The 1153433-nt window shown below is 47.8% G+C and overlaps 6 protein-coding genes and 1 non-coding gene across 26 annotated transcripts; 3 read left to right on the top strand and 4 right to left on the bottom strand.

The window, feature by feature from the left end:
- Positions 1–14040: 14040 nt before the first annotated feature.
- Positions 14041–102885, bottom strand: NTN3 (netrin 3). The gene is made up of 7 exons (XM_073362904.1): positions 102516–102885; positions 80030–81041; positions 61265–61453; positions 49015–49164; positions 47519–47572; positions 23453–23527; positions 14041–20368 (listed from the first exon to the last, which is right to left on the bottom strand). Exons 2-7 carry the CDS (start codon positions 80994–80996, stop codon positions 20040–20042), a joined length of 1764 nt encoding a protein of 587 aa, XP_073219005.1. The 5' UTR covers positions 80997–81041; positions 102516–102885; the 3' UTR covers positions 14041–20039.
- A 54298-nt stretch (positions 102886–157183) lies between these two features.
- Positions 157184–160117, bottom strand: LOC140917896 (noggin-2-like). Its single transcript, XM_073361419.1, has one exon. It carries the CDS (start codon positions 158771–158773, stop codon positions 158129–158131), a length of 645 nt encoding a protein of 214 aa, XP_073217520.1. The 5' UTR covers positions 158774–160117; the 3' UTR covers positions 157184–158128.
- Positions 160118–280118: 120001 nt separating this feature from the next.
- On the bottom strand, positions 280119–856347 carry LOC140918455 (ankyrin repeat and fibronectin type-III domain-containing protein 1-like). Of its 10 annotated transcripts, XM_073362896.1 has the most exons (25): positions 856259–856347; positions 848909–849039; positions 760882–761024; positions 672888–673081; positions 664929–665158; positions 445236–445276; positions 363693–363821; positions 310503–310704; positions 309553–309760; positions 306281–306475; positions 305921–306034; positions 304468–304565; positions 299131–299221; positions 296912–297019; positions 295910–296009; positions 295121–295253; positions 293660–293779; positions 292058–292273; positions 291045–291211; positions 290410–290560; positions 289308–289476; positions 287712–287878; positions 286326–286536; positions 284281–284936; positions 280119–281301 (listed from the first exon to the last, which is right to left on the bottom strand). In XM_073362896.1, exons 3-25 carry the CDS (start codon positions 760980–760982, stop codon positions 281014–281016), a joined length of 4089 nt encoding a protein of 1362 aa, XP_073218997.1. In that variant the 5' UTR covers positions 760983–761024; positions 848909–849039; positions 856259–856347; the 3' UTR covers positions 280119–281013. The 10 variants fall into 10 exon arrangements, with proteins under 10 accessions (XP_073218997.1, XP_073218996.1, XP_073218994.1 ...); XM_073362895.1 differs by lacking the exons at positions 760882–761024; positions 848909–849039; positions 856259–856347 and adding exons at positions 719542–719799; positions 721543–721705 and having other exon boundaries at positions 284281–284933; XM_073362893.1 differs by lacking the exons at positions 760882–761024; positions 848909–849039; positions 856259–856347 and adding exons at positions 719542–719799; positions 721543–721704.
- A 24748-nt stretch (positions 856348–881095) lies between these two features.
- On the top strand, positions 881096–897000 carry TEDC2 (tubulin epsilon and delta complex 2). 2 transcript variants are annotated; one of them, XM_073362890.1, is made up of 10 exons: positions 881096–881216; positions 883003–883101; positions 884143–884198; positions 884687–885323; positions 887794–887847; positions 889453–889537; positions 889966–890074; positions 890319–890420; positions 893176–893390; positions 896730–897000. In XM_073362890.1, exons 1-10 carry the CDS (start codon positions 881191–881193, stop codon positions 896874–896876), a joined length of 1530 nt encoding a protein of 509 aa, XP_073218991.1. In that variant the 5' UTR covers positions 881096–881190; the 3' UTR covers positions 896877–897000. The 2 variants fall into 2 exon arrangements, with proteins under 2 accessions (XP_073218991.1, XP_073218993.1); XM_073362892.1 differs by lacking the exon at positions 887794–887847.
- A 165444-nt stretch (positions 897001–1062444) lies between these two features.
- On the top strand, positions 1062445–1091676 carry CCNF (cyclin F). Of its 7 annotated transcripts, none has more exons than XM_073362885.1 (17): positions 1062445–1062631; positions 1066497–1066651; positions 1067139–1067245; positions 1067957–1068024; positions 1068658–1068851; positions 1069242–1069295; positions 1070000–1070104; positions 1070596–1070673; positions 1071156–1071307; positions 1071935–1072099; positions 1072940–1073063; positions 1073531–1073711; positions 1074165–1074252; positions 1075717–1075816; positions 1076135–1076265; positions 1076700–1076869; positions 1090815–1091676. In XM_073362885.1, exons 1-17 carry the CDS (start codon positions 1062619–1062621, stop codon positions 1090817–1090819), a joined length of 1890 nt encoding a protein of 629 aa, XP_073218986.1. In that variant the 5' UTR covers positions 1062445–1062618; the 3' UTR covers positions 1090820–1091676. The 7 variants fall into 7 exon arrangements, with proteins under 7 accessions (XP_073218986.1, XP_073218985.1, XP_073218982.1 ...); XM_073362884.1 differs by lacking the exon at positions 1090815–1091676 and adding an exon at positions 1085059–1085465; XM_073362881.1 differs by lacking the exon at positions 1090815–1091676 and adding an exon at positions 1081997–1082450.
- On the bottom strand, positions 1085298–1100472 carry VRK3 (VRK serine/threonine kinase 3). 4 transcript variants are annotated; one of them, XM_073362886.1, is made up of 14 exons: positions 1100228–1100472; positions 1097442–1097584; positions 1096835–1096975; positions 1096278–1096424; positions 1095112–1095164; positions 1092418–1092484; positions 1091504–1091588; positions 1090590–1090692; positions 1089858–1089950; positions 1089338–1089470; positions 1088266–1088386; positions 1087846–1087904; positions 1087045–1087193; positions 1085298–1085690 (listed from the first exon to the last, which is right to left on the bottom strand). In XM_073362886.1, exons 1-13 carry the CDS (start codon positions 1100425–1100427, stop codon positions 1087045–1087047), a joined length of 1494 nt encoding a protein of 497 aa, XP_073218987.1. In that variant the 5' UTR covers positions 1100428–1100472; the 3' UTR covers positions 1085298–1085690. The 4 variants fall into 4 exon arrangements, with proteins under 4 accessions (XP_073218987.1, XP_073218990.1, XP_073218988.1 ...); XM_073362889.1 differs by having other exon boundaries at positions 1100187–1100248; XM_073362887.1 differs by lacking the exon at positions 1100228–1100472 and adding an exon at positions 1098776–1098980.
- An 8570-nt stretch (positions 1100473–1109042) lies between these two features.
- Positions 1109043–1109115, top strand: TRNAR-CCU (transfer RNA arginine (anticodon CCU)). Its single transcript has one exon. It is a non-coding gene; the product is annotated as a tRNA-Arg (tRNA).
- The last annotated feature ends 44318 nt before the right edge of the window (positions 1109116–1153433 follow it).

The following is a 1153433-nucleotide window of genomic DNA, read 5'->3' as shown; positions in this document are numbered from 1 at the left end:
AGCGGTGAGTCCCGGGCTGGGCGCTGTGCGGGGCGAGGGAGGAGGAACCACCAGGGGTGGAGAGGGCTGGAGAGCAGGGAGGGAGAGGCTGGCTCAAAGCAGGAGCTGCAGTGCCAGATGGTGTCAGGCTCTCCGGGAGGCAGGAAGGTGGTGTTGTGTGTCTGGCTGTGTCACCCTGGCTGGCAGCCCCCAGGGAGCAGGGGGAGGCACTGTCGGCTGCACTGTTTCCCCTGCCACTGCCAGCCAAGGCATCCCCCCACCGGGAGCAATAGTGTAAAAAAAAAATTGGGGGGCACTGCTTTTTGGCGCCCCCAAATCTTGGCGCCCTAGGCAGCCACCTAGTTCGCCTAGTGGTTCCACCGGTCCTGCGGGCCTGGTTCTCCTACCAGCCACTGAAGGAGGGGCACCTGAGGCAGTGAATGGGAAGACTGCCTAGGGCTCTTAGAGGAAAGACTTTGATATACCCCGGAAGGGGGAAAACTGAGTGACCTGTTGGAGGACTGAGACGTGAAGAGGACGCTGCGGTTCCTGGGACCAGAGAGGAGCTGCAGACTTGAGACAGATGGTGTGATGGTGTGCAACTGCAGGAAGGGGTGTTGAGCTTGAGAGCTAATCCCCAGAGTGACCAGGAGGAGGCGCCAGACAAGCGGTTAGTGGTGTGCCCTGTCCCAGCCTCCCACAATGGTGTAGGCCTTGGTGCGACTGCACCACCTGCACATGGTAGCTGCATCACCGCACCATTAAACTGGGGGTAACCAGGCAGCTCTGAGATCTGGCAGTGAAAGTGTGAGCACTGAATTATTTAGTAGCCTGTTGGTTCTATGCTCTGTCTATATAGCTGAAGTGAAGGCAATGTAAATTTCATCTCTCCTGAGAGGCCTTTTAATACTTGGACGGAAAATACGCATTTTCATATGGTTATATTTCACAGAAGCCATTCATCTATTTAAAATGTAGGAGACAAGGTACAAAAGACATTTAGTATTGTAGAACCAGCCAAATGTTCATGAGATTTGAGATATATGGTATGTGATCCAGCCCCAGTTTAAATCTGCTCCACTATTGTAAATTCCAATTACATCATGCCACCTATTTTAAATACCATGAAAACTGGCTCATTCCTCAAGTATGTTTTATATATTGCCACATCCATTTGAAATAGATGGGCAGTGCATTTTATGGCACATGTGAAAATCTCTCTCTATTTTTTTCCATCTGGGGTGTTATAGGATCTTTCAGAATATTCATAATGGGGCTCAGAGGACATGTTCGACTTGAAGGCAATAGCAGAGATTTATGGCTGGTGCAGAGGATGCCAGTGAAAAGTCTGAAAGAGCCCTCAGAAGACAAAGACCTGTGATTTCATCTCACACTCCCTGCAAGTTAATTTTGTGAAACAGACAAGACTGGAAGTTTCCTAATGTAAGCTGGGTAGGCTATTGGAAAGAGCTTTCTCTTAAAGGCGGTGGACTTTTCCACCGGAACAAAGGAAAGATTGCTATACAAAGCAGCAAACCAGCCAGCGTCTGCATTCCCTTTGCCATCATTTCAGATGTTTTGATGCCTGATCTGCACCAACATCCACCAGGGATTGGTGGAATTGAACCCTAGATGTTCTTCACAAGATGCCCAGAGCCTTGCTGTGGGCACTAATGGGACCACTCTGCTGATGGCTCACTTAGCCCCAGTGTGCATGATGCAGCAGCATGGGCTGTTGGTTAGAAAAGTTGTGCTGTTACACGTTTAGCATTTTCACATCCATGTAGGATGTAAGGAGAGAAGGAGGCTGTGACAGAGTGGACTTTGGGTCCTGTTGTGTGTGCTAAAAATCCCATTAAAGTCAGCAGCAGTTTTGGTGAGACGTGACACCTGAGTTGAGGCACTGGTCCCCGTACCACCAGTACCGGTGAGCTTCCCACCAAAGATCACCCCGGCGCAGGTCACCCTCGCCTAGATGGTCTCCCAGAGGTCCGTTCCCACCAGGGTGGGATCACTCCCTGTCGTGCCCCCAGTCACCAGCCCCACGGTACCGCTTGTCCAGCAGGCACCGATCCTCGCCCTCGCCTCACCAGTCACCGACCAGGGTCAGTCAACAGACTCAGACCTCAACGGCTGCACCCTGGTTGCTGGAAGGACAATGATCCAAGTTGGACCGGGAGTTCAGCCCTTGCCAAGGAGGGGTGATTTGCAGCTGACCCATGAAACTGGCACGGCGCCTGCAGCAATGGCATGGTAACAGGGACAGTGGCACGCTCAATGGCTGTACTGGAACCCGTGGGGAGTGCCTGTTATGCCAATCCCATATTCCCGCCAGTCCTCCCTGGCCACCTTGGACAAACTGCCCCCAGCATTGCTGGCACTGGAGTCAGAACACGGTACTGAATCCTATGTGGGAGCAGCACATTGGACTCCAGCACCTAGAGAGCCATCCCCGGAGATGGAAGGGGAACCCACCACTCCCCAGGTGGTGCATTTGTCGTCGTTGTCTCTGGACAAAACGGTGGCAGATCCCTCCCAAAAGATCAGTCCCCCTGACCACTTCAAGGAACACCACGCCCTCCATAAAAGGGTGGCTACCAAATCGACTTTAAAAATTGAGGGGGTCGCGAAGGAGTGCAATGACCCCTTTAATGTTATATCCTTCTCCACCCCGGCCCGGGTTGCACTGCCCATCCATCCAGGGGTCCTTAAGATTGCCAAAGGTTCTACTCCCACTACTTCCTAATCCCGAAAGCAAAACGGGGCCTCAGACCCATTTTGGACCTGTGTTGCCTCAACAAGTCTCTCAAGAAGTTGAAGTTTCACATGGTCTCCCTGGCCTCCATCATCTCCTCCCTGGATTCAGGAGACTGGTACGCCGCCCTTAACTTGAAGAATGCTTAGTTCCATGTTTCCATTTTCCCAGGGCACAGGCGCTTCCTTCGTTTTACATTGCCATTTCCAATTCACAGCGATGCCATTTGGTCTCTCATCAGCCCCACAAGTGTTCACACAGTGCATAGTGCTAGTGGCCACTTACCTGAGGCACTGGGGTGTTCAAAGGTACCTGAACCTTGACAACTGGCTAATACAAGGTCGGTCCCGGGATCGGGTGCGGCAACTGCAGTGGCTCAGGAGCCAGCAAACAGAGCTGTAAACAGGGGAGTTTCAGTGGGATTTTGTATTGCGGTGCTTGTTTGGGGTTTGTTTTTGCTGTGGGTGGTGGTGGTTTGGTGTGGTTTGTGTTCCCCAGATTAACAGGATTTAGGTGAGAAGGCTATGACAGACGCAGAGGCAGCAGTGGGAGTGACCCGTGTAGTGGAAGACACAATGAAGATGACTGGATGTGGAAGCTGTGGTATGTACATGATCCTGGAGGGGCCACCTGGTAAGAGTTTTGTCTATATGAAATGCCGTCTAATAGAGCTGATGGAGGAAAAGATCAGAGGATTGGAGACGCAGGTGGAAAGTCTGGTTGAGTTTAGAAAGGGGTTCAAGCGGATTATAGAGCAAAGACATGAGGCAGCTGAAGGGAAAAGCTCAGACTTGCAGATAGAAGCAGGACTGAAGAATTCTGAGGTTCTGAGAATTCAGCTGGGTGAGGAAAGTGGACAGTGGAAGCATGTGACTAAGAGAACCAGGCAGAGGAAAAGACTGGCTAGTGAAGGAGAAATAGAGCTCAAGAATAGGTTTGCAGAGTTGGAAAACGAAGAAGGGGCTCAGCAGGTGGTCACTGAAGGTGGAAGGGCAAGGAAGAAGAGAAGAGAAGCTAGTCCTATAGGAAAAGGGGAAGAGTCAATGGAGACTACACCAAATATGAGTCCCAGGAGGATACAGGATGGGTTGAAGAGGATTACAAGGGAGAATAGGAATAGAAAGAACTTGCAGCCAGAGGGAACAGGGGATAGTCTGGAGAATAGCACAGTCACCAGAAAAAGGCAGGTCTACGTGATCGGGGACTCTTTACTGAGAAGAATAGACAGGTCTGTAACCAGAGCTGATCCAGAGAATAGAAGGGTGTGCTGTCTTCCAGGTGCTAAGATACGGGATGTAGACCTGAGGTTGAAAAGGATCCTAAAAGGAGCGGGAAAGAATCCCCTAATTATCCTTCATGTGGGAACAAATGATACCAGTAGATTCTCGCTGGAACGTATCAAGGGAGACTATGCTAGGCTGGGGAAGACACTTAAGGAAATTGAGGCTCAGGTGATCTTTAGTGGGATTCTGCCTGTTCCTAGAGAAGGGCAACAAAAGTGTGACAAGATTATCACTATCAACAGATGGCTCAGGCAGTGGTGCTATAAGGAGGACTTTGGGATGTATGGCCACTGGGAGGCATTCATGGACAGAGAACAATTCTCTCGGGATGGACTTCATCTGAGTAGGGAAGGAAATAGACTTCTAGGATGGAGGCTGGCACAACTGATTAAGAGAGCTTTAAACTAGGAATTTGGGGGAGATGGTTGGGAGATGTCCAGGTAATCTCCACGCCGGATTTTAGCATTGAGAGGGAAGAAAACAAAGTAAGAAAGGATACAGCCGTGGGTAGGAGAATGGACATAAGGAGGAAGGGCAGTGTGGATACCAGTCTAATAGGTTATACTGGCTGTAAGATGACCGTGCCTAATCGGGTACAGAATGTGAGCGAGGCCAAACAGCAAAAATTAAGATGTTTGTACACCAACGCGAGGAGCCTCGGTAACAAAATGGAGGAACTAGAGCTACTGGTGCAGGAAGTGAAACCAGATATTCTAGGGATAACAGAGACCTGGTGGAATAGTCGTCATGACTGGAGTACAGGTATTGAAGGGTCTGTGCTGTTTAGGAATGACAGAAATAAAGGTAAAGGTGGTGGAGTAGCATCGTATATCAATGATGAGGTAGACTGTAAAGAAATAAGAAGCGATGGAATGGATAAGACAGAGTCCGTCTGGGCAAAAATCACATTGGGGAAGAAAACTACGAGAGCCTCTCCTGGGATAGTGCTTGGGGTGTGCTATAGACTGCCGGGACCTAATCTGGATATGGATAGAGCCCTCTTTAATGTTTTTAATGAAGTAAATTCTAATGAAAACTGCGTGATCATGGGAGACCTTAACTTCCCAGATATAGACTGGAGGACGAGTGCTAGTAATAATAATAGGGCTCAGATTTTCCTAGATGTGATAGTTGATGGATTCCTTCATCAAGTAGTTGCTGAACCGACTAGAGGGGATGCCATTTTAGATTTGGTTTTGGTGAGTAGTGAGGAGGACCTCATAGAATAAATGGTTGTAGGGGACAATCTTGGTTCAAGTGATCATGAGCTAATTCATTTCAAACTGAACGGAAGGATTAACAAAAATAAATCTGCAACAAGGGTTTTTGATTTCAAAAGGGCTGACTTTCCAAAATTAAGGAGATTAGTTAGGGAAGTGGATTGGACTGAAGAACTTAGGGATCTAAAGGCAGAGGAGGCCTGGGATTACTTTAAATCAAAGCTGCAGAAGCTATCGGAAGCCTGCATCCCAAGAAAGGGGAAAAAATTCATAGGTAGGAGTTGTAGACCAAGTTGGATGAGCAAGCATCTCAGAGAGGTGATTAAGAAAAAGCAGAAAGCATACAGGGAGTGGAAGGTGGGAGGGATCAGCAAGGAAAGCTACCTTATTGAGGTCAGAACATGTAGGGATAAAGTGAGAAAAGCCAAAAGCCATGTAGAGTTGGACCTTGCAAAGGGTATTAAAACCAATAGTAAAAGGTTCGATAGACATATAAATAAGAAGAAAACAAAGAAAGAAGTGGGACCGCTGAACACTGAGGATGGAGTGGAGGTTAAGGATAATCTAGGCATGGCCCAATATCTAAACAAATACTTTGCCTCAGTCTTTAATAAGGCTAAAGAGGATCTTAGGGATAATGGTTGCATGACAAATGGGAATGAGGATATGGAGGTAGATATTACCATATCTGAGGTAGAAGCGAAACTCAAACAGCTTAATGGGACTAAATCGGGGGGCCCAGATAATCTTCATCCAAGAATATTAGAGGAATTGGCACATGAAATTGCAAGCCCATTAGCAAGAATTTTTAATCACTCTGTAAACTCAGGGGTTGTACCGTATGATTGGAGAATTGCTAACATAGTTCCTATTTTTAAGAAAGGGAAAAAACGTGATCTGGGTAACTACAGGCCTGTTAGTTTGACATCTGTAGTATGCAAGGTCTTGGAAAAAATGTTGAGGGAGAAAGTAGTTAAGGACTTTGAGGTCAATGGTAAATGGGACAAAATACAGCATGGTTTTACAAAAGGTAGATTGTGCCAAACCAACCTGATCTCCTTCTTTGAGAAAGTAACAGATTTTTTAGACAAAGGAAACACAGTGGATCTAATTTACCTAGATTTCAGTAAGGCGTTTGATACCGTGCCACATGGGGAATTATTAGTTAAATTGGAAAAGATGGGGATCAATATGAAAATTGAAAGGTGGATTAGGAATTGGTTAACAGGGAGACTACAGCGGGTCCTACTGAAAGGTGAACTGTCAGGCTGGAGGGAGGTTACCAGTGGAGTTCCTCAGGGATCGGTTTTGGGACCAATCTTATTTAATCTTTTTATTACTGACCTCGGCACAAAAAGTAGGAGTGTGCTAATAAAGTTTGCGGATGATACAAAGCTGGGAGGTATTGCCAATTTAGAGAGAGACCGGGATATCATACAGGAAGATTTGGATGACCTTGTAAACTGGAGTAATAGTAATAGGATGAAATTTAATAGTGAGAAGTGTAAGGTCATGCATTTAGGGATTAATAACAAGAATTTTAGTTATAAGCTAGGGACGCATCAACTAGAAGTAACGGAGGAGGAAAAGGACCTTGGAGTATTGGTTGATCATAGGTTGACTATGAGCTGCCAATGTGATATGGCCGTGAAAAACGCTAATGCGGTCTTGGGATGCATCAGGAGAGGTATTTCCAGTAGGGATAAGGAGGTTTTAGTACCGTTATATAAGGCACTGGTGAGACCTCACCTGGAATACTGTGTGCAGTTCTGATCTCCCATGTTTAAGAAGGATGAATTCAAACTGGAACAAGTACAGAGGAGGGCTACTAGGATGATCCGAGGAATGGAAAACTTGTCTTATGAAAGGAGACTCAGGGAGCTTGGCTTGTTTAGCCTAACTAAAAGAAGGTTGAGGGGAGATATGATTGCTCTCTATAAATATATCAGAGGGATAAATACCAGAGAGGGAGAGGAATTATTTAAACTCAATACCAATGTGGACACAAGAACAAATGGATATAAACTGGCCACTAGGAAATTTAGATTAGAAATTAGACAAAGGTTTCTAACCATCAGAGGAGTGAAGTTTTGGAATAGCCTTCCGAGGGAAGTAGTGGGGGCAAAAGATCTATCTTGCTTTAAGATTAAACTCGATAAGTTTATGGAGGAGATGGTATGATGGGATAACATGGTTTTGGTAATTAAATATTCATGGTAAATAGGCCCAATGGCCTGTGATGGGTTTTTAGATGGGGTAAGATCCAAGTTACCCAGGAAAGAATTTTCTGTAGTATCTGGCTGATGAATCTTGCCCATATGCTCAGGGTTTAGCTGATCGCCATATTTGGGGTCAGGAAGGAATTTTCCTCCAGGGCAGATTGGAAGGCCCTGGAGGTTTTTCGCCTTCCTCTGTAGCATGGGGCACGGGTCACTTGCTGGAGGATTCTCTGCTCCTTGAGGTCTTCAAACTACAATTTGAGGACTTCAATAGCACAGATATAGGTGTGAGGTCTTTTTTAGGAGTGGTGGGTGAAATTCTGTGGCCTGCATTGTGCAGGAGGTCGGACTAGATGATCATAATGGTCCCTTCTGACCTAAATATCTATGAATCTATGAATCTATGAGACTCAAGGGGCTTGGCTTGTTTAGCCTAACCAAAAGAAGGTTGAGGGGAGATATGATTGCTCTCTATAAATATATCAGAGGGATAAATACCAGAGCGGAAGAGGAATTATTTAAGCTCAGTACCAATGTTGACACAAGAACAAATGGATATAAACTGGTCATCGGGAAGTTTGAACTTGAAATTAGACAAAGGTTTCTCACCATCAGAGGAGTGAAGTTCTGGAACAAGGGAAGCTTCCAAGGGAAGCAGCGGGGGCAAAAGACCTATCTGGCTTTAAGATTAAACTTGATAAGTTTATGGAGGAGATGGTATGATGGGATAACATGATTTTGGCAATTAATTGACCTTTAACTATTCATGGTAAATAGGCCCAATGGCCTGTGATGGGATGTTAGATGGGGTTTGGGATCTGAGTTACTACAGAGAATTCTTTCCTGGGTATCTGGTTGGTGAATCTTGCCCATATGCTCAGGGTTTAGCTGATCGCCATATTTGGGGTCGGGAAGGAATTTTCCTCCAAGGCAGATTGGAAGAGGCCCTGGAGGTTTTTCGCCTTCCTCTGTAGCATGGGGTACGGGTCACTTGCTGGAGGATTCTCTGCTCCTTGAAGTCCTCAAATCATGGTTTAAAGACTTCAATAGCTCAGACATAGGTGAGAGGTTTATTGCAGGAGTGGGTGGGTAAGATTCTGTGGCCTGCATTGTGCAGGAGGTCAGACTAGATGATCATAATGGTCCCTTCTGACCTTAATATTTATGAATCTTGATCTGGTTTGTTCCACCTCTTGCGACCTGGGGCTGTTAATAAATGAGCAAAAGTCTACCTTAATCCTGGTACAATGCATAGAGTTCATTGGAGCGGTCCTCGACTCTACTCGGGCCAAAGCCTTCCTCCCTGATACTCAGTTCCAAGCCATGGCAGAACTCATCTCATGCATGCAAGCCCGCCCTCTTACCACTGCTCCCACGTGCCTACAATTGTTGGGCCACATGGCGGCCTGCACTTATGTGGTCCGTCATTCATGGCTCCACCTCAGGCCCCTGCATGTGTGGCTGGTGTCGGTCTGCATCCCCAACAGACACAGCATGGACCATGTGGTCAGGGTCCTGGATCATGTACTATCGTCACTAATCTGGTGGCAGAATCCTGCATCGGTGTTGGAGGGAGTCCCCTTCACGGCTCTGTTCAGGTCCTGATGGACAATACAGCAGCTATGTTCTCTACCAACAAGCTGGGCCAGATTCTCTGCCCTTTGCCAGGAAGCCCTCAGGCTCTGGACCTACTACATACAACACGGCATCCATCTCATAGCCACTGACCTCCCCGGGGCAAGGAACACTTTGGCAGATCACCTCAGCAGGACCTTCTCGTCTCGCTATGAGTAGTCCCTGCATCTGGAAGTGGTCAGCTTCATCTTCCAGAGGTGGAGAACTACCCAGGTGGACCTGTTCGCGTCCAGGCAGAACTGGAAATGCCACGTTTTCTGCTCAGTTCGGGGATCGACAGAGGCTCCCTGTCAGACACTTTTCAGCTCCCGTGGTCAGGGGCTCTGTTGTACTCCTTCCCTCCAGTGCTGCTAATTCACAGAGTCCTCATGAAAATTGAGCAGGACAGGGCGAAGGTGATCATAGTGCTGGGGTGGCTGCACCATCACTGATTCAGACCTCTTGTTGGCTGCTCTGTTACAGCTGCTGCTCAGGCTGGACTTGCTGTCCCCAAACCATGGCAGTCTTTTGCATCCAAGCCTGGCAGCACTGCACCTGACGGCTTGGCTGCTGCTTCGTTAAATGTGGAGGAGCAGGAGTGCTCAGTTGTGGCCCAGCAGGTCCTGTTGGGCAGCAGAAAGCCCTCCACCAGAGCAACCTACCTGGCCAAATGGAAGTGCTTGTTGGACCTTGGATAAAGGTATTTGGCCTGAATGGGCCTCAGTGAAGTTGATCCTGGACTACCTTCTGCATCTCAAGCTCCAAAGCCTGTCCCTTTCATCTATCAAGGTCCACTTGGCCACTATTTCAGCCTTCCAACTGCCACTCTAGAGCAGGTCGGTTTTTGCCCAGGATATGACTGCCAGGTTCCTCAAGGGCCTCAAGCCCCTCTACCTGCACGTCAGGGACCCTGTTCCACCCTGTTCTGCTATGACCCACCCTCCTAGAAGGAATTGAGATGGTGTAGGATCGGCAGTGCCTAACATACCAATGCATGAGTGTGGCCCTCAAGGGGGCACCACAGCTGATCCAACAGATACTGCTAAGGCAAAAATCTCCAATAACTGTGCATGGGGGGGCAAACACGCCTAGCATGGAATGGACATGAGCAACACATCTCAAAGAACAACAGTTAGGAAAAGATAGGTAACCATTTTTTATGATCAACTCTGTCTTCATCTCTTGTTTTTCATAGATGACGACGTGTCTTTGTCCAAGTGCTGTGTCTATGAACCTTCTGCCCAATGTGCTGTACTCCTAATAAACCCTAGCCATCTCATTTCACATTGCGTGGGCTCCTGAGACAGGGGAATGGAGTGGGCAGTATTTATTATGACAACAGAAAGTTCTGCTCTTTGGCATTTCTGGGAAATGGGATTTGTCTGAGATGGAAGCAAAAGCATTTATTTTAATGTCGTGTATGGACCGTTTGTTGTATAAACAGAGGGCTTACCTTTACAAATGCTTTGTGGTTTGTTACTCCATTAGGGCCTGATCCTGCATAATGCTAAGGGCTTCAGAGAGAGATGCTAAGTGACTTTGCAGCTCCCCAAAGTGCTCAATAGCTTTCAGAATCAGACTCTTAAAAATCAGTCCCAGGGGAGAAAATGAACATAAGGACTTGATTTCCCCTCTTACTCCAGTCAGGAATGGGCCTTTGGTAGGGAAATTCAGGATGGAATAAACAGGGAGATCACATCCTCTCCACCCTCCAGCGGTCCGCTTCCGTCTAAAACAACCTGGTAACATAATGTGTCTAACCTGGGTGAATGTCCTAGCATTCTCCCAGTGCTAGCCAGTTCAGGCAGCTGGTGGGTCCTGGTGATTAGACATTTTCTTGGGTTCTATTGCCAGCTTCTTTTATAATGTTAGGAACCTCGGTTTCCCAAATTGATGCCCATCTCTCCATTTTAAGCTAGTAGTAATAACATACCTCATAAGTAGTGCTGTAAGGCTTAATGAATTAAAACTTGTAAAGCACTTTGAGGTTCCTGGATCAAATATTATCTGCAGTTTGGATGTCAGCTAATTCCACCAGATTTACTATTTGAACTACTGTGACACCTTGCTTGAGGTCAGGGCCTCATGGTGCTGGCTGTACATAGGCAGAGGACGAGACAGTCTCTGTCCCAAAGAGTTTACAGTTTAACTGACAAGACAAAATTATTGACACCATTGTACAAATGGGAACTGAAGCAGAGAGACACTAAGTGAATTTGCCCACAGTCACAGAAGGAATCTTTGGCAGATTCAATAATTGAACCCAGTTCACTGTCTCAACGCCAGCTAGGGGTTGGATCTACAGCAGGTTGGGATGAAAAGGAAACATTTTGATTCCCTGAAACAAAAGAAATAAATCAGTGTTTCAGCTCCTGGATATTTTCAAGATTTGGACTTTTCGTTCTGATTTGAGAAGGAGAAAGAGGTTGAATTCTCAAAAATATTTGCAGGATTTGAAAACCCATTTCCCAGCAAGCTTCTGGAGGATCCCAGCACCTACCACAATGGGGCCTGTCCATGACTGGGGCTCCTGGCAATACAGTAATACAAATAATAAACAACAACACATGGGGGGTTGTGGGGGAGGAGAGTTCTAGCGTTACTGAATCTATCCAAGTGAACTCCAAGAGCACGGTGCCCAACCTAATACTGGCCACAGCCAACACCTCCTTTCCTGTAGCCATCACAGGAAATTCCTGGCTATGTCTACACCCCCCTGTGATCTCATCCCTGTCTCCCAGAGCAGAGCATCCCTGCACTGCCCCGCTCGGAAAGTCAGCAGTGATATTTACAGACAGATGCTCTCCCCAGGTCCTAGCCAAGAGCAGGAAGTAGCAGCTAGCCTGGGAGTGGCCAGGGTCAGAGCTGGGCCTTTAACTCATTCTTTTAACTCAGCAGTGGGAAAACCTGCACCGAAGGAAGCCAATGGGTTTCACCAGATGGCCACCCCTCTGACCCCAACCGTTCCCTGTCTTTAACTGTTCCTTACAAAAACACAGGGCAGGTCAGCCAATCAATTAATGGTTTCCTTATGTTCCCTGTACACTTGGCCTGATGCAGGAAACCTCCCTCCTTTTGCCACCTGGCCTTCCCTTGCTGTGTGTGACTTGACCAAGCCAAAGGGATCTGGGGCAGGAGGAGAGGTTAGGTGGCCATAGAACTGCCTGAAGAGAGTTACACCTTCATTGGGAAGATGCAACATTAATTGAAAAACCTGACAAAACACCACCCCCCCGCCCAGCAACGCTGCAAGCAAAGCAAATACATTGTCTCCAGCACACTTTATACAACGATGTGCATGCATAACACACTTGCATTGTGCCTGTTGCATCACCCTCTAGTGGCTACTCCCACAATTAGGATAACAGTCTTTTGTTGCTGCCAATGCATGGAGGGCTGGAGGGTGCCATGGTATACGGTAAGTGTTATGAGCACAGACTGGGATTTCTAAGGAGTTAAGCACCCAGATCTTACTGAATTCCAATGGAAATTGGGTGCCTAACTCCCTTAGTCTCTTTTGGAAATCCTAGCCTTAGTTAACTAACTTCCTTCAAGATGTCAGGGAGAGTCAGGCTGGCTCACTCTCCAACAGCATCTCTGGCTTTCCTGTGCCTGGAGCTGTGGGGCACAGTGATCAGTGGGCAGCTAAGTAAGCAATGGGTGTGGTGACAATGGCACACCCGAATATACTATCTCATCCTGTCCGCAGCCGGAGCAAGGCTTCTCTGGGAACAGGGCACAGTGTTCTTGGTCAGATGGCTCCAGATGTGGAACAAAGGCCCAGAAGGTATCAGAATAAGCCCTATGCCTGGTTATGGAGCAAAATGCAAGAGCTGCTTTCCCCCAGAAGGAACCATCGGTTTCACTTCCGGTGGGCAGGAGACAGTGAGGGTCAGGGAAAAAGCAGAAGGAAGACCATATCTCAGTTCTAACAGTGACTGAAGTTAAAGACCGAAAGAGCACAGAGCCATTTATGCAGGTCACTTGCTGGGATTATCTGGGTACATCTGCCCTGCTGGGCCTCAGGCACTGGTGCACCTCAGTCCCTCTTGTTCTCTGCCTGTGGCACAGAACAGCCTCGTCTCCTGAGGGCTGTAATACTTTGGTCTTATTTTGATTGTTGACTTTAGTGGGCAAGTGACTGGGTTGTGTTGGTGGCCTGTGACAAACAGGAGGTCAGACTGAATGAGCCGGTGGGCCCTTTGGCCTTAAACTCTATGAATTTCAGGGAAATCCTTAACTGTAGCTCTGGTGCCAAGACATTATGAGAGGCGCATTAAAAATGCTGGTGAGGATAGACAGACGGACAGATTAGACTAAAAGTATGTTTGCAGTGTTGTTGTAGCTGTGTTGGCCCTGGCTATTAGAGCAGCCAGGTGGGAGAGGTGATATTTTTCATTGGACCAACTTCTGTTGGCGAGAGAGACAAGCTTTCCAGCTCCACAGAGCTCTGCTTCAGGGCTTAAAAGTAAGACACATATCGATGTGATTAGGTTTAGATTAACCAAAAAATACTCAATCATCGGGCGGCATGTAACAAACCACGCCTGACTGCTCCCCAGCCTGCTAGGCCCTTTAGAACCAGGAGAAGAGGGGATGTGATGCACTTAGAATTTCAGGGTTGAATTTTTGATTAAATCCTCACGAGGCTATTAAGGAAACCTGGTAACTCCAGAGTTAGAGGCAAAGTCTGTCATGGATTAAAACCATCTTCAGAGCTAGCAGTAAATGGCAGTTCTCAGCAGCCAGAGGTGAGGTGTGCCAGGGCTTAGTATGGAAGAAATGGCATTTAATATGGCCTGGAAGAAGGGTCAAGAAGTGACAAAAGTGAGAAAATTTGCTCAGGGAAGCTAAATTATTGAGATTAACATGCCTGCTAGTCAGTGGCACCCTCTATTTTCAGAGTCCGTTTCTAAATAGCTTATAAAGGGTTAATAAAATGTTAATAGATGGTTTAATAAATAGTCCATCATTTATTACAGATTGTTATACAATCCAACAGGTCAATAGATTACATATAATCATCTGTAACACTGCCTCCTGATTTGTTCATAACCTGCTGTCACACAGACCACTCATAGCTGTCACATGCTTATAGCATCTGTTAATTATTTATCCACCTTATAGAAACTATTTGTAAGTGGACCCTTAACATAAGCGTGACCAGTAAGCGTGTGTATGCACCATCCCCTACTCGTATCATCGGCTCGCCTCGGTGGCCGTTTTCTGTGTGATTACTGGCCAGCCTTTCTTTACGCTCCACCAAGTGAAGAGAAGTGGGCTTTTTGCTCTACCCCTTTCAGAGGGCCGAGGCAGCACCTCCGCTGTGGCGTGCCGCTGTAACCCCTGCAGCCGTGCTGATCTACACCAGCTGAGGAGGCATATTTCATTAGCAAAGGTGGCGCTAGTAACAAAGCTACAGGCAATTTTAAAACCATGGAGGCACATTTTCTACTGGTGCAAACTGCCCCAAGTCCCGTGATTGCCATGGAGCTGCACCAATCGTTGCCAGCAGAGTTGGCCCCAGTGCCTGATTTTGGTTTCACTCGGACCCCCATGTCCAGTTACTGAAGCAAATGGGGTTGCACCAGAGTAAAATGGGGGTAAGAGTGACCTTCACCCCTGTGCAGAACACCAGCCTGAAGTCGAGGCACCACTCACAGCAAGTGGAATGTAATCAGCGTGCACAGGCCCAGGGCTGCATGCACAGGGCTGAATTTCATCTAAGTGAGCTCAGAATCAGGGTCCTTGCTTTTGATCTTGATGGGATCCCTTGAACCTCCTCCTTTGGAATCCAGTCTGGGTCTCAGTCCCACCCCCCAAACTCACAGATCTTCAGCTGGTGTCAATAAGCACATTTACCCCCGCTATGCTGAGCACTTGCCTTGTGCTCTGCGCGAGGCATGCTTCCAAGTGGGCCTTACTGGTGCAATTAAGAAGCAGCTGAACCCATGTCCGGGGTGGGGGATGAGGTGTCATCAACAGTTTAGCATCAAAAGCCAAATGCAAACTGCAGTCTCAGGGAAAGAAAACACCGATTTAGGCAGGCAATACACATTAGACTCGTGTTATTAAAAACAATAATAATAAAAAAGAAAAAGTACATATCTTATATATGTTACACTATGTTCCATAACATTGGTTGTTATTTTTTTTTTACATATTCAACATTATTTCATGGAGATGTCCTGGTCCACAGCCTCCCTCCAATTCTTTTGCTCTGTTGCATATTGGAAACTATTGACAAGACATACAGGTTATAACCTAGAGGTCCAAAGCTGGCCTGAGGAGAGGGTCAGGGAGATGGTGTTTCCTGCAGCAGGCTTGGCCCATGTCATACCTACCATTCTGGGTGCCCAAACGTTGCAACGTTCAAGGGCAACTTGCCAAAACACCAAAAACTGTCCTGAATCTGCCCTTATATGGTTGTATGTTTAAATACAAAGTAAAGGCACACAGGCACAGGCTGAGAGTCTCCAAGCAGCCTAGGGGCTGTAGATGTGCCTCTTTAATTAGAGCAGCATCTAACTCCCCTAGCCAGCTTTGCAAATGTCAACCACAGCATTTACCTGCTCAGTAAAGGAATATGACGTGAAATGCCTTGTGGTCTGAGTTCACCAGCTGTCAAACCCGACAGTTTTGTCCTCACCTGACACAGAGAGAGCAGCAGTGAGCTTTGTTTTAGGCTGGGCTGGGTTGGATTTGACCCTCAGGCTGCAGTCTGGGCACGCAAGGTTCATAAGCTACAGCAGTGAAATCTACCCCTTGTACAGATGGTCAGCAGGCAGCTTCAGCGCCCCTGCAGCCCCACTCAGGGTGTAGGTGTGATTTAAGATGCACTTGTGCCGCAACTCTATGTGGGGTGAGTTTCCTCCCCCAAAAGGTGCAGCCCAAGTGGCATTTAGTGCATGAGAAAGTGAGAAATTCTCCACAGCATATTCACCCAGGAGCAGCCGTTCTCAGCGACCATGCAAAACCCCTCCACAAAAAAAACACCCTTCTCTTGGTTTGTGCCTAGCAGCTTGGGAGTTAAGCAGTTACTGTGACAGTTGCACACTTTCCTGGTCACTTTGAGAGGGTCTTTGTTGCAGAACAGGAACAGCACACATACACGGACACGGACACACACACACACCCCGTCTCCCCTACCCCCAAGAAACTAGGGACAGCGAAAGTGATGGCGACTGTGCCCATAGAAGCCAGCAGAACAAGCCTCTTTAGGCTTCAGTGGGAGTTGACCAGGGCCCATCACACCGCTGCAGAGGCCTGTGGGCCTGATTCTCCCCTACCCTGCACCCTGTGTGCTGCAAGGGGGTGTCAAGCACTCCCACTCCTGGGCCAGCTCCTCAGCTGGTGTAAAGTAGAAGTGCTTCTGTTGCCCCCCGTGGAGTTATGACAGACTGCAGCAGCTGAGGGTCTGGCCCATTACTTGGTAACAGGTTGCATGACCACGTTGCACTGGTGTTAACGGACTGCACACAGGGTAAGGCGGGGGTGGACCAGGTCCTGTGGCTCACAGACACCGGAGGGACGGGAAGGTAGAGTCACATTAGGCTAAAGCAGGGCATGGGTGCTCCGTGCATTTTCCCCATCAGCTGGCACCTGAACAGATTGTGCACCACCCTTGTGCTACCTGGGCCCTTTCCCCCACTCCTGAGAGCACAAGGGGCTGTATGTGGAGCGGGAGGGGACATGACGTTTGTTCTCACTGTGTGGCTGTAATTCACAGGAACATTTTAAACAAAAAGTACCTGTAACATTTAACGCCAGGAGCGTGCGAGTTCGCTCAAAGCCCTGCCAAGCAACTACATCAATGCAGGTGACCCGAGGGACGAGCAGTTACTATGCTACAAATGGGCCCGTGTCACAACTGTGTTAGTGACACACGAGTCTGTTACTTGTCAAGGCGCCTGTGGCCATTATGTCAATTACTATATTCAGCGCAACTCTGGAAGCCCTGCCCCCCATCTCATTGCCGGCCCACAGGTGTTGGGCATTCGCGCCGCTCCACCACGCTCTAGCCAGTATTCCCGTGTCCCATGAGCCACATTCTGGGAGACAGGTCTCAGCCTCCCACCCCTCATTGGAGTAGGCTAGGCAGCTGCCACGCTAGCTTATGCTGCAGTCAGGCTCTAGGTGCCCCTTTGCATGTGTCAGCAGTAGGTAAGGAGATTGACACGGGATGGAGGGGGCATTGGTACGGCTCAGAAGCCAAAAATGAGCCCTGAAGGTTGCTAGAGTGTTGTTCTGCTAGAATACATTAGTAGGGCCACAAACAAAATGGGCTTTATTTGTAACCCTACAATAATAAACCATTGTACAGCTTCTTCCCTAAGCATAGTCAAAAATGGCATTGCAGCTTCTTACACCAGGCCTGAGTTTGCCCCATGGTGTACATTGGTTAGGAAATGACAATTCCTAGCACAGCAATGGCTTGTGGGTTTGTTTTTTTTGAGGGGGGGGTCAACTCCAGAGGTCAGTTACATCAATGTAAATCCAGGGTAGCTCAGGTGCCTTTAATGGTGTTGCTCTGGAATTACATGGGTGTAAATGAGATCAGCGTCAGGGCTTTGGTGTTCAGTGGGTGTGCAAAATATGTGTGACACAGCACACTGTGGGTCTGGTCCTGATCACACTTACACCAGGGTAAATGAGGAGTAACTGCACTCAAATCAAGCAAGTTGCACTGGTGTAAAATTGGTATGAGAGGAGAATCAGGCTGCAGTGTGAACTCACAGGCCCCCTGGAGAAAAGGGTAGGGTTTTTTTGCAATTGATTTCAATAATTAGCCAGGTTTTGGCATTGTAAGAAAACATGGCCTCACATGTATGGTCCCAGGTGACATTACCTGCTGGGGCCTGGCCGGGGGGGGGGGAGGGGGGACGACTGGATTGTGATTCAATGACCATCCCATGATGGAGGCTGAATGTAAATAACATGAGTAGTGATTAGGTGTCAGGAATGTGCATTTCCACTCTGCTCCATGTACTAATGCAAACACAAGGGTGCACCTGCTAGTGCTGTCTGCTGTGAGAAGGAGCAAAGGCTGCCGCTGGGCAAACTAGTCCAGCTAGCACACCTCATGTGACCATTTGCTAGTCTGTCTCTGGTCCTCCCACAGCTATGGAACTTTGATTTTCAGCAACCCCTTGTTCTGCCAGCATTCATGGGCCTTCAGTGCATGACAGTCCTGACCTCAAAGAACTTTGCTAAGCCAATTCTGGGCCGTCAGCCAGCTCTGCTAATGTACCTTAACCATGCCCCAAAGCACCTCCTGGTGTTCAGTCCTGCATCACTATGCAGATCACCTCAGTCTGGCCTCACAACACACTCTTCCATTCCTGAGCTACTACACAATTCTGCCAGTATCTTAACCTGCAATGGTCCCTGTGCTAGGCCTGGGCCCTCACACAGCTCTGCCAATGAGCCTCAGTCTTAAACTGCTCTGCAGCATAATGCCTCCCTGAGCCACAGGTGCCCACGGCAATTGGTTTACAAGGATTATCCCGCCACACTCTGTTTCCAGGCTGCTCCGTTATCTTGCTGCACCATTTCCTGCCCTCTGAGTAGATCCAATCCAACAGCCACCCAGGCCCACTCTGTGCCCATTTGGAATATGCCTGTGTTAAGGGACTACAATTCCCTTGCCCTGGTGAACTAGAGCTTCTCGCCATTACCACCAGTGCATTAACTTTGCTTTATCAATCCTACCCCTTGAGACTCAGAGGGCTGGGGAAGCACAAAAACACTCCGAGGACTCAGTCTTCCTGGGATTTCACCTGCTGCCCCCATTTACACCTCTGCAAAACACTGTCCAAGTCCAAATGGCAGCATTTCACAGTCCTTTGGCCCAGATGAAAATAACTACACCAGGTGAAAAGCAGGGCAGAATCAGGCCCACAGCTGATTTATGCATGTCGAGCCAGATCCTCAGCTGATACAAATTGGCTGATTTTCACCCAGCTGAGGATCTTCCCCCACAAACATACACATTTTCTGAGAGGATATAAGAGGGCCTTTGGCAGTGACCTTGGCTAAGACCAGTCTGTAGGTGGGGGCTGGTCCATGGCAGCAGTCGCTGAATAAACCCAAAAGGCCTGATTCTCACTGTGTAACGTCAGTGTCATGCCAGTGAAATCAGTGGTGGTATATCAGCATTAACATGGTGTAACTGGCAAATCAGACCCTTTGGTTTTTCATGGAACTCCAGGGCTGGAATCTCCTCTCATACTGGATGCATATGGAAATCCATTAACAAGCCATGCACTTATTCCTTATCTATACCAGTACATATGACAGAAGAATCTGACCCTCTATGTCCAATGCTTTTGCTTTCCCTTCAGGGAGACCTGAAATAGGGTAGAAGATGGGAATGGGGGAAGGTACGTCAGGGAAATTCTCTGGCCTGTGCTATTCAGGAGGGCAAACGAGATGATCACAGTGGTCTCTTCTTACCTCATAATCCATGAACTGACACCAGGTCAGTCTCAGTTGCTACGGATGGGAAGGGGACTGAAGAGCTTAGACTTCTCCACACCCAGGTGTATTGTGGCCAAGTGAAGAGTTGAGGACTTGTGCTTGGACACTGGGAGCAAGCAGGGCATGGAGCTCATCACCAAAAGGGAAGAGAGATCAGAAACATTGAGAGACACCCACAGGAGACGGGCCCAGACAGAGAGGTCTTTTGCTTATATCTTCTGAGCAACTTCAGACCTAGTAACACTGGGCTCATCCTGCACTTCACTCCTCTTTAAAGGCTTGTCCTTACTGTGTTACTTTTAATCAACATTAAGGACACCCCCCCCCCCAGGCACACCCGGGCCTTCACGCACACAAAGGAACCCATCGCAAATATACACTATAGACAGGAGAGTCAGTTCTCGCTATATATATATACAGAGTCTCTGGGGAACAGTCTGAAGAGTGCGCATAGGGCGGGGACTTTAGTAAGGGACAGACACAAAACCCATCATGGTTTCAAACACTTCCCCTTCTTCTCTCGCCGCTGCAGTTTCCGCAGGCGCCGGGTCCAGGCATCCCGCCACTGGATAACCAGGCTGTTCTTGTCTGCCATTAGTCCTGGACGGTCAGTGGGGTTTTCGCTGATCCCCATGACAAGGTATTTTCTGCTGATTTGGATCTTGGGGCACTTGCAGGCCAGGTCTTTCATGTGGATCCACAGGAAGTTATCACCACGCTTCACGCGCTCGTCGCGGCACTTGTAGACCGAGAGGACGTTGACGGTGAACTTAGCCCAGTTGGCCACTGTCTCCATGTCTAAGACGTTCACTTGGACAACTGGGGGAAAGACAAAGAGAGATGTTCAGAGTGGAGCAAGAGTCAGTGATGATACTCTTTTAGGGTGACCAGATGTCCCAATTTTATAGGGACAGTCCTGATATTTGGTTTTTTTTCTTATATAGGCTCCTATTACCCCCCACCCCCGTCCCGATTTTTCACACTTGCTATTTGGTCAGCCTATACTCTTCTTCCACCCCACCTCCCACCCCCTTGTTCTGGCAACAGGCACATTTGCATGGCTCAATCTTTGTGGGATTGTTTCTGCTCTGACAGGGGAACCACCCACCCTTTAAGAAAACACTCTGTCCTGTTTCACTGCAGCTTCTCGACGGACCAATTCCACAAGATCTAGTTACATCTTCTTGCCACAACACTCAGTTCCTTGGCACTAGAGATGCTTGGAATTTTTCCTTCAAAACAGTTTTTGGGGATGAGAAATGGCTTTGTGATGAAAACAAAAATGCTCACAATAAATTTTTCAGTAAAAAATTTCTGGTTTTGGTAAAATTTCCCACAAAAAATGAAAAAAAAATCACCAACTTTTTTTGTTTTTGTTTTTTTATGAAAAACTGGAAAATTTAACGCCCCCCCAACCTCATACCAATTTTCCAAAATTGCCAGCGAAAAGTAATTAGCATTTTTTGACCAGCCTTACTCAGCACAGCTATCCCCATGCTTCTTAAAGCAACAAGCCCCCAGGGCACAGCTTCTGTGGTCCAGAGGATGATTGAGACTGCTGAGTGCTCAGAAAAGGCAGCCTTCAGGAGCCTACTGAGCCTCCAAATTCTACCTGCACTGCTGGAGGACAAGATGTTGCTTAATTTTCCTTTTCAGACACACATTGCTAGTCAGTGACATTCACCCTGCTTTGGGACTGTCATATGGTTCTGAGTTTTGCTGGCCAAACATGATTTCATCTCAGGCCAGGTACATGAGGAAGGGGCAGGATGCTGGGGAAACCAAAGTGGAAAGGCAGTGATTTGGCCCTGGAAGACACAGGGCAGCAAAGAGTTGGAAGGCCTGATTCTCCCTTCACTGACACTGGTGTTAATTGGGGTTAATTTTACTGAGGTCAATAGAGTTATGCTGGGTTAAAACCTGTGTCAGGTTTCAGAACGAGGCCACATTAACTTGGAACGCCTCAGACCTCCCCAACCACGACCCAGTGACGGGACTCCTGACAAGCAGTTGTAGCAGCTGCCTGGCTGGCTGGGCTACGGGTAGTACTGGGTGTTTGTAGCCTGTCACTCAGGAGATGTGCACTCAGTTTCTAGTTCTGTCACTGAGTCCTTAGGTGACCTGGAGCCAGTCACTTACAATCTCTCTGTGCCTCAGTTCTCCATGGCGAGAATGATGTTTCCCTGCCTCTCAGGAGTGTTGTGAGGATAAAGTCATGCCTATCTGTGAGGTGCTCATATGTGGTCCATAGGTACAAAGAGCAGCTCAGGGATCATAGAATCATAGAATATCAGGTTTGGAAGGGACTTCAGGAGGTCATCTAGTCCAACCCCCTGCTCTAAGCAGGACCAATCCCCAACTAAATCAGGGGACTGAAGAGGAAAATCAGGGGTCACCCTAAAAGAAATAGTTGGAAAGTACCTGGAAATTAGAGTTTTGTGGCTCAATAGATATTTGCCGGCAAACACAATGTTGAATTTTTCGACACTGAAATGACCCACACTTAGAATTCCTTTTATGGGGGATCTACAAGCTCCCATGAGTCTATTACGGGCACATATGGCACAGGTGGCTACTTGGAACCCTTCCATTGAAAGTTCTGAGAAACGTAAATGGGTTAAAGTTGCAAGAAAGTCTAGCTGAATGGAAGGACTAGTTCTGGTGAGCTCTTCTCTCTCCAAGCTCACATTCACTCCAGCCTCCTCCCCCACCCCATGACTCAGAGCCATCTGACAGCCATTTCTATTGCTCTCCACCTTGCCAAAACCATCTTTTCGGCTGGAGCCAAGGGTTCCTGTGGAAGATCAATCAACCAGCTCTCTCTAGCGAACCTCCCTCCACGCCCGAGTGTGAATGGCCCTGTGTCACAGTGATTAACAACGTGCAGTCAGCATCCGCCCAGCCTGGCCTCACAGTAGTGATTCACATCAGCTTTCTCCCAAGACCCCTCAGACAACAAGAGTATGGAGAAAATGTTCTTTGTAAGGTATCTGGCAGGCAGGGAGGGATGGAGGGGGAGAGGGCATGGAATGATTTAACAGGTTTGCTTTAATGAATGTCATGCTGGTGGAAAGGGCCAGACTGACAGCACCAGACACTGAAGGTGTCACTTTGCCTCCACGGCAGGTACCAGATGGGCAGTGGCAGCACTAGCTTCCAGCACCCCCTCATCGGTGCACTTCAGCAATGTTCTAGACAGACGGCCTCAAGGAGTGAGAGGGTCACCTATACTCCATGTATATTCGGGGTGAATTTGGGGAAGATGGCTTCCCTTGAAGTGTCTGGAAAATTGGCCCCCTCCATTAAATTAAATTAAATCTGAGTAATTGAAGCCCAGAATTCCTGACTGCAGTTGCAAATCAGATAATTAAAACACCAAATTCTCAGATTCCTGCCTGCAAATGCATATTCAAGCCATTGAACAAGATAGCCTTTAATTTTTAGCATCTCTACCAACTAGCGTGCTGATTGCCATCTCTTACAGTGAGGGTGAGGGTCAGCTGAGGAAAGATAGGGGATGTGGACACCAGTCCACCATTGGCCAGAGACCACCATGCGCCATCGAACTACCACCAGATGGCAATGACTTTTGGTCACTGCTGACCTTGGATGCCTCTCTGTAAGCAGCTGGATCTCTGGCTAGATTGAGGCCCAATAGGAGAGGAACAGAGGGTGGGGGAAGCTTGGATGGAGTGAACACAAACTGAATTCCCCTCTCAGTCCAGAAGAGCACGACCCGCCTAGGGCAGGGTGAGATGCTCCGACAGATCAGGGTGGGACAGAATTGTGTTCCCATCCCAGGACTGGGTTTGCCCATCCAAGGCGTGGCAGCAGGTGTCCGCTGGCCCATTTCCTCACTCTTCTTCCCTGCGAAGTTGACTTCTGGAAGGAAGAGCAGCTTACCATAATCCTTCTTGCAGTATTTTTTCATATTAATCTTGTAGTTGCCTTTGGCTGGCTTGCAGTACGAATCACAGTCTGCAGAGAAGGAACAGAGCAAACTAAGAGCTGAGTAGTTTCAAACAAATCCCGTACAAGCAAAACCATCACAACCAGGGGGAAGGAGAGGCTAGGGGAAGTTTGCATCTCTCACCTGCAACACTGTACGCTGGTATTAACAGTGAATCACCCACTTGGGGCAAAGACCAATAAAAGGCAATATCATTTCATACAGCAGATTTCAGAGAGACTGAATCCTCAAACTCTCTAGAGCTTTTGAGCCAGATCCTCAGTTGATGGAGCTCCTCTGACTTCAGCTGAGCTCTGCTGATTTACAGCAGCTGTGGATAATAAAACTATAGAGCTAATAATAAATAACAGCGGTGGCCGAGAGAAATCGAGAGGCACAGATTTTAAGCTCTTCAGACAGGGACTGTCTTTGTATGTGTTTGCACAGCTTCTAGCATAATGGATTCTTACTGGGACTTTTGGGATAACATAATGAGAATATTAAATAATAATAACCATGGGCAAGGGAGAAAATGTGTCCTCAGCTTAGATTTGAGATGGACAGTGGAGTATTAGAGGCAAGGTGTCCCGGGTGGTAGGAGCAGCAAAGGAGAAGGTTCTTGCACCACCAATAGCCAGATTGTGAGAATGAGGCTGATGCTAGCTAAATAAAGGAGCTGGGAGAGAGGCCCAGAGAGGCCAGATCTTCAGCTGATGTAAATCAGCATAGCTCCATCAAAGCCAACAAAACTACACTGATTTACATCAGCTGAGATTCTGGCCCCATGTCCCTTAGGATGGGCTGGAGAAAGTTCTAAAGAGGGAGTTAGAACACATTTTGCCAAACTCATGTAATTCCACTGAAGTTGAGGGTGTTACTCCAGGGATGAACTTGGACCATGTAGAATCCTTTTGACCTGTATTCTGATGCAGACAGGAAGTCAGCGGAACTGTCTGTGGCATGGGTTGGGCTCAAGCTTCCTCATAGGTGTGAGGAGGCAGGAGCAATGCAGTTCTGCACATGCCAGGCCCTGGAGCTCTGGGAAACAGAGCTGCAGAGAAGGGAGTTGCAGGAATCCAAGGGAGAGGAGCTGCAAGGGGAAAGGTGGTGAAATCACAGCAGGATCACGCAGGAGGTGTGCTGCAGATCTGAGGGATGTAGGAGGAGAAGGAAATTGGAGTCCAGGGTAACATCAAGGCTACGGGTATGGAGACAACAGGAAACAACAGAGTCCAGCAACAGATAGGTACGTTTGAACACGTTCCATCTCCCTATCCCACAGCACACCGGCAGTGTAGGAGGCTGCTCTGCTGCAGGAGGTATTTCCCTGAATAACCTGAACACACTCCACCTTCCACCCGTGAGGGGCATTGCGCTGCTGGGACGTGGCCGGGGAGGTGTTCTTTGTGGACATGCAGCATCATTCCAGGTCTTTGGCACAGCACAGGGCGTTGCGCTCCCTGATCTGGCCACGTTCCCTGGGGCTGGGCTCATGCCATAGGCCAGCCTTTTTATGCCTATTACTGAAAGCCCAGCTTTGCATGGAGAGCAGAGCAGTTCTGGAACCTTTCTCCCCAATGTCTTTGATCCCAAGGATTTCCCAAAGCAGCCCCCTCTTCATTCCTTTCTCCTGCCACCGTCCTTTGAACAGCTCAATTTGTCTCTCTCTGCACATTTTGCTTAGGTTGTGTTTTTCTGAGCCCATCTTTCTTCCTTTCTTCCCCTCTTGCAGATTCTCTATCCAGCTTGGCTCCATTTCCCCTGGGACAGAGCAAGCAGTCAATGAAGCTCTCTTTGTCTGTTGGTTGCCAGAGGGATCGGAGAGAAAGAAACAAAACAAAACACCAACCTCCCCATGCCAACTTCCACAAGAAAAAAGGAAGAAAACCAGAAATACAAACGGACCCTGGATTCTGCTGCTCTCTCCCTTTCCGCCCTGCTCCCTTTTATTCTGGCCTTTGTGCTGCTGGCTCCAAATTTGTCACTGATAAAAGCAGCTCAGCACGAAGCTAATTCCCCAGCAAAGGGGAGTGAGTGCTGTCCTCTACCCCAGCTTGCCCTGCCCACCTCAGCTGGGCTCACGGTGCCCAGGGGGCACCGGTCTTTTCCTGCTTCACTTTGTTCTCCTCTCCCTTTTTATTTAGGGAAGCACAGAGCCACACTCTGGCAGCTTTTATGACAAAGACATTTATGCTAGGTTTTTCCATTTCTCTCCCTTCCCTTTTTGAATGAATCTAGCGCTGACAGAGGATGCTCCACTGCCCATCCTGGGGCCTGAATCCCTTTCTTTGTTAACAGAACAAGTACAGTATGGGCAGCAGCAGTGCAAGCTTCCTGCACATCCACTGCCACCAATGGATCTGAACCATGACTCCAAGGAGGGCAGCTTGTAGATGTTGCTGTGGAGATGCTCACAAGTTGGCTAGGCTAACCTGGGTGCTCGGACCCAGGTACTGATCACCCAGGTTAACTGGGCAGTGTAACCATAGCCTTGGTGTTTGACGTCTGTCCTTAGGCTTCAAATGCAGCATTCAAGGAACCCACAAAGTGCAGGTTTGTCCAGAAGAGGATTCAGGGTGAGTCAAGAATCCCACTGCAAGACCTCGTGCCAGTCTCTGCTCTCATGCCTTCATCAGACCTGTATCCCTAATGCTGTATCACTAATGCAGTGGGGCACTAAGGGCCCTGTCAGAACCAGCGCCTCACTGGGCCAAGCACTGGCTGTATCTGCATGCAGACTAATTCTCCGTGGGAGAGAATTCACAGCAGTAAGTATCAGAGAGCAGCACCAGACTGGGGCAGATGGCACTGGGGCTGGTGGCAATAGCATAGCACCGAACCACATCCAGCCACGGGATGGGAAGTTGTTCAGAAAGCTGAAAGGAGAGGGGATGCAAAAGAAGGAGGAGTGCTAAATGGCCATACATGGCCTAGTGTTAGTCTGATTACAGAGTCCTGACTAGGTTCCATCTACACTTTATCGATGTTGGAACGGGGTCAAGTGACAACTGTGTTATAACCAATCCTCTAACTGGGTTGTAATTGTGGCACACACGGGGTATACGAGAGACTGTGATGAGTGACAATTTGCTAACACCTCTCCCTGCAGAAAGCCAGTAGATTATAGTCCTGGGGCAAAGCCTTGGGTTGTGGAGAAGAGGTTCATGAGATGTGCAGAGCGGATGGGAAGAGAAGGAGAGACAGAGCAAGCCTGGCAGCTGAAAAGCTTTGAAGAAACTGAAGTTTAAGCCAGCGACCACTGCCAGGGAGATCTGGCCTGAGAAAGAGCCATAAATCTGAGCCTTTTTTTTTTTTTGGTATAATAATAATGTTTTTAAGTGCCACAAGATGTAAACTAATCTACTTAGTTAGAAAAACATGTTTCTAGGGAATTGAACGATTTCTCTTGAAGAAACCAGGAGGGTTTCAGAGGAAACAGTGAAGTTCTTTACAAAGACTAGAAATTATTATTAGCACCATTATTTGTAAAAGCTATAAAGATTTCCAAAAGATCATTCCCCCTTCACTGTGCCACCCCACCATTCTGTCCCAGTCCCCCCCACACAATGCTGCTAGAAGCTCATCAGCAGAAGATTAAGCAGGAACATAACACAGAGGGCTGAGGGCAGCATGAGATGTGGAGGCCGGGGAGAGAAGTTGGCAAGTGGGAGGAATGAAAAATGATGTGGGAAGTGGGTGCGGGAGACAGTGGATAAAGTTTTCAAAAGTGACAGATTTTTAAAGGTATTTCAGTACCTAAAGATGTATTTTCTAATTGTATTTTCAAAAGCACTGAGGGTGCCAAACTCCCTTGAAATCCCATTTGACTCCCACCTGCATCTTTAGGCACCAAAATACCTTTAAGAATCTGGCTCCAAGTGATTTAGGATCCCATCTCCCGTTATCAGAAGGGACTCAGGCACTTGGAAGCCCAAGTCTATGGGCATTTTTGAAAATGGGACTTGGGCTGTTGAAGATTTTCCCCAGTGTCCCAAGATAGAAGGAGGAGGAGTAAGGGAAGAGGAGGCTGGAGAGATGAGAGCCTGTCTGCTCTGGTGAAAACCCTGATTCAGTCACAGGCAGCCAGCATTCAGCCCTCCTGCGCTGGGGTTGTCAGTGCTCCTGAAGTGTAAGCAAGGGTGAGCTGCACTTGAAACAGGGATGGAACCTGGTTAGCTTCTCTTTGCCTACAGGTAGGAGGCAGCACTGGTGCAAACACATGGACTGCTGATCTCCAAGAGTTGCCTGGGTCCTATTCCCAAGGGTAACAAGGCAGGAAGAATTGGGGATGAAATGCAGACAGAGGAATTGAAAGATGGAACAGAGTGGGAAGGATGACTGAGGAGAGGGAGGCATGAAGCTGAGTTTGGGGGGCAGCCAGAGACCTGGTGTGACGGGTGGGAGATAAAAACAAGAAAATACACCAGACACGAAGCACACAGGTGACATCTTCACTCTCCCTGCAGCCTCCCCACTCAGTCCTGGGTTTTGAAGAAAAAAAAAACTGCTCTGGATTTACAGTCATGATTAATATAATACAAATGTGATTATGAAAGAACAGAAACAGTGTTTGGAATTAATAATTTAGGCTTTTTTTAACCTCCGTTTTGTGCCGAGGAACATTCCTAGAATATAAAATTAATTTCTACTTCAATTTATGTAAGAAACTTAAAAAAACCCAAGAAACCCTCATTATTTATCTCCCCTTCTCTCCTCCCCCATTCTACCACATGGCCCTGAGTCTCAGCTAAATTCAAACCATTTGATACTGTTCTGGTCATGGAATGTGGCCTTGAAGTGGGTGTACATATACTTTGCACTACCAGAGCAGTGTAACAGAGCCACAGTGGAAGTAAGACTCATGCCCCACATGGGAGGGTATGGCTGGGTGTGACTGCAGTCCAAGCTGACATACTGGAGCTGGCTTTTACCAGTGTCACTTATTTTGCTCGAGTGGAGCTGGAATAAGCGCTGTTGGCAAAGGGGTAATTTTGCTAGAGCTTGTGTTGTGGCAGCTTCACTCTTCCAGGCCCCAGGATTTTGCCAGTACAGCTATGTAGGCACAAACCCCACCCCGACTGACACAACTACGTCGGCAAAAGGTTGTAGCATAGACCTGACCAGCAACGTGGGCTCATAGTTCAGACAAGACAAGGAAGTGATTTTCCTCTCACGGGCATTGCTGTAAATCAGGAGTGACTCCACTGTGTTAACTGGAGTTATACGGACAGGAGAGTCAGGCCTGGGCTTGTCTCTTTCTGGGGTTACTCATTGCGCTGGGCAAAGTGGAGACACCGCTCCGGGATGCTGTGATGCTGACCTGTGAGCGGAGCAAGAGAAACAAAAGACACAGAAGGGAAGGGACAGAAGAGTTGAGAAAAGAGTGCAGGGTGCAGCAAATCTGTTCCAAAGGCAAAGCAAAGCAAAGCCTCAAATCAAGTGGATTTCTGGCCCCGTGAGCCAGGGCTGTGCTACACCCTTTATATCAACCCTGAAGGGCAACCCTATAAAAGTGTCAAGAGAAGTTGGACAGCCATCAGAGGAAATGCTTCACAAGCACCTCTCTCACTTGCCAGCTGCCAGAGCATTTTTTCCTCTTCCCAGCTCCCTTGAAACTTCCCGGACATGGTGTTATACACGCTAAGGGGATTTAGAAAGAAGATCAGTTTAAGTCTGACTGGCTCCCCAGATATCATCCAGGTGGAACAGACACCCACCCATCTGCCTCCCCCTGTAACAACCACCCTCCCCACCAGAAAAAGTGCACGTAGCTCTGAGCTCGGGGTTCCCTCCAGGATGAAGAGGACACCTGGGAGCTGGGGGACCATCCACAGAGTCAGCTGTTGCCAGAGCTGAAGAACAGGTGTACACAAGTGTGTGATGGGGGGAGAGTTGACGTTTGGGGAGGGGGTGGTATGAGGGAGTCCTGGGGGGCACAATCCCATTGCCTACTGTGTTGGCACCACTCAGAACGAAACATTCCATGTGGAAAGGGAAATCAAAGCAAAGGGACCGCAGCCAAAGCCAATCCACAGCTGATGTTTCCTCTTTCTCCACTGGGTGAGGTATAAATGGGCCCAGTGCAAATCCATCTATGTTCCCAGGATACAGCACGCAGCCCTGCTCCAGTGTGGCTAAGCCACCAGCACTGGCTGGGACAGAACTGCCAGGGGAGCTCTGGTGGAGGTGAGGGTGAATGGAGGGGATCCCGGCTGTGGCTATGGGTGAAGGTGAATGGAGGGGATCCCAGTTGTGGCTGTGGGTGAGGGTGAATGGAGGGGATCCCGGCTGTGGCTGTGGGTGAGGGTGTGTCTTTGCATGCAGAAGAGGGAATGCTGTTTCCATGGCATGCTCCCTGCTAGATCCCAACCCCTCATGGACCGAGGTCTGGAGGCTGGTAGGGGGCATGGGGCCAGCTGGTCTCTAGTGGATACTTCCCCCTATTGCATGGGGCACTGCAGTGTAAGTCACTGCAGACAGCCTACAAGGTGTAAGCAGCCCCTGCCCCAGTCATGAGGGATGCTTTTGGTAGCAAAGTTACTGCAGGACCCATGTTGACCAGCAGAGGAAGGCAGCCAGGCTGCAGGGCAGAGACAAGAGGTCCTCACAAGGCTGTCCAATGGATTCCCTGAACCTCCGACCTCATCCATGGGAGCAAACCTCTTCACACGCAAGGAAACTCCAAGACACGCTACTCTGCATGGGAAGCAGCAGCACAGGGCAGAAATTGCCTGACTGTTAATAATAAATAACATATGATATTCACATAGAACCATCCATCTCTGAGAATTTCAACGCACAAACTGCAAACACAGCAGGAATGACGTCGCCCACCCATGACATGCAGCCACCTCTGGGGTGACTCACAGCAGCTATTTTATAGCACTCAACTATTGGTAAACTGTTGGGCCAAGTCATCCACTGGTACATCAGTGTAATTCCTTTGACATCTGGCCCTTAAATTGCAGGTCTCAGGACAACCTTTGAGTAGCAGCCTCAGCCATATGTAAAGCTGCCCTTAGGAAACAGGCCCATTGAAGGTACAGGGGAGTTGGGCACCTAACTCACCTAGGCACTTCTGTAATTTCCCCTAGACCCTATCAACATTTTAGGCTCCAAATACCATTGTAAATCTGGCCTTAAGACATGGCTGCATAATTTCTGCTGTGTCATAGCACCTGGGAATCCCAGCATTGAGACACAATGTCATAATGTCATCACTTGGACTACAAAAAACGAGAAGTCCAGTGGCACCTTAAAGACTAACAGATTTATTTGGGCATAAGCTTTCATGGGTAAAAAACCCACTACTTCAGATGCATAGAGTGAAAATTACAGATATAGGCATAAACATACCGGCACATGAAGAGAAGGGAGTTACCTTACAAGTGAAGAACCAGTGTTGACAAGGCCAATTCAGTCAGGGTGGATGTGGTCCACTCCCAATAATTGATGAGGAGGTGTCAATACCAAGAAAGGGAAAATTGCTTTTGTAGTGAGCCAGCCAGCAATTTTCCCTCTGTTATGGCATAGCACCTGGGGACTTTCCACACTAACACACTACTGGATCCACTCCCCAACAGGACAGCACCCAGCTGCCGCTGGCAGTAAGCCGTGACATGCACTGAACTATAGCATGGCCCACAGGAAACCTCCAGCACTGAGACCTAACCACACTACAGCACTCCAGAAGCTCTAGCACTGAGACACTTGGATCACTTCTGTTATATATCAGGCCCTGGAATCCCCACCACTGAGACACAACCGCAGCCCCCTGAGCCCGAGCCCCAGGACACAGTTGGATAGCTGCCACTATCTTACAAGTACCACAGCTGGACACATCTCTCACCACTGCAAATCTCTAGAATCCTGTGCCAAAGTCCTTTGAGATGGGGATAAGCTCTCATTGGGTTCTGCTTAAAGCTTCTGCCTGGTCTGTTTGCACAAGAGCGAGCTTTTTCTTTACAGGTCCCTGCAAATGAGAGACTCCCAGTGCTGGGGAGAACCAGGCACAGGGCGGGCAGATCACGTGCCATTGCCGGGGCTGGCAAAAGCTGGGCAGTGGTACCACAAGTGCATTGGCAGGGATGGGGATGTGCCAAGCAGCTGTGGAGTAAGAGGTGATGCCAGTGGAGTTTGCACCCACTCACCCACCCATCAGTGTGGAGTTTTCTTACATGTCCTAGAATTTAAGGCCAGAAGGGGCTCATGGAGTCTGACCTCCCACACAGCCCAGGGCACTAAACCAAATCACCCTTTTAGTACATCCAATAACCTAGCTTAGACTAAAGTATTCCAGCTCTGGAAACTAAACTGTCTTGTGCCACAGGCAGAGATCAGGAGGGACTGAGGTGCTACCAGTGTCCAAGGCCCCTGCAGGGCAGGAAATACATTTTGTTAGATAGCCCCAAATGACCATACCACTAGACCACTAACACTCGCTATGACCCTCTCTACCTCGGGGGAAAACCCTATACCCCCATGTTCATCTTTATAAAATGATTGTGTGGTATCCAATGCGAAGTTTGTCATGTCGGCTGTCTTCGGAAGGCTCATGATGCCCTGAGCATTGTTGTTAGTGTAATGTTATAGTAATTGTTACAGTAATGTTATAGTAAGGTTATAGGTTATAATTTCATGTATGTAGTTATGAGGCTGAAAATCCACATGGCTTAAAATAAGCCCAGGCAAAAACTCTGCAAGAGCAGAAAGGCAGTTCACACCTCATCAGGGCAGCTATGGGACAAACCCAGCCCAGCTTCACAGTCACAAAGGACGTTGGCCTAGGCAGCAACAAAAGAATCTGTTGGACTCTTGAGGGAATCACCCCCCTTCCTTTGGTCAGTATGGGACTACAATGAGGTAATGCTTACCTGACTCTAAGGGGGAAGGGGTGGGCAAAGCCAAGAGTGAAGAAAGAACATGATAAAAGGGAGAAACATTTGCCATGCTCTCTCTCTCTCTTTCACCTACATCTATAGACACCACACCAAGTGACTGAAGCGCTGATCAAAGCGGAGAGCCTGGCTGAAGCACAACCAGCTAGCCTGTGGTGAGAAGCATCTAAGTTTGTAAGGGTATTGAAAGAGTTAAGATCAGCTTAGAATGCGTTTTGCTTTTATTTCATTTGACCAAATCTGACTTGTTATGCTTTGACTTATAATCACTTAAAATCTATCTTTCATAGTTAAAAATGTGTTTATTCTACCTGAAGCAGTGTGTTTGGTTTGAAGCATGTCAGAGACTCCCCTTGGGATAACAAGCCTGGTACATATCAATTTTTTTGTTAAATTGACGAACTCATATACGTTTGCAGCGTCCAGCAGGCATAACTGGCCACTGAAAGATGGAGGTTCCTAGAGTTGTGTCTGGGACTGGAGATATTGGCTAGTGTCATTCGGTTGCACAATCCAAAGAGCAGCTTACATGCCAGAGGCTGTGCGTGAACAGCCCAGGAGAGGGGCTTCTCACAGCAGAGCAGGGTAAGGCTGGCTCCCACAGTCAAGGATTGGAGTGACCTAGCAGATCACCCATGCAGACAACACCAGAGGGGAACATCACATTCGCCCACCCCCAAATCCTGCCACCATTTCCTCTGGGACCTGGCCATAGCGCTTGGTAAAGGAGGCTGTGTGTGGTGAAGGCATGAATCATAGAATCATAGAATATCAGGGTTGGAAGGGACCCCAGAAGGTCATCTAGTCCAACCCCCTGCTCAAAGCAGGACCAATTCCCAGTTAAATCATCCCAGCCAGGGCTTTGTCAAGCCTGACCTTAAAAACCTCTAAGGAAGGAGATTCTACCACCTCCCTAGGTAACGCATTCCAGTGTTTCACCACCCTCTTAGTGAAAAAGTTTTTCCTAATATCCAATCTAAACCTCCCCCACTGCAACTTGAGACCATTACTCCTCGTTCTGTCATCTGCTACCATTGAGAACAGTCTAGAGCCATCCTCTTTGGAACCCCCTTTCAGGTAGTTGAAAGCAGCTATCAAATCCCCCCTCATTCTTCTCTTCTGCAGGCTAAACAAGCCCAGCTCCCTCAGCCTCTCCTCATAAGTCATGTGTTCCAGTCCCCTAATCATTTTTGTTGCCCTTCGCTGGACTCTCTCCAATTTATCCACATCCTTCTTGAAGTGTGGGGCCCAAAACTGGACACAGTACTCCAGATGAGGCCTCACCAATGTCGAATAGAGGGGAACGATTACATCCCTCGATCTGCTCGCTATGCCCCTTCTTATACATCCCAAAATGCCATTGGCCTTCTTGGCAACAAGGGCACACTGCTGACTCATATCCAGCTTCTCATCCACTGTCACCCCTAGGTCCTTTTCCGCAGAACTGCTGCCTAGCCATTCGGTCCCTAGTCTGTAGCTGTGCATTGGGTTCTTCCGTCCTAAGTGCAGGACCCTGCACTTATCCTTATTGAACCTCATCAGATTTCTTTTGGCCCAATCCTCCAATTTGTCTAGGTCCTTCTGTATCCTATCCCTCCCCTCCAGCGTATCTACCACTCCTCCCAGTTTAGTATCATCCGCAAATTTGCTGAGAGTGCAATCCACACCATCCTCCAGATCATTTATGAAGATATTGAACAAAACTGGCCCCAGGACCGACCCCTGGGGCACTCCACTTGATACCGGCTGCCAACTAGACATGGAGCCATTGATCACTACCCGTTGAGCCCGACAATCTAGCCAGCTTTCTACCCACCTTGTAGTGCATTCATCCAGCCCATACTTCCTTAACTTGCTGACAAGAATACTGTGGGAGACCGTGTCAAAAGCTTTGCTAAAGTAAAGAAACAATACATCCACTGCTTTCCCTTCATCCACAGAACCAGTAATCTCATCATAAAAGGCGATTAGATTAGTCAGGCATGACCTTCCCTTGGTGAATCCATGCTGGCTGTTCCTGATCACTTTCCTGATCACTGAGAACAGGGTGAGAGCTGTGAAGTCCCAAATTCTAATTCTGGCCATGCCACTCACTTGATGTGAGATCCTGGGCCATCTGACTTCACTTTCTGTGCCTCAGTTTCCTTCTCTGTACAGCAGGGATAACAACAGCAGCCTACCTCGCAGGTGTGCTGTGATGTTGAGTCACTGACTACAGTGTTTTGAGGCCCCTGAGCCAGACTCTTCTTTCACTGCACTCATGTACACTGAAGTGACTGCAGATGGAGGCTGGAGTGGCTGAGCAGAATCTGGCCCGCACAGAGCTATGTAAGTGCTAAGTGGTATTGTGAAGGAGTCCCTGCATTGGCAGTGAGGTACTCGACTCCACTTAGGTTTCTCTAACACTTAGCTAACACCACCACGGAACAGTTAATTTCTCCCCTACAGGAAGAATGAGTCGGGCGGAGCTCTTTAACTTTCAGTTGGGCTGTTAGTCTGGGGCACTCACCTGTATCACAACGAAAAGCTTTACTGAAACACAAGGGGAATATCAGATTAAAAACAGACGTCAATAAACTGCCTTTCCTCCTCCTGCCTCTCCTCTCCTCCATAGACACATTCCCCAGGTCAGCCTCTCTAATCCAAAGCACATACCCTCCGTCCCCTCCCTCCTTCCCATCCCTCCTCCATTGCCCCGAAACTTCTTTTTCCACTTAACCAAGTCTCCGTAGCTCAACTTGGAACTTTCAACACCACTAGGAATGATCTGAATGCATCATGCTCAGCAGGGGGACCCGGTACTGTGGCACGAATCCAGGTGGGCAAAGAAAGGAAATAGCTGCCATTTGTGTGAGCGTGGACAGGAGAGAGAGAGAGAGTGCATGGGTGTGTGCATGATAGAGATTATAGATGAGTGTGTGTGTGTGTGTGAGACAGAGACAGAGTGAATGTATGTGAGTGTGTATTGGGTGTGTCTGTGTACATACTGTGTATATGAGACTGTATGGCTACATTGTGTGTGTGTGTGTGTGTGTGTGTGTGCGCATGCACATGCATTGTGGGCCTTAGACTAAAGTAATTCCACTCATGTCAGTGTATTGACCCTGGATATACACCGGTGTAAATGAGAGAAGAAAGAGGCTCTGTGTATGGGAAAATATATGGGTGTGTATGAGGGTAAAGCATACATGTACTCTGTGTGTGAGTGACAAAGAGAGGCCATTAGCCAGCCAGCCAGAATTTGTGTCTGTGTATTGTATGTATTTCTGTGAGTGACAGTAGTATAGGAATACGAAGGAGTGCATGAGACAATGAGTGAGTATACGGGAAACAGATGGAGAGTGAGAGAGATAGTGTGTGTGTGTGTGTGTGAAAGAGAGAGAGAAAGGGGACTAAACCCAGCCCTGGCACAACGAGGTGTTATTCCCATTGACTTGGAGGGCAGTTACACAAACTGCATTTGGCTGTACGCGTGTGTGAGTGTGCGAGTGAGTTTGCACATCTGGTTTACTTCTCCCTGCTTTAAAAAAAGACGGCATATTTTGTTTTAAGAGAGATGTAACTTAATTAGGTGTTACGGCTGCAAATCTTTTACTGCTGACTTTGAATTCCTTTAAAGCCCTAAGACGCACTCTGCCAGTTTTTGCTAATTCTAATGGGGAACAAGCACTGAGCAGAATTTTTTTAAAAATAGTAATAATAAAAAGAGGGCCCAGAACACTTTGTTCCAAAGCTAGCCTGACACTTAGATGGAATCGGGGCTCAGGAGCAGAAGCCTGGGTTGCTGGAGACATTTGGGGACTAGAAGACGCCAGCTGGGCAAATGGAGATCTTAGAGAAAAACCAGGGCTCCGCCAGGGACCTGAGTGGGGGAGGAAAGGGGAGGGGAGCCAAACACCTGAAAAGCAGGAGGCTTGAAACAATGAAACACTGTTAGCAGACGCCTCAAAGAATGTGACACACCTGCTGTGAACTCTGCAAGCCTTTGGAGATGAAATGAAAGGGGGAGGGAGGGTGCATGTGGGGTATTTGGGGACTCACCAATGTTGTGTGTAAATCATCACTGCTCTGAGGTAGTTGTGGGATCCCTGCACACGCCTGCACTGGGTTTTATTGTAGTGGGATGCTGGCCCCAAGCAGTGGATCTTCAGTTTGAAAGTAAATGAATGGGGGGGCTTGGGTGAATGGCTGCACAGGGGAAACCCGGTAGGTTTGCTGGCACTGGCTCAGGGAGAGAGCAAAGGGGCATTTGAGGGGGATCAGATAGAAGAACTGACAGAAGAACCAGTGGAAAAGTGGTAAAAATTAGTGGTAAATCAGGCCACCAAGGGCTTGCCAAAGTGCTCAGCTACATGAGTGTTTGCGAGGTGAACCCGTACAGTGGTTCAAATCTGCACAGACACACCCCTGGAACCCCGACCTGGGATATTCTATCTACTACCCAAGATCCATAAACCTGGAAATCCTGGGCACCCCATCATCTCAGGCATTGGCACCCTGACAGCAGGATTGTCTGGCTATGTAGACTCCCTCCTCAGGCCCTACGCTACCAGCACTCCCAGCTACCTTTGAGACACCGCTGACTTCCTGAGGAAACTACAATCCATTGGTGATCTTCCTGATAACACCATCCTGGCCACTATGGATGTAGAAGCCCTCTACACCAACATTCCACACAAAGATGGACTACAAGCAGTCAAGAACACTATCCCCGATAATGTCACGGCTAACCTGGTGGCTGAACTTTGTGACTTTGTCCTTACCCATAACTATTTTACATTTGGGGACAATGTATACCTTCAAATCAGCGGCACTGCTATGGGTACCCGCATGGTCCCACAGTATGCCAACATTTTTATGGCTGACTTAGAACAACGCTTCCTCAGCTCTCGTCCCCTAACGCCCCTACTCTACTTGCGCTATATTGATGACATCTTCATCATCTGGACCCATGGAAAAGAAGCCCTTGAGGAATTCCTCCATGATTTCAACAATTTCCATCCCACCATCAACCTCAGCCTGGTCCAGTCCACACAAGAGATCCACTTCCTGGACACTACAGTGCTAATAAGTGATGGTCACATAAACACCACCCTATACTGGAAACCTACTGACCGCTATTCCTACCTACATGCCTCCAGCTTTCACCCTGACCACACCACACGATCCATCGTCTACAGCCAAGCTCTGCGATACAACCGCATTTGCTCCAACCCCTCAGACAGAGACAAACACCTACAAGATCTCTATCAAGCATTCTTACAACTACAATACCCACCTGCAGAAGTGAAGAAACAGATTGATAGAGTCAGAAGAGTTCCCAAAAGTCACCTACTACAGGACAGGCCTAACAAAGAAAATAACAGAACGCCACTAGCCGTCACCTTCAGCCCCCAACTAAAACCCCTCCAACGCATTATTAAGGATCTACAACCTATCCTGAAGGATGACCCAACACTCTCACAAATCTTGGGAGACAGGCCAGTCCTTGCTTACAGACAGCCCTGCAACCTGAAGCAAATTCTCACCAACAACCACATACCACACAACAGAACCACTAACCCAGGAACCTATCCTTGCAACAAAGCCCGTTGCCAACTGTGCCCACATATCTATTCGGGGGACACCATCGAAGGGCCTAATAACATCAGCCACATTATCAGAGACTCGTTCACCTGCACATCCACCAATGTGATATATGCCATCATGTGCCAGCAATGCCCCTCTGCCTTGTACATTGGTCAAACTGGACAATCTCTATGTAAAAGAATAAATGGACACAAATCAGATGTCAAGAATTATAACATTCATAAACCAGTCAGAGAACACTTCAATCTCTCTGGTCACGCAATCCCAGACATGAAGGTCGCTATCTTACAACAAAAAAACTTCAAATCCAGACTCCAGCGAGAAACTGCTGAATTGGAATTCATTTGCAAATTGGATACTATTAATTTAGGCTTAAATAGAGACTGGGAGTGACTAAGTCATTATGCAAGGTAGCCTATTTCCCCTTGTTTTTTTCTACACCACCACCCCCCGACGTTCTGGTTAAACTTGGATTTATGCTGGAAATGGCCCACCTTGATTATCATGCACATTGTAAGGAGAGTGGTCAGTTTGGATGAGCTATTGCCAGCAGGAGAGTGAGTTTGTGGGGGGGGGAGGGGTGAGAAAACCTGTATTTGTGCTGGAAATGGCCCACCTTGATTATCAAGTGAGTTTGTGTGTGTATGGGGGTGGGGGGGTGAGAAAACCTGTATTTGTGCTGGAAATGGCCCACCTTGATTATCATGCACATTGTAGGGAGAGTGGTCGCTTTGGATGAGCTATTACCAGCAGGAGAGTGAGTTTGTGTGTGTGGTTTTTGGAGGGGGATGGGGGGTGAGAAAACCTGGATTTGTGCTAGAAATGGCCCACCTTGATTATCATACACATTTTAAAGAGAGTGGTCACTTTGGATGGGCTATTACCAGAAGGAGAGTGAGTTTGTGGGGGGGGGGGGGCGGAGGGTGAGAAAACCTCGATTTGTGCTGGAAATGGCACAACTTGATGAACACTTTAGATAAGCTATTACCAGCAGGACAGTGGGGTGGGAGGAGGTATTGTTTCATGGTCTCTGTGTATATAATGTCTTCTGCAGTTTCCACAGTATGCATCCGATGAAGTGAGCTGTAGCTCACGAAAGCTCATGCTCAAATAAATTGGTTAGTCTCTAAGGTGCCACAAGTACTCCTTTTCTTTTTGCGAATACAGACTAACATGGCTGTTACTCTGAAACCGTACAGTGGGGACAGAGTTGGGACTGCGGGGCATGGAAGGGGGGAGGCGTGGCAAAGAAGTAACAGGAAAAGTAACAGGAAGGTGTAAGATAAAGGAGGGGGTACGTTGCCCACCCATTGAATGCACATGGGTGTCAGGTAGCCTGCTCTACCACTTCCAGTCACTGACTCCTGCTGTCTGACTGACTTTAACCTTATTCTCCTCCCACGGAGACAGGACCTGGGACCTGGCTGGACCTGTCCCTCCTCTCACCTACACCCTGTCAACACCAGGGAACCTCCACTGACTTCAGTGATACTACAGCTTATTTACATCAGTGTACCTTAGGGAAGAATTACCCTCCCCCCCACATCACCTGTATACCTCACATCATTGCGCCTGCGATGTCATGGCAGCTGCTCCCACAGATGGCAGGGGTTTACAGAGTCCAAGGCCAGATGGGACCATTGTGATCAGCTAGGCTGACCTCCTGTATCATGCAGGCCAGAGACCTGCCCCAAACAATTCCTGAAGCAGAGCTTTTAGCAAAACAGCCAGTCTCAATTTACAAATTGCCACTGACGGAGACTCCTCCATGATCCTCAGTAAGTCATTTCCATGGTCAGTTACTCTCACCATTAAAAATTTTCACCTTATTCTCAGTCTGAATTTGTCTAGTTTCAAATTCCACCCATTGGATTTTGTTAGACTTTTGTCTGCTAGACTGAGACTGTACTCAATGCTTTTTTTGCCTCTGTCTTCACGAACAAGGTCAGCTCCCAGACTGCTGCGCTGGGCATCACAACATGGGGAATAGATGGCCAGCCCTCTGTGGAGAAAGAGGTGGTTAGGCACTACTTAGAAAAGCTGGACGTGCACAAGTCCATGGGGCCGGACGAGTTGCATCTGAGAGTGCTAAAGGAATTGGCGGCTGTGATTGCAGAGCCATTGGCCATTATCTTTGAAAACTCGTGGCAAACAGGGGAAGTCCCAGATGACTGGAAAAAGGCTAATGTAGTGCCAATCTTCAAAAAAGGGAAGAAGGAGGATCCTGGGAACTACAGGCCAGTCAGCCTCACCTCAGTCCCCGGAAAAATCATGGAGCAGGTCCTCAAAGAATCAATCCTGAAGCACTTGCATGAGAGGAAAGTGATCAGGAACAGTCAGCATGGATTCACCATGATTCATGGAACAGTCAGCATGGATTCATGCCTGACTAATCTAATCGCCTTCTATGATGAGATTACTGGTTCTGTGGATGAAGGGAAAGCAGTGGATGTATTGTTTCTTGACTTTAGCAAAGCTTTTGACACGGTCTCCCACAGTATTCTTGTCAGCAAGTTAAAGAAGTATGGGCTGGATGAATGCACTATAAGGTGGGTAGAAAGTTGGCTAGATTGTCGGGCTCAACGGGTAGTGATCAATGGCTCCATGTCTAGTTGGCAGCCGGTGTCAAGTGGAGTGCCCCAAGGGTCGGTCCTGGGGCCGGTTTTGTTCAATATCTTCATAAATGATCTGGAGGATGGTGTAGATTGCACTCTCAGCAAATTTGCGGATGATACTAAACTGGGAGGAGTGGTAGATATGCTGGAGGGCAGGGATAGGATACAGAGGGATCTAGACAAATTGGAGGATTGGGTCAAAAGAAATCTGATGAGGTTCAACAAGGATAAGTGCAGGGTCCTGCACTTAAGACGGAAGAACCCAATGCACTGCTTCAGACCTGCCCAGCACCTGCCCAGCTCTCAGCTGTGGCACTATCCCTCCCTTTTCATCGGGGCAAAATTCTCCCAATAACAACAGCAATAAAAATCAGAGACAGATTCAAGTCTGCTTTCCCACCACCAGGAAGGGATGAAGCAGATAAGCATGCCCCAGCAGGTGAGCAAGGCCTAGTGATGGAAGGCAACAGGAAGTGGCTTTGCTAGATTGCCATAGGAACAGGACCAGCTGGTAGGGTTGCCAGGTATCTGGTTTTCGACCCGAACGCTTGGTTGAAAGGGGACCCTAGCGACTGTGGTCAGCACCACCAACCAAGCCGTTAAAAGTCCGGTTGGCGGTGCTGCAGGACTAAGGCCTGTCCTGACATTGCGCTGTGCCCCGGAAGCGGCCAGCAGGTCCGGCTCCTAGGTGGGGGGGCCATGGGGCTCCATGTGCTGCCCCCGCTCCGAGCACTGGCTCTGCATGCCCACTGGCCGAGAACCACAGCCAATGGGAGCTGGGAGCACAGCACGTCGAGCCTCCTGGGGCCCCCCACCTAGAAGCCGGACCTGCTAGCCACTTCTGGGGCACAGCATGGAGCCGGGACAGACAGGGAGCCTGCCTTAGCCCTGCTGTGCCGCTGACCGGGAGCCGCCAAAGGTAAGCCCACACTCCAAACCCGAGCTCCAACTCCGTGCCCCAGCCTTGAGCCCACCCAAACCCGAAGCCCCCTCCTGCACCCCAAACCCCTCATCCCTGGCCCCACGCCAGACCCTGCACCCCCAGTCGAGAGACCATACCCCCTCCTGCACCCCAACCTTTGACACCTCTCACGAACAAAGGCAGCCAGCATTGCCCAGCAGTTGCCATCCATTCCCCAAAAAGCCACTCACCTTCTCCCCCAGGCGCAGACTGGGAGCATGGAGGGGAGGGAATGGGCACAAGGGAACCAGGCTCCCTAGTGACCAGGTCTGCCAGTCTGGTCCTCTAGCTTCTGTACCTGCTTTCCCCTCCCCCTCCTTTCCCTTTCAGCAGCTGTTGGGGGGATCCAGGATTGATAACCTAAACAAGAGCATGTTTCCCTTTGAGACCCAACCTCGGAAAGAGAAGTCTGAGGTGGACATAGCATGCCAGCCTGGAGGGGTTGCAGAGAGGAGGACAACCCCAAGGGGATGGATGCATACAGACTTGAGAGACACTGACACTGGGGGAAGAGGAATCTGAGTAGAGCAGGGCAGAACAAGAATAGTACTGGATTTTTACTTATTTCATCAAAACTGCATTGCAGTGAAAATTTTATGACCAGCTATGAACCTGAACTGGATTCCTGTGCCCTCCTGGAATGGCCCATGGGTACAGCTCCAGGGAGAAGCAGACCCCAAACCCAATTCATGGGCTGTCCTGTACTCTTGCTCCACCAGTAGTTATGGGCTTGATGTAGCTGGGTTCTCTGGTCTGTTACGTAGGAGGTCAGACAACATGATCATAATGGTCCCTTCTTCTGGTTTTAAAAATCTGTGTATCTAAGAGAAAGAGGGACCTGAACTGGATTTCTGTGGCCTCCTGGAGTGGATTTTGCACTGAAGATACTTGAGTTAGAAGCCGAAAATCCTAAAAATACAACCCCGCGGATAAAACTACAAGCAGCTTAACACGGGCTCACTCCACTAAAGCAAAATAAACACTAAGGTCTCCATCAAGTGTCATTTATTTTTATTCGGCTGAAAATATTAGGATCTGTTTCTAAGACCATCCTATTTGTAAAGCACTGTGGGTGGGGTACATCGATTAACTCCTCTCAAAGTGTAACTCAAGACTTGGGATCAACACTTACGGAAAAAAACATTTGTTTCCTTTCCAAAGTGTCCATTCTTTGATGTTCCTGATTAGGACTTTTAATGTCCAAAAGCAAAAAGCTTCTATTTCCAAGTGACCTGGGAAGTTGTCTTGAATTTATTCCCTGCAATCTTTCCTGCCCAACAATGAAGACCAAAGAAATTATTTCAGATTCCCCACCTTCTTCTCACCAGAGGTAGGGATGAAAAATGGAGCCCCTGAATGGCAGAGTGGACTGCATCAGGGCGCATCTTGTGGTACCAAGCTCAGCCTCTCAAGCAGGAGTTGCTAGGTAACAGTGGATATGTTGGTCACAATTCTCACTATCCCAGCAGGAGGGATTGGACAAAGGACTCCTGCTGGGGGATCTCACAGCTCCTTATCCCATTTCAGACTGGAGGGAATGGGGCAGGAGTGCTGCTTTGTGGAACTCCAATCCTAGCTGCCCCCACTTGAAGGTACTGTCAGGAATGATGTGTAGAAGAGGTGGGGGTAGGTGGCTGTCAGAGTCCCAGTCTCCTCCAGCAGGAGGTGCTTTAGGGAACAATGTAGGAGCACAGGGCATGTTGGTCTATTGTCAGTCTCCCCAGCCAGGAAACACTGTCGAGAATGCATCACAGCCCCTATTATTTGTCCAATTATACTGCACAAGTCACTTGACTTGCAGAGAACTGTCCCTATGCCATGCTTGTTGCATGAAATGAAGCGTAGTTTATAGACACTATAGACTAGGCTACAAAAATATAAATGTCACTCCAGTTTGACATTATGTTGATATACTCTGAGCCAGCTCTTCTTCTGGGGTAAATCACTGCAGCTCCATTGGAGACAGTGGGTCAAAGCCCCAGCTATCGGCATAGCTCCATTACTGTCAATGGAGCCAGGCCAGTTCACACCAGCCGGGAGTCTGGCCCAGGAAAGTATCTTCACTAGTCTATAAAACATGCAGCCAACTCCAGCTCACACTGAAGTGGCTTTCCTTGGAAAAATAAAGCAACCAACACAGTCAATATCTGAATATTTTTTAAAAAAGTGGGCCAGGTGGGGGCCCCACAGATTCATGGGACTCAGAAAATGGTCCAAAGCACTGACATACTGTTGTTGAAGGGTCCACCCTTGAGCCAGGCTGGGAGAAGGGCTTGCAAGAACTCCAACAGCCACGAGCCTAAGTCAGAGGGAGACGTGCAACAACATTCCCACAGAACTCCTAGCACTAAAGAGCAACTGCACAGATGTGCCAGGGGGTGGGGGGACAGAGATTACTAACTCCACAAATGGCTGGGGGGATATGCTGTGGGGGGTCACTCTATGCCCAGTCTGGGTAAGGCACGAGGGGTTGAGGAGGCTGGGAGAGGTCACTAAGGATCCCCTTTGTTCTACACCTCTAGACTTCATGTTGTTGCAGCTACATCCTCCATATGTACCTGGGGGCAATGACCTGTCCATAGGAGCCCATTCACACTAGGAAAGCAGAAGTGGCATGAGATAACCTGGCATCTTGACAACATGGAGGCGTTATGATACAGAAAGCCCATGCTACTCCACCCTGTCAGGGACTTGTCCAAACACATGATCATTACAAGGAGTCTCCTGATCTCAGCCAGCTATTGGGGAAGCTCTGGAGAAGGTGGCTTGTTGACCCTGAGGAGGTGCTCAGCAGCAAGAACATGCATTTGTTGTCCTCTTAGCACCTGAATCCCCATGTGTGCTATCGACCAGGAGCGGAAACTGGGTAGGGTGTCTGCTATTCTCATGCTGAGGTGTATGAGAAGACCAAGGCCTTGAGGAGAGTAGTATGATGGGCAGAAGAAAAAAGTGTCAGAGACCCTTACACTCCCTTCCTCCCCTGCTCTTTGACTAGCTAATAAGGAACACTACAGATGGATACAGAGTGAGTTGGAGGTTGCTTGTGAGACTATTACTATGGCAATAAACACCTCAGAAATACAGGCGACAGACAGATTAGATGGAAGGATTACATGGGGATGGGAAGGAAAATGTGACCTAAAAAACAGTGGCTCCTCTACCACAGTGATGAGGGAAGGAAAGAGATTGCTTTACTTTTCCACCACTGCATGTGGCAGGTCACAGCCAGCAGTAGAGCTAGTCAGAAGACTGGTTTCAGAGTAACAGCCGTGTTAGTCTGTATTCGCAAAAAGAAAAGGAGTACTTGTGGCACCTTAGAGACTAACCAATTTATTTGAGCATGAGCTTTCGTGAGCTACAGCTCACTTCATCGGATGCATACCGTGGAAACTGCAGCAGACTTTATATACACACAGAGAATATGAAACAATACCTCCTCCCACCCCACTGTCCTGCTGGTAATAGCTTATCTAAAGTGATCATCAGGTTGGGCCATTTCCAGCACAAATCCAGGTTTTCTCACCCTCCACCCCCCCACACAAATTCACTCTCCTGCTGGTGATAGAAACTGCTGAATTGGAATTCATTTGCAAATTGGATACTATTAATTTAGGCTTAAATAGAGACTGGGAGTGGCTAAGTCATTATGCAAGGTAGCCTATTTCCTCTTGTTTTTTCCTACCCCCCCCCCCAGATGTTCTGGTTTAACTTGGATTTAAACTTGGAGAGTGGTCAGTTTGGATGAGCTATTACCAGCAGGAGAGTGAGTTTGTGTGTGTATGGGGGTGGGGGGGGTGTGAGAAAACCTGGATTTGTGCTGGAAATAGCCCACCTTGATTATCATGCACATTGTGTAAAGAGTTGTCACTTTGGATGGGCTATCACCAGCAGGAGAGTGAATTTGTGTGGGGGGGTGGAGAGTGAGAAAACCTGGATTTGTGCTGGAAATGGCCCAACCTGATGATCACTTTAGATAAGCTATTACCAGCAGGACAGTGGGGTGGGAGGAGGTATTGTTTCATATTCTCTGTGTGTATATAAAGTCTGCTGCAGTTTCCACGGTATGCATCCGATGAAGTGAGCTGTAGCTCACGAAAGCTCATGCTCAAATAAATCGGTTAGTCTCTAAGGTGCCACAAGTACTCCTTTTCTTTTAGTCAGAAGACTGTCGGCTGGCTGCTATATCTTTCTGGACTCTTTATCCAGACTCAGGCACAAACATGGTAGCACTGAAAGTCGATAGCAGCATGCTTTGTGTAAAAGATTCACCACCTCTATCTATTAATCCCTCCATCCCACAATCATTACTAAGGTATCTGGGAGCCTGGCCCGACTGAGTACTGGCACATCTCAGAGGCACAATTTCTGAAAGAGTTTGAGGAAGTCCAAGCCACCAACTGGAAATCAGACCTGTGCCTCTCTGGGGTAGTGCAAAGCAGTGGAAGTGTCTGGATGTCTAATGAGAAAGACTGTCGATACTTCCCCTTTGAGAGACAATTTACCAGGTCAGGTCTTTGCTCAGGTCACCATCCCTCCATGCTAGCAATGTTGTCAATGCCATTCTATCTCTAATCCCTCTACTTCAGTGCGGATGGGTCTCCTCCAGCAGCATCTCCTCTGCTGCAATATCTGAGACCCTTTCCAGGCCTAGATTTAAGATCTGGGCCTTCAATGGAGATAGGGTCCATCATATTGATGGATGATGTCATGAAGCCTGAGGACAGAAGGCCTTGCTCTTGCTATCATCAGTCTTTGGCTTGTGGACCATGAGGTGCCACTAACCTGCCCACAGGATCTAGCAGGGGTGAGTGGAGTTCCATTAAAACAGTCCTGCTCCTTCCTCTTAGATAGCTCCTGGGACTATGATGGACAGCTGTTTCTCCTTGTCAAAGCATGCTCCTAGGTTTCCCATAGTTATCAATCCTGTTGCCTCTTAAATCCGCTTAACTCAGATATGTGCCTCCTGTGGAAGCTGCGAGACATTATGGGCTTACCATGCCATCGCTATGCAGCTGACACTTGGCTTCTCTCTCCCCTTCCCATCAAGTGTGCACCATCACCTTGCTGTCCTAGCCTCTCAGAAAACAGCTGGCTCAAGCCCAGTCTGGGAGGAAGGAGGCGATGCAGATAGGTGGAGGGAAGCCGTCGGAGGAGCTAGCAACAGGAGGCCAGTCTTCCATTTGGAACCATGGCTGTTCATCTAATCTCAGAAATCAGCTGTAGCCAGCAATGTTGCTGTCTGCTTAGGCAGGCCAGGAGCTCCCCGCTCTCAGGAGAATGCCAAGACAGCAACTATGCCAGGCCCTTGTGTGGGAATGCAAGGATGGGGGGATGCACCCACCCGAGGACCAGGCCCCATCTGGCTCTGAAAAGAGAACTCAACATGTGTCCCAGTGGTGTGAGCTGATCCATTTCTCAACCTGCCACTGGATGGCACAGCTGTGGGATAGATGCCATGGCCTGAGAGCCTTGGAACAAGAACAGCAGATTTCGAAACCACACGTTCCCCAGAGGGAACTGATGCTGCAGCAAAGAGCACTCAGGGGAAATCTCTTGTGTTTGGAGGAGATTAAAGAAACAAACTCCCCTTGAATCCCAGTGTGAGAAAGCACTAGGTCCCCTCCTCCAAAGGGGTGGGCTGCTCTTGGCCAGAGTGCATGCAGGCTGCTAGGACTCCTGTCAAGTTTCTTTGGTTGGTTTCCAAAAATAAATAGGATTTAAAACCTCATTTGCACATTTTATTTTTCGTTGGAGGAGACCTACCTGCTTGCTCTCTGCAACCAAGCTGGGCATGAGGAGACTATTCAGTGCTCAATGCCAGCACATGCTTAAATAAGGGGAGAGTGGGGAGTCCTCCAGGAATGGCAAGGGGAAAATACAATTAGACAGGGATAGCTGCAAGGTGCCCAGATAGTGTTCTTCTTATGTCTTTTGTAAACCGGAATTTAGAGCACTCACCTGCCGGCTCTTCTGTGCTGGTGACCACGGAGGTTGGGTTGATGGCAGGAATCTCTGGAAAAGAAAGGGTGAGATTCTTAAGGAAGTGTGCTTGCTTTCCAACTGCTGGGTTTGTCCAAACCTATACCTTCTCCCCCGTTTCTGCTGGTGAAGAGAGAATCATTGTTAGCAGCAAGAAAGGACAAAGCAGCTCCCCCTGCTGGTTTCCTTTGCTGCTGCCATTGGGACATGCGGGGTACTAAGAGGGGTGCATCACAACACATCCCCCTTGTTGACTCTGCCAGTCAGGCTAGAGGGAGCCCTGGGAGTCGTAGGGTTCCCCTAGGGATAAGCCCAGGAAAAACACACCCCAAAGGAGTCATATAGAGGATTAACAAGCTTCATTCATGGTGGCCGCTGGTTCTGTTTTCAGGGTGAATCTAGAATAACTCCATTGAAGTCAACGGGCCAAGACCGGCATAACTCTGATGATTTCAATGTAGTTAACACCAAGAGGGAATTTGTCCCACTATATACAGTTCAGGCAGAGCGGTGACTGCTGGGAGCCATGGCAGATAAGTGGCAGTGAGGGACAAGGCCAGTGTGTGCTGTCTCATGTTCTCTGTGCAGCAGCACTGTCTTCCTGCCTCCGCCCTGGCACCAGCCAGTCTCTGGAAGAGATGTTCTCTGCTCAGATATCTCCTCCTCTTCCCAGCCAGTGCTGCTCTCTGGACAAGAGAGCCAGGCCAGGCATCCGCTGACCCTGCTGGGACAGCTCTGCTGTTGCTGATGCAGAGATAAAGAGGAACTGGAGGCTTCCAGGAGACCTTTAGAGAAATCACCAGAGCTGCCTATCTTGGCCCCGAGAGCCATTGCTGTGCTCCCTGCAGCACTGCGATCAGTGGGTGGAGAGAGATGCCAGTTAGCTGACTCTGTGCACTATGGGGCCCCCACTCTGCTCCCTTGTGCTCCTGCAAGGGAGCCGAACTAGGAGCATCCTATTCCCATTGGCACAACGCAGCTGCCACCTTTAATCTCTTCCCACCCCTGGCCTCCCTGGGGCAAGGAGCATGAAAAGACTTTTACAACCTCCCCAAGGCTTCCAGTTCAGCTTCAACCCAGCACTGCTGTGGGAGCTGGGACACTGGCCGGGCTGCCAGTGCAGAAAGTGAGATGGAAGAGAAGGAAGTGAGTAGAGAAAACCTCTTGTGCAGAGTTCCCACATGGCTGCAGGGTCATTCAAAAGATGTTCTCCAGCAGCACAGAGCCCCTGAGTGTATGGATCCACGAGCATGTGGTGCCCCCTGAAGGGGTCCTACCCAACTGCTGCCCCATGCCAGCCCTGCTTAGCTTCTAACAGCCAATGACCTCACAGTCCCTGGCAGCAGGACAGCACTTCGCAGCCCCAGGTAAAAAAATGGCTATAAGATCTTGCACTTGTAAAGATGGCGAAGGAGGAACCGGGGCTCTAGAACACAGGACTGCTGGAACTAGGCATTGCTGACAGCGTTACTCACTGATGCATGGAGCCACAGGTGACCGGCTCTGCTGGTAGCCCTTGGCACAGCGATTGCAGGTGAGCCCTGTCACACCATCTTTGCATGGGCACTGCCCGGTGGTCTGGTTGCAGGTTTTACCAGCTGCACCAACAGGGTGGCAGTCACAAGCTGAGTAAACAAGAGAAAAAGAGAAATGCTGCGAAAAGAAAGTCAATAGATGTATTTCACACACAGTCCTCTGTGCTGAACAGGACATGTCTCTGATAACAGCCATTGCACACAGACTGAAAATTAACAAAATATTTTTAAAACACCATAAATCTGGCTGGGGGTATTACTTAGCTCATTTAGACCCTTCTTTTCTGTTCATTAACCAAGCCTGATTTTCTGTGTATGGGTTTGATGAATTCACTGAACCTTTCAGATAAACAATTTTAAACCGAAGGGCTTCTCACAACTGGCTATTCATGATCTGGTATTCGTGGCATGTGACTGGTCACTTGAATCACATGATGAAGTGAGCTGTAGCTCATGAAAGCTGATGCTCAAATAAATTGGCTAGTCTCTAAGGTGCCACAAGTACTCCTTTTCTTTTTGCAAATACAGACTAACACGGCTGCTACTCCGAAACATGGTATTGTTGCTAATCCCTGATTGGATGACTGAAGTTTTTACGCAGAAAAATAATGAATGGTGACCAGTGACTAATGAAAAATGGCAGTGATTGTCTCTAAAGGTATTTATATGAAGAACAACCCCCCCTCCGAATATCAGGAGCCCATTTGTGTAGGTGAGGGCATGCGTGTGATGTAAGTGCTGCACAGGCTGTTTGCACACATACTAATCGACTGCATAATGAATATAAAGGTAGGACTACAGGGCATTGGCAAAGCTGGGTGGGGCGCGGCACTGAAATAGCAGGGGCTGCTGCCAGTCACGACTGAAGTGCCTTGACAAAACTAGGTAGGAACAGTTTGCAGAACACCTGCCTGCCCTACATCTAGCACCAGCTACAACTAACAGCCTATTGCTTGGATAAACACATTAGCTTCGGTGACAAAACGTAAAGGAGAGGGAGTTTCGAAACTCCCCAGAGGGTTCTCCTGAGAGGAAAGAGCCTTGAGCAATGCAAGTGACATCATGGGACTCTCAAGGCAGGGTGAAACAGACAAGAGTGGGATGGTCCAGGACTGGAATATGGAGAGTTAATTCTCTTCTCACCCATGGGAGAAGGTAGTTCCCCCTCAGTCAGGGATGGGGGTCAACTGGAGAAGCAGCCTCCAGGATCAGAGAAGCATACAGCTGGAATTCCCATCTCATTCCAAGCGCAGGGATCTGCCCAGAGGATGCTCCTACTGTGTGTTTCTTTTTATAAAGGGCTTGGAGCAGGGCATGACCTCTTCTCAGTTAGGTCTCCTCAGGTTCAGTCCCTAGAGCTCAGAGTGTTTGAATTGGCACTTACAGCTGTCTGCCATCCTTCGAGCTTCGGACATCAGAACAGCCAATTTCTCCCACCCCCTTCCCTACCTTAGGGCGAACACAGCTGCAGCTGCTTCAGAGGACCTTGTGGAACCTGGGAGGAATTTCCAGGGGCTCTCCTGCCAGCTGGCCCCATCAATTAGCCAATCGTGAGCAGGCTGGGGGGGCCCAGGGTGAAAGAGAGAGTGTTAAGGCTCATTAAAGGTAACTAATTGCAGCCTTGTGAAAAAGGGGAGGGAGTGAAAAAGGAGGAGAGAGAGAGAGAAATAAAAAAGTTGGGTTCCAGCAGGGGATTTTTAACTTTGGAAAAAATGTGTAAAAACCGATCCTGGTTTCTGTCAGAAAAAGGGAGAACCATTTACAATGCTCTGCTCGTTTTTATTGTTGGCAAGGTGAGGAGTGTGCGTGCCATGGCTGGCGAGCCCAGCATACTGGCAAAGGGGGCAGTGAGCTGGGATCTGCCTGGTGCAGTGCCATGGCCAGGGCAGAGCGGGGGAGAGGAGAGGCAACACCTGTGTCATCGCTTGTGATCCAACCATACCAGTCGCTCAGTGTCTTGTAAGCAACCACAGCTGTGCTGCTCCTAGGCTCAATGGTCTGGACTCCTCCCTCCTGCCTTCCAGCTACTCCTGGCCTCTATGCTATCTCCCTCTCTCCGTCTACAGAGGCAAGAGAGGAGGTCTTGGAGCCTGGAGCAGTGCGTCAATCTCACGGGATGAAAGGTACTGCAATGAATGGAACACCCGTGAGGTTGCAACACTTTTGCTGATGCAGCAGGAATTTGCTGAACCAAACCATTGACACCCTCAAGGAGGAAGCTGAGGGACTGGGATGAAAGCTTCACTCCAGTAACACTGCTTGTATCACAGCCATGCTTAGCAACGAGACCCATCTTCTCATTCTTCCATAGCAATGGGGTGATTCTCTCTCAGATGGGATGAGTGCTAGAACTGGGACTGGAATACAGTTCCCTCCTTACAGGCACGCACATGCACACACCACACACTTCCATAGTCCAATCTCCCCTCATCAGAGGACACAGCTAAGCTAGAGTCAATCTGAGTCTCCTGTCTTCATTGGAAAGACTCACAGTGGGTCTTTCCCTTTCACTCCCTCATCGCAGGAGCTATACGCAGGGGATGGAAGTGAAGTTATTCCTTCATGGTTCTTGCTTTCGCATCTTCCTCTCTGGCTCTAGAGCCATGGGATGAATCTGAAGTGAGTCTTCTTGGTGATTCCCAGCACATCTGATCTCCAGCTCCATGGGGAGGACCCAATCTGGCTCATTCCCGTGCCCCAGCCCTACAGCCACACGGTTTACTCATTCTGTAGTGAGTGCTTGATGGGAGAGTCACAGGAGAGAGAAAAGCTGCTAAACCAGGAGATGACTGTCTCATCAGCCAGCTTAGGACTGGGGCTGTTTAAGAACTGGGAAAGGTATCTTGGTTTCCATCAGTGTAATAGTCAAACGTGACTCCAAAGCCAAACAAAAACAACTCCCCTTGTGCCCCCCCCCAAAGATGTTATCATTTCCCTAATTTTCACCAGATGGGATCTCATTGGAGCACAGCATCCCTGCTCACCAGGCCTTCTCATGCTCAGCAAGAAATGAGAGCATGCAGTGTCTAATGTGGAACAGATGCCTTGGTCCTTATCAGATCTTGGCTGGGATTGGAAACGGACGTGTTTCTGGCAAGAGTATTTGGGGGCTCAGCTGTGATAACAAATGGCAGCAGATGAGGGAGTCCTGGCATGGCATGGGACCTTCAGAAACACGGGACCTTTCTTCAGCCCCAGCATGCTTTGGTGCCAGGACTGTGGGGGCCTGTAACGCCTCACTTAGCAATCCACGGCTTCACTAGCTCTCCTGGAAACACGAAGTAGTCAGCAGAAACCCTGAGAAGACCCCTGGGGCCATGTCCTAGGGGGATCCTGTGTGGGCCCCTGGAGCTGCTCTGCAGCGTGACACTGCCCAGGTCCCTGGACTGGACTGTGGGGTAACCCAGAGCCAGTTGCTCCCTGGAGCCAGTCACATTAGCTCTCACCCAGCTCTATGGCTCTGGCTAGCCCCTGTCCACACAGCTTCTTTAACATGAGGCTTCAATTTGCAGTGAACCCAACCCAGCACCTTCCCCTGAACCTCAGTGGACTGAGTCCATCCCTCTCACTGCTTCATCCCGTCTCCCTTTCCAAGGCTCGGCTCTGCTCCAGACTTCTCACAGGGTAGCCACAACAGTGACATGCTCGCTCTCGAGGGCAGAACTACGGAAACTCCCACCAAGACTCAGCCACCCTCCACGCCAACAGAGTGCTGGGAAATGCCCCTCCAGATGGGCAGAGGGGTCTCACGCAGCAAGACTGAGATGCAGGGATGTTAACTTTTCATTGACGTGATGCAGGTGGTTATTTATCAGCCATCTCTCAATCTAGGGGCTTGAGTGATGTCAACAACTACAGAAGTGATGCCAGAGAGCAACAAACTGTATAACTCATCATGCCAACCCCACTGCTATTGACTCTTAATAGTAATACTACTTTGCCTTTCTCTGGACTAGAGCAATGGGCACTTTCATCTCCTTTCTTGACAGATGCCTGGGATGGCTCAGGCATTTTAAACAACTTTGATGATTCCTCTGGCATCTCTGCCTGTTGGTACAATACATGACTGTGACTGTGCTGCAGGGGTATCATAGGGTTGGAAAGGACCTTAGGAGGTCATCTAGTCTCACCTCCCGCTCAAAGCAGGACCAACCCCAACTAAATCATCCCAGCCAGGGCTTTGTCAAGCCTGACCTTAAAAACCTCTAAGGATGGAGATTCCACCACCTCCCTAGGTAACCCATTCAAGTGCTTCACCAACCTCCTACTGAAATAGTTTTTCCTAATATCCAACCTAAACCTCCCTCACTGCAACTTGAGACCATTACTCCTTGTTCTGTCATCTGTCACCACTGAGAACAGCCTAGCTCCATCCTCTTTGGAACCCCCCTTCAGGTAGTTGAAGGCTGCTATCAAATCCCCCCTCATTCTTCTCTTCTGCCCAGTTCTCTCATCATCTCCTCATAAATCATGTGCCCCAGCCCCCTAATCATTTTCATTGACCTCTGCTGGACTCTCTCCAATTTGTCCACATCCTTTCTGTAGTGGGCAGACCAAAACTGGACGCGATACTCCAGATGTGGCCTCACCAGTGCCAGATAGAGGGGAATAATCACTTCCCTCGATATGCTGGCAATGCTGCTAATAATGCAGCCCAATATACCGTTAGCCTTCTTGGCAACAAGGGCACACTGTTGACTCATATCCAGCTTCTCATCCACTGTAATCCCCAGGTCCTTTTGTGAAGAACTGCCGCTTAGCCAGTAAGCCCTCAGACTGTAGCAGCGCATGGGATTCTTCCGTCCTAAGTGCAGGACTCTGCACTTGTCCTTGTTGAACCTCATCAGATTTCTTTTGGCCCAATCCTCCAATTTGTCTAGGTCACTCTGGACCCTATCCCTACCCTCCAGCGTATCTACCTCTCCCCGCAGCTTAGTGTCATCCGCAAACTTGCTGAGGGTGCAATCCACCCAATCATCCAGATCATTAATGAAGATGTTGAACAAAACCGGTCCCAGAACTGACCACTGGGGCTCCGCTTGATACCAGCTGTCAACTAGACATTGAGTCGTTGATCACTACCCGTTGAGCCCGACGATCTAGCCAGCTTTCTATCCACCTTATTCAATCCATAGTTCTTTAACTTGCGGCAAGTATCGAGTGTTGCTGGGGCACTGGCTGCTCAGCCGTCGGTCTAGAAAGCAGTTCTCCATGTCTTTGCTTCAGACACCTGTACAGTTTCCTTAGTGAGCTTGTTCTATATTTTCCCTGGAATAACTCTAGTTGTGCTCCAGTATCTCAACTGAAAAGCTACAGTTCTGCCATTGCCATTTGACTGCATTTGCCAGTCTGAAGCAGTTTGCTCTGCTGCAGATGTTGTACCTACAAGGAGATTGCCTTGCTTTTCTGCAAGTATTTGAGCACTCTGGGCTTTAGCTATTTGACAAGCCCTTGAAAAATCATCTTTCCTGTTGCTTTTATGGGCAATTTCTTGGATCATAGAATCATAGAATATCAGGGTTGGAAGGGACCTCAGGAGGTCATCATGTTCTCATCCACATCTAGTACAGAGCTAGTTTTGCCTGCTAGAATAGCTCGTAGTCCTATTCTGATGAATATTTTGGGCTTTCTTAACTGCTAGTTGTTGAAATGCTGCCATATAGACACCTCTTGCAGTGCATCAAGTTGACTCATTTCACTCATACCTAAAGCTTGGCTTGCAATTGGAAATGGCAGCGAATCAGGAGTGGTCACTCCTGCCTCCTGACACTTGGAAACCTTCCCCTAGCCACGCACAGGGTGTGATTTATAAACAGCCTTGCTAGTGCACTAAGCAAAATGGACCCTGGTAGGATCCCAGGTACTCCTGCTCTCATGTCCGTTTCAGTGCAAGGCTGAGCTGGAGCGGCTCATTAACTGTGCTGCTCTGCATGAGAATTAGTAGGCAGCTGGTGTGGCAGAGATGTTACAGTTCCCATATGGTGGAAATGTTGCTCCGTATTATATGTATTATGATCACATCTCGAGGGCCCTTCCATTGTGCTGAGCACCATATAACCACATAGATCATCCTGATTACAAAGAGCTTACCATTCAAATTGACAAGATAGAGAACCATGGGAGAAAGACAATAGGATGATCCCTATTTTATAGATGCCGAATGATGAAGTGACTTGCCCATGGTGTCTGTGGTAGAGGAACGGGACCAGGTTCACCTGGGTCACAGCAGAGTGCCTTTACCACAAGACTAGCCTCCCGCTCAACACAGACAATGCAGCAGGGGATGACCCAGTGCAAGCATTCCCCTGGTTTTGTCGAACTTTGTGACATTCTGGGGGTGTTTGCAAATTCTGCCGGCTCTCCAGGAAAACGCACCCAAAAATGTAGCTGGCAAAACACCTGCCTTTTGTTTGCAGTACATACCGGGGGTGCTTGCCTCCCAGGAGAGAGCTGCTAAAGATTCAGCTGAGTATGCAGAGTCATTGTGCAGAGCTCTCCTGGTGAACTGCATGCTGGAGCTCTTCCCTCTCAGTCCCCTCCCTCTTCCTAGAACTATGTAGCCTTCCTTGCCAGCAGGCAAGCTGTGTTTAGAGATTCCTATCACTTCCTCACCTAGCCGGGACTCCTGGTGTTCCCGGTAAGTCTGAATTAGCGAGCGGAATCCCTGTCTAGGATCTAGGAACATGGGAATGTCAAAAGCCACTGGGAAGAAGGCCATCTCTGCCCCTCTTCTGCCTGGCTTGTAGGCCCTCAGCAGCAGCACAACCAGCCCTGCAGGATCTGTCCCGAGGAGCAACAGGGTAAGCAAGCAGGCTTCCTTTGTGCATCACAGGCTGCAGCTTGGCTATAAAATCACAGCAGAATTGCCTCTGAATGGATACTTTCCATCAGCCTAATACTCTGCAGTTACGTTCTGTGAGGATATCAGAGTGGGACTGTCCCAACAGACTTCAAGCTGCTGCTTTTGCCATATGGATTAGGCAGTCAGAACTGTGGCACACTTCATTGGAGGAGACCAGGGCCTCTTATGCTACCCTGCCCTCATCTCCAAAAATAAAGAAGCCTGAAAGACAGCCAGGGGAGGAAATGCTCAGAGTTCCTCCCACGACTCAGTGTGGAAATAAATCTGCCTGGTCCTTTGAATACTCATACTCACTCATACACACACTGTCTAGTGTCTTCCTGTCTGTCTGACAGGCTTCCACAGCAACTTGTCTGTGTGCACACACGGGTGGTGCATAGGGTAAATAGGACATCTGCAAGGAAGGCACCTAAAAATCCCCAGCAAAGAACACAGGCAGGGTAACAACAGTTTCTGCTTTCACAGTGCCGGGTTATGACGATGCCCAACCATCTCCAACCAGGGTGGACAAACAGGTTCAGAGAAGATCAGAGCTCACACAAATCTCTGTGCAAGACTCAGACTGAACTGTGGAGATTGGAAATAGTTGGCTAACTCGCTTCCACCTTTTCCAATGTAGTGTTCCCTCTGCTCTTGCTGGTTTGGGCTGGGACCAGCTGCAGAAGTGATAGAGGTCTTTTGGAGGGCCTAAGTGGCTCAGATAGAGCTGGAACTCAGAAGACTTCCAGCCTAGCTTGTAACAAAGAAGTCGGGAGAGGCCTCTGACCCATAAGAAAGGAAGAGTTATTTATAAAAGACATGCTGTAATTAAGGCAAGAGAAGGCCTGATTCTCCTCCTAGTGGATTCACAACAGTGCAAATCTGGAGTAAGAGAGATCAGAATCCGGCCCAGTATCTGCGGTGCTGAGCTAACATTGCCCAAGTCTGCAGTGTCAGCAGTGGACAGCATCCAGGACAGCACTGGGCAAGGAGTTCTATAGAGGGAGCACCACGTGGCTGATACAACGGCTCCTCCATGCATGGGGAGCTGCTGTACTGGCAAGAGAAGCCTGAAGAAGCCAGGCAGAGAGAGAGAGAGAGCTTGAAGCCACATTCTGGAGGGCTTGGCAGGCTGAGGGCATCGCTTTCTAGCCTCTGCAGAACTGAACAGCCAACCAGCAAAACATGGGCCACTGTGGGAGTCACACACAGCATTGGCTGGAGCTGGTCAGAAGCATAGCAGCAGTGGCATGGGTACTGACTGAGCAGATCAAGGGCAGGTGTGTAAAGAGATGAAACAAAGGCAGAAATAAAGCACTGCCTCAGCAAACTGCCACCACCAAAACTTTCACAGGGCAGGTGTGTGAGAGAGAGGAGCGGGAGAGAATAGTGGCATAGGGAGCCGGAGAGATTGCGTTGCAGCAACAGTTCCTGCAGATCCCCTCCCTACCCCCCAGAGGAAATGACTCAGGGCTTTTTGGAGAAACCACAGGCTGACAAGTCTGCTGCCTGCCCTTCTGCATTTGTGCTGGATTGCAATATTTAGGGAATACTTTGCACTCAGAGCTGTTTCCTGGGAAACCATATGGCCTGACCAACAGAGCAGCAAGCCCAGAGGCAGGATGAGCAGTGTCTGGAGATGGCAAGAATGCTCCCACAGTGACAATGCAACCTGGGTATAGATCCCGAAACTGGAGACGCTGGAATGAAAATCTGTGAGGAAGAGACACTGGCTCCCTTTCATTCCAGCTCTCATGCAGCAAGATCCAGACGCGGGCATTACCACTCACAGTACCAGCCTTTGAATCCTGCACCAGTGCCCTGGCGTGTATATCCTATGCACACACTCATCACAGGGGGTGACCTCTGGCAGCAGGGCCCTGGCATGTGACACTGGCTGTATGTATAGAGGTTGGAAATGTGCAGCTTCCAGATAGTCCACGTTGCCCTCCTCCCTTATTCCTCCTCTTTCTTTTCTGCCGATAACATTTTCCTCCTTTGCATCCCTCACTGCTCCATCCCAAGTCTCTCCATCAGATGCAACTGCTGTTAGCATGTTCCAAGCCAAGACTGACCCTTGCCCCACCCATATAAAGAGGGGTTGGCAGAAGGGGAGCAGCAGGGAGCCAAGGCCCCTAAAGCAGAGATCTAACCATCCCCTCTTCCCTAAGGCCCTCAGATGGAGGAGGGAAATGGAGAATGGCGCAGCAGAAGGGGATATTTCCCATCCCCCACAAAGCAGACATAGGGGTTCCCATTTTACAAAAGGTGTCATCCCAAGTGGGTACTGAGACCCACCCCCAAAGAAAGAAAAGGAGGACTTGTGGCACCTTAGAGACTACCCAATTTATTAGAGCATGAGCTTTCGTGAGCTACAGCTCACTTCATCGGATGCAAAGAGTGACAAGTCTCCTGCACCTTCAGCCCCATGCTTGGATTCAGAGCTACAGCCTGATTCTGCAGCCGGCTTGGGCAACACCACATCTCTTGGGATAGTGGGGCATTGATGGCCTGGGAGCATCAGACCAGGGTTAGCCACTCAGCTGTTCTGCAGAGCTCTCTGTCCCTTGCAGGACTCCCAGAGGAAGAAAATTTCCCCTTGGCAGCATCACAGGGTGGGGGTGCACCACAAGCCACTGGAGCACTGCTCCTGCTCCGACGAGCCACGTTCCCTCCCTTTGCCACAGTAGGACACTCAGCTCACTTCTGGCACAAGGTGCTCGACATAAACCACACCCCACTTGGCTCCCACATCGAGCTGGGGGGCGGGGGGGGGAGCATTTCCAAGCCGAGTCACCGAAAGGCCAATGGTGTCTGAAGCAAATGTAAAATCCCCCAGCCACGGGAGAGCTGGTTGCCGAGGTGAGGCACACACGCATGGGGGGCCTGCCAACTCAGAGGCTCCACTTATTAAAAACGATTTGTTCTCAGTTCCTGATGCCCTGGCGGCAAGGCAGGTCTCAGCTGTCTGTACCAGCGCCAGACACAGTCGCGCCTCTGCCACTGCTGCTTTTCACTGTATGAGACGCTCGTTAAAACGGGGACTTTTCCCTCCTCCTCCTCGCATCCGCATTCGCGCCGCTCCCCGAAGGCGGGGTGGGATTTGTGTACGTCATGCACTAGGGCTGATGAAGAGGCTACCAACTTGCCCAGCACAAAGCAACATGCTTAGCTCCCTACCTTCAAATTGTTCTAATCTGCCAAAGAACAGGGGCCAAATGTCAACGTTCTAAACCTATCCCACTGCTGCAAAACTGCCCCCTCCTCCCCAAAATCTTTAGCAGTCACTGTTTATGTGTAAGGCCTACGCAAAAGCAACGTTTTGTGGTCTGGCACTCCTTCGACTCTGCAACACCCACAAGAAGAACGATCCACTGCATCCCCTCTCCAAGGCTGCCTGGCCCATCAGCATGCTCCCACCATGTGACTGGGTCAGGGCTGAAGTCCCTCCCAGTATGGATGGTCACCCACCACAGTCTGACACAGGCATCAAGGTTGGAGAAGAAGAGAAGCTCCCAACCTCCCAGATTGGAGTCCTTTGAGGTGGTGAACTGGCTTCTCCCAGCTCCCTCTCTCCAGCCTGGGAACTACTAGTTTGTGTAGGGTGAACCTCAGACCGCTGGAGCTGTGCTGGCTTCGATGCCTATCCAAAGCTTTTCTAAATATGCTGCACCTCTTGCATATGGGAAACCAGGCTTGAGATCCTGAGCGACCAGCCTGGTTTGTGGCTCTTTATGTGGGCGTGTCTGCTTCCAGAACCTGTAAGGAGGGTGGCAGAGGACCAATATGAACCATAATGAGCAGCCTGTTTTCTCAGACCTCAAAAAGGATCCGTTCTTGTCAGGGGGAAGGAGAGGTTGGTTCTAGATTGGTGCACAAACTTGTTGGAGTAAAGAGAGACTTATTTTACCCACCCGTTCCCTGGGCCCAACCCAGCCCCAAACAAGCCAATGGAAAGGCTCCCACCGGCATGACCAGAAGCTGAGAGATCCCTAAAGCCAGCTGCCAAGTGCATACTGGCCACTGTCTCGCACTGTGGTGGGTGGAAGAGTGTTCCAGAGTAGAAAAGAAAGACAAGACAAGGCCTGTGTGTTCCCAGCAGCCTCTCCGGCTTGTGCAGATAAGAGGTCTTCTTGATGCCAGCAAGGCAGCCCCACTCCCTTCTTGAAGAAACTGACAATCTCCATTAGACACAGTCCAGGGGAGAAATCCTGGCTCCATTGAAGTCAATGGCCAAACTTGTGTTGACATCAGAGGGGGCAGTATTTCATCCCAGGTAAATAGCTTTCCCAGCGATGGCCTAGGTGATGCCAACTGTCACTTGCTCTGTTATCTGAAGCGCTCCTTTCCTTGGGGAGACTGTGGTCATGCTGCATCACAGAGGAAGTGTGCTGTGAGGGGGGGTTGAATGAGAACAGCTGGCTGTAAGGATCTGCCTAAGGCAGAGCAAAAACCAGGGAGAGGATAAGTCCAACAGTGGGCAGAATCCAGTGCAGATCTGATCCAATTTTCAGTGGTGCTGAGCACTCCAATTGCAGTTAACAGGAGCTGTGGGGCACAGCCCCCCTCAAGCACCAGGTCCTAGAAGTCAATCTACATTAGAAAACTTGCACCAGGGGAACTAAAGTGGATCTAGTTACACCAGTGCAACCCCCTACAATAGACACACCCAAATCAGTTCCAGTTGCATTTAAACCAATGTAATAATTGACCGCATTAATCTAAATCAGGTCGAAAGTAATTTCCATCCTTTTAAGTGCGTCTACATTAACGGTTTGCCCTGGTGTAACTAGATCAATATTAAATGAATTTAGTTACCTTGGTGCATGTTTTCTAATATAGACAAGGCTTTAGATATCTATGTGTGTCTATGCATTGCCTCTTCGAGATGAAGGATGGGTGCATTAGACATCAGAAAGACAGACTAAGCTGATGGACAGATGGATTCCATCCTTATTGCCTGGGCAGCTGAAACTCACACACTCCCATCAGTAGAATGCTGGGATTCTCTGTGGGAGGAAGACAAGCCCAACCTGTTATTTGTCTCCCTTCTGCTCTCCCTCATGCTCCATCAGCTCATTGGGAAAGCAGCAGGGACCTCAGCCTGCAGCCAGAGGGAGATGACTGCCCTGGTGAGTGGAGTTTAGAACCTGGCAGGGGCAGCAGGACTTACGGTGCTATATAGGACAAACAGCTGCATTCAGAAGGAATTAAGTAGAGAAAAGTAGGTGTGCCCCCTTAGAGAGGGCAATGGTGCAGCCAACAGAGGAGGAAAGGGCTGGGAGATGGGGTCTAGGGGGAGAGGAAGGCCGAAGGGGGCGGATCCCCCTTGCTGACAGCTCCCCTTACCTTTGCAGGCCTTGCGGTCGGTGATGGATTTGCTCATGTCCCGGTAGAACCCCTCTTTGCAGTAATGGCAGTGCCGGCCGGCTGTGTTGTGGCGACAGTTGAGGCAGACACCTCCGCTCTTCCTGCCTGAGAGTTTGTACAGCTCCATATTGAAGCGGCAGCGCCGGGCATGCAGGTTACAGTTGCAGGCTGCAGGAGGAGGGGGGAGAAGAGGATGAGCAGGTGAAAAAAGGGCTCAGGGACCAGAGAAGAGTCCCCTCACGCAGCCTCCAACCCCAGGGCCAGACCCACTCAGAGGATTGCCCTGGCCAGGATGCAGACTCAGAGCCACTAGCAAAATTTCAACTCAAGGCACTAAGCCAGAGGAGGTCGGAGTGAGCCACCCAACACAGAACGTCCATAGACGCCTCGAAAGGGAGGCCCGATTCAAGCTCTTGTACTCAGGTGGTGCAATCCCCCAGCGAGGTAAGTGGGGTCAATGTTAGCTGAGAGGTCAAGGACTGAATGGGCCAAAGAGCCCAAAGCACGGCTACTGCACCTCCTAGGCATTCTGTGTGTGCAGTGCAGGCAGGAGCAGAATGGTAGGAGGTTGATTGGCTACAGATCAGTGAGTAAGGTTGGGACAACTAGTTCAGATCAAATCAACCTGAGCCTTCACCCCTAACTTGGAAACAAACATTCGGAAACTTCTGCTAGTTCACTCGCACTCACATGCTATTTTTCCTTTTGCTCTTGTTTGTGCCCTTGCAGGCCACAGCTGTGAACAGAAGCTGGAGAAGCCAGAACTCCCACGAAAAGGCCTGTTCTCATGAGACCTCCCTCCCATTTTGCAAACCTGAGAGAGGTACTGAACCTTTGGCTTTGGCCCATCGCTGCAGAGAACAGATCCACACTCAGAGGGGATTGCAGGTAAGGTGTTGTAAGTCATGCGCAGACTCCCTGGACGTATTGTATACCCACTCACCACAGTGTCAGGGAGTCTAAATCAATGTAATTTACACACCTAGAAATCAGGAGGTGTAAATTACAGCCGGGAGTATCCAGATATTCATCTACCCTCCCCTTAGTTGTTTTTGTTGCTCCAGGTCTTCCATCCAGTGTATCTGAGCTCCATCGGCTGAGACTTGCTTAGGCACAGTGGGCCAAGCGCAGGAGTGACGGGAAAAGAGAAGGGAAGCGGCACACTGGGTGGTATGGGGTGAGGGAGCGACTCTGTGTGCACCACAAATGTCATTGGGAGCTTTGCCATGGACTTCAGCCGGAGCAGGATCAAGATCTGAGGCTAAGGACAGAGGAGGTCTCAGGGAGCCGGGAGGGCATCTAGGTTGGTGCAACACCCATGCTGAGGGGCAGGAGGCACTGCAGGCTACACCGGTCTAGACTGCCTTAGACTTTCCTCTGAGCGTTTGGTGTACTTCTTCTTATACAAGGCAGGGACTGTCTTTGTGTCCTGCGTTCGTTCGGTGCCTAGTACAAGGGAGCCTGGTCCAAATAGGGCTCCAGGGTGTTACCACAATTCAAATAACAACCACCACCCTGGAGATCCAGCCAAAATCTCAAAACCTCCAGCACCCCATACCAGGCTAACTCTTCCCAGCCTCCCCTCACCCTTCACACACACACCCCCACGCCTTTCTCCAATGAGGCGCAGAACCTGGGCTAATGGAGCTTGAAGCCAGAGAGAAGAGAGAGGGAGGAACCCCTCCCCGGCAGCTGCCAGATCTCGCCCAAGTCCCCTCCATGGGGTGGAAGGAGCAGGTGCCGACCTTTATCGCACCCCATAAACAGGCTCCCCACAGGAACTTGTCTCCACTGCGGGGGGAGGGGGGAAGGAGAGAAGGGAGAGGGGAGGAGTAAACAATCAACCCAGAGGGCCTCTGAGGAGCTAGGGGAGGGCAGGGCGGTGCTGGCAGACAAAGGACCATGCAGCAGGCAGAGGGGAGGAGGGTTCAGAAGAAGACAGCTGCCCAGCGCCTGTTGTCTAGTGTAGTTCCCTCCGAGGAGCCGTGATTGTCTCATTGCCCATCGACTGGCTTATGGCTTCGCTGCTGGCAGGATGGCTGAGGAGACGGGGAAGGGGAACGAGCAGCTTGCCTCCATGTGTTCTCCAGATGTGTAATATCCTCTGTGCCCCGTTGGGCTGGGTGCTGGGGAGGTCGCTGCTGAGGACCTGGGGCATGTGGAAGGGGAAGGTGGGAGGCCAGTTCTGCCTTAAATCATAGACAAGTGCAAAGTGGATGGTTAGAATGAGACACCCAGCGGAAAGGCCAGCTGAGCACCTGCCATCCTGCTGCCACGGCATCTCCCCCCTTGCTGCCAACAGATGGCAGCTGCCCCTGGCACAGAGCTACCCGGAACATAAGGTTGAATCTGCTTCGCACCCAGCCCCCCCGTGGCAGCACACAGTATGCTTCTGGGAAAGATTGGGAGAACCGGGCCCTGGCACTGAGCCACTTGCCATGCCACCTGTGCGCCCCCTGCTCACATGGCTCGTGGCTCCAACCTGCCTGTTACAGAAGGCTACACACAGACCTGTATTGCTAGGTGCTCCTTGCTGATTACTTGAGACTCATAACTCCCCAGGAGGTCATTATTATTATCCCCATTTTAGAGATGAGGAAACTGTGGCACGGAGAGGCTAAAGCCCAGAGCCTCAAAGGTATTTAGGCTCCTAACTCCCAAGTGACTTACCCAAGGCCACCCAGTATGTCAGTGTCAGAGAATGGAGACCAGGTTTTACTGCCTAACCGCAGCCTTGCCTGGTAGCTTTCACTTTGGGAGGCATGCCCCACCTTTCTGACCAGCCTGTCTGCCCCGTGGCCATGAGCTGTAAGCCTTCCCCCCTGCCTCTCCCGGGGGCACAGGCAGGGTGGGATTCATTCTGGGCTGCACACACGATCCTCGCCAGGCTACCAGATCTGTGTCACCGCAAGTCCAGAAGATCCTTTTGTGTGAAAAAAAGCCACGGAAGCGCCCCACTCCCTTAGGCTCTGCCCTATTAAAGGCAATAGAGGTTGTGCTATTACTGTCATGGGGGCAGAATTGGGCCCCTGAGGTGCAAGGAGAGTTATGTTTGTTGTTTTCTGGCCTGTCCCCACAGCCCTCTTCCCCAACAGCCCCCAGTCTGGCCCTTTAAAAGGACCACCCGCTTTGCACTGGGTTGCGGGGTGGAACGGCAAAGCTCCTTCTGTTGTTGTGCAGTGCCAGGCCCATTAGGGAGCATGAACAGTGCCAGCTGTGGCCAGGGTGCTGTGGTGGAGAGGAAGGGCCTGGTCTCCAATCTGCTAGCCAGAAGCAGCAGAGGAGAGAGCTGCTAAACTCGTTTTATTTCAGATCTCCCCCCCCACACCACACACATACCCTTTATTTTTTATTAGCCGCAGGAACCCAAAGGGGAGGGGGGGGGAATTCCAAATCCACGTGTGTGAGATAAAAAGGAAAAAGCGCTGCCAGTTCCTGTTTAACACTCTCGCAAAAAGATAATGGGAACAAGATTTCCTTCGGCGAAGCCCAGCACCCTCTCCCTCCCCCGCTTCTCTGGGAACTTGAGGCTGGGTGAGAGTTTTTCCAGGCATACTGTGAAATTCATTAACATGTCAGCCCAAGATTTAACTGCTGGGCCTGCTTGTCATTGTGTGAAATTTCCTCTCCCAGCCCCCTCCCCATCAGCTCCCAGCTTCAACCCTTTGCAGAAGCCGACAGAAGAAAGCTGGGGAGGGTTAACTCCTCAAGGTCAAACAGCTGCCTGCTGCCTGCTGCCTATTGTCAAGGCCCCTCTCCCCTGTCTGCTGCTTTCAGGCCCAGCCTCAGAGGTGGGGAGACACTGTTGAATGGTAGGGGTGGGAAATGGGGTTCCAAACCACCTTGTGCCTTCTCCCCAAACCAGACCTCTGTACACCAAGAGCCTTTCTGGAGGTGGGAAAAAGCTCAGCGACATTTTTCTGCCCCCGGTTGCAGTATTTGCCATTCCCAAATGTTAAAAAATCACAAGTCAGCACCCCCAAAAATCATGAGATTGGTTTAAAAATCCTACCTTTTGGGTTTCTTTTAGTTGCCTCTTTGGTTTTGAGCCATGAGAGCTCATATTTGCTCCACAACCATGAGGGACAGAAACTTACTTTTGTTTTAAACCAAAGCTGAGATTCTCACATAAGCACATGACTTCAGGAGCTGGAGCTTTAAGAAAAGCATCGAAAATGGTGAGCTTTGTGATGACATCACGCGAGTGGGAGATACTGCTGTGATTTTTCCTTTGTGCATCTGCTGGGCTTTTGCATTTCCACCTTCCGGCCTGGACCAGGAGAGAAGTGGCAGAAGAGGGAACAAAGCTGTTCTTATAGCATTCCAACCTAATGGGACTCTCAAGAGAAAGAGGCTCTCAGGGGCTTAGTCCCACGTGAGGGCTCCTTCCTCCAGCACTTCCACACCGGTCTTGATTCTGCGGGGCACTGAGTGCTCCCAACTCACTTGGAGGCAAGGATGACTAGGGTTAGGCCTGTGGCCTAGCAGACAGGGCACTGCATTGGGGCTCAGCAAACCTTGCTTCTTTTCTGGCTCAGCTGCTCAGTGAGTCCCAGCATCTTGTCTGAGAAATAGGGACACTGATCCTTGCCTCCTTTACCAAGTGCTCTGAGCTCTGTGGCTGGACAGAGCTAGTTAAGCAATAGGTGTTAGGAGGGTGCACAGCACCTCCCAGTTTCTGGCAAGCGGGGAGGAAATCCATTAACATTAATGAGACTGCACCCAGGGGCTACAGGTGCAGGTCCTGATTCTTCAGCCTCAGAAGGGCCTGATTCTTCTCTTCCTCCCGCCCACCGTTGTCCAGGCCTGATCCAAAGCCCGCTGCAGTCAGCAGGAGGCCTCTCATTGACTGCAAGGAGTTTTGGGTCAAGCCAGTAAATGGGAGGGACGCTGTGGAAGTCAGCAAGTTGCAGCAGTGGCAAATCAGTATGAAAGGAGAACTGGGCTCTGAAGGCTCTGGAGGCTTCTCTGAACTGAACATCTGACTCAGGCTGAGGTCCAGCACTGCTGTTGAACAAGCAATCCATCCCCTCGTGCCATCCACATGTCCCCACAATAGGGTTTGTGAACATAACAAACCAGCCAGGAACGCTCTGGGAGGAGGCTCCCATCACATGCGATGACCAGACGAAATCAGGGAGCAGCTGCAATGCTGCCCCCCATCTTCAGCCTAACTGGGAGATTGCATAGCCCACCATTGCTTCCTGACGCGGCATCGTCTCCACTGACGCTCTGCCACCGCTGGCCAAGCAGGGTTTCAGGCCTTGTATGACCTTGCAGGGATAGGACATCACAACCACCCAACCCAGGCGGTGATGGAGGGCTAGAGACGCTGCTCACCATTACAGCTACGAACCGAGGGCAGCTCCCATCACGCTGCCGGTTGCTCACACTATAAATCTGAGCTGTGGTGGGGCTGCAGCTGGTTCAGCAATGCCAAGTGCAAGTGCCCCACTTCCACCTTGCTCCTCGCAAAAGGAAGCCCCATTGCAGTATTCCCCTGGAGGCGGATGGGGGCTGGGCTGGGGTGGAAGTGTGGCACAGACGAGGGGAAAGGTCAGGTAAATAATTGGCCAGTCTTGTCCCATTTCGCTCTCTGCCTCCAGTTTAATGAGTGAGAGAGTAACTGGCGAGGGGCCTGTTGCAAAGGAGGGAGAAAAAAGTGCCGGGGAGCAGCCCAGGTAGCCCAGCAAGTGATCGGATTGTCACCCCAACTGCATCCCACTGGCCAAGTCCTGGCCCTGCAGGAGCTCCTGAGCCCATTTCTGACACGGCCTCAACCCCGAGAGGTCCCATGCAGAATGCTGGGAACCAGGGGTCTCAATAGCAATGGAAAGAACCATTGACTTTACTGAACCCAACTACCAGTGCTCAGGACCAACAGACTCCCACACGCCTGTCCTGCTGGCTTGCGATGGATCTCCTGTGGCACCTGGGAGGGGTTCTTTGGGGAGAGCTGCTCCCTGGGCTGTGCCATAGGCCTGGAATCTGTCCAGGGTACTCCTCCCCCAGGAAATGACTAGCTTGTACTCTTAGAACAAAGAGACGGTAACGTTCTACTTCCATCCCTTCGTCCCCCACCACTTCGTCACTGGTGCAGCTTCGATGGTAGCAATCCTGGGAGAGCGAGTGAAGTCAGGGCAAGAGTATTTGAACCACGCAGGATTAGGCGACACGAAGTGGGGTTACAGTGTTGGCCTGGAGCTCTTCCCACAGGCATCACTGGGAAAACGCTCTGTAGCATCAGTGGCAGCTGAGATAGACCAATGAGGAGCACCTGACAATCTCACCCATGGGGAGCAGCTGCCAGCCCAGCACCTTGGCTACTCTATTCCCTCAACCTCTGATGCTGCTGGTGGAGTTGCACAGCTGCTAGCCACAGTGCGAAATTCTAGGGAAGAGTGTCTGGCGAGGACAAGGCGCAGAGGGCCACATTCATAAAGGTATTTAGGTGCCTAAAGATACAGATAGGCGCCTAAACAGCGTTATAAATCTGGCCCCTAGAGACCAGTGGAAATCCAGCTTGGGAGGCCAGGTTTGAAGGTGGCATGCGGTCCATCTGGAGAACCCGAGTTCCACAGGACGGTGGTTGTGCTAAGAGACAGGAATGCCTCATTAGCCAGGGGTGCACGGATCCAACTGGGGAAGAGAGGAGGGGCAAAGCTTGCAAAGCGCGCTCCTTCTGTTCTCAGGCTCAGCCATCCACATCTTCTAGTGCTAAGCAAACAAGCTTCCCTGGGACGTGTGCTGTGACTAAGAGCTGGGCTGGTGCAGCTAGCTGTCTGTCTCACATTAATCACTAATTAAAGGCTTGAACCTTCCCTGCTGTTTGGGTATTAATAAGAATTTAATTGCACAGTTTGGAGCTAATTACATGGTGCCTTGCTTCCTTCCTTAGACAGTACGCCCCATTAAACAATCACAGGATGAAATAAACAATCCCATGATCAACTCATTTGCAATAATAGCCTAATTCAACTTAAACCCTCTGCAATGGGGCAACTTCTGTCCTCCTTTCAAGTGTCTTGGGGACACTTTAGCCTTCCCTGATCTAGCTGGAAACTCCTTTGCACCAACACTCTGCTGCTCCCTGTGCCATGGCAGGGAATGTAGCCCGGGCAGTCCCAGGGAGACAATCACTAACAGCAGCCACCTCCTGCTCTCCCCGAGGAGATGCCTTCTCCTTCCAGTACAGACTGGCAACAAGTGAGCACAAACAACAAGGGTGGGAGGTGAAGTGTTTCTGGTCGTGCAGCTGACACTGGGGACAACTGGGCAAGAAGAGAGGATGATGGAGCCCAGGCTGGCGAGGGATGGGTAGAGGGATCCCTCACTCGGGGATGATGGAGTCCAGGCTGGCGAGGGATGTGTAGAGGGATCCCTCACTCTGGGGATGATGGAGCCCAGGCTGGCGAGGGATGAGTAGAGGGATCCCTCACTCAGGGGATGATGGAGCCCGGGCTGGTGATGGATGGGTAGAGAGATCCCTGACTCACGAGATGATGGAGTCCAGGCTGGTGAGGGATGGGTAGAGGGATCCCTCGCTCAGGGGATGTGGGACCCAGGCTGGTGAGGGATGGGTAGAGCGATCCCTCGTTCAGGGGACGATGGAGTCCAGGCTGGCGAGGGATGGGTAGAGGGATCCCTCACTCAGGGGATGATGGAGTCCAGGCTGGTGAGGGATGGGTAGAGGGATCCCTCGCTCAGGGGATGATGGTGCCCACGCTGATGAGGGATTCGTAGAGGGATCCCTCACCCAGAGGATGATGGAGCCCGGGCTGGCGAGGGATGGGTTGAGGGATCCCTCACTCAGGGGATGATGGAGCCCTGGCTGGTGAGGAATGGGTACAGGGATCCCTGATTCATGGGATGATGGAGTCCAGGCTGGCGAGAGATGGGTAGAGGGATTTAATATCAGTACTGGGCAAATTAGTTGAAACAATAGTAAAGAATAAAATTGTCAGACACATAGAAGAACATAAATTGTTGTGCAAAAGTCAACATGGTTTCTGTAAAGGGAGATCATGTCTTACTAATCTATTAGAGTTCTTTGAAGGGGTCAGCAAACATGTGGACAAGGAGGATCCAGTGGACATAGTATACTTAGATTTCCAGAAAGCCTTTGACAAGGTCCCTCACCAAAGGCTCTTACATAAATTAAGTTGTCATGGGATAAGAGGGAAGATCCTTTCATGGACTGAGAACTGGTTAAAAGGCAGGGAACAATGGGTAGGAATAAATGGTAAAAGTTCAGAATGGAGAGGGGTAACTAGTGGTGTTCCCCAACGGTCAGACCTAGGACCAATCCTATTCAACCTATTCATAAATGATCTGGAGAAAGGGGTAAACAGTAAGGTGGCAAAGTTTGCAGATGATACTAAACTGCTCAAGATAGTTAAGACCAAAGCAGACTGTGAAGAACTTCAAAAAGATCCCACAAAACTAAGTGGTTGGGCAACAAAATGGCAAATGAAATTTAATGTGGATAAATGTAAAGTAATGCACATTGGAATAAATAACCCCAACTATACACACAATATGATGGGGCTAATTTAGCTACAACTAATCATGAAAGAGATCTTAGAGTCATTGTGGATAGTTCTCTGAAGACATCCACGCAGTGTGCAGCACCCGTCAAAAAAGCAAACAGGATGTTAGGAATCATTAAAAAAGGGACAGAGAAGAAGACAGAGAATATCTTATTGCCCTTATATAAATCCATGGTACGCCCACAGCTTGAAGACTGCATACAGATGTGGTCTCCTTATCTCAAAAAAGATATACTGACACTAGAAAAGGTTCAGAGAAGGGCAACTAAAATGATTAGGGGTTTGGAACAGGTCCCATATGAGGAGAGATTAAAGAGACTAGGACTTTTTGGCTTGGAAAAGAGAAGACTAAGGGGGGATATGATAGAGGTATATAAAATCATGAGTGGTGTGGAGAAAGTGAATAAGAAAAAGTTATTTACTTGTTCCCATAATATAAGAACTAGGGGCCACCAAATGAAATTAATGGGCAGCAGGTTTAAAACAAATAAAAGGAAGTTCTTCTTCACACAGCACACATTCAACCTGTGGAACTCCTTGCCTGAGGAGGTTGTGAAGGCTAGGACTATAACAGGGTTTAAAAGAGAACTAGATAAATTCATGGAGGTTAAGTCCATTAATGGCTATTAGCCAGGATGGGTAAGGAATGGTGTCCCTAGCCTCTGTTTGTCAGAGGGTGGAGATGGATGGCAGGAGAGAGATCACTAGATCACTACCTGTTAGGTTCACTCCCTCTGGGGCACCTGGTATTGGCCACTGTCGGTAGACAGGATACTGGGCTGGATGAACCTTTGGTCTGACCCAATATGGCCATTCTTATGTTCTTATGATCCCTCGCTCGGGGCATGATGGAACCCAGGCTGGTGAGGGATGAGTAGAGGGATCCCTCACTCAGGGGATGATGGAGCTCAGGCTGGCGAGGGATGGGTAGAGGGATCCCTCGCTCAGGTGATGATGGAGTCCAGGCTGGCGAGCAGAGGAGAGAGAGCTCCCTGAGTCTGGGAATTCACTGGGAATAATTATTTAACGGAACAGTCTCAGCGAAACCCTAGAATGGCCAGTCCTGCCAAACCCACAATGGATTCGAACTACGCCCCTGCTTTTGCTGGAGGATTGCCCAGCCGGGATGCTTGCAAGGCACGGTTGCTACTGCTAGCCTGTGGGAGGGGGAATCTAGACCCAAACACCCCCTTCACCTCCCACCCTAAAGAAATACATTGTGCCTTATGAAGAAAAGTCTACCGCCATGGCTGAGAGCACTATGCAGCTTACATTGGTCTCATGCGAGCACGCCAGCTATTCTTGCAGTCCCCTGCAGGTTTGTATACAAGCACGCCAGAAGAACTGCCACAAACCTCTCTAAATTCACACAGACTCCCTGAGGTTCGGCAAAGCCCGGCTCATTTTTCCCTGCTCTTCCAATTTTGTGTGACTTTGGGAACAACGGGGACCAAACCCGCTGTCAGAATCCCCCAAGGAAAGCTGCTTCTCGGAGATTTTTCAACCCTGTTTGGCAGGAGCAAGAGGTTGGAAAAGCAGCTGAGCATGTGGAGGCTCAGTGCCAACAGTCTGAGGTTCAGCCATCGTTAGCCAGTGCCCCGCTGGCTAGTAACCATCTCCCTCTGCTGAGCGCCACCTGAGCAGCTCTTGGTGATGCTACATGCTGCACCACAGTCATTTGCATTTGGCCTATGCCGGTGGCTACTGTCCATTCCAAAACAGCATGGCTCCTCCTTCCCGTCAGAAGGGGTGGGGCCGCCCCTGCTCCACAGGTAAACTCAGCCTCCCCTTGCATTCAGTCCTGCTTCCTTGCCACCACCTGGATCCCAGTCATCTCCAGTCACATGGACAGGCCCAGCACAGACCTCAAAGGGGGCTCTTTTAACTGACCTGAGCCTTTCCCAGAGCATCCCCTCGCAGCCGTCAGCAGCAGTTATGACCCAGGCCAGAGAGCAGAGAGAGACATGGCGACTAACATATAAGACCGAACATTAGAGCTAGACGCTCTTGGCATTTCTCCCTCATCCCACTCTTCACCCCAGCCTCCAGGGAGCTTGTTCTCTGTGCTACAGCAGCTCTGGAGATGGAGTGGGCAGCAGCCGCCTCTGCCTTCTCTCAGATTTTCTGAGACCTCTTGCTACTACTAATCCTCCGGGATGGGTAGAGGGATCCCTCGCTCAGGTGATGATGGAGTCCAGACTGGCTGGAGAGCTGCATACAATACAGGCGGCCCCCCGACTTGGGTCCCCTGCCATTGTCTGGCTGTGCTCCCTCCTCTGGCCAGGTAGGATTTATCTTCCAGGGCAGGGGAGAGGAGGCAGGGGCTTCAGGCTACGAGCCAGGCCTTGTTGTGCTACCTCCCAGACATAGCCAGCAACATTCAGCACGGCCTGGGGCTGGAGCCACGACCTCAGGCCGTCTAGCAATTGCAACAAGCGCAGGCCTGTGAAATAAAACCCCCAATAACACTTTTCTAGGGAATTTGTGCCACAGAGCTCCAAGCACTTTACAAAGGACGGCAGTGTCACAATCCCCACTGTAGAGATAAGTAAACTGAGGCACAGAGAGAAGTACTGTGACTTTGCCCAAAGTCAGTAGCAGAGGTTGGAAGGGAAGCCAGGTCCAACTGACACCCAGTGCAGCATCCTAACCAGACCTGAGGAAGGGTGCACAGACAGGGATCCACCAAGAATTTGGGGGGAGGGCAGTTCTCATGCTCTCAGTCCTGCAATAACTTATTCTGTGAAGATGTGAAGGAACCAGAGAATGAGACTGAGGGTTTTCCCCAGCTCCGGGGAAGTCTGACCTGACTGAAGGAGCCCCAGACACAAAGCTTCTTTTGGCGCACCAGACTAGAGGCAAATCCTCGCTATGCTGATTGTGTTTCCTTGCCCCACCCGGGGCAACCATCTTGCATCCTCTGAAACGAGGCTTGCAAAGGGGCCGAAGGAGTGACTGAGAGGCTCATTAACCTTCTGAGGCTGTAAGGATGTTTTGGGCCAGCCCCAGTCACAGGCCAGAGCCCCTCATGCCTCCAGCACGCTCAGTACCTAATCCTGCTAGAGAAGAGAGAGACGCTCCCAGTCAGAGAGGAACTGACCCGAGCCCTTGCTCACCAGTGTCGTTCCATTGCCCTGCATTCCTGGAGTCCAGGTGAGCATCTCTCTCATCCCTAGCAGGATCAGGTACTGAGCATGCTGGAGGCATGTGACTGGGGCTGGCCCAAAACATCCTTACAGCCCTGCAGGAAAGAACGCTGCAGGAAAGGCAGTTCCTCGGCTGGCTCAGCCAGAGCTAGGAAAGAAAGCCTGCTCACACCAGGCTTGCCTTCTATTTGGATAAGCTGCCGACCCAGCTCTCATAATGCCTGTCTGCTGATGTGCCTGGCTTAATGCTGCTCTCTCGTGGAGGGTCTCCAACAGCTTCACTGCTGCGGTGATGGAGGCAGCTGTGAGCCTCTGCGTTGGGAAAATTGCTTCAAAAATTCTAACCGGCTTTAAACCCAGTTCTTCTGTTCCAAGTTGCTGCAGACAACATAGAGCAGGCTCCAGGCAGCTTGGCCTGTTTTTTCTGAAGGGGGACAAAGCCACTGTAAAGGCTCCAGGCCACCTGGAACCAGGTTTACTTTATGACTCCAACCAGTTTTAAAACCAGTTTGAATTTCTGAGATAGTTTCCCACCTATAGACAGGTGCCCTGAGAGGACAGAGAGAGAAATGGGCACAGGATGGAGCTGAGAGAGGAGATGGCTAAGGCAAAGGGTTGTGACGCCAGGAATTGTTCACAGACACTGGTGTTACAAATTCATTAGGCCTTCGGCTTCCCAGCTCAGCCCAGCCAGCTTGGCTCTTCCAGGAGAATTTACCATTTCCCTGGCGAGTGCTGGGATCAAAGCTCCCCTCAGCTATTATTTCCCTCTTGCTCCTCTACAAACGGAACGGATTCCAATCACCGGAGCAAGGTTTCCCTTCTGTACTCCATTCAGAAAAGTGCTCCAGCCGTGGTGGCGACAATGGGAACAAGAGCTCAAGAATTACCAGAGAGTGGATCAATTACTTCCAGTGGCTGCATCCTGCTAATCCCCCCCACATGCAGCCCTTGGTGTCTGCAGAAGCCCTAATGACAGGTCTAATTCCAAGAGCAGGAGCCTGAGGAATGCTGCATTTCTTATGCACGCTAACAATTAAATGTGGGGTGGGCAGGGAAAGCCCAGCAAGAATAATTCGCACTTATTATAACACAATCACTAGGAGGAGCCTGTGCACACATTCACACCCCTTTGACTCCCCCCCTCGTGGGCTGTTAAAAAGAAAACAAAAGCCCCAAGCCTATGAAAATGAAGCCAACGGATCACCACGGGAGTCTCTTGAGCCTAGAGACCTGACTGCAATTTTTCAGCCTCCAGGGTTATCAGAGGGGCTTCCTTCTCTCTTGGCAATTCTCCCCCATCTGGGATCTACCCAGGTGGGTGGCTGGCAGGCGATGCCCATCAGGAAGTGGGAGGGAGGGAAGGAGGGATCTCCCCCGCCCTCCCCCCCGCAGCAGACAGTTTTAATCTGCAAGAGATTTCTTTGAATCATGCCAAAGCAGAGTCTTGGGCACAGCCCCCATCTCACAGCTTCTCTTCCCAATTCTTACAAGAAATTAACAAACCTTACTGCTGAGCAAGGTCCATACTTGCGGGAAAGAGGGGCAGTGACTGTGTAACTCTGACAGATGCCTGTCGTTAGGGGGCAGGATCAAACCTGGGGTCTCTGGAGCTTAGTATATGAGCCGCTACTGCATGAGCTAAAAGCCATATGGCTGTTAGCTAAGGCTATAGAGCAGACTCAATCTCCCTCTAAGTGGTCCGTCTCGGGGCAGAGCACGGCACCCAGGAAGTGTGTGGGTTACATCTGCACAAAGGCTGGGCTGGGCTGCATAGACTGGAAAGACGGCAGGGTGTTGGGTGGCAGGGGATGGATTGAGCTGGCATGGAGGGGTGGCAGAGATGAACAGGGTGGCTCGGGTGGGAGTAGACTGACCTGCGGCCCGGTGGGAGTGGTTCTCTGCAGTTTCCTTAGGCTTTGGCAGAAGTTAAGCTTTTGCTTTTATATTTTCAAAATCAATTATCTAGCCCAGCTCACTGCAAATTAAGAAAACCCTCTGAATGTGACCTGCCTGCCAGAGTCTGCAGACAGCGTGAAACAGCAGTGCTGAAAGGGGGTGTGATCTGCCCCCATTCATCTCAAGTGGGGCTTGATTCGGAAGCCTAATGAAGGCAAGCTAAATATCAATATTGTTCACTATTTTCCTGTTGATCATTTTGACATAAGCATCCCCTCTTTGGGAGCAGGGGGTGACGATTGGGCAAGGTACGCCCATGAATGTTTGTCCCGCAAGGGACCCGCTGCTCAGGACATTGGCAATCAGATCCGGAGCCTTCCCATCTGACTCAGACCAATATGGGCAAAACTTGTTACCAGCAGTTGGCTGTTTAGTGGCATGAAATAAGCTGGTGGCTCCCATTTCAATATCCTCAGCTCAAAACCAGGCACTACGGCACCATGGCCCGTCCCCCTCTGGATCCTCCCAACAGAAGCCAAGGAGCCTTGGAGAGTGAAATACACTCTCAACTTCCTTCCAGTTAGGAGAGAGGCAAAATGGTGAGTGCCAAGGGAAGGCCTGAATGTGACAGCGTGCTCTCCCTTTCTGCCAGCCAGGCCTTGCAGCACATCAAAACCATCTGGAGCTATCCCCGGGGCTAATGCTGCAGCATCCCATGACCTTTCATGTCCCACCAGGGGGCTGTGTTGTATACTGGGGCCATTTGTGCCCCAGTGGCATGACATGACACCACGAGTTCCCCGTCTTTATGCCATGGTTTACATTACCTGTGCTGGGCCACTCTCCCTTCCCGGCAGCCCAGCGGCAGCACCACACTGCAGACTCTGAGGGGCAATGTGAAACCCCCTCTCCAACAACGGGCAGACCAGCTCGCGGTGCTATCGACCCGGGAGGCCTACACAGCTGCAAAGGACTTAATGACTCTGCCGGTACGTGCCTTGTCACCATATTGCATTGGCTAGGCAGCAGTTCTGCAGAAAAAGACCTGGAGATTACAGTGGATGAGAAGCTGGATATGAGTGAGCAGCGTGCCCTAGATGCCAAGAAGGCTAACGGCACACTGGGCTGTATTAGTAGGAGCAGCGTCAGCAGATCAAGGGAAGTGATTATTCCCCTCTATTCATCATTGGTGAGGCCACACCTGGAGTACTGCATCCAGTTTTGGTCCCCACACTACAGAAGGGATGTGGACAAATTGGAGAGAGTCCAGCGTAGGGCAACAAAAATGATGAGGGGCTGGGGCACATGACTTACAAGGAGAGACTGAGGGAACTTGGCTTGTTTAGTCTGCAGAAGAGAAGAGTGAGGCGGGATTTGATAGCAGCCTTCAATTACCTGAAGGGGGGAGTCCAAAGAGGATGGAGCTTGGCTGTTCTCAGTGGTGGGAGATGACAGAACAAGGAGTAATGGTCTCAAGTTGCAGTGGGGGCAGTCTAGGCTGGATATTGGGAAACACTATTTCACTAGGAGGGTGGTGAAGCACTGGAATGGGTTACTTAGGGAGATGCTGGAATCTCCATCCTTAGAGGTTTCTAAGGCCCGGCTTGACAAAGCCCTGGCTGCAATGATTTAGTTGGTGTTGGTCCTGCTTTGAGCAGAGGGTTGGACTAGATGACCTCCTGAGGTCTCTTCCAATCCTAATCTTCTATGATTCTATGAAACTGCATTTGCCCTGCAGCATTGCACTGGTACCTTGCCATGATACAACCCAGCAACACACGGCATCAGGTGACTCTTTGGTTCCAGGAGCTAACATTGCTAAGTGGGCACCTTACACCAGCGCTTTGAAACAGACAGCAGCAGGCAGTTCCAAAAGAAGAACCGACCCAGGCTTCCTCCTGAAACTCAAACCCATGTCTTTTTTGAGGTCCGCAAAAACAACATTCAATTCACATTTCTTTGTGGGTTTGTTTCCACCACTGCATTTCTATGATTCAGCTGCGACTGGAAACACCCAAATCATCATAACAAATATCTGGCTGTGAGCTGAGACCAGGTTGTTCTGTGAATCTAATGGGAGCTTCTCTTTGCCAGGACTCAACTCACAGAACTTCAGCAAAGTCAGTGGAGCCCAAAGAATCCCTCAGTGCTTTCCCCATTTTCTGCTTCTTCACTGTGGGCCAAATGAACTCTTAGTTTCACTCCGGCACCTCCCATGAAATCACAGCCCGAAATGCACGCCTGAGGGGGGGCAGGGGGTGTCCAGCTCTCAGGATTGCCTCCAGAATCTCAGGACTTGAGTGTGGAGGCCACAGGAGACACGGCTACAGTATTGCTGCCATGCAAGTGACGCTACAGAAGGAGGAAAGAACCTATCCAGGCAGCCACAAAGACGGTTTCTGAGCCCCACTTGTGCCTGGCTTCACTTAGTCAGAAATGTGTAATTGTCCCCATTACAAATCATTTCATGTTATCTTTCTCCCATGTGGTGTCAGCCAAGGAGAACATCATGGGCATTCCAGTCTCCCACCAGGGGCAGATTCTGAGCTACCTCAGGGCTGGATCTTTCCCTTTGGCAATGACAGCAAGCTGAGACAAGCGGTGACAGCCCCAATGGGAACATTAAGAAAAATGTATTTGTAAACTCCACTGGTTTGTCATCCGGAGCAGGTCCTGGAATAAGGCACTCTGCAGATCACCCCTGGTCCTGCCTGCCTGGATCAGGGCCGGAATCCAGCTACCAAGACTCACGCCCTCCACGTTGGCTTCATCCAACCTTCCATCATGACAGCACCTTCTGTTTAGGCTGCCTTTGCCCAGCTACTGAGGCTCAGGCCCAGCCGAGCCCCACGCCAAGGTGGAGCCAGCTCCAGAGGTGCAGGGCCCCTAGAACGGGGGCTGCAGGGGGATTCGCAGGGGTGGCAGTGAGGAAATGCCAAGACTGTGTGAAGCGAATGGCCAGGCAGGCCCTCTCCCTTTAATTGGTGCTAATTGCTGCATCTGTTCGGGCTGGCTAGCAAGATGTCATTGTTGAAAGGCACAGAGGGGAAGGCTTGAGGAGCTAATCCGGCTTTCAGCCGCTAAACCCTTCGGAGGCGTGTGATGGAGGAGTTCTTTCAGGGCCCTTCACAGAGGGCACAAAGCCTGAGAGGGGAAAGGGATGCAGAGGAGATGGAGACCACAGGAAAAACTTTCACACGGCAGCTCTGCTAAGCCGCCTTTGTGTGTGTGGTGGGCTTGTCATGGACATCTTAAAGGGCCAGCGCTTCTCTCCCTCCTCCTCCCAGCTTTTCTTTTCTCTATCTTTTCAGTTCCATCTGCCAAAGGACTGACCCCAATGGTGGTGGGGGTGGGAAAGAAGGAGCAATCTCCTTGTATATTTCTGGAAGGGATGGCGAACATTACCTGCCTGTGAGGGACTTTTTCAGCCTCCTCTCTCCTGGGGAGGTCAGAGGATACTCTGCTGTCTCAAGCATGGACATGGATGGTCCAGCCACGCAGTTCAGTGATGCAATCAGAACCCAGAGGTGGGGGTGGGGGGTGGGGTGGGAGGTGAACCTCATGAGGTTCAGAGGTTGGGTTTGGAAAACATCCTCAAAACCCAGGCCCTGGTCTGAATCCTTCAGCCCCCGAGTCTCCTCTAGCTTATCAATCCACTTTATACTGACTCCAGTGGAGTTAGTCTGGACATATACTAGATAGAATGGATTGCTACAGCCAGGGCGACTAGCAGAAGCTATTCTTAAGCTTGCCCAGTTATTCCCATTTTAGTATTCTCTTTTCAGTTCATGATTTTCCTAAAGTTTCACTGTTCGGTCCAGAATTTACCAGATTTGGCTTCTTTTGGGGTCTGCTTGCTTGTTTGAGCAAAACTGATTCAACCAGTTTTGAGACTGAGGGGTTGGGGGGAACACACTGGCCTATACATTTTCAAAACAGCAACTAACTCTGTTCTTGAGAGCCCAGCTTTAGACACTGACCCACAAGCCATTATAAAAGTACTCTTGCAATATTGTTTTGAACAGGAAGTTGGGTTCTAGCGCATATAAACAATACATTAAATATAAAAGAACCTAACAAGCTTCTCCCGTGTCCTCTAGACACATTCATTAGCCTCTCAAGTGGCTGCATAATCATATGGTTTTCTCCTTCCTCCTTTCCCTCTGGTTCCCCTATGAGACTCAGGTTTCAATTCTGATTTCACTTACACCAGAGTTACACTGAAGTAATCCAATTTGTTACACTGAGTAACTCATCATTTACACCCAGTGTAAGCGAGAGCAGCATCAGGCCCTGATCAATTTTTAATTGTGTTGTAAAGTGCTGTGCTTGACATTTATGGCATCATTCAAGTAATAAATCGTAACAATAACTTCCAAGGTACTTTGGTGCTTTTGCATCTGGCTGATTCATGGAAGATGCAAAGACACCTATGAGAATGAAGCATAATACAAGAGGGGGGAATGAATTACTTGAGCTTTTCCAAACCTCTAAAAAGGTTGAGGTTTGTTATGAATTTTAGGTGCGGCTCTAATAGATGTGATGGCAGAGGGAATTTTTAATCTATCCAGCCCAAAGCAGCTGCTCTTTAGGAGAACCCAAGTGCTGTGCTCAGTGAGGGAGTAATTGCTCTGAGAAGCAGAACACTGGGCCAAAGTTGTTCCTGGTGTAACTCCACTGACCACTCTGGAGAGGCACTGTTACTGAATGTGAGACAGGGGATGGCTACACTGCAATCAGATGTGTGAGTGCAGCACATGCAAACATACCTGAGCTGGCTTTGATCTAGCTGGCTCGAATAACAATAGCAGTGAAGCCCTGGGCAATAAAGCGGCGCTTGAGTACATACCCAAGGTCCCAGCCGGCCTTGTGCAGCCCTTGCTGCCTCAGCTTCCCTACCATTAGTACCCACGCTAGCTAGATCAATGCTAGCTCAGGTCTGTCTGTATGTGCTACAGTGTAGACATACCCACAGACAGATAGAAAATACTGAGCACTCATCCCTGGCATTGCTCCGTTGATCATTCTGGAGATACCATGTCGACGAGTGCGATATAAACAGAATGCTGTCTGAGTGAATCTGCCCCTGCTTCTCTGCACATGCTCCCAGACCTGATTGTGGTGGGCGAGGAAGAGGATCAATCTCTTACCTAGACACTCGTTGGCCTCCCTGGCGTTGGCCCTCTGCCACGGGCGGTCATAATGGAAGGGTTTGCAGCGGTCACACTCGGGGCCCTCAGTGTTGTGCTTGCAGTCGCACACCAGCTTGCCCTCCTTGTCCTTCACGCAGCGGGAGGCGTGCCCATTGCACTTGCACCGCCCCCCGACCTGGAACTCACCCACGGCATAGTAGTATGAAGACAAGCCGGTCCCGCCATCCTCCTCCTCATTGTCCCGGCCCCCCAGCTCTCGGAACAAATGGGGGCGGCTGAAAATGACCCGGATGTCCGTAGCTGTCACCCAGTCCTGGAGCACTGGGCTGTTATCAAAATCTTGGGCGGAGGGCCGTCCGTCCAGCGTGCTGAAGGCAATGAGGCCCCCAGTGAGTGGGTACAGATCTGTGTGACCATCAGTGCACAGCGCCTCCTGCTCATTTTGCTTGGTGACGGTGGCTTTGTTGGGCTTGCCGTAGATCTTCCGGCACTGGGAGGAGTAGTACTGGTAAGGCACCCAGGTCTTACCATAATCCATAGATTTTAAAATGGCCGCTGACTCAGGCCGGGGCGAGCAGAACTGCAGGCTGACGTAAATCACCTCAAACTTCTTGGCCAGGGAGAGGGTGAGCGTGACGTTTTGAGGGGAAAGGTGCAGGCTCTCGGAGCGCCAGCACGTCATGTTGGAGGCAGTGTTGAGGTCGGTGAGGTAAGATGCCGGGTGGGCTTTGCGGGGGTCTGAGGCATCGCAGTGGCGAGTGGGAGGCTTCCCACACGTGCTGGAGGCCTGCACTTCCTTCCCAAAGGCGGCATTGACAAACTCGGGGATGCAGCGCCGGGGGGCGCTGTTCTCATCGTAGCAAGGGTCAGATGCAGTTTGCTGCACCACAAAGGGGTTGATTGTCTGGGACAGGCCGAACACACAGGCACTAAGCAGCAGCCGTAAGAGGTGCAAGAGATCCATCCTCGCCGGATAAGCTCTCTCCAAGACACACAAGCCAAATCCTCCCTAAACATAAAGCAAAGGAGCAGTGAATCACACATTCCAACCCCCAAGGTTTGAGCTCCCTTTCAGCAGGTAGAAGCGCAGAGGCCAAACCAGTGTTTGGAGGCTGGCTGGGGGTTATGCTGGTGTCAGATGGCAGAGAATAGCCAGAGCTGATTGATTGGCTATTGTCAGTGCTGGCGAGCATGCAGAGGTCTGAGTCTGATGACATCTCTCCTTTGGGTGCCTTTTACCCAGATTGTAACCACGGAAAGCAGCCAGATCTCATTTAGATTTGGGGGGGGGGGCAGGGTTCTCAGTAACACGTCATTTATGGTTATCTCCCTGCTCCATAAAATAGCTTCACAGACAGCTGGATAGATAGCATACGGGTCTGTGGGTTAAGGGAGGAAGGATGGCCTTATGGTGCAGACAATGGGCTGGGAGTCAGACCGCTCTGGTTATTTTCCTGGCTCTGTTAGAAACTAGCTCTGTCTCCTCAGCCAAGTCACATAACCTTTCCATGCCTAGGCTCCCACTGGTAAAATGGAAGTCAGAATATTCCCCTCCTTCCTGGTGGCACAGGGAGACTGGTGTTTCTAAGGCACTTTGATAGCCTCCTCTAGAAGGTGCAAAAAAATTGCAAAGTATCATTAAGAGAAGAAGACAGTGAGTAACTGCCAGCGCTACTCGATATGTTAACTTTGGCGACACATGTACACTGCGTCATACCGGTAAAGTCATTAACACTGAAGATAATCACACATTCAGAGCTGCTAAAGGTAGGAGCACAGGCCCAGGTCCTCAAAGGGATTTGGTGCCTAGCTCAATGAGAGTTAGGTGCTTAAACACTTTTGAGACGCTTGGCCATAGTGCTGTAGGAAGGGGCTCTCACTAACTGGGGACTGGCACCTGGCAACCTGGATTCTATTCCCAATTCTGCCACTGACCTGCTGTCAGACCTTGGCCAACCATTTACCCCGCTCCTGGCCTCAGCTTCTCCATCTGTAAAATTGGGGTAAGGATACTGCCTTCCTTTAAGGCATTTTGAGAGCTATGTGTGAAAAGCAGTTCATAAGAGCTAAGCCTGATTATTATTAATCACTCTGTTGTTACCTTCACCACTGTCGTGTCTGAGCACCTGCAAAGTACACTAAGCGCCTCTGATAACACACAGAGATTCTGTCATTCTGTGTTTTCGCCACACTTGTTCAGCCAGCCAACAAAACCAGTTTGAATTGCACTAAGAATTCCCAGTGAGGAAGCAGCTGATGCTACACTGCAGTATCTAGATTCCGGTGGGCTGCATCAGCCCAGGTTGCTTTCCTGACCCCAATTCAATGCTCCCCTAGCATTTTCTCACTGTCCATTCACACTGCTCTGCTCCCTTTCCCTCCGGCACCAGTGTCAATCTTTCAATTACTCCAGAACTTCTGATGTCCTTCTCTCCCCCTGGCCCCGGACAATGTGCTCCTGCCTCAGGCAGGGTGAGAATGCAGGGATTTAATTAGCTCCTAATGCCCCCAGGAGGGGAGCCAGCCAGCTTCCAAACTCTGTGTCCCACATCAAAGTCAGAGGGGGAGGTGTGAACACACCAGAACTGAGCAGAGCCTGCTGGGCAGCCATTCTCTGAGAGAACAGGGCATATCCAACCCACTGCAAAGCCAGGGCCAGAGTTTATTCTCTGAGTGGGAAGTTAATCAAGCCATTTCCTTCCCTCTTCCCTCACCCTGCCTTTGGCTCTCCTGATAGTCACCCATCCTCAGGCTGGATCTCCAGGAGAACCCTGTGTGAATATAATGGAACGTCGATGAGGGGGTGACAGGGTGGGGCATTTTTATACTAGTAAAAGCCTTTTCTACAAGACCTCCATGCAGTTAGTCCAGAAGAGAGTGTGTTTGCTGGGCTAGCTTATCTCACTGGGGACCTAGTAGAAGCTGTGCTGGCAAAAGCTCAGCTGTGCCCGTAGAAGCTACGCCTCCATTAGGAGGGTTTGCTGGTATAGCTACCCTGGCAAACCTTTTCTATTTGCCTTTGGCTCTTCGGTGCCCTCCATATCTATCTACTGGTACTTATCTGGCCCCATCACTGCAGTGAGCTGAGTGCCTCAGCATCATACTGTATTTCTCCTCAACAGCCACGCGGTGAGGTAGGGACTATACACGAGGCCTTAGTGAAGCAGTGACTGTGGGGAGCACAGAGTGGGGAGAACCCACTACAGCAGGGGCAGCCCAGCTTCTGATGCACTGACCCCTCACACCATGTGACACTAATGCCAGGGTGCCTTTCTCTGTCACAGTCAAGCTGTATTCAGCCACGCGCTGGGCTTGTTTTTAGTGTGGCGGGTTGACTCTAGGCTTGGAAACATTCTCCCACCGGTGCTAACCCTGGGGCAGTTCCATGTTAGCAATGGTGGGAGCCCTAGTGTAGACAGGGCTGCAAGCCTCTGTCTGTGTTTTAAGTCCTATGGATATACCTACACTGCAAAGAAAAACGCCCAGCACTGAGTCTCAGAGCCTGGATCAATTGACTTGGGCTTGCGGGCTCAGGCTGTGGGGTTAAAAATAGCTGTGCAGATATTCTGGCTTTGAGAAAGCATGAAGGGGAGGAAAATATCAGTGAACATGGCAGGGTACGGGACAGAAGAGTCATGCAAATTGTGACATTCATGAATGTGCTTGACATGTAACAACCGGCAATATCATTGTGTGTAAGTCTGCCCATGAGCATGTAGAAAATTAAATCCCATGCTTGGGTGAGCAGGATAGTGAAAATGTTTTATGTGATGTCACAGAAATGACACGCATGCCCGTCTAGCTCTCACCTTTGCCATCAGTGGGCAAGCTGAACCAGGGGAAGCAATGCTGAGAGATTGAAGCAGAAATTTTCTATTGTACAGGAGGCCCATGAAAGAGAAACGTTCAATGCATCTAAAGGGTGAGCTTGCCCACTCTAAGATCTACTTCTACAGGAAACCATTGATGGCTAGATTGGCCAGCAGTTCAGGACAGGTGATTTGGTTTATTTTACATTTCAGATAAGTCGGAATAACCAGGAACCATGGAGTTGTGCATGTAGCTAATCTATGTAACCACTGGATCTTACCTTCTTCATCCTCAATCTCCTTCCCCACTTCCCATCTTTTGTTTAGCATGTTCATCTTGTTTCACTCTAGGTTTAATTTCTTCCATGCAAGAGCCACGTCTGTCTGTGTACAAACATGCAGCACCTAGCGCTATGGGACGCTGAGCCTGATGAAGGCTTTTGGGAGCTACCTCAATATAAGCAATATATAATAGTGCTAACAGTGACCTGACAAAACAGTGCAACAGGGCATGACAAACAGGGCTGTGGTGCAGTGATACTTCACAGACGTTATGCCCAGTGCATACTAACCAACGCCCTGCCATTCCTGCTGCTGCGTCTGCCTAAGGCCCCCGCTGCATTCCCTGTTACTTCAAAGTCCCTGTGGCTGCTGTCCAGAACCAACAGAACATTTTCTGTTACCCTGAGGTTCCTGGGCAGGGTCAGAGGTGGCAGATGAAGCTGGGAGGGGAGAGTGGATGAAAAAAAGCCAACAAAAGTGTTTGCCAAATTGAAAAGGACAAAAAATCAACTGGAATCAAACGTTCCTTCTTCTAAAAGAAGAGTACGATTAACAGGCCAAATTCTACTCTGGATTATACCAGTGCAGATCTACAGTAACTCCACTATCTTAATGGAGTTATTCTGGATTTACATCCAGGCAGCTGAGATCAGCATCTGGTCTAAGTAGAAATGAAATGAGAGAGAGAGAAATCTCAATCCTCGGAGATGGATTCTTCCACCCCGCATCCTAGAATAACCATGTAACAAGACATCTTGACTTTGCATCACTCCACTATGACATTGCACCATCCCCCTGTTACGGCTTGAAGATGTGCTGATGTGCTATTGGCTTTGAAGATGCAGCAAGAGGCATTTAAACTTTCAATGGCCCTGCCAAAACTGGGACTGTCTTTTGAAATAGCAGGACAAGCAACCATGTCACATCCCCAGCTCTGGAAAGACAGTGCTGCCTCGGGGAGCTGATGTTTGCTCCTGCCAAACTTGGGCACTTTCCTCTTAAAAGGAGTTTTAGGAAAACAGAGATACCAGCTGTGATAAATGAGAGGGGGGATAGCTTCCTTTTGTGGACACCCAGCCAGCCAGTTGGCTATGGAATCCCTCTTGGTGGTTGTTCTCTGCTCGCTTTACCTGTAAAGGGTTAACAGAGTCCCCCAGGTAAAGGAAAGAGAGTGGGCACCTGACCAAAAGAGCCAATGGAAAGGCTAGAACTTTTTAAAATGGGAAAAAACTTCTCCTTTGTCTCTGTTGTGGTTCTCTGGGAAAGAGGGGAACAGGGAGCAGTTATGCTATGAGAAGCTTTAAGCCAGGTATGATGATAAATCATCAGATCATACCTAGAACTACTTATTTGGAAACCCCAAATGTATAAGTAGATCAGGAATGTTTGGAAAGACGTGATTAGTTTATTTCTGTTTATTTCTTATGGCTAGTGGACTCCTCTGTGCTAACCCCAGATGCTTTTTGTTTTGCTTGTAACTTTTAAGCTGGACCTCGAGAAGGTTATTCTTGATGTTTAAATTTTGTAAGTCGTTTTTTTAAATCTAGCAAAAGCCTAAGTTCCAGATATATTTTCTTTCTTTTTGTTTTTAATAAAATTTACCTTTTTTAACAGGATTGGGTTTTTGGTGTCCTAAGAGGTTTGTGCATATGTTGTTAAATTAGCTGGTGGCAACAGCTAATTTCCTTTGTTTTTCTTTCTCAGCTCTTCCCCTGGGGGGAGGGGCAGGTGAAATGGCTAGAGGGTACCCCACAGGAAGGAATTCCCAAGTGCGCCTTTCTGGTTTCAAAGGGGTTTTTTGCATTTGGGTGGTGGCAGCATGTACCCATCCAAGCTCAGAGAGAAACTGTAACCTTGGGAGTTTAATACAAGCCTGGAGTGGCCAATGTTAATTTTTAAAATCCTTGCGGGCCCCCACCTTCTGCACTCAAAGTGCCAGAGTGGGGAATCAGTCTCGACACCAACAGTGTTCAGTGCTGCCCCCACCCCACAAGCCAGGTCAAAGTATTTATTCAGAACAGCAGAAACTGCCACTTTGCAGGATTTCTCTTTCTGCAGATACACCAAGCACAGGACAGTCTTCGCAGCAGGCACTTACCACTCACCAGTCCTAGAGCAGGCATGTAGGGGAAGCTAAATCACTTTCTTCCCCATATTTTGTGGTTTTTGTAGTTTTTAAATATTCTCATTTTATTAGTGATGCAAAAGAAATTTCCCCATATCCTTCCCCCACCCCTGTGTAAACCACTGCACTACCTTCTGAAGAATCAAGTATTGGAGGCATCATACTGGATGCTCAAACTCTGATCCAATATGGCAAACCCTACATTGCTAAAGCTCAGACTTCACCACCTTTCACCGTCTCCTGGACACCACTCCTGACTGTACAGCCACTCGCTCCCGCTGAGGAAGGGAGAGAGGCTGAGGATCAGGTTAACATGATCTGGGAGGTTTTCCTTTAAAGAACAGAGCCAGTCCTTTGGAAGGAAGCTCGCTCTTTTCCTAATGCCAAAACCACTAATGGGTTGGGAAGCTCCTCCTTTCCCAGCCAGGCACAGCCATGCATCTGACTACTTTGGAACAGCAAAGCTGGCACCAGACTCCTCACAACTCCAGCCAACAGGAGGAGAGGTGGCAGGGAAAGGTGGTTCCAGCATGTCACTGGGGATCCACACAGACTGATCCCTGGACTTGCCCCTATTTGGTATCTATTTTCAGCAGCAATCCATGTCAGAAGAGAAGGGGCAATTTGCTGTGTGAACACTGGGGCCTTCCCATACAATAAGACTCGGCACTTCTATGGGACCATCCCTGTGAGGATATCAAAGCACTTAAAACATTACTGAATGCAGCTAAGTGTTGTTACCCCTGATCTACAAGTGTGGAAACTGAGGCACTGAGTGATCAAGAATCTGATCAGCCTCCTCTTGGTATGCAACTCTGCACCCAAACTAACCGAGGGTACCAGTGCCGGTGTGCGTAGGACAGATGGATGCCTAACTGCTTGAATCTATGCATTCAAAACTGGAGACTGTTTTAAAACAATGACCGGCGTGCTATTACGCTATTATCGACGTGCCTGAGGTTACCCACAATATCTGGAGCAGGGCCCGAGCTAAAGGCCAGATCTTCTGACTCCCAACCTGTTCCTTTACCACAACTGTCCTCCTTCAATAACCCCCTGGCGGAATGAGAGGGAATCTGTCTCCATAATGTCCAGTCACAGAGGGACGGAGAGACCTGCCTCCATATCCCAGGCTTGGAAGGGAAAATTTCCTCCCCTGATATCCCATCATGGGAGAGAGAACAAGCTTCTGCTCTACCTAGCTAGAGTACTCAGATGCCCCCCTAGTATCAGAGCACCGCACAACCTGAAGCGTATTTATCCTATGGCAGGTAGGACACAGCTATTATCCCCATTGGGAATGTGAGGCACAAAGCAGGTAAGGGACTTGCCCAGGGTCATACAGGCAGCCTGTAGCAGAGCAGGAAATTGAACCCAGGTCTCTTATGCCCGAGGCTAGCGCCCTAGCCACTGAACCATCCTTCTCAGCATAACCCATCTTGGGGAGGGCAGAGAGGGGCTCGTGGGTATGTGCCACAAATCCCATCCCCAGTCTGATGGCAGAAAAGGCAGGTGCATCTTTTCATCATTGCTTTGATTTGGAGGCAGGGATGTGGGTGCAGGGAGGCTAACAAACCAGGAAGTTTCTGTCTAGTGTCATTCCCCCTCCTCCAACTTCACACATCAGGGAGACTGTGATAGGCTTCTGCAGATGATATAACCAACCCATTTCACAACACAGAGCAGACCAGTCATTACACCACTAGGCATGGAAAGACCTGTGGATGTGAAGGCCAGAGGGACCATTTATGGTCATCTAGTCTGACCTCCTGCAGAACAGAGATTTGTTGACTCCAGCTCGACATGGCATTGTGAGAAAACTGATCAAACTCTGACTAAGCTAATGGGCCCTGAGACCAAATTCCTTTGGAAATCTTTCCTGTATCATTAACAAACAATCCATAACTCCACAGCGTCCACCCAACAGCACATCTCCATTACAGATCAAAAGAAGGCAAGGACACGACATTTGGGCTTAAGCCAGGCAGCAATGATGGATGGATAATGGGGGAGACAACCCAAGCCCTTGTCTATTCATTGCCAGATTTTTTAACGTTTGCCCTTTGGTTCTTTTGTTTTTTTTTATCTGTAACGTTTTTGTAGAGCAAGTGTCATTTTGGGGACAGTGACAGCTGGACTCCCCTGGAAAACATTTCCAACCTTAACTCTTTCTAAATTATGTTTTTGTTTGAATGTATGACATTCTTTCCTCTGCAAATGCATTGCTTTGTTACCACCCCAATGCAATGCTGGAGACCTTTAACATGGAGCAAAATGCTGTGGATAATTGGAGGCGGGGAGGGGTAACACCCCAAAACTCCCAAACATTACCAGCCTGCTAAATCTCCTAGTGTCAGGTACCATGAACCAAGATGCCTATCTCACTGAGTCCTGCCCGCACAATGCACTAGTATAACGACCCTGGTGCAAACCCCTAATGCAGACAACTGCTCTACCAATACAAAACAAGGTTTGCAGCAGTGAGATTTTCCCTAGTAAATTGCTTACTAGTGGTAGATTAGGTGGTTGTTTCAGTGTAATAAGGCTGATGTAGTTATAACACCATTGCAAATTTTCCTAATGCAGACAAGCCCCCACCCTCTCTAACTCCTCTCCTAATTCACTGGGCCCTTTGTCAGGTTCTCCCTGGTGCTGCTGCCCTAACTGAAATGTGCAGATGGTCACTGGTTTCTCTGTCAAGAGCATCAGTTTAGCCTGTCTGGTGGCTTCCTTCCCTTTACGGGCACAGTCCAGACTTGCAGCGCTGCTGGGATCATACAGCAAAAACACACTGGAAGAGAAAGAACAGGATAATGCTGGCTGTAGGAAATACTCCTGGCAGGGCCAGCAGACGCAGCAAAGCAGCTAGCTGTTCTGAGTAAAGCAGCTAGCTGATCTGTGACTGAACCCTTGATTTATAGCAGGGCGGCTGCTTCGTCCAAATGCCTCCCAAGGGGCAATGGCTGATCTGAGCGAGAGATGCATTATTGTGAGTGTGTGCAATCCACACCTGCTCAGCATCCCCCCCCCAACACCTCTAGTCAATACAATCAGTCTCCCCCATCTGAGGCCAAGCACTCATTTCCCCAGCCTACAAACTCCCTTTAATCGCCCCCACTTAATAAGTCTTAAACACCCTGCTGAGTGTTGGGGCCAGCACACCCTGGATCGTCTGGCACCTTGGCCAGGGACTTCAATCCCCTTGGGGCTAATCCAGCAGCAGCCCAGACTCAGTACTCCCCAGTCCAATGCCAGCATCCACTATTTCAGAGCTCAGCTCAGGCCCAGACAGAATGAGGAGAGGAAAGCTGCAGGGAGAGAGAGAGAGAGAAGCCCTGCTGATCTCCCATCCCAAGCTCTGCCAGGAGGGGCAGGATGCTGCAGCTGCTCCTCTTCTGTCCAGTGTGCACTGGGAACTGTCCAGCAAAAGAGCACACGAGATCAGTGCTGAATCCTGATCTGAGGACACTGGAAAGCACCACCACCTGCTCTTCCTCTCCCTCCAAGCTGCTCGGAGAGCTAGATCCTCTTGGCAGAGGACAATACACGGAGGACAACCCAGCTCACTCCACCTCCTACCCAGCAGCAGAGAACCCCAGTGGTAACTCAGTGCAAAGAGGGTGCTTGGCGTTTACAGACTCCTTGCTCTCGGTGCAATGGGCTGTCATTCATTTCTTTCCTTCCTACAAACTAACAAGGCTGCTGCCATTGCACATGTTGCTCCTCTGTGTGCGTATGCCATTGCATCTGGTCTGCCTGCAGGGTGAGTTACACCACACCAGCTGTTTTGGGGACAGGGCAACATTATGGGGAGAGGAGATACAGCACTGGAAGGAAGCTCCTGTTTCTTCTATACTTTTCATTGCCTCTGAGCTCTTATGCCCTGCCCTGCTCTGATTTTGGACATTCCCTGGCCCCGATTCCAGGTTCAGTTCAACCTATTCCCAGACTAAGGGGAACCTACTTAAAAAATAACAAAGCACCAAAGAAGCTGGAGCTTTCCAAATGTGCCTTGCCCTGTCTCATGGAGAGACTCCCTTTCCAGCACACCTAGTTATCCCAAAGATAGAGAGCCCACCCTGTTATACTGTGGAGACCAATGTTCCCTCTAATTTTTAACAGGCCGTGTACGCAAAAAATTTCTTCCGTGCCGCCGCCGAAGCAAAAAAATAAATAAATAAAAGCTGCCGCCAAAGCCAGAGTGCGCACGGTGCTTCACCGTGTGCGCGGGGTTTAAGATCTGTGTGTGCAGTAAGATCTGGGAACAGTGCTAGAGACTCCAGCATATATACATTTAGCCCATCCTGTTCTCCTGGGCAGAGAGACCCTAACACACAGAGCTCCCCCATTATGCCATGGGCAGAGAGCCCAACCCAGAGACTTAGCACACTTAGCACTGTTATCCTATGTGCAGAGAGTCCAAACAACACACCCAGCTCCCCCGTTTTCTCAGTGGAGAGAGACTACCACACATGCCTCGTCTGTTTATGACACACAAGCATTCCACCACTACATCACCAAAAGACCCCAATGCAGAGAGGTCACCCTACAAGGCCCTGGAGAGCCCTCCTACATCTCACCCTATTATGCTTCAGTTATTTATTACATTCGGAATAGCTTCTAATAGCAAATTCCTGTGCAGAATTCATTTGTTCCCAGATGAGTTTATCAAAATTTAAATTTAACGCTCCTCAACGTATCTTGCATGAGCAAACGTGAACATGAGCAGCCAGGAGGAGACTGCTTTAAACCAGTGAGCGACCAGAGAGGTAGAACAGTTTTGTGCTTAAGGCACTGGCTAGCAACTCAAGAGCTGTGGGTTCAAATCCCTGAGTGACTTTGAGCAAGTTACTTAGCCTCTCAGTACTTCAGCTCCCGTTCTGTAAAACAGAGGTGAGAGTCATTTCTTTCTCCCAGCAGGAGCTGTCTCGCGTCTCTTTAGATTGTAAGCTTTTTGGGACAGGGCCATCTCTTCCTCTTTGTTTGCACAGTACGTAGCACAATGAGGCCCCAATCTCAGTGAGGAGCTACCATAATAATAATTTTAAAAAACCCAAACTTGCTAATATTTGCAAACCAGTACCCACCAGCAAACACATCAGTGTGCATTCTACTGCAAAGACACCTTCATGATTCCACAACTGCATCACCTGCTGGCAGAGTGGATTGATTTAAAATCAAGGCAATTTAAGTCAGCCATTTAAATCACCAAGTGGAAAGCCTCCATTTAAGTCATTAATCAACTTTTCCATTTGTGTTTCAGATAATTTTCTAAAGAAAGGTACTTTCGCATTGGTTGATATAACCATTAAACTATGTTGATTTACAGCTAAATAGAGCCTTTACATGAGATTTTTTACATCTTGTGGCAACCTATGAGGGTACACGATAACTATATGCATTTATTTAAGCAAGTATATAGCGTAATATTTTCAGATTCTTATTAATTGTACCTTGTTAGTGTGTTAGAAAATGGTAAATGATATATTGCTTATTTACCAGCCAGTTAATTTTTTGCTCATGATTAGTATCAGACTGCATTAGGATAGTAATTTAAACAGCATATCAAATGTAGTTGTGTTAAACAAAACAAGCCCTTAATTGATCTATTGTGCTGTTTATAAAGCTTGACCTCAAAAGTTAGAATCAGGAGGGAAAATCTCTCTTTATAATGAAAAGCAGCCTTTAACGCAAAGTTTTTGATAGCGGTTCATGGATTCAGCATATTTATTTTAATGTTTTAAGGGATTTTAAAATGTTTAGGCCTTAACATATTTTGTATTAAATTCAGATTTAATTTTAATCAGGTTTATTTTTGAAAGGAAAAATATTATAGTACTAGTGCAAAACCAGACCTCTGCTCTCCAGCCCATAGGTGCAAACAGCATAATCCCTGAGCCACTTATCTATGGCTCTGCATCGCAACGAAGATGGGGTCCACATGTTCACGAAGCAACCTAACGTGGTGATATAATCCAGGGGCGTGACCCATTTGGAAAAATCTCTGCCAAGGAGAAAGAGAGGCAAGAAGGAGGAATCCATAGTGAACAGTCAAAACCTTGATCTGCTGCTGAGATGATGCTGCATCTGGGAAGAGCTGAGCACCCTCATCTCCCATTGACTCTGATGGGAACTGACCCCACTTACACCAGGCTAACCTCAGCCTATGGAGAGTAAAATCAGAAGCCTGTTAAACCCCGTGTCAATGATAAAAACATATCCCCCAGTTCTGCTCACAGTCACACCAGCGTAAATCAACCTCTGCTGTACTGAAGTCACCCTGCTGTCAGACAGGAGTGAGACCAGGATCAGGTCCCTGGCTTGTAATGGGTTTTGGCAGCCTTTGGGATGGAATTAGCTCCCACCAATGTTTCTCCATCTGAAGCACACCATCCTGGAGCGTCTGGGCCATTTTCAGTCATTCCCGGAGCAATAGGCAGACACGCCACTCGTATTATGACAAGCCCTTTTGGCAGTAACTCTGGGAGATTCCATTCCCAAGGCTCAGTTTCCACAGCACTCCAAACTAAAGAGGCACGTCAAAGAGCCCAACTTAAAAAAACGGATCCGCTAGTGAGAGCTGAAAGAATAAACATAAGCACTAGGAACCAACAACGATTAATAATGGGCCCCAGCGGGTGCGACACAGCCCCACTGATTTCAATGGAGCTGTGCCCATCTACCCCAGCTGAGGATCTGGCCTGAGCTCTCACTATTAGTGACAGAAACATAAAAGCCCAGACTGTGGCTGATCCTTACACTGGCATGTAAGGGGGGTCACAACGAGCCACCCCCCCATTCTGTCCTCAGCCCAGCAGCCAGCTACAAGCGCACTGTGCCAGGGCTCCCGTTAGCAGCAGTGAGCTGTGGCCAGGGCCTGACCTTGGACCTTGGGCAGCAGAATGGCTCTCCAGGAGATAAACGTTTCTTGCCCGACTCTCTCATTTTATTGGCTTTCTGAGTCATGCTGAGTAAATATTTTCTCTCCCCTACAGAGGATCAGATGCTTCTGAGACTCACCCAGTGGAAGGGCTGGGGGGAGAGAGGCAGGACTGGGGCTGGAAGGCTTGGTGCCAAAACATTTGCTTCAGTTTTGGTTGCTGCTTCTGCCTCTCACTTGTGTCAAGCAATGAGCCAACACTTGCAGACTAATGTATCAATGTTGCAGAGGCCCCACATGAATGGAAATCATTATCACCATCCCATAGACAGAGACCACACACACACCACCCAGAACTCACCCCAGGACACCACTGAAAGAGATCTGGGGACTGTGGTATCTGCGGGCCTCACCTGCCTATTGCAGATCACGGCAGCTGCAATCTGCTCCATTTGATGCCTATTCAGCATGACCCACAGACTACTGGCAAGTTACCAGGGAGGCCCTTGGTGGGGAGAAAGTTTAGGGCAGCCCTCCCGCAGTTAACATGTCCAATGGAGACTCTGGAGGTTACACACAGTAGAAAGGACCTGAATGTGATCTCACTTATACCAATATACACTGTGAGTAACACCACCAGCTCCAGCAAGCACTTTTACTCCGCTAGCAGACAGGCTCTGCAGCCGGCCTGAGTGAGACCTGAGTCAGAGCCTCTGAGGGCCGTGAGAGCACATCATTAACCCTTTACCAGGAGCAAGCCACCAGTGGATGTCTCGAAAGTGCCCTTTGAAGGCCTGAATTCCCACTACAGGTCCTGCTGGATATTTTCCTTGACTTGCTGTCCTAAACTGCCGTGTAGTGTTACTGCACACTGTTAAACAGGTGCCACGATCCACCCTTGAGGTGGCTGCATTTTAGTGATAAGTGAAGTGATTTCCCCTGCTAATTTATTTTTTGGAGCCTTGATAGGGTTTAAGGTTTAAAAGGAGGTATTACATTTTTACATTAGAAATCAGTGTGATTTTAATAATTAAGTAACTGTTCCATTAACACCTAAACACGTCGCCTCTTAAAACATTTTATAAACACTAACTGTGGATATCCTTACCCTGCATGTCTTAAGGGAGAGAATTTATGGGGCCAGATTTTCAGCCTGGCCTTAAATGGAATTTCTGTTTTACAACCACAGTTATGGGGGTATAAATAACTGCAAGATCAATGTGTGTCATTTAGATGTCTAACCATATGTCCACACTAGAGCTGGCTGGTGCAAAATTCCCACTTAAGGAGACATCTCTGCGCTAGCTCAGTCCAAGCTAGCATGCTAAAAATAAAAGTGTAGCTGTAGAGGTGTGAGTGGCCCAAGTGGCTAGCTGCCCTGAGTACCTCTGATCTTGGATAGAACTGTGCTCGGGGCAGCTAGCCCCATCCTGCTGCTCGTGGTGCCGTAGCTATGCTCTATGTGTTTGTCTACACTGCAGCTGGAAGCCAGTGTGCTAAAAATAACAGAGTAGCCGAGGGGAACCCAGGTGGCAGCTCAGGCTAGCCAACTGAGTATGTACCCAGGGGATCCAAGCAAGCTGATACTCAGGCAGCTAGCCCGAGCCACTGCCCATGCTACCCCAGCTACACTGCTATTTTTAGCACACCAGCTCAATCAACTGGGATGCAACATGGTGCTTAATTGTCTGACCGGACAGCTCGGTGCCCACAGACTGCAGGCGCAGACAAGCAACTTGTTTTTAAAGCTCTTTCCCTGTGGGTCAGATTTTCAAAGACAGGCGCAATGGATGAGCCAGCAAAAAAGCAAAAGAAGCCAAGCCACATTGGGACCTGCAAAGGACCTTATGAGGGCACCCAACAGGTTAGTGCAAAAGAGATCCTTTGTACATAACCCTATTGTGGGTCAGCAGAAGAATTTGAGCCCAGGACCTACAGCACCATCCTAGTTAAGCAAAAAGTGCAACTAAATTAGCAGACAGCAGCACTAGATGGTTATCCTCTAGGTGGGCCCACCACTAGAGCGGGGCACGACATACAACAGGCCAGTCTGTTACATGGCAGGTTTGGGGCCATCCTTGGAAAATGTGGCCATATCAGAGTTACTTTATAGGTAATGGGCGATTGTTAATCAAGACTAATTGAATTAGTGAAATCAGCCCAGAGTCTCAGAATTCCGAGATGGAAAAGAACTGTCAGATCACCAGCCATTCTACGCACCAGGATTGTTCCCCAAAGGGCAGTTTCTACCGTTTTTATATAGTGACCAGAATGAGAGTACAGTGCAGATAAAATGGATCTTTTTTCTCTTGGGGAAATGGGAAAATAAAGCTTCATTCCAGGGGATTTTCACAGGCCCCCTTTTCCAGCAGCTCTCCGGGGAAACACTTTTCCTTATTTGGAATTAGTTTGGAAATGGAAACTCTGGTCTCCCCTCCAGAAGTACTCCTTTGCTTGCCTGGCACACCCCCGGGGATTAGTTCCAAGGATCAGTGAGGGATGAGCTCGTTTGCAAGCTGCCCTTTGCTCCAGCGTAGAGCTACAATTGTCTGGAGAGGAAGGAGCACGTACGTGCTCTGTTACAGTGCAGCCAGGCCCAATGCCCTCCAACATGGAGATGCTCAATGACAATCAGCAAGAACATGTCCAGTGGCATTGGCGAGGAGCAGGGGACCCTTTCTAGAAACCTCAGTCACAAGGATGTCGGAATCGGGGGGGGGGGGGATTCAGATTAAACAAGAAATTGCAGATTAACAAATAGATTCAGAAAGAGCCCATCTCCCAAAGTCCAACTGTACTGGACAGGTGTGGGCACCATCCTGTCACCAGCAAACCCTAGTGCCAGGCATCCCCCTTCCCTGGCACCCAGTCACAGACCTCTGTGCCACGCAGCCTCTCACCCCAGCACCCAGTCATGGGCCATGCGGCACCTGACCCCAGCAACCAATTAGAAAAGCAGCTCTCTATAGACACCACTAGATCTGGTTAAACTATTCATTTAAAATAATATTGATTATTATTTCAACTCTGATTGCAGTTACAGAGCCCTGCCAAAGGGATCCCAACTCTAGGGGCTGTCTATATTATTCACAAGCATTTTCAACAACTGACTTTCAACCTCTGTGTTGTTTGCCAGCTTGTTCACTTTGACCATTCAGGATTAATTATCCACTATTTAGAAGAGATGATTGGTCACCTAGGCCTCATGATATTGATTCTGCACACTGATTGGATGACTGAAGGTTTTTAAAAAGAAGAAAATAACAGGTGAAGCAGGTGGGAAGTTGGTTCTGATGTTGAAGGGAGAGGGAAGGGATACCCTGGGGAGCAGGCTAGCAGCAGGTGAGGGGTGGAGGAGGGAGATTGGGGTCTGTAATGCGAGGGATAGGAGGTGTCCTTGTGTGGAAATGATTTAGATGTGAGAGCCTGGATGGAAGGGCAGCAGCATCAGAAAGATAATTAAAAAATAAGGAACGACATATAAACCATCCAAGCCTTCATATGAAGACTGCTGAACTTATGCTCCTTCTGCTTGGTTTAGATTGGAGACCATAGATGGGTGTCAGCTACTGGAGTATGCCCCATTAATAGGGTATGTCTGATACCAGAACATGCAGGAACTAGTCCATATAATGAGGGAGTCCTTTCTCTCTTGCTCCCACTTTGCTCCACTGAAACCCTTGGTGAGAAATCTGCAGATTCTGAACTCTTCATTGTATCGGGGCTCCCCTTAAGTGGTGATCCCTCTAATATGGGGGTCCAGCCTATTTCACCCATGAGTGCACTTCACTGCAGAACCGGCCCCTCTGCCCTCCCAACCCCTTTTTGGTGCTGCTTCCCGTGCATGTTTAGCCCAGCGTCAGCTGTGGAATGTTTCTGTCCCCAATCTACGAGCGGAATGTGCCAAGACCAAACTCAGCTCCGGCCACGGATAAATCATTCCATGTGTCGCCGGGATAAAAACACAACTGAGAAAAATGTAAAATGAAAGGAAAAACTCCACACAGCCCGTGGTGGGACCAACGTCTGGTTTGACATAAGGTGGCAACGCATATAACAGTTAAACCAAACTAGCAGGCGCTGGCCAAGGAGCTGTATGCCTGGGACACCACCGACAGTGTGGCTAGAAGAAAAGCTGGTGAGGTGCTCCAACAATATGCTGAGGAGGACCAGAAAGAGACAGAGCGAATGGCATTTCCAGCACACCCATGGGAGAGGGTTAATGGAATGATCAGTGTACACAGGGGAGGCTGCTAATGGCACATGCATAGCATGATGTGCTGTATGTCAATGGTGCTAATGAGGCTACTGGTGTTTCCTTATGTGCTCTGTCCCTCTGGCCCATTTTAAATTTAAATATCAGAAATCAATACAAAATATTTATATATAGACACACCAATTTTTTTGCTCTTGGATTTGGTCTGCTGATCATTCTGCTGATTCTCAGAGTAGAGTGGGTCTGGAGGCATCTGCTGTTCACTCCACAAAGCATACATGTATGGACGCACTCACTATAATGCAGGGAGAACATCCAAGAGAGCCTTCCCTGGAACAGGCATTCACAGCACTGGCCACTACAGTGCATTGTTGCAGACTAACGAGACAGTATTACGCAAGCTGTGTGAAACCACAGTGGCCCTACTAAGTACAGGTAACACCAAACAGAACTTTATGGTTTAAACTACATAGGCCAGATCCTGATCTCAGTTACACCAGAATAAGACATAACCAACTGCATGCAAATGAGTAGAATTACTCCCAATTTACATTTGTTTTTCAGAATCTGGCCTAATTTCTCAGAACTTGGCTTACATAAATTTCAGTCTTGACATGGGGGTGGGAGGAGGGGAGAAAGTCTTCCCTAAAGAGACCAGATTTCCTATGTTATCAAAAACAATGGAGAGAAATCCATAGAGGCCCAAACCTGAACAAAGACTGTCAAATATGCAGGGAGAGCTGCCAATGAATGGTTGCTTAAAAGCATTCCCATTATCATTAGGAAGCTGTTTTGCAGAGTTTTTAGTACCACAGGGAGAGAAAAGAACGGAAACTAGCGAGGTGACAATGGCCATCTTGCTTTTAACCCTGAGATTCTGCCAACTCGAGCTTTGCTCACTGGAACCCTAGGGTAAAAACCACACAGAAGGGCAGCTTGGGATGATTTAGATGTGCACACTGAAAAACTGATTCTATTTTAAGGAGTGACGTAGTCTGCTGCATTCACCGACTAGCTCATCACTCCAATGCTTACTTATGTGATTTCTCCCACTAACGACACTCAAGACCAACAGTAGCTCAAGAAGACACCTGGAGCCACTGTTCTTCCAGGAACGGAAAGCCGGGATAGTGCGGCTGTCCCGACACTAAACCATTTAGTAACGTCTAATGGTGCCCAACTTGTTGCTTTACATGACCTTAATCCTGGCCCAGCCATCCTAAACCCCTTCACACATTCCTGCCGCATTGTTCCACTCTGTCACGTGCTCTCAGGACTATCACTTGGTATGCAAAGGGCTTTATTACTGCTGATCCAATCCCGACTGCTGGGGCTGTGGGATTCTCACAGTTCTGCTGCAGAACTCCTATTGTTTTTGCCCCCATCCGGGAACAAAGTGATCTGGTTTCCATAAAGTTCCTTGTTGCCTTTTCATAACATGCCGGGCACAGATGTTTAAAATAGACTGGATGAATATTTAATATGTTATTAATAGACGACAGCTCTTGGCTGGCTTTGAAAGATAGCTCACGTATGGTATGGGGCGGCATATGACAACGGGTCCAGAAATCTATTTCACTCTGACATGGGGTTGATCTAATGTTTCTCCTTGGTTACTGGTAAGACATTTAACTCTCCTTGTGTCACATGGCTATGTATTGTGCTTGAGTGCAGGCCAAGTCTGTGAGACTTGGAATAGATTTAATAGATGGACTCACACTTTTACCATTGTGGGCAAGGCGGAATATGGAAAATGCTCTAGCGTCCTGTGCAGAACTTGGGGAGAGGTGGGAGGAGAATGAGGTGCTGAATGAACCCTGAGTACTAGCAGCTGCTTGCTAATGTAGTAATACTAAGCTCTCCTAGGATGCAGAACACAGGCCCCGCTCCAACAGCTGTACTGCTCTCAGGCCCTGGCACCAATGCTCCAAGAGCCGTACTCACCCAAAGACTGGACCCTCTAATGACTGTGAGCCCCTGCCCTGACCCCTTCCCAGAAACTGAGCCCCCTGCTCTGAGACCTGTGTCCCCTCAGGTCCCAGAATCCCTGCCTGGAAGCCTGTATCGCCATAAGCTGTGAAACCTGCATCCCCCTGAGACCCCAGTATTCCCTGCACCAAGGCCTCTGTCATCTCAAGCCTGGCTCTGGGACTCACACATCTCTTAGGCCCTGGATCTACTTCATGCCTTGTAAAACCCAGCCCTGTGCCCAGCACTAGACCTGGACTCCTCTCAGTATGTGGGGCTCACATTCCGGACCCCACCCTCCCTTGGGCCCATGCTCAGAAACCTCCCCCTCGCCCCTTAAGTTGTGCTTGGGGATCTGTATTCCCCTCAGACCATAGTACCCTGCTCCAACCCTCGCCCAAACCTTGGTCTCTGGGACCTCCACACAGAGCTGGGCTCTTCAACATAAGCAAAAAAGCACGTCAGCTCCCTCTGTTTTATAAAGGGAATATTGCAGAAAAAAGGCAGTCCCTAAAGTTACCTTTGCGCTTGCATTCAACACTTATGTGGAGCCCCTGTCCCTGCATGTCGTTGGACTGGTACAGCTTTGTGCATGGACACTCTTAGGCCAGTTTAAACCTGGCTTAAAGCAGTTTAGTTTGCACTGCTAAATTCAGGGCTTGGCCACTGATGCTGGCATAGCTACTGATCACTTAGAGGTGTGAAAACACCCACCCCCCGGAGCGACACAGCTACCCCAAAAAGCGTAGTTGCAGCTGTGCCAGCAGAAGAATGCTTCTGTTGGCAGAGCTAATGTCCTTCAGGGAGGTGGTGTTCCTTCCCGTCGGTGTAGGCAGCACCTACACGAGGGGGCTATGCGGCCATAGGCTCTGGAAGAGAGACAGAGCCCTTGTCCACACTAGAAAAGTATTGCTGTCATAGCTGTATCCGCACAGGTAGATCACAACAAACCCTTCAAGCAGTTCAGACTGGCATACAAGCACTTCTACCGGGACAGCTTAGAGGAGTGCCCCAACAGACAGTGACTCCTGCCAAAGCTCTTCCTGCGCTGTTAGAAGTGCGTCCACACTAGAGTTGATACCAGCACAGCTATGTTGGTAAAATAAAAGTGACACCCCCCCTCTCCCGCAAACAACATAGTGATGCTGGTACAAGCTTAAGCCAGGCCTTGAAGGCACAAGATAACCTGAGGCCACGTCTACACTACAATAGCATGGCTAGGGCACCACAGAAGGAGCTTTTCTGTCACTTGTGGGAACTCTGCCTTCCTGAGTGATGGCAGCTGCGTTGGCAATACCATTCTTCTGCTGAGCGAGCGGCGTCTCCACCCGGATCGTGTTGGCAGAGCTACAACGCTGTGGATTTTCTCACCCCTGAGTGAGCTATGTCCACCTAACTTTTAAGTGTAGCCCAGGCCTGGTATAATGAGTTTTAAATGGCTATAAGAGAGTCTGCACATGGAAGTTGCGCTAGCTTAACTACTCTGATTTAACTTAGCAGTGCAAGTTCTGGGGCTAGACAAAACCTGCCCTGGGAGGAGAGGGCTTCCTTTGCATCTAACTTTACTTGGCATACTTCATTGGTGAGCAGCCACCCTGTGTCTGGCACTGGGTCTTCCTCCCTCAACCCATTCCACCCGCCACTGCCACAGGGCCAGATGGGCCAGGAGCTGCAGGCTGCACTGGAATTGGCTCTGGCCACCCCACTCTGCAAGCTATTGCCCAGGAAGAAAGATGCTTCTGTCCCATCTCCCCTGGGTGCCAGCCATGGGGACTTGGGGGAGGGAGCAGATATGGGATCAGGCAAACATATAAAGAAACCAAGCGCTTCAATGGCCCCCCACCAAACGTTTCCTCCCAATTTACATCCCATCCCCTGATCAGCTGACTTTTAGTCTCTCTCTCACATACACCTTCCTTCTTTACTCTGACAACTGAAATGCCCAGATCTCTGCCTTGCCCGCCCCCCGGCCCAGCTGCAGCGGGCTCCATCGGAGACGCCACCTGTCCCGAAGGCCTTTCCCTCGCCTACCCGTGGCGGAGGGGGAAGGCGCAGAGAGCAGCAGCAGGATGGGAGGGGAAGAGCCCTCAGGTCAGAGGCCGAGGGGCCTCTCCCAGCACCTGCCTCCCGCTGCTAGGACCCCGCCGCCGGGCCCTGCACTTGCAAAGGAAGCGAAAAGAGAACAAGCGGCCGAGCGCTGGGGAGGCTGCGGCTCGCCACGGAGCGGGCCCGGCTCAAGGCGAAGCTGGGGCCGGGGGAGAGGCAGCGAGGCCAGCGCCCCGGGCCCTTCCCCATCCCGGCTTAGAGCCAGCTCGAATACCGCAGCCCGGGAGCTGCCAGGGGCTCCTGGAGTCGGTGCTCCCCGCCCTCACCCCCGGGGCAGCGGGCCGCTGGAAGTCCCAGCACGGCGCGGCTGCTGCTCGCACGGAGCAGGACCCGCCAGCCAGGAGCTGTGTAGGAGGACGGGGCCGGTCCCTCGCCAGGCAGGCTCTGCCCGGGGTCCCGCATCCCCCCCGCCCCATCCCGGAATGCGGGGCTCTAGACCAGCCCAGCTGGCAGGGGCCAGCCCGTGTCCTCCCGCGCACAGCCCGGGGTGCCCCGTGTCCAGCCCCTGGCGGCTCTCCAGCGGGTCTGCATCCGGCAGAACCGGGCACCGCCTCCGGCTGCGGCCCAGTTCTCCGGACCGAATCCCGGAGCTCGCTGCCCCCCGCCCCCCCCGCCCGACTCTCTCTTTCACAAACTGGGCGGAAAGCGGAGCCTGTCACACGATCCCCAGCTCCGGGGAAGCAGCGCCTGGGAGACCGCCGGCTGCAAGAGCCCCGGCGCGTTAGCAAAGGAGCGGGGCGGGGGGAGACTGGTGAAAAGTTCCGTCTCTGCTGCGCTTGCGGGACGGGGCCGCGAACAGATCCCACAGGAAACCCGGGGGGAGCCCAGGAGAACAAGGGAGCAGAAAAAGCATCTAGGGCAAAGGAAAAGCGCATTGAGCGGGGTTTAACTTGGAAAGGGCGGAATTAGCAGGGGGTGCGCGCCCCAGATCGCTAGTAAACGAAAGAAAAGGGCCCCCTCCCCCAAACAAGCGTCCAGGCATTGGGAAAGGACGGGAGACAGGACACAACCTCCCCCCAGCCCCAGGGACAAGATCTCTCCCCTCTCCTTAGAATGAGAAACACTGTCATAGACTCGTAGGGCTGGAAGCAACTTACTGGGAGCCCGGCAGGTAGACGGTTCCTGGTAACGCGCGGTTCCCAGCAGTGATGCAGCCGAAGGGGTGTAATTCCAGACGCCAAAGCCCTTTTACACAGACGCGAGTGTAAGATTTGTGCTTATTTATCTCGTGGGGAGGGGGGAGTAAAGCAAAGCCCAGCCCCCGCACGGTGTGGTCTGCAGCAGCCCCTCGCTTGGTCCTCGAATCCCTTGGCCGCTTCTCGGGGTTCTCCCAGCTCGCTGCACTCCTCCTCTCTCCTGGATCTCACTGAACTGCTGCTGGGAGGGACGAGAGCAAAAGGGAAGAGAGGGGAAAACATAGGCAAGAGGGAAAAAACTGAGCCCCAGCTGCTGCCTTGAAGCAGAGTAAAAAGGTTTCAATAAATCCAGGGGTTGAAAAGAAGGGAAAAGTCAACTCCCCGAGGAAATCAGAAGCAGATTTCAAGACATTTAATCACATGCAGGGAGGTGTGTGTGTGTGATGTGGCTTGCCTCCTCCCTCCTTCTCCAGCCCTCCCTCTGCTCTCCCTCTTCTGCTCTATTGAGAGCAGGGGCTGCCTAAGCCATCCCCATTGCAAGAAAAGACAGAGGGGAAGAGAGGAAATGTAAAGGAAATACAGGAGGAAAACAATGTCAAATGTATTTGGAGAGGAAGGGAACCAAGCCAGGCCAGAGAGCTGAAAGGGGAGGAGGATGGCAGAGGGGAAACAGAGGAGAGTGGGCCAGAATGCTCTAGGAGAGGGGGGATGCTAGCAGGAAAGCTCAGCTGAGAAGAGGGAGGGTATAGCAAACAGAGCAGGGGCTAGGAGGGTGTATGGGAGTGGGAGAGTGCCTCACCTCCAGCTTCTTTGCAAAGGGTGAGAACAGGAAACTTTCCGCTTCACAGGCACTTGGGTTCTTGGAGGTTCTAGGAAATTGAAAAAGGAGGGGCGGGCCTGGGGGAGGCTGGGCTCAAGCTAAACACTGGGGCTGGAGGGGAAAGTGTCAGCAACGTCCAGGACTCTTAGCTCTCCTGTGTGGGGTGCTTTTCCCAAAGGAGCGGGGGGAGGGGCGGGGGCGGGAAGAAGAATGCTGTTACATAACTATCATGGTGCCAGAGGATGCTGCTGTGGCCTTTTCACTTTACACTGGTGACACTCACAGGGAAAGCCCTGGCAGGTTCTAGGAGTCCCCAAGTCTGGTTGCAGTCCCTGGGCACTGCAGTCATTAAGGCTGTTTCAGGGGCAGTGAAATGGCCTCAGAGACCTGGGTGATGTACACTGCTGGCCTAGGCCAGCATCAACAAAGGTGCATCCACAGACACCAGAAGCAAACTGTAGCCTTAGCTAGAGATTGTCTGATCTCATCTGCATATGCAAATAAGCTGCCTAGCTAAATGACCTCCTTTATCTTCATGCACCTGACTGGTGCAGAGCTTTGACACAAGGGGAGAGGAAAAGCCACCATTAGACACTAGGTTCATAGGTTCCAAGGCCAGAAGGGACCACCAGGATCAGCTAGTCTGACCTGCAGAAACTGCAGAGGGGATTTTTCTTTTTCAATCAGATGCAGTCTGTAACCCCTGTTTTGCCTGGCCGAGAAGCTGCCAGGACTAAACCAATCTGTGCCTGGCCTCCCACTGGGACCAGCCACCCACCCTGATAGGGAAAGCCATCTGAGCCACTCTGCAGAGAAAGGAGTGCACTGGTGAGCCAACAGCCCAGGAGGCTGTATATCAAAGGCTGATGTCATGCAGAAGGGGGAGCAGAACTATGCCTAGCATCCTGCCCACATCCCAGACGTGAAAAGATCCAGGATTATCTCCTGAAGCCAGATCTCTCCCTGAGCACTTCCAATTCCCAGAACCTGAAGCTTCATCAGGTGACCTGGGCTACACATAGCCAGTGTGGTTATGCCTGGGATGGATTTTTCCCATTCTGTTTGACTGGAGTTTCCAGGATTTCAAGTCTAGGAATAAAATTCACAAATCAAATGGTCTCTCCAGCTGATCCACATCCAGGTTTTACCCTGATCTCCCTATCCTTCAGCCAGCCCCTAGGTCACCTGTGAAATGAATCCAAAATTCCTGTGTAGGAAAAGATGAAACTAATTTAATCATCATTTGTGTAAGTGAGGAAATAGAGACAAATGGAAAAGCTGGATCTGGATCGTTCATTCACTGAACCTTTTGGTGCTAGTATTAATTTCAGTGGGAGAACTCACAGCTATCGCAAGTCCCACTGCCAGTCCCTGCTTCTCCGCTCTTATTCTAGGGAATGGTTGCATCCCTGGAATCAGCATGCAGGCCTGTGTGATGAGCCAGTATAAGCCCACAAAAGCTCATGCTCAAATAAATTTGTTAGTCTCTAAGGTGCCACAAGCACTCCTGTTCTTTTTTGCAGATACAGACTAATATGGCTGCTACTCTGAAACATATCTGGAAAGCCTGGGTGGGAGGTGGGGAATGCCAGGTGCCAGTGCTCTGCTAGTCACCTGCTTCGAGGCCAGCTGGGGGACAAAGGGCACAAATACTCTGCTCTAATGACCAGAAGCCTCCAAGACCCCATTCTTCTCATGGCGCCAGTCATCACCTGTTGCTCACCCACCTCACAGCAGTTCCAAACCCACCCCTCCCAACATGGTAAGAGATATTTTCAGGAGCAGACATCCAGTGAATCCACAGTGATCCAGCCACAGTGGTCCTGACTGAGGATAGATCCCACAGCTCTGCTGAGACAGAACTTCTCAGCCAGGGAAATGCTTGGAAATTTAACAGGCTATTGGAGGGCTGCATCCGTAGGCACATTTCATCCATCCCCCCAGTGGGGTCACACACACGCACAGGCAGAACTCTGAGTGGAAGGGGGCAGAGGAGTCCTGAGAGCTGGGAAAATGTGGTTCAAAGCCCTGGATGTTGGGAGCTTTGCTGGTCTGTTTCAGGCCAGCCAGGTCTATCCATGGTCCCAAGAGGTGGAAGTCAGGTAGCCTTTCACCAGCATTGGGAATAAGCCCCTAAAAAGTAGTGTGTGCTCAGCAGCCTGTCTAGCTCAGCCTTTCATCCAGCTAAGCAGGAACAGGCATCTCAGCCATGCAGTGAAATACAGGCAGTGAAGCCAAAGCGCTCAGTATGCTCCAAATGCAGGAGCTAAGGGTGGAGACCATCACAGAGACACACAGGGCACTGTTTGCCTTGCAGTCACAACCTTGACAAAGGTGCAGAGATAGAGGACAGTACTCGCTTGGGGGCCGAGATCCCAACAGAGGTGTGGGTGTACTGAGGGGCGGGGGTGGGAATGCTTTTGGTAGGGCTGGAACCCCAGCGGAGTCTCAAAGACATACGGGTAGTCACAATGGGGCAGAGATCCCACTGAGAAAGCAGAGCCACATGGGGAGCATTCTCAAGGGCCAGCTGGAGGCAATTCTCCCCCCAGGACTAGGGTTGTAGCAAGGTGCTCAAGTGTCAGAGTCAGCAGGAAGAACTTGGGGCCCATGGGGCATGATTACAATCAGGTGTCAGAGTCAGCACAGAAGGGGAACGTGGGGCTCACAAGGCATGGCTGCCCTCAGTTGCAGGGTCAGCAGGAAGAACATGGTGCCCACGGAGCACAGCTTAGGGTAAGCGCAGCAGGGAGAATGCAGTACCCCTGGGGCACAGCTACACTCAGGTGTCAGGATCAGCAGGGAGAACGTGGGGCTCACAGGGCACACCTGCGCTCAAGTATCAGGATCAGCAGGGAGAAAGTGGGGCCCACGGGTCATGGCTGTGCACAAGTCTCAGGGTCAGCAGAGAGAACATGGGGCTCATGGGGCAGGACTGCACTCAGATGTCCGGCTTAGCAGGGACAAAGTGGGGTCCACAGGGCACAGCTGCACTCAGGTGTCAGAGTCAGAAGGGAGAACATGGGGCCCAAGGGGCGCAGCACTGCTCAGGTGTAGAGTCACCACAGAGAATGTAGGGCCAACAGGGCGTGGCTCTGCACAGCAGACAGGGTCAGCAGGGAGAAAGTGGGCCCCACGGGGTACGACTGCGCTCAGGTGTCAGGGTCAGCAGGGAGAATATGTGGCTCAAGGGCCACAGCTACTCTTACGTGTCAGGGTCAGCAGGGAAAACCTGGGACCAACAGGACATGACTACACTCAGGTGACAGGGTCAGCAGGGAGAACATGGGGCCCATGGGACATGGCTGTGCTCAGGTGTCAGGGTCACCAGGGAGAACGTTGGACCCACTGGACATGGCTGCGCTCAGATGTCAGGGTCAGAAGGGAAAATGTGGACACCACAGGGCATGGCTGCGCTCATGTGTCAGGGTCAGCAGGGAGAACATAGAGCCCCTGGGGCACAGCTACACTGAGCAGTCAGGGTCAGCTTGACAACGTGCGGCCCACAGGGCATGGCTGAGCTGAGGTGTCAGGGTCAGCAGGTAGAATGTGGGGCCCACGGGGCACGGTTGTGCTCAGGTGTCAGGGTCAGCACAGCAGGGGGAATATGGGGCCCATGGGGCAAAGCTATACTAGGTGTCAGGGTCAGCAGGAAGAATGTGGGGCCCACAGGGCACAGCTGCACCCAGGTGACAGGCTCGGCAGAGAGAATGTGGCGCCTATGGGGCACGGCTGCACTCAGGAGTCAGGGGCAGCCGGGAGAACGTGGGGCCCATGGGACATTTCTCCACTCAGATGTCAGAGTCAACAGAGAGAAAGTGGGGCACACGGAGCACAGCTGCGCTCAGGTCTCACGGTCAGCAGCAAGAATGTGGGGCCCCTAGGTCACGGCTGTGGTCAGGTGTCAGGATCAGCAAGGAGGACTTGGGCCAAGGGGGCACAGGTGCACTCAGGTGTCAGCATGAGCACAGCAGGGAGAACGTGGGGTCCATACGGAACAGCTACACTCAGATGTCAGGGTCAGCAGGGGCATGGCTGTGCTCAGTAGTCAGGACTGGCAGGGAGAATATGGGGCACACGGGGCACGGCTGCGCTCAGATGCCAGGCTCAACATGACAATGTGGGGTACACAAGGCACGGCTGCACTCAGTTATAAGAGTCAGCAGGGGAAATGTGGGCCCACGGGGCAGGTCTGCGCCCAGGTATCAGGTTCAGCAGGGAAAACATAGGGCCCATGGGACATTTCTCCACTCAGGTGTCAGGGTCAGGAGGGAGAACATGGGGCCCACGGGGCACAGCTGTGCTCAGATGTGGAGTCAGCATGGAGAACGTGGGGCCTACAGGGCGTGGCTGTGCTCAAGAGCCAGGGTCAGCAGGGACAATGTGCGTCCCACAAGGCACAGCTGCGCTCAGGTGTCATGGTCAGAAGGAAAACGTTGCTCCCACTGGGCACAACTTTACTGAGGTGTCAGGGTCAGCAGGGAGAACGTGGGGCCTACAGGGCATTGTTGTGCTCAGCTTTCAGAGTCAGCCGGAAGATCGTGGGACCCATGGGGCATGGCTGCGCTCAAGTGTCAGGGTCAGCCAGGAGAACGTGGGGCCTACAGGGCATTGTTGTGCTCAGCTTTCAGAGTCAGCCGGAAGATCATGGGGCCCATGGGGCAAGGCTGCGCTCAAGTGTCAGGGTCAGCAGGGAGAACGTGGGGCCCATGGGGGATGGCTGCGCTCAGATGTCAGGGTCAGCAGGGAAAACGTGTGGCCCTTGGGGAGTTGGTTGTGCTCAGTAGTCAGGGTTAGCAGCAAGAAAGTGGGGCCCATGGGCATGGGTGTGCTCAGGTGTCACAGTCAGCAGGGAGAAGGTGGGACCCAAAGGGCATGATTATGCTCAGTTGCAGGATCAGCAGGGAGAATATGGAGCCCAACGGCCATGGCTGTCCTCAAGTATCAGGGTCAGCAAGGAGAACGTGGGGCCCACGGGACATGGCTGTGCTCAGGTGTCAGGGTCAGCGGGGAGAACATGGGGCCCACAGGGAACAGCCACACTCAGTTGCAGGGTCAGCAGAGAGAATGTGGGGCCCACCAGGCACTGCTGTGCTCAGGTGTCAGAGTCAGCAGGGAGAACATGGGGCCCACGGGGCACGGCTTTCCTCAGCAGTCAGGGTCAACAGGGAGAACGTGGGGACCTCGGTGCACAACCGTGCTGAGGTGTCAGGGTCAGAAGGGAGAACATTGGGCCCACGCTGCACGGTGTTACTCAGGTGTCAGGACTGGCAGGGAGAATGTGGGGTCCATGGGGCATGGCTGTGCTCAGATATCAGGCTCAGTATGACAATGTGGGATCCAAAAGGAATGGCTGCGTTCAGGTGTCAGAGTCAGCAGGGCAAATGTGGGGCCCACAAGGTACGGCTGCGCTCAGCAGTCAGGCTCAGCAGAGCAGGGGTAACGTGGGGCCTACAGGGCATGGCTGCACCCAGGTGTCAGGCTTGGCAGGGAGAATGTGGCACCCACGGGCCGCGGCTCCACTCAGGTCTCAGGGTCAACAGGGAAAACCTGTGGCTCACAGGGGCGTGGCTGTGGTCAGCAGTCAGGGTCAGCAGGGAGAACGAGGGGCCCACAGACCCTACCTGCGCTCAGGTGTTAGGGTCATCAGCAACAATGTGGGGCCCATGGGGCACGGCTGTGCTCAGGAGTCAGGGTCAGCAGGGGAAGGTGGGGCTCACGGCGCAAGGCTCTGCTAAGGTGTCAGAGTTAGCATGGAGAACATGGGGTCCATGGGGCACGGCTACACTCAGGTGTAGGGTCAGCAGGAAGAACGTGGGGCCCATGGAGCATGACTACACTTAGGTGTCAGGTTCATCACAGCAGGGTGAACAAGGGGCCCACGGGGCAGGAGTGAGCTCAGGTGTCAGGGTCAGCAGGGAGAACATGGGAACGAAACATGGGGCATGGCCATGGTCAAGTGTCAGGGTCAGCAGGGAGAACGTGAGGCCTGTGGGGCATGGCTGCGCTCAGGTGTCAGGGTCAGCAGGGAGAATGCTGGGCCCACGGGGCAGGAGTGAGCTCAGGTGTCAGGGTCAGCAGGGAGAACGTGAGGCCTGTGGGGCAGGAGTGAGCTCAGGTGTCAGGGTCAGCAGGGAGAACGTGAGGCCTGTGGGGCATGGCTGTGCTCAGGTGTCAGGGTCAGCAGGGAGAATGCTGGGCCCACGGGGCACGGCTACACTCAGGACTAAGAGCAGCAAGTGCAGGTGCTGGGTCAGCACAGTGCACTCGGACCCGAGTGAGCAGAACTGGATGTCATGCTGGCCCCCCTGGACTAACGACAAAAAGCGAGTGAGGACAAACTGGGGGACCAAACAAGACAAAGCCTCAGCATAGATTACTGCAGGAGATAGGTCAGTTGTAGCCATTAGGTGAAAGTTACTAGCCGCTTCCCAGCCCCACTCCTTTATCCAGCCTCCTGAGGAGAGACAGGCTAGAATGCCCCAAAGATCCACCATGGTGGCATCCTTCCTGCCCGTGTCATTAGCAGGGCAGGGCAGTGAGCCCCAGAGGAATAGTATGCAGGCAAGCGTGGGCAAGTTTTCAGCACGCTCAGGGAATCTGCTGGATGGTGCAGCTGGGCTGTCAGGCCTGAGCATAGGTGCTGAAACTAGGGGTACAGCCGCACTCCCTGGCTGGAGGGGGTGGCCATCACAGAAAGGGCTTACAGTTCAGGTCAATGGCTCTCATTTTGGGCTGTATAAGTAGGGGCATTGCCAGCAGATCGAGGGACATGATCATTCCCCTCTATTCGGCATTGGTGAGGCCTCATCTGGAGTACTGTGTCCAGTTTTGGGCCCCACACTACAAGAAGGATGTGGAAAAATTGGAGAGTCCCGTGGAGGGCAACCATGATTAGGGGGCTGAAGCACATGATTTATGAGGAGAGGCTGAGGGAACTGGGATTATTTAGTCTGCAGAAAAGAAGAATGAGGGGGGGATTTGATAGCTGCTTTCAACTACCTGAAAGGGGGTTCTAAAGAGGATGGAGCTAAGTTGTTCTCAGTGGTAGCAGATGACAGAACAAGGAGTAATGGTCTCAAGTTGCAGAGGGGGAGATTTAGGTTGTATATTAGGAAAACCTTTTTCACTAGGAGGGTGGTGAAACACTGGAATGGGTTACCTAGGGAGGTGGTGGAATCTCCTTCCTTTGAAGTTTTTAAGGTCAGGCTTGACAAAGCTCTGGCTGGGATGATTTAGTTGGGGATTGGTCCTGCTTTGAGCAGGGGGTTGGAATAGATGAGCTCCTCAGGTCCCTTCCAACCCTGATTCTCAGTACCCCCACTATATACATTGTTCCAGCACCCCTGTGCCTGAGGGTCATTAATAAAGACCCAGAGATTCAGCATGGAGACCCTGCAGGAATTGACTCCTGGAACACTGAGTCCCTCAGAGCTCTGCACTCCTACGGCATGACCAACTTATCACTCGGTCCCCACCTCACACTAACGCCAGTGGTACCACAGGCAGCACCATAGTTGGGACAGAGAGCACCCTCTGGCTTCAGGCATCCACACACTGGCAACTAGATCCACTGCCTAGCAGCTCTATGGTCCCTTGGTTTCTAACCTTGCTCTCCAGTGCCAGCACAATGGGAGCAGTCCAACTGGCAACAGAGGGCAAGACTGCTCAGGGCAGGCAAGTCTCTCCTTCACCAGAGCATGCTGGACGGCTCAGGGCAAGCCTTGGGCTCAGTCTGGCTGAGCAATGGAGGAAAGCAGAGAGTTCAGGCCCACGCACTGAGCCTGTCAGGGACAAACTTGTCTGATTCTCTCTGTAACAAGCCTGGGCCCTTAGACCTCTATTGCCAGTCAATATCGAATACCAGATGGGCCTCGTGCCAGGCAGCTCATGAGCTGTAACATCCCCAGCTGCATGTCTGTCACAACATGCAGCTTGCACAAGGGTGGGGGGATTGTTTGTTAGGGAAAACCAGCCACAGCCCAGTTTAGAAACAAGCTTTTCTCGTCATCTTTCCCACTGAGCCCCTCCCTTCTGCCCTGCAGCCATGCCACAGGAAGCACTGCCTGTCTCTCCCATGCTCGGAATGCTGGCAGCAGAGTACAATTTCTGAGGTGCCCAGATGCTATGGCAAGGAGTGCCATAGGCATGCCCCTCAATACAGAAAACGGGGGCCAGTGGGCTAGCTACTGTGAGTGCAGACACTCCGCTGACTGCCATGCAGCTTTCCCTTGGTTAGTCTACACTTACCTGGCTTGGGGATCTTGACCAACTTGGGGAGCCACTTGAAGAACCCGGCCCTTGAACGTGCCCTGCAGGCTCCATCTCGAATCTGGGTGAGGGGAGAGAGGCAGGGCTTCTGGCAGCTGAGCTTGCTGGAGTGCTGAGTTGGACCTGCAGAGGGAGGACCCTGGACTGTGCTGCTCTCATTGCTCCCTCAGCCAGCACCACGTTCAGCCTTCTACCCCTGGGAATCCAACAGAGCAGGGGCTGAGCAGCTGCTTGGGCCAACAACAGGCCAGAGGAATCAGGGAAGCCTGGGCAAGGTCTCCTCTGTGAAGGGGGTGCAATGACCTCTGCACGGGCATCTCAGTGTCCTGTCCTAAGTCAGGTGGAGCTCAGAGAGGGGAAAGACAGGGATAACCTGGAACAAGGTTCCTGTGGCTTTAGAGGAGAGGGAGGAGAGAGAGGAGCTGAGCAAAGAAAAGGAAGGAAGAGGGCTACTACAAGAGTCGGGAAGAGGGATGAGACCCAGACATAAAAATCCCAAGGAATCAGGTCAGTGAAAGGGGAAAGGTGCTGGGGAAAAGCAGGAGAGAAGATGGTGTGCTTAAGTGCTGAGATGGCCCATGGAGCAATGGCACAGGGAGGGAGGGGATACTGCAACATGCACACAGACCTAGATATAGGACTTCATCCTTCCTCTTAGACTCAGAGAAGAGGAGGTGTTTATATGAGCTTAGCTCGCCCTCTGCTGGGCACCCCGGGGATTTTTGTGCTTATCCAATAAGCTCATGGGAGCCAGTGTGTTAAGGTGCCCTATGGTAACCCCACTAATGGGCAGCCCAATTTTGCTCAAGGAGAAGCGCGTGTGTGGCATCATGCACAGTGCTGGGCAGACGGAGGTGACCATGGTCTGGGTGACTGCAGGAAATCCACTGCGGAGGGAAATGGGTTCAATGGGCAAAGGAACAGCTCACCTCTGATGCCTCTGGGAACTCTAAGAGCAGCTGACAACCCAGAAACACCCCCAGTTCGTGAACCTGTAGCCCAGTGGGCCAGTTTACCTGTATTATATTTATTGCTTTATTATTTTGCTTTATTATATTTAGTAGTAATGCAAGGAACCTACAGGCTTTTATCCTGTAAGATTTGGCTTTAGCACATGGCGTAAGGCTTAAGGCCTATAACCTTTGGCATAAACAAATTTAAGTAACTAATAAGTTATAGGAAACTGAAAATAGCATACAAGAGGGGGAATTTTGTTTAGAATACCGACATTAGCCACCCACAGAACATAGCTGACACCAGCATCCAGAAGGTTCTGGACAAAACGTCTGACCGCAAAGGTGCCATTGACATGTATGCTAATAGGGTAACATTATATATACACTAACCTATAAAAAACGAACACCTTAAGGGGAAGAAATACAAATAAGGACCTTTATTAAATATGCATTGGACATGGCAGCGTCAGCGTAACCGACTATAAAAGTAACATCCCAGGGACAGCAGAGGGTTGAAAAGATGTAGACCTTGGGAAGGGCCAGAATGATGGCCACTGGGGAAGATGAGGATGATGATGGTGATAAGAAATATAATGGTTAAGTATGAAAGATAAAGGTTAAGTATGTAAAATAATGGTTAAGTAGGTTAAAAAAGAAAAGGTTGTAAGTATGGACATCCAAATGTACTTTCTGTATTATCTCTATCTGCCTTATTAAGTATAAGTGTGTGTATAACTTTGTTAAATTATTAATAAATCATATATTTGTAAATATATATTAAAAGTTCCTATTGTGTGAGTGTTGCACCTGTGCACATCGGGGTTTCCAAATTATATATTACAATAATGTTACTGGGCCTTATCTTGGGACAAGAACCTGTTAATCCTCAAGTTACAATTATATATACCCAGCTTTGGCTCAGACTACAAACTCCACTACAAACCCCATACACCACTGCTCCCGGCAACCTTTCCAGCTGCTTCTCCCTGCCCAGCAGCACTTCCCTCAGGTTTGGATCAAGTCACCCAAAGCCCCAGCCACCTCTAGGGCCTGACAAAGCAGGGGCTGAATTGTCTGTGTTTAGCAAAAAGCATGGAGATGCACAACAGTGTCAATCTATGGAGAGCACTGCAGTTCCAGCCACTTCTCTATTGCCCATACTGGTCTTGCATGCACATTTTACAGGCTGGGGGAGAGAGTAGAACCCATACATGAAAGCACCATGGGCAGAGAAGTCACCTAGTGCCCTCTAGAATTACCCTGAGAAGGAAAAACAGAACCATCTGCCATGGGCCTTGTCTCCAGTGCTTTCCCTGCTCTGTCCCCTCACCTAGCTTCCCCAAACTCTGGCTGGCCCAGCAGACTCATACTGGAGTGCAGAAAGCCCATTCAAAGTGGCAGTAGTATGGTCATGACCCTAGCTTGCCGCACCAAAACTGCAGCCAAGATCTTGAGTTATCACGTATCTCCAGCAGTCTCTTGGGAGTACAGGATGTTGACAGAGGGTGCTGCACCAGGCAGCATTCACGTGCTTGCCTGAGCTCTCTGCATTCACATTTGGGGTCATTCTTCCGCTAAGGGGACACTACCTACCAGGTCTTCATTAGTGGCATAGTGGTACCAGGACCCAGTTTGGAGATCCAGGTATCTTATCCAGACATTGTGAAGTCATGGGCAATGTCTCACTCAGGGTCTGTTTCAATACCTGTTGAAATCAATGGGAATCTTCCTTGGAACAGCCCCTTACTGAGCTGGAAAATGACTCATGGCCACTAGGTGGCCCTATTTCTCCACAGCCAGCTAGCTTATAGCCCACTAGAGAAGGAAAAGGGATGCTGCCCTGTAGTCTGTCAATCTCTCTGCTACATCTTTCCACAGCTGGATATTGCAGCCCGAGACATGTGGTTTCTCCAGTCAGCAGGATATGGGAGTCTTTTCACAACTCTGGCAAGGCCTGGAAGGGCTCCTTCACTCTGGGAACAGTTCACTTGATATTATTAATTCATGAAAACTTGTAACAGGGACTGTCCCCAAGTGACACTTGCACTTCTGCCAAAGAAGCCGCTGTATAAATTAGTAAAAGGAAGTGTACTATGCAGTCTCTCTCTCTCTCTCACACACACACCCTCCTCCTCCATCCCCCCCCCCCCCCCCCACTGGAGCAGACATTCTGAAAAATGTGAGTCACAACCCCTTCTAGTGGCTGGTCCATTACAGGATAAAAACCTAGTACTGCTGTCAGCCAATGGCATGCACCTTTAGCTCAAGTGACAGAGGTTTGTGCTGCAGACTCCTCAGTTCGAACGCTGCTGCTGACCCAGACAAGGCTACATGTACCTGAGTGTGAAACCCTCTTTTGGATAATGCTTTGTGTGTTCTGTCAGGCTAGGGGCTCCACTGCATAAGGCCAGGGGAGGAGGTGGGTTCACATATGCTCAGCCTTGTGGGGAGAGGAGCTGGGCGCACGCTCTGAGAAGGATTTGGCTGATGTGACTGAAGGCCAGGTTTTTAAAAGGAGGTCAGGTGGCTGGGGATGCAGACAGGTGCCTAAACACCTTTAAAATCTGGTCCCAGTTGCCTAAAACCAGTGCTCAATTATGTGTCCCCCACCACTGGCCTCACTGTGCTGGCACATGAGGGATCTGGATCAGTAACCTGTAGCCTGCTGGCTCATGTATTGCCTGGAAAGAGAGAGATTAATTAGGTTGTTGCCTGCATAATGCACCATAGGCAGCATGGCAGGGAAACTGGCTTCAGCCAGACAAAGTGGATTGCATGAGTCCCTGAGACTCCTTTGAAAATCCCAGTCAAAGTTCTGGTCTGGTCCAAATTCTGCGTGGGGACTTGGCTTGGCTCTTGTTTGATCCACACCAAGTCAGCCTGTCATATTTACAGACTTCAACAGGGATTCTCAAAGAGGCCTCAGGCACTTGCCCCAGTCTGCTTGAATTTGAATGGGTTGTGGTGCCTAACTCCCTTAGACACCTTTCTTGAAGTGGGAACACATGGCACAACTAGATCACTAGGACAACACAGGGCAGACCTGGGGAAATTCTCCCTCTATCCTTGGGAAAGGGCACAGTAAATCTGGGTGCATGACCAAGCTGATCAGTGCTGTTGCAAGTACCTGCACATTGATAAGACACTTCAGGCTGTAACCTCCTTTCACTTACATCAGGGAGACTCAGGAATAGCTCCACTGAAGATAGCAGAGTTACCTCAAAGTCAAATCAACACAAGGCCCAAGCTTATGTCCATATCCCAGAGCATTTGTATCCATGTAAATGTTTCTCACATAATTGCTCTGGCACTTGTTCAAGGAAAATCTCACCACCACCAGGTCATTTTATAGCACCGCGATGCAGCACAGCTGGGAAGTGCAGCTCCCCTGGGTCAGCTGGTCCTCTCACTGCTCTCCCACAGTGCTAAAAAGTACAGAAAGTACTGAATATGGCAGCTCACCCCTGAATTTGGTCTCCTCTGGTAAATCATCAACATCCTGGCAAATCCCAAAGGACACCACCTACACTGATCCCTAGCAAGGTGCATTCATTGGTCTAGTTGCATATTCAGCTGATATCCAATCTTGTCATGCCACCAACGGTTTTGATACCCATGTACTTGCCAGCCATGTAACAGCATTCCCTGATTTGGAATTCATCAGTCTTCCAGTCTCACAATATGTCCATACCACAAACTCTTCCAAAACCAAACCAATGCTGATGGAGGCGGTTGCTTGGTTTGGCTTCTAACGTCCTCTGGTAAATCCTAGGCTTTAACTCCAGCCAGAATGAGAGCCATCTAGCAGCTAACACTTCTTGATCACATTGGCCTCCTTCAGGTGTGGCCCATTTCACTGCCCAGCAGCAGCAGAGAGGGTGGCACCAAGTACATCCTCAGTTGAGGCCTCTCAGAAACTAGATCAAATGTGCTCATTCACATATGACCTGGAAATGAGCCCAATTGGAGAGGAGCCTCTGCGTAGGGACAATCTCAGTCTCAAACAAATGGGAGAGCTGGGGGAGGAGAGGGGCAAACAGAAAGCGCATAAGGAGAATGCAGGGAACAGAGATTAAAGGAAAAGCGGGAAATGGGAGAAGAGAAAAGAGGAAGAGAAAAAGAAAAAAGTGAGCGTGAAAAGGGGAGAATGAACAAAGGAGAGGAAGAAGAGAGGTGACAGTGAAAAAAAGGAGAGGACAGGAAACAGGAGAGTGAAGGAGGAAGTGAGCAAAAAGAAGAGCATGAAAGAGGAAGAGTTTTGTAACAAACTTAAATTCATTCCAGACAATGTCTAAGGAGCCCTGGCAGCACGGTTTGAAACAAACCCTGCCTTTGATTTTATTAGTTCATTATATGTTGTTTGGGACAATGATTCACATGTTGGCTGGGTCAGATTTTCCCTTGTGTTACAAATGAAGAGGGGACCACGAGATGGATTATTTGTGTGGAAAATATGCCCTCAGTTGTTAGGTAGACTGCTTTGTACCACGCAGAGAGCCCTGGAGAATGGTCTCCTGTGCTGCCCAAGGTCTCCAGAAATGTCTGTGTACACACACACACACTCTGAGTCACTCTCTTTGTCTCTCTCACACACACACACAAACTCAACACACACACACAGAGAGTCACTCTCTCTCTCTCTGATAAGGACAAGAATCAAAGATATAAACAGATAAGAAAAGGCCACCCTGGATGTTTTGCTTCTTCAGTTCAGAGGAATATTGCTGGTTAGAGGCATGCTAAGGGCAAGGGGAGGTAACTATGTAGAATTCGGATTCATCTTGGGAGATGCAACCAACAAAATTTCACAAATATCCCAAAATGACAGGGTCTAGCATGACTCTATAACCCCCAGGATCTCCTTTGTCTTGTGCTGGAGTGTCCCCAGACCTATACCCCCAGAGCACTCCTCTGGCTGGGCCCAGGAAAGGTCTGTCCCAATGACTGTAAGTCCAGTAAGCCACTGTCCTCAGTGGGCTAGATTCTGATCAGTTACACCAGAGAAAACCTGGAGTAATGCTATTGCACTGGGAGAGAGTGGGCATATTTCTCACATTCACTCTCATCCCAACTTCTGTTGTCACTGCCTGAACATGCAAGCAGCTATTTGGTGGGTTTCACACAGAAGGTTGTTTGGAAGCATTCATGAACATATTCAATACTTTGTCTGAAAATATATCACTGGAGTTGATGATCACAGCTGGTGAAAAAACATCAATTACTTGTTGCCAATTTTTAAAAAATTTCTTGTGAAAACAAGGGCACTTAGAAATTATCAATTTGAAAAATATTTGTTGGTTTAAAACAAAAGCTGAACTGGAAACCAAAACTTTTAGGCAATTTTTTTTAGGTTTTTGTTTCTAGGATGTCATCTAAAAGGCAGAAATGAACCTATTCACAGCACTAAGCTCCCAAACTGGGGCTGTAACAGACTCATTAGCCTCTTTGGGGGACCAGCCACTCCAAGCAGGCATTACAAGAACAGCCAAGCAACAGACCCTTGCATGAGCAAAGCAAAGAATCTGAACAACCTGAAACTCCTTTCACAATTTGTTTCAGAACTAAATGAATTTCAGTTTGGGTCAGCCATAGCACTGCCATGTGACACCAAGTAACCAATCAAAAGATACACCGTGCAATCAGGAATAATGAAACAAAAATAGTCTGTGAAACCACCAGGAGGCTGACAGCTTTGTGTAAAGTTTTCACCAATCATAGTCAGCAAGACTGAAAATATTGTCAATGGTCCCCGCCCCCACATCTGATGTCCACCTTGCAACACCCACCACTGCAACTGAGGGCTGGGTCTGAATCAGGTGGCTAAGAGTCATGTGACAGCCATCCATAAAAGGCTCCTACATAGGAAGCATTGCCTTGCTCACTGCAGGAGAGAGACCAGGGATTGGGAACATCTTGGGTGGGTAGCACACCCCAGCTTGCAGAACAGCTACTTGGGAAGGAGCAGCAGCAGGCATGCGATGAGGCTCTGTGAGCAGCGGGGGATGGGGAGCACAGACGAAGGCCCAGCTAGGGAGAGCCAAGAGAGCCATGCTGAGCTTGAGGAGAGTCAATTGGTGGCAGCAATGGGCATGGAACTTGTGCATCTGACAGGGCTGGTCGGAAGTAGCCCTGGAATGGAGAGCAAAGAGGAGCTGCAGGCCACAGTGGATAGTCACTCCCCTGCCGGGGCCTGGGGCAGGAGCAGAGTGAATCTGTGCTCTCCTCCTCAGCAGCACCCCCTGGAGGCAGGGTAGAAGCTCAGTGTAGAAAGGACCATGTGCAGAAGGAAGGAAGGAACTGCTTACGCCTAGGAGAGAAGAGGGAACTGTTTTCTTTCTCATCATGTGTTAAACTAACCCCAAGGGGGAAAGTTACATGAAACGTGGGTGCATGCACATCCATTGGAGAGTCAGAGGGAAACTGAGTCCCTGAGTCTGGGACTGGAGAGACTGAGCCTTCTGTGATGGGTTGAGTCACAGAAACCCCCTTGGGACTGCCACCTGATGTGCTAGGACTACCTCTAAGCCCGTTTCCCTGGGAACTGGGTATTGGAGACAGGAGCACTTCTTAAGCTGTTTTCAGTTAAGCCTGCAGCTTTTGGGGGATGTGGTTCAGACCTGGGTCTGTATTTGTAGCAGGCTAGCGTGTCTAGCACAACTAGGCAGGGTACTGAAGTCCCAAGCTGCCAGGGAAAATGGACTTAGAGGTAGTCTTAACACATCAGTTGGCAGTCCCAAGGGGGTTTCTGTGACCCAACCTGTCACACCTCTCACACAGCGCCTTTGTTGGCAGCCTCATAAGAAACACTAGGGACTGAATTGTCACAAAGTCTGAATTATCCTCCTACCCCAAGACCAAGTTGCTCCAGGTCAATTGAGTGATGAATCCTGGTCACGTGCCACCTGACAGACGTGGTGCATACACTAAGAAGGGTTGAGACAATAGCTGTCAATGAAGCTTGCCCTGCCACTGCTGGATCTAGTCTGAGGATAAATAGAGAACCTCACTCATCAGGATCCTTCACCAGAACTAAATTCACTTTAGGAAAATCAGGGTTTAAAAAAGAGAGAGAGAGCACATTCTTGAGGAAACACTGATTGGGATGGCTCGTCTGGTTGTCATAGTTATCTGGGGGCCAAAGGGAAAGGGTGTGGGCTAGGATACACGCCCACAGCATTGCAATACGGGAAGCAAGTAATACAGAGGGAAACCATTGCATGATAAAGCTTTAAAACAACAGAAACTGAGAACCCACAGAGCCCATGGTATTTCTTGTGGTCAATGGGTAAGAATTCCAAGATAAGTCAGCATGACAGCAAAATAACAGAGGGTAAAAGCCTAGTTTTACAATTAGAGGTTTTAGAACATCCGCTGGTATCTATTAACAACACTCATTTTTATTTGATTTTCTTATATGGCCCATACATAGCATTTTTCAGCTTTGAAGCACTTTACAACCACCAGCTAATTCATACTTGATCTCAGACTAGAGGATTGCAGGGTTGTATCAGCAGCAGGGTGGGGAAGACTCTAGTCTAGGGACTCCTGTCACTGGGTTTTCAACCCAAAGAAAGATGCTGAATGCTAGTTAACCTTAACCTGTGCTGAAGTTTTCCCTCGTCCACTTCCTACCCAGCCTCTCAAATTCTACCCAGCCTCTCAAATTCTCCTCTGGGTCTCTCCAGCTCTTTCCTGCTCAGGCAAGGTCTGCCCCATGCCTTCCTGCCTGCAGAGCGTCCCTTAGCCTCGGAGCTTCCTGCCCAGCCCTCCCTCTAGCCCTTTCCCCTGGGCTTTCTCACCACTTATGCCTGGCTCCCTGCCTTTGCTTCTGCTCTCTACAGAGAATTGCCAGATTGGCCTCACTTCATAATCAGACTGGCTTAGCTCCAGCCCCCAGGGCCAGCCACCCTGCTACCAAATCCTATTTCCTTCCAACCAAAGGGGGTACTCTAAGGGATGGGAATGCTCCACATTCAAGTGATTTTTCCTATACTTCACCCCTAAGCCTTACACAGCTGGTACATCTCCATAGAGGAAGCTCCAGTAGGAAAGCAAGGTCTTCCTGACATTCCTCAGAGCTTCTCATTGCTCCTTTCATGAGTCAGACCACTAGTAACAGTTACTTGTGTTGTGGAGCAGGAATGAGCCTGCAGGTTCTCCAAAAGGGCTTGATCCAAAGCCCAGTGAAGTCAGTGGGAGTCTCCCAGGGGCTCTGGTTCAGGCTCTATGTATGCATGCACTGCAGGCTACAGCTACTTAGGCCAACTGTGCCTTGGTCTTCCTTTATCTTCCTTAGGGCTTTGCACAGCAGTGGTAGGAGGTGAGACACGTGCTAAACTGAAGTACCATGCAACCAAGAAGACACCTGCTGCAGAATTTTACCACTTTCTTATGACAAACAAACCTGAGGAGAGCTGAGATACTCACAATTGGAAAAGACCCTCTGTGAGGGCCCAGTCTCCAGTGGTTAAGCTGGCCTGTAGAATTTCCTTTTCCAAACTGACCACATAGCTTGTTCTTGGAGACCCAGAGAACTAACTTCAAAGCTCTTGGGGCCAGCAAGTCAATTTGCAGTTTCCTTACTGCTTTTGACAAGACATTTTGAGCTGTTCTGAGCCCTAAGTGTCCTCCCTGTGCCAGAGTGCAGCTGCAAAGTTGTCCAATGAAACAGCAAGACCCAGCTGAAAGGTGACTAAAAAATACCAAGATTTACTTTGAATTAAAAACAAGGAATATCCTGTATACCATCACTCCAAACACCCACAGGTGACTCTTCCTCCCATAACTCTGACTCCCAGTGAGAAGCCAGACCATTTTATAAGAGCGCTTCCCTACCCAGAACCCTTTACAGGGAAGGGAAATGCCTCCCCTGTCTCTCTGGGTGATTGACATTCCATCCAGCCAATCAGCTCTTTTTCTTACTACTGGATCTACAGGAGTATCACCCCATCACATTCTCCATCCTAGGAGGCTGGCGTCTCTAATCAACTGAATGCTAGGAAGGTTCTTAAGAGTATTTTTCCCACACAGCCACCAGTCCAGAGATTTCTTCACCAATATATAGGTGCGCATTTTCCCATCCAAGCTGAATTGGATCCTTGGGGGCGGGAGGGAGACTGAATTATTGAAGAACCCCCACATATAGCTGGGTGATGGGATCAGATCTGGGCATAAAATCATGAGACCCAGCACATTCATCAGATAATTTCCTGGTTGTGCACAAACAGAATCCATTGGCCACATCCTACCAATATAAATCTGGATGAAATCAGTGGATACACTCTTCACATACACTGGTATATCTGACAGCAAAACTTGACCAAGTATCTCCAGCTTTGCCACTAGTTCCATGGCAGGAAGTCAAGCCCCTTAGGAGTAACCGCAGATATCCATCGGTGCCAGAGTTCTAGTGAAGGGACAAGGGAGCTCTGTTCCTCATTGATCACCAGACCCAGAGCAAGGAACAGTCTCCTGCACTTTCCCAGTGGAGACTGGGCTTCTGAAATCAGTGTGCCCCAGTTAGCCAGTCATAGGAGACTTGGAGTTACACATATTCCATCCCCCTTCTGGCACACTGCTATGACTGCCATGGTCTTTGTGAAAGTCCTTGGGGCAGTCACAAAGCCTAAGGGCAGATATGTACTGGGAATGGTGTGGTCCTACTGCAAAATACAGGAACCTATAATGAGTTGGGACAAGAGATGCATATAGGTAAGTATCTTGCATGTCTACGGAAGCAAGAATGTCTCTTGTCCTGGGAGCCACTTGTGCGGATCTGAGGAATTCTCTCTTGAACCATTGACACCAAACTAACAGGTTCAAGCCATTTTAGATCCTGCACTAGGTACATGTACAGTGCTATGGGGAGTGGGAATAAATGAGAGCTGCTGCTGAGTTGAGTATCTACTGTTGGAAAGAACTTTCTTCTTACTTTGCAGATAAAAGTAGTCAACAAAAAGAAAAGGAGTACTTGTGGCACCTTAGAGACTAACAAATTTATTTGAGCATAAGCTTTCGTGAGCTAAAAGTAGTCAAACATATCCATCCCTGTCTGCCTCCATGTGTGAAGGAGAAGTTCTAGCATAGACAAACACCAGAGACACCAGTGTCACTCTCTGAGATATTGGAAGTGTTGGGAACATTTCATGCAACCACCTATGCCCAGCACCCATATCCTTCCTGGTTGGTGAAGACCAATAGGGAGTATTGGGTCCTTTTTTGATAGAGACAGAGGTGTCAGTATACTCAGGAAACTATTGCTTGCTGTCAGCAATCTGGTCAGCTGCTGTCGTGCGTCTCATCTTCCATCCTTGGTTAAGCTAACTGAAAAGGTTATGGCAAGACAGTTCACAGGGCCCAGTTGTCTCAGATCTTCCTGATCCTTTTCAGTCTGAGTACTGACCCATGCACGGGACAGAGATAGCATCAGTTAGCCTCCTTCAGGAATGGAGGAAGGTCAGGTGTCTATGCTGGTATTATTAGATCTGTCAGTGCTTTGCATGCCATTGATCATGAGGTGCTGTTGACATGCCTGCAGATCATAACAAGAGTGGATGGGGCTGTTCTTGGGAGGCTCTGTTCCTTCCAGGGGGACCATTCTTACAGGGTTGTGATGGTAAACTGCTCCTCCAACCCCCTTGTGTTCAGTGTGTGTACAGAGCTTGTGGGAGGGTCAGTAAAAAGTCATGGGCTGCACTGCCTTCACGCAACTTTATGCTTCCATTTCTTCTGACTGGGCCAAAATGGGCCCTGGCTATTGGCTTACTCAATGTCTGGGTGAGACTGGAGCACAGATGGGAGCCAGCTGGCTGAGGCTTAAGCCAGACAAGAGGTTGGCTGGCTAGGGGAAGCAGCTGGAGAAGACAGATTAATGTCAGTCTGTAACTGAGCCACCTCAGCCCTGTAACATCTCCTGGCAGTCGGCAATGGAACTGTTGTTGTGCCTACCTCAGTTTCCTTTAGCTGGTTCAGGGATGGAACTTCTATCCGCCAGTCTCTGTGTGGAACTCCAGACCTCTAGCTAGGTTACTTGCGTCTCTCCCATTTCAGGACTGAAAGGAGTCACCCCACATACCAAAAAAAGAGTTCTACCCACCCCTTTAGTGGCCCTTTGCTCAATAGTCCCAGGAGTTTGAGCTTTCGTCTCCAGGCCACTCCAAGCCCCTTTTCCAGTGCTGCCCCCTTGACAGGTTTCTTCCTTTTTCCTTCAACAGGGCAGAAATAAAGTAAGTTAAAGCAGGAACACAAAGGTGACGTCCAATAGACCTGTCATTGTTGCCAGCCCTGCTCAGGGAGTGACAGGAGACCCAGGCCTGCCCTCTTCTTTGGGTCCCTGCCAAAGGACCCTGGGTGATGCAGTCAGGGACTTGTTTAAATCTCCTACTGCTTCCCTGGGCTGCCTCCTACCTTGGTGCAGGTACCTCACCTCCTGTCTGGCAATCTTCTCTTATTTCTTCTGGCACAGCACTGGTTTCTCTAGGCAACTTCTCCAGTTTGACCCTTTGGAGCCCCTTCACCAAGGCTCTCTGTTTCTCTGGCAGCTGCCATGTGCTCCTTGGTCTGAGGCCTTGTATCCCTGCTGTTGTTAGCCTATCCATAGGCTGCAGCTGGGGAGGTGATTGCTCCCTTTTTAACCCTTTAATGTCCTTTCCCTTGTACACACACCATCACACAGCCCCTTGAACTGAGGATGTGTGCTTGTCACTTGTTGGTCTAGGGAAGTGGTTGGATTCCCAGCTCCTATGGTAGCAGCAACAGACAGGTCAGCTTTTTCCTTATTTATGTCTGGCCAGGAGGCCATGTGTTTTGTGTGGTGTTGGAAAGCACTGTTTTGTTAAAGTCAAAACATTTAACAGAAATATGCTGACTTTGGGGAAACTTCATTTTGAAAAAAATCAGAACAGAGCATTCCAGTGAGAATGAAATATCTCCTTTCGACTTTCTTGGAATGGAATATTTTGATTTCCCCTTTAGAAACGACTTTTGTTTCTGTTTTTTTAAAATATGAGATAATATAACATTTATAAAAATCAAATTTGGAACAAAGTTGTTTGATGCTATTGAAAAGGAAATGTTTGAATTAGGTTTTTTTCTTAATTTCATTTCCTGGGAAATTTCACATTTTTTTTGGTTTTGTTCCACTTCAGAGTGGAAAAAAATTTAGAAGACAGAATTTCCCACAAAATGGAAAACCCCGTCCCCCTCCAACCACCTGGCTAGTTGTGACCATTCCTTTCAGATGTGGATCTAGCTACTGCCATCAGGACTTTTGTCACTGCAATGCTCTGTTCATGGAGCTAGCTCTTCAAATCATCCAGAAGTTGAGGCTGGCATAGAATGCTGTGGCCTGCTTGGTATGAGGAACATCTTGTTGTGAGTTTATTCAGTCTGTGCTCCATACAATCATAGAAGATTAGGGTTGTGTGACAAAGCTCTGTCCTTGTCTCCGTGGGTCCCGTGTTTCCTGGCAGATTTCGCTAGCCTCAGAGGCTCACTGTGACCCTCCACGTAACCCTTCTCTCTCTAGAGACAAGGGTCACAGTCTACTGAGCTATTTTCATCATAAGCCAGTGAGGGAGGTGAGGAGAAGCTATCCTCCCTTGCACAGTCTCTGTTGTCTCCCAGTCCCAGTGATTAATCAGGAAGGGGGCAAGGGGGGAGCCCAAGCCTGCCCTCTACTCTGGGCTCCAGCCCAGGAACCCTAATAGTATCATCTATGGTAGCTGACCTTTTAGAAACAGGACACATACAATTCCCTAGGCTACTTCCCCACAGCAGCCCCCACTTCCTCAGGCTCCACTTCACCCTTACCTCAGGGCCTCCTTCCTTGTGCCTGATATGGTGTGTACTGCTCAGTCTCTCCAACAGCACAACTTCCTCCCACAGCTCCTGACATCCACACCCACCTGACCAACTGGGAAGCTTTTAACTAGTTTCAGCCAGTCCCTGATTGGCTTCAGGTGTCCCAATCAACTTAGCATTCTCCCTGCCTTCTGGAAAGTTCTTAATTGGCCCCAGGTGTCTTAACTGACCTGGAGCAGCTGCCATTTAACTTATCCTGGTACCAGGGATTTGTTTAGCCTGGAGCTAATATATCTATCTCCCACTACTTTTCTATAGCCATATGGCCTTGCCCCATCACAGTTGGAAGAGACCTCAGAAGGTCATCTAGTCCAACCCTCTGCTCAAAGTAGGACCAACCCCAACTAAATCATCCCAGCCAGGACTTTGTCAAGCTGGGTCTTAAAAACCTCTAAGGATGGAGATTCCACCACCTCCCTAGGTAACCCATTCCAGTGCTTCACCACCCTCCTAATGAAATAGTTTTTTTCCTAATATCCAACCTAGACCTCCCCCACTGCAACTTGAGACCATTGCTCTTTGTTCTGTCATCTGCCACCAATGAGAATAGCCAAGCTCCATCCTCTTTGGAACCCCCCTTCAGGTAATTGAAGGCTGCTGTCAAATCCCTCCTCACTCTTCTCTTCTGCAGACTAAATAAGCCCAGTTCCCTCAACCTCTCCTCATACGTCATGTGTTCAGGCCCCCTAATAATTTTCGTTGCCCTCTGCTGGATTCTCTCCAATTTGCCCACATCCTTTCTGCAGTGGGGGGGCCAAAACTGGATGCAATACTCCAGGTGTGGCCTCACCAATGCCGAATAGAGGGGCATAATCACTTCCCTCGATCTTCTGGCAATGCTCTCAATAATGCAGCCCAATATGCCATTAGCGTTCTTGGCAACAAGGGCACATTGTTGACTCATATCCAGCTCTCGTCCACTCTTATCCTTAGGTCTTTTTCTGCAGAGCTGCTACTTAGCCAGTCAGTCCTCATCCGGTAGCCGTGAATGGGATTCTTTCATCCTAAGCTCACCGAAGATTTCACATTATCTGCATTGGCTGCCTCTGGGTTTCCAGGTGATTCTTACTGTGCTAATTTAGAATCTATCTATCTGAGAGACACCTTGTTCCCTGTGCCAGACAACCACAGTTGTGATCTGCAGAGGCACTCCAGTTCACGCCTGTCATAAACATACATCTAAATGTTTGTTTATGACAGGCATAAAATCCCTCCTTTACCTGTAAGGGGTTAAGAAGCTCAAATAACCTGGTTGGCACCTAACCAAAAGGACCAATAAGGGAAGAAGATATTTTCAGATCTGTGCAGGGAGATTTTGTTTGTGCTCTCTTGGGACAGAGAGAGGGACCAGGCAGGAAAAAAACCTCTCCTAAAACCCTACCTGAATTAAGCATCTAAGGTTACAAAAATTGTAAGTAAAGCAAGGAAATGCGTTAGATTATCTTTTGTTTTAGCTTGTGAATTTTCCCTATGCTAAGAGGGAGGTTTATTCCTGTGTTTTGTAACTTTAAAGTTTTGCCTAGAGGGGAATCCTCTGTGTTTTAAATCTTATTACCCTGTAAAATTACCTTCCATCCTGATTTTACAGAGGTGCTTCTTTTACTTTTTTCTTTATAATAAAGTTCTGCTTTTAAGAACCTGATTGGTTTTTAGTGTCCTAAAAACCAAAGGGTCTGGTCTTTGCTCACCTTGTTTACCTATTTGGTTGGTATATTATTCTCAAGCTTCCCCAGGAAAGGGAGTGAAGGGACTTGGGGGGCTATTTTGGGGGAATAGGGACTCCAAGTGACCCTTTCCTAAATTTTTGTATAAATCACTTGGTGGTGGCAGCAATGCTGTCCAAGGACAAGGAAGAATTTGTGCCGTGGGAAAGTTTTTAACCTAAGCTGGTAGAAATAAACTTAGGGGAGTCTTTCATGCAGGTCCCCACATCTGTACCCCAGAGTTCAGAGTGGGGAGGGAACCCTTACAACACCCCTGATATAGATGAGAAGGGGTTGCTGGCTGGACGCTGGCTGTGAGGGCCCATGGGTTTGGAATTTGCTAGCTCCCTCTTACCCCCCACCACCAGCGCAAAATAGCTCAAATCTGATTACTTTCAGGGCATACTACAAAGTTCATCTTTCCCCCCCGAAATGTGAAAACACTCAGGGAAAGGGGGAGAAGAAGGGAGAGAGGGGAAATGCTGGAAGGGATTTGATCTTTAGATTTGCTTGGTTTACTGGTAGTGGGTTCTTCTGAATTGCCTCACTGCACATTGAATATTTAATTTGTTGTCTCTTTAAGGTTTAGCAAGGTTGCCTAAAGCGTGTGGATAAGTGTTTGTGTGTGTGTGTGTGTGTGTGTGTGTATACAGCTAAATAAATCAATCCCTGACACAGGACTGTGGCATTGAAACTTGCAGGTGGCTCTTCTGAATATACACAGGGAGCAGAACATTTTCAAATTACAGCAAAAGATGTGAACATTTTCAATTGGATGGAAAAACAGAGGGGGAAAATGGACTAAATCATCACAATTTCTTTCCCTGACGTCTGACCTAGCGTAGAATTGGTAAAATGTTTCTAATTTCAAGACATTTTGAAATTTCAAAATTTGGCCAAAAACAGGAACTTTTCTGGTTTTTAAAAAAAAGTCTCAATTTTTCCCTTGTGTTCATAGTCACTTTTCTGAGTAGGCCCACACTGTCATTAGCTGAAAAATCTTGCAGCCATGGCTGAAGACAAATCATATTAGACGGAAGACTCAAACAGCAGCATGGGAATTAAGTAACTGCAGGGATTCTTCAGGCAACTGGGTCCGAACAACTGGACATAAACTGGGACAACTATTCCATACAGACCTTCAGAACATGGGCAGCATAGATAGAGGAGCCTAACTGGGCAGCAGCTAAATCTATGGAAGACATCTTCTTTCTTCTGTCCAGGATATCTTTGGATGAGCGTCTAGCGACCACTCTCCTGAGCAGATGGAGAGCCTGCTTTGTCAGTTCACCTTGGCATTCTCTGCCCAAAACAAAAGGAAGGTTCCCATGAAGAACACGGGACCCAGAAGAAGAGGGACACTGCTTCTGACTTCTTGTGCCTCTTTACTGGCTGATGCCTACTATCACTATAACATTGTCTGAATGCAAGGAAGTGATCATGCCAGCAAAGAAGTGTAGGGCTCATAGACCTTTTCTGACTTCCATGGTTTGAAGCTATTGATATGAAGCTCCATTTGCCAGTTGGACCATACCATCTGAGTTGTGTTATATCCAGCATGTACTGCCCAACTCTCTAAGCTTGTTACTTAGAGCTTCTCTGGTTCTTGCAAAGGACATCAGGTTTTGAGGAGGTTCTCACTTACACTCATAGACTCTAAGGTCTGAAGGGACCATCATGATCATCTGGTCTGACCTCCTGCACATTGCAGGCCACAGAACCTCAATCCACCCACTCCTGTAACAGACCCCTAACCTCTGGCTGAGTTACTGAAATTCTCAAATCATGGTTTAAAGACTTCAAGTTACAGAGGATCCATCATTTACACTAGTTTAAGCCTCCAAGTGACCCATGTCCCATGGTGCAGAAAAAGACAAAACCCCCACAAGGGTCTCTACCAATCTGACCCGGAGGAAAATTCTTTCCTTACCCCAAATATGGCAATCAGTTAGACCCTGAGCCTGTGGGCAAATCCCACCAATTACACACTTGGGAAAGAATTCTCTGTAGTAACTCAGAGCCCGCCCCATCTAGCGTCCCAACACTGGCCATTGGAGATATTTTCTACTAGCAGTTGCAGGTTGGCTACACGCCATTGTAGGAAGCCCTATCATGCCATCCCCTCCAGGAACCTATCAAGCTCAGTCTTGAAGCTAGTTAGTTTTTTTTCTCCCACTGCTCCCCTTGGGATTCTGTTACAGAACTTCACTCCTCTGATGGTTAGAAACCATCATCTAATATTGAGCCTAAACTTGCTGATGGCCAGTTTATATCCATTTGTTCTTGTGTCCACATTGGCACTTAACTTAAATAACTCCTCTCCCTTCCTGGTATTTATCCCTCTGACGTATTTATAGAGAGCAATCATATCTCCTTTCAGCCTTCTTTGGTTAGGCTAAACAAGCCAAGCTCTTCGAATCTCTGCCCATAAGGTAGGTTTTCCATTCTCAAGCACCCTCACAGCTTCCCCTCTTAAGCACCAAAGCAGGGAAGAGGTCAGCAGCTGCAGGACTTTTGCAGTTACATTCTATTGCAGCAGGAGCTGGTGAAGGGGCCTTAGATACACCCACAGAGTGATGTCTATAAAACTAGGATTCTCAAGCTGTGGCCATGGAGCACTTGTTGAGGATCTGCAGATAGCTGGTTAGGTTACACAATTATCAATCTGTTATTATCTGTACAGCAATCGCTCAGGGTTCCCAGTCACAGAGCAGGACCCCATTGCGACAGGAGCTGTGCAAACACAGAACCAGATCACAGTCTCTCCCCCAAAAAGCTGGCAGCCTAGGAGTCTGTACACCAGCAATAATACATGGGGCCTGCTCTTCTTGTTTTTCATCAACTTGTATTAAAAGAAGCTCAAATACACTAAATACTTTCCTAATGTTAATTTTTGCATGTAAGCAATTGCTTTTGTCTGATTATAAAGGGGAGGGGAGCTCAGTTCTGGTCTCTGCTGCAAGACCAAAGATGTTGAGGCACTTCAGTGTGGGCATATGTTACACTTAGCGGAATTGCTGGGGAAAGCCAGGAGGTTTTTAAGATGCTCTCTCCAGAACCTGCTGGCATGGTGTGACCTCTGAGAACTGATGGGGAGCTCCAGCCATCCCAGCAAGATGACACACCAGCTGGACTTGTCTGTCAGGGACATTGTGCCACTATAGTCTTAAATCTGCTGTGCCATCTTCCTCCCTCTATACCTGAAATGGCCAAAAAATGGCCAAATCTCTGCAGCATTGACAAGCATTGAAATGAAAAGGATAAATTCATAAGAACGGCCATACTGAGTCAGACCAATGGTCCATCTAGGCCAGTATCCTGTCTGCCAACAGTGGCCAATGCCAGGTGCCCCAGAGCGAATGAACACAACAGGGCAATTATTGAGTGATCCTTTCCCTGTCACCTATTCCCAGCTTCAGGCAAACAAACGCTGGGGACACTCAGAGCATGGTTTTGCTAATAGCTATTGATGAACCTATCCTCCATGAACTTATCTAGTTCTTTTTTGAATCCTGTTATAGTCTTGGCCTTCACAACATCCTCTGGCAAAGAGTTCCACAGGTTGACTGTGTGTTGTGTGAAGAAATACTTCCTTTTGTTTGTTTTAAATCTGCTGCCTATTAATTTCATTTGGTGACCCCTAGTTCTTGTGTTATACGAAGAGGTACATTACACTTCCATATTTATTTTCTCCCCATCAGTCATGATTTATAGACCTCTATCATATCCCCCCTTAGTCATCTCTTTTCTAAGTTGAAAAGTCCCAGTCTTATTAATCTCTCCTATGGAAGCCGTTCCATATCCCTTATCATTTCTGTTGCCTTTCTCTGTATCTTTTCCAATTCAAATATACCTGTTTTGAGATGGTGTGACTAGATCTGCAGACAGCATTCAAGATGTGGGCATACCATGGATTTATACAAAGGAAATATGATATTTTCTGTCTTATTATCTATCCCTTTCCTAATGATTCCCAACATTCTGTTAGCTTTTTGGACTGCTGCTGAACACTGAGCAGATGTTTTTAGAGAACTATCCACAGTGACTCCAAGATCTCCTTTTTGAGTGGTAACAGCTAATTTAGACTCCATCATTTTAAATGTATAGTTGGGATTATGTTTTCCAATGTGCATTACTTTGCATTTATCAACATTGAATTTCATCTGCCAGTTTGTTGCCAGTCACTCAGTTTTGTGAGATCCCTTTGTAACTCTTTCAGTCTGCTTTGGAATTAACTATCTTGAGTAGTTTTGTGTCATCTGCAAATTGTTTACTGTTTACTCCTTCTTCTAGATCATTTATGAATATGTTGAACGTACTGGTCCCAGGACAGACCCCTGGGGGACACCACTATTTACCTCTCCACATTCTGAAAACTGACCATTTATTCCTATCCTTTATCTCCTATCTTTTAACCAGTTACCAATCCATGAGAGGACCTTCCCTCTTATCCCATGACAGCTTACTTTGTTTAAGAGCCTTTGGGGAGGGACTTTGTCAAAGGCTTTCTGAAAATCTAAGAACATTATATCCCCTGGATCCCCCTTTTCCACATGCTTGTTGACCTCCTCAAAGAATTCTGTAGATTGGTGAGGCATGATTTCCCTTTACCAAAACCCATGTTGACTCTATATGCCTGAGAATTCTGTTCTTCAGTTTCAACCAATTTGCCTGGTACTGAAATTAGGCTTACTGGCTTGAAATTGCCGGGATCACCTCTGGACCCTTTTTTAAAAAAAATTGCATCACATTAGCTATACTCCAGTCAGGCTGATTTAAATGATAGGTTTTACATACCACAGTTAGTAGTTCTGCAATTTCACATTTGAGTTCCTTAAGAACTCTTGGGTGATACCATCTGGTGACTTATTACTGTTTAATTTATCAGTTTGTTCCAAAATGTCCTCTACTGACACATGCTTTCCAGGGGTAAAGCAGAGAGCCTATTACAAGTACCAGTACACAAAGCTCCGCTGTGGACAGCTGATGAAATCTCAGCGGGGCTAACTCAGCATGCTGTTTAGTCAAGCACTTGGCTGTCTGGTAAGGAAGAGTTAACATGAGAACACCATCAAAGCCCCGGAACTCCATCAAGACCTTCCAGGCTAGTGGGACAACAGGGTGAGGGCCCTTGGTGTATTAAAGGTACAGCAGAGACCCAGCAGAATTAGAACTAATGCAGAAAATAAAATACAGGCTCTCTAAAGAAGTGTGATTGCTAGTGGGCTGACTTCAGAGGGTAAAACTGTAAACGATACCATGACGGGGTGTACTCATCCTGCACTGGACAGGAAGAGGTTAACTCTTCCTTGGTGGCTGAGGAAGCCACACCCCCATGTCCCTACAGGGCATGCTATAGGTGCAGGGGCTGTATAAAGGCAGGCAGCCCAGTTCAGTTGGGGCTGACTGCCGGAGGGGAAGGATGTAACACATAGGCTCCATCCAGGGAGTGGCTACCAACCCACCCCATGGAAACACAAAGTTCTGAGGCACCAGCCGACGCCCAGGCTCCCACTGATACCCAGGAGGGGTTGGAGAGACCGGGAACAGCCCCAGCCGAGCAATCCAAAGACACCCCAATTACTGCCACCAGAATCACTGTAGGAAGTAGCCTGGGGCGGAGACTAGCCATAGTCCTGGACATGGGCAGTGCATTGCGGTTGGATCCCCGCTGACCTCAGTGGCAGAACCCTCTGCCACTACTAGGGCCCTGGGCTGGGACCTGGTGTAGTAGGGAGGGCCTGGGTCCCCCTACCCTAAGCTGCAACCCTCCCCCAGGGGGCGGCCCATTACCCTGTGAATCAGGGATGCCTCATTGACTCTAGCCGCGAGGCCTGCCTACCCTGCAGCTCAGGGACTCCTCGTTGACTCTGGCCGCCAGGCCTGCCTACCCGGCAGCCCAGGGACTCCTCGTTGACTCGGGCCGCTTGGCCCAGGTACCCGGCAGCCCAGGGACTCCTCGTTGACTTGGGCTGCTTGGCCCGGGTACCCAGAAGCCCAGGGACTCCTCATTGACTCGGGACGCTAGGCCCAGGTACCCGGCAGCCCAGGGACTCCTTGTTGACTCCGGCCACTAGGCCCGGGTACCCGGCAGCCCAGGGACTCGTCGTTGACTCCGGCCGCTAGGCCCGGGTACCCGGCAGCCCAGAGACTCCTCGTTGACTCCGGCCGCTAGGCCCGGGTACCCGGCAGCCCAGGGACTCCTCGTTGACTCCGGCCGCTAGGTCTTGACCCCATGAACCAGAGAGTTGCCACTGCCTCTGACCAGTAGGCTTTATTACCCTGTGACGCAGGACAATCTTATCAGTATAAGTTCATCAGGCAACCTACCCCGAAGAAATGGGCACTTGGGGGACGGGGTGTACTCACCCCGCACTGGACGGGGACCCCCACCCTGTCACAGATACAAACAGCTGAATGAAGCTGAAACATCATGTGAGCCCACATACTTCATTCTCAGTGTCTAGTGAGAATAACAGATCCGAAAGGGAATGCAGGGAGTTAATACAAGTAACTGGTCGTTGGTGTGTGCAGGGGGGAACCTGAAAAGGTTAAAAAGTTTGAAGTTCCCAGGTTTTTTTCAGGGGGAGCATGGGCCCAGGACAGAGAATCCAGTGGGGGAGTACTTGTGGCACCTTAGAGACTAACCAATTTATTTGAGCATAAGCTTTCGTGAGCTACAGCTCACTTCATCTGATGCATTGAGGTAACTCTGGAGCATACTTAGACTGTCAGCTCATTAGGGCAAGAACCATCTTTGTGCTCTGTGTTTGTACATTGCCTAGCTCAATGGGGTCCTGGTCTAGGACTGGGGCTCCTGGTCGCTACAGTAAACTATTAATAAATAACACTGAAATATGGAAAGCACATGGGCAAAACAAAAGGGTGAGTCCACTGCTTCTAATGGCTTTGATTGAGGAAAACCACTCAGAGCTCCATCCACAGCAATTTAAACTTGATCAGATGCAGCCAGGATACTGTCTACATTTGGTAGTCCTCCAAGCACAGATACTCCAAAGTGTTTCATTTCCTCACTCTCTTCTTCATAAGAGCCCTTGGACATGTGGTGTTAGACAGTCCCATATGGCGACACACTTCAGCATTTGGCCACTAGGTGGGGCTCTCTTTCACTAAATGAGCTTTCCAAGCAATCGCCACCCCCCCCCCACCCGTCTCTCAGGGAGGTGGCCAGAACTACTCCCTTCCCTGAGACAAGGCCAGGGTCAGCTCATATATTAGGACAGAGCTCTCCAGTCCCCCAGGTCCCTACTGCCCACAAACAGCCCTCTTGTGGGATGAGCCCCCATGGCCAGATTCAGCCCCTGTTTACACCTGCCCTCAGCATCCTGGGCCACTCCAGACCAAGGAAGTATTCACAGAAAAGGCCCCTTTCTATACTTGGTGTGTTTAAGGGACTGCCTTCACCTGGGACAAACCTTATTCCCTTGTGTGCCCCTGCGGAGGAATGGGCTAGAAGGAATCCCAGTCTTTTGCTGAAAGGGGGACTTTTTTTTTAATTGAGTTCAGAGCATGCAGACTTGTCCTCAGGAGCCTTGGAGCTACGCCTTTTCCATCTTACATGCCATTGTGTCCTCTGCTGAACCAAAGGGGTTTGGAACTACCCCTGCAAGCTCTTCTTACTCTTTCTGTGTCTGGAACACTGAGCCCCCGCCATCATACACCATGAGATAACAGCTCTGGTGAAGAGACGGGTGGTCAGGGCTGGATTTAATGATAAAGGCTCCATCGGGAAAGGAACTGGGGGCCTCTAGTGAAACATTCCTAAAAGACCCTCCTCAGCCCAACACAGAGAGCACCTGTTGACCTTGCAGTCCCTTGAACATGGACCTCGGAGGGTCCTCCAGCACTACTGGGATGGAACATCACCGTGGATAGGGTGACCATATGTCCCATTTTGGCCAGGACAGTCCCCTTTTTCAGCTCTGTTCTGGCCATCCCTACTTTTTCACTAAAATTGGGCATTTGTCCCTGATTTGTGCAGGCAACGCTGCCTTCAGAGATGTCCCCCCGGGCAGTAGCCCCTCTTTCCGGCTGCAAGGCAGAGCAGAGCGCGGCTCTGAAGGAAGTGCTGCCCACCAGCGGCACGATGGGAGAAATTTGCTGCTGTTAGGCAGTGCTGCTTTCAAACATGTCCCCCCGGGCAGCAGCCCCCACCCTCTGCCTGGACACAACAGGTAGTTCTTATACCTGGGTCAACCTGGGACAGCTATCCACTGCTTGCATCACAGGACAGTGAGGAGTTTACTCAAAGTATTGTGCCTCAGAGAGGTATAATCCCTCTCCAAGCAGCCTGGTTTCTGTAAAATGAGTGTGCTGTACACATTAGAATGGTGCACTCCTCCCTGAGTTCAGAGGCTGCAGTCATGGGTCTTTGAGAAGGATGCATAAAGAGTAGTGTGACAGAGTGGAGAGCTGTGGCTGCTGCTAGGGGTGTCAGCTCTGAAGGGAGTGAAGCCTGCCACCAGCAGCGGAGAAATTTGCTGTGGACAGGCAGCGCTACTTTCAGAGCTGACCCTCTGGACAGCAGCCTCACTGGCCAGCCGCAAGGCAGAGCAGAGAAGTAACGGTGACATGGTATTGCCACCCTTACTTCTGCACTACCTCAGAGTCTGAGCCTTCCTCACTGTAAGGCTCAATATATACTCCTGTGGGAATTCTGCATCACTGTGCATGTGCAGAATTCATATCCTCTGCAGATTTCTTTGCTTCCCTACAGAAAAATGACTTCTGATGGGGAAGCAAAGGGAAGCCACAAGAGCAGTCATGTGCTCCTCCCCAGCAGCTCAAGCAGGTTGGTTCAGGTGCCTGAAGCAGCTGGTAGAGATGTAAATTACTGCAGGGAGGGGCTGGGCAGTCATATGTGTGAGAAGAGATACTCTGTCCCTCTTGCTCGCTATTGCAGCACATTTGACATGGAGGGGCAGGGCTTTGGGGTGTTTCTGAGGAGGTCGGTGTGGGGCAGGCTCTGTCCCTGCAGGCAGAGCAGAATGTAGCAGCCTGCCTGCTTAGTGAATTGTTCCCATTGTCTTTGTGAATTCCCGCAGGAGCATAAAACAGGTGTAAAAAGGCTCCTTTACATTGCCAGAGTGGTGTAAAGGACAGTATGGCCTTATAAATGCTTATAGTGCTTTAGTGATTAGAGCTGGTCTAAATTTTTGGACTGAAAATTTCCATCAAAATATGTTCCTGAACTATTTGTTACCTTTCTGGAAATGGTGAATAGCCAATATAATTTATGAGTTTGATTCCCCAGCCGTTACTTGCTCTTCAGTTGCCTATGATGTAACACTGAGCATATGGCTGCATATATTAGTTGAATAATAACTAGAAATAAAGGGTCAATAGCTACATTATTATACAAAGGGGATTTGGGGATTTACTCCAGTGCTCTCCACTCCCATTCTCCGTCTATTGTATTGTAGTTTAAATAAATCACCAAAATTGAAACCAGTGTGATTATATTGCTTTATTTTGACAAATAAAATATTCAGAATTTTAAAATATTGTGCATGGAATTTTTAATTTTTTGCTGCAGAATTTTTATTTTTTTGGCACAGAATTCCCCCATGAGTAAATATAGAATGCTTTGAGCAACTTGATCAGGAGGGTGTATAGAAGCACTATATTAATTTTCCTGCTCAGTGTAAGGTCAACAGCAAGAAGGTAGGAACCCCATTTACTGATGGACACAAAACATGGCTAAATGGATTGTCAGCATTAGCAGGGTTGAGGGATGCTGCACGCAGGTCATCCGATGGGGGTTAGTGGCAGTGCTCTAATTTAAAAGCAGCTCTTTGTTGATTAGCTGCGTTGCAGCTGCAGGCTGAAAGCAGTGTGATGATCTCTTCACAACTCCAATATTCGCCTAGGAAAGGGAAAATAGGAAGGGTTTTTAAAGCACATTTTGTGGTAGGTAAGAGTCCCCCCCTAGCCAAACAGGCTACCTACCGTAGAGGCAGATGTTCAGATGCTCTGAACACTGCCGGAAAGAGGGGGCTACTGCCTGCTGGTTCAGATGCTGGGCTGAGCCAGTGTTCAGAGAATGCCTTGTGAAGGAACACTTGCAAGTCAGTTCTACCCTAATGTTTCAGATATACCAGGCCATAGAGATCTCTGGTGTAAACTCTTCGACTTGGAGATTAATTGGCCCATAGCAAGGAATTGGTTCAGCAAAACAGGCGCTATCAGGAGCAGGGTCCCAGCCAGAGGCAGACTGACATCATTATCCAAAAAATCCCCCCAAGGAGCATAGACAGTTCATTCACACACATGTTTTCCTTTGTCTAGGGCTGGTTACCACCATGTTACCCTTACTTCTGTGCTGCTGCTGGCGGGGAAGCTGTCTTCAGAGCTAGGCACCTTAGCAAGCAGCTGATGCTCTCCATGGCCCAGCTGTGAAGGCAGTGATGCCACCAATCACATGATGTTGCCAGATTATGCTTTTGTTACGTTTCTGGGGGAAGGGGGGCTTGTGCGTACCTGTGTCCTTAAAAGAATCAATAGTTTGTGTGTGGACAGTTTTTGCTATAAAAATGTCTAGGAACCATCTGTGTAATTGTAATGAAGACCTCCAAAAATAGTTCAAGTTTTTTTAAAAAGACACTTCAACATTGGACGGCAGCAAAGTTATATGCAAGACACGTGGAGCACATTTCTCCATGGCCCACGGTGGTTGAAATGACATTACCCAGCACCTTCAAAGCAAGAAACACAGAGATGCTGATAAAGTGTTTAAACACCAAGCATTTCAGGATTTTTTCTGAGGCAAGATACAGAAGCTAAAAAAGCACCGGAGCCCCGCCTTTGAGTGCACCGAAAAGTTTGAGTGAGCTCTGCTGAGGAATATGCCACAGTGGGAGCAAATGCAAGACAACCTCACTGCACGCCACACTAGTAGTCCCACTTTAACTATGTTGGATGAAAATCGTCTCTTTGAGTGGTTTAGTGCAAAATCAATTGTCTCCAGTTGTCTTTCAGACTGGAACCATCAGAGAATGCCCATCACCAAAAGGTGGCAAAAGATTTTTCGAGAGATGGACCGTACTGAAGTACAATACAGAGATCTAGCCAAGGCTGTGGGATTTGTGCTGTGTCTGCCTGGTACTATAGCACCTGTTGAACATGTCTTTTCATGTGTGAATGATGTGTGGTCTCCTGAAAAATGACGTCTGAATGTCTCCACCATGCAGGCTGTCTTGGGTGTGAAAGTTAGCTTTTCTCTAGACTGTACTGCATTCTACAATAAGTTGCTGAAAGACAAGCAAATCCTCAAAAAATAGCATCATCAGAGAAATACAACTGGTATCAAACAGCTTCACACCCTGAAGAATGGCAGAACTAGGAAGAATGTCAGTAACTACTGAGTTTTAAGTAAAATACACGAAACCATGTGAACATATATATAAAATATGTGAAACCGCCTTATCTTTTTTGCGTACTGTAAATAAACTCCCCTAAGTACTAAGCATCTCTTACCGGTGTCCTGTTTTCAGTTTAGGGAAACATGGTCACCCTAGCCATGGATGAAAGGACAACACATGTGCTCTCTCTCCAGGCCCTCATCCAGCCATGACTCTAAGCAGTGAGGAGGATGAGATTGTCCAAGCTAGAAATGGACTTCCCAGGCAATGGGTTTCTCTGCTGAGGTGACTCATTCTCCTTTCTTACCGGCTAGAAATAGCCTTGCAGAGCAAGAGAGAGCTGTTCAATGCTGAGTTTTCACAGCCTCTTTCATAAGATAGACAATTCACGAAGGAGATACTTCCCAAACTGGAGATTCCCTGCTCTGCTGCCCTTTCCTCCTTCTGCAGGGATAAGCTGCAGCTTCTCTTGAACCCAGCATTGCATCCAGGGGGAATCAAGCAGCTCCCAAATCATTCAGTGCAAAGTGTCCACAGAGTTGAGCATGGATTCTGACTCCCACCGTGGAGCCATGTCTTCTCCAGATGGAAGAACCACCACTTGTGCCAGCCGAAGCTGCTCCTCAGTAAGAATGGTCACAGCAAAGATAGCGCCTGCTTTGATTCCCACAAACTGCTGAGTACGGCATGAGCTGCCAAAGTATAGTTCATGCCACCACATTCTACTTCTCTTGTCATTGTTAACGCATAGAATCCGCAGCCCCTGGGCACTACAGATCCCAGCATGCAATACTCCATCTTGTTCCAAAGCTTTATGGGTAGGGGCCCTACTAAAGTCATGGTCCATTTTGGTCAATTTCAGTCAGAGGATGTTAAAAATCATAAGTGTCATGATTTCAGCTATTTAAATCTGAAATTTCACAGTGTTGTAATTGTAGGGGTCCTGACTCAAAAAGGAGTTGTTTGTGTGTATGGGCGGGTGGGGGGGAGCTTTGCAAAGTAATTGTAGGCAGGGTTGTGGTACTGCTACACTTACTTATGTAAGGTTTCAGAGTAGCAGCCGTGTTAGTCTGTATCCACAAAAAGAAAAGGAGTACTTGTGGCACCTTAGAGACTAACCAATTTATTTGAGCATAAGCATCCAATGAAGTGAGCTGTAGCTCACGAAAGCTCATGCTCAAATAAATTGGTTAGTCTCTAAGGTGCCACTAGTACTCCTTTTCTTTTTACTTATGTAAGTAAGGGAGTAAGGGAGCCCAGCTCTGAAGGCAGAGCTGCCGCCATCAGCAGCGCAGAAGTAAGGATGGCCTGGTATGGTACCGCCACCCTTACTTCTCTGCTATTGCCTGCAGAGCTGGGCCCGCAGTCAGCAGCCACTACTCTCCAGCCACCCAGCTCTGAAGGCAGCAATGCAGAAGTAAAGGTGGCATGGTATGGTATTGCCCCTCTTACTTTTGTACTGCCTTCAGATCTGGGAGCTGCCTTCCTTCAGAGCTAGGCACCCAGCTCTGAAGGCAGTGCCGAAGTAAGGGTGGCAACACCGTGATCCCCCTAAAATACTCTGGTGACCCCCCTGCAACTCCCTTTTGGGTCAGGACCCACAATTTGAAAATGCTGGTCTCCCCCATGAAATATGTATGGGATAGGGTGAAAATACACAAAAGACCGCTTTCACAGGGGGAGACCAGATTTCATGGTCTGTGACATATTTTTCATGGCCGTGAATTTGGTAGGGCCCTGTTTATGGGTCATGCCATTCCCCCTCCACGGGGCGGGGGGTGGGGGGGGGGCTGCTTAGTAAAGCAAAGGGCAGCTGCAACCTGATGCATTTTATGGAATTTAAGTGTAGTTGTTGGATTCCTGGCAAGTTATTGAGTGAACCTCAGCTGAGCAAAGTTTGAGCAGCCCTGATGTATGACATCCCCACCCCAGGAACTGCCATTGGATGTTGCAAAGCTACACGCACAAACACACACCTTTACTGGCATTATTTTCTTATAAACAGTCAGAACCAGCCTCTCTCCTACCCGAGTGCCTGGAGGAGGAGGTACCCAAGTGCCCGGAGAGGAGGTACCTGGGGTAGTTGCTAGCAGGGGCGTAGGTTCCCATACATTCCAGAGCAGGGAGGCGAGAGCAAGCTCTGTGCTATGGAGCTGCTTCCAATTTTAAAGCAGTCCAGCTTATGGCCTCATCTAACTTACATGATGAGATACTGCCCCTGCCCAAATGAAGCAGATGAGCTGAGCCTGGGGTGGCTCTCCCATCCCTCACAAACAGCTGTAGGAGAGAAATGGTGCATCTTGGCAGCAAATGGCGAAGAAGCATGGTGGGCAATATCAGGGGGAGGAAGGCGGCCGCTGAGGGTGACTAATAGCTCTCAGCACCACCCTCCTAGAACAACATTCAGTTGCACAGCTATAAACAACTTCTTGGATTGCGTCTGCATCTGGGATAACTTGCTCCCCCCTAAATCCTGCTACCGACTCTTCCCTCATTAGCAACAGCCCTGGGGTCCCACCCAGTATAGAATAATTGCCCCATCTTTCATGAAGCATTGTCTTCATGCTCCCTCACACACTAAAGGCGCTCTCTCCCTATGCACACCCCTACCCACTCACCCAGAGATCTAGCCCTCACTTGCCTTCCAAACATTACTGCTGCCCATCCCTGCTTCCCACAGAGTCTGGCTCTCCCCCGTGTGTCTCTAGAGAAACTGACACACCATGTCCCACTGCCTGAAGCAGCACTGCAAGTGCTCCTCCCACTGTGGCTGTCAGGAGCAAAAGCATATGGGATGCACGACAATGGCGGCTGATTGGCAGGTGGAAACTTCTGGGGACATCAGTGGGGCTGCAGGACAGCCAGCAGCAGCCGGGCAACAGAGCTGAATTGTATGAAAAAGTTTATCTTTGCTCAAAAATAGCCTGAAGCAAAGCCCACTGACGATAAGGAGACACTTCCCATTGACTTCTGTGAGTTACAGATCAGATGTTAAGGTTTGCGCTGTGGGAAGGAGTCAGTGGGAGAGGTGAATGGCTCCTGGCAAATTCCACTCTGATTGCTACCCAAAGGCCCATAACTGGTTATCTGATTTCCTATGCTGTCCCACAAGACAAACCATTCGCCACCCAACATTATCACTGGAGAGAGAACATTTGTTTCTATAGGGTCATCTTTATTTCTAGAGCCCTTTGCCTATACTGGTATGGTATAGGTAGAGGCATAACTCCATGTAGATCTGTAAAGAGTCTTTGGCTGAGATCCTCAAAACTATTTAGGAGCTTAACACCCATTGATTTCAATGGACGTCAGGAGCCTAAACAACTTTAAGTATGTAGGTCTTTAGGTATACACACATTCTGCATATAGCCCAGGACATGTGGTGGCAAAATACATGAAAAAAGAATATGCAAATATCTAAAGTAATGCAATGAGGCTCTTGAGACCAAATCCACAGAATAAATATTTCAAATGTTTTCATTTATTTTAAAAAACCACCATTCACCTCTACTAAAGTCCAGCTCAATAATTTCAGTACCAACAAGCATTGCACCACGTATATAATATTTTAAGTAAGAAATAAGAACCGAGTCATAATAGTGCATTGTACTACACTGCAGAGTCCCAGAGTTACTCCTTTATTTCAGTTAAACCAGACTACTCTACTGCACTTCATCAATGTTATTGCCCATTCACTTAATATTCTAATGTGTCAACGTGGTGGAATCCTTCTTTGCCAAGAACACTTAGACCCATTTTTCTGTCTGCAAACTCATCCTGAATTTTGTGAGGGGACTCGTTCTTCAAGTGTTCACTGAACAGTGTGAACAAACAGTTTTTAGCCAGTGGGGTGCTTGCAAACTGTTCGTTTCAACTGGTCATGAATGATTCACTATGTTACTCACACTGCATGATTGGACTCTTAAAAAGTCACATGGTATTGTTTCTTCTCCTTGACTGGCTGGCTGAGAAATTTTTGAACAGAATGACAAATGAGGAATAAAACTTCTGGTATGAATTTTTAGATTAATAATCATTTGAGTTCATGACATTTTGGGGGTTCCATGAACATTTTTCCCCCACAAATGAACTGTCAGCTGTTCATACACTTTTGAACAACAAATAATAGGGCCCCTCCCCAAATAACAGGGGAGAGAACCTGCTGCTTTTATTTGCCAACATGTTAGCAATAGGTCTGTGACCTGCTCTACTGGTGAGTATGCAGCTGAGTGGGATGAGTATATTGTTAAGGGCAGCATGTGAGCCACAAGTTGGTATGACGGCAGCCAAATTATACACAGAAATATGCAATTACACAGAATTACAACATATGCAGCCCCCTAAGGAATGATTGAGGCTAGGTGGGCATCACACATATAAGTGGACTTTGCACTTACGTACCATTTAACACAGTGATTCTCAACCAGGGGTATGCATATTCCTGGGGGACTCCGAGGGCTACTAGATATTTGACGAATTTTACAACAGGCTACTGTGATAGACCCAGGCCAGTTGCAGGGTACAACAGAGTAGTCCTGTTGGGATCCAGGAGTGGGCGGGTAGAGCCCACCCACTACTAAAGGACCTCCCCCAGCCTAAGGGGAGGATCCACAGGTCCGGGATTCCAAATAATTGCAGGGGACAACTAATGAGATAACAGGAATGGGAGTGAGGTCACAGGGCTAAACAAAGGGAACCAGATGGGGACACCGAGCAGAGAACCCCGGACAGCGCCCCCTGCTCCTCAAAGACGTCAAGGGAGCCAGCAGATGCCGCCCAGAGGAACTCTGCCTGGATGCATGAATGGACTGAGAAGCGGAAATAGGCCCCACAGTTGCAGGAAACCCCATCGGCCAACCTCCTCTCCCTGGTCTTGTGGATGGCCATTTTGGCCAGGGCTAGGAGAAGGTAGACAAGGAGGTTCTGTGACTTTGTGGGGCCACAGATGGGGAGTGCATAGATGAACAGGTGAGGGGAAAAGTGCAACCAAAAACATAATAGTATATCCAAGAGGATCCAGAATAGGGGCTGCAACCTAGCGCACTCCAGATACACGTGCGCCAGGGTCTCCCTCCCGCAAAAGGGGCGGGTGTCTGGGAGGGGAGTGAACTGCGCCAAGTACACGCCCATGCTCATGGCTCCATGAAGGATCCTCCAGCTGACATCCCCGGTGGGCCTCGGGACCAGAGTGACACACCGTGGCTCCTCACCCTCCAGAGGTGGCAAGTGGGCCCACCACTTCATGTCAGGGTAGGACATGAGAGTGAGGACATGAAGAGTGTGGAGCATGAGCACGTACAGATATTTTCTTGGCGTGGTCTGGAACCGAACCAGCTGCAAGTCATGCTGCCAGCTAGCAGTAAAGGGGTGGGATGGCCTGGCAGGTCCATGGGCCTGATGAAAAGGTCTGGAGGGCCTGGAGTTGAGGGTGGGAAGGGCATGCCCTCTCACAGGACCCGGTCGAGGAACATCCGAGCAGTGGGCGGTAAAGCAGCCTCACCTCCTGAAGTACAAGCTGGGGAGTACAAGGTCTGGAGAGCCCCATGCGCTGAGTGAGCGTCAGGGGATCCAGCCAGTCTCCCGGGTCGTAGTCCAGGTGGGTCTCCGACTCTGGTGATTTCTGCCAGGACCAACCTCTGGCACAGCAAGGGGGACTCTGCCACCTGCACGCGAAGCTGGGGGTCGTGTAGCAGGGGCTCCACGAGGAGATCTGCCCCTTCGGTGGCCACCACGGACCTGGTTGTTGAAAGCAGTTTCCAGGTCTGGAGGAGGTTGTGGTAGAAGACCAGCAGCCCGGAGAGCTCTCATGGAAGACCTCTCGGATGAAGATAAAGGAGCTGCCAGTCGTATCGGAGCCCTCGGAAGCGGCGCAGGAAGGCGTGCGCCAGTATGCTTCACGCCGGACTACCTGCACCATAAAGGAACCTCTGCAGGGCTTGGAGGAGGAAGACATGGACCTAAGTGTGCAGACACTTCAGGCCCTGCCCTCCCTCCTCCAGGGGTAGATGGAGAACCCCTGTAGGGACCCAGTGCAGTCCTGACCAAAAGAACTCCAGAATCGATGTCCAGAGGTTGGCCAGGAAACCTGGGGCCGGGACCAGGGTGTTGAGCCGAGGCCAGAGCATGGACCAGACTAGCTGATTGAGCACCACTGCCACTCACCTCGGAGGGAGAGGCACCGGAGTAGTCCTGCCCATCTCCGGAGCCGCTCTACCACCCTGCCCTCTAAACCTTGCAGAAAGGTAAATGCCAAGATAGAGCAGCAGACCCGCGCTCCACCAGATGGCCTGAAGCACGGGTGGGAGGGAGCTCGCCTGCCACCCATCCCCGACCACCAGGCCAGAGCTCTTGACCCAGTTGACCTGGGTGGAGGAGGCTGCTGAGTAGGTGCGGGTGGAGGCTTGCCAGGCCATCAAGTCTCCTGGGTCCTGGACCACGAGAAGCATGTCGTCGGCATACGCCAAAAGGACCAGCCGCAGCTCCAATTTCCACAGCACCAACCCCATCAGCCTCCAGCAGAGGAGACAGAGGAGGGGCTCAATCACCAGAGAGTACAGCTGGCCTGAGATGGGGCACCCCTACTGTACTCCCTGCCCAAAGCTAACTGGCTCGGTCAGGATCCAGTTGAGCCTGACCAGACACTCCGTGGAGGCGTACAGCACCTGGAGAAAACCCACAAACTAGGGTCTGAAGCCGAATGCTCGTAGAGTGCCTAGGAGATACCCATGGTCTACCCTGTTGAATGCCTTCTCCTGATCCAGGGACGGAAGGGCGAACAACAGACCATCCCTACACCCGAGCTCCAAGAGATCCTGGACCAAATACAGATTATCAAAGATGGTACGGCCCAGGACAGTGTAGGTCTGGTCGGGGTGGGTCACATCCGCCAGCACGGACCCGAGCCACAGCAATATGGCCTTCACTACGACTTTATAGTCCATGCTGAGGAACAAGACGGGACGCCAATTCTGAAGGTCGTGGGGGTCCCCCTTCTTTGGGAGCAAGGCGAGCATGGCTTGCCTGCATGACAAGGGGAGGACCCTGCTCTCCAAGGACTCAGCCCAGATGGTGACAAGGTCTGGGCAGAGGACATCCCAGAACACACGATAGAACTCCACGGTCAGCCCATCCATGCTCAGAGATTTATTGGTGGGCATGCGGTGGAGGGTTTTACAGAACTCGGCCAGAGCGAGAGGCAGCTCTAGCTGGTCTCAGTTGCCCACACTGACCATCGGGAGTCCGTCCCAGAGCACTCTGCAAGCATCAACATCGGTCGGATCTGAGGAGAAAAGGCCCGCTTAGAAGGCCCTGGCCCTCCTGCACATCTCCACCGGATCTGCGAGGTGGGTGCCGTCCTCTGCCAGGAGGCAGGTGACATGCTTCTTGGCCCCCCTCTTTTTCTCCAGGGCATAGAAGAAGCAGGAGCTGTGATCCGTCTTCCGAAGGAGGCAGATGCGGGATCGAACAAAGGCACCCCGGGCCCGATGGTCCTCCCGCTTCTCCCAGCGCACTCCGCAGAGGGATGGATCCTCGGGGTTGGCAGCCAGACACCTCTCCAGCTCTAAGACCTCCCGTTCTAACTGCTCTATCATCGCATCCCTCTGTCAGCTGGGGCCCCGGGTGTAGTCTCAGCAGAAGAGCCAGGCACGCACCTTCCCCGCATCCCACCACCGCAGTGCTGAGGGAAAGGCGCATCTCTGCCCTAGCCAGGCCAGCCAGAACTCCCGGAAGGATGCCACGAAGCCCACATACTCCAACAAGCTGTTATTAAAGTGCCAGTAGGCTGGCCCTGGCCTCTCTGCACAGAGAGAGGCCGTCACGGTCACTAGGTGGTGATCTGAGAACGGGGCCAGCTGGATGCTGGAGGAGATGGCCTGTGAAAGGTGACAGCATGAGAAGTAAATGCGGTCCAACTGGGAGTGGCGCGACTGATGGGCCTCCACCCAGACGAAGGTGAATGTTGAGACGTCATCTGGGTGGTGGTCGCGCCAGATATCCACCAATGAGTGACGGTCAACAATCTCCTGGAGGATGTCCGCGGCGCCTGGGCATTGCTCAGTCCCCGAGTGGTCCCACTCCTCGAAGGTGGTATTAAAATCCCCGCCCAGGACCAGGCACTCGCGAGGATCCAAAGAGCTGAGGAAGGTGGACTCCTGATGATAAAAGTGCAGTCGCACCAGACCTGATGTTGGGGCATAGATGTTAACAAGGTTGACGACCAGCCCCTGCATATGGACCCGGAGGTGCAGCAGGCGGCCCGGCACAGCCTCAGCGATCACAAGCACCTCAGGCCATAGGTCGGGGGAGAACAGGGTCCCCACTCTAGTCGTACAAACTGTGAGGTGGCTAAAATAGACCCTGTCCCCACACTCCAGCCACCAACTTGCTTTGGTGGCTAGATCCGTATGGGTTTCCTGCAGGAAAACCACAGAGTACCCCACCTCCAAAATGAAGGAGAGCACCTGGCACCTGCAGAGACCCGTCCTACAGCCCCAGGTGTTTAATGTTGCAAAGATGATGGGTGCCATGGGGATGGCTGGGGGGGATACTCGCCGGCAGAGATGCTCACGGCCCCGGCCGCACAGCAAACCATGACCTACCCCGTAGATGAGCAAAGAGACATGGAAGCTGTGGGCCCGCTGGTAGACCGAAGTGACCTGCCTCCCGGTCCCTTTACCCTCCCCCAGAATAGCCCTTATGGCCCAGAGGATTTGATAAAAGTCCCCCCAGAGCTGCAGAACAAGCTGCACGTTGTTCTGCGACCCATGGGTGTCCTAGAGAAACTCTCGCAGCTTATCGGAGAGCAGGGTTACAGGCCCCTGGCCATCCTCTAACAGGGCCCCTGTCAAAGCCCCGTGGCCTACCGAGATGGGCAGGCAGGCGGCGGACCCCTGGCGTGGCACCCAATGTGCTGGCACCACGCAGCCTGCCTCAGACCCCAGCTCAGTGGGGGGCAGGGTAGGGAAAATAGCAGCCCCTCGGGGGTCAAGGCAGGGAAACACAAAGGCTGCTCCCTGGGGGTCATTCTCCGGGAAGGGGAAGGAGACGGCCTCAGGAACAGGAATAGCAGCACGGGAGGTGGAGGGGAGGGGGCCGGGGTTGGCATTAGGGGCAGGGAAGAGGTCAGGTGCAGGGTTGGGGAGAGGAGCAGAGTCAGAATCGGGGGGTCCCGGCAGCCAAGCTACCAGGGGGATGGCATTTCTCAGTCAGGCTCAGGGGTCTGGGGAGTGGGCCCTGGACGATACAAGGCTCACATTCCAAGGCAAGTGTTGTGGCCACGGCATCAATAGGTGGGGAAGCAGCAGTGGGGCCCCCACCCGGGAAGGAGGCCAGCTGCCCCACATCAATGAGGGATGCTCCTGGTGACTCAGGTCCCGGCAGCGTGGCACTGGCCGTCGCCTCAATAGGCTCAGTCGCCATTAGTGGGGGGCCAACTGCAGCAGGGCTGGTGGGAGAGTCTAGGGGTTCCTCTGAGGCAGGAACAGAAGCAGCGGTTAGGGGAATGGAGAATGGGGAGAGGGGGGCCAGGGTGAGGTCACCCAGATCAAGGCCCACTGGCAGAGGGTCGTCCTCCCCCTGAGTGACTGGGGTCAGACCTAGGGCCTTGATCTCTGCGAAGATGGAGGGGAAATCACCACCCACCACCCCGGGGACCTCCTTGCTGGTGCCCGAAGCGACACTTGCCTCGGAGCATGCAGGGAGTTCAGGTGGCAAGGAGGCAGGTGGGGTTCCATCGGGGAACCCCCCAAGGAGGGACTCCAGAGGAGGGGCAGTGCTACCCTCCATTGCTGCCATGTCATCCCCAGCCAGCTCTAGCAGATGGGATGCACCCGGGGGCAAGGCAGAAGGCTCAGTGTCAGTAGCCCCCTTCCTGGTCTTTTGGGGGGCCTCCACATCAGATAGAAGGAGCAGAGCTTGAGCCTACAGCTTGCCCCGCTTCCCTTGTACTAGGGCCCAGCCCTCCATGGCATCATCTGGGGGTTGGCCAGAAGGGGTTGGGTCAGAGGGCAAGAGCGATAGCACAAGAACACAGGGAGGTAGTGGTGGGGCGGCATGAGGGAAGGAAGATTCCCCCTGGGGCAGGCCCTCTCCCATGCCCTGCGGTAATCCCGCCACACCCTCCTCCATAGACCCCGCCAGACTGCACACAGTGGAGGCAGGGCTCTCCCGCTCGTCTGGGCTCGCTGCGGGAGGTACCCCTAGGGCCCAAGCGGGAGCAGTGGTGGGCTGGGAAGGAAGAGGTGCGGATCCGGGTGCCAGGCAGCCAGGGGCGCCGGCAATGACGGGGCCGGTGCCCTGCCGGGGCTTGGGGGCCCCAGACACTCCTCCGGACTTGCCCCATCGCCTGGCAGAGGTAGCACCGGGCCTGCCCCGTAGAGTAATGCACCCAGTAGCAGGCCCCCTGGTAGGGGATCAGAAATGACCCCTCGAGCACCTCTCCGTCACACGCCGCCGGCAGCAGTTGAAGCTGCACCTGCCAGCGGAACGAGAGGACATGACGGAGGGTGGAGTCTTTGTAGCCCAGGGACAGAGGGCTAACAACGGAGATGGGTTTCCCCAGGCCAGGGAGGGCAGGTAACAGGACAGCATTAGGGAGGAACGGAGGTCAGGACCAACCGGATGCCCAGGTCCTCTAGCCGCTCCAGGAGGAGGAACACACACCCCCCCCACCGCCAGGTGTGTCCCCACCGCCTCCTGGGCGGCGGCCTCTGATGCCAGGAAGAAGACAACCTGGAGGACATTTTGGAGGCCGCCACTATGGTCGTGGGCCCACCACCCTCACCAACGCCTGCACGTAGGTCTCCACATGGGGCGAGGTGGGCACCAGGAGGCAATGGACACCATGCTTCCTGGTCAAGGTGGGGAAGGGATCCTGGCAGCCAGAGATGGTAGCCGAGGCGGTGGCCGGGAGAGATGATGTAGTGGCAGGCGGGGGGGCCACTGCCACCTGGGCATATGCCCTGGGGGCCAGGAGAGGGGCACCCACAGAGCTGGGGGGGGGAGCAATAGGGAGGGATGCCGTGGCTGGTGGTGGGGCCACAACAGTGGGGGCAGTCTCTGCCATGGAGAGCCTAGGCTTTTTGGCGGGGCCCTTACCCTTCTTTTTACCCTGGCCCTTTCCACCAGCTGGGGGGGCTTCCCCAGAATCGGAGGGGGCGAGGGACACGGCAGCAGTGGAGTTCACCCCACTGTCCACTGCTGCTGGTGTCCCAGTGAGGGCGATAGCAGGTGGTTTGGCACTGGCAGTTGAGGTAGAAGCCACAGGGGACGACGGGGGGGCAGGTGGAGGAGGGGCAGTGGGGTCTGCCCAAGGGGTCTCACCCACCTCGTCCCCCACCATAATGAGCAGGGATGGAGGACAAACACCCGAGGGGGAGTAGGGAAAGGGGAAGCAAGTCGACCGCTCCTCCCCCCTAGGCTGCAGGCAGAGGAGGAGGAGGGCACCAGAAGGGGGAAGACTGGATGGGGGGGGCTATCAAGGACTTGTGTGGGGGGGGGGTTCAGTCACCAACACAGGATGGGATTCCAGCTCCTCTAGGTGCACTAGGGGAGGGGGGCTGTAATAGCAGCAGGGGGAATGCAGTGAGACAGGGGTTCAAACAGAAACAGGGGAGGGGCACAAGCGCATGGGAGGGGGCACGGGCGCACAGAGCAAAGGGCCAGTCAGGGCAGAGGAACTGCAGCAGGGGACAACCAGGCAGGAGGTAGGACAGGGAAACCATAGAGCTAGCTTCAGAGGCTGGGGCAGGGCAAACAAAAACTGCAGAGGGGAAAGGGTGGGGCAGGCAAACCAACTGAAGCTGCTGAGGGGCTGGGGCAAAAAGGGGAGGGCAAAGGGCTTCAAGGGGAGACAGCTGCAGGGAAGGAGGGGTGTCAGTCCAAGGTGGAGGCATGTGCACCCACATGCACTTGCAAAAAAAGTCAATGGCTGCTGGCTGCTGCTTCAGGCCCAAATGGTGGCAAAAGGGCATGGTAAGCCAAGCAAGCAGCTGAGTCCTTGAAGCAGGAGCTGAGGTAGATCGTAACTGCCCACTGGGGGTAGCGGAGGGGGCAGCAATATTGGTGGTGGGGACAGTGGGGTGGGACACACCAATGGACCAAGGGGCAGGCTCCATACCACACCCCCTGTGTCCCCATGGCCAAGACCCCCACCACAAAAGCACAGTTTGAAAGTTACTCAGCCCATAGAAGGCCCCCTCCATGCTAGTCTGCAGAGTCTCCACGTGCTCCCCTAGCAGCAAACAATCCTCTTCTTCCTCCTGCTTGAGACTCCAACAGCTCCAGCAGGTGGTCTGGTGGCCAGGCAGGAAGGACCCCTTGCAGGCGGTGGTGGTGGTGGTGATGTCCTGGGCTGGAGTCCCTCACTCCCCTCCTCTAAGTCTAAGGAGCAGGCCAGCCGCTCCCCCTCCCCAAGGGGCTGTAGCAGGAGCAGCAACAACCGGGGGGGGGGGGTCCAGCAGCCAAGTAGTAGAGAAGGGGGGGTTGTCTGGCCCAGCCAAGGGAATAGCGGCGGCGGCGGCGAAAGCCCAGGGCCTAGCAGCAGCCTCCCACCTCCCTCCAAGCCAGAAGGCTATAGGAAAGAAGTCAAAAGCCACTCTACTGGCCACTAGAGAAGCAGGGGCTGTGCCAAAGCAATCAGGAACCTGCTAGAACCAGTTAAGACAGGCAAGCTAATTAAGACACCTGGAGCCAATTAAGAACATACTAGAATCAATTATGACAGGCAAACCAATCAGGACACCTGGTTTAAAAAGGACCTCCCATGGGTTAGTGGAGGGCATGCAAGGAGCAGGTAGTGAGAAGGTATGCAGCTAGAGGAGTACAAATGTGACCAGGCTTCAGGAGGAAGATCCTGTGGTAGGGATAAAGAATGTGCTGTAGGGGCGTTATGGGGAAGTAGCCCAGGGAGTTGTAGCTGTCATGCAACTGATACAGGAGACATTGTTGACAGCTGCTATCCACAGGGCCCTGGGCTGGAACCCAGTGTAGAGGGTGGGTCTGGGTTCCCCCTATCCCCCCAACTCCTGACTGGACACAGGAGGAGTTGACCTGGTCTGTGAGCAACATCAGAAGGGAAGGTCTAATTTGGAAAGGGATCTGGCCTGTCCCTGACTCACTAGGTGGGACAACAGAGACTGCAGAGATTGTTCTCCATTTCCCCCATGCTGGCCAGTGATGAGGTTAGTTGAATGCACAGCAGGTTTGAGCCTCTAGTAGAAGTAGCCAAACTGAGGGCTGCTGTGAATCTCTGAGGTGAGCAAATCCGCCAAAAAGCACAGGACCCACCAAGGCAGAGGAGGAACTTTGTCACACTACATAAGATGCACTAGTGAAGTCAGAACAAATTAAAATTTCATACAGACAATGACTGGTTTATACTGCTCTATAGACGCTACACTGAAATATAAGTACAATATTTACATTCCAATTGATTTATTTTATAATGATATGGTAAAAATGAGAAGGTAAGCCATTTTTCAGTAACAGTGTAAGCAAGTAATTTTTAAGAGCAGTGAAATTTGGGGGTACATAAGACAAATCAGACTCCTGAAAGGGGTACGGTAGTCTGGAAAGGTTGAGAGACCCTGATCTAACACACTGGTTACGTTTTTGGCATGTACCCAGCTAGTGGCTGGTCTACATAAGGATAAGAACCTACTACTAGCCAATTGAATTACTCCTTTAGTTCAAGTAGTAGAGGCCTGTGCCTTTGACATTGAAGGCTGTGTGTTCTAGCCCCATTGATAATCCAGACATTCAGCGTAGTTCACTTATATTTCTGTAGTTATGGAGCTTCACTTTTAGGCCATGTCTACACTACCAGCTAAATCGACACTGCTGCAATCAATGCAGTGGTGTCAATTTAGTGAGTCTGGTGAAGATGCAGTCTCCCATCGACTTAGTGTTCTCCCATCGATTTGAGTATTCCATCTCCCCGAGAAGCATAAGGGAAGTTGGCAGGAGAGCGTCTCCCGTCGACACAGCACAGTGTAGACACCATGGTAAATGAATCTAGCTATGTTGACTTCCGTTACATTATTCATATAACTGAAGTAGCATAACTTAGATCAATTTACCGCAGTAGTGTAGACCAGCAAGTTGCATTTCTGGCACCACTGCTATAACCTACTGAACACTTGGGTGCTATTAGGATGCGTATCCTGCTCACCTGGAACTCTTGGTCTTGGAGTCTCAGAAGAACAGACTTTGTGACATTTCTGGTACTTTCAGTTTGGCTGGAAATACTGTGGGAACAGCTTTTCTCCTCCTACTTCAGCACTATTGCAGCAGAAACAATAAAAGCCACTGGGGGGGGAGGAAAGATTTGTCCTTTTTTGAACCAAAGAAATGTTCAGGTTCAGTTTGCATTTCAGATAGATTCACAGAGATTGTCTTCTTCAGTCCAGTTCACTCACCTGTCTTAAAACTGAGCTATTGGTTTACATTATAACTGGGCTTCAGTCACATGGTGTGTGCTGATGCTAAAAACCTTGGGCCCTGGACCTGAGAGGCTGGTTCATGGGGCACAGAGGATGAGCGTAAAGTGGAAAACTGGGTCAATTTAAAACCCAGTGGTTTACTGGTGAAACAGCAGGAACTGAAGAGCATGGGCCAGGGTCCATTTTCTGATGTCACACTGACCTGAGCTAGCAAAGTTCAAGACACGAGGTCTTGGGCTAATGGTGGAGCAAGCAAAGGCACAGCGGAGAAAATAACCTCTTTGGTATTGGACAGGAAATAGTTTAACAGCCACACAGTGCAAAACTGGTGTGAAAGTCAAATGTGAGTTTAAAAGAGGTTTCTCAACACAGGAGAACTGTATCCAGATCCCAAGGTAAATAGCAGCAACCACCCAGTTCCGAGGCTGCTTTAAGAAGAGGAACTGTCAGCTGGCAGGGAATGTCTTGATCTGGGGACTCTGGTTAGAAGAGAGAATTTTACCACTCCCTTGGTGACGGCAGGCAGAAGTACCCTGACGTAAGGTTCCTGTACGAGAGAGATTTTTATAAACATACACAAGTTTAGCACTGTTTTGAGCTGTGGTTTTCAGGGAATACTATTGGAAAAGGGTGTTTGGCATGCCCACAACAGCGTCTCCCAGTCACTCGCAGTCTTTCCCGCTCTATGTAAGAAAGGGTTAAGCTGCTGATCCTCTAGTTAACCACCTCATCCTGTTCTGTCGGCTAAGTGGCGCCTCTGAGTTAGTAAGGAGCTTCCAAAACCCTGGAGACTTCGCCATCAGAGGGAGCCAGAAGGCCAGGGCTCCCCCCCGAAACTCGCTGCTGCTGCAGAAAACACACTTTGAAATCACACTACATATTCATCAAGTTCCTTTCACCCTAAACAGGCCTACATGTTAGAACAGTGCATGGGGGTGGGGGTAGAGGTATGGGGTGGAGAGAATGAAGGGATGCAGCAGAGTCTGGAGGACCAAATGCACAGAGCCTATAGGCAATGCATTGAAGGGAAACGGAGGGGTCTGAGGGCAATGTGGACTAATTATGGAAAGATGGGCCAAAAATGCAAGTGCCAAGGTATGACCGTAGTTCCCAAGTGTGTATGTTCCTGGACACGTGACTAAGTGTTCCTATGTCCATGCTGAAATGTACCTGTCTATAAGCAAAAGGGATAGCAAGGATGAAGTGGCATTTGTACAGATCTCAAAGCACTACACATGTGGAAACTGAGGCACAGAGCTGGCCCACATCACTCATCAAGTTACTGTCAGAGCTGGGGGAAAGGAGCCAGATCTCAAAGTTTGGTGTCCTGTACATTGGATCACATAGGGGCACAAGAAAGATTTTACACACTGCCTGTCCCCTAATAGCAAGCAGATACTATGAAAGAAACACACTACAAACTAGGCCTTATTCCCGTCCATCTCTCATTCCACCCAAAACTCCTTCTGATGCCAAGGAGAGATAAGAAGACTGACAGATTTATTTGGGCATAAGCTTTCATGGGTAAAAAACCACTTCTTCAGATGCATCTTATGGAGATGCACCACGAAAGCTTATGTCTAAATAAATCTGTTAGCCTTTAAGGTGCCACCAGACTCCGTGTTGTTTTTGTGGATACAGGCTAACATGGTTACCCCCTGATATAAGAAGATTGTTTAATCATCCTGCCTTCTGCACACATCTCCATCCCCAGTTCCACGGATGTCACGTTTCTACATTCACAGCCGTTCCTTAGCTGCTGAAACCACTGTTAACACAGTGTCAAAACCTTCATCAGAAAATAATAGGGGCATTTTAGCAATGGGGATTGGCAGAGGAGATCAGGAGTGAGAATGCATTTTCCCTGCAGCCAAATCAGAGGGACATGAATGAGGGAGTCAAATGTTGTCTGGTGGGGTATGTCCCCTTATTCTCTCCCCACAACTGGTTAAACTTAAAGACTGAAGAAGAAGCTGCAGGACATTTGGTCCTGGCTACCTTGTATCAGGAGTATGCTCCTGATCTTGGGACTGAGGCAGCCCCTCCAGTTGCACAGCATGGAGGCTTTTAGACTGTTTTTTCCTCTGCAATTAGGACACACACACAAAATCACCCCCTTTCCCCTCCCCCCACAACTAAAGTCAGCCACTAAGTCTGGGGAATGGTTTATTTCCCAGGTTAGCACAAAGCAGGGTCTCTGCATATCCCTGGAAACTGCAGAACAAAACACACTAAGATGTTAAAGGGCCATTTGTAACCAAATCCCAACACACCAGATACTGTTGGGATTATGTCCAAAATATTTTCCCAGAATACCCTCCCCCACCCCCGGCAAAAGGCCTCCTACAGATGTTTGGTGTCCACACCACAGATGTCATTCTTCTTGCAAGATGAGCTGACCCATTCTTTTCCCAAACACCCCTTATGTTTTGCAAGTTGCACTAGAAGTGTTATTTTTCTGTCCCCTTGAAAGAGACTGGGTATCGGGGGCGGGGGGAGGCTGGGGAAGGCCAACCTGTTTCCCCTCCCATGAGTGAATTACGGTTTACACAACTCCTGGAAGATGTCAAGTGCTAAAATCATTATCCCCTGGGAAACACACGTTCCTTTCTGCAGCAGTTTGCACCTATTCCAAGTTTGGCCTGTGTTTTACTAAAATCTGAATCCAGTCCCTCCACGAGTCGCGTTGGCCTCGCAGGAGCTCGGCGGGCACTCTACCCGCACCAGAAGAGGCAGGCACTGGCTGGAGGTGGTTTCTATAAAGCTTGATGGACCTGATCCAAACCCCACAGAAGTTCCTGGGAGTCTTTCCACTGACTTCAGTGTGACTCAGGCCTGCTGCCATTTGCCCACCATCCTAATGCACTTTGCTCAGACGGATGGTGATCAGAGTTTTCCCTGCCTTTGCTGGAGTTCACTGTCGGCATCTCCGCACACCACTGACATGGCTGCACTAGGGAGCGAGTTTTACTCCTCACTGACCAAGAGTTTTCCAAAGAGTTTTTTTGTTTTTTTGGTCTTTGCAATGTACTTTACGTCCTGGGATGGCAAGTATTTCAAACAACTGGGAAAAATGCCTCTGTCACTATCACTATCTGCAGACTACTCCATGCACACAGTTGCAATCCAGATCCTGCCACCAACTTTCCCCTTTTGCTTTTTCCCCCCTCTTCCAATGTGGCAGCCCTGTTAGGGCCTGATCCTATCCCAGTGGCAGAACTCCCATTGACTTTGATAAGAGCAGGAGTAGGTTCTCAGGGCCCAACTTTGCAAAGTGCTGAGCTCCCTCAACTTCCACTCACTTGAGCACCTCACAGGATCATGCCAACATCCTTCCCCCTGCAGCCCACCATCTGGAGGCTGATGATCCTACAAGGAGCTGAGCACCATCTGAGGGAGAGTAGGGCATCCTGCTCACCCACTGGGAGGATCGGGCCAAATGGTGACTTCAGTGGGAGCTGAAGGCACTCAGCACCTCTGCTGGGTCAGTCCCCCAAGAATGTTCCTCCTCCTTCTGACTCAATAGCAAATGACACATTCCACTGGGGAGAGAATTCCCAGTTCCCACCCCACTCGGGTTATTCCTCCAAGGCATCGGCCCTGAGCAACCCCCACTCCTTCCCTCCCCTGCTAATGACTAGCAACAGCTACGACATTTGCTCTAACACATGGGCTTTTGAATTTTGCCAGGCATTTTAATGGCTCAGGCGATAACCTCTACCCCTTCCTCCACCATTGAGAATCTGAGAAATCTGAAACTCAGAATCCTAGTGACACAGTAAGAGAGAGAGACCCTGACAAGGCACAGTGAAGAAAGAAGAAAAACTCATGCAGATACTAGACTAGATACTAGATAATTGCTCCCTTTCCAAAACATTTCAATTATTTTATCACTTATCAGCCATTTATCCCTCTCCATCTCCCCACCAGGTGAATTTAAATAAAAACAGAGCCTGATCCTCAACCACTGTAAAATGGTGCAAGTCTCTTGACTTCAGTGGAGCGATAGTGATTCAGCTCAGGATCTGGCCCCAAGAAACCTAGCACCATAATCTCCTGTCCCAGAACTCTGTAGTGCATCAAGAATTGTTTCTTCAGAGATAGGGTTTATTGCTAAAAATGTTTTGATCAGTCGTAGTTCATATTTACACTGATATGTTTTTAAAGGAATATTCAAGTAAACATTTCCAATATTTTCTGGCATAATCTCTAGCTTTTTTTATACACAAACATTAAAAATAAATAAACTGTACACAGAAAATTTCTTTTAACATCTCTACATTACTATATGTATTCCAAAACCAACAAAACAGACTCCACTCTTTCATAACTTTGTACTTTAAAAAAAAATCTCCTTTGTAATTAACCAGTAAACTCTTTTTAAAAAGGTAGAGAGCTTTGCAGATTAGTTGAAACATCTGAAAAAAGACAAAAATACAGCAAATAGAAATTAACATCTTCAAGGGCTTCTGTGTTGGTTTTTTGTTGAATCATCTTGACTGGAAATTTCCCCCTTCCCTTTTGCAGGGAAGTACTCAGATTTTAGTGAGATGGATTTAAAATGTGGTCCTATGTCTTTAAAATAATAATAATAATAATTAATAATAAAATAATAATAAACAGCTGCAATTTTCCCCTTCTTTTAAAAATCTCTATATTTACAAGGCTGGGTGCCCCCCCCCCCCCGTTGTGTTTTGTTAGAACGCTATATATGTATAAAAATAAACATCTGATTGTAGTGCTTAGCTTTGCCTCTGGCCTGCACTGCAGTTCCTTTCAGTTTTGCTTTTCCCATTTAAAATAAAATAAGTCAAAAACAGTGCAAGGGGTGTAATAAGGGGAGAGAAACGCACAAACAGATCCTCTTGTGAGCATGTGTCCATCTTTGTGTGTGTCCTTTCAGTCTCAGGGTCTCGGTGGGATGGAGGGGAAGGGGGACGAGTTGCATTGCGAGAGACAGCTAGGTACTGGGCTGGATGATGCCTCCTGGTGCACCGTTCCTCTGAGATCCCCATGCAACTGGGTTGGGATCCAGGGCAATGGAGACCGCCCCCCTCGCTGCAGTTGGGATCCCGGTGAGTCTGTCCAGGAGCCTGGCACTGGGCACGCCCAGCGCGGCGGAAGCGGCTCCCCAGCCCGGCTTAGCAGGAGCACTTGCACTCCGAGATCAGCGGGTACTGGACCGGGATCCAGGTGCAGTACTTCTGCCTGGACCAGCCCTGGCAGTACCAGCGCAGAAAGGTCTTGGGCACCGACTTGGCCGGCTTGCAGTACATGCCCTCGGGGAAGGAGCAGGACTTCTCGGCGAAGCAGCTGCCCTCCTTGATGAAGCGCGGCCAGAAGCGGACGCCCAGGTCCTTCCAGGTGTAGCGCACAGGGCAGTGGGTGTAGGCCCACAGCCACTGCAGGAACTTCCTCCGGGCCTTCTTGCCCAGCTTCATGCGGGCCCCCGAGGGGCTCTCGCCCAGCTCCAGCTTCTTCAGCTCGCCGGGCAGCGGCGCCGAGCCCCTGAGCCTGGGCGGGGGCGCCGGGCTGGAGAGGTTTCCCGGCGCCGGGGCGGCCACCGACATGAAGGCGGGGTCGAAGCTGCTGCCCAGCTTCTTCCTCAGCGTCCGCTCGTCCAGGTCCTGCTCCTTGGGGTCGTACTCGGGGTCCGGGTGCTCCAGGATGTCCTTGACGGGCAGGTTGTCGCTCGGGGAGGGCCGGAGGCGGAGGTAGGGCTGGCCGGAGCCGCGTTGCAGCAGCAGCCAGCCGGCCCAGAGCAGGAGAGTCTGCGGCCCCTTCATGCTCCCGCCGGCGCAGGCAGGCCCCGGGCGGCGGCCGGGACTCGCCCCGGGATGGTTTCCGAGCTCTCGCTACTGCCCCGCGCTGCCCCTTGCCAAGTCCAGGGGAGTCATAAATAGGCCGAGACAAAGTCCAGCGAGGCCCGTCGCTTTAAATAGCTCCCCCGGGGCTGCTGGGACTCAGCATCGGCGGCTCCCCGCTGCCGCAGCCGGGCGAGCAGCCCTGCGCCCCGCCGAGCAGCCTCCCGAAGGGCCACGGCGTCTTCCCCCTCCGCGGCTCGCTCCCTCCCTCCGCTCTGTCTGGCTCCACAAGATTCACAGCGGCCCCGGCTCCATCCCCATGGTGACAGCTGGACTTAGAGCCACGACAGCTTGTCTAGACGCTGGGACAGGGTTTGGCGTGAGACTGGAGCCCAAGAATAAACCCCTCTTTATAGACGGGGAGCCGGGCAAAGGGTCCGGCCGGCGGCAGCGAGGGGGAGGGGAGAGTCCTGCACACGCACTAACAGCTGCAGCTCGGGCTGGGGGGGGTCTCCCCACTTTTCCCTTCCCCGCCCTGCGATCGGAGCAGGCCGCTGCCTCAGGCGGACACGCAGCGCTGGCCGAGTGGCGCGGAGCTCGGCCCCATGGCTGGGTTCGCCTTGTGCCGGGCAGCTCCGGGATCGGGGCGCCGGGGTGCGGGAAGCTGGACTTAGCCCCCGAGGGTCCTCCCCGGGCTCATCCTCCTAGCGAGTCGCTCTCCCACCCACAACAGGTCCGCACCCGGCTCCGGGCTGTAAATCCCCCGCTGCCCCGGCCCGGGCAGGACGCAGGCTGGTGCTCCGCGCTGCGCACTAGGGACCCGGCGCCGTCCTCGGGGGCTCCCTGCCCGGTGAGGGCAGCGCGGGTCGCATGAAGCAGCAGCTCTCGGAAGGGGCTGTGCACAGGGGGCCAGGGAACCCCCTGCTCTGCGAACAGCCCGTGGCGAGCCCCAGCCCTCAGCGAGCCCAGGCTGCAGAGGAGCTGCCCATTCCCCCGCCCGTCTGCGGGGTGCCTCGGTCACTTCAACGCCCGCTCGCTCCGTGCACGGGGAGGGAGCCGCGGGCAGCGCATCCACGCCTGGGCTGGGGCGGGGGGGTCTGCAGGCTGCGCGGGCGGTCCCGGCGGAGGAGCCCTGCCTGGACCCCGATCCTGGGGCACTGGCAGCCCGGCTCCCTTTGCCCGCCTGGCTGCGGCTGCTGTGCCCTGCGGAGGGCAGGGACCCACGTGCCCGCTCCGCTCTGCGCTGCCCAGCTGCTGCCCGGCCGCCGCGCACTGCCGAGCGCCCCGCGCGAGCCCAAATTAAATATCCCCCTCGCCGGCGCGAGGTGTCAGCTGGAACTGCCCACCGCTGTCACTTTCCCCACGCTCCCTGAGTGACAGCCCCCCGCCTGCGCCGGGGGGCCCGCTGGGTCCTAATGCCCAGCCCTCCAGCCGCTCTCAACCCTTTCCCTGCTACTGGGGCTTGCAGAGGCTCAAAGATGGACCCGTCAGGGCAATATATGGCACCTCTGCCGGGCTTAGCTAGGTCTCTGCTGGCCGAGCTTGCGTCTGGCTGCATGGCCCTCCCGGGAACAGTCGGTGTGCTGGAGAGCACTGCAAGGGTTAACACGAAAACAGAGGTGTCAGATAATGCTGCAGAGGCTGCTGAGCGACCACTGGGAGCTGCTGCAGGCACTTGTTTTGGAAAGCAGGGGAACCTGGTGCTTCTCACACGCTGCTGTTTTGCAGAGAGATCAGGGCCAGCCAAGCAATGGTCTATTGTGACCCCGCTCTTTTTGGAGGGCTCATCATGCACTGGACCTAGCTCTCCGTCTCTGCCAGCAGGGCCACGGGAGTATTACAAGCCAGATCCCTGACCCCTTCCAGCATCAGGACCAGAAGAGAAGCAAGCAAACATGGCATGATTTCCCCCCACCACACCCCCTCTTCCACCCTGCAAATTAGAAGGCCAGCCCTGAATGAGGTCACCTTTGGACAGACAACTTAGTGACTTATGCTGCTCTGGGGAAGTGACCACTGCATGGGATAGCAGTAAGCTCTGCTGCGGGTGGGCACATGGGACCAAAAGTCTGCTCTCAGTTTCACCAGTGTAAATTCGGAGCAAGTCCATTCACTTAAAGAGAATCAATCATTTAACAGGAGCAGAATTTTGTCCATAGTGTTTAGACAACTAGATGACACAAACACTGCACATTATCCCACACCCAAGGGAATGTTCCTACAGTTTGTGTAGACACTTAAACCATACAGAAAGTTGGTTTCTTTCCTTGCGATGTCACAGAACTTTCTGATATCCCCCCAAACCCACACTTCCTGATTAAGGACAAATCCACCAGGTTTTGCCCAACAGGTGCCTTAACTGTACCTCTTAACAGCTTCCAACTTGACCGGGAACTAGATCATTGAGTTCAGTGGTTCTCAGGCTGTGCCACTTGCCACTTCAGGCAGGTGCAGTGTTGAACCATCTGTCAGTCTTCAGGCAGTGGTGTTTCTTGTACTGTAGGCCAAGTTTCTTTCAGTGTCCTAGAGACTCTTTTGAGGGACTAAACGGAAAAAAAAACCCTGCGTTTCTTTGGAGTACATTTCAAGCAGGACCACATTTGTGGATGACTCCAAAATTGGAGGAAGGGCAAACCTACAAGCAGATAGAAGCAAACTACAGAGGAACCTGGAGATAGAAGAGAAGTGGGGGTCGCAGGCGATGAAGGGAGATTGGTACCAAGGATTGCAATGTCCTGCCCCAGAGGACAGGAAATAGATCAGATACAACTAGCGAAATGTAACAGCCTCACCACCCATCGTTCTAGTGATTTGGTTTTCAGCTTATCTCCTAATATTGCTTTTTCAAGTAGCCAAGTGCTGCAGCAGCTGCAGGGAAGGCAAGGGATTGGGATGAGAAGGCTGTTGACAGAAGTGTCCAAGACTAGATCTTAAGAAGTGGTCCAGACTAATGAAACATCTCAGATGTAGCTGAGAGCCACAGCCAGTGCAGGGCCACGCTGCTTCTTTCTGCACAGAACATGGATCCCACTTTTGTTTCTCTAGCTAAAAAGCAATAAACACAGGACAAGAGAGAGTCTGCATGTGCATTGACTTGGGTTCCCATACATATGGCCTTCGCAGGGCCATTCTACCAGTTGTGAGCATGTCAGGTGGACATGGCCCAGGGTTTGAAGCAGAAATTTTTTAGCAACATAATGTTTTTGGTTGCCATTCTCAGCCTCTGCCACATGTGAAGGGGTGGACAGAGATTCTTGAGGAGGAGCAGCTCTGAGCCAGATGGAATCTCAAATGTCATCAGTGCTAATTGTGGTCCTTTCCCTCTCCAGAACGGCAGTGCTGCTCCATGGCAGCCCATATCCCCTTCAAAGCCTTTTTATCACTATGCACAAAACTAAAATGTGCTAAGTGTAGTGAGTCAGTGTCCAGTTTTGACCAGACTGTGACTTCCCATTCTCCCTTGCACAAAATCCCAGTGCACGGTTGCTGGAACATAACCTCCAAGGAGAGTCTTACTCCACAACTGAATGTCCTGTATTTGTGCATATCTATGGATCTGCAGCACACGAGGGTAAGACCTCGCTCAGAGCATCACTACAGTTTAAGAGAAACACCTCTTCCACCCTGGAACCTCCTGGCTTAAAGTAAAGCTGGGTTAAGGCAGTTGGAACTTCACGCTATTTCCTTCCCCCCTTTCAATATGGGAGGAGGCTAAGGATAATAACCTCTCATCTGAGACATGTACCCACAAGCTTGTAGGCTCAGGGGGTTGGAGCATGAGGACTGGTGTATGTTAACATAGTGAAAAACCCAAGCCCTTCTCACCTCCTTAACCTCTGCATTGCTCTCCACTGACATCAGCATTGAATGTGGTCCAAAAATTGGACACACAGCTGGCTTCTCCGTGCTGACAGTATGAAAGAACATTCTTGCCCGTGCCCGTCACTCCCTCACAAAGGCATGATGTAACCAGTCGCCCAGTGGGGCCAAAGCAGGGCAAATAAGGAAATGGGGTGTACTAGTGAGGCAAATTCTCACCATGCACCTTCAGGAAACCAGGGTGCCCCAGTCAGGAGGACATTTGTGGGCCCCATGCAGGATATAAGCCGATCACAGATGGCTAGATGCAGGATGCACCTGACAAACAAATAAAAAGGGCATTTCCCATTTCTTTTTCACTTCTACTCTTCATTCAAGATAATGTCAAATTATATAATGGAAGAATGTTTTAAATAAGGTTTTTAGGTACTGGGCCAGATCCTTAGCTGCTGTAAATCAGAATAGGCCCGTTGACATCAGTGGAGAGACACAGACTTACACCAGCTGAAGATCTGGCCTCTAGCATTTTCCAACTACAGTAATTAAAATATCATAGAATCAAAGAAGTGCAGGGCTGAAAGGGACCTCGAGCGGTCATCTACTCCAGGGGCTCTCAACCTTTTTCTTTATGAGAACCCGCCAACATGCTATAAATGCTCCATGGCCCAGCTGTGCCACAACAACCCTTTTTCTGCATATAAAAGCCAGGGCCGGCATTCGTAGAATCATACAATCATAGAATCTCAGGGTTGGAAGGGACCCCAGGAGGTCATCTAGTCCAACCCCCTGCTCAAAGCAGGACCAATCCTCCAAGCATTAAGGGATAGCAAGCAGAACAATTGCCTGGGGTCCCATGCCACAGGGGGCACAGCAAAACTAAGTTACTCAGGCTTCGCTTCAGCCCCAGGTGGCAGGGCTCAGGGCCCCAGGCTGCAGGCCTGCACTGCGGTGCTTTGGCTTTCTGCCCTGGGATGTAGCGAGTCGAACACTGGCCCTGCTTGGCAGACCCTCTGAAACCTGGTCACGGCCCCCCAGGGGACCCCAGGCCCCTGGTTGAGAACCACTGATCTAGTCCAGCTCCCCTGTGCTGAGGAAGAACTAAGTAAACCTAGACCATCCCTGAGAGGCATTTGTCTGTCCTGTTCTTAAAAACCTCCAATGACAGGGATTCCACAACCTTCCTTGGAAGCCTGTTCCAGTGCTTAACTATTCCTACACATTTTCCTAATATGGAACCTAAATATCCATAGCTGCAGATTAAGCCCATTACTTCTTCTCCTACCTTCAGTGGACATGGAGAACAATTGATCCCCATCCTCTTTATAACAGCCCATAACAGATTTAAAGGTGGTTATCAGGTGGGTCCAACTCCTCCCTCCCCCCTGTCTTTTTTTTCTCAAGGCTAAACATGCCCAGTTTTTGTAACCTTTCCTCAGAGCTCGGGTTTCTAACCCTTTTACCATTTTGGTTGCTCTCCTTTGGAGTCTCTCCAGTTTGTTCACATCCTTCCTACAGTGTGGTGTCCAGAACTGGACACATTACTCCAGCTGAGTCCTTACCAATTACAAGTAGAACTGGACAATTACTGCCTGTGTCTTACATATGACACTCCTGTTAATACACCCCAGAATATTAGCCTTTTTATATTGTTAGCATCACACTGTTGACTCACATTCAGTTTGTGATCCACTCTAACCCCCAGATCTTTTCCAGAAGTACTACTGCCTAACCAATTATTCCTCATTTTGTGCTTGTGCATTTGATTTTTATTTCCGTACTATTTTGCACTTGTCTTTATTGAATTTCATCTTCTTGGTTTCAGACCAATTCTCCAATTTGTCAAGGTGATTTTGAATTCCAGTCCTGTCCTCCAAAGGGCTAGCAACCCCTCCCAGCTCAGTGTCATCTGCAAATTTTATAAACATCCTCTCCACTCCATTGTCCAAGTCATTAATGAGAATATTGAATAGTACCAGACCTAGGACTGACCCCTCTGGGACTCCACCATATACATCCCTCCAGTTTGGCAGCAAACTGTCGATAACTATTCTTTGAGTATGGTTTTTCAACTAGTCACTATAGTAATTTCAGCTAGACCACATTTCTCTAGTTTGCTTATGAGAATGTCATGGGACTGTGTCACAAGTCTTATTAAAATCAAGATCTATCACATCTACTGCTTCTCCCCTATGCATTAGGCCAGTAACCTGTCAGAGAAGGAAGTTAGGTTGGTTTGGCATGATTTGTTCTTGACAAATCAACACTGGCTATTCCTTATAACCCTATTTATTGTTTGATTGTTTAATAATTTGTTCCAGTATCTTTCCAGGTATCGACGTAAGGCTGACTGATCTATATTCACCAGGTCCTCTTTGTCTCCCTTTTTAAAATTAAAGACAGGGACTACATAAGTCCTTCTCCCATCCTCTGGGACCTCACCTGTACTCCCTAAGTTCTCAGAGATAATCACTAACATTTCAGAGTCTGCTTTAGCTACTTCCTTAAGTAACCTAGGATGAATTTCATCAGGCCCTGCAGACTTAAATACATCTCACTTAAAAGTTAAAAGATTAAAAAAAAAACCACAAGCCAAACTTCCTCTCCCCCAATATATTTACACATTCCAGGCCTTCTTTATGCATGATAATTAAGGCTGATTGCCTAGCAAGGCAAAAATGGAAAAGGCATTTCTTTGACTTGACAAAAAAATACAAAAGTCATAATTTTCATTTAAAAGAAAATGGACTAGTCATGGCACACAAGGTTTTAATTAGTGTTATGTATATTTTCCAGTAGAAATATATTATATAGCTGTCATCAATATGTTTAAAGCATATGAACACCATCAGCCATGCACAGGGCTAGGTTATGACTTGTACTACACATCTGCACAGAACCACACTTACCTCTCATGAAGACTTCCCAGACCTTGTGGCAAAAATACAGCCTTAACGATGAAGCCAACCAGAAGAGTACACTCCCAATAATTGCTCTGCAGTTAAATGTTAAAAAAATCGTTCAGAAGTCTGGAGATTCAGAATAAAGGCACTAGAGAAAGCCTTAAGTCTGACCTGGTTCACAGTTTACAGGCTCTTCCTATCCAAGTACCCACTTACCTCCAACTACCCTACAGTGATATCTCCTTGCCTCTTCCCACCTCCAGCATGGGACACAGAACTCACCTGCTCTACTACAAACACAGCTCTGCCTCCCGCAGAGGAACCACCAATCTACACAGGGACATTCTTCCACTTCAGCAGCCCATTGAGGCCTTGTCTGGACAAGGGGGAAAGGTTTTTTTAAATTGAATTAGCTATCTAGAGGGAGGAATTCAGGGCTGGCCAGCTAAGCCAGGTTTTAAGGTGTTAAACTGCATCTCCAGAATGCAGAAATACCACTGGTTCTAAGCGGTATTTAAAATGGGGTTAGTTGCCTTGAGACTGCTAACTTGTTTCCAAAAACAACCCCTAGCATCTCCTCTTTTATACTCCAGATACACTGGAGAAACGTCACTATCTCAGATCCACCATTACACTGTCAGCTGGAGACCCCGTCAACCCCATCCTCCATCCAAAGTACAGAAGAGATGTAACACTCCGCACATCTCTTCATCTCCTAATAAGACTCAGACACTAGTCTACAAGGAGACTGCTATACCTGCACCACATTAAGGCCCACAGAAATCACAGCATAAGATCATTACTATATCTACATCATATACTTGGGTAACTCACAAGTATATGACATGTTGGGAGGGGACATGGTACAAGAGTGATGGTTGTGGTGGAAACTGTACTATGGATTTTCAGTGTCAAACATTTGCAAGGGAGTGGGTTAAATTTTAACCCTGACTTAGAATTTCCTCCCTTTCAAATATTTGTGCTTCTGTTACTACAGTGTTTTAATCAGCCTTTCTTCTTAAGTAAATGTTGTGTATTTACAAGCTCCATCACAGTGAAATAATTCACTGTCCAATTTCCCTCTTGAGTAGCAGAACTGTTGGTGAAGGAAATCTTCTCTCTGATGCCTTGGGATGAAACTGATTCTAAGGCTGGACCACCAGCTGGACTGAGCAGGGGTATTTAAAAGGGGTGGTCTGACAAACATGGCAATAGCACACCACTGTGGTGTCTGGGCACTCCACCCCAGCAGCACAATAGGGAGTGCAGTTAAATCTCACATGGTACTTCCCCCATGTTGTCTCCATTCAGATATGTCCTCGCAGCTAAAGGGCTGATGGAAAAGAAAGTCTTATTTAAAAAAATTAGCTCCATCTGGAATTTACCTTCTCCTTGGATACGCACCCTTTCTATAGACCAGGCTGTTCTGTGTGCCCTGCCTTACTTTCCTGTCCTCATTGCTAAATATTTTTCTAGCCGTTTAGTTCCTTGCGTCTTTCACTACTCTCCACCATGGGACTGTTCTCCATCTCCCTCTGTCCCTCCTGCCCTTTGTCTCACTAAGCTATTCCCCAGAATGCTTTTCCTCCCGCATCTCTAGAGACACACATGCACATTGTTTCCTACTATTCCTATTAATATTCTGAATTTCATTCTCTTCTTCTATTGTTAATTCCTTCCATAGTCACTTGTATTTTGTTTTTTCAAAGACCAATTTTGGTTGCATTATCTCCACTGCTTCCATACCCTATATCTCTCCAGCCTTCAATCTTCTTGCCATTCCTTATGTTCTAGCAACTGTTTTACTGGATTGGATATATGGTCCATCTAGTCCTGGATCCTCCTAATGCAGTAGTGTGCCCAGGGGGAGGTTTCTTCCTATCTCCACAAAGGTAGTGGTTGGCTTTGCCTGTAGACTAGACACCCCAGGGGGCTGCAATGAAAGCTTTTCACCTCCCGGTTACTAGTCTGAATCCATCAGTAATGACCATAAGTCATGCCATTAGATAGCCTATATCTAATAGATTTATGGTCTCAGTCCAATTCCTTGTGGGCAACTTTCCACAGGATAAAAAGGAAAAAGAAAAGACATTTAATCACAAATATGTTTTTGTGTGCACACAACCACTCACAAAGCACACACTGATTACCCTGGCCCTGCTCTTTTGGGCAGGTGATCTTACCCTTTGACAGGTTTATTTCTTTAGGAAATACCCAGAAGAATTGGCCCACTGTGTTACACCCTGAAGTTACAGACCTAGCTCATGCTCATTAATGGGAATTTTGTGTGAGTAAGCTCTATTGGATCAAGTCCCCAGATACTGGGGGGCAAACTCTCTTCTACTGACATAGCTAAAGGGAATGTTCCTAAACAGATCCTTATATTCTTGCCTACTTTTCAAAAATGTGGAACCAAGAGATTCCCTACCAACATTGGCATGGCGTCCTTCCTCACATGTGTTGATATAACACAATGTTGCCATGCCATGTTGCACAAGGTGACTGATGTCAGCACTATTCAGATGGCAGGAGAACTGTTCAGGATAGCTTCTTCTGAAAATGTAACAGAGAAAGGGCTAGAGTATGCCACAAGAATCTAAGGGTGGTGCATTGCTTTGCCACTCCAGGAGCATTCCAGGGAAGGAATCATGGCTCAGAGAATTCTGCTCCCCCCTTGCTCCTGGGGGAAAGTAATTTTCTGCTAGCCTATATCAGCCACAAATTACTATCCCTATCCCAACCCCCATGCCAGCCAGTGCAGCCAATGTGCTGCCCATCCCCCCATCCAATCCACACCCAGTACTTGCCCATCTGTTCTGAGAAAGGAGTAAAGGGGCATACAATGCTCCTTCCTCTTGTGCACCTGGTGGCCATGCTGAGATGTAAGGAAAGTTCTTGCTTCCCGGTTCAGGCATACAGCTCAAATCACAATCTAGCCCTATGTGTTTAATACATTTAGGCAAAGGCAAACATTGCTCAATATAGCTACAAGGAATCTCTGTATATTGTAGATGAACCAAAACACGGTCAAAGTGCTCCTCTGGTCCCCATTATTATAGTGGCTGAAAATCTCACAATCTTTAATGTATTTATCCTCACGAGACCCCTATGAGATAGGCAGTATTATCATCCCTTTTTTATAGATGGGAAACTGAGGTCCAGAGAGACTAGTGAATTGCCGACCAAGGAGGTCTGCAACAGAGCAGGGAATTGAGACTTGGCTTCCAAACCGCAGGCGAGCATCATAACCCCTGGACAGGCCTTGGTCCAAGAGACCAGTAATACATCATGTTGTTCCCAGTGAGAGAATGTCTAGTAGAGGGCACAGTAACACAGGCAGGAGGAATTTCCATAACGGTTTAACTAAATACATTAACATTTGTTGTAAAAATAAAAAATCAAAGTCAGAATTGTTTCTTTCACCGAGATTTTAAATAGAATTACGGGAGGCCACAAATAAATAAATAAATAAACATTAATAATTAATAATATAATAATAAACAACCCACACAACCCAAATGAAATTTCAAGACACTTAACTAAAAATTACGAATTAAATTCTGTTCTCAGGTCATGTAGGACCACTGAAGTAAGGCCCTTTCTATGCTATGGCCCTGTCCATAGTGCAAGGTAAAACCATGTTACTCTAGCCAGTGAGTCTCAACCCATGGTCCATGCGTCGCTTGCGGCCCAATGAGCACACAGCTGCAGCCCATGCAACATCCTTAGGGCCATACAGTTAATTTATATATTGTGTGGATGTGGCCCACATAATACATAGAGCGCTGGATATGCAGCCCACAATAGTAACTAGATTGAGTCTAGTCAATTCATGACATACTCATTTACCACAAACAGTTTGAGCTGTTTCCCCACGGCAGATTTCCTACCTCTAACCAGTCTGCATCTCTAGAGACATACATGTTTGCAGGTCCACGCTCACTGTGCAGCCTGTGATGTTGCACTCCATATGATTTTATGAAAATATGCTAATAAGTGTGAATATAATGTAACTGGAATATGCTTCATGCAGAAGGTCTCTTGTAAGGTATCATTACAAAGCTTATAATCTACTGAGGGTGGTCATCCTATTTGTATAAATGTATCATTCTTGTATCTGAAACTAGAAATATAAAATATAACTCTGAGGTCCTACTGTAATTATGCAAAGTGTGGGCCATTAATGGTGGTTTGGAATCTTGATGGCTCCCATCAACTAGAACAATTGGTTGTAAATGGCTCTGTTTACTTGCAAGCCTTCCTGTGAGTCAGGTCAGGAAGAATGAAGGCTTGGGGTCTCACAGGACATATGACCATGTCACCTGGAACTGGAATCTATCTTATACCTGGTGCTTTTCCATTCAGAAGGAGGGGTGGGGACTCAGAGAGACAAAAGATTCCCACCTTGTGCCAAAGCTATATGAAGGGGTGGAACAAAACAAAGGAGATTCCAGTCATAAGAAATCCCCTAGTTACCACCTGGGCTGGAGCTAACAAGAACTGTACCAGGGGAAAGGATTGGGCCCAGACTAGGAAGGAGTCCAGTCTGTGAAAGAAGCTTATTGGAACATCTCTGAGGGTGAGATTTTATCTGTAATCAGTTTCTTAATGCATTAAGCTTAGACTTGCATGCTTTGTTTTATTTTGCTTGGTAACTTACTTTGTTCTGTCTGTTATTACCGGGAACCACTTAAATCCTACTTTTTATACTTAATAAAATCACTTTTGCTTATTAACTCACCCAGAGTAAGTAATTAATACCTGGGGGAGCAAACAGCTGTGCATTATCTCTCTATCAGTGTTATAGAGGGCTGACAATTTATGAGTTTACCCTGTATAAGTTTTATACAGGGTAAAACATATTTATTTGGGGTTTGGATCCCACTGGGAGTTGGGTGTCTGGGTGCTGGAGGCAGGAGCACTTCTTAAGCTGTTTTCAGTTAAGTCTGCAGCTTTGGGGTGCGTGGTTGAGACTCTGGGTCTGTGTTGGAGCAGACTTGTGTGTCTGGCTCAACAAGGCAGGGTTCTGATGGCCCAAACTGGCAGAGAAAACAGGCTCAGAGGTAGTCTCATCACATCAGGTGACAGTACCAAGGGAGTTTCTGTGACTGAACCCATCACACTGCCAAACTGTGTTTGCATCAGTGCATTGTGGGAAAATTTGGGAAGCTCTCCTACACGCCTGAGCACTTTGACACTTGAGTCACCAGCACCACATGGGGCTATGCAGTCCAGGATATCTTACTGCTCAGGCAGCAGAGAGGAAGGAGAGACCAGCCAAACCAATTACACATGTAGAGTTAGGGATTTTTGCCCACAATGAACAGAAACAGTCTGCCAAACCTGTTTCAAGAAGACAACCATATGCCAGCCTACGCCTCTGGCAGGGGCAAAACACTGTCTGTTGCAATGGTTATTAACCGATTACCAGCCATGTGGTGTGGGGAAACATCCCATGCTGAGAGCCAACCGCATCACTAAATAGTTACCACTGGGTTATAATCAAGCTGGGCAAAGCCTATATTGTGACTCATACACAGGATGGCCAATATTTGGTTAGTAACCATGGCAGCAAACCATGAGTTCCCCAAGTCAGTGGCCTCATTAGGCCAGATGGTTGTCTCCTATAACCGGGTAGCAATTTTGCTATGCACAAGGCCAATCCTCCGTCCTCCCAGCAGTCTGTGCAGAAGGATGTCCCAGAGAGCATTGTTCCCGCATGCCGCTGGAACCAATCTGTGTATGTGTGCCCTTTGGACGCTCTGTCCTCTGCGGAGGCATTACAGGGCAGCTGCCGAGACTTCCACCAAGCTTCAAGGTGTCCATGTCGAATCATGCTGCAAGAGTTCCCTTCCAAGGCTTACCTTGCGGATGTAGCCCCGCCACCTCCATCAGAGGGGTCCTGGGCTCAAAGTACCTATCAGCCACTGAACTGTTAAGCCCAGAGACTTCCTTGCACATCAAGAGCCGAAGCTATAGCCTCCCAGCCCTTGATAGGAAAGCAGGTCACACAGCAGCCAGAGGGCTGCCTCCCCAGAGAGGCCAGGGCTGCCAAGACTTGTGCAGCTCCAGCAGTGACATTTCTCACTAGTGCCAGTCACTTCTCGCCACTGTCAGGTGCCCCCGAGCAGTGAGAAGGATGTGGGTGGAGGCCGGGGTGTCCCTCTCCCACCTCACAGAAGCAGGGGCTTCAGGGAGCTGGTGAAGCTATCAGAGGTCAGTGCCTTTTACCACTGCTGTCCATTATGTTGCCTTCAGTCCTGTTTCCAGCCTGCCCGGGTCCCCATGCGCTCCAATCAGGTGGCTCCCTCATCCGTCACGCTAACTGGGTGCCCACACGGGAAAAAAGCACTAAGCTCCCTGCTCTTGCTTCTGGCACCACAGTTGGCTGCTGGTGGGGAGCAATTGCTGGAAAGCTCCTGCTCCATCCCTGGGCTCTGTGGGAGGACTGACCTCCCAGCAGGTCACAGGAATGCCTGAGTGCCAGGCTCCATGCATGAGGGCAAGGGTCATGCCCAAGGCCTTCTATTGGGCAGGTCAGAAAGAGTTGGAGGACAAGTGCATGGGTGAATTGGGAATCCTGGCGTCAGCAGCTGCCTTTCCCATCAAGCTAGACAGGGACCCAAACAAATGCACAATCTCTGTTGCTGCTGGGACTCTTTCAGTTTTTCCCCTTCATTTTAGTGGGAGGTTTGATAACTCAGCTACCCCACAGCTTGAAGAGCCTAGACTCTGAAAACAAGCTGCAAGGCCAGGGATAAAGGGAACAAAGCAGACCACTGGTACAGTGGGTGGGATGCTCAGCACTGGCACCTGGAGAGCCTGCCTCCTGCTGGAGCTGGTGTGCCTGCTTCTGCTACATTGCCTCCACCTAGCAGCTCCATTTGCATGCTGTCTCTGAACCAGCAGCCAGCCACTCACAAAGGAACCGTTGCAGTCAGGTCAGGCAAGGAGACATCATCCCATCCTGTATGACAAGTCAAGCTTCTCGGGGTAGCGTCTTATCCCCTGCATGGAGAGAGCACATTTATACAACTATTTAACAGAGACAAGATGTGTGGCTTTCCCATAGGAAGGACCTCACTTCTCATGAGGGAGATACCTTTTTATTCTGAAATATGAACTTTGCACATTACATACAAGTTACAATTATGGTGCCTGAATTCCACCAACTCGCTCCATAGCAACCTTGGCAGCAGAACACTATGGGTTCTGCCTGAGGACAAAACTTTTCAATGAAATCTGCACACCTCAGCTGCCTGCCTGTCCCCATGTTCTTCACCAGCCTTACTACTGTGCACCAGCGAAACTGGACTCTGCAAAAGCTTTGGCAGGCACTTCCCTCCAGTATTCTGCAAGTGTTAGCTGTTTAACCCACTGAGGGTAAGATTCAGAAATTCTCTGACAATGCAAGGCTTAGAGCAGTGCCCCAATCTTCATCAGTGCAGACAGGCAACCCAATTCCATGCAGCCCTCATGTCAGTGGGCCAGATCCAAAGCTCACTGAAGTTAAAGGTTGTTTTTCCACTGACTTCAGACCCTTTGTGAGCTAAGGTTTCATCCCTGTGAGTGTCTCGTAGCAGGACCCATGCCGATGTGTGTGTTTTCTCCCGTCATTTGATTCCACATTTACTTGGCTATAAAGCACTATGGAGATGTATGGAAATAAACATAGAGGCTGGGATACTCAATGGAACCTAAGGGAATTATCTGACCAAATCCCATTGAAATTCAACAGGAGTTAGTTGCCAAATTCTCTGTAAGGTCTTTTGAACAATCCCAGCCATATGTCAACAAAACAGCATCCTCTGAGGCTCAGAAATTCACTGTGTGGGTTATAGAATCCCCTTCTTGCTCTCACGAGGCACAATGTACTGCAGAAAGGCAACCAGGCAGAGTGGAGCAGCCTGGCAGGGCATTGGGACACACCCTGAGCCACCAGCCAAGATCCGAACCCAAAGGGGCTACCCTTTTCTAGGATGTGGGGAAGCTGAGAGGGATTAAATGAGTGGAACTCCCTCCCTAATGGCAACACCACTTAATAATATGAATACCCAGCTCTTATGTAATACTTTACAGAGGAAGTCAGTATCATCCCCATTATACTGATGGGGAAAATGAGGCACAGGACAGTAAAGTGACTTGCCTAGGGCCACCCAGCTCTCCTGAATCCCAATCCAGCATTTGCTCCAATAGGACACGCTGCCCAACTCAGCATGTGTGAAGTGCTTTCTACCCAAAGATTTCAATGTCCTTCACAAAGGTGGGTGGGTATCATCAGCTTCATGTCACAGAGGTTGATGACTTGCCCTAGGGCACATGGTGGGCCAGTGGCAAAGCCAGGAAAAAAAGCCCAGTCACCTGACATCTGCTGCCCTGGGTCTGCACTCTAGCCACTAGACCATACTGCCTCCCACCAGAGAACAGAGACATCTATCAGGTGAGTAGTGTGTGGAGGATGAGAGAGCAATTTCATTACTCCCAGATTTACCAATTAAGTTTGAACCCAAGCCTAGCCAGTTTCTTATTTTTAAGCAACCAATATATCCCCCAAATCCAATCCAAGCTAAGATTACAAACAAACTGAGACAGCAGCTGTTGTCAGTCATCCTCCTGCTCTCAGAGCCCTGAACATTAGCCACGGACAATGAGAAAAGTTCCAGCAGTTCTCGCGAGTACATGGCAGGGCTCAGAGATTCTCTGTTGCCTGGTACCTTGTGCAGCTGTTTACATGTGTGCTGCATGAGAGCAGAGTGGGTGCAGAACATCACTCTTCAGACTGAGTAGCATTTTATGCCTACTTTGCACTGTTGTAAATCACTGCACAACATGCAGGGACATCGAGAATTAGGACAGAATCAGAGAAATGTAAGGCTGGATGGGAGTTTGAAAGGTCATCAAGTGCAGCCCCTTCACTGAGGCAGGACCAAGTAAATCTGGACCATCCCTGACAAGTTATGTCTGATGGCTGCAGCTCTCCTTCCACAAGCAGTGGAGCTCACCAAGGAGCCATGGGAAATGTTCTTAGAAAGACTGATGGGTTTACCTGAATGTCCCAATGTCCCCTGAAAGAGATGCTCCAGCATGAGGACAACCTTAGGTAGAGAAACACAGCAATCGCTGATAGCCTTCTGCATCAATCATAAAACCCTTGATAGATACACCTCCTCGCCAACCCTTATTAAGCTGGGTCTTAGTTACACAGCCAGCTCCTCAGGGTAGCAGCCACATTTACTTCTGTGCCTTAGCGCAACTGAACAAATAAGCCAGTAAACTAGAACTGTGCCTAGCTAATAACAATTCCCAGCTCTTCCAAAGATGTTTCATCAGCAGATGTCAAAGCACTTTACAAAGTGAACCAGAATAATGACTCCTGTTTTACAGATGGGGAAACCGAGGCACAGAGCGATGAGATGACTTGACCAAGTTCCTGCAGGAGGCTCATACAGAGCTGGGATCAGAACACAGGTCCCCCAAGTCTCTGTCTAGTGATCTAGCCACACTACCACCTCCATAAGCAGCTAGGTGCTTGTATGGCCTTCATCACTGTCGCATCTGAACACCTCACAATCATTAGTGGGTTTTATCCTCACGGCCCCTCTGTAGCTAGGGCAATGCTTTTACCCCCATGTTACAGACTGAAGCACAGACTAGGGTAACTGACTTGCCCCAGGTCACACAAGAAGTCAGTGCCTAAGCCCTGTTTGGCACCCTATCCACTGGACCATTCTTCCTCCCGTGTCAGTTTTAGTGCTTGCCCCCTAACCCCAGATCCTCAAAGAACTCAGAAGGGGTGGAGGTGCTCTGCCCCTCTGGGAATCCCTGCAGGTAAGATTGACCCCTACCTGCTAGTTCTGGGGGGGGGGGCGCTCTGAGGCAGGAGATGTCCTTTGTCCATGCAGGACTGTTCTCTGAGGGTGTCCCTGTAAGAATGCACACTTCCCCCCCACCACCGCCACGCTGGTTCTCTAGCAGGGGATAGAGATAGCTCCTCCCTAGCGCTCATCCTCTTGGTTCTCCAGCAGAACGGTGCTCCACATCTCACACCACTATCTGAGAGAGGGAGACTCCAATTTGTCAATCATTTTCCGGGAGTGAGGTGCTCAGAACTAACTTCGTACTCCCGGTGTGCTCCACTAATGCTCCTGCAGCTTGCAGGGCTCTTTCATTCTTACTGCTTTCCAGGTGCTTCCCCAGTGAACCTCCATCTTTCAGTTTCTACTCCTTCGCTGTAGAACAGAAACCATCTTTAACTCCAAGGTTCTTCATATTTTTTCAAGCTGGATTTCACTGGGGTGCAGGGGGAAGAGGTTCTGCCCAAATATCTAACCTCTCTAATTCTCTTTTTCATATTTGTCTGTCTCTTTGGTGTTCACAAGGCTTCCCAGTTTAGCACTATCTGCCAGTTTCAGTACCATGCTGTTTACTCCTTCTTTACACCATCCTGGCCACTATGGATGTAGAAGCCCTCTACACCAACATTCCACACAAAGATGGACTACAAGCTGTCAGGAACAGTATCCCCAATAATGTCACAGCAAACCTGGTGGCTGAACTTTGTGACTTTGTCCTCACCCATAACTATTTCACATTTGGGGACAATGTATACCTTCAAATCAGCAGCACTGCTATGAGTACCCGCATGGCCCCACAGTATGCCAACATTTTTATGGCTGACTTAGAACAACGCTTCATCAGCTCTCGTCCCCTAATGCCCCTACTCTACTTGCACTACATTGATGACATCTTCATCATCTGGACCCATGGAAAAGAAGCCCTTGAGGAATTCCACCATGATTTCAACAATTTCCATCCCACCATCAACCTCAGCCTGGACCAGTCCACACAAGACACTGGACACTACAGTGCTAATAAGTGATGGTCACATAAACACCACCCTATACTGGAAACCTACTGACCGCTATTCCTACCTACATGCCTCCAGCTTTCATCCAGACCACACCACATGATCCATCGTCTACAGCCAAGCTCTGCGATACAACCGCATTTGCTCCAACCCTCAGACAGAGACAAACACCTACAAGATCTATATCAAGCGGTCTTACAACTACAATACCCACCTGCTGAAGTGAAGAAACACATTGACAGAGCCAGAAGAGTACCCAGAAGTCACCTACTACAGGACAGGCCCAACAAAGAAATAACAGAACGACACTAGCCATCACCTTCAGCCCCCAACTAAAACCTCTCCAACGCATCATCAAAGATCTACAACCTATCCTGAAGGACAACCCATCACTCTCACAGATCACCCATCACTCTCACAGATCTTGGGAGAAAAGCCAGTCCTTGCTTACAGACAGCTCCCCAACCTGAAGCAAATACTCACCAGCAACCACACAACAGAATCACTAACCCAGGAACCTATCCTTGCAACAAAGCCCGTTGCCAACTGTGTCCACATATCTATTCAGGGGACACCATCGTAGGGCCTAATCACATTAGCCATACCATCAGAGGCTCGTTCACCTGCACATCTACCAGTGTGATATATGCCATCATGTGCCAGCAATGCCCCTCTGCCATGTACATTGGTCAAACTGGACAATCTCTATGTAAAAGAATAAATGGACACAAATCAGACATCAAGAACTATAACATTCAAAAACCAGTTGGAAAACACTTCAATCTCTCTGGTCACTCGATTACAGACCTAAAAGTGGCAATACTTCAACAAAAAAACTTCAAAAATAGACTCCAGCGAGAGACTGCTGAATTGGAATTAATTTGCAAACTGGATACAATTAACTTAGGCTTGAATGGAGACTGGGAGTGGATGGGTCATTACACAAAGTAAAACTATTTCCCCATGTTTATTCCCCCCACCCCCCACTGTTCCTCAGGCGTTCTTGTCAACTGCTGGAAATGGCCCACCTTGATTATCACTACAAAAGGCTTTTTTCCCCCGCTCTCCTGCTGGTAATAGCTCACCTTAAGTGATCACTCTGGTTACTGTGTGTATGGTAACACCCATTGTTTCATGTTCTCTATGTATATAAATCTCCCCACTGTATTTTCCACTGAATGCATCCGATGAAGTGAGCTGTAGCTCACGAAAGCTTATGCTCAAATAAATTTGTTAGTCTCTAAAGTGCCACAAGTACTCCTTTTCTTTTTGCGGATACAGACTAACACGGCTGCTACTCTGAAACTCCTTCTTCTAGAATTCTTGATGATGGTATTAAATAAGACAGAACTTAAAACCAGTCTCTGTGGTATCTCAGTAGATACTTCCCCATTTATGATCACCCTTTGATGCGGACCATTTCAGTCAATATGACGGTGTTCATAAACAAGTCAAAGTGAATTAATTTTTTAAGTTATGATTTCATGAGATACTGTATTATATACTCTACTAGAATCCAAGTACGCTATATCTGATCACATTCAACTTGTCTAGTCAATTCTGTAATTCTATTCAGCTTATTTGGAAAGATTTGGATTTATAAGTCCTAAACTGATTACTGCTTAGCAACATTTTTCTCTAATTTGCAAGAAATTAAAGTTAGATTTATTAGATGGTAATTGTCTTGAACATCCTTCTCTCCTCTTTCAAAGAAGAGCACCACATTTTTTTCTCCAGTCTTCTGGTGTATCCTTACTTCTTCATTACTTTTCAAAACCATTTGTCAGTAGTTCAGTAATTCTGTCAGCTACTTTTCTTAATACCCTAACATGTAATGTCAGTTGGACTGACTGATGTGTTCATGTTCAGATTTTCCAAGTATTCCTCTACCTGCTTTTTATCAATAGCTGTTTTGTCTGGTCTTCATTACTTCTTAATGATAAATATGTTTTTATATTTATGTGCTTAAAATCACATGTTAAAAAGATCAGTATCTCAGACATTTTTGAATCATCATAAATTTCATCCCCTTCTGCATTCAGCCCCAATTCAGCAAAGCACTGAAGCACAAGCTTAATTTTAAATGTGCTTAAACCTACCCCTGTTCATCAAAGCACTTAAACACATGCTTAACCTTAAGCATGTGCTTCAGTTCTATTGACTTCAATAAGATTTAAGTATGTGCTTAATTGGTGCCCTTTTTCGTCTCTGGAGCTCGGTTTTCAATTGTGATATGTTTACAAAAGCCTCTCTTAGTCTTTTTCCCTTCTCCAGCTACCATTAATGCATACCTCCTCTATGCAGCCCTTATTTTATCTCCTAAGAGCTTTGTCTCCCTTGCACTCTGCCTAAAGCTTCCATTCTTCCTTGAGGCCACACTGGCCTCCATCTTCATTAAGTCTCCACCTGCTTTTTGCCCAGAGTCTCCACTTGCCTCATTCCTCCTGATGATCATTGCCTTTAGTTTCTGTGCATTTTGGTTCTCATTGTTTGGTTCAGAGGCTTCAGCTGCCATTCAAGTTTCTCTTCCTTTTCCTGTAGAAACCATCTTGAACTTCATGAGTAGTCCTCACGTTCTTCCTTCTTAAATAGGAACCTTGCACTAGTCCCATGTCAGGATGATTTATACCCCCCAAGAGCTATTCCTGAGGCCACTCATTGCTTCCTACTTCAGGATGTTTCCACTTCTGGTGGCCTCTGTTATGTGGCTGGACACTCTGCCCTTGTTGCTGAGGGAGATCTTTGAAAGCATCAAAGCGATTGAGCAGCACAAATTCCATTTAATCAATTGGACTTGTGCACCTAAATCCTTCAGGTGCTTTTGAAAATATACCTTCATCTGAATGTTCTGAGCTTCTACCTCTGGTTGTGGCTACCTCACATTACCAGCCTACCTACTCCCTTATATTTTAATTGACTCCATTCCTATCTGTACACCTTGGAGGTGTTTCTCATGAGGGACATCAGTGACTTGTGTGACAAAGTTACTCCTCTACGGTGGGTCTTGCGCTTATTGGCGGATTTGCTCACCTTGGAGCTTCACGGAAGCCCTCAGCTTGGCCATTTTTCTGAACCCACAGTCCAGGTCGACTCCTCCTGTGTCTGACCAGGAGTTGGGAGGTTTGGGGGAACTCGGGCCCGCCCTCTACTCCGGGTTCCAGCCCAGGGCCCTGTGGAATGCAACTGTCTAGACTGCCTCCTGGAAGAGCTGTGCGACAGCTACAACTCCCTGGGCTACTTCCCCATGGCCTCCTCCCAACACCTTCTTTATTCTCATCATAGGACAGTCCTCCAACAGTCCGCATTCTCACTCTCAGTTCCTAGTGCCTCTTGCTCCCAGCTCCTCACACACGCACCACAAACTGAAGTGAGCTCCTTTTTAAACCCAGATGCCCTAATTAGCCTGCCTTAATTGATTCTAACAGCTTCTTGATTGGCTGCAGGTTTTCTAATCAGCCTGTCTTTCTTAATTGTCTCCAGAAGGTTCCTGATTGTTCTGGAACCTTCCCTGTTACCTTACCCAGGAAAAGGGACCTCCTTAACCTGGGGCTAATATATCTGTTATAAACTCTTTCAATGTCCAACATAATTCTAAAAAAAAAAAAAACCTTCCCTGTTACCTTACCCAGGGAAAAGGGACCTACTTAGCCTGCTCTCCTGCTGCTGCCCTCTGGCCTGGGCTTCCTTGCTTTTTGCCCCTGCTTTTGGCTTCCCCCCTGACCAGGCCAGACGCTCTCCCCCTTTTCTTTTCTTTTTGTTGTTTTTTTTTCTTTCTCCGCTGTTGCTAGAGTGCTGGCCGGCTGCCGGCCGGCTGTTAGCCCCCCCCGCCCGCCCTCGGACGCTGCTGCCACTCCAGCTGAAACCCCCCCCGAGAGAGGGGGGGCCTACTGACCTGCTCCCCAGAGAGGGGGAGTGAAGGGACCCAGCCCCCAGACCCAGCTGCTTGCTGTTTGTCTGCGGACCCGTCTTCAGTCGAGAGGACTCTTATCACTTACTCCGGCATTTCTGGAATGCTGTTGCTGAAAAAAAGAAAACCCGGAATAGACAGAGAAAAAGCCGTCCACCAGAGGAACAGCGCTCGGGGAATCTACAAATTGCCGTGGAGGGGGCCTAAGACTGAGTAACTTTCAAACTGTGCTCTCGTGTGAGGGGAGGCCTTGACTATGTCTTAGTTGTGTTTGTAGGGACATGGGGGGTGTGGCACAGAGCTGCCCCGATCCATCTGTTTTCACTAACAAGGTCAGCTCTCAGACTGCTGCGCTGGGCATCACAAAATGCGGAAGAGATGGCCAGCCCTCTGTGGAGATAGAGGCGGTTAGGGACTATTTAGAAAAGCTGGACATGCACAAGTCCATGGGGCCGGACGAGTTGCATCCGAGAGTGCTAAAGGAATTGGCGGCTGTGATTGCAGAGCCACTGGCCATTATCTTTGAAAACTCGTGGCGAACCGGGGAAGTCCCGGATGACTGGAAAAAGGCTAATGTAGTGCCAATCTTTAAAAAAGGGAAGAAGGAAGATCCTGGGAACTACAGGCCAGTCAGCCTCACCTCAGTCCCTGGAAAAATCATGGAGCAGGTCCTCAAAGAATCAATCCTGAAGCACTTGCATGAGAGGAAAGTGATCAGGAACAGCCAGCATGGATTCACCAAGGGAAGGTCATGCCTGACTAATCTAATCACCTTTTATGATGAGATTACTGGTTCTGTGGATGAAGGGAAAGCAGTGGATGTATTGTTTCTTGACTTTAGCAAAGCTTTTGACACGGTCTCCCATAGTATTCTTGTCACCAAGTTAAGGAAGTATGGGCTGGATGAATGCACTATAAGGTGGGTAGAAAGCTGGCTAGATTGTCGGGCTCAACGGGTAGTGATCAATGGCTCCATGTCTAGTTGGCAGCCGGTATCAAGTGGAGTGCCCCAAGGGTCGGTCCTGGGGCCGGTTTTATTCAATATCTTCATAAATGATCTGGAGGATGGTGTGGATTGCACTCTCAGCAAATTTGCGGATGATACTAAACTGGGAGGAGTGGTAGATACGCTGGAGGGGAGGGATAGGATACAGAAGGACCTAGACCAATTGGAAGATTGGGCCAAAAGGAATCTGATGAGGTTCAATAAGGATAAGTGCAGGGTCCTGCACTTAGGACGGAAGAACCCAATGCACAGCTACAGACTAGGGACCGAATGGCTAGGCAGCAGTTCTGCGGAAAAGGACCTAGGGGTGACAGTGGACGAGAAGCTGGATATGAGTCAGCAGTGTGCCCTTGTTGCCAAGAAGGCCAATGGCATTTTGGGATGTATAAGTAGGGGCATAGCGAGCAGATCGAGGGACGTGATCGTCCCCCTCTATTCGACATTGGTGAGGCCTCATCTGGAGTACTGTGTCCAGTTTTGGGCCCCACAGTTCAAGAAGGATGTGGATAAATTGGAGAGAGTCCAGCGAAGGGCAACAAAAATGATTAGGGGACTGGAACACATGAGTTATGAGGAGAGGCTGAGGGAGCTGGGATTGTTTAGCCTGCAGAAGAGAAGAATGAGGGGGGATTTGATAGCTGCTTTCAACTACCTGAAAGGGGGTTCCAAAGAGGATGGCTCTAGACTGTTCTCAATGGTAGCAGATGACAGAACGAGGAGTAATGGTCTCAAGTTGCAGTGGGGGAGGTTTAGATTGGATATTAGGAAAAACTTTTTCACTAAGAGGGTGGTGAAACACTGGAATGCGTTACCTAGGGAGGTGGTAGAATCTCCTTCCTTAGAGGTTTTTAAGGTCAGGCTTGACAAAGCCCTGGCTGGGATGATTTAACTGGGAATTGGTCCTGCTTTGAGCAGGGGGTTGGACTAGATGACCTTCTGGGGTCCCTTCCAACCCTGATATTCTATGATTCTATGATTCTATGATTCTATGATCTGTGTCCTCCCAACCCCCACACCATGACCTTCCTCACTGCCCCTCCCCCCCCCCGCCATCTTTGCTGGCTATCTAACATCTGCCTCTGGACTCAGCTGCTCGCCCTGATTCCACTGCATGGACCAGAAGCACCAGTCAACCAAACAGGACTCTCTGGACAAGGTTACGGTGGTTTATGTGCCCCCCCCGAACTGTCCACCCCACAGCTTGTCCCTTTCTATCTGACCCCAACTCCTGTTAACCACCTGCCACTGCCCCCGCTGGGGCATAGGCAATGGAGGGCACCGGGGTGGCCTCCACTGCTGCCATGCCCATCGCCTCCCCAGACTCTAGGGAAGCCCCTCCAGCCAGTGGGAAAGGCCAGGGGAAGGGGAAGGGCCCCGCTAAAATCACCGGGCCCTCCATGGCAGGGGCCACCCCCACTGCTGCGGCCCCACCACCGACCACGGCGTCCTCCCCCGCTATTCCCTCCACCAGCTCTGTGGATGTCCCTCCCTCAGCCCCCAGGATGTATGCCCGGGCGGCGGCAGCCCCCCCGCCTGCCGCCTCGTCATTTCTCCCACCCACTGCCTCCGCCACCATCAATAATGGCCGGGGCCCCTTTCTCACCATGACAAGGAAGCACGGTGTCCGATGCCTCCTAGTGCCCGCCTTGCCCCACGTGGAGACCTACGTGCAGGCGTTGGCGAGGGTGGTGGGGCCCTTGGCCATTGTGGCAGCCTCCAAAATGTACGGGAAGGTCGTCTTCTTCTTAGCATCAGAGGCTGCCGCCCAGGAAGCGGTGGAGAGGGGCCTGGTGGTGGGGGGGTGTTTATCCCCCTAGAGCTACTAGAGGACCTGGGCGTCCACCTGGTCCTGACCTCTATCCCTCCTTTCCTCCCCAGTGCTGCCCTGCTACCCGCCCTTTCCACCCTGGGGAAACCTGTTTCTGTTATCAGCCCTCTCCCATTGGGCTGCAAAGACCCCACCCTCCGTCACATTTTTTTCTTCCGCCGGCAAGTGCAACTTTTATTGCCGTTGGCGGCACACGATGGAGTGGCGCTCGAAGGGTCCTTCCTAGTCCCCCACCAGGGGACCCATTACCGGGTGTACTTTTCCACGGAGGAAACCCGGTGCTACCTCTGCCAGGTGTCGGGGCATGTCCGGAGGGACTGCCCCTTAGCCCGGCAAGGAGGGGCACCTGGGATCCCCGAGACCTGGCAGGACATCGGCCCCATCATTGCCGATGCCTCTGGCCGCCTGGTATCCAAACCCACCCCCCCTCCTCTTCGGACCACCACTACTCCCGCTCAGGCCCAAGGGGCACCTCCCCTACAACACCCAGTTGAGGGGGAGAGTCCCGCCCTCGCTGCTGACAATCTAATGGGGTCTATAGAGCAGGGTGTGGCAGAGATACCACCAGGCATGGGAGAGAGCCTGCCCCAGGGAGAATCCTCCCTCCCTTATGCCACCCCACCGTTCCCCCCACAAGTCCCTGAGCCATCACCTTTACCCCCTGACACGACCCCTGCTAACCAGCCCCCAGATGATGCCATGGAGGGCTGGGCCCTAGTCCAGGGGAAGCGAGGCAAGCGGAAGGCTCGAGCTCCACCTCATCTACCCGAGGCGGAGGCCCCCCGGAAGACCAGGAAGGGGGGCACCGATGCCGAACCTTCCGCTTTGCCCACGAGTGCATCCCATCCACCGGTGTCAGCCGGGAAAGACGTGGCAGCACCAGAGGGTAGTGTCTCCCCTCCACGGGAGACCCTCCCCTCTGAGACCCTCGAGGAAGCCCCTTCTGTCCTGATGCTACCCGAAGCCCCCGTGAACCCCGAGACAACCGTCATGGCGGGTGCCAGCAGGGAGAACCCCGGGGCGACTCCTCTCCTCCATGTTCGAGGAGATCGTGGCCCTAGATCTGACCCGGTCGCCCAGAGGGAGGATGACCTTTTGCCAGCAAACCTCGATTTGGGCGACCTCACTCCACCCCTCTTTTCCCCATGCTCCCTCCCCCTAACTGCTGCTTCTGCTCCCACCTCCGAGGAGCCCCTGGACTCCTCCATTGACCCGGCCACTGATGACTACCGAGCCTGCTCAGGTGACAGCCAGCGCCACGCGGCCGGGACACGAGTCGCCAGGGGCACCCCCCGTTGGTGCAGAGCAATCGATTTCCTTCTCGGGCGGGGGCCCAACAGAAGATAATCCACCTCCTGATGCTGTGGCCACTAAATCCACCACAGAGCCCGCGCCCGGTATCACTGAGAGCTCCCTCCCCACCTCCTTAACCCTCGAGTCTGATTGGGAGGCGCCACCATCCAGCTGTTTGCCTCCCAAAACCCAGAACCTCGCCTCTGCCCCTGCCCCTGCCCCTGCCCCTACCCCTACCCCTATCCAATTTACCTCCTGCAGTGTTATTGTCACCACAGGGGCTGTCTCCTTCCCCTTCCCAACTGATGACCCCCAGGGACCGGCCTTTGTGTTCTCCTGCCCTGACCCATTATGAGCTGCTATCTTCCCTCCACTGCCCCCTATCGCCCCAGAGCTTGAGGCGGGCCTAGAAGCTCCAGCTCATCAGGCACCCTGTCGGGGGTCCGCATCCTGCTTGTCCATTTTAGTGGACCATGGGGCTGCATCAAAGGCCCCGCCGGGTAACAACCGAGAAACCCCCCCACGAGCTGCGAGGAGAGCTGCGGAAGTTTTTAGAGGATGCCCGTGGCTCCCACAACAAGGTACAGCTTGCTCTCCAGCAACGGGGGGATTTTTTTCAAGTCCTCCAGGCCACAAGGGCCCTCATGAGGGAAGGTAAAGGGACAGGGAAGCAGGATGCCGCAGCCTACTGGCGGGTACACGTCTTCCGTGACCAATTACTCACCTACGGGATGGGTCAAGGACTGTTGCGCGACCCGCTGGGGGATGTGAGCGTCCCTGCCAGTGAGGATCCCCCCTGCCCCCCCCATGACACCTCTCACCATCGCAACGTTGAACACCTGGGGTTGTAGGATCGCTCTCCGCAGGTCCCGGTGCTCTCCTTCCTTCGGGAGGGAGGGTACTCTGTGATTTTCCTGCAGGAGACCCATACGGATCTGACAGTCGAAGACAGTTGGTGGCTGGAGTGGGGGGACAGGGTCTACTTTAGCCATTTCACGATTCGGCAGGCTGGAGTGGCGACCCTGTTCTCCCCTGACCTACGGCCCAAGGTGCTGGGGGTTGCCGAGGCCATGCTGGGTTGCCTGCTGCATCTCTGGGTCCATATAGAGGGGCTCATGGTTAACTTTGTTAACGTCTATGCCCCGACATTGGGCCCGGAGCGGCTACAATTCTATCAGCAGGCATCCACCTTCCTCGGCACCTTAGATTCTCACGAGTGCCTGGTCCTGGGAGGGGATTTTAATACCATCCTTGAGAAGCGAGACCGCTCGGGGACTGAGCAGAGCCCGGCCGCCATGGACACCCTCCGGGAGATAGTTGAACATCACTCCCTAGTAGACATCTGGCGTGACCACCACCCGGATGACACTTCCACGTTCACCTTTGTCTGGGAGGAAGCCCATCAGTCGAGCCACTCCCGGTTGGACCACATTTATTTATCATGCTTCCATCTCTCACGAGCCCACTCCTCCAGCATTCGGCTGGCCTCGTTTTCTGACCATCACCTAGCCACCGTGACAGCCTCCCTCTGTGCGGAGAGGCCGGGGCCAGCCTCTTGGCATTTTAACAACAGCCTGTTGGAGAATGAAGGCTTCCTGACGTCCTTCTGGGAATTCTGGCTGGCCTGGCGAGGGCAGCGGCGTGCCTTTCCCTCGGTGCGGCGATGGTGGGACCTGGGGAAGGTGCGTGCCCTGCTTTTCTGCCGTGACTACACCCGGGGCACCAGCCGACGGAGAAATGCAGTGATAGAGCAGTTGGAATGGGAGGTCTTAGAGCTGGAGAGGCATTTGGCCACCAGCCCCGAAGACCCGCTCCTCTGCGGAGTGTGGCGGGAGAAGCGGGAGGAGCTCCGGGCCCTCGAGGACCATCAGGCCCAGGGTGCCTTTGTTCGATCCCGCATCCACCTCCGTGGGAAGATGGATCGCGGCTCCCGCTTATTCTATGCCCTGGAGAAAATGAGGGGGGCTAAGAAACACGTCACCTGCCTCCTGGCAGAAGACGGCACCCCCCTCACGGAACCAGCGGAAATCTGTGGGAGGGCCCAAGCCTTCTACACAAGTCTTTTCTCCCCAGATCCAACCGACCCTAGAGCTTGCAGAGTGCTTTGGGAGGAGCTCCCTACGGTCAGCGCGAGCGACCGAGACCGGCTAGAGTTGCCTCTCACTCTGGTCGAGTTCTCGGAAGCCCTCCATCGTATGCCCACTAATAAGTCTCCAGGGATGAACGGGCTGACCGTGGAGTTCTACCGCGTGTTTTGGGACGTCCTCGGCTCAGACCTAGTCACCGTCTGGGCCGAGTCTCTGCAGAGCGGGGTCCTCCCTCCTTCATGCAGGCAAGCTGTGCTCGCCTTATTGCCGAAGAAGGGGGACCTCTGCGATTTACGAAATTGGCGTCCTGTCTCGCTCCTCAGCACGGACTACAAAATCATAGCGAAAGCAATTTCACTGCGGCTAGGGTCTGTGCTGGCAGACGTGATCCACCAGACCAGACCTACACTGTCCCGGTCCACAGTATCTTTGATAACCTATTTATGGTTCGGGATCTTTTGGAACTCGGGCATAGAGACGGTCTGTCATTCGTCCTCCTGTCCCTAGATCAGGAGAAGGCATTCGATAGGGTGGACCACGGGTACCTCCTGAGCACTCTGCAGGCGTTTGGCTTCGGACCCCAGTTTGTGGGTTTTCTCTGGGTGCTGTACACTTCCACAGACTGTCTGGTTAAGCTCAACTGGACCCTGACCAAACCGGTCAGCTTCGGGCGAGGAGTACGGCAGGGGTGCCCCCTCTCGGGCCAACTGTACGCTCTGGCGATTGAGCCCTTCCTCTGTCTCCTCGACAGGGAGCCAGAGCTGCAGCTGGTCCTGTTGGCGTATGCTGATGACATGCTCCTCGTGATCCAGGACCCCGGCGACTTGGCTCGGGTGGAGGCTTGCCAGGCCATCTATTCAGCAGCCTCCTCCGCCCGGGTCAACTGGGTCAAGAGCTCTGGCTTGGCAGTAGGAGACTGGCGGCAGGCGAACTCCCTCCCATCCATGCTTCAGACCATCCGGTGGAGCGCGGGTCCGCTGCTCTACCTCGGCGTTTACCTTTCTGCAATGCATCCCTCTCTGCCGGAAAACTGGGAAAATTTAGAGGGCAGGGTGATAGAATGGCTCCGGAAATGGACGGGACTACTCCGATGTCTCTCCCTCCGAGGGAGAGCACTGGTGCATAATCAACTAGTCCTGTCCATGCTCTGGTACCGGCTCAACACCCTGGTCCCGGCCCCAGGTTTCCTGACCAACCTCCGGACATCAATTCTGGGGTTCTTTTGGTTAGGAATGCATTGGGCCCCATAGGGGTTCTTCATATACCCCTGAAGGAAGGAGGACAGGGCCTGAAGTGTCTACACACTCAGGTCCATGTCTTCTGCCTCCAGACCCTACAGGCCCTATGGTGCAGGCAGTTCGGCATGGAGCACACTGGCGCACGCCATCCTGCGCCGCTTCCGAGGGCTCCGATATGACCGGCAGCTCTTTTATCTCGGGGCTGCCGATCTTCTGCCAGGACCTCCTCCGGACTTGGAAACTGTTTTTAATGACCAGGTCCGTGGCAGCCACCGAGGGGGTAGATCTCCTCACGGAGCCCCTGCTACACAACCCCCAGCTCTGTGTGCAGGTGGCAGAGTCCCACTTGGTGGGCCAGAGCTTGATCCTGGCAGAAGTCACGAGAGTCAGAGACCTCCTGGGCTACGACCGGGGGGACTGGCTGGATCCCCTGACGCTCGCCCAGCGCATGGGGCTCTCCAGACCTCGCACCCCCGGGCGCGTACTTCAGGAGGCGAAGGCCGCTTTGCCGCCCACTGATTGAGCTTACCTCGACCGGGTCCTGCTTGAGGGCATGCCCTGCCCACCCTCTACCCCAGGCCTGCCAGACCTTTTAATTGGACCCCTGCCCCGCAGACCCAATCGACCCCCTCACTCCTTCACTGCGAGCCGGCTGCATGAACTGCAGCCGGTACACTTCCAAACCATCCCAAGAAAACATCTATACACGCTCGTGCTCCACACCCTTCATGCCCTCACCCTAGTGTCCCGCCCCGACACAAAGTGGCGAGACCTTCTGCCACCTTTGGAGGGTGAGCAGCCCCAGTGGGTCAGCCTATATTCCACCTTGGTTCTGTGGCCCATCGGGGACATCGGTTGGCAGCTCCTTCATGGAGCTGTGAGCACGGGCACGTACCAGATACTTGTCCCTTTTGTGGTGTGAGGGCATGTAGGAATGATATCAGGAGGGCCAAATCGCACCTGGAGCTGCAGCTAGCAAGAGATGTCAAGAGTAACAAGAAGGATTTCTTCAGGTATGTTGGCAACAAGAAGAAAGCCAAGGAAAGTGTGGGCCCCTTACTGAATGAGGGAGGCAACCTAGTGACAGAGGATGTGGAAAAAGCTAATGTACTCCATGCTTTTTTTGCCTCTGTCTTCACTAACAAGGTCAGCTCCCAGACTGCTGTGCTGGGCATCACAAAATGGGGAAGAGATGGCCAGCCCTCTGTGGAGATAGAGGTGGTTAGGGACTATTTAGAAAAGCTGGACGTGCACAAGTCCATGGGGCCGGATGAGTTGCATCCGAGAGTGCTGAAGGAATTGGCGGCTGTGATTGCAGAGCCATTGGCCATTATCTTTGAAAACTCATGGCGAACGGGGGAAGTCCAGGATGACTGGAAAAAGGCTAATGTAGTGCCAATCTTTAAAAAAGGGAAGAAGGAGGATCCTGGGAACTACAGGCCAGTCAGCCTCACCTCAGTCCCTGGAAAAATCATGGAGCAGGTCCTCAAAGAATCAATCCTGAAGCACTTGCATGAGAGGAAAGTGATCAGGAACAGCCAGCATGGATTCACCAAGGGAAGGTCATGCCTGACTAATCTAATCGCCTTTTATGATGAGATTACTGGTTCTGTGGATGAAGGGAAAGCAGTGGATGTATTGTTTCTTGACTTTAGCAAAGCTTTTGACACGGTCTCCCACAGTATTCTTGTCAGCAAGTTAAGGAAGTATGGGCTGGATGAATGCACTATAAGGTGGGTAGAAAGCTGGCTAGATTGTCGGGCTCAACGGGTAGTGATCAATGGCTCCATGTCTAGTTGGCAGCCGGTGTCAAGTGGAGTGCCCCAAGGGTCGGTCCTGGGGCCGGTTTTGTTCAATATCTTCATAAATGATCTGGAGGATGGTGTAGATTGCACTCTCAGCAAATTTGCGGATGATACTAAACTGGGAGGAGTGGTAGATATGCTGGAGGGGAGGGATACGATACAGAAGGACCTAGACAAATTGGAGGATTGGGCCAAAAGAAATCTGATGAGGTTCATTAAGGATAAGTGCAGGGTCCTGCACTTAGGACGGAAGAATCCAATGCACTGCTACAGACTAGGGGCCGAATGGCTAGGCAGCAGTTCTGCGGAAAAGGACCTAGGGGTGACAGTGGATGAGAAGCTGGATATGAGTCAGCAGTGTGCCCTTGTTGCCAAGAAGGCCAATGGCATTTTGGGATGTATAAGTAGGGGCATAGCGAGCAGATCGAGGGACGTGATCGTTCCCCTCTATTCGACATTGGTGAGGCCTCATCTGGAGTACTGTGTCCAGTTTTGGGCCCCACACTACAAGAAGGATGTGGATAAATTGGAGAGAGTCCAGCAAAGGGCAACAAAAATGATTAGGGGTCTAGAACACATGACTTATGAGGAGAGGCTGAGGGAGCTGGGATTGTTTAGTCTGCAGAAGAGAAGAATGAGGGGGGATTTGATAGCTGCTTTCAACTACCTGAAAGGGGGTTCCAAAGAGGATGGCTCTAGACTGTTCTCAATGGTAGCAGATGACAGAACGAGGAGTAATGGTCTCAAGTTGCAGTGGGGGAGGTTTAGATTGGATATTAGGAAAAACTTTTTCACTGTGAGGGTGGTGAAACACTGGAATGCGTTACCTAGGGAGGTGGTAGAATCTCCTTCCTTAGAGGTTTTTAAGGTCAGGCTTGACAAAGCCCTGGCTGGGATGATTTAACTGGGAATTGGTCCTGCTTCGAGCAGGGGGTTGGACTAGATGACCTTCTGGGGTCCCTTCCAACCCAGATATTCTATGATTCTATGATTCTAAACCCTGGCGCACGTATATTTGGAGTGTGCCAGGCTGCAGCCCCTGTTCCAGCTTCTCACAAATCTCCTATTACGTTTTTGGTTGCATTTATCCCCCCACCTTTTTATTTATGCACTCCCCATCCATGGCCTCACAAAGTCGAGGGATCTCCTAGTTAACCTCCTCCTGGCCCTGGCTAAAACGGCCATCTATAAAACCAGAGAGAGGAGGTTGGCCGATGGAGTTTCCTGTAACTGTGGGGCCGTTTTCCGATCCTCGGTCCATTCACATATCCGGGCGGAGTTCCTCTGGGTGGCGTCCACTGACTCGCTTGATGCTTTTGGGGAGTGGTGGGCGCTGTCCGAGATTCTCTGCTCAGTGTCCCTGTCCGGTTCCCTTTGTTTGACCCTTTGATTGGGGGAAAGAGTAAGGGACCCCAGCCCCAGCCATTGCTGCTGCGGACACCACCACCTTAGAGGGGTTCTTTCACACATGGGTGCACATTCCCCTCCCCCCCCCGGATTGTCCACCCCACAGCCTGCCCCTCTTGTTGGGTGCTTTCAGAGGAGGGACTTGTTGGTGACACTCGGGTGTGGTGCCAGGTAACTCAAGGGGGTGGAAGACCACGAGAGTCGATGAAGCCCCCTCGCTCTGGGCCACCAGGTAACTCGGAAGGGTGGAAGAACACGAGAGTCGAGGAAGCCCCCTGCTCTGGGCCCAGGCTAGCCTGAACACTTCCCTCCCCTGAAGCTAATGAGAAAACAATTGTGATTGGTTGCTGTGTTACACATTGCATATGCTGCTGTTTTTACTTTGTAAGTGTGTTATGCAAATAAAAAAAACATCTTTTGCTTCAAAAAAAAAAATTACTCTCCTCTAGCCCTCTGGCCTGGAGGGACGCATGAGGGAGAGGGCTGCTGCTCCTGCTGCTGTTAGGCCCTGGGCTCTGCCTGCTGCTACTGCTGCTCCCCTGGCTGGGCCATACACCACCCCTTCCTTCTCTGCTACCTGGTTGCTGGCCGGCTGCTGGAACCCCCCACCCTCGGGTGCTGCTACCGCTCCAACTACAGCCCCTGGGGGGGGGCCTGCTGGCCCGCTCCCCAGAGGGGGGGAATGAGGGACCCCCGCCCCAGCCGTTGTTGCTGTGGCCACCACCACCTGAAAGGGGTCCTTTCTGCCTGCCCAGATCACCACCTGGAGTTCCTGGAGCTGCTGCTGTGGAGGTTACTGCCTAGAGCTGCTGAAGCCCCGAGGAGGAGAAGAAGAGGACCATCTACCAGTGGAGGAGCAACTAGAGACTTTTCAGACCACTGTGGAGAGGGCCTTTTGAACTGAGTAACATTTAAACTGTGCTCTTGTGGTGGGGGTTTTGACTGTGTTTGTGGGGACACAGGGGCTGTGGCGTGGAGCTGCCCCCCAATCCATCTGTGTCCCCCTCAACCACCACCACTTCCACCACCGTTGCCCCCTCCACCACCCCCACTGGCTGTTTACCACCTGCCTCAGCTCTTGCCTCTGGACTCAACTGCTTGCTTGGTTTGCCGCACCCTATTTCCACCCTTTGGGCCAGAAGCAGCAACCAGCCTAAACAGACTTTGTGCAAGCGCACATGGGCACACGTACCCCCCCGCCCCCCAGACTGCCCATCCTACAGCTTTGCCCTTTGCTACCTGCCCAATTTGCCCCTTGCAGCCTTCCCCCCTTTTACCCCAGCCCCCCTTACTAGCTTCAGCTTGTTTTCCTGCCCCACCCATTTCCCTCTGCAGCCTTTGTTTTATTTACCCCACCCCAGTCTCTGAAGCTAGCCCCTTGGTTTCCCTGCCCTAACTCCAGCCCACTTAGCCCCTTTCTCCGTGCGCCCATGCGCTTGTGCCACTCCCCTTTTTTAGTTTAAACCCTCCTCACTGCATCCCCAATGCTGTTGTATTCCCCCCTCCCCTAGTGCAGCTAGAGGAGCCGGAATCCCACCCAGTGTTGGTCATTGACCCCTAAACCCTGATTGCCCCCCGTCCAGCCCACCCCCTTTGGCACCCTCCTCCCCTGCCTGTAGCTTAGCAGGGAGGAGTGGTCGACTGCTTCCCCTTTTCCCTCTTCTCTCTCTCTCTGGTGTCTCCCCTTCCCTCCCTGCTCACAATGGCGAGGGACGAGATGGGTGGGGTCCCTCCAGAAAACCCCACCGCCCTTCCCCCACCCACCACCCCATTGCCCCCCTGAGCCTCTACCTCCGCTGCCGCAGCCAAACCACCTGCTACTGCCTCCGCTGGGGCACCGGCAGCAGTGGACACCAGGGTGACCTCCGCTGCTGCCATGTCCCTCACCCCCTCCAACCTTGGGGAAGCCCCCCCCCAGCCCGTGGGAAGGGCCAGGGAAAAAAGAAGGGTAAGGGCCCCGCAAAAAAGACCAAGCCCTCCATGGCAGGGGCTGCCCCCACCGGCCGCGGCATCCCTCCCCGCTGTTCTCTCCACCAGCTCTGCGGGTGTCCCTCCCCCAGCCCCCAGGGCATACGCCCAGGTGGCGGCAGCCCCCCCGCCTGCCGCTATGTCATCTTTCCCGCCCACCACCTCCGCTACCATCTATAGCGGCCGGGGCCCCTTCCCAACCTTGACCAGGAAGCACGGTGTCCGTTGCCTCCTGGTGCTCGCCTCGCCCCACATGGAGACCTACGTGTGGGCATTGGCAAGGGTGGTGGGGCCCACGGCCATTGTGGCGGCCTCCAAAGTGTACGGAAATGTCGTCTTCTTTTTAGCATCAGAGGCCATTGCTCAGGAGGCGGTGGAAAAGGGCCTGGCGGTGGGGGGCGTGTTCATCACCCTAGAGCCGCTAGAGGACCTGGGCATACACCTGGTCCTGACCTCAGTCCCTCCCTTTCTTCTCAATGCCGCCCTGTTACCTGCCCTCTCTACCCTGGGGAAACCCATCTCCATGGTCAGCCCTCTCCCACTGGGCTGCAAAGACCCTGCCCTCTGTCACGTCCTCTCATTCCGCCGGCAGGTGCAGCTTCAACTGCCGGTGGCGGCACGTGATGTAGAGGCGCTAGAGGGGTCATTCTTGGTCCCCCACCAGGGGGCCCATTACCGGGTGCACTACTCTACAGGGGGAGGCCCGGTGCTACCTCTGCCGGGCGATGGGGCACATCCGGAGGGACTGCCCCTTGGCCCGGCAAGGAGGGGCAGCCAGGACCCCCAAGCCCCAGCAGGGCGCCAGCCCCGTCATTGCCGGTGCCCCTGGCTGCCTGGCACCCGAAGCTACCCCTCCTCCTTCCCAGTCTACCACTGCTCCCGCTCGGGCCCAAGGGGGACCTCCCCCACTATGCTCAGACGAGCGGGAGAGCCCTGCCTCTGCTGCTTGCAGTCTGGTGGGGCCTGTGGAGGAGGGTGCGGCAGGGATATTGCTGGGCGTAGGAGAGGGCCCGCCCCAGGGGGAATCCTCCATCCCTCATGCTGCCCCACCGTTACCCCCCCGCGTCCCTGAGCCATCACCTCTGTCCCCTGACACAACTCCTGCTAGCCAGCTCCCGGATGATGCCATGGAGGACTGGGCCCGAGTATAGAGGAAACGAGGCAAGTGGTAGGCTTGAGCTCTGCTCCGCTCATCTGATGCGGAGGCCCCCCGGAAGACCAGGAAGACCACGGGTGCCAGCTGGGGAAGACGTGGTAGCACCGGAAGGTAGCATTTCCCCTCCATGGGAGTCCCTCCCCCCAGAGGCCCTCAAGGGAGCCCTTCCTGCCCTGGCACAATCTGAATCCTCTGTGAGCCCCGAGGCGACCGTTGCATCGGGTGCCGGTGAGGAGAACCCTGGGGTAGTGGAAAGCGATCTCCCCTCCATATACAAGGAGATCAAGGCCCTAGGTCTGACCCCGGTCACCCAGGGGGAGGACGACCCTTTGCCAGCGGGCCTCGATCTGGGCGACCTCACTCCAGCCTTTGTGTTTCCGTGCCCCAACCCATTAGGGGCTGCTATCTTCCCTCCGCCGCACCCTATTGCCCCAGGGTTCGAGGTGGGCCGCGTGGTGCCAGCAACATTGGGTGCCCCATCGGGGGTCCGCACCCTGCCTGCCTGTCTCGGTGGGCCACGGGGCTGTACCAAGGGCCCTGTCAGGGGATGACCAGGAGATAGTAACCCCACCCCCCCATGTGCTGCAAGAGGAGTTGCGGGAGTTTTTAGAAGACATCCGTGGCTCCTGCAACAAGGTACAGCATGCTCTCCAGCGATGGGGGGACTTTCATCAGATCCTCCGGGCCACGAGGACCCTTATGGGGGACAGTAAAAGGACTGGGAAGCAGGCTGCCGCAGCCTACCAACAGGTCCACGGCTTCCATGACTCCTTGCTCACGTGTGGGGTAGGTCACGGTTTGCTATGTGGCCCAAAGGGGACTGTGAGTGTCCCTACCAGCGAGGATCCCCCCAGCCCTCCTCATGGCACCCATCATCGTCACAACATTGAACACTCGGGGCTGTAGGATGGGTCTCCGCAGGTCCCAGGTGCTCTCCTTCCTTCAGGGGGGCGGGGGGTACTCTGTGGTCTTCCTGCAGGAGACCCATACAGATCCAGCTGCCGAAGACAGCTGGCGGCTGAATTGGGGGACAGGGTCTACTTTAGCCATCTCACAGTTCGTACGGCTGGAGTGGGGACCCTGTTCTCCCCTGACCTACAGCCCGAGGTGCTGGGGGTCACCGAGGCTGTGCCGGGCCTCCTGCTGCACCTCCAGGTCTGTACGGAGGGGCTCGTGGTCAACCTCATTAACGTCTATGCCCCGACATCGGGCCCGGAGCAGCTGCAGTTCTATCAGCAGGCGTCCACCTTCTTCAGTACTGGGTGCGGACTTTAACACCACCCTCGAGAAGCGGGACTGCTCGGGGACTGAGCAGTGCCCGGCCACCACGGACGTCCTCCGGGAGATAGTTGAACACCACTCCCTGGTAGACGTCTGGCGTGACCACCACCAGGATGACATTTCCACATTCACCTTTGTCCAGGTGGAGGCCCATCGGTCACACCACTCCCGGTTGGACCGCATTTATTTATCACACTTCCACATTTCACGAGCCCACTCCTCCTGCATCTGGCCGGCCTCATTTTCTGACCATCATTTAGCCACTGTGATGGCCTCCCTCTACACGGAGAGGCCGGGGCTGGCCTATTGGCATTTCAACAACAGCTTGTTGGAGGATGTGGGCTTCATGACGTCCTTTTGGGAGTTCTGGTTGGGTTGGCGAGGGCAGTGGCATGCTTTCCCCTCGGCACAGCGGTGGTGGGACCTGGGGAAGGTGCGCGCCCGGCTCTTCTGCCGTGACTACACCCAGGGCGCATGCCGATGGAGGGACGCAGTGATAGAGCAGTTGGAACGGGAGGTGTTAGAGCTGGAGAGGCATCTGGCTGCCATCCCTGAGGGTCCGCCCCTCTGCGGAGAGTGCTGAGAAAAGCGGGAGGAGCTCCGGGCCCTCGAGCACCATCAGGCCCAGGGTGCCTTTGTTCTATCCCACATCCGCCTCCTTCGGGAGATGGATCGCGGCTCCCACTTCTTCTATGCCCTGGAGAAAAAGAGGGGAGCTAAGAAACACATCACCTGCCGTCTGGCAGAAGACGGCACCCCCCTCATGGATCCAGTGGAGATGTGTGGGAGGGCGAGAGCCTTCTATGCAAGCCTTTTCTCCCTGGATCTAACCGATCCTAAAGCTTGCAGAGTGCTCTGGGAGGAGCTCCCCATGGTCAGCATGGGCAACCGAGACCAGCTAGAGCTGCCTCTCACTCTGGCCAAGTTCTCGGAAGCCCTCTGTCGCATGCCCACCAATAAATCTCCGGGCATGGTCGGGCTGCCCATGGAGTTCTACCGCGTGTTCTGGGACGTCCTTGGCCCAGACCTAGTCACCGTCTGGGCCGAGTCTTTGCAGAGCAGAGTCCGCCCTCTTTCGTGCAGGCAAGCTGTGCTCGCCTTATTGCCAAAGAAAGGGGACCTCCGCGATTTACGAAATTGGCGTCCCGTCTCGCTCCTCAGCATGGACTACAAAGTCATAGCAAAAGCCATTTCTCTGTGGCTAGGGTCCGTGCTGGAAGACGTGGTCCACAGACCAGACCTACACCATCCCGGGCCACAGCATCTTTGACAACCTCTATCTTGTCCAGGACCTTTTGGAACTCGGGTGTAGGGATGGTCTGTCGTTCACTCTCCTGTCCTTGGATCAGGAGAAGGCGTTCGACAGGGTGGATCACAGGTGTCTCCTGAGCACTCTGCGAGCATTTGGCTTCAGACCCCAGTTTGTGGGTTTTCTCCTGGTGCTGTACGCCTCCGCAGAGTGTCTGGTCAGGCTCAACTGGACCCTGACCAAACCGGTCAGCTTCGGGCAAGGAGTACGGCAGGGGTGCCCCCTCTCGGGCCAGCTGTGCCCCCTCTCGGGCCAGCTGTATGCTCTGGCGATCGAGCCCTTCCTCTGTCTCCTCTGCAGGAGGTTGACGGGATTGGTGCTGTGGGAGCCAGAGCTGCAGCTGGTCCTGTTGGCGTATGCTGATGACATGCTCCCCGTGGGTCCAGGACCCAGGCTACTTGGCGCGGGTGGAGGCCTGCCAGGCCATCTATTCGGCAGCCTCCTCCGCGCAGGTCAACTGAGTCAAGAGCTCTGGCTTGGTGGTAGGGGACTGGTGGCAGGCAAGCTCCCTCCCACCCGTGCTTCAGGCCATCCAGTGGAGTGCGGGTCCGATGCTCTATCTTGGCATTTACCTTTCTGCCACACATCCTTCTCCGCTGGAGAACTGGCATGATTTAGAGGGCTCCGGAAATGGACAGGACTACTCTGGTGCCTCTCCCTTCGAGGGAGAGCGCTGGTGCTTAATCAACTAGTCCTGTCCATGCTCTGGTACCGGCTCAACACCCTGGTCCTGGCCCACCTCCGGACATCGATTTTGGAGTTCTTTTGGTCAGGACTGCACTGGGTCCCTGCAGGAGTTCTCCATCTACCCCTGGAGGAGGGAGGGCAGGGCCTGAAGTGTCTGCACACTCAGGTCCATGTCTTCCGCCTCCAGGCCCTGCAGAGGCTCCTTTATGGTGCAGATAGTCCGGCGTGGAGCATACTGGCGCACGCTTTCCTGCGCCGCTTCCGAGGGTGCCAATATGACCGGCAGCTCCTTTATCTTCATCCGAGGGGGTCTTCTGCGCAACCTCTCCGGGCTGCCGGTCTTCTACCAGGACCTCCTCCTGACCTGGAAACTGCTTTCAGCAACCAGGTCCATGGCAGCCACCGAGGGGGCAGATCTCCTCGTGAAGCCCCTGCTACACAACCCCCAGCTTCGCATGCAGGTGGCGGAGTCCCCCTCGGTGGGCCAGAGGTTGGTGCTGGCAGAAGTCACAAGAGTCCGAGACCTCCTGGACTACGACCAGGGAGACTGGCTGGATCCCCTGACGCTCACTCAGCGCATGGGGCTCTCCAGACCTCGTACTCCTTGGCGCGTACTTCAGGAGGTGAGGGCTGCTTTGCTGCCCATTGCTCGGGTTTACCCGACCGGGTCCTGCTCGAGGGTGCACCCTCCACCCCAGGCCCGCTGGACCTTTTCATCGGGCCCCCGCCCCATGGACCCAACCGACCCCCTCACCCCTTCACCGTGAGCCGGCTGCATGAGCTGCAGCTGGTCTGCTTCCAGACTGCACCAAGGAAACATCTATACATGCTCGTGCTCCATACCCTTCATGCCCTCACCCTCGTGTCCCGTCCCGATACAAAATGGTGGGACTTTCTGCCACTTTTGGAGGGTGAGGCGCCCCGGTGGGCCAGCCTTTATTCCACCTTGGTCCCGAGGCCTGCCGGGAATATCAGTTGGCGGCTTCTTCACGGAGTCATGAGCACGGGCATGTACTTGGCATGGTTCACCCCTATCCCAGACACCTGCCCCTTTTGCGGCATGAAGGAAACCCTGGCACACATATATTTGGAGTGTGCCAGGCTGCAGCCCCTATTCCGGCTCCTCACGAATATTTTATTATGCTTTTGGTTGCACTTTTCCCCTCACTTTCTTATCTATGCATTCCCTATCCGCAGCCCCACAAAGTCACAGGATCTCCTGGTCAACCTCCTCCTGGCCCTAGCTAAAATGGCCATCTATAAAATCAGAGTGAGGAGGCTGGCTGATGGAGTCTCCTGTGACTGTGGGGCCTATTTTCGATCCTCTGTCCATTCACGTATCCAGGCAGAGTTCCTCTGGGCAGCGTCCACTGACTCCCTTGATGCCTTTTAGGAGGAGTGGGCTCTGTCCAGCATTTTCTGCTCGGTGTCCCCATCCGGTTCCCTTCATTTGACTCTTTGAGCACACTCCTATCCCTGGTTTCAGAGTAACAGCCGTGTTAGTCTGTATTCGCAAAAAGAAAAGGAGTACTTGTGGCACCTTAGAGACTAACCAATTTATTTGCGCATAAGCTAAGGTGCCACAAGTACTCCTTTTCTTTTTACTCCTATCCCTGTTATTTCATTAGTTGTCCCCCATATTTATTTGATGTCTAGGTCCTGTGGATCCCCTTCTTAGGCTGGGGGGGATCCTTTAGCAGTGTGTGGGCTTTGCCTGCCCACTTCCCAGATTCCAATAAGATTACTCTCCTGTAGCCATCTGGCCCAACCCTGTCATGCTTGTTATCTTTTTTCCACATGCATTTGAGGTTCCCCTCACTTTTACTGTTGAAAATGCTTCACACTAGAAATAAAGACTCAAAGCTGAGGCTGCAGAGTTATTTACCCAAAAGGAATAAATCCTGCAGCACTTTCAGCTACCTGCATGAATGACTGTGGTGTGTCCTCCATTCAGGGTCTTTGTCCTGCACTATGTTCCCAACTTGGGCCTTGTACCTCTCAACCTGCCAACAGGCCAGTCTCCCAGGACCTCTTGGGTTAAAGTTAGTTTTGTGTCCCCCCACTGCAGGCTTTAGGCACAAGGTCTCATTCTTTGGGTCATGACTTCCAAGAGATCTGCCAACTGCTGGGGGAGAAGTTCAAGCTTCCATCTATTCTCTATCACTGGTCTCCTGCCGGAAGCAGATTCTCCAAATGTCACTTGCAATTGGGTCCTCCTCAGACAGCAAGATCCATCCTGCATCCTGTCCTGTAGGCTAGGTGGTAACATGAGAGGACTCCATGTTTCTACAACTAAACTGGCTCCTTATGAAGAGAACTTGGAGGCAGGTGCAGAGGTATAGGAGGGACGAATTTGGAGGAAGTACCAGAAAGTCCATCTGTTTGCATCTGGGCACCTTCCTCCAAGAGCCATGAAGGTATGGACTTCTAAAAACCAGTTTCTCACTATTCTGTGTGTTAGGGTTCCCTCCCCACTCTGAACTGTGGAGTACAGATATGGGGACCCGCATGAAAGACCCACTAAGCATATATTCTACCATTCTTAGGTTAAAAAGTTCCCCAAGACACAAATTCCTTTCCTTGTCCTTGGACGGTATTGCTGCCACCACCAAGTGATTTATACAAAAATTTAGGAAAGGGTCACTTGGAGTCCCTATTCCCCCAAAATATCCCCCCCAAGCCCCTTCACCCCCTTTCCTGGGGCGGCTTGAAAATATACTAACCAATTGGTTACAATGTGAGCACAGACCAAACCCTTTGGTTTTTAGGACACTGAAAATTAATCAGGTTCTTAAAAGAAGAATTTTATAATAAAGAAAAAAGTTAAAGAATCACACCTGCAAAATCAAGATGGAAGGTAACTTTACAGGGTAATAAAAAGATTTAAAACACAGAGGACTCCCCTCTGGCCTCCGCTTCACAGTTACAAAACAGGAATAAAGGGAAAATTCACAAGCTAAAATAAAAGATAACCTAATGCATTTCCTTGCCTCACTTACAATTTTTGTAATTCTTAGATGGATTATTTCAGGTATGTTTTCAGGAGATGATGTTCCTGCTTGGCTTCTCTCTCCATCCTGAAGAGGGAACAAACAAAAAGAGCACAAACAAAACCTCCCCCCTATCTCCCCAGATTTGAAAGTATCTTTTTTCCTTATTGGTCCTTTTGGTCAAGTGCCAACGGGGTTATTTGAGCTTCTTAACCCCTTACAGGTAAAGCGATTCAGTACAGCTACAAGCAGGGATTTTATGCTACCCTTATCTTTATGTTTATGACACTGTGTAATAGCCATTGGTTGGGGACTTGTTTCCACCCTGTTACTGCCACAATTCAGTTGGTGGCATCCTGTTGGTCCACCGTATGCTCGTGTATCTCATTTCTTCTGATGCTCCAACCTCAGGCCAGCTGATGCTGAGGGTCTTTCCAAGTCGTCCTGGTTCTGGCTTTGGCCCGGTCCATCTCGGTGTGCTGGCTGTCTGGTCCTGCTCTTCATGTGTCTTCTGTTTCAACTCCAGTGCTATCCTGTATCTGTAGCTACCTCATATGACCCACAGGTGCCGGCTTCTAATTTTCCCCAGGGTGCTCAACTGCTGCTCCAGCCCAGATCCCATCCCCACCCGCCCCCTTCCCCCAAGCTCCCACCCCGCCCCATCCCACCTCTTCCTACCCCCACTCCACCCCCAGACCCGCCCTCACTACACCCCTTCCTTATGGCCCCACCCCCCGCCTCATCTCTTCCTGCCCTCCTCCGCCCCATCCTGCCTCTTCCCTGCCTCTTTCAGCCCCTCCTCCAAGCGCGTTCCATCCCCGTTCTGCTCCCTCCCAATGCCTCCTGCACTCTGCTGAACAGCTGTTCCATGGTGTGCAGGAGGTGCTGGGAGGGAGAAGAGCTGATTGGCAGGGGCCACAGGCAGGTGGGGGGGGGGAGAAGAAGGGGAGCTTGGCCGCCAGTGGGTGCACCTGCTAATTTTTTTCCATCGGTATTCCAGCCCTGGAGCACTCATGGAGTCAGCACCTATGACCTGTGTCCCACCTCAGCTTGGACTATTGCCTTTTGCCATTGCTTTGTGGGGCTCTGTGATGGCTGGATTAAGACCTGCTCACACCATGCATACTAGACTCATGTCCTTGGCTCCTTTGTTCTTGCAGCTTCCTGCCTAGCTCAGCGATCTCTTATTGGCTTCTGTGTCCTCTCCTGTCTGTCATTCCTCTGCTGGCCTGCAGCAGACTACCCCTTGCGGGAAGCCAAGTCGGTTCTCCAGCCCATCAATCCCTGTGCTAGGCTACTATCTAGTCACTGGGAGTGGGAGATATGGTGATGGAGCAATACTGACAGGTAGGGATCCCTTCCTGTCTATTTGACCTTTGCCATGGGTGGTCTGGCTGTCATCACTGCCAGCTCTGCCTTCCCCTTGCTTTGTGAGTATCCAGAGGAAGATGTCATATGGTCAAGTGTCCATTCGGTGATGAAACATTTGAATCTGCTGCAGTGTCCTGGGGCCCCTGATCTCAGTGTAACATGTTAGGCATATACCTTGGGAGTGTGAGGAGAATTCAGTAAATAGCTTTGGTTGAAACAAAATGTCACAAGAGTCAAACTATCTTGTATCAGCTTCTTCTGTTTGAAAGATGTCTAGTTTTCATTTTGAAATAATGTTTTGCATTGAAATGGAGCCAGATTTATTTTAAATGACAAACACACACAGACAGGGGGTAAAAGCTGCCCCAAAACAAAATGAAATTTAAAAAAAATCCTTTTGGGTAGAACAAAACATTTAATTTGATCTGGTGACTGAACTGAAAACTCAGTGAGTCACTCAATTCTATTCACAGGCTTCTGCTAGATGTGTGCAGAATCTATACATCACTAGACTCATAGAACATAGAATCATAGAATATCAGGGTTGGAAGGGACCCCTGAAGGTCATCTAGTCCAAGCCCCTGCTCAAAGCAGGACCAATTCCCAGTTAAATCATCCCAGCCAGGGCTTTGTCAAGCCTGACCTTAAAAACCTCTAAGGAAGGAGATTCTACCACCTCCCTAGGTAACGCATTCCAGTGTTTCACCACCCTCACAGTGAAAAAGTTTTTCCTAATATCCAATCTAAACCTCCCCCACTGCAACTTGAGACCATTACTCCTCGTTCTGTCATCTGCTACCATTGAGAACAGTCTAGAGCCATCCTCTTTGGAACCCCCTTTCAGGTAGTTGAAAGCAGCTATCAAATCCCCCTCATTCTTCTCTTCTGCAGGCTAAACAATCCCAGCTCCCTCAGCCTCTCCTCATAAGTCATGTGTTCTAGACCCCTAATCATTTTTGTTGCCCTTTGCTGGACTCTCTCCAATTTATCCACATCCTTCTTGTAGTGTGGGGCCCAAAACTGGACACAGTACTCCAGATGAGGCCTCACCAATGTCGAATAGAGGGGAACGATCACGTCCCTCAATCTGCTCACTATGCCCCTACTTATACATCCCAAAATGCCATTGGCCTTCTTGGCAACAAGGGCACACTGCTGACTCATATCCAGCTTCTCGTCCACTGTCACCCCTAGGTCCTTTTCTGCAGAACTGCTGCCTAGCCATTCGGTCCCTAGTCTGTAGCGGTGCATTGGGTTCTTCCGTCCTAAGTGCAGGACCCTGCACTTATCCTTATTGAACCTCATCAGATTTCTTTTGGCCCAATCCTCCAGTTTGTCTAGGTCCTTCTGTATCCTATCCCTCCCCTCCAGCGTATCTACTACTCCTCCCAGTTTAGTATCATCTGCAAATTTGCTGAGAGTGCAATCCACACCATCCTCCAGATCATTTATGAAGATATTGAACAAAACCGGCCCCAGGACCGACCCTTGGGGCACTCCACTTGACACCGGCTGCCAACTAGACATGGAGCCATTGATCACTACCCGTTGAGCCCGACAATCTAGCCAGCTTTCTACCCACCTTATAGTGCATTCATCCAGCCCATACTTCCTTAACTTGCTGACAAGAATACTGTGGGAGACCGTGTCAAAAGCTTTGCTAAAGTCAAGAAACAATACATCCACTGCTTTCCCTTCATCCACAGAACCAGTAATCTCATCATAAAAGGCGATTAGATTAGTCAGGCATGACCTTCCCTTGGTGAGTCCCTGCTGACTGTTCCTGATCACTTTCCTCTCATGCAAGTGCTTCAGGATTGATTCTTTGAGGACCTGCTCCATGATTTTTCCAGGGACTGAGGTGAGGCTGACTGGCCTGTAGTTCCCAGGATCCTCCTTCTTCCCTTTTTTAAAGATTGGCACTACATTAGCCTTTTTCCAGTCATCCGGGACTTCCCCTCCCTTCACATGCTTTGGTCTGGGTATTTCTTGAATGGCTCTCAGCTTCTCAGGATCTGGCCAGAATCCCTCTGGAGTCCAGAGACACCCAGTTCACCTCAGCTTCAGCCTGTCTGCATTCAACCCAATACTCTGCTCCTGCCACCTGTGTAGTACTTGTCACAGCTCGGTAGCATGGTCCTGGGTGGCCTCTCTCCTGCTCCCACAATCAGAACGTCACCAGCTGCAGTCTTGATGCCCTCTAGCATCTGGTTCAGTTTGCGCTGGAACATCTTTGGCCAGGCTGATGCCCGTTGGCCTTTGTACCCAGGGGTGCCTGCCAAAAGGTGCCTGGTGAAGGCTGTCAGGGGGCTGGTGGCTCATCTGGCTCAATACCCAGAACCCATGCTTGACGTCAGAACTACCATCACTTTTGCCCTTGACAACTTGGGCAGCAGGTCCTCAGTGACTTCTTCCCAGTGCGTTGGGTCAGTGCAGAGCCTCAGCTTACCTGAGGTTGTCTCACCGCTACCTGGCTGCTGATCCACACCGGGCTAGTTTCAGTGGGTGTAATGACGCCTCTTCCTTGCAGGCTTGCCAATTCCCTCTTCAGGAGCTCCACAAGAGCTAATGGAATGCCGCGTTTCACAAGTCTCACAGGCTGCAATGTGGTTCTATTGCTAATTTCAGCTTTTCCTCCAGGTGCCCATCTCCTTGAAATGGCACCTTGTATTCAGTTACAATGCTGGACAGGGCCCACGGAGACTCTCCCTCCTCTGTCACATTGAGGATGTTGGTGGTGCGCTGCAATCAAACCTGTGTCTTGTGCTGCCCTGCTGCCAGCAGTGGGTGGTACCTTCATGTACCAACTAATGTGAATTCCAGGTGATAATGTCTCTTGTTTCACTGGTTTCTTATTGACAGCCTGCGTTTGCCCACTGGCCTTAGAATGTTTTATAGCACATAACCAGCATTTAGTCACATTTCTCCAATCCAATATTGCTGCTTATCAGTATCCAGCTGGAACTGAATTGCTCATTGGTCTAATAGCATAGTTGTAAAGATGATAGTTGAATGGCTAGCAGATGTCTTTTGTAGTGTGTGTGTATATTTCAAGTCACACTGCAGATCTCCTCTTCATGGAAGTCTTTACGTCCTCAGTCACTGCATGTAGGGGCTTGACTGAGGACTTCTCAAGGTCATTCCAATGATTCTATGAACTGCTGGTTTTTTTCTTCCTGGGGTAGCTGTGGCATTGGGACATAGTGGGTCTGTCTGCCACATTGCTTGTACCACTGCCCAGAGGCTGGCAGTTTGCTTCCATGCCTTTCATATTGCTTTCCACAGTACATACACAGGACCATGATGCCTGCATTCTTAGCCTGTCTCTGTCCTGCTTCCTTTAACCTGTGTACTTGTTCTGTATTGTTGCTGCTTTGATCCTTTTCCTGCACAGCTCAGTTTCCCATGCTATTTGAAGGCATATCTATCAGGTTTGATCTGTGTCTCTCAACAGTCTCTCCTGTAAACAAATCACATGTCCCACAAATGATTCTGTCCCTAATTAGTAAGTCTTTTAGGTCTCCAGAGTTACACGTGGATGCCAGAGTTCTCAGCTCTGTTAAGTAAGCACTGATTCCTTCTTCTGTTTCTTAGTGTCAATACAAAAAACGGTAGCTGCAGTCGTATTGGAAAACTTGGGCGGGCAGGAGCCCATCCACTTCTAAAGGCCCCTCCCCCAGCCTAAACAGGAGGGGCCACTAGACCAAGGGACCAAATGAATGCAGGGGACAATTAATGAAAAACAGGGATCGGAGGGAAGATCATAAGTTCAAAATGAGGGTTCCAGATGAGGATACTGAGCAGAGAACCCTGGAGAGGGCCCACTGCTCCTCAAAGCTATCAAGAGAGCAAGCGGACACTGCCCAGTGGAACTCTGCCCGGATGCGTGAGATGAGGGAGGAACGGAAATAGGCCCCACAGTCACAGAGCACCCCCCTGTCCAGCATCCTCCTCCTGGTGTTACAGATGGAGACTTTAGCCAGGGCCAGGAGGAGGTTGATGAGGAGGTCTCGTGACTTTGTGGGGCCATAGATGGGGTGTTCAAAAAGGAACAAATGCGGGAAAAAGTGCAGCCAGAACCTCAACAATAGGTTCTGGAGGAGCCAGAATGGGGGCTGCAACCTGGTGCATTCAAGATGGCGTGCGCCAGGTTCTCCCTCACACCACAAAAGGGGCAGGCCTCCGGTATAGGGGTGAACCATACCAGGTGCATGCCCATACTCATGGCTCCATAGAAGGAGCTCCATAGAAGGAACCAAAGAACGATGTCTCTGGTGGGCTGTGGGACCAAGGTGGAATAAAGGCTGGCCCCCCAGGGCTCCTCATCCTCTTGAGGTGGAAGATAGTCCCGCCATTTGGTGTCAGGGTGGGACACGAGGGTGAGGAAATGCAGTGTGTTGAGCACGAGCGCGTACAGATGGTTTCTGGGCACAGTTCAAAACCAGACAGTTGCAGGGTGTGCAGCCAGCTCGGAGTGTGGGAGCGGGGAGGCTGGGGGGGCTCACAAACAAGCGCCACAGAAAAATGCCCAGAGGGCTCAGGGTGAGCAGGGAGTGCCCTCTCGCAGGCCCTGCCACAGGAAGACGAGAGAAACATGTGACAAAACGGCCTCCACCTCCTGGAATACGCACAGGGGGGTCAGGAGGGTGGAGAGCCCCATGTGCTGACTGAGCACGTGGGGATCCACCCAGTCCCCACTGTCATAGTCCCGGAGGTCTCCAACATTGGTGGTTTCTGCCAGGACCAACCTCCGGCACACCAAGGGAGACTCCGCCACCTGCACACGTAGATCAGGTTTGTGTAGCAGGGGCTCCATTAGGCGGTCCGCCCCTCAGTGGCCACAAAGGGCCTTGTTGCCATAAAAAGCTTCCAGGTCTGGAGGAGGTCCTGGTAGAAGACCGGCAGCTCTGAAAGGTCTCGCAGAAGACCCCTTGGGTGGAGAAAAAAGAGCTGCCAGTCATATCGGAGCCTTCGGAGGCGGTGGAGGAAGGTGTGCACCAACGTGCTCCAAGCCAGACTACCTGCACCATATAGGAGTCTCTGCAGGGCCTGGAGGCAGAAGACATGGACCTGGCTGCACAGGCAGACCAGGCCCTGTCCTCCTTCCTCCAGGGGAAGACTCAGGACCCCTGCAGAGACCCAATGCAGCCCCAGCCAGAAAAGCTCCTGGACCATCCTTACACCCCAGCTCCAGGAGGTCCTGGACCAAATACAAGTTGTCAAATATGGTCCGGCCCAGGATGGTGCAGGTCTAGTCGGGATGGACCATGTCCGCCAGCATGGACCCCAGCCGCAGTGAGATGGCCTTCGCTACGACCTTATAGTTCATGCTGAGGAGCGAGATGGGACGCCAATTCTGTAGGTCGCGGAGGTGCACCTTCTTGTGCAAGTGAGCCATGCTTGCCTTATTGCCAAAGAGAGGGAGGATCCCGCTTTGCAAGGACTCAGCAGAGACTATGACAAGGTCCAGGCTGAGGACGTCCCAGAACATGCGATAGAACTCCACGGTCAGCCCGTCCATGCCTGGGGATTTGTTGGTGGGCATGAGACAGACGGCTTCCAAGAGCTCGGCCAGAGAGCAAGGCAGCTCCAGCCAGTCTTGGTCACCCACACTGACCATTGGGAGTTCAGTCCAGAGCATCCTGCAGGCTTCAGCGTCAGTCAGATCCAGGGAGAAGAGGCTGGCGTAGAAGGCCCTGGCTCTTCCACACATCTCCTCCGGATCCGTGAGGGGGGCACCGTCCTCCGCCAGGAGGCGGGTGATGTGCTTTTTGGCCCCCTCTTTTTCTCCAGGGCATAGAAAAAGCGGGAGCCGCAATCCATCTCCCGAAGGAGACGGATGTAGGATCGAACGAAGGTGCCCCAGGCCCAATGGTCCTCCAGGGCCCGGAGCTCCTCCCACTTCTCCCAGTAAGCTGCGCGGAGGGGTGGATCCTCGGGGCCAGAGGCCAGATGCCTCTCTAGCTCTAAGACATCCCGCTCCAACTGCCCTATCACCGCATCTCTCCGCCGGCTGGCGCCCCAGGAGTAGTCGCAGCAGAAGAGCTGTGCACGCACCTTCCCCGCATCCCACCATCGCCTTACCAAGGGAAAGGTGTGCCGCTGCCACTGCCCCTGCCAGGCCGGCCAGAACTCCTGGAAGGACACCACAGAGCCCACGTTCTCCAGCAAGCTTTTGTTCAAATGTCAATAGGCCGGCCCCGGCCTCTCCCAAACTGAGAGAGGCCGTCACTGTTACCAAGTGGTAATCCGAGAATGGGGCTGGCGGGATGCGGTCTCGTGCCACATGGAAATGCGAGAAATAAATACTGTCCAACTGGGAGTGGTACAGCTGATTGCCTCCCACCCAGACATAGGTGAAGGTGGTATCATCGTCCGGGTGGTGGTCGCACCAGACATCCACCAGGGAGTGATGGTCCACGATCTCCCTGAGGACGCCTGCGGCTGCCTGGGATTTCTCATCTGAGCAGTCCCAGTCCTCGAGGGTGGTGTTGAAGTCCCCACCCAGGACCAGGCACTCGTGAGGATCCAAGGTGCCGATGGAGGCCGACGCCTGCCGATAGAAACGCACTCGTTCCGGGCCTGCGTTCAGGAAGTAGACGTTGACCAAGTTTAATGTCAGCCCCTCCACAGAGGTCTGGACGTGCAACAGATGGCTCGGCATGAAATTGGCGACCCTTAGCACCTCAGGCCATAGCTCATGGGAGAACATGGTGGCCATCCCAGCTGAGCAGACACTGAGGTGGCTAAAATAAACCCTGTCCCCTCCACTCCAGCCGCTAGCTTGCCTTGATGGCTGGAGCCATGTGGGTCTCCTTCAGGAAGGCTACAGAGTACCCCCCCCCTTAAGGAAGAAGAGCACCTGGCTCCTGCAGAGACCCACCCTAGAGCCCCAGGTGTTTAATGTGGCAAAGATGGTGTCTTTCATAGGGAGGGCTGGGGTGAATCCTCACGGGTAGGGTGATCAGCCTCCAGTGGGCCCTGCAACAACCAATGTTCAAACCCAAAGTTCAACAGGGAGTCGTGGAATTTGTAGGTCCGCCAGTAGGCTGCAATGTCCTGCCTTCCAGTCCCTCTCCCCTCACCCAAAAGGGCCTTCACGGCCCAGAGGATGCAATGGAAGTCCCCCCAGCGCTGGAGGGTGAGCAGCACCTTGCCCTTCGAGCCACAGGTGTCCATTAGGAAACAGCGCAGCTCATTCCTCAGCGCAGGAGGAGGACATGGCAGCCAACCTGCTACCATCATCCGGTGAGAGATCCTCGAAGCCTGCGGAGATGGGCAAACAAGGGGCGGAGCCCCAGCAAGGTTGCGCCGGGCAGCCTGTCCCCATCCCTGGCACGGGAGGGGGCAGCGGAGGGAATACTGCAGCCCGCATAGTGTTGGGAAAAGGGGACAAAAAAACCGCCCCATCAGGGTTGTTCGTGGGTAGCGGTAACGAGACAACCTCGGGGGCGGCAATAGCATGGGAGGTGGAGGGGAAAGGGGCAGGTGATAAATTGGGGGGAGAAGTGGGATCGGGGCAGGAACAGGGACAGGAGCAGAAGAAGGGATGGGAGCAGGGACAAGGACTGTTTTTGGCGCTGGGACAGGAGAGGTGGACAAGAGCAGGATCAAGGGTAGGGGATAGGGGCAGGAGCGGGAACAGAGGCGGGATTATGGTCCTCGGCAGCCAGGCTGCCAGGGTGTGGCTCCTCTCGACCAGGATTGGGGGCCAAGGGGACGGGAGTCACAGGGGGGCTTTCACCGACACCGGTCACGGGAGCTGTAATAAGCATGTCACCCGCAGCCATGGCGTCAGGCACAACAGAAACTTCAGTGGGGGCCCCCCTCCAGAGGGGAGGCTAACCGCTCCGGCCGGGTGGTGGAGAGCGCTCCAAAAGCTCGAAGCCCAACCGCTTGGCATCAGACATCGCCTCAGGGGCTCGGCAGCCTCGGACGAGGTGCCATCCACGGCTGGGCAGATAGGAAGGGCTGAGGTGCCCCAAGGACTAGAGTGGGGGCTAAAACTGGGGGTGAGGGGCAGGGAGGAGGAGGAGGGGGCAGTGGAACTGAGCCACCGCCCAGATTGAGGCCCACTAGTGGAGGGTCATCCTCCCCGTGGGTCGATCTCCTCAAATATGGAGGTGTAATCAGCCCCCACAGCCCCAGCATCTTCCCCGCCAGTAACCGAGGCAACAATAGCCCTGGTATCGGTGGCAGTGCGGGGCACAGGTGGCAAAGGGGCTGGGGGAACTCCTACAGAGGCCTCCTCGCGGGGGGGGGACTCGGCAAGGGGGACATGGCTTCTGTGGTTAGCGCCTCCTGCTGGGGGTGCGGCGGAAGATGTAGCAACATCAGCCCCCCGCAGCATCTTTCAGGGGGCCTCCTCATCAGAGAGGAGAGATCGAGCCCACGATTTGCGGGTGCCGTGCTTCCCCCAGACAAGCACCCAGCCCTCCAAGGTGGAGGTGGAGGGCTGGTTGGCAGGGGCAAGGGTTCTGTGGCTCGGGGCGGCAGGGGCAGGACATCGGGGAGGGAGGGAGGGAAACCTCCCCCTGGGGCGGGCCCTCTCCTTCAGCTGGCAAGGGTCTTGCTGCTCTCTCCTCCATGGGAGGAGGGGCAACAGCAGCCAGGCCACCAGGGTCACTGGCAGTGACAGGGCCAGTGCCCTCCTGGGTTTCGGGGATCCTGGGCGTCCCTCCAGGCCGGGCCAGAGGGCAGTCCCTCCGGACCTGCCCCGTCGCCCGGCAGAGGAAGCACCGGGCCTTCCCCGTCGAATAATAGACCTGGTAATGGTCCCCGTGATAGGGCACCAGGAAGGACCCCTTAAGTGCCATCCCGCCACGTGTCGCCGGTGGCACTTGGATCTGCACCTGCTGGTGGAAGTATAGAATGTGGCGAAGGGCAAGGTCCTTGCAGCCCAGCGGGAGAGGGCTAATGACAGAAATGGGCTTTCCCAGGGTGGAGAGGGCAGGCAACAAGGCAGAGTTGGGCAGGACGGAGGTCAATGCCACCCGTACGCCCAAGTCCTCCAAGAGTTCTAGGGGGACAAACATGCCCCCCACTGCCAGGCCCTTCTCTACCACCTCCTGAGCGGCAGCCTCCGACGCTAGGAAGAACACAACTTTACCATACATCTTGGAGGCTGCCACAATGGCCGTGGGCCCTACCACCCTTGCCACTGCTCACACGTACGTTTCAACATGGGGAGAGGCGGGCACCAGGAGGTAGCGGAGGCCGTGCCTCCTGGTCAGGAAGGGGAAAGGACCCCAGCAGCCAGAGATGGTACCGGAGGTGGCAATCAGGGCAGATGGCATGGTGGCACATGGAGGGGTGGTGGCCACCTGGATGTACATTCTGGGGGCTAGGGATGGAGCACCCACAGAGCTGGTAGAGGGAACAGCCGGGGAAGGAGGGGCCGTGGCAGGGGGAATGGCCCCACCGGCAGGAGATTTTGTTTTCCAGGAGGGGCCTTTGCCCTTTTTGGTTCGCCTGGCCTTTTTTACCAGTGGAAGGGGGGGCCACGGCAGCAGCAGAGTCTGGACCAATGGTGGCAGAGAGTTCAGCTGCAGGCATGGGCAGGGACAGTGGCGAAGGGGGGACCACAGGGTCAGGTGCAGGGGTAGGGTCCTCCTCCACGATGGCAAAAGACAGGAGGAGGCCTTGATATGGGGTGGGGACGATGGACAGTGGCTCCTCCCCGCTAGGCAACACCTAGGGGAGGAGGGTGTTAACGGGGGGTGGGGGGTGGGAGTGGGTGACTACACCTCCCAGCTAAGCTCTATTCAGGGAAGGAGGGCCCCAACTCCCTAATGGTGAACTGTAGGGGAGGTAATGGGGAAGGGGGAGCAAGGGAGCAAGCAACCACACCTCCCAGCTAAACTGCATGTAGGGGAGGAGGGTCCTGCGGGCAGGGAGGGACCACCCACTCCTCCCTGCTGTGGCAGGAGAGGAGGGTGTTCCAAGGTCAGGGGACGGGGAAAGGGAAGAATCAACCACTCCTCCCCGCTAGGCTGCAGGCAGGGGAGGAGGGCGCCAACAGGGGCAAAAATCTGGGGGTGGGGGCAGTTACTGGACAGAGATACCAGCTCCTCTGGCTGCACCAGGAAAGGGAGGGATTACAATTCCATTAGGAAGGCTGTGAACAGTGGGTGTGGGGGCAACTGAAAGGGGCACAAGAGCTTACGGAGGGGGCATGGGCGCACAGAGAGAAGGAACTGAACCGGGGGAGCAAGGGAGGACAGGAGAAAAAGGGAAAGCTAGGCAAATCACAAATGGGAGCTACAAGGGGAAGGGCGGGGCAGGCAACCAAACTAAAACCCGAAGTTTGGGGCAGGGCAGGTAGCAAACACAGGAGGGCCGGGGCAGCAGAGGCAAACTAACAGAAAGGGAAACTCCAAAGGGTCAAAGCAAGTGGCGGGCAGGGCAGGCTGCGTGGGGGGGAGCTAACATAGGGAGGCCAGGGGGACAGCCAGAGAAGGGGCCCCACCAGCCAAACACAGCTAGGGGGTGGGGTAGGCCCAAGGTGGCGGGCACATGCGCCTACATGTGCCTGTGTAACTCAGTCTCTGTCGCTTATTGCTGCACACAGTCCCAGGTGGTGAAGGGGGGCGGGGGGAGAACAGGCAGTCACGATGAGGGACAAAGAGCAGATCCAGGTGGTAAGTGGGGTGGTGGAGGAGGCAACAGCAATGGTGGGGATGGTGGTAGGGGGGAGCAGATAGGCAAGGGGGAGGGCTCCGCACCTCTCCTCCATTCTCCCCACAACAGCAACAGGAGTTACCACCACCCCAGGAGCAGAGATGTTGAAGTCACTCAGTCCATGGACAAACCCCCTCCACAATGTCCCTCAGCAGGTGTCCTCAAGGACAGCAGTGTCTCCAGCGCAGCAGCAAACAGCAGTCAGCTGGCCAAGCAGGAGGGACCTCTAGGTGGTGGTGGTGGTGGGGCCCATGCTTCTCCCTCAAGAGGCCAGGGAGCAGGCTAGCAAGGCCCCACCCCACTCAGCAGCAGTAGTCCAGGGAAGGAGACTCCAGCCAGCAGAAGCAGGAACAGCCCAAGGAAGGAGGGAGCTCCAGCCAGCAGCAGCAAGCTATAGCAACCAGAGAGGAGCTCTAGTACAGCAGGGCAGCCCAAGCAGACTGACCTCTCCCTGTAGTGAGGCAACTACCCCCTCCTGCAGAACAGGGAATAAAAGCAGCCATGGAGAGGGCTGTGGCTGGGAAAAAGAGTGAAAGCAGCTGAGGGAGTAGCTGACCACAGCTGTGGCCAGCTCAATTAGGGCCCAGCTGGCCCTGATAAGAGGGCTGTGGGCCAGAGGCATCTTACTGCAGCTCTAGAGGAAGAAGGGCTAGCTGTCTGAGAGGAAGGTATCGGAAGTAGAGCAGTGCTAGGGAAGGGCAAGGGAGCTCCAGCCTGGTAAACCCCCAGACTGCAGGCCTTGATGAAGGCCTATGAAAAGGTACTGGGGCAGCCTGAGGCTAGGCAAAGGCAGCAGGTCCTAACCCCTTGCTAATGATGAGTGGCCATTGCAGTCTGCCCCAGTGAGTGGGGGCTAGATGATGACTAGCAGTAGCCACTAAGGCAAGGTGGGTTTAGAGGGTTGGGGGTTCCCATGGGAGGGGAGACCCAGAGACAGCAGGGGTACTGTTGGGGCAGAGCCCTGAGGTAAAGGGGTACTGGGGTCTGAGAGGGACATGGGGCCAGTGGCTGGTGAGACACTGGCCTGCAGAGGGTGCTGCATATGCTGGAAAAGAGCTAATTCCTAGATGACCAGCAGGAGGTGCCGCACGTTGAGTTGTAGCTTTACTACAGTATCACTACAGTCTCATTCTGTCTGGGCTTATGGTACTCTGCAGTGTGCCCTTGTTGCCGAGACAACTAACGGCATATTGGGCTGCATTAGTAAGATCATTGCCAGCAGATTGAGGGATGTGATTATTCACCCTCTATTTGGCACTGGTGAGGCCACATCTGGAGTATTGTGTCCAGTTTTGGGCCCCACCACTACAGAAGGGATGTGACCAAATTGGAGAGAGTCCAGAGGAGGGCAATGAAAATGATCGGGGGCTGGGGCAAATGACTTACGAGGAGAGGCTGAGGGAACTGAGCTTCTTTAGTCTGAAGAAAAGAAGAGTGAAGGGGGATTTGATAGCAGCCTTCAGTTACCTGAAGGGGGTTCCAAAGAGGATAGAGCTCAGCTGTTCTCTGTGGTGGCAGATGACAGAACAAGGAGCAATGGTCTCAAGTTGCAGTGGGGGAGGTCAGATTGGATATTAGGAAACACTATTTCACTAGGAGGGTGGTGAAGCACTGGAATGGGTTACCTAGGGAGGTGATGGAATCTCAATCCTTAGAGGTTTTTAAGGCCCGGTTTGACAGAGCCCTGGCTGGGATGATTTAGTTGGTGTTGGCCCTGCTTTGAGCAGGGGGTTGGACTAGATGACCTCCTGAGGTCTCTTCCAACCCTAATCTTCTATGATTCAAACACTTTGATCAGCCATTCCAGTGTTTGGGGGTTTATTCTTGGCAACCCCAATGAGATAGTCAAAAGCTTTATCTTCATTTGCTCATCTTTATCTAGTGGTGAGCTGGAGCTGGTTCGCACCAGTTCACTGGAACCGGTTGTTAAATTTAGAAGCACTTTTAGAACTGGTTGTTCCGTGAGGGACAACCGGTTCCAAAAGGGCTTCTAAATTTAACAACTGGCCAAAAGTGGTGCCTTAGGCGCTGACTCCATGGGTACTCCAGGGCTGGAGCACCCAAGGGGAAAATTTGGTGGGTGCAGAGCACCCACCGGCAGCTCCCCACCCCATGCCCAGCCCCAGTTCACCTCACCTGCACTCCGCCTCCTCCCCTGAACATGCCACCCCACTCTGCTTCTCCACCCCCCCCCCCACCGGCCTCCCGCGAATCAGCTGTTCACGCAGGAAGCCAGGGAGGGCTGAGAAGCAAGCGACAACTTCGTGCTCAGGCCCAGGGAGGCGGAGGCGAGCTGGGGCAGGGAACAGTTCCCCTGTGCGCCCCCCGAGTTACCTGCTGCAGCATGGACGGCCCACTTACTGCCAGGTCTCCCCACCTCGCCCCTGGCAGGTCCCTCTGGCTCTTAGGGGTGGGGTGGGCACCCACTATGGTGGCCCACGAGACCCTCCTTCCCGGTTCTGGGGGCAGTCAGGGAATAGGGGTGGGAGGTGGATGAGGCAGGAATCCAGGGGGCGGGGGTAGGCAACGACCCCCTCGTGCGGCGAGGAGGGAACCGGTAGTTAAGATTTTGGCAGCTCATCACTGTCTTTATCCCTCTTAGCCAGCTCTGGATTCAGATTCAATTCTTGCTTCTATGCTTGAGAGGCTTTTTGTCTGCAAATCCATCATCCCTGGTGATGAGTCCTTCCCTGCTGCCTGTTTGCTCTGTTTCTAGTTGCTGCTTTGTTTGCCTGCTAATCACACTCGCTTCCTTGCTGTGGGTCTCACTAGACTAACCGCTGCCATCATGTTTCATGGAGCACATGCTGGGTAATAACATGAGAAGACTCCAGGCTTGGAAAACCGAACTAGCTCTTTATTAAGAGAACTATTTGCAGAGATGCTGCAGCTAGAATTCTAGCTCTGTGCACAGAGAATGTATTTCTGATGTCTCGTCCTGACTCTTCCCTCCTGCAACCTGTGCTCCTCCCTCCACGTACCATGCAGGTTGCTACACATCCCACTGGTCACAGCACCAACTGCTGTGGCCTCTCCACAGCAGTGCTGTAGAAACAAACAATTTTGACTCTTCAGCTGGCTCAACAGATTCTGGAGAGTATCAGAGGATGACTAGTTACAAATAACTATGGGTGTGATCACAGCATGAAACTGGCGGAGAGAACCATTCCTATCTCTCTAGGTTCTTATACCACACCTGTCACTGTTGTATCTGAGCACTCCCATGTTTTAGGAACACCAATCTGTTCTCCTTCCCTCTGTGCCTATTCCACTGGTCACCCTTTGCCCTCTCTATTTAGCTTTTCAGGGCAGAGCCTGTCCCTTACTATGTGTTTGTTCAGGGTCCACCACAATGGAGCCCTGATCTCAGCTGGGGCCTCTACATGCTCCTCAAATACAAATAATCATTATGCCCTACTTTGCTGGTAAGGAATGTGATTGTTTGGGGTTTTTTTTAATTAAATCATGGTCAGTAAAGAAAAAGCAAACTGGGACTTGTTACTACATCGATGGTTGTTTCTGAATAGGTCAGTTAAGTTCCTTCTTTACGCCATAAACCCTTTATCTTGGTTTATTTGACTTGGGAGGCCTTTATTGTCAACTTATAAAGTCTTCACAAATGCTTCAAACAGTCCCAACGTAAATATGAGGTGAAGGAGGCAGGTTCCTTAGTTCTCACCCTCTCATGCCTGCTGTGAGTTTGGTTTCCTCTCTGCAAAGGATGTCTGAAAGCATATAGGCCCAGCGGATTGGTACACTCAGGGCCAGCATGCAGCTGTGGGCAATGTTGGTATTGTCAGCAGCTGAAATCAGGACGGATAAAGCCAGCTCGGAGGAGGTTTCCCTGTCAAGACCTCTCTTTTAGGGGATGAAATGAATCTCCTCACTTAGCTGTACGTGGAGAAGGCAGAGATGAGGCAAGGAGACAAAATAAACTAGAAGCTAGATAAATGAGACTTCAAGAACACCCGGATGTTGAAAGTGATGGAGGAAAAGCAAGATGGAGAGACAGCAGAAAGTGGAGTTAGTGGAGGGAAAGCAGGAAGGGGAAGGCAGAACCAAGGTGATCTAGGGGGAGGGCAGGGAACTGATAATCAGTAAGAAGTGCAGTTGTTGTGGCAATGAGTTAAGGGCACCCAGTGGCATTAGCAATATGGTGGTGTGGGGGGGAGGTAAGCTGCATCGGTCTGCTGCTATGCTGTGGGTGGGAAGAAGTGCTGCCCCGGTGGGTGAGTTATGTTTTTTTTTTTTTTTACTCCTACTTTTCTGTGTTCTCAAATGTACATTGGGGTTGGCTATACGGCCCAGCAGGCAGGGCACTGGCCTAGAAGACAAACGACCTGTGTTTCTAGTCCCTGATCTGCTGGATCATGTCCCACCTTTGTTTTCCTTGTTCATTTAGATCAGGGGCTCTCAACCTTTTTCTTTCCGAGGCTCCTCCAACACGCTATAAAAACTCCACAGCCCACCAGGGCCACAACAACTGGTTTTCTGCATATAAAAGCCAGAGCCGGCATTAAGGAGTAGCAAGCAGGGCAATTGCCTGGGGCCCCATGCTACAGGGGCCCCCACAAAGCTAAGTTCGGCTTCAGCCTCGGGTGGTAGGGCTCAGGGCCCTGGACTTCCGCCCCATGGGGTGGGGCTTCGGCTTTTTGCCCTGGGCCCCAGCAAGTCTAACGCTGATCCTGCTTGGCAGCCCCCCTGAAACCTGATTGCAGCCCCCCAGGGGGCCCAGGAGCCCTGGTTGAGAACCACTGATTTAGAGTGTAAGCACTTTGGTGTGGGGGACAGTATACATACAGCACCTAGCACAACAGGAGACTGATCTCGTTTGCAGCTTGCTGTGCTGCTGTACTAGACAGGATGATAAGGGTCCCTAGAGTCTAGGTCTCTTTGCAACCAAAATCAAAATAAATAAAAATAGCGCTCAGTGGCTCAGGACCAGAGCCAATTGGGTATGCACAATGTGGGGTTATTCCGCAGGCCTTTTTGAAGCAGGTCAATAATTCCCAGACACTATTCTTCTCCCCCCCTCCCCCCGGGTCCTCCACCAACAATTTTCAGTACCAAACAAATAATTCTATTCCTTATGTTAAAGGAGCAAATCTCCAGAACAGACAAGCAGGGCCAGTGAGTCAAGGATGACGGGGAGACTAACACCAACATTAAAGATAGCTGGGGTGAGACTGCAGCACAGAGTCGCCTTGGAAACAGACTGACTTTCGTTCCCAAGCATCCCAAACTGATTCTGGCCTCTCCAGAGCAGTGGTGCAGAGAGGAAGCTTGGTCAAGGCACTGCGGGGGGACTCTGGTGTCAATTCCTGGCTTGACCACACACACCCTACCTACGTGACCACGTGCAAGCCACAGAGTGCCAGCTCTTCAGTGCCTGCCACCAGGGCCATATTTTCAACAAGGTTCAGCTGCTATTTAGACACCTGGACGTGGCTGGGATTTTCAAAAAGGCATAGGTCGGGATTTTCAAAGGTCACCAGGTGTCTAAAGGTGCAGCCAGGCACCTAGTGGGATTTTCAAATGCGCCTAGAAGCTCTTTAAAACCTAGCCGTCCACCCCTAAAGTTCTGGGCTCCTCAGAAAAGCTAGCCCTGATTTCTGTGCTTAAATAGGAGCCAAGCCCTTTTGCAAATCTGGTCTTTAAGCCCTCCATGCCTCAGCTCCTCATCTGTAAATCAGGGATTGAAAATACCATGGCTCCTGTTCCCAGCCTTTTTCTGACCTGCTGCATGACCTCAGGCAAGGCTCTGCCCCCTTCTGCCACACCTTGCCTCTGTTTCCCCCTCCCACCCTTCGTCTGTTTGCTCTGTTCAGACTGAGCACTTTGGCACATCTCACTGCATGGGCCCGGAAATGCATATCTCTCTACCCCAACAGGTTGAAACTTTCTTCCTCCTCTCAACCCTTAACATCTCCTGTGACTCTAAAGCTCGCCTCCCACCCCAGCACCCCCTTCCAGCTCCATCCGCTTCTGGGGGGGATAACATTTCTTGTTCTGGGTAGATCTGATGATGTAAAAGTGCACTGGATTAAGAGCCAGCTTCTCCAATGCTGGGAGCTTTAGTCTCCACTCAGTCTGGGCCTCAGAAGTCGTGACACTCTTATAACAATCCTACCAGCAGTGGTCAGGGTTTAGTATAACGAAGAGGGTGAAATCAAGACGCTAGGCTCTCACTCTGGCCAGCCCCTCCCCTCAAATAATACATTTTACCAAAGAGAATCTCTCTCCTTTTCTGCACTTTCTCCACCTTCTGGACTCTGCTCACTCCTTCTCTCTCCATTTCCCCCACCCTGCCTTTCTTTATTACATGCTTCCCCCTCACTCTCCTCTGCTTTCCTTTCTTTCGCACTCCCGTCCCCATGCTCTCTTGCTTCCTGCTGCCTTCCCCACAACGTGCTCTCGCTCCGCTCGCCCCCTTCCCAGGCTAGGAGCTACAAATGATTCGATTTTCAGCCCAATTAAGGCAGCCTGTCTCCTGGCTGGGACAGAGAAAAGGTTGGCTCTGGAAGGTGGGAAACGTGCTTTGACAGGTCCTGGCGTCTCCAGCGCCCTCCAATGGCACTGCCTGCTGGGTTCCTTTGTTGTTTGCTCCAGGAGAAGGGCCAGGGCCCAGCAGGGGTTGGGGAGGGTCTCTCTTGCCCCTCCTCTTCCCAAGCTGAGCAAAAAGAATAGCTAATTAAGAGGTCTAAATGCAGGCAAAACTAATTCCCTATTCAGACCACTGACGGGTGGAGGGGGAGGCAGGCGGATAGGGAGCTGGAGAGCATGACATCATAGCTTGCAGGAGCTAAAGCCAAGAACCTGGGGGATTAGGTTAACCCTCTCCTCACAGCCCTCTAGGGATGGGCAATGAAACCAAGGAGCCTTCACTAACTGCACCTCCATGCAGCCCTGCTGCCATGTGAGGGGCCCCAGGAGAGCGACTCGCACACTCCCCTCCGGGCCCCTTGCCGGACAGCTGCTGAAGCACATTGGCACTGCTGGGCACACAGCATGTCTGTCTCAGGCGGGGCCGCAAGCGAAGGAGAAAGCAGTAATGGGCCAGTGAAAGGTGGCAGGTCTTGACCCCCACACCTGCCCTTAGTGCACAACCACAATCCCCTCTACCCCTCCCCCAAGCTGCTACATCTCCCACACACCCCTTACAGACCCAGCTTCTCATCCTCTGCCCCCCACTGTTATCCTGCTCCATCATACCCCTCACCCCGTTAAGCAGGGTCTGCATGAACTCTTCTCTGACATCGAGTGATGAGCTGGGGAAGAGGACTTCAAGAACCAACCTTGTTTGCATGCACACACACACCCTGCCTAGGTGCACACCCTGCTTTTCCCAAATGCTCACCTTTGGCTGGTGTTGGATCACAAGTCACTTTGTTATTGGGGGCAGGGGTAATAAAGGGTTATTATTAGGGCTGTCAAGTGATTAAAAAAATTAATTGCGGTTAATTGCATGATTAAAAAAATGAATCATGATTAATCGCACTGTTAAACAATAATATTTAAAATATTTAATAAAGTTCAATTGGTAGTCAATGTTTAATAGTGTGATTAATCACAATTTTTTTAATCGCAGTTAATTTTTTTAGTTATTCGCATGAGTTAACTGCAATTCATCGATAATCCTAGTTATTATCCTTGTTGTGTGAAACATGAGGGGCAGAACTGTTTTTGTTTTCTACGTTCAGACTTAGTGCTTGTGAGAAGGGAAGTATTGCCCCTTAGCGGATGGTGTGTAATTGTCCCATATTACTGGGTGGGGGCTCAAGCTGGTTCTGTGTTGCATTGTTGAAAAGGAACCCCTAGATATTGAAACCGTCCCTTGTCACTGCTGACTTCACCTGGCACAAGGATTACACCCCCATTCCTGACCCCCATCCTTTTCCGCTATCCTGTCCACTACCATATCACCCCCATCACACACCTGCCCCATTACTGACTTCAGCCCCCCTTCCTCTGCCCCCCTTGCCACTGTCCTGCCCCATCATACCCCTCACCCCCATTATTGACCCCACCCCCTCCGCTACACCCCCATCCACCACTATCCTGCTCCATCATACCCCTCACTCGCATTACTGACCCCAACCCACTTCCTCTGCTCCCTCTTACTACTATGCCACCCCCTGTATCCTAGCTTCCTCCACCAATCACAGACCCAGCACCCCTCTGTCCTGCTCCCCCATCTCATTCCCTCTCATGCTGGAATTGCTGCTATGTAGCAGTGCATCTCTAGGTGCCTGTGTCACTCACAGGTAAAAGGCCCTGTTCCCATATATGTATGCTGGTGCTGCTGTTATTGAGACAGATACATCCGGCTGCTTCCCCTGCCCTACCCACCCTGAGCCTGGCATGGATTGCATTACACTATTTATTCTAACACCAAACCTAAAGTACCAGCCTGAGTGTGGGTTTCCTGTTTAGGCCCTACACTATCTACACTGACTGAGCATGGCAGGCTCTGGGAGGGTGGATGTCTGGTGGCTAGGGAGCTCATCAGGGACTTGACAGAGGGGGTTCAGCTCCCAGCTCTGCTACAGCCTTCTCAGGTAACCTTGGGTAAGTCTCCCTGGGCCTCAGCTCCCCCTCTGTAAAACAGGAGTGGCAATTTCCTACCTCACAGGGGTGTGGTGAATGAGTGTGAAGTACTTAGATACAGAGGTAAACACCTTGGTCAACAGACAGGTATGACCACTGTGTAATATTCACCCATTAGGTTCTGTGGTAAAGAATGGGCACAGGCTCCCACTCCAGGCTAAGCTTCCACAGCCTGTGCTAGGGCCATGCAGCACCTTGCACTCAATGGCTGTGAGTCTGGGCTTATGCTGGGGTAACCTAGGTCAGGCTCAGGCTGTGCAGCTCTTAGACAAGTTACTCTTAGGCAGAGCAGATCAAAGGGGTCTTTGCAAATAAATCATCTAATTGAGCCCTTATTTTGGTTTATGAATCATTTCCATGAGCCAGTTCCAATTTCTGCAGATGTACTGGTTATGTCTAAGGATGTAGTACAGATGAACAAATATTGGCTATCAGCTCTTTCACAGACTATTTGACTGACGACTACATCACTGACAGTATGACTGACATTAAGAGGTGAGACTGTGTGTCAGGGGTTCCTAACTCAGCCCTATGCTCTGTCCACACAATATGCTGGCCCTCTACTTCTGCAGCACCACTAAACTGAGGCTCTCAAAGCATCAGAGACTACATTATTGACTATTTGCAGTGTGTGTCATATGCTGGGTAAAAAACATGGGAGGACTCCATCATGCTTGCAAAGCTAAATTGGTTCTTTATTATTTTTAAAGGGACAGTCCCGTATTAAACTCTGATGCCAGTGTCCCAACTTTTTCTTAAAAATGGTCAAATTGTCCTGTATTTTCTGTCTTCCCACTCCATCAGTATTGACAGGTCCTGCTGCTGGCCAGATCCCTGCTTGCCAGCTGTCTGCCCACCAGCGTTGAGTGGGGGGAGGGTCCAGTGGCTGACGATGGGGGTGGGTATGCAAAGCTGATAATGGGGCTGGGGCGGTACAGAGATGAGCTCTGCAGCCAGGTCATCCCTTCCCCCTGCTCCTCCTCCTCTGTGGCTGGAAGCAGCTCCCATCCCTTCCCTCCCACACAGTGCTCAAAGGCTGCTGCTGACCACATTCTGGTATGAACCCTGGCAGAAATCTGGGAGGGCTTGTGACCCTGTGTGTTGACACCCCCCCCCCCCTCGCCACACACACACACACGTGCTGCCTCAGGAAGACGTGGCACCAGGTACAAGGAGAGGCCCCCTGGGGGCCCAGCCAGGCATGAAGGGTGGAGAGCACCGGGCAGGGAGGGTCTGGTCAGTCTGTCACCCCTGCATGTCAGAGAGGTGTATGGGAATGTGTGTGTCTCACCTCTCCCCGTGTGAACCTTAAAGATAAGAAGGTAAATAAAAAAGAATCTGACTACGCAGTATTTCTTTTTAACAGGGGCTCAGTCACCTTGATGTTAATCTGAATGTTTGTACTGCATAGTTCTGATTGATTCCCATTGAATTCGCTTGAATATGAGTAATTTTACCGGGTGTCTCATATTCAGCCTCAGGAAATATGGTCACCCTACCTAGTTACAGAGAAGCTGCAACTAGCATCCCACCCATGTGTATGCAGATTGACTTCCTGGTGCCTCACCTAACTCTTCCCTCCTGCAATCTCTGCTCCTCTCTTCAAGTTCCTTCCATGCAGGTTGCTACACATCCCACTGGGCACAGGCAAAACATTTTTCTGTCATAAATGCCATGGAAATTTTACTGGGAAAGTTTCTCAGGTCCAGGATAGAATTTTTCCAAAACCTTGAAATCTGTCACAAAATGGAGTTCTTGTTTTCCAGCCAGCCCTACCTGTGAGTGGCTGGTAAAGGATCTTGCAGTTATTGTAGGTAGAAATGGCAATGACCCCTGATGATTCCATCTCTCTCTTACCCCACCCCCCACCCCCCAACGTCAGCGAGTCAAGTCAGCCATCCTATGTGGGTTAATGGCTCTCCCAGCACTCCAGCTCTCTCCCTGTGCATTTTTCTTCTGAAACTATTTTATTTCCTTTCAGCAACAAGGAAACCACCCAAAAGCTAGGCTAATGGGGGCAAGAAGAGATCAAACAAGCAACAGAAATACAGAGCACATGAGAGTGAGCACCATCAACAACCCTCAGTGCAGAGAAATCCTACTAAGAGCAGGGGAGACAGACCCCACTCTTCCTGGGAGAAGTGCATAAGAGAAAGAAACAATTGGCCCCACATTCTTCAATATCCACCAGCTTTTCAACCTTCCCCAATCAAACCATAGTATCAGGCAAACCTCCCTCCTTCCCTCCCTCTCTCCAGTGTTCAGCCAGGGAGCATCCCACTGCAACCAGAAGATCTGGTTTTCAGCAAGGGAAGCCTCCTTTGCTGCACAGTTATATCTACTTGGGTATCTGAGCTCACAGTACAGTAAAAACATAGGGAGGGAACCCCACAGACAGCCAAGCTGCGATCCCTCACAAGACTGTGCAGCCTGCTTGTGTGGTTGGGGTCAAGCCATTATTACCTTTAATAAGGATCGTTTGCCCTTACACAGCACTTTCATGCTGTACAAACATTAAGAGGTGGGACTGTGAGGCCGGGGTTCCTGACTCGTAGCCCTGCGCTCTGTCCACTACCACATGCTGCCCCTTTACTTCTGCAACACCATTCAACCAAGGATCTCAAGGAATTAATGAATGAAATGTCACATCATAGCTATGGCTCAGACTTAAGGATCACTGTCATCATTTTACAACTGGGCAAAGCAAGGTATTGAGAGTGGAAGGGCTTTCCTCAGTGTGACCCAGCACGTGTGGGGCAGAGCTGAGAGGCGAGCCCAGGAATCCCATTTCCCCCATCCCCCGTGCAGGACGAAAGCTCATGCTCAAATAAATTGGTTAGTCTCTAAGGTGCCACAAGTACTCCTTTTCTTTTTGCGAATACAGACTAACACGGCTGTTCCTCTGAAACCTGAAGTCACAGGGCAATTACTCCTGTCATGTGGCAGAAGAATCAGGCCTGATGAGTTCTACCCCACTCCTCCCAAACCTCACTTCTAGGATACACGTAAGATCATAAGAGCACAGGGCACAGAGAAGTACAATGAGAATTAAGAACAGAGAGAAAAGGACTGAGACAGCAGGAAAAGCTGCAGAAAAGACAAAGGATCTTCAAAGGTGTGTCAGCTCCTAAACCTCCATGGAAATCAGTTAGGAGCCTACATAGTTTTGAGGCTCAGAGCTGAAGAGACTGGACAGAAAATAGTCTCACCTGAGCAAGGATGCTGATGCTTTGTATTTGTGTTGATTTCTTTTAACTCAGCTAGGGACCATCACTTGTCTATTACCCTTTTCCTCTTTCTGTGCCCACCCTCATTTTCCTTCTGTATTTGTTGTGGCTCTGGCTAGAGAGAAGGAAAGGTTAGCAAAGAGTCCCATTTTCATTCATCCTATTAATTACAGAATCATCAAGATGTCGGGCTGGATGGGACCTCAAGAGCTCATCTAGTCCAGGCCCTTGCGCTAAGGCAGGACCAAGTAAACAGACCATCCCTGACAGGTGTTTGTCCAACCTGGTCTTAAAAACCTCCAATGATGGGGATTCCACAACCGCCCTAGGAAGCCTATTCCAGCACTTAACTCCCCTTATGGCTAGAAAGTTTTTTCTCATAGCTAACCTACATTTGCCTTGCTGCAGATTAAACCCATTACTTCTTGTCCTACCTTCAGTAAACAGGAAGAGCAGTTGATCCCTGTCCTGTTTAGAACAGCCCTTAACATACCTGAAGACTTATCAGGTCCTCCCTCAGTCTAGGCTTGAGAAAAGAAAACCTGCCCAGTTCTTTTAACCTTTCCCTATAGGTCAGGGTTTCTAAACCTTCTGTCATTTCTGTTTCGCTCCTCTGGACTCTCCCCAATGTGCCCACAGCTCTCCCAAAGTGTGGTGCCCAGAACTGGACACAGTGCCCAGAAAGAATACCCCATGGTGCGAGAAAGAGCCATACTCATTTTACTCTCTTTGCAGTGTGCCCTGGGATCTCCTCTGAGACAGGCAGACTAGTCCTTGGGCCTGCTATCCCACTTTGTTACTCCATTTACATGCGAGGGTAGCACCACTGATTCCAATGGAGTAATAAACCTGGGGCAATAAGGTGGGGAATCAGGATCCTTGATATCACATTTTCCCCTCCCTACCTCTGGGAAACAGATAAAGTGTTTATACCTCCTTCAGGCTGGGGGTTTATCTTGACTTCAAGAAGGACTAAGAGCTGACTGAGTCTTCATTAAAGAGCAACTGCTGCCCTTCACTAAAGCGGATTGGTGCCTGAAGGTTACCTATAAATCAGAGTGATGGGTGAATCCAATAGCAATTAGTGTAACAGGATGAATTGCAGCCCCGTTGGGAAGCGACGAATGGTGCCAAACAGGAATCAGAAAGCATGTGGCTGCCAGACAGTTGGGAATGTTCAGGCCAAAATGGGGCTAGGAGGAGACCTCCAAGTCTCTGGAGAGCTTTGCAGCCAATCAGCAGCTGGACGGAGACTCTCTGTCATGTGACTGAGTTGATTTGCAGTCACTCACTCCTCCCCTGGTTGGGGTTTCTGGAAGCAGTTTACTGCTCTCAGTGTGGAAGGCAGAAAGTTCTCCCAGCTATCTCCCTGTTGTCAAATTTACACATCAAAAGAGGATGCTGGAGAGAAGCCCCACTCTGTACAGTGGCATTAAAAATGACATTGTGGGCTTCCATAGTGACTGTCTCTCACTGATTCCAGGTTTGCTTACAATGAAACTGGAGCGTCACGCTGGGTTCTTTCTGCCTTGGCCGCCTGGCCAATGGAGATGCACAGGGCCAAGTGAGAGCCTTGCAGCTGGAAACTACTTCATATTTTTTTGCAGGTGCCCAAGAAGGGATAAACCCCAGCGCTGGTGTTTGATATCTTTAATGTAGACAGAAAGGAATTGTTATATCCATTTGGGTCCAGGTGCCGCCCGCGACACCTCAGCTGCCTGCGTCACTCTGCCACCCCTCCAGTCACCCATACTATTCAAATATAATCTCAGCTCTCTCTACCTGCTTGCGATGCTAACGCTGCCCTTCCTCTCCTGTCCAGCACAGGTCACACTGCTACCGCAGTGTGCTCTGAATAATGGGATTGCTGAATAGATTCAGAAGCTTTTGAGGCTAGAATGGACCACTGTAATAATCTAACGTGACCTCCTGCGTAGCACAGCCAGAGACCCTCGCCCTCATTCCTGTACTTTGCCCTTAACTTCATGGTTCTCTAGACCAGCGGTTCTCTAACTTTAGCAAACCGAGGACCCTCATTTTTATTTTAAAAATTTCAGGGACCCCCAAACTCCCTGCTCAGCCCCAGTCCCTGCCCCCACTGCACCCCTACCCCCAAAGCCCCACCCCCGCCCACCTCTTCCCATCCCCCGCTCCACCCTGCCCCTCCTCTTCCCCACCTCTTTCCGCCCCCTCCCCCGCTCCCTCCCAGCTGTTCCCCAGTTTGCAGGAGGCACTGGGAGGGAACGGGAGGAGCTGATCCGTGGGGTCGGCAGCCCTGGACACGATTCCACCCCCTCCCCTGAGTGCGCCCCATCCCCCACTCCTCCCCTTCCCTTCCCTCCACTGACCCCAGCTTGAGAAACAATATGATCAGAATCCAAATATCAGTCCACTGGCCCATCCCCATGAATAAAGGGACTATATTTTCAATATAAAAAGTAGCATATGTTTGTGCCAATAGTTTTAAGGTAGTGCAACATTTGTACAAAGACAAAAGCCCTTTTCCTCCCGCCACAGCATGTGCTGATGGGGCTGTTTCCACCTTCTGACTCCATCACAGCATGTACAAACCTCTGCCTAGTAAGCTAGGGTCCTGAATGAGTATGTCGTGATATACCAAACAACTGTCACTAACATTTACTTGGAGGAAAAGAGCAGTTCTAAGACCGCCGGCGCTCCTTCAATTTCATTCTTCACTCCGCAATGCGTTCGCCACACTGAACACTCGTTCCACTGGATTGTTTGTTCTAGGCACTTCTGACAAGAACAGGATGCCGTGAGATCCCTTTACCTACTAATAGTAACAATGGTTACATGTTGGCCATAGTTACAGTCTTCCTGAGATAAGCCCCATCCCAGACAGCACTGAGCACGTGGATCCCATATCACTACTATTATTATCTATATTACAAGTAGCGACTAATGGGCACTGTACACACACAGGAAGAGACGGTCTCAGTAGACAAGAGAGAAAAAGGGTGGGAGGAGAAACAGAATGAAGAAGCCACATGTTCCACCACAGTCAGTAGCAGAGCCAGGAACAGCATGCTAGTCTCCTGGATCTTAGTCTAGCGTCCTTGCCACTGAACTACTTTACCTCTCTGTGCTAGCCGGCTTGGCAAGTCAAGCTGTTTACACCTTGAGATAGAAAGATCTACCTGATTAGGTCCTGGCTGCCAGGCCACCTTTCCCCCTGCATGCTGTTGCAACAGCTGAGTTCAGCTTCTGGATGTGAACACAAAGGGAACTGAACACAATGTATTGTGTTCTGAGTGACAAGTCTTTCACTCTGCAATTCACCTCCTCAGTGCTCTGGGACCCAGACTGGATCCATCTGGTGGAGGAGGCTGCTGGGTGCTGTTAGAGAAAGAATTATAGGGAACATGCTGCTAGGGCTACTGTAGCAAGGGACTGCCTCAATATCCTGGTGTTAGATGGCCGGGAAGGCCCCAGTCTGACCCAGGGCAGCTGTAGATGTGGGAGCTTTATCCACCCTCTGGTGTTAGATGACAGGGAAGGCCCCCAATTCAGTCTCCTGCACAAAGGGAGATGTAGAAACACTGCAGCTGCGCAAAACATTTCACCAGATTCAAAAACTTTTTGGGGGGGATAATGATGGAAAAACAGACTTTTTGCCCCAAGCACAAATTTTCATTTCATCTAAAATTTTCATTGTCAAAGTCTTTCACTAAAAAAATAAGTGTAACCAAAAACCTGTTTCTCCCCTCACCCCCTCGACCCACACCAGTCTTTCTATTGAAAAACTGGATAATTTCCACAACATCAACAACACAAAATCCAGAATTTTTCATAGAAAATCCATATAATTTTCTGCCCAGCTTTAATCTGTCCTTGCTGTGAGCTGACACGCAATAGTCCGATTTGAGTCTACATCATGATACCCTCATGTTATCTGACAGAAGAAGCCCTGACCTAACACACAAAGAAAAAAGAAAAGGAGGACTTGTGGCCCCTTAGAGACTAACCAATTTATTAGAGCATATGCTCTAATAAATTGGTTAGTCTCTAAGGGGCCACAAGTCCTCCTTTTCTTTTTGCGAATACAGACTAACACGGCTGTTACTCTGACACAAAGAGAAAGCTCATTGGGGCAGCATGTAGCACAATGGGGTCCTGGGTCAGGACTGGGGTTCCCAGGTACTACAATAATAAACAAGAATGATTATAATAACAATTTCAGAGTAGCAGCCGTGTTAGTCTGTATTCACAAAAAGAAAAGGAGGACTTGTGGCACCTTAGAGACTAACCAATTTATTTGAGCATGAGCTTTCGTGTGCTACAGCTCACTTCATCGGATGCATTCAGTGCTTATGCTCAAATAAATTGGTTAGTCTCTAAGGTGCCACAAGTCCTCCTTTTCTTTTTATAATAACAATAAAGAACATCAAAGCCAATGTAATTTCTTATATTATATTTCAGACTCGCACTGCCTTGTGGAATCATTTACACCATGCCAAGTGGGCCAGATTCTGTTCTCATTACACTGGTGTAGAATCCAGAGGTCAGCCCCAATGAGTGCCAAGTGGGTATCAGCTGACTACCAGCTCACTTTGGCTGGTGTTGGTGATGACAAAAGGCACAAGGCACCGGGGAATCAAGACCTACTACTCCATTTCAAGCCAAACTCTGCCTTGAGCCTGTGTGACAGGAGGGAGGTGTCTGGTTGCGGCCCACAACCCATTTCCCAGGTGCTTTCCTTCACAGTGAGCCAGGACATGAGGCCCAGCCATGGCAAAGGGCTGCAGATGCTCATGCTTGGGTTTGGCAAAGAACCTAAGGGAGTTAGGCAGCCAACCCCCCATGGGATTTGAAAATCCCAGCCTGAGAGCACATGAACCTAGCACTGGGCTAGCGATGCACAGAAACAAGCCTCTGGCTGTTGGGGGGCGGGGGCGGATTTGGGCCCTTGAAACAAAAATAACCTGCTTCCTCCTTGGAGTCCGGGGATCCAAAGTTTGATCACCCCCAGCCCAATTAAAGAGCCCCATGGAAAAGGCCGTAGAGAAAGAGTGAAAGGAACGGTGTTTCCTGCCTGAGGAGATTAACTCTCCAAATTACATGTGAACAGAGAAGGAGGCGAGAGGGGGAAAAGGAAACCAGGCCTCCACCCCAAGAAAAGCTACTTCATTTAATAAAGGAGGAGTGGGAAGGGGGGAGACTAGTGAAAGAAAATGAGACTGGGGGGGTGGAATTAGCCTTGTCAAACAAGGGGCTTTGCTGTCCCCGAACTACTTCTTTATTGTTCCAATTTTTCATGCTTACTTAGTTCTGAATGCTGCACAAGACAACAGCTCATTATCAGGGGGCTGGGGTGGCGAGTCTAAGGTCCCAGCCAGCTCCCTGCAACTTCAAGGAGGTGGAAGGGGGGGGCTTTTCCCCTGGGGTGTTCTGTCTCTCCTAGCCCCCCTCCCACTGCAGACACTGGGACTGGGAGGAGCCTCGCATTGACAAGCCAGGGAAAAAGGGTTGCCACAACCTTTGGCACCAGTAGCAGAACAAAAGCAGCTGACCCTGAGGCACTAGCTAATGGGCTGGGGGAAGTTGCAGGGGGAATGCAGGGGAGAGGAGGATGCCATGAATTGCAGGCTTGATGTAGGGTTCGCCCATCCCCAGGATGCTACTGAGGCCGACCCCACATTGGCTCCAGGGAAAGGAGCACTGGGGTATTGTAAAGCATACACAAAGCAGAGAGCTGGGAGGGCTGCAATGCAGGGTCAGACACTAAAGGACGTTCCAACCGATGAGGAAGCCAAGAGACACCAATGCCCATGTGAATCCAGTCTCCACTAGGAAAATGTACATATGGGCAGCCTTGACGAGATCCAATGGGATAAGGCATGAGAGGGAATGTAAATGGGTAAATACAGATTTGGGGTCACCTGTCTATTAAAAAGTGGGATTAAAGCATCCATGGACTCTGGCAACTGCCTAGAAATCACAGTCTAGGACTTGTTGTGTATTTTCTCTCTGGCATTTCCAGATCCAATTGGCTCACTTTACTAGTCAAAACCACCCCAGAAAGAGGTTTCCTAGCGTTTGGAGCTAGGGAATATTATGGTTGTTCTAAGAGATTCTGCCACCATAAAGCCTGTTGTGACATGCTCATAACTTCCAAAAAATGCTCCCTCTTGGGATCAGATGTTGAAGATAGTGGGACATGTGTTCTACAGCTAAGACAGGAGCACACCAGTTACTGCAAACACTGAGGGACGCGCATAGCCAGGAATTGAACCCATCTCTCCTGAGCACTAGTTTAGGGGCTCAACCACAAGATCAGCATTCCTCTAAAGGGACCTGAAGAAGAGAGGAGAAGCTAAAAAAAAGTCAGAGGAAGGAATGCTAACACAGGAGAGCAATGAGGGCAAGAGAGGACATGAGTGTCACAGGGTTTTTTGCTTTCCTGTGACTTTTCGAGGGGCAACAAGAACATACTCATAGCATCTCAGGCATTTGGGATGGCAGCCACTGGCAGAAATGAAAAGAATGTAAGTCAGGAGAATTCTTTAGCCAAGGACAGTGCCATGGGTACAAACAGCGCAGTGAGCATGCTGCAGGAACATGCAAGGACCAGTTACCCATTTTGTATCTATTTATTCTTAATTTGTTCACCATGCCTGACAACAGATCTCTAAGTATGTATAAGTATGTTGTCAAGTATACACAGTAGTCAATGGTTTCTCTGTCAGAGCTTTTCATATGTACTCAAAGGTACCATTCTCACCAGTAAAATCTATCAAGTGCATCAGTGATTAAAGGTTAGGCAGATTCAAAGACCGCTCATGGGTTATTTTCACTTGCCCTGTCAGTTACAGTCCAAAACCATTTAGAGAATGGATCAAAATTTTTCAGTGAAAAAATGGCCACTTTTTCTAACAGAAATTTTCACAAAATTTGTTTGAATTTCTCAAAACATTCTGGGTTTGAGACAAAATATCTCAGGTGTCATTTACGGATTGCCGTTACCTTTTTCAGGATCTTGGGGGGGTTATTTTTCTATTGCCAATTCTGATTGGTTGGTTCAACCACATGGGCCCAGATCCTCAGAGCTAGTTGCCTCAATACCTTTGAAGATATGGGCTGCGGTCATTTCATTTCCAAGCTGATATTGTTTGTAAACAACACAAAAACAGATTGAAAAAGAAGTGTGAGGAAGTGAAAAATTGGTCATTTTGAGACTCCGCAGAATCAAAACGTCTTCCAAATTTTCATATCTTCCCCCAACCAGTTCTAGTTATCTGGTTATTGATCCAAACTCCATCTGGGGAAGTGCCAATGAGATGGAGTCTGGAAATAGCAGAAGCTGGGATCAGTGTAGCTCAGGCCTTTCAAGACTTTCCTTTTACCATATGTAGGTCAATAGTCATATATGGTTCCACAAGCAAAAGAAGAGCTAGTGTAGTTCAGCCCAGCCCTGAAGGCAGCTGCACATCTTCTTAGGAGCAAGGGCAGGGAAAGGGCTGATCCAGTTATTAAGTGGAAACCATGTCATGATTCAGATTCCAAGGCCAGAACAGACCATTGTGATAATCTAGTCTGACCTCTAGTCTATAATGCAGGCCATAGAACTCCTCCAAAATATTTCCTAGAGCAGATCCTTTAGAAAACCATCCAATCTTGATTTAAGAATGGTCAGTGATGGAGAATTCACCACGACCTTTGGTAAGTTGACTCAATGGTTAATTACTTTCACCATTAAAAATGTGCACCTTATTTCCAGTCTGAATTTGTCTAGCTTCAACTTCCAGCCATTGGGTCATGTTTTACCTTTCTCTGCTAGACTGAAATGGCCATTATCAAATATTTGTTCCGCATGTAGGTACTTATAGACTGTAATCAAGTCACCCCTTAACCGTCTCTTTGTTAAGCTAAATAGATTAAGCTCCTTAAGTGTCTCACTAGAAGATGTTTTCTAATCCTTTATTCATTCTTGTGATTCTTCTTTGAACCCTCTCCAATTTATCAACATCCTTCTTGACTTATGGGCACCAGAACTAGACACAGGATTCCTGCAGAGGTCAAATCAGTGCCAGAGACAGAGGTAAAATAACCTCTCTACTCCGACTCAAGATTCCCATTTATGCATCCCAGGATCATATTAGTCCTTTTGGCCACGGCATCACACCGGGAGCTCATATTCAGCTGATTATCCACCACAACCCCCAAATCTTTTTCAGAGTCACTGCTTCCCAGACTACAGTCCCCCACCATGTAAATATGGCCGACATTCTCTCTTCCTACATGTACACATTCACATTTAGCCATATTAAAACAAACGTTGAGTGCTCATTGCCAAAAAATTTTTTAAAAAAATCCCTGCAGGTTCCCCTAGAAACAAACCCATTTGAGGACTCCCCATTTACAATTACATTTTGAGACCTATCATTTAGCCATGTTTTAATCCATTTAATGGTGTGCCCCGTAAATTTTATATCTTTCTAGTTTTTTAAACAAAATTTCAAGCTGTACCAAGTCAAATGCCTTACAGATGTCAATTATATCAACGCTATTACCTTTATCAACTAACCTTGTACTCCCATCAAAAAAAGACATCAAATTAGTTTGACAGGATCTATTTTCCATAAACCCATGTTGATTGGCATTAAATTATATTACTCTCCTTCAATTCTTTATTAATCGAGTCCCATACCAGCCACTCTATTGTCTTGCCTGGAATCAATGTCAGACTGACAGGCCTATAATTGTCCAGGTCATCCCATTTACCCTTTTTAAATATTGGCACAAAGTTACCTTTCTGTTTGTCTTCTGATGCTTCCCTGGTGTTCCAAGATTTTTTGAAAAATTAAAATTAACAGTCCAGTGGGCTCCTTGGCCAGCTCTTTTTAAACTCTTGTTTGCAAGTTATCTGGAGATGCTGATTTAAAACCATCTAAATTTGGTCGCTGCTTTTTGCCATCCTCCTGAGATACTAGCGGAATTGAAGATGTGTTATATGATATGACTACAACACTGTTTTTTCCCAAATAGCAAACAGAAATATTTATTGAACACTTCTGCCTTTTCTGCATTATTATTGATAATTCTAACATTTTCATCTCGTAATGGATCAATATCACTGTTAGAATTATTTTTGTTCCTAATACACTTAAAAACTCCTTCTTAATGTCCTTAACACTGCTGGCCATAGAGTTTGCCTTGTGTCCCTTTGCTTCCCTTATCAATTTTCTACAATACCTACCTTCTGATTTATATTCATTACTATCAACTTCCCCTTTCTTCCACTTGTTATATATATTTTTTAATGTATAGATGCCTTCACTTCCCTACTAAATCATGTTGTTTTTTTTTAACCAGTATGGCCTTCTTTTTTGTTTGTATCTTTTAGGGCACCTAGTAAATTATCATTCACATTTTTCTGATTAAATTATTCATCCCAGATGATTTGGCTCATAATTTTTTTCAGCTTTGTGAAATTGTCCCTTTCAAAGCACCAAGTATATATATATATATATATCACTGGTCTGGACTTTATTCTGTTTGCACATTATAAATGTGATGAAGTCATGATCCACCCTTCCAGGAGCACAGCCAGCATCCTTAGCACTACAATGAGTGTCACTCCATTCACCATGTCCAGACTGAGATCTGTTCTCAGAACAGCTTGTTAGGGGGCATTGATATTAATATTAATAACACCTTAACTAATTATACAGAGCCTTTCCTCACAAAGTGCTATGCAAACTTAACAGATGGATCTATGACTTATACCCAGCCATTCCTTCACCCACCACTGAAACACAGCACCTGCTGACAGCACACAGCAACATCCACTACAACCTAGAGCAGGAATTGAAGGATATAATGCCTAAATTCAGCTGTAAGGGGAATGTCAGTTGGAAGGCTTGCATATGGCCAGGGCACTTCAGCTCTTCCAAGAGAGTCCTGAAACTTTTAATGACCACAAATGCTCAATTGTCCTGCTCATCACAGCAATAGTGCCTCTGGAACTGCCTAACACCCTGCAGGGACATTGACTCAATGCAAAACCAGAGTGCCATTTTCAAAACCAATAATGCCATTTGCTGCAGAACTTGAGTTTTTCTTACAGGTCTCCCAGCCAAATGCCAACCCAGCAGAAGCCTGTTTAGCTTGTGAGACAAGACCGCAGCACATGACAGCAGATAGAGTTGGGGAAATAGATAGGTAATGCCACAAGAACAGCAATTCTACCCACAAAGCATTTCCCTTCACCTTCCTATAATATTTGTGCAATAGGTAAAGGATGCCCAACACCTCAATAGCACAGAGCCCCTTGACACTATGCTGGGGTACTGCGAGAGGAAGGACAGTGCTACAGCAAGGCAGCAACACCCAGCCCCAACACAATGCAATAATGTTGGAAGGTGAGTGAGGTCTGAGTTGTGGAGGACAGTAGTTCGGGGCCCTAATAGTATCTATTGGTACAAGAGGTTTGTCTAATTATGCAAATTTTCACGCAAAAACAAGACAAAAAGCCCTGCTTCAAACAAATTTCTACAACCTGAAAAGGGCAGATAGCTGGAGACTCCATGAAGTCCACTAACGACTTGGCTATGGTCAATCTATTTCATGTGGAAGGTACCCAGACACTAGGGTGGTGGGCAGCAGTAAGCCTTGCGCTAGATAGATAGACTGAGCAATGAGGATAGATAGGCCTAAACTAAGATCCCAGATCCAGGGTTGGATCGGACTTTGGTGCTCAAAGCCATTTGTGAAATGGACCAAATCAGAACACTGAATTTCAATACCCCAAACGCTGGTAAAGATCACTTCTCCTGTGGCTTTTGAGCTTCCAAGCTCAGACAGGGCCCAGGATGCTAGCTCTAGGAGTATGAAGTTCACATTCTCCAGAAGTTCAGAGGCCAGAGCTTGGTTTTGCGTCCATCCCTACACGACCGGCGCTACCTTTTCTTTCCCCTCTTTCTCTCCTCTCTGTTCCCCTCCCTCTGCTGTGCCTTCAGACAGTAAGGAACAAATTCCAGGGATTTGGTCTGGGGGCCCACAGAGCAGGGATGAGAGCTGCTCTCCATCTGACTGCGACGGAGCCACTCCCCTCAGTGGAAATTGAAAGCAGAAGCCATGGAGTGGTGACAAAAATCTGCATTACGTTATGGCAACTGTTGTTTTTTTTTTTTTTTGAAGATTTTATAATACATCGATTTGAAACCTTGCCAATCATCATCATCAAAGTGGTAGAAGCGCCTTAGAAAGAACAATGGTTCTGGAGGGGTGGGGGAGCTCGGAGGCTGCATATTGATGTCTAATCCTTTTTAATGCCAGTTCTAGAGACTGCATGGGATATTTTTTTTTCTGAAGTGTAGATACAATTTAGTATGGTAACAGGAGCCAGTAATACTAAAGCCCTAGATAGATACACTGGATTCCATTAGGCCTGGGCTGCAATTTTAACCCACCCTTTCTGAGCCCTTCACATTTTAACTCTTCGGAGGGCAGAATGCAGGGCAGGGAAGAGGAGTTTGAAGACTGGAACTAGGGGACCCAAAAGCGAAGCTCAGGAGAGAAATGACAGAGGGGTCGGGGGGAGAGGAGCGAGAGACAATCCAAACAGGAACAGGGCTCCAGATTCCAGGCTCTGCTGAGAGATCAAATACAGAAAATGTCTTCATGGGATAGGGCAGCAATTCAACCTCTACCAATTGGCCCTGCTAGGATTCTGCTAATATTACAGGCCTTATCTATCACCCCTCCCTGGGGCCTGATCCAACCCAACCTAATCCAATGAACAAATTCCCACTGCATTTTGGTTCAGGCCCAAAGCAGCTCTCTCTTTTTGTACACAGCCAACCAACCTCCCCCTACTTTCTCTGTTTTTCACCTCCACAAGAACTTGTCATCTGAGCCAAATGAACTGCAGGAAGCTTTGTCTGTTTCCTGAACATATGCTCATTGTAGTGCCTTCAATCCCCCCATGGGACACATGGAGGGGAAAATGGCAGCTCTAACTGGAGCCATCATTCCACCATGAAATGCCACCTCGTCAGAGGGAAGCTGCAGGTAAAGTAGTTTGGAGATGCTAAAATATTCCACAGGCTGCTGAGAAAGGGTAAGCATAGAAAGACTCTTCAAAGATGAGTGTCACAGAGCCGTGGATTCGATCTGCGCCCACCCTATCTCAGCTGCTAAAGCCCTTACAGCAAAGCACTAGCAGATGCAAACCGTTTGTTGCTAGTGACATGCAGCATTCTCTCAGCTTGGTTTCTGAGGACAGGTTTATTATGCACCCATCTCTCCTGCATTTGAAGTTATTATTAGCAGCTATCACTGGTGCCATCAGCTGGAATGAGGTCCAGGAAGCCGCACTGGACCATGGAAACAGGGGGTACCTTTGATGATCTGGAGACATCACCACACTGTACCACAACATGCTACCCCCACCAGTTCCCTGTCCCCACCTCATCCCAAAGAGTTCTCTTGCAAGAAAGGGCTGAGATGGAGTCATCTTCATCAGTGACCTTCAACTTCCAGGTACTGTGCTCCTTTCAGGAGTCCAATTTGTCTTGCATACCCCCATGTTTCACCTCACTTAAAAACCACTTGTTTACACAGTCAGACATAAAAATACACAAGTGTCCTCACAGCACACTATTACTGAAAAATTGCTTACTTTCTCATTTTTACCATACAATTATAAATTAAATCAATTGGAATATAAATATTGTACTTACATTTCAGTGTATAGTCTATAAAGCAGTATAAACAAGTCATTGGCTGTATGAAATTTTAGTTTATACTGACTTCGTTAGTGCTTTTTATGTAGCCTGTTGTAAAACTAGGCAACTGTCTAGATGAGTTGATGTACCCACTGGAAGACCTCTACGTATCTCCAGGGGTACACATACCCCTGGTTCAGAACCACTGATCTACATTAGTGTTTGTCAATCTCTTTGCTACCAGGGACCGGCTTGCTGCCTTCCTAAACTGTGTCAGGGAGATCTCAGGGACCTTTGCCAGTCCATGGGCCAGTCATTGAGAACCACTGATCTACACCCTCCAATTGATAGCAACAGAAGAGGTTCCTTCAGCACTTTTCAGGGAAGGGGCTCTAGTCCTGATCTGTCCTCATTCCAAGCAAACAGGACCATATCCCATTCGTGAGACTATTCAAGAAGTTCTTCTGCAGAAATTCAAGCTAGTGACACTAGGCCCTAGACTTCCCTCTGTAAATGCATAAGATTACTGTATGTCCTCCAGGACACAATCTCCAACTCCACCAGAGATGCCTATGGTTTTAGACAGGTGCAGATCATCACCCGCATAAAGCTCTCCATTTTTGCCTCTCCATGGCACCAGCTGGGTAGCTGCAGTGACAGATCATGTAAGAGGGCCAGAGACCCACATTTACCCTGTTTTTGATGATTGGCTGAGAAGAGCTCACTCCCCTGAGGGGATAAACTTGTCCTTTTGGATCCCCTGCTCTTTGTTCCCACCACTAAGGTTAAGGATCAACAAAGAAACATAACTATTTGCACCAACCAAAGTGACAACTTTCAGTTCAGTTTGGAGCCTCTCCACACCGTTCCATCAAGGGGCTCCAGACCTGGTCTGCAGAGCCAGGTCTTTCCTGAGGTCAGGGGAATTCAGCCTCTAGGTGTGTTTAGCTCGCGTTTCATCCCACGCTGCCATACCAATGTACCCCACTCCTACGGTCTCCTACCTAAGCTGAGAGGAGAATTCAGCCTCTGTGCTCATTCAGCCCCGGGCTTCCTCGCTCTGTTTCAGCAATGATCTTCTGCAGGGCTGAGATGTGCTTTAGGCCACAGGATTGCCCAGCCTCCTTCCCTCTCAGTAAAGCAGGCATTTCCCCTTTTGAGGGATGTGCAGCATCCACACTGCTTCCTTCCTACAACTAGCTGAGCCCAGCACTCTAAACTCAGAGTCAAACTCCTCTCTCAGCTGCACACAGTGTAAACCAGAGCAACTCACCTGACTTCAGTATAGTTATATATTTATTTACAACACTGCAGCCGAGAGCAGAATTTGGCCCATTGACTCCCTGGTGTGCTACAACCAGAGCCCAAGAAATTCAAACAGCAGCAGCCGCAACACACCAGGGCTACAGTTCTGAGCCAGTCACCATTCACTGGCATTCAGCAAACTGCTGATGTGACAATTTCTCATGCCCCATCTTGGCCCAGGTTAGGTACATAAAGTCTGGGCCTTAAACCCCAATTTGGGGCTCACTTACATCAGTGTAAAACAGGAGTAACTCAATTGAAATAAGTAACTTTACACTTCTGTGAAAGAAATGTGAGATCAGAACTGGGCTCTTTATTTGAGTATGAGCATGAGCATGTTTCGGGTGACCAGATGTCCCGATTTTATAGGGACAGTCTCGATATTTGGGGCGTTTTCTTATACCAGCACCTATAACCCTCCACTCCCTGTCCCAATTTTTCACACTTGCTGTCTGGTCACCCTAATTGTGTTATGTACTGTTCAGACTCCAAGCCCTCCTCACTGCCTTGGCGCATGTCATCACCTCACAGAAGTGGGGTTCAGTCGCTGGGCTCTCTTTTCTTTGCTGTAGAGTGACAGCCCCCACATGGGCAATGGCTCATTCCCCCATACCATGGAGAAGCACAATGAGAATGTCCCACCATGGGAGCTGTAAATCCATTGATTAAATCTCCACACCTTGCTAAGAGTTGCTGCTGAAACCAGTACAGCACTCCCCAGCTGAGAAGATTCCATCCCAGTTAACAATGGGCTGATAATTGAGTTCTACCCTTTCCAAAGGAGACCTCTCCCCACCATCCAATCCCACAAGCAAATAACGTAAATTGACTTTGCCCTGGTCAGTGGGTGAGCTCCTAGCCACCAAGGCTGTATCCTGAGAGGCCTTGATTCTCCAGATGGGAATAGACCCTACTGTATTTCTGAGCCCCACTCCCTGGGCAGAAGGTGTCAAATGCCTCAGTGAGATGTCAGCTCAACTGGGACCCCAGCTGTCCCCTTTGCAAACCGGCCCTGACCTGTATGTATGTGTGAAGTGATTTGACTAATCCCTCAAGGTGGTCCAGGAAGGCAGCAGAGGAGTGGAGTGGTGAGATAGCACAGGACTACTGGAGTCACAACGCAACATCACCCTCTCAGCTGTGCTCATCATGACCCAACTTGCTAGTGCAAAGCAGAGCTGGGATGGGAGGAGAAAGTGAGACAGGCTCTGAGGAATGAGTCAAATGCTCTAGACTGCCTCCATTCCCAGCCCTTGCCTTTTTCCCCTGCATTGATCACAGATGTCAGGGAAGAGCTATCATGGTCCCCCCAGGAATATCAAAGCAGGGAAAGGGAACTCACCAGAGTCTGCAAACTGGCATGTTTTATTTATCTACCAGCAAGCAATCAGTCCTTGCCAGAGATGAATCTGGGATGGTTCAAATCTGGACATGACCCTTCTCATGTTAAGCAGGGCCACATCCCAGTGTTTGGGGTGGGCTCATCAGACACCTGGATGTGGCCCTGTAAAACAGAACCTGCCAAACCCACCTTCTCAGGTAAGCTATAAGAGCCTCCGTGCCCGCGCTCATCCCTAGCATTCCCCAGTGGTGCTAGCACTCGGCTGCACCCGCATCCACCACAGATCTGGGTGGGTGAGGGGAATCTGGTCCCTGATTATAGTCCTAGGCTTCCCCACCAATGGACCCCAACCCTGACTTACAGGGGTCACCATCCCCTGGTGTGAAAGGAGAATTCTGTTTCCAAGGACTTCCTAACACTATCCAACCAACAGATGGCCAACTCCTGCCTGGGGGATTCTTCTAAAGGGACAGGGGGAAATTTATTCTCCATGATCTCTCATCTATGGACTTTCCATGAGTAAGGAGAACGGATGGCTGGACACAGCCAGAGCTAGAGAGAGGGGGTATGACGAACAAGAGCAGGAGTGCCAGGATTAGGCCATGAGTTACAGGTGATACAGGATGACAGAAATGTAACATTAGCGAGAACAATGAAATTAATCTCACACCTGGGACAGATGGACAATGACAGGGCATATTCACTGGATGGATGGAAAGCGCTGGGCCTAGTCCTTGGTGGCTTCGTAGGGGTGAGCTAGACAGCTGCTCCATAATTCCTAAGAGAACTGAAATGTGCAGTGCGTGGCTGATGTATCCTGCATGGGCAGGCACTGGGCATGGGCCTCGATCCCATTGTGACAAAACAGGTGACAGACAGTGGGCAGAGGGGCCATGGTTGTTCTGGGTCCACCTTTGTCAGCATCGAGGGGAAGGTACGTGGGTGTGGCAGGGAGCTCCTCCTCCTTTCTCATGCCTAGCCTCCCTCGGACAGGACATCACCCTAGAAGCACTGCTGCAGCCGACCTTCAGCCTCAGCGGGAGCACCCTGTGGATGCATGGCCAGCACGCTGTTCTACCCTCAGGCACAGCTCCTTGAAGGCAGTCAGCGTGCATGGCTGTATGCGAGGGGAGCATTCAGCCCCACCGTGCTACAGGGCACTCAGAACTCACAACCCTCACACCTGCAGCCTGGAGGAACCACAAGACACTGCATGGCGTGCTGCAAGAGAGACAGCTGCCCGGCACACCTGCCAAACGTGTGCCCCAGCTTGCAGAGGCCTGTGCTATTCTGTGGCCTTCCTGACGCCGAGGGAGCAGCTGCCTCTCTGAGGCTTCATCAGACCAGGGATCCTGCCTGCAACGTCACTCACAACTCAGACTCAGCCCCCAGAGGCTAATAAAGACCAATAAGAAAATATTATCAGCACATTTGGTTATTGGCTCCCTGGGGAAAGGGGCCTGACCCTGAAGCCCCATCCTGAGCGGGGGAGGGATAGCTCAGTGGTTTGAGCATTGGCCTGCTAAACCCAGAGTTGCAAGTTCAGTCCTTGAGGGGGCCATTTAGGGATCTGGGGCAAAAACAATTGGGGATTGGTCCTGCTTTGAGCAGGGGGGTGAACTAGATGACCTCCTGAGGTCCCTTCCAGCCCTGATATTCTATGATCCATTCAATAGGTTTACTTGCCTGAGTAATCCTTACACACATGAGGAAGGCTTTGCAAGATCAGGACTTAGATTTGCACTGGTGTGGATCCCCCTGGCCAAGGCGTGCAGGTGACGTACCACCCATGTCTGCTCCAGCTAGAACCAACACCGCTGGGCGAGTCCAGTAGTGTCCTCCTAGAGCTGCACCCTAGCTGAGAGCAGTGGTACTACGGGAGCAGGCGAGGAAGGAGAATCATAATTTCTTGCTTGTCCTTGTCCTTGCCTCGCCTGGTGGAAGAATAAGTCACAACATCTGTTTCCTCCCTGAGCCACTGCTGGAGCAGCTCCTTTGCTCTGCTCCCTTTGCGCTGGGTGGAGAATGGAGAGGGCCTGTAAAACCCCAGCTAGGGAGCTCTCCTGGCCTGGCAGAATCCCCAGAAGGTGCAGGGGCAGAGTAACCAACCCCTACATCTTGCACCCCACGGCCCTAGCAAAGAGGGCGTGTTAGGAGGGATGCACAGGGGCTGTGGCTGGGAGTGCACAGTGCTCCAGCAATCCCTAGATGGATGATGTTCTCTTTGGAGACCACAGCCAGCTGCTGCAGGTTTAAGACCCCAGCCCCCGATCCCACGGGATGTAGCAGAGCAATTGGGATCACTGTCATTAAATGGACAGGTCTAGCCCCCAGCATGCAAAGCCAGTCTCCCACAGGATGGTAGTCAGCGAGGAGATGCTGATTCCAACGTTTAAACCCAAACACTGTCCGGGAGGTAATACCCTGTAGCAATCCTGGACTGCTCTGCACACCTCTGGGAGGGGGGGTGAAGAGCAGGGCTGGGGTCGGCCTCATGGCTGGAGGAAGAACAAGACGTGAAGGGCTGTGACAATGCAGCAAGAGCGCCATGCATGCTCTGCTTCTATGACAGATGGAGCCTGACTCATGGCCTCTATTCAGCTTTAAGAGGGGCAGCGTTTGATCTCGGCAGGGAGCCTGCAGCTAACTGCTGCTCAAATGCCAACCAGCACCTCCTCCCAATCTCAAAGGCTGCCTTGGACCCTGCATCCCCTCCTCAGGCAGGTCCCATGGGTCTAGCTTTTCTACAGGAGATTAGGGCGCGTTTAGAACTCAAACCCCACTCCCCATGTAAGCTAGGCCAGGGCTCTGTGAGATCAGCCCTGCCCACGACTCACAGGAACATGGCAGCTGCTGAGTTTGCAAAGAGCTGGTGACTCCAGAGAGCTCCTGGGATTCCCTCCAGCTGCCAGGGGCACTGGTTCCTTCCCATCGCTGCTGGAGGGCACAGAAGGGGCCATATCCCAAACCAGCCCCTGGAAAACTGGATATTGGTTCCCCCAAAGAAGTCTCAGCTTTGCCCTAGAAGGGCAGGGTCTGATGCTTGGGTGTGTCCTGCCCCAGGCAGGAATGTCCCTTTCATGACGATAAAGCAATCCTTAGAGCTTGCCTTTCCTAGCACCTTCCGAGGATCTCAAAGCACTGCAGAAGCCTCCATACTTTAAAACTCACAACAGCCCATTTGCTGGGTCAGTATTATTATCCCTACTTTGAAGGCTAGGAAACTGAGGCATACAGAGATTAAGGCCCAAATTTTCAGTGGCTAAGGCCCTAGCCTATGTGCGACTTTGCACACCTACCTTTGTGTGGGCAGTTACAATGACTGTGCATGCAAATGGGGATTTAGACAGCCAAATGCTGCTCTGCATGTGCAGGGATGGCAGCAAGTATAAAAGCTGATGCCTCAGGCTGGCCTGCCCTCAGAACCATGCTCAGGGTCACCAGGGCATCTGCACCAGGGCCGGGAACAAACCCTATGTCTCCTGCTTCCCTGGCCTGCACCTTAACCATTAGCCCACATTCCTCCCACATGTATGACACATTCCCTATCACAAAACACACACCCCCCCTCCTCCATGCAGCAGGAACAAGGGGAGCTCTCCACATTGGACGTACTAAGGGGGCAGGGCCTCAGCTGGTGGACATAGCTGATTTAGGGGATTTGGCCTCTGATTTGGAGGGAGAAGAGTTAGGGTCAGGCTGGGAGTTCCCTTCCTATCTGTCCTTGCTGCTGGGGAGGATCCAGCAGCTCCTCTCCCATCCTACTACCCGAGCGGAAGATTGTGAGGCCACAGAGGTGCCCATGGAGTCATGCCCAAGGCTGCCCCAGGTTGAACAAAGGCTAAATGGGCCCCAGATCCAAACTTCTGGGTCCCTGGAAAAACCAGGAGGCTCCTCCAAACTGCTTGACCGTCCTCTCCCTTCCCCTTCCACCACAGTCTCCTATAGTCTGGCTCTGCAGTCCCCAGGGCAGATACAGTGTGTGAGAGCCATATCAGGCCCCGTCTTCGCATTGGATCACTCCAAGGGTCCCAGAGCCCAGCATCCAAAGGCCCTGCCTCCCCCCCGCACACACACCTCTGCTGCTTGCGCCCATCCCCAGTACAAATGCCTGCTCCCAGCCAGGAGCTCTTTGATTTTCCCCTCAGTTGGGGTGTTTGGGGAAGACCAAACAAAAAAAAAGGGAGCAGGATTCCCTTTAATGAAAAGCAACAGATGGGTGTAGTTGGCGAGTGCTCCCTCCCCCCTCAGGGGTGGGGGTGCAGGAGACCTTTTAACGATGTCTGCGCGTCTGTCTCTCACTCGGGTCCCTTCTGCTGCGCACTGGTGCTGTCTCCCCAGGCTGGTGCCTTGGAACGCATCCTCTCACCAGCCGGGCAGGTCAGTGAGATGAAAGCATGCTTGTGAATCCCAGCCCTTAGTTCCTAGGAGACGGACGTAGCCCCACACCAGCACAGGACAATGGCGGGGCCTGAGCCCTCCGAGTTGTCTCGGGATGATGTCACATCTATCAGAGCAATCATACGAAGGGGTGGGGAACAAACACACACACACACAATGGAGCCAGCTTTGATGTCCCGCCAAGGAGCGTGCCTGCTGCCTCCGGCCTATGCATACCTCCCACCTCTTGGGCAGAGAATGTGTGTGAACCGGGTCTGGGTGGACACAGACACCTGCGGTGACCAGCAAGGCAGGTTCCATCCCATGTATTTTGACTCAACCCCCCCATCTCAGGTTGTGCAGGTGGGGAAAAGCTCCTTTCCCTACACCACTATCCTGCTACGAGGCCAATTCACATTTACACCATGGCTCCTTCACACCACTTATACAATATACAGGGGCCATACTGTGGGTGCAAAAGTAACATGCTCTTTGCACAGCCAGAGTAGTGTAAAGGGGCCCTAGTGTAAAAGAGAATCAGGCCTATTACATTCATTGGAGTCACTGCTAATCTACACCACTGCACTGTACCCAAGCGTTAAGAAAAAAACAACCCAGCATGAGTCACACCCCCAAAAATCATCAGCCTGACTCAAAAATCATGAGAGTTAACAAATACACACATACATTTAGGGTTCTTGGTGTGATTTCTGTGCTTTTAGGTCACACTGGCATCATATTTTCAAGCTTTACTCAACAACCAGGAGGGCTAAATGGTTGACTCTTTTTTTTAAATGAAAGTTCAGCTTCTCGCTGATCATCAGAAGCAGCAGAATACGGACCCTGGACTTCAGAAAAGCAGACTTTGACTCCCTCAGGGAACTGATGGGCAGGATCCCCTGGGAAAATAACATGAGGGGGAAAGGAGTCCAGGAGAGCTGGCTGTATTTTAAAGAATCCTTATTGAGGTTATAGGGACAAACCATCCCGATGTGCAGAAAGAATAGTAAATACGGCAGGTGACCAGCTTGGCTTAACAGTGAAATCCTTGCTGATCTTAAACACAAAAAAGAAGTTTACAAGAAGTAGAAGATTGGACAAATGACCAGGGAGGAGTATACAAATATTGCTCGGGCATGCAGGAGTGAAATCAGGAAGGCCAAATCACACCTGGAGTTGCAGTTAGCAAGGGATGTTAAGAGTAACAAGAAGGGTTTCTTCAGGTATGTTAGCAACAAGAAGAAAGTCAAGGAAAGTGTGGGCCCCTTACTGAATGAGGGAGGCAACCTAGTGACAGAGGATGTGGAAAAAGCTAATGTACTCAATGCTTTTTTTACCTCTGTCTTCACGAACAAGGTCAGCTCCCAGACTGCTGCACTGGGCAGCACAGCATGGGGAGGAGGTGACCGGCCCTCTGTGGAGAAAGAAGTGGTTTGGGACTATTTAGAAAAGCTGGACGTGCACAAGCCCATGGGGCCAGATGCGCTGCATCCAAGAGTGCTAAAGGAGTTGGCAGATGTGATTGCAGGGCCATTGGCCATTATCTTTGAAAACTCATGGCGACCGGGGGAAGTCCTGGATGACTGGAAAAAGGCTAATGTAGTGCCCATCTTTAAAAAAGAGAAGAAGGAGGATCCTGGGAACCACAGGCCAGTCAGCCTCACCTCAGTCCCTGGAAAAATCATGGAGCAGGTCCTCAAGGAATCAATTCTGAAGCATTTAGAGGAGAGGAAAGTGATCAGGAACAGTCAGCATGGATTCACCAAGGGCAAGTCATGCATGACTAATCTAATTGCCTTCTATGATGAGATAATTGGTTCTGTGGATGAGGGGAAAGCGGTGGACGTGTTGTTCCTTGACTTTAGCAAAGCTTTTGACACGGTCTCCCACAGTATTCTTGTCAGCAAGTTAAAGAAGTATGGGCTGGATGAATGGACTATAAGGTGGATAGAAAGTTGGTTAGATTGTCGGGCTCAACAGGTAGTGATCAATGGCTCCATGTCTAGTTGGCAGCCGGTATCAAGTGGAGTACCCCAAGGGTTGGTTCTCGGGCCGGTTTTGTTCAATATCTTCATTAATGATCTGGAGGATGGTGTGGATTGCACCCTCAGCAAGTTTGCAGATGACACTAAACTGGGAGGAGAGGTAGATACGCTGGAGGGTAGGGATAGGATACAGAGGGACCTAGACAAATTAGCGGATTGGGCCAAAAGAAATCTGATGAGGTTCAACAAGGACAAGTGTAGAGTCCTGCACTTAGAATGGAAGAATCCCTTGCACCGCTACAGACTAGGGACCGAATGGCTAGGCAGCAGTTCTGCAGAAAAGGACCTAGGGGTTACAGTGAACAAGAAGCTGGATATGAGTCAACAGTGTGCCATTGTTGCCAAGAAGGCCAATGGCATTTTGGAATGTATAAGTAGGGGCATTGCCAGCAGATCGAGGGATGTGATCGTTCCCCTCTATTCGACATTGGTGAGACCTCATCTGGAGTACTGTGTCCAGTTTTGGGCCCCACACTACAAGAAGGATATGGAAAAATTGGAAAACGTCCAGCAGAGGGCAACAAAAATGATTAGGGGACTGGAACACATGACTTATGAGGAGAGGCTGAGGGAACTGGGATTGTTTAGTCTATGGAAGAGAAAAATGAGGGGGGATTTGATAGCTGCTTTCAACTACCTGAAAGGGGGTTCCAAAGAGGATGGATCTAGACTGTTCTCAGTGGTAGCAGATGACAGAACAAGGAGTAATGGTCTCAAGTTGCAGTGGGGGAGGTTTAGGTTGGATATTAGGAAAAACTTTTTCACTAATGTTGGTGAAACACTGGAATGCGTTACCTAGGGAGGTGGTGGAATCTCCTTCCTTAGAAGTTTTTAAGGTCAGGATCGACAAAGCCCTGGTTGGGGTGATTTAGTTGGGGATTGGTCCTGCTTTGAGCAGGGGGTTGGACTAGATGACCTCCTGAGGTCCCTTCCAACCCTGATATTCTAGGATTCTATGATTCTATGATCACATGACTCCAAGTGCTGGGGCTTGAAAAAAGGACACCAAATATGGAAGAGCTGGAGTCTTCCCTTATCACACCCCTGCATTATGGGGTGGGACGAATGAAGGGGAATGAAGGGGAAGCTTCCAAACCCAGCACTGCTTGAACCCAGCGCCACACAGCCTGCGTTCGCTGTAGGAGTGGAGCACATCTTTAGCCAAAGGATGGTTTTAGTTCTTTTCCTGGTTGTATAAATTCACTGGATAGGCCATATTCATTCTAAATGCCTGGGGTAAATGGATGCAAATTCCACAGCAGACTCTGGGCTGAATTTGGTAGTGATGTAAACAAATAGGGTGAGCCCCGAGTATGTGTAGAAACTGGTCAGAAAAGGGGCATACAGTATGCGGCACTTTGCAGGCGTTTCGGAGTCAGCGTGCAGGCAGCTGTGTGCATAGCGGGAACAGCAGCAAATAGGCTGTAACAATGCGTGCCCACAGACACACTAACGTCCACTGCAGCGCGGAGCCCAATCCAGCCACGTGCAGCAGTACTAGGAGCCCTTCCTACTGACTTCATCACGAGTCACACCTGCTTCTGCCAGGAGCTGCCCTGAATCCTGCTAGAGTCCTAGACTGGTGTGAATTACACTCATTGTACGCACCCGCTGAATACCACGGCAGGGCCAGCTGAAGACTGCCAGCTGTGGCTAGGGCTATGTCTACACTGCATACCTTACAGTGGCACAGCTGTGATGCTACAGCCAGTGCCACTGTACCATACGCAGTGTAGCCGCTCCCCCACCGGCAAAATAAAACCACCTCCAATGAGGGGCAGTAGCTTTGTCGGCAGGATAGCCACCTTCCCTACGTCCTTCAGCAGTTCTAATCAAGCTGGATCTGAACTTGGCGTTCCCCTCTGTTCCGTGCAGGCACCCCCTAAGCTCACAGCTCTGGGGATAGCATGCATTTACTGCTGCTGCAGAGCCAGAGCAGGGAGCCTAAGAGCTGGAAACACCAATACGTAGGCCCTACATAAACTGCAGCTACAATATTTGTTTATATTTTTTTTAAATGCACCCCCTTTTAAAGTGGTTGTTTCAGATTTTTCGATACAAAGCAGTGAAATTGTGATGGGACATATGTTTCTGACTTCTTGCACGTTAGCTCACGGCTGGGGCCTCACTCACCTGAGAATGACTGTAGGCCAGTGGTCCCCAAACTTTTCCTCTCCTGCCTCCCCTTACCACTATTAGAATGTGTTCCCCCACCCGGGCCAGGAGTGGAGTTGCGGCTGGGCCGGGGCCTGTGGCCAGGGGCAAGAGCTGGGGACCAGGTGTGGGGGCTGGGATCTGAGAGCAGGGGTCGGGAGCCGGGGCTGCAGCTGTGGCCAGGGGCTGGGCCAGAGCAGAAGTGGGGGGAAGGAAGGGCCTGGTTGGTGCTCTGTCCCCATCCTCTAATGGGGGCTGGCCCGGGAACCGATGTGCCCCCCAGATGTTCCTCTGTGGCCCCGCCAGTTTGGGGACCACAGCTTTAGGCTGAACCCTGTCACTATGCCCAAAGCCTGAGTAAATAAGTGTCATGCAGTGCAGAACCAAGGGGCTAGGCACTCTCTCCCCACTCAGTTTCCACTTGGTGTGGGGTGCGGGAGCTGGAGGCCCACTGCTGCAGGCACACTAGCCATGCCCCTGCCGCAGGCTTATTGGTCCCCCTAAGGCAGCGCCCTGCTGAGAGCAGGCAATGCAGAAATCTCACTCTCTCACATACACGCAGGCTCTCTGCAGCTTGCTGGTCTTCCCAGGCCTGGTGGTGAAGCCACAACCCTTTGGATGTGACCTGCATTGTAGCTGACCCAGCCCCCACCTATTCTAAAAGGCCATGGTGTAGTTCAGGGTCTTTTCTCTTCCCTGCTCCACAACAAACCCTGGGAACCCTGTCACTCAGTAAGCCAGACGTGCACTGGCCTCCCTGGGCACCCCTGCTCTGGGTTTGGAGTTGTAGTAGGGTTGCTCACGGCCTGCACAGGGCAGCTCTGAGGGATTTATTTTTCTTTAATTGAAACAAAAATCCATCCAAATATCTGTTGATAGATTCACTTTTCTCCCCAGACCAACCCAAACTGAGAGGCATGAACTTTACAAACCTGTTAACAAGAAGGAAGGTAAAATCGTTAGGCAACCTATGGCCCATTCTGCATGGAACCTGCAATCCTTTGCCTACGCCAGTTCCCGGCATTGGCATTTCTTGCAAATATCCCCTGTAGCCAATCTATGGAAAACGGGCTTTTATTTTCCACAGGGCAGGTCCATTTCTTTGGCATCTTGGATGTCAAACATTCCTGAAGCAACCCAGTGCAAACACACTGAGCTCCTGAGCTGGGGTGAGGGGATGTTAAAGGGGGCCACAGTAAGTCCCACCAGAGCTCCCTTTAGGTGACAGCTCCTCCCCTCCCTGGTAACCTAGCCTGGGACACAGAGACACAAGATGCCTTTACCAGTGCAATTTATTTGATCTCCCCACTCCCCTTTTTTTTGATTTTGCGTGTGTCTAAGTAAATTTAGTTCCCATAAAAATGAGGGACTGTCAACACTGTGTTTAGAGCCAACCACAGTGCAGGCAGCTGTTGTGCAGGCTATGCACACAAAGCTCTGCCAATGCACCTCAGGCCTGCCCTGCAGCCCCTCCCCCACTGTTCCAGGCTGGACCCTCAGCCCCCACCCAGCTCTGCCAATGCACCTCAGTCCTCCCCTGCAGTCCCCCACTGTTCCAGAGTGAGCCCCCAGCCAGCTCTGCCACTGCACCTCAGTCCTGCCCTGCAGCCCGCCCTCTCCCTCCCCCGCAGCTATTCCAGGCCTGGGCTTCCCTCCAGCTCTTCTAATGCTCCCCAGTCCTGCCCTTCACCCCCCACACCTCACACGCACATTTGTTAGAGCTCTGGAGGAGCCTGGGGTTAGGACCCTGGGGAGGGGCAGGGCAGGGGGAATATTCTTTGTGCTCCTCCCACCCCATGCATCCAGCTCACGTGACATAAAAGGGGCAGGTTTGGGGTTCTCCGCGATGACAGCCCTGGCATCCTCTTTTCCTCAGGAGCCCCCCTTTCAGCTGCCTTGCCATGCCCCAGGAGGCACCTCAGACTCCCCAAGGGAAGAAGGGGAGAGCTAAGATGAGGCCGTCTGTGGGCAGCCTCTTTGACAGCTTCTACCCCTAGCTGGGGGCAGAGGGAGAGACACGGGGTGGGGACAGGACCAGCCCTAGGCATGTTGCTACCTTAGGCAAATTTCAATATATGCGCACATGCACTGCCCACACCCCACTGCCCCTCCCCCAACATTTTAGGCCCGTGCACCCATAGACACACACACAGCTCATCCACATGGGCATGTGCCCTGACACACACACTAAGGGACACACATGCACATCCACACAGGCCCACACATCTGTGTGTGACTAATAATACTAGTGTTGATGGCTCTACTGCAAAGATACAGCCATTTATTTCTAAGGTACTGGCCAGGAGATTTCGGTTTGGCCATGCTGCACTACACACAGGTCCCAGGGTAAGAACAAAGGGAGCCATACACCCTAGTACCAAGCCTGGGACCAGCCAGGGATGGAGTTAGCCCCTGTGGCAAGGTAGAACAGCCTCAGGGTTGCAGTGGCTTGTGCTCATGGTTCTCAAGGGGCTGTTGCACCACCTGGGGCTCATTGGGGCAAGGCCAAGGTCTAGATATGCCCCCTTCCCCAGCCACATACTTCAGCGGCCTGCCATACCAGGGGATCCACAGCTGCCCGGAATGGGCTGTTTTGTAGCACCACCAGAGCAGTGCAAAGGGCAGTCCTGTTACCAGGACACAAGATACAACTTACAGGTCGCCCATCTCTTTCCATCCTCAGCCCCTTTTTCTTGCTGTCTAGCACCTGCCTCTAGTTGAGTCTCCACTTAATTTTTTGTAGGCAAATTATGGCTGAATTTAGAGAGTAAAAACTCGTTTTACCCTCCCCCACCCCAAATTCCATACACAATGGGTCTTCTCTGACACTCACATTCTGCAGGCTGATAGCCACGAGAGTGCCCTAGCTCACAGCGCCCCCCCCCCCCAGCTGGGGCCTTTCCCCTCAGTCTTTGTAGAACTGGGCTGGAGGGACCAGCCCAAGGAAACCCCAGTTTCACTTGTTCCCACAGTACAAACCACAATGTGCCCTGAGTCAGAGCCTTGCCAAGAGGTGAGAGAGCCATCTTGCCAGTACCAGCTGGACTCTGCAGCCAGGCATGGCAGGGCCCAGGTAGAACGGGCAGGTTCTAGCCCAACGGGTCCTTCTGAGCAAGGGCCAGATTGTCAAAGGGCTTTAGGCACCTAGTGGGATTTTAAAACATGCCTGAGCAGGTGAGGCATGTGGCACCCATCTCTAGGAACCTAAATATCTTGGGCAAACTGGCCGCAAATGCTTTGCTGAATCTGGAACCTGCTTGCAGTCTTCAGCACATTGCAATCCCTGAGAGTCAAGGAGTCTGCTTCAGGCAAAGTCTGCCTATTACCTGGTTCCTGATGGTTCTCCCAGTGCCTCTTCAAGGTCTAGTTCCCCACATAACTGAGCTGGGCAGAGAATGAGTAATGGGATGTAAGGAGCCACATATGTCGCAGAGGAAGAGCTCTCTCTTCCACTAGCCCAGCACTCAAGGGGCTGCTGCAGATTAGACAAAGGTTCCTAACCATCAGAGGGTGAAGTTCTGGAACAGCCTTCCAAGGGGAGCAGTGGGGGCAAAAACCCTAACTTGTTTCACGACTGAGCTTGGTAAGCTCATGGAGGGGATGGTATGGGACTGCCTACAATAGCATGTAGCTAATCGGCAACTGCGAGCAGCAAATATCTCTAATAGCCAGAGACAGGACACTAGATGGAGAGGGCTCTGAGTTGCTACAGAGAATTCTTTCCGAGGTGTCTGGCTGGGGGCTATTGCCCACATGCTCAGGGTCTAACTGATCTCCATATTTGGGGTCGGGAAGGAATTTTACCCCAAGTCAGATTGCTAGAGACCCTGGGGGTTTTCCACCTTCCTCTGCAATGTGGTGCCTGGGTCACTTGCAGGTTTAAACTAGAGTAAATGGGGGATTCTCTGAACTTCATTAACCTGACGTTTTTAAACCATGATTTGAGGACATCAATAACTCAGCCAGAGGTTATGGGTAGAGCCAGCACTAGGCATAAGCAGACTAAGCAATTGCTTAGGGCCCCCTATTTGCTTTTTATTATGTGTTGTGGGGAAAAATATTCCAGTTTAGGGCCCCCAATCAATTAGCATCACCATCATGAATCTACTACAGGAGTGTGTAGGCGAGATTCTGGGACCTGAGCTGTGCAGGAGGTCAGACTAGCTCATCATGGTCCCTTTTGACCTTAGACTCAATGAGGTGGTGTATCCTACCAGGGCGTTACAATCCCAAGGAGCCATGATCTTCTGGCGAGCATGACCAGGCAATTTGGACAGCGAGTGCATATGCTGCAGGTAGCAGGCTGTCTAGCCAGGCTGGATGCTGCTCCTTACCCAACAGGAAGCGACACATGCCCAAGAGTGGAGTGCGCCTGCCCTGGTCTGCCCCCTCATCTGCAGGGTAATTTGTCCAGCAGCACTCCGCCCGCCCCAAGCACAGCTCCCGCATGGGCAGGGCAGGAGTTTGTCCTAGGTTATTGGTTTTTCTCTCCAGTTTGATTGAAAGAGAACAGTGTTTATTAATTAACTGCAGAGCCAGGAGGGGGCACACTGGAGCGTAAGGGGAGGCAGCACCATTAGCCCCTTTGATGAAGAAGATGGCTGGGAGGTGGTTAACGCGCCAGTGCTGGAGTGATTTCTCCTGGAAGGAAGGAAGTGTCCTCAGGCAGCAAAAATGCAGAAATAACAGGGTTGGGGGTTTTTTTTGGTTGTTTTTTAAAAATAGCTATTCTTTTTTTCCCCAGCCATCTGGGCCATTCCCAGCTGATGGGAGAGGCAGGGGGAGCGGGACAGAGCTGGGAGAAACGGCTATAATCATTTCAGATTTATATCACATTTGCAACATATTAAATGAGGGAGGGCATCCATCCCCTATGGATTATTATATACAATCAAGCTGGCTAGGATTTTGTATTTGCACAGTCACGTGTACAATCATACTGTACACACACACATGCACATGCCTCATTTGTAGTAGTGATAGCAACATGAGAAATTGCATTTTTCACACCTCTTTGACCTCCTCATCTGCACTCTGTCCACTAACCCACCTCCTTAGGAACATCTTGTAAGGATGGTCCAGTGGGTAGAGCCCTGGCCTAGGAGCTGGGTTCAATACCTGATCTCCCAGAGGCTTCTTCTGTGACCACGGGCAAGTCACTTAGCCTCTCGGTGCCTCAGTTTGCCATCTGTACAATAAGGCTAATGGCACTGCCCTGCCTTACAGGGGGGTTGTGAGGATAAATACATTAAAGATTGTGATGCGTTTTGAAATCTGCTGATGAAAAAAGCTCTGTATAAGAGCCATGTATATTTATTGTTCTAACATCTGCACAACATCAAAGAGCCAGCATTTAAAAAACCACCTCCTAGAGAAAGGTTTCAATGTGAAAACTCCCCCAGCATGACTCTGTGCTGAGCCCCAGGCTGGCCAGCATTCAGACACATGCTCCTGACCAGTGTGGGGGCTGATATCCCACTGTTCACAGAGCTAGAAACGGGAACTTTATACCAGCCCCCCAATAAGACCCAGTTCTTGCTTCTCTGAATTGGGGCCTCTCGGGTTACTATAATAAACATCAAATAGTCATAACAACTGAGGAGCTTGAAATGGCATTATTAAGTATATGATTTGGTAATAAATAATTATTATTTATACTGAGGTAGTGCCTAGGCATCCCAGCATGGTCCAGGCCCCGTTGCGCTCAGTGCTGTACAGACACAGGACAGTAGGACAGTCCCAGCCCTGAATATTATAATGAGAAAAGCAACTTTCTCTCTTTCATAGATGTTCTATGAAACAGGATGTTCTAATTTTTCTCTCCCTCTTCGCGGTTGGACTCGTAGGGTTGGGGGTGTTGGTTCTCTGTTCCACTTGAGCATGGTTTTAAACCACCATTAAACCTTCCCTTCTTCTGGACTTGGCCCGCAGCATAAGCAGCCTTAGGGCTGCTGTAATTTACATTCAGCTTCAGCCTGCCTCCTTCCCCCAGCTATGTTTCTGGCACTCACCGCAGTAAGGGGTATGGGGCAGTGCATTATGCCACAGGGGGCACATACCCCAAGAATCTCTCTGTCACCAGCCAGTCACACACAGGCGCTATCGGGACTCTACCTGGCACATGAGTGGCTTGAGTTCTCCTTTAGTGCTAGCATGGCAGGGCGGCTGGGGAGGAGCTCTTATGCAGAACGTACACATGTGTGCATCTGTGTGCATCTTCCACTACGTTGCCTTACTTCGACAGCTTCGTATTTACACAGAGACTGACTTGGCATTATCCTAACCATGGCTACCTGACGTAAAGGACTGGATTTTCTTAATATACTCAGTATTTTCATGTTTTTAGCAAAACTTTCAGCCAATCGTTCACTTTCCTTTCTTTGGATTTTCTACCCTGCTTAGTCCTCATTTGAATTGTAACAGCGGCGCTTATGACTGGCCAGAGGGTATTCCTGTTCCCATCACGTCAAACAAATTTCAGATTGTTCGTGGACATTCATCCAAAACTGGTTATGGGACAGATTCTCAGCTGACATTAATCAGCGCAGCTCCATTGCCACCAACAGAAAATTGGGCCCTCTGGCTGTGTGGATGCTCAAGATTATAACAAATGATGGGGTGAACTGCAATGTGGGTCCAGGTCTCTTGCCCTTACCCAGATTGGAGCTAATGGCACTGCATGGGAGGCATGGGGAGGTGCTACTGAATCAGAGGTGGGAGGTTAGAATCTGGCCCTTAGTAGAATCAAGAACTGGAAGGGACCTCGAGAGGTCATCTAAGTATTATCTAGACCATCCCTGACAGGTGTTTGTCCAACCTGCTCTCCCTCCTCCTTGTAACAACCTTTTATGTACTTGAAAACTGTTATCATGTCCCCTCTCAGTGTTCTCTTCTCCAGACTAAACCAACCCAATTTTTTCAATCTTCCCTCATAGGTCATGTTTTCTAGACCTTTAATCATTTTTGTTGCTCTTCTCTGGACTTTCTCCAACTTGTCCACATCTTTCCTGAAATGTGGCGCCCAGAACTGGACACAGTACTCCAGTTGAGGCCTAATCAGCGCGGAGTAGAGCGGAAGAATTACTTCTTGTTTCTTGCTTACAATACTCCTGCTAATACATTCCTGCTAATACATCCCTTCTTTGCAACACCGTTACACTGTTGACTCATATTTAACTTGTGATCCACTATGACCCCCCAGATCCCTTTCTGCAGTACTCCTTCAAAGGCAGTCATTTCCATTTTGTATGTGTGCAACTGATTGTTCCTTCCTAAGTGGAGTACTTTGCATTTGTCTTTATTGAATTTCATCCTATTTACTTCAGACCATTTCTCCAGATCATTTTGGGTCCCCATTTGTTATGCCCTTCCAGCATGACTGTGAACCACTGATAACCCTAACAGTTCCCAGAGAATCGTCATCAGTGGTTCACAGTCATGCTGGAAGGGCATAACGAATGGGGTCCCACAGGGATCTGTTCTGGGTCTGGTTCTGTTCAATATCTTTATCAATGATTTAAATAATGACATAGAGAGTACACTTATAAAGTTTGCGGACAATACCAAGCTGGGAGGGGTTGCAAGTGCTTTGGAGAATAGGATTAAAACTCAAAATGATCTGGACAAACTGGAGAAATGGTCTGAAGTAAATAGGATGAAATTCAATAAGGACATGATTTGTTTCTGACAAATCCATGCTGACTGTTATTTATCACCTTATTATCTTCTAGGTGTTTTCAAATTGATTACTTAATTATTTGCTCCATTATCTTTCTGGATACAGAAGTTAAGATGACTGGTCTGTAATTCCCGGGTTGTCCTTATTTCCATTTTTATAGATAAGCATTATATTTGCCCTTTCCCAGTCTTCTGGAATGTCTCCCGTCTTCCATGATTTTTCAAAGATAATTGCTAATGGCTCAGATATCTCCTCAGTCAGGTCCTTGAGTAGTCTAGGACGCATTTCATCAGGCCCTGGGGTGATTTGAAGACATCTAACTTGTCTAAGTAATTTTTAACTTGTTCTTTCCCTATTTTAGACTCTGATCCTTCCTCAATTTCACTGGCATTCACTATGTTAGATGTCCAACCGCCACCAGACTTCTTGATGAAAACCAAAACAAAGAAGTCATTAAGCACCTCTGTCATTGCCACATTTTCTGTTATTTGTCTTTCCACCCTCATTAAGTAACGGGCCTACTCTGTCCTTGGGCTTCCTCTTGCTTCTAATGTATTTGTAGAATGTTTTCTTGTTTTCTTGTATGTCCCTAGCTAGTTTGATCTCGTTTTGTGCCTTGGCTTTTCTAATTTTGTCCCTACAAACTTGTGTTATTTGTTAATATTCATCCTTTGTAATTTGACAGAGTTTCCACTTTTTGTAGGACTCTTTTTTGAGTTTTAGATCATTGAAGATCTCCTGGTTAAGCCACAGTGGTCTCTTGCCATACTTCCTATCTTTCCTACACAGTGGGATAGTTTGCTTTGTGCCCTTAATAATGTCTCTTTGAAAAACTGCCAACTGTCCTCAATTGTTTTTCCTCTTAAACTTGCTTCCCATGGGACTTTACCTACCAACTCCCTGAGTTTGCTAAAGTCTGCCTTCTTGAAATCCATTGTCTTTATTGTGCTGTTCTCCTGCCTACCATTCCTTAGAATCATAAAGTCTACCATTTCATGACCACTTTCAGCTGCCTTCCACTTTCCAATTCTCAACCAGTTCCTCCCTATTTGTCAAAATCAAATCTAGAACAGCCTCTCCCCTAGTATCTTTCTCCGCCTTCTGAAATAAAAAATTATCTCCAATACATTCCAAGAACTTGTTGGTGATGATGAGGGACTTCAACTACCCAGACATCTGTTGGGAAAATAACACAGCAGGGCACAGATTATCCAAGTCCTGGGCTTTGGATGATTTTGTTAGTTGTTTAAAAAAAAGCCCCATCCAGCTCTTCTTCCTGGTCTGGTGGTCGGTCGCAGCCCCTACCATGACACCAACTTTGTTTTTCACCCCTTTTATCCTTACTCAGAGACTTTCAACAGGTCTGTCTCCTACTTCCATTTCAACCTAAGTCCAGGTATATACATTTTTAATATATAAGGCAACTCCTCCACCTTTTTTTCCCTTACTGTCCTTCCTGAGTAAGCTGTACCCTTCTATACCAATATTCCAGTCATGTGTATTTTCCCACCAAGTCTCCGTGATGCCAACTATGTCACAGTTGTGTTTATTTACTAGCTTTTCGAGTTCTTCCTGTTTATTCCCCATACTTCGCGCATTAGTATATAGACATCTAAGATACTGATTTCATTCCCCCACACCCAGGTTCTGTCTTGTCTCTCCCTTATTTCTGCTATAACAGCCCATGCTCCCCCCAGATTCTGACACTTCTCCCACGTCTCCATGTTTTTGACTTATCTGTGGGCTTCGGTCACCTGCCCCTGTTGAACCGAGTTTAAAGCCCTTCTCACTAGGTTAGCCAGTTTGTAGCCAAATATGCTCTTCCCCTTCCTCAATAGATGGACCCCATCTCTGTTTAGCAGTCCTTCTTCCTGGAACAGCATCCCATGGTTAAGGAAGCTGAAGCCCTCCTGGCAACACCATCCTCGCAGCCAGGCATTCATCTCCAGGATGCATCTGTCTCTGCCGACGCATCTACCCTTGACTGGAAGGATTGAAGAGAACACCACCTGCTCTCCTAACTCCCTCACTCTTACTCCCAGAGCCCTGTAGTCACTTCTTAATTCCCTGACTAGTTCGTGAAAAATGTTCCCTGCTGTTTGCTCTGCACTAATGCTAACAGCACACTTTAGTGCTTTGGAGAACAGAGGCACCCAATTGGCCCCTGTGGCAGTCATATGATTTATAAGAAATTTAATAATTGTGAATTAATAAAACATGCAATTGGCTACAAAAGTGACATCTGCCTGTATTAAGGAGTCTAATGGCCGTTCTAACTCTGAGCACTGGATTTCCATGCAGTAACTGGCATGGAAATAAGATGTATCTCTCTAGATTTAATGGGACAGTTATTGTACATTAATTAAATGCCATTGGACTGTTCAGCCATTGGACTGAGATAGCTGTGCAACCTCCCACAACACACACTGAAGTCAATAGGGCATGTGGGTGTTCAGTACCTATGTAACAGACTGATCCAGAGGTGTCCATTGACTCACCTGGCCTTTGGGGCAGATTCAAGATGCACACAGGACAGGTAACATACGTATAGGATGATGACACCCAGCAAGAGTATTGAGGGCATTATAGTGACTACAGCTCTCAGAGATCTATGCTCTATGGAGGACGGAAACCCAGAAGTTAAAACTTCTGATCTGGATTCTACTCTTGAGTGTACTGTTCTACTATAATTAGAACTTCCAGAACCCAAACTTGTTGGAAAATGATAGAAATTAAGGTTTAATGACATACAGCTCCAAATCCTGCTGTCAGTTACACTGGTGTACATCTGGAATGACTTCTCTGATTTTACACTGGCGTAAGTGACAGCAAAATGGGGCTCAGAATCACTAAAGTCAACAGAAAGGGAGATTTCAATCCATGTGGCATATCTGACTCCATGGCAGTGCTTGCATGCATTTTCGTAGAATCATAGTGTGACGTTGTACTCCATATGTTTTATGGAAATATGCTTATAGGTGTGAATATGAAATAACTGGAATATGCTTTATGCAAAAGGTCTCTTATAAGGTATACTTACAAAGCTTATAATCTACTGAATATATTCCTTCTATTTGTATGTATGTATCATTCTTGTATCTGAAGCTAGAAATATGAAGTATAAATCTGAGGTCTTATTGTAATTATGCAAAGTGTGGGCCATTAATGGTGGTTTGGAAGCTTGATGGCTCCCATTGACTAGGACAATTGGTTGCAAATCTTCTGTTTACTTGCAAACGCTCCTGTGTGCCTGCAGGCCAGCCCTGGAAGAATGGAGGCTGGGGTGTCACAGGACATGGGAACATGTCACCCGATACTGGAATCCATCTTAAATCTGATACTGGAATCCATCCATCTGGTGCTTTTCGACTTAGAAGGAGGAGTGGGGACTCAGAGAAACAAAAGATTTCCGCCTTATGCCAAAGATATAAAAGGGGGTGGAACAGAACAAAGGGGCTGCCAGTCATGAGAAGGCTCCTGCTTTCCACCTAAGATGTCTGCTGGAACTAACAAGGATTGTACCAGGGGAAAGGATTGGGCCCAGACTAGGAAGGATTCTAGTCTGTAAAAGATGCTTATTGGAACATCTCTGAGGGTGAGATTTTACCTGTAAATGGTTTCTTAATGTATTAGGCTTACACACGCATATTTTTGTTTTATTTTGCTTGGTGACTTACTTTGTTCTGTTATTACTTGAAACCACTTAAATCCTACTTTTAATACTTAATAAAATCACTTCTGTTTATTAATTAACCCAGAGTAAGTGATTAATACCTGGGGGCGCAAACTGCTGTGCATATCTCTCTATCAGTGTTATAGAGGGCGGGCAATTTATGAGTTTACCATGTATAAGCTTTATACAGAGTAAAACAGATTTATTTGGGGTTTGGACCCCATTGGGAGCTGGAGATAGGTGACCTGCTTGAGCAGTTTTTAGTTAAAGTCTGCAGCTTTGGGGGCATGGACCAGACCTGGGTCTGTGTTGCAGCAGGCTACTGTGTCTGGCTCAACAAGACAGGGTTCTGGAAGTCCAAAGCTGGCAGGGAAAATGGGCTTAGAGGTAATTCCAGCCTGTCAGGTGACAGTACCAAGGGGGTCTCTGTGACGGAACCCGTCACACATAGAATCATAGAATATCAGGGTTGGAAGGGACCTCAGGAGGTCATCTAGTCCAACCCCCCACTCAAAGCAGGACCAATCCCCATCTAAATCATCCCAGCCAGGGATGTCAAGCCTGACCTTAAAAACTTGTAAGGAAGGAGATTCCACCACCTCCCTAGGTAACGCATTCCAGTGCTTCACCACCCTCCTAGTGAAATAGTGTTTCATAATATCCAACCTAGACCTCCCCCAGTGCAACTTGAGACCATTGCTTCTTGTTCTGTCATCTGCCACTACTGAGAACAGCTGAGCTCCATCCTCTTTGGAACCCCCCTTCAGGTAGTTGAAAGCAGCTTTCAAATCCCCCCTCACTCTTCTCTTCTGCAGACTAAACAAGCCCAGTTCCCTCAGCCTCTCCTCATAAGTCATGTGCCCCAGCCCCCTAATCATTTTTGTTGCCCTCTGCTGGACTCTCTCCAATTTGTCCCCATCCTTTCTGTAGTGGGGGGGCCCAAAACTGGACACAGTCCTCCAGATTTTACAGCACTTTGCACGTGACTTCCTCTACCCCTGCTGTACAGAGCTAGTTTCACTGCTGCTGCAAGTTTCTGGAGGGCAACAGAGCCAGCAGAAATGGGGATCCACTGTTTCTAGTGTGTGGTGTTTATTTGGAAGCCAATTATGGCTAAGAGTAGAAATCAATTTTTAATCCGAGATTACAGAAATGGTTTCCTGAGCATAATACTGCGAAAATGGCCTTCCCCACACAAACTCCCCAGACCAGGGGGGCAAGATTCATACTGTGCCGACCATCAGCCTGAGGCTGACTCAAGGCTTCCACCCCCCAGGTGCCTGGCAAAGGAGGGCATCTTGTGAGCCACCACTCCCTCCAACAGCCTTGGCATCAAGGGCTCAACTGGCAGCAAGCCGTGAGCTTTTGGTCCTGTAAACAGTTTTCAGCACTGCAAAAATGGAGTATTTCAGGTATTTTCCATGTGTATTTCATTCCACCTAGTCTCACCTAGTCATTCTAGTGCCAGTGTTTTAGGATTTTATCAGTTTTAACATCTAACTGGAACCTGTGAGCCATCTTCTCTGCTGGTGTAAACTGGTGCAGCTCCAGTGAAGACAACACCGCGGATGACAGTGGAGGATCTGGCACCTTATAGTTAAACAAATAAGAGTTCACAAAGGGCAGCTGCAGCCCTGTCCTGTTCCCTATGGCTCAGCCCCTGTAGCCCTCACCTGTTCCCACTCAGCCCTTGAATCAATGGGGGTTCTGCTTAAGTGAAGACTAAAGCCCAGATTTTTAAAGCTATTTAGGCATTGCAATGCCTAACTGCTTTAGCAGCCTAAATCTCATTTTCAAAGGCACTTAAGACTCTACTCACTCTTGACTGTCAGTGGGGTTTGGGCTCCGAAGTGCCTAAATATCCAAAAGGAGACTGAGGTTCCTAAGTCACTCAGTCATTGCAACACAGCACAGCAACCCTAAACATTTGTACACATCTGGGCCTAAGGCCTTCGGCCATGGCTCTGCTGTGCTGCCAACTGATTTCCTGCAACAACCCCAAGCTGGCTGCCTACCCTTGCAACTGGTTCTCGCTTTCTCCCTGCGCTCAGTGGAGGGGGTCCCTTGCATACTGTGCGGTGGCCTTTTCCCCTGCACCTGAACACAGTGCTATCACTGCCCAGCTTTACAGGGCACCTATCACCTCTATGTGTGGCCAGGCTTCACCGAGTTCAGCTCAACCTTTCCCCCAAGATAGGGAGCATGTGTCCCATGAACCCAAAGGAGCCCACACACTAATGGCCCCAGAAGGGCCAGGGATGAGAGGCCAGGCTCAGGGCAGTAATTGTGAAGGTGATCCCAGTGCCTGCATTAGTAAAACACTGGACCAGAGAGACAGCTCTTGCACCGCGCTCTAGAACTGGCTTGAGTTGGGCTCAGATGGATTTCTGGCAGGAAGCCGAAGTGCCCTAGAGATGAGCTCCCAAAGACCAAAGAGAACTCCTACCGCTGCCAACTCCCCATGCGCACAGTGCAGTTGGGGATCGACGTAACACAATGGCTCCTCTATGAATTCCAGGGGTGTGGGGCTCAGCTCTCATCAAATTTCAACCACAGGGGCTTTCCCCCACTCTTCACAAACAATTCCTCACCCAGAAAAATGAGAGAGCTTCCAAATATTTTCAGGTTTCAGAGTAACAGCCGTGTTAGTCTGTATTCACAAAAAGAAAAGGAGTACTTGTGGCACCTTAGAGACTAACCAATTTATTTGAGCATGAGCTTTCGTGAGCTACAGCTCAACATCCGATGAAGTGAGCTGTAGCTCACGAAAGCTCATGCTCAAATAAATTGGTTAGTCTCTAAGGTGCCACAAGTACTCCTTTTCTTTTTGCAAATATTTTCAGTGCCTCTTCTATAAAAACCTGCCCCAAATTCCGTTTGGGCTTTGTTGGCTGTGCCCCAACGGTGCCAAGCCTGGCTGTGGAAGAAGAATGCTGAAAAGCATGCTGGATGCTTTCAGGTCTGCTAAAAAGCTGCTCAAAGGTGATAAATCTAAAGCAACATGCAACGTGCGACTCTGAGCCCCTCGCCCTTCCAGAACCCAAGCCCATCTCCAGTGGAAGTCAGTTGCTATAGCCGATAGCTGGATCCAATTTATAAGGCACTCGATGGAGACAATCACCAGGGAAGAAGATAAATAATATTCAGATGGAACAATTACATTTAATTGACTGAACTCTATTTGTCTTCTTTCCTGATGATTGTCTCCGCCAAGCACCTTTTAAATTGGATCCAGCAGCTATCAGCAATATTAACTTAACTTCTCCTTCCCATTGGCCCAGCTGCCCATACCAAAATATTGAGCTCAGAATAAACTTTCACTGTTCATCTACATAACATTTCGGTTGTTCTGAACGTGTTGGCCTTCAAACACTTTTCTCTGCAGACTCGGAAGTAAGCAGAGATGTGTTTTAGGTGATTTTTAAATTCTAAGGGCCTGAGCTTTAGCTGGTCTGTCAGCATCACTTCACTGAAGTCATTGGTACACCAGGCGAGGATCCTGCCAGGAAATGAACAGCAGGCTGTGTGACAAAGTTTCTGTGCAGTTAGGAGTTTGGCATAACCACAAGGGTGAGTGCTGAGCCAATTTGTGCTCCTGAATGAAATTCACCCATCAGAGAGCAGGCACGAGGCCTATGCACCACTGAACTTTAAGTAGGACTTATATGGTGCATGTATTGGTGCTCGGCCCATGGGTGAATCTCACCCACCCTGATTGTTACATTAATCGAAGAGAAAATGCCTTTAAAGTGAGTGTGAAACTCGCTCTTGCTAATTTCAGCTGTAAGCTGCCAGTTTCAGCAGCTACTGTCCTCTGGCCCCTTGGGACAGTTTGCTCACATGCTCCTGCTCAATGTAGGTACTATGAGAAGCACAGGAGACGTGGCCTCTGAGGCAGGTCATCCAGGACTTCATAGATAGTCCAACATCTTGTATTTCACTTGGAAGTGAATTGCAAGCAAACCGAGGGAAGAAGGTCTAGGAGAAGTCTATAGCTATCCACGGAGCAGACACAGCCTGGGTTCTGGGAGTGCAAGCTTCCTCACCTTGCCCTGCTGACATATGTCACCGGTGACTTGGAGGGACCATTGCTCAGGGGAGAAGGGAGTTCAGTTTCTAGGGCCGCCTTAGTGCTTGGCCCCTCTGCAAAGTTTGTCAGCAAGGAGGTCAGCTGTGGTAGGACAGAGACCCACCCACCTATTGCAGCGTGACCACTGAACAGGAGGAGCATGACTAGGTTACTCCTGACCGGGTCCAGAGCTGATGCTGAGACACAGGGTGTGCCCATCCACTTCCTTCTGTACATGAAATTCAAATAAGTAGGGAAAAGGTCTTATGAATATGGGGCCAGATCCTCAGCTGGTGGAAATCAGCAGAGCTCCACTGACAACAACGGCGCTCTCCTGATTTACATCAGCTCACTGTCTGGCCCATTTACACAAATATTTTCCCCTTGGGGAGGAATAATGACTTCAGGGCATCCCAGTCTACACTGCATCAGCTCTCCATACAGGCAGGCCCTTCGGTAGCCCTTCAGGTATTGGGGAGTCCTGAATCCCAGTTGCTAAAGGTGTAATGCCTCAGGCACCCAATAGAGGAGAGAGAAATCTCATCCCAAGCTGGTTTTCCCCCAGGTAACAGGGAAGATGGGAAGCCCCAGGTTTCCTGTCTTTGAGTCCTCGCTGCAGCAACCTGGAAAAGAAAAAGGTTCGGGTTGCAGAATCCTAGGAGTAAAGGGAGAGTATGTAGCTCTGCCTCTTGCAAAGCCAGGGTAGGCAAAAGAGAACTCTCTGGAGACAGCAGACTGGCCTTCAGTAGGATGTACCTACAAATGCACTGCACAGCAGTGGCCAATGACAGGACCACAGAAAGCATGAAAAGGCTGTGGGGATGGAGGCAGAGAAACAAAGACCCACTTGGGTACCATGTTCTAGGCACCCAGAGCCCACAATCATAGACGCAGAGACTTTAAGGCCAGAAGGGACCACTGTGATCACCTAGTCTGTCTGCCTGCCCATCACAGGCCACAGAACCTCACCTACCCACTCCTGTAACAAACCCCCTAACCTCCGACTGAGTTACTGATGTCCTCAAATCATGGCTTAAAGACTTCAAGTTATAGAGAATCCCACATTTACACTAGTTCAAACCAGGAAGTGACCCATTCCCCATGCTGCAGAGAAAGGTGAAAAAAAAACCCAGGGTCTCTGACCTGGGGGAAAATTCCTTCCCGACCGCAAACATGGCAATCAGTTAGATCCTGAGTGTATGGGCAAGAGCCACCAGACAGACACTTGGGAAGTGACAAATGTGCTAACAACATAAGAATGGCAATACTGGGTCAGACCAAAGGTTCATCTAGCCCAGTATCCTGTCTACTGAGAGCGGCCAATGCCAGATGCCCCAGAGGGAATGAACAGAATAGGTAATTATCAAGTGATCCAACCCATGTTGCCCATTCCCAGCTTCTGGCAAAACCGAGGCTAGGGACACCATTCCTGCCCATCCTAGCTAATAGCCATTAATGGACCTAGCTACCATGAATTTATCTAATTCATTTTTGAACCCAGTTATACTTTTGGCCTTCACCACCAACCCCTGGGAACAAGTTCCTCAGGTTGACTGTGCGTTGTGTGAAAAAGTACTTCCTTTTGTTTGTTTGAAACGTGCTGACAATTTAATTGGATGACCTCTGGATCTTGTGGTGTTTGAAGGGGTAAATAACATTTCCTTATTCACTTTCTCCACACCATTCCTGATTTTATAGACCTCTATCATATCCCCCCTTAGCCGTCTCTTTTCCAAGCTGAAAAGTCCCAGTCTTTTAAATCTCTCCTCATATGGAAGCTGTTCCATACCCCTAATAATTTTTGTTGCCCTTTTCTGAACCTTTTCCAATTCCAATATATCTTTTTTGAGATGGGGCAACCAGAACTGCTTGCACATTTCAAGATGTGGGCATACCATGGATATATATAGTGGCATTATGATATTTTCTGTTTTATTACTTATATCCCTTTCCTGATGGTTCCTACCATTCTGTTAGCTTTTTTGACTGTCATTGCACATTGAGCAGATGTTTTCAGAGAACTATCCATGATGTATGTATAGCTGGGATTATTTTTTCTAACATGCATTACTTTGCATTTATCCACATTGAATTTCATCTGCTATTTTGTCACCTAGTCATTAAGTTTAGTGAGGTCCCTTTGTAACTCTTCACAGTCAGCTTTGGACTTAACTACCTTGAGTAATTTTGCATCAATTGCAAATTTTGCCACCTCATTGTTCACCCCTTTTCTAGATCATTTATAAATATGGTGAACAGCACAGGGCCTGTACAGCTCCTTGAGAGACCTCATTATTTACTTTTCGTCTTTGTGAAACTGACCATTAATTCCTACCTTTCGTTTCCTGTCTTTTAACCAGTTACTGATCCATGAGACCTCCCCTCTGATCCCAGGACAGCTCACTTTAAGTGCTAGGGCAATGGAGAACTCAGTCCCTGGCATCTCCTGTGGTGCGTCGTATCACTAATAACATGACTGAGGTTCCGTCCCCACCTGCATTGCGACTTAGCATAGCTCCTCCAAGGCACTTTCCAAGGCCATCAATACATCTCCTTTGTTAGCTCCTTGGGAACAATTAGCAAGTCACATTCTGTGACTCTTAGTACAATGAGGGCCCCTGGCAATCCCAGCGCGAGTTTATGTAATCTGGGAGATCTTTTGGTTACCCCAAACCACCATTCCGCAGTGTCACAGACTATTTATGAGCCCCAGCTAAACTTCCAGCAGACCTCAAATGCCTACAGCCTAGACATGACCCAAACTGAACACCTCATTTGGTGAAAGAGACACTGGCGGTAGCACAGGGAGAGAGCAGATATTGTGTGTTGCTTTACCAAGGACAACACAGAAGAGACCTTGGAGTCAACATGTTTGTTGACCGAAATGAGGTTCTTTGGTTTTATCTAGGATGGCCAGTGCCCCCAGCACAGTAACCCTGTCACCAGCATGAGCTGCTGGGGGATAGATCATGTCCAGCTTTTGAAGCATAGCACCCCTGATGCCTGTCTGGGATGCTGGCAGCTGGAGTAAATCCTGGTAAGCAAAGAGCAAAACATTCCCCCCAGAGACTGATGGAAAGAAACAGTGCCCTGCTGGGAGACAGCTAGATTGGCCATAGTTAAGGCTAAGATTCTGTCACCCATATATTTAGTAAAAATCACAGACAGGTCACGGGCAATAAAGAAAAATTCACTGAAGCCTGTGACCTATCGGTGACTTTTACTAAAAATATGCATGACCAATGGAGAGCTGCAGGCTCCCCCCATCACCCAGGGGCCTGGTCCCCCCACTGATCGCGGCGGCTCCAAACATCCTGGCCACCTGTGGCAGCTCTAAGCCCCAGGGTACCCTGGCCGCCTGCGGCAGCTCTGAATTCTGAAGTACCCTGGCTGCCTGTGGGGGCTCTGTGCTCCAGGGAACTCATGGGGGCTCTGTGCTCTGGGGTGCCTGCAGCGGCTGGGACTTCCCGGGAGCCTCACTGCCTGCAGTGGCCAGGAGTTTGGGTCTCCCCACCGCCTTGGAGCTCTTGGCACCCCTGCCTCCAACCCGGCTTGGAGCTGCCTGTGGGGCACTCCTGCCTCCCTCTGTGCCTGGGAGCTCAGGCACCTGCAGTTCCCCACCGCCTCTGCAGCTCCCAGACACTGGGGGCTCAAGTCACGGAAGTCTGTAGAAGTCACGGATTCCATGACTTCCGTGACAAAATCATAGCCCTGGCCATAGGTAAGTTATGGAGACTGTCACTGCCCGCAGCACTGAGCCCAACTCATTGCTAAAGTATTGGCAGATAGGAGGATGTCTAGGTTATGAAGGACATTGGGGCCCCTAAAGCCATGGTTCCGTCCTCACCTGCATTGCGACTTAGTATAGCTCCTCCAAAGCACTCTCCAAGGCCATCAGTACATCTCTGGGGTTGTGGGGAGTTAGGGCATGTCCGGGTTAAGGAGTACAGTGCCTCCAGCAATCCATGGCCACCAAGAATGGAGATGCTGAAAGATGAAAAACAGCCAACTCCCCAAACACTATGGGTGGGTAGTGTTATATAGGACATGTCTGGGTCCAGAACCTCCACTTCCACTGAGTCAACTCAGTTCCAGGAATGGAGCATAACTCTTGGGCCTTTTGGCAGTCACGATCCATGACAATACCTTACTGCATCCCAGCTTGTTTCAGTTTGGCTGGGATCTGAGCAGTGAAGCTGTATGTGCTCTCTCGCTGATGCAGGTTTACTTTGCTCAGCATCTGACGGCACAGGTGGCCTCTTCAGTGCCGTGCTGCCCGTACCGTGAACTAACAGAGTTGCAGAAGATATATTAAAAAACCTCCACCTACAAAAACATGATTTGTTTTGTAATAAATCTCCTTCTGTTTTGTTTTTGATGGGAGATGGTGGCTCTGGGATCTGAGGGGCTGGGAGACAGCTCAAGACAGTTCAAATTCCTCCCCCAGGTGCTATCAATTAATGCCTTCATTAAACACCAAGATCAAAGGCAGCCACAGCTGGAGCATGATGGAACAACAGAGTTCAGCTCCATGAAGTCACCCACAAGTGGTGACAACTTCAAAAGGGGCTGGATCGTGCTGCACCAGCAGGACATGGAAATGGCAGAGCTGCCTGTGCCTGAAGGGAATGAGAGAGAGGACTCTTCCTGGGTCCCCCAGTCCATCATGGAATAAAAAGCAGGGGGACAACCATGGCCAAGTGGCCTTCAGCACATGTGCTCCATAGGGAAGCCACATGACCCAGCTGCCAGAAAGCCACCCCTTGAGCAGCAGCTCAAGGACTAAACCCTGGAGTCCATAGCACATCGCCCATTGATGTCACTGGCGGCCTCAAGTGCTCCCAGTGGAGTGTGAGGCCTGGAGCTTTGGTGGGGGGAGGGATGGAAAGGGTTTGGGAAGAAGGCAAAAATCACTCATCTGGGGTTTCCAAGGAGAAGCTTACGTAAAGCACAGGCTCCCCCTGGCACCACTCCTCCGGTAGCATCTCAGCTCTGCTCCCGCAGTATCCATGCTCTCTCAGTCAATCCTGGCCTCCCCTGCACTTTTCCAACAATATTCATTTGTTTCTATCACCAGAGCACCTAGGAGTCCTGCTGAGGGACCAGGCGCCCACAGGATTCGGCGCTGTACAAACACAGAACCAAAAGATGGTGCCTGCCCTAAAGAGCTGACAATCAAAGTAACAGTCTTCATACTTGATTGCAAAGGGATCTCTCTCTCCTGCAGGTGAGATTTCTTCTCCAGGTTCACTTGGCATCTAGCGCATACCAAACAGACAAGCCCTAAACAGATGAATTCTGAGTCCTTGCCTGTGGTTCAAATGTTCTGAAAAAGGCACCAAAGCTGATCTAGAAAGACATGTTTTCCTTTTAAAATTCCTTGGCAGAATTCAGCCCTCTGCACCAGTCCTGTATGTGCTTTTATCTGCAGTCCTCTCTCTTTGGCAGGTAAGATAACCCAGGTTTGGTGAGACAAATGTGTGCTTCACCTAGGTGAAAACATGATCCCCACAAGCTCTGATGAAGCAAGGGGAGGAACTAGTGCCTCTCGCAATGGGCCCCTTCGACAGACCCTGGAAGTCCAGGGATGCACCCAAGTGAAATGCAGCATGTGATCTCATGGTCAAGGACCCTGAGAAAATGGTTTCACTTCAGAAGCTGCTGCTGTTGATCAGCTGGCACAAGGCATGAGAGTTGTTGAGTATTACAAGATAGTCACCACCTGCCACAGCAGAACTGCTGATGGGCTGCTTGCAGCTACCATCCACATGGCATCCTTCTGTTCCACCTCCGTGAGCCATACTCCCTTGCCATGGCTACCCTGCAGGAGCCCATACGCTGCAGCTATTCCATCTTTATCAGCTCTGCCTCAGCTACTGTTATGCCACCTGTGAGTCCCTTACACACCAAGAGGTTGGTTGTCGGTGGTGCACAAAGTTCCCACTGTTTTCAGTGGGAATGGTGGGTGCTCAGTGCACTGAAAGTCAGACCCTCGCTGTGCATGCATTCACTGCCCCCCTTCTTCCACGCAACACCCACTTAGCCCTGCATTCCCATGCACACGGCACACACATCCTAGGAGCACTCCCCCAGTCCAAACGCCTGCATGCAAAGACCTGCCATTGCTTTCACACTGCTTTCTAATTTCATGCCTACAATCATAGGCCAGCACCAAACCGCAGGAACTGCTGACGGAATTCTAACATCCGGCTCCCTGATCGCACCTGCAAATGGGTGAGAACTGATTGCACCTATGCGTATAGGCAATGTTCAGTCTTCATAAGCATTGCCCCTAGTGTCTAGTAATGTACACGCAACACTGACACACATAAATCCGTAACTGCAGCTAGTCCACACAACACAACCCCAGGAATGTTTTCTTTAAAGATATGTGGGTCTATATTTAGTTTAGTTAGACCGTTTCCGATAAATTTAGTAGATATTAGCATCTAGTTGGGTGTGTGAAAATCCAGTGTGTGTTAAAGTGCGGCCCTTGAGCTTAGCCACAGTGGTACATGCGAGATCCCATCGAGTGACCTGCACAGCTTCCTACCCCGGACACACAGTGAGGCAAAGGACCAGCAGCTCTAGAGCCAGGAATAGGGCAGCAGGCACTGAGGGTACGTCTACGCAGCAAGCAGATTCCCATGCCAGCGAGTCTCAGAGCCCATCCTGGGGGGAGCTCAGGCTCTGAAGATGAGGAATGGGGGTGGGCTTCAGAGCCTGGGTTCCAACCCCAGCTCCAACATCTACACAGCTGGTTTTAGTACAATAGTGTGAGCCCTGCAAGGCCTGTGATCTGAGACTTGCTGCCATGGGATTCTGCTTGCTGTGTAGGTGTATTTTCAGCAAGCTTCTGCCACTAAACACTCCTGCAACAATCCTTAGCCCTGCCTGCAACATCCTATGCTATCCTAGTCTGGAGCCCTCACTCAGCTCTGCTGTTGAACCTCACTTTTCCTTTGTAACTGTTCTAATCCTGGACTCCCCCAAAGGCTGCACCCTGGCCTAAATCAACCCTTGCTAGCCTGCTCCTTGTGCCAGTGGTAGGGGCCTTTGACGCTGATTTCCAGGGACTCTGCTGAGGCTTGCCAACACAGTTTGCTTGTGACTTGCACAAATTATTTGAAGTTGGATCTAGCAAAGTAAACGGCATGGCACAGAAGGGTATTGTCTTTCCTACTGTCATTGTACGCATTAAATCGCCTGATTCTACAGGATGGACATCTTGCAAATGCCTACGACCATAGTGACATTTGTCTTTGCAGAGCGCTGCTGAGGTGTGGATGCACCAGGAAGCTCAGGAGGAAAAGGGATATTTGACTAGCTAAAAGAGCAGCACTCGCATCTTGTTCAGCAACAGCAAACCCCATCTCCAAGGCAGGGATGTTCAGATCTACTGCAAGTTTGGTAGCAGATTCCAGTCTGGGACTTTCCTGCAACTGTCTCAGATGAAAAGTGTGTGCTTGGCTAAGCAATGAGCAGCAGAGTCACATGTGCAGCTCTCATCAGGTTTCTGAAGCGTCGTCCTTCTGCAAAGCTGCCTTAAGCTTCTGATATGCACAGTCCATTCACTGTCCCATGCGCTTTTGTGGCACTCATAGCTTAGAAGTGGGACAAAAAGCAACAAGATTTTATCATTATGGTTATTTTAATTTATAAAGCAAATCAAACTCCTTCAGGGCGAATCTGTTTGCACTTCAAAAAACCTCTCTGAAGCCTGAGTCAGCAAAACTCTTTGGTATGTGCTTCATAGAATATTGGGGCTGGAAGGGACCTCAGGAGGTCATCTAGTCCTCAAAGCAGGACCAATCCCCAATTATTGCCTCAGATCCCTAAATGGCCCCTTCAAGGATTGAACTCACAACCCTGGGTTTAGCAAGCCAATGCTCAAACCACTGAGCTATCCCTCCCCCCCTTAAGCAGCTGCTTAAGTTTCACTGACTTGACTTGGGGACAGAATTTGTATATATTAGCATGTATATGTTCAAGAAGGGTGAGAGTTAAGGTTGCTTTGAGAAGCTTGGGCCAATCCTGATGTCATTGAAATCAACTGGAGTTTTGAAATGTCTTCAGTGGTGCCAAGATTTGGCTGCTCAACTAAAAATTTCTATGTGATGGGGAGATTAAAATCTCAGCTCTAATGTTTGCATTCGCCAGCTTTATTCCACATTGGCTGTGGCTTTCCTGGGAGCATATAGCCTCCAACTGTGTGTGACAGTGTGATCATTTGGGTGAAATCTGCTTTACCAAGCAAGTACCTTTTTGCTCAGAGAGGCCACTCTGCATCGCCCATTCTCAGTGGGCATTGTTCACAGAACAGAAATGTGAGCATCTGGAAACCCCTTGAGTCACAAAGCATTAATTGAATCAATACCATCTTTCACTTGCATGGCACTGCTATTTATAAGTTACAGGGGCTAGATCAATGGTTCCCAAACTGGGGTTCACGAAATGTTACAGGGGGTTCTCGGGAAAAAATTCCCTAATGGCGGACAGAGCTGTCCATAGGGGCCCTGGGCAGCACGGGGCCAGCAGTCTGGAGCTTTGGGGATTTCCAAGAACTAAGCAGATCAAAGCAAGCATATCTATCCCACTGAGGACATTTAAACTTCAAAACTCCTTATAAGAAATGGAAAGGGAGGTGGATATTTTTTGCTGTTTTTAAAATTAAATAGGCAGCTAGTGTTGTTTTTAAATTATTATGAAGAACAAGTTTAAACTTTGTTGTCACATGCTTTGTTTGCCTGGACTGCTCAAGACCTGAATGCTTGTGTAGGAGGAACGCTGAGTTGGCTTCTTAAATACCTTCATGCTGTTTCACATCTGATACTCCTTGATGAAACATAAGAGCCAGAAGCGCCAGTACTGTGGGGGTGACGAGGGTCACAAGCCACCCCCGCATCAGTTCCCCTCCCCCCGCAGGTCCCTCCTCTTTTTTTCCAGCAGCCCCCATGGGTCCCCCAACTTTTCAGGTGGTGTCCCCCCAGGCTCTGGGGTGCATGAGGGCTTTGCTCCCACACCCGTTTTTTCTACTGCCGCCTCTGATAGGGGCCTCGCCTTATAACAGGCTTAATTAAAAGTGAGATCTTGGAAGAGTGTTGCTGTTTTCAAAATGTAATAAAAATATTGCAAAGATAAATAATAATTAATAGTGTATAATAAGCATGTCATAAAAACAAATTCTATATTTCCAAGATCACTGCTTTTATAATTTATGCTGAGGTAAGGGAGAAAATCCCTGGAAATATTCATTTTTAGGAGGGGGGTTCACGAGACTTGACATTTTAGTGAAAGGAGTTCACGGGTTGTTAATATTTGAGAGCCACTGGGTTAGATCCATAATTAACTTCATAATTGTCCGTGTAATAGCAGTCCTGGAACTTCTGCTGTACATTAATGGCTGACATATCCCTCCCTCTGCCATATAAAGCCTTTTGAAGGAAGATTTTCCATTGACTTCAACTGGCATTGGATCAGGCCCATAGCATCTTCTCAGAGTTAAACTCCATGGCAGATCCCCAGGGTTCATAGATTCATAGATATTTAGGTCAGAAGGGACCATTATGATCATCTAGTCCGACCTCCTGCACAACGCAGGCCACAGAATTTCACCCACCACGCCTTCAAAAAACCTCACACCTATAGCTGTGCTATAGAAGTCCTTAACTCGTAAAGACTTCAAGGAGCAGAGAATCCTCCAGCAAGTGACCCGTGCCCCATGCTACAGAGGAAGGCGAAAAACCTCCAGGGCCTCTTCCAATCTGCCCTTGAGGAAAATTCCTTCCCGACCCCAAATATGGCGATCAGCTAAACCCTGAGCATATGGGCAAGACTCATCAGCCAGATACTACAGAAAATTCTTTCCTGGGTAACTCAGATCCCACCCCATCTAATATCCCATCACAGGCCATTGGGCCTATTTACCATGAATATTTAATTACCAAAACCAATTTATCCTATCATACCATCTCCTCCATAAACTTATCGAGTTTAATCTTAAAGCCAGATAGATCTTTTGCCCCCACTGCTTCCCTTGGAACGCTATTCCAAAACTTCACTCCTCTGATGGTTAGAAACCTTCGTCTAATTTCTAGTCTAAATTTCCTGGTGGCCAGTTTATATCCATTTGTTCTTGTGTCCACATTGGTACTGAGCTTAAATAATTCCTCTCCCTCTCTGGTATTTATCCCTCTGATATATTTATAGAGAGCAATCATATCTCCCCTCAACCTTCTTTTAGTTAGGCTAAACAGGCCAAGCTCCTTGAGTCTCCTTTCATAAGACAAGTTTTCCATTCCTCGGATCATCCTAGTAGCCCTTCTCTGTACCTGTTCCAGTTTGAATTCATCCTTCTTAAACATGGGAGACCAGAACTGCACACAGTATTGCAGGTGAGGTCTCACCAGTGCCTTGTATAACGGTACTAAAACCTCCTTATCCCTACTGGAAATACCTCTCCTGATGCATCTCAAGACCGTATTAGCTTTTTTCACGGCCAGATCACATTGGCAGCTCATAGTCATCCTATGATCAACCAATACACCAAGGTCCTTTTCCTCCTCCGTTACTTCTAATTGATGCGTCCCTAGCTTATAACTAAAATTCTTGTTATTAATCCCTAAATGCATAACCTGACACTTCTCACTATTAAATTTCATCCTATTACTATTACTCCAGTTTACAAGGTCATCCAGATCCTCCTGTAGGATATCCCTGTCCTTCTCTAAATTGGCACTACCTCGCAGCTTTGTATCATCAGCAAACTTTATTAGCATACTCCCACTTTTTGTGCCAAGGTCAGTAATAAAAAGATTAAATAAGATTGGTCCCAAAACCGATCCCTGAGGAACTCCACTGGTAACCTCCCTCCAGCCTGACAGTTCACCTTTCAGTAGGACCCGTTGTAGTCTCCCCTTTAACCAATTCCTTATCCACCTTTCAATTTTCCTATTGATCCCCATCTTATCCAATTTAACTAATAATTCCCCATGTGGCATTGTATCAAATGCCTTACTAAAATCTAGGTAAATTAGATCCACTGCATTTCCTTTGTCTAAAAAATCTGTTACTTTCTCAAAGAAAGAGATCAGGTTGGTTTGGCACGATCTATCTTTTGTAAAACCTTGTTGTATTTTGTCCCATTTACCATTGACTTCAATGTCCTTAACTACTTTCTCCTTCAACATTTTTTCCAAGACCTTGCATACTACAGATGTCAAACTAACAGGCCTATAATTACCTGGATCACTTTTTTTCCCTTTCTTAAAAAGAGGAACTATGTTAGCAATTCTCCAATCCTACCGTACAACCCCTGAGTTTACAGATTCATTACAAATTCTTGCTAATGGGCTTGCAATTTCATGTGCCAATTCCTTTAATATTCTTGGATGAAGATTATCTGGGCCCCCCGATTTAGTCCCATTAAGCTATTTGAGTTTCGCTTCTACCTCAAATATGGTAATGTCTACCTCCATATCCTCATTCCCATTTGTCATGTTACCATTATCCCTAAGATCCTCTTTAATCTTATCAAAGACTGAGGCAAAGTATTTGTTTAGATATTGGGCCATGCCTAGATTATCCTTGACCTCCAGTCCATCCATCCATGTTTTATAGGAGGGCAAATCTGGTTCTTCCCCAAGTCACCAGAGCTTTGGGATGGAAATCCCAAACCAGAGGTATCTGAGAGAGAGAAATGTCACAGTGCAGGGACCAAACCTGAACCTCAGATCTAAACACTGCCAGACTTTGGGGCGATCCAAATCTGAGATCCACAGAACCCCACTCTCTTCAATGGAACAAACCAGGACCTCAGATCAGAGGGGGAATGTGGGGAAAGCTTTGTTCTGACTTCCACAGCTCAGGCTGTGCCCTAGTTCATTTATTCCCTAAAAGGGTGAACACTGAATCTACAGCCTGAGCAAAAAACTCACAGGGCCAGATCTTCAGCTGGTGTAAAGCAACAGAGCACCATTCTCTTCAATAGAGTTACACCAATTCACACCAGCTATACCCCAGGCCATCAAGGTCCACATGTGGGTGGAAAGATGAAGGAGGAAATTCTGGTTATTGAGGGCCTGCTGCAAATACTGGTATAGTTGAGGTTCACATTCTGGACCTCACAATGGGACAAGTCAAATGCATTGAGTGGTTTCTAAAGCTTGCTGCTGACTGAAGTGACATTGACAACAAGCCAGTGCCTCCCTAAGTGCAGCTAGTTCTGTGGTGCAGTCTCCGTGTTCCTCTGTGCCTAGGAAACAGGAATCCATAGCCCTTGTAGGGTGCCCCAGGAGCCTCCACCCACGGGGCAAAATGGATTTGTAATGAATCACAGCTGGGAATGCTGCCCCAGTTGGTGGCACCCAGGCCCCTACCACAGCTGAAAGCTGGCCTTGTTTCGGGATCCTGGAGATGATAGAACCAGTTCCCATTCCAATCAGCAGGAGAACGATGGTGGCTGCATAATAAGCTTTCCCATGGATTTCAGTGTGTTGTATCAAGTTCTCCTAGCACTTTGGTTCCCCGCAGAGACACACCGCTAAGAGCTGTTCCATCGTCCGCATGGTGGAGATTTTAATTAGGCACATGTCATGTAACATGGGTGCCCCTCACTCTTTGCTTCCAGGCTTTCACAGCCTACAGGTGGCACTGCCTACTCCAGGGGGGCACACAGCTTGGAGCTTGCAGATGTGCCCTAACCATAGGCCCTTGTTTCTTGCTGGGTACGAAGAATAAGGTGCAGAGGGGGATGCTGGCTCTGTTGATACCCAGAATGCTCTGCCAGCTCACAGCAGGGCTGATGTCTGAATCCTGGGCACAACTGCAAAGTTTTAGGCTTTCCTGCGTATAGACTGCTCTAGCTGGCAGGGGAGGCTGTGTGTGCATGTGTCACCAGTTTTATCTCACCTGTTGTTTGATCTGGTTACGGAGTGGCCTTCTGCTAACCCAGCCCTGACTAAGACTGCTAGAGAGGGTGGGCATGGGAGAGAAGGGGTGCTGGCTGTGTGGGAGGGGTGAGAGGTGCGGGGGAGAGCGAGCGAGCAAGAAAGTGTGCACATGTGCAGATAATGGCACCAGAAAACCCTTCTGGGCTCTTGCTCTTGACTTAACAAACATCCAAGGGGAAAAAATGCTATAAAAGCCAAATAGCAACCCCCTCTCCCTGCACTGGGCTCCCGTCTGTGTGTGTCTGTGTCACAGTGGAACGTTCCTATACCTGCCAGTGTCCGATGCACCTTGGTGAATGAGCTCAAGTTGGCACAGAGTCAGACAGCAGCAAGTGCCAGGCTGGTGTCCATCGAGATGGCCCCTTTGCCAAAGTGCTGTCACCAGCGTCATTAGCACGGAGCGTAAGAAAACCTACTGGGGCGGGTGCTGTTAATCCTCCTCCAATGACAGCACCCGCCCTCTTCTTCTGCCCCAGGTCAACACATCACATGGGGCCTGCGTTAATGACATCACTGGTCAAGCTCTGAGTTCGTGGGAGAACTTGGGGCTGATACCAGCCTCGCTCCGTGCTCTTAGGCAGGCGCCTCCTGAGCTGAAGCATTTGGATGGCTCTGAAGGGATCCGTCGATGTGTTTATGTGTTTATACAGGTCTGTGCAGAGCCCCTTCCCATGGCTGCTGGGCATGGTGGCAAGGATGAAAATGAACGTAAAAGAGTCACCAGCAGAGCCAACCAGTTTAAACCATTGATGAGAACCATCCTCCTCCTTCTCCCAATTGCAGAATCTGCAGCACTTTGCAAATGTCCACGTTGATGTTCCCGGCAGCCCCTTGGAGGCAGGTATTGCCTACACCTGGTTAGAATTTCCCAGCAGAATGTTTTTCTACACAATTGCACAATCAGAGAGAGGACTTTTTCTAATGTAAAATAAGAAGGTAGCAGGGACTAATGGTCAGAGCACAGATCTGGGATTCAGGAATGCCCCAAGTTATAATCCCTGCTCTGACACTGACTTCCTCTGTGACTGTGGGAAAGTCACTCAACAGCTCTGTTCCTCACTTCCCCGCCTGCCTCTCAGGGCTCTGAGGATCACTGGATAGTGGACGTAATGGGCTTTGGATAGGGACAGCACTACCTGTGTTCCAAGTGCTATTCTGCAAAGTGGCCACTGCTTTCTGAAATGGAGCTGCAGTGTGTTTATTTGACCAGGATTATCTGCTGGTCACATGACATGGAGAGGTCACTCTGCTTGTGCAGTACCTGGAGTTCTTTGAGATGTGTGTCCCTTCAAGGGCTCCACTCCAGGTGAGCCCCATGTGGCTTTGATCAGAGTTTTGGTAGCAGTGCCTGTTCACCCCGTGCCCCACACATCCTCATGCCCAGCAGCAAGGGTATATAGGGCTGCACAGATGAACCTCCCTCAGTTCCTTCTCATCTGCCAAGTCCCACAGAGCAAACTCTGAAGCAGAGGACGGGTAGCGGAGCTCCCACATCTCAAAGAACAGTAACTGCACAGTGTGAGTAACCCCTCCTCCTTCTTTGAGTAGAATCCCTATGGGACCTCTGCTGCAGGTGACTTCCCAGTAGTATCCTCATCAGGAGGAGGGAGCACTGGACCTGAGTCCAGTACTGAAGACATGACTCCATTCCCAAGGGCAGCATCTGATGTAGAAGAATGAACCACCGCACAGGGTTTGGAAGAGGTGCAGAGGGTATTGACGGTGCAGATCTCAGCAATGGGGCCATATTTAAGTAATGCCATAGAGATAGGTAGCAAGCTCATGCAATGGACTGGCACCGTAGGACAAGGTTGTGTATCGGCAGATTCATAACAAGAAATAACACGTCCAGAAATCCCCCCGGAGAGTGTCTGGGTGAAGGTTTTGGACCTGTCAGCAATTGAAACGAACAGCCGGTGAGACTTTTTAAAAGACTTGGTTCTGTCTGATGGGTTTCAGGAAAAACAATGGAAGATGGATGACTTGGCTGATGTAAAATTCAGAGGACATTTTCAGTCGATACTTAGGTATGGACAAACTGTTAGGTATGGAAAAACACCTTGAGCAGTAACTTGGAATTCTTTGAGATGTTTGTCCACGTGGATTCTCCATGAGCTGCCCCTCTGGTTTGGAGTTTCTTCTGTAGGACTTCGCACATGAGAAGAAACTGAAGGTGATTTGCCTGCACAGCCCTATATATCCTCAGTATGGGGCATGAAGAGGTGCAAGTGCATTCATGGGTCCAACGGGCACTGCTACTGTGATCAAAGGCACATGGGGCACATACACACCTGAAGTGGAGCACCCATAAGGGACTCTACTCAAAGAAGAACTCTGAGATTAATAATCCTACTCCTTCTTCGGGCCGGAAAACTGGGACCAGTTTTAACCTGCTGAAAGTTGTCGGCAAAGGAAAAAGAAAATGGGCATATGCCTTTTTTTATTTTCATTTGCAGATTGTCTTTAAAATACCATCAATGTCTCTGGGACGGCTTCTTGGCTGACTCCAGTGGAGCTCCATCTATTTACACCAGCTGAGGATCTCAGCCAAGCCTTCACCTTTGAACGTGACTATGATGGGGACAGGTATTAATACCTGGTGGTATGGGCCCCGATGAGGGCCTTACATACCACTTGTACCTTCTCCTCTCTCCACGGTGGAATATCAGAGCTAGTTTTGATTCTATGACAAGTCTAGTGACAGGCTACTGAGCCGAATTCACTTTGGGCCAATGTTTTTTTTTTGGGGAGTGATAGCTCAGTGGTTTGAGCACTGGCCTGCTAAACCCAGGGTTGTGAGTTCAATCTTTGAGGGGGCCATTTAGGGATCTGAGGCAAAAATTGGAGATTGGTCCTTCTTTGAGCAAGGGGTTGGACTAGATGACCTCCTGAGGTCCCTTCCAACCCTGATATTCTATGATTCTATGATGTTTGGTGGTGAAGGGCTTGCATTGCGATGTACTGCTAATCTTCCTGTATGAAGTACTGTTGGCTTTATCCAACAAAGCTATTCAAAAGAACATTTAAACAGAGATGGCAGCAGCTAGCCCTCAGAACGGCTGCATGTATAACCATTAAGGCACCAATCCTGAAATGTGGGGTGATGCCTGTGTCTACATGGAGCCCAATGGGGCATTACAGGATCTGTGCCTAACCTAGGGGAAAACAGAGAGGGGAAGACAGGGGCACTGTCAAGATAGAAATCATACCATCCTTATCCTGTTACTAATTACACCTTTGATTACTGCAAACAAATAGTTTTAACATCTAACTTACTGTTCACCCTTTAGGTTCTGTTTTCCCGTTGCTGTCACTCAGCTTGGGCCATGAAACTAGATTAATCAGTTTCACTGTAAGTTTACAATCCTTTTCATTCTCTGATCCTCCAGCCCTACCACAATGCTCTTGTGTGTGGGTTTCCACTGGTTCAGACAATGGTTTAATTCCCCTGCCAAACCTCCTTCCACGGAATTACGGAACACAGTGTCCTTTTAAACAGTCTGCAGGCTGTGGGAAGTCCAGAGTTTAACTTCAGAACCTCATCCCAGTAACATAGGCTATGAAAATGTGCACTATGCATCAGGCCAAGAGAAGTAAAAATGTGATACATTCTCAGCAACACAGCCATTTTTACTATGGACCACAGGAATTCAAAAAAACAACCTTAGTTAACAAGAGACCTAGTTGCTAACAAAACATCATGCTATTGGAGATATAAGAGAGGCCAATCACAATCACCAGAATAAAACGGTAACCAAAAGAAAGAAAACCCAACAGCACTGCTAAATGCACTGTGGGAAATTCTCTGTAGCAAACCTATAGTGGTAACATCAGTGAGTGTGAATGCGTGTGTGTGTGCACATGTGTGTGGGATGTCCTTTTGCCTTTAAAACAAGTAAAAAGGATGTCCGGCTTTCACACAGCTCTCACATCTCTTACACTTTTTTTTTTAAGGAGAAAAAATCAGTTTGTTCCAAGAACTGTGTGCAATAACGTGTTTCTCCAGGTATAGAAACAAGGACAGTTAACAAAACAATCTTCTCTGCAACACCTTTGCAAGCCACCTCCTTCCTCCATCTACACTCTCCGCGCTGCCTGGAAATCTCTGGCTTGTCCTTCAATAAATCCCCAACTTAGATTGTCAGGGGGAGGAGGAGAATTATGTATTGCTGCTGCTGCCTTTTTGTGATTTTTTTCTACTCACCCTTCCTCCCTCCCCCCAAAATATTGACTTTCAAAAGTCCCATTCCAGCTACTGCTCCCCCCGGAGGCTGTGAGGTCTCCTGTGCTCCACCCTCATCTCTTGCAGTCATAAAAACCAGGTTTTGATGTGTCTTTGGTTAAAAAACCCCACAAACAAGTAATACATAGCCCAGTGTGATCCTATTCCACCCTGGGGATGTCTAATGAGAGGGTATCTGAGTAGGAAGGAAGCATTGGAGACGAGCTGTTTGCTCAGTGGAAGTTGAGGTTCCTCTAGTTTACCCTGTCCATTCCCCTCCTCTCATACTGTGGTCGCTGGCCCGTACTGGAACAAAAGAGGGGATGTCTCTTTGATTCGGACATAGAACCGCCCCTCAGGCCAGGCATTGTGGAGAGAGAGGGGTAAGAAGTCATCGGGCAGCCACTGCTCGGTGTCGTCTGACACGAACACTAGTCCAAAGTGATCCAGCTGATCCTCGCTGTAGCAGAAGGCGTCTACATTGCCCAGCACATTCCGGGAGACCTCATTCATCTCCAGCACCACCAGCTTCACCACCTCTTCTGCCGACATCTTAGTGGTGATGTGCAGCTGCGGAAAGACAGGGGCAGAGAGACAGATGGTCAGCAGGGAATAAGAGAACCGGAAGGTGTCACAAGCCTGCAGGCATGAACCAATGCATCCTGGGCAGATCCCTTGCAAGTGAAAGGACTTAGGGACCTAGCCCCAATCCTGCAAACGCTTGCACACAATGTGAAGCATGTGCAGGATTAGGGCCCTAGCTGGGGGCTAATTCTGTCCTTCTTGTCCTTGAGACAGTCTGATGGGGACTGCCCTCTGAATTTTAGATCACTGACAAGCAGCTAACCTCCTCTCAGCTTGGGGCTGTCAACTACGGTCTACACTGCGAGCTGGAGGTGTCATGACCAGCTCGAGGAGACATGCCCATGCTAGCTCTGGTCCAGCTAGTGCGCTAAGCACTGAGGGTAGCCATGGCAGCAAGAGCAGCAGGGGGGGCTAGCCACCTCCAGTACATACTCACTGTCTTGGATGGCGATGGACTCGGGGCAGCTCTAGCCTCTCCCACTTCGGGGGGCGACCCTCTACTGTTAGTGCACCAGCTGGATCAGAGTTAGTGTGAGTATGTCGCCTTGTGCTGGACATGACCTCTCCAGCTCCAAGTGCAGACCTACCCTGTCAGAGGCACAGGCTGGTCCCGAGGGTTTGAAGCAGGCAGCTCTTCCCATCAGCACGGGGGCGCCAAGCTCCCGTTTCCCTTGGCACACTCATGAGAGCTACGTGCAACACCCTGCAGTGTGGTGCGGTGCAGCTCCTCAGCCAGCCTGTGGGGCTAAGCCGCCTTGCAGCAGCTGAGCACCCAGCCCTGTGTTTTTAGCCTGGCATCCTTGGGGACAGCAGAAAATGCTTTAAAGCAGGCGCGTCCTGCCTTTGCAGCACCAAAAGCCAGGCAACTGGACAGACCCCAAGGGGCAGGCTCAGTTTGCACAGAAAGTCATGGTCACTTTGAAAAGGAAAAATAAACTCAAAGAGTCACATTATCCTCTGCTTGTAACTCCCTGCTAGATAAATAGAGAGCACTCCTTATCTGCACTCCCTCGAGGGCCAGAAAAACCTGTAGACGTCAGTGCTGTCCTTCTCTGCAGTTACAAGGGCAGGAGCGGCAGAGGCTGCTCTGTCAGACCCGTCACTTTCCCAGAAGAGTGAAAGAGATACTTTCAAAGGGAAAGAGGCTCCATGTCTTGAAGGGAGGAAGGGAGCCCACGCCAGAGAAGGGCCAGTGCGAGGGACAGAACACAGCCCTTCCCTGCTCAGACTTGGGAGAGATGCCGGAGAGAAGACTGAGGCTGAAGGAGTGGAGTAAGCCTGTGCTCGGGAGGGCAGAAGGGTACGGCAGGCTGAAGTCAGTTGATGGAGAAAGCTAGGAAGGGTCATTTGGAGCGGGATTCATAGATGGGGAGGAAACTGTCCTTACAGTGAAGGGAGAGTGGTCCCACTTCCGTGAGCAAGAGCAGCCTAGTTGCCAACTTCTTCAGAGTAAGAGAGGAGAGGACCCTTCTTCCTTCTCCCCACACAGGGGCCCCCTGCTGATTGCACAGCTACTTGGCCCTGGGGGCTGAGGGAAGGGAGGGGCTCGCTACATAGGATCAACTGGGGGAGGGGACGGGACACAGGATAAAGAGCGGGAATACTGCAGAGAGGATACAATGATGTAGGATAAAGAGCGGGAAGGCTGGGGAGGGGACGGTGACCCAGGATAAAGAGCGGGAAGGCTGGGGGAGGGGACGATGACCCAGGATAAAGAGTGGGAAGGCAGGGGGGAGGGGACGGTGACCCAGGATAAAGAGTGGGAAAATTGCGGGGAGGATACAATGACAGGATAAAGAGCAGGAAGGATGGGGGAGGATACAATGATGTAGGATAAAGAGCGGGAATGGTGCGGGAGGATACGATGACGTAGGATAAAGAGCAAGAAGGTTGTGGGAGGATGCAATGACATAGGATAAAGAGCAGGAAGGTTGGGGGAGGATGCGATGACATAGGATAAAGAGCAGGAAGGCTGGGGGAGGGACAGTGATTTAGGATAAAGAGCAGGAACACTGGGGAAGGGACGGTGACCCAGGATAAGCCATGGGATCACTGCAAGGGACATTGACCCAGGATATACTGTGGGAATGGTGACCCAGGAAAACACAGAGTCATAGAATCATAGAATATCAGGGTTGGAAGGGACCTCAGGAGGTCATCGAGTCCAACCCCCTGCTCACAGCAGGACCAATCCCCAACTAAATCATCCCAGCCAGGGCTTTGTCAAGCCTGACCTCAAAAACCTCTAAGGAAGAAGATTCCACCACCCCCCTAGGTAACCCCTTCCAGTGCTTCACCACCCTCCTAGTGAAAATGTTTTTCCTAATATCCAACCTAAACCTCCCCCACTGCAACTTGAGACCATTGCTCCTTGTTCTGTCATGTTGCATTGCATCTGTCGAATTAAACAACTCTCTAGTGGCCCAGAAAGGAGGCCGTGGACTATGGAGTGGTGGAGCATTACAGGAGGGGAGGGAGGGAGGGAAGATGCATGCCCCTATCGAAATGAGCTCCCTGGACACAGGGTTTCTGCACCGGCCAGTATCTCCATCAACCCCAGCTTCTGGCAAGGCTGCACGCATTGGGAACAGCACAGGCCTGTCTACCTGGCCCTTGCTCCTTAACTCTCCTGCCATCTCTAGCATCAGATCAGCCGCACTGGCACAGGAGAGGTGGGGTACTGCTGCCGACACAGTGGGTGTCAGCTCCTGTCATCTCAGGCTGCTGGGACGTCAGTGGCCATGCTGCACTGTGAAGCAGCTGTGATGGCAGCAGCAAGAGCAGAAAATATTAAGGAGAAAAGCCTCAGTGGGAAGGTTGGACAAAGGCAGTATTCTCAGGCCTACGGGCAAAGAGCCCCCTCATCAAGTGCTCCCCCCCAAGCCCTATTTACATCACCAAAGCTGGGCTTTATTGTTGCTGTTCGCAGCAGACTTTCCTGCTGCCCTGGGAGCACGGTGATACCTTAACGCTGGTCTCGTTGGACAGTCCGGTTTCGTACTGAGGACAGACCCGTAAGGTGGCTGAGCCTGGCTTCTTCCCCCGGTTTGCTATGTATCCTGGCTCTGGTGGCTCCTGGAAGGTGCGAGTCCACTCTGCTGAGCGCGTGCGGAAGACAGGTTCAGAGCTTTCAACAGCCCGGCTGTGCTCAGGGCTGAAAGCTGAGCCAGTCTCCAGCCTGAGCAAGCTGCACTGGCCCGCTGTCCTGGTTTCTGTTGGGGAGCTATCGACGGAGCCAGGACAGGACTTCCTGGCCACCTGGAAGAGGGGCTTGGGGAAATCCAAGCTGCTAGTGCGGACGCAGTAGGCTTGACGCTTCTCTGTGATGCGGAGGAGCTCAATCTGCCGGCTGGGGAGGACAAAGTCGCTGTCATACAGCTCTGGGGGTGGCCGGGGTTCCTCCGGGAGCAGCGGTGGGGCTTTGAGTTCATGGCTCTGCAGGACGTCAGGGGCACTGTCCCGCAAGGTTCGGGCAATTTTTCTGCCACAGCACTCAGGCCCCGAGGAGTAAACCAGGTCCAGCTCCTTGGGGCTTTGGGCCCTGCTGGAATCATAATCGCTGTCTGTAGCCAGGAACACCTCTGACGAGCCCTCCTCATCCGAGATCCCGTGGGAATCTGCTGGGAATGAAAAGGAAGAGTAGGGTCATCATTTCTCTGAGTCAATGCAAAAGGCCAGTGAAGCTGTCTGAGTATGATTTGGAGTCCAGGCAGCAAAAACCAGAAGGCATCACCCCCCTACTTTGTGCCTCTACCTTGGGTAAGTTGATTTAGTCAATGTCTGGCTGCAAAGGTCACAAGTGAGCAAATCTATGAGTCTGAAGGCAAGAAATAGCTTTATCCTCTAGGCTCCTGATTTCCAGCTTTTATTGACATTTACTAGTGAAAGCCTATGGCCAGAATTAAAATCAGAGCCACTAAATATCAGTTTGAACAACCAGAATGTGACATTTACCAGGTGGCTTCAGTCCTCCCCACTGCTGGCATTGTTCCAGCTCCCGGTCCTTTTCCCCTACACTGCACAGCTGGAGATGGATCTGTTCACTCAGCATGAGAGCTGCAGAAAAATGACGCTTTCTGAGCGAACATTCCACCCTCCTCCTTGACTTCTGGTGAACGCCCCCCAGACCATGAAGCCACTGTGTCGGAGTTCTCAAGGCCCACCTTTGACTCCTCCTTCCCAGGGCTGCTCGTTCGCTCATGGGCAGGGCCTACTTAACATGGGGCTCATGGTACTCATTCAGCTATGTAAATGCCACCCTGGCTTTGCAGCTGTCTGCTGCCTCTTGCTTTTCAGAGCCCTATGCACGGAGTCAGAGAAATATGCCAAGCCATCTGAGTGATCTGGAATCTAGCCTACCCCCTGATTCATGAACGCAGCTGTTGGCTATGTTGTGATTCCAGGCAGCCAATTGCGATGTGGGTCTCCAACCCAGCTCCTCAAACCTTTATCACTGGTGATGGTATTGGAGACAGGATGCACCTAGATTTATTTTCCAGATCCCAGGTGGAGTCTGCAGTGCTGTTACTTAGAGGCACCTGTTATGACTTGTGAGCTGAGCCAACTGGGTATGAAAGCTATTGAAATTGTACTTAGATGATCAGCTGCTTGGGGCAGAGCCTATCTTTTTGTGTGTGTGCCTAGCACAATGGAGCTCAGATCCATGAATGAGCCTTCTAGGAACCATAATAATAATAATAAAGGATAATAAAGCATATAGAGCATATGTGGAATAATTAGATACCATCATTACAGAGTCATTTTTCTATTCATAGCCTTAATGCAAGCATCAGATGGGATCTGGGTAGCAAAACCTTCCACTCTAACCTGAAATAGGTTTCCATGAAGGATCGGAGAATGCCAGACCCATTGGACTTTGAAAACTCACCAGTCAGATTTCATTCACAGAATATTTACAAGCAGCTGCAACATTCCCAGTTGTATGATAAAACATGAACTGACTAGGCACCACCTGACTAGGTGCTTCATAACGCGCCAGGATCCCTTACCAGAGTTGAACTTGCGGCTGGTTTCCGGAGATGGGGTAGGTGAGGGGAGGTAGTCCAGGTGCGATGATGTGGACTGTGTTTTCTCCTTCATTGCACTGCTGGATTCACTGAGAAACCAGATGAGAGGTACGCCACAAGACGGCTGCTTGTACCGGGCATGCTGCAAGGCGTCCATCATCCAGCGCATCTCACGCCAGATCTCCTCCATTTGCTGCCAGGGAGAAAGATAAAGAACCCGTTTAAAAAAAATAACAGGTCTCTCCCTGGCCCCAAACAACCACAGGCAAGGTCACACGTCCCTAAATGCTAAAAGACAGAGGATGGCACTGCTGTCTCATGAGTCCCAGAATCCCTTGGACATAACAGCAGGTAGCAATTGTGTAAGGTGTTTCATCTGCTGATCTGAAAGCACTTTGTAAAGGTGGGGTGAGAATTTATCTATACATCTCAGGTACTGAGCTGGCCCCCATGCCAGGCATCTGAGTGCCTCACAATCTTTAGTGTATTGACCCTCACAATGCCCCAGGGGTAGGGCAGGGCTCTTATCCCGGTTGTAGAGGGGAATCAAGGACATCTGTGGCAGACCAGGGAATTGAACCCAGATCTCCCATGAACTAGCCACTGGGCCATGCTTCCTCTCCCCTGTCAAAAGAGGAAACTGCAGCACAGAGTGGTGACGGTGGTCTGGAACCAGGTCAGCGACAGAGTCAGGAACAGAACTCAGCTCTCTTAGCTCCCAGCATGGCGCCCTAAGCACAGCAACGTGCTACCACGCTCACCTAATGGCCTCTGCAAAGCCTGTCCCATTTGCAAGAGTTCCTTGCTCTGACAATGGAAACTCTGGAAGCAAAGGCATGGCGTGCTCTTTGCATTTGCATACCCAGCATGCACTTCCAAAGCCAGTCCCAGCAGGGCAGGTTTCAGGCTATGAGAACAAGTGGGAGACCTGGGCTTGCCATTAGCATTGTTAATGGGAGCATTGCTTCAGAGCAGGGGTGGCTTGACAGAGCACCTGCTGCAGCCACTTCCCCGGCAGACCATCACTGCTAGGTCAGAGAAGCACCGTAAAAGTACCTAGATGCAGGACAGTAGAGCTGATAACTACAGTGGAAATGGCCGAGAGCCTCAAAAGTTTTAAACTCCTAATGCCCATTGATTCCAATGGGAGCTAGGAGCCTAAATACCTTTGAGGTTCTGGGCCTGTGAGCTGTAGATGATGCACAGCTGGCAGAGGGAGATCCATGCCAGATCATACCAACCTAAAGTGGGTAATCTGATGATGGACACGGGACCCTCTGGACAACCCATACAGGGTGAACAGAATGCTGGCATGGCAGCCCAGCCCAGAGCAGGACCCACCCACTGTGCCCCTCTTCTACCACACACCTGTATGTAGTCCTGAACCTGCTGGTGCCTCTGCTTAGCTGTGGAGAGCTCAGCGTCTGAGAAGGCCTCCCTGAGGCTCTGCTGGGAAAGGAGAGACTCAAGCTCCAGGAGCGCGGACACCTGGCAATACTGGCTGATGAACTCTCGGTCATACGTGAAGAAGTGAACTGGAAAAGCAAAAGGCGAGAGGGGAAGGGCATGCGATGGTGGGAGGGGCACTGCGAGGTGGGAATGGCTGATGCTGTGTGAACAGACTGAACCCGGCAGAGATGCATCAAGGACTCCGAGGACAGGACTGCACACACATGAACGTTGAATTCTGCCCAGACCACATGAGGGGAGGGTGTTCTCCATTACTGAGGGTGAAACCCACAGCTGGGGAAAGCAGGACTGAATGAGTATGGACAAAGGCCCATCTTTTGCTATCACCACAGGCTCTGCAACGGTTCCCATGCTGCAGTGCTAGCCCAGGTCCAGGTACTGGATTTAGCATTATTTCAGAGAAGTGACATCCTTTATGGAGGTTGCTGGAACGGGATGGAGGGACTGGCCCTCCTCACAGGTGTATCTGAGCTGTAACAAGGGGCAGCCATTGTTCTCTCCCCCTGGTGGCTGCCCAGAGGAATTCAGAGAGTGCATGACGGGGGGCTGAGCTGGGATACCAGAGAGAGGCAATGTCTGCTGCACCTGCCATTCACTGTCACTGTGCTGCTAGCATCTATCACACTGCTCTCTGAAGAGCTGGGGGGTGAACAAGCTAGTGTGGTTAGCAGTCCAGGCAGCTGGAAAGACCTCACTCAGCAGCACCACCTACAAAAGCAAAAGGCTCGTTCTTGTAAGCCCTGAGTGGACCCAGCAGACTGAGCCATTTCAGTCTGCCCTCATCAGCAAGCTGCGTGGCAAAAGCAGGCTTTGTACCTACAGCAGCTATCCCAGCGCTTTGCTTCTCTGGAGCCACAGTCCTGCTTTCTCCCCTGGAGCCCCTGGCTCCTGCAGACACTACAGGACAATCCCACTTAACAAGGACAACAGCAGACTTTCCCCTTCCACCACACAGGAGAGATCAAGGTGGATCACTGCGACATGGGAGAAGATACCCACCTCTCCATGGGGGTATCAGCACTCCTGTTACCAAGGACAGGCAAGACAATCACAAAGCCCACAACAGTGTGAGTTCCCACCCACTCCCTGGCACCTGAGAAGCTTTGAGAACCCCTTCTGCACATTCTCCTTCCCTGGGGGATCTGCACCCCACCAGACTCTAAAAGCTCCTCTTCCAGGAACTCCAATGGCCCTCTCTAAGGTGGGGTTGCTCCTGGCCTAACTGTGGTGGAGCTCAGCACTGAGGTGACTCTCTAAACCCCTGGAAGGCTAACTCCTCCCAGCTGGCTTTGTTAGGGCAGGGGAACGTGCCCCTAAGGAGGGGGAAGGCACTGCCTATCACTGCAGGGCCCAAAGGCTTGTGAAGGGGAAGGAAGGCAGGAGAAGGGCAAGATGGAGGTGTTCTGGAGCAGTACTGTGCAGGTCACATTCAGATCCAAGATTAGAGGACACAGGAGGCAGGGATGGTTGGGCTTCCTCTGTTGACATTCTCACCTAGCTCAAAGATCTGGAGAGGCAGCGTGAGGAAGCCAGAGCGAGGGGTGTATGGGCTGTTCTGGCCCGGGGCAGTGCAGACGTCATCAGATGGAGGAAGCAGCAGGAGAAAGGAGACTTGTCCCCCGAAGTCTAGCACCTCCTGACTGTACAGACGGAAATCTTTAGCCTGCAGCATTCAAAGAGAAAAGCAGGAACAATGCGTTATTTCCACCAGTGTAACCAGAGCAGTGCAAAATCATCACCCCTCTTCGTCTTAGACAGAAATGTCCCAAAGCATGGCTGATGGCAGAGCGCTCCCCTGCCCACTGAGCATGCTTTGAACGTCACCACTTCCCATATGACAAAGGCTCCCAACGGACCTCCCCATTGGGGAGATAATTGGCATCCATCATTTACTCCCCAGGTGCCAGGCTCCATTGCTTTGTTATGCTGTACTACCATCCCAAATCCTCTTTGTTCTGGGATAGCTTGGACACCTCACCTCCTCCGATAGCCTCTATGCTGCTTCTTTAGACTTCTTTAGAGCAAAATCCAAGAGAGAGAGAGACCCTCCACCCACCTCGGCAGTGACCTCAGCCCCAATCCAGCAAGGTATTTATGCATGTACCTAATGTTAAGCATTAGGATGCTCACCTGCCTATGGACCTTGCTGAATCAGGACCCTGGGTTGAAATTGAATGGAGGAAAAGGGATCAGTTCTCAGTGTGCCCCAGTGAGTCCAGCTCCTACCAGAGGTTAGCTGGAAGAGGGGTCCCATCACTGCAGTGACCTGAAACAAGTCGCCTCAGGCAGAGCCAGGTGCTACTGCCAATCAAAACACAACTGTTTTGTTTTGGGCCCAAGGGCAGTTACTGAGGAGGTGCCGAACTCGGAGAGCAGCTCCCAGCTCTGCCTCTGGGGCAGGGACAGAGACATGCTTGTAGCCCCACAAACTCAATTCAGTTTGTGGGGCAAGGGAATACAATGAACACTTTAACCACAAAGGGGCCAGTCCCGCCTCCAGAGGCTGAGACAGCTGGTTTGCCACGGCACAAGCCAGCAGGCTGTGTGGACCACAGCTCCCGCCATTCCTCCCACACCCCTCAGCTCCCACTTTTACCTCTTGCAGGGGGATGTTTACCAGGTTCACTAGCTCCTTAATGGCCCCTTGGAGCTCCTGATACAAGGGGTTCTGGGAAGTCTCAAACTCTGGCTCGGTGGGACTTGGCTCCTCCAAATTGGCCAGGTTCTGTAGCCACTCCCACTCCTCCCTGGAGAACAAGAGACAATCACAGAGAGAAACCAGAGACTTGCCATCGTTCAGGACTGTCCACAGCCACGTGTCAGTGAGCATGCATTAGCAGGTATGTACTGTGAACCATGGCATTCATCCCTGAAATGCAGCCTAAGCTTCACCTTCCTTCAGGGAGGCATCTAAACGGTAGCCAGCAGCTCCTCATAACAGTCTCCTAGCTGGTGAAAGAGCAAGAGGGAAGAGCACAGTGCCTTGGTTTAAATCTTGACTACAGAGGATAGCACTGGGTCATGGTTTAATTATAGCTCACAGAGCAGCTGGTGCCTTGGATGTCCCAGGCAGCCATGGACTGGGTTTGGAGCAGAATGTAAAGCTAACGGCAGGGATGACAGTGTGGGAGAGGCAGGCAGCAAAGGTGGGATTTTGGGGTCTGGATTCGAGAAATGATCTTGGCTGGCCAAGCTAAGCCACTCAGGACTTCAGCTGCTGTGCATGCCCACCTGGAGATGTTGGGATTGGTCCGAATTTTCACATGGCAAAGGATGTTGGGTAACTCTTCAGGCACCAGCACTCGGATCTGGTCTACTGCACTGCAGAGCTTCAGATAGCCCAGGTAGAGGCCTGGGACGAGGGCTTGGCTGCTTCTCTGGTGGTAAGCCAGTTTGTCCTGAGGAGGAAGAAGAGGTCAACATAAAGCATCTCACATGGCAGGACTCTCCCTCACACTCTTCCTCTCTACCTCTACACACAATCTGCAGACAGACAATGGCAGAACTGGGGCTGTCAGGGGTAGCTCTGGGGAAACTTGCCCTTTCGGAGTCCTAGGCAGAGGGGTGAACAGACCTGGATAAATTAAGAACCAAACCAGGCCTCAGCCTCACACTGAACCGCGTGTGCAGTTTGAATGAGTTCTGTTCAGTCATTTCATCTGCACTTCCAGTCTTCAGCCAGGACCGGCGCCCCAACAGCAGAGAACTAGAAGGACTGGCAACCACACAAAAGAGCCTGTTGTCAGATTGCCAGCCCCATGTTGCAATCCCCTGAGATTCGAGAGCCTCACAACCAAACTTTTTGTGGTTTGCCTGCTGCTAATCCTAGCTGGCACTGACAGTGGCTTTGTGTCAGCTGCCTCAAGAGCCCCTTGTACAGGTGCTTGAGGAGATCTTGTTGAGACAGACACATGTCTGAAGGGAAGAGAAAGGAGAGAGGCTGCAGTACGAGAATCAGAGGGTGCAAAGACAAAGGTAAGGCCAGGCCATCAGGGAAGGGGAAATTCTTTGCAGAGGTTTGCTAACAGGCTGGGGAAAGAAACAGACCAGGGAAGCAAAAGGAGTAACTGGTATAAAAAAAAGGTAAACAAGTATTTGGAGAACTAAGTACCACATTGAGGGGACTTGCCACAGACTGCTCAGGAGATGCAGAGCCCAGTTCGGCTCCTGAGCCTTATTTTCCTAAAACTTTCCATGATTCCTTTCCCCCCTTCCAAGCCCTCCTTTGGCATGAGAATGGCCACCTGCATTGTTATCAGCAGCATATCCAGAGAGGTGGGCTCTTCTGGAGAGGAGATGGACTTGCGGCTTGTCTGCAGCTTGGAGAGTGGGACCCAGCGGACGCTCTCAAAGGTCTGGTTGGTTTTCACCTCCTTCAGTGTCACTATCAAGATGTTGCCCTGCTTGTCTTTGATTGGCTCAAAGAAGACCTGTCCCAGGTCCTGGATTCCTAGCAGCCCCTTCATAGACATAGACATAGATAGGAGACTTGTTATGGGGCAGCACTGACTGACCTGGCTCTGCAGGAAGCTAGCCACTCCATATCCTGAGAGGAGGCTGTTTCTGTGACTGGGGAGGGGGCTGGAGTGGTGGGTTATGAAGGGCATGGGCATCCTTTGTCTATGTAGTCTTGGCCGGGGCATGCATGGGGGACCCTCTTCATATACCACCCTACACCCCTCAGCTGCAGCATTTAGCCTGGCAGACTTGGAGAGGACAAAGAAAGCGATAGTGGTCCAGGGCACTGGTAAGACTGGTGGGCTAAAACCCGGGATTATCATTAGGGCCCTACCAAATTCACGGTCCATTTCATGGTCATAGGCTTTAAAAAATCATAAGTTTCATGATTTCAGCTATTTAAATCTGAAATTTCTCGGTGTTGTAATTTTAGAGGTCCTGACCCAAAAAGGAGTTGTGGGAGGGTGGGGGTCACAAGGTTATTATAGTGTGGGTTGTGGTACTGATACCCTTACTTCTGCACTGCGGCTGGCGGCGGCACTGCCTTCAGAGCTGGGCAGCTGGAGAGCGGCGGCTGCAGGCCGGAAGTCCAGCTCTGAAGGCAGAGCCGCCGCCAGCAGCAGCGCAGAAGTAAGGATGGCCTGGTATGGTACTGCCACCCTTACTTCTCTGCCGCTGCCCACAGAGCTGGGCCCTCAGACAGCAGCTGCCCAGCTCTGAAGGCAGCAGCGCAGAAGTAAGGGTGGCAGTACCATACCAGGCCATCCTTACTTCTGCACTGCTGCTGGCGGCGGCTCTGCCTTCAGAGCTGAGCTCCCGGCCTGCAGCCACCGCTCTCCCGCCTCCGAGCTTTGAAGGCAGCACAGAAGTAAGAGTGGCAATACCACAACCTCCCTAAAATAACCTTGTGACACCCCTGCAACTCCCTTTTGGGTCAGGACCCCCAGTTTGAGAAATGCTGGTCTCCCCGGTGAAATCTGTATAATATAGGGTAAAAGCACACAAAAGACTAAATTTCACCAGGGAAGACCCGATTCCATGGTCTGTGATGGGTTTTTCATGGCAGTGAATTTGGTAGGGCCCTAGTTATCATCCAACTTGGATCTCCCAAAACTTGGATCACCCAACTTGGATCTCCCTAGTTATCATCCAAATTGGATCTCCTAGTCTATCACACACTAGGTCCTTATGTTCTGCCAAGTAGGGTAGGGAGTGACTGGGTGTGTCTCACGGCATCACGTCCATGTAATACTGCAGTAGGATTCCCAGGTCGGAATGTCCCCCTGCTGACATTACTGGATTGGTACAGCGAGCCTGTCTCGATAAGAGATGCCCCACACAGCGGGGCTGTTGGGCCAACTGCTTCTTTCTCATGCACCTCCTCCCACCTGCATTTGTGAGATGGCCAGCAGCATCTTGAAGCGCGTCTGCAGGACACAGGAGCAGGATGACTGGGAGACGGTGAGACACTGACGCAGCCACAAGATCTCATCCCACATGCAAGCAACCTGCAGTGTATGGAGCAGAGCCATCAACAACACACCCCCACCTAGGATTTTATAACACGCCTGTCACCCAAGAGACCTGTTCAACCCCCAGTAATGTCAGCACAGCTCAGAGACGAGGGACAGCTACACAGTACAGGAGCAAAAATAAAACACTGGATTTGTGTAGGTCCTACATAAATTTTGTCCGTGCATTTTAACATCTCTGCAATTGAGGCCTTTTTAAACCTACATCTGGGACATCCCAGAGGGTGCTCCTCAGCAGATTAGAACCATTTTAAGATATGGGAGATCAAATGCTGGTCTTGAACTACTTGGCAGCGTCCCTTTCCACCACTTCAGTGCTGCCTCCGGAACACGCTGCACTACAGTGGTATCCTGTATGCCTAGTTCTGCATGAGCCTACGGAAGTGACAACGCTGGTCCTTCAACGCTGCTGCTGCAGCAAAAGGCAGCAGTGACACTGTCAAACACAAGGCTGCTGACAAAGAGGCAGAATATCCCTTCAGAGAAAGATGGTACAAATCTGCAGCAGCATAGATGGGTGGCACACAATGGGCAAACACAAGCGGGGTTCTATGTGGGCCACTGCAAGCGGATATGTTGTGTTTCTTCTCCATTAAAGGCTTCAGGCATGTCGTCAGTGCTTGGGCTGTGTGGAAGCATCTTCCAGGAGGTTTCTCCATTAGTACAGAAAATGGGACGAGCTACAGTCCTGGAACAGTCACCCCAACTGGTGTCAGTGGCTGCCAATTGGAGGTTGGCACTAGTCATACAGCTTGATTCATGCTGGCTCTGCCAGTGTCTCACTGCAATGAGCTCTCTATGGTATTCTATAGCCATGCTGTGTTGAACACATGAGGGTAGCATCACAGAGAAATGTCCAGAGACAACATCGGGAAGCCCAGGAGCTGCAGTGGTCTGAATGTGCAGTGGTCTGAATCCTTGGTGTAAGTCACAGAAGTAGCACCCACTAATTTCATCCACCTAGGCTGCCTCTGACATGGTGCAACTGTTCTCAATCCAGCTAAACCTCAGCCCTCAGGACAAACCCAGATCCAGTTAGCTGAGGGTGAAAGAACTGCAGAAGTAAATCATTATGGGGCTACTACATCTACTCAGCAATAGAAATGGAACAAGGCTGGCTTCAGACACTGGTGGGTAAAATCTGAGTCTTTCCTTGATCTTGTTAAAAGAATCCTGCAGCAAAGCACTTAACTGGATGGTGTACTGCCCTGAGCCCTAATTTCACCAGTGCCTCAACAGTGGCGGCATAGGAAAGGTGGCCTGCAATCACATGTGCTAAGGCCATAGCATGCAGGACAGAGCAGCCACATGTGTTACCTTGGTGAACCAAAGGAAGTCCTGCATGAGTAGGCAGGAGTAGGTGTCATCTATCTCCACCACAGGGATCTGATCCTCATGTGTCACCAGGATGTTGTCATCTTTGTAGAAGATGGAGGTGAGATACAGGCCCCTGTGGTGAGAAAGGAGATAGATTTTGGGAGAAAGCCCGTTATTGCTGCGGGGTAGGTTAGTTTCCAAAGGTGTCTTTCTCCCAGAGTGCACAGGGGAGCCTAGAAGCAGGGACTTCGAGATGCAGGAAAACAGGGAAAGCAGGTGTGTGTAAGAGCAAGGGGAAAGATTTCCTAAATAACTGTTTTCTGCAGCCCCTCAGAGGTCCACTGTCCCCGGTGCTGATGCAAGCCAGTGGCCAGCTCCCCTTGCTGACTGGCTCATCCCTGAGGACGAGCCCATCTCCTTCAAGAGCAGAAACAGCTTTTGCTATTGAAGCCCAGATTTTTCATTAAGTTTTGCTTTTGTTTTTATCACATGCAGGAAGCCAAGTCCAGGCCGCTTTACACCATGACAGCATGGTATGAGTCTACGATGGGAGACATGCTCCCAGATATTAGAACATAAGAGCGGCCATACTAGGTCAGACCAATGGTCCATCTAGCCCAGCACTTCGTCATTGACAGTGTCCAGTGCCAGATGCTTCAGCTGGAGTGAACAGAACCAGGCAATTTATTGAGTCATCCATTCGCTGTCATTCAGTCCCAGCTTCTGGCAGGCAGAGGCCTAGGGACACCCTGAGCAGAGGGTCGCCCCTGCCATTTCACCCACACTTACCTTTTCAGAGTCTTTAAGAACTTGCTGCCAGGGTGGAAAAGGTGCTTCAGGCTTTTGGAGACCGAGTGCTTCCTGCTCTGTGTCTGGTTCTTGCAGGACTCTGGAGAACAAGGCAGCATAGAGAACAGTAAATCGGGTTGTGGGGGTGCTATTTGTACAGTGCCCACCACCACAGCATGCTGACCCTGGAAATGCTTAGTACCAGTGAATGGTGCTGGGGTGACAGTTCTGTCTTTAATCAGAGACCAGGTATATGGTACATGGGTGATGCAAGCTTCCCCACATGGATCCAGGGCTGGGTTTGACCCAGTGACCTGTAGGTGAAAGGCTCTACAGCCTGATACCAGCCCCACTTCTCTGCTAACTTGCTACATGCTTGTGAGATTTCTGCAGTTCCAGAACTGGGAGCAGAAATGCAGAGGTACAATGAGAAAGGCTGTTCTGGAAGCCAGCAATATTAGTGATCTCAAAGGAGCCTCCGTGACACACCAGGACTGGGGTGCAGATCTCAGTCACCCCAGAGCCTCTGGATGTTCCTCACCATTAAAGAGAAGCTGGTTACAATCTCCTCCCTCATGCTTTCCCTGGCTGCCTCCTTCATGTCTTTTCAGACAGGACACTGGCAATGGCTTTGTCTCCCCATTTCCTCTGACCCTGCTGATACCAGCAGTGTACCAGGATTCCCAGTAGCTCCCTCTGCTAAGAAGCAATGCAAGTGGAGGGGGGCAGGCCCACCCCAAAGCCATCTAACGTCTTCTGAAGGGGCACCACCCCACCAAGAACAGTACTTTAATGTGCAAAGGAACATGCTGTAGGGAGGGACAAGCTGTACTGATTCTAGTGTTAAAACTCAGCTACCAGAACTATCCCTCTTGTCGCCTATCTAGTCTAATTTCATCCCTCGGAGCAACTCCTCCTAGCTAGTAGGGGTTGGCTCACATGCTATCCTAGCCTGTGCTGTAGAAACTGTGAGCTTTGCTCAGCCTGCAGACCCGGACTCACCATGGCAGACACAATGCTGGTGCACAGTCTTCACCTGGCTGAGAAGGTGATCTAAGGCTTCGGCTTGTCCCCTGCGCCTTGGTGCTCTCCCATCATATTCCCGCCAGTCTATGGGGAAAGAGGGTGACTATTACCCCAGTGTAGGTTTGACCAGTGCTGAAGCTGCCTCAGGCTGATGGAGCCTCAGCTACCCTCTTTCAGCCTCACAGCTAACGTTCAGGAACAGCTGTTTCCTTCTATTTTCTACCCCACCCTCCAATGTCAGGTCTCCATGAAGTCACAGCATGCTACATGGTTCTTTACCTCATAGCTGCCCCATCTGCCCACTCCATAGGCAGGAGCAAACTACTGTAGCCAAGTCATGGGATAGGGGTCTATGGAGCCTGTGAGAAAGCCTTCTTTGTCTTCTTTTCTCTTGCCCACAGGCCTCTCATGGCTACGCTTTCCCGAGATGGATGGGATGAAATGAGCAACCCTTGGAGCTCAGTTAGTGACACTAGCTGGGAGGCATTGCTGCCTAGAGAAAAACAGAAGTCACCAGGGTGGCTCACTGGGCAGGAGAAACTACATGCCTTGCATGGGATACTGGGCCAGATCCCCAGAGGATGCAAATGGATGCAGCCCTGTTATCTTCACTGGAGCCGTGCACATTGACACTCGCGGAGGATCAGGACCAATATTTTGTGAAGCTACAGAGTACAGAAGAGGGGAGCCAAGATTCAGCGGAAAAATAACACAGATGTTCCTTTCTCTTATGAGCCCATTTTGTGGGAGCCCATTTTGTGACAGCCATGCAAAACCTGCCCTGTCCCATGGCAGCAAGTAGGCTTTAGAGACTGATCTTGGGTCATTCTTCAGAGACAGCACAGATCTTTCTTTCGCTCTCCATCTCGCCCTGTCTCTCTCTCTCTCTCTGGATCAGTTCAGATTTTGGAGAGACACTGGCCATGGTTAGCACCTGCATGCCACACACCCACCCAACAGTAACTGTGAGTGGTCAGACGTTAACAGCTGTGGCCAGGAGAAGGAGATGACAAATCAAGGTAAAGAACAAGGTCGTGTCTGCTGCTGCTCTTGACTGTTTGTTTAAAAATCTTTCCAGTGTCTTCCTCCAGGACTCCCCTGGAGCTGAAGCTTCCTCAGACCAGTCAGTGCTGAGAGCACAATGCACCTAGACAAATAAATAAATAATCCCTTTGGCCAGCTCCAGCTGGTTATGAGGTGGCAGAGCTACTGAGCGAGGGGGAATCAGGGCTGACTGGTCTTTTACATTAGCTGTACCTTAAATTGGTTTAAACCCCCCTGTCTGGCACACTGCTGTTTTCCATGGAAAGTTCAGCTCTGTTAACTTTGGCTGGGATTTGGCACTATTTTTAGGAGCTTTAAAAACACCCAGGGAGGTGCCTGGCTATATTACATTGGGAACGCGAGGGATTTGTATACAGGGGAGTAATATTAAAGAAGATAAAAATAAACCAGTAGTCTGTTTAACTTCAACTCCATTTATACATACCTGCTATATCAATATGCACACATATAATGCAAACACACGCACACACACGCACAGCCTGATTCTCATTATGCTAAGGCAGCTTTACACTGGTCCTGCACTGTAAAGAGGCTTTAAAGTGAGTCTAAATGTAATTTATATTCACTGCCAGAACAGCGTACAGCCATTTCAGTGTAAATGGTAATCAGATGCACTATCTGTACTATTTATACCTATTACTGTACATGTATACACCCATTATTATACACACATAGCAGAATGGAGATCCATTTATTATTTATATATATGTTCTATATACAGAGCTACATCTAGTTTTATATATAGATCAACACATACACACATTATACATCTACATCCAAATCTCTCTATATTATTATACACATAGATCTAAAACTGGATCTAGATCTCTACATTATTTCCATTACACATACATCTCGAGATCTAGAAGTAGATAGATATCTAGATTCTACTTTTCATTCACCATAAAGCTGCTTTACACTGCTTGGAAAGTGTAAAGGGGCCTTAAAGTGAGTAGAAGTCATTTGCTCCCACTTTCAGGCACCCTTTGCCTGCCAGAGTGGTGCAAAGTGGCCTCTTGCTATAAATGGGAGTCAGGCCTGTAACATCCACAACCACCCAGAAGTCCAAACCAGTTCACACGAGGCAAGCAGCAGCTCCCATATCCACAGTCCCCCATGCTCGTACTTACTGGAGGGGATAGCAAAAGTTGGCACTGAGGCTTGTGGGGGTCCCCAGCCCTTCATGTTGTAGGCCGACACCTGGACGTAGTAGGCTGTGCCCTGCAGGGGATGGGGAAGTAAGCGGCAATAAATATGACTGGAAAGTCTCAGACTCATAGCATCCCATTGCTCCCAGCACGTGTAAGGGAGTAGGGTTCCCTGCAGCCTTCCTTCCCCTGGAGCAGGGGTGGCCAACCTGTGGCTACGGAGCAGCATGCGGCTCTTCAGCATGCGGCTCCTTGCATAGGCACTGACTCTGGGGCTAGAACTACAGATGCCAACTTTCCAGTTTGCCAGGGGGTGCTCACTGGTCAACCCCCTGTTCTGCTCCAGGCCCTGCCCCCGCTACACCCCTTCCCCCAAGACCCCTGCCCCTTCCCCCAAGCCTGCCATGCCGTCATTCCTCCCCCTCCCCCACAGTGCCTCCTGCCATGCGAAACAGCTGATTGTGGCAGGCAGGAGGTGCTGACTGGTGGGGCTGCTGGCGGGTGGGAGGCACTGGGGGCTGGAGGGTGGGAGCTGATGGCGGGGCTGGTGATGTATTACTGTGCCTCTTTGGCAATGTATATTGGTAAATTCTGGCTCCTTCTCAGGCTCAGGTTGGCCACCCCTGCCCTGGAGCGTCTCCATGGCATTATCCACCCCCTCCTCCTGCTACACAGAGGAGAGTGCCGCAAGCTGGGAGGTGAGGGGCCAAATGAACGACGTAGCCTGCCGTCATCCGTGCTCATGCAGAAGGAGCTGCAGAACTGACAGTGACCTACAGCTCAAGCCATGCGTTTGTGGATTGAGAGCTTTTGGGTTTTTTGGGAGATGGATGGATGGACCAAAGCTTTCAGTGCTCATGAAACAAACAGTGGTGGCTCTGGTTAGAGCTAGGCACAGTGGGCCCGATTTTAGGTGCCTAAAGATGCAGATAGGCACCTTGTGGGATTTTCCAAAGCCCCTAATCACCTTTGGCCCACTGTGTTAATGACCTTCCACTATGACCTGCAACATCCCACTGCTATTGCAGCTCCATCCACCCTGACTCACAGCACTGCCTCCCTTTCTAGTCCTACACTGCCCTGCAGCTCTGCTGAGGACTTTCCCATTACTACCTACAATACCCCTTCCTTCCTCCTGTCCGGGTCCACACACAGCTCTGACAATGCATTTTGATCCTGATCCAGCTCTTTAGTCCTGCACCTCTCACACAGCTCATTTAATCACACTCAATCTTTCCCTGCAGCACCCCCACTATCCCAACCCAGAGCCCCCATCTGACTCTGCTAAGGCACCAGCTGATCTGCAGCTTCCCTTGCTACTCAAGCCTAGGAGCTGTATGGAGCAGAGATGATCAATTATGCCAGACTGTGAGTGATGTAGGGTACGTCTACACTTGCAGCGGAGTGTAGAGTACAGGCACCAGCTAGCACGGGTGTAAACAGTACATGGTGAGGCACGGCTTAGGTGAGAAGAGTAGAGCACCCTATGCACCTGAATGCTAGGATATGTACCCTACAGGCTCTCCACATGCCCAAGCAATGCCTCCTCTGCCACACTTCTATTTTTAGCAGTGCAGTGTCCCACGGCTTCCCCAGCTGCCAGAGCCCTTCCCCGCAGCCACCCCAGCCACCGGAGCCCTTCCCCGTGGCCTCCTCAGCCACCAGAGCTCTTCCCTGCGGCCTCCTCAGCAACCAGAGCCCTTCCCAGCAACCAGAGCCCTTCCCCGCAGCCACCCCAGCCACCGGAGCCCTTCCCTGCAGCCTCCCCAGCCACCAGAGCCCTTCTCTGTGGCCTCCCCAGCAACCAGAGCCCTTCCCAGCAACCAGAGCCCTTCCCCGCAGCCACCCCAGCCACCGGAGCCCTTCCCCGCGGCCTCCTCAGCCACCAGAGCCCTTCTCTGTGGCCTCCCCAGCAACCAGAGCCCTTCCCAGCAACCAGAGCCCTTCCCCGCAGCCACCCCAGCCACCGGAGCCCTTCCCCGTGGCCTCCTCAGCCACCAGAGCTCTTCCCTGCAGCCTCCTCAGCCACCAGAGCCCTTCCCAGCAACCAGAGCCCTTCCCCGCAGCCACCCCAGCCACCGGAGCCCTTCCCCGCGGCCTCCTCAGCCACCAGAGCTCTTCCCTGCGGCCTCCTCAGCAACCAAAGCCCTTCCCCATAGCCTCCCCAGCAACTGGAGCCCTTCCCTGCAGCCTCCACAGCTGCCGGAGCCTTCCTCTGTGGCGTGTAGCTACACACAGTGCCTGTACTCTACACGCCGCCATGAGCCTAGACATAGCATTATAGTGAACTTCTGTGTCTAGCTTTAACGTCGAGCTCAGGGGCGGCCAACCTGTGGCTCCGGAGCCATATGCGGCTCTTCAGAAGTTAATATGCGGCTCCTTGTACAGGCACCGACTCCGGGGCTGGAGCTACAGGCGCCAACTTTCCAGTGTGCCAGGGGGTGCTCACTGCTCAACCCCTGGCTCTGCCACAGGCCCTGCCCCCACTCCACCCCTTCCCGCCCCCTCCCCTGAGCCTGCCGTGCCCTCGCTCCTCCCCAGAGCCTCCTGCACGCCTCAAAACAGCTGATTGGCAGGTGTGGGGAGGTAGGGGGAGGCGCTGAATTGGCAGGGCTGCCGGTGGGCAGGAGGCGCTGGGAGCAGGGGGAGAGGGAGGAAGCGGATGGGGGGCTGCTGACGTATGACCGTGGCTCTTTGGCAATGTACACTGGTAAATTCTGACTCCTCCTCAGGCTCAGGTTGGCCACTCCTGGTCTAGCTCCTCCTGCTCAAACTCCCCTCCCACTGCAAAACTGTCTTACACCAAGACAGTAGCTCCCTCCATTCACTGCAGGAGCCTCTCTCGTGATCTCTCTGCCCCCCTGATGAGGAGTCTCCAATGGCCTTTTCACTTCCTCAGCACTGCTCCAGATAATACCATCACACTCAGGCTGGGGTTTGTGGGACAGACTTGGCATATTGGCTTAAAAGCTATATCTCTGACTCAGCTGCCACGTGTCAAGTTCGTCACTGAGCCACACTTCTCAGAGCCATGGCTCCTGTGTTTGCTTTCTGAACTGCTCCATAGCACCCTGGGAAGGAGACAGCTGACAGGCAACATGGGCCCTGAGGGTTTCAGAGACATTGGCCCAAACCATCCCATGACCTTGGTAAGCTCTCAGAGATGGAACCAGAGGCTGGTTCTCGTTCCCAGTTAGCTAAGGCCATGGTTCTCAACCAGGGGTATGCGTACCCCTGGGGGTACACAGAGGTCTTCCATGGGATACAGTAACTCCTCTAGATATTTGCCTAGTTTTACAACAGGCTACATAAAAAGCACTAGCAAAGTCAGTACCAACTAAAATTTTATACAGACAATGACTGTATTGGGGAGGGATAGCTCAGTGGTTTGAGCATTGGCCTCCTAAACCCAGGGGTATGAGTTCAATCCCTGAGGGGGCCATTTGGGATCTGGGGCAAAAATTGGGGATTGGTCCTGTTTTGAGCAGGGGGTTGGACTAGATGACCTCCTGAGGTCCCTTCCAATCCTGGTATTCTATGACTTGGAAATACTGCTCTATAGACTATACACTGAAATGTACGTATAATATTTGTATTCCAATCAATTTATTTTAGAATTATATGGTAAAAATGAGAACATAAGCAATTTGTCAGTAATAGTGTGCTGTGACACTTTTGTATTTTTATGTCTGATTTTGTAAGCAAGTAGTTTTTAAGTGAGGTGAAACTTGCGGGTATGCAGGACAAATCTGCTTCCTGAAAGGGGTACAGTAGTCTGGAAAGGTTGAGAGCCAATGAGTTAAGGAGTTGGTGAAAGAATCTGATCTTTGCAGGTGGCTGAGGAATCAGCCTCTGATTTGCTGGTTAGTAGGAGCCTGGGTAGAGATGGGAGCAGGGTGGGAGACAGGGGATAAATTAGAGGCTTAGTGAATGAACCTATTTTCTCTTCTACTTGGGGATCCTGCATGCATGGGAATTCCCTCCTCCCCATTCCCTCGCCATGCAAAGTAGCCAAGGCCGTGCTGTGGAAGCCAGATGCCTCTCCAGTCCCCTGGGTATTTATCGTTTCATGGGGTCTAGGGGAAGATGCTACCCACAAGGGTAAACTGGTGGATCCCATCCTGCCTGTGAACAGGGATAAGCCATCCCCTCCCAGGGGGTGGTTTGGGGAGAGATGGGTCACTTCCCCAATCTGCTAGCAGCATGTCAAAGAGTCCTGCATGGCACTAGGGTTGAGGGGCTCATTGATCTAGAGTGCTGCCCCAGGATCAACAGCAAATGTGGCTGCATGGCTGCCCAGAGGAAAATCGGAAGCAGCATGCCTTCCGGCTGCCCCCTTCCTGGACGGTGCTGCTCACTGACTCCACTCCCAACAGCCCTCTAGCTGCAATGGAAGTGGCAGCAGTTTGGCACTGCCATGACCTCTTCCCCCACTGACCTTTCCACCCCCAGGGGCCTGTGCCTTACACTGGTATAGGCCCTGCACTGAATCTTGCGCTGGGCTCTCAGTCCAGAACCATTCCCCAGCACTAACAGGGAGTTCTGCACTCCCCTCTTCCATTAACCCTGTGCCCTGGAGGTAGCAGTGTCGGCTAGGGAAGATCACTGCATGCATGTGTGTTCAAATATGCATAGTAGCATACGGGGATGTGCTGTTCTGTCTCTTGGCTTTTTAAGGCTCCTTCTCCTTTGTCTTGTCTCTTGGAGAAAAGCACCACGGGTATTTGTGCAAATGAGCAAAGGCTCAGTACTTTATTACGGGTACCACTGGCAGCCATGTTTTAGGGAAGCCAGAGAGGCAAGTACCCACATGTGAACTCATAATTCAAAACTGGGGGTGGAAGACGCACCTCGCCTGTCTTTGGAAAACTTGGCCCCAAACTGACTAAATATGGCACCTGTAATACAGAACCCCGGGGGAACACACTTGCCAGATGGCTGCTTGGAGCTGCAGAGGGCTCTGTGGCTCCCAACATTGTGCCGTGCCCACAGAGCACAGTATGGGTACCCCCTGTAGAGGGCACATATGGGGTTTTGTGTGGGGACTCATTCAGGCTGAAATTCACTTCAGTCCAGAGAGCCACACAAAGGTGACTATCACTCTGAGTGGAGCCAGGCCCCTGGGGGGAGTAATCCTGGAGATGGCGATGCCTGCTAAAGAACAGGCTAAGCCATACTCAGCTGCCCTCAGATGACTCTAGCACTGCCCACATCTGGGAAGGGCAGCTCTCCCTGGAGCCCATCACCCCTCTTTACCCCTCACACACAGCCTCATTGCCATGGCTCAGAGTGAAGGGATGTGGCGTCGCGCTCACTTACCGACATGAGCCCCCGGATCGTGAAGTGCAGGTTCCTTAGTTTGTCAATCACCACCTCCCCTAGGGGAGGGGAGAAGGTTGGGGAACAGCTCCACTCAACTGCAAACAAAGAGAGCCCCACGGCCTTGTCAGTAATTGGGGAGGCATTCATGAACAAGGAGAGGGATGTAGCGCTTGGCAGGCAGACTGGGCTAGCTTACAGTGCCAGGCTGCCATGGACGGTACAGCTGCTGTAAGGGGACTGACTATGAAATCAACGAACTAGATACAGCCAGGCCAGCTGCGTATGCTGCAGAGATGTCTGAGAAAAGGCACAGCGGAGTGAACGGGAGAATGGATCGGAAACCAACTGCCCAGAGAGCCCCCAGGCATTCGGCACAATACAGGTGCTCCCGTGGGCTCAACTGTATTTCTGGACATAGCAGAGACTGAGCATAGAGCATTTGGGGAAAGAGATGGAGAGGCAGACAGACAGACAGGCTAAATGGACAGACAGATAGACGAGCCTGGAGATAAAAAGACAGACACATGGACCAGACAAAGGCAAGAGAAAGGCATAGAGGGGGAACAGATAAAGTAGATTAAACATCAGGATTTGGTGGTTCCTGGTAAAAGAAAACTCTTGTGAAAGCCAAAGATATTAGAGGACACACCAGATTGAAAAGGAGGGATCGGAAATCCCTCTGCAGGAGCAGGTGCTAGCGCCAAATGGGCCTTGTTCCTGTGGGATCCAGAGATCAACCCGAGGAAGAGACAGGGTTGCAAAGTTCAGCTCCAGACCCAAACTTCTCCTCTGTCTGGGTGTGTACGAATCCTGGTTCAGCCCGGAGTAGGTTCGGGCCAGCTGCAAAGTTCAAATATACAAACAAACTTCCTGACGTTTCCAGGGTGTTTGGACCAGGGTTTTGCTCGGGGCCCATCCTGAGTTGGAATTTGAGATTCCCTAACACAGACTTGATAATGTCATTACAAACGTTATTCCTGTGGACATTAATGCCCATTGGTCTTTGCAGTGTCCGGTATCAGTTAGCAGTGACTGGAAAGGGATCATTCAGCAATAACCAGACTGCCCTGTGGATTTTTATTCCTCATCAACAGTTGTGTCAAAGAAGAGGGGAGGGAGGCAAAAACCCTCTTGCCTCAAGCCATAGCAGAGATCACTGGTCTGCAGTGAAATCACACAGGCTCTGACATCACAGGAGCTCTTTCCATGTATAGTTCCCAAGCACTTTAATACCACTATCACTGTACAGGCGGGGAGGGGAAAATGACTCACCTCAGGTCACTGAGAGTCACTGGCAGAGCTGGGAATAAAACCCAGCTCTCCTGACTCCGAGCCTCGTGCCCTAACTATTAGACCATGCTGCCTTCTACCCCTGAGCAGGGAGCATCGGGCCTGCCCTGTTCTGGCGTCCTGCAGGGGCCACGGGTGCGTGGTTCTCCCATGGCCTCACCTTTGTATTTGGTGACAACGGCTGAGTTGACACTTAGGGGCTCCCCGAAGGTAACCTGCACAGAACTGCTGCTGGCCACAGACAGGTGCACATTAGTGGGTGGGTCCGGCGCACCTAGGAACAGAAAGGACAGGGATAGGTTCAGAAATGTCCAGTCATGGGAAGGCTCAGGGCGGAATGCACTCTGCTGTGACTATCCAGGAGAGTATCAATCTGCAGCTCCCATGGCAATCCCCCCCGCTCAGTGCAGTCCTCTCCCCAGAGTCCTTCTCCCCAGCCATGCACCGCTTCCCTCCTGCTCCCTGTGCTGGTGCTTGTTGTCCCCACCCTGTGCCATGTGCAAGTCCATGGGGCACTCACGGGCATGCTCGAACCCAGCTTTCATGCGCTTGTAAAGCCGGTATCGCCACTCCCAGGATTTCAGCTGCTTCTCCTTCTCTGAGCAATCAGTGTTGGGCGTCTCATTCACCACCTGTGCTGTGAACTCGTTGACTCGCTGCTCTGCCTCCCGCACCAGAGTTGCCAGATGCAAGGCGCGGCTCTCCAGGCTCATGACTGCCGGGGCAGGGAAGTGAGAGAGAAAGAAGACAGGCCCGTTAGGTCCAGCCCACTGCACGCAAGCCCCCAACACATCTTTGATTCTACACTATGCCCTGTGCTCCTCCCTTATGTACACTGTGATATGTCCATCAGTTACTTGGCCTGATTCATATCCTCCAGGCAGCATCATCAGCAATTGTTGGATCATATTAAAGAAGTTCTGTATAAAAATCACAAATGAGTTTGATTCCCCATAGTTTAAATTCCAGGGTATTACAAATTAAGAGGTCTCTTGATTTTTGGTACTGTTTCTCTCCCTCTCTGTGTGGAACTTGCAAGCTGCTAATTGTGTTAGTACATTCTAAGACAGAGTCTGTTCTCAAAGCAATTCTTTGTAACAACAACTACTCACACAGAGAGAGACTCAAAGCAATACTCTATAACAACAGAAACAGCACCCCGAGACTCCCCGCCCTTTTGTTGTATTCATCTCTCTTTGTTAACAATTGTGATTAAAATAGAGCTAGAGGATGTATGTGGATGGATGCTTGGTGTGGATAATAACTGAATGATCAGGGAGGAGCCAGCCTAAGAATCCAGTGTCCATCGGCTGGAGAAGGTGTCAAGTGGAAATAACCAGAGGACCCCTGGAGGGCAGACTGGAATCCACCCAACAGCCTCAAGGATGGGAGAACCAAAAAACAAGATAACATCTAGCATAACGGAGCCACCAGGAATGTGCCATCTGCTGATTAGTTCAGCAACAGCATGATGAAGCAATTCCATAGACTGGCATAGGAATAAATTCTTATAAAAATGGACTCTAGAAAGTGACAACTTTGGGGTCTGATTCTGCAAACCAACTTCCAGGAGCATCAGATGAGCATCTGACAAAGCCCCGCTTCCTCCTCATGTCCAGGCCACCTGGCCAGTGGCTTGGCATGAGCAACTCTAAGGCTGGTAACTATGGTAACAACCTTGCAGAACCTGTGTGTGTATGAATGAATATGTGAATAAATATGAAACTGAATGGAATGTTATAGCTATAACTAACTGCTTACTATGATTCTTTCTGTATTCACAATAAATGTGGCATTTTGCCTTTTCCCCTTTAATAAGATCCTGCTGGTTTTTATTTTATTGGTATAACACAATGGCCATAAGCAATGTCCCAGAGCTACCCGGGGTCACTCCCATGCACACAGCTGGAATGAGTGGGCTTTGAACAGGGCTTTAGGAGGGATGGAATGGCACAGAGCTGATCGCTATGCTGTCCCTCCAGCCAGGAGATCCATGTAGTCACAGATCTACTGGCAAGGCTGCCTCCCCGTCCCCACCCCTCCGTGCAGTGTCCCGGACTAGTGCTCGTGTCCTTCCTGCAGGTTGCAGGAGCTGGCCCATGGCTCCAAACTAAAGCTGTCTTGAGAGTAAAGGGTTGCTGTCTGTTCCCAGGCACTTGGCCACTTCCCAGGGCGAGTGGCAGGGTGAGCAACTTTGAGACAGCCTGTTCCCACCAGCTCCCCTGGCCCTACTACACAAACTCAGCTGGCTTGGAGAACTGGGATCAGAGTCTGAATGGCTGGGTGCCGATCAGGACTGACTATGGTCTCTGACCCTTCTGAGATTTGCCCACCATTATGCAACGTGCCTGCTCTGGAATACCCCACAGTCCAGGAAAAGTGGGAGTCGTGCTGTTTGTCTGCAGAAAGCAACTGTGATCATTCTTCTATTACCCCCTTAAAACATGAAGCCAATCCCCTTCCCTGCTGCTAGCTGGTATTTCCTCCTGCACAGAACAGAGGCCACTGTATGAAATGAGACCTCCATCAAGCCAAGCAGATGAGTTAACAACCTGCCTTCATCCCTCCCACCTGTGAGAGTGACTTGGCTATCTACATGGGCTGATACCTTCTGATATTCACAGCTGCTCTAAACCATGTCCACCCTTCCAAGGGGAGCCTGTGGGCTTTCCTGACTCCACTGGAGGTAAAGGAGCCCACCTGTCTGTCTGAACTCCTGGTCTCTGTCTGCTCTTCTGCCAGCTATCCCCACTACATGCTGTCTGCATGGACCCACTGCCAGCCCAGACCCCAATACAGCACAGCCTCACTGCTGGGAGACAGAATATTCCTCTATCCCTGAAGGCAGAGTGATAAATGCTTAACAGGGCTTCCCCTTGTACAGATTAAACTAAGTGACTTCATTTAAACAGGGAAACCTCATTCCCCCATGGCACTGGACAAACCGTTCAGGGCTCTTTATGGGACACTCAATCCCCACACCTCTATGCTGAGCAAACGACACAGGAGGTCTTTACCCACCAGCTCCTTTATCCAGCAGAGACTGCGAGATCACAAGAGGTCCAGGAGAGGCTGGGACGATCTCCTAGCTCCATCTTCCCACCCTCTGCTGTACAGAGCAGTCCCCTTCCACCTCACGAAGCAGCTGAATGTGCCTTGAGGCCAGCAAAGGGTAGCAAGTGGCAAGCTCTGGGAGGGGCACTGCAAAGAGACATCCACTTGTCCCCCCACTCAGGAAACATATGCTGCCAGTCTCAGGAGGACAATCACCTATGGCAGAAGGGGCACATAGGCCTCCTCCTTTGACCTTCCACAATGCATCAGGTGCCTATTTTTAAGTCCTACTGTGCTCTCTTTAGAAACACACATGCTCCCAGCTCAGCCTGTCCTGCAGCCCTTGGCTGTCCATTCTACAGGAAGGCCTTACAGAAATCTCTCCTGAGCTCTCCTGCTGTCTGGCTCCCTCCTAGTTTTAGATCATGCCATTGGGTTTGGGGACTTGTGTCACCCCAATGCATCCACCTTCTCGTTAACCCTCAGGATCTCACACATCTCCCTTTGCACCACTCCTTGCACTACAAGCCTCTTCCCGTCAGCCTTCCCCAGGTCCTCGCTGCCTTCTTCCTTTGGGTCAGTGGAGCAGAGTGGACTCTCAAAGAGGAAGACACTGGCCCAGGCACTAGGGTGCCTAGATGCTACGGTAAGCGGAGCTCCATTAGCATCTAAGACAGAGTGCATGAGATGCAGCAGAGCAGGTGGGGGTGAGAAAAATACCCTGTAATGGTGACTTACAGTGTGGACTCTCCTTGGCTCCGGCCTGCAGCAGCATCCTGGCAATGGGGGCATTGTTTGTCATGATGGCGATATCCAGCGGCAGAAGCCCCTCACTGTTTGGGGTGTTAAGGTCCAGCTCTTCTGGGCTGTACTGTTTTAGCAGCTCCTGCACCCTGTCCAGATCCTGCAGCTCAACAGCCTCAAAGAGAGCTGCATTGCTCTGAAACTGCAATGACACAAGAAATGGGGCCCACTGAGCCTGGGATGCTGGGCATTGCAGCCTCACCTTGCTTTCCTCACTGAGATTTGGCCAGGGTCCATTCCAAGTCATTATATGGGGTTCTCAGTGTATTTAGCGCCAGGTGAATGGAAAGCCGAGCCTCAGGCCTATCCACAAAACAGGCTCTGAAAGGACAGTAGGGACGGAATGGAGTCTATTGCCAATCTCCACCAGAAGGGCTGATCCTTGACATCCTAACACCATTAGGCAAAAGGGCTCGTTATCCACAGCTGTTCCATGCCTAACACGACGCACAAAATGCCGGTGGATTTGTCAGGCACCTAGGCCTGTACTGATTAGTATTGACTGGTTTGTATTACTGTAGCCTTGAGGAGCCCCAGTCATGGACTGGAACCCTACTGCGCTAGGCATGGTACAAACAGAATGAAACGACGGTCCCTGCCCCAAGGAGCTGACAATACTAATCCTTTGTTTTAAGAAAGAGCAAACGACCCTATCCTGAGGAACCATTCAGGACTGGATTCACCTGCTCCAGGAGGGACAGAATTTACTGTGCCTCAGACCCCACAGACATCCAGCCAGCTCTGTTGCTGAGATGTGTGCACAAAGGATGGAGTACAGCCAGGGATCTGCCCACCCCACCCCCGCTCGTCTCCACCACCAATGGAGTCACATCGGGGTACACCTAGCATTACCACAGGGCCGAGTTTTGGTCTGAAGCACTCACAAGATAGGCCTTGCGTAGCTTCTCCTTCTCACTCCTCCCTGGCAAGCTGCCCTCGTCGAACGAAGTGTAGTTAACACGGAACTTCCCCGAGAGGTTGCGGTAAAGCCTCTTGGCGGCGTTCGGGGAGGAAGGTCCCGGCGGCTTCCTGCCCTGGGCCAGCTGAATGTCCCGCATCTGCTGCGTCATCTTAGGCGAGGAAGACCTGGCAAATGGAGGAATAAGAGAGAGTGAGATAATGATGAACAATGAAGCAGGAGCAGCTGGCAGAAATCTGGCCTGTAAACACTACCAGGAATGTCGGTGGGTCTATGTTGGCCCCTTCATCACAGCTTCTGGGAGCCTCACCTACACCCATGAACCTATGTAACACCACAGGGAAGTATTGGCCTCCTCCCACAAACATGGGATGCAGACAGATTACTCAAGGTCATATGGGAAGGTTTTGGCAGAGCCCGGAATTGGACCTAGATCTCCAGGGTCCTCGTCCAGCACCTGGACCATAAGCCCATTCTTCAGTATTAGGGTGGGATTTTCAAAAGCACTCAGTGTTGGCCTAAATCTGCTCCCATTGTCTTCAAAGAGAGAAGAAGCTAGCCCAGTGCTGTGCACTTTCAAAAACCCATCCACTGAGAATCCATCTATTGACAAAAAGAAAAGAAAAGGAGTACTTGTGGCACCTTAGAGACTAACCAATTTATTAGAGCATAAGCTTTCGTGAGCTACACGAAAGCTTATGCTCTAATAAATTGGTTAGTCTCTAAGGTGCCACAAGTACTCCTTTTCTTTTCTTTTTGCGAATACAGACTAACACGGCTGTTACTCTGAAACCTGTCATCTATTGACAATGATTTATTTACCTATCTAGACCTTAGCTGTCAAATATGGTCAAGTTTGAGAACATGCAGCCTGATTTCCCTTCTCTGTTTACACTAGTGTAGCTCCTGGTTTACACCACTGAGGAAAAGGAGAATCAGGCCCAAGAAAGACAAATGAGTTACAGTGAGCTAATTTTTAGTAGACCCTAATTAATTTCTGCTTTGAACATTAATTTGTATTGCATCACTTGGAGTTTGAAAATGTAAAAATAATCTGAAATTAAAACCATCACATCCTAAAAAGACACATTTTTTCCTGACTAGTTGTTTCCACTCACATGGAAGAATTTAAACAGAACAGAACTCCATCAATTTCACTTCAACTGCAAGTCCATGAAATTTGCAGACATTTTAACCACATCTGGCCCAGGGGACCATCCTGCCCAGCCCTTGAGCTCCCATCTGGCCCCGGCCCCTCCCCTGCTGTCCCCCCTCCCCTGCAGCCCCCGCTGCGCAAGCAGCGGGGCTGTGAGCTCCTGCCACTCTGAGCTGCATGGTAAGAAGGTGGTAAGGGGGGGGTGGCGGCGCGTGCAGCAGTGGGGGGGTTGGGTAGGAGGTCCCGGGGGGCAGTCAGGGGACAGGGAGTGGTTGGATGGGGCAGAGGTTCTGGGGCGGTCAGGGGTCTGGGAACACGGAGGGGTTGGATAGCACGTGGGAGTCCCGGGGGCAATGTTGGGGGGCGGGGGGGTGAATAGGGGCTGGGGGGCAGTCAGGGGTCAGGGAGCAAGGGGGGGTTGGATGGGGGTGGGTTCCGTGGGGGGGCAGTTTGGTGCGGGGGGTCCTGGGAGGGGGCGGTCAGGGATAAGGAGTAGGGGGGGTTGGATGGGTCAGGGGCTCTGAGGGGGGCAGTCGGGGGCGGGAAGTGGGAGGGGGCGGATAGGGGGTGGGGGCCAGGCTGTTTGGGGTGCACAGCCTTCCCTACCTGGCCCTCCATACAATTTCCCACCCCGACGTGGCCCTTGGACCAAAAAGTTTGCCCACCCCTGTTCCATACAAATAAGCATCCAGAAGTTTGGATTCCTATTAAAACATCGAGAGTGCTAAATTGGACTAACAAATCGGGTGAGATTTTGTGCTAGATTTCCATGACTTTCCTGTATGGTCAGAACCCAGAGAGGTTGAGAAAAGTGAAGATGAAAAGATTTTTTTTTTTTAAAGAAAAAGTTGTATAAAAGTATAGGACACCTGAATAATTTTTTATCTGCCCATCCCTCCTTTAACTCCAAGGTGCTGCAGTGTCTAATGTCTAATCTTCTGCTGGTGATCATGGTTCCCCTAACTGCAGTAGAAGTTAGTACCAGAAATGCAATAGGAGCTGAACTGGTTGAAGTTTAGAAGGGTCTGTCTCCACTGCAGCAGGGAGGGAGCTTCCCAACCCGGAAAGACAAACATGTATTAGCTTGGCTCAAGTTAGTGCACTACAAACAGCAAAATGGATTTTGTGGCCTGGGCCCTGGCTCCAGCTAATCGTCTGAGTACAGACCCGCAGAGCAGGGCAGGCACAAGTGCATGTAGTTAGGTGCAAACACACTGGAATACTTTCACTGCAGCAATCTGACAGCTGAACATTGAGAATGCATGTGCAAAATATGGGATTTACTGAAAAGCCTGGCAAAAGGGGTTTGTGCTCCGTTAGCCCTTCATCTCTCATTCAGTCAAGGGGAAAGCTTTTATACAATAAAAATTAAGGGACTGCAAAGATCCCAAATCATTCAAGGAAAACTCCAGTGACCTTAGATTTTGTAGCTAGATAACTAGCAAGGACCCAACTGTGCCACTTTCACTAAACCTGAGGAGCACCTTTGTCTGCAAAATCCTACAGAAATCATCAGTGAAACTGCTTGTAGCATAAGGTGCTTTTCTCAATAGCGTTTGGAAAGATCTGTCATTATTCCAGCCTCTCACTGGGAGCTAACACTTCGAATGAGACGTCTAAGGCCATGTCTACACGAGGAGCACTCTGCCAGTACAGCAGTACTGGTATACTGCACTGGCAAAGCGCGCCTAGTGTGAATGCTGCTATACTGGCAAAACTGCCCCCAATTAGGAAAACAACCTATACTGCTAAACGCACAACTTTGCTAATAAAGCTGCATCTACACAAGGGACTTATGCCAGCACGGTAAGTGATCAGAACCCTTTGCACAAGGACTGACGTAGCTATGCCAGCAGAAGTCGGTAGTATAAATGCAGCCTAAGCAAGGGTCCACTTTGATGATACAGAAGGGGAGCAAAAGACTCTGCTTTGCTGTTATAAAACACAGACCAGGATGTTTAAAAGTCATTGTGAACTAGGCTCTTTATTGCACTTAAGAGTTGATTTAATACCCTGGGACATTAACTGAGCATCTTTAAAACCACTCTTGCCTTCCAAACAACTCTGCAGCACTCAGGTTTCCAATATTTTCAAATGGACAAGCTGAGTTAGGCAGCCTTTTTCTGCATCAGACATTCAAGGGAAGCCCGTGTGGGTTGACTGAGGACTGCAGGGCCAAGTCCCAAACTAGTTCGGATGAACTGTTTCTTTTTATGAGAGAGATATCTCAAAAGGATTTTTCTTAGTGATTTACTCTTCTCTTCAGTTAGAGCTAGTGATCAGAATGTCTTTTTGTACCCCACAGCTTGTCTGATATGGGCATGCTTAGCAATTAAAAACAAAGTTACATATGCAGGCAATTTGCTCTGAGAATCAGCTTCCCCTTTGCTTACCTGGCAAGTCCTGAGCTCTGGATTTTGTGTGTTCCAGTATTACCAACCCCAAGCCTTCAAAAAAAATCACAAGTCAGGCCCAAAAATCAGGAGATTGGCTTAAAATCAAGGGATTACTAAGAAAAAAATAAACTGTGAGGATTTTTTTTTTTTTTTGCCTTCTATTTATTGAGCCTTTTGGAGTCACATTTGCAAGCTTTACTCTCCAACCACAAGGGAAACCTCGAAAGCTGAGGTTTTCATATAACAGCATGACTCCAGGAGCTGGGGCTTTAAGAAAACACCAAATATTGCAAGACTCACAATAAAATTGCAAGCGCTGGAAATACTGAGTGTTTCCTTGCAACTCCTGAAAACACATCTTCCTAAAGTGATGGACCTATAGGTGGAAGTTTCAACAGTGATGTGCGTGAAACAAGGACAACTGAATTCTGGACTTGATAGCTAAGTAAGTGATTTATTTAAAAAAAAAAAAAAAGATAAGAGAGGGAGGATGGTCTTTTGGTTAACACACAGGCCTGTGAATTAGGAGTGCTCGGTCAGTTCCCTGCTCTGTGTGACCATAAGCAGGTCACTTCATTGCTCTGTACCTCAGTTCCCCACCTGTGAAATGGGGACAATAAGACTTCTTTAGTCTTGTCTTGTCCATTTAGATTGTAAGCTCTTCAGGGCAGGGGCCATCTCTGGGTGTGTGAGGAAGAGGAGGTGGGGGGGTTCTTGGTCCTGCTCACAGGCTAAGGGGCTCTGTATGGAAGCATGTGATCACAGTCCGTTTGCTCTGCTGAAAGCCAGCCTAGAGTAAAGTGGTTGGGAGTAAAGTGTTTTTAGGTAGCAGCCTGTTTTGTCTCTCTGTTTTGGGGGTTTTGTAAGCTATTGTTCTAAATTCTAAGAAATAAATTAGGGTTACGTTATTAGCTTCCAGCAAGAGTATTTCTATTTAATTTCTTTATGTGTATGTCAGGAAGACAGGGACAAACACCAATTTTTACTTACACGGAGACAAAAATATTAATTACTTTAAGATTAATCTTTGTTTGTCTTTCTTAGCCTCCTTTAATCCTTTGCACATCAGGACATTATAACTTGTTATTCACCTCTATAGGTCGTTACCTAGATGTCTTGTTGGCAGAGTAAAATTGTCTTTCCTCCCCTCTAAAAATGTGATCAACATGTATAAAATGGCTGGGATTTACAGATCCTTTTCATCTTGGACTATGGGATATCACTGGAATTTGGGGATTTCTCTCTTTCTGTACCAGATTCTGTATCTTTACTCAGGTTTTATGTCAGCAAAGCCTGTCTTTGATTTCAATGCAAGTTTTCCCTGAGTAGATACTTTAGGACTGGGTCCTTCACAAGTAAGTCATCTGTTATGTGAATAAGTGTTTTTATTAGTGGATCAGCCACAGAGAAAGGGTCTGATTCTACTTCCTTTGCAATCAATAGCCAAACTCCCACTGATTTCACTTAAAGCAGGACAGTGCTATATTTGGTTTCTATACATTGGACAGAATGTATTTCATTGTTGGCCTCATACTCTGGTATATGAACTGAGAAATTTTGATGCTGATTTTCTGTGCAGGTCACTTTATCAGTTAAGAATCAAATAGGGGTGAATGTTATAAAGAGTGTGACATGTCTAGCAGGCTATGTCAAGATAATACTCTGAAGATGGAGACAGAGAGAGCTGTGAGAGTTATAATGATTATCAATGAAGCCAAAATCATATAAAGGATATTAATAGCAGCCCTGCTGCACTCACTTGATCATTCTGATTTTAGATTAGACACTCTGGGTTGCAGAATTTCTTTAGCTATTTTACCTTTTATTATTGTGCTATTTATAAACTGCAAATGATGGGGAAGTTGGCTGGCTCCTGCCGGTCATGTCATTTGGTTGGGTTTATTCTACAGATTAATAGGTCTGTTTGTGCTTGGACTAGGACGGAGCTGCAAAATTCAGATGCCGACCTGAATTCTGCCAGAGCTGGGGGGTAGTATGGATGAAAGGCTTTGGTCTGGCCCTTTACGAAAATGGACCAACTATGAAATTCTAAGTTGGGTTCAAATTTCTTCAAAGTTTGGAGTGTCTGGCTCTGGGGATTTGGTCTTGGCCCATCTCTTTGAGCATTTATATTATAGTGGTTTGGATTTGTATGCTGTGCTTAGCTGAAGGATTGGTTTTGTGTACTATGTTGCTGTTGGTTGGGGAGATAGAGGAAAGGGGAGATGATTTTTTTTTTGTGGGGGGAGAGGAAGAGTTGTTAACTTTGTAAAAATGTAATACAAAGACAACCAAAAATGAAAGAACAAATAATTTTCCTTTGCAAGCAGGTCTCTTTTCCAGAGTCCATGAGCTATGTAGAGTCCACACTCCCGCCCTTTAATAGGACCATAGAACATAAGTTAGAAGGGGCTTTTGTATTTTATGTATTTATTTAAATGTAAATTTTATTTAAATTAATGTACATTTCTAAACAAAAAGTAATTTCATCTTGAAAAACCAGAATTTCCCCTTTTGAAGATGTCAAAATGAAACAGCTCAACAATTTCAAAAAAGATTCAAAAAATTTTTGACTACATTTTTTGTTGTTGAAACCAACCATGCACCTGATGAAGTGAGCTGTAGCTCATGAAAGCTTATGCTCAAATAAACTTGTTAGTCTCTAAGGTCCCACAAGTACTCCTTTTCTCTTCCCCAAAAAGTTTCATCAAAAAGTCCCCGACCAGCTCTAAGAAGGATCCAGGATCAGCTCTGCTTAGTTCTCTGTAACGCTGATGTAAATCCAGAGTTATTTCAGATTTACACCATGTAACCAAGTGTAAAATGGGCCCCCTTATGGACACCAAAGTTTGTCCCCTCTAAAACCTGTATAGGGATTCAATGAATGGTATAGCTCGGTTTTGTTGGTGCAAACATCTCTAAAGGCAAAGCACCACGTGGAAATATCAGAGTCCTGTTGAAACACCAAACAGGCCCTCTGGTCTTGCACAGCTGTCCTACAGAAGTATCAGCATTAAACTAGGGGTGGACATACTGGTCCAGATAATATCAGAGCCCGACCTCCCACCCCAAAGCTCTGATCTGAACTTCAAACCAACATGTTCTGAAGTTAATAAAAGTCTGATTTTATTTTTTTCTTTCCTTTCCACCCACCCCCTCTCACTCTGGAACCACAAAGCATTCCTGGGTTCTGGGCAGGTGTGAAGATATTTCATCACCACAAGAGAAGCTGCTCTTTTCTATCTAGAGCCCAACCAGAAGCCAGGACACAGTGGAATTTCTCATGAAGATCTTTACTCTCACAAGACTCTGGTCCAGCTGAACCAATGGAGCAGCGCTGGCTTGTTTAGATGTGCATCTTGGGTGCTTATCCGAGTCAAACCTCTGAACAATTGAGATTCACCTATCCCTATGTGATAAACCCCACCCAACCTCCATCAGACAAACCACACAGTACAAAGGGGATTCTCCGCTCCTCCTGACTACTCCCAGGGCATTGTGTGTGTAACCCACACACCTCCTGCGTGTGGTGCTCTGTCCCATCTAGTGGCACCGAGACCACTTAGAGAGAAAAATTAATGAGTCTGCTCTACAGCCTTAGCTAAGGGCCACATGGCTTTTAGCTCATGCAGTAGAGACTCATGCACTAAGCTTTAGAGATCCTAGGTTTGATTCTGCCCACCTACAGCTGGGGTCTGTTGGTGTTACATGTACATCACTGTTCATTGCTGCTTGATCACCTAAAAGGATGCCTATCCAAAACTACCACCCAGGAGAACCACCAGAACAGCAATAGACCACCTCTCCCTGCACACAGCATCACATTGGTAACATCAACCCTTTCCCTCTCAGAGCCCCCGAAGGGGCTCAGCCTCACAGAGGCCCCCCAGACTCTCACACCTCATCTGGATTATCCCACCACATGCCCTCTGGGATTTGTGCTGAAAATTCCAGCTGTTTCTAATCAAGGGGAAGGGATGTGGATTCCACTTCCTGGAGAACAACCTGTCATTGCTGCACAGAGGGAGCTCCAGTGGGAGTGGCTCCAGCCTGCTGATTGCTATTGTGGCCGTGTTGCATGGGGAAAGGATGTAAGGAACACAGGTGGGAGAAGCTTGCCCCTCTGCAGACTCGGTCTTTACATTGGAGTGGATTTTACCTGTGATCACCATCCCAAGCAACGGGCTAGACCTGGGGAAGTCGCAGAATGTTTTTATTGTATTTTAGGAACAATAAATAATGGACCCGTGAAAAAATCTGAAGCACACGTCCTCTCGGACTGCAACCTTCCCCTCACCCTAATTCTCACATGCATCATCCACTAGCTGCAGCGTGAGAAGTCAACCTTGCTTGTGTCTCTTAACCTGGTGAGTGCCAATATCCTCCCGCTCCAGGGAAGGAGAAATCAGGACCCAGTTCTATTCCCACTGAAGTAAATGGTAAAATTCCTACTGAAGTGGAAGCTGGATCGGGCCCTTTGCTCAATAGATCCCTGCAGACTGTCTATGTAATTCTGAAGTGTCCATCACTGCAGAGGTCACACTCTGTTAAGGAAAGGTGTGTTGGAGCGAAAGCTGCATTTCTTTTGCTGCTGGTTGTGCAGGGTCCAAAGAATGAATGTTGTACAAGATCCAATAAGGAAATGGGATGGAGTCCACAGGGATGTTATAGTAGGTACACTTGAAATCGCTGCTAACATATGCGAGAAATTTCCCTGTTATTTTCCTTCATTTTATTTGCTTTTAAAGAGACGGAAATAATTCGGAATTAGGGAGTGGAAGGATGAATCTATATAAGTTAACTGCCCCAGAACTAAAAAGGGATCCTGTGCGATACTTATGGGCTATTGGACTTGGTGAAGAGGTCTTGATTTAGACAGAGCTACGCCTTGCTGCGGAGCAGTTATGTGAAAACAGCACACAAGTGTCACGCCCTTAGGGCATGATCAGCCAATAAGAGTTCCTCCTGATGATGTAGCCTACTCCTACTGGGGACAATTAGTTAGGAGGGGTTTCTGACGAGTCAGACAACTGCCCTCCTTGCTCTTGCAGTTTCAAAGAAGCTCAGCTAAATTCAACTTACTCTGAACACAATCAGTTCTTGCTTTAATTACTTGCCTCCAGAATTGTAAATACAATCACTCCAAGCACAACAGAAAGGACACACCCACAAGCCGGGACTTAGGACCACTGGCAGCTCTGTGTGTGTGCACGCATGGCAGCATGGCATGGCAGTGATGCAACACGTAAGCTCATGCACAAATCAGTTACTGATGGGTCACATCAACCTATACCCATGAAAAGGCTGAGGTCCTTTTAAATGAAGCATGAGGGACGGCCAGACAGTTAACCAGTGTAATTTTTTGAATTACAGACCTGAGAACAGATGTGCAAAAGATCTTTTAACTTCATCCCTCTCTTTCTCTGTAACAAAGTTTCCCTCAAACACAAGCAAATCCACTGGGTACTTTACAGCCATGTGGTTTCTGTATATTCCATTTTTATGTTTCCGATGCTCTGTGAACTTGGCCTAGTAAACAGTGTTAATAATTGTTGTAATTATAGGATTTTTAACTGTATTTAATTTAAGTCCTCTTCGACTCTTTGGCAGATCTAGTCGACTTCAGGCAGGACCGTTTTACCCTGTTAGCAGGGCAGACAGGTTGAGAGCACAATGGAATGAACCAGTTTCTTTGCAAGCCAGGCCAGAAGCATAGAGGGATGTAACACGGAAGGGACCTGGTAGAGAGCCGTCTAGGTTCCGAGAAAGAAAATACAGACCTGGCAACCTACAGATTAGACCTTGGGCCTTATTATCAGAGAAGCCAAGCAGTCATAACTTCAGCTGATGTCAGTGGAGCTGCAGGTGCTCAACACCCTTGAAAATCAAGCCTTATATGGTAATGAGTTGTCTCTGCCCCTATATATGATTACCTGTGTCCAGATGTTGCTTGGTGGCTAGTCCAAGCTGCATCCCAGTTCTCCTGCCAGTAGGGTCTGAATGTGAATGGATTGGTGTGAAAGAGTCTCTGCAGGGGCTGGTGGAGGCGATCAAAAGACGAAACTAAAGACTAAAGCAGTTCAATGAACTTGTTTAGCCCTCCCATGTCCTCCACCCCCACCTCTTTTAGACACTGGGCTTGGAAATGATTAGCTCATCCCTGCGCTTGTTGGTGCTGGCAAGAATGGGCAGATTCCAGAACAGTGTGGCAGACATGAGCTCAACGCCGTCCCTTCTGTCCGCAGAACCAGTGTGAGTAGTTCGTTACTTAGAGAAGTTGCTCCCTGCTGTCTACAGCCTTATGCAGCACGAAAAAAGTTGTGAGGCTTTGTGGAGAGTGAGAGAGAAAGTGAGAGAGCAGGGCATTAACCCTTTGGAAGGCAGAAAAAGACTCTGGGTGGAGAGGAGGTGGTCAGAGAACTCTCCAGTGGAACAGCTCATCAGTCAGGTAAGCTTTTAGGTCAATGCCATGGCGAATGTGCTACCAAAATTTCCAGAAGTGGCAGCCACTAAATCTACACCCACAATTAACCTGCAACTTCCTTTGCTGATGAGAAGAGGCTTCATGAATGGTCCATCTCATCTGAAAGAGATATCAGCTCTACAGGTTGGACTCTCTCTCTCTCTCTCTTTGCAGAGTTTAGGGGGATGATGACAAAAAAAATCAAGGCTCTGATTCATGACAGCACAAAAGCATATGCTTAAGTTCAGGCATGTGCTTATGTTCCACTGATACCAATGGGACATAAGCACCCACTTTTAGTGCTGCCCTGATGAGGGACACTTTTTTGAATGGGGGCCTAACAGAAAAGGTCACTAAATAAAGGAATAGACAAGTGGCAGGAGGAACCTCAATATCCATAAGGTCAGGGGAAATATCCCTACCCACAACACACTGAACTGCCAGCTTTCAGTGAGTGGGCAGTCTGATGTTGTCAAAATCTTCATGCCCCGCTGTGCAACGCTGCTTCTGCAGAAGAAACAGGAAGTATGAATCCAAAGGGCCTTTTCTCTTTTGATTTCTCTATGGCCCCGTCTACACTGGCACGTTTCTGCGCAGTAAAGCAGCTTTGAGCACTGTAACTCCCGAGGTGCACGCACGGCCAAGCCACTTAGTGCGTAGAAACTGCGCAGATGCAGCGCTCTGAAAAACCCACCCCGACGAGAGGCGTAGAGCTTTCTGTGCTGGGGGTGCAGCGCTCTGGTGCCAGTGTAGACACCATGGTGATTACAGCTCTGCGACTGGCCTCCGGGAGGTGTCCCACCTCTCTGGCCATCGGTTCGAACTCTACTGCCCTGCCCTCAGGTGACCAACCATCAGCCCCACCCCGTACATTCCTTTGAAAATTTGAAAGTCCCCTTCCCGTTTACTCGCTGATGTGTGCAGTGGTCTCAGTGCATCTTTCCAGGTGGCCATGCCTGCTCCACTCACCAGGCGATCCCCCGCTTGGAGCAATGCCGAGCTGCTGGACCCCATCGGCATTTGGGGAGAGGAGGCTGTCCAGTCCCCGCTGCTCTCCAGCCATAGGAATTATGATACCTACGGACAGATTTCTAGATGCATGATAGAAAGGGGCCATGACCAGGACACATGGCAGTGCAGGGTCAAAATGAAGGAGCTGCAGAACGCCTACCACAAGAAGCGGGAGGCAAACCGCTGCTCCAGTGCTGCACCCATGAGCTGCCGGTTCTACAAAGAGCTGGACATGATACTCGGTGGCAACCCCACCTCCACTGCGAAGGCCCCTGCGGATACTTCATTGGCTTGCATGCCAGTCAAGAGTGGACCAAGCCAGGAGGAGGCAATCTTGGACGAAGAGTGGGAGGGGGACCCAGAGGCAGAGGATGACTCGGAGGTCAGAGATGCAGGCAGTCAGGAGCTCTTTTCTACCCAGGAGGAGCCTAGCCAGTCACAGTAGTTGGAGCTTGGCGAAGCGCAAACAGGAGAGGAGGCCCCTGGTAAGTGGATCTGATTTTGGGAATTGCTGAAGCGAGTTGTTGGGGGCAGGAGGGTTGCAGAAAGCAGGCTTGTCTCCCACCACATGCCTAGGCTGAGCAGCAGAACAGGCTGTTGATACACTCCCTCATTCATGGGAATCTCCCTCAGAGATCTCCAGGAAACTCGTGGAGATACTGGGCAATGCTCTGCTGCAGGTTCCTCAGCAGAGCTGCTTTGTTTCTTTCCCCATTAGTGGTAACTTTCCCATGCCACTTTGCCGTGATGGGTGGGGGGACCATTGCTGCACACAGGCTAGCTGCATAGGCGCCAGGGCAGAAGCCGCAGGCTTGGAGAAGACCTTCCCTTGATTCCCTGCTCACCCTCAGCAGGAAGGTATCTTCCATAACGATCACCTCCTGTGGAAAGTGTGGGGACAGGAATGATTATCAGGCCCACCCTACAGTGCTGGCTCTCCCCAAGTGCCCAAGAGATACGTGCCTAGTTTACAGCAGGGTCCGGGAACAGTGATTTACCCTGCCCCTGCGGCTACTCACCATTTTGGGGGTCTTGTGGCTCATGTGTGCTTGCCTGGGGTCAGCCAGTTAGTGACAGGTGTGTGAGTATTGGCTGTGTTTTAAAGCACTGAATCAGTGTTGTCTGTGTTGCAAACAATACTGCTTCTGTAAAATGTTGCGTTTAGACTTCACAGAGACGACCTTGGGACCACAGCCTCCCTCTTTGTTATTGGTGGCAGAACGGCTGTGCAGAATTAGAAAGCGGCCAAGAAGAACTAAGGACGACTTTATGCGTGAGGTTATGACGCACTCCGCGACCGACAAAAAAAGAATTGAAGGAGTGGCGGGACAGCGAGAAGAGGGACCGAAAGGAGAACACTGCACACCAGAAAGAAGCCACAGAGCAGCTCTTAACACTTATGGAGCACCAAGCGGACACACTCCAGGTAATACTAGCTCTTCAAACCGAGAAGCTTCATGCCCACCCTCCAGTGCAGCCGCTGTCGCAAAACTCTTTCCTGTGCCCCCACCGCCAACACACTCTGATCAATCTCCTGGCTCCACGCTCTACCTGCAGCATTCCACTCCTCCCCCTCACAGTCCAGCACTGTGGACTCCCACTACCCACTGCACTCTACACCCGTCCCTCTGCAGTTTGGCCCTGCTGAAGTACAGCACCCGCTGCATCGTACTCCAAAGGAGAAGGTTGGGTACGATCCCTGGACATACAAAATCTGCTGTCCCAGGACCCCTCCTTCTCTTGAGACCTTCTCTTCCCCCATGCTCTATCCCCCTCCCTTTCATTTGACTCTCTCCTCTGGTTGTTGTCTTTCAATAAAAGAACTGAGTTTGTTTAAAAGGAATCTTTATTCTATTAAGCGAAAGCAAAAAGAGCACTGCAAAGCAACATACAATTATGTTAAGGCCCCTTCTTATGTTCAATCACTTCCTAGCATTACAAGCACTGCAATCCTTATGGCCCCACGCTGTGCCCCTCTAATAGTCCTGGTCTCTGGCTGTTCAAACCCAGCCTCCATGCGCTGAGACTCTGCGGTCCAGCCCTGAGTGAAGCTTTCACCCTTCCCTTCACAAATATTATGGAGTGCACAGCACACGGCTATAAGCATAGGAATATTGTCATCGGCCATGTCCAGCTTCCCATACAGGCATCGCCAGTGGGCTTTTAAATGGCCAAATGCACACTCCACAGTCATTCTGCACTTGCTCAGCCTGTTGTTGAACTGCTCCTTGCTGCTGTCAAGTTGCCCAGTGTATAGCTTCATAAGATGAGGCTTTCTTCCGGCAGCTCACAGAAGCTACTAGATCGCATGCCCTGATTCTCATGGGTGACTTTAATTTTCCTGATATCTACGGGGAGAGCAATACAGCAGTGCATAGACAATCCAGGAAGTTTTTGGAAAGCGTAGGGGACAATTTCCTGGCACAAGTGCTAGAGGAGCCAACTGGGGGGGGGGTGCTTTTCTTGACCTGCTGCTCACAAACCGGGTAGAATTAGTGGGGGAAGCAAAAGTGGATGGGAATCTGGGAGGCAGTGACCATGAGTTGGTCGAGTTCAGGATCCTGACACACGGAAGAAAGGTAAGCAGCAGGATACGGACCCTGGACTTCAGGAAAGCAGACTTCGACTCCCTCAGGGAACGGATGGCCAGGATCCCCTGGGGGACTAACTTGAAGGGGAAAGGAGTCCAGGAGAGCTGGCTGTATTTCAAGGAATCCCTGTTGAGGTTACAGGGACAAACCATCCCGATGAGTCGAAAGAATAGTAAATATGGCAGGCGACCAGCTTGGCTTAATGGTGAAATCCTAGCGGATCTTAAACATAAAAAAGAAGCTTACAAGAAGTGGAAGGTTGGACATATGACCAGGGAAGAGTATAAAAATATTGCTCGGGCATGTAGGAATGATATCAGGAGGGCCAAATCGCACCTGGAGCTGCAGCTAGCAAGAGATGTCAAGAGTAACAAGAAGGGTTTCTTCAGGTATGTTGGCAACAAGAAGAAAGCCATGGAAAGTGTGGGCCCCTTACTGTATGAGGGAGGCAACCTAGTGACAGAGGATGTGGAAAAAGCTAATGTACTCAATGCTTTTTTTGCCTCTGTCTTCACTAACAAGGTCAGCTCCCAGACTGCTGCGCTGGGCATCACAAAATGGGGAAGAGATGGCCAGCCCTCTGTGGAGATAGAGGTGGTTAGGGACTATTTAGAAAAGCTGGACGTGCACAAGTCCATGGGGCCGGACGAGTTGCATCCGAGAGTGCTGAAGGAATTGGCGGCTGTGATTGCAGAGCCATTGGCCATTATCTTCGAAAACTCGTGGCGAACCGGGGAAGTCCCGGATGACTGGAAAAAGGCTAATGTAGTGCCCATCTTTAAAAAAGGGAAGAAGAAGGATCCTGGGAACTACAGGCCAGTCAGCTTCACCTCAGTCCCTGGAAAAATCATGGAGCAGGTCCTCAAAGAATCAATCCTGAAGCACTTACATGAGAGGAAAGTGATCAGGAACAGTCAGCATGGATTCACCAAGGGAAGGTCATGCCTGACTAATCTAATCGCCTTTTATGATGAGATTACTGGTTCTGTGGATGAAGGGAAAGCAGTGGATGTATTGTTTCTTGACTTTAGCAAAGCTTTTGACACGGTCTCCCACAGTATTCTTGTCAGCAAGTTAAGGAAGTATGGGCTGGATGAATGCACTATAAGGTGGGTAGAAAGCTGGCTAGATTGTCGGGCTCAACGGGTAGTGATCAATGGTTCCATGTCTAGTTGGCAGCTGGTGTCAAGTGGAGTGCCCCAGGGGTCAGTCCTGGGGCCGGTTTTGTTCAATATCTTCATAAATGATCTGGAGGATGGTGTAGATTGCACTCTCAGCAAATTTGCGGATGATACTAAACTGGGAGGAGAGGTAGATACGCTGGAGGGGAGGGATAGGATACAGAAGGACCTAGACAAATTGGAGGATTGGGCCAAAAGAAATCTGATGAGGTTCAATAAGGATAAGTGCAGGGTCCTGCACTTAGGACGGAAGAATCCAATGCACCGCTACAGACTAGGGGCCGAATGGCTAGGCAGCAGTTCTGCGGAAAAGGACCTAGGGGTGACAGTGGATGAGAAGCTGGATATGAGTCAGCAGTGTGCCCTTGTTGCCAAGGAGGCCAATGGCATTTTGGGATGTATAAGTAGGGGCACAGCGAGCAGATCGAGGGACGTGATCGTTCCCCTCTATTCGACATTGGTGAGGCCTCATCTGGAGTACTGTGTCCAGTTTTGGGCCCCACACTACAAGAAGGATGTGGATAAATTGGAGAGAGTCCAGCGAAGGGCAACAAAAATGATTAAGGGTCTAGAACACATGACTTATGAGGAGAGGCTAAGGGAGCTGGGATTGTTTAGTCTGCAGAAGAGAAGAATGAGGGGGGATTTGATAGCTGCTTTCAACTACCTGAAAGGGGGTTCCAAAGAGGATGGCTCTAGACTGTTCTCAATGGTAGCAGATGACAGAACGAGGAGTAATGGTCTCAAGTTGCAGTGGGGGAGGTTTAGATTGGATATTAGGAAAAACTTTTTCACTGTGAGGGTGGTGAAACACTGGAATGCGTTACCTAGGGAGGTGGTAGAATCTCCTTCCTTAGAGGTTTTTAAGGTCAGGCTTGACAAAGCCCTGGCTGGGATGATTTAACTGGGAATTGGTCCTGCTTCGAGCAGGGGGTTGGACTAGATGACCTTCTGGGGTCCCTTCCAACCCTGATATTCTATGATTCTATGAAGCCATCGCATTAAGGGGTAGGCAGGGTCTGCCAGGATCACAATGGGCATTTCGACTTCCCCTACAGTGATCTTCTGGTCAGGGAAGAAAGTCCCTGCTTGCAGCTTCTTGAACAGACCAGTGTTTTGAAAGATGCATGTGTCATGCACCTTTCTGGACCAGCCTGCTTTAATGTCTGTGAAACACCGATGGTGATCCACAAGCGCCTGGAGAACCATTGAGAAATACCCCTCGGCGGCTAGGTGGTCTGGTGCCAGAATTGGAATGTGCATGCCATCAATCACCCCTCTGCAGTTAGAGAAGCTCATTTGTGCAAAGCCATCCACAATGTCACGCACGTTGCCAAGAGTCATGGTCTTTCGGAACAGGATGCAATTAATGGCCCTGCTCACTTCCATCAACACGACTCCAGCGGTTGACTTTCCCACTCCAAACTGGTTAGCGACCGATTGGTAGCAGTCTGGAGTAGCCAGCTTCCACATGCAATCGCCACATGCTTCTCCAACGGCAGGGCAGCTCTCATTCTCGTGTCCCTGTGCCACAGGACTGGGGTGAGCTCAGCACAGTCCCATGAATGTGGCTTTCCTCATGCGAAAGTTCTGCAGCCACTGCTCGTCATCCCAGACGTGCATCACGATGTGATCCCACCACTCAGTGCTTGTTTCCCGAGCCCAAAAGCGGCGTTCCACGGTGATCAGCACCTCTGCGAATGCCACAAGCAATCTTGTGTCGTAGCTAGTACGCACGGCGAGATCAATGTCGCACTCCTCTTGCCTTTGTAGTTTAAGGAATAACTCCAGTGTCACTCATGGGATGTTGGTCTGTGCAAGCAGCATACTGGTCAACAGCTCAGGATCCGTTCTTGCAGCTCGAAAGAGGCAGGGCAGGGCGCGCAGTACACAAACCATTGCAAGATGGCGCCAAATGTGGACAGAAGCACAGGGATTGCTGGGATGCGAAGCAATGCATCACGGGGCACTGGGACAGGATCCAGGATGCCCCACGACCCCTTCTGCCTTCCCACAATCTTAGCGACAAAAGAGAAAGAGATGCTCTGTGGAATAGCTGCCCAGAGTACACCGCTCCAAATAGCGCCGCAAGTGTGAACCTGCTATTGTGCAGGCAGCTGTCAGTGTGAACACACAATAGCGGTTTTCCTGCGGTGCTCTCTGAGCGACGCTGTAACTCTGCCAGTGTAGACGTGCACTATGTTTGATAACAACAGTGTTTCAAACTGAACACAATGCAGGGTGTATTTTTTCTGCTGACTTGAACTTTTGCTGTCATGGCTTATATGTTCTTCCAGAAAAACCTGGAGAAATCCACCCTTATGCTCTAGAGCTGAGTTTACGTGTTCTGTCTCTCATATTTATATGCTCTGTGGCTCTGCTTCTGTGGTTGTTCACAAGTGGGCAATGGAGAATGAGGTGCAACATACACCAGCAGCATATATGAACTTCTGTAATCATGGGATTATATGATATAAACATTCTCCAGAAAACATACTCTGAAATATCGGGAAAAACCCTGTCTTCAGTAGTACTTTAGGAACCACTTTAGGTAGGAGAGTGTATTCTTGGCTACATATCAGTTATGAGAGCTACTCTTCTGCAGCAGAGTTCTCCCAGCCAAGTACCAGGAATACCTTTAAACCACACCATGTCAGCATATATTCTGTATTTACCATGCATGTCACATGGGTGGGGTTGCGATCCTGACTGAACACATAAAGTGCATCTGTATATACTCTACAGAATGGTGGCCTCCACACAGTGTGACCTTGCACACAATGTACGTGTGAGGTCATGCAGCATGGTGGACACCATTTTGTAGAGCATGTATTTGGAGGCTTGCTGAGGTGCCACAGAATTAGCATGTGGCTCATGTGACTGTAAAGTTTGGATCATTGTTGCTGTTTGGGGTAGTGGGAATTGATATGTCTCAAAATGGGGGTCATGCAGGCAAAAGTGTGGGAACTGGAAATGTAATGGGTACTCTTTGCCATATCTGTTCACATGGAGTTACAGCCCTGATAACTCCTTAGTTATCACAAGTCCAATTGTGCAGATCTTGAAGAGAGAAAGTTATCGAATTGTGAATTGTGGAAACTTCCCCAAAGGTGAAATTCGCAGTCCATGGCCTAGGCACCAATGAAGTACTTAGAGCTCTCGTGGGGTTTAAAGTGACAAGGCCTCGTGATGACTTTCTGCATTGGCTGAGTTGTATCACCATTGACCTAAAATAACTTTTCAAGCACAATAATGCCCTATTTTAAAGTATGATACCATAGGACCTTCCAGGGTTGCTGTACAATATAGCCCACTGGAAGGTCCCAATGGATTGGAAGATCCTGCACCTTAAACCTGTCACTGGTACAGTCACATTGCACCTTGGACCAGTGACATTTGAGGAGAATAAGGAGGTGTTTCTCCGCCAGTCACTGGTTTCTTTTCTTCATTGGTTGGTTGTGAAATAGAAGGTATTGCAAATGCCACAAGCAGTCCCAGCAGAGCTGATTAGTGAGCAGGGGATAAGTGGAGTAGTCAAAGGTGTGTGCTAAATGCAATATACCACATAGTTCCACAGTGTATCACATGGATTTTCCCAGGGATACAGGAGGCTAAAAAGGAGGAAGGGGGTAGCCTTCACTCTGTCTCCCACAGCATCGGGGGGAGAGGGGGTGGCAGGGGATGGCGGGGGGTTTGACATTGCACTCCATATGCTTTATGGAAATATGCTTATGAATATGACATAAATGGAATATGCTTTATGCTAAATACCCCTAGTATGGTAGAAAGCTTGTAATCTATTAAGTGGGTTCATCCTATTTGTTTGCATGTATTATTTCTATATCTGGAGTTAGGAGAATAAGATATAAACTTGTATCACTGATGTAAACATATTAAATGGAAGCCATTAAGGGTGCTCCAGAAACAATCAGTTGTAAATGGCCTTAGTTACGTGAAAGCCTTCCTGTGTACGTGTGGGCCAGCCCATTGGGAATGGAGACTAGGGGTCTTACAGTAACATGTTACCATGTCATCTGATAATGAAATCCATCTTAAATCTGGTACTTTTCCATTTAGAAGGAGGGGTGGGGACCCAAAGAGACAAAAGATTCCTACCTTGTGCCAAAGCTATAAAAGGGAGTGGAGCAGGAGAAAAGGGGCTGCCAGTCATGAGAAAACCCCTACTTACCACTGAGATGTCTACTGGCACTAACAAGGACTGTACGGGGAAAGGATTGGGCCCACACTAGGAAGGAGTCTAGTCTGTGAAAGAAGCTTATTGGAACATCTCTGAGGGGGAGATATTACCTGCAATCAGTTTCTTAATGTATTAGGCTTAGACTTGTGTGTTTTTGATTTATTTTGCTTGGTGACTTACTTTGTTCTCTCTGTTTTTACTTGAAACCACTTAAATTCTACTTTTTATACTTAATAACATAAATTTTGTTTATTAATAAACCCAGAGTAAGTGATTAATACCTGGGGGAGCAAACAGCTGTGCGTATCTCTCTATCAGTGATATAGAGGGAGAACAATTTATGAATTTACCCTGTATAAGCTTTATACAGAGTAAAACAGATTTATTTGGGGTTTGGATCCCATTGGGAGCTGGGTGTCTGGGTGCTGGAGACAGGTAACCTGCTGACCTGTTTTTAGTTAAAGTCTTCAGCTGTGGGGGTGTGACCCAGACCCTGGGTCTGTGTTGCAGCAGGCTAGCATGTCTGGCTCTACAAAGCAGGGTTCTGAAGTCCCGAATTCGCAGGGAAAACAGGCTCAGAGGTAACTTCAGCACATCAGGTGACAGTCCCAAGGGGATCTCTGTGACCAAACCCATCAAAGGGGTCTCTCTGGTCACTCGATTTCTGACCTAAAAGTGACTATTCTTCAACAAAAAAACTTCAAAAACAGACTCCAACGAGAGACTGCTGAATTGGAATTAATTTGCAAATTGGATACAATTAACTTAGGTTTGAATAGAGACTGGGAGTGGTCGAGTCATTATACAAAGTAAAACTATTTCCCCTTGTTTATTCCTCCCCCCACTGTTCCTCAGATGTTCTGGTTAACTCCTGGAAATGTGCTGGAAATGGCCCACCTTGATTATCACTTCAAAAGGTTTTCTCTCCCCCCACCCCACTCTCCTGCTGGTAATAGCTCATCTTAAGTGATCACTCTCCTTACAATGTGTATGATAAACACCCATTTTTTCATGGTCTGTGTGTATATAAATCTCCTCACTGTATTTTCCACTTTATGCATCCGATGAAGTGAGCTGTAGCTCACAAAAGCTTATGCTCAAATAAATTGGTTAGTCTCTAAGGTGCCACAAGTACTCCTTTTCCATCACAGAGGGTTTCTCTGCTCCATCCTCAACCCTCCCACCCTTCCCACCATAAGGATGGAGCAGCTCTCGAAAGATCAGGCCCACCTAAGCCTCAGTCTCTCTGGATGCTTCTTTGCTTTCCCTCTGCAGCCATCTAGCCTGAGTTGTGCACTTACCACAGACAAAACCAGGACTTGGGAATAATCCCAAAGCCACTGGGAAGGCAGGATATGCACACTACATGTGAGCAGAGTAACAGACAGCAGAAACTCTACCCCGTTGTGCAACTTCTGGCTTCGTTTTTATCAAAGGGTTCTCTCCGGTATAAGCAAACTACAAGGATAAAGGTTGAGACATTCAAACCAAAAAATTAATGCACAGTTTAGTGGGGTTTTATTGGACACCAGTAAAAACCCCAGACAACCTTAAGAGAACCAGTCCAATAGGCTGAATAGCTTTGGGCCGGATTCCAATAACCTCATCTTACACCGAATAACACCTAACTCCATTAGCAGTCCCGCTGACATCAATGAGATCGTTCATGGGCAGTACAGGCGTGGTCAATGTGCATAAGGGCATGTAAAAATGTCCCCTGACATTTTGCTTTTTAGGCTCTCCAGTTGGAAAACCTGTCCTGGAAATGTGACAATTCTGGGCCTGATTATCAGAACCTGGTCCCCCTTGTACACATGCAATTTTGTGTACACCTCCCCACACATCCCATGTGCCAACACCAGCATATGCAAGTGACGGCTTCTAACACTAGTAGACACTGGTTGCTGGAATTCCAGAATGGAAAACCCGTTGGAGTGCATCGAAAACTGCCCATATATATGGGAACCTGGGGTTGAGGCCCATTGGAAATCAGGCCTAGGGTTTTGTCTCATACAGACGTTCTCCTTTTCCCATTAGGCAAACTTGTCTGGTTTTTGTTTAGAATGAAGCTGAAATTAACATGCCTGTTTTGTTTAGCAATAACAACTTTAACTTGTATAGGAGTAGTCATGCCAATACACTTTTATTTGTGTTTCAGAATTGTTAAGGATGTCAGCCCAGCCCCGGGAGAAGCGTTTGTTAGTTCACTGCCACTGCAAAGCCAGCAGGAGCAGCACAATCGACTGCATTTTTGTAGTGTCTAAAGAACTAGTAGCAATTACTTATAGTTTTATCCTTGTTATTTGTAGAAGGCCCCTGCTCAAATCAGGGCCCCACCATGCTTGGGGTCTGTAAACACATAGTAAGAGACACTCCCTGCCTTGAGGACTCCACAGTTTAACTATCCAAAGGCTGAGAGGGGAAACAAGAGACGCAGGGAGGTGAAATGACAGACCCAAGGTCATGCAAGTCAGTGGCAGTTTTATTTCTCAGCGACAGATTGGTAGATTTGAAAACAAACCCCAAACAATTCACTATTAGGAATACACACGCTCATTTAAACTCTATGGGCCTCAGTCTGTTTCCTACTGGAAATCTGTACCCTTCACTAAGCCCATGGCTATGCTTGGCATTCACTGGTCCCCTTGTTTGAGGCTCCCCACAGAGAAGCAAGGGATTTATGGGGGAAAATTCACCATGGCAGCTGGGAAGCAAGTTAGGACAGCCTTGCCAAACCAGCCCTACCAGCCCAAGCATAAGGAGCATGCAAGTTACCTTCCTTTCAGCCCATGTGCTGGATGCAAGCACGTAGCAGGGCATGTTCTCACATGCCTAGGCAGGGTCCCACTGGCAGGGGGCATGGAGTGTCCTCACATCGGTGCTCTGCCTGGTCCAAGGATGCACTGAGGGCTGCTTTCCAGAGTTCTCCATTCAGCACATTTAACCAGCACTGAAGTCATTGAAAAATCCAATACACTGGTCCTAAACTCTGAGACTCTATGAGGTATTTTGAGCCGTCAGTCTGCTAAGGGCCTGATCTTCTCCACAACGTGCACTGCTTCACTGAGACAACTGTAATTCTGGGAGCTTGGGGCTGGAACACATTTTGCTGCCATGTGATAATGCAAGTGATTTCCCAAATTCAGCACTGTGGTTGGGACTTTCAAATGAGCCTAAGGGGCTGCTCAGACCCCACTGAAATTCAATAGAAATTGGACCCTTCATTCCTTCAGCCTCCTTTGATTCTCCCAGCCACTGTCATCATCAGGGTCTACTCTGTCTGTGATCTGCTCACATGACAGCAATTCACGGGAAGTGCTAACACACACATACCCCCGTCTCTGTGCATATGTTTATCTACCTGGGTGCACCAGTGCGCAGTAGATAACATTGCTTCCAGAACGCTGGAGAATTTCTCTGTAGTGATAATGACTAGGCACTATATACAACAGCCAGATCTTTTTTTCAACTTGACGGCATTAATAATATTATCCATCAGTGGGTTCTTGTTACAGCCAGGCACTGGCTGACAAACAGTCCCTATGCTGCATTTTCTCCTCAGGGCAGCTCCCTAATCAGCCTTTAAGGGTGAGGGAAAGTAAAACCCCAGAGTCTCTTGCTAGCTCCATCCAAAGATCTGGGTCAGACAGGAGACGCAGCAGGAAAGAATTAATGTCAAGGTGTCAGGCTGGATCCTCAGCTGGTGTATAGCTCCACCAGCTTCAGCAGAGTGTTGCTGACTTATCCTAGCAGAAGATCTGGCCTGTCGTTTCTGGGCTGCTCTGACATTGGCATAAGTGGGAACCATTGCCTGCAGTGACTGCTGCTTGGTGCAGAAGGCACTGGAATAGCACCGAGCACAGGCAGAGCTCCCATACCATTCCCTACAGTGCCTCCTGCTGGGAGAGGCTGCTCATGGTAGACAAGGGGTGCTCCTTCAGATGCTCCCAGCTGCAAATCTTGGCTTGGTCCACTTAGTTGGCCTGATACAGGTGAGAGCTGCCCCCCAGCCAGCACTCCCATATGTTCCCTACAGTGCATCCTGCTGGGGAAGACTAGGCCTGGAGGAGCTGGGCGCTCCCCACACCCAGCACCACAGCAGCTCTGGCTAGGAGAGACCAGCACTGATGTATTGTAGCTATACATGGCATCTCCACCGTCACATAGTAGAGAGGCTAAGATCTCCCCACCGCATTCCTCACACCTCCAGCCTTTAATTGCTGCTCAATATTAAATATCTGAGTGAGGAAGCCTGGGGTAAATGTTCTTGCTATGGGAACATCCAGTGCTGAAGCCCTTTAATTACATTGGTTTTGTTTTGTTTTGTTTCTTACTAGTTGTGCTGTGGGATCCCCTCCCTGACCAGAGAAGAACACGCTAAATATGGCTGGTTTTAAAGTCCACACTGAAACCCGAATCGTGGCACCAGCCTGGCTGGAAATGGTGCAACCCAGGGCTGCCAGGGACACACATTCCAACCCCTCCACTGAGCTCACTCAGATCCACAGTGAAAAGCAAAAGCACGCCTCCTTCTCCGCATGGCTGTGGGAAACAGCCTCCCGTCCCTGCTTGCTCTCATTCGCTATGCTCTACGTCCTGGCACTAGCATAGTTCCAGACAAAGCTACCACCCATCCCCTGCCTAACTGCTCAGTCACCTCCCTCTTCATTATAGACCCCAAGCCCCTCCTTGTCCCTATCCCATCCCATATCATCCCCCTCATAGGCCCCAATCCCATCCCCTATCGTCCCCCTCACAGACCCCAACCCCCCTCCTTGACCCTTGCCACTATCCCATCCCCATCACAGACCCCAATCCCCCTCCTCTTGCTGCCAACCCATCCCCCTCACCCTGCTCACAGACCCCCATCCCCCTCCTCACCCCTTGCTGCTATCCCACCCCCTAACCCCTATCGTGACCCTCACAGATCCCAAGCCCCCTCAGTCCTTGCTGCTACTCCATCCCCTCTCATCCCCCTCACAGAACCCAACCCCCCTCCTTGCCCCATCCCATCCCCAATCATCTGCCTCACAGACCCCAACCCTTGCTGTTATCCCATCCCCCACACAGACCCCAACCTCCCTCCTCGCTATCCCATCCCCTATCATTCCCCTCTTCTCCAATCCCATACATATCTTTCATAGAATCAGAAGGGACTTCAGGAGGTCATCTAGTCCAACCCCCTGCTCAAAGCAGGACCAATCCCCAATTTTTGCCCAGATTCCTAAATGGCTCCCTCAGGGATTGAACTCACAACCCTGGGTTTAGCTAAACCCAGGGTTTAGCAGTGGTTTGAGCCAATGCTCAAACCACTGAGCTATCCCTCCCCCTATTTATCTTGACGTCTCCCCCTGCTCTGGGTTATTTTAGAAGCATTCAAAAGGATGCTGTCAGGCTTTGAATGTGGCTTGGTTTGGTTGGTTGTTTTTTTACTGAAGTTTTATGATTGTATTGGGAAGGAGTCCTAATTGAGGCTGCAATTGGAATTACAGTATGTGACATTGTTTTATTTAGTTATTTATTTAGGAGGGGTTTTAACTACAGTATAATTAGACTGGCGAGTGGTTTTTTGCTTTGAAATGAAACCTGATGGAAACAGGACTGAGCAACAAGTACAACTGGTTCCCCCGCCACCATGTAAATATACGGTGAAACACTGTAATTCCACGATTGCCTTGGGGCCTTCAGAATGGCTACAAACTGAGGCTCTGGCCTGGGTCATCTGATGACTGAGGCTCCGGCCTGGGTCACCTGTGATGGCACTCACTAAAGCCTTGGATACCAAGTATTGAGGTACCACAGCCTAGACAGATAGAGACAGACAGGCAACTGCCTGAATGCCTGCTCTGCATTATAAACTGTGCTTCACCCCTATCCCCAGCATGCCAAAGTAGGTTTTAAGTGCTGTGTAAGGAAAGTCTGGCCTGCCAGCACCAAAGTGGCTAAATCAAAGCAGCTGCACATAAAACATGGACGGGGGTGGGCAGGCAGGAAGGGAGGTGGGAATTCTTACACCTGTTCCAGGAAGAAATCCTACCCCGTCAGCCTGCTGGGAGGAAGCACTGCTTTGTGTTGTTAAAGGACATGAGCAAACTATGCTCAGAGGAATGTATCAAATGCAGGCTCCGAATCATTAACAGCCTGATCCAAAGATGGTTGAAGTCAAGGGGAAACAAAGAGACTCCTTCTGGCTTCAGTGGACCGTGGAATAAGCCTGAAATGAGCAGATTCACAGTGAGGGCTAAAGAGATGAGTTTGGGAAGTCTCAGCTAGCTGGTCACCACCACCTAGATGCCACATGCTAGCAGGAGTTCAGAGGGAGGCAGAGACTCATTAATCTACAGCTCAGTTTCTTCCCCTGGGCTGAATGAGGGGTCTGAGACACAGTTCTTAAAAGCAGGACAGGGGAGGACACTGGAGCAGGTTGTTGCAGGAGTTGCTGTGGTAACACAAGCCTGCTTGGAGCCAGTAGCTTAATCTACAAGTCTTCCTGGCTACAGAAGGCACCAGCAGGGATTGCGCTGTGGGGACATGCAGCCGGCCTGAGCCACTCCCAATGCCTCAGACAGGTTCCTGAAGTGTGGCCTAAACACAAGGGACCCCAAAGGAGTTAACGTTACTGATGAAACCAAGACCACCTTGCATTTGCATGAACTCAGCAAACTCTGTCCCTTTCTCTATCAAATAGATTTAAAATATGACAACAATACTGCCTAACTCTGATACTGTGCTTTTCATCTTTAGCTTTCCAAGTGCTTTATAAAGCAGGTCAGTATCTTTATCCTCATTTTACAGAAACAGAGGCACAGAGAAGTAAAGTGATTTGCCCAAGATCACACAGCAGGCCCATGGCAAAACCAGGAACTGAAAGCAGGTATCCTGAATCCCATTCCAGTGCCCTCTCCACTTGACTATACAGAGTAGAAGGCCAGAGGAACCTACTGCTTTACTGTTACCTTCCACAGGTACTAAACAATGAAAATGCACATAGGTGTTACTGGGTCAAATGCGTATTTGATGCATCTCCAGTGGCATTACACCAAGGATGAGTTTGAGGCACCAACTATCACTAGACTGTAAGTGCCCTGGGGCAGAGACTATCTTCTTTGTTGCTTGTCTGTACAGTCCCTAGTGCAATGGGGCCCTGATTCTTGATCGGTGTTCCTGGGCATTAATGTAATACTAATTTATAAAACTACAACAACATGGGGGGACATACTGACCACACTGTTAAATAGATCTTTTTGCAGCAAACTTCTCTACAGCTAAGTGTCCATTTGTGGAAAGGATTTGAGTCCTGCAAGACCTTGGTATAAACAGGGTTGCACAGGTTATACAGCGCCTGAATGCATCGTTCCCCCAGTCCTTCTCCATGTGTGAGACCTTAAAACATCCAGTTTAAAACTCCCACCAATTGATGCTTTCTCATCTCTCCATTCTCTCCACTTGATTTTGTTGTGCCCCTCGTCCCCAGGAACAGTGGCTCTCTCTGGCTATTTAAAAAGTAGCACTGACAGGCTGTTCTGGAAGTTCTGGCTCATGCTCCTTGGTGCTGCAACACCTCAAGCCCGGTGGCTATACAACAGAAGCAACTGCTGCTGGGGAAGAACCCTGATGCTTCAACAAGGACACTGAGCAAGAGGAAAGACACTCCTTCCTAGTATCACCTACACAAAACTATGCTCAAAGAATGTTACAGTTGTAAAGTAAAACACTTGCAAGTTAGGAAATGCCAGAATTAAAGCTGCCCATGAACTTAGTTAGGCTGCCTTCTGTGTTTACATGATGATTGCCTTGGTGAACATCACACATAGTCTGTGGCAGAGCTAGGGACAGAACCCAGAAATCCTAGGTTCCAGCACAATGCCTTCAACACAGGAAAACATTCGTTTCTCTTCTCGTAACACTTTGCCTCACTCATCATCCTGTGCACTCCACAAAGCAGGGGTCTGGTAGAACATTTTGTACATGATTGAGGCCTGGCCACACTTAAAACTTGGATTGACATAGCTATGATGCTCAGGGGTGTGAAAAATCCACACGTGGAGTGACATCACTATGCCAACCTAACCCCTGGTGTAGATGCAGTTAGGTTAGTGGAAGAATGGGGGTGAAACAAGAGGTGGAGTTCCCACAGTGATGGGAAAAAAACCCTCATTGCTGTAGTCCCTGTCTATACTATAGGGTTACAACGACATAGTTACAGCGCTGTAGTTACGCTGCTTCAGTACATGTAACGTAGACATGGCTTTAGATTGTCCATAAGTAACGGCTGCACCATGAGGCATACACACCAGGAGGCCAAAACTAAGGTTGCATAGGCAACATTCATTCTGACATTCATAACTTCAATGCTCAACTTTGCAAGCTTTATGCTCTTTTAACATGGCTTTGTACATATGTAAGCCCCACCTGTCATCAACCGGATTCTGAACCCAGGACCTTTAGAACCACAGGTGATCTAGTGTTCCCTTCTGGCCTTAAACTCGGTGACTATGACACAGCACAGATCTCTACCACTTGGGCTAAAAGACCCACTGGCGACACTAGTAGGTTATCTGGTCTGTGGTCCAGGCAATAGAAGGTGACACAACAAATATTTTGCCAGTGGCTTACACAAGTATTTGCTAGACAGAAGAAAGCTCCACACCAGAAGTCTTCAAAGAGAGACTGAAAAAAACATTTTAACACTGGCAAAGCTACCTACTTCCCCTGGCTCCCTGCAGAACTTTATGTAAACATTCTACCTGAGGCAGAAAGTAAGCATGGGAAATATCAGCCCAAATAGTTCAAGTTTGGCAAAGGTATAAGCTTTTGTATGCAGGAGCTTATAGAGAAAAATGTTGGACAACCTTGACAACAGGTGTCTACCAATTCTGTCTACAATGAATGTGTGTGTGTCAAGAGAGAGATACAATCCCTGCCCTTTCCCCTCTGTATGGCCACCCCCTTCTCAACAGCACTCAATGCAGAATACCCTGCTGGAAGAGGGCTGACTATTGTTTAGCTAGAGCAAAGAATGGTGAATTGGTGGCGGGAGCTATCAGTCAGAGGTCAACAGCTGCAGTAGGCCTAGGAGCATGAAAGACAGCAGTTTAGTGGTTGGGTGGGGGGGAGGGGGGTGTTACTGCAGAGCTCTCCATTGTTAGCCCTAACTTGTCTAGGTTTAGTGCAGCTAATGAGGTGCTGTAAGCACTGTCAATAGATGTAGTCCCACCAGGCAAGTGAATAAACATGTGTGCTCAGCTAATCAATTAGAGACCAGCCCAGGGTCAGGCCTCACACTTGATAAGCTTTAAAGCATCATCTCACCCTGCTCAACTTCAACAGAATGTTTCAGTCCAACAGGAAACGAGAATGCAGACATACTTCTGGAGAGAGAAGGAAGGGAAAGTGGGGTGTATCATGCATGCAGGATACCAGCTAATTTGGAAAACAAATCCTGCACCGGTGTTGGACTTAACAAGGGCAAGAATGGCTAATAGGACCCTATTACCTCCTATGTGAGTGCTACAGGGAAAAGCCTTTTCAGTCAGAGATGTAGCAAAAGAGGTTGTCTCTCATTATTGTTATTTATTATTTGTTTTGCAGTAGCACCAAGGAGACCCAGTCATGGAGCAGGATCCCATTTTGTATGGTTCTGTACAAACACAGAACAAAAAGACAGTCCCTGACCCAAAGAGCTTACAATCTAAGTGCTCTCCCAGTGGGTCTCTTATGATCTCACCTATGGTGCAGAGATCAGAACTGCTCAGCTGTCTTCTGAGATTCTCCCACAGCACTCATGAGATCAAACACTTGCACAGTGGTACTGGCTTGGAGTTTCAAAACCACCTGATTGACCTAGGTGCCAGTGTTCCCTCTATGCTATGTGCCTGCACGCAACAGTCCATCAAGTGCCGCACAGGGCCAGCAGCCCACCAAAGGGGGCACCATGCACAGAGTTTGTCTGAATCCCATCTGAAAGAGCCAGCTGGGCTGATGAAGGCAGCAGGCGAGCAGCAGCATCTGAAGAGGGCAGAGGGACCAGAGCTGCAGGGGGGTAGTTGGATGTCCAGTCAAGTCAGGTGACTTCTCCAGAGTAGGGGTGTCCCTTATCCCCCCTGTTCCACTGCTGTGTGCAGCCATCGCTGCTCCTGTTCCCCTCCCCCTCTGTTCCTTCCCTGGAGCCGCTGCTGGCCACACAGCTCTGTCCTGTCTGCTGTGCGGGGCGGAGTGGGGGTTGTGAAGGCTGATGTCCCCCTCCCCCTCCCTGTATACCCAGTCTCCACTGAGCTGGGGTGATAGGACAGAGGGAATCTGTGCTGCTGCATCTCTGGGTCGGGAGCTGCCAGCTGCTGCTTGTGTCTTAACAAGCCTAATTCTGAGTGCTTTCTTAACTAAGCAGCATGCTCACTCCCACCAGGGCTCCCTGTATCCAGTCACTTTCGCCACCTGGGCTGTGCTGTGCTGTGCTGTGAGGTGAGATCCAGCACTTGTTAATTATCCTTTGTTTTAATATTAGGGCTGTCAAGTGATTAAAAAAATTAATCGTGATTAATCGTGCAGTTAAACAATAATAGAACGCCATTTATTTAAATAGTTTTTGATGTTTTCTACATTTTCAAATATATTGATTTCAATTACCCCTAAGTGTACAGTGCTCACTTTATTTTTTTATTACAAATATTTACACTGTAAAAACAAAAATTTATTTTTCAATTCACCTCATACAAGTACTGTAATGCAATCTCTTTATCATGAAAGTTGAACTTATAAATGTAGATTTATGTACAAAAAATAACTGCATTCAAAAATAAAACAATATAAAACTTTAGCGCCTACAAGTCCACTCAGTCCTACTTCTTGTTCAGCCAATGGCTCAGAAAAAACAATCTGGTTACAATTTGCAGGAGATAATGCTGTCTGCTTCTTGTTTACAATGTCACCTGAAAGTGAGGACAGGCGTTCGCATGGCACTGTTGTAGCCGGTGTTGCAAGGTATTTACGTGCCAGATATGCTAAACATTCATATGCCCTTCTGTCACGGAGTCCCTGGGCAATGCTCTGGAACTGCTCCCCATGAAGCCAGTCAGGACTCTGGGGCAGTAGCCTTCCTGTGAAGAGCCTGTCTTCAGGAAACAAAGCTCACACAGCTTCCACCTTCCTGAGTCTGACCTCGGAGCATTCAGCATCCTCTGCCCTTCCGTGTGCTTCCCACAGCGAGTCCGCTCAGGCGGGGCTCCTGGGGAAGCCAGAGGGTCCTGCACCCCAACTTCGCAGTCAGACGTGACTCTCAGCCAGCCAGTAAAACAGAGGTTTATTAAGCGACAGGAACATGGTCGAAAACCGAGCTTGTAGGTGCAGAGAATGGGACCCCTCAGCTGGGTCCATTTTGTGGGGCAGTGAGCCAGAGAATCACGTCTGCTCTTCACTCCATGTCCCAGCCAGCCTCAAAACTGAAACTCCCTCCAGCCCCTCCTCCTCTGGGCTTTTTTCCTTTCCCGGGCCAGGAGGTCACCTGATTCCTTTGTTCTCCAACCTTTAGCTCTCACCTTACAGGGGGGGAAGGGCCCAGGCCATCAGTTGCCAGGAAACAGGGTGTCGGCCATTCTCTGTGTCCAGACTCCTGCACACACATGCCCTCTAGGGCTCCGCAGTGATTATACACCCTTACCCCACCACCTAGATACTTAAGAACTGCCTAGGGGAAACTGAGGCACCCCCACACTATTCAGAGGAAACATTAAGAACAGTCCCACTTCGTCACACCTTCAACCACCATTCCAGAATACATGTGTCCATGCTGATGACAGGTTCTGCTTGATAACGATCCAAAGCAGAGCGGACCGACACATGTTCATTTTCATCATCTGAGTCAGATGCCACCAGCAGAAGGTTGATTTTCTTTTTTTAGTGGTTCGGGTTCTGTAGTTTCCGTACTGGAGTGTTGCTCTTTTAACGCTTCTGAAAGCATCCTCCACACCTCTTCCCTCTCAGATTTTGGAAGGCACTTCTGATTCTTAAACCTTGAGTCAAGTGCTGTAGCTATTTTTAGAAATTTCATATTGGTACCTTCTTTGCATTTTGGCAAATTTGCAGTGAAAGTATTCTTAAAACAAACAAGTGCTGGGTCATCATCCAAGACTGCTATAACGTGAAATATATGGCAGAATGCGGGTAAAACAGAGCAAAAGACATACAATTCTCCTCCAACGAGTTCAGTCACAAATTTAATTAATGCATTGTTTTTTTAACGAGCAACATTAGCATGGAAGCATGTCCTCTGGAGTGGTGGCCGAAGCATGAAGGGGCATACAAATGTTTAGCATATCTGGCACGTAAATACCGTGCAATGCTGGCTACAAACATGACATGTGAACGCCTGTTCTCACTTTCAGATGACATTGTAAATAAGAAACAGACAGTAGTATCTCCTGTCAATGTAAACAAACTTGTTTGTCTTAGCGATTAGCTGAACAAGAAGTAGGACTGAGTGGTCTTGTAGGCTCTAAAGTTTTGCAGTGTTTTGTTTTTGAGTGCAGTTATATAACCAAAAAAAAAAAATAAAAATCTACATTTGTAAATTGCACTTTCACAATAAAGAGATTACACTACAGTACTTGTAAGAGGTGAACTGAAAATTACTATTTCTTTTGACTATCATTTTTACAGTGCAAATATTTGTAATAAAAATAATATAAAGTGAGCAGTGTACACTTTGTATTCTGTGTTGCAACAGAAATCAATATATTTGAAAATGTCAAAAAACATCAAAAATATTTAATAAATTTCAATTGGTATTCTATTGTTTAACATTGTGATTAATCGTGATTAATTTTTTAAATTGCAATTAATTTTTTTGAGTTAACTGCGATTAACTGACAGCCTTATTTAATATTCTCTTTCTTCTTCCATACCTATGGTAACTTAAAAAATATATATTATATCTAGGTTTTTTGTTTCTACTGGTGGCACACATCCTCACATTACCTCGATACTGGTGCACAGAACAAAATTCATTTCTCACATGGATGGAAAAAATTAAGAGGGAACATTGGTTGCCTAAATCACTTTTGAAAATCTCACCCACCACTGCCACTTCCACTCCTGGGCGGTATTAACTCTTAGCCTGCCCCAGTATGGGAAGGATTGGTGCTGCTCTTCTTCTCCCCATCCTTCCTTGGCTGTCCCATGAACAGCTCATTGCTAAGTGGTGGAATGGTGACATAATACTTATGCTGCTTTATGACGGTCCCACCTATTATCAGTAGGGCCTCCTCTCAGCTGTCGATTTTGCTCATGCTGAGATGGGGATACAGTACTGTAAGTACAATACTTACAGTACTGTAAGTCTCCCACTCCTCTCATCTTCTCTTCTCCTCCCCATTCTCCCTCTCCTTTCCTCAAGCACCTGGTGATAAATGAAAAGACTTTATAAATCCTAAATCTTGAACTCAGATGTGGAAGCAAGGAAACATGATCTTGGGGTTAAGCCACTGATGTAGGACTCAACGGACGTGGATTCAGTTCCAGTCTGCCACAGACTGCCTATGTGACCTTGGGCAAATCACTTGGAGCCCATCTATAAAATGGGAAGAATATACTTTCCTACCTACCAAGGTGTGCTGTGAGGATAAATACACAGACTCAGGAGGTGCTCAGAAACTATGGGAATGGGAGTCACATAAATATCTAAATACAAAGTGATGTCATGTTACAAACACACAGATACAAACAAGTAGGTAAAGTACAGAGCAAAGCCAGAAGTTTGGTAAGCTACATGCCAATTAGTAGCAGGGAGTCCAAGTTGGTATAACTTTGCCCTCTCCTTAGTTGCTTTTCCTGCTATATCTTTCTCTTCTGGTCCCTTAGCATGTATGTTACACAACATGCACTCCTATATACCCAGTTACTGACGTGTAACATACAGCTCCGCACACTACTCCTGAATTTGGCCCTGCTTCTTTTATTTCTTGCAGTTCAGCCTGCCAAGTACACCCACAGCCAAGAACAGAACCCAGGAATTCTTGCTTAACCCATACTCCCTCACACACACTGTGATCCAAAGCCTCTCCTTGAGAGGGATCCCTGGATAAAACTCAGGGTGTTGGCACCTTTTGAAACTAGCTGACTGGTCTGAATTTGGCACAAGACATCTATTGGCTGATCAATGGCCTACACAAAGTTAATTGGTTGCCTCATTCTAGTTCTTAGGGGAAAGAAACACCCACAGCAAGTACACCTTCAACAGTTCCTTTGTGGACAGTGCCAGGAGAAACCAGAGGCCGAATGTGCCATGAGGAATAAACTATTCTCTTGCCCCTCAAAGTGAGGCCTCTAGGCACACTGGTGCATGTGTTAGGAGAGAAGCTTTCACAGTTGCACTATGTTGTAGAGGACAGAGTGAGCACTTTGCTGTTCCAGGCTGTCAGTTAGTACCTTGCACCAACACACTGAAAAGTGCAGCCAAAGTCACAAAGTATCCATCTGTTTGAGGTTTCATGCAGAGTGAAGAGACCTATGACATACTAATGCATTTAAACCCCAGGAACAGTGAATCCTAACCTGTGTTTCACAGCCGTTTTTTATCCAAATGTTGGAAGGCTACTTCCAGTTTAATCATGCTGGTGTGTTAAACCTGCAGTCAGGCTGCCATGTCCCCAGCGCAGAGGAGCAAGAGGGTGAGAGATATTGCGGTCAGACTTAGGGAGGGCCTGCCGGTGTTCCTGTGAAGCATGACATTCTTGTTCTCAGTGTCTCCAGATCATAGGCTAGGAGGGAAACAGCCAAAGATAAGGCCCACGAGAAACTTCACGTTTACAGGAAAGAAGAACTATTTCTGCTTGCGACATGCCTTTTGCAGCTAATGACCTGTGTAAAGCAAAGGCCAGAAAAACACTGGGAGGACAGGATCTCTTGGCAACATTAGCATGGAGTTGCTTACAGAAAGGGAGGCAACTGCTCCAACTGGTTAACCTTTTCCTTTCTTGATGAGACCTCAGCTATGCATCTTCAAGCCAAGTTTTCTGTTGGACAGATACTGGATGTAGACAAGGAAAAGGGAAGTAAGTGTTAGCAAATGGCAAAATGTTACCACAGGGAAACTGGATCACAATACTCCTATTCATACACATCCTTGCCTCCTCATACATTTCAGGATCCAATTCCAAACTGTCCCCGTAGAGTCTGATTGTGCAAATTTCAAGAAGCCTATCATGAGGGCCTCTGCAGCCACACTGCCTGGGGAGCCCCAAGAGGCAGGATGCAATGGCTTTGCTTTGGCCTGGTTATCAACTATATCACAAATCACTTAGTCTTGAATCAATATCGCGGTTAACTGTTCAGAGGCACAGGACTGAGCTTTATTAGATATCAAGGTGGGCCATTTCCAGCACAAATCCAGGTTTTCTTACCCCTCCCCCCCAAACCCACTCTCCTGTTAGTAATAGCTTATCTAAAGTGATCACTCTCCTTACAATCTGTATGATAATCAAGGTGGGCCATTTCCAGCACAAATCCAGGGTTTAACAAGAAGGTCTGAGGAAGGGCGGCGGGGGGGGGGGGTAGGAAAAAACAAGGGGAAATAGGTTACCTTGCATAATGACTTAGCCACTCCCAGTCTCTGTTCAAGCCTAAGTTAATTGTATCCAATTTGCAAATGAATTCCAATTCAGCAGTCTCTCGCTGGAGTCTGGTTTTGAAGTTTTTCTGTTGTAATATCGCAACTTTCATGTCTGTAATCGCGTGACCAGAGAAATTGAAGTGTTCTCCGACTGGTTTATGAATGTTATAATTCTTGACATCTGATTTGTGTCCATTTATTCTTTTACGTAGATACTGACCAGTTTGACCAATGTACATGGCAGAGGGGCATTGCTGGCACATGATGGCATATATCACATTGGTAGATGTGCAGGTGAACAAGCCTCTGACAGTGTGGCTGATGTTATTAGGCCCTGTGATGGTGTCCTGCTATTGAGGTACAGGCTGGTCCTGAACTCACATCAGTCATTCCAGACCACTGAAGTTCCTACATTTTTCATCTAGAATTTATTCTTAAACCTTGTAAATCTGGGATCAGACACCAGAGTCGTTAGTAAACATTGCTGTTGATTTTACAAAAAGCACCAGGGTTAGGGTTTCTGGTGACTCCCTGTGTGTGTTGTGCCCTGTACCGCTTACACTTCTGGAGTTGACGCTGCCCGGGGAGCAGAGACTGAAAAATGTCTCCTCTTCCCCCAAACTGTTGTTCTGTCCACTGGCATCTTTCCCACAACAGAACCCTCTCTTCTGTGTGTTGAGTGCTGAGAAGAGGAGGCATCTCAAACTGCCTGGTTCTAGCCAGCGGCAGTGAGAAAAGAGGGAACTGAAATAGAATGCCCAAGTGTCTCTGTTGTTTGCTGCAGGTCTGTGGAGTTTCAAGCAATTGGATTTTTAAAACAAATTGTGAGCTTATTTGGGTTTTAAATGTCACTGTAACAGCAGCCACTGGAGCCAGAGGATTCCTACACCTGCCATGTGACAGGGGGAATTAACCATTCATAAGTCTGGCCCATGTTAGGTGACTGTTGCCAATGTAAGGGGACTGTTGCCCCCTTAGCAACATTCAGTGGGGGTGTTTTGGTTGGCTAGCTCCCAGTACTAAAAGGGGAAGGGTCTATGGGAAACCAGGACCCTGAGACTGACAGTCGCCAGGAACAATGGGGAGAGGCCAGTGCTCCAGGTCAGCCTGAATGACAGGGTGGGCAGGCTAATCAGAGAGTCAGGAGGCCAGGGAGGACCCATTCTCCAGGTGAGATGGATTTGCCTGGGTCAGACAGAGTGGGGCCGAGCTAAGGAGAAAGCAGGGGCCCAAGGAGCAGAGCTGTGCCAGATCCAGAGGGACCAGAAGAGCAGCCCAGAGAGAGCAGACCCTGTCCTGGGAGCAGAGCTGCAGCCCCAAAGCCAGAGGCACAGCCCAGAGAGAGCAGACTTGCCCTGGGAGCAGAGCTGCAGTAACCAGAGCCAGCGGGGCCAGAAAAGCAGCCCACAAAGCAGGTCAGTGCTGGGAGCAGAGTCACAGAAGCAGCCTGCAGAGAAGATCCCGTGCTGGGAGCAGAGCTGCAGCAACCAGAGCCAGAGGGGCCAAAGAAGCAGCCCAGGGAGCTGGAGGCAGAGCAGCAGCAGCGGTGCTGAGACAGAGTGGTGGAGCTGGGGCTGGAGCAGTCCGGAGCTGGGTGCAGTGAGCATCTGGGGAGAGCGAGGGGGACCCTGGGCAGTGGGCCCAGCACAGGGAGATGCCTGTGATCAGAAATTGGTTAGTCTCTAAGGTGCCACAAGTACTCCTTTTCTTATTGTAAGGAGAGTGATCACTTTAGATAAGCTATTACCAGCAGGAGAGTGGGGTGGGGGGAGAGAAAACCCTTTGTAGTGATAAACACCCATTTTTTCATGGTTTGTATGTATAAAAACATCTTCTGTATCTTCCACAGTCTTCCACAGTATGCATCCGATGAAGTGAGCTGTAGCTCACGAAAGCTTATGCTCAAATAAACTGGTTAGTCTCTAAGGCGCCACAAGTACTCCTTTTCTTTTTGCTCAATAGCAGGGTTTGCTCACAGGGGGTTCCCTGTTACTGAGAATGGCAATTCCTGCAACTCTACATCCAAGCTATTTCGAAGGCTCAGATTCTCTGGTAATGAATGGCAACTGAAGGGTCTGGGTGGATCAGAAGACAGACTCCCAGCTTTGATTTGGGGTTGGGTCCAGCTCTAGCACTCTTAGGCCCTTGATAGAAGGGTGAGGGCTTACTTGAAACTGGAGGCATTGACACCCTCACTAGACAGCAACGGAGTCTTACGGCTGAACATTGTTTTATTGAATTCTAAAGAAAAGAAGAACCAGAGAGAAGTTGTTTAAAATACTGCACTGATGTTACAAAATGTTCTGTATTTTGTAAATAAAAACTTTATGCTAAAAATATTTCCCCAATGAGTGCTTTCTCCTAAACTAGAACTGTCTGGGCAGCTCCAGGAGATGACTGTCCATGAGGACTACTGGCCATGGGGACTTGCTGCACAAGTGCTCCCTGGCCTGCCAGCTGAGCAAGGGAGAGCACACAGAGCATCATGGGATGGAGACAGGTGTGCAGTTGCTCCACCTACTTCCCATCTGCACTAGCTCTGCTGCTCTTTGAACTGAGCCCATCAGGATGTAAGTGTTCCCAAGACTTCCCCTACACTGGGGCAGTCATGCGGGTCCTGGGAATCTGGTGAAACTTTCACAGCACTTTGGTCTCTGCAAAGGTGTGATGGGGTGTTCTCTCCACACCCCAGCACTGAAGGGGTTAAGGTGACAAGAGAGGCCAATTAGCCATATGCTGCTCTTGCTGGGCAGGAACATAGCCTAGGAGTTGAGGTTGGGGGGCCTGCAGGAACGTAAGCCTGCAGTCACACTCCCTAATACAAGGGGGAGAGTAGGAGCCTGACAAAGGCAGTGTAGGAAGCTGTCCAGGGAAGGAGCAGTGAAGTCCAAGAAAGCATAGACCTCAACTGCTGGTTTGAGGGTCCCTGGACTGGAATCCGGAGTTGAGGGTGGGCCTGGTTCCCCTACCAGCCACTGCAGGAGTGGCACAGTCAGCCCAGTGGATATGGAGACTGCATGAGACTTTGTGGAAAGAGACTGGTGAGACCCCGGAATGGGAGGATGAGTGTGATTTGGACGGAGGGCTAAGCCAAAAAGGAGAGGACTGCAGCTCCTCACTAGTGAGAGAGGGGCTGTGGAGGGAGTGACTGAGGCAATGGGCTAAGTGACCACAGGATGGGACGCAGAGAGTAGTGAGCTAATTCCCAGATGAGCCACGAGGAGGTGCTGCTGAGCAGTGAGTAGCAGACCCCGTTAAAGCAGGGAAGGGGAAGTTCACCCTTGTGCAGCAGGTAGGCAGAATTGCAGCATGGGTGGTGCAGAGTTGCTGTGCTGGTCCATGTGGTGAACCTTACCCAGAGCGCTATACAAGAGCTTCAGATGCCAGGACTGACCCTGGAAACACCTACATTCCCTAGTGAGGATGAAGTTTCCGGATGCTTAGGTCACCCTTCAAGTGGGAAGGAGATGGTCCTGCTGCAGGAAGGAGATGGTCAGCCATATTCTGCCCTCCTTTATACCCATTAAACCCCACTGGTGTTGAGGACTGTGCACTGGGTGTGACTGAGGGCAGGGTTTGCCTAGCATTCCAGGAGTCCCATGGGGGCAAGGCAACATTCACTGCTTTAAGGCTGAGTTCTCTGCAAAATGCCCTTCGTACAAAAGACAAAAAAAAGATGGGTGGTTTGACCACTTGCTAACCAGAAATGACCCATCAGCTGCAAGCCCCATGGCCCAGACAGCTTCTCCTGCAGTGCAGTGGCACAAAATATCTCACTCCCACTGCACCTCTCGTCTGTTCTGCACAGGAGCTATGTGCAAAGGGAAGCAGAATATGGGAGCCAGGGAAGGAAAAAGATAAGGAGGTAGTTGGCCGCTGGAGGTGTATATGAAAAGTGGAGTGGGAAGAGCAAGGTTGAACATCGCAGTCACGTGGGGATTAAACACTCTAGTGACATGCTCTGTTGCAAATACCAAATATGTGTTGTACCATCCCCTCCCCACCCTCCAGCTGCCCTAGCATTTTAACATTGTATCAAGGAAGGCATGAAGCACTACAGAAACACTGGAACCAAGGGGTGAGGAAAGGAGAGGAGAATGGGCACATGGATTGGGCCTCAATTCTGTAAGATGCTGAATATCCTCCACTTCCGTTGGCTCGGACAGGAGTGGCAGGTGCAGGATCAGGGCCGTGGTGAAGAGAAACCTGATGCTGAAATGGAAAACCAACCATCCAGACAAAACCAAAGCAAACAGGCAAGCCCCTTGTCTTTTTCCATCTGTACATCTCCTAAGTCCCAGTCTGGTGCTTTAACCACAGGCCACATTTCGCTCTGGGTTCAATGGGGCTGCTCCTGACCTTCTCTGGTGTGAGGGAGAGGAAAATCAGGCCCATTAGTCCCGGTGGAACACATGCTTCAGTTTTTACACTGACTTCTTAGGGTGTGCCTAAACTGTAGTCTTAGCCCCTGCTCCTACATGTGTTTTTGCTTAGCCCCTGACCATCCACTCACCAATCCCTCACGCATGTGCTTGCCGGCACTTGGGACCTATGCTCGCTAGCATGGCTGGGGGAATGAGTTACGGCAGCAGCTGTGCTTTAGCTCAGCTGAAACCTGCCCACTTTGCAGGCAAGATCACTGAGTGCTGAAATCCTCCTATGCTCTTCACACAACTTCCCCAAAGGGACAGACAAGTTCTCCCACAATTGGCACAGGTGACAGGAAAAGAATCCTAGAGCATCTCAGCACAAAGAACCATGGCATATGCCCATGAACACATACAGGCAAGCACAGAAACAGTGAGGACACAGTAACACAGGTAAGGGATGTTGCAGCCAGGCTAGGCTAACCTGCGTGCCCAGATCCAGGTGCCAATCACTCGGACTAACTATGCACTGTGTAGATGTACTCTTGGCTCTCCGTCTGAAATACGGAGATAATGCTTCCCATCTCCCACCCTTTGTCTGGCCTGGGAGCTCTTCACGGCAAGGTTTCTGTGCAGTGCTGAGCACAATGGGGCCCTGATCTCAAATGGCACATTTAGGAGCTACTGGAATACAAATAACAATAATTTGATTTTCCCCATGATCAGAAAAGAAACCTGGCTTTTTACTTGATTCCTTCTTCGTTGGTGCCCCAGCATGACTGACGATGCCAGCATAGCTCCAGTGACAGTGCTGAGACCCCATCCTGCAAACTGTTCTGTGTGAGTGGGCCTTACAAGGTGTATCTGTGCAAAGCCACAATGGATGGGATCCTTCTGCACAGAGCAGTTTGCAGGACTAGGGCCTAGCTGGGGCTGCCGAATCAACAGTAACAGCAGAAGTAAACATTGGTTTGTGTAGGTCCTAGGGTAGGTCTATACTACCTGCCAAATCGGCCGGCAGCAATTGATCCAGCAGGGGTTGATTTATCGTGTCTAGTCTAGACGTGATAAATCGACCCCCGAGCGCTCTCTCCTGGACTCTTGCACTCCAGGGCCATGAGAGGTGCAAGCAGCCTCGAGGGGGGAGCGACAGCAGCCGACTCACCACAGTGAAGACACCGCGGTGAGTACGTCGACTTCAGCTACGTTATTCATGTAGATCGATCCCCTGCTCCCCCAGTGTAGACCAGGCCCCAGATAAACACTGGCTCCCCCAGCTGCCCTTATTCCTTGAGGGAGAAGTGGTGGACATTTCTAAACTAAATGTTGTGAATCTGGTGAACGTCCATTTAGCCCCAGTTTAAAGGTCGCACTTTGGTCGAAATTACTCCAGTATTTGTGCTTCTCACAAGCTTTGACCTCACAACTGAAGTTTTCAAAAGCCACTGCCTGTTATTTGGCACGGCTGCAAACAGTGGAGGACATCATTTACTACACAGGTAGAGCCTGAATCAAGTGAGTCTCTCCATTGCTTCCGATGGGCTTTGGAGCAGGCTCTTGTTGCCATGGTCTATTTATCATGAAGCCTCCTGGTTTCTAACATCAGCATATTAAGATTAAGCAGCAACCTTCTGGCAGTACAAAGAGAACACTATAAGTGGCTCCATCACATCACTGAAGGGTGCTATCTGCTGTTGCATAAGGCTTCCCAGTTCATTGCAGAAATGGGTGCTTGCTCACTTCTCTACCCACTTTCTCACAAGCTTTCAGCACCAGCTTCTATCTTGCACACTGCTGCTTTAATCACCCTGAGAGAAATCCCCTCCTCCCCCCAACTACGGGACCACACACCCTATAGGTGGTACTTAATCCTTAAGTGAGGCTTGTAGTGTGTTGGCCTTGTGTGATGGTCCACGGCACAGGGCCTAATTTCACTTGCTGGGCTTAAAATACAAGATGAGTTTAGAAAAGCATCTCCCAAATCACGTCAAGATTCTCCTGTTTTGCCCCTGCCCGTGCAAATGACTGGAGCAAACAGAGGGGGGGGAGAAATGCTGGTTTGAACCCCAGAGTGCATTTTGATTCAATGGCATTAATGACCCTGTTTCTGTGAGGGCTAAAGTTCTACGCTGAAAAAAAAAAGGGGGGGGGGGATTTTCAGCTCTAATGCGTAACTCTTTGCTGGAAACAGGACTTACAGAACCAACATGGTGCAAACTGTGACTTGTTTGCAATTTGTGAATGATCCGCAGGCCATGGATTATGTGCTGCATTATTTCAAACAGCAATTACCTTTGAGACTCTCACACTGTTTGCAGAGAACTTTGCAAACAGGATTGTAGCAAGGCGGGACTCACCGGCGCCGCGCCTCCTGTCGGTAGTCCTGGGAATTAGCTCTGCCGCCCCAGAGCGCCCTCCGCATGCCGGTGTCTCACCTGCCACTGACCCCCGTGTCCCTCCCAGACCCCGGTGTACCTCTACAGCAGAGTTCTACCCCCTGCAGTAACCCCACAGCTTTGGGTCTCCCCTCCCCAGGGAACCCCCAACCCTCTATCCCCACCTCGCCTCAGTCTATGGCTACTGCCAGTCACCATCTAGCCCCCGCTCGCTGGGGCAGACTGCAGTGTATAAGCCATTCATCATTGGTAAAGGGGGGTTTGGACCTGCTGCCTTTGCCTAACCCCTGGGCTGCAGCCTCTGCAACCCCAGTACCTGGTTTGGCCTTTGACAAGGCCTGCAGCCTGGGGAGTTGCCAGGCGGGAGCTCCTCTCGCCTTTCAGGGCCAGAGCAGGTGACCACCCCACTACAAGGATAAAAGATGATTTTTGTCAAATAAATTATTCACTGTAAATTATTTACTAATGACAAAGCTTGCTTTTCTCTGGGTACCTTTATGGGCCACCTCACCACAGGATGTGAGCACCTCACAGTCATTAATTAATTTATCCTCATAACATCAGGAAGGCAGGGAAGTGCTATCCCCACTTTACAGAGGGGGGATTGAGGCTCAGCGCTTAAGGCCCAGGTTGTCAAAGGTATTTCGGTTCCTAACTTCCATTGAAATCAGCGGAAGTTAGGAGCCTAAATTCCTTTGTGAATCTGGGTCTAAGTGATTTGCCCAAGGTAACAAAGGGAGTCTGGGGCACAGCTGAAACCAAATCATCTGGCTCCTACTTCAGGAGCTTAGCCCCAGAGGTTCTCAACCTGGGGGTTGAGAACAGGGGTCAAGAGGTTTGCAGCTAGATGGAAGGGGATCCTGGCTAGATGGGAGAAGATTCCAAGGTGATCTTGGTATGGAAAATGGTGTTCCAGTAGGTAAACAGCTAACCCCCCTCCTTAACATAAAGCCCCCCCTTTCAGTGAGTGGTGAGAGGAGGAGGAGGGAGTTCAGCACTTACACAGGAGCCTCCCTGGTTTCTGGACTGCAGTTCTTCTTTCCCACATTCGTTTATCACAAACCTAGTTTCCAGGGGCCTGATCCTGAATCACTTATTAAAGCAAAACTCTGTCGGAAAAGCCACTGGGAGTGTAGCCGGAACGAAGAGCTCAGGCTCAGGTCCTACTGTGTGTTAGCATTTGGCAATCCTGAGTTTCACAAAGCAGCATCGCACACTGGAGCAGACCGCAAGTGCAGTGTCAAAGTCCAATTCCATACAGCTAATTCAATAAGTCACAGATACCATTACTTCATAAGGCAGAGAGACTCCAAAGTTATTAGGGGAATTGGAAGTGGGGGGAGGAAAAGTTGAAATGGAGAAGGGAGAGAGACAGGGAGGGTGGGGAGGGGGGGAGCTAAGACAAGCAGCAGAACAAAACATCCCATAAATCATGAGAAGCTGCTGAAATACCAGAACAAATGACCCCATAGCTTGGCCATTGTTCCTGCGTGATGGCTTAAAGCGCTCCCAGTCGAGACAAAGTGCCTCCAGGTTTGTTTCAACACTGTGCCTGCCCCATTCAGAGCACTGCATGAGATTCTGGGGAAGGCCTATGTGGTTTAGGAATAGTGGCTGAGATTTGCAAAGCTGCCTACGGGAACTGGACACTCCATTCCCATTAATTTAGTGGGCTTTGGGCATCCTCAGCTCTAAGCCTGCTTTGAAAATCTCATGTGACAGGAACACTCTCACTAGTCACAGGTTTGACCAAAGCACCTGCACATACCCCAGACCCACACATATGTCCCCCACCCCCTCTTTAATTATCAAGGGCTGTTCTTTTCCCCCCACACTCTAGTTATTTTTTCCTCTCTTTGGCTAAGGTCTTCTTAAGAGCTTGAAAATTAAACAGGCCTAAATCTCATCTCACTTAACCTCATGTAAATCAGGAGTACTAGGATATGACAATGAAAACACACTGGTCACTTCCATGTTAAGTGCGAATCATTTTCACATTCTGGTTCTCATGCCTCAGCCCAAATCTGCAATTGTGGAGGTCACATACCGCAAGGGAATACTTAAACCCAAAGAGAAAGTCTACAGCATTACAAAATTTGAAACTGCATCATAAAAACATTTCCATTAAAAGCGTTTTGCTTTTTAACCAGACCTAAAATGTGGGCTTGAGCAATCTGCCAATAATAATGCAATGACACCTGGCTCCTCTGTGGTGCCTGGAAAGGGGCTGGTACTGCAGAGACACACTGCCCCAACCTGGAGCGCCGGGACGCACCTTGCCAAAAGAAGGTATGGTATCTCTAAGGGCTCTACTGCAGAGGGAGCACCCTTTTTAGGGCCTACCCACACTACAGTGTTCAGGGTCAGCTATACTTGCCAGAGGCTAGTGCTTTTGTGGATGCTAATCCTGCACAGTCCTTGTGCTCAGGGGAATGCATGATCAGCACGTCTACCTGGTCTCTGTGTAGGGGCATAAAGGGGAAACCTTCTTGCCTCTTTTCCCCAGCCATGCAGGGGCAGGCACAATCCAACCCTCAATAAGCTTCAACGTCTAGGTTTCCTTATTAGCCTCATTTTACAAATAGGGGGAACTGAGGAACAGAGATTAAGTGATTTACCAATGCACAGCCAGGAACTGAACCCAAACATCCTCTCATCAGTGATCCTTTAACTGCTTGCAATGGACTGCCAAAATGCAGAGCAGAGATACATGGGAAAGTGTGGAATGTACAGTATTTTTACTAAAATAGCTTAGAATAAGCTAGCAAAAGTGGATGGGAATCTGGGAGGCAGTGACCATGAGTTGGTTGAGTTCAGGATCCTGACGCAGGGAACAAAGGTAAGCAGCAGGATACGGACCCTGGACTTCAGGAAAGCAGACTTCGACTCCCTCAGGGAACGGATGGCCAGGATCCCCTGGGGGACTAACTTGAAGGGGAAAGGAGTCCAGGAGAGCTGGCTGTATTTCAAGGAATCCCTGTTGAGGTTACAGGGACAAACCATCCCGATGAGTCGAAAGAATAGTAAATATGGCAGGCGACCAACTTGGCTTAATGGTGAAATCCTAGCGGATCTTAAACATAAAAAAGAAGCTTACAAGAAGTGGAAGGTTGGACATATGACCAGGGAAGAGTATAAAAATATTGCTCGGGCATGTAGGAATGTTATCAGGAGGGCCAAATCGCACCTGGAGCTGCAGCTAGCCAGAGATGTCAAGAGTAACAAGAAGGGTTTCTTCAGGTATGTTGGCAACAAGAAGAAAGCCAAGGAATGTGTGGGCCCCTTACTGAATGAGGGAGGCAACCTAGTGACAGAGGATGTGGAAAAAGCTAATGTACTCAATGCTTTTTTTGCCTCTGTTTTCACTAACAAGGTCAGCTCCCAGACTGCTGCGCTGGGCATCACAAAATGCGGAAGAGATGGCCAGCCCTCTGTGGAGATAGAGGCGGTTAGGGACTATTTAGAAAAGCTGGACGTGCACAAGTCCATGGGGCCGGACGAGTTGCATCCGAGAGTGCTGAAGGAATTGGCGGCTGTGATTGCAGAGCCACTGGCCATTATCTTTGAAAACTCGTGGCGAACCGGGGAAGTCCCGGATGACTGGAAAAAGGCTAATGTAGTGCCAATCTTTAAAAAAGGGAAGAAGGAAGATCCTGGGAACTACAGGCCAGTCAGCCTCACCTCAGTCCCTGGAAAAATCATGGAGCAGGTCCTCAAAGAATCAATCCTGAAGCACTTGCATGAGAGGAAAGTGATCAGGAACAGCCAGCATGGATTCACCAAGGGAAGGTCATGCCTGACTAATCTAATCGCCTTTTATGATGAGATTACTGGTTCTGTGGATGAAGGGAAAGCAGTGGATGTATTGTTTCTTGACTTTAGCAAAGCTTTTGACACGGTCTCCCATAGTATTCTTGTCAGCAAGTTAAGGAAGTATGGGCTGGATGAATGCACTATAAGGTGGGTAGAAAGCTGGCTAAATTGTCGGGCTCAACGGGTAGTGATCAATGGCTCCATGTCTAGTTGGCAGCCGGTATCAAGTGGAGTGCCCCAAGGGTCGGTCCTGGGGCCGGTTTTATTCAATATCTTCATAAATGATCTGGAGGATGGTGTGGATTGCACTCTCAGCAAATTTGCGGATGATACTAAACTGGGAGGAGTGGTAGATACGCTGGAGGGGAGGGATAGGATACAGAAGGACCTAGACCAATTGGAAGATTGGGCCAAAAGGAATCTGATGAGGTTCAATAAGGATAAGTGCAGGGTCCTGCACTTAGGACGGAAGAACCCAATGCACAGCTACAGACTAGGGACCGAATGGCTAGGCAGCAGTTCTGCGGAAAAGGACCTAGGGGTGACAGTGGACGAGAAGCTGGATATGAGTCAGCAGTGTGCCCTTGTTGCCAAGAAGGCCAATGGCATTTTGGGATGTATAAGTAGGGGCATAGCGAGCAGATCGAGGGACGTGATCATTCCCCTCTATTCGACATTGGTGAGGCCTCATCTGGAGTACTGTGTCCAGTTTTGGGCCCCACACTTCAAGAAGGATGTGGATAAATTGGAGAGAGTCCAGCGAAGGGCAACAAAAATGATTAGGGGACTGGAACACATGAGTTATGAAGAGAGGCTGAGGGAGCTGGGATTGTTTAGCCTGCAGAAGAGAAGAATGAGGGGGGATTTGATAGCTGCTTTCAACTACCTGAAAGGGGGTTCCAAAGAGGATGGCTCTAGACTGTTCTCAATGGTAGCAGATGACAGAACGAGGAGTAATGGTCTCAAGTTGCAGTGGGGGAGGTTTAGATTGGATATTAGGAAAAACTTTTTCACTAAGAGGGTGGTGAAACACTGGAATGCGTTACCTAGGGAGGTGGTAGAATCTCCTTCCTTAGAGGTTTTTAAGGTCAGGCTTGACAAAGCCCTGGCTGGGATGATTTAACTGGGAATTGGTCCTGCTTTGAGCAGGGGGTTGGACTAGATGACCTTCTGGGGTCCCTTCCAACCCTGATATTCTATGATATTCTAGTCTCATGATACATTACAGTGAGGCTCCCCAATGTGAAAAACGTGAGAAAGAAGTGCAGAGAAGGGGGGAGTGATTAGAAAAAAAGAACATAAACAAAGGGAAAGAAACAAATTGGGGAGATATGCAAAACAACCAGAGGTAAAGGGGCAGGAAAGGAAAAGTAGAGAGGGAAGAGAAGCAGAAAGAACCCGAGGTTAAAGAAAGAAAAAACAGAAAAGGAGAGAGTGAATTAATGAAAGATGAACCAAATCAAATGGAACTGAAAGATACAAGCCCGGAGCATGAAAAAAAGAAACATCGAAGGAGATGGAATCTGAGACAAAGGCACTAGAATTTCTGATGAAGTCCCTTGCAAGAGGGTGTTAAAGGGACAAGCTGAACACAGACTTTATTATGGATTAAAAGCCGCTTAAGAGATGATGTAAAATAGAGAAATAACTGATAATTTCTAAGTATGCAAAAAGTTAAAGGTGATCTGTGGCAAAGGGATAAAATTGGTTTGTGGGAAGATTTCTGCTTGTTTTTTTTTAACCTTAGAAATACCAAGAATGTCAAATTTTGTCATCTCCGGTTTGCTAGAGGACTCAATGAAGGTGTTAAAGGTGGGATGTTTATTTTCTCAGTCCTTACTTGAGTAGGAGAAGGTGCTGAATCTTTAACAACGAGACCTTTTCTCCCATGTGTTGCTTGGTCACTGAAGTTAAACAGGTATTACAAACAAACAGAAATCAATACGTTATAAACAGTGTCACTGAAAATCCCTTCCTCTCTCAATTTCCTAGTTTGCTCTCTCTTGGAACCTGTGATACCACAATCTTATAATTTCTCCACCTGCCCATACAATCTTTCAACACAACAGACCTGAATTTCTAATATAAGAAATAAGCAGGGAAAGAATAATTTTAAAAATAAAAACACTGTTCAGGCCTTCTTCATATATCCTACAAAAGCCACTATGTGGATATTCCACTCTCTGCATGTCCCCTCCCGCTGCACATCAGACTGCCCCACAACCTCTCAGCCCGGCCTCTGAAGCATTAAGGATTGGGATTTGCCATGAGCACGATCCCAGACGAGAAGGACCAATGGTCTGAGGCAGTATGGCATATTCATAGATCCCTAACAGAAGGGACTTTGTGGGACCAGCTTAAAAAAATAGCCTAAAAAAGTCTAATAATGAAGTACTTATATTAGTAAATAACATATGAATGAAATAAGTGTTTTCTCAATACTTCACTCCCCCCACCCTTTTTCTTACCAAGTAGAACATAGCAGGCATCGTGTAGTTACAGCTAAACTCAGGAGCAAAATCTTGTTTCACTTGCTTTTTAGAGTACATAAATATGTGCTGCCTAAATAAAGCGTGTACTGTGCCACAGGACCAACAGGGACCATTGATGTTTTGCATCTCATGGACACAGGGCAAGGGGAGCCAAGCAAGCTGGGTTCTAGACTCTCCTCAGACACTGACTGCCTGTGTGATCTTGGGGGCTAATCACTGAGGGGCAGATATTTAAAGGTATTTAGGCACCTAATGGGATTTTCCAAAGCATCTAGGTGCCTAGCTCCTGTTGAAATCATTGAGTTTTGGAAACCTAAATTCCTTTGAAAAGCAGCATTTGGGTGCCTACTCTTTTGGGTGCTCAGCTTCTGACATTTAGGGCCTGATTTTCAGAGGAGCTAAATAACTGCGGCTCCTATTGTGGGTGTTCAGTAACTCGGAAAATCGAGCCCTAAATGGGCACTTCAAATCAGTGGGCCTCAAAATTTGAAAATTTTAGCTTCAGCCTCCTGGTGCCTCATTTTCTGCATCTAAAGAATGAGGAACACTTACACACCTGACGGAGTGCTGTGAGAGGTAATCAATGAATTGGATATGTACCAATATATGTATTATTATTTATGTTACCAGAACAAATAAGAGGCCTGGTCTTGGACCCCACTTGCTAGGACACGGACACACACACACCAAAAAGAGCCTGCAAGTTTGATTTACAAGTACACATTAGGTACTTTTACATAAAACTGAGGAATGTAAATGTACATGTCCAAGCACTGACAACATGGGTTCCAGTCCTGCAAAGACAACTGCAGACCTCCAGGTCCAACCAAAACCCCATTGTCTGGGGGAGCTAATGGAATGATGACATTACAAAGCCAAGCAAGTAAATGTCCCCTTTGCAGGGCCTGGCTTTAGCGTACAAAGTGTTACCTCCACATGTGGTCCACATTTTCGAATGGCAATCCACTCAGCTTGCAGATGTGCGTCCGTCCACAATATTGTGGATGTGAGCACCTGCACACATCCTTTTCCAGCACCAACCCCAATGCTTAGGTGATGGGTTTAAAATGCTATTATCTGCCACTGCATGTTAGTGCTGAACAGTGTGCAGGTGGGTGTCCGCACAGGCACGCTGCGGCTTTGAAAACTTGGCCATGTATGTTTGAAAGTAAATTAAATTCTCATACTGGAACAATATGCCTACTGCAGCTCCTGGATTTCCTACTGAACCAGAACAACAGCGGAAGGGGTAAGTAGAAGATCCAAACAATATCCCATGAAGACATTAAGATGCTTAGGGGCTCAGTTATGGCTCTGACTGTTACAGTATGCTTATGTAAATATAGGCTTGGCAGAATTCAATTTTTAGGTTATAATTTTGACAGATAATATCAATGTTTATTTTTAAGCATTTTTTCTATTCTCAATTTAAATTTTTACAGTTGCACAAAATTATGGGTTTTAAGCATTTTCCTCTATTTTTATTTATTTAAATTTTCAGTTGTGGGAAATTGGGAAGGGTGGGGGGGGGATCAGACAATTATTTAATGATAGCAGAGGTTGAGATTCAAAAAGTTAAAACTTTATAATAATCAAAACATAAAATGTCAACATCATGTCAAAACATACAAAGTCAATGTCCTTAAATCAAACTCTTAACAAGTTCTCAAGTATCATATTCCTTACTTTGCCTCTGTACATTTCAATTATTGATGGAAATATTTTTTGTCAATTTGTGTGTGTGAGGTGAAATCAACATTTACCAATAAAAATCTAATCATTCCAAGCTTATGCATAGGGTAGTATCTTTGAGACCTGTCAAGAAGTTCTTGATGAGAGAAGTCAGAATATGTGCAGGAAGGAATGAAGCCTGAATGTTGTGCTGTCTTAGTCCACTTTCTTTTGTACACTTGACTACTGAACACTAGAGCTAGGTGAAATTTTTTGGCCAAAATATTTTTTCGGCAAAAAATGCAGTTTCAGCAACACCAAAATGTTTTGCAGATTCGTGCCGGTTTTGCTGAATTGTTTCAGTCAAAACCCCCAAGCACCCCAAGATTTTGAAAAAAATCTGTTCTGTTTTGACATTTTTCTAAATGAAATGTTTCAATTTTTCAGTTCAAAATGACTTTTTGTTTTGAAACTTCCTTTAATTTGATTAAATACACACCCAAAACTATTTTAAAATGAGCAAGATTGACACAAAATATTTTGTTTGACCCAAACAATTTTTTGATTTTTGGATTTTCCGAACATTTTGAAAAATTTCTTGGGTTGACCCAAAACATTTCTTTCCTCCACCCCAGTGACTTGCAAGCCCCATTATTCACACTGCTTGACTGAACACTTGTGAATCTGGTCTCCCAAAAGAAGAGGAAGAAGCAAATTGCCCAGCTGCGATGCCTGAGGATGAGGATGTGCCTTGGAGAGGCATAGTACCTCATCTAGAGGCCTAGGAGAAGAACAAGAAGTGCAGCCCTTAACTACACCTTCACAAGTGAAGTTAGTGCTTTCCTACAGTATCACCAGCCTGACCCCGAGAGCTGGGTTTCCCCTGCCTGGAAATGGCCCACCTCGTGCTGCAGTGTGCTGCCAGCAGAGGTCAATGGCTGCCTCCACCCGCTTTGCTCTGGCAATGCTGGGAGTCAGACTATGCCTGATCTCTATGGGTGTATTATGGTGGGTTGACAGGAAGTACTCTTAGCATACCTGTGCAGGAAGGAAGGTGTAAGTGAGCCACAGGTGTTGCAAACTGCCGGGTACAAACGTGAATGGGGGATGATTGTTACACTCCAGTGTACATTCCAGGTTACATTCAGGCATTAGAACCCCCGACAGGTGGGATAACCTTAGAAAAATTACAAGGAGTCCAGTGGCACCTTAAAGACTAGCAGATTTATTTGGGCATAAGCTTTCGTGGGTAAAAAACCTACTTCTTCTGATGCATCTGAAGAAGTGGGTTTTTTACCCATGAAAGCTTATGCCCAAATAAATCTGCTAGTCTTTAAGGTGCCACCAGACTCCTTGTTGTTTTTGTGGATACAGACTAACATGGCTACCCCCTAATATTAGAAAAATTGTCATTCCGAGCCACAGATTGTCTATCCTTGGTCTCCAAAGTGGTTGTGTTTGGCAAGTTTTACCTAAAGGTGATTACTCCTCACTAAGGATTTGTTTCCAGGCTGCCTCACAAAACTCTGTGAAATATTATCATTTATTATTGCCAAACAAACATGAGACAGCTGGCTCCCCCCAGCACTGACAGCTGAAGCTGAAACATACTCCAGAGATAATATGGAAACTCGGTAAGAATTAAATGGTTAAAGGTGACCAGCAAAGGGGGATGGATGGGAATTGGGCTTGTGCCTTTTTTGCTTCTTTATGCTGGAAAAAGAAGGGCTGAACTGGGTTTTTTGTTTGTTTTTTGGGTTGCACATTAGAAATTTAGGTCTTGTCTAGTTTGGAAGATCCCATGGTGGTTGAAGGATGGAATGAGGACATCAGAAGAGCTATGAGAGTGAAAGCTGAGCAATTGGAAAGGAAAGGGATTTTTAGTCAGGTTGTTTAAAAATCTGTGGGTTTTGTTCATACCTATTTAACTTTGATGCCTAATTACCATTCTGGAGAAAGGCAGCCTATCTGAAGGATTCAACACCCTCACTCCTTCCATTAAGCAGTTAGAGCTTAGAATAAATGGCCCAGAATTCTCCAGCAAAAGCAGGGAAAAAACAGACTTGACATTCCTAAGGATTTTTTTTTAAAGTTCTGATTTCTTTATCCAATCAAGAATAATAATAATAATAATAATAATTAATAATAAAGGCACAATTCCCATTTTGAGAAAAATCCTTCCCTAATGCTGAGAGGATTGAGCTATGAGCAGGCTCCAAGATTATCTCATCAAGACACACAAACCATGGATAAATTATTTCCATCTCAAACAGGTGAGCAGTCTCAGAATAAAGCTGGCAGTTTAGCTCAAACTGGAGCAGTGCATGCAGAGTCTCAGGGGTGGAGGGGTGTCACACCTACAGAACACCACAATAAAAATATTTTGCACTGCTAGAGCACGTCACCCAACGATCTCAAAGCACTTTACAAAGGGAGGCAAGGATCATGACCCTCATTTTACAGAGGAGGAAATGAGGCACCGTGAAGTGAAGTCACTTACCTAGAGCAAGTCCATGGCAGAGCTAGGAATAGATCCCAAATCTCCTGACACCTTGCACCATGCTCTAACCATCAGACAACCCTGCCTCCTACAACCGCAGCCTGCTCCAGTTTATATACATTAGGTGGGTGGCTGGCTGACAAGGTGCCAGTTGCACTGATCCCCTGACAGCTGGTGAGGGAGGCTGGGTGGGGCCTGCATGTGGAATGAAGGGGTGGAAGCCGTGGGAGTCCCACGTGGCTTCAGCTTCCTGCTCCACCCCTCCAAAGCTCCTAAAGGAGGGAGAATGTAAAGGTGTCTAGAGGCTGTTCAAGCAAAAGACCTCCTTTGCCTGGTCTCCTGGCTTCTCTTTACCTTGAGCCAAAGGACTCGCATTGGAGCCTGGATCCCTTTGTTTTGCAATAACACCGGGCAGCGAGTTTGTTTATTCACTCAGAACAAATAATCGTCTTAATTAAAAGTTTTTGCCGAAGCTGTATCCATCCCACATAGTTAGCGCTCATCATCTGCTGGTCACATCATCTGCTCATCACACACCTCCTGGAGCATGCTCCCTGCTCCCCCAGAGATACATTCATGGACTAGCAGGGCAAACAGGAACCCAGTGCTGACTCCCAACCTTGCAAAGCTTCTTTTAGCCTCCCGAGTCCCCTCTGCCAACATGGGCAGAGAGCTGTCTTCCTTTGGCACCTTTAACCCTAACCATTCTCTGTGTTCCATCCTGGGAAGGAATAACAGCTTTCTGTGTCCTATACCACTTAACCCCTGAGGTCAACCCCTGCTTCACATGCTACAGGGGCCTGTTGGGGGGGGTCTCTGTCATACACTACAGTGGCCTGTGGGGGGGTCCCCTGTACCTCTCATGCTGGGAGGGGTCTATGATGGGTGGGTCCCCTCTGCCTCACACTGAAGGGTCTGTTAGGAGGTAGGGGGTCACCCCTGCCTCACATGCTGGAAGAGGCCAGTCATGGCATCCCCTCTGCCTCATATCACTGGGGAAGTGTCTGAGACCCCAGTGAGCTGCTCCAGCTCAGGCTGGGAGACAGCGGCTGCACCCCAGGCCTGTACTGCAAGTGTCTTTCACCATTCTCTCTGGTAGAGGGTAGCTTCCAGTGCTGGGAGGAGGAGTGCGAATGGGTAGCCTCCTAGTACCCTTTCTGTACACCCCCGACGTCACTCAGCACTAACCGACAACAGCAACTGTGGTGGGGCTCAGACAACCCCAAAGAGCTCCCTACTCTGCGGGGATCTCAGCAGAAAGCTGAGGGCTGGGGTCCAAACCTTCTTTCCTCTCAGCCCTGCCCTGAAGCTCTTACCATTCAATGCTCAGAGACCTGGGACGGATTGCAGGCAGCTCAGCTGAGGCATACTCAGCTTTCCTCCTCTTCTCCTGCTTCTGCTTAACTGACAAGCGATGGGCAAACTTAGAGAGGCTGCTCTCCGACCTGGGGAGGGGGAAAGGAGAGGTGTTAACTTCGCTGCAGCACTGTAGGGACCAGAGGCAGGTTCAGGGCAAGGCAGAGGGATGCTCATAGGAGGCAGGAGTGAAGCAGCAGGAGGCTCAGAGGGGTAGGTATGAAGCAGCAACAGTTTTAGAATTGATTTAGCCGGACAAATTCTATTGTTTGCATCTGCACAGCCCTGCTGATGCTAGCAGTATTGCATGGATATAATGGAGCAGCAGGTCTTGGCTCCGTAGCATTAGGCATGATTCTATCCACCTGGATACAAACAGAGTAAGAGCTGTTCTTTTCTTCCCTAATCAGTGAAAGAGAATGTGTTACTGAGCCCTGTCTGGAGCAGAATGCAGTTAGCTAAATCAGAGAACAAGAGCATGTGAGCAACATGCACCCCTATCTGCAGAGCGATTGCTGCTCAACAGCTGAGAAATCCTTCTTGCCATGGCGAATCTGCAACCCCGACAACATGAGGTTCTAACTTCTCATCGGCTGCAGCTTCCTGCTCAAGCAGAAATAAAACAACCCTGTAAGGTGTGAATGTTTTGCTTCAATGTCGATCCGGAGAGTTCCTGTGATGGGAAAGGCAGTAGCAAATGGATGGAAACTGTCTGCTCTGGGCTCCCCGCCTGCTGCTTGTCTCACTGCTTGGCAAGATGGTCAGCACAAGCCAGAGACGCAGCAGCCTCCACGGAGAGAAGCAAAGGCAGCTGGGAATGGCACACGTGAAACTTCTGTCACAACCACACTTCCATTCACAAAAAGCCCAGAGCACTTGCACATCCCCAGCCTGGGATTGGAAACACTGAGCAGCTTTCATTCTGGGGGTTGATCTGGAAATAAACCCACTGGGGAGACATTTTGGAACAGCAAATAGAACTCATATGTCTGCGCATAAGTTCAAATGTCAGGTCTTTTCACTGACCACACCTCTTTCCCGCATGGATGGAAAGCAACAAGCCAGGGTGGCAGCCACTGAGCAATTTTAGAGAACGGCCCCTAGGAGGATCCATAACCAAGATGTGACTGCATCCCCTTTGCTAGATTACAGTCCTCAGGAGCCTCCAACACTGAGACACCCCTGCATCCCCTCTGCTACGTTACAGCCCTCAGGAATCTGCAGTACTGAGAAAACCGTGTCCCCACTGCTACGTTACAGCCCCCAGGAACCTCTGGCACCGAGACCCCTGCGTCCCCTCTGCTACTTTACAGCCTCCAGGAATCCCCAGCACTGAGACACCCCTGCATTGCTGCTACTATATTGCATCATAGAATCATAGAAGATTAGGATTGGAAGAGACCTCAGGGGGTCATCTAGTCCAATCCCCTGCTCAAAGCAGGACCAACCCCAACTAAATCATCCCAGCCAGGGCTTTGTCAAGCTGGGCCTTAGAAACCTCTAAGGATGGAGATTCCACCACCTCCCTAGGTAACCCATTCCGGTGCTTCACCACCCTCCTAGTGAAATAGTGTTTCCTAATATCCAACCTAAACCTCCCCCACTGCAACTTGAGACCATTGCTCCTTGTTCTGTCATCTCCCACCACTGAGAACAGCCGAGCTCCATCCTCTTTGGAACCCCCCTTCAGGTAATTGAAGGCTACTATCAAATCCCCCCTCACTCTTCTCTTCTGCAGACTAAACAAGCCCAGTTCCCTCAGCCTCTCCTCGTAAGTCATGTGCCACAGCCCCCTGATCATTTTCATTGTCCTCCCCTGGACTCTCTCCAATTTATCCACATCCTTTCTGTAGTGTGGGGCCCAAAACTGGACGCAACACTCCAGAGGTGGCCTTACCAGTGCCAAATAGAGGGGAATAATCACCTCCCCTCGATCTGCTGGCAATGCATTACATTACTCTGGGAACCTCCAGCCCTGAGACATAACTGCATCCCCTCTGCTATGCTACAGCCCTCCTGAACCTCCAGCACCAAGCCCCTACACTCCTCTTGATCCAAAAGAAGACAAGAATGAGTGAAAACCCTCAGCCCTACCTCAGGCTGAGCTGCAGTTCACTTCTTCAGAGTGGACTCCTCTGCATGGTTCCATGGCACTGCTCCCTGAAGCAGTGCCCAGGCGGGAAGAAGCCAGGAAAGCCAGTGTGAGGTGCTGAAATGGGATGGTGGACCTTGCCCAATGAGAGCAGTGATCGAATGATGCATGTCAGAAGCAGCATCAGCAGGCTTCCCAGAGGGGTCCCACAAGTCTTCCTCAGCTGCTGGTAGCCACTGCCAGCCTGAGCTATTTCCTCTGTGTTTTACTCCGTTTTGTTTTAAATCCTCATTGTGACGTTGCACTCTATATTATTTTATGAAAATATGCTAATGAGTATGAATATAATGTAACTGTAATATGCTTCATGCAAAAGGTCTCTTGTAAGGTATCATTACAAAGCTTATAATCTACTGAGTGTGGTCATCCTATTTGTATAAATGTATCACTCTTGTATCTGAAACTTGAAATATAACTCTGAGGGCCTATTGTAATTATGCAAAGTGTGGGCTATTAATGGTGGTTTGGAATCTTGATGGTTCCCATCAGCCAGGACAATTGACTGTGGATGGCTCTGTTTGCAGGCAGGCCTTCCTGTGAGTCAGGCTGGGAGGAATGGAGGCTTGGGGGGGTCTCACAGGACATGTGACCAGGTCACCTGGTACTGAAATCCATCTTAAACCTGGTGCTTTTCCATTTAGAAGTGGGGGGTGGGGACCCAGAGAGACAAGGGATTCCCACCTTGTGCCAAAGCCATATAAGGGGCTGGAGCAGAACAAAGTGGGCTGTAGTCATGAGAAATCCCCTAGCTACCACCTGAGCTGGAACAAGGGCTGTGCCAGGGGGAAAGATTGTGCCCAGACTAGGAAGGTGTGCAGTCTGTGAAAGAAACGTACTGGAACACCTCTGAGGGTCAGGTTTTATCTGTATTCAGTTTTCTTATTGTATTAGGCATAGACTTGTGTGTTTGGTTTTATTTTGCTTGGTAATTCACTTTGTTCTGTCTGTTACTACTTGGAACCACTTAAATCCTACTGTCTGTATTTAATAAAATCACTCTTTACTTGTTAATTAACCCAGAGTATGGAAAGCAGGGGCAGAAGTAGTCTTGGTACATCAGTTCGCAGCCCCAAGAGGGTTTCTGTGATCCAGCCTGTCACACTCGTCTGCTCTGAAACAGGACTTTCCCCAAACAGCATCACCAAACCCACCAGACCTGCACATGCAGAATCTCCGCCACTGACTTTTGTGACTCAGATTTGATGCTTATCCTTTCTGTTAGACCCCCTCAAAATAAAAAAGCTGCTGCAATCTAGTTCTGCTTGCACATCATGAAGGTCATTCTTAAATAAATTCAGCCATTGGTTACCTCTGTGCCACTCTATCTTCCATGGAGCTGCATTGGTATAAACTGAGGGCAGAATCTGAGGATTCTGGGGCTCTATAGGTGTAGCTCAGGGTAGAATTTGTCCTGCAGAACTTTTATTATTGGCGACCACTGACGAAGCACAAGCCAGAAAAGACCCACGTTGGCTTTCAGATCCCAAGTTCAGCTTGCAGGGCTGGCAGTGCCTAGCACCCCAGCCAAACCCTCCACCCTTTCTTCTTGTAAACTGAGCATCAAGCAACAGCATTTGACATTTAAAACCCTAAAATGTACTGCTGTCATTATTAGTGCTTAGTGATACCAGGGCCCCACTGCACCTGGTATGCACATTGCAAGAGACAGTCCCTGCCCTGATGAACTTACAATCTAAACAGACAAAGCAGAGCAAGAAGAGCCAGGGGTACAGAACTGAAGTGACTAGCCCAAGCTCAATGGCAAAGCTGAAAGTAGAACCCACGTATCTTGACTCCCGGTCCAGTAGCCAATCTGCTAGGCCACACTGCTTCTCCAAGAACAATCATTCTTCTCTCTCTTAACAAGAATGCTGCACCAATGATGTGCAATGTCCTGCAACAGCTTCAAACTTTTAACAGTTCTCACTCTCTCCCCCTTCTTCTGTGCTGTGTGTGCGCGCAGGTGCGTGTGTGGGTGGAGTGGGGAGAAAGAAAAACTGGGACACAAGACTAATGTGGAAAAACCAGGGCAGGTGATAAGTCTGGCTGCAAAGGTGTAAACCATATGGACAGAGGCCCTGGTGATCTGACACATCTGAATGAGAACCATCCACACAGATCTGCATGGCAAGGAAACAAACTCCAACCTGCTCATATATGTATGCAGCGTAGCTGTAGCTGTGCTGGTCCCTGGATATTAAAGAGACAAGGTGGGGGAGGCAATATCTTTTATTGGACCAACCTCTGTTGGTGAGAGAGAAGCTTTCAAGTTACACAGAGCTCTTCTTCAGGTCTGGGAAAGCTACTCCCAATGTCACAGCACCGTGCATTTTGCTGTGATGCTCGGAGAACCTTTCCCAGCTCTGACAAAGAGCTTGGTGTGGCTTAAAAGCTCGTCTCTCTCACCAACAGAAGTTGGTCCAAGAAAAGATACCACTTCCCTCACCGTGTCTCTCTAATCTGCCCATATAGCATCTGTACCAGTTTGGGTATCTATGTTTTTTTAAGTTAATACATTTCTCAACTGACTTAAACAGAACAACATACCCCCCAAAAAGGTATTTCTCAGAAATGTGAGCTCTCTGCCTCTCTTGCTGTACAATAATTGAACAGACCATGACTGGCTAGCCTTTTTTCCAGACATATTTTAAACACAGACATCTTCAATGCATTAACTCTGGTTATTGATTTATTTTTCAGTGTACAAATTGCTGTTGCTTGGGACAGGGTGGAGATGGTTTTTGGAAGGAGAAGACGACTTTGTAAACATCACCACTGGGAAAGAGTCAGTCAGACCTTCTGGGGTCATTCTTTACATTTAAAAAAAAAGTCATTTGCTTTGATGTAAGGGATGGGAGTTTGTCTTTTAAAAAATACAGATTTTTCTCAATGCTGAAGAAATCACTGTGGGAGAAGGGGTTAGATTAGGAACAATTTAAGCATCTCATTAAGTCTGTCTATAGAACACATTGCACAAACACCAGTGCTGTCATTAAACACTCTCCTTTGATCCCATGTCAAAGCTCATATTGTAATGAGTAATATTTCAATTAGCTGAGGCTTGGTAAAGTGATCTCTCATCTCTCAGGCCGTTTCTGTGTTCAAAGCTGAGACAGGGAAAGAGGGAACATGGAAGTAAAGGTTCTGTAGTGATGACCTTCAGAAATGGGACATTTTGTACCAAATTCAAGCCTGGCGTAAAGTGGATGTAACTACGTTTGACTTCCCAGTTCTTGTGCTGCATTTCCCCCTGTACTGTTTAGCCACATGGCAGCATGGAGTCCAAGGTGGATGCTGCACTGGTGGAGCTGCTGTCCTGCGTTACCTGCCCTTGCCTCCTCTCCCAGCTATCCTCAACACTCTCTACTGACAGAGCACTGAGTCCTGCAAGAGGCTGAGTGCCATCTGCGTGGTACTGAGCACCTGCAGCTCCCACTGCACTCAATAGGAGTTGAGGGCTTTCAGCACCTATCAGGAAACACTCATCAAATGGGAGGATTGGGCCCAAAGAACCATAGAGGTAGGAAAGACTCCTCTGATCATCTAGCCCAAGTCTCTGCCAGCACAGGAGTGTTCCTCATACTATATTTCCTCATGCTTTTTGCTGTTTAGTTTTAAGCAATCTTAAGCAATAGGTCTTCTGCCATTCCCCACCAGAGACTATTCTACAGTCCAATACACCACACTGTCTGGAGCTTTTTGATGCTATTCAGCCTAAATGTTCTTACTAGGAATAATGAGATGAAATTAATTCCCTCTGTGACCCCTCCACAGAATTACACTCTCTTCTTGCTGCTTACACTCTACAGTTATCACATTCTCCCAAAGTCACCATACCAGACCAAGCTGCAACATACATAACTTTTAAAATCTTCTTTCTTCAATCAGCAAAGAGTCCTGTGGCACCTTCTAGACTAACAGTTTTGGAGCATAAGCTTTCGTGGGTGAATAAAGCTCATGCTCCAATACATCTGTTAGTCTAGAAGGTGCCACAGGACTCTGCCGCTTTTACAGATCCAGACTAACATGGCTACTCCTCTGATTGTTTTCTTCAATCAGTTCCTCTCACCCTCTAGGACTTCTCCAATTAGTCAATTTCTAGTGCCCAGAACTGACCACCAATCCCCTCAGAGCTTATCACAGTCACATTGCTGATCTGCAGCCTGATGCCTTTGCACCCAAAGCCCCAAATTGCACAGGCCTTTTTTGCTGTCATATGACATTGCAAACACACCTAACTTGCTGTCACTCTCAACCTTAGGTCACTTTCATCACCACAACGGCACTCTAGGTTTCTCCTTCCCATACTCTGCATCATTCACCACTTCCCGCCCAGTCGAATCTTATTTCATTATTTTTGGATCATGTTTATGCCTCCCTAGATCCCTTTGGATGATCTATCTAGATATTTATGTAGCCTTCAGCATCTCACAATCAGTAAGGAATTTTATCCTCACAACACCCCTGTGAGCTAGGTCTCTTCTAACCCAACTTTGCAAATGGGGACCTGAGACCCAGGGCAAAGTCAAGCGGCTGGAAGTGAAAGCCAAACAAATAATATTGAGTTGGAAAGAAGGCACACATTTTTGACAGTGAGGGTGATTAACCATTATAACAAACTATCAAGGGAAACAGTCAATTCTCCATCTCCTGAAGTCTTTGAATCATGACCAGATGCTTTTCTGGAAGATGTGCTTTAGCTAAACACAAATTACTGGGCTCAATACAGGGGTAATGAGGTGGAATTCTATGGCCTGTGTTATGAGGCCTTAAAAACATATGAATCTATTAAATGACTTGCCAACAGTCACACAGGGAGTCTTTGCCTGAAGCAGAACCCTGATCTTTTGAGATCCAGTTCAGTGCCCTCCCCACTAGTCCATCTTTCCTATGCCATCACTGTTTTCTCACTGATATTGATGACCCTTCCCAGTTCAGCATCATCTGAAAATTTCATTAGCATAACCATTTCCAGTTATAAGGCAATTGCAGTTCTGGAGGAACATCTTTCCCACAACTCATTAAAGCAATCTCCTGCTTCCTGTGTGGATCTGAGAGTTCCAATGGTATTTTTTCAATTAGAAACCTAGGAGAATGTTACAGTATCATCTGGCTATTTATACAGTACTGGTTTATATAAACTGTACTGCAGTAGGGGGATGAATCATACCTGCTACACTATGACTATATGCAGATAAATCAGGCAGTTTGCAGTATCCCAGAAATGCATAACCCAAGGCAATTAACTGATATGCAGCAAGCAATAGGCAGAAAGGCTTCAGCATCAATTGCTTCAAAGGCTGGGTTACCACCATTAGTCCAATCACCATTCTTCTACTGCAGTGGGGCAAGGGCTCTCACCTGGCCCCTGGGGGTTGGCTGGCCTGCCTCCCTCCCTTTTTACAAGAAGTCTGACAAGATGATCACAGTGGTCCCTTCGGGCCTCGGAATCCATGAACTATAATGTGTGTGGGTGAGAGTTAGTTGCTTTTTTATTACTTTGAAATGAAGACCCCAAGTACTCTGATACACTGATTGGTAAATAGTCTGGTTTCACTGAAGCATCCGTAAATGCCTGGATATCCTCTGCTTAAATGCTACTTTGTACATTTCTTGTAGCATGGCTGTTTGGTGACTAGTCACAACCTACCTAGCAGTGCAAAGGGGTGGCCTCTATTCCTCCTCTCATGTAGCAGAAGAGAACACCACAGTAATAACAACAAACACCACCACTAATATTTTCATTTCCAAAGCACCTTCCATGCGAGGATCTCACAGCACTTCACAAACTGACTGAATTAATCCCAACAAGCCCCCTGTGATGTATTGCTGGTATTATGACCTTGTAGCAGACTGCAGACTCACTGGCGCAGCACCTCCTGCGGGTCATTTGGGAATTAGCTCATCCAGCAATCAGAGCGCCTCCTGCTGGCCAGTGTGTCTCCTGCCTCAGGCCCCCGTGTCCTTCCTGGACCCCAGTGCCCTTTACCTCAGGGTTCTGCCCCAACAGTACCCCCACTCTCTGGGTCTCTCCTCCCAAGAGAACCCCCAACCCTCTAAGCCCACCTTGCCTCAGTGGCTACTGCCAGTCATCATCAGCCCCCATTCACTGAGGCAAACTGCAGTCTGCAATGGCCACTCATCATTGGCAAGGGGGTAGGACCTGCTGCCTTTGCCTATCCACAGGCTGCCCCTCTGCAGCCCCAGTACCTTTCGAAGGCCTTCAACAAGGCCTGCAGCCTGGGGGTTTACCAGGCTGGAGCTCCCCAGCTCCCTTTGCCCTTCCCCAGCACTGCTCTACTTCAGGTACCTTGCTCCTCTAGACTGAGACTCCTTCAGCTCCTGGGCCAGAGCCCTAATTGAGCTGGCCACACCTGTGGTCAGCTACTCACTCAGCTACTCTCACTTCTTTTCCCAACTGCAGCCCTCTCCACTGCTTCTTTTAAGCCCTGCCTATTGGAGAGGGGCAGCTGCCCCACTACAGACCCCCAGTATACAGATGGGAACACTGAGGTGCTGCATGTCTCAGAAGAAATCAGCAGGAATGTCATTCCAGCAGCTTAACAACAGTTGATCTAGGTGTGCACGAAAGACCTAAAAAGGGGCAGTTGCTTTTTGTTCAGTGGACTGATCAGCTGCTGAAAAACCAATGACACCCTACTGCTCCCATCAGCATGACCTATAGGATTATGTACAACATAATGGCTAACCTTCTCCAGGGTGTTGCACAGTACCCACATCAATGCTATTCCAGCTGACTCCTACTGCCATAGCTGGAGGTTTTATTCAATGTTTTAAAATGGACCTTCTCCAGCCTCAGCACATGCAGACTAGGACATCATTCAGAAAGCAGGAATGGGAGCTGGGTGAGAATGGGGATCAGGAGCCATCTCCAGCTTTTTCCATTGCATGGAGCACTTAGGGACACCCCCCTCCTGCCACTCCTTGCTTCTCAAACCATGTCCCCCTATGAACCTCTGGGAAGAGCTCCAACCAGCACCCGTGATCCACAGAACACAGTTTGAGAGCCATTGTCCCCCTCTCTCTGACTGCCAGGTTGCAGCAGAGCTATCACAGATGTGATATTTGAAAGACAACTGAGGGGGCTTTAGGGTAATTTACCTAACAACAGGAAATAATGTATACACTAAACACCGTGCTGATGCTGCTGTAATCCAGCCCAGTAGTCTCAGTCTCTGCAACCGGTTCCTGCCCCAGAATGTGAGAGTGCCTCTCCAAGAGCCAGCTGGAAATGTGGCCATGCAGAGCATCCCCCACAATGAGCGGTAACTTTACAACTTCCTGCTGGATACAGCCCTTTAGAGCACACAGCAGACCAATTGGGTCCTGGCTGAATTTAATCCCAACCCAATGAAAGGGGACTGAAGTGAGCCACATCCATTATCCACCCAGTATAAAGGAGAAACCCAATGCTTTACTGAATGTCACCTTTCCTCAGTTTTCAGAGTAACAGCCGTGTTAGTCTGTATTCGCAAAAAGAAAAGGAGTACTTGTGGCAACTTAGAGACTAACCAATTTATTAGAGCATAAGCTTTAATCACCTTTCCTCAGTGATTGCTACCAAATGCCAGTAGAAGCCTAACGTGCCTTACAGCAGGAGAACTCTGCTTGGCAAGCAAGGTTTGGAATTTCCAGAGCTTCTTCCTTCAGTTCTGCACCTGCAAAGGTTTTGATTTGTTTTCTCTTTGCCTCAGAGAAGCCAATGGAGCACACACAGAAAACCATCAGATGAAGTATCAACCGCAGTGGTGGAAAGAATCCTCTCCTACCTATCGGAGAAGGCTGTTTAGCTAGCATATTGTGCCGTCAATCACACCTCCAGGATTTACCATCTGCCAGCTAGATTAAACATGCTCACTGCCCTGTTTCAGCATTTAAATCAGAACATTTCATCCTGTCTACAAAAATATTTATCAGCTACGGAGAAGCTTGCAGCTATTCCCTCCTAATAACACCCTGATCCCACTCCCCTCAAAAAAGCCTTTAGTTTAGCATGTCAACTAACTAAAACCAGCAGAAAACATGATGGGGACATGGGAATTATCACAGCTATGCACGTGTATGGGGGGAGGCTGTTTAAAAGGCATCACGTTTGCTCTGATATAAAAGTACAGCTTCATGCACATAAGTGCACAGCAGGAACGCCACATGGTAAATGTGGCCATCGCACCAGCCTCAATGCCTGCTCCTTGACATGAGAAAAAGTCACCTGGACCAGGCTAGACACAAACAGTGCTGGTTGGATCCTGGCGCTGCTATGGCCTTAACAACAGTCTCAAAACCTGGTATATTTTGATTATTTGTTCTGTTCTTCCTACAACTGCTCACTGGTCCCCTGGCATGGGTGGAGGGAGCAAAGAGAACTCTGAAAGCAGCACAGTCAAACCCTCCCCCAAAGCAGCGCCTGCTCAGGCTCAAAGCTAGTGTCCGGGTCCTGGCTACAAGAAGTGGCTGTCTGCTCCCCTCCCTGCTCATTCTCTTCTAGCCTCTTCTCCTGCACAGCACAGGCAGGGAAGACATTAATGATATTGCCTCAGTGCTCAAACCAGGAAGCTCCTCATCTGACCCAGACAGTGTTCTCTGATTCCACCTCCACAATGGATGACTCTTCCAAAATCAGATTGTCCAAGTGAATGTTCACAGGCCGCAGGAGCATTAGCGAGTATGAAAGAGGAGACAAACCAAGAGGAAGCACGGTGAGAGCTGGATGCCTTGGCTCTGACATGCTCCTCAGCTAGCAGATTCTTGCTAAGTTGTCGCAAAGATGTACCAGCCCAGGCACCAAGTCAATTCACTTGCGCTTTATAAAGGTGATGGCCGGAATTTTTTTAAAATTGTGTTTGACTTGCTCACTCGCTAGTCCATGAGAATGGCTGAGTGACATTTGGCAAAGGCCCAATTCATCCTAATAGCTTCACTGGGTTTACATCAGAAATTAACTGGGCCCAGGGTGTATTGCCCTAGCGGTACAGTGAGAGGAAAGCGATTAGAAGAGAAATCCCAACAAACAGACTACAAGAGCAAGTTTGCACCCAGGGCCATCCCTAGCCATTTTGGTGCCCTACACAGCCCCCACAAGGATGTCTGTGTGGGGCCCCAGGCCTCTGCAGGGAGGGGCGGGGAGCAGGAGCAGGCTTCGGGGGCAGTGGGGAACTGCCCCCCCAGCACAAGCCGGCGGGGCGGAGCGGGTTGGGGCCAGATCACGCCACTTCCTGCTGCCTGGTGTGTGCAGGGCAGCCAAGCCCGACCCCGCGCTCACGGGGGGTGGGAAGTGGAGTGACCTAGGCCCAGCCCACTCCGCTCTGCTCCCCTGGCTCCCAGGCTTGGGGGCAGGGGGGAACCGCCCCCCAGCACTTACCAGCCATGCGGCTGGGAGCCAGAGGAGCGGAGCAAGCTGGGGCCAGGTTGCTCCACTTAACGCCGCCGGTGATTGAAGGTCTGACCCCTGCTGCAGTTCTTAGGAGAGTGGGGGCAGAGCGGGGGAAGCGGAGGGTGGAGCAGGGGCAGGGGCCATGGGGAAAAGGTGAAGCAGGGGCTGGAGCAGCATGCAGCTGTGTAGGGCACCAGAAAATTTGGTGCCCCAAATTTCCTGGTGCCCTATGCAGCTGCATACTTTGTGTATGGGTAGGGACAGCCCTGTGTGCACCATATCCCAACTACTCTGACAGACCATTCCTCCTGTAACCTAGACCCTGATCACATCTCACCAGCTCACTCTTATGCTATACATGCCAGAATGGGCACCTGCTAACGACCACTCCTTCTGATTCTACACTAGGCCTTCATGAATGGGAGACTGGAAGAGTTATTGCAATTTGTATTTACAAAGGGTCACGTGCTTGATTATACAATCATTTCAGAAAGTCCCAAGTGTCAGGACGAAACAGGTTCATTTGTGGGGTGGTTAACGCCAGCCCAGAATCTCAAGTACAGCATTTCAGGACACACTGGAAACCACGCGGGCAGCATTCAGGCTCGCTGCAATGGTTACAGATAGACGGGGGTCCAGGTAGGCAGAACTCACCTCCATGCAGTGTTTACAGAAAGACCAGATTGCAAGAGGAAGCACTTGCGTTTGTTCAATAGCTACAGACAGACCAAAACTCCACAACTCCACAATAAGGTGTAGACAGCACTCACCCTTGTACAATGCCTACAGACAAGTCAAGCCCTGCAGGACACATACCTATGCAGTGACGGTAGACAGGCTGGAGAATGCAAGTGCATTTGTGCATTCGAAACTGAGAATCCATATTTTAGGTAGGAAACACTTACACCTGTGCACTGATCAGAGACAGGCCATGTGCTTTTGCAATAGTTCTGGTTCAGGAAGGCAGCAGATATTCCCGTGCTTTAGAGTTACAGACTGCGCTGTGTCTCAACAGGCAGCACATATGCTTATAGAAAGGCTACGGTCCTGGGAAGCAGTGCACATACTAGTGCAATGGTTATGAGCAGCCCAGACTCTCTACAGCAACCAAAAGAGCTGAATGATTTTGCTGCCCCCCCAACCCTCCAATCACAATTCTGTCACTTAAGGATTCAGCTTTCTAACTGGGGTCACCCTGATGGGCACACACGCCTCATGCCGGGACTCGGAAGGACTCATCGCACATGAGCAGGAAGGGAGAGAGCATTGCTTGCTGCATGAGTTACATTCCAGAGAGATTCGACTTTCAAGGGCTATTTATTTACTTGGATGCAATCAGAATCAAAAATCAAACCTGACCATTAACACCGAGAGCTGCTTCCCACTCAGCAGCATCCTTTTAGGGAGCCAGGGCTTAACATTCCTCAGGCTTCAGAAAGGAAACAACACCAAACAGCCCTCCACTCAAACAGTCTAATGCAGGTGTCTTGCTGCAAACCCCCTCTCACCTGGATGCCCAGAATGGCATGTTCTTACACATGCTGATGTCTTTGAGTGGCAGTGTGCCCTGGGTCCCATTCGCCACTATTCACTCTCACTGTGGCAAGCTCAGTGCTTGGGGAAAATGTCTCTGACTCGACATCCTGGGGAGCGGGACCCCATGCCAGCGGGCTGCACCACCGGACCTCCCACTTAGGAAAGAATGCCAAAAACACAAACTGGCTGGCATTGGAGCCCTCTAGGTGGGTGCCTGTTACCCCGTTTGCTCACTCACCTGCCAATGCTCCGGTCCCTTTCTTTCAGTCTCTCCTGATTCCCCTTCTTGGAAGGATCAGTTCATTTCAGAAAATGTTTCAAACAAACAAACAAACAAACAACACCCCCCTACACACACGCGCGCACGCGCGCGTGTGCACGAGTGCTCCGTCACAGTCAATCACTCATGCTGGGAATAGCGTCCGTTGGTCCCTGTCCCCACTTTGCAACTGCAAGATCCCCCCTCGAGCCTATCCTGCCTACGCATCCCCCACACGCGCCGGCCCTTCCTCCTCATTCGCCACCTATAGTTCCCTCGCCCATCACCTCGGTTCTCTCGCTCTCAGCTCGACTTTTTTTTTTCAATCTTGTTTCTATAGAAACGAGATTAGCAGAGGGGGATATAAAACAGGCCCATGTGACTCAGATTCCGACACTAAAGAATCTCTCTCCCTCTCTCTGTCTGGCTCACTCTCACTGGTGTTTTACATAACAACAAGTCATTGTGCAGACTCAAAAAAAAAAAAGGCAAAGAGAGAGAGTCAAAAGCAAAGGATACCTTCAGCTCAGCAGCAGGGCCTGTGGGGGACCGGCTGCTAGCTCCCTGCTTCTCAGAAACTCAGAGCATAACCTGCAGGAAGTCAAAAAACTCTCTTGGACTCAGCTTTTGACCAATTCCACTGCCGGGGGCATATCCAGAGATGAAACCACTTGGCTACAACGTCCTCTTATCTGTGGCATACCAGCTTCCCATAGAAACCTGGTCTGACAACTCCCTTCCCCCTGGAAATCTGAACACCCAACAAAAAGATGTGGGTGATGAGAACATAAGAACGGCCATACTGGGTCAGACCAAAGGTCCATCTGGCCCAGTATCCTGTCTTCTGACAGTGGCCAATGCCAGGTGACCCAGAGGGAATGAAGAGAACATGTAATCTTCAAGTGATCCATCCCCTGTCGCCCATTCCCAGCTTCTGGCAAACACAGACTAGGGACACCATCCCTGCCCATCCTGGCTAATAGCCATTAATGGACCTATCATCCATGAATTTATCTAGTTCTTATTTGAACCCTATAAGTAATAAAAAGTTAATGGGCTAACAAGAGGGAACCATTGGTAGCCTACTTATTCTGTAGGCACCAATGGCCAACCCCAGCCATTGCCCACCATGCTCCTCTCCGTGGGCTGCAGGCGTAGCAAATGAGGCTTGGCCTGCGGATGGGTTAGGGACATCAGATCTCGACGCACAGGGCAGATGGAAGACTGGGGAGTCTGATCACATACAAACACTGAGCACACTCAACTTCTACTGAAGTCAAGGGCAGCAGAAGGTGCTCAGCACCTTGCAGGATTGAGCCCTATGGCATATGATCTTCTAAAGCCCACGTGATTCCCTGAGCCTGAAATGCCCTGCATGCGGTTCTTCACCACTGTTACATTCGGCAGCAGGTGATGCTCATGAAGCAGCTGATCACTCAGCTGCCTGGGACAGCTGAACTCTTCAGTTCCTGAGTTGGTGTGGGATCCCACAGTTGAAGAGCTGATTGTCCTAGTTAATCTTTGGGGGACTTTATTGGATCGCAGACGGCACAGCCCAAAACTCTCCCCATCTCGTTGTGTTCTATTCCCTATCTCTTCGGGACACATCATGCACAATGGCCATTCCCTTGCAGTTTTATGTGCCAAAAACTTCAGATGACAAAAACACGTCGTATTTGTACTACCTTTCTTCTTCAATTCCATCCCCTTCTCCATCGTGCGCATCAGCCCAGCTCCAGTGCCTACTGACAGCCAGAGGCTGGTACCACACTGCCATATATGTAAATGGGTGGATTATGTACACCCTGCAAATGTCAAATCAAACCAGCTTTGGGCCAAGCAATGGGTCCCCCCTCTTTATTCCATATGAGCTCAAGAGACTAATGCTTATCTGCTGAATTCCGAAAACCCCATCTCCCAGTGTCTAGGTGAGGCCAGGAGAGATTGCAGGGATGGCAGTGGCAGTTCTTGGTTAATTTTAGCTAGAACACACCAGCAAACAACAAACAGCAACACTACCTGGTAGGTTAGGACAGAAAGGTGAGAAAAACACCGCATCCAACTGAAACTGAAATGAAAGGTGCAATGCAGGTACTATGGAATGTGGCCAAAACAATGGGGTTACATGTTTACCGTCACAAAAAGTGACACAAGATATTTAAAGACAAGAAGCAATCAGGACCTCAGCTTTATATTTCATTTAAAAAACAGACGTCTCTAGCAAAGCGATGCCGCCAACTCCACAATAAGGCATTGGTCTAGCACTGACTCCGATGGAAGAACTCACCAGCACTACTTCCTGAAATACCTAATTTCCCATCCATTTGCTGACCTGACTCAACCCTGATTAGCTTGTAAGTTCCAATGATATCATAGCCTGAGGTCTGGCTGCAGGCTATTACATGAAGTGCTTTCTCCTCCTTGTGTGTCATGTTATCGAACTGCAGAATTGTCAAAATAAGTGCTTCTTTACCATGCTGATGTGCTCAGGATAGATTGGACAGACAGAACAGTAGTTGGCAAACTATATGCAGAAATAGTTGGTCCCAGAGTATTCAGCCGGTACAATCTTCTCAGGGTACAATCTTGGAGGGTGTATCAATGTGTCCTGTGTTATAACATATGAAGTTGGGTGGGACTGCAGGAAAAGGAAGCTAAGGGCTTTTGCACCAATATCATAGAGAATCATAGAATATCAGGGCTGGAAGGGACCTCAGCAGGTCATCTAGTCCAACTCCCTGCTCAAAGCAGGACTGATCCCCCATTTTTGCCCGAGATCCCTGAATAGCCCCCTCAAGGATTGAACTCACAACCCTGGGTTTAGCAGGCCAATGCTCAAACCAGTGAGCTATCCCTCCCCCCATGCTTAGGGCGAGTTTGCTATACAGTCAAGGAAGCAAGGCAAAGCAGGGCAGAGTAGGATCATACTCTTTAAACTGCCTCAGAAGTTTAGATCAAAGGTCAAATAAGTTTAATGGTCTCACCTGAGTACCTGAGAGAAGCTGGTTCACATCACAAAGTAGTTAATTTGGTGCAGCTAAGCACAGCTGGCTGTTTCTGTTCAGGGGGAGTCCCAGACTGGAACAGGATTTATTCTGCAGGTTAGGAACAACTTGCACTTGGAGACTTCCTGAAGCCCAACAGTAAGTCCCAGGGATGCTGCAAGCTGGGAATTGGGTATATTGTGGATCTGCTGGGAGGTAGAGGGTGGGACTGGAACAGAGGGAGGAACAGCAAGGCAAGCCATAGGTGCACATGGAGAGCTGTGAAGGACTCAAGTGACTGGACTAGAGGGGTGCTGCAGCTCAGGAAACAAGTGCAGTGTGTGTATGGGAAGCCTGCACTATTCCTCTCTGTATCACCCTTGGCTCCAATTAGGGCTAAAAGTCGCATTTTATGAGTGCCCTAAAGTCACCCAGATAGATCGATCAGTCAGGGTTGCGAAGCCATGGTAACACATTAACCCCTTCCATGCCAGCAGAATGAGCCCTTCAGAGTCTATGAGCATAGAACAGATGCCCTACCTGCCCTTGTGTTTATTCACCACATACCCTGTGATCTGAGCAGTGTTTTATCAAAAGCAGCTTATTCCATTCTCTCTGTATGGACACACAGCTAGTTAAACTGAATCCACGCTGGCCTCTGCAGAGATGGCTAAGTTAGACTTAACAAGATTTGGCTCTGAAACGCTGAGCTTTGTGAGGCACTCCAGGCCCCTTGCAAAGTCCTCGATTTAAAGTAGAATAATGGGGTCAGGAAAACTTCCACCAACAAACCAGCTCTCATACACATAGCTAATTATAGCTGGCATTATCAGGATGCATTACAATTAGCAAGTCAGTGGATACTATCTATTTCTGATCACAGACACCGGGCCCTTAGGTGCACCCGAGGGGAAGATGACGGGGGTGGAGGGACGGAGATACCTTACATGTAGGTCTAAAAATGTAGCGCAGCTGTGCTTGAGCATTACGGCAAAGTGGGTTTTAGAATGAGGATATTTATAACAAGGACCGGAAAATAAACTCATTGCAAAATTTCCATGCAGCTCCTGGTCTCCATACCTAGTGTTGTCAATTTCACACCCCTCCGGACCTGGGTGAAGTTCAGTGCTAAGACCCTCACCTCAACTTGGGTTGAAGGATTTATGTTGGCGGACAACGCAGCCTGAGGTCTCTAATACTGGCCTCTTCCTTCTACCCGACTTCCTCATGGCTTTGGTCTCAGCTGCCCATGGGGTTCACAAGCCCCTGCAGGTGGGCACATTACTTTGTTAACACCCACATTGGTTCCTGTCAGTGAAGCCCTTGTCTTGTCTCTCTTGGACTACATATAGGGAGTTAGACGTAATGAAGGAAATCCAACTCTGCATTCCCAGTTTGATTTCTTTGCATGTACCCGTCACTCCTGGCTCTAGGGCATACACAATGAAAACTGCCCGGTCAATTAACTAATGTTGACTAGGGATAGACTCAGCCCAGGAAATGACATACAATGATAACCAGAGTTGGCTGAACTTTTTAGAACAAAGAACTTTATGAATTAAAGAATAAAAATGGCAACTTTATGAAAATTGAAATGTTTGGCAAAACCAAGCTGATTTCCATGCAGTTTTCAATTTTTGAGAGAAAAATTCAAAAAGAGACATTTTTGTATAATTTCAAATAGAAATTTTCCTTTTGTTTTGGTTTTCAAAAGCCAAACTGAAATTTTCAATTCAAACGCAAACAAATTTTTGTGTCATTTCCTTTAAAATTTGTTCAGTGAAAAAAATGAATTTTTCTTTGCAGAAATTAATTTGGAGATTTCAACCAGTTCTAAGAATAAGCATCCCCAGCCAGGGCTGGTTTAAGCAATGCTGGAGGTCCCTGAGGTACCAGTGAAGTGGGTCCCATGCTACATGACCCAAGATTCAGTGTACAACCTATTCTCATGACTCTGCCATCTCTAACACTGTCTAGCCTAGCTGCATCTGTCTTAGCTATTTCTAAGGACCCCAGAGCAGAGGCATTACTGGTGAGTATTAGGGGAGTAGTGGATGGAGGCTGGACAGAAGGGTAAGAGGAGAGAAACATGTGATTTGCCCCGTTAGGGCCTAGGTGCTAGGGAAACCCATCCTTATTCTATAGAGGGCTCATGTTGCTTTCCCCACAGAGCTCTGAGTCAACAAGAAGCAGCTCTATTCTATATTACGCAACAATGGAGCACAAGCTGTTAAATCCCCCCCAGCACACTGCCCCGATGGGGCAGAGTCCTTCTGGCTTGCAGGAGCACCCTGCAGCTTTAGGTTTGGCACCACTGTTCTGATCCCATCCTCACTCCCCCAGGGAAAATCCTGACTGAACAGCTAGTCTATACCATGCCTTCCTGGGCTCTGCTGAAGTCCTGAGGGAAGCGTGTTTTCACAGGGCACGGTGCCTTCCACCAAGAATACCATGCTCCAAGTCTCCAGCTGGGTAGTACTAGGGCTCATTAGCACAAGAACATGGGCTGACCCCGGCTGACACGAGGGTGCATAGGGAGGGAAGTGGCGTTACCGGAAATTCTAAGAGGAAAGATAGAGCGAGAGTCACCAGCATATCGACAAGCAAGGCTCAAAACCACCTGGTGTGGGACTCCTGAACTGCCTTGCTGGAAGGAAAACCCCAGAGTGTGGCTCTCAGACTCCTGGGCCACCACGCAGAGACAGAGCCTCAGAGATAGTTGGTGGCAACAAGGCTCACAACGAAGTGCTGAGTGATGCTGACAGGAATGACAGTCCCTGGCAGATTCACTTTGCTGTGAAGTTCAGATGGGAACTGTGTGGTGCCCTTTCCAGCCCATGCTGACCCAGGGAAGTGACCCAAGCCCTTTGATCAGCAGCTGGAACAAAGAAGAGTACACATTCAACTGACAACTCCCCATCGCTCCGATTCTCCCTGGGCTTGAAAACCATATCTGCTCATAGCTGATTCCGGAGCCACCCTGAGCTGGACTGTCCCATGGTGACAGAACAGTGGCGAGGAGGAGCAAACGAGGAGTAAGATGGAGAAGCAGAAAAGATGGGGTGGGGGGAGAGGGCAGAGAAGAGGATGAGTCCTGAGCTGGACTGCTGCTGATTGCAAAACTTCTTGATCTGTAGGTGCAGCTGCATAGGCCATCTAGTCCAGCATGCCATGTCCAATAGCAGCCAGTGCCAGTTGCTTCAGAGGAAGGTGCAAGAAACCCTACAGTTCTGGGATAACTGGACAAAGTTTCCCCCTGACCCCAACAGGTAGAAGTTGACTTGTGCCATGAGGAATGAGGGTCTCTATCTCTTCATGTTTATTTCCAATCTTTATTATTGTAACTATGGATGTTCTTATTTCCCACATAAATGCCCAGATCTTTCTTGGCCTCAAATATACATTGTGGCAGTGAGTGCCACAGGCCAATGGTGCGTAGCATGAAAAAACATTCCTTTTAAATCAGTTTTGTGTTTAATTCCAGGTTCTCTCCAAGGTCCATCATCTCAACATCTCCCATTATTCTGCTCAAGAGATGCTCTTAAGTGTGCTCTAAATATCCTTAGAACATAGGAAAGGTATACAGGCCCCAAACTGAGGGGCGTAAAGCAATGTCATGGCAAGTGCTGCAAGTACCAGGCTCCTGCAAGGATGTCCAGTGCACATTCTCCCTGGAAGTGTGTAGTAGGAAAGCTATTTAAAAGGCTTGGTCCTTGAGGGTCAGAGGCGGCCAACGTCTGAAGCTATGAGTTCTGTCTCACTTTATTCTGCTCTAAGTCTCAGTTTCCCTTCTCCCTGGCAATTAAAATAGAAGGGAATCATTTCTGTCTGTCTCTCCTTGCATCACACTGAAAGTCACAAGAATACTCCCACCCTACTCCTCATGACTCACCTCCAAAGTACAGCCTTTTTGCCAGGGACATCATCTCCAAATGCAGCCTCTGTCCCAGAAAAACTGGGATCACCAGCCAGGCTGGCTGCTCTGAAAGAAATACCAGAGGCATTTAGTAGATGAGAAGCTGGCCAAGTACCAGCTGGCCTGTAGCACAACACAAGCCAAGGGGAACCAGGCCTGGAGCGGTGGGTAGGCACATGGACTAGCAGCAAGAACTCCAGATCAGAGAATTTAACTTCACCAGCATTTTCAATACTAAAGGTCTGTATGTTGAAAACATGCCTGGGATAACAGACCAAGACAGAATTACACAAGCTTGCCAGAAGCAGAGGAGGCCAATGACTCTTCTGCTTTCTTTGAGGCCTTCACAGTAGGATACTCTGGCCTACAAGGCTCCACAAGCTAAGCAGAAGGAGGATTTGCAACAAAACCTGAAGCTGATAGGTGGGAATGAGAAGGGATCCTGCAAGTGGTAAGATATCATCAAATACACGTGCAGAACATTTTTCTTCCCAGACATAAAAGGCATTACACAGGCAGTGAGAAGGATCTGCAGGTTGCAAGGAGAAAGTTTTAAGACGAACCCTTGTGTGTCCAGAAAGCTCTGATTGACTTTTCAATGTTAAAATGTAATTTTGTCAAGGGAAGGAACTCAGCATCAGTGGAAGAACCAAGGCAAAAGTCCCCAGAGACAGATGAAGGAATGATGAAGAAACCAAGCCTGTTAGCTACAGCAGCAAGAAAGCTGGAACCTGAGTAGCTTGGCAGCTGTCGGTGTGAGTTCTAATGATTTAACTCCTTTCCCCATTCCTCCGGAATGTGTATTGTGTGCTGCTTCAGTTGTGTACACCGGAGTTCATGCAAATGTTAGCCAGAATGGCTGGGCGGGTGGTAATATATTGAAGCTTAGAAAGACAGTGATTAAAGCTCAGACTTCTTGCCTTGTTAGGCATAGGAGGCCTTTTGGAGATTCCTTTCTTTGTTGTTGTCAGCAACCTTTTCCTTTGGAAAAGAAACGCCAGCAAGAAGGAAATGAACTGACATGCCAAATAGCAAGAAGATTCATTATTCCCAAATCAGAGACTTTGTGCCCATTGGAATGAACAGCAAAGCTTCCACTGATTTCAATGCGGGTGTGTTATATTTATACCAACTTTACTGCCCCTTTACGTTTCCAGAGCAGTGATCAGGGACTTTAGCATAAATGAGAATCAGGTCCAATCGAGTTGCTCGGTGTTGCCAACTCCTGAGATTTTATCGTAAGTCTCACGATAGAGTGTTTTTCTTAGAACTCCAGCGTTGCAATCCTAGGGCTATGTGAGAATCTCAGTTTTCATTTTAAAAAAAGGAAGTTTCTAGCCCTCATGGCTTCGGGAAAAGGACTGAAGTCATGACCTGAGTGTGATCTAAAGCTCAGAAACCAAATGATAAATCCAAACCCCCCAACATGTACATATAGTTAAAAAATCTCGTGATTTTTCAGCCACTCTAGGGATTGTTTGGGGACTAATTTTTGAATGCTTGCGAGTGGCAATACTATATGGGACTTACTGCAGTGAGCAGTGCCACTGATTCAGGACAGACCTCAAGAGAGGAGGTTACTTACCTATAACTGGAGGTTCTTCAAGATGCGTGGTCCCTATTTGTATTCCATACCTGGGTACACGCACACCATATGCCTGAATCCAGAAGTGTTTCTCAGCAGTGCCCACTGAGCTGCACGTGCGACATGTGTCCCCTTATGCTCGCAGCTGAGGGTATAACAGGTTGTGCAGGTCGACACCACTCCAGTGTCCTTCTTACTACTGAGTAATCCAATCCTCAGCAGCGGGGATGGAGAGCAGATATTGGAATACAGATAGGGACCACACATCTTGAAGAATCTCCAGTTACAGGTAAGTAACTTCCTCTTCTCCTTTGAGTGATAGTCCCTATGTGTAGTCCATATTTGGGTGATTAGTGAGCAGTGAGCAGTGTGGAGGTGGGTAACAGGATGCAATAGGACGTGCAGTCTGCAGTACAGCCTGACCTACAGCAGCATCCGCAATCACTGCTTGGGCAATGGCGTAGTGGGATGTGACCACGTGGACAGAGCATCAGGTCGCTGCATGACAGATGTCTTGTCACAAGACGTCCACGATGCAGGCTGATGTGGCTGCTTGTGTGGTGTGTGCCATGACTCCATGAGGCAGTGGGACACTGGATTGTGTATAGCATTCGTTTATGGACCTGGAGACCCATTTGGAGATTCATTGGGAGAAGAGGGCTTGGCCCTTGGATTGGTCGGCAATGGCCACAAATAGTTTTGGCTATGTTTGAAAGGAGCGAACCCTGTGGAGGTAGAAGGCCAGTGCACGGTGGTCGAGGGAGTATAGGACCCTCTCTGCGTGGAGAGATGCGAGAGGGCGCATGTTGCCAGCGCCTCAAAGGGTGTGGGCTTGAGTACTGTTGGGAAGGTATTGAGTAAACCCTTCATGAAATGGGCCGTGGGAGGGGGTGTAAACATGGAGGCACTATCTGCAGGGGAAAGAAAGGCACCAAGTGCTGCTGGGTGGACTCGTATAGAGCTGAGGGCAAGGCCAATGTTTTGATATTGAGAAGGTAGTCGAGGATGATAGGTATAGATATGATCTGTGGGTGGTGATAGCCATTAGTCCACAAGGTGAAGTGTTGCCACTTAGCTCAGTAGCAGGATCTGCTTTGGGTAAGGATATGTCACACTGGAATGGAGCATGCTCCATTTACCCCATCCAAATATCAGGCTGAGAAGTGAAGGGGGCCCATCCCCGCCCCTGATCCTGTGTGAGGAGATCTGGGAGCATTCAGAAATGGAATGGTGAGCAGGTGGAAAGTCTCAGGAGGTCCATGAACCAGAACTGGCATGGCCACAATGGGGTTACAAGAATTATGGTAGCTCAGTCCTAGAGGATCTTGCGTAACACTTGTGGGAGGAGAAGAATGGGGGGAAAATCATAGCGGAGGCCACTCATCCAGGGATGGAGCATCGGCCTGCATATGCTCCTCTATGGTTCCCCTGGAACAACAAAGAAGAAGCTTTTGGTTTTCATGAGTGGCGAAGAGGTCCCATCATCAGGTGCTCCATTTGTGGAAGAGGAATCAGATTGTGGCATCGAGTAACTCCCACTCGAAGCTGATGTAGAGAGTCCTGCTGAGTGCGTCAGCCAGGGAATTCTGGGTGCCTGGGAGGTATGTGACTTGGAGCATTACGTGGTGTTTAGTGCACCAGTTCCAAAGGTGGATGTACTCAGAGCAGAGGGAGGGAGACTTGGTGCTGCCCTGCTTGTTGATGTACACAAGCGCTGAGATGTTGTTGGAGAGTAATTGAACATGACGGGACCAGATGAGAGGAAGAAACGCCTGACAGACGAAATGGACTGCCCTCAGTTCTAGCATCTTTATGTATATCCTGGCCTCTTGTGGCATCCAGATCCCCTGGGCCATGTGATGGTTTAGATGGGCTCCCCAGCCCACAAGGGAGGCGTCTGTTGTGATTGTGGCCTGCGGGGGAGAAGGGTGAAGGAGGTACTGACCACGACCTTGGAAGGATCCATCCACCATGTGAGGGAGTCCACCTGACTCAGGCTATGCGGCAGTAAGAGGGAAATAGAGCACTGTCTGTTATACCCTCGGCTGCGAGCATAAGGGGACGCACAATGCATGTGTAGGTCAACTGACACTGCTAAGAAACTCTTCCAGACTCAGGCACATGGCGCACATGTGCACCCAAGTATGGAATACATACAGGGACCATCACTCAAAGGAGAAGCTTGAATTCTCATTTGCACTGAGAACCCTTTACCTTTCTCTGGTGGTGTAAAATGCCCTTAAAGAGGGTGCAAATGAGAATCTGCTCCTGAGTATTTACCATGTGATTTATTACTGACTTAGATCATAGTGATTATAGAGTTAGTGATTCCTATCAACATATAACTTTCAGACATTAGACTGTTATGTGTTTCTGATCAGCGATGCAATAGTAGAGAGATGTATAAAACCCATAAAATGAAAAAGCTTTTTTTCTTTTAAAGGTGAAATCTTTGCTATTTTGCTGATTTTTATAAAGTCTATTTAATGTTTCCTTTTCTTGTTATTTTAAAATGATAAGATCAAGTACATAGTACTGTGGATTCCTTCCTAGCACGAGCACTGTGCTTCTGGGCTGAATTTTCCAAATTGGCCACCTAACTGTGCTTGCAATTCATATATCTATCTATACACACGAACTATATTGAATGAATAGTTGTTCCCAAGTCCCTTCTTGCCAGGAAATGTGAGATTTTCACAAGCTGTTGGGAAGGCAGATTTTGAAAGTGTGCCCTAGTGTAATTAAAGCTTTTATCATAATTAAAAGATACCAGTGACCTGGGAGAACAGCAAACTTCTGTCTCCTTATATCATTTTAATGGTTGACTGGTGGATTTGCCTGACCACTCACTCAGAGGGTTCAGAATTCCTGTGGCTGCTTTGACCATAGAATCATAGAATATCAAGGTTGGAAGGGACCTCAGGAGATCATCTAGTCCAACCCCCTGCTCAAAGCAGGACCAATCCCCAACTCACTAGAGAGCAACAAAGCTACTCACTAGAGCAACAAAGGTTGACCTAGCATGCTAAAAGGCTTTGCCAACCTCAGCACATTTCCCATGTGCCAGCCGCATGCCTCTGAACATATCAACCAGATTTCCTCTACCGAGCAATTCAGTGCAAGTGTGAAGGAGCAGAAAATAAAGCCAGCAAGCAAAGGTAAAGACTTTATTACGACAGCAGAGGAATGAGGAGCTGCTGCTGGAATTTAAGGCTGTCACAAAACTGGCTAATCATACCAGAACTGCTAATGCACCTCCAAACTCAACTCCAACATTCCTCCTAGACCAGTCTAGCCCACAGACCCCTCTGCAGATTGACTTCTGCCCTGACCCACAGCATCCCTGCTGTTCCACTATGGAGCCCTCAGCTCCACTGATGCACCACTGCGCTGGCATGCAGGACCACTACTGTTCAAGATTTAAGCCAACGAACAGCTCTACTGACGCATATTAATCCTGCAGCAACATACGTATCTTAAAATATTTCCAGTCACTCCATTAACAGGAAAAACTTTTGGGGGTGTTCTGCTATTGTTTAGTCTGAACCTAGTACTTGCAGTGGAGCCTCTTCTTGTTTTAAATGGCCGAGTGTCCAATGCTCCTCTCAGGAATGGAAAACCTTGTTATTCTGGGACTCCAGTCAGACAGAGTTTTCCAAGTTCAGGAAAGGAGTGATGTGGTTAAAGTGACTTGGCCACAGAGCCGCAATGGTTTTCCTTTTTGGACTGGCATCAACCTTCTTTAGTGGACCACACTGCCTAATATAATCAGTCACTATCTGGGACTCAGGGCAGGTGCCAGGAACTGTGTGTGTGTAACTGGACCGGGGAAAGGAGAATAGGTGAGGTACGAGCATATGGAAAGATATACGCAGAGAAAGGAGCAGAATGTAGTGACCTGGGAAGAGGCTGTGCTGGCCAAAAACATAGAAAAGGAAGGGAAGGCAGAGGAGAAAGGAGAGTGTTATAAAGAAATCATAGAAGATTAGGATTGGAAGAGACCTCAGGAGGTCATCTAGTCCAACCCCCTGTTCAAAGCAGGACCTACCAGCTAAATCATCCCAGCCAGGGCTTTGTCAAGCTGGACCGTAAAAACCTCTAAGGAAGGAGATTCCATCACCTCCCTAAGTAACCCATTCCAGTGCTTCACCACCCTCCTAGTGAAATAGTGTTTCCTAATATCCAACCTGACCTCCCCCACTGCAACTTGAGACCATTGCTCCTTGTTCTGTCATCTGCCACCACTGAGAATAGCCTAGCTCCATCCTCTTTGGAACCCCCTTCCAGTAGTTGAAGGCTGCAATCAAATCCCCCCCCACCCACTCTTCTTTTCCGCAGACTAAACAAGCCCAGTTCCCTCAGCGTCTCCTAGTAAGTCATGTGCCCCAGCCCCCTGATCATTTTCCTTACTGTCTGCTGGACTCTTTCCAATTTGTCCATATTCTTTCTGCAGTAAGGGGCCAAAACTGGATGCAATACTCCAAATGTGGCCTCACCAGTGCCGAATAGAGGGGAATAATTACTTCCCTCGATCTGCTGGCAATGCTCCTACTAATGCAGCCCAATATGCCGTTAGCCTTCTTGGCAACAAGTGCACATTGCTGACTCATATCCAGCTTCTCATCCACTGTAATCCCCAGGTCCTTTTCTGCAAAACTGCCGCTTAGCCAGTCGGTCCCCAACCTGTAGTGGTGCATGGGATTTTTCCATCCTAAGTGCAGGACTCTGCACTTGTCCCCTTATCAGATTTCTTTTGGTCCTATCCTCCAATTTGTCTAGGTCACTCTGGAACCTATCCCTACTCTCCAATGTATCTTCCTCTCCCCTCAGTTTAGTGTAATCTGCGAACTAGCAGGAGGGTGCAATCATCCCATCATCCAGATCATTAATAAAGATGTTGAACAAAACTGGCTCCAAGACCAAACCCCGGGGCACTCCGCTTGATACCGGTTGCCAACTAGACATCGAGCCATTGATCACTACTTGTTGAGTGTGACAATCTAAGCAGCTTTCTATCCACCTTATAGTCCATTCATCCAGCCCATACTTCTTTAACTTGCTGGCAAGAATACTCTGGGAGACTGTATCAAAAGCTTGTTACAGTCCAGGAATAACACATCTACTGCTTTCCCCTCATCCACAGAGCCAGTTATCTCATCATAGAAGGCAATTAGGTTAGTCATGCATGACTTGCCCTTGGTGAATCCATGTTGACTGTTCCTGATCACCTTCCTCTCTTCCAAGTGCTTCAAAATGGTTTCTTTGAGAACCTGCTCCATGATTTTTCCAGGGACTGAGGTCAGGCTGACCAGTCTGTAGTTTCCTGGGTTCTCCTTCTTCCCTTTTTAAAATATGGGCACTATATTTGCCTTTTTCCAATCATCCGGGACCTCCCCTGATCACCATGGATAATGGCCAATGTCTCTGCAATCACATCAGCCAATTCCCTCAGCACCCTTGGATGCATTAGATCTGGACCCATGGGCTTGTGTATGTCCAGCTTTTCTAAATAGTCCTTAACCTGTTCTTTCACCACTGAGGGCTGCTCACCTCCTCCCCATACTGAGTTGTGCATGACAGCAGTGTGGGAGCTGACCTTGTTTGTGAAAACCGAGGCAAAAAAAGCATTGAGTACTTCAGCTTTTTCCATATCATCTGTCACAAGGCAGATGGCATGAATGAAGAGCTGAGGAGAAGGAAGGAATAAAGGCAAAGAGGGGTGAACCATCACCATGAGTAGAAGAGAGAAGCAAACAGAGAATAATAAGCATTGAAAGAATTTGGGAAAGTTACAAGTCCCACCCCAGGCACCGTGGCTTCCTGAATTCCCATGTTCACTGTGGAAATGTCCTTTTTTGCTGGTGTGCTGGAGGAAAGTAATATAAACCCGCCTTATCCTATGAAATGAGCTCCCAGTGCTGTCTCCTGCAATTGCCCTCTATTTAAAACTGCACCCCAAGCCCTTAGCTTAGTCAGGCACACTAGTAAAACATATCAGACGACTTCAGATAACCCGGCAGAGGATGGGGCCCAAGGGACTGACATATCAGCTGCAAATCCTCTTTGCCTGACACAAGAGGGCTAATGTACCATGTGTGTCTGAGCCCACGGCATTACTGCATCCGCCCTGTGACTATCAATTCACCCATCTCCAGGGTATATTTTTTGCTGTTGAGAATGAGGCAATCTGCTATGTTGGTGGGCCCAAAATACTACCTATCTTCCTCTATTTTCTGTTTGCAAAGTCTGTGTGATCATCACTATATTAAATCCAGGGCTTCAAAGCTCAGTTTTCCACACACACACACACACACACACACACACACACACAAAAAGGCCAATGCCATTAGCCCAACACTAAAATAACAAACTGGCATACACAAGCAATGGAGGGAAAAAATTCATTAAAGTGTGGTTATGGACAGAAAAATGACTATATAAAAATGGCACCTTGTTACTCAACATATCTGCTCCTTGTGTGTCTTGTGAGTCACATCTACTGGCAAAAACAAGTTCTTACAACTGTTAGAGTTCAGCAGAGCCAATGTGGTTCTGGGACAGCGAGCTGGATTCTATTCTGCCTTGTGCACCAGCGATGCACTTATTGGCCAAGTTCTGCTCGCAAAATCTTTGTTGCTGGTCAGTAGATGAGGCAGGAGGGAGAAGTCTGGGGTTTCAGGTCACAGGTGGCATTTGCACTGCTGGAAGCTCAAAAACAAATCCCTTTCTGGCCTCTACACTGATCAAATCTGGACTGGGAAACCTGGAGGTGCAGTGAGCATGGGATCAGCCATCTCCTTGTTCCAAACACACTGCTCCACGTCAGAGAAAGTGATTTCAGTCTCCCAAGGAGTTCTTAGAAGCTTCATTGAGTTAAAAAAAAAATGGCCAGGATCTGGGGATGTGGTGTAGCCACCCTGTGCTGTTTTGTCGTGGAGTATGGCTTTCAAGCTGGTGTTGGAGGGATCTTCTGGTGGGATACAGGCAGCATAGCAGCTCTTAAGCTGCCACTCCTCACAATGCCCTGTTGGCAGCGTAGGGAATGTGGCTGGGGGCAAAGAAACACGCCCAGGGCTTCAGTTTGTCCCACTGATCCCTGGCTTGTCTATTGACCCTATGGGGCTACTGGCAACTGGGAAATTAGTCCAGCATACAAGCAATCCAGGATCAGGGAATGTGGAAGCCCTTCCCTCTTGAGGTGCATTGTGCGCTCCTCGCCCACAGCTGAGAACTTGAAAACAAGTTTTGTTTTAATTTTACAAAATACACCTTGCTGTTCTGCTGGAATAAAACCTCCCATCCCCACTCCCCAATGTCGCTCACGGCTTTGTCCAACAGTGAGGTCATCACCTGGACATCAGGTTTTGCCAGGCAAGTGTTTGCCAATTCACACCTTCAGCCTTCTAACATTCCCAGCAGGCTCTGGTGAGAGGAGATCTGGAGCTGGGAGGGTGAAAAGCTCTGTTTAAATGTGACTAGCCCCAGAAATGCTGCAGGCAAGCAAAAGGTAAATGGACCCGTGCGGAAACAGAAGCTATTCCAATACTCTCCCCAGCATGAAAGTCTTCCTTTAAGAGCATTAGCAGTGACCCTTTGGGGAGAAAAGGGGCCAAAAAAAAAAAAAAACCCAGACATCCACTTCTGTATCTTTCCCAAGAGCTACTTGTGTGCAGTATTCATTCACCCTCCCAGCCCAGTCTCCCTCCACCCTCTGTCCATGACTGGAACCTCCAGACACCATTTTTCCCCTCCATGGCTGATAAACACCAGGGAGGTTTGAGGGACTTGAAGGGATTTGTGATGCAATAAAAACATTCCTGCCGGCAAAGCATGAAACCCCAAAAGTTTATAGGAAACCACTGTCTTCGGATGTCTGCATATCTTCAGGCATCCTGGGAGCTGTAGTTCAAAAAAACCAAGAAAGAAAAAAAAAAAGGGGCCGATAATGATAGTTTCTGGATGAAGGCTGTGTGACTATTGGCTCACACATTAAAGCCTGAAATTCTGGGATTCCAAGCACATTTCTGCAGCCAACTGAGAGGAGAGCTCCTTGGCGTCTAGGCCATGAGGGATTCCAAAAAGAGAGAGAGAGGTATGTGTGGCCTTCAAGGCAGAGCAAGTCAGGGTACTCAAATAGCCTCAGATACAAGCTGATTGATGAAAAAGTAGAGAAGAAACTATTTGATGGAACGATTTGCCAAATGAGTAGCCAAGTGCGCTGGGTCAGATCTAGTCTTTCCCCTCATTGTGCACATATGCAATGTAGCAGGGATGCCGTTAGTCAACATACAATCAATTCCCCTGAGCTGGAATGTCTGTGCTCTGTGTTGTTTAGTGACGGGAGAAGGGGCTTGGGAATTGAGAGGAACGAATTCTATACCAAGTTCTAGGAGGGCAGACAGCTTAGAGGTTAGAGAAAGGGCCAGGGATTCAGGTGTCTTGGGCTCAATGCTGGCCCATGTCACAGACTCACTGTGACATCCTGGACAGGTCACTTCAAACACTCTGTGCTTCAGTTTCCCTGTTAATCATACCCGCCTACCTGAAAGGGCTGTTGTGAGGCTTGGCTAATAAAATCTCTGTAAGGCATGCTGATAGCTTCAGATAAAGGTCATGCATGCAGCATATGTCTAGTGTCATTACATTGTTACCGGATCTGTTGCCTTGGATTCTACATGATCTGGGCAAAGGACTGAAGCGCAAGGCAGGTCAATGGAAGGTGTGTTATTTCGATGGAAAGGTCTCTTCATGGACTAGAGTCACCTCACAACAAGAAAATAAATAGGGCACTTAACATGCTTTTTCTTACAAGGCCTCACACATCACAGGAGACACCTCAGCCACCTCCTGTATCCCAAATCCAACCACCAGTCCCCAGGCCTCTCTCCCCTTCCCTCACAGACAGAACCCTGCTCACTCTGGGCTCCCTAAAGCTCAAGTCCCAGTATCAGCTTGTTGTGAATGGAGTCCATCTACCTGAAGTGTCATTACAGACAGAATGCAGTGTAGTCGTAGTCATGCTGGTCCCAGGATATGAGAGAGGCAAGGTGGGTGAGGTAATATCTGGACCAGAAGTTAGCCCAATAAAAGATATTACCTCAGCTAGCCTATCTTGACAGTGGCAGCAGTGGGCTCGGGAGTGTGTGAATTGAATTTCACCCTGAACTAGCCATGGCAGCAAGAGAAAAGCAAGAAAGAGGAAACATTAGTTGAAAAAAGAAAAGGAGTACTTGTGGCACCTTAGAGACTAACCAATTTATTTGAGCATGAGCTTTCGTGAGCTACAGCTCACTTCATCAGATGTTTACCGTGGAAACTGCAGCAGACAACCGCATTTGCTCCAACCCCTCAGACAGAGACAAACACCTACAAGATCTCTGTCAAGCTTTCTTACAACTACAATACCCACCTGCAGAAGTAAAGAAACAGATTGATAGAGCCAGAAGAGTTCCCAGAAGTTACCTACTACAGGACAGGCCTAACAAAGAAAATAACAGAACGCCACTAGCCGTCACCTTCAGCCCCCAACTAAAACCCCTCCAACGCATTATTAAGGATCTACAACCTATCCTAAAGGATGACCCAACACTCTCACAAGTCTTGGGAGACAGGCCAGTCCTTGCCTACAGACAGCCCCGCAACCTGAAGCAAATACTCACCAACAACCACATACCACACAACAGAACCACTAACCCAGGAACTTATCCTTGCAACAAAGCCCGTTGCCAATTGTGCCCACATATCTATTCAGGGGACACCATCACAGGGCCTAATAACATCAGCCACACTATCAGAGGCTCGTTCACCTGCACATCCACCAATGTGATCTATGCCATCATGTGCCAGCAATGCCCCTCTGCCATGTACATTGGTCAAACTGGACAGTCTCTACGTAAAAGAATAAATGGACACAAATCAGATGTCAAGAATTATAACATTCATAAACCAGTCGGAGAACACTTCAATCTCTCTGGTCACGCAATCACAGACATGAAGGTCGCTATCTTAAAACAAAAAAACTTCAAATCCAGACTCCAGCGAGAAACTGCTGAATTGGAATTCATTTGCAAATTGGATACTATTAATTTAGGCTTAAATAGAGACTGGGAGTGGCTAAGTCATTATGCAAGGTAGCCTGTGTCCTCTTGTTTTTTCCTACCCCCCCCCCCCCAGATGTTCTGGTTTAACTTGGATTTAAACCTGGAGAATGGTCAGTTTAGATGAGCTATTACCAGCAGGAGAGTGAGTTTGTGTGTGTATGGGGGTGGGGGGGATGTGAGAAAACCTTGATCTATGCAGGAAATAGCCCGACTTGATTATGTAAAGAGTTGTCACTTTGGATGGGCTAGCACCAGCAGGAGAGTGAATTTGTGTGGGGGGGTGGAGGGTGAGAAAACCTGGATTTGTGCTGGAAATGGCCCACCTGTTGATCACTTTAGATAAGCTATTACCAGCAGGACAGTGGGGTGGGAGGAGGTATTGTTTCATGATTTCTGTGTGTATATAAAGTCTGCTGCAGTTTCCACGGTAAACATCTGATGAAGTGAGCTGTAGCTCACGAAAGCTCATGCTCAAATAAATTGGTTAGTCTCTAAGGTGCCACAAGTACTCCTTTTCTTTTTGCGAATACAGACTAACACGGCTGTTCCTCTGAAACCTATTAGTTGAAAAGGAATTTAACAGCAGCAAAGAGCAATATAGCAAAAAAGCCATAAAGAATTCTTCTGAACACAGCTCAGTGGGAAAAGCACACAGAATATGAACATTAACGCACCACATTGACTTAAAAGTGGACCGGAATAAACACAGATGTACACTTCCATTTCCAACAAATAGTCTCACAGTGTAAACCGCTTGGCACGACAGCTCTGGAAGAGTCAGACCATGCTGGGTGACCTTCTAACCAGACTCCTTTCATCAGGGGCCCAGGGCTCACTTCAGATTGGGAGGCTGCATTATGATTGTACAAGACCACTCCACTGTTGGACATTATCTGTCCACCTAACAAGGCAAGATGCGGAATCATGATGACAAATATATGACTTTGCATTGACCGAGTCAAAATCACAGTGCGTGATGTGCTCTGAAGTGCTGGCTGCCAAGAGCTTGAAGCCTTCGAAGTAGTAGCAACTTAGAAATCAAACATTCAACCCTGAAAGGTAAACTGGAGATTTTCCCAAAGAAAACTTGTAGTCGTGAAGAATCAACAAGGCTTGATTATTCAAACTAGCAATGTCACTACCAACACCCTTCAGGCATCTTACTTGCTATCTCTACGAGTCACCGATCAGTGGAAAGCTATTGCAGAAATCTTGCCTTTCAGTGAAAGGAGGCAGAATGGTCAAGTGGTTAACAACATGGGGTTAGGACAGGGGTGGGCAAACTTTTTGGCCTGAGGGCCACATCTGGGTATGGAAATTGTATGGCGGGCCATGAATGCTCATGGTTCCCAGCCAGTGGAAGCTGTGGGGGCGGTGCTTGGAGCAGGGGCAGCGTGCGGAGCCCCCTGGCTGCCCCTATGCGTAGGAGCCAGAGAGGGGACATGCCACTGCTTCTGGGAGCCATGCGGAGCTACGGCACGTGCGAAGCAGGGCAAGCCCTGGACCCCGCTCCCTGTCGGGAGCTGGAGGGCCAAATTAAAACATCTGAAGGGCCTGATGCGGCCCCCGGGCTGTTGTTTGCCCACCCCTGGGTTAGGAGATAGACTGTCTGGGTTCTAATCCCAGCAACTTTCTTCAATGCATGACAGATGTGTAGATACCACAGAGATGAGTGTGGTATAAAACCAATATAGAACAGAATACGCGTTAGACCTGGTTTCAAAAGCTATAGGCCATGCAGCAGGTACTGAACTGAAAGCAGCACCCCTGTGAAATAACATGGTTCACACTGCACTGGTGATATTTTTGAGGACATCTGAGAGCAAATGCTTTCAAAACTTAGCAAAAGCGACTACTTGGCCATCCTGCTGATGAGTCAACCAGTCTCTATGCTGCCGCATTTTTGAGGTATGCTCGTGGGAGATCTAGGGAAGAAGACTTGCTTTTTGTCAAGTTGTGCCAGGATCACAGAATAATGGAAGATTAGAATTGGAGGAGACATCAGGAGGTCATCTAGTCCAATCCCCTGCTGAAAGCAGGACCAACACCAACTAAATCATCCTAGCCAGGGCTTTGTCAAGCTGGACCTTAAATACCTCTAAGGATGGAGATTCCACCACCTCCCTAGGTAGCCCATTCCAGTGCTTCACCACCCTCCTAGTGAAATAGTTTTTCCTAATATCCAACCTGACCTCCCCCACTGCAACTTGAGACCATTGCTCCTTGTTCTGTCATCTCCCACCACTGAGAACAGCCGAGCTCCATCCTCTTTGGAACCCCTCTTCAGGTAGTTGAAGGCTGCTATCAAATCCCCCCCTCACTCTTCTCTTCTGCAGACTAAACAACCCCAGTTACCTCAGTCTCTCCTCATAAGTCATGTGACCCACCCCCCTAATCATTTTCGTTGCCCTCTGCTGGACTCTCTCCAATTTGTCCCCATCCTTTCTGTAGTGGGGGCCCCAAAACTGGATGCAATACTCCAGATGTGGCCTCACCAGTGCCACAAGAAAGCTCATTTGAGGCATTTTAGGTACCAGTCAAGTGTACTAGTAGTGGTATATTGCAATCTGCAAGGGTGGCCTCAAGGCAAGGAGGGGTAAGAATAGTGAGCTGGTTCACACAGATCCAGTACATCACACCTCATGGCTTGTGGCCAAGCTCTTGCTACCAGGAAAATGCTTTGTAAAGCTTAGCCTGCTCCCTTGCAATGTGATGACTGGGGTCTTTCCACTAGCAATTTCTCCTCCACAATGAAGGGAGGTGGCTTTTTCCAGACAAACTGCTGCCCTGACCCTTCGAAGTCAGAGCAGAAAGCACGTTTTTCTGGATGACCAAAAATCTTCACTTTGCTGACATCTTCAACAAGTACAAGTAAGGTGGCATGCCTAAATGCCATAGCTAGCATTTGGGAGAATCTGTAAGGAACAGCTGCAGGATCATAGATTCATAGATACTAAGGTCAGAAGGGACCATTATGATCATCTAGTCTGACGTCCTGCACAATGCAGATCCCCTGGGAGAATAACATGAGGGGGAAAGGAGTCCAGAAGAGCTGGCTGTATTTTAAAGAATCCTTATTGAGGTTACAGGGACAAACCATCCCGATGTGTAGAAAGAATAGTAAATATGGCAGGCAACCAGCTTGGCTTAACAGTGAAATCCTTGCTGATCTTAAATACAAAAAAGAAGCTTACAAGAAGTGGAAGATAGGACAAATGACCAGGGAGGAGTATACAAATATTGCTCGGGCATGCAGGCGTGAAATCAGGAAGGCCAAATCACACCTGGAGTTGCAGCTAGCAAGAGATGTTAAGAGTAACAAGAAGGGTTTCTTCAGGTATGTTAGCAACAAGAAGAAAGTCAAGGAAAGTGTGGGCCCCTTACTGAATGAGGGAGGCAACCTAGTGACAGAGGATGTGGAAAAAGCTAATGTACTCAATGCTTTTTTTGCCTCTGTCTTCACGAACAAGGCCAGCTCCCAGACTACTGCACTGGGCAGCACAGCATGGAGAGGAGGTGACCAGCCCTCTGTGGAGAAAGAAGTGGTTCGGGACTATTTAGAAAAGTTGGACGTGCACAAGTCCATGGGGCCGGATGCGTTGCACCTGAGAGTGCTAAAGGAGTTGGCGGATGTGATTGCAGAGCCATTGGCCATTATCTTTGAAAAGTCATGGCGATCGGGGGAAGTCCCGGATGACTGGAAAAAGGCTAATGTAGTGCCCATCTTTAAAAAAAGGAAGAAGAAGGATCCTGGGAACTACAGGACAGTCAGCCTCACCTCAGTCCCTGGAAAAATCATGGAGCAGGTCCTCAAGGAATCAATTCTGAAGCACTTAGAGGAGAGGAAAGTGATCAGGAACAGTCAGCATGGATTCACCAAGGGCAAGTCATGCCTGACTAATCTAATTGCCCTCTATGATGAGATAACTGGTTCTGTGGATGAAGGGAAAGCAGTGGACGTGTTGTTCCTTGACTTTAGCAAAGCTTTTGACACTGTCTCCCACAGTATTCTTGCCAGCAAGTTAAAGAAGTATGGGCTGGATGAATGGAGTATACGGTGGATAGAAAGCTGGCTAGATTGTCTGGCTCAACGGGTAGTGATCAATGGCTCCATGTCTAGTTGGCAGCCGGTATCAAGTGGAGTGCCCCAAGGGTTGGTCCTGGGGCCGGGTTTGTTCAATATCTTCATAAATGATCTGGAGGATGGTGTGGATTGCACCCTCAGCAAATTTGCACTAAACTGGGAGGAGGGTAGGGATAGGATACAGAGGGACCTAGACAAATTGGAGGATTGGGCCAAAAGAAATCTGATGAGGTTCAACAAGGACAAGTGCAGAGTCCTGCACTTAGGATGGAAGAATCCAATGCACCGCTACAGACTAGGGACCGAATGGCTCGGCAGCACTTCTGCAGAAAAGGACCTAGGGGTTACAGTGGACGAGAAGCTGGATATGAGTCAACAGTGTGCCCTTGTTGCCAAGAAGGCCAATAGCATTTTGGGATGTATAAGTAGGGGCATTGCCAGCAGATCGAGGGACACGATCGTTCCCCTCTATTCGACACTGGTGAGGCCTCATCTGGAGTACTGTGTCCAGTTTTGGGCCCCACACTACAAGAAGGATGTGGAAAAATTGGAAAGAGTCCAGCGGAGGGCAACAAAAATGATTAGGGGACTGGAACACATGAGTTATGAGGAGAGGCTGGGGAAACTGGGAATGTTTAATCTATGGAAGAGAAGAACGAGGGGGGATTTGATAGCTGCTTTCAACTACCTGAAAGGGGGTTCCAAAGAGGATGGATCTAGACTGTTCTCAGTGGTAGCAGATGACAGAACAAGGAGTAATGGTCTCAAGTTGCAGTGGGGGAGCTTTAGTTTGGATATTAGGAAAAACTTTTTCACTAGGAGGGTGGTGAAACACTGGAATGCATTACCTAGGGAGATGGTGGAATCTCCTTCCCTAGAAGTTTTTAAGGTCAGGCTTGAGAAAGCCCTGGCTGGGATGATTTAATTGGGGATCGGTCCTGCTTTGAGCAGGGGGGTTGGACTAGATGACCTCCTGAGGTCCCTTCCAACCCTGATATTCTATGATTCTATGATTTTATGATTCTATGAATGCAGGCCACAGAATTTCACCCATGCACTCCTGTGAAAAACCTCTCACCTATGTCTGAGCTATTCAAGTCCTCAAATCGTGGTTTAAAGACTTCAAGGAGCAGAGAATCCTCTAGCAAGTGACCCATGCCCCATGCTACAGAGGAAGGCGAAAAGCCTCCAGGGCCTCTTCCAATCTGCCCTGGAGGAAAATTCCTTCCCGACCCCAAATATGGCGATCACCTAAACCCTGAGCATATGGGCAAGATTCATCAGCCAGATACTACAGAAAATTCTTTCCTGGGTAACTCAGATCCCACCCCATCTAACATCCCATCACAGGCCATTAGGCCTATTTACCATGAATATTTAATTACCAAAACCATGTTATCCCATCATACCATCTCCTCCATAAACTTATCGAGTTTAATCTTAAAGCCAGATAGATCTTTTGCCCCCACTGCTTCCCTTGGAAGGCTATTCCAAAACTTCACTCCTCTGATGGTTAGAAACCTTCATCTAATTTCAAGTCTAAACTTCCTGGTGGCCAGTTTATATCCATTTGTTCTTGTGTCCACATTGGTACTGAGCTTAAATAATTCCTCTCCCTCTGTGGTATTTATGCCTCTGATATATTTATAGAGCGCAATCATATCTCCCATCAGCCTTCTTTTAGTTAGGCTAAACAAGCCAAGCTCCATGAGTCTCCTTTCATAAGACAGGTTTTCCATTCCTCGGATCATCCTAGTAGCCCTTCTCTGTACCTGTTCCAGTTTGAATTCATCCCTCTTAAACATGGGAGACCAGACAGTATTCCATGTGAGGTCTCACCAGTGCCTTGTAGAACGGTCCTGATGCATCCCAAGACTGCATTCGCTTATTTCACAGCCATATCACATTGGGGGCTCATAGTCATCCTATGATCAACCGATACTCCAAGGTCCTTCTCCTCCTCCGTTACTTCTAATTGATGCGTCCCCAGCTTATAACTTAAATTCTTGTTATTAATCCCTAAATGCATAACCTTACACTTCTCACTATTAAATTTCATCCTATTACCATTACTCCAGTTTACAAGGTCATCCATATCGTCCTGTGTGATATCCCTGTCCTTCTCTAAATTTGCAATACCTCCCAGCTTTGTATCATCCACAAACTTTATTAGCACACTCCCACTTTTTGTGCTGAGGTCAGTAATAAAAAGATGAAATAAGATTGGTCCCAAACCGATCCTTGAGGAACTCCACTGATAACCTCCCTCCAGCCTGACAGTTCACCTTTCAGTAGGACCTGTTGTAGTCTCCCCTTTAACCAATTCCTTATCCACTGTTAGGGGGCTTATTCCTTCACCCACTTACTTCCCTGGTCCTTCTCGCATGAACAGAGAGCAACAATACCCGAAGTCCAAAGGTGCAAACAATTCGATGTTTATTGGGGTGAACTTCCAGCAAGCATGATTCCAGTTTCCTTCCTTAGTATCCTCCTTCCCAGCTCTGACACCACAGAGCCTTACACCTGTGTCCCTGTTCCCATTCCTACCCTTAGCCAAACATGATTCCAACTTCCTTATCCCCATTCCCTGTTCCCATCTCCCCCTTTAGCAAAACATGATTCCAATTTTCTTACCCCCATTCCCTGTTCCATCTCCCCCTTTAGCAAAACATGATTCCAATTTTCTTATCCCCATTCCCTGTTCCCATCTCACACACCCACATGCCCATGCCCACCCCCACCCACACCCACACTTCCTCATTGACTACAGATTATATAGTAAAACTTGAGTTCTGCTTAGCTATACCTTAACCAATCATTCTCCTGAAATTTAACTAACCAATCCTAACATATTGTAACATGATTATGTAAGGAAGTTAAGGAAGTATGGGCTGGATGAATGCACTATAAGGTGGGTAGAAAGCTGGCTAGATTGTCGGGCTCAACGGGTAGTGATCAATGGCTCCATGTCTAGTTGGCAGCCGGTATCAAGTGGAGTGCCCGAAGGGTCGGTCCTGGGGCCGGTTTTATTCAATATCTTCATAAATGATCTGGAGGATGGTGTGGATTGCACTCTCAGCAAATTTGCGGATGATACTAAACTGGGAGGAGTGGTAGATACGCTGGAGGGGAGGGATACGATACAGAAGGACCTAGACCAATTGGAAGATTGGGCCAAAAGGAATCTGATGAGGTTCAATAAGGATAAGTGCAGGGTCCTGCACTTAGGACGGAAGAACCCAATGCACAGCTACAGACTAGGGACCGAATGGCTAGGCAGCAGTTCTGCGGAAAAGGACCTAGGGGTGACAGTGGACAAGAAGCTGGATATGAGTCAGCAGTGTGCCCTTGTTGCCAAGAAGGCCAATGGCATTTTGGGATGTATAAGTAGGGGCATAGCGAGCAGATCGAGGGACGTGATCGTTCCCCTCTATTCGACATTGGTGAGGCCTCATCTGGAGTACTGTGTCCAGTTTTGGGCCCCACACTTCAAGAAGGATGTGGATAAATTGGAGAGAGTCCAGCGAAGGGCAACAAAAATGATTAGGGGACTGGAACACATGACTTATGAGGAGAGGCTTAGGGAGCTGGGATTGTTTAGCCTGCAGAAGAGAAGAATGAGGGGGGATTTGATAGCTGCTTTCAACTACCTGAAAGGGGGTTCCAAAGAGGATGGCTCTAGACTGTTCTCAATGGTAGCAGATGACAGAACGAGGAGTAATGGTCTCAAGTTGCAGTGGGGGAGGTTTAGATTGGATATTAGGAAAAACTTTTTCACTAAGAGGGTGGTGAAACACTGGAATGCGTTACCTAGGGAGGTGGTAGAATCTCCTTCCTTAGAGGTTTTTAAGGTCAGGCTTGACAAAGCCCTGGCTGGGATGATTTAACTGGGAATTGGTCCTGCTTTGAGCAGGGGGTTGGACTAGATGACCTTCTGGGGTCCCTTCCAACCCTGATATTCTATGATTCTATGATTCTATGATTCTATGATTCTAACCAATTATATCCCACCACCTCAATTAGTTTACACCCAGCAAAATTAATTATACAGCAGACAGGAACAATCACAGAACCAGACAGAGATTATACAGACAAACAACAGCAAAGTGGGAACTATAATGACAAAACAATGCAGAAGTGAGGATTTCACATCCCAGCTATTGATAAGTGAGTTCTTGCCAGACAGGATGCTATCAAACTAAGTTTCCTTTTACATTTTCTAGGCACTTCCCTTTCTCTGGAGGTGATAGGAATACAATTCTGTCCTGATAGTGCCTAACAGCCCAATAGCACCTTATTTCAATGTGACTAGTTTGGAATGTGACCGTTCGCTTCCCAGCTTATGGCTGCCTCTGCTGCTTAGCCAAAGGCCTTAGCCTAAGAACAGGGCCTCAGACTGTCACAGTAAGAGAAGGCCCTTACACCAGCAGACAGTGATTTTGATTCTTTCTTTTATACCTCTATCACTAGCCAAGTGATAAGAATACACCTAAATTCTTAGAGTATAGGCCTTTACAGACAGGCCTGAATATCTATATCCTAACATCCACCTTTCAATTTTCCTATTGATCCCCATCTTTTCCAATTTAACTAATAATTCCCCATGTGGGACGGTATCAAACGCCTTGCTGAAACCTAGGTAAATTAGAACTGTGTTTCCTTTGTCTAAAAAATCTGTTACTTTCTCAAAGAAGGAGATCAGGTTGATTTGGCACAATCTACCTTTTGTAAAACCATGTTGTATTTTGTCCCATTTACCATTGACTTCCATGTCCTTAACTACTTTCTCCTTCAAAATTTTTTCCAAGACCTTGCATACTACAGATGTCAAACTAACAGGCCTATAGTTACCCAGATCACTTTTTTCCCCTTTCTTAAAAATAGGAACTATGTTAGCAATTCTCCAATCCTACGGTACAACCCCTGAGTTTACAGATTCATTAAAAATTCTTGATAATTGGCTTGCAATTTCATGTGCCAATTCCTTTAATATTCTTGGATGAAGATTATCTGGGCCCCCCGATTTAGTCCCATTAAGCTGTTTGAGTTTCGCTTCTACCTCAGATATGGTAATATCTACTTCCATATCCTCATTCCCATTTGTTATGCTACCATTATCCCTAAGATCCTCTTTAGCCTTATTAAAGACTGAGGCAAAGTATTTGTTCAGATATTGGGCCATGCCTAGATTATCCTTGACCTCCACTCCATCCTCAGTGTTTAGCGGTCCCACTTCTTCTTTCTTTGTTTTCTTCTTATTTATATGGCTATAGAACCTTTTACTACTGGTTTTAATTCCTTTTGCAAGGTCCAACTCTACTTGACTTTTAGCCTGTCTCACTTTATCCCTACATGTTCTGACCTCAATAAGGTAGCTTTCCTTGCTGATCCCTCCCATCTTCCACTCCCTGTAGGCTTTCTGCTTTTTCTTAATCACCTGTCTGAGATGCTTGCTCATCCAGCTTGGTCTACAACTCCTGCCTATGAATTTTTCCCCCTTTCTTGGGATGCAAGCTTCCGATAGCTTCTGCAGCTTTTGATTTAAAATAATCCCAGGCCTCCTCTACCTTTAGATCCATAAATTCTTCAGTCCAATCCACTTCCCTAACTAATTTCCTTAATGTTTAAAAGTCAGCCCTTTTGAAATCAAAAACCCTAGTTGCAGATTTATTTTTGTTAATCCTTCCGTTCAGTTTGAACTGAATTAGCTCATGATCACTTGAACCGAGATTATCCCCTACAACCATTTATTCTATGAGGTCCTCCTCACTACTCACCAAAACCAAATCTAAAATGGCATCCCCTCTAGTCGGTTCAGCAACTACTTGATGAAGGAATCCATCAGCTATCGCATCTAGGAAAATCTGAGCCCTATTATTATTACTAGCACTCGTCCTCCAGTCTATATCTGGGAAGTTAAAGTCTCCCATGAGGATTAGGCCCTAGGAGTCTGATAAACAGATAGCTTGGTCAGAACAGAGCTTATAATCATGGGGAAACAAAGTGAGATCCCACACTCTATAATCATCACATACTTTTAGGGCCCAATCCTCAGGGGGTGTAAAATGGCATAACCATTGGAGTTATGCTGATTTGCACCAGCTGAGGTTGTGACCCTCAGTATCTGGGTGACTCTAGTACCCAGCTTTGCAACCTGAAAGGATAAAGTCCCTACAAGGCAGAAAGGTCAAGAAAGATTGTGCACGCTATCTAGCTAAGCCAACGCATAAAGTCTGGCTCTCCCTGAGCTCTGGACAGGAGTCTGGCCTGAACACTAGCCTCTGCAGGGTCACCTTGTACTTGATAATCAATAAGAACAGCCTCACCAATCAATATGGCTTGGGTTTTGATGAGCTCCTGGACCCTGTGAACTTGACGATGCCCTCTGGTTTTCGCTTCTCCGGACTTCTTGGGCCACCAGATGAGTTTAGATTTTCACATCAATGATTCTGGGAAAGTAGCTAGTCTTTTTCTTAACACTGTTGCAACTAGAACATCAGAACTACCACCCTTGGGCCCTCTCTCAGCTATGGAGTCACAATGTTCCTGAAACAGCTATGTGACGAAGTAGGAATTCCCCCTGTTATGTTGTGTGTGTCCTGCTGTTTTGCATGGATACTGTGTGTGACTTGTGGAGGCTGCTCCAGCTGCCTGCAGGGATGCTCTGGCTTCCCCTTCGTACCTGAGACTCAGGAGAGGAATGTGACCAGGTGATTCTTGGCCCCGGAAGCAAGACAAAGGCCGGAGGAGGAACAACAGGCAGAGCAGGGGCCAGGCAGCTGGAAACGAGTCTGTCTCGGTTGGCTTGGGGCGCAGAGGGAGGACCACAGCCCTGGTTCTGGGCTTCCCTCCCCCTAAGATGGACTTGGCTGAAAGTCACTGACTTCTGTGCTAACAAGTTCTGCCCTACACTGTGATCCTGTCGACTAATAAACCTTCTGTTTTACCAGCTGGCTGAGAGTCACTGCTGACAGCGGAGTTGGGGTGCAGGGCCCTCTGGCTTCCCCAAGACCCCTGCCTGGGCGGACTCACTTGGGAAGCGCACAGTGTGGAAGGGGATGCTGAATGCTCCGAGGTCAGACCCAAGAAGGTCGAAACTGTGTAAGCTTCTTGCTCTGGAGACAGTCTGCTCAGAGAGGTCCTGACTTGCTTCACACGGAGTAGTTCCAGAGCATCGCCCAGTGACTCTGCGACAGGCTGATGCTGGCCGACAGCGACGGCAGTTGTAAAGCAGTTTCCCTGTAGAACCCCACTGCCACTGGTGCCCTTCTGCTGTGTGTACTGAAAGGGGGTGCATGACTCTGCCTGCTAGCCCCTTCGCTCCTAGCCACAGATCCTCCTGCTGCTGCCCTGACTGACTAACCAGTAGGCCGGGGGTAAAATTTTCAAAAGTGCCTGAGTCTCATTTTTGAACATGACACGGGCTTCATCCCAACAAGACTCAGGCTCCTACATGCTCAAGCCATGTCTGAAAATGGCACTTAGGTTCCTAGCTCACTCAGGGACCTTCAAAAATATTGCCTCTGAACCTCCCTAGTTCCCTGGTTAACACTAGTCCTGACCTGCATGTCTGGACTCCTTCCAGTTCTATCCCTGAATTAGACAATGGCTTGCTACAGATGCACATCTGATTTTACAATGAAGATGGAGCTGAGGGAGGGACTAGGCAGCAGTAACCATCCAGCTCCAACCAAACCGAGCTCTAGTGGCACGTATTCCTTTAACACTCATTATGTCCTGAGTCCCTGCTGCATCATTCGCTCATTCCTAATTCTCCCTTCCCACATGGATCTCTTGTGCCTCATCCCTTCCACTGCTCCGCTATTATCAGCAATCTCAGTATAGCTGGGCCTCAGCACAGCACACGAAATGGATGTTTCCTGAGAGAGATCCTCAGGAGGGAGGGAAGGGAAAAGAAAGAGGGAGACTGCTATTAGAACTAATTTCTGAAAGGAAATCGACCATGTGAAGTCAGAGTCTCTTTCAAGGGCTCAGAGAGACAGATGTATGACACCAGGTTTTAATGCAGACCAATTTGCTGTTCCCCCGACGCATTACTGTACCTTCTGACGTCTAAAACACATCAATGTGATTGCGTGCTCTCTTTGAATTAATATTTCTTTTAAGATCAGACTGAAAATACTGTCATCTGCCTATTGTACCAAAAGGTGCTCCCAGAGCTTCTGGCTTTCTCTCTGTGAACTTGGCCAGAGTGGCGAGAGCTACGGAGCATTATTAACCGAGGAGGAAACGGGGCCAATGCTGGGGAATGTGATTTGCACTAATGTTCTTTTGTGAGATCTGCACTAATGAATGTGGAAAAGAAGTTCAGTCCTGATATCAAACTCCTTTAAAAGCTGCAATCAGAGCCCAGACCCATGGAAAACAAAACAGAAAAATGAAATAAAAAAATAAGGGTAAAAATCAGATTTGGACTTGATGCCTTGGAGCATTAGGAACTGATACATAACTTTTGATGTTTAGTCCTAGGTCAGTTCTAGGTTCCAACATCAGGTCCATCACTGTAGTATCTGTGCACCTAAATTATAGCTGGGACTCCAGCCTAAGGTAAATAGTTAATGATACAAAACCATCATCATCTGACAGCTGATCAGTGGCTGTTGTAAAATGAGAGTCACTCACAAACATCGTCAGACTGTACTCCAACCCTTGCAAACTGCAGCACACTGCCCCCCGCCCCCACCAGGCAACTGATGCCCCAGTGTAACTGAATCCTGATACCCACAGATATCCCCTGCACCTGGCACCCTACTGCTCTTCAGCATTGATGCCCTACTGCAAAGTCATCCTGATAAACCAGACACCCCCTGCTCCCAACCATGTCTCAGCACTCTGACCCACACATATCTCTGCACACCACACTGCTGCAACATGTCTTTACACCCTCTGCTGAAACCTGTGGGAATGCTACAGATTGGGGAGACAGGGATGTTTTTACAAGACTCTCTGGAAATGTTCTACCTCTTGACTGTCTGCATGTGACTATAGGATCCTCCACATAAATCCTGAGACTTACCATAGATAGAAATATCCTTTTAATCTGTCTCCTGACCATTCCACTATTGCTATTGATATTACTTGGAAGGCACCCAGATACTACGGTGATGGACAGCAGGATAAAACCTTAAGATAGACAGCTAGATAGATTCCCAAGGGAATAATTATAATTTAACTTGTTTGATTTCTTTAATTTTAGACAGTAAATACAACCGTTTTAGGATAATGCTCTGGTTTCTCTCTTTAGGGGTTATCGGGACAATGCTAGCACATCTGCAACAGAAGGTTCCAGCTCAAGGGGACCCCACCCCAGGCAGGATGGGCTGAAACGCCAGTCTGATGTCTCACCTAGCATGCAGTCCAAGCAGCTTCTTGCTGAGTGTTGAAAACTGGAACACTCAGAAAATCCAAAATTCTCCCCACATATCTTGGTTCTGGCTGGAGCACATCACACATCTCCCCAGTCTTCTGTTTAACAGCTGATATTTCCCTAACACCCCCACAAACACATACAACAGCTCTGGGCATGTTCCCTATCCTGTGTACAGCCGGCATATTGCTGGGATTTAGGGTGGAGAGGTCACACTATGAACCCTGCACCCTGCAGGTGCAAGGGGGGAAATCATATGGGCTTGCAGGCAGGATTCCAGATTTGCTAGAATATTGCCTCCAATTCGAACAGTTGCTGAAGGGCCATTGCTTTTATGGGCCCTAATCCAGCCAAGTCTATGAAACATAGACCTTGGTGGGGCTACTCATGTGCTTAAAGTTAATCACGTGCTTAAGTGCTTTGCTGGATTGGGTCCATGCTGAGTAAGCGAATGATACCAAACCCACACATTACCTGATAGTAACTTCCCTGGGGTGGTGGCCTATATTTTATGAGCATAAAAAAAAAATCCACCCCTCTCCACAAATAACAAAAATCCTGGGGGGGAGAAAACCAAAAAACCCTGTACGAAAAAAAAAGCGAGGAGAAAAAAGAGCCCAAGTCCAAAGAGAGTAAAGTTTCAAAATGAAAATGTTAGCACAGCCCATGAGCTCTTGGTGACAGGTAAACTTGCTGCAGGGGACCTCTGAGCACCCTCCAGTCTCTCCCAGACTGTCTCAGCAGGAGCCTGGAAGGCTGGAACCTGTCAGGATGGATACTCTAAATTAGGAATCAAAACATTCCGTCCTACTTAGCAGAACTATAAATTCAAAGTGAACCCTTGTCTAGGATAGCCAGTGGTCTAAGCAAGAAGACGACAGCTCCTCAAGAGTCCAAAATATACTTGAAACTTGTCTTGAATTACTTTGCTTTAAAATGCTTAAAAATTTCCATCTGACTAGGATGCAGAGCAGCAAGAGGGATTCCATTTTCTTCAGTGTAAACCAAAAACAACTGATACAATGAATTTTTCATGGATTAGTTTAACAAAATAGATACAGGGGGAGGGGGCAGAAGGGGGACAGAAAATGTCAAGTCTCTTTTAAAGGGATTCTCAGTAGCATTCATGTCCTGTTCCTGCTGTGAATTGTATCCCCATCTTGCCTCCTTCTCCACAGATTGCTTTCTAGTGGCACAGAACACCAGTGGCTTTCGGAGGGTGGTGGTAGCATGGAATCTTACAAGCCAATGAATCTGGCTTTTTAAAAAAAACAAACAAACAATTTATTTTAAAATAAACTTGCATCTATGTCAGTGTCCATAAAGCAAACTGATGTTGGCTTAGATTTATGCAGCCACAGTGCAAATAAACCTCTAAGGCGATGATTCCTGTGCGAAACAGCAGGGCATGGACATGGCCAAACATAAACACTGAAAATGACTCCATGTAGACACCAAAAACTAGGATCCTGCTTCACAGTGGCATGCCAGCTGAAGGGGGGGAGGACAGGGGGGAGGAATTGTACTTTGTATATTCCGCCAAAGCCTCTGCCAGACGAGATCGCAGTTGGGGAGAATGGAAGTGAGCTCTAGCTGTAGGGAAAGTCACAGATCCTGTAGTCTCAGCCTTTGTCGACACAGGTCAATGTAGAGAACATTATAGGGACTGGCTACTGATGCTCATAGTTGCTCAAATCTGAGTCTACACCAGCAACAGGGAACTGGTGCAGGAGCAATGGCTGAGAGTGGATTTCCAGTTACTTCAGGCCCTGTCTCTTCCATTCCCACTAGGTGTCGCTGTAGGGAATGGTGCAGGTGCACTGGTTGTAAATGGAGCTCTTATCTCGTCTATACTTGGATGTATCTCTTGCTGCTCACAATATAGAGTCACCTCTAACTGCATGCAGTTCACTGAATAGGGAGGATATATTTTAAAAGTATATGGGGGGACCGCAAGTAAAGGCTTCTTCTCTGGCAGACAACTAATGGGAACATATCTGACAAGTTTGTTGCATTGTTATCTTTACATACATTCATTTTGCTTTGCAACTAAGTTGTGCTGGCTGCTTTCCAGGAAACTGATTTCTGAGCTGTCTTTCTCTATCCTCCACTTCCACCCAAAATCACAAGACTCATAAATTCTTTCCTCTCCAGCTACGGTCACTGTCTCTTTTTCATATCTGTATGACAAGGTCAGTTCAACACAGCCTCAGCGCTTCCCCCGGCAGCCATCAATGCTTATTTTAGCACTTCTTCCCTTCACACCCACCGATGAACATCCAAGCTCCAATCCAGGGCCTCATCCTACTGTACGTGTGGTCCAACAAGTAGAAACCTAAGTGCTAAATCAACCGTGATCTCATAAACCACAATGCCATGGGAATACTCTCTGAAGGTGGCGTTCAAAGTCTAAAAGATTCTTGATGGGGACTTAGGCACATCAATAAAAACTCATGAAGAATGGAAAAAGCCGATCTTAAGCCTGGTGCTAGTGTCCTATAAGGAAGGGAGCAGTCAAAAGGTACTGGGAACATTCACTAAATTTCTAGTGAAATTATACATTGTTGGAGGAACTCAGTACAAAAGGGGAAGCCTATTATTCCCCCTACTCCAATGGGAGACATGCTTTTCTTAACCATTTGTGACCCTAAATCTCCTACAAGGGAAAAGATGCAGGGGTATCAAGAATAACGGTCTCCCGCAAAATATAACATCACCACAACCTGGGTTTCAATCGTCTCTTTGGGTCACATCTGAAAATCAGTTTGTACAAGTCTCCAAGCTATCACACCTTCTTTGTTCAAGTGAGGACCAGAATGGGAAGAGCAGGGGGTGCTGTAGGTCAGGACTGAGGTGCACTAAGTGAGGAGGAGGATTTCACTGTGCACTATACTAGGATTTAGCCAGTGCTTTTAGACGTTTGCTGACATGAGCCGAAGCATTCATCAGAATTATTGCAGACAACAATCCCTTGTTTGTGCACGCCAACTCTAAGGTATTTCAGAAGCTGTTCTCCAGCTTTTGCCTGGCAAAGACTCTAGTGCCTTGCAGAGCTGGGCGGAGGAATTCTGCTCAAGATGTACCTCTGCAGGGAACCCTAGGTGGGATGTCACTATGTGGAGTATGCAAAGTGACAGATCTAAAGGAGCTCCCCTTCCATCTTTAACATTCCCCCAGTGTCATAAGAATTTCCTCTTTGCAGGGATTTATTGCCCACAAGATACCTGCCCCACTGGGAAGCGCCTCCCCACGCCCACCCAATCAATCAGCAAAGGCAAAGAGGCGAAATGAAGTTTTTTCTGTTTCTCCAATGTCAGCAGGTTCTCCAAAACAGCACCCACAGAACTGTTTTGCTTCTGTTCAGATTTTAATTCTGCATCCAGAAGCTACATGGGATGGTAGAGGACAAGTTCTTATAACAACTGCAGGCAGGCAATTTGCTTTTTTAAAGAAGGGCACAAAATTAACCATTTGGCCCTGTCAACACTGTCACTTTTAAACTGGATTAAGGCACTTCTTAAGGGATTTTGCCCAGTTTAGAAGGTCGGTTGCACAGACTGCACCTGTAAAGAATTTAGACCATGCTAGAGTTATGTTGGAATGCTGGCTCACAGACTTTGGTGGTAGAGTGGTTATCTGCAAGTGCTAAACCAGTCTGAAGAACACGATATCAGATCAAACCATTTTTCAAACGGGTGACCATGGCGATTGGTTCAGAAACCCCGGAGCATGAACCTCTGCACAGCCTTCCCAGAGGCCAGTGTCTGCCAAGTCCCATTTACCATTCTGCGTTCCTTTGCATTTCCCTCAGAGGCATGGAGTGATCCATCAGACACAATCTTGGGGCCTTTCAGGGGAAGGAGGGCACAAGGGCCTATCTGGGCTCCTCACCTTGAGCCCCCCTACCCCCATGCAAGGGCCAGGCACAGTAGCAGTCCCTAGTTTTGTAGGAGTGCAATGACTCCTCCTCTTCTTACACCCCAAGGAGTGGACATTGTCCCACGGTGTGGAGGGAGAGTCAGAGAAAAGGTTTCATCCCACAGCCCCATCTCACTCTCCCCCAATCTGCCAGGTGGGCCAGGGTCAGCACAGCCTGCTTGCTGAGAAACAAGGGCAGGGATTGTAATTCCTGAGGCTGTCTTTCCCAGAACCCCCCGGGGCAGTGCATCTCCACCCCCACCCCCAACATGGGCCTCTCTGCCTAGCACAATCTGTCCTTCTGTTAGGAAGTATGGTGCAAAAGGGGAATAAAGGCGAGGGCAGGGCCATCTGTAACTATGGGCGGGGGGAGCAGTCGGGAGGGGGTAATATGATAACTTTTATTGCAAAGGCACTTTTTTCCCCCTTTCCCCACGGTGTTAGGACGGTGACTAATAGGCCAGGAAGGGGATGCAGCTCTCCTGCAATGATACACACTGCTAATCCTCTAGATTTATCTGTCACTTCCGTGTCCTGGCTCCAGAGAGCCAGATTGATCAAACTTTGCTTCTGTGAGCCCCGTCCAACTGATTAACATTACTCTCAAGACTTCCACTTCCTCTCACTTTCTCCTCTTACTCTCTGCATAGCTCCAGGCACAGATCATTCATTTTTATTCCCTACCCCCAGCCAGACTTTTTTTAATAAGCTTTTGTGGGGCTGTTTGTTTAAATAAAAGGAGCTGGAAATGAATGGAGCGGATGGGCGCCTTATCACAGAGTAGGGAGTGCTGACACTTCTCCTGCCCCAAAGTTAATCGGCTCTGCCCATTATTTTCAGCAAGGGGCCAGAGAGCGACAGTGATGAATGCTGAGAGCTTGTTTACCGCTCCGTATTGTAGGGAAGCAAGAGATATGCAGCCTGGGTGGTAATTAATCGTCTCCAGAGAAGTCCCCCTGTCACTTCAGTCTGGGGAAATGATAGAAACTCACTGTGTGTTTCAAACCTTTCTGCTACAATATTTAAAATTTTTATTAAAGCTAATGTTAAAAAAATATATAATACATAGGTTGAGAAAAGATTGTCTGTACATCTGGGTATAGTGCTTAGATTATTCACAAATACAAAGTTTGCTTTTTAAGTCATAGAATACATATAGTGCATAATCAGCAATAACCCAAATTTAGGTGAATGAATTTAAGAATACAGTTTAGATATTTAGCATCCATGCATTTGGGTACATTACTCATGAAAAAAGTTATACAGAGAGTTGATGGCGGAAAGCAAAATATATCAATGAGTGAAGATTGTCCCTCAGTAATTGAGAATTTAGTATAGGTTATCCATTTAGAGAAAAAATCAGTCCACCAGGAAAGTATTTCAGCTACTTTCCCAACTGCGCTTCTCCTCAGCACTCCAGCTCATCCTTCCTGGTATTGCCGATGTCCGGTGATGTGTCCTATGGTGCCTTGACCACCTGATGGCATCCGACACCATGAGTTGCTGCATCAGCTGAGTGTAGCATTGACCAACTCCACATTCTCTCAGCTCTCACTCGTTACCAGGATCCCATGCGCCCAGGGCTCCGATGATCAGCACGTGAGTTTGGACCTCGTAGCCCCTAGCTCTCAAGGTGTCAGCCAGAAGGGCATATGTCTCCAGCTATTGAGATCTGGTATCATGGAAAGCTGGGGTCCTCTTTTCGAAGGGCAGTTTGACGTCCACCATGATGATCTTCTTCTGGTCCTCGTTGGTGATGACGATGTCCGGTCGCAGTTGGCTGTCAGTTCCAGGGATGGCTGAGTTTACGGCAACCTTCCCCATGGGTGGCAGGATGGCTCTGGCCAGGCGATCTTGGATGGTGTTGTGTCACAGCTGCCAGGCTCTGGAATGGGGTCTGCAGCTACACAAGACATGGGGTAGTGTCTCATTGGCATAGCCGCACTTCCTTCATCGCTTGTCGCGATTCCCGTGGTGGACGGCTCTGTTCAGTGGGATGCAATTGAGCTGGGCCCGGTGGATGAACCTCTCGTCGGCAAATCAGGTGAAGCTGCTCCTGGGGAGGAAGTAGTTACCGGCATCCCACTTGCATGTTACGTCGAATGCCTTGCCTGGTCCGGCTTCCGTTTCAGGTTTTCCACGTATTGGCAGTGGATGGCATCCTTCAGGGTCCTCTCCACCTTGGTTCTGGCTCTCAGAGTGATGATGGTGTGCTCTGTGTTCTTCACCTGTGGCACCGGGACTCCCATCTCCTGGCGTTCCTCGCACCAAGTCCAGTGGTAGCCGATACACTTCTCCAGTCATTGCATAGCATTGCGGGCATGAGTTCAGAGCGAAGCAAAGTCTCCCCTGTCTCTTCCAAATTCGCCTTCCAGTGAGCTGCTCAGGTAAGTAGTAACATCTTGATTGGAGCGGGTCCTGGAGATTTGCTTCTTAACAGCATCCTGTGGAGCACTCTCCGCAATGTTCCTCACCATGGCGTCCAGGCACATCAGAAGGCGTAAGGCATGAGTGATCACAGCAACGTTGCACAGATCACCCATTCGAGGGACGTTGGCGCTGCCTTGCCTGTGCAAGATGTAGACCAGTTCACTCCTGGCCCTCTGGGGAAGAAACATCCATTTCTTCACCAGCTGCCGGATGGTGATGTTTGCCTTGTTAAGAGGTACCTTCACCATGGCAGATCCCCTCAGGATGAATGAAATCTGGGGGATTAGAAAGGTGTTCAAGGCATTGATCTTCTGCCATGGTGCCAGCAGGGAGGAGTCGATCCTGGCTACATCTCGAAGGATCTCCGCAATGGTATCCTCATGTGTCTGCTGGACGCGGAAACCCATCAGCGTTCTGAGATGTTGGTATGCTTGCCTGTCCTCAAGGAAGATCATGGGTTCGCCCTGGATCTAAAATGGCGTCGCTGGACCGAATCCCTTCTACTGCCATCAGTATGCAGGGATGCACACTTCCTGGCATTTAAGTGGAGTCCCATCCAATTGGCAGCCTGGCTGGTGATGTCAAGCATTTGTTGGGGACTCTCGGGGTTGTCTGCGGTCAGGACCAGATCACCTGCATAGGGCAGGATATTCACTCTGTTGTCATATAGATCAAAATCGCCTAGACTGCTGGAGATCGCTCAAACGAGAGGCTCCATGGCTAAGTTGAAAACGATAGGGCTCAGGGGGCAGCCTTGCTTCACTCCACTATGGATAGGAATTTCGGGCGTTGCTCCTTCCATGGAGCGGATGGTGGTGGTGCAGCCTTCATACAGTTCCTGGACCAGTTGCAGAAAGTTTTCAGTCATCCTGAACTCTTGTAGCATGTCAAAAATGTGCTCGTGGGGCACTGATCCAAAAGCATTAGCCAGGTTGAGCCATGCTTTGGGCACATTGCCTCCGTGCCCTCCTGGCCATGTGGATGGCAGTCTGAAGGACAAAGTGCAGCTGTGTTCGTAGCAGCCTTTGCACGACATGAAGCCTTTCTGGATGGATCTGATGGCTCCTCGGTTCATCCACCAGTCTGTGATCCTAGCCTCAAGGCAGCTGGCATACAGTTTGTACATGGTGGAACAGAGAGAGATGGGTCTCCAGTTGTTGCTTCTTAACGGCATTGCTTGCCTTTCTTGTAGACGAGCAATGACATAGATTTCTTCCAGGAGCTGGGAGTAAGGCGGAACTGTTTGCATTTTTTGAAAATGGGAGTTAGTACCAGGCAATGGGGGTCTCATTTTTTCAGGAAGTTGTAGCGAAAGCCATCTTTTCCTGGGGCTGTGGTTTTGGTCTCTGTAAGTCTGGTCTCTCTTACATTTCCTACAGGGCTGGAGGAGCAGCTGTGAACTCCCCACCACCTCCTGCCCCATTCTCTACAGCAACCCCGCCTGGGAAAGGGAAGCGGCTAGAGGAGCTGTGCCCCCACTACCAGAGCCCCTACCCCATTCCTTACAGTGATGGCTGCTGGATAAAAGATGGGGCTGGAGGAGCTGCATGCTCCACCATTGGCAGCAGGGCTACCCTGCAATCCCCACGGTGCCTCTTGCAGGGAGAGGCTGGGGCCAGAGTAATTATGATCTTGTCCAGAGCCAGTGCTCTGACACAGTCCCCAGCGCCACCTGTACAGCATATGGAAAGAAGCTGGGCAGCGCTGCCTGCAGCTGAAGTAGTGAGAGACCATTCTGGGGCCTGGGATTGTCTGTGTGGGCCAGACCAGAGGGAGGCTCAATAGTCTGCAAAGAGCTTGGGGACAGGCTCACAAAGCCTTTCTCCATAGAGCATGGCATGAACGCTCCTCAGCAGAGCGCACCACACCAGCCATATTGCTCCAGTGCAAGGATATCGGCCTGGTTGTTTGCCTGGACTCCATTCCCCTGAGCAGGGAGCACAAGTCACTACAGCCCAGATATCACTGCTAGGAACCTCCCTCATCTTGCCCCGCAGATGGGAGGGACTAACACAGGATAAAAGACCCTGCAAACAAGGCCGCAAGGGAGCGGGGGAAGGAGAGGAGATCCCACTAACAAGGCCACGAGGGACGGGGGAAGGAGAGGAGATCCCGCTAACAGGGCATTGGGGAAACAGGGGGAAGGAGGGGAGATACTGCTAACAGGACCATGAGGCGGTGGGGGAAGAAGAAGAGATCCCACTAACAAGCAGGAGGGGGAAGGAGAGGAGATCCCACTAACAGAGCAGCGAGGGGGTGGGGGAAGGAGAGGAGATCCTGCTAACAGGGCCGCGAGCGGGTGGGGGAAGGAGAGGAGATCCTGCCTACAGGGCCGCGAGCGCGCGGGGGAAGGAGAAGAGAGCCCGTTAACGGCTGCATACAGGACAGGAGGGGTAAGAGATCCAGCTACCAAGAGGAAGCGTTGGGAGCTGAGAGAGAAGAGTCCCTGCCCAGAAGATGTGAAGGGTGTAGCTGACAAAAGCCCCAGCACGGGTGAGTCACGGAGAAGGAAAATCCCATGAAAGGCATGTGCAGAGAGAGATACAAGGCTAGCACAGAGGATGGAGCATACTGAGAAATGGGGTGGGAGTGAGCACACCACCAACATGCCTGTCCCCGAGATCAGATTCGCCCTGCCGAGCTCGTGCCCTGGTGCAAGCCTTGATTCCCTTTGGCAAGTAACCGGCCGCTGGTGGCCAACTGTGCTGCAAGTGCTAAGGCATCCGGCTCCACACTATCCCAGCTCTCCCACTTGGGACTTGTCCAAACACATACATAAAAAGGACGCAACTAAAAGTTGCCTGAGACGGTTGTTTGTCTCTGCGCTGGCCGGGACCCCCCGTCCCACTTGCTGTTTGACTTGGCAGATGACAGCTGGATAATTTGTTTCCATTGCAATGAAGTCCTAATTAACTGGAATAAACTTTTTACACTAAGTGTGTTTGTTTAACAAACTGGCCCTTTCAGAGCCTCACCGAGGCTTGATTGATGCATTCGAGGGGAGTGGAAACATGCCGCGTGCTTGGACATTAAAGATGCAGCGTCTAGGCAGGCGAGCACTGAAAAGGGCTCTCTCTGTGTTTGAACAATCGAAAATGACACCTCTCATATCTGGGCTGGGATGGAGCTTTCAGCTCAGCCTTTGGGTACAAATACTTAGGGTTTTTATTTACTCCTTGGATTTATTTAGTACAATTCAACCTCAGGGCAACAGTGTTGACACCAAGAGCTGCTCAAGCTCCCGCACAGCTCCCCTCTGCATGGCGTGCCACACTACAGTCCCTGATGGGAGAAGCAGGGATTCGCTGTAGCTGGGAACTTGCCCTTACAGCAGCTGCCTCACCCCATTCCCTATGGTGCCTCCTGCTGGGAGAAGGTGGGATCTGAGCAGCCGTCAGCTCCTCCACAACCAGGCTCCATGCACCATAGATGGCCAAAGTGCAGCCTGTAACATGGAAGTGCAAGCCCTGCAGACTACTGGAACCATACGGAATATTTCTGTTTGATCACAGCAGAAGGTTGGTTAGATCAAGGTGGAGCAAAGTATGCTGGGATGTGTAGTCTCTACAGGCCGCCTCTTTATTCAAGACAATGCTAGCTGTGATTGGTATGTGCCAATTAGATGCATCTTTCCATCTCATAGCAACTTGCCAAGACAGCTCTCAGTTCATGAAACTCTAGGAGTGCCTCCCACATCCCCCATACCAGCCACTGTCACACATCAGCCTTCTGGAGAATAGGGAATTGGGCAGGGGAAGGAGACTGAAAAACAAGAGGGAGCAAAAATAAATGAAGGGAAAGAAAGAGAGAAAACAAGACAAGGCTGGGGGGGCGGGGTGGGGGGAACGGACACAGAAAAGGAAAAAGAAAGACAAGAGCAGAAACACAGCAACTGCCCTGGGAGCATGACCTGAGGGGTATTGGCTGAGGGAGAATGGGACAAGAAACAAGTTTTGGAATGGCTAGAGAGTGTCCTGTTGAAGGACAACAAAAGATATTACCTCCCCCACCTTGTCTCTCTCATGTCCTGGTGAAGGGCAGCTGAGAGCCTAGGAGCATTCCGTAGCACATGCCTTCACTTGGGGTATGACCTAGATGTTCCTGAGTCAGGCACGTGCCCTCAGGACAAAGATGTACAGTACTTGGCCGAGCAGGGCAAATCTGCCACCTCCACCAGTCAGTGCTCTGGGCTCCCCCAGGCAAAGAAAAAGGAGTAAGTTAAAAAAGGAAATAAAAATGAAACCCAGCGGAGTAAACCACAAGAACACAAGTCAGATTAGTACAGCACTGTTAAGGCCCGAGACCTGGAAAAGTTTATGTGCATGCTTGTGCATGCTTAAATGTATGACTTCAATGGCTGCAGAGTGCAAAGCTGAGCACCTGCATGAGTCTTTGCGGGATTAGGGCCTTAATGAACTCCAAGCTGTAGCTGTATTTCAACTGTTCAGTGGGATGATGGTATGTACAGGGTTGCCACCTATTCAGGTTTTTCCTGGACAGTCCAGTTTCTGGCTTCTGTGTCTAGTTGCCATTTAGAGTTGCCAGGTGCCTGGTTTTTGACTGAAAATTCAGGTTGAAAAGGAGCCTGGCAACCCTAAATAGCACCCAAACCCAAAGTCCGGTTACCACGGAGCGGGGGGAGGCACTGGGTCATTAACACGCACCAGGCCCTGCTCAGCTGAGGCAGCCTCTTACTGGCAGGCAGGCTCCTGAAGACGATCTGCCAAGAGAGAGGGGGAGAGGAGTGAGCAATGGGGGCAGGGCCTGGGGTGGGGGGCAAAATGGCAGAGAAGAGGGTGGGGCCTTGAGGGAAGAGGTAGGGCAAGGGCAGGGGCAGGGCCTTGGGGGAGGAAGCAGGGCAGGAGGCGGGGCCTTGGGAGTCCAGTTACCAGCAATTAGAAAGGTGACAACCCTAAGTATGAATAGCAAGAATCTCTGCTAGAAAATGCTGTCCAGTTTTGCAAACAAATCTGAGAAGAGTCCATTGTGGCTAAGTTCTGCATCATTATATTCTTTTTTCTCTACATAACACGTAATCAGAGTAATGCTAAATTGATTTAAGAGCACACAGTTTTCTCAGATTGTTTCTTAGAGATGCTAGAAATGTTTGAAATTAAAACATTTTTCATTTAAAATGGTCTTTTTTTGTTTTTAAACATAATGTTTCACAAAATCATTTTGTTTTTTTTCCCCATTTTTTTTATTTTATTTTTGGAAACGCTTCAGTAGATGAAATAATATAGCCTATTAGTTGTTCTTCCACAAATTTTGCATGTTTCCATTTGTTGTTTTTTGCACTGTCAGTTCTGATTGTTTAGCTTCATCAATGGTGGTTTGCTTTTGTTTTTTAAAAAAATCAAAAATTGTTTTGAAAAATCCAATGGGAAAAAGATCCTCTGAAATCTGAAACCTAAAAACTGTTCCAAAACCAACAGAAAGAAAAAGATTTCAAAAGGTACACAACTTAAAAATATCAAGAATCAACCAGCTTTATTGTTTATTTAGACCAATGGTTTTCAATGTGTGGTCCACGGACCTCTGGAGGTCTGCAGACTATGTCTAAGATTTCCAAAGAGGTCTGCACCTCCATTTGAAATTTTTTAGGGGTCTGCAAATTAAAAAAGGTTGAAAACCACTGATTTAAACCATTTGGGTTTACTCAGCCTTTCTGTAGCTCTGTTGGATTAGTCTGTAACCATTGTCTCAACAATCTGATAAATTGATAAATTGGAGAGAGTCCAGCAAAGGGCAACAAAAATGATTAGGGGACTGGAACACATGACTTATGAGGAGAGGCTGAGGGAGCTGGGATTGTTTAGCCTGCAGAAGAGAAGAATGAGGGGGGATTTGATAGCTGCTTTCAACTACCTGAAAGGGGGTTCCAAAGAGGATGGCTCTAGACTGTTCTCAATGGTAGCAGATGACAGAACGAGGAGTAATGGTCTCAAGTTGCAGTGGGGGAGGTTTAGATTGGATATTAGGAAAAACTTTTTCACTAAGAGGGTGGTGAAACACTGGAATGCGTTACCTAGGGAGGTGGTAGAATCTCCTTCCTTAGAGGTTTTTAAGGTCAGGCTTGACAAAGCCCTGGCTGGGATGATTTAACTGGGAATTGGTCCTGCTTCGAGCAGGGGGTTGGACTAGATGACCTTCTGGGGTCCCTTCCAACCCTGATATTCTATGATTCTATGAATCTACATACAGGTCATCTTTCCCTTATCCTTTGTATTGTTTTCCCTTATCCTTTGATCTGTTTAGAGTCTAAGCTCTTCATGGCAAAGATCCATCCAATTCTGTGTCTGCAAGAAGCCTTGAACACTTTGGGATATTAATAAAATAAATAAATACATAATTTGTTTTATTATTGTGGGTTTTTTTGTAATGCTGATATATTAATAAAAAAGGTGACAAAATATCATGGCCATTCAAATGAGCACCACAGCCAGTGATGAGGGAGAAGAAGAAAAGGAGGAGACTATTAAAAAGATCAAAAAAGGCCAGTAGATATTGATGTTTATGCAACTGAAGGCACATGGGCCCTGGTTCAGCAAAGCACACAAATGTGTCAGCAATCCCACCACTGAGGTCAATGGACCTGCTCACATGCTTCAGGTTAATCATGTCTGTAAATGCTTTGCTGAATCAGAGCCTTGAACAAGATTCTTTGGTGACCGTCAAGTTTGGCTTACAAGTGACTGAACTTCACACCACCTGGCTACTGAGATTAAGTGATTCTCCCATCATAGAGTTAGAAGGGACTACAAGGGTCATCTAGTCTAACCACCTGCCAAGATGCAGGATTTCTTGTGTCTAATCCATCCCAGACAGATGGCTATTCAGCCTTCTTTTGAAAACCTCCAGCATAGGACCTTCCACAACCTCCCAAGGAGTCTGTTCCATTGTCCTACTGTTCTTACAGTAGGGAAGTTTTTCCTGAGATTCAATCTAGATATTCTATGCTCTAGTTTTAACCCACTGCCTCTTGTCCTGCCTTCTGTGGTGAAAGAGGGCAACTTTTCTCCATCTTTTTTATGGCAGCCTTTCAAGTATCTGAAGACCGCTATCATGTCCCCCTCTTAATCTCCTCTTTTCCAAACTAAACATCCCTCGTTCTTTCAGCCTTTGCTCATTTGGCTTAGATTCCATCCCTTTGTTGGGATGGAATACAAACCAAATCATCTTTGTTGCTTGCCTCTGGATCCTTTCCAGTTTCTCTACATCCTTTCTATGGCGTTGGTGCACAGAAAATACATGGGAATGGGGGAAAGAGGATGCAGGGTCACATGTCCCCTGCTCCCAGATTTGCTGCTCGGCTGTACTGAGCATGCTCAGTAACACTGCTGAAGCCTACTGCCCTCACTCTGCCCTCACCCCCCACCACCATTGGCAGGCATGGGTCATCTCTGCATTAGCACCAAAACTGGACACAGTACTCCAGCTGAGACCTAACCAACACCAAGTAGAGCAGTACTATCACCTCCTGTGACTTGCATGCTACACCTGTTAATGCACTTGCTTTTTTCACAACAGCTGACTCATGTTGAGGTTGAGATCCACCACATCTCCCAGAAACTTTTCAGCAGTGCTGCTGCCAAGCCAGTTTTCCCCCTTTCTGTATTTGTGCCTTTGTTTTTTTTCCCCCTAAGTGTAGCACCTTCCATTTGTCTTTGTTGAATTTCATTTTGTTGTCTATAGCCCTGTTCTCCCATTTATCAAGATCCCTCTGAATTTTAGATCTATGCTCCAAAGTATTGGCAACCTCCCAGCTTTGTGTCATCTGCAGATTTGATCAGGATGCTCTCTAGTTCTTCATCCAGGTAATTAATAAAGATGTTAAACAACATCAGACCCAGAACTGATCCCTGTGAAACCCCACATGAGACCTTCCTTCAATCTGACATCATTCCATTAATAGCTACTCTTCGTTTGTGGTTGGTTAACCAATTCTGTATCCACTTAATGGTAGTTCTGTCATCATTTAGTGTTATTAAGATCATTTTGTGGTGGTAGGGGAGGAATTTATAACATCTATACAGATCTCGACATAGACTAACTCCAGCAATATCTGTTGTAAGCTTACTATGATGGGGATTAGTTACATAAAAAACCCATTAACAAACATCTGCTCATTTCATCCCCAAGTCCGTCTGCTGGAAGGGCCATAAGGAACTCAGTGTCTCTGTGCAGTCTGAATTGCTGGCCCAAAAGCTGAGAGACAAAACAGAAGAGTCCGCTGGGACCCTCGTCTCTCTTTTCACCTACTTCATCTGCACATCACAGGAATTACCTTGCTCTTCAAAGACATGCTCTGGAATCTCCAGATCTGAATGGCAGATCTCTGCAGGAGCGCTCCAAGTTTCCAGATCTCAATTGTGTACACTCCCTTATGTGGCGACGCCATGAAGACAATGCACTTTCTTCTTATTGAGATGTTCCCTCATCCAGTTGGTACAGCCTGCATGACTCCTTACAGTCTACTCAACAGTGCCTAAATCAGTCAGTGTAATCTGCTTTATCACCCACTGCCTTCTTGCGGCACACCGCTACAATAAAAACATGCTGCAGCAACAGATAACTTCCCCATTGCCTTCAATGTAAACTAATAATCTCACTTAAACCACTTAAGGTATTTTTCTGTACATTTCTCAGGAACTCACAAGAACTGAAGAAAGCCTGAAGAGACACCATTCCCTGGAGATATCACCCTCCAGATTATATCAGTGTCAGGGAAAAGGGAGGGGAGAAGGTGAGCATTGTAGCAACCCAGGAATGGAACATCCAGGTAAGGATCTGTGTCTAGGGGAGCTAGCAAAGGGCCAGCCTTCACTGGCGGCCCTGCCAGAGAATAGGCACAGGGATAATAAAAACAGCTCCCTACGGGCACACATACAAGAAAACCTGTTTTTATGTCAACAAATCATTCAGCCACTAGCTGGCTGGTAATGCAATATCTTACTGAAAGATCAGCTGAGCAGAATTTGAACAGTTTATAAACTTGTCATCACTAACCACCTCTGGCTGTTAGTGTCCGGCTCTTCATGCAGCATTGCACTTAAGATCATGGGGGAGAGATTATGGGAGTCTGGAACACTTGAATGAAAAGATGCACAGATTCATTGATTTCAAGGCTAGAAGGGAGCACTGTGGTCATCTAGTCTTGTGTTCTTGTATGACACAGGTCACAGAACTTCCCAATATAATTCTTATTTGAACCAGAGCATCTCTTTAAAAAAAATCCAATCTTTACTTAAAACATGCCAGTGGTGATAGAAAAGCTGGACATGCACAAGTCCAGTGGCCCAGATCTAATGCATCCGAGGGTGCTGAGGGAATTGGCTGATGTGATTGCAGAGACATTGGCCATTATCTTTGAAAACTCGTGGCAATCAGGGGAGGTCCCAGATGATTGGAAAAAGGCAAATATAGTGTCCATCTTTAAAAAAGGAAAGAAGGAGAACCCGGGGAACTATAGACTCACCTAAGTGCCTGGAAAAATCGTGAAGCAGGTCCTCAAGGAAACCATTTTCAAGCACTCGGATGACAGGAAGGTGATCAGGAACAGTTAACATGAATTCACCAAGGGCAAGTCATGCCTGACCAACCTGATTGCCTTCTATGATGAGATAACTGGCTCTGTGGATATGGGGAAAGCAGTGGATGTGAGATATCTTGACTTTAGTAAAGCTTTTGATATGGTCTCCCACAGTATTCTTGCCAGCAAGTTAAAGAAGTATGGATTGGATGAATGGACTATAAAGTGGATAGAAAGCTGGCTAGATTGTCGTGTTCAACGGGTAGTGATCAACAGCTCGATGTTTAGTTGGCAGCCAGTATCAAGTGGAGTGCCCCAAGAGTCGGTCCTGGGGCCGGATTTGTTCAACATCTTTATTAATGATCTGGATGATGGGATGATTGCACCCTCAGCAAGTTCGCAGATGACACTAAGCTGGGGAGAGAGGTAGATACGCTGGAGGGTAGGGATAGGCTCCAGAGTGACCTAGACAAATTGGAGGATTGTACCAAAAGAAATCAGATGAGGTTCAACAAGGACAAGTGCAGAGTCCTGCACTTAAGAAGGAAGAATCCCATGCACCGCTACAGGCTGGGGACCGACTGGCTAAGCGGCAGTTCTGCAGAAAAGGACCTGAGGATTACAGTGGACAAGAAGCTAGATATGAGTCAACAGTGTGCCCTTGTTGCTAAAAAGGCTAACAGTACATTGGGCTGCATTAGTAGGAGCATTGCCAGCATATTGAGAGAAGTGATTATTCCCCTCTATTTGGCACCGGTGAGGCCACACCTGGAGTATTGCGTCCAGTTTTGGTCCCCCTACTACAGAAGGGATGTGGACAAATTGGAGAGAGTCCAGCAGAGGGCAACGAAAATGATTAGGGGGTTGGGGCACATGACTTACGAGGAAAGGCTGAGGGAACTGAGGTTATTCAGTCTGCAGAAGAGAAGAGTGAAGGGGGATTTGATAGCAGCCTTCAACTACCTGAAGGGGGTTCCAAAAAGGATGGATCTAGGCTGTTCTCAGTGGTGGGAGATGACAGAACAAGAAGCAATGGTCTCAAGTTGCAGTGGGGGAGGTCAGGTTGGATATTATGAAACACTATTTCACTAGGAGGGTGGTGAAGCGCTGGAATGGATTATCTAGGGAGGTGGTGAAATTTCCATCCTTTGAGGTATTTAAGGCCCAGCTTGACAAAGCCCTGGCTGGGATGATTTACTTGGGGTTGGTCCTGCTTTGAGCAGGGGGTTGGACTAGATCACCTCCTGATGTCTTGTCCAACCCATATCTTCTAGGGATTTGCACTGCTCCAACTAACCTGGTCCAATAAACCTGGCACAAACCTCTTGATGGGGAAGGCCTTAGAAACTTGAGCTCACTGTTATCAGGTGGCTCAAAGAGAGCTTTGACATGTCTAATCAGGACCCAAGGCCATGGATGCACTGACAAAGAAGCCAGCTCATGCCTAGCTACCTAGCTAGATGAAACAAAGCCCTAAGGGCATCAACCAAGTGTGCAAGGATGAACCCTGTTGATTGTCAGAGCTTCACAACTACAACAAAGAACACAAGGGGACTCACTCCAGGGCCTGGGCCAGTGAAGAATAGGGTGGGGAGAATCATCTACGCACCAAGCGAGGGGTTAGCATGAGATACTTACTATTGGTGTCTACCTGTTCTGGGACTCCTGCCTGGCCTCACGTTGCTAGCACAGCATCCCAAGACCAAGAACCCCTTGAGATGCGTAGCTGTGGAGACAAGCGCCCTTCTAAATAGTAGTCTTCTGTGTTCTCATTTAACAACAGTGTTGACAGCCCAGCTCAGAAAATAGCTAAGCACGTTTCCTCCCCTTAAACCGCATGGCTGCGTGGGAGTGTCTGCTGGTGTGGTGTGAGGGAGCGTGTTATCTCCCATGCCCACTGTGTTGACTCATTGTTTCAAACACTTTGCTCTCTAGCTTTAAGGAGAAGGCAGCCTCGGTTATTTTGTTCAAAAATGCCCATCTTCCTACGCGCGATTCCCTTTTTATGACTAATGCCAAGTTTAGAAATGTGAAAGGACTGCAGCTGGTGCACAGGTGGCTTCTTTCTTGTTCTCAGCTCTGAGCTCCCTTGGAGCGAGAAGGAAATTTGGGCTCCTGTTCATATCAGTGGGGGACTCTCTCTTATGGCTCTTCTCATGGACTTTAACTCTCCTCTGCATGGCAGGACATTCAGCTGCCATATTCATTCAGCTACGCATGTCCCCCCTACTGCTCTAAACAATGAAGCTCAATTCTTCTCTAAAGCTCAATTCCTGGGATGAAAGAGCAATTCATTTTCTAATTTCATTCAACTCTGCTTCTCCCACACTGCTCTACTGTTGCAACAATTCTGAAGGGACTGGTGCCTCCACAGTTTAGGGGACTGGTAATGAGTTATGGAGCCTGTCACCTCTGTCAAACTCAGCAGAAGATGGTCATGACCAATGATTTTTATCTGATGAGACCTGCAGTGCCTGACATGACTTTGTGGGTCAATGTCCAGTGGACAGGGGAGTGCATTACCATAAATGGCTCCTCATTCAGAAGAGTGACCTTTCTTTTCTTAGCGAGAGGCTCTCCCAGGACAGGGGTGAGTGATACCGGTAGGAAGCAGCAAAATAAGCACATGCTAGACCTTTCTGAAGAGAAATTCAGTTCTCTGGGCTATCACGCCAGCACTAATTCACACATGCACATACACACATACAAAATTAGGTTAAAAAAAAGCATACTTCTAAGAAATTTAATCCATTTGTGACAACTGCTGAATAATCAGAAGCTGGGCCAAGCAGGTTTTAAATTGGACTGAAACTGAGATTACAGAAAAATCTGCATTGGTTAAATGAAAAAAAAACACACCAGTGTTCCTATGGCAACCAATGCAGTAAAAGCCTCACATTACAATCACACTTAACACATTAAAAGCTGTAGAGAAACGAGTGAAACTCATACTTCATTTTACCAAACTTAGCCAGAATGGCACAATCCTCAGATGGAAACCAAGAGGCCTCGGCAAACCTGGTAGTCATGATCATTTGATGACCTCCCCAGGCTTAGAGTCACTGTCATCTACCACTCAGAGACCATCAGTGAATTGCTGGCCCCATGGAAGCCAATGAGAGTTTTGACATTGACTTCAAGGGGTGAGGATGACTATTTATTACTGGAGTTGTGGTAGCATCCATGAGCCCCAGCCATAGACTGGGACCCACTGTGCTAGGCACAGTACAAACACAGAACCAAAAGAAGGTCCCTGGCCCAAGGAGCCGACAGTCTAAGTAGTTCATCCTATGTTGGTAGCAAAGAGTTCTGTTGGAAACAGCCCTCTTGGATCTCCTGCACCGTTAGCTAGGAAGGGTTTAGAGACATACCCCAGTTCCCAACCTTCCTCAACAAGGAGTGAGAGGGAAAAAAAGGAGAATTGCCTTAAATAGATGACTACACAAACTCTGGGTGAGATTCACCACACTGCAGCGTAGGCCAGCTCCAGGCCTACGTACCACCTCCAGGCCTACGTACCACCTAAATCCAACTGAAGCTGGCCCACTCCCCAGGAACGGCATTTCATTCTCTGAGCTGTGTGGCTGATAAGACACAAAATGTGACCTGGCTTGGCGGGTGACCCAAGGCTCAGGCAAGGCTGAATGCAGCTCTCAGTGGTGAGATGTGAGAGGCTGAGGAGCATGGAATAAGCCACCATATATTCTTTGGAGCTTCTTTCTCCACAGAAGGTCTCCACTTTGTGATCAGAGATAGTGGAAGGGTCAGGAGGGTTGACTGAACTGCCTTGTCTTGTGTCCCATCAGCAGACAGACAGGGAATGGCAACAGAAATTGCTGGCTCTCGCTGGCGGGTGACGGGATGCTTGCTCCAGGAAATATTTGACTGCAAAGCAAGGAAGTGGCCGGCAGGGCAGCTCAATTAACACAGTGCATGGCAGCAATGCGACACAGACACCCCTGCTGTCCCAGGTCCACATCCAAACCGCACTGTCTGCCTGAGGTGCCGCTCTTCCCATGGCTGTCAGCCCATTCTGTGTACTGCTTGGGCCTCCTCCCTCCGGCCCCATGCTTCCTGCCCCTTTACAACAACACTGCACCGCTCTGTTAGAATTACTTCATCTTCTCTTCTTGACCAGCTGCACACAGCATCTGAGGGTACAAGGGACCAGGTCAATCGTCTGTGCTTAGTGGAGCCCAGGAGTTTACCCCTCCATGTGCCCAGGGCACAGCATCCCCCTGCAGGGGGCAGAGACACAGGGGGCTACAGCCCTGCCCCTTGCTCCCATGCTGTGAAGGATGGTGCAGACTACACACTCCTTGTGTGAGATGGTGCATGCATGGAGAGATGGTGCCTCCCTGAGACTTGTCAGCCAGGCAATGCAGCTATGCACTGCCCTCTACGCAGCACCACTGTCACAACATCTGCTGGACTGCTGAGGGTACCCCCAGGAGGGGTTTCTGCTCCCTCTGTCCCACCTGAACAGCTGAATCTTACCTGAAAACTTTCATAATGTCAAATGTCACTGCTGGGCAGAGACCGGGGCTAAATGCCACCTCCTAGACCATTATGTAGCAGAAGAGTTCCCATAGCGTTGTGATCCACTGAGCTTTCTGGCAAAGACTCCACAGCCTTAACTTTAGCAGCTGCTCCTTGCCACCATTCCAATGCAGGCCGGCCTTTGCATTCTCTGCAACTGTCCCCTACCAAACTGTCCCTCCATGTACTCCTCACGTTAAGCCTACCTCTAGCGCAGATCTGCTCTCTCCCTCTGCCAGCAGTCAACTCCAAACCCTCATCCCCGCTGTCACCATGAGCAGCTACTGACTCCACGTTCCTACTCAGGGGTACCCACTAGGGACTTATTTCTACTCCCAGTGTTCAGACTTGTAAAATTCCTCTGACCCCTTGTAAATCAGACGCTGCCTCTACCGGCCAGACCCCAGTAAAACAGCTCCTAAACCTGCTAGAGACTTTAAAAGGCCAGCCCTGCTGCTAGGGTACCCTGGCTGGCATCGTAAACCTCTTTAAACCTTGTAAACGTTGCTTGCTAAAAAGTTAAATGCACAAATCTAAAGGAAACTGGCTGTAGGGAGGGCTGTGGCCTACTGGAAACTGATACCCTACTCCAGGGCTCCCATCTGGGAAGCACAGCTCCTCTCTGCCTCCGTTCCCTCCCATATCTGCCCCCATCATACCTGTCACTTCCCAACAGACCCCAATGCCTCTCCTCTGACCCCGCCTGCTGCTATCCCGCCCCACTGTACTCCCACACCATCACAAACCCCAATCCCTGCCCCCCACCTACTCCTATCATACCCCCCCACAGACTGCAATCCCTGTCCCCCACCTGCTGCTATAGTACCCCACAGCCCATCACAGATCCCAATTTCCACCCCCACCCATTGCTATCAAAGCCCGGTTCCTTTCACAGATCCCAATCCCTCTCCCCCACATGCTCCTATCGTACCCCCCACCCTCTTCACAGACCCCACAGGCCTCTCTGATGGACCGCAACCTTGTGGTCATGGAGAGGCTTGCCTGGGCTAAAGACCCTCAGAGTTACATTTTCCAGAGCTTTCATACTCCTGGTAGGGTCCCCCTTGGTGAACAGGTGTGAGACAAAGTTCCTGACTAACCACGGTCCAAACTTTACAAGACCCCAACAGTGGATCAGGTGCATATCAAGGACCTTTTAATATTCTCTGGCTGTGTAGGCCAGGGATGCAGCAGGAGGGAGGCTCCTGGTTGTCTTGGATCCCCTTGCCACTGAGTCAGGGTTTTCCTCCTTCCAAGTCTCCTGTGGTCACCGCCTGCACACTGGTTTCCCCCTGTTAAAAGATTTCACATGCAGGCCTCTGCCAAAGGGCTCACACCTGTCCAAAGCCCTGTGGTGATGGAGGAGTGGTGGTGAAGACAGGAGCAGTGATCTTTGCGAGTCTTCAGTCACAAATCTGCACGCAGCCAGCAGACGTGTGATGGTCGTCTTGTGCTTGGATGAGACAGAAGTGCATTTTGGCAGCAGCGGCTGTGACTAAGCAGGCCTTTTCAGGATCCTCTCTGCTCACCCCAAATGGGGAGGGGGCTAGAAAAGGTGCCCCAAACATAGGCTGCCTCATATTCTTCCGACTGGATGGCTGCATCCAGTGGAATCACTCAACTCCATGGCTGAAACAAGAGATACAAGACAATTTCGTCACCTGGAACGTCCACACCCTTATGAAGAAAAGGAGGACTTGTGGCACCTTAGAGACTAACCAATTTATTAGAGCATAAGCTTTCGTGTAGCTCACGAAAGCTTATGCTCTAATAAATTGGTTAGTCTCTAAGGTGCCACAAGTCCTCCTTTTCTTTTTGCGAATACAGACTAACACGGCTGCTACTCTGAAACACACCCTTATGGGCACTCAGCACAGTGAATGCCCAGAAAGAAGAACTAACATAATTGCCAGAGAACTGGCAAGACTCAACATTGACATTGCAGCCCTTAGTGAGATCCGCCGGGCCGATGAGGGCCAATTAAAAGAAGATGGAGGTGGCTACACCTTCTTTTGGAAAGCAAAGCCACCTGAAGAGAGACACATTCACAGGACTGACTTTGCCAGTCAGCTTTTGGAACTTCCCATGGGGATCAGTGAGCATCTCTTTGGCTCAAGCTCAGCAACAACCAATTTGCCACCGTCATCAGTGCATACACCTCAACATTCAGTGATGGGGAAGACAACAAGGAACAGTTTTATAGAGCTCTCAATGCAGTCCTCACAGCCACACCTAAGGCAGACAAACTCATCCTCCTGGAAGATTTCAATGCCAGAGTCAGACAGGACTCCCAACTCTGGAGTGGCACAATAGGCAAAGAAGGGGTGGGAAATGTAAACCCCAATGGTATTCTCCTCCTCAGAAAACACCTGCTCATCACAAATACCATCTTTAGGCAGAGTAACAAATTTAAGACCACCTGGAAACATCCTCGGTCCAAACTCTGGCACCTCCTTGACTATGTTATAGTCAGAGCTCAAGATTACGCCCATGTCCGTATAACATGAGCCATATGACAGAGGTACAAATCATTGTTGGATAGACCATCGATTAGTGAGACCAGTCATGTACCTGCAGCTCACTCCACCACACTGCAAACACCCAAAGACTAAGCAAAAACTGTACAACGTCAAAGCACTTCAGGACCAAGCCAACTGCAAGATGTTCCAGCAACACCTGTCTCTAACTTGCCTGATAACATCATTGACATTTAAGAGCAATGGGATCAACTTAAAAATACCATTCACAGTGCATGTGCTGAAACTATAGGATATTCCACTCATCGGCACCAAGACTGGCTTGACGAAAACAATGAGGAAATCCTAGCATTAATTCAAAAGAAAAGAACTGCATTCTGTAACTGGCAAAATGATTCCTCTAACCAATGAAAACATGAGGTTTATCACCTGCTCAGAGCCAAAGTCCAAAGGGGGCTACAGTGACATCAAAAATATGTTGTGGCTAGAGAAGGCCTCTGAGATCCAGGATTTCATAGACCAGGATGACATAAGAAGCTTCTTTCAAGCAACAAAAGCTATATATGGGCCAAGCTCCAAAGGCCCAACCCCCTTACGTTCCCAGGATGGCTCCACCCTCCTCAAGGACAATGCTATCGTATCCCCACCCCTTCAAAGACTCCAGTCCTCATTCCCCTCCTGCTCCTATTGTACCTCACCCCCTCACAGACACCAATCCTCATTCCCTACCTGCTCATTCCCTCAATCCTCATTCCCTATCGTATCCCCGCCCCATCACAGATGCCAATCCCCATCCCCTGCCCACTGTTATTGTATCCCTACCCCCTCTCAGACCCCAATCGCTCTCCCCCACCAGCCACTATCAAACTCCCTATCACATCCTCACCTCCCATCACAGACCCCAATCCCTCTCCTCTGCCCCCACCATGCCTGCTGCTATCCCATATCCCATGGCAACACACACAGGCTCTCACTACCAACCTCAGCCATTTTGCTTGCCTTCCTCTCCAGGTTGCCTGTTTCTCATGGCTGCCGTCCCTCCCTCGCACTCCCCACTCTTAGCCAGATTGTCTCCTCTCCTGACCTCCCCTACACCCACATGCTACCTTTCTTGGCACCATGTCCCAGACTTCAGAATTTCTTCCTTCAATTCTCATCATGACTCACTCCTGTCTTCCCTCCAGGGCCGGCTCTAGGATTTTTGCCACCCTAAGCAAAAAAATTTTTGGCTGCCCCCTGCTCTTTTTTCGTGCCCCCTCCCCGGCCCCAGCTCTGCCCAATCTCCACGCCTTCCAACCCCTTCCCCAAATCCCCGGCCCCGCCTCCTCCCCTGGGCGTGCCGCATTCTCCACCTCCATTGCTTCCTGCGGCTCTCCCCCCACAACCCCCTGCCCTCGCTCACCTCCGCTCCGCCTGCTCCCCTGAACACGCTGCCGCTCCGCTTCTCCCCCTCCCTCTCAGGCGAGGGAAGGCAGTGCGTTCAGGGGAGCAGGCGGAGGCGGAGCGGAGTGAAGCTGGGGCGGCGGGGGCACATTTCTAGCTAGGGGCGGCATGGCCGGCACTGGAATGCTGCCCCTAGAATTGTGCTGCCCCAAGCACCTGCTTGTTTTGCTGTTGCCTGGAGCCGGCTCTGCTTCCCTCTCCCTGTTGTTATTGGCTAGGCTGACAGCACTGCTTATTATTAAGGTTGTCTGACACTTCCCATTATAAGACCCTGTTTTCAGGGAAGATCCTGTCTGCAATGAGCATGCTTCAGCCCAGGGCAAAGCAGGACTTTCCCTGCAATTGGAGCTCTGGGCCAGGCTGGGAGTAGAACTAAGAGTAAATTGTCTCTCTCTCCTGTGCTCTCAGAGCCCCCATAGCTTGGAGGAGGAAGCTGACTCACTTTTATACACAGGGGAGAAGAACCAGGTGTAAGTGGAAGCAGGAGAAGGAGGTTGAGACAAAGACCTGGGGAGTAGAATAGGACTGAAGGCAGGGGAGAGGGAAACAGACTGAGAGGTGGAGGTGGAGGGGAGACAGCCCATCTGGGCAAGGAAACTGGGACTGTGAACCAGTAGGGTGGGGTGGGGAAGGCTGTGAGAGGAGAGTGGACACAGATCTGACAAGGAACCAATGTGTTGGGGAAGAACTGGGACTGGGATTGGGATTGGCTGGGCAAATTCCTGGGGGTGGGTGATAGTGGATGAGATTCCAGGGAAGGAGATTGGGGCTGGGAGCCAGTGGGGACATGGAACATGGAGGCCAGGGAGGGAGAGTACATACAGAGCAGATGAAGAGCAGGGAGGGTGGGGGGAACTGAGACTGGTTGGTCAAAGAGACTGGGACTGGGATTATAAATTTGAAGATTGGAGACTGGGACTAGCTAGGTGAGGAGAATGGGGCTGGGCCAAGGAGCCAGGAGTGGGACAGGGACAGGTTGGAGGAGATGGAGTAGAAGTTGTCAAGCTTGGGGGAAAACAGGGAGCAGAGTCTGAGCACTCTCTCCTTCAGAGCCCAGAATGGAACCCATGATTCCCGTGGCTCATCATTCCTCTGCTGTCAGCAGCTACCTGTGAAACCCACTGGAGGAGTGTCCCATTCACCTCTAGTGCTGGACCACAGAGAAGATGACCACCTACTACTGCTGTCACTTACTCCAGTCACATGGCAGAGGCCTGAGCTTTGGAGCTAAAGGTTCCAACCCTGCTGATGAGCCATGTGGGTGTCAGTATGATGCCACATGATGGAATTTCTGTTTTTTTTCAGTTTGTTTATTTTAAACCTAGGAAATTATACACAAAAACTACATTAAAATAACATGATTAAGGTTCCAAAGTGAAGCACTCAAAAGCTAGGAAATGCCAGAATTAAGGTTGCCTTAATTCAGCCCCCTTGTGCTTATGCATTATGATTAGGCTTGGGAGGATTAGATTTTTATCGGTCAATATCAATAAATGTCAATTTCACAGTGCACACATAAACCAGTGAAAGAATATTTCATAGAATCATAGAATATCAGGGTTGGAAGGGACCTCAGGAGGTCATCTAGTCCAACCCCCTGCTCAAAGCAGGACCCATCCCCAATTAAATCATCCCAGCCAGGGCTTTGTCAAGCCTGACCTTAAAAACTTCTAAGGAAGGAGATTCCACCACCTCCCTAGGCAACGCATTCCAGTTATTTCCATCAATAATAAAATATTACAGTGGCAACATAAGAAAAATGGTGCTTGAAAACTTTTTAGAGTCTGATTTAAAGCTATTTACTTTGTATATTTTGACATATGATATTGACAGTTTGTGATTTTTAAGGGTTATAAAACTTTAACTCTTTGCAGCTCATCATCTATTGTTATTAGTTATTGTCTGACCCCTCTCAGTTTCCCACAGCTTTGAAAACTGAAATCAACAGAAATTGAAAACAAATGTTAAAAAATAATACAACAAAATAAAAATTGACTTCTGCTGAGAGTAATTAGGATTCAGTCTTTATCTACATGATGACATGACAATTTTAAAATGAGATCCCTGCCTCTTTCAGTGCGCAGAATGGATGGTGCTCAATTAATGAGCAGCGATTCCGTTATTCTGTTTTCTATTCATTGTTCAAGTTTGTGGCCCCAAGCCTTACTTACTGCACCCTCAGGCCTTACTTACTGCACCCTCTTTAAACCCTACTATGAAAACAGAATTATTGATTTCCTGATGGGCTTTCCTATGCTACACATCACTATAGTATCTGAGTGCTTTACAAACATAACTTATCTCCCTGTGAGGCATGGGGGTGGGATTTGCCCCATTTTACATGTGAGATGCAGAGGCAGAGGGAAATTAGGGTCAAAAGTATTCAGTCACTTTGGGTACACAATTTGAGATGCCAAGAACCCAAATTTCAGAGTACTTAGCTGTATATAGTCCTTTCCATACTCAAAGCAAAGCTCCCGTTGCCTGTGAGTGCTCAGCACTTCTGCAAATCAGACCACAAGGCTTCAGGTTATGCACCCAGAAAATGAGAAACACACAATTAGTGACTGTCTGTGAAAAGTTTGGTTTAAGTGACTTGCCCAGTGTCACACAGGAACTCTTTGTCAGAGACATGGTTAGGAACCAATGCTCCATGAGGCCATCCTTTCTCTTCCTGCAGTCCCCTGCCTCATTCGCTGCACAGCTTCCAGCTTCTGCAACAAATGAAGCAAGGCTCCTATCAGCAGCAGTCTCCTTTACCACACAACTCTGATTCATCTCCAGAGCGGGTCTAGCCCATGCACTGAATGAGGGGCTAGTCTATGATCATGTAATTAAAGACAGTATCATAATGCATGTGCTCAAGGGGGCCCAACTAAGATTAGGCAAGAAACCTTAATTCAGGCATTTCTGAACCTTGCAGTGCTTAATTTTGCAACCTTAATAATGTAGCTTTTTGTAATTACTGATATTACAAGCTCCAACCAAGACTGTGCTCAGCACTGTACATACACATAGTGAGAGTTTACAATGGAAACAGAGAAGAGTCAGGAGAAAGGAAAGGTTATTAGCCCCCCTTTACAGCCGGGGAACAGGGAGATTAGGTACATATATATTATATTTACAGGTTGTGATTATAGCTCACCTTGAATTGAGCTACCTTAGGTCCTGGAGCAGTGAAGCCATGAAAGCACAGGCATCCGTGTGAGCTGTACAAGCCCATCTGGAACCCTGTGTAATTACTGGTAGGGCTAGTCTGTGCTGCTGCATCTTCACTGCTCTGGGACCCGAGCTAGCTAGATTAAAGCTAGCTCAGGGATTTCTACATGAGCTGAAATTGCACCTTGTGATTATAGTATAGGCATATCTTCAGTGACTTGACCAATGTCCCACAGGGAGTCTGTGACAGAGATTGGAACTGATCTAAGCTCTTCCAAGTCCCAGTCCACCACCTTACTCACAAGACCATCCTTCCTCTCATGTTAGCTTTCCCTTCCCATCTAACTCCTCGTCCTTACATTACTGCCTTCCCTTCCCGTTCACAATGTATCCCATTCCTCTCTTTCTTCCCCAGTGCCCAGAACTTTGCCAATAGGGGAGTGGGGGTGGGAGGAAAGAGATTACAGTGTTAACTCAGCTTCACCAGTCAGGGGATGAATGTCCCTGCTGAGTGATTCTCACCCACTGCAGAAAATGTTAAATGTAGTATGTATGTGCTGGTATTGTCGTTGTCTTTATTATAATGTCTGAATTATAGAAGGAATGCAAATGAATGTCCCCCACAGAAGTACACCAGTGTTGTTATGATGGAATGTGAGGCTTTCAAGGGGTAAATACCCATTTCCAGATCCTTTAAAATCCCAGGGTTTTAGAAGATAATAATTCAGCAATAAAACTTCACTTTAAGCTGAAACTGTGGCATAGAAAGTTCTTAGTCTAGGAACAAACATTCTGTCTTTAAAAGACAGGTAAAGCTATAGAGGCCAGTACTGATGTAATGAATATTGCAAGGCAAAACAAACAAACAAAAAGGGCTTTAAAAAGTGATTCCAAATGTTTTCTTCTGAGCTGTAGCTAAAAAACTAGAGCTATATAAAAGTATAAAGAAAAGGAGTAAAAATGGGTGTTTATCACTACAAAAGGTTTTCTCTCCCCCCACCCCACTCTCCTGCTGGTGTACATTGTAAGGAGAGTGATCACTTTAGATAAGCTATTACCAACAGGAGAGTGGGGGGGGGGGGGGCGGGACCTGGATTTGTGCTGCAAATGGCCCACCTTGATTATCATACACATTGTAAGGAGAGTAATCACTTTAGATAAGCTATTACCAGCAGGAGAGTGGGGTGGGGGGAGAGAAAACCTTTTGTAGTGATAAACACCCATTTTTCATAGTCTGTGTGTATAAAAACATCTTCTGTATTTTCCACAGTATGCATCCGATGAAGTGAGCTGTAGCTCACGAAAGTTTATGCTCAAATAAATTGGTTAGTCTCTAAGGTGTCACAAGTACTCCTTTTCTTTTTGCGAATACAGACTAACACGCCTGTTACTCTGAAACCTAAACTACATCAGGCTCACATCAGATAAAGGAGGTGGGTGACCAAATTGTGCTCAGAAATAACCAAGTGCCTCTACAGTTCAAATTCCTAAGAGCAAGCTCCAGTCTGCCTAGATCTTACTATCTACGGGAGTTACTCCGGCACTGCACTATATTTATTTAGACTATAACTGTAACTGTAATGCCCTTAGCATGCCCTGCCTCTCAAAGATTCTTCTTAATTATTTATGGAGCACATAAATCCACATTCACTTTACACACTAAACCAAGACAGATTCCCTGCAATCTAGGACCCAGATCCTGCACTTGGGAGAGGAAAGAGGAAGAGAGAACCAGATTTGACAGATGCATGTGACATTGCTTAAATCGCTGCAAGGGGCTCAGGTAACACAGTGATGGGCACAGAACATAATGCAGGTGAGTACCTGTTCAGAGGTAGGAACACAAGAGTCCAGATGTGTGGGTGTGACTGCAGAATCGAGAAGCAAGAACAAAGGAGAGGAGATGAGAATGCATATCCTATTCCAACAAGGAGAACCCAATCATGTCAGATGCTGAATACTCCCTGACAAGTCCATAGCACGCCCCGCTCACACTGACTCCAAGGAGTACCCACAGAATCAGGCATGTATTGCACAGTCTCGCTGGGCCAGACAGTGCATTGTCATAGAGACTGTATCTGAAACAGCAACAATGCCAGTGGCAGCAAGTGCAGGGAAAAATCAAACTGGACAGCAGTGATATGTCATAGCCAGGAAGCTGTACCTGTCAAATGCAGCTTTGTTTGTATGTGTAACACAAATCCCCAGACAATCAGCAAAGAGTCTTACACAGGACAGCAGGATGCAAATTAATTTGCATCACATGTCTTATGATTGGTTAGGTCATGGTCTGACATCACAGTCCACTCAGCGAAACACTGAGGTTCTCATAGCTGCCTGGAGGTGACGCTAAGGATTCAGATCTCTGAGAAGTGGCTTAGAAGTCTGGAAGGTAGGAAAATACTAGCAAACCGGCAGGAATGCTTCTTATTTTGTTGGGGAGACAACTGAGTGACATTCTACTCACTCCCTCCCATGGAAGCCCCCACCTGTGATCTCTGTGCATACGAGGAGCTGTGGCCAGGGAACAGCTGCTCTGCACAGAATCATTCCCTGGCAACGTTGGGGATCTCCAAAAATACAGGCATAACACTCTTTCAGGGTTGGGGTATGGCCCAGGTTTATGCAAGTCATGGCTCCTGATGGAACATGGCTGTTACTCTGAAACCCAATGGAACTGTGTTACCAAGGGAAATGGAGGGGGTACAGGAAGCACCACTACAATACCAAGCCTCTGAGCAAATGCCCTGACCCCTCTGCAACACACCTCCGCGGGGCCCACTGGATTAGCCCATTGATTATATGACTTCAATGGGTGGAGAAGGGCACACTCTCTGCCCTCTCTGAGGCAGGCAAACATCCCTCGTTCCCCTGATGGGATGATCTGTAGGAAACTCTGGGAGTCCCTTTGCCCTTCTATTGGGTTTTCCTGCAGGGCAGGGTTTGGAGGGGGGCCATTATTTGGCCCCTACATTTAAGAATAATCTCCACTGTTTGCCTCCCACATGTCTGATAAGCAGTCTCACAAGAGCATGAAAAAGGCATGCTTTTCTTGTCTCAAAAATCATGCACTCCATACAACACGCAATAGACAAACACTGGAGGATTGTTAATAAGGCTACAAATGTAATTCAAAGTCCTCAACCGCAGGTGCTTCACTTTCTTCACTACATGTAGCATGGGGTCATAACTCTGTGATGGATCCTCAAAGCTTCCAGAAACCTGTGTGAGATTTCGGCACCTAAATAAGTGCTTTGATTTTCAAAAGGGCTGAGCACCAGCACCTCCACTGACTTTTAAAAATTGTGCCAGCATGTGCCTGTCCTGAAGCCAGAGAATTGAGAGCTCCTGTAATTTAGGTTTCTAAACATGGAATTAGGAGCCTAATGTTAGGCATTTCTTTTTGCAACTCTTGGCAATAAACAGATCAAGGGAACGTAGATGGATGGATGAATTGAAGAAATATACACACACACACATCATGAACTGCAAACAGGGTGAAGAAAAATCAATGCTTTTTTAAAAAAATTTAAAAATCAGATTTTTTTATTTCAATCGTTTTTTTATTTAAATCGGATTTTTTTGATAAAATGCTTTTTGAGGAAAAAAACAATCTACAGATAGTTTTAATTAAGATACATTAGAGCTCAAAAATATCTCACCATGGAATAGGGATTATAAATTCTAATTCTATAGTATGAGAGAATATATTCATGTAATGTTTAAGAAAAGTTTTAAATGAGCTCATGGATTAGGGACCCAATCTTATGGGGTTCCAGGGGCTTCTGTATACATTATTTAGGTTAATCTTTCTATCTACCCAATGGGACTCAGTGCTCAGTCTAGAAGATACCATCAGAGACAGGGCCAGCTCCAGGCACCAGCTTTTCAGCTTTTTTTGGCACTGAGAATGGGGCGGTGGCAATTCGGCCCCAGCTCCGCCGCTCTTCCCGCCGCAGTGGCTTTTGGGCGGCAGCTCCACTGCTCTTCCGGGCGTGGCGGCAATTCGACGGCGACTGCTTGGGGTGGCAAAATTGGTAGAGCCGCCCCTGATCAGAGATGCTTGGTTTTACAGATCTCAAACTGCAGATTTGTGTCTCCACAGATAATCGCAAAAAGAAAAGGAGGACTTGTGGCACCTTAGAGACTAACCAATTTATTAGAGCATAAGCTTTCGTGAGCTACAGCTCACTTCCTATTGTGCCCCTGCAAATTTGTGTACACAGAGTCAATCCCTTACTTCTCTCTAAAAGTGCAAAGTTTCAAAAAGTTCAATGAATAGAAGATTGTTGGGGGCTGAATAGATCTGGACAAGGAGAAGAAGTCTGGAGATAAATGTGAAAAGGGAGGGACAGGCAGTGGAAACAAAAGTGAAACTGTTTGAGCAACATATTCCAGAAGTCTTGAGATCTTTCTGAGTGCAGCCTTCATTGATTTGAGATCTACCATACCATTCTCTCACTAGAAGGGAAAACCTATAATGGCAGCAGGCCGTAAAGGAGACCCAGTTTGGGAATATTTTAATGAAGTTCCTCTACCTGTGGGTAAGACAGGCATGTGTGCAAAATTCAAACAATGCAACAAAGAAATGCAAGGCCTGGCTGCCCGAAAGAAACAACATCATGAGAAGTGTTCCTTCTCAGGAGGAAGCTGCACTGAAGATGATGAAAGGAACATGTCTGAACATGCAGGATCTTCAGGTAGGTAAACTTTGTATTTCATACTTCTTTCTTAAGGACTGTCTGTCTTCCTTCTGGACTAGTCTTGAATCCTCATGTTTGAGCAAAAAATATAGTTTTTACTCTATGGTACTATCATTTCAGATGCAGTTGTGATAAAAAATAAATAGCTGAAATAGGCAGAACTTCCTTTTACAATTTCAGCTTTAAAGTAGATCTGAGTGTCAGTGAATGCAATGAGTAATACTAAATGAGCCGTATGGTAATAATAATTAAATAACTGCATTGACTTATTTTGTTTAGGAGAATCCGTCCTCAACATACAGGATTCTGAAGACTATCCACCTTCAAGATCACCATCATTTTCTATAGTTTCAGAGTTATCTGCCAATGATAGTGTTTCAGTCACATCATGTATGTCACATAGCCACAGTATATCACCTGCAGCAAAAGAAAAAAAACAACTCCATCATCCAGAAACAACCATAGATAAGTTTGTGATAAGAACCAGCAGATTACAAAAAGAGGTAATTGATGAAAAAATTGCTCAGTTTGTTTATGCAACAAACTCTCCTTTCCGTATGATTGAGAACTAACACTTCATCAATATGGTTCAGTCTTTAAGACCAGGATACAGTCCACCCAACAGAGCAGATGTCACAGACCAATTGCTGGATAAAGTGTATGAAAGAGAAATTGAGCAGTGCGCAAAAGGTCTAGAGGGTAAAATTGTTAACCTGAGTCTTGATGAGTGGAGAAGTGTCCACAATGATCCTATTGTACGTGCTTGTGTGACAACAGAAGAAGGGAATGTCTTCCTTACAGAAACAATTGATACATCAGGAAATGCACACACAGCAGAATACTTACAAGACATAGCAGTAAAAGCTATAACAAACTGTGAAAAAAAATTCAAATGTCTAGTACGCAGCTTGGTCACAGACAATGCTGCAAATGTATCCAAGATGAGAACAAATTATTTAGAAGAGAGTGAAGAGAGTCCAAAGCTAATAACATACGGTTGCAGTCCTCATTTGATTCACCTCCTAGCCAAAGACTTCGGTGTTCCAGAAATAAAAGCTAACGTTGTTCAAATGGCAAAATACTTCCATAACAACCACTTTGCAGCAGCTGCTCTGAAAAAAGTGGGAGGAACCAAGCTAACTCTCCCACAGGACGTGCGATGGAACTCAGTAGTGAACTGTTTTGAACACTATATCAAGAACTGGCCTAATCTGATGACAGTTTGTGAACAAAAACATGAAAAAATAGATGGCACCGTCACAGCCAACTTTCTCAACATTGGGCTTAAGAGAAATGTTGAACACATGCTGAGTTCCCTGAAGCCTGTTTCTGTAGCCTTGAACAAAATGCAGGGAAATAGCTGTTTTATTACTGACGCTGTTGAAATTTGGAAGGAACTGAGTGAGATCTTCAAAGGAGAAATATACAATGACAGAGATAAATTACAAGCTTTAAAAAACTGAATGGGACAAGCAATAGCTCCAGCTCATTTTCTTGCACAGATTCTCAATATTCAGTACCAGGGTCAAACCTTAACTGCTGAAGAAGAGGAGTTGGCTATGACATGGACATCCAGCAATCATCCCTCCATAATGCCAACTATAATAAACTTCAGAGCTAAGGGTGAACCATTCAAGAAATATATGTTTGCTGATGATGTTTTAAAGAAAGTCACACCAGTGAGCTGGTGGAAGTCACTAAGGCACTTGGATTCAGAGACTCTTGAAGTGATAATCTCATTTTAACAGCAGTAGCTTCTTCAGCGGGTGTAGAAAGAATATTTTCTTCCTTTGGACTAATTCATTCCAAATTGAGAAATCGTTTGGGACCTGAAAAAGCAGGAAAGCTTGTTTTTCTTTTCCAGATTATGAACAAACAGGAAAATGAAGGTGAAGACAACTGAGTTAGCTGCAGAAACCCATATTTTAAGCTTTTCATGTTGACCTGGCTGACACAGTCTATTTAATTTTTGTGGTTTTTAAAAAATATTTCATTTAACTATTTTAGTTAAAAACAATTTTAACAAAAACAAGCCTGATTTTAAAAAACTTGAATGTTTAACTACATTAAAAAAATTGTATGTTTGTTTTGTTAAAATATTATATATTTGCTGTTGAAGAAAAAAATCCAGAATACATAACGTTGTTTTAGTTAAATAAAACAATTTAAATGTCTGTCTGGTGATGTTCTCCTTCTAAGACAGCATGGCATGAAAATCCTACAAATATTAATGATTAATCTGTTGAACTGGAGATAGTTCACCTCCCAATTACTTCATAAATATCTGCTTCAATTACCTTTGGTAAATTAAATAACCAAACAATCATTCATTTTCTGAAATAGCTATAAAACTAATCTGAAAAGTTTTCAAAATAAATCACTTTAAAAATGTATAGTGTGTACCTTCTAAAAATGAAACTTACATCTATCTCTGAGTTTTGAAGAATATATATTAAGGTTATAACAACCAACAAGAATGCACTTTTATGGAGAAATCCATGATTAAATCGAGTCTTTCTGACTAGTGATTTAAATCAATTTGATTTAAATCAAATACACTCTGATTGCAAACCATGACATGCCATGATGAAGTCTGAAATTCTACTAGTACTCCAAAGGCATCTATTCTGATGCTAAGAGTAATCAGACAAGGCAGTGACAGAGGCTGTTGTCTTGTGCTCACCACACATTTTGTACAGAGTGCTGAAAAGGAGCCTTCTGGAGATGCTCTTTGGAAAGCAACCAGCAGAAATAAATAGCAGAACAACTCTATTTTTAAAGACATTTCTCCCCAGTCCCATCCCCTTGAAGGAGAAAATTCCAGTGCTGTTCCCAAAAGTTACAGCTCGCTTCCAGAGCTTCTGTCACCAGAAATACCTCAACACTCTATTTTCGCAGATTGAAAAAGCTCAGAACGTTATGAAAAAGGCCAAAGCAGTGATGACAACAGACTATGCACACACTAATAAACGCTCGACGTCACAGTCCTGCAGGGCCACAGGAATGGCTCCCTTCCAGTAAGGACTGGATGCTGTAAGTACCTCTCCAGTTTTTAAGAGAAGTCGCTCTTATCGAAAGATCACATTGGCAAGGCTGCATTTCAAACAGGAAGCCTTCACATTCTGCAGCTCTGTAAGTACCTTTTTCTACCGAAAGGCCTTGCATGTTTGGTGTAACAACCCAAATTCTGCAGAGATGAGGGCTTTGGTTGTACTTCAGGCAGGGGCCCAGAGTTTGAAAATGGTTTAAGGGCTTTATTCACTCTGTCTTGTAGGAACGGCAATGCTGGATCAGAGCAACGGCCCATGTAGACAGGGAATGCGCTGTTCTGCCAACTGCCTTCCCTGTTGCTGGTCTGGTGGTATATTAGGAGAGCCTTCATCTGTGACTACTGATACAGTGGCTCCAAAGAGCCCTCTTTCCCCATTTTGCCCTCACAGGTGATGGCTTGTATCAGATGGAATGAGAGGGAAGCATTTGTGTCAAAATACTGGCAGTGAAAAACTGGCTCCAAGACCAGCCAGTTACAACTTACAGCACCAGATTCTCCAGACCAACCACACAGTGTTCCATACAATTCCAGAGCAAGGAGTAGCAAAGGTGGGAAAGACCATCTTTGCAACTCCCTCCTCCCAAGGCTGCTGGACACCAGCCTGGTCCCTGATACCAGGCAGAGCAGCCTTGATTCTTCCTGACCCCATCTGGGGATTTGCATATGCCCTGAAGCAAAGCGACTGACAGCCCTTGCAGTGTCGTCCTAGCAAGGGTAATTGCAGAAGCTGTTCTTATCCATTGACATGGCTAATCTTAGTGAGATACAGAGTTTCTCTCAATAATACATTGCAATTGTGAATTTCCACTCAGGTGCATGCACTCTCTCTCAAACACACAGGCCACTGGCACTTACTTTGGTTGGTAAAAGTCCTTCTTGTCTGCTGACCCAAGGCTCTGTAAGACAAAAACAGACATGTTTCTTTAAGCCCCTTTCATTCATCTGCCTGCCAGGAACACCTATCCCATGCGGAGAGAGCAACAGAAAGCATTCATGTGTGCATGTAGGAATGGGAATAGCACATGGATCCTTTCACCCCCCGAGGCTGGGTTCAAAACCAACTTCTGCCACGAGCCACTGAAAATCATGGATACCTAATGGCTTTCTCAGTGGCCTGTGTGAAGTGAATGGGTGGCAGGAGTTGCCACCGGCAGCTGCATTCACTGCCTCCTTTGCAGGCAATCTCAGTGGAGACCAAGGACTGAATAGGTCATGCAGACACAACGATCCTCTCACTCCTAGATGCCAGGTTACAATCATGCTGGGGGGGACAGCTTGCACTGCCTCAATAGTATCAGCCCTGGTGATGAACAGGAGGCTGTGATGCCCCTGGCTGGAGTGGCAACATTTCTCAAGACACTCAACAAGCATGTTGTGCAGAAGGGCGGGAGGGGTTCACAAGCTCTGTATTCAGATAAGCAGAAATGCCACCAGGCCCACGGTTCGCAGATACAGTTTGACTCACTGTGCATCCTAATCTCTCCCAGCCCCTATCTGGCCACCTCACCCTGCAGCTGAGCACATTGTGAACTGGTTACTGGATTTTACCCTGTGAGGCAGAGAAGTGCTATTGTCCCCGGGCTACAAAAGGGAAGTATGGCACAGATTAACTGATTGACTTGCTCAAGGTTACACAGCATGTCTGAGCTGAACTCAGGTCTCCCAAGTCCCAGTCTCAACCACTCAGTACATCACACTAGATGAACTGTGTCAAACTCCAAGCATACATCCACAAATGCCAGTAGAAGAGGTGATCTGACATACAGAGAGATTCCCATGTGCTATTGTTTTCCAAGTGTAGATGGTTTAATGTGGTCTCACCAACAACACCATTATTAAAAGTTTGACAAAATCTCAAACCACTTGCTCTAAGACAGTCTAAGAACTTTGTATTTTCCAAAGCGTGTCCCACCCTGTCTCAGTCTTTCAGAAGGAAAATACCACAGGATGGATTTCCAAAGGGGCTTGGATTTTCACACATGCAAACCCTGCTCTGGCAAAGGTAGTGTGTTTTGGCATGCATTCAGCAAGCTTCTGTGAATTCCTGTTTGCATGTGGGAGAGAGCGTACGAGAGTGTGTGGGAGAGAGGGTGTGCCAGGGGCATGCAGGTGTGTCAGAAGGGTGGACAAGAGGGTGTGTGTGACAGGTGTGGAAGTGTGTGAGAGAAAATGCACATGTGGATGTGCGCATGAGAGGAGGTATGGTTATGTGTATGGTGACTCTGTACACAATGTACATGTCCATATATCAGCTGACCTTTCCTGGCTACCCAAGCAGCTGATTCTGGGGGGAAATACGTTCAGACAAATCACTCTCAGCCCCTAGAGAAAGGAAACAGAGAGATGTCACCCAAGTCCTAGGCAGGTGAGGAGAACCCCACACCCACAGCTCTCCTCTACTCTGGGACTCATTCCTGACAGACAAGACCTCAGGGCTGCAAACTAACTGGGGGTAAGTGATTGCCCCTTGTGAGCTATAAAGGGAGAGGGGCACACTGAGCAAAAGCCAGACCTCTTGCACTTCTGGGGAGTGGCTGGGGCCAGGCAAGGTGCTGCCAGCAGCACTTCCACCAGCAAATGGACATGGAAGGGAGGGAGAGAGGGGAATCAGCAGAGCCATACCTGGTAAGCAGACTTTCAGCAGCTGCAGTTATCGCCTTCAGGCTGCTCTGGGGCAAGGGAGAGACAGCAAGACAGACAGACAGACCAAACCTTAACTTCAGCAAGCCCCGCCCATCGTCCCAGTGCTAAGAACCCTCTTTTCCTCTTTGTACTGCCTGGTCTTTGCTCTGGCTGCTTGTTTTCTTATTGTCTAACCTTCCCTCCTCTCCCCTTTCAATCTTCCTCCTCGCAGAGTTGAAGATGAGGATGGTTTAGCAGGGAGGATACAGCCCCCAGCTCCGGACCGGCAGTGGAGTAGGAGAGGATGTGTGTGCATGCGAGGAGCAGGCTTGAACTCTGGAGCTGGTGTTGTACTTTTACACTACGGTTGCCAGGCAATAGCTAAGGCTAACTTCAAAACAGTGAGAAGCAACCAGGCAGAATACTAATCAATGGAGCAGTAATCACCGCCCCCACTGAATTCACAACACCAGCCTCCTTGCCTCAAGGGACCCACTGGTTGTTTGCACTATTTAATTGAAAAGCAAGTGGCTACACTGCCTCTTCATTGAGAATTTCTAAGCCTTTCAGTGCCTGTCCAAGCACACTGGGTAGGAAGCAATATGCACCCAGCCCCTTATAGGTGGGATGTACTACGGCCCTATTTCCAGAAGGCTTTCACTCGAAACTAATAGAATCATAGAATCATAAAAGATTAGGATTGAAAGAGACCTCAGGAGGTCATCTAGTCCAACCCCCTGCTCAAAGCAGGACCAACCCTAATGAAATCATCCCAGCCAGGGTTTTGTCAAGCCGTGCCTTAAAAAGCTCTAAGGATGGAGATTCCACCACCTCCCTAGGTAACCCATTCCAGTGCTTCACCAGCTCCCTAGTGAAATAGTGTTTCCTAATATCCAACCTAAACCTCCCCCACTGCAACTTGAGACCATTGCTCCTTGTTCTGTCATCTCCCAACACTGAGAACAGCCGAGCTTCATCCTCTTTGGAACCCCCACACTTCAGGTAGTTGAAGGCTCATTCTTCTCTTCTGCAGACTAAATAAGCCCAGTTCCCTCAGCCTCTCCTCATAAGTACTGTGTCCCAGCCTCCTAATCATTTTCATTGTCCTCCGCTGAACTTTCTTCCATTTATTCACATCCTCTCTGTAGTGGAGGGCCCAAAACTGGATGCAATACTCCAGATGTGGCCTCACCAGTGCCAAATAGAGGGGAATAATCACTTCCCTTAATCTGCAGGCAATGCTCCTACTAATACGGCCCAATGTGCTGTTGGCCTTCTTGCCAACAAGGGCATACTGCTGACTCATATCCAGTTTCTTGTCCACTGTAATCCCCAGGTCCTTTTCTGCAGAACTGCCGCTTAGCCAGTCGGTCCCCAGCCAGTAGCGGTGCATGGGATTCTTTCTTCTTAAATGCAGGACTCTGCACTTGTCCTTGTTGAATCTCACCAGATTTCTTTTGGCCCAGTCCTCCAATTTGTCTAGGTCACTCTGGACCCTATCCCTACCCTCCAGCATATCTACCTCTCTCCCCAGCTTAGTGTCATATGCAAACTTGCTGAGGATGCAATCATCCCATCATCCAGATCATTAATAAAGATGTTGAACAAAACCGGCCCCAGGACCGACCCCTGGAGTACTCCGCTTGATAGCGGCTGACAACTAGACATGAAGCCATTAATCACTACCCGTTGAGCCCGGCAATCTATCCAGCTTTCTATCCACCTTATATTCCATTCATCCAATCCATACTTTTTTAAGTTGCTGGCAAGAATATTGTAGAAGACTGTATCAGAAGCTTTGCTGAAGTTCAGATATATCACGTCCACCACTTTCCCCATACACACAGAGCCAGTTATCACAGAAGGCAATCAGGTTGGTCAGGTATGACTTGCCCTTGGTGAATCCATGTTGACTGTTCCTGATCACCTTCCTCTCCTCCAGGTGCTTCAAAATGGTTTCCTTGAGGACCTGCTCCATGATTTTTCCAGGGACTGAGGTGAGGCTGAACTGTCTGTAGTACCCCGGGTTCTCCTTCTTTCCTTTTATAAAGATGGACACTATATTGGCCTTTTTCCAATTGTCCGGAACCTCCCCCAATCGCCATGAGTTTTCAAGATAATGGCCAATGGCTCTGCAATCACATCAGGCAATTCTCTCAGCACCCTTGGATGCATTAGATCATAGAATCATAGAATCAAAGAATCATAGAATATCAGGGTTGGAAGGGACCCCAGAAGGTCATCTAGTCCAATCCCCTGCTCGAAGCAGGACCAATTCCCAGTTAAATCATCCCAGCCAGGGCTTTGTCAAGCCTGACCTTAAAAACCTCTAAGAAAGGAGATTCTACCACCTCCCTAGGTAACGCATTCCAGTGTTTCACCACCCTCTTAGTGAAAAAGTTTTTCCTAATATCCAATCTAAACCTCCCCCACTGCAACTTGAGACCATTACTCCTCGTTCTGTCATCTGCTACCATTGAGAACAGTCTAGAGCCATCCTCTTTGGAACCCCCTTTCAGGTAGTTGAAAGCAGCTATCAAATCCCCCCTCATTCTTCTCTTCTGCAGACTAAACAATCCCAGCTCCCTCAGCCTCTCCTCATAAGTCATGTGTTCTAGACCCCTAATCATTTTTGTTGCCCTTCGCTGGACTCTCTCCAATTTATCCACATCCTTCTTGTAGTGTGGGGCCCAAAACTGGACACAGTACTCCAGATGAGGCCTCACCAATGTCGAATAGAGGGGAACGATTACGTCCCTCGATCTGCTCGCTATGCCCCTACTTATACATCCCAAAATGCCATTGGCCTTCTTGGCAACAAGGGCACACTGCTGACTCATATCCAGCTTCTCGTCCACTGTCAGCCCTAGGTCCTTTTCCGCAGAACTGCTGCCTAGCCATTCGGTCCCTAGTCTGTAGCGGTGCATTGGATTCTTCCATCCTAAGTGCAGGACCCTGCACTTATCCTTATTGAACCTCATCAGATTTCTTATTGAACCTCATCAGATTGAAGATCTGGATCCATGGACTTGTGTATGTCTAGCTTTTCTAAATAGCCCTTAACCTGTTCTTTCACCACTGAGGGCTGCTCACCTCCTCCCCATACTGTGCTGCCCAGGACAGCAGTGTGGGAGTGGACCTTGTCTGTGAGGACCAAGGCAAAAAAAGAATTGAGTACTTCAGCTTTTTCCACATCATCTGTCACTAGGTTGCCTCTCCCATTCATTAAGGGTCCCACACTTTCCCTGACCTTTTTCTTGTTGCTAACATACCTGTAGAAACCCTTCTTGTTACCCTTCACATTCCTTGCTAGCTGCAACTTCAGTTGTGTTTTGGCCTTCCTGATTACACGCCTGCATGTTCGAGCAATACTTTTATACTTCTCCCTAGTCATCTGTCCAAGTTTCCACTTCTTGTAAGCTTCCTTTTTGTGAGCCAAACTGGTCGCCTGTCATATTTGCTATTCTTTCTGCATGTTGGAATGGTTTGTTCCTGCGCCCTCAATAAGGCTTCTTTCAAATACAGCCCGCTCTCCTGGACTCCTTTCCCCCTCATATTAGCCATCCAGAGGATCCTGCCCATCAGATCCCTAACAGAAAGTCTACTTTTCTGAAGTCTAGGGTCTGTATTTTGCTACTCTCCTTTCTTCCTTTTGTGACAATCCTGAACTCAACCACCTCATGGTCACTGCTGCCCAGGTTGCCACCCACTTCTACTTCCCCTACCAATTGTTTCCTGTTTGTAAGCAGCAGGTCAATACTCCTTGTCCTGTCCTCTTCTACCACTGAGAATAGTCCAGAACCATCCTCTCTGGAACCACCTCTCAGGTAGTTGAAAGCAGCTATCAAATCCCCCCTCATTCTTCTCTTCTGCAGACTAAACAATCCCAGTTCCCTCAGCCTCTCCTCATAAGTCATGTGTTCCAGCCCCCTAATCATTTTTGTTGCCCTTTGCTGGACTCTCTCCAATTTATCCACATCCTTCTTGTAGTGTGGGGCCCAAAACTGGACACAGTACTCTAGATGAGGCCTCACCAATGTCGAATAGAGGGGAACGATCACGTCGCTCAATCTGCTGGCTATGCCCCTACTTATACATCCCAAAGTGCCATTGGCCTCCTTGGCAACAAGAGCACACTGCTGACTCATATCCAGCTTCTCGTCCACTGTCAGCCCTAGGTCCTTTTCCGCAGAACTGCTGCCTAGCCATTCGGTCCCTAGTCTGTAGATGTGCATTGGGTTCTTCCGTCCTAAGTGCAGGACCCTGCACTTATCCTTATTGAACCTCATCAGATTTCTTTTGGCCCAAAAGAAGACTTCTTGAGTCTCTCACTCTGGTCGGCAGATGGATGACTCTGTCCCCCTTAGGAGAGAGTCCCCGAGCACCACCACCTGTCTCCTCCTCTTGGGAGTGGAGGTCGTGGAACCCCCATCCCTAGGACAATGCATCCTATGCCTTCCAGTCGATGGGCTCTCCTTCTGATCCCTTCCCTCAGATGGCTCTTCCAAATCATTCTCCATAACAGTACCTGTGCAGAGAGCCTGAAAACGGTTTCTTACCTCTGTCTGCATAGGGGGTACCTGGGTTCTCCGCATTCTTGTCTGGACATGGAGCTGCACAATGTTCATCTGCAATCAGTTTGAAATCCCCTCTCGGAGATGTGCACTTTACCGCTCTGCTCTCAGGGAGGCCTCTCCCCACTTTGCATATGTTTGGAAAGCAGCTGCTTCTAAACCATTGCTACGGCGATGAGCACCCTAGAAATACCTAGCAATAAATCATTCTTCTGGAGCAGCGACCTCAGACAGAAAGTCTGAACCAGTCACATGAGGCAGCTCCCAGGAATTGCTCTGGAACCACATGTGGAAAGACAAACAATGTATAACTACCTGGTCACCCATTCTGGGGCAGTGTGGGAGGTGGGGTTGCTCTGCAGTGCATGCTACTTCAGGAGCTCCCTGCCTGAGTCTGCAACCTCTGGCTGCCAGCTTGGGGCAGGGTAGCCTGTGCCGTAAGCTTGGTGTCAGCCTCTGAACAATCAAGTAACTAAACAGCAACTCCTGGTTCCACTGTCTGCACCTTGAAACAAAGAGGAAATAAAACAACTTTCAAATGCAACAGCTTAGCTGCAGCACGTAGGACCAGGCCCTGGCTTCTGGGTTAGCCCTGAGGCACTCCTCCTCTGTCCCAGTGTCACCCAGCTCTGCCCCTAAGCAAACACAGGCAAGCCTCTGTAACTGGCCTACTGGTTCTAGATTGATCAGTATGTCCTCCTGGCCCTGTGGGGGGATCATCTCGCCCAGCTGAGAGGATTTTCCTCAGATGGGGAATGTCAGGATTTTTAAAAGTTGTCTAGATAAAGCACTAAGCAACATGCAGAAGGGACAATTCCTGCCCTCATAGGGAGATGGTCTAGTTCAGTGCTTCTCAAGCTATCTGATGTGGTGGACCGGCAATTTTTTTCCCCAATGTGAGCACAGACCGGCAGCCGATGGCTCGGTCCGTGTGGCGGTTCAAATACAAGACAGCACAGAGCTTTTAGCAAGCAAGCAAGCTGGTCTGCCAACTGACTTCTGCCTGTCAGCATTCCACTCTCTCCTTTATTCTTTTCTCTCCCCCCGCGTATTACATTCTCCAACAGATAAAAGGAATACACTGGCTTTGTTTAACATTCTTATTTACCAATTTCTATCTACCGCATTCCTTGCTCTCAGGCCTTGAGCCCAGTCCTGGGAGGCTTCCCACGGTTCATGTCCTTTAGTTGACTTCCCATGGTCCATGTCCTTGGACGGAGCAGTGTGTGCATCGCTCCTACACAACAGTCAGGGTGTGCCCTGAATGTTTCCAGGTGCATGAATGCTACATGAACCCTTCAGGTCCGCAGACCACCACTTTGAGAGGCACTGGTCTAGTTGATTCATGTCTAAATTCTGTGACACCCAACCTGTGCCTGATGACTGAAGCAGGCAAAGACGCTCCCTGGAATGAAACCTCTAAGGTTTGACACTTAACTCTCTGGTGATAGGAAAGGTTCATATCCCTGAGGTGGGCATGAAATGATCTGAGATTTAGAGCCTACATATATATCTCTCATTATATTACTGGGCCGTCTGCTTTCTTGTTTCTATGAAGACTGGTGTAAAAGCACAGCAAGGTGCTGCAGAGGGATGATACTGGAGGAAGCACATTGTCTCTCCTAAAATATCTGCAGAAGCCACTGAGGTTCTGGCTGACCTGTCGTTCCTCCAAAGCAAGCTGGAGCCCAGGAGAGAAGGAAACAAGGAATGGAGGGAGGTGACTGAGTTAAATCAACAGCGCCCTGATCCAAGCCCCACCTCACGGTTCCTCACCACTCTGGATGAGTCACCTGGAGCACAGCCTTGCGCATTTCTCCTTGTCTGCTCATTTCATTGATGACTCAGGGTTTAGGAAGCACACTCCAAATCCCCTAATGAAATAATGGAGAGGAGCCAGTTTAATCGTGCTGGGTGTATTTTTAAACATACATTTTTACATGATGCTCAAGTCTGTCTCTAAAGCTCATCAGCCTCAAGAGATAGGGAAGAGAATTCCTCGCTATACAGAAACATTTCAGCATGATGGAAGGGGCCACTTGAGACAGAGGAACAGCAGCCCAGCCCATCTACCAATCCCCCCAGCATTCTCCTTCCCATACAGGAATAGCTATATCGGCAAAGCTCCTTTATACCCCGTACAATTGCATCCTTATTAGGGGATTGTATGGCTTTCAATATACAGTACCAACATAGTTAAAGAGGTACAACTTTCTAGTGTAGGCAAGACATACAGTGACAGCAGGGGAAAGCTGGTTCCAAATGTGACCGACTGCCGCACAGACAGCTTTGGTGTTGCTATCCTGATGTGACTGTGGAAGGTAAAAGAGTTGATTTTTCTCCTGCCCCACAGCATCCATGATGTGTTGGATAAAGAACATCTCTGTTACACATTCAACGCCTGGTTCCACCCCTAAAGTTAAGGAGCAAGAGGTCACCCAAGAGATCTTCCAGAGAAACAAAAAAAAACTGGACTCACCATTCCTGATATTTCTAAGCTAAACCAACAAGAACTAAAAGATTCAGGCTTCTTTTTATTCTCCATAAAAGAGCAATAGCAAGGGCACAAACTCAACTTTTCAAAATCCTTTTAATCCCACTGCAGCTTTGATGCCGTCCAGACCAGCTATGCAACACACAGTCACATTCAGAGCTGGCAAACTACCGAGCACCACCAATCCCCTTGCCCAGTAAGATCACCAATAACAAAAGAACATATATAAATCTAAGTCAACGAAATTGTCTTTTTCTCATTTTCCTGAAGCTTATGTGTGACTGGCACATAAGCTGCTGTTGCTAAACCCCCTTCTCACTGCATCCCACCCTGTTTTGAAGAGTACACGGTGCAGAGAGGACTATACCCCAAGTTTTAAGGCCGAGCTATTATTTAAAAAAATATCCCAGAAAGCCTTTGCCATGATTGGTGCATCAATTAAAGGATGTGCTGGACCAATTCACCTCACTTGTACCTGATGAGAATCAGTGCAATGTGTTGCACAGATGAAAAAGCAAAACTTTTCAAAGATAGCTCTGAATTCCAAAATTAAGCACAGCTGGTAAGAAAATCTACAAGAGTTTCAAAACATATTGCATGTCCAGGGCCGAAGCAAAGGCTGGGCTGATTTTTATTTTGTTTTTTGAAGACCTGCTTCAAGGCAAACTGCAGATACCATAGACATCAAATTAATTGCGCTTTTCACTCAATTAAAGGCTATCACGTGCAGTCTCAGCTATCTACTTCTGGGCAGTGGCCTCAGTAGGAGAATAAACTATTAATGAGCCTCAGGAAGTTTTGTACAATTTAGAAACTGCACCAAAATAATCCCTAAAAGACAAGCAGCTGCTGCAGGTGACAGTTTTCTAAGACATTCCATTAAAAATTGGCCCAGTAACTCATAGGGTAGTCACTGTTTGTATAAACACAGAGGAAAGAGAAAGAAAGGGATGGTATTTTTCCAAGCTGCCAGAGGACCTCACAAGAGACTGTTTTGGCCAATCTCAAAAAACAAAACAAAAAAACCCAACAACACTGAGTTATAAAACTGTCATCTACCCCTTGCCTCCTTGAGGGATTTCTCTCCCGTCTAGAGCTGCCACCCATTCTCCTGTGACTGCTTAGGACTCAACACTGAGAGCTTTATCCTAAGACATGCTGGACCCCTTTGACTCTCACTGACTTCAACAGCTGCAAAGGGTGCTCAGCCCACTGGACGGATCAGATCCTAGGAACTGAGACATTTATGTCCTGTAAACCCTTGGCATCTCCCCCATGAACACTGGCAGTCTGTATTTAAAGCATACCCACTAGGCAGCTCAGTACACCTGCAATGCACTGCATCAGGAGTTGATGCCTGACTTTCCTAAGGGCAAACAAACCCCCATGCCTTAGGGTGCAAACTGATGGTTTGCAGGGCTTATAAAGGAATTTCCCCTCACTTGGCCCATTTCAGGCACAGCACTTGGAAGGTTTTTAGCCCTCCTCTGACCAGGGAGGGATGGATCCTTGAGCAACACGGACCCACATATTACACACACTCCTCTCACATGCTTAACCCTTTATGGGTCAGGCACAGCTCAGAGATTAAAGGACTGTAGCATTCCCACTATGCTCACACCTCACTTTACACAGAGCCAAGCTTTGTTTCACTGGCTCTGCAGCTCCTAGTCCCAGTTCACTTCTTCTCCTCCCCATCCCAGTCATGCCTCCTCGCTACCCTCATTGGGAGAAGGGCTAGACAGCATGCTCCTGCACCACTGTATCTGGCTAGCTCCCTAAGGCCAGCTGCTAAATTAATGTGGCTCGCCTGCCATTGCTTGGGGTAACCCTGCATGTGGACATCCTCTCACTGTTGCTGTGCCTCTCTTGGGCCTTGTGGACCTAACAGTTAATAAGACCCTACCTCTGAAGCAAAAAGTATTGGCTGCTGTAGGAACTGGGAAACCAGGCTAGATGAGCGAGTAATCCCTTCCAATGAAGCAAATCTTCGACCAGCTTACACCCTGAGTGTTTACTGAAATCCCACTGCACCACCTTTGGGAGTCAGTTCTGTCCCTGGAAAGAATCTGTGATCTGTTCTGTGCCTTGCAGACTTCTATCTCCCAGGCTGTCCCTCATGGAACTGCAGGCCTTTGCTCAGGTGTCAGGAGAGCACTACATAAGTATGGCCAACATTTTCCAGCACAGGGGCCTAGAATAGGGCAGTTGAGACCCAAAAGCAGAGGCTTGATTTTCAAAGGTGCCAAGTACTCGAGCTCCCACTGAGTTCAGAGGGGACTTGGGTGTGCTCAGCATTGTGCGTTACACTGAAGAAGCTCCTGTAGTCCCGGTGCCAGACATACACCCATGTGACTCCTCTTGCTTTCTCCTTCAGTGAAAAGATCATGAGAGGCGATGGATGAGCCACCAGGCATATGGCACAGCCACAGAACGATGCCAACGCTCTTAACATTTTCATTCTTCAATGCCTAGCTCATCCCAGCATGGCTCCGAGAGAGGATCTCACACTTGCCTGTGAATACTGACTGATGTTGCACATGGGCGGGTGGGCATGTGTTAGTATTTCCCCGACTGGTCTCTGCCGCAAGGTGAAATGTGTTTTGAAAATTGAAAAAAATCCCTTTATCCATTTCTGAATTTTGGGAGTCGTGGCAACAAAAATAACCAAAGTTTGTAACTTAGCCTGGAGATTGTGTTCAATAAGAATTAGGGTATTTGCTAGGCTTCCCATTATGGAAAAGTCCTATAAGAATGTAATAGAGAATTATATCCCTGCTGTAGAATCCTGTAGGTTGAGTCAAAGGATCAGTGGAACGAACACCTCTCAATATAACAGTCTACAGGACTGAAGAGTAATTTCTATGGAATCCTGTTAGTTTCACCCCCATTCGGTTCTGTAGTACATATCCAAAAAGGGTCAAAAAGAGTGGATTTTATTAATGAACCTGTGGACATCTACAAATTGTATAGTGAACAAAGCAGACTCCTCTATGTGGCTCCCCCTTAAAGACCTCAGCGCATGTATTCCATCATTTAAATAAACAAGTCTCTAATTTCATCTGGCTTTCAAAATCACCAAGACTCACCAACCATCAGAATGATGGACTGGCTTCCCCAGTATACCGTACTGCCTGAGGGATGTGGCCAGGTGGTGTCCAGATATACAGCCCACTCTGGCTTGGGACTGAAAGGGATGTAACTTTATCCTGGCAGGACATTCAAGCTATCCCCTTCTCAACCTTCCCAATGCCCCCCTCAGTTCCTTGCAGGTCACCCTACATGAAGGGATGAATTTACTAAACTCTAACGTGACCATCCTCCCCAAAATTCCCTTTATGGAACAATCCGCATCTGAGAAGCAGAAGGAAAAGCTGTAGTAACATCCTGCAGGAATCAGGGAACATCAGATGCATTTCAAACTTGCCCGAGAAGAAATCCAGCATTTTTTTCCTCCATCAAAACCAGAACCTGCCATTAAAGCTATGCTCAGATGCCTTCCTGACCCCACCACCTCACTACAGGAGGAATGTACCACCAAAGCAAGTGGATACCCACACTTTGCTGGCTCAGGTTACCAATGGCTGAATGTTCCTACCGATCATTCATCCTCCCTCTTGGCCAGGACCAAAAGCAATTTTAGAACTTGGACTCTCTCCAGGGGATGAAGGTTGGAAGTGAATCTGCTGCCATGTGAAATGCCCTTCATCTTTTCCCATCTTCTTGACTACAATTGTGAAGGTTGTGGGTTTGAGTCTCACCTGATCTCACACTGAAAGGTCACCCAGCTACAAAATGGGTATCTGATCCATCCAGTTAGGGCAGTCAGAAGTGATGTTGGCCTCACCACTCCCTTGTATAGTGGCGGCAATGAAACAGGTGCCTAACTGTGTCAGCCTGATGAGCTCAGGGGAAATTTTTTTTTTAAAGAAAAAAAACAACTCTCTCTAGAAGCATTAGCCTCATTTGTACTGTTAGTCCTGAGAGAGAGTGCAAAACACTTTCATGCCACAGAAGTCCCTTTACAGTCATGTTTCATCAATGGTTCTCAATGCCCAGGGTGGTGGGTCTTCACCTGGTGGTTCCCCACTCCGCCATTCTGCCTCTTTTTCATTCCTTCATTCCTTTCAACATCTTACAATCTTTCCATCTCTGATTCTTCCACCTGCTTAGTTTTCATTGGCCTATGGTGACAGAAGTGCGTGGCATAGAGCCACCATGCTGCCAGTATGCCATCTAAGGATGCCTCAAAACCAGGGTATCTGCCCTCTTGTGTTCAGCTTCTTTGTGTACAGCTTGTCCAATTGGCTCTTATGGGACATCTGTATATTATTACTGGTTTATGAAAAATAAATAAATCTTTACTAAAAGAAAGGAATTAACTTTCTATGGACACTTTCCATGGGATTTGCATGGCGTACTTATGCAGCTTGGGAACTACGCAGACTTTGGATAAGAACATAAGAATGCCCATACTGGGTCAGCCCAAAGGTGCATCCAGCCCAGTATCCTGTCTATCGACAGTGGCCAATGCCAGGTGACCCAGAGGGAGTGAACTTAACATGTAATGATCTAGTGATCTCTCTCCTGCCATCCATCTCCACCCTCTGACAAAACAGAGGCTGGGGACACCATTCCTTACCCATCCTGGCGAATAGCCATTCATGGACTTAACCTCCATGAATTTATCCAGTTCTCTTTTAAACCCTGTTATAGTCCTAGCCTTCACAACCACCTCAGGCAAGGAGTTCCACAGGTTGACTGTGCGCTGTGTGAAGAAGAACTTTCTTTTATTTGTTTTAAACCTGCTACCCATTAATTTCATTTGATGGCCCCTAGTTCTTATATTATGAGAACAAATACATAACTTTTCCTTATTCACTTTCTCCACACCACTCAAGATTTTATATACCTCTATGATATCCCCCCTTAGTCTCCTCTTTTCCAAGCTGAAAAGTCCTAGCCTCTTTAATCTCTCCTCATATGGGACCCATTCCAAACCCCGAATCATTTTAGTTGCCCTTTTCTGAACCTTTTCTAATGCCAGTATATCTTTTTTGAGATGAGGTGACCACTGCAGTATTCAAGATGTGGGCGTACCAGGGATTTATATAAGGGCAATAAGATATTCTCCATCTTATTCTCTGTCCCTTTCTTAATGATTCCTAACATCCTATTTGCTTTTTTGACTGCCGCTTCACACTGTGTGGCTGTCTTCAGAGAACTATACACGATGACTCCAAGATCTTTCTCCTGATGAGTTGTAGCTAAATTCGCCCCCCATCATATTGTATGTATAATTGGGGTTATTTTTTCCAATGTGCATTACTTTACATTTATCCACATTAAATTTCATTTGCCATTTTGTAGCCCAATCACTTAGTTTTATGAGATCTTTTTGAAGTTCTTCACAGTCTGCTTTGGTCTTAACTATCTTGAGCAGTTTAGTATCATCTGCAAACTTTGCCACCTCACTGTTTACCCCTTTCTCCAGATCATTTAAGAAGCTCTCTAGGTCAAGAAACTTGTAAACTCTGCTAGCAACCCCAGTGGAGCTTGTAAGCTCTATGGGCTCAATAGCATGCAGTGTGATTCTCATACACACACACCTTTTTCCCATTTCAAGTTGTCTTTTTTTTAATCTAGGAAATTAAATACATGAAATTATTAATGCAACATGAAGGTTGCACATCTGAAATATAATAAGCAAGGAAATGGTACTAATGAAGGTTCATCAGTAAAATTTACGAGAGTCGTCTTACACACATTCCATTTTCTCCATTAATCCTACAAACTACTAAAGTAAGTATATACACGTTGGGAAAGTTATGCATGTGCTTAGGTGTTTGCACAGTCAGGCTTATATGTATACTTTAATATCTTACTAGTTGTGTTATAAAATGTTAACCATAAAAGCATAGGGGATGTGCAATATGGCTAAGTTAGCATTGCTGTTGGAACCTGAAATTTTGTTTTCCCTGACTTTCTGTGATTTCACCTGCGACACCTTAATGTTGCATTAACACACGGCTTGGCATTTCACACATACATTTTTTTATCTCTGCGCATATTGACCCATACATGTTTATCTTGGTTCCAAGGTAAAGATACATATTTCGTCACTGAAGAAAGGTGGCAGGGGAGGGGAGAAAAGAAAAGAATGGCAGAAAGAAGGCTTAGAGCAGTACAGTCAGCTTTCAACTCCAAGGGCCTGTCATTAATTACACCCTGTCCTATGGTGTATACTTTAAACTCTGCATTACACAATCCCTGTCCCCTTGTTGTGTGTCATTCATTCTGACAACAAGTCTGCTCACCAACCTATCTAATTACAGTGCGGGGAGGAAAATTACTGGGATCCTTCCCTTCTGGATGCTCCTCTCAATCAGCTGCATGCTCCTGAGTGGCAGATGATCCAGTGCAGCAGCTCCAGCTCCCCATTTCTTGGGGAGCCATGGGGAAGAGGAGCTCCCTCTTCAGGGAGGTGGCAGGGAGTGTCAGGGAAGCAGGCCTCCATGAAGTTAACGCAGATCCAAAGGTCAGGCAATTTGAACCATCCTCCCAAGGTAGCAGATTTCCCCTCCATCCTTTGGCCTCAAACCTGCATGTGCAGCCTCGGGAGTGGACTAGCTTTGAGACTGACCTATTAAGGGACATTTGGAAGTAGCCTACCTGTGCACATTAAGGAGCATACACTGCCCTGGCTCAACAAACAGTTCAAACCTATTTCCCCAAATCATGCTGACTTTCTGTACGATTTAGGCTCTTGTCCCTTCCCTGCTCTCTCTGCACATTCTCTACCTTCAGGGCACGTCACGCTCAGAAAAACCATAGCGGTGGACATCAGGTCAAAGGGTCTACTACGCCAGTGAGTCTGTCTGGCCCAGCTTAGACTAAACAATAGCAGAGCCTATAATTACCACTGTCACATGGAGGCCCATATCCCCACCCCATGGCCAAATACTGGGTTGCGATTTGGTGCTAGTCAGCCACTCTGAGGGAAAGACTATTCTATTCTACATAAATCTTTATATCGCGCTCATCACTGTAGCACCTGAGCATCTCCAAGTAGCACATTAAGCAACATGACTACACATCTGCCATGTGTCTGTTCTCTCATTGGGTGCAGTCATTATGCTATATAAATACACATGTATTATACACACACAGAGAGACAAACCCATCACTATATGTTTATGTTAGAGAAGGCAGGTAAAAGAAAATACCTCTTGCATTTGGAGCAGAAGATGGTGAGGTTTGGTATGGTCCTTAGTTCCTGCCACAGTATGGGGCTGTCCTCTAAGAGCAGAGGCCAGACTACACCCACTCAAGACAGCTTCTCCACTGCCTCAGCTCTGCAATGGCAAATGCCAGGCCTAGTGCCACAGTGCGAGCCCCTTTTAAAATGGTAAAATTAGCAAAGGTAATACAAAGTCAATTCTCCAACTCATTCAGGAAAAGTGAGCATGCCTCTGTGTGTGTGTGTGTGTTGTGACAGGGTCAGGCCAGATAGCTACAGGAGAGTGACAGAAGGTAGATATATTAGGCCCAGATTAAGCAGGTCCCCTTTCCCTCAGTAAGATAATGGGCTGTTCCAGAACAATTAGGAAGTTGCTGGAACCAATTAAGGCAGGTTAATTAGGACACCTGGAGCCAATCAAGAAGCTACCAGAATCAATTAGAACAGGCAGGCTAAATCAGGGCACCTGGTTTTAAAAAGGACCTCACTTCAGTTAGTGAGGCGCGTGCGAGGAGCTGGGAACAAGAGGTGTGCAAGAAGCTGAGAGTGAGTAGGTGTACTGCTGGAGGACTGAGAAGTAGAAGCGTTATCAGACATCAGGAGGAATATCCTGCGGTGAAGATAAAGAAGGTGTTGGGAGGAGGCCATGAGGAAGTAGCCCAGGAAGTTGTAGCTGTCACACAGCTATTACAGGAGACACTTTCGACAGCTGCAGTCCACAGGGCCCTGGGCTGGAACCCAGAGTACAGGGCGGGCCCGGGTTCCCTCCATCTCCCACAACTCCCTATTTGATATAAGAGGAGTTGATCTGGACTGTGGGTCCCACCAGAGAGGAAGATCTCTGGCCTGTCCCCCAGCCCATTAGCTGGGCCAGCAGAGACTGCGGGGATTGTTCTCCTCCCTTTTCCCATGCTGGCCAATGGTGAGGTTAGCTGAGTGAATGGCAGGTTTGTGCCACTAACAAAAGGAGCCAAACTGAGGACTGCCATGAACCTCTGAGGCGAACAAATCCGCCAGTAAGTGCAGAAGCCACCAAGGCAGAGGAGGAACTTTATCACAGTGTGTGTGTGTGCATGCACGTCCCCAACACCACCATAGGCGACAATCCTCAGAGAACACACAAGTCTCCAAAGCTCATTCTGCTCTAGGAGATTAGAGCATGAGGTTCAAGGTGTAGCATGATATATTTCTGGCCATGGCATTTCAGAGTTATCTGCAAAAGACTCTGTGCATAAGCTGTGGGCCAGGTCAACTAGCTTTCACTGCACGGGAGAAGAACGCATCCCCCTCTGTGATATAAAGGAGGCACAGTCATCATTCCCCAGTGCCTGACTGCTGTACATAGTGGTTGGGGGAGTCAGAGACTTTGCCCTGGGGAGTTGGGCTCCCCCTCGGGATCAGTTTAGCCATCTGAGGTTGTGGAGTAAAGCTGCACTGCAGAATATTATAGGCATAGTGCCAGTATTTGAATCACTGACCTTCCTACTTCTGTAACACAAGAGTAAAGGACAGAGGATGTCAGATTCCTCTTTGAACAATGATCTGACCACACTGGTGAGTGTCTTGCCCACACATACTAATAGAGCTCTGGCTGTGGGTTTCACTGGAAGCATGGAGCCATTTATAGGCCCAACATAATCTGGCCTTCTTATGGCACCATGGCCTGAAATACCACAAGATGATCACTTCTCACATAATGGCCCTATAAGGGGCTCCCTGACGTTATACAAAGTCTGTGTAAAATGTAAATACAAACAAACATCCCTCTTTGGAACCGAAAACTAGCCAGAAGACCATATGCATATCCCTCACAGTACGACACAGACTATTTTGATGTGTTCTTCACTTACTGAGATATTGCAGCAAGACGACCAAAGCTTATCTTCAAACACAGTTAATTGAATTCTGTGCTTAAATCCTTAAAATAAAAGAATTTCTGCTAGATGGGCTCCTACAAGACAGCGCTTTAGAGAGTGTATTTGGAAATTCATGTCTTACCCCTGGCTTAAAGAACTGACTCAGAAAAGTGATAGTAAAAATGGGCCCCATAAACTCACTATTTTCCACATCTAATTTACTCTGTTAGTAACAAGGCAAGAGACGATGTTTCTGACTGCTTTCAGCTCAGTTTGGGATCAGAAAACTAATCTGTGTTCTTCCTGCCACTTTCAGCATGGCCAGTGATAAAGTTTATGTCATCGCAATTTAACTGATCTGCCAAGGACGCATGAAACAAAAGAGAATCCAATTCATCCGTCAATCACTGCATCAGCTTTGTAGTGTGCTAACAGGAGTAAGCACTTGTTTTGGTCAATAAAGTGAGCATGTGTGATGCTGACTCAGGGGCAGCAGAAACAGTGGGTAAGAAGGTGCTATTTATACAGTCACTTTATGGATTTTACTCACCTTTCAACAAAGAAACCTGCTCATGGCTTGCACCTTAACATTCCATTCTAAGCAGCATTTTTGACATGCAGTCGCTTCGTAAAAATAGCTCTTTTAGGCCTCAAATTTCTCATGTTTAGTCTCAGGCCAAAACTGAGTCTCTTTAAAACAGGGTCTGAAGTAAATCAGCCAAAGCATTTTGGAGTTATAGGGCTCTCAAAAATTAATATGTTGCAGACTTCTAGGAGTAGAATCTAACATATTTCATTCAATCAAAAAGCCACAAGCCTTTTATGAACTCCCAATGCACATATTATTTATTATAATTATTATTTACTTGTATTACTGTGGTATCTACAAGTTCCTCCCTCCCCCTGGAGATCAGGGCCCCGTGGCAGGCGCTGTACATGAGAAATAGCACACAAACCAGTTCTAAAGTGAAAAAAATTGTCTAAAAATAAAAAAAGTATTAAAAGTGTCATTGCCAAGTGGTGGACGGTGATGCCTCAACGCGGTAGCAACTGGGGAGTAAAATCCTGATCTCACTGAGGTCAGTGGTACAACTGCCATTGACTTCAATGGAACCTGGATTTCACCCTGTGTACATCAGTAAGTCTGTGGAGGAAAACTTGAAATTGCATCCGTAGATATTTCCTTACTGCCTTCAAAGAGTTCACAGTAACAGGCTATTATCTGCTTAGTCACACATTTTTAACAAATATAAACAATTATTTAAATCTAACAAGAAAAGTCCCACAGCAAACATTTTGTGAATGTATTGTTATGGGTGAGGTTTTAAATATGTAAAGTCAGAATTAAGTTTCTCATACTTTGCTAGAAAAGTCCCTTGTAGCTATTCTGAGGCTTAAGGAATTCTGAATTATTCCAGACTCTGGAAGACTTAAATTTATAGGGAACTGAAAGGAGAGAAATCTTATTAAATATAAAGTACACTACACCTCCCCAGCGGGGTCTGAGCACCTCTCACAACATGGGATGGAGATGTGTCGATTGTGCCGAATGTGAAGTCACTGCTATTCTCCTCCCCTTCCAAGATTAGCAACACCAAAGATATTCCATTCTGTCATTCCAACCAATACCACTGCACACACTGATTTTAACTGTTGCTAAATCATCAGGGACACCTGTCTGGATTGAAAGTAAACAGGACAAAATCATGCATTTAGTCACTGAACAAGAGAATGTCTTATTAGACTAGCTATTATATGGGCTCCAACCACCATTAAATATTTAGGCATCAAACTGTACAAAGGAAGCACAAGACATACTAGAGAATAATTGGAGTACATTATAAAAAGTCTAGAGGGGAAAACAGATTTTTGGAACATGTTCTCAATTTCATTAATTGGGAGGACAGCCTTGAAAAAAATATTCCTCCCCAAATCATAATCCATTCTTCAGAGTGGATCATATGAAATGAGTTATACAAAAGAATAAATTGTATTTGGAATGGCAAGAACCCCAGAATAAAGCTAGAAACTCTGATGTTCCCATATAAAGATAGGAGACAGCTATCTGTTCCAAATTTTCAAGTTTTCTACTGCGCCAATACAAATTCACTGCATACCAAAATGGTCATATAAAAAGGACTCCACCCATTAATCTTAGAACAAGCAATAATCCCCCAAACTATCAATTTAATGTATGGGGACACAAAATGAGTCAAGAATGTACTTACAATACTAGCAACTCATTAACTACAGGGCAAAAAGCACTAGAGAGAATACAGCGGCATCTCATCCGATGAAGTGAGCTGTAACTCACAAAAGCTTACGCTCAAATAAATTTGTTAGTCTCTAAGGTGCCACAAGTCCTCCTTTTCTTTTTACTATCATGATAAAGATCAGATTTTAAAAGAAGATTTCCACACACACAACTACCTAGATTATGGAAATGGAAATAATTTTTTTTAAAAATATGTCCATCGTTATTTATACTGTTTATTTTTGCATTTCTCAGCTGGAAGGACGAAAAGAGCTTTCACTCCCTTTCATTTCTGTTTACAGTAATTTTTCTAGTCACTTTCACAGTCAGGTTCTCATGAACTAGCACAATATGGGGAAATTTAAATATTACTATTGATTAAATGTTGTGTATTCACAAAACCTGCACAGAATTTACATATTAGGCCAAATTTGACCTGACTGCATATTTTGAATCCAGAAATGACCATACGGGATAACCCCGACCTCAGCAAGAAGTTTGTTGAGTGGGTGGTAGAAATAATGGAATAGCATATAGTGCATTTTCGTACAAAGTGTCAAACCTCCTGCATATACAGGCAGGTGATTCCCCTTTACTACAAATGAGGTAGGAGATGGATTATATCCAGTTATACAGACCTCTGCAGATATGGCACTTCAAAATAAATGGGACCCTATTAAACCATTTCTATTCCAATAATGACCCTTGTTGCTGCACATAAGGTAAGTGAAACTAGCCACCACAACTGTGGTGAGGAGCAGACGACAGGACATATGGAGAAGGGGAAACACCCAATTGCTAGGTCTTATTGTGGCACTGCTTGCACAGGAGTGCCAGTGAACAAAGTGGTTCTGAAATTCTCTGATGAGCTGGTCTCTCAAACACACTGAATAATTAAAAATACAGATTCAGCGAGGATCTTTCAGCTATTCCCTCAGATTTAGAAATCATGGGCAAGTACAGCTGTATGGCATATTTACAGTGTCTGGTATGTTTCTGCTCCAACACCACTCTCACTCATGCAGCCTTCTGTCTCTCAGTCAATCACCTCTGTGCCTTCCGCCACATGGCCCCATATGCATGGCACGACCTCCCTGAGCTCATTTGCAAAGCCCCTACTGTGTCTGTGTTTAAGTCCCACTTCTGCCCTGTTGCCATGTACATTGTATTATGTTGCCTGCAGCAAATCTTGTTGATTTATATAGAAATCCTTTTTGTTGTTCTCCTTCTCTGTCCTTTGCCTGCCTGTTCATCCTTACAATGTGAGCTCCAAGGGGCAGACACTCTCCCTCCTTGTATGCCTGGAAAGCACCTGGCACATTGTGGGCACTACTGAAAATAAACAACTTAGTTTGATGGATAGGATCTTCAACCAGTCAGCAAACAGAGCTGGAATACAGACCTGCTCAAACAATCAGAACTGATATGCAGGGTAAACTAGGTCAAGTGGCTAAAGGTCTCCATTCAAGCTAGACACTGACTAATCCACTATACATCTCTTTTAACATACCAGTTTTGTTACTCAAGTGACACTTAACTTTTCAAACCAGAAAAAGCCAAGATGTTGTTCCAAGTGTAAAACTACTGCTAGGTATATTTTTTTCACCCTTTGCTGTGAATGCCCAAGAGTTCATAATTTCAGGGAGGATGAGACTGAAATTCTTTCATGTAAAATGAAGGACAACAAATTCAACTTCTTGTGCTAGTCACAGCAGTAGGCAGTTCATGTTTGTGCAGCATTTGGCAGCTCTGAAGTGCTACCTAAGCCCTACGGGTTGTTATTGCAACACATCAAGCTGTTGCGGCTGGCAAAAAGGATAGATGAGTTTGCATGAGGGGAGCTTCCACATTCCATATACTTCTGGATTAAAGGCAACATTTTCAAGTTCAACCAAAGAAAACTATATTGAAGAAAAGGATAAATATGGATGCATTTGTAAGGGTTTCTTTGAAGCTGACAAGTACTATGACCCTAATAAAGAAGGAATGCCAGGTTTTGACTGACATGCACACTCCTATGTGAGATGGAAAACATAAGGCTCTCTGAAGTATTTACACCTCACCCGGGTGGTATAGCCATACAGAGCTCCTGTGTGCCTGCTATGCCCTCAAGAAATGGTCTCCACAACAATGCCGTCAGGCTGAGACATGCCAGAGGCAGTATGGCTGACTCATAGGGTTCCAAAATCCTGAGTCAGGCCCCAGGAAATCATGAGACTGGTTTAAAAATCAAGATGGGATTTTATTAAAAATAATAAACTTGTGCATACTCTGCATTTGCCTTGTGGATTTTTTGTTTGTTTAAGCCTTTAGGGAGTCAAGTTTTCAAACTTTTCTCTGTAACCAGGAGGGCCAGACACTCATGTTTTTATTTTTATGAAGCAAACAATCTCACATTATCACATGACTCCAGGAGCTAGGGCTTTAAGAAAAACATTAAATATCACAAGACATATAATACAATTGCAAGAGTTGGCAAAACTGCTAAGGAGAGGCCATGGGAATCTAAGTTTCCTGAAAACCTGTGACCCCAGCACCACATGCAACTGGCACATGGGGCAGTGGCTACTACTTCTGTCCATAAGTCTTGGTTTGGGAAGGAGATTTCATCTGACATAAAGCCAAATTACTCTTTTCTATTCAGGTTCATATGCTGTGCCTATTGCTGTGGTATCTGGCTCCATTCAAGCAGAATGGGTAGTATTCTGAGCGCTTTGACCTTGAAAATGCTATGATACAGAACTGACAAAGTTTAATTATTGTGCACAAATGAATTTAAACTCTTTGTCCCTACTTTTAGTTTAGCTTTAGTCAAGCTTTCTTATTAAAAAAATTCAAATTCATGAATTTATGTCATGATGTCAAAAGTATAAATATTCCAATAGATTACTGGATGACATTAATCGATAATAGCAAACCCTTACAGAGTGCTTTTCATCAGTAGATCTCAAAGCACTTTACAAAGAAGGTCAGTATCATCCACATTTTACAGACGGGGAAACTGAGGCACAGACTGGGAAGTGACTTGCCTAAGGTCAGCCAGCAGCAGAGATGGGACAAGAACATCCCACTCCAGTGCTCTATCCACCTTTTTATTCATCTTGCTTCATTTAACATACACCTACCTTTTCATGTAGGAGCAGAGAGCTGGATTTAGTTTATAAAGAACGCAAGCTGTAAAATCACTCTCAATGCTCACAGATTTTAGTTTCTCTAAAAAGAATCAGATGGACATCCTTTGTGAATCGTGTATTCAGGATTCTTTACACCCCCAAGAGATTGGTTGTGGCAAAGGAAAACAAGACCAATGCATGTGAGGACAAAAATCAATAGATAAATGTTTTTGTCAAATGAGTAGCTGTGACTGCCCTCTTCCACTGCATGCCACTGGAGACTTAACAAGAAGAAACAATGGGTGAAATCCAGATTCTACTGAAGTCAATCGCAAGACTCCTATTGACATCAGGGGAGTCATGGTTTCACCCAAGGACCTCAGTTTATATTCACTATCTGCATGCAAGTGCAATAATAAAAAGACTCCTACATCCACACAGCGCCTTGCTTGACAAGCGACACATACTGAAGCACTCTGCTGACCCACAGCTGCCGCTGGGCTGGAAGATGGCACACACTGTACACGAACTCCATATGCATTCTGTGTTGCTTATGTTTTCAGGGCTCTGCAGAACTCCACCCCCAACCTCCACATCTTCCCTCCTCTCGCACACACCATGTCCCCCACCCTGCACTCCCTTGACACTGCTCCCTTTGTCTCCTTCACCTGCTTCCAACTTCATCTCTGCCCATAGCTCCGAGCAGCCTCCGAACTAACGCTGGCTATGAAACAAACAGGAGCAATCATTTATTCTGTGGACATATTTTTTCCGGAGGAGTGGAGTATAGTTGCGTATATAAGACAAAGCCCCTAATATTGGGATGTCTGGTCACCCTAATGAGATCCTAAGTGCTGCGGAACCCATGTGCTGGCCCTCTGCACTGGGTGAATTTCAATTTTTAGTCATGGCCCACTTGTGTGTGTGGACATATAATAGCACAGAGACCTATGCATAATAGCAGTTTATTTACCACACCACATCCCTATTACTGGAGGGCTGGTTTCTTTGTTGGCATAGAGGAATAGGATTTTAATGCTCTTTTAGGGTCTGATCCAAAGCCCATTGAAATCAATGGAAAGACTCCCATTGACTTTGGATGAGAGCCATAGTGCAAATAAAGAGGAAAGAAACAACTATTACTTTTGGAATAAAATGTCCAGCACTAGTGTTATGTCTAATGACAGAATCCGTGGGCAAGTTCTGATCATAGAACAAGATGAGATGTCAGTGTTGGGAGAGGAGGGGGTTATCAGATGGAAATCACTCTCCACATTGTCTGTAGCATTCCACCTCCACAATTTTTCTAATGTTGATAACTGATCTAAACCAAATTTCTCTGAACTTGTCCCAACTGAGCTTATCCTCACTGAGGTCTATGTCCAGAGGAAGTTAGACATTGTGAAAAGAAGCCATTTTTGCCTTATCTAAGGAATTTTTTTAAGCATCTGAAAAAATACAATCGTGACTATGTTAAAACAAAAGAAAACAAAAGGTATCTGGGGGAGTTGTAATGGCAGGTGGTGAGCATGCTCCTCTCTAGACCTGTTTGACAGGTGAAGGCTGCTCTGTGACTGCAATCGTGAGCTGATGTGCATGAGGCATGGGTCCACGGTCGTGCCCACACCCTTTAGACACATGCCTTCTGGGGCTGGAGCACTGGCCAGCTTCCTTGCTTGGGCTCCAGGAGCATAGCCATCCAGATCATGCTGCTTCCTCTTTGGCTGCACTAAGCTGGGGGAGAGGCAACCAGCCCCTCTTCCCCCTTCTAGTTAACTCACATAGGACAGCCACAATTTGGTCCTTAGCTGAGAGTAGCCTGTAAACAAGCTGACTTATGTGTATCTGCACTGCTGCGGCCTGATACCATGGGAACCAGGGAGCAGTATCCAGCCTGTCTGACTCATGAAAAACCTTTCCCACCCCAGCCTCTGCTTGAACCAAAACTGATCAGAAGAAAGACTTATAGAAAGCAATGAAAAGGCGGTGGGAGACACACCTAAACCCCTCCTGACAAGGGTGACAAGATTAAGGCAACTCCCCTAGCCTCATCTGCATCAAAGAGGGGACAGGGAGACATCTCCATTAGCATACAGAATGGAGAACAGAGATTCCAAGGCAAGAACCACACTGAACTCTGGGACCAGAAAAGCAGGGAAGCACTGCATGATGGGGATCTCTGCTCCAGATGTTAATGAGCCTATGCCTCCACACACCCAGCTCAGCAGTTATCAGACCAATTTTAGTAATGAATCCTTGATTGACATCCAAAATTCTGAAGCTGCCTAATTGCATTGTGAGCGCCCTCTAGGAATGATCAGCTCCCATGACTAGCCTGAACAAAACAACTTTGGTATTCTCCCTTGTTTGCACACCAACAAATCTAGTGTTCTCCCTTGAACCATTGTTGTTTCTCTACAAAAAACCCTACCTATGTTCAAGTAAGTGTTCTGATGCATGGATCCAAACTCTGCATCAGTTCCACTAGGATTGCATCTTCTCCCGACTGATTGTGCTGGGGGCTCTGCCTGTCTCCAGCACTCAGGACTCTGAGCTACCACCATCACCTGGGAACCCCGACCAGTTCAAGCTTCGTGGAGTGGTGAGACCCCATTTCTCTCTCTTTCTCTCTGTTTTCTTTTCTGCCTCAGGTATAACTTTTTAACCCTGACTTGTTTGATCAGGTATAGTTTTCTATATATGACTTTTGTAATCTTTTATAATGTAACTGCTATGTTTGTTTAGGCTCTCCTATTATTCAATAAATAACTTTTAAGGTTAAGCTGGTTTCTTCCCTCCCTCTCTCTCTGAACTTTACTCTTTTGTGTTTCTGGCTTCCCCATTTACTCTGCAGCAAGGCTTCTCTTACCTAAGCTAAAGATCCCTGTAGCGCCCAAAAATACTGAGGGGTTTGCTCATCAAGTGGGTTACTACCAGAACAACTGTAATGTGAAAGTGGAGATAGGGACGTGCTGAACCTGTGACATACGAGGGTGGCAGCTTGGAAGTGCTGCTCGACCCAGACCGCTGAGTCCAGAGGCACATAAGGGTGGCAGCCTGGAAGTGCTGTTTGACCCAGCCTGTACAGGCTTACTCTGTTCAGGTGCGGTACCTGGGGCACATAAGGGTGGCAGCTTGGAAGTGCTGCTTGGCCCAGCCTATTGAGCCCAGGGGCATATAAGAGGTCAGCTTGAGAATGCTGATTGACCCGGTCCACTCAGACTTGCTCTGTTAGTGTGTGTGTATGTGTGTGTGTGTTCATCTGATTCTGGGGCTGGAAGAACCCAGCCCTGGGGAACCTAAGTCCTGCAGGATAGCTCCATTGGGAGGGGACTTGCGGAAGGGAAAAATAGAGCTCCATATGAACACACAAGTGACACAAGCAGTACATTGATAGAATTATAGAACCCCACCCCTCAGAAGAGTAGCCCTAATAAATGAGCATACCCCAAAGTAACAGGCAAATCTGGTAATAGGCCTACAGGGCAGGATACCAGATCTGCTCAACAGTTGTCAGGTTCCAGCTCCTGGAACTGCCCCACTACATTGCTGCAGCTCAGAGTCTGAATGTCACCTGTTCTATTCCCCCCTGGGCTGCCACTCTGCAGTGACAGTCATGGGAGCTGTGCTCATTCCAGTGGGCTGGGCATCTCTTTGAAACCACAGAGATGGAGAAGCAGGTTTTTCTCTGCTGCCAAAACAGAGACCTGGTGTCAAAGCCGCTGGCAGGCTGGCTCCCTCGGGATTGTCCGTGTTCAGTTCTAACGGAGCGCACACATTCATTAGGAGTGTTAGATGGCAGGGCTAGGTTGTTTCTTTTATAAATCAGCCTTTTGTCTTCAGTTTTCAGAATGGAACGGGTTTCTCTGAAAACTACATTGAGCTGCAAATTTTGTGCTGAGCACCAAGGCAGGTAATGTGCTGCACTTCACATCAATCAATTCCGAAACAGCAGGAACAAAAACTACTTTCTACCACACTCCTTCCTGCTGCCACCACAGCCAGCTCTGGGTCATCTTTGCTCAACTGCACCTGCTATTTCAATGTGTAGACAACACACACAAGACAGGAAAGAAAGAATCCAGACTCCTTGGGAAATGGGATGGCTCACGAGATGGGCAATCAGATTGAGAACCTTTTGCCTATACTCCAGTCCAGGTTAGTAGTAAATGAAAGCCAGTGACACCGACCTGTCTGCCAGGGGTGCTGCCAGGCTGAGTTCATTCATGTCTGTGATGCACTATGAGATCCCCACATGCGAGGCACTACAGAAATGTACAGTATTCCCACCTGCCAGCTGGTCACCAGGGACTGGCTCTTTAAAAGCATCAGGCCCAGTTTAAACCGAGACTGATGAGCCAAGGATCAGGTGATTATAAAAGCTGCTGGTGCTAGCGGTGAGTGAAAGCTACAGCAAGCAGGATGGCTCCTGTGGGAGGCCCTGGATCAGGGTGACTCTCAGGCAAGCAGCTGGTAGAGTGGGAACCTGTAGGGAATAGACAGGCCCCAGGTAGCGGGAAGGGATGAGTGATGTCTCTACTAGTTTTCGGTGGAAGTAAGCAAGTGGAAGCACTGAGAAAAGGGCCTGAACCAGATGCAGGATGTGGTGTTAATCACTCCTGGGCTGGGGAGACAGGCTAGCAGCTGACAGAGCCTTTACTGGCCTACATGAAACATGTTGGTGGTCTCAGTCCCATTCCTGGCTGCCATGGATCCACATAACCAACCAGCCTTCTTGTGGACAATCTAAGCAGGAGGCCAAGGATTAAATGGACGATGGAGACAGCTTCATCCAACACCTCCAGGTGCCCCTTACATGCCAAGGCTGAAAGCATGGAGCAGCTGTGCCTAAAGATTGCATTGCCATTGCCTATACTTGTATCTATTCAGTGAACAGAGAACTTAATTCATTTTCCAGAGCTCTCAGATCTGGGATCTGCAAGATCTGGGATCTGACACTCAATTAACTTTTAATGTGGGCCTCTGAACATAACTGAGAACAAACATTTTACTTCTTGCAACTTTTCAGTGTAGCACGCCCAGGCAGGGAAGCAGCCAGGAGCCCCCTTCCAGAGCATTCAGAACATTCTGCTGTCAGGAGAAGAATGAAGATGTTACTGACAACTCCAGGGAAGGTGTCCAGCTGTCTCCTTCTTCCAGCAGGGCCAGCCACCTTGGTTTAACAAATAAGCCCCAGCACAGCCTTAACACAGTTAGACGTGTATGCCTGCGGAGCAGAGGAGCATTCGCTGAAAGGAAAGGCTCACGCCTAGCAGTTAGAGCATGGGAGTGGGCCTATGGACTGCAGAGTTCCATTCCTGTTTCTGCCTTTGCCACATCATGTGACCTTGCTCACTTATTATTTATTCATATTACATTCACACCTAGAACCAAGATCTGGAACCGAAAGAGCATAAATCTAACTACACAGAGTGTGTGTGTATCATTACCTGCATTGTACAATGGGGAATCGAGGCACAGAGATAAAGTGACTTGACCCAAGATCACCCAGGAAGTCAGCAGCAGAGCCAGGAATTGACCCCAGGCCATTTGGTCTGGCTATTCAGCATACCCCTGTGCCAATGAGTCTCAGAACCTGGATCTACAGACTCTGGCTTGTGCTACGGTCCTAAAAGTAGTTGTGTAGGTGCTTGGGCTGGAGCCTGAGCTCTGGAACCCACCCCCATCCCCAGGCTTCAATGTCCAAATGTCCACATGGCTCTTTTTAGCACCATAGCGCAAGTCATAGAATCATAGAATCTCAGGGGACTTCAGGAGGTCATCTAGTCCAACCCCCTGCTCAAAGCAGGACCAACCCCAACTAAATGATCCCAGCCAGGGCTTTGTCCCGCAAGCTGGACCAGGCTCTGGGACTGGCTGCCATGAGATTTTTGGTTTTGGTTGTTTGTTTTTTTGCCATGTAGACATGCCCTTAGTCCCAATCTAGAGCCTCAGCCACAAGACCATCCCTACACTCAAATCATTAACATGCTGCTGTCTCAGTTTACCCATCTGTTACATGAGGGCATAATACTACCGACATCATAAGTGTGCTGTGAGGCTAGTTAATGTCTGCAAACTCCCCCAATACTGGAGAACCTCTAGATCCAAAAAGCTATTTAAATATACAGTATTGTTATAGGCAGTGCTGGTAGCACCTTCTAAGATTAAAATTGCCTGACACCTCCCATTACAAAGACGCTGTTTTCAATTACTTATAACTTTAATTGTTTGGGCCAAAATTTTCCATACTGGGTGTCTGCCTCAGACTGTATTGTGTTAGAAAAATTCAGCTGAAATGGTTCAGTTGTTTCCAAGAATGAGACTCGAGAAAAACATTGTTTTGCCCATGTTAAAAAATGTGTTAGACCATTTCTTTGAGACGCTCTAGCACCCCTGTTTGGACCAAGGACTTGAAATCTGCCAGGGGTGGGGGAGTGGGAAGAGGGGTTGTGTTGGTGCCAAGGAGCTGTGTTTTCAATATATAAAGTGCTCTGTAATGCTACAGAGTCTGAAAACTCACACCCCGGGTGTCTCCAATTGGGCATGCAAAACCACTGGACACTTGACCTCTCTCTCTCTCTCTGCATCTGGATAACAGCACCCCCTTGCCTCGGAGGGGTTCGTGAAAACACAGAACATTTGTGAAGAACTCAGACGCTATAATGATGAGTGTCATAGCAGAGCCCACGAAGAAATTAATAATTCTGTACTCAGAGAAGGTTTGAATAGTGTGCAGGAAATAAGGCTTTGGGCCACGCACTGACCAATGAAGAGAAAACAAAATACTAAATAGCTGTTCATTCAGTGAACACTGACCATCCTGTGCACTGAATGAAGCAGGAATCCTGTGAAAAAACAGTGTGTGATCATATAATTAAAATCTACTATAATGTATACGCACAAGGGTCCCAATTAAGATTGCACAGGCAACATGAATTCTGGCATTTCTTATTTTTTAAGTGCTTAACTTTGCAACCTTAATAATGTTCTTTTCATGTAGTTTTGTGTGTGTGTGAAAATAGTTACAAATTCACATACCATCTCCCCCTTTTCTTCCTATCCTATCCACTTCCTTGAGAAACCTAATCAACATATAGCACAGGGAATTCCTGCCAATATTCTTGACAGCAACTGGCAGAAAACTGGGCCCAGATGCCTATGATAAACCTGGATTCAACCTCTCCCCTGCCCCGCTTTCTTGGGTTACTTTTCATTTTTTGGTGGGGTGAGGGAAGAAACTCAAGAAAGAAGAAGTAGGGAATGTGAACGAGAAAGTTGCAACATAAGAGACACAGGGAAAAAAAAAGTTGAAAAAAAAATCCCAGGAGAGTTGTGGAGAAGAAGAAAGAGCCCAGACGAGCCAGGCAAGACAGAGAGAGACAGAAAGCAGGAAAAGCCTAACTAGAATGGAGACAGAGATACTACAAAATCACAGTGACATCATGCGGGAGTCAGAGTGGTTTCCAAAACAACTCCAAACTTCAGAAGAGAGAGAAAATGTATGAGAAATAGAAATGAGATGAGCCTCTATTCTTAGAGAAAGCTGGAACCAGAGCTTGACAAGTCTGCAGAGCCAACTAAACCAGCTCCAGTCGTCCTTTTTGGTTTTAATTGGCGGAGCGTGCTCTGGGAAGCGGGTGTACGGGGAGACAAAGGTTACTGCATAGTTAGGCAACATCTGAAAGGAAATTCTTTATGGCGTTTTCCCAATCAACGTGTGCAATAAAATTACAATCCCCCAAAGCCCTTCTGCAAAGGCCAATACCGGACACCCCCAAAAAACACAGCCTCGGCAAAACAATGAGCAGCGCCCGAGACAGACGCACAGGGAAAGTAAATACTAAATAGATAGAAACCATACATGCAGAATAGTTCTGATACTTGTCATGCTTCTGTCCCAGCCTGTTCAGATTAGTGGGTTTGCAGTTGGGTTTTCGAGGGGGATGGAAGCCATGGAGTGCGGAGATGCTTATCAAGGGTGAAATTAAGTTCGCTTGGAGTTGGAGGGGGAACAAAGTGAGAAGAGGAAAGGAATAAGGGCCCAATCCTGCAGGGTACTGAGCATCCTTCACTCCAGGAACTCCTGGATGAGCTCAGCACCTGGCAGGATTAGGCCCTAAGTGAACAAAGCTAACACCGAGTTAGCTGGTTTTCCCAGTCAAAGGACCCATCATCTCCTCCGTATTACCCCTACTCCCCCAAACCAGCACTCCCCCAAGCCCACTACCGCAATAGGGAGGCAAAGTCAGGCATCCCATGGACACTCCTGAAAGGAGAGGGCAACGCAAAGCCAGCTGGACTATTTGAAAAGGAAGTTTTGTCACAATGGGGATGACCTGGTAACTGAGCAACTCCTGTTGCCCTGATGGGCCAATTTACTTTCCCACTGGCACAAAACGTGGGGAATTGTATCAAACAGAGCTGTGTGTTACAGACAGACGCTGTGTTTCTCCTTTAGCTCGATTTGCAAAGGATTCCCCGTGGGGAAAAATCTGGCAGATTAGGTTCTACCCCCCATCCCGCTGATCTGCCTTTGGAAATTCATTTTATTACCTTGCGTCCAGGGTGGAGTCAAAATGGGATGGCAGGTCTCATTCTCCCAGGAGACTGGCTTTGTGGATAAGCGCTGAGTCCCCCCATGAGACGCATTGCCAAGAGAGGACAATTTAAACACAGTGGACAGCCATACCTGGGGGCCAGCTGGTCTGCTGCAATGTGCTCCTGGAGACCAGCTGGCAAACTACTGATTACTCACATGAGTGCCTGCAGCAGCAGCAGCATCAGGTAGCATGCTGTGCTGTGTATGTGTGACAGAGAAGCTGCCAATAATCCTCTAAACTTGCAGGAGGCAGTTGCAGCAGACAGGCTGACCAGCTCTTTTCTCTCTGGGTCTCTGGTGCTGGGCAAAGGTGAAATCAGGCCATGATGGCCCATTTGCCTGCATGCATTGTGTTGCACTCACCTCAGGCTAACTGTAAGGAGTTCTTAAGAAAGAGGACATAGGCAAGATGCGCACCATGCCTGATAAAGCTCTGTGATCACTCCAGCTGGCCAAATCCTCTACCCTCACCTCTAAATTAGGGCCATCAGGCAATGGGGCCAAGGTGTTGCAGCCAGTGTAGGATGGCAGGTTTGCCCATGTAGCTGTTTTGCAGACTTCATTACTGTAATTATGGGGAGAGTTCTTGGGAATGGAAAAGCCAAACCCTGAACAGGATGCAGATCACAGTTGTAAGCTCTATGATTGCAGTCACTGGTGGTACAGAGCATCCTGCAGGAGCTGCAGTATGTGGCAATGTTGCAAGATTCCCTTCTGCATGCGCTGGAATGACTTAGTACACATAGGGTGACCAGACAGCAAATGTGAAAAATCGGGACAGGGGGTAAGGGGTAATAGGTGCCTATATAAGAGAAAGCCCTGAATATCGGGACTGTCCCTATAAAATCGGGACAGCAGGTCACCCTAAGTGCACAGCAAGCCAAGCATTCAGCTCACAGGGCAATGTGTGCATTAGCAACTGCTTGCACCTGTCATCCACAGAGTGGCCGCATTCTCAGATCCTGATTTAAAAGTCACCATGCTTGCTTTCCTGCCTGGGGGTGAGGAGGGCCTGAGTCATTCTCTAGAAGAAACTAATAACTGAGCATGGGAGATGGGCTCACCCCATACATCAGTCAGCATGAATCACTGGCTTTCCTGCCTGCACAATGTATTGTCGCTGCATTGAGTCAGCACGACTGTACAGGTTGATAAGAACAAGGGGGCAAATTAAAAGAAAACACCATAGAAATAAAAAAACGTCATTGGAGAAAACGGTGCTTCTTCCCACACATCTCCTTAGACATTCTGAGGACCCTATAAGAAAGACCACAAAGGCTTCCAGCAAAATCATTGGCAAAAGACGTGCTGGCAACCCCACTTTTCACCAGACTTTCCACTCCAGCTGTATTCTCCCAAGCGGGCTAGAAAACAAAATCTCAGGCCCAACAAGATGCAGTCTGAGGAGGATTATTCCGGGTGCAGCACATCTCATGGGGAATGCACTTTCAAATGTCAATTTCCTCCTTTCTTAAAAAATCCCAACAATTTATGGACTTCTATTTTGAAAAGGTTCCCATGACATTTGCATCCTAATTTTAATACATACACAAACAGCCACAGCCTCCCCCACAGCCCTTCTCTCTTTCCCAAAACAAATTGCCATCCTATCCTGCCATCAAAGAACCTTTTCAAAGCTGGTGGCTATTCTACTTCCACTTCAAACTGTCATACCTGAGGCAGCTGGTCACTGGATTAAGGAGCTAGGAGCTCAAGTCATTTCGCACCTACCACTAGAAGAGTCAAGCAATCTCCATCTCTTGGGAAGGTGCAAACCCCCCTCATCAGAGCCAAAAACCCAGCCTGTCCCCCCACCCCTTCCCCATTCCTGGGTGCCAAAAACCCCAGCTGTCCCCAGCCCAGCAGCCACAGCCTCCAGCTTCCCCTGGGATGGCTCCCACAATCTGCTACTCAGCTGCCAGGACAAAGAATCACTGCACACCGGAAAGCCGAAGGCAGTGTAAAATAAATTCCATTTTCACAGCAAAATACAGATGACAGGATTCTGCATTGATGGTGTTATTCGTTCTACATTTAATTCACTCACAGCCTCCATTTTAAAAGTGCCCTGAAGCTACTACCTAGTTTCCTGAATTCAGCACCAGGATGCTGCAGAAAGCATAAGGGCCTTCCCAGTACAATCTATCTCAAGCACTTATCCTGCCCTCATCACCACGGCAGCTGAGCACTTCACACCCTTTAATGTATTTATTCTGACAACCCCCAATGAGGCAGGCAGGACTGTTATCCCCTTGGTGCAGAGGGGGAAATTGAGGCACAGAGCAACTAAGTGATTTGCCTAAGGTCACACAGGAAGGCTGTGGCAGAGCTGGAGATTGAGGTCTCCCAAGTCCCAGGCTAGTGCCCTAACTACTGGATTATCTAAAGAACTAAGCAATGCACACTGTCTACCTGCTGTGTCCTTCTGGGTAGATGGTAAAAGGGGCTGTACCAAACAATGTGATTGTGTGAGCAGAACAGGCCGGCCATGTCATATACCTTCTTGCATAACCACCTACCCCTCAATGATTCCACTTGTGGGATGAAAAGGTGGTGCTCTGGCAGGCAGAAGAAAGACAGCTGCTTTTCCAAAGTTAAGATGCAGAAGGACCAGACTGGAGAATAATGCAAAAAATATTATAATAGCATTCTCTGAATCGAGGACGTGCCCTCACCTAGAATACTGCATCCTATGCAGGTCAACGCATCTCAAAAGGACCCTGCAGAATTAGAGAGGGTTCAGAGAAGTGTGATGACAATGATTAGGGCATGGGAAAAGTCTCCTATGAAGAGAGATTCGAAAGATTGGGATTTGTACCTTAGAAAGGAGATGAATGAGAGGCAATATGATAAAAGTGGTAAAATAACAAATGGGATAGAGAAGGGAGAGCGGGAGCTTCTGTTCTCCATGTCTCATAACTCAAGAACAGGGGGGAAATCAACAAAACTGAAAGGGAGCAAATTCACAACCAATAAATAAATACTTTTTCAGTCAATTCATAACTAGCCTGTGGAACTCACTGCCACAGGAATCCATGGAGGCCAAACATTGAGCAATGTTCCAGAGAAGATTGGACATTTATATAGTTAACAAGAATATCCAGAGTTAGAACAGTTAATGCAAAACAAACAGTTTGGGACGTGATACAAATTGCATGCTTCAGGACTCAGAGCAATATCTAACTATAAGGGGTTGGGACGAAACCTTTCATGGGGGGCAAATTATCCCACATCTGCTAACTGCAGGGTTCTTACATCTTTCTCTGACACATCTGCTGCTGGCCACTGTCACAGACAGACCTCATTGCCAGGTGACCTCAAACCTGACCTGCGGTAAACACAGCAACTGCCATGCCAGTATGCTAGGCTAGGATGACAGCACCTAAAGGGGCCCCATTGTTTTAGCACTCAGCAATCAAAGAAAAGAGGCAACCCCAGCCTTGAAAGTCTAGTGGCCCACCTACTATAGCCCACCTTAATTGATTACTCTCATTGGAGTTGGTATGGCAACCCCCTTTTTTTATGTTCTTTGTATATATATAGCTTCCTACTGTATTTTCCATGCACTGCACTGCATCTGATGAAGTAGGCTTTAGCCCACAAAAGCTTATGCTCAAATAAATGTGTTAGTCTCTACAAACTACTAAAAGAACTCCTTGTTCTTTTTATAAGTTAGCTAGTCATTGTATAAAAAAAAGGATTTCCTTGTATCAGTTCTACACTGGCTGCCTTTCCGCTTCACTGGATGTCTCTCTGAATTTCTGTTATGAGGAAAGGTAAATAGGAGCACCCAAATGATCCCCTGCTGTTCAAATCCTCATCCCAATGACATCTCTGCCATGAAACTCCAACTCACCCTGCAGGACCTGTCGCTATTCCTGTGCTGAGACCCCGTGCACAGCTCTGCCAATGCCCCTTAATCCTGGTCTAGCACCTCCTGCCATTCCAGTGCTGAGACCCCATGCACACAGGGTGACCACCTTTTCAAAATGCAAAAGCAGGAGACTTACCCCCTTCCACGGTCCCACCCCTGCTCCTTCTCTTCCCCCCGAGGCCCCGCCCCTGGCCAGGCTGGAAGCCAGAACTGGGCCATGGTAAGAGCCACCCAGGGAGCCCAAGCTGCTGTGGGGAGTCCCAGACCAGGGGTGCTGGAACAATTTGTATAGTGGGGGTGCTGAGAGCCATTGAACCAAACTGTAAACTCTTGTCATGATGGAAACCACTTCAAACCAGGGGAAGCAGCCGCAACTCCAACATCCCTAGTTCCAGCACCTATGCCCCAGACCCTTCACCTGCCCGGGGCAGAGAGGCCCAACAGCAGCCACTGGCGCATGTGCCCACCCTCCAGGACATGCCACCCTGGGCAAGTGGAGGGTCTGGAGCTCCCCACAGTGGCCCAGGCTCCCTGGGCAGCTTTTTATGACAGCCCGGCTCCAGCTTTCTGCCTGGCAAAAGGGTGGGGCCACAGGAGAAAGAGGAGGACCAGGGAGCAGGGACTCATGGTGAGAGGGGCTAAGGCCCACCTTAGTTTCCACCTCCACACACCGGGAAGAGGCTGGTGCTGCCCCTGAGTCTCAGGCAGGCGCAGAGCAGTGCTCCAGGGAATCTGGGATAAATGCTGTTCCGGAGTCATTCAGCCCAGGGCTAGGACTGGAACTCTGCATTTCAGGACTGTCCCGCCCAATTCGGGATGGGTGGTCACCTGACGTGCACAGCTCTGCCAATGCCCCTCCAGCCTGGCCTGCAGCACCTCCAGCTATTCCAGTGCCAGCTCCACCCATCTCCCTCCAGCTCTCCCAATAAATGCGGGTTGTGACCTTGAAAGTCCTCTGATATTTCATTCCTAGGGCCCCTCTGAACAGACTGACAGTTGTGCCAGACTGCAGTGGTTCTGTCCTGTTGGGAAACCTTCCATAGGGAAGGCGACTACTGAACTTATTACCATGTGTTACCCAAACCAGGAATTTTGCTCTGGCCTCCAGAAATGCAGCTAACACACTAATCCCACTGAACCATTGAGTCTAAAAAATTAGGTCACCCAAGTTTTCTCAAATAAGGCTTTAATTTAGCTCTAATAGCATAGTAACTATATGTTAAATAAACACCAATTGATTATTAAGAACATATTTATTGAGGCTTGGCAGACATGTAATAAGATATGCACGTATTACATAGCTGTGAAGCCATATTAAATATGTTCCTAATGACCAACTGGTATTTATTTAACATTCAATAACCATTGCAATGAGATGTCTCTCTAGATTTAATAAGACAGTTATTGTATGCTAATTAAATTCCCGTTGATTATCAAAACCATATTGAACTGAGGTTGAAACCAGTAAGAACTATATGTTATTACACAGCTGCTAAACCTCAAATATCGTCTTAATATATAATTGGTATTTATTTAACATACAATCGTTGTCCTTGTAAGTTTTCAGCTCAGTGTTTCTAGAGACCAAAGCTTGTTGCTTCTACAAACGATTTCATTGTTAAGATAGTCTGACCAATAAAAATAAATGAGGGCAGTGGGAGGCTTACTGCTGTGTAACCTGACCTATGAAAGCTCAACGTCCAGTACACCCACTTCTAGAGCGCCTGCTGGGTGCTGGGAAGGCCACTGGCATGCCTGCACAGGAAGCAAGGAATCTGGAAGGGTGCCCTCATGTGGTTAAAAATCTAGGCACTCAGGGTGGATTCCTGCAGGCCGCAGAACATTCATAATGCAACGGGCCGACATAGCTTGGCTTTGCATCGGAGATGGTGGTGGGGCCTTGGTGCTGAGGAGCCATGAAGGGAGACTTCCCATGTGGCAATCCCAGTTGAAAAATTTCAATGGCTTCTTACTGGTTGCACTTGGCAGGTAGGCTTTGTAACACTGCCGTGGTCCTCATCTACTGGTTCCTCCAACTGAACCTAATAGAGGCCAGTAGAAGACTGTGATGGAGTCTACTGGAATTTATCACTAAGTTCCAAAGCCCCTGTGAGCTGTGAAGCATGGATGTGGAGGAGACAGAGTAATGGCAGGCCAGCAGTGTGGCCAGTGTGTCTATGAACTACCTAGATCCACTGGCCCAAAAGCAGAAGCTCAGGAGGAGCAGCAGCAGCCTGAGGGCGCTACACAGGCCCTTACCCTGCTGTAGTGCCCATCCAGAGCATAGAGTGCCAGGTGCAGCCTGGGGCTAAAGACTCCACTCCTCAGGCCTAGAGTCACATGGGCGAGGGGTACAGAGCAGTAACTCAGGCTGGACACTCTTTGAAAGCGTCACCACTGGGCAGCTGATCTTTCCAGTGTCGCTGGGGAGATGGGGATGCGCAATATCGTGGGGAAAGCTGTGAGTCAGCACCATGCTGGCACCTGTGATATGACCCTTCCATCTTAGTGCCCCGTTCAGGAGCTTTTTTGCAAATACCCCTAAGGCAAACCCTATTGCTAGCAAAATATTATAAATACATATGCCTGTGTACATGCAGACTGCGCAAGAAACCTACTTAAAAATAGAAATGATGAAAGAGAATGAATGAAGATAAAAATATTGAGAGAGGAAATCCAAAGCATCTTTTCCTCCCTTCACTGCTCTCCTGGCCTCAGTCATGGTGGTGTAACTAGGTTTAGACTGTAAGCTGCATACTCAGATCCTGGAAGGTGAGTCAAGGGTCTGGAACTTGAGTTTGGCATCAGGCAAACTCGGTGGCAATTGTATTCTGAGCTCATCTATCTCATCCTGAGGAACTTAAAAGTGTCAGTTCCTGGTTTTGCAGGGTTGTAATGGGGTGTACAGACGAAGCTTCATAAATCCGAAAGCGATCCTCTTGCTGGTTCTGTGGCTGGATACAGCTTGGAGAAACCAGAGGTTTACCCTAAGTTATGTCCCAGGATGTAAAAGGGGAGTGAATCATTTTCCTGACATGAATGGCATACCAGAGCAGTAGGAAAGCATTCCCACCATCTGACAAGGCTTTTCAATGTGTAGGGGGTCCCTCTTGAACATGCACCTTTGAAGGAAAACCTCTGTGTTACTCAACATTACTGAAAACAAAAAGATCCTTGGAGTCACATTGTTTTAATCAAAGGAAAATGTTACAAGGAAAGATTGGGTAGACGCCTTTTCAGCTTGTGGTCAGGCTACTTCCCAGCTTCATTCTGCAAATGCTCAGGCCAGGAGGGGAGTGAGGGACTTCTCCTTTTTGGGGAAGAGAGATGGAATAATCCCCAAAACATGAAGCTGTAAACAAGCATGTTTCCCAAATATACCTTTCTCCAGATACAGACCACACACTATGTAAAGTCCCAAATTACCCCTGCCCCTAGGTTTGGCTTTATTAACACAGTAATTAACAATAATTGAAGCAAAAGTTCATCTCAAATCTTCCCCCTAGGCATTGCTGTTCCTAGGACTCCTCCTTCAGGAATGCTCAGCCCAAACCCTAGATCCTCTCTCCTCAAAGAACCTCTCCCACCTCCCTTACTTCTGTGTGGGGTAAGGAGGCTCCTGCTTCAATAACTCAGGAAAACTCCCTGAACTTTTTCCCAGCAGGATTACACTGGAGCGTTTCAGGCAAACGTTGCAACCTTGAAAAAGTATGCCTTGAAAACAAACGGAAGGCCTTTGATGAACCAGAGTTGCTACAAACCAACGGCTTAATGTTCATCAGTGGTGAGCATCATGTACCCAGCTGACATCAACTGGAGTTGTGGGTGTACAGTAGCTATGAAACCCAAGCCAGGAGATTTCAGACATTCAGAAGGAGACCCACCAGAGTCTATGTGCCAAGCAGGCAACATCATGGCTGGCAGCACGGGAGACTGGATTCTGGAGAACCCTGGTACAGGGAGGGAGGACACTTTCCTTCTCTGGGTGGATGGTACCCTCAGGTATGCCTCTGAGATCACTAACCTGTCTGCCTAGTACCTCTCTCACTGCCCTTTTTCACTATGGTGCCAATCTGAGAAGGATCCACTCGCCTGCCATGCTGGAAAGGGGATGTTTTGGATAGTAGCTGTCTTGCATGGATAGAAGGAATGATAATAGCACCGCTGCTGGCGTGATCTTCAAGTCCTGGCTGGACTGGCACTGGTGAGGGCAGTGCAGATCTCTTTCACCCATACCCAATACAAGATGGGGAAGCCTGAAGCTCCCCAGGGGGCTATGCTGGCTGAGTCAATCACCACCCCCTAGATTTTAAAGACAAAAAACAATAAAAGAATCTGAAATTAGATTTCCCTCCAGTTCTAATGATCTTATTTATTCTGACAGCAGTTCACATTAAATCCACAAATAGCAGCACTGATAAATAGTAGCAACCAGTACTACTAGCAAAACAAATGACAAAGTGGGAATACCGTGGGCCTGGCCCTGCATGTTCCTGCAACGCCCTCGGCCCTTCAGTTGGAAGGTTCTCATTTCTCAGGATGTTTGATGGCATCATTCTAACAAGTCTCTTACCAGAGTAATCTAGCTACGGGATCATGCTTGCCACATGGGCTATAAGGCTGGAAGTTTCAAAAGACCCCAGTGGAGCTGGACGCCCATCTCCCATTGGATTTGAATGGAAAGTGTGTGCCTAACCCCTTAGCTCCCCTTTGAAGATCCACTGCAGGATAAGCAAAGGTCTCTATGGTCCAGCAGACTCAAATGTCAGAACTACCAAAATATGTGATCAGATAATAAAATCATAATGATAATAATGCTGATAGGTGAATGGCAATCTTATCTACTGAAAGTCAATTTCTGCTGCTTATATTTGAATTCTTAGGTGCCCTCTGCTTTCACCCCAGCTCTTCCCTTCCCCATCAGAGGGTCTAGATTCTAGAGTACTGTTTCTACGGTCAGGGAAGGGGGTCTCTGGAGACGCTCCCTCCACTGCTGGAAGGGGAGAAAAAAAACGAACTCAACTCCATAAATATTCAGTGTAATTATGCTGTGGTTTCTTTCTCCTTAGGCTCAATAAAAAAACATTCAACGTTTTCAGTCCTTATGCAAGCAAACACCCCACTACAGTCAATGGGCCAAGTTCTGAGTGGTGCAGAGCATCTGTATTTCCCATTGACTTGAATGGGGGAGTAAAAGTCCTCCAGATCTTGCCCACTGGGACTAAGCTTTGTTCATTTTACCTACGTTTACCATCAAGCATCCTTCTGGCCTTACTAATAAATGACAACACAGAAGCATCCTCCCACCCAGACTAATGGTATACCCTGTGCACATTTTCTCATGACTCCTTTCTCTGCACATCCCTGTCTCCGAGCTTCCTGATCTGTTTCAGACAAAACACCTTGGAACACAGCATGGCAGAGTGCTGTGGGAGGGGAAGGAAGTGAGGCAGGGGAGAGAGGGTACAGTGTACCCTGAAGGGATGGCTTCCTGAATTTACTAGTGGCAACAAACATCAGAAGCCTGTGGAGATACAGATTCAAGGTGGGGCACAACGGTTATCATTGAGGCAGGAGCATCAGGTGGTTAAGGCACAGGCATGGGATCTGGAAGACCATAGTTCTAAGCCCAGCTCTGCTACAGATCTCCTGTGTCACCTTGGGCAAGTTACCTCATGCCTGTGTGCCTCGATTTCCCCAGCTGAAAACACAGGGAGAAGAATATGATGCCAACCAAACTCACAAGGGTGTAACAAGGCTTAACTCATTATTGTCTGTAAGTCACCTTGAGATCCTCCAATGGAAGGTGCTACCTAAACCCAATGTTGTTATTATTTTAACGTGCTGAGCAGATGGAGACCAGCAATCAAAGCCACAGCTGAGTAGGCTGGTCAGAGCCTATCCTGGCTCCACAACCAGATGTATCAAGTGCTGAGAAACAACAACTTCCTTTTTTCTTGCGTTTCCCCCCCGAGTTAACTGGGGTTTAGTCTGGGATTCCTATTACGTTTGTGGCCAGCCCTTCTGGAGACAACTACATCCTTGATGTTGGTTGAGTATGAAATGTATAAAACCACTGGTGATTTTGTTTATTTTGATTCCAATCTTTCAATCATTCAAAATTCTGGGAAGATGAAGATATGTTACTAGGATGAAGTTTTCAATCAAAAACAAACTCCAGTCTGTGTGACGACTAGTTGTAAAACCAGCCAATTGAAAGGAAAGGATTCCTTCCTGCGTTTATATCCTACCTTGGATTTGGCATTCACTACCTCTCTTGCCATTTATTTAACAGGAGCTCCCAGGAAAGATAATGATACATACAACTCCTGCGATAGTTGCAGGGAAAGTAAACCCATATGCACGCACACAGTCAGCCCTCAACACAAACTTGATACTGCTCTGGAATGTAGAAAATTGCAAACGATACTTTAGTGCCACAATCATTCAACCTTAACTTCAGCCATGAGAACTACTAGGATATACAGAGAGAGAGCATATCCAACAAGTGATGTGATTAGAAACCAAGTTATATATATGAAAACTTCAGGTCAGATAGAGTCATCCCTCACTTGTCTCCACCAAATGAGGCAAGGAATGCCATTAGAATCTATAAGCTAATAGACCCAAGGTCAGCAGAAAGCTTACAGCTCCACCACAGGGACTGATATACTAGAGAGACAGTGGAACATGTAGTCTCATGGGGGTGAGTTTATGGGAGTGGGAGGGTGTTGGAGAAGAGGAATCTAATCTCTCTGCTTAAAGACATTCCACTGCTCATTTCAGTGCACTATTACCCCTCCTCTTGGGGAAGGCACAAGTTAACGAGTTTGCAGATTGGAGAGGAACCATTTTAGTTCAAGCCAAGAGACTGTCATCCTGAAGCATCACTGAGGAACACAAAGCCCATGAAGAGTAGCTCCATGCCAATTATGTAATCTATGAGACCATGTAAAACAGTTTCAGAGGTTCCCTAGCAGGAAGGAGCATTTTGCTGAATGCCAGCCTGCTAATTTTTCTTCTAACAGATCCCAGTAAAATCCTTATCCTAACACCATCCACATTCAGCTGCTTTGACTTATATTACGGGACCAGGACCTTGGTAGCTCAAGATCTTTTACAACACCTTTGCACCTTCCTCCAGAGTTGCATTGTGCACCAATCAGCTGCAGACAGGACTACAGTGAGTGGCTATCTGATGCATAGCAATTCCATCCAACAACTAATACAGGAGACACAAGGGGACAAAATAGACGCAAACAAAATAAACCTGTTAGCACACTAAAAATGCCACAGAGTTGTGACAAACCCACAGATGCAATATCCCACCCATAAGGAGACTGGCTCTTGCAGCTACTGAAGGCATTGCTTAAGGAGCTAGGCTTTAAACCCTAGCTCTCAGAAGGAATTTTGGAGTCAGGTTTAATACAACTTTGTGCCGCTTTCTCTTCTGCTGAGCCAAAGGGTTAAGATCTGAAAGACTCAGCAGTGGCAGAAAGAGGGCTGGTCAGGTTTCAGGAGCTTCCTGCTCCGGTTTCAAGTCTTGTTTTCCTTCCTTCCTTCCTTGCTGTCTCCCTGTGTAGTCAGTATTTCCGGAAACCAAGGAGTAAAGCAATTTGCCTCATCATCATTGCCAGGGAGGTAGTTTCAGGTTTTAGCCATCATTCTCCAAAAGAAAAAGGGCTGTGCTAGACAGGTGCCAGCTAAAGGCAGATACTGTCATTCTGCTTCTTGGAAAGTTGCCGTACTCCTGACTCCCACCACCCACCCTCCCCCCAAATGGTCTGAAATTCCCCCGGTCCTGAAAAGCCAATGCTCCAAGAGATCTGGATCTTGTACATTTCCTTATAGCCCTTCCCCCAACTCCACCCGAAGCCCAACTGAGAACAGACAGACCACAGAGGAAAGGGCAGGAGGAAAAGAGACACTAACATGGAGGAACTGCTAGGACCCTCCTTTATATTTGTGCCATTATTCATGATGCTGCCCACCCCTGAGGCTTAGAACAGCATCTGAGTTCTTGTCCACCAAATGACCCCTCTTTCTTTCAAACCCACTTGTTCCAGGAATCCTCATCTCCTTATCCTTGTGCATCAGCTCTCCAAATCCCCTCTTCCCTAAAGTGTTGGGGTTTGGCTACCTCAGGGTACGCCAGCACTATGCAGACAATCCCAGCACAGCTATGGCGCTGGTATAACCCACAGCGTAGCTGCAGCTCAAAGCAACAGAAGGGATTTTCCATCAGTGTAGGAACACCACTGCCCTGAACGAGGGTAGCTACATAGGTGGAAGCATTCTTCTGTTGACATAGCCGCACCTACCCTGGGAGCTAGGTGGCATAGCTACATTGGACGGGGGTGTGGCTATTCCACATCCTGACCAATGAAGCTATGTTGTCCTAACTTTTAAGCATAGCTCAAGCATCAGACTAAACTCTTTGGGGCAGGGAATGTGCCTTTTACTCTATGTTTGTTAAGTGCCATGTAATTTTATAGTTATAAATAGCAAATCTCTGCTCTGCTGTCTAACACCTGGAGGGAGCAATGAAACGGGACAGAAGCACATAGTTCACTTTAATGTGTGGATAAGACACCAAGGGCAATGGTCAAAGGGAGAATCTATTCAACTCTATGGGGAAGAAAACTGGCAGCATGTGACCTCCAGAAGAAGGAGAAGAACCCAGATACCCACAATGGAGACAGAGGTAAGAAACCGTTTTCAGGCTCTCTGCACAGGTACTACGGTGGAGAATGGTTTGGAAGAGTCATCAGAGGGAAGGGATCAGAAGGAGAGCCCATCGACTGGAAGGCATGGGATGCATTGTCCTAGGGATGTAGGTTCCATGACCACCCCTCCCAAGAGGAGGAGACAAGTGGTGGTGGTTGGGGACTCCCTCCTAAGGGGCATGGAGTCATCCATCTGCCATCCAGACTGGGAGACTCGAGAAGCGTGCTGCTTGCCTGGAGCTAGAATTTAGGATGTGACAGAGTCTGCCGAGACTGATTAAGCCCTTGGACTGCTACCCCTTCTTACTTCTCCATGAGAGCACCAATAATACTGCCAAGAATGACCTTGAGCAGGTCACTGCAGACTATGTAGCTTTGGGAAGAAGGATAAAGGAGTTTGAGGCACAAGTCATGTTCTTGTCCATCCTCCCTGTTGAAGGAAAAGGTTCAGGTAGGGACCGTCGAATTGTGGAAGTAAATGCATGGTTGCACACGTGGTGTTGGAGAGAGGGCTTTGGATTCTTCAACCATCGGATGTTGTTCCAGGAAGAAGGATTGCTAGGAAGAGTTGGGATAGACCAAACAAAAAGAGGAAAGAGCATGTTCGCAGGCAGGTTTGCTAACCTAGTGAGGAGGGCTTTAAACTAGGTTTGCAGGGGGATGGAGACCTAAGCCCTGAGGTAAGTGGGGAAGTGGGATACCAGGAGGAAACACAAGGAGGAGGGTGCAACGGGGAGGCCTCCTGATTCAGACTGAGAAAGTAGGGCAATCGGCTAGTTATCTTAGGTGCCTGTACACGAACACAAGAAGCCGGGGAAACAAACAGGAAGAACTGGAATTCCTGGCACAGTCAAGGAACTATGATGTGATTGGAATAACAGAGATGTGATGGGGTGACTCACATGATGAGAGCACTATCATGGATGGATATAAACTGTTCAGGAAAGACAGGCAAAGGAAAAAAGGTGGAGGAGTTGCACTGTATGTAAGGGAGCGGTATGATTGTTCAGAGCTCCAGTGTGAAACTGGAGAAAAGCCTGTTGAGAGTCTTTGGGTTACGTTTAGAAGCGAGAGCAACAAGGGTGATGTCGTGGTGGGCGTCTGCTACAAACCACCAGAGCAGGAGGATGAGGTAGACTAATCTTTCTTCGGACAACTAACAGAAATTTCCAGATCACAGGCCTTGGTTCTCATGGGAGTCTTCAATCACCCTGATAGCTGCTGGGAGAGCAATGCAGCAGTGCACAGACAATCCAGGAAGTTTTTGGAGTGTTGGGGACAACTTCCTCGTGCAAGTGCTGGAGGAACCAACTGGGGGCTGTGCTCCTCCTGACCTGCTGCTCACAAACAGGGAAAAATTGGTAGGGGAAGTAGAAGTGGGTGGAAACCTGGGCAGCAATGATCATGAGATGGTCAAGTTCAGGATCATGGCAAAAGGAAGAAAGGAGAGCAGAAGAATATGGACCCTGGACTTCAGAAAAGCAGACTCTGACTCCCTCAGGGAACTGATGGGCAGGATCCCTGAGAAAGCTAATATGAGGGGGAAAGGAGTCCAGGAAAGCTGGCTGTATTTGAAAGAAGCCTTATTGAGGGCACAGGAACAAACCATTCCAATTTGCAGAAAGAACAGCAAATATGGCAGGCGACCAGCTTGGCTTAACAGAGAAATCTTTGGTGAGTTTAAACACAAAAAGGAAGCTTACAAGAAGTGGAAACTTGGACAGATGACTAGGGAGGAGTATAAAAATATTGCTTGAGTATGCAGGGGTGTAATCAGGAAGGCCAAAGCACAATTGGAGATGCAGCTAGCAAGGGATGTGAAGGATAAATAGAAGGGTTTCTACAGGTTTGTTAGCAACAGGAAGAAAGACAGGGAATGTATGGAACCCTTACTGAATGGGGGAGGCAACTTAGTGACAGATATACTCAATTCTTTTTTTGCCTCAGTCTTCACGGATAAGGTCAGCTCCCAGACTGCTGCACTGGGCAGCACAGTATGGGGAGGAGGTGAGCAGCCCTCAGTGGTGACAGAACAGGTTAAGGACTATTTAGAAAAGCTGGATATGCACACGCCTATGGGGCCAGATGCAATGCATCCAAGGGTGCTGAGGGAGTTGGCTGATGTGATTGCAGAGCCACTATCTCTGAAAACTCGTGGTGATCAGGGTGGTCCTGGACGATTGGAAAAAGGCAAATATAGTGCTCATCTTTAAAAAAGGGAACAAGGAGAATCTGGGGAACTACAGACTGGTCAACCTCACCTCAGTCCCTGGAAAATCATGGAGCAGGTCCTCAAGGAATCCATTTTTTAGCACTTGGAGGCGAGGAAGGTGATCAGGAACAGTCAACATGGAATCACCAAGGACAAGTCATATCTGACCAAACTGATTGCCTCGTCAGGCCAACCAGAACTCCCAGAAGGACGGCACGAAGCCCACATCCTCCAGCAAGCTGTTGTTAAAATGCCAGCAGGCTGGCCCCGGCCTCTCTGCACAGAGAGAGGCTATCATGGTGGCGAAATGGTGATCCAAAAACGGGGCCGGCCGGATGCTGGAGGAGTGGGCCCGTGAAAGATGGAAGCGTGACAAGTAGATGCGGTCCAACCGGGAGTGGTGCAACCGATGGGCCTCCAGCTGGACAAAGGTGAACATAGAGACATCGTTCAGGTGGTGGTTGTGCCAGATGTCCACCAGGGAGTAATGGTCGACAATCTCCCGGAGGACATCCGCGACAGCCGGGCACTGCTCGGTCCCGCTCCTCGAGGGTGGTATTAAAGTCCCCGCCCAGGACCAGGCACTCGCGAGGATCCAAGGAGCCGAGGAAGGCAGACACCTGCTGATAGAAATGCAGCTGCTCTGGGCCCGATGTCAGGGTATAAACATTAACGAGGTTGACCACGAGCCCCTCCATACGGACCCGGAGGTGCAGCAGGCAGCCCGGCACAGCCTCGGACACCCCCAGCACCTCAGGCCGTGGGTCGGGGAAGAACAGGGTAGCCACTCCGGCTGTACGAACTGTGAGATGGCTAAAGTAGACCCTGTCCCCCGACTCCAGCTGCCAGCTATCTTCGGCAGCCGGATCTGTATGAGTCTCCTGCAGGAAAACCACAGAGTACCCCCCGTCCCGAAGGAAGGGGAACACCTGGCACCTGCGGAGACCTATCCTACAGCTCCAGGTGGTCAACGTTCCAAAGATGATGGGTACCATGAGGAGGGCTGGGGGGGATCCTCGCTGGCAGGGGCACTCACGGTCCCCATTGGGCCACGTAGCAAACTGTGACCTACCCCACAGGTGAGCAAGGAGTCATGGAAGCCGTGGACCTGCTGGTAGGCTGCGGCAGCCTGCTTCCCAGTCCTTTTACTGTCCCCCATAAGGGTCCTCGCGGCCCGGAGGATTTGATGAAAATCCCCCCATTGCTGAAGAGTGAGCTGCACCTTGTTGTGGGAGCCACGGACGTCTTCTAGAAACTCCCGCAGCTCTTCTCACAGCGTATGGGGGGGCAGGGTTACTGGCCCTTGGCCATCCTCCGGCGTGGCCCCTGGCACAGCCCCGTGGCCCACCAAGACGGGCAGGCAGGGGACAGACCCCCAACATGGAGCCCGATGGACCAGCGCCACATAGCCTGCCTGAGACCCTGGCTCAGTAGGGGGCAGCGGAGGGAAGATAGGAGCCCCTAGTATGTCGGGACAAGGAAACACGAAGGCCGCTCCCTGGGGTCATCCTCTGGGAAAGGGAAGGAGACAGCCCCATGGGCAGCAATAGCATCACGGGAGGTCGAGAGGATAGGGACGGGGTCAGGAACAGGGGCAGGGAGAGGGGCAGAGGCGGGATCCTGGGCCCCAGTAGCCGAGCTGCTGGGAGGTGGTCCCTCTCGGTCTGGCTCAGAGGTCTGGGCCGTGGGAAGGGGATCCCCAGTGATGCCGGGCTCAGGCTCTATGGCGGTTGTGACAGCCACAGCATCAGGAGGTGGATGACCTTCAGTGGGGCCCCTGCCCAGGAAGGAGGTGGGTTGCCCCACACCATCAAGGAATACCCCTTGTGACTTGGGTCCCAGCCGCGAGGCACTGGCCGTCGCCTCAGTAGGCTCGCCGGCCGTCAGCGGGGTGCCACCTGCGGCCGGGCACATGGAAGAGTCATGGGGACCCTCGGAGGCAGGAGTGGAAGAAGCGGTTAGGGGGAGGGAGCATGGGGAAAGGGGACCTGGGGTGAGGTCGCCCAGATGGAGGCCCGCTGGCAGAGGATCGTCCTCCCCCTGGGTGACCGAGGTCAGACCCAGGGCCTCGATCTCCTCGTAGATGGAAGAGAGATCGCCTTCCACCACCCTGGGGTTCTCCCTGCCAGCACCTGATGTTAAGGGGGCAGGAGGGGCTCCATCAGGGGCCTCCATGGGAGGGGATTCCAGTGGAGGGGTGGCGCTTCTCTCCGGTGCTGCCACGTCTTCCCCAGCCGGCACCGGTGGATGGAACATACCCATGGGCAAGGCGGAAGGCTTGGCATCAGTGCCCTCCTTCCTGGTCTTCCAGGGGGCCTCTGCACTGGATGGAAGGAGCGGAGCTTGAGCCTTCCGCTTGTCCCGCTTCCCCTGTATTAGGGCCCAGCCCTCCATGGCATCATCTGGGTGCTGGCTAACAGGGGTCGGGTCGGGGAGCAGGGGCGATGGCTCAGGGACTTAGGGAGGTAATGGTGGGGCAGCATGAGGGAGGGAAGATTCCCCTGGGGCGGGCCCTCTCCTATGCCTGGCGGTATCCCCGCCACACCCTCCTCCACAGGCCCTGCCATACTGCAGGTAGCAGAGGCAGGGCTCTCCCGCTCGTCTGGACCTATTGCGGGAGGTACCGCTTGGGCCCAAGCAGGAGCAGTGGTGGGCTGCGAAGGAGGAGGGACGGATCCGGATGCCCGGCAGCCAGTGGTGCTGGAGATGATGGGGCCGGCGCCCTGCCGGGGCTCGGGGGTCCCGGACGCTCCTCCATGCCGGGCCAAGGGGCAGTCCCTTCAGACGTGCCCCATCGCCTGGCAGAGGTAGCACCGGGCCTCCCCCATGGAGTAGTGCACCCGGTAGTGGGCCCCCTTGTAGGAGACCAGGAAGGACCCCTCAATCTCCTCTCTGTCACGCGCCGGCGGCGGCAGTTGAAACTGCACCTGCTGGCGGAACGAGAGGACGTGACGGAGGGTGGAGTCTTTGTAGCCCAGGGAGAGAGGGCTAACAACGGAGATGGGTTTCCCCAGGCCAGAGAGGGCGGGTAACAGGGCGGCATTGGGAAGGAAGGGAGAGACAGAGGTCAGGACTATTCGGACACCCAGGTCCTCTAGCGGCTCCAGGGGGATGAACACACCTCCCACCACCAGGCCCTTCTCCACCGCCTCCTGGGCTGCGACCTCCGATGCTAGGAAGAAGATGACCTTTCCGTATATTTTGGAGATTGCTATGATGGCCGTGGGCCCCACCACCCTTCCAACGCCCGCATGTAGGCCTCCACGTGGGACGAGGCGGGCACCAGGAGGCAACCGACACCGTGCTTCCTGGTCAAGGTCGGGAAGGGGCCCCGGCCACTATAGATGGTAGCAGAGGCGGTGGGCGGGAGAGATGATGTAGCGGCAGGCGGCGGGGCTGCCGCTACCTGGGCATATGCCCTGGGGGCCAGGGGAGGGGCACCTGCAGAGCTGGTGGAGGGAGCAGCGGGGAGGGACGCTGCGACCAGTGATGGGGCCGCGGCAGTGGGGCAGCCTCTGTCATGGAGGGCCTGGTCTTTTTGGCAGGGACTTACCCTTCTTTTTGCCCTGGCCCTTCCTGCCAGTTGGGGGGCTCCCCCAGAGTTAGAAGGGGCGAGGGACGTGGCAGCAGCGGAGGTCACCCCGTTGCCCGCTGCTGCCGGTGCCCCAGCAGGGGCGGCAGCAGGTGGTTCAGCAGTGGCAGTTCAGGTAGAGGCTGGGGGGGGTGATGGGGGAGCAGGTGGGGGGGGCAGCGGGATCCACCCGAGGGGTCCCACTCACCGTGTCACCCGCCATAATGAGCAGGAAGGGAGGGGAAGGGAGAGGAAACACCGAAGGGAGGAGGGGAAAGGAGGGGACAGGTCAACCACTCCTTCCTGCCAGGCTGCAGGCAGGGGAGGAGGGCGCTGGAAGGGGAGGGCTGGATGGTGGGGGGTATCAAGGGCTTGTGGGGGGTCAGTCACTGACTCGGGATGGGAATCCAGCTCCTCTAGCTGCACTAGGGGAGGGGGGGTTATAACAACATTGGGGGGTGCAGTGAGACAGGGGTCAAACTCAACCAGGGGAGGGACACAAGTGCATGGGAGGGGGCACGGGTGCATGGAGCAAGGAGCTAAGCAGGACAGGGGGGAACGGCAGTGGGAGGGGGACAAGCAGGCTGGAGGTAGGACAGGGAAATCAAGGGGCTAGCTTCAGAGGCTCAGGTGGGGCAAACAAACAAAAGCTGCAGAGGGAAAAGGGCAGGGCAGGCAAACAAACTGGAGCTAGCAAGGGACTGAGGCAAAAAAAGGGGGGGAAGCAAAGGCTGCAAGGGGAAAGGGGTGACTGCTGTAAGGGGGACAATCCAAGAGGTGGGGGGGCATGTGTGCCCACGTGCGCTTGCAAAAAAGTCAATGTTTGGGCTGGCTGCTGCTTCTGGCCCAAATGGTGGAAACGGGCATGGCAAGCCGGGCATGGCAAGCCAGGCAAGCAGCTGAGTCCCAGAGGCAGGAGCTTGAGGCAGATGGTAAGTGGAGATGGTGGAGGGGGCAACGGTGGTGGTGGTGGGGGTTGGGTGGGACACCGATGGACCAGGGGGCAGACTCCATGCCACACCCCCTATGTCCCCACAAACACAGTCAAAACCCCCACAACAAGAGCACACTTTGAAAGTTACTCTGTCCTTGATGGCTCCCTCCATGGTGGTCTGCAGAGCTCTGCACGCTTCCGCAACAGCAGAAGGTCCTCTTCGTCTTCCTCCTCTAGGCTCCATCAGCTCCTGGGCAGCAAGGGCAGCAGCAGCTCCAGCAACTCCAGGTGGCAGTCCGGTGGCCAGGCAGGCAGAAAGGACCCCTCTCACGTGGTGGTGGTGGTGATGGTGTCCATGGCAGCAGCTGGGCTGGAGCAGGGGTCCCTCACTCCCCTCCTCTGGGGAACAGGCCAGCAGCCCCCCCTCCCAAAAAAAGGCTGTAGCTGGAGCAGCAGCAACCAAGGGTGGGGGGTCCAGCAGCCAGCCAGCAACCAGGTAGCAGAGAAGGGGGCAGGATGTCTGGCCCAGCCAGGGGAGTAGCTGGAGCAACAGCAGCAGCAGGGAGAGCCCAGAGCTTAGCAGCAGGAGCAGGAGCCCTCTACCTCCCACTTCCCTCTAGGCCAGAGAGCAGATATATTAGTCCCAGATTAAGTAGATCCCTTGTCCCTGGGTAAGGTAACAGGGACACCTGAGTTTAAAAAGGACGTCACTTCAGTTTGTGGCATGCATGCGAGGAGCTGGGAGCAAGAGGTACTAAGAGCTGAGAGTGGGAAGGTGTACTGCTGGAGGACTGAGGAGTACAAGCATTATCAGACACCAGGAGGAAGGTCCTGTGGTTAGGAAAAAGAAGGTGTCGGGAGGAGGCCATAGGAAAGTAGCTGTCATGCAGCTGTTACAGGAGGCACTCTAGACAGCTACAGTCCACAGGGCCCTGGGCTGGAACCCGGAGTAGAGAGCAGGCCCGGGTTACCCCCAAACCTCCCAATTCCTGATCAGACACAGGTGGAGTTGACCTGGACTGTGGGTTCCACCAGAGGGGAAGGTCTCTGGGCTGTTCCCCGACCCACATGGTGGATCAGCAGAGACTGCGGGGATTGTTCTTCCTTTTCCCCATGCTGGCCAGTGATGAGGTTATCTGAGTAAAACAGCAGATTTGAGCCACGAAAGTGGCCAAATTGTGGGCTGCTGTGAATCTCTGAGGTGAGCAAATCTGCCAATAAGTGCAGGACCCACCAAGGTAGAGGAGGAACTTTGTCACAGTGCATAGAAAACTGGCTAGATCATCAGGCTCAACCGGTAGTGATCAACAGCTCAATGTCTAGTTGGCAGCCGGTATCAAGCAGAGTGCCAAGGGGTTGGTCCTGGGCCTGGTTTTGTTCAACATTTTCATTAATGATCTGGATGATGGGATGGATTACACCCTCAGCAAGTTCGCAGATGACACTAAGCTGTGGGGAGAGGTAGATAACCTGGAGCAGTGGTGGGCAACTGCTGCTTCCCGCAGCTCCCATTGGCCAGGAAAGGTGAAGCGCGGCCACTGGGAGCTTCTGGGGGCCATGCCTGCGGTCAATGTCAGCAAAATGTCTCACAGCCCGCAATCAGATTACCCTGATGGGCCACATGTTGCCCACCACTGCGCTGGAGTATAGGGATAGGGTCCAGAGTGACCTAGAAATATTGGAGGATTGGGCCAAAAGAAATCTGATGAGGTTCAACAAGGACAAGTGCAGAGTCCTGCATTTAGGATGAAAGAATCCCATGCACCGCTACAGGCTGGGGACCGACTCGCTTAGCAGCAGTTCTGCAGAAAAGGACCTGGGGATTACAGTGGATGAGAAGCTGGATATGAGTCAGTGTGCCCTTGTTGCCAAGAAGGCTAACAGCATATTGGGCTGCATTAGTAGGAGCATTGTCCGCAGATCGAGAGAAGTGATTATTCCGCTCTATTCAGCACTGGTGAGGGCACATCTGGAGTATTGCGTCCGGTTTTGGGCCCCCCACTACAGAAAGGATGTCGACAAATTGGAGAGAGTCCAGCAGAGGGCAATGAAAATGATCAGGAGGCTGGGGCACATGACATATGAGGAGAGGCTGAGGGAACTGGGCTTATCTAGTCTGCAGAAGAAAAAAATGAGGAGGGATTTGATAGCAGCCTTCAACTACCTGAAGGGGGGTTCCAAAGAGGATGGAGCTAGGCTGTTCTCCGTGGTGGCAGATGACAGAACAAGAAGCAATGGTCTCAAGTTGCAGTGGGGGAGGTCAGGTTGGATATTAGAAAAAACTTTTTCACTAGGAGGGTGGTGAAGCACTGGAATGGGTTACCTAGGAATCTCCATTCTTAGAGGTTTTTAAGGCCCGGCTTGACAAAGCCCTGGCTGGGATGATTTAGTTGGGGATGGTCCTGCTTTGAGCAGGGGGTTGGACTAGATGACCTCCTGAGGTCTCTTCCAACCCTAATCTTCTATGATTCTATAACTGTCATCAATACTCTCTAGCAAAACTTCTTGGGTAAAGGTACAGCCTTCTCTCTGTTTGTATCTACCTTTGTGCAGCACCTTTTTGCATAACCACAACCCTCGCCACAAATAACTTAAATCTATTACTTATACAGTGAAACCCATAATCTGCAATATGAGATAGCATCAGAACTGTAGGGTTGTCTCTTCTTCCCTGGATGGATGCACGTAGCTCTCATTAACCTTAACAAGAGTTAGACGTGTGCATCAAATAGAGGGTATATTCCTGAGCATTTACTGCATAATTGTATCATAGGCTCATAGACATGCAGGGCTGGATGGGATCTTGACCATTCGTCAAGTCCAGCCCCCTGTGCTGAAGCAGGACCAAGTAAACCTAGACCAGCCCTAAGAGGTGTTTGTTCAACCTGTTCTTAATAACTTACAATGACGAGGATTCCACAACCTCCCTTGAAAGCCTAGTCCAGAACTTAACTACCCTTATAGCTAGAAAGTTTTTCCTCATTGCTAACCTAAATCTCACTGACTGCAGAGTAGGCCCATTACTTCATGTCCTACTCTTGAACATGGAGAACAATCGATTCCTGTCCTCTTTATAACGGCCGTAACAGATTTGAAGACTGTTATCAGGTCCCACTCAGTCTTCTTTTCCTAAGCTAATAATGCCCAGTCTTTCCTCATAGGTCCGGTGTTCTAAACCCTTTATCAGTTTTGTTGCTCTCCTCTGGAATCTCTCTGCAATTTGTCCATATCCTTCCTAAAACATGAGGCCCAGAACTGGACACAGTACTCCAGCTGAGGCCTCACCAGAGCTGAGTAGAGCAGGACAACTACCTCCCACATCTTACATACAACACTCCTGTTAATACACCCCAGAATGAAATTTGCCATTTTTGCAACTGCATCATATATGTGTTGGGTGATGTGCCTACCATGTAACATGGTCTGAACTTGTTCTAAAGCAGGGATCCAGAGGAAGCAAGTGCTACAGTTTTAACTAAGATTTCACAGGGGAAAAGTTACCAGCATTCAACAAAAAGTGCTCTGTACCCCTCTGACACTAAAAAGGCACAGAAAGTCAGAGACCTTCGAGCCATCTGGCCTGGCTATGGAATACATGAAGCGGAACTTTTGGATAGCCTGTCCAATCTCTGCCCATCCGATTCCTGCTGCAGGGAAGGAGTCTGAATAATGCTCTCACTCCAACAACTAGAGAACAAGAAAATCATGTCTCTCACCATCAAATTTCACAGTTGTCCTTGACCAGGAGACCAAGGAAAACAAACCCCAAACCAAATCAAGCTGTAGCAAGCCGGACAGCGATAGGGGCTGGAGGAAGACTTTGGGCCATGTCCGCTCCCATACAATGCACTTCCTAAAACAGCCCGGCTGCTGACACGCTCTGTACCTAAATCCAACTGTACAGTCTGTTCCCTGTCTGGCTAAGCCCAGCCTGGTAGTACGTTGACACTGTAAGTGACGAGCTGTAATCTAGTTAGTCTGGGTAACAACAGTAGCACAGATGTGGCAGCATGAGCTTCAGCATGGCCTAGCAACCAGAGCACAAACCCAATACATAGCCTGGGTGTCAGGATGGAGGGTCTGCACCTGCACCTGCCCAGCTGCCGGACAGCCAAGGAGTGCAACTGGGCCACAGCAGAACCACCTGATCAGCTACGGCATTTAGGTGGCTTGCTCTTAAGCCCAGCAGCAGCAGAGGATCAGCAGCTGCTCAATGCACAAGCCTGCGGATTCTCTGCCTCCCTGTGCTTGCCTCACTCCAAGCCCTGCTTCTGCCCTGCACCCAGCCCAGCACCTGCTTTTCCTGATTCCAAGTAACCCGGTTGTGGCCTTTGGCTCTGATTCCTGGCTCCAACTCTGTCTCAATCCTTGGCTCCGGCATTCATCTCTGATTCCTACTTTGTGCCACCACATCTTATTGGCTGTGCTAACTAGATTAAAGTTAACACAGGTATGCGCACCCATGTTGCAGTCACACCTTCACTCGCATTGTGGACGTACCCACAGACAGAAAGGAGAAAGGATTCTAAGGTCTTTAGCCTGTGTTTTTTCTCCATGATATCTCAACAAAGGATCACACTTGCCCCAGGTACTGCACCACTGGTCTACCCTGCTGGATGCAATAGTATGAGATGCCAGGCTAAGGTGGGGCAGACACTTGCTTGTGCTAACTCATTGCTTCATTAGAGGCTAGCAGGTTGTTTCACAATATAACTCTAGATGAGACACTAGATTATCTGGAACAGGAAGTGTAAGTTTTATATAAATCTGGTATGATACGCACAGGAGCTGGGGACAGCAGGCCTAAGGGATAGAGCACTGGACTAGAACTCAGGAGACTATGAGATCTTGGGCAAATCACTTTACTTCTCTGTGCCTCTGGTTCCCCTCCCACCCCTTGTCTATCTTGTCTATTTTGGATATAAGATCTTCAGGGCAGGAACTCTCACTCGTGTCTGTGCAGTGCCTACCACAAAGGGCCTTGATCTCATCTGGAAGCATTTGGTGCTTCTGTAAAATAAATAATAAATATTAATAATAATTAATCACACAGGGCATGCAGGTAATGGAGGACATCAGCAGGTCTACTGCCCCTACAATACCAAATGAGTGTTTGCTTGCTCCAAAGCATGAATGGTGTTTCCAACTCTCACAACCATGTTGTGAGTCTCATGATATTTGGTGTTTCTCTTAAAGCCCCAGCTCTTGGAGGAAAGTGATCATGTCAGAATCTTAGCTTTCATTTTTAAAAAAGTAAGTTTTAGTCCTCATTTTTGCAGAGGAAAGCATAAAAACGTGACCTGACTGTGACCTAAAGGCTCAGAAACCAGATGTCAAAGAAAAGAACCTAACATTTATTATTCTTTTAAAATCTCATGGTATTTAAGCCCAATTCATGATTCTGGGGGGTCTGACTCATCAGTTTTTAATGCTGGGTATTGGCAATATTGTATCTGTCACACAAGATGTTCATTTCCGGCCCAGGACTATAAAGCAGTGGCTTCATTTCAGTGGCAATTAAGTTCCCTGCAACTTCACTCCCCCAAAATGGCCTAGAGGGACCAGATTTGCAATAACATAAGCCTCTCTCCTTCCACCATGGAACAGTAAGCATCATCTCTTCAAGGCTTCCATCTTCCATGACATCTCTCATCCAACAGACAGAAGCACAGATCCAAGCTACTCAGTAATGAACGATAATGCTGCTGGATCAGAGATATGACCTATGTTTAGCCATTTAGCTAGATCATGCTAAGTGAACTTGTTCAAATGCTAGTGATACACGCCTGATTGCCAGTCCAGGAGACTGGAACCCTCTATTTAGCATGGATCCATGACAGCAGAAGTGAAAAGTTTCTCCCATACCCCTTGCCAATGCACATTATCTTGATCTCAGAGATAAGAGAAAAAGACTTGATGCCCATTCATACCCTTGGGTTCTACTCAGGGTTTCAACTGGGGTCCCAATTAGTTTCAGTTGTGAGGGTGGTTTTGTCTGACATGGGCAGCTGTCTACAGGAAACTGAAACAAGACCAACTAACTCATTCCACATTGTGAAGGTTACAAGATCTTCTTTCATCACTGATCAGAGACGGGCTGTGAAATCAATGCCTTAGTGATGGAAGGCTCCATGTCTCATCTTCAACCTCCCTAAACTCTCCGGTTCTCTCGTTGCTTTTATTTTAACAGTCGGTTTCACACACACTAGACTCATTGGAATCAGTGTGACTTGGGGTTGTTATTAACAGGCAATGTTGCTTGGTATGGATCGGGGAAAGGATGGACAGCGCTACACACCAACCCTACTCTTGCCAGTCTCCATTATCAGCAGTCTCCGTTATCAGACTTGCCCATCTACTGCCCAGAGCTAATAGCTTTGCTACCTTAATCCCTGAAAGCCAGGCATAGCTTTCCTGTGGGCTGCCACTTTTCAACAGAAATTCCTCTCTCAGCAGAGTTCCTGTGGGCTGGTTTGGTTTTTTTATGCTGTTTATTGTGGGGGAAGAGAGAGCAGCCCCCTCCACTGACCAGAGTTGAGTATCACATCTTGTAATGAAAAAAGGTAATCCAAGCTGCGGTTCACCCTTCATTCCTTGCGGCTCCAGCTCCCCAGCCAAAACAAAACCAATATTTTCTTTTTCCCCCCCTTGAGACTAAAGAGAGAGAGACGCAGAGAGAGAAAGCTACAGTACTTAGCAGTAGTCAAACTGGCTGAGAATCAGCTAAACTAATCCGGCTCCTGACACTGGATTCCAGCTGTGTCCACTACCGACAGTCAGTGCTGGCGGGCTGTCACTCCATTGCAAATAACACCCACACAAACAGGGTATACACAGAATGAAGTGCTACTGGGAGAGCACAACCCAAACCTCAGGTCAGCTACAACCAATTACTGCCTTGAACAGAAGCAGATGCTACTGACCTCTGAGAAACAGGAAATGACAGGGTGAGTTCCGGCTGTATACACTGTACACATGCACATGTAAACATAGGTCAGATCCTCACAGGTGTAATCGGTGTAATCCTCGGCTGGTGTAAACTTCCAGGAAGCACTGGTGGTTTACATCAATTGGGGATCTGACTCCATCTTCTTCAATGGAATAAGGCTGGTTTACAGCAGCTGGGGATCTGCCCCATGGATGTCAACAGAGCGTGCCTGATGTACACCAGCTGGGGAGCTCACCCTCCCAGTCTATAGGTTTCTGAAAGTTCACACAGAGCAGCAAGCAACATAAAAAGTGATACCGCTACTGTGATAACATCAGTCACATTAACATCACTCTGTGGACACATCAATAGCCATGCGGCTTTCTGAGGAATATGGAATGTAAACTGAAAACTTTCTCAAACACAAACCGTACATCATATTTGCAAACTCAACAAATGGGCCACAGTACAAGAAAAGGAAATTCCACCCTGAGGTTAGGGGGAAAGCTCAGCTCTGGCAGCTTATGTTCCCAGGCCAAGGGAATTACTGTATAGTCCTGTTTGACATGAATGCTAATCTGTTATCTTTGGATATCTTTACATTGTTTAAAAAAAGAAGTTTTGTGACAAGATCCAGCTGGCAAATTGCCTGGCAAATGCCCCGGCTGGGCAGGTAACCAACATAACCACATGGGTTGTGATCCCTTTAACCTGTTCTCAGAAAACCCTATAGAGTGATCACTGCAAGTGCCATTCTCTTGCTGCCCACAATTACAGCAGGGAATCCAGAATGGGACTTCACAAGGGGAGCCGGAAGGCTGGGTCACTTACCGAGAGTCTCACTCCACACAGAAGTGATGAAAATCCCAGCACAGAGTAAAGGTAAAGCAACAGTGGCAGGGCAGCAGCTGTGAGCACAAAAGAATGAACACAATGAAGGAAAGCTGAAAGGGGCAGAATGCTGGGAATCCAAGTGTGTAGGCCGGGAGGGCCTGGCTTGCAGGCCGAGAATCTCAAATCCTGAACAAATAAAAGCTGTCAAAGATTTCAGAGAGGGATGTGCCTCTCTCAGCGAGGAGGAGGGGAGGTTTAGCTAAATGGCAATGTTTAAAGTAATAAGTATTTGCTAGTTTCTTAAGTACTTTATCAAAGTGACTGCCTTACCTGAGAGCATGCAGCATGTCCATGAGAGAGGTTAAGTCCCAAGAGCCCGGGTCACATCTCAGGCCCAGTATGAGTTAAAGGGCTGTGTGACTGGCAGAAGTGGGACCAGGAGGCTGCTACAGGAGTTAACCCAAGAGTTAACCCAATATTTCAGGCCTCCACACTATAACCCAGCTGGCAGAGCTCCAGTTATAGCCCTCCCTGGCAGTTCACAACAATCTTGTCAAGAAGTCCGGAGAGTTTCTCTAACAGCCTGAAAATTTCATGCTGTTCTTGGATTGTTAATGACTGAGCTGCAACGCTACTCTCGTATTGCACTGACACAGAGAGAGACACAATCCCTGCCCTAAGGTGCTTACACTAGAGAGAGACGATGAAGTGAAGCCTGAAAGAAGCACACTTACAGGGAGCCAACCCTCAAGCAAAGCAGGGTTTTTTAGGAATGTGTGGACAACAGCTAGTGGGTTAATGCTATGGAGGGATTTCCTAGGGAAGAGAGCTGATGGCTGGAGCCCAAAGAGAGGCAGTTGTAAGGCAAAGGGGTAGTATAAATGAAGGTGCACAGACAAGAGTGGCAGGAGAACAAACGGGGCTTTCGGGGTGAGCGTGAGAAGCACACAGGTGGTGGGAGGAGGAGAAGAAAATGGGTCCTAGCTGAAAGCCTCAAACTTTTGGCCTCGTGCCTCCCAGCATACCAAGATGTGGAGGTATCTGGCATGCACACACCCGTCGTGCTTCTATGATAGACCTTGACACAGTGGGCGACATTAAAAAGTTGACTTTTTTCACACCGTGTTATTTGTCTTTCCCTTGGTTTCTGTGGTATTCCCCATGTTTTGAATGGGAAATACTTCAAATGCCTTGGTTGAGTTAACTGCTGTGGGTAGTAAATGTCCAGGTTTCAATGGTGCCCACCGCACACCCACACACACTGTAAAACTCTGTCCAAGGGGGCGTGAGTGCATGCTCCTTTTCCCTCTTGTCTGGATTTCCTGCTATCAGGTGATCACAGAAAGTACAACAGCTCCAGTGACAAAGCAACTCTCAACTTCCCGGGCCCCTGCAATCTCTGCTGTTCATCAGCAGTGCAAAGATTATGGTAGTTACAGCTGTTCTGAAGCACTGGCCAAAACAGCTTTGAATCCTGGCACTTTTCAGTGAATCAGAACTGAAGTTACCTGAACTCTTAGCTTTGGCCTGTACCGAACAGACCTAGAATCTCACGGTTTCTCATCTGTTTCCCTTGTTCTCAAGCAATCACCAAAAGGACAGATATGGTGGGTTCTCCATTCACACCCTATGTTGCTTTGCAGTAAGATTATGAACTTGCTGTAGGAATGACTGGGTGAAATTTCTAGCCTGTGCTACACAGGGGGTTAGCTGAGGTGATCACGATGGTCCTTTCTGACCTTAAAACCGGTAACTATTGTTTGCCTGTATAATCCATTCCTTGATTTTCCAGGACATCCAAGAGACAGGTAATTTTATATTCCTTCTCCAACTCCCCTGAGGTCCAGGGGGCGCCATTAAAGCCTGGACATTTACCACCCACAGCAATTAAACTGACATCATCTGCATTGCGCAAGCAACCCTGACTCCAAAGCACGCACACACTAGAGCTTCTCGACAAAATGGTCCAAAGAATTTTTTTAACATAGCAAAACAATGTATTTTCCCCAAACATCATTCTTGGAAATGGCTGAACTGTTTTAGCTGAAACTTGCCCAAAAAAGTTCAGCCAGATGCATACACTTATTATCAAAAATTTCAGCCCAAATGGTTGAAGTTTGGCAAAGTTATAAGCAACTGAAAACGCAACCCCACCCACAATAACTGTGTGTATTACCATGACATACAGTGGGAGCAGGACCCTTTCTCTGAGCAAGTTCCTGAAGGAATGAATCTTCCTCTTTACTTACTCTAGTGTGGCCTCTGGTATCAGGAACTATACAATGATTCATACAGGGTATCTGCCTTATTTATAATTCTTCCTGTGAAAAAGTCTACATGTTTAGTGAGCCAGATCCTCAGCTATGAAGACTGCCATGTAAGCAGAAAAGGTATTCTAATCTTCATAGCTAATTACAAAGATGAATAAAAAAATTTCCATTGTGATAAAACCTGTCTTGAATGCAATAAAAAATAAAAATTAACAGTCAAATTGGGAACCGTCAGCCTGGAGAAGATGTCAGGTGAGATACAGGAAATACGTCTTGCACCAGCCATCTCAATAGGTGGGAGTTCTGTGATTTGCAAAAAATTAAAGGTAAGTTTGATTATGTTTTTAAATGTGGTTAATTGAATCCTAGATAAATTACTTGTAAATTAACTATTTTAAAACAAAGCTGACTTTAGTGTCATTTGGAAAATATGACTTTCCTATATAATATGATAGTGCCATGTGTGATCTCTTACATAATCTACTACCCAGCAGTAAATCCAGTGTGATGAAAGGCCAGCAATAGTCAGGTTCCCCCAAGAGACACAGCAGTAGCATTCTTTAAACAGATACTCAGTGCTGATCTTAGCAAGTTGTACAAAGGTGAAAGAGTTAATATTTTCTCCAGTTCTTGCCCTGTTATTCAATACATTATGGACTTTGAAAAGTCATATTACAACCAAGCAGTCCACAAGTACTAAGAGGAAAATAGAGGCATGCAGAAATACACACATAGCAGAATGTAGGATTCCTCTCCGCTACAATTTATGTTTCTGCACAGAAACTTATTTCTCAGATTCAGTGTCCTCCCCCAGCTTTCCCATTTAGTGCAAAACTTTCTTGTTCATTATTCAGACTAATGTTACAGCGAATCCTTAAATCCCATTCAAGAATGGATTATAAAAGAGGGAAGAGGAACTAAAATTTTTCTTAGGATTCAAGAATTCTGATGCTCTTAGACCAGGGCACAAGGGCGCATGAAGCTACTTCACAATACAGCAAACTTCTTTCTGCAATGCTTTTCCTGTTGGTGCAAGCCAGGACTCCCACTATGTGAGCTTTCCTCCCAGCAATGCCCAGTTCATGCCAGTCACGACTCCTGAAGTGTGGGCTTTACTCACAGCAGCGTCCAGTCACCCTCCAGCAAAGAGTTCACAGTGCTTATTACACAGGCCTCTTTTTGCTTTCCCCTCTTCCCCGACCCCATCTCTATCCTTCACATTTTCCCTTCCTTGATTACAAACATCAATTGGGCTTTGCCTGTTCACACCAACTTGGGATCTGACCCTCAGCCTCTTGCCCCAGATCATTTATTAGAGGTACAAAGACAGAAGGCTACATATGAAGCATCCTACAGCTCTCCCTCTACTAAGCTTTCCCCTATGACGAGTGTGACACAGAGGCCCATTGGTGCCTACCAGCAAAGTGTTCACTGTTCTTTACAAGCAACTTCTGTGCCAGACCTGACAAACTCACTATACCCAATACACCACTTCACTGTATTTATGCATAAAGGGTAGCATGCGAGGTCATTACTGAAAGCTTGTAATTTATCAATACTCATAAGCTCGGCAAGATGAGTGTACAGATAATATGTAAAGAATAATTTAACTATAAGGAAAATTATGCCCTTGTGAATTTGGAGTGACAGTTAGTCACTTGGGAACCATATATCTCAGTGATGGCCCATTCAAACAGGAGCGAGTTGTCACCTCTCCCTGGGTAAGCAGTGATGTAATGCAAGGCTCAGTTGTCCACCCTTGCCCCATCTCCGAACAGGCAATGATAACACCATGAAAGACTACGGCACCCAATACACCACTTCACTGTATTTATGTATAAAGGGTAGCATGCGAGGTCATTACTGAAAGCTTGTAACTTATCAATACTCATAAGCTTGGCAAGATGAGTGTACAGATAATATGTAAAGAATTATGTAACTATAAGGAAAATTATGCCCTTGTGAATTTGGAGTAAAAGTTAGTCACTCGGGAATCATATATCTCGATGATGGCACGTTCAAGCAGGAGCGAGTTGTCACCTCTCTCTGGGTAAGCGGTGATGTAATGCAAGGCTCAGTTGTCCACCCTTGCTCCATCTCCAAACAGGCAATGGTAACACCATGAAAGACAATGGCAAACAATCGCAATCACTTGGAGCCAAAAAAGAAGCATTACAACAGACTGGAGGGTCGCCTTGTCTGTGAATAAAGACAAAAGACTGATTCAACACGTGACAGGGTGGAGAAAGATCTACATCCATTCACTGAGGAGACCTCTTGTTTAGTGGAGGGGCGGATGTCATGAAAGGTGGGATCTGGGCTCCTGTGTAGCCAGCCAGCTCTGCAACAGGCTGATCTCTGGGGTGGATGGACCTACTCTATTAACGCACAGGCCCTAGTTTGTGTGTTATGATTTTGTTTTACATTGTAACCATTTGTTTCCATCCCTCTTGTTTCTAGTACAGTCTCTAGTCTCTCCTAAACAAACCTTTGGTTTGAGATAAGTGCTCACAAGCGCTGTGTATTATACATGAGCGGTGGTTTAAGATAAAACTGATAAACTGGGGCAGACAGATCCTTTGGGAGCGAAGCACCTGAAATTTGTGTGAGGAGCCTGTGCCAGCACTGGATATCCCAGGGGAACGATTCCAAGGGACTCGGGGACTGCAGGACACCCCCTGTTAACTTGCAGGGAAAAACCAGGGCTGGCATAGTCTGGAGGAGAGGGCTTGAGTGGCTAACAGGCTGGTGGTGTCTGGGAGCCAGCCACCACAGGCAAGTTTCCCTCATGCTGGAGGCTGGTGGTGACAAGGTGACTCCCATGCCTGGGTACCCCAGGAACCGTCCCAAGGAGCCAAAGGGGGTCATACACTAGGCCAGAAGTTCTCAAACTGCGGTCCGCGAGCTCCATTCAGGTGGTCCGTGAGCTCCATTCAGGTGGTCCGTAGATAGTTCCCTCTAAGGTGCGTGCCTGGGCAGCCACACTTGAGAGAATGACGGGCCACCCACCTAATTAGTGGAGCCGTGCAGGTGTGGCTCCACTAATTAGGTGCCTGGACCCTGGAGAAGACACACATGTAAGATGAGATGGTGGCCTTGGGGAGAATAGGGGGTCGGTGGGAGGGGGTAGTTGGGTGAGAAGAGGGGGTGGAGGATAAAGGTAAGACTACTGATATTAGAATATGAGTTGTGTGCTTTTATTTGTCGAACAAAAAAATGTTAATTTTTTTATATATAGTATTTTTATCCAAAGGGCTTTACAATAGTTAGCTAATGGTACAAACAACATTTGGAAAGATCATTAAGTGGTCCGCTGAGACCCTCAGCAATTTTCAAGTGGTCCGTGAAAAAAACAGTTTGAGAACCACTGCATTAGGCCTTTCTCTGAACCCTGGCGAAGCTGTACCAATGGGAGCATAACTGGGAGCACCTAATGTGAACAAGGCTCTCCTGGCTACCAGCCCTGGCTCACCCTGCTCAGAGTGCTGAAGAGCCCAGGTGGCAGCAGCTGGGCCTCCACCAGTGCTCCTGGACTGCTGAGAGCTGCAGCGGGGCTAGCAACAATGGGAGGTTTCTCAGACCAGAAGACAGGCTTCAGAAGGCTACTGATACACATGCAGCCCTGCCATTAACCAGGGAACATCAGAGAAACCACTTACGAGTCGGGCTACTCAGCTTTGTCCCCATCTTCTGCTCCTGACTCGGCTTCCCCAGGCCGGGTACCACCTTGCAGATCTAAAGGGCTGCAGCCAAGCGGTGGCTTGGAATAACCTAAATCACCTCAGCATTTTGGCGCCAAGAGAGTAGTTGTTCACTACTCCTTCAATATCCTTCCGCAAAGCCCAGTGCATAGTAGTCCCTGGTTCATAAAACGAACTGCAGGAAGCAATCCTGCATTGGCAGGGGGGTGGATTCAATGACCTCATAGATCTTTTCCAGCTCTGATTTCCTGGATTCTAGCTAAGCGCCACGGGGCAGCTGTTTGCATGACTCCAGCGCAACAGTGAGTCTAACCACCAGCTACAAAACACGAACATCAGACTTTTCACAGAAACCTGCCTTCCTTCCAAACACAACCCCTATCCCCCAAAACGGCACCTTTTTGGGGAGTTTGAATCTGGAGGTGGAAAAATACAAGCTGCTCTGAAGTAAGGGTGGAAAGGCAGGCTCCCAAGCAACGGCCTAATCCCCTGAGGCACTGCCTGAAGTTAGAAATCCCAGGACATTACAGCATTTGTTTCCCTTCAAAGCTTCCTCAAAAGCACGGTGGGCTTTACAAGCCATCCTCAGCTGCAGTTGTCAGCCCCAGAGGAATTTACAGATTGCCACTGGTCTATTCCTGACTGCTTTAGTGTCGCCGCTTACAGGCCATAAGTTACTTAGAGCAAAGCTTCAGAGGGGAAATCTCACCAGTGCTCCGAAGGTCACATCCACCTTCACACCCCCATCTCAGAAGTTTGGGACAGCCTTTGCAAGGGTAAGATGATTTATTTCAGCACAGCGTCTTGCTTACAAAATTATTGCAACAGGATCACATCCATGCAAATACAAATGTACTGCAGAGGTTACCACAGCTACCTAGTGCATGTCACTCTGGTAGGTCGATAGGGAATGGTGAGATGCTGACAGGCTAGAAGGAGAAGGCTAGGCAAAAGCAAACGGGCAGGTTCAGAGAACAGGATCTGATTATTTTCTAGAGAGAGAGAGTTAGCACTTATAAACCATAGAGAAGATGAAGCCTGAGACCTTCCTGGCTTACATCAGTTTTACCTCAATATGACTCCCACTGACTTCAATAAAGCTGCTGCCAATTTACACAGGAGGCAGTGAGGGGAGAACTAGCCCAGGGGAACTGATTGCGGTGTCCCGAAGCAGGCTCCAAGATGGCGAGGGTAGTCTGTGGGAATAAAGGGACCCGATTCTCCTCTCACACGGCCCTGAATCCAAAGTAACTCCATCCATGTGTGGCCAGAATAAGCGAGAGGAGATGCAGGCCAAGGGAGAGTCTCAAGAGGAAGAGTGCAGTGAGGAGACAAGCAGTGCCACCTGCAAACCCATGGGGGGTCTATTCCCAGGGTAAGGGGAAGAGGCCCCAAGCATATCTGGCAAAGGAGCTTGCCAGGCGAGTGTGTCCCACAGCCATATTTCAGTGTAGCTCCTGATGGGTGAAATGTGTCCTCAATTTGTTTTAAAAGACAAAAAGAGTGAGCTGGATTCTCACACCCATAACGAAGACAACACACAAAGCCCTTTAAAAACAGGCGCCCACATACTACGAGCTGCCTTTTTCTAATTAAAGATGTCTTTTCTAGTTAACTGGGACTGCTGGGGGCGGGGGAGGGAGGGGATCTCTATGGGAGCTCCAAGTCCAGCCACTTCACGTATCGGTGTGCTCCAGCTCTGCCATTCCCCGCCCAGCACCCTGGTGTCTTCCGCTGGCACCTCTTTCCTCAAGGGTTTCACCACTCATTTGGATATGCACATGGTGCTGGGGCAGAGCGGGCAGGCATAGGAATCATACCCAAGTCATTCCCAGACAGCCCCCAGAGGGCTGTTCCGGCTCATCTAGCATTTGGGAAAGGGGGCTTCATCTGTTTCTAATCTCACCCCTCGCGGTAGCTGTCACCATGGGTTTGCTGTCAGGGTAAAGATGCCTTTATGCAGCCTCCAGCCGAAGCAGCAAACATTTTATTTTAGCAGCACTTTAAAACAAGACTAGAGGAAAGCTGGAGCAGCCTGTGCCGCTGCAGCTATCGCAGCTCTGCCAGTGTACGGACACACACAGAGAAAGGTGTTGAATGCACCCTTGGGATGCTTGCTGCCCCATCCCTCTAGTCCGCTTGCCAGCTTAAAGAAAATGCATTAGCTGAGAAACATCTTGACATAGGCTATAAGCATGCGATTCCAGACAGCAGCCAAAAGTATCTCCGCTGAGACAGGGTACAAAGGAGTCCACACTACACTGCATCTTCCCACCAAAGACAGAGAGAAAAGAGGTGCAAACAGGGCAGGGGTGGCTATCAGTACTTTCACCGGCTAAGGCAAGTCCATTGTTCTGTGAGCAGCATGCCACAGCTCAGGGCGCTAGGACAGAGCTGCAAGCCATCCCAACTTAAACATCCCAGATACAGCATGTTTAAGCCCTGGTTGCCTTTCCCCATCCCCTCCCCCAAAACCACACAGCACCACAAGAACCACAAAAATGCATCTTCTCCACATTGCACTCTCTCTCTCTCTCTCTCTGAGGGCACGTGGAGCTGCTGGAGGACCAGTTGCTCTGCTGACTACTCTCACCGTCTGGAGACTGGCCAGCATAAAAGCAACCATTGAAACCCATTATATCTACAGCAGTTTATCTTTAATGCAGCCTAAGTTTCTGACTTCGCTCCATTATGATTCAGTTAAATAGTTTCCTGTTGAAGCTGGCGCTGCCATTCCTCCGGCCTAATGCTCACTCCTGGCAGGCAGCTCCTCCTCCAAGCTTCCAGAGCAGTGACATTGCCGCGCTCTGCTGTGGCACCAACAGCTGTGAGGTCATGAAGGAATGCGCAGCTCGGCTGGCAAGTCCAACGCCTCACAGGCGACAGGATTTGGGAAAGATGTGGGGAGACAGGACACTGATGCTGCAGAGAAGATGCCACTGATTGGAACAGGCATATCCTCCTGTGTGATACACCTTATGGGCAGCGACCTGCTATCTCATTAGCTGCGGATAGTCCTGCTAAGGGCAGATCTGCACCACGATGGGAGACTTCCAGAGAAAAGCCTGAGAGATGCAGAGAATGGCGCTGGCAATTCAATAGGCAACATTTTTCCACCGGTGCCAGTGATCCCACTGAGCCTATAGTCCAGGGCAGGACTGGGGCACTGTGCTGATGAAGGGTCTGTTTTTTGGAGAAGACATAAAAGGAAGATTCTGGCTCTTTTTCGTGGAGGAACCCATGGTGTTTTCTGTGTGCTAGAGTCTATGATCCAGTGTGTACCTGAATGATATGGGTGCGGGTTTTACATTCTCCCATGCATTCATCTGGCTGCCAGTGTTCAAGATGCCAGCATTCTAGGGGTTAATACTCTGACTGCAGATGTAGCTTCACTGCAATTTGTATGTTATGTGCCTCATTTACACAGAATCAGAAGTGAAGTGAGCACATTACACTCCACATTGCCAGGATCAATTGCAAACCAGCATGTAACAATCTAATGAAACCCCTTGGAGATAAGGTCAGCCCCTGATGGTTTGCAGCCCAGGAAAGGAAACGTTTTCAGTGCTCCGTTCCCCTCCCCAAGCAGACCAGCACAGCGATGTGGAGCCCCCCGGATGCTGATTTGACACCCCCTGGGCAACTGCCCTGATTGTCCACCTTTGCCTGGGGACTAGTTAGGTGACCTAATGACATGGTTAAGGCACTGGACTGGGATTTGGGAGACCTGGGTTCTATTCCTGGCTCTGCCACTGGTTTGCTGGATGACCTTGAACAACTCACTTCCTCGCTCTGTGCTTCAGTTTCCCAAAGGCTGGAAGTTGAAGCTAGACAAATTCAGATAGGAAATAAGGCATACATTTTTAAGTGTGAGTAATTAGCCATTAGAACAATTTACCACAGTCCATTGTGGATTCTCCATCACTGACAATTTTTCAATAAAGATTGGCTGTTTTTCTAAAACATCTGCTCTAGGGATGATTTGTGGCAGGTCTCTGGCCTGTGTCACCCAGGAGGTCAAACTAGCTGATCACAGTAGTCCCTTCTGGCCGGGAACTCTGTGCATTTGTAAAATGGGGGTAATGATACCTCTGTTGTAAAGCACTTTAAGAGCTACCGATGCAACGAGCTATACAAGAGCTGGGTATTATCATTATCCTGGAGCTACAGGTGCTGCTAAGGTACAAATAACAATGGCAAAGGTCTACACCTGCTTGCCTCTGCTCAAGCCAATGGCACCCTGGGTTTAACTCATACACCAACCATTACGACGCTAACTAGCCTGAATGCTCCTTTCCATCTCCATTCGCCCTCAAGCCTCCAGCTCCTTCTTACATCGGCTTATGCATAGTCCAGCCAGTGGCAAACCCACCTGTTCCAGCTGACAAAGGGACTGTAACGTCTTACAGCTGCTGGACTCTCTCCTTTTCCCCCTCCCCTCCTAAGCGTTACGGCAGAGGGTGATGTCACGGAATTGGGGAAATTATCAGTGTTTGCATGGGTCTGCGTGTGGGGGTCTGTTTATCCTTGAAGAGAAGCAGGTTGGGAGACCTGACAAGCTCCAGCCACTGGGGGGGAAGCCACTCAACCCAGCTACATGTTCTTTTTCTAACCTCCCCTGCATTCTCTCCTATCAACTGAACATACACATGCAGAAAGGCTGCAGTGTATTTCACAGAGCCATCCGAGTGCTCGCAGCTGAACAAGCCTTTGCCCTGTAAGACTGAATCAGAACAGTAGCAGTTTTGTTGAGCCCGGGTATCTTTATATGGGTTCTCCACCACCATCAAGGCTGTGGGTTGTTTTTAAAACACACTTTGTTTTCTCAGTCTCAGTGCAGTGATTTAGGATTCACCCATGCCAAGTGCTCAGGTAAATTGCACCTCAATGCTAGGCCGCAGGGAATACGGCCTGGACTGTTTCCCTCCTATCTCTGGGTATGTCTACACTGCAATGGGGGGAACCGGTGATTGCAGCACATGTAAACCATACCTGAGCTAGCTTAAATCACACGTACCAACAGCAGTGAAGCAGAAGCAGCATGGGTGTCGGTGTAGGGTGCCTGGGTAGTTACTCAGGTAGATAGGTGGCAATTAAGTCAGTTTAATGCGAGCAGTACACGAGCTAGCTAGTGCATGTCTATGTGTATTGCAATCACTAGCCACAGTGCAGACATACCCTCTGCCTAGAAAGCGAGCACTCCCAAACGACAGCGATGTACCAGTAACTACCTCTCGGCTCCTACATCACCCCAGCCACGTGGATCTCAATGCATTCCACACATGGAGGGGAGGGTGTGAGAGCAGCATTATCATCCCCACGTTACAGATGGCAACAAGAGTTCAACCTCTTGTCCCAGAACATAGTGTGAGACAGTAGCTGAGCTGGAGCATGGAAGCCCCAGCCCATGCCAGGTATCTCACAGAACATATGCTGATTGAAGTTGAGGTTCAGGGTAGTTGTGTGCAGCCTACATCACCTTGAGCCATGACTTCCTCTGCACTCTCAAACCGGAGAACCAGGCTAGGAGATCAATAGAAGACCTGTTAGGAACACCCACGTGCTGCTGCATGCAGTGTAGGTGATTCAATGGGGACACACTTTCCTTCAGATCTGCACTGAACTAATAATGTCTTTGCCTTGAGTGAAGGGGTGCTGGACTTCATAAGGTGCCACCATCCATAGAAGGTCTAAAGCTCCCAACCACAACATTAAAACCCAGTGCCACCTATTGCAAGAGTGGAATTGCTGGCTCCAGTCTCCCTAAATTGCAGGTAGTAATTACCTTGTCTGCCTAAATCTCCCCTCTAAGTTTCACACAGAAACAATGTGATGGGGCTGGGTTTTTGTTGGTTTTTTTTGCATTCCCTTGGATTCACACAAATTATGAGGACAGCACTCAATTCCTCCAGAGATGAAAGCATTACAACCCCTTGAGCCTTTACAATATCTGTAGAACAAAACAGACAATGCAGACTTGCACATACCTTCTGTTCTCTTCAGGGCTCGGCATTCCTGAGAGCTCCAGATTAGGCCTAGGGTTGCCAGGTATCCGGTTTTCGACTGGAAAACCGGGTCGAAAAGGGACGCTGGCAGCTCTGGTCAGCACCGCTGACCGGGCCATTAAAAGTTCGGTAGGCAGGGCTGGCAGGCTCCAGACTTGGCTCCACGCGACTCCCAGCAGTGGTGACATCTCCCTCTGGCTCCTAGGTGGAGGGACAGCCAGGGGGACTCTGCGCTCTGCCCCCCACCCCGAGCGCCGGCTCTGCAGTTCCCATTGGCCAGGAACCACCACCCTAATTAGGCCAAATGACTTCATTGTTACAACGCTGATGAGTTGCCTACATCAGTGCTCCTGCTGTTGTTACCAGTAGCATCAGTGCAACGGTGGGAGATTTAAAAAAAACCCTAGGCCGGGGAGTGATGCACAATATGTGCTGTTATAAATTCTCCCTCTAGAAGCACCCATTGCAGGCTTGTGATGGCTGTGCTGCTATGGACTGGCTGCTATGGACTGCTCTAACTCCTGTGGTAACCAGCCACTGAAATGGAGAGGGCAGAAGTGGCAACTTCCTCTGAACAAATGCCCCTTGCTGTATTACCAGCTTTCCTTATTCACTTCTAATCCCACTCCCTTCTCCCCACTTTCTCCCCCCTTTTTCTCCCCAGGACCTGGAAAAGATGCTTAATGAAAGGACACTCCATGTTCCCTCCCCAAGAGACACACTTCTGCTGGCAATGTTCCTCCTCCTCTCTCCAACGACTCCACTGCTTGGCCCCACACTGTTCTAGACACAGGAAGAAGCACTCCTCTAATTGATACTCATCTTGCTCCAAACCAGCCAATAGCTGCTAAACAAAACAAACAGAAGCTCAAAAGATTGCAAATTTGCATAAATTTGCATAAATCCAGAAGCAGCTAATTGGAATCACATACCTTTCCATTTTAAAGTATCAGAACCCTTGTGTAGGGAGACAGCTGCCTGCATTTCCACGCCAGGTTTCCTGTACAGTACTACTCTTGTTCTCCAATAATGGCATTTCAGGGTAGCTTCCTAGAAAGACAGGAATCCAAAACATGCATTCCCATCCTCTTGGCTGGAGAGGGTGTTGGGGTTTGTCCATGATTCAAGGGACAGGCTGAGAAATTCCAAAGGAGTAGCAAGAAAGGGTGTCCCACTCCCCCTGAAGCTCCAGACCTGGCCACTGGCAGAGACAGGATACTGGGCTAGATGGACCATTGGTCTGACCCAGTATGGCCGTTCTTATGTTCTAAATTCTCATAGCAGGTTCAAAACAGAATGGAACAAGAGGAAATATGTGAAATGCAGCCGTTAAAAGCAAACAGCCAAATATTTACATAGCATTATGTCTTGTGGAAGACTCTGGAGGATACACATTTGGGTAATCAAGGTAATACAAAGAGTGTAGTGACAGGGCTCATGCACACACATGTCACTCTCTGTCACACACAGGTTCTCATTGAGACCTGCATGAGAAAAAACACCAGGCAGGTCAAGAACCCCAGAAGAAAGGGCTAGAAAACAGTGGCCCAGTGGCAAATGCTGTCGATTCCTGTCTGCCCTGCCTACTCCCCAAGTATCAACCTCCCACACCTAACAAGAACATTAGAATGAAAAACTGTATTTAAAAACCTGGTCTGCACTTATGTCAGCACAGCTACGTTGTCAGAGCTGTGGGAGAAAAACACATGCTCCAGCGCTATAGCTATGCCAATAAAGCCTTCCATGTCGCTGCAGCTATGCGGACAGAAGAGTGCTTCTGCCAAGCACAGCTAATGTCATTCAGGGTGGTGGTGTTCCTAAACTGGCAGAAAAACTCCTGCAGCTATCCTCCAGCACCATGCCAGTGTAGCCATGGCGAAATAGGCTGTGTCTACACTGCAGAGCCTAAGTAAAGAAATGGCACGTGCTGCCCACAGAGATAAGAATAAGACTTCTCAATAAGAAGAGAAGGCAGGCTCCTGATACCGCGGTAATGGAAATGGGAACACTAGAGAGAGCATAGATGTATGTGTGCTGTGGGACACATAAGGGGTATACAGAATGGGCACCCCTACTAGAATAAAAGAGTAGGGGCTTACCATGTGGTCACTAACATGCAGTAACTAACACATGGTAACGTCCTAGCAGAGACAAGACAGCTGTAATTTTAGCACGAGTTACAGGTCACTAAGAGTATGTCCACACTGCACCAACAGACCCACGGCAGGGCCATGGCTCACTCAGGCCCATGGGGGGGGAGGGTCTCAGAGCCCAAGCTCCAGCCTCAGTGGGAATGTCTACACTGCTATTTTGAGCCCCACAGCCTGAGCCTCGCAACTCTGAGTCAGCTGACCTGGGCTCAGAGACTCATTTAATTGCAGTGTAGCCAGACCCTAATTGCCTTCTCCCTGTTAGCTACCATGTGGTGAAAACACAGCTTTTTTCCCTTTGCCGAGGGGCTTTCACACTCTAAAGTTCTTCAGGGCAAGAGCAAACTTTAATTGTGGGTACTGTACAGAGCCGAGCATATTGCCAGTGCTGGACAAACTATACCAATGTACTCAGACCACATTGTTCCATTATGGGAGGTGGTGCCAACTCTCAGGGTTTCATCCCGTCTCGCAATATAGAGCATTACTCTTAGACCCCTCTTCCTGCAGCCAGATAATTATGTAGAAATCTCAGCATCTGATAGAAAAAGGAAGTTTCTAGCCCTCATGTTTGCAGAGAAAAGCTTGAAAACGCAACCCAAGTTCAGACTAAAGTCTCAAACCCCTAAAGGCAAAAAGAACCCAAAATGTATTAAGTTTTCAAAAATGTCATGATTTTTAAGTCAATCTCATGGTCTGGAGGGCCTGTCTCATGATATCTGAACACCAGAGTTTGTCAAAACTGCATGGGTCATCGTGCCGTTTGTATGGGGAAAAAAGGGAAGTGTATAATGAATATGCACGCATTGCACACACGTTACAATTCAGGAGGAAAGCATGATAGGGTGTGGGGATACTGGAAACTGCCACTCACACCTAGGCTGTGTCTACACTACAGACTTCTGCCAGCAGAGCTATGTCGCGCCGGGTGTGATCCCTAATAGAGAGCTGCGATGGCAGAAGCCACAGTGGAGACACAGTTATATTGGCAACACTACTGCACTTTTACCAAGATATCTAGTTGCACTCCTGGGGGTGGTATTCCTATACTGGTACAGAGGGCAGCTTTGCCTATAGAAGTGTCCACAATGTAGCGGTATTCCTGTACTGGTAAAGAACTCCTCGAATAGACACCTAGTGTACATGTAACCTTAGGGTCCTTGCCATCTTTTTGACTCTAATTACAAAATGGCTCAGTTAAAAACAAAACTGAGGAAGGTGAAAAATGTGTTCTTGGTTCTCCACTCTGACAGGAGAAAGGCAGCCATCAGAGAAGGAAAAAAGATCTCTTGGGTCGTTAAACTCCCCAGGCAGGATTGCTCCTTACCCATAACCTCCTGTATGGTGGTTAAATTCTCCAATGTTCAGCCTCGTTATAACTGACTGAAGTGATGGGGCTTCCACAGCTTCCCTTGGAAATTACTCCACAGTTCTCACCCCGGCTTCACTCTCTTTTTGCTCAATTTCACCCCATTATTCCTATCAGTTATACCCCAATTCAGCACCCTAAACCCATGTGCTTTGTGTCTACCACAAGAGACGCCCGCACAATACCTAAGCACCTCACTTACGCAGCTATCGTTTTACCAGTACTGTACATACAGGTGAGTGCCTGCCCTGAGCACTGCACATAGAGGTGGAGGAATTATTTCAGGGCATTACTGCTGGTAATAACTCGCAGCTGTGGGGATCTGCATCTCTGAGGGTATGTCTACAGTCACTACAGAGACTATGCCAGATAGCCCTGCATTGTAGTTTATGACAGAAGGGGGTTTTCTGTTGGCGAAGGAAAACTGCCTCCCCGAATGACGTTAGCTATATTGACTGAAGCACTCTTCCATCAGCATAACTAAATCTACACAGAAGGTTATGTCGGCATAGTTGTGTTGGTAGGGGTATGGGTTTTTCTACATCCCTGTCCAATGTAGCTATGCCAATATAACTTTCAAATGTAGACCAAGCCTGAGGTCTGGCCTACACCTAAAGCTTAGGCTGGCCTAGCTACAGCGCTCAAGGCTGTGAAAAATGTAATGCCCTGTGAGATGCAGTTAGGTTAACCTAATCCCCCACTGCAGCTAGGTTGATGGAATAATTCTTCCATCAACCTAGGCAGCGCCTCTAAGAGAGGTGGAATAACTACATGGATGGAACAGCCCCTTCTCTCAATGTGCGAAGCATCTACATTACAACAGGACAGCTGCAGTGCCGTAGTGCATGCAGGGTATGTAGTGCAGACATACTCTGAGTCACTGGGAGTTTTGCTGCTGATTTCAACGAGTGCAGGATTGAGCCCTTTATTTCAAAACATGGAATGGCCGTGGCAATAGAACAACGAGCTGTGATCAGAGAGCACTTGCACAGGCAAAGGCAGTAGCCTGGGCTTTCTAAAATACTGCTGTGGCCTGCAAGCAAACCACAACTAAAGGGCAGGCTAATCCCAGGCTGTGAACATGCAGATTTGGGGTGTAGGGCCATGAATGTACCCTTGGAATATCTGAGTGGATTATATTTTTTCCCAAGGAAGAAAAGTAACTGTATAGCCCCACTAGCTGGGACTAATGTGCCTTTGCACTTTGCTGTCTTGGGTATGCAGACAAACAATAATACAGAGAGGTGTGAACTACCCTGTTCAGCTTCATCAGGTGTTAATTTCCAGGCCTAATTATGACCACTTAATATGTCAACACACTTAAACAAGGCAAAGTTCTGAGCCAGCATATTTTTGCACACATAGTAGGATGCATTTGATCCTTTTGCACACACTGTAGCATGTGTTTTGTTTTTGTTCCTTTTAGTTGGTTATTAGATCACACAGAGACGTTACAAACACTCAGAAAGCTTTTTGAATGTAAACCTTTATCGACACGGTTCAAATGATACCTCCTTTTTAACCCGTGTCTAAATGCAAGCAACTTCACTAACAACAGGTAATGGTTGCACAAGTAAAATAAAATGTCAGGAAAGGACAAAAGGTTCAGTGGCATTAATGCAGCCATGACAGATATCCAGCATGGTTTATAGTAATATATCCATGTATGCATTGAACCAGAAAAATAAGACTTGAAATTACTGCAAATGCACAATGTGGCCACCACGTTTACCTTGTTCTAGGAAGTTAGGGCCAGATCCTTAACTGGTGTAAACGGATGGATCTACACTTTTTAGATCAGCTGTGGATCTGTTCCTTCCATTTTTGCATTTCCTGACTCTTTTTTAAAAATGTGTCGATGTGTGTCTTTGAAATGTGTCATTGGGGGTTAGACTACATGGCACTTGCAGTCCCTTCTAACCCTATGGCTCTATGCTCGGTAAAGATTTATTTTCTTAGAGAACTGCTTTGTTTTTAAAGGGAAAAAAATCAGAGGACGATAAAAAATATCCCTGTAGCCATTTAGTGTCCTGCCCAATAGAACTTCTGATGGTATGTGACAGACTTTCCAGAACTCACATATGTTAATGAGATTCAGAATTGTCTGTATCACAACATGTGCAATAGTGGAGCAAAGCTCTAAGAAAGAGCTGCACAATGTTTTTTTGTTTCTAAAAGGTTTGTTCTTAAATCATTCCGGCAGCACACATTTTAACCAATGATTGCTTCATTTTATACTAGAACCTTGTGTTTTTGTTTTTCCATTGGCAGAAAGTAAGAGTGTGTAACTGCATCTCTGCACGTAGGTCATAAATGGGCCTGAAAATCTACAGATAAGGGGCTTGATTTCTGCAACCCTTGCTCACACTGGTGAGCACTTGCACAAGCCATTCCACTTGTGTCAGTAACTGCTGACCAGTATGTGTAAGAGTCATGCAATCTAACCCAAGTTACTTAGTTACTACAGCTTTGTTCTAACAGTAGCCATGTCAACACTAGATTACTCCCTTGGTAACCATGTCAGCACTTCAGCTAGACTTTCTTTACAATGGAAATTCATATAAACTATACACACTACTTAAACTTCTCCACATTTTGCTGTTAAATGTTCCCCCGAGGGAAACTGGGTGGCCTCAGAGGATTGGCAATGAACAGGGGAAGATGAAATTTGCACATTAAGCTGATTTAGGATTTCTCTTGGATTTCCCGTATGTTTCTGAATAGTTTAAGCATTCATTTTAAAGAATGTAGGTTTCTAGCTCTCCTGGCTGTGACTGTAACCTTCCAAACACACACAACAATGGTAAGGCCTTCCTGAGCTAGCAGGATGACACACATTGACAGCAGCCAATTACTGCCATGTCTCTAAGCATCCTCCTTTGGGAAGAATTACTTTGGAGGTCATATATCAAGGCAGCAATGGCCAGACTTACAGTCCTTAGACATCTTTGATCCCTATCAGACTAGGGGATGATAGAGAGAATGCTCTGAACCCCGGAATGCAATATTGCCATGCAGTGCTAGATGGGAGCTTGTTTTGTAGAAACTCAAGCTAATTCCCTCTAACCCCCCTGCAAGGGCAGTAATGAGGTGACCATGACTGCACATCCCTAATGAACCATGCAGTTTGCATGTGGGCAATCACTCTCTGCTTGGGGAAACAGGATCCTGCCTTTTGCCATAGGTGAAGTCACTGTAAAACCAACAGCAATACAAGGCCTCTACCTCCAGAGCACATCTGCTTGCCAGTAGGTCAGTCCCCAGGACCACTCCCAAAGCCTGGCCTCCCACCTGGCAGAGAGCTCCATTGCTCCTAAAGCACTCAGCTAATAGGCATGTGCTCCTGGGTGCAGGGGAGTCATTCACATTCATGGAGTGAAAGCGAGCTCCAGCTGGGACACACAGATGCAAAGGGCTGGCTGACTTCGTTCTTTAAAAGCAGGAGCATGCTCCATCTGATTCTAGCTGAGATTTTCCTGCCAACATGTCTGTCCTGGTGCAAGTGCAGGCAATCCCATAGTGGAGATGATTTTCTGTAGGTTGAGGTTCTGGTTCTCTGTTCAGGAGAGGTACCCATCAATGGCAGGTGAGATTTCAATGTTAGGGATGGGTTTCTTTGTGGCTTTCATGGTACATCTCATACATATGATAAATAAGTGCTCTTAGAGAAAAGGAAGAAACAGCACATCCATGCAGGGGGGAGGGGGGAGAAAAAGAGAGAGAAGGGAACTGAAAAGGTGGTGAGAAAGGTCTGGGAAAGTAGATTACAAACAGCCAAGTGATTTCACTTCACTTGGCCAGTCTGGGGAGCACTCACCCTGCCTGCTCACTGGGGGTGTGAAAGGAGAAACCCAATCGGCTGTTAACCCTGGAATGCGTGGAAATGACAACTGTGCATAACTGCTAGGGAATCTACACCCGGTGTTCAGCAATCACCCAGAATTGCACAAATAATTGGAATGTTTCATGCATGAGCTCACTCACGGGATAATACCCTCACATGATCCCACCCTGCAGGAATTCACTGCATGCTCAGTAGACTCAAGGAAAAACCTATTTTTCCCTGGCTCCCTTCCCTCCCTCCCTTTGCAAACCCCCAGCACCCACTTTGCTTCAACATGTGTATTATGTGCTTGGGGCACTCACGTAAGGCTCCAGAAACACAGCAAACTCAGGACAAAACCCCATGTGTTCCCATCTCGCAATAGATAAGGATGTCAATAACTTCCCACCATAGGGCAGCACTGAGTGCAGAGCGGGTGAGAAGATTGGCTTGAGGCAGGAAGACACTACATTTGGGGGGCAAATCCACTAGGAATGGAGAGGGGGTTGTCAAACTCCCACATCTCCAACAGTAGAAATTGCTTGTTTCAGCTCCTTTGATTTGCAACAAAACCGTTCCAAAGGCAATAGTGAGGACACAGGGACATCATTCCTAATTAGTCAATAGAGTGACCGCTATTAAAGAGGAAACATCAGTTTTATCAACTTGTCTATATCTGCACACTACAATGTTACATGCCAGTCAGAGAAAGCTATCCTAACTCCCTGCTCTGTGCCAGTCCCCCTCTCCCTTTGTCAGCCTTGCCTGTTTAGACTGCAAGCTCATTGGGACAGGGACTGTCTCTCACTATGTGCATGCAGTCCTCAGCACAATGGATGTTTACATTTTTAATGTTGTAGGACATTTTGGGTTACAGTGTGCATAAAAGACAATACAAAATCCAATTATAGCATTGCATGACTGAAGAGGGAGTTTAGAAGGGCCATTTGGTCATTTTGCCCGCCCTCTTATAAGGGCCAGGCCCTGCAGTCACTGAAACTGATTGTAAAAATCCCATCGAACAGAGCAAGACTTAACCTAATGGCCAAGGGTTAGCAGTGGGCCTGGGAGTCAGGCCTGTCACAGTGATGGAGTGTAGGTCAGTCTTCAAGCAGGGATGCTTCCTGCTGGTTGTAGCTTAGCGAAACAGGAAAACCCAATCCAAACATGTCTGACCCCTGAATGGCTGTCTCTAGCATAAATTTAAGTGCAATGAAACCACCAAACCTGAGGGAGAAGCTAATTCCTAGAAGGCCAGATCCAACCTGCGAAGGCACCTGCAGAGACCAGAGTGCTGGGGACTGTTAGCAACGAGGGGCAATACAGCCCTGATGCAAGTCATGTCCTGCACCCAGGGAGATGGGGATAAAGAGCACACGTATGGTATGAAGGGAACGTAGCTGAGCAGCTGTGCTTATTGCACTTGAGTGAGTTCATTTTTAGCTTGTGAAGAAGCCAGGATGGACAGGGGTGGTGTCCCTAGCCTCTGTTTGCCAGGAGCTGGGAATGGGCAATAGGGGATGGATCACTTGATGATTACCTGTTCTGTTCATACCCTCTGGAGCACCTGACATTGGCCACTGTCAGCAGACAGGATACTGGGCTAGATGGACCACTGGTCTGACCTAGTATGTCCACTCTTATGTTCCATAGTAAAGCCCGAACTGATTTCCATATAACAAAACCTAATAGCAGCAACAGGGCAGGGGAGGGCTCAGGAAGCTGGAAGGGGAGGTGGCAACAACAAGATTATATTTAAGGCAATCCAGCCCCTATGCAACATGGGGCAGCCATGGCCACACCCCCACACAACTGCAAGGGGCACCCTCCCTCTGAGCCAGAAAGGCAGGTGCCACTTGCCTTTAGGATGTATCTGCTTGGGTGGGAGAGCCAGGACTGCTGAGCTCTTCTCCTCCTGCTACAGACACAGTCCTCTGCTGGGGTGGTAGTGGAACCCCAAGAGCATTGGGGTTTTGGACTGGGAGGTGCGGGGCAGTTCTTCCCTCCCAGAGCTATCACTGCAGGCTACCTGCGCTCTCAGTTGTCCGCACTATTTACACCTGTGTCACATTTTCACACTGTTCTTTGCGGCCACAAGGGCTAGAAACTTACTTTTGTTTTTTAAATGACCGCTGAGATTCTGATGTGATCCCAGAAATTGAGGAATGGGGGCCCCTAGACCCAAACCTGTGGTGCCTCCGCCTGAATCCAGCTCTGAGTCAGAAATATGGAAACAATGGAACCACATTAGGAGAAATAACTGCACCTCACCCCATGGTATACCTCCAAAGAAAGCCATGCATAAAAGGGCTACAGCCCAGGTCACTTGGATCTATAATAAAAAAAATGAAAATTTACCAACATGCCCCGGAAACTAGGAGTTATTGAAGGACACATCCAATGTGACACAGAGGAACAAAAGATCTCTGAGATGGTGCAAGGGAAAACCAAGCAATAAGAGAGTCTTTGGGGAATGTTGGTGCTCACAAAGCTAACCACTGACCGAATCAGCTACAATCTGACATGGTGTGAGCTTCCCTTCACTCCACAGCTTTGCCAGTGCGCTGTTCTTCAATCCTGATCTGCACGGCATGCCCTACGTTGCTGTCCTAGGCTCCCTCACAGCTCTGCCAATGCCCCTCAGTCTGGACATGCAGTATTCCCTGCTCCTCCAGTCCCGGGCTCCCCATGCATAGTCGTGCTAGTGCACCACAATGCTGACGTGCACCACCTCCTGCTATACCAGCCCAAGGCACTTCCTCAGCAGACACTAATAATCACACCACAATGCACCAATCTGCTTGGCAGGGTGTGGTGTGGATGATCATCCTATGCAAAAGCACAGCTGATGGGGAAGTACGACTCGATGGCAGCTTGCCTGACAGGGGGCAGAGCATTTATTACAAAGGTCAGATATTTTTGATTTTTGGATGTAATTCTGAGCTTTTTTGAATTGCATCCAAAAGAATGAGAAATCTCTTACCTTTGAACTAAATGATCCGTCCTTTCTGCAAGGCAATCCACAGCTGAATCCCTCCTCTCCAGTGGCTCAGCTTTGGAGCCTCTGATGACACCCACTGAGTGCCTGGACATGCCAGGGCAGGAACAAAATGAAACAGCCAGCCCTAAGTCATATACGAGCTATTTTGTAAGGCAATACCTACTGCCAAGGTACATTCTGGAAATGTAATGCCAGGTCTATCATATGCCTGGGACTGACTGAGTGGATCTGGTAAAAATGCAGAAGTTGTAATGTATATGAGACCTTAACTGGGATCAGGAGGGTCCATTATATTGGACACTTACATAGATCTTCTGCTCTCAGAGGCACAGAATGTTAGGCCAGGGATCCCCGTTATAAACCCAGTAGAGTAGTGGGGCATAGGGAGCGCCTGGCTCCTCTTCCACTCTCTGTTGCTGCCAGTGTGGTGTTCACCCCCCTCTGCTAAGAAAGACGACATTGTGCTGCACCCTGCGGGATGACTGCTGCTTTGCGTAGAAAGGGTCGCTAAGAGGAGAGGGACAGAACACACCAGGGCAGGAGTGGGGGGGAGGGGGGTGGAAGGGAGGGGGAAGAGAGAGAAACATCCAGGGGGCAGAATGAAGCCAAGGACTGAAAAACTAAAAGCATACCAAAGAGAGAATGGGGGGGGGGGGAGCAATAGAAAAAAGACAGAAAACAGGGGTAGGTCAGGCAGAGCTGGAGGGGGCAGGTGCCAATCCATCTTGAGTGGGGGCACTCTAAACAAAACAGATTTCTAAACTCTGTGCCCAGCTTTAGTTTGTTATAAATTATTCTATTCCCTCTCACCTGCACCCCTGGGATGGGGGGTGGGGGGCCAGAGGTACTGATTTCAGTGTGTTACTGTTGTCCTGTGGTGGAAACCCCAGTGTGGGCTCTGCATTTGTCCAGGCCTTTTTGTTAAACCCAGGATTCCCAGCCTGTGTGGTGAGGCCCTTACCACCAGCGTTACAAGAAAACCGCCACCATGAGCAAAACAAACCAGCCCGCATCCCTTCACAAACTGTAAAGCGAGTGAGGCAAGGCAAAGAACACAATAAAGATGCTTCAGAGCACTGGGGTAACCTGACACTAGATTGGTTAATAAAGGGCCAGGGATTTTCATGTGGAGGAGGGGATAAAACCCTAGAGAACTAGTGTAGGCAAACAGAGCAGCACCTCTGGAAAGAGCAGCAGGTAAGCTCTCCAAAGCCTCAAAGCTGTTTTCAGCCCAACACATTCCCTTTAACAAAACCCATGCCAGCTTTTCCTTAACATGCCATTGCTCAGATTCCAGCCACATGCCAGGAGATGCTGCAGTCACGGCTTTCCATGACTCTCCCAAAGCCAGACGCAAGGAGACAGAGTTACCAAAGTCTCCAGAAGGCCAGACAGGTGGGGAGAAGGGGGGATGGGATAAAGAGGAGGGGAGAGTGGACACAGTCTGAACACAGCAGGACTTTCTGCTGCAGTGCGACACCTAAAGGACTCAGTGCATGGCTGTGGCTGGACATATTTTTAGTAGTGTTTCCCAACCATCAATACAGCCCCGTCAGTCGTAGCGATGGTGAGGACACTAGTGTGGGCAGGTCTTTTTGTGGGCACAGGCATTTTAGGCACTGTGACATATAGCCCTGCTCAGAGAAGGCTTAAAGTGGCTACAGATGCCTCACCTACATTAGCACTTATGCGGCTGAACTGGCTGGCAAAACCTGAGACACAGAGACAGCCACTGAGAAAGACAGATGAAAAGAGAGGTTAGATGGTGAATGATGTCTGGTGATCCTGGGCACATGGTCGGAATGGCAGCACCCGAGATTATTAGTCTCACAGAGTGGGAAGCCAGAATGGAGTCAGGTCTGGTGCTGCTTTAGCCTCTTCTGATGAAATAAAAGAGAGAGACTGGCATGCTGATTAGACTATGCAAAAACATACACATACTTGCACTTTACAGAGGGCATGCGTGTGGACCGGGTGAGCAGACAAACAAACACACACATACTCCTAATGTTTTATGGGCGAAACAGAATCAGAACAGAGGCTCTGTCTTGTGGCGTCTGCAGCTTACATGTCCCAGAAATTCTATATTCCTGGCTTTGCCACTGATCTGCAGTGTAACCTTGGGCAAGCCACTAACAGCCTGATTTTCAGAGGTGCTTGAGTATCCTCAAATCCCACTGAAGTCAATGGGAGCTGTAGGAGCTGAGCCCTTTTGAAAAAATCTAACCACAATTAACCTCTCTGTATTTTAGGTTCCCCAGATTTAAATGGGGATAACAAAAATCACCCTTGTTAAAGTGCTTTCGACATACCAGTAAGTGTCAAGTATTTGCAGGCAGAATAATTCCAACATAGCCTGTTGTTTAAACACTATGCCTGTGACAAAGTGAGATGCCCCTCTCAAAAAGTTCATTGCTTGGGGACTATACTCAAGCATTTGCATATTCATCAGAGCCCTGGGAGGCCATTCACACAGGCAGGAAATCTCAGGAGAACAGCTTCTCACAGGCTTTTGGCACTTCTACTCTGGCAAAAACCTGGAAAAGGAGAGATGGCTGAAGGTTGGTGGGGGAGGCATCTTGGCATAGGCACTGGCCAGGGAATCAGGATTATGTTTTTGGCTCTGCTACAGACTGTGTGTGTGACTTAGCCTTGGCTGGGATGATTTAGTTGGGGTTGGTTCTGCTTTGAGCAGGGGGTTGGACTAGATGACCTCCTGAGGTTCCTTCCAACCCTGATATTCCATGATTCTATGACTTTGGGCAAGTCTCTTCCTCTCTCTGTGCCCTCCCTTAGTTTCCCATCAGTAAAATGGGAATAACAACCATTCCTGTCTGTTTGTCTTGACTATTTAGATTGCAGGCTTTTCAGGGTATGGTCTGTCTCTTACTATGAATATATACAGCACCCCACATAATGGGGTCCTGATCTCAGCTGGAGCCCCTATATGCTACTGTAATGAAAATGATTAGTAACAATAATAATAATAATAATAATAATAATGAAATAAAGGGACAGAGGGAGGAAGTTACCCAAAACTTCAGACCCTCAAGAAAGAGTGTGCAGGTTCTGGGGGAACAATGTAGGCTAGACAGAGTGGGGTTTTTTAAATACTTTATTTTACATTAAGTAATTTGTCAGCACCACACTCCTGCATATTTTACCCTAAAGGTAAAAAACCCATTAATGTATGTTGCACAATGAAAATAGCCAAGACACAAAAGCTAAGGCTCGATCCGACAAGCAGATGGATCCATGAAGCCAGTCCCCTTGCTTTTGTGCAGAGCTCCACAGACGTCTGTGAGACACTATAGGAAAGGGCAAGGTCCACTTACCACTACTGGATCTGAAACTAAGCCTGCTATAGCAAGAAACTCCCGAACATTGCACATTCCTTCTTCCATTGTTAAATGTGTTGCTAGAAGCATTTCTTTTCATTCTGTTAAATCCTTTATGGCAAAGTCCTATAGAACTTAGCAGGGTTGAAAATAATAGGGTCATATAGAAATTATTTTAATAACCTACAGTATTTAATTGATTAGGGAATCTTTTCCATAAGTTTTTTAACTGTCTTACCAAATTCCATCACATGTGTGTATTTCTCTATTCAGTTCCAGTGGATGATTCAAAACAACCTTTAGAAAGGTTATAGGGCCAGATCCCCAGCTGGTGGAAATCCACCTACCTCAAAGGAGCTTCACTCATTTATTCCAGCTAAGGATATGAATAATCATTTTCTTTTAAATTCTATGGATGTTTCTGTACTGTCTGTAGCTTGTAAAATGTAACTCAGCTTGTATATTTTAGAGTACACCTTAATTAATACAAGGGACCTTATAGATACAGATATAATTCTGAACAGCATCTTCCATAGAAAAGATCCAATTGTTTCACAGCCAGTGATGGTCTATACATAAACTATTTGTGGTGTACACTTCAGAACGTCTACCTGCAGCCCACACTCCCTTTACTCTCCATCCATCTCTTCCTTTGCCTGCCTCAGCCCAGGGATTGGTTCTTACAAGATGCTAAAAAGGGCAACCACAGAACATGCTCTGATACAAATCCCTACTTTGGATTCACTTGCACCTGGAAGCCCAGGAGGGGATACTTGGAGTACATGGGCATTAGAATTGAAATACAGCCCCACCACATGTACTCGCTTCGCTTTCCCAGGGATCACCACCACATGGCGCAAACATCCCAGACATAGGGGTGACAGTGGGAGCCACACTGTTTCCTGGCTAATCCCTTTGTCCAAGAGCACTGATGGTGGCCTGGAATGAAGCTGAGCACTGCCACCCACTGGGAGGAAATGAGGAAGCCAGGCCAATCACTGCTAAGTGTGGGGACAGCCAGATGATCGGTTGGAGAGGCGAGGTCTCAGAATGAATGTGAAGATGCAACCAATGCTTAAATGCCACAAAAGAATTTTAACAATATACACAACCAAGTTGCTCATTCATGGGCAGAGCTAAAATGTAGCCTTGCAAAACTCCACTTGCCAAGAGCAAAGGATTTTTTTGGGGGGTGGGCAAGTAAAATATTATGAATATACTCCATGACCATTTTCATAAGGCGGGGAGTCGATTCTGGGCCTGGCCTTGTAAGTTATTGTGCTTCCAATGCTGATCTTTAAGTTCACAAAGTTGGGTAAAAGTGTTACAAAGAGTGGAAGGAGGATGTGCAAGTCAATGGACACAGCTTGGAAGAATTTCCAGACATAGGTGCATAGCATGCCTGCATATCAGCATGCGAAGTACACATAGGGACCATCACTTGAAGAAGACCTGAACCTTGCATATACATTTCTAGAATTAGAATAGAGAACGAGGAGTACTTGTGGCACCTTAGAGACTAACAAATTTATTTGTACATAAGCTTTCGTGGGCTAAAACCCACTTCATCAGATGCATGGAGTGGAAAATACAGTAGGAAGCTATATATAGAGAGAGAATATGAAAAGATGGGGGTTGCCTTACCAACTCTAACAAGATTAATCAATTCAAGTGGGCTATTATCAGCAGGAGGAAAAATCACTTTTATAGTGGTAATCAGGATGAATTAGAATGCATTCCATACAATAAACATCATGCACACAGACTACATATAATACACATGGAAATAGAGTATGTAGTAGCTGTATAAAATGCTCACACTCGCTAAATATATGTATGTATAAAGCATACATGAAGAATGCCATACATGAGTTACTACAGGGAAAGGTGATCAGAAAACCCTGCCTACAAACTGCATGGACTGTCCCTCTGCTATCAAAGCCTACATTTCATCAAGCATGCTGTATGCAATCTGAGTTGGAGGAGCAAAGAAAGCATTACATAGTTCATGGGCATCATGGGGAAGGCAAGAAAAAGCACATGCCATCTCAAGTGAAATGTACGTTGAGGCAGCAGAGAGAGAAAGACGGGGAGACATTGTTGGGTTACAAATGGGGGAGGGAGAGAACCTTAGCTTGCTTCCCCAGCTAGCAATCCCCCATTTCTAACACCTCACTTTTTTCATCTGACGAGGTTGCATCAGCTCCTATGCTGGTATTTATAACTGTTTTTAAAACCTGATATTCCATTTCCAGTAGCTCTGTGGGGGTGAACTGAACTTGCAAGGCCCCTAGCCAAGCAGCTGCTGCCAGCGTGATCCCTCTTTCCCTTCACATCCTGCTCAGAAAAGCTCCCCACAGTCAACCTGGTGCCACGGCTTACTGGCATGGTCTCTTTAATTAGCTGGCCAAGGCACGAGGTAGGCCTTCATTAAACAGATAGCTGATTGAAGTCTGGGGGCAGGGAAGGAGGAGGGGGGGTTGTTTGTGTTTTAAACTGTGCTACTTAATTCAATTGTCTCTGTGTTAAGGCAGCTTCCTTGTTTGCTTCTCCCCTCAAACCCCTCTCGGGCCGGAGCATTTCCAAATGTAAAAAAAGAAAAGAAAAGCCAAAGTAGCTATTTTTAAACTGACAAAAATGGGGTGGTGGGAGTGGCCACAGAGAGAGGGGGGAGTCCTTTTCAGACACTGAGTACTCTCATGAGAGCTATTGCCTTTAGCTGCAATATTGCTAATGCAATTCCAGCACACACGCTATTCCCTGCAATAGAATCATAAGCTGGGGTATTTGAACACCATCCTCCATAATGATTCCTGCAGGGACGGAATTAGCTCTGAGCTCCCCCGCAGCCAACATATGGAAGCAGATCTCCATAGCTTCATCTGCTAGGTCTGGACTGGATGTGGTCTCCCCCACAGCCTGCTCACTTAAGCTGCAAGTAGCAGAGACTGAGTTAGCTGCATGCTCACCTCCCAGCCAGCGCACCATGTGATGTTCCCCAGAGGTTGGGTTTTCCCGCACAAGTTTTCTAATGGGAAAAGGGTCATGCAGCTGGGAATGCCACATTCCCAACGGGATGGGTGTTGGGGATGAGATGCTCCATGGAGGGACCTGTTCTTATCCGTCATGACTCTTATTGTGGAACTCCAGGGGCTTCTGCTGTGGCTGTTGCCAGAAGACAAATTCCAGTCACCCGGGGTTATAAATACAAATGATCTGATGAAAAGAGTGAACTTTCTGGGCAGTAGCATCAATCACCCACCTACTAAATCTACAAAGCCACCTCTTGAAATAACAGCAATTTATAAACTCTGACATCACAGGCAGTTTTGATGCTTGGCTTTAGCACATCACAGGGCTATGTCTCCACATGACAGCAGCCCTCCATTCTCACTACAACAATCCCACCTCCAAAACCTCATTCCTCAGTGTGTTTCCAACAGTGACCCTCTGTCTCTTCCCAATACAAATCGCCTGATTCTCAGACGGTAGAGAGAGGAGACCCATGATTACTGCCTGTAGACCTTATAGAAAACTAACTCCACAAAAAAAGAGGTTTTCAGAAATTGCATTTTCTTCTCCAATCCTTTTGCCTTCACTAGAAAGTCTGGAGAATGATATCCCAAATCTAAGTGAAGCAGCGTAGCCTAGGGTTAGGAGGAGGAATTGGGAGCCAGGACTCTTGGGTTGTATTCCAGACTCTGCTACTGATTCAATGAGTTACCTTGGGCAACTTCTCCATGCCCCTGCTGGAAAAAGGGGAAAACAGTATTTGCCTACCTGACAGTGGTGTTGTCAGGACACATGCACTATTATTTTGAAAGTGTTTGGAGATCCTCAGATGAAAAGTGCATTAACTTTTAATAAGCCTGTAATTCTGGAAGCTCCTACCAGACCAATTCCAATTCCATACACTTCCTCTTGAGTCCCACATAGAGATCAGTTTGTCTTACTTTTCATATCTCTTTTTCAATAAAGAAATATAATAAATGGTGTAATGTACAATGCATTCTCCTCGTTAGCAGTATTTACCTCCCCTGTCTCTTCTATTCTGACTATATTAAGATGGCCCATAACATACTTGGCACACTTAGAATTCAAGATCAATAAAGAATTGTGATAAAAAAAATCTAAATCTGATTCTGATTTGTTTCACCAAGTCTCTGCTACTGTAATTCCATTGACTTTAGAGGAGTTACTCCTGATTTGCACTGGTGTGACTGAGATAAAAATTAGGCCCACTATTCTGTAGCATGGTTCCATCTCCTGATGATACAATCACACCCATGACTGACAGATGACAGTTTAAATGGGAGAGACAGAACTAGATCGCTCACTCCCCACAACACCTGATGTGCTTCTTATGTCCACCCACAATCACAAATGTCCTCTTCCTCACACAAGCCCTAAGGACATCCCCACTTCACACCATAAACTACCAGGGGTGGGGTGGGGGATTGGGAGGGAAAGTTACTTACAAGTATAATACTTTCTAATGAAAAGATAATCTCTGTTGTTTTGTAGTATATGAAGCAATAAACAGATGCTGAGATTGATTAAATGCAGAAGCAAAGCTGAGGCCTTCCATCAATCACAAAAGAGCATTTATTTTGAACACCCTACAAAACAAGGGGGATAATAGCTATTATTCAAGAAACCATAACATGGAAAAAGAACAGTTTGTCTCCTGTCTCCTCGGGAGGGTTTGACAGCAATGGACTGCCTGTCTCTCAGCCTGCCTAATGACATGCACATTGAAGGCTAGGCTGAATGACTGCAGCAAACTCTTGGAAAGAAGGTCTACAACGTGAAGTCTAGTAGGAGTGGCTTGAGATGGCAAAGCATGATTGGCTAGTTCAAAGTTCTAGTGTTCTTTGCCATGGTGGGGCTGGCTTTCAATCTCTCTTGCTTAAGGCTGGCTGAAATGTCTCTTTTGGGGTATATTTTCTTTTTAGTTATATTTGCACTGGGAAGAGTCACCAAGAAATGAACACGTTGGCTAGATGGTCTTGCCCGAGCGCCAATGGACACTTGACTAAAACTTTGCCCTCAGCTAGTTAACTCACTCACTGCCAAGGACATACCAAGTGCGGTGGGAGGGGTACAGATGTACAAAAGAGGGACCTGGTACATTCTAATATTTCACTAATTTCAAGCCTAATCCCATTTTACAAAAAAAGATTGGGAGAGCACAGAGAGTGTAAGGACAGGACACACTCATTACAGCATCTACAGTGGATTTTAGTGCTCATGAAGATGCACAGGCTTTAAAATCATGAAGAAGGAAATCCTCTATTTGGCCACAGCACAGGTATCTCATCTGCAGCAGCAGTGCAATCTTTCACTTCACTTCTTTAGAGGTGAGTTCAGACTCGTTAGCCCACTTAGTTCTTGGCTCCTCTACTGTGACAATGAACAATAGTGCCAATTGTGGCTGAAGTATCTACTAACATATGAACTTGACCAAAACCACCATTTAATTTCATGTGGACCCAACTGCTGATAAATGAAAATGACTTTCATTTCACTACCAATCTGGGACAGGTTTCAAACTAGCTACCTACAGGAAATAATCCTATTACCAATCTCCCGAGTCATCCAGTCCCAGTCTTGGTTTTTTTGGACTCTTGACAATTCGTGCCTTGGCTCCTGTCAGTTCCTGTCCTGTGTGGATGTGGGCTGGAACCGATGGACTTCCTATCTGTGACATTCAAGACTTGTGAGCTAATCATAGCTTAGGGAACTTTACTGTCATCGTTTTGTGAGCCTATGTGAGAATTTGGGCAGATGCTCAGGAAAGATGAAAAAGAAAGTCAAAGCCCAGTAATGTTTCAAAATATTGCACGAGGTCATTCAGAATAAATGTTAGTGATGTTTCTGATCAGGAAGTGGTTTTGCGGTAAAATCTCCATGGCTATCATACAAGAGGCAGCTTCAGAGTAAGTGTAGGCATCTTCTTCCATCTGAGACACTAATTGCTCCAAACCCGAGTTCCTTTTTCTCAGTGCAGCAGAAAGGTTATGCTGTTCTGTGTCCTGTCACCCCGCTAGGGCTTGCAAGTGGATTTGGTTGTGGTTCTTTGCACAGAGCCCCACACAATTCTCCAGAAGTAGTGCCAATAATACCGTAGAAGTCCACTTAAGAGGTATGGATGATGAATTCACTGGCCACTAGGTTAGAAGCTATAGGCAAGGACTCATTCAGGAACAGATTGAAAACATTCTTAAGACCTCACCTTGACCAGCCTTAGTTTGATTGCCCAAAGGTACAGAGACCCAATGGACAAAATCCAAAAAAATTAGAACATAATTTTCACTTGTCTGGGAAATTATCTTCTCTGCTCGCTGCCTCGGATTCCCTCATGATAAAGCAAGGTCTAGTAGGTAAAGCCCAGGACAAGGAATCAGGAGACAATTTCTGACAATGACTTGATGACCTTAGACAAGCTACTTCACTTCACAGTGCCTCCATCTGCCTACCTGCAGCATGGTGATATCCTCACCTACCTCAGGGATGCTGAGAAGTTTAATGGATTATTTTCTGCAGCGCTTTGAACTCCTTGTCACTACAGAACTGCAAAAGTAGAATTATATTATTCATAAGGTGGATTTAAGGACATTGACCTTTATCAATTTCAAAATTTACCTAAGCAGTGTAAATTGCAGTCATGTCCTAAGGCCGAGAGGTGCGCTCCCAGATATCTATCTAGGGAAACGGTGTATGAACATATGGATTATACCAACAGTGACCTTTGCTAGTTACCAGACTCCTACCTAGGTAGTTGAGTTTTGTTTGTTCAAGAATAATACCTAAGCAATTATTTTATTTCCAGTTACCCTACTGCATCATAGGCATCATGAAAACAATTCCTTGCCTACAGCTGTAGAAGATGTAAGGCAAGAATAAGAAGCAGCTTGCTTACAAACAAATAGCAACTAGGGCAGAGCTATGCTCATGTGAGGCCTAATCCATTGCTTCCATATGTGAGCTTTACAAGTTTGGATAAATTTGGTCCTTCATCTTTACAGCAAGGTGGAGACCAAACTGTGGGCATCACTAAGTAATCATAGAATCAGTAGGGTTGGAAGAGACCTCAGGAGGTCATCTAGTCCAATCCCCTGCTCAAAGCAGGACCAACACCAACTAATCATCCCAGCCGGGGCGTTGTCAAATTGGGCCTTAAAATCCTCTAAGGATGGAGATTCCATCACCTCCCTAGGTAACCCATTCCAGTGCTTCCCCACCCTCCTAGTGAAATAGTTTTTCATAATATCCAACCTAGACCTCCCCCATTGCAACTTGAGACCATTGCTCCTTGTTCTGTCATCTGCTATCATTGAGAACAGCCGAGCTCCATCCTCTTTGGAACCCCGCTTCAGGTAGTTGAAGGCTACTATCAAATCCCCCTTCACGCTTCTCTTCTGCAGACTAAATAACCCCAGTTCCCTCAGCCTCTCCTCATAAATCATGTGCCCCAGCCCCCTAATCATTTTCATTGCCCTCCACTGGACTCTCTCCAATTTGTCCACATCCTTTCTATAGGGGGGCCCCAAAACTGAACGCAATACTCTAGATGTGGTCTCACCAGTGCTGAATAGAGGGGAATAATCACTTCCCTCAATCTGCTGGCAATGCTCTTACTAATGCAGCCCAATATGCCATTAGCCTTCTTGGCAACAAGGGCATACTGCTGACTCATATCCAGCTTCTCATCCACTGTAATCCCCAGGTCCTTTTCTGCAGAACTGCTGCTTAGCCAGTCAGTCCCCAGCCTGTAGCAGTGCATGGGATTCTTCTGCCCTAAGTGCAGGACTCTGCACTTGTCCTTGTTGAACCTCATCAGATTTCTTTTAGGGCAATCCTCCTATTTGTCTAGGTCTCTCTGGACCCTATCCCTACCCTCCCGAGTATCTCCCTCTCCCCGCTGCAGCCAAGATCCATGTGGGAATTGGTAACACTGAGTGAGATTAATCCTATCAGCCACTCTAACTCCAGACATTCAAACACTGTAGACTGGATGTGTCACCCAGCAGAAGGTATGTGAACACCACTCCTAGACATCTACATGCTCTGGGACTCTTGCTAGCCAATGCAATACTTGCTTCTTTTTCCCCAGTGAGCGTTATAAATGTAAAATCTCCACAGTGACTGAAATACATCAGTGGCGATGGTTCCAGGTCTCTCCATGCTTCACAGCTGGCACTTCAGATGGTCTAGGGTGCAGCAAAGTCTGAAGGGTCAAAGGCACCACTGACAGAGTAACAAAGACTCGCTTGACCAGTGAAGAAAAATGGAAGTAGAGACTCTGACCCACAGCTACTGTTGCTTTTACATTTAACAAAATTTCAAAAAATGACACTTTTGTTTTGATTGCAGGTTCTCTCTGAACTCCTTGTTATCACCGACCACGTGTGTTACAGTAGCACTCAGAGACCCAAAGACTGTGGCTCCATTGTGCTGGGTACTGCACAGAGTAGGCAACAGTCCCTGCCTTGAAGAGCACACTGTCTCAAGAGACAAGCCAGGTAACAGGTGGGGGGAAAAGACTGAACATCCCTATTAGAGATGAGGAACTAAGGCAGAGAGATTAACGGGCTTTCCGAGGACAGGCAGGGAGCCTGTGACATAACCAGAAACTGAACCCAGATGGGCTGGGCCACAGTCATTGTGTTAGGGCTGGCCTACACAGTGAGTTACTGCACAGCAAGTCAGGGTGTGAATCTACAGTGCGTCAGCTTACCTCACAATAACATCCCGTGTAGCCACTGCTGCAGCACAGTGACAGTGCTGAAGCGTGGCTCGGCTCTGCAGCCAGGTCCACACGGGATGCTACCACGTGGCAAGCTGGTGTGCAGTAGACTCACACCCTGGCTTGCTGCTCAGTGACTTGCTGTGTAGAAACACCCTTAGTCACAGAACCATCCCTCTGACGACAGGGCCCTCTCAGATCATCTCAGCTACTTCCCTGGAAGCAGCAAAGTTCCTATGGATTAACCCACGTCCCTCAGCGACACAACGCAGCACTGTACTCCAAAGAACCCTTGTGCTCTCTCTGAGAAGCGCAAAGCAAACTGGTGGTGGGGGGAGAGGCGGAGTCAGCTCTCCAGCAGGCTGCAAAGCATCCTCATGCAGAACATTGCTCCTGGCCTATAAGAAAATAGGTGGCTTGGCACAAAGGTCAGGCTGTAACACAAGGGGCTCAGCTGAGATGGAGCTCCAAAGGGCAGCAAGAGCAGCTAATGCACAGCAGCAGCACCCTGAGAACAACCTTCTGACTTTGCATTCAAACCACCTGAGCCAGCTGGGATTTGGAATCAGGGGAGACAAGCAGAATATACAGGTCTGTTCGTGCAGAGGCTGCATTCAGACAGCATAGCATGCACATCTTCCACGGGCTGTCACACAAGGATTTCAACCAAGGAGGAAGCTGCTCTTGTTATCTCCAGCACAGTATGTCCACCACAGCACCTTTCAGCTGCCCACAGGAGGTGACAGCTCTGGGATGCAGAGGCAGTGCATCGATGGGACCGAGAAGTCCAACAGGTGAGAGACCTTTCAACACCCCAGAGTGCGTCAGTATTTCACAACCCACCCCGGTTCTCCAAAAACACCAGTAGCTAGTAAAACTGCCTCTCACCCACCCTAGCAGGGACGCTGGTACAGATGCACCACCCTGTTCACCAGCCCACTGCAGCACCCGCAGAGCCCTTATACCCTCTTCATAGAAGCATAGAAGATTAGGGTTGGAAGAGACCTCAGGAGGTCAACTAGTCCAACCCTCTGCTCAAAGCAGGATCAACCCCAACTAAATCATCCCAGCCAGGGCTTTGTCAAGCTGGGCCTTAAAAACCTCTAAGGACGGAGATTCCAGTACCTCTCTAGTTAACTCATTCCAGTGCTTCACCACCCTCCTAGTGAAATAATGTTTCCTGATATCCAACCTAGACCTCCCCCACTGCAACTTGAGACCATTGCTTCTTGTTCTGCCATCTGCCACCACTGAGAACAGCCGAGCTCCATCTTCTTTTGAACTGCCCTTCAGGTAGTTGAAGGCTGCTATCAAATCCCCCCCACTCTTCTTTTCTGCAGACTAAATAAGCCCAGACGGGAATAATCATGACTCTTCATTACAACATCTTCTACCTACAAGGCTCTGCGGCCACTCAGTATATGTCCACGCTATTTTTAGCCCCGTAGCGTAAGCCTCAGTCACTTGACCCAGTCTCTGAGACTTTCTGCCACAGGCTTTTTGTATTTTTACAGTGTGGATGTACCCTCAAAATTGCCCAAGAGTCAGGAAGGAATGTAAATCTTCTCTTGCTGTTTCTTTGTGCTCCCCATCTGTTGGTAGCCACTTGTGGTCTCTTGTCTCACATTGAGACTGTAAGCCAGGGGTTGGCAACCTATGGCACGCGTGCCAAAGACGGCACGCAAGCTGATTTTTAATGGCACGCTTCTGCCTGCCGGGTCCCAGCCTCCGGCCCCCCGGCAGGCAGCAGCGTGCCATTAAAAATCCTGCCTGCCCCGGACTGCTCTTTTCCACGCCCTGTGCGGGCAGGGAGAAAAAGCTTGGTCCTGGCGGCTGCTGCTGCAGGGCAGGCATGCTCTCCCCTCCCCTGCCTCTTCCCCCAACGTGCTGGATTCCTGCCCCTCCTCCTCTCCCTCCCTGCTGCCGATCAGCTGATGGCCCTTGTGAGGAGGGGGAGAAGCGGAGCCGGAGCCGGAGCTGGAGCCGCAGCGCAGCGCACTCACTGCTCCGGGAGGAGGCGGAGAAGAGGTCGGGGACGGGGCCTTGGGGAAAGGGGGTGGAATCAGGGCATATCCTCTCCAGCCCCCTGCCGTGAGCCGCTCTCAGCAGGGGGCTGGGAGCACTCCCACGACCCTAGTCCACACCCCCAGCCCTGACCCCTACACCCCCCTCACACCCCCCTAGCTCTCTGCCCTAACCCCTGTACCTCCCCCAAACTCCCAGCCCTCTGCCCTGACCCCTACACCCCCCCACACACCTAGCCCTCTGCCCTGACCCCTCCACGCCCTGCACACCCCAGCCCTGACTCCAGCACCCCCCACACATACCCAGCCCCCCCACACCCCGTGCACTGGCTCCTGAACCCTCCTCACACATCCCCAGCCCCCTGTCCTGACTCCTGCACCCCCCACATTCCCACCTCCACCTTGAGCACCAAATGGGAGCTCCTGCACACACACCCCCCACATTCCCACCTGCACCCCTCACACCAAATGGGAGCTGCCCAGGTAAGCACTCCACACTCAAACCTCCTTCCCCAACCCTGAGCCCCCTTCCTCAATCTAGCTCCTGGCCAGACCCTACACCCCATCCCCCAGCCTGCTCCTTCACCCCCAGCCCTGTGCTCAATGCACTCCCACCTTCAGCTCAGTGCAGAGAGAGAGGAAGAGAATGGACTAGAACCAGGGAGAAGGTAGGTACCCACGCTATGTGGGCAGGGCTGGGATCCCAGACCGGCAGCGGGCTGAGCGGGGCTGGCAGCCAGGACCCTGGCTGGCGGGGGCCGGCGGATGGAACCCCAGACCAGCAATGGGCTGAGTGGCAGCAGGCTGAGCCGCTCAGTCCACTGCCAGTCTGGGGTTCTGGCCACCGGCCCTGCTCAGCCCACTGCCACTCTGGGGTTCTGGCTGCCTGCTCCTTGCCAGCCGGGGTCCTGGTTGCACGCCCCGCTCAGCCTGCTGCCGGCCTAGGTGAACAGAACCCCAGGCTGGCAGCAGGCTGAGCGGGCCGGCAGTGTAAGATGAGCATTTTAATTTAATTTTAAATGAAGCTTCTTAAACATTTTGAAAACCTTGTTTACTTTACATACGGCAATAGTTTAGTTATATAATATATAGATTTATAGAGAGACCTTCTAAAATACATTAAAATGTATTACTGGCACGTGAAACCTTAAATTAAAGTGAATAAATAAAGACTCAGCCGACCCCTGCTGTAAGCTATCTGGGGCAGGGACTGCCTTTTTGGCCTGTGTTTGTTCAGAGCCTAGCACAATGGGATCCTGGCCCACGACGGGGCTCCCAGGCACCACCACACTACAAAGACTTAAATAACCATACTTGAGAAGGGGTGCATCAGAATCTGCTATCCTCAACAGGAGACTCCAATTCATTCACTAATAAAAGTGCCCTGTTCTCAGCTTCAGGCTCTGGAGCAGCCCATTGTGCTGTGTGTACGGTGGGAGTTGAAACATCCTAAGCAGAGAAATCTTTACTTGTTTTATCATCACATTGAATCTTATCAACCCAGCTGCTTACAAAAAAACAAAACCAAGAAACCCCTCACAAACCCCCATGTTATCAACAGGCTCTTGAGAATGAAAGACAAATTTAAAATACTTGTGTGTGCGGTGGGGCGGGGGCGGGGTTGGAGTGAACCATCTCTTGCCCGCAACAAGTGGCTGGATCTAAAGGGTAAAGTCTTTAATGAGGAGGGAGAGGCTGTGCAGTGTTTACAAGAGATAATGTGAGTTTCCTTCAGCAGAGCATCTAAAGGCCAGGAAGCCCAATGTGAAAATGTCAGAATAAAAACCGGGCCGAGCAGCTGCTAAAGACATAAATACAGATCTAAAACCTGCAGGTTTAAGAGGACTGCACACAGAATTAGCACAGAGTTAGCACATGATTGAAGACAGCACAGGCAGACAGGGGGAGCGACAGCCCACCCTGCTCAGCACCATGCCGCCAAACATGCTAATGCCAGCAAAATGTCTTGGCAAACATGCTAATGATGCCATGGTGGAAGTGGGACCTTATAAAACAACCTCTGCAGCACAGGAGTCAAGGAAGGTTATTAACTATGAAATACCAGCGAAAGAGTGCAGCACAATACCTCTGTAAAGTTAAACATTCAAAAGCATTTCCTCAGCTTCTCACTGCTACAGGCAATTAGTCAAAAGAAAGACATCTCTGCTCCTGGCATCCCAGGGATGGTACTTTCTGGTCCAAACACATTCCGGTTTGGAGGAAGGCTAGGACAGCTCTCTTCCTTCTTCATACAACAACGATTTGAAAGATCTCTGAGCGGAAAGAGAAGCCCCGATGGATCACGTCTTCCCTCTTCTCAGCAGGTCAAGCAGCCACCTGCACATTCAAGGCCTCAAAACATCCAAGAAACACAAGCTTAATACTCACACACAGTTAAATAGATGAACCAGATGGCTTTGGGAGAGAGAGTAGCCTAAAGGGTAACAATGGCAAGGGATGGTCACCAAGCTGGGTTCAAATACGCAAAAAAATCAGCAAACTCCAGCTACACAGCTTGTGCAGATTTGATACTTTATATTGAAGAAAACATGGGCAACCCAAGGCAGGACACATTCCTCTGTTGCTTTGGGGGCCATGAGTACATGGTTCGCCATTCTGGATTTCTGCAAAGCCCGCTGCCAATTTCCTACAGCACGGTTCTTGCTCCTTCCCCTAAACATCTGATACCGGCCGCTGTCAAAGACAGGACTCTGGGCTAGATGGATTATGGCTCTGATACAGTCTGGCAATTTCTTTGTCCCTAGAACAAAGGACAGACAGACAGACAGACGGACACACACAGCCCATGTAGACACAGAAGTCAAGCATTCGCAGCACAAACTGGATATCCTGCAGTAAGCAACAACCTCCAGGCGGGCTTTACCCATCAACAATGTGCTCCTAGATCTGGCTAAGATGGTGTGGCAGACATATGCCACTATTTAGCCCACTTGTAACTGGGCGGATCAGAAGAATCCTTGTGTCCCCCAAAAGGATTCAGATTTTTTGTTTTCCCACTCTTCACCTAACTCTGGGGACACTGTAAATGAACAGGGTAGACAGCACTTCTGTATGTCAACCCCAAATGACAAAGACCAGAAAAGACTGGATCTCTTTGGGTGAAAGACCTATTTGTCAGCAATGTTTCAATTCAGGATTGCAAACTATCAGGCGATCATGGCCAAATATAATTTTATGAATTTTCTTGAACACCTGCCACAAGAACACAGGCAGCAATTCCAGTCCACCATCTATGAGGGCCAATTATTTGGCCAGACCTGCTCTTCAAGCATCCTTAGATATTTCAGACACTGCTGCCAGGTCCATCTCCATGGCAGAGGTTACTTGGAGTGCACCATGGCTCCAACTCTCATGCCTCCTTGTGCCAGACACCGAGCGTATATAGAGGTGCATGGGAGAACCACCCTCAGTTCCTGCTCAACCCACATGTCCCATAAGGAGTTGTCCAAAGTAGAGGGGAAGGAGGGCAGGGAGTGGAGCACGCAGAGGGACATTCAACTCGAAGAACCACAGTTACTACACAAAGTGAGTAATTTCTTTGAGCAGCATCCCTGTGGGTGTTCCCCTTTAGCTGCCTCCTGAGCAGTACCCCAGATGGAGGAGGGTGCTTTGCAACTGAGTCCAGAACTGAAGACACTGCTGCAGAACCAAGTGCCACATCAGACCTGACAGCATGGATCAAGGCATAAGATTTCAAAAAGGTACGTATTGAAGCCCATGTAGCAGCCCCACAGATCTCAGATACTGACGCATTGTTCAGTGATGCCGTAGGTGTTGCCTGTGAGCTGGCTAAATGTGCTATCGTCCTTTGCAGGGGGTGAACCCCTGCAGCTCATAACATGTGCTAATGCATCCAGATAGCCACCTTGATAGTCTCAGAGCAGAGATTGTGGCCCCCCTTGGATCTATCTGTGAAGGACATGAAGAGAGGAATTTGAAGAACATCAGCTACTCTCTTTATGAGGTCTTCAAACTGTTGAAAATCATTGGCCATGGATGGAAGCAGAGGTAAAACTGCCTCATCCAGAGACAAAGGTGAAGTAGGTGTTTGAGGGGTGGCCTCCTTATCAATCCAGGCTTCCTGGTCCTCCAACATCTCCTCCTGGTGGTAGGGGCTGGTTGTAGAGGAGAAGGCTGTACAACTCTTGCCTCCCTATAAAATGGTACCAGTGGTTTGGCAAAGTGTTGCCGATAGGCAGCTCAGCAGTCTCAGAATGGCCATGGGGGTGGGGGACATGGGGGCTGGCTCTACCACTCTCGATAATGAGTCCAATCTTCTCTGTGACTGTCAGAGAAGGGGTTCCTGAAGGGATATGTTGGAGAACCCCATACAGAAACAGAGGAGACTGACTGGAAGTCTCCTTCACCCTTCTCCATCTTGTCCAAAGGAGGAGCATCTGCAGAAGATGGGGGAGGGCCCTGCAGTACTCAAGGACAGTGGTACTCATGAGGAGCAGGGACTCCGGTTCATCCACTGTCGAGAGTTCCTTTGTATATCTAAATTCTTGTGGTACTGAGTCGGTGATTGGTACCAATGCAGTAGCCAAGGGTATGATTGCTGAAGTTGACAGTACCATCTATGTGTGTGTCCCAAAGCAGACACCGACAGTGGCTAATGCCACTGCTTGCTCGGTGCCAAGGGTGCCACATGCATGAGTACCAATGGCTGGGCTGAATGGATAGGTACTGGCAGCTGGGCTGAACTCAGTGGCAGTCCCAACTGCCTGTATTTATCCTCTTTCTTGATAGGAAGTATCAAGGACCTATCAGAGCCGTCTCTCTCCTTCGAGCTCGGGGACTTTGCGGTTCTGCTGGAACCAGAGAAGGAGTCTGTGACACTGCACCCCATATTCTTCACAGTGATATTATTATGATATGATTATGGCATAATTATGATGCATTTTGTACAAGATGGGACATGTCAGGTGTCATTGGAAAAGTTATGGTTTGCTGAATATGATTATCCTATCTGTATGCATGTATCATTTTTGTATCTGAAGCCATCAATATTGACTATATATCTGTATTTCAAATGTAGTTACTCTTGGTTAACACCTACTAGACAAGGATCGGTTTTGGGACCAATCTTATTTAATCTTTTTATTACTGACCTCAGCACAAAAAGTGGAGGTGTGCTAATAAAGTCTGCGGATGATACAAAGCTGGGAGGTATTGCCAATTTAGAGAAGGACAGGGATATCCTACAGGAGGATCTGGATGACCTTGTAAACTAGAGTAATCGTAATAGGATGAAATTTAATAGTGAGAAGTGTAAGGTCATGCATTTAGGGATTAATAATGAGAATTTTAGTTATAACCTAGGGACACATCAATTAAAAGTAACGGAGGAGGAAAAGGACCTTGGAGTATTGGTTGAACATAGGATCATAGGAGGACTATGAGCCGCCAATGTGATGTGGCCGTGAAAAAAGCTAATGCGGTCTTGGGATGCATCAGGAGAGGTATTTCCAATAGAGATAAGCTGCCAATGTGATATGGCTGTGAAAAAATCTAATGCGGTCTTGGGATGCATCAGGAGAGGTATTTCCAGTAGGGATAAGGAGGTGTTAGTACCGTTATACAAGGCACTGGTGAGACCTCACCTGGAATACTGTGTGCAGTTCTGGTCTCCCATGTTTAAGAAGGATGAAGTCAAACTGGAACAGGTACAGAGAAGGGCTACTAGGATAATCCGAGGAATGGAAAACTTGTCTTATGAAAGGAGACTCAAGGAGCTTGGCTTGTTTAGCCTAACTAAAAGAAGGTTGAGGGGAGATATGATTGCTCTCTATAAATATATCAGAGGGATAAATACCGGAGAGGGAGAGGAATTATTTAAACTCAGTCTCAACGTAGACACAAGAACAAATGGATATAAACTGGCCACCAGGAAATTTAGACTAGAAATTAGACGAAGGTTTCTAACCATCAGAGGAGTGAAGTTTTGGAATAGCCTTCCAAGGGAAGCAGTGGGGGCAAAAGATCTATCTGGCTCTAAGATTAAACTTGATAAGTTTATGGAGGAGATGGTATGATGGGATAACATGGTTTTGGTAATTAAATATTCATGGTAAATAGGCCCAATGGCCTGTGATGGGATATTAGATGGGGTGGGATCTGAGTTACACAGGAAAGAATTTTCTGTAGTATCTGGCTGATGAATCTTGCCCATATGCTCAGGTTTAGCTGATCGCCATATTTGGGGTCGGGAAGTAATTTTCCTCCAGGGCAGATTGGAAGAGGCCCTGGAGGTTTTTCGCCTTCCTCTGTAGCATGGGTCAGGGGTCACTTGCTGGAGGATTCTCTGCTCCTTGAAGTCTTTAAACTACAATTTGAGGACTTCAATAGCACAGATATAGGTGCGAGGTTTTTTTGCAGGAGTGGTGGGTGAAATTCTGTGGCCTGCATTGTGCAGGAGGTCAGACTAGATGATCATAATGGTCCCTTCTGACCTAAATATCTATGAATCTATGAATCTAAGATGTTTTCAGTCTAGATAGCTGGTTGGGAAGGGCCTATTCAGGGCAATGAGCCATTAGGGAAAACAATAGGCCTTAGGGGAAGCTTGTCTCCCACCTGGTGAGCATTCCTGAGAACACTCTAGACAGCCTGTAAGTAATGGCTGCTATGACTTTACAAGGACATGTGACCAGGCCACATGATTCTGGATTCCATCTTGGGATGTCAGTATTGTTCCACATACTGGTCTGGGAACCAATTTTTGAAACAAAGGGTTTCCACCATATGCAAAAGCTATATAAAGCAGGGAGTAACATCATCTGGGGTTCTTCACTCCCCACACAAGAAACACCTTGGAAACTCTCGAGGAACAAAGACTGAACTGGAGGAAGTGCTAGACCCAGGCTAAAGGGATTTCTAGCCTGTGTATGAAGACCTGAGAAACCCAAGTTATAAAGCTAATGCAGCTTATGCCTTAAGAATCTACAAGCCATCAATTAGGCTGAGAATCTGCTATTCGTATCCAATCTATCCAGTATATTAAGCTGCGTTTTTGTTTATTTGCTAGGTAATCTGCTTTGATTCATTTGCTATCACTTATAATCACTTAAAATCTATATTTTGTAGTTAATAAACTCCTTTTTGTTTTATTCTAAACCAGTGAGCTTTGACTGGAGTGCTTGTGGAAAATCTCTGCATGGTTACCACAAGTGTGCATTGTTCTCTTTACATTGAGGGAGTGGTGGACCAGGTATTATACCCATATACTGGCCAGATTTGACTAGGGCAGGATGGTACTGCTCTGGGGTCCTAGGCTGGGAAGCTGGTGGTTAGAAAGCCTGTGGGTAACTGCTGCTGGGTGTGTCCCTACCTGTGTGAATGCTGGTGGGCTTTGCAGTTTGTCACAGCAGTACAGTGTGAGAGGGAACCCAGGCTGGTGGGTCAGGGGGCTCAGTGGTACCCCAGTTCCAGGTGGCACCCCAAGGGGAACCCATCACAGAGCCCTTTGACTCAACAGTACCAAGTTGAGAGATCGAGGCTTCAGAGACCATGGAACTAGCTGGAGACCTTGACTTTTCTGGAGCTGGCTCCTTAAGGTGAGACTCCATGCTCCCTTTTTGGAAGCCTTCCCTTTCTTAGGGAAAGCCTGTGCAAAGTTGAAGGGGCACTGAGTCTCTCCAGAGACAGACTGGGGGATGGGGGGAGTGTCCTGACCTGACTCAGAAGCTGGCCTAAGAGAGTGTTGCATCATTACCAGTCTGAGTTTCATCTCCCTGTTTTTTCTTGTCCTGGTCTTGAGGTTTTCTTTCTGCTGCATTTTTTACAAGGTGATTGGGCTGTTGAAGGGATGCTGTGTGTTTGTGATGAGGCTCCTGGCCAGTGATGACATGCCCCACACCTTCAATCCCATCCTGCCATGGGAAGGGGGTTCTGCACCATCACTAACACAGCCCATTCAATTAGGGAGAGGAGACAGAGGTGTAGAGAAGAGGTTGATCTGAAGTCAGGTGTGATGCAACCTCCAACACACACACACACACACACCAACAGGAAGTGGGATCAGCTGGTCAGCTCCTTATCCCCCTGCACTTGCCTCTCATTCGGCTTGTGCTGGAAACACAAGATTCCCTCCTTGGCTCATCCTTTCTAAATCCTTCCCCAGGATTAGCAGGCTTCAGGTGCTGGACTTGTGCCTCTACCTTTCCAATGAGGAGAGATTTGGTTCCAGTTCCTAGACTGTTGCCAACATAGACCTTTCCTGTTCTGCCCACTCTTTGGTAAGGCAGACAAACAGATCAAGCAAACAGGGTCTGACACTCTATAGGCAGTGCAGATCCAGGTTCAGTTCTTGCTCTGTGTGTGGGGGGAAATGAGTCTCTCCTTGGGAAAGGCCCTGATTCAGCAAAGCACATGCTTACAGGTGAGCATGTGTGGAGTCCCAATGTCTTCAAGGGGACTATTCCCCTTGCTTGAAGCACAGCATATAGTAAGTGCTTTGCTGAATTGGGGCTTTAATCATTAAATAAACTCTCACGGCCAGAGGAACATCAGGGGACCCTGCTGGGCCAGATGACAGGGGAAAGCAGCAGCACTCAGACCCTTCTCTCTGTTAGCACAAGGAGGCCTGAGATTTTGTTCTTTGGCTCAAGGGAGACCTCACCATAGCTCATTTTGAGACCTTTTGCTCCTGACACACCCAGAACATCTGGAAGTATTTTGAAGAGGATCCCTATAAAGCTCTGTGGCTTTTTTAGCTTTCCCGGATGTTGGTGCCAACATTGTACAACAGTTTCAGCTAGCTTCAAGCAAGAATCTTCCATCCCAGGCAGCTGTTAGCAGGTAACTCCTCCACGAGTGAGGCAGGAAAAGACCTTGTTCCACAGACACTTCAGTGGCCAGTGAGCAACTTGGAGACTTCTTGAGAGCAGCTGCTGCTACCAATTATCAACAATCATTTTTGGTGCCCTCTGCTGTTCCTTTCTTCCCAGACATCTTGCTGCCCATTCATACACCCAGAGCTCTGTCCAAATAACTCACACTCATATATGGAGAGGGCCCATTTGTGCACCTGACTTATGCTGGTGAGCACCTATTCACCTAAGTAGGCCTATTCACTTCAATGGGGCTACCCAGGTGGGAATTTACTAATGTAGGTAAAAGGGAAAAACTATAGGGCCCATATAATTAGCTTGTTCCCAAACAAAGACTTTAAATTGTGGCCATCTTCACCATGTTTACTGTAACCCCCCTGGGAGCACCCCTGCAGTGCAGGCTATGGAAATGCATTCTACTGTTGTGGATAATTTTAAGTCTAAGGAACATAGATTCAAATTCAGAAATCAAGAGACTACAAAGCTTAACCTATGCCAAGGGCCTGATCCAAAGCTCACTGGAGCCAATGGAAAGACTTGCACTGATTTCAACAGGCTTTGGATCAAGATCTAAAACATCCAGGGTAAAATCCTGGCCCTGCTGACATCAATAGGAACACTCCCCATGGGTCCAGGATTTGATTCCCAGACTATTTCCATGGTAGGTTATCCAGAATTGGTCTGCACACGTGGGCTTGGGAAATCATAATCAACCATGTGACTTGCCAACAGGATTCCCTAAATGAGGGCACTCAAATAGCACAGGGAGAGATGCAGTAAGAGAAGAGAAGGCATCTGCAGAAAGACAATTATCAGGTAGAATCTCTGCCTCTGTACTGTAAGCCAGCTCTGAACAGATGGGCTCTCAGTCACACTCCATACCCCAAAATTAGGACCTGGAAATAAATCTAGGAGGAAAGGGACTGAGGTCTAGCTGGACATAATTCCCCTGAAAAGCTGCTGCCCAGGGCTAAACATATCACATCTATAATGCTTTGAAACATCACAAAAGGAGAACTGCATGGAATTACAATTATTCCTCATCTGAGATGCCACTTCTTTCAGTCCAAGGTAAAATACATGTGGTGCAGCTATTTCTTCTGTCTGTAGGATTCTTGCTTAAGAATCTTTTACCCACCTTGCTGCAATTGGCTTGGATGCTTGGTAACCTTCCACAAGAGTAAAAATTGTGCTAAGATCTGCAGAAATCCTGGGTCTAGGACTGGAGTCAATCATACCTTGGCAAGGGATAGGCAATCTAATCCAACATCTGGGTAATATTTCAGAACTCTGTGGACATCAAGCAGATGCTGCCTTGAGGAGATATTAGCTGAGGACTTAAACTAGATAGTGCTATACCTGATTAATCACAAAGGGCAAGAGGACCTACCAGAAAAAGGCAGGAGCGATTAATAAAATAATACCTAGCACTTATAGAGTGTCTTAGTGCCAGCTGATCCTGGTGAAAAGCCAAGGAGAGATTAAAGGAGAAGACTGCCAGTTCACCTGCTCTTCTGGCTATTCAATAGCTACCACCAGAGAACTCCAGGATCAGGAACCATAAGGAAATGATGAGGGATTCAAAAGAGATTTACAGAAGTAAGATCATGCTCCAAGGGGGCAGAACGAAGGAACAGCCTCCCAAGGTGTTAGACCCAGCTGGGTACCAGACAGTACTTGAATCATCCCTCTTGGAAAACATCTAAAGCATTGCATAAGGGAGCCGTGCAGGCGCCACTTCCTCCTGTTTGCCCCAGAACCAACAGTTTCTTCCAGACACAGCAGTTGCTCCTAGGATCTAAGCACAGATCCTTAAGGAGGGCAGCAAATGACTCCCCCGCTCATTATTATTATTACGAATTTGTTTTCCTTCTTGTGTTGGTAACGAAACCAACAGGGCTAGAGTTTCCAGATGTGGGCATAGTATGTGACCCTGCATCAGTAGGTCTGGTCTCTGGGGAAGGAGATTCGGATTGCCTTGAGTCAGCTGAATGAGGGGTCCACATACCATGACCTGTGTGGCCAGGCCAGAGCTCTCTCCCTTCTCGCTGCCCTGAGCACTGTGTGCACCAAGGCTATGGGAGGAAAGGTACATCCCCGCTCAATGCCTCAGACAGAGCAGAGAAGATAGGGTGAGCTGACACAAAGTAACTGCTTGCTGCAAAGGTGTAAGCCTTCCTCTGCCCCCTTCCACATTAGGTTCCCCCCTCCTCTGCTCCCTACTGTGATGTACCTCCTAAGGGGGCAGGGCTGATGCTGCCAGGATGCTCCCCAGCTAGCTGGGCAAGTGGGATAGCTGGTACAGCCCCTAACCCCAGCCAAGCAGCATCCTTTGGAGACCAGAGGGAGGAAGTGCAGAAACCACTTCCCCCGCAGTCTCAGCTCCTAGGAACAGAGAAGGGGGAATCGCAGGGCAGGAACATAAAGCAACAAACCAACCCACTGAAAACAGGACTACTGGCAAGCCAGGTGGGCACCAGTATTACGTGCACTGTGACATCTAACCTGGTTCAGAGCATATCTGCCCAAAACAGGCCTCATAATGCCGGCAGCTGCTCACCCCTTTCCTACATAATGCCCCCATCACTGCTGCACCAGTGGGAAATATTCTGAGAGTAAACAAGGCCTTTGACAGCAGAGTGTTGAGTTACGCTGGAGGCGCCCTGTCACAGGCGGAAGAGCTAATAATTTAAACCAACAAAAAATGTTTATTTATATTATGCCAGTGCACAGATCGGGGCCCCACTTTACACACACATAACACGTACATCCTGTAGTCCCTGCTCCAAAGAGCCTACAGTCTAAACAGACAAGACAGACAAAGGGTGGGAGGGGAAACTGAGGCAAAGGGAGGGAAGTGACTTGCCCAAGGTCACACAGCAGGTCAGTGGCAGAGCTGGGACTAGAACCCAGGTCTCCCAGACTTGCACTCTAGTGCCCCACCCACTGGAACACGGTGTTTCAAAAGGCAAGAGCTTAGATTGTGAGGACCATAGGAAAAAACTGCAGTCACTGGGGATTTGGATGGTCGCTGGGATAGCGCTGAAAGTCCTCCCAGGTTAAACAGCATGCCACAAACTGTATCCATTTTAGTCAGCAAGTCTGGAGAGGGGAAAGAGGTGGCTGGGCTCAGGAGCAGCCCTCCACTTGCTCCTGTGCATCCCTGCTTGCTGAGCATACGTGCATGTGGGAGCAGCATGTGAGTGTGATTTCATGTGGATAGAATTTCATGCGAGAAGTCACAGGTGCAATGGGGAATTAAACCCAGGATCAAACACACCTCGCCAGGCAGGGGAAAATCTACAGGCTCAACACACACCCAGTTCAACCCAGGAGGTCACAAACTGCCAGAGTCCCCATGAAAAGCTGGGATATTATCTAAAGCAGTTCATTTGATCTCTTGTTATTAGACACCAGCCTAGCCCTCCCTGACCACAGACTACGCAGACAAATACCATCAGAGAACTTCTGTTCAAAGAGGCGGGGGACTGGGCGAGATGGGGGGTGAGGAGTGTGTTTTGCTTGTAGCATGAGGCTTGTCTTGTTGGTTTAGATTTTGAGCCTGTGGTCTGCTGAGCAAACCACAAGGATTATATCTTCCCGAGGGTTTCAGTTTTCATCATCTCCTCCCCTCCTGCCTTTCTTTTTCAGGGTTCTGACTGGGCTGTGTCAGCTCAGTGCAAACCATCGACCCAGCTTTCCAGAAGTGAAACAAAACCAGCGCCAACCTTTCTCCCCCCACGTGCTACCATAAAATAAAGGAGTTCAAAAGAAACATACATGGATGCATGTCACCATGTCCCTGCTGGAACCCTGCCCCTGCCTTAAGCGATTCCCTGCTGAAGAACACAGGCATGAAAATGTGCCTGGATCCAATTTGGGCCTGAGATACACATACAAGGTTATACTCCACAGGTTGCCACTTGAAGCTGCTGCCTAGGATGCATTTGTGCATTCTCAACAGCTACGCAAGGGTTAAATTGTGCTTCTTCCCAGGTTAAGAACAAAAAGGGAGCTGCTTCTCCCCTCCCCTAGATGTGCATGCCCCACGCAGTCCAGAGGGCAAGCAGAATGCACCCTAGGGCCAAGTAGGCACGGGGACGAAGTACCAGCACCTCACTCCTCATTGCACCGCAGACACAGAGGAAGGGCAGGATCCTTCCTACAGCCCTGGCTCACACCAGCAGCACCAGTGATCTCAGCTAGAGAGCCAGAGCTGCAGGGCTGAGCCCTAAGTTCACACTTCCAGCCATGCTCATTTTCCCCATCAATAGCCAAGGAGCCCCACAGCCTCCCTTCACTGTCAGAAGCCTGGCACTTCCTCTCCAGTGCCGCGTACCACAGGGCAGGAGGGGGGAATTTAGAGACGCCTTGTTGGACTGGGCTTCCTCACTTGCCAAAGTCAATGATGAGTCCCCAGCCCATGAGCCTGCCTCCCTTCCTCTCAGGGCAGATCTTTTACATTCCTGTGACTGAGTATTCTCCGATGTTGTAGACAGACAACAGCAGCACATGACAGGGGATGTATCCACCTTACAGCTGTTACAAGTCAACCCCACTAAGCAATACAGGACCAAGTACCAGTGTCTGAGAGGTCCCGTGAGCATCCTGTATCCTATTTCATAGAATCACAGAATATTAGGGTTGGAAGAGACCTCAGGAGGTCATCTAGTCCAACCCCCCTGCTCAAAGCAGGACCAATCCCCAACTAAATCATCCCAGCTAGGGCTTTGTCAAGCCTGACCTTAAAAACTTCTAAGGAAGGAGATTCCATCACCTCCCTAGGTAACCCATTCCAGTGTTTCACCACCCTCCTAGTGAAAAAGTTTTTCCTAATATCCAAACTAAACCTCCCTCACTGCAACTTGAGACCATTACTCCTCGTTCTGTCATCTACTACCACCGAGAACAGTCTAGATCCATCCTCTTTGGAACCCCCTTTCAGGTAGTTGAAGGCTGCTATCAAATCCCCCCTCATTCTTCTCTTCTGCAGACTAAACAATCCCAGTTCCCTCAACCTCTCCTCAAAAGTCATGTGCTCCACCCCCCTAACCATTTTTGTTGCCCTCCGCTGGACTCTTTCCAATTTTTTCACATCCTTCTTGTAGTGTGGGGTCCAAAACTGGACACAGTACTCCAGATGAGGCCTCACCAATGTCGAATAGAGGGGAACAATCATGTCCTTCAATCTGCTGGCAATGCCCCTACTTATACAGCCCAAAATGCCATTGGCCTTCTTGGCAACAAGGGCACACTGTTGACTCATATCCAGCTTCTCGTCCACGGTAACCCCTAGGTCCTTTTCTGCAGAACTGCTGCCTAGCCACTCGGTCCCCAGTCTGTAGCAGTGCATGGGATTCTTCCGTCCTAAGTGCAGGACTCTGCACTTGTCCTTGTTGAACCTCATCAGATTTCTTTTGGCACAATCCTCTGATTTGTCTAGGTCCCTCTGTATCCTATCCCTACCCATCAGAGTATCTACCTCTCCTCCCAGTTTGATGTCATCTGCAAACTTGCTGAGGGTGCAATCCATGCCACCCTCCAGACCATTAATGAAGATATTGAACAAAACCGGCCCCAGGACCAACCCTTGTGGCACTCCATTTAATACCGGCTGCCAACTAGACATGGAGCCATTGATCACTACCCGTTGAGCTCGATGATCTAGCCAGTTTCCTATCTACCTTATAGTCCATTCATCCAGCCCATACTTCTTTAACTTGCTAGCAAGAATACTGTGGGAGACCATATCAAAAGCTTTGCTAAAGTCAAGGAATAACATGTCCACTCCTTTCCCCTCATCCACAGAGACAGTTATCTCATTATAGAAGACAATTAGGTTAGTCAAGCATGATTTGCCCTTGGTAAATCCATGTTGACTGTTCCTGATCACCATCCTCTTCTCAAAGTGCTTCAAAATGGTTTCATTGAGGACCTGCTCCATGATGTACTCCTGTCCCAAGCAGGGCTACCAGTTCTGGCTGAGGTGATGCTCAGCAGGATCTAGGAGAGGCCACATGCCACACCCACTGTTTGGAACCCTAGGGAGCCAGGAATCCCGCACATGCAGGACACCCAAAAGGGATGAACCCCCAGAGATCTGGAGATGCAAATTAACAAGGGAAAAATTTGCCAGACTGAATTATCCAAAACTGGTGCCCTGTCTCCATTTCCACTTCTCCACTCCTCTCATTGCTCTCCCTCTTAGTTCTCCTTTTCATCTTCCTGCTCCTTTTTCCGCTCTTTCCTGTCTTGTCTCCCTCCTCCTCCTTTTTCTGCTCTCTCCCACCTTGCTCTCTCCTCCTCTTCTTGCTTCTCCTTTTATTTGTATTAGGGCCTCATAGACTCACTGACTTTAAGGCCAGAAGGGACCATCATGATCATCTAGCCTGACCTCCTGCACATTGCAGATCACAGAGCCTCACCCACCTACTCCTATAATAGGCCCATAACCTCTGTCTGAGTCCTTAAATCTTGATTTAAAGTCTTCAAGTTACAGAGAATCCACTATTTTCTCTAGTTCAAACCACCAAGTGACCCATGCCCCATGCTGCAGAGGGAGGCAAAACCCAAGGTCTCTTTTCCCCAAACCTGACCTGGGGGAAAATTCCTTCCTGATCTCAAATATTGTGATCAGTTAGACCCTGAGCATGTGGCTGAGACTCACAAGCCACATACCTGAGAAAGAATTCCCTGTAGCAACTCAAGAGCCCTCCCCATCTAGTGTCCCATCTCCAACAGCTGGAGATATTTACTAACAGCAGTCACAGTTGGGACATATGCCATTGTAGGCAATCTCATCATACCATAAATTTATCAAATTTAGTCTTGAAGCCAGTTAGGGATTTTTGCCTCCAGTGTTCCTCTCGGAAGGCTGTTTTAGAACTTCACTCCTCTCATGGTTAGAAACCTTCATCTAATTTCAAGCCTAAAGTTATTGATGGCCAGTTTATGCCATTTTTTCTCGTGTCAACATTAGCCCTTAACTTAAATAATTCCTCCCCCTCCCCAGTATTTATCCCTCTAACGTATTTATCGAGTGCAATAATATCTCCCATCAGCCTTCTTTTGGTTAGGTTGAGCATCCAAGCTCTGTCTCATAAGGTAGGTTTTCCATTCCTCTAATCATCCTAGTGGCCTTTTTCTGTACCTGTTCCAGTTTTAATTCACTTTTCTTAAACATGGGAAACCAGAATTGCACAAAGTATTCCAGATGAGATCTCACCAGTGCCTTGTATAACATTATTAACACTTCTCTATCTCTACTGGAAATACCTCTCCTGATACATCGTAGGACTCCATTAGCCTTTTTTTCAGAGCTGCATCGAATTGGCAGCTCATAGTCAACCTGTGATCAATCAATAATCCCAGGTCTTTCTCCTCCTCCCTCTCTTTCGTCACTTCCAACTGATACATCCCCAGTAAAAAATTTACAGTAAAAAATATTTCGTTAGTCCCCACATGCATGACCTTGCACTTTGCACTATTAAATTTTATCTGATTTCTATTACTGTAGTGTTTGTTGTCATCCAAATCTGTGACTATCTCTGTGTGACGGGGTGGGACTCACCACTGCACCACCTCCTGCTGGCTATCATGGGAATTAGCTCTGTTCATCAGTGCACCCCACTCTGGGGGTGCCTTGCCGCTGTCACTTTTGTTCCAGGTTCCGCGCCACTCCCAGGACTGTGGGGTCCTCTTCAGTGACACTGCCCTCCGGCTGTGCCACACTCTATGTTCCCCCATTCCAGGGGACCTGCAATCTCTGTCCAGCCACTCCTTCAGTGGCAACTGCAGTCCATTGTCTCGGGGCCACTTCCCATGCAGCTCCAGCACCTTCTTCTGCCCTTACCTCTGGGCCTCAGCCTGCAGGCCCTAGAAGCCACCCAGGGATTCTCTCTAGCTCCCCCGGTCCCTGGTGCTGGTGCTCCTTCTTCCTGCCAGGAGCCTGGTCTTTGCCCCCTCAAGTTCCAGTCAGCTACCCAATTCTGCTCTTCCCTGCAGCCCTTCTTCTATGAGCCTGCCATGCCATGATTGGCTGTTCCTCTCAGCCTCTTTCTAATTGGCTGCCTCTAGTGCAACCTAGGGCAGCTTTTAACCCCTTAGGGCCAGTGTGAGGCAGATGCCCCATCACACTCTGTCTTTTGTATTTTACAGCGCCCCCCACACTCAGGTGTACAAACACACACAGTGCAGGAAGGCAGAAACATATGGAAATATGGCCTCTTATTATGGAGACACACACCACCTTACCACACGACATACATCTGTCCAGGCCTGAGATGCATGGCTGAGAAGAGCATGAAGCTGAGACTCGCTAGAAAAAGCAACAAAATGGTTACAGGCTGCGTCTGCTCTGAGGATGTTCTGAAATTTTCCCCATCAGTCTAGCATTAGTGGGAGCACTCATGTAAGCCAGCCACCAGCTTTTTTACCCACTGTGTCCTGTAATCCTGCTCTTGGCAGGCCTAGATGACCTGATGGTAAACACACCAGCAGCTGGCTTAGACGAGCACTCCCAGCATTGCTAACACCAGTAACCCTCAGTGCAGGGAAAGGCATGAATTAACTCATTACCAGTCACACTCCTTTTATCGTCTCTTTCCAGAGTTCAGCATTTTCTGCATTTCTGTGGTTACGCTGTGCGCGTCTGTGGGAGGGAAGAGAGAGATCAGCAATACCAACCCTGTGCTTCAGCATCAAAGCCAATCAGTAACTTCCTGAACTTCCCCCATAGGCATGGGACCTCCAAATTGACCAGCATGAGGGTTTACGCCTTCCTCTGAAGCATCTGGTACTGGTGACTAGACAGGATACAGGACTAGATGGAGCCACGGATCTGGATGGGCAATAACTATGTGTGGGTGTATTTATCTATTCATTTTTTAAAGGAAACCACTTCGCCAACAGATCAGAATTCCCCAAACCCTCTGCGGAATGCATGAGAGGACACTCTTGCATAATGAAGGCTGCCCCCCCGCCCCCCAGGGCATCTTGAAGCATCCCTGCCTGATGAAGTTGCACGGATTCGCACTGCCCTCTGAAGGTCTGTGCGCAGCACCATGTTTTTCACTGCAGCTGATTATTTCCTCCAGGTTTAAAATCCTCCTGTTAAAATCAGCACGTGTGCACTGAGAGCCATAAGGATGAGCACTGAGGTCTGACTTCTGCCTATGCCCGCATGGCTGTCATAAGAACACAAGAGCGGCCATATTGGGTCAGCCCAAAGGTCCATCCAGCCCAGTATCCTGTCTGCCGACAGTGGCCAGTGCCAGGTGCCCCAGAGGGAGTGACCCTAACAGGTAATGATCTAGTGATCTCTCTCCTGCCATCCATCTCCACCCTCTGACAAACAGAGGCTAGGGACACCATTCCTTACCCATCCTGGCTAATAGCCATTAATGGACTTAACCTCCATGAATTTATCTAGTTCTCTTTTAAACCCTGTTATAGTCCTAGCCTTCACAACCTCCTCAGGCAAGGAGTTCCACAAGTTGACTGTGCGCTGAGTGAAGAAGAACTTCCTTTTATTCATTTTAAACCTGCTGCCCATTAATTTCATTTGGTGGCCCCTAGTTCTTATATTATGGGAACAAGTAAATAACTTTTCCTTATTCACTTTCTCCACACCACTCATTTTATATAGCTCTGTCATATCCCTCCTTAGTCTCCTCAATGCTACTAATACTGTTTCTTTGCCATGGTCAAATCCCAACAGTGAAGGATCCACGGTGCTGATAGAGACTAGCAAGGACCTAGCAACTGTGATTCATGCTTCTGACACTGCCAGATGTGATGACTGTAATTCCCTCTGCCTGGATCTGGTCAAACAAACATGATCAGAAGCTCCAGCGTGTACAACACAGAGCAACTGATCTCTTAAACCAGACTGTCCACCAAGAGCACATCAGGGCTGGCTCCCTGTTTGCTTCAGGATCCAGTTCAGGATTCCTGTTCTAATCTTGAAAGCCCTCAGTGATCTGAAACTAAGACCCTCACTTCAAGACCCCACTCTCCATTCACCATCGACAGCACAGTACTCATCAAGCTCATTACTGTACTATCAGCTCATGGGATGAAATCTTCAGGAACTGGAAGCAAGGGGTGAAATCCTAGCCTCTCTGAAGTCAATGCCAAAACTCCCACCCACGTCAATGGGGCACGATTTCAACCCAGGAGTGGATAGTGTTGTGTCTTGGCCTATGGAACTCGCAGCAACAAGAGCTGTGATCTGATCCAATGCAAAACTAACCCTTTCACAGAGGACTACACAAAATAACTGAAGCTGCAGACAGATGATGAGGGGGCAGAGCAGGTAGAGGCAGGAGAAAGAGAAGCAGACATTTTAAAATACGAGCATAAGCAGCTGCACATGGTTATGCAAAGTCTTGGGCATGTGCTCGCTTAACTCTGGGGTTACTGAAATTAGTCACATGCCTAAAGTTAAGCACCCCTGTAAATCTTTGCAGGATGGCAAGAGCAGCATCTATCTGAAACCAATGTTATGTTTTCTGTATCTTAATGATGTCTTCAGTGACTAGATAACAAAGTGATCAGGAATGCCTTAGATTAGAGCAGGGCAATGAAAGATGATCCATTACTGAAGATTATAGATATTTTTTCCCTTTTTCTTACAAGGGATTTTTTCCAAATAATTAATTTCTGTGAGGTGTGCCCTGTGATTCACTCAGCACAATGCACACAGCAGGTTGATGCAAAATCCTCTGGAGACATGGAGACAAACCTGACTGAGATCACAAATGAAAATAAATTTTTACATTTCAGGGATTTTTGTCCACCTCGCAAAACCACCCCACAGTTTGGACAACCACTGGGAGACTCCTCCCCGGTTAGCTTCACAGCAGGCATAGGAAAGAAGGTAAGGGCATTACCAAAATGCACTCACAGAGATGTACATGAACCCAGAACTATGGAGACAGTGGGTCACTGCTGAGGAGCGTGGTATGGTGCCGTGTATGGGAACCCTGTAGTGTGATAACAACCACACTGAACTCTGACATCGTGCTTGTCATCTGTACATCTATACAGGCTTTACAGAGGAAGATTCACAGCACTGTGCTGCCCAGGAGTGTCCAGGTGGAGTTTGAGGTGTTGGTTATGATTTATAAAGCCCTAAAAGGCCTAAGAGAAGACTACATAAGGGGGTCACCTCTCACCCCATTCCATACTGCCACAGCTGTGGTCAGCAGGTTTGCCCATCCCCCTCATTGTAAAAGAGAGGGTGCAGCTGGCAGGGTGTTTTCTGTGAGGGTTCCAAGACTCTGTAACTAGCTCCCTGCGTGGTCTGAAATACCCCAGATTTGGCATATTTCGCAATGCCAGACGGTCATCTGTTTGATAGGTTTTCTGGAGAGAGAAGAGGGTCTGCCTCCCACAATGATCAAAGAATGGAAAGGATTTTACGTAAGTGGCTGGTTGGCTGGCAGAGATCTTGCTGAAATAATTATTTTAATGCTTCTATGATTTATTTCTGTTATTAGTGATGTGGTGAGGGCACCTAGAACATCCTTTTAAGTACTTTAAATATAAATATATAATTAAAATTATCCCCATTTTACAGATGGGGAAACTGAGGCACAGCGCTGTGACAGGATTTGCTCATCAGTGACAGAGCTAGGAACAGAATCCAAATCTCCTAAGCAATGCCCTATCCACTAGACCACACTGTCCTAGGCTCTAGTCTAGTCTCTCACTTTCATGAGCCGTGATATTTAACAGGAAAACAGGCAAGAAGAGAAATGGAAACTGGTTTGGTGGGGGAAGTGGTGTCCATAGTGGGATTGGGTCCAGTAGGCGAGAGAGAGAGAGCCAATAGGACAGCTTTATCTAGCTGTGGTTCTGCCTCAAATAATTTTTAACTGGTGAAATAATGTAGTCATTTCTATTTTTAAAATAATGTTTTTAAAGTTTAAAGCTGAAGGCCTGGACATTGCTGGATTCAAGACTTTCCTTATCAGAATAAGAACGGTTCATCAACAGGGTTTTCAAGCACAGCTACCGAACAAAACCACTGGCCACACTTCCAACAAACCCCCTTTAACTAGACCTGCAGGCCCCAATTTTCAAAAGCAAGTCACAATTTTGGGTGTCTCAATTTCTGACAATCTCTGAAGGGACCTGATTTTCACATGGTGGCTGCTCAGAGCTTCAAAGCGTCTCAAGTTGGGCACCCAGAAACTGAGCCACCAAAATAACTTAAGTCACTTCTTGCAGGACAAACAGGTTGGGTTTGTATGACAGCAGCACCCAGAGAACCCTGAGCAGGATCAAGGCGCAATTGTGCTGGGCACTGTACAAACATAAAATAAAAGTTCTCTGCCCCCAAAGAGCTTGCAATCTGCGGGTCAGATCCTCAGCTGGACTAGCTCCACAATGAGGATCTGGCCCTGTACGCTTGATAAAATATCTTTATCCCATTCTACATGTTTCAGAAGGGAATATTTTCTGCAGTCGATGCTGCCTCTTACATCGGGCCCTTCAGCATTCCTTCCCCCTACACTGTTAGGAGAATCAAGGAGCCGAGGGTGGGGCTTGTGGAGTGACACCAGCCTGAGTGACAGCTGCAGCATAAATAGCAGTGTTCTGCTCTATAAAACTAAAAAAATATTTCAAATGAGCAAGCAAGGGAAGTGTGAAAAAAGCATGTATCAATTTTTGTTTGAAAAATAGCTTCTCCCTTTGCAAAGAAAGGGGCTCTCTCTTTAGCACATCCTCTTTCTATAAAGAAGCTGGCCCGTCAAAGAGGGCTGTGTGCTTTTTCGTCTTTAAGCTAATAACCAGATATTGCAGCAAGGCTGCCTGTAAAAACAGGGCTGAAGTAGAGCATGCAGTAGGGAGTGCAGCCTCCCTGAAAGCAGCGTGGAAAAACGACCCCATGGCTCACACGTTTTTATTTTCTCAGAAAACTTTGGAGTTGAAAGGTGGTCTCAAAGGTTGGCGTGTTTAAAATAACAGCTTGGAGGAGTCTGGAGGGAGGGCGGGGGAGGGCATGCAGAATAGAAAGGACGCTGCTCTTAAGTGTAAATGAGATTCTGTGTTCCTCGGAGCTGTGCTACCAGTGGGGGAGCATTGACAGGGAGGCTGTATGCAAAATAAAATTTTAAAAAAGTGCCTTTGTTGGATCCTCCCCCTTTCTCCTGCCCCCCACCTTCCCTGAACACTTCTGGGTGGGCTGCCGGTTTAAACTGAGCCCCTTGTGTTTAAGGCACAGTTCAAACCCACGCTGGGTGAGGGCAAGGGGTTGGATCGCCATGATTTATTGGAAGTCTGGCAGGCCTTTAGAAGGGGAGGGGCGGGGAGCAGAATTTGAGGTGTGTGCTCCAACAGCTCTCTGTGTCACACAGATTGGGGGGTGTAGGGGGCAGGTCACCAGCATGCATGTGTATGTTTGGAGAGGCAAGGCTGACCTAGGATAAATGCATCGTTTTCTCTCGGTGGCTCGTGTACGGTATGTCTAAATATATACTTTACGGAAAGTGTGGAGTGATTTATTTTTGTTATTGTTGGTCTAAAATTATACCAGCTGAAATGTCACCGGTGACTTATAGGCCTCTCTGGTCACACACAACAGTATCAAAGATATGCCATAAAACAAACATGAACGCGCCCAGAGACGGAGCTTACACCAGGGAAGCTGGCTACCAAGCACAGCAGCCTCAACCCATTAGCCAACCTGTAGGGTGACCTAATCAAACTGTATGGCAAGCACTTCCTCTTTTATCTGCTTAGCCAGCTGGCATCAAACAAGGAAAGAGGGCCAAGGCCCCAGATCCATCTCAAATTGGGAAGGAAGAGAGGTCCATGTCAGGTACTCAGATGAGCATTTGGACATTATGAGCCTGATAGCCCTCAATGGTGGGTGCTAGCTAACCCCCACAGGCAATAGACTAATCCCAAAGGGGATTTCCACCACAGCAGCAAAATGCCCCCTGCTAGAGGGTCCTCAGCACACCAGAGTACCGAATAATCTCCTGCCACGCCCTCAGTTTTGGCCCGGTGCCCTCCCCTACCATCATGACAAATCGGCCGGGAAGCCAAACCTGAGCAGTGCTGCAACCTCCATGCACCATGACACAACACTTCTCACTTCACTTTTGGCTCCTCCCCCATCATGTCAGTGGGCCAGCAGGGCCAAACCTGACTGAGACATGGGGCAGCCAGTAGTATGCTCCTCCAAACTCACTGCTGTGGGGCCAGCTCCTGCATCAGGGGTCTTCCCTCAGCCTTGCCCAACCTCAGCCACTTCCAGCAGCCCGGGTGCCTTCTCAGGCATGGGGAGTGACACAGCACCTGGGCAGGCCAGGCTGAAAGGGGGATGAGCCTGGTGCAGATTCAGCGATGAAGTGGTGGCTCCACAGGGACCTTGTTCCCATGGGAAACATTTCTGGGGATGTGCCAGCAAACAGCAGGAGCTGAACTGGGGACCTCGCACCTAAGCTAAACCACCAGGCTCTGTACCTGTCTCAGACTTAGACCCTCTGTTGATCAGGGACGTGTAATGAACACTGACCAATAGCTTTCATCTACAGTAAAGGCAGCTAGTCTGGTAGCAGGAATACGGCGGGAGGGGGAGGTTTCCCGGTTGGAGACAAGGCCTAAAATGCTAGAGTTTCTCCAGTCCAGCTCATCTCTGATAGTGAGACGCTATCTCCCAGAGGCAGAGCCATAAGGGAGTTATTAAGCCTTTCATCATGTGTGCAGATGGATGACATAAAATAATGAAGGCGCCATGTATTTTTATACACACGCGCACACACAGTCTCTTCGGTATGGTTTTCTAGGACGCACTTCCAAATTTATTTTTTGATGAAAAAAATATGAAAGGGGAAAACATTTTTCAAGAAGACTATTTCCTCTCTGGCTTTTTTGTGTGACAGCTGTTGTTGCCATGCTGTCATCTTTGTTGCTATGTATTTTTCTCCTCCCCCTTCGTGCATGTGCCAAATAGTGATTGGAAAGTTCAACGCACTTCCTGCTATTGGCCGAGATGTTTCTATGGCGGGTGCCAACATTTCGTTTTGATTCATGGAGTGCCATCCGTAAGCTGTAGGCAGGAAATACCATCAGGTGGAGAGAACTAGGACAATTTCAAAAATAGGAGGGAAAATCTATTGGCCAATAATAGACATGCAATGGAGATATGCTTAGCATGATGCAGCTTCTCTGGGGCCAGAGTATCACTTCACCTTACATGCCCAGTCAGGGGAGGCAGGAGGCATGAGGCCACATACTCCCTATGTGGTCAATTGGTTCCAGTGCAGTGGGAGATCACTCTTCTGAATCAGAGTAACAGTCGTGTTAGTCTGTCTTCGCAAAAAGAAAAGGAGTACTTGTGGCACCTTAGAGACTAACCAATTTATTTGAGCATAAGCTTTCATGAGCTACAGCTCACTTCATCGGATGCCCAAAGCTTATGCTCAAATAAATTGGTTAGTCTCTAAGGTCCCACAAGTACTCCTTTTCTTCTTCTGAATCACTATTTTCTCACCCATGCAAGTGGGGGGACAGGGGCAGGGAATGGGCAGCATATCTTGGCTCACACCCCACCCACCTAAAGTGCACATTTGCGCAGCTGAGCCAGCACAACAGAGAAAGTGATTGGTTACTGGTCTAGAACCCCTTTGGAGCAAGGGAGGAGCCAGAAAGAGAGTTAACACCTTCAGAATCACAATTCCCTCCCTGGTTTGCTCCTTCAGTAGCATGGCTACATGCCAGCCCTTATTTAGGGCAGACTGAAAAGTGACAACCCTGCCCATCAGCTATACATTTTTGATGTACTAGGTAACAAGGAAATTTTAAAAGGACCTCAGGGGAATAAGTTTTAAAGCTGGGAAATACGTAGTTCACAAATACAGGTCTCGCCCCTGCAATCAGATCTGCTAGCCTGGAGCCCTGCAATGGGGACCCATGTTAGCCGATGTGATTGCAGGATTGGTGCCCTTTCTGACACAGACACAGATTATAAATTAAGATACTTAGACCAGCTGTTTTCCCAAACTTAATATCCACCAGTGCAATACCGGATATAGCTCCTACATGCATAAACACACAAGGTAAATAGAGAGCTATGTCTCAGTTGTTTGCCCAAATTATGTATCAGGACACAGTCAACGTGGGTTTTATCTAGCCATAAGGTTCTGTTCTGACTAATGACATATCACTTCTCATTGCTACAGTCTGCCATGCCACAAACGGAGTTTTATTACCGCTGCTCAAATGAGTCAGAGAGATGCTGGCACATCTTTCCATTTTCCATTTTCAAGCGATAAATTTTATAGCATTGAGTCCTGTCCACAAGGCTCTGTTCTAGGTGGCCTCTCTTGTGTGCATGTTATCAGGACAGCAGCAAGCCAGCTGAAACATGCAACACCTCCCAACTCTGGAGCCTAGCATGCAAGCTCCTGAAATGTTATCATCAATCTTTTTAAACCTCTGCATCTCACTAAAGAAAGCAGCTGAAGCCCCCCCTTGCTGGGAAGGAAGACTGCATGTACTGATGATTTTAACAAGAAGTGCAGCACACGGCAGCTCTCCTCCTTTTGCACAGTGTAAAATTGGCTTTTAAGAGCTTACAGCCCTGCCATGATAGATGCACAAAGCTCATATTAAGAAAGGAGTGAAGGACAGAAAGAGCAACACAGTGAGTGTTAGGGTCTGTGAGCGCAAGTATGGCAGAGCACAGGAGAAAGACAGGGAAAGCATGGGAGAGAAAGATGATAAGGGCTGGGATTTCCAGAGCAAACTAAGGGAGTAAGGAGCCCAACTCATCGATGTTTAGTAGGATTTATGTATGGAACACCCACAGCCCCTTTGAAAATGCTAATTTAGAATTCTAATCTTAGGATCTAGGAAACAGGAAAACCACCTACTCCTGCAGGTGGGAGCAAACAAACATGGAAATGTTGCTCCTGTTAAGATGAAACTCACAGGAATTCAATGTACATAATAATACAAAGAGTAACAATACAGAAGACATTAGTGTGTCTTCCTTAAGGCTGTTTGGAAGAGCACCATGTCCTGAGGATCCAGATTAGCATACTCTTCAACTGAAAATATTCTGAATTAGCCCTCTCTTGTGGGGAAACTTGCCCCTTTGTAGAGAACCATGTGCTATGTAAACCCCAACAGCAGAGCAACCTCTACACAGGATTTCACCATTCTGGAACAATACCCTGCCCTAGTGTGGGGACTGACTCAATGAACTAACAGAACTTTTCCGGCTCTTATTTTTATCCCAAACAGATCCTCACTGAATGGTCTAGTGATGCCTTCCTGTTCTATACATACCTGTTACTCAGCTGAGTATTTGAGAAGTTTCCAACCTAGCATGATCCAAGGTTGAGTCTACTCTAACTTTCCTACTACTACCATGGATATATTTACACAGCAAACAGTAACAGTGCAGTATGGACCCCAGGTATGTACTCGGCTTGCTAGCCTGCTCTGAACTGAGCTGTCTTTACTGTTACTGTTACCCATGCCAGCTGGATTCAAGGTAACTTGGGTAAGCAACTATATGCATGTAGCACTCGTCCAGGAGTGTAACATGCAAACAGCTTTTGCTGTGTAAACATACCCTGTGTTATATACATTGCAGAACTTAACACAGCTTGACCTCTGAAGCTTGGCTGATTCAGTGTCTATGAGCCCTGATTCTGTTCCAAGGTAAATCCATCCACTCAAAGATTTCGCTAGTAGGAGCTTCACCAAAATAAGCCTTCATCTCCCAAATGTATGCCTAATGCAGATGCCTTCTGGGATTGGAAGAACAGCCCCTGGTCTGGGCACAGTAAGTAGCAAGGAGCAGCCCAGGCTGAGAGACCATTCACATTCAAATTCAGCTTTTCATCTGAACTCGTCCAGTTTCTTGGTAACAAGTCATTGAAGTCATTGTCAGTATGGTATCTGAACTGTGCATTGTACATTAAGTTTCATCAGAGTCCTGCCCTATACATTTATTTCTTCTCTGAGCACACAGTTCTAATAGACTCTCTCATGTTAGATGTCAATAAATTAATACAACCAAACATGTTGCAAAGTGAAAAAACCCTCTAGTCTACCCAAGGCCCCTTTGCAACAGTAGGCTGATGATTCAAGTCTGCTTTTACTGTGCATTAGCCAGTCAGCAACATAAAATGGTGACTGTGTTATAGCACAAAATATTTTCATAAAACTAAATCTCTAGCTGCACAGATATCAGCTTATCCCAAGGAAGGCTCAGCAAAGGCAACTAGAGCATTTTTATTAGGGAGAACAGCCGGTACATCCCTCCCGAGTTCCAGCATCTCTCCCCTCAACCTAAACAAGTGCTGAATTTAGGTACCCCACTTCTAATGAGCCAGTTCCTTTGGTGTTTCCTGCTGAAATGCTTCCCAGTTGGAAAGAGCTGTCACTCCCAGCACATGTTTAGAGATGGGTTGCTCAGGGTGACTCAACTGTGCTTCTCAGCTCAATGCAGAAGATTGCCACCAATGGCCAAATGTACTGGAGCTCCCCTCAGAAAATCTGTTACAACCTTTGGCTTCATGTGGGATATGGATGGTGACTAACACACGTCCCCCTTTCTGTACTACAGTATTTAAAATATTTTTAGTAGCCTTATTGTTCTTGATAGTTTGCTCATTGTATTACAAAGGAGGCAGAAGCCTGATGACTTCAAGAAAAAAACATTCAAACTGCTTACTCAGCAACGAATGCTAATTGTTTTGATTTCTTCTCTCCTTAGGATATGAGGGTGTGGAATTTAATGCTTCCTCTCCACCCATACCCCACACATGCACCCACCCCCCTCAGAAATCCAATGTTCTAATATTAAACTTCACACAACATCCTGGATCATTCTTTATTTCTATCTCTTTTTCAAATACATAAAATAAAATGTGTGTGCATGTAAGAGGCAGGAGAGATGTTTGAGTTTCATCTACAGAAGGAAAAATTAAGGCAGCAAAATCTTTACCCACAGATCATCTTTAAAGATTTTGGTTTTTAAATTGCTCCTCTTTATTAGTCCCAGACAGAAATCTGAAGCCCCCTTTAAAAAAAAAGAAAAGAAAAAAAAAGACATAATGATTTTCAAAGCCATGTCACGTAATTAATGTCACATTTATCTCTTCAGCTGTAGAGATAAAAACAAGCCATTTATCCATGTCCTTGTTATTTTTTATTCTCCTTTTAAATCCAGTGTTAAAAACCAAAGAGGGTGGGTTGAAAAGAAGACAACCCTTTTGACTCTCCTTTACCCCACACAATGATGACTTTTTTCCTCATTGCTCAACCTAACGGAGGGTGGCAGATGGTTAAATATCCATTTTAGCAATCTCTCCCTCGCCTTCCTTGCAAAGGCTCCTTTCTATCCCAATTGCTCTCCCCCACCCCAGCCTAATAAACCTTGTATGTTCCACCAAGGAAAATGCAGCAGCTAGAAATAAAATTCTGCTATGAATTTCTTCTCAGCTGGGTAAAAGCCCAACCTTTTATGGTCTACTGTGAAGCAAAAGAGAACTCATGCAATAAAAAAAGAGTTACATATATTCTACAACACACACCCGTGTGCACACAAATTTTCCACCATTAGCATTTGCTTTGACTCATATCATATTGCATTCTATTTCATTTAAAGGGACATGGTCCACATTAAAAGGATTTTTAAAACCATATCCTATGCTAGGTTTCAGAGTAGCAGCCGTGTTAGTCTGTACTCGCAAAAAGAAAAGGAGGACTTGTGGCACCTTAGAGACTAACAAATTTATTTGAGCACAAGCTTTCGTGAGCTACAGCTCACTTCATCAGATGCATTCAGGATCACTAATAGTATCTTAGAAATATTAGCACTGAAAGAATTTGTAACATCTATTTTTCTTTTTTCCATTGATGCTCTTTTGTTTACCATTAGTATTCCATTGAGAAGACTGGTCATTCTCACTTTCTGGGCTAGATGCCGGTGTAAAATCCACCTCACTCCACTGAAGTCAATAGAGCTACACCAGTTTACACCACCAGAGGGTCTGGCTTTCACTTTCAGGTTTTCAAGAGGTAATGTTATTGCCTAGAGTCACAACATTTAGAAACACAAGAGTGGCCAGACTTGGGGTCCAGCCAAACCAGTATCCAGTCTCTGTCACTAGCCAACCATAGCTGCATCAGAGATAGGCTTAAGAAACCTCACCCCAAGCTGTCAATTACCAGTTTGCTTACCTCTAAATGCATTTACAGTCACTGCAATGGTTACGTTAAAATATTCACTACCTGTTTTAATTGATGTCTTTTTTGTTACATAAATGAAAATATTTCTTTTAATATTATATTTTTACAAAGCCTTTTACAAAACTTTTTTTGGGGAGGAAGGTCTAAAACTAGGTCCCTTTGGGGACAATCGGCCGATATGGTTTCCGTGATCAGCTAATGAGTAGGTGAAAGTGTAGCCCAAGGCCAGTTTGCTTCAGCAGCAGGAGCAGGAACTTACCCTATCTTGTACAACCAGGAGTTACAAAAGTATGAAGTAAGAGATCTTAGGAGCACCAGCACCTTTCAGATCCAATACTTAGGGCTTGAATAACTTATCAGCTCTTTGGGGAAAAGACTCATTTGCTGTATGTCTTTATAACACCCACTGCTTATGACTTTGAGGTGCTACTAGCATATGAATGTTAAATAAAATAAGAATAATAACCAGAGGACTAAACTGACTAGCCCACCGAGGATACAAAAGACAAGTGATGCCCAGATGGGAAGGTCAGCTCTCACTGTCTTAGGGCTTCTGTTCCAGCTTTTAGCGTAGTGCTGAGATTTTTACAAGGTGCTGTCCCTTAGACCCTGCATCAGGGCTTCACTCTTTCTATCGGCCCCTACGTAATGGGTTTCCAATGGAAACAAACTTCCATTCCCTGGAGATGTTGGAAGGAAGGAAATTTTTGTTCCTTTTCCAGAGTCTCCTGGGTCCTGTGGCAAAGGGGGAGGAATATATTGACCTTTTTTGACTTCAGTGTGATTACTCGTGTGACTAGAGTTACACACATGTTTAAGTACTTTACTGGATCAGGGCCTAAGTGCAGAGTATCTTCACCTAGTTTAAACACACACACATTGTTAATTCATTGGCAAAACCCATACATTCAATAGAGTTTGAAAAGCAACTGTAGCTTGTTCCCCGGGATCTAGAGTTTCTCAAAAACATCACCTCCCCAGATGCACTCATTTAGATCCTCAGATGGTGCATACTACCTAGCTCCACTGAAGTCAATGGAGTTACACCAGAATACACCAGCTGAGGATCTGGCCCTTTGTGTCACATGCTGAGCTGTGTAATCTAGCACCTTTTCATACAATCAGTGGGCCCAAACTGTGCTTGCATGCCTTGATGCATTGCTTGAATGGCACATTTATAAAGAGAGGGGATGATGGGTCCAGATGGCTTGCCTGGAGCAGCAAAATGTTAGTAGCAATTGAGGAAGAGTGAGTGTCTTTTAGTAGAGCTCAGAGCTCCAGTTATTGGTAGGGAATGTTTTTGCCTACAAGAAAGAGACAGTGAAGATGCCCACTCTTGGAGAAAAGCCAGCAGTACAGGCCCTCTAGGAGAAGGGCTGGAGGCTACGGAAATCAACAACAGACATGAGCATCACTCTATCAAAGTAGACATCAGACCCAGCCTTTGAGTCAATAAGATGGCAAAAGTATGTACTGAGCTCCAAAAAACTTGAGAGAGCAAGCAGATGAAACCAAGCCTTGGAGGAACGGAACTCAAGACAAGCCCTTTCATTCTGTGTTTTTATTTGAACATGCAGCCAGTTCCCACTCAGTCTTTAAAAAAAACCAAAAAAACCATGGAAATTCTGCATAAACTCTTTTTGCAGAGAATTTAATACATGCAAAAGACAGGAAAAATCAAAGTAGCTTAACTCTGTCGTATTGCTTGCGCTGTTCAAACCAGTAAGGCATACTGTGATTGCCGTAGAGTACTCTAAAGTATTGTAGATGCAAAAGAAGGTCAAAATTATAGTTGCTGTGGGAAACAGATCTTTGAATTTTCCAAGGAGTATTTAAGTTCTCGGCTATCATATTGCCTGTACTTCTGCTTTTTTATTTTTCTCTCCCCAACCCCAGGAATAAAAATCCCATTAAACTGAGGAGAATCATTTGATAAGATAACTCGGGCATGCAGAAGAGTTAACAGATTTTGGATTATACTTTAAAACCTGAATTTTAAGCATAATCATTTATAACAGGTTGATAGGTGGCATGAGGAGAATGGTTATGGTTCTAAAAAAAGAAGAGGTGCTGGAAGAGTCTGACTGTGGTTCACAACACTCATGCTCTAAACATGCGCCAAAGACAGTCTCAGAACCCCAAGCATGCTCCCCAGTGCACAGACAAATGTATTCAGGACTCATTAAAGCTGGAGTAAACGATGCCAGTGAGACGGACACACATGCAACCTGTGAATTCTACTCTCACATTGGTTCAAAACCAGTGAAAGCCAACTGACTTTAAAACTTGGCGTTATTCCTGATTTAAACCAGTGTGTGAGAGGTAAGCCAAGTCCACACAACAAACATGTGACATTGACAACTGGGTTTTCCTTATTTCTGAGGTGAGCGTATCCCCAGTCACCCAATTCCATTGTGCACCTCCAATAGAGCTGTCTGATCACTGCGCACTTCCTCAGGAACAAGGAGGATCTGCCAGCAATCTGTCCCATTATCAGAGATGCTGTTGCTTAGCAACATTAAAATAGCCATTCCTGTATTGCCCATAACTGTCCATACCAACTAGTTTCGAGCTCAGAATCTGCCAAACCTAACACAGGGACAGTTTCTGTCCCCCATATTCCCATGGAATAATACCTCCCTCCTCCAGCTGCCTGGGGCTACTCATTCGCAGAGTCAGGGAATTAATACAAGCAAGGCAGGCAACCATCCAACCCAGCATTAGATGGGTTAGGGTTCAGCTACTTGATACTGTGTCAGACACTATAGCCACGGGCACCATAGCAACTGTCCCACTCTCGGAGGGTACATCTACACAGCAACAATAAGACCACTGTAGCAAGTCTCAGCTGACTCAGGCTCAAGGGATTCGCACTGTGGGGCTAAAAATAGCCATGTAGACACTCAAGAGCCCGGGCTCCAGCCCGAGCCCCAGCCCAAGCCCGAGCCCCGGTGAGGGGGAGTGTACACACATATTTAGCACCATGAGCCCAAGTCAGTTGAGTCAGCCTCAGAGATTCGCTGTGGTGATGGTGGGGGGAGGTTGGGGCTGTGCAGATGTACTCTGAGGGACACCCCATTCAGCCTTGTCTTTCTCCGCTTCCATGCACTCCATTGCTCCCCTCTCACTCTTTCTCCCATCCCCAAATCCACTCCTTCTGCCAGTACTCATGTCCATCACTTATCCCCCTCTCATTGTCTAGCCTTCTCCACCTTTATCTCTTCTCTCTGACAGCCGTTGCCACAAGAACAGTGCAATGTCAAGTAGCAGCCTTGCCCCTGCAGTCCCTGAAAGGACAGTTCATGCCGAGAGCTCCTTCTGCCAGCTCCTCTTCGACATTGCTTGATTTTTATCAGCTACTTAGTTTCCACTGAGCTGAGGAAGGATCCTCTCCATCCTGATTCAGGATCTCTCTCAGATGATCAGTTTCTCCTTGACCAATTGGATTTCATAGCTGTTCTCAAGACCAAGAGTTGGGATCCTTGAATCTGGCCATCCCACCCTGCTCTGTCCTCTGCCTCCACATGCCTTTCCAGAGGTCTGCACCTACGGCACAATGGTGTAAAGTGCAAGGTAACAGAGACTCAGGCCCACAATCTCACGACCTGGGCAATTTTCTGCTTCAGGGCAGCTTGGTACAATTACCCATGCACACTATTAGACTTAAAGGGTAGCTCTGTTTGGAAGAGCATCTTACCTTCTGACTCAATAGACTCACTCCACGTGTGCATGTTGGTGTCAGAGCTGCTGACTACAGTGACTCAGTTAAGGTTTCTCCACTTTTCACTCCCATTAGCCCCATAGACACAGCACAGCTCTTGGAGAGGGAGCTGGAGCACATTTCTTCTTGTGCAAATACACTTCAGCTCGGGGACAGACAGCTGGAGTCTATTTCTTCAGGGACATCAACACAATTGTTAACTAATTTGCTGCCATCACATTGTTCATTCCATTTGTACATTATACCCTTTCCCCTACCCTTTGTCTTTATGTAGATTGTAAACTCTTCCAGACAGGAACTATCTACCCCTGTGTTTGTACAGCACCTAGCACAATGGGGCCTCATTCACAGTTTGTCACTAGGCACTGCCAAAGTAAACATGATTAATAGATAAATAAGAACTGCCAGTTGGTTCTACCTGTGCAAACCACAAGGAAATCAGACAGCATAATTTGGCCTACAGATCTTTGCTTGCCAATGATGGTTAGCACCGCAAGGTAGGAGCCCTGTTTGTTTCTCAAAACTCTTGGTGAGTTTCCAGGGCTGGCAGTTAAACATGGAGCCCACAGTGCCATTTTTAATTGATGTTGAAAACAGAATTGCACTTCAACAAATAATAATTGGTGGACTATGGATTTTGTTTGTTTGTTGCTGGCCTTCATTTGATGCATCCTGCAATGATCACTGCCAAAGACCAGATCACAAACGTAATATATCAGTAACCTGATCTTTGAAGACAAATCTTATGGCCTCCATCACTCTGCTGCTAAAACTAAGCAGCAACCAGAAATAAGTGTTGTATGTTATTTGACTGCCACCTGAGTAGGGTGTGGGAAGAGAAAAGGGAGAGAAGTATTCTCTTCAAGCAGCAGAAGACAGACTAATGGAAAGACATGGTCCCAAGGAGGGGTGCACAAAAGCTCCTTCTCATGCTGGGACTTGGCTCATGTTATCACCAGTTCCCCTGAGCATCATCCAAACTTTGTGCCAGAATTCCACTCATGGCCTCTGAGAGGGCCAGTTGGGGCTCTGTTTTCGTAACTATATTGGCATGGTGGGGGGACTCCCCAGCCTCTCTGAGTCAGGCTGTTCCCCTCATTGAATCCTTTGGAATGGGACTCTTGCTATGCTTCCCTTGGTGTGGGGAACGAAAAAGAAACCCTGTACCTGGCTTCTTTTGTCCCTTCAGACTCCATCAGGGTGATTGCCTGCTATCATGGGCCCGGCCCCATTACAAAGCCAGCACTGGCATCCCTTGAAAGCAATAGTCAGGGGAAATGCTAATAGCAAGCCTAAAAAAATATTTCCTTATCTAGAAAGCCAAACATGAAAAGTCCATTCACCATCTATGACGCTATCACAAACGTGCTGTAATCTGACCAAACCATCTCCCTGTACCGAGCCAGCCAGTCCCCTCCAAAGCTAGGACCAGGGCCATCAGCCAGATAATGTCTGAAAGGTTTACTCTCCACCACCCACAACATACCTGGTATGTGGATAAATAGGGGGATTCAACTACTAGTCCTCCCAATGGAAGCTGGCAGCTTGCCCCCTCCCGCAACTCCAGGTTCAAAGGCACAACACACTAATCCCCAGACGGTCCACTTATCCCTTTATTTGTTGAATGAAGTTATTTATACAAGAGGGTTTGCAGAGATACCGAGAACTCATTTGCAGGGACATCCTGTAGCAACAATCCTTTTATCTATTTATTTATAGAAAGATATTTATGCAGGATAAAACACCCGCTGAGATGCAGCTACCCAGCTCACAGATTGGCCGTGCTGACAGAAGCAGCTCTATACAAAGCTTCTAAGGGAGAAGCAGAACTCAAACCACTACATACACGGACATAGGGCTCTATAGAGAGGCACTAGGCGTGTGCCTGGAGTCCTCAGTTCTATTCCTGGCTCTTCCTTTAGTTGCTATGAAGTCTCAGGCAAACCACCTAGATAAAGAGAGGAAGTCTCCCCAACCTGAAAATGAGGAAGATAATACTTGCTTAATTACAGCAATGTCGTCTAGTTCATAGGGCACTGGACTGGGACTCAAGAAACCAGGATTCAATTCCCACTACTGGGTGGGTGACCTGGAACACATCACATCCCTTCTCTCTACCTCAGTTTCCCCATCTGTAAATGGAGATAATGATTCTGACCTCCTGTGCGAAGTCCTCAGATCTACTGAGCCAAAGCACTAGGTATTATTACTTAGTAATTACTCAGCTATTACAAGGCAGATCTCAAAGCCCTTTACAAAGGGAAGAAAGTAATATTATCATCCTCATTTTACAGATGGAGAAACAGGCACAGGAAGGTGAAGTGATTTAGGCAAGGTCACCCAGCAAGTCAGCAGGAATAGAACCCAGCTGTCTGGACTCCCAGTCAAGTGTTCTATCTACTAGACCAACGATGGGCAGATTTTTTGGCCTGAGGGCCACATCTGGGTATGGAAATTGTATGGCAGGCCATGAATGCTCATGAAATTGGGAGTTGGGATGCGGGAAGTGGTGAGGGCTCTGGCTGGAGGTGCTAGCTCTGGGGTGGGGCCAGAAATGAGGAGTTCAAGATGCGGGAGGGGGCTCTGGGCTGGGGCAGCGAGCTGGGATGCAGGGGGAGGAGTGAGGGCTCTGACTGGGGGTGTGGACTCTGGGGTGGGGCTGAGGGTATTGGGGTGCAGGAGGGTGCTACGGGCTGGGATGGAGGGGTTCGGGGCAAGGTTCAGGGGCTGCATGTGGAGCCCCCTGGTTGCCCTACATGTAGGAGCCACAGGGGGGGACATGCCGCTGCTTCTGGGAGCTGTGTGGATCCACGGCACATACGGAGCGGGGCAAGGCCCCAAATCCGCATCCTGCTGGAGCACCGGAGCGGGGCAAGCCCCAAACCCTGCTCCCCGACAGGAGCTCGAGGGCCGGATTAAAATGTCTGACGGGCTGGACGGACCCCAGTTTGCTGTAGTTTGCCCACCCTGTACTAGCTCTTTGTCCTCCTTCCTATTGGTATTTTAATTTTTACTACCCTACAGAAATGCTGTGCATGAACTTAATTGCATGACGATTAGCTGTCCTCCAGGGAGTAGCCATGCTGGCTTTAGCATTGGCTTATTCGCTTAATCTAGTTTTATTTCTAATTTAGCTAGCATCTGAATTTTAATTTCCCCCTTTAAAGTAGGGATGAGCCTGAGCCAAAATGCCAGATTCACACATCCTTACTTATGGGGCAAGTTCTGAAACAGAGCTAAACTCTTTATATTTCCTCTCCCTCCTTCACATCTTTCAGGCATTTGTTGTGACCCCACTTTCCCTGAGTTGTCACTGAGCCACACTACTGCTCTTTAGCTCTTTTAATCTTCCTTCCGTAATCAGTTTTGCTAATCTTTTTGGAACACACTCCAACTTCCTGACAATGCAAGGTCAGGACCAGAACCGCACCAGTTCTAATGCAGGCAGGGCTCAGGAAGAGGTACCGCCCTGTCGCGAAACCCAGCTCATGACACCGTGGTAAAAATGCTGTGCCCTGTCTACCAGTGCTTAGCAACATTGCAGGGCTACAGGACTCTGGCTTTCCTCTCACAGACACACCTAGGGAGAATGGTGGGCTTGGCAGACTCACTGTACTTGTTCACCTGCTGCTAGAGGTGCCGCGTGCTCTCCATCCTGGGCAAAGCATGTACCAGTGCCTCCCCAGTCCCTCATACAGCAAAACATACCCGCCGTGCACACACACACACACATACTTTGCAAACAATAGCCAAAAGAAGGTACTCTGCTAACTCCTCCCCCGCACACACTCCCCTTAAATTCTCTAAATGCAGCCATGGGAGCCTTTCCAGTGGCTGCCTCTTTGCTGTACAGGGTGGCAAACGCTAACAAAATAACAGCCCACAACTATGTCAGACTTTGCTAGAATCCGAATGTGAGGTTTTTCTTTAACGCTCCTTGCCCTGACTGTGAAACGAAGTCACATTCATGTCACAAAAAGAAAAGGAGTACTTGTGGCACCTTAGAGACTAACCAATTTATTTGAGCATGAGCTTTCGTGAGCTACAGCTCATGCTCAAATAAATTGGTTAGTCTCTAAGGTGCCACAAGTACTCCTTTTCTTTTTGCGAATACAGACTAACACGGCTGTTCCTCTGATTCATGTCACAGGCTCCCTCTCCTGGTACAGCATGAAGCAGTCACCACAGCAGCCTTTCAGAAAGCAAACCCCAGTAGCAAGAAGCTAAATGTATCCCTCCTAGGAAGGCTGGGAGCAAGCAGAGGAGCCTGAGTAATTAAGAAGGGACACTTCTCTCCCCAGGAAGCAGCAGTGCACAGGCTGCTGTGCCCACTGCTGGCCTATAAAAGAGGTCCTCACTTTCTGCCCAGTAGGGAGGCACTTGGAGGTGGGTAGTTCCCGAGATATATGGGAACGGCAGGCTTGGCAGCAAGGTATGCTGGGAAAGAAAGAAATGGATAGAAAACAGCCTCTTTCCATCAGTGTCATGAGCAAAGCCTTGTTTGTGAGCCTCCCTAGTGAGAAAAAGAGAGCCCAAAGAGTGTGCCAGACCCAGACCTGAAACTGGCTGGTGAAGCAACCCTTCAGTCAGAGGGGTCTCCCAAATCATTTCTGAAGTCTGTTATCTGGGGGACCTGATTACACTGGACCCCACAGGTGACAATTTGAGACTTGTCTAGTTTTGTTGCCGTTGACCCAGACAATGAGGGAATGGGAGAGAGAATGTTGGGAGTGAGCTGCGGAAGTGCACCACTTACATCTACTTACCATGGGATTTGCTTCTAACAGGCCTGAAAACCCCAAGGCACAGCCAAGGGGGAGAGCAGTTCCCACAGTGAAACATTCAGAGGAATGCATTTTAAGGCTTCCCTTAGACATAACCCATTGGGGGGGCAAAGGAAACATGCTCTTCTGCCCCCACCACACTCACACATGCATACTCACTTTTTCTCTTCTTGTTTCTATCCCCACTCAAGGCAGTTTCAGGACATATGTGTCTGCACGTGGGGTCCTATTCTCCCTCACAACTTTCCTTACCAGGGTTGCACCTACACCCTACTGCTTTTCCTCTCCACCCCAAACCTCTTCCCTCTACCTCGGCTAGGAAAATACCTGACACGAGGAAATACAGAAGGAAAAAAATACGGCTGGCTCCATAGTGGAGCGGTGATGGAACTGGGGAAGGCTGTGCATCTGGAGAGAAGTAATGGCATGGCTTTGTAATTCTATTTTGTTAACTGGATTGGAATTTTCATCTTTTGTCCATGGCGGAAGTTACTCCTTTGTATTTCCCCTGCATCATCAGAAAGAATTTGTGAAGAAGGTATTTTACTCTGAAATGATATCTCCTGCAGCAGGTAGAGAAACAGTGAGTTTGGGGGAATTGGGAAGAGAAAGTAATGGAGAGGTTGTAGCAGGAATCTTTAAAGAGCTGTTTGGTAGTGAGCCAATGCATCTTGCAGCCCATCAATATTAGAATTAAAATTAATGCTAGGCAGTATAGCCCAGTGGTTAATACCTAGCTTTTCATTAGTAGATCTCAAAGTGCTTTACAAAGGAGGTCAATCTCACTATCCCCATTTTACAGATGGAAAAAGTGAGGTACAGGGAGCGGGAAGTAACTTGCCCAACCTCACCCAGTGGGCCAGTGAATCTAGGTTTCCTGAGTCTCAGTCCAGTGCTCTACCCTCTAGGCCAAACTTCCACCCCTGTGGACTGGTAGTTAAGACTGGGAAGTGGAAGCACTGTTATCCACTCCAAGCATTTAAAAGATTTGATTCAGGCCCCACAAAACCATGAGATTGGCTTAAAAATAATAGATTCTTTTAAAAATACATTTTGGTTCTTTTCATTTGCTTCCTGGCTTAAGAGCCTTTGGGGTCCACTTGGGTTGTGTTGTCAACCTTGTCTCCACAACTGCAAGGGCTAGAAACTTACTTTTCTTTTGTAAATGCAAGCTGAGATTCTCCCATAGCCACATGATTCAAGGAGCTGGGGCTTTAATAAATTAATCCAATATCACAAGACTCGCAATAAAATCATGAGCATTAGCAATGCTGTGCGAGTTTACTTCCCACTGCCACAGCCTGTGTGTGACCTTGAACAAGTGCCTTCACCTTTCTGGGTCTCATTTTGTCCATCTACAGAAACAGCTTAACATTTATCTACCTCACCTGGGTAATGTGAGGCTCAATTAGTATTAGAGCTCCTTAGATAAAAGGCACAAAGGGATGAGTGTCCCGTCTGACACAGAGGTCCTGGCTAACACTCCAAACAAAGACATTGCTGGACATGCTGTACTCGATCAGTTTCAACACTGCTCTTTGCACCTGGAACACGCCTATGTTCCCATAGTCCAGCATCATGTGTAGGAGCCAGAGAAGGCCATGCTACTACCACCCCCACCACTCCCAACCTGAAACATGCTCCGTCTTCCAGCATCCCTGCTCATCACCTCTCTCTGAACACACAAACTCAGATCAAGAGAAGGAGCCACACAGTCCCACAGCAGCACTCTTGAAAGCACTGATACAAATAGGAAAAGACTAAGCACAAACCAGGGTCAAATCACTTACCGTGACCCCTGTTTCACCCCTTCTGGAAGGTCAGTACTGTGGTGTGGCTGGAGGGGTCACAGTGTACTTGCTTCATAAATAATTTTCCAGTAAAAAGTGAGACACATATTTTTGGGACATTGGTACTGGTAGCCAAATTAAAATCCAACTTTACTGTTAGCCCAGTCTATTTATACTGACTTGTGGTTACTTGAACTAATCACACCAGCAGCTGCAGAGGCACAGAAAATAAAACTATGCGGTTCCAATCCAGGCATTCCCTTTTCAGTATTACAAACCAGTCCTGCACCCTGGAAGAAGGTGGTGTGCTGCAGCAAAGGTTATTTGTTTGGGGAAGGAACAGGAGAGAGAAAAATTACCGTTATTATACACCCGTCACCCATATTCAAGAGCAGAGCTTCTGTATCTGTACATACATGAAAGGACCGGAAGCTGAAGACGACACTGACTGGCAGCCGCTGTGACAGCATTCCCAGGAAGTCCTGCCCACTGGGGTTGGTGCTTCCTGCTGCTGCTGGAGAGAGGCATCAATGGCAGAAATATACCTGCTAACATGTCTGAAATTCTGTTGAGGTAATTCTCCCAATTCGCTGGGGTTTAGTGATTGCCAGAGAGGATGCAGATATCTGCTTTGGGCACACAATCATGGTAATTGCTCATTGCACATTAGTGAGTCCCTACTTTGTAAAAAAGTGTCATTGCAGTGCAACCAAGACCTCACTTGTTCAGGACTCATTCAAAAGACCCTGTGATGGGGCAGATCGGCCTCGCACTGGTACCGAGAGGGTTAACCCTTCCCTCCTAGCTGAGGAAGCCCCGCCCCTTAGGCTCTGCTGGGCATGCGCCAACTGGAAGTTAGGTATAAAAGCCTGTAGAGCTGCTCAGTCAGGGCTGGCTGCCAAGAAGGAAGGATGCTCAGCAGAGGCTCCAGCCCAGGAGCCACTACAGCCCTTACCTAGGAGTGCTGAAGAGCCAGAAACGTGGATCAGAGGCCTGATGTTATCAGAAGCCCAGGGAGTGTTGGGTGCTGAGGAGCCTGCAGATCCTGGGGCTGAAGAGCCAGAAATCTGGACCCAGAGGCTTGCAGCTACTGGAACCCCAGGGAGTGTCTGGTGCTGGGGAACCTTGAGACCCCAATGCCATATGGACTACTGCTGCTGGAGAACTGATAAGTGACCCAGGGAAGGTAAGGGTACCTCCCACCATTATGAGGTCAGTGTGTTTTGGTAGGCTTCCCCTCTGACCCCATGGAGGACCGCTCTGCCACTGGCAGGGCCCTGGGTCGGGGCCCCCCTACCAGGGTTCACCGACCCTTGTGATGGTCCCAGTTATCTGACCCCTGTTTTGCCTCTAAAGGGGACAGATGGACTCTGGCTGCTAAGCTGCGCTATCCCACTAGGGGAGGGGAAATTAGATAGACTCTGGCCATTGGGTCACATTGCTTTAGGGGCATATTGTATGAACTCTAGGCCACACTGTCCCACTAAAGGAGGGGGAATTAGGTGCCCTCCGGCCATTGGACTGCATGGCCCTAGGGGCATATTGCATGGACTCTGGCTGCTAGGTCGCATTATCCCACTCAGGGAGAGGCAGTATATGGATCCTGGCCATTGGGCCACACTGTGCTGACTACTGAGTGGGGGTAAAACAGACGTAGGCCTAGAGAGGCAGGGTTACCACTCGCCCCCCTGACTCAAGGGGTTGACCAGGTACAAAATCTGCCACAGACCCCCACATAGTAATAGCATGGTGCTTGGTTTGTGAACCCTGGAACGCAGCAAGAGTGAATTCTTCCTGCTGGGATCTGACCTTATTGTTCCAGGGTGTCTAGGATTTTTAGAACCACTTCTGAGCCCCTTACCCTGCTTCACTTGATGGATTAATCTCTTCACCCTCACCACCATTTTGCCATGCTCTCTGCTCTGCTGACACTGCCTTCGTTGCTCTCCCAACTGCACAAAAAGTCCTCTAGCTCCCAGGTCCTCCTCCCCTAATCTCTAAGGAGCAGCAGTTCAGAGGCTGATGTGCTCTTCACTTCTCCCCACACCTGCCCAGCTTTGTAGCAAGGAGACGTGGCTTCCTTACCTCAGGGGTGAGAACCTCTCCCCCCAAATTTCACTGCTGGAGAAGGTGACAAGCAAAAGCCTGCTCCCTCCTGTAAGCAAGACAGGGAAGTCTGCAAATGCTTTACACATCCCCTTTGCCCCCAGCCAGTGGAGGGAAAGGCCAGGACAACCAAGGGCTCTTACATGCAGACTGGATTTGCCCAGAGGAGCCCTGGGATCTGGGCTGGGGGGTGATCACACCTGAAGCACATGGCTGCACTGTCACAGCAAGGCACCTGAACAAGTTGCACTAAGGCATGAGGGCCAGTCTACACTGGAGATAGAGCTGTGGCCATCTGATTGAGCTAGTGTGCTGCAAGTTGAAGTCTGGACGCAGTGGCCTGAGGGACTAGCTGCCCAAGTACACACCTATGGTCTTGGATGGAATCATAGATTCATAGATATTTAGGTCAGAAGGGACCATTATGATCATCTAGTCTGACCTCCTGCACAATGCAGGCCACAGAATTTCACCCACCACTCCTGCAAAAAACCTCACACCTATATCTGTACTACTGAAGTCCTCAAATCTTAGTTTAAAGACTTCCAGGAGCAGAGAATCCTCCTGCAAGTGACCCGTGCCCCATGCTACAGAAGAAGGCAAAACACCTCCAGGGCCTCTTCCAATCTGCCCAATCAAATTTGGGTGGCTAGCCGCTCCCACCGTAACAGCTACACTTCAATTTTGACATGCTAGCATGATCTGAGCTGGAAATTACACCCCCAGTTCAGTGCAAACACACCCTGAGTCCAGGAGCACCAGTTGGGTGGTAACCTTTAAACATATAGAGCATTAAAATCTATCAGAGTCCCATTTACTTGCACCTCTCGTGGGCAGACACAGAGAGATGGTGCCTCCCAGACATCCTGCAAAAGGTTGCCTACTTTTTAAGCACAGGGGTCAACTGACTCATCCAGTAGCACATTCCAAAGTCCAGGTCCCCCTGCTCAAGTTAAATGACGAACATCACTGAAACTGAACAGTGAACATCCACCACCTACCTATGCGAGCACTTCTGCTGCTCCCTCCCTGCTGGATCATAGCTCTCCCACTGTTAACCTTCCCTTCCTACTGCAAGGCAGATTTTACCCACTGGTTTTACCATATATTCCCAGCTATCTCTTCCCCAGCATCCAGCTCCTAACCCTGAAACAGGTTCAAACTTCTCGGTGATGCAGAGGGCTAGCCGACTGACATCCCGAAAGCTGCCTGCTCATTTCCCTCCTCAGTACCTTCCCACTCAGCCAACCTGGAGCCTGCTTAAGCAAGCTCTTCAAGGCTGGCAGGAGGGACACTCAGCTAAATTAATACTCCCTACCTGCTCTGTCCTCTGCTTCGGAGGACAGATCCTACCCCTGGCACCAATTGTCCAGACACTCCATTCCTAGGAGCTGAGCTGTTTTCCAAAGCTTCTTAATAAGCGACCGAGCAGAGAGAGAGTCTCCTAAGAGGAAGGAGCAAGAGGGAGAGTCACCCCGGCTCCGATTCTCCATGTCGGCCCATACTTGGGCTGAAGTCCAGAACACCACTAGTGCGGTCAGTTCAGCGAAAGGGAATGTTTTGCCAGGAGATTGGCTTAACATACGGACAAATAGGTGTTGCTGTGGTGATGCTCAGCAAATGAACATGCGTTTTGGGGAGAGGGGAAACAGCACAGAGATCCTACCAAATACTGTATCTTAAAAGCAAATGATCCTGAAAAATTTAATAAAAAAATAAAAACCCAGATCAAGAAACACTGGGATTGCCAGAAGGGACCAGACCTGTTGTCCACCTACTCCAGTATCCTGTCACGTTTGTCTACACAGGAAAGTGAATCCAAATTAACTTTAAAAGTGGATTAGTGAAACTGAATTAAATCCCTGTGTGGATGCTCTTCTGAATTAAAGTAGCCTTAATTCAGTTAAGGCCACTTGAATTCTGAATGAGAGTCCACACAGGGATTTAATGCCGGTTAGCTAATCCACTTTAAACATTGATTCAGATTAATTTTCCAGAATATCACCATCTATACCAGCCAGCTACTTCAAACAACGGTGCCAAGAAACCCTGAAGTAGCATTTATGGGACAATGAGTTCCCAGGGGAAGTTCCCTCCTGACTCCCATGACATAGAGGTCAGCTTGTACCCTGATGCATGAGGTTTATAGCCCTCCACAAACTTTTTTTAACCTTTACTATTGTCTCTGAATGTTTTTTTCTATCCATGTAACTGTCTTTTGTGAATCCTGCTAAACTCTGGGCCTCACCGAGATCTTGTGGCAGTGAGTCCCACAGGCTAATTGCACAAGGTGTGAAAAACTGTTTCTTTTATCAATTCTGAATTAATCACTTTTTAAAAAGGCATCCAAGTGACCCTATGGCAGAAGTTAAATAATAACCCTTAACTCTTTACACAAAAAGCTCAAGGTGTTTTACACAGGTTGGAGACCATCTTTATCCTTGTTGTACAGATGGGGGGGGAAAACTGTTACTCACCTTCTCGTAACTGTTGTTCTTCAGGATGTGTTGTTCATGCCCACTCCAATCAGGTGTGTGTGTGTGTGTGTGTGTGTGTGTGTGCGTGTGTGCACACATGTCCAGTAGCTGGAAGATTTTCTCCTAGCACAGAGATGGGCAAACCACAACCCATGCGCCACATCTGGCCTGCAGGACCGTCCTGCCTGGCTTGAGCTCCCAGCCGGGGAGGCTAGCCCCTGGCCCCTCCCCTGCCGTCCCCCTTCCACCACAGCCTCACCTTGCCGCCAGCGCTCTGGCCCGCCCCTCCTGCCAGGCAGCACAGCGGTGTGGCTGTGAGCTCCTGCTGCTCTGAGCAGCATGGTAAGGGGGCAGGGGTTTGGATAAGGGCAGAGGTTCTGGGGAGGTGGTCAAAGGTCAGGGAATGGGACAGGGAGGGGTTGGATAAGTGTGGGAGTCCCAGGGGACCTGTCGGGGCAGGGGGTGGAGGATATGGGTCGGGACAGTCAGGGGACGAGGAACAAGGTGGGTTGGATAAGGGGTGGGGTCCTGGGGAGTGGTTAGGGGCGGGGGGTCCTGGGTGGCGCAGTCAGGGGACAAGAAGCAGGGGGGGTTGGATGGGGTGGGAGATCTGAGGGGAGCAGTCAGAGGGTGGGAAGTGGGAGGGGAGGATAGGGGGCAGGGGCCAGGGTCTTTGGGGAGGCACAGCCTTCCCTACCTGGCCCTCCATACAATTTCACAACCCCGATGTGGCCCTCGGGCCAAAAAATTTGCCCACCCCTGCCCTAGCAGCATCTGTCAGGTCGGCCTGGGCATCCCCTGGAGTCGTGCTTTCATGGCACTCAATATAGAGCCCTGCCGACTTGTCATCCCCTCAATCCCTTCTTGCCAGCTACTCCAACAGAGGTGTAGGAAGGTGGGTATTGGAATGGACATGAATAACAGTTATGAGAAGGTGAGTAACCATTTTTTCTTCCTCGAGTGCTTGTTTATGTCAATTCCAATCTGGTGACTCTCAAGCCTAAATTCAGGAGGTGGGATCAGAGTCCTCCACTGATTGGAGCACTGCTTCTCCAAAGGCTGCATTGTTTCTGGCCTGCTGGGTAATCGCATAGTGTGTGGTGAAAGTGTGGATGGAGGACCACATCGCTGCTCTGCAGTTTTCCTGAGTGTGGACCTGTGCCAAGAATGCTCCTGATGAAGCCTGCACCTTGGTAGAGTGCACAGTGGTTGGGGGTGCAGGAACCCCATGCAGCATTCACAAATGCAGGACGTGATCCATGACTAAATGCATTGTGATGACACAGGCAGACCTTTCAGCCCATCTGCTGCTGCCATGAATAACTGGACTGATTTTCTGAACAGCTTTGTTCTCTCAATGTAACAGGCTAGTGCCCTGTGAACATCCAGTGAAAGTCTCTGCTTCCTGCCAGTGGAGTGCGGCTTAGGGTAGAATACCGGGAGAAAGATGTCCTGGTTGATGTGAAACTGTGACACAACCTTCGGTAGGAAAGCAGGGTGAGGCCTAGCTGAACCTTATCCTTATAGAATATGATGTAGGGAGGGTCTGATGTTAAAGGCCTTGAGCTCAAACAACCTCCTGGCCAAGGTTATCGCTAAAGTTATCGCTACCAGGAACACCACCTTATAAGAGAGGTAAGGCAGGGAGCATGTTGCCAACGGTTCCAAGGGTGGTCCCATAAGCCTAGAGAGGACCATTTAGGGACCAGCTGATGGACGTGGGGGTACAGTCTGACAAGCCCTTTTAAAAATCGGCTGACCATAGGTAGTCCAGAATGAGCAGTACTGAGACTACTGTCGGGCATGAATGGCACTGCGCCGACCAGCTTGAAATCTCTTCCACTTGGCAAGGTAGATGGCTCTACTAGAGGGTTTCCTGCTGCCAAGGACGACTAGTCAAACCTGGTCTGAACAAGAAAGCTCCATCGGGTTCAACCATGGAGCTTCCACGCTGTGTGATGAAGTGACACGAGGCTTGGATGTTGAAGACTACCATGATCTTGCGTCAGAAGGTCCGGGAAGAGTGGAAGGGTGACCAGGGCTTCCACAGACATCTCTAGGAGAGATGTGTACCAGTGCTAACGGGGCCAGGCTCTGGAGTCTATCAATATGACCTGAGCTTGTTCTCTTCAGATCTTGAGGAGTACCTTGTGAACAAGCAGAAAGGAGATGGCATCCCCATGGAAGGAGGAATGCGTTTGTTCTGGAGACTGGGCTGTGATTCTGGAAGGAGCAGAACTGCTGGCACTTCCTGTTGTGTCGCGTGGCAAATAGGTCTATCTGGGGAAAGCCCCACCTCTGGAAGATTGAAAATGTGACGTCTGAGTGAAGGGACCACTCATGGACTCGAAACAACCTGCTGAGGTGGTCCACCAGCTCGTTTTGTACCTCCTGGGGGGCGGGGGGGAGGAATGACAACGCATGCAGGTGTGCTGAATGTTCCGCACAGAAGTCCCACAGAATGAGGGCTTCTTGGCAGAGGGGAGAGGTGCATTTGTTGTACTGTCTGTCATAAGACACCATGTCCCGTTAAGTCTGCACGGAAGGTCTGGCATGCTAGGCGCACCGTTCTTAGCTCTCTGACGTTGATGTGGAGAGCTAGGTCTGCAAGAGACCAGAGGCCTTGGGTCCTGGAGTCTTCCAAATGAGCTCCCCAGCCCAAGTCTGATGCATCCATCAATAGCAAGAGAGATGGCTGAGGACTAGTGAGGGGGACCCCTGAGCATACCTCCTGAGGGTCGAGCCACCACAGGAGGGAGTTGAGGACTGGGCGAGGCAGGGTCATGATCCTGTCCAAGCTGTCCTGGGCCAGTTGATACACTGACGCGAGCCATGCCTGAAGAGGTCAAAGCCTGAGTCTGGCATGTTGTACCACATAGGTACAGGCAGCCATGTGTCCCAGAAGCTTCAGGCAGTTTCTTGCTGTGGTGGTGGAAAACTGTCTAAGGCCTCAAATGATGTCTGCCAGGGCCTGAAACCTCACTTCCGGCAGGTATTCCCTGGCTTGGGTTGGGTCCAGTACTGCCTCTATAAACTCTATCCTCTGGACCAGGGACAGAGTCCATTTTGCTTTGTTTAGAAGGAGACCCACATTGTCAAAGTTGGCTCTGATGAATCTGACCTGAGCTTCCATTTGGGTCCTGAAGCAGCCCTGATCAGCCAGTCGTCAAGGAACAGAAATAACTGGTGCCTGCGCAGGAACGCAGGACTGCTGTGCACTTGGTGAAGACTCGAGGTGCTGCGGACAGGCCAAACAGAAGGACTGTGAATTAGGAGTGGGTATTGTTCACCACAAACCTCAGGTACTGTGAGGCTGAGTAATTGCAGTATGAAAATACATGTCGTTCAAGTTGAGGGCGGCATATCAGTCTGCGGGATCCAGCAAGGGAATGATGGAGGCCAAAGAGACTATGCGGAACTTGAGCTTCTTCATGAACTTCTTGAGTTCTCACAGGTCCAAGATGGGCCTGAGGCCGCCTCTGGCTTTCAGTATTGGGAAATACAGGAATAGAAGCCCTTGCCCTTCTGCTCCTGAGGAACCTCTTCCACTGCCCCTAGCAACAGGAGCAAGAGCACCTCCTGTATAAGGAGTTGCTCATGAGAGGGATCCCTGAAGGGGGGTGAAAGGGCAGGAGGGCACAGAATTGGATGGAATATCCCCTGTACCATGCAGAGCACCCAGCAGTCAGAAGTAATGCAGCACCATGCAGAGTAGAAAGGGGATAGTCGGGAAGAAAAAGTAGGGCGGGGTGTATCCAGATCTCTCTCTGCTGCGCCGTCCTTGACTGCACCTTCAAAAGGCTGGTTTGGCCCCTGACGGCAGCTTGGATTGTCCTGAGCCCTGGCCAGAGGGTTGACACTGCCTTCTCCTGCCACTCCAATTTCTCCTTCTGGAGCCATCTTGGTGGTTCTGATGACTGAACCATTGAGGAGGCTGTGGACGGAAGTGTCTCCATTGTGTTGAAGGTGTATAGAGGCTTTTTTGGGGGGGGCGGGGGGGGAGAAGAGTCTCACCCTCTTCCATAAAGGTCAATCCTGTTTGCCTCCCAATTCTTTGGGGAGGGTCCTTGGAAGCCCTGACACTCACGTTGGTTGGTAGCATCGACCACAAGAGTCAGGTGTGGGATGAGTGTATAAATGCTCGTAACCGTTGGATGGCACAAAGTAGCATCTTTTGTTGCACTTAGCCATCGGGAGCAACGAGGCTGGGGTCTGCCACAGTTTTCGTAGTGTCAGAGATGGTCTTTATGAGGGGAATGGCAATACGAGCAGGTTCAGAGGGGGCAAGGATGTCCACCATTGGATCTGCATCCTCCACTACCTCCTCCGCCTGAATGTCCAGGCCCTGGGCAACCCTCCGCAGCAATTACTGCAGAACCCTGTTGTCCTCCAAGGCTGGGGCTGTCGCTGTGCCTGTCAACACCTCATCTGGCAAGGATGAAGAAGAAACCTGTGAGGGGTGGCTGCTCCCTTCCTTCTGCCCCCAAGGGGTCCCATGGCACCTGGGTTTCTTGGGCCAATGCTGACCCAGATGGTGTCATGACCCTCAGTGTAGGGGCTGCATACACAGATGCTGGCACGACCAGTGCTGAATGTGAATGGCATTGGCACTGATGGCACTATGTTGGAATCACTGTTGGAATAGCCGCTGGTGCCACCGGGACCTCTGGGTCTGGTGCTGGCTGCGCCGGAGGTGCTGAAATGGTAGTGCCGGGTGGTAATGGGCCTATACCCGACCCTCCTGGTGCCAGTGATGCTGGCAGGGGAATAAATGAGGCTGAGGCCACAGACATTGCCCTGGAATGAGACTCTTGGCTCCGACCTTGGCTTTGATGAAAAGCCCAGAGTCCAAAAGGGCCGCTGCGCTGGGGACAGCCATTGGGCGGGCCACTGTGCCGGATAAGGGTTCCAGTCCCAAGTTGACATGGACTGTCTGCTCCTACTCCTCTGGGACCAATAGAAGCCTGACTCTGACTCCGAGGTGTCTGAAAACAATGACCACAGGGGAGCAGTACTTCTAAGCACCATGCTTTTGCACAGAGGGCTCGGATCAGTGTGGCTGGGTGTGCTCCAGTGCCAGGGAGTGGAGCGGTGGGGTCAGATCGGTGGGCCATCATAGCAGGCTTTCCCCTTGAAGGAGCCTGGGGAGCCAGTGACTTATCCCATCTGGGCAAAGAGAACAGTGCTGTGGGGTGAAGCAGTTCCTGAGCTGCCTCAAACATCTCCAGTGTTGAAGGGAGGTGCAGCTCACAGCTTGGCCTCAGCGAGCAAGGAGGGTCCAGATTCAACTGCCCCTCTAAGCAGGCAGGAGTCAGTGCAACCGTCCCCGGTGGAGCAGCACTAGTGTGGCCCAACTCGGGTCTAACAGTGGCAGGCTCTTCAGGTCTAGAAGGGGGAGAGCGACCCCTCTTTGACCTCTTCTTCTTTGCAGCACTGGCAATTGTGAACAGTGCCTGTGTGTGGCATGTGAAGGTTACGCAAGTGGAGCTGGGACAATGCCATAAATCTTTATCCTTACCCGGCACCAGTGCCCATGCTGATGGTGCCGGAGCGCTCCGCACCAAGAAGGAGGTACTCAAAGCAGGGTCCATCGACCCAGGGTCAGGCTGGGGGTGGAGTGCTACCTCCATCAACAGGACCTTCAGGTGCTGCTCTCTATCTTTTAAAGTTCTGGACTGAAAGGTCTTACAAATGGCACAACAATCCTTCTGATGGCCCTCTCCTAAGCACCTTAGACACGAGGTGTGAGGATTGTTTCTGGGCATACACTTGCCACAGCCTTCGCAGGCTTTGGAGCCTGGAGACCCCGGCATGCCTCGGTGCCTGGAGAGCATAGGAGGTGATTCCCCCCCAACAGAAACTTATCTAACACTAATGAACTACTAACTATTAACTAACAAACAAACAATGGAGATCCACTGGAGAACAATATAAGAACACTGCTAAATGTGCTTGTTGAAAAAAGAGCACAGGAAAGTTCCAGATAACCGTCACTGGCGGAAAGGAGAAACTGAGTGGGTGGCAAGTCAGCAGGGCTCTATATTGAGCGCAATGAAGACGTGACTCCAGGGGGTGCCCAGGCCGACCCAACAGATGCTGCTAGGGAAAAATCTTCCAGCTACTGTGCCCGTGCACCCACCTGATTGGAATTGACATGAACAAGCACTTGAAGTGGAGGCACTGGGATGTGAAGTGACTTGCCCAAGGCCACCCAGTAAGCAACTGGTGGAGTGGGGGAAAAGATCTCAGGTCTCCTGGCTTGATGCCCTGGCCACACCACAGTGCTGGCCCCAGACAAACAACCCATTGCTGTCCTGAAGAGCTTTGTCAACACAAGCACCATGGGTATAAGGATCTACAAGGCAAAGCTCATTTAGCACTGATGGGGGGGCTGCTGAGACCATAGTCAGAGGTCTTGTGAAGGACATTGGGAAGTGACTGGTGAGGACGCTGTGATTTACAACCACAGTAAGGGCGAGCACAGCTTTCCCATGGGGCCCTAGCATTAGTATGTCTCCACTCTGCCTCCAACAGCCCTCTATCTCCCTGCAGATTCTTTAGTGAGAGACGAGAGTTGCAACCTTTCAGGCCAGGAACAGTTGTAATCAGTGCACTGGGATATCAGGCCCTTTTCTCTAGCCATACTGGCCTAGCAGAGTGCAGCTGTGGCTTCCAAGGGCAGAAGGTTTTTTTTGGACTTTTTGGACTGTGAAACTTGTCAGTAAAGAGTAGGTGGTTTTTCCTAGCACTTGGAGCTGGGTGCTGCAGAGTATGTGACCTTCTGGGAAGCTCTGTGTTTAACACCAGAGTAGGATGCTGAATGAAGGGTTATATTATTCACCCAAAAGAGCTGGGTGCCTGCCAGCCGGCTCAGAACTATCTCCCTCTTCTCTCTTCCCCCCCCCCCCCTTCTAAAAAGACAAAAGGGGGTTGGGGGCAGTGAATGAATGTGAGTGATGGAGGAGGAAGGAAGGACTCTGAAGAATCTTCAATAGATTGAAAAGAAATCCATTTTTTTTTTTTTTTTAAACAAGAGGAATGTTAACCCTTCTGGTACTAGCGTGGTTAGGAGAAGGGTGCCTGGCCTGTTTATTTTATGGTTCCAGAGGCCTGAGATCTACCATCCATCTCAGTACCTGAGCTCTAAGTGAAATCTTTTGCAGAGTAGTGAAGAAATGCATCCAACACTGGGCAACAATCCCTGACTCCAAAACAGTCATGAAACATTCAAACCTACCAGACAAACTTGAGGGCTCTGTCAACGCAGGCTTCTACCCAACCAAGCTTCATTATAGAATGAACTGCTGCCATAGTCACTTCCAAAAACTCTTTGTCTCCTGCCTCCACAAAAAAAATACACGGGCATTTTCTATATGACAACAGCTTCTAAGACCCCTCCTGTTAGAATGGGATCTTTGGCCTGAGCTGTAAATTGAGCTGACTCATACCTGGTCTTACACAGGATCCATGCAAAATCCTTGAGTTTTACTGAGCCCTGAAAAGTGGGAGGAGCCCCATAGCACTGAATCACCCATTCATTTTCTGAAAGCGAATGTCAATTGGGAGAGGGAGGAAGCAGAGAGTAACAGAAAGAGCAAAGAGAGATCCCCAGGGTTAAGACTAGCAGTGATGCCAGGCACAGCAACTGTATTACCTTAGCAAATCTACACTGCCCTTTCACTTGCAGTGATAGACTCAAATTAACATTATACCTAGAGTTTGAATTCCATGCATTCCCATGTTCTTCAACTTCTCCAGCTGCTTCTGTAGTGTATGTTACCATTTCCAAAGGTGGATTTGTAATGGCTTCTGCACTTTTGGACTGTGCAGGTGGATTAAGTGTCTGAACAAAAACCTCACTCTCTCTGCAATGACAAAGGAAAACCTGTGCAAAGCACAGAACAGAAAAAAATATATAGTTTTAAACACAGATAGCAGTGCTCAGCTCATTCCTTCCATGCCACTGCATGTTTCATCAGTAACCAACTCAGGTGTAGTCTATGGCTGTGTCACCTGCTATAGACACAGATATGATGCCCTGCTATCCACTGCAGGCACCCACTAGGGCTGACAGCATCCCCAGGGGACTTTGCGCTGAGCACACAAGCAAAAGAGATTATTGGCCATTTATGACAACAACTTTGAGTGCTAAACAGATTTAGCCATTCAAGCCCTCCCCTCCCCTGAGGCACGGAGTTCTAAAGATCCAACCCTACCTCTAGAAAATAGATCCCCTACACACACAATGACCCCAATATAACTTCTCCTTATCTCTGACCCCAACCCCGTGAAGGCCTGGTATTGGCACCATCACAGAATATCAGGGTTGGAAGGGACCTCAGGAGGTCATCTAATCCAACCCCCTGCTCAAAGCAGGACCAATCCCCAACTAAATCATCCCAGCCAGGGCTTTGTCAAGCCTGACCTTAAAAACCTCAAAGGAAGGAGATTCCACCATCACTCCTTTGTACATGGATGGTTGAACTGCCAGTCAATAACTGCCCCCTTGACTGGCCAGAGCTGTTAGCCTCTCAAGATCATCTTCTGCTGCTGCTTCTCTTTCACATGCCATCGTAGACACTCCAGAGCAACAGACCACAAAGTCACCAAGAGAAAGAACCCCACAGCATTAGTGCAGTGAGAAGACAGGATAAAAAGGGAGAGCTAGGAAACATTTCCCTGCAACACTGGAGTTTCACACCAGGGACATTTATCATGTTATAATAGTTTGCATATGACACTAAACTGGGGGAAGAGGTAGATAGGCTGGAGGGTAGGGATAGGGTACAGAGTGACCTAGACAAATTGGAGGATTGGGCCAAAAGAAATCTTTGATGGGGTTCAACAAGGACAAGTGCAGAGTCCCTGTTTGATTCATAGAATATCAGAGTTGGAAGGGACCTCAGGAGGTCATCTAGTTCAACCCCCTGCTCAAAGCAGGACCAAACCCCAATTTTTGCCCCAGAACCCTAAATGGCCCCCTCAAGGATTGAACTCACAACCCTGGGTTTAGCAGGCCAATGCTCAAACCACTGAGCTATCCCTCCCCCCTGCACTTAGGACGGAAGAATCCCATGCACCGCTACTAGCTAAGCAGCAGTTCTGAAGAAAAGGACCTGCGGATTACAGTGGATGAGAAGCTGAGTCAGCAGTGTTCCCTTGTTGCCAAGAAGGCAAACGGCATATTGGGCTGCATTAGTAGGAGCATTGTCCGCAGATTGAGGGAAGTGATTATTCCCCTCTATTTGGCACTGGTGAGGCCACATATGGAGTACTGCATCCAGTTTTAGGCCCCCCACTACAGAAAGGATGGGGACAAATTGGAGAGAGTCCAGCGAAGGGCAAGGGAAATGATTAGGCGGCTGGGGCACATGACTTATGAGAAGAGGCTGAGGGAATTGGACTTGTTTAGTCTGCAAAAGAGAAGAGTGAGGGGGGATTTGATAGCAGCCTTCAACTACCTGAAGCAGGGTTCCAAAGAGGATGAAGCTAGGCTGTTCTCAGGGGTGGGAGATGACAGAACAAGGAGCAATGGTCTCAAGTTGCAGTGGGGGAGGTCTAGGTTGGATATTAAGAAACACTAATTGACTAGGAGGGTGGTGAAGCACTGGAATGGGTTTCACTAGGGAGGTGGTGGAATCTCCATCTTGAGAGGTTTTTTAAGGCCCGGCTTGACAAAACCCTGGCTGGGATAATTTAGTTGCTGTTGGTCCTGCTTTGAGCAGGGGGTTGAACTAGATGACCTCCTGAGGTCTCTTCCAATCCTAATCTTCTATGATTCTATAATCACAGAATCATATAAATGCAGTGCTGAAAGGGATCACGAGAGGAGTCCAGCCCCTTGCGCTGAGGCAGGACCAAGTAACCGTAGACCATTCCTGACAAACACCTGTTTGTCCAACCTGCTCTGAAAAACCTCCAATGATGGGGATTCCACAGCCTATTCCAGAGCTTAAACATCCTTATCATTAGAAAGTTTTTCCTAAGATCCAACCTAAATCTCCCTGGCTGCAGATTAAGTTGATTACTTCCTCTCCTTGGTGGACGCAGAAAACACTTGATCACTTTCCTCTTTATAACAGCCCTTAAAATATTTGAGAATTTATGAGGTCTCTCCTCAGCCTTCTTTCAACCTTTCCTAACAGGTCAAGTTTTCTAAACCTCTTATTTGTGTAACTCTCCTCTGGACTCTCTCCAGTTTGTCCACATCTTTCTGAAAATGACAACAGTCCAGCTAAGGCCTCACCAGTGCCTACATGGCATGCAAAACCCATCCCCTTCTCCCTATAGTCTCCATTAAGCACAGTGGGGAAAGGACACACAGAGTCCACAGTCAGACCACCAGCTGTAATTTAACAGGCCAATGAATAGCTCACGATGTTACAGCAAAACTGCACTTTGCTAATAGTAGGTTTCAGAACAGCTGCACCCTAGAAGAGATACTTGTCTTTGCATTTCAGATGGAAATCCCTATTACCAATTAATAAGGCCTATGTCTTCAGGAACCTTGCATAATGACAGGTTTCAGAGTAGCAACCGTGTTAGTCTGTATCCGCAAAAAGAAAAGGAGTACTTGTGGCACCTTAGAGACTAACAAATTTATTTGAGCATAAGCTTTTGTGAGCTACAGCTCACTTCATTGGATGCATTCAGTGGAAAATACAGTGGGGAGACTTATATACACAGAGAACATGAAACAGTGGGTGTTACCATACACACTGTAACAAGAGTGATCAGCTAAGGTGAGCGATTACCAGCAGGAGAGCGGGGTGGGGGAGACCTTTTGTAGTGATAATCAAGGTGGGCCATTTCCAGTAGTTGACAAGAACGTCTGAGGAACAGTGGGGGGTGGGGAGGAATAAACATGGGGAAATAGTTTTACTTTGTGTAATCACCCATCCACTCCCAGTCTTTATTCAAGCCTAAGTTAATTGTATCCAGTTTGCAAATTAATTCCAATTCAGCAGTCTCTCCTTGGAGTCTGTTTTTGAAGTTTTTTTGTTGAAGAATTGCGACTTTTAGGTCTGTAATAGAGTGAACAAAGAGATTGAAGTGTTCTCTGACTGGTTTTTGAATGTTATAATTCTTGACATCTGATTTGTGTCCATTTATTCTTTTACATAGAGGCTGTCCAGTTTGGCGAATGTACATGGCAGAGAGGCATTGCTGGTACATGATGGCATATATCACATTGGTAGATGTGTAGGTGAACGAACCTCTGATAGTGTGGCTAATGTGATTAGGCCCTATGATCGTGTCCCCTGAATAGATATGTGGGCACAGTTGGCAACGGGCTTTGTTGCAAGGATAGGTTCCTGGGTTAGTGGTTCTGTTGTGTGCTTGCTGGTGACTATTTGCTTCAGGTTGGGGGGCTGTTCCTCAGACGTTCCTGTGAACTGCTGGAAATGGTCCACCTTGATTATCACTAAAAAAGGTTCCCACCACCCCGCTCACCTTACCTGATCAGTCTTGTTACAGTGTGTATGGTAACGCGCATTATTTCATGTTCTCTGTGTATATAAATCTCCCCACTGTATTTTCCACTGAATGCATCCGATGAAGTGAACTGTAGCTCATGAAAGCTTATGGGGAGCTCCCCACCTCTGGAAAATGCTGTATATGATGTCCGGGCGAAGAGACTACTTGTGGTTGTGGAAGGATCTGCTCAGGTAGTCTGCCAGCTCTTTCTGGGCACCTGGGAGGTAGGATGCTTCCAGGTGGAGTGGGCCATGCAGAACTCACAGCTGGAGGGCATCTCAACATAGGGGAGAAGAACAGGCTCCACCGTGCTTGTTGATGTAAAACATTGCAGTTGTGTTGTCCGTTATGACTCTCATGCTCTTCTCTTGCAGATGAACTTGGAAGGTCTGGCACACTAGTCGGATCTGAAGCGAGACCTCAACCTGAGATCAAAGGTCCTGCGTCTGAATGTCTCCCAGATGCACACCTCATCCCAGCACTGATGCATCCATTACCAGGGACAGAGAGGACTGGGGTCTCTTGAAGATGACTCCCTTGCACACCTTCAGAGGGTCAAGCCACCAGCAGAGGGACTTGAGGACCTGCACCAGAATGGTGACCACTAAGTCCAGGCTGTCATGCCCTGGATGGTATACTAACACAGGGCAAGCTTGGAGAGGCCTGAGCCTCAGTCTGGCATGCCGTACCACTTATGTGCATGCTACCATGTGGCCAAGAAGTCTCAGGCACTCCCTTGCTGTGGTGGTAGGATACCATCTGAGACCTTGGATGATGTCTGTCATCGCTTGGCATCGAGTCTCTGGCAGGAACACCCTGGCTCAGATCGAGTCCAACACTGCCCCGATAAACTCTATTCTTTGAGTCGGTAACTGGCTCAACTTGTTTACATTGAGGAGACCCAGCGGATCTGACAAAGTGGACCTGAGACTCCAACTGGTCCCTGGAACACCCCCTGAGCAGCCAGTCATTGAGGTATGGGTATACCTGCACCTACCTCCGATAAAGGAAGGCTGTCATGACCGACATGCACTTAGTAAACACTCGAGCACTGTTGACAGGCCAAAGGGAAGGACCGTAAACTGGTAATGGTTGTGGTTGACTACAAAGCTGAGGAATCATCTGTGGGCAGGACATATGGAGATATAGAAGTATGCATCCTTGATGCTGAGGACGGTGTACCAGTCTCTCGGATCCAGAGAGGGAATAATCGCACGTAGGGAGACCATGCGGAACTTCAACTTTTTCATAAATCTGTTGAGGCCTCACAAGTCTAAAATTTGTCTGAGACCCCCCTTGGTTTGGGGGATTACGTAGGATTGAGAGTAGACTCCCTTGCCTCTTAGCTCCTGAGGAACATTCTCCACTGTCCCTGCAGCAAGGAGTGTTGGTACCTCCCGAATGAGGAGAGGCTCGTGAGAAGGGTCCCTGAAGAGGGATGGAAAGAGGGGTTGGGAGGCAGGGGAGGAGCAGAATTGGAGGGAATATCCCACATCTACCATGCGAAGGACCCAGCGATCTGATGTTATTTGGGACTAAGCACAGTAAAAGCAGGACAGATGGTTGAGGAAACAGGGGTAAGAATCTGGTGCTGTGACTGGTGTGCCGTTCTCGTGGCAGAGCAGATGTCGCAGGCAAATTCCTGGATAAGGTGTAGCAAAAGTAAAATTGTTAACCTGAGTCTTGATGGGTGGAGCAGTGTCCACAATGATCCTGTTGTATATGCTTGTGTGACAACAGAAGAGGGGAATGTCTTCCTTACAGGAACAATTGATACATCAGGAAATGCACACACAGCAGAATACTTACAAGAAGTAGCAGTAAAAGCTATAAAAAACTGTGGAAAAAATTCAAATGTCTAGTACGCAGCTTGGTCACAGACAATGCTGCAAATGTATCCAAGATGAGAACAAATTATTTAGAAGAGAGTCCCAAGCTAATAACATATGGTTGCAGTGCTCATTTGATCCACCTCCTAGCCAAAGACTTCAGTGTTCCAGAAATAAAGGCAAATGTTATTGAAATTGCAAAATACTTCCGTAACTACCACTTTGCAGCAGCTGCTCTGAAAAAAGTGGGAGGAACCACGTGCGATGGAACTCAGTAGTGGACTGTTTTGAGCACTATATCAAAAACTGGCCTAATTATTCACAGTTTGTGAATAAAATCGTGAAAAAATAGATGGCACCATCACAGCCAAAGTTTTCAACATGGGGCTTAAGAGAAATATTGATCACATGCTGAGTATCCTGAAGCCTGTTTCTGTAGCCTTGAACAAAATGCAGGGATATAGCTATTTTATTGCTGACACTGTTGAAATTTGGAAGGAACTGAGTGAGATCTTCAAACGAGAAATATGCAGTGACAGAGTTAAATTACAGGCATTAAAAAAAACTAATGGGACAAGCACTATCTCCAGCTCATTTTCTTGCAAATATTCTCAAAACTCAGTACCAAGGTCAAACCTTAAGTGCTGAAGAAGAGGAGTTGGCTATGGCATGGACATCCAGCAACCATCCCTCCATAATGCCAACTGTAATAAACTTCAGAGCTAAGGATGAACCATTCAAGAAATATATGTTTGCTGATGATGTTTTAAAGAAAGTCACACCAGCGAACTGGTGGAAGTCACTTAAGCACTTGGATTCAGAGACTGTTGAAGTGATAATCTCGCTTTTAACATCAGTAGCTTCTTCTGCTGATGTAGAAAGAATATTTTCTTCCTTTGGACTAATTCATTCCAAACTGAGAAATTGTTTGGGACCTGAAAAAGCAGGAAAGCTTGTTTTTCTTTTCCAGATTATGAACGAACAGGAAAATGAAGGTGAAGACGACGGAGTTAGCTGCAGAAGCCAGTATTTTAAATTTCTGATGTTGATCTGGCTGACATAGTCAATTTAATTTTCGTTTTTTTAAATATTTCATTTCACTATTTTAACAAAAACAAACCTGATTTTAAAAAACTTGAATGTTTAACTACATTCAAAAATTCATATGTTTGTTTTGTTAAAATATTATATGTTTGCTGTTGAAGAAAAAAATCCAGAATACATAATGTTATTGTTTTAGTTCAATAAAACAATTTGTCTGTCTGGTGATGTTCTCCTCCTAATACAGCATGGCAAGAAAATTCTCCAAATATTAATGATTAACCTGTTGAATTGGAGATAGTTCACTTCCCAGTGACTTCATAAATATCTGTTTCAATTACCTTTGGAAAATGAAATGACCAAACAATCTTTTCTGATATAGCTGTAAAACTAATCTGAAACGTTTTCAAAATAAATCACTTTAAAAATGTATAGTGTGTACATTCTAAAAATGAAATCTACATCTATCTCTGAGTTGTGAAGAATAAATATTAAGATTATAACAACCAACAAGAATGCACCTTTATGTAGAAATCCATGATTAAATCGAGTCTTCCTGACTAGTGATTTAAATCAAATCCACCCTGCTGAGATCACAGTGAATGCGGAGGTGGTTGTTTCAAAAGCACATTGTAGTGACTGCACCACCAAAGAGCTTCACTCTTCACAGAGTACAAGGCATCAAATTGCCAGTTATCTACTTGGACGACTCCTTTTCTGCAATGAGACACTCCATAATTAGTGCTACCAAATAGGCACCTCAAGGGGATTTAAAATAATCAGTTTTGTGGCTAGACCACAAATACCAGGGTTGCTGCTATGAATCTATGGAACTCAGTGCTGCAGGATATTGAGGCAAACAGCTTGGGAGGGACTCACCATAAGTATCTGCAAAGCTAACACATTATCCTCCTCAAAACTCTCCTCTTTCCTTATGCCTACAAAAAAACTGACAACAGGCTGCTGGTGTGCTGAGATCACCGCTCATATTGCTGACCAAAAGTATCTCACTGTTTCCTTGTGCTTCCCCACCTGTTTGTATCCATCTGGTGCCTCTTGTTTGAAACTTAAATTATCAGCTCCTTGGGGGACCATCTTTTTGTTCTGTTTATACAGGGCCTAGCACAGTGGGGTCCTGGGTCATGACTGGGCCTCTCGAGTTCTACAGTAGTACTAATTAATAAAAAATTAAATTTAATTAAAGATTCCAAGAAGCATTGGACAGCTATTAGAATCAAAACAGCATCTTCAGTTACAGGGCAAGTCATTACCAGAAACAGCCATATTCCTCTTTTAAGGCATAAACTGAGCCCAGGAAGAACTCCTGCTACACGACTTCATAATTGGCTCAGAGCATTAGGAGGTTCTGAAGCTCCCTATACAGGCCACTGTCAGAAAAACAGACTGGACTATACAGACAACTGCTGTCTTCCAGTCGATCAGCTGCTGTGTTTCCTATAGGAATCTCTACAGCTCGTGCTGAAAGGCCATTATTTTTTTCTTGAGATCACCCTAGCGTCCAAAGCCCCCATAAGTCAGGGCCCAAATTGTGTGAGGTGCTATAACGTAAAGTTACAAAAAAGCACAGGGATAATTAACTCAGGGAAAGAAAACCAACTTGCTCTTTTGTAGACTATGGCCTAATCTTCCTTTGTTGAAGTTTCCCAAGCTAGAACAACCATGACTCCTGAATGCAATGCCACTGAATACCTTTGAATGTAGTCAAAAGGGGAGAAGAGGAAATACTGACGGACCCCTGGACCAGAGGTCAGGCAGAGAACAGACATGCCATGCTATTCTTGAGTTTGAACTGATTACAACATCCTAGCACCTGTCAGTTTCCTAGAGGGGACATACATGTTTTAGTTGCAGCAGTAAAACATTTTTCATGAAACAGGAATTTATCATAATCTCATTGGCCAGATTTCTGTGCTTCCTCAACTGTAAGGATTATTACCTCTGACGTCTCGTAGGATGTGACAACATAAGGATATCAAGTTTGTCATGACCGACCAGTTTAATGCTCCACACAGTGGTTAGTAGCTGGTACATTACAGGGATTTTTTTCTTTTTTGTATCCCTCACCCTGCTTTTCTCCAAAGTACCTGCATCATCTGTGCAATAACAGTAATCCCTAGCTATCTAAAACTTTTCATCTGCAGCTCTCAAGCACTTTCCAGGGGAGGTCAGGGTCATTATCCCCATTTACAAATGGGGAAACTGAGGCACAGTGGGGGGGGAAAGACTTGCCCAAAGTCAGCCAACAGACCAGTATCAGAGCTGGGAACTGAATCCAGATCTCCTGACTCTCAATCCAGTGGCCTAGCCGGTAGACTATTACTCCACATACAAGGAGAAGAATGCTTTCCTGACCGCCCCACATATGAAATGACCTTATGCCCTGAAACATCAGATTTGAGCATCACAAGGCTGAGCAGTTCTGCCACCATAAGGACACACACACTGGCAGGCAAAGAGACCAAAGGGACTCACAGGTGTGAGCAGAAAGGATCCTAACTAATACAAAAAGAGGGCTTAGGGCTTGGCTACACTTGACAGTTAGAGCACATTAAAGCAGCCCCGGGCATCCTAACTCATGATGCGTCCACACTGGCAAGGCACGCAGAGTGCTCGGACTCCTGATAATCCACCTCCACGAGAAGCATAATGCTTGCTGTGCCCTGGCTGGAGCGCTGCAGCGTCAGTGTGGATGACCTGGTCTATTAATGTACTCTGACTGGCCTCCAGAAGTGTCCCATAATGCCTGTTCTAGACATTCTGGTGATCACTTTGAACTCTACTGCCCTGCCCTTAGGTGACCAACAGTCAGACCTGCCCTTTGAGTTCTCTGGGAATTTTGAAAATCCCCTTCCTGGGAAGGAAATCTGTTTCCTTTGAAAACAGCCAGGCATGGAGTGCTCTCAGCAAATCTTTCCAGGTGACCATGCCTCCCTACACCAGGCAATCCCCAGTATAGACCTCATCTGTGTTTGCGGGGAGGAAGCTGTCCAGTCCCAGCTGCGCTCCAGCCGTAGGAATTACGATACCTTCAGGCAGATATCAAGGGACATGATGAAAAGGGGCCATGACTGGGACGCACTGCAGTGCGGGGTTAAAGTGAAGGAGCTGTGGAATGCCTACCACAAAGCCCACAAGGCAAACCACCGCTCCGGTGCTGCCCCCGGGACCTGCTGTTTCTACAAAGAGCTGGATGCAATACTTGGGGGCGACCCCACCTCCACTCCAAGAACCACCATGGACACTTCAGAGCCCAGTTCAACAAGGCAGGAGGAGGAGAAAAGCAGTAGCGAGGGTGCTGAGGAGGAGGACAGCCCGGCATTCCTAGATGCATGCAGCCAGGAGCTGTTTTCAAGCCAGGAGGAAGGAAGCCAGTTGCAGCGGATGGCGCTTGGGGAAGAATCATAGAATATCAGGGTTGGAAGGGACCCCAGAAGGTCATCTAGTCCAACCCCCTGCTCAAAGCAGGACCAATTCCCAGTTAAATCATCCCAGCCAGGGCTTTGTCAAGCCTGACCTTAAAAACCTCTAAGGAAGGAGATTCTACCACCTCCCTAGGTAACGCATTCCAGTGTTTCACCACCCTCTTAGTGAAAAAGTTTTTCCTAATATCCAATCTAAACCTCCCCCACTGAAACTTGACAAACACCAGATGAGGTGCCCAGTAAGCGGCTTTTATTTTGGGAAGGAAGTTGTTCGGTGCGGGCTCTTGGGGCGAGGAGGGTTAGGGCTGCATGCATACCTAGATGCGGAATAGGGCGTTGATGTGCTCTCTTACATTGCGGTAATTGGCCTCAGTGATCTCTTCAAAGGTCTCATGCAGAAGCTGGGCAATACACTTGTGCAGGTTCCTTGGGAGAGCCACTGTGCTCCTTGTCCCAGTCAGGCTAACTTATAGGTGCCACTGTGCCGTGAGGGGCGGAGGGACCATTGCTGCACACAGGCAAGCTGCACGTGGGCCAGGGCAGAAGCTGCATTGTAGTAGAAGACCCTCCCTTGCTTCCCAGGTCACCCTCAGCAGTGAGATATCTTCCAGGATGAACTCATCCTGTGGAAAATGTGGGGACAGTGTTTCGTAAAGGGGCCCTCTGCAGCTGTTGGCTCTCCCCAAGGCACAGAACCCCAAAGGACCGTACAGCCATGAAACAATCAGTCCCCCTTGCCCCTGTGCTTATTCACCATTTTGGGACTCCTATGGGTTATGTGTGCTCGCTTTCGGACAGGCAATATCTGCTATTGTGTACACTGTGCTTGTCATGAAGTGTGGCTGAATCATTGCTCTGTCTGGTGTGAACAATGCTGCCTCTTAAGTGTTGCATTTTGGCTTTACAGATGTAACCTTGAGATCTCAGCTGTCCTTGTTATCACCAGCCCAAAGATTCCAAAGAATCAGGAAGCAGCCACGTAGAAGCAAAGAGGACGTGCTACATAAAGTAATGCAGCAGTCCCTTAATGAAAGTCAAAAAGTGCAGGAGTGGTGGGAGAGTGAAAGGAGGGTCCGCCAGCAGAATGTGGATCGCCGGCATCAAAACATGGAGCGGTTGCTAAGCATCATTGAGCACCAAGTGGACTCGATACAGGGGCTCGTAGCAATGCAGGCAGAGCACTTCCACGCCTCCCCACCCCCCGCACAGCCCTTGTCCCAAAACTCTTTCCCTTGTGCCTCCATGTCACCGCCAACCCACTTTCCACAACATCCAGGTTCTTATCGCCACCAGGTGCCCCCAACACCTGGAGCTTCACCACCCAGCCCTGAAAACTACGACCTTTACCCTCTGCACTCAACCCCCATCACCAGGTAGTATAGCCATCCTGAAGTGCAGCACTCGTTGCACAGCCCTCCAGACAGGAAGGCTGAGTATGATAACAGGACATATGCAAATCTGTGAGTGTCCCGTTCCCCATCCCACTCCCTTTCCTCATCCCAAACAGCACCAGATGTGTCATGCCCTTTCTGTTTCCCAAGCAGTTGTGTTTCTTTTCAATAAATTAATTTTATTTTCAATAAATGAATTTTTTGGCTTTGAAAACATTCTTTAATATTGCATTAAGTAAAAGATACCATAGCCCAGGAAAGCAACAGGCACTGCAAGTCAGTGCATCATACATAGCAAACACAGATTCCTACGGACATTGGAACCACTGCACTTCACTCCCGTGCAGGGCACCAAAAATTACAGGTGGATTTCAGCCTCAAATTGCTCCCTCACGGCATCCCTAATCCTTGCAGCCCTGCGCTGGGCCCCTCTAATAGCCCTGCTCTCTAGCTGTGCAAATTCAGCCTCCAGGTGTTGAACCTCCAAGGTCCATGCCTGAGTGAATCTTTCACCCTTCCCTTCACAAATGTTATGGAGTGTATAGCAGGTGGATATAATCAAGGGGATGTTGTCATCGGCCAGGTCCAGCTTCCCATACAACAGCGCCAGCAGCCCTTTAAATGGCCAAAAGCACATTCCACAGTCATTCTGCACCGCCTCAGCCTGTTGTTGAACTGCTCCTTGCTGCTGTCAAGGCTCCCTGTGTAGGGTTTCATGAGCCATGGCATTAAAGGGCAAGCAGGGTCTCCAAGGATCACAATGGGCATTTCGACTTCCCCTACGGTGATCTTCTGGTCTGGGAAGAAAGTCCCGGCTTGCAGCTTCCTGAACAGGCCTGTGTTCCAAAAGATGCGTGCATCATGCACCTTTCTGGACCAGCCTGTGTTAATGTCAATGGAACGCCCACGGTGATCCACAAGCGCCTGGAGAACCATAGAGAAATACCCCTTCCGATCTATGTACTCAGAGGGTAGGTGTGCTGGTGCCAGAATTGGAATATGTGTCCCATCGCCCCTCTGCAGTTAGGGAAACCCATTTGTGCAAAGCCAGCCACAATGTCATGCATGTTACCCAGAGTCATGGTTCTTCTGAGCACGATGCGATTAATGGCCCTGCACACTTGCATTAACACGATTCCAGTGGTCGACTTTTCCACTCCAAACTGGTTAGCGACCGATCGGTATCTGTTTGGAGTTGCCAGCTTCCAGATTTCAATAGCCACCCGCTTCTCCACCGGCAGGGCAGTTCTCAATCTCATGTCATTGCACCTCAGGGTGGGGGCGAGCTCAGCACACAGTCCCATGAAAGTGGCTTTTCTCATCTGAAAGTTCTGCAGCCACTGCTCGTCATCCCAGACTTGCATGATGATGTGATCCCACCACTCAGTGTTTGTTTCCCGAGCCCAAAAGCAGCATTCCACTGTGATGAGCATGCCCGTGAATGCCACAAGCAATCTCATGTCATATGCGTTATGTGAGTTGACATCATCATCGGACTCCTCACTGTCCGTTTGTAGCTTAAGGAGTAACTCGACTGCCATTCGGGACATGCTGGCGAGACCCATCAGCATATTCCTCAGCAATTTGGGCTCCATTCCCGCAGACCGAAAGGGAAGACAGAGCGCACAGTACAAAAAACGTTGAAAGATGGCACCAAATGTGAATGGAAGCACAGGGATTGCTGGGATGCGAAGCAATGCATCACAGGGTGTTGGGACAGGACCCAGAATGCCCCGCACCCCCGTCCCCTTCTCACAAGCCACAGCACCAGAATGGGAATAGGTGCTCTGTGGGATAGCTGCCCATAATGCACCACTCCCGATGCCGCTGCAAGTGCTGCAAATGTGGCCACGCCAGTGTGCTTGCAGCTGACAGTGTGAACACACTGCAGTGCTTTCCCTGCTGCGGTCTCTGAGGGCTGGTTTAACTCACAGTGATCTACATCTGCAAGTGTAACCATGCCCTTAGACTATACTTAGAGGCACAGCTCCATGCATGGCAGGAGTGGTGCGTAAGCTGCTCCATCCCAAGAGGAGCACCTGGAAAAACTGAGTTCAGACACACCCCTCTGAACTACATTTCCTCTAGAGCACTCCCTTTTCACATCAGCCCTCAACCGCTCGTCTTCAGCCAGCTCTGCTAATCAATGAATAGGTGGTAGCCAGGGCGACCCCTCTGCCCTCTACCTCTCCACTCTCTCCAAACCCACTTGCTCAATAGGAAAAAGGGAGGTTAACAGAGATCACAGCAGCCCTTAAGACCCACAAAGGAGGCCTGGGAATCCCTATCCTCCTGGATGGTAGCAGGAGGGCAGGGTGCAATCTAACTAGAGAGATTCATTATTCAGGACAGGAGAATTAACTGGCCTACATAAAGCCCCATCTGAAATGGGAATCTTTAAGTTTCGTAGGGCCTTATCGGCTTTTCCCCATTATTTATTATTATTATTTCAAACTTTCATTCCTCCCTGCATTTCCTAGTTGCAGTTGGAATTGGAAAAAAGAAGTGCCAAGATACAGCCAGAAAATCTGTTTCCAGACCAGGCTGAGGCAGGAAGTACTGGAAATCCCATAACAAAGCTGCTTCTCAATATTTTGAGCCCTGTTTCCCAGACCCAAAAGGTTCACACAGTTGCATGTGCCTTGGGTAAGTGCCTAACCAACTGGGTGCTTTCTGAACTGAACCTGGAACATTTTGAGATTCACCCGTCAATTCAAAACTGAAACTAGTTGAAATTGTTACTGTATACTGGTGGCTTAGTACTTTCCTCAAAGTCATCTTACGGATGCCAGACCTAGCCCTTTCATAAATATTTTTTATTTTAAATTTAGCTGGATTGTACCAGAAGATAGTGGTTAAAAAAAAAACAAAAACAAGAAACCCTCCTACTTCTTTCAATTTGATTGTTTCCCCTACACAGTTTTCTTGGGGCTTTAGTGAAAATTTCCCGAATATAGTTTTAATTGTTTTCAGATCATGCTCAAAACCACATCTTTCTCACAAAGATAGATCCCAGGCTAGATAAACCTCACTGATCAGCTCAGTAATTCCACTGCTACAAGCCCTCCAAAGAATTGCATACAGTAGAAAAAGCACAAAGAACCACCCAAGCTCCTTCCAGGCCTTCAATCACATTACCCAGGCAGTTTTGTCCTATGGTGCAAAAACCAAGAGCTCGGTCTTGATACTGTGGTGCAATAAGGGGACATTTTCCCTTTTAACCTAAAGTTAGCCCTGGGGTATGTTTTGCAACCTGGAACTGGGCTTTGGAGGACATGGGACACAGGCTGCAAAAACCGGGACTGGTCATCTCACATTTAAAGCACATGATATGTGGTGGCAAGGTATTAACAGCGAGGGACATGCTAGAAATGCAAAGACACTGAAGATAAAATAGAGTATACAGACAGACATCATCTATTGAGTTAAGGACGGAGGACTAACCTCAGCTCAGAGCCATTATCGTTCTTTTAAAATGTCCTTTAGTAGGGGAATTTCCTTTGTTTGATTTTGTTTTAATATAGCTTATAAAGAGGGGGGGAAATTCCTGCTCAGACCTTTCAAAAGAGCCACAGTCAGGACCATTTATTATCAACCCAGACAGCCATAGTGACTCATCTTGCATGCAAAAACACTGCCAGCAGAAAGTCCCCAGTTGGGTTTTACCTTAGTGAGACTTGCCTGGTGGAACTCTGGAGGCATCTGTGTGGTTGAGAGGGGACGGGGAGGGGGTTGGAAGGGTGTGCGAAGGGTGTGTGAGCGTGTGTGGATGTGCTTATGACTAAAAAGCATTACTCAGCATTAACAACCAGCCAGTCCTGCTACACTGAAACTCTCTCTTAAAAGACATACAAAGGATCTTCGCTGTAAGGCCCCATGAGCCTCATGGAACTCAGCTATAAACCAGCTCCTTTCAACATGCACCATAAATTTCTGGGACATTTGAACCAAGGGGATCCCCAGCTGTAGCCTCAAGGCAGAACCCTCTGCCGTGTGACTTGGTGGTTAATTTAAAACTTTCTCTAAACACCATCAACATTATGGACTAACATGCACCCAGCAAATCCTCTGTGAGAAGACACTCTGAGTGCCAAACCCTGAAAGGTGCAGAGCACCCACTCTGCTGAAGTCGCTGCTCAGCACCTCTCAGAAGGTGGCCACATTTGCGTGTCAGGAGTTCCCCAGCCCAGCAGAAAAGGCTCCCTGAGGTGTCTGTCTGACTTAGCAGGAATGCACTACAGAGAAAAAAGGGGAGTATGAAAGGAGGCCTGGTGGCTAATCACTGTGCACAGGATAAGTAGGGACAGCAGAATCATTAGATCTCTCCTAGAGAGGGGAGGACGACCCCAAACGCTTGGGGGTGAGGAGAAACAGTGACTCCTGGTGGGGAAAACATTGCCGCTTTGTTAAACAGTAACATCCTTTTGTACAATACTGTCACAACCTCACAGGTGGCCAAATACCACCAGAACGACAGTTTCCCAGAGGGGCCTGGGAGCACAGACCTCTAACGACAATGGCAAGTAGGCTTCCTACATCAAATCTTATAGAAAAGTCACATTGAATTTAATGGAAAAAAAATAAGGCATCGTGTTTAATGGGTGGGGCCCTGAACGGGGACTCATGAGATCTGGATTTTAGTCCTGGCTCTGTCACTGACCTGCTGTGTTGTCATGCCACTTCCCCCTTCTATCCTTTGCCTTGGCTATTTAAACTGTAAGCTCTTGGGGGCAGGGACTGTGTATGTGCAGCACACAGAACAAAGGGCTCCAAAATCCTGGTTGGGCCCTCCAGTAATATAAATAAGAATGTAGCAGGTTTTCTTACCATCCTATAAGACACCCCGCTATATCCGCTATAAAATTCTGTGGACCAAAACCACAACTCTCTATTATAGGCTTTTAAAGTGATTTCTAAAGAATCCCTATTAAATTTCTACAGAACCTGTTTTCATCCCTGCAAAAAATTCTATGGGACTTTTTCATAAAAGAAGCTTCATTAATGGGTTCCCCACAAATCAGCTAGTAATTCTGAAACACCAGCTTCAAGGAATTCCTTTTTAAACAGACACTATTTGGCCACTTCATTCCAACATAGGTTCCAGCTTAGGTGTCGTCTCTCTGGAGAAAAATGAAGGCTATGTTGACACTGGGATTCCTGCCCCTGCCTCTAGAATCTCCCTACCACCAGTTCAGCTCTACAGCTGCTGCTAGCCGTGGTGGGAATGCTCACATAGACAGAGCACAGGCATTTTAACCACCTGGTCATTTCGCCATGCTCAGAGCAAGTCTACTCAATGCAGTGCTTAAGGCTATATCTACACTTAAAACGCTACAGCAGCAGTACTGAAGTAGCACTTCGGAGTACACACTGCATCAATGGCAGGGCTTCACCCATCACCATAGTTCATCCTCCTCCCTGAGAGGTGCCAGCTAGGTCGACAGAATAATTTTTCTGTCAACCCATTGCTGTCTACATCAGCGGTTAAGGTCAACAGAGCTACTTCTCTACGGAAGGTGCATTTTTCATACCCCTGGGAGATGTAGCTAAGCCAATATAACTTTTCAGTCTAGACAGCCCCTAACTCAATAGAAACCACCACCCTCTTCTCTGGATTATCACTGGTGAAGCTGAACCAATAGTAGCAATGATGGGACTTTTTTCCCTGAAATTTCCCGTTGTAGGCAAGTCCTAAAGATCTTAGATCTTAAACTGGCTCTAAAATGAGCAGTGCATCTAATAGCGGCCTATTGCATATACATGTATCCAAGCAGAGATGCCTTTAAGAAGAAAAATAAAGCACATGCAGTAATTCACATCTAATATTCTGTTGATTTCTCCCCCCCCTTTACTGTGCAACATGTTTTTTAATTTGGCGCCTGGATTTCCCTCAGATATGCAAGTCTTTAACCAGGAATTCACAGTTGGAGGAATGGAGAGAGAAAATAAAACCACTTTTACTATTTTATCTGGTACCAAACCCTTCTGCAGGTCCATTTCCTTCTGGTTTGCTTGCTTTTCTAGGTTTACCAGCATATTTTAGGTAATGAAATGCACATTTGCTGGTCTGCTTTAATATATCCAGAGGGACTGGGGTGGGTGTGGGTTTGTTTGTTTTAAACTTAAGGATGTTGTAAAGCCATTGCAATGGCATGGAGACGGGAAGATAAGACATGGCAGGCAGAGCCTGTTTAGTGGGTGGTTGTGGTATTAACATTTATCCCATAATTGAAGGAAGACGACAACATGAGGCGAGCAAACCACCACAATGTTTCCTTATGAGGCACACAATGAACCCTCCGACAGCGAAGATCACCACACATTAAGTCTTCAGCACAACCCTTGTTTGTACCAAAGGTAGAGAATTCTCCTACAAGCCAAGCGCCTATAAAAAAAGACACAGCAAAGTCTGTGCTGTGGCATCCTCATCACTGTAAAGCTCTTCAGCTGTACTGCTGCTCCTGAAATAAAGACACTATAATCTGCCTACTATCTTCTGGCAAATGTGCGGCAACCTGCATGTGTGACACACCATGCAATAAGCCACGTACACCACATGGGAACTCACATGCCCATATGGCAAGGTGTGCTCCTCAGCTCCTTTGCTGATGCTGGGCTCCTTTCTGATCTCACCTCTGCTGGAGTAAATCAGGAGTAATTCCATTACACTGAGTGGGGTTACACTGCTGTAAGAGCACTGTAAGCAAAGTCAGAATTAGGCCCACTGTTTACAGCACCTCCGACACCAGGCCAAGGACCTACCTCAGCTTTGGCATCTTCCTGCAGTTTTCTAAATTTCAGATGCAAAGAGGCTCCTCCTCTGAACCTAGATAATGGAGAAGTCTGAACCCAGGGTATGCTTACCTAGGCAGCACTGCATTAACTGTGCAGTGCTTTTGGAACTAGGTGTACTTGCACTTTTTTAAAAAAAAATTGAGTATTTTTCTGACTCAAAATCAAAATTAAGCTCACAAAACTGCAGGGAAGGATCTACTGACCTAGACACAATCAATGCACTTGACAAGGAACAAACTAAAGATATTTTATATGCCCATACAAAAACTAATAATTAAAAACACTCCTCGTCCTAGTGGAGTGGGCAAATTGAATGTTGCAAAGCCGTAAATCAGCAAGTAAACAGGCACAAACTGCATCCTAAATCCAAACACTTGTTAGACCATGATTTATAAAACGGGTACGAGCAAACATTGGGGCTCCTGGTCAGGAAAGCATTTATACATAAACTTAGTGTGTGCTTAAGTGCTTTGCTGATTAGAATGGACTGAAGTCCCATTCTCTTCTACCCACATTCTAAGCTAAAGGATAATGTTGGCATAGGAACAAATGGGGATAAACCGGTCATGAATCAATTTGTGCTGGAAATTAGAAGAAGGTTTCTAACCATCAGAGGGGTGTGGTTCTGTAACAGCCTTCCAATAGGAGCTGTGGGGGCAAAGAACCTAATAAGTTTTAAGACAGAGCTTTACAAATTTATGAGTATGATTGTACGATGGGGTTGCTTGTGGTGATGTTGGGTGCACTTGGCAGACCGGAGGTCCCCTCCAGTTCATATCTTATGTTCACAAAAAATCTCATGCTTCAGGGCTTCAGCTGGTCAGCTGCAGGAGTCAGGAAGGGGATTCATTTCCCTCTCTCCTGCATACCTCACTCCCATGTATCAGTGTATTCTGTATTGTTGTTGGATTGGTTGGTTGTTTTGTTTTTTTGTCTCCTTCCTCTGAAGCATCAGAGATGCCCACAGCTGGAGATGGGACGCTGCACGGGGTGGATCAGTGCTCTGAGGTGCTACTGAGAATTCTCTTTCAGGTGCTTGGCTGACTGGTTCTTGCTCGCAGGCTCAGGGTCTAACTTACTGCCGTACATGGGGTGAGAAAGGAATTTCCCCCCGGCTTAAACTGGCACAGACCTTGAGGGGCAGGGGTTGCCTTCCTCTGCAGCATGGAGCATGAGTCATCTTCTAGGATCATCTGGGTACCTCTTGCTTAATCAATTCCCTGCCACTGCAGGGTCCTCAGGCATTGGTGCACCTCAGTCCCTCTGTACTCTGCCTTGGCACATAGTAGTTTAGTCTCCTAAAGGCTGTAGCAGCTTGATCCAATTCTGGTTCTTGGCTTGGTGTGTGGGAGCTGGCTGGTATTCGCAGCCTGTGATATACACAAGGTCAGACTGAATGATCTGGTGGTCCCTTCTAGCCTTAAACGTATGACCCTGGGACTTGTACTGCCCTCAACACCCTAGTGTTCCCATTGAAGTCAGTGGGACTTAAACACTGAATAGGGATAGGCGCTGTATCAAGGAAATTGGAGGGTTGGGAGGAATTGCAGTTAGAATACGGGTGCTACCATGGTCTCCTTATTAGGCTTCAGTAATAAAGGTGCTGTGTGGGTGTGAATATGAATTAAGCACCTGAGACTCTTGGATCACTACAGGGAGCTTGCTGCAGTGTTTGAGCGGTGACAAATTCTGCTGGGGAGGCAAGGATTACAGGGCTCCAATGGAGGGAAAGCAGGTTAGCTGTACCTTGGAGTCCATGTGTAAATCAGAGGCTGGGATCAAATCGGTACTCTCCTGGCCAGGGGCATGCTGTATGCTGGCTAGTCAGCGGGTTTCAAGCAATGGACCTGTTCACATACAGCTCCCCTTTACTTTTATACATGCCCCATTTTTCATATACAAAAACGATCACATGCTGTAAGACTGTCATTGCACCTGGCCACAGGGGCAGTGAGCACAGCTTTCCCCCATCTGTCTGGGCTGCCAAGTCTGGGGTGGGAGGACAGAGGGACTAGCAACACCCATCACAGAAGGTGATCCACAAACACAAAGACCTTGCCAAAGTGGTTGACTAAATGCTGCAGGCTGACTTAGTGCCTCTAGTCATGAAAACACCCCTTCACAGAACCTGAGGGTCCAGCCACATTGGAGCTGGGGGGCGAGTCCCAGCTCCAGCAGACACACCTGTGCTAGCTCTGACCCAGCTATCATGCTAAAGTAGTGTGTCGCTGAGGCAGCACAAGCAACAGCAAAGCTTAGCCGACCAAGTACACACCCCTCTGAGACCCTAGGCACTTATTCGGGCTGACTAACCCCTCCCACAGCTCACAGCTACACTTGACCATTAGCACAGTAACTCAATCAAAGTTGGTGAAGGTACGTTACCTCCAGAAAATCATACACCCCACAGCTTGAAGTACCCTGAGCTGCTCAACTCCTTTAGACACCTGGGTTCAAGAACTGGGACCATAATCCGAAATGAATTCCTTACCTTACACCAACCTCGTCTCTCTGTAACTCCCCAGCAGGGGAGAGACTGTAACCCATAGTGGCATCCATTTTTCCCTCTTCCTTTTATGCTGCCCATAAGAGAGAGGCAGGAAGGGAACAGAAATGATTCTCCAGAAACTTTCCTACCACCAATACAATCTCTCTGAAGCTGACCCTACCCAGAGATGAAGGGGAAATGAGGGACGAGGGTAGTAACGCACTAAGATTATCAGTGAAAGAAAATCTATTGATAATTACCATTTCTGTGCCTAAGGCAGAGCCAAAAAAGAAAGGCAAATTCAGCTAAAGTAGATAGATATTCTGTCTCATTTACTTGCTTTATTTCCATTAAACGCTGCTCCAGATGTTATTGTTTGGGGGGGAGGGTTGTTTTTCCTTCATTCTTAATCCTGATGTCTGTGCACGGGAATGATTCTCCATCTATCCATCTATTCCCCTCTATCTTCGCAACTTCAGGTTTGTAAGTTGGATTGTATGAGCTGCTAAAGACAGTGGAGGTTTTTAGAACAAAATTGCAGGTGGTTTGTGATTGGTTTCCACATATATTTTATTACTCACATAGCTGTTTGCAGTGTTGTTGTAGCCATGTTGGTCCTAGGATGAGAGACACACAAGGTAGGTGAGATGATATCTTGGTCCAGTAAAAGAAATTACCCCATCTACCTTGCATCTCTTATTACTCCCTCGTATACTTTAATGAAACTTAAGACAGTCAAACAATTGCTAGCATTTCTTTTTCAATCTGGGTATAGTTTCTTCCTACCTTGTTTAGCAAAAAGAAAAGGAGGACTTGTGGCACCTTAGAGACTAACCAATTTATTAGAGCATAAGCTTTCGTGAGCTACAGCTCACTTCTTCAGATGCATATCATGGAAACTGCAGCAGGCTTTATATATACACAGAGAATATGAAACAATACCTATTCCCACCCCACTGTCCTGCTGGTAATAGCTTATCTAAAGTGATTTCCAGCACAAATCCAGGTTTTCTCACCCTCCACCCCCCCACACAAATTCACTCTCCTGCTGGTGATAGCCCATCCAAAGTGATAACTCTTTACACAATGTGCATGACAATTAAGCTGGGCTATTTCCTGCATAAATCCAGGTTCTCACATCCCCCCCACCCCCATACACACACAAACTCACTCTCCTGCTGGTAATAGCTCATCCAAACTGACCACTCTTCAAGTTAAAATCCAAGTTAAACCAGAACATCTGGGGGGGGGGGGGGGGAGGAAAAAACAAGAGGAAACAGGCTACCTTGCATAATGACTTAGCCACTCCAAGTCTCTATTTAAGCCTAAATTAATAGTATCCAATTTGCAAATGAATTCCAATTCAGCAGTTTCTCGCTGGAGTCTGGATTTGAAGTTTTTTTGTTTTAAGATAGCGACCTTCATGTCTGTGATCGCGTGACCAGAGAGATTGAAGTGTTCTCCGACTGGTTTATGAATGTTATAATTCTTGACATCTGATTTGTGTCCATTTATTCTTTTACGTAGATCTATTCAGGGGACACCATCACAGGGCCTAATAACATCAGCCACACTATCAGAGGCTCGTTCACCTGCACATCCACCAATGTGATATATGCCATCATGTGCCAGCAATGCCCCTCTGCCATGTACATTGGTCAAACTGGACAGTCTCTACGTAAAAGAATAAATGGACACAAATCAGATGTCAAGAATTATAACATTCATAAACCAGTCGGAGAACACTTCAATCTCTCTGGTCACGCGATCACAGACATGAAGGTCGCTATCTTAAAACAAAAAAACTTCAAATCCAGACTCCAGCGAGAAACTGCTGAATTGGAATTCATTTGCAAATTGGATACTATTAATTTAGGCTTAAATAGAGACTTGGAGTGGCTAAGTCATTATGCAAGGTAGCCTGTTTCCTCTTGTTTTTTCCTACCCCCCCCCCCCCAGATGTTCTGGTTTAACTTGGATTTTAACTTGAAGAGTGGTCAGTTTGGATGAGCTATTACCAGCAGGAGAGTGAGTTTGTGTGTGTATGGGGATGGGGGGGGATGTGAGAACCTGGATTTATGCAGGAAATAGCCCAGCTTAATTGTCATGCACATTGTGTAAAGAGTTATCACTTTGGATGGGCTATCACCAGCAGGAGAGTGAATTTGTGTGGGGGGGTGGAGGGTGAGAAAACCTGGATTTGTGCTGGAAATCACTTTAGATAAGCTATTACCAGCAGGACAGTGGGGTGGGAATAGGTATTGTTTCATATTCTCTGTGTATATATAAAGCCTGCTGCAGTTTCCACGATATGCATCTGAAGAAGTGAGCTGTAGCTCACGAAAGCTTATGCTCTAATAAATTGGTTAGTCTCTAAGGTGCCACAAGTCCTCCTTTTCTTTTTGCGAATACAGACTAACACGGCTGTTACTCTGATACCTTGTTTAGGGATCTCATTGCAAATGCAGTGAGTTGCCTTCTCTGATTAAGGCTATGTCCTTCAAAAGACGTATTGCCTGACAGCGTAACTGGCTTAGTTAAACTGCAAGATATTAAAATTGGTGGATTAGTGACGGGGGTGGGTGCTAGTCACTTCAATGGCTGTTCGAATCTATGTCATTTTCCAGCAACCCCTTTAAGGGCTTATTGATTCGTAATGAATTTTGCCAAAAATTTTATCATCCCCACATCCCCTTTACATTGCATTTCAACTCTTGATTTATTTTATCTTATCTGGATCAGCAATTACACCAACTTTGCTCTGGAGGCAGCTTCTGCTGGACCATTTATTTCCTTTTTTAAATTTCAGTGGTAGGTATCTTCCTTGTGATTTCTGCCAAACATGCCTAAGAGAATATCTACACAGCAGCTGGAACAGGGTTTCCCAGCGTGGGCAGGTAGGCATATGCTAGTTCTGTTCAAGCTAGCATGCAAAAAAATAGCAGCATGGCCATGGCGGCACAGGTGGTGGCTCAGGGTAGCTGCCCAAGCCACTGCAGACACATGCTATTCTGAGTGCGCTAGTTCGAAGAGAGCTAGTGCACGTCTGTCTGCCCAAGCTGGGAAGCCCTAAGTCTAAGACAAACCCTAAGTCTTTCCCTGTGCTCTTGACATTCCTTAGCCCAAATTAAAACATCATCCATTATAACCAGAACACCTGTAATCCTTCAAATCATTATGCAATTACTCCTTAAAAAATACCTCAGGAGCAGAATATCAAACAGCATTTGCTTACATTTGTTAGTCTCCCAATGAGGTATTAAAAGTCAATAGCTTAAAGCTTGACTCATCTACTTTTACTTGCCAAAATGCAAATCCTGCATCTAATACTGAAAATATTTTTGCTTCTGAGAGCTCAGCTGCTGCTTTGTCAACAATTTTTATTGAGTTTTATTGAGTAATTTGTATTGGCTTCATTTAAATCGCTCTGATAAATGCACAGTCTTACTTTGTCTGGCTTTTCAATTACAAACATAGAATTAACCCAGTCTCTAGGCTGCTCTACTTTTTAAATAATTCCCTGCTTTTCCATATGATCAAGTCCAGTTTTACCTTATTATCAGATTGTGCAAATGGAATTTTTCATATCAGATGAATGACTGGAGTCACTGAACTATCTGTCTTATTGTGGTATTATTTATTAAGTGTCCACTGCATTCTGCTCTGTAAATGACACTGAATTAACACAGTCCCTGCTCCGGAAGGCACATAGCCTAACACAAAGCACTTAACCATGTTCTTAAAATTGAGCCTGCGCTTATGTCCCACTGAAATCTGTTATATAAGTATGTGCTTGAGCCCATCCCTGAATTGGGGCCTAAAAGAATTGGGTTCTCCTTCCAGATATTGCAGCCGTGGAAGACATTTGGAAATGGTGTCTGATGAGACCAAAGGACACTTCCATAATATAAATATAAAATAAATGCTACGCTCTCAGAGGCATCTGCACACAGGGCATCTTCACTCCCAGAATAACAGGATGGCAATTCTTTGTGCAGTTCTTGGCAGAAGAACATTATTCAGCAGGCAGACCCTGCTGAAGAAGAAACTATCAATTATGAAAAAACAACAGCAAAAATTGACTATTAATCTGCCTAAAATTCTTTGAATGTACAAGATTTTAGTGAATTTTAACTATATGGGAAGCTTGAAGACTCTGCATTATTCCATTATTAACATAATTTGGGACTAAAATGACCATTTGATAGACCCAATTTCAATGATAGGGTCAGTGGTAAAAACTTGAAAAGGATATGCTGTATTCTTCATATGGCAGTGACTGAATCCCTCTTATGGCTACAAAATTCTACTCAACTTTAACTATAGAACATCACAATCATCATCATCATCAACATAACATCCTTTGAGTTATTCTAGCCAGCTCCTTGTAACGCCTTTGAAGGGGTAGCATGGCCTAGTGGATACAGCACTGGACTAAGAACCAAACTCTGTTCCAGCTCGCCACTGCCCCTGCTAGGTGACCTGGGGCAAGTCACATCCCGGCTCTGTGCCTCAGTTTCCCCTCTCACCTTTTGTAACTCTTGTCTATTTAGACCTTAAGTTCCTTGGAGTAGGGAATATCTCTCAGCGTGTGCTTTTACAGCATCCAGCACAAGGGGGCCTCTGGGTGCCATTGCAATGGAATTGGATTCTTTATGAAATATCCTATTTAAAAAAGTATCTCTGAAGGAAAAGTTTACTTCTCACAAGCAAAGAACAAGCGGATACATAAGAAAATATGATCCACAGAAGACCACGTGCACAAGAGAATTCTAGTTAGAAGCACTTTGCTCTTCAGGAACAAAAAACAGTTTTTTGAACACTCACTGATTCATTTCTCCCATGTTTTATAACTTACTGGTGGGGCAGGCTAGAGAAAAGCAGCTTGGGTGCCCTACACATTTATCAGACTCCCTGGTAAAATAGCAATTCAATGGATTTCTTTCCGAATCTTTCCTTGATCCTCAATTGCCATAACCCTACAGAAACATTTACAGAAGGATGTAGATATGAAGGATTTCATCATGAACGATTTCAAAGCAATTACTATGCCTGAGAAATCACTTCACCCAGCATTAAAAGGCAGCCACCTCTTCTGTGTAAAGTGGCATTTTTCAAATATCCCATGGCAATGCTACTGAGACAAAATACACGCTTCTATTCACACCCTACACATTACTGTAATAATCTGCATGCAAAATATGCCTCCTAAGATATCATTTGAAAACTCATAATTAGATGGGCAGTGTTGTTCTGGTAAAATACATGCGGGAACATTGTATGGGTAGTTATAAGTTTCTCCCATACGATGTTATTAACACATGTTCCAAACCCCACCACCCTGCCTATGCAGAAGTCTGGTCTGTCCTAAACAAAGGATGGACTGTGTGCTTGCCTTAATTTGCATTTGAGCAGCAAACAAAGTCATCAAGCAGGGAGGGAAAACAAAGGAAGTTCAAACAGGTGGAAAAAACCCCACCAATGAACATCCTTCCACATGGACTCATTGTCTCCTGGGTCTCAGCTGGAAATGGTTTTCAAGAGTGGGACTGACACTATAAAAAGGTGGGACAAACACCCCAAGGGACCTCTCCCTGCTCATCACGTTCACTGCACCTGAAGAAATAAAAGAAGCAGCCATTGAACTCTGGGGGAGTGTGTCCTGACCTAGAGTGTGTTCGGTAAGACTGCTAAAAGCACATGATGAGACAACTTTGTTTTGACTCTAATATAGTGGGTTAGGTTAGGCAGCAGTAAGCATTTTATCTTTATTTTTCTTGTATCCACTTCTGAATTTTATGCCTCATTACTTGGACTCACTTTAAATCTCTCTCTTTGTCGTTAATAAACTTGTTTTATCTAAACCAGTGTGCTCAAGTCAAAGTGTCTGTGTAAATCCATTTGGGGTAACAAGTTGTGTGCATACCATTCCCTTAAAGGAATAGAGGACTTAACATATTTGTACTGTTTAGGAGAGAGTTGGGCAGTACAGGGTATACATTTCTGTGGGAAGATCCAAGATTATGGTGTGTTGGGGTCACCCTGCAGCATAACCAAGGCGGTTTTGAGCCAAGGTGTGGCTGGCTGGCTGGCTGCAGCACACAGAGACATGGCTGGGAATGACTTGCATTCTGGAGGCTACAGCAGCAAGGCATTGTAAAGGGCACCCCAGGTTAGAGGGCAGAGGTGACACAGCTACTCATTGATCTGGATTGTGCGCTGATATCTCATAGCTCCCAACAGTTCAGGGCAGGAAGTAAAGAATACTTTATCCAACTGAATTTGCAAGATGTATTTTGGGAGGCAGAATGAAGGGAATCATACAGCTAAGAAATCAGACAGCACACTAAGGTTAGCACTCACCCACTCCTGCAAGAAGTGCCACAAGATCTTTAACAATCTTAAATGGTCAGGACGTCAGTTTTAAGTCTCATCCACAGGACTGCTGCCTCCAACAGCAGAGTTCCCCCTAAGGATGCACGGAGGGACCGAGTCCATATTGACCCCAGTGGAAGAGTGCCACCCACTGAAGCACCAACACCAATTCCAGCAACATTGGTTTTTTGCATGGGGGTTTCCCATTCAAGTGCCAAGCAGGCCCAGTGCTGCTCACTGAAGCTTGGGAGATCTGACTAGATCACAGCTAAAGGAGGTATATTCAATCTAAAGAGGAAGTGATCTGAACCCACTCACACAGCATGTATTATTAATAGTTATACTACCTAGCTCTTCTACAGCACATTTAGTCATAAATCGCAAGGTGCTTTACAAAGGAGGCCAGTGTCATTATCCCCATTTTACAGGTGGGGAAAGTGAGGCACAGAAAGGGACGTGACTTGCCCATGGTCACCCAACAAAGCAGTGGCAGCGCAAGGAATTGAACCCAGGTCTCTTGAGTCCTATAATCCAGTGCCCTATTCACATGGCCACTCCACCCTCGCTGCCTTTCTGCACAGTTTTGATGCCAGAGCAGCAGTAGGTGGCAGCCCTGGGATTTAAGAGTCTCTCTTCGCATTCCCCTCCCACCCCCCGAACAGCCTTCTTCCTTATCCTCAAGTTATGCAGCCACTGCTGCTTGTCAGCAGTCTTCAGAACAGCTCAGTCCCCCTACTAGTCTGTGACTGTGGGGTTGACCCAGAAGTGGGGCTCTGCCCCCTGAAGATCATCTATACGTACAGCAAGCTGGCACTGGCTCTGGCAATGATGCAGTATCAACACCACGACCTGCTACTTCAGTATCTGGTCGGGTGCACATACCACCAGAATGTCCAGCCTACCCCAACGCCTCAGACCTGCTTTTCCTCAGCTCCAGGACAAAAGTTTCATGACAAGCAAGAAGCAAGAGCTAAGCATTTATCTTAGCCTCCATTTTGTGAAGACAAAGAGGAAATGGTGCTAGCACCAGAGGATTCATGGGATTTCCCTAGGAATTACAGCAGCTAGACAACTTCTCGCACACGGCCCTGGGCTCCCCAAAAGCCCTTTTGAAACTTCCCAGAAGCCACTGCTTCCAGGATCTGTACCAGGAACTGCAGGATGGGTATCCAGAGAGCTGTGTGATTGCAGTAGGTAGCACAGCGTGGATGCAGGGCAGAACTCCAACCAACCAGCACACAATGCAACATAACTGTCCGGACTCACCGCGCCACAGCTGCTTACAGAGGGCTGTCCCACTAGGTGAGTTACCAAGAGTTCCAGTGCTCTAGTGTAGACAGAGCTGGTGTGAGAAGCACCCAGTTTGAGGAACAAATAATTCCATGGCAACAGACTGATGTCATCAATGGAGGATTAAGACTTTGCTGCAATATCAAATAGGAGAGGAAGCAGGACTGAGGGAGGCAGAGAATTTAAAAACCACCGATCTGACAGAGCAGCAGAGGGAATGATATGGAATAGCGGAGGCACAGGAAATTGCCTTTTATGCCCATCTTCTCTTTTCTTCAACTTTTCTCCAGCATCAAAGTCCCTATTCAACAGCAGATTTGTATGCCATTAAAACAACACGGCACATTTAACACTGTCCCTTCCTCCCCATCCCCTCCAATGAAACAACAGGACTGGAAGATTTGGCCATCTCCCTGCAGTCCCAGCATGAAAGGGCAGCAAATCCACATCACACAGAGAACCTTTGAAATGGAGTAAATGCTAATGGGAGGAAAAAATGATTATTTTATTTCTAAAGATTATGTCCCCTATAGCTTTATTTCATTCCAAACCCTCCAGCGCTGGACAGCCACAAGTCTAATCATAAATACATAAATTAGCCACAAATAAGAAGTCCCTAAATGCATCTCGGAGACTCAGAAATCAATTTTGCCTCCCTGCCTTTCTCCCTTTGCATTGAAAGGAGGGGGAGGGAATGAGGTTTACTGCCATGCTCTGCAATGCCCTCCTGCAGCTAAGCAATTTGGGCAATGCAAAGAAGACGATCCCATTTATTCCCAGACATGGAATCAAATACCAATGCGTGCTTCCTACTTCTCAGGGGAAGCCAAAAAGCCACTTCTGAGTAGAGAAAAGGGAGAAGGGGTAGCAGATAGAGAGATGGCAATGGGAAACAGTGAGGGAAACAGAGAAGGAAAAGCAAGAGAGATTGCTAGAGCATGGGAGAGTATGCAGATGAGGCAGCAGAGAAAGAGGGTGAGCCAAAGCAGATAAGACAGCTAGAGTAGGGTGGGAAATTAACATCTGACCCAGTGCAAAAAGATCAAACCAACTGCTTGGAATTGTTCATTTCATTCTGAGTTTGGCCCAAGATAGAGTAGGAAGATAGCCCTATTAAGAGCAGTCTACCTGGGATTTTAAGGAACTGAAATACACACAAAAGAGAGAGGCAGAGGGAGAGCTTGAGCCTACCAAGCACCAGAGCTAATAGTTATATTTACCATTAAATGTAAAACCTTTCACAGTGGGGACCCTGTGTACAAGAAACTGGGCTGCCAGGGAAGCTAAATGCCACTTTCTAAACATCTAGCACGTGCTTCCTCCTCGGGCTCTGGTATTTTCTACTCTGACATTAACACACACAGTGATATGCTGAAAGATTTATGTTTGGAGGAGAGTAAGGGGTGAATAGCACTCAATATAGAATTGTGTAAAGCTCTGCATGTCACTTGAAAAGATAGCTGGGAAAAGGAAACAAGAGTTGGTCAGAACCTGCTGGGTCTGGCTGGAGCTTTGGGAGGTGTTTGTGTTTTAAAGGGATTGGAGGGGGAAGACCATTTTAATCCCTAAGACTAGACAGGGAGAATGAGAGACATGAGCCATCGTTCTTTATGAGCATCTGTTGCTATACAGCATCTCCCCTGGGCTGGGGAGGGCACATAGCTGCACCAGTGCTATATTCCAGAGCCCTTCTGGATGGGAAGCAAGCAACACATGGGAAAATTCGCTGCTTCCAAACCACTTCCCAGGGCCCCAGACCCTGGTGTGCACTGCAGCTGCTTGAACAGGGCAGCAGGGCCTGGGGAACAAGCTTCTCTTTGGGGGGGCAAAGCCCCTTAAGCCCCTGGGTACATTTCCAAAGGTGAGCAGAGGCCTCACAGCAGTAGGAGGCATCATGGCTGACTAAGCCAAAGTGCCTCCCTAGAGCACACCCTCCTTTTCCCAAGATGGAGTGTGCTCTTCTCCCTTTGTTGGGTCAGTATGAACAAGGGGGGTGGTCATGGTCTCATGCATCTTCACTCCTTTGACAGCTCCAGCAGCAGTGCTAGACTAGCAGGGCTCAGAACAGCAGGGTATGAGGGGGGCATGGGAGAGCATTAAGTATTCAAATACACTTGTTATAGCAACAAGGACATCTGGCAGGTCCCTCCCTTCTGCTTTCCCCAAATTGGACCTGCCTGCACACACCTGAGCTTCACATGAAATTATGATAACTAAAAAGAAAAGGAGGACTTGTGGCACCTTAGAGACTAACCAATTTATTAGAGCATAAGCTTTCGTGAGCTACAGCTCACTTCTTCAGATGCATATCGTGGAAACTGCCACGATATGCATCTGAAGAAGTGAGCTGTAGCTCACGAAAGCTTATGCTCTAATGAATTGGTTAGTCTCTAAGGTGCCACAAGTCCTCCTTTTCTTTTTGCGAATACAGACTAACACGGCTGTTACTCTGAAACCTATGATAACTAAGTTACTCGCATCTTCACTCTCCTCCATAGTGAGCACCCCAGAAGGAAAGCAATGGAGAGGAGCTGCCAGACGTTCAACAGTATCTATTCCTAGTTCCAAACCAGACGTACGGATCTCAGGCTCCCACAGACATCTGGAGCATTCGGATCCAGGTTTTGGGTTTGGACTGGCTGTATTCAAACCTTAGCTAAGTGGAGGAGACACACAGCAGATGGCCAATTCTCTCTCCTTCACAATTTCTGGCACACACCCCATATAACATGAGCCAACGTCGGCTGCAAACGGACAGTAAAATTTACTTTTACAGAAGGGGAAGGATTCTTGAGGAGCACGTTTTGGCAATCCAAATGGCACTTCCTAGGAGAGTAACACAGAGCCACTGACTGGGGAAAATTATGTTGTACTGAAGCAGCCATATGACTTACTAGTGATCTTTTGAGACACCAAAGTCCTCCTCTCCCCGTCCAAAAATATTTTAGGGGTCTTCAAAGAAGCTGTCAAATGGCTTTAACCTGTACCCTAAAATTGTGATGGCTTGACATATTTGTTTAAACATACAGCTTAACAGGTTTATTCCGATATTATTTCATCCTGAGTTGACTGAAAAAGTGATTGAAAAATAAAAGGGGTGGGGATACTTCTAAGTCAGTTAAATCGTTTTAAAAGCAACTGAGGGGATGGGGGACGTGGCTTTTCGACCTCACAAACTCACCTCCTGGAAGCAGGTTTCAAACCTGACACCACTGTCTGCCCGCTCTGGTGTCATGCCACATTCTGAGAATGCCTCTGGTTCCTGAGGCAGTATCATCTTCACAGGAGCGCAGCATGGCTCACTAGTCTCTCAGCAGCCTGGGAGACGGAAGTCTGCAGTGCAAGCCAAGATGCTGGCAGCCAATACCAGGAACACTCTCCTGCCTCTTCAGAAACAGCTCCACATAAGGTTTCAAAATCTAAACTGACTCCATGCAAAGGGGACAGTTCATCAGGTAGCCCTTCTACCCCACCCTGAAAGAGGCAATCTCCATGTCCAAATCCCCTTCCCACAAGTCCCTAACAGGGAAAGGGAACTCCACGCATTTAGATCCTGTAGCCCTGCTCTGTGCACACCTACAGCCCTCCAGCACACCAGCTACCCTACAGTGGGAGGGGGCACTCTCTCTACTTCTGCACTCCAGAGTCAGTTGGAAATTTGCTCTGTTCAGGTCTGAGGCAGCCACCTGCATGGAAAAAGAGCTGCCTAGATTTGGAAGTACTTAATGGAAGCCACAGCTCAATCCTTCATTTTTAGGGGCTAGCCCCAAGCCCTAAAAACTTTGCAAATAAGATTTAAAGAAAGAAAGAGAGAGAGAGAGGAAAAGGTGGGTGGGAGAAACCTCTGCCGAGACAGAGAAAGGATGTGTGACTTTTTTATATGTTCATCACCAAGGTATTTCCCAATACAAGACTCTCTCCTTGCCGGCTGCCATTGGGGATTTCAAAGCAGTCAGTGGTGGTCTGTTCGTAAACTGACTTCACTCACATAGATTTACAATACAGAGATTTCACAGTGCCCTTCACTTTACTCCTCTTGCAACTGGACTCAGTGGAAACAGCCCCAGTAACTCCTACCACTGACTGGAAAACTACACCAGTTGTGTGTTAACTGTCCCCTCCCTCACCTCACCTGCAAATGTAAGCTAATCAGACAGCTTAACCAACACCAGATTCCATGCAGCAGGGACTGGCAGAGCTCAGGTGGGAAGGAAGCAGTTTATGTGAAGATTCCAGTTAATGAAAACTTTGTCTCGAAAGTGAGGGAGGTCTCATTTCCCAATGGGAAACAGGCAAAAATGCATCACTTCTCCCACCCCAACACACTGACATACATCTAAATCTTGTGCCTCTAAAAAAGCTCTCTGCTTTATAATCTATGCATAGATGAGGACAAGCTGAAAGCAAGAGCTATAGGTGTTGGGTAACTACAGCCTGAGCTAGGTATTTCCAACAGCTAGGTATTTCCCCCCACAGCATGTTTGCCATCACACCTGCACTTGTAGTACTGCCTACCCAGGTTTGAAGCAGTGCATTCTAGGAAAGTCAGGTCTGGTATGCCAGATTGGTTCAGCAGGGGACAAAATGCCTGGAGGACAGGTATGCACAGAGCAATCAGCAGTGCTCTGGTCTGTCCTACCAGAGAGAGAGAGAGAGAAGGATGGGACCTGCTGTACTGATTACAGGTCTCTAGGAGGGGCCTGCTAGCTCCCACGGTTACTAACTGTTTTCTCCATGGGCTGCAGTGACACCACACAATCACAGAAATGCAGGGCTGAAAGGGACCTCAAGAAGTCATTGAGTCCAGCTCCCTGTGCTGAGGCAAGACCAAGTAAACCTAGACCTGGCAGGTTTACCTACTCTTAAAACCCTCCTGTGATAGGGATTTCACAACCTCCCTTGGAAGCCTAGTCGAGAGCTTAAGTATCCTTGTTGCTAGAGAGTTACCATGCCAGTAACTGGTTGCAAACTAGGTTAAAAGCTGCAGTATGGACAGGCCTAAGCCCGTGTGAAATGCTACAGCATTGTTTTCCTGCCTCTGCAGGATGCCCAAAAGAGAGGTGTGGACTGCCCCCATTTATCTCAAGGAGCATTAATTCTGAAACCTAAAGATGCTCATTGAAATGTCAACATTGTTAATTTCAGCAGAAACATCCTCCTAATGTGTTTAAAAACCACCTCCCCCACACTGAACTCCCCTCCCCTCCTCAGCAACTTCTACAAATGCAGTTGATGCACTACACAAATCTGCTGCAAATCAAAAACTGAAAGCATGGGGACAGCTTAAAATAAATTCAGTATCAAAATAAAGAGCATGGGGATACTCGGACTGAACTGATCACTTTTCCATTTCAGAGCAGTGACTGCATCAACAGAGGGCAGCACAGAAACCCTAATACAGGAACTGACCTTCCAGTGCCAGGCGCCTGGTTCCTAGTGGATCAGGCTCTTTGGTCTGTAGAACATGGTGCAAGCACTGCGAAGATGCGAGGTGCAAGATGAGGCTCTTTGGTACTGAAACATGATGCAAGCACTGCTGCACTGAGCAAAACAGTATGGGGAGGAGGTGAGCGGCAGATAGGTAGATATGGTGGAGGGCAGGGATAGGGTCCAGAGTGACCTAGACAAATTGGAGGATTGGGCCAAAAGAAATCTGATGAGGTTCAACAAGGACAAGTGCAGAGTCCTGCACTTAGGACGGAAGAATCCCATGCACTGCTACAGGCTAGGGACCGACTAGCTAAGTGGCAGTTCTGCAGAAAAGGACCTGGGGATTAGAGTCAGCAGTGTACCCTTGTTGCCAAGAAGGCCAAAGGCATATTGGGCTGTATTAGTAGAAGCATTGCCAGCAGATCGAGGGAAGTGATTATTCCCCTCTATTCGGCATTGGTGAGGCCACACCTGGACTACTGTGTCCAGTTTTGGTCCCCCACTACAGAAGGGATGTGGACAAATTGGAGAGTCCAGTGGAGGGCAATGAAAATGATTAGGGGGCTGGGGCACATGACTTACGAGGAGAGGCTGAGGGAACTGGACTTATTCAGTCTGCGGAAGAGAAGAGTGAGAGAAGATTTGATAGCAACCTTCAACTGCCTGAAGGGGAGTTCCAAAGAGGATTGAGCTAGGCTGTTCTCAGTGGTGGCAGATGACAGAACAAGGAGCAATGGTCTCAAGTTGCAGTGCAGGAGGTCTAGGTTGGATATTAGGAAATACTATTTCACTAGGAGGGTGGTGAAGCACTGGAATGGGTTACCTAGGGAGGTGGTAGAATCTCCATCCTTAGAGGTTTTTAAGGCCCGGCTTGACAAAGCCTTGGCTGGGATGATTTAGTTGGTGTTGGTCCTGCTTTGAGCAGAAGATTGGACTAAATGACCTCCTGAGGTCTCTTCCAACACTAATATTCCATGATTCTATGAAGATTCACCTGCACTCAGAAAATGTACTCCCCAAAAGTCCCTCCAGGACAGCCACCAAGTAAGTGACAACACCTGTGGTAGGTTAAATCAGTTCAGCAGGTTTCACTACCATGGTGGTCAAGGCATTGAAAGTCAGGGCAGCAATGCTAATGCTGGTGCAGCTGAACTGGTGGGACCAGTGGGTATTGGGAGGGGGTACGATACCCTAACGTAGATACTGCCCAGAACTGACAACTTATCAATGAGCTTGGAGGGAGAGAACACAAAATGTGTATCAGTCCTTCCCCATGAGAGGAAATGGGGCCAGAGTCACTACAGAAATGGACAAACCCACTTCCCTGTCTGCCTTTACAGTGTACAGCCCAGCTCCTCACACAACAGCAAAGTAGAGGAAAGATATTTTTAATGGCTTTTTTTTTTTTAATTCCTTAAAGAAACAGCAGCAAATCCCAGCACAGAGCAAAATGGCCAATTCAGTCCTGCTTGGAGGGGGGTGGGGGAGGCGTGACTTTCAATGCCTAAATAAATTCAATTTGCTCATTAAGATGGGGGTTGGAGGGGGAGGTTAGCAGGAGGGTGGACTTTGTTATTCACTTCCCCCCCAATTAACATTCCATTGGCATTGCACTACTCTCTAGGAACAATAACTTTTGGGGAAGGGGAGTGGTTGTGGGGGTGTTAGAGAACAAGCTGGATCCATAAAAGGCGACGCGTTCCTGTCCTAAAAGAGGTAGAGTTTATGTATTATAGGAACTGCTAAACAAAACTAAGAATAAAATCTAGAAAAGAACCTACAAAATACAAACCCTTGTGTCCTTACACCATGAGTATCTGCCTTTACTACAGACATAAATATCTTCTGTGTAGGCCTTGATTACAGAGAGAGAGAGATGTTTTTTCCTAGTTTGTTTATAAAGGCCTCATGCAAGGTAATCAAAAATACTTTGGCCAGATTCTCAGCTGGTGTCAATCGGCATAACTACACTGCCTTCAATGCAGCCATGCTGATTTACATCAGCTGAGGAAATGCTCCAGTTGGGTTTTTAAAACAAACAAAACCAAAAGCTTTTCTCTTTCTTTTCCACTTTGCAGGGTTTCAGTTTGCTTCTGAATCTCTCATCATGTATTACCTCAGGAATGACAGGTGCTGAAATGTGACCTGCAAGGAAATGCACACAAAAGGAGAAGAGCTGGATGGCTTACAAGGGGGAAAGAATTACTTCACATGATCGTCTCTTGGATAATTAGTGAGGAAGGAGCCGTTTGGTGGTTTATGGCTCTATGGACAATCCCTGCATTAGGGATAAGCAGCACTCAAACATACTTTTGGCTTTTTTCCCAGTGGGCTTCTTGCTGCCCGTAGGAAATTCCTGAGCCCCTTGCTGAGGCCGGCCCGTCACTCAAAGACAGTAAGTCATTCATTTATTTCCTTTGGAGAATAAAAAACCCCTTTTCTTACCTTTGTCATTCACTTTTGACTTCAATAAAAATGTTTACAGCACATCTGAAAACCACAGTTGTTCTCACAGCTTCCTAGATGCTCTCTCTGGCAAGGGTACTGCAATGTAGCTAACCTAAAAAACTGAACCATACATTTGTATGCCCACGCAGCACAAAAACTACATACAACACCCTGCAAAACAACCCAACTGCAGGCACTTACCATTGGGAAATAACAAATGCAATGGGACCCTCTGAAGTATGAGTTCTCAGCTAATCTGCATGCCCTGGAAACCCACGCAGAGCGCACCAGACTGAACTCACCTTTCGTTGGTCCACCTGACCCCAGAATGTATTAACCTTCTGGCATGCTGAAGAGTCCAACTTTTTATTTTGGATATCTGAGGGAGCGATAGATCGATGAGGTGGCTATAGGCAGAGAGATTTGATTTGGCAGTTTGATATGTGAACACTTAGAAGCTGTGCACTGTATATCAATAACTCTGAACTGAATAGAGAATGGGTCTGCTTTTATACAAAATCTAATAGATCAATAGATGTTCATGTTCATGAACACATGAGCATTCATGCTTGCAAATATCTGTTTCAGCTGTACAGTTTAAGAGCCTTCTGTGAAAGGTTGGGCCAAAGGGACAGATTGTCAAAGCTAGCCATTCAAAATACATTTTCACATGCCTAACTTATGCATACAAGTGGCAGAGGTATACACAAAAGTAAGATGTTTGCATGTACACGTAGCTAGTTAGGCACTACGCTGGCCACAGGCTTCCCCAATATCTGATTCACGCATAGTAGGTATTTATATGGGTAACTTGGGAGTGAGCAACTGCTGTGCTCAGCTGTGTGTGCGCTTAACTTTTACAATTTGATCCAAAGGTTCTCAAAAAATTGCTACCTTATTCCCTCCAAAGGGGACAATATCTTGTCCCTTAAAAAAAGCACATCAGTTCTCTGTGGTAACATGGAATGTACTGTCATTTAATCCCTTCTAGTTACATCTATAAGTTTGTAAACTGAGCTGTCTCAGTAAATAAAAATTGCTGGTCTCACCTTTAAAGCTCTCAGTGCACCTCCAGGAATCAGAGAACATGCACAACTGAAGACACCCATTAAAATCAAGTGTCTATTGATCCTTAATTGCAGCCAGCTTTTACTTTAAATGGAAGTACAGGTTACTTGGAACAAATCAGGGCCAAGTAATTCAATTCACGCATCAACACCACATATTTAAGCTCCATAAAGGTAACTGAGCAGAGATTTCATAGCTCCACCAGCCAGAATACCTAGTTCATTCAAATGTGTCTGGGTTCTCTTCCTTACTCTTCTACTGACTGCTGGGAAGCATCGCACAAGTCCCATAATTTCCATGTACCCTAGTTTTCCCATCTATAAGAATGAGGTTGATAATAGCAATCTCACAGAGTGTGGTATAGCTGTGTATGGTCTTTGTAAAGCACCTTGAGGTCCTTGGCAGAGAGGGATTAAAGCAGTGCAGGATATTAATTATTCTCGTTACAAGAAAAGATCTGTGTCAAAATTCATCCCTTGTCAAACCAACGTCAGGCACAAGGATTTCATTTTCTGCCTGGTTTGGGGTGCTGATCCTCTTACTCTAGCATCTGGGCTACGACAACACATAGCAGCCCTCCACCAATGATCTATTGTTCCATAGCTGGTACTCCAAGAAACAAACAGGAGGTATCCAGCTTATTAAAATAATAGTGAAGCAGTTAAATAATCGTTCAAGCAAAAACATAAATCGTAAACAACTGCTTGGAAACTTTCTTTCTGTGGTATAATGAGCCATGAGCCGGGTTTGCCACTGGCTTCCAAGTCCAAGAAAAGAAGTCATCTATGAGAACAAGCCAGCAGTGAACACAGAGGCCAACCCATAGGCACCAGAGATGGGGTGCCAAAGGCCATTGCCCCCCCATACTTTTTAAACAGGGAGTGCCATGCCCCCCCCACTTGGCAGGCACAGAACAAGGAGGACCAGGAGTCCCAGGCCTGTCCCTTGGCCTCTCACTGGAGCTGGGTGGTGTAATGGCAGAGCCCTTCCCTGCTGGCCTGACAGAGGGGTATCCAAACCAAATCTAAGTGAGTGGCGTTGCAACTTGGTGCATGGTTACTCAGACACTGGCCTCAGACACTTCAGCAGCCGCAGCCCTTCCAGCGCCTCAGGCCAGCCAGTCATAAGGAAAGCTCCTCTGAAAAATGAAAGAATTATGAACCAAAACACAATCAGGGCAAAGCTTTGCCCAAAGCACCATGTTTCTCATCATGTAACGAGACAGGTGCATTTGCCTGCTTCTCAACAAAGTGTAGTGACTGCCACAGCCAGAATGTTGGGATAAATGGTCAGTCCCAGAATGTCAATTCCAGTGGTCCTGAGAGAGCCCCAAAACCCTGTCCTCTTTATTACGTAGAGATTATTTTGCAAGACCTGACATTTAGACCCAGACAATTATGTTATGGTCCAAATGGTCTCTAGGTTACTTGGCCATCTATAGGATGAGTACTGAGCAACACAGAGAGGAAAGCTTTTCCATTTTCTCCCCTGAAGAAATATCAGAAAGCTTGCGAGCACTGGAACTACTCACAAAGAAAAAAGTTTCTGCTGTTTGGAAGAATGAGCTCCAGAACCCTGGCATCTCTGCTCTTGAGATTCACGTTCTCACACTGGTAACAGGGTCCTAAATGCATAAGGAAGCTCCGATTACCTGAAAGGATTCTCTCTGGAAAGATGAGGTGATGACAGATGGGATAATGCCCTCAAAAATGTAAGCGCAGCTCTGCTCATCTTCACCTGGCTTATGGAGGCCTCCTTTCTCCCCCTCCCCCCCCCCCACCCCCAGCAAATGGCAATCACATGGCAAGATCTGGAGCTTCTTCCTCACCTCCTACTGGAAGCCTGAAGGCTTCAGCAAAGTCACGTCCATGGACACTGATTCTTAAAGCAAGTGTCTTCATTGCCGTCTAAAGAGCATCAGGAAAATTTCTCAGATGAATCTCACTCTGGGAGAATAAACACACCCAAGGGGGTTAAGAAAAGGAACTGAGGTAGACTTATTCTGTAAAACATTTACACATTATTTCAAACACCTGGATGGCAGGGAGACACGACATGGATGGACAGACAGTGATGGAATTTTCTGCAATCTGAAAGCAAAAGATCTCTAAATTTCCAGCATCATTCATTACTAAATAAATATTCATTCTTGTTCCAAGGCATTGATTGTTATAATTTATTTGTATTACGTTAGCACCTCAGAATTCCAATCAAGGATCAGGGCCCCTCATGCTAGGCACTGAGACAGACATCCAAAAGCACTGAAGTCAATGTTGTTTGTGCCTTAGAAAACAAGTGACCCAGGAGACTGGCTTGGCCTCAGACAGCGTACAGTCTAGGTCCTCCCCAAGTAGCTCCTGCTGTAGTGGAGTCCTTTTGTTTCTATTTTTGGAGTAAAAATGTAATCAAAGTAAAGAGGGAAATGGCTGTTAAGTCTCTGGATATTTTTTCTCCTTCAAAACCTGACCAAGGCTGTTGTTGCTGTCAGGCTGGACACCTGACCTGGGATTTCATCTGGTTCCCACTGTAAATGTTCCACCTAATCTCTTTAATCATCAGAAGCCCCTTTCAAGCTCAGCCTTGGCTCCTTCTCTAAAACAGCATCCCTCTCCCATTTCCTGGGAGGACTCCACACCTCACTCAGAGCCTCCCAGTGAGCAGCAGAGCGGATGCAGGCTCCTGCCCAGAATAGGGTGGCAAGGATGATTATGACAGTAGCAGCTAGGCCTCTTTTTCCACTGGGCCAAGGGCAGCTTGGCGATCTCTCCAGTTCACTTTGATGCTATGCTCTTTCATAGGTTGCAAATGTGTTCCCAGTCTGCTCCACTCCCCCTGCTCCTCAACTTCAGGAACAGAGGCCAGTTCAGACCTGGTGGCAAAATCCACCTTCCCCCCACCATCAAAAAGAAAAGCATCTGTTGTTCTTTATGACCCAGGCAGGGTGGGTCGGTTAGAGAGAGAAGAGCATGTACCTGCATATACATGCTAGAGACAGAGATAAAATACACCGATCAGGTATAAGGAACAAAAATCTGATTCACTGACCTCTTATGCTCTGAATGCAAGATTATTAGCTTTTGTAACAGAGTTTTGGTGTTTCCTGCAGGTTGTATGGCACTGGTAGAGGAGCTATTGTAAACAGACAGGTGCAGGGAGGACAACTGAGAGATGGCTGAGCTCTGTTCATAAGGACTACATAGGGCTGAAGTTGCTACCTCCCAGTTCCAGGAGGGGAGGTAAGATTTTCCCCAGAAGCTTGGTTCAGACACAGCACTGGGTCTGGAGCAAAGTCCCTCTAGCCACTGTCTCAGTTTTATAGCTGAGGTTCCATAAAGCCAAGCAGACAGCAGCAAGTCAGCAAGACAGCATAAGTGAGAAACCGGGAACCAGAATACTGGCTTTAGAGAGTGCAGACAGGATGAGAAAACAGATCGGGATGATTATCAGTGAACATGCTGGCACCTCGCTACATGAAAGTGGGTTATGTTGGAAAGTGGATTGCAGACACAGTGCTGAACTCCTATTATGGGGACAACTGAAGGAAGACTCAGTGTGGCGTAGGGCTAATGAAAAGCAGACAATGCTTGATTAAAGTTTAAGGTCAAATGTGCCTGTGGTTCTCCCACTAGTCCGACAACAATCAGAAAAGCTAATATTCCAGAGGCCTCTACCATTTTCTTCGCAATTAATCTATTGTGAGGAGTGTTTGCGTATTTCGAACCTGAGTAGCGCTTAGAGCCTCTCCAGTGAGCGAAAGGGCGGCTAAACTAAAGCCCTTCTTTTAAGGGGGAGAGGGGAGAAAGAGAAAAGCCAGCCAAACATGCTGCTACTCAGCTTCTCTGTGCTGCTGTTCCAGAGCAAGCACAGTGCTAGAGAGACCTCTTGCAGTGCACAGCTGCTACTGCAGCCACAAGCCGAGGTTTAAACAAAACAGAACAAATGATGGTGCTGAGCAAAACAAATTTAAAAAGAAAATCCCCTTTTATGAACCGGTTTTAACTTATACAATTCATCCATCAGCTCCCTACAAGCATAAACTACACACAGATGTTGTACATTGCAAGCAGACAAGCTTATTATACGCACAACACACAGACTGTTGGAACGTACAGAAACATACTAAATACACCCGTTTACCCTTACAAACGCTGGCCCTGATTCTGCAATTGGAGCCATGTGACAGACCCCTGAGTCTGCAGGGAGCCTCAATGGTATCAAATAGACTCTGCAGCGCAACAAGTGCCTCCATATGTGAATCCACTGGCAGGAAGAGTACACATAATCACTACACCGCTATACCTCAACCACTATCTCGGGGCACCTTGCCAGACTATCTGTGGCCCCAGGCTGTCTCTGGTGGCTTGGGAAAAGGCTTATATTTGATGGTCCAGTGCACTTCAATTGTGACATCAGATCAACCTGTATTTTGGGGTGGGATGTATTATGTGGTGTTTCTGACAGCAGGAATGTTTGCCCGTAGAACAGTGGTGTGTTTGGTTTGGTGTGGTATTTTACAGGTCCAAATACATAGGAAATTGTGTGGACCCCAGCTCAGATCTCTAGGGAGAGCAGTTGCAAGACAGCATAGGGACTGGAGCAACAGAAGACAAGAGAAATAGAGGAGGGTCCATGGTGGGGAGAGAGGGAGAGACGCAGGGATGCTGATGGAAATATCGGGAACACAAGAGAATTGCCTGTCTCTCATTTTCAAAGCACTGGTAAGTCTGAGATCCTTTGTTTGGGGCCAGGAGAAAGTGGGAATCAGACCACCATGCATCCCCAATTTTAAGGAGCAGAGGATTCAGTCCAGGGGTGAAAGTAACTTAAAGGTCTTACTTGTACGCACGAGTCCTAAGTTGGGGGGGCAGCCTCAACCGGAAGAGGCGGGGCCTTTACATCTCCGACTAAGCCTCGGGGGCTCCTGGCTGCTGCCGCTACCCCAGGGCTCCGGCAGCAGGGCTCTGGTGGTGGTTTAAAGGGCTGGGGCGCTGGCCACTGCCGAAAGCCCCGGGCCCTTTAAATTGCTGCCCGAGCCCTTGGGCTCCTGGCTGCCGCCGCTACCCCAGAGCTCCGGCAGCAGGGTTCTGGCGGCAATTTAAAGGGCCCAGGGCTCCTGGGGAAGCCAGTATGGTCGGCAGTATACCAGCTCTTGCCGGTACACCGGACCGGACCAGACTGGCTTACTTTCACCTCTGATGCAGGTTTAAAACAAATAAAAGGAAGTTCTTCTTCACACAGCACACAGTCAACCTGTGGAACTCCTTGCCTGAGGAGGTTGTGAAGGCTAGGACTATAACAGGGTTTAAAAGAGAACTGGATACATTCATGGAGGCTAAGTCCATTAATGGCTATTAGCCAGGATGGGTAAGGAATGGTGTCCCTAGCCTCTGTTTGTCAGAGGGTGGAGACAGATGGCAGGAGAGACATCACCGATCATTACCTGTTAGGTTCACTCCCTCTGGGGCACATTGGCCACGGTCGGTAGACAGGATACTGGGCTGGAGGGACCTTTGGTCTGACCCAGTATGGCCCTTCTTATGCAGTCAGACCCTGACCACCTGCCTTCCCTAGTGCTGGTGCCCCCCAAGCAATCAGACTCTATTGTCCTGCCATCCCTGATGTCAAGGCTAGGCCCACAATTACTGTTCTGTGGCTTGAGGTAGAGCTCAGCTTACCATAACAAAATTGGGGAACCTTCATCTGTGCACATATCCCTGCTTGCAAAATTATAGACATCTCTTAAGACACTCTAGCATAGTCTTTGGTCTTAGAACAGCAGCGTTTCACCAGTGATCATAAGACAGTGGAAAGGCTGTAGCTCTCTCATGGACAAAATCATCCCCTCGCAACCAAGCAAGACAGACAGGCTGTAGCAGGGTGGTCACCCCGCTCTGACCCTGAAGGGGTTAAAGCAGCCCTGGAGAGGGCTGCAGCTGGGGAAAAGGGGTTAAAAGCAGCCAAGCTTGGCTGATTGGGGAAGCAGCCAGAGCTGTGGTCAGCTTAATTAGGGCCCAGATGGCCCTTATAAGAGGGCTGGGGACCAGGAGCTGGAGGAGTCTCACCCTAGCCCTGGATTGGGAAGGGCTAGTTGCTGCAGAGGCAGCTGGGGAGCTCTAGCCTGGTAAACCCTCAGGCTGAAGGCCTATGAAAAGATACTGGGGCTGCAGAGACGCAGCCTGGGAATAAGCAGAGGCAGCTGGTCCTAGCCCTTTACCAGCGATGAGTGGTTTACAGACTGCAGTTTGCCCCAGTGAGCAGGGGCTAGATGATGACTGGCAGTAGCCACTGAGGCAAGGTGGGTTTAGAGGATTGGGGGTTTCCCCAGGGAGGAGAGACCTGGAGTGTGTGACAGAACCCTGAGGGTAAAGGGCACCGGAGTCTGGAAGGGACACGGGGCCAGTGACAAGCGAGACATTGGCCTGCAGAGGATGCTCCAATGCTGGAAAACCAGCTTATCAGCAATGGAGACCCTGCTCCTGGGGTTAGGGGCTGAGTGACCCACCACCACTGCCCCCCCTCCTTCCCCTACCTGCTTCTTGTGGGCAGCAGGCTGCTTTCTGTGGCTCTGCAGCTGAGCAGCTCCCAGCCTTGCTTCGACCTCTCACCCACCTAAAGGCAGTAGCAGCGGCTAGTAAATGTATTTCAAAGGGGATCGTGGGGTGAGGGTGGCTGGGGGTGGGGACTGAAACCCCTTCCCAGGTGGCTATGCTGAGAGCTGGCACCGGGCTGCTGGCGGGGTGGCTGTCTGCATGGGGGGGGGGGCACAGGCTGCCGCTCAGCTCTCTGCATCTGGCAGGGAGCTCAGTCAGAGGCATCTCCAAAAACATCCCCTGGACCCCCACCTTTTGTTGGTGAGAGAGACAAGCTTTGGAGCTTTCACAGAGTTCCTCTTCCTGAAGAAGAGTTCTGTGAAAGCTCAAAAGCTTGTCTCTCTCACCAACAGAAGCTGGTCCAATAAAATATTACCTCACCCACCTTTTTTTCTCTAATGTAAATCGCCTCCCTCCAAAACTGGCAGAGGTGCTCAGAGGAGGGGGAGGAGAGGGGAGAGGAGCAAGCAGTGGACAGGCGGGGGAAGGGGCAGAGTGGGGGTGGGGCCTTGGGAGGGCACCCACTGGCAAAACCAAAAGTCAGCACCTATGTCCTCACCCCTCCTTTTAAATGGAAAAGCACCAGGTGTAAGATGGATTCCAGTATCAGGTGACATCAGTGGTGAGCTGGAGCTGGTTTGCACCAGTTTGCTGGAACCGGTTATTAAATTTAGAAGCCCTTTTAGAACTGGTTGTCCTTCTTTTAGAACCAGTTGTCCCACGGGCTTCTAAATTTAACAACCGGCCAAAAATGGCACCTTAGGTGCCAACTCCGTGGGTGCTCCAGGGTTGGAGCACCCACAGGGAAAACTTGGTGGGTGCAGAGCATCCACCAGCAGCTCTCCACCCTGCATCCGGCCCCAGCTTACCTCCCCTCCACTCCGCTGCCTCCTCTGAACCGCCTTGCTATGCTTCGCCGCCCCCCCGGCTTCCCGCAGATCAGTTGTTGGCACAGGAAGCCTGCGGGGGGAGGGGTGGGCTGAGATGCAAGCGGTGGCTTCGTGCTCAGGCCCAGGAAGGAGGCAGAGCGGAGGTGAGCTGGGGTGGGTGGGTGCACGCAAGGAGGGCTGCCCGCTCCTCAGCAGGTAACCCTGGGGGGGGGGGGGAGTGCGCAGAGAAGCAGAGAGGGGCAGTGCCTTCAGGGGAGGAGGTGGAGGTAAGCTGGGGCTGGGCGTAGGATGGGAAGCTGCCAGTGGGCGCCACTTTCGCTGTGATCAGTGGGGTGAGCGGCAGCTCCCCCTACTCCTCTTCCCCCCCCTCCCCCCACCAGCTACGCTACCCCACCCCTAGGCCCCAGAGGGACCTGCTGGGTGCTTCCTGGGAGCTGCCCTAGGTAAGCACCACTGGGACGCCCCACCTCATCCCCCCAGAAGTCCCTCTGGCTCTTAGGGGCGGGTTGAGAACCCACTACAGTGGCGTACGAGACCCTCCTGCCCGGTTTGGGGGGCAGTCAGGGGACAGGGAGGGGGTGGATGGGGCAGGGGTCCTGCGGGTTGGGGGGTGTCAAGGAACATGGGGGTGTTGGATGGGGCAGGAGTCCCGGGGGGTGGGGGGCATGACCCCTTTGTGGAGTGAGGGGGAACCGGTTGTTAAGATTTTGGCAGCTCATCACTGGGTGACATGGTCACATGTTGCTGTAAGACCTCATTCTTCATTACCCACAGGCTGGCCCACATGTCCACAAGAACCCTTGCAGGTAAATAAACCACCTATAATCAATTGTTCTAGTCAATGGGAGCCATCAAGATTCTAAGCTACCATTAATGGCCCACACTTTGCATAATTACAATAGGACTCAGAGTAATACTTCATATTTCTAGCTTCAGAAACAAGAATGATACATTCATACAAATAGGATGAACACACATAGTAGATTATAAGATTTGTAATGTAACTGGAATATGCTTTATGCAAAAGGTCTTCTGTAATGATACCTTACAAGAGTCCTTTTGCATAAAAGCATATTCCAGTTACATTATATTCGAACTCATAGCATATTTCCATAAAACATGGAGTGCAACGTCACACCCAGCAAGCCAGGATTCTCACTCCAACGGACTCCTTTGCTCCCTCCCTGCAGAGGTAAGTATACATCTCATTAGCAGTCAGAAACAGCTGGAATGCTGGTTGAGAGACAGAGCATGTTCCTTAGAAAGAAAAGACAAGATTTTTTTTAGCTGTAAAATATAATTTTTCTTGCTAAACTTCACACAAAGGATGCCTCTATGCAAAGCTTTTCTTTCTCTGCTGCACAGCTGAGAGCTGCATAGTTCATGGAGTGTCTGGTGGTTGGAGAGCTTGTCAGATACAACAAGAAACAGGTAGCTCTCTAGCATATTCATTGCAGAACATATTCCATGGATTCCACTTGAAAAGAGATAATATCACAGGGCCACATTCTACTTTATTTACAGTGAGAATCATTACTTCAGACTTCTGCTGACTTAACAAAGAACAGAAGCTGACCCATAGCCTACACTAGACTGTATGAAGTATCAATGGGAGACCTACTCCAGGACAAAGTGCCAAACATGTCAAGTTCTCCTTCAAACAGGTAATCTTTTGTCCAATGAAAAAGTGTTACTTTTTAAAAAAAAGTTTAACTCTTTCCTGATCTTCTCCCCATAAAATTTAAATATTAGAAAAGTCTGTTTGGTGTGAACTGGTGTTTTCAAACATCTATTGAACAAAAAATGACGTCACAGGGACTTAATATTCATAAGAACTCAGTCAGCTAATTACAAGAATCCAACTGGGCCAATTCTGCACTGGTTCCGTAAATCAGAATTTTCTCTGAGGGCTGCTATCTTATGTTCTAATAACTAAGGTTTCAATTCAAACCAGTTATAAGTTATGAAAGTAACCTTAAAAATGTGAACTTAGTGTACACTAATGGCCTAATGTCTGCCAAAAGCCTGAAGCTACAAGTCATAGAACTGGAAGGGACCACGAGAAGTCATCTAGTCCAGTCCCCTGCATTCAAGGCAGGGCTAAGTATTATCTAGACCATCCTTGATAGGTGTTTGTCCAACCTGCTCTTAAATCTCCAATGATGGAAATTCCACAACTTTCCTTGGCAATTTATTCCAGTGCTTAATCACTCTGACAGTTAGGAAGTTTTTCCTAATGTCCCACCTACACCACCCTTGCTGCAATTTAAGCCCATTGCTTCTTGTCCTAGCCTCAGAGGTTAAGCAGAACAATTTTTCTCCCTCCTTGTAACAACCTTTTAGGTACTTAAACTGTTATAATGTCCCCTCTCGGTCATCTCTTCTCCAGACTAAACAAACAATTTTTCCAATCTTCCCTCATAGGTCATGTTTTCTAGACCTTTAATCATTTTTGTTGCTCTTCTCTGGACTCTCCAATTTGTCCTCATCTTTCCTGAAATGTGGCACCCAGAACTCGACACAATACTCCAGTTGAGGCCTAATCAGCATGGAGTAGAGTGGAAGAATTGCTTCTCATGTTTTGCTTACAATACTCCTGCTAATAGAGACTGTCCGGTTTGGCCAATGTACATGGCAGAGGGGTATTGCTGGCACATGATAGCATATATCACATTGGTAGATGTGCAGGTGAACGAGCCCCAGTGGTGTGGCTGATGTGGTTAGGTCCTATGACTGTGTCCCTTGAATAGATGTGGACAGAACTGACACCAGGGTTTGTTGCAGGGTTTGGTTCCTGGGTTGGTGCTGGTGAGTGTTTCCTTCAGGTTGCAGGGCTGTCTGTAAGGGAGGACTGGCCTGTCTCCCAAGGTCTGTGAGAGAGGGATCATCCTTCAGGATAGGTTGTAAGTGAAGAAACAGATTGACAGAGCCAGAAGGGTACCCAGAAGTCCCCTATTACAAGATAGGCCCAACAAAGAAAGTATCAGAGTGCCACTAGCCATCACCTACAGCCCCCAACTAAAACCCTCTCCAGTGCACCATCAAGGATCTATATTAGGACAATCCCTCACTCTCTCAGACCTTGGGAGACAGGCCAGTCCTCCCTTACAGACAGCCAAACTGGACAGTCTCTATGCAAAAGAATAAACAGAAGAAAAAACTTCAAAAACAGACTCCAGCGTGAAACTGAAGAACTGGAACTAATTTGCAAACTGGACACCATCAAATTTAGGCCTGAAGAAAGACTGGGAGTGGTTGGGTCATTACAAAACCTAATTTTCCCCTACTGTAACTCACAGCTTCTTGTCAACTGTTTGAAATGGGCCACTCTCATTACCACTACAAAAGTGACTTTTCCTCCCTTGGTATCCTACTGTTAATTGAATTGTCTCGTTAGACTGACCTCCCACTTGATAAGGCAACTCATCTTTTCATGTGCTGTGTATTTATACCTGCTACTGTAGTTTCATTCCATTCAACTGATTAAGTGGGTTCTAGCCCAGGAAAGCTTATGCCCAAATAAATTTGTTAGTCTCTAAGGTGCCACAAGGACTCCTCATTGTTAATACTATTATAAAGTCTTTGTTCTGCAGCCAAGTGGGAGGAGCATGATTTGGGAGGCGTTTAGATTACCATGTTTTTCTTAACTCAACCCAACCCCAGATATTTATGTAGTTTGTGTATTTTCATATCTTTGTTATTTATACAAAGCCTCTTAGGTTAATTTCATGTTTCTTTCTTTCTCTAATAGTTTTTGTTCTTGTCTATTTGCCAGACTCCACTGGTTTCCTCTACTTTTCCTAAGATAGCTCAAAACCTGGCTCTCACTCAGTTGTCCTTGTTTTTTTTAACAGCATTGCCAATGAAATCAGTAAATGTGGTCCATTAAATGTTAAATTGGTCCAGTAAATAATAATGCAGAACCAGCAGAGGGAGCACCAAACGTTGTTTTTGCCTGGAAATTATGGTGGTTTTTAATTCTTCTATTTTGAATCTAGAGGACATTTCCCAGGGGTTTGTAAACCTTGTTTAGATAGGCCTAAGTGGGGACCAAAACCAATATGCACTCCATCCTTTTATAACAGCTTTGGAAAATTCTTTGCAAAAAGTAAACATTTGTACTTCTACCCAACCTACAAAATGGCAACATTGAAATCAAAACCCAAGTGAAATATACCTCTTGACCACAAATATCTTCTATTTTCAAGCACAGAGAGCTGTAGCTACTGCATATTTATATATGGTGCTGGGATTATTCTCTCAATCCACTGAAAAACACCAGACAAATTGGTCTAAAATTGCAGGGTTTTCCCATTTGTTACATCTAAGTAATCCATTATTACAATGCCTTTTTAGCCTTTCAATAGGCTTTATTTTTAAAGTTTAGCTCTAGGTTTGAGCTGCTTTGCTCTCTAAACTCTACTATGACTCATACTGGTAACTCCATCTGAGAATGTCACTTTGCATGGCCCCTTCCCTACAGCAATGAAGCCATTCCTACATTAACCCACACATTCTACCCTCTCTCGTCTTTGTTCTAGTTAGTCAGCAGGGGAAATAAGCCAGGATGCTGTTCCTCAGTAAGAATCTGAACTCAGTAGGTCTCCATGTCAAGTTTCTGACTCTGGAATTTGCTTGTTAATTTTCTGACTGCCACAGACCCATTAGGAATCTGAAAGGCTGACCGCCAGGAGCACTGATACCAAAAAATGGTAATTCCAAGCTCCTGGGTCAAGTCTATGAAAGAGAAGACAATACATGCTGCACAGAGTGCAGTCTGGGAACTAAGGCGGGGGGAAGAAGTAGTTGGCTCTGGGACTGATTCTGTATTTGTCCAATGTGCCAGACTAGGCCATTATGGTCTCATGGTGCCAAGATCTGACATACTGTCTCAATATCATTACAGTGATGCTTTGATGCCATAACAACACAACTCAGTATAATGAATTGTGAGAAGAGTTGCATGGAAGTATTGTGGACCCAACCCAAATTTGTACCATGAGGTCAGTTTGAGAGGGAGAACATTAAGATGGGGCCCTATATGGCCTAAGAGGGGTTTCCTCTCTAATAACTACAGCCCAATTCCAACACTGCTCATCAAGTCTTCAGGTTAAAGTGGAAGTCAACATGCCACAAAGAGGGTTAATAAAGTGAAACAAACCTCTGCAGTGAAATGACTCTGCTTATTTCTTGTAGCTGTCATTTTTCAAACTGAATGAAATAGAAGAGCCCAAAGTCCATCAGTCAAGGACGGCACCCTACAGTTAGAGAGCCAGCTGCCGCAGACTCAGACTCCTACCGAACACATTGGACGCAGCTGATCCTGGCAGGCGCTGCCTGATTGTTCGCACTAACTCATGAGCAGAGCGCCTTCCCAGCCTGCTCTTGTCCCCCTTCTCCATCCTTGACACCATTGGCTCTGACCCCTGGCTCCACTTCCCAACCACATCCCCAGCTCACCTCATTGGCTTTGGCATTCAGCTTCTGACCCCTGGCTCAGACTCTCAGCTCTGTTCTTCACTATGCCCTCATGTCTCTGGCCCTGATCCTTGACTCCAACCCAGCATGGCTCTAACCTCCAGGCATGGCTAGCCCCATGGCTCTGACCATTCAGGCCAACCACCCACATCCCAGTCATTTCCCTCACACGCACAAATTTCACACCATCAAGGTTTATACCTGGCATGTTCTATCACATTGTATAGTACAGTGTACATGAACAAATGTAAACCAATGGATGTGTTTAAAAGGGCATCCCAAAAACACCTCACACTTCTAAAATATGTTTGTCTTTCAGAAGCTTGAAAAATTAATGATGATGTGCCACTAAATTATTTCTTACACATTATGAACATGAACATTGGCTTGTTGCTGTAAGGTTGCTCATAATCACTAGGCTACATGCACTGGTTTGTTACTGTTGGGCTGCTTGCGATTACTAGACTACGTGCATTGATATAGATATTCCAAGGCCAGAAAGGACCACTGTGATCCTCTAGTCTGACCTGGATAACGCAGGCCAGAGAACTTCCCCAGAGTAATCTTTTTCAGACTAGAACATAATTTTAAAAGAACATTGCAGAATTGATCAGCCTCACTTCCCTCAGCAGGCACTGGGGTGAGGTTGCAAGAGCTGGGGGGAGGACAGAAAATTACACGTACTTTGCAAACTCATATAAAGGTGAGATACAAATGAAGGTTAGCTTAACATTTGGGTCTACCCTTCCTTAGCAAAGTAATTCAACCAAACTGAAGGTTTCTCTCTTGCACAGAGTTGGTACCCATTATTGTTTCTGCAGGATCATCCCCATTGTACATTCATAGATCCCAACATCCCTCTTGGAGTGCGTGAAATGTCGCTCTTGATTCCAGTCACAAACTCCTTCAAACACCACAACAGGCACAGAGAGCCAACAGCAATGAGTACCCGATAGAGAGATGAAAGCATCAGAAAAAGTCTCTCTAGTCTAAACATGACAGTAGCCCTTTCTTCACCCTGCTCACTTTAGCTTCTGTAATGGGAAGAAAATAGAAGGCCAGGGTAGTATTTTCTGAAAGGAAAATAAATTCCTCTTCTTGTCTGTTCTCAGCTTGCTGTGAAATATCACAGTGGTTCGAAGCATTGCTCCATCCGGCATGTCTCCTTGCTCCCCTAGGGAGTTATAGATTGCCCTGGTATTTATCTTTGCCATTCACACCTGCATACATTACGTGGGCTATCATTCCCAGTTTGACCTGGAGATGGACTGGCGTTTCTGAGGCCAATGCGACCACCTTGGTAATTTTCTCTCAATGTCTGTCTCAGCCAGTCAGTCTCCTCTTCTCAGATCCCTGTCACTCTCTCGGTTTATCTCCCTGTCACTCAAAACACTGTTCCTTTCTTTCTCCTGTCACACATCCTCTTGCTCTATTCGCAGGTGTTCTCACCAAGGCCTCAGCCTTCCACCTTTCCTTATCTCCCCCCGATTCAGGACAGATGCACAGGGAGGACAAGGTGACAAACAAATCCACTCAAGTGAAATAAAAGCTAGTTGTACAGCGCAGCCTCTCCTGTATTGATGCTTCGGTGAGTGAAGAGGCTCTGGGCCATGCCTAGACCTCAGCAATGCTCATATAGCTCCCGTTATTAACGGGGGCTAAAGGCATGTCCCCATGGGCTGAGTTGAGCTTGAAGGTTCCATCTGAAAAGCCAGTCTCAGAACTCCACTCCCAGAAATGGTAATGAACAAGGTGGATTAGAAAGAGCCCAGGCTGGGGCCACAGGGCAGAATCTAAAGGGCAGATCTAGGGTGATTATCTGAACATGGGTAGGCAAAAAAAACATGCAGTGTGCTTAGGGAACGTCTACACCGCAATCAGGAGGTATGATAGTGGGCAGGCTAGCTTATGTAGCAATAGCAGAGAAACTAGCACAGACTTCAGCGTGGGCTACTGACTTGAGTAAATACTTGGGTTCTTGGGGCAGGATTGTACACTCTGTGCTGAATCAATTTAAAGTCAATTTACAATGGCTAAAATATACTGCAGTGCCAGGAGTGTAGGGGCCAGGAATGTTCTGCCTCTTTTTGAAAACACCCATTATCTAGAGAGAAACAGACAGACATGTTATTTAAACTAAAGTTGGGAGAACTTTAGTTCAATATTTTGAACAGAGCAAAGAACTTGTGAAAGTTATAACATCAGCACAGTAGACCAGAAAAATCACCTTCAGCTGTAGAGTTGTTTCATTATGCAGAATACAAATACTGGGCACTGTGAGGTGGTTATGTCTGTCATGTTGTTTCATTTCTTAGAATCTGGCTGTATTTGATATTCTGAGTTTTTATTCCAGTTTTGTTTGAAAAATACAGAGCTATGGTATTATGACAAAAGAAAAGCCCAGAAGCCCATGACTCTAAATGAATCATGAATGAATGAATCTGCAAATTGAATGTACCCTGGGACTAGGTATTACTAGCCGTATGTATATAAGATATATAGATATGACTTCAATAAAAACGTTAGTTATAATAGTGGAAAGTGCTTTATTTTTTTTCCCCATGCTAGATAAATTTAAAATGTAACAAAACATTCCAATGTGCCAGGATCCATCACCCCAGAGACTGAACCCAGTTGAAAGGGAGCTGCAGATTGGGTAAATACCCCAAACTAGGATTAGCACAGAATATGGCTGGGACAGGGGCACTGTCAGTGCAAACCACAGCAGGATTGAAGGAGCTCACAGCTTTGCAAGGTAGCCACAGTTTTTGCTTGGCTATGAGGCCAAGACGTGGGTGGCACATGGCTGGAAGAAGACAATCCCTGTCTCCTTGATGCTGCCTCCATCAACAGGACTCCTATAGAGGAGAGGTGTTATCTTCTGCATGGGCATAGACAACTGCCCCCAAAAATGTGCTGATCACCATTAATAAAGGAAACACTGAAGGTGGAACAGAAGTTCATTTATCTCACTTTAACAACTCTGAATAAACATAGTCATGGCCTAAAGCTACTCAATAAAACCAAAATCAACAGCTATTACTGTATTGTTTTTAACTCCCCCACCCCGATCAAACAGTTGTCTATGCCCCTGTTCTGGCAGAGTGCCCAGAGCATGCAGACCAAGTTGGCACGGAGAGTGGGTATGTTACACCTCCCCATGCCAGCAAGTGGAATCTCACCCACTATCCCTATTTACACATCATTGGAGACACTGAAAACCTACTATACAAATTAGACAGTATCAAACTTGCCACACAACCATCACCTTGCTGTCTCCTTTGTTCCCTTTTTACTGTCTCTCTCAGCATCCATTTTTCCCACCACCTAACTTTTTTCCCTCCCTTCTTTCCTTCCCAAGTCTCCCCTATCTGCCCTTGGTGCCCACTCTTCTCCCCTCCTGCCCTGTCTAGGTATTGTTTCTTTTCACCAACTCCATTTGCTCTGTCTGGGTCCTCCTCCCCTACCCACAGCTCCATTCAGCCAGAAGATCAACTCTTCTCCACTCCCTGCACCAGGGCCAAGATGGCTAGCACCAGAAACAGCTCTGGTGCGTGGCCTACTTCTCACCCTCTACCCATCAGCTGTTCAGTGAGCCAGGAGCAACTCATTAATGTGGGGCTGGCTATAAAGAGCTACTGCAGACTGTCCCAGAGCTGCTACTAGCTCTTTAGCTAAAGCATGTGGGAGAGATGACAGAAGAATAAATCTCTACTCCTTCTCAGGTCCCTCGGTCAAGTCAGTTCTGGGTCGACATATACGTTTGTCCACTCCTGATGGTAGCCCTGGGAATGAGTCATTATCTACTATGCAATGTGTGAGCTCAAAACACACACAGGAGCCAAACAGATTTTAATACTGCATGTCAGAGGCTGAGGGACTATGGAAAGAATGCACTGGCCCAACAGCTCAGGCAAAAGTTAAAGGAGTTTACAGGTCTCAGACCAGTTTTCAGGAAGTGTCTTTTTACCTTACACAAACAGAAGAAAGTCTTACTGCTGCTCAAAGAGGGGGCAGACGTGAGACAGTAAGTGATATGCAGGTCAGGATCGCCAAAGCTGCACAGGGGCTCCCAACTGGAACAGCAGGGAGTGTGGCAGGGCAGGGCCAGTGATCAGCAACAGTCAACATGGATTCACCAAGCGCAAGTCATGCCTGACAAACCTGATTGCCTTCTATGATGAGATAACTGGCTCTGTGGATATGAGAAAAGCAGTGGATGTGAGAAATCTTGACTTTAGCAAAACTTCTGATACGGTCTCCCACAGTATTCTTGCCAGCAAGTTAAAGAAGTATGAAGTGGATGAATGGACTATAAGGTGGATAGAAAGCTGGCTAGATCATCAGGTAGCGATCAACAGCTCAATGTCTAGTTGGCAGCCGATATCAAACGGAGTGCCCGAGGGGTCAGTCCTGGGGCTGGTTTTGTTCAACATCTTTATTAAAGATCTGGATGATGGGATGAATTGGACCTTCAGCAAGTTTATGGATGATACTAAGCTGGGGGGGGAAAGGTAAATACACTGGAGAGTAGCGATAGGATCCAGAGTGACCTAGACAAATTGAAGGATGGGCCAAAAGAAATCCGAGGAGGTTAAACAAGGACAAGTGCAGAGTCCTGCACTTAGGAAGGAAGAATCCCATGCACCGCTACAGGCTGGGGACTGACTGGCTAAGCGGCAGTTCTGCAGAAAAGGATCTGGGATTACAGTGGATGAGAAGCTGGATATGACTCAGCAGTGTGTCCTTCTTCCCAAGAAGGCCAATGGCTTATTGGCCTGCATTAGTAGGAGTATTGCCAGCAGATCAAGGGAAGTGATTACTCCCCTCTATTCGGTACTGGTGAAGCCACATCTGAAGTATTGTGTCCAGTTTTGGGACCCCCACTACAGAAAGGATGTTGACAGATTAGAAAGAGTCCAGTGCAGGGCAACGAAAATTATCAGGGGGCTGGGGCACATGACTTACGAGGAGGCTGAGGGAACTGGGATTATTTAGTCTGCAGAAGAGAAGAGTGAGGGGGGATTTGATTGCAGCCTTCAACTGCCTGAAGGGGGGTTGCAAAGAGGATGGAGCTAGGCTGTTCTCAGTGGTGGCAGATGACAGAACAAGGAGCAATGGTCTCAAGTTGCAGTGGGGGAGGTCAGGTTGGATATTAGGAAACGCTGTTTCACTAGGAGGATGGTGAAGCACTGGAATGGGTTACCTAGGGAGGTGGTGGAATCTCCATCCTTAGAGGTTTTTAAGGCCCAGCTTGACAAAGCCCTGGCTGGGATGATTTCACAGAATCACAGAAGGTTAGGGTTGGAAGGGACCTCAGGAGGTCATCTAGTCCAACCCCCTGCTTGAAGCAGGACCAATCCCCAATTTTTGCCGCAGATCCCTAAATGGCCCCCTCAAGAATTGAACTCACAACCCTGGCTTTAGCAGGACAATGCTCAAAGCACTGAGCTCTCTCTCCCCCCGGTTTAGTCGGGGTTGGTCCTGCTTTGAGCAGGAGGTTGGACTAGATGATCTCCTGAGGTCTTTTCCAATCCTAATCTTCTATGATTCTATGAGTCAGGTGTATTAGCAAACTGTGGGTGGGAGAGAGCTGTTAATCACTTGCACTTCATACCTGGCTCAAGTCAGTCCTATCCCTCGTTCACATTCACAAGCACTAAGATAACAAACGATTAGCACCCAAGATGCATATTAAGTTCATAGGCAGTGTCAAGGAATTTTCCAGATTTTAGTGGCAAAGATGCAAGCAGACCGTTAAACAGCATAGCAGCAAGCGTTGCCATTGGGGTGAAAGCTCTGCATAATAGAAGCAGCTTAGCCCTCCAACAAGTTTACATTTCCGAGAAAAATTCCTGCAGCTTCTCAGAGATATGGTCATTCTACCTGCACTTTGTGGTTTAAAGAAATCCAGTGGAAGATGGCTACCAAGAGGTGCAGCGTGCAAGCAGGTAGCGAAGTATAGTGCTCGGCAGAGTTTGTCCGGGGAGAGTGCCCAGCAAATTGAACAATAGAGTGAGGATTTAGAAGCAAATTAGCACGGTCTTGCTCAGATTGTGCACAAAAATGTGTCATTGATTTGCTAGCTGGCTGGCTTTGAACCCTGCTGAAGTGAATGAGAATTGCATGCCCTTGAACTGCTATATCCCCATCATACCAACAAGACAGCTGCTCCACCTTTAGAGCTGTATTACTTATTTGAAAAGCCCAGCCATGGGCCAAAAATGGGCTAAAAATGTAAGACACCCTTTTCCTGTAACAGCTACATAAATGGGGATACCAGGGCAAGATGCTTGTTTCAGTGATTCATTACTCTGGTCTATTTCAGAGATTTGGGCTTAATTCTCCACTGTGCCAGCTGAGAATTGGGTATATCAGAGCCTAGCTCTGACTCCTCCCCTACCCTCACATGCTCTGTCTCCTCCCTGCCTCTGAGAAGCCTTTGTCTTCCCTTATGCCACAAGGTCGGTTCCAACACAGTAGATGGCAGATGCAGAAGGCAGCAGAACCATCACTTCCAGCTTTGCACTGGGGAAGATTCCTTTGGCTGTTTCAAGTCCACTCTGTGCTGCATAAGCAGAGAGCCGTCCTTTTAGGTCTGTAATACCAATGACGGATAATGGCGTGATCTGATCTTAGACCAGGTTTACCTCCTCTGTCACCACTGACCTGCTACTTTGTTGGCTTTGGGAGCAGAGCAGATCTGTTGCATCTCTCCACCAGACACCAGGTTCTCCTTAGCAGCCCAACTTTTGGTAACTATAGTACGATCTCACCAATCTACACTTCCATTAAAAAAAAAAAAAAGAAAGAAAAGATTTCTCTCTGCTTTTAGCAGGCATCTCACTGTTGCATGCTCTCATCTCACTGCTTTTACTACACACACTACAAAACACTTACTACTACATTAGGAACTATTATTATAATTAAAACTACACTTGTAAAATAAATGACTAAAGTACACTTTGTCTGGCACTACTCATGCTTGTTTATTATGATTATTGTGTTGGTTCACTTACTCGCTAATTTGCTAAACAGAGTGATTCAGTGATCTCTCCCACTCAGTGTCTGTTACCAAGGCTTGTTCTGCTGCCTGTTGCACTCCTATGAATAAGCTGCTATTTGGCTAAAGTGCCATTTTATTTATTATGAGGATTATTTGTTAGGGTTTTTTGCATTGTTTTTTTCATAACACTCATCAATGAAGGATAGATTGCTCAGTTGCTGACTATCTGTCAGGGTACCATTTTGTGTAATTAAATGACACCCGGTATACATTTTTTTTAAATATACCTTTGTATTTTACCTTCTCAAGAGACACATTCAAAATGTGCTTTGCGAAGGTTAGGACAGCATGTTCTCAGTTCCAAAAGAACACCCATTGCGTTGCTCAGTCACTTCAATTATACATTTGACCTGCTTGCTTTATGGCTTAAGCCTTAAATTTCTCTTTTCATTTTAGTTTTTGTTACACTAAAATACAGGGAACAAACAATAACTAACTGTATGTTTGCTGAGGATTTCTGGAACAATGTAAGCCATAAGATATTTTTGCAGCAGTATAGAAAAAGAATTAAATCTACTAGGCCAATTTTACCCCTGGTGTAAACTGGAGTCAGTGGAATTACAACAGAGCCAGAAGAGTACCCAGAAGTCACCTACTACAGGACAGGCCCAACAAAGAAAATAACAGAACACCATTAGCCATCACCTTCAGCCCCCAACTAAAACCTCTCCAACGCATTATCAAGGATCTATAACCTATCCTGAAGAACGACCCATCAGTCTCACAAATCTTGGGAGATAGGCCAGTCCTTCCTACAGACAGCCCCCCATCCTGAAGCAAATACTCACCAGCAATCACACACCACACAACAGAGCCACTAACCCAGGAACCTATCCTTGCAACAAAGCCCGTTGCCAACTGTGCCCACATATCTATTCAGGGGACACCATCATAGGGCCTAATCACATCAGCCACACTATCAGAGGCTCGTTCACCTGCACATCTTCCAATGTGATATATGCCATCATGTGCCAGCAATGCCCCTCTGCCATGTACATTGACTAAACCAGACAGTCTCTACGTAAAAGAATAAATGGACACACATTAGATGTCAAGAATTATAACATTCATAAACCAGTCGGAGAACACTTCAATCTCTCTGGTCACTCGATTTCTGATCTAAAAGTGACTATTCTTCAACAAAAAAACTTTGAAAACAGACTCCAACGAGAGACTGCTGAATTGGAATTAATTTGCAAATTGGATACAATTAACTTAGGCTTGAATAGAGACTGGGAGTGGTTGAGTCATTATACAAAAAGAAAAGGAGTACTTGTGGCACCTTAGAGACTAACCAATTTATTTGAGCATGAGCTTTCGTGAGCTACAGCTCACTTCATCAGATGCATGAAGTGATTCATTATACAAAGTAAAACTATTTCCCCTTGTTTATTCCTCCTCCTCCTCCCTCCCCCCCCCCGCCCCGTTCCTCAGACGTTCTTGTTAACTCCTGGAAATGGCCCACCTTGATTATCACTTCAAAAGGTTTTCTCTCCCCCCACCCCACTCTCCTGCTGGTAATAGCTCATCTTAAGTGATCACTCTCCTTACAATGTGTATGATAAACACCCATTTTTTCATAGTCTGTGTGTATATAAATCTCCTCCCTATATTTTCCACTTTATGCAACTGATGAAGTGAGCTGTAGCTCATGAAAGCTTATGCTCAAATAAATTGGTTACTCTCTAAGGTGCCACAAGTACTCCTTTTCTTTTAACAGATTAATTATATCCCTAGCTGTCAAAATGCAACAATATGCCATACCTTTCAAAACCTCACTGTATACAATACAGCATACCTTCTAATACCCCACTGTATACAATATTTTCAGAGCTTGTAACTTATAAGCCCCTATTAAGTATCCATGTATTGTAATAGAAATAAATATTGAAGTATCCATGTAATACTCAGCCACTGCAGGGATGGGTGCAGTAAAACAAGTTACAATTCTACTCTAGGGTTCCCAGTTGAGGGTACAGGCCATGAGACTGCTGCTTAGCTACCCAAACTCAAAGATAGAATCTCCTTGTATCACATGACTCACTGTCGTTGTAAGGTTTTAGAGTAGCAGCTGTGTTAGTCTATCTGCAAAAAGAACAGGAATACTTGTGGCACCTTAGAGACTAACAAATTTATTTGAGCATAAGCTTTCGTGGTCTACAGTCCACTTCATTGGAAGCAGGCAATAGAAAATACAGTAGGACAATTTTATACACAGAGAGAACTTGAAACAATGGGTGTTACCATACACACTATAACGAGAGTGATCAGTTAAGGTGAGCTATTACCATTGTAGTGATAATTAAGATGGGCCATTTCCAGAAGTTGACAAGAATGTGTGAGGAACAGTAGGGGGGGAAAATAAACATGGGGAAATAGTTTTACTTTGTGTAATGACACATCCACTCCCAGTCTTTATTCAAGCCTAATTTAATGGTGTCCAGTTTGCAAATTAATTCCAATTCAGCAGTCTCTTGTTGTGAGTCTGTTTTTGAAGTTTTTTTGTTGTAATATTGCGACTTTTAGGTCTGTAATTGAGTGACCAGAGAGACTGAAGTGTTCTCCGGTGGTTTTTAAATGTTATAATTCTTGATGTCTTTACGTAGAGACTGTCCGGTTTGGCCAATGTACATGGCAGAGGGGCATTGCTGGAACATGATAACATATATCACATTGGTAGATATGCAGGTGAATGAGCCTCTGATAGCGTGGCTGATGTGATTAGGCCCTATGATGGTGTCCCCTGAATAGATATGTGGACACAGTTGGCAATGGGCTTTGTTGTAAGGATAGGTTCCTGGGTTAGTGGTTCTGCTGTGTGGTTGCTGGTGAGTATTTGCTTCAGGTTGGGGGGCTGTCTGTAAGCAAGGACTGGCCTGTCTCCCCAGATCTGTGAGACTGATGGGTCGTCCTTCAGGATAGGTTGTAGATCCTTGATGATGCGCTGGAGAGGTTTTAGTTGGGGGCTGAAGGTGACGGCTAGTTGCAACGTTTCAATATGGAACTCTGTTTATTTCATTTCCATAATACTGTTCTGAAGTCCATCAATAGTTGAGGGACTTTTAGATTGCTCTGGACTCTGTAGGAATGGGAAAACTACTTAAGTGTACATGGAATACAATGACCCTGCCTCCCTTCAGCACTTTCCTTGAAACAAAAGTCTATTGCATAGCAAGTTTCCTTTTTCCCTATTGTCTTCAGCCCCATTGGTCTCCTATGTCTTGTCAGGGATCCTAGATTGTAAGCTCTTTAAGGCAGGTGTCTTTATTCTCCTCGGTGCTTCGCTGCTCAGCACAAGAGGGCCCTAAGCCCTGGTTGGGGCAAGCGAGTGCTACTACTGCCATACATAATACAAAATAATATTAATAACGGAAATACTAATTTTTAAAAAGTAAATCACTAAGGATGAAGCCAATTTGGCCACAGCTCCTTGCATCTCACCTGTTTGAAAGCCAGTCTTTCTGTGCCTTTGATTCATTCAGCTATCTCATTCTGTCCAGACACTGCATGGACTTTGTGCTGCAGATGGTGGGAACTGGTTGCCACCAGGTTACTCCCATTTCCAACTCGCTTGCTGGGACAAAGCTTTCTTTAACCCATAAGCCAGTTAAACGTGGAAATCTCAAAGGCATTGAAGCATGTCAGTCTAAGGATTTATGAAGTTCACATCATGCACACACACACCTCCCATCAAGCAAGCCAGCTCACCAGTAGTTTAGGAAGATAATGCAGGATTATCTATGTGTTGACACTCAGAATTGCTGCACACTTGTTGTGTACTTTGCACCTGGTGGGAGAGAGCAGCCAACAACAGTATGTCCTTATCCTTTCTTGGTAAACTCTTTGCAGTGAAAACATTGTCATCAATGCTACTTTCTGTATTTCCAGTGTGAGCTGGAAGTGGCTCTCTTGTTACATAGCTATAGCAAGACCAAAATGCTACTATGGGAATAGGACACATATGCTGTAGACCTACAGCAAACCAATCAAATGAGGTGCCACCTTGTAATGTGCTGCTAAGGGCATAGTTCCCTCCTCACTCTGAGGTACAGATGTGGGGACCCTCATGAAGGACCCCCTAAGTTTATATTCCACCAGCTTAGCTTAAAAACTTCCCCAAGGCACAAATTTCCTTTCCTTCTCCTTGGATGGTATTGCTGCCACCACCAAGTGACTTAAACAAACATTCAGGGAGGGGCCACTTGGAGCCCTATCCTCCCAAAAATATCCTCCCCAAACCTCTTCACCCCCTGTCCTGGGGAGGCTTGAGAATAATATACTAACCAATAGGTTAACAAAGTGAGCGCAGACCAAATCCCTGAAAATCAATCAGGTTTTTAAAAGAAGAATTTTATTTAAAAAAAAAGAGTAAAAGAATCACACCTGCAAAATCAGGATGGAAGGTAACTTTACCGGGTAAATAAAAAGATTTAAAACACAGAGGATTCCCCTCTGACTCTGCTTCCCAGTTAGAAAACAGGAATAAAATTTCCAAGTGAAAACGAGATAATCTAATGCTTTTCCTTGCGATTACTTATAATTTCTGTAATTTTAGATATATCATTTCAGGATCTTGTTAGGAACTGGTTTACCTGCTTGGTCTCTCTCTTTGTCCCGAGAGGGAACCAATGAACAGAGTACAAACAAAACCTTCCCCTCCCCCCACCCATTTGAAAGTATCATAGAATCATAGAATCATAGAATATCAGGGTTGGAAGGGACCCCAGAAGGTCATCTAGTCCAACCCCCTGCTCAAAGCAGGACCAATTCCCAGTTAAATCATCCCAGCCAGGGCTTTGTCAAGCCTGACCTTAAAAACCTCTAAGGAAGGAGATTCTACCACCTCCCTAGGTAACGCATTCCAGTGTTTCACCACCCTCTTAGTGAAAAAGTTTTTCCTAATATCCAATCTAAACCTCCCCCACTGCAACTTGAGACCATTACTCCTCGTTCTGTCATCTGCTACCATTGAGAACAGTCTAGAGCCATCCTCTTTGGAACCCCCTTTCAGGTAGTTGAAAGCAGCTATCAAATCCCCCCTCATTCTTCTCTTCTGCAGGCTAAACAATCCCAGCTCCCTCAGCCTCTCCTCATAACTCATGTGTTCCAGTCCCCTAATCATTTTTGTTGCCCTTCGCTGGACTCTCTCCAATTTATCCACATCCTTCTTGAAGTGTGGGGCCCAAAACTGGACACAGTACTCCAGATGAGGCCTCACCAATGTCGAATAGAGGGGAACGATCATGTCCCTCGATCTGCTCGCTATGCCCCTACTTATACATCCCAAAATGCCATTGGCCTTCTTGGCAACAAGGGCACACTGCTGACTCATATCCAGCTTCTCGTCCACTGTCACCCCTAGGTCCGTCTCTGCAGAACTGCTGCCTAGCCATTCGGTCCCTAGTCTGTAGCTGTGCATTGAGTTCTTCCGTCCTAAGTGCAGGACCCTGCACTTATCTTTATTGAACCTCATCAGATTCCTTTTGGCCCAATCTTCCAATTGGTCTAGGTCCTTCTGTATCCTATCCCTCCCCTCCAGCGTATCTACCACTCCTCCCAGTTTAGTATCATCCGCAAATTTGCTGAGAGTGCAATCCACACCATCCTCCAGATCATTTATGAAGATATTGAATAAAACCGGCCCCAGGACCGACCCCTGGGGCACTCCACTTGATACCGGCTGCCAACTAGACATGGAGCCATTGATCACTACCCGTTGAGCCCGACAATTTAGCCAGCTTTCTACCCACCTTATGGTGCATTCATCCAGCCCATACTTCCTTAACTTGCTGACAAGAATACTATGGGAGACCGTGTCAAAAGCTTTGCTAAAGTCAAGAAACAATACATCCACTGCTTTCCCTTCATCCACAGAACCAGTAATCTCATCATAAAAGGCGATTAGATTAGTCAGGCATGACCTTCCCTTGGTGAATCCATGCTGGCTGTTCCTGATCACTTTCCTCTCATGCAAGTGCTTCAGGATTGATTCTTTGAGGACCTGCTCCATGATTTTTCCAGGGACTGAGGTGAGGCTGACTGGCCTGTAGTTCCCAGGATCTTCCTTCTTCCCTTTTTTAAAGATTGGCACTACATTAGCCTTTTTCCAGTCATCCGGGACTTCCCCGGTTCGCCACGAGTTTTCAAAGATAATGGCCAGTGGCTCTGCAATCACAGCCGCCAATTCCTTCAGCACTCTCGGATGCAACTCGTCCGGCCCCATGGACTTGTGCACGTCCAGCTTTTCTAAATAGTCCCTAACCGCCTCTATCTCCACAGAGGGCTGGCCATCTCTTCCGCATTTTGTGATGCCCAGCGCAGCAGTCTGGGAGCTGACCTTGTTAGTGAAAACAGAGGCAAAAAAAGCATTGAGTACATTAGCTTTTTCCACATCCTCTGTCACTAGGTTGCCTCCCTCATTCAGTAAGGGGCCCACACATTCCTTGGCTTTCTTCTTGTTGCCAACATACCTGAAGAAACCCTTCTTGTTACTCTTGACATCTCTGGCTAGCTGCAGCTCCAGGTGCGATTTGGCCCTCCTGATAACATTCCTACATGCCCGAGCAATATTTTTATACTCTTCCCTGGTCATATGTCCAACCTTCCACTTCTTGTAAGCTTCTTTTTTATGTTTAAGATCCGCTAGGATTTCACCATTAAGCCAAGTTGGTCGCCTGCCATATTTACTATTCTTTCGACTCATCGGGATGGTTTGTCCCTGTAACCTCAACAGGGATTCCTTGAAATACAGCCAGCTCTCCTGGACTCCTTTCCCCTTCAAGTTAGTCCCCCAGGGGATCCTGGCCATCCGTTCCCTGAGGGAGTCGAAGTCTGCTTTCCTGAAGTCCAGGGTCCGTATCCTGCTGCTTACCTTTGTTCCCTGCGTCAGGATCCTGAACTCAACCAACTCATGGTCACTGCCTCCCAGATTCCCATCCACTTTTGCTTCCCCCACTAATTCTACCCGGTTTGTGAGCAGCAAGTCAAGAAAAGCACCCCCCCTAGTTGGCTCCTCTAGCACTTGCGCCAGGAAATTGTCCCCTACGCTTTCCAAAAACTTCCTGGATTGTCTATGCACCGCTGTATTGCTCTCCCAGCAGATATCAGGAAAATTAAAGTCACCCATGAGAATCAGGGCATGCGATCTAGTAGCTTCCGTGAGCTGCCGGAAGAAAGCCTCATCCACCTCATCCCCCTGGTCCGGTGGTCTATAGCAGACTCCCACCACTACATCACTCTTGTTGCACACACTTCTAAACTTAATCCAGAGACACTCAGGTTTTTCTGCAGTTTCGTACCGGAGCTCTGAGCAGTCATACTGCTCCCTTACATACAGTGCTACTCCCCCACCTTTTCTGCCCTGCCTGTCCTTCCTGAACAGTTTATAACCATCCATGACAGTACTCCAGTCATATGAGTTATCCCACCAAGTCTCTGTTATTCCAATCACGTCATAGTTCCTTGACATCACCAGGACCTCCAGTTCTCCCTGCTTGTTTCCAAGGCTTTGTGCATTTGTATATAAGCACTTGAGATAACCTGTTGATCGCCCCTCATTGCCAGTATGAGGCAGGAGCCCTCCCCTCACAGACATTCCTGCCTGTGCTTCCTCCCGGTATCCCGCTTTCCCACTTACCTCAGGGCTTTGGTCTCCTTCCCCCGGTGAACCTAGTTTAAAGCCCTCCTCACTAGGTTAGCCAGCCTGCTGGCAAAGATGCTCTTCCCTCTCTTCGTAAGATGGAGCCCGTCTCTACCCAGCACTCCTCCTTCATGGAACACCATCCCATGGTCAAAGAAACCAAAGCCTTCTCTCCGACACCATCTGCGTAGCCATTCGTTGACTTCCACGATTCGACGCTCCCTACCTAGGCCTTTTCCTTCCACGGGGAGGATGGACGAGAACACCACTTGCGCCTCCAACTCCTTTATTCTTCTTCCTAGAGCCACATAGTCCGCAGTGATCCGCTCAAGGTCATTCTTGGCAGTATCATTGGTGCCCACGTGGAGAAGCAGGAAGGGGTAGTGATCCGAGGGCTTGATGAGTCTCGGCAGTCTCTCCGTCACATCACGAATCTTAGCCCCTGGCAAGCAGCAGACTTCTCGGTTTTCCCGGTCAGGGCGGCAGATAGATGACTCAGTCCCCCGGAGGAGAGAGTCCCCGACCACCACCACCCGCCTTCTCCTCTTGGGGGTGGTGGTCGTGGAACCCCCAACCTCAGGACAGCGCATCTCATGCCTTCCAACCAGCAGAGTCTCCTTCTGCTTTCTCGCCCCAGACATATCATCTGGTCCACTCTCCGCAACGATACCTGTGGAGAGAACATGAAAGCGGTTAGTTACCTGTGTCTGTGTTACTGGAACCCGGACATTCCGCTTACCTCTTCTGGAGGTCACATGTTGCCAAGCTTCTTCACTAGCCTCTTGGCTCCTCTGTGCAACCTGCTCTATATCTGTAGAGCTTTGTGCCCCTAGAAGCCTATCCTGAGTTTCGTCCAGGAAATCCTCAGTTTCCCGTATGCAACGCAGGGTTGTTATCTGTTGCTCCAGTATCTTCTTTCCCCATTGGTTCTTCTGGTCGGGTGCCAACTAGGTTAATTGAACTGATTAACCCCTTACAGGTACGTGACAGAAGGGATTTTATGTTACTGCATACATAAAGGATGTTGCCCTTCCCTTTATATTTATGACAGAGGCCATCAGCTAAACATGCTGTACAGCTCTTCCAGCATTAGATACAAATCTTACTCCCAGCAAAACCAGGAGAGGAGTTTGTGGCTCTCTGAGGAGCCTAGGGTCAGCAACTGCTTCTGTCTCAAGGCGAAGAGAGAGGATGAATAATGAAAACCAAAAGACATTGCTGAAAAACACATCCACAGCCCTGCTGACTACACAATAGAGCAATTTCCCCTCTTCAAAGCCTATACCTAAGGGAAGAATGGAATGTGGGGCTATGACATTGACACTGTCTAGACTAGGAAATAGGTTGTATTGAAAAACATGATAGTTCAAGCATGTTAGCTAGCACGTTTTTAAACACAGCCTATTTTCCCAGTTTAGACGTGCCCATTCAGAAGAGGGGCAAGGAAACAAGGAAGAGGCACTGGGCATGTAAGAAAGTCCCGGTTCAAAGCACTTGAGCATCCAACCAGAGACCTCAAACAGATACCCCCAAACCAGAGAACTCAGCTGGCCTTGAGCTGCTCTTGTCAACCCCAATAGAAGGGGCCTTAGCAAAGTGAAGTTCACTTGCCTGCAGACACGATGGCATGAACAGAAAATCCCTGGGAATTTGGTCCTACCATAGTTAATCCTAAGGGATTTATCATGTGAGGAAATCCAGGGTATTTTAATTCTGACCTCAGATCCTGGGAGGGCAATAGAGTGAGTGTGAATTCACCCCTGGGCTTCTACTACATACAAAGACTCTACCCCACTCTTTTCCTAGAAGCCAGAGAGGTATTCAGTGCTTCTCTTTGTTTCAATCTTTAAAAAAAAACAAAAACAAACAAACCAGTGAATTCAGTGTGGGCAAGAAGTGCCAGACTAACTGGCCTAGAGGCCAAGTTGTTTACAGCACTGACAAAGGGCTTGAAAATCCTCAAAGGATGCCTTACAAATACAGCACAAGCTACTGCAATGCAAACTTCCTACCCATTGCCCTACCACTGAGACTCACCTTAATCTGGGTGATCGCCTCTAGGACTGAGGGGTGTTGGGTTTCCACGCCTCGTTCAGTTTTTGGCCTCTCTGTTGAGGATACCACCAAGAGAGACTGTCTTGTGATGGGGGTATCTGCTAACAGGAAACTACCAAGCTACACAGCGATTCACTCCTGAGCTACCTGCAAGGATCTGCCACCGCTGGGGAAGGCGTGGGAAATACAGCCCTTGGATCTCTCGGACAATACCCTGCAATATCCTCGGTTTCCTCAGCCAAAGCCACTGTGTTTAGTAGCCATCCTGATGAGAGCCATCTGCACTTCACGCCAACACCAAACTCAAAAAAATGACAATTTCCCTCAATAAACAACACAAAGACAAGAGAAGCAGGAGGAGGGCTCACCATGCTCCTCAAAGCACAGCACCCGACAAGATCCAATTCTCCTCCTCCTCGGGACTGTAGGCACGGATGAGCCTCAAAGGCCTTTTCCTTTCAAATAAAGTGAGAGCAGGGAAAAGCACCTGTGAGCAAAAGTGGAGCCCACTGGGCAGGAAATGAAAGCCAGCCCCTTGCCCATCACCTGGTAAATCAATACAGCATGCACCATGGCTTAGAACCCTGTTGATGCAATTGTGACAACGAGTCAGCAAACAGGGCAGCCCCTGACCATCACAAAGCAGATACCCCAATGGAGTATCCCACATGCAGCCAGGGAGCTGGTGGGGAGCAGGACTTCCAGCTCAGTCAGAGCCAGGTTCTTTTTGTGCTCTGCAGGAGGTCAGACTAGAGGATGACAATAGCCCCTTCTGGCCTTGGAATCTATTAATTGGTGTGGCTGGAATGCATTAAATGCTTGGGATGACCATGACTACTGTTGTATACAGTGGCTGTTTTAGCCCCAATGCTTAGTACCAGGATTATGCAACATAGGACCCTGGGTTCCCTCTATGCCTACTGTACCTCCCCAACCCCTTCTCCACTGGATAGCTCATTCTTAAGCAACACTGGTAGAGCCTAAACCTGAGTCACAACACCAGGATCTCAGATGCTTCCCAGAAATAGAAATGGGAGCAACTGCATCATGTGGCAGAGGCGTTTCAGGATGATTTTTAATACAAAAAGAGTGAAAGTCAGCAATTAAACATTAAAAACTGGATAGAAGTAGCAGCACTGAAAACTCAATCAAGTTTTGATGAGACTTTACTAAGAAGTCCCAGGTGTGCCATCACAGAAAAATCAAAACCATCTCCTATCATCTGATGTTTTAGTGTTTCTTGAAACAGATGGAGCAGAGCACAGATGAGATGAGAAATCACTCCACCTACCCCTGAAATGCAGCCACTGCTGAGGTAGGACACAGGAGCTGTTAACTTCACACAGCAACACAACACAACAATTTGGAATAGAACATGAAGACAATACCATGTAGTTTGTAGGTAGATGGAATATAATTGCTGAACCTTGATTGGAATTTGAGCCTAACACCAGCCATAGCTATTTTTGCAAAATAGTTAAAGACATCACAATCTATCACCAGTTGTCAGGACATTCACTTCTAATTTGAAAGATGGCACTGTCAGCTGTGAGTGCCCCCTAGCACCACACTGGGACACTGGTTCTGGGCTGATGCAGAACCTACCTAATAAATCACCACCACCTTTTCCTGCAGCTGGATTTCCTCTGAAGTTCCCCATTCAAGCAGTCCCCCAGGCAGCATGTCCCTACTATACCACTTAGATCCATTGAAATCACAACCCACAGCAATATGCTTTTTGGATATTAAGCAGTTCAGAAAGGAAATAATGAGAAAAAATACCTGGCAAAATCCCAATACACTCCTGGATGGACAATGCTAATCAGCTATGTTGGCTTGCCACACAGGGGGGAGGGATAGCTCAGTGGTTGGAACATTGGCCTGCTAAACCCAGGGTTGTGAGTTCACTCCTTGAAGGGGCCGTTTAGAGATCTGGGGCAAAAATTGGGGATTGGTCCTGCTTTGAGCAGGGGGTTGGACTAGATGACTTCCTGAGGTCTCTTCCAACCCTGATAGTCTATGATTCAAGCTTTAAGGGCCTGATCCTGCTTCCTTTGAAATCAAAGGGAAAAATCCCATTGACTTCAATGGGCAGGATCAAACCCTAAAACATAATGCAGGAGTGAGAGGAGAGAATGGAACTGACAGTTAGTGGCACTGGCACCCATCATGTCTCACCAGATAAGAGTTCTTCCATTCTGTCTAGTGTTATGGAGCATTTCTTGACCTTGCCACAGACCGGGTGAGGGAAGAAGAATGTGCCCTTCCCATTAGAACAATTGGGCGGGGCAGGAGGACAAGATTTTCACACGTAGGTGTCCCGTGTCTGATATTGCTAGCTCTTCTATAGCACTTCTCAGCAGGAGATCTCAATGCGCTTTACAATCTTTAATGTATTTATCCTCACAACCCCTCTATGAGACAGGGCAGCGCAATTATCCCCACTGTACAGACGGGGAATGAAGGCAAAGAAAGGCTAAGTGACTTGCCCAAGGTCAAAGCTGTGGCAGAGCCTAGGACTGATCCCAGATCTCACAATCTGGACTAATGCCCTAAGCACTAAATCTGAATCTTTAAATCAGATGTAGGTTTCAATGAGAGTTTTGAAAATTAGCCTGCTCGTACAGGTACCTAAGTAGGATTCATTTTCATTCTTGCCAGTCTTCTTAAGAAAAAAGGTGTACAAAAAACCACTGCTCTAGAGGAAGCCCTACAGAACAAGGAGCAAAGGTGCTCATGGTACGAAAAGAACTTGCTTTTGTTTTCAAAACAAGCAATCTGAGCTAATTTTAAAGGGGGAAAAAAATTCAATTGAAAAAAACCTAACAGCAGGTTCCAGAGGGTGTAATAAAAAGAATGAATGCACCCAGGATGTGCCATGAGGCCTCAGACCATGGCCCATCTGGACTGTGTTCTGCCTCTGGCATTTGCCACCACCTGCTATGCTACAGAGCCAGAACCATCAATGAGAAGGCAGGAAGGAACAGATGGTCAAGGGCACTGGCGTCTATCATATCAGAAACCCAGGCCACCCTGTTGTGAGGCACTTCAATGTTTTCATAGTCAAGAGCTCCAGAGCGCTACCCGCTTATCATAAGCCAGGAAGAGCAAGACCCAAGGGCAGAGGAAGCTCTATCCCAGAGACTCTTAAAGGAGTTTGCTTAATATTCCATGCCCACGTCTGGCCCAGTATCACAGTCCTACTGCACTTATTACTCACACTGCTAATGCAGAAGGCACTATACTTTGTTTTGGGTAAACGGATCTGAAAAACAAAAGGTGCCTCCAATACAGGAAAAGCCTCTGATATTTCCATATCAGTCTCTTCATAATCACCTCTCCTTCACTCACACTCTGATATGTGCACAAAGCCAGAGGTGAGAAAGCTTGTTTGGCTTAAAGAACAAAGAAGTCGGCAGAGTAAAGAGATTCCATTTCTTACCCCACAGCAGAACGGTCTCCCTCTAAACATGTCTTTACAGTTACTGCTAAGATACCGTGCGCTGTTTATGCTGGTGCCTACAGTAGCTGGTTTCAGCCGGTTCCTACCTCTAAAACAGCACAACCCAGAGACTTGGTTTTATTGCTTGTGGTTCACAGCACTGGGATCTTAACAGGCATCCATAAAAATTCACTGCAGGCTTCCACTTTTATCGCCGTATGAAAAAGCAACAACCCATAGTTAAAGTCAGAATTGTTATCCCACAAGATGAAAGAGAAATCACATTTTACTGCCCATCCAAACACAGGGACACATGTAAGGCAGCAGTGATGTGCACACACAACTGGGAGGGAAAAAATCCTCTGCTGGGATCTCTGAGGAATGCTTCCAAGCCGGGGTGACTGTGGATGGCCCCAAGAAAATGAGGTTATAAAAGCAGTTCCCAAGAAAACATGCTTATCTGTGGAAGAACAGAAACAAGATCAGGTCTGTCACCAGACAGAGCAGCTCTTCCTCTTGGCTAGAGGGGAAGAAAAGTTACCAAGCCCCCTGCTGCAACAAGATTCTGAAAACCACCAGGGATGAAACAACAAAAGTCACACAATTATCACAGGTACTGAGCACCGCTCTGCTCTCTCTAGCTCACTGTTTCTCGGCGCACGGCAACCCCTTTCCAGTCCTCACATTCATTCCCATGCCCACATCAGCTCCAGCTTCAGCAGTGTTGAGTTTCACTGCAGGGTCACCTGAGCCCCTCATTACAACCCTGAGGCCAGTAATGAGGCAGGGAGACAGCCGTGTTAATGTCCATATCGGGTGTCTCTCAGAAAGAAAAGCAGCAAACCCATTAAACTTTAAACAGAAAACTTCCACTAACTGCCTCACGACCTGGCTGGTGCTGTTCCTGTGTCTTCTTTTAATCACTCTCAGAGGACTCCCTCCTAGGCAAAGTGCTACACTCTGCCCTCTGACCCCCATGATGCGGATGGGTGCAGACCAGCTGCCACCCATGCCAAGTCAGAAGCAAAGCTAATGCATGTGGTTTGGGTTTGGTTTACTTGTGGGGGGAGGCGGAAATAGGTTGCTTTCTCTCTGTTGGCCTTAGTCTTCAAATGACAACAGCAGACCCCAGCTTTCCACCCCACCTCCAACCCCACTTTGAAATGAAGTTAATTTATTGCTTATGGAAGTGAGTAAATAACATTGAAACTGAAATAGCAGAGACAGGTCACGTGCAAGCTCCATGCACGCAACCAGCCAATGCAGCTTCATCTTCACCTGGGGATCCCAGTTCCCAGCTCCACATAGCTCTGCTAATGCACCACACAGCTGCATGCCCAACACTATGACAGTCCCGGACATGCACCTAGACCTGTCAAGATACCTCTAGCCTGGCCTGCAGCACTGCCTCCTTTTCCAGGGATCTGGCCTCCTATACAGCTCTGCCAGTGTTCTTCACTCCTAACCCCATCCTCCTGCTCTTCCAGTCTCCTCCCACCCACTCCCAGCTGCATCCTCTGCTATTTCAGTGCTAGGACCATGCACAGGTCTGCTAACCCACCCACAGGTGTTTCTATCTTCCTGGTACCTCTTCATCCTGTCCGTTCTGACCTGCTGCCCCTGCCGTTATTTCCAAGCCTTTTTAAGCAGATACTATCACAAGGCCAAACTGCATGTTGAGGATTAAAGACTGGGATGAGAACACAAGCCTGTTTTTATTTGAGACCTAAAAAAGAAAATCAGGATTTGAATGGCAGCTTCTGGAGGTGACAAGACAGCACGTTACCACACTGCATTACCCAGCCTAAGCAGGAGCGGTCTTGGATGAGAGCTTTTCTTTTAATGGTGGGGATTTAAAAACCTGACAAACAAGACAAATCGGTTTTGTGGCGTGATTTTGCCAAACTCCAGACAATGCTAGTGCCATTTGTTTGACCAGGCTTGGGAGCGAAACTATTTAACATGTTTTGAATAAAAATAACCATCCAGCATGTCACTGTTTTTGAGAATGTGTACATGTGCGCAGGGTGTAACCTTCAAGATAAACTACAAGAATGGGGGGGGGGGCAGCCCCCCCCCCCCAACAGGTACTCACAAACTGCCTCCTGAGCTTGGTTTTGACACGATCAGCCTTTGTCTCCGACTGGTGGAGAGAGTAGCTGAGGGAGCTCAGATGGTTATCCATAGACAGGCTTTTCCTCATGTAGAAAGAGCGTGTCCGGAAGTGGCTGAATGGGGCCTCATCCATGGCAGTGCAGAGCTGGGGCCGGGCAGCGGTATCCCTGGGAGGCTCCACACAATCGTCTTCCAGCTGCCAGGCCTCTCCTGTAGGAAGGGAGACAGAAATCCAGCATTAGAAGGGGGCAGGAAGCTGTAAGGCGTGGAGCTCAGTTCCCTTCACAGCTAATTCTCTCCCTTCCTCACGAAAGTGCTGTAAAAGACTGCAAGATTTGAGGGCAAGGGCAGAGCGCAGATGGGGCACTCATTGGGTTGGGATGGAACCTCAGGACCACGGCTGATCCAGTGGGACGCTTTAAGAGTAAGACAAAGTTAGTAATCATTCTAAATACACCCAACCTTATGGACTTCGGGTGAAATCCAGCCCAGTACGGAAGAGCCCAGTACAGAGGAACTCTCTGCTTATGTCCCGCTCAGGGTAAGGGGTGCATGGGCCTTGCCTTGGCGCGCCGCACAGGGTGAATCTCCCCCTATGTCATTTGTTGCTGCACATCAGGTGACCAGCTCCCCATAAATCAGAAGTGTTCCGTGTATGGTGCTTTGGAGGAAGCCACTCGCTTTCAGCCACCAAGGCACCAGACCAAAAAAAAAAAAAAAAAAGCCACTGCCAAATCAGAGATATTAAAAACAGGCCATTCTACCCACCCCAGAGGCGGTGAAGGACTGTTCCCTGCAGCATGTTTACTAGGGCTTTGTGCACTGTATTCCCTAACAAAAGGAGCGGAGGTATGGTCTTGTACTTAAAGCACTAGACTGGGACTTGAGAGACCTGGCTCTGACTGTGACACCTTGGGCAAGTCATTTAGCCTCTGTATGCCTCAGGTAATACCGTATTAGAGAGAGAAGGTGGGTGACGTAAAAGCTTCTAGTGGACCAACTTCTGTTGGTGAGAGAGAGAAGTTTTTGAGCCAAGATACTCCAACCATCACAGCAAAACACAAGGTGGAACAGATTGTTTAGCATAAGTAGTTAGCACATATTGTAAGGGACAACTGAAGGTCTGTTAACACTTCTGCAGTCCATAGCCCAAAAAGAGGGGGTTAGTGGGTTACAGATTGTTGTAATAAGCCAGAAATCCAGTGTCTCTTTCAGTCCATGATTTTTAGTGTCTAGCACAGTAATGAATTTAACTATTTAAAATTAAACAATGTGGTCCACCTTGCATTTTGCTGTGATGCTGGGAGCACATTTCCCAGACCTGAATAAGAGCTTGGTATGGCTGGAAAGCTCGTAAAAGATGGGACATGGTAAAAAAAGAGAGAGCCTCTCATAGAGAAAAACAAATTTGAAAAACAAAAAAGAGTAGATACTTTTTAATAGGCTTGTCTAGTTCAGTGCAACAAAAAAGGAAGTAACGAAACATGCTGTTAAATGCCTTTATAATATCACTGTTCTGTTACGCTGTAAGCAGTTTGGCTATCACATGTATTTTCTTGCCAAATTTGTCTTTTTACATTTGGCAAACAGTGATTTTTCTCTGCTTCCCATCCCCCCTGTTTTTCCCAACCCAAGCCATAATCATTTACTTCTTAATAATAATTAAAAAATAAAACTTGCTCAATTCCAATAAAAATGAAGTTGTCAATTATTAGGCATTAAATATAAACAGGAGTTTTGCAGAATTCTTCTCCATCAGAAATTCTCTCCTCCTGTTAGTCATCCCTATTGCAAAGATCGTTCGTATTCCCCCTTTTGGAGAGTCCAAAGCCTTAGACCAACAGTGCTCTTGAGCTTATAAAGGTCAGACATAAGGGCAAATTGCTTACAATTCTACCAGAAGATGAGACCCTGAGGTGAAAACAAGCCACAAAACAGCAACAAAGTGGACTGTTGTTTACACAGGTATTTCTCCCCTTGGCCTTTGCTGCATGCCTATGTAAGGGACAGCAGGCAGCTGCATGTCTCAGAGCAGCCTTGGGATGGAGTTTTATATGAAGCTAGCAGCATGAGAGAGAGGATATGCTGTCTAAAATCCATTGCTGCCCAAACTGTGTCCAGCTATCCTGGCGTCTATTGTAACAACCAAGCCTGTTCCCTAAGCCCCTAGTTTTGTTTAAAGCAGAAAGAGAGCGCTCACTGTGCAGAGTCCTCCCACTGAATTAGAGCACACAACCAGAAACTCAACTCGAAGAAGGGATGTTTGTGGGGGGAGGGGAGGTTAAAATATTAACAATGAAACAAGCTGAAAAGCAATACATTCCATTTTTACCCCCATTTTAAATTTAATAAGCTACTGCTGCTCCTCTCCAAATGTCAACTCATACAACACAGGAACTTCTGTTTGAAAGCTGTGATTATTCAAAGCATAAACACGTCAATCCAAGCCCAGATTCAGACTGCCACTGTATGATAATATTGTTCTGGGAGAGAAGCAGGAAATGGCATGACAAAACACCAAGCTGAGGATGCAAAAAAGAAAAGCCTCCTTTTTTAAGGCAGACCCCAACAATTTCAACTTACCACCCGAGCCATGCACAGAAAGGAGAGCTAGCCTGGGTCTCCTTGCATGGCTACCTGTCCTTTTCAAACACATATGGGGAGGCCAGGCGAGCAGTATGACAAGTGGCATACTGCTGTCAGGCACACTCCGCACTCCTCTCCACACCTCCGCTAATGAATCACTCATCACCTGCAGCTCCCTTTTAGCCAAGTTCTGTGCCCCTAAAGTAAGCTTGCAGCACACCCTGCTATTCAATTCCTTTGCCCTCAATGCAGCTTTACCCTGACTGCTGGTGCCTGCTGCTTCAGAATACTTCAATTTAAAGTGATTGAATCTGGTTACCTACAACCTTTGTTAATTTCGGGGAATCTAACTGCTGTAAAGAGGAAACGGGATGATTGCAAAAAAATGGGGCACCAAGATCCTCTGAAATTTGTCTATTTTGGAGAAACTCCTCTGTTCTCATGTTCCAAAGAGCAGGGAAATGGGATTAAATGACATGGATTTACCGAGCCTGATTTTGGGTTAATTTACACCAGTTTTAGATAGTTTTTTCTCCACTTGGCCTTTGCTGCATGCCCTGTGTAAGGGACAGCAGGCATCCTAGAGCAGCCTTGAGATGGATTTGCAACTTCCCTCCCTGTTCCCCTCATTCTCCTGGGGGAAGTGATCTGTGTTACCATTTTATGGAGTAAAGATTATTTCCCACCTAGCCAAGGTTCCACCACTCAGAGGCACATACACCAGGCATACAGCCCTCCTCTCATCTTACCCTTCAGCCAAGATGTGGACACACAGGGATTGGGTGGGGAAGGTCTTACTCTGCTGTCCCCATTGAGCTCAATCATGTGGAGGGCAGGAGGGGCTGATGGCCCCAAGTATGATCCCATCTGAGATTGTAGGTCAGAGGTGGGCAAACTATGGCCCATGGGCCACATCCAGCCTGTGGGACCGTCCTGCCCAGCCCTTGAGTCCCGGCTGGGGAGGCTAGTTCCCGGCCCTTCCGCTGCTGTTCCCCCTCCCCTGCAGCCTCAGCTCGCTGCGCCGCCCGCGCTCTGGCCCGTCGCTCCTGCCGGGCAGCACGGCGGCGTGGCTGGCTCTGGCTGCTCTGAGCGGTATGGTAAGGGGGCAGGGTGCGGGGGGGCATTGGATAGGCATGGGAGTCCCAGGGGGCCTGTCAGGGGGTGGGGGTGTGGATAGGGGTCAGGGCAGTCGGGGGCAGGGAGGGTCGAATAGAGGGTGGGGTCCCGGGCGGCGGGTCCCGGGAAGGAGCAGTCAAGGGACAAGGAGCAGGGCGGTTGGATGACTCGGCGGTTCTGAGGGGGGCAGTCAGGGAGCAGGAAGTAGGAGGGGGCGGATAGGGGGCGGGGGCCAGGCTGTTTGGGGAGGCATGGCCTTCCATACAGTTTCGCAACCCCGATGAGGCCCTCAGGCCAAAAATTTTGCCCACCCCTGCTCTGGGTACACACTAGAGCAGCTAGCCCCTCCCACCGCTCACCCCACCGCAGCTGCACTTTTATTTATAGTTTGTACAGTTACTGTGCTGGAAACAATACCTCCAGCTCCAGTGTAGACAGACCCTGAGGCACCAAAGTACATGGACAGGTTCTCAATAGAGCTCAACACAATGTGAGCCCAGCGTGGAATGGGGGGAGGCAGGGAAAGAGCTAACAAATGGCTACAGCCCCCTCCCAATGTAAGGCAGGGGGAACTGTAGAGCTTGGAAGCATAAATCCCTCTTGATGTGGGACAGAGGGACTTGGCAGAGGGGTTAGACATACAACATGGAAACAGATGTTTCTGGTGCAGGACAGAGCTGACAGGGTTTAGGGACAGTCCCCTCCCATGGCAGAACCAAGGAAAGACAAGACCAAAATCAATTTCCCTCCAAAGACACAGAGACAAGAAGTAAGGACAACGAAGCCATGGTAGGCCCAAGAGAAAGGAGACTCATTCCCCAGAGACAAGCAGGCTACTGGGAGTGTGAAATCTCGCAGAGTGCTACAGAATGTGATGCCAGGAGTATAATCTTTTGGACTAAGCTGGAGTTACCACGACCCCCTGTTCTAACAGCAACTGTTTGCCCATGTCTGCATCCTGCTATATTCCAGTCCTCATGGCCATGAGGAATTTCCCAGCTAGCCCAATAGCCGAGGAGAGCACAGCTCTATCAAGGGTTCCACGGATAGACAGTGCCTGTCACAGCTCTCTCTCGCTCCCCTAGATAATGTCTCATTGGATGAAACTTTACAAATTAATGGAAAGGAAATTGAACAAAACTGGATCCCTACAAAGCCCAATGCTGGCTCGGCAGGAAAGTCAGCTGCCACCCAGGCCACATTTAAACAGGAAGTTGCTTTTCACCAACAAGAAGGCTCACTTGCCATTTCTCTGCATTGAGACAATTCTGCAGATCTGTCTGGCCTGCAGTCTTGGGTTAACTTGTTCACTTTTTGGTGGAATAAGGTGCCCTACTCCATTTTCCCTCCTTGAGGCCCTCTGCAGGGCACCAACTGTCTCCAGCCAAGACTGTCCAAGACCTCCCATGGAGCCAGACATCACTCCCACAGAGCTCTCGGCATGTCCTGGGCACGTCCCCTCCTTCAGCCCAGACACTCGCTCCAAAAGCTGGAATCACTGGCAGTTTGAGAGTGAAGGGCTGAGGAATACACTGGCTGGCCAAAGAAGGATGGAGCATCCTCTTGGATTAGGAAGTGATACTGTCCTGCCATCTCTCTGGGAGATTCTTCCCAGCCAATGAGAACTAGGGGCTTCCTGACAAGCCAGCCCACCAGACTGATTTTTTGCATGCTGTGAGACGCTTCTGGTGCCTGCTTCAGCAAGCCAGTTATCTGGGGCAAGTCTTTTCTAGGCAACTTCAAACTGATCGGCTGATAACACAAGCAAGACAAAATGGTCTAAATCATTAAAGCTGGTGGTGTTAGGCGGAGAGTCAGAGCTCTTGAGCTCTGTTCCCATTTCTGGAGATGATGCAGTGCGATCTTGGACAGACCACTTAAAGCTCTCAATGTGTCATTTTCCCCATCTATAAAAAGATAAAACTAGCCTACCTACAGGAGTGCTTTACTGTGAGGTTCAGTTCAGTGCATTAAAGTTTGCAGAGCGCTCTGATATCAGTGGATAAAAGGAGCTCTAAAGGCTAATTTATTAACTGTTAACCTTGCCAAATAGCAATTCAGGCTGGAGTTGGCTCCAGATTAGTGTACCAAGAATCCAGTCACCACAAAGGGAAGTTTCTCTTTTTTTTTCCCCCCCCATCCATCACTATTGTACCTTTCTGGGCTCAATGGGTACCTAATTAGCCATTTCCCACTGGGTGCCACAAAGGCAAAAAAGCAATCTGACCAGAATACTACAGCTCTCAATACATTGACTAAAGGGATTTGCTATAGAATATCTCTGTTCTATTGGAACTGAGCACCTTCCAACAGCTCATACAGTGACCTGACTAACCTTTGTCCTGTACGGTACGTCCTCTCTTATGCCTTCCTCAGGGTAGCAATACCATGTGCAGTGGAGTGTTTGTTTTGGTAGGGTTTGGTTTTGGGCTGTTTTTTTAATGTCCCTGCTGCTCTGTGTTTATGTCAGTGAAGGCAGGTGGAAGAAGTGCACCTGGCAGTTTGAGAAGAAGGTGGTGAGGTTTGTGATGGTCGTTCATGCCTGAGTTTGTTCCACGGCCTCAGATTGGCTTTCCAAGAAAGCTCCAGCAGCTCTATTTTGTGTAGAAAGTTCCACTGGACCTGAGGTGAAGCTGTCAGCCACGGTCCTCACACTGGAGTTTTAGAGGATGTTTTACATAGATGGTCTTTGAAGATAAAATCTCTCTTGTGCACAAATGACTCCTGCTAGATGCTTCACTGCCCAACAAAGACTGTTTATCCAACTAAACCACAAGAAGTCTGTGCATGTGAACGATTGCCAGTTGGTGACTGATGAAGTCCTGAGGTCTAGCAGAGCATAGCCAAATACTCTCAATTCCAGTCTGTTTTTAGCTACTTTATTTTCCACCTAGGGGCACTGACCTCATGAGGATCATTCCCCATCATCAACCCTTAGCTGAAGAGAGGGCAGCCTATGCCCTCTCCCAGGTCTTTGTCCAGGCACCACCATCCCAGAGAGAACGTACAGATTTGAGGGCCTCAGAGGAAGACGCGGGTGCTCATGACAGAAGTCAGTATGGGAGGACAGTCTAAACATGGACATTGATATCATGAGCCATTGAGCCCCAGTTCCTGTATACTCAGGAGAACCAGTCCAAGGGAATGGTGCCATTTATGAGCTTCTTTTTGCACACAACAATCTAGGGAATTAGCAATGCCAGTGAGAGAAACACAGAGTTCAGCGCATAAAAACTGAACCAGGGTTTGAGGAAAGATTCCATTGTCAGTTTGCAGAGGTCTGGCAGTGGGAATTATACATTTTAGAAATGTAAGCATGCTGTGGGAGGGAACAGTTTTCTCTGGGTTGCATTTAGTGCTGGACTGGCAACACTGGAAAAGCAAAGGCCCTGTCTACAATAAAGTTTTTATCAAATTCTCCCACCATTGTTGTTGCCGCTGTGCAACTCCACCAGCATTAGCAATGGTGGGAGCACTAATATACACTAACTATCACTAAGCCTGCAGGGTCTGAGCCGGGTTAGACAATACAGTGGCCACTGCATTTTAGGGCTCTCACTGCTGCTAGCAGGTGGAGCTGTAGCAGGATTAGGTCAATGGTGGGAGAATGTGGCAAAATTCTCAGGATAGACAAAGGCCAAGGTGCATTCCAAACCTGGCAGATGTTTGCAACAGCAAATTCCGTAGTGCCATCTCAGCCTAGGATTGATGGGAGAGACTTGTTTCTCTGCCAAGGCTGCTGCCGAAGACGCTAATTAGTTCCAGCCACAGTGATGTTTGTTATGCTATAGACATTTAGTCCTCTATGAATGGGACTGCCACCACATTTCATTTTGCAAGGCCAAAGACACATCAGATGGTGGTGACTTTTGCTTTGGTCCCTTCTGCCCCGGCTGTAGCTGATGCAGTGACCCGGAGGCAAAAGGCTCTGTATGCCCCATTACTAAGTCACTGAGCCTCTCATTTGGTTTTCAGACTTTTCAGTGCATTTCTACCACCAACATGCTAAGGGGAGGGGAAGTTGTCTGAATAGGTTGAAAGGAACGCTAAGGAATGGACAAAGCAACAAGGGTGACTATGATTTTTAGTGTGATAAAACCCATGGTGGCTGGTTTCTTAAAAAGGCTTATTTGGAAGGGTTTTGGGAAGAATGTTTGTTAGGATTTTAAAAACCTCCCCAAGACAGAAACATGCAAACGCAAGAAATGCAGACCCACCAAAGTGTACTGAAACTCACCAGCAGAGGGCACTGTGCACCCTTTCTGACAGTCTGAGGCAGAGTGGTTCTTGTACTGCTTCTGCTCCGGCATCTCCTCCTTGTACAATTTTGAATCCAAGAGAGGAACCCTGCTGAGGACAGGGGACTGAGGAATGCTGGGAAGGGTCCTTGACTTTCCCAGGAGAGGCCTCTGCAGTTTTCTATCCAGCGATCTAAAAAACAAAAACAAACTAGGAAACAAAATCCACGTGTACGGACTTTTCAGCACGTGAGTGGAGCAACGTCACATCTCAGTCGGATACTCCAGTGCAACCATTAGTGCCACTGGAACTGACAATCACCAGGTGTGTTTGTTCCTCCCCATTCAGCTCCGCAACCCAAGGATGTCACTAATATCTTAGCCAAGTATCTTCCTCTCCCTATCAGTGGGTTTTAATTAAAGGCTATAACTTGGGATGTAAATCACAATTAACGTTAAGGAAAATAGTGGTTATAAATTCTAGCACATACCACCACCACACACACTTCAATTTACAGGATAATCAAAACTAACCAAATACATAAACAAACATAAACAACATAAACTGGGATTAGAGATGTGTGAACTGGTTTGGGGCAAAGGACTCATCCAAAACCAGCTTCTGAAATCTCAGCGAGACCCCAAAAAATTTTGGAGGCTGAAAAAATTGGGGAGGAGAGATGGGAACGTATGGTTTGTTTTAACCATCTCCCCCCACATCTCTACATTTCCTTGTTTCATCCAATAGCAAACGTCTCATGGGATAGTGTTCTTGCAGTGTTCCTAGCCCAATCAATACCAAGACACCGCAGAAATCTCACTGAAAGACTCTAGTCCCAACCCTTCCCCCCCCATCCCTACCCCAAAAAGACCATAGAATTTTGGATGGATTTCAGATGAGCATCCACATTTGTACATTCTTACTCAGACAAAAGCTCCAGACCCACAGAGGTTTGCCCATCACCGCTATATACATTTTTTTTTCCTTTTTGCAAATGCGACTGCAGTCCCTGATTTGTGCTGGCGTTAGATGTAATTTATGGGCAAACACCACCACCATGGCCAGAGGGGAGCTGCAAAATGCTACATTAAATTCTGCAGGATATTAATTTATCAGGCACTGGGAGCAGAGTACCAGGCATAGGTAGCACTGAGCCTGGTCTGGAGTCAAGAGAAGTCTTTCCATTGACTTCTGTGGGCTTAGAATCAGCCCCTAGTGTACAAGTCTTTTCCCGGAGAGGCCAGAGTGCAAATGTGGCTTAGGACAGAAGTGAAATTAATTCCATCTGCATGTAGTTCACAGTGCGTGTTTGTCTATTTTACAAAACCACCACTGGCGACTTTGCAATGGAGATGCCGCTAAATGCGGAGCACAGCTGAGTTTTGTACAGCAGCAGCCTGCCTGTTCTATACTGCATCTTTGACACTTTGCTCACCTTCACACTGAAACGTAACACATTCAAAAAGTCAGAATGTTAATTCTACGTTTTCTTTCTTGAAACACCTCTCTCTGTAACACACTTTGCCGATACAAAAGGTTTGCAGATTACATACTGCTCTGCTAAATGAAGAGGTTCTGTCCTGGTATTTTAGATTTTAAAACATTCAATAGTTTTGCATTTACATCTCAGCACTTTTAAATGCACCAGTCTGTGGCTTGGGATTCAACCACAGAGAGATGTTAGTGTTTGAGATCTCACAGCTAGGTGTGCCCGTAACACCACCAGGAGATGAATTGCACTTTGGGTGGAGGAGAGAGAATTCTCACTCTGGAGGAGCAATTTTTCATGTGCCCAGTTGAGGGCAATGAGTTATTCAGAAGGAAATGATGAACAAAGGTTATATTCAGCAACCAGGGACTTATTTTTGTTTTAAATCTGGACAACAAAACTAAATTCCAAGGAATACCCTGCTTTGTGGACTCACCATCCCCCATACAGCTCTGCCAGCCTTACTAATAACTGTCAATTAACAGTGCTTAGTACTAGGAAATCACAGCTATGTAAAACAGGCTAGGATGCTGAAGGTTATCAGCCATGCCACATCCCATTAGTGCAGATGGCTGATGAGGGTGCAAACTGCAAGTAGACAAGCCAGAGTCAACTCTATTACAGCCTACAAATAGCTGCTGTTTGGCTTTTTGGTTGAGGGAAGAGTGTACAACCAAGGTTTGACAAGGGTGGAAAAATCCTTCTGCCTGCAGGTGGGGAATTAGCCAGGAGACCAATGACAACAGCATCGATTCCAGCCACTGAACAGCTGAACAAGTGTAAGATGCAGCACACAGGGAGCCATTGAAGGGCTGAAGGAATGGACCACAAGCTACGATGGGGAGGGCCCCTAAGCTACTCCTGCTCTAGCACTATATGGTGAGAACCCCGCCGAGCGGAGAGGAGGGAGGACAGCTGAGCCTCCTCCCCACAGCAACAATTCCATTCCATTCTCCCAGGCCAGTGTTCCCCCCCGCTACACACAGCCAAATTCCATGGCCTTTCTGTTTAGGATCAGGGAGTATAGAACGGTAACAACACGGATGTAGACAAAAAGCTCTCTGGAATCACAATTACAGGGCTGTCATGGGCGCTGCATAACATGCAGTGCTCCTGTCACAGCATTCCATCAAGGCAATCTCCTGAATCCCATCCTGTCACCCCTCAAGAACTAAACACTGGTCCTACCCTGAAAAACAACTATCTAACAAAGGCCACCGGATCTGCTCCCTGTATGTACTCAGGGTTAGGGCAAAACACAAGTCATACCTCAGGCTAACGCTACAGTGAACACAGGCCCTTAATCAAAAGAAAGAAACTCTGTCCATAGAGGACAATTGACATGTGTGCCCTGCACTGAATCCAGCAAGGGCAGAATGTATCACCAATAATGCACACGAGCAGGGAAGGATGCAGCTGGAGCCCCCAATTCCAAGGTGAGTTTGCAGGATTTAGGGTGTGCCTACGCTGCAATCGAGAAGTGTGACTGCAGTGCATTGCTACAGTGTACTCCTAGCTAGCTCAATGCTAGTTCGGTATGTCTACATATGCTACAATCATACTTCACAGCTGCTGTGTAGACATACACTGCATTTTAGGCAAACCGGGCCAGATGGTCAGCTGGTGTAATTTTGTGCATGCAAGTCAAAAGAACTCTTCTAAATTTACATACGTGGCGGATCTGATTCACAATCCTTTTACTTGTAAAGAATCTGACCTGGAAGGTGAAACGGAATGATCACCAAACTGCACACTGCCATGTACAGAATAGCACTGCACTTTTAGTACCTCCATGTCACAGAGACGCAGCTTCAGCAACTGACAGCAGCACTGGGGATCTCCAGAAATCCAGCACTACATCTGGGCAGCAGCCCCCAGGACCTCAGGGTAACAGATAATGCAGAGTTTGTTCTAGGGACCACCCTTGGAGACCTCTGGATTTGGGGAATTTTAGTATTCAGTGTGTCTACAAACTGTACATTTTAAATAATTCACTGCACATTCTGTAGGCTCCACCAGAGTCTGGGCATCCCCAGTGGATGACTTTTTCCAGCAACTGCACAATCCCTTTGCTATAAAGCAAAGGAACCAAATGGAAGAAAGTGGGAGGGGAGAAAAGAAGAGAATGTTAATGTTAGCTAAAAGAAGGTTGGGCCAGATCCGGAGAGATGCTGAGTCCCTCCTTATAAGGTGCTGAATGCTCCTCCACTTCCCTTGATGTCAATGGGAGCTTAGCTCAGTCAGCACTTTGCAGAATTAGCTCCATCCTTTGCACGCACACATCTCTCCATGGAAAATGCCTTCCTGCTAACTCAAGCTTCTGGTTTTGGACTCATCTTGCACTAAAGCCACTGTGCAAAGGTAAAGAGAGAGAAAAAACCAAAACCTCCCTGTTACCCTGGGAAAAATCAGTTCAGCAATTTTGCAAATCTGTTGGAGGAGAAGCATTTGAAATTGTCAGGAGATGAGCCAGATCAGGTTTTAGTCCAGCCTGTGAAATTGTATGCCCCAGAAAGGAGAGTTCAGTTTGTCTAAATTTGCATTTGGACCTATTGAGCTTGAGGCCTGCTTTGCTGATGCAGTTTAGTACAGACTGCAGGTTACTGTCATGCTCCTCGGAAGTATTTCCAAACACGATATCATCATCCAAATAGCACTGAACTCCATGTTGATTCTTCAAAAATCAATGACATCATTTTTTGAAAGGCACTTGGGGCTGATGCGAGACCCTATGGAACACATTTAAAATGGAAATAGTCCCTCATGTGTAATAAATGCTGTGAGGTCTCTGCTATCTTCATGCAACATAACCTGGTGGTATGCACTCTGCAAATCAAGAGTAGAAAACATCTCTGCTCCACGGAGTTCTGCAAATACTTCTTCTAAGTGAGGAAGAGGATGGCCGTCAATCACAATAGCTTTATTTGGCTCCCTTAAGTCCACACAAAGGCGAATGCCTCCACCCTTCTTCTGCATCACTACTATAGGTGAAACCCATTCCGAGGAGTTAATCTCTTCAATAATGTCCTCTTGAACAAGTTTTCTAAGTTCCTCTAAAACAGCTTCCCTGACTGAAAATGGTAAGCGCCGTAATTTCTGTCATACAGGCATCAATCACATTATTCCACATTTTAACTTTATGCAGAAACCCATAAGCACAGCCGAGTTTCTCCTCAACCTGGTGTTGGGTCCCAGCTGAAACTGGTGTGTGTACCGCATGAGTGCTTTGCTGAGGAAGATCAATTCGTTCATTAACTACCCTGAGATTTAAAGCAGCCAATAAATCTCTGACAAGGATAGGAGTGCCTTTGTGGACAATGTAGAACTCTGCAGTTACACAGCAATCACCAAAAGTAACTATTGCTGGCAGGCAGCCACGTACTGGAATATGGTTTTTCAAATAGCACACCAAGTGAAGCTTGGGTTCAGTAAGAGGCACATCTTTAAAGTAATGCAAATAGATGGAATCAGGTAGTATAGAAACTGCTGAATCAGTGTCCAACATTAGCTGAATAGAGTGTGATTTGCCTGAGGGTATGGCAGAAACATTTACCGTGTACTTTATTCATTCTGGAATATATGCAGCAGTGATTTTGTCCACGCTCAGCACAGTAACATCTGGTATTGTAACTGCATGCACCTGTTGATTGAACTGGCTGCTGCGACATACTTTAGCAAAATGCCCAATCTTTTTGCAATGATTGCACTGAGCTACTTTTACTTGTGTAGCTTGCAAGGTGTTGTAGGGATCCACAGCAAAAAGCATGCTTTTACTGTATTTGGAATTTGCTGATTTGGTGGTTTTTCATTAGTTTTCCTCTTGTAATTGTTTGTCTGCAGCAATAGTGAACTTTTCTGCAAAGGAGTCACAGCCTGGATGTGCCTCCTGTATCCATGCTCATTATTTTGGCTTCATCTGTAGCTGACTCAATATGGGTAGCAATGATTATTGCTTTTTCTAGCGTACGTTGTGGTTCTAGAAGTAAACATTCTCTTACACGAAGCATGGTTTCCTCAATGAGCTGGTCTCCAATCATCTCATCTGCCATATTCCCAAACTCACAAGTTACAATCAGACTCCTCAGGGAAGCAATATACTGCATTATAGTCTCTCCTGGTTTCTGCTCACGCTGGTGAAATCTGTAGCGATTAGCTACTACATTCACTTTTGGTACAAAAGAGTTCTTTAATGCAGTGAGTGCAGTCTCATATTTATCATCTGCAAGGGGAAAAGTGTAAAATATATGCTCCCCTTCTGCTCCAAGGCAGTGGATTAGCAGACCACGCTTTCTTACTTCAGAAATCTCTGTAGCACTGATTGCAAGCAGGTAAGTCTCAAACATATGGATCCAGGCAGTAAAAGCAATTGGAGGCTCAACTCGGCTTTGTAGAAAGGGTGCAGGTGGGTTTAGAGGCAGAAGATCCATCCTCGTCACCAAAATGTTGTAGTAGCCAGGCAAGGTACTAAGAAACTTCAACAGGACTTTATTTTTTAAAGTGGAAACCTCTTTACCAAGCTGCTGCTGCACCCTCAGTAGCTCTCCCTCAGCCTCTTCAACTCCTCCCCCTCCTTCCTGTTTCCTGTCCTTTCAGACTCCCAACAGCCAGTGCTCCCAATTCTAATAATTACAAGCAACATCTAAACACCACACAATTCTAGTATTACAGACAGCCACCATCGAGCTACCAGATTAACAGCCCAGAGGCTGGCATACACTCGACTTTGACACTCAGACAGAACTGTGTTTCCTTTCTTCGCCAGGCCCTGCTGCGTCTTGATGCATCCTTCCTGCGCTGGCTGCCTGGACAAAGGAGATAACCTCGCAGAGCTGCTGGGACAAAGCAACAAGCTTCAGAGTGCTCACAATACGGAGCACCTGGCAAACCTCTGCACTTGGCCACATCAGTGGCTGCTCCTCACTCGGCTGGGTTGTTTTCCGCCTCAGCAGGCACTTTGTTTTTAAGTCGCAGTGACAGTAAAGTCTCTTTAAACGTTAACAGATGAGCTGAACGAAGTGCAGGATTCCAGTTCACAACACTAATTGGTTTAAAAACTGCTCCTCCCGACTCTCTCTCCAGACTGGTGCAGCTTCCAACCCACCAGGCCAGCTTCCTGCAGGAGCAGTGCCAACCACAAGCAAGCGGAGTCATTCCTGTTCCACTCTGGAGCTAGGTTAATTCTTTAATTCATGTAGGACACTGAACAACAACGAGGAGACAATACTACGTGTTAGCACCATGTGCTCAGTGCTGCACGAGGCACAATGGGCTCTGCCCTGAGGAGCTTACAGGACAGATGCCGATGAGATGAGGTTCACTAGGAGAGTACCAAGTGTTTGCTGCCCACTGCCGGAAGCTCCACTGCCTTGGCACACCCCCTCCTAAGAAGATGCCCTGCTGGAAGGAAAGAGCAGCAAGAGTTGGTCCTCCAGCACTGAGAAGAGCAGAGAGCCAGGGGAGGCCAATCAGAGCCAAGGCCATATACAAACGGCTGGTTGCTTTTACTAGGGGCCAGTTCTGCATGACACCAAAACAGTCAAGGGTTCTCTTTCTACCTTAACCAAACCTGCCCAGTCAGGGCCCTAACCTTGGCAACACTGCCCTTGGATCTTTGCGAAGGACTAGTGTTTCTACTATGGACTTTAATGCCAGGTGGCTATTTTTGAGTTAAGATTTAATTTGTTTTCTGTTACCCCTGGAAGAGGACTTGACTGAGAGCATGGCCAGAGGGCTAAGCCATGGAGGTAGAAGACCATTGTGGAACCAAGAAACGAGAGAGGAAAAGTCCCTGCAATGCTGTGCCCTGAGATGAGGGGGTGCTCTGGTGACCAGCACCTGACTGGGGAGATCTGTTCGTCCCTTCCTCCCACCCAGTGTAGCACTGGGATGAAGGAGTCATGCGACTGCCCCAGGAGAGTGATTGTGGGCCTCACGGGGGAAAAAGTGAGGGTGTGTCCACACTGCGTATCGGTGCTAGCTCTGATCTAGCTAGCTCAAATATCGAGAGGAGCAGAGCCACCGCAGCACAGGCTACACAAACCCACCTAGCACTCTGGGTATGTACTCAAGAAGCTAGCCTGTGCTGCCACAGCTTCGCGGCTACTGTCAGCCAAGTTCGCTACATCAAAGGAGCTCAGGTCAGTCCTCAGGGGGTGCAGTCACACCCCTGGGGCCTGGCACACAGGACCTGGGAGAACATTCCTTGAGAGAGGGCAATAGGGACCGAAGCATGAAGAGAAACGCAGTAGAAGGAACTGAAGGGGGAAATGAAACACGGGCAGAGTAAAGGGATGGGAAATACTAACAACAAGATCTGAAATACAAGCCAGAGAAATGGTGCAGGGCTCTGGGATGGGGAGAGAAATTCAAGTGAGACACAGGGCAAGGGGGCCCAGGAGGCTATGGAAGGATTCAGAGAGTAGGGACCTGGTCTGATAAAAACAGAGGCTGGGGTTTTCAAAGGAGTTGAAGGGAGCTGAGTGTCCAATTTTCACTGAATGTCGATGGGATTTGAACACCTAACTCTCTTAAATTCCTTTGAAAATTCCAGCCATATGCTTATACTGTGGACACAAACTCATAGGTGCTAGTATTTTTTCTCCACATAGTCATTGTATATGTATAAAGTGCAAGGCAGGTGGGGGTGGGGAAGAACCTCAGAACACTAATTCAGGTCTTCTCTCACCACTGGCCTGAACCAATCCCCAAAAGCATATTTATTCACAGTGGCCAGTCACATGCAAGACTGTCCAATATTTTCCTAAACACCCAGACAACAAACTAATGCTCCAGAGCACTGAACAGTTGACTTCCTCATTCCTGTGGGATAAAGAATCCATTTCTCATCCTGGCAAGCCAGGAAATATCGGATCTTAAAATCGCATTATTCTGATTACAAACATAAGTGCTAAGAAGTATTGTAAAAATATAACAAGTCACATGCTCAAGGTGTAATAGACCACACAGAATCACTGACAGATTGCCTAAATGCATCACAGACACTTCTTAACACACAGAATTGGGATATTTACATGGGTCAAATTTAATGCTGTGGTTTTGATGGAAGAACTAGAGAATTAATCAAGATTTAACTACAAGTTAGTCTATTAGTTGGAGACATTATGTAGCAATTTTTTATTAAACAACAAACTCTTGGCAGTGTTTGACTCCATGTGGAGCTGGGGGAGGTGTCAGTAAATGTGTGCTGAGTAGTTTATTCTATCAGTAATGGAAAGTGAGACTACAAAATGTCAAATAATTTAAAATGTTCAGTTGTCCCCAGCATCTCAGCTTTAGGTCCTAGATTTATGTTGGTATGTTTTGCTGGAGAGAGTATGGCCCAGTGGCTGTGGCACTGGACTAGGAGTCAGGACACGCAGGTTGCTCTGTTCTCAATTCTGCCACTGACCTGCTGCATGACCTTAGCCATGTCATTTCACATCTCCAGTGCCTATGTTTCTCCACCCACCTTTTATAGGTTTTGCCTTAAAAAAAGGCTGCAAGCTCTTTGGGGCTGGGACACTGTCTCCCTAAGTCCATGCTGCAAGCACAACCAGTGATTGCACCTTGAGGAGACAGACCCGAGCTGGCTTTAACCTAGCTAGCTCTGGTACTTGTAGCAGTGAAGCTGAGGAAAAGCACACTGCAGCACAGGCTAGCCCAACAAATAATCAGCCAGGGTGCCAGGTGGGTTCAGACAGCTCAGGCTGAAGTGCAAACTACCACAGCGTTACCACTCTGGTGCCCACACTAGCTAAATTAAAGCTAGCTTGTGTTTATCTACTGAGCTGCAGTCGCACCCCATAACTGCAGGATAGACAGAGGGTATGTTTGTACAATTCCTACCACATGGGGGCTCAATCCTGGTTGAGATCTCTAGGCCCAAATGAAATAGAAATAATCAGAAATAATAAAATTCCATGAGCACCCCTACCCACAATAACACTGCTACAACTGATTGCCTTGGGTTTCCTTTCTTTATCTGAGGATTAGGCTCTTTCCAGAGGGATTATAGTCCTCAATTCAATCCAATTTGGAGAGGGACATGCTGGACTTCCGCTGATGAAGGATTCTAATCATGGCCAAGAACAGCGCAGCAGTCCCCAAACCTCAGCCATTATTTATCTTCTGGATACTGTGTGAGGCAAGAAGCTGCAGCAATAGCCCTTTCTGGTATTTTTTAAATAAAAGACAATAAATCTACCCCAGGTGCAAGGAGTTCAACATGATATTTATTTTTTAATATATTTGTATATATTAAAATATACATATATATTTTAATTCAACCCAAACCTCTTTGAATGTCTTTATAAGCATCCTTTAAAATGTGGTTTAGGAGCTTAAAAAGTTGATTAAAAGATATAGCTTGGCTTACACAAGACTGGAATTTTAAATATATATATATATATATTCAGCTTTGATTCAAAGCTATAAAAATATCTTCCCCAAGCACCGTTATGAACTAGTAAATATCATGATTTCCACCAGATGGTTTATAAAAAGTTTTGCTTCCTGCCATCTCCCCTTGATTGAAGTGCATTTCTCCAGCAGGGGCCATCTTCCTGATGTGGAAGAACAGCAAAGGGAAAACAAAATGCCACTCTGAACTGAAAAATTGTATCTCTGCTAGAAAATTGAATTTTAGCTGGAAAGGTTTAGAAATGCTTCTGGGACCCTGGGGATAAGGCATGGTATGTGCAATTTAAATCACACGGGGAACTGGAGGGAATTTGGGGGACAGAGGAGAACCTTGGCAAAAAGCTATTTCAAAAAGGAACATTTGGGGAGAGGAGTGACAGCTTCCTGCATTCTCCCCGCTGCTCCCTTTGCTCTGAGTTCGTTCACACAGCCACTGGCAACGACTGTTCTGCTAGTGTGAGGCCTCATCCCTGACATTTACTAGCAACCCAGGTCCTGCTGTGGAATTTCTGTAAGGTGTGATGCTAAGGCAAGGTGCTCCTTGGGCAGACAGGTTGTGGAGCTCTCCCCGCGCCAGCATGCAGGGAAGGGCGTGGGCCTGCAGGAGAGCACGGCACTGGTTGGTTTGGGTGGGGACTTAAAATTAAATAGGTCATAGAGCAATTTGTAAACTAGGGGTGGAGGGAAAGCCAACAGGTATGGAGGAGCATGTGGTTCGGACAGAGGCATCACTTAGGGGAGGATCTATTAATGGAGATTCCCTATGTCCTAGTAAAGAGGAGAGGATGGAAGATAAAATTAGGGTAGGATCTGATGAGAAACAGTCAAATGAAAAAGAGCCCCATTCAATTCCATCACGTAATGGCAGACAGCTAAAAAGTCACAATTTTTAAAGTGCTTATATACAAATGCTAGAAGTCTAAATAATAAGATGGGTGAACTAGAGTGCCTCACATTAAATGAGGCTATTGATATAATAGACATCAGACACACTTGGTGGAATGAGGATAATCAATGGGACACACTAATACCAGGATACAAAATATATTGGAAGGACAGAACAGGTCATGCTGGTGGGGGAGTAGCACTATATATGAAATAAAGCTTAGAATCAAATGAAGTAAAAATCTTAAATGAACCAAACTGTATCACAGAATTTCTATGGATAGTAATTCCATGCTCTAATAAGAAGAATACAGCAGGAGGGATATATTACCAACCTCCTGACCAGGATGGTGATAGTGACTGAAGTGCTCACGGAGATTAGAGAGGCTATAAAAATAAAAAACTCAATAATAGGGGATTTCAGCTATCCCCATATTGACTGGGTACGTGTCACCTCACGATGGGATGCAGAAATAAAGTTTCTTGACACCTTAAATGACTGCTTCTTGGAGCAGCTAGTCCTGGAATCCATAAGAGAAGAGGCAATTCTTGATTTAGTCCTAAGTGCAGCACAGGATCTGGTCCAAGAGGTGAATAGAGCTGGACCCCTTGGTAATAGTGACCATAATATAATTAAATTTAACATTCCTGTGGCAGGAAAAACACCACAGCAGCCCAACACTGTAGCATTTAATTTCAGAAAGGGGGACTCCATAAAAATGAGGAAGCTGGTTAAACAGAAATTAAAAGGCATAGTGCCAAAAGTGAAATCCTCACAAGCTGCATGGAAACTTTTTAAAGACACCATAATAGAGGTTCAACTTAAACGTAGACCCCAAATTAAAAAACATAGTAAGAGAACCAAAAATAGTGCCATTGTGGTTAAACAAAGTAAAAGAAGCAGTGAGAGACAAAAAGGCATCCTTTAAAAAGTGGAAGTTAAATCCTAGTGAGGAAAATAAAAAAAAAGCAAAGCATAAATTCTGGCAAATGAAGTATAAAAATATACTGAGGAAGGAAGGCCAAAAAAGAATTTGAAGAACAGTTAGCCAAAGACTCAAAAAGTAATAGCAAAAAAAAAAAAAATTTAAGTACACCAGAAGCAGGAAGCCTGCTAAACAATCAGTGGGGCCACCGGATGATCGAAATGCTAAAGGAGCACTCAAGGACAATAAGGGTATTGCGGAGAAACTAAATGACTTCTTTGCATCGGTCTTCATAGCTGAGGATGTGAAGGAAATTCCCAAACCTGAGCCATTCTTTTTAGGTGACAAATCTGAGGAACTGTTGCAGATTGAGGTGTCATTAGAGGAAGTTTGGGAATAAACTGATAAACAAAACAGCAATAAGTCACCAGGACCAGATGGTATTCACCCAAGAGTTCTGAAATTTCACATTTGAGTTCCTTCAGAACTGCTAACTGTGGTCTGTAACTTATCGTTTCAATCAGTTTTGGTACCAAATGACTGGAGGATAGCTACTGTGACACCAATTTTTAAAAAAGGCTTCTGAGGTTATCTCAGCAATTACAGGCCAGTAAGCCTGACTTCAGTACCAGGCACATTGGTGGACACTATAGTAAAGAACAGAATTGTCAGAAACACAGATGAACATAATTTGTTGGGGAGAGTCAATGTGGTTTATGTAAAGGGAAATCATGCCTCACCAATCTACTCAAAATCTCTAAGGGGGTCAACAAGCATGTGGACAAGGGGGATCCAGTGGATATAATGTACTTAGATTTTCAGAAAGCCTTTGACAAGGTACCTCACCAAAGGCTCTTAAGCAAAGTCAGCTGTCATGGGATAAGAGAGAAGGTGCTATCATGGACTAGTAACTGGTTAAAAGATAGGAAACAAAGGGTAGGTATAAATGGTCAATTTTCAGAATGTAGAGAGGTTAATTGTGGTGTCCCCCAGGGGTCTGTTCTGGGACCAGTCCTATTCAACATATTCATAAATGATCTGGAATAAGGGATAAACAGTGAGGTGGCAAAATTTGTAGGTGATACAAAACTACTCAAGATAGTTATGTCCCAGGCAGACTGCGAAGATCTAGAAAAGGATCTCAGAAAACTTGGTTACTGGGCAACAAAATGGCGGATGAAATTCAATGTTGATAAATGCAAAAAGAAAAGGAGTACTTGTGGCACCTTAGAGACTAACCAATTTATTTGAGCATGAGCTTTCGTGAGCTCACGAAAGCTCATGCTCAAATAAATTGGTTAGTCTCTAAGGTGCCACAAGTACTCCTTTTCTTTTTGCGAATACAGACTAACACAGCTGTTACTCTGATAAATGCAAAGTAATGCACATTGAAAAACATAATCCCAACTATACATATAAAATGATGGGGTCTAAATTAGCAGTTACCACTCAAAAAAGAGATGTTGGAGTCACTGTGGAAAACATTCACTCGATGTGCAGCGGCAGTCAAAAAAGCAGAGAGTTAGGAATCATTAAGAAAGAGATAGATAATAAGACAGAAAATATGCTATTGCCTCTATATAAATCCATGGTATGCCCACATCTTGAATACTGTGTGCAGATGTGGTCGCCCCATCTTAAAAAAACATATATTGGATTTGGAAAAAGTTGGGGTATGGAATGGCTTCCATATGCGGAGCAATTAATAAGACTGGGACTTTTCAACTTGGAAAAGAGATGACTAAGGGGGGATATGATAGAGGGCTATAAAATCATGACTGGTGTGAAGAAAGCAAATAAGGAAGTGTTATTTACTCCTTCTCATAACACAAGAACTAGCGGTCACCAAATTAAATTAATAGGCAGCAGGTTTAAAACAAATAAAAGGAAGTATTTCTTCATACAATGCACAAGCAGCCTGTGGAACTCCTTGCCAGAGGATGTTGTGAAGGCCAAGACTATAACAGGGTTCAAAAAAGAACTAGATAAGTTCATGGAGGATAGATCCATTAATGGCTATTAGCCAGGATGGGCAGGGATGGTGTCCCTACCCTCTGTTTGCCAGAAGCTGGGAAATGGGTGGTAGGGGATGGATCACTTGATGATTACCTGTTCTGTTCATTCCCTCTGGGGTACTTGGCATTGGCCACTGTCAGAAGTCAGGATACTGGGCTAGATGGACCTTTGGTCTGACCCAGTATGGCCCTTCTTATGTTATTATGGGGAGGATGCTGTGGGATGTGAAAGGTGCAGGATGTTTAGCACAATGGTGCGGTGGCTGCTACTGCTTTAGTGTCCTAAATCACATGGGAAACTTCAAACCCAGCACAGACCAGTTTGACTTTAACCCACCCACGAAAACACTGTTCCAAGCCACCTCTTTGCCAATGAACAAACTGCACCTGACATCAAACACCTCACCTTCTTTCACTTCAGCAACAGATCCTGTCTAAATGCCAAAACCATTTATAACAGACAAATGTAAGGATCAACAAAATACCAGCAGCTTCCCAGCATAGGTGAGACTGATCACCAGTCATAAGCACAGCACTCAGGGAAAATACGCATATGATCGCAACATGCTGAACCCAGTGGCTATAACTTTTTGGAAGAACTTAACAAAAAGTAAAATCAAGTTAACCCTGGGAAGGACAGAAGGCTTCCCCATGCACCCGAGCACTCTACGTTCCTTTCAGGTACTGGGATATGTCCCAAGATCACCTAACTGCTTCTGCAGGCACTGGAGCATTGAGGAGCCAGTAAGCAGTACTCCTCCCTCCAAATTAAGGCCCCACCGGGGGGCTAGTGGCACCTATGCTACTGGAGACAGGACAGATGCGGAAGTAGGTTCTAGTGTTAATCCTTTGCGCTTGTAGAGCAATTGAATCTTCAAAGCACTTTATAAACAAACACTAACAAGCATCACAACATCCCTGTGAGGGAGGTCTGTATCATTACCTGAGCCATTTACAGATGGGGAAACTGAAGCAGAGATGTTAAATGACTTGTCTGAGGCCACAGAATCAGCGTCAGAATGGAATTAGAGCTGACGAGTCCCTCCCTCCCAGACTCGCGCTCTCACCACAGACTGCAGTTCTTTTGGTCCTGATCACTTCTGGTCATTCTATATCCGATGGCACGGGCCGAGGGACGTACTGGCCACCACTTCCAGCGGCTCCCATTGGCCTGGAGCAGCGAACTGCAACCACTGGGAGCCGCGATCGGCCGAACCTGTGGACGCGGCAGGTAAACAAACTGTCACGGCCAGGCAGGGGCTTTCCCTGCACAAGCGGCAGAACAAGTTTGGGAACCACTGGGATAGAGGATTAGCTCTGGTGTCCTGCCCAAATTCAATCTGGGCAACTGCTTTCCTGCCTCTATAAATATTCTGCAGTTTCAATCACAGATATTATTTATCATTTGCCGAGCAGCATTGCTGTGCCCTGTTAAACATCTGCTAACATGGCTGCATTTCAGTATCAGAGGCAAGCGACGCATAGTGTATGTGGTATGCATATTACAGCCAGGTTTTCACGAGCACTCAGCAATCATTTAGGCACCCGAATGAAGAGAACAGGAGCTGCTGGAGGTTGAGCTCTTGTGAAAGTCTAGCTCCGGTTTGTGAAGTTTGGATAATGCTATGGGACCCTTGGTAGGAAAGCTGCCTTATACCATCAGTGCAAGCTATACTACTGTCTGCCTCCTTCCCATTCAGAAACACCTTGTCATCATTTGGACTCCATAGGACACCCTCAACTAGAAAAGGAAAAATGTCTTCCAGGCCCAGATCATTCTCTGCTGTTGCTCTAATACTCTCACACCTGCCAACTGGTTTGTACTGCTGAGCCAGATGCATACCTCTTCCAACGTCAGCATCATGCAGTGACCTGTGTGGCAATGATGTTGTCCAGCATCACGTGAGGCAATGTGTTTGACAGGACGGTGGGATTAGTTTGTTTCCACCTGTAATGCAGAAGCAGGTGGGCTTGCTGGGAGAAGAATGAATTGGGTGAGAGATGGGTGCTCCCAGCCTAACATTTGACTCTCATTCCTGAACAGGAAGATTGTTAAGTACAGAGCTGTAAACCACTATTAAGTAACTGAGGAAAGGATTAATACACAGAACTCAGAATCAAGCTTCCTGGATTTTAATCTAAGTTCTGCCACTGAGTCACTACTCAACCCACAGTAACATCACTTCATCTCTCTGTGCCTCAGTTTCTCCACATGTAACAATGACATAAATATACTGATGTACCTCTTGAGTGTGCATGAGAGTTTAATGTGAGTGAAACCATAACCCAACAGCGAGTGAGTGTTGCAGTTGCCTGTCTGCGCCAATCCACAGAGAATGTGAGCTGCTGCAGAGCCTTGGCACTTTAGCTCAAGCTGTAGCAGCTCTTGCTTTTCACTCTGGAGTTCTCGGGTTCAACTCCTGATAAGTCAACCAAAGTGGCAGTCATCACAAACATTTTCAGACTCTTGGATGAAACGTGCTGGTAGTGTAATGTTTTATTATCAGATGCAGTTCCAGAACTCTGAACACTAGCCTGGCCTCACATGCCAGTCCTAACACAGGAGCTTCACGCCTCACAAAGGCATCACATAGCTCATAAAACATCACCTAGCTCATCCTCCAATGTCACACAAGAGTATGTTCAAAATCTATCTATCCCTTAGATTTCATGACTGACCTCTCGCATTCTAACTCTTTAAAACAATACTTCACCAGTGACAAGGAGGAGACCAAAAAGTCCGGATTTATCCACACAGTGATCTGAGCTCTATGCTCCCAGCTTTCCTGCTCCTCAATGTCTCATGCCAGGAACAGCACCATTGACTGACAGGAGCCCAGGGCCCAGAGAAAAATGCTGAGATACAGTAGGAAATCTGAGCAACATGTCCTGACACTTGCTGAAAAATACCCTCTCCTTCCAATTCATTTACTTTGAATCAAATGCTAAAACCGAGAAGCACTAATTCTCAACCTAACTTCATTACTCTAATTTCTTAATCTCACCTTGCTCTCCAGATCATCAGTTCGACTCCTCACTGCTTTGCAGTTTTCTTTCTCACTTAGGAAAGCACCGTAGCGATCAATCATTTCCCTCCGCCTCTCCGCCTCCTTCCTTCAGTCTTGAACCAAAGTTGTCAGGGCTTATCCATGGGAACCACCGTCCCCCACTGCAAATTGCACAGAACCTTTGGCGAGCATCCACTACATTCTTGCTAAATAAATATGAGGTGCTTTCGTAAATCAAACACATCCATGCAAATAATGTGAAAGCAAAAACAGACCGACCTGGTTTCCCGCACACTTGATACTAAGAACACGCAGTGGAGGGTGTCATGTTCAGGCTGTCAATCTCCACTCTGAGGCTCTGATATCCAAGAACTCACCCACCAGACTCCCCTACCTTTAAAGGAATGAAAATATGAAGCATACAGGTCTCTAGCTGGCCAGGGCTAGGTGGAAAATGTTTTCCAATCATTGGGTTTTCTCCACTGGATGGACCCGAGAACAAACTGCATCTCTGATGAAGAAGCTCCAGAAACAAGTGTGAGGCCAACAGATGGCCATCTGAACCCAGGAAAGATAAAGCTAGCTTCTGTGGTTAAATCTTCTTGAAGGTAATCAAGTCTGAAGGCGGAGGAGGGACAGGAGCCATAGGAAGGGAGTGGAACAGTATGGAATTAAGAACATCTAACACATCTGAGTTCCAGAGTTTAGATCCTCATTAAGGCCCCAGTCCTGCAAGCCAAACCATACAGGCAGATCCCTGTGCCTGCATGGAGCCCCACTAGCTTTAATGGGACTCACAATGCAGGAGTCTACCCCCCGTAGTCCTCGTTGCAGGATCAGGGCCTAAATCCATACCATTGGGTGTCCATTACTCAGAGTTGTACACATCCCTAACTGAGGCTCAAAATCAACACTGCTAATTAATCCAGGGTCTGGGTCCTCCATCCTACTAATTACCAAGATCAGCAAATTAATATATCCTCAGAGCAATGCCAACAGCCCTATTCTGGGATTTCCCAACTCCTGGACCAGATAGAATGGTCTCATTCCAGGAAGAGAGAAGGAAGGTGCCTGTGTTACTTCTCCAGGCTAGCTGATCACAGAAGCAGCATGAATTGATGCCAGCCTGTTTGCAAGAGGAAGTCGGCCCTGACAATATTCTGAGGATCAGAGAAGCATGGTTTTAGTGTGTATTTCTATATAAAGTACTTTAACTTTGGGGAAGCATTTCCTGCAGACAGACAGACAGAGCGAGCTAGTGACAGGGCTAGGAGTGGGATAGCTGATACATCAAGAACACACCAGACATTAAAAACCAGTTACAGTATTAAGGGAGACCAAGGAACATTGTTTAATATTTAGAGTAATTCCCACATTGCCGCAGGCACTTGCCCAAGTGAGAAGGCACAACCCCTGCCCCGAGGACAAATAAAGCATAAGATAAAAACAAAACAATATAAACTTCTCCAATCTAAACAGAAAAATATTTAGTAATGTATAATAGTAGCACAGATTTACAGCTGGGGAAACTAAAAACACAACGAGGTTAAGTGTCCTGCTCATGAGCACAAAGCAAGTGGTATCAGCCACAGGACTGCAAACCAGATCTTGTGCTTCCTAGTTCCACAATTCAATCATTAGACTGTAACACTTCTTGCAACAGAGAAAGTGTGGATTGGCGCCCAGATTTTTACTAAATCACTTAGTTCTCTATTTGCCCCCGAAAGCTTCAAAGACAAACTTAAATGAAACATAAGTAAATCTGAAGAAAAGTATTGTGGCTGGAATTTAAAAGGGTTGGCTAATTTAAAACAGATATGTTAGTAATGTCATTCATGATATTTACTTAGCACCTTTTATCTAAAGATGCTAATGCACTCATGCCTTATGTAAAAAGAAAAGGAGTACTTGTGGCCAGTAGAGTACTAACCAATTTATTTGAGCATAAGCTTTCGTGAGCTACAGCTCCTAGCTCACGAAACCTTATGCTCAAATAAATTGATTAGTCTCTAAGGTGCCACAACTATTCCTTTTCTTTTTGTGAATACAGACTAACACGGCTGTTACTCTGAAATATGCCTTATGTAGTGATTACACACACACACAGCTGAAGTATTTTTCCCTTAGCACAATGCCAGATCACTGGCTCACTAATGACTCCGAGGAAAGACTATCACTAAATCCCTCATCACCACCTTTTCCTGCAGCTCCCGTGTTTTACTTGGAGAGATCACTATTTATGAGTATTAGCAGCATTGCCAATTCTCATTGTTATCATGAGTCTCATGACATTTAAGAGCCCCAGCAAAATCCCAGCTGCTGCTGCTTTCCTTAATTTTTTTTTTTAAAAGCTAAGTTCCTATTTCTTGTGGATATGGATAAAGCTTCAAAACAAGAACACTAAAGGCTCAAAAACTATAAGGTAAATACCCCCCCCCGCCCAATGTACTTAAAACAATCATGATTTGGGGGGCCTAAATCAAGATTTTTGAATGCTTGGGATTAGCAATACTGTAGGAGTCACAGAGGAGCCAGCTAAGATTGTAGAAAATAATTTGATCTCATGCTTCAGGGCGAAAGCTGGTTTTTTGTCAGAGAGCTCAGGCAGGATTTGTTTTTAACCTTCATAGACAGCACTGCACAACTGGACGAGTGCATATGGGGATTTTTTGTTTGCCTCTGAAGCATCAGATACTGGTCACTGTCAGAGATGGGAGACCACAGCTGGACAGTGATCAGAACTCTTGTGACAGACTTTACGTCCCCTGTGTTTTACAGTGACCTACTAGGAGAACTGCTTTAAATGAAAGTAGTTGATACACCTACAGATTGAAAATGGTGTCCTTTTGTGCAAGTGGGAATCCCTGTCACAGCAGCAAATGGCATGCACTTGTCTCTACTCTACTCTCCTGGGCGGGCTGGGGGTTAATGCATTTTATTTGTTTTATAACAAAAAAAGAACAAAGAACGAACGAACAATCCAGAAATACCAAAGCCTAAGCTCAGCCCAAGCAGCAAATTCAATCTTTTATCAGACTTCATCTTCCCTGACGCTAAACCTAATCAGCTGAACACATTGGTAGCACAGGAGCCCTTGACCCACATCTGTTCATTCCAAGGTTTGTCAATTGCATAGGTCTTTTAACAACATTCATTTAAAACCAAACATGACAGTGGTGAAGAAGTCCCATCCTCGTCAGCAGTTCAGATCGGTCTTGTGTCATTAGCAACCAAAGATTTTCACCAGCAGATATAGGATGGCTTGTGAGCAGTGAGTCCGCTTTATGCCTAGGTCTGCTTCCTATTGGGCAGATTATCACATCACATCACAAAAGCCGGCATTACCCTGCAAACTTTCTGGCAGCCTTAGCAGAAGGGGCCAAAGATGATCACGCCTGGAGGCAGTATCTCTAAGTCAGGGTTTATTGGCAGGGCAGCATGGGGGAAGCTAGTTCTAATCCTGCCTCTGTTGTACCAGACTCTGGCCCCAATTCCCAGTTAACCTTAAGGCCTCCCTGCAGCTCCTTTACGCTAGCAGGCATTCTCTTAACAAGTCTCCCTGCTGAAGAGCTCTTCTTGGCTGGTGCAGAACTAGCATAAGGGCTGTCTGCTGGCCCTGCTTTCAGCCCCCAGCGAAAGGGGTGTGCCAGGGGCCACAATACACTGCACTATGGCTATGGGAAGCACTGTAAATTACAGCAGCCTTGAGGCTGCTCTAACTTACACAGTGGGCCAGGCAGGCCACTAGCTGCCCCAGAACACATGAAGCCCCAGAATACATGAAAACTTTTTCACTAAGAGGATGGTGAAGCACTGGAATGTGTTACCTAGGGAAGTGGTGGAATCTCCTTGCTTTGAAGTTTTTAAGATCAGGCTTGACAAAACCCTGGCTGGGATGATTTAGTTGGGGATTGGTCCTGCTTTGAGCAGGGGGTTGGACTAGATGACCTCCTGAGGTCCCTTCCAACCCTGATATTCTATGATTCTATGATTCTATGAAGCATAAAAGGTGATTTAAAGCACAGAGAGACTGAGAATTGGAATCTTTCTTCTTTAGGGCTCACAATCCAGCCCCTTTTGCTGTCACTTACGTATTTCATAAGGGAAGAAAAAAAAAGTTTTGTAGAATTCTGTTAGCCACATGAACGATACTCCACCAAGAGAAATCATTCCAGATCTCTACAGTAAGAGAGTAAGACCAGGCACACACCCCACACCCATTTCATTCAAGGAAACAGACTATTGTAATTTTTAAAAGCGAACATTCTTGCTTGTTTTGCAACCTGCCAACAGCGAGCACTAGAGAAACTAATCAATGTGCCAAATGAAAGCCATTTTTTTGCAACTCTCCTCTCAGTGAGCTGTAGCTCATGAAAGCTTATGCTCAAATAAATTTGTTGGTCTCTAAGGTGCCACAAGTACTCCTTTTCTTTTTGCGAATACAGACTAACACGACTGCTGCTCTGAAAAATCTCCTCTCAATGTATTTATCATTCCTCTTACACAGATGCTGCATATGGATTCGCTCTTCTTCCTCCTCCTCCATGCAGCTTAATGATGACAGATGCAATGAAATTAATCCCACTATCAGTCTCCTTCCAGGAAAACACTCTGCCCCACACAACAAGCCAACGCCAATGCAAACAGATTCACTCTTCTCAAATGGCACAGGAGAGTAGTTTTAATTATTTTAATGCCCTTAATTTATGGAGAAGAGGATGACTTAGTAGCATCTGTGGACACCTTCCAAAGGCAGGGGAGCCAGGTCAATAGCATCTCATCTGTCAGGGAGATGGTGTCCCAGAATTATCAGAGAGATGTGAAAGGGAGGAAAGAACCATCTACGGGGGCAGGCAAACAAGGAAGGAGGAATGGAGGCCCAGTAAGCAAGAGATCCCAATAGTGGCTGCAGGCATCAGCGCGGTAGACTGCCAGGATGTGGGAAATTTGAGCCAAAGAGAGGTGGTGTCCAGCTAGTTCTGCACAGGGAGGCTGCAGTACAACTGGATTGCAGCAATACTCTAAAGCTTCATCTGGCACCATGTGGCAAGATGTAAAGGTGCTCCAGGACATAAGGGGTTCCTAAAAAGGGGAAGCTACAGTGAGGGAAGAAGGCTTTCCATCCTTCCAGCCAGCAGAAGCTGGAAACGCCTTGGGTGATTATTGCCCAGCAGTTCGAGTTATGTGTTCTGGTTTGAGTTTGTATTTTTGGAAAGAGAGCAAGCCCTGAAGAAAGGGATGGGAACAGTTCTGCAGCTGGGACTTTTTCTTTCCCGGGCTGATGAGTCTGTGCACCAGCTTGCATATCATTTCACTGTGCGTCATTAAAAGGTTCCTTTGCTGTTGTTATTAACATTTATACTCTGGCTGAAAAAGAAGTTTCCTCACCCCAAAAATAATGTTCTTCCATCACATGCAGGATGGTTTGCTCCTGTAAGGTTTGCTACTTTGGTCTGAGCTATTGGCACAGATATCGTATAAACTGGAGACGGAAAAAATCTACAGAATCAGTTCCCATATGGTTCAGCCCTAGTGGTCAGCACAGTGTTGTACCCAACAGCATGTTTGCTCTGTCCTTTTTTACATTGAGACCTCTCTGGGGAGGGAACTATCTTGCTGTTGTTTCTTTAAGTACAATAGGGTTTTAATCCTTTTGCAGGGTCCCACCCTAATTTCCTTCTTTGACAGGATTACTGCCTAGTGCATAGGGGGGAAGCAGTAGACATGACAGAACTTCATAGAATTTCAGGGTTGGAAGGGACCTCAGGAGGTCATCTAGTCCAACCCCCTGCTCAAAGCAGGACCAATCCCCAACTAAATCATCCCAGCCAGGGCTTTGTCAAGCCGGACCTTAAAAACTTCTAAGGAAGGAGATTTCACCACCTCCCTAGGTAACCCATTCCAGTGTTTCACCACCCTCCTAGTGAAAAAGTTTTTCCTCATATCCAAATTAAACCTCCCCCACTGCAACTTGAGACCATTACTTGTCATTCTGTCATCTGGTACCACTGAGAACAGTCTAGATCCATCCTCTTTGGAACCCCCTTTCAGGTAGTTGAAAGCAGCTATCAAATCCCCCCTCATTCTTCTCTTCCACAGACTAAACAATCCCAGTTCCCTCAGCCTCTCCTCATAAGTCATGTGTTCCAGTCCCCACATCATTTTTGTTGCCCTCCGCTGGACTTTTCCAATTTTTCCACATCCTTCTTGTAGTGTGGGGTCCAAAACTGGACAAGGTACTCCAGATGAGGCCTCACCAATGTCGAATAGAGGGGAACGATCACGTCCCTCGATCTGCTGGCAATGCCCCTACCTATACATCTCAAAATGCCATTGGCCTTCTTGGCAACAACGGCACACTGTCGACTCATATCCAGCTTCTCGTCCACTGTAACCCCTAGGTCCTTTTCTGCAGGACTGCTGCCGCCTAGCCATCGGTCCCTAGTCTGTAGCGGTGCATGGGATTCTTCCGTCCTAAGTGCAGGACTCTGCACTTGTCCTTGTTGAACCTCATCAGATTTCTTTTGGCCCAATCCTCCAATTTGTCTAGGGCCCTCTGTATCCTATCCCTACCCTCCAGTGTATCTACCTCTCCTCCCAGTTTAGTGTCATCTGCAAACTTGCTGAGGGTGCAATCCACACCATCCTCCAGATCATTAATGAAGATATTGAACAAAACTGGCCCCAGGACCAACCCTTGGGGCACTCCACTTGATACCGGCTGCCAACTACACATGGAGCCATTGATCACTACCCGTTGAGCCCGACAATCTAGCCAACTTTCTATCCACCTTATGGACCATTCATCCAGCCCATAGTTCTTTAACTTACTGGCAAGAATACTGTGGGAGACAGTGTCAAAAGCTCTGCTAAAGTCAAGGAACAACACATCCACCGCTTTCCCTTCATCCACAGAGCCAGTTATCTCGTCATAGAAGGCAATCAGATTTGTCAGGCATGACTTGCCCTTGGTGAATCCATGCTGACTGTTCCTGATCACTTTCCTCTCCTCTAAGTGCTTCACAATTGATTCCTTGAGGACCTGCTCCATGATTTTTCCAGGGACTGAGGTGAGGCTGACTGGCCTGTAGTTCCCCGAATCCTCCTCCTTCCCTTTTTTAAAGATGGGCACTACATTAACCTTTTTCCAGTCGACCGGGACCTCCCCCAATCGCCATGAGTTTTCAAAGATAATGGCCAATGGCTCTGCAATCACATCCGCCAACTCCTTTAGCACTCTCGGACGCAGCACATCCAGCCCTATGGACTTGTGCTCGTCCAACTTTTCTAAATAGTCCCGAACCACTTCTTTCTTCACAGAGAGCTGGTCACCTCCTCCCCATGCTGTGCTGCCCAGTGCGGCAGTCTGGGAGCTGACCTTGTTCGTGAAGACAGAGGCAAAAAAAGCATTAGCTTTTTCCACATCCTCTGTCACTAGGTTGCCTTCCTCATTCAGTAAGGAGCCCACACTTTCCTTGACTTTCTTCTTGTTGCTAACATACCTGAAGAAACCCTTTTTGTTACTCTTAACATCTCTTGCTAGCTACAACTCCAGGTGTGATTTGGCCTTCCTGATTTCACTCCTGCATGCCTGAGCAATATTTTTATACTCTTCCCTGGTCATTTGTCCAATCTTCCACTTCTTGTAAGATTATTTTTTGTGTTTGAGATCAGCAAGGATTTCACTGTTAAGCCAAGCTGGTCGCCCGCCATATTTGCTATTCTTTCTACACATCGGGATGGTTTGTCCCTGTAACCTCAATAAGGATTCTTTAAAATACAGCCAGCTCTCCTGGACTCCTTTCCCCCTCATGTTATTCTCCCAGGGGATTCTGCCCATCAGTTCCCTGAGGTTGTCAAAGTCTGCTTTTCTGAAGTCCAGGGTCCGTATTCTGCTGCTCTCCTTTCTTCCCTGTGCCTTGATTTTATTCAGGCATTTGACACAGTCCCACATGACATTCTCACAAGCAAACTAGGGAACTGTGGTCTAGGTGGAATTATTATGGTATAAAGTGGGTGTGTACAGCTGGCTGAAAGACCGTACTCAAAGAGAAGTTACCAACAGTTTGCTGTCAAACTGGAAGGATACTTCTAGTGGGTCCCACAGCAGTCCTCGCTCTGGTACTATTCTATATTTTCATTAACAACCTTGATAATGTAGTGGAGAATATGCTTATAAAATGAGTTGCAAGCACTTTGGAGTACAGAATAGGAATTCAAAATGATCTTGACAAATTGGAGAATTGATCTTAAATCCACAAGACTTACTACACTTGGGAAGGACAAACAAAATACACAGCTTACAAAATGGGGAGCAACAGGCTGGGTAGTAGTACTGCTGGAAGGATCTGGACATTATCATTGATCACAAATTGAATTTGTGAGCCAACAATGTCATACAGTTGAAAAAAGGCGAATACTGTTTTGGGATGTATTAACAGGAGTGTCATATGTAAGACCCAAGAAGTATTTGTCATAAACTATTTGGCACTGGTGAGGTCTCAGATGGAGTACTGTGTCCAGGTTTGGATGCCAGTCTTTAAGAAAGATGGGGACAAAATTGGAGAAAGTCCAGAAAAGAACAACAAAAATGATAAAAGGTTTAGAAAACCTGAACTCTGAGGAAAGGTTAAAAAATGTGGGCAAGTTTAGTCTTGAGAAAAGACGACTGAGGGGGGACCTGATAACAGTCTTCAAATCTGTTAAGGGCCGTTATAAAGAGCATGGTGATCAACTGTTCGCCACATCCACTGAAGGTAGGACAAGAAGTAATGGGCCTAATCTGCAGCCAGGGAGATTTAGGTTCGATATTCAGAAAAATCTTTCTAACTATAAAGCTAGCTACACACTGGAACAGGCTTCCAAGAGAGTTTGTGGAATCCCCATCACTAGAGGTTTTTAAGAACAGATCAGACAGACACCTGTCAGGAATGGTCTAGGTTACTTGATCCTGCCTCAGCACAGGGGGCTAGATTAGATGACCTCTTGAGATCCCTTTGAGCCCTACATTTCTATGATTCTGTGATTCCCTAGGCACTAGAAATAAATAAAAAGGTCCCAAGTGGATTCTGCTACTTCCTTTTGAGTAGCACCACTAGGCTCCACAGTGGTGCCCCAATCACATTTGGGTACTCCTGAAATACATATCTCCTGATGCACAAATACATATCTCCTGATGCACAGGACATATCTCCTGATGCACAACCTAAATTTTACTCATGTGTTGTTGAAGGTGGCAGGGGAAAGCACCCAAGCATTTGTTAAACAAACAAGGACAACATGGATTTTTGCAGATGGAGACAATAACAAGTAGGTCAAAATTTGGTCTTTTCAACCTAGGTTGTCACTTGAATTCCATATGCGCCCTAGTGACAGCCAAATAAAGACAGTGTTGCTGAATTGAACAAATATCAACCCTATTTGGAGAGTTGATTGATTCTGTATAGCAATCAGAAAATATCCAGCTGCCATAAATCCAGAAGTGCCCAGGCCAAAGCAAGGGTATAGGGAGAATTTCTAGAGCTCAGGAGAGCTTCCTAACTGATCAGCAGTTGGACATAGATTCTTGACCAGGCGATCTGTGTGACTCAATAGCGTTTCTGCTCAGAGTTTGCTCCTGAAAGGTACTGAGCACCATTTCTTCGTACAACCCTGCACAGCCCACCCATGAGATAGGCAGGAACATGGTAACCACCTTACATGCTGCTGCTCCTTTTTACCTCCTGCCATGGTGACCAGACCCTTGCTGGAAGCTGATTGCTGCTCTCAAAGCAGAAAAGGGGTGTGGAGGAGGGGGTTTCATTATTTAAAAATTTACACACACACACCCCTCAAAACATAACATCTCCTTGCATTTTGCCCACTGATCCGTTCGACTCTTCGGCCCCAGGAAGAAAGAAGAAGCTCCATTCTTGCCTTCCCACCTGCTCTTGTGAGGCTGTAGCCATTTGCAGCTGTAATACTCTGCTCTCCACTTTCTCCGCTACCCCATAACAGGTCTGGACCCCTATAAGGTTAAAAAGGGAAGCAGTGTGGCCTACTTGATAGGTGCATTGGTTTGGGACTCAGGAGACCTGAGTTCTATTTGTGGCTCTGCTGCTGCCATTGGGCAAATCATCTCCCCTGTGCCTCAGTTTTTCTGCATCTGGGAAAGATAATGACACTTATATCTTCCTTGGCAAGCGCTTTGAGATCTCTGGGTGAAAAGTGCTAAGTGAGAGCTAGCTGGTGTTATTTTATTATTCTTATTAAAAGAAAAATAATCTTAGCTTTGTCCTCTCTGCCTGCTCCTGTGATAACAGTGGTGCACCCACACTCCTGACAATTGTAGCTGACATTTAACCCCTATGATTCCTAAATTTCTCTCCATCCACCTACTCCCAAATATTACGCCAATAGGACCTATAAACATGGGTCGTTCACCTCTCCCTAGCACACACAGAAAGCTACTGCTATACATGGCTCCTCCTAACGAACAGATACCGAACAATGTCCTGTGCAATCTGTGCTTCTTGTGGACCACACAGGCAGGAACAGGTGTCCAATTTCTCCTTGAGATTGAGACAAACAGTTCATCCCTTGTTCTCCGATATGCTCTTATCAAGGCCAAAAGGTACCAGAGGTTTCTGCTTCTGTTAATGCGTTTAGCCTGATTGCCAGCTCCACTGCAAATTGACAGTAGACCTTTCAATACACTGTGCTATAGTTTCTCTCCAAAACAAATTCAGACCCAGAAAGTGAAATACACCTTAAACAAAACATTGAAAAGGTGATCCTGTACTATAGTGAATAGACTATAGGACTGTACTGTGTCTCCTGGATAACACAGCAAACCATATAAAGGAGTTGCCCTCAGAAGCTTCACAGAAGACAGGGCTATTTCCCCAAGGAGAAAAAAAACCCACCACCACCTACCCACTCTTCCATCCAGAAATCCCCTTCCCTCTCTCTGTAAAACTCTGACATTTAGGGGAATATCCTCCAACCAGAACCCCTAACAGAGAGGTTAGTATTGACATTCCAACTCTGAAACTGCTTCCTTCCCTCTCTCTGCATACAAGACAATGGTGTATGAGGACAGTGTTTCCCATGCATACCCACCCACCCAGCTGTGACTCAGTGACTGAGCAGTGGGTGAGTTAAGAATCAAACATTCTTTCTAGCAACTGTGATTCATCAGCCAAAACTTCCTGCCGAAACAGAAGCAAATTTTCTCCAGTCACATTATGTGTCAAATTTCTCTTAATATCAATATAGCTTTCCCTCTCTCCTACTACCCGCAGCCTTTACCACATTATCATCTCTAACTGAAGCAGAGGGAAACCTTCCCATAGTTGGGATCCTCCTTCCAGATGATGTTGTGGTATCCTCTCACACTGAGGATACCTCTCCAGGGGAGGGAACTCCAACTATTAGAAAGAGACAGGTGTTAGTAATGGGAGATTCGATCATTAGAAACATAGATAGCTGGGTTTGTGATGACCTCTCGAGACACCTAGATAGACTTATGTGAAGTGCTGGGGAGGAGCTGGTGGTTGTGGTACATGCAGGTACCAGTGACATAGGGAAGGATAGGCTGCTAGGTAAGAGATTGAAGTCCAGAACCTCCATGGCAGCATTCTCGGAGATTCCCCCAGTTCCACGTCCAGGGCCAGATAGACAGGCAGAACTACAGGGTCTCAATGTGTGGATAAGGTGATGGTGTAGGGAGGAGGGGTATAGATTTATTAGGAACTGGGGAAACTTTTGGGAAAGGGGGAGCCTATACAGGAAGGACGGGCTCCACCTGCACCAAAATGGAACCAGATTGCTGGCACTTAACATTAAAAAGGTCGTAGAGCAGTTTTTAAACTAAGGGCTGGGAGAAAGCCGACAGGTGTGGAGGAGTACATGGTTCGGACATCCCTTAGGGGACAATTAATAGAGAATCTCTATGTCCTAGTGAGGAACAGAGGATGGAAAATGATAATACAGGCAGGGTCTGATCAGAAACAGTCAAATAAAAAAACAGTCCCATTCAATTACATCGTGTAATGGCAGACAAGTTATTAAAGTGCTTATATACAAATGCTAGAAGTCTAAATACAATGGATAAACTAGAGTGCCTCGTATTAAATGAGGATATTAATATAATAGACATCACAGAAATTTGGTGGAATGAGCATAATCAATAGGATACAGTAATACCAGGTTACAGAGTAGCAGCCGTGTTAGTCTGTATCCGTAAAAAGAAAAGGAGTACTTCTGCTGTAGCTCACAAAAGCTTATTCTCTAATAAATTTGTTAGTCTCTAAGATGCCACAAGTCCTCCTTTTCTTTTCTTTTTTAGTAATACCAGGGTACAAAATATATTGGAAGGACAGAACAGGTCGTGCTGGTGGGGGAGTAGCACTATATATGAAATAAAGCTTAGAATCAAATGAAGTAAAAATCTTAAATGAACCAAACTGTATCACAGAATCTCTATGGATAGTAATTCCATGCTCTAATAAGAAGAATACAGCAGGAGGGATATATTACCAACCTCCTGACCAGGATGGTGATAGTGAATGAAGTACTCACGGAGATTAGAGAGGCTATAAAAATAAAAAAACTCAATAATAGGGGATTTCAGCTATCCCCATATTGACTGGGTACGTGTCACCTCACGATGGGATGCAGAAATAAAGTTTCTTGACACCTTAAATGACTGCTTCTTGGAGCAGCTAGTCCTGGAATCCACAAGAGAAGAGGCAATTCTTGATTTAGTCCTAAGTGCAGCACAGGATCTGGTCCAAGAGGTGAATAGAGCTGGACCCCTTGGTAATAGTGACCATAATATAATTAAATTTAACATTCCTGTGGCAGGAAAAACACCACAGCAGCCCAACACTGTAGCATTTAATTTCAGAAAGGGGGACTCCATAAAAATGAGGAAGCTGGTTAAACAGAAATTAAAAGGCATAGTGCCAAAAGTGAAATCCTCACAAGCTGCATGGAAACTTTTTAAAGACACCATAATAGAGGTTCAACTTAAACGTAGACCCCAAATTAAAAAACATAGTAAGAGAACCAAAAAAAGTGCCATTGTGGTTAAACAAAGTAAAAGAAGCAGTGAGAGACAAAAAGGCATCCTTTAAAAAGTGGAAGTTAAATCCTAGTGAGGAAAATAAAAAAAAAGCAAAGCATAAACTCTGGCAAATGAAGTATAAAAATATACTGAGGAAGGAAGGCCAAAAAAGAATTTGAAGAACAGTTAGCCAAAGACTCAAAAAGTAATAGCAAAAAAAAAAATATTTAAGTACACCAGAAGCAGGAAGCCTGCTAAACAATCAATGGGGCCACCGGATGATCGAAATGCTAAAGGAGCACTCAAGGACAATAAGGCTATTGCGGAGAAATCAAATGACTTCTTTGTATCGGTCTTCACAGCTGAGGACGTGAGGGAAATTCCCAAACCTGAGCCATTCTTTTTAGGTGACAAATCTGAAGAACTGTTGCAGATTGAGGTGTCATTAGAGGAGGTTTGGGAATAAATTGATAAACTAAACAGCAATAAGTCACCAGGACCAGATGGTATTCACCCAAGGGTTCTGAAATTTCACATTTGAGTTCCTTCAGAACTGCTAACTGTGGTTTGTAACTTATCGTTTCAATCAGTTTCGGTACCAAATGACTGGAGGATAGCTACTGTGACGCCAATTTTTAAAAAGGGCTTCTGAGGTGATCCCAGCAATTACAGGCCAGTAAGCCTGACTTCAGTACCAGGCACATTGGTGGACACTATAGTAAAGAAAAGAATTGTCAGAAACACAGATGAACATAATTTGTTGGGGAGAGTCAACATGGTTTATGTAAAGGGAAATCATGCCTCACCAATCTAGTCGAAATCTCTAAGGGGGTCAACAAGCATGTGGACAAGGGGGATCCAGTGGATATAGTGTACTTAGATTTTCAGAAAGCCTTTGACAAAGTCCCTCACAAAGGCTCTTATGCTAAGTAAGCTGCCACAGGATAAGAGGGAAGGTGCTATCATGGACTGGTAGCTGGTTAAAAGATAGGAAACAAAGGGTAGGTATAAATGGTCAGTTTTCAGAATGGAGAGAGGTAAATATTGGTGTCCCCCAGGGGTCTGTTCTAGAACCAGTCCTATTCAACATATTCATAAATGATCTGAAAAAAGGGGTAAACAGTGAGGTGGCAAAATTTGCAGATGATACAAAATTACTAAAGATAGTTAAGACCCAGGCAGACTATGAAGACCTACAAAAAGATCTCTCAAAACTGGGAGATTGGGCAACAAAATGGCAGATGAAATTCAATGTTGATAAATGCAAAGTAATACCCATTGGAAAGCATAATCCCAACTATACATATAAAATGATGGGGTCTAAATTAGCTGTTACAATTCAAGAAAGAGGTCTTGGAGTTATTGTGGATAGTTCTCTGAAAACATCCACTCAATGTGCAGCGGCTGTCAAAAAAGCAACCAGAATGCTGGGAATTATTAAGAAAGGGATAGATAAGACAGAAAATATCATGTTGCCTCTATATAAATCCATGGTACACCCACATCTTTAATACTGTGTGCAGATGTGGTCACCCCATCTCAAAAAAGATATATTGGAATTGGAAAATGTTCAGAAAAGGGCAACAAAAATGATTAGGCGTATGGAACAGCTTCCATGTGAGGAGAGATTAATAAGACTGGGACTTTTCAGCTTGGAAAAGAGACAGCTAAGGGGAGATATGATTGAGGTCTATAAAATCATGACTGGTGTAGAGAAAGTACCTAAGGAAATGTTGTTTACTACTTCTCATAACATAGGAACTAGGGGTCACCAAATGAAATTAATAGGCAGCAGGTTTAAAACAAATAAAAGGAAGTATTTCTTCATACAATGCACAATCAGCCTGTGGAAATCCTTGCCAGAGGATGTTGTGAAGGCCAAGACCGTAACAGGGTTCAAAAAAGAACTAGATAAATTCATGGAGGATAGGTCCATCAAAGGCTATTAGCCAGGATGGGCAGGAATGGTGTCCCTAGCCTCTGTTTGCCAGAAGCTGGGAAAGAACGACAGGGGATGGATCACTTGATGATTACCTGTTCTGTTCATTCCCTCTGGGGCACCTGGTACTGGCCACTGTTGGAAGACAGGATACTGGGCAAGATGGACCTTTGGTCTGACCTAGTAGGGCCATTCTTATGTTCTTATTATCAATTTTCTGCATGCTGAAGGGGAAAAAAAATTAACTACAACTCTCCCCGTTCTTTCTTTGACATGGTTACTGGCCTAGTGCATGAGGGAAGTCAGTGGATGTGATAGATCTTGCTTTTAGTTAGGCTTTTGACACAGTTCCACGGACATTTTCATTAGCAAACTAGGGATATATGCTCTAGATGAAACTACTATTAACCAGGAGGAAAACTGGTTGAAAGAGTAGTTATCGATGGTTCACTGTCAAACTGGGGAGACACAGCTAGTAGGTCCTGCAGGGGTCAGTCTGGCCCTGGTACTATTCAATATTTTCATTAAGGACTCAAATAATGGAGTGGAGAATATGCTTATAAAATTTGTGGATGACACCAAGCTGGGATGGGTTGCAGGCGCTTTGGAGGCCAGAATAAGAATTCAAAATAACACTGACAAATTAGAGAATTGGTCTGAAATCCACAAGATGAAATTAAATAAAAGAAGTTTAAAGTAATTCATTTAGGAAGGAAAAAATCAAATGTAACAACTACAAAATGGGGAATAACTAGCTGGTGATAATAGGTCACAAATTAAATATGAGTCAACAGTATGATGCAGTTGCAAACAAGGCTAATATCATTCTGGGTGTATTAACTGGAGTTTTATATGTAAGACGCGGGAGACAATTGTCCCACTCTATTCAGCCCTGGTGAGGCCTCAGCTGGAATACTATTCTGGGCACCACACTTTAGGAAAGATGTGCACAAATTGCAGAGTCCAGAGGAGAGCAACAAAAATGATTAGGGGACTGGAACACATGAGTTATGAGGAGAGGCTGAGGGAGCTGGGATTGTTTAGCCTGCAGAAGAGAAGAATGAGGGGGGATTTGATAGCTGCTTTCAACTACCTGAAAGGGGGTTCCAAAGAGGATGGCTCTAGACTGTTCTCAATGGTAGCAGATGACAGAACGAGGAGTAATGGTCTCAAGTTGCAGTGGGGGAGGTTTAGATTGGATATTAGGAAAAACTTTTTCACTAAGAGGGTGGTGAAACACTGGAATGCGTTACCTAGGGAGGTGGTAGAATCTCCTTCCTTAGAGGTTTTTAAGGTCAGGCTTGACAAAGCCCTGGCTGGGATGATTTAACTGGGAATTGGTCCTGCTTTGAGCAGGGGGTTGGACTAGATGACCTTCTGGGGTCCCTTCCAACCCTGATATTCTATGATTCTATGAAAACTGATAAAAGGTTTAGAAAACCTGACCTGTGAGGAAAAGTTAAAAAACTGGGCACGTTTAGTCTTGAGAAAAGAAAACTCAGAGGAGATCTGATAACATCTTCAAATCTGTTAAGGGCCATTATAAATAGGACAATGATCAATTGTTCTCCATGTCCACTGAAGGTAGAGCAAGAAGTAATGGGCTTAATCTGCAGCCAGGGAAATTTTGATTAGTTATTAGCAAAAACTTTCTAACTAGCAGGGTAGTTAAGCTCTAGAATAGGTGTCCAAGAGGTTATGGAATCCCCATCATTGGAGGTTTTTAAGAACAGGACAAACACCTGTCCAGAATGGTTTTGGTCCTGTCTCAGCAAAGTGGGCTGGACTAGATAACTTGAGGTCCCTTCATCCAGGGCTTTGGAGCTGTGCTCCAGCTCCGCGCAAAAACCTGCAGTTTCACTGCTCTGGAGCTGCTCCGCACTCCAGTTCCGGGCTCCGCTCCAAAGCCCTGCTTCCATCCCTACATTAATATGATATAAGATAAGTGAAGGGAACTTAATGTTAACTATAACTATTACAAATGGGCCGTACCCACAACACTTGGACTTAGACCAAAAACTCCCCAGAATTGGAGCAGGGAATTCAAATATGGAGTTTTGGGAATAGCATGAAATTCAGGTCTAGGCACCCAATGTTTTAAGGCATGTGCCCTGGATCTTGCTTGTGCCCACTTCTATACCTGGAATATTGTTGTTCCTACAGTACCAAAAGTATGGTGGGCTCTGAGATCATGTACTACTGGGGACACTTGTAATAGGATGCCTGGACTGCCTAATTTATGCCACATCTCTCTGCTAGCATGTTAATAGGTCAACATGATCACAGAAAATTACAGTGGGGAAAAGGTCTGTTAGATCATAATAGCCATAATAGCCCTACAGTACGTGCTATACTCTGACACTTATACACATGTACGTTAATTATACCACCAGAGTATGTTCTTTGTTTGGCTGGTCTTTCTTGGATACAAAGCCAAGCATTTGGCATAGTACTTTGCTGGCTGGGCCCACTTCTCTTCCCTCATCAGTGTTCCAAGTGTGTATCTCAATTACTTTCCTATGTGTTTGGCTAATCTAGATGAAAGATAGCATTCATTAGCATAATCGCCATTCTGCACCTAGAGAACAGCCAGGCATATGCTCTGCAAGTTTCCCTGTGCCAAGTACCCCCAATTCTAGCCAACAGCACTCCAATCTTATGCATCTCTAGAATAGGTTTCCTCATTGACCCAAACCATGTGAATGCCGAGACTACCAAAGAAAGCATAAAAATCACCTGACTCATCTCAAATGATTATCTAAATCCAAATTTAAACACAGATTCCCAAAGATGAAAAGCCAGTTGATTTACCCATTCTTCTAACCTAGTGTTCCTTGGGAGGATTCACTAGAGTCAGGAATTCCACATATCCATGTCTGATAACAAGGAGTCTTAATAGTAGGAGTCTTAAAATCAGCGGCTGTAAGATTTGTCAGCTACGGGCAGGTGAAGCATAGGCCTAAAGTGAGTTTGAAAGAACACGTTCCTTTGGAAGACGGCATTCTCTAGTTCATCCCATCTCTAAATTTCTTTTTGCTGGATTGAAACTATTGAGTGATGCAAAACAACAAGAGAAAACAGCCAGCAGGGAAAAGCCTCAGAGCTAAAAGCTTCTTCTGGTTTAATATGCAAAGCTCAAGCAGCTCAATCAAGAAACCAAAGCTAAATGTCATTTCCTCCCTTGGCACCGTCACTCTGCTGCTAAAATAGAACAGGTTATGTCTAGTGGCTTGTCAGATTCCCAAGGCCCTGGAGATCCAATGTCTGTAGAGACTGAATAAGGAGAGCATGGGTGGCTTTTCACCTAGTATCTCACTGCTAGCACACAACTAGTTAACAAATAACTGCTATGAGACAATCACTTTGCCCCAGCCAAAAGACGGGCTTTGCTCTGTATGTTTCCGTACTGTGCCAAAGCCAACGTACAGAAGAAGAGTGGCACCTGCACAGCAGTATGAAGAGAGGAGGAAAGGGTTACAGAGGAGAACATGTTACCCCTATGTCTGCAGCCACACATCTGTTTTTGAAGCAATAAGCTTCACCCAACAGCATGCAAGTCGTGCAGTGAAAACTACGGTAACCTAGCCGCATGTCAGGCCATAGCCCTATTCCTCATCCAGCCGCAAACAGAAATGCCAAACCAGGTGCTTAGCCATCTCCAGGTTTCACCTCAGTAAATCTAAAAATAGGCATAACAGAGCTACCTAAGTAACAACAGTCTGCTTTCCAAAGATGTTGGACATCTTCTGTCCTCATTAACTTCAGTGGGATTCCTGGGTGCTCAGCACTCTGAAAAACAGACCATTTGTAATTAGGTGCCTACATGTGAAGTTAAGATCCTAACTGAAAACCTCCAGGCTTCAAAACCTTGGCCAACATAGGAATCAGCCTGGTGTATTTATGTACAGTAGTAGGAAAGTGCTACTGACACTGAGATTCTGATGTGTTACACTCAGCCCATGAACAATAAGAATCATTTCTGCTGCATCTCACCAGGTGAGGTGACTGGGTGCGTGCTTGCCATATGGTACCTGCTGAATGAACCATGCATAAAAGCCTTTGAGACTATTATCATGAGGTGTGTAATGTATTTATGCCAGTCACTTCTTTATTTAAAGACTCTATCTAAGATGTGAAGCGGAGGGCCCGACCCTCTCTTAGTTATTGTCCTTTGTACAAGGGCTAAGGGTAAACCCCAAAGTCCCGGACAAATTCCCATTCAAGTAATTGCCATCTTTCTCTCATAATACGTGTCATTTGTTGCATACTGCCAATACACTCAGCAGAGGGGATGAGATCGCTGCCTTGTGCAGCTTAAACTCCATTGTGAGGCACAGTGAGGGTTTCAAGGATGTTATACATTTTAAGTTACTATGTTAATGTCACAACATGAATAATTTGGGTTCAGGGTTCTGATTTCGCTCACAATGTGCCACAAAAACAATAAATCCTCTAAAATGTTCATTAAGCTCACATCTAATGTAAAGGAGGAGGGGAAAACAGTCAAGCATTTAAAACTCAAGCCATTATTTGTTTTACAAGCTTCCATATTCCCTCTCTTTTTGTATAGGAACATTTAAAGGGAAAACAACCTTCTGTCTTGAAAAAAGAAGAGTACTTGTGGCACCTTAGAGACTAACAAATTTATTTGAGCATAAGCTTTCGTGAGCTACAGCTCACTTCATCGGATGCATTCAGTGGAAAATACAGTGGGGAGATTTATATACATAGAGAACATGAAACAATGGGTGTTACCATACACACTCTGTCTTGAACGTCTCTTACATCAAATGTCCTTTCTGGGGAAAACAGCCACTCAGGGGGGAGCTCTGCAGCTCAGTTGTTAAAGTCTGATCCTGTTTCTTTAAGAAAAATACACATCAAGAGGAAGAGAAAAAGATGGGAAAATAAAGCTTCTGTCTCCAATGCTTGGACTGTCAGTTTCCAGGATGGAGGATCACAGGCACAATACATGACACACAGCCCAGTTAGCCACTCCTGTACCCCAGCCTTACTTGCTTGCTTCTGTAAATCTTTTGCTAGCTTGCACCTATTTTCCTCTTGTGAGTATGATGAAGGTATAGCTTTTAGGTTGCCCCGCTGATCCCAGCAAAATTACATTTTGTCCTGACTGGTTAAAGTGGATTCAGATTCAACACCAGGCCCAAAGGGAGGTAGCGAAGACAGAGAAGGACTGAAGGGAGGGTGGAAATGAACACACAAGGGGGAACAACTGGAATCTGAGGCTCACATCTCAGCAGTTGCTCAGGACGTAGCCACAGAGGTGGTTAGATCATCTAGTTCCCTCTCCTCATCTGGTCAGAACTTCTTTCAGCATCAGGAAAACAGAGGCCCAATGGTGTGGTGTGCAGTAGTGATGATCAGAACAGGCATACCAAAGCTGGTTGAGGTGGTGATGGATGATGCTGCCTCACCCTCCTCAGAAAGTAAGGCCCAAATTTTCCAGAGTCACTAGTATTTTTGGGCAACTCCATTTTTGGGTACTGTGGCAGATTGCTGGCACTACTATGATAGGTCTCGCGCTTTCTCTTCTTGGGGTGGAGGAGGTTCAGGGCACCATTTCTTGCCCCTGAACTGGGGTATTAACTGCCCCCACTAGTGTCCTAGAGGAGGGGAGGGGAGTGGAGAGGGAGGGACCCAGGCCCACCCTCTACGCCGGGTCCCAGCTCACAGGCCCTAGGGATAGTGGTAAACCACTAGAACTAGCGGTTCCTTCCCCTGGGCTACTTCCCTCTCCTGCCCTTCAGCTTGTGGGGCTTCCTGCCCTCCCTCTGCACAAACCAGGTGCCCCTTTACCTACGGTCTTGATCTTCTTAGTCCACCGCAGCACTTCTCTAAACCCTCCTCTGCTTCCTGCCAAACTGCTCTCTGCTCCAACACCAATCCACTCTGCTTCAACTCCTCTGGTCTGATTGAAGCGGGGGGGAGGGGGGGAGGAGGGTTATCATGTGACTGGCTTCAAGTGCTTTAATTGGCTTCAGGTGCTTTAATTAATTTATAGCAAACTTTCTTCCCTCTACAGGGAATAAGGTTCCCTTCTAACACTCTCCTGCTTTTCCTGTGACTGTGGGGCCGTTTTCCAATCCTCAGTCCATTCACGTATCCGGGCGGAGTTCCTCTTGGCGGCGTCCACCGACTCCCTTGGTGCTTTTGAGGAGTGGTGGGCGCTGTCCGAGGTTCTCTGCTCGGTGTCCCCGTCCGGTTCCCTTTGTTTGACCCTTTGATTGGGGGAGAGAGTAAGGGACCCCAGCCCCAGCCATTCCTGCTGCAGACACCACCACCTTAGAGGGGTCCTTTCACACGTGGGTGCACGTGCCCCCCCCAGATTGTCCACCCCACAGCCTGCCCCTCTTGTTGGGTGCTTTCGGAGGAGGGAATTGTTGGTGACACTGGGCGTGGCGCCAGGTAACTCGAGGGGGTGGCAGACCTTGAGAGTTGATGAAGCCCCCACGCTCTGGGCCACCAGGTAACTCAGAAGGGTGGAAGACCACGAGAGTCGAGGAAGCCCCCCGCCCTTGGCCCAGGCAAGCTTGAACACTTCCCTCCCCTGAAGCTAATGAGAAAACAATTGTGATTGGTTGCTGTGTTAAACATTGCATATGCTGTTGTTTTTGTTTTGTAAGTGTGTTACGCAAATAAAAACACCTTTTTTGCTTCAAAAAAAAAAAAAACCAACCACTCTCCTGCTGCATCACAGTACTCAACCTAACAATGCTTGTAAGGCCCCTATTTTTCAGAAGGCAAGTGCTCAGCAAAATGTCAACAGCCCATCCGTGGGCACTCCCTTTCATCATCAGAAGAGTCCTCTCTCTTGCTATAACCACTCTGTAATCTCACCAGAAGCCTTGGAAATTCCCAATCAGTCACTCTGTTAGTGGAAACAAACTGAGTCCACACCATTCCTTTGACTCCATTCTGTGCTGTCTTGAAGCAACAAGTTAACATTACAACTAAAATGACATCGTCACATTTTACATACTTTGGACAAATTAAGATTTTAACCAAGGAGAAGTTTCAACACAACAGCTCTACACAAACAGTGCAGGTCAGCTACACCACGCACCCAGTGAACAGAAAATTCAGAGTTTGAAGGTTTTGTCCTACATTGATTTTCTTGATAGCTTCAATTGCTGTAGGCTTCTTAATTTACTACCCTATACTGTGTATGTTAAACAGTTGCAAGTAGAGGAAGGCTGGTTTTGTGATTAAGAGCACAGAATTACAGAAGTGTAGGACTGGAAGGGACTCAAGAGGTCATTTAGTCCCGGGGTTCTCAAGCTCTTTCTTTCTGTCCCCCTGCTTCCAACATGCTATAAAAACTCCAGGGCCCAGCAGAGGAGGAGGGGACTCATATCGGGGAGTTTAAAGTCAGGGTGTAGGGAGAGGAATAGCTAGGGACTGTGTGCTCCCCTGCAGTTGCAGTTCCCCGAGGACTCTGCCAGCCATGAAGCCGGGTCCCCTCCACCTGAGCAACTCTTACCGGCTGCTTGAGCAAAGAGGGCTTGGAGCTGAGGAGCAGCTTCAACCTCAGGCCAAGTAGCAGCAGGACACAAGGGAATGCTGTGGCTGCCTGCTACGTGGCACCAGCCAGAGCAGCAGCTGCTCCGCACTGCCCGGCTCCGGCTTCCAGCCTCCCACTTGGCCAGGGGGCCAGGACAGAAGTGGGGTGTGGAGCTGCCCCTGGTACTGCCCGGCTCTTGCACTGCAGTTGGGGGGACAACGCCCTCTATGCCCCCCCCAAACTCCACCCAGGGGCTGAGGGTTTCTGCCCCGTGGGGAGCACCGGGGCTTGGGATTCAGCCCTGCCATTCCCGGCTTCAGCCCCACATGGGCTACTATAGTTTCAGCTGCAAGGCCCCGCAGGCCTCCTGAAGGAGCTCATGGATCCCGAGAGGGCCGCAGACCCCCAGTTGAGAACCACTGATCTAGTCGAGTCCCCTTCACTGAAGGCAGGACTACATAATAACTAGACCTTCATGTTTTCTAGACCTTTAATCATTTTTGTTGCTTTCTTCTGGACTTTCTCCAATTTGTCCACATCTTTCCTGTCAGGTTGCTAACTGTCTAATCACACAAACCCAAACACCCTTGCTCTGTCCCCTGCTCTGCCACTTCTCCAAGGCCCCGCCCTGCTCACTCCATCCCCCCTCCCTCCGTTGCTCCCTCTCCCCATCCTCACTCACTTTCACCGGGCTGGGGCAGAGGGTTGGGGTTTGGCAGGGGGTGCGAGCTCTGGGCTGGGGCTGAGGAATTCGGAGTGTGGGAGGGGACTCCAGGCCTAGCCTGGGACAGCGGGTTGGGGTACAGGAGAGAGTGTGGAGTGCAAGCTCTGGGAGGGAGTTTGGGTGCCGGAGGGGGCTCAGGGCTGGGGCTTGGGGTGTGGGGTGCGGGCTCCAGGCTGGGGTAGGGGATGAGGGTGTCGGAGGGGGTGAGGGGTGCTGGCTCCGGCCGGGCGGTGCTTACCTTGTGCGGCGGCACAGCGGGCCTAACGCAGGCTCCCTGCCTGCCCTGGCCCTGCGTCGCTCCCGGAAGCTGCAGCGGCCAGCATGTCCCTGCAGCCCTTGGGCGGGGCAGGGGGCTCTGTGCGCTGCCCCTGACTGCAGGCACCTCCCCCGCAGCTCCCATTGGCCACAGTTCCCGGCCAATGGGAGCTGCAGAATCGGTGCTCAGGGCAGGGGCAGCACATGGAGACCCCCTGCCCCTTTCCCCCCAGGGGCCACAGGGATGTACCGGCCACTTCCGGAAGCAGTACGGAGCCAGGGCAGGTGGGAGCCTGCCTTAACCCTGCTGCACTGCCAGATTTTAGCGGCCTAAAATCTCCTGGTTTGGCTTCAGTAGCCTCCGGGAGATAGAGCCCAATTCCGGGAGACTCCCAGCAAAACCCGAAGGGTTGGCAACCCTACTTTCCTGAAATGTGGCACCCAGAACTGGACACAGTACTCCAGTTTAGGCCTAATCGGCACGGAGTAGAGTGGAAGAATTACTTCTCATGTCTTGTTTACAATACTCCTGCTAATACATCCCAGAATTATGTTCACATTTTTCTTTTTTTGTAACAGCGTTATACTGTTGACTCATATTTAGCTTGCAATCCACTATGAAACCCAGATTCCTTTCCATAGTACTCCTTCCTGGGCATCATTTCCCATTTTGTATGTGTGCAACTGATTGTTCCTTCCTAAGTGGAATACTTTGCATTTGTCCTTATTGAATTTCATCCTGTTTTCTTTAGACCATTTCTCCAGTTTGTCCAGATCATTCTGAATTTTAGTCCTATCCTCTAAAGCACTTCCAACCCCTCCCAATTTGGTATTGTCCGCAAACTTTATAAGTGTACTCTCTATGCCATTATCTAAGTCATTGATGAAGATATTGAACAGAACAGGACTCAGAACTGATCCCTGCGGGACCCCACTAGATATGCCATTCCAGCTTGACTGTGAACCAGTGATCACTACTCTCTGGGAACGGTTTTCCAACCAGTTATGCGCCCACCTTATAGTAGCTCCATACGTTGTATTTCCCTATTGAGATCTAGGCTCTGCTTCCTGCATGATCTTGGCAGGTCACCCAACCTCTTTGTGCTTTAGTGCCCCCTCTGTGACATGTGGCTAATGATACTTTCCCACCTCACAAAGGTGCAGTGAGGAGAGATTAATTAATGATTGTGAAGGGCTCAAATACTCCGGTGATAGGGGGTTTAAAATATTTCCTTTACTATGGCAGTATGCCTATGCTATGCTCAAAACAGCTGTGGTGGAACCCTTCCCCTTTATCCAGAAGCCAGAGAATATTGTCCCTGCAATGTGGTCTGCAGCTACAACAGCCTACGAGCTGCAGTGCTAATCCATGGCTCCTGGTTAAGCATAAAGACAGTTTGCAGCAGTTTATTCATTCCCATATTCTTGCATTATGTAGAGGAGGATGAAAGTTCATATGTCGGGCCAGGTCCTCACCTGAAGTAAACCAGCAACCCTTCAGTGAAGTCAATAGAGCTACGCTGATTTGCACCAACTGACAATTTGGCCTATTCACTCCTTTACTCTTTTCACAATTATTGCAGCCACCATGAGAAACTAATTTTACACTGAGGTCTGACATTTCTGGACTACGCACACTGACACTCACTTCATAGTGTCCGTGCCACTCCCTGTTCTCAACGGTGTCACTACTCAAGGGCACTGGGCTGACACACAACTAAACATTCACCCTGGAGATCTGACTAGCCATCTGATTTATAGGAAAACCTACACTATAAAGCCCTCGTATCACTGCACACAGTTGGCAGTCCCTGTCTAGGATTGGAATAACGGGGCAACTGTAGGTCAGAACAGAGGTCTGTTGGTGGGACTGAGACAGCAACAGGAGCTGCAGATCACGATTGAGGTACATTGGTGGTAATGTGTGTGGGAAACTTGTATAACACTGTAGCGGAGTGGTCACCCCGCTCCAGCCCCGAAGGGGTTAAAAGCAGCCCTGCAGAGGGCTGCAGCAGGGAAAGGGATTAAGAACAGCTGGGAAAAGCTGATTGTGTAGCTGACCACAGCTGTGGCCAGCTCAATTAGGGCCCAGCTGGACCTTATAAGAGGGCTGTGGGCCAGAAGCAAAGGAGTCTTACTCTAGCGTGGGAAGGGCTAGTTGCCTGAGAGGAAAGGATCTTAAGTGGAGTCGTGCTGGGGAAGGGCAAAGGGAGCAGGGGAGCTTCAGCCTGGTAAACCCCCAGGCTGCAGACCTTGTTTAAGGCCAAGAGGTACTGGGGCTGCAGAGGGACAGCCTGAGGATAGGCAAAGGCAGCAGGTCCTAACCCCTTGCCAATGATGAGTGGCTATTACAGACTGCAGTCTGCAGTAAGCAGGGGCTAGATGATGACTGGCAGCAGCCACTGAGACAAGATGGGTTTAGAGGATGGGGGTTCCCCTGGGAGGGGAGACCCAGAGTGTGGGATACTACTGGGGCAGAACCCCAGGGTAAACAGGCTCCGGGGTTCGGGAGGGACATGAGGGCCAGCAGCAGGCGCGACACTGGCCTGCAGAGGGCGCTCCGTAAGCTGGAAAAGAGCTAATTCCCAGATGACCAGCAGGAGGTGCCAGGCCAGTGCGTCCTTGCTTCACTACAAACACCTACTCACATCATGCGCTGCATTAGCAGGGGTGAAACTGGAAAAAAATAAAGGGAGTAGTCCTCTTCCAAGCATAGATGTGAGCCCTGCTGACCTATGCTCAGTCCCTCACTTTCACCAATGCGACAGATCTGCCTACACCTTCAAAATTATGTTTTACATCTGTGGGCATAATATTAAAATGCAGGCACTTAAGACCAGACACCCCAACCATAAATATTTATTAACGTCTCTACAGCCTCTTGAAAATAAAAAGTGCCATGTATGTCTTAAATGGCTGCTCAAATTAGCAAATCCCTCTTAGTGGACTCCCAGTTTTAATATTTATCTGGTTCCTATTGGTCCCAGGTGGTTTGGAAACAGCACAACAGATCGTCCGGCTCCTTCAGAGCCTAGAAGAAAACAGTAAGTAGCTGGCAGGATTCTAATAAATTCTTCTACAGAGGCATGTAAAGTGGGCATTTTTTAAACTTTGTGCTAATCTGAGCATCCAAACATCGGATCTGGACATCCTAGCTACATTTCTATTACATTTCTTTGCCAGTGTTATCCTACTATGAAATAAGCACAGAAAGATGCTTCTTTCTGTGCTTATTTCATAGTAGGATAACATAGTAGGATAAGAAGCTAGAAAAACTACCATATAGAGGGATTATCCATTATTGTATGCAGTGTTGTTGCAGCCATGTTGGTCCCAGGACATTAGTAAGACAAGGTGGGTGAGGTAATTTCTCTTATTGGACCAACTCACCAACAGAAGTTGGTCCAATAAAAGGTATTGCCTCACTCATCTTGTTTCTCTAATAGATAATATATAAGACAGACACCTGAATCTGACTCCCAGTGCACTGTTTTCTTTGTCTCATATCTTAGATCTCTGAATCTTTCTACACAGTCAGAGATGTGGCTCTTGGTGTTGTAACAGTAGCTAGTTGTATTTTGGAGATGGCATTTTTATTTTTTTTCTTTCCAAAAGAAAGGAGGTTGGAAAAATCAGGCAAACTAACACCCAAGCAGTTTGAGTGGAAAGTGACACTTTGGAATTAAAGAGTTTCATGCTTAATCAGTCAACATTTTATTTTTGCTTTTATAATCAATTACATGTAATTATGGGAAGGGTGAGACATGTATCAACACCAGGTGCAGAAAGAGAAGCTGAAAATCCAGTCTTGCAGCATGTGGAGTTGATTACACCCTGTGCATAGGAAATGTAAGCTGCTACCCAAGCCCATTTCTCCACTCCCGCACAGGGGTAGTATGTCAATCTTTCTCTCTCTCTCTCTCACACACACACACAGCACAACTGTAAATGACAATGGAGACACAAGGCAGAAGAATCAGGTGCAAAAACAAGGAAAGCTGGATTCTCTTTGAGTCAGTTCCATTAGGTTCCATTTCCTTACTGATACAGGCCTGGTCTACTCTTATAAGTTTTGTCGGCATAGGTATGTCTGCTAAGTGTGTGTGTGGAAGGGAAATCACACCTCTAACAGACAGTGCTATGCCAGCAAAAGCCCAAGTTTAGACACAGTTATACCATCAAGAGAGCCCTTTTGTCAATACAGCTTATTTTGTTCAGGCAACCGGTATGCAGGTATCCTAGTCAACCCTTTCTAGCATACGCAATATCACAAAGCCAGAAAGGAATCTATTGTCTCTCGCTTGAGCATTCATGTGGGAGACACCCTCAGAAGACAGGATTCCCTAGTGCCCTAGTCCTCCCTGTGTCGAAGCTCCAGAAGTCCATATCACTTGTGGTTGTGTTCCCCTTACATGGGGGAATCAACAGGTTGGACAGCAGCAAGAACAGGAAGATCCAGGTGTCAGCGGGATAAAGACGTGTTCTCTCCATGGCAGAAGCTTGTTCTCCATGAAGCACACTGTTCATGTACCACTATGGTCTACAGCATACGCAAAATTCCCCAGCACTTGCAAATTCTTTCCTTCAAACCTGGGCTCCCCACAAACCAGGTCTGAATGGACACTGTAAAGAAAATGCAGGTAGAAAGCAGATTTAAACTGAATTTATCTTTGGGGATTGTAATCAGATTCGTTCCAGTCTCCTCTTAATTTCACAATATCCTGATCGCCTGCCTAGCATTTCTTGGTATGTCTACACAGCCTATGACAGCAAGCCTCCCGGCCTGGGTTAGCCAACTTGTGTTAGCACTCTAAAAATAGCTGTGTAAACAGCACTTTGAAGTTGTGGCGCTGGCTGGAGCTCAGGCTCTGAAGCCTAGGGAGGGATCTCACTGTCTCTCCTGCAATGGCAGAACAGAGAATTCTGGAAAAGGGGGGAAAGTGTATAAGAGGAAAAGACACAGTGACTCACAATGATAGGGTGAGTGAAAACCTTTAATCTCATCTATGTACCTGTGCAGGTACAGAAACAGCCTGCACGGCTTCTGAGCATCAGACTGGGAAGGAAATTTTAAAAGATGTTATAATGCTAGTTAATGTTATAAACACGCCATTCGTCCAGCGCACTCACTATGACCAAACTGATACAAGAGGAATGGAGAGAAAGAACGCAGCCCTAAATGAGTGCCCCACCCTGCATGAATTGCTTCTCTTTAGGTCTGGAAGCACTCAAATGATATATTCTGTTATACAAATCTGCCATCCATCACAAGCGCTCTCTCTAAAAGGCAAACGCCACATACAGTTCAGAAGGTGAATTGTGGGGAGAGACACCGTTGAGCAGAATGTCGCTGGTGTCTACATTTCCACTCCCCCTCCTCAAAGCAACCCTTTCACTGACCCATGAGAGCAAACATCGCTAGCAAGTGGCATCAAAGACCTTGTTAGAACTCGCCTGCCAATTGCTCATATATGAATAGAAAAATAAGCTACACAAAGCATTTTCCCAACAATAAGAATCAAATTCACATGCCACCATACATGCTGGAACAAGGGGTGCTGGGCTTGGGGCAGCACCCCCTGGCTTGAGGTGGTTTCCATCATATACAGGGTTTGCAGTTTGTTTCAATGGCTCTCAACACCTCCACTATACAAATTGTTCCAGCACCCCTGCAAGCCACAAAACAAAAGAGAAATCTTACACATTTGGAATGCTTTGGCATCTTTAAGCATGATCTAAAGCACCCCCAAAGCTGGATTCTCTCCCCAAAGATAAGCATGCAAGTGTACAACAACTGTTATACCCTACACTGGCAATCCCTGAGGTTTATTAGAGAATATTCCATGAGGTTAACAGCATTGGGTTTATTTTTTTCCATTCTCACCAGCCACTGTATGTCTGGAAACAAGAGACTCCATTAAGGTAGCTTCCAAACACATACACTCTTTGAACTTAGACTGTTCAACAGCTCATCGTCCTTTGTGTAATATCCTGTTGTGACTCCCAGTGCTTGGAGTCCCAGAAAAAGGGCCATTTGGCACCTGTAGCTTTAATGTCATATAGTAGGGAGAACAGGTGAAGCAGTTTAATAGAAAATGAAAGAACAAGAAAAAAGACCATGTATGTGCGCATGCAGTTAAGGATCAGGAAGACTGAACGTCCAAGTTGTGCATACATCTACAATACACTTTCAGCAGGGAAGCAGACACCAGTGCTCTATACCTTTCAAAGGCATCCCGGATGATGTAATGGTCAATTGTGCTCAGATGTTCCATGAAACAACACAGAAAAATATACACCATTTACAAAGGTTTCTCCCTCACCCCCAAGCCCTGGTGACAAAACAGATGACAGCTTTCCCTGCCCACACAAACACAGGCAGATGCATTGGGAGGGAGTGGTGGACTTTTTTTCTCCTGGTACCTGCATTCGGTGAGACTACAGCAGTAGCTGCCGCTCCGACGGCCGCTCCGACGGTCCGAGCGGAACTCATTCCTCGACTTCCTCAGGCTGAAGTACTCCGTAAGCTTCCCGAATGAAGACATGGCACCAGCGGTGTCTGAGAGTGTGCACGCATACATCCGTGTGCCCTAGTCTGAACACACAGTCACACATGCTAGAGCCAGTGTGCGTTCACTACCCCGTGCATTTCACCTTTGAGGGAGGGACAAGAAGGGAGCACTAAGAGAGTCAGAGAAAAAGAGAGAGGACAAAACAGGAGCAGTTTAGAGAGGTCCATGATTCGCTGCATGCTGACATTTTTCCCATTTAAAAAGAAGAAATAAAATCCAGTATGCATTTATCCAAAAGGCAAATACTGGCAGAGGGAGAGCTGCTCAGTTTTACTGCAGCTGCCACTGAACTGAATTAAGGAGAAAGAAAAAATTAACCCCTCTGGAAAGAATCCCTCGGTAGTGACAGCATATATCTTATTGCTCTTGCTGTGAGCAGCAGCTCACCAGACACATGCTGCCACATCAGAAATAGAGGGATTTGGCCTCTAAGGATGCCCATGAGGTATGTAGGAAGCATCCAAGATCTCAGTTTCATTTTTCCTTGAACAAGAGAAGTGGGGAGACACCGTCCAACTTAGTGGCAGATGATAATACACACATTCCAAAGAACAAGTGTGTCTACAAGCATTTCCTAAAGGTCCATTACCGTCATGTCTGGGCACTGAAATAAACTCAATCAAGTACAGTACGTGGAAATGGGATCCCTGCTTATTTTTCTTATAGCTATTCAGAGTTTGTAAGCCTTTTCTTATGCAGAAACCGCCCCCTCCCAAACAATGTATTTGAAATAAGTTGATTTTCTGTCTTGTCACCAAACAGCTGAGCACAGGGAAGTGGGAAAACTTCTCAAACAAATGAGACGGATCCATTTAAAAGTCACCTACAATAATTGGCCTCTGCACTGCAATTCTCCAACCCTTACAGAATTTCAACAGCAGCAGCCAGTGACAAAGAACTTGGCAAACTAGCATGAAAATACCATCCAAAATCTTCCCCTAGTCAACTGCTTTTGTGTTAGCATCCTTAGTGCCTGATGCTAGCTTGGAGGCGGGGAGAGGACGACAGTGAGACCTGTGAGAGACTGTGAGACTCACTTCCACCCCAGTGAGCAATAATGCATTAAATCTGTGAAAATGTAGCCAGGAGAAAGAATATTTGTCAGAATACAAAAAAGCAAATAATGTGCTTAGGATCTTCAAGAAAACAACATTGACTCATGGCAAATCAGCCAACTGCCTTCACATCCTTTTGATCCCTCAGCTGTGGATGCCATATGAAAAAATAAAACATTAATTGCTGTTTTTCTGCCCACAGCTATCCACTGCAAACAGAACCCGCTTGCAATAAAGGATGGGCATCCAGCGCTGCAACCCTGCTATGCATTTTTCTACTTCCCAATTCATCCTTCTGTTCTCCTCTTTCTTTTCACAAGGCTCTCATTCGCTCCTCTATGTGGATCAAACATTGGAAACAGCAGTTTACCACCAAAGGAGATGCTAATAGCTGCTCCCCAAACACAACACAGGCACTGGGGGTGAGACAATCTAAGACCTACCTGAGAACAGCTATACCATCCCTGTCACACTCCTACACAACAATCAGCTTACTTGCAATTCTTTAAAAGCAACGGTCCTCTCTGTGTTGGGGTTTGTCTGTATTTTAACATCTCTGTTTCCTGCACCTTGACTCTGGGGAGCGAGATTATTCTAGCAAAAATAAAATAAATAATAGAGCCTGCTTTCCCCTAAGCAAACCTGTGCACAAAGCAGAAATCACCAGCACAATTCCCCTGCCTGATCCACCATCCGCTGGGCTGGCTGAGATGCCTGAACATTATTACAGCAGGAATGGGGGAGGGGAATCAAGGGGGGAAGAGAGCAAGAGGTAAATAAATAAATAAATAATCAACCCAAATTAATCCGATGTGCAGAAAGCACCTGCTGGCTCCTTTCAGCCAAGCATCTTTGGGAGGGTCTCTTGTGGCAGCAGCGACAGCAGCTCCAGCTCCTCTGCCATCTCTGAATGAATCTCTGTCCCTTTCTCTCTGGCTCCCAGTGACATGCCTCACAGCAGGTAGAAAAACCTTCCCAATATCTTCTCGCTCCCATTAATATTGAATGAGCTCAGAGGGCAGGCTCAGGAATCTATTCACTTCTCAGGATTACAGCTGGGGAATCTATTCTCCCCCACGCACCCGCCAAAAACCAGCTCCACCTCTGCCTGGATGGTGCAGGAATTTTTTTTCAAGTCAATTCACTTGCTGAAAGATGGATTGAGACAGAGCGTTTATTATCTCTCTCTCACACACACACTCACACACACAAGGAGCACTCTGTCTGCCCCTCTTATCAACTGCCAGATTACCATCCTCAATGAAATGTAATTCTTCAAATAAATACGGTCCAGGGGAAACAGAATGAAACTGGGGGGGGGGGGGGGGGAAGAGAAGCAGCTTAAAGGGGAACCAAAAAATAAAAGAGACAGACAGACATGGAAGGGGACAACTATTTGCTCTGCACTGAACATGAAAGCTGTAATATGCCTGCTCTTTCTAGGCAGACGAGGCTTGCGGGAAGCAGATAGACCTTTGGAGGATTATGAGAACTGTTACCTGGTACAGAAGAAACTATCTTCTATTGAACTATGTAAAGGGCAAAGGGGGAGGGGATGAGTTTAAAACCACACACACACATTCCCAGGCAGGCTCAGGAGAGAAGAATATCAAGATGAGGTTAATTTGATGCTTTGAGACCCCTGTCATCCTCATCCTCCTCCACACTAGCTGACGGGAGGACAGATGTGCAACACAGGCCTCTCGGGGGAGCCTTCTTCAATTGTCTGCACTCCTCATCGGCATTGCTGCAAGGAGAAATGCTCCCCCAGCTCTCTCTCTGAGTGTCTGTGTGTGAGGCAGATGGGCACCCCACTACATAATACCCTGCCTAAAGGAGGGATGGGGTCAACTCGGGATGTTTCAATGATCTGGGTTGAAATCACAGCAGGAAAAAATGCCTGTGCCAACCCACTGGTCACACAATCTACTACCCCACGGGGGTTTCAAACTAACCACACCCTCTCCCCAGACCAGCCTGGGTTGGGAGACATGGCCCTGGGAGCCCCAAAGTGTACAAAGGAGGGAAGGCGGGGAGAGAATTGCCTTGCACTGCTCTACAGCAAACCCATCCAGTTGATGCTCTAGCTGTCCCTAACCTCTGTTTGCCAGAAGCCGGGAGTGGACGACGGGACGGATCACTCAGCGATTGCCTGTTCTGTTAACTCCCTCTGAAGTACCTGGCACTGGCCACTGTCAGCAGACAGGGTACTGGGATGGATGGACCATTGGTCTGACCCAGTATGCCCACTCTTAGGCTCAGACTGACCCAAGCCCCAGCGTTCCCCTCAACAAGTGATGGTGCAGCACAGTGAGGGGCGGACACAGCCCCCAGACAGGGCTGTCAACTCGCATAATCCTCCCTGGCGTCAGGGATTTCAACTCTGGCTGGATCATCTGGCCAATGTGAAAGACACCCCCCCCACCCAAATTTCAACCCTGCTAGGGGAAAATCCCCAGTGATTGGCTGCCTCCCTCACTGCCTCACCTCCTGGGGACAAGCAGCCAATCAGAGCTGCTTCAGGAGGACAGGCAAAGCTCTCCTCTCCCACCCATCCACCAGAAGCCAACACCAATCTCACAGAAGAGCCCAGCAGTTCAGGACAGCTCCACTCTGCCCCACTCCACAGTTCAGAACAGCTCCACTTCTTGGGAGCAATGGGATGGCTCCTCTGCTCTCCTCCTGTCCCCTTCCCTGCAGCACCCACCTGGGAAAGGGTTGAGGGGGTGACAAGCCCCTGGAGCTGCCCCTCCAAGCCTGAAAGCAGGAGAAGAGCCTGCTGCAGACCCTCCCCCCCGCCCCCAGGAGCTGCAGGAGGAGCAGAGGAGAGGCTGGGAGGGCAGAACTGATGTAGGAGTTGAGGGGGAGCACCTGCACCTTACCTTACTTTATGCATTTGAGAGAGTTGGGGTCACTAACTGCCGCACATGGTGGAGAGGGGGAGATCAAAAATCCAGACAGGCCAAAAATGTATAATCAAAAAATAAAATCTTGTGATTTTGGGCGTCTGACTCATTTTTGAGCTGTTGCAGCTGGCAATACTGCACAAGATAAATCCAATGCTGCTAACTGCCGGATTTTATCATGAATCGCACACTACTTGGGAGCTTTTTTCTTAAAGCCGCAGCTCCTGCAATCAAGAATCTCAGCTTTCATTTATACAGAAAATACGTTTCTAGCCCTTGTGGTTGCAGCACAATGCTTGAAAATAGGTTTCAGACTAGCAGCCGTGTTAGTCTGTATTCGCGAAAAGAAAAGGAGGACTTGTGGCACCTTAGAGACTAACCAATTTATTTTATAGTACCTCAACCCTGTTGCTTGGCTCTGTCTCATGGCAGGCACAGGATGCATGAGTGTTCACAGCATGCTCCTTCAGGGACTGGAAACCATAGGCTCTGCCACAGCCAGAGCAAGGCTGCTCCTGCCACTCTCACTCAACAGCACTCTTCCCTGTAAGCTGTGCGCGTGCACACAGATCCTAAACCCCATACACACGGCGAAACGCCGCACGCACAAAAATTTGCACAGAAGACATTTTTTTGCGCACACAGTCTGTCAAAAATTAGAGGGAACATTGCTGAACAGGACTCAACAGCAAAGAGATGCTGGGACTGCTCTCAGTGGAGTCCCAGCTCATGGGGTGCTGGTTACCACTCTACCAGGGGAGTCAAAATAGAGCAAGGGAGGTGATGAGCAGAGAGGCTGAGCACATGCAGCTCCCATGAACAGGAACTGACATAGTGGATCAGACCCATGGTCCATCTAGCCCATCTCTAGCAGTGGCCAGTGCCAGATATTTCAGAGGAAAGTGAAAAGAAGGCTATAGTAGGTAGCTATGGGATGACCAAGACACAGAGGAAATTTCCTCCTGATTTACGTTATTTAGAGGTCAGCTTCTAGGCACAAGCATGAAGGTTCATATCCCTTCCAGAACCCCTTCACTTTTTAAATGTTCACTGCTGGATTTCTGGCTGTTTTTGTATCCAGACAAAGATCTAATCCTGCAAATTTCTTGGTGTCAATACACTAAAGGTTCCAACATCAGAGAGAAAATTAAAGGAAACCAATGTTTCTTATTTTAAAATCTCATGATTATTGGGGGCCTGACTCATGATTCATACACTTTTAGAGCTCAGGACACTGAGCAATACATCCATATGTCTGCTACCTCCCAGGGCTGCATGGAGTAACTTCATCCCTCATTTTCTTCCAGAGGTACTAGTATAAGGAGCCAGAGTGACACACACACTCGGAACATAACCTCTACTACTTGCCAGCTAACCTGGGCCCCCTCATTAAGAAAATCTTGGTTGCACCCCTGGGAAAGTTGTAGGTGCCAGGGAGTAGAAGAGAATGGTAGAATATACAGTATGGAGACCAGAGTCATAGAACAAGCATGTGAGGCTAGGGCAAAGGAAGAGGGGATGGAGGAACAGGAGAGAAGCGAAATACAACAGAGCTGGAAGACAGGAAAGAAAACACAATGAGAAAGCAGAAGAGATGACCACAGAAGGAAAGATACAGAAAATCCATGGCCTTTGGATATGTCTACACTGCAATTGAAGGTGTGATCCTCAAAAATAAATATCTTTTTAAAAAATTAATTATCAACTTTTTTGATCCTTAAAGAAAGCTCAAGTCCGAGTTTTGAGACATGTCATTTTCCCCTTTTCTAGGATCAGCCAGGAAAGGTGCTCCCTGTTTGTCCTGCCAATTTGAAAGTTGGAGTTTGCATCACCCGTTGACAAATGTGGATTAATAGTTTCAGTGCTACAAAAGGAAACAGAACACAGCGAGTGAACAAATGGCTAGGAAACATATATAGTTCTAAAAGGAGCTGCTCTTACTTCCATTTCTAATTACTTTACATATATGTAGTGATTATATTGGTAAGAAGACTTTTCTTTTTCATTCATTCAAAAATGTTTGCAGCTATTCTTGGCTCTAGGCACATTCTACAAATTAAAATCCACAAAATGCTTGACAAACTGCCCATACTGTATGCAAAAAACAGTGGCTTGATGTAACAATCACCCCAAAACAGGCCAGGTTACATCCCTCAACCAGCCCACTCCCCAAATGCCCAAAAGAAAACCTAAGCTTTACAACATGCCCACAAGATTATCAAATTCAAGCTCTATGCTACCCAGAGGGGAATGAATTGACTTCCAAAGCAGAGCACCCCAACCTGAAAAGACCCTGCTAGCAATCTCCTCTTATTCAAACCAGGGGGCTGACAGATCAAGCACCTCTATTAATCTCACGTGAAGCAGCATCTCAGAGAAAGAGGTGGTCTCTTAGGTAAGCAGGTCCATGACAACTTAGGGCTTTCGAGGTTACAATAAACTCCACCAGCAATGTATTTACATCCAGTGCAGACTACAGTGTACCAGTGTAATGTGATCTCTGCATATGCACCACTTAATAAGCAAGCAGCATTTTCAGATTGTCTCAAGCTATAGCTTAATACAGAGCCCATTAGCGATCTCTTCTCGAGGCGGCAAAGGCATGGAATGAATTATTATTTCCAGTAGCATCCAGAGGCCATTATCAGCACCCAGTTGTGCAAGACAGTTCCTGCTCTGAGCAGTTTACAATCTGAGAAATGGATAATGGTAGCAAGGGTCTCATCCCTGCGGAAAGGTCTCTCCACATTAGACGGAACGGGGCACTCCTGGCCATGACTGCCACCACAGCATCCAGAAGCAGTCCAGGATGTAATAAAACTCCTAAAAGGTACAAACCTGTTCAAATCTCTTTAGAGCAGAGACTTTGTGTGTTCCGTGTATGTACAGCACCTAGCACAACTGGGTCCTGGTCCAAGACTAGCGCTCCTTAGCAACACAGTAATACAAGTAACCATTAATAATAAATGGCACCTCCACTCCCTCACTGTGCTGGACATCACCTTTGCCAATGCTTCCAGCTGATTCCCCTCATCACCTCCTCCATTTTGTCTAGAGCACATCTCTGTCAGTCAGTGCTCCTCAGGCTGACACTGGTCATCTAGAGTCACCCAGGATTTGCACTGAGAGGTGCAGTAAAACATATGCTGCAGACAGACAACACAGCCTTCTTAGTAGCCCTGCTAGTGGCATTGTATCTAGGTTGAATGGGAGGGATGAAAAGCTGGACCCCTGCCCTATCTCACATAAGCATGTATTTATATGTACACACATTCCCTTCCCCTCCTTGCAACACCTACTTGCCTAGTATCTTAATTTTGTTGTTGTTGTTAAAAAGGGGAATAATTCAGCATTATGTGATGCAACTTCAGTACCAACAGATCGCTCACTATAATATACTCCTGAGGGCATTCTGCACCAAAAAATTAAAAATTCTGGACCAAAAATTTAAAAATTCTGCAAACAATAATTTAAAATTCTGCAAAATTCTGCAAATTGTATTTGTCAAATAAATGTGGAGGCTCCATCATGGCACTGGGGAGCACAGGCCACTGGCTGCCCAGAGGTGGAAGATCATTCTGCAGCTCCCCACCAGGACATGGACTCAGCGCTGAGGCTACACCCAACCCTGACACAGTGAAAGAACCGGGCTTGCCCAGAAACACCCCACGACCCTGTCCCTCTGTGCCAGGTGCACCAGGTGTGGCCAAGAGTGGAGGGCTTTAGTATGGGGGGATTCAGGTGTGGGTTGAGAGGGTTCTGTGTGGGGGCAATCTTGATATAGGCAGCTCAGTGGGGGATCCAGGTGCAGGGGGGAATCTGGACATACAGGGGCTTGTTGGGGGTTCTGAGTGCAATGGTAATGGGATTCTGCATGGGGGTCTAGGTGAAGGTGGTTGGGGTTCAGTGGGGGTGTCTGGGTGTGGGGTGGATAGAGCTCAGCAGGGGGGTCTGGGTGTGGAGGGTTCAGTGGGAGGGCCCAGATGTTAGGGGCTCAGTGGGGTGGGGATCCAGGTGCAGCTGGTTGGGGCTTGGTGGTGAGGGGATCTGGGTGCAGGTGTCTCGTCAGGGTGGCGGGGGGGGTTCTGGGTGTGCGGGAGGTTGAGGCTTGGTGGGAGGGTCTGGAGGCATGGGGGTTAGGTGGATGAGGGAGCAGCTTCCCATACTGTGATCCCTCCCCCTGCAGCGATGGGTGCAGAAGGGGGGCTGGATTTTGAAGAGCTTCCTACAATCTGGGGAGAAATCTGGGGGTGGGTCTAACCTGGCCCCGGATGCCATGCGGTGAAAGAGGAAGTTCCGTCCTCCACAGCCCAGCCAGGACTAGCAGCTGAGCCCGGCACAGGGTAGGAACCACCAGCTGGGTCTTCCCCAAACCTGCCCCCTGTCCCACAGTGATTTACCTCTCTGCTCGCTGCCCTGGGCACCCAAAACACCTTGCTGGGGAAAGTCACATGACTGTTCTCGTTGCTTCCCCTTCAGAAAGTCCTTTTTCTGCGGAGAAGAAAAGAAATTGTGGGGGACATGAATTCTGTGCATCTGTAGGGGCACAGAATTCCCCCAGGAGTAACTGTAGTGCCTGAGAGGAAGGCAGCACAGCACTCCTCTCTAAGTCAGTGCTGAGGCAATGACCTAACATGGTGGTAGGGGGTGCTGTGCTCTTGCAAGTACTTAATTGACCACAGGTACTCATGACTTTTTATTTTTATATTTTGATCCCCACTTCATTTCTTATATGAGTCGGGGTCTTATCCAAATTCTAATTTCCCTGTGTTCCCCTAACAGTTTAAACTGATTCTCGTGCATTTCCTGTTTAAAACTTGAATATTATTGCTGTGTGCTGTGAAACAGTTGCTGTGTTTCACTCCAGAGTGGGCTTTCTGTGTTAAGTGCAGAGATTTAAGTGGGGGAGGAGAATTAAAATATTGTGTCTATATAGCCATCAAGTAGAGCACTCTGGAATCTTTAGGCATGAAGGCACTATATACACATGTAGAATTACTATACACAAGGGCTTTATGAATCCAATGGGAACTGATTAAACTGGCCTTCCAGGTTGCTACTTCTTGTGCTCTCTGCTATCACATGGGACAACTTAGGTGTGACTTCTCACAATCTCTATGTAGTGTGACGGGGCAAGGCCATATGGCTATAGAAAAGTGGTGGGAGATAGATATATTAGCTCCAGGCTAAACAAATCCCTGGTACCAGGATAAGTGAAATGGCAGCTGCTCCAGGTCAATTAAGACACCTGGGGCCAATTAAGAACTTTCCAGAAGGCAGGGAGAAGGCTAGGTTGATTGGGACACCTGAAGCCAATCAGGGGCTGGCTGAAACTAGTTAAAAGCCTCCCAGTTAGTCAGGTAGGTGTGCATGTCCAGAGCTGTGGGAGGAAGTTGCGCTGTTGGAGAGGCTGAGTAGTACACATCGTATCAGGCACAAGGAAGGAGGCCCTGAGGTAAGGGTGAAGTGGAGCTTGAGGAAGTGAGGGCTGCTGTGGGCAAAGTAGCCCAGGGAATTGTACATGTAATGTTTCTAAAAGGTCAGCTACCATACCTGATACTATTAGGGTCCCTGGGCTGGAGCCCGGAGTAGAGGGTGGGCCCGGGCTCCCCCCTCCCCCCACCTTTGCCCCCGATTAATCACTGAGACTGGGAGACAACAGAGACTGTGCAAGGAAGGATAACTTCTCCTCACCTCCCTCGCTGGCTTATGATGAAAATGGCTCAGTAGACTGTGACCCTTGTCTCTAGAGAGAGAAGGGTTACGTGCAGGGTCACAGTGAGCCTCTGAGGCTAGTGAAATCTGCCAGGAAAAGCGGGACCCATGGAGGCAAGGACAGAGCTTTGTCACAGTAGGCAGAATCAGGGAGCATTGTGGAAGCAGCATGTTCAGCCCCTGGGAAAGGCACAAAAACACCTTCCAAAGAATGAGGCTACACTGTGGGGGGTCAGAGAAAGGAGTCCAACACCGTACTCTCTGCCTGGGGCAGAAGATGGTGAATGCCGCATATTTGAAACAAGAATGGGGCACAGAATCAATGATTTAACATTGTTTTAATTGGACTTTTAAAAATATTTAATCACATTCATATAAAATTTAGGCTTGTTTAAAATGTAAACTTGGATGTACAGCCACCTGCCTCCAGGATGGAGCTCACTAAAAATCACAGCAGGCTTTTTGATAAATAAGCCCATTGCTGAGCAGAGCAGGGCTGGCTCATCCTACCAGTGGCATTGCTAGTATTTTTAACGCAGGCTTCTGGAGTGCTAACACAACAGCATGGTGTGCTGCTGGCATCTCTTTCCATCCTAAACATAAACAGAAGCACGCAGGCATACATGCAGCCTCTCCAATCCTTATCACCTCTACGAAGTGCAGGCAGCATTTGACAAAATGCTTTGTGACAGCTTGGGTGGCCAGAGCTGACAGCAGTGGTACAAAGTGCTCCCTTTTTTAATGTTAAGTCGGGTTGGAGGAGACTCCTTCCCGGAGCTCCAAGCACTGCAGTCCGAGTCATCTCTGAAACACACTGCAGCGAGCTACGGGGATGAGGCACTGCATTGAGGTTTCTGCCTTTACCACATCCCAGCAGACAAAACCCCGTTGTTGTATCAAGCGACTGCCTCCTCTTTACAGTTCTTATGCACATGAAGCTCAATGAGGAAATCAAGAAGCCATTTGTACATTTCCTTCCTTCAGGCTCTGTATGCAGAATCCCTAACCAGTTATCACAGCCCTAACCTAATGCTCCTACAACAGGTGAACCAGGTCTGCAGGGCACAGTTCAGCATTTGCTTAAAGAAGCAAGTTCAACAGGGAAAAGCTTAAGTAAAAGTAGAACAGAAGACTGTGAAACACAGAACATACAAGCCATTCAACATTTCTTTGATAAATCCAGGTTACAAGGCTTCTGGCAGTTTGGAGAAGAGTGCAGGGATATTGAATTATTTCAAATGTAAAAAAAAATTTCCTGCATCATTAGGTGTTATAGCTAACAGTCAAATAGATTTATTCATTACAACCTAGAACACCTCAATTCTCATTCTCTTTGGAAAAACACACACATATTGCCTGGTACAAAAAGAAAGAAGTGATGACTTCAGCCTACCTCCAACTCTGGAGTGGCTGCTGCTGTCTTTTAGAGGCATATGAAAGTACAAGCATATTTAGCACAAACATACAGGCTGTTGTGTCAATTTGTGATCGCACATCAGCGTAAAGTTGAAGCAATGCACTGAACTCAATGGAGTTACTCTGAATTTACAAGTATCAGGGGGTAGCCGTGTTAGTCTGTATCCACAAAAACAACAAGGTGCCACCGGACTCCTTGTTGTTTTTCTGAATTTACACACCAGCATAACAGCAAAATGCGTTCATGTACTAACTTAAAGCGTAACTTCAGGCAACTCAGTTTAGCTGACAATTACTCAAAAAGACGTCTCTTCTGTGAGAACCACATCAACACAAACCCACTGCCGAATCAGCGATATATATACAGTTCCGTGAGTACAACACTGGGGAAAATGCTTACCTGCTAGCCCTTAGTGATAAGATGCCTTATTTGGCACAGCTCAGTGGAAGATCAGCACTGAAATAGCCAGGGCACGTGTGGATTGGCAGAGCTAGGATGGAAGCTTGCCAAAAGCATGCCTGCACTTTGCACTCCTGTAACCAATACTGTCCAAACTTTCACTCATTAACACTGAAAATCACTCCAAACGAAGAAAATGAAAGCAGAAGTTAAAAAGCACGTGTGGGTTTTTTTGATGATGGAAAGCACTATGCAAGTGCTAAATATTAAGAGTTATAATAAAAAGTATAGAGTACTGGATGTACTATAATTTCAGTATCACCAGGCATTTCCACTTTAATTATCAGTTATATTGTACTATGTATGAATTTCAGAGCTGGTACATGGTATTACAACAGCCACATTAATTTACTAATTTGCCTAGTGTATCATTGACAAGTTGCTGGAACAGAATCCATGTAGTAAAATTAGTACTCTATAATTCCATCAGCAAACGGCAGCAAATCCTGCTGTAGCATGGTCCAAGTTATAGTTACAATAGCTCATTCTAACAGAAAGAGCACTGAACTGTGCAGGGAAGGCTTCAGAGCTACACAATTACCGAGTAATTTGAGCCACTTTCCTACAAATGAAACACAAGCCGGACATCCTGAAGGTGAGTAAAATGTCTATCACAGCAACACCTTTAAAACACTGAACTCTCCTTCCTGAATGCTATCCTCCACATTTGTTTTCTGTGGAGGTGTCAGCACCATACCACCAACCACACGCCTCCCCTGCACTTCCCAAAATACCTGCATCAGAGGGCTCAGCTCCTGACCCACTGCTGCTCGATGGTAAGAAGAATCCAGTATGGCATGCATCCTTTGATACAAATGAATATTTATGGCTGAGATCAGCTCAAAATTCATTTCCATGAAGAAGCATTCAGTGAGGGTGCAAAGGCATCATTTGACATAAAACAGAGAGAAAGGGAGAACAAGAGGGGAGTCAGCATTCACTGTGCTGAACAGCAACTATGAGTAAGTGGATCCAATCAGCATGGATGCCCACAGCAATCCATCAGCCTTTAGTCCTTGCCAGTGTGGCAAAAGGAGACTCTACTTTCCTTCTCAACCCCAGAGATCACTGGGAATGAGCTGCTGCTGTCCCTTGCCAGAAAGCTCTCACCATAAAGTTATTTCTTCTCCACTTGAAAGGGCGCTTCTGGTCCACAACTTTGTACAGTTGTTATCAAGTTACTCTGAGGATGAGCACCATCCAAAGCAGGTCCCTTCTTCCTTCCCCTCGAACAATGCATACACAGCTAGTTCAGCCTTGCAAGCGAGAGAGAAGGTCAGCACAAAAACCAAATAAGTTAGTAGCAGCCAAAGTGGTTAAATGTGGGGGAGGGCAGGAGAAATGAGAAAGGCTTTGGTAACTAGAGAAGGAGAAGGAAAGTTGGTCCCTTTAAAAATAGAGGGGAAGATTAAATTAATAGCTCTCCAATCTTTGAGACACTAAGCTCCTTTACAAGAAAAGAAGTTTGCACAATTAGGAAGTAATGAAGACTTTGTAAAGCAGCACTGACCAGTTGAAGGGAAGGGAAACTGAGCACATGAGCTAAATCCTGCTCATTACTTTACATGAGCAAGGCAACCAAGACTTGTCCCAAACTACACAAATCCAGTTATACACCAGCACCGTTAGTCAAAGAAAATAGTTCACTGCTTACTGAACCATGAACAATGTTTTCTGAGAAATTATGCAAATGGAGGATGTTCTGCACTGAAGGAGGAGCCAATGTAGTAAAAAGAAGTTAACGAAGGAAAGGAAAGTGATCCTGGCAATTACTATTCTACTATTCTATTACTACAGACTATCTACAGTCCCCAGAAAAATAACAGAGTCAGCATTGAGAAAGAAACCTACGCATCTAGAGAGTAACAGAACCATAAGCAATAAACTGGATGGATTAATAAAGAATTACTTGTTCCCATCTTAATTTTTGATAGGCTTCCCTACTATTCTCAGGTCTCCAATCAGTTCCTCCCTGTCAATCAAAGGTACATCCAAGATGGCTCTTCTGGTTAGGTTCTCTTCCTTCTGGATCAGGAAGTTGATTTCTGTATAATTTAGGAACCACATGCTACAGGTATCTGAGTAGCTGATGTTGCCTAGAAGTATTGTTTCCTGTGCTTTCGAGTACCGCCAAGAAATTTTTCAGAATCACCTCACCCATCCCTGTCCCCCACTCCTGTCCTGATGGTCTGCAGCAGATGGCTTCTATCATTTCCCCATCAGTTTCCATTCCTTGTACGTAATTCATAGGATTTCACCACCACAATTCTTTATTGCCACTTGCACCTTCTTGAGGTTCGGCTCAGACCCAAAGGGTTAGGCTGACATTTGTACCCTTGTTTCGAGTTGGAAGGGGATATGCTGGTGAAGTGAGATGCTGACCCTCCAGCCAGCATACATTAAGACTATAGCATTTAGAGACTACAGTGACTGGAACCTTAGAAATTCTATCCATTATATTACCATAATTTCCTCGACAATTCACCATTCTTCTTTTAAAAGTTCCCTAAAGGGATCCCCTGAAGGAAGGGTGGAGTAGGTTGCTCTGTCCCCCTCCCTGACAGGTGTAGGGATTTACAGCCTTCTGTTTGGGGAGGAAGAAGGACCTCTTAGGAACCTAAGGGAAGCGTATGGTGAAGGCTGTGGCAGCATCTAGTTTCCAGCCCAAAGTGGTGAAGAACATCCTGACTCTCCTGGCTTTGATATTTTTATTCTCTTATCATTATTGATCTCTCATTCTCTGAAGCTGGCTGGTCATCATTTGCCTGCCTTTTTATTTCTTGCCAAGTTCCTCCCTCACCTAAACATCAGCCTTTCTCCAGACGTAGCGGGGAAAGGGAAAAGGGTGCAGAATTTGTAAGTTTCAGCATGGGAATAAAAACAGTAAAGCAGAGAGCCTGTGTGCTAGTTTGAACAGTTATGAAAAACCCCAAACACCTTGAAATACTTCTGTTTAAAGGGCTCATGCTCTAGTTCAGAGAGAAGTTACCAGATTGATGCAAAAGTTTAGGGTGAGGTTCTTTGGACTGTGTTATGAAGGAGGTCCTCTGTCCAGTGGCATATCGTGCCCTTCCAGGGTGTCAAGTTCAGCAAAACTCAAACCTCTGAAAAACAGGAACTAAAAAGAGTTAAGGCACCAGCCAATACCATCTTCACTCTGCCCCCTGGAGCTGGCAAGCACCACTGGGAGTTATCTGCATGCACTCCAGCTGCACACACTGTGTTAGGTGTAGCTATACAGAATGGTGGGAGGATTAGCTGGAGCAGTTTGGCAGAGCTGTGATTGTGATATGAGCAGATCTGGGAGGCCTTGATCTTCATCAGAAATGGTTCTGCAGAACAGCACCACCCAGGTTTCTTATTAGTGCTTATTAGTGCTTATTAGGCACAGTTCTGTGTGCCTGAAACACACCATGGTGGGAGGGGGTAGTTTAAGTGCTGTTTGTTTACTCGTCTCTCAAGACTGGCTCACTTTCCAGTTTTATCTTCTTACCCCATTTTCTCAGCTTTCAGCCCTTTTATCCCTGTAGCAGGGGAGAGGCAGAGCTTTGAACCATCTATTTGCCTTTGATTGATCAGGCTTGAGTCAAGGCCTGGGCAATAGGGATATTCCACCAGCCAAACTAATTACCAGAGAGAATGTACATCAATGCCAGCTGAACTACACAGAGCAGACAGTTTCTAACTCTACAAATTGACACTGTGGAATATTAAAAAGCTACAGCATGAACTAGTCAATAAACACCATTAACTGCCGGTCACAGGAGATCGTTCACAAATTGACTGATGTATTAATACATTTCTAAGAACCATACAAATCAGATAATAGGTCTCCTCTCTCCATCCCCTGACCACTGCATGGCTATTTGCTACAGTACATTAAATAAAAACAAAAGGAGGACTTGTGGCACCTTAAAGACTAACCAATTTATTTGAGCATAAGCTTTCGTGAGCTACAGCTCACCGATGAAGTGAGCTGTAGCTCACGAAAGCTCATGCTCAAATAAATTGGTTCGTCTCTCAGGTGCCACAAGTCCTCCTGTTCTTTTTGCGGATACAGACTGACACGGCTGCTACTCGGAGACAGAACATTAAGTGTTTGTCGCATCCAATATCAAATGACTCAAGTGCCAGTGCTTCCAACAGTCCTTCAGGGAAATTATCCCATGGAGTTTCCCAGTATTTCTCTTCAATTTACCTCTGCTTAATTTCCTCCCACTGATTCGCATAAGATCACATTACACCCCAAACAATTCCTCTCCCTTGGATTTTGCAACCTTACTATGGTTGTACTGATCATACCTCCTGCTTTCTTTTTATCAAGATATATTCAAATAGTTCTTTTGATCTTTCCCCACAAATCAGTCCCTCCAGCCCTTAATGATTTTGTTCTTTTCTGAGTTCCTTGCAACTGGTGGCTGCCAGGTGCAATCTCACCAGAACTGTATGGAGGGACTACCACTTCCCCAGGCCATGAAGTGACATCTCCACAAGCCTGGAGTCCAGATCAGAATTAAATTGGCTTTTTTTTCTTAACACCACCACAGCGCATCGCATCAGGACATCTCCAGGACCATCACTGCACTACAGTGAACTTGCTGCTTGCTTCCGGCATCCCCGCAGTCTCATTACCTCCTGTGCATCCAGGAAGCCACAAAGCCCCTCCCAAATTGCTATGGCGTGCTGCCCCAGCAGGATTGAAACTCACAACTCCCATGTTAGTGGCAGGCACCCTCTTCTCAACACCATCAGCCCCAGCTTGCAGCTCTTCTGAATGTAATCTCTGGCTCACCCACAGACACACACTTCTAATTTAAACAAGAACACGGACAGCCCCATTTGCCCATCTTTCCCTTCCCTTATTCCAGAAAGGGCATCATTTCCTCCACTTGTGCAGGCACAGATCCTTGTTTTTCCTTGTCAGAGACACTCCCTCCTCCCTGTCACCACCACTGCATTCTTTGGATCACACAAAATACATATTTCAGACTAGAAGAGACCGGAATGTACTGGCAGAATAGAGACCTGCATTCTGCACAAATGTCTGTCTTCTACCTCATCTGCCCCACAGCAAGTCTTTCCTGCTGGGGCCCCAATTCTTTATTTACCCCACTACTTCACATCAACCAGTGTCCGCACAAATACCATGTAGCCAATGGCAAGTGACTGACTCCACCACCGAGTTCTTCGGGATAAAAAAGGCTAGGGAAAAGAACCAGTCCAGGAAATACGGAACTCACCAAGAATGGCTGTCTGAGCAACAATGCTATAGCGTCAGTAGGAGCAAATCAGTCTATGAATGTGAATATTACCTTCTAAATGGAGGGGAAGAAGGGCATGCCTGTGACGCAGTACAGCCCTACCTGTCTGAGTACAGCCAAGCCTTCCTCTCCCTACAACACACGCACCCCCACACCCGTACTCCCTACTGATACAGCCAGGGATCCTCAAAAAAGGGGCCGATTTAGATATGAAACCAATAATATTGAAGCTGCAATGCTGCTCCCAAGTTCAGTATTCCAACACACTGAAGACAGCTGCAAGAGTTCAAAAATGGAGGATCAGTAAATGGTCAAAAATCCCAGCAGGCCGATAAACGCACCTGCCAAAGAAATATCCTCAACAGGATGATTCACCCCAGTGCACACAACACCATGTGCCATGTATGTCCTTAGAACAGATCTCCAGAGGTACCTAGGCCTTATGCTCATTCTGGACAGAGATGATTTCACCTCCAGAAACCCAAAGCAACCAGTGTAAAAATAAGCCCCTTCCACGTCAGAAACCCTTCCATCAGGCTAGGGAGCACTGGCATTTCGATGAGGAAGCCTGTATCCCCAAGGAGCCAAGAGACCAGTGGGCTCCCGCTCTCCACGATCGGCAAAGTTGCTACGAATTGAGAGGCTTAGTCACTGCCTTGGGAACGGCGCTGGCCGGCCCGCTGACGTGCGGCAATTCGTTAAAGCGGCTGCTTATGCACTTGAGGCTGGAACTTGAAGCACCCTCATTTATTACCCTCCCTTTGGACCCTGAGCTGGGCATCTCCTTCTGTCAGGATCAGCAAGAGGGGAGTTTGCTACCAGGCCCTAACAGCAGCTCAGGAGGGAAGATACGCTAACACACCAGCTGCAGGTCACATGTACCCACCTCATCATCAGGGTGGCAACACATCACATTCGATACAATACGCACACATCATAAATACTAACAGTGCTTTGCTACAGCTTTCTAGCAAGGTGAGAAATAAGCTCCCTGGGCAAGAGGACAAAGCACCTTAAAAGCAAAAGTTTCCTCATCCACACTGACAATTTGGAATAAGGAAGCAGCAGAGCATAAAGTCCTTATGGCCACGGGTGGCTTTACATCATTTTTTAGCACATGAGATCAGGTGTGTACACACACATTCACACACCATTTCTTATTACTGCTAAGACACACAGGCAAGATATGCCTTCTGGACTCTCCAACAGGCCACGCGCAGCCCTATGGAATGAGGATCTGGCTACTTGGTTAGATGCCTACTTCACCTCCAGCTTGGACCACTGGAACTCACTCTAGCTGACACTTCTGAGGGCAGCCACAAAATGCTGCAGCTCATGCAGCAGCACACCTCCTGGGCAGGGTAGAAATTCACAGGCACATCAAACCAGGCCTCCATGCTCTCTGCTGGCTCCCCATTTATTCCCAGGCCCAATTCAATGTCCCAGTATTTAACCAAGTTGTGACTGACCCAGGGCTCTCCCAGAGCCCACTTAACCATCCACGAGCCATCTCGAGAATTATATTCAGAGGTGTTGCGACTTTCAAGATCCAGGATGATGCAGTTGCAAACTGGAAGCAGAGAGATCTCATGGGACACCCCTAGGCTATGGACTATCTAAGCAGAATAATTCAGAGGAAGCCTACACCCAACAGACAACAGGGCAAAATGCAAAGCACGTCTTGCATTGGTTCTCCCACAGTAAGCAGCTCAAAGAGAGCTAAAAGAACAGGAGTACTTGTGGCACCTTAGAGACTAACAATTTTATTTGAGCATAAGCTGTAGCTCACAAAAACTCATGCTCAAATAACTTTGTTAGTCTCTAAGGTGCCACAAGTACTCCTTTTCTTTTTGCGAATACAGACTAACACGGCTGCTACTCTGAAACCTGTCAAAGAGAGCTGTCACTATTCATGTCTCTGAGGGTACTTCTTCAATGCAGAGTTAGCCAGATCTGGTTAACTCTTGGAGCCCCTAGAAGGGCACCTCTCTCCATTATGCACATGCACAAACTAGCAGCAGCCTGAAGAGCAGAGTACAAGTGCCTCACTTTTAGTTTCCTTTTACTCTTTAATTATGGTGCCTATACACTATGGTAACCGACCCCTCAAATACCAGAACAGAACAGAGATAGATTAGACAAGACAGAATAAAGGCAAGGCCAGATTTTAATTAACAGAAGATGTCAAAATCCCTTCCAGCTTGCATCCAATACCCAAATGTTTAAAACCTCAGCTCCAGATCCCTCCTGACTGAAAGCGACTAATGATTCCCTGTGGTTTCTCTTAAAAGCTTCTGCTCTCTACAGAGACCTGCAAATTTACTCCACTTCTGACTTTTGTCAGGATTTAGAAGCCTCCACACTCAACCCTTGGATATAGGCAGTAAGATCTGCCTGTTGATCTAAGGAGGACGGCTGTGGCCCTTTACAACAGTGCTAAAATGTCTGCTAACACACACCAAAACCACAAAGCCTTCCACTGCAGTGAAAAGAGCAAACTGTCATGTGAGAGATAAGGGTACACAGAGATACAAGTTAAAGGGGCACTCAGACAGATATAACTTAAAAATATAGAAACTATAAAAACCTACTGTGAATAAAAATGGGGTTTCTTCTTTTTAAAGCCTTCCCTACAGCGACTGTAACACTGCAACCTGATGCTACTGCAGCAGTGGCAAATCGTGAAACTGACTAAGAATAGGTTAGAAACTAAAGTGAGTCTGATTAACCAGCTTCTTTTCATGCATTTTAACAGCTGAAAACAAGGACAAAGCTAGCACCAGGTGACCCACCAGCTCTCTGCCAAACAGACGCATGTGCCCTTTGCACCATTTGGCAGACCACAGACCAGGCTAGTCTATTTTCATTGTCCAAGCTGAGAAAAATGCAAAGAGCATGTCATGAGTAGGACTATTAAAAACGAAAAGTGTTATATCTTTTAATTAAACTGTAATCTGAAGTTTCATAGGCGCCGACTTCTAGTTTTCCCTGTGGGTGCTCCACCCCCACTCTACCCTGAGGCCGCCCCCCCCACTCCGCCCCTTCCCCCAAGGCTGTGCCCTCATTCTGCCTCTTCCTGCCCCTCACCCCTGAGGCCCCACCCTTGTTCCACCCCCCTCCAGTCTGGGCAAAATCAAACTCTGAACTCCTGCCTCTCTAACTATCCCTGAGTGAGTCCCCTGCCCTCCCAGTGCCTGGGCAGACCCCCAATCTGCACCATCCCAGGGCTCCCACTTAGGGAACCAGATGTGCATTGAAGGGCAGAACTTGGCCTAAAAAGTAACTTGTTCAGGATGCCTTTTTTATGTGTGTGTGTGGGGGGGGAAGGTGCTGCTTGTAGTCATGCTAGTTCCTTAAGCCATCATTGTGCAAGCTCTCCTCATAGACCACCCACGGTACAATCAAGCAGTCTGTGCCATTCCTGTACACAAGCTGCTCAATGATTAGGTAGAAATAGTGGCACAGCTACTTTGCTTGCAACTCTTTCCACTGTGGGGTAACATTCTGCAGAGGTCTATTGCCCTTTGATGATAGCAGCTGATCTAATCCTGGCCATCATGAAACAATTAACCACTTTGTATCCCCCCACCCCATATTCTGAACAGGACTTTCTTGCAGGTGTGTGTATCAGCCTATTATTTGTACAACAGAAGCTCCGAAAGGCCACAGTCAGGCAGTAGCACCCCACAGTGCTAGGTACTGTACAAATATTTTAAAAAGAGGCAACCCCTGCCTCAACAAGTTTCCAGCCTAGGTAACAACAGAACCCAACAAGGGGACCAAACAAAACTGGGAAGCTGGGGTGGAGGGAACTAGCCATACAACAGTACCTCAGCACCATGAGCATGTTAGCCTGGATGGCTCCCTAACTAGCCACCCTCAGCTGGCATTGCCTTGGAGTCCTCTCAGCACAGGTGAGTTTTAAAGAGGAGTCTTAAGGCAGTGGTTCTCAAACTTTTGTACTCGTGACCCCTTTCACAGAGCAAACCTCTGAGTGCGACCCCCCCTTATAAATTAAAAACACTTTTTAATATATTTTACACCATTATAAATGCAGGAGGCAAAGCGGGGTTTGGGGTGGAGGCTGAGAGCTCGCGACCCCCCATGTAATAACCTCGTGACCCCCTGAGGGGTCCCGACCCCCAGTTTGAGAACCCCTGTCTTAAGGGGAATAAGGTGGTACCACATAAGCTAGGGCAGGAAGGGTGGTAACACTTATTGGACAGGCTGATGGACAGGCAGTGAAAGCTGGGAGTGCTGGCAGAGCAAAGGCGTGGTCAATAGCACAATGAGTAAATGGAGCAGCAGAGCAGGATGGTGTCAGCTTAAGGGCCTTCAAGATGAAGACAAGGAACTGAGCATCTCCCTCTTCAGTGTGTAGCAAACTATGAGGCTCTTCTCCTTTTCACATAAAAGCTAAGCCCCCACAAGTAGGGATACAGTAGAAGACAATACCAAACATATCCTAGAATGTCCATTAGGTCCCCTCATTTCAACGACTTATCAGTCCAGGCTAATAAAACAGGTGGCATCTTAAAACATGCTAGGTAACTCGTTTTAGTTAACATGTTTCCAAACAGCACTTAGCACCTAATGTAGACAGTCTCTGACACATTAAAGCCACATTAGCTTGTTATGGCCAACCCTAGAGAGAAGCTTATTTGTCTAGTCTAGACAGGGTCAGGCTGTCACTCCTGGCAGTGGACAGAGTTGCTCTGAAAACAAACTGTGTATTGAAGAGCTGGGGAGAGACAGGAGACTGGGAATGGAGCACAGAAGGCCCTGTGCATCCTCTTTTTGTATTACTCCAGAAACTGGATACCATCTCACAAGGCACCCAGCTAAGTCACCATAATAATACACTGCGCTGAAAATACCGACCATAAGAGGCTCTTTCAGTTAGCAGCCAAAGACATAATAAGAGCCAATGACTGGAAGTGTAGGCCAACAAATTGAGAAGATAATTAACCACTAGGACAACTTACCCACAGTGGTGGTGGATTCTCCATCGTTTGGAGACTTGAAACCCAGCCTGGATGCCCTTCTAACAAACGCAGTTCAACCACAAGTTGTTGGGCTAGAGACAGGACTCACTGAGTGGAATTCCATGGCCTGTGGTATGCAGGTCATGCTAGATGATCATAATGGATCCTTCTGGCTTTAAAATCCATAAAAAGTGACAAGTTACAAAGAAGAGCAAAGGAGTGAGGCAAAACTGCCCAGCTTGAAAAGCATGCAAGCCTTGTGCAATACCAGGGGAGGGTCAGAGAGAACATGCACATGTGCAAACAGGCTGTGGTAAGCTTCCATCCCAAGCACTAGCTTCATGTCCTCAATTTACCTCTTCTACAGGTCACTGTCCCTGTAAATATACATCAAAGGCAATTGCCAACAGTCAACAACTGCACTGCTGGTTGAGAATGAAAAATGAATGAGGCTTTCCCACCAAATCACTTATCCTCTTGCAGAGAAGGACAACAGGATAGGAAAGGGAAAAAAAGACAAGACATGGTGTAATTCTATATGTAAGACCATCCCCACACATAGCCACCAGTGCCAAGGATATAACCTAGATGAAAATAAAATTGACTAAACTGTTTGGGATTGACACAATGGGATAATACAATCTGTCCCCTTCCTCCAACAACGCCACCGAATCCTGCTCTGCAATATCCCTGCTGTTCTAGCCCTGGGGCCCCCTAAAGCACCTCATCCCTCACCTACAACCCCCTCTACCACCACCCAATAATCAGTTCCTGCATCCCCATGCTTTATCTGCATCCTTTGATTCTGACCTGTCTCACTCATATTATTCCAGTCCCAGGCCTCTCTGGAGCAAACATCGTCAGTCATACCAAACTGCAAAGTGGGTTTTGTAATACAGACAAAATCCACTAGGGAGCTGGTCAGGAAACCAAACTGATTTCCGTTTGCAAACAATATCGGAGCTCTGAACTCCAGAGGGAGGAGAGGGGAAGCTGGTTACTTTCCCAAACAGCCATAGGAGTGATATGGTCAAGAGTCTTAAAGAACACTCAGCCCCAGAGCAGTTGACTTGAAAAGGCTTCTCAGATAAAACCACTTCCAAGCTAAATGGTATTCCAAGAAGATCCACAACTCTGAAGCTCGTAAGGTAGCAGGTAGTTCGGAAAGCAAAGCTGGAGAGGCATGTAGATCCAGCTAGAATTAGAACAGTTCACAACAGTCACGAAACACCACACTTTAATTTCCTACACCATTTATTTCACGCCACATAGATCATGATTAATGAAACCCTAATATTATTGTTCTAAAAAGGCACAATGTGGACAACAAACTTCTTCCCTCCCTTCCCCGACACAGAGGACTTGATTTTATCATGCAGGATCAGAACAAAGCAAACTGCTACCACCAAAGCATGCCTCCTAGAGGATTCCTTCTTGAATAGCTCCAGATACTCCAAAAGGGTAATTCTCCAGTGTACAATTAGCGCCACCCAAAAGACCAATAGCAAGCACATAGAAATCTGAGCGTGCTCCCTCAACAGCTTACTGGATTAAAGATTTAATGCAATGCGTCCCTCTGGAAGAAATTACATAGGCTATTAGGAAAGATGTGCCCCTCGTCTGATGAAATCTAGCAATCATTTCAGCAATATATGCAAACTAAATAGACTCTGTAGATGAGAGGAAAGCTGCTGTTGCTCGTACGAGCACTGTGTGACTACAGGAACCAATGGGTAAAGCTGGCAATGTAAAGCAAATAAGGACACAGCCCCTACATTCAGTGCAGCTGCATGGACATGCTGCAAGTCAAATGTCACACTGAATGCTTTGTGGGGAGAACCAGAAAGGGTTCTATGATTCTGGCACCTAGAGACACACCAGATGACAATCCTGGGGTGCACAAAGAGGCACAAAGACACTCCTGCTCTGACCTATCATAAATCACTCAGGGGAGGCTACAGAACTGTGCATTTTTGACACTTTCATAGTCTGTCAGTTTAAATGGAAGTTTTCGGCATTTGACGTAGAAGACACTTTCGGTGCAGGAGGGCGGAGGGAAGAAACAGAGAGGTTTTTCTGAGTCAACCCAGGTTCTTTCCTCTTTGGACATCACCAGAAGCAATAAACACTCTGCAGGAAATACTGCACCCTCACAGTGACACCTGTGCAGTCCCAGTGTATCTACACCTACATTTCTCAGACTGACCAGTGATTCGGCGGGATCAACTCAAGACACCTTTAGATTTCCAGAAAGCGTTGAGAATCAGGAAAATCAGTCCCCTTAGAGAGTCTTGCATTGGGCACCCAGAATTACAAGCCACTGCTAATGATTCACAAGAAGAAATGAACCCCAGCTCCCTCTCCCAGAACTGGGCTCACTGCAGGGCAGAAGCAGCTGAAACTTACTCTCAGCCACTAAAGCAAACATATCTGCTGACTACACACAGGAAGGAGAGTTAGGAGAGGCTACCCCAACACTCTTCTTTCAAAGAGGAGCCATGCTTTCAGACTGGACTTTCAGAAGATCAGGCGTGTATTTCCTGGATGTCCCAGTGAGCACGGCGGATGAAGACATAGCCGCATTTCTCCACTAGGTGATCCCTAAGACTCAAGATAAATAGAGAGGAGGATTCAATGGCGGGGGTGGGGGAGGGTATACAGTTGATAACAATGGACAAAAGGCTACTCCTCACATATGCAGCATCTGACCTTCAGTGAAGCTGAGGAGGAGTCTCCCTGCCTCCACGTTACAAAGGAGAGCTGTTGTCCTGTCAACTGAACATAGGAGCCAGGTGTCAAAAGATTTGCATTTGATTGCCAGCTCTGCCAGGGACGCCCTGCATGACCTTGGCCACGTCCCTGCCCCTCTCTATGCCTTAACAGTGACTCATGAGTAAAATGAGGATGTCGATGTCATACCATCTTTGTAAATCTCTTCAAAATAAGTGCAAAGCTTCCGCACTTCTCTCCAGTCCTAACACCATCAGTCTGGTGAAAAGAAGACACCCTATCAACCCTAAAAATTCCGGGAATTCAATGTTGAGGCAACCCTATTATATCCAGTGAACCAGGAAATAAAATACAAACAAAATCTGGATCATACTGACACCTGCAGCTTCCATGGAAGCCAATGGATATAAGTGAAAATCAGGCCCAAAGCTCTCTCTTTCAGGATGGCGAACAAGTACAGGTTTTGCTGGGAAAAGGCATAGATTGATACAAACCAGGAGCTGCTTCATTCAGATACTGGACCAGTCAACAGCTCATGTTAAAGTGCTATTACTTGTCAGCAATAACTAATTCAATAGAGTGTGTTTTCTGTGATGCGGCACTGCCTCTTTCTGATGAAAATGGAGTTGCATTGCAGATGTCAGAAGCAAATTAACTCCCACTGACTCAGTTTGGATCACATCTTCAGAGATCGTTCACCTGTACCAATGGAAAATAAAAGACACAGAAAGAAGGAAACAGACCCGCTGAAAGAATGCACTTGGCAGAGCTTTGATTATTTGCAGACTGTGCACTTTTGTACAGCAAAATCATCCCAGCAGCTACATAAACCAGGAAATTTTGATATATGGACTGCGTCCATGAGTGTTAGAGCTGGGATCTGTAAATTCATTCCACTCAGATCAAAGGTGCTTGTGGGGTGGACTCTGGACTTCTGAAGTGTGGTCCATAACTACCCTTTCACCATAACTACAGGCTGATGGCAAAGCTATCTACATATTTTGTTCTTGTTTTGTTTTTTATATTGTTTTTATATTGAATTCAAACAGCAAGCAATTTCTATTCATTTGCGGCCTTCTGTGCCAGTCAGGGTGCCTGGAATTAGTTTCTGAAGCCACCTTCAGAACAAGATGTGAGGGTGGAAGAGCAACATTATCTATTGTTGGGAGGCAATCCGAGCCACACACCCCTCCTCGCCTCCTGAATTTCTGGGCTGCCTGTTTCAGAGCCATCCTGCAGTGCCTGTTTCTCTCAAGCTTTTGATTTGGTACTTTTTCCACTTTGTAAGACTGTGAAGTTTCAGTACCATGTGCTGAAGCCACCACAGGGCACAACTTAAGGTGGACTTATACCAGGGCAGGAGATTAAACCTAAAACTCACTGCCGCTTTGATCAAGGATATGGAGTCCTGAGATTTCTGAACTCCAAGGTTAGCCAAAGCTCTGATGGGAAGAGTTGAAAAGGATGGAAAAAGGCAGATCTGCAAACTCCCAAATAAGATGTCTTGGCACAGAGATGCCAGCTCTTGTAATTCACGCAGGAGAGTCAGGCAATCTTTACTTGCTTTGCACTGAGAGCTAGGTTCTCTCAGAATTGTAACCACCAGCCAGCTGACCCTCTCACCTCCAGCGTTTCAGGTTATGAATCTGTGAAGCTTCCCTTTAACAGCTGGACTGTTGAACTTTTCAACTTTTCTCAGGCCCAGCTTAGAGGACAACCCTTGACATAGCTAGTGGGAGCATAAGGTTATAACCTCCCCCCCCGCCCCACAATTCTAATTGTTTTCCATTTACATGCCCCTGTAAAATCATCTGCAGTGGGTCCCTAAAGTGAGATACATCCTGTGAGTAAACCTAGCCTGTCATGAATGAGTTTGTTTACCATTTAACCCCAGGATTTTGCTAAAAGCCAGCATTACAAACTGTACCAACAAGACTCCCATCTGCTATGGGCTGGATATGGGAAGCATCAGGTGTCTCATAACTCCTATATAAAAGATGTTATCAGTCTCTCTGGATCAGGGTGATAGATGGTGACAGAATTTAGTTGTAGAATGCACCAAACTGCATAATCTTTAGTGAGTTAATTAAAAATTGCTGCTGCAGTTTTCTCAGCACTGTTTCCAACACAACAGCTTCAGGGAAGGAGAGGGTGGTAAAGAAAAAGCCAATCTGCCACTAGTGCAGCGCTAACTAGGGAATATAGCATCAATATTGACAAATAGATCTAAGGCACCGGAGTCAAGGAACATGCTCCCCTCTGCACTCGCAAGGGGATCCATGAATTTGCAGCCAGAGAAATGGGTAATTCCTGACAGGCGCAATGACAGCAGCCTGCACACAACAGCTCAGGCTTAAAGGAATAAAAAATACTCCAGAAATTATAGCATATCAGCATGTGTCTATCCAGAAGGAACAATGAAGAAACACTCAGCTCTGCACATTGGTCAACACGTCACAGTCTCTGACAGTCCACTAACAGCCAGTAGGGAAGAGAACCAGATAACCTCCAACACCTAAAGGAGAGATATAGGTACACTGCATGGCCCCACTCCTGTAATCTAATCATTGCAGACAGACCCCAGAGTTTGTACAGAGCCCCACTGACTTCAACAGGACTTAGTGCGGGCACAAGGGTCTGCCTCAGTGAATCAAACTGCAGGATTAGAGCCCCACTGAGCTAAGAAAGTCAGCACTCCAGCAATGCCTGGCAGTAGCCGGGGCACGTAAGAAAGATACTTCTTGGAGATCAGAAAGGATAGGACAAAGCGAGAACTGCCAAAAGTCAAGGTGATTTAGGTCTTGCAAAGGAAATTAAAACAAAGACTAAAAGGCTCTTTTAACCATGTAAGTAAAATCATAGAATCATAGAATCATAGAATACCAGGGTTGGAAGGGACCCCAGAAGGTCATCTAGTCCAACCCCCTGCTCAAAGCAGGACCAATTCCCAGTTAAATCATCCCAGCCAGGGCTTTGTCAAGCCTGACCTTAAAAACCTCTAAGGAAGGAGATTCTATCACCTCCCTAGGTAACGCATTCCAGTGTTTCACCACCCTCTTAGTGAAAAAGTTTTTCCTAATATCCAATCTAAACCTCCCCCACTGCAACTTGAGACCATTACTCCTCGTTCTGTCATCTGCTACCATTGAGAACAGTCTAGAGCCATCCTCTTTGGAACCCCCTTTCAGGTAGTTGAAAGCAGCTATCAAATCCCCCCTCATTCTTCTCTTCTGCAGGCTAAACAAGCCCAGCTCCCTCAGCCTCTCCTCATAACTCATGTGTTCCAGTCCCCTAATCATTTTTGTTGCCCTTCGCTGGACTCTCTCCAATTTATCCACATCCTTCTTGAAGTGTGGGGCCCAAAACTGGACACAGTACTCCAGATGAGGCCTCACCAATGTCGAATAGAGGGGAACGATCACGTCCCTCGATCTGCTCGCTATGCCCCTACTTATACATCCCAAAATGCCATTGGCCTTCTTGGCAACAAGGGCACACTGCTGACTCATATCCAGCTTCTCATCCACTGTCACCCCTAGGTCCTTTTCCGCAGAACTGCTGCCTAGCCATTCGGTCCCTAGTCTGTAGCTGTGCATTGGGTTCTTCCATCCTAAGTGCAGGACCCTGCACTTATCCTTATTGAACCTCATCAGATTTCTTTTGGCCCAATCCTCCAATATGTCTAGGTCCTTCTGTATCCTATCCCTCCCCTCCAGCGTATCTACCACTCCTCCCAGTTTAGTATCATCCGCAAATTTGCTGAGAGTGCAATCCACACCATCCTCCAGATCATTTATGAAGATATTGAACAAAACCGGCCCCAGGACCGACCCTTGGGGTACTCCACTTGATACCGGCTGCCAACTAGACATGGAGCCATTGATCACTACCCGTTGAGCCCGACAATCTAGCCAGCTTTCTACCCACCTTGTAGTGCATTCATCCAGCCCATACTTCCTTAACTTGCTGACAAGAATACTGTGGGAGACCGTGTCAAAAGCTTTGCTAAAGTCAAGAAACAATACATCCACTGCTTTCCCTTCATCCACAGAACCAGTAATCTCATCATAAAAGGCGATTAGATTAGTCAGGCATGACCTTCCCTTGGTGAATCCATGGTGGATGTTCCTGATCACTTTCCTCTCATGCAAGTGCTTCAGGATTGATTCTTTGAGGACCTGCTCCATGATTTTTCTGGGGACTGAAGTGAGGCTGACTGGCCTGAAGTTCCCAGGATCCTCCTTCTTCCCTTTTTTAAAGATTGGCACTACATTAGCCTTTTTCCAGTCATCCGGGACTTCCCCGGTTCGCCACGAGTTTTCAAAGATAATGGCCAATGGCTCTGCAATCACAGCCGCCAATTCCTTTAGCACTCTCGGATGCAACTCGTCCGGCCCCATGGACTTGTGCACGTCCAGCTTTTCTAAATAGTCCCTAACCACCTCTATCTCCACAGAGGGCTGGCCATCTCTTCCCCATTTTGTGATGCCCAGCGCAGCAGTCTGGGAGCTGACCTTGTTAGTGAAAACAGAGGCAAAAAAAGCATTGAGTACATTAGCTTTTTCCACATCCTCTGTCACTAGGTTGCCTCCCTCATTCAGTAAGGGGCCCACACATTCCTTGGCTTTCTTCTTGTTGCCAACATACCTGAAGAAACCCTTCTTGTTACTCTTGACATCTCTGGCTAGCTGCAGCTCCAGGTGCGATTTGGCCCTCCTGATAACATTCCTACATGCCCGAGCAATATTTTTATACTCTTCCCTGGTCATATGTCCAACCTTCCACTTCTTGTAAGCTTCTTTTTTATGTTTAAGATCTGCTAGGATTTCACCATTAAGCCAAGCTGGTCGCCTGCCATATTTACTATTCTTTCGACTCATCGGGATGGTTTGTCCCTGTAACCTCAACAGGGATTCCTTGAAATACAGCCAGCTCTCCTGGACTCCTTTCCCCTTCAAGTTAGTCCCCCAGGGGATCCTGGCCATCCGTTCCCTGAGGGAGTCGAAGTCTGCTTTCCTGAAGTCCAGGGTCCGTATCCTGCTGCTTACCTTTCTTCCCTGCGTCAGGATCCTGAACTCAACCAACTCATGGTCACTGCCTCCCAGATTCCCATCCACTTTTGCTTCCCCCACTAATTCTACCCGGTTTGTGAGCAGCAGGTCAAGAAAAGCACCCCCCCCAGTTGGCTCCTCTAGCACTTGCGCCAGGAAATTGTCCCCTACGCTTTCCAAAAACTTCCTGGATTGTCTATGTGCCGCTGTATTGCTCTCCCAGCAGATATCAGGAAAATTAAAGTCACCCATGAGAATCAGGGCATGCGATCTAGTAGCTTCCGTGAGCTGCCGGAAGAAAGCCTCATCTACCTCATCCCCCTGGTCCGGTGGTCTATAGCAGACTCCCACCACTACATCACTCTTGTTGCACACACTTCTAAACTTAATCCAGAGACACTCAGGTTTTTCTGCAGTTTCGTACTGGAGCTCTGAGCAGTCATACTGCTCCCTTACATACAGGGCTACTCCCCCACCTTTTCTGCCCTGCCTGTCCTTCCTGAACAGTTTATAACCATCCATGACAGTACTCCAGTCATGTGAGTTATCCCACCAAGTCTCTGTTATTCCGATCACGTCATAGTTCCTTGACATCACCAGGACCTCCAGTTCTCCCTGCTTGTTTCCAAGGCTTTGTGCATTTGTATATAAGCACTTGAGATAACCTGTTGATCGCCCCTCATTGCCAGTATGAGGCAGGAGCCCTCCCCTCACAGACATTCCTGCCTGTGCTTCCTCCCGGTATCCCGCTTTCCCACTTACCTCAGGGCTTTGGTCTCCTTCCCCCGGTGAACCTAGTTTAAAGCTAAACCTAGTTTAAACCTAGTTTAGTTTAAAATAAGAACAAGAAGAGAAGAAGTGGGGCTGCAATGCTGCGAAGATACAGTCAAGATTAAGGATCATCTAGGTAATGGCCCATAAACTAAATGAATACTTTGCCTTAGTTTTCAGTATGGATAATAACATGGAACATGGGGAAAAAGAAGGATGGCTAATGGGAACGAGCATATAGAGATGAATATCACCACATCTTCGTTGGAAGCAAAACTCCAAGAGCTGAGAACACTCAAATCAGGGAGACTAGATAACCTCCATCCCAGAATACTGAAGAACTGGCACATGAGATTGCAAGTCCAGTCACAAAGATTTTTAATAAATCTATCAAATATATAGTACCTATATATGTGAAAGGGGAAAACGATGAAGAGTGATCCAGGCAAACTACAGACCTCTTAGTCAGACCTCAATAGCAAGTACAGCTTTCGAACAATTTTGAAGAAAGAAATAATTAAAGACATAGGGGTAAACAGAAAATGGGATAAAATGCAACATGGGTTTGCCAAAGGTAGATCATGCCAGGCCAACCGAACATCTTTCTTTCATAGGGTGACAGAAATGCAGTGGATCTAATCTATCTGGACTTCAGTAAACCATTTGTCATGGGGAAGTTATTGGTTAAACCGGAGAAGAGAGGGGATTGTAAAGTGAGCAAGCAACTAGCTAAAGGGGAGACAACAGGTCGTACTGAAAGGAGAAATATCAGGCTGGAGGGCAGTTACTAGTGGAGTTCCTCAAGGATGTGTCTTGGGAGCAATTTTATTTAATGTTTTCATTCATAACCTTGGCGCAAAAAGTAGGAGTGTGCTAATGAAATTTGCTGATGACACAAAGTTTGGAGGCATTGTTAATACAGAGAATATCATAAAGAAAGACGTGGACCATCTTGAGGACTAGAATCATAGACATGGGATGAAATTTAACAGTACAAAGGGCAATGTCATGCACTTATGGACTAACAACCAGAATTTCTGCTATATGCTGTGGGTTCATCAGCTGGAAACAACAGAAGAGGAGAAAGACCTAGAGTATTTTTATCCTGTGATTGAGAGAGCCACCAACATGATGCAGCCTTGAAAGAGGCAAATGCAATCTCGGGATGTCTGAAGCAAGGTATTTCCAATAGAGATAGAGAAATATTAATGCCATTGTACAAGGCACTGGTAAGATCTCACCTGCAACTGTGTAGAACTCTGGTCACCGTATTCATGAAAGATTAATTCAAACTGGAACAGGTGCAGAGGAGAGCTACTAGCATAAGGAGGGGAATGGAGAGCCTGTCTTACAAGAGGACACTAAGAATTTGCCTAGCAAAATGAAGGCTGAGAGGGGATATGATTACTGTCTATAAATACCTCACAGGGAAAACATCAGGGAAGGGAAAGAGCTATTTAAGCTAAAGCAGGGTTTCTTAACCTGTGGGTTATGACGCAAAATCGGATTGCCAGAATGTGTCCAAGGGTCACATGGAAGGCCCCAGGGGAAAAGGGTCTCAGGTCCTGCCCACCAGAGGGTGAGACCCCCCTCGTGGGTGTTGCAGAGCCTCGGCTGCATTCACCCCTGCAGCCTTGAAAAAGGCAAATGCGATCCTAGGAGGGGAGGCTCTCAGCTGCAGTGTAGACCTGCCCTCAGAAACCCCACTGCTACCACCTGGCTACTGACAAGGAGAAACCCTGCCTATGACTTTTATGTGAACAAATCATTTCACAAACCAATCTATTATTTTCCAAAGCAGGGAGGAGAGTGGCTGGCAACATTTCTATTCACCACATGCTTCCCAGTTTGGTCCCTTCGATTTCTTAACTGCAGCCTTTTGGTTTTCTTTTCTATCCAGTTCTGTAATCCAGGGGGGCAGACAATGCAGGAAAGGGCATAATATCATTATACTTCACAGCCCTGGTGAGCAAATTCAGCTCCCATACTTTCTCTAGAACCTGTCAGGTGGCAGCATGCTCCCTCATCACTAAGCATCCCTGGGTCAGAGGAGAGGAACTGGGATTTCCAAAACGTGCACATGCTCTACTAAAGGAGAACAGGTCTCAGGGACAATAAGCCATCCCCAAAAGTCCCACAGCAGATGCTCTCCCTCTGATCTGTCCATCTTGCTTATGTTTTTATAAGCTCATAAATCTTCTCCCTATGGAATAATCCATTTTCAAAAACAAAAATCACTAAAATGGTTATCAGTCTAAATAAGAGGCAAATCAGAAAAGAAAGATGACTTTTGGAGAGGAATCGGCAATAAGAGCGTGTTGGGGCCCTGAAGGGTAAGAATGATATTCAAGCATAAAAACCTACAGGAGGTGAGAATCAAGTTAAAGGAAGTGGAGAAGAGCCTAGCCATCTCCCTGAAGCCTTGTATTACCCAATTGTCTCTACAGGTAGAGTCCACATTTCATGGCAAAACCAGCAAGAAGCAGAATTGCTCTTGACAGCTGGGGAAATCCCCTGAGCCAAGATAATAAGAGCTGCTGCCCTGGCAGCGTGTTCTCAGGCCACAAAAGCCATGACAGGGTGGGACTGGCCAGCCAGCATGTGCAGCAGCCCAAGTTATTTGTCAAACATAAAAATCCACCAACATGTGGTAGCCAAATGTCTCAGCCAGGAGTGGGAGGGCGGGAGATGGAGGGGTCAGCTGAGCGGGCTTCTTTGCTCACCCAGACAAAGCATGAGCCAGTGAGCTGTAGGCACATCCCCCGACTTGTACTCCCCAGAGCCAAAAGCTGAATTCCGTCCCCACGGCTCACAAGACAGGAAGTAACAATAGTTGTGATCAAGCTAGTCAAGGAATAGGGCCTCTGCCTGAAAGACAAGCTGGTCCACTTCAGGAGCAACACCCAACATTGGGGAGAAAGGAGGCAGAAACTAGCATGGAGTGAGGGTAGGGTTGTTGCAGAGACACTCACTGCTGAGACTGGGGGAGTGTGTGCCAGGGCTGCCCAGTCAGCTCTGGAGTGAGAGAGCCAGTTCTCCGAGCCGTGTGGACATCTCCAGCCAGAGAGGTGCTGGTTCTCGTAACCGCCTGTGTCGCGGGCCAGGAACAAAAATCCTGCTGCAAAGCAGAGAGCTCGTTCCTCCCTCTCGCATTACAGGAATTCGTCTCAAGAACCTGCTCTTTTCACTCATTACTGTTCAGGTTAGGAGAGTGCAGCAGCACCCTCTTGTGTTCAAAGCTGTGTCCTCATACAAACACCAATGTCAGGAACAAGGGCCATAGCTAGGGTACACACACAAACACACATTCTCCCTCTCCCCACCACCCCGGTTTTCCCCCCTCCTCTCTATTCCCCCTCTGTGATTCAGCACCCCTCTGCCACTCCATCTGCCCCCATCTCCCGCTACATCCCACTCACATTCAGCAAGCTGCACACTGAGCGAGGCTGTACCACAACATCTGCTGCACAGCTCTGTCCACCCTCACGGCCGCTGACCCCACCTCCAGCAACAGAGGGAGAAAATGAGGGGTGGTATTGAGTCAGCCCCCTCCACCCCCACTGACTTTTAGAAATAAGCCATCAGCAGGAGAGAGGTGCACCTAAGATTTGCCATCTCTGGATAAAAGCAGATAGCTGAAATATCCACGTCGCCAGCACCTAAAAGGGTTATGGAGCTCTGGTGATGCTTCGGGGCCTTTCTACAGGATGGCTACACAACATCTATTCCATAGACACTCAGACACCACGGTCAGGAGCCTAGTATAAGAACCTGAATGGAAGAGAATCCTCTGCTAAGAGTTCCTGTCAACTCCAGACTTCTGCCTCTGGAAGCTGTTCCTTCCTTTTGTCCACACGTCGGCCTTTTTTCCCCAGCATGCTAGATGCTGTGCATAGGAAGGAGCACCTGGCTCATGCCCACACTGAAGAGGTGACCCGTTGACTGACCACCATTGCCATCAATACCTAGCCCAGCACTGGAGGGGATGTAATTGGGTAGAAGCATGTGATTGGTAGTAACAGACACAGCAGGCCGCACGGTGAATGTACTTTCATTCTTGTCTTCTGGTCAGGAATTCTCTGAATTCTTGCCTTTGGAAAGAATCTCATTGTTTCATTAAACTCTTCCTCTGGGCTGAACCAAAGTGTGCCCCACTTCCTCAACAACACGACTACAATATCTCCCTTCCCCTTCGGACAGGGCTTGCATCCACCCAGGAAACCAGTCCTCCAGGCAGTGACTCTGGGGAGATGCTGAGGCACTGCAACGACAAGTGCCTAGCATGGGCCTGATTCCTCCATTGCAGGACACAATCTATCCATTCCCAGTGATTTCCATGAAGCTATTCATCCCGAAGTAGAACAGGGCTCTACATATAAGGGGGTGACAAGGGGACAGAGGGAGATTGAGTCCCTGTGAGAAGCCAACTATTTAGCTTTTAAAATCCAAGTGTCACCCTGAAACAGAAATGAAGCCAGACTGCAGAATGATAAGACCCTTGAGGTATGACTCTACCACTGCACTTTGCTGGATAAAACCTGGCAGATCTACTCATGCATACGTATCAGTTTTTCTCCGTCATCTAAATGCAGAGGGATGCCCCCTTCGTTCATTTGGCAGAGGCCTGCCTTTCTGGGGCAGAGTGACTCTAGGTGGTCCAGGCTTGTCTGCGAGTCCAGAGCCACGTACAATTAAAGACCAATGTGCTGGACTGTGGTACCTCCTGGCTAGATTGTCTGCACTTATTCCCCTGGATGAATATTTAAAGGATGCACATACACAGAGACATACGAGCAAGAGAATCACCACAATGGCTTTTGCCATGGGATTATCACAGTCCCAAACTTTGCTCTAACTAGGACAGCTCTTAGGGGACTCAAACAGCACAGGAGGCTGAATATTTGAAAGTCAGGAGCAGCTCATGACTGCAACTCCAGAGAGATTACAGAAACAGCTCGTTTGGCTGGTGGACAGCAAACACATATTGCTGATCTGCGTGAACAAGACAGAATTGAAGCACAACAATCCATCTACTGAAAGGCTCCCCACTCCAGCCCATCTGCAGCTCTCCTGCTGACCAGGTAAGAGACAAAGGCAATATTAGCACATCCCAGCCTTGCCAACACAGACAAACCAGTTTTATCACCTTCACTATTAGGTCACATGACCAGACACGACCCAGAACAATGGGGACCAACATTCGTATTTGGATTGTAAGCCAAAAATGGACTGCTACCACCTCTCCCTTTGGGCTCGTTAATCATAGACCTTATCAGACTTATTAACTAACCATCATGAGCACGTGACATGATTACAAAAGCCTGTATGTTTTTTAAAAGCATATGTATTTTAATTACATACACATGCTTTATGTGTACATATGTACATGCTTATTACACACACAAAGCCAGATATGTGGAGCTGACATCTGTATGATAAATGAACTTATCATGTGCCTAGGACTGCCTCAACTGGTTTTTACACCAGTGCATTGCTCCAGGGACATATTCTAACATTCCAGGATGGGCAAGATTCAGCCAAAAGCTACTGACAGCTTTTGTTGACAGGAAAGGACATACTTTAAATTCAATATTTCATGTTTCCACAGAGCTAGCCAAAGGAGCTTTGTACAACTAGAGAGGGGAGTTTCCCAGGATTCTCAGTTCCCCCCAGAACCCTGCACTTGCTTCCAGCCCCGGAGGAGCCTGAGATAATAGACTTTAAAGTTGTGACAGGGCGGGAGCAGGAAGCCAAGGGCTCGAAGTGGGGACCTATGAACCTTCACAGCACAAGATTCAGGTCCCAAGGGGGAACCAGGTCCCGGACACGCAGGTAATGGCACTCCAGAACTTTCAGGAACCATGCCCTCAACGGATGGGCAAAGACCAATCTGCCTTGGAACGGAGAGTGGAATGCCAAAATGGCCACCGGGTGTACCTTGACCAAAGATAGCGACAGGCCTTGGAACTTAATATGCAGCAAATAGTCCAGGATGCCTTGCAGTGGGGCCTCTTCTGCATGAATATGATGATCCGAGGCCCAACGCATGAACTACTTCCACTTCGCCATGTCGGTGGCCCTGGTGGAGGGTTTCCTGCTACCCTGCAGAACCTGCTGGACACCAGTGGAACACCGCCATTCGTCCCCACTCTGCCACGCAGCAGCCAGGCTGTCAAATGCAGCGCCACCAGGTTCCAATGCAGCAGAGGTGGCTGCCAGTCAAAGAGGCAGCTGCAGCGGGGTGGCTGCCAAAAGACTCAGCAGTGTGTCGAACCAGTGTTGACAAGGCCATGCTGGGGCTATGAGGATGATTGTTGCTGTGTCTTGCTTAAAGTTGAGCAGGACCCTGTGGATTAATGGAATCAATAGGAAGGCATAAAGCAGCGCATCCGAGAGGGAGCCCTTGTCCCTGCCCTGAGAGAACACAATGCGTGGCACTTTCTGTTCTGCCGGGACGCAAACAGGTCCACCTGGGGAGCCCCCACCTGCGGAAGATTAGGCTGACCAGTTCCAGATGGAGCGACCATTCATGGTGAGACGAGAAGGTCCTGCTGAGGCGAACTGCCAGGATGTTCTTGGTTCCGGGCAGATGGGTGGCTACCAGATGAACGGCATGCCGCACACAGAAGTCCCAGAGGCTGAGCGCTTCCCGACAAAGGGCTGAAGACCTGGTGCCACCCTGCCTGTTGATGTAATCCATCACAGCGGTACTGTCTGTGAGGACTTGCACTATCTTAAGTTTCAGGTGCAGCAAAAAGACCTGTCAGGCCAGGCGAACTGCTTTGAGCTTGCTGATGTTGATATGAAGGGTGAGATCATTAAGGAGCTAGCAGCCCTGGGTGTTGAACTCACCCAGATGGGCTCCCCAGCCCAGATCCGACACGTCCGAGACCAGGGTCTGCGACGGAGATGGGATCGCGAAGGGGACTCCCTGCAGCACCAACCTGGGATCCCGCCACCAATCCAGAGACAGGAAGATGTGTTTCAGCACTGTGACCACTTGGTCCAAGGGGTGCCTGCTGGGGGTATAGACCAAGGCTAGCCACACTTGCAGAGGCTGCAGATGAAGATGGGCACAGCTGAAGTATGTGCATGCGGCCATTTGGCCCATCAGTCACAAGCACATGTGGGCTGTCATGAGCGGATGGCTCTTTATGTGGGAGCTTAAACTTGACATGGCCTGAAAACGCACTTCCAGAAGGAAGACCCTGGCCCGCATGGAGTCGAGGACCACTCCGATTAATCGTATGCATTGAACTGGCATTAACAAGAACTTTTCTTTGTTTATTAACAGGCCCAGGTCGCTGCAGGTGGATCCCACCAGAACGAGGCTCCTGTGCACCTGCCCCAGAGACCTGCCCTTGATAAGCCAGTCGTCGACTGGACTCCTTGATGTTTCAGTTAAGCCGCTACCAGCACCACTCGTTTTGTGAAAACCCTGGGGGCTGAAGACTCGTAACAGCAAGTTGGGCCAATGCAGAGACCAAGAATGTGGTGACCCAGGGCTCTGTCTTGGCTCTGGAGACCAGTGGCACTCACTTGTCTTATGCAAGGCCTTGCCGATGGGCTTGCCATCTCGGGGACCCATAGCCCTGCATGGTGCCATCTGCAGCAGGGGTGCTCTCTGCTCTCCTGGTGCCAGGAGCTGGGAGAGTGTCGACTGTGCCGTCGGATTGGGCCCTTTACTGCTCCCCAGAGTCGGTGGTGGGTCCTTTCAGGGGGAGGAACTCCCCAGAACCGAGCCCTTCTGCAGGTCCAGAGTGGGCATAAGGCCTGCACAGGGTCCTTTGCCTGGAGCCCCCTAGTCGGGCTTGCTTGATGCCATCTTCTTAAGTTTCTTCTTCGGCACCAGCAACGTGGATCAGTGCCGGGAGGAACCTGGTGCCGGAGGTGCACTCCGCATTGAAGTAGAAGCGCTAGGTAACACTAGGAGCCACATCATGCCACTCCGGTTCTGAAGCTGGGAGCAGGCAGTCTCCATCAGGAGGGCCCTGAGACATATGTCGCGCTCCCTCTGAGTCCGAGGATGAAAGTTTTTACAGATGCGACAGTGCTCCTTTATGTGGGATTCCCCGAGACAGCTCAGAAAACTATCATGTGGGTCACTAACAGGCACAGGCCTGTTACGTGTAGCACAGCTTCAAACCTGGGGACCCGGGCATGCCCCGCTGGGGCAACATCCCACTGGGACACTATCTAACAAACACTTAACAGCTACTTAACAACTAACAAACAAGGGTTAAACTATTTACAGCTAGAAGTGCATGGCTGAGACAGAAGAAAAACCGCTGGCCACTTCCAAAGCAAGGGAAAAAGGCACTCCAACTGACCACCATGGGTGGTAAAAAGGAACTGAGAGGGCGTAGGGCTGGCAGCACCCCAAACAGTGCCACAGCCGGCCCTAGAGATGCCGCTAAGGCAAAAGTCTCCGACATCCGCACACATGGGCGCGCACAAACCTAGAATGGAATCAAAATGAGCAAGCACTTAAACAAGAACAACTTTATCTGCAGAGAGCCAATTCATAGCATCATAGAATATCAGGGTTGGAAGGGACCTCAGGAGGTCATCTAGTCCAACCCCCTGCTCAAAGCAGGACCAATTCCCAGTTAAATCATCCCAGCCAGGGCTTTGTCAAGCCTGACCTTAAAAACCTCTAAGGAAGGGGATTCCACCACCTCCCTAGGTAACGCATTCCAGTGTTTCACCACCCTCCTAGTGAAAAAGTTTTTCCTAATATCCAACCTAAACCTCCCCCACTGCAACTTGAGACCATTACTCCTCGTTCTGTCATCTGGTACCATTGAGAACAGTCTAGATCCATCCTCTTTGGAACCCCCTTTCAGGTAGTTGAAAGCAGTTATCAAATCCCCCCTCATTCTTCTCTTCCGCAGACTAAATAATCCCCGTTCCGTCAGCCTCTCCTCATAAATCATGTGCTCCAGCATCCTAATCATTTTTGTTGACCTTCGCTGGACTCTCTCCAATTTATCCACATCCTTCTTGAAGTGTGGGGCCCAAAACTGGATACAGTACTCCAGATGAGGCCTCACCAATGCCGAATAAAGGGGAATGATCACATCTCTCGATCTGCTGGCAATGCTCCTACTTATACAGCCCAAAATGCCGTTAACCTTCTTGGTAACAAGGGCACACTGTTGACTCATAACCAGCTTCTCGTCCACTGTAACCCCTAGGTCTTTTCTGCAGAACTGCTGCCTAGCCACTCGGTCCCTAGTTTGTAGCGGTGCATGGGATTCTTCCGTCCTAAGTGCAGGACTCTGCACTTGTCCTTGTTGAACCTCATAAGATTTCTTTTGGCCCAATCCTCTAATTTGTGTAGGTCCCACTGTACCCTATCCCTATCTTCCAGTGTGTCTACCACTCCTCCCAGTTTAGTGTCATCCACAAACTTGATGAGGGTGCAATCCACGCCATCCTCAGATCATTAATGAAGATATTGAACAAAACCGGCCCCAGGACCAACCCTTGGGGCATGCCGCTTGATACCAACTAGCCCTGGAGCCATTGGTCACTACCCATTGAGCCCGATGATCTAGCCAGCTTTCTATCCACCTTATAGTCCAGTCATCCAGCCCATACTTCTTTAACTTGCTGGCAAGAATACTGTGGGAGACCATATCAAAAGTTTTGCTAAAGTCCAGGAACAACACGTCCACTGCTTTCCCCTCATCCACAGAACCAGTTATCTCATCATAGAAGGCAATTAGGTTAGTCAGGCATGACTTGCCCTTGGTGAATCCATGCTGACTGTTCCTGATCACTTTCCTCTCCTCTAAGTGCTTCACAATTGATTCTTTGAGGACCTGCTCCATGATTTTTCCAGGGACTGAGGTGAGGCTGACTGGCCTGTAATTCCCCGGATCCTCCTCCTTCCCTTTTTTAAAGATGGGCATTACATTAACCTTTTTCCAGTTGACCGGGACCTACCCCAATCACCATGACTTTTCAAAGATAATGGCAAATGGCTCTGCAATCACATCAGCCAGCTCCTTTAGCACACTCGGATGCAGTGCATCCGGCCCCATGGACTTGTGCTCGTCCAGCTTTTCTAAATAGTCCTGAACCACTTCTTTCTCCGCAGAGGGCTGGTCACCACCTCCCCATACTGTGCTGCCCAGTGCAGTAGTCTGGGAGCTGACCTTGTTCGTGAAGACAGAGGCAAAAAAAGCATTGAGTACATAGCCTTTTCCACATCCTCTGTCACGAGGTTGCCTCCCTCATTCAGTAAGGGGCCCACACTTTCCTTGACCTTCTTCTTGTTGCTAACATACCTGAAGAAACCCTTCTTGTTACTCTTAACATCCCTTGCTAGCTGCAACTCCAAGGGTGATTTGGCCTTCCTGATTTCGCTCCTGCATGCCTGAGCAATATTTTCATACTCCTCCTCAGTCATCTGTCCAATCTTCCACTTCTTGTAAGCTTCTTTTTTATGTTTAAGATCAGCAAGGATTTCACAATTCCACCTTTCTGAGTCTGAATGGATGTGCCTGGAAACTCACTCACCACAACCATTGTATCTTCCAACAGAAAGCAAAACCTACGTTCAGAGATGTACTCCCAGAAGCGCACAGAGATCCAATACTCCCATTTGTTCTCGTTTGGCATGAAGCACGAGGACAAGCCTCTGTAGGATAAAGCCCTGCTTCTGTTTTCTCCCCCATGTAACACTCACCTGAAAGGAACGACATGATTTATATCATGTCAGAGGGAAGCTGCTTAACAACTTGCTATTGCTCTCAGCAATCTGGCCGAGAGCTCCCCGTGTGTCAGCGGCGGGAAGAGAGAGAATACTGAAGGAATAAATGGCCCTAACTCACCTTTCTACAAGGTACGTACTTCCCCGCTCCTCAGGGTCTGGATTCACAGACTCCACAGAAATTGGAACCAGGTTCTTGAGGGCAGCAATATCATGGGCCATGACGCAGACCCAAGCTTCACCATAGCTAGACACACTTCACCACTGCAAAGGAAAAAGAAGGAAACAGCCCCCTTAGCAAGAAAAAGTCAGCATGTGCAGGTCTTCAGCACGTGGCCAAGAACCTCCCACTGACACACCCTGTCACGTCTCTTCTTGGAATGCCCCCTGTAGCACTCAGCCCTTGCCTGCCAGGGGCCTGAAAGGGCAGAACTGCATGCAACGAAACAGGGAGAAACAGGACCAAGAATACTGGGAATATTTATCCAAACCTACCACCCCACAATAAATGCTCCCTTCTCTATTTCCATATAAAGCAAGGAGCCGCCCATGCTCTGAGGCTCAGCAGCTTCAAGTTTGCATACATGAGTATGCTACTGTAGAGATATATACAATCCTTCAAGCTAGGTGTTTGCTTGTTACCTGTGGAGAATATGCAGAGATAGCACTGGATACAAGACATTTATAGATGAGTGTCAATCACCCTCATAAACTAATGAATTACAGTAAATTAACTGTGTGTAGGACAGTAGGATTGGAAAGACATCTACATGTACATTCAGATTCCTTTCTGTCCTGCCTCTTGTGGACCTCATTTGTTCTTTAAACTGACTGTAATAGGTCTACATGACTTGACACACCGCACCCACAGTGCATACACTTTGTCATTATTAGGCTTTGAAAGATTCGATTTTTATCAGTACATAAATGTTGATTTTACCATACACACAAACTGACGAAAAAATATTTCCACCGATAATTGCTTAAAAATTGCTTTTAAAACTGCTTTAAAATAAACATCGATGTTATCAGTCAAAATGAAAAAAATAAAAAATGAATTCTCCCAAGCCTACTCATTGCAACAGTATTCATGTGTACACTGGCAGAAGGCTAGCACATTAGACATGAAACAAAGGGGAAACCTGAATCCCAAAAGCTACAGTACTGCCACTTGAACAATAGGAGAAAGGAAAACATCTTATCTGTTAATTTATTTCCCCCCTCCCTATTCCCTGAAGTAACATCTCTCTCATATCCCTGCCCACACTCTCATGCCACTCCAACAAAACAGAATTAACTCAGGACAGATTATTAACGCTTGTGCAAAAATCAAACAGAACGTACACACACAATGAAACCCAGAACCTTTTATTGAAATTTCTAAAAACCAATAGTTGTTTTTTAGTCAAATAGATGTCTGCAACAGGGATATAATTCTCTACTGGAATAATTCTGTAGAATTGAAAAGAAGTTATAGAAAGATTAGATTTTTTTTAAAAATTCTGTAAGAGAAGCACCAGCCATTAGCAGAACTCTTTTCATTACACATAAGGGCCAGCATCTTTTTACTCTTCTGTGCCTAATCCTGGGCACGCTTTAACTGCAGTAGCAGCCCCATGTACAGAGGCAGAACTTGGCTCTGTGAGTTTACTTATTGTTACACAGTTTGGGGAAGAACTCATCTGGCGGTAACTGGCCTGGATGAGATGTTCTACCCACTATCCAAAGCAGACTTCTGAACTACCTCTAACCCACACAGAGAAAGACAATCCATTGAGAGTGAACTGATAAATTGCTTACCCTATTGGGAAAAGAAATTAACAGAATAGAAGTCTCTTTCATAGCTATATCTGCCAATCTGTCACTAATGGAAAGCAATCAGGTATGAACTGTGGGATACAGTAATAAAAACAGTAAGACCACCACAAGGGAGTCAGGAGAGCATGACGTCAGGAGAGAAATGTGACTTATGCCTCCAGCAGAAGTAACTGCTTCTCAAAGAAACAAGGAACAAGCTCTTCAAGGAATATAACCAGGCAATACTGTGATGGGCCCTCAGTTTGGAATGCCCTACTGCTGAAAGATGCTGAATCTGGAGAGACTCTACATGCTTCACACATGCACTGAAGATCTTGCAAATCCCCTCCATCGAAATAGATTTTTTTTTTGGGTCTATTATGCTCTGCCTCAGTTTATGAGGCATGTGCATCAGGCCCTGCTTTGCCTGTGAAGGAATATCCTTCTCTGATAGCTCAGGGATTTCTATCCTTTGGAAAGGACAAAGGGAGATTGTACACTGGCTCCGAAGAACTGCAAGTATCTGCAGGATTAAACTGGGAAGAGAATTTCCACTTTACAAGGCCAAATGGAAGGTAGGAATCTCTGAGGCCTCTACACCAAACATTTCTTTTCTAAGATTTCCCACCAGCAGTTGCAACAGTGAGAGCGCTACACAAAGCACCAGCATTTTGGCCACTGTGTCATCTAACCCTGCACACTGTGCACATTAGGTGATATATTGGTTAAAAATTCCAGTGGCTATCATTTCTATAGTACTGCTCCAACCACTGCTATCCCTGCTGGAGTCACACCAGTGGTGAATCAGGGAGTTCTAGGACAAAAAGGCTAGCATAGACAAAGCCTTTGCTCCATATGGGATAACAGCTGTAACTACAGGCATCCATCATTACCACAAGATCAAGGCAGTGTTTCATGGAATTGCTTCTTCTGCCATATCACAATATTGTTCTCTTCATCTTCACGGCTTTCTTCTCCAAGTGCTTCACCTTCAGCTGTCTGCTTCCACATCAAAGCATGCACAATGTCATTCTACTGCCTGTTTCTGTTGTCTCTTACCAAACTGTAGCTCTCTAAGAGGAGGTTGTATGTCTTTTAGCACTACTGGAATATAGACTATTGAAGGACAGCTGGGAAGGAACTCTCTAATTCCAGTGTGACTGTTCTGTAAACTCCAGCATCTGACCAAGGCCAATATGTACATTCCTTGAAGACCCACAACAGAGTCGGTGACCTACAATACAAATGACACATTTGCCCCATTAGGGCTTGGCACAAGTGCCACCAAAAGTTGTCTGGATTGCTCAGTCAGCCATGCTTTCTCTGCCAGAATCTATTCTTAGTTTATTTTAGCCAGGACTTCTCTGTAGCACTTTTGTGAATGCACAGGATGAAAGAGAAATACATTTCTTGCAAACACTCCATTATCTTCTTTCCCACTCTGACTATGGGTTTGGGTTAGAGAACCTTTTCTGTTGCTCGAAACACATTCTTCACAAAGGTTCAGCCAAATAGTTTCCTCTGGAAAACTGCAGAAGACAGAACTGTCTTTAGGTCTCCACCTGCTAACTGCAGTAACAGCACCCCTTTCTTTCCATTAGTGATTTAGAAGTCACAGACCTGGCCAAATATTTCAGACTCAGGTCAATATATCTAACAGGGAGAAAAATGCCAGGGAAATATTATTCATCATACAGCTAATAGGACCATCCTTAAGGGCTGGACAAATTTTTCAGAACACTACCCAGGCAGTAACTGCTTGGATAAATCAAGTGGAAGAAACTGAAGTGTGCAGAGTAGCTGTTTATGCTTTGTAATTTACCATAAAAGTGACCTGCAAAGGAAGAAAAATTGGATGTATGCCCGTTTGGGGCTTTTTCAACTACCTATTATTAATACCCAGAAGGCTGGAAAGAGTTAATACAGGAGCAGGCAAACTTTTTGGCCTGAGGGCCGCATCGGGTTTTGGAAATTCTATGGAGGGCCAGTTAGAGGAGGGGGTCGTGGTCCAGCCCCCACCTCCTATCCCCCCCGGACTCCTGCCCCATCCAACCCCCCCTGTTCCCTGATGGCCCCCCCCAGGAACCCTGCCCCATCCAACCACCCCTTCTCCCTGTCCCCGACTGCCCCCCTGGGACCCCTGCCTCCATTCAACCCCCTGTTCCTGCCCCGACCCCTATCCACACCCCCATCCTCTGACCACCACCCTGAACTCCCCTGCCCTCTATCCAACCCCCCCCCCCCCAGCTCCCTGCCCCCTTACCGCGCTACCTGGAGCACTGGTGGCTGCCGCCACCACGCAGCACAGAGCACCGGCTCAGGCCGGGCTGCCCCAGGAGCTCACAGCTCTGCCGCTAGAGCATTGCGCCAGCAGCGGAGCAAGCTGAGGCTGCGGGGGAGGGGGGACGGGAGGGGGTGGGACAGGGGCTAGCCTCCCGGGGCAGGAGCTCAGGGGCCAGGTAGGAGGGTCCCGCAGGCCAGATGTGGCCCCCGAGCTGTAGTTTGCCCACCTCTGCTTTAATATGTCCGGAATTACAAGCTCTCTCTTGCCTCGTTTTGCTGGAGGTCCAGAAAAGTGAAGTGGGAGTATTCTGAGCCTGCACATGAAGGACCAGAGCTGGTGGATCTTTCACAAAGAAAGCTTTTCTCCCCACCTGTTTCTCCGGGATTAGAGTTAAAGAGTTTATAAAGAAAAGAGACCACGAAAAGAACAGACAGATTGAGATAACTTCACTCACTCTGGGAAGTGGGTCCCCACATAAGCAGTCCCATTGAAGTCAATGGACTACTTAGGTGAATAACTGCTCATCAATGTGAGTAAGGGGTTTGTAATTTGATCCAAAGAGTTTCAGTTGGTCTGACTAAAAATCCCTTCCTCTCAATAGCTCTGGTTTTAGTCTGTTCTGAGGTCATGAGGTCACAATCTCCCTAGTTCTCCAGCAAAAAATCCAAGAAAAATCAGGCCTGATGTGTCCAGGGTTGAAGATAAGTTTATTTTAAAAAGGGCTTTTCTCCACCAATATTATAAAGAAACAAAAAATTCCTGAACTTCCCGCACCCTTCACCAGGTCACCTGAAAGCAACATATTCAGCTTCCTGTCAGCTTGTTCTCAAGAGAAAAAAGTCCCCTTCTCCAAGACTGTTTAAGTGCCCTACAGATTACCCACTGCAGGTATTTTAGGAGACAATTACATCAGCCTGGGGCTGCTTATTAACATTAGCAGCTTGTCTAAGCTTCTCCACTTTGTGATGACACTCCCAGGCAATTTCTCCCAACTCCTTGATCAGGAGTGTGTACTGACAAGCTTTGAGGAGCTCCTCAAGTGATATTTGTCAAAGGAACAAGTTTCAGATAAGGGGCTGGGGTTGAGGAATGCCTCTCTGGGGCAAAATTGTACTCCCCTCCTATTGTCCCCGAAACCCCGCTCCCTAATCTAACTTCTCAGTCTCACTCCCACAACCTCCTGCCCATAACCTGCCCATAGTGATGTACATCACAACCAGGGATTGCCCAACCCCCCTCCTCCCCCCCCAGTTTTGTGAACTAGTCACATGCAGTGATTGTTTGGAAATTTGAATTGAAATTGAAACATTAATACACACTTTAAAAGCATATAAAGTGTACGATAAAATTCTTGTATCTGAAAAAGTATAATAGATTTGAAGTCTGAACATAGACTAGCTTCCTTATACAGCTTCTGTTTTTATGACCAAGTCAGTGCATTCACTTCGGTGATGTTGGCCAACCTAATCATTTCAAATTTTGATTTGTAAGCAAAGTCTAAATGAGCTCTCCCTGACAGCTAGTGATGAGCTGGGGGCTGGGGGGAAAGGCTTCAGGACCAGACTGTATTTACATTCACACCTAATCTACCTAGGTATCCAGCACACAGAGCTGTGTTGCCCAAGTGATAGATTTTGGCTGGGGTTGGGTTACAAATCACTTGAATGCGAGGGGGGAAGGGGGGATGAAGATGAAATGTTGTTATTCTTATTGTATGAGTAAAAGGCAGTAGAACTGTACTTAGCCTCTGCTGATTGAGAATATCAAGAGAGAGGGTGGGAACAGGTGTTTTTCTTGATGGTCTGCCTGAGTCACAAATATTATTTGATCTGCCCCTCTCCTCTGTTTAAAGACAGAGCTGATTAGTCTCCATAGATAGTCTTTTGTTTTGTTAGGTGATCACTACAGCTGAAATCACTGATAATCAGGTGTAAGTGCTTAGACCTGCTGTGGGATAGTGTTTCTGTGGAAGACACGCCCCAGTCTGCACTAGCAGCTAGGTTCCCCCACTGAGACCTCAGCTGAAATCATAGAGCTGGGTGGAACCTCAAGAGACCAACTCGCAGAGGTCACAGTGGTAGGTGGCAGCAGAAGATAAAATGGCACAGGGCCATTGGCAACAGATCGATGGAGTGAACAGTGGCACAATGAACAACAGGGGTCAGAGTGAACAGTGAGCAGCTGGAGGAACGAGCATGGTACCTTCTTGCCCCCGACCTGGGAGGTGAACTCATGTGAAAGCACCTCTGAACTCTGAGTCTCCACTGACCAAGGACAAAACCGGTGAGTGTTAATGAGGCTGTTAAGAATGCTGGAGAAACAACACAGTTCATGCGAACAAACATGGCTGTGGCATCATACTTTCTATTTAGGCAAGAGATATCACACACTACAAACTGGAGGCCAATGTTAAGGGCATTGTCACTTGTTCATCCTGAAGTTGAACACTTGTTCCAAACAAGACCAGCAAATGCTCACTATCTTTCTGCAAGAAACTCAACTGACTGGCTAGACGCATATGGTGCAACAGTGAAAGACTCAACAGTTGAAAAAGTGAAGACCTCTCTCACCACATTCAAAAAATTTGCCTACATGGATGATGAATGCACCGATGCAAATGGGCATCAGGTTTTAAGTCATTGTGTACATTATCTTGATGTCAGTGGTAGGCCAGTAGATGCATTTCTAGATATTCAAGTTATAGAAGACACATCGGCTGCATCTGTGACAACCCACATCTTAGAAGAGTTAAATGCTTTTCAATTGGACCCCAAACAGATGGCTGCTTGTGCATTTGATGGAGCTGCAAACTTCTCTGGAAGACATGGTGGAGTACAAGCTTTGCTCAGAGAAAAGTGTAACCCTAATCTCTCCTATACACACTGCAGAGGCCATCTACTCCAACTAGATCTAGTACAAGCTGCAGACTCTTCAAAAGACATTTAAAAAGCTATAAATTTAATGTCTTCATTATATTCTTTTTTCAGCAAGAGTCCAAAAAGACTGAGTATCTTGGAAAGTATAGAAGATACACTGGGACTGAAGTTCAAATTAGTCCAACCTGGGAAAACCCTCTGGCTTTCTCATGAGCGATCCCTGGCTGTTGTCTTAAAATTATTCCACCCATTATTACTGACTTTGGAAAGTATCTACCAAGATGGGATGGATCTAAGTAGTGAGGCTGGTGGATTACTTTTGCTACTACATTCAGAGAAGACTATTGCCATTCTTTCTCTTGTAAGTCTACTGTTGAACCCACTTGAGTCATTAAACAATGCCATCCAGGCAACTGCTGCAACAGTAGTAGATCTTTGTCCAGCAATAGAAGCTACATTTGGATCAATCAGACAGCTATCCATTGAAAAAGTACTGGAAGAAGCAAAGACTTCAGTCCAGAAGTTGACTAATGAAGGCATTTATATTGAATCCTTAAGTGAAGAGGACAAGAAGTGTTTGTTAAGACAACTGAAAAAGTACACAGACTTGATTCTTAAAAATCTACAACAGCGACTTCTAGATTCTACTCAACCTCTCCGTAGCTTTTACACATCCTTGTCCTATAAAACACTGACAGTTGAGTGGAGTGAGGCACTACCAGCAATGGGGCTGCCATGTGCTCAGGACAGAATAGAGAATTTGAACACAGAGTGGAATATCATATGACGAATGAATGAAGATTTGACTTCAACTTCTTTTTTATCATCACTAGTGGCTCGACCTGATCTTTATGCTATGTTTCCTAGGATGAAAGAAGTAGGAATTCATCTCTTGCTACTCCCAGACACAAAAGCTACAGCTGAATGTTCTTTTTCATCATTGAATAGAATTTTGTGTTCTGAAAGAAGTCACCTTCTGCCTGATCATGTGAATGAAATAATGAACATATCAACTGAAGGAATGGAAGTACCGGACACATGAGAAGCCACCAAAGATGAACGCGTTGCATTCAAGAAGTTCATTAACAGAGTTGTGCAAAAATTATAACAAGAAACCAAGAAGAATGTAGATGTAGTGCTTCATAGAAGTAGCCAACTTTAAGTTGTGTAATGATTTTAAAACATGAGTTAAATCTAATAAAATGGTTATAAAACATTTTTCAGTTTTGACTATGGTGCCATACAGCCCACCTTCACCCTCACACAGTCTCACCCATCATCGGCCCTGAATGCACCCCACCTCCCACCCCCGTAAATTTGAACACCCCCCCCTAATTTCAATTCCTGGGAAAAACACTGATCACAGCAGTGTTTGCGCTCCTTCCTCTGAAGCATCAGGGATGGCCACATCTGCAGATGGGGCATTATGAGGGGTGGGTAGGCTTTGAGGGGGCACTGAGTGTTCTCTCTCTCACGTGCTTGGCTGACTCATTCTTGCTTACATGCTCAGGATTAGCAGTGACCTTCGAGGGTTTTCGTCTTCCTCTTCAGCATGTGGGTGCAGGTCACCTGCCAGGATTAACTGGGTTTATCTGGCTTAATAATTTTGCTGCTATTGCGGGGGCCTCAAATACTGGTGCACATCGGTCCCTCCTATTCTCTGCCTGTGACACATAATAGTCAAGTCTCCTGTGGACTGCGGAGATTTGTCCTAATTTTGGTTGTTGGGTTCAGTGTGTGGGTGCTGCGTAGTGTTGGTAGCCTATGATATGTAGATGGTCAGACTGGAGGGCCGGTGACCCCTCCAGGCCTTCAACTCTGTAACTCTGAGGGTGGCGGCTACCACCTCCTCCCTCAGCCTCTCCTCTAGCTTTTAAATCCTGCCAGTCATCCACCCATCTAACCAGCCAGGTGAGCACAGTTCCAGGGAACTGGCCTGGCTGCCAATCCTGATTGGAAGGCAGAAGTTATATAGAGATACAGATTTGGGTATAAACAAACCAAAAGTATTGCTTTGCACTTTTCTAGCATCCTCCACCAGAGGGACTCAAACCACTTTATAAACATTGAGTTCAACCTCATAATACCAATCATCACCACCCAGCTCTTCATGCCCATCGTTATGGTATCTGTGCACAGATGTAGTCAGAACTATTATACCAGTTTTAGGAGAGCCTGTCAGTTCCCAGCTCTGTCACCTGAGTTCCTTTCCCAATCAGACAAAAAACAACAACAACAACAAATCCAAACCCAAAAACAACACATATTTTACTCTGTAAGCCTTCCTCAATCACTGGGACACTCAAATTGACTTCTTGCTCAGAGGAAGAGGAGCTACACCTTGATTTCTACACATAGCATTTAAGCAATAAACTGGGCAGATGCTTCTTCCCCACTAATACCAGTAACACATTTCAGCACTTCCAGAGAAACACCAGATGTAGGTCTGTTGTGAAATATTCCAGACACAGCACTCAGAGCTATCGTTTCCACTGGTGCTGGAGTCAAGACAGATAGAACAATTTTGTGCCACTCACCTCCCCTACTTCACATCTCAGACACATGGATCTTGTAGATTTGAGGACTCACCTTGTGAATCAAAAATCCCATGTTATCTGTTGTTCCACCAACAGAAAGCAAGAGGGACATTTCCCTCAATGAACGTTGAGATGCAACATGTCATTAGTGCACCAACAGCTCTTGGAAGGAGATAATTTTATCTGCCCTTATAGACTGTCACTTCACCAAGCCGTTCAATCGGACAATAAACGCTGGTGGGACAAGAGCCAGAATTCAAATTCACGCTAACCTCTTCCCCGAAACCCACAACAAATGTCACAATAGTTCTGTCTACAGCAACAATCTGTGTTGAAGTGCTCATACAGTCCCATGCTAAAGGGACACTCCTGTCCATTGGTTCCTGCTCAGCTCCTTGTCAGAATGCCCATAGATCTGGGTCAGCACTACAAGTCAGGGGCTTTTTCCATTAATTCAGATGTCCATACACTCTTGAAAATGTGTGCACGAGGACAATGCATCCTTGAAGAAATGCAATTGTAATGGGGAGCCTGTGTCTTCATCTCCTCCTAGTGGCTGCTTAACATGAAGAGGTTAGAGTCTAGTACAGCTGTGACCTAACAATTACTTCAACTGTCGAAGCTGATGCTTTTAGCACTAATGGCAAGAAGTTCAAACCCCACCGATCGCCCAGTCAGGGTCAGTTATACAAATTCTCAAGTTAGGGGATATTTTCCACTGGATATGGCCTGGTCACCACTTTGAATCACTCATAACCTTGTTAATTTTTATCCAATTTCTTTTAAATTTGGTCAATGAAAATTATGTGTGTGCAAGAGTCAAACTTAAACTAGCCATTTTGAGTTCTCTGTGTGAAAACATATGGCCTTTAAAAAAAAAAGTAGGGAAAGTGTGTATCAGGACAAACAGCTCATAAATGACCACAGGAATTGTCTTCAAAGAAAAAACATATTCTCCTTTGGCCAGAGACCAAATATGGATAATCTGAGTCCCAGGTGAGAATTTTTTGTATGTGGTTTTGTATTAATCCCCAAAACCATTTTATAGACTTATCTACAGTGTTTGCCACGCAATCAACACTATCACAGGAGGAGGTGATGAAAGATATTCATTTGCTGCTACAGCATTCAACTGAAAACTTACAAATAAGGCAACATAAAAGGAGTAGCCCAAACTATTGCAATGGTCCTGTCTCAGAACGTCTGGCAGAAATTGGCAAGGGGCAGAACTTTCCATCCGAGATTTGAGACAGACAGATCTGAACTGCATTAATGGCTATCTGTGTAGAGCAGAGGGTCACATGTGGTCCACAGAGAGTTGGCTGACTACATGGTGCTGATTCTCCTCCACAGCTAGACATTGAAATTTTCCCTACTCTCATTTATCCATGTAAGCCACTGATGTAGTTGCCACGGGGATGCTATACAGTTGCATATAGGAGGGACAATGACAAAGGGCAGAGCAAGTGGAGTCAGGCAATGACAAATGGGAGAGGAGGTGGGGCCATGTGCTCACAGTTGGGAAAGGGGTGATGCTAGAAAATGGGGAATGGATGGGGAGACATCCATGAGAATGTATTTCAAGATGATGTGATCCACACTGCAAAGAATATGGAGCTGCTCTGTTACAATTTATGAACACTGTATGTGACCTGGTAATTAGGATGCTTATTACATGCATACACTAGTTTAGTTTAATAGCAGGCCATTAGAAAAACAAGGAAGAAGAAAAGACAATGGGTCCAGACTAGATACCTCAGGGGGGATTGAGAAGCATTCCTGAGCTATTATCTGGGAAGATTCCACCTACCTCCTTGGCTCCAGCCAAGTTACACAGCTTGTTTGGTCTGCGCTGGGAACCAACAGATCAAAAGGACAATGAACAGTTTAAAGTCTCCTCTGTCCAGAGAGGAGGTAGTTGTTTGGGAGCTGTTGGCAGGGAACAGACTGACACACACACAGAAAGAGACACCTGCTTGAGGTCTTAAGAAGCCAGACCTTCCTAGACTTCCTATACAAGGTGGGGGGAGGTGGGCGTAGGTAAAAATGAGACATGGGTATAGAACTTTTGATTTAAAAACCCATTTCGCTTACGTTGTCCTTTGTTCCTACCATTAAAGTTGCACACTTCTTTGATTTGAGAAGCTTGCTTTGAATCACTGTATTTACCCCTGGTCACAAGCTGGGAAAGGGAAAAAACCACACGTACCCGAGCCGTGTTAGACACATAGGGGTAATAAGCAGGGCAATTCACTGAGGGCTCTAACCCAGGGCCCTGTCCATGGTCCATGAGTGGGAGAAGCACAGGTACCTGCCCCAGGACAGGTGAAGGTGAAAGGCCTGAGACCTGAGGGGATGCACTCAGAGGTCAGAGAGGGGCAGCTAGCTCTGTAACTGTGACATACACTTTAAAGTTGGAGAACCGCTGGTTTGTAGAGGACGCATCCCGTTAGAGGTGAACTGATCATTAATGGCTGGGAGAGAGAATCTCTATTAGCTATCAGTAGCGGCAGCACTGATATCCTCAGCCAGATCTTGGTCTACTAGAGACTGACATCACACAATCCATGCAAAATATTTTAATAAGATTGACAGAACTCAGTAAATGTCCCTTCCCTCCCCATCAATCCCTGTCATGACACTAAAAAGCAAGATGTCCTAATTTCACTCCCAGAGAAAAGGAAAGAGGAACGTTGAGACGGAGAACACACTTTGCATTCCACCAGGCTCCAGTGCACATGCATACCGCAGCAGGAGCTGTCCCTGATCCACTCACCTGCAGGCCCGCCTACATTGCAGATGTAGCGATGTCCTCTGCAGAACAGCACAAGTCCCAGCTCACCCTGCCTGGAATGAGCCACGGAAGAGAAGAAAGAGACACAGCGAGGTGGGTAGTGGCATGGGGAGAAGAATCATAGAATCATAGAATATCAGGGTTGGAAGGGACCTCAGGACCTAGTCCAACCCCCTGCTCAAAGAGTTAGGAGTAAGCATAGTTAGCCTACAATACAGAGCCAGGAGGAAACCCAGAGCCAGGGACATGTCTGGAACAGTCTTCAGGTCAGGGCCCAGCCTTGTATGTCGAAATGCAAAGAGAAGGGAGGGAATTCTGGTCCCACCAGAGGAGTCATTCAGAGCCTCAATGTGAAGTTCAGGAATAAGTGAAGCAAAAGCTCCCCAAACTCCCCAGTCATCAGCATCTCTGCAGGACTAAGAGAAGCAGCGCAGGGAGGAATTAAATTAATAGCTCATGGGAAGGGGTGTTCCCTCCTCCTACACAGGGAGCAGTTCAGTTTATGCCACTTCTAGTTGTCAGCCATGGTGATGTGCCCTCCGCGTCTACAAGAGGGGGTTTACAGCTTACTCTGACTCCTCGGCACACGGACAACAGAGCTGGGCAATGGGTACATGGAATGAACATCAACATCAGCAAGTAGAACAAGGGAAGATCACTGATAATGCCTATTTGAACAAGTTGAAAATCATCCATTTTCAGTTGCTCCCTCTATATGTAATGCATCCCAACAGGAACACACATGTATTTCAGAGTTCATTCAAACTTCAGCGTGTGCTCCATTCTCAGCAGCGCTTGCTGGAACAAGGAGCGCGATGGAAGGAAAGAGAAGAGACATGGAAGCTTCCTCCTGGAAAACACACGCATGCAACCTTAACAGGTCAGCTCCCCATTTGGTTGTACGTTCAAAATAAAATAGCTAGTCTTTCAGTATGGGACAATTTTTATTTTTAATTATTTTCCTGCACCCTCTGTGGCAGGTGATGGAGAAGAAAGAAAAATTTGTATTTTTTTTATGTATGGTGATTATTAATAATGGCTGCAATGGAGCCTACAGGCCATAATTGAGACCTGGGACCCGTGTGCTAAGCATTGGACATACACATCAGAAGACCCTGCCCTGAAGAGCTATCCTTTAAATGGATGAACAAAGGGTGGGAGACAAACTAACATCATACCCATTTTACACATAGGGAAGACTTGCCCAAGTCTGGCCAACAAAATCTATGGCAGAGCCAATGATTGAACCCAGGACCTCCAGTCTTATTCTACTGCCTTAACCAAAAGAACATTCATCTCCAAAGATAAGCACCCATCCAGAGCGCTGAGTGTTTCTATTGCAACTTACATTCACAATTATTAATACTCAGCTGAGGACAACAATTAGTTCTCTAACTCAAGAATCTAAAGAGAAAAATTAGACAGCAAACATTTGGGTAACAAAAGCAATTAGTGACAACTGTGCTCTGCCTATGCAGACAGCTGGTCTACACGCAAGACTCCAGTATGTCAGCAAGTAGTTCTCTTGCCCATAGGCAAACAGGATAAAAAAAGCATCAAGAAACTCTTTGTCCACAAACACCACCGGGGTGTACATGAAGCAAGCATTTGGTGCAGCCTCCCTAACGCTCTATTCAACCCTTTTCTGCCAGTGAGGAGCAGCCGCCCCATCACAGTATCTTTGCCAAACCAACAGAACCATCTGCAGGTGGGGCACAAACAATGTGCTTGCATCTATGTGGAGAAGAAGGGATTGCAGTGCCAGAGACTGCAGAGGGAATCCCACACACCTGTGTCTCACCGCCCACCCATACCCTCCTTGCTACCTGAGCAAAGCACAGGTAGGACCAGATCAGTGTCTGCTTTAAAACGTCACTCTGTTTGCAGAGCTAGAGATACTGACAGCACCACTGCTGGCCCCACTTCATCAACACAGCTGTGGAAGAGTCATACGCTGCCTTGACCCAGCAGCCACCACCATCCTAGTATCTTTATTGTTCTGCTAATTTTTCTCTCCATTTCTTGCTTCACCACCATGTTCTGATAAGAGACTGCAGAGCACCAGGAGACAGACACAATTATCTTGTTTTGACTTCCACAGGGAGCGAATCCTCCATGGATTTAACACACCAACGAATAAATGAGATGACAAGACACCAGTTTCACCATCTCACTTATTTGATCATAACCCCACTTTACAGGGCACAGTCTCAGCACAAGGTGCAAAGCTATTGCTTCCCAGCTCTCTTTAGTGCCACCAAGAATTATAGACCTGAAGCCCCATACATCAACTTCAAGATCCACCCTTAAAAACCATCCTTTATTTATCCCTCCTAGGATATGGCATCATCGGTCAAAAGGGAAAAAGCTAGTATGCATTTGCCTAATTGATTACTAAGAATGTTAGTTCTCCAAGGAAGACAAACATAGGGACTACTCAATAAACCTCGCCCCCAGCTCCTGAAAATTTCACCCTTGACAATGACAGCACAATGACAGGTAGTACTCCAGCCCACTGTCCTCAGGATGCAGAAGAGACAGAAGAAGAGAGGAATAAATATCTGTTTCTCTCTTCCTTCAGAGACTGTGGGTCATGCCTGGCTGCTTGCTAAACTGAATATCAGCTTGGGGTGGATAGATTCAGGAAACTCACCTCAGGTTGAGATTAACATGTTAAAAGATAATGGATTTACGAGCCCCAGCTCCATTAAAAAAAGAAGACAAACAAAAAAGAAAGGGGGCAGGCCACAGCAATCATTCTCCCTGAGGCCCAGTTACACCCTGGGAGTAATGAAGTGCAATAAACAGGACTAGCAAAGGTAAATCAACACAGCCTTATGCAATAAACAGCTCTCTAAATGCACATGGCCAAATCTGCTGATAAAAACACCATTAACCCCTCAATTATTAACTTCCTACCTACCAAGTTACATAAAATTTCTTTTTGTCTATGGGCAATAGAAGTGACCCAAGACTGGGAGCGGAAGCAGCCTTCCCGAAGTGAACATCAGGAGAATTACATATGCCTTGCAGCTAGAGACAGACAGTGATCTGATACTCATGGAGCTCTCAATCCAGGGATCAGTTCCACCCACTATGGACCAAGCCAGCTCATTATTATTTGTTTTGTGAAAGCCTCAAAAGGCCAAAGATCAGAGACTCATTGAGCTGCCTCCGGTATACACACAGTAAAGATAATCCCTGCACTAAAACACTTACAATCTAAGTAGGCTCCAGTGAAAGCCAGATCAGACCCTAAAACTATACATTTCACAAATTAATGACAGGTTTCAGAGTAGCAGCCGTGTTAGTCTGTATTCGCAAAAAGAAAAGGAGTACTTGTGGCACCTTAGAGACTAACCAATTTATTTGAGCATAAGCTTTCGTGAGCTACAGCTCCCCTCCAGCCCTCACTGTTCCTCAGACGTTCTTGTCAACTGCTGGAAATGGCCCACCTTGATTATCACTACAAAAGGTCCCCGTCCCCGCACCCCTGCTGGTAATAGCTCACCTTAAGTGATCACTCTCCTTACAGTGTGTATGGTAACACCCATTGTTTCATGTTCTCTATGTATATAAATCTCCCCACTGTATTTTCCACTGAATGCATCCGATGAAGTGAGCTGTAGCTCACGAAAGCTTATGCTCAAATAAATTTGTTAGTCTCTAAGGTGCCACAAGTACTCCTTTTCTTTTTACAAATTAATGAGTTATTTAGCATTGTAAACCAGTAACACTAAAGCACCTCTTCAAAAGAAAGCCCACAGCCATTGCATATGAGAATTATAAAAATGGTATGGCATCAGGAACATAGGACTCGCTATAGAACATGAAAATTAACCCTTTACCTTATATGCTTGTTTTTTGCTTAGCCAGTTTCTAACTCATAACAGAACTTTGCCTCTCACCCTAAGATGGTTAGTTTCCTTAATAACCACGTGTGAGGACTTTATAGCTGGATTCTCACTATTTGACAACTCAGTTCAGGGCCCATGTCTTCTGATCTTGGTCCATTACAGTCCAAGATAGTTCATCTTTAGGACAAGCTGGGAGACCCATCTTTTCTCCCTTGTCCATCAAGAGATGGGTAGGGCTCGGTAGCAGTGTGCATGAGACTCTGGGGAGGTTTCTATGGAGGGGTTTCATTTTAAACTACTCTATCAATGTTGCTGCCATGTTTTTTAATCTTGGGGTTAATGATAAGCGTATTTTATTACTCTATTTTTGAAGAAAGAAAAGGAGTACTTGTGGCACCTTAGAGACTAACCAATTTATTTGAGCAAGTGAGCTGTAGCTCACGAAAACTCATGCTCAAATAAATTGGTTAGTCTCTAAGGTGCCACAAGTCCTCCTTTTCTTTTTGCGAATACAGACTAACACAGCTGTTAATCTGAAACCTATTTTTGAAGAGATTGTCAAGAGATCCCAGAGTTTTGGACAGAGCTTCTGAACTTGCAGTAGTCTGAATATTTAAAACCAAACAAACAGGTTCTCCTTTCCTCACTATTTTGATCCACAGCCTAGAAGAACGCTAACGGATTGGACTGTCTTTTAGATACCTGTCCGGCCTGTTATGGTGCTATCTTTAATATATTTATCCTCACACTCCTGCGAGGCAAGACAGAACTATTATCGCCATTGTATAGATGGGAACTGAGGCACAGAGAGAATGTGGGTATGTCTACATGGCAATAAAAGACCTGTGGCACTGCCATGGCCGACCCGGGTCAGCTGACTCTGGCTCACGGGACTAAAAATTGCTGCATAGATGTTCAGGCTCAGGGTGGAGCCTGGGCTCTGAAAGCCCTCAAGGGGGAGGGAGAGTCTCAAAGCCTGGGCTGCAGCCCAAACACAAATGGCAACACTGTGCAGTCCCGAGCCAGCTGAGACTCAGAGCCACTGGATTTTTAATCATCATGTAGACATACCTTAAGGGACTAGCCCTGGGTCACATAAGGTCTGTGGAAAAGCAGAGAATGGAACCCGGGGGTCTTCCAAAGGCCGAGCTAGAGCCCTAAGCACTGGACCATCCTTCCTTTTCTTTCCAAACACTGTGAAGCCGTGCTAATTTGGCCCTAGCTTACCTCATTATATCTCGAGGACTCATCACTATCCTCTAATGTGCCAAACAATTTGCTACTAACATAAGGTTCACTGATGTGCAATTCCCCAGATTCCCCCAACCATCTTTCTCAAAGACAGGTTTATATTTGCTACCCTCCACTCTAGCAGCGGATTTTAAAGGAGGGATTGTACATTGTACATTTTTGTTAGCAGATCAGCCACTTCATTCATGAATTCCTCCCAAACTCTGGGATGAATACTCTCCGGATTTGGGGACTTGTTACTATTTAAATGTAATAAAAGGTCACAGATCAAATCAAACAAGACAATCAGCCTGAGAGTGGCTAGGTCACTTCCCGAGCCACTGGTAAACAATACAAAAAAATGTGTACGCAGTTCCCTAGGCACCTGTGGGGAGACAAGAAGGCAAGCATGCACTGGCCGCTTGGCCCACTGGAACTCAAGTACAGCACTCTCCACTGTGCTTAAATCCAGGCATGGCATCCAAGCAAACTGAGTCTGGAGGTCTCAATTCAGTCCCTGATATACTTTTGTCTGCCTTTGGAAACTACACCATAGTTCTAGAAAAACTAGCCCTTTTGGGTAAGAAAAACAATAATTATAATTGCAAGGTATGGTGCAGTTCTTAATGGAGGGGCAATGGCAGACGTGGATGAGCAGGATGCAGCCCTGAAATAATAAGGGTTCTTCAGGAAAGGATTGAGGGTCATTGCCAGAAATGTGTATTGGCTCAGAACCAGAGTAGCAGGCCATGCTACTACTCAGGACAGATCTGTGTGTGGGCTCAGAACAGGAAAAGTAGAGAGTGACAGTACATTTTATTTGTATGGCTCCCAGCTAACATTCAAGGAAAATGTAAAATACTCAACACTCCAATTAAGAATGAACCAGTTAAAACCTTTAACATAATAATATTTTAGCAAAGCTTTTCACCATTTTAGCAAAACTTTTCACACCGTCTCCCATGGTATTCTTGCCAGCAAGTTTAAGAAGTATGGGCTGGATGAATGCACTATAAGGTGGACAGAAAGTTGGCTAGATTGTCGGGCTCAACGGGTAATGATCAATGCCTCCATGTCTAATTGGCAGCAGGTATCAAGACGAGTGCCCAAAGGGTCGGTCCTCGGGCCGGTTTTGTTCAATATCTTCATAAATGATCTGGAGGATGGCGTGGACTGCACCCTCAGCAAGTTTGCAGATGATACTAAACTGGGAGGAGAGTTAGATACGCTGGAGGGTAGGGATAGGGTACAGAGGGACCTAGACAAATTAGAGGATTGGGCCAAAAGAAATCTGATGAGGTTCAACAAGGACAAGTGCAGAGTCCTGCACTTAGGACGGAAGAATCCCATGCACCGCTACAAACTAGGGACCGAGTGGCTAGGCAGCAGTTCTGCAGAAAAGACCTAGGGGTTACAGTGGACGAGAAGCTGGTTATGAGTCAACAGTGTGCCCTTGTTGCCAAGAAGGTTAACGGCATTTTGGGCTGTATAAGTAGGAGCATTGCCAGCAGATCGAGAGATGTGATCATTCCCCTTTATTCGGCATTGGTGAGGCCTCATCTGGAGTACTGTGTCCAGTTTTGGGCCCCACTCTACAAGAAGGATGTGGAAAAATTGGAAAGCGTCCAGCGGAGGACAACAAAAATTATTTGGGGACTGGAACACATGACTTATGAGGAGAGGCTGAGTGAACTGGGATTGTTTAGTCTGCGGAAGAGAAGAATGAGGGGGGATTTGATAACTGCTTTCAACTACCTGAAAGAGGGTTCCAAAGAGGATGGATCTAGACTGTGCTCAGTGGTACCAGATGACAGAACGACAAGTAATGGTCTCAAGTTGCAGTGGGAGAGGTTTAGGTTGGATATTAGGAAAAACTTTTTCACTAGGAGGGTGGTGAAACACTGGAATGCGTTACCTAGGGAGGTGGTGGTATCTCCTTCCTTAGACGTTTTTAAGGTCAGGCTTGACAAAGCCCAGGCTGGGATGATTTAGTTGGGGATTGGTCCTGCTTTGAGCAGGGGGTTGGACTAGATGACCTCCTGAGGTCCCTTCCAAACCTGATATTCTATGATTCTATGATTCTAAGAGATGCATCATGCCAAACTCTAAATCCACATCCTGGCACCATGCCTACCAGACTGGGAGTCAGGAACTTTCCAAATGGAAGCAATATATAAGCAGCACCCAATTGTATGTCTGCTTAGCCCCAAGGCAAAGGAGTCCCCATCCCTCTGATTCAAGAGTATAAAACAGTACCATAGATAGGACAGTACGAGAAGGAAAGGAAAGGCAGACACAATGGCAGAGCTATGTAGCAGCCCAGAGATGGAATAGAAGGAGTGACTGCAGGCAGGGCCGGCCCACAACATTTTGGCACCTGAGGAGGGGAGCTCAAATGACACCCCTATGCCCTCTCGCTTGGACCAAAACTTTGAAAAGTCTCAATTCTGCCTTCTTCCTGTTCTACTCCTCTCATGGTACTGCTCTGCTACCTACAACAATAAAGGAGAACTAACAACTTAAAATGCCTGGTTCAAAAATTTTAAGTAACACTTAACTTTCACACGCCTGAACAGCAAATGTAACTTTTCTTGTCTGCATAGTAAACACTGGCATTTTTATCTGTTTGAATAATCAAAGTGGTGCTTTCCGTGCCTTCTTGGTTGCAAAGATTTGAACTGCTTCCTGAAGGTCCACAGTCTGGGGCAGCTCATGCTCTATTGAGATGGTTGCAAGGCTGACCAGCCTTTCCTGTGTCATTGTGGAGCGTAGATATGTTTTTATTAACTTCAGCTTGGAGAAGCTCCATTCTCCACTGGCAACTGTTACAAGAAGTGTTAGAAGTATGTGCAGAGCAACAAAAGCATTTGGAAAGAGGGTGGTCATCTTATTTGTGCGCATATATTCCAGAACAGCCTTTGGAGTTGATCCTGCTGAAATGTATCTTGAAAGGGCTTTCAGTTCACCACCTAAATCACTCGCATCAATATCGCGCATGTCATCATGTGTCAACACTGTCTCTAGTGCCCTGCATTGCTGGTGTAGGTCTTCTTCAGGTATAGTGAGGAGTTTGGGAGTACCATCCAACATCCCAAATATACGGCTGTGTTTCTTGAGCTGCATGAAACATTCTTCAACTGACCGTATTGCACAGTCTAGCACCTGGTTAAAGAATTCAACTTTGAATTGAACCTTTTGGGGTCTCTTATGGGATTATCCTGTGCCTCGTAATCAAAATGTTGTCTTCTTCGGTGACTCTTGTATTCTTGAATGGGTGGGAAAATAGCTTCAGTGTGAAGTTCCTCTGCCAACTTCTGCGCACTCTTCAGAACGTTTTGAAATCCCTCATCTGACTGGTAAGACTGTAGGTATGACTTTGCTTTGTCCAGTTCCATTGCTCCAGATATATTAAGGTCAACACTTTGCAGTCTCTTGCTTACAACATTTATTTCAAACAGTATGTCATGCCACAACACTAAGCCACACAGAAATTTGAAGTTATGTATGTTTCTGATGATTCCATTTCCCTCTGCCACTGTTCTCCCACAAACAGTTCCTGTCATAGCATTATCCTCCATCATGGTAACTCTGGCATCATCTATCTTCCCAATTTGGTGTTTGATAGGCTTTATCGCCTCCACTCAACTTTCCCATCATGTGGCACTCCGTGGTTTCAGTGTCAGAGAGGACGTTCCCAGATGTTGCTTCAAAATTTGCCATCGGTGAGTTGATGCAGAGAAAAATACATAGATGCTTTGAATTACATCAAAAAATTCAGCAGCCTCACTAGAAGCTGATGCTGCATCACTGACCACCAAGTTCAATGAATGAGAACTGCATGGGACAAAAAAAGCTCGAGGGTTTAACTCTTGGATCCGTGTCTGCACTCCTCTGTTCTTTCTTCTCATGTTGGCACCATTATCGTAGCCCTGACCTCTCATGTCAGCTATCGCAATTCCCGTATCTTCCAGCTTTTTAAGAAGCACATTTGTCATACCAGCTCCTATAGTATCATCAGTGTCATTAAATTCTAGAAAATGCTCTGACAGTCACCATTGCAGGGACATTTTCACTAGGTTCTGTTGTTGTTACAAAATGCATGTTCCGTATGGCTGATGTCAGGTGTGCAGTCCAGAATAACAGAGTAATATCTTGCTGACTTCAGATCTGCCACAATCTTCTCTTTGACTTTTGTTGCCAGTAACGGTATGATCTCATTTTGAATTGTTTTTCCAAGGTAGTGGTGTGTGTACATTTCTTGGGTGGTGACTCTTCTTAGATGCTCCTGGAGTACAGCATCAAACTCTGCCATCCGGCCAAAATTTAAGGAAGTCTCCATTGTTTGGCACATACAGCTGATCTGAAGTGCCACGCGGTGCTAGGTTTTGGGTAGCAAGCATTCTCACAATGACAATGAGCCTTTTCAGAACATTTTGCCAGTAAACAGACTCTGATGCAATCTTCTCTTGATGCTGATCATCTAGGGTGGCCTTTAACCTTAGTCTCATCTCAAGCTCTTTCCACCACTCTCTGGTGATTTGCTGCCTTCTCATGGCATGCTAGATTTCTAGCCAGATTTTTCCAGTCCTTTGTTCCTGTAGAACCCAATATGACTGGAACATTAGACTGGAAGAGTTTGCAACAAAAACAGTATGCAGCATTCTGGGTTTTTGAGTACATAAGCCATGGCCTCTCCTCTTTGTCACCGTTGGGGATTTCAAGCCACTAATGTGTTGGATGGAAATTTCTATTTTCATTGTCTTTGGGGAACATAAAGTTTTTCACTTGCTGTGGCCCATGCAGTACAAGGAAGTCCCTCAGGCTACTGCTCAAGTGGGTCCACCATCCTGGATCATCTGGACTTAAGGAACTAAATCCATTGGCAGCTGTTTCTTGCGCCTCCATCACACTCTTCTCTGATCTACACTTTTCTTCAGGAATGTGCATAGTTACATCCATTTGAGATGGAGATATGGATACTGCAGTAGCTGCCAGGTCACCTCCACTCTGACTAACTGGAATATCAGGCATCTCCTCACCACTCACATCCTCACTGGGGCCGGAAGGCTCACCGTGAACATTTGTGTCTATAAAAGCGGCAAAGAGTCCTGTGGCACCTTATAGATTAACAGACATATTGGAGCATAAGTTTTCATGGATGAATACTCACTTCGTCAGATGCATGTCTGATGTCTGTGTCTATGTATCTCAGGAAAGCTCCTTCCTGATTAGATAGAAAAGTTTCCTTTGCTTTCTTCCTTTTTCTGAATGCTGCCCCAGAAGGGTATTTTCTTCTTTCGCTCATGACTGCTTTCTGTGCCAACTATAGTGGCTCTCGACACTCAGTTGAAGGGGACACATAAGCAGGCTGGTAACAGGGCCTGAGTGAGGGAAGATATCAGCGTCTTAAGGGCATAACTGGCTCCTACTACTTCAGTTGACCACCTGTTCTCCTCAAGTGGGTTCAGGGAAGCAGCAGGAAACAGGAAGCTCCCTGAGAAGCTGGTGTTAATCAGTCCATGCTCCTGGGGGTGCTAGAGAGGTACATAAGAGGCTCCTCCTCCTCTCTCTCCCTGCAACTCCTGCTGCTTTCTGTTATTCCCTCTCCCCTTTTCTCCTGCCTGCCTGTTATGTCTCTTGTGCTTTCCTTCCTCCAGCACAGCACTCCACCATCTCTGTGCATCTAGAACAGAGAGAATACATATGCACCTGCAGCGGACACAATTTTCTACACTCTGGATACTAGTGGCGTCCCCCCCGCCCCCCCCCCAGTCTGGCACCTGAAGCGGCTGCCTCAGTTTGCCTCATGGTAAGGCCAGCCCTGAGCATGGTAAGGTGAGGATTGAGGTGCACTGGCAAAGATTTTGATACTGGATCCGGAAGAGGTCAATATTATATTTACACCATGGATCTGCTGCATGTGCAAATTTGCAACCTTTTAGGATATTCTTATCTCAGATCTCTATCAACCCAAGTCACCATTTATCATTAACTTGTACAACCAGAGTTTTACAGCTATGTAATTTATTTACCCAGGGAAGATCCACTCAAATGCAGCATCTGTTTTTCAGAGCAATTCGGCTCTTCTCATCAATCACTGATGGAGGCTTTGGGTTTTATCATTCTTCCTCTTTATCTATGTGTTTTACAGTGTGTTTCTTTCAGCTTGCATGGGACTGAAATAAATTTCACTCTCACCAAAGCTAACAGCATTGTGGCATGCCAGGAGAAGGTCCCAGTGCACCCTGCCATGCTACGAGTGCTATGAGGAGAGGGCAGCCTGCATCAGCTCTTTCCTTCCTCCCTACACACCAGACCTTACCCTGCTCCACACACAGCTTTTGCACCAGTATAACTGCTCCAGTTAGGAGGGAGATTTGACGACCAAAACAGTAACACCAGAACGACCCCTAGCATTGGCACAGTTATACCAACAGGACAGTGCCTTATTTAAATTTAGTAGTATAAATTTCTGGTATATGCCCCTTTATACACAACTGCATCCACAATGGAGGGCGGGGGGGGCGGGGGGGGAGGTTGCAGCACATTAACTACACAAGGCCTAAGCTGTAAGTATAGCTTCTGACTTTAGGTTTTAACCAATAAAACATCCGATACAAAAATATGTAATTGGTGTTTATCCAAAAAATACCAGAAACGGTTACTCAACTCATGTTGGTGTCACCCCTTTCCCAGTGCAGTTTCTTTATACAGGTGATGTCGCTGCTCCCTGGTTTGTAGCTACAGGCTTGTCTACACAGAGCTAGGTTTGTCAGGTGTCCAGTTTTCGACCAGAACACCCAGACAAAAAGGGACCCTCGTGGTGCTGACCAGGCCTTTAAAAGTCCGGTTGGCACAGGGCTGGCAGGCTGCTTACCTGGCTCCACGCAGCTCCCCGAAGGCAGATACATGTCCCTCAAGTCCTAGGAGGAAGGACGGCCAAGGGTGGGGTCCGCATGCTGCCCCCGCCCCAAGTGCCAGCTCCGCAGCTCCAGATGGGTGGGAACCACGGCTAATGGGAGATGCGGGAGCAGCGCCTGTGGGCAGAGACAGTGCGCAGAAGCGCCTGGATGCACCTCCACCTAAGAGCCGGAGGGAAATGCCGCAGCTTCTGGGAGCCACCTGAGGTAAGCGCCACCCCTCACCCCCTCCCACACCCCAACCCCCGACCCAGCTTGGAGCGCCCTCCCCTTCTGAACCCTTCAGCCCCAGCCTAGAAACCCCTCCTGCACCCCAAACCCCTCATCCCTGTCCCCACCCCAGAGCCCACACCCCCAGCTGTAGCCCTCACCCCATATCCGCACTCCAACCCCGTGCCCCAGCCCAGTGAAAATGAGCAAGTGAGTGAGTGAGGGTGGGGGAAAGCAAGCAACAGAGGGAGGGGGAATGGAGTGAGCAGGGGTGGGGCCTCAGAGAAGGAGTGGGGCAGGGCAAAGGTGTTCGGTTTTGTGTGATAAGCAAGTTGGCAACCCTACAAGGAGCAGTAACACGGAACACAGGGGTGCGATTTCTGAAGTCCATTAATTGGTCTGTGTACACCCAGCTAGTGCGCATTAAAGGTTCCCAGTGCACTTCAGTATAGTACTGTTTGAAATATACTATGTGCACATACAAAAAGAAGCACCCCAAAAATCCTGATTTTTGACATCTACATGGAACTAAAAAATTGCTAAAATAAACCCAGGAAATTAAATAAACCCAAAAAACCCAGAAGCCCACGTTATAAGGCAACCCCTAGGCCAAGAGCACTACTCCCATCGTTACCAGCTGGCACCTCAGCTACTGTTCTTCAGCTGCCAAAGGCTACCACCCCTGGTGGCCCTTGTCCTGTTAAAGCAGACCCCCTTGCAAGGGAGGTGGCAGCTTCCCCTGTACCTCTCTTCTAAGTCAGTTCAAGGTTGACCTGCAGTCCGTCTTGTTTTTCTACTCCTGGACCCCCATGCAGCACTTCAGTGGCACACTGATGCTGACCAGTAACACTCAGCTTAGTGCACTGGGAACATGCAGCCCTGGTGAATCAACCTGCGTGAGGCTTTGCAGTAGGAGAAAGTGGACTAGGCCAAGATCATCAAACATGTATCACATGCGAGTCAAGCTAGCCTTGAAGCTAAATCCCCAGCTGTGAAAGGTAAAAGAATTACTTAGCTGCACCAAGCAGCTTTTCCTTAGTCACAGCTACCAGACCCAGGGGCAGGGCTGTGCACAACAGAGGGAATGCTCCCTAAAGTGTTTAATCAGTTTTTAAAAAACCTGCAAAATTTCCTCCATCATATTACATTTCTGCATTGGCATTCTTCGAATCATAGATAATTAGGGTTGGAAGAGATCTCAGGAGGTCATCTAGTCCAACCCCCTGCTCAAAGCAGGACCAACCCCAACTAAATCATCCCAGCCAGGGCTTTGTCAAGCCGGGCCTTAAAAACCTCTAAGGAAGGAGATTCCACCACCTCCCTAGGTAACCCGTTCCAGTGCTTCAGCACCCTCCTACTGAAATAGTGTTTCCTAATATCCAACCTAGACCTCCCCCACTGCAACTTGAGACCATTGCTCCTTGTTCTGTCATCTGCCACCCCTAAGAACAGCCTAGCTCCATCCTCTTTGCAACCCCCCTTCAGGTAGTTGAAGGCTGCTATCAAATCCCCCCTCACTCTTCTCTTTTGCAGACTAAACAAGCCCAGTTCCCTTAGCCTCTCCTCGTAAGTCATATGCCCCAGGCCCCTAATAATTTTTGTTGCCCTCTGCTGGACTCTCTCCAATTTATCCACATCCTTTCTGTAGGGGGGGCCCAAAACTGGACACAATACTCCAGATGTGGCCACACGAGTGCCAAATAGAGGGGAATAATCACTTCCCTCGATCTGCTGGCAATGCTCTTACTAATGCAGCCCAATATACTGTTAGCCTTCTTGGCAACAAGGGAACATTGTTGATTCATATCCAGCTTCTCGTCCACTATTATCCTTAGGTCCTTTTCTGCAGAACTGCCGCTTAGCCAGTCGGTCCCCAGCCTGCAGCTGTGCATGGGATTCTTCCGTCCTAAGTGCAGGACTCTGCACTTGTCCTTGTTGAACCTCATCAGATTTCTTTTGGCTCAATCCTCCAATTTGTCTAGATCACTCTGGACCCTATCCCTGCCCTCCAGCGTTATCTACCTCTCCCCCACCCACCACTTAGTGTCATCTGTGAACTTGCTGAGGATGCAATCCATCCCATCATGCAGATCATTAATGAAGATGTTGAACAAACCTTGCTGGCAAGAATACTGTGGGGGACCGCATCAAAAGCTTTGCTAAAGTCAAGATATATCATGTCCACCACTTTTGCCCATATCCACAGAGCCAATTATCTCATCATAGAAGGCAATCAGGTTGGCCAGGCATGACTTGCCCTTGGTGAATCTATGTTGACTGTTCCTGATCACCTTCCTCTCCTCCAAGTGCTTCAAAATGGATTCCTTGAGGACCTCTTGGGTCAAAGTCCCTCTACACTGGGCCACTAGACCTTGTGCTTGGCTCCCAATGAGACAGCCACAATCAGATGGAACATTCAGCTCCTGCAACAAAACTTCCCAGAGCTCTCTGGCAAGGACCCGTTGCCTGTGAGATTCACTCACTGCAGCAGCCTGCCAGCACCCAAGTCTTACAGCCTCCAGGGGAAGGTGCAAGTTCTACCTGCTTAATAATGAGGGTGCAAGTGAATTACACCATAGCAGGCGGAGTGTGCATGTCTAGAGGGGTAAATAAGGGCTACAATCTTACAGAGTCGTTGCCGGAGGTGACTCAGCTTAGAATTTGCTTAGCATTGGTTTGCAGGCCACAAGGTGACATGGGCCCAGAGAAATGCTGTACAAAACAGAGAAATGGGTATCCTTTCTATGTCTTTTTTAAAGTTGTTATCACAAGGATCTTTATGACCTTTCTCTTTTCCCTTTCCCCCCCACCAGATTTTCTCTTCTATTTCATCCAAATTCCCTCCCACTCCATCTCAAGCAGCCATTAAAAGAGCAAACAGGAGGTAAGTCGCACCAAACAGTACCTAGCGCTTCTCATCCTTGGATCTCAAAGCACTGGACTAGGCAGTGATGTATCAGCATCACCATTTTACTGGCTGAGGAATTGAGGCACAGAAAGGGGAAGTGATTGGCCCAAGATCACACAGCAAATCAATGGACAAAGTGGAACTAGACCACAGGTCTCCCTGATCTCAGTCTGATTCTCTATCCACTGAGCCACATGGTCCCCGTGATGTCAGTGCTCCTTTTGTTCTGCTGTTGAGCTGCTTTCTGGGTGCAGATGGCCAGCACAGGCATACGCACCATGGAATTCCCACTTAGGCCCTAATTTAAGTGGGTATTATGTGCAGAAGTCAGCATGAGTCCTGCTGTGCAGCACCACAAGTATAAATTTCACCCTCTATAAGTAATGCCCTGTCCTCTGAGAAGCAGAAAGGGAAGGGGTATTTGATTTCCTTCACACACCCTTCTTCACCATTTCTCCTCCTCACCTTCCTCCTGATACACACCACACTCCCATCCCACTACAATGATCTCAGGCATAGAAAGGTGATGCTTAAGTAGATGATGCCACAGCTCTTGTTTTAGAAACAACAGGATCAGTTCTAAAATTAGTCCAGCAAAGAGATGACAGGGAAATATAGAAGGAACCAGAGGTGAATTGTATAAATAGCAGCATTGTCCTCCCTCAGCTAGGCGGGTGTCAGATATCAAATATAAACTCGCACCCACAGGAGTGGAAACTGCTAATTGACTCCCATCTGACAGTTTCTTATCCAGCAATTATCATCTGTCCAAACACGCTGTGTAAATATGTTCCACGCTACCATTAAAACTGGCAATAAACCATAAGCTTAGAACACAATCAGTGGAAATGGCAGTGTTTCTCTAGGACTGGAACATCATCTGCTGATCACAGAACATGATGACCCACATCTCCTGCTCACTTGCTAATGCTTTATTTACAAGGCTCAGCTGAATCGCACTCCAAAGGTGTGACAAGGGGCTTGCAAGATGGTGCGTCCCCACCAGCACACGTCTCATCAGCCAGAAACTAGGGAGAAGAAGGTCCCTTTGGAGGGTCTGTAGTCTGAGTTGGGTTCAGGCTTATTCTTCAGCTGAAGATCTGGGCCTTAAAGTTTTTGTTGGTTGTTTTTAAAAGAGGGCTCAAATCGCTGCTCTGTCAAAGATTTCCTGTGTGACTTTGGGCAAGTCACTTAGGCTTGGTCTACACGAGGAAATTAGGTCGGTATAACTACAGAGCTCAGGGGTGTGAAAAACCCACACCCATAAGCACTGCAGTTAAACCAACCTAATTCCCCGTGTAGACAACACTGAGGCCACTAACAGGCATGCAGTGTAGCTGCTGTTTGTCGGCAGGAGAGTGCTTTCCTGCAGACAAAAAACTTCCAACCCCAACAAGTGGCGTTAGAGCTGTTGGCAGGAAAGCGTTCCTGCCAACAAAGCGCTGCTGACACCGGTGCTTGTCATCGACAAAACTTTGTCTTTGGGGGGGGGGGATTTAACACCGCTGAACAACAAAAGTTTCGTCTTTCACTTGCCAGTGTAGACAAAGCCTAAGTCGGTAGGAGAATTATCCTGTCCACACAGCTACGGCTGCTCGGGGAAGTGGATTACCTACGCCGCTGGGAGAATCCCTTCCAGCAGCAGAGATGTCTACACTGCAGCGGCAGCTATGCTGCTGCAGCACTTCAAGCATAGACAAGCTCCCAGAGAGAAAGTGTTGTTTTAGCCATGTTGGTCCCAGGATAGTGGAGAGACTGCACCTCCTCTGGAAAGGTCTCTAACAGTACGGTTTAATGCCTCATGCTAAACCATCAGTTCCACCTTATATTTCACTGTGATACTCTGAGTAGCTTTCCCAGCCCTGAAGAGGAGCTCTGTGTAGCTTAAAAGCCTGTCTCTCTCACCAACAGAAATTGGTCCAGTAAATGCTATTACCTCATCCACGCTGCCTCTTAAATAAAAAGAAATATTCACCATTAGAGTCGGAATTGCAAGCACAGTCACAGAATGATAAAATCACTAATGTAATGTTACCTATCAGCTCTGTGTTCTTGGAGAACCAGGGCGCAGTATCTAGCTCGTCTGACTCACGAAACACCCTCACAGACTCTGCTTGAACCAAAGCCGATCAGAAGAAAGACTTACAAAAACCAATGAAAAGGCAGTGGGAGACACACCTAAACCCCTCTGGACAAGCGTGACAGGATTAAGGAAATTCCCCTCGCCCCATTTGCATCAAAGATGCACAGGGAGGCATCTCCGTTAGCACACAGAATGGAGAACAGAGATTCCAAGGCAAGAACCGCACGGAACTCTGGGACCTGAAAAGCAGGGAAGCACTGCATGATGGGGGATCTCTGCTCCAGATGTTAATGAACCCATGCCTGCACACACCCAGCTCAGTAGTTATCAGACCAATTCTAGTAATGAATCCTTTATTGGTATCCAAAATACTAAAGCTGCCTAATTGTATTGTGAGCTCCTACCAAGGAATACCGCCCATAGCCAGGAATGATCAGTTCCTATTGTCTAGCCTGAACAAAACATCTTTTGTATACTCCCTTGAGCCATCAGTTTACCCATAAACAAATCTAGTATTCTCCTTTGAACCATTGTTCTCTCCCTACAAAAACCCCTACCCATGCTCAAGTAAGTGCTCTGAAGCCTGGATCTAAAATCTGTATCAGTTCCATTCTGACTTCATCTTCTCCTGACTGATCTTGCTGGGGGCTCTGCCTGTTTCCAGCACTCCAGACCCTCCGTTACCACCAACACCTGGAAACCTCAATCGATTCAAGCTTCACGCAGTGGTGAGATCCCAGCTCGCTCTCTCTCTTGCTCTCTCTAGGTATCACCTTCTGACCCTGATTTGTGTGATCAGTTATAGTTTTCTAAACCTGACTTTTATAACCAATTTAAGTTAGATTTAATATTATAACTGTTTTTTTGGTTTGGTTCCCCTTGTATGGTTAATACCTGGAAACAAATAACTTTCATAGTTAAGATGGCTGCTTCTCTCTCTCTCTCTCTCTCTCTCTCTCTCACTCTCCCCCACCCCATGGGTGTTTTTTGGCTTCCCCATTCGCTCTGCAGCAACACTCCTCTTACCTAAGCTAAAGATCCCTGCAGTGCCCAAAAATCCTGTGTGGCAGTTTGGAAGTGCTGTTCACCACAGCCCGCTGAGTCCAAGGGCACCACATTGTTGACTCATTCAATTTGTGATCCACTATAACCCCCTTTTCAGCAGTACTACCCCATAGCCAGTTATTCCCTATTTTGTAGTTGTGCATTTGACATTTCACTCCTAACTGCAGTACTCTGTACTTGCCTTTATTGAATTTCATCTTGTTGACTTCAGATCAATTCTCCAATTATTAAAGTCATTTTGCATTCTAATCTTGTCCTCCAACGTGCTTGCAACCCCTCAGAGCTTGCTGTTATCCACAATTTTAAGTGTACTCTCCATTCAATTAATTAAAGAAAATATTTACAGGACCCCACTAGATATGTCCCCTCAGTTTGACAGCAAACCACTGATAACAGTCTTTCAACCACCTTATAGTAATTTCATCTAGACCATTTTTCATAGAATCGTAGGACTGGAAGGAACCTCGAGAGGTCATCTAGTCCAGTCCCCTGCACCTATGAAAATGTCATGTGAGACAGTGCCTAAAGCTTTACTAAAATCAAGATATATCACGTCTACTGCTTCCCCCTGGCAATAGACCAGTAAACCTGTCAAAGAAGGAAATTATGATTTACTAGTACACGAGCCATACTGCACATCCACGCATCCTCCATTTAGTACCTTGTCCTTCAAAGAAATCTGCCCAAATAGGCTATATGTTGAGGGTGTAACATTAAGAACAGCCCAATGGCAAAGGGCAAGGGGCACCGAAATATCTGGTAATGAACTGCAGCTGGTTTAACCAGTTTATGTGTACCCCCAATTCTTTAATGTCATGAAATGTATCTGACAAGTGTCATGCAAGGTATAAAGAAAAGCTCATGACTCACTGGTTATTAATATCACATAATGTAGGTGCAAGCAACTGATGCAAAGTTATGGACATAAAATGTAATTATAATTCTTAATATGTTTTTGCCAGCCAAGCAGGAGTTATTCCACTCTAGACAAAGGAATGTAGTTTTTTCCACCTGAAAGTTACTGCAGAAGTACTTTGAAAGACAGTGAGAATGCGTTTACATATTGCGCAAACAGACCCATCAAGCTAACAAGGGTGGAGGCAAACGTCACACTCTCACAGTGCAGGAGGTGATTAAGAAGCATGTTTAATGTTCATGCAATTGCACTAGAGGGGACAAGACCTAAATAATTTACATTTTAGCAAACAACTCCAGCACTTCACCAAGAGACTCCATGTCACCTTCCTCACAGCTCAAATGAATTTTATCTAGGAGTAACCCTCAGAAGAATCAATTTAAAAGGTTCCTTGTCTACCACAGAGAGAGGCAAAGAAACCCCACATTATCTATCTTCCACCTAAGATGACAAAGGTACCAGCCCTGTGACTATGGGGGATAGATCTTGACCCAGGAGTTCAGTCTGCTATCTTGTTGGAAACCTGGTGAGGATTTTACCTTGCACCAAGTCTAGCTTGTTAAGTTTTAGTCACTAAACACATTTTATCTTTATTTCTCTAGTAACCATTTCTGACTTTAATCCTTATACTTCTGCTCACAAAGTCTGTCTCCTTGGAATTAAATTAACTTGCTTTATTTTTAATGTAAACCAACCCAGTGCTGTGTTTGAACTGAACCATTTGGTAACTCCAGTTAAAGTAACAAATTGTTGGATATTGATACTTTAAAAGGAGCAATGAACCTTAACATTCACCTGATTGTTCCAGGACAAAGTTGGACATTTCAGAATACACATTTTTGGGAAAATTCAGGGCTGGGAAGAGTGTAGAGTCACCTTACCAGTTCTTACCCATGGCTGGTGGAGACCAGTGGAAGTCTCTGGTGTTGCAGGCAGCCTCCGGGATCCAAAGCACTGGACCAGGGCAACCCAATACATAGAAACAACTTGAGTGCCTGTTGCTATGAACATCCCAGCAGAGCGCTATAGTAGCAAAGATTTAAGGCACTTATGGGTTATAGAGTAAGATGTGACAATTCTTCATTGGTCCAGCTTGCTCCCCAGAATGCCACAGAGGCCAATTATTGTGTCGATCCATTCTAACAGAAGGGGAATTATATGTTTTATGTAGTTTTATGTAGGCAATAATCAGAGAGATCTTGTGTTAAAAATTCTTCTCAAGAAACTGCAGTTTTCTGGCACAGCACATCCAAAGTTACCTGACTGTCAACCAATTTTGACACAATTCAATAAAAGAATTTCTAGCTATAAGTTCTGTAATATTTGCCTAATTTGTCCAAGATGATTCAAAATGAGGAAAATATATTGAAATTATTAGTGACAGCATCACCTGACAGCATCATACAGCTTATTAGCATGATACACAGGTGAAAACGTGTTTAAAATGCTCAAAATAAAAACTGCATTTTATCTTTAAATTATGCATGAAATTGTTTATAAAGCCCAGAAGTCTGATCTATCTAGTGCATACTGTATACCAAAATCTTCCTCGTTGATCATGCAAACAGTGAGCAATAATCAGCCATATCTCTATTTTGGTAAAATCACTGAGGCAGAACACTACCCCATGCCCTAATTTATCATCAGCAATACTCGCAGTACAGTATTAATGTGTTCCATTTTAATTCCAGGCAAAATATTTGGATGATGAATGTGTGATATTTTAAACTAATTTCTTCCTAAATATTCATAATCACGTGTATTTTCATGGCAAACAGCATATTTTCCTTAGTGGCAACGTTGTAGAAAAATAGCACATAAAGACTTTACATCTTACAGCGAGGTTTTGATGTCTCAAGTGATCAAATTAATTTCAAACAAGATGACAACAGGGTAGGAACCCAATAAAAGGTGCTTGTATCTAGCACCACCACATTTTCCTAGCAACAAGAATTAATATCCGTGGCATATTGCAAGCACGGCAATGAACATTTTCAACCATGTAGATTTTCAGGAAGTGACTTCACTGTTGTCACCTCGACCTGTGTGTGTGTTTTGGGCGTTTTATTTTTGTTTGTTTGTTTTGGGGGGAGGGGCTTGTTTGTTTGTAGCTTGGTTGATTGTGGTTTGGTTTTTTACACTTTTCAGCATCCAGTGTGCAAGTATTGGAAAGTTACCACAATATTGAGCCAGCCATTTGCACCACATAAAATGAGACTCTAGTAAAACTTGGAGGCTATCAATTTGACCAGGTAACGTGTTTTCACAAGGACTAGGAAATTGCTTGTCAATCATCTAAGATTCACAAGGAATCCAGTATGCATCTAGCCTAATCAAGAAGGAGTCTAGTACTCAACCATTTACACATCAGGTGGGATAAATACTGTGAATGTGCTCAAGCCTGGTCAGACATGCATGGTGATAATTGATACATTATTGAATCATTTCAATAGCACCTATCAAACAAATCTGATAATATGCCCACTGAAGCACGGAAAGGAACAGATACAAAGACATCTCTGAGCAAAGAGGAGCAAATTCATTCTCAATGACAAGCTGCACTAGTATCCCATAGATGATGAACAATAAGTACACCAGTTCCTGATGTGCAGTCAACTAGAACATTGTACAATGCCACACTGATCATTAAGAGCACACTGGAGAACAGTCCTGGAATGAGTTATCCCTGGCCACCAACATCAGTCAATTTAACTGCTGATGTGGCAAAGTCTATCATGTCAGTTGATCCTTACAATTTGATGGCCTGAATTAATGGAGCATCAGAGGCACCAATGCTGGCAGGCCACATGTTGATCTTCCAGATGTTGTGGACCTTAAATTCATATAACTTTGCCAAGACATTGTTTACTTTGCATCCAAAGGTGGAAAACAGACACCTAAATACCTTTGCCTTGGATTGACAATTAGACATTCAACAAGATCATCTCTAGTGGTCTCCACACTAAACAAACTGAGACACTGTGCATCTTGGAATACAGTAAATAGCCATGACACAAGCCTTGCACAGCTATAGCTTGTTATAGGTTCTGATGAGGTTCCACTTGGCTTTGCAAAGAAGGCTCCACAGTACTAGCCTGGGACAAGATTGATTTTGAAGAAAAAAACTCTATTTGGACCTGGCACTGCCCACCATACCAATGGAATAAGGCTGCAGAGCCACATCACTGAATCAACCCCAACATCAAGCAGAGCACCACCACCAAAAAGCAAATGTGTTCTCTTAAAGCACCCCATAGTTTTGTGACAGAGCAGTTGTCATAAATATAAAGGGAAGGGTAAACACCTTTAAAATCCCTCCTGGCCAGAGGAAAAACCCTTTCACCTGTAAAGGGTTAAGAAGCTAGGATAACCTCGCTGCCACCTGACCAAAATGACCAATGAGGAGACAAGATACTTTCAAAAGCTGGGGGGAGGGAGAAACAAAGCCTCTCTCTCTCTGTCCGTGTGATGCTTTTGCCAGGGACAGAACAGGAATGGAGTCTTAGAACTTAGTAAGTAATCTAGCTAGATATGCATTAGATTCTGATTTCTTTAAATGGCTGAGAAAAATAAGCTGTGCTGAATGGAATGGATATTTCTGTTTTTGTGTCTTTTTGTAACTTAAGGGTTTGCCTAGAGGGATTCTCTATGTTTTCAATCTAATTACCCTGTAAGGTATTTATCATCCTGATTTTACAGAGGTGATTCTTTTTACTTTTTCTTCTATTAAATTCTTCTTTTAAGAAACTGAATGCTTTTTTCATTGTTCTTAAGATCCAAGGGTTTGGGTCTGTGGTCACCTATGCAAATTGGTGTGGATTTTTATCAAGCCTTCCCCAGGAAAGGGAGGGAGGATTTTGGGGGGAAAGATGTTTCCAAACGGACTCTTTCCTAATAATACCGGTTAGACGTTTGGTGGTGGCAGCGAAAGTCCAAGGGCAAAAGGTAAAATAGTTTGTTCCTTGGGGAAGTTTTAACCTAAGGTGGTAAAAGTAAGCTTAGGAGGTTTTCATGCAGGTCCCCACATCTGTACCCTAGAGTTCAGAGTGGGGAAGGAACCTTGACAGCAGTAGTATCAGAACAACAGGCAAGGCCCACAAAACCAGATGCACATGCCCCATTAGAGACTGACAGAAACAGATCAGTTCTCATTGCTGGTTCCAGGTTTGAATTGGCATACTTTTTTTATGAAGGCTCTCAATTCTGACTCATGCATACTTTCTGGCTGGACAGGTTTTTCATATGCTCTTCAATTTGACTGTACTCTCAAGAAGTCAGCTATCCATTATCTTCCAGTCTTCGAGGCATTACCAACAGAGATGTCTACTATCTACAATATTCAGAAATGAAGTACTGATATAGCTGATCAGCTTGAAATTAAACATGTAGTCTTGGTCTTTGACCAAGCAATATATGCTAAAGCACAACAAACCTGATGGAAAGATGACTACATAAGACATTTGATAGTGTGGCTCAGTGAATTTCATACCTGCATGTCATTTCTAGGTGTCCCTGGTAAAAGATTTGTGGATGAAGGACTTTGTGACATCTTGATAGAGTCAGAAGTTGTCACCCAAGGATCAGTCAATGGTGTTTTGAGTAGTAACCTTTATAATCACAGTATGAGAGTACACAAACTTCTGTATGAAAGCATACAGTGTCTGAGATTCCAGATTTTCTTTAAATCATTACATACCTGGACAAAGCAGATGAGTTCCTAAAGGTCATCAAAAAAATGAAGATAGCATTCTCCATTGACTCATTTCATGTTCTGTGTAGAGCTGATGAACTTACCAATGTGATCATGAAATTGAAAGACTTTATCCAGAGGAAGAGCAAAGAGAACCAAACATTTGCCTTCTGGAGCTTTTATACTGTCTTGGTGCAAATCTTGCTCCTTTTTGTGACAGCAGCCCAGGAGTCTGTCTGGGAGTTGTATCTTTCAGCTACCCACTTCATAATGCCGTGGTTCTCCTCTTACCGTTGGGTGATCTATGCCACATATCTTCCATCATATTGTCTGGAAATGGTGAAACTGCCCATCACACACCCAGAAATCAGACCTTGAGGACAGTGAACAGTCTAATCTGAAGGTGGATATGGATTCTCTTCAATCACATGTGACCAGGCAGTTGAACTAACCTGCAATAAAGATTCAAAAACCAAAGGTGGCTTGATTGGATTGACACAAAATTGTTCAGCAATTTAGCGCTGGATCTCGTCACAGCATGAGAGCACTGCTATAAGGAGACAGGGAGAAGCGATGGCAGACATGACTCCAGGCAAATGGAAAGATTTTGATAGCACAAGAATTCAGAATGATGAGATGGCCATACTGAGCATTCTATGCACACTGAATCCATGATCAATTCTTCTGATGCTCCTCAAAATGGACTTGCATGTTTAAGTTCAGGTGATATTCCCACAAATGACTTACTTGCTGCTCAGGAAAAAGGTGAAATTGCACTGATGGACTTCTTGAACCAACAACTGCTTTCTGCTACTCAGGACATTTCTTCTCCCAACAAAAGCCAGAAACAAACTATTCAGTGATTAAGTCAAACAAAAAATAAAAGCAAAACTAGCTGACAAAGACATGATTCTTCATAATGACAAGAAACTCTTTGCAAGACTTTTTGTGTTTGGTCAAAGTAGGAAAACTGATCTCAGGTGAATCTTGTCCTACTCTTTGGAAGCAGTTTCCTACCCTCACGGCTAGTGCTGATGGTACTCTGGCAAAAACCAACAGATCAATTCTACTTGATCTTCTTCAGTGAAAAGGTGGACACTGCCTGTTTGACCATGTTCCAGAAAATGGGGCAATACTGTTCGATGGAATGGCTGTCATCCAAGCCCTACGTAATGTTTCTTCAACATTTGCATACCCTATTTTAGTGTACATGATTAAGCTTGCAAGAAAGTACAAGTATGGGCATTTGGACTTTGTCACAGATCAGTATCCAATGGACAGGTGCTGGCATGAGGAGGCAGGGAGCAGGGGGACATGACCCTCCCACTTTTTGAAAGTGGACAGGTCTGGTCCATCCATTTTTCACCATGGCCCCCGCAGCCAGGCCAGCAGCTGGAGGGTCCGCAGCCACCCACCACTGCCTGGCCATGTGACTCTTACCATGGCCAGGCTGTAGCTCCAATGGCCCACCCCCTGGCGGAAGCCAGGCCAGGGAAAGAGCCACATGGGCAGCTGTGGAGAGCCACGAACCCTCCACCTGCCCTGGGTGGGGGGCCTGGAGAGTGGGGACGCAGGCTGGGGGCTGCTCTTGACCTGGTCCCTCCACCCGTTCCTGCAACCCCTCTCGTACTCAAACTCACTCCCAGAGCCCACACCCCCACCCGTACCCAAACTCCCTGACCAACGTGAGCATCAAAAATGTGGAACGGTCATGCCAAACAACCAACTATACAGATCTATGGAAAGGACCAGAAAACCCTTACTCAGTGGAACATGTTTCTTTCTGACAGCAACAATAAGGAAGCAGTTCAGAAATTCTTGTACCCTGTGTAGGGGGATGCAGATTTGCAGGCTGTAGGCAAGGACATCACTCTACATAGCCCATGGAGAGAAGTGTCACTGCCTGACTGTGCAGGAGGGTTCAGTGACAGTCACAGCTGTTGATTAATCAAGTTTTGACCATGAAGAATGTGAGATGTATATTTCTTCATGTGAAACATGCTGCCAAGGACTATTAGTATGTGATAATTAGGAGCCCAGTCACATGGCGCAGCCTTAAGTCACAATTGCCTGTCAATTTGCATTTCTTCTCTGGTGTTGGGCATCAAAGTCACATTATTGATTTGGAGAAAATCACTTCAGCTCTTGGCCTGAAGGACTGTACCTCTCTTACAGGACTCCATACATTCACAGGATGTGATTCTATGAGTGCCTTCGGGGGAGGCAGGGTGGGGAAAGGCATTTCCTGTGGCCTCACAGCGAAGAGCTCCTTGAGAGGCCCACCGACAGGGGGAGGCAAAGGGACAATTGCCTAGGGGCCTGGGCGATTTAAAAGGGCCTGGGAGGCCCCAGCCACCGCTGGCAACGCAGCGGAAATAAGGCAGGCTTCCTCCCCACCCTCATTTTGCACCGCCCCCGGAAGCAGCTGGAACGTCCCTATGGTCCTGGGGGGGGAGGGAAGTCTCCACACGTTGCCCCCACCCCCAGCACCGACTCTGCAGTTCCCACTGGCCAGAAACTGAGGCCAATGGGAGCTGCGGGGGCGGTGCCTGCAGGCAGCAATGCATGGAGAACCCCTGGGCCACCCGCCTAGGAGCCGCTGCCAGAGGCATGTGCCGGTCGCTTTCAGGAGCCGCTCAAGGTAAGCGCCGACCCCCTGACCTCCTCCCGCACCCCAATCCCCTGCCCCAGCCTAGAGCCTGACCCCGCACCCCCTCCTGCACCCAAACTCCCTCCCAGAGCCCGCACCCCCTCCTGCACCCAAACTCCCTCCCAGAGCCCGCACCCCCTCCCGCACTCAAACTCCCTCCAAGAGCCTGTGCTGAGCACGCCCTCTATGATGTTATTGACATGACTGTGACCGTATGGAACATTGTTGCAACCAAGGTCCTATAGTTGAACCAAATCTTGTACAAAAGAGGTCAAGTAAGGTGTCTATAAAAAGGTTGTAATTTGCTAGTTATGATTATGCTGTCTGTATGTGTGTACCATTTTTGTATTTGAAGTTATGAATATTGACTATGTACTTGTATCTCAATGTGTTTGACTCTAAGTAGCATCAGTGAAGCATTTGGTTAGCTTCTTAACAAAGGACTATTCTGAGTAAGTGCCCTATCAAAAAACACTTCACTGACAATGGACCTTGGGAGACTCCAATCCACATCTGAGGAGCCTTCCTGGGAATGTTCAAAGTAGCATGTGAGCAATGGCTGCCACCTGCAAACTGAGTCATGCATGGACATGTGACTTGCCCATGTGACTCCAAACTCCATCTTGCTGCTGTGATTTTCCACAGTAAGAACAAAGAGGTTTCCTTCGACATGGCAGAGGATATAAAGGCCCTGGAAATCCCTCCATTTTGTCTTCAATCCTGCTTCTGACCTCTGGAGGAACTATGCTTGAAACTGAAGCACTGAACAAAGGACGGAATGACTGATCCAAGCTGGGATGTTTGTACTCCAGAGACTTGTTTGGTTTAAATCACCAGTAATCCCATCAAGCCTGAAACAAGCCTGAGCTAAGAACTTTGCAATTGTTGTATGTAATTGATTCCATTTAACCAAATTTAACTCTCATCTATATTTCTTTCTTTTTATGAATAAAGCTTAAGATTTTAGATTCTAAAGGACTGACAGCGTGATTTGTAGGTAAGATCTGACTGGTATATTGACCTGGGTCTGGGGCTTGGTCCTTTGGGATCGGGAGAACCTTTATTCTTTTACTGGGGTATTGGTTTTCATAACCATTCATCCCCACAAGGAGTGGTGCGGTGGTGATATTGGGAAACTGGAGTGTCTGAGGGAATTGCTTGTACAACTTCTCGTTAGCCAGTGAAGTAAAACCGAAGTCCTCTCTTTGGCTGGTTTGATATGCCTTAGTAGTGAAGGAGCCCCAGACTTGGGCTTTGACTGCCCTGCTCTAAGCAATTTGTCCTGAATTGATACTCTCAGTAGTGTCCTGCAAAGGCAGCTTTGTTACACCCTCCCACACTCAAACTCCCTCCCAGAGCCTGCACCCCCTCCCACACCCCAACTCCCTGCTCCAGCCTGGTAAAAGTGAGTGAGGGTGGGGGAGAGCAAGCGACAGAGAGAGGGGGATGGAGTGAGCAGGGGGCATGGCCTCGGTGAAGGGGGGGACAGGGACATGGCCTCAGGGAAGGAAAGGGGCAGGGGGCAGGGCAAGGGTCTTTGGGTTTGTGCAATTAGACAGTTGGCAACCCTACTGGGCGGGCATGTGGAAGCCCTGGCTGTGCCAGAAAAGCGCACCCAGCAGCACAGCCAGCAGCTCACTGGGCACCAGCCAGCACAGACAGAGCACAGCCCAAATGCCAGGCAGACCACGTCTGTGGCTTGTGCATGCATGGGAGCCCATTGACTGGGGCTGGGGCTCAGAATTGCTGTCAGCGGGCCCACTCCTTGATGATCTCACAGATCTTGGGAAAAACTTCACATTTTAAGATTCAACATTCCTTGTGCTTGAGAAAGGTGTGTCCATCTGTATGGCCAAGCTCCATCACAGTATGCCAGGGATGCCCGATACAAGGTGTTCAGCCTAGCATCATCTTGACTGTCTGCACAGAGCATGTCACCCGCATACGGTGCCCTACACCAACAGAGCAAGCGGGCAAATTACCAGGCTGCTAGAATAGAATAGAATAGGCTCAGACCAGGGACCGAATGGCTAGGCAACAGTTCTGCGGAAAAGGACCTAGGGGTGACAGTGGACGAGAAGCTGGATATGAGTCAGCAGTGTGCCCTTGTTGCCAAGAAGGCCAATGGCATTTTGGGATGTATAAGTAGGGGCACAGCGAGCAGATCGAGGGACGTGATCGTCCCCCTCTATTCGACATTGGTGAGGCCTCATCTGGAGTACTGTGTCCAGTTTTGGGCCCCACACTACAAGAAGTATGTGGATATATTGGAGAGAGTCCAGCGAAGGGCAACAAAAATGATTAGGGGTCTGGAACACATGACTTATGAGGAGAGGCTGAGGGAACTGGGATTGTTTAGTCTGCGGAAGAGAAGAATGAGGGGGGATTTGATAGCTGCTTTCAACTACCTGAGAGGTAGTTCCAGAGAGGATGGTTCTAGACTATTCTCAGTGGTGGAAGAGGACAGAACAAGGAGTAATGGTCTCAAGTTGCAGTGGGGGAGGTTTAGGTTGGATATTAGGAAAAACTTTTTCACTAGGAGGGTGGTGAAACACTGGAATGCGTTACCTAGGGAGGTGGTGGAATCTCCTTCCTTAGAAGTTTTTAAGGTCAGGCTTGACAAAGCCCTGGCTGGGATGATTTAATTGGGGATGGATCCTGCTTTTGAGCAGGGGGTTGGACTAGATGACCTCCTGAGGTCCCTTCCAACCCTCATATTCTATGATTCTATGATTCTATGAATGAGGCTGTGATGTTATGAGTGTAATGTAATATCTCATTGAAAGATAATATCTCATTGAAAGATGAAGGGGCCAGAAAGAGTTAATTAACTCACAGACTGACCTGACCCATGGCCAAACTTTAAAGACTGGTTAGGAAGATATGTAAATGAACAGAATTTTGAAATGCAAGCCTGCATTGTTAGAGCTAGAAGGGTAGATGTTTGTTTTGGTCTTGTGATGTAAGCAAACAAGTCTTGTCTATTGCTATAGCTTTGATTAAAAGATCAAAAGAGGAATATTAACATTTAGGAAGACACTTGAGTGAAATAGTATTATTGTCTATGTCTCCTTGAAGGTTGTGATAACCTGTATCTGAACTGTTTAATGGATAAATTATCCTGTGCTAATTGCCATGATGTTTGGAAGAAGGAAAGTTAAGCCTATTGTTTTCTCAGGCCAAAAGGCTGCTGGAAATGTATAAAAACCTTGGGACACAATCCTTCTTCATCTCAGATTTGCTTTGGGTTTCAAGAGGGGGAAACCTTAAGCCACAAGGATTGAGATCCCCAGTCACTGACTGGAGTCACCCTGAATACGGACATTGGACTATAACCTATGGACTATTTCTAAAACTTTTGGCAACTACAAGCTCATCTCTGCTATGGATCTGAACCTCAAGAACTGAACTGAAGTCTGTATATATATTGATCTTTTAACCAACACTCTCTCTCTTTTTAAATAAATTTTAGTTTAGTTAATAAGAATTGACTATAAGCATGTATTTGGAGTAAGATCTAAGTTATTATTTGACCTGGGTCTGGGGCTTGGTCCTTTGGGGTCAGGAGAACCTTTTCTTTTATATGATGAAATAAGATTTTCAGAATTTATCATCATACGTTTGACGTGTGTGTCTGGATGGAGGCCTGCGGCTGGGTATTTTAAGGCAACTGCATTATTTGGACTTCTGAGTAACCAGTGAAATACTATAGAAGCTGTTTTGTGCTGGCTTGGTAAATCTAAGTATTGGAATATCCACCAGCGTTTGAGGTTTGTTTGCCCCGTTCATCCTGATTGAGTGACCTCAGCTGGCTCCCACAGGCAGCACCGTCACAGAGGCATGAATGCTCCTTCCCCTGCTGGCCACAGATGGCGTGTAGAAAACAAGGAGCTTGCCATCACCTGGATGACAAGAAGTCCAGCAACAGAGAGTATGTTGTGCCTGCAAGCATGTGAAATGTCAAACAGGGAGCCATTCCTGTCTTGCTGCTGGGCTTTCCTGCCCAGATTCCCTAAGTGTCAAAAGTGCGAGAACCTTGACAAAAAGGCTGCAGAACTAACCACTCGCAATGACAACATGTCAGATTAGAGTGACCAGAATGTTGTGATGGTCAGATTGAGAAATAAAAATGTATTTTACTCTGGGAATAAGAACTACAGAGACAACAGCAAAATACATAATTCAAAACTAACACTGCACTTGAATGAGAATATACAATTTTGATTTATATCAATAATTATTTCAATTCATACTAGTCCAGATAAGCTGTTCCTTATAAATATTTGTGAAATAATTGCCATATGTAAAGGGGATGCCAGTCAAAAGGTTCATGTTTTACTTTTGTCAGTGTTGTTGCTGAGGAAAATATCCTGGTGGTCTAGGAAAATAAAAATATTTTAGATATTTACATAGAAAAATGCATCTAATTTATTTAATTTATCATTTCACGTAGTTAGGCTGGTTTACAAACACTTCTCTTGAGGGTAAATGGTAACATCATCCAGCCTACAGTAAAAGGCAAGTATTACCAAGAAAAAACAAACAAACAATCTTCTGGGGATGGGGTAATGCCTTGACCTATACTTACGACCAAAATATAGACATGGTAATTTATTGTACATTATCTGTTAGACTGGTGATTGTAGAAAGTATTGATGCATAAAACACCCTAGCAGGGCAAGAACTTTTAGTTCTTTAGCACATTTTATTATCCACAAATACTAAAAAATAAAAGAATTTTCATACAAATTGGCTACTTGCAATATTTTTTTCTTGTATATGACTTCTAAGTTCCTCAATCCATCCCATCTTGCTTTTCATAAATGTACATTTCAATCATTTTCAGCTAACATGGGCCTTGACAGGGTAAATATTAATGAAGTTCTGTACAAGAACCCTTCGTCTATATGGTATCAAAAATGGTAACTTTGGATGTGCCGTGATAGAAAACTGTAGGATTTCTTGTGGAGAACTTTTAACACAAGTTTCAGAGTAGCAGCCGTGTTAGTCTGTATCCGCAAAAGGAAAAGGAGTACTCCTTTTCTTTTAACACAGTATCTTTCAGGTTATTGGCTATATAAACATGCAGGGAATAAGTACAGCCCTTGTTGCTGGGCTGAAACTCATTTTCTAAGCACAAAAAGGGACCTCACATAAGGCCTAAAATGGACCCTAACCCTATGTGGAACAGCATTGGCTTAACTGGGACTTCAGATGGCCATAAGCATCTGTTCAGGTACATCCCTTTGCAGGATTAGGCCCCCAGACCCTAATTCTGCACTCACTGGAAGGCTTTGTGCATGCGGAGTCATCTCATTGAGTTCAAATGAGTTCAATGGGATGACTCACAGGCATGAATTCCCTCATATGTCTAACTGTTGGCAGGATCAGGGCCCGACATTGTAAATTCTTCTGTGCAAAGAATTTGCTGTCCTTTCCTGTAAAGCTCCCAGCACATTTTTGGTGCTATATAACTAATAAAAAAGAGCGAAAACAGCTAGGAAAACCAGAGAAATTGACCAGACTAGTTTAATTTCAGTGAAACAAGCAGTATAATTAGCACAAAGAGAGAAGAAAAGAAAATTAGTCTTGAAAATTTCTCACTTGCAGTAATATATTGGCTATTAACCAAAAAGCTTCATTTAAACACCAGTTCAGATCACTGTTTGTAAACAGTGTCTTTGCCTCTCACAATATTTACAAAACACAAGCACTCCAGTGGGAAGAAATCTGAAGCAACAAAAGGAGACCAAAATTTTCCATTGTGGGTGCCTAAAGTCCTTGAGATGCTGCAAAGACTAACACAAGTGCTTAAACTTTACCCACACACATCTTTGATCAGGGCCCAAATCCAGCTTTAGGCACCAACAGAAAAGTGAGCTAATTTTCTGAGGTGCTGAGAACCAAGATCACTTACTTTAGCGGGCGCTCTAGGTGCTCAGTGCCTTCGGGGAAAAACGTAACAGGCCACTTATTTTAGGTGACTAAAGCCTGACGTGGGAAGTCTTCTTTATTCAGGAGTGGACTTACGCACGTGCTTAACTTTCCATATGTGTGTACGTGCATTTCTGAATGAGCACTGACTTAACGCTCACTTACAGGGTTTCTTGAACTGTGGACTAAATATGGATGTATGTGCCTAATGCCAGGCACTCACACTGGAAAATTCTGACCCAAATAGCTAAAGAGATCATAAATCTTACCCTGCCCACAAAATTAACACACATACTATTCATAGTAAGTGAAAAGAGAGGCATGTTTCATCACAACACAACCATCACACTCCAGACTCATGGATTTTTTAAAAGTATATTACCACCTTGATTTTATTATCCATATATTGTCTTTTAAAGGCATACAATTACATGGGAAATGTCAACTAAAATATATTTTTCAGTTTACAGAAAAATGTATGGTGATTGTAATTTTTTATTCTGAGAATAGTTTTGTATTATGTAGCTTAATAGGAAAAGAAGATCACAAGTTATGGGGACTTGAATTTGAGGTTGATCAGGATATCTAAATGTGTCAATATGTACATCTACAGAGCCCCATTCTGAAAACACGTAAGAACATACACTTTACTTATATAGGACCCGAGCTAAAGCCCATTGAAGTCAATGGAAAGACTCCCACCAACTTCAATTACATTGGATTAGACCCTTAAGCAGTAGGACTCCTCACATGAGTAAAGTTATATATGCTTAAATGTTTGCCAGATCAGGCCCGTAATTGTTGGTTTTTCAACAATTGTTGTGTTTAATGTTGAGATCCCTCATGAAAGAAGAGTGTTTATGTTGAGCAAGAGTTGTGATTTACTTTGTACTTGATATGAATAATGTGTTTAATATTTGTTATGTGAGCACTGTAAAATTTATGATGCCCTTAACTATTCATTTCCTCGCTTTTAAGTGCCTGAGTTTTGTAAATAATGCAACAGGTGACTACACTGTTCTCTCTTGTCACTTAGCAACCTTCACTGATCTTTTTTTTTTTAAATTGTTTTTGATACTTCCCAGGTTTTCCTATTTCTCTCTGTTCTGTGTAAATAAATGGAAAATGTTTTTTTTTTTTATTTTAAATAAAGGGGATTTAAGTATATAAGATTATTAAATTTAAAAGAGTGGAGCTGGCAAAGCCAATGATGGATGCAAACCAACCTCTATATTCCCTACTAGTTTTGAAATTCTGGGCGTTGGGGGGGAGCAGGGAATATCATCTGAATATACTGCATCACCCCAGCACCCTTCCTTTGGACAATGAAAAACTTCATGAACAAGGGCAGTCATAAAATGTATTGTCCACCTGCTTTTTCTTTTCTCCAATGGCTTCAATGACAGAGAATCACACCTAGTTTCAAATAATGGCAATTTCTTTGACATTTTACTATTCCTCTCCTTGAAAACAGCCTGTTGCACAAGCCAGTCAAAATCAATCTGCACTGAAAGAGCACTTAACATCATGGGCTGTAATTGTTGCACATGGATTAATAAACAGGGAGGAGATAGTCAGTAAAATCTATGTTCTGGATTCTGTGCACTGACAGACGCAGAGAAACGGGACCAAAGTTGTGGCTTCTACTCCCATTTAAACAACAAGGAATCCCTGTGGCACCTTAGAGACTAACAAATTTACTTGGGCACAAGCTTTTGTGGTCTATAACCCACTTCATCAGATGCATGGAGTGGAAAATACAGTAGTAAGGTATAAATATACAGCACATGAAAAGATGGGAGTTGCCTTACCAAGTTGCGGGGGGTCAGCGCTAACGAGGCCAATTCAGTCAGGGTGGAAGTGGCCCATTCCCAACAGCGGACAAGAAGGGTGAATATCAACACAGGGAAATTACTTTTTGTAGTGCTAATGAGGCCAATTCAATTAGGGTGGATGTAGCCCATTCCCAACAGTTGACAAGAAGGCGTGAGTATCAACAGAGGGAAAATTACTTTTTGTAGTGAGCCAGCCATTCCCAGTCTTTATTCAGGCCTAATTTGATGGTGTCAAATTTTTAAATTAATTCCAGTTTTTCAGTTTCTTATTGAAGTCTGTTTTTGAAGTTTTTTTGTTGAAGAATGGCCACTTTTACGTCTGTTACTGAGTGTCCAGGGAGATTGAAGTGCTCTCATACTGGTTTTTGAATGTTACAATTCTTGATGTTTGATTTGTGTCCATTTATTCTTTTGTGTAGAGACTGCTTACAGACAGCCCCCCCATTTCTGTATTGTTTTATCTTTATGGCCCCCATTTTTCTATTGTTAATCTGTCTGGTTCTAGGTGTAAGTTAATTAGGGTAGTGGGATATAATTGGTTAGAGAATTATGTTGCAATATGTTAGGATTGGTTAGTTAAATTTCAGTAAAATGATTGGTTAAGGTATAGCTGAGAATATTACTATACAAACTAAAAGAAAAGGAGTACTTGTGGCACCTTAGAGACTAACCAATTTATTTGAGCATAAGCTTTCGTGAGCTACAGCTCACTTCATCGGATGCATACTGTGGAAAGTATAGAAGATCTTTTTATACACACAAAGCATGAAAAAATGGGTGTTTACCACTACAAAAGGTTTTCTCTCCCCCCACCCCACTCTCCTGCTGGTAATAGCTTATCTAAAGTGATCACTCTCCTTACAATGTGTATGATAATCAAGGTGGGCCATTTCCAGCACAAATCCAGGGTTTAACAAGAACGTTGGGGGGAGGGGGGGTAGGAAAAAACAAGGGGAAATAGGTTACCTTGCATAATGACTTAGCCACTCCCAGTCTCTATTCAAGCCTAAGTTAATTGTATCCAATTTGCAAATTAATTCCAATTCAACAGTCTCTCACTGGAGTCTGGTTTTGAAGTTTTTTTGTTGTAATATCGCAACTTTGATGTCTGTAATCGCGTGACCAGACAGATTGAAGTGTTCTCCGACTGGTTTATGAATGTTATAATTCTTGGCATCTGATTTGTGTCCATTTATTCTTTTACGTAGAGACTGTCCAGTTTGACCAATGTACATGGCAGAGGGGCATTGCTGGCACATGATGGCATATATCACATTGGTGGATGTGCAGGTGAACGAGCCTCTGATTGTGTGGCTGATGTTATTAGGCCCTGTGGCCCAGTTGGCAACGGACTTTGTTGCAAGGATAGGTTCCTGGGTTAGTGGTTCTGTTGTGTGGTATGTGGTTGCTGATGAGTATTTGCTTCAGGTTGGGGGGCTGTCTGTAGGCAAGGACTGGCCTGTCTCCCAAGAAAATCAGACGTCAAGAATTATAACATTCATAAACTAGTCGGAGAATACTTCAATCTCTCTGGTCACACGCTTACAGACATGAAAGTTGTGATATTACAACAAAAAAACAGGGACACAGACAACGCTCTGCAGTGTCAGAGCTGGGAAGGGGGAAATGGAGTAAACGTTCTGTGGCATCAGAGCTGAGAAGGGGGATACGGGGTAAATGATCTGCTGCATCAGACATGGGAACAGAACAGTGGAGAACAAACTCGATCGGCGTATAGAAATAAGACCGGCTGGTGTGAAGGGCTTGGGAATATGCTTGCTTGGAAACTAACCCCAATAAACATTGCACTGTCTGCACTTCGGACTTCTGGTCTTTTGCTGCTTGCTGTCTGCATGACAAGAACCAGGGAAGTGGGAGGGTTGAGGGAAAGCCCGCTAACATTAACCAGTGTGGTATTACAGAAGTTCTTTTATTGCTGGCTTGGTGAATCTAAATTATAGAATAAATCACCAGTTTTGGAGATAGTCATCCCTATTTCTTGTGGTCTGTCCTGAGTGTGATACTCTCAATGTGGCCCATCCAGGCACCCGGTCACACATGCAGTCACAGAGATGTAAAATTGTTTCACAGCTGATCCTACACTAGTCTGCAATAACTGTCCCTTCCCCGATGCAGGCAGATACTAAAGTTCATCAGCTGCTACACTCAAAGTGATGTGGAGTTAAACCTTCACGCCTGCAAAGTTTTAACTCCAAATCACTTTTAGCGTACCACCCTACGAACTTCAGTATCTGCCTGCATCAGGGAAGGGACAGTTATTGCAGATTAGTGTAGGATCAGCCATGAAATAATTTTACATCTCCATGATTACAGTTGAATGTGGGTTTACAAAAAATACGACAAAAAATGGAATGTGGTTCATATCACACCACGGTCTCAAAAAGGGAAAAAAAACTAAAGCCAGTTTCACAGTTGTGTTCATTCGTTATAGTGAGTGAACTTTGTCAACAGTCACCATCATATGAGAATTTCCAAAATAAAATACTGTCCAATAAATGCTATTATTTGCTGACATAGCAGTGAGGGGGAAAAAAACAGATTTCAAAGGCATTTGGGAAGCTATGTGGGCTAGCAGAGCACTAAGCTGAGACTCAGAAGACCTGGGTTCTATTCCCGACTCTGCAGCTGGTCTCATGGGTGACTTTGGTCAAGTCACTTCACTTCTGTGCCTTGGTTTTCCCATCTATAAAATGGAGATGAAACTGATCTCCTTTGTAAAGCACTTTGAGATCTACAAATGAAAAGCACTAGATGAAAGAGCCAAGTATATTATATTTTATTATACAAAAACAGAAGTGGTCATCTGTGACCAAATAAAGTTTAGTGAAATCATATATTCAATAATTTTAATACATTTCAAATCTTTTGATCCAAAATTCTCTTTGCCCCTTCCACCTGCCCACTCACTGTTTGTACAACTCATAAAAACACGTGAATAAGTCACAAGTGTACATGGATTTAATCAGGTTAAGTATAAAATATGTGCAAATCAGTTTCTTCCTTACATATTATGTTGTAATAACGGTTAAGTATTAGGGCACCTAGAGCTCTTGTATAGAAGTCACTTAAATTTAAGTAAACACAAAAAATAAATATTCACCCAGCTGCAATGATCAGTCACCTCCCGCTGCCTGGTTCTTTCAGTCAAGAGCATGCGTCACCAATCACTACCATGGTAGTAAATGCAGCAGGGCGGTCAGCAGCACTAGACACACCTGTAGCATGTGGGAACCCTGAAGGGGGGTTCCAAAGAGAATGGAGCTCGGCTGTTCTCCTTGGTGGCAGATGACAGAACAAGGAGCAAAGGTCTCAAGTTGCAGTGGGGGAGGTCTAGGCTGGATATTAGGAAACACTATTTCACTAGGAGGATGGTGAAGCACTGGAATGGGTTACCTAGGGAGGTGGTGGAATCTCCATCCTTAAAAACCTCTAAGGCCCGGCTTGACAAAGCCCCGCCTGGGATGATTTAGTTGGGGACTGGTCCTGCTTTGAGCGGGGGTTGGACTAAATGACCTCCTGAGGTCCCTTCCAACCTTGATATTCTGTGATTCTATGATGGTGCAGTTGGATCTCCCACTGACAACATCCTCCTTTTATTTATTCATTAACTATTGTTTGTTTTAAACTGTCCTGCAAACAAAATCATCGCACAGAACACAAAAAGCAGTATGGGCTCTTGGCAACACAAAAACAAAGTATACAACACTGGAAGGAAGGGGAGAGGGGTATTGTTTCCATGCTGGTTCTAGGCAGTAGCAGTGGCGGCCTCAGGTTTGTGTTTAACATTCAGTGTGTTTTTCCCAAAGAGCCAGTACACCTTTTGAAATGGTCACTGCCACCCTCTCCAGAGAGCATTTCTCCCACATCCTCTAGCTTCATCTGTTTTGATCAGTTGAAGCTTCACTCCGACTGGTCACAAATAAGGCAGGATCCAATCTCCTCACTGGTTGCTGCCCAAAGAGCTTCCGCCCCTCCCAGCCTAAAAGACAGGGTTCTGAAGTCAAGGGCAATGGCTTCTCCACTTCAATAAACACTTTGTCAACAGATCCGCTGGACATATCTATTTCCAACAGTTCAGTCTAAGCCAGTGGTTCCCAAACTGGGATTAGCGAAACATTAGAGGGGGTTTTCATGAAAAAACTTCGTAATGGCGAACAGAGCTGTCCCTAGGGACCCCGGGCAGCACACGGCCAGCAGCCCAGAGCCCCTGGACTTCCAAGAGCTAAGCATATCTATCCCACTGAGGAGATTTAAACTTCAAATACAGTGGTGCATAAACAATCCAGGAAGTTTTTGGAAAGCATAGGGGACAATTCCCTGGTGCAAGTGCTAGAGGAGCCAACTAGGGGGGGAGCTTTTCTTGACCTGCTGCTCACAAACCGGGAAGAATTAGTGGGGGAAGCAAAAGTGGATGGGAATCTGGGAGGCAGTGACCATGAGTTGGTTGAGTTCAGGATCCTGACACAGGGAAGAAAGGTAAGCAGCAGGATCAGGACCCTGGACTTCAGGAAAGCAGACTTCGACTCCCTCAGGGAACGGATGGGTAGGATCCCCTGGGGGACTAACATGAAGGGGAAAGGAGCCCAGGAGAGCTGGCTGTATTTCAAGGAATCCCTGTTGAGGTTACAGGGACAAACCATCCCGATGTGTCGAAAGAATAGTAAATATGGCAGGCGACCAGCTTGGCTTAACGGTGAAATCCTAGCGGATCTTAAACATAAAAAAGAAGCTTACAAGAAGTGGAAGGTTGGACATATGACCAGGGAAGAATTTAAAAATATTGCTCAGGCATGTAGGAATGAAATCAGGAGGGCCAAATCACTCCTGGAGCTGCAGCTAACGAGAGATGTCAAGAGTAACAAGAAGGGTTTCTTCAGGTATGTTGGCAACAAGAAGAAAGCCAAGGAAAGTGTGGGCCCCTTAATGAATGAGGGAGGCAACCCAGTGACAGAGGATGTGGAAAAAGCTTATGTACTCAATGCTTTTTTTGCCTCTGTCTTCACGAACAAGGTCAGCTCCCAGACTGCTGCGCTGGGCATCACAACATGGGGAATAGATGGCCAGCCCTCTGTGGAGAAAGAGGTGGTTAGGGACTATTTAGAAAAGCTGGACGTGCACAAGTCCATGGGGCCGGACGAGTTGCATCCAAGAGTGCTAAAGGAATTGGCGGCTGTGATTGCAGAGCCATTGGCCATTATCTTTGAAAACTCATGGCGAACCGGGGAAGTCCCGGATGACTGGAAAAAGGCTAATGTAGTGCCCATCTTTAAAAAAGGGAAGAAGGAGGATCCTGGGAACTACAGGCCAGTCAGCCTCACCTCAGTCCCCAGAAAAATCATGGAGCAGGTCCTCAAAGAATCAATTGTGAAGCACTTAGGGAGAGGAAAGTGATCAGGAACAGTCAGCATGGATTCACCAAGGGAAGGTCATGCCTGACTAATCTAATCGCCTTCTATGATGAGATTACTGGTTCTGTGGATGAAGGGAAAGCAGTGGATGTATTGTTTCTTGACTTTAGCAAAGCTTTTGACACGGTCTCCCACAGTATTCTTGTCAGCAAGTTAAAGAAGTATGGGCTGGATGAATGCACTATATGGTGGGTAGAAAGTTGGCTAGATTGTCGGGCTCAACGGGTAGTGGCTCCATGTCTAGTTGGCAGCCGGTGTCAAGTGGAGTGCCCCAGGGGTCGGTCCTGGGGCTGGTTTTGTTCAATATCTTCATAAATGATCTGGAGGGTGGTGTGGATTGCACTCTCAGCAAATTTGCGGATGATACTAAACTGGGAGGAGTGGTAGATACGCTGGAGGGCAGGGATAGGATACAGAGGGACCTAGACAAATTGGAGGATTGGGCCAAAAGAAATCTGATGAGGTTCAATAAGGATAAGTGCAGGGTCCTGCACTTAGGACGGAAGAACCCAATGCACCGCTACAGACTAGGGACCGAATGGCTAGGCAGCAGTTCTGCGGAAAAGGACCTAGGGGTGACAGTGGACGAGAAGCTGGATATGAGTCAGCAGTGTGCCCTTGTTGCCAAGAAGGCCAATGGCATTTTGGGATGTATAAGTAGGGGCATAGCGAGCAGATCAAGGGAGGTGATCGTCCCCCTCTATTCCACATTGGTGAGGCCTCATCTGGAGTACTGTGTCCAGTTTTGGGCCCCACACTACAAGAAGCATATGGATAAATTGGAGAGAGTCCAGCGAAGAACAACAAAAATGATTAGGGGTCTGGAACACATGACTTATGAGGAGAGGCTGAGGGAACTGGGATTGTTTAGTCTGCGGAAGAGAAGAATGAGGGGGGATTTGATAGCTGCTTTCAACTACCTGAGAGGTAGTTCCAGAGAGGATGGTTCTAGACTATTCTCAGTGGTAGAAGAGGACAGGACAAGGAGTAATGGTCTCAAGTTGCAGTGGGGGAGGTTTAGGTTGGATATTAGGAAAAACTTTTTCACCAGGAGGGTAGTGAAACACTGAAATGCGTTACCTAGGGAGGTGGTAGAATCTCCTTCCTTAGAAGTTTTTAAGGTCAGGCTTGACAAAGCCCTGGCTGGGATGATTTAATTGGGGATTGGTCCTGCTTTGAGCAGGGGGTTGGACTAGATGACCTCCTGAGGTCCCTTCCAACCCTGATATTCTATGATGCTATGATTCAAGACTCCTTATAAGAAATACAAAGGGAGGTGGATATTTTTTGCTGTTTTTAAAATGAAACAGGCAGCGAGTATTGTTTTTAAAATTATGATGAAGAACAAGTTTAAGCTTTGTTGAAACGTGCGTGATTTGCCTCGACTGCTCAAGACCTGAATGCTTGTGTAGGAGGAATTCTTGATTTGACTTGTCTTTTTAAATCCCTGCATGCTGTTTCACATCTGATACTCCTTGATGAAAGCTAGGAGCCTTGTCTTATAACAGGCTTATTCAAAATGATACAAGCGACGGAAGTGAGATCTTGAAAGAGTGCTGCCATTTTCATAAGGTAATAAAGATACTGTCATGATAAATAATAATACGTAGTGTGTAATCAGAACATCATAAAAACCAAATGTTATATTTCCAAGAGCACTGGTTTTCTATTTTATACTCAGGTAAAGGAGAAAATCCCTGGAAATGTTCATTTTTAGGAGGGGGTTTGCGAGACTTGACTTTTTAGTGAAAGGGGCGTTCGGACTGGTAAAGTTCGGGAACCACTGGTCTAAGCCATCTCCCTTTCCTGAGCTATCTGGGGGTAGGGTAGCTGGCCTAAGTGTCTTTTAAATGTTGGTCAAGGGGTTTTCTGCACCACCAATGCAAGCCTCTAAACAGCTTCACTGTCTTGTCTGAAGCCTCCCAAATGCCCTAGCATTCAACTTTCCTGGTCACTTTGCATTTGATTTGTGATACACAATCCTGGCAGCTTGCATCCTAAAGATTTGGCTCTCTATCTCCTTAGCAGACTGGCAGCATAACAGGACAATCTGCACATTTAAAATACGCCCTTCCCCCCCCCCCCCCCCACACACACACACACTCTTCGCAGCCTGCTTTTCAGAGGATCATTTGCAGGGATGACTACGGGCTGATCACCGGAATTGTATTCACTGACCTTTGTTTGGATCTCCCACCCAGAGGACAGGCACAGCAAACTGCGTTCAGTCAAGATGACTATTAACTGGGTGGGGGAAGGACGCAAAGACAGGTCTATAAAGAAGCACTTGGGCAGAACCCACCCTTGTACATGGGTGATGAGAACAGGTGAATAGCTTCTTCACTGGGAGAGATTTCTGGATTGCTTTGATATTGCTTTATTTCACGATGAAATAGTCTCTCCAAAGTCTCTGACATGAAAACTCACTAATGGACTCTGGACTGCTTGTTTTCAAGAAGAAAATAAAACCCAGCAGACAGCTTAGTTTCACTAAATATAAAAAGGCCAAATGCCTCCCATCTGCAGCGTGCTGCAGAGAGGAGTCAAACCAGTGGAAGGGGGGCCAGGGGGCTCTGTCAAAAAGAAAGGTGGCTCTACTGTAGCCCCTTCCCCCTGCATGGCTCTATCTTCTCTGTGGCTTCTATTCTACATGGAAACTGAGCCACCCGTGTTGTGGGGAGCAACTAGGCAGAGTAGGGAGGAGTCAGAGGATCAGCCACTCAATGATGCTTGTTACCTGCCCAGGCCACCTGAAAATTCAAATGCCATTAGCTTACCATGAGGAAGGCATGGCTAACAGACATTGTGCTGCCATTGACCCTCTGAGCTAGCTGTGCTATTACTCCTGATAGGCAGGGAGGCAGGATCAAGGCAAAGAGAACAGGCATGGGCGTGACCCAAAGTCCAGAGCCGGCGAGGGGCACTACGCCCTGACGTTGGGAAGGGTACCTCACCAGAGGCACAGGACCCTACCCAGGTGGGGAGGGAATGCCCAGGGACAAGGCTCAGACGGGCGGCGGCTTCAGACCCAGTCGGCAAGAGGGAGCAGATCCCCATCCCTTCCCCAGCTGCTGAGTTCCAGGCCAAGTTGCAGAAAGATCCCTCCTTGAGGAAGCTAAGGGACCTGGCTGGCCTCAGTGCAGCCCGGACCCTGGGGAGAGGTTACCAGAATAGGTTCCTGTGGGAGAAGGGATTCCTGTAACGAGAATGGGCTCCCCCAGGGGAAGTGGAGTCGTGAGAGATCTGGAGGCAGCTGGTGGTCCCTCAGAAGTATCCTCACAAGTTACGGTACCTGGCCCATGACATCCCTCTCTCAGGACACCAGAGAATCTGGCGCACCCAGCAGAGGCTGCAACAGAACTTTTACTGACCAGGAGTCTTTATTACTGTCCAACAGTATTGCCAATCCTGTGACCCCAGTCAGAGGGTGGGGAAGGCCCGGGACAAGGGGAAAGTGGCTTTGAGACCTTTGTCCATTATAGAGAGCCTTTTCAGAAAGTAGCTGTGGACACAGTGGGGCCTCTCAGCAAGACGACCCAGTCGAGGAAGAAATACATTCTGGTGGTGGTAGATTTCACTACCCGATACCCCGAGGCAGTGGCCTTGTGTTCTGTTGAAGCAGACACAGCTGCAGATGCACTGCTGACCATTTTCAGCTGACTGGGGTTCCCCAAGGAAGTCTTGAGAGACCAAAGATCCAACTGCATGTCAGCCCTGCTCCGGTGCTTGTGAGAAAAATGTGGGGTCCAGCACATCTGCGCCTCAGCACATCACCCCCCAGTCCAATGGGCTGGTGGAGTGGTTCAATGGAACTCTAAAGATGATGCTGAAAACCCTTATGAACCAGCACCTGCAGGACTGGGATAAGTACTTACCTCACCTGCTCTTCGCGTAAAGGGAAGTGCCCCAGGAGTCTACTGGGTTTTTGCCTTTTCAAGCGTTATATGGAAGAAGGATAAGGGGGCCCCTGGACCTGATTAGAAACGAATGGGAGGGGAAGACCACTGCTGGTGGTGAATCAATGGTGGAGTATGTCTTAACCTTCCAAGAAAGACTTGCTGAGCTCATGGGCTTGGCCAAGGAGAATCTGGACAGAGGAAACAGAAGGTCTGGTATGATCGCACAGCGTGGGCCTACGCCTACGCCACTGGACACCAGGTGATGGCTTTCATTCCCCAGAAGAAAAACTACAAGCTGCCTGGAAAGGCCCTTTCAAGCAACTAAATGAGGTAAACTATGTGGTGGAACTGTCTAACTGGGCACTCCGCAACCAGGTGTGCCATGTTAATATGATAAAGCCATATTATGGAAGGGGGAATGTGGAGTTAACTGTGTGTGGACATTGGAAGGAACAGGGAGGTGACCCTTTAGTAGATCTATTCCCTGAGTCAGGAGCTGTGTCCTCCCTGGAAACAATTCCCCTCTCGGATCAGCTAACCCCTACCCAGCAAGCTGAGATCAGAGGGGTGTTGCGTTTGTACTGACAGCTGTTTTCCAACCAGCCTGGACTCACTAATCTGACTGTCCACTGGGTGGAGACAGGATCTCACCCGCCTCTAAGATGTTCCCCCTTCCAAGTCACAGGGAAAAATGCTCAAAATCTGGAAAGGGAGGTCAGTGACATGCTGGCTTTGGGGGTGATCCAGCCATCTTCCAGCCCTTGGACCTCGCCTATGGTGCTGGTCCCCAAAAAGGACGCGTCGATCCCGTTCTGTGTGGACTATCGGAAGCTTAATGCCATCTCCAGGCCTGATGCCTACCCCATGCCCAGGCCTGACGAGCTCCCAGACAAGCTGGGAGGAGCTCGCTACCTTACCACCATGGATCTTACAAAGGGCTACTGGCAAGTGCCACTGGATGCAGATGCCAGGCTGAAATCTGCCTTTATCACCCCTCTGGGGCTCTGAGTTCCTGACCTTGACTTTTGGCCTCGAGGGGGCGCCTGCCACCTTCCAGCGCCTGGTGGATCAGCTACTGAGGGGGATGGAGAGTTTTGCCATGGTGTACATTGATGACATCTTTCAGAGTAGCAGCCGTGTTAGTCTGTATTCGCAAAAAAAAAAGGAGTATTTGTGGCACCTTAGAGACTAACCAATTTATTTGAGCATAAGCTTTCGTGAGCTACAGCTCACTTCATCGGATGCATTCTGTGTCTTTTGCCAGACCTGGGAGGACAATGCATCCCAGGTTAAACAAGTGCTGGACCGACTCCAGGAGGCTGGGCTGATCATAAAAGCTGAGAAGTGCTAGGTGGGGATGGCCCATATATCTTACCTGGGCCACGAGGTGGGGAGTGGCTGCCTAAAGCCAGAACCAGCCAAGGTGGAGGTGATCAGAAACTGGCCCGCTCCTCAAACCAAAAAGGAGGTCCAAGCCTTTATTGGGATGGCAGGGTATTATCGAAGATTTGTGCCACACTTTAGCTCCATAGCCGCCCTGTCAAGGTTCCTCCCCCACTCTGAACGCTAGGGTACAGACGTGGGGACCTGCATGAAAACCTCCTAAGCTTATCTTTACCAGCTTAGGTCAAAAACTTCCCTAACGTACAAAATATTCCACCCTTTGTCCTTGGATTGGCCGCTACCATCACCAAACAAATACTGGTTACTGGGGAAGAGCTGTTTGGAAACGTCTTTCCCCCCAAAATATTTCCCAAAACCTTGCACCCCACTTCCTGGATAAGGTTTGGTAAAAAGCCTCACCAATTTGAATAGGTGACCACAGACTCAAACCCTGGAATCTGAGAACAATGAAAAAGCATTCAGTTTTCTTACAAGAAGACTTTTAATAGAAATAGGAGTAAATAGAAGTAAAGAAATCCCCTCTGTAAAATCAGGATGGTAGATACCTTACAGGGTAACTAGATTCAAAACATAGAGAATCCCTCTAGGCAAAACCTTAAGTTACAAAAAGATACACAGACAGAAATAGTTATTCTATTCAGCACAATTCTTTTCTCAGCCATTTAAAGAAATCATAATCTAACACATACCTAGCTAGATTACTTACTAAAAGTTCTAAGACTCCATTCCTGGTCTATCCCTGGCAAAAACAGCATATAGACAGACAGAGACCCTTTGTTTCTCTCCCTCCTCCCAGCTTTTGAAAGTATCTTGTCTCCTCACTGGTCATTTTGGTCAGGTGCCAGCGAGGTTACCTTTAGCTTCTTAACCCTTTACAGGTGAGAGGAGTTTTCCTCTGGCCAGGAGGGATTATAAAGGGGTTTACCCTTCCCTTTATATTTATGACATGCCCACATCACTGAGCTATGCAAGAAGGGAAAGCCAGACAAGGTGGTCTGGACCAAGCAGTGCCAGAGGGCTCTCTGTGCGCTGAAGGAGGCTCTGGTCAGTGGCCCAGTTCTGGTAAACCCAGACTTTGACAAGCCCTTTATGGTGTTCACCGATGCCTCAGACACGGGGCTGGATGCGGTGTTAATGCAGGTTGATGAAAAGGGGGAGAGACATCCCATCGTGTACTTGAGAAAGAAGTGGTTACCTTGGGAGCACAACTACACAGCCATAGAGAAGGAATGCCTGGCTATGGTAAAGGGCCCTTAAGAAACTAGAGCTATATCTATTTGGGCGACACTTCACTGTGCACACTGACCACTCACTCCACCTTGACCTGGCTGCACGAGATGAAAGGAGCCAATGCCAAGCTCCTGAGGTGGAGCCTGCTCCTGCAGGATTATGATATGGAGGTGGTCCATGTGCAGGGGAGTGCCAACGTGATAGCTGATGCGTTGTCCCGGAGAGGGGGGCCTGAACTTTCCCAGGTCACTGTTTATAGTGACCCTGCTCAGGCCAGTCTTGAAGGGGGGAAAGACGTGACAGAGTAAGGAGTATTGACCTGCTGTTACGATGTGGGAATGTTCTTAATGTTTTCTCTGAATATTGTGTGAGTGCCTCAGTTTCCCCTATGCATTTCTTAAGTATCTAGGTGGTGGGATAAAGGTGTGTGATTGTTGCAGAGTCCTAAAGGGCAGGGGTGTACAGGGGTTTGCACAGAGAATGGCTGACACCCTCTCTCTTGGTACCTGATGGCCTGGACCCCTCCCCTGCAAGGTGCCATCTGAAGGTGTTGGAGAACAAAGAGATCAGGTGGCCTCCTTGCCCAGGAAAGAGACAAAGGCCAGAGGAGGGGCTGGGGGAGTTCCATTTCGGAGATGAGGAAACGGAGGGAGGCCCAGAACCGGGGTCTGGGCTCCCTACCCCACAAGGTGGACCTGACTGAGGGGTCCTGTTTTCCATATCTACAAGCTCTGTTTTGGACTGTGTTCCTGTCGTCTAGTAAACCTTCTGTTGTACTGCTGGCTGAGAGTCATGGTGAATCGCAGGAAGTAGGGGGTGCAGGACCCTGACTCCCCCACACTCCGTGACACCTGTCCCACCTATTCCACCCGCCCTGTTCACCTTGTCCCACCATGAGACCCCCTTGCTGGTCTCATCCCCTCATTACCCCGCACCTGCTACTTGCCTGGTGACCCGCCTGCTGCGAGACCCCCCTGCCTGCTGCTCGCCTGGTCACCTACCTGTTGCAAGACCCTACCCACCCTGCTACTGGCTCGCCACTTGCCTCCCCACCCACCCCCACCAGACCTCCCCACCCACCATGAGACTCCCCCACCGCTAGCTCACTTCCTCACCCCTGCGCCTGCCTGCCGCTTGCCTGCTCACCCCCCTACCAGACCCTGCCCCCGCCTGCTGCTGGCTCGCCACTCACCTCCTCATCCCCATGCCTGCCCATCACTCACTGCTTGCTCACCCCATCCGTCCTCACTCTCCCGCCCCTGCAGTGGAGGGGAGGTGAGGAGGGACATGGCGAGTGGCAGGGACCTCCAGAGAAGGGGGGGCACGGAGTGGAGGAAGATTTACCAGGCAGGCAGCAGCAGGCAATGGGGGCCTCGGGGAAGGGGAGCAGGGAGGGGAAGAGGCTGGGCCACCACTACGCAGCTGTCCAGCAGTGGGGCAGCGGTGGCTGCACCAGCGAAGGCTTAGCCTTCCCTGGCCTATTTACCCGCCGCCCATGGGAACAGGTGACCTTGATGGCTAGAAATCTCCACTCTGAAGAGACAGCTCCAGCCGATCTCCAGCCAAGAAATAAAACCAGTCACACACCTTCCTTTTCCACCTACCCTCTACCCCAGAACATGCAGCACCCATTGTAAATGCAGTCCAAATGCGAAGGGTCATGCAGTCCTTCACCCTATTTTATACAGGAAGGGTTAAAGTATCCTAATAGTGAAAATGGGGATTGAGTACCTGGACCCCTGGATTCTATTCCCAGTTTAAGACCTTGGACAAGTCACTCAAGTCCTCTATACTTCAGTTTCCCCATCTGTGAAGTGGGAACAATTAGGCAAACCTAGCTTTGCAATCCTGCTGGGAGTAATTTAAGACTTTTTCAACCATTTTGAATGAGGGGGAAAGTTGCATTATTACTGTGCTGTCTTTTGGTTTTCCCTCTGTTAACATAAACACACACACAATACTGTTGTAAAGAGAGAATGCTGCTTATACCCAAACAAAAATTCACATTCTGCCTATCTCCCCTACATTTCTTTTAATAGTACAGCTGTCCCACTCCTAAAATGGGAACTAATTCTGATTTCTTCTCTCTTCCCTCCTATCTGAAAACATCCCTCCTCTGATCAACTTCCCCCTGCAATGCCGCCTTCTCATCCCAACAGCCTGGCAAAAACGTCTCACTGAACACAACCCAAATAGCAGTAGAAAGGAAAAAACCTATATAGTATGTAGCAGCAAGAAATGGGGGAGTGAGTGTGAAGCAGAAGGGAGTGAGAGAGATAATTAAAGAGAAATAGAATACAAAAACCGAACAGCACATCCAGGAGCGAGAATGAAGACTGCCCACACTGATAACCGCTTTCACTTCGTCACAGGCCAATTTGTCAGCCATTGTAAGGAGGAACAGTCTGTCTCTCTGCCATGGGAAAAAACAGCTCTGCAGTTGTGTTTTTTGTTTGGGGTTTGAAGTAGACAGAGAACATCTGTTTTCCTTGGTTCTGCAAATTCACCAGGGTCCTCCTCTGAAGGGGCTTTTACCACAAACAGGCAGGCTCAATGCCCCTTCACCTCTCCCCTCCCCAGCTCCACACAGCAAACACATAAGACAGCAGGGGTCCAGAGTGGGAGGGATGGAGTGGGGACTAGAGGAGTGTGTTCTGTGAGAGAGTCTTGTGATAGGGGAATTCATTGTCTCCTGACGGTGGATGACTGGATTTATTGTTAGAAAGAAAGATTCAAAACCCACAGAACTGCACTGTCCACACAGCGTCAGAGTTCTCATTCCTCCCGCAGTGCAAAAGCCCCACTGAGTTCAGTGGATTTAACTGAACCCTTGACCCTTCTCAAGATTACCTCGGGTCCATCCTCCTCCAGACATCTTCAATAGCACATACTCTTCTCTGTGCAATTACCATTCCCTTGAACTCTGCACCTCAGGCATGAGAGCAAAGCTGTTCAGAGAAGCGAGCCCTTCATCATTTGCTAACCTCATTCTGAAAACCCTAATATAGTCACATCAGGGCATCAGGTTACAACATGGTTATCTAGTGCTTTAGCACAGGCTGGCATCATAGAAGTGTAGGAATGGAAGGACCTTGAGAAATCATCTAGTCCAACCCCCTGTACTCCAGGCAGGACTACATAATAACTAGACCATCCCTGACAGATGTTTGTCTTACCTGTTCTTAAAAATCTCCAGTGATGGAGATTCCACAACCTCCCTAGGCAATTTGTTCCAGTGCTTAACTACCCTGACAGTTAGGAAGTTATTCCTAATGTCCAACCTAAACTGCCCTTGCTGCAATTTAAGTCCATTGCTTCTTGTCCTATCCTCAGAGGTTAACAAGGACAATTTTTCACCTTCCCCCTTGTAACAACCCTTTATGTACTTGAAAACATATGTCCTTGCTCAGTCTTCTCTTCTCCAGACTAAACAAACCTGATTTTTTCAAAATTTTCTCATAGGTCATGTTTTCTACACCTTTAATCATTTTTGTTGATCTCCTCTGGACTTTCTCCAATTTGTCCACATCTTTCCTGAAAATATGGTGGCCAGAACCGGACACAATACTCCAGCTGAGGCCTTATCAGCATGGAGTAGAGCAGAAGAGTTACTTCTCATGTCTTGCTTACAACATTCCTGCTAATAATATCATGATCCACTGTGCTTGCATGTGTCAGGAGGCAAGCGCACTGGAACCTGGTCCCTTAATCATAGAAATGTAGGGCTAGAAGGGACCTCAAGAAGTGACCCAACCCATCTCCCCATGTTGAATCAGGATTAAGTATAATTTAGTTGAGTTGATTTTGGAAGGGTCCTATTTGGAAAGTAGCTGGCAATCATATGGATCACTCTTTTGGGGAAAAATGCATTCATCTTATTTAAAAAAAACCTAAATATTCAGCTGCTCTTCAGGAATGTTAGTTCCACTGTAGGAATTTTCTTAGGGTCTTTCTCCTCCTTGCCCACCCTATTTAAAAATAATGGGCTATGAGTTTCCCCCTTTCACTGGTTCTGTCCAGCCAGGAATCAACTACGGAGTTACTGCAACTTGCTGAGGAATGAGTCAATGGACACTCATGGTGTTTTTTTTTTTTTTAAAAAAAGACCCACAACTAAGGAATACAAAAACACAACCAAGGGAGGAAAACGTACAAAATGATGCAAGGTTCATTTCTTTAAGATAAAACAAGAATTTTGTACAAAATTCTCAGTGTAAAGTTTAGCATCAATTATTCGCCCCCAAACACTGAGGTAACAGTAGATGTGTGTGGAACCACAGTAAAGGTGGATGTAAAAAGAGCACTTGGAATGAGATTCACCACAGAGGCAGATGGTAGAGGTTTGGTTATGAAAGAGAACCTCTTCTCCCCTTGCAAAAAGGCAAGTGACATGTGTTACAACTGTTCATCTAGCCAAGCCCCAGCAGAATCCTGTATTACATTGGGTAAACTTCAGCACAGCATGCTGAAATAGGAATAGTCAACAACCATCACCAATACCCTCCTCATGTAGTATTGAGTCAAAACTGGAACCTTCAGTACCAACCCCTTCGGATTGCAGCAGGAAGAGGCTCTTGGATCTTCATTCCTAGATTTCAACATGCCCTGGTGGTATGGGTTTCAAGGCCAGAGCTAGAACTGGAAGGGAGCTCAGTATACATCGAGCCAAAATATCCCAAGAACAGCCATTCTCAGGAAGATTTGGCTTCAGATGGAGACAACCTTAGATAAGCAATGTCATGGCAGACAGTAGAAATTAAAAGAGGTCAGCCCATTGAGAAATTTCTGCTGGTTTTGAGGTTAAATGTTGCAAAGACAATTCACCACTAGCTCAGTGCTGTCTAATCCAAACCCTAGCCCCAACGGGGCCTCGAATCTACACCATGTACCTCATCCAGATCCCAGTACCCACTGCCTTAGTTCCCTAGGAGGTAACATTTTAAACCTTGATTAAAAGAATGTATTAAACATGTCTTTGAAAAAACATACAAAAAAATCTGTATTAATATCCAAGAATCACTCTTGGTTTTTCCCCAGGTGTTTGAATCCTTCTCCACTAAACATACCAAACAAAAAATGGAAGTCACTTAGTCTCATCTGGACATTAGAAGAGAGCAGTCATTAAGTTAGGAACTGGAAGGTTTCCTACCTAGAAAGCGGGGAGCCACCTTCAAGACACTCAAGAACGATTGGTACCCTGTATTTTCTCCATGCCTCCCTTGGTATGTTTACACACACACACACACACACACACACACACTCCCCAAGCGAAGCACGCAGAGAGCCACCATGCGGGCTTTGCTCCTCCAAGCTCATCTAACATGCTATAATCCCTTGCCTTTAAAATTCTGGTCCAACTCCCAGTCTGGAGAGATCATCCTGAACTGATGCAGAATACCGTACGGTGCCCATGAATCATTACAACAAGTAATGCATTGGAGTGGGTACCATGGGAGGTGGTGGGGGGTCATTCCTATGTTTCAATATTTTTAGTGTATTTTATGCTTTTTTTGTTCAAATCAATACTGCTAGAAAGGAAAAAAGGTATATTTTAAATTGCATAGATAGGACTGTTTTTTTAAAAAGGAAGCAAAGGTCCATTATTTAAAATTAATTAATTCAGAACTGAACTATTAACAAAATAAAAATTCAAGCCACATACCTGGCTACATTTATTTCCAAGTAATTTTAAAGAACCCCTAATGCTGCAAGATAAGTTAATTGCACAGTCCATTCATTTGCAATAGGTACAAAGGTTAACTTTCACTTAATTACAATTCATTTTAATTTCACAGGAATAAGGAAAGCACATTATAAGATTCCCTCTTGACATATCTTACAGATGAGGAACAGTAGTTCTTTATGCTGCTTCTTCCCTGCCCCTCATACACATCCCATCCTCTGCCCTTCCCCCCCGCCTCCAAGCTCAAGCAGGATGTATCTGTGATAGAGTATGTATTCTGGAAGAGATGAGATGACATCACAGGACACTAGGGGAAAGGGGAGTAGCAGGAATGGAAACAGGAATAGTGTACAAGGCTAATTTTTAAACTTCTGCAGTGCTCCTGATAAAGGAAAGACAGTGGGGGGGTGGGTGCATACAAGACCACTGCAAAGAGACAGTAGTGGACTCCTTACAGGACCAAACTCATAATGCTGATGGGTTTCCACACAGGAAACAAACAAGACTGTGTTGCAACAAGAAGGCACAGGATAGCAAGCCAGATTTGTGCCATGCACATGTAAAGAAGAGAAGCCAATGAGGAGACAACACAGAATACAGAAACATAGGGCTGACAGGACCTCAATAGGTTACCAAGTCCAGACCCCTGTACTGAGGCAGGACCAAGTAAATCTAGACTATCCCTGAGAGGCTTTTGTCCAACCTGTTCTTAAAAACCTCTTATGATGGAGGTAAACAACCTCATTTGGAAGCCTATTCCAGAGACTAACTACCCTTGGAGAACATAAGAATATAAGGTTTCAGAGTAACAGCCGTGTTAGTCTGTATTCGCAAAAAGAAAAGGAGGACTCGTGGCACCTTAGTGAGTTAGTCTCTAAGGTGCCACTAGAACTCCTTTTCTTTTTATAGAATATAAGAACAGCCCTACTGGGTCAAAGGTCTATCTAGCCCAGTATCCTGTCTTCCGACAGTGCACAGTGCCAGGTACCCCAGAAGGGATGAATAGAACCGGTAATAATCAAGTGATCCATCCCCTGTCGCTCATTCCCAGCTTCTGGCAAACAGAGGCTAGGGACACCATTCCTGCCCATCCTGGCTAATAGCCACTGATGGACCAATCCTCCAAGAATTTATCTAGTACTTTTTAGAACTAGATAAATTAGAAAGATAAAGATAAAATTAGAAAGTTACTCCTAATGTCAAACTTAAATCTCCCTTGCTTATTATTAAGCCCATTACTTCTTGTCCTACCTTCAGTGGACACTGAAAACAACTAACTCCAGTGCTCTTTGTAGCAGCCCTTAACCTATATGAAGACTTATCAGGTACCCGTCAGTCTTTTTTTTTCCCCCTCAACGCTAAATGTGCCCAGTTTGTTTGTTTTTTAACCTTTCCTCATAGGTCAGGTTTTCTACAACCTTTTATCCTTTTTGTAGCTCTCCTGTGGACTCTCTCCACGTTGTCCACATCTTTCCTAAAGTGTAGTGCCCAGAACTGGACACAGTACTCCACTTAAGGCCTCACTGATGCTGAGTAGAGTGGGACAGTTACCTCCTGTGTCTTACACACATAACACTCCTGCTAATACATCCCAGAATGATCTGGCCATTTTTGCAACTGCATCACACTGCTGAATCATATTCCATTTGAGATCTGCTATAACCCCTTTTCAGCAGTACAGTCCTCTAGCCAATAATTCCCCATTTTGTGATTGGGCATTTGATTTTTTCTTCTTAAATGAAGTATTTTGCACTTGTCTTTATTGAATTTCATCTTGTTCAGACCAATTCTCCCATTTGTCAAGGTCATTTGAATTCTAATGCTGGCCTCCAAAGTGCTTCCAACCCTTCCCAGCTTGGTCTCATTTGCTAATTTTATAAGCATCCTCTCCACTCCATTATCCAAGTTATTAATGAAAATATTGAATAGTACCAGACAGAGAACTGACTCCTGCTGGACTCCATTAGATATGTCCTTCCAGTTTGACAGTGAACCATTGATAACTACTCTTTGAGTGTGGTCTTTTAACCAGTTGTGCACCCACCTTATAGTAATTTCATCTAGACTACATTTCCCTAGTTTGCTTATGAGAATGTCCTGCGACACGGTGTCAAAAGCCTTATTAAAGCTAAGATGATAGGATCTAGTGTAGGAAGTACAGGTTAACCAGGCAGCCACAGGAGTAGATCTTGCAGCGCTTCCACAGTAACTAAACAATTCAGTTCTCTGCCCCAATTCTTGTAAACTAATGACCAAACCAGCTCCTACCGAAAACAATGGATCAAGGATTGGACCCCCTTGAAAGTCAGTAAGGGTATGTCTACAATGCACACAAAGCCAGGGCTCTGACTGAGGTATGAGCCCAAGCCTCCCTTCCGTCCACACACAAATCAGTCTGACTTGGGTCAGCAAGCACTCAGGACCTGTGTCTGAGGAACCTGAAGGGTATGTGGGTCAGAATCCAAGTCCTGCTGTGACTCGGGTCCAAACCCTGTCATTTTGCAGTCTGGACATAGCTCAAGCCACAGACCCAAGTCAGATGGTCTACATAGGGCAGTATGGATGCATTAGCATGGCTGAGACACCCAGGTCCAGTGATTGTAAACTCAAGTTTACAATGGAGTTTGGACATTCAGGTGCAGGCTTGAAACACCAAGTCCACAAGTCAGGTCGCAGAGATCCAGGTTTACAATGCAGTGTAGACACACCCTTTGTCACAACAAATCTTAGCAAGCCCTTAGCACACATCCTACCACCAGTCGAGAGATGCACATCAATAGCCTCAGAATAGCTCATTCGGGGTGCTGGAACAATTTGTATAGTGGGGGTGCTTAGAGCCATTGAACCAAACTGTAAACACTGCATCATGATGGAAACCACTTCAAGCCACAGGGGGTGCTGCCGCACCCCCAGCACTCCTAGTTCCAGCGCCCCTGAGTTGATTGTTAGCTAAGTACAGAGCTTTCAGTGCACATGTTACATGACTTAAGGGGATGTTTTGCACCGTCGTCTTGCAGCATGAAAAACTCCCTAGTGAAAGGTTAAGGAAAGAATCCAAAAAAGGTCACAAACACCAAGGTGCAACTGTTTTGACCTTCCTCCCCTTATTTTTCTCTCTCTCTATTTAGGCTCCCAGAATTATTCAGTTCCTCTGTCTCTCCTCCAATTTCCCATAAGCTCAGCTCTCCTTTCCCATACCCAGCTACCAAACCAAACAAATTTATTTGGGGTTTGGATCCCATTGGGAGCTGGGTGTCTGGGTGATGGAGACAGGAGCACTTCTTAAGCTGTTTTCAGTTAAGTCTGCAGCTTCAGGGGCGTGGTTCAGACCCTGGGCCTGTATTGCAGCAGACTTGCATGTCTGGCTCAACAAGGCAGGGTTCTGAAGACCCAAATTGGCAGAGAAAATGGGCTCAAAGGTAGTCTCACTACATCAGGTAACAGGCCCAAGGGGGTCTCTATGACTGAACCCGTCACACTAGTGTAGCAGGACAGATTCACTGTGGGGGTGCCCCTTCGTGGCTGGGCATGGTAGCTTCTCACAGAGAGTGTGGGGGAGTCAGGGCCCTGCACCCCCCACTTCCTGTGATTCACAGTGACTCTCAGCCAGCCAGTACAACAGAAGGTATATTAGATGACAGGAACACAGTTTAAAACAGGGCTTGTAGGTACAGAAAACAGAACCCCTAAGAAAAGTCCATTTTGGGGGGTGGGGAGCCCAGACCCAGGTTCTAGGCCTCCCCCAGACACCCCAGCTAGCTCCAGACTGAAACTCCCGCCAGCAGTCTCACCCAGCCACACACCCTGGCTCCTCCTCCAGCCTTTGTCCAGTTTCCTGGGCAGAAGGTGTCACCTGGCCCCAACCCCCGTCCTGGGCTCAGGTTACATGCTGGCCATCAAGTACCATCCCTAAGTGAAGTCACACCCTTATATCCCACCACCATCTAGTATTAATGCAGACAGTAAACTAGGAAAACTCCCATGCAACATTACCAGCTTAATACTCCCTACTCCGTCACATCTCTCCCCCTTTCGAGACTGAACTGAGCGGGGTCACTATAAACAGTGACTTGGGAAAGTTCAGGCCCCCTTCTCTGGAACAACGCATCAGTTATCACGTTGGCACCCCCCTGCACATGGACCTCCTCCATATCATAATCCTGCAGGAGCAGGTTCCACCTCAGGAGCTTGGCATTGGCTCCTTTCATCTCGTGCAGCCAGGTCAGGGTGGAGTGAGTGGTCAGTGTACACAGTGAAGTATCGCCCAAATAGATATAGCTCTAGTTTCTTAAAGGGCCCATACCATAGCCAGGCATTCCTTCTCTATGGCTGTGTAGTTGTGCTCCCAAGGTAACCACTTCTTTCTCAAGTACACGATGGGATGTCTCTCCCCCTTTTCATCAACCTGCATTAACACCGCATCCAGCCCCGTGTCTGAGGCATCGGTGAACACCATAAAGGGCTTATCAAAGTCTGGGTTTACCAGAACTGGGCCACTGACCAGAGCCTCCTTCAGCGCACAGAAAGCCCTCTGGCACTGCTCGGTCCAGACCACCTTGTCTGGCTTCCCCTTCTTGCATAGCTCAGTGATGTGGGCGGCTATGGAGCTAAAGTGTGGCACAAATCTTCGATAATACCCTGCCATCCCAATAAAGGCTTGGACCTCCTTTTAGGTTCGAGGAGCGGGCCAGTTTCTGATCACCTCCACCTTGGCTGGTTCTGGCTTTAGGCAGCCGCTCCCCCACCTCGTGGCCCAGGTAAGATATATGGGCCATCCCCACCTAGCACTTCTCAGCTTTTATGGTCAGCCCAGCCTCCTGGAGTCGGTCCAGCACTTGTTTAACCTGGGACACAAGGTCCTCCCAGGTCTGGCAAAAGACACAGAATGCATCCGATGAAGTGAGCTGTAGCTCACGAAAGCTTATGCTCAAATAAATTGGTTAGTCTCTAAGGTGCCACAAATACTCCTTTTCTTTTTGCGAATACAGACTAACGCGGCTGCTACTCTGAAAGATGTCATCAATGTACACCATGGCAAAACTCTCCATCCCCCTCAGTAGCTGATCCACCAGGCGCTGGAAGGTGGCAGGCGCCCCCTCGAGGCCAAAAGTCAAGATCAGGAACTCAGAGCCCCAGAGGGGTGATAAAGGCAGATTTCAGCCTGGCATCTGCATCCAGTGGCACTTGCCAGTAGCCCTTTGTAAGATCCATGGTGGTAAGGTAGCGAGCTCCTCCCAGCTTGTCTGGGAGCTCGTCAGGCCTGGGCATGGGGTAGGCATCAGGCCTGGAGATGGCATTAAGCTTCCGATAGTCCACACAGAACGGGATCGACGCGTCCTTTTTGGGGACCAGCACCATAGGCGAGGTCCAAGGGCTGGAAGATGGCTGGATCACCCCCAAAGCCAGCATGTCACTGACCTCCCTTTCCAGATTTTGAGCACTTTTCCCTGTGACTTGGAAGGGGGAACATCTTAGAGGCGGGTGAGATCCTGTCTCCACCCAGTGGACAATCAGATTAGTGAGTCCAGGCTGGTTGGAAAACAGCTGTCAGTACAAATGCAACACCCCTCTGATCTCAGCTTGCTGGGTAGGGGTTAGCTGATCCAAGAGGGGAATTGTTTCCAGGAATGAGCCAGCTCCTGTCTCAGGGAATAGATCTACTAAAGGGTCATCTACCTGCTCCTCCCAATGTTCACACACAGCCAACACCACATTCCCCCTTCCATAATATGGCTTCATCATATTAACATGGTACACCTGGTTGCAGAGTGCCCAGTTAGACAGTTCCACCACATAGTTTACCTCATTTAGTTGCTTGACAACCTTGAAAGGGCCTTTCCAGGCAGCTTGTAGTTTTTCTTCTGGGGAATGAAAGCCATCACCTGGTGTCCAGTGGCGTAGGCGTAGGCCCACGCTGTGCGGTCATACCAGACCTTCTGTTTCCTCTGTCCAGATTCTCCTTGGCCAAGCCCATGAGCTCAGCAAGTCTTTCTTGGAAGGTTAAGACATACTCCACCATTGATTCACCACCAGCAGTGGTCTTCCCCTCCCATTCGTTTCTAATCAGGTCCAGGGGCCCCCTTATCCTTCTTCCATATAACACTTGAAAAGGTAAAAACCCAGTAGACTCCTGGGGCACTTCCCTTTACGCGAAGAGCAGGTGAGGTAAGTACTTATCCCAGTCCTGCAGGTGCTGGTTCATAAGGGTTTTCAGCATCATCTTTAGAGTTCCATTGAACCACTCCACCAGCCCATTGGACTGGGGGGTGATGTGCTGAGGCACAGATGTGCTGGACCCCACATTTGTCCCTCAAGCACTGGAGTAGGGCTGACATAGTTGGATCCTTGGTCTGTCAAGACTTCCTTGGGGAACCCCACTCTGCTGAAAATGGTCAGCAGTGCATCTGCAACTCTGTCTATTTCAAGAGAAGACAAGACCACTGCCTGGGGGTTACAGATAGCGAAATCTACTACCACCTGAATGTATTTCTTCTCCGACTGGGTTGTCTTGCTGAGAGAACCCACTATGTCCACAGCTACCTTCTGAAAAGGCTCTCTATAATGGACAAAGGTCTCAAAGCCGCTTTCCGCTTTGATCAGGAACAGCCAGCATGGATTCACCAAGGGAAGGTCATGCCTGACTAATCTAATCGCCTTCTATGATGAGATTACTGGTTCTGTGGATGAAGGGAAAGCAGTGGATGTATTGTTTCTTGACTTTAGCAAAGCTTTTGACACGGTCTCCCACAGTATTCTTGTCAGCAAGTTAAGGAAGTATGGGCTGGATGAATGCACTACAAGGTGGGTAGAAAGCTGGCTAGATTGTCGGGCTCAACGGGTAGTGATCAATGGCTCCATGTCTAGTTGGCAGCCGGTATCAAGTGGAGTACCCCAAGGGTCGGTCCTGGGGCCGGTTTTGTTCAATATCTTCATAAATGATCTGGAGGATGGTGTGGATTGCACTCTCAGCAAATTTGCGGATGATACTAAACTGGGAGGAGTGGTAGATACGCTGGAGGGGAGGGATAGGATACAGAAGGACCTAGACAAATTGGAGGATTGGGCCAAAAGAAATCTGATGAGGTTCAATAAGGATAAGTGCAGGGTCCTGCACTTAGGATGGAAGAATCCAATGCACAGCTACAGACTAGGGACCGAATGGCTAGGCAGCAGTTCTGCGGAAAAGGACCTAGGGGTGACAGTGGATGAGAAGCTGGATATGAGTCAGCAGTGTGCCCTTGTTGCCAAGAAGGCCAATGGCATTTTGGGATGTATAAGTAGGGGCATAGCGAGCAGATCGAGGGACGTGATCGTTCCCCTCTATTCGACATTGGTGAGGCCTCATCTGGAGTACTGTGTCCAGTTTTGGGCCCCACACTTCAAGAAGGATGTGGATAAATTGGAGAGAGTCCAGCGAAGGGCAACAAAAATGATTAGGGGACTGGAACACATGAGTTATGAGGAGAGGCTGAGGGAGCTGGGCTTGTTTAGCCTGCAGAAGAGAAGAATGAGGGGGGATTTGATAGCTGCTTTCAACTACCTGAAAGGGGGTTCCAAAGAGGATGGCTCTAGACTGTTCTCAATGGTAGCAGATGACAGAATGAGGAGTAATGGTCTCAAGTTGCAGTGGGGGAGGTTTAGATTGGATATTAGGAAAAACTTTTTCACTAAGAGGGTGGTGAAACACTGGAATGCGTTACCTAGGGAGGTGGTAGAATCTCCTTCCTTAGAGGTTTTTAAGGTCAGGCTTGACAAAGCCCTGGCTGGGATGATTTAACTGGGAATTGGTCCTGCTTTGAGCAGGGGGTTGGACTGGATGACCTTCTGGGGTCCCTTCCAACCCTGATATTCTATGATTCTATGATTCCCCTTGTCGCCTTTCCCCACCCTCTGACTGGGGTTACAGGATCTGCAATACTGTTGGACAGTATTCAGGACTCCAGGTCAGTAAACGTTCTGTAGCAGCCTCTGCCTGGTATGCCGGATTTCCTGGTGTCCTGAGGGAGGGATTTCATGGGCCAGGTATAGTAGTTTGCGGCGATACTTCTGGGAGACCACGGATTGCCTCTAGATCCCCCACGACTCCACTTTCCCTGGGGAATCCCTTCTCCCACATGAGCCTCTTCTGGCAGCCCTTCCCCAGGGTCTGGGCCGAACTGAGGCCAGCCAGGTCCCTTTGCTTCTGCAAGGAGGGATCTTTTTGCAACTTGGAACTCAGCAGCTGGGGAAGGGATGGGGATCTGTTCCCTCTCACCGGCTGGGTCTGAAGCCACCGCCCCCCTGAGCCTTGTCCTTGGGCACTCCCTCCCCACCAGGGTAGGGCCCTGCGCCTCTGAGGATGCTAGAGTGTAGTGCCCCTTGCTGGCTCTGGCTACAGGTCAGGACTAGGGCATTCTGGGGTTGCTTGGCCAATCTTCTAGGACACCCCCCATCAAAACCTCAGTAGGCAAAGGATGGGGCTCATCGGGCTCAATGGGTAATGATCAATGCCTCCGTGCCTAGTTGGTAGCCGGTATCAAGCGGAGCGCCCCAAGGGTCAGTCCTGCAGCCGGTTTTGTTCAATAACTTCATTAATGCTATGGAGGATGGTGTGGATTGCACCCTCAGTAAGTTTGCAGGTGACCCCAAACTGGGAGGAGTGGTAGAAACGCTGGAGGGCAGGGATATGATACAGAGGGCCATAGACAAATTAGAGGATTGGGCCAAAAGAAATCTGATGAGGTTCAACAAAGACAAGTGCAGAGTCCTGCACTTAGGACGGAAGAATCCCATGCACTGCTACAGACTAGGGACAGAGTGGCTAGGCAGCATTTCTGCAGAAAAAGACCTAGGGGTTACAGTGGACGAGAAGCTGGATATGAGTCAACAGTGTGCCCTTGTTGCCAAGAAGGCTAACGGCATTTTGGACTGTATAAGTCAGAGAATTGCCAGCAGATTGTAGGAAGTGATCATTCCTCTCTATTTGGCATTGGTGAGGCCTCATCTGGAGTACTGTGTCCAGTTTTGGGCTCCACACTACAAGAAGGATGTGGAAAAATTGGAAAACATCCAGTGGAGGGCAACAAAAATTATTTGGGGCCTGGAACACATGCTTTCAACTACCTGAAAGGGGGTTCCAAAGAGGATGGATCTAGACTGTTCTCAGTGGTAGCAGATGACAGAACAAAGAGTAATGGTCTCAAGTTGCAGTGGAGGCAGTTTAGATTGGATATTAGGAAAACCTTTTTCACTAGGAGGGTGGTGAAACACTGGAATGGGTTACCTAGGGAGGTGGTGGCATCTCCTTCCTTAGAGGTTTTTAAGCCTGGCTTGACAAAGCCCTGGCTGGGATGATTTAGTTGGGGATTGGTCCTGCTTTGAGCAGGGGGTTGAACTAGATGACCTCCTGAGGTCCCTTCCAACCCTGATATTCTATGATTCTATGGTGCACCCCCACGTCCTTGGGGCCCTCCTTGGCCCCCCATTTCAGATGTACCCTCACCACAGTCATCTTGAATGGGGTCCCGCCCACACCCGTCAGAGTCAGGTAGGTATCAGGCACTTCGGGACAGGCCAGCATCACCTCAGCGCCCGTGTTCCAGTATCCATTGGCCTTCCTCCCATCCAGCTCCAGGGGAACAAGGTACTCGCTCTGCAGGGACAGCCCCCCCATGCCCACCCTGTAAACGGAGAAGCTTGAGTCCAGATCATCCAGCCCCCAGAGGGACTGGTCTGGGAAACTCCTCCCTCATGAGAAGTTGGTAAGCTGCCAGCCCCTCCTGCCTGGGAAGCCTGCCCCTCCTCCTGCTGGGTCACTACCCAGTTAACCCTGTGTAGGTTTGATTTGCTCAGTCTGTCCTTGAGTTTGGGGCACTGGGTCCGTATGTGGCCCCTCTGCCCACAGTAATAACAATTGACGTTCCGTTGGTCCCGTTGAGCCGGTCAGTTGGTCCTGATGCCGGTTGTTCCCCTTGGGAGTGGGTTCTCCACATTCCCCCTTTGGGGGGTCCCAGGGTGACTCTCTCTCTGCACTGTGGTGGGCTTATTCTTTTGGGACTCCTCCGTTCCAACCCCAACTGGCTGTCCACAAACTCGTTGGCCAGCTGCCCTGTGCTCTGCAGGTCCTCTGGCTTTTTGTCCACCAACCATATCCTCAGGTCGGATGGGCAATATTCATACAGGTGCTCTAGTACAATCAGTTTAACCATGTCCCCCTTAGTCTGGGCCCCATCTGCCCACTTGTGGACATATCCCTCCATCTGGAGGATCAGTTCCAGATATGTGTCCTCAGGGGTTTTACACAGACTCCGGAACTTTTTCCAGTTTGCCTCGGGAGTCATCCCAAACTTGCATAGCAAGGCCTTTCTGAACAGTTCATAGTCCCCTGCCTCCACCCCTTCCATTTGGCTGTACATCCCCACGGCTTTGGGGTCCAGTAAGGGGGTGAGAAACCAGAGCCTGTCTGCAGAGTCAATGCTGTGCAGCCCACAGGCCTTCTCAAAGGCAATCAGGAATTCATCTATGTCCTCCCCTTCCTTAAACTGGAACAGGATCTGCTTATCAAAGCTCCATGCAGTTCTGGGTCCCCCTCACTCACCGCAGCAGGGGGCTCTCTGCTCCTCAGCTTTGCCAACTCCAGTTCATGCTGCCACTGTTTCTCCCTATCCTCTAGCTCTTTCAGTTTTATCTCCTTCTCTCATTCCAGCCAGCTCAGCTCCAGTAATAGGGAGCTCTGCCATGAGGATCCTCTGCTGGCCACGGGGGTCATGCTGTCCCCGGCGTTCGCCGGGTTCCTTCCAGCCCCTCCCCTAACCATAGGTAGGAGGGCTTTGGAGTGCTCTCGGCAGCAGTCTGACCACTCCCAGATGGGACAGACACCGGGGCCAATGCTGCATCTGCCAGGCTGCTTCCCTCCGGGGCAGGGATCAGCTCCTCCAAGTGATTCTCCTCCTCCAGCTAGGCAATCAGCTGTGCTTTAGTGAGGTTTCCAATGCGCAGCCCTCTCTCTCTGAACAGCTCTACAAGGTCCCTCTTAAGGAGATGGTTATACAACCCCGCTGTCCCCAAGTTGTTCTGGACTTGCAGGTCTGTGTACTCTCAGCTCCCCACGGTTTCCAGGAAGAACCCCTACTGTGCCAGCCCTTCTCCGGGTCACCACCTCTCTTCCAGGGTCAAGCCGCAGATTCCTCCTCCCCTGGAACTGCTCACCGCAGTCCCCAGGGGGACCCCGTTACTGCAACAGTCCTTCTCACTGGTCACACACTCCCAGGGATTAAGTGTAGTTCCTTTGCCTCCTGAAACCACTCCTCTCTGAGCCTTCAACATGCCTGGTTCTCATTAATCCCCCTTCATTTTACTGCTCCCAAGTCACTTATTGCAGGAAGCGCCATCCATGTGGTGCAGTACGTCCCACCTCTGCCACCAGTTATCAGGGAGTGTAGGGGAGTCACGGCCCTGCACCACCCACTTCCTGCGATTCACCGTGACTCTCAGCCAGCCAGTAAAACAGAAGGTTTATTAGAGGACAGGAACATAGTCTAAAACAGAGCTTGTAGGTACTGTCAGGTCCATCTTAGGGTGTGGGGAGCTGAGACCCAGATTCTGGGTCTCCCCCCCATCTCCCCAGCCAGCTCCAAACTGAAACTCCCTCCAGAAGTCTTACCCAGCCACAAACCCCGACTCCTCCTCCAGCCTTTGTCCTGGGTGGTCCACCTCTTCGCATGACACAGCCTTCTGGCTAGCTCATTGATTTAGCTCCTCACCCTTTTTGAGGTAACAATGTCCAGCATTTAACTCAAAGACCTTGTGTCAGGCCCCAGTGATCATTATACCTCACTCACAAGACTCTGAATTGTCCTTACCTTCACTGGGGAACTTCACACCATCTTTCCCAGTGACCGGTAGGGGAACAGAAACCTGCCTCAATACTGGGCTCCAGTCCAGGGACCCTAAGATGAGCAGTCAAAGTCTGCTCCATCAGACACCTTGCTGCTGCTTCCTGGATCCCTTCCTACCATTAGTTTTTCCTCCGGCCTTTTTCCCTGCCCCTTCCTGGGCTCTCTCTTACAAACAAGACCTCCCCATGTTCTCCATAGAGATCTGGACATTCCCATTGTGTCAGGGTCACGGGCCCTTGTGCCAATCCTGTGGAGTCTGGGTATCCCCGCTTTCTAGTGCCCAGAGAGGGACTGCAGTGTTCTTCCTGCAGGCCCTTCCAACTTCACTCCAAACACCTAAGGTTGCCAACTTTCTAATTGCACAAAATGGAACACCCTTCCCACACCCCTTCCCCAAGGCCCCACCTCCTGCTCACCCCATCCCCCCTCCCTCTGTCGCTTGCTCTCCCCCACTCGCTCATTTTCACCTGGTTGGGGCAGGGGCTTGGGGTACAGGAGGGGGTGAGTGCTCTGGCTGGAAGTGCACAAGGGGACTCTGGGCTGGGGCAGAGGGGTTTAAAATCTGGGAGGGGGCTCTGGACTGAGGCAGAGGATTGGGGTGTGGGAGGAGGTATGGTGTCTGGGCTGGGTGTGCAGACTCTGGGGTGGGGCTGGGGATAAGGAATTGGGGTGCACGAGGGGCCTCAGGGCTGGGACCGAGGGGTTTGGAGTGTGGGAGGGGGATCAGGGCTGGGGCAGGGGGCTAGGGGTGGGTGGGGGTGAGGAGTGCAGACTCTGGGAAGCACTAACTTCAGGTAGCTTCTGAGAAGCAGCCGGCATGTCCCTCTGGCTCCGAGGCAGAGGCATGGCCAAGTGGATCTGCGTGCTGCCCCCGCCCACAGGCTGGGAACCGTGGCCAATGAGAGCTGCGGAGCCAAGCCTTGGGTTGGGGGCACCATGTGGATCCCTCGTGACTGCCCCTACACCTAGGAGCCAGAAGGACATGTCACTGCTTCTGGGGAGCCGCGCAGAGCCATGTAGGTAGCCTGCCAGCACCGCGACAGCTGGACTTTTAATGGCCCAGTCAGCAGTGCTGACCGGAGCTACCAGAGTCCCTTTTTGACCTGGTGTTCCACCCCTTATGCTTCACTGTCACTTGGGCTTCACTGCCACTTGGGCTTCCTGACTAGGGCAACCCACCTCTGCCCCAGAACCCTCCAGATCTGGCTCCAGCCTTCAGGCCTCCCCCAGACTTTAACACAAAAGAGAGGAAACTCCCAGCTCCCTTCCTACTGTGTCACCTCCCTGGCCCTCCTCAGGCAGCTCTCCCACTGCCTTGTGTATCTTCCTTTACAGGGTCCAGCTCTGTCCCAGCTGGGTTTGATCACTATGATGTCAAACACCTCTCCGGTGGCATACCAGGGCTCAGGCTCCTGTTAGCATTTCTGCCATTCCACATTTTCTGTTGCTGTTTTCCCCTCTCATTGAGAAATGGGCCCACCCTGTCCTTGGGCTTCCTCTTGCTTCTAAAGTATCTGTAGAATGTTTTCTTGTTACCCTTTATGCCTCTAGTTAGTTTAATCTTGTTTTGTGCCTTGGCCTTTCTAATTTTGTCCCTACATACTTGTGGTGTTTGTTTATATTCATCCTTTGTAATTTGACCTATTTCCACTTCTTGTAGAACTCTTTTTTTGAGTTTCAGATAATTGAAGATCTCCTGTTTAAGCCAGCATGGTCTCTTGCCATACTTCCTATCTTTCCTACACAGTGGGATAGTTTGCTCATGCCCTTAATAATGTCTCTTTGAAAAACTGCCAACTCTCTTGAACTGTTTTTCCTCTTAGACTTGCTTCCACTTGCTTACCTACCAAATCCCAGAGTTTGCTAAAAAGTCTGCCTTTTTGAAATCCATTATCTTTATTGTGCTGTTTTCCCCCTCCGACCATTCCTTAGAACGGGGATGGGCAAATTTTTTGGCCCGAGGGCCATATCCAGGTTGTGAAACTTTATGTAGGGCCGGGTAGGGAAGGCTATGCCTCCCCATATAGCCTGGACCTGGCCCCCTATCCATTCCCTCCCACTTTCCACCCTGACTGTCCCCCTCAGAACCACCAACCCATCCACCCCCCACTGCTCTTGTCCCCTGACTGCCTCCTCCCAGGCCCCCTGCCCCTAACTGCCCCCCGGGATCCCACCCCCTATCCAACCCCCCCGCTTCCTGTCCCCTGACTGCCCCAACCCCTATCCACACCCCTGCCCCCAACTGCCCCATGGAACCCCACCCCCTATCCAACCCCCCCGCTCCCCGTCCCCTGACCGCCCCCCACCCCCCACAAAACCTCTGACCCATCCAACCATCCCCTGCTCCCTGACTGCCCCCTGCCCCTTATCCAATCCCCCACCCCCACCACCACACCGCTCAGAGTGGCAGGAGCTCACAGCCAGCCGCCCTGCCCGGCAGGAGCAGCAGGCCAGAGTGCTGGCGGTGCAGCACGCTGAGGTTGCAGGGGAGGGGGAGACAGCAGGGGAGGGTCCGGGGGCTAGCCTCCCCGGCCAGGAGCTCAGGGGCCAGGCAGGATGGGCTTGCAGGCTGTAGTTTGCCCACCTCTGCCTTAGAATCATGAACTCTACCATTTCATGATCACTTTCACCCAAGCTGCCTTCCACTTTCACATTCTCAACCAATTCCCCCCTATTTGTCATAACAGAACAGCCTCTCCTCTGCTAGCTTTCTCCACCTTCTGAAATAAAAAATTGTCTCCAATACATTCCAATAACTTGCTGGATAATCTGTGCCCCGATATGTTATTTTCCCAACAGATGTCTGGGTAGTTGAAGTCCCCCACCACCATCATAGCTATCCTGGCAGAAGTTTACAGTATAGACTTGGGCTTAGTTAAACCAGTGCATCTTTGAATACAGACAAGGCCTTAGGTTCCTGCCCAATAAAAGGGAAAGACCTGGTCTGTCTCAACAACATGGAAGCTCCAGCTCGACTGTTGTTTGTGTTAAATATTTACCAGCTCGTTTGCATGGCAGCTGGTCTGCAGGCTGAATAGCATTCTATAAATGTATAGGAACAAGCCTTGCTTTATACAGATAAAAGAATTTTTGTTTGTTTTATCTCCACCTTTAATCTGAACTACCCTTTTGTGCTGACACTGTTAATGACGCCTCCAGGTCTTGACCAAGGCAAGTAAACTAGTGATTTCATCGCTGCTTCCTACACCTAAATGTCTCAGGAGACACAAGTGCTTCCCTTGGGCAGGCGTAGCATCCTCAAGCACAGCTGCATCGCCTCCATTTCCTTCCTCGACCCAGACCTCCTGTTTGCATTCAGCATCTGAAATCCTGGTGCGATTCCTAACCATGAACTCTCCTCCTCCTCCCGCCCCCCAAATCTCTTATCAACACAGCTGCAGATTTGTCACTGGCAGGCCAATGTAAATGGGGCAGGGACAGCAAAAACCACCAACCCCTCTCTCTACAGGACACGTCTGAGCCCCTTGTGTTGTAAGGGACTTAAATGGTGTTAAATTTGCAAATAAATTTTAAAATTTCCCCTGCAGTTTCTCTTTGAAGTCTGTTTCTGAAGTTTTTTTGTTCAAGTATGGCTACTTTTAAATTGGTTATAGAATGTCCAGGAAGATTGAAGTGTTCTCCTGCTGGCTTTTATAGGTTACCATTCCTGATGTCCGATTTGTGTCCATTTATTCTTTTATGTAGAGACTGTCCGGTTTGGCCAATGTACATGGCAGAGGGGTATTGCTAGCACATGATGGCATATATAACATTAGTAGATGTGCAGGTGAATGAGCCCCTGATGGTGTGACTGATGTGGTTGGGTCCTCTGATGGTGTCGCTAGAGTAGATATGGGGACAGAGTAGGCAACAAGGTTTGCTACAGGGATTGGTTTCTGGGTTAAGTGTTTCTGTGGTGTGGTGTGTAGTTGCTAGTGAGTATTTGCTTCAGGTTGGGGGGCTGTCTGTAAGCGAGGACTGGCCTGCCTCCCAAGGTCTGTGAGAGTGAGGGTTTAATGGTTATATCTACAGATGAGAATGCATCTTTCTTTAGAAAATAACTGAAGTATAAATGGAAAAGCTGATTACAACTGATTATTTAAATCAAGGCTTTCCACTTGATGATTCAAATCATAATTTAAAATGCCTTGATTTAAAATCAATCCATGCTGGTTGGAATGACCACATTATTCACAAGCAGCAGAATCAGTTATGTGGGTATCTTCAGTGAGTTACAAAACCTTTGTGTCTCCACATTCTGTCAAGTTTATCTACACACAAGCTTGCATCAGGGTAATTAACCAGGTTAGTTAAACCAGTGAAAACCCCTCTGTGGACATACACATTGCAATAAAATGGGATACATCACTTTAGCTTGTTTCTGTAGAGATAAGCTAACCTGAAAAAAACCAAGTTTAAACTGATTTAAGAGTGCCCACATACAATGTTGCACTGATTTATTATGTCAGTTTAAAAATCACAACTTTAGTTAAATCACTATAAATGTGTGCAGACCAGAACATTGCATAAAGTGTTTATGCCATCTTTTTGAAAGTTTGTTAGGATTTAACTTTTTTTAATTGGTATAATTGTTTTTAATCCTGCTACTTTTTAGGCCAAGTTGCCTTGGTTACCACATACAGCCTTCAGAGGGACAGAAATATTAACAGCATATTTTTAGGACTGCTAAAATATAGATCTCAGTGGACTTTTCTGCACACACTTCTTCCTGTCTCATAACACAATAACAAGGGGACAGTCACTTAAAATTGAAAGGTGGGAAATTCAAAACAGATAAAGAAAATCCTTTTTCACATGATGAGCAATTAGACTGCGGAACTCATTGCCACATGATGTTGTTGAGGCCAAGAACTTGAGATTCATAAAGGGATAGACATTTCTAAGAACATCAAGAGTATCCAACATTATCATAATTAGTGACAAACATTCTGGAAGGGATATTATACCTCATGCTTCAGGTGTAAAATCAATCTCTAACTATTAAAGACCATAATGGAAATTAATCTGTTGAGCAGATAACCCTGCAGTTGCCTGATGGAGTGGTTACATCTTTCTCTGAAGCATCTGGTGATGATCACTATCAGACAGGACACTGAACGAGATGGACCTCAAGTCCAATCCAATATAGCAATTCCTATGCAACTATATCATAAATTTAAGATCCAGTATATCACAACCTACCAGTGCTACACACAAATGCTCTCTAATTGCTGGTATCCCACTTCTCCAATGGCATAATATATACATATGTATTCATGGTTCAGCATATCGGACCTTAGAACTATTAATTCCTGGACTAGTGGTACATCAAGCATCCTTGCATCAAGTTGGGCCACATATGATGAGGTGGACTGGGAAAGGAGGAAACATTAATGTGTCCAATTTTTTTTTTAACCAAATGGTTTCCTGTCGCATGTGGAAACACCCTTAACCAATATAAGCACCTTTATACTAGTATAATTGCATCTGCTCTGGGAGTGGGTTTAACTATAGTTAAAGCAGGACAATTTACGAGTGTAGACAAGTCGAAGACAGGTGATTGAGGATGTGATAATCCTCATGGAATGCAGCACTTAACACCTACTGGTGGATACCAAGTACTGCATTCATCAGGGATTAGAACAGTGGAATTTATTATAGTGAAATGAAGCTTCACTATAAGAGGGGCACAAATCCACTGAAATGCATATGAGCAATTGGCAATTGCCACATGGCTTCACTATAATTGGATTCCTTATAGCTGACAGTTACCTCTAGAGGATTCTCTCCCTCTCACATATACAGCTTCCATTATTTGAGGATCCACAGAAAATGCAGGTAACATTACCAACCATTCACAGGCAGTTTTAAACAAAGCACCAGAGTCCTGACCTGACCCAGCCTGTTCAGTAAGTCTCTTCAGAGCTTTTAGCCTTTCTTCTCTTCATTTTTCCCCAATGAGCTTTCATAACACAGACACGCAACGTTAAAGGAGCAAGTTTGTATGACTGTAAAATCCCTATGGATGGATTTGCATCTCTTAACAGATATGACTTTTGCCATGCAGCTAACTGGTATTGTCTCTCTTTCCAACAGATTATTACTGACATGTCTGCTTCTACAGGAATCACAAACAGCCTCCTATAGACACCCCAAACTTAGTGGGCAGTAGCAGTGCAGGTTTTGCCGTGTTGGGGGCTGCTGAAAAACAGATTAGGAAAATCCCATTGTCCAGCAGTCAAGTCTAGATAAGCAACATTTCACTGCTTATTAATAAAGCAAGATCCTGGATCAAGTGACTGACCAGCACACCCAGTCTGAGGCTGAAAGTGGCCTTCAGTCTTGATTTCCTTGTATACCCACAGAAGAGAAGTTCATTCCATGTTACACTTCAGGGAGAGCTCACAGACACCAGTAACATGCTCTGTTCCTCAAATTCAGTATGGGGTGCAAGTGGCTGAACTTAACTAGAGAAGGAATTTACCCGTGCAGCAGGGCATCCAGGCAAACAAAAAGACAAGTGTTCCACTGGAGCAGGATCTTGGAAGAAAGATTCTCAGGAGTTTTCAACTTGGAGTGGGGAGAGGGGAAAAGAAGATTCCAGCAAGAAACTCTCCCCTTGAGAAACATCACTGAAATATCTACCTGGGACACAGATGGTGACCCTACATACACTTACGAACTTCCCTGACCCAGCATTCTCAGCTGCTGAAATTCTAACTGGTGTTTTAAAGTCCGAACCTCCTAATTCACATTCCACACCCAGCAGAATCAGAAGAGGACACAAAGGGCAAAGCCATAGCACTAGCAAGAACTATTCCGTACACCATCCATGTTACACTGTAGTAGTGTTGCTCCTCCTTCACTTCTCTGCCTGTGGCATGTCAGCAAGCAGTTATCAGCATTGTGCACTGCCCTAGGGGAAACCAAACACTCCACAACACTTAGCTTTGCTTTGGAGAACTATGCTTAATTCTGTTTCGCTTGTCTTAGTGCACCCTGGTAAAGGGGATCTTTCCACTGATGCAGCTGCTTCTCAGGGTATGCCTATGCCACAATCAGCACGTGACTGTGGCTCACATAGACATATCCAAACTAGCTTCAATCCAGCTAGCTCAGGTACTGGACCGGTGCAGCCACAGCAGCATGGGCTAGCAGCCTGAGTAATTATCTAGGGTTCCAGATGGACTTGTGTAGTCCACATTTAAGCCCCTGCTACCACGGCTTCACTGCTTTAGTACCCAGGTAGCTAGATTGAAGCTAGCTCAGGAATTTCTACTCAAACTGCAATCATCCATGACTGCACTGCAGACATACCCTCTGTGACCAGTTTACAGAGAAATACTACCTATGTTTTAATAGTAAAGATTCAACCTGTACTGGTTAAAGGAAAAGAATTTCTAAAATGATAAGGAACCAAATTCAGGTTCCAGGTATTCAAAACCAAGAGATATTTTCCTCTTGTTTTACGCTGTATCTAGTAAGGGAGGCAGTTACATCCAAGATCAGGAGCATCCTGATGTTGTCCTATGCCACAGCCTTAGCGATCCTGGAGGTTTCACCTCGGTAAAATAGGGTAGGACTTCACAGCGAGCATTCATTCATAGGCTTGCCAAGATAGACCAGTCACCTAATTCCTAGAAAAACAGCTGAATCAATTCTCTTGGACTAATTCAATTGAATAGAGACCTCCTACATTGCATAGGAAATGGAAGCAGCAATCCTTCATTGGAACAGTATTTCATAGAGCATGGTAAAGTGCAGGACACACCTTGGCTAACTGCTAGACCAAATCCTGAATTCATACCATTAAGGACACTGCCAAGGAAAGGACACAAGTAGGACTGATACGACTCAGTTGCGATGAAATATATACCAAGAGCCAGATCGAAAGCCCATTGAAATCAGTGGGCTTTGGATTGGATCTTATCTATGGTAAGCTCCACTTGTAAACTGGGGCAGCGGAGAGAAGGCAAGGCAACAGTCCTGGTAGGTCAGTGGCACACACTTTTAAAGGGCCATGTGGCTCCCACAATTATATCAGCTATTAAAGACTAGAAAGGAGAGAGGCATATTAACAAAAGCATTAATTCCCCGCAATCAGAAATTTCTGTGAAGAACCATACACCTTGCAAGTGAGAAAGCTGAATGACTCTTCTTAAGCAATCCCATATAAGTTCCTTAAACTCCCCAAGGAGGGAGTCAAAGTGCTGGACTCCTCTGGAGTTACAAGATGACAATGCCATGGGGGTAATTTTTAAAGGGACATACCATCAACTTTAAAAAAATGGAGAACCATTGACTACCCTAGTGTTACAAGTAGCACCTAAGAAAACTAAGGAAACAAGACTGGGGGGAGCTCTCTTTGGAGATATAGTTTGTGCATTTAACAGCATCTAGTCACTCTCACTGTTTTCCCTATGTAGTCATTTTCCTGCTTGTGTGGGACTCAGACAACAAGAGGAGAGAGAGAAAGCAGTTATGGAAATTTTTAGATATGAAAATGTGATCATAAAACCACAAAAATTGGCAGGGGGAGGGCCTGGAACTGCTTTCAACTAACTTTTTGAAGTTGTTCCTTTAAAGAGTCAAAGCCCTAATCATTTCTGAGTGGGATTTTAAAAATTCCTGTCTCAGGAAGGCTGCTCTGTATGTACAATGCAGCTTTCCAGAAGGAAAAGTCCCCAAAGCAAGCTACACAATTCATTTTGAAACCAGAGAAGCCCCCTGAAAAAAGTGTGGTCAATCATACTGTCCCATCTCCTTACTGTGGACACTTCAGTAGCTACTGAATACTCTGGCTACTTCAGCTAATTAGCGCAGATTAGACTGGTTTAGTTAGGGGTATTAATGCTTAGTTAGTTGCAGGATAACCCTATAAGAATGTCAAGCAACTTCTGCATCTCTTCACCTTTTCGCTTCTGGGAGGCAGCCAGGACTGGTGCTCTCCCTGAGCCCAGAAAAAGCACTGAGCAAACCAGCAGGAATTAACTCTTCAAAGCGTTGGGGTGGTTTCATCTAGGGGGCATGGATCTATTCCTCACCAAAAGCAGTTCTCATAGTAAATGGATATGACTCCAGCCACTCTGAATTGGAAGTGGGTACCAATCGAGGCTGCCCTCATGACACAACTCTTCCTTCACTCACTCAGCACACAGCTTTCCTGGGATGCAGGAGAGGACAACACCAGACAGGACATTAACAAGACCATTCTTGACACACAAGATATTTTTCAAAACTGTACCAGACTCTGCAAATCTGATTGGCTATTTTCCATTTAGGAATTTGTCGGGTTTTCACACCACCACTAATAACCCTGAGAAGAGGCCTGGCAAGGCCAGGCTGATAATTGTGCAATGCTCTCATACTTCCCCTTTAAACCAGCCACAAATCAAAAGTATCAGATACCTTGGAGTCAAAATCCCCTCATATGTAAAGGATATGTGCCAGGGTTACAATCCCTGTCTAATTATTAAAATAAAGAGACGTCTCTCCAGATTATACTATTTCTCCTCTGGCCCCTTGAGAGGATTAGCCCAATTAAAATGGTAATTTTGCCTCAACTACATTGTTACATGCAAACGCTGCTGGTAGTTCAATAGAAATAGCCTTGCAGAATTCATACGGACTGCCTGTGTAACAATTCCTAAGTGATGAACTGTCCCCACTGATAAAGAAGGTTGTACCTTCCCAGATCTCAAAAATATGTAACGTCATGTCAACTGAGGTTCCCAGGAGGCTGGATTAGGGAGATGTATCACTAGACCCCACTGTAACAATACAGCATACGACTGGTACATCAACCCAGCTCCCTAGTGCAGGCAGCATTCCTCTCAGTTTCACAGACTACAAGAAGCATTGGGCCAGATCCTTCGCATGGGGAAGTTATGTGGAACTGCAGACAGGCCTGCAACAGCGACTGGGAGGTTCCAATGCTATCCTCACCCTAAATTGGCCAGGCTCACCTGAAGCCCACAACTGATGCATTTTCAGAAAGAGGAGGACAAATGTGGAGCAGATCTCTTTTGGAGCGAAGGCATTCCCTCTTTCAAATGCCGTATTACAAATTGATCATGAATTCTTCTGTGTCTGTAAGGCGTCTGGCACAATGGGGCCCCGGGACGCTACCACAACACTAAACAACAATACTCTGCCTTTCTGTAGCACCTTCCAGACAAACACGTCTGAGCACAATTCCTAGCCAATCAGTAGCAGTCAGATTTGTTACCCTTCAGGATCAATAACCCTGGATGCTGGCTCCTTGAATTTCCTTCACAGTCACCTTCAGTAGAAGGTGGTTTGCTGTTCTGGACCACCTCCAGTCCCAGAGGGAACTGTGTGACTGCAGCCTCCAACTCTATCAAGGCATCAGCACGTGGCAGGCAAAAGGGAACCCCATTCATAAACAGTGGTGTCACCTAGCAACTCTGTGTTCTTGGGGAGCCAGGGCACAGTACCCAGCCTGTCTGACTCATGAAAGACCTTCCCCACCCCAGCCTCTGCTTGAACCAAATCTGCATCAGAAGAAAGACTTACAAAAAGCAATGAAAAGGCAGTGGGAGACCCACTTTAAACCCTGGGATAAGGATGAATGGATTAAGGAAACTCCGTTAGCCTCATTTGCATTGAAGATCGCAGAAGGAGGCATCTCCATTAGCATACAGAATGGAGAACAGAGATTCCAAGGCAAGAACCACATGGAACTCTGGGACCAGAAAAGCAGGAAGCACTGCATGATGGGGGATCTCTGCTCCAGATGTTAATGAACCCACGCCTGCACACACACCCAGCTCAGTAGTTATCAGACCAATTCTAGTAATGAATCCTTTATTGGTATCCAAAATAATAAAGCTCCCTAACTGCACTGCGAGCTCCTTCCAAGGAACACCACCCAAAGCCAGGAATGATCAGCTCCCATGGTCTAGCTTGAACAAAACAACTTTGGTATACTCCCTTGTTTACACATAAACAAATCTAGTGTTCTCCCTTGAACCACTGTTGTTTCTCTACAAAATCCCCTACCCATGCTCAAGTAAGTGTTCTGATGCCAGGATACAAAATTTGCATCAGTTCCATTGGAACTTCATCTTCTCCTGACTGATTGTGCTGTGGGCTCTGCCTGTCTCCAGCACTCCGTGGTGAGAGCCCAGCTCTCTCTCTCTCTCTCTCTTTAAGTATAGTCTTCTGACCCTGACTTGTGTGATCAGTTACAGTTTTCTAAACCTGACTTTTATAATCAATTTAAGTTAGATTTAATATTATAACTGTTTTGTCTGTTTGGTTCCCCTATGGTTATTACCTGGCAATAAATAACTTTCATAATTAAGCTGGTTGCTTCTCTCTCTCTACCCCACTCCTGGGTGCTTTTTGGTTTCCTCATTCGCTCTACAGCAACGATCCTCATACCTAAGCTAAAAGGCCCCTGCAGTGCCCAAAAATCCTGTGGGGTTTGCTCATCAAGTGGGTTACTACCAGAACAACTGTAACGGGAAAGTGGGGACAGGGACATGCTGAACCTAGGACAGCTTGGAAGTGCTGCTCGACCCAATCTGCTCAGGCGGGCTCTGTTCCGGCACAGGGCCCAGGGCGTCCGAGGGTGGCAGCTTGGAGTTGCTGCTTGACCCATCCTGCTGAGTCCAAGGACATATAAGGGGTCAGCTTGGGAGTTCTGATTAACCTGATCCTCTCCGACACGGGGTGGGGGTGGGGTGTATGTGAGATTCTGGGGCTGGAAGAACCCAGCCCTGGGGAACCTAGGTCCCACAGGGTAGCTCCATTCGGAGGGAACTTGCAGCAGTGGGAAGTAGAGCTCTGTATAAGAACACAAGTGACACAAGCCGTACACTGACAGAAGTACGGACACCTCCCCCCATGAGTAACCCTAATAAATGAGCATACCCCAAAGTAACGGGCAAAGCTGGTAACAGTGGAATCAAGAAGTACCCTAGAAGATTAATTGGAGGCCTGTGTTAAGTGCCTTGCATACACTTAGTGCTACGCAGCTAATTCAATAGACAGACATATACTCAGGGGAGTCTTACCGCCAGTGGGACAGTGTAGATGGCTACTTCTGATGCTCTGCCAAGACAATCACTCTTCATTCCACAGTCATGAAGTTATTCCAGCCAGTGAGCATTAGGTGCCTCCAGGAGATGTCACAGCCAGATGTGTGCTGTAGATACAATGGAATAAAAACTGGGTTTGATATTACACTTTCCACGTACCACAAAGCACTTTACAGAGTACTGAGTTAGAAACTAAAAGTGCCACACTACACAGGCAAACGCATCAGCTAGTTGGAACTCAACTAGACATCACAGAGTGCTTTGGATATCAGAAGTTCTTATACTGGGGCTAGAACAGGGATGGGGGTGTTGGGGAGGGCAAACTGTATTGCATCCAGGTTTGCAACCCCCACTACAGAAGGGATGTCGACAAATTGGAGAGAGTCCAGTGGAGGGCAATGAAAATGATCAGGAAGCTGGGGCACATGACGTATGAGGAATGGCTGAGGGAACTGGGCTTATTTAGTCTGCAGAAGAGAAGAGTGAGGGGGGATTTGACAGCAGCCTTCAGCTACCTGAAGGGGGGTTCCAAAGAGGATGGAGCTCGACTGTTCTAAGTGGTGGGAGATGACAGAACAAGGAGCAATGGTCTCAAGTTGCAGTAGGGGAGATCTACGTTGGATATTAGGAAAAACTATTTCACTAGGAGGGTGCTGAAGCACTGGAATGGGTTACCTAGGGAGGTGGTGGAATCTCCATCCTTAAGAGGTTTTTAAGGCCTGACTTGACAAAGCCTGGCTGGGATGATTTAGTTGGGGTTGGTCCTGCTTTGAGCAGGGAGTTGGACTAGATGACCTCCTGAGGTCTCTTCCAATCCTAATCTTCTATGATTCAATGAAATGGCAGCTGTATAATGCCATGGTACAAAGAACTAGGAATTGTATGGGTTGTGAGGGGGACCTTACCTAGTGACCACCAATAATGTCAATAGTTTTCCCATTCTCTTTTTCAGATACTTCACTGCAATGACCATCGAGCACCCAGTAAAGAAAGGACATTCATGCAACTACGTTCTTTAAAGGTTAAAGCAGGCAGAGCAGAGGAGGCATGAGGTAATTCAATAATAGGCTAAGTCAGAGGAGTCGGAAGCAAGCCACATAAATGGAGGGAGGAGAAAAGGGACACTGGGAAATAATTTGTCAGCATCCTTTTAAATTGCACACCAAGAGCCACTTACTGCCCTCAGTTCCCATGCTGAACACTTGCATCAATGGGAGTTGCACTTGTGGATCAGCTTTGGGAATGCTATCGGATTTTTCAAACCCACACCTGAATTTTAGCAGGGTCTCATAACCAGCTGGCCTTCCTTTTGTTCTTAGTTTTAAGAATTTCATTTTTCATCATGTTGCTTTTCAATTACCACTGTTAAGTCTTTCCATAAGGGCTCAGTAAGGACACTGGCCCATTGCCACATCTCTCTCTATGCCTAAAATTATCACCTGAGCAAAAGCACTGTCCTTAAATACCATTAATTTCTCTCTCAAACCTACAGACCTAAAAGTAGCAATACTTCAACAAAAAAACTTCAAGAACAGACTCCAAGGAGAGACTGCTGAATTGGAATTAATTTGCAAACTGGATACAATTAACTTAGGCTTGAATAGAGACTGGGAGTGGATGGGTCATTACACAAAGTAAAACTATTTCCCCCTGTTTATCACCCACCGTTCCTCAGATATTCTTGTCAACTGCTGGAAATGGCCCACCTTGATTATCACTACAAAAGGTCTTCCCCCTCACTCTCCTGCTGGTAATAGCTCACCTTAAGTGATCACTCTGGTTACAGTGTGTATGGTAACACCCATTGTTTCATGTTATCTATGTATATAAATCTCCCCACTGTATTTTTCCACTGAATGCATCCGATGAAGTGAGCTGTAGCTCATGAAAGCTTATGCTCAAACAAATTTGTTAGTCTCTAAGGTGCCACAAGTACTCCTTTTCTTTTTGCGAATACAGACTTACACGGCTGCTACTCTGAAATCTCTCAAACCAGCCATCCACATCCATCATATGCTCACTCTGAAGCAGAGGTACTAAGCCTGAGGGGCTCACAGTTTTGTTTCACATAAATAGGCTCCGCCAAGACTATTTAGTGTCATTTAGTTTCAGGGCCTGAAAAATCCAATTCCCTGCAACTGAGAAGCTTTCTCAGAACAAAGGGAACTAAGCCATCAATTGTCACAAAACATAAGCTTTCATTTAAAAAAAAATGTTTTTATCCATTTTATTTGAGTGCAGAAAATTAGCAGTGTGAAGAGAATGGAAGCTGATGCAATTCTGTCTTCCCAAGTCTGCAACTGTCTTCCCAGCTTCATTGCCTCTGCTGCTGCTCCTAGCTTTGTCCAGCAGCAAAAATGAAACTGACCATGACAGCTATCAGTTTCAGAGATATCACTGAGAACCCTAGAACAGCAGTGAAACTGTCAAGAATTGCATCTATTTCATGCTGCTACTGCTGTTCGGGAAAGCTCTCAGCAGAAAACATGGCACAAAACTGTGCCCTCGGATATGGCTGGGGACCCTCCCCCGCAACTTCATAACAGCCCCTAGCTAGAAGGCATCTGATAATTTTTTCAAGCCATGCAGTTTTATGGACCCATCTGCCATGTGATTCCTTCTGTAAGAGCCAAGTGCTTTCATCTTCACATGACAGTTAAACAGGGAAACTCATGCAGTTTCAAGATGATCTCAACATTTCATAAAAAGAAGTATTAAGCCAGCTCTAAAAGGAACTTCCATTCAGCCCTGCTTGGATGACTGGAGCATTCCTGGTGACCTGAGGCTTGTACACAAGAGGTGGTTTATATGCCTAAGGAGGATGAGGCATAGCTAGGTGCATCTCTGACCTTCTTTCCCCACCCCTCCTGCACTGCCTAGCCCCAAGAATTCATATTTCCCACACAGAAAACCTCTAGGCGAAGGGAAAGATAATGTTGAAATAAGGTACTACAAGGTGTTCAGCTACAGAGCAGCTTGTGGGGCTGAGGATCACCTGAGGATGGGGAGGGACTGGAAAAAGTTAGAAGAGAGTATCAGCAAAGACCAGAACAAATATGAAATGTGATGCAGCGGAAATAACATCCCAAAACACCGAATCCCACCTAGCTTCTACCCACCTTGGCAAACGAAACTCATTTTGATATTAGTTAAATGCCCATGATACATGTGCTATGTATTTAAAAATAGACAATGGAAAGGATAACAAACATGAAAGGGGATCCCACCCCTGAAAAATTCATGTTTAAACCATCTCCCAAATGAAAGTGAATAGCAGGCTGCCATAACACTTGAGATCCCAGGTCTTCAGCTGGGCAACCCACCAGCAACAATTCTACATCTCATCATGCCCCAGCTCTCCCAGCCAGCTTCATTAAAAACCATTGTCCATTTCATTTTTTTATTAGTTTTGTATTAGAAGTGATGTGTCCCCATCCTCCTGCCCCCTCCCCAAAAATCCACATTTATATTTAAAAACCTGTTATGGATCCATCCTCCTCATCTGTTACAGTGGATAAATATTCTCTTCTCCATGTAAACAATACAGAGTATTACTGAGCTGGTGTCCATTCAATACCCTGCAGTATGCTACAGCAATCCATAACATGAATGATGCTGCAAGGCGGACACCTATTAAAAAAATTAAAGCACTTCCACAATTGACAATAACTAGACTCTTTAAAATTAAATTGTTAAAGCTAACAAGGTGAATTTATTCCTCAGATTATAAATCACTGGAAGGAAAGGGTTTCTAATTAAAAATAGCGATTGCCTCAACAACTGTTATGCCAGGGATATCTTCTAACTATTGATTTAATCATCCCTGAGGAATACACAAAACACTAACAGACCTAGTTTTTTCACATGACTGAATATTGAAAATACAGTTTGCTCCTCCCTACCAACATCAGCTGGCATTTTTCATTTGAGGAAGCTATTATTATTTGCACAGCACTGGGATGCTCGGTGCTTTTTACGTGAGAAAACTTCTCTCTGGGAAAACACATGGGGGGGGGGGTCACATCACTTTTCCTACAGAAGCTCCTGTTTCTCCCGCAAGATTTGTTATCCTCAGCTAAACCATATGGCCCTTCTCCTGAATCCCACTTCATCCTAGTGGCTTTTACTGATGCACAAGGGATATCTTCTCCACCTGTGCAGACACCTGACAGCACTATCTAGACATACCCAAGACGGCAAGTTTCCTACTTCCGGGGAACGTTTGGCTGCCTCTTGGTGGTTATTAGGAAAAAGACTGTGGGTTTTTTTCTCTCTGTGGATGAAATGGAAAATGTCATGTCCTCGGAATTCCAACTAGGGACAAACACGTGCCCATAAACTTTTCAAATGCATTACCCAAGAATGTTCTTGGCACAAACTTCTTTGCAGTTACCCACGCTGGCTGGGCAAAAGCCATAGCTAGACACACCTCTGGCTCTATGGGGAGAAAGAGTTGACTCAGTGACAGCTCCATCATTTGGGGCAGGTTGGGGATAGAGGGGAGGCTACCAAGCAGGTTCCAAGTTTCTTAAACATGTCTTAATAGTCTTTATAGAAGTACAGAGTACAGGAAAAATGTTCCCTGAGCAGAAAAAGTGTGTGTGATACAACTAAGGGAAACCCAGGATTAAACCATACAAGGCAATGTTCCTCAGTCGCATTGATCACTTCTAGAGTTATGAGTTAGAAAAGGGGTAAAAATATTTACAATACAGAGGGGGAGGAGAGAGAAAAAATTCCCTCCTTACCTAAATGCAGTAATTTACACCCAGAGACGAAGATAGTTTGAAAAGGAGAGGGAAAAGGATGAGAAAATCCCTTCCTGTCATGATAAAGGTTTTGTAGAACTTGGACAATGTTTCTCGCCCAGACGTTGCAGACAAGAGAATAGAAATGTTGAAGTATGCAGTATACGGGACTGGCATGAATAGGAGCAGAGATTGCAAAATAACTGATTGTTCCTTTAGAGCCCCATTCAGCATTGTACTCAAGCACATGTCTAACTCCAAGCACTGAAGCCAATGGGATTTCCCAAGTGCTTGAAATTAAGCATGCTTAAATACTTTACTGAATAAGAGCCTGAAGGAACAACGCTTTAAGACTTCCCCACTCCCTCTTTTTGAAAGATGTGTAAACTTCTTCTTGACTAAATCCAAGAATCAGCCTCTTTAAAAGAACACATAAACACATTCTACTACTAGGAAAGCCACTTCCGTGGTTTTGACTGGCTAAGTTTCAATGCCACCTGTCTGAGAACTTCTGCTGGCTGCCCTCTCAGACAGACCCTAAAAACAATCCAACCTCAAATGAAAAAGCAAAAAACCAGCATAGGAACCAGACAGAACTAAATGCTTCATCACACTGGGATAGAGGGTAAACTTTTTATCACCCTGAGATCCACAATTCCCCTCCTAACAAGACATCCTGAAAAAAATATACCACACACACTCGCAAGAAAGAAAAAGCAGCCTGCTGAAAGCAAATGTTTACAGCACAGCTGTCTCCTCACCAGAACTTGCATTTTGTAGGGAAATCCATTTAAAAAAATTAAGCCCCAATGATGGAATTAACCTGTCAGATGAATGAAAAACTCCGGTTTGCTAAACAATGCATTGTAATTTTCAAGGACTGTTTGAATAAGCCATTCAAATGAACAAATCTGCTGTGAAGCCAGTTTAGTTACATTGACAATGGAACCTTTCTTAAAACGAAAGGCCTAGCAAAAATAAAAGCTGTTCAAGGAATACACTCCCTGCACAGCTTGCACCACGACTTCTACACAGAGGGATCTGTGGGGCTTGCCTCCTCTCCTACCGCAGGGGGACGATGGGATGAGAAGCTATTTCAAGGCAGATTCTTTTCATGCAAAAGGACTGAAACTGAACAGCAAAACAGCATTACAAGAGCATTAAGTAATCCTACCCCTGCAGTTTGCGTTTTGCTATCCAATTAGCTAATCCAAGTGTAAAAGGAAAAGTCTATTCCAAAATCAGAAGATATTTTGCAAGGCATGGCCTATTGGAATACGTGTACTACTACGGTTTGAAAAAAATTCAAAATAAAAAGAATGAATGCCAGAGCAATGAAACAGTAAATTACTGTACCACGACCTGAGGAATCTGGTTTTGGATTGAGAATCAGGGAATCCATATTAGCACTTCAGGTGCAGAAGAGTTTGGAAATGCCTTCCGCTGTTCTCCCTTTCCAACTCTTCCTGTTGCTGTTGGAGGCATGTGCCCCTCTTCCCTCCCACCCTTTTAAAAAAGAGTCAGAAATGGTTTTAAAAAAAAAACATGTAAAATTCTGCCAACATCTCCCTCCCTGTTCCTCATTAAAGCAGACAGCCTTGCTCACTTGTTCCGCTGCCTAGCGAACGGGATGTTCCCCCACCGCATAGTCTGGGCTGGGAAGCAGGAAACCTGTCCTTCCACAAGAACTCTTGCAAAGCACCGACCTGATGCAAAACCAAGTGCATTGCAGGCTTGGTGCCCCTATCTGCACTGGGCCTCCAAAGCCAGGGGTCACATTCGCCCCTGGGGTAACTGCCTTGGAAGCAACGGGGCCAGGGAGAATCCATCCCCCTTGTTTCCGAGGGATGGAGGAGCAATTTCCCTGTGTGTCTGCAGCACAACCCGACACACGCACAGCACGAAGAGCGCTACGGGATTTCCAAGCAGCAAACACGCCGGCGGAGCCAAGCCGGGCTTAGCCCGACGCAGCAGCGCCCTAACCCGGGCGATTCGCGACCGCGGCTGAGCTCCGGTGAGGACGCGTTAGCGGCAGCAAGAGGAGGAAGCAGAGGCTGGATCTGCAGAATCTGCCTCAGCCCGGCCAGACACAGACCGGGCAGGGATCGGAAACGCTGCCCCAGCCTCTCCCTTCTCCTCCCCGGCCCGCTGCCTGGGGCTCCTTGTCTGCAGGCTTCTGAATTCCCCCGCCCCGCGCCAGGCTGGAGGAGTAGGGGGTCCCAGAGCTAACCCCCCGCCCCACAAACGCATGTCCTGGCAGTGCTCACCCAGCCACGCACCCACCTGCGGGGCGCCCCCGCTGCCCGCCCCCGGGAGGTGCCCGGGCTACCCACGCCACACGGCCAGCGCGCACTCCCCACTGCCGTGCATCCGACGCCAGACTGACCCAACGGCCCAGCCCTATGCAACGCCCTCCCCCTTTCACCCAGCCCCCTCACTGTGTCCATGACCCCTGCCCAGCGCCCCCTGCCCCACCTCCGTATGCCTCCCCTGCCCCACACAGTAGCTCCCTGCCTGCGCCGCGCCCGCCCCCCGCGGGGAGGGACGCGCTGCCCTCGGGGGATCAGCAGCCCCTTACCCGGAGCACGGAGAAAAGTCGGGGGCAGGCGCAGCCCGGGGCAGGAGGCGGAGACGCCGCAGGCTCCCGCTGCCCGCAGGACACACGATGGCTGGCTCCATGCCCCGGCCTCTCTCCAGCAGCTCGTGGAGCTAGGGCTGGGCGGCCCCGCCTCGTCCGGCCCCTGCGAGCGGCGAGTGGCGAGGCAGAGGGGTGCCGCCGGGGCCAAGGGCAGGAGAGCCTGAGACAGGCCTGGGGGGCAGACCACTGGAGAGTCAAGAGCCACTGAGGGGAGGCCTTTACGGGGGGGCCCGACACTGGAGGAGGTGGGGCCAAGAGCGCTGCTGGGGGGGGGTGGTCACTGAGAGAGGTGGGGCTAAGAGCCGCTGAGAGGGGGCGTCATGTGGGGGGGAAGAGCCACTGAGCTGGGCAGGTCACTGAGGGTGAGGGGCCAAGAGTCACTGAACAGGTCACTGAGGGTGTGGGGCCAAGAGCTGCTGAGGGGTCCAGTCACTGGAGGGGACTGGTCACAGGGGTGGGGGGAGCTACTGAAGGGGCTGGTCATTGGGAGGTGGGGCTAAGAGCCACTGAGTGGGGCAGGTCACTGGGTGGATGGGGCCAAGAGTTACTAAGGGGGTTGAGTCAGGTCACTGGGTGGATGGGGCCAAGAGTTACTAAGGGGGTTGGGTCAGGTCACTGGGGGATGGGGCCAAGACCCACTGAGGAGGGCCAATCATTGGGAGGTGGGGCCAACAGCCACTGATGGGGACCAGTCACGGTGGGGGAGAGCTACTGAGGGGGGCTGGTCATTGGGAGATGGGGCTAAGAGCCACTGAGTAGGGCAGGTCACTGTGGCGGGGGCAAGATCCACTGAGGGAGGCAGGTCACTGAGAGTGTGGGGCCAAGGGCTGCTGAGATGGGCCAGTCACTGGGGGGTGGGACCAAGAGCCACTGAGGTGGGCCAGTCACTGGGGATGGGGGTGGTGGAGCCAACAACCACTGAGGGGGACCGGGGCAGGGGAGGGCAAGAGCCACTGAGGGAGCAGGTCACTGAGGGTGAGGAGCTAAGAGTCACGGAGGGGGCCAACAGCCACTGGGAGGAACCGGTCACTATGGGGAGGCCAAGAGCCACTGAGGGGGGCAGGTCACTGGGGAATGGGGCCAAGAGCCACTGAGGGGGGAAAGGGTCACTTAAGGTTCTTAGGAGAAGACTCACTGCGGGTAAGGGTCACTGAGGGGGCTTTTGGAGAGTCCGTGTGGGATTGAGGAAGCTGCGGGATCAAGAGCCATTGCTGGGAGAAAGGTGCTGAGTGAGGATTTGCTGCCTCGCACCCGAGGACCACCCATCTCCTTGCCTCTTGACCACGGCGCCCTGGGTGGTCGCCCACATTGCCTGCCCTAAGACCAGCCCTGTGTGAGAGAACCTTTGTTTTTACATTTCCCAGCTTTTGAGTGTTTACAATTGTAACCCCAATGTCAGCTTTTGTATTTAATAGAGAAGAAGGGAAAGAAAGAAAACAAGAGATGTACTAAGTTAAATGTTACTTTTAAATCATGTAAAAATATTATGCTAAGACATATACAAGTGGTTGATTTTATGTACTGTATGTTTATAGACACAAAATAGACACACCCACAGTATTGTACATTTGAGGTTTCACATGCATCTAATAGGAAGTACATCAGGACACAGTACTGTGCTTTTCAAAGATCTGGGGATCCTGACACCCCACTAAACACCTGCAGGATCAAAGGACTGCAGTGCTTCCACTCTGTTGCTTTTCAACCTTTTCTTTTGATGTAGCTGGCCCTCTACTCTTCCCTCATCCCCGGTCCCTGCTGGCCAGCACTCAACTACTTGGACTTGTGGGCTGGAATGCAGCTGCAGTTCTTCACTAGCCAGCTGTAGCTGCTAACCACATGCCATGCGGCTGCAACTCACAGTACCCTAGTTTCTCCAGCACTGCTATACACCATGGTCCTCCCATTCCACTCCTATCCCACAGCTATCTGGGAACTCACACACATACACAAGTTGCAGTCACTTATGACCCTGAACCACTCATCCCCAAGAATTCCAACTGAACTGCTGCTGATTCCCTCCAACACAAGTGTACCTGCACAAAATGTTCTGAAAAACAAGGGAATGAGGACAAAGGTCATGTCCACACTTTGAAAGTACTCCGATTTTACAGAAGTCGATTTTGGGGAACAGATTGTATAAAGTCGAGTGCATGCGTCCACATTAAGCACATTAATTTGGCGGTGTGCATCCACAGTACCATGGCAAGCGTCGACATTCCGAGCGGTGCACTGTGGGTAGCTATCCCACAGTTCCCGCAGTCCCCGCTGCCCATTGGAATTCTGGGCTGAGCTCCGAATGCCTGATGGGGCCAAAAATTTGTCACGGGTGGTTATGGGTAAATGTCATCAGTCAACCCTCCCTCCCTCCATGAAAGCAACAGCAATCATTTCACACCCTTTTCCCTGGATTGCCAGAGCAGACGCCATAGCACGACAAGCATGGAGCCCGTTCAGCTCACTGCAGCAGTTATGACCATTGTAAACACCTCGTGCATTATCATGCAGTTTATGCAGAACCAGCACCTGAAAAACCAGGCAAGGAAGCGATGGCAGCGTGGTCATGAGGACATGAACACAGATTTCTCTAAAACCACGGTCCCCAGCAATTTGGAGATCATGGTGTTACTGGGGCAGGCTCATGCCATGGAACGCTGATTCTGGGCCTGGGAAACAAGCACACAGTGGTGGGACCGCATAGTGTTGCAGGTTTGGAATGATTCCCAGTGGCTCCAAAACTTTTGCATGTGTAATGGCACTTTCATGGAACTTTGTGACTTGCTTTCCCCTGCCCTGAAGCACAAGAATACCAAGATGAGAGCAGCCCTCACAGTTCACAAGCGAGTGGCAATAGCACTGTGGAAGCTTGCAACGCCAGACAGCTACCGGTCAGTCAGTAATCAATTTGGAGTGGGCAAATCTTCTGTGGGGGTTGCTGTGATGCAAGTAGCCAACGCAATCATTGAGCTGCTGCTATCAAAGGTAGTGACTCTGGGAAATGTGCTGATCATACTAGATGGCTTTACTTCAATGGGATTCCCTAACTGTGGTGGGGCTATAGACAGAACGCATATCCCTATCTTGGGACCGGACCACCAGGCAGCCAGTACATAAACGGCAAGGGGTACTTTTAAATGGTGCTGCAAGCACTGGTGGATCACAAGGGACGTTTCATCAACATCAATATGGGATGGCCGGGAAAGGTTCATGACGCTCACGTCTTCAGGAACTCTGGTCTGTTTAAATGGCTACAGGAAGGGATTTACTTCCCAGACCAGAAAATAACTGTTGGGGATGTTGAAATGCCTATAGTTGTCCTTGGGGACCCAGCCTACCCCTTAATGCCCTAGCTCATGAAGCCGTACACAGGCACCCTGGACAGTAGTAAGGAGCTATTCAACTATAGGCTGAGCAAGTGCAGAATGGTGGTAGAGTGTGCATTTGGACATTGAGAGGGTCGCTGATGCAGTTTACTGACTCACTCAGATCTCAGCGAAACCAATATTCCCATTGTTATTGCTGCTTGCTGTGTGCTCCACAATCTCTGTGAGAGTAAGGGTTAGATGTTTATGAAGGGGTGGGAGGTTGAGGCAAATCACCTGGCAGCTGAATACATGCAGCCACACACCAGGGCGGTTAGAAGAGCAAAGCAGGAAGCGTTGCGCATCAGAGAAGCTTTGAAAACCAGTTTCATGACTGGCCAGGGTACTGTGTGACACTTCTGTTTGTTTCTCTTGATGAAAACCCACCCCCTTGGTTGACTCTAAATTCCCTGTAAGCCACCCGCCCTCCCCTTTTGCTTGCAAAGAAAATAAAGTCACTATCGTTTAAAAAACATGTATTCTTTATTCATTGATTATAAAAAGAGGGAGATAACTCACAAGGTAGCCCAGGTGGGGTGTGGGAGGAGGGTAGGAAGGAAGGAAAAGGCCACTTTGCAACTTGTTGAATGACAGCCTTCTGTTGCTTGGGCTGTCCACTGGGGTGGAGTTGTTGGGTGCCCAGAGCCTCCCCACCCAGATTCTTGGGCGTCTGGGTGAGGAGGCTATGGAACTTGGGGAGGAGGGAGGGCAGTTAAACAGGGGCTGCAGTGGCAGTCTGTGATCCTGTTGCCGCTCATGAACCTCCACCAGATGCCGGAGCATGTCCGTTTGATCCCGCAGTAGCCCCAGTGTTTTCTCATGCCTCCGCTGATCTTCCTGCCGCCATCACTCCTCACGTTCATCAGCCGCTTTCCTGTACTCTGCTATTGTGTACCTACACATATTCTGCTGAGCTCTGTCAGTGCTGGACGACTGCATGAGCTCAGAGAACATTTCATCGCGCGTGCGTTTTTTTCGCTGCCTTATCTGAGATAGCCTTTGGGACGGAGGAGGGAGGCTTGAAACATTTGCAGCTGCTGGAGGAAAAAAAGGGAGTGACGTATTTAAAAAGATACATTTTACAGAAAAATGGCTATACTCTTTCACGGTGAACAACGCTATTCAGATTACATAGCACATGTGATTTTGGTATAAGGTCGCATTTTGCATCTTATATTGAGTGCCTGCGGCTTTGGTGTTAGAGATCATGCATGCAGTGCCGGGCAACAGAATTCAGCTTGCAGGCGGCCATGGTAAGCCATAGTCTTTCAGCTTCTGCAACCTTCATAACAGCAGCACCCTCCTCTCCCATACCAAGCAAAGCACGTTGAGTTGACCATTTAGTGCTGCGGTTTTCCTGTTAACGTGCAGCAGCAGAAACCAAACTAACCCCCCGCCCCATCCAATTCTCTGAGATGATTGCTTTACCCCTCACCCCACTGCATGTCTGGTATCAGGGAAGATCCCTGCTAGCCAAACGTGAACAGCTCAGCGCCAATGCCCACCCCCCACCCCCCGGCATGGCTAATTGCAGGGAGGATTTCTTTTCAGCCACAGGCAAACAGCCCGGTAGGAACGGCCACCTCTGAATGTCCCCTTAATTAAATTCCCCTATTTCAACCAGGTAACCATGAACAATATCACTCTCCTGAGAATAACACAGAGAGATAAAGAATGGATGTTGCTTGAATGCCAGCAAACACCAGGACCATACGCTGCCAGGCTTTGTCATGCAATGATACCAGATTACTTGCTGCTAGCATGGCGTGGTAAAGTGTCCTACCATGGAGGACAGAATAAGGCTGCTCTCCCCAGAAACCTTCTGCAAAGGCTTTTAGAGTACCTCCAGGAGAGCTCAAGGAGATGTCCCTGGAGGATTTCTGCTCCATCCCCAGACACATTAACAGATTTTTCCAGTAGCTGTACTGGCTGTGAATGCATCCCAAGTCCTCAGGGCTGCTTAATCATTAAAAAATGCTTGCTTTTATAACGTATTATATTTTAAAAGGTACACTCACAAGAGGTCTCTTCTCCGGCCTGGTTGGGTTGGGAGGGTATTTCAGTCAGGGTGATAAAAAGATCCTGGTTGTCGGGGAGAATGGTGTGCTGTGTGCTCTCCTCAAGCTCATCCTCCTCATCATCTTCCCCGTCCGCAAAATTCTCAGGCATGGCGGAGCGTACCCCATCATCAGAGTCCATGGATAAGGGCGGGGGTAGTGGTGGCGGCCCTCCCTAGAATTGCATGCAGCTCAGAATAGAAGTGGCATGTCTGGGGCTCTGTCTTGGAGCATCCGTTTGATTCTCTGGTTTTCTAGGACGCTTGTCTGAGCTCCTTAAGTTTCACGTGGCACTGTGTTGCATCCCTGCTGTAGCCTCTGTCCCTCATGACCTCGGAGATTTTTTGAAATGTTTTGGCATTTCATCTTTTGGAACGTAGTTCTGATAGCATGGATTCCTCACCTCATACAGCGATCAGATCCAATACCTCCCATTCGGTCCATGCTGGAGCTCTTTTTCGATTCTGGGACTGCATGGTCACCTGTGCTGATGAGCTCGCCTAGCCAAACAGGAAATGAGATTCAAAAGTTCCCTGGGGCTTTTCATGTACACCTGGCTAGTTCAGAGTGCTGTCCAGAGCTGTCACAATGGTGCACTGTGGGATAGCTTCCAGAGGCCAATACCTTCAAACTGCATCCACACTAACCCTAATTCGAAATGGCGATGTCGATTTCAGCGCTAATCCCCTCATTGGGGAGGAGTATGGAAATCGATTTTAAAAGCCCTTTATGTCGAAAAAAATGGCTTAGTTGTGCGGACAGGTGCAGGGTTAATTGGATTTAATGCTGCTAAATCCGACATAAACTCATATTGTAGACCAGGGCAAAGAGACTAAACTGTTTGTGTCTGATTTGTTTCAGGGGTGCTACTCTACATATCTTTGGGCTTTGAGATCTAGTGATTAAAAGCATTTTAGAACAGATAGGTATTATTATTGAGATGCGGCTGTGTCCCTCTTCTTGAGTGTCAGTGACTTGGGGGTGCGGTGTCTGATAGGAGGAAGTCAAAGAACACCAGCATCTGCTTTGTGGCTCAAGCTGGTATCTACCATAGTCAGCAGTGACCAAAAGAACGGTAGTAGTATTATTCACTCTCGCACAAGTCTTGTTGTCTTTCCAGCAAGAAACCTTGAGCTCTGTAAAGCTCTCCATTCTGGCTTGATTAATGGCAAGGAACTGCCAGGAAGAGCGTGGCAGCCTGGTTCAGATATCACCAGTACCCACTGCCACCATACCATTATTCTCTTATTAGGCCCTCTCCCTACACAGTAATGCAAAAGGGCCCTTCGCGTCTCTGTAACTCAGCTGTAAAATGATGGGCTGTCATAAATATAAAGGGAAGGGTAACCGCCTTTCTGTATACAGAGCTATAAAATCCCTCCTGGCCAGAGGCAAAATCCTTTCACCTGCAAAGGGTTAAGAAGCTAAGATAACCTCGCTGGCACCTGACCAAAACGACCAATGAGGAAACAAGGTACTTTCAAAGCTGGGGCGGGGAGGGAGAGGGGGGAGAACAAAGGGTCTGTCTGTCTGTGTGATGCTTCTGTCGGGACCAGGTCAGGAATGCTCTTCAGAACTTCTGTTAAGTTAGTAAGTAATCTGGCTAGAAATGCGTTAGATTTCCTTTTGTTTAAATGGCTGGTAAATAAGCTGTGCTGAATGGAATGTATATTCTTGTTTTTGTGTCTTTTTGTAACTTAACGTTTTGCCTAGAAGGATTCTCTATGCTTTGAATATGATTACCCTGTAAGGTATTTACCATGCTGATTTTACGGAGGTGATTCTTTTACTTTAATTAAAATTCTTCTTTTAAGATCCTGATTGTTTTTGCATTGTTCTTCAGATCCAAGGGTTTGGATCTGTGTTCACCTGTACAAATTCATGAGGATTTTTATCAAGCCTTTCCCAGGAAAGGGGGTGTAGGGCTTGGGGGGATATTTTGGGGGAAGACGTCTCCAAGTGGGCTTTTTCCCTGTTCTTTGTTTAACATGCTTGGTGGTGGCAGCATAGGGTTCAAGGACAAGACAAAGTTTGTACCTTGAGGAAGTTTTTAACCTAAGCTGGTAAGAATAAGCTTAGGGGGTCTTTCATGCAGGTCCCTACATCTGTATCCTAGAGTTCAGAGTGGGGAAGGAACCTTGACATGGGCGATGAGAAAAATGATTTGTGATTAATGCCCATGGTCTCCTTCTCCCTGGTCCCACTGAGCTCATAAAACAGCAATTATTCAATGCTGGGAAGCCAGCAGCAGAAACAGTTTTTCAGAATCTGATACTTTTTCAGGGTTGGGATGCCAGGCTATGATTTAAATCACGTGAACGCAGATGAGCAAGGAATAATAACACCCACTTATTCATTGAAATGGTACAAGTATAGGGCCAAATCATGCCCTACCCAGCATGGCACTGCTACAAGGCTCTTCCCAGCACAGGCTGGGCTAAAGCACTACACTGTCGACAGATATTGCTCCACTGAGGTGGAGATACGTGCATACCCAATGCCTGCCAGCCAGGCTTGCTGCTGATGGGTAGCGCACACATTAGCTGGGTTGGAGGCCTGGCCAGACTTCCTAACCTGCAGAACACATCCCTCGAGGGATGTGATTGACACATTAGCCAAGCCAGCTTCCCAGCGTGCTCCTGTGTGACAAGGAAGGATCCTGCCCTGCAAAGGGAGAAGCCGCATCTCATTCTAGGTTTTTCTCTGATAAACTCCCCGAAACCACAAGTTTAAATCTCTACAAAGTCATTCCACTCTTCATCCTGCCAATGGAGATCATTTGAGTTCACTGCAGTTTGCTGTCTGAGGAGCTTCTGGATGACCAACATTCTGCCTGTCTGCCCTTGACTACCCCAATTCTGTTGTGAAATGTGCTACGCATGGCTGTTTGTTGCCCTCCCTAGAGGGGGCTGGATTTCAATGGAGCTGCACGTAAAGTATGTTGTGTCCAAAGAGGAGATAGAGGTGATTAGGGACTATTTAGAAAAGCTGGACGTGCACAAGTCCATGGGGCCGGACGAGTTGCATCCGAGAGTGCTGAAGGAATTGGCGGCTGTGATTGCAGAGCCATTGGCCATTATCTTTGAAAACTCGTGGCGAACCGGGGAAGTCCCGGATGACTGGAAAAAGGCTAATGTAATGCCAATCTTTAAAAAAGGGAAGAAGGAGGATCCTGGGAACTACAGGCCAGTCAGCCTCACCTCAGTCCCTGGAAAAATCATGGAGCAGGTCCTCAAAGAATCAATCCTGAAGCACTTGCATGAGAGGAAAGTGATCAGGAACAGCCAGCATGGAATCACCAAGGGAAGGTCATGCCTGACTAATCTAATCGCCTTTTATGATGAGATTACTGGTTCTGTGGATGAAGGGAAAGCAGTGGATGTATTGTTTCTTGACTTTAGCAAAGCTTTTGACACGGTCTCCCACAGTATTCTTGTCAGCAAGTTAAGGAAGTATGGGCTGGATGAATGCACTATAAGGTGGGTAGAAAGCTGCCTAGATTGTCGGGCTCAACGGGTAGTGATCAATGGCTCCATGTCTAGTTGGCAGCCGGTATCAAGTGGAGTGCCCCAAGGGTCGGTCCTGGGGCCGGTTTTGTTCAATATCTTCATAAATGATCTGGAGGATGGTGTGGATTGCACTCTCAGCAAATTTGCGGATGATACTAAACTGGGAGGAGTGGTAGATACGCTGGAGGGGAGGGATAGGATTCAGAAGGACCTAGACAAATTGGAGGATTGGGCCAAAAGAAATCTGATGAGGTTCAATAAGGATAAGTGCAGGGTCCTGCACTTAGGATGGAAGAATCCAATGCACCGCTACAGACTAGGGACTGAATGGCTAGGCAGCAGTTCTGCGGAAAAGGACCTAGGGGTGACAGTGGGCGAGAAGCTGGATATGAGTCAGCAGTGTGCCCTTGTTGCCAAGAAGGCCAATGGCATTTTGGGATGTATAAGTAGGGGCATAGCGAGCAGATCGAGGGACGTGATCATTCCCCTCTATTCGACATTGGTGAGGCCTCATCTGGAGTACTGTGTCCAGTTTTGGGCCCCACACTTCAAGAAGGATGTGGATAAATTGGAGAGGGTCCAGCGAAGGGCAACAAAAATGATTAGGGGTCTAGAACACATGACTTATGAGGAGAGGCTGAGGGAGCTGGGATTGTTTAGCCTGCAGAAGAGAAGAATGAGGGGGGATTTGATAGCTGCTTTCAACTACCTGAAAGGGGGGTTCCAAAGAGGATGGCTCTAGACTGTTCTCAATGGTAGCAGATGACAGAACGAGGAGTAATGGTCTCAAGTTGCAGTGGGGGAGGTTTAGATTGGATATTAGGAAAAACTTTTTCACTAAGAGGGTGATGAAACACTGGAATGCGTTACCTAGGGAGGTGGTAGAATTTCCTTCCTTAGAGGTTTTTAAGGTCAGGCTTGACAAAGCCCTGGCTGGGATGATTTAACTGGGAATTGGTCCTGCTTCGAGCAGGGGGTTGGACTAAATGACCTTCAGGGGTCCCTTCCAACCCTGATATTCTATGATTCTATGACACTTTGTGGCTCCTCTGGAGTGAAAGTTGCGCATAAATGTAAGCTGTTTGTATTCCAGATGACTTAGTGGCCCAGGTAAAATGAATTCAGTGGTCTCCATCAGATTTTTTGCAAACAGATGTTTGTACAATTGGCACTAAAGCAGTCCCATTATTGTTAATCTCAGTAGACAGTCCAAGGATTGAGTGGCCTATGGAGATGGAGCTCCTCAATGATCAGAGTTAAGACAGGTTTCAGAGTAACAGCCGTGTTAGTCTGTATTCGCAAAAAGAAAAGGAGTACTTGTGGCACCTTAGAGACTAACCAATTTATTTGAGCATAAGCTTTCGTGAGCTACAGCTCACTTCATCGGATGCATCCGATGTAGCTCACGAAAGCTTATGCTCAAATAAATTGGTTAGTCTCTAAGGTGCCACAAGTACTCCTAGACTTAAGACACTTTACTATTGTGTGGGAGAAGCACTGTCTGCGTCAGGGATAAAAATAGGATTGGATAAATATAGGATTTCAGACTTCAGGGCTGTTATTCTAGCACCTTTCATCATTATTATATTCATCACAAGATAATGGCCGCAATGATTAGCATCTCTCTGTTAGCGTGGAATTTGTCTCTCTTTAGCCCCTTTTATTCCCAACCCATAAGGCTGAATTACACCTTCTTGGTGAATCTGCCCTAGGGTAACCAGCAAAAGGAACCTGAGCCTTAAAAATATCAACTTGTTCTCATCACAATCACGTTCCATTCTGGAACCTTCTCAAAGGTATTTGCCTTCAGTGATCACTGCAGCAACATGCTGCCTCTGGCACAAATGCCACAGCAACACTGGCTCTTGGCAGAGTTAGCAAGCTACAACTGTCTCACCAGCAGCTCTCAGCAACCCCACACTCTCCACAGCACAGTCTGGGAGCTCCCTGCTTTCTGTGTAGCAAGGATGAGCCTCCTACCTATCAGTCCTGAATCTGGAGTGAATCTCCCAGCAAGGTCACAGTTCTCAATGTCATCCAAATTTTTTTTGCTAGATCTATTTATATCCCTGAATCTTAAGAGCCTTTTTCACTTTTTTGGCACATGCTGTCCTTGATTTTAAATGATGGTCTGATTTCTCTGGCACCGATCCGAAGTTCGAAGAGGGATTTTGCATTGAAGGGCAGGCAAAAATAGAGCAATTTGCTCGATGTGAAAGGAAAGCTTGCCACATACCAGCCTGATAGTGTGTGTCAGTTTAGAGAAGGGAGACCTATTTTAAGAAAATTAGTGGATGTACTTTACAATTATCATACCTTAAACACAAGTTGTATTGGTCACAGTCGAAGATTGCAACCCAGACAGTAACAATAGCTCAGCCCATTAGATACACCCACTCAGCTTCCAGCGACAGCCTCCGGGCAATCTGTGTTATTCTTCAATGGCTGCACCTTCATAATAAGGCTATTTTCCCCCCAGATATAAAATAGCTGTATATGCTTTGAAATCCCCGTCTTTACCTTCCCCCATTAGCAAGGCTTCCAGCTCCAATTCTTCATGGCTAGCTGACTGAGGTCGTGCTTAACGAAGACACCTACTAACGAGCTGACATACAGGGTACATCAACTGATAGTATTTGTTTTTGAAAAGTGCAGATCAAGGAGCTGATGTGTTGTAGCCTCAGGCTGTGCCTTTTTGATTTGAGATTTTTTAATTAACAATTTGTAAAGTCAGCTTAGTTCCTCTGACAGGTTCTGACAGCCCTAGAGAACTAGCTCTCTATTTATCCACAGACCAGGTACAGCATGAGCTCGGCATGACAGCCTGGGGGGATCACTGGAGGGAGCTGGGAAGGTACTGTAGTTAATTATCCAGGTTCATTCATTTCTAGATTCTCTGCTAAGACTGCTAATGAGGGTGCCGGTTGCCATAATGGCTTTTGTGATGTTGACCGTTGTCCACAAGAAAGTGGGTGGAGGCCAACAACTTGTTTTACCTAAGCAATAGATGCCATCACTATCAATTTGAGCTGGGTTTGAACTAGTGCCCTAGAATTGAAAGGCTCCAAACCCCACTAACAAAGATGAAGATGTGAAAAAACACACCAGACTTATCAGGGATTCTTGCAGATATACACTAGATACATCCTGCAATTTGACACAATCTCCATTACCTTTCCTTCATAGCCCAGCCGAATTAATTTTGCATATGAGGTTTTGTGAGACATGGCATCAACTGCCTTACTAAAATCCAAATATATTACATCAACCATTTATCTAGAGCCCTTTCTATCCTATCCATCACTCTCCTATCTCAGCACCTATATTCCCTTCCTTTCATAATTTCAGAATTAAGAAAAGAAAAGCAATTAAAAGGTGTTCTTTCCCTTCTCCCTTCTGTTTTCACTGGGACAATGTAAAAGATGATTCTCACAGGGAAGTTAGGAAGCATTCGGAACAGATGACTATACAATGTTAGGGAGTATTGAGTGACCATTTGAGAGAGTGGGATCTGTTTAGTTCGAAAATGGATTTCTTAATTCAACTTGAATTCATACCATTTTCGATCATTCAGAGATGCTTCATCTCAATGAAGCCCAACTTTTTTTCAATCTTGACAGTAAGGGCCATGTTTCAGTCCCATAGGTCAGATACTGATCACCGCAGCATTATATATCTTCAGCTCCATCTCTCTACCTATCAGAGGGTTTGGTTTGCAAAAGACATTCTTAATAAGGCACCCATTACTGATGATGCTTTTGCAGTGTGGACTTCAAGTTCCTTCTCAAGGCTGCACATGTTATTAACAACAGAGCTGAGGTTGGTGAAAGCACCAAGAGTCTTGACTGGGTGGTCACCCACTAAGAGGCCTGCAGTGTGTTCAAAATCACTGACTGGAAGAATTTTGGTTTTTATCCCAAATAATTTTCAGACTGACTTTTACCACTGAGCTTTCTAGGCTTTAAATGCTGCAACTAGCTCATCTATTGATTCAACAACTGCACTAGGTCGTCAGCAAAATCAGTGTTGGTGGGGTTCTTATCACCAAGGCATATGGCTAAAATGCATTTACTTAGTGTCTGGTCAAGCATGTAGTCTATGACAGTGTTGGAGAGTTCTGGGGTGGCAATGCATCCTCATTGAATGCCCAACCTAATTCAGAAGATGGTTCCTTTTCCATTTACAAGGATGCAGCTTGAGAAGTCATCGTATGAAAGATGAAACATTCTACAGAGCTTGTCCGGAAGGCCTGTGAATTTCAAAATCAGCCAAAGTGATTCCCCGTCAACAGAGTCAAACCTAGCCTTGATATCTACAAATGTAATGTGAACTGGCGCTTGAATTCTCATGGCTTCTCAGTACCCTGGCACGCTATGAAGATTTGCTCCACTGTGGAACAGCCAGGAGTGAAGTCAGCTTGTTGTGGTGTTCTTTAGCTCATTAAAATAGCAGCAGCTCAGGCCAACAAGACAAAAACAACAGCGTCTGCAAAAACAACAGCGTCTGCAGCCACAAAAGACTAGATGGTCCCACACTTCTTAACAGTTCCAAAGGAATGCCACCAATTCCTGCCACCTTGTTTCCCTTAAGCTTCCTTACAATTCTGTGGATTTCACCAGTAGTGAATTCCCCTAGATCATTTTCTGCAGAAGCCTTAATATCAGGGTCTAAAGAAATTGTGGGTGCATTTAGCAACTGGCTTACATGCACAGGTGGAAAGGACCATCTGTGTAACCCCCTACTCAGTCCCCCAGCACCTCGGCCTCTGCAGATTCTCAGGAAAAGGGGGAAGAATACTATGGAGGTGACTGACACCCCTTCCAAGCAGTGCATTGATCTGGAAGAATGATTGAGCCATTAGGACAAGTGTGAGATCATATTGCGATCCTTTAATTAGCCAGCTCCACTAGAAAGAGCCAGTTCTGCAGTTTACTTTCCTCTCAATGTGGGGATCAGGTAGGGATTTCACTCAGAGCCCCCTGAGTGCTATGGGGAGATGACCTCTCTCTGTGGATGATTTCAGTGGTACAGGGTATGGGCAATGCCACCATCAGCATCTTCAGTCACAGGTAAAAGGTCACGGCAAAGGCTCCTGGCACCAGTTTATAATGGGAAGGGAGATGGTGTGTGTCGGTGATAATTCTTGCTTCTGCCTATGACTAGTGTGATGGGTTCCCCCTGGGGTGCCGCTTGGAACTGGGGTACCACTGAGCCTGCCTGACTCACAAGCCTGGGCTCCCTTTCTCACTGTGGTGTTATGATAAGTTGCCAAGCTCTCCAAGCTTGCTCTTTCACCAGCCTACACACAGATAGGGACACACCCAGCTGCAGCTTCACACAGATGCTGAGATCAGCTCTGCATGGCAAGGCTCAGCTAAGGAACCTCCCAGTTGCTAAGGCATGTTCCCCGCACCCCTCAAGTGTAATACCCAAAATTACACCATCTTGCTCTGCACAAGCTCATAAAAGTTGCCCCCTCCCTCATGTGGAGAGAGATATGCAACAGCTTTCTGCCCCAAGTTATAATTTCCACATACCCTGCTTTTAGACAAAACAAAACAAGTTTATTAGCTACAAAAGATAGATTGTAAGTGATTATAAGTGATAGCAAACAGATCAAAGCAGAGTACCTTAGTAAATAAACAAAACCGCAAACTGAGTTTAATACACTAGATAGGTAGGATATCAATTAGCAAATTCTTACCTCGAGTGATAAACAGGCTGGCAGATTTTTGAAGCACAAGTTGCCTTGGCTTTCCCAGATTTTCATACATGGGCTAGAACTCCCTCTATCCTGGGACCATCACTTTCCACAATTCAGTCCCTTCCCCTCAGGTGTTTCCAAGTGTATTGTTGTAGGGAGAGTGACGTACCATCATGATGTCATTTCCCCCCTTTTATCTTCTTCCCACTTGCTGGAAAGTTCTTTTGCTGTGAGCTGGGTCAAACAGTTCCCATTTTGTAGTGCTATCTCTGAGAGGTTTCAATTGTACACAGTTCCTGGGGGTAATCCCTGTGCTTGTGTACATTTCCCCACTAAGTCATTAACTTTGTTTGGCCTTTTTACTGTTGTACCTGAAAGGCTGCTTATGGGTGTTTTCAACCTCACAACATGTTTCAGTAACACATACATAGCCAAACTTCATAACTTCACATACAGTGATACACATACAATCCAATGAGATATTGTCTAGCAGATCAAGACTTTTAGAATGATACATCACAAAGCATATTTTGTACAAAACATATCCTAATTACATGATAGTGATGAATATTGGGGTGCCAAGGTGTCACAACCAGCATTAGGGAACAGAAGCCATGGGTGAGTATATCTTTATGTGCGTTTACATTTACTAAGGAAGGGTTTCATGTGACTGGTCCCAGCAGTGCCCCTGGCTGGCAGAGGTTCCTGGCTGAGAGAGGCTACAGGCATGCCATGCCAATAGCAGCTGCAGCCACTTCCTTCCCATCGCATAGTTACGGAAGTCTTGGATCCCAGGCTACATACTTCCCAAGCTGACATAGTGAAATACTCCTGAGAGTCCTAGTTAAAAATACCTTGAGATGGGAAAAAAATTGCTCCTTGACGTTAATGGGAAAGATTTGGGTTTGCTTTTTTAACCAGATGGGGAGAGACAAACAGTTCTTAGACTGAGAAACCTTGACTCTCTGTGGTAAAGATGCTAATGTTTGAACATTCCCTGAAGTGAGCAAGGAGTCAGAGAGCAGATATTTATTTATTTGTATTCCAGTAAGACCTAGACACCTCAACCAAGATCAGGGCCCCTTTGTGCTAAGCACTGTACATATCCATAGCAAGAGAAGCCTAAACAGACAAGGGCTAGCAGAAAGACTGTTGTTATTGTCTCCATTTTACAGATGGGAAACTGTGACACAGATGAAGGGCCTGATCCAAAGCCCACTGGCTTTCTCATTGGAGTCTTTCTATTGATTTCAATGGGCTTTGGATCAGGCTCTAAATGACTTGCCCAGAGTCACACAGCGAGTCAGCGGCAGAGCCAGCGTCTGTACCCAGATCTCGTTGCATACAAGGATGATTCCTTTCTAGTCCTTGGAATCTGGTCCCTTCTTGTTGCTGCAGAGTTCACATTGCCACAGCTGGTTAAACAAGCTGACAGAATAGTTGGGGATTGGCGGTTCTGGTTCTCTCTGGTTTGGGGCTATCAGCCCTCTGCTTCTCTCGGTACACACAACGTAACAGGGAAAGTGAGAAAACAACCCTGGCTACCATCCCCTCCCTTGCACCTTTCTGAGCAACAGTAGCAGCCTGCAGCTTTGGGTGAGCTTGTGACATTGTCTAGGATAGTGAATGTATCATTTTCTACGATAGTTCTGAAAAGGACCTGACTGACAGCCCTGGAGAGTGAAGTCACCTGACCTCTCCCTCTCTGTCTATCCTCACACCTCAGAAGCTCTTCCTGCTTCTCTCCCTGGATGTGCTGCCACCAACTGCAATGCAAAACCGAAACTCATTTCCCTCTAGCCCTCCTGTCTCATCTGTACCTCCTCTCTCTTCCCCAACAAACTCAGTGCCAGGTTCAACTCCTCTCCTTCTCCACATGCCCATGTTTGTTTACCACCCAGTTCTCCCTCGACAACATCTTTAAAACCTGCCCTATTCTCGCCATCCTCATTCAAAAATGCCTTGTCTGTGCCTTGATTATCTTCCTCACTCACCTCTGCCACCTCTTCCTCCCCACTTCTCCCCTCACTCTTCTCTATTCACTAATACAGTTATGAAAGCTGCCTCCCTCTCCAGCAGCTCAGACCACATCATTCCTCTGTTCAGATCCTTCACCTTATGCATCAAGCACAAGCATCTAGTCTTCCCCCTCCAGGTCTTGCACAGCTTCACCTCTGTGTCTCTTCTCTCCTCTCCTCTCTTCCCCTCTCACTTCCTTCACTTCATTCAAGCATCCCGTCTCCTTTGTCTGCTTCCTCCCTTCTCTTCACACCATCGTCCATGCTGCCCTGTGCACTAGGAGCAATCTCTCTTCTCTTGGGTGCCAGCTGAGCACCCTTCTCTACACTCAACTCAAGTTTCTTCCATGAAGACTTCCAAAGTCAGAACTTTTCAGCATAGGTGCTGGAACTAGGGTTGCTAGGGTGCTGCCACACCCCCTGGCTTGAATTGGTTTCCATTATATACAGGGTTTGCAGTTTAGTTCAATGGCTGTCAGCACCCCCCTATACACATTGTTCCAGCACTCTTGCATTTCAGTGGTGAAAAACTACAAATAATAAATGTCAGAAGAACTAGGCAAAAACAAAGACAAACAAGCCAAACTCTGCTAACCTATATGATCTGCCAAAAACTCAGGCTCCCTGCAAGGTTGGGACTCTGCTGCTGTCACAGCCATTCCACACCCAGCCTCCCTCCCTCTCCTCCTCCAGGGTGTATGGTCACCCAGTCATTCTATTAGAGTGTAAGCTCACCAGGGCAAGGTCCTTGGGTCAGATCTTCAGCTGCTATAGACCAACAAGAAGTCTGTCGAGTTATGCTGGTTTACAGCAGTTCAGGATTTTGGATTATCTGTAAAGCTCTAGGCACATATAAATGAGGCCAACCTTCCCCCAATCCTGTACCTCAACCCTCATCTAGGAGAGGGAAGGGAGTTCAGGGTCCCTGGCTGGTCAGTGCTGTTGGAAGTCATACTCATGCAGATAGTAACCACTGTGCAAACACTTTGCATTTTACCTCAAGGGGGTATGCCAAGCCTGCAGCCACGCTCTCCAACAGGAGTGTTAAGAACTGTCCAGCACAAAAGTAAAGGCTGTGTGGAGGAACAGCGCCCTCAGGGGCCATTCCAGTCCCTGATCACATTGGGTCACTCCTGTCCTGGGGAAGGGATTTGGGTTTGTCTTGGTCCCTCCCTGTATGTGGTGCTGCTTTTGAGCTGTCATGCTCCTGTGTATACAATTGTGTGTGTGCCTTGTTCCATTGCTTCTCAGCAGTCAGTACCGAGCTTCCACTGCCCTTGGAGCCCTGTGCCAAGAGCCACTGCTGCCCATCCCAGTCCTGGGCCTCTTCCCTTCCCAGCGATGCTCCCTTGGGTATTAACTCCACTTCCTCTGCTCCTGGGTTGTTTTCTCTTGGAGTAATCAGACTGGAGACAGAGGGAGAAGGAAAGTCTAGTGGGGCATACGGTATGAGCGGGTCAGGGCAGCTGTGGAGCTGGTCAGTCCACAATCTCCCTTCCCAGGGAATAAACCATTTTGTGTTGAGAAAGGGAAGAGGAAGGGACAAGTACCCAGCAAAACATATTTATATTCTCATTGTAGCTAGGCAGCTAGGGAAAGGGGAAACCATCCGCCCTGCCTGGTCCAATGCTGTTAACTGCATAGACAATACAATACAATAGGCATCTCCATCACTCACCCTCTGCACAAACAAGCACCATTCACGGATTCTTCAGGGAGTGCCTTCCTGCCCTTGGTGTCCCATACTGCCACGAAACAGGGGCTTCTGCGAAGAAGGACCTTTAATGAGGGAGTTTAAATGATTGGGGTCCTCATGTCTCCATCTGGCTGGACTATAAATGATCAGTGAGAAACTCCACTGGCAAAACAACCACATAAACACAGTAATCATGTGGGGACTCTGAATACATGACTAGCTGTACACAACCTCCTCCCCATCTGTTTGGATATGAAGGTTCTTAGGGAAGGGACTTCCCCTTGATGTGCAGTAACACCTCATCTTTGCCTCAGGGTCTGGATGGCATGCTAATTGGATCATTTGTAACATATCCATTCACCAGGAAGGGGACTAATTTCAGTCCTATATGAGCAATGTAAAACACGGCCATTTGGTTTTATGGGGGCACATGTGAGTGGGGGTCAACCGCATTGCTTCATCTTTGTTATATGCTGCTATTATAGCACATCTGATAGCTGATTCTATGGCATGGCCCGAAGCCAAGCAAAGCTCAGAAACACTGGAATGCTTTACCTAGGGAGGTGGTGGAATCCCCTTCCTTAGAAGTTTTTAAGGTCAGCCTTGACAAAGCCCTGGCTGGGATGATTTAGTTGGGGATTGGTCCTGGTCTGGGTAGGGGATTGGACTAGATGACCTCCAGAGGTCCCTTCCAACTCTGATATTCTATGATTCTATGACAGTACGTAATAAAGATGTTTTAATCGAACCAACATGTACAAGGCAATGGGTAATAACTAGCCACATCAGGGGGCAGTAACTACATCAGAGGCAGTACTAACTTGTTTGTATCAGGGTATAAAGATGTATCTCAGAGTGAGTATCTTTGTCCAGCCTGGAGGGAATGGAAAGTCTTGCTATTCACTGAGCTGCATCCATCATCACAGGAATACATATCTTAGTATTCTCATAGAGTCTGCCAGGGGCTATTACCGTGCTTTGTTGACAATACACCTGGCCTGGCGCCTTTGTCCCTTAACAGATCTTGTGGTCATTGGGCTGTTTGCTTGAGGTCTGCTGTGCCTGCTGTCTGCGTAGAGCTGGGGCAGCATACAGGAAGAACACACACACGCAGCCGAACATCTAACTACTGGAGTGTTTCCTGGATCAGTGCCACAGGCCCTGTAGTCTGAGGTTCTGGAGGAGTCACACGCCTGTCCCAGCTAGTGCAGACAGGATTTTGTTTTATGTTTTTGGACAGCCAAGGCTTGATCTAAAACCCACTGAAGTCAATGGCATAGCACCACTTGACTTCAATGGCTTCGGACCAGACCCCATGTCCATTTCCTATATTATGGCAATCCAGTTTTTATTTTAAATGCATAAATGTCAACAGTTTCCAGGTGTGTTTAACAGGATCATGTAATCCTTTCCATCTTCCATGTAATGCTCTTGAATACAATTGCCACACAAAAGCATAACTTGGTTATAAGTAGAGTTTTGCCATCTAGTGGATTGTTATAAAATTGCATCCAATGATAAATCTCAACCAGACAGCAAATGTGGCCTTTATCTGTGCCATAATGGCACACTGTATCAAGACGTACTCCATAACTTTCCCTGCCTCGCTACTTGCCCTCCACCCCTACATCCTTTAACCGAAACTACCATTTAACTTTTATCATAAGAAATCCATGTCAATAGCTCTGCCAATCAAAAAATGTCATTCATCTATAACTTATTTCAGCCAAAAACCTCTTCAGGGATAATTGTAGATTGCGCCAAAACCAGAATTTTAGAAGGTCTCACAATTCCAAGTTAAGGCCTTACTTGGCCAGCAAACAACACCACTGGAAACTGTGCATAAGCAAATTGCAGTTTTACTGAGAAAAGCAGCTGTGTCAGAGTGGCACCTTCTTGCTCCACCCATCTGCCCTGACCCCTTCCCCGCCCACCCCAAGTGTGTTCACATCTGCTGACTTTGCTGACTAAAGTAAGTTTTAACTACTTATTACTCCTGTTAACACTGCAGAATCCATATCGTCATGAGACAGTAAGCTGGATTCTATCTAGGCACATGCATCACTAGCAGAATGGCTAACAGAGTTCTGATTGCTACTGTCTTTAGTTATTGTTACTGTCTTTATTGTTACTGATGCACAAGCCAGGAAGAACCCAGCATGACTCTCAGATCCCAGAGTGGGCTTGCAGTGCTAGGAGTTAGCAGAAACAATTTTTATACTATACCAGAGCAGACTTGATCTGGAATCCTAAAATGGTAATAAATATGGAACCCCCACAATGGTCAGTGTTGCCAACTCATGTGATTTTATTGTGAATCTCATGATATTTTGTGGTTCTCTTAAAGACCCAACTCTTGGAGCCATGTGATTATGTCAGAATCCAACCTTTCCTTTTACACACACAAAAAAAGTCTCCAGCCTTTATGGTGCAGAGAAATCTTGAAAATGTGAACTCTGAGGGTTCAAATACTAAAAGGCAAAGAAAAGGAACCTAACATTTATTGTTTTTAAAAATCTCATGATTTTTCAGCCTATCAGGACTTTTTGTTGGGCCTGACTCATAGTTTTTGAATGCTTGCAGTAGGCCAGACTGAACAGCCAGCATTAGTCACTATTTGGACTAGCACTGCACTTCACCGCGTGCCCCTCCATAATAACAAACACATTTCTAATAAAAACCCAGCAGCAAACTGCTATACAGAGCGACTGTGCTAGGAGGTGAAACCCGGTCCCCTCGAGTCTTAAACCCACCTTCCGTAGGCCAGAAAAGAGGGCTCTGAAGAAGATAAGTAACTAATTTATAGCTGGCTCAGTTTCATGAGCTTAAGGCACAGAGGTCAAGGGAGCTTAGAATCAGGGACAGAACAAGGCTTCTTCCTGTCTCTAGTATTCTGATGCAGACTGAGGGGTGCAAATGCAGTTCACAAACCAGAGTTCCTCCTTTGCGGTTCTGAAGAACCCACTGAGTTCTGCCCCCTGCTCTATTAGCACAGAGCCCTCTAGCAGCTCTTCCAGGGCTCCCTGGTCACTGATGTACAGCTGATTGTAGGGGTGGCCCTGAAGCATCCCTTACCCAACGTTGTATTCAGCATAGCCACTCTGATTGCCACGGTTTCATTGTTAGCCGTGCAGCCACTACACCTGGATGCAGCATGAGGCCCTAAAGAAGTTTTGCCTTTTCCAGACATCCCCAATTCATTTGATTTGCAACAGAGAAGGGGCATGCTGCTCCCAGCCGTTGCTGTAGCGACTCAGACTCAGACCCTCCAAGGTATTTAGGCACCTAACGCCCATAGAAATCAATGGGAGTTAACTCTTTTACTTCTGACACCATGTTAAGAGCCAATGGAAAGAGCTGCGCCAAGTGCAATGCACAAAAGCAGTCCTACAAAACCCAGAAGCTACGCTACATATTCTTGTGGGCCATCTCCTGGCACCTTCTTGACTAATTATTTACATATAGACAGACCCAGAGCACTCCCGTAATCGGTGAGGGCACAGTTTGGATCCTCTAGTTATTCATTCAGATTAGAGCGAGAAAGGGCACTCTCACTCAACGAGGATACAGAGCTGTGAGGGAGCTGCTTACCAAAACCAGAGGTGGACTGGGGAGCTCCCTCTCTGCTTTTAGGAAAGGATAGAGAACTGGGCTCTCTGCTGCTCCTTCTTGCTTTAACCTCTGGCACTTTCTCCACCAAGCATGATGGGGTGCATGCTCTAAGACCATTAGATGGGAACAGCAGTCGTAGATTGATTCCACAGCCTAGCAGTAGCATTCCTTCATCATGGCATTTCCTGAGCACCAGGCCCAGTTCTGGGTCGGAGCTCTAGGAAGAGGATTTTAGCCCAGAGAGCACATATTACGATGCCGCGGAGAAAGCTGCTCTAACAGTCACTGAAACATAGCAAATAGTGGTATTGAAGGGAACAAAACTGCCCTCTCCTGGCTTGGCTTGATTGGCTTTGAGAGACGTAGGGAGCCATATTCTGAGTGGAGCGTGGCTTGAGCCAGAGATCCCTTCTTTGACATGATGCCTGCAAAACTAGCTTGTCAATGGTTAGGCTGCTGGTGTGTTGAGACCATGGCCCATCCTGGGGATCAATACTGTTGTGTAGTTTCATTGTGCTCCCCATCTGTCTGTATCCATATGTTGTTGTCTTGGGTCTTACAGTTAAATTGTCAGTTTGCTAGGCAAGGACCAGCTTTTTGTTCTGTGTACATACAGCACCTAAAGCCCTGGGTCATGTCTGAAGCTCCTAGGTGCTGCCATAATACAAATAAATAATAATAATAAATAGCAGCTGGGGTACAACAGGACAGCTTTGCTGAATGCAGGGGCTGGGGGTATTTCGGAGATCCTGTGCAAGGGGTGCAGCAAAGCCTGGCTTTCTGAATTCCCCCTGGGGGGCCTGTGCAGTAGCTCTTTGGGCACAGGGCAGCTGCTGGTGGTTTGCGTACTGGGAATCCTGCTGCCTTTCAGTGATGTGTCCCTGGGCTGGCTGTGCTGGAGGGTTGGCTCTTTCGCATGGGATCTAACAGTCAGTGTTCCCTCTAATTTTTCCCAACCATGTGCGGAATGAATTTTGTTATGTGCACCAATATGACACATCACCTCCATATTGTGCACATAACAAAATTAATGTGGTAGGGTGGGGCTGAGGAGTTTGGAGTGCGAGGGAGCTCACTGCTGAGGCAGAGGGTTGGAGTGCGGGGGGATAAGGGCTCCAGGCTCTGGGGTGGGGACAGGAATGAGGGGCTCAGGGTTGGGGTGTGTGGGTGAGGGCTCCAGCTGGAGGTGTGGACTCTGGGGCAGGGCTGGGGATGTGGGGTTTGGAGTGCAGTGGGGCTCCCCAGGGCTACAGTGGGGAGAGAGGTCTCCCCCCCAGCTCTCTTTCTCTGCAGCAGCACGTGGGTTGGCGGTGTAGGGGGAGAGGCGCCTCTCCCCCAGCCATGGCAGGTCCAGGCCAGGCTGGGTCAGAGGCGCCACGGCAGGTCCAGGGCTTGGGGAGAGGCATCTCTCCCTGCTGCAGCCCTGAGCGTCTGTGCGGCACTTAATAAGCAGCTGCACAGCTGCGCAACTTACAGGGAATTTAGCTCACAGTGTATGGCAAATGCCTGGCCCTCTTGTGGGAACCAGACAGCCCCGCTGGGCTGTATCAGGATGGGGTAGCCCTGCCATGCTGTTTCCGGGCTGGTGCAGGTGGTGCCAGGGCTCCAGCATCATTACTGCACGGAAACAGACTTCTGATCTGGTGCTACTCAGGGCTTGTCTACAAGGAAACTCTCAGGAAAATTAATCCCAACTAACTAGAGGTGTAAATTTAAAGCAGATTAGTTAAACTGTATTAAACCCAATAATGAATTAAGCTAAATATGAATTAAGACCTCTTTAATTCCAAATAAGAGCACCTACACAGGGCTTTAATGTGGTTTAACCAACCCATTTTAAAATTCACACCCTTAGGCCACGTCTACACTACAAAATTATGTTGACCAACTTACATTGGCATAAAGCCACCTCATCCATTAAATTGCTCATGTGTGCTTGGCTCCTACTGTCAATGGTGTGATCTCACCAGGAGTGCTTGCTTCCATTGTACTGCCAGCGTAGAGTATTGTGAACTCCTGAAAGCTAGTAACAGTCGACGTAAGCAACACACTTTACACCAATTTTTTTCCGGTCACGCCCTCCTTACCTGTAATGGAAACTGTCTGTGCCACCCTCCACGGGAACAGTGGTTGGGAGCCATGGTTGGGGCCCAGAGCAGAGGCCGGGGCTGCCGCCAGGAGTGGAGTTGGGCCCGGGACCGGAGCTGCAGCTGGGAGTGGAGCTGGAGCAGAGCTAGGGACAGAAAGGGGCTGGATGGCGCTGACTTCCTGCCCCCTGTCGGGGCTGACCTGGGCCCCACCGCAGCCCTCGGACATTCCTCCGCACCCCCCAGTTAGGGCGACGCAGTGTCAGTGTAGACCAGTGGTCCCCAAACTAGATCGACATTGGCTCTACGCTGCGGGGCAGGCAAGGGAGTTGATACTGGGGCTCAGAGGTATTTATAGTGGCTGCCACGACCACAAGACAGCTTACATCAACCTAACCTGTAGCGCAGTAAATTCGGAGTCACTCCCCTACGTGTGGGGTGACCAGACAGAAAATGTGAAAAATCGGTACAGGGGGTCATAGGAGCCTAGATAAGAAAAAGACCCAAAAATCGGGACTCTCCCTATAAAATCGGGACATCTGGTCACCCTACCTACGGCCCCCGTGTAGACGTACCCTGGGTGGATCCCCGTGACACCACGCTGCAGGACGGTGACCCTGACCCTGCCGCCGGGCCAAGCCCCCTGCTCCCCGCGGCTCCGGCTGAGCTGGCCCCCGCCCCGGCAGCGCGCCGCTGGGGCCCGGCCTGCGCTAGGTGGCGCTGGCCCGGCGGGGCGGGGCTTGCGACGGCGGCAGTTTGCAGGAAGCGGCGGGGAGCGCGAGGGGTGACCCGCGCCCGACCCGGCTCCGCCCGGCCTCCCCCGCAGCATGGTGCCGGCCAGCCGTGCCCGCAGGTAGGGGCGTGTGCGGCCCCGCACAGCTGGCGCCCCGCACTCCGGGCCGCCTCTCCTCCCTAGCGTTGTGGGCAGGGCCGGGCCTCGGTGTGAGGTTCGCTGGGTGAGGGTGAGGGTGAGGGTGGGGCGAGCTGGCTGGGGTCCCCAAGGGAGCGGTATAAGGGGGGTGGTGGGAGTGGGGCTGGCAGGCTCCTGGGGGGGCAGCTGGGGTCCCCCATGGAGAGTGGGGGATGGGCCGATGTAGATTGAATCGGGATGGAGCGTTCTTGCTGCACCAGGAAGGAGGAGGGGGGCCTTGGGGATCTGCGCACCCAAGCGGGGATATGGGGGGGGGGGGGAAAGAGCTGCCTCTGCTTATACTATAGCTGTATTCCTCCTCCGTTAATCCCTGTGGAGGTCCCCGCAGGGGAGGCGCAAACTCCTCTCCCCCCTCCCCTCCCCTCGCATTTGAAGGCTTATAGCAAAAGCCTTGCTCTCGTCTCCCCCTCACTCAGTATTGCTATCCCCAAACGCTGAAATGCCATGAGCCAGGCCTCAAAATCATGCGACTGGCTTAAAAATACAGAATTTGGGGTTCTTTGCCCTCTGGTCACATTTCCAAACTCCTCTCCACACCTCTGAAGATGAGAACCTTTTTAAAAAGGAAAGCTGTAATTCTACTCCGAGACAGTAGGGCCTCACCAGAGAAGGGGGAGGGCTGTATTATATTGCAGCTGGAGTGGAGTCCTTTGTATCCAAAGAATTAACGAATAGTGCGTGCTGATAGAGCCAGATGTTGCAGCCCTTCCTCGCTCAGTAGGACTACGGGTACGGGGTGGAGAAGGGCTGCCTGGGGAAGCCTTAGTCCAGGGGTCTCAAGCTCAATTTACCCTAGGGCCAGTACCAGTCCTCAAATCCTCCCAGCAGGCCAATAGTGTCACTCATGCCACCCAGAACCTGCCCCCCAAAAAAAGTCTGCTCCTCACCTGCCTAAGGCTCTGGGAGGGAGTTTGGGTGGGGGGTAGGTCTGGGGTAGGGGATTGGGGTGCAGGCTCTGGGAGGGAGCTTGGGTGCAGAAGGGGCGAGAGGTTGGGGAGGAGGTGGAGGCTCTGGGAGGGAGTTTAGGGGTGGGAAGGGAGTAGGGGTGCAGCACTTACCTGGGGCTCCGGGGTGGGGTGGGCTGGGGAGCCTCTGTGCCTACTGCCCCCAGGCACTGCCCCTGCAGCTTCCCATTGGCCGCAGGGGCAGTACATGGAGGCATAGCACCGTCACAGGGAGGGGCTAGCAGATGCTGCTCGGCATTGCTGGGGCCCCGGGCCATTTTAAATTGCCTGGTGGGGGGAGCACCTGGGGGCAGCAGGTGGGGCCAAGGAAGAGACCCAGCCCCAAAACTGCTGGAGGCCTGCGGGCCATGAGTTTGAGACCCCTGCCTTAGAGGCAGTGTTCCTAGTTGTTATAGCAGTGTGTTGCAAGCCAGGACTCCTGGGTTTTATTCCTGATCCTTCCAGTGGCCCTGAGAGATTCAGAGATGTACCAAAGATCACACACTGCCTCAGAGGTTGAATTCAGGTTCATACAGTCCTTGGAGAGGAGCAAAGCACTGTTGTTAGGGATAAAATGTTTTGTATTTGTGTTCAATCCACCCAGAAGGACTGCCAGTCCAATGTTTCCCCAAATGCCTAAGCTGGGGTGGATGCAGATAGGTTAAAATCTCGCCCTGCTGGTAAGGCAGCATGCAAAGCAGGAGGCAATGGCATTTGTCATGCAATAGGATGAAAGGAAAATCTAACTGTGGTTCCATTTCCAGGCTGGTTTCCATTCTCAGTCAGGCCCTGGAAGACTGTGCTGAGCAAAAGAAGAAGTTAGAGGACAATCTAACCCTATGTCGGGCCCTTCTTGGAGACTGGTGAGTCGTCAGTTGGTGGTAAAAGATGACTGAAAAGCTGCTCAAGATACTTGCATTGCTCAATGTCTTGTAGAGGTAAGGAGGGAGCATAGCCTAGTGTCTAAAACTCAGGAGCAGGAGTTGGGAGAGCTGGATTTTATTCCCAACTCTGCCATCAAGACTCTGGGTGGTAACTAATTGTGTTTCACTGGTATACTGATTCTGATGTCATAATGCTAATAGCTTTCTGGTTGTCCAGAGAGTCTTTTAGAAGAACAGGGCAGACCTTGATGTCTAATGTAAGAATACAAGCTGAAAAAAAAATTCTTAGAGAAGTTCATAAAGGGGTGGGGTTGTTTGTCCATCATAAACAAGGAAGAAAAAGAAAGTGGGCACAAACCTACTTCCTTCTTCCCTTAGTGGGTCCCCTTTGGTGTCCCAGATCATGGCAGGGTGTGCAAGTCTTGTGGTCGTGAATCCTTTGTTCTTGTGCATATTCTTTCACAAGCTGCTTTTAAAAAAAAAATCCTCAGCATTCCAATGCTGATTTCCCAGCATTCTGACTTCCTGTTAATGGGGTGCAGCCTTGTGCTCGTCATGCAGCCAATAATAAAACCCTTTTATTTGCTCCAGTACCAGGTAATTCCCTGCTCAAGAGCTGTGCTTTTCTGTTTCCATGGATGAGCTTTTTGTGCTTGTGAAGGGATTGGTCTGTATTGCTGGCCTGAATGAAGCTTTAGGCAAATATCTCCCGCCCCAGTCCTGACCTGAAGCACCTCCTGCTGTTTGTGTCTTTTCTCACCCCGAGCTCTGCCAATGCAATACTGTCCAGTGAACGGTGCCTCCCTGCGTTCTTACTTGGTGGGAGGGATGCAGGAGAGAAGGGGGGACTGACTAAAGGGTTGTGTGTGTGCTCTGGGCTGTCTAGTGTCCCCTGAAATTCTCCTGCTGGCCAGGCCCTGCTCGAAGGATAGGGGGCACTTGGGTGAGCTATCGTTAACCCTGGCTGTCAGAGTACAGTCACACCCTTCATGTGTTCTGTCTGTGTTTCCTCCTCCCCAGGAAGGTGCAAACTCCTGAGCGTCCAAAGCCGGAGAATGGCCCAAAGGGTGACCAAGGTGAGGCTTTTTTTCTTGCCGTCTCTGTGTTCCGTCTGTGCTCAGTCTGGCCGTTGATGATCTAAGCTGCTTCCTGGGAATTCCCTCTGATGTTCCCTGCTAACAAGGGGCCTGATTCTCTTCTGTGCCTCTGCTGATTTCCATGGATTTAATCTGGATTTACACCTTGGTAACTGAGAGCAGAATCCAGCTAAGGGTCTTGCCACCACATCTGCAAGCCTGAAAGGGATGTCTGTGAACGTCACCTGTTTGTGGAAGGGTTGGTCACTGCGGAGAGATGTCAGGTCCTGCACGGTTGCCATCCATCCTGACTCTTTCAGGAGTTTGCCAAGCAGAGACTGCAGGAGTGTAGTGAAAAGTCCCTCTGCTTCCTTGTTATAGATGATGGCTCCTCTGAGAAATGCAGAGGGGTGAGCCAGTGTAGTGAGGAATGGGGAAGGAAGGGGCTTGTTCAATATGGCTTCCTGATACACCTTCTGCTCTTGTAGAGAGTGAGCCTTCACCCAAGGAACTGGAGGAGCTGGAGCTGCTGAACAGAGCCCTTGAGAAAGCATTAAGAGTCCGGAAAAGCACCCTGCGAAATCCTTCGGAGGCCCTAGGAGAAGGAAAGAAGGCAGCAGAGAAGAAACCTGCTACCAGCGCTGTTAGAACGCAGCAGGCACCCTTGTCTAAAGAGAGTGTCCCTAACACCATCAAGGAGACATCTGTGTGCAAAAAGGCTGTCTCATCCAAAAAGCTCTCTGCTTATATGCTGAAAGCTCCCTACAGGACTGATCCTGTGAAAGCACCAACCAGCCAGAGCTCCAGGGCTCCAAAGGTGGCTGGGAAGGGCTCCACTAAAGGGGCTGCTCTCCAACAAGCGAGGAAGACCGTGCCAGCTGCCAGTGTGAGTCAGCAAGAGTCAGAACCATCTGGCTCACCCAGATCTCCCCTGCAGCAGAGCTCTTCTTCCTTTGGAGGCTCTGCTAGTGCCGAAAACTCGGTAGCTGTCATCCTACAGGGAGTCGAACCAGAGAATGACTGTCCTGGTTCCTTGGCAGAGTCTCCAGTGACACAGAGCCATACAGTAGGAGATATCCCTGTGGGGAGTACCATGGCCCGCGCATTCACCCTCCAGGAAAAGGGGTACGTTCTCATCAGCAGGCACCAGGAATCTTAGTTTGTTCAGTATTCAAACTCCATTTCTCTTTTTAGCTCATCCCCACAGGAGCTGATCTTTCCCAGCATTCACCGGAGCCTAGTTCTGTGTCATTGCTGCCCCCAGTGTTGCCTTTAGAATTACCAAGGAGACCCCTATTTTAGATGCTTATAACTAGGCTTGGCAGAATTTAGTTTTTGTTGTTTTTATAATTTTGATGAATAATACCAATGTTTATTTTGAAGATTTTTTTTATTTTTCTTGACTTAATTTTGTGCAACTGTGAAAATTTATGGGTTTCAAACTTTTTTTAAAATTTATCAATTTAAATTTTCACAATTGTGGGAAATTATTGGGGGGGGGGTCAAACTAATTGTTTTATGAAGGAAGATACTGAGATTCAAAAGGTTAAAGCTTTATAATAGTTAAAACACAAATTGTCAAATCACATGTCAAAATATACAAAGGAAGCAGCCATCAATCTAACTCTAATAAGTTCTCAAGTAGGATTTTTCTTACTTTGCCTAGCTGTAAATTTCTGTTATGGATGGAAGTGTTTTTTCACTGATTTGAATGTCTATGGTGAAATCGACCTGTATTGACATTTACCGATTAAAAAGTGAATCCTTCCAAGCCTAGGTATAACTTTAACCAAATTTAATAAAAATAACCCCTTGGATTGATGTTTCTTAGACCAGCTGTGACTGTTTTGCAAAGTTTGCTTAGTAAAATTCCCTTGGACCTTTGTTTTATTTTAGATCCTATTTTTTTTTTGGCAGTTAAGTGTTTTGAATGCCATATTTTATACTCCCCAAAAATGGCTTCACACTTAGCAAAGCTGACATAGACTTAATCCCAATAAGGATGGTGCCTTTGATGTATTGCAAAAACATATGATTAATGAAGAGCATCCTGACCTGTACAGAGGTGTTTCTCTTAAGAATACGCTACAGTGACCACTACAGCCTGGGAAGATTCTACCTGGATTTAACATATTCTTCTAAGTCACTTAGGTGCTTTGGAAAATTTTGGCCAATAAGAACACTGTCAGATAATAGCAGACTGGCTTTGAAATCAAATCAATCAGTGTCTTATTTTAATACAGTGATACTCAGACTGAGGCTCATGAGCTGGAAGTGGCTCTTTAATGTGTCTCCCTGTGGCTCTTTGCAGCATGTGATTTTAAAACACTGTGTGATAGGTTAATAACTTGGATTGGTTAATAATTAAATCATGATTCTTTTACTATGTTAACCAATTGTAGTTGATAAAATAATACTTGATCATTCATTTTGCTGTGAGAATAATATATATAAAAAATAGTAAATGAACCAATGGAGTCACACAGCTGTGGCTCATTTGGGTAATGTTGATCAGTAGTTTGGCCCCTGATACACTGAGGTCTGAGTATCACTGTTTTAATATATAACTTTTTTTTTAAAGGGAATTACAAAAACTGTTATTGGAGCAATGCAGTTCAGATGTGACTTGCACCCAAGCCAGGAAATGCAGCTATGAGTTCTGCTGCTGCTACAGTTTAGCTGCCTCATGTGTCTGCATGAAGGCAAAAGATAACACCGTTCACATAGCAATGCAGTGTGCACAAGGAGACCTAGTTTTGCTGGGGGAACCAGAATTTGAATATGCCAATTTATTTGTTTAAAATCCTCGTTAATGCAACACTGCAGTGCTTACTGGGTGCGCAGGTGCTTAGTTAGCTCTAAACTAACTGGCAGCCCAGGTTTTTGCAAAAGTAATTTGAGGGATTCCACTCCACAATTCAGCGCCCCCAGTCTCTGCCATGAGGAAGGGAAAGATAAAATGCCCCCCATTTCTCTTCCACTTCTTCACATGTCCCTGATGCTGCCTTGGAGCAATGCTGCTGGGGCTGCTGAGCCTCGCTAGGCACAGCCATGATGATTGTCATTAGTGAGAGATTTCACTGTGTCCATCCCTCATCAGCCTGCAGTGTCAGCTCCCTTTAGCTTGGGCAGCCTTAATCCTGCAGCTGCTGGTCTGCTGCCAAGATCCTGCTTCCAAGTCTGTGTTCCAGCTTGTGGGATGAGATTGCGATGGGGTTTGGACACATGCACAGAGCATTTCAGCTCCAGGTGGCCAGCCCCCCTCTCTCTCAGAGTGATGGTGATGGGTAGTCGTGGCTCTTCTCAGGCTGCTCAGTGGTCACTCTGAGCCGTGCAGTTCCCATTCCTTCAGGGCTCGCTGGAGATGGTTGATTGGGCAGCTTGGGGGATGCTTCTTCTGGCTGGTGCGGTAGTTGTTCGATGCATGGAGAGTTCAGTCTCCAGAGCAGTCAGGCTGGTGCCTGTCACCAGCACTAAATTCATTGCAAATTTAGACATCACTATCCTCAAATAAAAGATTAGGAACAGGGTGCAGTGTCCTGATCCTGCTCTGCTGCGCTTTGGCAGTCATTACTGAAGACTCTCTTCTTTGCAGGTCTTCGTTGAAGCTACCGCTTCCCTATAGGAAAGCCTATTCCAGGAACTCCAGGTAAAGCTATCACCACCAGCCCTACTTGGGATTCTTTCCTGGTGGCGGGGGAGGTGTAAAGGGAGTGGCCTGGGCTTTGCAGCCTGATGGAGAGGAAGCCTAAAAGATGCTGTAGCATTTGAGGGGCATTGGCAGAGCTGTGTGGAAAGCCTGAGACTGGAATAGCAGGGATTGCTGCAGATCAGACTTGAGGGACCTTGGCAGAGCTGTGCATGGGAGCTTGCATGGAGCCTGCCAGTGACGGTACGCTGTCGCTTCCAAGGGCACGAAAGCTTGCAAAATTCACCCCAACATTTTAAAAATATGAAGAATTCCAAGGAAAGTCATGGTCTTTAGCCTGTATATAACTTTACAGTGGTGCAACTGTATTTGCAAATACTCACCATGAAGTTAGAGACCATCCCCTGCCAGTCCCAGTGCTTTTGCTGGTCTGATTTTCAACATCCCAAACAATGGGGCTCTGACCCACTTCCTTTGGGAGATCATTCCACAGCTTAATAGAACCCACTGGGGTAACACCTGTCCTGATGCTCAGCATAAGTAGAACTCGAAGAGTCACTGAGTCCAGTCCCCTGTTGTTGCAGGCCACCTGTCATGTGAATCTGTGAATTTATCAACTTAAACTAGTTAGGTTGTTCCAGAAACCTGAGGGCTAGAAACCTTGTAATTTCCAATCTGAATTCAGAGCCAGATACACGTTTGTTCCTAACATTGCACCTAGCAAGTGTGTAGTGTCCCAAACAATTTCTCCCCTTCTTGGGAATTGGCACCTTTCAAATGCTTGCAGATTATCATCAAGCCACCTGCTAGTCATCTCTTAGCCAAGTACATAGATTTCTCTGATTTTTCTGTGCAATTTTAGTTCCTTTACTGCTTCTTTGAACTTACATGGCAAAGTGAAAATAACCTACCAGTTTAGCTCTGCGTTCCCGAAGTTCCCTTGCAGGGGAAATGCATCTAACAGGGTCTTAGCTATTTTTTCCTATTCCATTAACCTGGCTGTTTCTCATTATAACTTTCCTCTGAAAGCTGCAGTTTTAAAATGTTTCATCTTGACAGAGTTAAAACTTAATCTAGTAATGGGGCACACTAGCCCATGGGTCAGCCAGCCACATACTGGGTAGTTATTTTAAATGTACTGCTACTATCCCTCATTTTCTGCAGTAGGTTTCTGGAGCGTGGCTGAAATACTTAGTCTCATGTGGCCATATTCTTGTAGGTGGTTGGGTCAGTGCAGAATTATGGAGACCTTGTGCAAGTGGAACATATCCCACTGTCCGCTCTCCTCCCCCATTCTTTGTACAAGGCTCTGTGTTCCCAAGAGACCCCTTGAACACAAGATTCCCACCTGTCTGCCCACCTTGCTGATATCCATTTTAATGTTCCTGGAGCACCCTAGTGGAGGCGGCACCATCACACCTCTTCCCACACATGCTGTCCTGCCATAACATGCTGAATTAGAGAAACCCTGGAAATCTTTCATCTAAGGAGAAGCTGGTGGAAATCACACAGGTGCTCTGGGGAATATTGTGCCATGTACAGGAATATCTGTTGCCTCTGCGTGTATTAACACCACCCCCCCCCCGGTTTGTCTTGAATTTTCAGACTGTGGGAGAAGTGTCACCTGTGCCAAAGCAGCTCAGCCACAGCTGCTGCAAGGAGTCGCTTTCTAGAGAGAATGCAGGCGACCGTATCCTTTTTTACCTCTCCTGCCCCTTTAAATGATGGCATGCAGCCACATGGTGCAGCTTGATGGGCATCCTCTTCAAATCATCGGAGCGGTACCCTGTCTCCCAGGAGCTGTGCCTGTAACAAAAAGATTCCTGTCCAGAGCTCGTGGAAAGAGTTCCATTCCCACTGCAGATCTTCACTATTCGCGGAAACTTGGGTATTTTAATGGAGATGAACCAAGCCATTAGTAAACAACACATTTAGACATCCTTTCTCCCCCCACACCACCTCCATCCTCTACAGCATCATCTTGTGTGCTGCTTGCCCTTTACATCTGTCCTGGAATCCCAAAGAACTCAGCCCTGGGTGTGAGGGTGGTGACCGAAGGAAGGGGTTTGCCATGCTAGCACTTGGGTCTAAAGGAAATGCTCCTTAAACTGCTGTAAGTTTTGTTCCTCTGCACCAGCCTTTAGTCCTGCAGAGATAGAAGAGGGGGTGATGGTCCTGCGTGATGCATGTTCTCTCCTGAGCCAGTACATGGAAGCTGAGACCACAGGTAAGAAATGCACTAATGGTAGCTCAAATTATTTCCCCACCTGCCTGTGTCTTACCAGGTGTACTCAGCTGTCTGTGGCTTAAGGAGACCAGAGCAATGGAAGGGGCAGGTGATAGTCCCATTCACTGCTTTGGAGTAGTCAGATATGGTACCTATCACTTGCTGGTGTGGGGTTGGGAAGTAACAGAATTACTGAATCGTGATGTTTCTGTGTAACCTCATAGTTGCTAACTTTCCCCTCCAGGCTACCCAACTTGGGAGAGAGAGTATGAATGTCTCCTGACCCTGGAAGGCCTGCAAGACACAGCATCCCAGTGTCTGCACAAGCTACAGCTGCTGCGTGCAGGTGAGGCCAATATCTGCTATACTGGTCAAGTGTCTAAGCAGCCTGTCTTGTTTGAGCAATAGTTTGGTGCTTATGATTAGCTTGAGACCCATGTTATTAGATAAAATGTCAAAGATGCAGTTGAGGGAGGGGGAACTCATGGACTGAGTGTGTTAATATTACTGGTGGATTAAAGAGACTGGACTAGTATTATGGATATGATTTTGTCACAGTAAAATTATGCATAATTCACAGCACAGTCACAGTAAAAAGAAAATTAATTTCACGCTATGGTCACAGCAACAAAATAATTGTGTAATAAGGGAATGTGAACATAAATATGCATTTATTAACACGAACAGTGTAATGTTTCTGCTAAACAGAATTTAATGCAATATAGTTTTATTTTTTTTGCAAAAGTAAGCTATTTTGGAATTTTTTATTTTTGTACAATACTTTTTTCAAACAACCATAACAGGAAAGTGTTTGATTTTTCTAATAAAATAACTTTGTGATCCTTTTTGGTTAACTTCAATTTACACGCGGCTGTGATTTTGTTCCAAGTTATATACTGAGTGTGTCACTTTTGATGCGACATCTCTCATCCCTGAGCACATTATTAAAGATGAGAATGATCTTTCTGTGTCCACACTGTTGACTGGTGCTGCTAAGCATCACAGGGTAACCACTGCAAGAACTGGAAATCAGGGTTTCATGCTTCTCCAGACCTGTAAAATATCATCGCTGCTCAGTTCTTGAAATGCTTCTCAGTAAGCCCAATATACTCTATTTGCTGGAATATTGTCTACACACAGTGGGATATTTTCAAATGTCATGGCCTTAAAAATGTTTCGGTGTTTTGCTTGATGTAGCTGAAATACATTGCATGCCCTGAAAGAAGCGTTAGCGGATGGGCAAAAGTGGGAGATTGAGTAAGTTTCCATATACAACTTAATTTTGGTTTCAGAGTAGCAGCTGTGTTAGTTTGTATTCGCAAAAAGAAAAGGAGTACTTGTGGCACCTTAGAGACTAACAAATAAATTTGTTAGTCTCTAACTTAATTTTGAGCTTTCTAAAAGTGCAGTTTTTGTTGCTGGGTGTTGACAAGTTTCAGTGCAGCTCTTGGCCTCCAGCGCAAGATCGCACATGTCATTTCTTACTTGATGAGCATGAACTGTGGGCCCTTCGTAAATCATGAGAGTATTCATGATTTGGGATACAGTTTTCTTAAGAGCTTCCAATTCTTCAATAACTGCTTCAGATTGGCAGAGATCAACAATCTCTTCAACCTGAACTGCTCTGACCAGTCTCCTTTGTGTAAAAACAAAGCAAAACAAAAACCACACCCCACAAAATGTAATCCTCAGCATGTGCAAGGTTATAAAGACCTGCTTTTAACCAGCTGTTCCATCTGGTTATTACTGGGGCTGGTGGGATGCAAAGACTTTTCCCTTATTCCATTAAAAACACATGAAAGCGCGCTTTCCTTGCGGGATAAGCAGGTTTATTTCATTTACTTTTTAAAATATTTTCCTTCACAGTTTGCCAAAAGCTTAAGCAAATGTGCCATGCATGTCAGATGTACAGCATTTAAAAACAAAGGTTTCAAGTCTTGACCCCAAGCTTTCCCCATGTTTGTGGCATTATCTGTCACAACTGCAGTGCTGCAATCAAACGATATTGGGAATTTTTCAAGTTTCCCTTATTGCCTAGCTTGCCATTTTAAAATTAACTGCTTCCAGAACCTCACAATTCAGCAAAGACCCTTCCAGCTTGTTGTGTTCACCTTCAGCTGAAGTATCCACATTGTCACTGCTGGTTGGGAAGGGGAGGGCAAGAATATTAAGCCGATATCTGTCTTCAGCATCAGTAGTTTCATCTGGTACAATGCTGATTCCTTCAAAAGCTTGCAACTTTTCTTTTAATTCTTGAATGTCATAGTAAAAAAACCTTGGGTAAGTAAAACTTTTAAAAACTGGTCTCACTAGAGCAGGTTGCATATTAAAAATCTTCTCAGTGTTGGATTGTCAAGGGTAAGGAAAAGACTTCTGTTAATTTTAACAGCTCTGTAACTGTTTTCTGAAGTTTTGTGTTCTGTTTTCCTCCACTTCTAAGGCCCCTCATTTGTGCTTATGTGTTGCACTTTCCAGATGCTTGTCACAACTAGTTTTTTCTGGTAAAATCAAGCTGACATGTAAAATTTTTCTCCACTTTCATGAAATGTTTTGGGGTTTATCACTGCTCAATTTTGCCATTTTACTTGTATTTTGTTGCTGTTGTCCTGTTTACTGTTCAGGGGTTCATCTGTTCCAACCACTTTGACTCCTTCCCTGCTGCTGACGCTGCCAATAATTTTAAAGCCATGATCGCTTCCTGTTTACGCAAGTGTTCACTGTCTTCATGGTCAAGTTGAAATACATAGAAAAATTCACAGGTTCTATTACAGTGATGACCGCCTGTGACATCATTGTATCCTTATCATTAGTGGAGTCAAGGATTTAAATCTCTGGTCGCAATTGAAGCCATTGCAACAATTTGTCACAATCATTATCAGTCTCTGTTTAGAAAGGGCCTGGTACTGGACTAGTAAGGGAGGTTGCAAGTCAGGAGGGAGATGCACTGGCCACCGTGTGTAGCAGAAGCTTGGCCTGTGCCTGGTTGTATATAGAACTACCAGTCCAGCATTTTTTATTTTTATGAACACTGAATTCATCCAAAATTCTGGAAGAACAAATGGAAATTGCTGATTTTTATTTGTACCCTCCCGCCCCAACAGCTGCGGAGTCCCAGATGGCGGTATACCCAGCAGACTGTGCTCACAGAACGGGGACCTCCCCTGCAGATTGTGCTCCACTCAGAGGACGAAGATGTGGGGACACAGGTGTCCTGGCAACCCCTCTCCTTTTTTACTCCAGCTGCCAGGAGTTGAGGGACATGGCCACCTTGAAACTGCAGGTGGTGATGTTGCGCCAGCAAATCGACATACAGAAGGTAACTCAACAGCAGAAATACATGATGGGGGGCAGGAAACAGCAGCAGCACAATTAGCTCTAGTAGAAGCTTGTTCCCAAGCCCGGGGGTTTGCTCAGCATGTGCATGTCCTGTCACCCTCGGATTCATTTCAAAGATGCATTTGTTGTTAAGCCAAAAGGGACCATTGTGGTCATCCATTTAGCTCCTGTATAACCCAGGCCATAACTTCTGATTGAACTGGAACGTTAGAGAGAGGAGGTGGATGAGGCAATTATTGGACCAACTTCTGTTGTTGAGAGAGACAAGCTTTCGGGTTTACACAGAGCTCTCCGTTATGGTTGGAAAACTGTACTCAGACAGTCACAGCGAAGTTAAACAGATGGTTAGCATGAGTAGTTAACACGTATTTAAGGGGACCATTCAAGGCAATGTCCCGTTAACACCTCTCCAGTCGTTAACTACTTGTGCTAATGGGTTTTAGTCCATGAAAGCTTACGCTCAGATAAATTTGTTAGTCTCTAAGGTGCCACAAGTACTCCTCATTCTTTCTGCTGATACAGACTAACTCGGCTACCACTCTGAAACCTGTTCCACCTTGTGTTAGCTGTGACACTCAGAATACTGTACCTTTCCCAGGCCTGAAGAAGAGCTCTGTGTGAGCTCAAAAACTTCTCTCTTTCACAGGCAGAAGCTGGTCCAATAAAAGATATTACCTCTCCCACTTGTCTCTCTAATATCCTGGGACCAACACTGCAGGAACTAGACCATGTTTATTAGACTTTGTTCTTTTTTCAGTTTGTTGAGGGAGGGGTTTGGGTTTTGTTTTGTTTTGTTTTTTCTTAATACTTCTGTTGTCGGGAGAACATCATCCTAGTCTATTCTTTGTCACATTAATAGCTAGAGACCCGAATGGCAGCTGTTGCCTCAGTTGTGCACCTGTGTTATGATCTTCCCCTGTACTACCTATCAGCAGTCTAGCCCCTCCCGTGGGGCCAGAGAGGAGCACTATACTCACATTCCTTTGGTCTCAGGCTGCCCTGCTATTGACCTTGACATTGCTGGACCACAAATAAGAATGAGAAGAGAGATCAATCTCCACACCAGCTCAGAGCTGGGTGCCTTCAGCACAAAGGATTGCCCATTGCCCTGAATTATTTGCAGTGATTTAGCCGTACGGACTCAACTCCCCGGGTCTGAACTCTCACTTAGAACCTCCAGACTGGGCTAAGAGCCCTGCACCCAGAGGTGAAGTGTGGGGGTTTAGCCATTAAGTCATCCCCTGGTCATCCTACAGCTGCACTTTGACATGCCAGTCACCTGAGCTGAGTGAGGGACATGTTGGAAAAGAAACTCTAGCAGAGCAGGAAACCCTCATGAGCAAAGGGAGAGTTAGGCTATGTCTACACTTGCAGAGTTTTTGTGCTGTCAGTTTCAACAGGGATAGTGAACTGGTGAAGGAAGAGCACTGGTTTGTGTACTCACTTACTTCCAGAGGCATCAGAGAGTGTTTACATTTGCAGCACTTCCATCCCTGATGAGAGCAGCGCACTGAGGGCAGCTATCCCACGGTGCAGCTCTCTCCATTTTGATGATAGGTCTTGTGGGAAACGGTCAAGGGGGGTTGATCGCGGGTCCCTGCACAGCCTTCTCTCCCCAAACACTGATTAGATCCAGTAGCTCAGCATTGCTCCAAGCAGGGGATCATTTGCTCTGTGGAGCAGGCATTGTCACCTGGCCAGATAAGTGAGCACTTGCCAAGAAAACGGGAAGGGGAATTTCAAAGTCCTTGGGGCTTTACAGGGGGAGGGGTGGATGGCTGTTTACCTGGCATCAGAGCAGCAGAGCTGCTGGCCAGAGTGGTCACCAAGGCACTGTGGGATAGCCTGCGGAAGCTAAAAGTTCTGTAAACAGGAATAGCGTGTCTTCACTTGCACATCACCGCAAAAGCATCACCGGTAAGAGCTGTATGCCTCTCATGGAGGTGGTTTTCTTTTTGCAGTGAAACTTCTGAGTTTCACTGCAAAAAGTCATTGGCAAGTGTAGATGCTCCCAGGATTTTTGTGTAAAAAAGGGACTTTTTCCGCTTTAAATGGCAAGTGTAGACATGTCCTTATTGTTATCTAACTGCATGCCCTGGCTGTTGGCAAATCCCTCTGCACCTGCTGTCATACAATAGACCTTCCTGTGGTTAAGTCCTGTCTTTAACGTCAGGCCTCTGTTTATGGCCTGTCCCTGTGCCCTATCTAGAATGGTGGTTGAAACCTCCTGCCTAGATATCAGGGTGACCACTGGGGCTGGAACACTTGTTAAGGTGGGGATGCGGAAAGCCAGCTAATGAACCTGTGAACTGTGTGTATTCAAAAGCAATGTGAAAAAGCACGGTTCATACCACATGAGTGCAGCACAGCTCTGGGATTCTCAAGAATTGCACAATAATGCTAGCTTCGTTCTGACAGCACCAGCAAACTTTTCACCATGAAACCTGGGGGTGCCGCAGTACCTGCCGCACCCCACGTTCCCATGCCTATGCGGGTGACTGCCCTCTAAATAGATAGATGCTTTATGTAGGGTGAGTTCTGGAGTCCCGAGATTGGTGAAATACTTTGCAGAGGGTGAGTCAAATGAGTGCAACATAAACTGGCTCTTTCCAACCTGCCAGTGCCCACATGTCTGTGGCCCAGGCCTAACCATTTGCTGCTGGGGCCTAGGTGGTGGAAATGCCAGGAACTATAGAAATTAAAGAATCCTGTGGGGTCACATTGCCCTTCTGCCCAGTGAGGCAGGACTGTTTCCATATCTTCTTGGATATGTGAACTAGTCTAGTTTTAAATTAATCCAGTGGTAAGGGTGGAAGGGGGCTTCTGTCACCCCCTTTGGGAGAAGTGTGAACGCAGCTGTTGTTTTAGCACTTCCACAAGTACTTCAGACCTGCCATTTGCATAGCTTTGTACATGAGTGTATTCTGAAGCTCTTTCCAAAGGCTCAGACATTCCCATTGTAATGGGTGGAGGCTGAGACACAGAGGGTCAGTGACTTGTGGAGGGTCAGACAGCTCTGGAGGCCATTGTGTGGGAGTGGTATAGCCATATGTGGTGAAAGATAAGTAGCGTTATCTGTACTATGCTGCCCTACAAGGCGTGTTAGGGTAACTGTGGGTTACTCTGTGGTGCATCTCCAATGAGCAGAGAATGGACACTTTGATAGTTACATCTGACGAAAACAATCCATCCTTCGGCAATTTGGATATGATTACCCCTAATGCCCTGCCTAGCCTTTGCTGCTTCATACAACCACTGGGAGGTCCTAGAAACGTGCTCTGTCTTTCAACCTGCTGCTGCGTTGTTTGCTTCCACCCAGGTCTTGATAGCCGAGCTTCTCCCCATTCTGGAATCCAGGCTCCCTTGTGATGATTCTCCATCTCCTCTGTACCGTGCAGTTTACACCCAACTCTGTGAAGGAGGTGAGCGGTTCCCTGTGCTGATGAATGATGAGCTGCCAGACTGACCCTGCATCCAGCCTGCTGTCCTGCCGGCTGTCCCCAAGCCCAGAAATAAACTTTTCTTAGTAATTTTTTTCCCTCTGCCCACCTGACAAACAAAATTAAATTTCACGCTGGTTGCTAACTCCATTTCTTTCTTAAATCATCTTCTCTACCTGAGAGTTAAGGGGTACTGAAGACAAGGGCTTTGAAGTACCACTACCTGGGGCTTACCATCCAACAGGTTACCACGAATAGTACAGTCCTTGACCTGGATCACCTCCAACTGTGACCCTGTCTGCTCCAACTAGCTAAGAAGGGCTGAGCCACATGGGTGCTTAGATGGGAGATGTCCATGGAAAACTCAGGTGCTGCAGGCAGTAGAGAGGTTTGGGGTGCAGGAGGGGGATCAGGGCTGGGGAAGAGGGCTCTTGGGTGGGGCTGAGAATCAGGGGTTCAGGGTGCAGGAGTGGACTCAGGCTTGGGGCAGAGGGATGGGTGCAGGGGGTGAGGGCTCTGGCTAGAGGTGAAGACTCTGGGGTGGGGCTAGGGATGAGGGGGTTGGGCGTGTGGGCTGCCCCAGGGCTGTGGGTGGAGGGCGGGGGAGAGAGGACTCCCCCAGTTACTGTGTAAAACATGGAGCAGTTCTCGCTGCAGCAGCTTGGGGCAGGGGGGGAGAGGTGCCTCTCCCTGGCTGTGATGCTCCAGTGGGCCTGGGCCAGGCCCAGGGCGGGGCTACTCTCCCCCAGCTGTGGAAAGTACAGGCAGGGCAGGTCCATGCTGGGGGAGAGGCATCTCTCCTCCCCGCAGCCTTGAGCCCCTGTGTGGGGCTTAATAGGCAGCTGCATGGCCACGCAGCTTAGAGGGAACCTAGGTTGTGATAGTGGGAATTTTTGCTTGAGAGTCTCAAAGCATTTTACATAAATGGTCTCTTTCAGTCCCCATCATCCCTTGCTCAGTCCCCACCCCCTCCTTTCAGAAACCATTCCCCACACCATTATTTTATCCTTCTGTGACCATGGTCACTGGAGGGGCCACTGTGAGATTGCTCAATCAGAGCAAACGGCAAAGAATAGGGCAGACAATCTCCAAAATTGGCAGTTTATTCTTATAATTAAATTCACCCTGGCAGTAACCAAACAGCTTCTGTAATAACTTACTGGTTATCAAAAAGCTAAAATACAGTTCACTTTAAGCAATCCACCCTTTGGTGCCCACATCTATATAGTGAGGCTTATTGAAAACCTTATTCACCATATATAATGTTCTACCAATCCCAAGAGATTGGACACACATTACCCACCAGGTCAAAAAATATTTCAGATCTTGCCTAAATATACGCACACAGCCAATTCTTATTAACTAAATCTAAAATTTATTAAAAAAGGAGAGGTTTCAGAGTAACAGCCGTGTTAATCTGTATTCGCAAAAAGAAAAGGAGTACTTGTGGCACCTTAGAGACTAACCAATTTATTTGAGCATAAGCTTTCGTGAGCTACAGCTCACTTCATCAGATGCATACTGTGGAAAGTGTAGCAGATCTTTTTATATACACACAAAGCATGAAAAAATACCTCCTCCCACCCCACTCTCCTGCTGCTAATAGCTTATCTAAAGTGATCACTCTCCTTACAATGTGTATGATAATCAAGGTGGGCCATTTCCAGCACAAATCCAGGGTTTAACAATAACGTCGGGGGGGGGGGTAGGAAAAAACAAGGGGAAATAGGTTACCTTGCATAATGACTTAGCCACTCCCAGTCTCTATTCAAGCCTAAGTTAATTGTATCAAATTTGCAAATGAATTCCAATTCAACAGTTTCTCGCTGGACTCTGGATTTGAAGTTTTTTGTTGTAATATCGCAACTTTCATGTCTGTGATCGCGTGACCAGAGAGATTGAAGTGTTCTCCGACTGGTTTATGAATGTTATAATTCTTGACATCTGGTTTGTGTCCATTTATTCTTTTACGTAGAGACTGTCCAGTTTGACCAATGTACATGGCAGAGGGGCATTGCTGGCACATGATGGCATATATCACATTGGTGGATGTGCAGGTGAACGAGCCTCTCATCGGCCTCTCATCGGGGCATGGCCCAGCTGCGGCTACTTCCCCAATCAGCCATCCCCATAGAATCATAGAATATCAGGGTTGGAAGGGACCTCAGGAGGTCATCTAGTCCAACTCCCTGCTCAAAGCAGGACCAATCCCCAACTAAATCATCCCAGCCAGGGTTTTCTCAAGCCTGACCTTAAAAACTTCTAAGGAAGGAGATTCCACCACCTCCCTAGGTAACCCATTCCAGTGTTTCACCACCCTCCTAGTGAAAAAGTTTTTCCTAATATCCAACCTAAACCTCCCCACCTGCAACTGGAGACCATTACTCCTCATTCTGTCATTTGCTACCACTGAGAACAGTCTAGATCCATCCTCTTTGGAACCCCCTTTCAGGTAGTTGAAAGCAGCTATCAAATCCCCCCTCATTCTTCTCTTCCACAGACTAAGCAATGCCAGGTCCCTCAACCTCTCCTCATAAGTCATGTATTCCAGTCCCCTAATCATTTTTGTTGCCCTTTGCTGGACTCTTTCCAATTTTTTCACATCCTTCTTGTAGGGTGGGGTCCAGAACTGGACACAGTACTCCAGATGAGGCCTCACCAATGTCAAATAGAGGGGAACGATCACTTCCCTCGATCTGCTGGCCCCAGCCACTGCCCTCTCCAGGGCTGCTTTTAACCCCTTCTATTTTAGGAGCAGGATAGCCACCCTGCTACACAGTTCAATAGGTTATAGTGCAATAGGCAGTCCATGTGTAGAGTTTGTTTTAATTCTTTCATGAGAATTTGCAGGGATAATCCAGGGCACACCAGGAGACCTCAGGCTTGTGAGTTGAACTTCCCCTGACAAAGTTTAAGCAGATCTGAGAGGGTAAGGACTAGGCCCAAAGCTTCCTTTACACTTCTCTAGCAGGCTAATAGCCTTTTAAGAGAAGACATCTCAGCAGGGGCCTTCCGGGGTGAAGAATAGGCAGTGTATATTGTTGCTTTGAAGTAAATCCCTGTGTCCTAGACACACACTGATAACTAGTTGCATTGATTAGCATAAGACACTTAACAATTAGAACAGTTCACAGGTAGTTTACTACAAACTTCAAAGAGAAATAAAGACAATATTACACCACTAGTTTCATCTAAATGTTAATATTCCCCTTTGATCTCTGAATCAATAGACCATAGTAATGAAACATTACAGACAGGAACTGAAGTTTAGCATCTACAAGCTAATTAGATCACATTGTTAAACTTCTAACAAGATATAGGTAAACAGACAAATACAATTAGTATCTATTGTTAATCCCCCAACAATACAGGCCTACATTTCAAGGGCTTAATGCTATTTAATGTAGCTTTGCTACCTATTTACAAGGAATGGCCCTGTTTACCCAGAGGCAGATTAGAGGTTTGTGGGGCCCTGGGCCAGAGCAAGTGAGGGCCCCTTCCCACCCCTTCTGCCTGCAGTCCCCCTTTTCCTCCCCACTCCCCCTGGCACTCCTGCTGGGGAGCGGGGTTGGGGCATGGGGGCCTCCCCTGCTCACTGGCAGGAGCACCAGGCAGGCAAAGCAGGGCAAGCCCTGCACCCCAACCCCGCTCCCCAGCAGGAGCACCAAGTGGATGGAGTGAGTCAGGTCACAGGGATGCCCGTTTTTCTGGGGGGCCCCAATTGGTCACATCAGTTCAAGTAGAAGAAAGACATTAGAAATGGCACTGGGGCCAGTGAGAGATCAGGCGATCAAACATCTAGAAATCAGTTCTCTGCTAACGATCAGATGTTAGCAGACTGATGTTTTGGTAACTTGATGGAAGACAGTTTTGTTTTCCCCTAAAGGCCCAGGCCTTGTCCACATCACTGGCCGGTACAGAGACTTAGGCCCAGATCTTCAAAGGTGGTTAGGATTCTAACTCCACTGAAATCAGTGGAAGATCTGGGCCCAAGTTGCCTACCCCAGTCACTGTGTAAAACGTAGAGCACTTCTACACAATGCTGTTATGACTCATACTTGCCAATTGAGCATTTTAGCTGAAAAGACAATAACTCTCCGGGAAGCTTAGCTTACGTGCTTAACAACATCCAGATTTTTTTTAACACTTGTTATTTTTGTACAAGAGTGGGCCAGTAGGTCTGTGCTCTGCTTGATGCACTTGGCTTTTAATAGAAGTAAAGCCGTGATAAAAAATACGCAAGTGGGGGCTTTGCAAACCTTTACCACACAACGTTCCTTTTTCTACATTTGACTAGTATTTTGATTCGCCTTGTTTAGATGCCCCGAGCAGTGCAGCATCCAGCCCCTTCCCTTAGACTCTTCCACAGCCTAACATTCATATGTTGCCCATCCGGAGCACCTTTCCTCCAAGGATCTCCAGGCATTATGCTCACTTATATTGCTAGGCTATGTGTAACGTGTACAATGGCGTATTAGCCACTGGGTCAATGGGGCCCGTGCCCAGGGGCCTTGTCTATTTGGTGGGCCCAGGAAAAATGGATGCCCACACACCCTGATTCACTCCACCCACCTGGTGCTCCTGCCGGGGAGCAGGGTCAGGAAGTGGGGGCTTGCCCCACTCCCCCTGCCTGCCCAGTGCTCCAGCTGGGGTGTGGGGTCAGAGCTCAGGGGCTTGCCCTGCTCTGCCCGTCCGGTGCACCAATCTCTCCTGGGCCACGACCTGGCTCCTCAGCTGGAGCGCTGGGTAGGCAGAGTGGGTCGACTGCAGGCAGAAGGGGTGGGAAGGGGCCCCCACTTGCTTTGGCCCAGGGGTCCCACAAAACCCTAATCTGCCCCGTATGTGTATTTTACATATGGGGAAACTGAGGCACACAGCAAGTCACTGGAAGAGCCAAGAAAGAGCCCAGATTGCCTGACTCCCAGCAATGTGCTGTAATGGCTAGACCATATTCCCTCCACATCTCTACAAGAGCTTACTGTCAGAAAAACAGTCTGCAGTGAGTTAGCTGCCATGTTTGTGGAGTCATGCAGAGTGCTGTTGGGATGCCATAGCAAGTGAGAGCACTCAGCCCTGCAGTTGAGTCTTGGATGAATCTCTGCCTCCAGGGCAGTGTTGCATGAGAGACAGGGAGCCTAGGCTGGACACACATACAGCTGGTCGAGCTCTAGATGAAAGTTTCTAACCATCAGAGGAGCGAAGTTCTGGAACAGCCTTCCAAGGGGAGCAGGGGGGGCAAGAAACCTAACTGGCTTCAAGATTGAGCTTGATAAGTTTATGGAGGGGATGGTATGATGGGACTGCCTACAATGGCATGTAGCTGATCTGTGGCTGCGAGTAGCAAATCTCTCCAATGGTCAGCGATGGGACACTAGATGGGGAGAGCTCTGAGTTACTACAGAGAATTCTTTCCCAAATATCTGCCTGGTGGGTTTTGCCCACATGCTCAGTGTCTTTCTGATCACCATATTTGGGGTTGGGATGGAATTTCCCTTCAGGTCAGATTGGCAGAGGACCTGGGGGGTTTTCACCTTCCTCTGCAGCATGGGGCCCAAATCACTTGCAGGTTTAAACTAGTGTAAATGGGGGATTCTCTGTAACCTAAAGTCTTTAAACCAGTGGTGGGCAACTTGCAGCCCACAGCCCATCAGGGTAATCCACAGGCAGGCTGCCAGACAGTTTGTTTACATTTGCATGGCTGCCCGCAGCTCCCAGTGGCTGTGGTTCACCCTTCCCAGCCAATGGGAGCTGCGGGAAGCGGCACGGGCTGTAGGGACATGCTGGCCGCCATTTCCCGCAGCTCCCATTGGCCACTGGCAAATGGCAAACCGCGGCCACTGGGAGCTACGGGCTGCTGTGCAAATGTGAACAAACTGTCTGGCAGCCCGCCAGCAGACTACCCTGATGGGCTGCGTGCGGGCCGCAGGTTTCCCACAACTGCTTTAAACCATGATTTGAGGCTTTTAATAACTCAGCTGGAGGTTAGGGGTCTATTACAGGAGTGGGTGGGTGAGGTTCTGTGGCCTGCTATGTGCAGAAGGACAGACTAGATGATCACGATGGTCCCTTCTGGCCTTAGCCTATGAGTCTAGTCTATAATAAATGAAAGAGACATGGGACCAGTGTAGTCCCATGGACTCCTGAGAGGCATGGAGTAGAGGCCACTGCAGGATTGCCAAATCACCCTTTAATCACAAGTGCTATGATTGATTTGGTGCATCCTGAAGGAGCCAGCCTCACAATGACTTGAGTCGCTCCAGCAATGCCCAGGGCAAACCCCTCTGCCTGGTTGCCTGCCCTGCCTCTGGGGAAGAGCAGCCCACCAGAGCCACTGCGGGAGGCAAGCAGAGCTTCCCCCACCCAGGTGTTTGAGGAGTTGTGGGGGAGAGGGATAAAAGGGAGCAGACAGAGCCCCAACTGCCCCTCTCCCCCTGCAATGCCAGGCCTGGGAAGGGGAAGGTGGGGGTGAAGAGCTGCCCCCCTAGGCCTGCATAGGGGGAGAAGGGGACCCTGTTGCAGGCTGCCCCAGGGCTGGGAGAGGAGGTGGTGCAGCCCTGGAGCTGCAGGAGAAGCAGAGGCACAATGAGGGACAAGGGGCAGGGCGAGTGTGGAGCTGGGGGTGCAGCATTAAATAATTGGCAATCTGAGATTTGGGAAGAAGCTGGAGGCTCCGAGCCATCAGGCAGCAGCGAGAAGCACCAGTATCAGCAGCCCAAATCCTCTTACTCTGTAAATCTGGGAGAGCTGGTGACACCTATGGGTGGGAGGTAGGGGGAGTTAAAAACCAAAAGCCAGACCAGATCCCGCAATATCATCTCTTTTCAAAACTTATGCCTTTGGGGCCAATCTTGTGGTTTTGGGGAGCTCTGACCGACTGATTTTTGAACTTTGGAGGATAGCACTGCAGGTGCAGCTTCCACTGGCAACACAGACCAAGGCTGAATTGCGGGGTGATAAACTCTTGCTTACAACATAGCACCAGCTCGCTCCAACAGGGGGAGCCTGGTGCTGGGGGGGTGGAGCTGACACGTCTGTCCTCTTTGTTTTCAGTCGCACAGATACAAAATGGCTGCCTGGGATTCTCTTTGGATTGCCCTGTGGACTTGTTCCACCTCCAACAACAGCCTGGTCTATGGTTAAAAATTAGAGCAACCTAGCTGTATCGCTCAGGGGTGTGAAAACTTCACATTCATGAGACGCTCTTGTTAAGCTAGCTCGGTGGAAAAATTCGTCCGTTGACCTAGCTACCGTTGCTCAGAGTGGTGATTAACTACAGTCGCAGAACCCTCCACAGCGCTGTAGTGCGTAGTGTAGACATGGCCAAAAGTCTCCTACACCCGGCCAAGCTGCATGGACTGAGCTTGCCCTGCAGGAACTCCCCTGCTGTCAGGACCACGGGGAGGACAGTGCCATTCTGCAATTGCCAAGCAACCATGAAGTCTCTAGAGCAGGTAGCAACAGCCGTGTGGGCCTCATGGCAGGAAGCATGGCAGGGGCTGGGGTTACTGAGGGACAGGCCCATAGGATGGAGTCTTGCAGCCCCCATTCTGCCCCCTTGGAGTCATTGTTCCCCTTTGTGTTATTAGTGGGACCTCTCTCCAGCTCCCCTTTCCCAGTCTCTCTAAGTATCCTAGAGGACTGTGTCTTTGTCTACCTCTCCAGTTAGTGGCTCTGTTTTCATAGAATCATAGAATATCAGGGTTGGAAGGGACCTAAGAAGGTCATCTAGTCCAACTCCCTGCTCAAAGCAGGACCAATCCCCAACTAAATCATCCCAGCCTTTGTCAAGCCTGACCTTAAAAACCTCAAAGGAAGGAGATTCCACCACCTCCCTAGGTAATGCAGAACAGTCTAGATCCATCCTCTTTGGAACCCCCTTTCAGATAGTTGAAAGCAGCTATCAAATCCCCCCTCATTCTTCTCTTCCGCAGACTAAACAATCCCACTTTTAACTAGGCCCCTCTACAGTGTTCGCTTGGGTGGCTCTGGGATCTGCTCCATGTGCACAAGTGAGCTCCTCCCCCTCATGACAGCAGCAGACGTTTCCATTCTGTGCAGGTCAGTGTTTCGTGTGCAGCAGGTCTGTATGGACAACAGCTGGGGCCGGAGCACATTTGCTTTGATAAAGGCAGGGCATGATGGTAAATAGGCTGAGATTCACTGCCATAGAAGATAGGAAGAAAGCACAGGCCCTCTTCTATCTAACATAAGGGTGAGGGGAGAAACCAACCCTTTGTGGTTACCTAGGACCCGATCCGAGACAGTTTCCTCAGCACAGTGTGGCAGAACACCTATAGAATCGTAAAGTGCTATGCACGGATAGGACATTGCCCAATTGCTCTGGGTGTTAGTAAGATCCCCTGATTAAATGTCTATTCACAACTGTTAACATTTTGCCTCCTAAATTAACACTGAACTATGTCAGTGACAGTTACGTCTGTGTGTGAATTTGACTAGATTTCATGCCTTATTGTTATTTATTATACTCGCACCATGGTGTGCTTTTGTAGGGGCTGTATAACTACAGAGGGTTTGAGTTTTCTCCCAGTTACACCAGTGTAAATTAGCAGTTACTCCATGGAAGTCCTCAGTGTTAAACACGTGTAAAAACCATTGTGAACAAGTAATCAGGTCCACGAGAAGACATGGTCCCTGCCCCAAGGATCTTACAATCTAAAGAGACAAATGAAAGGCTGGGGAAGAGGTGCCGCATGAGAGCAGAGTGGCCAAAGCAGACACTTGGCGCATGTCTCAATGGTTCCATGTCTTTGTGTGTGTGAAGTAAATTTTAGTCCACTGACACCAAGTGAAAGTCCATCTTAAAATCATACATCGCTATGAAGCAGTTGCAAATGTTGGAATGACTCAGTTTTTCAGCATAATGCAAAGTAGCCTGCTGTAGTGCAGAGAGTTTAGCTTCAGTAGAAGGACTTAGTCTAGTAGCTGCTTATGACTAAAGTGTAGCATAACCGTAAAAAGAAACAGCACTGCCACAAAAGGGAAAATTGGGGTAAAAAAGGAAATGCCAAACCAAGTGTGTATTTGGCACTGGGACAGGGGTGGGCAAACTACAGCCCGTGGGCTGGATCCGGACCATCAGCACTTTGGATCTGGCCCGTGGGATTGCCACCCCCATGGCGCCGAGGGCCCTGTGCTGCTCCCGGCAGTGGCCGACACCATATCCCTGCAGCCCCTGGGGGAGAAGGGGCAGAGGGCTCTGCACGCTGCCCTTGCCTGCAGGCACCGGCCCCCGCAGCTCCCATTGGCTGGGAATGGGAAACCACAGCCAATGGGAGCTTCGGGGGAGGTACCCACAGGTTAGGGAAGTGCGCGGAGCCCTCTGCCCCTCCTTCTCCAGGGGCCACAAGGACGTGGTGCTGGTCGCTTCCAGGAGCAGTGTGGGGCCAGGGCAGACATACAGGGAGCCTGCTGCTGCTACCCCGGAGCAGCTCCAGGTAAGCAGCACCAGGCTAGAGCCCGCACCCCAACCCCTTGCCCTGAGCTCTCTGCTGCACCCCGCACCCCTCCTGCACCCCAACCCCCTGCCCTGAGCCCCCTGCTGCACCCTGCTCCCCTCCTGCACCCCAACCTCCTGCCCCAGCCCTATATTCATGGCCCCGCATTCAATTTCCCCACCCAGATGTGGCCCTCGGGCCAAAAAGTTTGCCCAGCCCTGCACGAGAGGATGGTGCAGTATGGAAAGAAACTGATGGCTATTACCCATCTTGTTACCCGCATGGGTATGAGGGGAAGAGGACAGGGCTAAGAATAGGGTGACCAGATAGCAAGTGTGAAAAATCAGGATGGGGGTGGCGGGTAATTGGCACTTATATAAGAAAAAGCCCCAAATATCAGGACTGTCCCTATAAAATCGGGACATCTGGTCACCCTAGCTAAGAACAGAAAAGGCTTGCAGAGTGATATGTTCTGTTTTCTCCCATTTTGCCCTTTGCTGTAAAGTGTCTTTGTTTTTCATTGTGAAAAGTGGGGAGTCTGGGGTGGGGAGACCATGACCCTTTTTCTTTCCCCCTCCCCACCTGCCTCCCTCCTCCCTCCACAGAAATATACGTCTCTGTGACACCTCCAACCACCCTGGTTTTATTTTGAAAATACAGTCAACTTCCAGGCTAGGGATGGGGGGTTGCACTTGCTCACAGAAGCCCCACCATTACTGTGGGAGATTGGCCGCCACCAATATCATTCTTTTCGGGTTCCATCAGCCCTGCTTGACTGGGGTTGTTAGATCTGGATGTTCATGTGGTTGAGACCCTGGATGTTGATACGCAGCAGTGGAGAGTGTTTCTCAGATCCGTCACTAGGTGGATGCTGCAACTGCTTTTCTGAAGGAAGCTGCTTGTGGAGACTTTGTGGCAGGGCTCCTTGGATGCTCTGCATCTAAAATAGAAGAAGCAATTTGAGTCTCAATAGGAAACAAGGTAGGAGTGGTGGGGAGGTGTGTCGGTTGACTCCTCACACTGTAAAAGGAGCTAACAAAGTGAGCATTAATGAGGCATTTTGACTCGAGACATATTGGAATTCTCAAGAGTGATAGCTGGGGAGAGAAGGTGCCTTTTGTGAATCACTGAGGTGAAAGATGGAGGATGGGGGAGGGATAGCTTGGTAGTTTGAGCATTGGCCTGCTAAATCCAGGGCTGGGAGTTCAATCCTTGAGGGGGCCATTTGGGATCTGGGGCAAAAATTGGGGATTGGTCCTGCTTTGAGCAGGGGGTTGGTCTAGATGATCTCCTGAGGTCCCTTCCAACCCTGGTATTCTATGATTCTATGGAAACTCCTTCCAAATGGTATAGTCTGGCCCTGAATGTAGACAGAAGACAACAAACAATAACATGCTTGGGCAGTTTGTCAACTTAAACATGGGAATGTTGTAATGGAAGAAACCTGTCCAGAGAGGCTGGATGGAACCAGTTCCTTGCACTGTCCCTCTCTAAGTAACCCATTGTGTGTGCGTGGGATGAGAGATCATCTGATTACAGCTGAATCCATTTCCAAGTTTGTGGCATGACCATCTGAGACTGCCACTTGCCAAATAGCATGAGTTCAACATAATATCAGGTAAGAGTGATTAGAAATCAATAACAAACACTGGATAAGGCTGACTAGTTTGGGGTTTTAGAACTATACACAGAAAAGGCATGACTGAGGTATGAATAATGGTGAACAAGTGGCTCTCTGTTAACTACACTGTTGAATCTCTTTCTGTGATAAATGAGGGGTGGGTGGGGAGCAGCTAGCCAGTTAGCTATAAAATCCCTCTTGGTAGCTGTTCTCTACTTGCTTTACCTGCAAAGGGTTAAAAAGTCTGACTGCATACATAGGTAAAAGGAAGTGAGTGGGCACCTGGCCAAAGGAGCCAATGGGAGGGCTAGAACTTTTTAAAATTGAAACAAGACTTCCCTTTTCTCTGTTAAAAGAAAAGGAGTACTTGTGGCATCTTAGAGACTAACAAATTTATTTGAGCATAAGCTTTTGTGAGCTACAGCTCACTTTGTCGGATGCGTCTGTTGTTGTTGTTCTCCAGAGAGCGGATACACAGAGCAGCAATGCTGTGAGCAGCTTTAAAACCAGGTATGAAAAAGCATCAAATTGATCCTCAAACCTACTTATTTGAAACCCCAGATACACAAGTAAATCAGGGAATGTCTAGGAAGATGCAGTTAGGGTTATTTCTTTTATTTCTTATTGGCTCTTGGACTCCTCTGTGCTAACCCCAGATGCTTTTGTTTCACTTGTAACCTTTAAGCTGAAGAAAGTTATCTCAAGAAAGTTATCCTGATGCTTAATTTTTGTAATTGTTTCTTTTTAAGATCTAGCAAAAAGCCTAAGTTCCAAATGTATTTCCTTTCTTTTTGGGTTTAATAAAATTTACCTTTTTTAAGAACAGGATTGGATTTTTGTGTCCCTAAGAGGTTTGTGCATATGTTGTTTAATTAGCTGGTGGCAAGAGCTGATTTCCTTTGTTTTTTCTCAGCTCTTCCTTGGGGTGTGTGAAAGGGCTTGAGGATACCCCACAGGAAGGAATTCCCAAGTGTTCCTTTCTGAGTTCTCAAAAGGGGCTTTTTTTTTTTTTTTGCACTTGGATGGTAGCAGCATCTACCCATCCAAGGTCAGAGAGAAGCTGTGACCTTGGGAGTTTAATACCAGTCTGGAGTGGCCAGTATTAATTTTTAAAATCCTTGCAGGCCCCCACCTTCTGCACTCAAAGTGCCAGAGTGGGGAATCAGCCTTGACACTTCCTCTTTCTGATTTATAGCAATCAGATGTAACCATGACAGGGCCTGGGTACGTACAGTAACTCCTCACGTAAAGTCATCCTGGTTAACGTTGTTACGTTGCTGATCAATTAGGGAACATGTTCATTTAAAGTTGCACAATGCTCCCTTATAACATGTTTGGCAGTCGCCGGCTTTGTCCACTGCTTGCAGAAAGAGCAGCCCTGTTGGAGCTAGCTGTTGCGGGCTTGGAACCAGGGTGGATTGGCAGCCCCGCATCAGCTCCCCGCTCCCCTAAGTTCCCTGTGTCGCAGCGCCCATCAGGCTACCAATTGCTGGCAGTTCAGCTGCCCCTCCCCCCACTGCTCTGTGCGGCTCCTGCCCTCTGCCTTGTAGCTGCTCATGGGAGCCTCCTGCTTGCTGTGCAAGGGGGGGGGAGAAAGAGGGGTGCTAATGTCAGGGTTCCCCTCCCCTCCACTCCTTTACCCCATTGGGCCATCTCCACAGAGCAGGGGGAGGGGACAGGACAGGGCTCAGGACAGAAGGAGCTTGCTGGCAGAAGCTGCTGATCTACTTAAAAAGGCAATGTACTTAGAGTGGAGTCAGCGTACTTAAAGGGGCAATGCATGTCTCTCTCTGTCTCACACACACACACACACACAGTGTGTGTCTCTGTCTCTCTCTGCCATGCTGTCTCCCCTCCCTACATTCGTGCTGCCTTGTAGAGTCTGAGGCTACATTAACAACAATGTGTTAACCCTTGAGGGCTCAGCCAAGTCCTAGTTCATCATTTAGCAGTAAGGCATTTCCTGGGAAATATCCCATCCTCTTCCACCCTCTCACTTCACCACCTCAATCAAGCTTCACAATCATCATTGCTGTGTACAGTATTAAATTGTTTAAAACTTATACCTTGTATATGTGTGTGTGTGTATATATATATACACACACACACACACTATATATACACTATATATATAAAATATAGTCTTTTGTCTGGTGAAAAAAATTTCCCTGGAACCTAACCCCCCCATTTACATTAATCCTTATAGGGAAATTGGATTTGCTTAACATCGTTTCACTTAAAGTCATATTTTTCAGGAATATAACTACAACATTAAGCGAGGAGTTACTGTATCTAGAGAGATAGAAATGACCAATCCCAGTGAAGCACCTCACGATTAATAAAAAGAGAGAGAACAAACCCTGAAAGACACTCAGACTGGCTGTGTGTGGAATAGTGGAAAACTTATTTGCAACTTTTAAACTTGGACCAGAGTTTAAAAAAAAAGTCACATGCCTAACCTGGGGTCCTATTTACAGTCCAGGCTTTACAGAGATAAATGTCATGGTAAGAGGGGCTCTTCTGTGGTAAGAGGGGCTCCTCACAGGAATACTGCACATGTCCTCTCTGATCCCTAGGTGCAATTCACAAATGGAGTGAAAGTGCATTAAGTCGGCGGAGTGTATCCTCAGTACTGTGGCTAGCATCGATTTATGGAGTGGTGCACTGTGGGTAGCTATCCCACAGTTCCCGCAGTCTCCGCTGCCCATTGGAGTCCTGGGGTAAGCTCGCAATGCCTGATAGGGCAAAAACATTGTCGCGGGTGGTTTTGGGTACATGTCGTCAGTTGCCCCTCCTTTCCTCCCTCCCTCCCTCCATGAAAGCAATGGCAGACAATCGTTTCGTGCCATTTTTCCTGGGTTACCCATGCAAATGCCATACCACGGCAAGCATGGAGCCCGCTCGGCTCACCGCTGCTGTTTTGAGCATTGTAAACACCTCACGCATTATCCTGGAGTATGTGCAGAACTGGGCTAAGAGACACCAGCACGAGGACGATTGTGATGAGGACATGGACACTGATGTTCCTGAACGCATGGGCTGTGGCAATTGGGACATCATGGCGGCAGTGGGGCTGGTTGATACAGTGGAATGCTGATTCTGGGCCCAGCAAACAAGCACAGACTGTGTTGCAGGTATGGTATGATTCACAGTGACTGCGAAACTTTCACATGCATAAGGCCACTTTCCTTGAACTTTGTGAGTTGCTTTCCCCCACCCTGAAGCACAGGAATACCAAGATGAGAGCTGCCCTGACAGTTGAGAAGTGAGTGGCGATAACCCTGTCGAAGCTTGCAACGCCTGACTGCTACTGGTCAGTCGGGAATCAATTTGGAGTGGGCAAGTCTATTGTGGGGACTGCTGTGATCCAAGTAGCCAATGCAGTCACTGATGTTTTGTTATCAAGAGTAGTGACTTTGGGAAATGTGCAGGTCATACTGGATGGCTTTGCTGCAATGGGGTTCCCTAACTGTGGTGGGGCAATAGACAGAACGCATATCCCTATCTTGGCACCAGACCACCTTGCCAACCAGTACGCAAGGTGTACTTCTCAATAGTGCTTCAAGCACTGGTGGATCACAAGGGACGTTTCACCAACATCGGCATGGGATGGCCGGGAAGGTGCATGACGCTTGCATCTTTAGGAACTCTAGGCTGTTCGAGCAGTTGCAAGAAGGGACTTACTTCCCAGACCAGAAAATTACCATTGGGGATGTTGAAATGCCAATAGTTATCCTTGGGGATCCAGCCTACCCCTTGCTCCCATGGCTCATGAAGCCAGACACAGGCAGCCTGGACAGGAGTAAGGAGCAGTTCAACTATAGGCTGAGCAAGTGCAGAATGGTGGTAGAATGTGCCTTTGGACGTTTAAAAGCTCACTAGGGCTGTTTGCTGACTAGGTTAGACCTCAGTGCAACCAAGATTCCCATTGTTATTGCTGCTTGCTGTGTGCTCCATAATATCTGTGAGAGTAAGGGGGAGACATTTATGGCGGAGTGGGAGGTTGGGGCAAATCGCCGGGCAGCCGATTTTGAGCAGCCAGACACCAGGGAGATTAGAAGAACACAGCTAGGTATGCTGTGCATCAGAGAGGCTTTGAAAACCAGTTTCATGACTGGACAGGCTAAAGTGTGACAGTTGTGTGTGTTTTTCCTTGCTGCAAACCCGCCCCCTTTGTTGATTTTAATTCCCTGTAAGCCAACCACCCTCCCCCCTTCAATCACAGCTGGCAAAGGAAATAAAGTAACTATTGTTTTGAAACCATGCATTCTTTCTTTATTAATTAAAAAAAAGTGATATAACTGACAAGGTAGCCCGGGTGGGGTGGGGTGGGGTACGGGAGGAGGGAAGGACAAGGCCACATGGCTTATTGTAGCCACACTACAAATCAAAAAACTCTTTGCATGACAGCCTCTGTTGCTTGGGCCATCCTCTGGAGTGGAGTGGCTGGGTGCCCGGAGCCTCCCCACCCCTGTGTTCTTGGACATCTGGGTGAGGAGGATATGGAACATGGGGAGGAGGGCAGGCGGTTATACAATGGATGCAGCGGGGGTCTGTGCTCTTGTTGGCTTTCTTGCAGCTCCAAGAGACGCTTCATCATGTCCATTTGCTCCCCCATTAACCTCCGCATCGCCTCCTGTCTCTGCTCTTCGTGCTCACTTAATGCTTTCCTGGCCTCTGCCACTGAATGCCTCCATGCATTAAGCTGTGTCTATCAGTGCGGGAGGACTTCATGAACTCGGAAAATGTAATTGCAAGTGCGGTTTTTTTTTTTTCCTTCTAATCTGCGATAACCTCAGGGACGGAGATGATAAGGGAAGTATAGAAACATCTGCACCTGGGGGGAGATAAAAAGGGAGAGTAAAATTTAAGAGGATACATTTCTGAGAACAAAAGGGAGACTCTTTCACAGTGAATCATGCAATTCACAGCAGACAGCACATGTGCTTTAGGTACAAGGTCGCATTTTGCCTTTTATATTGAGCACCTGCCGGTACGGTGACACATCACAAATGGCTGGACAACAGAATTTGGTTTCCAGGCAGCCATGATAAGCCTTTTGGTATGCAGGGTTGGCTTCTTACGCCTTCATAACATGTGGGAATGGTTTCAAACTTCAGTGCCATCCTTTCCCATAGCAAGCAATGCCGGTTGGGTTTCACATTTAAAAAGGAGGGGCTGTGGTTTTCAGGTGGATGTGCAGCACACACCTCCCCCCACCCCACCGCATAGCTATTCTTTGGGATGATCCCTTTTAGTCAAGCGCAAACAACCCAGCATGAACGGGGTCCTTTTACTGTTCCCTTACAAAAATTCCCCTATTTCAACCTGGTGACCATGAATGATATCACTCTCCTGAGGCTAATACAGAAAGACTGAATGTTGCTTGAATGCAACCAAAACCCAGGACCATTTGCTGCCATGCTTTGTGCTGCAATGATTCCAGACTACTTGCTACTGGCTTCGCATGGTAAAGAGTCTGACTTTGGAGGACGAAATAAGGCAGGCCTCCCCAGAAACCTTCTGCAAAGGCTTTCAGAGTACCTCCAGAAAAGCTTCATGGAGATGTCCCTAGAGGATTCCCGCTCCATCCCCAGACACATTAACAGTCTTTTTCAGTAGCTGTACTGGCCGCGAATGCATCCCCATTCTTCAGGGAAAACCAAACATTAAACACTATTCCTTTTAAACCCTGTACAAATGTGCACTCACCAGAGCTGCCTTCTCTGGCTTCAGGGTCAGGGATCCTGCCTTGAGAGGGTATTGGCTCCAGGGTGATGAAAAGGTCCTGGCTTCTGGGGAGAACAGATTCACCGCTTGCCGGCTGCACATTCTCCTCCTCCTCCTCCTCTTCCTCATCCACAAAATCCTTGTCCCTGTTGCATGAGACTCCCTCCTTGCAGGTGTCCACGGACAGTGGTGGGGTAGTGGTAGGGTTCCCTCCTAGAATGTCATGCAGCTGATCATAGAAGCGGCATGTATAGGGCTCTGACCCGGAGCGACAGTTTGCCTCCTTTGTCTTTTGGTAGGCTTGCCTGTGCTCCTTAACTTTCACGCAGCACTGCTGTGTGTCCCTGCTGTAGCATCTCTCCACCATGCCCTGTGTGATTTTGGCATATATTTTAGCATTTCTTCTTTTTGATCGGAGTTTGACCTGCACAGATTCTTCTCCCCATACAGCAATCAGATCCAGTGTCTCCCTTTCGGTCCATGCTGGAGCTGGTTTGCGATTCTGGGGGGACTGCATCGTCACCTGTGCTGTTGAGCTCGTCACGCTGACCAAACAGGAAATGAAATTCAAAATTTCCCAGGGCTTTTCCTGTGTACCTGACTAGTGCATCAGAGTTCAAAGTGCTGTCCAGAGCGGTCACATTGGAGCACTCTGGGATAGCTCCCCGAGGCCAATACTGTCAAATTGCGTTCGCACTACCCCAAATTCTACCCAGCAAGGTCAATTTTAGCTCTACTCCCCTTGCTGGGGAGGAGTACAGAAGTAGATTTTAAGAGCCCCTTAGGTCGACAAAACGGGATTGGTTGTGTAGACGCATCCTTTTTAAAATTGACCTAACACAGCTAAATTTGACCTAACCCTGTAGTGTAGACCAGGGCTGATTCTTGTGATTCTTGTGATCACTCTAGGCATCCAAATCTTCAAGAAGCTACAAGCTCTATCCAAGAAGTCCAAACATGCTACCAACAAAAAAAAAAATCTTTCCTCTGTGCTGCTCAACATCACTGTAGGAACTTCAACCCATCCACCCTGACTGTGGAGTATCTCATGTTCCACTGTAGTTGATTATGCTGGGAGTTTCTATCATAAAATACAAAAGCCCAATTCAAAGACGTGAAGAATAAGGAACAGTACTGGGATCACACTGACTGGTTCACAGGTGGGGCCATACATTTGCCATAGGAACCAGAAGGGTCCTGGCATCGAGGATTCTCGCATTTCTGACTCATGTCTGTGTCTTGCGCTTTTGTGATATGAGGTGTGCTGGTGAGGCGCTTAAGGGAGAGCAGCAGCTGGAATGGGTGTCCTGAAAGAGTGGGCCAAATGGGCGAGCCTGGGTCAAACCGTGTATTGACTGAGTGTGATAAATGAAGCGGAGGAGTAGCTCCCTTTTATGGACACCCAGCCAGCCAGTTAGCTATAAAACCACTCTTAGTAGCTGTTCTCTATTTGCTTTACCTGTAAAGAGTTAAAAGTCTCACTGCTACGGATAGGTAAAAGAAAGGAGTGGACACCTGACCAAAAGAGCCAATGGGAAAGCTAGAATTTTTTAAAATTGAAACAAGACTCCCCTTTTGTCTGTCTGTTGTGGTTCTCGGGGAGAGGCAGACAGGGAGCAGTTATGCTGTAAAAAGCTTGGGCAGGTATGACAAATCATCAGATCATAACTAGAAACTACTCATTTGAAACCCCAGATATGTAAGTAGATCAGGAAATGTCTAGGAAGACGTGATTAGGTTTCTCTCTTTTATTTCTTTATGGCTTGTGGATTCCTCTATGCTAACCCCAGGTGCTTTTGTTTTGCTTGTAATCTTTAAATTGGACCTCAAGAAAGCTATTCTTGAAGCATAATTCTTGTATTTGCTCTTTTTAAATCTAGCAATAGCCTGAGTTTTCAGATGTGTTTTCTTTCTTTCTTTCTTTTTTAATAAAATTTTACCTATTTTTCAGAACAGGATTGGAATTCTGTGTTTTAAGAGGTTTGTGCATGTGTTTTTTTTTTTAATTATCTGGTGCCAACAGCTGATTTCCTTTGTTCTTTCTTTCTCAGCTCTTCCCCGGGGGGGAGTGAAAGGGCTTGAGGGTATCCCACAGGAAGGAATTCCCAAGTGCGCCTTCCTGGGTTCTCAAAGGGGTTTTGCCCTTGTGTAGTGGCAGCATCTACCCATCCAAGGTCGGAAAAAAGCTGTAACCTTGGGAGTTTAATACAAGCCTGGAGTGGCTAGTATTAATTTTAGAATCCGTGCGGGCCCCCATCTTCTGCACTCGAACTGCCAGAGTGGGGATTAAGCCTTGACACTAAGAGTAGCCCCTTAGGAATGCATAGGTGTTCCGTGGAGAGCTGGTGCTGAGTGATGAATTAGTGGGGACAAACAGGGAGGACTTACATTGAGGCAATAACTGGTCTGTTTCATCTGCAGCAAGCAGGGCATAAATTCCACAGTGAGGTCTCTGGTGGAAGTTCTGCAGCAGCTTCTAATAAATTAGAAAATGCCTGTTTTTTACTGAATTAAATATGAGAATGAATAATACAGCCAGTGCTGTACACCCATTATTTATGTCGATATTACATTTGGTTTCTTTTACTCTGTGCCTACACGGAGAGTTGTCAGTGTGCTGTGACTGATGACTTGAAAATGCACAGTTGCCTTGAAGAAGTTGCCAAGGAGAAAACTGGAACTTTAGGTAGTCAAGAAGGGGCCAGTTGGAACGTTTGGTCTCTGCAGAGGTGTGGGAGCCAGTATTGGACTGTTCAGGAACGTAGCTGAGTGTTTCTGCTAATATGAGGTGTTGAGGTTGACCTTGTCATCACTGGCTTTCACAAATAATATCACATTGAAATGGATGGGGCAGTGCCCACCTCCTATCTCTATTGTGTCAAGCTTTCTGTATGCCCAGATAGACCTAACTGACCTGATTTTACTCTCAGTGTGGCTGTGATTATTTTCACAACCCCAAACACTGAACATTTAAGAAATGTAGGTCTCAAGCAGTCACATGTTGCCCCAAAATATTAAGAACATTGGAATGAAAAGGCTGGCTCTCTGAAAGGCATTCAGAGCATATAAATCTTGGCTGGCACTTCCAATAAGTTTTTCCATAATTTCCAAGATCTGTGACATTGTTAGCAACGTGCCCCTAGGTATTCCTTCAATATATCTAATAAATAATAATAATACAGGGGAGGTGAGTTAGGAGATTGCACTCTGCTTAGGGTACGAGAGAGGGTTAGTGGGACACAACACCCCAGGAGTGTTTGGGGGACACAAGGAGTTACTGAAATGCTTCTGAATTGACAAGAAGAGTGAAGCTGGTAAATGTACATGCCCTCTGCGGGCCCAGCAAGGGGGCCATGCTATTGAAATCTAAAGGGGGAAAGGTGGGGATGGAGCTGATTGTATGTTCCCATAGAATCCTATTGCTATGCTGTTTGCAGGGAGTTACATTACTGGAAAGGAGGTGCCCAAAGCCATGATCTCTCTGCACATCAGAGAAGAGTGCTGTACGGAACAGTTTGTGAGGACATCAGGGAGGCCATGATGATTTCTCTTTGAGCACACTGGCCAGGAGGCCACAAGCCGCAATTTCAGTTTAGAGGTGGATGGTGCAGAGGGGAAGTGAGTGGAACAGCAGGTGATTAGAACTGCACAGGCAGTCTCTACAGAGAAAACTGCCCTTGACCAACTAGTGATTGGACTGCAAAGGATAAAACCTGAAGAAACACACAGCAGCCTAGGACAATCAGGCTAATGGGAAGCATGTTAGGAAGGCTGATCTCAACAGGAGGCCATGTAAGGAGGAATTGGAGCAGTTAAACCTAAAAGAATATAGCTGCTTGGATCTCCAAAGGACATTGAGTCCTGTCAGTTTTGTCAGGAAGAGAAGGTAGCAGAGACCCAGGGTACTCTCCAGATCTCTATGGAGATAGAGGGTAGTGAATGAAATGATTAAGACTGTAAATTAGTACTACCTGGTGGGTGCAGGAGTCCTTTCCAGGGCCATGGAGGTGGCCATAAGATGGAAGTTGGAGTTAAATCCAAATGAGACTTCTGGAGAGATTCTGTTAGTTATAGATGTGACTCGTGGTTTGAAAGAAAGCTGGCCAGTCAGTGCTCTAACCCTGGGTGGGAAGGTTGTTTTTCAGCCAGTGAGAAAAATCCAGCTTCCCAGAATGAACCATTGAGCCCTGGTTATCAGGACCTGAAAGAGAACTGGGGGGTCGGGGGGGAAGGACCATGCACTTTGTTCCCTGCTTTAAATCTGGGGTGTCCCATCAGTTGGGTCTTTAGTCACACATTGCCCAGTGGGATTATGAGACAGGTTCATTCAGTATCTGTTCAGATGGGAGTTCCTGACCTCCATGGCCTCCCTAAATGAATCCATGGGGTGGAGAGTGCAATGCACTCTCTGTTGAAGTGAGGACACACCTTGTCATGGGCATGAAATGGGAAGATGAATGGGCCTTTTGCAGAGGGAGAACTCGCTGAAAGGTTTAATATGGAATGCTAACAACAATTGCACCTACTGGCTTGAGGGCTTATTGCTCCTCAGATCTAGCAGAGGGGAAGAAAGCGATGAATCTAACAATCATGTATAGCACTTTCCATTTTCAGGAAATATGGCAACTCCTGATGTGGCCCTCTGCACTATGAAACAACCCTGTACCATTCTTGTTCAGCGAGCTGCTCTGGGCACATGCTCAGTTTAGCTCCATGGTCTATGGATGCTTGTCTGTTCTGTAGGTGTGTCAACAAATGCCCCCTCCATCTACTGAGGAGCATCTCTTTTACTGACCAGGGAAAATACATTCCTGATGCAGCTAATGTCAGGTCACTGCACTTGGATAATGGGCATGTTTCTCCTTTAAATCTAGACCCATAATAAATACATAACAGTCCTTAGCTCACATCTGTTGCTTTCCTTTCTCATAGTGTAGGACAAATGTGTGTGAGCATATCCATAAAGTCCACACAAGCAGAGCACCATGTTTAAATAGCCCTAAATACTGTCTCATGAAGAGACACATTGAAAGTCTTGAGAGACTGGAGATTGTCTTCTGTAATTTCAGGTAAATGAGCATTGTTAAACTTCCGTTTATCAAGAGTGTTCTGTGAAAGTCTGTATTATAAAATCTCTCTGGGGGGAGAGGAAAGGGTGAGCCACCACATAAAAATTGACCTCTAAGAAGGAAGCTTCAAAATTGGTTTTGAGTTTATGGTTCAGACTTTAGAGAATAATTTGGTTTCAATATTAAGATACTTAACCAGGTTCAAGTTACAGTTTGATTAACGTTGGTAAAATTCTTTAGTTAGGATTTATACCCAAACAGACAGACAGCTTCTTTAGACTCTGTATAAGGGCTTGTTACGTTTGGTGTTAATTTGATGATTCTACTCCAATTCAATATTGAGACTATGTTGTTTGGTTTGTTGAGTTGATTTGGATATAATAGTATTTGATTCTTAGTTTCATCTAATATTAATACGAGCTTAACTTTGATCATATGTTTACTTGGTTTTATTTTAGCGTAAGAGGTTTAACAAAATTGATCAAATAGAAACTGACGCTGAGTCACATTTTCAATAAGCAACATGGATCCAGAACCTTTGAGGGCCTGGAGTGTGTTGTATTAATATGGATGGAAACTCTATATGGGCCATTCATGTTAACATCATCTAATCACTGTCCAGCATTAAACAAAGGCTGAAGTTTGGTACACAGAGAACTCAGCCTGCTTAGTACCATGGCACACACACACCATTAAAAATCATTTTAACCTTTTATTAAAAATACAGGAAAGAAAAAAAAACATTTAAAACATTTAAAATGTTAATTATTAAGTATGGTTTTCATTTTAACATTTTTGTCCCCTTTCCCTTTAGATGGACAGAGATTTAAAAGGAAAAATCCCCCCCCTTGTTTGACAGCCCCTTAGATCAGTGGTTTTCAAAAAAATTTTCTGGTAACCCAATTGAAGAAAATTGTTGGGGCCCATGACCCAACAGAGCTGGGGATGAGTGTTTGGGATGTGGGAGGGGCTCAGGCCTGGGGCAGAGGGTTGGGGTGTGAGCGTGAGGGCTGCAGGGTGAGGCCGGGAATGAGGGGTTCAGGGTGTAGGAAGGGGCTCTGGGCTGGGGCAGAGGGTTGCAGTGTGGGAGGGGGTCAGGGCTCTCGGCTGGGGGTGCAGGCTCTGGGCTGGGGCCAGAGATGAGGGGTTTGGAGTGCAGAAAGGGGCTCTGGGTTTGGGGCAGGCTTAAGGCTGGGGCAGGGGATTGGGGCATGGGCTTACCTTGGGCGGATCCCAGTCAGCAGTGCAACGAGGGTGCTAAGGCAGGCTTCCTGCCTGTCCTGGCACCATGGACTGCACTGTGCCCCAGAAGCGGTCAGCAGCAGGTCCAGCTCTTACCCGAAGGCATGCAAGCGGTCCGAGTGGGTCTCATCTGCAAGCGCACACATCCCCAGCTCCCATTGGCCAGGAACTGGCCAACGGGAGTGCGGAGCCAGTGCTCAGGGCGGGGGCAGTGCGCGGAGCCCTGTGGCCCCCCCTGCCTAGGAGCCAGACCTGCTGCTGGACGCTTCTGGGGTGCAGCATGGTGTCAGAACAGGTACAAACTAGCCTGCCTTAGCCAGGCAGCACTGCCGATGGGACTTTTAATGGCCCGGTCAGTGGTGCTGACCAGAGCCATTGCAACCCAGTGCCTTACGTTCCATGACCCAGGACTGGGTCACAACCCACAGTGTGAAAACCACTGCCTTAGATGGTATTAAAGATGGTGATAACTGTCCTTTTGAGGAAAAGAGAAGTAATTTGAAATGGGCTGGAGCTGCTGTTACACTCTGATCCTGTTTCATCTCAGGTGGTGGTTGGGATTCAGAGGGAGCTGGTAGGGGTGATGATGTCATTTGGGTCGCTCTCTGAGACCCAGTCTGGTCAGGCTATCTCTCAGGTTCAGGATGATGAAGTCCCAGGGTCCCAGGAGATGGTGAGTGTGGTAAATCTCGCTCCAGTAGCCAAATTTTCTCCCCAAAGTTTCTTTCATTAAAGACCTACAAAGGGACCTTTGTGTGTGGAATAGCTCGTCCCCTCATTATCTTGTTCACCAATTAGGCCTTGTTTCCAACACACCCATTTTACAGATTTCTGGTTTCACTCTTTTCTTATCAGGCATGATCTGAACACAGTCCTTGAGTTATATCAGGTGGCCTTTTTGTTTGAACTAATTCAGTCTTTCTGTCTCCCTTTTATACCTTTTCCCTTCAACACTGGTTGTTGTGACATCTTATGAACTTTCATGAATTTACCAATGAGAGTAAATTTGTAGATTACAACAGGTGGGTACCAGATGCACAATCTGAAAGCCTGGATAGCTCTCGCCAATAAGCCTGTGTTTCTTACAGTTATAGAATTATGCAATAAAAGGTTATATAGTTTTATGAGTATAAAAGCAAAGGTTTGCACCAGCTAAGATGGGGGTGGGATTTTCAGAAGCATTAAAGGGAGTTAGGTGCCCCACAACTTTAGGCAACTTAGGAAATCCTACCCAAAATTGTTTGTCAAAGTGAGAGGACAGGAAACTCCTGCCATGTTTATTGGACCAGAGAGGAGTTCCTCTCTGCTCACTCCAGGTTGATATGATGGTGTGTGTCAAGGGAGAAGGGCCTGCCAGTTTTGCCCAGGGTTTCTGCTGAATTTTTTTGTCTACATACCTATCATTTATTAAGCAAACAAATGTTGGATTTACCAGTCAGATGCTCTATTAAGAGACAAGCTAGATTCCTAAATCCATAGGTGGGTAGTTAAGAGAAAGAGGCCTGATCCGTAGGTCAATGGGAGCTGCAGGCACTGACCAGAACTTCTGGAAATCAGTCTACTTCTCTTTAGGTGTCTGGGGAGACGTAGGAGCCCAGCTGTGGAAAATGTTGGCCATAAAGGTCTTGATCCAGAGAGATGCTGAGCATCTGCCTCTCCTGTTGGCTTTGGAGGAAATTGTGGATGTTCAGCACTTCTCAGGATCAGGTGTGATATGGACATTTACACCTCTGGGGTGACAGAATGAGGGGAGAAATGAAAACAAGTCTGTATCTGTAATTCAGTTTAATCTAATCTGGGACCACAAATACTAATTTTCATTATGATCATAAGGTTATTGCAGGGTGTCACTACAGAACAGAGTTATGGTTACCTGGGGTTCTCTTATTGTGCACTTCCATATCTTAACAGGTTTGGATTTCTTTTAAGCTTAACCCTACCTATGAATTTCCTGGGTTTGTAATGCTTGAGTTTTGGGGTGATTACAGTTGGGATAATTAATTCACCTCCCTGTAGTGTAGTGTAACTTAAATTACTGATACATACTCTCAGTCCTAACTCCATTTTAACATAGTTTTTGTCTAGGAATAAATAGAGATAATTAATTAATAATGCCAGGCTTTTCTATAGTCTTCCATCTGAGGATCATGAAGCCCTTTACAAGTTCTAATAATAGGCCCTATCATTCAACCCTTACAAAAGCTAAACCTTCAATGGGATGACTTAAATAAGCAGCCTTTACTCACTTGAGTGATACATAGTGAGGCCTTCAGTCAGCACAGTATCCCTTGGAGGTATTATCTCCATTTTACAGATAATTTGAAGTTCTCCATGTGATGGTTGCACATTGCATGAATTAATAAAGCAGCACTAATCCCAGAAAAGAAGCTGGTTTTGAATGTATTAACATCACTTTTTATCTACTAACATTTAAAAATAATGTACCTCCTCTGAGTCATGCTGAACTGTGCCTGCATATTCATATTGCACGTCATTTGGTATTTTAGACTGAAAAAGCAATATCACACTAATTGCATGCTCAAAATCAATAATACTGTATATGCCAATAACCTCTCTCTATAATGGATTCAGATATGGCTAGCTGTCTGTGAGTTTCTATAGATTAGCTTTGTTGTTTGCAGTTTCATTCAATTTTGAATTTGTAACACTGAAAATAATGTTAGCAATTTCCCCCTTGGTGCCATTTATCCAGTTCTTTCTCTGTTAATTTAAGTCAGTATTTGGTGACTGTTAGGCTGTAATATTGGGTAGTCAGACAACCAGAAAAAAAAAAATAGAAAATGTCTTAAGGGAAACAGCGGACAGCTTTGTCACTTGCTACATTTTAATGTAGCCTGGACAAGGCATTAGAAAGTATATAACAGGATACAGTTTAGTTTCAGGAAGACAGGCTGGATGACCTAATAGTTCTTTTCCACATCTAATTCCTATGATTGCAGGAAAAGTGGGTATGTCCTTTCCCTATAATGCATGAATCCATCTTTTCAAAGGCCATCACTAAGTCTGATGTCAGACAGCCTCTCCCAGTGCTTGGCAATCTGGCACTGGGTTACTCTCATTATTTTTTCCTTCACTGCGGTGCACAGTCAGCGATGCTGACAAACAGCACTGAGATGCTCCGATAGAGCTAACTAAGGAGTGTAATGACATGGAGCTGGAAATAGCAGAAAGATGTCACCTAGCAACTTGTCACCATCTCAGAAGCCTTTGTTGGAGTGGATAAAGGTGACAGCTGCTATTTTCAGATCCACATGTCCTGCTGCTGCTGCTGCTGTCTGATTAGTGTGATTTTTCTTCTCCTTTTCCAAATCATAGACATTAGACATGGAAAAGACCTGTTAGGTCATCTGAGTCCATCCCACCGAAGACAAGTCCAGGATTGTGCCTGACAGTATATTCTGCTCTGCTTTATCCAGTTTTAAACGGCATAAGCACCAAGATGCCGAGGCGGTGGGCGCTGTGTAATAACCCGGAAGAGAATACTATTGATTAGAAAAAAGCAGCCTTCTCTGCTCCTATTAGGAGGCTATTCCACTCTCTTGAACCAATCGCCCTGTCAGGAAGCCCTTCGTGACATCCATCTTACATTTTCCTTTGCTCAGTTCCATCCCACTTCTCCCTAGTTATATAGTTGCTTGGACTGCCCTATACAATTGCTCTTTCCCCATGGTGTTTTCAACCTATAGACAGTTGTTCTGTACCATTTTGATGAATTTTGCCAGCATACATATATATTACATCCCAAAAACTATGTTAAAAGATCATTAAGTTGGCAAAGTCAAGCCCTCAAAAGGTAGGAAATGTCAGAATTAAGGTTGCCTGTGCAATCTCAGTTTGGTCCCCTTGTGCAGCTGCATTAGGATACAGTCTTTATATGAACATATGCTATTTTTCCCCACAGGATCTGTGGCTCATTCAGTGCACAGATTGGATGGAGTTCATAGAATGGGGAATTATTTTTATCCTCCTTATTCAGTGTGTGGCCCCATGCATTATTTACTACCTGCCAATTAAACCCTGCCCTGAATACAGGATTTTAATTTCCTCATGGGCTTTTCTATGATACTCTTATCACTGTAGCTTAGTTCTGTACAAACATGAATAAATTTTTCTTCACAATATCCCTGTGAGATAAGGTAATATTATTATCCCCATTTTAAGCATGGGGAATGAGGCTAAAATGGTCAGACGTTTCCCTTAATTTTGGGTGTCCAATATGAGATCCCTAGGGCCTGGTTTTTCAGATATTTAGCATTTTATAGCACTTTACACAGTCAGGACACAGCTCCCACTGACCTCAATAGCAGCTTTGAGTGCTCAGCGCTTCTTCAGATCAGACCCCAGGGTCTCAAGTTGGGTACCCAGAAAAAGAGAATCAATCCGTGGCCACTTGTGAGTGTTCTTGGTTTACATTGTCCGCCTAGCGTCTCATAGGAACTCTGTGGCAGAAGTGGGGCTAGCATCCAATTCAGGATGGTGTTCAACTGCATTAACCACAAAACAATCCTTTCTCTTTCTTCCAACTTCTGTCACAAATGAAGTAGGGGTTCCGCAGACAACAGACCTTTTTACTATACAATCCTGATTTATTCTGGAGCCCAGAGCATCCTGTGCACTGAATGAGGCAGGGTGCTGTAGGAAAAATAGTGTGTGATCATGTAATTAAAGACTCTATCACATAGTCACAAGGGAGCCAAATTAAGGGTGCAGAGGCACCCTTAATTTGGGCATTTCCTAACTTTTGAATGCTTGACTTTGCAACTTTAACATTAATGTAGGTTTTTTTTAAATGTAATTTCCTCTGCTGAAACCCCAAGCCCCAGTGATCCCTCTAGGGCTAAAACTGGAGTCCCGAGTCCCCTGTAGGGCTAAAATCAGAGCCCTGAGCCCCAGCATCCCCCATGGGGCCAAAGCCTGGAGCCCCAAGTCTGGACACCCCCCATGGGGTTAAAGCCCCAAGCCCCGTCGCCCCCCATGGGGCTGAAGCCCAGAACTCCAAGACCCGGCACTCCCCTGTGGGGCTGAAGACCGGTGCCCTGGTGTCCCCTGCAGGGCTGAAGCCCTGTGCCCTAGCACTCCCCATGGGGCTGAAGCCCTGAGCCCCAGTGCCAAGCACCCCACTCCCCGCCCCCAGCTAAAGTCCAGATCCTCATTGAGGACCACTGCTCTATAACTCTGTGTGGATAAAAAATTTGGATCCACATACAATTCGCCATCCACAAAGATGGTAAACAAAGAAGCGCAGATATAAAGTGGTTATCCGAAGGTTTGTGGGGCTCTCCCCATATGTATCATGCTCAGTTGCTCTGCGGGGATGGTGTATGTGCAGTGCAGTCCCACATAGGGGCTGTGAGGGGATGGAGCATGCTCAGTGCAGATGGAATCTATGGAGAACTTAGCTGCTGACAAGCTTTTACTGAGCATGTGCAAATGGCAATTTTCCCCAGGCTTATAGCCAGCCAGATATGGGCAGATTTTTACAGGAATGGCGAAAGGCACGTCCCTGACAACAGGGCCACCTTCCTGCCAAATGTTAAGTCCCTGCTCCAAAGCTTGGATGCACCAGAGCTCAGTGAAATGTTGTAAGATTTTTTTAACATGGGCAAAACAATATATTTCCCTCCTAATCTTGTTCTCAGAAAACGCTAGACCATTTTGCTATAAACTCTCCAAAAAAATTCAGCTTGAGGTACACACCCGCCATAGAAAATTTCAGCCTCAACAGTCTGAGTTTGGCAAAATTCTAAGCAACCGAAAACAGGATCTTATCATGGAAAGTGTCAGGCAACCTTAACTCTAGGAGCCTCTGCCTGCACCACCTATAATTTATATTTTTAATAGTTGTCACTCACTAATTCCCTATAGTTCTCATATCATTTCAGCTTGCTCTGCTCTGAACTCCTGTAAATTTGCCAGTGTGCATTATTCTGTGTCTTCTCACAAGGCCAAATAGTGAAGGCCTAAGCAGTTGCCTGTTCTGTGACATGATCTGGCTGCATATGAAACCCGAAATCACATTAGATTTTATTGCCTTCATCTGGCATTTCAAACGTATATCTAGTTTATGCTTTACAATCACCCATGTCTTTTTGCAGTATCAGTACTAAATAATAACATTTAGCCCTTGACATTTTCAAAGCTATTTATAGGCATTAACTAATGAAACTTCCCAGGTTGGGTAGACATATATTTTATCCCCATTTTACAGATTGGAAAACTGAGGTACATACAGTTTAAGTGCCCTGCCGTAGGCCACACAAAAAGTAAGTGGCAGATCCAGGAGTAAAGCTGAATTGTTCCTAATTTCTGGCCTATATAATCCTGCAAAGCAATACACTTATTGTTACTTGCCTGAGGATCTCCTACCAGGTGTCTGTTCAGTATCATAGTATTCTTCTATAGCATGTATCTTTCTATATTCAATCTTACTTACATAAGAACGGCCAAACTGGATTAGGCCAATGATCCATCTAGTGTGTGTGTGTGGGGGGGGGGGTGGTGGTGGTGAGAAAACCTGGATTTGTGTTGGAAATGGCCCAACTTGATTATCATACACATTGTAAGGAGAGTGATCACTTTAGATAAGCTATTACCAGCAGGAGAGTGGGGTGGGAGGAGGTATTTTTTCATGCTTTGTGTGTATATAATAAGATCTTCTACACTTTCCACAGTATGCATCCGATGAAGTGAGCTGTAGCTCACGAAAGCTTATGCTCAAATAAATTGGTTAGTCTCTAAGGTGCCACAAGTACTCCTTTTCTTTTTGCAAATACAGACTAACACGGCTGTTACTCTGAAACCTGTCTTCTGACTGTTGCTGGTGCCAGATGCTTAGAGGGAATGAACAGAACAAGGCAATTTATTGAGTGATTCATCCGCTGTTGTCCAGTCCCAGCTTCTGGCACTCAGAGGTTTAGGGACACCCAGAGCATGGGGTTGTGTCCCTGACCATTTTAACTAATAGCTATTGATGGACCCATCCTCCATGAACTTATCTAGTTCTATTTTGAACCCAGTTATACTTTTGACCTTCACAACATCCAGTGAATTCCATAGGCTGTTTGTGTGTTGTATGAAGAAGTACTTCAAACCTGCTGCCTGTTAATTTCATTGGGTGACTCCTGGTTCTTGTGTTATGTGAAGGGGTAAATACTGTATTTTTGTATTTTAAAATCAATTAATTCAGCTATCTCAGAGTCATCCTGGATTTCATCCCCCTCTTATTCATTAACAGGCCTACGTTGAATCTAAATATTTCTCTCACTTACTATAGTACAAGCCTTTCTTTGCCCGTCAAACCTTTGTTCAGCATTGACCCATTCTGCTCTGTTCCTACAAATCTTATTTAAGTCTGTGCAGCCTGCTTGGCTCTAAACTCAGCCATTTCAAGCTCAGGGTTTTCTACCTTCAGCTCTACAAACAGTAAGTTTCCCTCTGTTGGTACTCACCCTTTCTCTGTTGAGACTAGGCGATGTCCACCTTGATTGAATTGGCCTCGTTAGCACTACAAAAAGGAATTTTCCCTCTGTTCATCTTCAGTCCTTCTTGTCAACTGTTGAGAATAGGCCACTTCCACCTTGATTGAATTGGCCTCATTAGCACTGACTCACCAGTCAGTAAGGCAACTCCCATCTTTTCATATGCTGTAATATATATACTGCTTTACTGTATTTTTCATTCCATGCATCTGATGAAGTGGGTTTTAGCCCACGAAAGCTTATGCCCAAATAAATTTGTTAGTCTCTAAAGTGCCACAAGGACTCCTCGTTGTTTTTGCTGATAAAGACTAACATGGCTACCCCTCTGATACCCTTGGATCATTGCTTGGTCTCTTGTGAAGCCACTCTGGCTGCTTTCTGTTCCTTGGATTTTGCTTTTGGAAAATGCATTCATCAGCTGTAGGTTACTCTCTAAACCAAGCTCCACCATCCTGAGCCAAACCAGGGAGATTATCAAGTGGCTGAACAATGGTTTCAATCAGGGAAGGTGCCATAAAAAAGACATGGCCACAAACAGCTCTATCACTGCACCTAATTCCTAATCTGTATTTCCCCTCCAGTTCCAGTATTGTTCCAGACCATTCCAACCAGCAGTGCACCTGCCACTAGAGCCAGGCATAGTGCAAAGAGATACTGTCTGAGTTTCTGCAAGCACAGCCTAGTATGACCCCACAGGGCTTGAACCTGGGTCTGGGGGAGGGGGGGGTTCCTAGTTAACTGGCACAGCTCTGCTCCCATTGAGTGGCTCACTGTTAGGGGATTACATAGAGAGACTGTGAAACCTGAAGCTGCATCATGGAGGCCTTCCCTGGCCCCTCACTGGAGGAATGCTGTGACCTCTGATTGATCAGAGCTTCCTATTTGAACCCAAAGAGAGGACCAGGGAGTTGTCTAGAGAGCTGGGTTCTACCTGGCTGGTTGCTGTATTGGACCTCATGTTTTTGTCTGACTCCTGGTGCCTGCTTTCCAGGGGCGGCAGGTTTGTATAACTTTTGGTGGTGCCCAGAACGGGTCCAAGTCCCACCCCCCACACACCTGCCTTGTAAGCCAATATATATATTTTTAAATAATGTAAAAATGGACTGGAAACAGTAATCACTATTGTAAGAAAAAATTATTTAACTTAGAATATCAGCTTTATTAATACTCTTCTGAATATGGAAACAACCAAGCACTCTTGGAGCAATAACCCTCAAAAGCAAATGCTTTTTAAAATTAAAACAAAATGTAGCCCCTTCTTTTGCGATATTCTTCAGGAAGCAGCAAACACTTTTCATTATTCGGTGGGAGATGGGGCTGCCCCTTGCCCAGCGTGGGGCAGGAGTGGTGACTGCCTCATGACACTCACCCAAGCCCCAGCTGCTCAGGTCCAGGAAGCCCCCTTGCTTCCCTTGTGGTGAGTGCCGGGGGGCGCTACCATCACGTGTGCGCATCCTACCCTGATGCTGCCCCTCACCATAGCCTCTCTGGGGGTGGAGTATAGGGCTGCCCCTTGCCGAGTGGGTGGGGAGGGCAGGGTGTCATGAGTCTGACACTCACCCAAGCCTCAGCTGCTCAGGTCCAGACTCCAGGAACGTTACCCAGGGTTCTTTCAACCTAAAGCTCTCGGTAACTTTTTCTCTGTGTGAGGTGGTATCAGCAAATAAATCCAGGGAGACACAGCCATCTGACCGATAGATGGCTGGCACAAACAGGACAACACAAAAGTGCTTTCACTTAAAGCTAAACTTTACTTAGTCTCAAGCACTTACATACGTTCGTTCGCAAGGGGTTAATAAAACACCCCCAATCCTTGATAATTAGCGAAGCTGAGTGTGGCTCTCAAGTGGCACAGCGGCAGCCTTCCAGTGGCCAAATCTTCTGTCTGCCAGTGGGGAACACAAGATGCATCCAGAGGGAGAGTCCAGTCCAACTATCTCAAACTTTTCCCCCTTATTTATACATTAGTAATACAATGACATATCCTTTAATAAAAAAAACTTGTTAAGCAAGCAGTTTCAACGGTCAAGAGGTTTCCTTCTGATTATTGATTAACCAGGTATGGTTTTTTCCCCAGAATTTGCAGCCTTGAGGCCCTAACAAACATTCTTCAGGGCACATCCTGCTCTTCTAAAATGCATGTATCAGCAACTTCAACACAATTCTTATCAGGAAGGACGTGGGGTCAAGCTGCCCTCTCTGTGGCACCCAAAACCCCCTCCCCTCCTGCCTTGATCAAGCTGAGGCTGCTGCATGGCCAATTTATGGTCTGCTGACTTGGCTGCTTTTAGCAATAAGTAATAGTGGTTTCAGGTGCTATACTGGTTTGCCGAAATCTCCCCATACAAGAAGTCCCCTTGGAGCCGGAGTCATCTCCCGGTGGGTGCCGGGGAGAGAGGGGGGGGGCTGCCATCATGTGTGCCCCTCCTCCCTCCACAGGCACAGCAGCAGCCGCAGCCTGTTGTTGTAGCCAGCAGTGGCCAGTGAGGGAACACAGCGCGGAGCGGCAAGGCAGCTTACCCATTGCCCAGGGTGTAGGCAGGGACATTCTGGGGGAGGCGCGCGGGGCAGCAGGCGGGGCTGGGGGAGAGACCTGGCCCTGAACATTGGTTGAGCTGGGCCCCGAATATTGCTGGAGCACGGGCACCACTGGCCCATATAACTCGCCACCCCTGCTGCTTTCATGAGCTGTCCCTGGTCCCTGATCCTTGCCCCTGGCTCTGACATTGTCAGTGCACTGCCTTCCTGACCTGCCTCCCTCTCCGTAGTATCTGGTTGGTGTACTTGCTGGAAGCTTCAGCAGAGATGCTGAGGACTGAATAGGCTGCACAGACGGAATGTCTTTGTCACCCATCAAAGTGGTTGCATCAGATCAAGGTGGAGTAACATGAATAGGGCAGTGTAGCTGCTGCCTGGGCCTGGTTGGTGGGCAGAAAACTTAAAACTCTTGGGCTGTCGGTGTGGCTCCTTTCTCAGGCACTAAACTTGCTGCTATGAGCCAATTATGTGTCTGTCAGAGATGGGAGTGGAGGAGGAGAAATCATACTGCCAGTGACCAGCTTTTAGTGCCCTGTTCTGTCTGTCTAGGGGTGGAGTGGAATGGATCTGAAGATTTCTAGGTTCCACAGTGAAATTTGATTACTTTTGCTGATAACAGGAAATACTGACTTCCTCTTTATGCCGATAAGTCAAAATTACCCCTTTCCCCACCCATTCAAAATAGGAGATAGAGGGCTGGATTCTCATCTCATTCCCATTACTTTTGCACTATTATCACTCCATTGACTTAAATGGACTCACTTCTAATTTACACCAGTGTAAATGAGATGAGAATCAGGGCCATTGTTACTGACTCAGCTGTAATATAGAATACTGTAAGTAAAGTGAGAGTAAAATATTGGTTATGCTTGGAAATTAAAGGGACTCCAGCGGTTTTGTTTCTCTGTTGGAGGGCACTGCTGCCCTGCTGTGTTTCCTTTGTCTTGATGCCTGTTATCCTTCAGCATCCTCCCTGTGTGGGTGTGGAAGGATCAGTCCTGTAGGTCCATCCATCACCATGGCACATGGGTCAGCGGTATGAAGGGGCAAAGTACTGTCTCAGCTTCTGCAGTGTGAGTCACGCAGTCCCAGCTGCACTCTTCTCTCTGTGGGAAGGGGAAGGAGGACATGTGAGAGCATCCGTCTATTTATGCTGCTAAAATTACAGCCCTATGTTGTTGCAAGAGGGAGGCATGGAGGAAGTGGGTGGAGAGCCCACGTAGGGCAAGCCCATACAACCCATCTGGGGGATATTCAGTAACTTGGGGATGGTCTTGAGGTGGGTTTTCACTTCTGTGAGAGAGTTGCCTGAGGAAGAATAGTCCATGCAAACTTGCCATATCAGAGTGGTGATACAGACCCCAAGAGATATCTTTATACCAACCAATATGTGCCCCAAGAATGCATTGTACCCAATGTGCTGGTTTAGTACTGTCAGTCCTTCCCCGAACTATACAATAGCCTAGACTTGCCACTCTGTGCCTTCGTTTGTGACTGACGCTTTCCATTCTGTTATCCCATATCCTAAACTTGTCTGTCCTGGCCCCATATCAAGACCTCTCAATTCATGCCCTTTCCCCACCTCCAGATTTGAGAACTCAGTTCACAGGCACGTGGTCACGTGCGCACACACACACTCTCTCTCTGCTGCACTCCAGAATGGGAACTCCACTCTCCATTCACTTCTGGAGACAAGTAACCAAAGTGCACAACCAGTTGGAAAGGATGAAAGAAACCTGGGAAGCCCTCTCCCACTTTCCCCTCCGGCTGCAGGTCACTGTCGTCCTCTGGCCAGCTCCCTCTCCCAAAACTCCTGCGTTGGGGAGCTTGGCAGACGGGCCATACTCCAACCTCCTGCTGTCACAACATGAGGACACGACGTCAAGATGCAAACTGAAAACACTGGTTTGCGAAGTCACAACTTTGCAGTGCAGCAGCATGGTGTCCCTCCACAGCTCCATGATACCTGGTGTCCCCCTGGCATTACTTGGGCTTTCTGTGCACTGACCAGTCCTAACTCCTCAATTGTGGGAGCTTCCCTGAAAAATAAGGGTCGGTGACCACCAAACCAATGTCCACTTTCATCCAGCTTAGAGGAGTTTCACTCATTGTTTTATGTGAGGCGGGGGCTTGGTTTTTGACTATTGGCTATTCGTGCTGCTTTTGGAGCCTGACGGATGATCTTGGAGCCCAGCACTGAGAATCAGGAGACCTGCATTCTGGCCCCAGTTTCGCCACTGACCCATTGTCTGACCTTAAGTCGTTTAACCTCTCTGGGCCTTGCTTTTCCTATCTGTAAAATTAAGAATACACAGTTTATCCATTTCCTGCTACCTCCTTGGTGTGTCACATGGCTTAATTAATTAATGTTTGTAAAGTACTTTGAGATCCTTGGATGAAAGGTGTTATAGACACATGAACTATTACCATTATTATATGAGTAGGAGGAGTGTGTGTTTCTCTCATAGAATCATAGAATATCCAGGTTGGAAGGGACCTCAGGAGGTCATCTGGTCCAACCCCCTGCTCAAAGCAGGACCAATCTCCAATTTTTGCCCCAGATCCCTAAATGGCTTCCTCAAGAATTGAACTCACAGCCCTGGGTTTAGCAGGCCAATGCTCAAACCACTGAGCTATCGCTCCCCTCCCCCTGCCCCCTGTTGATCCTAGGAACAGGTCTAGAATTACTAAAAGGGGAAAAGAAAGTAATTGTTTTCCTTTGATAGTCCCAAGGGAGCAGGGGCAACTTGGAAGGTGCATTCCATTTCAAGTAGGAAGGTATTCCATAGAAAAACCATGAAGTATGCTCCTGCTAGGACAAGGGTATAATCAGTTAGCTGGCTTGGTCTTTAAACATGATTTGTCAGCATCATGTCAGCTAGCTCGATTGCTCACGATGTCTTCAACCCCAATACAATTTTATGACACACACAAGCTCTTTATGGCTCTGAGGACTTTCACTCAGAGATAAAGAGGTCATATCTTTGGCCTCAGTTGGGATATTTAGACAAACTTAGGAGTATTAGCAGATCCCTAGTCACACACAGGGGGACCTGAACCTTTTGATCTCAAACCATTAGAGCTTTAGCCTCTTGCCTTTAGGAGTCGGGGCAATCTTGGGACTCATCTGTTGGTGCCAAGGGGTGAATCTACCTTCCAGTTAGCTGAGCTGTGGTTCTGGCAGCCTCACTAGCCCTCTTTTCCCCTACCCCCATCCTTGGGAATATTCAAAATTCTTTTTGTAAGAGCAGGTGCTGTTCCAAAACCCACTCAACAATCCTTAAGCCCTGAAAGAATTTCCCTGTTTGAATCTCAACACGTAATGGCAGCCGTAGGTGGTGCCTCCAGCACCTGTGTGCAGAGAAGCTCTGCTAACTGTCTCCAGAACTGAGTGTGAAGAATGGAAATGTCTCCCTGATCTCAGGAAGGAGGTGCTCTGTCTGTTTTGGGTAGAGATGTGCTAGGAGCAAAGGAGTCCCTGAGTGTGTGGAGTACAGAAACCTGTCACAGGCAGGCTGAGAGAAGGGTGTGCTATGCACAGCAGAACTGTGCTGAAAACAAATGTCTCTTTGGTGCCAGCAGGGGGTGCTCTCCCCAAGTGGTGCTCTGGAGCTGTAAGAGCAGAATGGGCGAGTGACTTGAGGGTGTGGACGACAGTGATGGGAATGGTGGGGGGGAGCACAGCTGGCTGCTGCTGCTGAAACATAACTCACAGATTTTCTCTCTTTTCAGTTTCCCAAAATTAAATTCAGAAGTTAAATCAAGTCGGGACTGTGCGGTGAATAGCTGTGGTAAAAAGGGAAGGTGCAGGAGGTAGGGATTTAGATCTGTACTGCTGCCAGCTCTCTCTCTCTCTCGTGGCCTCCCTCATGTGTTTCCTATCATACAGTCCAATGAAAACTAACTGAAGTCAAGGCTCCCATTGATTTCAGTGAAAAGAAAAGGAGTACTTGTGGCACCTTAGAGACTAACCAATTTATTAGAGCATCTGATGAAGTGAGCTGTAGCTCACGAAAGCTCATGCTCTAATAAATTGGTTAGTCTCTAAGGTGCCACAAGTACTCCTTTTCTTTTTGCGAATACAGACTAACACGGCTGTTACTCTGAAACCTGTCATTGATTTCAGTGGGTTTTGGATCAGGCCCATAGAGAGAAATGGATCAGGCCGCTTAACACTCGTTGGGATTACCAGATGCTTGCTTTATTCTCACACAATGCTGGGGCAGCCCTGTAGATAAAAATCAGTACAGAATCCATCTCCTTTCTCTTGGAAGTAGTATTAAAGTACTGTTAAAACATAGGGGCTGAACTGGCTTAACGTGAATATCTGTTGAGAACAGCCCAGCTCCTCTAACAACGCATTGTCCCTGCAGTGAGCCCCATGCTTTTTCAGCTTGGGTTCTGTCCAGAGAGAAATATAACTCTTATGATTTCCCTTCCCCCTGCTTGAACGGATCCAATTAAGACTGGGATTTTTTCCCTTTGTGGCGTCAGGGATATTGATGGTTTTAGCAGGTCTGTTCCTGACATGTGTCTCTCTACAGAGTTAGCTGAAGGGGGTTTCATTCTTAGAAAGAGAAATCACCGCCATGAGGGGTTTGCTTGCTATGGCACTGGAATCCACGACCCCACGGAGACCTGAGCAGAGCATCAGAGATTCCCAAATTGGAACAGCAATGAGCAATTAGGACAGGGATAAGCAAGTACAGCAGCCATTGTGCATTCAGTGGTAGCTGACAGGCAGCCAGGGAGGTTACAGAGCGAGAGAGAGCATGGGGTTTCATGAATTAAGTGCTGCCAGTGGAAGGTGCCAGACTGGCAGGCTCGGAGGCGGAAGTTCTGTGTTTATTCACAGCGCAGTTACGTTGTGGGCATGGGTAGTGCAAGCTTCTCCCCCATGCTGCCCCGTCAATGTGACTCAACACTGAACTGGAGTGACTGCTTCTCTAGGGAGTGAGGGGGCAAGCCATGCTTCAGGTCCAGACACCCCTTTGTCTCTCTGCAGAGACAGCCTGTAAGTCTCATGTGTGATGTCGATACCTGCCCACTAGAAACTGGATTGATAACAATCAACTCATTTCACTGTGACCACCAACAGCTGTCAACTAGCAACTCCTGGTCACTGCCAGCCTGGGCTGGAAACAGCATGGTATCCTGGAGGAGAAAGCTCTGTATCCCATTACCAGTCAAAGCCTCTGAGACACACAATCCCCACAAGAAAGGAAATATCACCCAGGCCACTGAGGTTACCCTGTCCTCTCTTGAAAAAGTGCCATGGGAGGGAGCTATATACAGCAGATTTTTTTAAAACTCTCTTCTAATTTTCACAGCTGTTAATGAAGTAGCTGGTGGCCCCTTATGCCACAACAGGATGTTTATGAGGTTGCTACAATAAAACCACCTGATCACATCAGTACTGCCAACTCTGAGCGTTGAAAAGGCATGAGTCAGGCTCAGAAAATCAGAAGATTGGATAAAAACAATGAGATTAAAAAAAAACCCTGTTGGGCTCATTTTATTTGTCTCCTGGTTTCTGAGCCTTTAGAGACGCTTGGAGCACGTTCTTAAGCTTTTCTCCGCAATTCTTAGGGCTAGAATCGTACTTTACAAAAGAAGGAAAACTGAGATTCCGACGTAACCACCTGAATCCACAAGCTGGGGCTTTAAAAAAAAATCCCATGTCCTGAGACTCATGATCAAGTTGCAAGCGTTGGCAACGCTTCACATCAGTATGTTTGGTGTTTTAATTTAGAGGGGTTGCAAGATCCCTGATTTCTTGGATTGGAGAACAGTATGAAGCCCGCCACTATACAATGGCCAAATTCTTCTCTCAGGTATAGCCCATATCCCCCCACTGGCTGCAGGAGCTGCACAGCCTGGAACAGAGAAGAATTTGACCCATTGTGTTTCTCCAAGGCCTGCTGTATTATGTCTCTGCTTCACTCTTTGCATGAAGAAAAGGAGTACTAGTGGCACCTTAGAGACTAACCAATTTATTTGAGCATAAGCTTTCGTGAGCTACAGCTCACTTCATCGGATGCATCCGATGAAGTGAGCTGTAGCTCATGAAAGCTTATGCTCAAATAAATTGGTTAGTCTCTAAGGTGCCACAAGTCCTCCTTTTCTTTTTGCGAATACAGACTAACACGGCTGCTACTCTGAACTCTTTGCATGCTAAGCTATCAGTGAAAATGACTAATGTCTCTAAGCTCAAGTAATTCAAAGATGGTGAGGAGTGGAGACAGGCAGAGAGAGATACAGGCAGGCTGTTCGTGGTGACAAAGCAGAAGGCTCTTGCCCCATATAGGGAGAAGGGGCACTGTAAAGACTGAGGCTGGCTGAGGACAGAGCAGAGAGATGTGTGTAGGCTGGAGCTAGTCCACAGGGAGCTGAAGTATGTTTTTTAAAAGCATATAAAATGCTACTGAAAGAAAACAGACCGTATAAAATACAGCTCCTTCGACAGCACAGTCAGGGGGTGAGGGGATGAGTGCAGATCCCACTGATTTCACAGGCAATTCATTGCTAAGATCACTGCATGTTAGAATAACAGTGGGGAATCCTGGAAGGTCTTGTTTGTGCTACAAGTCAAGCTATGCTAGGAGACCCGGTAACAAGATAGTTGTCTCCCCGCTCACTGTTAAAGGCTGGTTCCATTCTGTAGTGTAGCCAAGATACTAATCGCATCTCCCAACTGTGCAGGAGTCTTGGATTGGTGTGATCGGGGAACACTATAGTCCTATCCCACGACCAAATGGAACTGTTCTTTAACTGCTTTGGGGCACAGCTTGTTATAACCACTCGCACAGATACACTGATGGAGATGGGCCCTAAATCACTTATTCCTGGCATCTCTCTGACCAATGACTGCATCTCCCCTTGCCTGGCATGTGCCTATCTTATGTCCCGCTTTCTCATATTGAGGTGAGTTGCTTATTCACCAAAATAGGGGTCAGCTCTATAGAGGGAAATACAAGATGTGGTGCCTAGATGCTACAGTGATGGGTGCATTAGACACCCATCATGTACAAAGATTGTCTAGCTATGGCCTCTTCTTAGAAGAAGGCAGCTGGCCATGAGAGTTGCATCCAGCAGCCTCTGATACTAAAGGGGACAGCCCTCCATGAGAGGTAACCTAATCCGAAGGATAGAGCCTGGGACTGGAAGTCAAAAGAGCTGAGTTGAAATCCTGGCTCAGCTGAAGTCTATAACAAAACTAGCATTGACATAGGGGCCAGGATTTCACCCCCGGATTCTGGTCCTGGCTCTGCAGTTGATTTGCTCCTTTGACACGTTCCCTCTCTGCATCTCACTTCTCATATCTGTAAAATAATGATGTTTACCCTCTTTTTGGCAAAGTGCTTTGAGCTCTACCGATGAAAAATGATATATAAATCCTTAGCGTTTTAAATTGTGTGATTACCAGTCTACCTATAGATTACACACACACGACTATGTTGAAAGAACATTATTACAATTACAATTGCAAATTCAAGCATTCAGTAGTTAGGGAATTCCCAAGTTGAGCTTGCTTGTGCAACCTTAATTTGCACTGCCCCCATTCCCCCCACCCTCCGCTTTGGGCATATGCATTGTGATACACTCTTTAGTTACATGATCACATACTAGTTTTCGCACAGAACTCCTGTCTTGTTCAGTGGATGGTTGATGCTCAGTTAACGACTGCATCCCAGCCTGGAGCAGTTGGATGAAACATGCTCTGTGAGGATAGCATATACATGTGGTATGGGCAGATTTTCGTGGGGATGGTGTAAGGCATATCCCTGACACAAAGGCCAACCCTCTGCCAAATTTCCAGTCTCTGCTCCAAAGTATGGGGACGCTGAGCTGTTCAATGAAAAGGTTGCCAGTATTTGTTAACATGAACAAACAATGTATTTTTCCCTAGCCGCATTCTCAGAAATGGCTGAATCAGCTTGGCTAAAACTTTCCAGAAAATTTCAGTATGGAAAGTATCAGTTCAAACGGCTGAAGTTTGGCAAACTTATAAGCAACTAAAAACAGTATTATAATGGGAAGTGTCAGGCAGCTTTAATTATAGGCAGTGCTACCAGCCCCACTTATCATAAAAGTGCATTGACTTGTCTGTTTTGCTGTCTTTTTCTTCACTGGACAACCAACAGAATTAACGAAAACCATCCTCTGTGTTCCCGGAGAGACTAGTACCCAGTATATGTGATCTGTCTTCCTGTATGAATTGTTCCAATATGATTTAATTTTGGAGTCATACCCGAGTCTAAGTGCCAGAGTTCCAGCCTGCACAGAGCTGGATGCTGTTTGTTCATACTGCACAAGCCTACTGGAGTTAGACAAACCCTTGGGATGATTTTATATTGAATTTCAGCATGTGACCATGACGTGAGCTCCTTTTAGTGACTGGTAATATTCATCCAGGTCTAGCTCAACTTCCACCCTGTTCCCTGGTGACTCATACAAAGATACTCACCTACGAGTAAATTCTTCCAATATCTTGTTTGATTTGAGGGAGTCTAACAAGCCCTCTGTAAGTCTGTAGAGGAAAACAGAATATAGATTTTATTTGCCTTGCTTGTTACAAAGTTGTGGAATTGAAGGTACAAATAGGGGAATTTGGCCAGTCTGAGCTTTTAATAATCATTTCCCCAGACTTAAAGATCTGCCTTGCAATTAAACATGAATACCATTCTGATCCCGGTCACTGGGAGCTCCTTAAATGAAAGCATAGAGGCTCAATAATGGAATACAGAACTAGTGGCCTGATTCTCTGCTGATTAGTGTCTTGCGGAATCATTTACACTGGTGTAAAGTAAGTGCTTATCATCACCATTCAGAGCTGAGTGGGTTTTCTACCCATTTTACACAAATAGAAATGATGACAGTGTAGGTCAGCAGAGAATCAGGCCCCTGGAGTCCTGTCCCTGCATTCCCAGCACTCACTGCAAAAACTAGGAAGGATTCTCAGGAGAGGCAGCTGCCTGTTTGATTGTTCCAATATCCTGCTCAGGGATCTGGTCAGAAGGTCTCCAAAATATTACAGCATCTCCACATCTCTTTTGACACTAGTGACCTTGGCCAAGATTCTCCAGGCCAACAGAGCTGTGCTCAGCTTTAAGCTGCCTTTCCTCTCTTTTGCTCCTGGAGTTGGCTTGTGATTTGACCTGGGGAAGTCACAGCAGGCTGAGGGGTCCAGAAATGAATGGGAAGCCAGTGGAGTTGTTTGAGGTTGTGTGTCTGTGTTTGGGAAGGAAGGCAGGGAAGGGAGCGCTCCGACATGGCCCAGCCTTCCCATGCACACACGGCTCTCTTCTGTATTATCTCTTTCTGCTTCTCTCCCAGGAAAACACAGACTAACTCAAGACCCCATTAGCACAATGCACCTGGGAATGTAGCAAATAAAACATTCCCTTATCCCCTCAGGTGAGGAAGTTCCTTTTTCCTGGGCACTCTCCCAGCTCCATTGTATTATTTTAGGAACAGGATGGATCAGTGGCTTGGTAATAAGCTTATGCAGCCTTTCATCTCTGAGACACTGGGTTTAACTAGTGCAGGTGGTAGTGATCTAACGTTGATAGCCTTCTGGTGGTGTGTACGTGCACCATAGTCAGGCAGGGAAAAGGTTAAATCCGTCTGAAGGGAACAAGGAACCTGCCCTAGGCTGGAGAAGCTGCTCAGTCTGCCAGCTATGAAGAGGCTGAGCGGATAACTGAGCCAAGGTCTTAAATCCTAGGCTAGTGCACTAAACACTGGAACATTTTTCCTCTTCCACCTTTTCGTACCTTCTCCTGGTTCACTGTCTGCCTTTCCCTTCCTCTGTGCTCTCCTCCCCTTCTCTGCCCAGCTCACTTTCCATCACCTCCAGCCCAAGCCCCCAACTGTTCTTTTCACTCCCTCCTTGTATTTGTCTTCCTGTTCCCCCTCTGACATTTAATTTCTGGCTAGAATCCCCTTTGAGCCCCTTTGAACTTTGGGGAAGTTCTGATCTGGATCCAGACCAAAATCTTCCAGCTCACTCCTGTCTCTAATTCTGCTCCTTCCCCCAGAGATGATGATCTAGTTAAAGCAGCTGCTTAGGAGAAACAGATGAAGGTGAGACAAACGGTCTATTCTTTAAAAAGGAAAGGAGTACTTGTGGCACCTTAGAGACTAACAAATTTTGCTCACCCTAGCCCTGGCCCCATTTCCATTCAAAAGAACAGGAAAATACCCTGCCAATGAGGACGGCTCCGTCCACTGCTCCTCAGACGGGGAAGGTTAGTGAGAGAGGGCAGGAGGCCTCTATTCAGACATGATCCACTCACCCCCACACCTAGCCTTCCCATCCCCATCCCCAGCCTTCATCCCCTAGCGAGAGCAGAGAATCACTGAAAACATAGCAGGAATGCAAAGGAGTCTAAGGAAAGGAGCTCTGTACTTGGCTCTCCTCTGTGCTGCTGTCCAGTGCCAAGCTGTGTACAAAGTCCCTTCACTCTTTCATGTCTCTCCATCTCCTCCTGTGCCATGCTTTGCTCGTGACTCCCCTCCCTCCTACTCCTTCTCCCCATCTTTTCTCCGCGCTCACTTCCCCCTCTCTTTTCCTCCCCGTCCATAGCCTTTCTCCTCTCCCCTTTTCCATGTCACCTCTTTCTCCAGCCCTTGTGTTTACCTTTCCTTCCCAGAGTACTGCAGGGCTCCTCAGACACGCTGAGCGGGGTCAGAGGGGAGGGACGCAGTGCTGTTCTGCCCCCCAGTTCATGCATTAGTAGGTCCCACATGCAGCGACTGTCATTGGAAAGGCACGGCTCAGTGCCCTCACACTGAACTTGGGAAGTTCCCAGTGTTTCACTCTGCGTGGGCACCTCACTTCTTACCACCAACATCCTCTGCTTTTCCAGTCCTGATTTCCCCACACTCCGCTTTGCCAGGTCACCTGAAGCCTGACCTGCAGCCCCCCAAGCTAAGTGCTGGTTCCACCACTCACAGCTCTGCCAGGGCACCTGAATCTTTCATTATTGATTTATTTGTATTATGGGAGCACGTGGAGTGCCAGCCATGAGCCTGTCATGGGAGGTGCTGTACAAACACAGAACAACCTGTGACACACCAGGCTTCCCCAGCTCTGGGCCTTCTGGGTGGACTCCCAGTTGTGGTGAGTTATATGAGGCGGTTTGATATGGACAAACCTCCACTAGGGACTGGTTCAGTCTTCCATTGCCTGGTACTTTTGGTCTTAACATATGGACTTGCCTGATTGAAATCCTACTTGGAACTGCATCAGTGTCAGAAGATTGGTTTCTGCTAGCCCAGCTCAGGAGTGCGGGGCTGCTGACCCTGGAAGGAGAGGGTGGGAGGGGCGAATGGAGATGGGGATCGCCAGTCCCTAGAGGGAAGACTGGGGGCTTTGTCAGCCCTCAAATGCCCTGGTGTGGAACAGGCTCCTGGTGGCATCTAGCAGGAGGAATCCCACGTGCTGGGCTTGAACACTGGCGGGCCATAGGCATTGATTTCACTCCCTCCTCGGGGGGCCCTGCCCTTTGCTAAGTGCCCAGCAAGCACTTAGAGTTGCACAAGCAAATGAGGACTGTGAAAACTCACTCCAGGATGCGTCCCTAGGAACCATCCTAGCCGGGGCTCCGGGCAAACCCCTGGCCAGAGCCCCCGAAACAGTTAACGGGCTCGGAGCCGGCACAGGCTCCCTCCCACAGGCATGATCTCACCTCTCCCGTCTGCCAATCCCCGCTCAGCGCTACAGCAAAAGAGCCGGAGCCAGCGCTCCCAGCCGAAGGCCAGGGGCAGCCAGCGGAGCCCGCGAGCGGTGGCCCTGGGCGGCGGGCGCCGAGACAGAGGCAGACTGGGTAGGACCTGCGTCTCCCCTTTCATTCCCCCAGCAGCCCGGCGGCGGGCGGCGCGGGGTCCTCCCCCGCCCGTGGGTTCGGTTGCTTTTGCTTTGCTGGCCAACATGATGGGCTGCAAGTCCAACTCGCTCACTTGTCTGCAAGGAGGGAAGCCCGTGCTGCCCCTGGCCACCGCCACGGACTCCACGGCTACGCTCAATAAGCTGGCTCTGGCCACGGGGGGCACCGAGAAATCCTGGTATCGGTGCATTTTCCCCTTCGGCATCGTCTCCCTGGTCATCGGCGTCGCCGCGACGTGCATCACCTTCATCATCAATGGGCCGCAGATGGACATCGCCAAGGCGGTCTCGGTGGCCACCCTGATGTTTGGAGTGGGCCTGCTGGTGGCCGCCTACATCTGCTGGCGGGCCAAGCGGGAAAGGCAGAGGCAGCGGCAGCGAGAGGAGCCTCTCTCCTTAGAGCAGGGCGCCCTATGATGCGGGCCTGGTGAGGAGCGGAGACGGGACCCCAACCGGTAGAGCCAGGCTGGTGACCTCTCCCTTCCTCCTGCGCCCCATGGCGGAGTGGGGGGCTCTGTGGGCCACAGCGGCCCTTGAGAGCCTGGCTCCAGCCTGCCCTGGTTCGCTGCCTGAGCTGAGCCATGCCACCGCCAGTGCAAGCGCAGCCCCGGGCCCCACGAAGGGTCACCAGTCCCCTGCGCAAGCGGCAGGGGGGCGCGGCTGGCCGGCGCCACAGCAGACTTCCACTCCCCCAGGAACTCTCCCGACCAGCTCGCTTTCGGAGAGCAACAGTCTCCGGGTGGAAGGGCTGGGACTAGCTATAAAAAGGCACCGGAGAAAGCGGAGCTGCCCGGCCCCGCGTCCACGCTCAGCACTTCCAGAGATCGGCTTTGTCTCGGGCTGGGAGCCGCGGCGCGGCGCTGGAGATCCGACGCCGTGCGAGGAGCCTGGCTCCCTCCGGCTGAAACCTCACAAGAGGTTGCTGAGCTGGGGCTGAGTTACAGACCTAGTGACCTATGTCTCCGCCTTTGTCTCTGGGGCATTGGGGGGGGGTAAGGTGGGGGGCGGAAAGAGACTCGAAATGCTTGGATCGGTGTCAAAAAGACACGGGCCATACCTGGATCCCAGGCCCCCTTCTCCAAGAGAACCACGACGCCCGGGACCAAGGCCATTACTGGATTTTCAGAATGAATGTGTTCAACGTGGGGAGTTCCTAGGAAGTTTTAGGGACAAGCAGACGCCATCTCTGTGTTTAGTGGAGACAGGGAGAAGCAGTGCACTCAATGGGGGGAGGCAGTGAACCCCAAAGAGCTAAAGGAAAAGGGAGCACCTCTGATGTGGGATGGGACGGTGGCAAGCGAGGCTGAAACTTGAGTAGCAGGGTGGCTTGACCTCCTCTGCGGAGCATGGCTTAGCACCGAGAGGAGGGGCTGGTGCCTGGCTGCCATGCCCTCCTTGAGGAGCATGGCAGGGGGCACAGGTAGCAGGAGGAGGTCAGAGGAGGGCATGCCCTCCCATTAGATGCATCGCACAGTAGGAGAAGATACCAGGGTGGTCTGCCCTTCACTGTGGAGCAGGGCTTGGCATACAGAGAAGGCTTAAAAGGACTGGATCTTCTGCCCAGAGTTAATGTGACCGTGCTTCACACTGGATGTCTCTCTGGCGCTCTGCTGGGCTGGCCCAGCTGCACGCAGTATGCACCAGCTATCGTTTGATCATTGCATGGGGAAACAAATGCAGGATGTAGCTGAGCTGGCACTGGATCCTAAACCATTAGGCAGGGAGGGGAGGCTACAGCCGCCTGCAGGAGCAAGAAAGCTGAGGATACCCTGAAGGAAGGGGATAGTTGCTAACATGTTTCAGAGTAGATCTTGACAGTGGTAGGAGAGTGCGTATAAAGGGGATATTGATTCTGACTGTTGCAGAGCAGTGGCTGGATTGGGACCCGTAGCTGCAGTCGAAGGGGGCAGGAGGGGAAGGGTATTTTACAAACCTTTTTTGAATTAAGAAGCAAGGGACCCAACTCCAACCTGTAGCCTCAGCGCTATAAATCCCTTTAAACCAACCATTTGTCTTCCCTCCCCATCACCCTTCTGGGAAGCACCTTCTGCCTCACACCCTTAGCCTAGTCTTTCACTCTGGTCTGGTGGGATCTCTGGGGCAGGGTCTGGCCAGACTGCAACAAGGAGGACCACAGTATCAGCTGCCCTTCTGCTTCCCATCTACAGAGGGGGTCACCCATATTACACCAACCACAGAGGGCACGCTCCTGCAAACAGCTCACTGCAGACTCCTTCCCTACAGAGATGTGCCAGGAGCTACAGAAAGCGGCTGCTCTCCTGGCTTCACAGCAGCTGAAGCCTTTCCCCACACACAACAAAAATGGAAAAATTGAACTAATAAGGACAGGAGCCTAGAAAGGGGGCAGGCAGGGCTAAGGAGAGCTGGGGGAGGGAACCCAGGGTGGCCTTCTTGTGCCTTCTTTTATATTCCCTTCCCAGAAAATCTTCAGCCAAGTTATGGTCCTTTGTTATCTACCCTGGAGATAAAAGAAAAGGAGTACTTGTGGCACTCAGAGACTAACACGAAAGCTTATGCTCAAATAAATTTGTTAGTCTCTAAGGTGCCACAAGTACTCCTTTTTGCTGATACAGACTAACATGGCTGCTACTCTGTACCCTGGAGATGTTGATGATGGACAGTAGTGCAGGTTCCATTGGGAAGGAGAGAGGACTGGGAAGAGCACCCTGCCCCCCTCACCCCATACATCTGTTTTGCAAAAGCAGAGAAAGAGATGGTGAATTTTGGAAAGTCTGTTGTGTGTGGGTTGGAGGAGGAATGGAAGCCTGCTGGGTTAACCCCTTCTTGCTGGGCTTCCTCCCAAGAGCTACATAATTAAGCTCCTAAAGGCATGTCTGCATTCTCTCTTTCTGTGCGCTGTAATCAAATAGCTCCCAACAGCCTAGTGAAATCTCCGGCATTTCCTGGGCTGCCGGACTGTGTTTGTGAACCACGTCTGCTCTGCTGATCTCTGGAGTGAGCAGCAGCTTTTAGATCTAGATTTCTTTCCCAAAGTTTGAGGGTGTTTGGATGTGGGGTTCCAGTTTGGGCTCATTATAAGAGCTAAAAAGTTTGGAACCAAATGTCCACAAAGTTTCAAGAGGGTGTGGTTCACTGTCAGATCCATCTGTAACTGTGGCTTCACTCTGGTGGGATAAAAGGGGAGGCAGCAAAGCAGTAAAGGCCAGTTCAAGCTTCTTCAGTGGGCAAGCTGCTGAAAGGTAGCAGGTGCCCTGGCTTCAAGCATTCCTACCAGGTACCATTCTTGCCCCAGCCTCTTCATGCATCTGTAGGAGTGAACAGAGTGATGGTTCCAACTGCACCAGACTTTGACTGTACCAACCAGTGGCTGCTGCCTCCTACTCATCTGTGTGCAGTGCACTACCCCGTCCTGGAGCTTGCAAGAAGAGAGTTTGGAGCAGCTCCCTTTGCAAACTGGAGTGCACCCAGCTGAGTGAGAGGTTGAGGCCCAGCCAGACATGATGCAGGAGAACCTGGGCTCGAGTGCCTGGGAAGTACCACCCAAGAAAGTGTGACTTGTGTGCTAAGTGTCCCCCTTCGTGCCCCTCTGAATGCGGTGTTCTGAGTGGATCAGAATAGCAGTGCTCCATGAGTGAATTTGCTCCTAACCCACTCATCCCCCTCCCACTCCACACACAGAGTTCAGGAAAATCCTAGATCATGTGACTTCAGTACTATCCCTCCCCCGCAACCTAATCCAGCTAGGAGTCCATATTTTAAAATAGTGCCACCATCTGTGATTGAAAACAAAGTCAAGGTTCTTCTGACACAAACTAACCCCAGGCAGGAACCCAAGAGCCTAGGTAGTGCAGCACCTGGGGTAGGTCACACTGTGTGTTGATCTTGGCCACCTGTTCCAGGAGCACCTCGGAGAGGACGCCGTGTGCATTAATTCACGTGCACGAAGGATGGAGCATCACCCTTAAAGGGCCTCTGATGCTGCTGGGAAAATGTTCCAAAGAAGCCATTGGCATTAACCCAGGAAGTCAGTGACGTCACAGTCACTTAAGTTGAGGCAGAAGTTGACCTCTGCTGCTGAGATGCAGTTCTACTTCTGTATCATGCCTTTTCTTGAACTCTAATAAACTGTGAAGCTCAAATCACTGTGAAGGGCAGTTCTAGCTACACGCTCACTATTAGTACTGTTTCGCTTGCTCTTTAGTGATAAGAATATTTCTGCAAAGAGGGTTTGTGTTGCTTGCAAGTTCATCTGCAATTGCTCTGTGTTCCTCCCATTCAGAGCCACCCTATTAAGACCACATCCAATTCTTATGTTGCCATCCGGGGGAAATCATGGGTTTGACTGAGTTGATTTTGGCTGGCATTTCAAATTGTGATGAATTTGAGTTTTCTTTAAAAGATTCATCCTCTAACCCTTCTAGTTTCAGAGGAAACCTTCAGAATATGACCCAACACAGTGTTGTCTGAATTTGAGAAATGTGATTGTCATTAACTCATTTGTGGTTAAGTCTGAAGCCTTAAAACAACAGTGTAAATGGCAACATTGTTCATTATTTTGGTCCTGATCATTTCAGCAGAAACATGCAGCTGCTCTTGGGATTTTGGGAGGAGCCTGAGTAGAGTGTGTTTACCAAACTGACCGTTGTGCGGCATAGACAGTGTAGGAGCAGATCAACTCACAAGCATCTAAAGATCCATTTTGCCTGAAGTATCCTTGGAAATTTGAGAGAGAGAGAGAGAGAGAAAGAATAACACAGAGACTGGAGGCATTGTGAGCAGAACTGCTTCTAAATGAAATCAGTCCTGAAGTATTCTGGGCAGTCAGTGGCAAGTTACTGGCTTTGCTCTTTTGTACGTCACACTCTTTCTAATCTTAAAATATGGTTCACTAGTGCTGAATTTCCTCTCCCTTTCCACTAAGGAAAAAAGATTGTATTTGAAGGCTGCAAGGAGGGGATCATTTACTTGATGAAGTGGAGCAGTTCTTGGAGAGAGATTGTGAGCTAGACCAAAAAAAGCCACACTGGGATTTCAGTATAAAAGATAAACATTTCCCCTCCTCTCTGCAATAGTTTTGTTCTCCTGGATGCTGGTGGCTCCTCAGGGCTTTGACTGCTAGGCTATACTAGGCAGGACAGGGAAACTTTCTCCCCTTTTGGTGTGTTGATTGATTTTGTGGCCACAATAATATATGACTGGGGAGGTTTGTGTTAAGCACTTTGGCCTTTCAGTGTTTAGCAAAGAAATTGGAAGCTGGAAATGTAAGGGGCATGTGGCCAGCCCTAGGCATGTACAGTGTGTGATGGCCCAGGTTCCCCTCACTCGAAGGGTGCCCAACCCTCCAGGAGCTTGCAGGAGCTGTCTGGTTTGTTGAAATCTGTACTCTAGCAACACCCATCCCCGGGAATGGGGGAAGGATGGTGCTAGTTGGTTCCCCATTTGGCTGGCCAAGAACTCCATCCCCATTGCATATGTGCCTGCCCTCCCCAAATCTCTGCAAGTCACATCACAGAGGCTTGGGTGGCCAGAGTCCATGACTGACTGCTTCCCTTTGCAAGTCAGGGATTCTGCCTAGGGCCTCCCATGCCTGCCTTTGCTCAGGGAGAGCCCTGTCTGGGCATTTTTCATGCAACCTCAGCCCATGTGAATCCTCTTCATCTCCCCATCCCTCAGCTGCACATGCAATTGCGTGCACACACACATACACCCTCTACCAGGAGCCTCTTACTCACTGCTGCTGGATGCATAGCTAGGGGGCGTGTTCTTTCAGTACAGAGCCTTTTTTGATGTGGGAGGGTGCTGGTGTGCGCTATAATCCTCTTACTGACACTAAAGGGTTGGAAAGCCTCAGTCTGGAGGCCTGTGTTCTACGGCTATGACGCAGCCCACATCCCTGTGTGAGCCCTACAGAGCAAGCCAGGGACCTGCACCGCAGGGCACAGTGCACCCTGCAGGGTGTGGGGCAGAACCTGCCTGGTAAGATTAACCCTGGATTAACCCCGTCTAGGTCCAACAGCACTGAACAGATACTTTTTCATAATAAAGGAATAAAGCTCACGGTTACCTTGTTCTCCTGTTTGCTCATTCCCACCCCCCACCTCCCCGTACCCCAGAGTGACAGGGAAGGGGACCAAGTGATTTGCTCTGTCAGGAGAACAGAGGTGCCAGATTCTCACACTTTCTGCTCTAATCCCAGTTATGGGGATGCGTTCTTATTCCAGTGTGACTAGCAGCCAGTCAGATTGCTCTATTGGAAAGTTGTTTAGAGAGGAGGGATGGCCCAGTGTGTAGGATGCAAACCACTGCTCACTCACAGACTTTCCTATGTGAGCGTGGGCAAGTCACTTAGTCTCTCTGCCCTAGTTTTACCTGTGTGCAATGGGGATTATACTTTCCCACCTCCCCTTTCAGAATAAATCTATTGAAGATTGCAAGATGCTTGGCTACTACTGTAAGTGGGGGAAGATCAGTACCTCTGATCAGTGGAATTATCTCTTGGCCTTACACCAAGATCTGAGCATTTGATACAATCTTTAGCGAGCTCAGCCTGTAGCAGGAGGGAGCAGATTAACAGAGTAATGACACAGCCTGATGGATAAAGACAGCATCCAATTTAATATATAGGCAGTTGCACTGTGTGCTTTGTCTAGTTTTCCCTGTGGTGGAGGAAGGATCGCTGTTCACATGCTTCTTGGTTTCTACTGGGGGTTAGTATTTTTTGCAACTATCCCTGGATCCTATGCCAGTACTCTAGTCTTATCTCTCAGAGCAGGACACACATGCACATTACACAGAGACATACTTACACACTACTTCCTGCCTGCCACTAGTGACTCTGACCTGCTGACCCATACCTTTCCTTGCTGTGGAGTGGCAGCAGCTGGTCTTCCCCTGAAGTGCTACATATGCCATCTGACAAAGAAGCCAGGGAAGTTCAAAACTGCAAGGAAGAAGTGTGGTCTCATGATGAGGAACCATGTTGTGTGGTTATAGCATATCAAGGGGGCTTAGGATGCCAGATTCTGCCACGCACATGCAATTTGAGTTTGCACAAGCCACTTAAACTCTCTGTGAGCTGTTGTGTTCATGGCACACACACAGACACTAGGTAGAAGAAACATGCTGGAAGGCTGCTATGGAATATTGCTTTATTTCTTAGAGTTCAGAATGATAAGCACACAAGAACCTCAAAATAGAGAGAAAGCAGGCTGCTCTTAAAACAGAGAGGAACACACCACCCAACCTTATTCTAGGCTGTCTGCAAACTGAGCGCTTCGAGGCTCAGATCTCATACTTCCCTCCAGAGTTCCCTAGCCTACAATTAGGACCAGGAAAACCCCTGAGAATTTAAAGTGAATGATCAAAATTTTTCAACATACCACATGCTCCAGTTTCCCTAACTATAAGAGGGAGATAAATAACACCAACCTACCTCACAGCAGGGGTTGTGATGCTTGATTCAATAATAGTGATGGTAAAGTGCTGGAGAGAAGGGTTAGCCCATCCCCAATTAAAGAGCACTATCAAATCCTAAAGGGCCCATTTAGACACCCCCAGCAAAATTTTTAGCACCCTCAGTTTAGACCTATCATATTTTACAAGGCCTGCAGCCAAGAGCCACATCAAATCACTCTGCATTTGGCCATGTTCTTAACATCTCCCTCACTTTGAGAGCGACAGGTTCATTTCATGCCTGGCCGCTGAGAGCTGGCTGCACAGAAGTGTCTCTTGTGCAAGTGGCAGATATTTTCAGCTCCAGGTTATATCGGAGAAGCTGGGGGGCAGCTGTGGGCAGCACAGGCCCTACGTGCATGCTGCATATGTACACAGTCCCACACATTCATATTTACAGCTTCACATTCAAGGGCCAGTCTGAAGAACACTGAAAAACAAAAGGTCCATCTAGCCCAGCATCCTGTCTTTCGACAGTGATCAATGCCAGGTGCCCCAAGGGGGATGAACAGAACCGGTAATCATCAAGTGATCCATCCCCTGTTGCCCATTCCCAGGTTCTGGCAAATGGAAGCTAGGGACACCATCCCTGCCCATCCTGACTAATTGGTCCATTGATGGACCAATCCTCTATGAACGTATCTTGTTCTTTTTTGAACCCTTCACAACATCTTCCAGCAAAGAGTTCCACAGGTTGACTGTGCGTTGTGTGAAGAAATACTTCCTTTTGTTTGTTTTAAACCTGCTGCCTATTAATTTCATTTGGTGGCCCCTAGTTCTTGTGTTATGAGAAGAAGTAAATAACACTTCCTTATTTACTTTCTCCACACCAGTCATGATTTTATAAACCTCTAGCATATCCACCCTTAGTCGTCTCTTTTCCAAGCTGAAAAGTCCCAATCTTACTAATCTCTCCTCATACGGAAGCCGCTCCCTACCACTAATAATTTTTGTTGCCCTTTTCTGAACCTTTTCCAAGTCCAATACATCTTTTTTGAGATGGGACGACCACATCTGCACACAGTATTCAAGATGTGAATGTATCATGGATTTATATAGAGGCAACATGATATTTTCGGTCTTATTATCTCTCTCTTTCTTAATGATTCCCAACATTCTGGTTGCTTTTTTGACTGCCGCTGCACACTGAGTGGGTGTTTTCAGAGAACTATCCACAATGACTTCAAGATCTCTTTCTTGAGTGGTAACAGCTAATTTAGACCCCATCATTTTATATGTATAATTAGGACTATGTTTTCCAATGTGCATTACTTTGCATTTATCAACATCTGCTATTTTGTTGCCCAGTCACCCAGTTTTGAGAGATCCTTTTGTAGCTCTTTGCAGTCTGCTTGGGACTTAACTATCTTGAGTAGTTTTGAGGAGTTTTGCCACCTCACTGTTTACCCCTTTTTCCAGATCATTTATGAATATGTTGAATAGTACTGGTCCCAGTACGGACCCCTGGGGAACACCACTATTTACCTCTCTTCATTCTGAGAACTTACCATTTATTCCTACCCTTTGTTTCCTATCTTTTAACCAGTTACCAATCCATAAGAGGACCTTCCCTTTTATCCCATCACAGCTTACTTTGCTTAAGAGCCTTTGGTGAGGGACTTTGTCAAAGGCTTTCTGAAAATCTAAGTACATTATATCCACTGGATCCCCCTTGTCCACATGATTTTGATCCCTTCAAAGAATTCTAGTAGATTGGTGAGGCATGATTTCCCTTTACAAAAAACATGTTGACTCTTTCCCCCCCCCCCCCAACAAATTATGTTCATCTATGTGTCTGACAATCTGTTCTTTACTATAGTTTCAATCAATTTGCTCGGTACTGAAGTCAGGCTTACCAGCCTGTTATTTGCTGGGATCACCTCTGAAGCCCTTTTAAAACATTGGCCTCACATTAGCTATCCTCCAGTCATTTGGTACAGAAGCTCATTTAAATGATAGGTTACAAACCACAGTTAGTAGTTCTGCAAAGTGGCAGGACTCCAGGCCTTTGGCTTCCCATGCTGCCATGACTGGGGCACGAACAGCAGCTTTGTCTCTTTAGTCCTTAGATGTGGAGTATTGCGGCTGGCAACTCTCCTTTGAAAGTTTTAAAAATACATTTTTTGCTGCATCTCTGCACCTCCAGGGGCACACTGGGACTGAAAACGCCACAACACTGTGAGTGAGGGTGTTCTCCCAGCAGGAAGTGTCACAAACCCACTGTCTTAGGAGACTTCTGTTACATCGGCAGGAGCTACATTTTAGTGTGGACACTTACAGAGTTAGGTTGATGTAAGCTGCTTTACGTTAACCTAACTAGTGTAGACCAGGGCTTGCTGCATTCGTTGTTAGCAAACTGGTTTACATATTCAGTTTTCACTTACAGAGCATCACTTCAGTTATTTTTGATAGAAAACAGAATGATCATCGTATCAGTTACATAACATCCCCCTTGTCCCAGCCGTAGTATCTGTAACAATGGAAGGACCCATTTTCGCCGTGGAAAGACAACAGAATGCTGAGAGAAAAGGACTTGGGATTGGTCAGGGATGGAGGGGTTTGTATCGCTGAAACTGAGATGAAATGTTATTGAAAGGGCCCTTGGGGCAATTCCTGTGTCTCTACAGCTGCACCATGTGGGCTGAGAACAGTAGATTGTCTAGTCTGGTATCCCATCGCCAAGAGTGGCCTGTATCAGATGCACCAGAGGAAGGGGAAAGAGATTCCCTAATGGGCAATTATGGAATAACCAAAATCCTTAAATGCCCACCGTTAGTGAATATCTCTTCTTGAAGACTTTAGACCTGAAGGACAGAGGATATATACACTACAGACACTGCGAAGGCCCAGAGGCGGCAAGGCAGCTGTTGTTACAGTGATGGAACGGGTTTTTCCATTGCTGTAGTCAATCCACCCCCTTGAGTGGCAGTAGCTAGGTTAATGGAAGAATTCTTCTGTTGACCTAGCAGTGTCTATACTGGAGCTTAAATTGGCTTAACTACATTGCTCGGGGGTGTGAATTTTTTACACCCCTGAACCTCGTAGTTAGGTCGACCTAAGTTTTAGATATAGACCAGGCCTTGCTCTTACAGAGGTATGTCTACACTACAGCAGCTACAGTGGCACATCTAACTACTGTGTACATACTACAGTGTACATACTTCCTATATTGACAGAAGGGATTTTTCTGTTGATGTAGTTAATCCACCTTTCCAACAGGTGGTAGCTAGGTTGATGGTAGAATTCTTCCATTGATCCAGCTACATTACATAGGATGTTAGGTCAAACCTAACTGCATCACACAGAGCACAAAATTTTTCACAGCCCTCAGTGATCTAGCTAGGTCAACTTAAGTTTTAGGTGTAGAGTAGGCCACAGATTGTTAGACATAAGCAGAGATAGGTCCCATTCATCTCTGACAATCTCTCAAAACTTTGGGAATCTTCTGACTCTGGATCCAAATTCCATGATTCAGGACTAGCTCTAGTTGAGAATAAGTGTCTTTTTTGCTGCTGAAGCAAAAATATAAAATAAAATAAACAAAAGGGAAAGCAAGACCTCTTTGGAATATTTTCTGCTTGGCTGACTAATAGGTTGATGAATAGAATCACCCTTCACAGGCAGTGTAGAGATGCAGCATTCATAAGGTGGAATTCTACTCCCACAGCTCTCAGGAAAGAACCTGTCACACTTGCAAGGTATCTGCAACAGATGTAAAGGAGGAGGCTGAGATTCTGAGCCAACTGCTAAAGTGATAGCTAAAAGATTATGATGTTAGTCGACTGTGTAGAGCAGGGAACTAGGAGGCAGAAGTCCTGCTTTCTGTTCCTGGACAAGTCATTTCACCTCTCTAGTTTGGTTCCTTTGACTATAAAGTGGGGATAATAATGCCTCCTTCACAGGGATTTGGTGGAAAGGAATGTGTGTAAAGTGCTCTGAGATCCTTATGTGAAAAGCACTGAGGAAAAGCAAAGGGTTAGTATTAGAATGAAATTGTCATCTACATGCAGTGGGTACCTTGAGGTATTTAAAAGTTTGCTAAGGTTAAATCTCGCTTAGCCCCCAATATATGGGCCCTACAGGTAGGCATCTTGCCTATAGGGGTGCTGGATATTCTACTGCTCTAAAATCTTGGCCCATGTCCTCCCCATACAATCTTGGTCTGCCCAAGCTGGGTCCCAAACACCCAGTCTGGGGGAACTGCTGCTGGAATCTTTCATCTAGCAGCTGACTAAGCTAAGGCCGTACTGATTTGTAATTAAAGCAGTACCTCAGTTACACAATCAGGTCTGGTGTGTAATCTCTGATCATAACACTCCTGGTCCCTATGCAAAGGTGGAGTGAAAGTCTGCACTCCTCTCTCTGACCCCTCATGCTCATTCTTGGAAAGGACATCTGAGAATCGGTGCTGGGGCCCGGGTCCACAGAAGATGCCCTGGGTGTTCCTACATGTACCATGGACCATTGTCCTTCCCGTGCTATACCCACCTGTGCCAGAGCAATCATTAAACATGCATACTGCTTACATCTGCAGGCATACCGCACAGCATTAGTTCCCATACAGAGTATATCTTCTGGCAGGGAAGAGGTTATTCCAAACTCCTGTTGGTCTGAATACAATTGGAGCTTGCAAGTGAACGTGTAGTAACAGTGTCTGGCTGGCAGCTGCACTTCCTTATACCCAGCTGAAGAGTAATGTGCTTATAACATTTCCAGATACGTGGTGCTGAGCTGACTTCATGCCTGTTTGATGAGTTGTTTATTTTCCTGTTTCTTTGTGAACATAAACACCAAGCCAGCCTAGTTTCTGGTTTTTCCCTCAGTCTTTCTTCACCTGTGTCCTGTGTCCATTCTCTGAATGTAACACATCTCTCCAATTCTCTCTCTCAATCTCTTCTCCTCCTCTTCCTCTCCTGCCAGCTGCTCCGAAACCACCGTCACAGCTTCTTTCTCGCTCCAGCTTGTCTGTACGCAGGGAGGACTGGGGACACAATTCTTGGGGCACAGCATAGCAAAACCCAGCTGACCCTACAGAAAAGAGCAGCCAGAAAGAGCATCTGAGATGGCTGATACAAGGCCACTATCCTCCAGCAAAAGAAGCTCTTGCTAGCAGCCACCAGCACCAGCCCTCACAAGAGCTGCGGGATGAGTCAGGCTTGGCTCCCTAATGTCACCACGGAAAACAAGACTTGCCTGTCTTTGGTCTCTTCCCTTCCAGGTTGCATTGCGTAAGCCCCACTCCCCCTTGCCCAAATCCCATCTCGTACCTGCAGTCTCCCTCACGGCCTCCAGCCTCACCCCCTCTGCTTTTCTACCGCTCCCCTTTTACCCCACATGCCAGTAATTAGAAAGCATGAAGGCATCATGTGGAACAATTTAGAAACGTACCAAAATGAAACCCCCTCTGACTCATGCAGTACTAAATAAAGCAACCACCCAGTCCTACCTTAGTCCTCCCATCCTTCTGCCCAGCCCTCTTGTCTGTCCTCATTCGTCTGTGATTGGACTGGCAGACTTGTGCGGCAGGAATTCAGGCTTTCATTTACCCTGTAAAGGGCCTAGCACACTTTAGATGCCAATTAAATAATAATGTGGGTGTACATCACAGGATAGAAAGATAGGCTGTGGGAAAACCTGATGAATTAATATTGAGAAGGGGTGGGATGGGAGGGGAAGACAGAGTCTATGGGAGGCCAGGGATATCAAGGGAGTGTCCTATTTCTGAAGCTCTCAGGGCTGTGTTTAAGAGACTGCCTCTCATCCTACCAGTCTTGCTTGCAGGAAATTTAAAAGTTTCTTTTGGTCTTGCAGCCTTGATTATTTGTGGCTCAGATGAAATTCAGAATGGTGTTACCCTTATTGTGGTCCTCAGCCAGCTCTTTCCGGGGGAATCAGGTGTGGGGTTGAAATTGACAAGACTCTCGCCCTGTGAGCAGTTCAGAGAAGAATCTTTGGGGCAGGCTGAGCGATGCCTTATCTTCCCAGCTGTGGCTAAGTCGGACCAATGGGGAAGATGAACTGGTCACGCATTCCACACCCATGCTCAGCTCTGTTGCCTGGAAAGCACTTTCAGAGGTGTGTTTTCCATCACAAAATGCTTGAACTGTGTCAGATTGTCCTTGCACCATGGCAGCATAATTAACATGCTATGATGGAGCAAAACTCTTCTTTTCCCTTGGATGTCATTTGATGGAGCCCTGAGGATTTCCCCCTCTGAGACGCTGCGTTGCACCTAACAACCTCCTGGCTGAGAGAAGGCTGGGTAGAGCCTGTGAAGGTGGAGCAGGAGCTCAGTGTTGAGCATTGTCAGGCACTACCTTTGCTTTATTATTACTATTAGTTTGTTTGTATTATCGCAGGGCTGTAGCCATGGATGGCCATGACCCATCCAATTAGCACCCAGACCACCCACAGCTGAATGCAAAAGCCAATGTCCACATGGTTGTGAATCAGGAAAGAGCAGGTGGCTCTTGGCCCGTCTGCAGAATGCCGTGTCTGCCCAGCACCTCAAACTTCTCCCAGCCCTGCACAACTCTGGCAAGAACTGGGCCTTGCTCAGGCACTGACTGCCCCTCTCTTGTGCCTCAGCTTAACCTGTGGGACTCTGGGGATTACCCCTTTCCACTAGCCAGCCCAGACCCTTCTCTGCACCCTGCTAACCACTTGCAATCCTGCCCCCGGTATTAATATAATATGCAATAATATATCATATAATAATATGCAATATACATTATTCACTATGACATCAGACCTTTGGTCATTCCTTGTGCACCATAAGTTGGAGCCCACCCAAATTTCACTGGTAGCTATGCCACTGTATTATCATAGCACCTAGAAGCCCCAGCCATAGAGCAGGACCCTATAGTGCTAACGGCTGTACAAACACAGAACCAAAAGGCAGTCCCTGTCCCGAAGAGATTGCAATCTAAGTATCAGACAAGAGACACCAGGTGGATACAGACAGATGGGTGAGCACAAGGAAACAGTGAGACAAGATTAGTCAGTATGATTGGCAGTGGTCTCAGCACACCAGCAGTCTAGCCATTGTCAAATTTGTATAAGCTTCAAGGCAGAGGAGAGTTTTAAGGAGCGATATGAAGGAGGAGGATGAGGTGGCTTTGTGGGTGTTTAAGGGGAGCTCCTCCCAGGTGTGAGGGGCAGCCTGGCTGAAAGCACAAAGGGGCTTGTTTGAAAGTGTAACAAGTGGGCGATGGAGGCTGGGATCTTGTACCCATTGGAGGGGGACTTGACCTTTGATACTGAATGAAAGATGATAAGGTGGGGTGGGGTTAGATTGTGAAGGGCCTTGGAAGCAAGGACAAGTTGGATGCGATAGAGAAGAGGGAACCGGTGGAGGGACGCAAAGAGGGGTGACATGGTCAAAGCAATGGACTGGGAAAATTATCCTTGCAGCAGCTTTCTGAATAGATATGAGAGGGGCAGTGTTGCCTTTGCCAAGGCCAAAGAAAAAGATGTGGCAGTAATTGAGATGCGAGATGGTGAGAGCCTGGATGAGAGCTTTAGCTGTGTGGATGGGTGGGAAAGGCTGGATCTTGGAGATGTCCTGCAGAAAGATTTGGAAAACAGGACTCTCTGCCACAGAACTTAGAGACAAAGACCAGAGCCTAGACTCCCTCTCTTCTACCGCAGTGAAAGACACTAAAACACAGATTCTCAAAGGTATTTAGGCACCTCACTCCCATTGAAATCAATGGAACTTAGGCACCTGAGTACTTGTGAGGATCTGGGCCTACATCAGGGGTGGGCAAACTTTTTGGCCCAAGGGCCACATCTGGGTGGGGAAATTGCATGCAGGGCCGTGAACGTAGTGCTCGGGCAGGGAGTTGGGATGTGGGAGGGAGTGCGGGGCATGGGAGGGGGTGCGGTGTGCAGGAAGGGGCTCAGGGCAAGGGGTTGGGGTGCAGGAGGGGTGCAGGGTGTACGAGGGGGCTCAGGGCAGGGGGTTGGGAGCTCAGGGCAGGGGGTTGGGGTGCAGGAGGGGTGTGGCATGGGGCTCAGGGCATGGGGTTGGTGTGTGGGGTGCAGGAGGGGTGTGGGGTGCAGGCTCCAACCCGGCACTGCTTATCTTGAGTGGCTCCGGGGTGGCAGCGGCATGCACTGTGGCTAAGGCAGGCTCCCTGCCTGCTCTGGCCTCGCGTTGCTCCCGGAAGCGGCCAGCACCACGTCCCTGTGGCCCCTGGGGGAAACGGGGGGCAGAAGGCTCCGCATGCTACCCTCGCCTGGGGGTACCTCCCCGAAAGCTCCCATTGGCCATGGTTCCCCATTCCCAGACAATGGGAGCTGCGGGGGGCGGTGCCTGCAGGCAAGGGCAGCGCACAGAGCCCTCTGCCCGCTCCCTCCCCCACCCCAGGGGCCACAGGGACATGGTGCCGGCTGCTTCCAGGAGCGGCACGAGGCTAGGGCAGGCAAGGAGCCTGCCTTAGCCTTGCAGTGCCACAGGGGTAGCTATCCTGTGGGCTGGATCCAAAGCTTTGATGGCCTGGAGCTGGTCCGCGGGCTGTAGTTTGCCCACCCCGGCCTACATGCTCAATGTGGTGAGACCAGTGGAAATGTGCATGCCAGCCAATTCCCATTCAGCGGGGCACATTCTTACCTCCCAGGGCTTTGTGCTGCTCCATTTCTCACAGAGCGTGCCTCCGGGCCAGCCTCCATTTCTATTCAGAGCATGCAAAACAGAATGGGAGGTCACCACATTACAACAGCAGTGTAAGGACGTCCAGTACAGAGCACCAGTCACAAAAGCCTCAGGCGCCAATAAAGGCCTGATTGTTAGCAGCTGGGAACCGTTGTCCTGGCCTACCAGCCTGGCCCAAACTAGGAGTGGGTCACACTGCAGCATGCAGGGACAGGATGTCTTTGTGGGCCGTAGGATGTTTAACCACATGATTCTGTGGAGTGTCTGCCGCTTTGAGAAGGCTGGGGCCAGCTGTGCAAATCACAGCAGCAGAGGCTGTGGTAGAATTTCTCAGAAATGTGTCAGGCACAGCGCCATACATGGCAGATGACTCCTCTCAGCCCCTCAACCGTCTGGGTTCCGGTTTGAAATGTCACAAGTGAAAGCGACCACTGGGTACCATACGCTGTCATTACTATCAGAAGTGGTTCAGCAGGCACTAATCCTTCCCTGGAGCAGGGCTGCGGAAAAGGCGGCTTTCTCACTGTGTCACTGAAGGGACGGGCTCCAGAGACCAAATCAGAACTTCAGAAAACCCCAGCTGTCAATGCAGCTTGCAAGAAGACTCTTCTAGCTATCTATTGTTTATATACCTTATTCGGCAGCATGGGATCTGGGCCCATCTAACTAGCATGTCTCATCCTTCTCTCAGCAATAACATAATTATAATACGTTGCATTGCTACATCACCCATCACCCTGGGAAACAAACCTGCTGCTGAAACAGGATGCCAGCAATAGGTTCCCCCTGAATTGGCCATTGAAAGCCTGAATTGGCTCTGCTGTACGGTTTGTATGGTACACAGGACAAAGCCAGTCTGAACAGTGTTACCAAGAGCATGATGGTTACAGCAGCGCCCAGACGTCGAGCAGTGGTTTTCAGACTGCGGGTCGTGACCCAGTACTGGGTAGTGGAATGTAAGGCACTGGTTCGGGGTGGCTCCGGTCAATACTGCCAACTGGGCCATTAAAAGTCCCGTCGGCAGCGCTGCCCGACTAAGGCAGGCTAGTTCCTACCTGTTCTGACACCGTGCTGCACACTGGAAGCATCCAGCAGCTGGTCTGCCTCCTAGGTGGGACGGCCATGGGGCTCCACACGCTGCCCCGACCCTGAGCACCGGCTCTGCACTCCCATTGGCCAGTTCCCGGCAAGTGGGAGCTGGGGGGCGGTGCCTGCAGCCAAGAACCATGCAGAGCCGCTTGCGCACCTCCACCTAAGAGCTGGACCTGCTGCTGGCCACTTCCGGGGCACAGCGCGGTCAGCGGTGCCAGGACATGCAGGAAGCCTGCCTTAGCACCCCCGCTGCACTGCTGACAGGGAGCCGCCTGAGGTAAGCCCATGCCCCAATCCCCTGCCCCAGTCCTAAGCCTGGCCCCAAATCCAGATCCCCTTTCTGTACCCCAAACCCTTCATCCCCGGCCCACCCCAAAACCTGCACCCCCAACCCAGAGCCCTGACTCCATCCTGCACCCCAATCCCCTGCCCCAGCCCTGAGCCCCCCCAAATCCAGACCTCCCTCCTGCACCCCAAACCCCTCATCCCCAGCCCCATCAGAAGCCCCCCACCCCAGAGCCTGCACCCCCCATCCCTGATCCCTGACCCCCTCCCATACCCCAATCCCCAGCCCAGAGCCCCCTCCTACACCCTGAACCCCTCATTCCTGGCCCCACCCCACAGCCCTCACCCTTGCACCCCAACCCTCTGCCCTAGCCCTGAGCCCCTCCCACACCCCAAACCCCTCATCCCCAGCTCCACTGGATCACAGGCATCAACAATTTTCTTCAACTGGGTCGCCAGAAAAAAAGTTTGAAAATCACTGTGCTAGAGGCTTTATTGTGCTCCTTTGGCCTGCAGGGAGACACAGTCCGTGCCCCGAAAGAGTGTAATGTCTGAACAGGCAAAGGAAGTATTGTTATCTCCACTGAGCAGCTTGGCACAGAGTGAGGAAGTGATTCACCCATGGCTGCCCACCGTGTGTCCACGGCACTGGCTTTCAAACCAAGGAGTGTGCCCCCTGGGAGTGTGACGAGGTTATGGGGATTAGGCAAGCAGCAGGCCCCGCCTGGGGATGCCATTAGGAGGCAGCTGCCATCCCCTGACTGGACATGTTGCCCAGGCTCAGGGAGCCGGCTTCCCTCAGCTGCGGGTCAGGCAGGCAGCTGGGTGGCCTTGAGGCGCCTGCACAGGGGCAGCGCAGAGGCGCCAGATTTGGTGGGATCAGGAGGGGTCGTGCAGTATCCGTGTAGAGGCGATGGAGGTGTAGAAGCGATAGAGGTGTAGAGGCAATGGAGTTTCCCTGGTGGCTTCAGATGGGCTCGGCAGGTACAAGACGGAACTGGGCCCCAGTACCTACACCTGACAGAGGCGAGGGGGAGAGAGTGAACCCGGGGTGTCCCAGCTGCCCCACCTCCTGCATGCACCCGGCACCCATCCCCCACCGTCCCCACACATCCAACACCCCTGCCTCCCACACAACACACACACACAGCACCAACCATCTCCCATACAACCCCGCTGCTGCTCCCACGCACACAGCACCCCTGGCTCCCACACAATCCCCCACCACCTCCACCACCCAGTACTCCCGCCTCCCACACGATCCCCCTGCCCTGAGCCCCCACACCCAGCACCCCCACCTCCCACACAATCCCCCTGCCATCCTGACACATCCAGCACCCCTGCCTCCCACACAACACACACACACCCAGCATTAGCTGCCTCCCACACAATCCCCCGCCACCCCCCACACACCAGCACCCCCCGCCTCCCACATCCGCCTCCCACACAATCCCCCCACGGCCCCACACACCCAGCACCCCCCCGCCTCCCACAGTCCCCCCACTGCCCCACACACCCAGCACCCCCACCTCTCACACAACCCCCACATGCCCAGCACCTGCTGGCTCCCACACAATCCCCCCACCGCTCCCACACATCCAGCACCCCTGCCTCCCACACAGTCCCCTCACTACCCTCACATACCTAGCACCCCCGCCTCCCACACAATCCCCCCACTCCTCCAGGCACCCAGTACCCCCCAACTCCCATGCAATCCCCGCACTGCCCCACATATGTATATGTCTACATTGCAATCCAGAGTTGTGATAGCAGCATGTGTAAACCAAAAATCAAAGCCAATAATAGCACAAGCTAGCTTCCCCTGCCCAGGACCCTTCTGGGAACACACATGAGTAGCCACTGCCCAGCACGCTGTGCCTTCAAAGCAGGCTCCAGTAATAATAGCAGTGATCTAGCTAGATCAGAGCTAACTTAGGTATGTCCACACAGGTCACAGTCACACCTCTTGATTGCTAGGAAGACATACCCTCTAAATGTGGGGTAAGGAGTCACAGCTGACTGGTGTGACAGAAGAGGATCTGGGGTGAGCTTTCACTGATATGAGTTCCTAACAGCTCCTTGCCCCACACCAAAATACTCTGTAAACAGCCATGGGCAGGCACCTCGCAAAGGCTGGCAGAGTGACAGTTTATAAGCAGCAACAGATGAGTACCAGCAGCTGTTATAGCAGAAACTGGCAGGGCATCCTCACATCAGAGGTTTGTGTTTGTTTCTCAATGTTTTTAGTTTGGTTTTAAAGGATGGTGAGTGTGATGGCAGCAGGGCCCTCGCTCACAAGAGAAAGGGTCCCATAGCATCCAACGAGTGTGCCAGGCAGGGCCCCGCTCCTGAAGGGACAGAAGTTGTGATGATGTGTGGCCTCAAAGCTGGGAGATGGGTTCATAACTGGGGATAATGAAAGGACTCTCAGTGCTCCAGGGGAACAGTTTAATGCTGACCTGGGGAGGGTCTCTCTACTAACTCTTGATACAGGGATGGCAATACGCCTGGTCCATACTCACTGCCAGGTTTATTTGCTTGGTTACACTCTCACACTGGATTAGACTGGTAGTCCACCTAGGCTGCTATTTTGTCCCTCAGCAGTAACCAGTGTCTGATGCGTCAGAAGAAGGAAAACCCCTGCCCTCCAAATCCCCCATAATACACCTGGCCCACTGTTCCATTGCTTGGTTTGTGTTTCTGGCAGGTTTGCTGGAGTGTACATTTTGTGCTTAATGAATATGGCTGTACCTGCAGCTGGATAGATCATCATCCTGGGGTGGCTGAAATACTGGACATTGTCAGCACGGATGTTCCCCCTCAGATCCCATCCTCAGCTATCTGAAATACTGAGCATATGAGGGGTATAGGGAGAGCTGATAGTGTCAGTGTAACCCTTCTGCCCGTCAGAGTTGGCAGCAACAAGGGCCGGGTTCAGTATCTAGGGGATCCATTCCAATAACACAATGCAAACCGGCTCGAGCCCCCACCCAGTGACCTGGGACAAATATATACCACCCCCGCTGGGCGCCTCCAAGAGGCGATACTTCCCCTCTCGCAAGCACAGTCTGAGTGTGGCAAAAAGCCTTTTAATAACAGAGAGAAACAATGTGGCATTATGTTGGGGAAACACCACCAACAGGATTCATAACACAACCCATGAGCAAAAACCCACCCCATGCAAATTGGGTCGTGTCCTTTCCCTTTGGTTCTTGAGTCCAGCAACGCAAAATCACCCAAAGTCCCAAAAGTCCAACAACCCAAAAGTCTCCGTCCCTGGTCAGGGCAGCCCCAGAGTTCAAAAGTTTATCTGCAGAGTTTTACCTCCCAACCTGGGTGGAGATTGGGGGGGTTAAGGGGCACCTTATGTGGTCCAAAGCTGATGGCCCCACCTCTCCATGGGGCTCCGCTCTGCCAGCCACCCCATGAGCCGCTCCGCTCGCTGTCCCGCAAACTGCTCTGCTCCACCAGCCGCTCCACTTGCCGTCCCACAAACTGCTTTACCATATATCTTCAGGCTCCCCCACTACTTAACACAACACTCAGTGATTTCAGCTCTTAGTAAATTTAGCTCTTTTGTGATTTCAGCTTGTAGTAGGGGAGCCTCAGTGCTGGTGGACCATTAGCCCAGAGTGAATTCAGCTCAGCAGCCTGTAACTAGACTCCTAATGGAATCAAAAGTAGCTCAGTAGCTCTAAAATTCCACAGTGGAGAGGAGGAAGTGCAATTAGCATGTAAGGCCCTCACCGGGGGGGGGGGGGGGGATGCTGCCAAGTATTAATACCTATCCCCAGCCTCTCTCAAGTCACAGAGTTTTGGAACCCATGTCCCTTGCCTAGCGAGTGCTACTTAGTTGATGGCGAGTCCCTCCATCATAACAAAAGGCCAAGTACAGTTCCACTGTCCTTGATTCCCATAATCAGGGTAATAACAATTTATTCTTCCTGCCCCAATAACAGAGACACTGGGGATCCCACAGCAGCCAAAGTGACCATTTGGGCAGCTATGGCCTCATTCTAGGCGGGGTGGGTGTGCCTATGCAAATGAGATCAGCCCCTGAAGTACTTTTCCACAACTTGCCACACCTCACCACCAGACGTCAGGGTGGAGCTCATCCTGACTCTGCTTACACAAGGAACCAAGGCCCTCTGTCCTATAGAGTCACCTTCCACATTGAAATACCGGTCATTGTGAGCACTGAAGCAGGGTGTCCAGGGGCTCTCTGCATAAACCCCGTTGTGGCCACAATGAGTGAGACTCTGCCCTGGGGTGTCTGAAATGCTGGTATAGCAGCCCTAATGCAGGGAGGGATTGGGATACTATACTCCAAATGCTCAATTCTTCATGACACAGGGAAACCTCTTTCCATCTGACCTCTTGTCAAAGCCCTTTTGAAGTTGATTTTATATTTTAACTGTTTACTCTAGGCCCCCCCCCCCCCCCTTCACATTTCAGTTCATTTGCTCAATAGCCATTGGATCTGTTTTGCATGTTCTCTTTTTAGAATTGCTGGACAATGACTTGGCTGGTGTGTGGAGGGTTCAGAGCTAACAGTGCTGGTCACTTGGCAGTGAGTGAACATATCAGCCATAATAAGCCATCTTCCCACCAGGAAAACACTTTGTGCTTTGCATGAGAATCATGGTACTCTATCTCCCTCTATAAACATTACCATGTCCTTTCTGCCTGTTTCTTATTGTTCCCCTTTCTACAGCTGGGGGCTTTTACCCCTCTGCCCCTACAGACAACCTGGCTATTAAAGATTTCAGAGTAGCAGCCATGTTAGTCTGTATCCGCAAAAAGAAAAGGAGTACTTGTTAGTCTCTAAGGAGCCACAAGTACTCCTTTTCCCTCTGGCTATTAAAGGCAACCAGGTGGGCATGGGATGAAGCTTACACCACTGAACTCACCAAGTTAACGATCTGTAGATAGATTGTGTTCTGTACAACCCAGTCCCTAAGAGCCAAGTGAGACTTGAAGGGACAGGCAGAACTCCAGGATATAGTTTCAAAATCCGTGTGATTCTGACCTTTATTCTTCCAAACCTCATGCTCCTTTCTTCTTACTCAAAGGCAAACAAATCAATGACAGTGTCAATAATGCAGTGCTCGCAAGCATACCTCCAGTAAGAAGCCAGTGTGTAGTCAGTAGAAGAAAACAAAAGGTTGGGAAGAAAAGAATCTCAAATTCAAGCACCCAAGAGAAGATGTATGTAAAAAACATGTATGCTCCCTACTACTGTTTATTGGTTAGAATCAGAACTGTTCATTTGCATATCATAGGACTTATACTTCCAACTAACTGGAGATTTTCCTTTAGCTGATGTGAAAGAAGCCTCTGTTTTGGAGCAAGAGGATCTATATTCTGTTCCTGTTGTCACATTGAAGGTTGGTGCAGTGTAGTGACAACTATGAAGTCATAAGTGGCCAAAAGTTTGTTACAATTTAAACCAACAGTCCCTGGAGCACCAGTTAGGTCCCAGGGACTTTCTCGATGATCCATGGCATGGAACTTGTTCAGAACGAAGGAGGAGGGGCTTGAGGGAATGGGAGAATTGGGTCCATGAAAAGATTTTTCTCTTTTACGCATTGAGCCACAGAACATTATGTTTTTTTAATTGGTGAAGGCCAGATATTAACACCGGTGCAAGGAATGAAGATTTTTAGGGCTTGTCTATGCTGGGAAGCTATTGCAAAATAGCCTAGGATGTAAGTGTAAAGTGCATTAAGCTATTCCGCACTAAGAGTCCCTTTTTGGGTTTACTTTGATGATCTTCCAAAGTCAATTCAGTTACACTTCACAAAGGCACTCTCAGGGTATGTCTATGTTATAATTAAACACCCATGTCTGGTCCATGTCAGCTGACTTGGGCTCACAGGTTCGAGCTAGGAGGCTGCTTAATTGTGGGGTAGACATTCAGGCTCGGACTGGAGCCCACGCTCAGGGACACTGCGAGGCAGACTGGGGGTCCCAGAGCCCAGGCTCCAGCCCAAACCCAAATGTTGTCTACACTGCAATTAAACAGCCCATAGCCCAAGCCCCAAAAGCCCTATTCAGCTGACCCGGGATAAATGCAGGTGTTTAATTGCAGTATAGACGTACCCTTAGTGTGGAATAAGAAAGTCCATACAGGGGTTAGTGTGCAATAGCTATTCCGGGCTATTTTTCCGTGTAGATTGTCCCTAAAATGTTGATAAATACCTTGACATTTTGAATGTAAAATGCCAGAGCCCATTAAGTCATGGTTTTCCTGTTGGAGAGACTTCTGGAAATTGTGACTTTTCAGGCAATTTTATAGAAGGTTCACCAGTTTCCTGAAAGAATTTAAATGATCGTGTTACACAATCCTTGATGTTGGACACAGAAATAGGTTTTTGTTGGACCACTGGGCAGATGGAGTGTGCATTTCTCTTCCTCCCTAGCCTGGAACATTTACAGATTGCTGTTCTTACATTCAGAGTTACAGGGAAAAACAGTGAGGCCAGGTCTACACTTAACATTTATGTTGGTCAGGGGTGTGAAAAATCCACATGCACAACTGATGAAGTGAGCTGTAGCTCACAAAAGCTTATGCTCAAATAAAGTTGTTAGTCTCTAAGGTGCCACAAGTCCTCGTTTTCTTTTTGATGTAGGTATGCCGACCTAACCCCTATAATGTTGCTGGTTCTGGTGGGACCCAACTGAGAGTGCCAATTCAGGACAAACTGCTTAAAACAGAGCAGTCACAGCCCATGGCTGGGGTTTTTCCACCTCTAAGGCAAACCAAACCAGCCAGCCAGAGAGGACTGTGGTTTTACGCCGCTGGCTAACCATCAGTCACACAAGAAATTCCCTTAGATGCTCCAGTTTCCCAGTATCACCACCAGTGCCACTAGTTATGGGGACAGATGGTTATGAAAACCAATACCCCTGTCAAGGTTCCTTCCCCACTCTGAACTCTCGGTACAGATGTGGGACCTGCATGAAAAAAACCCTAAGCTTATTTTTACCAGCTTAGGTTAAGACTTCCCTAAGGTACAAACTATTTTACCTTTTGCCCCTGGACTTTATTGCTGCCACCACCAAGCATCTAACATATATATAACAGGGAAAGAGCCCGCTTGGAAACATCTTTGCCCACAAAATCCTCCCAAACCCTATACCCCCTTTCCTGGGGAAGGCTTGATAAAAATCCTCACCAATTTGTATAGGTGAACACAGACCCAAACCCTTGGATCTTAAGAACAATGAAAAAGCAATCAGGTTCTTAAAAGAAGAATTTTAATTGAAGAAAAAGTAGAAGAATCACCTCTGTAAAATCAGGATGGTAAATACCTTACAGGGTAATCAGCTTCAAAACAGAGAATCCCTCTAGGCAAAACCTTAAGTTACAAAAAGACACAAAAACAGGAATATACATTCCATTCAGCACAACTTATTTTATCAGCCATTTAAACAAAACAGAATCTAATGGGTATCTAACTAGATTGCTTATTAGCCCTTTACAGGAGTTCTGACCTGCATTCCTGCTCTGGTCCCGGCAAAAGACAACACACAGACAGAGAAAAACCTTTGTTTTTCCCCCGCTCCAGCTTTGAAAGTATCTTGTCTCCTCATTAGTCATTTTGGTCAGGTGCCAACGAGGTTATCCTAGCTTCTTATCCCTTTACAGGTGAAAAGGTTTTCCTCTGGCCAGGAGGGATTTAAAGGTGTTTACCCTTCCCTTTATATTTATGACAACCCCAGTAAAAGAAAAAAAGGTTCTCTCGATCCCAAAGGACCAAGCCCCAGATCCAGGTCAATATACAAATCAGATATTACCCACAAATCACACTGTTGCCAATCGTTTTGAATCTAAAATCTAAAGGTTTATTCATAAAAGGAAAAAGATATAGAGGAGAGCTAGAGTTGGTTAAATGGAATCAATTACATACAGTAATGGCAAAGTTCTTGGTTCAGGTTTGCAGCAGTGATAGAATAAACTGCAGGTTCAAATCAAGTCTCTGGAGTACATCCACAGCTGGGATGGGTCATCAGCTGTTGATGGATATAAGCTGTTCAGGAAGGACAGGAAGGGCAGAAAAGGTAGGGGAGTTGCACTGTATGTAAGGGAGCAGTATGACTGCTCAGAGCTCAAGTATGAAACTGCAGAAAAACCTGAGAGTCTCTGGATTAAGTTTAGAAATGTGAGCAACAAGGGTGATGTCGTGGTGGGAGTCTGCTGTAGACCACCAGATCAGGGGGATGAGGTGGACGAGGCTTTCTTCCAGCAACTCGCAGAAGTTACAAGATCGCAGGCCCTGGTTCTCATGAGATACTTCAATCACCCTGATATCTGCTGGGAGAGCAATACAGCGGTGCACAGGCAATCCAGGAAGTTTTTGGAAAATGTAGGGGACAATTTCCTGGTGCAAGTGCTGGAGGAACCAACTAGGGGCAGAGCTCTTCTTGACCTGCTGCTCACAAACCGGGAAGAATTAGTAGGGGAAGCAAAAATGGATGGGAGCCTGGGAGGCAGTGACCATGAAATGGTCGAGTTCAGGATCCTAACACAAGGAAGAAAGGAGAGCAGCAGAATACAGACCCTGGACTTCAGAAAAGCAGACTTTGACTCCCTCAAGGAACTGATGGGCAAGATCCCCTGGGAGAATAACATGAGGGGGAAAGGAGTCCAGGAGAGCTGGCTGTATTTTAAAGAATCCTTATTGAGGTTACAGGGACAAACCATCCTGATGTGTAGAAAGAATAGTAAATATGGTAGGTGACCAGCTTGGCTTAACAGTGAAATCCTTGCTGCTCTTAAATACAAAAAAGAAGCTTACAAGAAGTGGAAGATTGGACAAATGACCAGGGATGAGTATAAAAATATTGCTCGGGCTTGCAGGAGTGAAATCAGAAAGACCAAATCACACCTGGAGTTGCAGCTAGCAAGAGATGTTACGAGTAACAAGAAGGGCTTCTTCAGGTATGTTAACAACAATAAGAAGGTCAAGGAAAGTGTGGGTCCCTTACTGAATGAGGGAGGCAACCTAGTGACAGAGGATGTGGAAAAAGCTAATGTACTCAATGCTTTTTTTGCCTCTGTCTTCACGAACAAGGTCAGCTCCCAGACTACTGCACTGGGCAGCACAGCATGGGGAGGTGGTGACCAGCCCTCTGTGGAGAAAGAAGTAGTTCGGGACTATTTAGAAAAGCTGGACGAGCACAAGTCCATGGGGCCGGATGCGTTGCATCCGAGAGTGCTAAAGGAGTTGGCGGATGTGATTGCAGAGCCATTGGCCATTATCTTTCAAAATTCATGGCGATCGGGGGAGGTCCCAGATGACTGGAGAAAGGCTAATGTAGTGCCCTTCTTTAAAAAAGGGAAGAAGGAGGATCCTGGGAACTATAGGCCAGTCAGCCTCACCTCAGTCCCTGGAAAAATCATGGAGCAGGTCCTCAAGGAATCAATTCTGAAGCACTTAGGGAGAGGAAAGTGATCAGGAACAGTCAGCATGGATTCATCAAGGGCAAGTCATGCCTGACTAATCTAACTGCCTTCTATGACGAGATAACTGGCTCTGTGGATGAAGGGAAAGCAGTGGACGTGTTGTTCCTTGACTTTAGCAAAGCTTTTGACACGGTCTCCCACAGTATTCTTGTCAGCAAGTTAAAGAAGTATGGGCTGGATAAATAGACTATAAGGTGGATAGAAAGCTGGCTAGATTGTCGGGCTCAACGGGTAGTGATCAATGGTTCCATGTCTAGTTGGCAGCCAGTATCAAGTGGAATGCCCAAGGGGTCGGTCCTGGGGCTGGTTTTGTTCAATATCTTCATAAATGATCTGGAGGATGGTGTGGATTGCAGTCTCAGCAAATTTGCAGATGACACTAAACTGGGAGGAGTGGTAGATACGCTTGAGGGTAGGGATAGGATACAGAGGGACCTAGACAAATTGGAGGATTGGGCCAAAAGAAATCTGATGAGCTTCAACAAGGACAAGTGCAGAGTCCTGCACTTAGGACGGAAGAACCCCATGCACTGCTACAGACTAGGGACCGAATGGCTAGGCAGCACTTCTGCAGAAAAGGACCTAGGGGTTACAGTGGACGAGAAGTTGGATATGAGTCAACAGTGTGCCCTTGTTGCCAAGAAGGCCAATGGCATTTTGGAATGTATAAGTAGGGGCATTGCCAGCAGATCGAGGGATGTGATCGTTCCCCTCTATTCGACATTGGTGAGGCCTCATCTGGAGTACTGTGTCCAGTTTTGGGCCCCACACTACAAGAAGGATGTGGAAAAATTGGAAAGAGTCCAGCGGACGGCAACAAAAATGATTAGGGGACTGGAACACATGACTTATGAGGAGAGGCTGAGGGAACTGGGATGTTTAGTCTTCAGAAGAGAAGAATGAGGGGGGATTTGATAGCTGCTTTCAACTACCTGAAAGGGGGTTCCAAAGAGGATGGCTCTAGATTTGTTCTCAGTGGTAGCAGATGACAGAACAAGGAGTAATGGTCTCAAGTTGCAGTGGGGGAGACTTAGGTTGGATATTAGGAAAAACTTTTTCACTAGGAGGGTGGTGAAACACTGGAATGCGTTACCTAGGGAGGTGGTGGAATCTCCTTCCCTAGAAGTTTTTAAGATCAGGCTTGACAAAGCCCTGGCTGGGATGATTTACTTGGGGATCAGTCCTGCTTTGAGCAGGGGGTTGGACTAGATGACCTCCTGAGGTCCCTGATATTCTATGGTTCTATGATCAGTCCTTTATTTAGAGCTTCCGTTTGTAGCAAAGTCCCTCCAGAGGTATGAAGCAGGATTGAAGACAAGATGGAGGAGCTGCAGCAGCTTGTTATATTCTCTTGCTGTGTGGTCTTTCTTTCTTTGTTCCAAAGACAAGCTGTCTATCACATGGCATGGAAAAACCTCAGAGTTCTCTCCACAGGCATGTCCCTGCATACCTTGCTGAGTCACAAGGCATGTCTGCTTTCTCTCAATGGGTCAGTTGTATAACTGATGGTCCTTAATGGGCCATCAGGCAGGCTAGGCAGAGCTGACACCAACTTGTCTGGGGTGTCACCCAGAAGCATAGCATAAATTTGAAGTACAGACAGTATAGAGCCAATATTCATAACTTCAACTACAAAAATGAAACACACATATAGACAGCATAATCATAATCAGCAAACCATAACCTTGTCTTAGACACCTCATTTGACCCCCTTTATATAAGATTTGGTGTCATTACAGGACCTTGGTTGCAACGATGATCTATACAGTCCCAGATTATGTCAATAATGTCAGAACCCCCAATATAGATGCAGATAGGTAAACGGAAGAATGCTTCCATCGAACTAGCTACTGTCATTCAGGAAGGTGGTGTTCCTACTCTGATGGAAAAACCTCTCTTGTTGGTGTAGGCTGTGTTACACTGGCATAGCTATGGTGATGTAGTTATGCCAGTATAGTTTCTCTCATGTAGACATACCCTTAGCCCTGGTCTACACTACGAGTTTAGGTCGAATTTAGCAGTGTTAGGTCGATTTAACCCTGCACCCGTCCACACAACGAAGCCATTTTTGTCGACTTAATGGGCTCTTAAAGTTGATTTCTGTACTCCTCCCTGACGAGGGGATTAGCACTGAAATTGACATCGTTGGGTCGAATTTGGGTTAATGTGGATGCAATTCAACGGTATTGGCCTCCAGGAGCTATCCCACAGTGTTCCATTGTGACCACTCTGGACAGCACTCTCAACTTGGATGCACTGGCCAGGTAGACAGGAAAAGCCCCGCGAACTTTTGAATTTCATTTCCTGTTTGGCCAGCATGGCAAGCTGATCAGCACAGGTGACCATGCAGATCTCATCAGCAGAGGTGACCATGGAGTTCCAGAATCGCAAAAGAGCTCCAGCATGGACTGAACGGGAGGTACTGGATCTGATCGCTGTATGGGGAGATGAATCTGTGCTATCAGAACTCCGTTCCAAAAGACAAAATGCCAAAATATTTGAAAAAATCTCCAAGGGCATGAAGGACAAAGGCTATCACAGGGACCCGCAGCAGTGCCGCATGAAACCTAAGGAGCTCAGGCGCAAAACGATTGTCTGCCGTTGCTTTCACAGAGGGAGGGGTGACTGACAGGTTACTGGCATAGTGGATGGGGGAAGCAGTAGGCGTGATTTATCTGGGCTTTAGTTAGGCTTTTGACACAGTCCCATGTGACCAGACCAGCCTACCTGTGACATGTTCTACTAAGGAGAATGAGCCAAGCCAGATCCACCTGTGAATAGTTAATTACCTCAGGGGCTGGGAAGCTGTTAATTAGCTAAATAGACACCTGGGCTTTACAAGAGGGCTGAGAGAGATCAGTCTGGCAGCTGGAGCCTTCTATGGAAGGCCCTGAGCCAGTGTCTACTGTGGAAAAGGTACTCCAGGGAAACCAGCCTAGCACCTAGCACTGTAAGCCAGAGTGGAGAAAGAGACTCTCAAGGGTACTCCAGAAGTGGGCTGGGAAAAGGGCTCAGAGGGGGGCTGAAGAGAAACCCCAAAGGGGAGAAGAACTTTGTTGTTTCCTGGGACTTTTTAGTTTGGACTTCTTAGTTTGTGACATGACTGAAGGGTTAAGATACTTATCCAGAACTGAAGGGTGTGTGGAGAGCTGAGGAGACCTTCCTCAGGGAGGGAAACTGCGGCAGGGATTGTCAACCACACCACACTCAGTCACCAGGGATTGCTACAGGGCAGCTGTGCCCTGTAACATCAACATTTTTATTAATGAGTTGGATAATGGCGTGGAGAGTATACTTATAAAATTAGTGGGTTATTCCTAACTGGGAGGGGTTGCTAGTACTTTGAATTATAATCCTAGTCTCCAAAATGACCTTGACAAACTGGAGAATTGGTTTGAATCAACAAGAAAGACAAATACCAAGTACTATACTCAAAAAGCAAAAATCCAACACACAACTATAAAACGGGAAATCACTGGCTACATGGTAGTACTGCTGAAGAGGATCTGGGGGTTAGAGAGGATCACAAACTGAGTTTGAGCCAACAGTGTGTTGCAGTTGCAAAAAAATGCAAATATCATTCTGGGATGTATTTACAGGAGAGTCACATGTAAGACATGGAAGGCAATTGTCCCACTACTGTGCACTGGGGAGGCTTCAAATGGAGAACTGAGTCCACTTTAAGAAAGATGGGGACAAATTGGAGAGAGTCTAGAGGAGAGCAAAAAAAAAAAAAAAAGATAAAAGGTTTAGAAAACCTGACCTATGAGGAAAGGTTAAAAAAACTGGGCATGTTTCGTCTTGAGGAGGGATCTGACAACAAACTTCAAATCTGTTAAGGGCCATTATAAAAAGGACAGTGATCAATGGTTCTCCATGTCCACTGAAGGTAGGATGAGAAACAATGGGCTTATTCTGCACCCAGAAGGTGTAGGTTAGCTATTAGAAAAAACTTTCTAGCCATAAGGGGAGTTAAGCTCTGGAACGGACTTCCAAAGGAGGTTGTGGGATCCCAGTCATTGGAGGCTTTTAAGAACAGGACAGACAAACACCTGTCAGGAATGGTCTAGGTTTACTTGCTCCTGCCTCAGCACAGAGGAGCTGGACTATGACTTTTCAAGGTCAATTGATTCTGTGACTTTCCTGAAAATTTATTTCCTTTTCTGTTCACCTATCATTGACTTTTTAGACTATCTTTCTCTCTGGAATGCTGCCACACTATCTGTCCATCTACCAAGGTCTGCTGAACACTCCCAATTCCCATTGACTCGGAACTGTGGGCACCCGGCAGTTCTGGAAATCAGGCCCCATGTGTTTATATCATGCCAACTGCTGAGGCATTTTGCATTGGATTCATGGTTAGTATATTGCTTGACATTTTCAAGGCATCCCTCTGCCATTTCTGTGTCTGTTTCACAGTGATGCAGCATCTAGAGCTCATGCTCAAATAAATTGGTTAGTCTCTAAGGTGCCACAAGTACTCCTTTTCTTTTTCCAGGCACTGGGAGCTGCTTAGTAGGCATTCTGCAGAAGTCAGTCAGGCTATTAGGTTTCTCATGTGGATCCCATTGAATGCATTGTCTGTTTGGGTTTTTCATTACACAGAGCTGTTAATTTTACTCTTGACAGAGCTTCCAGCAGTCACGTTGAGGAAGTGGATTGTTAGCCACGTAGGGAATTTGCAGAGTTCATCTCAATTAACTTTACCGCCTGCTTTGCGAGTACTTTTTTTGCTGTCTGGTTTTACTCAGGATTTAGCTTTGCTTTTTGCAACTTCTTTTTTGTTGGGCTTAAAAAAAATAGTGGCTTGGTAAATACTTTGTCTATGTAAATCAAAGATTTCAGCCAGTGGGGCCAAGGCCCCAATTCAGTAAAGCTCTTAAGCACATCTTTATTTTAAGCATGTGCCGGTGTCCAATTGACTTAAGCATGTGCTTAAGTGCTTTCTTTGCTGAATAAGAATAGGCTTAAGCATATGCTTAACTTTAAGCACATTCATAGGTGCTTTCCTGAATCAGGGGCTCAGTGGGTTAATTCACTACCCTTCCATGTCTGAGGGCCTACATTTAAATTCTGATCTGATTACAAGTGTAATAAGTAGAGCTGTTTGAGAAATAGCATTTTTTCCCATGGAATTTTTTACTTCTTTTTTAAATAAAAAGCCAAAAACTTTAGGCTGAAAACCCTACATTTTGTCCAAAACCTTTTGGTTTAAAACTGAACATTTTCATTTGGAAATAGCACTGCAGTACCTCATGGGGAATTGTAGTTCATGTGTATCATGCCCTCATTTCCATTATGGGCTGGGCTCCCTGGCTGGACTACATCTCCCATGATGCACCATGGTCTCACTGCTTGCTGAGCCACTGTGGTACATTATGGGAGTCCCTGGCCATAGTGCTTCATGGGAAATGTAGTCTGACTGGGAAACATTGTTTATAGAAGAGAATAGGGAATGAGGCACCCAAACTACAACTCCCATAAGGCACTGCAGCAACATTTCCCAATCTACATTTTTTTATTTTTCTGCCAACAGCTGAAAACTTTGGGGGTGTGAGGGTTGAGGAGTTTAGTTTTTCAATAAGTCAAAATTTTCCATGGAAACCAAATGCTTTTCACACACACAAAATTCATTTAGTCAAAAACCCAATTTTCCAGCAAAAAACAAAATTTTTGACGAGCCATAATAAGTTCATGGGAGCCTCAAGCTTTATCTTCCTACATAGCTGAAATAATTTAGTATAATTGGTGGTTCCTGTGCAAAATAGATCAGAGGTGAGGATAGCAGTGGGCATTGTAGCTCAGGAGCCGGCTGCCTTGATGGAACTGTATAGAGGGTCCAGAACTAGATTAGTGAAGGTTTCAGAAGCATTGGCAGAGAGAGCAAAGTGAGTGCCAGGACTGGAGTAAGCTGAGGTGGGGCACAGGTGAGGATAACATTGAACTGATAGAAATGATTCTTGGTCCCATTTTCTGCTGATATTACAGACAAAAGCAGATCACCACTAGCAGCAGAGGTTGCCATGAATTAATTGCCACTTCATGCATTGCTCATGTGGTTTAGTTTTAAAATAAAACCCATTTAAAACCTAAGAATGTCTGTGCATGGTGTGTGACAGAACAGCGTGACCCCTTCGTATACTGCTTTAAAAAGAAAACATGTTATCTTCCAAGGGTCTGTGTACCTGGTATTATCATAAATACCTACTATACTACCTTTACATTGGAAAATGGGGCTTCAGAGAATAGATGCTGGGACTTCATCAAAATCAGATAGACATCATGAGAATGGGCATCTTGTGTCCAACAACATCCCACCCTATGAGAGCTGCTAACGCCAAAGGAATTCTCAGTGACCCTGGAGCCCGCTGTGAAGAAGCATGACCAGCTCTGAAAAAGGAGATATTGCCGATGTGGCATAAAACGGATTCTGAATACGGACAACGTAACAGCGTAGTCTGCCCCTTTAAGATCCATATTGCCCAGGGCTAGCCAGCCCTGTCTGACAATCAGGCCCCAGCTTTCCTGCAATAGATACTCCCCAGCTGGGCCTGATTAGGCCGGCAGAGTGGCATCTATGGAAGAAGAAATGAATGAAGAAGGAAATTAGGCTGAGAGGGAGTCCCAAGCTAGAGAGGTCAAAATCAGAGAGTTGGAGAAGTCTAGATCATCATTCAGTCAGCAGCAGCAGCAGGAGGAAGAGGAGGAGGAGTGATGGGGATGGTTTACCTGCTGACTTCTCCAAGCCAGAGAGATCAGCAGAGGGTTGGAGAAGGCTGAGGGCCAGGGGAGCAATGAGGGGTTCATCTGCTGCCTGGTCAAGCCAGAGAATAGACAACACTGAGAATGTGTTGGATTCTCACTGGAGAAGAAAGGACTCCAGGTAGTAAGACTAAGGAGTTCCTGCTGGGAAGAGCAGCGATGCACTCCAGCTAGATGGCGCTGGGGGTGGAGATGTGGGGGCTGGTGGACACAGGCTAGGACAGAACAGGAGCCCTGGGACTGGCAGAGGGTGCTGGAGCTGAATACGTGCTGTGCTGGTGGGCTGTATTTTGGAGCTCTGGGGACCATTTGAATGTTTTTTATGTTAATAATCTAGCTCCACGCTGGGGTGGTATTAGCCACCAGAAAGCCTCTTGTGGAATTCCCTGAGAAGGGAACACTGAGACAGGATCCCTGCAAATAATGGTGTCTGCCAATGGAATGGCAGTGTGGGGTGTTCAAGAACAAAGAGAAACTGTCACAGACAAGGAATTTGCTGGTTTGTGACACTTGTTAGGTATGATCTACTAGAATCCATTCATAGCTTCACCACCTGTAGGCCAAGTGCCTACCCCAGCCCACAGGAAACAGGTATGGTCTGGAACGTGAAATATTCTGTATTTATAAGGTGCTCTGAATTGAAGAAGCGCACAGGTCCTCAAGTGCACCTAATGGTTATTTGGTATAACTGTACCAGCGATCATACTGTGTTTGACACAGCAAGCTCAGTCTTCAACTGCCTGAAAGGCAAGACAAAAGTAGCTTTATGCCACTTTCTTGCCCTGCCCTCTGAACCTAGGATTGGCCAGGTGCTGATTCAGCCCCCACTACAACATGGAGCAACCTCAAGGTTGCTCTAAATGGTGCTGGGTTATGAAGGCCCGAGGGGCTGCTGGGATGACTGGGAATCACTGTAGTGCAGCATGCCCCAGCCATGCCCACTTATTAATTATTATTATTACTGTAGCTCTTAGGAGCCTTAGTGATGGGGTAGGACCCCATTTGTGGTTGGAGCTGTATGCACCCACTCTCGTCCTGGCACACCGCTGTGCTGAGGTGCGGAGCAGGAATGGGTGGCATAGAGCTCAGCTGCCCATTGAGGTGTGAGAGAGAGGAGTATTGACTGCATTGTTCCCCTTTCCCTTGACCCCCTCCATGGAAGGCCCACTGGAGGGGTTAGGCGTTGTGTGTTTGGAAGGGGGGAGCATGGCTCCTCTCTGTAGCATTGTTTCCCACACCCTTCCTTTGGGCCACACCTATGTAGGGCAATGCTGAACCAGTCACTCAGCACTGTCCTGTACAATGAGGGTTGCTGCACACAGACCTATCCCTCTCCCATGGAGCTGTTTGAAAGGAAAGCTTTGTGACCCATGCTGCCACGGAGGCCGGGGGAGGGAGAAGGGGGGAGACAATCCAGTCTTCCATGTGGAAGGCCCCAGCTTCTGCAGATCACCCAGGAATCAGGATCTCTGGGTTTTGGGGACTGTGCCCACTTCCATTTCCACAGTAGGGGACCCCTCTCCTCTCTCCCACCCACAATTTGGTAGAAACACCACAAACTCAGAGTGCCCTGTACCCTACAGGAGTTCTTCCTGCATTGGGGATGATTTGGCCTTGGTCTTCAGCATTGTGGCATTCTTGAGAGCACAGATCTTGTTTTGTGTTATCACTCACATGTATAGTGAGAGAACTTGCAGTAGTGTACACACTGCACTCTGTGTGAGGGCTTCTGGGGAGTTCCAAAGTTCAAATGGCCATGAGAACAAGTCATTAGGAGCCAGAGACAAAAGTGAAGCCCTGGAGTGTGTACTAAAAGTCAACTGTAAAACTTCTCCATCTGTTTTCTCCACTTACTGCCTGTCCTAATGTGTTTTAAATAAATGTTTTGTCCAGTCACAAACTTCTCTCTCTGTACATCAGACAATATGAGACCTGAGAGCTTTTCAAGCTTTTTTCTCGCAGAGGGGGAAATTAAAATTATTTCTCCCGTCATTGTGAAGGACACATTACTATTCTTTGGTGAATGCCAAGAGCATGCTCAGTGCTGCACAGAGTCATAGTTTAAGGCCAGAAGAGACCATTAGATTATCTAGTTTGACCATCTGTATATCACAGGCCACCACCACCCAGCATCCGTGCACTAAACCCATCATCCACAATGAGACCAAAAAGAAAAGGAGTACTTGTGGCACCTTAGAGACTAACCAATTTATTTGAGCATGAGCTTTCGTGAGCTACAGCTCACTTCATCGGAATGAAGTGAGCTGTAGCTCATGAAAGCTCATGCTCAAATAAATTGGTTAGTCTCTAAGGTGCCACAAGTACTCCTTTTCTTTTTGCGAATACAGACTAACACGGCTGTTACTCTGAAATGAGACCAAAGTATCACAGTCCACAGGAGATGAGACTGTTCTGTTCCACAGGCAGAGAATAGGAGAGACCAAGGTGGATCAACGCCAGAGGCCGCTGCAATGGCAGGGAAATTAAGTACAGAGGAAGACATAGTCCCTGCACCTTGGAGCTTATAAAAGAAGAGGCCTATCTTGTCACATGGAAGTCAATGGAAGTTTTACTGTTGAATGTAGGAATGGTCTGACTGGATTGGTTCATAGTTCATCTAGTTCAGTATCTTGCCTCTGACAGTGGCCAGGACCGGATGCTGCAGAGGAAGGTCCCAGGGATCCTCAGGAGGCAGCTATATACCTGCTCATAAGAAATATTTCTTCCTAACCCAATCAGGCAGAGGTTAGTTTATGCCCTGACGCATGATGGCTTCCGTCCTTTCCTGTCTATTTAAACTCAGACTAAGGTAAATCTGGGTCTTCTCATTCTCTTTGTAAATGTCCAGTCCTTTTCTGAGTCCAGCTTTCTCTTGTGGCAGGCAAGTTCCACCAATTAATTGTATTGTGAGGAGTTTTTCTTTTAATCAGCTTTAACTATGTTGCCTTTCAATTTAATTGACTTTTTCCCCTTGTTCATATATTATAAACCTGAGGAATAGAATTACCTTAGATGCCATCTGTTATTTTGTATTCCTTTATCTCACCTCCTCTTATTCTTCTCTCTCTGCTGACCTCAGTGGGAGCAGGAGTGCTTCATAAACATGCTGAATGCCTTCTACAAAGTGCTGTGTACCCTCAGCTTCCAATAGTGTCAGAGTCGAATGTACTCAGCACCTCTAAAGATTTTAAATGTACAAACATGCTCTGTGTGTGTGTGTGTGTGTCGGTGGGTGTAAAGTATTGGTAAAATGTTTGGTAAGTTGTGGAGTGATGTAACATCCCCACAAAATTCTGCCTGCCTATTTGTGTAGATTGATTATTTTTTTGATGCGTGAGTAAAAGATCATTCTTTTTTTCCATCACCTGAACTCATAGTAAGAGTGGGTGAAAAGATTTTGTAACTAGGTTGGTAAATATTACGTGGTAGAATTTTTTTGCCCCTGTAGCTAAATTAATTCCAATCCTTTGTCCCAGAGAAGAAGCTAAAGAACATAATAATGGCTATACTGTGTCAGACCAATGGTCCATCTAGCCCAGTATCCTGTCTTCTGACAGTGGCCTATGCCAGGTGCTTCAAAGGGAATGAACAGAACAGGGCAATCATTGAGAGATCCATCCCCTGTCATTCAGTCCCAGCTTCTGGCAGGCAGAGGCTAAGGCCACTCAGAGCACGGGATTGTGTCCCTGCCCTTCCTGACTGATAGCCATTGATGGACCCATCCTCCATGAACGTATCTAATTCTTTTTTGAACCCTGTTATACTTTTGGCCTTCACAACATTCCTTGGCAACAAGTTCAATGGTTGAGTGTGGCCTGGGTGAAGAAACTTCCTTTTGCTTGTTTAAACCTGGTGCCTATTAATTTCATTGGGTGACCCCCCTAGTTCTTGTGTTATGTGGAGGAGTAAATAACACTTCCTTATTTACTTTCCCCCACACCAGTCATGATTTTATAGACCTCTATCATATTCCCACCACCCTTTAGTCATCTCTTCTCCAAGATGAAAGGTCCCAGTCTTTTATATCTCTCCTCATATGGAAGCTGTTCCATACCCCTAATCATTTTTATTGCCCTTCTGTGTACTTTTTACAATTCCAAAGCCTTAAAATCTGTCCCTGGAGTGGTTATGTGTTCCATCTTGTGGCCATAATAACCTTAATTATAGAAGAATATGGCAAGACTGGAGAGCGTCAAAGCAAATTGCTTTGCTTGAGATCCAGCAGGAGTACCTCAATGCTCCTGATAATCATCTTGTATATTAAAATCAGTGTTTATCCTTCCACAGGACTAGATTATAAAAATTACTCTGGCAACATAATGCTGTGAGAGACAACACATGGCACATGAACATTCACACTGAAGCAAAACAGCACCCTAGCTTCAATGTCTCAGGCTGATCCAGAGAGGTGTAGAGTACCCATGACATGAATGGGGGTTACTACTGCTCAGCACTTCTCAGAATCTGGCCCTTTATGAACAAACATGCAGGTTCACCCACCAGAAATGGTAGGAAACCAATCTTTAAATGAAAACTCACCAGGCTCTGCTCAGCAGACTGCGGTTTACAAGCTAGGAAGCACTTGTCCCTATGAACTGAGAAGGGCACCCTATCTTGTTAAAGGGACATTGTCCGAGTTTAAGCCCAATGCACACCCCCATACTAAGATAATTGCATTTGTAATTTATTTTTAAATGGCACTGAGCCAGATCACTCCCTCTGGAAATAGTTCCAGGGGAGAGACTGTGGGACAAAAAACTCTGGGGAGCCCCTGGTGGAGCTTTCCTATGATTGTTGCAGCAGGAGGCAGATATGGTCAGCACATCTGTTCCATGAACCCAGGAGTCCTAGACAGAGCTTCTGAAAATAAGTTGTTTGGACCCTTGAATCATAGCCAACTGCTATCCACCATGCTCTCCCCACTATGTACAGTGCCAGACTTTGGGGAAGGTCCACATGGCAGTTCTTTAAGATACACCCTTAACTTCACTGGCCTGTTTTACATCAAAAGTAGCTCTTGCTTTTGCTAAGGAAGGAACCAAGTTTCCAGAGCTGGTAGAGAGCGCAAGAGGAAGACCAATAATCACACACTGGCCTCCTTGCAAAAAGAAACGGGGAAAGGGGAAAGAAGGAAAGAGACACTCTGTACTATGAGGTAAATGGGAGCAGGCAGTGAGGGAGGAACAGGCCATTACTGAGAGATAGGGATTCCTCCAGGGACCACACAGAATGCCATCCATCACAGATGGGCGTAGGGAACCCAATTCTCACAGGATGAACAATGGCCCAAAAATGAAGACGGCTCTGACCAAAGTGCGTCAAAACCTGAGATTTCAGCTGAGCCAGAAGACTGTGCAGAGAGATAAGGGCCTTTGCCCAGGATCGTTCCCAGGTGTGCTGCTTTGCTGGCCAGGCAGAATGGAGGCAGGACTAGGGCTGTAGCTCCTCTATGTCCCCTTTGGGGTGGGTTATGCCCCTGCGGTTGCTAGAAGAAAGCAGACCATACACCTCCTGAGCAAAGGGGTTGCAGTGGTGCCTGGCTATTGCCCGCAAAGACCAAGCAATCCGGCTTTTTGTCTTCCATCAGCAATAAGGTCACATGCGTTCTTCCCTTAGCTAAAGAATTGCAGCTCCTTCCCTGCCAGTGGCAGGATTTGGCTCAGGGGGGTGGGATGTGGGACTGAATAGTGCTTTTTCTGCCAACGTTATCTGGACAAAGGTGAAGCCTCTGGGCCTGAACAGGGTTCCGAGCTGTTTTTATTTAACAGCACTTGAAGGGCATTAATTCCTGTCACAGGCCTTTCCACCTGTGGAGCAATCAGCAAGCAAGAGAGCAGGCTACCATTATGTGTATAATTATGTATGTACCCTTGTTGTGTTGGCCGCTGTTGTTGGCCTAGTGAATTATGTCCTTTACCCTGCAGTGGGCGTGGAAAGCAGGGTAAAACTCTCTCCGCAAACAGGCAGGGATTTTATTACAGCTTCTGTCGTGTCAGAAAGAAGCAGGAGCTGAGTCACTGCCAGGTACAGCCAGTGACTGTGAGTCACCAGCCTAACCTCGCTCATCAATAAAATCTTGTGCTTTCTCCTCCAGTGCCGATGCTCCTTCTATGGCCTCTGCACAGACGGCCTCTCCACCCAGAACCAAACATGGATTAGATTGGTCACGTTTTCTCTTCCTAGGGAGGTTGTTTAGGCACTCCTTGGTCCCTTTCAGTTTTAGTTTCCCTGAGCCCACCTTCAAGTCACAGCATCTGTTCTTTCAGTGGGGGAGGTCTGTAGGCAGTTCCCAGTGGAGTCCATCTCCCCCAGTCTGGAAGTTACCAGACAGGTCCTTCCAGAGTAACACAAGGTATTCCCTCCCTGACTCAACTACGTGCAGTCCTGCTCATGTGGGATCAAACTAACAAGACCGGGGTCTTGCCACACTGCTGGTGTGCCAAATATGGTCACCCTGAGCCATGTTCCTCCAGAGAACCTGCTGCTGGTTCCTTCCAATCACAGTACCTGGAACCCAGCTACTAAGGTGATGGTGGCATTAGCATGAGTCTGCAAGACCATCATGCACAGGGGGAACCAGTGCATGGGGATATATTTACAAATTGGGGGAGGGGCCACATTAGTGTCCAGGGAACAGACACAGGACAGGATACAAATTGTCTATCTGTTGTGCTTATCTGGTCTCCATTTCTGGATCATCTGAGTGCCTCACAACCTATTTATCCTCCCAACACCCCTGCGAGGTAGTGCTGTGCTCCCCAGTCTATAGCAGTACTGAGGCGCAGAGAGATTGTTACTTACCGGGGGCTATACAGGGAATCTGTGGTGAAGCAGAGAACTGCATCCAGGTCCCAAGTCCTAGGTTAGTGCCCTAATCACTGGATCAGCCTTTTGATTCCTATTGACCTAAAAAGCTCAATGTGCCTGGAAGCTGCTTCTTTCCCCGCCATATCACACCTATTGAAATCACTGAAAGCCCTTCAGATAAGTTCCTCCTTGGCTTAAAAGAAGGAGGCTAGCAGCTAAGCGTGCTCTGTGTGGGGCCCGGAGCTTTGGAACCTGCTCCCTTCCACATCTCTGGTCTGAAATGGCCCATGGGCATTGACCTTCAGGGCATACAGCAAGACAGAGCTATGCTTGAGTTCTCAGAGAGAGAGGGGTGTGGTGAGGCTAAGTTTTATCCTGCTGATTTCTATTTTGAGCCACTGTATTTTTAAATTGTGTCAAATGGTGAAAGGGAGGTATCTTTACATATTCAGAGAAATCCACGTAAGTATTGCCCTGTCACACTTCTCACTATGTAAAGGACCAGGTTCCTGAAAATTACTTTCTGGCTGGAAAGTTAGATAACCAACTAAAACTAACAGTATATGCTGAACATTATTATAAAATGGTGCACAGCAAAATGTGTCTACTTCTGCCCTTCTCAGGGGTGACTGATGGCTCCATCAGCCCATCCCTATCCGTCTGTAACAGGGTGGCTTGCCTCCCACAGCTGGAAGGCCTGGGACTAGGAACCATGACCTGGAAGAAAATATAAAATCATCACCAATAACAGTGGTGCTGAAACCAGGGGTGCTAGGGGGGGCATAGCCCTCCCATTTAGGCCAGTCAACTTTTTGCTGGGACAGACCCCGCCCCCTTCCCCTCCTCTTCCCCCTGAGGCCCCACCCCCTGGCCAGGCCAGTGTGGAGCCTAGCCAGGGAGCCCAGGCAGGTGTGGGAGCCGTGCGGACCCTCCACCTGTCCGCAGTGCAGGAGTGCTGAGCAGGGCCGTCCTTAGAATTTATGGGGCCCTACACAGTATTATTAAACTGGTGCCTGATGGCAGCCTGGGTTCGCAGCCTTGGAGGGGGAAGGCGGGGGGTCTGGGACAAGGCAGGAAAGAATACCGAGATGCCCAGCCCGCTTCATGGTGGCGGAAAGTCACAGTTCCCCGCAGAGACCTCCGACCCTCTCCCTCATGCAGAATGCCTGACGCCGGCGCATTTGGCTCTGTGAATACGGCCCCTGCCTAAGCAGACTGCTGCGCGCGATGAGTGTGCAGAAGCCGACCCACTCTTACCTGCTGTCATGGGCAGTGGGTGAAGCTGCCACTTGGGGAGGCTAGCTCCCCAGCCCATCTCTTCTGCCTGTGGCCCCACCCATACTCCACTCCTGCTCTGCCCCACGCCCCACCCCCACTCTGCCCAGACCCCACTTTCTCGCCACAGTCTTTCTCCTCTCTTCCCTCCCCGTCCCTGCTTGCCCCCTTCCAGCCAAATCCCTGAACCCAAATGAAGCAAATGACATTAGAAAGAAATTGCAGAAGAGTGTTTTTTTCAAAAGAACATGGAGCATGTTTTCCACTGCATGCCAGATGGTGAAGACTGGATATGCAGAAGGTACCTAATTAAAAGCACTAAACTTGGGAATAAAAAATGTCAGTCACAGGTTTTTTGATATGCCCTAAAGTTTGTCAGAGATTTATTTGCAAAAACTTTGTAGTAAGGGTGAGCCCGCTGTCTTGCTGAATACAACATTAAATATTATGGAATACATGATGCAGCTCTTCTCTGTTTTACATTTTCTTAATCAGCATTTCTTAAACTGATTTTATATTTTAAATGTACTCTTAAGCCTTCATAAAGTAATCATTCCAGATGACTACAAATTTAACTCAGTGAAACAAAGACATTATTTTAAATTAATCAGTCACAGACGTTTAGCGTGTTGATAACAATGTTCATTGCTCTTAGAAAAAGGGAACACTAATTTACTTTGTGTGATCTCCATATTTATGAAGATCACACAAAGTTTATGTGTGTGACATGTTTATGAAATTTCACCAACTTTAAAAAATATGTTTCCAAAGATTTTAGGCATAACAAAGGATTTTATACCTTACTAGGTACTGATTTTGCAGGAGGATTCTCTTAAAACTAGTTCATCTGATAGTCAGAAGTAAAGAAAGGGAAACTCATTTGTCCAGATCGGGCGGGGACGGGGGGGTGACGGGAGAAAGGGATGGACAGAAAGGACAGGAAGACTTTGGAAGCACGTTTTTTTTTACTATAATAATTAAAATTAAAATGTGTATTTTAGATAAATAAATCCTTCAAAAGACCACCCTTAAAAACTGTATGTCTGAAGATCCAAGCATTTAAGGCTAAAGATGATTGTGCATTTAAAAATCTATGCAAGGATTTTTTAGATATGTGATTTTATAATCTTCACCAACTCACTAATGAAATATTTTAAAGCAAATTTTAAACTAAGGTCCTGTAGACTAAAATGTTCTGAATAAATATTACAGTAATGCACAACTGTTTTTGTCAGTAAATTCAGAAACTGACAGTATATACCTGGGGGTTGGCAAATGCCTGTTAAACGGCTTCATTATCACTTGACAGGTTTCAGAGTAGCAGCCGTGTTAGTCTGTATTCGCAAAAAGAAAAGGAGTACTTTACTCAAATAAATGTGTTAGTCTCTAAGGTGCCACAAGTACTCCTTTTCTTATTACCAGTTGAATGGCTCTTTAACAGTTTCAGTGTTGTGCTGATAGGGCTGGCAGGCTTTTTTACTTTTAAATTACTAGATCCCCTCCAGAGTAAGAGACACCAGACTGCAGCTGCTAGCTGAGGGAGCCTGCAGGAAGGGTCAGAACAGGGATAGGAAGAGCCAGGTGGGTGGACACTAAGACCCAATGGTACCCCAATTTTTCAGGTGCCCTATGCAGGGTATGCCTAAGGACGGCCCTGGGGCTGAGAGCAGCTTGTGTCCCCACCCCCAGGCTTCCCACCGGGCCCAGAGCAGGTGGAGGTAGAAGGTCTGCCGCCTCTGTTCCTGACCCGCCTCTGGGTGCGGGGGGCCTCAGAGCTGCAGCCCAGCCATGGTCCACAGCCTGTCCTGTGTGGGAGGCCTGGGGGGGTGGGGCCGCGGGCTGCTCTCGAAGAGTCTCCCTGCACCGCGGGCAGGTGGAGGGTCTGCTGTGGCTCCCCACAGTTGCCCGCACAGCTCTTATCATTGCTGGGCTGTGGCTCCAAGGCCCCGGGCTCTCATCGCGCATAGAGGCACCAGTTTAATAATACTGCCCTGGATGGGGTGTCCAGGGGACAGGAACACAGGCAGGGGGCTGCTTTCAGCCCCACCCCACCCTTGGCGGGGGGGAGGCTGAGCTCCACTTACTCTGGCTTCTAGCTTGGTCAGGGGTGGGGCCTCCAGTGGAAGAGGAGGGGTGAGGGTAGGGCCTTGGGGGGCAGCCCCCAACCTCCCCACTTTTGGGAAAGCTCCAACACCCTTGACTGATGATGTTTGCAGATGACACACAGAGGTGCAGCTTCTAATTTGGGGTGAAAGACAGATTATCCCTGGTATATTTGATTTACATGGAAAACAATGTAGAGTTTATAATTTGGGGTGAAAACGTGACTTGGTGTGATGTTGCACTCCATATGTTTTATGGAAATATGCTTTATGAGTGTGAATGAGTGAGTGCGATGTAACTGGAATATGCTTTATGCAAAAGGTTGTGATGTTAATGACATGAACTGTGACCGTATAGATCGTTGCTGCAACCAAGGTTCTATAGTTGCACCAAATCTTGTACAAAGGAGGTCAAGTAAGGTGTCTATGGAAAGGTTGTAATTTGCTGGTTATGATTATGCTATCTGTCTGTGTGTATCATTTTTGTATTTGAAGTTATGAATCTTGGCTATGGACTTGTATCTCAGTGTGTTTGATTCTAAGTGGCATCAATGAAGCATTTGGGCAGCTTCTTGAGAAAGGACTATTCTAAGTAAGTGCCAAATCAGGAAACACTTAACTGACAATGGACTTTGGGAGACGCCAATTCACATCTGAGCTTTCCTAGGAACATTCAAACTAACATGTAAACAATGGCGTTGGCCTCCAAAAAGCTGAATCACTCATGGACATGTAACTTGCCCAGGTGGCTACAAACTCCATCTTGTTGCTGTGATTTTCCTTCTCATAACACAAGAACTAGGGTGTTGGGATATGTAAGGGTTAAAGCAGAAAACTGTGAAACTGCTGGTGAACAGAGATGGCATTAGGGAGTAAAGGCACGGGCAAGCACCGCTTCTGCGATTGATAGATAAAGTGGATGCATTGTTCTGTGTTGGATAGATTTAGGACTACCTCTCTCCCCTCCTTTCTCCTTGTTAAGGGTTTGATAAGGTGGCAGCTGCCTAAGGAATGTGGGGATCAAAAGAATATCTTCTTGGGTAAAATAGCGTTATCTCCCTCTCCCTTTCTTTCCCAACTGCACAGGCAAGTTTGGGGTCATGGCCCCTTTCTCCCTTCCCTGCAAAATTCTAATCCAAAGAGTTCATGATTGCAATTATAGCAAAGAAGTGTATCTTCAAAGTAAAACTTATTGGTAGAATATGCTAATGAGGTAAATAGTAATCGGGGCGGGGATAATTATATTCAATAGAGGGTTATTAATATTCATTGTAAGGGGGGTTAATATTACTCCACAAGGATTTTGGGGGTGTTGTAATAAATGTAGGAATTTACATACTAATGTAGATAAAAAGAGTATGATGTAACTAATCCAGTGCTTACTGGACAATTGGGTCCAGGGGAACAAGTACTGCAATAAAGAAGCCCATCTACTCAAATCCGCCTCTGGGTCAGCCTGTTCTTCTTCCAACATAGGGGTTGCCAAATGAAATTAACAGGCAGCCGGTTTAAAACAAACAAAAGGAAGTATTTTTTCCACACAAGGCACAGTCAACCTGTGGAACTCCTTGCCAGAGGATGTTGTGAAGGCCAAGACTATAACAGGGTTAAAAAATGTCAGGATGAGAAGGGATGGTGTCCCTAGCCTCTGTTTGCCAGAAGCTGGGAATGGGCGACAGGGGATGGATAACTTGATGATTACCTGTTCTGTTCATTCCCTCTGGGGCACTTGGCATTGGCCACTGTCAGTAGACAGGATACTGGGCTAGATGGACCTTTGGTCTGACCCAGTATGGTTGTTCTTATGTTCACTACTAGCTAATAATCAGTAGCTGGCCTTTCTGAAGTGAATTTGATGCTTTCAGGTAATTTCCTAATGGACAAGTGTCCACAGCGTAACTGGCAGTTAGTATCACCTGTGCTGGCAGTCAAGCAAAAAGCCCAGGTTAAGGAAGCACAGAGAGTGACCCATCTGTTCACCTCAGGGTGCGTTCCTTCCACGCGAGGTCAAGGGGCACGTGCATACATGAGGAAGCTTTTCCAGCCCCTATCTGTGCAATACCTGTTCTGAGGATAAACAGATGACTCCTGTCTGTAGAGCCAGCAACTTGTGGAGTGTTAAGCTGACATCAGGGTCTCTTTTAAGGATAAAACAAACAAGATGAAGCAATACAATTTTGCAAAAGAAAAACTAGACGTTTAACACAGAAATTATTCATCTTTATTATCTGCCAGGAACCCAGGATCAGATATGACACCAAACTGTGTGTCAAAACCTGAAATCCTTACATTCTTTTTCTTTTTTTAACTTGCTTTTTACTCAGGCAGACTTCCATTGGCTTTAGGCTTGGGTTTATTGTTATAATGAGACATCTTTTATCCCAAAAGTGCCCAAAACACTTTTGAATTTTTATATGCAGAAATCGCCTAGCACTGAAATGCAGCCCCCACCCTACCCCTGGGGGAGAAACAGGGCAGCACACAGCAACACTGCAAACAGTTTAGGACAGGAAGTAAAGAATAATATGGTTCTGGAGTAATATTGTAATGGGGTATGTAGGTTGTCATAAATATAAAGGGAAGGGTAACAACCTTCCTGTATACAGTACTATAAAATCCCTCCGGGCCAGAGGCACAATATCCTTTTACCTGTAAAGGGTTAAGAAGTTCAGGTAACCTGGCTGGCACCTGATCGAAAGGACCAATAAGGGGACAAAATACTTTCAAATCTGGCAGTCGGGGGTGGGGGGAGGGGGGAGGCTTTTGTCTATCTGTTCTGTGTGCTTGCCGGAGAGAGATCAAGAAAGCAAGCAATCCAACTCCATTAGAATTAGTAAGTACTAGCAAGGAAATGCATTCGTTTACTTTTGTTTTGGCTTGTGATTTTCTCTGTGCTGAGAGGAAGGTGTATTCCTGGTTTTCTTTTTGTAACTTTAAAGTTTTTGCCCAGAGGGAAATCCTCTGTGTTTTAAATCTGATTGCCCTGTGAAATTAGCTTCCCTTCTAATTTTACAGAGGTGCTTCTTTTACCTTTTTTCTTTCTAATAAAGTTCTGTTTGTTTTAAGAGCCTGACTGATTTCTCTATTGTCCTAAGACCCAGGGGTTTGGGTCTGTGATCACTTTGTAACCAATTGGTTAGGATATTATTCTCAAGCCTCCCCAGGAAAGGGGGTGTAAGGGCTTGGGGGGATATTTTGGGGGAATAGGAACTCCAAGTGGTCCTTTCCCTGATTCTTTTTTAAATCACTTGATGGTGGGAGTGTACTCTCTAAGGGCAAAGAGTTTGTGCCTTGGGAAAGTTTTACCCTAAGCTGGTAGAAATAAGCTTACGGGGTCTTTCATGCAGGTCCCCACATCTGTACCCTAGAGTTCAGAGTGGGCAGGGAACCCTGACATAGGTACATGTAATAACCCAGGTTGGAATTTTGCTGTGACATTGGTATGGTGAAAAGTGCCATGGGATCTTGCGATTGGTGACCCCAAATGATCAGGACCTCTGGTTAGATCTCATCCAGAAGGTTGCTATGCCAGCACCACAGCACTGTCTAAAGCCCTAGTGGTGCTGAGTCCATACTGAACCAATAAAGGAGACTTCTCTAAATCCTCGTGTTTCCAGGAAACACTGGAAGGGGGCCCAGCTTTCCAGACAGATTTTATATATTGGAATGCCAATCGTATTTTGTTACAAACGCCTCTCAAGACGTGGCTTTTGTCTGTAGATGAGTCACTCCTAACTCAGAGCCAGGAGAAAAACGGTGCTCTGCTTGGACAAATGAAAGCTAATGGGGTAATACTATAACTTTATAGCATTATAAAATTTGAAAAGGCAGTATAATAGAATAGCTGTAGCGCAGGAAGAATATCAAGAGGCTTTACGAGAAGTGAAATGTGCCCTGGGCAACACCTGAAACGTCTAGACAGCGGTATCCACCGGTCCACAGTTAGGCAGGGAGTTTTGCTATTTGGGCACAGTAGGTGAATTTATTCTTGTTCTGTGTTATATTCTAAGACTTGTCTAGTCTGTTGTATAGTTGTGAGGAGAGGACCTCTGGATAGCTAGAATATTTCAATACTAGGGGAGCCTTGTGATATGCTAGTCTGGCTAATGTCCTGTAAAAGCGGTAAAGAGTTCTGTGACACCTTATAGACTAACAGATGTATTGGAGCATAAGCTTTCGTGGGTGAATACCCACTTCGTTGGATGCATGAAGTGGAAATTTCCAGAGGCAGGTATAAATATTGCAAGCAAGAATGTCCTGTGACACTGCTAATGAGGTGACATGCTTGGAACCCAGGGCTCAACTTCTGCATCCACAGTAAGAAACCTCAGATCCGGTATGACGTCCCAACTCACTTCCCACCTAACTGCTGTCCAAAGAATTGAGGATAGAGGAATCTGGACAACTCTCCCACAGATGACATGGTAGATCTGGATACTGGAAAAGTTGCTCATTCTCTTCTGAACTCTCCCCACAACTTGATTCTCTGGGGGAGTTCTTTCTTTGCCTATTCTAGGGCCTGTCTCCACTGTGACTGAAATGATATGTGGCTTCCATCCTGTTCCAAACACAGTTCACATGTTGTAGTGGATCAAGCTTCTTGTTTTTATTCACAAAAGAAACCCAAAATAGCTCCTTGTTTATTATTTGTATTATGGTAGCAACCAAAGGTAGCAGTGAGATTGGGGCTCCTTGCGCTAGACACTGCAGAAACACAGCATAAGAGACTGTTCTTGCCCTGGAGAGTTTACAATCCAAACACACAAGACAGATGAAGGACAGATTACAAGGATCCCATTTACAAGGAGAAACAACACAAAACTCTGCCCTAGCCTTCTCCCCATGGTTGGCTGTTCCCACAGTTCCTCTCAAAATGCTACTCAGACCACACTCTAGATCTTCTGTCTCTCTGGAAAGCCACTCCCACCTCCCTCATGTCCAAATGGGCAATGAGCCAGCTTCAGTAATGAGTCAGTGAAATACACTTCTAACAGGGTCCTTGTCTGCCAACATAGCGGGGGCTTCAGTCAAACACTGCCAGCCTGTTATATCATGGTACTAGCAACCTGGGCTTTGGAGCTGTGCTCCAGCTCCAGGTAAAAACCTGCAGCTCCACTGCTCCGTGCTCCAGCTCCGCTCCAAAGCCCTGCTAGCAACAACTATGTTTCAGCTGTTTTATCTAGTGGGGTCCCTGGCATGGTTTCCTTTACCAATAAGAAAAGGACTTTTCTTTTGCCTAACCCTCTAGATAGTGTAGCACAGTCTGATAATGGTGCTCCAACACCACTCTCAATCCCTGTTCAAGCAGGTCAAGGATACCATGTTAGCTGTTTCAATAGCCTTAGTGCTCTTCTGTTCCCTGGAGGCTTCCCTCTCTGTTTCTACCCTTGCTCTTTCACTAATGAGGGTCCTATTCTAAGACATTTCAGCTGCAGGCTTCCTCTCCCTATAGAGACTGAGCTGTACTCTCTGGAGATGAATGCTTTAGGCTCATCAGCTGGAACTCATAATAGGTCACTTTGTGCAGGAAGGGCCAAGTGCAGAGGGAACATACGTTTTTGTAAAACACCATGATGAGACGGAGGGAGGGGGGAGAAATTCCCTCCTGTCTTTGCTGCAAGTTTGAGCAAACCCAGTTAAAGAGGCTAAAAAAGATAACTGTATTGACCATAGCAGGTACATTATGGGGTTGTACACTTTTTTTGGTGCTGGCCACTACTTGAGGATACTAGACTAGGTGGACCATTGCCATGACTATTATCTGATGTCAAGGGCAACATGGGCACAAACAGGTGATGCAAAGCAAAAGAAAGTCTCCAGACTAATTTCAGAGTAGCAGCCGTGTTAGTCTGTATCCACAAAAAGAAAAGGAGTACTTGTGGCACCTTAGAGACTAACCAATTTATTTGAGAAAGGTTAGCATTGGAGTTTCTGGATTTCACTCCCCCCACAGATGGCAGAGCCCAGACAGTAATCCTGGGGGCCAGGTTCTGTCTCCAAGTGAGAGAAGCCTTCAGTTAAAACATATGGGATAGGTTTCAGTTGTAGCCAGGAGGACCAGATTTAATCCCCAGGTGGTGATTGCTTCAACCCCAGAACCAGAAGAACACATGACAAACTGCCCAACGGCCTGGTGGGCGCATAGTGAAAACGCACCTTTCTTTCTCCAGTTCTGTCCACACTTGCACCCTTATCATCGCATAAAATCTGTGTGTTAACCTGTAGCATGCGCTGGTCCTGCCCCACCAGCATTAGGTCTAGTAGTTCCAATCCTCCTCAGGGTGGGGGGCAGAAGAGAGGCACTGCATTGGGAGGATGTGGACAGGACTCTAGGGCAGCCTGGGGAGGTGGCACTGCTGTCTCAGAAAGCCACTATGACTGGCAGCCAGCCCAGGACCATTATGTGTGTAACCCCCCTTTCCTCCCTGGGTTACTCAGGAGCAGGCAACACTCACCTGTCTGCCTGGGTGCCTGATGTTGTTGACATTAAAGAAGATCCTGAGTATCCCAGTGGTGCTGTTGCATAGGTGGGAATCCTCTATTTACCCCTCTGCTGCAGTCCCTTTACTCCTAAAGGAATTTAAAATTGGCAGTGCCTCCACCTGGCTGGCCCCTGTACACACTCAATGGTGTGCCTTGGGAACCTCCAGGAATAAAGCTATTCGAATAATAAATAATAATAGTATAATCTGTGGCATGGGTGTAACACAAAAATACTAATTATAAACAATATACATTCAATATACTTAAATTAGAGTTAACACACCCTTACTTAACAACGTAAAAAAATCAGGGTACAACAGTCTATTACATGTCACTACTAATTTAAATCCACAGAGGGCAGTTGAATAAAATCAATTAACAAATATAGTATACAGTAATAAATGAAACGTATGTAACTGGCATTTACACTGCCACCATTTACCCCACCCCGGAGTGTACCCGCCTCTGGCTTTCCAAGTCCTAGACGCTTGCGTGGGCGCGCTGGAAGATCTGCAGCTGGAGACAGCGCTCAGTGGGTTCTGTGGATCAGTCCAGCCAAGGCAACAAGCTGCACAACCTCTCGGACGACTGGAGCTGGCGGCACCAAACATCAGCAGCTCTGGGGCCTGGTTTGGTGGGAAGATCACTCTGCCTCTCTTCAGGCTCAGGCTCTCTGCTGTGCCCCTTCCCTTGCAAGTACTTTCCCAAACAAGAGTGGGGGTAGGGTGACCAGATGTCCCAATTTTATAGGGACAGTCCCCATAGTCAGGGCTTTTTCTTATATCGGTGCCTACTACCCCCCACTGCCGTCCCAATTTTCCACATTTGCTGTCTGGTCACCCTAAGTGGCGGTTACTCACAGGGCCTTCACTGCAGGCCCGCCTCCGTCAGCTCTAGGCACAGCAACAGTCTGTGCTCCAACCCCAGTGAAGCCACCAACAGCCTCTGAGGCTCCCTGCTCGATCAAAGCCCCTGCAGGCTCACAGCAGCAGCTTCTGGCCTCCTAGCAGCAGCTCCTGATGTGGACTGAGCTCCACAGAAGCAAGCTCACTCCTTTTCCCAAAATGGAGTCCACAGCCGGCTCTCCCTGCACGAGGAAGGCTCTCCCTTTTTCCCCAAGGCATCATGGGAGTTGTAGTCTCTAAGGCTAGATTGCAGCACACAGGCTTTTCGCCCCCGGAACACTCCCAGTAAAGTTCAGAGGCCCCTCTAGTAAAGGGTACCTGTGTAACACCGACAGACCCTGGATGTTGGCAGGCAGGATTGAACTGGGGACCTCTGGAGCTCAGTGCGTGAGCCTCTACCGCATGAGCTAAAAGCCAAGTGCCTCTTAGCTGAGGCTGTAGAGCAGACTCATTTAACTCTCTCGCTGTACGTGGTCTTGGTGCCATTAGATGGGACAGAACACCACACTCAGGAGGTGTGTGGGTTACACCTACATGTGCAATATGACTAGATTGCTGGGAAACTGTTAGTAGAGTCGACCAACCTGCATGGAACTTGCAACTCTGCCCTGGCTGGGTCTTATTCAAGGAGCCGTCAGAGCTAAGTTAGGGCCCAGACTAATGTCTCCAACCCCCAGCGTGAACAAAGATCCTTTCCACACACACAATCAATTCCTGCAGCAACTGCAGACAGCCCGGAGAGGTGTTGTGCTGGAGGAGCCTGGCTCCCATAGAGCGCTCCTGCCCTTTCCCATGACACTGTCCTGGCCCTGGCAGGGTAAAAGTGGCACGGCTTGTTTTCCATTTGCTTTGTGTGAGAACACCAGCCAGGGGTCATTTGCCTGTGGCTGTTATGGGTTTTCCTGCTAGCCAAGGGCTGCAATGGGAACAATGGACGGTAACTGGTGAAGATTAGGCTGATTTCATTTTTGTGGTCAAAGGGCGAGGGGATGAGAAAGGGAGATGTTCTGGTCACTTATTATCAGGGCAGCTGTGATAACACCTCTTTAAAAATTATTTTTCCTCCTCAGCCTCTTGGGCTGTAGAAACCTCTACAGATTGTTCCATAGTTTTCCCCTTCCCCTGCTGCAGCTGGCCAGGTCTGCTTTGCGCTTGCTGATCTCACTAATGGATCTGACCCCAGAGTCTGGCAATGACGAGCTGGTCCAGACAGACAGCTCTTCAGTATTACATTAGCTGTTTTCCAGCCACGGGTGGAGGGGAGCCGTCAGACAGCTCCTCCCCGAGTTCTGAATTACACTTACCAGGCTCTTGGGTCTGGAAACCTGGCCCTCTCGCCCTCTGGGTGACTCTCTTTCCTTTCCTCATTATTTCCCTCAGCGCAAGGTTAGTAACTTTGGAGCTCAGATGGGCTGGAGCACAGTTGCTGTGCTCAAAGGGACATGAGCAACTTGAAATGCTGTCAGAATCAAATCGTGTAACAGCTGTTTCAGGCCCAACAACTGCCCCTGCCAAATAGTTATGGTTTTACAATCATATTATCCTCTTTTGAAATGTGTTTTTCTCTCCCATTTTTGTTTGAAGCCCCAATCAAACAGGGGAAGCAGTGAAACTGACCAGATGCAAAGTGCTGCCAAGTGCACAAAGTAAACAAGCTGAAAGCATGGGGGAAAGCATTGTTCTAATCAAAGGCTGTTGGATCTTGTTGCTTCAGTACAGATCATTGATATTTATATGCATTTATATAGCACTCATCACTGCAGAACAGTCTGCTCCTGCCTCCCGGGCAAGAGCAAGCCTTGTTTATAAAACAGTCAAGCTACAGGTTACAGTATGATGCTTAAAAAGAAAAGGAGTTCTTGTGGCACCTTAGAGACTAACCAATTTATTTGAGCATAAGCTTTCATGCATCCGATGAAGTGAGCTGTAGCTCATGAAAGCTTATGCTCAAATAAATTGGTTAGTCTCTAAGGTGCCACAAGTACTCCTTTTCTATGATGCTTAAGTACATTTGCGGGATAAACAAAGCTTAAGAGAATCCTGGGTTCAGGGGCCATTTAGAAAGCCCTGCAGCCTCTTACCTCATCTGTGTTTCAGTCTCTTTCAGCTCCAGGTGAGTGCATGCAGGGGTGTTTTAGTTTTATTCCTTTCATTTTCTCCAGAGTTCCCTGACATACAGGGATGCTAATATTTAGATTTGAGCAGGAGGAAGAATTTTACTGAATATGTAGATACAGTACAGTATATTTTGGTAAAGGAGGGTGGTGTGTAGATTTTGCGATAGAACACTGGAAATCAGCAAGTATGGTCTACTACATTTACAAATGCAGATTTCTTGCTAAATATTCTATGATTCTTATTTATTATTCAAACAGCACCTAAAGTCTGCTAGACACTTTATTTACAAACAAAACAGACTCAGTCCCTACCCTGGAGAGCTTAGAATCCAACAGATGTGATGCAATAGGTGAAAGCAATGCATAGTGGGGTAGAAGTATAATGAAGGGAGAAAGGTTTACAATATACAAGGTTGCTCAGTTATTTAGGTGTGTTATATGCACTTCTTGGTGGTTCTGTATATGGTGTGTGCCTATCTATGTATACACACACATGCATAGCATATGGTATATTTTTAACATTGTGATATTAAAGGGACACCACCAACTTGAAAATCACACTACTGTCTGAAAGTGCCAGATGAGATTCCTCGCACCGAAGAACTTACAATCTAAATAGACAAGGCAGACTCAGGGTGGGAGAAAGTGTAGAACAAACTGGCAGAGTGAACAAAGTGATGACAAACTGTTAATCTCTCACTGAATGCATCCGATGAAGTGAGCTGTAGCTCACAAAAGCTTATGCTCAAATAAATTTGTTAGTCTCTAAGGTGCCACAAGTACTCCTTTTCTTTTTGTTAATCTCTCTGTTTTTTAAATGAAGCACTTTATAAGAAAACAACACATATCTCCTAATCTGTTTGTACTTTGAAATTTAACTCTGAAGCTCTTCGGGGTGGTATGCCAGTCAGATGACTAGATCAGCTATACATTTATAATCTTATCTCCCTGGCAAAATCCTAATCTCCTTCCTCAGGTTGCACTCAGTTGTTTCCGAGGCAAAACTTCAATACATACTGATTAAAGGTGTCAGGATTTGACTTTCACACCTTTTCAGATCTACCTCTACGTAGTGCATTTAGTCTTTTCCCTAGTGAGCATCTGATAAATGTTTACAGTCCCATTCTTCCATGCAGGCATTTCTAATATGCCACCCCCACAGTGTTTGAGCACTTGCACGCTACCATGAAGCAAGCTGACAGTCAGTATCTCCCCATGACCAAGTCAGTCTTTTTCCATCATGCCAGAAGCGTGTGATGTGTACGAGAAAGTGTTTTTCTGCCATGCTTAGGGTAGCTGTGTGGGGAAAGCTAATGTAGAGAGGAAGGCCTTATGTTTCATTCTGAGGGAGGAGAGCTCTGTAGGCAGTCTGGTACCTGGTGGAATGGAGTCCCACAGCCGTGTTCCAGCTGGTAAGGATACTGGATTCCAAGCGCTTGTGACTCTCTCTCACCCAGCTGCGACCCCAGGAGCTACCATGGTAGATCAAGATGACAGAGAAAGGGGCAATCCCTGAGGTAACCAGGGCCCAGACTAATGAAGGCCTCATGACTTGGGGCAGGACTTTAAATTGGATGCAGTATTGGAGAGGGAGCCAGGGACTGGAGTACTGGGACCATATTGTTCAGAAAAGGGACTGTACCATCTGGAGCTTATTCAGGGGTGGCACTTTCATCGCCAGGTCTAGCCCGTTGCAATGGAAATTCAACACACTCTATGGAAGATCCCTCAGCAGGCTTTACATCACTGGGCCCCAGTTAGCTGCTGACAACTCCTAGTGGAACACCCCCACCCCACCTCACCCCACCCCATATCCTATGCCTTCTCCCACTGGCACCCAGCCAGATCTGAAACCACTGCACCCTGAGCCTGCTTTGACACATCATTCGCCAGGCACAGAGGAGTAGAACAGAGCAAGGGACTGTCTGCCCCATGGGGAGTGAAGCACTGTTGATCAGCCTTCTGTGGGAGGACACACAGCAATGTGAATGAAGCAGAGGCCCCTATGCTCCTGTCTCCAGAGATACTCTCTACCATTCTTAAGGGGAGGGCAGCTGGAGGACAGCCACTTGCTGATTGCTCTGTATGGGACTCTTTAGGGGTTTGCACCTTCATAGGAAAGGAAGCCCTGTTCAGGGCCTCATCTTGTACTGCCTGTGTGAGGCCCCTGAGACCTGCAGCTGTTAAACTTTTGATTTATTGGAGCTGGTTAAGACCCCGGAAGTTGCTCTAGAAACCTTATGGAAGTGTAAGGCTGTGGGTTTTACCTTTCAGTATGTGCTGGTGAAGAAGGAACACTCAAAGAAAACAGTTACTGTGCAGTCTTTGTTTACTCTTTCCTCCAATTACATGAGTCAGTTGCAGCACAGTTATCTTAGGAAGCAAGATCAGTTCCTGTGAACTGATCAAAGGCTGTAACCAGAGACTTGCTGACGAAAGTGCAGGCTATTACACTCTGCTCAGTGAAACCCTATTACATTTGGGTCAGAAACTGTTCTCCCTTGGCATACAATGAGTAGAGCGAGGATCCTGCACTTCTGCTGATATCTGCAGACTAATATAATTTCTTAACTTTTAAACAGCATCTGTTCTCTTAGCACAAGCCTGCTTAGCACCGTTACTGTCTCACAGATATTTGTACCGTTATGGAAGGTTTGACAGTTACTAGCTGGGCTTGGGGAAATGGCTCCCCTGATCTCCCATTCCTCAGGACTGAGACCACAATTTCCCCCTTTACATCCTCTGAAATGCATGTGATAAGAGGGTTTTGAAATGAGAGCAGGCCAGAGAGGAAATATGCAGATGTGAAGTGCATATTAGGGGTGAATGGACAGTGTTGGCCTGAAGTTTCTATTGGAAATAGTGTATTCTTCACTTCCTGCTCTAAACTGTTGTCATGTTGCAGTGCACTGTTAAACAGCTTCGCTTCTGTGTTTTACACCAGAGGTGAATGCATTTCACTGATGATGGATGAAGTCATTCCTGTAAAGTATATATATTTGTAAAGTGCTCTAGCATCCTTTGAGAAAACAATGCTGGTGCAATTAATATTATTAGCTGCTGGGCTGTACCACTTTAAGGCTAACTCAAGGGGGAGAAAACATTCTTCGTTTTAATAAAATAAACATATTTCACCAGCTATTCTAATCTCCTATTTAAATGATTTTTAATAAAAATGTATGGTGTTCAGTAGGTCTCCTTGGATGTATTATAAAGTATCTTCACAGTTCATCTGGGACACATCTTTTCTTCACAACTCTGTGGCCAGAACAGGGAGTTTTTTATTAATCTCCTCTCAATGCATGGATTTACCCTTGGGGGTACTGTGGATATTTATATTTAGTTCTGCAGGTTTATATTCCACTTGGTTTTTCACTGCAGACAGGGATCCCCCAATTTTCTACTTGGGACACCCCCTTTTCTGAATTGTGCACCACAATCTGGAAAACAGCACCCTTCCACCCACCTGCTTTGGGCTACCAGACAGAGCACTGAGAAGTCTATATGAAAGTCTAGCTAACCTCTCTGGGTCTCAAGCCACTGAGCATCCTAGTGTTCTGAAAATGAGAGGATCTCCTCAGTGCCATAAGTGACTGGCCATAGGATAAAACTTTCACCTCCAGTTTACCAGTTGGAGAGAAAGAATGGTCTTGTGATTAAGGTTGCCAGTTTTGGTTGGATGTATTCCTGGAGTTTTCATCACATGATATAATCTTTAATTCAAGATTAATCTTTAATTCCTGGAGACTCCAGAGCAATCCTAGAGGGTTGGCAATCCTACTTGTGATAAATGTGCTGGTTTCAGACTCAGACCATCTGTGTTCAATTCCCAACTCTGCTGTAGGCTCCCTGCGACCTGGGGCAAGTCCCTTTGGCCTAGGTTCTTGAAGATATCTAGGTGCCTAGATATACCTTTCAGTGGGCATTAAACACCTAAATACCTTTGAGGATATGGAACTTAATGCTTCTGTTTCCAATCTGAAAAGCCTTCCTTGGTCTGCTTAGAATGTAAGCTCTGCAGTTCAGGGTCCCTTTTCTTGATTCACATCTGCATAGTGCCTAGCACAGTGAGGCCCTGATTTCAGTTGCGGTCTCTCAAGGTATGTCTACACAGCAAGTAAGCACCTGTTGCCGGCCTGGGTCAGCTGACTCAGGATCACAGGGCTCAGGCTAAAGGCCTGTAAAACTGTAATGTAGATGTTTGGGTTTGAGCTGAAGCTTGGCTCTGGGACCCTGCAGAGGAGGGAGGGCAGAGACTGGGCACCAGCCCAAGCCCAAACGTCAACACTGCAATGTTTAGCCCTGCAGTCAAAGCTCAGCTGACCGTGGCCAGCTGCAGCCATGACATGGGTCTTTTACTTCAGTGTAGATGTACCCTAGGCTCTACCACACAAAGAATTACTAATAAGTGTTCATATGGGCCTGGGTTGATACTGAATGAAAGTCATTGCTCCTGGGTGAAGTGATCTGGTGGATCTCAGCCAATTCCCAGTGGACAAGCGTTCATGTCACAATTAGCACTAGTTGGTAGCCTCAGCAGATGGGTCATGGAGAACACACCAACTTCTCCCCTTCCCCAAGGTTAGGATGAGTCACATTGGTGATGAGTGACATAGGGCGAGCTTGCTGCTTCATTAAACTTACTTATAATTTTGTAAGACTTCACAATACAGGAGGGGGGAGAAAAACGAAGAGTAGGAGAGAGGAAGCTAAAAAGAGAGGCTAAAACACTTTCCATGACTCCTTTGATCATAATCATCTCAACCTCTGACAGGGACAGAATAAAGGAGAGCAGACCAGCTGTGCATCTCTCTGTCTCCTTTTTCTCTCACTGGATTTCCTGGAAAAGCTAGCATTAAATTAATTTATATTATCAAAAGCCCAAGGCCTTTGTGTGGTAACATTTTTAATCTTGTGTAAACAACTTACCAGACAACTTTGGTGAGAGGAGACCAGGAGGTAAAAGACGGTGCTTTGTTGTCTCCCCCCCTCCCCCCATAATTAGATTCTTTGCTGCTGCTGCTGCTGTCATGAGTAGGCTCCTTTCACAGATTGCTGTGGGAATAATCAAAGGAGAATGATTTATGGAGGATGGGGGGGGGGCAGGTCTCTGTTATAGGTGTTGTGGCTGCACATAAATTGCCAGTGCAGGGCCAGTCCACAGCTGCTCAGTGATTCCTTTTCTTTTTCTTTTCTTTTTCTGGAGGTTGGTTTCTTGTGCCCCAGAATCTAAGCTTTCATTCAAATACAAAAATTAACTCTCTCGCTCTTAACGGTTTGCAACCTCCCCCCAAAAAAACACCAAATCAAACTAAATGTAAATTGATATACTAATAATTAATACTTAGGTCTTTAGTACTTTTCATCTGCAATTATACATATATTTATCTACAGGAAGCCTAGAACAATAGCTCTGAGATGTACTGAACTGCACCTAGTTCGGTCAATGGATGTTAACACTGCAGCCTACTGATGGCAGTTAAAATGTCAATGGTGCTAACTATTTCATTGCTGTCAAAGCACACAAGAAAGGAGAGAGGCAATCATATCATGAAGAGCTCTGCATTCTACTATGAGTGTCAGCTGAGCCTCAGTGAGGAATAGCTAAGCTCACCGGGCCCAGTGGAGCATTCAAACCCCAGCAAGGCAGAGCCAAGCCGACAGGACCCATCAGAAGCCTTATGATCATATTTACAAGAGCTGCACAATTTTATTTTGGCTTCTCAAGTGGGCAGAGCTTGGTTTGTGGGTGCACAACCAAGTCACCCCCCCCCCCGACCCTTTCCCCCCATTATACCCTTGCTTGGAACAAATGCAAAGTGGATACTAATAGACTAAAGGATAGTCATTGTACTCTAACCCTATATTCCCCATGTCTTAGCCATTCTACCTTGCACAGCTGATTCAGAGAATGCTGCCAAGCCTGCAACCACATGATACCTGTAAATGCTAGTGTGATGTTAGCTGCTTACAGTCTACTATTAGTTAATTTGCGGTATAAATGGCTTTGTGCGGCCAAACTCTGCAGTGATAACTTTAGGTTCCCAGGGAATCAAGACACAAACACATCAGTGCTAAACACATCATATATCACTTACCCCTATGTGTAACTGAGTCCTCACCCTTTCTGAACCCTGGCAGCACAGAGTTTGGGAACAGGTCAGATGCTAGATCTTGGGCTTTGCAGCTGGGTGGCCCATTGAAATAGCTTCACCGGTGATCCACATTCTCTTGGCCTGTGCCTCTTTTTGCCAAATCTGAAAAACTTAACAGGCTTGGTCTATCCTTTGATGGGAGACCTCTAAGGAAACACAGGTGCTGCATGCAATCATGTTTGTGACTCATTAGCTGGTGCTCTTTCCTCTGAATCAGAACCAAGTCAATTCCCCAGCCTGCTGTTAGAGGGCATTCTGCTGTGGAGAGACCATCTTTCTGATGACGAAACAAAAATCTGATGTCCTGACTGCTTGGGGTTATGTTAAGGTCCCTTGGTACTTTCCCAAGAGTAGGCTGTTAATCCCAGTGATCTGGCTAGATTTCAATCTGCGTGGTTACATTCTGCCTGCGTAGATTGTCCTGACAGTTTCAATTGGATACAGCAGGGGTTCTCGTGTTTTTTCATAGCGTGCACACATCTCACTAGAGAGACTTTCTCATGGACAACTCCCTTCTCATTTGTGAATGTGCACACCATCTCCCCCACCCTCTGTAATCTCAGACCATCCCAGTGATGACTACACCAATTATTTATACAATAAAGTGGCACTCTGATTATTCCATGGATTCTAGCATCTTTGAATGCAGTGGTTGTTTTGTCCATTTTGATAAAAGTTAAGCATGTTGCCTGTTCCCACTCCCTTGGCCTCTACTCTCTTTCTCTCAGCTGGAAACATGGAAGGGAGCCAGCACCAAGTGTCCAGCCAGCTGTCTGAAGACCACTGGCGGTCCATGGACCAGACGAACTGTGGGACAGGGGTTCTTTTTGATTTCCTGCCTGTAGTGGTGTTGTGTGTTGACACACACCAACTGCAATTCACAGCCCGGGGGAGTGAACTGAGTCTACAGTTTGCACAGCTTTTTCAGATCCTCCAGCCCAGATGTTATGGCGTGGTGCCCAGTAGGAACTTTACCTGCTATTAACTAGTGATGATTTTAATAATGTATTGTTGGTATGCCCTAAAGATGGATTCTCTTGAACTAGGCTGCACATAGAGAAGCTGCTTCTATTTGCATTGTGATAAGGTCCTACTGAAGGTTTGGTTCAGAGTCACTAGCCCTACACTAGGACAGCTAATGGACTTGTATGCAAGCCCTGAGGGATCGGAGTACTTCCAGATGATATCAATCTACTGAAATTGCTACTGTCTGTACATGTGTAACAAAATGAAACATTGTTTACTATAAAATATGTGTTCTCAAGCAGCTGTTCGGGGTGGGGTGGGGGTTGAACACCCTGCCCTTCTCAGTTTGCTAAAAGGAGAGGGGTCTTGGCTCTCTCGTGGGATTGAGAAACTGTGGCATTAAGTAAGAGTCACTGACAAACTTCTGACCCTCCCCCAGATCCTGGCACACACATGGGAGGGCTCCCTACACTTATTCTCACCAATTCCATCTTGCCACCCCCTCCTATTCCCTCATCCCTACTCCTATCATCCCCTTTGCATCAGCCCCAAACCCCTCTCCCCATCCTCTGCTTCCAGTCCCCCTTTTCTCCCAGCAAGCATGCACATGTGTAATTTACTTTATTTTCAAAAATAGTTTGAACATCTTCTAAATTATCTGCTGTATTCAAATTGCATTCTCCCACTCCCCCTTGAAAAAACCCTGCCAGAGACATATTTTAGCATCATGGCTTTGAAACTTTTTTAGATATCTGCCCTGGCCAGCTGTAGGTCAGGACCAATGGCTCCTGTACAGCCCCTTGAGCCAGCCTGGTTATATGAAAACTGCTATGTTAGAAACCCTTTTAGCTACTCCATTAGGCATGTGCATGGTAGGCATGCACCCATTTAGCAAGCCAAACTCCTTTTTGAAAACCATTTTTAATTTTGCTCCCTCAAGGAGTTAGTGGGTGTTATGCACTAGCTGGGGTAAATGTCAAGCAACTGAGACCATTTGGAGCATGATCAGAGCCATCGGATATCAGAGTTTCAGCAATCAGAGTTTTATCCTCAAGTCTGTGCAAAAAACTGTTGGTAGAACCTGTCAATGTTAAGAAAATCTGTTTTCCTCATGGAGCTGTGTCTTGGGAACCCCTTTCTTAATGAACCTAAATGTGAACCACTAGCCTGCCCTGCACCCCCCGAGGCACACCATATTTCCAAGCAAAGTGGACTTTAGAGTACTTAGAAGAATCGACCTGTTAAACAGAAAGGAGTTCTCAACCTTAACTATAGCACAGCTAGTGCTCCACTATAATTCAAAGCTGGATTTGTTTTCTGACACGGTGTTAATTAGCTTTCTTCTTTCATTCTGTTAATGAGCGGACATCTCCCCAAGGAAGACCTCTTGTATACACTGACTATCATGAAATAGTGTGGGCTAAACCCAGATCTATTGCTAAGATGAAAACAAACTAAAAAGAACCTTTGTTAAAAAAGAAAAAACAGAACACATTTTTAGGTCTTAATTATGCAACCATTTAAGGGGGTTTTTCCCTTGCAGTTCACCTTTCAGCCAATTGATTGTGATAGCTGCTGTTTACTGGGAATGAAGCTGTCTGGCCTCTAAGAGAAGACAGAGAAAGACAGAGTTAACTATACAGGTGTTCAGGATTATGGGCAGGGAGAAGACTGTGGTCATCTTCTGAGTGCTTGTCTTCACTGCAAAGATAACTCGAATGTGCCCCTAACTTTAGTCCTGTCCATACACAAACCCCCTTAAGTAGGGTGTGGTGGTGCTTGCATCTAAGTCACACTGGCTGCCCCAAGAGCAGATTTAGGTTAATGCTTGAGTGAGTGCAACTTGTCAGCTATTAACACAACTCTGTAGCATGGATACAGGCTAGCGCCACTCAAGTGCTCTTTGTCTTCCAATGCCTTCCCACAATTCCCCCCATGTGTCCAGTAAGGAAAGACAGGTTCTCCCACAATTCACTGGAAAAGAGTTCATAAGGCAACTCAACTTATAGCAGCACTAAGAACCATGGGATATGCCCCCAAGAAATCCTAATGCACACAAGCAAGTGCAGCGTCCGTGTGGCCACAGCAACTCAAGTGTTATTTTGCAATACAGCTGCTCTCACGCGAGAGAGGCTAACTCGAGAGGAGTCACTTGAGAGTAGAGAATTCGAGTCAGCTCTGCAGTGAAGACATCTGGTGACTGATGAGGGCCTTGTGGCACAGAATGATCTAAGCGAGATGTCCCACTTACAAAATGGAAAAGATCGTGACAGGGAATTGGGGCCACAACACATGTGGAAACAGAGAGGTGGGGATTAAGCATCCCCAGACTAAACTCTCTTCCTGTGGACAAGTGCACATACAGGGGTGTTTCTATTCTGTATCGGTCCGTGCCTACCTGTCTGCATTTGTGTGCTTGCCAGTGTGGACATTGAGGTGCAGAGAGGGCCAAAATTCTGTGCATGAAAATCACTTCTCCCTCTCTCACATAATGTCAAAGGAAGAGGCAGCCAATCTACATGCTTTGTAGCTCTCTAACACCTTCCATCCAAGGATCTCAAAGTGCTACACAAACACTTTACTTACGTGATACACAATTGATCCATGGAGCTCCTTGCCACAAAATATAATTGAGACAAAGAGCTTAATAGTATTTTAAAAGCACTAGACATATATATATATATGGATGGGAACAACCACAGTTACATTAGAGAGGACTGAACATAAGAGAAGGGGCATAAACCCTCCTGCTTCATACTGACAGGGATTAGGAAGTATATTCCCCTCTGCGCAGGTTATTCCAGGATCAACTACTAAAGGGTTTTTGTTGGTTGGTTGTTGGGGGTTTGGGTTCTTTGTTTTTTGCATTTTCTGAAATAGCTGGCACTGGCCACCACCAGAAACATGGCACCTGACTGGTCTGATTCACTATGGCAATTCCTCTTAATGATCAAAGGGTACATCTACTGGAGATGGAAAGTGTAAATTTCCACTCAAGGAGACATACCTGCACTAGCTCTGATCGGGCTACCATGCCAGAAGTAGAAGCGTAGCTGAGGCAGCATACTCAGGGTGGCTAAGCCCTCCTGCCGCTGCGGTTATACTTCTAGTTTAGCTCACTATGCTTGAGGAGAATGATTTTCCCAAAGTCACACAATAACAAAGAACCCAGGAATAGCACCCAGGTCTCCCGAGTTCCAGTTCGTGTTTTAGCCACAATACCATCCTTCCTCTCAAGTACTGCTCCGTCTTACAGTACACTGCTGATACTGGCCCTGTCCTTGGCTCTACTTCATGCTACAGAACTGAATGCCCCTTTAAAAGGCAATCTGTGAATATGCAGTCCTGCATATTCAATTCAAACAGGTGTCCTCAGAGATGAGTATGAACTGATTAATAAAGCACTGAAATGCGAACCCACAGCAACATTAATAAACTTGCCTGAGAACAGATGAAGGAGGAGTAAAAAATCTGCCTGCCTGTTCTAGACAATTAGGCTCTGGTATAAGTATGAATACACAGAGTTTTGCAGGGATGTCATTGGCAAGTGGAACCCAATAGAGATCATTAACACCTCCCCGCCATCCCCATCCAATCAAATTTCTGATTCTTCTGCAGGAGAGTGTGACAAGGCTCTGGGAAGCAGTGGGTTAATTATACATGCAAAGCAAGCTCCTGGGAAGGATGCTGAGAAGGAAGGCAGGCACCAAACAGCACACTCCTGAGCAGAGGGGCAGCAGCATTCTCTACAACCTGGCGAATGAAAATTACTAATCAGAAGTGAAATTAAAGCAATTACTGTGTTCTCCGTGTGTACGTACCTTGCACAGCTCATAAAGGCTAATGGAGTGTGGTGCAGGGCGCTGAGGGATGGGAAATTGCTGGTTAATCACTAGGGAATGGATAATTTCCTAAGACAGCCGCCAGCTAATGACTTTAACACACTCTTCTGAACATGGCTTATAATGGCTGCAATTGTGGAGGAGCTGCTCAGTAAAGTTAAGCTGGTTTATGAAGTCACTGTTCCCAGCTTGCACCAGGTCAGTGGCCAGAATAAGCTTTTAAAGCAATATAAACAGCAGTTGTGCTGCTTAAATGAGGCCTCTCATGACATTGTTTCATGTGTGTGCCTTTTGAGATGCAAGGTGGGCGAGGTAATAGCATTTACTGGACCAACTTCTGCTGGTGAGAGAGACAAGCTTTCGCACCACAGAGCTCTTCTTCAGGTCTGGGAAAGGTGCTCCCTGCGTCACAGCAAAATGCAAGATGGAACAGATTGTTGAACATAAGTAGTTAGCACATGTTGTAAGGGGCCATTTGAGGTAGAGTGGCCTGTTAACACTCCTGTAGTCATAGGACACAAAGAGGGGGTTAGGTGTACTCCTTCTTTGTACACATTGTTGTAATAAACCATAAATCTGAACCCACTAACTCCTGAAGAGCTCTGTGTAAGATCAAAAGCTTGTCTCTCTCACCAGCAGAAGATGGTCCAATAAAAGATATTACCTCACCCACCTTGTCTCTAAATATCCTTGGACTGACACAGCTACAACTACTCATTTTACAGCACTGGGCAGATGACCTGCTAAAGGCTAACTGTAGCTCAGAATATGGTCGGATTCCGTCATGGGGGTTCACCTGACACTTCCTAGAGTTTCCAGGGCAATCCAGGTTTATGTTAATTCATTCTCGGTTTTCCCACAGAGATTCATCGGAGACCTAAGACTTGCCCCGAAGAGTTCATTCAGTTTAGGAAAAAAGAAAAGGAGGACTTGTGGCACCTTAGAGACTAACAAATTTATCTGAGCATAAGCTTTCAATTTAGGGGCTCTCTCCTCAAAGCCTCACCAGGGCCCTGTAACCAAGGTGAGCTCTTGAAACGATTGCTAAGTCACTAAAGGAGCATTTTTGGCTGAGCACCCACCCTGCCCCTTTGAACTTAATGAGTTGTATTTCCTTCTTGGGATCTGCTTTCTGCAGCAGACTTTAAATGGAATCAGGAATGCTTTTACCTTTGGGGAGGTTTGGTCTAAAGCCCTCTAACAGGACTGGAATCCTGCAGGACCTACTGCCAGAACAGGAGGAGCAGGTAAAATGTATTTTGTTGTGGGCAGGGTTGCGCGGGCAGAAAAACCAGACTGCGGTAACTTGCGGGAAAACACTAAATCTCTCGTTAATTTGTCATAAATAGAATTTCTGCAATGGAAAGCAATTTTTTCTTTTCTTTTTAAATAAAGATTTGGTATCTATTATAACAGGAGTTCAAGTATTTTTATGTGGTTTAAGCAAGATTTGTTTTATTCTTTTAGTGGAAAAGATTGTGTCTGAATTCTGCTTATATATATAATATATGAACTGACCTTTGTTTGTTTGTTTTTTTAGTAGCATGGGGGAATCTGTCTCTCTTGCAGGATTTAAGGTTTGTGGGTGGGAGTAAGATAAAAATGCAAAAAACAATGCAGGAGTGGGTGGGGGTGGGGGTGGGGATTGTGGGGCGGCACGTGAGTGGGATTAAAAAAACAGTCCCGCACAGGGCTCTAGTTTGGTCCAAAACTCTCCAAATTGAAAAAGTGCAGCTAGCAAGTGGCTTCCCAGAAAGCAGTGGAATAAAGGAAGGCCGAGGAACACTCTGCTAACTATCGCTTCTCTGAATACATGAGTCAGATGAGTGCTAAGTTTTCAAATGCTGGCAAGAGTTGCCAAAAGCCATTGAGTCTGAGCTGGAAAGGGGGAGGGGAGCCACGCTATTTAATCTCTTCATTGCCATCATCTGCTATAGCTTCTGTGCTGAGCGAGGCCGAATAGGACAGCATTTGGGGGGGTCGGTGCCTACATTGCACATGCACTTCCAGAGGCAGGGGCCAGTGCTTAGGGCAGCACCAGCAGAGCGGTTGGCTCGATGACGCCAGTGAGGGAGGCAGTAGCAAAGCAGTTCATACAATACCCTGCCTTCCAACACTCTCACCTCGATAGTTATTTGCCTGTTGTGAAATGGGGAGGGCAGACGCTTTGATAAGTGTGCTGGAAAGATGGCTAGTTTCACTACAGCGCCTGTAACTGGCTCCGCGTACTCTGCTGTTTGTGGGCTATTTGTGATTCCTTACAGCCATACTCAGCCGGGAGTCACAGCCGCTGTCCCTACACCTGCACAGTTGCCTCCTTTATTTGCAGAAGCAAACCCGTTGAGCAAAAAGCAGGGCTGGATTAGCAAACTCACCCTTCTAGCTCCATGCCAGCATGGCCTGCACTTAGGGCACAAGAGCCTTCATTTAGCTTCATTCTACTTAAGGCCTGCTGTACAGTACATGGTTATTTCGGAATTAGCCGAGTTACCGTGAAATAAAACTGGTTCCGTCCACATGACCAAACCAGTTTTTTTCAATTTAAAGGGCTCTTTACTCCGATTTCTGTACTCCACCTCGGCAAGTAGAGTAGCGCTAAAATCGAGATCACAGTTCTGGGTTACAGGTACTGTGGACGCAATTTGATGATATTGGCCTCCGGGAGCTATCCCAGCACGCTCCCTTGTGACCGCATTGGACAACACTCTGAACTACGATGCACTAGCCTGGTAGGCAGTAAAAGCCCCGGGAACTTTTGAATTTCCTGTTTGGTCACCATCAGCACAGGTGACCATCAGCACAGTCCACCATCACAGGTGACCACACAGAGTCCAACATCACAGGCGACCACGCAGTCCTGGATTCGCAGTCGAGCTCCAGCATGCTCCAAACGGGAGGTACTGGATTTCATTGTATGTTGGGGAGACGAATCTGTTATGGCAGAACTACGTTCCAAAAAAAGAAACGCAAATACACACACTAAAGTCTCCAGGGCCATGACAGAAAGAGGCTACTCCAGGGACACAGAGCAGTGTCGTACAAAAATCAAGGAGCTCAGGCAAGCATACCAAAAAGCCAGGGAGGCGAACGGGACCTCTGGGTCACAGCCCCATACACGCCACTTCTACCATGAGCTGCATGCAATTATGGGGGGGTGACGACACCACTACCCCACCACTCTCCGTGGACACCTGCAAGGGGGGAGGAGCACGGAGCGAGGAGGATGAGTTTTTGGAGGACAAAGAGGAGGAGGACAGTGCACAGGTGGCAAGTGGGGAATCTGTTTTCCCCCCTAGCCAGGAACTATTCTTAATGCTGGAGCCAATAGCCTCCCCCCACTCCCAAAGCATGCTCCGGGACCATGAACCTGGAGAAGGCACTTCTGGTGAGTGAGAGCTTGATCGGAGCTATGCGGGAGGGGGGGAGGGGGGGAAACCCAGAAATGCTGGGCTGTTCGTGTTTAGTTTAAAGGGCTCATCTCTGCTCAGAGCCTCATGGGAGCCATGCTGGGCTGTTTGTGTTTAGTTTAAAGGGCTCATCCCTGCTTAGAGCCTCATCGGAGCCCCGCGGTGGGTGGGTGTGGGGGCGAGGGGGGGAAGGGTGTTGTGTGAAGCGATGATCCCAGAGAGCCCACAGGCTGCCTGCAAGCTGAATTCTGTTGCCTGGCTGCATGTGATGGCTTACTCACACCAAAGTGGCAGGCATTTCAGTATAAGAGGCAAAATGCAACCTTGTACAGAAAGAACATGTGCTGTGTACTATGAATTGCCTATTTCACCGAGAAACAGTGTCCCCTTTGTTCTCTAAAATGTATCTTTTAAAATACGACCCTCCCTTTTTCTCCTCCCACAGCAGGTGCAAATGTTTCAATGCGGCCCCTATCTACTCCCTCCCAGAGGCTGGTCCAGATTAGAAGGCGGAAAAAACGAACTCGGAACGACATGTTTGCTGAGCTCATGCAGTCCTCCCACACTGATAGGGCCCAGTTGAATGTGTGGAGGCAAACAATTGCGGAGTCGCGTAAAGCGTTCCATGAATATGAAGAGAGGAGGTACGTGCATGATGAGAGCGGGCAGGATGCATGGTCAAGCTCATGGGGGAGCAAACTGACATGCTCCGCTGTATGGTGGATCTAATGCGGGAAAGGCAGCAAGACCACAGACTGCCGCTGCAGCCCCTGAATAACCGCCCTCCCTCCTCCCCAAGTTCCACAGCCTCTGCACCCAGACGCCCAAGAACACGGGCCGGGGGAGGCTACGGGGACCCACACAGTCAACCCCAGAGGATTGCACAAGCAGCAGAAAGCTGGCATATCCTAAATTTTGATTTGGTTTCTGGACTTGTCCTTCCCTCCTCTTCCACCCCCCTAACCCAATACCCCCGCTCCCCTGTCTAGCTTCTGATTTCTCTCAATATTTTGTGCAAAAAATAATAAAGAAAGGTTTTTAAACAATTGTGACTTTATTTCCTTTCATATATATATAGGGGGTGGGTAACTTTAAGAGAAACAAACACAACTCTCACACTGTACCCTGACCAGTCATGAAACTGGCTTTCAAAGCTTCTCTGATGTGCAGAGCACCCTGCTGCGCTCTTCTAATCGTCCTGTTTGGCTGTGTGAAACTGGCTGCCAGGTGAGTTGCCTCAAACTCCCGCCCCACCATAAACGTCTCCCCCTGTTACTCTCACAGATATTGTGGAGCACAGAACAAGCAGCAATTACAATGGGAATATTGGTTTCGCTGAGATCTAACCAAGTCAGTGAACTGTGCCAGCATGCTTTGAAATGTCCAAACGCATATTCTACCACCATTCTGCACTTGCTCAGCCTATAGTTGAACTGCTCCTACTACTGTGTATGGCTTCATGAGCCATGGCATTAAGGGGTAGGCTGGGTCCCTGAGGATAACTATAGGTGTAAGCAGAGTCAGGATGAGCTCCATCCTGACATCTGGTGGTGAGGTGTGGCAAGTTGTGGAAAAGAACTTCAGGGGCTGATCTCATTTGCATAGGCTCACCCACCCCGCCTAGAATGAGCCCATAGCTGCCCAAATGGTCACTTTGGCTGCTGTGGGATCCCCAGTGTCTCTGTTATTGGGGCAGGAAGAATAAATTGTTATTATCCTGATTATGGGAATCAAGGACAGTGGAACTGTACTTGGCCTTTTGTTATGATGGAGGGACTCGCCATCAACTAAGTAGCACTCGCTAGGCAAGGGACATGGGTTCCAAAACTCTGTGAATGGAGAGAGGCTGGAGATAGGTATTAGTACCTGGTGGTGTGGGTCTATTTGTGAGAAAACATCAATTACATCTCTGTCTCTCTCCACTGTGGAACATCAGAGCTAATTTTGGGTCTATTAGGAATCTAGCTACAGGTGCTGAGCTGAATTCACTTTGGCCTTATGGTGCCCCAGCACTGAGGCTCCCACTGCTACAAGCTGAAATCACTGAGCACTGTGTTAAGTAGGGGGGAGCCTGAAGATCTGTTGCGGAACGGAGCAGTTTGCGGTACAGCTGGAGACGCTTACGGATCGGCTGGCGGAGCAGTTTGTGGGATGGTGGGAGCTGCTTGCAGAGCGGAGTCTGGGACGGCTCGTGGGGTGGATCAGAGTGAAGCCCTATGGAGCTGCAGGGCAGTCAGCTTCAGATTATGTAAAGTGCCCCTTACCTCTTTCTCCCCCCCACCCCCATTTTCACCCAGACTGGGGAGTAACACTCTGCAGATGAACTTTTGAACTCTGGGGCTGGACTTTTGGGTTGTTGGACTTTTTGGACTTTGGGTGATTTTTGGGTTGTTGGACTCAAGAACCCGAGGGGAAGAACATGGCCCAATTTGCTGGGGTGGGTCTTTGCTCATGGTTTGGTTGATGAACGCTAGTTGTGGTGTTTTCCCAATGTAATGCTGATGTCGTTTACCTCATGTTATTAAAGATTCTCTGCTACACCGAGGCTCTGTGCTTGTGCGAGGGGAAGTATTGCCTCTTTGAGGAGCCCAGGGGTGTGTGTAAGATTTTCCCAGGTCACTGCGTGGGGGCTCAAGCCAGTTTTGCATTTGCTTTGATGAGAGGGAACCCCTGTGTACTGAACCCGGCCCTTGCTGCTATCAACTCGGCATGGCAGAAGGGTTACATAGGCATTTCAACATCCCCAACAGTAATTTTCTGGTCTGGGAAGTAAGTTTCTTCCTGCAGCTGTTCAAACAGACCAGAGTTCCTGAAGATGCGCGTCATGAACCTTTCTCAGCCATCCCACGTTGATGTCGGTGAAACGTCCCTTGTGATCCACCAGTGCTTGCAGCACCATGGAAAAGTACCCCTTGTGGTTTATGTACTGGCCACCCCTGTGTTCCGGGGCCAAGATAGGGATATGTGTTCTGTCTATCGCCCTGCCGCAGTTAGGGAACCCCAACGCATTAAAGCCATCCACAATGGTCTGCACATTTCCCAAAGTCACTACCCTTGATAGCAGCTGGTCAATGATTGCACTGGCTACTTGCAGCACAGCAGCCCCCACAGTAGATTTGCCCACTCCAAACTGATTCCCGACTGACGGGTAGCTGTCGGGCGTTGCAAGCTTCCACAGGGCTATAGCCACTCGCTTCTCAATTGTGAGGCCTGCTCTCATTTTGGTGTCTTTGCGCTTCAGGGCAGGGGACAGCAAGTCACAAAGTTCCATGAAAGTGGCCCTACGCATACGAAAGTTTCTCAGCCACTGGGAGTCATCCCATACCCGCAACACTATGCGGTCCCACCAATCTGTGCTTGTTTCCCGGTCCCAGAATTGGCGTTCCATGGCATGAACCTGGCCCAACACCACCATGATCTCCCAATCGCCACATGCCGTGCCATCTGTGTCCATGTCCTCATCAGTATAGTAATTGCGCTGTCATCGCTTCCTCGCCCGGTTTTGCAGGTACTGCACATACTGCTGGATAATGCGTGAGGTATTTACAGTGGTCAGAACTGCAGTGGAGATCTGATCAGGCTCCATGGCTATGGCACCTGCATGGGTAATCCTGGAAAAAGGGCGCGAAACATAGGAGAGCAGGGTGGCAGCGGAAGCCGTGCTGTTCGGTTCACGGTAGCCGAACAACGGCGGAAAATGGTTGTCTTCTGTGGCTTTCACGGAGGATGGAGCCCAGGACAGACAACATGGAGAAGCTCGAAGGGTGGCAATAGCGGGAGGGCAGAGTTGGTGGTGGAAGCTGTGCTGCTCGGTTCACGATGGCCGAGCAGAGTTGGCAGCAGAAGCGTTCGATGAGGAAGAGGAAGAGTAGATAGTAGAGATTACGTGGGAAGATGAGAGGAAATGAGAGGTGGATTCATAGTAGCAGGAGAGCAGCGGTGCACCGTCTGCTGAAAGCAGTATGGCCTCTGCACGCCAAAAAGGCGCAAAACGATTGTCTGCTGTAGCTTTCTGACGACACACACCCAGAAACGCCTGCAAGAATGTTTTTGCCCCATCATGCACTGGGAGCTTAACCCAGAATTCCAATGGGTGGCGGGGACTGCGGGAACTGTGGGATAGCTACCCACAGTGCATCGCTCTGACATTCGATGCAAGCCTTGGTACTGTGGATGCAATCCGCCAAATTCACATGCTTTAGTAGGACACAGAAGACTGAATGTATAAAATAGCTTCCGAAAATTTGAATAGAATAATTTCGAAATAATTTCGTACTGTAGATGTACCCTAACATTTCCATTCAGTGACAGAGGGTTCCCAGCAGACAGAGCTGCCCTAAAAGCACTCGCACTAGTTACTTGGAGGTAAAAACAGCACCTCTAATGCTCAAAGAAGTGGTAGTCAGACCTTCTGGGTCTCTCCTCAGCTCTGCCACTGACTCACTATATGACCCTGGGGCAAGTCACTTACCCTGTCTGGAGCTCAGTGGCCCTGAGTCTTTGAGTCCTTCCAACAACTCCCTGACGGTGCTGCCTATGTTTCCCCACATGATGGCAGGACGCCCAGCCAGGACCAGATTAACCCCTCACTGGGCCCTAGGCAAACATACATTTCTCCTGGCCTGGTGCCATGGAGAGAGCCCAGATGGGGTGAGGCAGTGGGGTTGGTGAGCTAGCCGACCCCTTGCTCACCCTGCAGCAGTGGCTCCTGCCCCACAGAGCAGGGCCCGACTCCTCACTCCACTGTCATAGCAACCTGGTGCACAGTGTTGCAGTGCCACTCAGGTTTGACCTGGCGCGCCAGATCGCAATGCCCAGAATGGGGAGCTGGTCCTAACCCTGCGGGACAGGAGCGGTTGCTGCAGGGTGAGCATGGGACAAGCTCGCTCTGCAACCCCCCAAGCCTCCCCTCCACACTGGGCTGGGATTAGGGTTGGGGTGCCAGGGCAGAGGGTGCTGCTGCAGCATTGGTGCCCCCTTGGCGGAGCAAAGACACAGCGGCCGCAGGGGAAGAGAAGGACACTGGCCTGTGATTTTGGGGATCCCTCGTGAATTTGGACCCTAGGCATGTGCCTAGTTTGCTTATGAGTTAATCTGGCCCTGCTCCAGGCCACAGTCTCCTTACTCCGCTACCAGTGCACTGAGGCAGAAGCATCGCAGGGCATCTTGCTCTGAGAAGTGTAACAGGCCACAGCCTTTGTTTTATTATTGGTTTCAGAGTAACAGCCGTGTTAGTCTGTATTCGCAAAAAGAAAAGGAGTACTTGTGGCACCTTAGAGACTAACCAATTTATTTGAGCATGAGCTTTGGTTAGTCTCTAAGGTGCCACAAGTACTCCTTTTCTTTTTGTTTTATTATTGAAGCTCCTGCTCTCCCAGATGCCTTCCTCTCGGACTGCACGAGAACACTCTACGCTGGCATCTCTTGGGACACCAGATAGCTGAGGGAAGTATCTGCATAGCACCTTTGCCGGGGGCTGCACATCTCTACCCAGTTATTAAAGATCAACACCACTCCTCTGATGTCTGTGGAGAAGTTTTGCTAGCTAGGGCGTAGCGGTTACAGCATGCCACAATGGATGATGAGGTTCCCCATCACATAGCCAAGGCTGGCTCTGAATTTGGAATGCTCTCACAGCACCAATGGAAAAATAGGGGCATCAAAACAAGCACCAAGTTCAATGTCCATCAGGTAGCTGCACTAACAATGCCTCCATATGGTTGTGAGACACAGACAAGATCACCACCACATGAGGAGACTTTATCAGCTCCAAATGTACTGTCTTCAGTCTGTTTGCAGGGTCCAATGGTGAGACCAGTGGCGGATTAAAGATTTTGCCGCCCCTAGGCCCTGAAATAATTGCCGCCCCACCCCCCGCCCCAGCTCACCTCCGCTCCGCCTCCACCTCCTCCCCTGAGCGCACCGCCGGGTCCTGCTTCTCCCCGCTCTCTGCCTTGTGCGCGAAACAGCTTTGCGAAGGAGGAGGAAGAGGGGGGAACGCAGCGCACTCAGGAGAGGAGGCGGGGCTAGGGCAGGGATTTGGGGAAGGGGACCAATAGGGGCAGGGAGGGGTTGGGGAATGGGGGCGGGGAAGGGTTGGAATTGGGGCGGGGCCGGGGGCGGAGGGTGCGAACCGGCGCCGGGGGAAGCAGCCTCTGGCTGCTGTTATAAATTTGCCGCCCCTGAAAATTTGCCACCCTAGGCCTAGGTCTTGTCAGCCTAGGCGGTAATACGCCGCTGGGTGAGACAAGACTCCCAATATTGAAATCCGTAATTGTTGTCAGATGTTTGGCATTCAAGACATTCTCATAAAAGCTCAGCTGTGTTGCTCTGGCATCTCCTTCATATGGCAGACTCGAGAATGCCCAAGGCCATATTTTATGGTCAGCTAAAGTAATGCTCCTCTTCTCATGGTGGATGGCACAAACGATATAAAGATGCACTGAAGTCAAACTTGAAAGCATGTCAGGTTGACCCCAGTGACTGGGAAGTAACAGCCCTTGACAGAGTAAGATGGAGGCAGATTTGTCATGTCGTCATTAACCTCTGTGAAGCCAGGCACCTTATGTGGAAAAACATGACCAACACAAAGCAAGGATACAACAGCCTGCAATGCTCATGTAGACAAGCCTGTCTGTCCCACAGTTGGGTTCTCACATTGGTCTGACCCTGAATTTACGTGTTCACCTATAGTGTTTGCTGGATCCTCATATGTCAACATCGACGTGAGACTCCATCATTTTCTGAGGCTACAATCCCATTTTCAGGGGCAGTGCTTTGGAGACTGGGATAGAGAAAGCAGAAGTTACTGAGCTGACAAGGTAGCAGAGATAAGTAACAAACCTTTCTATACAACTAACAGCCTCCATATCCCTGTATCTCCTTTATTTGGAGGTATGTACTTCTTGCCACTCAGATCTGCTGATAATTGCATGGAAAAGCAATGTAGGGTGTATATAATAAGATCTTCTACACTTTCCACAGTATGCATCCGATGAAGTGAGCTGTAGCTCACGAAAGCTTATGCTCAAATAAATTGGTTAGTCTCTAAGGTGCCACAAGTACTCCTTTTCACGGCTGTTACTCTGAAATGTAGGGTATGTCTACACTGCAATCCAAGGTGCAATTGCAGCTTGGGTAGGCACACCCACGCTAACATGGCTAAGAATAGCAGTGTAGATTGGGTAGCATGGGCTTCAGCAACACAAGTACGGACCTAGGTTCCCCAGCATGCTTGGCCAGCCCATGCTGTCACGTCTACAGTTCTATTTTTAACCGAGTGCAGTGGGTTAGCGGTGGCTCCTCCCCCTCTGGGTCAGTGGGAGGTCACTCCGCCTCACTACACCGAGCTAGTACCGTTAAACTTAGCGTGGGTATATCTACCCAAGCTGCAGTTGCAATTCTGGCACAGAGCAGGGGCCCTGGACCTGCTTCATTTACAGTGGCCAGCAAGCCCCTTGTGCCAGGAGTCTTGCTGGTTGTTTCCATTAGGAGGAGAAATGGATGAGAGAATCAGGTATTCGTTTGTGCAATCCTATCTATTCACCAAGGATGTGCACAAAGTCCTGTTTCCCTGACCACAGCAGGAACAAACAACTGAAGGCAGTTTCCTTGTTCAGAAATCCAAGTCTGCCTTTCCAGCCGGTACTGTGCCCAAAAGCAGCTGTCTCTGGGCTTCCAACCAGGGCCACACTCACCACTGCTTCTCTTGTCTGTCTGTTGGCTTTCTCCTTGCTTTCTGCCTCTGGTGCACACAAACACACACAAAGCTGCAGCCAGGCCCAATGGATTAGCTGCTGCTCAGGGCCTTGCCATGCTGGGCAGTGCCGTGAATGGTGGTTTCCATTGTTGCAGCTATCACTAGACAAAAACCATTTAATTGTCCCTTCCATTTAGCCTGGATGAAAGCGCTTTGCACCCCCATCTGCTTTAATCAGGTCTGTGATTGATGAGAGGTAATAGCTTTGACTGGACTGTCCTCTGACCAGATGTGGTGGTGGTCTGAGGGCTCTGCATGTCACTGATGAGGCTGCCGCGGATTGGCTTGGCAAGCTCTGCATTCCATAAGAAGACTGAACTAACGACTGCTGGTGAATGAGAGAAACTCTCAAGCCTCCAACGTAACAATACTTTGCAGACAGGGAGGGGCTGGAGACTGTGCACCCTAGACAACTGAACGACGTCAGCCAGATCTGCCAGTTACAAGTGCCAAAAGGAAGGCTGGACATTAAAAATCCCACCCAATGTGTAGCAGTGCGAAGAGTGATGCAAACTGCTCGATAGGACCCACATTTTTCACCTGCTGGAGAAACCACTTCCTCCTGGCTCCCTGTGGCTCTTCTCTGCCTAGTCACTTCAGCTGTGACAAACGGGCCCAGGCTGAGTGTTCTGCTGCCGCAAAAGATAATAGTTGGTGACAAATGGATTGCTAAGAAGCATTCTGCATGAGGGAGAGGGCACAGGGGTCTCTGGAGGGAATTGTGACTCTCTGCCCGCCGTGAGGCAGGCCAGGTGTCTCCGTATCCTTTGCTGCCTTGTCCCTTCCCCAGCACTGGGCTGTGAACCCAGGCTGCCGTTGGGCACAGGAGCACCAGTTTAATAATACTGCGTAGGGTCCCATAGGACCATAAGGATGGCCCTGGCAGGAGGCACTGACATACCGTGCTGCAGTTGCTCCATAAGCGCCGATCACTAGGACAAACCACAAAAAGGGTTACACCGGGCAGACAACAGTTACACTCCACCCACCTCCTTGCATGATTGCATTTACCATCCTACGTCCTATGTGGAGGGCACAGAAATAATTAACTCCCTGCCAAGAGATACTCATTGGATACATCACATGAGAAATCCACAGAGCCTTGCCAGAAAAGAAGACCTCTCAAGAGATCAGTTACAGTAGACAACTCAAGAAAGATGTATCAAGTAAGGAGATTAAAATATGATTTGTTTTTCCGAACGAGATTTTAGAAACATCTGTGCTTTAATACAGCCCTAGCTGTGACTGAGGGGGGGTGTCTCTCTTAGCAGGGAGTAGACACTTCGCTAATACATATTGAGAGACAGGCCTGCTGGGAAGTAGACGAAACAAAGAAAATGCAGTTCAGCATTGAAACTGCAAGAGAAAGGCAGAGGCTTCCAATGCTGTAATTAACCAAAACCAGAAAAAGTGACTGAACTTGCTCTACAGCCTCTTTGAAAGCCTCCTGCCTTGTGAGTTCAGATGGGCTCTGCAATTCCCGCATCTTAACTCGAGTGGATCTGAAAGGGGGGTTTTCCTTTCAGAAACTGTGGGAAAAAATGAAACGTTTGTGTCCAAAACGGACCATTTTGGGTCATTTCAGCTGAAACACAAAAAAATTCAGCTGAAAACAAAAACGGTTTTGTGGTTTTTTTTGACAAAAGTCTAAATGAGTTTTTTTTTGTTTTGCCAAAAACCTGGAAACCAGATCCAAAGGAAATTTTTTAACAAGCCCAACTTCTTCTGGCTATTAAAATGACAGCCTCCTGTTCTGATTGTTTTTTTTCCAATTGTATTTAGACACGCTTGGAAATGTGCTAGCCATTTACTCTTTGTAATGAGATGCAGCAGTTAGATTTTCTATTACATTTCAATGGCCTTTACGCTGAGAAGGCATAACACCAACACTCTGCCTAGAACTGTATGTTTTATATAAATCATTGTGTGGTTGTGGAAGGTAAAAGGAGACAAGGAACAAAAGTGGAGTGTTTTCTCTCTGAGGAGGAGGGCCTGAAAGATTTTTTTTTTTAAATCTGCTTCTTTTTGCTTTAAAAATTCAGGTCTTGTCTGCCCTGGAAGACCCTAACTGGAGAACTAGTGAAATTCTGACATCACAGACGTCAAGGGACTGAGGCCCTGATAAAGTTAGTTACATGTGTGCATAACTACCACCAGTCAGACCTGTACTGCTATACCTGTGCTAGGTGAGGAAGGCAGCCCAGTGGTGGGAAGCTGGCTGGAGGGGAGCCAAAGGCCTGTGGAAGACTCCAAAAAAGGAAGGCCTGGAAGCAGCTGCTCAGAAAAAAGCAGGGGGACACCCAAAGAGGCCCAGAAGGAGCTGAGGGGAGAGAGGGAAAGGAGCCTGGTCAGGGTGAGAGCTGAGCCGAATGGATGGACAGAAGAGTGCCTGAATTGAAGGAAAAAAAACAGGCTGCTTGGAAAGGAAGGGCTTGGCCCAGTTTGAGACTGGCAAGAGTTTGTGCTTTGGACTTGGATGCTCTGGGAGGGATGGGCTTAGCTGGAGGGCCGAGCCACCGCAACAAGTCACCTCTATGGTTGGAGTAGGCTGAAGATTGCTGTGGCGAAACTGAGGCAGAGTGCTGTAATGCTGGGTCTTGCGGTGAGGGGGTGCTCTGAGATGGTGATTCCTCTACCAGTGCTTTTGGAAGATGTACTGTTCTCAAGGCTCAGGTGTTCTTAATCCAGATCAGGTTTAGAGGAGGTGGTGGTAAAAACACCTGAATGCTGGCTACACAATAGCAGCCACAAATGCTACCACAGATAAAGCTTCATTTTTGGGGAATTAAGGGTCCATAAAATCTTAGTGTAGTCACAGCCTTACACAGAGTGACAAAAAAATTTGGCTTTGTTTTTTCATTTTGTTCTTGTCACCACCCATTTAACTCCAACACCCAATGAACTTTTAGGACAAAGGCTGTCTTTGTTAAATATTCAACACCCTACATTTACCATGTGAAAGCTCACATTAAACATAACCCAAGAAATCCTCCAGCAAAACTTGGGCCCAGATTTCATAGATACTTAGTTTAAGGCCAATAGGAACCACTAGATCATCTAGTCTGACTTCCGTGTATCATAGGCTATTACATTTCACTGTTACCCCTGTATTGAGCCCAGTCTGACATTTTTTATATTTCTGTTTAAAAATAATAAAGCATAAAACACCCACCTTTTCTTTTTCTTTAAGCCCCTCAGCACTTCTTCATAGATCACAAAGATTAAAAAAAAAAAAAAGACATAAACTCAATGTTATTACAATTCTTTATGAGGCTATGCTGAGCAATCCCAGATTGTTTATAGAGGTTTAGTCAAGCTGATTAATATCAAGGCTGACTTGCTATGGGTCAGGACTAGTTGCTGAGGCTTTATCTACCCTGGAAAGTGAAAGGCAAAACTTTTGTTATTCAGAGTTGTGACATTATTGACATAAACTGTGACCATATAGATCATTGTTGCAACCACTGTTATATATTTGCAGCAAATATTGTACAAAGGTTGTCTTGTGAGGTGTCTGTGACAAGGTTATGATTTGCTGGTTATGATTATGCTGTCTGTATGTATCATTTTTGTAGTTGAAGTTATGAATATTGGCTATGGACTTGTATCTCAAATGTATTTGATTCCAAGTAGTTTCAGTGAAGCATTCGGTCAGCTTTTTGAGAAAGGACTATGCTCAGAAAGTGCCCAGTTAAGAAACACTTAACTGACAATGGACTTTGGGAGATGCCAATCCACATCTCAGCTTTCCTGGGAATGTTCAAACTAACATGTAAACAATGGCATCGGCCTGCAAACTGAATCATTCCTCGACATGTGACTTGCCCATGTGCAGCTTGCTGCTGTGATTTTTCACAGTAAGAACAAAGGAGTGTCCTTCCATGGGCAGAGAATATAAAAGGCCCTGGAAACCCCTCCATCTGGTCCTCAGTCCTGCTTCTGAGCTCTGGAGGAACCTTGCTGCAAACTGAAGCTCTGAACAAAGGACTGAATGACCCATCCCAGCTGTGGATGTAGTCCAGAGACTTGAATTGAACCTGCAGTTTATTCCATCGCTGCTACAAGCCTGAACCAAGAACTTTGCCATTACTGTATGTAATTGATTCCATTTAACCAAGTCTAGCTCTCCTCTATATTTCTTTCTTTTTATGAATAAACCTTTAGATTTTAGATTCTAAAGCAGGGGTAGGCAACCTCTGGCACGTGTAGCACTCACACTGCCCAGGTCCTGGCCATCAGTCTGGGGGGCTCTGCATTTTAATTTAATTTTAAATGAAGCTTCTTAAACATTTTAAAAACCGTATTTACTTTACATATAACAATAGTTTAGTTATATATTAAAGACTTATAGAAAGAGACCTTCTAAAAATGTTAAAATGCATTACTGGCACGCAAAACCTTAAATTAGAGTGAATAAATGAAGACTCAGCACACCACTTCTGAAAGGTTGCTGACCCTTGTTCTAAAGGATTGGCAACAGTGTGATTTGTGGGTAAGATCTGACTTGTGTATTGACCTGAGTCTGGGGCTTGGTCCTTTGGGATCGAGAGAACCTTTTTTCTTTTACTGGGGTATTGGTTTTCATAACCATTCATCCCCATAACAAGTGGCACTGGTGGTGATACTAGGAAAATGGAGTGTCTAAGGGAATTGCTTGTGTGACTTAAGGTTAGCCAGTGGGGTAAAACCAAAGTCCTCTCTGTCTGTCTGGTTTAGTGGGCCTTAGAAGTGGAGAAACCCCAGACTTGGGCTGTAACTGCCATGCTCTAAGCAAATTTGTCCTGAATTGATACTCTCAGAAGTGTCCCACCAAAGGCAGCATCGTTACAAGAATATTAAAAAAAACACAAAACCCCGAAAGCCAAAAGTTTTGTCGACAACAAGCACCAGTGTGAACAACACTTTGTCAGCAGGAGCGCTCTTCTGCCAACAATGCTAGCACTGCTTGTTGGGGGTGGAAGTTTTTTGTCAGCATGAAAGCTCTCTCCTGCCGACAAACAGCCACTGCACTGCATGCCTTTTAGCAGCACGGCTGTAGCAGCAGAGCCGTGTAACTAAAAGCTGCGTAGTGTAGACATACCCTAAGAAAGTTTCTGGTTACTGCTGAAATCCTCTGGCAAGTCATTCCAAACCAGGCTGGGAGAGTAGGGTGCAGATAAATATTTACACGAAGAGGGAGAGCACTGCAAGCTAAATTATGGTAGCATTTCACAGCAGAACCAAAGCTTTTCACACAGATAGGAAACAAAAAACCCTCCGAACAATGAGACAGCCAGGGTTTCAGACACAGACCAGCTTCTCTTCCCGCCAAGGTTTATTGCTCAGGCTTGCTCAGGCTCAGTAACATTGAACACAGCCTAATCTCTCTCATTCTTGTCAGGGGCTGGATATGGGAAAGCAGAAGTGTGGTGGTATTCTACTCGTGCATTACTCACAATCCCAGAGTAATCACACATTTCAGCTAATGTGTTCAGCAATACAATATTGAACGATGTCTACATAGTTAGTGTAGTCATTAGGCTTCAGAGTGAATATCTGTTGAGCTGAATAGCAGCAGTTCCCACCTCTTTTCTAGAACCATTGTTTCCGGCTATCTGGCTGCAGGGTCAGTGAGACAGTACGACACTGAGCCGCAATCAGAAGCTCTTTGCCACCATATGGGCTAGAGACTTCATCCTTTTTTTCTTTAAATGGGATAGTAACTTCTGTCGTAACTGCTGAGCTCACCAGAAAAGAAGTGTTGGCCTGGAGAGCTGCCAAGTATTGGCACAATCCGACAGTGGCTCTTGTCCCCATAATATTTAGTGTACATGCTTCTTGAAGGATTTATTCTCTTCCTTGCCCTGTGAAGCACGTTGCACACTTTTGGTGCTCCATACGTGATGTTTCCCTATGTATCAGGAGGGGTAGTACCAACACATAGCTGTGCCCAGATTAGCATTCTTCAGAGAATATAAATAACGTTAAGCAAAAATGTGTGAGTACGGCAGTTCCTCAACTTCCCTGTATCCTCATATCTCTCTGTATTGGTATCTCTTCTTGCCTTGACTAGTGCAACTCCCTTCTCTGTAGCCTCCCTGGGGCCTTCCCACTCCAGAATGTGCAGAATTCTGTTGTCCATCTCCTCACATGTAAAGCATAATCACAAGTCCATTCCTCAAACAGTTCCGCTGGCTTCCATTTAATTCCAGATCTTGGTCAAAATTACTCACTGTAAACATCTGAGCTTAGCCCATGGCTCTTGCTCTCTCTCTCTTTCTCTTCTGCTTTCAGTTCCTACCACTAACGCAGCATTCAGCCTCTTCTCCATCCTTGCACAGGCTGGCAAAGATTAGTTCAAGTGTCTTCTCGACAGTTCCTGCCATCTACAATGAGCCTTGCTCTGTCTCTCCTCCTCAGCAGCTCTCCCTCCATTTCAAATTCTATTGAAAACACATTTTCCTCCCTCGCCTGTGGTTCCTAAATTACATAGATATCTCATATCAAAATATCAACAATTCACAAACTTGGCAAGGTGACTATTAATAACAATGCTGCTCTTATTTGGAGGAGAAAATATTAGTGGAAATTTGAAATGTGTACACGCTTGTCATTCTGACTTCCCTCCCTCCCCAGACAACATGCTCCTTAATTACATGAAATGAAAACAATCCTACATGCAGCATTAAATGACTGAGTGGGTATGTTTAATCAATCTTGGAGTGTTTAGGAATAGAAGAGTAACCCTTTAAATAGCTTGGAACCCTCTAGTGATGCTCAGATTTGTATGTAGTTAGTAAATGTGACTGTTTTGGGACCCAGCTGGGCCCATGTGGTTTTTTCATGTTCTTGCCATTGTGTAAGGAGCAAAAGAGACAACAAATATAAATGTGATTAATTAATCATTCTGAACTGTACTTTAACCGCAATTGGGCTGTTAATGCCTTTATTTCTATAAGCCACTCTCATGGTGCTTCAGGGTTACTCTGAGATTGAAGGACTTGTAGCAGCTGGGGGTTGCTCTGTGGGCAGGTCGCAAGTCAGGATCTACTCCTACTGCGGGGTAGATACTTCTTACCGCATCACTAGCAGGGAGAGCCAGTGGCTATGCCGACTTGGCCCTGTTTGGTGGGTGAGGGAGAAGGACATGGCCTTCCAGAATCATTTGGAGGGGTGGAATGGAAAGTTAAGGACTCTATCACTCTTGTGATAGAGGGGGGAAATGAAGACACTGGACCTTGCTCTGGGATGAAGAAGAGAGACACCTCCAGTGAAGGATCCATCTCCAGCACTGTGGCATTGCCCAACAGAGTTAAGCAGGCCATTATCTGCATCAGATCCCATTGGGTTAAATAACTCTCGGGGTCTTCATTGGGCTTTTGGGTTGTGGCTACAGCTTGTGATATAAAATTGCACCTGCCTATTTGCTCTCCAAAAAGTCCAATTAGAGTCAATATGCTATTGTTCTCATCAACTTTAATGCTATCTAGGACCCCCCGAATCTCTGAAGCCGTGCAGATGCCCATCAAGCAGCGGACTTCAAGGGCGTTCAGCTGTTCCCTTATTGCGAGCAAAAATGCATTTGAACACCATCTGGAGAAATTGTCCTTTTTTAGGGGTCCCAAACTATCAGCCATGGCTTCTAAGTCAGTGGCTGATACAGGGACAGTGGTGACAGTTGTACTTCCCCCTCCCTCTGTGGGTGTTGTGACTGTAGTTGGTTGTATTGCTGCAATAGGATTTTGTTCGTTAGGTTCCAATCCCTGGGGCTCATCCCATATATCTCCATTCCAAGCTTCACTAGGGTCCCATTCTCCCTCCCATTCGGAGATCTCACCGTATTGGGCTTGGTCCCATTCTCCTGCCATCAGAGCTGCTACTTGGCGGGTGGCAAATCCCAATTTTGTTTTAAGATGCTTAATAATAGGTTCACAGTGGTTGTGATGGGCAGGGGCTCTACCTTGTTCTAACATTAGTTTCTTTATAATTCCATGTAAAACCTGATTCTCCTTTTGTATTTTATGTTTTTCCTCTATTTGTTCAGATAATCCCCTCTCTTTTATTTTAATTTATCTTAGACTATCTTTGAGAATGTCGAACTGGCTTTGGACCCCAGTGGCCAGTATTTTCCATTTAGCAGTTTCTCGTTCAGATACACCAAGTTTCTCACCCAGTGCAGCGTTTTCCTCTTGGCAGCTAGCCAAGCAAAGGAATGCCTCATTGCATGCTTCCCACAATAGCCAAAATTGGAGCCAAGTCTCTTTTTATCAGGGTTGATGGCCTGTAGACAAACAGATAGATTGGCAAAATATCTTCCAAATCAGCTATAGTATGGACATTAGCTAATGCTTGTTCGGTTTATGGGCTCTGCCCAAAGTTTTGCAAAATTGTCTTAGGGTATGTCTACACTACGACATTAGGTCAAATTTATAGAAGTCGGTTTTGTAGAAAGCGGTTTTATACAGTTGATTGTGTGTGTCCCCACACAAGTGCTCTAAGTGCATGTAGTCGGCGGAGTGTGTCCACAGTACCGAGGCAACCGTCGACTTCTGGAGCGTTGCACTGTGGGTGGCTATCCCGCAGTTCCCGCAGTCTCTGCTGCCCATCTGAATTCTGGGTAGAAATCCCAGTGCCTGATGGGGCTAAAACATTGTTGTGGGTGGTTCTAGGTATATATCGTCAGGCCCCCGTTCCCTCCATCCCTCCGTGAAAGCAAAGGCAGACAATCGTTTTGCGCCTTTTTTCTTGAGTTACCTGTGCAGACGACATACCTCGGCAAGCATGGAGCCCGTTCAGCTCACTGTCACCGTATGTCTCCTGGGTGCTGGCAGACGTGGTACTGCATTGCTACACAGCAGCAGTTAATTGTCTTTTGGCAGCAGACAGTGCAGTATGACTGGTAGCCGTCATCGACGAAATCCTGGGTGCTCTTTTAATCAGGCGCCTGAGCAAACATGGGAGTGACTCAGCCAGGTCATTTCCCTTTTAAGTTTCGTCTTGTGGCGATTCAATCCTACTGGCGGTGCACTGTCTTTTAACCTCCAGCCAGCATAAGATGATGGCTAGTCATCATATTGCACCACCTTCTGCCGAGCACCCAGGAGATGATAACGGCTAGCAGTCGTACTGCACAGTCTGCTGCCAGCAAGATGTATAAAGATAGATGAAGTGGCTCAAAACAAGAAATAGACCAGATTTGTTTTGTATTAATTTTCTCCTCCCTCCCTCCTTCCCTCTGTGAAATCAACGGCCTGCCAAACCCAGTGTTGAGTTCTATCCTTGAGGTTTTGAGTTCTATCCTTGAGGGGGCCATTCAGTTTCTCACAAAGCCACCCCCTTTGTTGATTTTAATTCCCTGTAAGCCAACCGTGTAAGCCATGTCATCAGTCTCCCCTCCCTCCGTCAGGGCAATGGCACACAATCGTTCCGCATCTTTTTTCTGTGCGGATGCCATACCATGGCAAGCATGGAGCCTGCTCAGATCACTTTGGCAATTAGGAGCACATTAAACACCACAAGCATTATCCAGCAGTATATGCAGCACTGGAACCTGACAAAGCAATACCGGGTGAGTAGGCGACATCAGCGCGCTAACATGAGTGATGAGGACATGGACACAGACTTCTCTCAAAGCAGGGGCCCTGGCAATGTGGGCATCATGGTGCTAATGGGTCAGGTTCATGCGGTGGAACGCCGATTCTGGGCTTGGGAAACAAGCACAGACTGGTGGGACTGCATAGTGTTGCAGGTCTGAGACGATTCCCAGTGGTTGCGAAACTTTTGCATGCGTAAGGGCACTTTCATGGAACTTTGTGACTTGCTTTCCCCTGCCCTGAGGCACAAGAATACCAAGATGAGAGCAGCCCTCACAGTTGAGAAGCGAGTGGCAATAGCCCTGTGGAAGCTTGCAACGCCAGCCGGCGAGTACATAAACTGCAAGGGGTACTTTTCAATAGTGCTGCAAGCACTGGTGGATCACAAGGGACGTTTCACCAACATCATCGTGGGATGGCCGGGAAAGGTACATGATGCTCGCATCTTCAGGAACTCTGGTCTGTTTCAAAAGCTGCAAGAAGGGACTTTATTCCCAGACCAGAAAAGAACCACTGGGGATGTTGAAATGCCTATAGTTATCCTTGGAGACGCAGCCTACCCCTTAATGCCATGGCTCATGAAGCCATACACAGGCAGCCTGGACTGTAGACAGGAGCTGTTCAATTACAGGCTGAGCAAGTGCAGAATGGTGGTAGAATGTGCATTTGGACGTTTAAAGGCACACTGGCGCAGTTTACTGACTCGCTTAGACCTCAGCGAAACCAATATTCCCACTGTTATTACTGCTTGCTGTGCACTCCATAATATCTGTGAGAGTAAGGGGGAGATGTTTATGGTGGGGTGGGAGGTTGAGGCAAATCGTCTGGCTGCTGGTTTCGCACAGCCAGACACCAGGGCAGTTAGAAGAGCCCAGGAGGGCGCAGTGCGCATCAGAGAAGCTTTGAAAACCAGTTTCATGACTGGACAGGCTACAGTGTGAAACTTCTGTTTGTTTCTCCATGCTGAAACCCACCGCCCCTTGGTTCACTCTACTTCACTGTAAGCTAACCACCCTCCCCTCCTCCCTTCGATCACCGCTGTCAGAGGCAATAAAGTCATTGTTGCTTCACATTCATGCATTCTTTATTCATGCATCACACAAATAGGGGGATAACTACCAAGGTAGCCCAGGAGAGGTGGTGGAGAAGAGAAGCACCAGGAGGGGTGGTGGAGGAGGGAAGAACAAGGCCACACAGCACTTTAAAAGTTTAAAACTTTAAAACTTATTGAATGCCAGCCTTCTGCTGCTTGGGCAATCCTCTGGGGTGGAGTGGCCAGGTGGCCGGAGGCCCCTCCACCGCGTTCTTGGGCTTCTGGGTGAGGAGGCTATAGAACTTGGGGAGGAGGGTGGTTGGTTACACAGGGGCTGTAGCGGTGGTCTGTGCTCCATCTGCCTTTCCTGCAGCTCAACCATACGCTGGAGCATATTGGTTTGATCCTCCAGCAGCCTCAGCATTGAATCCTGCCTCCTATCATCACGCTGCCGCCACATTTGAGCTTCAGCCCTCTTTTCAGCCCGCCACTTACTCTCTTCAGCCCACCACCTCTCCTCCCGGTGATATTGTGCTTTCCTGCACTCTGACATTGTCTGCCTCCACGCAGTCGTCTGTGCTATGTCAGTGTGGGAGGACACCATGAGCTCAGAGAACATTTCATCACGAGTGCGTTTTTTTCGCCTTCTAATCTTCACTAGCCTCTGGGAAGGAGACGATCCTGTGATCATTGAAACACATGCAGCTGGTGGAGAAAAAAAAAGAGGCAGTGGTATTTAAAAAGACACATTTTCTAGAACAATGGCTACATTCTTTCACAGTAAACCTTGCTGTTAACATTACATACACAGCACATGTGCTTTCATTCCAAGGTCGCATTTTGCCTCCCCCCATGACGTGGCTAGCCCCCCCCCCCACGGCTAACAGTGGGGAACATTTCTGTTCAGCCACAGGCAAACAGCCCAGCAGGAACGGGCAGCTCTGCATGGCCCCTTAAGAAAAGCACCCTATTTCAACCAGGTGACCATGAATGATATCACTCTCCTGAGGATAACACAGAGAGATAAAGAACGGATGCTGTTTGAATGCCAGCAAACATACACTGCAATGCTTTGTCCTACAATGATTTCCGAGTACGTGCTACTGGTCTGGTGTGGTAAAGTGTCCTACCATGGTGGGTGGAATAAGGCTGCCCTCCCCAGAAACCTTTTGCAAAGGCTTTGGGAGTACATCCAGGAGAGCCGCAAATGCCAGGGCAAATTAATCATTAAACATGCTTGCTTTTAAACCATGTATAGCATTTGAAAAGGTACACTCACCAGAGGTCCCTTCTCTGCCTGGCGGGTCCGGGAGGCAGCCTTGGGTGGGTCTGGGGGGAACTGCCTCCATGTCCAGGGTGAGAAACTGTTCCTGGCTGTCGGGAAAACTGGTTTCTCCACTTGCTTGCTGTGAGCTATCTACAACTTAATCATCATCTTCTTCCTCATCCCCAAAACCTGCTTCCGTGTTGCCTCCATCTCCATTGAAGGAGTCAAACAACACGGCTGGGGTAGTGGTGGCTGAACCCCCTAAAATGGCATGCAGCTCATCATAGAAGCGGCATGTTTGGGGCTCTGACCTGGAGCGGCCGTTCGCCTCTCTGGTTTTCTGGTAGGCTTGCCTCAGCTCCTTAAGTTTCACACGGCACTGCTTCGGGTCCCTGTTATGGCCTCTGTCCTTCATGCCCTGGGAGATTTTGACAAAGGTTTTGGCATTTCATAAACTGGAATGGAGTTCTGATAGCACGGATTCCTCTCCCCATACAGTGATCAGATCCCGTACCTCCCGTTCGGTCCATGCTGGAGCTCTTTTGCGATTCTGGGACTCCATCATGGGCACCTCTGCTGATGAGCTCTGCATGGTCACTTCTGCTGATGAGCTCTGGCCAGCGTGGCAGGCTGCAGGTGACCCTGCAAACAGGAAATTGCAATTCAAAAGTTCGCAGGCCTTTTCCTGTCTACCTGGTCAGTGCATCTGAGTTGAGAGTGCTGTCCAGAGCGGTCACAATAGAGCACTCTGGGATAGCTCCCGGAGGCCAATACCATCTAATTGCATCCACAGTACCCCAAATTCGACCCGGCAAGGCCGATTTAAGCACTAATCCACTTGTCAGAGGTGGATTAAGGAAATTGATTTTAAGAGCCCTTTAAGACGAAAAAAAGGGCTTCATCGTGTGGACGGGTGCAGGTTTACATTGATTTAACGCTGCTAAATTCGACCTAAACTCCTAGTGTAGACCAGGGCTTAAAAGGAGTCATTTCCTGTATGAATGGCAATTTTTTCTGCTCTTCTTGAGCTTTGTCCTTAGGGGACTCCTTTCACCTAAACATATTTCTTTATGAATCTCTTTTACCTTTATAACTCTTCTGTGCCCACGCTTGTGCTGGGACTTACAAAACACAAAAGTCCATACCCACTAAAAACTCTGCTTGACAGAGCAGGAGGGGAAAACGCTAAGCCCCCTACCTTTTGGGCTCGATCCTGCTACAACCAAGAGTATATTCACCTATGCAATTTTTCCCCGACAGACGGGTAGGAGTGTGGACTCTAATCCTCCCCCTTATGGACTGGCACCTCTCCAACCAGGAGTGTATATACCTAGATAGTTTGTATGTATCTTATCTGTATCATTTTCCCTGACAGAAGGGTCAGAGCAAGGACAGTGGAACGGGGCCCCTACACTGGAACTAGCCAGGGAAGCCATGAGGTTGCAAATCCCACCAAAAGAGATGGTTAGCATAACTCCTAATGCACCACCCTCTTCCTCGATGCAATGCTTTCCAGAACCACTCCCTTTTCCAGGGCAAGAATAGAGGGGTCCACTGAACGAGGAACCGCCACCACCAGTACAGGCACAGAGGTGGAGGTTCATAGGCAAGGTCTCCTGGCATCCCGGGGGACGACCATGTGTGTACATTTAGCAGGGTGGATATACCCCTACACTAGCTTTAATAGATACAGGAGCTGCTGTATTCTTCATCAGAACAACCGCAAAAGCAGGAAAAATATTAAAACAGAAATCCTTTCAAGAGAAACCTAGTCTCAGGTGGAAATGGACCCAAGTCCCCTTTTCGGTGCAAGGGTTTGAGACATTAGGGAATTTGATCCAATCCTGATATGGCTGATGAAATTATTCTGAGATCCGTCTGGTTGTTCAAAAACAATGTGATAATCAATATGTCTAGAGGTACTCTTTCGAAGTTAGAAATTCCCCCTCCCCATTCAGGAAAAATCGGTCAGGATGTCATATTAACAAAAGGGGGAGAGAGACCAGCAGCCGCACTTACAGTTCAACAAGCTGAAAAGTGGCGCTTGAAATTCCCTTCAGTATGGACTCAAAAGAAAACAGATTGCAGTAAAATCAACGCTTGTGTTAAGATTGTTGGGGGATTTGTGCCTCCCCAAAAACAATACTCTTACCAAGAGAGGCAGAGGCCCAATTGGTGCAAACCATCCAGGAATTAGAACAACAGGGGCTCATTCAAAAAACGAATTCACCCTTTAGCTCCCCGGCATGGCCAGTGCTAAAGGCAGATGGCCAATCCTGGTGTTTAACAATTGATTATAAAAGAATTCCTATTGTCATACAAAAAGTGCAAGCCACTTCTAAATATTTCTCAGTTATTGATTTGGCCAACTGTTTCTTTGCCATACCACTACATCCGGACTCACAAGATCGGTTTGCCTTTCCAATAAAGGAGCAACAATGGACCATTTGTCGGTTGCCCCAGGGATATCACAACAGCCCAGCTATTGCCCATCGGCATGTTGTGGATATACTAGACCAGTTGAGTTCACAAGAAAGGCCTTTTGTGTTTTCATATGTAGATGACATTTTGATATTTGGGGAAACTGAGGAGCAAACTCAAACACTAATGGGAAAAGTTTTGGTGCTAACTCAGGAAATGGGGTTCAAAGTAGCCTTAGACAAGGCTCAGTTGGTGCTACCTCAGAGTACATGCCTGGGCTTAGTCGTTGGACAAGAAGGGAGACAGGTAGATCAGAGGAAGGTAAGAGCACTGGTAGAAATGCCGTCCCCTACCAATGCCCACTCTTTAAGTGTTCTGCGAGGAGGATTCAATTTTCTTAGACCACACATTTATAAATATGCTGAAATAACATTGTGGAAACTGCTAAAGAAAAGGACAAAATGGGAATGGGGAAAAGAGCAGGACTCTACTTTAACCCTGCTAAAACAGAAGGCTCTCACAGCCCCAGCCCTGCGATTCCCTGATCAATCACAGCCTTTTGTTATTTGTTTTGCAGCTAATAACATGGCCGTGGCTGCCACACTATTACAAAATAATGAAGAGGAAAAGCTAGTGCCGGTAGCATATGAATCCAAGAAATTTCAAGGAGCAGAAATAAATTTTGATCACTGTGAACATGAGTGTCTAGCAGCTGTCTGGGCAGTACAATCTTTTGAGTCCCTTACAGGAATGGCCTCTATTACTATCCAAAGCACCCACACTCCTCCCAAGTACATTTTATCAGGGAGATTGATGGGAGGTAAAGTCTCAAACACCCGAATGGCTCAATGGATGCTTATTTTAGTTAACAGAGGAGTGACCACAGAAACAGTGTCCAAGCCGGACATGCTAACACATGCCCTAATCAAAAAAGGGAACTGACATGAATGTCCAGAGGTCACTTTGGAGCAAAGAATTGCCTTGGTAGAGGCACCCCCACTGGAAGAATTAGATACCATGGGTATCTGACAGGAGTGCAATGGTAGTAAAAGGGAAAAGATGTGTAAAATACTCTGCCATTAACTTAGAAAAGGAAGTCATTCAGACCATGGATCGGCTCAGCATGCTGAGCTCCATGCAATTTATCAGGTTTTAAGGCAATATGAAAATTCCCCACAGCCTGTGTATATTTATGCTGACAGTGATTTTTGTGTGAAGGGGATACAGTTTTGGATACATGATTAGCATAGGAACAGGTGGAAAGCAGCAGATGGAAAGCATATTCAGAGGAATGGAAATGGACCCTAAACACTTAAAGGTGCGACATGTAAAGGCACACATAAAGGAATGGGTATGGAGGCCACCTGGAATAATAATAATTGAACACCTGGAACAATAGCCCGACAGCATGACATAGCAGTTGTAACCAGAAGTCAGAAAAGGAATGTCTGTGCTGACACATCTGAGCCAACAGATGGCACTACAGACTGCCCTAACCGTGTTACAGGAAAACTAGAAGGACAGGAGTTACTTAATGTAGCCCATCAGTTTATGCATGAAGGAGTGGAAGGGACTTTAAGAAGGCTAAAGCAAGTAGCAGAATGGGAGTGTATGGAAGATTATGTTAAAACATGGTGCGAAATTGTGTGTGGTGAGCTCAGGACAAGGCTCATCCTCCTAACTGACAACCCATGATGTACCAATGAAGGCTTGGGCCATGGCACAGGGTTCAAATTGATTTTATTGATAAATTGCCAAGGAGTAAGGAAGGATTCCAGTATTGGTGATAACTGATTCCTTTTCAGGATGGATGGAGGCATTTCCTACTAAAGACAATAGCACCAGGGTAGTGGCCAAAAAGTTTTTTAATGAGGTAGTATGTAGATACGGCATCCACGAAATAATAGATTCTGACAATGCGGGAGCCTTTGTAGGAGAAATTTTTACAACGATGATACAAGCCTGGGGAATTAAACAAAAGCTCCATATACCACACCGGCCTCAGTCTTTAGGCCAAGTAGAGCGCATAAATCGCACTATTAAGGAAGTGCTCCAGCAGGTACTAAATCACACAGGAAAAGACTGGCCGGATAAACTGCCTCTGATTTTGGCTGCCATCCACATCAGTAATAGATTAAGGACAAAAATTCAACCCTTTCAAATTCTGTTTGGACATTCAATGCGCCTAATGATTGATCCTAGTTTCCTGGTACAGGGTCAAGAAGAAAGCTTTAATATAACCCAGCATGATTATTTTCAATGGCTCAAACAGTTACAAGAAGATAAAACCACCCTCCAGTATAGGGTTAATCAGGCCATCGAACACGTGAACAACAAAATTCAGAAACCAAGTCCCACAAAGGCAGCCCTGTGGGAAACAGGGGACCAAGTCACATACCTTCAAATGGGGAAAAGGGAATTGAAATGAATAGGCTCTTACTCCATAGTGGACTGCCTTAGCCCGTTGGTATACCGTACTGAAAAAGATGGAAAACTGAAATGGGTCCATGGTTCGCAAATTAAACTGTTTACATAAATAATGATCTGTGAATTCTTTGCAGAAAAGAACATTCCAGAACCTGAGCACAAGGCGCTGCTTAACTACCACAATTTTAATCCACAGAAAATGAGACTCCAGTGTAAGGTCTGGCTTTACCTGCTTCTGGGAACTTTCAGTACCTAGATAATTAGAGCAATCATGGGAGAAGATGCAGCCCTCCTCATAAGCCAATATTTAAAAAATAATTCACTCCCTGCCAACCAATCATGGATTCCTACCCATGATCCAGCGATCCTCATGGAATGGTATGATAAAAATACTAGCCAAATCTTAAAACCCTTAGGAAATATCAACGTGTATGCCTGGGAAGGGGAAGTAGAACTTAAGGTTCACCTTATAAACACCACAGGAATACCAAACCACTGGGAAATAGGGGTTAAAATAGAGGGTCCCTATGGGGATACCACCTGGAGATCCAGCTACCCACGATTACTATATCAGTGGGATAAGCCTGTTAAGACAGAGACAATACTAACAGTTATTGTGGGATACGGTTCAATACCTCATAGTAAATTGAACCTATGGTTCCCGCACACATGCATCAGAACCTGGACCAGGGACTATGCATTCGAAAATTGGAACCTAAATGTTCACCCTACTCCCTTCCTATTATAACGGCCTGGATAAAAACACATCAACACTCCAATGGCCGAGCAAAACGAGATGTAGTAGACACCATACTAGGAGGTGTTGGTTTTGGAGCAAGAATTATGAATACTGTAGACCTGGAGGTAATTAAGAATAAGTTAAGTTCCTTGTCACAACTGCAAGATAGTCTCATTCACAAGCAGGCAGATAATACTGTGGATTTGGTACAAATAGGTCTGGGAAATCTAAAAGCAACATGGAATATGTGGCGGTGGCTGAACACCACCTCCTGGCTGCTATATAAACAACAAATAGAGTTAGGAAATAAAACTGCCTTGACCATAGGATGTACCGAGATGCAAATTCTTAGTTGAGCATCACGTGAACATGAAACATTTTGGGTAATATCTGGGAATGTTCAGGTATTAACGCATCTTTTAAAAGAACAGAAGAGGTCCTTGTTTGACACCTACAAACGAATGGATGCAATATGTTTCCAGCATGAGTAAGCCTGGTTTGTTATTAGGTGAAATTATTGTTAAAATTGCTCACCGCCAGTCTGTGGAGACAGAAATATGGAAAGTGGGAGCTCCCAAAATTGACCATGGGATCCTTTTGGCTACCCTGGGTTATGGGTCAGTGGGCTGGGAAAGAGGAGACATTATTGGACATCCAAGGGTGCACGGAATGGAGCCCTCAGAAATGGGTGTGCTTGTCCCTGCTTGTCACCACAGAACCATGCGGCAAGGACACATCATTGAGAACATGTGTATGGGACAAACTAGAAAGTGTGACACGTGTTTTGTACAACGGACAATGTGTATGTGTTATACATCCTGGGAAACAGCATTCTGGGAGGGTACAAGTATTAGCCAACCTCCAGTGGGTGAATGTAGCTCACGAAAGCTCATGCTCAAATAAATTGGTTAGTCTCTAAGGTGCCACAAGTACTCCTTTTCTTTTTGTAAATATAATGCCCATGTATTATATACTAGCAATCAGACATACTATTTACCAAAGATAGAAGAAGCACAGAGCACTATAACCGCCATCCCAGTTCATTTCTCTGTTACCCTTGTCCTGGATTGGCATGATCTAATTGATCATTTGCTGTCAGAAACAAAGGTGACTCAGTTTTTACAACAGACACAGAGGGATATAGGGAAGCGTGTCATTCAAATATTACATGCAAATGTAGACATGCTAAAAATTGCTAGGTCTGAAAAAGAACTGACAGCCTATCAGTGGTAAGACGTTTTTACAGGCTGGTCGCCAACCTCTAAAGGCATATTGTCTATTATGTTTCACCCATTGCTGGTTGTGTTAATATTGTCCTGTGTTTGCTTGCTAGGAATGTGTTGTATGTGCTGTTGGGCAAAAAGAATGTTTGTTAAATTACAACCAGTTGTATAAAATATGACCCACTCGAGAATTGTTCTTGAGGGGTCAAAAGGGGGACATGTAGTAGGATTTTATGTTTGTATTTTGTATAATTTAGAATGAAGGATAAAGAATAATAAGATAATAATGTAGCATGTGTTAAATGTATTGATGTATGATTTGACCGTATCCTTCCAGCCACCCTTTTTGAATAGCAGAAAGGAATGGCCTAATGTGCCATTGGTAGAGATGCATTAGCCAGAATCTTTTTGTCTGGGCTGATTTCAAGGCGGTAACAGAGCTTTTAGGGTCACCATTTTGTTGTAGGTTTAGTATTTTAAAATAAGTAAAAGAATGCAATGATTGTTTTTCTTTTGTATTGATGTTCCTATTCAAAATGATCTGTGTAAATCAATTCTGTTTTGTGTGTGACTGAGGAATGTGTGTTAAGAGATAAGTATGAAGGCCATCACTGAACCAGATGTTCTAGGGAGGAACCGGAGACACACGCAAGGACTCTAGGAGGTTGCAACACGCCCCTATTGAAATATCAGAGGAAGGCAGATTGGCGACTCTAAAGATGAGACAGGCACTTACCAATGGGGACAAGATAGCTGTGATCAAAAACAGCATGGGGTAACTCCCTGAGAGACTCGATGAAAGAACAAGATAAAGGATGAGAAGGACAATTTAAGAAAACAAGCACTCATCAAACAACAATTGATTACAGCATGATGGTGCAAAACTCATTGGTCCCAATGAAAGAAAATCAATATATAAACAGGGTGCCTTGCCATGAAACTTTGGGTTCGTCCTGCCAAGACTTCCCCAGAGCATTGTGTTGTGACCGACAGAACCCATCTCCTACCTACCTGTGATCAACCTAGCTGGCCACTAGATTGATCCGGACTCTGGACTGGTAACTATAACATTGACTGGCAGGACAGTGTGTGTGTGTGTATGTTGTGATTGAATACATATGCTAATTGTTGTATCTCCAATAAATGCGGTGTATTGCCTTTTCCCCTGAAAAAGATCCCATGTGCTTCTTTTAAGAATAACACATCCACAGCCGGGGGACCTGTCTGTTAACCCCCCAGGAGATGGGGTATGCAGGCAAGGGTCACTCTTTCTACCCATACCATTCTCCCCTCAGGGAATCATAGAATCATAGAATATCAGGGTTGGAAGGGACCTCAGGAGGTCATCTGGTCCAACCCCCTGCTCAAATCAGGACCAATCCCCAACTAAATCATCCCAGCCAGGGCTTTGTCAAGCCTGACCTTAAAAATATCTAAGGAAGGAGATTCCACCACCTCCCTAGGTAACGCATTCCAGTGTTTCACCACCCTCCGAGTGAAAAAGTTTTTCCTAATATCCAACCTAAACCTCCCCCACTGCAACTTGAGACCATTACTCCTTGTTCTGTCATCAGCTACCACTGAGAACAGTCTAGATCCATGACGGCATCCAAGTGGCAACAAGACCTTACAAGCCCCAAGCCCCCTTGAGCTCTTAATTCTGAAGTCAGAAAGATCTGACTCCAGTGAGGACAAGCTATCCTGACCAGGGCACTGGTCGTCAGTGTTCCGTAGGACAAATGATTGCTAATGTGAGCAAAAGCAAGTTTACGGTTCACTTTGTTTGGGGTATGAGAAAGGATCACTGGGCCATCCAGTGCTGACAGAGTTTCCTATTAATGAGCGCCAATTGCAATGCTCCTTTTCTGGCAGATGTGCCTTAAGGACACCCCACCTAACTAAGCAAAGCAGCTTGGAACACACTTTTTATAAAAGGTATAGTCCTGGTAGATAAATGAAACTGAGGTTTATCTGATCTGTGAGTGCCTCCAGGGCTATCCATAAAGCCTCGCTGGGCTAAGAACCTTTGGCTCTTCTCTAGGACAGCTGTTGCTTGTCTGGCGGATAAAAGACTGCTGTCTGTCTTCACTGTGTAATTATTTCTCCAATTAGGACTTGGTTAGTACTATTCCAGGCTTTTTCTACCCACACAAGTGTACATTTTTTTTTTGTTATGGATTGCTGCTCTTTAATTATGTCTTTACATTGCGCTTATTTTAGCAGGAGTTTGAAGTGAATCAGCTATTCTATGGGGGAGAATTACTCCATTTCCTGTTTTCTTCAGCAGATGTTAACACAGGTGGTCTTTGTTCCAAGTGGCTTTAGTGCTAGTGAAAAGCGCCCAGAAACTAAAGCCACAGGACAAGAGCAGCACAGGCTTTGCCAGCTTGTTCAGTGTGCCTCAAACCCTGACCTGGAGGGAACCCTCAAGTGGGGCAGAGGAGTTTAATCTCCTTAGCTCATTACCTCCTTGGGCTGAGCGTGATGATGGTTCCGTTGACACGTGTCCACTAAAGGACTGGACTGAGACTACAGACTGATTTCACATGAGTCACAAACAGCCATTCAATGCCAATCAACCTAGTATGGATTCAAACCAGTAACCTAGGATTGTTTTTGAAAGCTGAGGGCCCCTCTCCCTCAGAAAAATGAATTAATTGCAGCCCCTCTAGCCCTACCATGTGTTGTTAAAGGTCTGCCCATCCCACTGCTCATCCCTGCTCTGGCTAGTCTGTTTCTCAGACAGGGGGTCCCAACCCAAAAGGGAGTCACAAGCCTATTGTACAGGGAGTCACGGTATTGCCACCTTTACTTCTGCTCTGCCTTCAGAGCTGAGCAGCTGGAGAGAGGTGGCAGCTGGCCGGGTTCCCAGCTCCGAAGGCAGCGCCCCGCCAGCAGCAGCACAGAAGTAAGGGTGGCAGAACCATACCAGGCCACTCTTACTTCTGCTGCCTTCAGAGCTGGGTGCTCATCCAACAGCCACCCAACTCTGAAGCTAGAATGCAATGCTGCTGCCAAGAGCAGAACAGAAGTAAGGGTGGCATGGTCTTGGGGAGGGGGGCAGATCATAACAGCCTGAAATATTTTTAAAGGGGTACCCAGCAAAAAAAGTTTGGGAACACCGGTGGTGCATGCCCCACCCTTTGGGAAGTACTGCAGTAATCTGTTTCATGACAAAAAGCCTGATTCTGTGTCCCTTATTCACCCTGGATAGTACTTATTCATGGTAGTGTTCCCACTAAAGTTAGCGAGATTACTTACATCTGAATGAAACATAAGCAAGAACTGCAGAATTGGGCCCTTTGGCCCAGTTCCTCAAAGGTTATTAGGCTCCTAACTTCCATTAAAACCAATGGGAGTTAGGTGCCTTGGAGGATCTGGGCTTTTGTCTGTAAAATACTAGTGCCCCTTGCTATTGGTCACCATTTGCACTAAAATCAGTCCAAATTTAGGGGGGAGGAAACAGGATTCTGCAATCACCTGTGGGTCTGATGCCACCTGGTGGTAATTTGATGCATTGACCTCAGAGTAAAAGCTGGATGGATGTGTGATAGGTGATGGATGTGTGTTTTCGATCTCTTTTTGTATATTTTCAGGAAAAGTTGTTTCTTTTGAAAGAGAGGGACTGAAAACTAGGTGTAATATACGGTTGCCAGCTTTCTTACTGAACAAAACAGAACACCCTAGCCCCGCCCCTTCCCTGCGGCCCCGCCCACTACATCCCCCCCCTCCCTCAGTGGCTCACTCTACCCCACTCTCACTCACTTTCACTGGGCTGGGGCAGGGGGTTGGGGTACGGGAGGGGGTTTAGGCCCTGGCTGGGGGTGCAGGCTCTGAGGTGGGGCTGATCTGGGCAGGTTTTGGGGTGTAGGAGGGGGCTCCTGGCTGGGAGATGAGGCCGAGGGATTTGGAATGTGGGAGGGGGGCTGCGGGTTGAGGCAGGGGGTTGGGGCGTGCGAGGGAGTGAGGGCTCTCAGGTGGGGCTGGGGATGAGGGGTTCAGGGGAGGGGAGGGGACTCTGGACTGGGGCAGGGGGGTTGGGATGCAGGAGGGGTACAAACTCTGAGCTGGGGGTGTGGGCTCTGGGGTGGGTCTGAGGGGTTTGGAGTGCAGGAGGGTGCTCTGGGGTGGGATTCAGGAGTTCAGAGGGCAGATCAGAGCTGAGGCAGGGGGTTAGGGTGCAGGAGGAGTTAAGGGCTCTGGGCTGGGGCCAGGGATGAGGGGTTTGGGATGCAGGAGGGGACTATGGGTTTGGGGGGGCTCAGGGCTGGGTCAGGGGTTTGGGGCTCAGGGTTGGGGCGGCGATGCTGCGGGTCTAAGGCAGGCTCCCTGCCTCTCCTGGCTCCACAGAGTGCCCCGAAAGCAGCCAGCAGGTCCGGCACCTAGGCAGGGGCAGGGGCAGGAGGCTCTGCGGTGTATGCTGCTCTTGCCCACAGGCACGCCCCAGCTCGGGCGGTGTGCGGAGCCCTGTTGCCGTCTCATGGCCCTCCTGCCGGATCTCCTGGCCACTTCCAGCACAAAGCGCGGTGCCCCAGGACAGGTAGGGCCTAGCCTGCCTTAGCCCCGCAGCACTGCTGACCGGGCTTTTAATGGCCTGGTCGACGGAGCTGGCCAGAGCCACCAGGGTCCCTTTTCAACAGGGTGTTCCGGTTGAAAACCGGACACCTGGTAACCCTAGATATGGAAAGAGAATGTGCACATTTCAACAATGCAGCCATGCCGTTCCTCTCAATCCTGATCTATAGTGCCTCCTGCTATTACACACAGCATCCTCAGACAGTGTCATTAACAAACCTCGGTCCACACTTGAAATATTTATTCCCTCTACAGGGTGTATTCTAAGCAGACACTGCAAGTCAGACCCAATAATATTATGGTTTAATACTATGCATAACATAGGGAAGCAACCACTGGGAATTATATTGAGATCATCTAACTTGTAAGAGGAGGTTACTTACTGTAACTGGAGGTTCTTCGAGATGTGTTGTCCCTATCTGGATTCCAAACGTGGGTGCGCATGTGTGCTATGTGCCAGAGCCGGAACTCTTCAGAGCAGTGACCCGACGTGCACCATGTGTCAGCCACGTTGCAGAGGCGATGCGTGGGTGGCTATGGGGGGCGGTGTCAAGTGCCCCCCTGATTGGTCTTCCTGGGGGTGGGGAGGGAGAGAGGCTCTACCTTCTCCAGTGGTGAGCTGGAGACGGTTCGCACCACTTCACGCGAACCGGTTGTTAAATTTTGAAGCCGGTTTAGAATCGGTTGTTAAAGGGGTTCGGCAAACTCCAGCCCGGGGGTCACATGCAGCCCGCGGGACCGTCCTGTCCGTCCCGCCTGAGCTCTTGGCTGGGGAGGCTCCCCTGGGAATTTCTACTCACCCGGTGGCCCTGCAGTCCTTTGGCGGCACTTCGGCGGTGGGTCCTTCACTCGCTCCGGGTCTTCGGCAGCACTTTGGTGGCGGGCCCTTCAGTGTTGCCGAAGACCCAGAGCGACTGAAGGACCCACCGCTGAAGTGCTGCCGAAGACCCGGAGCGACTGAAGGAACTGGTTCTTCAGCTTCTGGCAGCTCGTCACTGACCTTCTCTCCCTGTGCCTCCCCTACCCCGTACCTTTGGCTAAATTGGCTGCTCTCCCTGACAGCCAGGCAGGGAGCAGGACAGAGCAGCATCTGCCTGAGAAAGCTGCAGGAGAGGGGGGAGAGGGGACTTCAGCTCACTTGGCCCCTGATCCCACAGCAAGGCCTGGGAGGGGGCACCCTCCTGCCACCCCAACAGCTGGGGACAGGGGCTGAGCAGGATGGGGGTGTCACTCGGCAGGGGAGACACATGGGGTGGTCACATGTCCTCCTCTTTAGCTTGTGCCTCCCCATCATAACTTGCCCCCGGGGGGGGAACAGTAGCAGCAGTGCAGGGATTGACTTTAGCCCTCTGAGTTGGAGACAGAGGATCCATTGGCATTTAACAGAGGTGCTGGTGTCTTAACAGGGGCACATTAACTCCCCTCGCAGACACTTCACCTCCCCAGAAGGCTTCCTTGGTATTTCCCCAGCTGTGCAGATCCCACGTCCTTTTGAACACGGGAAGGGTGGCTGGGGTTAAAATAATGGAACAGTGAATGCTGAGACATTTGGCAGGCTGGGACCTTACCTGTTGACTTTCCAAGGAGCAGAGTTTCCCATTCACAAGCCTGACATCATCTCCTGTCTGGAGCGAGGCGAGGAGCCCTTTGTCCCAGCTGCCCAGGGCCTTGAGGAACCAGAGATCCTGCGAGGCATCTACACAGGTGCGGGATGGGATAAAGCCCCTCCGAACCCATCAACGAGTGAAATGAAATGTTGGCACCCTGGGAAAGTGGCACAAGCCCCCCAGCTCTGCCTCCTCTTGTGAGCTCTGCAGAGGCAGGTCTCAGCTGCGATGTGCAGTGTTTGCCATGGCTCTGAGCAGCCCCTTTTTGCCTGGGGGGATTCGCCTCCTGAGTACCAGAGAGTTCTGGAGCCATAAAACAAAACATAAACATAGAGTCCTGAGGCAAGAAGGGACCATTACGCCCATCCAGTCTGGCCTCCTCAATCACCCAGGCCAGAGAACGTCCTCTGGAGAATCCTGCATCCAGTCCAGTGGCTAGTGACTGAGCCAGAAAGGATCTTCGGGATGCAAAGAGAGAGAGAGACCCCTGCAGCCCCCACACTCTGTCGCCTTCCCTTTCCTAGCTGTCCTCTCCCATCTCCTCCCCTCTGCAGATGGATGTTGTGCATTTAGCTCTGGGGTTTGTGCCCTGGGAGCAGTGGTTATCAGTGACAATGTGACACACCTGTGTGCAGTTCCTATTACAGAGGTTCCCTGTCTCTCACCCCTATGGGATGGCTTGTGCCCAGACAGCTTCTTTATCCCAGATGATGACGGGATTGTGTCTCCAACTCGAGAGTCCTCACCTGGGAATCCTGACTGGAGAGCAAGCAAAGCGGGGCACCCTCTGGTACTGCACAGAGAGAAACCCCATCCGTGCACTGACTGTGGGGGGTGTCACAGCTGATGTCGCATCAGAGACACCCCGCCGGATAGAAACCAGCAGAGCTGCGTCCTCTGGGCCCACGGGGCCCTGTCCCACCAGACACGTTCTGCATCACACGCCCTTTGAGGCATGTGGGGTCAACTGTGAGTTGTGGGCTTGGGGGAAGGGAGCACATTCCTGGAGTGATTAATTGCATGGGAATCATGTAGTAGGGGACATTGGGATGAAAACCAGAGGAGAAGGCTTCCTGGCTGCACCACTGGACTGCTGGGTGACCTTGGGCAAGTCACTGCCCCGCTCTCTGCCTCAATTTCCCTAACGGTAAAATGGAGATAATGTTACGGACCTTTGTAAAACACTTTGAGGTCTAGTGATGAAAAGCACTAGATAAGAGCTGAGTCTTATTATTATTTTATTTTATTATATTGTTAAGGAGCAGCATCTTGGGCTTATTGATCATTGCTTAGGTGCCAGTGATCATGACTTGATTACATTTGTCATGTGCAAACAGAATAATGTCCAAACCAGCATAATTATATCTACACTTGTGCTTTAAAAGAGCCAGTTTCACAAAGCTGAAAACAGTGACGAGTCAAATGAACTGGGGGAAAGGATTTAATCAGAAAATTGTAAATCATATTTTGAAGTTGTATAAGAACATTGTAGTAGATGCCCAAAAAGCCAACATTCTCCAAGCTGGAAAGAAGGCTACACAGGTGAAAAAACCCCGAACAACCTGGCTTAGAGGAGATGTGAAAGCAGCTATAAAAAAATACAATATGTATCATATGGGGGAAAATATAAATTAGACGCTAGGAATTGTAGAAAATTGCGAAGGGAAGCAAAACAACATCACAAGGAGAATATCTATGGCCAGCCAAGTTAAGGACAATAAAAGCACATTTAAAGAATATTCAGAACAAAAGGAAACCTAACAATGGTATTTGTCCCTTACTAGGTGGAAATGGTAGAGCTGACAATGATAATGTAGAGGAGGCCAAAGCATTCAATAAATATTTCTGTTTTCCATTTGGAAAAATGCCAGATAATGTATTCATGTTATAGGATGGTGAGAAATACTTTCTATTCCAACAGTGACTAAGGAGGATGTCAACAGCAGCTACTTTTAAAGCAGCAGATCCAGGTAACTTGCATCTAGGAGTTTAAAAGAGCTGGCCAAGGAGCTGGCTCACCCATTAATGCTGATTTTCGATAAGTCTTAGTACACTGCAGAAGTTCCAGAGGACTGGAAGAAAGCTAATGTTGTGCCAGTATTTTAAAAGGGTAAATAGGATGCCCTGGATAATTGTAGGCCTGTCAGACTGGCATTGATCCCAGGCAGAATAATGGAATGGTAGATACCCAACTCAATCAATAAAGAATTAAAGGAGGGTAATATAATCAATGCCAATAGCATGGGTTTATAGAAAATAGATCCACTCAAACTAACCTGATATCTTTTTTTGATGTGTTTACACATTTGGTTGATAAAGGTAATAGCGTTGATGTAGTACTTAGAATTTTGCGCAGCATTTGACTTGTTAACACATAACATTTTGATGAAGAAACTAGAACAGTTCAAAATTAACATGTTGGCACCCACTAAGTGGATTAAAAACTGGCTGGGTGACAGGTCTCGAAAGGTAACCATAAACAGGGAATCCTCATTAATGGGTGTTTCCCCAGTGGGCTCCCACAGGGATCGAAGCTTGGCCCTAAGCTGTTTAACATTTTTATTGATGACTTGGAAGAAGGCAAAAAATCATCACTGATAAAGTTTGCAGACAAAACAAACATTGGAGGAATGGTAAATAATGAAGAGGACAGGCCACTGATACAGAGCTAGGGTGACCAACTAGCAAGTGTGAAAAATCGGGACGGGGGGGTGGGGGAAATAGGAGCCTCTATAAGATAAAGCCCCAAATATCAGGACTGTCCCCATAAAATCAGGACATCTAATCACCCTATACAGAGCAGTCTGGATCACTTGGTAAATGGGGCACAAGCAAACGATGTATGTTTTAATATGGCCAAATGTAAATGTACAGTGAGGAACAAAGAACGCAGGCCACGCTTACTGGATGGGGTGGGAGAGGTCTATCCAGAGAAGCAGCGACTCTGAAAAAGACTTGGAGATCATCTTGGACAATCAGCTGAACGTGAACTGCCAGTGTGACACTGTGCCAAAAGGGCTAATGTGATCTTTGGATGTATAAACAGGGGAACCTTGAGTAGGAGCAGAGCGGTTATTTCACTTCTGTGTTTGGCACTGGTGTGACTGCTGCTGGAATCCTGTGTCCAGTTCTGGAGCCTACTGTTCAAGAGGATTTAGAAACATTGGAGAGATTCAGAGAATGATGAAAGGATTGGAAAACCAGTGAGACTTAAGGAACCCTGTCTCTTTAGCTTAGCAAAGAGAAGGTTAAGGGGTGACTTGATAGTAGTTTCTAAGTACCTACTTTGAAGTAGAAATTTTATAATGGGTTCTTCAATCTAGCAGGCAAAGGTCTAACAAGATCCAATCTTTGGAATTTGGAGCCAGACAAATTCAGACTGGAAATAAGGCACACATTTTTAACAGCCAACAATTGTGGCAGATTCCACGTAACCGGCAATTTTTAAACCAAGCCACTCTCTGAACTATTTTGTAATGTATTGTGGGAGAACTTGTCTGTCCTCGGCCCGTGTGTGGAAGTGTTTTTAGCCCACCAAGTCAGTAAACAGGCTCCATGTGAGGAGCTTGCCCGACCCTTGAGCCCCAGAATGCAGGGAGGCCATACCAGTCCAGAAACGGGTAGCCATTGCCATATGGAAGCTGGCCGCCCCAGACTGCTGCAGGTCAGTGGCTGGTCAGTTTGGTGGTGACAAGCCAACCGTTGGTGTTGTGATGGAAGTTTGGGAGGTGATTATTCCTGTGGTTTGCCCACGGGTGGCGGCAATTACTAAGGGCCCCGAAATACTAGCTGGCTTTGAGCAGATGGCCTTCCTGAACTGAGTAGGGCAGGGGTAGTCAATTATTTTTTGTCAAGGTCCAAATTTGTTGATCAAGGTAATTTTAAAAAATAATAACAATCATAATGATAATAAGTAAGTAGAAAGATTTCACAGTCCATTCAAAAGGCAGTCCAGATTTGACCCGTGGTCTGCTTACTCGTGGCACTTCTGTTCCCACTGTCTGCCTAGCACAAGGGGCACAGGAATATGCTGCTGGAAAGCATACTGCTCCCTTGTTACATAGCCTTTGGTCAACAACAGAGGCGGGGTTCGTGGACACACCGGCCAGGCACATGGTACCAGAGCATTCCAGAGATCTGGCATTTACCCATTTGGACAAGAAGGGGTTTTGGTCCCCCCACATGACATGGCTATCGATGGGGTGTCTGGTGCCCACTGTTGTGTGGGTGGCTGAACCCTGATGAGAGAGCACCTGGCAGTAGAAGGCTCAGCCATCCCCAGAGCAGTTGCTGGATGGTAGGGGAGTGTGCCCGGGGCAGGCTGAAAGCAAGAGCGTGCTGACTACAAACCCATTGCTTCTTCCTGGGGGCTGCCGTGTACTGCGCAATATACATCAGGACACAGGCAAGAGCTGTCACCCGGGGTGTGCAGGGCAGGAAGCTTGACAGTGGCCTCTGCTCAGTGGGGCTGGATCTAGGAGAGCAAGGGGCGTGAGGGAAAACCCTGTGTGCCCCCAGCCTTGCTCTGCAGGGGGAGATGAGATACTGTGGAAACACTGGCTCACCTGTACAGTCCATAGCAATGTCTGTGTAGTTTATCTGTGGCTCTATTAAACTTCCCACCCTTCAGGGGATATTGAAAAGGTGCGTGTCTGGAGTCAGGCGCCGTTTCTTCAAAAGGACCTTGGGCTGGGATACATCACCAGCCCATCACCCAGGCCCTCACCTCCCTGGGGTTACTGGCTCCTGCCAGGACCACAACGAAGTGGGGCAGGGCAGCCCACTCCCCTTGGCCCTAGACTCTACTACACATTCACAGTGCCAGTCTCTCTGTTGGGAGGGGAGGGGAGGAGAGTGAGGAGACATCCCAGCCGGTCCCGGTCTCTCTGGTGAGAAGGAAGGGGGAGATGGCCCGGCCTGGCCTGGTCTGTCTGGAGGGAGGGAAGAGGGTAGACATCCTGGCTGGTCCTGGCCTCTCTGGTAGGAGGGAAGGGGATAGATGTCTCAGCCAGTCCTGGTCTCTATGGGGGAGGGAAGGGGGGAGATGTCCCGGCCAGTCCTGGCCTCTCTGGTGGGAGGGAAGGGGAAAGATGTCTCAGCCGGTCCCAGTCTCTATGGGGGAGGGAAGGGGGGAAGTGTCCCGGCCAGTCCTGGCCTCTCTGGTGGGAGGGAAGGGGGAAGATGTCTCAGCTGGTCCCAGTCTCTGTGGAGGAGGGAAGGGGGAAGATGTCCCGGCCTCTCTGGGGGAGGGGAGGGAAGGGGGAGATGTCCCAGCCGGTTCTGGTCTGTCTGGTGGGAGGGTGTGATGAAGTGGGAATGTTTTTAATATTTTGTCTGAATAGAGTGTGCGCCTCAGTTTCCCTGGTGTGTTACGCAAGTATATAGGTGGTGGGATAAGGGCATGTGATCGTTCCAGAGACCCCTAGCAGGCAGGTGTGACTGCTGGCTGGTTGCCTGGGCACAGACAATGGACGACACTCTATCCTGGCAATTTATGGCTGGGGCCCATGCTCTGCGACAGCCAGCTGGAAGTGTTGGAGAACAAAGCCAGAGGTGTAGGCCAGGGGACATGCTTGCCCAGGAAAGAGAAAGAGAATGGAGGAGGGCAGCTGGGAATGACTGAGGCTCGGCTGCTGGAAGCTGGTCCATCTGCAGTTGGGGAACTCGAGAGGGGAGAGCTGTGGCCTTGGGGTTCTCTGCCCTCCCGTTAGGATGGACTTTGCTGAATATTCCTAATTTTTGTGCTAACGAGCTCCACTCTATGCTTCGTCCCCGACCACTAATAACCCATCTGTGTTACCCGCTGGCTGAGGTTACTGCTGACTGCAGGGGTGGGGTGCACAGCCCCTCCGGGAGGTGGGGGAGGAGGCTTCCCCAGGTGTCCCATCCTGGGGACTCCCTGCGGAGGGCTCATGGCATGGAGTGCCCCAGCCTCGTCCGGCGTCACATGCCATGAACATTCCTAGGCGCACTCACTGCCCTCGACAGGGTCTCCACGTACAGATAGCACGGCCTGGAGCATGGAGGGCGCCGTGTCCTGGAGCTGAACTTCCCTAGCCTGGGACTCCTCTGAGGAGCTGGCGAATGCACGCTGGAAGTGGGGATTGCTGGAGGCCAACTGCCCCCTGCACAGGAGGTGGTGCTGGTGTTACCAGATTGCTCCGCAGGGGCTGAGCCCAGGGAGGTCTCAGCACTATGTAGGGATGGGGTGGTTCTCTCTTTGTGGGGGTGACTCAGCAGGGGCTGCCCTTACCCAGGAGCCAGCATGGTGCTGGGGGAACTGTGCTTCTGGGAGTGCCACCCTTTGGATGAAACTCTGAGCGCCTGTGCCTGATAGCTCAGTGGGCATGATGCAGGAACCAGAAGTGCCAGCACTCCCCAGGATCCAGGGTGGGGCTGGTTCTGCTCATTGTGGAGATAAACTAGGGCAGGGATTCTCACTACACATTTTTTGGTGGCCTCTCAGTACGGACACCAACTCTTGCTCATGGCCGATCTGACGGTTTTTCCTAAAATACTTAATTAACTTTTGCAGACTCAATAATACAAATAATGCACAGTTATCTCTATTCTTTCCTGGACCTACACAAAATAGAAACACGAATAAGGTGCTTTGCTTGTCTTTTTTGTTGTTGCTTTTTTTTTTTTTAAGACTTGCTGGCTAGTAAGTCTGCTGTGAAAAGTGATATTAACATACAAGTATCACTTTTCACAGCAGCAGGCTTACTCAGCCTGGGGACAAATAAAGCCCGGGATCGGGAGTTGGGTAGGGAGACAGCAGGGGCAGGGCCAGCTCTAGGCACCAGCAAACCAAGCATGTGCTTGGGGAGGCACATTTTCAGGGGCGGCATTCGGGCTATTTTTTTTTTTTTTTTGCTTGGAGCGGCAAAAGGACTGGGACACTCGGGCAGAGGGCTGCCCCGCAGGGCGCAAGGAACCGCCTGCAGGTGCTGGAGGACAGCCGCCCCCCAGCCGGGACTGGGCGAAGCAGGCCAAGCCGCCCAGGGGCTGCGGCAGGGCGGCCAGGAGCAGCAGCAGCGGGACCATAGAGGGGACTGGTGCCCAGGGCACTGCTGTGCGGGGCCCGCATCCCGCTCTCCAGGGCCCCGCTCCCTCTGGGGCTGCCCTGCCCCGGCTCCTCAGCCCCCTGCTGGGGTGGTCCCCCTGGCTCTGCCCTCCCGGGTCCCGGCCGGTCCTGGAGGCAGGAGCCCCAGCTGGAGGGACCCTGGGCTGAGGCGTGGCCTGGGAGCCCCGCTGCTTACCCCTACACTGCCAGTGGCGGACCAGCTGGAGACAAGGGGGGAGTGGGCGGCATCAGCACTGGTGCGGGGGAGCCCAGGGCTGGAGCAGCAGGGGGTGCCGGTGTGGGAGTGGGGAGAGCCCAGGGCTGGAGCGGTAGAGGGGTGCAGGGGGGAGCCCAGGGCTGGGGTGGGGGGCAGCCAAACATTTTTTTGCTTGGGGCAGCAAAAAACCTAGAGCCGGCCCTGAGCAGGGGCCAAGAGCAATAGGAGGGCTGGAGGCTGGGGATGGCATCAGCCACTGCACGGCCAAGGTCTGAGCCCAAAGCCCCATAGCCGGATTCCAGGGCCTGAGTCTGAAGCCCTGAGGCTGGAGCCTGGGGCCTGAAGCCCTGCAGCTGGGGTATGCACTGGGCCGAAGCCTGGGGCCAGAGGTGATGCGGGGGAGGGGGCATGAGCTCAGGGTCAGAGCCCGCTGCTGCCTGGCCGGGGGATGGGGCCCAGGGATGGAACACAGAGATGGAGCCTGAAGCCCCATGGCCAGAGCCTGGGCCCTGTCACCCCAGGGCTAACGCTCAATTCCACCACGCCCGGGAAGGTGGGGAACTCACTGGCTCTTGACTTCTTCAGTGTTTGTGTCTCCAGAAGGGGCGGGGTCCAACCCCTGCTGGCAGCCCTTGGGGAGGGGACCACTGCTTCCCCACCCCCATATCACAGCCCAGGAGGCTGTGGCCACAAGAAACACCTTCCCCCACCTGAGAAACGCTCATCTGGGGGATCACAAACTTCACTGCATCTGTCGGCTAAGCTCATTGCCTGCACCAGGTGCACCTTGCATCCCTCCACACCTTGCCAGGCTTCCTGGGGACTCCTCTGCCATCCGCTCTATTTCTGGGATCCCCTGCAACTCCCCCATACCAGGCATCTGTGCCCCCATCCATGCCATGGCTCCCCCATTGCCCTGCTTAGCAGTGGCTCTTGTGGCTCTTCTTTTTTTCCCCCCTCCACAGTAGCTTTCTTACCCCGTTTTGACCTGAATTGTATGGGATAGTTGTTATGGCTTGCCACTGATCGCATCTGACCAGAAGATTGATAGGTTCTTGTCCAATTCAGACAACAGGGTCTGAGAACTCAGAGAGTTCTATATCGGGAGAAGACTCTCAGGGTGCTTGTCAAAAACACTTACACTGAGGACAATACCAAATTGATAAAAGTTTATTGAGATTAACAAAAGAATAATAAATGCTGTGAAACTTGTGACTGTAAAACAGTAAAAGAATTCCAAAACTCCTGGTAGTAACATTCCTATTATAAGTACCTTAACCTAACATACTCACACTCTTCCTTGAGGATCCAGTAATAGGAGGTGAAGGACCAACCTTACTCCTGGCATGCCCGATAACACGATGGCTCTGGCTTCCCAAGTAGTTAGGACTGTTGAGTAGTTATACTACACCATACAAGCTGAGCTGATAGCATGACAGAAGATAGAATGATAGGTAGAACAAAGAAAAGAAAGAGCTCCCTAAGATATCCTTACATGGTATTTTATTTTATTTTATAGGATCCTGACACTATGTAATTCAGGCCCAACCTACTATACCCAAATCTTATTTCCATACCCTAAGAAATTTATGCGTACCCTTAGCCTATAGGTTAGTAGATTATGACACTTATTCTCTACATATTAATAAGTATTGTCTCACTCCAAAAAATTGCTATCGTAGGCTCTCTTGGTGACTTCCAGGTTTGTGGTATACCCTGCGGTTACCAACTGGTTGCAGACGCCGGATAAACCTGTTCAGTGTTGTGTGTAGTTCCTTCCTTTGGTTCACCAAAGTTCAGGGACCATTTCTATCTGTGCCAAAGGTTGCCAGCTTTTATACTGACTTAGTCTCAACTGATCATACTTTTAGCTATTTAGCGGATCTTACCGGATACAAGCCAGTAGGCTTCTTTCATTTCAGCAAAACTTTTTCTATGTATAACTATTAGGAAACACATATCATATGCCTCAACACATCCTAATTTCATAGGAATTAATACTGATAACCTAGAAGAATCATATATGAAATGGATTAATTCAGAAAGAGAAACATATTATTTGATACGGCTGGCTGGATTAGTAGGATATAATAGCTAGCAAAATAATCCTATGGGCTACACGCGCCCCTGCTGGGAAGGGAGAGCAGACAGCTGGCACCCACTCTATCTCTCACTCCCCCATGGAGCAGGTTTTGGGGAGACAGTGCACTGGGAGGGAGGGAAGAATGAAACCTCCTTTGTTCTCTTCTTCCACTGCCCCCCTCCCCCTCACCAGCTGAGCCTCTGTCCCACAGCTGTCAGGCAGAGCTCAGCAGGGAGAACAGGGAGCAGCAGTTTAAGGCTTTTATGGTTTTCCAGTTTTCACCAAAATAGCTCACATTCTGCCCTTTGATGCCTAAAACATTTCCCAAAACTGCGGACTATCGGCTGGGGTGTTACTGTCCTGGACCCCCGGTGTCTTGGCTGTGCCCAGCTGTCAAACAGTCCCTTGGAGGAGTCCATCAGTGTACCAGCCCCCCACATGGCTCCAATGTTCCTTAAGGGCAGGCCCATAGGCTCAGCATCTCTGAGATTGAGCCTTCGGGCTCCAGCCCCCCTGCTTCATCCCGGGAGCTCTGCCTGGCGAGTCCCACAGCCGTAGACTCCTGGTCAGAGACTGCCATGCTCTGCAGGGACTAATGTACTACAGCAAGTATTCTCAGGAACCCTCATGCCAGGCAGCGTCTGCAAAGCAGTCGCGTTCAGTGGGCAGCTAGAACCTAGCGTGGGGAGTCCCGAGCTTAGCCTGGAGAAATGTTGCTTAAAGCATCCTCCAGCTGGCCAACCCACAGCACGCCGCAGCTAAGCGGGAGCGCCTCCATCTTAGGCTCTGTCTCTGTCTGACAGTGCCAGGTGGGAGCAGCCAGTCTCTTCCAGACACCCACTCGTGCTGGAGTCTTGAGAGGTGGCAGGGAGGGAAACCTCCTTCCTTCCAGGGGCTAGTTGCTGGGTGTGAATGTTCTGGGATGCTGATATGGGGTCACATTCAGCAGGTTCCAGCCAGCTCCTTAGCGGCCCATTCATTGCACTCCAGACTGCAAGGCGAGCCGCACACCTCATGTCTCCTGCACCGGCCCAAAGCAAACATAACCCTTCTCCCCCCGTTGGGGAAAATTACAGGGGGAAACTGAGGCACACATTGGCGTCATAAAAATATTCCAGACGACAACAGCACCCCCCCACCTCCCTCCCCAGACAACAGCAGCTCCCCCATGCCCCAAAGAGAACCATGCCATCTCCCTCCCCAGGTGACGATGGCGGCCCCCCGCACTCCTCCCCAGACATGGACAGCGCCCTCTGTGACGGAGTAGGGAGTGGAGAGTATTGACCTGGGAATGTTGCGTGGGAGTTTTACTGGTACTGTCTGCATTGGTGCTGGATGGTGATGGGATATCAGGGTGTGACTTCACTTGAGGGATGATATGTGAGCAGGTAACCTGAGCCCAGGAGGGGGTTGGGGCCAGGTGACACCTTCTGCCCAGGAAACTGGACAAAGGCTGGAGGAGGAGCTCGGGTGTGTGGCTGGGTGAGACTGCTGGAGGGGGTTTCAGTTTGGAGCTGACTGGGGAAACGGAGACCGGGGTCTGGGCTCCCTACCCCACAAGACGGACCTGACTGAATGGTCCTGTTTCCTGTACCTACAAGCTCTGTTTTGGACTGTGTTCCTGTCGTCTAATAAACCTTCTGTTTTACTGGCTGGCTGAGAGTCACAGTGAATCACAGGAACTGGGGGGTGCAGGGCCCTGACTCCCCCACACTCCATGACCACTGGTGGCAGTGGTGGGATGTACTTCACCCCATGGATGGCGCTTCCTGCAGTAAGTGACTGGGGAGCAGTAAAATGAAGGGGGACTAACAAGGATCAGGCATGCTGAAAGCTCAGAGAGGAGCGGTTTTGGGGGACAGAGAAGCTACACTTAACCCCTGGGAGGGTGTGACCAGCGAGGACTGTTGCAGTAATGGGGTCCCCCTGGTGAGCAATTCCAGGGGCGGAGGAGTCTGCGGCTTGACCCCAGGAGAGAGGTGGTGACCTGGAGAAGGGCTGGCACAGTAGGGGTTCTTCCTGGAAACCATGGGAAACTGAGAGCACAAGTCTGCAAGTCCACAGCAACTTGGGAACAGTGGGAAGATGTATAACCATCGCCTTAAGAGGGACCTGGTCGAGCTGTGCAAGCAGAGAGGGCTGCGCATTGCAAGGCTCACCAAAAAACAGCCGATGGCCCAGCTGGAGGAGGAGACAATCCCTGTCTCTGAGAGAAGCAGCCTGGCAGATGCAGCGCGGGCACCGGTGTCTGTCCCAGTTGGGAGGGGTCAAACTGCTGCTGAGGGCATTCCAAGGTCTCACCTACCTATGAGAGGGGCTGGAAGGAGCCTGGCGAACACAGAGGGCACTGTGACCCCTGCAGCTAGCAGGGGATCCTCACGGCAGAGCTCCCCATCTCTGGAGCTGAGGGGTTTGGAATGGGAGAGGGAGTTAAAACTGAAAGAGCTGGAGGATCGGGAAAAATAGCGGCTGCATGAACTGGAGGAGCGGGAGAATTGGGAAACATAGCAGCAGTATGAACTGGAGTTGGCAAAGCTGAGGAGCAGAAAGCCCCCTGCTGCTGCGAGTGAGGGGGGATCCAAGACTGCATGGATCTTTGATAAGCACATCCTGCCCCAGTTTAAGGAACAGGAGGACATAGATGAATTCCTGATTGCCTTTGAGAAAGCCTGTGAGCTGCACAGGGTTGAACCTGCAGACAGGCTCCAGTTTCTCACCCCCTTACTGGACCCCAAAGCCGTGGGGATGTACAGCCAAATGGAAGGGGTGGAGGCAGAGGACTATGAACTGTTCAAAAAGGCCCTGCTATGCAAATTTGGATGACTCCCAAGGCGAATCGGAAAAAGTTCCGGAGTCAGCATAAAACCCCTGAGGACACATATCTAGAACTGATCCTCCAAATGGAGGAATATGTCCGCAAGTGGGCACATGGGGCCCAGATTAAGGAGGACATGGTTAAACTGATTGTACTGGAGCAACTGTATGAACATTGCCCAACCAACCCGAGGATATGGTTGGTGGACAAAAAGCCAGAGGACTTGCAGAGCACAGGGCAGCTGGCTGATGAGTTTGTGGACAGCCGTTCAGGGGGTGGAAAGGAGGAGTCCCAAAAGAATAAGCCCACAATGATTTGCAGAAAGTCACCCTGGGACCCCCCAAAGGGGGAATGTGGAGAACTCCCTCCCAAGGGGAACAACTGGCATCAGGACCAACCGCCTGGCTTGAGGGGACCAATGGAACAAAAACTGCTATTACTGTGGCCAGAGAGGCCATGTACAGACCCAGTGCCCAAAGCTCAAGGGCAGACTGAACCCACACAGGGTTAACTGGGTGGGGACCCACCTGGAGGAGGGGCAGGCTTCCCAGGCAGGGGAAGCTGGCAGCTTGCCAGCTGCTCAGGAGGGAGGAGTTTCCCAGACCAGCTCCTCTGGGGAGCTGGATGCTCCTGACTCAAGGTTCTCAGCTTAAAGGGTGGGCACGGGGCTGTCCCTGTGGAGCTAGTGCCTTGTTCCCCTAGAGGTGGATGGGAGGAAGGTCAATGGACACTGGGACACAGGTGCTGAGGTGATGCTGGCCCAGCCCGAGGTGGTGGCCCCAAATTGGGTGGTGCCCAACAACTACCTGACCCTGATGGGTGTGGGCAGAACACCATTCAAGGTGCCCATGGTGAGGGTACATCTGAAATGGGGGGCCAAGGAGGGCCCCAAGGATGTGAGGGTGCATCATCATTTGCCCACTGAGGTGTTGATGGGGTGACCTAGAGGACTGGCCAAGCAAACTCCAGAAGCCCCTAGACATGACCCATAGCCAGAGCCAGCAAGGGGTACTATGCCTTGAAATTGGGAAGGGTACCTCACCGGAGGCATAGGACCCTACTCTGGTGGGGAGGGAGTGCCCAGGGACAAGACTCAGAGGGGTGGTGGCTTCAGACCCAGCCAGTGAGAGGGAGCAGGTCCCCATCCCTTCCCCAGCTGCTGAGTTCCAGGCCAAGTTGCAGAAAGATCCCTCCTTGAGGAAGCTAAGTGGCCTCAGTGCAGCACAGACCGTGGGGAGAGCTTACCAGGAGAGGTTCCTGTGAGAGAAGAGGTTCCTGTACCGAGAATGGGCTCCCCCAGGGGAAGTGGAGTCCTGGGAGATCTGCAGGCAGCTGGTGGTCCCCCAGAAGTATCCCCGCAAGTTACTGTACCTGGCCCATGACATCCCTCTCTCAGGACACCAGGGAATTTGGTGCACTAGGCAGAGGCTGCTACAGAACTTTTACTGGCCTGGAGTCTTTATTACTGTCCAACAGTATTGCCAATCCTGTGACGCCTGTCAGAGGGTGTACATTGATGACATCTGTGTCTTTAGCCAGACCTGGGAGGACCATGTGTCCCAGCTTAAACAAGTGCTGGACCGACTCCAGGAGGCTGGGCTGACCATAAAAGCTGAGAAGTGCTAGGTGGGGATGGCCGATATATCTTACCTGGGCCACCGGATGGGGAGCAGCTGCCTAAAGCCAGAACCAGCCAAGGTGGAGGCAATCAGAGACTGGCCCGCTCCGCAAACCAAAAAGGAGGTCTAAGCCTTTATTGGAATGGCGGGGTATTATCAAAGATTTGTGCCACACTTTAGCTCCATAGCCATCCCCACCACAGAGCTATGCAAGAAGGGGAACCCAGACAAGGTGGCCTGGACCGAACAATGCCAGAGGGCTCTCTGTGTGCTGAAGGAGGCTCTGGTCAGTGGCCCAGTTCTGGTAACCCCAGACTTTGACAAGCCCTTTATGGTATCCACCGACACCTCAGACACAGGGCTGGGTGCAGTGTTAATGCAGGCTAATGAAAATGGGGAGAGACATCCCCGAAGTTGTTATCTCGGGAGCAAAACTACACAGCCATAGAGAAGGAATGCCTGGCTATGGTGTAGGCCCTTAAGAACTACAGCCATATCTATTTGGGAGACACTTCACTGTGTACACTGACCACTCTTCCCTGACCTGGCTACACCAGATGAAAGGAGCCAATGCCAGTCTCCTGAGGTGGAGCCTGGCTCCTGCAGAATTATGATATGGAGGTGGTCCCTGTGAAGGGGAGTGCCAACGTGATAGCTGATGCGTTTTCCCGGAGAAAGGGGGCCTGAACTTCCCCAGGTCACTGGTTAGAGTGACCCCGCTCAGTTCAGTCTCCAAGGGGTGAGAGATGTGGGAATGTTCTTAATATTTTCTCTGAATACTGTGTAGATGCCTCAGTTTCCCTTATGCATTTCTTAAGTATCTAGGTGGTGGGATAAGGTCGTGTGATTGTTGCAGAGCCCTAGAAGGGCAGGGGTGTGCCGTGGTCTGCACAGAGAATGGCCAACACCCTGTCTCCTGATGACCTGGACCCCTTCTCCGCAAGGTGCCAACTAAAGATGTTGGAGAACAAAGAGATTGGATGGTCTCCTTGCCTGGGAGAGGGACAAAGGCCAGAGCAGGGGCTGGAGGGGTTTTCAGTTTGGACAGAGCCGTCAGGAACACTATCCCCGATAATGTCACGGCTAACCTGGTGGCTGAACTTTGTGACTTTGTGCTTACCCATAACTATTTCACATTTGGGGACAATGTATACCTTCAGATCAGTGGCACTGCTATGGGTACCCGCATGGCCCCACAGTATGCCAACATTTTTATGGCTGATTTAGAACAACGCTTCCTCAGCTCTCGTCCCCTAAAGCCCCTACTCTACTTGCGCTATATTGATGACATCTTCATCATCTGGACCCATGGAAAAGAAGCCCTTGAGGAATTCCACCATGATTTCAACAATTTCCATCCCACCACCAACCTCAGCCTGGTCCAGTCCACACAAGAGATCCACTTCCTGGACACTACAGTGCTAATAAACAATGGTCACATAAACACCACCCTATACCGGAAACCTACTGACCGCTATTCCTACCTGCATGCCTCCAGCTTTCACCCTGACCACACCACACGATCCATCGTCTACAGCCAAGCTCTGCGATACAACCGCATTTGCTCCAACCCCTCAGACAGAGACAAACACCTACAAGATCTCTGTCAAGCTTTCTTACAACTACAATACCCACCTGCTGAAGTAAAGAAACAGATTGATAGAGCCAGGAGAGTTCCCAGAAGTTACCTACTACAGGACAGGCCTAACAAAGAAAATAACAGAACGCCACTAGCCGTCACCTTCAGCCCCCAACTGCAACCCCTCCAACGCATTATTAAGGATCTACAACCTATCCTAAAGGATGACCCAACACTCTCACAAATCTTGGGAGACAGGCCAGTCCTTGCCTACAGACAGCCCCGCAACCTGAAGCAAATACTCACCAACAACAACATACCACACTACAGAACCACTAACCCAGGAACTTATCCTTGCAACAAAGCCCGTTGCCAATTGTGCCCACATATCTATTCAGGGGACACCATCACAGGGCCTAATAACATCAGCCACACTATCAGAGGCTCGTATACCTGCACATCCACCAATGTGATATATGCCATCATGTGCCAGCAATGCCCCTCTGCCATGTACATTGGTCAAACTGGACAGTCTCTACGTAAAAGAATAAATGGACACAAATCAGATGTCAAGAATTATAACATTCATAAACCAGTCGGAGAACACTTCAATCTCTCTGGTCACGCAATCACAGACATGAAGGTCGCTATCTTAAAACAAAAAAACTTCAAATCCAGACTCCAGCGAGAAACTGCTGAATTGGAATTCATTTGCAAATTGGATACTATTAATTTAGGCTTAAATAGAGACTGGGAGTGGCTAAGTCATTATGCAAGGTAGCCTATTTCCTCTTGTTTTTTCCTACCCCCCCCCCCCATGCTCTGGTTTAACTTGGATTTAAACTTGGAGAGTGGTCAGTTTGGATGAGCTATTACCAGCAGGAGAGTGAGTTTGTGTGTGTATGGGGGTGGGAGGGATGTGAGAAAACCTGGATTTGTGCTGGAAATGGCCCACCTTAATTATGCACATTGTAGGGAGAATGGTCACTTTGGATGAGCTATTACCAGCAGGATAGTGAGTTTGTGTATGTGGTTTTTGGGAGGGGGGTGAGAGAACCTGGATTTGTGCAGGAAATGGCCCAACTTTATTATCATGCACATTGTGTAAAGAGTTGTCACTTTGGATGGGCTATCACCAGCAGGAGAGTGAATTTGTGTGGGGGGGTGGAGGGTGAGAAAACCTGGATTTGTGCTGGAAATGGCCCACCTGATGATCACTTTAGATAAGCTATTACCAGCAGGACAGTGGGGTGGGAGGAGGTATTTTTTCATATTCTCTGTGTATAAATAAAGTCTGCTGCAGTTTCCACGGCATGCATCCGATGAAGTGAGCTGTAGCTCACGAAAGCTCATGCTCAAATAAATTGGTTAGTCTCTAAGGTGCCACAAGTACTCCTTTTCTTTTTGCGAATACAGACTAACACGGCTGTTACTCTGAAACCTCTCCTTACAATGTGTATGATAATCAAGGTGGGCCATTTCCAGCACAAATCAAGGCCCACCTTGATTATCATACACATTGTAAGGAGAGCGATCACTTTAGATAAGCTATTACCAGCAGGAGGGTGGGGTGGGGGGAGAGAAAACCTTTTGAAGTGATAAACACCCATTTTTTCATGATCTGTGTGTATAAAAACATCCTCACTGCATTTTCCACTTTTATGCATCCGATGAAGTGGGCTGTAGCCCATGAAAGCTTATGCTCAAATAAATTGGTTAGTCTCTAAGGTGCCACAAGTACTCCTTTTCTTGGAGTAGGACAGGCTCATCTGTGGGAGATGGCAGGCGGAGAGCGACAGTAGACACAGAGCCAGGAGCGGATTTTTGCTGTGAATAATGTGGCTTTTTCCAGACCTGTCTCTTCGTGGGCCTGAGCACAAACCCACTGAAGTCCATGGAGAGACTCCCATGGACTTCCGTGGGCTTTGGATTAGGCCTCATATGCTCATTTAAGAGGTACATGCTCCTTCAGATGTCCCCAGGTGATAGATCTCAGGTCAAAAAAGAACAATATATTTTGGCTTTGTACACAATCAACCCTTTGAATTTAGCTGCTTTGGTACCAGTAACAGCATCATGTCTCTTATCCTACCCCATGCACTTCTGGCCTCTATATTCTCCCTCTCTGTTTCCTCCCACACTTGGTACCCCCTTCTACACACACACATTTCCCTGTCACAACACACTCCCTGAATCCAACATGTCCTTTGCCCCACATTTCCCTGCCCTGCTCTTGCTAGTGGCTTGCAGAAAACTGTCTGGTCACATGGTGCTGGCTCAACTGGTTTTTAGCTGAAACAAAGCAGCAGGAGGGGGGACATGAAATGGAGCACAAATATTGACAGTGTGATGAACTTTTTTTTCCAAAAAGGACACAATACTTCTCATTAAAAGCTAAAAATACATTCACTCCTTTCCCAATATTACTTTTTCGTGCAATTGCTGTATTTGCCATAGTGATGTTATGCAACTCTGAAAGGAAGGGGAGGTGGATCCAAATGATCACATGTGGGAGAAATGTATCCACAAGATAAACTCTTCATTAAGATGTGCTTCTCATTTTGTAAGTTTGGAAACCTCTAGTCTGCTGATTGAAGCATGGACTGGCAGGGTCAGTGGAGCAGTGTCCTAGTTCCAGCACTGCCAGACTTGCTGTGAAACCTTAGACAAATCAACTGCTTCGCTGTCTCACTTTCCCCATCTGTAAAATGGAGATACTAATGACATGTGTAATGCTATCTAAATTCCTCAGGTGAGGGTGATATAAAAGAGCAAAGCATTTATTATTGACTGATGGCTCTTCAGCAACCTGGTGAGTTCAGAAGTCTCAATCTAGATGGGCACCCCCATTTCAGGAACCACTGCAATTGACCCTCTTGTTGAAAGTGTCAGCAGAGAGGCCAAGGACAGAACAGGTCTTGGCAAATGATCCTGTATCATTCCAGACGCGTTCTTTCTGAGTCAGGGGTGAGAAACGTTGGAAAGGCAACATGGGAAACCTGCTCACCTGGGAAAACCTGTTCTGGAGACCTGCCAGTGAAGGTTATCAATCTAGAACTTTTCACCAACATCAAATTAATTCATGAAAGCATACGGTTTTTAAATTTAATTTTAAGGGAATTCCGATGCCAGAGCTGGGTAGAAGACGGTAGTGTAGGCTTTATGTAAGAGTTATAGGCATGACTTGACCTGCCCCTTTTCCCTGTTTAAAGATAGAGCTGATCAGGCCCTATTCAGAGTCTTAAGTGATCACTGGAGCTGAAATCACCGATAATCAGGTCTAAGTGCTTAGACCTGCTGAGGGACAGGACTCCTGGGGGGGAATATTACCCAGCCTGCACGAGCTGGGTGGAACCTCAAGAGACCAACTCACATAGGTCCCCGTAGAGAGGCAGGTGAGGTGGCAGCAGAAGTAACACTGCAGGGCCATAGGTGACTTGAGCAGATGATGGCATGATGGAGTGAATGGTGGCAACTATAAGCCAGTTGAGGTGTCATTGCTCAATGTTTCTTCTCCTGCCCCGCTTTCTGGGAGGGAGATAAACTCATGTGAATGCACCACTGAGTCTCTGCTAAGGGAGAGGGGACTGGCGTGTTAAAGGAACATTTGTTGGATTTAAACACCACAAGGTGAGAAAGGGAGGCAAAAGGACACTGCCCCGTGGACTCTGGGACAGGAGTTTTGCTCATGGTCAGATGTGTTTGAATCATGGTTGTGGCATTTCCCCAAATTAATGCCAGGCTCCTTTCCTCTTTTTATTAAATGTTTTCTCTGCTATACAGAGACTCAGTGTTTGCCTGGGGGAAGTATTGCCTCTCAGAGGCAGCTGGGGTGGTGCTTAATTTCCCCAGATTACTGGGTGAGGGCTCAGGCCGGTTCTGTGCTGTATTGTTAAGAGGGAGCCCTGAATATTGAGCCAGGCCCTTGTTGCTGCCAGCTCCCCCTGGCAAAAGGGTCACACCGTTGTCCCCACCCCGCCCCACTCAGAGCTCTTCTGCTTGGGGGAGAGACCCGCCAGTGTCTCCAAGGGCCGACCAGCAAAGCCCCTTCCCCCTCCAGGGAGGGCGGGCACGCGGCCTCGCTTCCCGGGTTTCTGCGGCCTTCCTCACTGCCAGCGGGGCTCTGTGCTTCCCCGCAGGCTCGGCTCCCCCGATTCCCAGCCTTTCCCACCGCGCCTGTCCTCCCGACCCCCCAACGCTTCCCGCAGGGGCTCCTCGGGGCAAGGGGGCCACGCGCCCCCACTCACACGCCGCGCGGGGGGGGACACGGCTGGCCTGCTACTGGCAGCCAATTACATCAGAGAGCAGTTTTTGCAGCCCCTTACATACGGGTAACTGCTGCAGGTTGCAAGTCCCACAGGGAGCCGTTTCCCGCACTGCACCGGCCGGCGCTGGGGGGGGGGGGAGGCCGCCGCAGGCGATGTAGAAGTTCCGGTCGGACGGTGTCCCTGAGAGCTCTGCCCCCCAATTCCAGCGAGCTACAAGCGCGAGCCACCAACCGCCCCGATTCGAATTCGCATCCTGAGCGCCCAATGACAGAGCGGAGGGCGGGGCCGCGGCCACGATATCCCCGCCCTGTCAGCAGACCGACCAGTGACAGCTCCAGCTGGGTTTGAAAAAAAGTGCGCGCGGCTGGTGGGCGGAGCCTTTCCCTGGTGGCAAGGCCCGCGCAGAGTGGAGAAGCGGATATCCGGCACGCTATGGGCGTGGCCTAGCCCGAAGGGGCGGATCCTGGGTGGAGCTTCCTTCCTCGCTCTCTCCCTGACCCGCATTGATACCGGGGAGCGGGGCCCAACGGCATGGGGGCGGGGCTCAGTTGGAGCCCCGCCCCGCTCCCTCTTTCTCCGCCCCGGCCCCCAGGGCCGGGACCTGGGCTCATTTGGACCTGGCCGGTTCGCGGGTGCGGTGGTGGCTGGTGACAGCTCGGCTCCCTGGGGATTCGCACCGCAGCGTGGAGGGGCAGGAATGAAAGTGGGCGGTGAGCGTCCTCCACGCCCCTGGGCGGGTTGGGGCCTCTGTGGGGAGTTGGGGTCCCTCTGTGGTCAGTGTAGGGGGGATGGGGCCCTGTGGGGGGGTCCTTCTGGGGAGTGGGGGCCCTCTGCGGTTGGGGGGGCGGAGTATGGAGGATCCTGCAGAAGGTGCGTTGCCAGCCAGTGGCTAGGGGGCTCCAGCCCCTGTTCTGGCAGAACTCAATACTCCTCATGTGGGGTTTGGGGAGGGTTAAGCCCAGGGCGGGGGCTCTGCCGGCTCGGTTGTCTAATTTCTGGCGGGGTCCGTGGGGATCCCTGGGATGGATAAATGCTCCCTCTCTGTTGGATGATCCTCTAAGCCTCAGATGCTACATTCTAAGACCTGACGCAGGAGGGCCGTGAAATGTCTGAAATACCCCTGCCAGGATCCTACCAACTTCCCTCAACATCAGATGGGCTTAAACCCCTGCAACCTTCCCTTCCACTTTCCTCAGACCGTATCTGGCCGTGGCACCTCCTAATTTTCCTTTTTACTTCTCCCCCTGTGTTCAGAGGATGTGTTTGGAATTTAAAAATAAAATCTAAAAGAGAGGGAGCCCCACTGGTTTAGGCGGGTGGATTTAAAAATCAACCGAGCCTATAGTGGGACAGGACCTGCCTGCAGGGGGAGGGGACTCACTCGGGGCTCCTGCATGGGCACCCAGGACATTAGAAAAAAGCTACCAGTCTTGTCTTGGCCACTTCGGGTTTCTCATCGGCGCAAAGAGTTTCACTTAAATTATAAAGTAAGGTTATAATTATAAAATGGAGGAGAGGCTGCAGGCTTTTCAAGGAGCAGATGAGATTTTTGTTTCAGAAAGGCAGGATGTTTGAATGAATGAAATGTAAATTATTGAAATATACACTTTGTAAAATTGCCTCATCAAAAGGAGAGACTTTAATAAAAATACTTAAAAACTTAATTCAAAATGAGAGATTTTTGATATTTCAGGCTAGTCACAGGACTAGAAATCAGACGAGAGGATTGCAGTTTACTGCTTTTAAACAGAAGTCTCCTTTTATCAAGATTTTATCTTTGCCATGACAGTAAAATCTAACATTGAAATATGACATCTAAGCAGCACCTCACTCTTTCATGCCCAAATATAATTCTAGTTGTTTAATGTAATAATAGCTTATATTTCTGGAGTGCCTTTTATCATGCAGGACACCAAAATGCTTTACAAACTGCAATATTCATTGCTAATTTAATATGGCTTTCTCTGGGTTGAGGGTAGCAGCTAACTAGCACATTTATGGAGGGAAGAGAGAGAATATATGGTCTAAGTCATGGGGGCAAGCTCCCCTACTTTTACAGAAGTGCTAAGGACTCCTATGTTCTGAGCAGACAAAACTTGCTTTTTTATGGTCTGTGCACTCTGCCTATTTAGGGAGATCATCTAATGACATTGAATTTTTTTTTTTTTGCCAAAAACTATAAATGGGTTTATCGAGAAGAATATTTTGCTGAAGGCAGGTTTATTTTAAAAGGAATGATTTTTTAAATTACACTTTCTGCATTAATGGGACAGAATTTGAATACTTCACCCAAGTTTAATATGTTCTGGTTCTATGGGGTACATAACACTAGCAGACCTGCTTCTATAATACACTATCTTTGTTTGCCAAATGTACTTTGGAATGCTTCAGTTACTTAATCAGCACCTGAATTTAAAATATTAGAAATGCAGCTTGTGTACACAATATAGATATGTTTGTAGTATATGGGGTCATTTTAAAGTAAAGCCATCCTAATATAAATTCTGGGCTACGAGAGCTGAACTGTCCGCCATCTAGTCTTACTTCAATTTCCTGGGCTGTTTCGTCAGTTTCAGTTCTGAATACAGGCTTAATTGGCCTGCCAGTCTAGAAATGCATTGCCTCTTATATTGCAGTAGTTCTCTTGCTGAAATTGGGGATGGTGGGGAAAGGAACACCTATGAGAATAATAGTCTGGTGACTTGTGCATGTCAGAATTGCCCTTAATTACGTGGATATCATCCTTTAGTCAAAGGTAACTAATAGGTAAGCCAAGGGCTACCTGGGGGAGAATGGGGCATTCAGTTAGAATAGTAGCTTGTTTAATTGTTGATCCTGGAAACTCCAAAGAGTTCCATATTCATTTTGGCATAAAAGGATATTCTAGGTGGCCCATTGCTTTTTTTGCCTAGACAGATACTTACAAACGTGCATTGGGAAATACCCAGTTGTGGGGACTATCTTTAGCTTAGCTAGTGCCTGTGGTGCTATAATTAAAAATGATCAAGTCCCTGCAGCTGCTTTATTTTTATTTATTTAATTTCATGTATGATTTGTTTGTGGTTTGGTACACTTGTTATATTACCTTTCTGACTTTCATTGTTCTGTAAATTTACACTTATTTTAAAACTTTTTTTTAATACCATGGATTGGAAATTAACTGATAGAACAGGGGACAAGGAAAATCATTAATTCCGCAAGTGGAATATCACTGGGATCCCTAGTGGGACCCATATTTTTCATGACTGAGCTAGAAGAAAACCCAGCTAATTAGACTTCCTGGCTAAACTATCATTGAATAAAAAGACCTACAAACTGGATTTGAAAAATACACCTGACATTGCCAAGTGGGAAATGTTCCATGGTAAGAACAACAGCCCTAATCCATCAATTTGCAGAAAAGTGGGGGGATATATGTGTGTTTCTAGCCTTTATGGCTGCAAAGATAACTTTCCAAATGTGACCCAGCGCAGAGCAAACAGACTTGCTTTGTCTGCTGCACAGAGCCTTGTCAATGAAACTGGCAAGTCTCTGGTCCCTGCTGCTCTTCAGAGTGGGCAGCAGTGAAATTGACAAGATTCATGTCATTTTCACTCTGCTGCTGCTTGGCAAATCTCTGAGCAGCAGCCACAGCAGGTACTGGGGCTGTTTGCTGGGGAGGAAAATCCCAAAAGAAAGCTATGTGGTGGTGAGGGATCCCTTTCATGTAGTTCAGGGCTTAAGGTAAGAGAGATCCTTTTCCCTTCTAGCAGGTCAGGGTGCTTCAAATTTCTGACACCTACTACTCAGACTGATGCAAAAGATGGAGTTCCTGAGCAGAATCCAGGGCCAGCTTCTCAGCAGAAATCTGGACACCTCGCCCTTCCCAGCAAGTGGGAGCACTACTGGGCTTCTCACTAGAGTATTGCCCCTGAATCTCTCTAGTGAGCCCTCTCTCTAGCTAACTTAGTCCTTTCGCTAGCAGGTGCAGGGTGAACTTTCCTGTCCCTCCTTAGGAGGAGCAAGTAAGGGACTAGAATATATATAGACCAGGCACTAGTCTAAATATCACAAGGAACAAATGCATGAAGGAAGGACTTGAATCTCTGAAGATGGTATTTCAAGGGGCAGTGACAAGAGGCCATGGAAAGGGATAGGAAAATATTGACAGGGGAAAAAAATTAAGGCGACTGTCCACATCACTGATGTTACTCCAGCACATTAAATACTGCATGAATGGGAATTACATATGGAGGAAGTTTGCACAATGGAGGATGTTGGGCTGAATGGCCCAAGTGATCTCTTTTGGCCCTGTCAATTTAAGTATTTTTACTTTAGTTGGTTAGTGATCCCCTTTTCTATATGACTGTGCAATTGATTTGCTATCGTATCAGAGCCTAGAATTCTTTTTTACTTTCCATTTCATTGAAGAAACAACATAATTTGTGCTGCAGTAGAGCAGGCTCAGTAACAGCAATCATTTTCATGTTAATATACGGACTAGTATTCTTTACAGCTGTTGTCTTTTGTCCTGAAATTTCGACTTGACAGTGCTCTTTCACTAACTGAGATGTCTGGGCTTTTTGTTTTTTCTAGTAATCCACTGTAGATGTTCCAGGTGTTTTTCTTTCCCTTCAAAACGAAGGGTAAGAAAACGGCCTCGTGTCCTGACATTACTGAGTCTCCCTGAAGATGTTCTGTTTCATGTTCTGAAAGGCCTTCCTGCTGAGGATATCCTCTCCATCCGAGCTGTGAGTCTGCTAACCCACTTCACCCCTGTAACGGGATGGGGTTTACCTCTGTCAGTGTGATGCCCTGACTCCCAATGGCAGGACTGGACACAGGGAAGGCTGGATCCTCATGGCAGAGCAAATCTAACTACTGTATGTATTCCTTCAGTTTTCCTTCAGATCTCTGCCATTGTGGTAGCAGTTTCGTTGCTAAACCTCTCAAGATTGAGGATTAGCAGCAGTATATGAGTGTTTTGTTTAAATTTTCCAGAGGGAGCTATCCTGACAAATCATTCTGACCAGTTTGGTTCGGTTAAGAATGCTTATCTTATTTTCCAAAATTTACTTTTGTCTAATCTAATTTAATTAACGTAAATAAAGTGGAACAATAGTTGTACAAAAGTCTACCTGTGCCATGTTAATATGGCTATAACAGTAGACCACAAGAAGGATTTTTCGGTGGATTCCTATATGTTGTAATAATGTACTTCTGTATTTTTCCCTCTAGGTGCACTCTCATCTTAAGTACCTTGTAGATAATCATGCTAGTGTTTGGGCATGTGCAAGTTTTCAAGAAGTATGGCCTTCTCCAAACAATCTGAAGATGTTTGAAAGGTAATGTATAGGAATCCAAGCATGGTCTATGCATTAGGGGAGACTTTCAAAGGTGCAGAGGAAAACTAGGTACCCATTTCCCATTAACTTTCAATGAGAGTTGGACACCTAACTGCCTTTTCTGCCGTTGAAACTCTTCCCCTTAATTTGATTAAGAGTACTCTTAGTTTCCTGTCTACACTTCAGATTGGAAATGTCTTGTTAAGCGGAGCAGGGGTCATAGTTATATTTGGAATGTAAATGGATGCTGTGTCTACAAAGTGCTTTACAATCCCCTGATGGAATGTACTGCATAAGCTAAAAGTATTGCTACTGTATAAATGTAATGTATAAGCCAGAAATGTGGACCGAAAGGCTGCACAACTGTGTTTTTTAAAGAATTTAAGACTAATATTTGAACTCTCTCCATATTTCAAAATGAGTTTAAAAACCTAAAGTTGCAAGCAAATGACTGTACTTTGAAAGAATAAAGACACTATCTCAAAAAGGTGTGTATGGGTGTTGGCAGAGGCAGAACGTAAGAGCTGAATCTGTCTGGTGCCTGTGTAACCATCCTATGTGCTTCAGAGGTGCAAGTTCTGAATTCCTCAGCTGCATTCTGGAGCTGTGGCCATCTAGTAGAAATGAACATGGAAGCAAGGTCTCCTGCTGCACTGGAATCTTCAAATGATTCAGATGCCCACTGAGTTACCTTTTTGTACTCTTATTTAGGGCTGCTGAAAGGGGTAACTTTGAAGCTGCTGTGAAGCTGGGTATAGCATACCTGTACAACGAAGGCTGTAAGTGTGAAAGCACGTGCTGTGGAGCAGAGGGAAATGATGGTGGAGGGTGTGGTTCTATTCAAAAGAACAAAGAAATTTTATAGTGAAGTCTGATCAATAAGCTTGGATTCTTTTTATCTGCAACATGCTAATCTTTATCCCTACTATTTTATGGATGTTTGGGTTTTTTTCTGCCCATGTTATAAGATTGTTTTGCCCTGTCATTTCTGAGTATGTGGCAAGGTCTTGTATACCATTGTGCCTTTTCTATGATAGCTGCCAATGGCACTGCGAGCATTTCCCTGGCTATTGAAATTCTGGGGCTAAAATGCCATTATGCTACAGTAAACCTCTAAACAGCACTAATGGATTCCACTTCTAGCTGAAATGTGGATGTGTTTGAATCACACTGTTAGCAGCTCTTGAAGTTAGGCTTTGGAAGCCTCCAGTCAAATTTGGTTGGGTCATTTTGCCAGTTAAAAGGTTCACACTGAACCAAGCAGAGGCACTATTCAGTCCTCCTTCTGCAACCTGTTACCATTTCTGTGAAACCATCCTGCTAACTGTTGTACTGTGGCCCTATTTAATTCCAGGCAGATATTATGAATTAGCTTCTGTTCCCTCTTTAAAGCATCTGTTTCACTTATTCAGTATCCATCTCCGATGAGGGTCGTGCAGAAGTGAATGGGTTAAAGGCATCTCATTTCTTCAGCCTGACCGAGCGTCTGAATGTCTGGGCAGCCCCCTTTATCTGGCTCTTTATTCGTCCCCCATGGTCTGTGAGCGGGAGCTGTTGTAAAGCTGTAGTCTATGAGAGCCTCAAAGCAGAGTGTCAGTTGCAGAAAGTAAGTGGTGCTCTTTCTGTCAGTGGCTTTAGGGCAGGGCAGCACATCCACCCAGCAATTTGCACAATTACATTTCAGTTTCTCCAAGGAGTATCTTGTTCTCATGCCATTGATTTATAGCTGTTTAACCATTGTTTAAAAATTTAATTTAATACAGAGCAAAATTGTATGTAGGAGAAGCACTGCTTGATAGCTGTCAAAGGATTGTAACTGATTGTTCTGCCAGGTTAATTTCTATCTCAAAAGTGAAGAAATACTGAGGGGGGAGGAAATGGTCGGTCCATGAAAGGCCAAGGGCAAACAAAGCTCTAGCCTGGGACTATTTTGAAGAAGTCTCTTTCATTTTGTGGTTCTCTTTAATAATGTGCAGTTTTAAAACTATTTTTTTAGGCCCAGAAAGGCTCTATTCTCCACTGCTTGGCTAAGGTTTTAAGTCTCTTTGAGGTGAGTAGTGTTCATTTCCCACTGATTGCTTTGGGAATTCTAAAGGTACAATTTTACAATACAAATTTCCCCTGTGACTTTTCAAATGTTAGATGAGTTGTGTTATTATCTTCATGTGAGATCAAACCAATTGTTCTTGGTTTCCCCCAGTGTGAGAGAGTCTGTGAAGGCCTTTTCTATTTAAAGGGAAAGTCAATTTGAAATCTAATTAAGCTTCGCTATGGATTAAATCCTGGGCCACATTTTCTGCTGAAGTAAACTTGTGCAGCTCTGTTGACTTCAGTGGAACTGTGCCAGTTTACATCAACTGAGTATCTGCCCCCATGTTGTTTTTTTGTTTGTTTGTTTTTTTTAATGAGTTGAAAGTAGTTGTGCTTGCAGTATACGATGCCAGGTATCATCCTTTTGAGACCTGTCACGCTGGGTACCAAAGGAAGGGGCATGCTGGCCACCAGGAAGCCTAAATTGCTTTTGACTACCTGAAGAAAGCTGCGAAGTAACTCGTAAGCCAGGGTCTCTAAAGACCGTGCCTGCAGTGGTCCAGGAAACCATCTTGAACATTTGAAGGATGTTCCTGATGGTAATGGATTGATTCTGTACTGTAGCTTTCAATCTGAGGATGTTCTGTACCACTCAGAGTCTCTGGGGCTTGTGGGGCTGACTGGGTATGAACCATAAATAACATTTGACCTTTTTATTTTCAGGATGAAGAAAAAAGGAAAGAAGCCCTTGAAATGTTTGAAGAGTCTTCGAAGCAGGGTTGCCTAAACAGCTCCTACCGCCTCTGGGAAAGTAACAGAAGAGCTGCTGTGAGTACACTTGGCTCTTAAAATGATCTTTTCACCTCTATTACAGTGGCACCAAGAGTCCCCAACCAAGAATAGAGCTCTGTTGTGTTAAGTGCTGTATATACAGCCAGCAAGAGACAGCTTACAATCTAAATAGACAAGATGGATAAATGGTGACAGAGGAAGTAGTATCTCCATTTTACAGATTGGGAAGATAAACACAGAGAGGTTAAGTGACTTGCCCAAGGTCACACTGGATGTCTGTGGCCCAACTGAGAATTGAACTCTGATCTCTTCAGTCCCCATCCAATTCCTTCAACCCAGGATCATCCTTAAGAGAAAGAGACTGACTGTTGTGTGAGGATTTTCCCACAAAGGGCAGAAGAGATAGAGAAGTGATGCCGTTGGATAGTAGGAGTACTCCAGCCTTCATAAACATCGAACCAAGTGCTTATCTCCCCTGGACAAAAGGGGCAATACCTTCTTATGCTGTTCATATTCCTTTTCTCTAGATGTCAGATCCCGGCAGATACCTTCAGAGCCTCAGGAAACTAAGGGACTATGCAGCAAAGGGTTGCTGGGAAGCCCAGGTAAGACTTCCACTAGTGACGCCAAGACATTGTTTTTTGCACGGCCCTGTCCACACTGGCGTAGAAAGACATGGGAGTGTGCTTAAACATGGATCCAGTCGCTGGCCATTAGGAACAGCAGCTAAAACTCTTCTCAGAAAACACTTACTTAAATGTACTCTGCAAGGTAATCTCTTCTGAAAATACTGCACTTGCATAAAGAAATCTGAGCAAGGGCTCATCTTTAGTAAGCAATCTTTAGTCTGAAGAGCCTGTCCCAAAATACTCAACACACATTGTGTACCAGAGTTCTGCCAGCTTTGAAAAATAACTGTTTGTTCTTAATATCTCTGGAGCGGGTCCCATAAGCTAGGTTTCATTTCATTTTGAATGTAAAAATGACATGAGTTCTCCCAGGATTTCAGTTCAAATTTTGTTTCTCTGTCCAAATGGAAAATATCTCACTTGCTATTTACATTTCACCTCTTGTCTGTCTGCTGTAGATATCTTTAGCCAAAGCTTGTGGGAATGGAAACCAGCTAGGATTAGAAGCAAAAGCCTCCAATGAGATGGTGTCTCAGCTCTTCCAGGCCTCCCTTTCTGTCAGAAAGCAAAGCATCTTCACTGTGCAGAAGGGAATGAATGAAACAATGAGGTAAAGGCAAGCTCAGCAGCCAGGTCTTTGGCAAAGAAGTGTGTCTATGACATGGCAGGAAAGGCTGCTACTGTTTCATTGTGCTTGTTATAGTTCTGTCTGGAATGAGATGCGACCTACTAGATCATGAAGCTCTTTGTGGAGTTAGTTCTGGGACACGAGCAGTGAAGTGCAATGCAGAAAAGTTTGTATTTTGTGAATGTCACTAATTGCAAAAAGAAAAGGAGGACTTGTAGCACCTTAGAGAGTAACAAACTTTTGTGAGCTACAGGTCATTGCACAGTGTCCCTGGATAGACCCAGAATGACAGTGACACTTATTTTGATAAGTTCATATTTTAAGATGTCTTTTTTACTTTCAATCTGCATTAATTTGCCAGTCTGCCTAAAAAACACCTACCATGGTCCATCAGCCCGCAGTTTGACTCAAGTATCTGTCCTATTACCTAGATGCAACAGGACATTTTACTGAAGTCTTGTTTTGATGTTCAATGTTTTGTTGGCTAGTAACTTTTGAAAGGATAAGTCTTGATATGTGTGGAGAGTCTCTGGTGTTATAGCTGTCACTTAGCACAGGTCTGGATGGCTTCTTACCTAGGGGATCATTTGATTTTTATCTCCTATCTAGGTACATCCTGATTGACTGGCTGGTAGAAGTGGCCACCATGAAGGATTTCTCCAGTCTTTGTCTTCATATGACAGTGGGGTGCGTGGATCGGTACTTGAAGCTGAGACCTGTATCCCGGGCCCGGCTCCAGCTTTTGGGAATCGCGTGCATGGTCATTTGTACACGGTGAGTTTTGATGACTGATGTGCATCAGTGATACGAACTCAGCATTTAGCTATCATGTTCTGCTTTCTCCGCTGCACTAGTAACAGGCCTTCCTTATCCCTTTACACAGTGACTTCCCTTTGAATGTTGCTCTTAATATTTCCAAATGAGATACAAAGTGGTGCTGCTGCCACCTGAACACTTATTTAAATGTGCTGAAGGGGCTGGAGCTCTCCATACGTGAAGTGCTGTCTTCTGTGTAGAGTAGATGATTAACATCAGAAATCCTACTAGAAAGCAGGTCAGCACTATCATTCTGATCAGCCCATCTGCCATAAGTAACTCAGAAAAGCAGATCTGTACCTATGTCTGTGTTCATGCAGTTTTAATAACAAGTCTTTGTGGCACAGAAGTATTGTGTTCCCGGCCTAGTGTTTTATGTGGGACTAATTCCGCTACTTCTGCTATTTCAAAGTCTCTAGGGTTTAAACAGAGATGCTGCCAGTCACAGGAGACTGAATTCCAGGCACAAGGAATAGGTCTGGTTACTGGTTCTGCAGCCTTTCTGGGAGAATTACACCTGTGAAAACTGCTGCAGGATCTAGGCCTTCTAGTCAGTGATATAATAAAGGTGCAGGCCCAGGTTAAAGGTGCCATGGACAGGGCATCGTCTTGTGGGAACACCTGACACTCTCAACATGACTCTATCTGGTGTCTTCCTAATCTGTACTAACTTCTCCTTCTCCTCGCTTGTGCAGGTGTCTCCATAGCATAGGCTATCCATGGATATCTGCATGCAACCAAACACTGTGTGTGTGGCTCTGCCTTGGGCCTGAGTGCTAACCATCTTTAATATTGCAGCTTCATCAGCAAAGAGATCTTGACAATACGGGAAGCTGTGTGGCTAACAGACAACACATACAAATATGAAGATCTGGTCCGGATGATGGGGGAGATCATCTCTGCCCTGGAAGGCAAGATAAGGGTAAGTTTGGAAAACCAAGGGGGTGGGATGCTTACCTTCCTGGCTGTCCTTTGCTAAGTTATGGAGAGTTGCTATTACTGAGTGGTGAGATGTGGATCCTTCTTCCGCTTCTCTGTAGACTAGGCATGTTGTTTTGGGTGTTACTGGTTTCCTCTGAACCAGCATCCTTTGCTGCTTTGGTGACTGGGTTCTTCATTTGGGTGAGATGTTTGAGGATTGTTTGTATGTAATTCTGTACCTACAAGTACTTGATGTGATTGCACTGTAGGAAGTTAAATTTAACCCCCTTGGGACCAAGTCCAGAGATCTCATGCATTCCTGCCTTAGTGTCTGGGAAACATCTTGATACCACCGGGGTAATAAGAAGCCATGAAAAGGGATGGTCATCTGGGAACAATTCCATTCTGTGTTTGGTGCTTCGTTGTGTCGGAGTTTTGCCAAACTCTGTGTTCTCCCTTATGTGTTAGATTCCTACTGTTGTGGATTACAAAGAAGTGCTACTGACCATAATCCCTCTGGAGAGGCGAACGCTTCACCTGTACAGCTTTATCTGTGAACTCTCACTATTGAACACAGGTCTCTGTGTGTATTCCCCTGCCAATCTGGCTGCTGCAGCACTACTACTGGCTAAGATACTGCACAGGCAAGGTAAGGAACAGGTTGCTGCTAATCATTTCATAACTGGACCTGCAGGAACTGCAATGTAGCATGTTCATCCATGCTGTCCCTCTGGATAGCAATCTTTCTGCTTTAGCACCAAGGTATCTACTTGTGCCAGCTTGCCTCAGTCATGTTAAAGATAAGACGCTTCAGAAGGATGGGGTGGGCTTGGTCCTTTTCTCCAGTAATTGCTGTGTCGAGCTCAAGCGTTATCACAAGACTTGGGTTTAAGAAATGCCCACAGAATTTTTACTAGCGATGCTACGGACTAGATTACACAGCTAGGAATCTCTCTAGTTCTGGCACCTGCAGCTGTTGTTGGAGCCCGACAATTGATTCTGAATTTCAGATGGATTATCTGCTGGCATGATCTTATGTAAGATCTGCTTTATTTCTGCAGTATGGAGTTTTAGGTGCTAATGTACTTATTCCCTTCTCCAGCACATCCTTGGAACAGCCAGCTGTCTGAATGCACTGGATTCTCTCTTGAAGACCTGATACCCTGTGTGCTAAGCCTACACCAAAAATGGTATAACCTTCAGAACCTTTCTAAGTAGCTCTGGGGTTGTGGGGGAGAGGAGTGTTTGGCATCCAGCTGTTACAGACCCACAGCATAAATCTTAATAATAAAGTTTTGCTAATTAATTACTGTCTCGGAACTAAGGAGGTGACATTGGAGAGTATATGCCTCACTCCCCACAGCACGGGAGAGGTTGAGAGACCTACTGCTGTTGCTCCAATTTAGTACCAGCCCTAGCGTTCTCTGAATAGTGCCCTGGATTCTAGGGGGTGTGCTTCTCATTACCAGCAGTCTCAGCCTGCCAAGTCTCCCGATTCTCAAGGCTGGGACTTGCTTGTCAGCAAATTCAGGAAGATCCGCAGCAAGGCTGGAAGCTCATCTCCGAAGGTGTCTCAAGACCCAGATCCCACTCCCTGCTGCAGACCTGACCAAGTGGCAAGGAGAGGAAGGGGGATGGTCCTTTAAGCAGTCTCAGGCCCAGCTACCAGTCCTGCTAGTCAGCTTCCCTGCTGATGAAGCACAGTTGGTTTGTGTCAAGGTTCCTTCCCCACTCTGAACTCTAGGGTACAGATGTGGGGACCTGCATGAAAACCTCCTAAGCTTATTCTTACCAGCTTAGGTTAAAACTTCCCCAAGGTACAAATTATTTTACCCTTTGCCCTTGGACTTCCACTGCCACCACCAAACGTTTATCTGGGTTTATTTATTAGGAAAGCATTGTTTGGAAACATCTTTCCCCCCCAAATCATCCCAACCCTTGCACTTCCTGGGGAAGGTTTGGTAAAAATCCTCACCAATTTGCATAGGTGACCACAGACCCAAACCCTTGGATCTTAAGAACAACGAAAAAACATTCAGTTTCTGAAAAGAAGGATTTTAATAGAAGTAAAAAGTAAAAAAGAATCACCTCTGTAAAATCAGGATGGTAAATACCTTACAGGGTAATTAGATTCAAAACATAGAGAATCCCTCTAGGCAAAACCTTAAGTTACAAAAAGACCCCAAAACAGGAATATCCATTCTATTCAGCACAGCTTAATTTCTCAGCCATTTAAGGAAATCAGAATCTAACGCATATCTAGCTAGATTACTTACTAAGTTCTAAGACTCATTCCTGTTCTGTCCCTAGCAAAAGTATCACACAGACAGACAGACCCTTTTCTTTTCTCCCTCTTCCCAGCTTTTGAAAGTATCTTGTCTCCTCATTGGTCATTTTGGTCAGGTGCCAGCGAGGATATCCTAGCTTCTTAACCCTTTACATGTGAAAGGATTTTTCCTCTGGGCAGGAGGGATTTTAAAGGTGTTTACCCTTCCCTTTATATTTATGACAGTTTGTCACACCAGAACTGAGGGGAAACATCCTCCAGAGCCATAAAAGAAGGGAGGAATGTTTTTAGGTCAGCAAGTTCTATGAACTGTGTCCTTTCCAATGTGCTCTTGTAACACCTGTGCTGTGATTTTCTTTCTTCCTAGTTTCCATGATGATGTCCCAAAGGATTATAGGCAGGTGGTGTTGACTGCTGTGAAACAACGATTTGAAGATGAGCGTTATGAAGAAATTGGCAAGGAAAAGGTGGGGAGTAGCCTTACTGTTCTGCTCTCCATTCTTTAGTGGCAAGCACTTTAAGCAGAGCGACCAGTGTAGCAGGCTATCCAGTATTCTGAAAAGTAACAAGTTCAAATTAAAAATCCCAAAGGGAAGATGAAGAGAGTACACTGCTAGCGCAGTGGCGTTAGCATCACGCACCCTGTGGGGATACAAGTTGCACAGTTGGGCTGTAAATGCCAAGGAGCAGTTCAAGACATATTTATCCTAGAGAAAGTATCAGGCATTTTTGGTTGTTGGGAGGGCACTGCTGTAGTTGTCTGACTAGGTTGTCTTGTTGTTTAGGTGATGAGTTATAGCCAGCTCTGTTCACTGTTAGGAGTGAAACAGGAGGACCCAGAGCCCAGTCCCTTACACACAAGTGCTGAGGAAATTCAGACTTTCCTTAGCTCTCCCTCTGGAAAGAGAACTAAAAGGCAAGTAAAACTAAGCTCTGTTCTGTGTACTCTCTCTCCTATGTTTGCAGCCACTGGACATGGATGATTCAGTATGGAGTTCTCATGGGCATCTGACAGGGGGTCTTTTGCCTCCCTAAAATATCAATTGTGTGCAAATCACTGAGTGGGATTTTTACCCACTTCCCTGTTCTGAGCTGCCATTCTCTATGGACTCAATCAGTCCTTCCCCAGTCACCTTAACTCTGCTTAGCCTCTTCCCCTGGATGGCTGGAAGGGAAAGTTTGGGTTTCATGCCATGTTTTGCTGGCCAAACCAAATGACCAGTTGTATCTTTAGTATTCGCTGAAAGAGTTGAGTGAGGCAAATGGTCAGAGACTAGCCTGTTTCCTGATTCAGGATGATTTCCTCCATATATATGCTGAGTGAGTAACCTCTGAGTTTCCCTGCAACAGGAGAAGAGAAGACAGCATTCAGGAAGATAGGGGCAGCTTTGTGACTACACCCACAGCTGAACTATCCACGCAGGAGGAAAGCCTTCTGGACAACTTCCTGGACTGGAGCTTGGACTCCTGCTCGGGTTATGAAGGAGATCAGGAAAGTGAAGGGGAGAGAGAGGGAGATGGTAAGTAGTGTGTTTTTTCTTCTTTGATTACAATAGAGAGAGACTGCATTTTCCCATCTGCAGCTTAACAAAGTCAGGTTACTCTTGCTAGAAAAGTGCAAACTCTTTCAGAGGGACAGCAGTCACTGAAAGAACGTCCCTTTTCTATTGTACCATGGCGATTATCTTTACACCACATCCTGTAACAGCAAAAGTTTCTTGATAGATGCCAAAATCTCCTTGTCCATTTGCAATGCTGCAAAATGTTTGGGCACAAGACTTGGAGAGCTCTTATTCACAGATTCATAGATATTAAGGTCAGAAGGGACCATTATGATCATCTAGTCTGACCTCCTGTACAACGCAGGCCACAGAATCTCACCCACCCACTCCTGCGAAAAACCTCTCACCTATGTCTGAGCTATTGAAGTCCTCAAATCGTGGTTTAAAGACTTCAAGGAGCAGAGACTCCTCCAGCAAGTGACCTGTGCCCCATGCCACAGAGGAAGGCAAAAAACCTCCAGGGCCTCTTCCAATCTGCCCTGGAGGAAAATTCCTTCCTGACCCCAAATATGGCGATCAGCTAAACCCTGAGCATATGGGCAAGATTCACCAGCCAGATACCCAGGAAAGAATTCTCTGTAGTAACTCAGATCCCACCCCATCTAACATCCCATCACAAGCCATTGGGCCTATTTACCATGAATATTTAAAGATCAATTAATTGCCAAAATCATGTTATCCCATCATACCATCTCCTCCATAAACTTATCGAGTTTAATCTTAGAGCCAGATAGGTCTTTTGCCCCCACTGCTTCCCTTGGAAGGCTATTCCAAAACTTCACTCCTCTGATGGTTAGAAACCTTCATCTAATTTCAAGTCTAAACTTCCCATTGACCAGTTTATATCCATTTGTTCTTGTGTCCGCATTTGTACTGAGCTTAAATAATTCCTCTCCCGCTCCAGTATTTATCCCTCTGATATATTTATAGAGAGCAATCATATCTCCCCTCAACCTTCTTTTGGTTAGGCTAAACAAGCCAAGCTCCTTGAGTCTCCTTTCATAAGACAGGTTTTCCATTCCTCGGATCATCCTAGTAGCCCTTCTCTGTACCTGTTCCAGTTTGAATTCATCCTTCTTAAACATGGGAGACCAGAACTGCACACAGTATTCCAGGTGAGGTCTCACCAGTGCCTTGTATAATGGTACTAAAACCTCCATATCCCTACTGGAAATACCTCGCCTGATGCATCCCAAGACCGCATTAGCTTTTTTCACTGCCATATCACATTGGCGGCTCATAGTCATCCTATGATCAACCAATACTCCAAGGTCCTTCTCCTCCTTCTTACTTCTAATTGATGCGACCCCAGCTTATAACTAAAATTCTTGTTGTTAATCCCTAAATGCGTAACTTTACACTTCTCACTATTAAATTTCATCCTATTACTATTACTCTAGTTTACAAGGTCATCCAAATCTTCCTGTATGATTTCCCGGTCCTTCTCTCAATTGGCAATACCTCCCAGCTTTGTATCCTCTGCAAACTTTATTAGCGCACTCCCACTTTTTGTGCCGAGGTCAGTAATAAAAAGATTAAATAAGATTGGTCCCAAAACTGATCCCTGAGGAACTCCATTGGTAACCCTCCAGCCTTTTGACAGTTCACCTTTCAGTAGGACCCGCTGTAGTCTCCCTGTTAATCATTTCCTTATCCACCTTTCAATTTTCCTATTGATCCCCATCTTTTCCAATTTAACTAATAATTCCGCATGTGGCACAGTATCAAACGCTTTACTGAAATCTAGGTAAATTAGATCCACTGCGTTTCCTTTGTCTAAAAAAATCTGTTCCTTTCTCAAAGAAGGAGATCAAGTTGGTTTGGCACGATCTACCTTTTGTAAAACTATGTTGTATTTTGCCCCAATTACCATTGACCTCAAAGTCCTTAACTACTTTCTCCCTCAACATTTTTTCCAAGACCTTGCATACTACAGATATCAAACTAACAGGCCTGTAGTTACCCAGATCACGTTTTTTTCCTTTCTTAAAAATAGGAACTATGTTAGCAATTTTCCAATCATATGGTACAACCCCTGAGTTTACAGATTCATTAAAAATTCTTGCTAATGGGCTTGCAATTTCATGTGCCAATTCCTTTAATATTCTTGGATGAAGATTATCTGGGCCCCTCCATTTAGTCCCATTAAGATGTTTGAGTTTCGCTTCTACCTCAGATATGGTAATATCTACCTCCATATCCTCATTCCCATTTGTCATGCTACCATTATCCCTAAGATCCTCTTTAGCTTTATTAAAGACTGAGGCAAAATATTTGTTTAGATATTGGGCCATGCCTAGATTATCCTTGACCTCCACTCCATCCTCAGTGTTTAGCGGTCCCACTTCTTTTTCTTTGTTTCCTTCTTATTTATATGGCTCAATGGCTGCAGACTCTGGAATGTAGAAAATGGCAGACAGGATTACTGAGTATTGTCTGTACTGCTGTGAGGTAGGAGTGCTCCCAGATAGCACTGGGCACTTTGAATCAATTGGTGAGTGAAGGAGAGTCCTCATGGCTTCATATTAAGGGATTTTGCTGTTCTCATAATCCAGGAAAAGCTATTGAAGGAATCTGGCTGTAGCCAGCTATGTGGCGGAGCACTGTCCACACTGCAGCCTTTCCTGTTTTGTTTTGTTAGTGCTGAGCCTTAAAGCTTTTTATACCATGTCCCCTGTACAAACAACTGTTAGAACATACCTGTGGAATGGGGAGGAGTCCCCACTTTACACAAGGGAGAAATCAGAGCTTGTGTGTTAACTTCCTCTGTGGCTTTAGAGAAAGTTAATTGCCCAGGATTAGAGATCTTGAGTTCCTGGCTCTGACTTCTGTGCTCTCACTACACTGCTGCTCAGGTAGATCCAAATCACTGTTCTATATCTTCCTCTAGTGACTGCTCCCAGTGGAGTCCTGGATGTAACTGTGGTCTATATGGATCCAGCAGAGCACTGCTGTCAGGATTCCAGTGATGAAGACAGCCTAGCTGCGGAATGGCCTGGACAGGATGTACTAGCCAGGAAGCCTGAGCAGCCAGATGCTGAGAAACAGCGGCTTGCTGGTCACGGTCGAAAAGAACCCACACTAGAAGCCACCTCAGGCTATTCCTCTGTCCACAGTGCCAGTCCTACTTCCTCTGTAGATGGCAGCTTTGGAGCACCGATCAAAACTACCTCAGCACTGTCTCTGGGCAGGGCCGTGAACAAAGGGCCATACCTGCCTCACTACTTGAAATCACATTTACAATCTGTCCGGCCCAGGTCCACTGAGGGCAAGTGTGAGAGAAGGCAAGTCAAACGGAAAAATGTGGCCGAGCATAGTGAAGAAGAGAGGATGAACTTGGGCTTCTTGAGCCTCTGATTTCAGTGCTGTTTACTTTCATTTCAGAGGGCTCTGGGAAGCAGTATTTTGGTATAGTCTTGCAGGGAAGGTAGCAAGTAATTGTCAGTGTCAGACGGCCCATGCCAATCATGCTCTGCAAGCTCCATTTCATGCTTCTGTGGCTTAGTGCTGAGCTACCTTGTTTCTTGGTAGCTGCTTTTTAAAATGTTCCCTATAGTCTGATCCTATGCAAATTAAGAACCCCATCTGGTCTTGAGCACATGTCAGGAAAACCCAGAACCCTTGTGTGCTACCCAAAGCCATCTTGATTTTACCTGCAATGCATTGCCCGGTGGGTAGCCGATTCCTCCACAGAGGAAGAAGGGGAAAAAATAAAACTCTGCTGCTATGACCTGTTTTTCCCCATACACGGTCGTAATCTAGGGAAAACTCTCGAGGGAACCTGGCTGTAGCCAGCCATGAGGTGGAGCACTGTCAACGCTGCAGCCTCTCCTGTTTGTTTTATTAGTGCTGTCTGAAGACTCCCTTAACAGGTTATTTGTGCCTGAAGCTAAGGCAGGGTGTTAGTTCACTCCCAGCTGGTGCCCCTCTTACTTTCTCTGGACATTAACTACACTGCACTAGAGTATATTCTGGAGCCAAGCAAAGGGTGGTAGTGGTAAGTGGGGATACTTACTCTAACAGACTGGAGCTTTTAAATGTCCCTTCTCTGGGGCAGGCTCTAGGCCTTATTCTCCTTCCATTAGTCCTACACTGCTGGAGCTCCAGTCAGCTCACTCTCACTTACAGAGCTGTCAGTCAGACCCTCCCTCTAGCTCCATGTGTTTCTTCAAGTGAAGAACATCCTATCTGTGCCTTACCACTTCACTGCCTTTTGCCTTTAGTTACAGCACCACTGGTACAATCTGCAAGAACTCAGTCCCAGTGTCACTTTTGTGTTCTGTCCATATTGCAGTTTGTCTTCCTTGCTATTCTTCCAAAATGGCCTGCAATAGAGCCTGATTCTACTTTCCTGTTTGCTTCCTCTGTCCTAGTATTCAAAATAAATTCAATGTAGCAATAGCAAATAACCCTTCTACATGAAGCCCTATCTTAGATACCTCTCCATGACATCCCAGTCAGCAAGGAAGAGCTGGTGTCTTTCCCACAATCCTGGATAAAGGATTCCATGCCTTATACAGTCTGTGGAAGTTGTACAAGAAGAGCAAAAGCCCTAAGAAGCTGAGGGACTAGAGGCTACTTTACCCACTGACTTAGTTGTTACCAGAGGGGCTGACCCTCTAGAACAGGTGGTGAGAACATACATGGTACAAGATTTCTGGCAGCTGTTTGTCATGCTTGGCATCTGATAACACTGGAACTATACTCCCTGTTTACCTTCCTTTGTTGAGAAATTGTGGCAGAGACACTGACCGTTCACATACAGTGTAGTGACTTTTGTATAAAACAATTTTTTTATACTTGTCTGTGTTATTTTAAAAAACAGGGGTAGTGCTTGTGTCTGGTAAAGGAGCTGATTGTAAAGGGGTTGTGATGGGAGAAAATTGTCTAACAGTCACATGCCTTGAGGCATAGAAAGGTGAAGTGACTTACTTAAGGTGTTACAAAGTCACTGGCAGAAGCCTCAATGCAAGTCTGTCACCTGTTACTAGATAGCTGTTGGTTATAGCTGATCCATTGTCTCTGCAACTGAGACCATTACAGAACAGATATTAGCAGCTGCAAACAGTGGCTTATTTTCTACAGCTACCAGCTTGAGCATTGACGGATTGAAAAGCACCGGTTTATCAAGCAAGCTGCTATTGTCACTTTCACAAGCTGGATTTGAGAATACTGCATCTCCAGGAAGCACATTACTTACAAAGCCTGGCTTCTTCCAGATCTTGAGCTGCTCTCCTAGAACTAGCCTGACTGACAGGTGGATCATAAAGCTGGAACGTAGAGAAGCAGGGTTTCTAAGACACTTTCCCTCATCTGTCAAGGTGCAGTGGAACTGGTTTAATTTCTAGTCTGTAACTGTAAATAACCTCACCCTCCTTGTGTAACAGCTAGTCATCTATAAGCCTATGAATATCTGCTACAACTCCTGACTCTTATACTTTCTCTATCCCTCCATAGTAACCTACTAAAAAAAAAAAGCTACAATGTTAGAAATTATCTGGAAAAGGTTGACAAAGCTGGTGCTTACACTGACTCAGCATGTAGAAACCTAGCTTTACACCTTCCCCAGGAGCCCACCTCCTCCATAGTGGTTAAGTGCTTAAATACTTTTGGGGATCTGGGCCAAAAATCAGTAGCCAGGCTTCTATTAAGGCTCTTCCAACCACCTAGACAAATGGAAAACAAGTAGATTTTAGCATGCACCTCTATCCCTGCAGAACATCAAAGCCTAAGCCCATTGCATTAGCAATTCTGATCACAATGGGAAGGAGTGAATCAACTCTGAAGTCAGAAGTGGGGACTCTGACTGGCACTGAGATGGCCTTTTAGGGGCATTTGTGGTGTCCAGCTGCACCTAGCCTTGCAGCAGTTACACCTACAAGCAGAAAGGCTACAACTTAGTAAAAAAACAAACAGCTTAAGGGATGGTGGGAGAAAAAATCATGGAGCAGGTCCTCAAGGAATCAATTCTGAAGCACTTAGAGGAAAGTGATCAGGAACAGTCAGCATGGATTCACCAAGGGCAAGTCATGCCTGACTAATCTAATTGCCTTCTATGACGAGATAACTGGCTCTGTGGATGAGGGGAAAGTGGTGGATGTGTTGTTCCTTGACTTTAGCAAAGCTTTTGACACAGTCTCCCACAGTATTCTTGCCAGCAAGTTAAAGAAGTAGGGGCTGGATGAATGGACTATAAGGTGGATAGAAAGTTGGCTAGATTGTCGGGCTCAACAGGTAGTGATCAATGGCTCCATGTCTAGTTGGCAGTCGGTATCAAGTGGAGTGCCCTAAGGGTTAGTCCTGGAGACAGTTTTGTTCCAATATCTTCATAAATGATCTGGAGGATGGTATGGATTGCACCCTCAGCAAGTTTGCAGATGACACTAAATTGGGGGGAGAGGTAGATACGCTGGAAGGTAGGGATAGGATACAGAGGGCCCTAAACAAATTAGAGGATTGGGCCAAAAGAAATCTGAGGTTCAACAAGGACAAGTGCAGAGTTCTGCACTTAGGACGGAAGAATCCCATGCACTGCTACAGACTAGGGACCGAATGGCTCAGCAGCAGTTTTGCAGAGAAGGACCTAGGGGTGACAGTGGATGAGAAGCTGGATATGAGTCAACAGTGTGCCCTTGTTGCCAAGAAGGCCAGTGGCATTTTGGGATGTATACGTAGGGGCATTGCTAGCAGATCAAGGGATGTGATCGTTCCCCCCTATTCGACATTGGTGAGGCCTCATCTGGAGTACTATGTCCAGTTTTGGGCTCCACACTACAACAAGGATGTGGAAAAATTGGAAAACATCCAGTGGAGGGCAACAAAAATGATGAGGGGACTGGATCACATGACTTATGAGGAGAGGCTGAGGGAACTGGGATTATTTAGTCTGCGGAAGAGAAGAATGAGGGGGGATTTGATAGCTGCTTTCAACTACTTGAAAGGGGGTTCCAAAGAAGATGGATCTAGACTGTCCTCAGTGGTAGCTGATGACAGAACAAGGAGTATTGGTCTCAAGTTGCAGTGGGGGAGGTTTAGGTTGGATATTAGGAAAAACTTTTTCACGAGGAGGGTGGTGAAACACTGGAATGTGTTACCTAGGGAGGTGGTGGAATCTCCTTCCTTAGATATTTTTAAGGTCAGGCTTGACAAAGCCCTGGCTGGGATGATTTAGTTGGGGATTGGTCCTGCTTTGAGCAGGGGGTTGGACTAAATGACCTCCTGAGGTCCCTTCCAACCCTAAGATTCTATGTGACCCTCATGCACTTCTACACAGGTGGATTTCTTGTGACCCTGTTAAATACCTTTGGCTCCTTCCTCTATAGGGAATGAGGAAAGGCTTTTGACCCCAGCTCTCTTATGTAGGCAGTAGTACTATGCTATATGTATTGGTCCTACTTAAGTCTGCTTTTGAAATTGCCCTGGCCTATGCCCATAGGGCTAAAAGCTGAATCCGTTAGTAGTAAGTTCACATAAGGAATTCTTAGCAGGGAAAATGCAGACTAGAACTATACCAAATAACTGTGCAGCTTATAGCTCAAAGGAGCATTATGTTAATGACTCTCACATGAAAATGGCATGTATCTGACCTCATGGGGAGCCAGCCTGCATTGTTTCTGAGCAAGGGTAACAGCGCAAAGATAAACATCAAACTGCATGAAAAACCTAGCTTCCTTATCTCAAAGGGGTGCAGATGAGCCCCAGCAAGGCTAACTGACTTGCTCATGGTCTCAGAGCTCGTCAGGCAAATCCAAAAACTTTTCAGGTCTCTGCTCTTACTTGCCCATATTTCCTCCTGTATGGCTCCTGAGCATCTGCCCCCCGTAACAATGTTACAAATTAAATCTCTTGTAGAAAAATAAGGTAGCAAAGGCCAGTCACAGTAGGCTTCCCTACTGGGTCACAGCTGGTGCCTGGCTCCATCTTCCACAAGGCAGTGTCAATCCAGCCTTGGAGGAATGTTGGCTTGAGCAGAGGTTGAAAAATGAGGAGGGTTTTATTAACAGGCCCCCTCTGTGCTGCAGGCATCCAGGCCATTGCTGCAGGAATCTTTACTCAGCTTATTGAACAGAGGGGAAAATTTCATGACTCACACACTTGGTGCTTTGTACATAACTGGCTACTACAATTCCCTTCCAATTACTTTTCAGGGAAGACAACCTACTCTTGTGGTTTGAGCATGAGGACACATGAGTTCTATTTCCAGCTCTGTCCCTGCCTGTGAGCTTAGCCAAGTTACTTCACCTGTGTGTCTCCACTTCCTCATCTGGAAGCATGCCCTCATTGGTAAAGTGCTTTCAGGTCTGATGAAAAGGCAAGGTCGATGCCACGTAGGATTTAAATAAAGAGCCTACGCTCCCTGGATCAACACAGAAAACAGAGCCTTGGGATCCATCCACAAAGCATTTATTACAAAACAAGCAGTGTTTAGTAGGCAGGATACAAACATTTAAAATCCCTGATTTCTTTTCTGTTCACCAGGCTCAGTCTGTCCCCCTATGGCAACACTCCCAGTTGCTAGGTAGTTCCAAACAGTGGTTGGGGCAGCCATCTGCCAAGCAGGAGTTTAGTCTTCATGTTAGCTGGAGCTCATTAAGCTACAGCACTGGCTCAGAAGTCAGCTTTCTAAAAATCACTGTAAAAGCCCTAAAAACAATCCCTCTCAAACCCCCAAGGAATTCTAGAACAGGTGTACAATGAAGGACAGCAGGAGCCGGCTGCCCCAGAGCAGGGCCCTTCCAATAGGTTAAACCTCTCACAGTTTTAGTCAGTTTCTTGAGATCTGAAAAGCCACAAAGAAAAACATAAATCGGGATGGAGCATGACCAGCCCCTTCTACTCTGTTACTCAGTGCCAGTGCTGTTGGCAGTGCCACCTGGAGCCAATTTACTTGGGTCTGACTCTAAGCTGAGACAAGGGCCAAGTCTCCATGTGAATTCATTAGATTGTGCTAGGGCTGAATTTGGATCAATACCTTGGTGGCTACCAACAAATTTTACAGCTTCCAGGGTGGGAAGAGAGATTTTAGCCAGCACAGATTTAGGTGGACTTGACCACCCGTGTGCTGCCTGCTCTAGCAAGACCACATCCTCTGCCCACCTTAGATCCCAAGGTGATGGACGCCACAGAGAGACCAAAGGGCAAAAGTAGGGCTGGTCCTACTGATGTGGGCGTAGACTAGCCATGGGAGCCTCTGAAGGTGGCAAGTTGCCAGAACTCAGCAAAACTAGAGCTACACCTATGCCTCCAGGGAGGGGACGGCGTGAGTGTCCACTGCTCAGTCAGTGTCCCTGAGAAAGCGAAGCGCCTGCTTCGATGGATGAACGTGGCGTGAGGCTGGGCAGCTCTCTACCAAAAGGCTGGGCACATCTTCATTCCTCCTACCCAGAAAGGGCTCTGACAACAGTCTGTCTGTGAGCCGCAGGGACAAAGAGAGAGGCAAAGCCAATCTGGCCAGGTTAGGCACATTTAGCATCAAAGAACAGTGCCACAAATTCTGATCTTGCCCCAGCCTTTGGGAACAGCCAGCCAACTAGCTCCCCTTGTACTGAGCAGTGACCCTCAGGACATCTTACCCTTTCAGAACTGCTGAGTTCCCCAGTGATGATAAATGGGAACAGTGTTAGGGGGAGAGACCTGAGGCCAGCATGTGAGGCTCCCCAGCCGGGAGGAAGCAGGGTGGGACATCACTCTTCCTGATAGGAAGTCCTATTCCCTGCTGCCAGAAACTTTCCTTGAACCCACATGCATGTTCTCCACGAGACCCCACACCCACTCTCAACACAACTGGAGATGGGGAGGATACTGATCACAAAGAGGTCGGAGGGAGGGGCAGGGTGCTTGAGTGGGGAAGGAGGGCTGAGGAATGGAAAATGAGCACCCTCGGTGCTCTAAGAGTTAACACAGGCCCCACTGGAGTGGTCAGAGTCCCTTAAGCCCTCCTTCTAGAGCTTCACACCCAGTGCAGAGAGAAGCCTCCTCCCTGCTGATCATGTTAGACTCACATGTGGAGGGGAGATCTGATAACAAGGCTGTGGTCACCACTGCCAGCTGAAGTAACCTGGGGCTGGGGGGAGGGGTGTGTGTGTGTGTGACTGTGCTCCCCCAACCTGCTACCCCCATAGAAAGTGCCTTACCTAAGGCACCACCTTGAGATTCACCGAGTCATAAGCCGAAGTTCTCCTCATCTCCAGCGGCTTCCCCAAGAACTTTCGCAGTGCCTTGTAGTCTGGCTCCTCTTCAAAGGCCAAGGCCATTGCTTGCTGCAGGTAGCTGTGCAGGGCATCTGCAAAGTGGTACAGACACTCACAGGAATGGCTATGGTTCTCCAGAGCAGCAGCCCCAGCATTCACTCCCTGCGTAGCTAAGCCAGATGCTAAACAACACTTCCGCAGGGGCTTTTCCCAACAGACCCCTCCCCTGCACTGATGGGGGAACTCGGGCCCAGAGAGGGAAGCACTTTGCCTAAGGTCACCCAATGAGTCAGCAGCAGAACTGGGACTAGAACCAAGGTCTCCCTGTTCCCACTCACTTGCTTTAATCCCTGGCCAGCATCCCACTGTAGCAAGGCTCAGAATCACCACCTCATGCTGCATGGATCACCCTCATTCCAGCTGGATGCAGAGCAAGGAGAAAAACTGGATCCATGGGGGAACCTGAGAGTGGGCTATGTCACCCCGCACAGATATCAGAAATCTTTCTGAAGCTCCCACAGCCTCCCTGGGCAGGATCTACAAGGGCATCTCTCGCAGTCAAGGCTACTAGTTCATGAGCAGACTGGCATTGCAGCAAAGGGTTTAGAATGACTATGGTCAGACACAGCTCTTCAGCTGAGACTGCATGGGGGAGACAGCCCAGTTTCTAGCTTCAGTGAACAACCAGCCCTCACACACAGTGACCCACTAGGTCCCACAGCCACACTCAGTATAAGTCCATACCTGGAGCTGGTTTTTGGCCGAAGCACAGTCGCAGAAGCCCGACCACGTCTGTTTTGTACCTACAGCATTTAGCACACACTCAATGCCAGTAAACAAGAAAGAAGGGACCGAGCGCTTGAACAAACTGCCCCCAGCGATGGGGACAGGTGAAAGCCATGCATGATGACCAGCTCAACTCAAACCCTCCAGCCCGTTTCACCCTCACAGTGATTTCAGGGTGGATTCTGCTCCCACTGCGGTCAAGAGGAGTTTGGCCAGCTACTTCCATGGGAGGCAGCACTTCCAGTTACAGATTTCAGACACCCCAAGATCTGTACCAGGACTATTGAGTTCCCCATTAGTTCTGAACCCCCTTCCCTCACTGCTTTCCTCCCGCAGGCCCTCAGAATGGTAGGCAGGGTCCCCAACCCCAGGGCTCACCTCTCTTTCTGCTCCATGACCTTGTGCACATCAGCCAGCTCGTCAGTCCAGGGCAGGAAGCCACACAACCACTTCACCATGCAGTAGCCCAGAGACTGCAGGTCACTCCGGCGAGATGGTCCTGATGGGAAAGTGAGAGAAACCCAGCAGCTCAGGAAACACAGTGAGAAAAGCAGAGTTTGGGAGTAATACCCAAAAAGGCCTGGTTCAAGGGGGTCCCTCCCCGCAAGGGGACAGCATAGAACCGAGCTCTGGAAAGCACACGGCTGAACAGCAGGAAACATTTCCTAGTGGAGTGGCCTAGTGATTAGAGTCAGAATTCCTGGGTTTTCATCCCAGCTCAGCCACCAATTCACTGCAACTTTGGGAGCGCCTCTTCACCTCTTTGTGCCTCAGCTCTTCTTCAAGTGATGGTCCCTATTATATTCACTGAGGGTTACACATGTGCGGCAGGCGCCCAGAGTCGCAGAATCTGAAGTAGCATCCGTTGGTCCACACATGCGCCCTGACTCACCTCAGGCTTCTATCCTAGGTGATAAAGGGTGGGGCAGACCAGCCAACCAAGTCTCCAGTTTCTTCTCACCGCTGTGTGGTCCAGGTCAGAACCCGCAATGTCCTCATCTCTGACGAGCAGGTTGAGATGCACAAGCATCTCATGGAGATAGCCATGAGACCACAACTGGACACAGGCTGGGGAACCCGCCCCCGTACATTGGCCTGAATCAGCGAGAAATGCACTCTGCCAAGCTTTACAGACACCCATTAAACCAGCACCCACTGTCCTGGATTTCCACTCCCCTCCATGGCTGGGTTACCACGACCTCGCATGGAATGGAAACATTCTCCCACCATGTCACGCTCCTGCCTGAGTCACTTGGCGACTGTGGAAGTAGCAGAGCAGCTGCATAGGAGGAGGGAGCAGCTGGCTGACCAGAGAGGAAGCCGTTACCAAAAGCTAATGGAAGAACAGTGAAGGGGAAGGATACAGGCAGAGGGCGCCCCAGGCAAGCAGGGATGGCAGGGGAGGAGAGCTGTCACAGTCTCGCCAACCCATCAGGGACTGCAGTCTCACCAGCTCCCCTGTGCCCATCCAGGCTGATGAACTCAATGGTGCCCTCATGAGGAGTCCTTCTGCCTTCACGCTGAGCCACGTGCTTTCCTCCCGGGCAGTATCGGAATGCAGAGCAGTAACCCGCCAGGGTGACCTAGGAGAGAGAGAGAGAGAGAGAGACTGTGAAATGTCTTCCTGGGCGACCACGCAAGGGGAAGGAGGAGAGTGCTGCTGCTCTGGGAGAACCCGGGAGCCCCTCACCTCCCAACGTCCCCTCTCCAGTTTAAGAGATCCCACCCCTTCTCCCTGCACCACCCCTTAAGATGCAGAGACTGAAGGGAGCCCAAATTCTTTCCCTGGGGGGTGAACACGTTGGGTACAGTGACCCTTGCAATGCTGCACACAGCGCCTGCTATGGGGCTGCACTGACACAGGGTGCAGCCAGGAATCAACCCTCCCCTCCATACGAGAATGCTCTGGCTAGGGCATTGCCCCACTTCTCCTGCTACCTCCCTCTGCTCCTACTGTTCTCACTTCCTACCTCTGCAAGGTCGTCTGGGTTCACATAGATGTTCTCTGCTGTGATGTCCCCGTGCACATACTCGTTTCCATGGATGTACTCCAGGGAGTCTAGCTAGGGGCAGAACAGGAGACGTCACACTCACGCACAGCCCTTCAGCATCCCCAGTGAGCTCTGAGCTAGAGCATCTTCCCCAGGCTCGTGGCAGCTGGGAGACTAAGGAGCAGGCTAACTGCACAGCCTCTTCCACTCTCTGCTTTTCACATGTTGGGAGGTACCTGAGAAATTCAGGGGGGTCCCAATCACTCTGTCTCCCAATTTCCTTGGGGTAGAACATTAATAGACCCATAAGTTCATCACAAACCGCCCCAACCAGCCCCATGCTCAAGCACAATGTTATACTATTCAGAGACTGGAGCCCGGCTCAGTCTGCTGTACCTGATCTTTAAAGGTGCTTAGCAAAAGTTGCTCTCGCCCATTGACTTCAGTGGGATCTGTGGGTGCTCAGTGCTTCAGGAAGTTACTCTAGTAAGTTTGAGCCATTTCACTGTGCTCTTTTGTGCATGTGTTTAGAAAGTAAGTTGTGAAGTTTCCTTAAAATTTCCCTGGAGGCAATGCACAAGCAGCAGCTGCACAGGAATCACCCATGACACACTGGTCCCAGCCTTGGCCTGCACTGGAACTAACATCCTTGCAAAGGCCAGAGAGAATCCAGCTCTGAACGACCCCCAAAAGGATCGGCCTGCCACATACCACCCTGATGGCGATCTGGAAAACTGGTTTTTCTGTCAGAAGGTTCGTGCCATCGTTCAGGATTGACTGAAGGGTTCGTCCTAACTCAGGGAACACCAGAAACCTGTGAGAGAGGAGATAAGAGCACGTTGAACTTGGTCAGCACCTGTCATGGGAGGGTCTCAAAGCTTATTTGGGTAGCTCAGCTACCAATCTTGACCTGAACTGTTTTCCCTTACTCTCTAGTTTAACAAAGACACAGCTTCCCTCGTATTTGACAACAGAACCTGTTTGTGGAGAGGAGAGGGAGAGACACTGGCAGGTCAGCATTCCCTCTGAAGTATTATCGACTCATTACCACATTCCCTTCCACACAGAGCTCACAGGCCAAGACAGGCAAGGGGGAAGGGACAGCAGAAAGGAGGATTCCTGGGAGGAGGAGGTGAAAGAGAGAGAAGTCACTATGTGCACAGGGAGCAGGAGAGTGTTCCAAGCCTTAGCAGCAGCATGAAAGAAGATGCAAAGGCAAGAGTGGAAGAAGGGGAGGCTAGGAGAGCGAATGGCAGGAAGCAGACAGCAGTGGGGTAATCTGAGTAGCACTATGATGCAGGAAGCCAATGAAGGTCAGCACAGCGAGAGGGGAAAAGGATTTTACCTGCTACAGTTTGGAGAGACTAACTGGGAGGAGAGACAAGGAGGCCCAGGAAGCCGGGGTTACAGTAATCAGATGAGAGAGGGCCAATGCACAGACAGTGGGTCAGTAGCTGGTGGGGTGAGGGTTGGGGGACAGAAAAGGGTGGTATTGTGAGAGAGAAGAGAGAGGCTGCAGCAAGAGCCTGGCAGTGGGGATCGAGGAGATAAAGAGGATAGTGGAGTCCTGGGAAGGAGGAAACTCCCCAGCTGTCCCCATCTGGCAGCTTGCAGTCCTGCCTTACCTGTAGTTACTCTCATGGAGACCAAAGCCAACGCAATTTGGGATCCCCAGCAAAGGCACCGAGTGCATCCTCTTCCACTTATCCACTAGGAGGGAGACAACAGGACAGATGGGCACGGCTTTGCCATGCTGCTGGCTAAGGAACTCTGCAAACAGTGAGGGCACCCCCACCCCAGCACTTTTCCTTCCTCCCACAGATACAGACCCTCTGCACTGGGCAATTGAGAGTTCAAGGCTCATCCTGTCACCTGAGCTGCCCCCATAAAAGTCAGAGTAGCAGGCAATCAGACGTAATAGTAAAAGCTCAGCGGCAGGCAGCAGGAGTTACAGGAAGGGTAGGATGAGGGGATCGGGGTGTGGGGATGCCAAATCCAGGCCAGGAAAGGGGGAGAGGTGTGGGATGCTACAGCCCTAGGTATTCTGAGAAGGGGAATGGCATGGACACCTATGTCCCACATATAAGGGAGGTGGGAATCACAAAGGCGCAGGTTTGACCTGGATCCCTACTCCTCAGATGTCATGCCCTGACTGGAGTACCCCAGGCTCAGCTAGCTGGACAGAGAGCAGCTCTGCACAGCCAGGGTTGATGGAACAGCTACGGGATGGGCTCCAGTCAACCCCAGAGGGGTCAGGGTGCACAGTTAAACAGCTGTCAGTGAGACAGAGACAACTCTACAGCAGGGGAACTCCTCTGAGCGCAGCAAGGAAAAACACCGAGCTGGGAATGGGAAGGTGCTGCCCAACAGACACCCTGAGGTTTCCCGCTCCTGGGAGAGTCATTTCTAAACACACTGGTTAGCACTCAGCACTCTTTGAGGCACAGGTCAGACAATGATTTGAGTCACCTGAGTCTTGCCTTTGGAGTGTCTCCTAGCAGATGCACAGGGAACCCAACCATCCAGGAATGGCACTTACCTGTGATTTTCTTTGCCGCTCGCTGCAGGAAGATCTGCTCGTTGTACAGCCTGCCATCTTTGGTGTCCTGAGGGTTGGGAGGAGAGAGAGACGAAGCTGCACTGTTTTACCTTCAGCGATGTGCTGCGTCAGTATCACCACCACGTCCATTTACTAGGGAGAGTGTGGGTGTAAAAATCCTGCCCTAGCCCTTCTCACCTATGGATCTCACAGTACTGCACTGAGGGGGCTAAGGAGAGGGGGAGTCACCCAGGAGGTAAGTGGCAGAGCTAAGAACAGAACATGGTCTCCTGCCTCTCAGTCCAGTGCCCCATCTACTGAACCACGCCACCTCCCACTATCTATACAGCACAGCTAACCCAAGCACGGGAAGGCCTCAGGACAGACAGCTCAAGTGCTACTGCTCAGTGCTCTCTGCAGGTAACTAAGTGCTCCAGAGAATGAAGACAGCCCCCTAAACTGGTCGGAACTGTGCGATCCTGCAGCTCTTTCTGGGGTTGGAGCCTTCCAGTGGAGGAGCTTACTGAAGTTTGGTTCTATGAGTTTCCTCAGGCCATTCAGGGCTGGTGGAAGGAGCCAGGTGACAACCTTGAAGGTGAAACTCTAATTGTCCACAGCAGGGGCAAGGCCGTGTGAGATAACATGGGAATTCTAACAACAGGAGCTGCACTGAACCCTGAGAAAGGCCACCCCCCTGTAGTTCAACCTGCCAAGAAGTACCAGAAATATGGCAAGGAAGCTTGTTCTCATGCCACTTCCTGCCCCTGAGAAGCTGCAGACAAATGTCTGGGTGCTGTACTGAGCCACAAACCCTCTGGGGTTCCCAGAACACCTTCTTGCACGTGGACGGATACATGCTGGTATGTATTTGGTATTGCTCTTTTGCCACTGCAGTTCCCTAATGGCCTGAATGTATTGTCCAGAAGCTGCAGGATGCCACATGCTAGCTTAGGAGAGACATCACAGAGTGGGAGAGGTGATAATTTCAGATCCACTGACCCAGTTTGATATCATTAGCCCCACCCACACGTGGTGAGTAGTGCTGTTAATCGGCAGCTGGCAGGTGGTGCAGATTAACGAACTGCAGAATTCTTTCAGTACCTCCCCACCAAGAAGAAAAGGAGTACTTGTGGCACCTTAGAGACTAACCAATTTATTAGAGCATAAGCTTTCGTGAGCTACAGCTCACTTCCTCAGATGAAGGAAGTGAGCTGTAGCTCACGAAAGCTTATGCTCTAATAAATTGGTTAGTCTCTAAGGTGCCACAAGTACTCCTTTTCTTTTTGCGAATACAGACTAACACAGCTGTTACTCTGATCCCCACCAAGAGTATTTTGGCTGGTGGAATGTGTATTGAACCTGTCCTGCTTTCTGAATCCTCAACACCCACAACTAAGACCTTGTGTCCATGAACAAAAACAGTGTCCTACCATATCCCAGAATCCTTTGCCACTGCAAAGGGAGGAATTTGGGCTGTAGAAACAATGCAGTGTCAGGGCAGATGGGGTGGGTAGTGCTGGCATGGGACGGGACTGCTGAATGGGAGAGTTGGTACTGCTCTATAGTACTGTCAACACACAGAGATGAAGGTTTCCTGGCAATCTACACATTCTTTGTGGTGTTAAACATTTCTCATTAACCCTTCATTGGAGAAGTCTCCCCAGTAATGTTTTCCTCTGCACCTTTTAACTCGTTCTTCCCTGGCACAGTTCCAGTGACACTATTCCAGTGACTAAGTGGGCACATTCTTCCTAAAACCCCTCTTTCCTAGGATTCATCCCTGGGTTTTGCTAATAACAATTTCTAAATCCCATTAACCAGAAAAGCCAAGGCAGACACAGGACAGTGACCTGGATACCACTCTGGCTCATGCAGTGTCAAGCACAGTCAACGAAATTCCAATTGCAGACTATTTATGATTGGGAATGATGCCAGTTCTGGAAAGCCCAGCTGAACTGGCAGATGCCGGGGAGCTGTCACAGGGTAACTAATTTAGATCAATCAGCATTTGACTTTATAAACTCATTCTGGCATCAGAGAGGTAACAGATACAGAAGAGCTCAGTGTTAGATCTACAGTCACTTTTCAGACTACAGAGTGTTCAGTACTTCTGGGGACAAAAAACAACACAAAACACACGCACGCCAAGAGTTTTAAATAACACTTTCTAGAGTTTTGTTGTTGTTAACCTTTACAAAACAGGCTTAAAGAAGATTCTATGACATATACTAAATTTATAAACAAAGGGGACAAACTCTACCCTCATTTACAACCAGGAAATCGACAGGACAGCAGAGGTGTAACAGAGGGTAGAATTTAGCTTTGTAATATAAAGGGCAGCCACTTTGGGGTGGCTTTTTTAAATCTTTAGATCTGTTTTCCTTACAGCTTTGCTCACTGCTATTTATTAAGGGCCTCCTGATCCAGCTTCCATTGAAGTCTAAGTAAGACTCCCCAGGGAGTTGTACGGGGTCTTTAACCTATGCAGTTTATTTCCTCATTTCTCTGACTAACTTCACCTGCAACAACAAAGACAATTATGCTAGTTAACACTGTGAAATCTTATGGAGAATAAGACTAGAGGGAACCATTATGATCTGAGCTTCTGCATTCTACCACTCCTTTCACCATGGTACCAGCAGTGCTGGTAGGTCAGACCAAAGGGCCCCATACATGGAACAGACCAGAACTCACAAGTTTGAGAGAGTATCTTTGCCTTTGAGGGCAGGCTCCAGATGCTGACTGTGCTGTGGAAGGATGGAACAAATGAGGTTACAGGTGCACAGGACAAAAGTACTTGCAGTGCTAGCTGCTCAGAAACTAGTGCAAGAGTGGCTTGAGTCTCAGTTATCCTCTGCCTCCCTCACCTTGGGACTGTGAAAATACCATCTGTGGAGGCCTCTTTGCAAGTGGCTGCATGACAATACCCACCTTGCTTCAGAGTTATAAGACCTTTGTCTCAACTCTCTCCAGACACTGCTAAAGCAACAAACACTGGAGCACCTAGGCATGGCTGTAGTATCAAGGGACTCTGCTCTTTAAACCTGGTATGTAAATAAAATGATTCATCAATACCAGGAGAAAGATGTGCCACAGTCTTTGACAAAACACAAATATAGAAAACTGTGTAAGATCCCAAGCTAATGAGAGAGCTGCCAAAGGTGCATGTTATCCTCTCCTAGGGACAGGAAATGGATCAATGGCTTTCAACCCTTTAATGCTGTCCCTTTCCACATAAGAAGAGTATGGGACATCTATGGCCTCCTCCAAGGCTCAGAACCTGTTCTTTCCATTTGTGTGTGAGGTGGGTGGAACAGGGATGCTCTAAAATGGAGGGAAGAATTAATAGTCTAACCCTCAGCTTTTAAATACTACCACTACCCAGACATATGCTGGGTAGAATGTTGGATGCATTTCCAGCATCCTTTGCACAGGGCATCTCTTTGGAAGACCTGCTACAGGCAGAGCAAAGGATTCTGGGGGTATGGGCCTACGAGGGCACTTCAGGTGCTTGCTGCACTGTACATGGCAATCAGGGAGTCTGCTGAACTGATAGAGTCTGAGGAGGCAGGATCAGGATGGGGAAGGGCAGCTAAATCCCTTATTTACCTAAGATATGAATTCACCGGTGACCAGCTCTGTCTTCAAACTGGGAAGTGTCAGCAAGAGGCTTCAATTATGATCTCTTTCAAGAAGCAGTTCCCCCTCTCTTCACATCCCCTGAGGGATCCTCCCCAGTAGACTGAACTTTCAGCATGCCACAAGAAGAGAGGAAGGGAGGGCTACTCTTCCTCTACTCCCCACCCTATATACTCATCATCCTCCCTCAGACGGCATCCCAGCATGAGATTGCACAGCACCTTCATACATCAGCCCACACTCGCTCTGGTTCAAAAGCTTCCCCAGTTTCCACTGCTTGCTGTTCTGGTCGGTCAGGATCTTGCCCTCTGGGAGAGGTGCCACGGAGGTGGACTTGAGCCGCCGGGGAGATCGGGGACTGACCTTTGCTTTGAAGAGGACACAAAAGCAGGGCTCTGATCAGATAACAGGGCACTACAGACAGAGTGAGTCCTGCTGCTCTCCAGCACACCACAGCTCAGATTCCAACCAGAGACATTGTGATAATACCACCCCAGCCTGATAGAGCTCCCCATCTCTCGCTCCCAGACACTTCACCCTGCTCCTGCAGTGAGGCCCTGGGTTTCATGTATTCTCCTTCCAGCAGTGGACAATCAAACATCTCTTGTAACCCATCCACACCACCCTGTACTTCAGTCAGGAGGTAGGGAAGGGACATGATGGCAGGATGAACAAGCCACCTCTCTAGTGCTCCAGTGCTACCTTAAGTGCCATGAAGTAGCTGTCTGCCCCACCCCCACATGAGCACAGCAGTGGTGAGGAACACCCCAGCTCTCACCCTTGGATGCCACCTTGGTGCTTGGGGAAGCAGCTGGTGGGCTCCAAGCCTTCTCTTCAGTCGAAGTGGAAGCTAGCATTTTCTCAGAAGACATCCACTCTACTGTTTCTCTTGCTGGAGTCGGCTCATCCTGCCTCAGGGCTGAACGATTAAAGAAACAAACCCTCACAATGCCATCCATGGTATTCCAATGATTGTCGATCATAACACTCCGCACTTACAGCGCCTTCCATTCATGGGGCTCAAAGCCCTTTTAGGTGAAACACCTCACACCCACACCACAAAACAGGTCGGTGCTGTTAGCCCCATTTTACAGATGGAGAAACTGAGGCACAGATGAAGTCACATAGTGAGCCTGTGGCAGAGCTGGTTCAGAACCCAGGAGTCCTGGGACTCTACTCCTCAGGTCAGATTGCATTCACTCCCTTCCACTGCACTGCCATCAAAGACAACAATTTTGCATACCCTAAAGCAAGCAATAAGAGGATCTATTCAGACAGACATGTACTTGGTATGCCAATGCTCCACTACTTCTTGTAATCAGGAGGGTTTGGCTAATCCAGAATCTCTATCCAAAGAGGCTGCTGTTTAACCCAGTCTTACCTACCTTTCAGAGAGGACAAAGAGGCATCTGGAGTGAGTTGCATTGGCTCCTCATCTTCTTCTTTAGGCAGCTTATACCCACAGACAGGGCAGAAATGAAATGCTGTCTCTACCTTCTGGCCACACTGCGGGCAAAAGTTGATCATTCTGAAAAACAAACCAAGGCAAAGCAGGGTGGAGAGGGACAGGTGTCAGAGCTGAAGTGAGAAGTCAACTTTTCAAAGGTTTTTTTGGTGTTTTGGTGGCTGCGTCTCTGGAGAAAGAGGTTTACTAAGAGGAGACGTCCATTCACCCACCATCAGAGGCTCTCAGTATGCATATTATTGTAAGAGCAAACGTGTAATTAACTGAGCTGCAAAGATCAGGAAAATGAGGCGCACAGAGATTAAATGATTTAAAGACCACACAGTGAATCAGTGGCAGAGAGATGATGGGAACCCAGGAGTCCTCATTCCAGCCACTAGATAATGCTGCAAGTGGAGTCTCCAAACTAGCGCTGGGACAGCAGAACTGGGAAAGCATCTGCCTTTATCAACATCACTATTATCAACCTCAACAGCAAGTGAGACAGTTTCTGCACCACCTGGGGAAGGAGTCCCAATGCAGCTGTGTTTGCTAGGTCCTAGCATGCACTCTGCCTCTCTGCCCCTCACCTATCCATCTGGGCAATGCTTAAATGGTCACTAAAGCTCCCAAAGGTAGCAGGTAACTTGCTAACTGAATCTTTCTTTTCCTACTGCAGGGAAATCCTTTAGTGGGTGTGAACGCTGGGGAATAGGAGGGCACTGGGAACAGGCAGGACTCCCAGTATGGTATTTGTGGAGAAGTCACAGCAAGACCCTGGGTCCCATGATGAATTGCCAGGATTACAGCAGCACTGCTACAGAGCAGGGAGTAGCACCAGAGGATGGGGAAGAGGTTAGGTCCAGGCCAACACCCTCAAGAGACAATAGGGCTGCAAAACCAAGTCTTACACTGGGCCTTTCATCTGCCCGGCTGGGCCCATAGATAAACCCAAAGCAGTGTCATAAACACTGCAGGCCCCATTACCCAGCCAGCCCCCCTGGATTCCTGCCCAGCCCCAAAGCCCCCATCACCCAGAGGCACTCCTGCCCCAGAGACTCTGTCCAGCCCCACATTACCCCGAAGCCAGTGGTGAGCTGGAGCCAGTTCGTGGGAACCGGTTGTTAAATTTAGAAGCCCAAGGGCTTCTAAATTTAACACCAGCCAAAAGTGGCTCCTTAGGTGCCGACTCCATGAGTGCTCCAGGGCTGGAGCACCCATGGGGAAAATTTGGTGGGTGCAGAGCTCCCCGCCCCGCGCCAGCCCCCAGCTCACCTCCGCTCCGCCTCCTCCACTGAACGCGCCGCCCCGCTCTGCTTCTCCGCCCCCCCGTCTTCCCGTGAATCAGCTGTTTGCATGGGAAGCCGGGGGGCTGAGAGGCAAGTGGCGGCTTCGCACTCAGGCCCAGGGAGGCGAAGGTGAGCTGGGGGGCGCGAGGAGTTCTGCCCGCGCCAGAGCAGGTTACCCGGGGGGCATGCAGGGGAACCGCTCCCTGCCCCAGCTCACCTCCGCCACCCTGGGCCTGAGCGCAAAGCTGCCGCCTGCTTCTCAGCCCTCCCTGGCTTCCCACACGAACAGCTGATTCGCAGGAAGCTGGGGGGAGGGGGGAGAAGCAGAGCGGGGTGGCGCGTTCAGGGAAGGAAGTGGAGGCGGAGCGGTGGCGAGCTGGGGCCGGGCGCAGGGAGCTGCCTGTGGGAGCTCTGCACCCACCAAATTTTCCCTGTGGGTGCTCCAGCCCTGGAGCACCCACAGTGTCGTCACCTAAGGTGCCACTTTTGATGTGATCAGTGGGGGGAGCGGCTGCTTCACTATCCCGCCCCTAGGAACCAGAGGGACCTGCCGGATGCTTCCTGGGAGCTGCCCCAGGTAAGCACCGCTGGGACTCCCCACCTCGCCCTCCGGCAGGTGCCTCTGGCTCTTAGGGGCAGGGTGGGCACCCACTACGGTGGCCCACGAGACCCTCCTGCCTGGCTCTGGGGGCAGTCAGGGGATAGGGGTGGATGGGGCATGAGTCCCGGAGGTGTGTGTGTGTGTCAAGGAATGCGGGTGGTTGGATGGGGCAGGATTCCCGGGGGGACGGGGTGGGCAACGACCCCCTCGTGGGGTGAGGCGGGAACCGGGTTGTTAAGATTTTGGCAGCTCATCACTGCCTGTAGCCCCCACCCGACATCTGTCTAGCTCTGCATCTCCTGTCACCCAGAGTCACCCGCTGCCCGTCCCTATAACCAAACCGCCCTCTGGTGGCCCTGCCCAGCACTCCCACCACCCTGGGCTCCTACCTAGCTCTGTAGCCCCACACCCTGACCTACCAGGACCCTGGACAGCTCCCATCACCCTGGGGTGCCCCCTGTCCCACATCACCATCAGACACCTACCCATCCCATCCCGCCCCCAAGCACCTGCCCATTCCCCTTGGTGCCCCCATCCCGCCCCCAAGCACCTGCCCATTCCCCTTGGTGCCCCCATCCCGCCCCCAAGCACCTGCCCATTCCCCTTGGTGCCCCCATCCCGCCCCCAAGCACCTGCCCATTCCCCTTGGTGCCCCCATCCCGCCCCCAAGCACCTGCCCATTCCCCTTGGTGCCCCCATCCCGCCCCCAAGCACCTGCCCATTCCCCTTGGTGCCCCCATCCCGCCCCCAAGCACCTGCCCATTCCCCAGGGTTCCCCCCATCCCGCCATAGGCACCTGCCCGGCCCCGCGGCCTAGGAGCGGGTCTGGGGCCCTACCCGTGCGCTCCCCGCTTCCGGGCCGGGCAGCTCGCCTCTCCCCGGCGCCAGGGACTGGGCCGGCCCGGCCTGGGCACACCGCGGTGGGCCGCTGCAGCCGGGCCGGGCCGGGCCGCGGGGATCGCTCGGCGCCCAGCGCCCGCCGGCCCGGTGCCCACCAGCAGCGGCAACCTCCTGCCGCCTCGGCCGCGTCTCCCCATGGCCGCCGCTGCCCCGCCCCGCCCGCCGCCTCCGCCTCCGCCGGCCCCTCTGACCTCAGCGGCGTCTCGGGCTCAGCTCCAGCGCGGGCGGGGCTTGCACGGGCAGCCTGGCTGCGGGGCCTCACGCCTTTGCCCTGCAAGCCGGAGCTTTGCGCCGGGACTTGCAAAGCCAAGAGCAAGATGCTGGCCCTCCTGTTCGTGGGGGAGGGGAACAAAGGGGGATCGTCACGTGACCCGCGCGTACCCCAAGGATCAGGCACTGGAGGGCAAGTGGCAAGCCCCTAGCTGCCCTGATTCGTAAGCAAGTCTCACGAGTTCGGAGGCCTGACGCACGGTTTGCAGTGCTTGGAGCTGGCAGTCCTGCAGCCGCGCTTGTTTCACACAGAGGAAACCCAGGGCGTGAGTGAGTGCCACTTCTCTATTCTTCCTCTCCTACGTCATTTCAGAAAGTGTCTTTACCTAGCTCTGGTGTCCTGTTTGCAGAATTGTTGGGCAGTTGGAAGAGGTAGAGTAAATAATTACTGACAAAAACTAGAAATATCTACACAACTTCAAAGTTAGAATCCAGGTAGATGGTTGGCAGGTAGGAATATTCTGTTGAGAAATAATCACATTAAGTACTTTGGGTCAGTTTCTGTTTCACACTGGTACCTCACTGATTTGACCTTTGGTTTAAGGTCTTAATTGCTAGATTTATCCAAGATTTTTTTCCAAATGTCACGCACTGGGTAGCCATCAGAAAAAAAAATCAATATGCGCAGGTACTTGCAGATCTCACGCTTGTGGAAAAATAAATGGATTTCTTCATGTAGATGTACACGTGCAGATAAAATGCACAGGTAAAGCAGAGACACTTGTGAAGTAAGTCACTAGGGGTTAGTTCCTGCTGTGATTGCTACATGGGAGACCCAATGCATCTGCATGGAGCTCCACTGAACTCAGTGGGATTCTGTCTATGCAGGACTCATTGCAGGGTCATAGATTCATAGACAAGCAGGGCTGGGATGGACCGCGAGAGGTTATCTTGTCCAGGCCCTTGTGCTAAGGTAGGACCAAGTAAAGCTAGATCAGCAGTAATGAAACTTGGTCAGCTCTGTTGCTGAACAAGCGGAGAGGATTTTACCTTGAACCAAGTCTATCTTGTTAAGTTTTAGCTACTAGAAAACATTTTATCTTCACTTTTTTCTTGCAACCATTTTTGACTTTAATACCTTGTACTCACTTAAACCCTATCACTTTGTAGTTAAATAAACTTACTTTATTTTTAATCTAAACTAATCCAGTGTTGTGTTTAAACTGCACTATTTGGTATCTCCAGTTAAAGTAGCTAACTGTTGAATATTGATACCTCGCAGCGGCAAAGGACCTTTAATATCTGAATTGGCCAGGAGAGGGCTGGACAGAACACACATATTGGAGAAAATTTGGGACTGGGAGCATGTTGGGTTCACCCTGCAAGTTGTAACCAAGGCTGGTGGAAGCCAGAGTGAAGCTGGAGTGTTGCTGACAGGCTATTGAGGTCAGAGCTGCAGCTACACAGATACTCAGGGTGTGACTTGCATGCTGGTGGCTGTTTGTGAGCAGCCCAGGTTGGGAGCTACAACAGCAAAGCATTGAGGCATCCTGAGTTGCGGGGCAAGTGGTGACAACCCCTCACTGGTCTGGATTGCACCCGAGAATGTGACAATTTGTCCAACCTGTTCTTAAAAATCTCCAGTGAGGGGGAGTCCACAACCTCCTTTGGAAGCCTAGTCCAGATCTTAATTACCTTTATAGCTAGATAGTGTTCCCTATTATTTAATCCTTGCTGCAGATTAAGCCTGTTACTTCTTGTCCTACCTTCAGTGGACATGGAGAACAATTAATCACCATCCCTTAACAGCCCTTAACATATGAAGCCCTTAACATATGTGAAGACTGTTATCAGGTCCTCCTTCAGTCGTCTTTTCTTGAGACTAAACATGCCCAGGTTTTTTTAACCTTTCCTCATAGGTCAGGTTTTTTAAACTTTTTAACATTTTTGTTTCTCTTTTCTGAACTATTTCCAATTTGACCTCATCTGTCTAAAGTGTGGCACCCAAAACTGGACATAGTAGTCCACCTGAGGCCTTACTAGTTGCAAGTAGAGTGGGACAATTACATCCCGTATCTTATATTCAACACTCTTATTAATACACGCCAGACTTATATTAAACTTTTTTTGATCATATTCAATTTATGATCCACTAAAACCCCAGATCCTTTTCAACAGTATTACAGCCTAGCCAGTTATTCACCACTTTGTATTTGTGCATTTGATTTTTGCTTCCTAAGTATAGCACTTTGCACTTATCTTTCATCCTTTTGATTTCTGTCCAATTTTCCATTTTGTCAAGGTTGTTTTGCATTCTAATCCTATTCCCTTGCAGTCCCTCTCAGTTTGGTGTGATCTGCAAATTTAGTATTGTCCACTCCATTATCAAAGTCATTAATGAAAATACTGATTAGTACCAGACCCTTGCAGGACCCCCGTTTGAAAGTGAATCATTGATAACTATTCTTTGAGTATGGTCTTTCAACTAATTATGCATCCACCTTCTGGTAATTCCATCTGAACCACATTTCTTTAGTTTACTTAGATAATGTCACGTGGGCCTACATCAAAAGCCTTATAAAAATCGAGATATATCACATCTACTAGTTCTCTCTTTTCCACTAGGCCAGGGTGTACACAGTTTTTTGCACTTACTTAACTAGATTGGTTAGAAATGGTTAAATTAATGCACTGGGAATACAGTCCTACCAATATTAAGGTTTTGATATAGGTATAGCTTATAGACACCAGATATTCTAAGGACTGCACAGTCCAGGTGGGATATGTTTTTCTTATTGATTTATGGGCTGGAAAACAAGAATTTTTCCACCTCTTACTTTATGTGATCTGACTTGAGAGATTATGGAGATACCACAAGTTGCTAAGCAGGGCATTTATCAGCCAGTGGGTGCAGAAGACTCAATAACTACCTATGCCATAGGTGATCCTTTGATTTAGGATTGTCACCTATCCCAATATTTCCGGGACTGTCCCAAGATTCACAGAGCAATCCCACGTCCTGCAAGCATACCTTACAGGATAAGCACAGGTTACAAAACCAATTTTGGAACCTGTCACAGGGCAGATGGCCCTTTAAGGGGAATCAGGGCCCATGCTGTCCATGACTGCCTTCTGAAGGCCTACCTTGGGGTGAATGACTGCCCAGGTGGCCACTTAATGGCTAATCAGTAAACAAGCACCTGGACCTAATAAAAAGGTTACTTGGGCTTTCAAGAAGCTTCTCAGGATCAGGCAGGAGCGCTCATCAAAGTAGGGAGCCTGGAGGGTGTGCTTCTGGAGACAGAGAACTCCCAAGAGACTAGAGCAAGGAGCCTAGAAGGCCTGGTCTCAATAAAAGCAATCTCCCAAACCTTGATGGGATGCTACTCCTAGGGAGAAGGTGTCTCTGGAGAGAAGGAATCACAGAAAGAGCATTCGTCCCAGAGGGAAAGTGCTCCTAGGGAATGTATGGGAGCAGCCTAAGAGAACAAGGTGGGCATGAGACCTGGAGAGCTACTAGCAAACAGGGGTGTTGGAACAATGTGTATAGTGGGGGTGCTGAGAGCCATTGACCCAAACTGTAAACCCTGCACAATGATGGAAACCACTTCAAGCCATAGGGTGCAACCGCACCCCTAGTTCCAGCACCTAAGCTAACAAATCATGCAGTGTTGGGGGAACAGTGGCAGCCAGCAGGACACCCTGTGTAGACCCAAGCTCCAGACAAAGAATTCAGCCTGAGAGTGCTTCATGGCTAACGGGCCAAGGTACAAGACTGCTTAATCCAGAGGTAGAGGGTTTTCTGGTGAGGTAGCTGACTGAAGGTTCTGCTTACGTTTTGTGGGGGTGGTGTCTGTTAAATAAATGGAACTCTCCAAAGAAGGTGTTCTTTAGTACCTGAAGGCCTACTTGGACATGTTTACATCCCAGATTAGGAGAAATTGAGGCAGGGCACACCTGTAGCATTGCACATGACCATGAGGGAAAATTACTAGGGCCCTGGTATGTGTAGGGGGAAAAGGCTCTGAAAGTGGGAGGGTCCCCCTGGAGTTGTGGGGGACTCTTCTGCAGGCATAATGAGGTTTCTAGTAGAAGGTGACGTGCATGTCAATGGGGGTGGTCCTTGATGGAATGTTGGGGAATCTGGGGTGATGAACTCACACCTCCCCCCCGCCCCCCCCCCCCAGCCACCTGCAGGAAGAACTGTGCAATGCACTTGTTCTTGATGCTGAGCCCCTGGGGCCAGTGGCTCCTTGAGACTCACACCCAGGCCTGCCCAAGGTGGGGAGTGGGTAAAAAACACACAGGAGAGGAGAGGGAGCACCAGAGGCATAAGGCATGATAATTCCTGAGTTACCCTGTATTGCCAACCTCAAGAGATCAAAAATCATGATATTGGCCCAAATCCTATCTTTAGTCTGTTGTTTGCCTTCCCTCTATTCTTCTGCCAAGAGTTGTGAGAACTTCAGGTTAAAAAATCAACCACAAATGCACCCCTCTCCCTTGCTACTTAGCCGGAGTCTCCATTTACCCTCTCCTCATCCCTGAGACGGGATGGCCATCACTTCTCTACTGTGTCATGGCCCAGCAGCAGGGGTGGATGTAGCCTCACGGTCCAATGAGGGCGCTATTGCTGAGGAAGCACCACTCACCCTGGAACTGTAACCTGAATCCTGGCCTGGGGAGGCCCTGAAGGATGGGGGCTGGAGAGCAAGCCTGCCCCACAGCAATGGCTCCTGTCCTGCAGGGCCGGGCCTGGCTCCCCACTCCGGACATCATGACCTGGTGCATGGGATTGCCATGCCACTCGAATTTGAGCCAGCCAGTCCAGTCACCCGTCACGATGGAGGGCTGGCTGGACCAAACCTGAGCGGCAGTGTGACCCCATGCGCCAGGTCATGATGCCTGGAGTGGGGAGCCAGGCCGGGCCCTGCAGGACAGGAGCCACTGATGTGGGGTAACTTCTGTGGGTATAGCTAAGCCCATGCTAAAGCTGCCCCTACCCAGCAGCTACATTATCTGCTTCCCACTGCCCTGGGACTTTTCTGCCTGGGACACAATGGTACCAATTCCCCCACCTCCCCTGCCCCAGGGCTTCTCCTCTGCCTGGGTCCCAGTGGCAGCACTTCCCACTCTCTGTGTTGTAGGGCAAAATACGAAGACATGGCCCAGAAGCAGGGCAGATCTGCGTCCCTAGCTCCAAGGCTCTCACACACAGCTCTGCTCAGGTGAGGGTGACTAGATAGCAAGTGTGAAAAATCAAGATGGGGTGGGGGGAAATAGATGCCTATATAAAACAAAGCCCCGAATATTGGGACTGTCCCTATAAAATCGGTACATCTGGTCACTCTAGCCCAGGTGCCCAGCCCTAAAAACCCAGGATTCACAGAGCTTCTCATGTCAGCACAACAGCTCCTCCTGCAGGCACCAAATTCCCTTGACTCGTGACCAACTTGAGACCTAGCAGCACCTACTGCCTTGCCCTGGCTGCTCAGAGGGGACTCCCCTTCCCTGCCCCCAGGCTGGTGGAGCTGCCATTCAATGCCCTCCATCTCTCACCTATTGCAATTCTCTGCACCCCTCTCAACCTTCCTTCTGCCCCATCTCCCCTGCAGCCCCTAAGTCTGCCTCCTGTTCTGCCCAGTGCCCTGCTCCCCCTCACTCTTGCCATCCCTTTCGCAGCATCTCTGCTGCTTCTCCTTAGAGTCCCTGTGTCCTGCCCTGGCTCCTGAGCAATAAAATGGCAGCTGTTTTGCTGGTAAGCCTGGCTTCAACCTTATTGAAAAAACAGTGGGAGGTGGCAGACAACTTTACTGAGGGCAGATAGACTGTAGGGAAATGGCAGCCATCTTGCTGGTTCAGCTGCATTGACAGTCCTGGGAGATGGTGGCCATTTTGAATAAGGGAAAAGGTCCCAACTGGCGGCTTTTCATCATGTGTTTATGAGACAGGTAAAAAAACCACCCCCAAAATCACTAGAGTCCTGATAAATTAGTGAGAGTTGGCTATCTGTTCAACCCTCCCCACCACAGGGCTGCCCAGCAGAGCATGCAAGGCTGGCTCAGCGCTAGACCCCCTGAGAAGAGGCTCAGGGTCCAGGAGGGAGATGGCAAAAAACATTCAAGCAAAAGCAACCCAGCTGTTTCTGAGAGTGAGATTAAGGAAAAAATTATTCTTTTACCAGGTAAAAAGAATTCATGCAACAGTTTCATTGAAAAGCTCTATTGCCTCCCTACTTTGAAGCAAGGAATTGAAATTTGGCAGTGGGTGTCAGGGATGTGCTTTTTGCCATCCCTATAAAAATTCGCCTATACTTGGCCAAGTTATAAGCCTTTGAAAAAAAATCTCAATTTGCCCTGCACACTAGAGACTTGTTATAGTTTCCCAAATTTGAGGAAAATTAGGAATTAGATTAGCTGGAAGGAAAAAATTTAGATGGAAAAATGTGAATGAACATTGGGGACTCTTTAAGAAGAGTTTATTAGATAGCCAAAAACTCATGATTCCACAATCAAGAAAGAGGACAACTGTGGCCCATCCTGGTTCAAGGGCGAAGTGAAGGCAGCAATTTGAAATAAAAAAGCAATATATAACAAATGGGGAAAAGATAGCAATCAATATAAATTAGAAGGTATGAAGTGGAGAAAATTGATAAGAGAAGCTGAAGCCATCAGGGAAAAACCCGTGGCTGGCAGGGCTAAGTACAATAAGAAGGAGTTTAAGTATATTAGGAACAATAGAAATCCTAGCAAAGATATAGGCCTATAGAAGGAAATAGTAAAATTCCTAATGATGCAGAAAAGGCAGAAATGTCCAATAAATATTTCTGTTTTGTCTTTAGAAAGAAGCAGGATGAGGAAGTACTTTCCAGTCTATTAGGAACTAAACAAGATGTTTAACAATATCTAATAGGGATAAACATTTTTAAATCAGCATGCCTGGATAATTTGCACCCAAGAGTCCTAAAAGAGTTGGCCGAAGAGATTTTTGGCCTGCTCTTGGAATACTAGGAATATTCCAGAAGACTGGAAGAGTACTAAAGTTGTGCCAGTATTTTAAAAGGGCAGGGGGATGATGCAGGTAACTATAGACTAGTTAGCCTGATATCAATCCCAGGCAAAATAATGGAAAAGCTGATCTGGGATTCAACTGATAAAGAATTAAAGATCAGGAATATAATTCATGCCAGTCAATGTGGTTTTATGGAAAGTAAGTCTTGTCAAACAAACCTTATTTCATTCTTTCTTGAGATTACAAAGTTGGTTGATAAAGGTATCTGTGTAGATGTAATTGACTTTGGTGAGGAATTTGACTTAGAACTGCATGACGTGATGAAAAATAACACTAAACAATATTAACAGAGCACAGGTTAGATGGATTTAGAACTAGCTAACTGATAGATCTCAAAGTAGTTGTCAATGGAGAAGCATCATCCAATGAGGGTGTTTCTATTGGGGTTCAGCAGGGATCGATCCTAGGCCTGATGCTATTCAACATTTTCATCAATGATCGAGAAGTAAATATAAAATTACTGCTGATAAAATTTGCAGATGACACAAATTTTGGTGGAATGGTAAAGAACAATGAGGACAAGGCAGTCATGATGAACAATTGGTATTGCTTGATAAGCTGAGCCTGTTCAAACAAAATACATTTAATACAGCCTAATGCAAAGTTACACATCTAGGAACGAGGACTGCAGGCCCGACCTACAGAATGGGGAGCTGTATCCTGGAAAGCAGTAATGGTTTTGAGGTCAGAGTGGACAAGCAAATGAACCTGAGCTCCCAGTGTGGTGCTGTGGCAAAAAGGGCTAATGTGATCCAGGGATGTATAAACAGGGATGTAGTGAGTAGGAACAAGGAAGTGATTTTACCTCTGCATACAGCACTAGTGAGACTGGTGCTGGAATACCTGGGTCCAGAGTTCTGGGGTGCACATTTTAAAAAGTATGTTGAAAAATTGGAGAGAGTGCAGAAAGAAGATGCAAAAATTATTAGTGGGCTGGAGAAATTGCCTTGCAGTGAGATTCTTAAAGAGCCTAATCTGTTTAGTTTATCAAAAAGAAGATGAGGTGAGAGGTGACTTGATTGTGGAGTGTATATATCTCCACAGCAAGAAAATAGTGGGTAGAAAGGCACAACAAGACCCAGTGGCTAGAAGCCAAAGCCAGACCAATTCAAAATTAGATATAAGGCACTTATGTTTAGCAGTGAGGGGGATTAACCATTGGGACAAACTACCAGGGAAATGGTGGATTCTCTATCCCTTGATGTCCTCAGATCAAGCCTAGCTGCCTTCCTGGAAGTTCTACTGTAGTGAAACACAAGTTATTGGGTTCCATACAGGGGTAACTGGCTGGCATTTAATGGCCTGTGATACACAGGAGGCCAGATTTAGACGATCTAATGGTCCCTTCTGGCCTTACACTCTATTAATCTATGAATTACCACAGTTCAGTTTGTCTCTGCAAGGTTTAATGTTAGTATTATAGCATTATACAAGCTGGCTGGGAGCATTTTAGAGTCATTTAAATGTGGGAGCCCCAGTGGCCTAATGGATAAGGCATTGGCCTCCTAAGCCAGGGATTGTGGGTTCGAGTCCCATCTGGGGTGAAAAACATTTTGGGGGGAGGGATAGCTCAGTGGTTTGAGCATTGGCCTGCTAAACCCAGGGTTGTGAGTTCAATCCTTGAGGGGGCCATTTAGGGATCTGGGGCAAAAATTGGGAATTGGTCCTGCTTTGAGCAGGGGGTTGGACTAGATGACCTCCTGAGGTCCCTTCCAACCCTGATATTCTATGATTCTATGATTCATTTGCTTTATTTATACGTTCAGTAATTTTGATGAATGGTACTCTTAGATTGGCTTGTAAAAGTCCTTTAGGAACTCATCTGAGCCAAGAGTTTTATTATTGTCCAGGTCTTACATTGCACGTTGTTCAATTTCTTTTTGTGCCCTTTTAGACACCAAGAAATAATAATAATAGCTTGTATTGTAGTAATGCCTAGAAACCCCAGTAAGAGACAGGCCACCATTGTTCGGGGTGGTGGGTGCACGTGTAATGAAGACAGGCTCTGCCCCAGGTATCTTACAATCTTAGCATATAACAAGAGACAACAGATCAAGAGATAAATGCTGTTTAAGACAACTAGGTTATTCACCAGCACTGATATTTTGCAAATACATGGGGCCTTATTCTTCTCTGATTTACACCAGTGTAACTCCTCTGAAACTGAGAGCAGATTCATGGCCACTGTCTTCATGGAGCCACCGGCCTCCATATAACTTAGAACCCGTTTGAGTCCATAAAATATCTAATCCATGGTACATAGAAAAATTGCAGGTGAACAAGCAACACCACAGGATAATCTGTTAGTGACAAAGATTTACTCTCTAGCACTGCCTGCTGGTTAGCTTTGTGTCAGTGCTAATTTGGTGACCTTTTCTCCTGCCTGTTTCTTGAAAATAAATCCTCTGTTTTAGACTTGGAGCATTGATCTGTGTCTAAACAAAGATTAATTGCTACCTTATACACAAATTCATGCTCCATTCTCCATTTTAGGTATACACACAATAGGTGAGGGTCACTCATTGTGAACTAAGGAAAGACACCTGTTCATGTAATTGTTCCTTGAGTTGCTGGTTCACACAATCTCTCTCTGCATAAATTACTGAGTTGGTTCACCCTGACTCTCTACTGTTGTTCATCTTGTGTTGTCACTTACACCTGTGTAAAGTGCTACCAAATCAGAAGTCTCCACTCACACCAGTGGGACCATCTTACTCCCACTTTGGCTCACACAATCCCTCCCCTGCACTGCTTTCTGCATAGGAGCTCATTGATTTCTTCCCAGAACACTTGATACATTTATGTGACATTCCCCTACCACTCAGCTTGCCTTCCCTTTCCCCTCCTTCAACTCTCTCCTCCTTCTCTCTGGTCATAGACAGAAGTTTCTCATCTGCTTTCCTGCACTAGAGCTTCCACTTGTCCCAATGACCCTCATCCCATCTCATCTCCTGATCTCCCATACCCACTCTCATCCCTTCTACTTTTCTCCTTAACCTGTCACTCTCCTCTGGCTCTCTCTTCTCACAATACAAGCATGCTTACTTAAGCCTTGCCCATTTTAAAAATAAACAAAGTCCTTGACTCCACTTAGGGTTGCCAACCTTCCAGGATTGTCCTGGAGTCTCCAGGAATTAAAGATTAATCTTTAATGAAAGATTATGTCATGTGATGAAACCTCCAGGAATATGTCCAACCAAAATTGGCAATGCTAACTCCACTGCCTCTCTAACTACCGCCCCTTCTCTCTTTCATCTCTAAGCTCATTGAATGCACTGTTTATAACCACTGTCTGGAGTCCTTTTCCTCCAGTTCTGTTCTAAACCCTCTCCGATTCTGCTCTGCCCCCAGTGCTACACTGACACCTCTTTTACCAAAGTCTCTAATGCCCTCTTCCTAGTGGAAGCTCAGAACCAGCACTCCATCCTCATCCTCCTTGACCAGCCAGCTGCCTTCAACACATTTGGCCGTGCTTTCCTTCTTGAACTTTTGTCCTCCTGTGTCTTCCATGGCTCTGTCCTCTCCTTGTTTCTTCAGCATGTCCTTTGGAGGCTCTGTCTCATCCCCTCTCCAGCTTTCTGTGTGGGTTCCACAGGGCTCTGTCGGTCCCTTTTTCTTCTCCCTCTGCACCTTATCTCTGGTTAATCTCATCTGCTACTTGTTAAATTTGCAGACAAACACCCTTATGCTTTTTCCCAGGCTGCCCTCACACTTGGAAAAAGTTCCCCTAAACATCTGCAAAACTAACTTATTATCCTCCATCAAAACCATCCGTAGAACTCTCCTTTGCCCTAACACCTACACATAACTTGACAACAGGCTGCTGTTGTGCAGAGACCACAGCCAATCATAGTGACTAAGATAGATTGACCCAAGTCACAAAGAACAATGGGCCAGTCTGTATCCAGCTGTTGTCTCTCATCTTATGCTTAGATTGTAAACTCATTGGAGCAGGGACCAGCTTTTTGTACAGCCCTTAGCATAATGGGGTCCTGGTTCATGATTCGGACTTGGAGGTGCTATGATAATACAAATAAATATATTAACATTAATTAATTACATTTAATAATTTGACAGGTAGAAATGAGTCCACAAGATACAGGGCAGTGACGAATCAGCCCCATGGTTTTAATCAATCCCTTTAACCAGACTCCACCCTGATTTGAACAGTGGCATATTTGAGTTCCTCTACATGCAGGGGTAGTCAATAGGTGGACCACGGGCCAAATCCAGACTACCAGATGCTTTTGAACAGACCCTGAAAACTTTTTATTTATTTATCATCATCATTATTTTATTATTATTTTCTCTGCAGTCTGGACCTTGATTATACCTTGACCAAGAAATTTGGACCTTGACAAAAAATAATTGACTACTCCTGCACTACTGGGTCAGTGGCCCAGTTAATCTCTGATGAGTCTAAACTGAGCTTCTCAATTTGTCCTCTTTGCCTCTTGATATCAACCGTGTTAGATTTCCCACCTGGTCCTGGCACTTAGCTTTGACTGGCATTTTCTCCAGGACCTGAGGGTCTCTTTTCAGAATCACACAGCTGGGCTGCACCGTCAGTTTTCTAAAATGACTCTTGGATGAGTTTTGTGAAATAACAGACACCGCTGCTCAGTGGCTCTTTCCTGCCTGATCTTTACCCTCATGCCGTTCAGCACTACCACAGATAGATTCTCATCACTCACTCTCTGTATTCATCATCTAAAGTCTCCTATCAATATATTTGGTCTTTACAGTCCACATTATCAGAGCTGGACAATATGGTGGACTAGCAGACAGTGGCCCATTCTCCAGCACATCCAATTTATAGGTATGTTTTCCCAGACCCTCAGCTGTGCCAGGAGTGTGCTTGGTGCATCTGGCACCATAGGTCGGCCAGTGCTGAGCTCTGCTCAGGCCAGGAGGAGAGATGGGGGGAGGGGAGGCAGAAGGGGCTTTATGCCACCTTTGCATTTCCTGGGTTTGGGAGTTAACCAACTCCTGGCATAAACTAGATCAGCCTGTGTCCCAGCTACAATGGGCCTTGTGGGACCATCCAACAGCCTTAAACAGCAGCCTGCAGAACAAACTGGCCACACCTCCATCCTTCCTTGACACATGACCTCCAGTGCTGGGATGTGCCCAGAGAGGTGGCATGTTGTCTGGTAGCATTGGCCCACCTGTTAGTCCCAAAGGCTCTTACACCAGGGCTATTTCCCTGGGAGAAAATCTGGCTGGTTTCTGGCAGTGTAAAGAGTCTGTGACACAGCCTGGGATCTGGACTTGTTTCTGTGATTGGTAATACCCCTCCCTCCATTACCGGAATGTCTGAAACAGACGCTTTGCTCTGCTTGATGAATCACTGGGTTGTTCTTAACAGGAATATTTAAAACTGCACACTAGCAGCCAGTTGGGCTGTAGCGTAGGGATCTAGTGGGTGAAGCGGCTTTATAATGCCCATGTGCTTTCCTTGTAAAATAATCACACGGGAGCTCAGTCTCAGCCAATCAGATCTCAGCTTTCATCCATGCCAGTTGATAAAAACTGTCACTGATCAGGGCAGGACATGGTTGCCTAGCAACATCTCAGAACTGGCTTTTCCAAAGTAACTCTTCTGTGGGTATCACACACTCAGACACTGGGAGTAATTCCTGGAATGACCTGATCCTAGCCAGAGCGCTCCACGCACCATCAGCCTGTGCAGCAAAATCACCACAGGTGACTCTTGTGGGCTGGAGGGGGTGGAATCAGCAAGGTCATGGACCTGTTCAGGGGATGATCACAGCTGCTGTTGGCCAAAGCATCACTTGGTCTTTACACAATATCATAAGAAGGGGAGGAGTCACCATGGCCTGGGGTTCCCAGCATGCGTGGAGAGGGGATGGGGTCACAAAGGGTAAGAAGAGTAAATAACATTCAGCCAGAGATTCAAGGACAAGGTCCAATGTGCGCCAGGTTTGAGGTTTATGAGGCTGCTGGACTTGGCATTGCAGGGGACAAGTGCAGAAGGTCCTGACTAAATAATAATGAACATCTGTTTTCCTAAGCACACATATTGCACTCATGACTGTGGCACCTGAGCGAGATTTTAACCTTCAACTTATTGTCTGAACTTTCGCTACTAGCCCCATTACATGTGGGTAAGTGAGGGGGACTAGCAGGAACAGTTGCCAGGTGTACATGCTGGGAAGAGAAGCACAAGCCTCATCCGCAGTGGTAGCTGGAAGGAGAAAAATGTGGCACTGATGCTAGGGGCTGTTTGGAAACCCAAATGGAAAAACATTTACCCCTTGAAAGTCAAACCCAAGAATTCTGTGGGTAGGGGCCCAGGATCAACAATACCTAAATGAAGAGAAGCAGGGTCCTGGTGCCCCCACCCCTTCCTGGGACATGACCACCAGAAATAGAGGCATTTCCTCACTCCAGAATGTGTGTGTGTTAAGCTTGTGCCTAACTTGAACATTGACGGCAACAGGCATGTGCTTAAGAACCTCGCTAGATCAGGGCCATCATCTTCATTGCTCTCCAACTTTGGGCTTGCCAGACTGTCAAGGTTCCTTCCCCACTCTGAACTCTAGGGTACAGATGTGGGGACCTGCATGAAAGACCCCCTAAGCTTATTCTTACCAGCTTAGGTTAAAACTTCCCCAAGGTACAAACTTTTAACTTTTGTCCTTGAACCTTTATGCTGCCACCACCAAAGTGTCTAACAAAAATAACAGGGGAAGTGCCCACTTGGAAACGTCTCCCCCGCCCCAAAATATCCCCCCAAGCACTACACTCCGTTTCCTGGGGAAGGCTTGATAAAAATCCTCACCAATTTGCATAGGTGAACACAGACCCAAACCCTTGGATCTTAAGAACAATGAGAAAGCAATCAGGTTCTTAAAAGAGAATTTTAATTAAAGAAAAAGTAAAAGAATCACCTCTGTAAAATCAGGATACCTTACAGGGTAATCAGATTCAAAACATAGAGAATCCCTCTAGGCAAAACCTTAAGGTACAAAAAGACACAAAAACAGGATTATACATTCCATCCAGCACAACTTATTTTATCAGCCATTTAAACAAAACAGAATCTAACGCATATCTAACTAGATTGCTTACTAACTCTTTACAGGAGTTCTGACCTGCATTCCTGCTCTGGTCCCGGCAAAAGCATCACACAGACAGAGAGGACCCTTTGTTTCTCCCCCATCCAGCTTTGAAAGTAACTTGTCTCCTCATTGGTCATTTTGGTCAGGTGCCAGCGAGGTTATCTTAGCTTCTTAATCCTTTACAGGTGAAAGGGTTTTTCCTTTGGCCAGGAGGGATTTAAAGGTGTTTACCTTTCCCTTTATATTTATGACACAGACCTAGGATTCGGACCTGATTTTGGCTTTGGGAAACACCTCTATTTCTCTTGGTTACGTTGGAAGGGTGGGTGGGACACCTAGGCCCTGCTGTCCTTCATTGGATGCTGTTGGTCCTGGGTTCCTGCCCACAGGGCCTATGTGTGCTACTTCTCACTTTGCAAAGGAACTGAGACAGCTGTACAAAGGAAGGGAATGCACCACAGACATGACCCTCAAAGAAACAGAAGGGTATCTGTCAGAGCCCCACCCCACCCCAGCTCCCAGACAGAAATCCAGACTCACAGGTGTTTACAGGAGATGGAAACACAGTGATCAATGGGATGCATCACCTGTAACCAGGTCCACCAGCTACTGACTGCCTCACAATGCTTGTCTGCACTCCAAAAAATGCAGCTGACCCTGTCCTGATCCTGGTTTGGCCTTGTCTCACTTGCAGCGAAGCCAGTGGCACCCATTGCTGACCCCAGATTGCTTTAGCCCATGTGGGAGAGGCCAGTGCTTTCAGAGCAGGAAGACCTGGACTCTCTCCCAGCTGTCACTGTGAAGTTCTTGGTGCCTGTGATTGCAGCATAGTGACAACCATGGCATCCCATTTGCCACCAATTGGCTACAGTGTGTTGAAGGGTGATGCTTGGTTTCTGCGAGGTGTTTGCTATTGAACTGAACAAGATGACTTGCCCTGTTTCATAGCAATTTTTCTTTTTTGCCCTTCGGACACTGTTGCCAAAAACTAACCATGCACATTACTGCTATTACCTAAGTTTCACATCTCCTCTTTTAATAGGGAAAAAGGCAAAAGAGATCACTGCGGGAGTGTTCAACCCCCCAGGTAAAGTCCTCAACCTGCCTGCCACAATCCTGAGACTCGTAAATGTCCCTCTCTGCATAGCTCTTCCCATTGTCATGGTGAGCAATAAACAGACCCCTTGTTGGCCAGCTCAACAGTGAGGCCAAGGCCTGACTGGGCCATGGAGACTGCATCATAGAATCATAGAAGATTAGGGTTGGAAGAAACCTCAGGGGGTCATCTAGTCCAACCCCCTGCTCAAAGCAGGACCAGCCCCAACTAAATCATCCCAGCCAGGGCTTTGTCAAGCCAGGCCTTAAAAACCTCTAAGGATGGAGATTCCACCACCTCCCTAGGTAACCCGTTCCAGTGCTTCACCACCCTCCTAGTGAAATAGTGTTTCCTAATATCCAACCTAAACCTCCCCCACTGCAACTTGAGACCATTGCTCCTTGTTCTGTCATCTGCCACCACTGAGAACAGTCGAGCTCCACACTCTTTGGAACCCCCCTTCAGGTAGTTGAAGGCTGCTCTCAAATCCCCCCTCACTCTTCTTTTCTGCAGACTAAATAAGCCCAGTTCCCTCAGCCTCTCTTCATAAATCATGTGCCTCAGGCCCCTAATAATTTCCGTTGCCCTCTGCTGGACTCTCTCCAACTTGTCCACATCCTTTCTGTAGTGGGGGGGCCCAAAACTGGATGCAATACTCCAGCTGTGGCCTCACCAGTGCCGAATAGAGGGGAATAATTACTTCCCTCAATCTGCTAGCAATGATCCTATTCATGCAGCCCAATATGCTGTTAGCCTTCTTGGCAACAAGGGCACACTGTTTACTCCTATCCAGCTTCTTGTCCATTGTAATCCCCACGTCCTTTTCTGCAGAACTGCTGCTTAGCCAGTCGGTCCCCAGCTTGTAGCAGTGCATGGGATTCTTCCGTCCTAAGTGCAGGACTCTGAAGTGACCCCTCCCCTATAGGAGGGGATCTTTCCAATCAGGATTGAAGCCCGTTGGTGGGGTAGCGTTGAGGAAACTTGCACAGTGCAGCTGTCCTTGTTCTGTGGCTGAACAGAGGGTTCGCTCTGCAAGGTGTCAACCCAGCAACTGTCAGCTTACATCACATTTTTTCAAATTGATAAAATGAAACTAAGAGGCTATTTTTTGTGAATTCTTCCTGTGGTGCTTATCAGGGCTCTGAGTTTGTTCAGGATGCACAGGAGACAGATGTGGCAGGTGAGTGAAACCATTTTCCCTTTTAATCTTCCCTGTTACAGCTCTGTTGCAGGGTGACTGGCCCCTTTAAGAGGGAGTGGGATCCAGTGCACATATGACTGGTTATCTGCCATCCACTAGCACTTAAGAGAAGGTTGCTGGGCTATATAAAGAGGGAGACCTGAAGGCATACAAGGCAGAATGGGGCAGGGGAGAGCTGCCTGAGAATAGGGGAGAGGCAGAGGGAGCAGCAGAGAGTTGACTGAGCCTGGAAAGAGCTGAAGGAGGTAGTGACTGTGAGCTGTGGGTGCTGAGTTCTGAGGAAGGGAGGACTGGCTAGATCTGGGGAACCCTGCTGAATTGCAGATAGGCTTGTGCAGAAGCCCCTGGGGAATGAGGGGAAGAACTGCTGGTTCTTCCTGGTCATTGTAAGCTGGGCCCAGAAGCCAGAGGTTGTTTCTGGAGGGAGGTTCCCCTGAGCATGGGTAGGATAAGAAGGTATGGACAGAGTTGATTTGGGGCAGCAGGAGAAGACTCAGGATCTCTAAGGTGGATGGGCCTGGAGCGGGGGGCCCTGGAACAGGGGCTAAAGGAACAATGACTTAGGGGTTCATGACTCTTGGGTGGGTGACTTGGGAATGGCGACCTTGAAATGGGATTGATGAGCTGCTGTGTTGTAACCTTAGAATCCTAGAATATCAGGGATGGAAGGGACCTAAGGAGGTCATCTAGTCCAACCCCCTGCTCAAAGCAGGACCAATCCCCAATTTTTGCCCCAGATCCCTAAATGGCCCCCTCAAGGATTGAACTCACAACCCTGGGTTTAGCAGGCCAATGCTCAAACCACTGAGCTATCCCTCCCCCTCTTGTTTCACTTTGCGGAGTAACTGTTTCACCCCTGAGGGATTTGAGGACTGTGGCACTGTATATCATTTAAAAGGTTTCAATTTGCTGCTGAGAGAGAATATTCCTTTGCACAGGCAAGTAAAGGGGAAACTGAGGGAGGTTGTGTCTTTGCTGCTGAGGTTAGCCATGGGAGTGTGCCTGTGATGGGTGTTCTCTGAGGAGAGACCTCTTGAAGAGGTGGTTTGCTTTACCATCTCAGAACAAGTCTTGGGGAACTTATTTGGCTGAGTATTTATTTAGGGCCGGGGCCAGCTCCCATTGAAATAAAGGGGAGTTTGTCACTGACCTCAATGGGTGCAGCATTGGGCCTTAGTCATTTAGAAGGGATCATGTTTTGGGGCCCAGCCCATTAGACACAATCAGAGACAGTACAGATGGAAAGATCAGTTATATTGGACTCATCTGTGCCCTCCAGGGATCTCCTCAGTGTCATAAGAGAACATAAGAGTGGCCATACTGGGTCAAGTCAGACCAGAGGTCCATCTAGCCCAGTATCCTGTCTTCTGACAGTGGCCAATGCCAGATTCCCCAGAGGGAATGAACAGAACAGGTAGTCATCAAGAGATCCATCCCTTGTCGCCCATTCCCAGCTTCTGGCAAACAATTACGACTCCCTCAGTCTCATCTGCCCTTGAAAAATGGCAGCAATCCTCTGAGTGTATGAACACTCACTTGTCAGTTTCAGATGCTGGCTAAGATCTGAAAGTGCAAGTCTCCAAAGAACTCCTAACGCTGCTAGAATGTTAACTGCAATGAATGAAATGAGTCTGTGCCCTTACACAAACCTTTGGTCTTGAAGAGTATTTCTTTCCTTTCAAGGTACTAACTGGGGCAGGGGCTGGAAGCATCATGGAACTAGCAATGGGCTCGGGATCCTTTTATCACTGGGTTGCCAATTGAAATCCAGCCCAGGCTGGTAGTGACTGGACATTGTTACCATCTCATAGCTACTTTGGTGGCCTCTGTGAAATGAATTGTGTGGGGTGTCAGAGTAAGATGATGGGAATTACTGTGGGTGCAGATCTCTGTAACCCAATATAAGCAAGATTTTTATCTTGCCTTTATCTGTGCCACAGTCTCTGAGACAGACCGTCTGATACTGGACTATTACTCGTGTGATCAGCACCACTTTTCCTGCCCCAGCCTTCAGACAGCCCCTCTGGGAGAACAGGTTATGGAGAACAGGTTAGGGGCTGCAATGTGGGGCTGCCCATAATTTCCCTCTGTGATGGGTTGCTCCCCACTCCAGGATGCCACCTGATTTACTGGGGTACCACTGAGACAACTGTACAGTATAAGCTAATTGAAATTCGCCTCCTCTCTCAATGTGGAGGAAGATATGCACAGCTTTTTGCCCCCCAGTTATGAATTCCACCAACTGGTTTTAGAGAACACAAAAATAAGTTTATTAACTACAAAAGATAGATTTTAAGTGATTATAAGGGATAGTAAACAGATCAAAGCAGATTACTGAACAAATAAAACAAACATGCAGACTAAGCTTAATGCACTAAAGAAACTGGTTACAAGTAGTAATTTCTGACCCAGAATGTTGTTTTAGACATTTCTTTCACAGGCCAGACATCTTTTCCAGCCCTTTGTTTGCCAGTGTGGTTCTCTCCCCCATCCACCCACCCCCCTGTAGAAAAATACTGGTATTCTATCATGGAATCCAGTACCAGGTGACTTAATCACATGACCCTGCAGTGTCAAAGCAGCCATGAGTCAAAGGTTGTTTGTAGCATCCCAGGAAGCTTCTCAGGAAGGCAGGAGATTAGCATCTTCAAAGTCATATTGTTCTTCCTTGTGGCCCACCCAGACTGATTGCATTCTGTCTGGTGGGCATTCCCCAGGTGCAAATGCTTTTGTAATTGATACATTGTCAATATTCCTAACTTCAGATACAGAAATGATACATGCCTACAAATCGTATAATCATATTCAGCAAATCATAACCTTTCCAATGATATCTCACAAGATCCATCTTGAGTAAAACACATCTTAGTTATGCCATATTCATATCATAACATTTCTATGAAGAATATGGGTTGTAACATCACACCCTCACCACCCCCAAGCCTCATGGAAAACCCAGCAGAAGGTTAATATGACCTGAGGCTCCATTACTTCTTATATCTCCATGCTGGGGAAATCCTGCTTTAAAGAGGTTCTCAGGGGGAGCTGCGTATGGGGAAGCCCTGGTGGCTGGTCATGGAGAGCTGCTGAGGGCCCTGGCATTCTGCAGATGCTACAGGAGCTGCTGAGATCTTAAGGGACCCTGAGCTTTGGAGGCTGAACTGTTGGAAACCCTGCTCCTCCACCCCGATGGGATGATTCTCCACAAGTGGGAGGGCATTGCAGGGTTTTCTGCCTCTCACCTCCTGGTATTTCATAGAATCATAGAATATCAGGGTTGGAAGGGACCTCAGGAGGTCATCTAGTCCAACCCCCTGCTCAAAGCAGGACCAATCCCCAATTAAATCATCCCAGCCAGGGCTTTGTCAAGCCTGACCTTAAAAACGTCTAAGGAAGGAGATTCTACCACCTCCCTAGGTAACGCATTCCAGTGTTTCACCACCCTCCTAGTGAAAAAGATTTTCCTAATATCCAACCTAAACCTCCCCCACTGCAACTTGAGACCATTACTCCTTGTCCTGTCCTCTTCTACCACTAAGAATAGTCTAGAACCGTCCTCTCTGGAACCACCTCTCAGGTAGTTGAAAGCAGCTATCAAATCCCCCCTCATTCTTCTCTTCTGCAGACTAAACAATCCCAGTTCCCTCAGCCTCTCCTCATAAGTCATGTGTTCCAGACCCCTAATCATTTTTGTTGCCCTTCGCTGGACTCTCTCCAATTTATCCACATCCTTCTTGTAGTGTGGGGCTCAAAACTGGACACAGTACTCCAGATGAGGCCTCACCAATGTCGAATAGAGGGGAACGATCATGTCCCTCGATCTGCTGGCAATGCCCCTACTTATACATCCCAAAATGCCATTGGCCTTCTTGGCAACAAGGGCACACTGTTGACTCATATCCAGCTTCTCATCCACTGTCACCCCTATGTCCTTTTCCGCGGAACTGCTGCCTAGCCATTCGGTCCCTAGTCTGTAGCTGTGCATTGGGTTCTTCTGTCCTAAGTGCAGAACCCTGCACTTATCCTTATTGAACCTCATCAGATTTCTTTTGGCCCAATCCTCCAATTTGTCTAGGTCCCTCTGTATCCTATCCCTGCCCTCCAGCGTATCAACCACTCCTCCCAGTTTAGTATCATCCGCAAATTTGCTGAGAGTGCAATCCACACCATCCTCCAGATAATTTATGAAGATATTGAACAAAACCGGCCCCAGGACCGACCCTTGGGGCACTCCACTTGACACCGGCTGCCAACTAGACATGGAGCCATTGATCACTACCCGTTGAGCCCGACAATCTAGCCAACTTTCTACCCACCTTATAGTGCATTCATCCAGCCCATACTTCTTTAACTTGCTGACAAGAATACTGTGGGAGACCGTGTCAAAAGCTTTGCTGAAGTCAAGAAACAATACATCCACTGCTTTCCCTTCATCCACAGAACCAGTAATCTCATCATAGAAGGCGATTAGATTAGTCAGGCATGACCTTCCCTTGGTGAATCCATGCTGACTGTTCCTGATCACTTTCCTCTCATGTAAGTGCTTCAGGATTGATTCTTTGAGGACCTGCTCCATGATTTTTCTGGGGACTGAGGTGAGGCTGACTGGTCTGTAGTTCCCAGGATCCTCCTTCTTCCCTTTTTTAAAGATTGGCACTACATTAGCCTTTTTCCAGTCATCTGGGACTTCCCCCGTTCCATGGGACTCATGGTCACTGCCTCCCAGATTTCCATCCACTTTTGCTTCCCCCACTAATTCTTCCCGGTTTGTGAGCAGCAGGGGTTAGGTTATTTCCTAAGGTCTTTGTTATAAGAAGTGCCAGCTCCTAGAAATGGCAGTGGAACTGGAAGTCACAGGTCAGGCCCCTTTAGTCCCTTCCCACAAATACTTTCAGTAAGTTTTCCAGGAGATCCCCTGATGCAAGGTGAGATTCCCTAGTGAAACAGAATTAGAGTCACCAGAGAGATATTAACCGCTGCTTCTCTGGGATCAAGGGGGAGTTCTTATGGAAGACAAATATTACCTGCTGGGATTGTACCTCTCTGATTATCTGGGGTAAGCAAGATGATCTATGTGATCATGGCTGATTTCAGTTATATTTTCTTATATTTGGATGAATTTGTGTTGTTTCTTAGACAGCGAGGCAGCGTGAGGCTGACAGGCTGCAATGGGAGCTTCAAGAGGAGAGCAGGAGGAGAGAGAACCTGCGCAGAATAGCTGGTATATAAATAAAGCAAATTAATATTTGCTACAATGATCATTTTCATTAAAGGCATTTAAAATCAGTGCCCAGTGCTCAATCCCACCCTGTCACTGGAGATACAAAGTCCAGGCTGTCCCCACAAGCTCAGAAGAGTAGAGAACTATGATGTAAGCAGGGAACACTGCAAAGAAATGAGGAATGGAGCACTTCCAAAAATGTCCCCCAACCCCAGTGCTATTGTCTCTTGTGATGACACTGCACAGTAATGCCTGCTCTTAACCATTGTATATGCTCTCCATTTCAGATGCTATGGAGAAGAGAAGACGGAGGAACTGGGAGCTGCCCCCTCCATCCAGGAGGTAATGTAAATTTTTTGCTCAGAAGGGCGCTTCTCCCCTTAGGATAAAATCAAGTGGGATCACCCAGTCCCTTTTCCGCACTCGCAGCAAGCATTCATTGGACAGCAGGCTCCATTCCGCTAAGGCAGAGCTCAGAGCTGTGCAGAGCAAGCACCTTTGCCTGCAGCCAGGGATGACTGAACTATATTAGTTGACCCCTTATATTAGTGATCCCTTTAAATGTTGCACTGTTGTGTAGCTGACTTGTTAGCATGTTTAATTCTGGGCTGGAAATCTCCGTCCCAGGAGCTGGGCTCACATGCAGCATGGGCACTGTAGGGCAATATTAGGGGTTTCCCAGATCCTTGGAGTGCCCCAGCCCCAGAAGCTTTCCAATATGAGTGAGAAGCAGACCTCACCCTCTCCCACTAAGGAGAGAAACTGCTTACCCTGCTCACTGCCCTCGTAGTGGTCAGAGATGGTATCATTTTCACATACATAGCGAGTGCTCTGCTAACCACCATCTGCTCCTGGAGCAGGTTCATTATGGGTGCCCTGGAGAGCCCTCCTCTGGGGTCCGCATCCTTTGCCTCTTGTCAAGGGCTGTGGGCTATGCCACACACAGCTGCAGAGTGAAAATTACAAGAGTCAAATAAGTTTCACTCTGTAGTCATGGAATCATAGAAGCTGAAGGTGGAACTGATCTGTCACATTGCTTAGTCCGTCCCCGTGGTTAGTGCTCTGCTATAGACTGAGGGAGAGAGAACAGCAAGGGCATGGGAACAGGTGCTGAAGGACCAGCCATATGGGAAATAAAAAGAAGAGTAGACGAGAGGTTTCCTCAGGCAGGACAATCCTGCTGCAGGCAGGAAGGTCGGAAGATATGCCACCTTGCAGGAGACAGTGCATGTGAGATTAGCCTGTACGGACATAATCTAGAGTCTGTCCTGGACCCCTGCCTTAAAAAACCTCATTCTTCCATCCACAAGCCAAAAGCTGCATGAAAAATATTCCCTTCTTCACTCGCACCTCAGAGCCAGAAGTCATGTCTGAGATACTCAAAGCTCAGGTGGCATATTCTAATGTGTGCTGCTTTCTCCTAGGCCTCACCAATTCAGCTGCCAGTCACTTGTGAGTATGACACTCTTGCAATCACACATCTCCAACAGGAGAACTTTTCTCATTTTAAGGCACACTCAGATGCCATTTTCCTCTTTTAAACTAGAAGCAAGTAATACCAGCATTTGTCTAGTAAGTAATAGAGAGGTTGTTCTGAGATAGAAGCCCTGACTTTAAAATAGTTTCCAGAAGTGGTTCCATTGCAGAGATGGAAGTGGGATACCCATCCTCCTTAAGGTGAATCCAAAGAGATTCCCTACTGCTTTTTGCTTGCGCCCATGTTCTGTATCTTGCGTCCTAGGAGATAATGCTCCTACCCAACTAAGGGCACGTCTACACTACAAAATTAAGTTGATCTAACTTATGTTAGCACACAGCCGCTGCAGTAATTACATAACTTGTGTGTGTCTACACTTTGCTCCTTGGGTGCACATCCTCACCAGGAACACTTGTACAGATTGTACTGTCAGTGTGTGGTATTGTGGGATGCTTTCTGAAAGCCAGTAACAGTCGACATAAGCAACACAGTCTTTACATTGACACTGTGTCAACCTAACTACATTGACGTTGACTCTTGTGGAGGTGGAGTTTTTAAGTCGGTGTAGCAAGGCAGTTACGGCAGTGGGAGTGAAATTTTTGTGTAGACACTTACAAAGGCCGACGTGCACTGCCTTGCATTGACCTAACTCTGTAGTATAGACCAGGCTCAAGGCTTGGGTGGTACTACCAATTTATGTCAGTATAACTACATAAATCCACACCCCTGTGCAACGTAGTTATACTGACCTAACCCCTGGGGCTTCTCCCATTGACATAGCTACTGCCTTCTCGGGGAAGTGGAGTACCTACGGCGACAGGGGCATCTTCACTAAGTGCTACAGTGGTGCACCTGTCTGTAACTGAGAAGGTAACTGTTTGTAACCTGTCACAAAACTGAGAATGTGCCCTGCTTTGGCTTTGTTCAATCTGATCACTTTGTTCCTGGGTGGTGGCACTCCAAGGGGAATGGGACTGTCCCTTGCAGATCCTCAGCTGGGTCTGTATATCTCTGATCACCTAGTTCCTGGGTGGTGACACTCAAAGAGCAATGCCCTGTGCTGATCCTCACTGGGTTTCTGTATCTTTGAATCCCTTGTTCCCTTTGAAGTGACACAGCTAAGTGGCTTTGTGCTAATCCCTCAATCCCAAGTAATGTCACAGTTCTTGTTTCCTCTATTCCTCTTTCAGAAGGAGAGGCAGCAGTGGGTGTTGCAGGAGGCTAGTAGGAGGAGGGAAGAGCAGCGGAGAATAGCTGGTATGTTGTGTGTGTGTGTGTTCGCATGTGTGTTCTTAAGAAAAAAGTGGATGGAAGCTTATTAAAATGATTGTCATAGTGAAAGGGGTCTGCCTGACCTTGTGGTGCCATCCTCTCCCAACAAAGGAACTCCCAGTGATGCACCTGCAGCATCTGAGGGGGACGGGAGGGAGAGTGTTAGTATGAAAGCAGGGAAATCAGTAAGAAGAGCCCAGATGTAAAGCCTACTTAGAAATACTCCCATCCCACCACCCCCATCTCCTGTGATGAGCGTACAACCTAACTCCTCCATTTGATCTTTTCTCCATTTCAGATGCTAATCAGGAAGGGAAATGGGTCAGAGGGGAGGAGCTCCCTGACTTTGACGAGTAAGATTATTTCCTATTAACTGACATGCTCTAGAATTTTTAAAGTATCTTTGCTTATGAAATCAGGTCTTATACTTGTAATGTCAGATTCTTCCTCCAGATTCCTGACCAGGACTCTGGAACAACAAAAGAAAAGTTCCCTCTCCCACCCGTGTAAGCCTTCCTAGGTTTTACGTGGAGCTTGGTGCATGCTGGGTGTCAGGGATTGGACTTCGGGAGTTTGATGGGTGGATCTCCACATTGAATGGCTATATCCTAGTTATGTACCTTACTATGAAATCTCAGTGTAAGGAGATCCCAATAACAGCGGACTCCATCATACCCAATCCCTTTCCCTGCCCCACAGTAAATGATCCAAACCACACTGAAGTCAGTGGGAGTCTCTCCATTGACTTCAATGTCATTCTTTGGGAGGAGCCTGACTCCGCTTTCATTTTCACTAGTGTAAATCTAAAGCTGTGGAGTTACTCTGATTTATATCAATATATAACTGAGCAAAATCTGGCCCATTGTAGTTCCAAATGGAAAACTTCAGATGAAGTTAAGTTTGTTAATATTGTTGCCCCTTCGGCTAGCCAATGTTTGAGGCCTTGTAGGGCTGTTCCCATTAGGAGGAGAAATGGATGATATGAGTCATGTCTGTTCTTTGGTGTAACCTTGTTTATAAGCAGGCCTGGCTGTAGGATTTTTGCCGCCCCAAGCAAAAAAAATTTTGGCCACCCCTGCTTTTTCTTGTGCCCCCCGCCTCCGGCTCCACGCCAACTCCGCCCCTTCCCCGCCCCTTCCCCAAATCCCCAGCCCTGCCTCCTCCCCCAGGCGTGCCGCATTCCCCACCCAATGGCTTCCTGCAGCTCCCCCCCGCAACCCACTGCCCTAGCTCACCTCCGCTCCGCCTGCTCCCCTGAACACACCGCCGGTCCATTTCTCCCCCCTCCCTCTCAGGCAAGGGAGAGGCAGCTCATTCAGGGGAGCAGGCGGAGCAGAGGTGAGGGTGGGGGGAGGAGCGCAGGAAGTAACGGGGGGGTAGAAGAGCCGCTCCCTGCCCCAGCTCACCTCCGCTCCACCACCGCTGCCTCCCCCCCGAGCGCACCGCGGCTCGACTTCTCCTCCCTCCCTTCCAGGCTTGCCGCGTGAAACAGCTGTTTCGCACACAGCAAGCCTGGGAGGGAGGGGGGCGAAGCAGAGCAGCGGTGACGTGCTCAGGGGAGCAGGCGGAGGCGGAGTGGAGTCGAGCTGGGGCGGCGGGGGCACATTTCTAGCTAGGGGCGGCATGGCCAGCACTGGAATGCTGCCCCTAGAATTGTGCCGCCCCAAACACCGGCTTGTTTTGCTGGTGCCTAGAGTCACATCTATTTATAAGATGTTTATAAGAACTGTCCCCAAAGTCCTGTTTCCCTGAACACAGTAGGAACAAACATCAGGCAGTTTCTTTGCTCTGATCCCCAAGTCTGCTGCTTTAGTGAGCTCTCTGCTCAAGAAGCTTCCTGTCAGGATCATCCTCCCAACTCCTTTTCCTTACATGATTTGTTGAGGGAAGAGTCAACACAGCTTTTGTAAAGGGAAATCATGCCTCACCAATTTACTAGAATTCTTTGAGGGGGTCAACAAGCATGTGGACAAGGGTGATCCAGTGGATCTAGTGTACTTGGACATTCAGAAAGCCTTTGACAAGGTCCCTCACCAAAGGCTCTTAAGCAAAGTAAGCTGTCATAGGATAAGAGGGAAGGTCCTTTCCTGGATCAGTAGCTGGTTAAAAGACAAAGGGTAGGAATAAATGGCCAATGTTAAGACTGGAGGGAGGTGAATAGTGGTATGCCCTAGGGATCTGTACTGTTCAACATATTCATAACGATCTGAAAAAAGGGGTAAACAGTGAGGTGGCTAAATTTGCAGATGGTATAAAAGTACTCAAGACAGTTAAGTCCAAAGCAGACTGCGAAGAGTTACAAAGGGAATCTCAAAAGTGGGTAACTCGGCAACAAAATGCCAGATGAAATTCAATGTTGATAAATGCAAAGTAATGTACATTGGAAAAAAAATCCCAACTAGACACACAAAATGATGGGGTTTAAATTAACTGTTACCCCTCAAGAAAGATCTTGGAGTCACTGTGGATCGTTTTCTGAAAACATCCACTCAATAGCAGTGGCAGTCAAAAAAGTGACCAGAATGTTAGGAACAAATTAGGAAAGGAATAGATAATGAGACAGAAAATATCATAATGTCACTATATAAACTCATAGTTCACCCCCACCTTGAATACTGGGTGCAGTTCTGGTCACCCCATTTCAAAAAAAGATACATTAATTGGAAAAGGTATAGAGAAGGGCAACAAAATGGTTAAGGGTATGAACCAGCTTCTATGTGAGGAGAGATTAAAAAGACTGGGACTTTTCAGCTTGGAAAAGAGATGACCGGGGCGGGGGGGGGGTATGACTGAGGTCTATAAAATCATGACACATGGAGAAAGTGTATAAGGAAGTGTTATTTACAGCTTCATGTAACACAAGAACTAAGGGTCACCCAATGAAATTAAAAGGCAGCAGGTTTAAGAAGAGACAGGAAGTATTTCTTCACACAGTGCTGCACAGTCACCCTGTGGAATTCCTTGTCAGGGGATGTTGTTGTCATGGCTCCACTGCACCAGTGCTCTCTAACGGTTCTGGAACAGTCCCTGGGAGGACTTCTTCAATGTGTCAGCCCCCATAGGGTCACACTCTCTCACTGGATACACCCCTTGGCTTCACTGTCTCCTGCCACTGACCCTCAGAACCTTCAGTACCCCTGCTTCACACTGTGAACTCCCCTCAGTGAGTCCACTTGGCTTGGACACCGGGAGAAGTCTTACGCCCCCAAAGGGAGCAAAACACCCCCAAATTTAATCTGCAGTGACTCTCAGTCAGCATTGTAAAAACAGAAGGATTTATTATATGTCTGAAACACTATAGAAAGTTCTTAAGTTCGCACAAAGAACAGAAAAGTTACAGCAAAGTCCATCTGGGTCAGTTCAGAGCCCAGAGCTTCCTCTGACCCCCATTGAGTCCCACTCCAGAAGTCAAGAGCTTGCTTCCAGCAGCCCACACATAACCACTTTGTCCTTGTTCCTGGGCAAACATTGTCCCCCTGGCCTCCTCCATGGCCCTTTGTTCTCCAGCTGGTCAAACCTGGCTTATTTGCAAAGGAGGTTGTTAGTTGCTAGGTATCCAATGTCCAGGCCATTGTCTTCTGGGACTCTTCATGGCATGGGGCCAGGCCCCAGAGAGCCAGGAGTCAGTCACACCTGGATCTCTGCAAAGAGTAAACAACCTCCCCCTCCCGTGACCTCATTAACCATAAACCACATAGGGGAAACTGAGGCACACACACTATTCACACAAAATATTATGAATAATTCCCACTCTGTCACTGTTGTGAAGGCCAAAAGGTGGCAGCCATTAGCACCTTTCAGGGTAGCAATACATCAGTAGTGTAAGAAAAGAAACCCTTTTATAGCTTAGTCAATACTCTAAATCCCTTGGACTGTAGATGGAAGAATACTTAGCCCTGGTCTACACTGCAAGTTTAGGTTGCATTTAGCAGCATTAGATAGATTTAACCCTGCAGCCATCCACATGAGGAAGCCATTTTTGTCGACTTAAAGGGCTCTTAAAATCAATTTCTGTACTCCTCTCCGACAAGGGGATTAGTGCTGAAATCGACATCACTGGGTCAAATTTCGGGTAGTGTGGATGCAATTTGACAGTATTGGCCTCCAGGAGCTATCCCAGAGTGCTCCATTGTGACCGCTCTGGACAGCACTCTCAACTCAGATGCACTAGCCAGGTACACAGGAAAAGCACCGGGAACTTTTGAATTTCATTTCCTGTTTGGCCAGTGTGGCAAGCTCATCAGCAGAGGTGACCATGCAGAGCTCATCAGTACAGGTGACCATGTAGTCCCAGAATCGCAAAAGAGCTCCAGCATGGACCGAACGGGAGGTACTGGATCTGATCGCTGTATGGGGAGACGAATCTGTGCTATCAGAACTCCGTTCCAAAAGACGAAATGCCAAAATATTTGAAAAAAATCTACAAGGGCATGATGGACAGAGGCCATAACAGGGACCCACAGCAGGGCCACGTGAAAATTAAGGCGCTCAGGCAAGCCTACCAAAAAAACAAAGTGGCAAACGGCCGCTCCGGGTCAGAACCCCAGACATGCCGCTTCTATGATGAGCTGCATGCAATTCTAGGGGGTACCCCTACCACTACCTCACCCCTGTCCATGGACACCTGCAAGGGGGAGTCTTATGCAACAGGGACAGGGATTTTGGGGACGAGGAAGATGAGGAGGATAGTGCACAACAGGCAAGTGGAGAAACCATTCTCTCTGACAGCCAGGAACTGTTTATCACCCTGGAGCCAATACCCTCCCAAGGCAGGCTCGTGGACCATGAAGCCAGAGAAGGCACCTTCTGGTGAGTGTACCTCTGTAAATATAATACATGGTTTAAAAACAAGCATGTTTAATGATTAATTTGCCCTGAAGGCTTGGGATGCATTCGCGGCCAGTACAGCTACTGGAAAAGTCTGTTAAAGTGTCTGGGGATGGAGTGGAAATCCTCCAGGGACATTATTAAGGGGACATTCAGAGGTGGCCATTCCTGCTGGGCTGTTTGCCTGTGGTCGAAAAGAAATCATCCCCGCTTTTAGCCATGCGGTGGGGTGGGGGCGGCCCATTCATGCTGAGCTGTTCACATTTGGCTGGAAGGGATCTTCCCTGATACTAGTCACCCGGTGGGAGGAGGGATTATCATTCCAGAGAATTGGGGGCGGGAGGTTAGTTGGGTTTGTGCTGCATGTTAACCCAAAAACCTCAGCCCCTCCTTTTAAATGGCCAACCCAACGGGTGCTTGGTATGGGAAAGGTGGGCCCTGCTGTTTGAAACCATTCCCACATGTTATGAAGGTTGAAGAAGCTGAAAGACTGTGGCTTACCATGGCTGCCTGCAAGCCGAATTCTGTTGCCCAGCCCTGCGTGTGTGATCTCTCATACCAAACCGGCAGGCCCTCAATATAAGAGGCAAAATGTGACCTTGTACTGAAAACATGTGCTATGTAATGTTAACAGCTTGGTTCACCATGAAAGAGTCTACCCACTGTTCGCTAAAATGTGTCTCTTTAAATACTACTCTCCCTTTTTTTCCTCCCGCAGCTGCAAATGTTTCAATGCTCCCCCTAACATCATGGATCAATGGTTCCATGTCTAGATGGCAGCCAGTATCAAGTGGAGTGCCCCAAGGGTCGGTCCTCGGGCCGGTTTTGTTCAATATCTTCATAAATGATCTGGAGGATGGTGTGGATTGCACCCTCAGCAACTTTGCGGATGACACTAAACTGGGAGGAGTGGTAGATAAGCTGGAGGGTAGGGATAGGATAAAGAGGGACCTAGACAAATTGGAGGATTGGGCCAAAAGAAATCTGATGAGGTTCAACAAGGACAAGCGCAGAGTCCTGCACTTAGGACGGAAGAATCCAATGCACAGCTACAGACTAGGGACCGAATGGCTAGGCAGCAGTTCTGTGGAGAAGGACCTAGGGGTGACAGTGGACGAGAAGCTGGATATGAGTCAACAGTGTGCCCTTGTTGCCAAGAAGGCCAATGGCATTTTGGGATGTATAAGTAGGGGCATTGCCAGCAGATCAACGGACGTGATCGTTCCCCTCTATTCGACGTTGGTGAGGCCTCATCTGGAGTACTGTGTCCAGTTTTGGGCTCCACACTACAAGAAGGATGTGGAGAAATCGGAGAGAGTCCAGCAAAGGGCAACAAAAATGATTAGGGGTCTGGAACACATGACTTATGAGGAGAGGCTGAGGGAACTGGGATTGTTTAGTCTGCAGAAGAGAAGAATGAGGGGGGATTTGATAGCTGCTTTCAACTACCTGAAAGGTGGATCCAAAGAGGATGGATCTAGACTATTCTCAGTAATAGCAGATGACAGGACAAGGAGTAATTGTCTCAAGTTGCAGTGGGGGATATTTAGGTTGGATATTAAGAAAAACTTTTTCACTAGGAGGGTGGTGAAACACTGGAATGCGTTACTTAGGGAGGTGGTGGAATCCCCTTCCTTAGAAGTTTTTAAGGTCAGGCTTGACAAAGCCCTGGCTGGGATGATTTAGTTGGGATTGTTCCTGCTCTGGGCAGGGGGTTGGACTAGATGGCCTCCAGAGGTCCCTTCCAACTCTGATATTCTATGATCGATCTCCGTCCCAGAAGCTAGCGCAGATAAGAAGTTGAAAAAACTGCACTCATGATGAAATGTTCTCTGAGCTCAGGCAGTCCTCCTGCACTGAAAGAGCCCAGCAGAATGCGTGGAGGCAAACAATGGCAGAGTCCAGGAAAGCAGAAAATGAACACGAGGACAGGAGGGACGAGCAAGATGAGAGGTTGCGGGAGCAAGAGGAGAGGTGGCGGCAGCATGATGAGAGGAGGCAGGATGCAATATTGAGGCTACTGGGGGATCAAACTAATATGCTCTGGTGTCTGGTGGAGCTGCAGGAAAGGCAGCAGGAGCACAGACCACTGCTGCAGCCCCTATGTAACCGTCTGCCCTCCTCCTCAAGTTCCATAGCCTCCTCACCCAACGTGCGGGGGGCCTCCGGGCACCCAACCACTCCACCCCAGAGGACTGCCCAAGCAACAGAAGGCTGGCATTCAATAAGTTTTGAAGTGCAGTGTGGCCTTGTCCTTCCCTCCTCCCGTCATCCACCGCCTCACTCAGTGCTTCCCTCCTCCCCTACCCCTCCTGGGCTACCTTGGCAGTTATCGCCCTATTTGTGTGATGAATTAATAAAGAATGCATGATTTTGAAACAACAATGACTTTATTGCCTCTGCAAGCGGTGATCGAAGAGGGGGAGGGCGGTTGGCTTACAGGGAAGTAGAGTGAACCAAGGGGGCGGGTTTTCATCAAGGAGAAACAAACAGAACTGTCACACCGTAGCCTGGATAGTCATGAAACTGGTTTTCAAAGCTTCTCTGATGTGCAGCACGCCCTACTGTGCTCTTCTAATCACGCTGGTGTCTGGCTGCATGTAATCAGTGGCCAGGTGATTTGCCTCAACCTCCCACCCCGCCATAAAAGTCTCCCCCTTACTCTCACAGATATTGTGGAGCACACAGCAAACAGCAATAACAATGGGAATATTGGTTTTGCTGAAGTCTAACCGAGTCAGTAAACTGCACCAGCGTGCTTTTAAATGTCCAAATGCACATTCTACCACCACTCTGCACTTGCTCAGCCTATAGTTGAACAGCTCCTTACTACTGTCCAGGGTGCCTGTGTATGGCTTCATGAGCCATGGCATTAAGGGGTAGGCTGGGTCCCCAAGGATAACTATAGGCATTTCAACATCCCCAACAGTTATTTTCTGGTCTGGGAAGTAAGTCCCTTCCTGCAGCTGTTCAAACAGACCAGAGTTCCTGAAGATGCGAGCGTCATGTACCTTTCCTGGCCATCCCAAGTTGATGTCAGTGAAACGTCTCTTGTGATCCACCAGTGCTTGCAGCACCATTGAAAAGTACCCCTTGTGGTTTACGTACTGGCTGCCAAAGTGGTCCGGTCCCACAGTAGGGATATGCGTTCCATCTATCGCCCCACCACAGTTAGGAAATCCCATTGCAGCAAAGCCATCCACTATGACCTGCACATTTCCCAGAGTCACTACCCTTGATAGCAGCAGCTCAGTGATTGCGTTGGCTACTTGCAGCACAGCAGCCCCCACAGTAGATTTGCCCACTCCAAATTGATTCCCGACTGACCGGTAGCTGTCTGGCATTGCAAGCTTCCAGAGGGCTATTGCCACTCACTCGTGAACTGTGAGGGCTGCTCTCATTTTGGTATTCTTGCACTTCAGGGCAGGGGAAAGCAAGTCACAAAGTTCCATGAAAGTGCCCTTACGCATGCAAAAGTTTCGCAGCCACTGGGAATCATCCCAGACCTGCAACACTATGCGGTCCCACCAGTCTCCCGGGGCCCAGAATCAGCATTCCACAGCATGAGCCTGCCTCATTGCCACCAGGATGTCCAAATTGCTGGGGCCCGTACTTTGAGAGAAGCCTGTATCCATGTCCTCATCTCTCTCATCACGGCGCTGCTGTCACCTCCTTGCCTGCTTTTGCAGGTTCTGGTTCTGCACATACTGCAGGATAATGCACGAGGTGTTTACAATGCTCATAACTGCCGTGGTGATCTGAGCGGGCTCCATGCTTGCCATGGTATGGCATCTGGAGAAAAGCAGAGTTGCAGCGGAAGTGGTGGCTGATGACGGATGCCATGAGAATAGATATTTATAGAGAACGATGAGAGGACCTGTAAGGTGGATTCATGAGAGCAGGAGAGCAGAGTTGCAGTGGAAGTGGTGGGTGACAACGGTTAGCACCACGCACATTTCCCGAGGCAGAACACACGTACCCGGGAGCCCATGACAGACAACATGGAGAAATTCGCTATTGAGACAACAGCAGCAGAACAGAGTTGCAGCAGCAGCGGTGGATGACGACGGTTAGCAGTCTTACGGCACTGTCTGCTGAAAGCAGTATGATGTCCGCACGGAAAATAGACGCAAAACGATTGTCTGCTATTGCTTTCACGGAGGAAGGGGCGACTGATGACATGTACCCAAAACCACCTGCGACAATGTTTTTGCCCCATCAGGCTTTGGGAGCTTAACCCAGAATTCCAATGGGCGGCGGAGACTGTGGGAACTGTGGGATAGCTACCCACAGTGCACCGCTCCAGAAGTCGATGCTAGCCACGGTAGTGAGGACACAGTCCGCCGACTTAATGCGCTTAGTGTGAACATACGCAATCGACTGTATAAAATCAATTTCTAAAAAATCGACTTCTATAATATCGACCTAATTTTGTAGTGTAGACATACCCTAACTCTATTGATGTTAATGAGCACACAGCCTGCAGGTCCACCTGATTCTGCAAGGTACTGAGGCTTAGATCCTCTAAGGCATTTAGGTACCTAACTCCTATTAATCTCAATGGGAGTAATGTGCCTAAATACTTTGAAGATCTGAGCCGAAGTGTCCTCAAGTCCTGTTGATATTAATGGGAGTTGAAGGTGCTCAGCACTACTCAGGGTTAGGCCTTTAAAGGAGCTTTCTATATTCACCCCTTCACCATTCCCCAGAAAACTTTATTCTTCCATCAATAGGCCAAAGGCTGCATAAAATAATATTCCCCTCACTTGATCCTCAGCACCTAGGCTTTGGAGCTTGTGAAATTCCTAGCATGCATGGCATATTCTGATGTGTGCTGCTCTCTCCTAGGTGTCCTCCGTGCAGCTCAGAGTGGTTTGTGAGTACAACATGTGTCTCCATGAGTTTCTTGTCCATTAAACAGCACATTGCTCAGAAGCCATTCCCCGCTTTTAACTGGGAATGAGGGGCACCAGCAGTTTCCTACTGAGCAGTGGCACAATTTCCTAGCAAGACTGAATGTCTGTCTTTCAAATGCATTCACCAGTGGGCCCCAGAGCAGAGTTGGGGTGGTGGGTTCCATCTCCCTCTGCATGAAAGGGGTGGAGGAGTGTCACTGATTTGTTACCAGGAGACACTCTCTTTTGAGAGCAGGGGGACATTTGACAGCAGTGGAGAATCTTGCGTTAAGTAGCTAAGAATGAGGGTTCAGGCCAGGAGGTGCAGTAATCCCAGTTCTTTGCTGCTCTCCAGGTCTCACTTCCCATGCCTAGATCAGCTAGCTAGCATCTAGCGAAGGGATCTAGTGAGACTCTAGATGGATATTGTTGCCTTAACAGTTGACAGATAAAGGTCCTTTCAGCTCATTGGCCTTGTTCAATGGCAGCATATGAGTAGGCTGCTCCCAGGACCATCTATTGAAGATGGTCTAAACTAACCCTAGGGCTTCCAGCCGCCAAGAGTTTGCCCCTTGCCCTTGGGAGTTCATGAGCCATAGAAGGCCAGGCCCTTTGGCTTGCTTCTAGAAAGTTTCCCCAATTACTGTCCAAAAAGGTTCAGGAGATTCCAGTGGATCACAGCAAGTGTCACCTGCTACCTTGTTGTGTTGTAAATTTTCTTTGTCTGATGCTCTCAAACAATGTCCCTTTTCCTTCCTACTCACTGAAACCACAGGCAGAGGCTCCCCAGCACTATGGTGAGTCCAATCATGCGACTATATGAGCGAGTCATGGGAAATATTTACGGTATACAGGGTTTAAATTCTCAAAGATTATTTTTTGGAGGGCCACCCTCCCATTCGGGGCTCTGGGCTTTAGCCCTGCGGAGTGTCTGTGTGCAGGTGCCAAGCAGGCATGCAACACAATCACTCCAGAGAACACTACCTGCTACAAGTGTCAGAGTTTAAGAACAAGACTTGATCTAGTCGTCGTAAAGATAAGTCCGGGTTTCAGCCAAAGTAGCCGGTTTGTCTGCCCACGCTGGAAACAGGCTGACCCAAAAGGCGGAATCGTTACAAAGTGACTCTAGAGAGGAGAGGTTGAGCTGTCAGTAAGCTGTTCAGGGGAGATACAGGCAGGCTGCAGGTTGGTAAGCTTTAGGTAAGAAGACATGCTGTGCTCCTGAGATTAAAAGTGCTTTGGTTTCAGAAGGCTGGCTGGTTGCTGTGTGCTACAGCTCCTGAAGGGAAGTGCTTGCAGGTGCCAAACAGAGCCAGGCCTGCTGAGAACTCACAGCTAGCACGAAGGGCTGTGCCCCAGAGACATGGTCTGAGAGTGGGGGAATTGTGGGATTCCACCTCACGATGGGTGAAGGCACGAAGCCTCACACCTGAGCAGGGTACACTCGGAGACTAGAGAGGGGTCAAAGGTGCAGCTATCCCTTGACCATAACATAGGGGAACTTGGCCTGGGGCTTCCCAGAAACAGGAGCATTATTTCAAAGGAGTGTCCATGGAAAATAATTTTATGGGCCAAATTCTGTGGATGATCAAGGTCTGGCTGTACTCCCACCCCATTCCTTCTAGTGTCACAGCCAAGAGAGGTGCATAGCTCCACTGGAGTAGCCCCAGGGCTGTGAAGGCAGTACAAAGACACGGGGCTTCTGCATTACAACCCTGGCCTCCCCAGGCTACTGCTTAGCTCCATGTGGGATTTGTTCTTTGGAGTAATCTGCCCCTCCCCACAAGGGAATGACCTGAGGGAAACTCTATTTGTGCCCAGCCCCTTTACCCCCAGCTGAGAATGATCTGGGTACAAATTACTTGGGAAAAAAAACCCTCATTTCTCACGAGCCTCTGTATAAGGCAGGAGTGCAGCAAGTTCCTGGATCTACAGCAGAGTGATCATGTGACTGCATATTGTCTTCCACAAACCCACCTTCTCAGCCAGAGCTACCATGGTGGCCAATATGGGCCCACTTGTGTGCCATTGAGATTAATCACATTGGTGTCAATGGGAGCAGAATCACAATCTGAGAGAGTGGCCTTTGGGGCATGACTTGGTAGCTTCTGAAATAGGAGGGTGATCTTTGTCCAGCTCTGACGCTCTTAGTCCACACTGAGCATTGTCACTCCACCTGTAAAGCCCAGGCTGGTGGAGAGTTACTAAGTAACTAAAGTGGTATAAGAATTGAGCACAGTGTTTCTGCATGTGTCCTCATCCCATCCATTTCAGAGGATGATGATCCTGACAGGAGATGGCTCAGATGGGAGATGGCTCAGATGGGGCTATCCAGCAGGTAAGCACCCAACATCCTGCTATTAAATGTAGTTTAGAAGGCTTTCACGCAAGTGCCTCTGGGAGAAGCTTCTCATAGAATGAAATCAAATGTTATAACCACTCCCTTCCCAGGCTCCACTTTGTCTGCCCAAAGTCTGATCCTCACCCCCCACAATGCTCAGAGAGCTCCATGCTCCCCTCTCCTCACAAAGGCCTGCATGCTTGCTCCATCTTTCCACTCCAATACAGGCCCAAAGTTTCAGCATACACTGAATCTGCTTCTCATCCAAAGCTTTCTCAACCCCCACTTTGAAATCAAGTCACTGAAACTCCAGCAGTTGTGACCTGTTCTAATGTCTGTAACATTCTGTTCTAGGGAGGAGGAGATATATGAGCCGGTAAGTACTTTCGGACACTTTGTTCTTTTGTTTTTAATATAGCCACAGAGCTTCATTCAAAGCCAGGACTGGGGAAAGCCTGAGCAAGTTTAATGAGGCACATTAGATTGTAAGTTTCTTGCAGCAGGAGCTGTCTTTTGTTCTGTGGTTGCACAGAAAACCCGTCCCCTTGCTGGGGCTCAGAGCGGCTCCAGCCCAAGCCCAAACATCTACATGCTGTTTTTAGTCCTGTAGCATGAGCCCAGCAAGCCCAAGTCAGTTGACCTGAGCTCTGAGACTCACTGCCATAGATAGGATTTTTTGCTACACAGATGTTCCCTCAGACCAGTGTTTCCCAAACTTGGGACATTGCTTGTTCAGGGAAAGCCCCTGGCGGGCCAGGCTGGTTTGTTTACCTGCCGTGTCTGCAGGTTCGGCCCATCACAGCTCCCACTGGCCACGGTTCACTGCTGCAGGCCAATGGGGGCTGAGGAAGTGGCGAACCGCGGCCAATGGGAGCTGCAATCGGCCAAACCCATTACACGGCAGGTAAACAAACTGGCCCGGCCCACCAGGGGATTTCCCTGAACAAGCGGTATCCCAAGTTTGGGAAACACTGCCTCAGGCAGATGTAGTTCAGAAGGGTGTCCCCCCAGTGTCAGAGCATGAGCCTGGAAATTGAGAGCTGGCTGTGCATAGATTCACTATGAGACCTCAGGTCACTTAGGGCTTGATTTTTCTAAGGCATTGAGCACCCCAGACTCTCTTCAGTGTCACCTCTGAGAGTCAGGCCTTCAACCACTCTCTGCATCAGTAACCCCCCTTGTTGGAGCAACACCTATTTCATGTAGGTGCTAGAAGCTAAATTAGCCTCCACCGCTGAATGCCTTGGACTCCTGTTGAAGTCAGTTGCAGATGAGGCTGTGCAACATTGGGTCCTGATGCTAGATTATCCCTTAGGGCTTTGTCTACATGGGAATGCTATGCCAGGATAAGATAAGGCAGTGGTTCTGAACCAGGGGTATGCATAACCCCAGGGGGCATGCAGAGTTCTTCCAGGGGGTACATCAACTAGTTTAGATATTTGCCTACTTTTACAACAGGCTACATAAAAAGCACTAGCAAGTCAGCACGAACTAAAATTTCATACAGACAATTACTTTATACTTCTCTATATACTATACACTGAAAGAAAGTATAATATTTATGTTCCAATTGATTTATTTTATAATTCTATGATAATGAGAAGGTAAGCAATTTCAGTAATAATGTGCTGTGACACTTTTGTCTTTTTATATCTGATTTTGTAAGCAAGTAGTTTTTAACTTGCAAACATCTAGAAGATAAGAAGGTGATAAGTGACAGTCAGCATGGATTTGTCAAGAACAAATTGTGTCAAACCAGCCTGATAGCATTCTTTTACAGGGTAACAAATCTTGTGGATAGGGGGTGTCATGAGGTCACTCACCACACTGGCATCTCCTGCAGGCCATTTTGGGAATTAGCTCTATCGTCAGCAGGTGTGCCCTCCAGTTGTAGTGGCTCTCCCATCCTCATCTCAACCTGCAGACCCACCACAGTTCCACTCTCACTGCCTCTGCTTCATGGCACAGCCTTCCAGGCTTGTCACAATCCTTCCACAACAGTCTAGCTGCTTCTCACAGCAGCATGGCAGTCCACAGCCAGGCTGCTTCTTCAGCAGCGAGGAGAGAGACCCAGACCCACCCACTAGTCTGGTTCCCAGCTCAAGGACCCTATAAACAACAGCTTCCCACTGCCCCTCCTTTCTTTCTCCACCAGTCTGTCTCAATCCCCTGGGCCACTTCCTTGCAGCCCCAGCACCTTTGGCTTCTACCTATGGCTCCTTTACCCTCTTCCCAGGGCCTCAGGCCTGCAAGTCCTAGCAACCCTATTAACTGTGATAGTTCTGAAGCCCTCTAAGAAGTCAGTCCTCTCCCTTGGGCTTCCTGCAACAGACTGCCCTGCTCTGGCCTGCAGCTTCCTTTTATATGGACCGGCTGGGCCCTGATTGGCTGGTCCAGCCGCCACCCGAATTAGCTGCAGCCACTGCCCTAATTGGCTGTTTCCTTGCAGCCCTCCAGGCCGGATTTTAACCCTATCAGGGCCAGGGGCAGACACCCTGTCACAGAGGGAAATGGTAGATGTGGTATATCTTGGCTTTAGTAAAGATTTTGATACTGTCTTGCATGACCTTCTCATAAACAAACTAGGGAAATGCAACCTAGATGGAGCTACTATAAGGTGGGTGCATAACTGGTTAGAAAACCGTTCCCAGAGAGTAATTATCAGTAGTTCACAGTCATGCTGGAAGAGCATAACAAGTGGATGGATTGGTTCTTGGTCCGGTTCTGTTCAATATCTTCATCAGTGATTTAGAGAATGGCATACAGAGTACTCTTATAAAGTTTGCGGACGATACCAAGCTGGGAGGGGTTGCAAGTGCTTTGGAGGATAGGATTATCATTCAAAATAATCTGGACAAACTGGAGAAATGGTCTGATGTAAATAGGATGAAATTCACTAAGGACAAATGCAAAGGACTACACATGGGTAGGAATAATACATTGCATATATACAAAATGGGAAATGACTGCCTAGGAAGGAGTACTGTGGAAAGAGATCTGGGGATCATAGTGGATCACAAGCTAAATATGAGTCATCAGTGTAACATTGTTGCAAAAAAAGCAAACATCATTCTGGGATGTGATGATGATGGGCGATCACTTGTTACCGAGTATGATCATCTTCCATGGGAGTTATGGGTCCTCAGGTGGCTAATAAGGCCAGTCCTTGAACCACAAGTTCTATTACAATGAGGGCAGATGTTTTCAGGCTCAGCAGGAGGCCATTGACCATGACTGGGAGCCAGTCTCTCCTTCCTCCTTCGCCTCTTGTCCTCTTCGGCTTGTCGGCAAGCAAGTTCAAAATGCAGGGGACCACCACATAGGACTTCACTCCATTTTAAGCGATCCTGGGCAAGTGTCTCCCAAGTGTCAATGTCAATATTACGCTTTTTTAGGTTGTTCTTCAGTAAGTCCTTATAACACTTCCGTTGTCCACCCACATTACGGTACCCTTCTTTCAGCTGAGAGAACAGGACCTGTTTTGGGAGGCGATGGTCTGGCATCTGGACAACATGGAGTGTTGTAAGCAAGATACGAGAAGTAATTCTTCTGCTCTACTCCGCGCTGATTAGGCCTAAACTGGAGTATTGTGTCCAGTTCTAGGCGCCATATTTTAGGAAAGATGTGGACAAATTAGAGAAAATCCAGAGAAGAGCAACAAAAATGATTAAAGGTCTAGAAAACATGACCCATGAGGAAAGATTGAAAAAATTGGGTTTGTTTAGTCTGGAAAAGAGAAGACTGAGGGGAGACATGATAACAGTTTTCAAGTACAAAAAATGTTGTTACAAGGAAGAGGGAGAAAAATTGTTCTTCTTAACCTCTGAGGATAGGACAAGAAGCAATGGGCTTAAATTGCAGCAAGGGAGGTTTAGGTTGGACATAAAAATATTGCTCGAGCATGCAGGGGTGTAATCAGGAAGGCCAAAACACAACTGGAGTTGCAGCTAGCAAGGAATGTGAAGGGTAACAAGAAGGGTTTCTACAGGTATGTTAGCAACAAGAAAAAGGTCAGGGAAAGTGTGGGACCCTTAATGAATGGGGGAGGCAACCTAGTGACAGATGATGTGGAAAAAGCTGAAGTACTCCATGCTTTTTTTGCCTCAGTCTTCACCGACAAGATCAGCTCCCACACCGCTGTCCTGGGCAACACGGTATGGGGAGGAGGTGAGAAGCCCTCAGTGGTGAAAGAACAGGTTAAGAACTATTTAGAAAAGCTGGACATGCACAAGTCCATGAGTCCAGATCTAATGCATCCGAAGGTGCTGAGGGAATTGGCTGATGTGATTGCAGAGCCATTGGCCATTATCTTTGAAAACTCATGGCGATCGGGGGAGGTTCCGGATGATTGGAAAAAGGCAAATATAGTGCTCATCTTTAAAAAAGGGGAGAAGGAGAACCCAGGGAACTACAGACTGGTCAGCCTCATCTCAGTCCCTGGAAAAATCATGGAGCAGGTCCTCAAGAAAACCATTTGGAAGCACTTGGAGGAGAGGAAGGTGATCAGAAACAGTCAACATGGATTAACCAAGGGTAAGTCATGCCTGACCAACCTGATTGCCTTCTATAATGAGATAACTGGCTCTGTGAATATGGGGAAAGCAGTGGATGTGATATAGCTTGACTTTAGCAACGCTTTTGATATGGTCTCCCACAGTATTCTTGCCAGCAAGTTAAAAAGTATGGATTGGATGTACGTACTACAAAGTGGATAAAAAGCTGGCTAGATTGTCGGGCTCAACGGATAGTGATTAACGGTATTAAATGGAGTGCCCCAGGGGTCGGTCTTGGGGACAGTTTTGTTCAATGTCTTTATTAATGATTTGGATGATGGGATGGATTGCACCCTCAGCAAGTTCACAGATGACACTAAACTGGGGGGAAAGGTAGATAGGCTGGAGGGTAGGGATAGGGTCCAGAGTGACCTAGACAAATTGGAGGATTGGGCCAAAAGAAATCTGATGAGGTTCAACAAGGACAAGTGCAGAGTCCTGCACTTAGGATGGAAGACTCCCATGCATCGCTACAGGCTGGGGACCGACTGGCTAAGTGGCAGCTCTTCAGAAAAGGACCTGGGGATTACAGTGGACGAGAAGCTGGATATGAGTCAACAGTGTGCCCTTGTTGCCAAGAAGGGTAATGGCGTATTGGGCTGCATTAGTAGGAGCATTGCCAGCAGATCAAGGGAAGTGATTATTCCCCTCTATTCGGCACTGCTGAGGCTATATCTGGAGTACTGTGTCCAGTTTTGGACCCCCCACTACAGAAAGGACGTGGACAAATTGGAGAAAGTCTGCGGAGGGCAACGAAAATGATCAGGGAGCTGGGGCACATGACTTACAAGGAGAGACTGAGGGAACTGGGCTTGTTTAGTCTGCAGAAGAGAAGAGTAAGGGGGGATTTGATAGCAGCCTTCAGCTACCTGAAGGGGGGTTGCAAAGAGGATGGAGCTAGGCTGTTCTCAGTGGTGGCAGAAGACAGAACGAGGAGCAATGGTCTCAAGTTGCAGTGGGGGAGGTCTAGGTTGGGTATTAGGAAACACTATTTCACTAGGAGGGTGGTGAAGCACTGGAATGGGTTACCTAGGGAGGTGGTGGAATCTCCATTCTTAGAGGTTTTTAAGGCACAGCTTGACAAAGTCCTGGCTGGGAGGATTTAGTTGATGTTGGTCCTGCTTTGAGCAGGGCGTTGGAATGGATGATCTCCTGAGGTCTCTTCCAACCCTAATCTTCTATGATTCTATGATTAGGAAAAACTTCCTAACTGTCAAGGTGATTAAGCACTGTAATAAATTGCCTAGCGAGGTTGTGGAATCTCCATCATTGGAGATTTTTCAGAGCAGGTTAGACAAACACCTTTCAGGGATGGTCTAGATAATACTTAGTTCGGCCATGAATGCAGGGGACTGGACTCAAGGTCCCTTCCAGTCCTATGATTCTAAGTGAGATGAAACTTGGGGATACGCAAGACAAATCAAACTCCTGAAAGGGGTACAGTAGTGTGGAAAGGTTGAGAGCCACTGAGCTAAGGTAATAATTTAAACTGCTATTATGCTGGTGGGCACTCTTTCTGGCATAAGAGTGGCTTTTTCCAGTTTAGTTCATGTTGCTTTGGAAGGGGTTTAAACTAAACCAAAAGCCACTCATATTCCAGAATCAGAGCATCCTCTTGGGGGTTGGTACCAGGGTGGATAAAAATCAATGATATTTTTAAAAAAAATATATAAAAAATCAGTTTTTGCTTTAAATCGGATTTTTTGATAAAATGCTTTTTTGGGAAAAAACCTATCTAAAGATAGTTTTAATTAAGATACATTATAGCTCAAATATATCTCATCATGGAATAGGGATTATAAATTCAAATTCTATAGTATGAGACAATATATTCATGTAATGTTTAAGAAAAGTTTTGTAAAGGAGTTCCAACAGTTCATGGATTAGGAACTCAATCTTATGGGGTTCCAGGGGCTTCTGTATAGATTATTTAGGTTAATCTTTCTATCTACCCAATGGGACTCAGTGCTCATTCTAGAAGATACCATCAGAGATGCTTAGTTTTGCAGTTCTCAAACTGTGGATTTGTGTCTCTAGAGATAACATGCTTGTTAACAGGCAGTAGAAACAAAAGTGAAACTGTTTGAGCAGCATATTCCAGAAGGCTTGAGGTCTTTCTGAGTGTAGCCTTCATTGATTTGAGATCTACCATACCATTCTCTCACAAGAAGGGAAAACCTATAATGGCAGCAGGCCGTAAAAGAGACCCAGTTTGGGAATATTTTAATGAAGTTCCTCTACCTGTGGGTAAGACAGGCATGCGTGCAAAATGCAAACAGCGCAATAAAAAAAATGCAAGGCCTGGCTGCCTGAAAGAAACAACATCATGAGAAGTGTTCCCTCTCAGGAGGAAGCTGCGTTGAAGATGATGAAAGGAACATGTCTGAACATGCAGGATCTTCAGGTTGGTAAACTTTTTTATGTCATACTTCTTCCTTAAGGACTGCCTGTCTTCCTTCTGGACTAGTCTTGAATTCTCATGTTTGAGCAAAAAATATAGTTGTTACTCTGTGGTACTATCATTTCAGATACAATTGTGATAAAAAATAAATAGCTGAAATAGGCAGATCTTCCTTTTACAATTTCAGCTTTAAAGTAAATCTGAGTGTCAGTAAATGCAATTAGTAATACTAAATGAGCCGTAGTAGTAATAATTAAATAACTGCATTGACTTATTTTGTTTAGGAGAATCCATCCTCAACATACAGGATTCTGAAGACTATCCACCTTCAAGATCACCATCATTTTCTATAGTTTCAGAGTTATCTGCCAAGGATAGTGTTTCAGTCACATCATGTATGTCACATAGCCACAGTATATCACCTATAGCAAAAAGAAAAAAAAGTCTCCATCATTCAGAAACAACCATAGATAAGTTTGTGATAAGAACCAGCAGATTACAAAAAGAGGTAATTGATTAAAAAATTGCCCAGTTTGTTTATGCAACAAACTCTCCTTTCCGTATGATTGAGAACCCACTCTTCATTAACATGGTTCAGTCATTAAGACCAGGATACAGTCCACCCAACAGAGCAGAAGTCGCAGGCAAATTGCTGGATAAAGTGTATGAAAGAGCAATTGAGCAGTGTGCAAAAAATCTAGAGGGTGAAATTGTTAACCTGAGTGTTGATGGGTGGAGCAATGCCCACAACGATCCTGTTGTACGTGCTTGTGTGACAACAGAAGAAGGGAATGTTTTCCTTACAGAAACAATTGATACATCAGGAAATGCACACACAGCAGAATACTTACAAGAAGTAGCAGTAAAAGCTATAACAAACTGTGAAAAAAAATTCAAATGTCTAGTACGCAGCTTGGTCACAGACAATGCTGAAAATGTATCCAAGAAGAGAAGAAATTTAGAATAGAGTGAAGGGACTCCCAAGCTATGACATACGGTTGCAGTGCTCATTTGATGCACCGCCTAGCCAAAGACTTGAGTGTTCCAGAAATAAAGGCTAACGTTGTTGAAATTGCAAAATACTTCTGTAACAACTACTTTACAGTAGCTGCTCTGAAAAAAGTGGGAGGAACTAAGCTAACTCTCCCAGAAGACGTGCGATGGAACTCAGTAGTGGACTGTTTTGAGCACTATATCAAAAACTGGTCTAATCTGATGATAGTTTGTGAAAAAAATCGTGAACAAATAGATGGCACCATCACAGCCAAAGTTCTCAACATTGGGCTTAAGAGAAATGTTGAACACATGCTGAATACCCTGAAGCCTGTTTCTGTAGCCTTGAACAAAATGCAGGGAAATAGCTGTTTTATTGATGACGCTGATGAAATTTGGAAGGAACTGAGTGAGATCTTAGAAAGAAAAATATGCAATGACAGAGTTAAATTACAAGCATTAAAAAAACAAATGGGACAAGCATTATCTCCAGCTCATTTTCTTGTAAATATTCTCAGTACCAGGGTCAAACCTTAACGGCTGAAGAAGAGGAGTTGATTATGACATGGACATCCAGCAATCATCCCTCCATAATGCCAACTATAATAAACTTCAGAGCTAAGGGTGAACCATTCAAGAAATATATGTTTGCTGATGATGTTTTAAAGAAAGTCACACCAGTGAACTGGTGGAAGTCACTTAAGCACTTGGATTCAGAGACTGTTGAAGTGATAATCTCACTTTTAACAACAGCAGTAGCTTCTTCTGCCAGTGTAGAAAGAATATTTTCTTCTTTGGACTAATTCATTCCAAACGGAGAAATCGTTTGGGACCTGACAAAGCAGGAAAGCTTGTTTTTCTTTTCCAGATCATGAACAAACAGGAAATGAAGGAGAAAACAACTGAGTTAGCTGCAGAAGCCAATGTTTTAAGTTTCTCATGGTGACCTGGCTGACACAGTCGATTTAATTTTTGTTTTTTGTTTTTAAATATTTCATTTAACTATTTTAGTTAAAAACAATTTTAACAAAAACAAACCTGATTTTAAAAAACTTGATTGTTTAACTAAATTTAAAAATTCATATGCTTGTTTTGTTAAAATATTATGTTTGCTGTTGAAGAAAAAAAATCCAGAATACATAACATTGTTGGTTTAGTTAAATAAAACAATTTAAATGTCTGTCTGGTGATGTTCTCCTCCTAACACAGCATGGCAAGAAGATCCTCTAAATATTAATGATTAACCTGTTGAATTGGAGATAGTTCACCTCCCAATGACTTCATCAATATCTGCTTCAATTTAAAAAAACGAAATAACCAAACAATCATTCATTTTCTGATATAGCTGTAAAACTAATCTGAAAAGTTTTCAAAATAAATCACTTTAAAAATGTATAGTGTGTACTTTCTAAAAATGAAACCTACATCTATTTCTGAGTTGAATATGTACTAAGGTTATAACAAGCAACAAGAATGCACTTTTATGTAGAAATCTATGATTAAATCAAATCTTCCTGACTAGTGATTTAAATCAATTTGATTTAAATCAAACCCACCCTGGTTGATACTGGTAAAACTTTCCCATGTAGTCAAGCCCTTACAAACTACTGACTTTCAATAGGAATTGGGTGCCTAATCTGGCCCTATTTGAAAGGCCGAGCTTCAGGGTCTCTGAAATGCTGCGAGACCTTTGTAAACTATAGTTTTGTAGAGGATTAAAATGCTTTAATGGACATTGCGGACAAGTTGGGTTCTGTATATTTTGTATGTACCTAGAGCACAAGGTGCTTTTATAAACTGGAAAATGAATCCAAGAAGGAAAGTGGGAACAGTTTTCTTAGTAAAAAGGTACTGTTATTCCCCCTTCCCTCTCTTCTCCATTTACTATACTGTTAACATCTTCATTTAAAGCTTTTCTTCAGTGCTATACAGATATTACACCTGATCACAACAACATATAAAAACCAAAAGGTTCAAGTTACATTGGAATAATTATTGACATTATTGTTACTGCAGGAGACACAGAATTACTTTCTAGAAAACACCATTCGGGAGGTAGTGATCAAAAAAGAGAAAGACTTCTTATCTTAAAGAGGTTGTTGCTATAACTTCAGACAACAGGAGAGAGAGTCACCTAACGTAGGTTCAGTACAACTGTTACAATGAACACTCATTCAACGTTGTCTGTGTCAAATAATAAAATACATCCTAAAACTCTGCCTCTGATTCTTTTCTTATCGAATGATAACTCCTTTGATTGGAACCAGTACAATGCTCCCCATGGCTTTCAACCTCTGTGTAAGAGCTCATCTTCCATTGCACAGCTATTATAGGCCATGTGTGTTCGCAGTGCTGAGAAAAATGGAGAACTCTTTTCTTTGCATCTGCATTTTTCAAGCAGGTTCTCAGCGTCGTTTTTAGACTTTTATTGAGAAACCGTCACTCCTGTCTCCATTATATTTTTTCTTCTTTTTGGGAAGATCCTGTGGGAGTTTATTTGTGGGTTCAGGCAGCTGAGTACAGGTTCATTTTAAGACGTAAATAATCATTTTAAACTAAAACCACTTAATGGAAAAAAACCTCTAAAGCAGTGACGCCTAAAACAGTCTTTCTAAAATAAATCTGAAAGCTGGGCTCAGGGCAGCAATGCTTCCCACCTAACACGTTAGAGAGTGGAAGCAGATATATTCTTATAACCCTTACTCATAGGATTGATCCATACACACGAGATCAGCCACCCTGAAGTCAGTGAGTGTACGTGATGCAGGATCATGGCCCATGTGTATTGTATTAGTCACGCAAGTGAAGCGGCCAATAGAAGCTCTGAGGTCCTCTGTTCAGGTAATAAGCTGTCATTTCTAGTAGAGGCAAATCTCAGATATGTGAGCCATCCTATGATTGGGTGGCTGAGGGAAGTGTGGGGCCGAGACCTACATGCAGATCTAGGTGGAAGACTCATGCCCATGAAGTCAAAGGGGCTCAGTATGGGCACAGGGGTCTAATGGCACAGACTGAAATGCAGGATCAGGGCCTGGGTTTTTATTTAGCAGAGATCATGGGGATGGAGGTGGGAGTGGTTAGACTGATGACAAGATGATGAGTCAATTCATATTCAAGAACAAATTGAGTCTTCTCAGTTGTGGTTATTTAGGGGGCTCCCTCTGTGACATTCCCCTGGTATTATCTGGACTGGTGATCTGCTAGGTCACTCCAATCCTTGACTTTGGGAGCCAGCCTTACCCTGCTATGCTGTGAGAACCCCCACTATCAGGCTGTTCACGCACAGCCTCTGGCATGTAAGCTGTTCCCAGCTATGTGAGTGAGCACTTTTGACCTGCCGCTGCTTGGATTGTGCAACCGAATTACACTAGCCAATATCTCCGGTCCCAGACACAACCCTAGGAACCTCCATCTTGGAGTGTCAAGTTATGCCCGCTGGACGGTGCAAGCTTTTATGAGTTCATCAGTTTAACAAAGAAATCGATATGTACCAGGCTTGTTATCCCAAGGGGAGTTTCTGACATGCTTCAGACCAAAGGCACTACTTCAGGTAGAATAAACAAACAAATTTATGAACTACAAAAGATAGATTTTAAGTGATTATAAGTCAAAGCACAACAAGTCAGATTGGTCAAATGAAATAAAAGCAAAACACATTCTAAGCTGATTTTAACACTTTCAGTGCCCTTACAAAGTTAGGCATGGCTACACTTGCAGACGTAGAGCGCTTTGAGTTAAATCTGCCTTTGGAGAGCACAGTAGGTAAAGCACTGCAGTCTGTCCACACTAACAGGAACAAGCGCACTGGCGTGGCCACATTTGCAGCACTTGCAGCGGCATTGGGAGCGGTGCATTATGGGCAGCTACCCCACAGAGCACCTCTTCCCATTCTGATGCTGTGGCTTGTGGGAAGCAGGCAGGGGGGTGCAGGGCATTCTGGGTCCTGTCCCAGCGCCCTGTGATGCATTGTTTTGCATCCCAGCGATCCCTGTGCTTCCGTCCACATTTGGCGCCATCTTTCAATGTTTTTTGTACTGCGCGCTCTGTCTTCCCTTTCGGTCTGCGGGAATGGAGCCCGAATTGCTGAGGAGTATGCTGACGAGTCTTGCCAGCACGTCACGTTTGTCAGTCAAGTTATTCCTTATGATCCAAAGTGACAGTGAGGGCTCCAACGATATCAACTCGAGTAACGCATATGACACGAGTTTGCTTGTGGCATTCACAGACATGCTCACCACCGTGGAATGCCGCCCTTCGGCTCGGGAAACAAGCACTGAGTGGTGGGATCACATCGTCATGCAAATCTGGGATGACGAGCACTGGCTGCAGAAATTTCGGATGAGAAAAGCCACTTTCATGGGACTGTGCGAGGAGCTCGCTCGCACCCTGCGGCGCAAGGACACGAGATCGAGAGCTGTCCTGACGGTGGAGAAGCGGGTGACTATTGCAATCCGGAAGCTGGCAAGTCCAGACAGCTACTAATCGGTTGCTAACCAGTTTGGTGTGGGGAAGTCAACCATTGGAATTGTATTGATGCAAGTTTGCAGGGCCATTAATTGCATCCTGCTCAGAAGAACCATGACTCCGGGTAACATGCATGACATTGTGGATGGCTTTGCAAAAATGGGTTTCCCTAACTGCGGAGAGGTGATAGATGGCACACATATTCCAATTCTGGCACCAGCCCACCTAGCTTCCGAGTACGTTAATCGGAAGGGGTATTTCTCTATGGTTCTCCAGGCGCTTGTGGATCACTGTGGGTGTTTCATTGACATTAATGCAGGCTGCCCTGGAAAGGTACATGATGCACACATCTTTTGGAACACTGGCCTGTTCAGGAAGCTGCAAGCCGGGACTTTTTTCCCAGATCAGAAGATCACCCTAGGGGAAGTCGAAATGCCCATTGTGATCCTTGGAGACTCCACTTACCCTTTAATGCCATGGCTCATGAAACCCTACACAGGGAGCCTTGAGAGCAGCAAGGAGCGGTTCAACAACAGGCTGAGCTGGTGCAGAATGACTGTGGAGTGTGCTTTTGGCCGTTTAAAGGGCTGCTGGCGCTCTCTGTATGGGAAGCTGGACCTGGCCGACGACAACATCCCCGCGATTATATCTGCGTGCTGTACCCTCCATAACATTTGTGAAGGGAAGGGTGAACAATTCACTCAGGCATGGAACTCGGAGATTCAACGCCTGGAGGCTGAATTTGAACAGCCAGAGAGCAGGGCTATTAGAGGGGCCCAGTGCGGGGCTGCAAAGATTAGGGATACCTTGAGGGAGCAATTTGAGGCTGAAAGCCACCAGTAATGTCTGGTGCCCTGCACGGGAGTGAAGTGCAGTGGTTCCAATGTTAGTAGGAATCTGTGTTTGCTATGCTGACTTGCAGTGCCTGTTTCTTTCCTGGGCTAAGGTATCTTTTACTTAATGCAATAACAAAGACTGTTTTCAAAGCCAAAAAATCCATTTATTGAAAAGAAACACAACTGCTTGGGAAACAGAAAGGGCAAGGGGGTGGGGTGGGGAATGGTACAATCGCAGGTTTGTGTATGTCCTGTTATCATACTCAGCCTTCCTGTCTGGAGTGCTATGCAATGAGTACTGCACTTCAGGATGGCTACACTGCATGGTGATGGGGGTTGAATGAAGAGGGTAAAGGTCGTAGTTTTCAGGGCTGGGTGGTGAAGCTACAGGTGTTGGAGGCAGCTGGTGGCGGTAAGAACCCGGATGTTGGGGAAAGTGGGTTGGAGGTGACATGAGGGCACAAAGGAAAGAGTTTTGGGACAAGGCCTGCAAGGGGGGTCAAGCATGGTAGTGTTCCGCCTGCATGGCTATGAGCGCCTGGATCGAGTCCGCTTGGCGCTCCATTATGCTTATTAGCCGATCCGTGCTTTGCTGCCGGAGTACTGCGCTTTTGTGCTGGTGCTCCTCATTATGCTGGCGGATCCTCCTTTCACTGTCCCACCACTCTGCACTTTTCAATTTTCATTACTTGAATGTTGCATTATTTTATGCAACATGTCTTCCTTACTTCTATGTGGCCTCTTTCTGATTCTTTGGAGTCTTTCGGCCGGTGATAACATGGACGGCTAAGATCTCAAGGTTGCATCTGTAAAGGCAAAATGCAACACTTAACAGAGGCAGCATTGTTCATAGAATCATAGAATATCAGAGTTGGAAGGGACCTCTGGAGATCATCTAGTCTAACCCCCTGCCCAGAGCAGGAACAATCCCAACTAAATCATCCCAGCCAGGGCTTTGTCAAGCCTGACCTTAAAACTATCTAAGGAAGGAGATTCCACCACCTCCCTAGGTAACGCATTCCAGTGTCTCACCACCCTCCTAGTGAAAAAGTTTTTCCTAATATCCAACCTAAACCTCCCCCACTGCAACTTGAGACCATTACTCCTCGTTCTGTCATCTGCTACCACTGAGAAGAGTCTAGAGCCATCCTCTTTGGAACCCCCTTTCAGGTAGTTGAAAGCAGCTATCAAATCCCCCCTCATTCTTCTCTTCCGCAGACTAAACAATCCCAGTTCCCTCAGCCTCTCCTCATAACTCATGTGTTCCAGTCCCCTAATCATTTTTGTTGCCCTCCACTGGACTCTTTCCAATTTTTCCACATCCTTCTTGTAGTGTGGGGCCCAAAACTGGACACAGTACTCCAGATGAGGCCTCACCAATGTTGAATAGAGGGGAACAATCACGTCCCTCGATCTGCTGGCAATGCCCCTACTTATACATCCCAAAATGCCATTGGCCTTCTTAGCAACAAGGGCACTCTGTTAACTCATATCCAGCTTCTCGTCCACTGTAACCCCTAGGTCCTTTTCTGCAGAACTGCTGCCGAGCCATTCGGTCCCTAGTCTGTAGTGGTGCATGGGATTCTTCTATCCTAAGTGCAGGACTCTGCACTTGTCCTTGTTGAACCTCATCAGATTTCTTTTGGCCCAATCCTCTAATTTGTCTAGGGCCCTCTGTATCCTATCCCTACCCTCCAGCATATCTACCGCTCCTCCCAGTTTAGTGTCATCTGCAAACTTGCTGAGGGTGCAATCCACACCATCCTCCAGATCATTTATGAAGATATTGAACAAAACAGGCCTGAGGACCGACCCTTGGGGCACTCCACTTGATACCGGCTGCCAACTAGACATGGAGCCATTGATCACTAGCCATTGAGCCCGAAAATCTAGCCAACTTTCTGTCCACCTTATAGTCCATTCATCCAGCCCATACTTCTTTAACTTGCTGGCAAGAATACTGTGGGAGACCGTGTCAAAAACTTTGCTAAAGTCAAGGAACAACACGTCCACCGCTTTCCCCTCATCCACAGAGCCAGTTATCTCGTCATAGAAGGCAATTAGATTAGTCAGGCATGACTTGCCCTTGGTGAATCCATGCTGACTGTTCCTGATCACTTTCCTCTCCTCTACATGCTTTGCCAGTGTGGCCGGGTAGTGAGCTAGTGCGCCCAGGGCTCCTTTATTGCGCTGTAACTTGCAACTTGCAAGTGTAGCCAAGCCCTTACATGCTTCTCTCCACAGGCTGGCTTGTTGCCCTTCAGCCAGGCTCTCCCCTTTGATCAGCGCTTCAGTCGCTTGCTGGTGGTGTCTGTAGATGGAGGTGGAAGAGAGAGAGGAAGCGCATGGCAAATGTCTCTCCCTTTTATCATGTTCTTTCTTCCCTCTTGGCTTTGCCCCCCCTCCCCTTCAGGGTCAGGTGAGCATTACCTCATTGCAGTCCCAAACTGGCCAAGGGGTGACGCACTGGAGAGTCCAAGAGTTCCTTTGTTGCTGCCTAGGCCAGTGTCCTTTGTTCCTGTGAGGCTGGGCTGGGTTTGTCCCATACATGTCCTGATGATGTGTGAATTGCCCCTCTGTTCCTGAAGAATTTTGCCTGGGCTTGTTTTAAGCCATGAGGACACATTTTCATCCTCATAACTATATGCTATTATATTACTATGACAACAATGCTCAGTGCATCATGAGCCCTCCCAAGACACCCAACATAACAAACTTTGCATTGGACACCACACAATTGTATTATAAGGATGAACATGGGAGTGCAGGGTGTTTCCCCGAGATACAGTGTCACACCCTCCCCTAGGGAGAGAGTATCATAAAGGCCAATGGGAATTCATGGCTTAGATACTCTATGATGGGTACTTTAGAAATACACACAAAGACCCTCTCACACTGGGGGCCTGGTATAGCTACAGTTTCTTTGAAGGAAAATCAGTGCTAAAGGGGTGAGTAGCAGAGATAGGATTTTACAACAGGAGGCTGAGGGGTAGGGTGGGGAGAACCTTTGGGCCTGAACTACTCCAACGGCATTACACCACCATCCAGTGTAACACAGTGGTGAATCAGGTCTAGGGTCCCCAGTAGTTTATCAAGTGTTTATTGTATCCTTTGACTCACGGCCAAACTGGGACCTAATTTACACTCTGGGCAACCCCATGGACTCAGTCTTGGCCCTTATTGCTGCATCTATAGAGAAC

The sequence above is a fragment of the Lepidochelys kempii genome, chromosome 10, assembly GCF_965140265.1.
Source record: "Lepidochelys kempii isolate rLepKem1 chromosome 10, rLepKem1.hap2, whole genome shotgun sequence".
Classification (NCBI taxonomy): Eukaryota; Metazoa; Chordata; order Testudines; family Cheloniidae; genus Lepidochelys; species Lepidochelys kempii.
Note: the sequence above shows the minus strand (reverse complement) of the source record. Positions and strands in the feature narration are given on the sequence as shown.

Bases quoted from the DNA above. Each gene is read 5' to 3' on its own strand.
- NTN3 (XM_073362904.1), bottom strand. From the start codon at position 80,996: ATGGATCTCTTGCACCTCTTACGGCTGCTGCTTAGTGCCTGTGTGTTC. The intron at 49,165-61,264 runs GTAAGGGGAGCT...TTGTTTACTCAG, and splicing joins CGACCGCAAGGCCTGCAAAG to CTTGTGACTGCCACCCTGTT. The intron at 20,369-23,452 runs GTAAGCTGCTCT...TCTTTCCCCCAG, and splicing joins ATACTGCAAGAAGGATTATG to TTGTCCAAGTGAACGTCTTA.
- LOC140917896 (XM_073361419.1), bottom strand. From the start codon at position 158,773: ATGAAGGGGCCGCAGACTCTCCTGCTCTGGGCCGGCTGGCTGCTGCTG.
- LOC140918455 (XM_073362893.1), bottom strand. From the start codon at position 719,699: ATGTATGCGTGCACACTCTCAGACACCGCTGGTGCCATGTCTTCATTC. The intron at 304,566-305,920 runs GTGAGGCCATGG...CTTTGTTTGCAG, and splicing joins CGTTGTCACCAAATACAAAG to TTGAGTGGAGCTGTTCCCCA. The intron at 281,302-284,280 runs GTATCACCGTGC...GTCTTTCCGCAG, and splicing joins CCAACGAGACCAGCGTTAAG to CTGCACATCACCACTAAGAT.
- TEDC2 (XM_073362890.1), top strand. From the start codon at position 881,191: ATGGTGCCGGCCAGCCGTGCCCGCAG. The intron at 881,217-883,002 runs GTAGGGGCGTGT...TTCCATTTCCAG, and splicing joins CCGGCCAGCCGTGCCCGCAG to GCTGGTTTCCATTCTCAGTC. The intron at 890,075-890,318 runs GTAAGAAATGCA...TTTCCCCTCCAG, and splicing joins CATGGAAGCTGAGACCACAG to GCTACCCAACTTGGGAGAGA.
- CCNF (XM_073362879.1), top strand. The intron at 1,070,674-1,071,155 runs GTAAGACTTCCA...TGTCTGCTGTAG, and splicing joins AGGGTTGCTGGGAAGCCCAG to ATATCTTTAGCCAAAGCTTG. The intron at 1,075,817-1,076,134 runs GTGGGGAGTAGC...CTTGTTGTTTAG, and splicing joins AAGAAATTGGCAAGGAAAAG to GTGATGAGTTATAGCCAGCT.
- VRK3 (XM_073362886.1), bottom strand. From the start codon at position 1,100,427: ATGGGGAGACGCGGCCGAGGCGGCAGGAGGTTGCCGCTGCTGGTGGGC. The intron at 1,097,585-1,100,227 runs GTAGGGCCCCAG...TTTGTTTTTCAG, and splicing joins CGGAAGCGGGGAGCGCACGG to AATGATCAACTTTTGCCCGC. The intron at 1,096,976-1,097,441 runs GTAGGTAAGACT...TTAATCGTTCAG, and splicing joins CTCTTTGTCCTCTCTGAAAG to CCCTGAGGCAGGATGAGCCG.